Genomic DNA, 1,153,433 nt, shown 5'->3' with positions numbered 1-1,153,433 from the left:
ATAAACGAGGGCTAATAATCCATATTTAGGACACCGAGTGTAGGAGATCGAGGCTCCTAGATAAGAAACCAGAGCCAGTGGTTGGTGCTTCCTGTTGTGGGATACATTGGAGGGGAAAAGATAAGGCTCTCACTGGCAGAAGAGATTTATTGGGTGAGGGCATTCATGCCATGCCACATTCCCTTGTCCTCCCCCTTTTTTGTTTCTGAAGTACAGAAAGAAAACTATTCAGTATCTTTTCATCACGCTGGGTATAAAGCGTTGGCGGGGGCAGAGTTTTAGTCACCTGTGTACCGGCAGAGGCCAATGTGACTGGAACAGCGCGTACAGCGTGGAACAAAACAGAAGCAGTGCGCGTGAGAGAAAATGGCGCATTAGTTGTTGTAAGGCAGCGGTTGCTTCAGCTTTTGCTATCTGATCTTTTGATTAAAGCTTTCCAATCTGTGGCCCGCAAGCACAGTTTGAAATTCTGCTGTGTTTATTTGATTCCTTTGGGATTACCTGATGCTATTACTGTTCCTGAATATGTTGGATACAGTGGTGTGTAATATTCATTCAGGTTTAAAAGCCAGAATAAGGTCTTCTAGTGCAGGCAAATCTCTTTTCCAAGTGCTTTTTTTTTACCCAGCTCACGTTTTTAAAAGATGTGCCCTTATTCAGAGGTACAATTTGCTTTCATATATAACCATATTGTACCATCAGTCGCGGTCGGCATTACGGTGTGGGGGGGCTCATGAGTGGGGGAGGAGGCAGGAGGGGTTTAATTATAATAATATAAAATTCATCTTCCCCGGGGTCCCGCTTTTTCCTGCTGCCGCAGCTCTCCTCAAGGTGCAGCCACCCACAGGCAGCCTCCCTCCCTTCCCCTCGGCCAATCACAACGCTGCAATGGCAGCGTTGTGATTGGTGCGGACACCGCCCAGCCGGGCGCCTAATGGCAGGCAATTTTTTCTATGTAGGCTGCATGCAGCCTACATAGAGAAAAGGGAGAGTGTGTATGACTGCTTTGGTCGGCCTCAGAGAGCCGACCAAACAGTCAGGGCCCACAACAGTGGGCTAGCCATTCCTCCCCAACCCGCCCACTCACCCGCCCACAACCAGGCATACCCACCTGCCCACCCACAGCCAGGCACTTCTGCTTTCTCGCAATGCGAGAAGCAGAAATATAAAATTGTAGTTTTACCATTTTATGTTTCTGCTTCTCACACTGCGAGAAAGCAGTGGGGCAACGCCCTTCCGCCCTAATGGAGTAGCCGCCCCTGTGTGTCAATCTATGTATGACTGTGTCACTAAGTGTGTTAGTGTATGCGTAGGTGTGTACCTGCTTGTGTCAGTGTATGTGTACATTTATGTTTGAGGCTGTCACTACCTAATTGAGTGTATGCCTGGATGTGTCAGTGTATGTCTTAGTGTGTCTCTGAATGTCTGAGTGCATAATGTGTGTGACCATGGGTGTGGCAGTGTATGCCTGTGTCAGTTAGTGTATGCATCTGTGTGTCAGTATATGTATCAAAGTATCACAGGGTATTTCAGTTTATGCATGACTCTATCAATGCATGACTGTGTGTAGAGGTGTGTTGGATTATCTATTAGTGTGTGGGGGGGTGCCTCAGTCTATATATGAGTTAGTTACTACTAATTCAGTAAATGCATGACAGTGTGCATGAGTGTATTAGTCAGCCCTAGGGTGTGTTAGGATGTGTGTGAATGAATGTGTAAATGTATTACTGAATGGATTAGTGTGTTTATGGGTGTGCCAGTGTATGTATCAGTGAGTCCCAGAATGTTTCAGTGTGTGTATGAGTGAGTGGATGAATGCGTGAGTGAATACATTAGTGTATGCCTGGGTGTGTCAGTAGATGCTTCAATGAGTACTTGGGCTGTGTCAGTGTATACATCAGTGCGTGCCTGGAAAGGTGAAAGTGTTAAATGCTTTAAAAAATACAATCACAAAGTACTGTAAATACTACAAAACAATAAGGGAAAAGGAGTGAGAATCATGGAAAAGATAGAAAACAATGCACTAGATAGAGTTGAAAGATAGATCACAAAAGCGTGACAATGAGAGCAACATATAAATAACAATAATAAATGTATTTAACAAAACAATACAACGCCATTAATATTTTACTTATAACTGCTATAACTCAATTATATATATATATATGTATCCAATTCAGAAAATTGCTAGTCGTGCACTCTCAGTAAAGCGGATCACAGCACACTCCAAAGTTTCAAGGGTGTTTAATTACAACGCGTTTCAGCCTGCAAAGAAGCCTTGTTCACGTAATACAACAGTGCAACATAAACCATGACTGATAAAGCTACAAGTTGTAGACATAAACAAAGGACAGACATAGTCTACACTGTCGTCCTGTAGCTCTGGCGGTGGACATCTTAGAATGGTATATTACCACGGTGTAGTATCACTGGTGTGAAAAAACATTCAACTCATATACTGGTAATATCAATGTAGGAATTGTATAACATTTGTAAACACCTGCTCTGTATCTGCTCCCCAAACTCCACAAAGATCCCATAGATCCACCAGGACATCCCATAGTCTCCTCGAGAGGCAGTGTATCTGAGCATGTGTCCAAGTACGTGGATCACTTTCTCAGGGACAATGTCATTCGTCTTCCTAGCTACATCAGAGACACCAAAGACTTTCTTAACAAAATTGATGGTCTAGAACGGGATGATGATTTCCTTTTGATCACTTTAGATGTACAATCATTGTACACTATTATAGATCACCAACAAGGACTAGAAGCCTGTGAATATTTTCTCAAAACCAGACCTGCTCGGTTTAGAGAACACAACAAAATGATCTTGGAAATGATAAAGTTTTGTCTTTCCAACAATATCTTTCTTTTCAATGGTATCCTGTACAGACAGATTATTGGCACTGCGATGGGTTTGTGCTTCGCTCCCAGTTTTGCGAACCTCTTCATGGGGTACTGGGAGGAAGACATTTTCACCAACCCGGATTGGACAGCAGATCTTGAGCATGTCACTATCTGGATGCGTTACATCGATGACCTGTTCATTGTTTGGAAAGGCAGTGAACAGGAGGCGATTCATTTTATTGACAGACTCAACATCAACAACAAAAACATTGTCCTAACCAGCAATATCAGCAAAGTCCATGCCGAATATCTTGATGTCAATTTGGACATTAGGAATAAGAAAATACAAACCACTCTATTCAGGAAAAGTACAGCAGGGAACAGTATCCTCCATGCCCTCAGTAGCCACCCTGAGACACTCAAATGGAGCATACCCTATGGGGAGCTGCTAAGGGCAAGGAGGAACTGCAATACCAATGAGGCCTACCAACTTGAAAGCAATGAGATGTTAGCTCGTTTTAAAATCAGAGGTTATCCCAATTGGGTGTTACAGAAAGCTAAAAAGAGAGCAGATGCGGTGCCTAGATCACTCACCATAACCGACAAAATGATTGAACCGACAGATAACAACGACGACAACACCCCACTTATCTTGACTTACAATTCTGATTCTAACAAAATTCGTAAAATCTTTGCGAAAAATTGGGATATTCTCAAATGTGACAGTACGATTGGTGACAACATCTCGGATAGGCCCAGCATAACTTACAGAAAAGGCAAAAACATCAGGGACATGTTGGTTCACAGTGATGTTACCATCTATCCAAACAGATACGAACATGGCTTGAAGGGATTTTTACCCTGCGGGCATTGCAAGGCATGCAAAAACAGCATTTTTATCAAAAGTATCTTATACAATGGTGTCAACAAAGAAATAAGACCATTTCTTACCTGTAGTACCACCTTCGTCATTTACGTAATTGAGTGCCCATGTAAACTCTGGTACATAGGTAGTACCACACTGTTGGCTAAGAAACGTGTACAAGAACACTATCGGGCAATCACTCATAATGATGAAAAATATCCAGTGGCCCGCCACTTTAGGGACAAACACTTCTCTAACCCGGCTCTTATGAGATTCTTTATTCTTGAACAAATCACAATCAATCCCAGGGGCGGGAATAGAGAGCTCAAATTAAGACAAAGGGAGTCCAGGTACATCGTGGACTTCCAGACCAAGGTGCCGGGTGGGTTAAATCAGGATGAGGAATTGTCAATATATCTCAGAGATTGTTAGCTGACATATGACCTCTCCCCTGATGTGATGTCCTCTACAGTCTCCGCTTTGTAACATGTTTTGTAATATGTTTTTTAACATGTTTTTACCGTGTGATGTATGACTCTTCTTCTTCCCATTTGGTAGATCTGTGCACATGAGAAATTCTTTAACGATTGTAATTTGTATCGAGTTATATGTGCCTGATATCTCTTTTTCTATTTTATTTTTAGGAGGAAAGGAAGGTGCCCAGACACTGGCACGCACTTTTCACGGGCAACCTACCCTTTTCCCCTCATCATCACTAAGCACCATGACTGTCTGGCTACAGAAAGCACGTATGGCTTTAGATCTGTCGATCACTGATAATTTCATTATGGGCACTTGCCATTATTTATGACATTGGTTATCTGTTTTTCTCAATTGGCTAGCACACATTAGTCACATTTATCAGAGTTCCAGTACTCCAGACTATTCCACATGCTTGCATGTCCATCTCGGGTCATCCTATAGGACTCATCCAGGCAATAGTTCTGAATAGCGATATGTCGGAATTGTGTGCACATAGTTCAGGGGCACTTGCCCTCCACACGTTTTTCCAGCTATACGAGTGTTGACAATGTATCCTTTGTCTCATTTATAAGCTGAAGAAAGCACAATAGACCCATTGACAAGTGCGCTTTTCTTCGCTTATCTACGTGTGTTAATATACATCAATTATGCCTATCGCAACAATTTTACTGTTAACCACGCATCATTTAGTAGTCGGCACCACTCTAGTTCGATTATTTTTGACATATGCGGCTACATTTATTCCATGATATTAATGTATATTATTTACTGTGATTAACATTTCAAGTGTTTACAAATGTTATACAATTCATACATTGATATTACCAGTATATGAGTTGAATGTTTTTTCACACCAGTGATACTACACCGTGGTAATATACCATTCTAAGATGTCCGCCGCCAGAGCTACAGGACGACAGTGTAGACTATGTCTGTCCTTTGTTTATGTCTACAACTTGTAGCTTTATCAGTCATGGTTTATGTTGCACTGTTGTATTACGTGAACAAGGCTTCTTTGCAGGCTGAAACGCGTTGTAATTAAACACCCTCGAAACTTTGGAGTGTGCTGTGATCCGCTTTACTGAGAGCGCACGACTAGCAATCTTCTGAATTGGATCCTATTACCGGCGTGTTCCACCGGTGTGTGCGCCACCTTCCTCAGGTCCTCAGCTGTCGGAAGGAGCAACTTTGGAAACTTTATATATATATATATATATATATATATATATATATATATATATATATATATCCATATTTAAAAATATATATTTTTCAACTGTATGGAGTGATCTGCAGAAGTGTTTTGTTCCAACTTCTGCAGAGAAAAAGCCACTTCTAGATATGCAGAGTGTAAGCTGTGTAAGAAACAGGTTTTTAGAGGTGCTATAAAAAAGTACAGTGAGGCACATCGTCAACGTGGAAGCACATCAAAAGTAACCACGAACGTGAGTGAGTGAATGCATAAGTGTGTGCATGAGTGTATGTATCAGTCAGTCCTAGGATGTGTTAGGGTGTGTATGAATGAGTGTGTGAATGTGTTACTGAATGGATCGGTGTGTTTTGGGGTGTTCCAGTGTGTGTTTCAATGTGTGTATGAGTGAGTAGGTGAATATGTGAGTGAATGCATCAGTGTGTGCCTGGGTGTGTCAATGTATGCTTCAATGAGTACTTGGGTGTGTTAGTATATGCATCAGTGTTTAACTAGTTGTGTCTGTGAAGACATCAGTGTGTACCTAGAAAGGAGAAAGTGTTAAATGTTTGGAAAAAGACATTTCATAGAGCTGTAAATGCTACAAAAACAATACCTTCAAACTAGAAACAATTATGGAATGGCACGAAACAATGCAGTAGATAAAATTGAAAAATAGATGATAAATGAGTAAGAATCCTAACAAAATATAAACAACAATTATAAATGTATTTCAACCAAACATTTAAGCAACATTCAAAATAGATGATAAACGAGTAAGAATCATGACAAAATATAAACATCAATTATAAATGTATTTCAACCAAGCGATTAAACAGTATTCAAAATTTACATATAACTATTAAAACTCTAAATGCATATATATATACATATATTATAACTATTATAACTCTAACTATTATAACACATTGAAAACCTTTTAAATGTAACTCAATAATAAAATAAAACCTTCAGTTCTAGTGCTTCCTCTATAACCACACACAGTTTTGTGGAAACCACATCCAAAACAGTCCCTTTCATCCTCTGGAACTGTTTCGCTGTATCTTCAGGAGAGAAGAAACCCGCTGCCAGATATGTTGAATGTAATCTCTGTAGAAACAGATTTCCAGCGGTATCCTCAATGTGGAAGTACATAAAAGAGCAAACATGAATATTTAAGAATCCTGAAGCAGAATGTAAAATCTTCCACTGATGTGAGAGGATCATAATGTTTGGCCAACCAACCTTTTTTAAATATCTCCATTGCATCAACTTGTCTAGACTTTAAAGAAATCATTGCTCAGTGTTCTAAATGCGAAGAATTTGATCTGAAAGAGAACATTGACCGTATCACCATATTGGAGAAGGTAAAAGGACACCATGGTTAATTCATTGGAAAAGCAGAAGGACGTGCTAATCTTAAACTTGTTAAAAAAACTTTAAGTTCCTCAAGTGACAGAGAAGCAGGAAGGTGTGCCATCAGCCAACCAAGTCTGCAAATTACAACTTGATCAACCAGCATTGAAGTGTAAATAGTGCTTGTTGCAAGACGTCATTTGAAAATGTGAGGACATTATTTTCTTGTTGAAGAAACAGAAAAGTATCTTTTGTTAATTTTTCTTACTATAAAGGTTAACTCATAATTAGGGACCTACATTACTGCAGTGAATAATTTCTTGGATCTGTGATAAAAGAGAGAAAATATAAAGATAAGTTAATGTTATACATAGTAAAGTTTAAGTTTCTGCAATCTAAATAGTTTTGTTAATAAAGAATCATTACAGAGCTACAAATCTCTAAAGCAATTAAACATTTATCTAAAACATGTAATTTCTTTTTTTTGCTTTCGCAGGTTTCATACTGGTACACCTTAAACACAATGTACTGTATGAAGTTTCATCATTGAACAGAGGGGAAAAAACAATCATATGGATTGTAGACAAAAAAAAGGCTTGCACAGTATAACGCTGTAAATATATTATACTATGCATGCACCCATGACAAACAAGTTAAAAATTAATTTCACTTCTACCTACACGACTGCTATAAACATATCCAAAAAAAGTACTATCATATTCAAATAGTCCATTTATGAAAACAGATGTAACATATATCTATGTGTAAAAGCCCATTTTGAAGGTCTTACCCTTACTAAGCGAATTATGTCTTAAAGTCTTATAATCCATACAGTACAAACACAGTAAACCACTTCTCAAAGAAAAATCATTCTTAGAAATTTGGTTGCAAAACCAAAAGGTATGTATTTGGAACTTTGAAAGGCAGTTTATGTTTAAATATCAGGTTACTGCCATTACACTCCGTCCATCCACTTTTAGTGTCCTGAAATTATATGTACTCCTTCTTAAAAGTGAAGTGGTTCTTGCATGATGTATTTTCTTGTTGAAGAAACGGAAGAGTCTCTTTTGTTATTTTTCCCCTTTTTTCCTACTATAAAGGTAAACTTATAACTAGGTACCAACATTACTCTAATAAATCATTTATTTGATCTATGATAAAAAGAGAGAAAACAAATATAAATTCATGTTGTACAGTATATATTTAGATAGTAAAGTTTAACTCTCTGCAATATAAATAGTTTTGTTAATAAAGAAATATTACAGAGCTACAAATCTCTAAAGCAATTAAACATTTATCTAAAACATGTCATTTTTTGTTGCTGTTCTAAGGTTTCATACTGGTACACCTTAAACATTGTACTGTATGAAGTTGCAAAAACAGAAGGTATGAATTTGGAAGTTTGAAAGGCAGTTTATGTTTAAATGTCAGGTTACATTCTGTCCATCCACTTGTAGTGTGCTGAAGTTATATGTACTCCTTCAGAAAAATGATAGCTAGCGTTGTGTATGTTCTTCCAGAAATCGAAATTTGTCCAGCTTTAAAGTTTGACATTTCAGTTTCTATTTTTGATCCATTACGTCTACATTGATGAAGCATTAATATAAAGTATTTACCACTTCTGTATATCTGTAACATAAGCATACAATCAGATCTACAATTTGGGCAGGTCATGTTCTGGCTTGCATTTCTTATCAGGGTGTCAAATGGTAGAGTTTTTAAATTCGTTAATGTTAAATAGATGAACCAGAATTTATAATAGTAGCAGGTGTAAAAGAGCAATCCACACTACTATATTTCCATCTATAACTTAGACCAAATAACTCTTTAATATTCACTTCTTCCTCTTCCAATAATACAAGGGGAACCATAATAAACTCTTGTGCGTTTAATTGAGAGTCTGAGAAAATAGTACAGATCCACTGATTTTGTTCACTGTATGTCATATTTCTGAAGCAGAATGTAGTACAGTCCTATCACTACGTAAATGTTGCAGCAAACGATACAGTTCTGATCAGAACCTGCTGTCTCCTTAATGCTCAACTGTATTTGCAAGATGTGGCAAATGAAAGGCTACATTCAGAATTACATTGGCATAGCAGTTGATACCATTTGTATTTTCCAACTGAAAACCTTCGATTTCTCCTTCATTTTGCTGTTTTTCCTTCTTCTATCCTCATCTTTACCTTTCTTCTGCTTCCTTTGCAGAACTCAGTCAATTGCTTTGTAAGTTTCCATTTAGGACAGATTGTCTGTTTCTCATAAATGGGATACAGTCCTAAGTGAGGAGCATATTCACTTCTCAACCGATTATATTCTCTTATACAACCAGTATCAGCACAAACTGTGTTCTCATCGACATCAACTAAAAACAAACTGGCAATGTTCTAAACTCATGACAATGCAACATATGAAATCCCTTCTTTGAATAAACTAATACCAATGGTAATAAAAACTATCTACACTTGAGATTTGTGGATAGTTAAAGCATACGCTAGAGAGAATGGGACCTGGTGCTGTCTCACATATAAGTCTTTCACAAGCAAAAAACGCACAACCCACTAGACAATCTGTTTCACAACTTCATTTCTATTTAGAAAATTAATCAAATCAATTACTTTGACAACTGTTCCATTTACTAAGCCTTCCTGAACATTTAAATTCCGTCACAAAATTACTCTACAATTTCTACAACCAGAAACACTTTTCTACAGAATCAACCCCAAATCTGTTGGCCCATTGATCTGATCTTTTCCACGAACATCCTTCCTGTGGAACAAGGTGCACATTTATTGACCTCTCATGTACTATATATATATAACATGGTCCATGTCACCCTTATTAATTTTTCAACTCGTTTCACAGGGGGTGGCTCCCCCCCTGTCCTAATGAAGACCCTGGTCTAAGGATTAAATGCTCCTCTATATTTTGGGGTTGAAACGTTGACTGTTCCCTACTTACCTGTACTGGCTCTGTACCTACCGTTGGAAAACAGTGATTCATTGGCTGTATCTCAATATTACTGTGTATTTCGACCTTGATTATTGTGTTGACCAGACAGTTCTTTGTAAATAGATTGTATACATTGCACAATTCTCCTACCTTCACATGAGCACATCTCCCTGCACAATTCTGTAACTTTGTCTTGGAGAACCTTTCATGTAAATGTTTTTTATTATTCGTTTCATGCCAAATAAGGATACCATTTCCTTTTGAATTGGAAATGTGGAAAGGAATGTGGTTTATTTAGGGTGATGTGTTTTGATGAAATGTATGCTTTCACTGTGACCACTTTTTCTGTCCTCTGTAGGTAAGCAGTCAACACTTTCATTAAAAAGCTTTTCCCAGTGCCTGCTTGTCTACTAATGTATAACAGAATTGATTTAAAGGAAGAACAACTGCATTCTGTCTTGTCCTGGAGAAATCAGTGTTGTACTTTCTCTTTTACTACTACATAAATGTCTTTCTGTTCATTGTTGAGTTGTGCAACTGACTGTTCCAGATCTTCAGTGTCCTGTCTAGCTTGTTCCATTGCAGTTTCCACCTCATTCATTGCAGCATTATTTTGAAAAATATATACTCCAAGAGGATCTTGACTAAGAAGTGCAGAACTTTGACTGGTTTGTGAACTTTCCCTAGCTACCACTTGTTGAATCTAATCACTTAACATTTACAAATAATTTTGGAACACTGAACACTGTCTTTTGCAGCATTAAATGAATCTTTATAGCCTTCATGTAATTCAGATTCTGCACGCCAAGGTTTGGAAAATTAAAGAAGTACCAATTAGAAAAACTCTCTTTTCTCTTGAGTTTGGCAACCAAGTTTCCTGTGGTTAATTAGATTTCCTTTTGCAGGTTTCACTAAACAACCATCCCATCCGAGAAGAGCCAATGTGCCTTCTTCTATGTTTTCTTATACATTGCTTCTGTATCGGTAGTACTGAAGACGTTCATATAGGCACATGTTTTCCAAGTGTACACTTCTTGGGTAGTATGTTTCCAATATGTTTGTTTTTACTATGTCTGTACTTTTTTGGGAAAACTCTGCTAGGTACTGAATATCCCGAAAAAACTTTAACACTCTATTTTGTGTACTTGCAAGGCCTAAACTTTTCCAAACTATTCCCCTAGACTTAGAGTACAAACTTGCTGAGCTCAATCTGTCCGAGCATTCATAAAAACCAATCTCCGTATGTGGCAACATTTTTAAATTGAAACTGCATAATGTTTTTGTTAGACTCTTTGCTGCACAAATCTCTTGCCACATCCCTTTCATCTCAGTCTTTTCCAATTTTGTAAGTTATGAAGTCACATATCAAGCAACAGCAATAGAGTTGTCTGCAACATATTGTATGTCCATATTTGCATTCCACATTTTTAGAATGACTGCATTGTAATCATTAACATATTTGAATACCTCTGTTCTTCTGAGATTCTAAGGGGTCGATTACGATGTCGTTCGGAAAGCATTCCGACCAACTTAGGTTCTTCGAGTCAAACCGACTGATTACGATGCTTCCGAACATCGTTGGTCGAATTCCCATTGACTTCAATGGGAAATTGTGTTCCGACCGACTACACAGGCTCCCATTGAAGAAAGGGGTGGGTGTGGAATATCGTGCACCCTGTGGCAGGCACCCCATGGTGCCTGCCACACTGTGCATGGTTGGAAAGAGGGGTCCGATTGGTACCCCCAGAGGCCCCTTTTGGAGTACCCCGGGTGAAGGGGGGACTGCTATGGACCCCCAAAGTCAGATTCCAACAGCCGATCCGGGTCGGAACAAACGATTCGGAAAGGCTGTCCGACTCCTTCATCCTAATCGCTCGTTCGGAAACGTGGTCCATAGACCGCTTCGATTCGGCTCCAAATTACTCAGTTACTCTGAATGCCGTTCGGAACCGAGTGGGGCAGTCTGAACGGTTTCTGAACATCAAAATCGTCATTTGGAAATGTTTCAGAGTCAGTCGGAAACAGGGCTTCCGAATCGGATTCGAACAAATTGAATCCCGTTCAGAGCCTTTCCGCACAACATCGTAATCGACCTCTATGTGTTTTTTGGTCTTTCGAGTCACTGTGTGTCTCACTGCAGACAAAAAGCTGTTCTTTCTTGCGAAATAATAAGTAGTGGAAATCCAAAAGTGCATATTGTGTAAAATTCTCCTTTAGATCTGTATCTTCTACGGCAGTATTTCCCACATCTAGGTGTTTGAAAGTGCAGAACTTGTTGTGTCAGGCATTTGTCAGTAGTGTGTTTCGGGATGGCGCACGTCACAAACTGTTCTATGAAAGAGAGAATGCACTCATCACTCTCTGTTCCAAATTTTAAAGCATCTTTTATCCATAACAGCATGTGATTATGAGGAGCACTTCTTGCTTGGCAATCTTTGTGCCCCAAATAATCAGTTTGTTCACCAAATGGAGGATTACTTTTGTTATAGATGAAAGACAGCATGGCTTGGAATCTGTGATTAAAATATCTTCAAACATTAGCAGGATCCAAAGAGCAAAGTTATCCTCCTGCCTTTACATTTATGTCCTCAATATTTGAATTTGCCTCTCTCAAGCAGATCATCCCATGCGTATTCAGTACATCTAAGTGTAACAAACCAAGTAGGTGCTCCTAGGTTTCTCAACATGCATTCGAGGTCTCCATGACAAAGATACCAATACTCATTTAGTCTCCGTTGGCATGCCATTAAATTCATTATGTTATATTCTAAGTTCTCATCTTTTTGTTGAACTTTATCAACAAATTACCTTGCTGAGAAATTTTAAAGAGTTGCTCCTGTCTTCAATATATGATTCACAGCATAAGAAAGCCCAGACAAATCACTCTGAAACAGAAGATGAAATATATATGGAATGCACTGACAAAATCTTGAATCCTCTGGGTATAATCATGTTGAACGGTGTACAGCATCCACCCACTCCAGTGGGAAACTATTGCAGAAAACGAGCCGCTACATTTTTTCTCCAGACATTTAAGGGACTTCCTTTTGCTTGCTTCATTTGAAAGACTTCAATAGCATCACCAATTACTTCTTTAAAATGCAGCGGGTGGATGCTATAGTGTTCAGAAATTACTTCTGATCTAGATTGATCCACTTTTTTAATCTGTATGCATGATGGTAAGGTACCATCTTGTATACAAATGTCATTTTCAGCAACATCAACATTTCTATTATAAATATTATTTTCAACAAGGTATAATGTTTCTTTTTTAACTTTATTCACATCTGCTAACTCGTGCCTGATTTTTCTTGTTGGAATACCATTTACTAAAATGATAAGAGGTCCTTCTATCTCTCTATCTACTCCTGCATTTTCAATATTCTTCTTAAAATCAAAAGGTAAATACAGAACTCTTCCTTTTAGTCCTCTAGAGGTCAGTTGGAGGTAATGTCCCTTTAGTTGGCTCCATACAAACTATTGTTTGTAAAGGATGAATATGTTTCACAAGAATTGATTTGTAAACATTCAGTGCTTTAAGCTCTTGTGGAATGGATACCAGTTCTAATTTGTATGTATACCTCTAGCTTGCATTTTATTTTTCTCTAGGTTGTTAGAGCAGTACCTACATATAATCTGTTCTGTGGATAAATCAAATCTTTGCTCAACAAAAAATATACACCTAATTCTTGCCATTTACCATTGTTCTCTTTTTAAATTTAGGAGTACACAACTACAATTTCAAGTTTGCATTTTGTAGTGAGTTATTCGACTATAAATACAAACACAGTTTGTTTTTCAGAGGAAACTGTGTTAAACGTTGCAATGCCTTGAGCAAAGTTTTCAGTTCTAATTTCTATCTCTTCTTCGACACCTCCAGTAACCATCTCTACATTTTCCCTAGACTCCTCTTCTGGACTAAACAACTGAAACTGAATATCTTCACAAACGTTTTCTACCGCTGCTAGTGTACCATAAAGAAAAACTCTATTCATCTCTCCTAAACATAAAGCAAGAGTTTGTATTTTTTGAGTGGTGAACAGCTAGCATCCTGAAATGATGAAACGTGCTTCTGCAACCTTTCCTTGAAAGACATGCCAGTGAATGTCCCTGTATATTACTATATTTTCTCACTTTGCATGGATCTAATCCTTTCAAAATTGACATTTTTTTTCAGACTTTCGCATGGAAAGTCAAGTATAAATTGTTGCAATAAATCAATTGATTCCTGACGAATACTGAAAATGCTACTACAATTCCATTTGTATACTGTGGCCTGTCTATGCCTTCCTTGCACCTCGTCAGCTATCACTTCCACTGCATTCCTAGAAACCCTCTCCTCTTCTGCAACAGGAGTACCATCAATTACTTCATAACAACGACCACTTAAATCAAGAGTAGGCACTAGTGTATTCTCTTTGAAATAGCTTTCTTCATTGAAATAAGGTTCTGTGCTAGACAGATGATTCCATTCACCTTTAACATTTTAGCAAAAACTAGTTCTGATAATAAGCCTTTTTCTAGCCATGCTTTTCTTCATGCACAACACCGTTTTGCCTAGTGTCCTCATTCTCTTCAATATTAATATAAATACCTTTCTCTTCAAAGCAAATGCTTTCTCTACAACATTCTCAATATGTTGCTTTTGCTTAAATGCATCACTTCTCCTCTTATTTTTTCAATCTTTTCTGCAAATGGCAGAATATGTGAGAGTCTCGGTATGGCTATGTAAATGGTTGAGATATATATGGCTATGTGAGAGGGTGTGAAGTCTATGTATGAGTACGTGATAGGGTGTGTGAATCTCTGTATGGATATGTGAATGGGTATAAAAGTGTCTATATGGTTATATGAGAGGATGTAACAGTCTCTATATGGGTATGTGAGAGTGTGGCACACTCTGAATGGGTAGGTAAATGGGTATAAGGGTGCCTTTATGGGTATGTGAGAGGGTGTGACATTCTATGTATGGGTATGTGATAGGGTGTCAGAGTCTCTTATCAGTAGCTTTAAGGTTCCTTTATTTTTTTTTACTCGAAATAAGCTGAGAGGTGTGTGGGTTACTACTGACCCAATATCAATGCACCAATGCTTCAAGACGCTGACCTAATGCCTCGTATATTCTTTCAGATCTTTCGGAGCATGCGAAGCGTCAGAAGCAGATGTAGGTGGCTGTGTCGATCTGGTTATTGAGGTGGGATACATGAAGGGATGAACAAAGAATTGGTGAAGCTTAAGTTCTGTTTTATGTTCTATACTTTTATGCTGAAGAAATGGTTGATGGCATTCCAATTGTGGGGAGTGTGGGACTGGTGGGTCCAGGAGGGGGATAATGAAGTGCTTTTGCTGGATGCTTAATTGATGATGTTTGTACATTATTTTGCTTTGGTTGACATGATGTCTTGTGTGAGCATTAAGCATAAAGATTTTAGTACAAACAACAGGGGTTCTACTGTTCTTCCATTTACTTTTTAAATGTTTTCTAGATTATTCTAGAACCGCATAGTTCAGATTTTTAGACCCCCCAGAACCAAGGACTAAATCAGTGTGCCAACCCGACTGAGAATACCAGTTGGACTGCAATCATTTCACAACTCATTGATCACTATTTAAGTGGGATGTGTTTCAGGTAACAATCAACCCCATTAGACATTATAGGCATAGTTAGTGGAACTCCAGATCTCCTTTCATTAAGAAATGGCACGCTCAAGAACACTGGAAAATGAGGAATTCATTTTAAAGATGTATTTTAAAATCAAAAAACAAGTTTAGTGCACCCTATATGAAATGTAACCACAATGCAGACAAATAAAATGGCAGCAGCAACGTTTCCCAAAACTGTGAATGAGAGGAAATTCTCCAACAAGATTTGATTACACATTTATAGCAATTCTACCTCCATTCTTTTTCAAGGAGCTAAGTTAATTCTAGCACACCAGAAAATAAAACATATTTAGAGTTTTAGAGATAGTTCACACCTGCATACCCGTTTCAACAACAGGTCCTGTGTTTGATATATTAGCAAGGCCTGCTATTCTGGTCTCTCGAGGCTAGCTAGCTATACTGATAAGTTCAGCCAGTGGAGAGATGAAGGCTAAGTGTCTCCACAGTAGCCTTAGAATATCTCTGTCAGCAGCACAGCTAACCTAGGGGGCAGAGGTGGAGCCCTGTAACTCACTGCACCTGGTTCTTGGTGCTACATAGCGCATTCTGTTCACCTGTGGCGTGGGAATCTCTCTGGAGGCGGCACAAAGGGGACCACCTGTCCCCGCTAACCTTGAGGGCAGAAGAGACCCACAACTCACTGAACCTGTGCCTGGTTCCTGGCACTACATAGCACACTCTGTTCACCCGCAGCACAGGAATTTCTCATGAGGCGGCACGAACTGGACTACCTGTCACAGCTAACTCCGGGGGCAGAGGAGGAGCCCTGCAACTCACTGCACCTGCACCTGGTTCCTGGTGCTCCATAGTGTATTCTGTACACCCGCAGTGCAGGAATCTCTCTGGAGGCGGCGAAGGGGACTACCTTTCCCAGCTAACATCAGGGGCACAGGAGGAGCCCCACAACTCACCGCACCTGTGCCTGGTTCCTTGCACTACATATTGCATTCTGTTCACTTGTGGCGCTGGAAAAGCCCAGGCCAAGGTGGGTCTGTCCTGCGCCCATCAGCGCCAGTAAAAGCCAGGGCAGGGCCACCTCTCATGGCTCTTCCATCAGATATTGACTTATCCCTCTGGTAAAAACGTATAGTATTCTGCGGGACAAGCCTTATGTAAGTTCTCGACTCTACCACCTCTATTCACTGTGAAGAGAAGCCTTCCCGTCCTATGAATCGAGAGGTGGGATTGCAGGAAATTTGTGGGAGTGTGTGTGCCCAGCTGTCGCTGACGTGCGGCATTTCTAAATCTTGACCCTTCTACCTCACGGCTTCTAGTCAAGACTAAGTTTTGCTCCCCCACTGTCGCCCTGACCAAGACTGAGTGTAAGGCTCCTACGGTCTACTGGGCTCTATTAATATCATATCTTCGTACTGTACCAAACTGATCAAATCTAGGGCGCCACAACAGGTTGCGGAATTCGTTATTATTTTTCAACTTGTACCACCTGAAGCGTGACTTTAAGCTTCAGTGACCGGGAGGCGCCATTACTACCGGGAGGCACCATTACCGGGAGGCACCATTAGGTGGGGATGAAATTCTTTCTTTTTATTACTGTGTATACAGCTTTGTTAACCCGCGGTGCGGGTCTTTAGCACCACCTCTGGGGCACAGTAAGCCCTCCAAATGTGTGCTGGAGTGTTATCTTAGTAAGAACTTAGTAAGACCTCACATGTGAGCATTTGATATATGTATGCTGTTAGCCTGGACATTCCTAATTAGCTTTCCCTGAGCTCATGCCTCTTACTTAGCTTTTTTCTTTGCATTGTAATTAGTGTTATATTGTTATTATTCTCACAGGATATTTTAAGGAAATTAGGCTTCTGTTTGTGTATACCCTTCATTGGGGATAACTTATTCAAGGAAAAAGAGATGGGGGAAAAGAAAATGCATTAAAAACATACTAGCAAACCTATCAACAAGAAAGCCCCTGGCCCATCCCAAAACAAGTATACAGTACGAGATATTGATAATCTTATAGAAGAGTTTGAGCAAATAGTCTATCCAGAGGTTCCGAAACTAATAGACTCAACATTAAAAAAACCAAAGTAGCACCTTTATTTAACAAAATGGGTACTAAAAACAAGCAACTGACTTCCAGTGATCTCCCAGTCGCCACTAAACAAGTCCTGAAATCCCACTGATACCCACAATCCACTGCTCCAACAGATTTTTTCTGTTGGCTACAGTCGAAGAAACCAACATTGAGACCAGGCCAAGAACGTCTACCAATATTGAGATTGCAGTGGAAGATGTCGACAGAGAGCAAATAAAAGACCTTTGGAAAATGATCGCCCTCATGAGGGCAGAAATTATTGATTTACGAACAAATAACAGAGCTCCACCTTACAGGGCTAATTAAGGAAGGATACGAGACGGAACCCGGTCAGTTCTCCAATGGGCGGGTTACTTCACAATCCAGTACTTGATTAAACAAGTTACCTCCTCGCACTCTAGGAGAACCTTCTCCAAGGATGTTACGTCCCCCTAAGAGAAGCGCATGTAATTTTCCCTACCCTCCCCGTACTATCAACCGGCAGAATCCACCTTTTTTCACCGTTGGCCCTCAGAAACCCCAATCAGTAGCTACCCCGGGGAATAGATTAGGACCTACTAAACCATTTTATGGCATAGAGCATCTACATCCTCAACCAAGAACCTCCACAACTAGGAATTCCAATGCTGTTACCATCAATCCTCCTATATCTAGTTTGCACAATCACGCAGGGGCTGGCCCAAACCTAGCCACTCCTTGACACACTAGGACTATCTACATGATGGGCTTTACCGAGCTACAGACTCATAGCAGGGAAAACTAGGCTTATTTGATTGATAAAGGCATCCACTGCATCAGAGATGTTAGGAAGTGCCAAAGTGTAAAACATTTAGATATTTTTAAGGCCACCTGGCTACCATCATCAGACGACCACTCAGATCTCGTCAAATTGATATTTACACACTCTTCTATTGTGAGTGGCCTACTATCCCTAGAACTTCGATCTCTGCCACCAGCCAACTCTAGGATCCAGTTCAAAATGAAACCTCATACCTCACTGCCAGCCCTTCTCACTTTACTACAAACATTTGAGACAGCATCTGGCTTTAAAATCAACCACACCAAATCCTGGGCACTAAATTTTACAATCCCCACGGCGGATATCCAGATAATCCAATCCCTTGCCCCTTTCCAATGGGCTGAACACTCAATTAGATACCTTGGACTTAAATTAACCCCCAAAGTACATACATGGGCACATGCAAACTGGCAGGAATATAAAAAAGCAATCATGACGGACCTGAGAACGTGGAAGTCCTCACCGATATAGTGGCTGGGGTGACTTAATGCATTTAAGATGTCGGTGTTGCCGAAATATTATACCTATTCCAAACACTGCCCACGTCAATACCGCAAGCCCACATCTTACACCTACAACGTGAATTCTCCACTTTCATATGGGGGGTTGAAAGGCCATGCTTTTCAAACAAATTACTCGTGCTACCTCGGGACAGGGGAAGGTTAGCATGCCCCAACATACTACTGGGCGTCACACTTGCGTTATATCTCTGAGTGGGTGGTTCGTGAAAGTGAGAAAACTTGGCTCCACATGGATAGAGCAGTGCCATTCAGGCCCCTATGGGAACTTGCGTGGCTCCCGCGAGGGGCAAGGCCGCATAGTGCCTATATAGCTTCACCTACAAAAACAGTATTGGAAATCTGGGACATAATTGCAATACCCAGAGGCCTCACCTCCTTTCTGTCCCCTAATAATCCACTAGCGCGTAACCCGAACTTCCTGCCAGCGATGCAGCCCCACTCCTTTCAAGCATGGGTGGAAGGTGAATGCCGGACAATTCGAGATTTTTTTGAGGGAAACTCCTTCAAAATTTTCGAGCAGCGTAAATGGGAATTCCACCTTCTGAAGAAAGAGCGATCACAATATCTTCAACTTAGACACTGGTTGCAGACGCAATTCGACATGCAGGGGGCAAACTGGCCCTTTACCCCATTTAAGGCACAGGTCCGATCATATGATGGATCTCGAGGCCTTATCTCCCATACATATCAAATACTGCAACATTCAGCTCAGATTAAACCCCACACATACCAGTCACACTAGCAACCAATCAGTGCAGATGGGATTAACTTCAAGCAATGGGAACAACTTTGGCGGGACATACCGAGAATATTTAAAAGCATACCACAGCGAGAGATTGCATACAAACTTATGACACAGTTCTAGTACACCCCTCAAAGGCTCCATAAAATGTTCCCTAACACCCCACCCACATACTGGCGATGCAAGAGCGCGGTTGGGGATATCCTCGACGTCTAGTGGTAATGTCGTTTTATAGCCACCTATTGGAAGGAGATTCTCAGTCATATCAAAGGGGTAATTGGCTACCCTATACCTGAGACCCCAACAGTGATTATCCTGGGACTTAGACCTATGGCCCTCAAGCAGATTGGCGTATAATATCCCATATGCTTGGAGCAGCCAAACAGATAACGGTGTACTGGAAGAAGACAGACACACCGCCTGTTGCCTTGTGGTTCACTCATCTGTGGCATACCATGGTGATGGAACTTCTCACTACATAGATAACCTTTTGCAAGAACAAGTTCACAACAAGCCCTGCAAGATTCAATGTAACACATCATAGGGTTCCTTGTAGACTCTCCTCCATGGAAGCTTTGCCTAGACTATGGCATTAATGCTCTGAGCCAGCCTCTGGGTCCTTTTGATTTGGGCCAAAAAAATCGATTTGGCTATAGGAACAATACCTACTCAATCACTGCCATGTCTATTACATCAGGAGACTGCAACCCCACATCAATTACGCCAGACCAAGAGTAGAAGTCTATCTGTAGTCTCTTGGAATATAGCGGCCCTGAGGAGCAAAACAATACAAGCCGACCGGGGGGCCTTCATTGACAACAGTGACATCATCATGTTTCAAGAGAGCTGGGAAATAGTCCCAACCCACAGACAAGTTTTAAAACTTTTTTTTACCAGCCAAAAAGTTTCAAGCGGCAGACCATACGGGGATCTTGCAACATGGTTCAATATCTCTTTGGGAGGCCGTGTCAAGCAATTAAGTATTGATTCCCCTGGCGTTCTTGGGCTTGGGATCGCATTGTGGAATGGGAAAAACGTGTTTTTGAGCAATGTATACAATCAAAGTGTTTCAAAGTCCTTTTAATCCACAGTCTTAATTGTTTTGGCTGACCTTATCAAAAGGGTTCCTAAAGAGGCTTCTGTTATTGCTGGTGGGGTCTTTAATGTAGCTTTTGAGCCTTCTGCTCTCGTTAGAGACATTGTGGGTGAGGAAGACCATATATGGGGTATTCCGCAACCCCCAGGTCCATGATCATTGTCCTCAGATAAGGTAGCCTTTCAAATGGTAGATCTCTATTTAACTTTCCATTTGCGAGCGTGTAACAGTCAAACTGCCTCTAACCAAGCCAGGCAATCGACCTTTAGAAGGAATTCTTACCAGAGTAATATTGATGACATATTTCCGGATCTGTTCTCTTGACCTAACCTCATCGATACGGAAACACTAGTGGGTTACGAACATGGCCATTATCCTTTAGTTCTTTCTCTCCGGAGTAATTCTGTCTCTTCAGATAGGCAGCCACAATTGCCCAGCGGTGACTTATCTGTCACAAATAACTAGAGGGACGTAAGATGGGAGTGTATCGCCAAAACAATGGTCCTCATGCGCAAATATATTCCCATTTAGATCCTAACTTGTCTGCATAGGCTCATTCCGATCTTTTCCCTTATTTAGTCATGGTTTCTCATGCCAAGTGCTTTGAGAAACTGAAAAATGCAATCTTTACTATACCATAATTTAATAGGAATATGCCTCTATCTACTGAACACACCTGGTATAATAAGACCTGTAGGATAGCCAAAAGCGCTTTAATACAAGCTATCAAAAGCAGATCCAAACCCAACATCCAATCTGCTAAAGCTAATTACAAAGCAGTCCAAAAACAGGCTAAAGCATCTTGAGATACTTCTGTATGGGAGGACATTCTGGACACAGTTGGATTTGAAGATCCGGCAGCTTTTTGCCACAACATAACTAATGGTGCAAAAACAATCACAATGAGACCAGAGAACATCTTTTCTCAGGATTCAGTTAGCCACTTTCAAGTTCTCTATGGTGCTGATCCTGTTGACCCCATAACCTCTAGCAATGGGAATCCCGAAGCGTCAGATTGTGCTCCTCCAACACCAAGCATCACTAGTGAGCGGGAAATAGAATATGACACAGGCTTCTTTTCCCTGGCTGAAACAAACTGTACAATTTGCTCACAGAAAGCTGGTAAGGCACCAGGGCCGGACAAAATTCCTGTGGACCTTTTAAAGTCCAAGCTCACTGTTTGGGATCCTTACTTAAACCACACTGCCAGTGCCAGAATTGCCGGTGCTCAAATCCCTGCTACCTGGAAAGGAGCATAGATATTCCCCGTCTATAAGGCGGGTCTCAAATCCAACCCAGCAAACTATTGTAAAATAAGCCTTATTGATGGTGCACAGGAAACTTTCTGCAAACTAATTTTAGATCATCTCTGACCTTGATCGAAGATAATAAGACTCTATCCAGTTTCAGGCAGAGTTCCATGCTACGACGAGCCCTGTGGATCAAGGTTTTAGATTACAACTCCTAAGATTGAAGATTATGGATCTTAAAAGGGGCAGCCTTTATGTGGCATTTGATATGGTCCCCAGAGAAAGATTGTGGTGCATTTTGAGACACCTAGGGCTCCCAGCTCTCCTTCTAGATGTTATAGTGCGCATATACAGTGATAACTATGCATAAATCAGATGGGGAACACATGAGGAAATAATGGAGCAGATAAAAGTTGCTACGGGGGTCCGGCAAGGATGCGTCCTCACCCAAATATTATTTATTATTTCTATAAATGATTACATGATTTCTTATTGAACGGTAATAACGATTCTTCCATTTTAGGAGGTGTAAAAATCCCTGCCGTATTATTTGCAGATGATACCCTATTAGTGTCCAAAACACCAAAAAGGGATTGAGCCCTATTAACTAGGTTTAAATTGTTTTACACTAATCATAGTTTAGCCATAAACACAAACAAAACCAAATGTATGGCAATACATCCTCTAAGCCTAGAGGGTGTGGATCCTGAGAGAGGCTTAGATTTTGATTACCTGGGAATTTGTTTATCTAGTACCAACTCACTCCTCACTAGCAAGTACACGAAGAACACACTCCTGTTAAAACATAGAGACACAGTCACTCTGAGATTCGCAAAAAATACCTCTCTCCGTCCTGTATCTACCTTGTTAGAAATAGGGAGAGCTCAAGCAATGGTGTGAGAAAGTGCCATCTTTCTTGCATGGTATGCCCCCACTTTTTGCTAAATTGCTGAATGTACTTCGATTGAGTGTACCCTGGGTTCCTGCCAATCAGGTGCCCAGGGCCTATGTTCCTTCCTTAAACCACACAAACTCCAAATTGGCAAACCCTAGCCACATGTCAGCCCCTAGTAAATGGTACCCTAGGTACCCAGGGCCTTGTGGCCAGGGAAGGCCTCTAAGGGCTGCAGCACTCATTGTGCCACCCTCAGAGGCCCTGTACCCTTACACACACACTGCCCTTGCAGGCTGAGTGTCTGGGTGCAGGACAAAACAAAGAGTCGACATGGCACACATCACTGTGTACCATGCCCATCGCCTACACTGCCAAGGCATATGTCAGCCACCCCTCTAGCTGGGTGCATTACGCCTATGGTGTGGGCACAGGAGCAGGAGCCCTGTGCCCCTACAGTACCCGGGTCCATTCCTGGGCACTGTAAGTGCAGTGCTGTCATTTAAGAGTACATGGTGCTGAGAGCTTGTCAAACACGAGCTCCACAGCACCATATTGGCAACACTGAAGCCTGGGAAGTTTGGTATCAAACTTCTCAGCACATTGAACCCACACTGATGCCAGTGTAGGATTTAATGTACTAAGCACCCCAGAAGGCATCTTAGAGATGCCCCCTTACAGCTAACTTACAATCCACGTCTGCTCTGAGGCTGCCCAGGCTGCCACACAGCAGACACGTTGCTGGACCCCTGGGTGGGAGAGCCCCTGCTCTCCCGGGCCTGCAACAATGCACATCCTGGGTGAGGTGAGAAATCTCCTCCCCCAGGATGAGCAAAGGTAAGCTTCAAAGGCAGGCCGCCATTTGGAGTTTCCCCAGGCCACTGCAACCCCCCACTCTGGCGGGAAGCTTGGCCGGAAACCCCATACAAGGACAGGGGATGTGCCAGCCTGCCCACCCCACCCCTCAGGTGGGGGAGGCGAGGTGAAGCACATCTCCTGGCTCTCGCCATCTTGAAGATGGGAGGCCCTACCCTATCAGGATTAGGCTACTGCCCCCATCCCACAGGAGAGAGGCAGGATAGGGGGTGTACCCACCCCAGGACAAGGACCCATTGGTCCCTGGCCTTCACCTACCTGTAACGCCCCTAAATCTAGTATTTAGGGGCCCCCTGAACCTTCCTTCCTTAGATTCCAGATAGAAAATTACAAGAAGAGCAAGAAGAACAAAGACCTGCCCTGCAGCTGCTAAAAAGAGAAGAAGACACCAACTGCTTAGGCCCCAGCCCTACCGGCCTGTCGACTCTCGAACCTGCACCAGCGTGGCATCTCTCGTGGCCAGCAACCTCACCAACCCCGGAGGACCTGGCTACCTTTTGGCTCTAAGCCCCTGGGACTCCCATGAGTAGAGGCTCTACTCAAGAAACCCATTTTTAACCCCTGGCAGCAGCCCGGAAACGCGGACCCAACACACTCTGCACCAGCCAAGACTGGCCAGTGCCGGAGTGGACAAAGACCCTGAGGACGACCCCACGGCGACTGTGACCCCGAGTCCGGCACCCAAGGACCCCCCTCGACATCCCGGAGGAAGCCTGCAGCCTCAGAACCAAGTGCCACCCCAACCGCGATCAACCAGAGGGTAAGATTCCCGACGTCAAAAGGCACCCCTGCACCCGGCACCCTGCGGCCCCCTGTGCCCAATCCCGGGGTACCCACCTAACCTACAACTACCCAACTTACCTCTCGAAGTGGTGGTGGCCCCTGAAACATCCTCGTCCCCGAGCCTGCAGCCTTTTTCCAAACCGGAACATTCCCATTGATTTCCATTGAGCGCCCGAAGGCTCAAAAGCACCCTGCACCCAGCCGCCCGAGTGGCCCTGGCAGTGCCCTCTCTACACTAACCTACTTCCCCACTTGCCCTGAGTAAGTGACCAGGAGCCCAGCTCCCACAGCCGCGTGGCTTGCCAGACAGCAGCCACCAACCAAGGCCCCCCTATCCCTCATAGGATAACATTGGGCCTAACTCTCTCTGCACCCGGCCGTCCTGAAACCGCTGAGGGTGAACCAACTGTACCTACCTAACACTGGGGGACCCCTGAGTCCATGCCCGGAATTTCGAATTTCGAGTACTTACCCTTAAACCGCTAACTTCATTTTCCTCATAGGGTAACATTGACTGGCTTTTTCTTCAAAAATCTTCTAAGTGTGAACTTTTCAAAACTGCAAAAATTCACCAAAAATCAGCCAAGTGACAAAAACGAATTTACTCACCTGCTCCTAGGTGAGCTCCCAGTGCTGGATCTTGGTGCCCAGCCCTGACCCTGAAAAGTGTTCACAACTATACTTACCTCTAACTCATTTTTCTCCCATAGGAAACCATTGTCTGCTTTTCTGTGGAATTTCTTCTAAGTGTCTATTTTTGCAAATTTGAAATATTCTTTTAAAATCGTACCATTTCTGCAAACGAAATTACTTACCTGCTTTTGATAAGGACCCCAGTCCTGGCTCTAGGTACCCAGTCCTGGATTACTAAAGTAACGATAAAGTACTCTACCTGCAATTTGACTTTCTTGCCATAGATATCCATTGAATGTTTTCTTTGAAATATTTTCTAAGTGCTAACTTTTGAAATAGCTAAATATTATTTAAAAATCATTACAGTTATTAAGTCGACTTTCATCACTTGATTCTGAATACTGACCCCAGGCTGGTTCTAGGAGCCAGACCTGGAATTCCAAAAGTAATCTGAAAAGTAATTTATTACAAATAACCTGAATTTACCATTGAGCTCAATGCATTGTTATGTTTAGGAAATAGGATTGTTTATTGCAACCAACTGTGACTGTTTACACAAATTTATTGCTTAAGACAAAAGTATTTATATTCAACCTCTCATTCTGAGAAAGTATATTTTTACCCCCTTTGTGGTTCTAAAAATAAAACAAGCATATATTTTATATATATAAACCATTGGCCTAGAGTTCAGTTATTGAGTGTGTGAAACCATTTGCTGACTGAGTGTGTACAATAAATGCTTTACACTGTCCTCTGGTACTGCCTTACTGCTCGACCAAGCTACCACTTTTGAGAGTAAGGTCATACCTAACTTTGACCTCTATCAGCCTCTGGGGGACTGTGGACTCTGTACACCCTGTACCTATTAGGGAACAGTATATACAGAGCCACTTTCTCACAAATGGCGGCTGCGATCTATGGGGCAGTACTCTGGGGTGATTGTAACATTGATTCTCTAGGACCTGCTGAAAATAAATTTGTGAGGGTGGCACGTAAACTACTCATTAGTGTTCAAATCTGATCTGATGGATATGCAAGCTATTATTCCTAAAGCGAGAATCAAATCTATTTTATATTGGTTAAGAATCTGGTCTACCACCGAGCTGGAACCTATCAAGAAGATTTAAATTTTGCTGGGTTTGATCGACTTCTGTACTTATCCAGTTTCCATTACTTCCTCTTCCATTAAAACGGTGAAGACAGCTTTCTGGGCAAAAGAAGAGAGGATTATGACCCAATCGCAAAACACTGGCTCTTTAACAAATAGATTAATTGGGATAAAATCAATCCCCAAGTTTGAGCCTTATATGGATGAGATTGATCCACCATTCACCAAAGCTCTCTATATAAAAAATGTAGACTGGGCCCGTACCGCTAGCAACGATCAATTGCAAGTGGAAGGGACCCAGTGAGGCTGTCAAACTATGGCCAGTGTGCAACAAGCAGGAGGAAAATGAGGAACATTTTTGACCAAAGAAAAGTAGACAATGTAAACGTTGGATAGTACTTCTCTGTCACACCCTGGGAGCCTGTCAATCCTGGGTCACACTGATAATGTGCTGGTCAGACACAACACAATACATTGTGTTTTTCATTGCTAAATTCATATCTTGAATGTATGTGGCCCTTTCTGTCAAAGATGGTACTTCGCCTGTATGAACGCATTTTGTCGGGTAAGCAAGTGTTTTCCTGGTATGGTTCTGCTCAACTGTGTTTTAATTAAATATTTCAATAATGCACTTTACCATCTAACATCTGTGATATTGCATTTTGGAAGCTGGGTTTTGAAGTTAATTTATCTTTCTTTATAAAGGGAAAATTGTTTTTATTCTTACTTTTTACACTTGTGATGGCTATAACTTGTCAAAAAGGAGCACGTTAGAACTCACTAATAACTTGTAATCCTCTCTGTAATCTTTTGTTTATAAATAAATGTATTTTACGAAGCACTTCCTTATTTCTACCTTATGTGAGCTTTTATTCATTTTATCAAGGTGACTGATGTGAATTCTGATATTTGATGTGTTGTAATATGTCTAATTTTGAATTAATCAATCAGAATTTGTAGAGCGCAGCACTGTCACCCCTCGGGGGTACCAGGGCACGGAGGTGTGAGGTCTCCATCGAAAAGCAAGGTATTGAGGAAATAGCGGGAAGAAACAAGCAGAAAAAGGCAAAATAGAAGGCAGAAAAGGCAAAACAGAGGATGAAAAACAAGCAGAAAAAAGCAAAACAGAGCATAAGAGGGCAAAACAGAGGTCAGAAAATGAGCAGAAAAGGCAAAATGGAGGGCAGAAAACAAAACAGAGCAAGAATAGGAAAAACAGAGGGCAGAAAAACTAGCAAGAAAAGCAAAACAGAGGGCTGAAAAAAGGGCAGAAAAAGGCAAAACAGTAGGCAGAAGAATGAGAAGAAAAGGCAAAACAGAGCAAGAAACGAGCAGAGGAGACACAAACAGAGGGCAGCAGGGAGACAGACAACAGAGGGTAGCAGACTGTGGGCAAGCTGGACAGAATTATGGCAGGGGAGCTGGCAGAAGGGTTGACTCAATGGGGTCATACTGTGACCTCCATTAAGTAGGTCTCTGTTGGTAGGGAGGGGTGCTGGAAGTAGGGAAATGGCAGGAGTGGAGGGGTGGTAGGAAACCAGTAGAAAAAGGCAAAACGGAGGACTGAAAAACGAGCAGAAAAAGTCAAAACAGAGGGCAGAAAAGCTAGCAGAAAAGGCAAAACAGAGGGCAAAAACGGGCAGAAAAAGAAAAAACAGCAAGAAACGAGCAGAGGAGGCTCAAACAGAGGACAGTAGGCAGACAGGCAGCAGAGGGCAGCGGACTGCGGGCAAGCTAGGCAGGAGCACTGTCGCAGGTGAGGTGGCATGATGACTGTATTTTGATTATGTTGCTGTTAATGTCTCTGAATAAAATAAAGTGCTTGAAATTGAATTGGAATTGGTGATTTGATTCTGTACAGCTTGTCCCTGTGTGGTGTGATGGTCTCCTCTCTAACCTTTATCTTGTTCTGCTTGACTTTTGTAACATTATTTTACTGTTACGGAAGCTCTCAGAATAAACAATCAATGGGGTGATACTCTTTCACTTATTTTCCTTCTACGACACTATGTTATTTTGAGCAAAACAATAAACAAGACATGAAATTACCATTACAATTGCCATTACAATGCATGTCACTACAACGCATGCGATTACAACGCATTATAAGGTAAGTAATGGGGAATAGTAATTTTTACCCAAACACTATCCAACACTTACCCTACTGTTGCACTCACTGGAGTGGGAATAGTAATTTGTACCCCTACACTATCCAGCACTTACCCTACTGTTGCACTCCCAGAAGTGGGAATAGTAATTTTTACCCCTACACTATCCCACACTTACCCTACTGTTGCCCTAAAAGTATTATGCATTCTAATGGAATGCGTTGTAAATGCAGTTTCTAAAAATGTGATGGCATGCGTTGTAAAATCATGCGTTGTAATGGATGTTGCAATGTGAAAACTGCGTTGTAAAGGCATGCATTGTTAATGTTTGCTTTGCAACATGTCCTATTCATTTTTTTCACCATTTGCACTAGTAGGAGCACATAACAGACCCATTTATCTAAGGTTTTTGTTCTCCTCTCTTTGCACTTATAGTTCAATTAATGTGTCTGTCTACCTGTGTGGGAGGGCACTTTTGAACATTATCAAACTATTTTTAATTATTACAACTGCTGAAATCTGGAGCTGCGAAAGCATATGTCAGTATTAATTGCAATAGTTCTAACTAAATGCACTGGTTTAACAATTCTTAATATCATTGTATTTTTATGTATGATGATGTACTTTTATGGCTTAGTTTCAACTAGACCGAATTAGGGGGCTCATTACGATGGCGGAGTGACTGCTACCGCCGGGCCGGCGGTGGCGATCCCTCCGCCATCTGGCTCCCACATCCACTCACCATATTAGGATGGCGGGGGGAATCGCTAACTGACCGCAGTGGTCACAAAGACTGCCCTCCGCGCTTCCGCCATGGCAATTGTCACGATTGCCTGGTGGAGCGGTCAGCATGTGTGAAATGGCAACGGTGCCTAGCAGGCACCGCCCACATGAGTACAATGCTGGCGTCAGCCAGCCTTTCCATGGCGGTTCCACTGCCATGGAAAGGCTGGCAGAAGCTGTGTTCTGGGGCTCATTGCGCGCCCTCACTGTGTCGGAGCTTAATAATAGCATAATAGCATAATAGCTAGCCAACATTGAGAGCGCTAGAACGTTATTATTTGGGTTGCTGTGTCATCTGAAGTATGTTGCACATCAGGGAATTAAGGGGGCTCATTATGATGGCGGGCGGACATCAGTCGGCCCGCCATCATAACGGCGATGGGACCACCGGCGGTACCGCCAGCCCAATTGCCATACTGGCAGGCTGCAGCACCGTCCGCAATTGTAAAAGGGCATGCACGCATTTCCCGGCACCATATTGCAGGCACCACCTGGTGCCTGTCACTTGGTGCAGGGAACTACCCCCTCCAGTGCACTCCCCCATCCCCGATGTCAGCTAGAAGTAGGGATGCATAGAGTTTTACCTCAGGATCTTAAAGGTGCAGAGAATACTCCCTTCCAGGATGTTGGCAGCATTACTGAGAAATAGCAGGCATTGATTAAGGGACGTAACCCGGAAATCCAATATCTTTAACAGATTCAAATGAAGGAGAAAGTAGGCCATTTGGCCTTTGGGCACCATAGGACCATAGTTGTCTTTTTTTATTAGAAACTAATTCTACTGCACACCATTCTGTTGCTCCCTCGTTTTCTGCCAGGAGCTGGCTGGGCTTTGAAGAAGCTATCTTGCCTGTACCTGACTGAACCTGTTAGGAGGCCCCTCCAAAAACAAATGGAAAATTTCTTCAGGGTGATGAGCATGCGTTAGCGTTTCAAATTATAAAGAATAAATATGTAAATAATACACATGTAAACATATCTTAAGTTTGGGTAAGAGTATCATTTCTGTGGACGCTAGTATTTGTGCAACTGATGAGGTGCTTGACCAAAAACACAGTGGTAGCATCGTCAAATACTTTATTCGGCCCGTTATAGGCCATGAAAGTCACAGAAAATACAATAATGTATCATATTAAAAACACATGGTGATATTTGAATCAAGAGTCTTGAGAGCATCTGAAAAGAATTGTTCAGTAACTGATCAAGAGTTATTGCCATGTATGTGTGCAGCAGAACAATACTACGTGTTGTGTGGGGAACTAAATTCATCTCACGTACCAAACACAAACTCATTATCTCCTAGTAGAGATATATAGGCTGTTAACAGCAACATATGCAATGTTGGCAACATAACTTAAGCTTTCTGGATAGAAATTAATCTGCTTCGTAAGAGCAACTTGCAGGCTGCCTACATGTCTAGGCTGCCATTAACTGAAGAGGGTAACAATACTGAGAATGGGAGTGTGGTGTTGTTCTCCTATGTCAAGACTGGCTTTGTGGAGCTTACAAAGTACTGAAAGTGGAGTTTTAAGAAGACCAGTCAAAATTGGAAAAAAGATAAACGTTTAAATGGGGTTGCGAGCCCATTTTTCTGGAGAGGCTTAATCAACAATCAACAAATCTTTTTTATATATGACCCGCACCCATTCTAATAGTGGTATGCTTCATCATTGGGTCCACCTCAGCCCTTAAACACCGAAAGAGCACTTATAGGAACCTACAGGGGAGTCTTAAAATAAAAATACCTATCGGGGGTCAAAGGTGTCTCTTTATTAACAACCCTTTGTGGTATGATTAGAAATTCCAAATGGAGGGCTGTCTAGGTTAACTATGGTCATATGACCCTCACTTAGTAAGTCAACATGTTTCAGCCCTATCATTGGTCTAAACAAGGTTCAGGGCATTCATCAGGACTGTGGATTTTAATGTGCCTTGGATTATTTGCTGCAGATAGCTATTTTACATGAGAATTACATGCAATCTTTTTAAGATCATGCGTGGTTTCTGCAAACTTGCCTGACTATGCTTGTTTAAAACAGAGCACGGAGCGAAGGGCCCAAATAGGTGAGACTGCGGCATGATACCGTTAACGACTGTGTGACTACAGGGACATGCCACTCCTGCCCCTTTGAGGTGCTCTGATAGTGACCCAAAGTGGGCACGAACGAGTTTACCAAACAAGCAGGGTCAGGCAAGTTTATAGAATCCATGCATTTTTTTTCCCTATGAGCTAATCGACTGAAAGCCTTGAGAGACAGAGTTCCTCCATATCTATAGGCTAGGGATACTCATATTATGAGTATAGGGTCTGGTTTTCAATAAACATCTGTTATTCAGTGCCAAGATGCCCACGGGTGATCATGCGCTTTACAAATACACGCATTCTGTTATATTTTCTGAATCACATGAAAGCTATAAATTTGACAGAACCTGCAATCTGTATGGCTACTCTCTCAGATGTTATTTGTATTAATCGTGGGACAAGGTAAGGCTGTCCTTTGGCTCTTTGCTCCTTGCTCTTTATTTAGAACCTCATATTCAAGCCATTACATTTTTAGCAACATTCCGTTCACTTGCGTTATTCAAATTAGAGGCAAGGATTTTAGCATATGTGGATGATATACCAAATCTGTCTTCTAACCTGTTAAAAGCAATCAGTGCGTTTGAGCCAAATGCTTTGCAATGTGGCCGTGTTTTAAGCTATAAGCTAAATGCTGCTAGACCCTAATAGTCAACAACCTCTCTCTGGCAGCACATGAATCCCAGATTGTTAAATCAGACTCATTCTTGGGTGTTGAGGTTTCGACCAGCTGTCTGGATACAATTAACTCAAACTATGAAGCTATATATATAAATTGTATTGCAATTAGGAAACGAATTAATTGGAACATGCAATGTAATTAAAATGATCATTTTACCCCAATATTTGTATTTGTTCAGGTCAATTCCCTTGCATCTTTCCAGACAATTTTTTAAAGACAGTCGTGGCCACCTGGCAAAAATGTATCTGGCAGTATTAGATGCATCGATGTGCTAATCATTGTTTACAATTACCTCCTAGTATAGGCAGCATGTCTCTTCCAAAACTATGGTTATATTTTTAGTTCTCTTGTATTTTTTGTTTATCAGCAGTTATGGGTCACTTCGAACTGTCCTTTCCTGAGTCTGTTTCCCTGATTATAAAAGCTATGAACGCGGTACTCCACCGCTGAAAGGTTTGGTTGACACCGCCTATTTTAAACACAACAGGTTTAAGATGCTGGGGATATATCATAAGATATGGCAGGCGGTTACATGTATGTGCAATGCTTCTAGTTTTAACCAATTTACCTCTCAAGACTATATTTGAAATTTCTCCTCATTTGTACATAAGTTATTTCAGGAGTTGACAAGACCAGGGGCGGCTCCTCCGTTTGAGCACAGGAGCATCGCCCCACCAGCAAAAGCCCCAGGGCAGAGCTGAAAAATAAAATGGCAATAATGTCAGGACGGTGCGGCCATTGCTGCTGAGTGGCAGCAAGGAGCTTTGTGCTCTCGAGGTTAAAATGCGCATGTCTCTTTGGCCGGTTGTCTTGCGACGGCCAGTTAGGCATGCACATTTCGAACCTCTCTATTCCAGCTGTCTTGAGCAGCTGGATTAGAGAAAGCAAAGGCCTCCAGTGCTCTTGTGAGCGCTGATAGAGGACTCTCCCACCAATCCTAGCGCGGCTGTCATGCTGCGTGAGAACAGCGCCAGGACTGGTTTGGGAGTTGGGAACCTGTGCGGTGGGAAGGATCAAGGAGGCAGTCTCGCTGCTAGAAGAGGTAAGTGCCTTTTATTTTATTCATTCCCCCCACCTCACCACACTCAGGACATGCCAGCCGCTACTGGACAATACTTTAATCTAACAGTGCTAAGAGAGTCAGCCACAGATGCTACCTTATTATAATTTGTTGATCTGCAAAGTGCATATTAAATTAAATTAAGTCCTGTGACAACGTTTTTTTTGTTGCAGCTGCAGGATTTTTTACAATATCTTAGACAGAAAAAAATTAACTTGACACCCAATAAATGTTTGGATGATTTTACTAAGGTACCTCACCGGGGGACTATCGGCATGTACTAGCTTAGTAATAATTACAGATAGCATAACGTTGAAAATCTGGCTATTACGTGGACAAGGAATATGGGAGTAGATATCTCTCAGAACTAAATTAATCATAGCTTTCAGCTGACACAATTAAATCTGAACGGCGGCTCTCGGCTCATAGGTCATCATTTTAAACATTTGATGATCCTTATTGCACTCCTTGTGGCCCTTACGTGGCCCTTACGTGGGATCTCAAAGAGTCATCCAAGTAATTGCGTTGTAACATCGTTCGGGCAGACTTCACCCCTACCTTTGCTACATGTCCCTGCATTATATTGTATTGGTCTCAGGTATTCTATTATTTGAATCTGTTAATAGGCACTCAGATTTGTTGGGATAGTAAACTGATAATAATGGGCTGTTCAAATCAGGTTCCTCGTCCTTTCATAGGTGTTTCTTTCTTCGTTGTCACAGTTGCAAGGTTTGTAATCGCACACATTTGGCTTGTTATGCCTGGTGGAGGGAATTTGTGTTTGTTTTTATGTGGCTAGACATTTATCTTATTCAAAGCAGTCCCTGTAGGTCAAAGCTTAGGAAAATCTGGAACCCCACTGTTGATTGTGTGGTCCCCCTAAAACCTGGAATTACCACAGCAGCATTTTTTGAGGGAAAAAAGGAGTACTTTTTTTCATTGAGTCTTGATTACACTGGATATTGTATGAGGCAGATGCATATGAAAGGTATATGAAATTTACCTCATCCGTTTATGGTATATTTATGTAATTGTAATTTATTTGTCTGGCATTCTTATTAACTATCTTATTTGGTATTGTCCTAATAAAAAAATTAACAAAGTATTCTAGACTTAGTCAAGCTGATGTTACCTTTGCACAATCCAAGAGCTTTCACACGGTCAACCCATCATTTGACCCACAGTCACATCTGATAATATACACAGAAGATTAATTCTATTATGTGGAGAGATGGAAAAATGCTGGCACGCAGCTCCTCTTCATTCTAGATGATGGCGCCTGTGAGCTCACACAGATGGGTACGCTATCCAACACAGGAGGTAGACAATATTGAGGGTCACCTCATCTATTGAGCACCCAGTCCACTGGCTTCTTTCCCCTACATAACCTTCTCCAAGGTCAGAACACTGACCTAAGATGAAGGCTTTGTGTGAAGACCCTAGCCCATGTTACCATCCTCAGCGTTCCTTAATCGGTGTTGTGTGTGGCTTGCAGAGGTGACAGGGGTAGACCTCTGAGTGCCTGAGGAGGGAGGGAGGAAGAATATTATCATCCTCTACTGATGATGGGCATGTGGCAGTCGCAGCGCCTTTGTTAAGGATCAAAGAGCAGCAGCACAAAATCAACACCTTAAGAACACTAATGCATAGCAAGAAAGTATGACAAAGACAATAAGACAATCATTTTGGAAAGATGATTCTCGAAATAGAATAGTTAACGTTGTTTATTTCAGCAGTTCAGTTACAGCCATCCAAACCCTACATTAAGAAACAAGGGGTTCCCCGGTAACCCTGGGAACTGGGTATGATAGTGATAAATTAAGACAGTGGTACCTGCGGGGGAAGTAGAGGCCTTACCTTCCTTGTCAAATGTAGAAGACTATCATAAGATTGGTGTGGAAAAGATAAATCAAATGTATTTGATTTAAAAAAATCTATAAGAATACATTTTGTGTGTGTGTGTGTGTATATATATATATATATTTATATGAGGTGCTCGAGAGTAGGGTAACGGGCAGTGAGAGTGAATACGTGAGTTAAAGTGTGCAAGTGCTATATATAGAAATATATACAAAGAAGAATGGCTGACTGAGATGTAGCGTTCATAACACCACCTTATTACAGAATGTGGTATTTGGCGTCTTATTACTAAAACAAACAACAGACCGCTAGTAATTTATATCAATGTTTCGACTCTGTTAACAAATTCTCAAGAGGGTCATCATCAGGGCCAATAAATAGGTAGCACCATATTATAGAAATGATTTCCAAAACACTTGGACATTCCCTGCCACAGGATAAAGTGCTTTACCTAGTTCTAATTTAAGAATTTACTTCTTACATGCCAGACTGCTTTCAAAATGCTAGACATAGGGGGAATTACCATTGAGTTAGTGTCAGCTTTGCAAGCTCCCATAATTCTTACCGCATGTCAGCCATTGGCTCGACCACGCACCTTCAAAGGATCTCTCTTCAAGTCTATAGTAAACAGGAATTGGTATTAGTTGTCCAGCACCGTCCGAGAATCGACAAATAGCCGTATCTGAAGTATAAATCTCCGGCAGGAAAAAGGTGTTTGAGTGTTAATGTACTGGCACCGCCAGAAGGTCAGTTTCTGACCGAGTGTGGAGCTAGAGCTCAGAACGCCAACTAGGACAGTCTCGCACATAGTTGGCTCAACAGGAAAAGCCTAGACGGGCAAATGCTGGTTTCGGCCAGGCCTGTAAACACCGCTAACTCTGCGACTGCCAGAAAACTCTAGTATAGGAATTAAACTCACTTTAATTCACAGTAACGTTCAAGTCCTCACCTGCACAAAAAAAGCCCAAACAAACTCAGGTGCTTCCACAGTACCTGCCCGTCATAGAAGACACTTGTAGTCACGGCAGTTGTTACCCAGGCATACAGCTTTGTGTCCACAGGTAACTCAGAGGGGTTAGAACATCACACTGAGTCAGGAGACCTGGATTACATCCTTGTCGCCAAATTTGGAAAGAAAATCATCGAAACAGAGTAATTAGAGTTGTTTATGGCAGCAGTGTGGTATGTGTACGCTTTTTCAATAAAGCTTTGTTTCATGCAATGTTTACTCTTACAACTGCTTTGCTATGTCCATAGTTGCACTGATGTAATTTGGAATGTATTGATTGGTTGGAGTTGGTTGGGGCAGGACGTCATGTTTCTTGTGCACCAGTTGGTCTTTGTATGGCCCTGAAATAAATCTCTTTATCTTTACTATTACCGACTCCATCGCTTTATTACAATGGCGACGAGTTGTTTGTGCCAACCCACTGTGCTACTTTGATTTTTTTTCCCCATTTTCCTGTTTTGTTGTTTTCGGAAAGATTTCGACTGCCTGTCTTCAAAGGCAAAGATTACTCAAACGGCGATGATTAGTCATTACCTCCTCATCAGCCCTCCCCGTCCCAGTCCTAATCACATGAGCATAGCTCCTCCCACCAGAAACTCCCAAGCAACTAAAAACCCTTCCCTCCAGGCCACACCCACACCCTGAGGCATAAAGACATGTGACCCGCCTATCCCCATCCTGTTTGTTTTTTCTGCTTAGATTACTTCTGGAAGCAAGGTGAGTGTGGAACGGTCTGCCTGGCGATCGTTTGATTCCCCTACGTGCCTTAATATTCTGGTACATTTGAGTCCCTGCTTTAGCGGGATCATGGGGTTGGGGGGTCCAGACTGCCTGGTGTGGGGTGGTGGCTCCCTGCTGCGGCCTCTCCTCTTCCGGGTTCATTCCCTGCTCCAACGGGACCACCTGGGGAGGGAGGGGAGGTGTGTTAGGCGCGGCTGGCTTTTCTGTGCGCCGAGGGCGTGGCGGTTGGGCTCATCCTCCGAGATCTGTCCCGGGGGCTCGGTGCTCGTCTCGTTTCGAGCCCGTGTTCCCCTTTTTGTTGACTCTTGTCTGGACTTGCTTCTTTAGCATCTGAGGCAGGAGCGATGCTGGTGTGGTGAGGTGCGTCAGTTCCGGACATCCCGTGGTAATTGTGTTTGTAAGTTGACCTCTGTTAGCCTGACAAGACTGTAGTCACATTGTTAAATTACTTTGAAGTGGCGTGCGCCTCGTAGACACTCAAGGTTCTGGCGTAGGAGCCTGCTCACTGTGTTGCTGCCTGTTGTTGGTCCGCTGGGGGTTTCCGTTTCCCCGTATTCGGTTAGGCTCTGTCTCTCTGTATGTGTCACGGTTGCCTAGTTGATATGGTTGCAATCTCTTAACCCACAGTTCAGGTGTTCAGATACTGATGTTTTCACTTCTTTAGTGGGGGTTTTGGTGTTTAGATGGTCTCTGCGTTTGCATTCTGATTCCCTTGCCTGCTGCCTGACATGTACTCACAGCATATTGCAATGTTCAATATATCTACATGCGAATACATTGTTAACTGCTGTATGCTGGTTTGTGTCCTTTGGTCGCGCTTTCCCAGTGTAGTTGTGGATGGCGACTGGTGTTCCCTGGTTGGGGATCCCCTTTCATTTCTCAGTGGTGAGAGGTGGCGCTTGCCTGGGTGTGCACTGGTCCCTGTGGCAGTGGGTCCGGGTGGCGGTCCCGGGTTAGCCCTTACATCTTGCATTGCTTGGTCTTGGGTGTTTCTTGGGTGCTGGTTCTCTGTTCTCCTGTTCACGTCATGGGACGGGTTTGGATGTGTGTGGGTTCTGCTGGGTGATGGTCGCTGGGTCTTCCGCTGCTCCTTCCCTGGTGGATGTGCAGAATGCCTGTGCTGTCTCATATATCCGGACATGGTTTTGCACGAAGTGGGGAGGGTCGGTCTGGCCGGGTGGCTGTCCTTCCTATTTCCGGTTGATTGGGCCTGATAGCCTCCCTATTCATTGCTCTGTGGGACGTGTGCAAGTGGGGGTGGGGACAGTTGTTGTCAGACTTGCCTTTCCCCAGTTTCTGGCTGGGTGGCATTCTTAACAGGGGTTCGCTGGGGTGTTCCCGTCTATAGTAAAGGTGGTGCTCTTGTACCCCCTGGTGTATCATGCCCTGGGGCATTGAGTTCCGCCGTCTCAGTATTACGAGCTGTTGGTTCTGGGGGTGTATGGCCATTGGCCTGGAGTTGTCCTGGTGGCTGGAGGATCAGTGCATGACTCGCCCTTTGTGTCCCCGGTGTGGTTGGTCCTGACGACCGGTGCCTGCGAACTGGGTTGGGGCGTTGTTGACAGGTGTCTGCACTGGGGGCGTGATTATCTTCCTATTGGAGGGGTTGTAGGTGGTTCGGTGGGCCTTGACTTATTTCTGCCTTGGGTACTCCGGTGGGTCGTGATGTTGCGCTCCTTCAACACGGTGGTGGTGTGTTATGACATCTACAGTGGGAGTGCGATGGTGACTTCCCTCTACTTGTTGGCTCACCTGTTCTGACTGCGTCAACATTGTTGTCTCTGAGGGTTTTTCTTCTTCCAGGAGGGGTTTTGCCCTCGGAGGCGGATCGCCTGTGCGGGGTGTTTCCCCCCTGTCCAAGTGGTGCCTGATACTGGTGGTGTTGGGTTGCCAGATGGCCAGGTTCGGGTCCCAGAGGTGGACCTGTTTGCTGCTCCGGGGAACGCCTTGGGGTGAGGTTTGTTCTCTGGTTCGGACGTGCTTTGGAGGGGGGCTGCTCTGTCCTTCCGGTGGGAAGGGGGCCTGCTGTTTGCTTCTCCCCCCAATTGCTCTGATTCTACGGGTCCTGCTGGAGGTCAAATTAGTTCAGGCCTCGTTTGTCCTGGTGGCTCCAGATTGGTCCTGGTGGCCTTGGTTCCCTCTGTTGTTGTGGTTGGCGGTGGGGCCTTGGTGGAGGTTGCCGGTGGTCCCTTGTCCCCTGTCGTTTCCCCCTCTGTCTCGGGGGTGTATGGTCTGCCTGTGACTGGCAGGTTGTCTGTTGAGCGGCTGTCCCTAGTGGCTTTGGGGTGTTCTCCTTCTGTGGCTGAGTTTCTTCAGCGGTCCGGCACCCTTCCACTCGAGAGTCCTGTGCCAGACATTGGGTTTCATTCTGGATTGGTGTTCGACTCCGGGTTGGTCTGATGGATGGCTTCTGCTTGGGTCTGGCTGTGTCCTCCCTGTGAGCTCTGGGGGCGGCTGCACGGGCCTCTCGGGGTTCGGTCTGTTTGCCGGGGGTCCCTGTTGTGTCCCAGTTGTGGTGGAGTTGTTTTCTCCAGAAGCCTGTCTATAGGTCGTTTGCACCTAGTTGGGATCTGCCTCTGGTTTTGGGGGCCTTGCGGGGGTCTCCCTTACGGGCCTCTGCTGTAGGTTTCTTTGCGGTTTTGTCGATCAAGGTGCTTCCTTGTCGCTTTTTCCTGCTGCTCGGCGGCTTGGGGAGTTGGGCTTCTTGCTTGTTCGGTCCCCTTGTTTGCGTTCTGTCCTGCTCGGGTGGTTCTACGGCCTGATCCTTCCTTATTCCTGGAATATTTTGCTATCTTCTCCATCAGGGCCTCAATTGATGTCTTTGGTTGTTCATTTACTATTAGTATGTCATCCGCATAGGTGGCTAATTTTACTTCAATGCCATTGATTTTGATCCCTTTTATGTTCGCATTTAATTTGATATCTTGGATAAGGGGTTCCAGTGCAAGTAAGAATAATGAATGGGATAGTGGACATCTCTGTCTAGTTCCTTGTTGCAGTGTAAAAGGCCCAGAGAGTGACCCATTAACGACGATACGTGCTGAGGGCTCCCCGTACAGAGCCATAACCATCTGTATATATCCCGCCCCTAAGTTGAACGATTGCATGCAGCATTCCAGGAAAGCCCAGGAGACTCTATCAAAGGCCTTCTTGGCATCTAATGTGATAGCTACTGCCGGTTCAGATTTAGTGGCCGCATGTTCTAATATGTGGCAGAGGAGTCGGGTGTTGTCATTAGACATTCGAGTTCTTAGGAATCCAACCTGGGAGTTGCTTATTAGTTTGAGGAGAAAAGAGTTGAGTCTGACCGCCAGTATCGTAGCATATATTTTGCAGTCCACGTTGATAAGGGATATGGGTCTGTAGTTTTTGGGTGACAGCAAATAGATACCCCCATACCTCCAAATCCATCTTTAAAAAACACAAAAATTGTGCTGCTTGAGGTAGATAAGAAGCTGGAGAATAGCATCAAAGGTTCTAAAATGAAATTTCTCTGGGCCAATAGAAAGATTTTGTATAAAGGGAAAAGCCTAGCCTTTGATACAAGGATTGAGAAAGGTTTCCACTATCCTTAACAACTAGAAAACAAAACATACCCTATTACATTCACAGACCTCAAGTCAAGATATAATCTAGCTGACATTGAATTCTATAACTTTTTGAAAATCAGAACGGCCCTGTCAAAAGCCAAATTATCCGCCTCACAGCCATCAATCTCCCGATTTGTGTCGAACATTAATAAATTGGGGCACCAGGTCTCACAGCTCTACAAACTCCACCGCCCAAAATCCTCCAAACTTAATGATAAGACTGTTGTCTATTGGGATAAACAAACGAAAGCCACACATAACGAACAAGAATGGTCCACACTATGGAGCTCGGCCTCACGTAATAAGATCTACCTGGTGCTCTCACAAACAAAATTTTGGCTGCTACACAAGGCTTTTTGGACCCCGGCCCGCTTATTCTCATTAGGCCTCAGGGATGACACGTTATGTTGGAAATGTAACATGTAAATGGGAGATCTAGCACATCTTATCTTTCATTGCCCAATTCTCAATACATTCTGGGAGAAAATCTTTGTTTTTATAAATGGTTTGTTTGACTGTACACTAACAAAAGAATTTTCCACCCTGACCATGGCATTTATGTGCACAGACATGAGATCTGAAACCGATAAAGACCTACTAGACCTGCTACTGATTGCAGCAGTGAAAATGGTCCTCGCAAATTGGAAATACACAAGTAAGACTTCTTACAACGGCTGGATCACCCATCTCAGAGGTGCAGACAACATTGCACTACAGAACTCACCCTGGAAACCGGCATCCAGAACGATGTGGAAATCTCTTGACACCTACCTAGACTCTTATGAACCTCCATGTAAATAAGATATACCGGCGGTACACAACCTGGTACCCCTATGAACGCACCACCCAGACAAATGTACTTAACTGGTCGCAACCAATGTCGCCCTCTCGGGCCTGCCGCAAGGGGGAAACCATACCAACACCGGCCTACATGTGTGCTAACATCCCCACAGAATGTCAGATGTAATTGATAAAAAATGTAACTCTCCTTGCCTGTCTCCTACCTCTTCTTTCCCCCTTTGTTTTCTGCCTTTTTCTGCCTGCCGCTCTCTCTTTTTCTCTAAGCAGCGTCATGTGGGGTTAGCTAAACAAACATGACATAATGTCTCAATACACTGATGTACAAGCTGCGCTTGGTACAACCTATGCTAACCCTGTAACAGAATTGCTAATGTGTTCTTGTATAAAAAATAAATAAAATATGTTGAAATAAAAAATAAAATAAAAAAAAGTCTATCATATAGCATTAAAATGCCTTTGGCCCACTATGCACATTATAATGATTTATTTAAAAAATCTAAACATAGACTTTGTGCCAAGTATTAATAAAACACCCATGCAGTGCTTTTCAACTTGGTGGCACATCTTTTGGTCCGCCCTCTAGCTCCATCCTAATCTGGTCTATTATCCATTCTTTAGGAGCAGCAAAATCGTTAATAGCAAACAATTATTATATCCGGATGTGTTAGTAATTGTAAATATACATCTCTCAAATACAGATATAATAATGCAATATTATAGAACTTCATATAATTCTTGTCCTACATCACTGTCAAGTCCTTACGACCTCGCTCCCTTTTGTAAAATATTAATACCGATCCTATGACTCGCATTTAGATTCTAGGCGAGAGTTCACTCAAGTTGGCGGAATATTTTCATAACCCGTTTTCCACCTCTAATATCCATTGAGTTCATTCTTTATCCCGGTGACGTGATGACGCTAATCATGTGCACAAACGTAAACTCCAATCATCTGAGAAAGAGATTTAAAAAGTGGCACGAACATGTCAGGCAGATTCTTTGACCGGGTGCCGTGAGAGGCAGACATCCATTTAGTGTGGCGTAAGTAAGAATGCCTTCACCTTTTCACCCTACCCCTCACCCCTGTTAATCGTGTCCTGTAAGCCAGCGATCTTAGCCCCCCCCCATTTTATTTTGTTTAACCAGATAAGTAGGAGCCGACATTGAAGATCGAAGGAATTCTATCCTACGTAATTTGAGTACGCACTAAAGAACTCTATTAAACTGTAAGTATAACAGTAATGCCACCTTAGCTAACAGGTTTTAATTACTACCAATTCAGATGCAGGTGTAAAAATATATCTCTTTAATAAAACATCTCCCTATATGTTTTATATATACCCTGCAAGAATAAATAAATAATAAAAAAATAAAAACCACTAAGGATTTTGAACATTAGACACTTTACAGTGTCTTCAAAAAAGCATACAGAAGTAAAAAAATACCCTGCTTCATACAAGACTTGGATCTTTTATATGACACAGGTACTAAAGATTACTGATTGCTATACAAAAAGCTATATCCTAAATAGCTGAACAGCCATGCAGGTTCTATGCAGGAATAGTCATTTGTTTTCCTATCTTGTTTTAGGTTTAACCAAATCAGGTACATCTAACGATCCACTGAGACAAAAAACTTATGGCTATTTTCTTATTAGCTCCCTGCTGATATAGAAATAGGTGATCATATTTTTAAGAAACCTTTCTCACATGTGGGATACATGGGATAAGCATGGAGCATTATTCACTAGATGTCATCACGAATTATGCACGGCCAGTTCACTTATTTAGTTCACATATAATCTTTAATTCACGGCTCTTAGGCCAATTCTTGCAATGCACACTACACCTTTCTGGGCATAAACGGTATCTCTCTTAAAGCATGTTAATAAACTGTTTTTATCCTTCATATTCAATACGAGCTTCTATAGAATATGTTTTTCATTTTTAAATTCTCTAAATCTCTTCTTTCGATGTTTGCCCCACCAATTGATATGGAACAAAACTAACCAAAAGGATTTAAAATGTTAGTAAAACATTAAATATAATTTCAGGAAATTTCATGAACATATGTACATACATGTCCTTAGACTATGCCTATTATGTAGTCTATGCAGATAACGTTGAGACGTTCCCTGATGAAGGCACCTCAGCCGAAACGTGCGTATCTTCCATCTACTGCCATCCTTCCCATTGTTTATGGTTTATCTGGATCTACCTTCTTGTACATAAATGTGCAATGAAACAAATTATCTGATTACTTGTGTAAATCAATTGCACTGTTTTCTCATGAATACATGATTGTGTTGTACTGTTCTTTATGTACTGACAATTTTAATTATTTATCATAAATTGAAAATAATGTTCTGATATTTAGAAACAATAAATAAAACTAAAATAAAAAGCTTTTGGGATAATAAATAATTCACCTTATAATAATGCCCAATGTTTTCATACATGATTATTGTTATGTTGTCCTGAAATTTATCATGTTTGATTATTGTACACTTGCTTCTAGCTTCTTTTTCTCCCTTGGATGCATATGTTGAACAGTATGTGGATAATTGTAAAGTGTGTGTTAGTTCTGATAAACATCGGAACGTTTCTACGGAGTCTCTAGCTGTTCAAGAAGTACCCCTGGGACCTTGGGAGAAAACTTACATTGATTTTTCAGGACCTTATGATTGTTTGGGTAGGGAGAGTAGTTATTATTGATAATGTTTCCAAGTAGGTGTATTGTACTTTACATCCCAACACATATGACGTTATAAGTTTTTTAGAGAAGATTTTCCAAACTGAAGGAGCACCTAGTGTCCTTATGTCCGACAATGGGTGCAATTTGTTTCTTTCAAGATGTTACGTTTTCTCAAAAGATTTGGAGTTCGTTCTGAATAGGCGCCTTTATATTGTCCAAAAGCAAATGTTCAAGCGAAGAGGGCCAATAGATTCATAAAAGTAGGTATTCAATCAGCATTTGAGAGCAAATTGGATGTATTTGAATTTTTGAAAGAAAAGATTTGGAGTTATCATGTTACTCCACATACAAGTACTGGAGTGTCTCCATACTTTTTGATGATAGGTAGGCAAAGTAAGACGCTTGTGACACCTACCTTTTGAAAAAGTGTGAAAGTTGATACTTTGGAGTGTCGCATTGCTAAAGCTAGACATAACTTAGGTTGGCTTGTGTACCTGGTAAGTCTTACCATGATACCTGTCAGAGTCAAACGTAAGGTGGTTGAAATTGGTGATTGGGTGTGTGTTATCAAACCTACCTTACAGTGCAAAGGTTCTTATACATTTTCGGTGCCGTTCATGGTAGAAAGAGTTCAGTGGTGGCTGGTGACATCTGAAAGTGGTGGGTGTAAAATAATTGTCGTACTGCACTGCGGCGAGCAAGCAAGCGAGCAAGCCCGAACAACCTACGGGGGTTTGGAGATGTTCTCCCCTCGAGAACATTTTGAAAAAAGAGTGGACAAATGGTGCATTTTCAAGCACATTTGAGAAAGGTTAATAAAGCAATTGTGGGTCTGTTCTAACAAAGACAGTAACTGGCAAAACTGTCAGTCTAATCGGATGCATATCAGATGCCAGCCTACCACATGCTCTGTCCATCTGTGCTACTGTGTGCTATTCTTTCACAAGTGATGGTTTGTACTAAACTAAGTGGGTATTCCTTGAATTCCACAAATACCATTACTGCAGATAATGAAACACTCTTACCGTCTGCATGTGAATGGTACATCTTTGTGTATTTTATATGAGCAGGATGAACCTGCCTTATCATAGAAATGGTATGAAGAAGACCCATTTGCTGCCAAAGACCCCCTCAAACCTTCAAAAACGCAGACAGTATTCGACTACTAACTTGATCATTCACTTTGAAAGAGCAGGAGGCTTAAAGGCTACCTTTGGGGGGCAGATCTGAAGGAAAGCTTATTAAGAACCGCAAAACACATTGGTCATCTGCAGACAGAAAATAAATGCTCAGATTTTACCCTATTCACCTTAACAGAATGTGATGAAAATAAACATATGTGGCACAAAAGGGAAATGCTGGAGAAAAAAACACTTCAGTTGTGCTGCACGATTTCAATATTTGGAAGGACAAGTAATTTACAAGAAATAGCAGAATAGCGTCCTATTTCATTCCGCAGTCTGACTTTAAGGGGCTGGAAGAGGCGCCAAACTCCAGCACGAATCCCTTCCAAATATTTCACTATCGGAAACATTCATTCCCTGAATGTAAGCACAAGTGAGGTGCATTGCACGATTAATTCCTATCGGTAATAATAATGTGATCACGCATGACCTCTGTTTCTGTCTGTGAAGAAGTATGGGGCTGTACCGTCCTGTGTGCATGTGATAGAGCGCCACGTTATTCTGAAATTTGTAGGGGTGCATCATATTCACTGTTAGTCCGCACCCACATATTAATCGAAGTAGTTTAGGTGTGATATTACTAGAATTGTTTAACTTAGGTGTGATTAGAAATGTAACCATGCTTTTTATGAAGAGTGATGGCGTAGATCATGGCAAACGTATTTTAGTAAATACATAGGGCCATATGTAGGAACCCTAATACCGGTCGGTAACGGCCGATTTTCGGTAAATATCCCGTTACCGACCGGTATTTAGGCTTTTGGTATGTAGGGGGCACATTTCAGGAATCGGTAATTTTACCGATTCGGTAAATACCAAATCCTGAAATGAGATGTAGGTGACACTAAAATGATTGATGTGTAGGGAAAATAATTCGGTATTTAGCACCAAATATATGTTGGTGCTAAATACCGAATACATTGGAAAAAGCAATATTTTGCTGGACTAACTGTGCCATGTGGCAGACATACATGCCCTTAGGGCATGTATATGCGCCACATGTGCACACATGCAGGAATCAGGGGTGCAACAGGGTGTCACTGTGACACCCTGCCACCCTTGATTGTGCTCCCCCCATTACCGAATCGGTATTTACCGATTCGGTAATGGTAACTGGCTTCCCATTGATTCCTATGGGCCTCCTGGCCCATAGGAATCAATGGGAAGGTATGCATCATTACCGAATCGGTAAATACCGATTCTAAATTACCGACCCATTCCGAATCGGTAAATATTACCGATAGATTACCTACATATCATTTACCGCTTCATAAATACCGAATCGGTAAAATTCGGTATTTATGAAGTGGTAAATGTTAGGCTCCCTACATATGGCCCATAATGTTTGGTTTTAATGTAATGCAATGTATTAGTTTAAACGTGCGCCATATTAAAGTTACACGTATAGTCTGCTTAATTACGCATAAAGTAGTAATGGAACTAATGCTTAAAGTGTGATATAGGAGTGTGTTTAACAGTGTAAAGGCCTAATCGCATATACGTTTAAAGAGAAAGGCCTGTTCATTTCTTATGTTGGCTAAACGTTGTAGGCAGAAAAGGATTTCCCTTGGTAAAGGCTTTGGGTTTCAGGAGGATGGAAAATCTTAGAGAAGTGAAAAGTTTTTCATTCCCATGTTTCTGTTGCAGGTGCAAGGACATTTAGCTTGTTAGAGAGACTAGGGGCCATATGTAGGTAGGGACCCATTTACCACTTCATAAATACCGAATTTTACCGATTCGGTATTTATGAAGTGGTAAATGATATGTAGGTAATGAGTTGGTATTATATACCGATTCGGTAAAAGTCGGTAATTACCGAATCGGTATTTACCGATTCGGTAATGAGGCATACCTTCCCATTGATGGGAAGGTATGCCTCATTACCGAATCGGTAAATACCGATTCGGTAATTAGGGGAACACATGCAAGGGTGGCAGGGTGTCACATTGACACCCTGTTGCACCCCTGAGACGGCCATGTGTGCACATGTGGCACACATACATGCCCTAAGGGCATGTATGTCTGCCACATTGCACACGTCTAAGCGCTTTAAAAGGCTTAAACACATCCATTCATTATTTACCACCAACTAATAGTTGGTGGTAAATACCGACTCCAAAACACACACACACACTCCCCCTACATCTCATTTCTGTATTCGGAATTTACCGAATCGGTAAAATTACCGATTCGGTAATTTTACCGATTCGGTAAATTACCGAATGCAGAAATGAGCCCCCTACATCTCAAAAGCCAAAATACCGGTCGGTAACGGTATAATTACCGAAAATCGGCCGTTACCGACCGGTATTCGGCTACCTACATGAGGCCCTCGGTCTTTGTTTTAGGAGTTAGGATGGTAGGAGAAGCCAACAGGAGAGTACATTGGAATTTACGGATGATACTTTCAGCAGAGATGGTGCCTGGGACCCAAGGTCAAGCTAACCGTCGTTGGATGAAGTACAAGTTTCGCTGCAAAAGTACTGGAAGAAGACCTGGCTGAAGAGGTGTGCCCAAAGGCGTGTTCTATGTTTTTGGGATTTTGTGCCCCGAGGGTGGAGCAGTTGAGGTTTAGATGGGAAGCTAGAAGGAGCATCTTAGAACGAGCTCTGACTAAGTGAATGTACTTCTAAGGAAGTCTTCACTTCTGACACCTTTTTACTCTCTTGCCAGGGAGGGAAATGCTAAGTAGGGATGTCACCTTAGAAATAGAGTAGGGATAGACTTAACTTTTTCCCTTTTAGGCTAATGATTCCTAATGTAGAGATTGGACTAACTATTGCATTTCTGATGCTTTTAGAATTAATTCTTCTTCTTATTCTGAATCGAATGAGACTCTTGCGTAGACTTTCTCTTGTACTAGTGTCCATTTATTTTCTTCACCTTGTTTTGAGGTGCTTGTATGTGCAGTTATTCTTGGTTGTAATAAAATCTTAACATTTTAGATTCGGAGTCAGTTGTCCTTTGGAACTGAGATTTGATTCTGTTGATTATGTACTGAGAATTGAATTTTCTCCCCTCTACACTATTTAGCAGATAAAAAGATCCTGGCAACCTCAGAGGATTCTTGGAGATTATAAGGTAGGCAAGAATTCGGTCCTATCAGTTGGTAGCAGAGTAGGATGGTTATCTCTGATAGTGAGGGGAGATCTAGATCAAGATAAGATATTCTAGAGGCCCATAGAAGTCAAGTGATGGTGACCCATTGGATGGTGAGCAGCAGACAACGGCAGTTGATGGAGAGTAGCGGTGCGGCGGACAGCAGCCGTTCGTGGAGGAATGAGTATGAGTAGGGTGATATGTTTTGTAGATTGCGGTGTTGATTTGATTGTGTGATGTCTTGCGGAGTTGGGGTGAGTGTTGAGTGATTGTGAGATCAGGCTGTGACCGCGCGCAGCCCGGGAAAACTTAGGCTCAACGAGTAGTTTAAGTGATTGTGGTGTAGAAGACACCCAAGGTAGATTTTGTTGACCATTGAAAGGGGATCGTGAGACGTCATCAGTTACCCAGACTGAGATAGGGGGAGCGAATGTGCGAGTGCATGAGTAGCCAACACTGTCGTGGGTTGTTGTATGTGGAACATTGAGTGATTGAAACCTATCAGTTGAGGCGATTGTCCGGTCGTTCCGTGGGGACAGTTGCCAGTTGAGGTCAACAATTTCAAGAGACTGTTGGAGGCAGTCAGAGAAGTGAATATCCGCTCGTTTCGTGGACAGATAATTACTTCAGAGTGTGAATGGGACGAATGCAAGGGTGAGACGCGAATTGTGAAGGAGGGGAACTACTGCGAGCGGAGGAAAAGTGACGTCAGAATGTGTCGTGCTGCGATAGGTCGGTTGGTGTGAGTCGCGCTGCTATTGGTGGATTGACATCAGGAAGTGAACGAAAACATTGTGTGCGATCACAAATTTGTGTATCATGAAATGTTTTAAGATTTTCAGAGAATTATGTAGAGGTGACAAACATGTGGTTACTCGAGGGGGAGAAGAAGCCCCTCCTGAGGATACTCCGGCACATTATATGGCAAGAAATGTGGGTTTGCATACTATAATTTGCCTTGAAAATTGGCATAAAGTGACTCATGGCGAGGGAGAACTGGCTTTCCCACGATACAGTACTTTTAGGTTAGAGGTGTTGTATCAGTTGAAATCTGTAATGTCTTTGTTGCGACCTCTGCCGAGACCAACTCAGTTTGAGGCATTGCATGCATGGATCAGAGCAGCGCATGACAGGAAAAGAGATCGGAGTCAAGAAAGGGTGAAGAAGTCAATTAAGGCATTTCAGAATGCGAGGTGGGATGCACAAGAGAAGAGGTGTAGAGTAGAAACAATAGAGGGAGACAGGTTGTACCCGCTACTAGAGAACACAGACAGTGCTAAGGCAAAGAGTGCAGATGACGATGACAGTGATACAGATGACAGCCTAGTAGAGAGGTTACTGTCTGAGAGACCACCTCCATTCAATCCAGATTTCTATGAAGGGAAGTCCGCTCGAGCAGAAGGGACTAGTGCATTACAGACTCAGTCAGAGGTGAGAGTAGTAGGGAAAATCTCGACAGGAACTGAGGACATGAAAAATCAGTCTGTAGCAAGCACAGAGGTTGGGAGAGGTGTGAGGTTACCGGATGCTTTAAAGGTACCGGTTACCATTGGACCCATTGTTTCAGTTTATGACCCAGATCAAGAGAAAGTTGGTACTCTAGCACCGTCGACCGCAGGATCAAGGAGTGTGGTTGAGGGAAATGGATCAGTGAGTGGAATGGAGCAGACTCCAAAACCTATTGAATGGAGTACACCATTGCCAGCCACAGCAGACTCTTCTAGGGGACAGGTGGATGCGAGATCAGTAAGACCAAGGTCTTTGGCCGAGTCAAGGTCGGATCTGAGGATGTGGGTACATCCTGTAAGGAATCAGTGTGAAAGAACGGTAGAGAGTGAGGAGCAAGGAAATTAAGGGAACCGATCAGTCTCTAGGGATGTGACAGGAGAAAATAGACTTCGAGAACAGGACTGCGAGTATGATGAACGGAATGGGGCAGCTTGTTGAGAAATACTGAAGGGAGCCCTGAAAGGGAGGATGTTAGATGTAAGGTTGAAAGCAGAAGTAGATGAAATAATAAGTGGGAATTTGCCTCTGGAAAGGATATACATGTATGAACAAGATGAGTTACTTTTTGTAGCGAAGGATGTGACTTGCAAGGCATGAACTGCACATGAGAAATTGTCAGAATTGGCTAAAAGGTATGATCTGGATCTGTCTACAACGAAGTCATTACAGGGAAGCCATAGGTTGCAGTATAGCGACCAAGAACTGGGAGAGAAGAGGGTCATGGGGTTGAGAACCCACATCAAAGATTTGATTATGGCAATGCGTGCATGGATCATGCTTGATGAATGGGAAGAAAGGTGATTCAAGAAGAAGAGTTCTAAAAAGATGGTAGGAGAGACGCCACCTCCAGGTGGGGGGATGGTGGATGTAGGAAATTTCCCTTTACGAGAGGTACAGAATGGAGGATACGTGCATGTGTCTTGGAGTAGGGGTGATTTGGCTGCATTTACAAACAATTTCCCTCGCTTATGGGAGAAGCCCGTACAGTGGTACAAGCAGGTTGATCATTTTGTTAGGATCTCGAAGGTGTTATGGATTGATCTGAAAACGTTATTTGAAATTGTGGTTCCAGGCGATTTATGGTCTGCATGTAAAATTGCTGTTGAATGGCCGACTTCAGAGCCCGAAAGGGATCCTGTTTCGAATGGTCCGTCACCCATAGTCATGAAGAAGTTTGAGCAAGTGATCACGTGGCTAAAGTCGAAAATTTCACCTCAGGAGATTGATTGGGTTAAGATAGATCAGACAGCCCAACAGCCAAAAGAGACAGTGCATGAGTATTATGAAAGACTCTTGCAGGCCTTCAAGCAGTACAGTGGATTAGATGCCTTGGATACAAAAGATATGGGACAGTTTGTTTCGAAGTTTGTGTTGGGGTTGAGACCAGAGGTTAGTCTCATGATACAACAGCATCTGATTTGCTGTCAGAATAAGCCGGTGGATGAGATTTTGCGGTATGCCAGGTACTGCAGTGATGAGATAGAATCGAAGCACAGGAAGTTGAAGGACAAGTTGATGCTTGTTCAGATGCAAACGGCTCAAGCTCAGTCTAGTGGAGGGACGTTAGGGAGAAGGCAGGGAAATTACCAAGGAGGGAATCGGAATGTCCAAGGCCAGGGAAAACCTAAGTCAGTTGATCCCAAGACAGGAATTGATGTGACGACATTGAAGAAGACCACTGCGTGTCATCTTTGTCCCTGGGTTGGACATTGGAAACGCGAGTGTCCCTTGAACCCAATTAATCAGGTGCAGCAGGAAGTAGAGAGAGCTCAGGTACCTGTACCTGAAGTAGTTCCCACAGTGACTAGACCAAGGTTGGTGAAAGTGGGGACTATTAGTCCGCAGGTGCAAGTTCCCCAGCCACCTAGAATTCAATGTGTTCAACAGGGAGTTCGGACCTATCAACAGATGCCCTTGTTCGAAGGATATGAGGAGTTCAGTTCTGATCCGTTGGGATGACGGTGCCTGAGAGGGGAGGAAGACTGCACGCTTGGAGCAGTCTTGGAGGTAGACCAGAGGGGACCATTTGTAGAAGCAGATGTTGATGGTCACCCTACCACCTTTCTGGTTGACACTGGTGCTACCCGGTCTACTGTGAGATCAGCAGTAGTCCCTAACCTACCCCTCTCGGGACAATCAATCCAAGTTGTTGGCGTAGCAAATAAGAAATTGACCAGTCCATTGACAGAACTGATTCCTGTGAGAATAGGAACTTTCCGGGATCGACACCAGTTCGTGGTGTGTGACACAAGTCCAGTTTGCCTGTTAGGAAGAGATCTGTTGTGCAATTTATTGTACACCGAAGGGCGTTGAAGTGCAGACAAAGGATGATGATGCGACCTTCAAGGTTGCTAATCAGCACGTGTGTATAGAAATGTACCCAGCGCTGACAGTGGAGGAACTTCCACTTGACTTGCGGGATTCTGTGTCACTTGACATGTGGGACTTCACTGGAGAGGAGATTGGATTGATCAGAGGTGTAGAGCCAGTGAAAATTCAGGTCAAGCCGAACGCAAAAATCCCTAGGACACCCCAGTACAATTTGTCACCTGAGACTATTGCAGGGATCAAACCTGTAATAGAGTCTATGATCAAGCAGGGAATTTTGAAAGAGATCATGGGTAGCTCATGTAATTCACCTATTATGGGACTACAAAAACCGAGTGGGAAATTCAGGATCGTGCAGGACCTGCGAAAGGTCAACGCGATAGTTGTTCCATGTTGTCCGGTGGTACCAAATCCATCTGTGATCCTGTTTCAGATTCCATGTGAAGCTGAGTGGTTTACAGTGATTGATATGTGCCAAGCCTTCTTCTCTATCCCACTCCATGAGAAAAGCCAATTTATTTTTGCTTTCTGGCTGGAGAACCGTGTATTAACGTGGTGTCGTATCCCCCAGGGGTACACAGAGAGTCCATCAATCCTTAATCAAATTCTGAAGAAGAATCTTGAAAGTCTTGTGTTGCCGCAGAACTCTGTTCTGGTGCAATACATTGATGATTTGCTCATTGCTTCAGAAACCGAAGACGCTTGCAGAATTGATACCATTGCTTTATTGAATCATTTGGCAGAGAATGGACACAAGGTGTCCCCAAATAAATTGCAGTACTGCCTGAGTGAAGTGCAGTATTTGGGTCACAGAATTGAGAAGGGCAAGAGAAAGGTGTCACCAGATCGCATTGAGGCCATTATGAAAATGCCTGTGCCTACCACCCAGAGAGAAGTCAGGATGTTCTTGGGGATGGTTGGCTACTGCCGCCAATGGATTCCCAACTTCTCCTTTGAAGCAGAGCCTTTACAACGGCTGACGCACAAGGATGTGAGTGATCCGGTACCATGGGACAATGACTGATGTCATTCTTAAGGCTGAGAGAAGCCATGTGTTGCGCTCCAGCTTTGGGAATGCCTGATTACAACAAGGCTTTCACATTGTTCTGTTGCGAGAGAGAGGGTTGTGCATTGTCAGTTTTGACTCAGAATCATGGAGGTGTCCGTAGACCAGTTTCCAACTTTTCAGCTACTTTAGATCCAGTAGCTTCTGCGTTGCCTGGATGTCTTAAATAGGTTGCTGCAACAGGTGTCAGCATTGAAAGGTGTGAGAGTATTGTAATGGGACATCCACTTACAGTTTATGTGCCACACTCTGTTGAACTTTTGATGACAAGGACCAAAACACAGCACCACACGAACAACAGGTTAACACGTTATGAGCAAGTTATACTTGCTGCAGAAAATGTAATTTTGAAAAGGTGTTCGGTTTAGAATCCCGCAACATTGATGCCTATCTCAAATGCAGATGGTGAAGATTGTGAGGATCACGATTGTCTTTATGTGACTGAACTATGCACCAAACCGACACCAGACATTGTTGATGAACCGCTCCCTGACCCTGATGAAATTTTCTTTGTGAACGGTTCATGTTTAAGAGACGATGTTGGCCGATTAAGAGCAGCATTTGCTGTATGTACCATCACAGGGGTGGCTGAAGCTGCTTGTTTAGAGGGAGTACACTCCGCACAGGTAGCCGAAATCATTGCTTTGACTCGAGCCTGTTTGGCTGCTGATCAGATCCGGATAACGATTTACACTGACAGTGAGTACGGGTTTGGTGTGGTTCACGACTTCGGGCAGTTATGGTCACAGAGAGGGTTCATGACATCTTCAGGTTCGCCCATTAGAAATGGGGAATATGTGAGACAATTGTTGGAAGCATTGCAGTGTCCCAAAGAAATTGCGGTTGTTAAATGTTCTGCCCATTGTAAAGGAAATTACTTTGTTTCACTGGGAAATAATTACGCGGATGAGGTTGCCCGTTTTTGTGCAGAACAAGGATGCATATTTACTGGAGGGTACACTGGAGAAAGCCAAGAAAGAACCGAGCTCAGCATGATGTTAGCCATGGCCGATACATGGGAGGAACTAAAACGATTGCAGGATGAGGTTACTGATCAAGAACGAGATGGCTGGATAAGATCAGGATGTGAGAAGGGAGACGGGGATGTGTGGGTTTCGAGTGATGGACGAGTTGTGCTACTGGAAAGTCTGTTGAACCCAATGGCAAGATTGATACATGGTGCAGTACATCTTGGCAGAGATGCAATGGTGCGAGTGTTCAGACAGACATGGTACAATCCGAAGTTTCGTGCAGTTGATGAACCTGTATGTCAGAGGTGTGTTACATGTCAACAGATGAATGCGGGAAAGAAAACTGCTGTAACTTTGAGTCACATTGGGAGGTCAGGAGGGCCTTTCAATAGAATGCAGTTGGACTTCATTAAGATGCCAAAGTGTAATGGGTTGACGTACATCCTAGTTGTGGTGTGTTTGAGTTTGAGTTTGAGTTTGAGTTTAAAAGCACTTTTAAAGCGCACGTATACCGGCGGTTTCTTGGCGCTGTAGCTAGTGGGGACTGAGGTTTAAAAAACAGGGGGAAAGGACTGGGCATTCATTCGAAGGATTTTGTGAAAAGGTAGGTTTTAAGATTTTTACGGAATTGGGGATAGAGGGTGCTGGCACGAAGGTGAAGGGGGAGGGAGTTCCAAAGGGTTGGTGCTAGAAAGGCAAATTTGGAGCCGCCCCACTTTTTTCTCCGGAAGCGAGGGATGGTGAGGAGGGACTGAGAGGAAGAACGTAGGTCCCTGGAGGGGACATAGGGGACAATCTCAGAGGAGATGAAGGCAGGTGCCAGGTCCGATCGGGCCAGAAAAGTGATAGATGCGAGTTTAAATTGAATTCTGGCCCATACTGGGAGCCAGTGAAGAGATTTTAGAAGTGGGGTGGAGTGATGGAATTTGGGAAGGTTGAAGGCTAGGCGGGCCGCCTGGTTTTGAATCTGTTGTAGGCGGCGCAAACTGTATGCAGGGATGCCGGCATACAGGGCGTTCCCGTAGTCCAGGCGGGACACCACCATGGCCAGGATAATAAGTTTAAGAGCGGAAAAAGTAAAGAAACGGGACACCTTGCGGATAGTACGTAGTGAAAGAAAAGAGGAAGATACCACAGAGCTAACCTGGGAGTGAAGGGTAAGTTGAGAATTGAGCTTAATGCCTAGAGTTTTGACAGAGGAGGAGGGGACAGGAGGGGGACCAAGAGAGGGAGGCCAGCAAAGGGGGGACCAGGGGCTGGAAGAACCGCCCGTCAATACCAGCTCGGTTTTGTCCGGGTTAAGTTTGAGGTGATTATGGCTCATCCAGTCCCTGATGTGAAACATGACAGTGTGGAAGTTGAGGACAGAAGAAGGAGAGGAAAGATCAAAGACCAGCTGGAGGTCATCCGCGTAATTAAATACGGCGACCTCCATCTGTTGGAGAGAAAAAATAAGTGGGGCGATATATAGATTGAACAAAAGAGGGGAAAGAGAAGAGCCTTGAGGAACCCCGCACTGGACTTTCTGGAAGTCCGCTGTGAAGTCACCCAGGCGAACAGCCTGGGTGCGGTCGCTCAGGAAGGAGGACAACCAGACCAGGGCAGTCCCATCGATCCCCGCCGCCCTGATACGGGAGAGTAAGATGTTGTGGTCCACCGTGTCAAAGGCGGCTGAGAGGTCGAGGAGCACAAGGGCCTGGTGATGATTAGTGTCCATGCCCTCCCTGAGGGTGTCGAGGACCGACATGACCACAGACTCCGTGGAGTGTGCGGGGCGGAAACCAGCTTGGCGGGGGGCAAGGGCTCCATGTTTCTCCACAAAGGAGCTCAGAGCGCAGGTGACGTGGCGCTCGAGCACCTTAGCTAGAAATGGCAGAAGGGAGATGGGGCGGAAATTGGCAGGGACAGAGGGGTCTGCCCCAGGTTTTTTCAGGATGGGCACAATTACCGCAGACTTCATGGAACTAGGAACTATGCCTTGCGCGAGGGAGCTGTTGAGGAGGTGAATGGGGGGATCTGGACAGGAGACAAAGATGTGGCGGAGGATATGGGCAGGACAAGGATCTAGAGGGGAGCCAGATTTGATCAGAGGCACCAGTGAAGTCAAGTTTTCCCGAGTGATAGGGGGAAAGGTGGTTAGTTTGCCTTTGGGAGGGGGACATTGGGGATCAACAAAAGAGGGGGGGGGTGGGGGGATGTTGGCCTTGATGGTGATAATTTTCTGGGTGAAATAATTATTAAGAGAGAGACAGAGGTCATCTGACGGGGCAGGTTTAAGCGTAGTTCTGTCCGAGAATGCCAGATTGTGAACGATGGAAAAGATCTCCTTGGACTGGTTCTCCGCTGCTAAGATTTTGGAGGAAAAATAAGCTGTTTTGGCCTCCAGGATGTTTTGTTTGTACTGGTTAAGAATGTTGATATATTCCAGTTTCAAAGTGGGGCAGTAATTTCTTCTCCACGCCCGCTCTGCGCGGCGAACAATAAGTTTGGTGGCTTTAAGTTCTTGGGTAAACCACCGGTTGGCGTCTTTGTCGCGTTTAGAGGTAATGCGTTTGAGCGGGGCAACGGAGTCGCAGCTGCGGGAGAGCCACTGGTCTATAGCATCAGCCTGGGAGACGGTGGTGAGGCCCTGAAGAGGCGGGAGAGAGCCAGCAAGGAGAGAGGAGAGATTCTCAAGGTTGACTCGGCCCCATGATCGGACCCAGATGTTTTTGGGTCGGGGGGGCATAGCAGGGGGGAGGATAGGAAGGAGAAATGAAATCAAATGATGGTCGGACCAAGTGCAAGGGGAGATAGATAAGGATTCCACAGGACAGTTTAGGGACCAGATTTGGTCAAGCTGGTGACCCTTGATGTGAGTGGGGGTGTGAACGTGGGGAGTGAAATTGAGGGAGTGGAGGGTTGCAGAGAAATCCTTAGATGACAGACATTCGGCAGGATCGGAAGGCCAAAAATTAAAGTCGCCAAGGAGCAGGATGGAGGAGTTGTTGATTGCAATGGTAGTCAGGACCTCCAAAAAATCTGGGAGAAACTGCACGGGGGACTGGGGAGGACGATAGGTAAGGAAACAGGTAAGAGGAGGGGAGGTGGACACCGTGCGGATCACCAAGAAATCGGTGGTGGCAATGTTAGGTAGAGGGAGAATTTGGAAAGGGAAGTCGGTGCGTGCGATGACTGCCACGCCGCCCCCGGCTCTGCCCGAAGGGCGGTCAGCCCTGAGGGCGTAGTAGGAGGCAGGAAGAGTGGATAGGAGTGCGGGGAGGGAGTCATCGCAGAACCAGGTCTCAGTTAGGAAAAGGAGATCAGGGGCCTGTAAGTCCAATAGGACCGAGAGTTCGTGCGAGTGGGCAACAGCAGAACGGGTGTTGAGGTAGAGGGCTGTGATGGTTTTAGGGTTTGGCAAAGGAGCAGCCCTACAGGACGTAGGCGGGGTGTCCAGAATAGGAGGGGGGTGAGAGGAAGAGAGGGAGGCAATACCGAGAGCAGAAATGCGAGAGCTGGTACTGGTCGTGATGGGCCAGGGGCCCTGGTAGCTGCGAAGTAGGTCCGGGCTATAGGTGATGGGTGGGGCAGAGTGTAAGGCCCCTAGTCCCGGCCAGTCGCGGACGGGCGCAGACGGGCTTGCCTTAGGCGCGCCTTCGGCGCGCAATCGTCGCGCCCGCTGCGCTCGTCCGCTGCGCTTCCTACCAAGACACATATTTATGGTCGTGAGGCGGGGAGTAGAAAGGGGCGTGGCCAACAGAGTGGGCGTGTCTGTGGCGCGCCTCGCGCTCGAGAATGGCGTGGAGGCTTACCCAACACGTAGGTGTGACACACTTACTGTAGCTAAGCTGTTCTTGAGGGAACTTATCCCTAGGTTCGGTTTTCTGACCTCTTTGGAGTCGGACAGAGTGACACACTTCCACAGTGAGATCATGAAATTGCTCTACGCTGCTCTAAATGTGGATCAGAGGTAACATTGCAGTTATCGACCAGAGGCTTCTGGGATTGTGGAGCTAGTTAATGGGAATTTGAAAGCACGGATGGCAAAAGTGTGTTCATCGACATCCTTGAAATGGCCTGCTGCACTGCCCTTGGTCCTCATGAGCCTTCGTAGTGTTCCTGATAGGAGAACGGGGTTGTCACCTCACGAGATCCTGATGGGGAGGGCAATGTTGACTTAATTCTCGACTACTGTAAGGGACTGGCTGACGTAGTCCGTTCTGTGTCCCAGCAGGTACAAGCAGCAACTGTTCCAGCCGCAAGTGACCTGTGCCACTGCTGGAGCGGGTAGTACAACATTTTGTATACCCCCCCCCCCCATTCTGCATGTTTATATTAATCTGAATAATCAACTAATAGTAATCTTATTAATTTGTTTGAAGTGGAGACTTACCAATTATATTAACAAAAGAATTACACGTGGGAATTGCACTTTGCATGGTTAAACTAATTGTATACTAACATATGTACGCATGCTAATAGTAGAAAATTAGAATATTGCACGATATATGTTGCTTTTGTGATGTAATTGTAAGATGCGCATCATTGAGTGAGTATAAATGCTTTGAATGTTGCTATTCTGCTAGATAATTACTTACACATAAGGGAATTAGTGAGGGTTTAACATTTTATTAGCCATTTCCATGTTTTAATTACGTTTTTGTGTTTGTTTTGCTTAGGTTGACCATTTCTGCCTATTTCAAGATGGCTAAACGAGACGTATAACGTGACTGCTGCTGACACACAAGGTTCTTGGTGAAGTGCGCATGCGTCACTGCCAGCACCAATGGCCTACTCCTGACCCCAGGAGATAATGTTCTTACCAAGGACACTTTTAAAACCGGAACCAGCAAGTGCGATGACTTAATCCTGTGGACTATGTGAGAACTTTACCACTTGACCCCATATCCACCAATGAGGACAGTCTAAAACCCCAATCTTGATACATTTTGACATTAATTTCATTATAAAAGTAGGTAAGGAAGTGAACTAAAAAAACTCTCTCTTTGACGAACTCGATTTCCTGATGTTATGCTGATGGAGAGGACGGTGACACTGCTGGACAGCTGTTATCCTGAATCTTTGAGAGACTGAATTGCGGCCTGACTTTGATGAATTTAAAGGTTTTTCCACGATTTGACTGACTTATAGCCAGATTAGGTAAATATGATGTTCTGTGGTTTGGATGATGATTTCTAACAATTTGCAATTTTATTAGATAAACGATATTTGATTAATTGATAAATGTGTTGTGTCGATTCTTTGAAGAAGAAAACTTGGATAAGAAAAGAGGACAAAACAACTAAATTGATTCATCACCCAATGAGGGGAATATCACAAGGTCAGAGTTAATAAAGTATTCAATCTATTTAGGGTTAAGGTAAAGATATTCCTTTCATGTCAGCGTGTGGAAGCTTATTTCTCTAGGGAAACAGATCAATGAAGTATGAGTCTTGGTGTTATGGGCCCCACCAATGAATGTTTTGAGTGAATTTGGTATTACGGTATTTGGTCTGTGACAAAAAGGGGAATTAGATGTTCCACGCTGCAACAGTTTTTCTGGTAGCAGAGTTATGGTTTTTATTGTTTTGGTTTGGTGAATATAGCTTGTAAATTGCTTATTGATTATTGGTTATTGATATTGGTTTATGTACTAACACTCTATGTTGAGTCGCGTCGAGTTTTATGTTGTTTGCCCGGCTTCTGGGATGTAGGAAGTCAGAAGTTTGTATTGGTTCCGTAGCAGAGCAGAGGTAAACGCTGCTCTCGGGAAAGACAGAATTGTTGTTGCCCTGTAGGTACACAGGGAGAAACGTGTAAGGATTGAAGTTGCACAACGTATTGTCTGGGTTCGATTCGGTGACATCGCCGTGTGTTGCCATTAGAGACATTTTCTGTGTGAGAGAAGTGTGTATGATAGCGACGGTCACCTGTGAAATTTTGGTCTTCGGTACCAGGAGTCCCAATGGCATTCCGATAACGCTTATCACTGGAAAGGTAACAGGTGTTCTCTGAGCATGCTAGAAGGATAAAGTAGAGGGAAGCGCTACTTTGTTAACGTATGTCATAATTCTGTAGTAGGACAGACTGTTCGCTGTTCTCGGGAAAGACAGTATTCTGTGTGAATGTACTACATTTTCTCGTATGAAAGTGCGTGAATGTAAAGGCATTCGTGTTAATTGTGAAACTCTAGTTTTATTTCTCAGGAACATTGGGTCTCCAACTATGTGTCTTAATTCTGGAGAAACAGTTAGCTAATGCTTGTTCGAAGGGTAAGGTAGAGGGATGTGCTACTTTATCAACGGAAGTAATGATTCCGTAGTAGGGCAGAGGTAAGCGCTGCTCTCGGGAAAGACGGAATTCTCGCGCGAAAGGTCTAGTGCTATTCCTTGGTTAGCGAAGCGGATAATGGTGGTGTTTTTGTGTTGTTACTAACAGAATTGAAAATTTGAAACAAAAACTTACTGAGTGGATTTTGTGAAGGAGGGGTAGACAGGAGCAGGAGCTGCGGCAGCGGCTGCTGACATCAGAACGACCGCGCTGAGATTGGACAGTCGGTCAGAAACGTAGAACGCTCCGGATTGGTGCATTAGTGTGCGCTGCGCTAGGAGTGGAGAAGTACAGGGTGACGTAAACGATCCGTATTGGTGCGTTAGTGTGAGTCGCGCTACGATTGGACAGAATAACGATACAGTTGTAAGGAGAGACTAGTGATACGCGAAAGAAAGGAAAATGTATTACGATCCACCAGAAAAGGAGAAAAAGTCTTGGTTTGGTAGAATTAAAAAGTGGTTTAAAAAGGACAAACCGATTGTAACTAGGGAAGGACAGTTACTTCCTCCACCGAAAACCCCTGCATCCTTTATGGTTGCGAAATATGGATATCACACCTGTATTTGGTTAGATAATTGGGTCAAGTATACCGAAAAGGACGGAGTGTTGGCTTTTCCAGAACATGGTTCATTTAATTTGGCAGTCTTGAGAAATTTGAGAGTAAAAATTATGAATTTAGAATCAAGACCTAGACCGACACAATTCGAGGCATTGACGGAGTGGGAAGATGAGATGCATGACCGAGAAAGACAGAGAAATGGCAGAGGATATAGGTACATGTTTGGTAGATCATACGGACATGAGACGCATGATGATCGAATGAGAAGGTGGCGGAATGCGAGTATGACTGAGGGTTTGTTTCCCGTAAGAACTGCAGAAGAGAATGAAGGAAGAAAGTGTGTAGAAAAGAGACATAATGTGGAATCGAGAGGGTATGGAGTGAATGAGTCAGAGGATGATGTTCTTGATGACATGTTCTATAAAAATCCACCCCCATATCGACCAGAACCAGAAATATTAACCCCAAGTGCCCCAGTGAAAGAAACAGTACGAATCATAAAATCGGAACCAGAGTTCAAGATTTGGGAAGGAACAATTCCATTAGAGAGGTAGAGAAGAAGTCCGGAGGTAAAATAAACAATGAAAATTCAGCAGAACTAGCGAAAACGACCCTGGAATTACCAGAGAAAATAAGAGAATTGACTAAAAATCTGGAAGCGGTAACAGTTCCGGTAACGATAGGTCCAGTAATGCCTATTTTTGATAAACAGAAAGATAGCGAACACTTTTTGACGGTCCCCTATAAAAGTAATAAACCGGTTGAACAACCAAGAATGAGTCAAAATGATAATCCATGGAGACAGACTGTGAGTATGATTGAACCGAATTTTTCAAATAACCCGTTTGTAGGCCAAAACTGTGCAGAAAGGCGTATGACAATAGTGGAGTCAATATCAGAAACACAAAAGGATTTTGGACAAGGAAATGTAGAGAAGGCAGTAGGACCATCTACAGAGGAATTGAGTGAATGGTTGAGAAGCTTGCAGAAGAAAGACAAAGAATCGCAGTCAATAGATGTGGCCAAACTACAAATGGTACTGGAAGAATTAATAGTAGGAACTATCCCTACGGAAAAGTTAAAAACGTACCAAGATGAGGAGTTGTTATTTCTGTGTAAAAGCGTAACATGGAGAGCAAAAAGTCTCCATGAAAGATTAGAAGAAGTGGCAAATGAAATGGGTATCGTATTGAAAAAGTAAAAGCACTACAGAAACCATATCGGGTAGATTTCACTGAAAAAGACATTGAAAACATGAATACCACAAGACGAATAGGTAAGATTAAAGAAATAATTATTTTGTTGAGAAAATGGGAAGATGTGGACAAATGGAAAAGTAGATGGTATCGAAAACGAGACGAAGTTTCAGATAAGACTTTTTCAGCTTTCCCTGTCAGAGAAAAAGAGAAGGTTGTGACAGAATGCCCTATGAGAGAGATTCCAGGAGGAGGATATGTACATGTCCGATGGACTAGACAGGATATTTTGTCATTTACGAATGACTTCCCTCGACTACGTGAAAAACCCGTCGAGTGGTATAGACAGGTGGACAGATTTGTAAAATTGTCCAAAGTATTGTGGATTGATTTAAATAGCTTGTTTGACATAATAGTACCAGCAGATCTATGGACAGAGTGCAAAATCATGATAGATTGGCCGACACAGGAATACCCAAGGGATCCAAAAACAGGAGCTCCAGACCCCGAGGTAATGAAGAAATATGAACAGGTCATGGCATTTTTGAACAACAAAGTACCTCCTAAAGAAACAGACTGGGTAAAAATTGACCGAACACATCAGGAAAGCAAAGAGTCAGTACATGCTTATTATGAGAGGTTAATTTTGGCCTTTAAACAATTTAGTGGAGATGAAAATCTAAGTGAAAAGGATTTGAGTCATTTTGTAAATAGATTTGTATATGGTCTTCATCCAGAAATTAGTGAGATGATAAAGCAGCATACCGTAGATTGGCAAAATAAGAAAATAGACGAAGTACTGAGACATGCTAAATATTTCAGTGATGACATTGAAGCAAAACAGCGAAAATTGAAAGAAAAGGCTATGTGGGCACAAGTAAAGGTAGCAGAGAGACAGGAAGCTCAATTGGCAGAACAAGCAGGATCAAGACCAAAATTTAATCCTGGGAAAAGTATAAGAAATATCGAGGAAGCTAAAAAGAAATTTCCGTGTCATAATTGCGGTAGGATAGGGCATTGGAAATCTGAGTGTAAATTTCCTCCGAGTACTAACAATGAAAATGCATCATTAAATCCACATGTTCAGAATGAGGTGAGTGGTCAACAGCAGCGACATCAGCAGGTTGTAACACAACAGAATCAGGTGCCAAAACCACCTTTTCCATAGAACAAAAATTGCCAGAAGTATAGTAAGGAAAATGGATTCTACAACGAAGAACAGGTAAATAAGCCGCCACCCGCTAGCGCTGCTTTGCAGTATTGGCTGCAACGCGATGAAAGTGATTCAGAAGAGGGTTATTGACGGTGCCGAAGGGAGGAAGAAGAGTGTGTGCTTGGCGCAACTCTAGAAGTAGACCAGACAGGCCCATTTGTAGATGGAAAAGTTAATAATGAAAATATTACTTTCCTAGTTGATACTGGTGCTACTCGATCAACTGTTATATCAGCTGATGTCAAGAATCTTCCTCTCTCAGATGAAACGATCCAAGTAGTTGGTGTATCCAACAGACAGATTAACACATACCTTACAGATCCAGTGAAAGTTAGCATAGGGAAATTCTCTGAAAAGCACCGGTTTGTTGTGTGCGACACCAGTCCTGTGAACTTGTTAGGTAGAGATTTTTTGTGCAAGATGAACTGCACTATATTTTGTACTCCAGATGGAATAGCCTTTGAAACACCAGATGATGATGTGCTGTATAAAATGACAATGGCAAACAGGGAGAAGGAGGTTACTGGAACTTATGCTGTATTTACCCTGACGAATTACCCAAAGAATTAAAACAATCTGTTAAAGCAGAAGTTTGGGATTTCACAGGAGAAGATGTAGGATTGATGAGAAATGTAGACCCAGTAAAAATAACTGTAAAAGAAGGAGTAAGTTACCCAAATGTCCCGCAATATAAATTGACACTTGAAATAATCGAAGGAGTTACTCCTGGGATTGAGAAAATTATAAAACAAGGAATTTTGAGAGAAATAATGAGTAGCCCATGTAATTCACCAATAATGGGACTGAAAAAGCCTAGTGGAAAGTTCAGGATAGTACAAGATCTGAGAAAGATAAACAAAATTGTTGTACCATGTTGTCCCATTGTCCCGATTCCATCTGTGATTTTATATCAGATTCCCCATGACGCAGAATAGTATACAGTGATCGATCTATGCCATGCTTTCTTTTCCATCCCTTTGCATCATGACAGTCAGCAAATTTTCGCATTCCGTTTCGGTGAGCGTATTTTGGCATGGTGCCGAATTCCACAGGGGTATACAGAAAGCCCTTCAATATTTAATCAGCTATTAAAGAAGTCTTTGGAAAGTCTAGAAATGCCCGAAAACTCTGTACTAGTTCAATACATCGATGACCTGCTTGTGGCATCGAAAACCCGTGAAGCTTGTGAGGTAGACACGGTGGCCTTGCTGAATCATTTGGCAGATGGAGGACTAAAAGTGTCACCATCGAAATTACAATTTTGTAAGAAGGAAGTACAATATTTAGGACATAACATTGAAAAAGGACAGAGAAGAATAACCATAGACAGAATCAGGATCATAAAGAGAATGAGTCCACCAATGACCCAAAGAGAAGTGAGAATGTTTCTGGGAATGGTTGGATATTGTCGTCAGTGGATTCGCAATTTTTCATTGATCGCAAAACCATTGGTACGACTGACAAGAAGTGATGTGAGGGATCCAATTGATTTGAACAAAGAGGAATTGACAGCATTCAAAAGATTGAGAGAAGGATTGTGTGAAGCACCTGCATTAGGTATGCCTGATAATGAAAGGTGTTCGAGTTGTATTGTAGTGAGAGAAATGGATGTGCACTCTCTGTTCTAGTACAGAAGCATGGAAAACTGAGGAAACCAATTGCATATTTTTCATCCATGTTGGACCCAGTAGCTGTAGCCCTACCTGGGTGTTTGAAAGCAGTATCTGCTACATGTCGAAGTTTGGAACAGAGTGAGGGAATTGTGATGGGTTACCCTGTGAAAGTGTTTGTACCTTATGATGTGGCGATCCTTTTAACAAGGAGTCGTACTCAGTATATGACACACAGTCGTCTGACCACGTATGAAAAGGTCATATTGGGTGCAACAAATGTAAGTCTTGTGAGATGTGTGAATGTGAATCCTTCAACACTATTGCCAGATGCAGAGAATGTGGAAGTAAGAGAGGAAGCAGATCATGACTGTTTGGATGTACTTGATTTCTGTACAAAACCACGACCTGACATAAAAGATGGACCCTTACCAGAAAGTGATTATGTTATGTTTGTTGATGGATCTTGTTTGAGAACAGATGATGGAGTGTTGAGTGCAGCATATGCGGTATGTACAGTTGCAGCAGTAATGGAAGCATCCTATTTGAAAGGAGTAAAATCAGCCCAAGTAGCTGAACTCGTTGCCTTGACGAGAGCATGCAAGATTGGGAAAAGTGTGAGAGTGACTGTGATAACTGATAGCCAGTATGGCTATGGAGTCGTCCATGACTTCGGCCAGATATAGCTGCAGAGAGGTTTCCTAACCTCAAGTGGAACTCCCATTAAGAATGCTGAAGTGGTTGGAAAGTTGCTTGAGGCGATACAGCTGCCTAGGCAATTGGCTGTTGTAAAATGTGCTGCCCATAGTCGCAGTGGTGATTACATTGCCACTGGTAACAAATTCGCAAATGACCTGGCGCAATACTGTGCACGAAATCAGAATTCAATCAATCGGGCTAAGGAAAAGGAGGTGATTTCTTGTTTCCCAATGTTTACTAACACTGTGGGAACATGGGAAGAAGTAAGACAATTGCAGGAAGAAGCAGGAGAGGAATAAATAAAACAGTGGGTAAAAGCAGGATGTGCACCAAGAGAGAAAGATCATGCGTGGGTCTATCGAGATGGAAGACCAGTCATGCCTGATAGCATGATGTCTGCCATGGCACGGATGTATCATGGACAGGGACACATAGGGAGAGACGCTATGATTAGGTCCTTTAAGCAGACTTGGTATAATGCAAAATTCAGACTTGTAGCAGAAAGTCTTTGTCAGAGATGTCTAATTTGTCAGCAATACAATCCAGGAAGAAAGACAGTAGTGAGTCTAGGAACAATAGGTTGAGAAGGAGGGCCTTTTACCAGAATGCAAGTGGACTTCATTGAAATGCCTCCCTGTAACAGGTTGAGGTATGTTTTGGTTATGGTATGTCTATTTTCCAGGTGGGTAGAGGCATTCCCAACAAGAAGAAATGATGGAATGACAGTGGCAAAATTACTTTTGAGGGAATTTATCCCTAGATTTGGGTTCCCAGTGACAATTGAATCAGACCGAGGAGGGAATTTTCATAATGAGATCATAAAACTGATTTGTGAAGCATTGAATGTACGACAAAAACTACATTGTGCCTACCGACCAGAGGCTTCTGGTGTAGTAGAACAAATGAATGGTACTATCAACAAGCATTTGCAATGCAATAGGTCTCGCAATTGTGAGAGTTTGAGCTATTGGCATTGTAAATGACAATGCCTTTTATTTACGTGTTGGTTTTTAAAACATAAATAAAAGGCATTGTCATTTACAATGCCAATAGCTTAAACTCTCGCAAATGCGGAACTATTGCATTGCAAATGCTTGTTTTTTAAAAGGCACAGATGGGATGCACAGGAAGAGACAGGTTACTCAGAGACACAACAAGAGTCATCTGGGCACAGCAGTGATGTAACAAAAGCAGAGGTGGCCCCCCTGCAAGGTACACAGAGGGGCCCCGCTCTGGATTTAACCCGGAGCTCTAAGGCCTTAGTACTGTGCTGAGGGGGCCCCTTTCAGCTCAGGCCCCCCCCGCACCACGGGGGATGCGGGGGCCTGTGTTACACCCCTGGGGCACGGTGGTGCATGCCTGTATTTGCGGTAGCACATTAAATCCAGACCTATTGCCTTTGCCAAGCAGTGCTCCCTGGTGAAATGAGTGTCTCTTCCGAGAAATGAAGGCGTCCTCCCACCGAAAGCACCGAAGATCTGCTGAGAAGTGCTTTTGTGCTGGAAGCATTGCAGGTCTGCTGAGAAGTGCAGTTACACTCCAACAGAAAGCATGGTAGGGCTGCTGAGAAGTGCCAGTACCCTCCCACTGAAAACTTTGCAGGTCTGTTTATAAGTGCCGTTACCCACCCACTGAGAGAATTGCACGTTTGCTGTGAAGTGCAGGTACTCTCCCACTGAGCGTATTGTAGGTCTGCTGAGGGGTCCAGTTACTGTCCCACTGACAGTATTGCAGCTCTGCTCAGAAGTGCAGTTACTCTTTCAGTGAGTATTGCAGGTCTGCTCTACTCTCCGGCTGAAAGCATCCACTGTAGGTTTGCTGAGATGTACTATAACTTCCCTCCTACTGAAGGAGTTCTCTCCTTGCAGAAAAGAGTAGAGATGCTTCCCGTCTCATTGTTGCACCCTAATGGACGGCACAGGTATTGTCTCTTGCAACAAAAACACTAGCCGAGGACTGACTGTGCGACTCATCCACAGCACTCACTGAGTCTCCCGGGAGTTTCCAGCACCCCATATAACTCATAGGGTTGAAACCTGTGCAGCGCTTTCAAACATTTAAATGTAAACAATTCAAAAAGGACTATTTGCACCAGAAACACTGCGCAGCAAGAAGCCGGTGGTTAACATCACACGCTGCGTCCTGGTTACTAAGCCATTGGGTGGGAATGAATGGGACAGTGACGACTGACTTACATAATGTTATATAACACCATGACGTTGCGTTTTATATAGCGCTTACTACATCACCCTGGCCAATATAATGCGTCATCTCTTAAAAGCAGGCAAAACGCTGCGCAGCAAGAAGCCGGTGCTTAACATCACACGTGGAATGCAGCTATTAAGCCCCCTGTATGGAGAGAGTGGCGCGCTGCATAAATGCCCTATAGCATATCATACATATTAGCCATATTTTTTTATGTTTTAATATGTTTTGGTGCATACCGTGAAACACCGGGTGAAATTAAGCCCCTGTATGGAGAGCGCGGCGTATTGCACAACTGCCATATAGCATACCGCGAGTACCTTGTGTTGAAACAACTGCGAGAGGGAAGTTTCAGGCATTCTTCAAGTTGATTTTTGTGCTCAGGACAACATTTTCATTACTGCTGTTGTAAAACATGGCACACGGCTCTGCTGTGTATTATTATTTAATAAACTAGGACAAAAACAGTGACGAAAAAGGTTCTTTGGGCACTGCTTTCAATTACAACAAGCATTTCAAAGAAAATCCGGGCGGAAATCAATTAGTAACAGGATACTAGTTTAATCCAGGGCGGCAGCACCTGGAAAGGCCATAAATTCCATTAGCAGATAACCACAAGGCATTACAGATGAAAAACTGACCATTTAAAAAATAATGTAACAAATATAAATCTTATTACATAGTAGATGTACAATGATGATTTGCAAATGCAACTGCACTATACATTGCGTACTACAACCTGGAGAGCATGAGACGTAATGTTAATACTTCAAAGCTCGCGATATATATAAAAGAGAATCCATCTGGGGGCCTTTTTAGGATTACACGTTAGAATAATGTTCTTGAATCGAAGGACCCGATTGTGTTGCATCGGGGATTATTTTGTTATTGGTGGGTACTGGCTAGATCTGCAGACCTGGCTGTAAGGATACCATCCGTGCACTTTACAAATGGCATTTCCACTATAGTAGGGGCACTTCTGACTTGAAGTGCTGTTCATAAACAAGTTTGGAGTGTGGGGTATATTTCAGAAAGAGTTGCAGAAATTAGGATAAGAAAATGTGCAATTGTGTCATTGGGGCGTTTCACTTTATAGATGATTTATAACGATAGGCATTATTTACATTTTGAAACACAAGGATATAAAGTGATGTTTAAAGTCTGTCATTATCGTTGCCAAGTGCCTAACCTCGGGTTCAAACCCAGGTCTTTAAGGTCAGCAATTTAGTAGAGAGCGGAAATCCGATTCACACAGCGCTCTCTCGAAAACGCAGGATTAAATCCACACAAGTCGGCGCGAGACACAACTGAACGCGCACAATGCTTCTAAAAGGGCCCGGGGAGTCTTACCAGAATACATTACAAGTCAATGCTGGGCAGAGCGAGGCGGTCAGGAGGGCACGGCGATCGCTTGGCACAGCCCTGCGGGTCTGCAGAGAATGTAACCGGATCGCTGGGACGAGTTTCTAGAGCGATTTTCTTCCGACATGTTGGCACCTCTGCGCACATGAGCTTAAGTCTGGAATTCGGCAGTCCAAGTCCAAACAAGCATTGGCCGCGGGACGCAGGAAGCTTGTAGTAATGAAAAACAAGCGTTGGCCGTGATCGCGATCAAAGCGGCCGTGCGGTCACAAAAGTGAAAGTAAGCGCGGCGCGCGCGCCCGCGCACATGCACTGTACCTCTAGGCTGGCCTGGTAGCACTTTTTGGAGCCCACATACAAAATGTCTCTTCGAGCCAGCGCAAGCGCTGGGGCTCAGCGAGACCTAAAAACAGAATAGGGAAAATGTGTTTAGCCACAGGTATGAAATGGCCTGACTTCTTGCCTCTAGTACTCATGACTATTAGATCAATTCCAGAGAGAACTACAGGGTTGAGTCCACATGAAATCATCATGGGACGAGCCATGCGCCAGTCAACAAGCTGATGACTATAACTGATGACATGGTGTTGGAATACTGTAAAAGCCTGGCTGACGCAGTTCATTCTGTGTTTCATCAGGTTGAAGCGGATGCCACCACCCTTGAAAAGAAGCCAGCCCATGATCTAAGTCCAGGGGACTGGGTGAGGATAAACGTCCACAGAAGAAGAAACTGTCTGGTTCCCAGGTAGGGAAAACCAAGACAAGTCATCTTGACCATAACAACAGCTGTGAGGTGTGCTGGATTAAAGAACTGGATCCATGCAAGCCATACTTTGAAAATTCCAAATCCAGTCAACAGCAAAGAAAAGGAGTATTTTAATGAATCAGAATCTAGTACTGAGTCAGATGACGGAGAGCCAAAAGACACAGAAAACCCTGAAAGGGGGGAAACAGCAGAGTCTAACTTTTGTCCCCAGAAGAAATTCCCTGAGGAGGAGGTTACAGATTTCTGATACCAGTTCAGACTCACAGACAGAACAAAGAGCACAATCTTCCTGGAAAGAACAAGGGAAGAACAAAGAAAAAGACAGTGGGGAGACGATAAAAGAGATTCATGAGAAAGAAGTGCCAGATGAAAGATTGAGAGAAATTCCACCTGAAACAACACACTTAGATGAACAGGTGCCAGATACAGAGAGAGAGGGAAAGATTATTGCGGAAGACCCCCGAGGAGGTGTAGGGAACTCCAACATCCAGTTGGAAGCAGGGACAAGTAGTCAGCAGGAAGATTGCGTGACGGAGATTCGAGGAGGGACAGAAGTAGGGAAAACAAAAGAAGTGGTGGAAAAAGAAACGGTTGAGAGTAAAAAGCAAGTCGAAACAGAGTCAGAGGAAAGCGAAGATGAAGTACCAGAAGGCCGAGTTCTAAGAAAGAGAGCTTGGAGGACTGAAAAGAACGATAAAGGGAGTAAATTGAAAAGAGCTGCAAAAGACGACGTTTGGCCGAATAAAATAAAAAGATTGAGATATCGACTGACACGAGTAAATTCACGAAGGGCTGAACAGGTGAATGAAGTGACGAGTCAGGAGAAATCTAAAGAAGAAGAAACAATTGTGTTTAAAGAAAGCAAAAGAACAAGAAAGCCTAACCAGAAGTATAAATCACCAGAATCGACATATGTGGCCCTGCCTGAAGTAAAAGAAGAGGCGGATAGTCAAGGAAATCCAGAGGTGGTTGTACCGGAAGTGGTTGAGGAAGATGAAGAATCGGAAATCCTGAGAGTTATCTTGTCCGATATTGGAGAAGAAGCGGATGTTCAGGACATTCTGTATACCGAAAACGAAGGAAAAGTGAAAGATGATGAAATGCCAAACTGAATGAGACAAGAAAACTACTGATGGAAAGACAATAAATACTGAAAAAGACTAAAACTGGTAGAACCACGTAGGTGCTTAGAGCCTTGGGTTAGAAAACTAGTTGTGAAGTAGAAGAGGCTAAGTCAAAAGACACGGCAAAGGTAGATGTACAATCTTTAGGAGATGGTGTAAAATGTGTTGTTGTTGTACAGGATTACTAATGCTTCTTTGGAGTATACTTGCTCTACTAATCTCATTTAAAGTTACTACAGATACCTTAGAAGAACATCGTGATAACATAACTAATATTGGGAAGATTCAAAAGGTAGTTCCTACTAGAATAGATACAAATTATTTGCATAAAGACCGGTCTATAACAGATTTTTCTAATAATGTGTTTTCAAAATTGTTGTATGAATATGTAAAAACAATGGACGTAAGGGATTGCTACGTATGTATGCAGTTACCTGCATCTGTATCTGAAGGAGTGACTTATCATCACCCTCCAGTAACATATGGAATAACATGTAGTGTAATAGCTAGTTTATTTGATCAAACAGAGTTTGATCAAATTAGAGTATTATTTTTCAGATGTAGATACTATATTTTCACAAGTGCCGGCAATTAGCAAACTAAACAAGGTAAAACCTACAAAGGTATTAGGTGAATTTTTCTTAGAGACTAAAGAACTAACATTAGAATGCATATTTAGAAATAACTTGACTTGCAGTTTAAAGAAAGAGGAGAAGACATTTTTAGATATGGTTCAAGAAAGGAGATTGAAAATGCAAAGAAAGACTTCAGAAGGGAAAGTGGAGAAAACAGTTTGGGATGGAGAAACACTTGAAAGGGGAAACGAGTCCAACTATGGCTTTAGATTGGCCTCAGAAAGGGAAATTGTGTATTAGAAGGAATCAAACAGCGTATGATAATTATTTCGTAGGGAATAGTGAGTGCCATGATACATACCGAATCATGGGAGGATGGGGATTTAAAGGTGGAAAAGATCCAGTTTTTCCAGGGCTATATTTCATTTGTGGGAACAGGGCATATTATCGTTTGCCAGACCATTGGTATGGCACATGTTATGTTGGCCTGGTTTTTCCAAAGATTTTTCATATGGATAGAGGAGAAGATGGTGTACATAATCTAGGTAGTTATTTAGCACGTAGTAAGAGAGAATCTTGGACAGAAATTGTGGGTGACATTTTTGGAGCACTGATACCCGCAGTGGGAATATCTCTGAATGCAAACAAAATTAGAAGACTTTCAACAGTAGTGGATCGCTTGTCAACAAGCACCGCTGGAGGATTCTTATTGGTAAATACTGAAATGGTTGCTATGCGCGCTATGGTAATGCAAAATCGACTTGCCCTTGATATTTTATTGGCAAAAGAGGGTGGAGTCTGTGGAATGCTGAAAGTTCAACATTGTTGTACTTACATTCCTGACGAAAGTAGAGATTTGAAAATTTATATTAAGAATATTACAGAATTGCATGACATAATTGCACCACTGGAGGTTGAAGGTGTTTGGGAGAAGATTGGAAAGAAACTATCAGCTATTAAAGATTTTGTAGTTAAACTAGGTAGTACATTTTTAGGTAAGATATTATTTCCATTAACATGTGTAAATTTCTTAGTATTAATAATTAGACTATTTGTCGTAAATAGGATAAAAATCAGAAAAGATTAAAAAGAGAAAACTTAAGGAGAAGAGATAAGAAACAAGAAAGAGAATTTGAAGAAATAGAATTGGAAGAAATCAAGGAGAGTATGTATAAAACAGCATAAAGAGAAGAAACAAGGGAAACTGAAATATGAATAAGACAAGAAATCACTTTGAAATTCCGTAAAAGGGGATACAAACTTTTTGTTGGTGTGGTGATGTAATCAACAAAGGGGGGATTGCTGGAGTGGGTAGTACAAAGTGTTGTATACCCCCCTTCATTCTGCATGTTTATATTAATCTGAATAATCAACTAATAGTAATCTTATTAATTTGTTTGAAGTGGAGACTTACCAATTATATTAACAAAAGAATTACATGTGGGAATTGCACTTTGCATGGTTAAACTAATTGTATACTAACATATGTACGCATACTAATAGTAGAAAATTAGAATACTGCATGATATATGTTGCTTTTGTGATGTATTTGTAAGTTGCGCATCATTGAGTGAGTATAACTGCTTTGAATGTTGCTATTCTGCTAGATAATTACTTACACATAAGGGAATTAGTGAGGGTTTAACATTTTATTAGCCATTTCCATGTTTTAATTACGTTTTTGTGTTTGTTTTGCTTAAGTTGACCACTTCGGCCTATTTCAAGATGGCTGAACGAGACGTATAACATGACTGCTGCTGACACACGAGGTTCTTGGTGAAGTGCGCATGCGTCACTGCCAGCAACAATGGCCTAGTCCTGATCCCAGGAGATGATGTTCTTACCAAGGACACTCTGGGAGCTTCGCCAAGGTTAATACAATGGACTGTCTTTAACACCGGAACCAGCAAGTGCGATGACTTAATCCTGTGGACTATGTGAGAACTTTACCGCTTGACCCCATATCCACCAATGAGGACAGTCTAAAACCCCAATCTTGATACATTTTGACATTCATTTCATTATAAACGTAGGCAGGGAAGTGAACTAAAAAAACTCTCTCTTCTTTGACGAACTCGATTTCCTGACGTTATGCTGACGGAGAGGACGGTGACACTGCTGGACAGCTGTTATCCTGAATCTTTGAGAGACTGAATTGCGGCCTGACTTTGATGAATTTAAAGGTTTTTCCACGATTTGACTGACTTAGAGAACGACTATTAGCCAGATTAGGTAAATATGATGTTCTGTGGTTTGGATGATGATTTCTATTAATTTGCAATTTTATTAGATAAACGATATTTGATTAATTGATAAATGTGTTGTGTCGATTTTTTGAAAAAGAAAACTAGGATAAAAAAGAGTATAGATAAATGAATTGGATCACTAAACTACAAAACAACTAAATTGATTCATCATCCAATGAGGGGAATATCACAAGGTCAGAGTTAATAAAGTATTCAATGTATTTAGGGTTTAGGTAAAGATATTCCTTTCATGTCAGCGTTTGGAAACTTATTTCTCTAGGGAAACAGATCAATGAAGTACGAGTGTTGGTGTTATGGGCCCCACCAATGAATGTTTTGAGTGAATTTGCTATTGCGGTATTTGGTCTGTGACAAAAAGGGAAATTTGATGTTCCACGCTGCAACACCACGACCTGTGCACGGGAGATTGGGTGCTTGTCCGCAAACACGTGAGGAAGAGTTGCCTGGATGTTCGTTAGCGTGGCCCGTACCAGGTAATACTGGTCACGAACACAGCAGTGAAGTGTGGAGGATTGCCGAACTGGGTGCATGCCTCCCATACCAGCAGAGTTACAGCACCCTTAGAAGAAACAGCCCCTCTCGTGAATGAAAATCCAGCTGAGGTGGCAGGGCCATCTGAGAGGGCAAGTCAAGCTGTGAGGGTTGCTGACGCAGTTGGTTGTGCACTAGATCGAGGTGAAAGGGGTTGTGTCAATCAAAGCTCCGAATTTGACTCGGACGGAGAAAGTATTGCTGTGGGTGGAGTAGAGTCAAATCCTGCTAAAGAAGGAAGTAGTGCACAGGGTACCCAAAGGGAGATCAGAAGTGCCGCAGAAGCAGAAGAGGTTTGGCCTGTGAGTCAGAGACGGCTGAACCTGAGATTGGCACCTGAAAGAGATCTTGCCCCAGTTTCTGAAACTTCTGAATCTGAACAGAGTGACGAAGAGCAAGCTCGAGGTAGTTTGAGGAGGTCCAGGAGAACAAGAGTGCCGTGTCAAAGGTACGCCTCACCAGAGTGGACATACGCTGTGACTGATGCCAGGAGTGTTGAGCTCGGGGAGGCTGAAGTCTTTGACGCTGGTCAACGATTTCCTGAACCTGAAAGTGGATGTGCTGCTGTTGGTTCCAGGAGTGGAGATCAAAGGAATACTGACTCTCACTATTCCAAATCCACCACTTCTAAGCAAAATCTGTGAACTAATTCTGGAGACGCTGGTTTTTCCAACCTTTGGTTATGTGCCACCGTATCAGGAATTAGTGTTGCTTCGTCCTGAACTTCTGCAGCGTGTTTTAGAAATTTTGGGAGCTGATCATATTTTTGACTGAAGGTGAACTTTCTAGTACATAAAAGTCTATGAAGAAGATAACCTAGACCCGAGTAGAAGAAGAATAAATTTAGGGACTTTCCGTCAAGACGACGAAAGAGGGCTAGGGAAGTCTTTTTGTGGACTGTGTAAATAAGGAACAAGGGGATTTCCAGCTCTTGAAGTGTCGTTCGAACTGGTTAGCAAGTGACACCCAGAGGAGAAATAGACTCTTAATTGTTGCTGCTGAAACCAAGAACTTTGAGAACTTTGCAAAATCATGGATGCTGGAAATACTCACCGTAGGTCTAAATTAGTGATAGGTACAATTATAGGGTTGGTGTTAGTTTCTATAATCATAATAGTTGTAGTTTCATATATCGTTTCACATGAGCAGGAAGCGAAGGTACAGGGAACACCTACGCCTACCACTTCTAGCCAAAAGGAGGTCACTATAGGAGCTAAAAGAGCTTTAATAATCGAAGAGAGTCGTAGATTTCACATAGATATGTCTAGAAGTGATTTTGAGCTTAATGCATATGCGAAGCTGCTATATGAATATGTGGATGCGATGGATGCGAAAGATTGCTATGTGTGCATGCAGTTACCTTCCTCAGTGGATGAGGGTATAAGATACCATCATCTTCCACTGACGTATGGAATTTTTTGTAGTTTGTTACTTAGTATCTTCTACGAAAGAGGTCAGTTTGACTATTTCTTTTCCAATAACGATGCAGTACTTCCTGAAGTTCCAGCTTACAAGCATTTGAATAAGTACGATTATTACAAGTCAGAGGACAGACTTCGGAAGTATTTCATACCGTCTTTGGAACTGGATACGGCTTATGCTCATTGGCATTATTTAACTTGTTTATTGTCAGATACAGAGAAGAAGTTTATAGGTCAAGTAGAAGATAGATATAGAAAACTAACTGAGACACGAAATACAGGGCATAGTCCAATAGATTGTACTGATGAGGAAAGATTACATAGATCTAAGGGGAGTTATGGACCCATAGATTTGGACCAGGAGCAAAAGGGGAAGTTGTATGTGAGACGTTATCAGACTTATTATGAAAAGGGTTCGGTAGGACAAAGTATGTGTGACCATATTTTCACTATGGAAGATTCTGCTAAGAACTTTTTGTAAGGCTCGGTGCAAGTGATTCCAACTGTTTATTATGTGTGTGGAAGGAATGCTTATGTGAGGTTGCCTGCAAACTGGTATGGTACATGCTATTTGGGAATTATTTTTCCGAAAATCTATCATGCAGTAGATTTGGAGCTTTTGGAAACGGGACACCATTCTAGAGTGACGAGAGCTGCGAGTGCAGGGATGGTGATTGGAGATATCTTTGGAGCAATGATACCGAGTTTGGGTGTGGTCTTGAATGATGTGAAAATCAGAAGGCTGGCGACTGTGGTTGATGAGTTGTCAATGCATACAGCAAGGTCTTTGATACTGGTGGATGGAGAGATGTTGTCGATATGGACGATGGTTTTGCAGAATCGCCTTGCGTTAGACGTATTATTGGCAAAAGAGGGCGGAGTCTGTAAATTATTGAAAGTTCAGGATTGTTGTACGTATATTCCAGACAACAGCAAGGATCTGGAGAGATATATAGATAACATTACCACAATTCATCAATAGATTGAGGATTTGACTGAAGAAGGTGTGTGGGAAAAGATTGGTAAAGGATTTGGACGTGTGGGAAGTTGGTTTGTGAATTTGGGGAAGGGGTTCCTTGGGTTTGTTTTAAAACCCCTCATTATTGTTGTGGTTTGTGTGATCTGCTTGTGGGGATTCATCAGAGCTTATAAGTGGTACAGAGGAAATAGAGTTGAAAGAGCTCTCAGAGCGAGTGAAATGCGAATGGCCAGACTGCAGGACAGTCAATATCAGAACATTAAGAACATGGAGAGGTTCTGACGGGGAAGGATGGCGACAAGTACTGTTTAGGTCAATTCTTTCTCCAAGGGAATTGTGTGATGGTGTGATGACATTTGTCATCAAAGAGAGGAACTGATAGAGCGCCACGTTATTCTGAAATTTGTAGGGGTGCATCATATTCACTGTTAGTCCGCACCCACATATTAATCAAAGTAGTTTAGGTGTGACATAGAAATGCATAACTAGAATTGTTTAACATAGGTGTGATTAGAAATGTAACCATGCTTTTTATGAAGAGTGATGTCGTAGATCATGGCAAACGTATTTTAGTAAATACATAATGTTTGGTTTTCATGTAATGCAATGTATTAGTTTAAACGTGCGCCATATTAAAGATACACGTGTAGTCTGCTTAATTACGCATAAAGGAGTAATGGAACTAATGCTTAAAGTGTGATTTAGGAGTGTGTTTACCAGTGTAAAGGCCTGATCGCATATACGTTTAAAGAGAAAGGCCTGTTCATTTCTTATGTTAGCTAAACGTTGTAGGCCAAAAATTATTTCCCTTGGTAAAGGCTTTAGGTTTCAGGAGGATGGAAAATCCTAGAGAAGTGAAAAGTTTTTCGTTCCCATGTTTCTGTTGCAGGTGCAAGTACATTTAGCTTGTTAGAGAGACTAGGTCTTTGTTTTAGGAGTTAGGATGGTAGGAGAAGCCAACAGGGGAGTACATTGGAATTTACGGATGATACTTTCAGCAGAGATGGTGCCTGGGACCCAAGGTCAAGCTAACCGTCGTTGGATGAAGTACAAGTTTCGCTGCAAAAGTACTGGAAGAAGACCTGGCTGAAGAGGTGTGCCGAAGGGCGTGTTCTATGTTTTGGGGATTTTGTATTACGGACAGTGCCCCGAGGGTGGAGCAGTTGAGGTTTAGATGGGAAGCTAGAAGGAGTATCTTAGAACGAGCTCTGACTAAGTGAATGTACTTCTAAGGAAGTCTTCACTTCTGACACCTTTTTACTCTCTTGCCAGGGAGGGAAATGCTAAGTAGGGATGTCACCTTAGAAATCGAGTAGGGATAGACTAACTCTTTCCCTTTTAGGCGAATGATTCCTAATGTAGAGATTGGACTAACTATTGCATTTCTGATGCTTTTAGAATTAATTATTCTTCTTATTCTGAGTCGAATGAGATTCTTGCGTAGACTTCCTTTTGTACTAGTGCCCATTTATTTTCTTCACCTTGTATTGAGGTGCTTGTATGTGCAGTTATTCTTGGTTGTAATAAAATCTTAACATTTTAGATTCAGAGTCATTTGTCCTTTGGAACTGAGATTTGATTCTGTTGATCATGTACTGAGAATTGAATTTCCTCCCCTCTACACTATTTAGCAGATAAAAAGATCCTGGCGACCTGAGAGGATTCTTGGAGATTATAAGGTAGGCAAGAATCCGGTCCTATCCGTTGGTAGCAGAGTAGGATGGTTATCTCTGATAGTGAGGGGAGATCTAGATTAAGATAAGAGATTCTAGAGGCCCATAGAAGTCAAGTGATGGTGACCCATTGGATGGTGAGCAGCAGACAACAGCAGTTGATGGAGATTGATGGAGAGTAGCGGTGCGGCGGACAGCAGCAGGTTGTGGAGGAGTGAGTATGACTAGGGGGATATGTTTTGTAGATTGCGGTGTTGATTTGATTGTGTGATGTCTTGCGGAGTTGGGGTGAGTGTTGAGTGACTGTGAGATCAGGCTGTGAGCGCGCGCAGCCCGGGAAAACTTAGGCTCGACGAGTAGCTTAAGTGATTGTGGTGTGGAAGACACCCAAGGTAGATTTTGCTGACCATTGAAAGGGGATCGTGAGATGTCATCAATTACCCAGACCGAGATAGGGGGAGCGAATGTGCAAGTGCGTGAGTAGCCGACGCTGGTCGTGGGTTGTGATATGTGGAACATTGAGTGATTGAAACTTATCAGTTGAGGCGATTGTCCGGTCGTTTCGCGGACAGACAGTTGCCAGTTGAGGTCAACAATTTTGAGAGACTGTTGGAGGCAGTCAGAGAAGTGATTGTCCGGTCGTTTCGTGGACAGATAATTACTTCAGAGTGTGAATGGGACGAATGCAAGGGTGAGACGCGAATTGTGAAGGAGGGGAACTGCTGCAAGCGCAGGAAAAGTGACGTCACAATGTGTCATGCTGCGATAGATCGGTTGGTGTGAGTAGAGCTGCTATTGGTGGATTGACATCAGGAAGTGAACGAAAACATTGTGTGCGATCACAAATTTGTGTATCATGAAATGTTTTAAGATTTTCAGAGAATTATGTAGAGATGACAAACATGTGGTTACTCGAGGGGGAGAAGAATCCCCTCCTGAGGAAACTCCGGCACATTATATGGCAAGAAATGTGGGTTTGCATACTATAATTTGGCTTGAAAATTGGCATAAAGTGACTCATGGCGAGGGAGAACTGGCTTTCCCACGATACGGTACTTTCAGGTTAGAGGTGTTGTATCAGTTGAAATCTGTAATGTCTTTGTTGCGACCTCTGCCGAGACCAACTCAGTTTGAGGCATTGCATGCATGGATCAGAGCAGCGCATGACAGGAAAAGAGATTGGAGTCAAGAAAGGGTGAAGAAGTCAATTAAGGCATTTCAGAATGCGAGGTGGGATGCACAAGAGAAGAGGTGGAGAGTAGAAACAATAGAGGGAGAAAGGTTGTACCCGCTACTACAGAAGACAGACAGTGCTAAGGCAAAGAGTGCAGATGACGATGACAGTGATACAGATGACAGCCTAGTAGAGAGGTTACTGTCTGAGAGACCACCTCCATTCAATCCAGATTCCTATGAAGGGAAGTCCGCTCGAGCAGAAGGGACTAGTGCATTACAGACTCAGTCAGAGGTGAGAGTAGTAGGGAAAATCTCGACAGGAACTGAGGACATGAAAAATCAGTCTGTAGCAAGCACAGAGGTTGGGAGAGGTGTGAAGTTACCGGATGCTTTAAAAGTACCGTTTACCATTGGACACATTGTTTCAGTTTATGACCCAGATCAAGAGAAAGTTGGTAGTCTAGCACCGTCGACCGCAGGATCAAGGAGTGTGGTTGAGGGAAATGGATCAGTGAGTGGAATGGAGCAGACTCCAAAACCTATTGAGTGGAGTACGCCATTGCCAGCCACAGCAGACTCTTCTAGGGGACAGGTGGATGCGAGATCAGTAAGACCAAGGTCTTTGGCCGAGTCAAGGTCGGATCTGAGGATGTGGGTACCTCCTGTAAGGAATCAGTGTGAAAGAACAGTAGAGAGTGAGGAGCAAGGAAATTAAGGGAACCGATCAGTCTCTAGGGATGCGACAGGAGAAAATAGGCTTCGAGAACAGGACTGCGAGTATGATGAACGGAATGGGGCAGCTTGTCGAGAAATACTAAAGGGAGCCCTGAAAGGGAGGATGTTAGATGTAGCAAGGTTGAAAGCAGAAGTAGATGAAATAATAAGTGGAAATTTGCCTCTGGAAAGGATATACATGTATGAACAATATGAGTTACCTTTTGTAGCGAAGGATGTGACTCGCAAGGCATGAACTGCACATGAGAAATTGTCAGAATTGGCTAAAAGGTATGAGGTGGATCTGTCTAAAATGAAGTCATTACAGGGAAGCCATAGGTTGCAGTATAGCGACCAAGAACTGGGAGAGAAGAGGGTCATGGGGTTGAGAACCAAAATCAAAGATTTGATTATAGCAATGCGTGCATGGATCATGCTTGATGAATGGGAAGAAAGGTGGTCCAAGAAGAAGAGTTCTAAAAAGATGGTAGGAGAGACGCCACATCCAGGTGGGGGGATGGTGGATGTAGGAAATTTCCCTTTACGAGAGGTACAGAATGGAGGATACGTGCATGTGCCTTGGAGTAGGGGTGATTTGGCTGCATTTACGAACGATTTCCCTCGCTTGTGGGAGAAGCCCGTAGAGTGGTACAAGCAGGTTGATCGTTTTGTTAGGATCTCAAAGGTGTTATGGATTGATCTGAACACGTTGTTTGACATTGTGGTTCCAGGCGATTTATGGTCTGCATGTAAAATTGCTGTTGAATGGCCGACTTCAGAGCCCGAAAGGGATCCTGTTTCGAATGGTCCGTCACCCATAGTCATGAAGAAGTTTGAGCAAGTGATCACGTGGCTGAAGTCGAAAATTTCACCTCAGGAGATTGATTGGGTTAAGATAGATCGGACAGCCCAAGAGCCAAAAGAGACAGTGCATGAGTACTATGAAAGACTCTTGCAGGCCTTCAAGCAGTACAGTGGATTAGATGCCTTGGATACAAAAGATATGGGACAGTTTGTTTCGAAGTTTGTGTTGGGGTTGAGACCAGAGGTTAGTCTCATGATACAACAGCATCTGATTTGCTGGCAGAATAAGCCTGTGGACGAGATTTTGCGGTATGCCAGGAACTGTATTGATTAGATAGAATCGAAGCACAGGATGTTGAAGGACAAGTTGATGCTTGTTCAGATGCAAACGGCTCAAGCTCAGCCTAGTGGATGGACGTTAGGAAGGAGGCAGGGAAATAACCAAGGAGGGAATCAGAATTTCCAAGGCCAGGGAAAACCTAAGTCAGTTGATCCCAAGACAGGAATGGATGTGACAACATTGAAGAAGACCACTGCGTGTCATCTTTGTCACCAGGGTGGACATTGGAAACGCGAGTGTCCCTTGAACTCAATAAATCAGGTGCAGCAGGAAGTAGAGATAGCTCAGGTACCTGTACCTGAAGTAGTTCCCACAGTGACTAGACCAAGGTTGGTGAAAGGGGGGACTATTAGTCCGCAGGTGCAAGTTCCCCAGCCACCTAGAGTTCAATGTGTTCAACAGGGAGTTCGGACCAATCAACAGATGCCCTTGTTCGAAGGATATGAGGAGTCCAGTTCTGATCCGTTGGGATGACGGTGCCTAAGAGGGGAGGAAGACTGCACGCTTGGAGCAGTCTTGGAGGTAGACCAGAGGGGACCATTTGTAGAAGCAGATGTTGATGGTCACCCTACCACCTTTCTGGTTGTCACTGGTGCTACCCGGTCTACTGTGAGATCAGCAGTAGTCCCTAACCTACCCCTCTCGGGACAATCAATCCAAGTTGTTGGCGTAGCAAATAAGAAATTGACCAGTCCATTGACAGAACCGATTCCTGTGAGAATTGGAACTTTCCGGGATCGACACCAGTTCGTGGTGTGTGACTCAAGTCCAGTTTGCATGTTAGGAAGAGATCTGTTGTGCAATTTATTGTACACCGAAGGGAGTTGAAGTGCAGACAAAGGATGATGATGCGACCTTCAAGGTTGCTAATCAGCACGTGTGTATAGAAATGTACCCAGCGGTGACAGTGGAGGAACTTCCACTTGACTTGCGGGATTCTGTGTCACTTGACGTGTGGGACTTCACTGGAGAGGAGATTGGATTGATCAGAGGTGTAGAGCCAGTGAAAATTCAGGTCAAGCCGAACGCAGAATTTCCTAGGACACCCCAGTACAATTTGTCACCTGAGACTATTGCAGGAATCAAACCTGTAATAGAGTCTATGATCAAGCAGGGAATTTTGAAAGAGATCATGGGTAGCCCATGTAATTCACCTATCATGGAACTACAAAAACCGAGTGGGAAATTCAGGATCGTGCAGGACCTGCGAAAGGTCAACGCGATAGTTGTTCCATGTTGTCCGGTGGTACCAAATCCATCGGTGATCCTGTTTCAGATTCCATGTGAAGCTGAGTGGTTTACAGTGATTGATCTGTGCCAAGCCTTCTTCTCGATCCCACTCCATGAGGAAAGCCAATTTCTTTTTGCTTTCCAGCTGGAGAACCGTGTGTTAACGTGGTGTCGTATCCCCAAGGGGTACACAGAGAGTCCATCAATCTTTAATCAAATCCTGAAGAAGAATCTTGAAAGCCTTGTGTTGCCGCAGAACTCTGTTCTGGTGCAATACATTGATGATTTGTTCATTGGTTCAGAAACCGAAGACGCTTGCAGAATTGATACCATTGCTTTATTGAATCATTTGGCACAAGGTGTCCCCAAATAAATTGCAGTACTGTCTGAGTGAAGTGCAGTATTTGGGTCACAGAATTGAGAAGGGCAAGAGAAAGGTGTCACCAGATCGCATTGAGGCCATTATGAAAATGCCTGTCCCTACCACCCAGAAAGAAGTCAGGATGGTTGGCTACTGCCGCCAATGGATTACCAACTTCTCCTTTGAAGCAGAGCCTTTACAACGGCTGACGCACAAAGATGTGAGTGATCCGGTACCATGGGACAATGACTGTTTGATGTCATTCTTAAGGCTGAGAGAAGCCATGTGTTGCGCTCCAGCTTTGGGAATGCCTGATTACAACAAGGCTTTCACATTGTTCTGTTGCGAGAGAGAGGGTTGTGCTTTGTCAGTTTTGACTCAGAATCATGGAGTTGTCCGTAGACCAGTTGCCAACTTTTCAGCTACTTTAGATCCAGTAGCTTCTGCGTTGCCTGGATGTCTTAAATCCGTTGCTGCAACAGGTGTCAGCATTGAAAGGTGTGAGAGTATTGTCATGGGACATCCACTTACAGTTTATGTGCCACACTCTGTTGAACTGTTGATGACAAGGACCAAAACACAGCACCTCACGACCAACAGGTTAACACGTTATGAGCAAGTTATACTTGCTGCAGAAAATGTAACTTTGAAGAGGTGTTCTATTTTGAATCCCGCAACATTGATGCCTATGCCAAATGCAGATGGTGAAGATTGTGAGGATCACGATTGTCTTATGTGGCTGAACTATGCACCAAACCGAGACCAGACATTGTTGATGAACCGCTCCTTGACCCTGATGAAATTTTCTTTGTGGGCGGTTCATGTTTAAGAGACGATGTTGGTCGATTAAGAGCAGCATTTGCTGTATGTACCATCACAGGGGTGGTTGAAGCTGCTTGTTTAGAGGGAGTATACTCCACACAGGTAGCCAAAATCATTGCTTTGACTCGTGCCTGTTTGGCTGCTGATCAGATCCGGATAACGATTTACACTGACAATCAGTACGGGTTTGGTGTGGTTCACGACTTCGGGCAGTTATGGTCACAGAGAGGGTTCATGACATCTTCAGGTTCGCCCATTAGAAATGGGGAATATGTGAGACAATTGATGGAAGCATTACAGTGTCCCAAAGAAATTGTGGTTGTTAAATGTTCTGCCCATTGTAAAGGAAATGACTTTGTTTCGCTGGGAAATAATTACGCGGATGAGGTTGCCCGTTTTTGTGCAGAACAAGGATGCATATTTACTGGCGGGTACACTGGAGAAAGCCAAGAAAGAACCGAGCTCAGCATGATGTTAGCCATGGCCGATACATGGGAGGAACTAAAACGATTGCAGGATGAGGTTACTGATCAAGAACGAGATGGCTGGATAAGATCAGGATGTGAGAAGAGAGACGGAGATGTGTGTGTTTCGAGTGATGGACGAGCTGTGCTACTGGAAAGTCTGTTGAACCCAATGGCAAGATTGATACATGGTGCAGTACATCTTGGCAGAGATGCAATGGTGCGAGTGTTCAGACAGACATGGTACAATCCGAAGTTTCGTGCAGTTGCTGAAGCTGTATGTCAGAGGTGTGTTACATGTCAACAGATGAATGCGGGAAAGAAAACTGCTTTAACTTTGAGTCACATTGGGAGGTCAGGAGGGCCTTTCAATAGAATGCAGTTGGACTTCATTAAGATGCCAAAGTGTAATGGGTTGACGTACATCCTAGTTGTGGTGTGTGTCTTTTCAAGGTGGGTGGAGGCTTACCCAACACGTAGGTGTGACACACTTACTGTAGCTAAGCTGTTGTTGAGGGAACTTATCCCTAGGTTCGGTTTTCCGACCACTTTGGAGTCGGACAGAGGGACGCACTTCCACAGTGAGATCATGAAATTGCTCTGTGCTGCTCTATAAGTGGAGCTGAGGTTAAATTGCAGTTATCGACCAGAGGCTTCTGGGATTGTGGAGCAAGTTAATGGGACTTTGAAAGCACAGATGGCAAAAGTGTGTTCATCAACATCCTTGAAATGGCCTGCTGCACTGCCCTTGGTCCTCATGAGCCTTCGTAGAGTTCCTGATAGGAGAACGGGGTTGTCACCTCACGAGATCCTGATGGGGAGGGCAATGTGATTACCTGCGATACCTGCTACTGCTCTGATTAGCATCACTGATGACTTAATTCTCGACTACTGTAAGGGACTGGCTGACGTAGTCCGTTCTGTGTCCCAGCAGGTACAAGCAGCAACTGTTCCAGCCGCAAGTGACCTGTGCCACGACCTGTGCCCGGGAGATTGGGTGCTTGTCCGCAAACACGTGAGGAAGAGTTGCCTGGATGTTCGTTGGCGTGGCCAGTACCAGGTAATACTGGTCACGAACTGGGTGCATGCCTCCCATACCCGTAGAGTTCCAGCACCCTTAGAAGAAACAGCCCCTCTCATGAATGAAAATCCAGCTGAGGTGGGAGGGCCATCTGAGAGGGCAAGTCAAGCTGTGAGGGTTGCTGACGCAGTTGGTTGTGCACTAGATCGAGCTGAAAGGGGTTGTGTCAATCAAAGCCCCGAATTTGACTCGGACGGAGAAAGTATTGCTGTGGGTGGAGTAGAGTCAAATCCTGCTGAAGAAGGAAGTAGTGCACAGGGTACCCAAAGGGAGATCAGAAGTGCCACAGAAGCAGAAGAGGTTTGGCCTGTGAGTCAGAGATGGCTGAACCTGAGATTGGCACCTGAAAGAGATCTTGCCCCAGTTTCTGAAACTTCTGAATCTGAACAGAGTGACGAAGAGCAAGCTCGAGTTAGTTTGTGGAGGTCCAGGAGAACAAGAGTGCCGTGTCAAAGGTATGCCTCACCAGAGTGGACATACGCTGTGACTGATGCCAGGAGTGTTGAGCTCGGGGAGGCTGAAGTCTTTGACGCTGGTCAACGATTTCCAGAACCTGAAAGTGGATGTGCTGCTGTTGGTTCCAGGAGTGGAGATCAAAGGAATACTGACTCTCACTATTACAAATCCACCACTTCTAAGCAAAATCTGTGAACTATTTCTGGAGAAGCTAGTTTTTCCAACTTTTGGTTATGTGCCACCGCATCAGGAATTAGTGGTGTTGCTTCGTCTTGAACTTCTGCAGCGTGTTTTAGAAATTTTGGGAGCTGATCATATTTTGACTGAAGGTGAACTTTCTAGTATATAAAAGTCTATGAGGAAGATAACCTAGGCCCGAGTAGAAGAAGAATAAATTTAGGGACTTTCCGTCAAGACGACGAAAGAGGGCTTGGGAAGTCTTTTTATGGACTGTGTAAATGAGGAACAAGGGGATTTCCAGCTCTTGAAGTGTCGTTCGAACTGGTTAGCAAGTGACAACCAGAGGAGAAATAGACTCTTAATTGTTGCTGCTGAAACCAAGAACTTTGAGAACTTTGCAAAATCATGGATGCTGTAAATACTCACCTTAGGTCTAAATTAGTGATAGGTACAATTATAGGGTTGGTGTTAGTTTCTATAATCATAATAGTTGTAGTTTCATATATCGTTTCACATGAGCAGAAAGCGAAGGTACAGGGAACACCTACGCCTACCACTTCTAGCTAAAAGGAGGTCACTATAGGAGCTAAAAGAGCTTTACTAATCGAAGAGAGTCGTAGATTTCACATAGATATGTCTAGAAGTGATTTTAAGCTTAATGCATATGCGAAGCTGCTATATGAATATGTGGATGCGATGGATGCGAAAGATTGCTATGTGCGCATGCAGTTACCTTCCTCAGTGGATGAGGGTATCAGATACCATCATCTTCCACTGACGTATGGAATTTTTTGTAGCTTGTTACTTAGTATCTTCTACGAAAGAGGTCAGTTTGACTATTTCTTTTCCAATTACGATGCAGTTCTTCCTGAAGTTCCAGCTTACAAGCATTTGAATACGTACGATTATTACAAGTCAGAGGACAGACTTCGGAAGTATTTCATACCGTCTTTGGAACTGGATACCGCTTATGCTCATTGGCATAATTTAACTTGTTTATTGTCAGATACAGAGAAGAAGTTTATAGGTCAAGTAGAAGATAGATATAGAAAACTAACTGAGACACGAAATACAGGGGATAGTCCAGTAGATTGGACTGATGAGGAAAGATTACATAGATCTAAGGGGAGTTATGGACCCATAGATTTGGACCGGAGCAAAAGGGGAAGTTGTGTGTTATCAGACATATTATGAAAAGGTTTCGGTAGGACAAAGTACGTGTGACCATATTTTCACTATCGAAGATTCTGCTAAGAACTTTTTGCAAGGCTCGGTGCAAGTGATTCCAACTGTTTATTATGTGTGTGGAAGGAGTGCTTATGTGAGGTTGCCTGCAAATTGGTATGGTACATGCTATTTGGGAATTATTTTTCCGAAAATCTATCATGCAGAAGATTTGGAGCTTTTGGAAACGGGACACCATTCTAGAGTGAAGAGAGCTGCGAGTGCAGGGACGGTGATTAGAGATATCTTTGGAGCAATGATACCGAGTTTGGGTGTGGTCTTGAATGATGTGAATGATGTGAAAATCAGAAGGCTGGCGACTGTGGTTGATGAGTTGTCAATGCATACAGCAAGGTCTTTGATACTGGTGGATGGAGAGATGTTGTCGATAAGGACGATGGTTTTTCAGAATCGCCTTGCGTTAGACGTATTATTGGCAAAAGAGAGTGGAGTCTGTAAATTATTGAAAGTTCAGGAATGTTGTACGTATATTCCAGACAACAGCAAGGATCTGGAGAGATATATAGATAACATTACCACAATTCATCAAGAGATTGAGGATTTGACTGAAGAAGGTGTGTGGGAAAAGATTGGTAAAGGATTTGGTCGTGTGGGAAGTTGGTTTGTGAATTTGGGGTAGGGGTTCCTTGGTTTTGTTTTAATACCCCTCATCATTGTTGTGGTTTGTGTGATCTGCATGTGGGGATTCATCTGAGCTTATAAGTGGTACCGAGGAAACAGAGTTGAAAGAGCTCTCAGAGCAAGTGAAATGGGAATGGCCAGACTGCAGGACAGTCAATATCAGAACATTAAGAACATGGAGAGGTTCCGACGGGGAAGGATGGCGACAAGTACTGTTTAGGTCGGGCCTTTCTCCAAGGAAATTGTGTGATGGTGTGATGACATTTGTCATCAAAGGGGGTAACTGATAGAGCGCCACGTTATTCTGAAATTTGTAGGGGTGCATCATATTCACTGTTAGTCCACACCCACATATTAATCAAAGTAGCTTAGGTGTGACATAGAAATGTATAACTAGAATTGTTTAACCCCTTCCCCGCTCATGACGGAACCACTCCGTCATGAGCCACGGTTGCCGTGTGCTGATGATGGAGTGGTTCCGTCATGCCGCGACCGTTGGCGGCCGCTCCGCCCACGCGGCGCTGTTTCCCCGCCTGTGCGGGGGGACAATGCAACTGGGCGGAGTCATGACGGAACCACTCCGTCATGAGCACAGCTCAACCGTGGCTCATGACGGAGTGGCTCCGTCATGAGCACAGCGCCACCGCGCTGCCCCCCCACACCCCCCAGCGCTGCGGCGGAATTCCCGCCGCAGCGAAGGGGTTAACATAGGTGTGATTAGAAATGTAACCATGCTTTTTATGAAGAGTGATGTCGTAGATCATGGCAATCGTATTTTAGTAAATACATAATGTTTGGTTTTCATGTAATGCAATGTATTAGTTTAAACGTGCGTCATATTAAAGTTACACGTGTAGTCTGCTTAATTACGCATAAAGGAGTAATGGAACTCATGCTTAAAGTGTGATTTAGGAGTGTGTTTAACAGTGTAAAGGCCTGATCGCATATATGTTTAACGAGAAAGGCCTGTTCATTTCTTATGTTAGCTAAACGTTGTAGGCCGATAATGATTTCCCTTGGTAAAGGCTTTGGGTTTCAGGAGGATGGAAAACCTTAGAGAAGTGAAAGGTTTTTCGTTCCCATGTTTCTGTTGCAGGTGCAAGGACATTTAGCTCATTAGAGAGACTAGGGGCCATATGTAGGTAAATTATATTTACCAATGCTTAAATACCGAATTTTACCGATTCGGTATTTATGAATCGGTAAATGTAATGTAGGTAAATTATTACCGATTCGGTAAATGTCGGTATTTAAGAATCGGTATTTACCGAATCGGTAATGGCAACTGGCTTCCCATTCATTCCTATGGGCCTGGAGGCCCATAGGAATGAATGGGAAGCCAGTTGCCATTACCGATTCGGTAAATACCGAATCGGTAACAGGGGAGGCATCATCATGGGTGGCAGGGTGTCACATTGACACCCTGTTGCACCCCTGATTCGTGCATGTGTGCACATGTGGCGCACATACATGCCCTAAGGGCATGTATGTCTGCCACATTGCACATTTCAAATAGCACAATAATGCTTTTTTACAGGTATTCGTCATTTACCATCAACTTTTAGTTGGTGGTAAATAACGATTCCACACACCGACGAGACACTCCCCCTACATATCATTTCAGGATTCGTTATTTACCGAATCGGTAAAATTACCGATTTGGTAATTTTACCGATTCGGTAAATTACCGAATCCTGAAATATGCCCCCTACATAGCAAAAGCCTAAATACCGGTCGGTAACGGGAAATTTACCGAAAATCGGCCGTTACCGACCGGTATTTGGCTTCCTACATATGGCCCTAGGTCTTTGTTTAAGAAGTTAGGATGGTACGAGAAGCCAACAGGGGAGTACATTGGAATTTACGGATGATACTTTCAGCAGAGATGGTGCCTGGGACCCAAGGTCAAGCTAACCGTCGTTGGATGAAGTACAAGTTTCGCTGCAAAAGTACTGGAAGAAGACCTGGCTGAAGAGGTGTGCCGAAGGGCGTGTTCTATGTTTTTGGGATTTTCTATTAGGGACAGTGCCCCGTGGGTGGAGCAGTTGAGATTTAGATGGGAAGCTAGAAGGAGCATCTTAGAATGAGCTCTGTCTAAGTGAATGTACTTCTAAGGAAGTCTTCACTTCTGACACCTTTTTACTCTCTTGCCTGGGAGGGAAATGCTAAGTAGGGATGTCACCTTAGAAATAGAGTAGGGATAGACTAACTTTTTCCCTTTTAGGCTAATGATTCCTAATTTAGAGATTGGACTAACTGTTGCATTTCTGATGCTTTTAGAATTAATTCTTCTTCTTATTCTGAGTCGAATGAGACTCTTGCGTAGACTTTCTTTTGTACTAGTGCCCATTTATTTTCTTCACCTTGTATTGAGGTGCTTGTATGTGCAGTTATTCTTGGTTGTAATAAAATCTTAAAATTTTAGATTCGGAGTCAGTGGTCCTTTGGAACTGAGATTTGATTCTGTTGATTATGTACTGAGAATTGAATTTCCTCCCCTATACACTATTTAGCAGATAAAAAGATCCTGGCGACCTGAGAGGATTCTTGGAGATTATAAGGTAGGCAAGAATCCGGTCCTATCACATGGATGCGTGCAAAGACAAGTGTTCAGCATTTCAAAGCTGTCGTTAGTGTAGATGGGCCAATAGAGAAAGAACGCAGAACATTTGGAGACAGGTAAGCGTGGGAACAGAAAATGGGCTCGGAGTGACATTTGTGTGCAAGAGAGGGGCTAGCACAAATAAACTATGTTCTACTACGTCATACAGTAGCAGTGCTGTAATATTAATTTGGCTGAAATTGATAACCGCAAAGAAGGGCAACAAAACCTAAGTTTTGAACTCAATTCAAACTTTCAACTGTAAAAGTCTTTTTTCGCAAAGCTGACAGCACAAACTCTGGAGTACACATTTGACAAAGGTGTTTTGCTGTGAAGACATATGAAAAAGAACAATGGCTAAAAGGTGATGGGGAAAAAAATTGAAAATGAGTCAACGGAAAAGCAACAGTAAATGTACATTCATGAAGACTCAATAGGAAAGACAGTGCCGAAAGGAAAATGGTGACGGACAGGAAAGGCAATCCTTGAAGCGCCGACTAAAACATGAGGAAAAAAGCTTGCAGCAGTGAAAAGGCAAACAATAAAATATTGGTTTCTGTGTAAGGTGCATGTATGAGATTAGTAAATTAATGTATGGTGATTTGGTGTACTTCTGAAATGTACATTTCCCCCCCCCCCCCAATACACTGTGATACAGGCACGCAACAGGATGCCGAACGATACATCAAACAGTCAATCACTAAGCAAATTAAATGCGCTTAGCAAACGGAAGCTTACACATCGGAATATACTGCCCTTCAAAGCAGTACAATAATCGTCATTTTTGACTGAAGCGAAAGGCGTGACTAGAAGTAAATATCGAGTGGACTATACGCATGGCAGAAGCTACCCATGACTGAAATCACTGCATAATAAAAAATTTACAAATGTAAATCTTTGGTAAAAATGGAAGCACACTGAAACACTTGTAAATGGTGATGTATCCAATAGGGAACCATGTGGTCGAGTGGCTTAGTTTGGCCCGATAAGCGCTTGCATGCTAGTCCTTTCAAATTCATGAGGCGGTTCACATCTGGTGAAAAAGGATAGCTGTGAAACCGAACTGAGGCCATAACCAAGCATAGCCGCCATGATGTAATTGAGTTTTCGCAAATGCTACTGATAGGCAAAATATATTACTGTTCAAAACTGTCATTGATAAAGATAAGTGTAACTGCAGAGTTGGAGTCCACACGTAGTAGTAATTGAGGTGTTTTCTTCAAGATTGAAACACCAATTGTACAGAGCTGTGAAGGCTATGTCCTTGCGTCCGGCATGACTCGCGGGTGGAGGGAGGGGGAAACGCACGGGGGGCGATTAAAAAATAAAAACATACCTTACCGGGTCCCGCGCCGCCTCTGCTCCTGGCCAGGTCTCGCGCCCGTGTGTGCAGGAACAGGTAGCAGACATCCTCCCTCCCCTCCCCAAAGCTAATCACAACGCTGCATTGGCAGCGTTGTGATTGGTGCGGACGGCGCCCTGTAGGGAGGCCATTTTCTCTATGTAGGCTGCATGTAGCCTACGTAGAGAAAATGCAGAGCACACATGACTGGACAAACAGTCAGGGCCAACAGCATTGGGCACGTCACTCCTCCCCGAACCGCCCGCCCCCAACCAGGCATACCGTTCTGGTTTCTCGCAGCGTGTGAAGCAGAAACATGAAATTGTATTTAAAATACTATTTTATGTTACCTTCTGCTTCACGCACTGTGAGAAAGCAGTGAGGCAACACTCTTCCACCCTAATGGAGGAGCCACCACTGAAAGTGTTACTGATTCTGCTGTTCTGCTAAAAAATAAAGGATGGTGGAACAAAAGTGCTATAATAGTACTCAAGCCTGGGCAGGAGTGTTTGTTTGAGCAGGAAAGGTTGGAGAGTGTTGGAGTGTGTGAAAATTGGATTCTGAGGACGGGAGTCCCGTGCTCTCCATGCCACTGGAACCACGCTATCCTGGCTAAAGAGGGGTGAAACCCTGAAAACAGTCCTAGGATGCTTGGTTCCAGTTCAGGGAGGACCTGGCTTGGAAGTTCGGGCTGGACTGTTCCCATGAGGCTGGGTTCAAACTGGAATGGCATGGTGAGCAAAAAAACGATGGATTTAGGTCTAGATCTGTGTACTGGGTTGAATGTATGACATTGTTCTGCATTCTGTCCATCACCTGTTGTTTTTGCACACCTGCAGCGCCACATAGTGGTAGCTCATTGCTCTGCACCCGGTATCAACATTTAAATTACATATGAGTAACCCTGGGCGTGGTTTGCGTAGTAGCGCTACACTATGCTACGCGAAGTGCACTTCGCACTACGCGAGCTGCGTAGTGCAGTAGGGAAAATGCTGTTCGCACTGATTGCACAGTGCCAGATGCTTGTCCGTACTGTGCAATCATTGCAAACGCCATCTTGCACAGTGCAAGCGGTCGTTTTCTGCCGCTTGAGTAGATTTGTACTCGAGCGGCAGTTTTCTCAACGGGCACTGGTAGTTTCTCATAGCGAGCGGTCGCGAGCATACGCGACCACTCGCAATGAGAAACCTGACCTTCCTGCATTGAGAATCTCGCCGGGAGGTTTATTTTCCACGCTCGTGATTGGCAACTTGATGTTGCTGATCGCGAATGAGGAAAAAGTCTCACCGGGATGCCATTTTTCTCGCTCGCGGTCGCCAACTTCACGTTGTGGACCGCGAGCAAGCAAAAAATGACCGCTACGCTACGCGTTTTTGCACTGTGCTACGTGCAATTCTCGTAGTGCGTAGTTGCGCAAACTACGCGAGAGTAGCGTAGCCCTACGCCCAGGGTTACATATGAGGCCTAACGACTTTGTTACAATTTTAATATGACAAGCCATCCTGCAATATCAGCAAATTAAATAAGAGACTGCCTGTGAGTGTGCTACATACGCCCTTAGGAGTCACCTGAAACCACCACATGCCAGATGGCTGCTTCACATGGTAGACTCTGAAAAGAACACAAACTGCCTACCTGCGAGGGGAGAATCTAGCAGGCATCCCATCGACTGGAAACCCAGGACAAACCTGTTTTTTAAACACATGAGGGGTGAACAGCCCCACCATTGCATAAAGGGACAGTAGCGACCAACCACAGCACAAAGAACTGCAGGGCAGAAGGAGTGCCTAATGTATGTGAGACAAAGAAAATAAGACTATCCCAGAGAGAAGGATCTCCCCCACCGGACCCAAGTACCTGCTGCACTGAAAGCAGTTTGCACAGCAGCGTGAAGGAAGTCTAAAAAGGTGAGGAGGGTGTCATGCATGCCCCTTTGCCGCTGTCTGCCGTCTCCACAAGGAAAGCAGAGCAAGCATGTAGGCAGCCAGCCGAGGCCACCCTCTAAAAGACAATGATGCTCACAGTAAGTGCCTAGTTGCCATCCAGAGGCCCACAAAATAGACGCTGCTCATGCCCAGTGACACCAGCAAAAGGCTCAAAGCCAGCGTTTGCAGCATCAGAGAGACTGAAAGCTACTGTGGCCACCTGCAATCATTGCAGGGCACCTAGTTGCTGGTCACTACACAGCACCCCGGGTTTAGTGTGCCGAACGCAGTCTAAGTGGCCCAGACGGAGTGAGTGTGAGAAGATAAGCTGCACTACTCTGGAAAAAGGAAATTATGGCCTGCAGTGCCACCTAGTGGCCATTAGTGGTGACACTTGCCTTCCCACACCCTGCACCTGAATATCCAATGAAGGGATGGCCTGCGGAACCAGTGAGGCTGAACATCAGTGAAGCGTGTCTGCATTGTCACCTAGCAGCAGCCCAAATACTTGCATGAACATCTCCCTAGCTCCCCTGCACCAGCGGAGACTGCTTCTGCCAAGGAACACCAAGACCAGCAGAGTCAGAGCACTGCACGTCCCCCTTGTGACCATCTGAAGAGGCCGTGTTTTCCACAGCAGTCTTGAGAGACTTACATCGTACATTGATATACCAGCCTTAAGAAAAGCCAGAATGGCAGGTGGAGATCTCCCACAACATCATCACAGGACCACCAGAGCTCCCCCAGAGAAAGGAAGGGAGTAACGATCTAGCGTGGCCTGAAGGCAGGAAAGAGAGCATCTACATCTCAACTGCAACACCACCGCCACATAGTGGGCCAGAGACTATTCAGGGAGTGTTCCCAACAGTGCTTTAAGTCTGTGTAACACATCGGCCCATTACTGGCCAGAGGAGAGTTGCACGTCCCCTGGTGGCAAGCTGCAACCACCGCAAAAAGGAGACTCTTGTATACCACAGCGAACCTGAGTCACACACGGAATACCTTGTTGAGGAATAGAAAGGTATGGAAGAAGCTGCAGACCGGATCCATCAAAGCACATCTACCTCCACTGCAGTCCATGAAATGCTGCTGTCCACAAAATGGCTGATGCACCTGAGAACACACCCAGTCCTACAGACAGAACTGGACCTGCACGTGAAGGGATCAGATGCGCAGTCCAACGGACACGAGGGAGCTGCCAAGAGGTCCCAGTAAAAAGAGCTGATAACATGTGGCCTGTCACCACTTTCGTAGCATGTGCGGAGAAGATATGCCATACATGGTCTGTCGCCACTTCTCACAGCAAGTAAGAAGAGAAGAGTGTGGCATGTTGCCACATTGCGAAGAAGTGGAGTGAAAGGAGTGTGACAATCCTGTCACACTGAAGAACGGAAAATAACAAGGAGACAATAACAAGGATCTGAGTGCACCTACAAGCACAAGCCAGCCACTGGGGTGCTGTGACATCATGGGAGATAGCTCAGCGGGAGTACCGAACATAAGCCGCTTGCATGCGCAAACTGTGTATCTGCACGACGCTTCACAGTGTGACCGTCCAGCCACCTGTCACTGGCTGCTTGGAGCAAACAGGATTCCTGCTTGTAAGCGCACATGCCAAAGAAGAAGAGCTGCACCAAATGTACAAAAAGCTACATGATTGCAAAGTCCCTCCAGTCACCCTTCCCCCATATAAGTCATTGCCACTTTTGTCTAATGGCAACCACTTCATCAGTTGCCATGTGAATCACCTCCATCCCTGGAGCATCAAGTAACAAGACTGGAGTCCTGCACCATTGCCATACTACATTACAAGAAGCACCTGAGACGATCTGAAGAACTAGTGACCACATTCTCAACTGGCTTGTATCCGGATCCCGGTAGTGAGAGCATGTTCTGATCAGGACACATTTACCCCTGACATTGCACGAGTGACTAGGTAGTGGCTCCAAGGTGGTCTTGCGAGTGTCTAGATGAAGACACGTATGCAGCCCCAGTGCAGCCCACAGGCAGTCCTGTAACAACTCAACTAAGGGGCCTCCCCCAAGCGTGAGAGATTGACTTGACTAAGCCCCACCACTGGATTTCAGGAGGTAGCCAGACCGTGTAAAAGAGATTTCAATAGGTCACAGCACACCAAGACGGTCTTCAGTGGATCAAGCAACACTATTGTTAAGCATTCACAATAGACTCCACTGTTGCTCCTGATGCACCAAGTTTGAACTGTTAATTACCAACTGCATCACAGTGCGAGCATGCTAGACTGATCCACATCACATGGGTGAACAGTCACACAACTAGCGTGATGCCGAATGGTCTGCACTTCATTGGCACCATGTTCATGTACAAAGGTACCTGGTTAAATTACGGATGCGTGCAAAGATGCCCGGGTGCTCCCAGCTGCACCTGTCCACCGCTGTCCTGTGGACTGCCTCTTGAAGTCGTGAGACTTAATTTGTTTTAGTTGTTTTTCATTCATTCCCACAAGTTGGACTTTAGTATTTTGTTTTATTAAAATTTTGTGCGGATACTTGGGGGGCGTGGCTTGGCAAGCCAGCATGGCGGACGAGTGGTGAGCGAGATCCGTCCAGCCCGTAACTCATCCTTCAATTATCCTGATCCTCCGATGCCAATTTGATCTCCGCTGAGAACCTGCAGCCCCGCGACATTGGTGTCACCGTCCCGAGCAGTTTTACGGTATCCGCGGAAGCTCATGGCAGTGGAGTGGAGCCACGGCCGTGACGGGGTCCTCTGAGGGAGTGGCCTAGCGGTCCAACACGAGACTGGGATATCGCGCTGAAGGTTGCCCGGATCTGCAGGAGGGGAGAGTGCGGCCACCTGGGTGCGGCATTGCTGCTGAGAAGAGGTGCGCCCTGGGACTGGCCTGGCGGACAGGAGCAGCTGGAGGGGAGTCCGCCATCACTGCGTGGCGCAAATCGATGCGAAGGACGGCTGGGCGGCACGGCGGAGGTGAGGAGCGCCACCTGGGGGCGTCGGGCGGCAGGCCCTGGGCCGCACTCTGCATTGGGAGTGGGCCGACGGTCTCCTGGCCTCACGGGGCATATGCACCCTCTTTGCAACCGGAGGCCCCTTTAATCAGCGGTGGAGGCCTGGAGAGTGTGCGGCCCTCGGGCCTTGCGGAGTCCGGACTGGCATCCTTGATTTCTCCCCCCTGCTGCCCTCGGCCCGTGTAGCAGTGGGAGTTAGGCAGCGCCATCAAGCCGCGGGGGACATAAATGGGAAGGCGGTGGAGGGCCGACACGGCCGCCGCTGGGTCCCTGGGGCTCCTACAGGCGCAGACTCTCTTGTCCCCCCCCCCCCCCCCCCCAGCTGCAAGGGGCACCCACCTCGGCGGTAAGTCGGATCGCATGAGGGCCTTATGTGACTTTGTTGCTGGCGGTGATCTATGCACGCCAGTGGGGGTGAGGAGCCTGGAGGTGCATGGTCAGGGCCAGCTGCAGGGACACAGGAGGCCCGAGTAGAAGCCAACAATTGAGTGCCCTCCACATTAGTTTCGGGGCATCTTCGCATCGGCGGTCGATCGGGACACGCCAGCGCCGCTGGGGGCCCCGGGCCGGGTCAGACGCTGCGTGGGCCTCTGGTTCTGCTCGTTTGCCTTAGTTTTGGGGCAGCTCCACACACGCTCCTGTTCGGCAGCCATGTCGGGCCACGGGAGGCCGCTGTTGGGGGTTCCTTTTTCTTGCCCCATCCCCTGTTCTCTCTGGGCCTGCGTGGGGAGCCCTGAAGACGGTCATGACGAGGGACAAGGGTGGCAGTGGCCCGTCCAAGCAAGGCCCCATCGACAAGTTTACTGGTCCAGGGGCAGCAGCTGGGGCGTTCGGAGAACAGCAAGGGGCTATGCCGGATAACGTGGCGCTCAGGGCCACTATCACCCAATCCAGAGACATGTTAGAGGCTAAAATCGGGGCAGTTGGCTCCGATGTCATGCTCCTGCAGCAGGATTTGTGCAACGCGGTGTCACACACTACTGAGGCTGAGACCCGCATCTCCGGAGTGGAAGACGATGTTGCCACGCTGAAGAAAAGATGGCCGACATGGAGTCTGCCCAGAAGGGGCTTGCGCTGCGAGTGGAGGATGCCGAGGGACGGCCCCGGCGCCGTAATCTTCGCTTTGTTGGGTTTCCGGAGGGATGCGAGGGGGGCAACATGGAACGCTTCATCACGCAGTGGCTAAAGAGTTGGCTCCCTCTGGAGGCCTTGTCCCGTTGTTTTGTGGTGGAGCGGGCTCATAGGGCACTCATGCAGAAGCCCTTGCCTGGGGCTCGCCCCCGGCCAGTTATAGCAAAGCTATTGAACTACATTGATCGCGATGTGATATTGAAACAGGCCCGATCAAAGAGCCTCTGCTCTATGACAATGTACACATCCTCATTTTCCCTGATTACACACGGCTGGTGCAGCAACAGCGGCAATCGTTTATGGCAGCGAAGGCCCGTCTGAGAGACTTCAAGCTCCCATATGCTCTCCTGTTTCCTGCCCGATTACGAGTTGTATATCGCTCCCGCACTCACTTCTTTGGCTCGCCGGAGGAGGTTTTGAAATGGACTGATGAGACAGTACGAGTGCGAGCACACACTCTGCCTGGGGGGGAATCCGACTCCTCACCGGGCGTGGCGGCCAGGAAGGGACCCCGGTGGCAGAAGAAGGGCACCAGACGGTCGCGGTCCCGGCGCCGCTCTCAGTCATGTGGTGCTTCCTCCCGGAGGGGTTCAACCTCTGGACGGCAGACATTGGCAGACTGATTAATGGGCCCACGAGGGACTGCAGGGTCCTAGATTACTACATTCTGATTGGAGAGACTCTGACATGGGCCGAGACCTCTGCCAGGCTCTTGCTGGCGGGGGATGTGCCCAGGAGACATGGGCTGTGAGTTGGGGATCCATTGGTCGGGATAGCTTGCATCCCCCCGTTGGTGGTTGGGGGTCAGTCCCGCCGTGACAGATGTTTCAGTGTTTTTGAGGTATAGGGTGGGTAGGTTTGTTGGGTGGGGGTTGTTTAGGTTTACAGATCGCACTTTCACTTATTGTCCGTTGCTCGTCACACATGCACCGAAAAGTCCTCCTCCTTTTTATTGTTTCAGATATAGTCCCAGATGGCCAGCATACCCACTAGAGGGCAGATGACCCAGGTACTCGCCGCATCATTAGTTGGAATGTGCGTGGTGCCATGGACAAGATTAAATGTGGGGTTATTCTCCAGCAGGCTAAGCATATCCTTATGTTACAGGAAACACACCTCATGGGCACGAAGGCCCTCTGCTTTCAGCGCTATGGGTTTCAACAGGTATTCCACTCCGGCTTTACTAGGGGATCACGGTGGTGGCGATTTTGATTCACCGCAGGGTCTCCATACACATATCAAACAGTGGACGGACACACAGGGGCGCTATTTATTCCTCCGGGGTAAGATCAGGGAGGATCCTCTGGTGCTGGGTAGTGTCTATGCTTCCCCCCCCGTTACAATGGAATCTGGTGGAGCGGCTCAAGACTCTGGGGGGACATGCCAGATGCCCTATCCGTAGTTGGCGGCGACTGGAATGATGTCATGGACATGGCCCCGGGATCGATAGAGGGCTGTGGGCGGTCCAGAGGGTGGTCGCCCCACGAGATTGTACTCTTTAGTGACAGGGCTGGACTGGGTTAATGTATGGCGGTGCCTCCACAGAGATGATCGGGAATCCACCTACCTGTCGGCAGTCCACGATTCATACTCTAGAATTGATTATCTCTTTGTTCCCCGAGTAGCGGCTGGCAGGGTGGTGTCGGCGGAGATTCTTCCACGGGGCCTGTCAGATCACTTCCCAATAGCCCTCACGCTCCATATAGGGCGCATGAAACAACCATTCAGATGGCGCCTTTCAGTATGGCATCTGCAAAACTACTACAAGGAACATATGAGTGAGGCTATTGATCAATACCTGACGGCCAATGTGGCGTCAGTCCCTAGGGCCGAGGTATTATGGGAGGCACTGAAACCCACACTGAGGGGGGCAGACATTTCCTGGTGCACGGCGGCGCGTAGGGAGGAGCTGCTGCAGGTGGAGGCGGACATGGAGGCACTTGAACGCAGGAGTCGGGAGGCAGGAGGCGGCCAGATTAGGAGACAACTATTGATGGCACAACAGAACTATGCCACCCTCCTGATGGATGAGGCCCGCCAAGCCTGGCTGGCACCGCGTAGCAGGTTGTATCAGTGGGGGGACAAATCCAGCAAGAGGCTGCATCGATTATGTCAGGGGACAACCCTACCGGGCGTCTTGGGCCCGGCGGGTGACCCGCTTACAGATCTTCTGGCCTTTGCGGAAAGCTTCGCCACATCATATGCGGACCTGTATGCCCCAAGGAATGCTTACAGGCCGCCACCATAGATAAATTCATAACTGATCTTCCGCCCACAGCTCTCTCAGATGAGGTATGGGACCATTTGGACCTGCCCCTGACAGATGAAGAGTTAAGCACGGCCTTGGGGGAACTTAATCCCGGGAAGGCGCCAGGGCCCAATGGGTTCCCTAGTGAATTCATTTAGCATTATTTCTTGCAATTGGCCCCCCAATACCGATCTGTGGTGAAGGAGGCTAGAGAGCAGGGCTCACTCCCTCCGGACTGGAGACATGCGGAGGTGGTGGTGTTCCATAAGCCGGGCAGGCCCCCGGAGCAGCATGCTTCGTATCGTCCCATTTCCCTCTTGAATGTTGAGGCAAAAATTCTGGCCAAGGCTTTGGCTAATCGCCTTTTGCCCCACATAACCACCCTTGTCCATCCTGACCAGGCTGGGTTTATGCCCCAGTGGTGGCGACCAGGCACAATATTAGGCAGGCGCATGTGGCGGTGGCGGCTATCCGACAGTTGGGGGAACCGGCGGCGCTCTTATTGGCCGATATGGACAGGGCGTTTGACTCCCTGAGCTGGGTGTATTTATTCGCATTGCTGCGAAGACTCAACCGTGGACCGCGTGTCTTTTCCTATCCAACACTCCTATACACTGATCTGACAGCGTCGGTACAGGTGGCCGGTGCGACTTCATCCACTTTCTCTATCAGGCGGGGTACATGGCAGGGCTGTCCCCGTCCCCTTATTTATTTGCTCTGGCTATGGAGCCATTGGCTGCATGGGTGCGTATCGATGCACAGATAGGGGATTTGAATGGGCTACGGGACTGTCGGATAGGATCGCACTTTATGAGGACGACGTCCTTTTCTTTCTCACTGCCGTAGACAAGACGGGGCCGCGGCTACTGCGTATTAAGCAGATTTTTGGAGAGACATCTGGACTATATATGAATCCCCTTAAGTCCATGTTATGGATTCTGGGGGATCGAACAGGCGTTGGCGCGTGGATCTCTTCCATCCAGCTTGTGGTGGGGGGGCTGAAATACCTAGGCGTGCTCCTGTCAGACGTGCCCGCGGTCTCCTGGGGGCGGGACCTGGTTCCGGTGTGGGAACGAATACGCGAAGACCTCAAGGCAAGGTCTCGCATGCCACTGTCGATATATGGCAGATCAGCTATATTTAAGATGGTGGCACTACCCCGGCTCCTCTATCAACTACAAAAGCACCCTTATCAGATCCCGCCCCGATGGTTCCGATAGGTGAATTCAGCGCTTGGGCAGTTTTTATGGGAGGGGGAAGGGTGCAGGTGGCCCTAAGAACATGCTTCTTGTCCACTTATTGTGGGGGGCTAGCGTCCTCCTACATTCACTCGTACTATCAAGCCTCGCATTTGCTGGTCCTCAATGAGTGGTGGTACGGTAATAGGGAAGACCCAGCATACGCGGTTGAGCGGCAACTCATGGGACACCACTCGCTGCACACAATTCTCTATTCGGCACCTCTGCGGGGCTCACTGCCGTCGGCTACAAGGGTAGTATTCCAGATCTGGAGGCAGGCGCTGCGACGGATGGGGTGATGGAACACGCTGACTCGGGAGACCCCCTTTGGAATAATGGGCGCTTAACTCAGCTGGTGGCCCTACAGGGCTTCCAGGGGTGGGATAACATAGGCATCTCAGTCCTGGGTGACGTTATGAGGGGTTGACGCTCAAATCCTTTCAGGACATCCAGAAAGAATTTCTTATGCCACAGTCCCAGTTCTATCAATACCTTCAATTTAGGCACACTCTGTCCCCTAGCCTAGAGGGCCTGGAGTCACTGCGGGAATTTAGCCCGCTGGAGGCAAAAGATTTTATGGGGGACCTTAAAGACCGTAAAATTTCCCGGATCTATCAATCCCTGGTTACCCATTGCTACCCCACGCTACAGAAACTCCGGGGAGACTGTGAGGGCGATGTGGGTCCGCTAGAGGAGGAGGATTGGACCGAGGCCCTAGCTGCTTCGCGGCCATAGCAGTACACCTTTGCCTCGTCCAGTCCAAGAATCTACACAGGGTTTATTTTACACGAGTGCGCCTGTGGAAGGCGGAGCTGATAGCTTCTCCTATGTGTCTTTGATGCTGCCGGGAGGAGGGTACATTTATTCATACAGTATGGCATTGTCTTTCCCTAGACCGGTTCTGGAGGGGGGTAGTTACCTGTCTCTCGGAAGTCCTGGGGTAGGAGCTACCCCGCACACTGCGACTGGCTCTGCTCCATGTTATGGAGGTGATAGGAGGTACAAAAGGGGGTGGTGATGGACGGGGCATCAGAACCAATCAAACACTCACACCCAGTCAACAGATCCGGGTTTGATCCATCACCGTTCTTTAGCCCACTCTGCCACCCCAGTTCAGACATGGCCATATGCAAATCAGTCTGACCCTGTGCCTCATGGGAACAGTCCAGCCCGAACTGCCAAGCCATGCCTTCCCTGGACCAGAAACAAGCTTCCTAGGACCGGTTTCTGGCATTTCAGCCGTCTTCAGCCAGGCTTGCTTGAATCCAGTGGCAAAGTGAGCAAGGGACTCACGTCTGAGCATACCCTGCTAACTTATGGCGAACAAAGCGGTACAAAAGGGGGTGGTGATAGGAGGCAATATTTACAAGCGGCACATAATGCAATTGGGCTTTACACTATCAAAAAGGGACATAGCCAAGGTATGGAAGGTGCTGAGGGCCCCCTCGGTGGCTGCATGGTAAAATGGCCTGGACTTCTGCATGGGGCTGGAGCAACCTATCTTTGTTGCTAGGGGGTGCCTGCACAAACACTACAAGATTTGGAAACAATGGGCGGATTATCGGGTCCTGCTGTTGGAACCGGCATCAGCCATAGAGGCCCACCCTCTGGGATAATTCATACTTCCATATTCGGAGAGTGGAGGTGCTGTGTTGGGGGGTGCCCAGAGGGGTGGCTCCCCTGCTTTATTTACAAGCTTCGATCAAGACTATGAGGACTTAGTGCGATCGGGGGTGGGGGGTTGGGGTTGGGGTGGGAGGGAGTTGGCGCAATCTTTATATTGTTATTTATGTTTTTTTCATACCCATTGGAAAAAAATTCCAAGTCATTATTTTTGTATGGTTTGATTGTGCACTTGTCTCTGGAGTACAGAGCCCTGCAATATATGTGCAACTTGACAAATAAAATGTGTTTAAAAAAAAAATTGGGAGGAATTCAAAATTTGCGAACATACGTGACAAGAATTTTCAATTCTATTAAGGACACGGAGGCGAGGATTATGCTTCTCATTTTCTCTACTAAAAATTCTCAGCAGCCAATCAGATAAAGTAAACAAAATATACACTACAATACCCATAAACACTCCTGGGTATCACATGACAATCATAGAGTAGACCCCTATATAAGGAGCACAAGAGAATACCACATCCTCTTTTTTTGTGTGAAAAATAAACAGTTAAGTCCAAGAAACAAAGTTGTCATCTGTGAACCATCCTGAAAGAAGAACAAGGAATCCAGAATGAAATCCGCAGACTAACAGCAGCAAACAGTAGACTGGAAGCTAACTGCAACGGAACAGATCCATCCTGTAGAGACCATGAAGACTACTCCAAAAGTGAGAATCAGCAAACTTCATTTGATATCAGAACCTAAAATGTAAAGATAAAGCCGTAATACCACACTCACTGCAAGAGTGACTTATAGCAGAAAGCGAAGGGCAAAAAAACAGAAGATATATACAGTGCAATATATATACAATGCAAATCAGAAATCACAATACAGAATTATGGGTGGGATAATCCTCACCTCCGTGTCCTTAATAGAATTGAAAATTCTTGTCACGTATGTTTGCAAATTTTAAATTCTATGTCAGGACCGGAGGCTCCGATTATGCTTGTTCAAAGCTGTGCCGCCACCACAGATGCAACATTAACAATAGGTTTATAATAAAAAGAATTTAAACGTAGAGTTAGAGGACCAGTCAGCGGCATTCATGTTGTCCAACAAACTGACTCCTACAGAAAAGGCTTTAGATGCCATAGCTCCACAAGCAGAATGAGCACCAAATCTTGAAACATCAATTCCAGCTTTGCCCATGAGCCAGCGTATCCATCTTGCTAATGTAGCTGGGGTCACTGGTCGAAAAGGTTTCTGCAGAGCAATCAACAATTGACCTCCCATATCCTGTCGAAAGTCTGCAGTACTTACCTCATAATCTTGGATACATTGTACCACACATAGTTTAGGATTATCAGGAAACACAGGATAAGAGATAGAAGTGGTGTTACATTTAGTGCGTCTGGTGACCAGAAAGGTAACACCCTCTGGAGAAAATCTACGACCCGCTAGATCTAGCGTGCGTATATCCGAAACCCGCTTGCAAGACACTAAACAAAGAAACATAGCCAGCTTGGCAGAAAGTTGTTTACGGGACAGAAACTGATTAGCAGGCCAGGCCTCCAAGAAACGTAAGACAGTGGTAACATCCCATAGCTCAGAATACTTAGGACGAGGTGGTTTTAACAGCCGGAAACCCCTGAGTAATTTACATACCAAAGGATGTTCACCAATTGGTTTGCCTTCAATCGCCACGTGACCAGCCGAGATGGCTGACTGAGAATTATTGACAGTGCGATAGGCAAGACCTGAAGCAGCAATGGACGCAAGAAAGTTCACTACCAAGGAGACATCCGCTGTAGCGGGATCCACCTCATGTTGAGAGCACCAATCACACAATCGTTTCCAGGCTGCAGCATAACGCTTGCGTGTGTTGGGCGACCAAGCCGCACTAATAAATCTGGTAGCATCTCGCGAAAGGCCCGGGATTGTCCAGCGATCCCCGAAATTCGCCAAGCAACCAGCAGGAGTTGACCTGAGGCTATCAATGGATGCGGAGATTTGAGAGGATCTAGTAACAGATTCCACCGTTGGGGTAGAAGAATCGGTACTGCACACAACATTTTCAGAAGTACTGGGAACCCTCTTGAGCCCTCCAAAGAGGAGTGATCAGAATCAACTCCGATTGATAACACTTGGACTGGGCCAGGACCCTGGGGATCATTAAAAACGGAGGAAACGCATAACAAAGAGTAGGAGGCCATACCTGAAGAAAAGCATCCGTGGCCAGAGCCTCCGGACGCCAGCTGAAAAACACTGGAACCTGCTTGTTGAGCCGGGAGGCAAACAGATTCGTCTGACAAGGACCCCATGTCTGGTTCAACAACCGGAACACTCGAAGGTGAAGCCTCCAATCGCTGAAATCCCGGAGATGGCGGGAATGCCAATCGGCAATCTGGTTGTTGCACCCCGGAAGATATACCTCGACTACAAAGTTTGTTTTGGAGGCAAAAGTGCCAAAAATCCTTGGCAATCTCCGCTAGAAGTCGTGACCGCGTCCCGCCCAATTTGTTCACATAACGAACCGCTGACACGTTGTCCATGCGGAGAAGAATGCAACAATTTGTCTGACGGGGCGAGAGGCAGCGAATCGCAAAGGAACCCGCCAGAAGTTCCAGGCAACTGATATGGAGATTCAATTCCTCTGGAGACCAACAGCCGCCCGTGGACACTGGACCGCAACGGGCTCCCCAACCCCACCGACTGGCATCGGATTCGATCACCACCTCCGGAGTGGTGCCGAAGAGGGCTCAACCGTTCCACGACTCCATATGCTCTAGCCATTACAACATCTCCCACCTCTCCTCTTCCGTGAGAGGAATCTGATCTGAATACTTGAGGCCTTTCTGGAGATGATGTATTTTGAGTCGTTGAAGAGCCCGGTAATGAAGGGGACCCAGGAATATCGCCTTAATAGAGGAAGCTAACAAGCCGATGATCCGGGCTACAGACCTCAAGGACACAATCTGCTTGTGCAAAATCAATCTCAACTCTCTCTTGATAGATCTGATTTTCTGATTGGGCAAGAGGAGTTGACAAGTGAGGGAGTTGATCAAAAAACCCAGGAACTCGACAGACTGAGACAGAACCAACACAGACTTCTGTGGATTGACCAGGAAACCCAGAGTCTGCAAAAGATCTTTGGTCCAAGCAAGCTGTTGCATCACTAGACGAGGACATTGACCCATGATGAGAATGTCGTCCAGGTAAATTATGAGGCGAACGCCCCAGGCCCGAAGAAGTTCAACCACAGGCCTCAGAAGTTTCGTGAAGCACCAAGGTGCTGACGAGAGGCCGAAAGGAAGGACTCTGTACTCGTACCAAGTTCCCTGCCACTGGAACTGAAGAAAACGACGATGAGGTTTGAAAATGGGCACCGACAGATACGCATCCTTCAGATCTAGGCGGACCATCCAGTCGCCTTCCAGAAGAAGATGGATCTCCTCCATCTTGAAGTGTCGATATACAACCCATCCATTGATCTCCTTGAGATTTAAAACAAGCCTGGATCCACCCCCCTTCTTCTGTACCAGGAAGATGTTGCTGACGAAACCCTGGGGGTGACGAGACGTCCGCACTATGGCCCCTTTTTGAAGCAGAGACGCAATCATGGTGGAAATGAACACCTGATCCTGATGGGAAAAAAGCATCGGGCGAGGAGGGAGATTTTGAGAGGGGGAATGATAAAACTCTATTTTGTAACCCTGTACCGAGTCCAGGATCCACGCATCCTGCGAGATTTTTTGCCAATTGTGGAGAAAATACTAGATCCTGCCCCCCAACCGCACGTCCGAAAAAGAAATCAGGCTCACCTGCAGATGCAGCATCCTGTTGACCGCCTTGACTGCCTCCATAACGGCCTTTCCTGAATTTGTTGTGGGCGAGATAGAAGAAGACGGAGGATTTGGAATCCTGATATCTTCCACGTTGTGAGTTATATCCCTGCTGGGCGTTTTGCCTGAAGCCACGGCCGAACGATCGCCCACGATGTCATCCGGCCGGGCCAAAAACCGGACGAAAAGCCCGCTTGAGGGAACCCTGTGCCTTATCAAGTCCACTGAAAGTAGCGACAAACTTTGTCAGTTCCTTTAGAAAAGGCTGACCAAAAAGAAGACCCTGAGCCAAAGGGCCCGATTCAGGGGTAGAGAGCTCAGCTAACTTTGGGTCGAGTTTCAATAGAATAGAGAGGCGGCGTTCGCAGGACATGGCACAGTTAGCATTGCCCAATTGACAGATAGCTCGCTGAGCCCATCTGATCAGATCATCAGGATCTATTATGTGCCCTGAGGCTTTAGCCTTAAAACCAAAGTCCAAAATTTTTGTCAGGGGACCTGTCAAATCAAGCAATTTATCCTGACAGGACCTCCATGCTCGATCGATTCCTTTCTTAGGGTCTTTTGTGTATTTTTTGAGTTAAGTGAGCATGGAGGGGTCCACCTCTGGTGTGTCTGCCACCTTGTCAGCAAGATCCGGTCAAGGGCATTCTGAGCGGAGACGCGCTCTGATATCCTTATCAAAGGCCTGACGTATGTGGGACTGCACATAAGCAGCAACCTCAGTAGAGGGAAGCCAAGAGGAGGAGTTAGGGTGAACAATTGCCGTGGGATCAAAGGTAAGTAAAGTTGGATGGGACGGTGCATCAACAAAACGCTCATTGCGCTGTTTCTTAGTAGGAGGAGGAGAATCCTCCGGTTCGAAAGCCGTATCTGAGGAGGTAGCACCATCAACCCTTTGAGATGAACTAGATGAACTAGAATGAGCTGCTTGGGCAGAAGAACCATAAGTGTGATCAGAAGACAAAGATTTCGCAAATCTCGCAAAATCTGAAGAAAGCGGATTCTTGGAACCCTTCCTGCCAGAGGAAGAACGGGACGCAGAACCCGGAAGCCATCCCTGCTGCAGGACATAATTACACAAATGACGCTTCAAGGGTTCAATAGCCCAGAACATGGCCTTATTAACGGAGTGCTGAACTCCCACATCAAGAGCTTCGACCAGCTCATGCTCCAATGACCCAGAGGGGCCCTCATCAAAATATTCCTCATCATAATAGTAGTCTGACATGATGACACTAAAAAAGTGACAGGTATACCCACAAGAGGAAATTTGGAGCCAATATGCACTGTCTGCGCTGCAAAAGGCACGTTAAATATCTGAGAAATGACAAGTGATATAATAAGGGGAGTGGCGAACCCCAGGCAAGACAATGCCACACAAGGACACAAGACCCAATGTGTGCAACAATAATATTTGAATGTGGAGGGAGGGCTTGCCTAGAAACACCACTCTAGGCAATGCCTATGCGTCAGTTTACTGCCCAAATCACCCTTTGAAAGACTTGAGCGTCGCTGGGGACCTGGCACAGGCTGGTGGGTATTGAGCCAAGTTAAGCGCTGCTTCCGCGCTCACAACAACCCGATAGCGGTCAAAATCGGGAAACAACGGTTGCCGCGCATGCGCGGAACGACCTGCCTGTTGAGCCAGAAAGAGAGCTGCGCGTCGGAGCGACACGCGTTCTCACCCCGTCTCTCCCACTCCATACAAACAAACGCTGGCACATAGCGCCCAGTCCAGGAGACAATCAGCACTCCACAAACCCCCGAGCACACAGAAAAACGGCCGATGGAATGCCGTATAAGGAAAATGATCCGCGCGTTAAATACCGGGAATAAGAAAGAAACTAATGCGCTAGCAGCGTAACTCGCCAAGGAACGAAATCAGAAACACAACTGAAACTCGCACAGCCGCAGCGCGCACAGTCATCGGCAAATAACACAAGGCTGATCACAAGACAAATCAAGTAAGCGCACAAAGCGTATAACCATAAAGCACGATGCAAACATTAGTAGAATAGTAGACAATAAAGGTAATTAACTTAACTGGCTGCAGAGCAGCAAAGAAAGAGGATGTGGTATTCTCTTGTGCTCCTTATATAGGAGTCTACTCTATAGTTTGTCATGTGATACCCAGGAGTGTTTATGGGTATTGTAGTGTTTATTTTGTTTTACTTTATCTGATTGCCTGCTGAGAATTTTCAGTAAAGAAAATGAGAAACATAATCGGAGCCTCCAGTCCTGACATAGAATTTGGTGTCCTGCTGGACACAGTCTACTGTTTTACCAGCCTCTCCCACCAGGGCTAGTTCTTACACCCACCCCACACCCATCCAACACAGGTGTCACTAGTCAGGTGACCCTGCCAATAAAAGAGCCAGAGTGCACTGCTCGTGGCCAGTTCCAAGCACTATATCTAAGTTGCTCGGTCTCTTATTTACAAATTATGTGGGCCAAGCTCCAACGACTTTACACTATCTTTTTGATAACACTATGTTTCAATACCTGCCCCTAACACTGATTTAAGGCCGAACTACGTGGGCATCCTATTTTTTTTTTTTTTTGCATCCTTTATATAGCGCGAACTAGACCCGAAGGTATTGGGGCGCTGTACATGAGCACCGTATTTACATTACATATTCAGGCACTGGGTGATTAAGTGATTTGCCCAGAGTCACAGGATGTGGACGCGACCCCGGGAAACTGCTGATTTTAAATCTCCCAATACCCTGCTATAAATGTTGGTTTGTATGCACTTATTTCACCAGTTCTAGTATTACAAACGCCATGTGTCACCAAACTGAACACCTAAATGGTACACCGCGCAAGCCTCCCTGTTGAAAATCAGCCAACCGGAATGGAACGATAGTTGACTACAACATGGAAATCAGAAGAGCAAAGTGGGAGATTTAAAAAAAAGAAAAATCGGGAGAATGGGGCCTTGAATCGGGTTACTGTCATGTATGGGCTTTGGAAGTGTGCTGCTGCAAGATCGGACATTTGAAAGCGCAAATGAACTTTTTTTTTTTACCTTTCAGAAGAATGGAGCGCAATGGCAGGCAGAGAGAGGTGATGCAAGTGTTGTGCACTGGCCTGGCAATTTGCTGGCAGTACATATTACCCCTCCCCCCCCCAGTACTTCACAGGTCTTTAAAATACCATTTACTTGCTAACTAGGCTTTGTTGGTTTTTCACCCCTTCTAGAGCCCCAGCATCGCCACTCTGACTTTTGCTGGAAGAATTAGCACGTTACACAAGACCACGTTACAAAATCGGGTTTTTGCTTGCAGGAATCGGGAGGCGGGAGACTAGCCTTGAAATCGGTAGTCTCCCGCCTGAATCGGGAGGGTTGGCATGTCTGATAGAGCTGTCCGTAATACATTTGCCAACCTCGTGTAAAAACGTACGCCAGTCTGAAGTCTTCATTTTTGTGCGCAGTCTAGTGTTTGGAAAGAGTGCATCGTGTCGATATTCTCGGTATTATCTCGCGACACGTTAAAAGTGTTAGAGCCGCCATCTTTGAATATACGTCACCATGCCTACGCTACGGAGCGTAGGACTCGGGGGTCAATCCAATGAGAACGAAGCATTGTACAAAGCAGTGGCCAATGGCTGGAAGCGCCGCGCCATTTAAACACTCACCATCTAGATACCTTAGATCCATCAAGTTTTTGTTGTTTTAATATTTGTTTTCGGAAGAACCTTTTACCAAAATGATGCACGCAAGGCGTCCTATCGTAAGTACTGGAATGAGGGGATGGGCTCTTTACATTTTACCTGTGCCCGCTTTATCAGCTTTTGCAATCTGTCCATTTCCCAAGTCTAGTTTGTTTGTTTATCGATCTGTGTTTGAATCCCTTTCCTGTTATTTAGTACACTCTCTTACTTTGCCAATCGTTCCAGTCATTGGACGATTCTTACCCATTTGGATTCTATGTCCTCTCTTTGTTTGGGTGTTCCATCGTTGTGAGACCCCTTTTCTCAGCAGCAAATGTCCCTTCGTTACGCCTGCCTCATTACCTCTGCATTTGCAATCTCTAACCGCTTTGCACAATTTGGGCGCACATGACTGTTTTGTCGATAGACTCTGCTTGCTCTCTGTTGCAGCGTAATATACTAATTTGATGAAGCCTGCATATGTGAGTCGCCGTAGCTAAAGGAGAATCCAAAATAGCACGTTTGATTTTGGTCTTGGGTGTGATAGTAAGCGACAACGATTCGCGGATCCAATCTCTATCTAGTTCAAGCTTACCAACAAAAATCCAGTTTTAGTTTTTAACTATCTTGGTTTTATTCGCATCCTACTAGACAGGGGAACATATGGGTTGAATTGACTTGTTTAGCGTGCCTAAACGTTTGCTCATTATCACGCATAGTTATTCAATTATTCTCGCTAGCTCTTAAATATCGAACGAACTGGATATAATCATAACTAGCATTGGCATAGCCAATAGGTCTCTCTTTTGGGACCTTATAAGTATTTAGTTATGCAGCACAATATCCTTGGGGCAACAACATTAACTGTTGCATGGTTAAACTCTCATAAGGTGAGACCTATTGGCTATACCAATGCTGGTTATTAAAGTCGCCCACAATCATATAAAATAAAACTTATCTATGCAGCCAAGATCACAACCAGTAAGTGAATAGGCATTACAACAAGCTGCTTTTAAAAAAGTAATCAGTAGCCAGTGTAAAACTAAGGCGGCTGGACACAAGTTATTAAACAAACGAGCCTATATCTTAGTACAGTGATCCCATCAGATAATGTTTTATTCCCTAGAGCTGCAGTGCTACATCGCCATATATATATTTGATGCGGAGCCACTAACGTATGGACATTTTACAACTTGCATATGTCTCCTCTTTCCTCATGCCAATGCAAGCATGCGGAACTGTGAAATTCTAGCCTATGCACAATGTAATGTCCAGTAGGCCCTATGAAATATTAGGACGTAAGCTTGAGCAAACCTTGCAGCAAGATTTGCTTTCAATGTGGAAAGTCAACTTTTTAAACCTGTATTATAGAAGGGTGATGTGCACACCCTTTGATGGATTGCTGAAAACAGTAACTTTTATTCATAAGAATCATGTGGCTATTTGCTATGCTATATTAAATAAGTATTTATAAAATGTGAATACAATCATATTTTGGAGATACAAACGCGAGCCTCGAATACACCGTCCTGATTAGCCAGAGCAAAATAAATATGTATGCATGGTAGGAGGGATGGACAGGTGGATGAATCCATGGAAAGAGAGAAAGGCAGACGGGCAGATTGATGTACAAATGGATGGGTGGAGAGTTGCAGATGGATGGATGGACAGAAGAAGGTACAGATGAGAGAGGACGGGCAGGCAGATGGACGGAAGATGGATGGATAGTTGTATCCGTATGGTTGGTCGGATGGACAGACTGCAGCACAAAGGGCGAGATAAGTGAAAGTAAAGCGATGGGGAGCCAGCGATGTGGAGACTGTAACGGGGCAGTGACAGAAGGCAGGGAGGTACACGTGGGGGAGAGGGGGGGTCCTCGCCAGGGAGAAAGAGAATGACGTGAAGAAAGTGTGAGTGACCGGAGGGAGCGCACAGGAGAGGGCTTGTGTATGTGTAAGTGATGTAGATAAAAAGGGGGTACGGATGTGCACCGGGAGAGCTGTGCGGTTGGAGGGATGGAGTGTACAGGAGTAGAGGAGAGTGCCGGTTGGCGGGAACAGATGAATTAGGAGCAGAGGCAGAGTAGAGGCTAGGGCACAGGTTGAGGAGCGGGAAGGTATGGGTGGAGGGGTCAGGTGGAGCAGGAATACGGGTGTAGTAGATGAGATGTGCTGGTGAGGGGGCGTATGGCACAGGTGAGGGGACTCGGGTGGAGCGGGGGTGTGCGTGGAGTAGAGGGTACAGGGTGAGGAACATAGACGACCTATATAAGAAAGGAACCACAGGGAGACAGAGGGTTTGTTTGCAAGATCAGAATGTTCGTACATGGCCATTTAATATGAAAAGTTAAAATTACTTCGTCTACAAATCAAAGCTCGAACTCTATGAGATTCAAGCTGGGAGCAATGCAGAGAGGGACAAGGCAGAGGTTTTACAGATGCAACAAAGAGGACCGAGGGACTACAGGATGAGACAGAGGGTCAGCATTGCAAGGGCGATGGGAGACTAGAGCGAGGCAGAGGAGCTAGTAGAGAAAGACATGGGCCACACTTGGAGAGAAAAATGAAACGGCCTACAGATCCGTAGCTGGAGAGGTAGGGCGCGAGTTACTAAAAAGTGTTACTAAGTGCTGAGTGGCTTCTTGATTCTGCAGAAGTGTGAATTTCTCCTTAATAAAAAAAGTACCACTAAGTGCAGAGTAAGTTACTGGGCCTGCTGAAGCGTGAGTGAGCATACAGTGAGTTTCCTGTCCCGATGAAGCATGAATTAAAATAGAATTATTTCCTGGTTCGGCTGAAGCACGAGTAAAGGTAGAATGAGTTCCTGCTTCTGCTGAACTGTGAGTGAGCACAGAATGAGTCCTTGACTGTGCAGAAGTGTGGAAGAGCATGGAGTAAGGCCTGAGGGGCAGTCAGAGCTGCTCAGTATCCATCAAAAACAGGATTGCGTTCTCTTGAATATCGGATGCCTTCATGCGTAACACTGTGAGTCCCATGTGGGTCGAGGCGCTGACTGCGGTACACACAGTTCACCAGCGGTGCACTGTCGGTGGACACGTCCCTGGTGTGGTAGGTGGCCCTCAATCTTGAACCAACCTGGTGGAGGTGCCGATCGGTGCTGTTAGAGGCCGGCGTTGCATGTGTCACCATTTCTAGTCATTTCAATTCAAAATCCTTTATTCAATATTTAAAAAATATCATAAAATTACAATAAACAGTTAAAACATAATCTCAATACATTTCATTTTACATTGACCTTAGGGAGAACATTTAACATCCGTGCATTCAAGGTAACCCTTTATCTAGTGTCTCAATCTTATTACAACTCTAATAAAATTCATAATACAAGCCAGTGTCAGTGGATTCTCGGCCCTTTGTAGATATAAAAGAGCAACTTTGGCATGTCTAAACTTAATTTGTTTTAAGAACCTTACTAAAAAGCGGCGTCTGGGTACTGAGTAAAAAGGGCAAAAGAATACAAAATGAAGGGTATCCTGCGGAGACCTATTGTCGCAGCCGCAGGTACCCTTCTGCTCAACCGTAACAGTAAAACCAGGCGGATCAGCCAAAAGATGATGTGAAAGGTTGAGCCTAAAACGAGTGATTAAAAAATCTGTCTTGTGCTTTATATAATAAGGCGAGATATGGTTCCATGCCTTCTACTGACTTTAGTGTGCTATAGATAAAGACTGTGGGCTTACTTTCTTCTGAGGCCGCTCTACGCGTAATCTCTTTTGCCAGAAAAAGATTGATACTGGTTTTATCCTCAGGGGTAATTTTTGTAGGTTCAGTAAAGAGGTTCTTACGATCTAGCCTCATCAGGGCACTCTTTACATAAAACAACCATGGAATACACATCCCCTTGTCTCTGGCCATACAATCTCTAATTAAAATTCTTAACCAGGCCATAAGCGGTCTAACTTTAATCAGGTTCTCTCTTTCTCTCTTTCTCTCTTTCTCTCTTTCTCTCTTTCTCTCTTTCTCTCTTTCTCTCTTTCTCTCTTTCTCTCTTTCTCTCTTTCTCTCTTTCTCTCTTTCTCTCTTTCTCTCTTTCTCTCTTTCTCTCTTTCTCTCTTTCTCTCTTTCTCTCTTTCTCTCTTTCTCTCTTTCTCTCTTTCTCTCTTTCTCTCTTTCTCTCTTTCTCTCTTTCTCTCTTTCTCTCTTTCTCTCTTTCTCTCTTTCTCTCTTTCTCTCTTTCTCTCTTTCTCTCTTTCTCTTCACACCCTTCCCAGTTCAGCATGGGTAATATAAGCTGACGTGCTTTGTGGGATTTGTAAGACCTTCCTCAAATTTGTTTTCCTCAATTTGAATTTGTTGGGTGTTTACAAAGCCCCAAACTTCAGCCCCATACGTTACTTTGGGACAGCAAATTGAGCCATAAAGGTGCATGACCTGTTCGGGCAACCACCTACCCAACCTGCGCCCATAATTCATTATGGCCCCTGTTGCTGCCACTACTTTTACACTTCGCCCTTCAGTTTAAAATTTAAAAGCCCATCAAATAAAACACCCAGGTAGGAAAAGGTTTTAACCTGTTCCATTATGTGTGTACCTATTCTATAACAAAACTTTTTACATGGCTTATAACCTGCCAACAGTACGTATGACTTGGATAAGTTAGCCGATAGATCTAAATTGGCCATAAAACTGACAAACCCATCCAACAAAGTCTGGAGGCCTTTGGGCGTTCGAGCTAAGAGTACCGCATCATCGGCATATAGCAACACCGGTACCGATCGTGAACCTACTCTGGGGGTATCTGCATTCAATTTAAATAGTGCCTGTTCTAACCCATTTATGTATAGTGAGAACAGGAACGGGGCCAAGATACAGCCCTGGCGCACCCCGCTGGTGCAAGGGAAGGGAACTGTGGTATCACCCTCCAAATTGTAACGCACTTTAGCAGAGGTGTTCCAGTGGAGTGCTCTCAAGATAACTACTAGGCCCTCATCTACCCCTAGTTTAATCATCAGGTTCCAAAGCTTTTCTCTGTTGACATGGTCAAAAGCCGATGAGAGGTCCATAAACCCCATATATACCGACTGATTACTTGCAATAGTATATTTAGCTGTTAATAAATAAAGGTTCAGACACTGGTCTGTGGTTGACCTTCCTGTTCTGAATCCGTATTGCAAGTCTGTAATTATATGGTGTTCATCAGCCCAGTCTAATAGGCGGTTTAGGACAACTCTCCCCAAAACTTTCGCTGTTACATCAATTAGAGAAATCGGTCGGTAACACAGAGGGTCATCCTTTTTTCCCTTTTTAAAGATTGGAACTATTATGGCTTCAGACCAGGATCTTGGCATACCTGTGGTGACCGCCGTGTTTATTACTCTTGTGAGGATGGGTGCCCAAAGATCAACCTTACTTAAGTAGAGATCCGGAGGAATGCCGTCTGGGCCTGGGGCTTTGTTTTGCGTCAGCCCCTTGATCCCCCCCGCTACCAGTTCATCCACCGTAAATTCAACATTTGTCGTCCATGGGCAGATTGCCCCCTCGGTTGCTAATTTGCATGGTTATACAGTACTTTGAAATGATCAAACCATTGCTCCGGGAGAATGGTTGTACCAATTTCCGGGGCAACCGCATCCAGAAAACAAGGGTTATTTATTATTTTCCAGAATGCCCTAGGATCTCTTCTGTCTGCAGCCTCCCGTATATTTTCCCATGTCTGTGATTGAAGTGCCAGTTTCCTTAATTTAATTGCTTTTTTGTATGCTGACCTACATTGTGCAATGCGCACCTTATCTCTAGGTACTTTTTTAAAGCTTTCTTTCAGTTCATTATGAGCCGTAGAGCAGTCTCTATTGAACCATCTAGGAGAGCATTTCACTAACCCTTTCACCAGGGATTTTAGTAGACCATCTATGAGGTGTGCCATCGCCTCAAAGGCTTTGACCACCATAGGTCCCTCCAATAATGGATCTAAACACACCCCAATCATTTCTTTACCGTCCTCCATTAGGGATCTGTAGAAGGCATCCCCATCCACCTTGGCCCATCTGAGCCTTCTCCCTTGATCAATTGCCCTCAGTGTACTGTTTGCCTTAACACTTTTCTTATTGTTACAGGGGGCCCAGTTCTTAATCCTCAAGACTAACGGATTGTGGTCACTGAATAGGCTCCATTCGATGCCAGCCTTATTTATCCAGTCCCAAAAAGGGAGAGAAACTGCTATATAGTCTATAATGGAGCAATACCCTCTTCCCTTGAATATTGGGGTGACTTCATGACCGTCTTTGGGCCCCATCAGATCTAATGTGTGCCTAAGTGCATGATTGTTCGGAACCCTCTCTAGCTCCGACCCATCAGGGATATGTTCGAAGTGCGGGCCTTTTTTCACTGTGCAACCGGTCCAAGCACCCTCCGTCCATCTTAGATTGGAGCACAGATGACAGTTTAGGTCACCCGCTAGGATCACATACGGGGCCACTACTGTCTTCCTCTGCACTAGCTCTTTGATCAGTAAATTATCTAAATCTTGTATTATTAAGCTCTTCCCAGTCCCTACAATGGCATTGTATACATTAATCAAAACAATGTTCATCTTCCTCACTTCGAACCCAATGGCTTGTATATTAGCTGAGTTCCATTTCAGGTCAGTCCACACTCCTTCTAACTGTAGGTCCACGTATGTAATTAGCCCTCCCATTGGTCTTCCCAGAGCCATTTTCCGTGCGGGCACAAAAAAACACTTCTATCCAGCAAGATGAAAGGGATTATAGTCCACCACCCAGGTTTCCTGTAAACAAATTACACGGAATCTACTAACGTACTGTCTCCACTCCTGGTTATGGAATTTTGAAGCTAACCCCGCAATATTCCATGAAACCATTTCAATCCCCTCTTGCCATTCCATTCCTAGTGGGCCTGTATGGGTGTTGGGAGAGGGAGCCGTTACTTCGATATTAGCTTTATTTGATACAGACTCAATTTGGGCAACTTGGTACATGTTGTAATTGAGAGCACACCTGTGCTTCCAACTCGGTAACCTTTTTCTCCTGCGAGCCTACTTGGCTCCCCACTAAGTTATCCAATATACATTTAGTTGCAATGATATTGTCCGAAAACCTCTCCCCACCCAGATGACTAAAACCCGGTTTACTCTGTTTAGAATGGTCTTGGTCTTTGACTGTAGGGGGGATTGATCAAAGGTCAGCTCCTGGGCAGTTTGCTCAACTTGACCTTCCACCCCCTGCAGTCAATCCCACTCCTCCATAAACATGAGGGGTCAAACCTATTTGACAGGGCTAGTCCACCTTGATTCCTTGGTGGAGCATATGACTTTATGCCATAGATATCCTTGCTGTTCTGATAACACTCCTCTCTGCCTTGGATTGCCCAGTTCCTAGACAGGGGACTTTATTCATTGGCATAGAAAAACCATAGGGGTGAGGAACTAATACTGCTTCCAGCGACTACAGAGCCCCAACTTAATATGTACTCTACTGTTCTGCGGTCCCGAAAATTTATCACCACGCAATCGCCTGCTTTGTTTTTTGCCCTGTTCCCAATCCACCTAGCCCTTCTTACATGCAGAATTTCCCCCTGTTCATCCCTTGGCAATGGCCTATTTTTATTCAGCCAATGCGTGACTTTATTTTTAAGCTCGTCATGCAGCTCTATTTGGCCGAGTTTTAACTCTGGAACCCCTGTAAGGATGATAACATAGGGGGCTAGGGGTAAATTTAAGCATAACCCCTTGTTACCTGATTTAGTATGGGGTACTTCTCTGATGTTAGCAGATGTTTTGTTCTGAGGGGGGGGTCTGTATTTGTTCTACCAGTGGGTGGAGGATTAGGAATGGGCAATGATGGTCCTCTTATGTTACCACTAGAGGGCCCTGCTACAGGATTATCTAGTAAAGTGGAGGACTAGTTCTTTTTTCAATAACTCAACTTCACTAGATTTGTCCCTTTGTGCAGATGATAACTTTGTGCCCAATGTGTCACTGGCCGGAATGCTGGTCAGTGAAGATGAGAGCGTATTACTTTCCTCCCCCCCCTCCCCTCCCCCCTTAGCTTTACTAGCGAAACAACTTTATCCAGCCTACTCAAGATTTGTTTTGTCTGGGCATCAATCAATTGCTCAAAATGTAGCTTCAGGTCACTAATAATGTTTGACACCCAACCCGGGGGAACCTGTATATCCATTGCTTGGTCCCTTATTTCTTCAGCCACTGTAGATTCTATATTAGTGGCCAGGCAACCTCTGCCCTTTTTATGCCCAACTTTCCTTTTGCTATTCACCTTCTTCTTAACAGCTTGTATATTAACCCCTTTACCCCTTACATTTGAACCCCTATCAGGAGTTGTCTGTTATGGGGAACTAACAATCAATGGGGATTCCATGGCCGAGTCCTGAATTGTCAATGGCAGAATAGGAAGAGGCGAAATGTTGACTCAGTTGAGGTGTTAGTGAGAGCCGCTTCTCCGTGCGTGCAATTTCGCAGGAGACTTCACCAATGGCTTTGAGCAACATTCTGCCAATAGCCGTCTGCTGCGCTGGTACATGTGGGGGGGGGTGGTCTTTAATGATTTGCTCCCTTGTCTGGAGTTTAATTGGCCCTTAGTACTCGATTTTGCCGATCGTGTTTGGATTTTTGCGGCCATATCGGTGTTGCTGGTATCTATGTGGGTCCTTACAATAGGCTGTCCGTGTCCTAATAGTCCCAAATCAGTGATTACATGACATCCACCTGTGTGTGTGTGTGTATATATGTGTATATATATATATATATATATATGTATATATATGACTTGGAACAGTACCTTAGTGAGCCTTCTGCGGCCTCCTGTAGATGTTAGGGTGGCGGCCTCGAACGGCCACAAACGGCCCGCCCTTTGCCCGGGCTTAGCGCCGCCAGCGCCGCGGAGGGTGCTTGTCCGCTTTTAGCGCCTCCGGGCGCGAAAGTCTGGTCAATTGGGGGCGGGCTCCACAGCCAGGAATTCTGGGGATTGTAGTCCTCGAACTCCGCTCACCGCACGCTGCTAGCTGGAACCACAGCAGCGTCGGCGGGATCGAGCAGGAGAGACCCCGGACACCCAACAGCCCTGCACCTCTGCCCCAGGTTCACAGGTAAGCAACACGAGTGATTCAGTTTTACAATGAGGCTCTAGTCACTTCAGCTCTAAAAAGAAAGCAGACGCTCGTAGCAGCAGTGATAAAACGGAGTTACTGTCTCAGATCACATCACACGCATTCTTTCTCACCAAGGAGACGCCTAAAGGAGCAATCTGTGTTCCAATGTGAGAAACAGGCTCCAGCCATCACCTTTAACAGATCATTGATGAATGGAGAGAGACTGAGTGAGGAGATGAAGGCTGTGGGATGGTTTGAGCATTCGTTCCCGGAGCTGCTTTTGGTTCTAACCTGGCCCTGGGGATAGGGACAGTAGATACATTAAGGGAAAACAAAGCTTAAAAAAAATCAGTGCTATGGTTTTGTAACACTGCAGTGTACTGTACTACCCATGGACCCTCATGCTCAGTGCATAGAATAAACTAATTTATGAAAGCTCTTCCCCTCCCCCCCCCTCATTTCATCCTATGCACAGCTCAGGTTTCTTGTACTATTGAGGGTTGGTGGGAGGGGGGGCGGGGAGGGGGGTGGAGGGATGGTGTGTGGATGGCTCTGTCGAATCCACTTGTCCCTGGCAGCAACTGAAATCAATTACACGTGTTACAGCTCAACGTATGGCTCACGGAAAGCATTATATGGAAGTACCTAACAATTTCTCCAGAAATTATAGAGCATGCACTTTGACGTTCTCAATTGACTCCATTTAGAGCTATTTGTTTTTTTCCATTAGGATGACATTTTTGTACTAATGGAGAGCGGCTCAGAAAACGGCCTTTCTGTACACAATCGGCAGGCACAGTTGGCTGCCATTAGCGGGAGCCTGAGATTTATTTGCACACAGAAAACAATGCGCATGCAGGTCATTCACAGAGATGAGGTGATGTGCTCCTATGCGGTAGACAAATAAAATGGGGGGGGGGGGGGGGAGTACCTCACTTAGGGCGCCAAAATATTTTGTGATGTCTGGCCTAGAGCGCCAAAATATTTTGAGGCAGTCACCTGCAATTTTTAAAGCTCCTACAGAAGAGGGTTCCCTGAACTCAGGCTGTAGTCGAAACTAAGTAAGAACAAGCATAGGCCACGCGGCTGTGAAAGTGACACTGCCATGCGGCCCGCGAAAGTGATCGCGATTAAAGACAGATGGCGCTTGAACGCAAGCGCTAGTCCACCAAAAGCCTTTGGCAGCCCTTTGAAAATCCACACACTAAATTTCTCGCAGAACAGTGCATGCGGTGGCTCAGTGAGACCTAAAAAGGTAGAGTAGATGTCACTAAAAAATACCTGGTGACTTGTTCTAATGGCTGCTGCCGTAATCTAGTATTTGCTACACGCTGTTAATCGTTGACTGGTCTAAAGACCAAAACCTGATCTTTGGCACACCGATACTCTTTATTCTAGAGAACATTTAGGTCAAATGTGTTCAACATTGGTCTGGGCTAATGGCAACTTGATTGGGCACTCAGAATGGTTGTTTAAGTTCTAGCCATTCTGATTCCTTGCCTTCTGTCCCTCCAGAATGTTATATCGAATGAAACTTTAGTTTGACTTCAGAACCATGCTGAACATTAACACCATCTTACCCTTTAACAAGCGCAAGGGGGAAAAAGGATAATATTAAATAAAAGTAAACTAAACAAAGAATACACCATAAGGAACGTGTTTCATTGCAAGTAGCAAAACTACATCCTAATGGGAACAAAAACCGTTAGTTGATACATTCCAAATTATTAACACAGTTCCATATAAAGTTAGACTATAAGGACATCAAGCTTACAAAGGTGACACTGTAATCAATATGCAATCTCCCATCAATCTTAAACGCAGTCCATTAAATATCTGGGACGACTGATATTCCTTCAACCCCTCCCTGGGTGAATACCGAGGAATTGGTAGTGATTGCTCCTTAAACAAGCATTTGCAATGCAATTGGTCTTGCATTTATGCTAGTTTGAGCTATTGAAATTGTAAATGACTGCCTTTTTTTGGGGGGGGGGGTTGTTTTTTAAAACCTAAATAAAAGGCAGTCCTTTATAATGTCAATAGCTCAAACTTGCGGAAATGCGATACCTATTGCAAATGCTTGTTGATAGGCTGGCCGGGTCGTCAAATACTTCCAGTGCTGGCCACAGCCGGCACCTCTGCGTGATGAAAGGATACTGAAGCTTGGAAAGCTGCAGCTTGCACGTCCCTCCTCTTGCATCCACGCTCTATGCTCCTCCAGGCTGCAGAGCAAGGACCCCCACGATCCGCTCTCTGAATGAGGGGCAAGGAGGAAGTGATGGATGAAGGGCTCGGGAGCTCGTGACAGGGGGTATGAAAGGATGGGGACCAGCTGCCTGCTGGAACTTCCATCCTCCCATGCACTCTAAGGGTTCCTGCTTCACCTGTAGGCAATAATCGATGGCTTCTGCCGCCACACCCAGCCACTGCTGAGAGTTGCCGCTCCAGGCTTTTACAGTCTTGTTTAAGGCCAGGGACCCGAGCTCAGCCCGTCCCAGTTCTGAGTTTGGGAGACTGAAGAGAGAACTTATTAAACAGATAAAGAACAGGCCGCTGTGAGCGATGGGACATAGGGAGGAGGGCGATGGCCATAGGAGGGGCAGGCAGGTGATGACCTATAGGGCGAGCAATGGATGATGGGGCATCGGACAGAGTTTGGTGAGGGATTTGGAAAAAGTTTGGAGGTAAGATTTCAGGTGACAGGACGAAGCAGGGGTGTGTGGGTAATAGGCCATAGGAAGTTTTGGGGTGATGGAACCTAACCTGGATATGATGTGACTTTAGTGAGGTTTGCAACAATGGTGGACATTTTGGTTTGGAGCAATTTGCTGGGATATGTATCTTCTAGTACTGTGATCCTAGAGGGACAATAGGACACAAGAGACTTTGGGCGAAGAAACTTCTGAAGATGGAAGGTCATGCAGGGGTGTGTGAGGCGGTGAATATGGCTTTAGGGTGATTGGACATGTGAGTTGGCTTGAACATGATGGGATCTGTGTGAAAGTTTATGGGAACCCTAGTGAAAATTTGGGGTGATGGGACATACGATGGTTGTGGGAGTGGCTGTACCCAAGACTGACTTGGGTACGAGGGCATGTACATGGTGGTTAATGGGGCTATGCAAAACATCAGGAGCCTTGGGTCCCAGCACATGGAATTTGTTAGGGAGTTTTGCCCATGACCTAGTCTTCAAAAGACACAATTGATGGACGGAATGCAGAACAAATCAAAACACTCTCTCCCCCCCCCCCCCCCCCCCCCCCCCAGTCAAGAGATCTGGGTTAAATCCATCATTCTTTTGTTCACCATGCCACCCCAGTTTAGACCTGGCCATATGCAAATCAGTCTTGACCCTGTGCCTCATGGGAACAGTCCAGCCCGAACTGCCAAGCCAGGTCCTCCCTGGACCGGAAACCAGCATCATAGGACCAGTTTCAGGGTTTCACCCCTCTTCAGCCAGGATAGCTTAATTCCAGTGGCTTGGCAGTTCGGGCTGGACTGTTCCCATGAGGCACAGGGTCAAGACTGATTTGCATATGGCTGGGTTCAAACTGGAATGGCGTAGTGAGCAAAAAACGATGGATTTAAGGCCCAGATATCTGTACTGGGGTGAATGTATGACATTGTTCTGCATTCTGTCCATCGGCTGTTTTTGCGCATGTATCTTAAGCAGCTCCAGAGAATGCAAAGTTATAATCGGAACCATATTTGCAGGGGAGTTGCTACCACAGGTGCAGTGGCATGGGGACCCTGAGAGGCCTAATGAACCCTGATAATTCCTGTAGTTTATTGCCCCAATTGCAGTCAAAGGGGCCATTTTCCTTGCTTGCACCAGTGCCCATCATGGGACAATACTGCCTATTTGACTAGGGCAGACTCCAGTAAGCGTGCAGGGATGAGACGTGGGGATACAGGAGACCGGCCAAACAAAGCACCAAGGAAGGGAGCTTTGATGTACATATCCATGCATTTCACTGCAGACTAGGTTTTACCTTTCTGCAGTCTTCGGCAATGGTAACGTAACTCTGGAAATGTTTATGCTTTTCTTTTAACATAAATAAACATGTACTATAGCTGTGTAGAGGTGGGCGAGCTACTGAAAGCCCGAGCCTGAAGCCTAGCTCTGGCGCAGCGTGAGGTCTTGTTGGTACCTCGAGCCCATGCTGAGATTTCATGTGGGTTCGGCCTGCTTCCCTCCCTCTACTCACTATGTGGCGTGAGTCCCAGAGCTGTCCACTTTGTAATTGGGGAACCAGGTCTCGACATTGACTCAGCATTCTGTGACTCTGGGCAAATCACTTTATCTCCCTGCGCCAAGAAAAATGAACATGACCTTGTGTAATGTAACTGGTACTCTGGTATAGTAAACACTACTCCGTGCTATAAAGCTTCGACATGCTCAAGAAATGCACAACTTTGAAGACATGTATTTTACATGATGATTTTGTATGATTTTTAAATAGCAGGCATTTTGAGGGCTTGGCTGGTGCATGCCTGGACTCTAAAGCCGAGCTAGACCCTGGGCTCTGCTCTCCCTGTTAATTTGTTGACTCCCCACCTTCAAAGTTATAGAAAAGGCATGATTTTGAAAACCCTTTATAAAGTGCATCATAGCCTGTGCTATTCTGACTGCTGATGCCAATTGTTTTTACTTTATACTTTAATATTTGCTTTATATTGAGTTTATTTGTTTTCGAGTGCAAAGTTAGATAGTGATTTATTTTCTGTCTCCATTTTAAAGTTATAAAGTGCTTAAGTTACATGCACAGTAATATTTTAACTGTGACTGACTAGAGTGCTAGGTTAGGGGGCGAGTTATTTTTGCCTCCTTCATAGATAATAACAGAATGCGTGGCAAAACTGAGGCTGTGTTTTAGAAAACCATCACATGGAAAGCTGCCATATTCAGTGAATGGTTTTTAAATCTTGATTTGTTTGTGCCAGCAGATGTGAGCCGTGTGTGTGTGTGTCTATATATATATTCACTGAAAAAACCATAGGTTTCACACATGTTATAGTTAGCGGAAATTTTACTGATAAAAAACCAATGAAATTCCCCCGTTATAGTTAGTGCAGGCAACTATAACTCACGCGACCGCAATCTTCTGCTGATGACATATGTGTCTTTATGAAAAAAAAATATTTGTAATATATGTATAGCTAAAAATGTATGGAAGAAGACATGGGCAAATAAGTGTCTAAATACAGTATTAGCATCAGCAGAGGATTGCGGTCACGTGAGTTATAGTTGCCTGCACTAACTATAACGGGGGAATTTCATTGGTTTTTTATCAGTAAAATTTCCGGTAACTATAACATGTGTTTTGGTGGATGCTAAAAATGGCAATCTTACATAATCTGTTGCAAAATTCTACAAAATGCTATTCATGATTAAAATTCCTTATTGCACTATTTATTGTAGAATTTTGCAACAGATTATGTAAGATTGCCATTTTTAGCATCCACCAAAAAAAACAAGAAATGTACTTGCAACAAAGTGAAAATATAAGCCCACTTGGGCATAATTGTTTCAGCACTTTTTCGTAAAGCTCACATGAGCAGAATTGACACGCAAAAAAATGTTTGTTAAACATAATATAAGGTTAACCAATGCTCAGCGAGCAATTATATTGTGTAAAATAGCAGAAATGTTTGACATGGATTTAATTACGAAAAATACGCTGTACTGAGTGCGAAGGTTGCATTTTGAAACTATTTGGTGTGCAATACTTGAAAAAACTACGACTCTGTTTTCACGTTTGTCACGGTTGTAGTTTAACATGTGATTAATTTCAAGCACGTAAGCACTTTAAAATGGCCGCGCGTTTTGAATTTCGCTATCAGTGAACAAGGCTGCTTTGCAGTTGAAACGCGTTTGATAAACGGCAGTTTAAATAAATAATTTTGAACCGCACACGGCGTCTCTTTTGGATGGATGTTTTAGGACCTGCTCTCGAGAGGTCCCTTGTGACGACGCAGCTCTCGTTAAGGAGTGGCGAGGAAATGCTCGAGAGAAACCAGAGGATATATATATATATATATTCACAGAAAAAAACCATAGGTTTCAGGCACGTTATAGTTAGGAATTAGCATTTAAAAAACCTCAGAAATTCACTGGAAAAACCATTGATTTCAGGGGTTTTATAGTTAGCTGGACTTTTCACTTGTACAAAACCATTGAAATTCCCCCGTTATAGTTAGCTGAACTAACTATAACTCGCGCGCCCGCAATGCACTGCTGATGACGTCACATATTACATCACTCATGACATGGTCAGTGACATCACTCATGACATCACAAATGACATCACTGATGACATCACTGATGACATCATCCTTGTGATAGAGTGGCAGACCTCCTCTCACCCTAATATAACCTTTGATACGCACATTCAAAAATAGAGACTAAAATTTTCAAAACAATGGACATACCAATACCAGTTACAACAACCTCTTCAGTAATTCTAAGATCCACATACACATCCACTCATTCACCAACAGTCCTATACAGTCACTCATACATGTACTCACTCATCATATGTACTCATACACCTATACATCCTGTTACACAATGCCACTCATCCATAGAGTTACTCACACACATAGTCACTCATGCTAATAAAGAATCAAACATACATTTACTTGCATATACAGTTATACACACACCACCACACTTACTTCTACGGAAACTTACACATACTTAGTCTTTTAAACAATCACTTATAGAAACACATACTTATTCATACAGGAACTCTTTCAATCTCTCACTCTCACATATACTCACTTATATACACCAATAGTCACATATACTAGTTTAAAACATATGTAGTTACTCATAAAGACACTATTGAGACAGTCATTCACTCACTAAACCACCCATACACACACTCATCCACCCATACAGTCCTGCACACATGCTGTCTTCAACACATACAAACAGTGAGTCACTCATTCATGCACCTAGGCACTACGTAATACCCCCCTCCGAACCATGCAGACACTCAGACTGATACTCAAAAAACCAACTAATAACCTATATAGACACCCATGTAGCTACTCACCAACCCATGCAGCCACTTATACACAAAGTGAGAGACTGATACAGATATTTACATATTTAAACATTACTCACTAAGCCATGTATTCACTATGATACACTTAATCAGTCAGTTACACAATCAATTTTTCAAAAACAAATCATCCATTTAGACACTTATATACCCATTTATTCTTCCATCGACCTTGAGTTATACATATATAAAACATATTTAATTTTCAGAAACACACATTCACTGGTAAGCGTAATCGGCGATTTTTCGGAAAAAAAATAAAAAAAAATTTGGCCTTTGGGGTTGTTTGGGGACCCGTATATCACTGCTGGGTGGTTATGATCTCAATATACTGCCCCTTTACACATTTTTTGGCTTCATTTTTGCTGCCCCACTCAGAGTGCGAGAGAGAAAATGGCGGCCGCCGCTTCCTGGTTTCGGCCGATTCGAATGTTTACTAAGATCTAAGAGCCAATCAGAATCGCGCACGTCACCGTACGCGTACAGTAAGCGCACCGTAAGCGCACCGTAAGCTGGCTCAGATATATATATTGATTTAAAGGCTATTTTCTCAGAATCTACTGAACAGATTTACACCAAACCTACAAAAGGCACTTCCTTGACCTGAGGACTACCTCTCTGCCAAATTTCATTTAATTCTGTTCAGCCGTTCGGGCTGTAGCTCTGTCTAAAGGTCCTATGGAAAAATGCATGGGAAAAACGCGTTTTGGGACCCCCCCCTTTTATCTCAGCTCCCGCTTGACGAATCCCCCCGAGACTTTCAGGGTAGGAGCGGAGCTCAACGCCCCACCTATTTTGAAAATTTCGCGAGGATTCGTCGACCGGCGCCAAAGTTATTCAAAATAGAATGTTGCGGATTTCCTATGGAAACAGGGTCCTAACTATAACTATCTACTGGCGACCGCCAGTAGATTATATATATATATATATATATATATATATATATATATATATATATATAAAAAAAATTTTTTCTTCTGTACCAGTTTATCGAAGGCCTCGCTTATTGGCTTTGCCCCGTTTGTGTTTTTGTATCCTGAAGGTATTTGGAAACAAATCGTCCCAGGAATGTGTAAGTCAGTCAGAGGGCCTTGAACTACAATCCCCATACCTGCATGGGGAGTCAGAGAAGCCCCTTAGTTGGGCTGGCCTGGCCCAGTTTGTTGGGTTTGTTTATTTATTTATTTTTTTGCACCAAGATGGGATACAGACATATTTTGGGCATATCCTAGTCTCTTGATCTGCTATGCGTTAAGAACAGCATAGCAGGCCGTGCCTTGGTCGAGGCCGGAAGTGGGCAAACCATACATGCATGGTGCTCTGGAGTGACGTAGGGTAGGTCAACTTTTACCGCCACTCCTGTCCTAGAGATCCCAGCCCTTACAGCACCCGGTGTGGTCTGCCCCCGACAGGCCGCCGCACCTGCAGCCATCTGGCAGCACTAATGGACTTTTTACGAGAAGGGAAGTCAAACACGAGGACTAACAACCGGAAGCCCTTTTTGGTTGCAGAGGACGGCTCGACTATCTAGGTGTAGGACAGCGTGAGGACGAAACTTAACATTCATCGACTTGCCACATGAGTGATGACTGCTGTTTTGGGTATGCTGGCTTACTCTCTGGCAAGGCAGTCGCTGAAAGGGCATTAGGGCTTGAACAGAGCCAGTCGTGCCAGGCTGGTCTGATATAGGACACGCAGCCATTTTGAAGGCCGTACGACGCTCCACTGAGACAGACGTGACTGACACTGCCCCAGCCCTAACAGCTTCGCAGTAATTCTGGCCACTAAACAGCTTCTCACAAAAGGAAGTAACAGTGTTTAATGCATATATCCACCCAAAACGAACAGCAGTGGATTCAGCGAAGATAATAGGTCAAATAAATTCTCACTTAGGCATCGCTGAAACCCCAAATGTAATTTTATCAGGGGACATGAACTTGTACCTAATGGGCTCATCCGAAGCAAAGGAAGACTCCCTCCAATCGTTAAATTACAATTTACCAATGCAGGGTTCCTTTACGCATGGGAGGCCGAATAGGGTAAATAGACTTCTGCTGGAAGAACTAGAACACCTAAACCCCAGGGCCCTCAATATTAGAACTGACGGTGATTCCCCACCCCCCCCCCCCCCGTGGCAAGCTATTATACTGAAACAACAAGCTCACTCCTAGATTACACATTTGTCAGCCTCTCATTGTTTCAATACGTAACAGGCTTTAAAATGGGAGACCTAGGGGACAGTGGTCACCGTCAACAAGAGATCACTCTCGCAGTAACAGATGAGATTACTATTTACCCTGCCCCACAACTAGGCTCAAGCTACACAACGAACGAGGATCAAGTTTACAACAGAAAGCATAGAGTCCCTAACAGACATTGCAATCAAGCTTTTATTCGCTCAACCACTCGGAAAGAACCTGATACAAACCTGGGAACGCTCCACAACCAACCTCAGTAACTTGAAGGCAACAGCCACAAAAATAGAAAGCGATCCGGCGCAGACACAAGAGAAAAAGCTAACTAAGGACCAAAGAACACATAGCCAATTAAGAGACTGATAAACGGCTCCATACGTTCTCTACGCCATGAACCAGTCAACACGCTGCTCCTTTGCTCTCTGCGGCTACAAAGAACCCAACTAAAGAGTCTGAAATGGAACATTAACAACAACCACAATGAACAGGTTTTTTGGCAAAACTCCTCCATAATATAAAGCACAATGCTAGTAATCGTTTTTGGAAAAAAGTAAACACCATTATACACCCGCATCGGGAAGGTCTCACTTCCTATATACTTGAGGAGACTTGGGCAAGCCATCTTAACTCCCACTTTAATAGCCAAATCATCCATCAGCCGACACAGGAGCAGAGTAGAGCAGCTACGCTTGCACAAAATAACACAGGAAGAAGGGAAAGGGGTAACAACCACTTCCCTGTCAGCACCGCTGCCGATAGAAGCTCCAAGGCAAATGTCAATATGAATTCTCTTGATACAAGTCATGATAAGGAGGAAAGGCCAACAGCCACCGATCAACTAACAATTGGGAAACGGATCCGGAAGGGAAGGAGCACCAGGCCCTAATGGCATCCCACCAGCAGTGTTTAAAGAAAGGCCAGAAGATTGGGCAGACATACTACTTCCACTTTTCCTGGAAGTAAGACTGGGCATAATCCCAGACTCGTGGAAAGGGTCAACGATCATTCCAATTCATAAAAGCGGCAGTAAGCTCCTGCCAGCCAATTATCGGTTGGTTGCACTGATCGACAATGAGGCCAAATACTTTGCGGGAACATTGTTGGTAGAACCGACAATTTGGGCTGAAAAGAATGAAATAATTCCGCTGAACCAGACAGGTTTCCGAAAAATGCTGGTACAACATCCAACATTATGGCATTATCACTGATAATGGATGCAATAAAACTAAGGCAAACAAAGCTGCAGATCTGTTTCATCGATTTCAGCGCCGCATTTGACAACGTGGAGAGGTCCAAATTGTGGTTAAAGCTAGCCAGATGGGGGAATTCCAAACACCCTCTTATCAATGATAATGCTTTTACACACCGACACTTGGGTACAGGTTAAATTAGGCTCCCGTTCCCACCTGTCAAGACAATGAAAGGACAAACAGAGCTGCGTGCTGGCCCCCATCTTATTCAATTTATTTATGTCCGATTTAACACACACTCAACAATTGCAATTCTCATGCGCCTAGAATAGGGGGCTATGCTTTGTGCAATCTACTCTACGTGGATGATTTAGTCCTACTTAGCCATACGGCAGTTGGCTTGCAAAATCTTCTTAATGGTCTGCAGGTCTACGCAGAAGAGAACAGCCTCTCAAACCTAAACAAAACCATGACATTCAACAGTAAACGAAAAAAGAACCATCTGGTACCTGGGTGACAATCACATTGAATCAGCGGAGGTTTATAAGTACTTGGAAGTCTACTTTGACAAAGAAGGATCATTCAGGCGTCAACAGGAAGAGATTAAAAGGAAAGGGATAATTCTTGCTCTAACCATGAAAGGCCTATCAGTCAAACTCCTGGGCCCTACGCTGAGTCCTCTCTTGGTGGTAGCGCGGGCAAACATCCTTCCCACCATTACCTATGGTAGTGAAGCATTGCGCGGGAGAGTCACCAACCTTTTGGACAAAACGCTTGTAAAAGCCTATAGATCTATGTTCAGCCTCCCGACTTGTACCTCCCCGGCACAAATTCGATTGGAGTTCGGCCTTATAAAGCAAACTTGGGCCAGCTACGGAGTATATATTAACTGTTGGAACAAAATTAGAACATCTAACCCTAAAACCTTAAACCACCTGCTGTGGCAAGAATTACAACAGAGGGAGAACTTGCCAGCTAGACGTTACTTGCAGGAGGCTCTGGCCAACACTGGTTTACTGCCGCTATGGGACACACAGTCACCACTCAATTTTAAAAAAAATTGGTGTGGCAGGCATTGAAAATACAGTCATTGGTGGAGGACAAAGCTGCCTTTTCTGCCAGAGCGCCTGCATTGATGACTTCGAATTCGTACAGGACTTTAGCCCCGCAACAATATTTTAACTTGGGCTATTCAAAAGCACTGAAACTAAAAATGTTAATGCTATGACTTGGAGTGATGCCATGCACACAGCATCTCCCCCCCCCCCCCCCCCCCCCCTGGAAAAGGGACCCGACCGTCACAGTATGCAGTTTATGGAAAAAAGGACCGGGGGACATTACCCATACCATTTGTTCTTGCACGGAAACACTTCAAGAAAGGAGGCAACTGTTAAAAATTCCCTTTAATCAAAGGGGGATTCGGTCAAGGAGGCAGGCAGTATTTGCCTGATTTGACCCAGCATCCCCACAATTGAACATCAGACTAGTCCAATTTCTTGAAGCAGCCCGGGCAAAAATACCAAACTGACATCCTGATCTTCGGGCACCACAGCCTTAGGCCCATCAGCTTTTTGTTGGGGGTGATCCAATTGATGTAGGCATCTGGGACACTTGTAAAGGTGGCCACTGTACGTTTAAATTTGTATTTTAACTTGTAAAGTCAATAGAAACGCTTTTATTAACAGTGATATTTTTCAGTGGTTGTATATTATATTATACATATGGTTTTTAATTTTGTATGTATTGTTTTTAAGTAACTCTGCAAATAAAATACATTTCAAGCTTCTCACACGTGTCACTGACTATCTCAGCCGCTCTGATCTTGCTGCGATAGTGGCCTGAGAGGAGATGTGTTAATTTCACGACGGGGAGGACTTCTCTGTGCAAATAAGTTTGACGCGATTTGTAGGGTGCCTTTTCATTCCTATGCTCTGCCCTGCCTTAAACCATGGCCCCTACAATGTGACAGCTAGGGAGTGATGTGCTTAATTCACACAGCCAATTATAAGCAGGGCATCTATTAAAGGCAGAGCTCAGGGTGACCTCTGTCTTGCATCTCGCGCCAAGTGAGTTAAAAGTCGCGCCGCGAACCCATCAATCAGATCTTGTCATAGGGACAGTATTCACCCTATCTGAGGGTCAGAGCTCTGCTGTGGCCTGGCAGCTGCCTTTAGGGGCATGCTTCCTGCCTCAAGCTCTGTCGGCTCACACCCTCTTCTCCAGTCTTCTCGCTGCTAATTGCCATATTTACGTATATTACTTTTTACTGCACGTCAGCCTTGCCCAGAGGCACAGGAGCGGAAAATATATTGAGCCTCAGTGCTTGAAAGTTACTTTTTCAAGACCTAGCAAACTAGTTTACTTCCGTACTTCAATTGTTTTTTGTTTTTTTAAATTTTTTTTTTTTTCTTTTTTTTTTTTTTTCTGACTTTTAAATGTTTGGAAAAGTTAAACCAGCGAGGTCCCGAAAGTGAAGATCCCCATGCTGTGGCTGCACCGTGGTCCTCTTTATCTTTATGGGGCCATGTGAAACACATGGCCCCATAAAGAAACTGCTTTGTGACCTCAGCAAAGCAGGCCACCGAGACTGGATCGGAGGAGAAATGGTGTAAACCAAAAACCCTAATTTCCAATGGCAGGCCACCGTTTAGCATAAACGGTGACGCCAGCCAATGGAAATGAGGGATGGGTCTTCAAGCCCTTTACTGAAACTCCTCGTTAACAATAAATCTCGCTGAGGCAAGCAGCGCTTTGCACTGCCACGCCACGCTAGACCTATAAACATTGTAAGGCTACTGAGGATCCAACGCCCTACATTGTAATCCGTCACCCCACTGTGAATGACACGAGTCCCCGCCACCCTGGTCACTTAAACCTGAATTAACCTCTTGTCTCTGGTCCTTCTGTGCCCATTGCCCATGCTCCCTCACCGAAGATGCTTCTACCACACTCGCCTATCTTCTTAACCAAAACTGCATTCCTCTTGTTCCACCCCTTCACGTTCACCAATATAGAATGGCTAGAAACATTTACTACCTGCATGGCTAGGAAGAATTTGGAACCATTCTTTTCTCCCTATGTGGCCTCTTGATTTTCACCACACTTCAGAGGTTGCTTTTGATTTATGTGCAAGCTAGACTGGTTTTTCAGTGTAAAGAGCTTTGTGAATTAGGCAAGCAATTTTTGAGTATAGGTATTTCCTCGCTTTGAAGTCAGTTGAGCTGCTTCATGGTGGGAGTGATGTCATCAAAGCCACCAGCCGCTGTGGAGTGTGGCTTTCAAGGGGGGCTAGGTGCGTGTGTTTTTTTTTTTTTTTTTGTTTTTTTTTGTTAATCGAGCGCAGCTGGGAGGGGGTCGGAGATGTGCAATGTCTGCTTCCTGCTGATGAGTCATTTCAGGACTACTTCAGGGATATATTTGTTTTCAGTCCGGGTTGCATCATTTTTCAATTTCAAGGGGTTGAGTTTGGTGATCTGTTGCTAATGGGAGGAGACTACCATCATAGGAGGTAGGGCTTCGGGTGGACCTTTTGGCCAGGGGAATCCTTGTTGGTTCTTAGTGACCAATATTCCAATTTAAAGCAGCCTGCATGGGTTACACATTTTGATTAAGGTGTGTTTGGTAATAGATGCACAGGTATAGGATTGCTGGCATTTCGTTGACAGAACTCCTTTGAATTGGTTTATCCAACAAAGTTGGGAGATTGTTTAGTGAGCTGTTGAATCCCGACCGATCCTTACTTGTGAGAACTGAAGTTGTTTGGGTGGGGGGAAGGAGGAAGAAAAACAATTCTCTAACTGTTGCGGTTTTTTTTTTCTAGGCCTCATTGGAATCTGAAAATCCTTCAAAAGGTGGCATTGCCAGAACTAAAAAGCCCCCTGGCAAAAGAGCAGTGTTGGGAGAGCTTGTGAATAAAGCTACTGCTGGAGTGCAGCAAGCAAAGGTAAGAAAATAGGACTTGACTGCTAACTATTGTATGCATGCTGCAGTCTGTAGTGCCCCACCCCCCCCCCCCCCCCCTGCACTCAGTTCTTGTGGGGGTTGCCCAGTTTCATGTCTGTCCCATCTGAGTTTTGAAAGCGGTAGGGCTTGTTCCCTCTTTCCCCATAACGTGTTGTACACTAGACTGCTCAAAGGGATAGTGTATAATGACTGTTCACCCACTGACTACCTAGTCCTTAATGGTTGCCTTTTAGAGTCTTAACATATTCCTATAATGCTGTAATGACTGTCATTGTTAGAAAATGAATGGACTTGGTGATTGGGTTACTGGCAACCCAGCATTCTGGCACCATGATAAATGACCTACCTTGATCGCTGCTTTTTCCCCAAAGAACACATATTAACAGTTGAACCCTTCCTTGTAGATCAGTGCAGTTTATGAAATCTTCGCATTATCCTAGGTATAAAGAGTGAGGATGGTCCGGTTTCAACCAAAAAACTGTAAGCATTAGCCATAATGCAGACTGCATGTTATATTCTACACAAGGACAAGGGGATACTCTGTTGAACCAATATATTGAAAGATGGCTCTGTGGCACTCTACCTGCTGTTAGGTGTTTGAGGTCACTTTATGCTGGCACGTGTAACAAGCTGAATGCATGACCACAAGTCCATATGACCAGCTGACGGCTTGTTCTTTTTATTTGAACAAGTGAATTTGAACAGAAGCTGTTGCATGTAGGATTTATATGTACTTGGTGACTAGCTGCATAAACTTAATTGATGGCACTATTACTTTCCTAGCATGTCAAAGTACCGGTTAAGATGCATCCTGTTGCCAAACCTTCCAATGTTTCGGTGAGGCCAAAGCAGCATGTACCAGTGAAGTCTGTTGTACAGGAACCTCTCCCAGAGGTAAGTCTCTTGCACATACCACTCTTGTTGCACATCTGGGCATTAATTCTGTACCAGTTGAGAGCATGACTAGACCAAAGCCCACGTTAGGATTTGGATGATCCTGTAGCTCTCATGGACATCTTAATGATGGTGGGCCCAAACATGAAATGATCTGGCAGGTTCTCACTCAGGGCTGCCAAGTTAAAATCTAGCTTCTTGCTGAGTCCACCCTCTAAAGTGAGGACCCTCTCCCCTCATTTCTTAAATGTGAGCTAAAGGCCATCTTTTGAGTGTAGTGGTCACTGTTGGAAGGGCATGTGGGGAACTGGTGTTGAATTTTGCACGTAATGAACATTATAAAATGGTGCCCATGGGGGGGGGGGGGGGAGGTGTGTGTGTGTGTATAGATATATAGATCTAGATATCTCCCACCCACTGGGAGAGAACAAAGCGGAGTGCCCTCACAGATTTTCACAGCGTATTTAATCCTTTACAGGTAATATCACAGGTAATCTGCAGCGCAAAACCAGCGCGTTTCGGTCTCCATGAGACCTTGGTCACGTTGGATTCTCAGTTTTTCCCGTCATACTTATTTTGAAACTAAGTCTCATGTCTTCATGTCACAAAAAGGAACCATTTAAAAAAAAAATGCTCGGCATTCTGGTACTTGTAGTTAAAAGCACTACAACCGTCAATCTTACAATAAACATTGCGTAAACTATGTCTGAACTATACTTGTCTAGACACATGTATATCAGCCCTCTAGTGGGCGTTTATTCTCGTTTTTAACTCGTATGATTGTTATCGCAATCTTAACCTTTTCCCACTGGACGGAATTTGATAACTATGTCATTTTCTAGTTAAAAAAAATCCTATTTGCCGAATTGAAAATAATAAATACAAAACTATTTTGGTGGTGGTAAAACTTGGTCTTTGACCAAAATTGCAGTGTCTGCGAAACTCATGGATTCTTAATTTATAAATGTACATAAAGTTCTTCATCCTGGTTAAGACCTTGCGGCATGTATGTTCGTAGAGCAAGTATTTGTCAAGATTCCCACTGCCGCAATTTTCTTTCACGGTTTCCTCTTCTCACATGATCCACAGTTTCAATACCGTAGAATCGCAACTGTTTCCAGTCACAGTTATGAGCTTGCTCCATGTGTTTTGCCTCCGCGTTACTTCTGTCTTTGGCTATGGTGGCTCTTACATGTTCTAAATTTTATTTTTTTAAGCTCACAGATTGTGCTCCCAACGTACTTTAGGTGGCATGGGCATTCTATAAAATAAGCCACAAACTGTGTTTTGCAAGTTATTAGTTTCTGTATTTTCCATCTTCTTGTTTGCCCAAATTTCCTTGGTGTTGCGTGCAATTTAGCAAACCTTACAGTTGTGACATTTCATGAAGCCCGTAGTTTGTAGCCATTGGGAGGTTTTATTTTTCCCAATGAATGTCGCTACTGTTGGGTCCAGGTGTAGAATCTTCCAATTCTTCTTTAAGATCTTTTATTTGTTCAGATTCTTGAGATAATGTTGTGACCAGTCTAATTGTATTTGTTTCTGTCACTGGAAGTTTCCTTGATCTCATCTCTTGATTTTGCTTCTGCTCTGTTTTGACACTTCGTTATGGTTTCCTCTTTGTAACTCCTACTTCGGGATCTTTGTGTTTGGTCACTATGCTTATGCCTCTCCTTTTTCAGAGCATATCTGCTTGATCCGCAAAAATTCCCCATAGGGAATATTCTGTCTGGATTAATGAATTTTGATGGAAGCTTTGAGCGTGTAACACTGCATTGGTAGCTGTTTTTTGCGGTGGAGTGTTGTATGTATTTTTCCAGATTTTACATAATAGAATTTCAAAAGTATTTTGAGATACTTAACACGGAGGCAAATCTACGGTTTACCTATGAAATCAGCCAGGACAGGGTAATCCTTCGAGAAACAAATTTATGTAAAATCTGGAAAAATCCATACAACACAACTGCAAAAAAAGCTACCAATGCCGTGTTACACGCTCCAAGCTTCCATTAAAATTAATTAATCCAGACTATCCCCTATGGGGAATTTTTGCGGATATGCTCTGAACAAGAGTGGCATAAACCTCGTGACCAAACACAAAGATTCCGAAGTAGAGGTTTACAAAGAGGAAAAAATAACGAGTTGTCGCAACCGAGCAGAATCAAAATCAAGAGATGATCAAGGAAACTTCCAGTGACAGACAAATACAATTAGACTGATCACAACATTATCTCGAATCTAAACAAATAACAGCTCTTAAGGAAGAATTGGAAGATTCTACGCCTGGACCCTACAGTAGCGACATTCATTGGAGATCATCCGAACATTACATTTAGGAGGGCCAAAAATCTTAGACACCCTAGTACATAGCCATTTTTTGAAACAGAAATATAAAACCTCCCAATGGCTACAAACTACGGGCTTCATGCAATGTCACAACTGTAAGGTTTGCTAAATTGTACATAACACCAAGGAAATTATTTGGGCAAACAAGATATGGAAAATAAGAAACTAATAACTTGCAAAACAGTTTGGTTTAATTTATAGAATGCCCATGCCACCTAAAGTACGTTGGGAGCACAATTTGTGAGCTAAAAAAAAAGAATTTTAGAACATGTAAGAGCCACCATAGCCAAAGACCGAAGTAACGCTTTGGCAACACCTGGAGCAAGCTCATAACTGACTGGAAACAGTTACGATTCTACGGCATTGAAACTGTGGAATAAAATGTGAGGAGGAAACCATGAAAGAAAATTGCGGGAATCTCGACCAATACTTGCACTACGAACATGCATGCCGCACGGTCTTAACCAGGACGAAGAACTTTATGTACATTTATAAATTCAGAATCCATGAGTTTTGCAGACCCTGCAATTTTGGTCATAGACCAAATTTTAACGTCACCAAAATCTTGTTTTGTATTTGTCAATTCGGCAAATGGGATATTTTTACCAGAAAATGAGAAATGTAGTTAACCTTTTCCCACTGGACGTATTTTGATAGATTGCGATAACTTAATCATAAGAGTTAAACGGAGAATGAGTCCCACTAGAGGGCTGATATACATGTGCCTAGACAAATATAGTTCAGACCTAGTTTGCTTACACAATGTTTATTGTAAGAGATTGAAGGTTGTAGTGCTTTTAACTATAAACTACTAGTACCAGAATGCCGAGCATTTAAAAAAAAAATGGTTCCTTTTTGTGACTTAGTTTCAAAATAAGTATGCTGGATAAACTGAGAATCCAACCGTGACCAAGGTCTCATGGAGACCGAAACATGTTGGTTTTGTGCTGTGGATTACCTGTGATATTGCCTGTAAAGGATTAAATAAGCCATGAAAATCTCCCCGTGAGTGCGCTCCGCTTTGTTCTCTCCAAGTGGGAGGATTTCTGTGGGGTTTAATTAACGGCTTGGCTCAGCTGAGGAGTTCAGCACCACGCTAAAGAGGCGCTGCTACACGCAGCGAAAAGTGAGCCTTGCAATGGTTGGTGTGTGTGTGTATATATTATATATTGTGTATATACACACACAAAGAACTCCACTTTGCCGGGGGCCTCCGACTCTGCAGAGCGGGCTCCCAAGCAGGAATGGAGAATCCTGTTGGTTGCACTGACGAAAGAAAACTGAGCCCACAGCTACAGCATCCTTCCAAACTGACGCTTTATTGGTCTGTGGAGTGGCAGCGTGAAACCACCCTTTATCCTTGCGCGTTTCGGCGTGTAGCTCCTTGGTCACAGGTGAGTTGATTCTGTACATGATTCAAGTTAAAGTGGTCACATGGTCTTTATTCTAGACCACCATACCCAGAATGCATCAATATTCAAATCGCTTGGCTCAAGTTTCAATTTGTGCTAAAATAGCTTTGCATGACTGCCAGTCCATAAAGTGTTCACAATGCAAAAATGGAAAGTAAAAAGCACAGTGCACTTTGCTGCCACTCGAAAAAAATGTTTGCTTGAAAAGGAAGCACGGAGTCTGCCAGAAAGAGGGTAACCCCTCCTTCGTTTCCCTTTCTCACTACTACCACCACCAAATAATCCTGGAAGTCCAATGATTGGTGTGGTATAGAGCGTGTCATGACCCCTCCGTTAATACACACACAAAGAACTCCACTTTGCCGGCGGCCTCCAACTCTGTACACATTTCTACTTCTACCTTCTCCACCTGACCACATGTAGGCTTTATCCGAAATAGATTGTCTATTGAATTTCACTTACTTTGTCTTGTTTTCACCTTCAACTCGCTATCTTGTGGTTTTGCAGCATCATTATTTGAGAACTCTCACGATTAGTGGCTACCCTATCCAGTGATAAAGCTTGGTTTCAGTTCCCATTGTCTTCCATATTAAGATGTGAGGACTAGACAATAGTCCGATACAAGTTAAAACTGGTATTCTGTGTGAAGATTCACTGTCCTGTATTAAGCAAGTTGGCAGGCCATCATTAAGGCGGCTTGTGAAAAGGTGCACCCTGAATGCTTCTGTTTTCATTAAGAATGTACATTCCACCCAGTGGGTGTCCCAGCATATTCACCCCAACATTAGCCTACTCTTTCCTATCAAGAAGGACCAAAACACCAAAGCTATTCTCTTAATATGGTAAACTTTAGAGTTTATAAATGTATGCTTAGGAGGACGGAACCTCCTATCCACCCACTTCAACATCTACATGGGGGGCCCCCCCTCGCAACCATCGTTGGAAACCATTGGCTGTCCTACGCAGATGACACCCAGCTTATCCTCTACCTCCCAAATGAACCCAACCTCACCAGACCACTTCCAAGAAGGGATGATAGCCGATGCCACCTGAATGAAGAGCTGCCTGAAACTAGACTCTGAGAAAGAGAAGACCTCCTCCTTGACGCCACCCCCTACACACGGGTCCATTCCTGGTGGCCCCTGCATTCGGAACAGCCCCCAACAGACACACATGAAACATCCATCATACTAGACTCATCACTCGCAGTGAACCGCCAGATCAATGCCATATCCTCGGCCTGCTTTAACACCCTCAGTGTAATCTGAAAGACGCTCAGATTGATCCCAACTGAATCTAGAAACTGTAACGCACGCTGTCATCTCTCAGGCTGGACTATGGCAACACATTCTACGCCGAAATGAGAAACACTGCAGCCATACTGATCCTAGACATCCCCTATCGCAGTCACATCACCCAACACCTCTGCGATCTCCACTGGCTCCCTATTGAAAGAGACTAACCTTCAAACTCCTCACTTGTGCATACAAGCCACCAGACCAGCATGCCTGAACAGCCGCCTCTCCTTCCATGCACCCAAAAGACACTTCGATCAGCCGACCTCTGTGGCCACCGTTCTACGCATCCACAAGACCAAAACGGGAGTGAAGTCCCTCTACCTTGCAGCCAAGGCCTGGAACTAACCCCACTTCCGGCAAGCTGCCACGCTGCTCTAGTTCAGGAAGGACTTCAAGACCTGGCTTTTCGGATGATCCCAGCACTCAACGGAGCAGATTTCCTCACCTCCATTCCTGGAGACCCTCGAGTGAGTAGCTGCGTGTTACCAATCTCCTGATTGAATCGTGGTGATTTGGGCCTGCATTGTAGCTGCAGGACATAGATGCCTCTCCTCCACCATGAATTGTCTACACCAGTACATTCTCCAGGAGTGACCCAATCTATATAACAGGTGACAGTCTAGTGCATGACACAACAGGACAATTAATCTAGTCATCTTCAAATGACTTGCTGAAGAGTAAAATCAGGATTTTCTCATTGAGATGCTGTGGTGTGAGCATTGTATGAACCATTTACCCTACAACATCGCCAGTTTTGCAGGAGGGGTGGGGCCATAATTTCTCCCAAGCAGTGAGACCAATCCTTCGTGTCTGCTTGTTTATTGCTCCTAGATGGGATTTTACACATTACTGTCCCTTTTTAATGTGGCAGATTACGCAGCTAAAAGCATATATATATTTTTGTTGCAGATTCTACAGCTCAACAGTTATTATCCAACACCTTTTTTTTTAATTCACCAACTACAATTGCGTTTTAACCCTTAAATATTGATAATCATAATGCTGTGACACTTGGAACTTGCACATTTCCAAAACTGGTCCAGATTACATGCAGTTTGATTGGCAACAGTGATTGGATTTTAATTAAGGCTCTTTTCCGTTTTTGCAGATGAATACAGACCGAAAACGATGTGTTCTGTCTGCATTTATTTTTAAAAGTGGATAAATGCAGAACATTGTGCTGCTTTTAAGTGACTCCATGTTCTGTCTTATGATTTATAGCCCAACAGCTGCGCAGATGAACAGCATGGGAAATTTAAAAAAACAGGATAACATTTCTTTAAATAATAGCATCTGTCAATATACATTTGCGGTATAATGCTAGTATTTTACGTGTGTATTCTGTAATATTTGGCAGCTTAAATGGCTAAAACATGACAGACATCAAGGTATGAGTGCACATCTATCGGTTAAATATGGAAATGTACTGTTTTACTTCACTTGTATGCAAAACAATTATGGCTAAATAGACGGACATTTTAAAATTACCATAAAACCAGGGGGCCTAATTATTATATCTTCTGGTAGATGTCAAATTTTTCATGTGTTGCATAATTCCATACAAGGATTATTGAATAGCCCTAAATCTTTTGTGACACAAGGGTACCTTTTTTTGAATGACTGAATTTCATCTAGTATTCATAATCTGACCTATATAATTTACCTTGAGGTTTGCGTTGACAAGACTCCTGAAACTTTTCCACTAGTTCCTTCTGTGGAGACTTGGTACCACAGTGGCTAAATGTGACTTCGCTCTAGAATGATTGGCTACGTTCTTCCAAATAAACGCATTTTCTGTAAATGCCTTCAGTATTTAGCATGATCCTTGTGGTAAGGCGTTGCTTCAAAGTATGGGGATCATCTGGTAGACCATTGGGCTGGCCTAAAAACAACTATACAAAGTGATCTTTAATGGTCAATTTGGTGTTTTTACCAGATCAGTAGTTTTTCAGGAACGTTTGGTTTCTAGCCCTCCCTTTTTTGTTCACTGGGTTTGTTAATTTTTGGCTATGGCATAAAACTATATTGTGAGCAATGCGACTGCTGTTTTAGGTTTGTTACAGTGTGGAATCATTTTATGATACAATTTTCTGTAGGTCTCTTGCTCTGGTGTTGCAATGGAGTTTGGTCCATAAGTATTCCTGAAGCTCAGCACTCCGTTTTGAGCTTGAGGCAGTTTTCTTTCAGCCAACTGGTCATGCTTTGTTTGAGGTTTGTCTTGGAGGTCAATGTCAGAGAGGGTAAAATGGTCTGGGATCATCAGCGTAGGAATTGATGATCCCATGGGATCTTTTTTAGCCAGAGGAGTCGTGTATATTTCAAAGTGTGGGGCTGAGTGATGATCCCTGTTGGATTCAGTAGATGAGGTCATTGGGTTCTGATATAAATGGAATGAGCCTGTCCTCTTCAGGAGAAGTAAGCTATCCATTTGAGAACAAAAATCTTTGTATAAAGGCATTCTTGATTAGAAAGCTAAAACTGACATAGGCCAGGTAACAGTCTCCCAAATCTGCGTGCACCGATCCTCCAATCCTTTCACCAGATGTTTGGGTGAAGTCCTGAACTTTCTCCTGTATATGGTGAACTTGGATTCTTCCAACTACTGCTTCAGTGTGTACGCCCCCATAAGAGTACATACCTGCATTGCACGTAGATGGCAAACTGAAAATAACCTTACCTCTATATAAGGCTTGTTCATGTTTCAAAGGTATGCACAGTTTTGTTAAGAAAAATAAGTTTGCCATAGTGAAGCGAGGAAGGCTCCTGTTGAAAAAGGTTAAACTAATTACATTAAAGGGACACTAACTTATGTGCACAATGTAGATTAGAAAAGTTTGGGAATTTTAACTTCCTTGCCATCTAACTGGATCTGCTCAGGTCTATAGGTAGTTTTCTTACACTAGTATAGATCTTAAAGTGTCTGCCCTTATGATTTCCACAATTATGTTAACAGCATTTTTGAACAAGTGTGAATAAGTAATTCTTTATTGTATGATTACCTAAAATCGTTAAATACAATACATGTTACATCATAAATAAGTACATTTGGTTGGTCAAAAGGTCTACAAAAAAAAATTAGAACATCTAAAGGGGGGGGGGGGGGGGGGGAAACAGCCGGAAAATAGGAGCGCGACAAATATGGGAGCGCAAACATGCAATAAGATGTCATGCAGGCATAAGTGTGAATATTTTGTGCCCAGGCAGACGGATGGAATGGCGCACATGTGAGTCGTGAGAGCCCAGTGCAAGGACGTAAAAAGAAAACTGAGCGTCACCGAATAAGACTGAGGCATGACTGTGAGCATGCAGAAGAGTGTCATAGAAGCAAGCCCTTTCTTTTTTTTTTTTTTTCCTCATAGGGGTGTGGGATAAATTAAGAGACAGTGCACCTCCCAAGGCGATCTATAGTGTTTAATGATGAATAATAATCGGAATGGGCGCAGTATAAAGTCATGATGCCAAGGTTGCTGCCGCATTATTTTGCAGTCCTCGTCGGTTCTTGCGTTGATCAGAGTCCTTCCAGTTACCACATAGAACTTCCCAATTAGCGCGAGCTTCATCGGCACTGGTGTGGTGTAGATTAACATTAGAGCCTCCTTGCATGATCTTACACCATTTTGAATGAACATAGTTCTTAAGTATAGGCGCCTCGGGCTTAACAGAGCTGGACAGCAGCAGATAACGTTCTCAGCAGATTCTATAGAATATTGGCACAATTGACATCCACTACTTCTTGATGGTGTATTTTCCAGTGAGCCCTGTAATGATAATGTTAGGAGCCTAGTCCTCAGAACATTCAGTAGGGCTTGCTTTCCCAGTCCTGCTTTCAGGTATGGTTGACATGAGAGAGCTTCGTGTGAGAAGACTAGGACCCCTGCGCCACAAATGGATCTGATCCGTTTGAGGTCCTGTTGTCTTGAAGTGTTCTTTCCCTGCTTTTTTTTAGCTTAGGCCGCCCCTTGTTAATTGTGTCTGCTAGATCAGCTAGCAGACCCAATGTCTTGTTGGCCATCAAGAGGTACTTTGCCCAGTGATTAGTGTTATTGGTGAAGACTATTTGTAGTGCTTTCCCGATTGTACCAGGACCTCCCTTAATCGCATGATAAAATGTACTTTTTTTTTTTTTTTTTTTTTTTTTTTTTTTTACATTCTGTATCCATTGCTGAAATATTTAACTCTAGGTGAATCAGTGTGCACCTTGTTGATAATGGAAGCTTAAACCTTTCTGAAAGCCATGGCGTGCAGGCGCTTCAATTTGTCGGTCAACAAGCCAGGGAAAGCAAGATGGCTCGGTGTTGAAATTTGGCTTGGCTTGCATTACTCGTCGAGTGCCCTCCGTTGAGTGGCTTGGAAGCTTATGGTTAATTTAAATAAGACCTGTGTAACTGTAGCTGATTTTGCCTCAAGTGCTTTGGCCTGTATTGTTGGTCTGCCAGTGTCTGAGAATTGTACTCCCAAATAAGTGTACTTGTTGACAGTAGCAATTCTTAACGGGCCGAGATGCCAACTTATTATTTTTTTATTATTCTCCTTGTTTTTGGGTGGGGGGGGGGGGGGGGGGTTGTGGCCAAAGACGGCACCTTCGTTTTATTTGCATTGGCTTAGTTTGTTTTCCATATTGTAAAGATGTAATGTCTCCAATGCCCTTTTCATGCCTATTCTAGTTTGATCCAATAGGACAAGGTAATTCGCATACTGCATGATTGGAAGTCTAAGGTAGCTCAGTTTTCGGCAGAAAGATGTTGGTGTTTAGAAGTGCTTCTCCCACTTCTGCAGTATACAAGTTAAACAGTGTGTGGGTGCGATCACACAACCCTGGATCATGTCCCTGTTCCCCGTGGCACATTGCAGCACACCGCGTGAGTACGGAAGTCCAGTGCCTCCCGATGCAGGTAGGCAGACAGCAACCACAGCTCAACCGCCGTTGCGGGAGCTCCGCGGCCCCCACATGGTCGGCCGCATTGCCGGCGTTGGAGCTCACACATGGCTCTCAGCATCGGAGCCTCGTAGAGTCCCAGGAACCAGCCTCAAGTGGGACCCACACTTCCGATCTCCGGATCAGTCCTCAAAGCTGTTCTCGGCTCAGTCCAAGCATCCCAAAATGCTCATTAAGCTGGTTGCCACGGGAGGAGTGAAACGCTACGCCATTTCTCCCGGCGTCCAAACCCCCCCCCCCCCCCCCCCCCCCCAGATTACATCTTTCTGAGCAAGAACCTACTGAATAGGTGTGACGAATACAAGGTACCACACTACTGCAAGCGATCACCATCCAATATACATCCTCGTCAATGTAAGTACCATGATGCATGAGGAACACCTAACTGCTGGTAAGATGCTTAATGCAAATAATAAAACAGCACAGATAAAACGAATTAAATGGGGACCCATAAGCCAGGCCAGATACAAGTGGAAACAGGTTATATGCACAACTGGCCCTCTGAAAAGTTGGCCAGAAATCATATCTTCGCTATCTAATGCTCTGTTTGCAGGAAGGCAACCCACATATAAAGGAAAACGCACCAGAAATGGGCCAGTCAACCGCATCAACAAAGCCTTTAGAGAGCAAAATGCGGTGCCGTCTGGCAGAGTTACAGTATAGGAGAGAAGGGAAAAAAAAAACCACATGGACGGAAACACTTTTGAAAACATCTAGAAAACCGCATAAAAAAAATTAAAACAAAATAAAAAAAAAGTCTGGCAGTTGAAACACCACAACACAGAAGAAAAGTGGAAATACATCTATGCTCTGCTAGCACCCAATAAGAACAGGGAGTTTCGGAGTTATGTTAATGGTCTAAATGGAGGAAGCCACATCCATAATGCTGCACCTGCCAACAAATGGGCAGCCCACGCAACAAGGCTATATGTCGACCAAGATAAACCCATGGCAAAAACCATGGATGTAGAAGGCAATTACCCCGACGAGAATAAGGCAGAGGAATTTGCCCCAAAAGAAATACTAACCACCTGAAGGGACACATCGCTCGGCATAGCGAGGATGGACAACCTGAAAATACTTTCACTTAATGTTAAAGGTCTTAATCAACCTGTTAAACGTCAGAGTTCTAGATTACCGACGCAGACAAAAGGGGGATATTGTCCTTTTGCAGAATCTACAATTGATGCTAAACAATTTAATACACTTCGACAAATTTCTATGTCGAAGTGGCAGGTTCGGAGGCAATAGGCAAGAAAAATGGTGTTTTAACATTAATAGCGAAAAAATCCAATGTTGACTTGCTCTCCTCCATAGCTGACACTAAGGGGAGGTGGGGTCACAACCAAGTTGCTCAAAGATGATACTGAATTCTATGTTACTAATGTTTATTCTCCTAACACACGTGCTTTAAGCTTTTGGTCAGACCTCACTAAACAAATTGAGACCATCCCTGACTCGGCTATACACATTCTCGCAGGAGATTTCAATCTACCCTTCGACCCAACTCTTGATAGGGATTCCCGGTGCACCTTCTGTGGCAATAAGTCTCATAAGGCCTTCACTAACCTTTGTACCCGATTTAACTTAGTAGACTCATGGCGGTTGCAAAACCCTGATGGGAGGGACTACACTTTTTTTACTCATCTCCACATGATTCGTTCTCCCGTATCGACTACTTATCACGAAGAATGGCATCCCCAGGATAGAAGACGCAACAATAGAGCCAAGGGTTTTATCTGACACTTCATGTATATCCCTGTCCATTTCCAATGTGAAATCGTCTACTCGTCAATCAATTTGGCGGCTCAATGAGGAGGTACTCGAAAAGGAACATCTGTCTGCCATTGAATCTGCCATTAAAGATTACCTGGAACATAACATTAGGGGGGACACCACTGATCTGATCCGTTGGGAAGCGCTAAAAAGTACTGTTCGAGGGGTCATTATTAAAATTGGGTCAGCTATGAACAAGAATCATAAGGCCCTTGAAAATCTAGAAAGAGAAATATCTGCTCTGGAGAATAGACATCTGCTTTATAGGAAGGAAGATACACTGCATAAGCTGGCCAATAAGAAATATGAATACAACAAGATAAGTGAAAGAGCAGGGGTTTGGCCGAATAGGAGGAAACAATTTAAGCTATGTGAATCAAATAAGGCTGGGAAGAGTCTGGCTGCCTATCTCAAATTTAAGGTGCAGAAAAACAAGAAATTCCATTCAAGATCAATCGGGGGTGGCCCACTCAATCCTGTCAAGATCGCAGATGTATTTAAAGACTTTTATGAGCGTCTCTACGCAAAGAACAGAGGTAGAGGAAACCAAAATTCAGGGCTACTTAGGGGAATGTGAGCTGCCGTCCCTCTCCCTTGCCGCTCAAGCCGAGCTCAATAACCCAATCCTGATCCAGGAGATTGAAAAGGCTATCAAATCATTAAAAAGTGGTAAGGCGACCGGACGGGTTTACTGCTAGATTCTATAAGTGTTTCTCCTCTCTCCTATCACAGCCACTCCTACACCTGTTTCAGGAAATCAATAGTACAGGGGAGGTGAAAGGTACACTATCTGAAGCTATAATTGCCGTCCTTCCCAAAGGATCCAATACTCCCTAAGAACTATAGGCCTATCTCGCTTATTAACCTTGATTGTAAGCTCTTAGCCACGATCCTAGCCAATCGCCTCCAGAAAGTTCTGTCCCAACTTATGCATCCCTCCCAAGCAGGCTTCTTGAAGTATAGGCTATCCAGTGACTACACCAGAACATTGGCACATGTACTTTAAAAGGCGAAGCTTTTAAACACCCCCACTGTAGCAATTACGCTCGATGCCGAAAAGGCATTTGACCAAGTAGACTGGACTTACTTGGAGGCAGTACTAAATAAATTTAACCTAGGTCTGTCCTTCACAAAGATGATGTCCCTTTATTCCTGCCCCTCTGCCAGGGTTAGAGCTCGTGGCTCATTCTCATCATTCCGATTACAACAAGGAACCAGACAGGGCTGCTCCCTCTCCCCCTCATTATTTCTACTAGCGATCGAACCATTCCTCCACCACTTGCGGATTAGTAAAGGCATTTCGGGAATTCCATTTAAAGACTGTACAATAAAGCTAACCTCATATGCTGATGACGTCCTGGTTGTCTCGGAAAAGGCGGAGGAGGCTATACCAACCCTCATGTCCACTATTGACTAGTTCTACCAGGTACCGGGGTATACGTTAAATAAGGATAAAACTGAGGTTAAATTGTTAAATAATCAGGGTAATAAGGATGTACTGGGGGATTCTGGTCTAACTTGGCAAACGGACTGCTTCAAGTACCTGGGGTTGGACTTTGAGAAGGACCGAATTACAACACTACGCATTAACGAAAATCTGACCTTAAAGAAAATATCAAAATTATTAGATGGTTGGTCTCCTAAGTACCTCTCATGGTGGGGCAGGGCCGAAACCCTGAAAATGATGGTAACTCCATTGGTGAATTGCCTGGCGAGTATGTTGCCAATGACCTTTTCGGATGACTTTTTAGCCAAGGTGGACAGGCTCTTTGGTACATTCCTGTGGCAGGGGAAGAAACCCAGGATATCAATGAAGAAGCTACAGCGCTCTAAAGAAAAAGGCGGCCTGGGTCTCCCCAACTTCAGGAATTATCAGACTGTTTTCCTTTGTAAACAAGGCGCACAATGGTTGATTGAAGACTCGGCCTACACCCCGTTGTGGCTGGATGTTGAGAAATCCCTCTTTATAAGGTTCACCTTACTTACTATGGATCTCTCCCATCTTCCTCATTCAAAATACATCGTACTAAACACAAGACGTGCCCTCCTAAGACTCGCTCAAGCCCACAAAACAGGCTTAAAAATCAAACGCTACCATGGTAGCCTTGTGGCGTAACCCCTCACTTAAGATTGAAGGAAAACCCTTCCAATGGGAATATTGGTCAAAGAAGGGGTCAATTTGGTGAGCGACCTGTATGAAGGGATACACCCTTTGCCGTTCTCCTCGCTCCAGGCCATGCATAATCTGGCACCGATAGACTTTTATGACTTTTTGAAGCTAAAAGTCCTTTTATCCACACGTTTCTCTTAAACCCTGTGATCCATGGCTTAAGACCCATATAACGCGTATCATGGCGGCTGGTCATTTTGTCTCAACATACAAGCTTCTTCTCCCTCTACCTAGGAAAGCTCACAGGCTAAATTAAATTCGATGGGTGTCGGAACCCAACTCTACGGGCTTAATGTTTGATTGGGAGATGATTCACACCACTGCTTTATCGAACAAAGTCTCACCAATACTATCCCAAACCAAATACATGCTAATAAACAGAACGTACTGGACACCAGATAAGGCTATCTCTCAGTTGGAGTTTAAAAAGCTTAAGTGTTGGAACTGTGACTCAGCTGTAGGCGATTTGGCCCATATGCTTTTTAACTGTCCCTCTCTGGGATCATTCTGGGGAAATTTTTTGACTGCATAGAGCATATTTTCCGTATCGAACCTCCGAGGGAATTAGTTTATATCCTACTGGGTGTCCTGGATCAGAACCTAGTTAACGCACACTTCTGCCAATTGCAGGATATATTGCTTACCCTGGCCTGTAAAGTAGTGTTATGTAAATGGAAGAGCGCTTCTGAGGTGTCCTTTAGGATATGGCAAGAATGGTTATCCTTTCTAAGAGGAGCTGACAACCCTGCTCTACATTCCTCCCCATGGCGCTCTTCCCACAAGAAGCTTTGGAATCTCTTGATGCCTCATCATTTTCATTTGATCCTCCATGATGTGTTATAGTCATGTGTAAAATCAGTAACGAAGTGGAGTTTGTCGTATACTCGATAGTGTATGGTGAGGGGAAAAGGGAGGAACCATCATCCCTAAGGGGAATTATTTTCAATGGAATTTACGAAAACTTATACAAAATAGAGATTTCAATCTAGGGCTCTGAACAAGGCCTTGTATATGCAGCATTGTATAGGTAGTAATGGTTTTCAACTCGTATTTCAGTCGGATCTCATGGTATGTGTTTTATGTAACTCATGGAATAGTGTGTTACCCTGCATTTATTTGGTATGATTTATTTATTATGACAACGTATTTCATTCACTTGTATCTTTTTTTTTTTTTTTCTCCTTTTTCAATAAAAACGATTTGAATTTTTAAAAAATGTAATCTAGTGTGGATATTTTTAAATGTAGGTGGTTTCCTTTTGGGCTGCCCTACTTGGTTCACATACTCCAGGTTAAATTAGTTGATGCAGGCTTCCATGATGTTCCGTCCACTATCCCCTTGGCTGTGTTCCAGGTGGCACAGAATTCTCATGTTAAAGTCCCTGGTAATAATACAGTTGTGCCCTGGGTTCTCATGGAGGTATTCTCTAGTCAGTCTGGTGATCATCCTGGTACTTGCCTTTTTTTGGGGGGGGTGGGGGAGAATTAACATAGCGGTTAATTACTGCATTTGTGGTTGGGATACCCTCTAATCCAATTCCTTTTATAGTTGTGATCTGAATGTCCGGTGAATGTGTAGGCCATTCCGTGTTTTTATTTTTTATTTTTTTGTACATGCAGGTTTAGTTAATCAAAGATTGAGACCCCACCAATCGGTCTTCCAAAGATGTTTTTCTTGGCCAATTTGTGGATCACCTGGAAGCCTTGAATGGAATTTGGTGTTACCGTCCAGGTTTCCTGCAAGCATAAAAGATCTCCTGTTTTGAGAATCCATAGCTTCTACGTTGGCTAAGGTCAATTTGAGCTTTGCCACGTTCCAACTTATTAGTCTGATCTTGGTTCTTGTTATCGCCTCTTGTTTGCTTCTGAGACTGTTGGTTTGAGCATTCCCTATTATCCTGTGTTGGAGTCCAGGCAAGATTTCTTCTGCTAGGGATTTGCTCTCCTGTTGGTATGCAGTGCCATTGAGATCCAGGCCCAGTCCTCTGATGTGGCGCCCTGAAATGATCTTGCCTCCATGCAATGTCTGGTAGCATCTTCCTTCTAAAGCTTGATTTTAATATTCTTGTTGCAGATTTGACTCTGGATTTTTTTTTTTTTTTTTGTGCCCCATAGTATACTTTTCTATGGTGCTGGCACCCCTTGTTTGTACGGCCTCTGCAATAGTACGTGGGGATACTTTTCCATTGTACATTTAGCTACACGGATGCCCTAAACCTTGAGTAGATTTTTCTCGGCCATGTTTTGAGTGTCTAGCTTGTTGGTCCACTTTGTTAGGGTTGACTCCCTATGGCTTATCTGGGTGTAATTTTTAAAGTGCACCGATGCAAGATGAGCTGATGTTAAATAGGCCAATGAGGGTATACATAACAGGAGTTATAGAATATTTGAGTGTTTTTAAAATGTCACCAGGGCCTCTTGTCTCAAATTCAGGGGTGAGGATCTCTGTCCACTCCGAGTCTGCCAGATGTTTTTCCTAAATTATTTCCATCCAACTCGTCTCTGCCCAGCTTGCAAAGTTGAGTAATCTGGCATCCCTGTTTGGCCATTATTCCAGCAGGGCATAGCTTGTTTTCCCATCTGATTTACTGTTAAAAGGTTGCTCACAAGTCTGGACCCTTTGGTTGAACAGTGACTTCTTTCATGCTAATGTGAGTTGTGAAGTTGCTCTGTTTAGGCCTTAGCATTGCTTTATCATTACAGTTGGATGTACCTTCAACGAGCAAGGTTCCTGCTCTAGTGCTGGTGTCGACATCTCCAACTTCACAAGGTTGCATTTCCGTGGACCTGTGTCCTATTATTCAAAACAAGTTTTATTTTTGCTGGTCTCGGGCAGTGCCCTTGCATCCCAACTTTCTGTTCTTTTAGTGGCGTTTCTGTGATTGGTGTTTACCGCCTCGGCATAGGTTTGTACCTGAGGATTGATAACAGTGTGGGTGTTGGAGTGCATTGAATTCGCCTTGTGCGGATTTTTTTAAATGCTTCACGTTCGGATATTTTGGGATGGAAGTTTCCTGGCTGCTGTTAGCCGATGAAGCTTCGACTATAGTACAGTTTCTCATTTGGAAGATGGGATAGTTCAATGGGCCCTTGTCGGTGCTATCTGTGCAGGTGTCGGGCTGACTGCAGACTTTGTTTGAAAAAGGTGTGTGTATGTATATATATATATATATATATATATATATATATATATATATATATAAAATTTCATTCATGTTGTGTTTTTTTTGTTTTTTCTTGTCGCCTTGAGCTAACCTTCAATTGTTCTTTAGTCAGTTTTCCTGCATTGATGTCCATCTGTGCTGGGTGCGGGGCTTTCACTTTTTCCCGGGAGCATGTTGATTGTAACTGCAGTGCCAAGTATTGCTTATGGTTCCTTGGCTGTTATTACTGCTCCAGAGTATGGTTCCTCTTTCAGAGTTCTTTTTTTTTTGTAAACTTTATTGTGCAGATTAGAATCATTACAAATATGGGCCTACAACCACCAGGGCCGGCCACTAATATATGCATGCCAATCGCTTGAAGCCACAATGCAATGACTGATCCCCAGAGGCTCAGCAGGGTTACGGGATACATTCTCTGCAACTCAGAAGCTAGGCAGGATACAGTATTTTAAATTCTAAAAGAAAAACAAACCAGAAAACAAAACTCAAGGCGAGAAACAGTCTAAACTGTGTCTAGCGCCGATTGGGGGGGGGGGGCGGGGGGGGGGTCCCACCATAGCAGGTAAAGAATCAGGAGGACCACAGAGATAACCAGGGGGGGGGGGGGGCAGCGGGGAAGTCAGAACAATCAGACAAAAGGGTACAGTATTCCAGGAACCTCCGAATCAGGGGGACAGAGAAATGTCCGGAGTATCTAAAAAGGGGGGCGTACAGATGTTACCTCGATAGGTGTTCCACTGACCCCAAATTCTACCCCACGCCCCAGGCTTACCCCGAACCAGATACACCATCTTCTCTCTGAACATGCACCAGTCCATGTTCTCCTTCCACACTGTGGGAGGCCGTCTGGAACCCCAAAGCTGTGCAATATCCCTCTTTGCAATCATGTTCCCAAGTGCCGCCCACCGGGCCTGGGCGACGTTGTAATCATTCGGCTCCCATACATTCAACAAACATCGACGGGCCTCAGGCAAGAGCGACCCCAGTGACACACTCCATTACAGCATGCACACGGTGCCAATATGCCGCAACCTCGCGGCACTCCCAAAGTATATGAAGGAAGGTGGCACTCATTCCACAGCCACGCTTACACAACCCATCCGAAGAAAAACCCATCGCAACCAAACGAGGACCCGTCACATACACTGTAGAATTTTGAGCTGGACGAGACGGAGACGGGCAGGGATGGCCACCTCTTTCGGGGAGGACAGTGCGGTCTCTTTCAGAGTTTTTTATGTTTAGCTGTGCTTCACTTAAGGTGTTAGCAAGTCAGGCAGTGTAATTTTCCCCTTTTGCCTCGCTAAAGCTTTTTACTGGACTTGTGGTTCCCCCTTCGCCATTTTCTGATAGACCACTGATCAATTTTAGAATTAATCATGTCCACCTTTTTGTTAATTGTCAAGACACTTTGTGCAAGCATGTGTATGAAATCCACCCGATCTCTAATATGTGGGATTGCCAGGTGAGTGCCTTTACTGCTGCAAGCAATGATTAATTTATTGTGTTTAGAATATATTCCGGGCCATTGTTATGCATTGACTCTTGATCACACTGGATTGCGTGATGTTGGCCCATGACCACTCCTGTGGGTTCCTCTGCCATGGATTGTGGTGTACTGGCTGATGTTGCTTTTTTCTTTAATAGCTATGTAAATGAGTCTGGAATGCAAAGGTCACCAAATTGTTGTGGTGGTTGCGTCCTTCTAAGATTGTTAACTGGCATGAAGAAATTCTGATTAGTCCCCCGGCCAGAGGTTAATAGTCTTCCAGTCTTGCCCCCCCCCCCCCCCCCCCCCCTGCCAAACCCTCTTCCGCCAATCCTATTCCTACGTGCCACATCTTGTGTGAATATTTCCAATTGATATCGAATGCAGAAGCCTGCAGCCTTGCCCAACTTACCCAATCTCTGGCCTGGTCTCTTGACTGCTGCTGCCTCGTTTGACTATGTCGAATGGCTGTTTGGAATTGCATGGGCTGTCCTGCCTGGGGCGTTTATCTCATTGGTAAGCTTGAATTCCGTTTGGCTGAGTAGACCCTCCTAACCAGTTGTAAGAAAATATGAATGTTGGTAATATTGGTGGTGTTGGCTTAGATTGTGAAGGCTTGATGTTATAGGCTTTACCCAAGAGTCCTTAGCAGTTGCAATGTTCAAAATATAGTGTCTATGCCTGTGTGGCTTTAGGATCACAACTCGGGCTACAACTCCCTCTCACCTCCGGCATCTCCAGGTCTCTTGGGCACGGTGGTGAAACAGAGCAGGCAAGAAGGCAGAGTGGGCGGAGCAGACTGGAGGGCAAGCTATGGGGGCAGCGCAATGCAGCGCAGAGTGTGTCTCCCCAGGTCCTAATTTGCTCACAGCCTCTACCGCCTCTGTACCGGCAACCAGAGCTGCCTTGCCCACGAGCAGCACCCAGTGCAAGTTGCTGGCTTTGACTTGCCGGGCCGCTTCTGCGGAGGGAGGGGAGCGGCGATGCAGGGTGGGAGCAGGTTGCTGGCTCAAGCACAGGGCTGGCCGTAGCGCTAGTCTCAAACCCCCCCCCCATGCCTTTGGCCGCGAAGCTATGAGCAGCACTCGAAGTGCATCTATCCTCTTTCCTGGGTGTGTGTAATTTTTCTTTACAAAATGTCCGCATGTCTCCAAGGAGAGAAATTTGAGGTCGTGTAGACCTATTTAGAGTGTATTTTCAGAAAGGTCTACAGACCGGAGGCTTTATTTTACAGTGGTTATCTCCTTCCCGCTGGTCTAAACAGTAAAACTATTAAAATGTATCCCTAGCTAAGAACTTTCACAATGTGATCCGCTATCTTCCTCTTGAACATGGCACCTTTAACACAAAGCCACGTAGAAGAAAGACCTATGAATATACAAAGGTGACTTCTGTGCCTTTTCTGAAGAAGAAAACAAAAATAACCAATTTTCTTCCTTTTTAGAGTACTGACAAAGCTGTAGAAGGAGGAATTGGGACTTTTTTTGTCTATTTTTAATAGGAGATGCTAAGTGTGGTGGGGGAGAGGTGATCTGTTTACCCATCCCTTGGAAGGCAGGCTTGCCCTTGAATATTAATGGCCCATTATGCGCCTGAAGTGTAGATCATGTTTCCTATGGGAAAATCCACATATATGCGTATGACCACGGCGGCAGCATCTCAAAACGCCTGTGGCACTGGTCTTGATCTATTAATCATGTAACCTTAAATGGCTTTACTTCACATCACTGTATTGTCAATCTGGGGTTTGAGCTCTTTGTAATGTGATCATCCGTAAGCAAAATGAATTGTGCTTCCCAGTAGTTGACAGTCAATATTTGAACCTCTGCTTGATCTGTATCCTTTTGTGTAGGTTCTCTGCTCTTCCTCAAATGATGCTTCCATGGATGAGGACCAGTTGTGTCAAGCCTTCTCTGATGCTTTGATGAATGTGGTGAATATTGATGAGGATGATAATCCCCAACAGTGCTGCAGCTATGCCAAGGAAATATTTGTGTATCTCCGGCAGCTGGAGGTATGTAAATGCAACCCACTGAGCTATGACTGCAGTCCTCCGGGTTAGTAATGTAAACAGTTGGCCAACAGGCTATTGAGTCTGCAGAGGTCACTGCCTTTTGCCACTTCTGGATCTTTTATTTTTACCCCACCCACTCCTTGCCTTTTGAAAGTGGTGGTGAGGCAGATTGTCTGCTTGTACTTCTGGAGGTGGGATTGGTTTGCAAAGAACAGTTCAGCTTTCATAAACGAGGCCATATGACAGTAGGGGGCAGTTTGCCATGAACCTAATTCCAATTATGCCATAGTCTTAATCGTAGGGCAAGTTCCTATTGGTGTTTTTTTTTAAACTTTTTACATGCTTGCTTGATTAATCAAAATTGGTGCTGAACTCTCTGAAGACCATGGGTCCACGGGCTCAGTAGTTCTTCCATCTCCTTTGTTTCTTAGAAATTTAATCTCTGGCTGGTAGAACCTTCTATAATGTGATGGAAGCAATTCATGTTGTAATTGGCATGCTTTGAAGCAAAAGCCACCTTTCACACCATCAATACTTTGCTCAGACTGGAGAGGAGCACTATGTCAGTTTCCCACTGTACAGGAGACATGTGGGCCACTGCTACTATGCCCTAGTGGCAGAGAGGGAAGGTGAAAGTAAAGGATGTTTCTTCAATGTTTTTATACAAACTCATGAACTTGGCTTTTGTGAATGGCCTGTATCTCAAATGTTTTTGGAACTGGCATATGTCGCGCTAGTTAATAAGAATACTGCTTGATCAGTGCTGCTGTAATCATTTCTTGCACTTAAACTGGTAGTGTACCTGGATAGGGAGCTTTAACAGAAGAGGAAATCGTCCTGTACTTGCAGTGACCACAGAGATTACTTCAAACATGGCACACTGCACCATAAAACCCCTGGCTGAGCCATACCGCCTTCGTTCGAGGTGGTCAGTGCTTTTCTCCTTCCAGGGTTTCAAGTCTTGGCACCAGAGCTTACTGGCAGTGTCTGACCTTTTGAATCGTTGGACTTTTGTTCTGTATAATTCATCTTCTAATAGTCTGGGGCTTAATCTAGTGTATATTCGTCTTGGGACAATGTACCTTAAGGATTTGCAGTTGTAGCAAGGATAGCTTTCTTAACTGAATCGCAGCAACCATCCGCTGACCAGCTCACTAGGCTTTCTGCTCTATCGACATGATCACCCCTCTTGTACAAAGATTTCAGCGTGGGTCCAAACATTTCTATCGCAGCTGCAAATTCTACAGTGGCTAGAGACAACATGCCACACAGGCTTGGCACCAAGCTCACAAATCCATTATGAGACTACAGTTATATATATATTTTTTTTTGCAAAGTTTTATATAGCGCGAACTTGACCCGAATCCAATCGGGTATCAGAGCGCTTTACATACCACCAGTTACGTTACATTGGGATACACATTCATTCTTTGTTGGGTACGGGGAGATTAAGTGATTTGCCCAGAATCACAGGATGTTCAGTGTCATTACCGAGACTCGAACCCAGTTCCCCAGGTCCGAGGTCGAGCGCCCTAGCCGTTAGGCCATCTCCTCTGTGAAGTCTGTTGGGGTGTTAATTTTATTCTTGTACTTGAGGGGGTTTTGGTGCATTGTGGTGTCCCTGATGGAAAGCTATGTAGTACTACAGTCAACCTTTTTGATTTTTCAAAAATCCATCTTCCTTTTATAGGAAATTGATTGCTATTGTACTTCTATTCAAAATCACAAAACCAGTGGATAAGCCTTCTTTTTGGCTCCTGTTACACATTGCAACTGCAGTGGGAAAGAGTTCCAATCTTAATTAAGTGGTCTAAAATGTAAAAACCTGTCTTTAATTTTGTCGGACTTTGGCTTCCATGCATTAAAGTGTAGCTTCTAGTGCTAAGAACCTGTCTAGGTGTATGTTATCAGTAATTCTTTAAAATAAATTGTGTGAGATATAGGTGGACTTTGCCACTGGGTGCTCATGGCTGACCGTTGCAATGTTGTAGCCAGTTGGGTGGGTGGCCTTGTTTTTATTAACTCTGCGCATGTGGCACTTTAGTGCAGAATTTTACTGTTTTTAGACTTGCGCTTTCATGGAGGTGGAGTGGTAAACTTTTCTTTCACATCTGGAAAAGATGGAGTCTTTTTTTTATTTTTTTTGCTTATGCAGCCCATATGTACCTTGTGTTCTCATTCGGTGTAAACGTTTAAAACCTGCATTAAACCTCTTCCTTATGTAATGTTCCAGGTGCAACAGCCTGTTTTTCCAAGGTACCTTGATGGACGGGAAATTAATGGGCGCATGCGTGCTATCCTGATTGACTGGCTTGTTCAAGTTCATTCCAAGTTCCAGCTTCTTCAGGAAACATTATACATGTGTGTCGCATTAATTGATCGTTTTTTACAAGTAAGTATGAACTGGTGTGCCGTGGAACCTCCAGTCTGCACAGTTTGGAGAGACCGGATTTCTTTTTTTTTTTAAACAAACTTTATTGGGGCTTTTACATTGGTTCCATAAATCAGCAGCGTAGCGTAGTTATTAGCATTCAGGAACGTACGTAGCTGTCATAACATTCACATCGCAATTGCCTTACAATATAAGAGGGTAGCAACCCTCGTTGTCCACAGTAACCCTCCCTCTTCCTTCAGCATACCAGGGAACAGGAGTTATTATAACTCCTAGACTGCCACAACTACCTATGGCCTCAAGATCGAACTCTTCTCTCCCCCCCCCCCCCCCCCCCCCCCCCCCCTGCATGCCACTTCTGTACTATCCACTCTCAGGTGATCAACTTTACTTCAGGCTTTGTGTCTGGCTACTGGAGCCTTTTAGGAGTATTCAGTCAATGAGAAGGGCGGTGCGTTGGGGTTGCTGCAAGACTTTAAGATTATGACGGTAGGTGGGGTTACATAATACTTAACCAATCTCTGCCGGATGTTCCACCCCCATTTCCCCCATCCCCCCCCCCTCCCCCCCCCCCCTCTTCAAGATCATCCAGGGCTCGGAGCAGTACTACCAATGTTTCCCAAGCTCTTGCTGCTTTCAGTGACTTCTCACTTCCTGTTAGTTTAGCTAATTGTTCCATCACATTCTGCCCACTTAATGAACTCTCTTCCACCTGGCTATGCTCGGTCCCTGCATGGCTTTCCAGCGCATAGTTATTTCCCTCTTAGCTAGTACTAGGCCCATATCTATACATTTTACTCGTGATTTTATTTTTAGGTGTGTGTGGAAACCAATGCAATGGGCAGTACCCCTGGGACTCCTCTACTTCTGTCAGTGACCTCCACCAACAACGTTAACTCTTCCCAGTACCTACCCAGGTGTGGGCACGCCCAGAACATGTTTGAAATCCACTCCTTCCCTAATACATCGCGGACAGGCTGCTGTTTGGGTGTCGAAATATTTATTAATCTCTGGGGTAAGATTTCTATATCCTGCTCTCTGCAGGATATAGAAATGCACTAGTTTGAATCTGGCATTCCTGGTACTTTTCCAAGCCCTCAACTATTTCTCCCCTGGCTTTCTCTGGAATAGCTTTCAAGGTCCACCTCCCACTTAAACCTCAGTTCTGTTAAGGTCTACATTGTTTCTCGGGGTTTTCACCTGTATAAGCACATGAACGCCTTGATGGTACCAGCTGCCAGAACCATGTATTGGCATCCTAGTGAAGTCCGTGGCTCAGTGAGCCCTTCTCTCCAGTGCTTTCGTATAGCCGCAGTGAGGGTGGCATACAACGGGAAGTCTTCCCCCCCCCCCCCCCCCCCCCCTCCCACCGGGTTAATCGTATTGATCCTGCAGATCATTAAATGGGATCATAGCTCCTTCGTATAGATCTCCCATAGTACCCAGCCCTTGCTCAACCCAGAACGTTCATCTCTGCCAGTCCCTCCTCCCCCATGCAACAGGCCCTCGCACATGAGCAGCGGAGTCTCCAGAGCATAAGGGCATCTAATTTTAGCACGTCTCAGACATCTGTTCCAGCACAGCTGGGCTGTACGTAACTCCAAGGGAAGCGTTTTAAGACCCACGTAGTGATGGATTCCTTACCTTAGAATTACCCACAGGCGTCGGACTAGATCCAGGAAGTTTTCGTCCGCAGTACCCATGCGCGTCAGTAGGCGTCGTCGTGCAGCTCCGCGTATGTCATTGGCATCGTCGTAGGCGCTGAGATGACGTCGCTGGAGTTACTTGGACGCGCAGACGTCAGTTCTTTTCTTTTACACACCAGCAAGCGCAGATCCGGGAAGAGCAAGTACCCCCCCCCAGTCACTTTTTGACTGAGTTTTTTTTCGAGGCCTTTTGTCTCAATTTCTTTGCGTCTATCGACTCCTGGTGTCGCAGGGATGCCCGGCTTTAAGAACTGTGGGGACTGTCACCGCATAATGTCGGTGACTGACCCGCACTGTGTGTGTCTCTACTGCCTGGGTCGCGACCACTACTCCAAATCGTGCCCCGACTGTCGGGCCATGGCGCCGAAGACTTTGCGGGAGCGGTCCCGAAAGTTGCTGGAAGTCTGTCAGTCTGCTCCCCACCGCTCAAGGTCCTGGTCCTGTCTGAGGTCGAGGAGCGCCTGTGTTGGGCCTGGACCAAGTCTTGGTCCAGGCCCAACACAGGGGCTCCTGTGGACAGGAATGTGGCCTGCCTGGCTCTTGGTGACCCACCCCCCTCTTTCTCTCCCAACACCCCACTCCCAAGGGCTTGGTTGTCCAAGCCTCTGCTTACCAGAGCGAGTTCCCTTCTGCACCTCCGGACAGGGAATTCAAGCAGCTGAACAGCTTGGCAAGAAGCGGTTTTCATCTACCAGCTTAGGGCTGCGTTCGGTGAACACCACATGGGCCGTTATTTCCACTCTCTGTGGAATATGGTTGCGCAGATGCTGCCCAACTGTCCGGCGGAGGCACAGACAGTACTCTTCCCAAGCTATAGCAGCTGGTAGAGACGCAGCCAAGTTCACCATTCGTTGTGGGCTTGATACTGCCGACTCCCTGGGCAGGGCTATTTCCACGACTATGGCGCTTTGGCACCACGTCTGGCTGAGAACTGGCTTCTCGGGGGATGTCCAGAACACCTTGATGGACTTTCCCTTTGATGGCATTCGCCTTTTTTTGCAATAAGGCGGATAGTGCGTTGGCGCGGTTTAAGGACTCGCGGGCTACGGCCAAGTCCTTGGGCCGGTCTGCCACCCGCCCTCCTCTGCCTTCCGCTTTTCGCTCCTTTCGTGGCTACGGAATGGGTGCCCCAAAACGTTTGTTGCTGCGCAGGCCTGTGGCTCTGGAACATTCTCAGCACAGCTGCGGACGAGGGAACCGTCGGTGGTTCTGGGGGACAGTGGGCGGGTTAGTCCACCTCACCCCCACAGCATCCACTGCAAAGTCTTTCTAGTCCGACCTTTCAGGCCCATAATACACCAGTGGGCGGCAGAATTCGCCATAATCTCCCCCACTGGCACAACATCACATCGGACAAGTGGGTTCGGCAAATTGTCCGCAGGGGCTACTCCCTCCCCCTCCAGCCATGCCACCTCAAGACCACTGCATGTCGGGGGACCATCTTGCGCTTCCTCAGCAGGAAGTCACATCCCTCTTGGCCAAGGGGGCCATCGAGCGCGTTCCTGGGCCAGAAGTAGGTTGTGGTTGTTATTCCCACTACTTTCTGGTCCCTGTTTCTTTGACCTTCGGAACGTCAATCGCTTTCTCCAAAAGGAGAAGTTCAAGATGCTCACACTTGCTCAGGTCCGGTCTGCCCTATACCCGCAAGATTGGATAGTAGCGTTGGTCTTGCAGGGCGCTGACTTTCATATTCCCGTGCTGCCAGCCCACTGGCGTTACCTGCGGTTCACAGTAGGCCACAAGCACTTTCAGTTCACCGTGCTCTCTTTTGGCCTTACCAGTGCCCCGCTGGTGTTCACGAAAGTGATGGCAGTGGTAGCAGCTAATCTGCGCAGATCCGGGGTCCCAGTCTTCCACCCCCATCTCGACGACTGGTTGTTGAAGGCGGACTGGCCCCAGGCAGTCGTCTCCCGCCTCCAGACTACGGCAGACCTCTTGCATTTGCTGGGGTTCTCCATCAACGTGCCGCAGTCACACCTGATTCGCTCTCAGAAGCTTCTTCATCAGAGCAGTTCTGGATTCGGTGCAGTTGCTGGTTTATCCTCTCGAGCAGTGAGTCTGGGATATTCAGACTATGATTCTGATCTTACAGCCTTTATCCCGGGTTTTGGTCAGGATGGCTCTCCGGCTACTGGGCCTTATGGCCTCCTGTTGGTGGATCATGCCAGATGGCATATGCGGGCTCTGGAGTGGGACCTGAAGTTCCAGTGGGCACCGCATCAGGGCAACCTGTCCAGATCTCGGAGGGCACTGCACAACAATTGCAGTGGTGGCTCACGAATCACAATTGGAGTCAATGACAGATCCCTTCTACCTTCCCCAACCAGAACATACAGTGGTGGCGGACATGTCCCTTCCGGGATGGGGCGGCCACATGGGAGAGGCGGAGATCGGAGGACTCTGGTCTCTGGCGGAATCCCGTCTCCATCTCAACCTTCTGGAACTTCGGGCAATCTGACTTGCACTGAAAGCATTCCTTCCCTCTGTCAAGGGGAGAGTAGTTTATGTGTTCACGGAACACCACCGCCATGTGGTACTGCAACAAACCGGGTGGGGTGGGGTCGTGGACCCTATGTCAGGAGGCTCGGTGTCTCTGGACATGGTTGGAACATCAGGGTATTTTCCTGGTGGTTCAACACCTGGCAGGTTCTCTGAACACCAGGGCGGACGAACTCAGCCACTGGTGCATGATGGATCACAAATGGTGTCTGCACTCTGGCGTGGCGCAAGGTCTCTTTCAGCAGTGGGGAGAGCCTTGGTTAGATTCACCACCGAAGAGAACGTGCAATGTCAGTTCTGCGCGTTGGAATTTCCAAGGCGGCACTCGCTATTTTAGTCACGAGTGGAGTTGCGGTCTACTATACACCTTTCCACCAATACCCCTTCTACCCAGAGTGCTGAAGAAGGTAAAGCGCGACCAAGCCCAAGTCATTATTGTGGCTCTGGATTGGGCTCGAAGAGTATGGTATGCTGAGCTACTCAGCATGGCTTTTGATCCCTGATCCGACTGCCTCTTCAGGAGGGTCTTCTGTTGCAGCAACAGGGGACGATCTTCCACTGAACCTGTCCAGCCTCTACCTCCTTGCGTGGAGATTGAGCGGCGGCAGTTGATGTCTTTTGACCTGCCTCCCGAAGTGTGATGTAATCCTGGTAGCTAGGCGTCCCTCCACTAAGACTGTATACGCCTGCAGGTGGAATACGTTTGTGGGCTGGTGCACAGCAAAGGCTGTGGATCCTCTTTCATTGGCCAGCAGGGCTCTGTTCTAGGCACTATCCAGGGCTATCTCTTGCCCATTTCAGCCTTTTTACAGCTTCCAGATCAGCCTTCACTTTTCAAGTCCCCTGTTGTAAATAGATTCTTAAAAGGCATTACTCCTCTTTTTCCCTCCTGTTACTTTCATAATGCCTCAGTGGGACTTGAACCTGGTTCTGACATACCTGATGAGTGCTCTCTTTGAGCCACTTCACAACTGTCCTCTTCGTCTTCTCACTTTAAAGACAGCTTGTATGGTGGCCATCACCTCTGCCAGAATGAGTGAGCTCCAGGCTCTTTCTTCTAAATCTCCTTTTCTCGCTGTCAATCCGGACAAAGTGGTTTTAAGGACTCGTCCTTCTTTTCTGCCGAAGGTTGTCACTGCCTTTCACATCGGGCAGACCAACACTTTGTCCACCTTCTTTCCGCATCCCTCAAGACAGAGGCTCCACCGTCTGGACCCAAAACGTGTGCTCTCATTCTACCTAAACCGCACACAACAGTTCTGGGTAGATGACCTGTTCTTTGTTGGCTACGTGGGTGCCAAGAAAGGTCGGACTGTGCACAAGCGGACCATCTCTCTGTGGGTTGTTCTGTGCATAAAGGCTTATTCTTTGGCTAAAAAGAGCCTCTGGTGGGGCTGCGCGCCCATTCTACCAGGGTGACTGCAGCCACTACTGCTTTGGGACGGGGAGTTCCCTTGCATGACATCTGTCAGGTAGCTACATGGGCCTTGCTGCACACGTTTATCAAGCACTACTGCCTGGACAGCCAAATCCGGAGAGACTGCTTCTTTGGCAGTTCTGTTCTCCAGGACTTTCTGGTGTGATCTTGGTTCACAGACCCACCACCGGGGTTGGTTTTGCTGGGGTATCTATTCTAAGATAAGGAATCTATCACTACATGTTTCTTTCAGATGCACAAGTTACTTACCTTCGGTAACGCTAGAGCTGTAAAACATTAGTAGTGATATTCCTTATCACCCCACCCATCCTCTCCCTTCTGCGAACTGATTTCTAGGGTCAAGGTCCTCCCTTTCAGGGCCCTAGTTTCATGGCACCAGTGGTCAGTTTTGTGCATGGCTTTGCGTTCCTGGCGCGGAAAGTCGTGTACAGCGCATGTCTAAGTAGTGCCAGCGTCATCTTGGCGCCAACGACGCATGCAGAGCTGCACGACGCTGCCTACCGACGCGCAGGGGTACTGCTGACAAACTTTCCGGATCCAATATGACACTTGGGGTTAATTCGAAGGTAAGGAATCTATTACTACTGTTTCTTACAGGTATATCGTTACCGAAGGTAAGTAACTTGTGTGTTAACGATCTAACCGGAAGCATCAATACAATTTTGGGATAATACTTTTAGTGTCACTAGGTTCTCCCTCACCTCTTTCACCGCTCTGATGGGTGACGAGCCACACTTTGTGAGCCACCCATTCTCCCTCAAACCCAGACACTATCGATTTTAAGTTGGGTAAAGTATCTCGCTGGTATGTAGACCGGCAGGGTCCCAAGTAATGCAGTACTCTCGGTAGAGTCACCATCTTGAGCAAGGGTACTCTGTCGGGCAGTGGCAAAGAGGCCCAAAATTCAAGATTGCCTTCCATATTTCGAATCACCCTCCCTAGGTTGCCCTCTAGTATGCCCCCCCCCACCCCTGAGTGTGGTATATTTGGGTGCCTAGGTACGTCAAGCTCCCATCTTCCCATCTCACTCCCTCTGTCTCTTGCGGGCCTATCCTACCTTCTTTCACAGGAAATAAACCAGATTTAGCCCAGTTCACTTTTAACGCTGCTCCTAATGCTTGTAACAATTCTTTCGCGCCCTGCAGCACCTCCCCTGAGTTTGCCAAGAACATCGGCAGATCATCTGCGTAGAGTGCTATGTGATTTATTTACCCAGCAACATTGAGTCCTTGATAGTAGTGCCCCGTTCTGGCCTTGGTTGCAAACTGCTCCATCGGCAGGGCGAACAAATGTGGGGGGTGGAGCGGACAACCTTGGCCTACTCTGCAAGCATCCGATACGAGTCTGCCGGTTTTAACCCTGGCGGTGGAGTTGGAATACAGGAGGACCGTCCAACCCACAACAATCTCCCAACCCAGCTTTCCGCATCCCGTGGAATAAATAAGGCCACTCCGATATCAAAAGCTTTTTCCTCTATCCACTGAGCAGACAGTCAGTTTCCTTCCTATACATGTCTGCTTTTAATACCTGCAGGAGACTCCTGACATTGAGGGCTGTTTCTGGTGGGGATAAACACTGATTGGTCACTTTGTTAGGGTTGTCGTGTGAATGTAAGCAGACGAGCGGCCAGTACTCTACTCAGAATTTTGTAGTCTAGGTTAAGCATAGAGAGCGGGCAATATGCTGCCCTATCCCAGGGTAGCTTCCCTAGCTTAAGCAGCGGTATTATGATTGCCTCTCTGGTTGAGACAGAGGTGCCCCACCTGTTTCGCTTCATTGTACAGCGTTGCCAATCTGGGGGCTAATGTCAAAATTCAACTGGTAAGCCATCTATTTCCGGTGTGTTGTGCCTTGCTACATTTTTAATAGCTCCCCTGACTTCTCCAATTTTTCTCCCGCCACATGACCTTCCCCATGTCCTCGGCGAAGGCTCGCTGGTCCAGTGTCTATAAACTGGGCTAGGCTCTCCCCCGCCTGGGTAGACCTACTTTTGTACAGATCAGCATAATCTAGGAACAGGTCATTGATGCCATGCTGGTCAGATCTACCTTCTCCATTCGGCTCCCTAACCTCTAGTATGACCAAACATCTCCTGGCTGGGTTAGCTAACCAAGCCAGTAGCGCTCCCGACTTATCCCTCTCCATATGAGTTGTATATATTTTTTTTATAGTCTATAAACAGCCGAGGCATTCCACCTGTATCGCCACATTCTCTCTAGAGTCTAAAAGTGCCCCGTGCTTAGCAACGTTCTCCGGTCTTTCCTGCTAAAGTTCCCTGAGGCGCTGATCTGCTCTCTGAATGTCCTCCAGCAAGGTCTTCTGCGTTCCCACTATCCCTGATATACAAATCCCCCAGATGATCTTAAAGGCATTAGACTCTTTCAAAGAACTCGAAGCTGAGTTAGCATTGTCCTTAAAATGGTGTTCAATGGCTGTGCTCAGTTCTCCTTGGAACACCTGATCCTCTAAGGCCTCAGGTCGCAGTTGACATGTTGGTATTTTGGGTCTTGCTCTATACCACTGTAAGCTTATCCGCTCTGGGTTGTGGTATGCGATCGTTAGGGTTAGGTATTCGCTACAACGCACGCCTTCATATACTTCTGATGAGTACAATATGGCATGTAGTCGGCCATGGAGGTCGTGAATGCCGTGAAGGAGTAATCCAGGGTTGCTGGGTGTTGGGCTCTCCAGGAGTCCACCAGTCCCCATCCCCCTGCCAGTTTCGCCGTGTTTCTGCTTTTATATGTGGGGGGCATCCAGTAGTTGGGGGTGGGAACAATCCAGATTAACATCAGATATGCAATTAAAGTCTCCTCCCAATTGCACTCAGCCAGTGAGAATAGAGGCCAATTTCCCAGAGGTAAGAAAGTTGGTTGCTCCGAATTGGATGCGTATATGCTCCCCAAATTTATCTCTACCATCCAACTTCCCAGAGACCACCACATTTCTGCCCTCTGGATCTATAATTTGTTTAGCACATTGAAAGGGCACTCCCGCCCTCACCCAGATCCGTGCGAATGCTGAGTAATTGGTGTAAAAAAAAAAACCCTCGCCAGCGACGTGACAACGCTGCCTCTTCGTTTGCCATAAAGTGGGTTTCCTGGAGCAGAATAATCTGGGCCCCCCTCCGGATCAGATGGGCGTGACCTATGACGTCGTACCATTGAGTGCATCCCCATACATTCCATGTAATACATTTTTAAATCAACGGCTGGCCCCATGGAATGTGGGTAATCTCGCTCTTGCCCTCTTTCTTTGTGACACGCCCGTATCCCACTAACATTTCAAGAATCAAACAAAACTCCCAACTCTTCCCCCCAACCCCCCCCCCCCCCCCCCCCCCCCCGAGTCTGAGGAATTTGTGTCCATCCAGACATTACCTAAATATGCGGATTTCACCATTAGGTACAGGTGTTCTCAGCCAATGGCTCCAAGCCCAGATCTCTGCCCGCCGCCACCCTTCATACCTGCAAAAAGGTGCTTCACCCTGGTCCAGTAATCCAATCTTCTACCACTATTCTAATAGTAGTGGCCGGTACGCGCCCTCTTAGTGCATGATCATGGTCCCACTCCTCAGAAGTTTGGAGAGATCTGATGGTACGGGTACCTGAGGTTCTATGCCATTTAATCCATGTCTTTAGCTTTCCATCCACTGCTCACTCTTGAACCGTACCATGGTGTTGTGCATGGAACTAAAATCCATGTAGAATACCAGTGAGCAAATGAGTTGCATGCCGCCATCCTGTCTGGATTAGTCCTACTGCGATACCTTTTATTCAAAACTCCGAACAGCTATGGAAACGGTTTAAGGTTATAAGTTGCTGGTTAAGATGGTTGAATTGCAGCAGCGTTGAGGGTCTTCATAAAGTGGGAGCTAGGCGCTCAAACTAGAATAACTGGATTAGCTATATTTGCAGCACATGCTGTAAAGCCAGTTGCCTGCAGGTCTAGTCTTAAGTGTTCATGCTTGACCCTGCTTATTAAGTAAATGGCATGCCTTAGTTCCTGGCATGGAGCACAACATTCCTCCTAATGGGAGGATTTCACGTGCCATCTTTTAACATGAGGGCAGTTTTAAATCCCCCAAACCATACAGTATTGTATGGTCTTTTCCAGTGTAAGACAATTGCAACTATTGCCTAAGCTTTGTAAGTAGCCTTCAAATGATTTGCGCAGGGAGTGTGACAGCCGTAGCTGCATGATGGGTTATTGCCTCTGTACTTGCTGACACTAGGGTTTGTAGTTTAAATTTTTTTTTTTTTTTTTTTTATGGGAAGGCAGAATATAGTCGTAAAGGGAGTTTGTTCATTACTTCAGTAGAATGGTTCTATCATGGGAATAGTCTGTTTTTTAGATCTGTACTTGAGCATGTTATCTTTATTACTTTTCAGATTCAGCCAGTCTCCAGAAACAAGCTTCAGCTGGTGGGAGTGTCGTCCCTACTCTTGGCAGCAAAGTATGAAGAGATCTTTGTTCCAGAGGCTAGGGACTTCGTGTATATGACGGACAACGCATATTCCAATGCTCAGATCCTGGAAATGGAGATGTTAATACTACGCGGGCTGAACTTCAGTTTGGGACGACCACTGCCAATCCACTTCTTGCGGAGAGCATCCAGAGCTAGCAATGTAAAGTATAATATTGTTGCAGGTTTGCTGCTGCGATTGCAGGTCATTTCAACAGGGTGTAATGGTACCCCAATCTCCCATGCTGTTTGGTTCTTACCATGTTGAAGGAGGCATTCAGCTATCTTTTTAGTCTCCAGCTGTGTGTTGTGCACTTAATAAAATAAAAATGTGCATCGAGGTTCTTTGGATACGCCCCTTTTATCCTTTGGCCTTTTTTAGCGGTTATCGCTGTTTTGCTACTGGTCCTCGCAGCATACAGCACGGGGCAGTGCGTCCGGCAATGGCTCTTGTATTGAATGAATGCATGCACTTCAGTACTCGTGCTTGCATATATTTTAGGAATCCATGCGATTAAACTAACTCCCGAGTTTATACAAATTCAAAGCTTCTAGTAACTTTTTGTTCCAGTAAGAATCCCATTTTCTTGAATGTGCCTCATAGCTAAATAATTGCTACACCTGTTTAATCTTGCCTTCCAGCTAGGAAACTCTCTCATAGGGGAACTAGAATATCTGCAATGTATTTTTGTAAAGTTTTTGTTGCAAGCATATAGTAGCCAGATTTAGGCTACAGCCTAATTTTCCGTTTTATTCTAGTGATGCATGTTAAAAATGAGAAAACGAATTAACAATTCCCAGCTTTTCCAATACTGGTTTGCACTTGTCCTTCATTGCTCCCTAATGTGTGGCCCATATTGCAATTATTGCAACATTGGTTGTGACTTTCCTTGGTTTGCTGATTACTAGGTAGATTTACTTGGAAAAGCACAGATGTACACTTGCTAGATTTACTAAACCAGGCTTTTGCAAGTGTCCTGTATTTTGCTTGGCAACGCTGAGCTCTTGTGTATGCCTTTCACAGAATGGATTTTAGTGCTCCTAAAATCATTCGTTCTCTTGGAGGATTGAAGAACTAACCAACTTATGTCCTTCTAAGTAGGAAGTCTCCTTCTCTGATTGGTCGTTTACATATGATCATAGGTTAAATGTAGGACCAAACCATCCCCGACATGAGCGTGTGTTAAACTTCTGCACTGTGGTGGCCAGGAGCCTAGTTTCCTGACCAATGGCTTATAAAGTTCCAGGGCTTTGGTATAATGTCCTACAGCAGTGGTTGAAAGTAACTGAAATCCATTTTTGTGCGAGACTCTTGTAAATCTAGCCTTTTGCTCTAGTGTTCCAATGCCACAGCCTTGGTTTACCCTTCATGTGAGTAGACGCGCCTCTGCCATAAGGAGACCGCAAGAAATTAGAGAATTGGACTTGCTTGGGAGGTAAAACCGGCAAGTGCTTGATAGCTATAGTGGGTCACTGAGCTGGACACATTATTGCTATCTTGACCGAGGTCATTGCATCTGAGTAAGAGTATTCCAAGCTGTTTTTACTTTAATTCCCCCCCTCCCCCCCCCCCCCCCCCCCCATTTGGAAAAGTGTGACTTCTTCCTGAAGGGGTTTCATACACTGAATAGTATTAGAATGCAATTGGCATCTTGGCAATGGTAGTCACTTGCACAAGCATGCCATGACATTGGTATTGGGGAGGAGGTGGGGGGGGGGGGGTCTCTATTTGTCTTACTTTTTGTGTGTATATACTTTAAATTCTTGTACATTTAAAGAGACTTTGAATATTAAGTGGAGGCTAAAAAATTAAGTTACCCGTAGCTTGATTTGTGGGAATATTGCAAGTACTCCAAACCGAGGTTGGGGTGATTAGTGGCCCCAATTGAAGCGCTAGCTTCCTGTGACAAAGAGGATGCTTTAGGAGCAAAATTGTTCATGATAGGGTGGAACCTAGCATATTGCTTTGTCTTTTAGAAATCCACCCAAATTCTAAAGCTGCATGCCTCCCATTAAAATTTCATATTTTGGGGTTTTTTTTGTCGTGAATTATAGAGAAGGTTTCATAATTTGTGTACTAGGTTCTGTATTTGTTTTGAGATTCACATCGTAGAAATCGCTTGTACAGACTGTTTTGTAACCTGACCTACTTTGCCATTGCAGGCTGATGCTGCACAACACATGCTGGCAAAATACCTGATGGAGTTGGTGCTGGTAGACTATGATGTGGCTCATTTTCGCCCCTCAGAAGTTGCTGCAGCAGCTTTATGTCTGTCTCAGAAGATTTTGGGGCGTGGCAGCTGGGTGAGTTATGGAAATGTGTGTAGCTTGTGAAAGTGGCTGTGTGAATTGATGCACAAACTTTAAGTTTCTGGTGACCTTCACGGAATCTACAACGTTCTGGTGGCCATTTGAGTCAGTGTCTAACTTCTGAAGTATAATCTGACTCCAGTTTTGGCCTCTGCTAGTTTCCCCCATGGTGCAATCAAATGTGCTTGTACGGGACTGGGTTCCTGATCAAGCAAGATGCATAGAGTTCACTCTGAAAGTGCTTTTTAGGAGGGGGGTCTTCGCAGTCACCTGCTAATGTTGTCAATCTGGCTTTTACCAGTCTGGGGTCTTCTCCTGAAAATAGCAACGTTGGCCTGGTGTTGATTACAAAGGAGATTAGGCTATAAGAGGGGTGAAGTGGTCATTGCATATACTGTAAGCTTACTAAGGCTGAGCTGATCCAGTGTGCAGGCCCTTCTGGACCGGTGTTGGATACAGCCTTCATATGTCGGAATTAATCACTATTGAACACATTTGCAGGCCTCGAACCAGATATATATTTTTTTAACCTGATCTGTAGCTCTAGCGACTTGAGAAATCTCTTCTACTAAACAGTGATTAACTAGTCGCAAATTGTGTGATCCTAGACAAATATTTAGTTGAGTCACCTTTTTCATCACATGCAGGGGCGCCTTTAAAAATGTGACTAGCATGTCTGCTGTACAAAAGCTCTTAAATAGACTAAACATTTGCTCCATGTGTAGTAATGTAACCCACATACAGGGTACAGATAAACCCCTGACTTGCCTTACTTCACTAATGGCATTGTCATCCAGGTGGGTGCAGGTATATTTCTAATAACTTTGTGCTAGCACATCATGCTTTTAATATTCATAGTCATTTAAAGGCCGACCTTATCCATTAAAATGGCCACAAAGCTTCCCACTGACATGCAGTGTACAAACGATAATGGGAGTAAATCTTGTTTCACCAAACATTTAGCAGTTGCACATCACCAAGTAAAGTATTCTGGTTTGTTATGAGGCTGTGAAAATCTTTGTTTCCATTTCACTTCGAAATTACAAAAGTGCTTCCCATACTCTGCAAAGTTAGAGTATGTTGTAAACCCCAATCTCCGGGATAAAATATGCAGCAGCTGTAGGAAGACCTAAGCTCACATGTGACCTGTCTTTATACACTCAGCAAATTTTACAAGTAAAACAAGATTTAAATACATATTTTTAGGGCTCATTCACTTTCTGAATGAACAGAACTCCCATTCTTTGTTCTCTAGCTCTTGCCAGAGGAAGTCCTAAAAACAGCTTGCCCTGATCAAGTTTGACTCTCCATAGCGAGTAGATTTCTCAGTTAGATTTGGAAAAATGAGCTATGCCTTTATCTACAGTATTCCAGCTTCTACTTTTGCCACACCCTCCCCACTTAAACTTTTTATTTAGGGCCTTGCTGGCAGGGTTGGATTGGGAATAAGAATCTGCACGGAAAAAAGTGGCCCACATTTGCATATTGCCTACCGCAAAACAGTGCACGGATTAGTTCCCCCTGCCCCAGCTCAATATGCATACATTAATTGGCCGGCCCAGCTAGAGAGGGAGTAACACCTCTGCCCTTTGACCTCATTTGCCTCCATAAAGGCCACACTGGCACCCACTCTGCCGCTGGCTGCATCCGAACAGACCTTGCCTAAATCACCCCTGGGCTGCCCAAAAGATGCCCACAGGTGGACCTCAGATATCGGCCACTCTGCCATTGCCCGAGTGCCCGCCTTACCAATCCGACCCTGCTTGCTGGTCACATCTGAAGACGACCATAAAAATGCATTGCCGTACGCTGCTCAACGCATTACTCTATGGCATTTTGTGGATCTTTCCATTCGAGCAGTCTTCCTCTTCATACAGCAAAATGAGTCCACTGTGCAATTGCTACATTAAAACTTTATGTACAATGCAAAAGCACTTACCCTACCAATGCAGTATATACATTGTGCAGTTGAAGGCAACCCACACCATGGAGCCAAGTTTCTACCAGCCCCCATCAGAACTGTGTGTATTTTCCAGCTGCCACTGATTGATCCATCCAATAGCTTTTTAAATCCACACAACAGTGGGATCAGAGTACACATTCACACACTTACACCAATTACCTGCATGAATGTAAGCTCTGCCTTGTGGATACCGATGCCAGAAGCATCTACATGCAATTGCGTGGCGATCGTATTGCTTTGGTTGTGCTCCTCCAATCATGACATTTATATTACTTTGGCGCACAGATGGTATCCCTGGATTATGGTCAGTGGTCTTTAAGGGTGGGAGAGGGTTGGGTTATCCTGCAGCATTAGGCGGGACATCTGCTCCAGGGACAGGTTTTGGGGAGGTTACATAGATGCAAGCTTTGTGTGGGGTGTATGTTTGCGTGTTTTTTTTGTTGGTTTTTTTTTTTTGGTTTACTTTGCCTGGTGTTCTTTGGCTAAGATCTTGATCTCGTGCTCTTTCTTGAGCCTAAAATTCTAATTGAGGTTTTGACCAAGTTCTGAAATCTGTCTTCACACCCATCAATCGACTATCTAGGTTTTAATTGGACCATCTTCGCCACTCAGTATCTTGTAAAGCCGGTGCTTTGCAGAATTGCACTTGCTCTAGTTGTTACACTGCATACAGATTTAATGACCTCTAGTGCATTGAGGGCTAATCTCTCTGTTTCTTTAAGGATCCTACTACACAGCATTACACTGGGTATTCGGAGGACAGCTTGCTGCTGGTCATGAAACACATGGCAAAGAATGTAGTTCGAGTGAACAACAACCTGACAAAACACGTTGTAAGTATTTAGTCATAGCCCCCCTCCCCCCCCCCCCTCCCCCCCCCCCCCCCCCCCGATCGGTTGGTGCAGTGTTCTGGTTAATGCGAGTTTCACTACTGTAGGGGCAGTCTGCTTGATACATCATACCTGAAGTGAGAGCGGTTCAGGGTTTGCTGTAACTATTTTCAATGGGATCTGTATTCTCGCTGCCATTTTAACATCTATAGGGTCCCACTGGGTACTTTGCTACAGTGAGGGCAGTACACTTCTAAAATATGCTAGTCATAAGTGACTCCCTTTTTAAGCTATCCAGCAGTCCACAAAATCAATTGTATGCTGGTTCTAATCCTGATTTAAACGACTTCCTCCGCTGTTCCAATGGTTGGAATTTATTTAAGGACGTTATAGACCCTCAAGACTAAACTATTACATTTTTTCTTTTGATAAATAAAATCTTGCTTGCTGGCCTGAAGTATTGAGCACTCGACCCATGCCACCACATGACAGTCTGGGTATTGTTTCCGATTTCTCCATGGTAACCCAAATCACATGAGTAATGCAATTCTGGTACTTAAAGCTGAGCTCTCCTTACCCATTAACCCACCCCAAAAATATCCTACAGGATTACCGTGACTATATTAATTCAATCTAGGCTTGACTATTGGTATGCTGCCTATCAGTAAAGTAAATCATGCAGTTCTGAGTGTTTGGAATAGTGCACAAGATTGTCAGCAATTGCACTCTACTCGGTCCAAAGTTTATTCCCCTAGCCTAGAAATGCACTTAATCTTTAGGTTACACTCTTGTAACCTAGTGGGTCAAATTATTATAGAATATTTAACTCTAGCTCTTACCTTTATTTAAAAAGAACAAAAAACTGAACCCATGCCTTAATCATAACCCTAGCCAGAGTGATCGCAAAACGACTGGTATTTCGACAAACTGTGGAACAGGAACACTATTTTCCACTCAACTGTATTTTGATTTTGTATCCATAGGCAAATGTGTAAGGCATGTTGATCAGATGCAAAAACTGAGTTGAGTATCACAAAGATATATGGTTCATCCACACCTGCAGCGGTAACAGCTACCCAGATACTTCAAGTAGTACTGTATCAGCAGGCAGAGTACTGATTGGGCATGATCCTTCTGAGAGCAGCACCTGACTCTTTATTTAATGGACTAGTCAAAGCCTCCATAGCCACAAGGCTTTACGTTTGTGGAGAATTGCTGAAGCATTGGGATGGGGAAGAAAAGAGATTCCCTGCAGACCAGACTGTTTACCTTGATGTACATGTATTGCAGCAAAACGTCTTGTCCAGTCGTAGCAAGCTGCCTTTTGAATACATGGTGGCAACATTTTCCAGCAAGATCTGTCCCCATCGCAGAATACTAAAATTCTCAATTTTCCAAAACTAATTTCTACACTAGGGCCTTTTTGTGTTGTGAATGTTAATCTCTTATTTTGTACCTCCAGGCTACAAAGAACAAATATGCAGCATGTAAACTCTTGAAAATCAGCACAATCCCACAGCTGAGATCTGAACTGGTTGAGAACTTGTATACCTCCTTGAAGGAAGAAGGCTCCTAGGAGTAACTTTTCTGCCGCTTGCACTTTTTACATTGATGCTGCTTTGTACATAAATTGTAATTTTATCCTAATTGATTCTTAATGTATATTGTGTAAATTTAGAAATAAAGTATCATTTTTTTTTTAAAAAAACTTGCAATTTATTTTTCTCTAGCTGCTGTACCTGCTTATCTCTTGCTGTGTCTTTGACGTAATCAACGGTGTGAGTTAGTGTTTTGTGTTTCTACACAGTGCACACTTGAGCTCTGTAGTGTTCCTTACTTTCTTGATTTGCCTGTAGATCCTTGCTCTCTACAGCTCAGGCCCCAAAACCTGACCAATGTGCCTCCTTTCAGTCCCCTTTCTGACTCTAGATAACCATACCAGAGACCATGGATTTGGGGCGTCACTCTGGGGAATGTAAGATTTGTTTGTAGTCCTCAATCTGTCTTCCGCAGTATTCCTTAGGCTGTTGCCTCTGTTCTAATCTCTCCTGAAATGTCTAACTCCTTCACTACAGTCACATTTAAAACTGAATTGACTTTTCACTTAAAGATGGCCCTTCAACCCCCAAAAGACTGTTGCTTCAGAGATGTGTGAAATGTTGCACTGTCCGATTTTACCCCCCCCCCCCCCCCCCCCCCCTCGGTCGGTCACCCTCATGCATATGATTTAATTCCACATCGCTGTGAGCACCATCCCGAGCACTTTGTAGGTGGATGATACACGAGGAGTAGTTAACTTCTGCCTTTAAAACAAGCACAGGCAGTCTGCAAGCTGTTAACCACTTTTAACAAAGTGGTAGCTTTTAATACGCCAAGTTTAACATGGCCTGGGAGTGCCTAAAACAAAATAGTGATGCATTAACCTTGCATACTGCAGAACTGGTTTGTGGTGGTTCTCCTTTCAAATGCCCTTTCCAGACAGCCTTTGTTTAGTGAGATCCCTCGCAGTAGAGTAGCCTTAATCGCCCACAACAGGAACACAACGGTGTGAGGGTTTGCACTAATTTCCTCAGTTGAAAGTGTGATCAATGAATACCATTACATCGAAGGAGAGAGGGTACAGCACTCACCTACTCCGCACCCCCTGTCAAATACTTACAAACACCAAAAGGATTAGGGAGTAAATCGTGGTGTAGTGATTCAGTGGTGGCACGTGCTGTGTGTCCCAATAACGCCGGAAGTGAAAGCATGGTGTGGGTTTAAAACTAGTTCAGAGATAACTCTATACCTATATTTTATTCCTAGATTCTCCGGCCAGGATTAAAAACTTGAAGGATGGTGGTGCCAGTGAGATGTGCCCCTTACACCCCTCCTTACTGCCAGGAAGTCCCTTACACCCCTCCTTACTGCTAGGAAGTCAGTAAGTAGGGGTTATAAGGAGCACATCTCCCTAGCACCATCCCTTCCAGCGTTCCCAGTCACTACTGAGAGCATTGTTTTCTCTCTTGTTGTTTGTCTTCCCCCCACCCTATTGCTCCACCCCAGGCGTTGGCCGCACCGGGGTGTATTGTAAGCAGCCCTATGATGAAGCATCACACTAGAGTGAGTGCAGTATGGGGGACCCACAGCATGTGCCACCACTGAATCACTACACCATGATTTTCACTCCCTACTCCTTTTGGTGTGACTCAATGAATACCAGCCTGGGCCTCACCTAAGCGGCCCCTTTCATCTTGAACAACAGAATCTGCAGTTCCTGAATCACTGCCATTTCGTAATGGTGACGTCAGGCGGTGGATGTCTAGTCCGCTTGTTAACGAAAGTCTCCATTGAATTTCACTTTCTGAATTATTGTGGATGGATAGACTATACATCTCCACTGACTGAGGCAGTTGTACGGTCCCATCTTGTACCGTATCAAACCAGAGGCATTAAAGAGAGGCTCATGCAGTGGTTGAAGAAAACTGTGGACAAGCTGAAACACTGAGGAACTCTGCAGGTGCAAATGTTTGAAATCTGGTGTTGGTCTGAGAGTAAGAAAGAGAACCAGTGATTAATTCTTCCAGTGAATCCAATTTGAACCTTTAGGGTGTGTATGAGGTGGGATGGCTGACTGGGCTGAAGTCATCCAAGATCCAGTAATCTCAGGAGGCAAGAGTCTTTTTTAGGTCTCGCCTGAGACAGCACTTTAGCGCTGCTCTCGTGAGAGCTTTTGTAAATGGGGGATCTGGAAGTGCAAACGAGTGCTTTCAGGCCTCCAAATACAGTGCATGTGCGCCGGCCGGGCGCGCGCACCATTTGGAGGCCTGAAAGCACTCGTTTGCTTTCACTTTCGCGGGCCGCACGGCAGTAAAGATTGGCAGTAAAGATTGCAATCTCTTTGTTCCCAGCATCAGTGAGATGCAAATGAACAAACAGCGTGAGGCCAAAGGTCTTATTTATTTTTTTTTTTTAAACAAACCAGGTCACTGCTACAGTGAAAGGAACAACAAGCATTTACAATGCAATAGGTCTCGCATTAACGCGAGTTTGAGCTATTCATATTGCAAATAACAATGCCTTTTATTTGTGTTTTCGTTTTTCAAACCAAAATAAAAGACATCGTCATTTACAATGCCAATAGCTTAAACTCGCGTAAATGCGAGACCTATTGCATTGCAAATGCTTGTTATCTGTGGTCAAGGCTGTGTTGTCTAATTTCTAAAGTGGGTGATTCTCTCCTTCAGCATTATCTAAAGCCGAATTGGTAGGATGGCTCAGTGACTTCGGCATTTGCTCTAAAATTGCTACCTTGGGCCCCAATCTTGGCATGGCTAATTGAGCCCTCTGTTTATTTGCGGTTCAAAGACTTAATAAAACCATTGTGGGCTATGCAACATATGTATTCTACTTCACCTAGAAACTACATGGCAGCAGGTTTATAGCGCTTTAAATTGGTCTACCTATGAGTGAATGTTGCACTTTGTGATAGTTTTTTTTTTTTTTTTTAGCCATATTTGTCTGGAAGGGCTCCAAATGTCTTGCCTACTAGTCTCCTAGGCCAATGGAAGATGTATCATACATGCCATCACTTTGGACCTGTCTCATTTTGATTGTGCTCAAAGCCTGAAGCATACTTGTGCATAGTTCGACGTTTATGTTGGAATGGCGTTTCTAGCTCAGACACCAGAATAGAGTATTTTGTTTGCGTTCAATGATGGCAAGGTTTATGGCTGGTCTCCCAGTTCTCACATGTAGCACGTCTATTTGTGATCATCTAGTAGTGTGCTTCTTTCATCCATGGACTCCTGTACTCTATAGTTTCAAAATTCTGATTCCTTGTATTGGAGAGATGTGCTCTACAATGATTAACTCTGGACACCCTAGCAACAGGCATTTTGCTTTGTCCTGAAGAGGTCCTAATGACCAGACACCAGCAGAGGTTGAGGTGTAATAATAGGATCAATCTCTGCCCAGGGTTTATGGTCTCTTCCGAAAAAAATCATTGTAAACTGAAAGAAGCTTAGAGCAATTTGGAAAATTCTCAACCCACGCATTCAGGTGTTCATATTGTTTCCCTCTTCTCTCTCCCCTTCATCCACCCACCCACCCAATACAATTCAACAATGCAGGTCTATTTGAATTGGCAGTTTGGAGCAGTCTTTCATTTGATGTTACTGATTCGATCTCTGGGTAGAAACATCTCAAATCCATAAAGGCAGTGCACATCATAGCTATGTAAAGCCTAGAAGCAGATCCTCTGAGATGTAAAATTATTCCCCCATCCACCCCCTTCATCCAAATATTTTGCATTAGCAATTCCAGTATTCTGGGCACGGTCAGTTTGGCCTTACAGCAATAGATCAATTTGCTAGTCAACACTGCAATTGACTACCTCATGTTTAAATGTTTTTAAATACAGGGGCAGGAAGGGCTGCTGTTTGCCAACCACCTTGGAATCAGGAACTGGGCAAAGGGAAAGAGCGCAGGTGCTACCCAATCTTTCTCCTTGACAAAGAAGAACTTAGCTTGTCCTTCTCAGAGGTTCAGTGCAGAAATTGTTTGATCCCTGTGTCTCCTTACCCCTTACATCATGCTCCTTAAATGACTGATTCAGTCCTGCATTTGGGATTGTCAGCATGGAGGATGAGAGGAGATTGGGTTGGTCTATTATTTAGTATGTCCATTCAGTTTTTCAGGAAATAATCTTAAAGGTGGTTTTATGACAATCACTTGGATTATTTCTGTAAATGTTGTTCAAAGCTCCTCTCAAATTTATTGCGGACCAGATATATTTGTCAGTGTCCACAGTAAGAATTTAATGATGGTTTTCCTGGCTCTACCGTGAATTGGCAAAAGGGTCTGATGCCAGCATTTCAACCTCCATGGAAGGATCTTTTTAGGAGTCGTTTTAATGTTGGCCATAATAATGAGAACTTTAAGTCATTTCAGATTCCTTGTTTTGAACCACAGTAAGGGGGTAGTGTAACTTATTTTTTCTCAATTTGATTTTCTTGGTAGGTCGGACTCTGGTCTCGACTTTGTGTTTTTTATTTTGTTTTTTTTTGTAACCAGAGCTAATTATGTTCAATGAGAATTATTCTAAGCTACTAATATTAGTGTTGTAACTGTAATAATCCTGTCTGATGGTGGGCAGTTTCCACCCTCCGTGGTTGCCAGCAGTAAGGTCAAAAAGGCTCAGTTTAGAAGCCTTTGCATAGGTAGTACAAAAAAGCCATAGCTGCAAAGTTTGTGGCACAAAGGTAATATCAGCAATAAGTCTCCCCAAACAAAATGATTTAGTACTTAAAAATTGGCTTTAAAGGTATTTTGGAAAATAAACAATTTTTCCCTAAACTTCATTGTAGGAGTTCAGAAGCACACATTTTTGTCTGGAATATACAATTCTCAATTTTAGTATAAATATATTAATCCAGACAAGCAAGTTTCTACTTTAGTAGCTGAGCTGCACACAGGAGAGCTACTTAAAGGTAGCTGGAGAGTTACCAGTAGCTCACAAGCTACTCCTAGGAGAAGCCTGCTCGAACTACCAGCCATGAATAGTCCACTACCTTTTTTGAGACTAGGCCCAGGATGTATTCCAAAGGTTAATACTTCCTTGTGTGGTGATCAGGTGATAAGTATCCCTATGTTTTGTCCTATTATAATAACTGATCAAGAGATTCAATTGCAGTTTAGATGTGATAAGAGCAGTTTTAGATTACTTTTTGGATTACTTTTCTTACCACAGGACTGGATCCTAGATTCAGTCCTGGGACATCTCCTGTCAACAGTTGAAAGAATGCGTTTTTGTTACACAGGTGATTTATAGCAAATATTTGTAAGTTTCAAAAATCGACACTTTGCCTGCTTTTTGCCAGAAATTCTTCAATGTTATCCAATGGAGGAAAATCAAGTTATAGGTAAATACGGTTGTAATTACTTTTCAGGGTCAGTGCTGGGCACCAAGATCCAGCATTGAGATCTCTTCTGATAACAGGTGAGTAAATTTGTTTTCTTAATTCGGCTGATTTTGGGTGAATATTTGAAAGTTTCAAAACTCGACGCTTGGAAGAATTTCCAAGTGAAACCAGTCAATGTTACCCTATGGAAGAAAAGTGAATTATCGGCTTTTGGGTAAGTACTTGACTGGCAGAGTTAGGGTCCTGGGCATAGACTCAGGGGTCTCCCAGGGTCAGGTAGGTACAGTTGTTATACCCTCAGCGGCACAGGGGCAGCCAGGTGCAGAGTTGGGCCCAATGTTATCCTATGGCGGGCAGGGGGGCCTTTGGTTGGTGGCTGCTGGCAATCAGGCCACACGGCTGTGGGAGCTGGGCTCCTGGTTACTTGCTCAGGGCAAGTGGGGAAGTAGATTAGGATAGAGGTTGCACTCCCGGGGGCACTTGGGTGGCTGGCTGCAGGGTCCTTTTTGAGTCGTCGGGCGCTCAATGGAGAAGCAAGCACGAACAAAGGCTTCAAGCTCGGGGACAAAGATTCTTCAGGTGTGACCACCACTTCGAGAGGTAAGTTGGGTAGTTGGAGGATAGGTAGGCACCCAGGTGTTGGGCACAGGGGGCTGCAGGGCGCCAGGTGCAGTAGTGCCTTTTGGCGTTGGGAAATCTTACCCTCTGCTGGTCGCGGTTGGAGGGGTCCCTGGTTCTGAGGCTGCAGGCGTCCGGAGCGTCTAGGTGGGTCATTGGGTGCTGGACTCTGGGTCACAGTCACCGGGGGGATGTCCTTGTGGCCTTTGTCCACTCCGGCACAGGCCAGGCTTGGCGTGTGCAGGAGTCGCGGTTCCTGGCTTATGCCAGGGGTCAATTACTTGCTTTGAGCAGTACCACTGCTCGTGGGAGTCCCGGTTGGTTAGAGTCACAAGGCAGTCTGGTCCTCTGGGGTTTTTGAGGCTGCTGACCACTGGAGACGCCCCCCTCCCACTCTCCTGAGGGAGGGGGGCAGTAGCCTAATCCTGATTGGGCAGGGCTTCCCATCTTCAAGATGGCGAGAGCCCGGAGATGTGCTTCACCTCGCCTCCCCCACCTGAGGGGTGGGATTGGCAGAGGCTGGCACACCCCTCTCCTTCCTTGGGATTTCCCGCCAGTCTTCCTGCCAGAGTGGGGGTCAGAACCGGTGGGGGCCAGTTGCTGAGTACGGCAAGTAGCCTGGAGAAGCTCACAAAGGCGGCATGCCTTTGAAGCTTCCCCTGCCCATCCTGGAGGAGACCTAGCACCTCGCCCAGGATGTGCATTGTTGCAGGCTCAGGAGAGCGGATGGCTCTGTACTCAGGGGTCCAGCAACATGTCTGCTGTGTGGCAGCCTAGGCAGCCCCTCAGACAAGACATGGATTGTAGGTTAGGTTCAGGGGGCAACTCTAAGTTGCCCTCTGTCGTACATTGTGCAGTAAATCCCACACTGGCATCAGTGCGGGTTTAATGTGCTGAGAAGTTTGATACCAAACTTAGTCTTCAGTGTTGCCATCATGGTGCTGTGGAGTTCGTGTTGACGAACTCCCAGCACCATATACTCTTAATGACAGCACTGCACTTACAGTGCCCATGAATGGACCTGGGTACTGTAGGGGCACAGGGCTCATGCACCTGTACCCACACCACTGGCATAGGGCACCCAGCTAGAGGGGTGACTGAGGTATGCCAGGGCAATGTGTGTTGTGGGCATTGCACACAGGGATGTGTGCCATGTCGACTGTTTTGTTCTGCATTCAGACACTCAGTGTGCAAAGGGTGTGTGGGTGTGTGTGTGTGTGTGTCAGTCAGGGTACAGGGCCTCTAAGGGTGGCACAATAAGTGAAAGCAGCCCTTGAGGGCCTTTTCTGGTCACAAGACCCTGGGTACCATTTACCAGGGGCTGACATGTGGCCAGAGATGCCAATTGGGTTTAGGCTGTCATGCAGTTTTAGGGAAGGAGCACATGCCCTGGGTACCTGATTGGCAGGAACCCAAGGCACACTCAAAGTACATCCGCAATTCAGCAAAAAGTGGGGGCATACAATGCAAGAAAGATGGCGCTTTCTCACAACACCTCGTCCATGAACGACTAAAGGTAGCCTTTGGAACTTGGACCATCACCTTCTTTGACCGACTACGCCTGCAACTTAGGCATCAATCTTGACAGCACGCTCTCAATGAAAAAAGACCAATGCAGTCTCATCCACCTGCTTCCTCAACCTTTGCATACTCCGTAAGATCTTTAAATGACTGTTAAAACTAGAAAAGCGGTCACTTAAGCCCTAGTCACCAGTCAGCTAATCTATGACAAGACACTCTATGCAGGAATCAATTCACACATCCTGAAAAGACTGCAGACCATACTGAAATCAGCTGCCAGACTTCTCGACCTCCCCAGGCAAAGTCACCTTACCCCGCTTCAAGAAGCTTCACTGACTGCTCATTCAGAAGAGATGTCCATTCAAGAAGCTAATCCACACTTACTAAGACCTGCACAAACAAGAACCAGCTTACATCAGCCACCACTTGAACTTCCACCAACCAACCAGACGCAATGGGTGATTAGCCACGCTTTACAAATCCTGTTTGATAAGATTTGATGGCAACTTTGGTCTCTAAAGAATTGTAATTTACCACCCTCTTTAATAGTAAAATCGGATTTAAATCAAAATTCTGAAAATTCCACTATCTGAAAGAGACACGTTAGTGATAGATTCCTTACCTTAGAATATCCCCAGGTGTCAGACTGGATCCGGAAAGTTTTGCTAGCAGTACTCCTGTGCGTCAGTAGGTGGCGTTGTGCGGCTCCGCCTTGGTCGCTGGCGTCCTAAGTGCTGAGACGAAATCACGGAGACTACTTGGGCGCAACCAATGCGCGCTGACGTCAGTTTTCTTTTTCTGCACCAGAAAGCGCAGGTCTGGTTAGAGCACGTACCTTAGTCACTTTTTGACTACCCTTTTTGAGACTTTTGTCTCCTGTACAATTTTGGTCTCCAAGTCTTCATCCTCTGATTTGGGTAAGAGGTCGAAAAAGTGTGTTCGCTCTCCAAAGTCTCTCCCTCCACCACCCTCCCCTGTCGGTCCCCGGAGGTGGACAAGGGGGACAGGGGTTCTGCCCCTGCGGCTCTTTCGGAGGCCAGGAGTCCCGCAGCCTACCTACCTTACCTGGGTCTGTCAGCGACTCCCACACGGGTGCAAGAATTTCTTGCTACCATGGACTGCCTCTTTAGGCCTCTGGCTCTTGCCGGCGTGCCTTTGGGCCCCACGGTCCCGTGTTCGGATTCTGTTTGGCTGCTGCCGGCGGATCCAGCTTTGGTGCCACAGCATCCTGCGCTGTTGGCTCTGACCACCGCACCACAAGGTCCAGCGCTGCCGGCTCCGGCCCCAGCACCACCCTCGGCTCCGCCTCCGGCGCAGCAGTGGGTGCCATTTGTTCCGCCCTTGCCCGCCCTTGCCCAGGTTCCAGAACCATTTTGTTCCTACCTGGGATCCGCATTGCGTCGCGGCGCCGGCTCTGCCCCGGTCGGCACCGTTCCTGATGCTGTTTGTTCCTTATCCGGCTCCTGTTCTGCTGCCGCGGTCTGTGCCACCTTTGATGGAGGGGAGGATGACTGGGAGGGGTCGGAGGACCCTCTTGCCAATCAGTGTGACTCCAAGCAGGACTGGACAGATGACTTTGAGGATGCTGGTGACCTCGACATCTCCTCTGACCCGGGGTTTGCCTCTCCCCTGCCTACAATAGAGGGCGCCTCCTATACGATGGTGCTCCGACAGGCAGCTGAGGTCCTCTACCTTGATCTCCCTATGATCTGGCAATCAGCGTGGGAGTCAGTCCACCTCTGCCCCGCTGTTTCGACCTCCAAATCTTCCTAATCCGAGCTTTGTGGAGCACCCCACACCAGTGGGTGGCAGGATCCGCCATCACCTCCCCCACTGGCACGCTATTGCATCGTAAAAGTGGGTCTTGCAGATCCTCCGCAAGAGTTACTCCCTTCCCTTTCAGTCCACCCCTCCAGCCATGCCACCCCACTACCACTGCATGTCTGGGGAACCACTTGGCAAGTCTGTGATGTCATTCTGGCAGCCAGGCGTCCCTCCACTAAGATGGTATATGCCTATTCGTGGAACAAGTTTGTGGCATGGTGCGCAGCAAAGTCTGTGGATCTGCTTTCTGTCCCTCTTTCTGAGGTCCTTCTGTTTCTCCTGTCCTTGGCCCAGCAGGGCTCTGCTCTGGGCACTATCAAAGGTTATCTTTCAACCATCTCCGCCTTTCTGAGGCTTCCAGATCAGCCTTCTCTCTTTAAGTCCCCGGTTGTTAACCGTTTCCTAAAAGGCATTGCGCACACGTTTCCTCCCGTGCCGTTCATAATACCTCAATGGGACTTAAACCTTGTCTCGACATATCTGATGTGCGCTCCTTTCGATCCCCTTCATACCTGTTCTTTGCGTCTTCTCACTCAAGACGGCTTTCCTGGTAGCTATCACCTCTGAGTGAGTGAGCTCCAGGCTATTTCTTCCAAACCTCCTTTCTGTTCATCTGGAGAAGGTGGTTTTGAGGAATCGTCCCTCTTTCTTGCCAAAGGTTGTCACGCCCTTCCACATGGGGCAGACCATCACTTTGCCCACCTTTTTTCTGCCTCCGCATCCTTCAAAAGAGGAAGAGAGGCTCCACCGTCGGGACCCAAAACATGTGCTCTTGTTTTCCTGAAGCGCACACAACAGTTCCGGGTGGATGACAAGCTCTTTGTTGGCAACGTGGATGCCAAAAAAGGTCGGGCTGTGCACAAACGGAGCATCTCTCAGTGGGTCGTTCTCTGCATCAAGGCCTGTTACTCATTGGCTAAGAAGGAGCCTCCTGTGGGGCTGCGTGCCCATTCTACCAGGGCAACTGCAACCACTACTGCCTCGGGATGCGGCGTCCCCTGCAGGACATTTGTCAGGCAGCTATGTGGGCCTCGCTGCACATGTTTTCCAAGCATTACTGCCTTGACAGTCCGGTCAGGAAAGACGGCTTCTTTGACCATTCTGTTCTCTGTGACTTTCTGGTGTAATCTATTCGCAGACCGACCACCGGGGTTGGTATTGCTGGGGTATCTATTCTAAGGTAAGGAATCTATCACCAACGTGTCTTTCAGATGCACATGTTACTACTTGTGTAACGATATATCTGTAGGAGACATTAGTTAGTGATTCCTTACAGCCCCACCGATCCTCCCCGTTCTGCAAACTGATTTCTAGGGTTAAGGTCATCCCTTTCAGGGCCCTAGTTTCTTGGCATCAGTGGTAAGTTTCTTGCATGGCTCTGTGTTCCTGGCATGGAATGTCGTGTACAGAACTGACGTCAGCGCGCATGGGTGGCACCTAAGTAGTCTCTGTGATGTCATCTCGGCGCTTACGACACCAGCGACGGATGTGGAGCCGTACGATGCCACCTGACACGCAGAGGTACTACTAGCAAAACTTTCTGGATCCAGTCTGACGCCTGGGGATAATCTAAGGTAAGGAATCTATCACTAACTAATGTCTCTTACAGATCTATCGTTACACAAGTAGTAACTTGTGCTTTAGAAATGTTAGCCTTTCGTTGTGCTAACCGTTTGGTGCCTGCAACCTGTATTCTGGGTCACATGACTAGATGCAACTGGCAGTTGGTCTTTGAATATTACTCCCAGACAGTGAGACAAATGGGGAATTGGTGTTGGCAGGATGGGCCATCTGACTTGATATGCGGGGCAGAGCTGTAAGTTACCCCACTTGTACATCACAAATACCCTGCCTCAGCACACTCACATAGGGCTTCACATCAGTCTTTTGTACCCTCAGACAAACTGGAGCCAGAGCACACAGGCAGACCATTCCAGACACCTCTGTAGGGGTAGGACTCTAGAAGCTTCTTCTACTTCAAAGCTGGCACCAAGTATAAATATTGGACCTTCAGACCAAACTCTTCAGAACACATCTGGACCTATGGAAGACTCAGAAGATTGACTGCTGTGCTGCAAGAAGGCCTGGACCTACATCTTCAACAATGGACCACCAGTTACTCCAAGGGCTAGTTGGCCAGGGCACCTTCCTTTACAAAAACAATCCTGCCTATAACACAGGCTGCCTGCGTTGGCACTGGGCTGCCAAAACAGCATAAGGGGAAAGGACAGGAATGTGCTGTATTGCATGAATACAGCATATTTCTACCCTTTCCAGTGACCCAGGGCTGCGCCCTAAGGTGACTTGCTGTGCTGCCCTAGGCCACAAAGGTCATAAATATGGCCCATAGTGCGTTGTCTATGGACTGTGGGTATCTGAAGGTGAAGCTTGGGCATTTAGCAGTTTCGGTGGCGGCGAAGAGGTCTACTTTGGGGAACCCTCAATGACAGTAGTTCGAGAGTAGGACTTGTAGGTGGAGTTCCCACTAGTGGGCATATTGCTGCATCCTGCTGATCAGCTGGTCTACAAAGTCATTGTACACTCCTGCTAGTAAATTGACTCTGTGATGGAGTGCCCACTGCCAAAAACCTAGAGCTAGCTCAGACAAATGTGGAGAATGAGAGCTGCCCTGCTTTGGTAAGTAGTACATGGCAGTTATGATGTCTGTGTGAGGACCACCTTATGCTGAATGTTGCAGAGGAACACTGAGGGGGCATATTCACAAGGAGCTAATGCCGAATTAACGGCACTTCATCGCAGCTAAAGTCGTGATAAATTTCTCTCCCCATTCCATTTCAAACTTTATTTCGACAAATTAGTCATAAAAGTTCATACAGGTTAAAAACAAGAAAATACATAAAAATACAAATCCAACAACAGCCAATTCCTATCTTCAACCACAACCTAAAAACAGTATAAATACAAATTTGAGACGCACAACCGAAATTTTAGTGGGAAAGACCAAATACGTAAGGTTTCATGTTAAAGGCACATTTAATCTTCTTTTCCTCCACATCGATGCGAGAAATGAAGAAACTGCAAATACTATTTGCCTAGATAAATCTGTTTTGAAGACCCTGTAAGCTTCCCTACAATGTATAAACCCCAGGTTCCTGCAAATAGGGACAATCCAGTAATTCCTAGTCTTTTTGTAGGCTGGACAAAAGAATAATATATGTAAATCGGACTCCTGTTCTGCATCACAGCTAGGACAATTTTCCGGGGTGGGATGGGACCATTTACTGGTAAATGCTCTCATGGGAAGTGTGCCATATCTCCACTGTATAAACCATTTCCTATTGAAATGTGGTCTAATCTCACTTAAAACCTCTTCAAAATAATAATAGTCTTTGCCTATTAAAAAGGTTTGCGTTAAAATAGAAGATTGGGATTTGGAAATGGATTCTGCTGTTTTGGACTCATAGTAAATATAGGTGAGTTGTTTACGGGAAAGTGTAAAACAAGCTGTCACCGGGGCTGTCCAAAGGTCAGAAAGGCCCAATACGCCAAGTTGCCTCTTTACATACGAAAACCATGGAAATTTCCCTGCACTTGGTAAACTCAGTACTTCCATTAATTCTTTCCTATAAACCTCAAGCTCGGGTGTTGTCCATATCCTCCTCCAGAAGATTAAGGGTTTGAGACCAAGGACTTCGTCAATGGGTCGCAAACCCAAGTCAAGTCTCAGTGGGAGTAGGGGGGTACTCCGCGGGAGAGCTAACAAATGCCTTATAAACTTGGATTCTGCAGATGGAATCTCAGAACAGCATTTGGATCCCCAGAGTTCTGCACCATAAACTACACGCCCACGGGCCTGGCGTTTGTATCTTTCGATAGGCGGACCAATCGATTTTACACAAGATGAATTATAAAACTTCAGAATCCCTCCTGTCGATTGAACTAGTTTCAGCTGGGCCTTAGTTTGGTGTGTGACCCAGGTCATTCCTTCGTTTAAAGTGAGGCCCAAGTAGTCAAAGGTATGGACTCTCTCCAGAGTAATCCCGCCTATAGAGGGATTTGGTACAAAAGGGGGTGGTGATGGACGGAGCATCAGAACCAATCAAACACTCACACCCAGACAACAGATCTGGGTTTGATCCATCACCGTTCTTTAGCCCACTCTGCCACCCCAGTTCAGACATGGCCATATGCAAATCAGTCTGACCCTGTGCCTCATGGGAACAGTCCAGCCCGAACTGCCAAGCCATGCCTTTCCTGGACCGGAAACAAGCTTCCTAGGACCGGTTTCTGGCATTTCAGCCAGGCCGACCAGGTCGAGACGGCTGATGGTCTACCCCGCCACTGAGCTGGAATCGAAAAAGAAACAAAGCCACCACGATAGTGTGGAACCCTTGCCCAGGTTTCTTGGAAGAGGCAAATATCATTGCTGTCTATAAACTGACCCCAGTCGGAGCACCCCAGTTTATTACCAATGCCAGCTATATTCCAAGATATAATTTTCAGGTGTGCAAGGGAAAGTGGTGGTTCTGGTGTTTGATTAGCAGTGTCCGCAGTAGTTGTGTGGTTCACAGGACGTAAACCATTCGCATTGGTCACGGTATATTGGACTGGGGGAGAGTTCGCATATGGCGACCTAGGTGGTATATTTTTAAGTGCATCCGCCCCTAGTGGCTTATTAGTCACAATATGTAGAGCTAGAGGTGAATTCACACAAGGAGACCTGGGTGGTATACTTTTGGCTGAACCCGCCCCATATGTCCCTTCACTAGATGGCTCGGTATAGTTTGGTTTAGTGGAAGAAATTCCCATCCTATCTCTAGGCACATCAGTCTGGAGACCCACTAAAACAGAATTTGTGCTTAGTCAGTCTATCTCGCTTAGACACCTAAACTGATTATAATCCCTTAGATATAGAGAGGTACTTAAAGGGTGGTGAGTAATCATAGGCCTAGTGGTAAAACCTCTACGTCCCACCCGTGTCCACCCTAGTTCGTGGTCCTGTTCCTGGGTTCTAGTAAGTGGTGGATAGAAGAAAGCTAGTGACAGGGTCCGAATAGAAGATTCTTCACCTATGTGGGAACAATTTAAGATAAAAGAAACTGCACCCGCATCCCTCATATTTACGACCACACAGTCTCCATTAATACTCCTCTTAGATGGACCCACCCATTGTACCCTTCGGACCATAAGAATTTCACCTGAAAATTTTGGCGAGAGTGGTCTGTGTTTGGATAGCCAGCTTACTACTTTGTTCTTAAGTGATGCAAAGGTTTCCTTTATTCCCTCAGAGTTTAGGAACTCCCGCTAAAACAACCAATGATGCTGCTTCCAGGGGAAGATTTATAATTTGTTCTTCCCCCGAAATGGTGGTAGTGGTGGTAGTGGCCTGTTGAGTTTCTTGCTCTGCACCGGATGCGGGATTTCCACCAGCCCCGGGGAGGGAAGGGAGAATAGAACTGTTAGTCGGTGGAGCAGCAACCTGTCAGTACGACCGAGGAATTTCCGGAATTTGTGAAGCTGGTGGGAGGGTAGGAACAGTTAGTCTCTCAGTTGGAACAATGTTGTCCCGCCCCCTACCTGCAGATGGTAAAGTAGAGTAAAGATCAGACTGACTCAAGTACCCTTTCCAAATTTGCCAGCCTAGAATCAATTTGATCCAGTCTAGCACAAAGGGGATTAAGTAAAGATTTCAGGAGGTCCTCGAAGTCTTGCTTTTGAAAATCAGCCATTATGCAGGAATTACCACTATTGGCTAAAATAGTGGGCTGTTGTACCAAAGGTGCCTGCGTAGGATAAGAGACCGATGTAGGTAGAAGGTCATTTACTGCAGAAAGGCTCAGATTAGAATTTGCAATGCCCCCACAAGAGGAGTCTAGATGAAATAAGGTTTCGGATATCTTATGATTTTTACTTCCCTTGACTAGTGGACCCCTTTTCCTTTTTGGCACAGCCCCCTCCCTGACTGCTCTACGGCGCTTGCGACTAGGTTCCAGCCCGGCATCAGGAGTTTGATTGAGCACAGGGGGAAGATTTGAACCTTTAGAGAACACAGGGGAAACTATGTTATTGCCAAAGGGACGCTCAAGGGTTGAGGGGATATTAACCTCAAGACCGGCACTAGGGGAGACCAGTTTGGGAAGCATAGGTTCCCTTTTAGGTGTTCTTGCATTGGCGATATGGCCCAGTGAGGATCTTTTAGCATTTTCGATGCCTTGTGAGAGCCGTTTCTCAAGTATAGTTATCTCATTTGAGATTAGAGAATTCGCTCTAATCAGAAAACAATCTAAAGTACCTGAGATTGATGCACTAGAAGAGAGCTTTGATGCGGGTTTCCCTCACGGACATTCTGCCAATATACAGCGAGCCAGTAGGAAATTGAAGCACTTGAGAGGAAGACCAAGTCAAATACAAACAGCAAATGAAAGAGAGATGGCCCGGTCCGGTCTTAACCTGTCTGTAATGGGCTAGAACGGGCCCGGGCTTCGCCCGCGCTGAGTGAACACTCCCGTGAGGATAAGTCTCTGGGCGGGGGGGGGGGGGGGGGGGGGGGGCGGAGTCAGGAGGAAGAGGCAGCAGGTGAGTGGTACAGGGCTGCTGGGCCTCGCAGTCCTCGGGTCAGGGCTCCCTCTGTATCAACGGCAGGCTTCCGAACGGCTCCTGCGAAGCGGGGGCCGTGAGGCTTGATATGCGTCCAAAATCAGGAGGAAGAGGCAGCAGGTGAGTGGTACAGGGCTGCTGGGCCTCGCAGTCCTCGGGTCAGGGCTCCCTCTGTATCAACGGCAGGCTTCCGAACGGCTCCCGCGAAGCGGGGGCCGTGAGGCTTGATATGCGTCCAAAATCAGGAGGCGGAGTCAGGAGGAAGAGGCAGCAGGTGAGTGGTACAGGGCTGCTGGGCCTTGCAGTCCTCGGGTCAGGGCTCCCTCTGTATCAACGGCAGGCTTCCGAACGGCTCCCGTGAAGCGGGGGCCGTGAGGCTTTATATGCGTCCAAAATCAGGAGGCGGAGTCAGGAGGAAGAGGCAGCAGGTGAGTGGTACAGGGCTGCTGGGCCTCGCAGTCCTCGGGTCAGGGCTCCCTCTGTATCAACGGCAGGCTTCCGAACGGCTCCCGCGAAGCGGGGGCCGTGAGGCTTGATTTGCGTCCAAAATCAGGAGGCGGAGTCAGGAGGAAGAGGCAGCAGATGAGTGGTACAGGGCTGCTGGGCCTCGCAGTTCTCGGGTCAGGGCTCCCTCTGCATCAACGGCAGGCTTCCGAACGGCACCCCATTCACAAGCTGGTGCTAACCGTTCACAGCACCAGTTTACCCCCGATAGCAGCTGCAAAAAACATCACCACAGAGGCCCCCTGCAACTATTGCTAATGAGATGCAGAGTGGGCGTTCCCGTGCCAAAAGCCGCAACAACATAACATCTCAACATTCTCAATGACCAGGCAGATTTGCGATAAAAGCACAAAACCGGTGATAAGGCGCATTAGCACCAGGAAATCTACACCTGCTCTGACCTGGTGGAAAGTCGGATGGCAGCCTGGACCACAAAAGGGAGACGAGACCAGCCCAGGGCCACATCAGAAGGGCAACAGATGCCATGGAGCCACCCATCATGCGTCCCGGACACCCAAGAGGGCCAAAACACCCTGCAACCCCCCCTGGGACCTCCCCCAAACCCGTACTACAACTGCACACCAACAGCACAAATCCCAATACAAACATTTTGCCTGATGTTGCACAAGCAGGAAAATCGACAGACATGCGTGGCCAGGAAATGGAGACTCAGTCAAACAGCAATGCAATCACCAACACAAAACACCATACAAGCAAAAGCCTTAGGATGAGTCCTAGCGGCTTCTCACTCGACAATCTGTAGCACACAGCCTGGAAGACCAAATTCAAGAGAAGGTGTGCCATGCGCCCAACAAGAGAAAGACCAGGAGAGAGCGAGGGAGAGAGACTGAGTGAGAGTGCACAAGCAGGGCAAGGCCCCTCTGGCACCACATGCCAACGTGTGTATCGCCATCCGTACACCATGAGCCCAAGGCCGTGTCCCAATCTCAGCGCCAAAGCCACATCACATTCCGAAAACGCAAGTAGTAGTCAGACAAACATCAGGGATGAAAGCTCCATTGTTCCAATGCAGAAGGCGGGAGTACACCAGCACCTCTGACCTTGGTCCAGAACGCATCTGGAACACCGAGAGAGATGCCGTGGCAGACGGGGACGACTCCCACACCACGCATTCTGCAAATGAACTATCTGACTCATCCACACCCCACACACAAGCCCCTGCCTGTGGTACCCCTGCATGGGATGTCCTTGACACTCCTGGAACCAGCAACCCACTGTCCCCAAAGTTGCACACACATTCGAATCAGTGCTCAGAGCTGTGGCATATCCTCCACACAACTGCCGCAGTTCAGAAGAGTGCCGGTTCCACGAGACGCACCAATGCAATGGCAGGCCATGCCGGGCACATTCACAACCCCCGTCATGTGGAACAGTACCGTACACGTATGCTGCATTTACTGGGCGCAGTGCCACTGGCAGTGCTGCAGATCAGTTACAGTCTCAGCTTCCGCATTGCCTACGTCACATGCATCCAGCCCTGGTTCCACTACCGATCATTCACATTCGAGTGTCCCATGAATGTCTGCCTATCCAACACAACTGTTGATGAATTGGACTATGAGTTGTCTGTGCCCCCTGTTGGATCACGATCAGGAGTGTAACCGAGACAGACGTGCATGGAATGCCCTGACATACTGCGTATGTATTGGTAGTTGTGCATGGGAGATTGCACAATTCCTCATGTGCAGTGACCACATTGAGGCGCTCCCCTATTGGGCTGTGTTGCGGATTGGGGAAACGGCGTGGGCTGAGCATACCTGCCCAGACCACTTAATGGATTGGCTCACCCTGGGGTTCCTTGAACACGACAACGACGTACTATTGGAACACATTGCACATGAAGCTGCACGGGCATTCATGGATGAGTAACTACGTTCCTGCAGCCACATCCGATTGTCACCCACAGCACATGTCTCAACAACTTGTTGCATTGTGGGGATTGCTCACACATCCCACCACAACAGAGGATACATCTGCCTTCCTCCACACACCTGTGGAAGGTGATGCAGGTCCATGCCTGGTGCAACACAGTGTCGTTTGGCAATGTTGCTAAGTAGGACACTCTGCTGGGGGAGAGCACACACATGTTGCTTGACATGTGAACCTGTCGGATCCTCACACCTGATCACTGCCAGCAGAGCAGACAATCTGCACACTCCGGAGGCAGAGCACTATGCAGATCCCATGGGCAGTGAGTCATGCCCCCTCACATGGGGCAATGGGCAGATGCCAAACACATGACTCATCCAGCAAGGCAAGGTGAGCTGAGAGCATTGCATTCCGTGATGAATGTTGCCCATTTTAGCCCCAACATTTTCTGAACTTCGACATGTCCCCATGCTGTGTGTAAGTGTCTTAAGCATGTCCCTGCCTGTTGTCGCCGTTGCCTCGTCCGTACTGACATGCACATGCCAATAAAGTCTATGCAACTCCACTGGTGTCTAACTGTGAAGTATGTTTGGATTGTCCACTTGTACGCCACAATGGCCATCGTCCCTACACAGGGAGGAACTGACTGACAGGTGCAGTGGGGGGAGAGGGGGGAGGTGTTCCTTTGGCAAGCGCCACTTCTGTGAGCCCGATGTTGTTATTGGATAGGTGCTGGACGCCATCTGCACTCACGGGACTTCAGCAATGTGAGTATGGTTTCCAACCTCTGACCATGTGGAGCAATGTCATATATCACAATGGAATGTGTCCACACAGATGTGTGTGAGTAGGTATGCGACGTGAACTTCTGGTGTCACGTGCTGTAGGACACCACTCCTGGCCTACTTTCGTTTGGGTCAGTCCTACACATAGCCCTATTCAATACATGGACGTGTGCCTATGTTGGGGGTTGTGAGATTGTTGTTGATGTGCAATGGGGACACAGCTAGTACTCACCTTCACAGTCATCCAATTGGCCATGTGTCTCAGGGATACACATAATGTCAGTTACCAGGGTGTACCTTCATGTGCAATCATTGTACCTACATCCAGCCATACCGCCATATGTGAGTGAACATAGTGATGACACATCTGTGAGATTTAGAATGTTTTATTCACATTCAGGTGATTGCGGGAGCTGGGGCTGTACATGGTCATGCAAAACCACATCACATGGAAGCCCAGTGGTGTGCCAACCAGAGTCCTTTGGGGATTGCACAGTGATTGGGAAGAGGGAGAGTGCAGTGTGCAGCAGGATAGCTGTGTAATTGGCCAGCGGTGAAGAAATGGCAGTCTGTGTCTGGGTCCGGGTGAAAGTCGCAGAGTGTTCCGGGGGTCACTATGAGGTGTATCCCAGGCCATGATGCATAGGTCATAACCAGGCAGGGACAGGCCACATGGCGGTGATGGCTGCTACTGCCTCCTTCCTCACATAGTAGTTCAAATCCCCTTCTTACTCCCCTGATACAGGTTCTGTGACCGGTGTGTGTGGCGGGGTGATGGCTGCATCACTGTGTGCCACTGACACATCAGACTGCGAAGGTGATGAGGCAGCATCACTGTGTGCCACGGGCACATCAGGGGTCCGAGCTGTGTGTCGATATTCCCGCTGCAGTCATCTGGGAACGAGTCAGTGGCAGCAATGGCAAGATGAAGTACTGCAGGGCATTGAAGTCCCCAGCTACTACTCGCTGGTGTCCATCCGTTTCAGACATCCTTCCAGCCTGCATCTGCTCCAAGGTCTCCATTGACCTCCGCATCTGTCCCAACTCTGTGCAAACGCGCAGGGGGGTCCGTCCAAATCCGGAGTGCCTTTGGACGGACCCCCCTGCGCGTTTTCGATCTTTTCAAAAGACAATTGTGAAAACATACGAGGAAGGACCCCCTCGCGCTCTGATTATTTGGCTGTCAGAAATCTTTAAGACTACCCGCATCAACTAAAAACGCCTAGATCACCATTCAAAACAAGTATCGTGAAAACTCTGAGATTTAGAAAGAGTCTGTTATGCAATATTTGTCCTGAAGATGGTCTGACGGATTGACATCACCCAAGACCGAAACGTCGACTACCATCTATTTTCAGATTATTTGTTATGCACAGTTGATTATTTTCTCAATAATGAGATTGGTCTCTGCTCAAACAACAATGGAATAGATGTTTTTTGATGAAATGTGAATCTGATGTAATCCCCTTTTTTCACGAAATATTGCTCAAACCTATGGTTTACCTGTACTCCTTTTTATTTTTTGACATTTTGATTGATATATAAAAAGAATTGTGTTTAATTCACAAATAAGAATCCCCGTGTGTGTTTCCCATTTTTCTATATTCGATGATTAGATCAGTTGATTGATTTCTTTTTGGTGCTAATTCGTCTTAATACACCTACCAATCAAGTTTTTGAAATATACAAACAAATAGTTTGCTTTAAACAAAATCCCTTGTTGGCGTGTATTGTAAGGCATGGGTTGTGGGTGCACGTGGACATGTCAGGGTGTGACCTGCTCCTTTACGGATGTGATCCGCACAGGGCTGCCCCCATGTCACTTCGTGGGCCATGTCATTTTTTTGGGGCTGCTTCCATGCTATCGGACATGCAGTGTTACTTGCATAGTGTGGGTCACAGAGCCGCTGCTTTGCTGGATTCGGCACATGTGCATGGGTCGGTTGTGATATTGGTGATGGGGGGGGGGGCCCTCTGTGCACATTGTGGATGGGGGCCTACTTGGCGTTTGTGTGCTGCAGTGTGCCAAGGCAATCAGGGACATGTTCCAAGGTCATTGTGGGTGTGCAGTGTGCTACGCATACTTGTGCATGTGTGCCATTGTGCCCATCTCCCCCTCCCCCCGTCGCTGGTCGTTATTCACCCTGTTGCTCTTGGGTCAGGTCGTATCGTGCTGTCTAGGCCCCCCAATCCTACCACCGTCTCCTCACTGCTGACTGTGGCCACCATTTGCTCCAGCTCATCCAGCTCCTCCTATGTCGCAGGAGGCCCACCTCCAGTCACCGTTGCTGCCTCCCTGTTGGCGGCAAGCTTATGTTTGATCTGCCTTTTCAGATTATGCCAGCGCCTCTTGACCTCCTCCAGTGACCTCCTCGACACACTGACTGCATTGACGTTGGTAACGATGACCTGCCATATTTCAGTTTGGGTTGCCAGTGCTGCAGTGGAGGTGCCGAACAGTTGTTGTTGGGTCACCTCCGTGACGAGGATCCGGTCTTCCTGCGGACTGAACCCCGTCTTCCTTTTCCTCTTGTCCTTGCCCTTCCACGAACGCGGGGTTCCTGGCTGGTCCTCCATGGGGCTTGTGGTGTTTAGCTTGTCCTCTGCACTCGGTCCGGGTGCATCCATGTTGCTGATCAGTTCGAATAGTTTTTTGGCTTTTTCTGTTCTTGCTTTTATGTTGCTTTTTCCCGCCAGACGTGTGGGATTTGCAGGCCTGTGGCTGGTCTTCGCTGATTTGTTTACAGCGGTTGTCCTGATCACATGATTTTTCGCGTTTTGCATTTTTACGACGCGTTGATTTTTACGCTGACATTTGACACATTATCTAGTGTCTATCGCGTGCTACCTCCTTGTTGTGAATTCCACGTTGACACGGGGTTATTTTCCCGCGATGGGATGCGATATTGAAAGTTGCGTTACGATACTCTTGTGGTTGTTATCACACGTTCTTGTGAATATACCCCTTGAGTGCTATCTGGATAGCCAGAAGCTCCAGGTAATAGATGTGAATTCCGGGTTGATGGGGTGCTAACATACCATGAACGTTTAAATCCTATAAGACAGGTGTAGTGTGATTGAGGAGGTGGAAGAAAGTGTGGGTGGGTTGCTGCTTGGAGGGGGTAGTGCCCTTGGTGGCACTGCTTTTTCCTCTTACTTTGTTACCCCTCTAACCTTCTCTAGAATAGCCCTGTGAGGGGGTTTGCTGGCTCTGCTGCTTCTGAAAGGAGAGTCTTCTGGAGTGGTGGATTTGGCAGCTACATGGTCCTGGGACCTGCAAAAGAAAATACGGTTAGCAGGTTGTGAGGAAATGGGGTGTATTATTTATATGGTATCGTTGTGAAACCTCACCGTGTAAAACACTTACCAACCATTTTAGAATCCGTTTGTAAACCCTTCAGCTCAACCATGGGTAGCTGTGGCTCTGAGCAGCAAGACTTACACAAAAAACAAGTGTAAAGCATTTAAACAGTACCAAAACAATTGAAGAAGAATTTAACAAGACACCAATGAAACTGACTCCAATTTATAATAATACACTGTATTTTCCTGTATTCGTAGACACCACAACAAAAAACATCCAGTGGAGGGTTCCAGCGATATAGAGTTTACACAGGTATGGTAGAGCAAGATTTTTCAGTAAACCACAAACAAGCTTTGGCAAATTCACCAAATCTGACACGTAGAAACGTTTTCACTAGGTATGATGCAGTCATTTGGAGTCACTTTAGGTGACCAACTCCAATGAGGATCTACTCAGGGGGACAGAAAGTTTCTCAGAAACAGTTACCACAGCACGTGAAGTAGTCTCCAGTCAGTTCCAGGCACTTTTATCCTTTGCAGGGCTTCCTATGGAAGAGGTCCTGATGCAAGGTATGAAGGATGTCAAAGATGCTCAAAGGATGCTGTGGATGTGATGCGGGGTTGTATGACTTTACAACGCATTCTGTTGTAACGCATGCCTTTACCACGCATGTGTTACAATGCGAATGCCATCACCACGCATATCCTTTACCACGAAAATGCCTTTTCACGCATACTTTTACAATTAATTTTCGTTGTTAAAATATGCATGTTAATGGCATTTTCATGTTAAAGGATATCACCCTAAAATTGTACCCTTTAAATTTACCCCTGCGCAACACCACCCCTCATTCCCCCTTACCTCTCCTCGATCTTCCGAGGTGACGTACGTCGTTAAGCGGAAGTGTCCTTCCGTTTCCTCTAATGACGCCGATTGCCTCCACATCTTTTTCTTTAAACGACGGAAACAGGTGCATTTTATTATTATTTTATTTTGGAGGGTGCCCCCCCAAACCCTGTTTTTTAATCCCATGCTTTTTAGGGGGGGGGGGGAGGACCCACCTAAGCCCCTCTTTTTTCTTTTAACTTTAGCACACATGCCTTTACTACGTATCTCGTAGTAAAGGTATGCGTGGTAAAGGCTATTCGTTGTAACCACACGTGTTGTAATGCATGCGTGGTTATGCGTGGAAACGGCCGCGTTGTAGTGGCAGTTTCCCGTGATGCGGTTGATGGAGATCTTGCTACGAGTACTCCTTGGTCCACGAAGGGGGTGAGGCACTCCTGGCTACCGGGTTGCAGTCCCTCGAAGTCCTCTCATTGCTGGCAGAAATCCAGTCTTCAGTTTCCCGGTCATGGGTCAACTCTTCCCGGATCAATAAATCGTACTGTGGAGGTCCCAACTGCACTTCTACACTCTCAGGTACAGCAAAGGCAAGTGCAACTTTGTGGGTTTAGTCCTGGTCCCTGGTGCTGCACGGTGGTGGTTGGGGACGGGTTGAAGACTTTGGGCTACCAACTTGCCCCAGCAGGCTTCTCAGCTGCTGTGTCTGTGTACTGTGAATTAGGTGGACAGCTCACTGACTCATGCAGCCTCTTGGCTTTGGATGGGCTCTTGAGACAACTTCTCCTTGAGCAGGACACAGCAAGCACAATCCCTCTCCTTTGCTATCCAACAGGTGCATTCCACACCAATGCAGACGCGCTGACGGTTCTACGGAGCTGCAGGGCAGTCCTTCGTCCAGTCGAGATCTGAGTTTCGGGGTGCCAGGGGTGCCTTGCTTATGCTCAGAAAATGCTCTCAGAGCAGGGTGTAGTGGGTAGCCAATGGGCTACCAGGTTCCCTCCCATCTGATGACAACTTCCTTCAAAGTGTGACATCTGGGCATACCAGAATGCACCATTCTGCCCACTTCCAAATATCAGGACCCATAACCCGGTGTGTGGTGCTCACTAGCTGAACCCAGAGGTGTGGCTACCAAGGGTGATACACACCCCTGGAAGACCAGTTTGGCAGTTGGTTCCCCTCTCCTGTCCCAAGTGCCAGCCTGTCTGCCTGAACAATTGAGCAGCTCCTCTCGCAAGTGGTACCCATTTGCCCTTCAAAGACAGATTCTCCTTTGAAGCTCGCCTTTTAGTCCAATACTCGTGTGGATTCCTGCAGGAAGGGATGAAAAACCTACTTCCACAGCAGGCCCACATTGTATCCTTTCGTGGGAGTCAGCACCTCTCTCCAGGAGGGCAGAAATCTGTCTGTGTGACAGGAACCCTTGTGCAACTGGTTTGGGCACAGGGGAATAAAGGCACCAAAGTGGCAAGTTTGCTAAAGTTGCACACTGCAACTTGTTAGATAAATGTCGACCTGAGAATCAAGTTGGGCTTAATGTAACCAGTGGTTTGATACCTTGAATGAACCACTTTGGTCACATAGTTTCAGAGTTAGCACAGCTGAGGGGTTCAGCATGTAACTCCATACTTGCCAATGGCATGACCAAGCTTTTTCATAGTAAAATCGGAAACCTGTTGTTTTTACTATCAGAATATGTCAAATACATGTTCTGCCCATAAGATAGGTTGCACCCTGCCTTAGTTCTTGCTAGGCCTTCCATAAGGGTGACTTACATGTATATCAGGGGAAAGTTTGGCTTTACCATTACTTCAAATAGCAAAGTCAGCCCAGCAGTTTAAACTGTTGTTCCAATGGTGAGCTAGGGGTCTCATATTATTCATGTCACACCAGAGTGGCACAGCAAGTGCTGCAATTCCTGGGGGTGACCCTCAAACATACATTCTATGAGTACAATTGACTAGGAACTTACAGAAATGTTAGCTTAGCCAATTGGGTATGAGCTGATTCAGCATATATGTTTAAGGGCACAGGCACTGACGGCTGGTTAGCAGGCCTCCGTGCACTCACGGAGTAAAAAAAGAAACAGCAGCATAATTCCCAAAACTTTAGGGCGCCATACAAAAAGAGGCATTTCCTTACATGGCCCCTTTCGAGATGAAAGGTAATGAGCAACAAACCCTTGTCCTGGTGGTTTTTATTATCTGAGTGGGAGAACCTGGAAAGGCCATCTGCATTGGCATAGTCAGTCCCAGGTCTGTGTTTCACTGTGAAGTCCATACACTGAAGAGAAATGGACCACTTCAACAACTTGGGGTTCTTTCACTGCCATTAACCATCGAAGAGGCCTGTGGTCGGTTTAAAATCGGAAGTGAGTCCTACACAAGTGGGGACTCCGATTCTTCAGGGACCACACCACAGCAAAGGCTTCACTCTGAATTACACTCCAACGCTGCTGTCTGGGAAGCAGTCCCTCCTAATGAGGGAAACTGTCTGATCCTGGCCCACATCATTCACTTATAACACTGCCCCAAATTCATGTTCAGAGACAGCTGCCTGAACAAGGAATTCCTTACTGAAGTCATGTGCCTTCAGGACAGGTGTTGAGCATAGAGCTTCCTTCAGGTTGTCAAAAGCCTTCTGACACTGATCAGTCCAGATAACCTTTCTGAGCTGTTTCGTGGATAGTGGGGCCACAATGGTACCATAACCCTTCAGAAATCTCCTGTAGTATCCAGTCGGGCCAAGACAGGCTCTTTCTTGGGTCTGGGTCTTAGGAGCTTCCCAGGCCAGAATTGTCTGGATCTTGGGCTGGAGAGATTGCACACGGCATCGAAGAAACTGGTGGCCCAGTACACAAAGCTTTGCCCCATCTGTTACTTACTTGTCTTGAAAGTCAGCCCTGCCTGCTACAGGGCCTAAATCACTTCCTTAAGGTAGACAAGGTGATCATCCCAGATGGAGCCAAATATAGCTATATCATTAAGATAAACTATACTGAAACTCTCAAGGCCTGAGAGTACTCTGTTCGCCAACCTCTGGAAGGTCGCGGGTGTGTTTTTGAACCCAAAGGGCATCACTTTTAACTGAAAATAGCCTTCAGTTGTAGGAAAAGTAGATCTCTCCTTGACTTCAGGGGTGAGGGCTATCTGCCAATAACCTGATGTCAGGTTAAGAGTACTTATATTTTGGGCTGCCTCAACTTCTCAATGAGCTCCTCTGCTCTTTGTATGGGGTAGACATCAGTCTTAGCGACAGCATTGAGGCCTCTGAAGCCCACACAGAACCTCATCTCAGGCTTCCCACTTTTTGGGATTGGGTTTGGACGCCAGTATCCCTGGGCTGGCCTATGGACTACTAGGGGGCCTTGGGCACCCTCAACTCCAACATCTTAGCAACTTCAGCCTTGATGCTAGCTTTGACCTGGTAAGAAAACCTGTATAGTTTGCTTTTGATTGGTACACTGTTACTGGTGTCCACATCATGGGTTCACAATGTTGTCAGACCTGGAGTCAAAGAACAGTCTAGCAAACTGCCTCAGTAACGGAAGGCAATCCCTTTGTTGCTGTTCTGTTAAGGTGGAGGAGAGCACTACTCCTTCCATGCTTTCATCCTGGGCATTAGAGAATAAGAGGTTCACTGTCTTCTTCCTCCATCCGTCACCATTAGCATGGTGAGGTCTGCCATATCATGATGCAAATTAAGCCTATTCATATGGATGACCCTGTGAGTGCTCCTGCGGGTTGCCAAGTCTACCAAGTATACGACTTCCCCTTTTTTCTCTGTAATGGGGTATGGACCTGCTCACTGACCCTGATGTTTTCTGGGTGCCACTGGCTCCAAGACCCACAACAATTGTCCTGGCTGGTACTAGACTACAGAGGACATCTGGTTATAGTGGTGCTTCACAAGCTCCCGGCTGCCCACATATTCTTATTCACCTTCTTCATGTACTCAGCCATCCTAGAGTGAAGGCCAAGCATTTAGTCTACTATGTCCTGCTTGGGTTATTTGAGGGCGTCTCTCCCAACCCTCTATAACCAGGCTTAGCGGACCTCTTACACAGTGTCCAAAGTAGCTCAGATGAACTAAAGCCAACTCTTTTTTGGGCGACCCCCCCTGTAGACGAAGAGAAAGCATGGGAGAAGGACATTCCATCTCCTCCTGAGTTTCTCAGGGAAGCAGCAGACTCGGCTACTTTCTTTCGGCCAGTAACTTCTCCCCACTCCAAGTCAACCATAACTATAGGTTGTAACTTTGTGACATTGTCAGCATTGATAATCTTGTGCACCTCATCTGGCACATTCTGCTCTAGAAAAAAACTGTTTGGCGATAACCATGATCACACTGACACATGCATCTCTCAGAGCCTGCACCCCTTTGATTGTTGGCCACTGTTGGTACTGCTCCATGCTTGCAGGCCAAAGAGCCAAAGGTTCAATGTTCCCCCGCACATGGACACTAAGGTGGGGCAATCTCGCCAACCCATCCTTTCATTGGCCAAACCCATAGACACGTCACTGGTGGGTGCCTTTTTGGCGCATTCTGCATCTCCCCTCTTGTGTCCTGTCAAATTGCATTCAGAAACACCCCAGCCTTTGAGGGGTCAAACTTCTTATCCTGATACGCCATTCGCCTTGTGTGATTTGGCATGAGGCTCCCCCATTTGGCATCTTTTGGGGGATTTTTGTGTCTATCTTTCTTTTTATCCTTACCCTCCTCTTTCTCCTGAGGGAATGCCTGACCAGCTTTCTTCTGGTCACCCCCTAGGGTTTTTTTTTTTTTGGAAGATGCTCAAAGGATGCTGTGGAAGTAATGGGTTGATGGAGGGGTCTTGCTGCACTGTCCACGAACTGGGTGAGGTGGTCCTGGTCACAGGGTTGATGTCCCTTGCATTCCTCTCAGTTCTGGGAGAAGTCCATTGTCCACCGGACAACTAGTTGTCCAGTATACCGGGCACAGGCTAATTCTTCCTGGGTCATTAACTCATCCTCTTGAGGTCTCAGCTGCATTTTGATGACACTCCCAGGTCTAGAAAACTCAGGTGCAACTTTGTGCATCGGATCCTGGAACCTGGTGCTGCAGGTTGGCGGCGGGTTGAAGACTTGGAGCTACCAACTAGCTCCAGCATGCATCTCAGCTGTTGTGTCCTTGTGCTGTGGGCTGGAGGCCAGCTCACTAACCCTTGGAGTCTCTTGGCTTTGACTGGGCTCTGGAGACAACTTATCCGTGAACAGGAAACACCAGGCACAGTTCCTCTACTTTTCTAGCAACCAGGTTTGTTATATGGTTCCCACTAATAAATGTAGGATTGTGTATTAGGACAAAATGACTTCAGTATGCAGGGACTAAGTCCATCTACACCATTGGAGACTGTTGGTCCAATTCTTAGCTAGCTCACAGTGACCCACCCAAACCCCTAACGCTTCTGGGGTGGCAGGTGATTTTGACAACCTTGAACATCACAGTCTGATCCCCCCACGAGAATTGTGAAAACAAATTATACCCCTTTCGCTGCTTACTCATGAATGCCCTTGGTAAATCACAGGAAAGAAACAAAGAAAGTGTGCAATGAATGTATTCAAACAATCTTAGTCTTGCAGGGTAAGAATGTGCTGATAATATTAGGCAGATAAAACAAAGCAAAGTAACCAGCATTGTGAACGTGGTGAAAAGAATAAACAGTCCAACCATGGCAGAGATATGTTTTCCTACCAAATCCTACACCTAAATTGAGAGCATAGTGGGTGTACCCTCTGCCCGATCTTTAGCCCGGGACCCCATACCTGGATGACTTGGTCTGCAGTTGGGATGGCAATCCCTCTCTGCAGGATTAGCATGGAAGGTCAGTATTGGCTCTGCATGTCAAACACAACAGTTGTCCCAGGGCCATTGTGGCTGGAGAGCCACTGGCCCACAAAGGGACAGTGCACTGTTTATATACTAAAACCTCTGTGTTAGCTGTCACCGAGTAAACAACACAAGCGCTAGAATATCTCATTCCATGTTCCTGGTATTGAACGTAGAGTACAGATTATGTAGCAGGAAAGGCTTTCTAAAAACTAGGAGCATGTGTAGCGTTACTTGGAATCATAGCATGAATATAAAATATGTAAAAGGTTAACAGGGCTAAAAAGAAGTCTGCTAAAATGTGTGAAATGTAAAGCTAAAAGGAAAACTAAAGTGAGTCCACAAGGGCCTCACTACATCCTCCCCGTGGCCTTGAAAAGACTAATCTTCTACAAAAATCTAATCTAAAAAATTGAACTTAAGATGAAGAAAAAACACTTTCACAACCCAAAGAAACATAAATTATCTGAGAAATATGTCAATTGAAAAGATATATATAAAAAAAAGTTAAAATCCATTTATAAAAGCAATAGGCGAATTAAAAAATCTCAGGCGGCTCCTAAAATGTCATCCAGACTTCGAGTGTCAAGAGAATCCAAGAAGGATTCACCATCTACAGACGATATTCCCACACTGGCCGCATTAATTAGGTCCAAAGAACACACGTGGTCTGTACCCCAGTCGCCAATGAAGAAGTGTTATCCTGTTGTGCATCTGCATTAGAAGGGCCGGGATGAAAAGAAGATGGCTCTAAGAAAGCATCCTGAAGCAATGGAAAGTTCATGGGACAACTCCGAAAATGGGTTCTCATCGGACACTTTACCAGATCCATGCCCATAGAATCTACCAATTGCATTGCAAGGCCGATGTTGAGTGCACACTCTAAAGGGCACCACAGACAGTGGAACACAAGTTGCATACAGGTAATCCACATGGATCGAAATGTTAGGAACCAGTTACAGTTCAGTTCCTGAAGCGCAGACACTCCCAAAAACTATATAATGCTTCGGATGTGGGGTAGATTCATCCCCAATTGGAATTGAGGTGGAATATCAATTGCAGATCATCAAAAAAAGGAATCAAAATACCACATATCAGGAATATCACAAGTGGTAAGCCTCCCAAAAAATGAGAAAATATGGAATGAATGAATGAAGGACTGAATCACTTCAAAATGGTCTGAAACATGCTGACAAAGCCAGACCCAACCGCTTTAAAGAAACATAAAACACCAGCAGTGTTGGAAGCATCAAATATGCGCTGCACAAGTTCACCAAACTGACGAGGCAATGTTACGCACAATAGCGATTGTATTTCTGAGGATGATCTTGCTACTTGTAAGTCAAATGTTTCTCTGGCAGGTGTGAGAGCCACGTCCTTCTGAAACAATAATGCTTTTAGTCTGCTCAGTTTGTTAAAGTTAACCTTTAAGGTTGGAATGGAAGGCCATAAGCTTACTCTCAAAACCATGTGTGTTCGGGAGAACAGCGCAGAATTGCAACAAGTAACCATTTGAGAGACCAAAACTACATATGGTACACCTGCAACTTTGATCGTTCAACATTAAATAACTTCCATTCAAAAGTAACCTAATGACTGGACGAATCAAAGAAGCTGGTACTCCCTTTAAGTAACATGCCAGACTGGCCATCAAAACATTACATGCTCCGTGAAATGTCACCTCTTTACAAATCAGTGAGTGGCCGAGCAAAGATTCACATTCTTTTCCACTAACAAACACCTCTAACACATCTGTACTCAAAAGGCAATGACCACACTTCGTAAATAAAATTCTCTCTTAAAGACTCGTATCTACCTTTTGGAAAAGGTTTCATGAAAGATTTGAAGTAAAACGTAGCTACTGATAGGAGATCCCCCTATGTATTAACCATACAGCTGACCGTGTCTCGGCTACTCTGAAAGGCAACTGTTCTGATTACTTGATGTTTAACATTGTGTATGTAGCGTCCTTTTTTGCCATTAATTGTTGCTTAAGTTTCAAATTGAAAGGCAAAAATTGTTCTGTTAAGTTCAAATGTTTCCAGGGCATGTGGCAAGATTTTAAGATGTGGGGGGCAGATTTACTAAAATCTCACGTAGGGAAGCATGCAAAAAATCTGGGTTGCATTGTGCGAAAGAAGAGAGCGCTATATTTACAGAAATATGGCATTATCCTCTCTCTAGTGCCGGTGCTGAAATTAACGGCTGTGCTCCACTAACCCCTTTGCACCATAGTGCAAGGGTGTCTGTGTGAGTCTAGCATAGGTTTTGTACTGGAAGGTTAGCATTCCAGTACAAAATACTATGCTCAGACTAGCTTTAAACCGTTTCCCACTTTGTATGTGTGCTGTACAGTGCAGCACACAAACAAAGTCGGAAAAGGAAGGAGAAATTGTAGCATTTCTCCTTCATAGCGCCTACTTGAAATGGTGGCTATTATCTGAAGCTAAACTCTCTACTTTATTGAGTAAATAGGGCTTAGCGTCAGAAAGCATTAGTGGATGCATGGGAATGCCCATCCTCCACCAATGGTATGCACTGTTTTGCATTTCTTTCAAATGATTTTCAAGGACTAAATACATTTAACGCGGGAAAATAAATAGGTAAAATAGATTTTGCAGCGATTTGCATCACTTTTGTGATGCAAACACGGCGTAAAATCAGTAGTGTCCAGCTCAACTGCATAATTGACCTAGGCTGGCTCTGCCCATGCTATAAAGAAGACATGTCATTTTGCATAACGTCAATAGCAGGTGATACGTTATTTAAATTGTAAATATGAGTTGACAATGTATTCAGAGAATTTTTCTCAGACTTAGCGGCGCTGCCCGTATTTCGACGCGGATTCTATTTGAGGTGGAAATATTTGCATTATCCTGCTCTCTGCCCATAAAAAGTACCGCATTTTGACCGGCCATTGCTCCAGAGCCGTGAATTTTATCAGTACGATCCAAAGACTGATTTATAGATTAATTTAAGGTCTGGGGGCTATCATTAAATACATCCTCCTCTGTCTATTTAAACTACCATTATCGTATCTGGATACCTGATGCTACAGAATTTACCCACATATCGACTTATAAACAACTTTAAGGTGCGGGAACCATCATCTTAGGCACCCTTATATTTCTTCGCAAACCATCGCAACCATATCTGGTTACTTGACGCTACATAGTTTAAAGCGTATCAACACGTATCAAAAAAAATCTCTGCTCTTTCGTTTTTCCAATTACCAAAATTTATTCGCATTGATTTCCCATATCTGAGTACGTCTGGATATATTTTTACGTAATCTTGTATACATAAGATCACCGGCAGCAAAGAATACTCACCTACCACTTTAAGCAATAGACGGTTTCCTGACGAAGGCTGAAAGGCCGAAACGCGCGTAGTTCCATCGACCGCCTTGCTTGTTTAACATCTACTGTATTGTGTTGATTAACTCCATGTCCATACTGTTTGCATAATTGCCTAAAGAAAATATGTTGTATGTAAAATAGTAACAAAATGAATGATGGATAAAAATGTAATGATTAATATTAAATCTACTTTTTCATAACCAATATTTGTGTATGTTAGAAAATATTCTCTTTCTTTTTTTTTATATCACTTTTTGATATTCTATGGACTAGTTCTTTACTATACACCTAGTTATATATATTCACTTGCTATAGTCACTTATCTAAATTGACAATGTATTCATGCAGGTGTTTTTTTTCCTAAATTGTCTTGATCAATTTGCCTTAAATGCACAGGAGCTTTCATTTGTGACACTTTTCCATATTTCATTGTAGGTAGCATAAATAAATCTTTTAGAATGTGGAGACCTAGGACCCAACAAAAAATCTTGCAAGTCCATGTCTTCAGATAGGAGAGAAAGATGTTCTTTCACTGTAAACAAACTGGAATGTTGTAACCATTGCTGGTACAATTTTCCGACGGAATAGTTGGTACCGGCCCCTGAATTTTGGGACTGGATGTAAAGAGGGTCTGGTCTGCTAGCCTTAAAACTCTGTGTAGCGTTCAAACAACCATTTGTGTCCACTAGCCACAATAAACACCCATAAGGACCTGAAAGTGTTGAGTTCTATTTACCATTTTGCACCATACGATTGAGCTGTTCCTCAGAGTAATTTAAATAAACGTTACCAATTATCAAAGTGGGCAAAAAAAGGAATACAGGGAAGTTTATTTCTTTAATTTTGGCTAGGCCCAAGTGAGTGGTCTGCTGCACTATCCTATTTAAGAAAATCATTTGTTTTGGGATCAAGCAGGCTCTGAATAAGGTGTAGAATACCTGCACTTGCTAGTCTTAAGTTCCCCATATTTATTTTAAATCCATAGAGTCCTTCCAATAATCATAGCCTTTTAGGGCCAGATGAGAATTGAATAAATCAATTTAGTGTCAGTAACCATGTTCTTTTTTGCCTGTGAAGGGGTAAGTTTAAAATAAAAGTAAACTGGATCTAAAGTATTATGCCCAGAAAAAGATGTGAATTTATCCAGTACATTTTGGAGCTACCCACTGGGGGCGGAGGAGCGGGGGAGGTGGGGGGGGGCGGGGGTCAGGCAATGTTCCGATTGTGTAAAATTAAAAAATCTGCGTGGAACACAAGCTCTGTGTAACAAGTGATGATAATAATACTTTCTCCATAATTAGCAGAATTTGGATATAAATCCTCACTGTCAAATACAGTATAATATTCAAGCTCCGAGAGCAGTGGGTTAACTGTTCTTACAACACAACAATCAGAAACAAACCCAGCGGTGATCACATCACCCGTCACAACCGTAAACACGTAAGGTATCTGCAGTGTCTCATTAGGACCAAAAATATCATACTAGACCTTATCCCAAACAATTCCATCAATTACAGGAATGGCAGAAATGTTCACGCAGGAAAGGTCTCGGAGCACTTTGTGTGAAGATAAATAAGGTTTTAGTACCTCCACTACCAGTTCTGCAGCAGAGTATACTGGGAGATAATGTCCATTTATTAGCACAAAGAAAATCACAAATCCAACCCAAAGAAGCAGAAAAGATAGTGAGATGGCAATCCAAATGTAGCACCATGGAGGGATCAGATATGTGTGTTTTAACCAAAGATTAAGTCATGTACACTCTGTAGTGAGGTGTGGGAAAAGTCACATAAAGTGCCAAACTAGCCATTAGAAGTCTGTTGAAAAACAGGAGCTGTAGAAGGCAGAAGAGCACTAATAGACACCTCCAAAGGTGGTTCATCATTAATAAATTTGTTGTTAGAAGTAGCAGAAGCAAACTGTATACTCACATCCAATATGTGGCTTGTATTTGTAGAGGTAACTGGAATCAACAATAGTTCATTCTCCGTCCTCCCCAGCCTGGGGTGCGGGGGGGGGGGGGAATGGTGTTGCTTAAAACTTGTGGAGGAAGTTCTTATAGGGTAGTGAAAGGGGTAAGGGAACTACCCCAGAGACCTTGTGGCCAACTGTGTAGTACTGGCCACTTGATGCAATTTAACTTGATCAATGGACACAAGCTTTTTGTCTTTACAACTTGCTCAAGCGGAGGCAAAATCACAATTCGTGTACCTTGTATGCCAAGGTCTAGCACAGGTGTATGGTATGATGGGCTAAATTCCTTTTTTACTGCAATCTTCTCTCGAACCAGATCCCCAACTTTTGGAATCCAGCCAGAAGGTGCAGGTTGCTACTTTACTCCTTCATTGGCAGGATTTTTAGAAAGGTGCTTAGACTAATCGTACCGGAAGTCTTGTAAGACAGCGTTTCAAAAGGTGTATCTGCTACTGCTGCGCTAGGACAGTCAAGATATGGAACATACATCTGGATGCCAAAAAATGCCTTTTACGGGGTCTGGCCACCCAAAGATTATCTAAGCAGATTTGATGATCTCTGGACACCATACAAGTGATGGACCCAGCTACAACCTGAACCAAATACTCTGGCTGTTAAGGATTGTTGTAAGTCACATATTTGTCCTCTCAACTAATGAATGTCCCTCAGGATGACATGGCGAGTAATAATGCACAGTCACACCCAGTTTTCCTCTAGAATCCCTGTAAGCTTTAGAAGAAAAAGCAGGGCCCTAGTCCAAGTAGAATGCAGCTACTGCATAAGTGCTGATGAAGACTTGAAAATCTTTAATAACAATGCGAGTGTCAGCTGAACGTTGTGGCCACACCTATAGGAATTTGGAGCAAGAATCTATAGCAAGTAGAATAAATGAAAATGCACCATCCGAACGTAGAGGACACCAGTGGTCTAGATACCCACATTTGATAGGTATGCTGGAAACTAAGAGGGGGTCTGCAGTGGGCGTGCAATGGTAGAGCTCTTTATGTTGGCAGATGTCACAACTAAGGACATACTGTTATGTCTGCTTGTACAGACCATGCCACCAATAGCGTTTTTGCAAAAAAGATATTGTGGCCGCCTTACCAGCATGGCAGATGCTACACCTTCATGACCAGCTATGATTAATCCTAGCCTATGGTCTTGGTTGGGAATCACACAATCACCCACTCCAGAAACGGTAGCACTGACGGGATGCATTATATCTTTATCTGCCCTCAGGGGAGAACAAGTAATCACAGCCACAGTTGCAGTCTTAACAGCAGACTTGGCAGCCTCGTCTGCCAATGAATTCCCTACAACGTGTATTCCAAAACGTTTGTGACTCAAAGTGTGTATCACATGAGCCTATGGTAAACTGACTTTAAGTTGTGCCACCTCTCCCCAAATTAATTTGTGCTTTATAGTATTACCCTTTGAGTCTCTAAATGAATTCAGGCACCAGTAATGTATGTTTTCATTGAAAGACTGCACACAGTAATACAAATCACAAACTATGATCATGGGGAATTCAGGATCTGTATTCTCCATTGCCAGCATCAAGTGCAGCCAGTTGTGCAGTACAGTCCCCTACGGACTGCGTAAATGTTTTTGGAGGGTGGAACTTTCCATCCATCATAGCACTGTGTACTGTGGTATTTGTGTTTGGTGCATATAGCTAGCTGTGCTGAACCATCTGTGTATATGATGTGTTGTATTGATCTTGAGGCAAAAGTTGACTGTGCATGGGGTACTTATGTTCATATTAGAGAAATTAGTTTGCAAAGTAGGGTCAAAGACGTAGTCTACGTCAGTAGCCATAGGGTAAGTATCCCATTGTATCCATCTAGGATGTAAGGCTTTCATGTTAGGAATGCTGGCCTTTGTAGCACTCTCAAAGGCTGGGATGGGATTAAGAACAATTATTCATTTCCATATGAGCAATTGGTCTTTCCTTAATTACATCCATCTGAACAGCAGTCAGTATTTTTCAGTGGATGCAAAACGCATTTTAGCAATAGAAAATAAATGCGATTTATATGCAATCGGCACTGTCACCTTCATTGAATGCGACATATGTAAAGCCAGTGGTACCAGCAATTATACGGCTGACCAAATTTGTTTTATTTACAACTATGTATAAGTGTTGTGATGCAAGCATGTCTGTCTGTAGTGATCTGAGTATTTGTGTATGTTTTGATGTCCAATGTGTGTTGAAAAAATCAGGGCAAATTAAATCATACAAAGGTTTTATGAGTTATGCAGAATCCGGTATGTAAATTCTGCCAAAGCTAAAGAATCCCAACAAGGATTGGAATTTTTTAAGTGTGTTTGATGGTTGTAAGAGAGCACATTTCTCTAGGAAATATAGCGCCAGGCTCTTACCCTTCATTGATAACTCTTATCCCAAAAATAGGACACTGAGAAAAGCAATATTGGTTTTCTTAAAATTGAATTTCTAGCCTTGTTCAGCAAATCCTAATACAATGTTAAATATATGTCATCAACATAGGACAATGCTTCTGCATGAATATCATGTAGATCTGATGTTACTCTGGCAGCAAACAGTCTTGGACTATTCTTATATCCTTGAGGCAATCGACAATAGAAAAGTTGAGACCAGCGCTAAAAATGCTGTAAAATCTCTGCTTTCAGGAGCTTTGTTTTGGCAGAAAAAAAATTGGAAATGTCCAAGGTTGTTTTGTATTTTTTACAGACAAGGTTATTCATTAGAGCCGTACTGTGTGAGTTTTGTATTGCAAATGTCTGTATATGACTGTTTAAATGCCTGTACTCTATGACTATACCGTACGAATGATCTGGTTTTGCTACCAGAAATAAGAGATTATTCATATGAGATACTCATGGTTCAATAATTCCCTGATAATCAAGTTGGAGGGAATTTCTCTCACTGGAGCCTTTACTTCATGTTTAATGGGGTATTGGGTTGCACTTGCAGGCTGGACCTTATGGGTAGAACATGACAAGGGCAATCCTTATCCCAGCCAACATGATTGTGGTATAATGCTGGGAATTACACAAGAGCCCATTCTGCAGCATACACTTTATTTGTTCTCCTTGGGGGACAAGTACTGAAAATGATGAAAATTACTTTCTCTCCTTTTAGGGCTGTTTTACCAAACTCTGGGGGCCAATCGACCTCCAGTACGAGAATATCATAATTAAGTGTTACATTTTCCCAGAATATTACCTTAATGGTCTGGTGTATCTGACCCTCAATTTGTATATTTAATTTATAAAGTCTATCTGGAGGGCTGACTAGTCTATCAAGGGTTTTGACACCTATAAAGTTGTCAGTTACTTTTGCATCAAGAAACTCTTGAAGATTCTGGCAGACTATCGTGACCTCTGCCATGCTGTCTAGCAGAGTCACTGCCAACATCTTGTTCTGCACGAGTGTTCTCAATTTGTGTGGCATATTTAGCTGGAATTCCCATAACCACCATTTTCTTGAATTTGGGTTTTTGTTGGAGAAGTTACTTTTTCTTTTCAATGCTGACATCAGACAAGCATTGCGAGTCCTTTTGTTTCATATACTCTGTTTTTGTCTGCACTCTGACCGCTCCCTCTCTCTGATCGTCTGTCTGATAAATCCTGAAAAGAACGAGAAGGACGTGTATCAGCAAACTGATACCTATCAGGCTGTTTAATGTTCTCACGGCTACGTACATTTTAACATTTATCAGAGGACTCCGGTTGCCGAGATCCATCCTGTGATGTAATTTTTCCTAATCTTTTGGTTTGTCCTAGCGTTTTTTTAGAAGACTTTGGTGCTTTTTTGGTATTGTCTTTATCAGAATTACCTTTAAACTGTGGCTTATTTGGTCTGGCTTCTAAATTATCTTGACCTATAGATGCATAGGTGTTAGAAAAAATGTTCGGTAATTTGCACTCCTGGTCCGCTACTGCAACCTGCGAGAGACGCTGGTGTATCGCCAATGCTGCTACTTCCCGTTAATGTTACCTAATATAATTGAGGATATGGTAGCAAAAATGTGAATTAATTTCATCCCCAAATACAGAGCAATGAGCCGCCCAGTATTTATTTTCAATTTGCTTTAGCACTTCCAGGATAAACCGCAAGTGATGGTGTACCATGTGTTATGGCATATATTTCAGCAAAAACTGTACCCAAAGTAGCACAGTCATCAATTGTGGAAACCATCCCAAGTGACAAGCACATTGTGAGAATTCTATGTTTATCGTGGGGTCCTGTATGGGGAAACACTGCTTCAAGCTGATTTGCATTTGTGCAATCCAAAACGGAATTTCCTCCCGTCTGGAGGGAACCTTTCTCATAATAGCATTAATAGTTACAGGACTAATTGCAGGCACAGGTGTGTCTGGATAGCTTGAACAGCCCTTGCTGGGGTAGTTGTTATTGTACGCATAACAAACTGCGTTAGGCGTCTATGTAGTCTAACTAGACCAGTATAGAGAGCACCTGCATTTAGCAGCCCTAAATTTGGTTATGGTGTGTAGCCGGCTAGTGCTGGTCATGTAGGCCCGTTCTTGCTGAGGAAACCCAGTTGTAAATGTATCTGGTAGGGCACCTTGAAACCAATTTTGATGTTACCGATATGTTAAAAATATTTCCAAATCGTTATGAGGTCTGTATTGGCTTAGTAAGGGAGTTTAATCACTTTAGTGAAATGTTTCTGTATTAGAATTTCTGGATGGAAAAGTGACCCATGAGTAAAATACTTCAGTATTACAGGTGTTGTGGGCCTCAACCACAAAAGTAACATCTCCAACCCCATTTGAAGTCCATGTAATGTTAAATGTGCTGTAACAGCAGGACTGATATTAGAAGGAATTTTAAATACATTTGCCATTGTAATGAATGGAATTCAGAGAGGCAATAACTATAGCGGGGTATCTTTTTGAAGGTTTAAGCTTGAACAGCCTACAAACAAAAATATGCGCCTCCTATTATGCTGAGGAGGATTTTTACCTTACACCACAGATGTCTCCATTTAAGAAGTGACTAGGGGCACACACTAGAACTACCCAGGAGACCATTTAAATAAGTACCTGACCTAAGTACATTGGTGGCACCATGTTATATGGTTCCCACTAAAAAATGGAGGACTGCGTATTAGAACAACAGGACTTCAGAATACAGGGACTGAGTCCGTCTACATCATCAGAGACTGTTGGCCCAATTTCTAGCTATCTCACGGTGTCTCACCTGAACCCCTTACCATTCTGAGGTAGCAGGTGATTTTGGCAATGTCGAACATGCTACTCTGATCCCCAAGGGAATTGTGGAAATAGATTGTACCCCTTTCAGTGCTTACTCATGCATGTCCTTAGTAAAACACAGGAAAGAAACAAAGAAAGTTTACAATACATTTATTGAAAAAATTGTAGTATTGCATGGAAAGAATATGCTGCAAATATTAGGCAGATAAAACAAAGCACAGTAACCAACATTGAGAACATGGTGAAAAGAATAAACAGTCCAACCATGGCAGTCTGACCTTTATATATATCTATAGTCCTACCTAACGCTACCCCTATTCTGAGAGCATAGTGGGTATACCTTCTACCTGATGTCTCCGGATAGCCTGGGATGCCAGACCTGGATAACGTGGTCTGGAGTTGGGTTGGCTATCCCTCTCTGCAGGATCAGCATTGGCAGAGCTGTATGTCCAACATGACAGTCATCCCAAGATGTTGTGGATGTAGTGCCCCCTCTGACCGCTGTATTATAGAAACAGCTTTGATGAAATAATGTGTCTGGATGCTATAAGCCATCTCCGAGCGCACAACACAAGCACTTGGATATCATGTTCTATGTTCCTAGCCTTGAACGCAGACTACAGATTATGTAGCAGGAAAGGCTTTCTAAAAACAAGCATCATATCCAGATTTACTTGGAATCATATTGTGAAAATAAAATATGTAAAAGGTAACAGGACTAAAACAAAGTCTGCTATAATGTGTAAAATGTAAAACTAAAAGGAGAACCAATGTGGGTCCACAAGGGCCTCTCTACAGGTTCAGCAGGTGCAGTCCACGCTCGTGCAGCCTCTCTTTGCTGGTTCCATGGAGCAGTTCTCCTCCTGTCCTTCTTTCAGACCAGTCATGATTTGAGTTGGGGGTGCCCTACTTGTGCTCGGAAAATGCCCTTGGGGCAGGACGCGGTGTGTAGCCTGATGACCACGTCCTGTGAAGTGTGGCATCTGAACATCATAGGATGCACCATTCAGCTCACCTCCAACATGACAGGACTCCTCACCTGGATCTCTCTATCCCAACCCAAGGGTGTGGTTACCAAGGGAGCTTACACCCTCTGGAAAAACGGTTTGTTCCAAGAGTCGGCCTCCGTTGAGGTGAAATTCAGCGCAGAGTCTTGGAACTGAAGATGGCCTGGAGGGCTTTATCAAAGCTGAATCCCAAGGTGGTGTCGTTGCCGAGAGGCGGGGCTTCATGATATGCTTGGGCGACAGGAGCTGGCTGGGTTTCCGATCTGAGACATTAAGTGTATTTTCAGTGTCGCCCATGGCCTTCTTGCAGTGGCTGACCGCAAGCCTGATCTTGCGCTTCAGGGCTCAATGCCCGACCTCCTCGATGGCCCTGTTCCTCCACTGTTCAGTGCTGGGGGAGTAGAGGAGGGAGGGATGTTGTACTCACAGCAGATGTCTTCCTCATATGGATTTGCACCAACTGTTGGTCTTTGGTTTCGGATTACAAGCACAAACTTACCTCAGGAGAGAAAAACTGTAGCTCGGCGGCCGAAGTCTCCAACTTAGTTGGACTTTAGACATCCAGGTCACCAAAGAGAATGGGGTGTCACCCCCTTGCCACTGTGCCATGGATTGCGATGCGAGGCATTGGCCCAGTGGTTACACAGTGTCTTCTTTGCTCAGAAGGCAAGACAAATAAACAGAAAGGGGTTTTGGCTCTAATCAGCACGGCTGAGCCCTATTCAAACAAAAACAGCAAAATGCCAATACTGATACGCAATTCTCACATTTTAACCGGTGCATTGAAGTGAAACATGGTCACCATGAACCTCTTTTTCCGTATGAATTAATCAAAATCTATTCAAGAAATCACAAATATAAATCAAAAGAAGACAATTAAATCCATTTTAAAATGTTTTGAAAATCACCAAGCTCCCTTAACCCACAAATACCTTTTTTAGTACATCCTTCCAACCACAACTTTTCTTTCACACCCCTTCAATACAACCGTCTGTCAATCTTCTCAATCATCCACTCGTTCCACTCCCCACACATTCCAGCACACCCACACCCTGCCCACCTTTCAATATTTCATATTTAAACCACAGAAAATAAATACACACAAAAGCCAAACAAGAAACAATTCTCAAAATACAAGATTTTCAACAGTAATTTGTACATTTGATTGGCCACAAAAAAGGTTGACGCATTTCGAACCCCTCCACATACGGGGTTCTCCTCAGGACCAGAAAGCTTATTATATGCTGCGAGATCAGCCGATCTCTGCTTTGCTATCTTCACCCAGTCTACAGTGCCAACATTTGTAGCGGCAGTCGGTCAAAGACCGAGAGCCGTTGAGTCACGAGTACGTTGTAGATTCACAGGTGTGAGTCCTTTTTTAATTGTTTCAGCCTGCGGATGCCTGATTTTGTTTTAGTGAAGTTTGTGTAAGTCTCGCTTCACGTTTCCTTACTTTTTTACTTCTTTCTTTCGCGATACATGTCCTTACCGGCCGCCAGGAAGCTTAGCTAATGCGAACAGAATATCCTTAAATCTGAATAGATCCCTCAACTGATGGTGAACAATAGGTAGTATTCAATCCCACACCGGCTGCACTTTAAGACTGAAAAGCGCTAACCAACCAGACAAACCCCGACTCTGTAGTAGGTCACAACAACCATGTGCACTTGATGACTGAAAAGCGCTAACCAACCAGACATACCCCGACTCTGTAGTAAGTCACATTATCCATGCACACTCACTCAAGGTACTAACTCTTAACTCATCCTCTGCATAACTAGGGATCTACACGATACCAACACGTATAGCTGATATATCTCTATGCTTACATATGCATGCCACTATGCAGAGAACAATTAGCCCCCTTACACACGGAAAAATGTAGTATTAAGAAAATCATTAATCATGATTGAACAGCGCGAGTGTTTTCTGACTCTTCTCTTTTTTCAATTACCCCTGAAAACTTTACCAAAATCTATATAACTGGAACATACTCTCGCAATACGCATGCTCATAGTAGCCAGCGTTAGCACACACACGCGCTCACACGCATGTGCTTGTCCTTTCCGGGCCAGCGCTCTAGACGTTATTGGAAGCAACCTGCTTGATCACACGCATGTGACCATGCGAGCACTTCCTATTAGAGACAGCACAGTCAACCGCTCACGGCACTACAGCGAGAACCGATCGTCTGCGTAGGTCAAACCGCCTTTATTCCCCTGACAAACGTGAGTACCGGCACCCGATAGCGGAAGCCGCCCCACTGAGATCCTTTGAACTTTTAATCTTTTTGTTAATCGTAAACTGTGCCCATGACTGTCTCCACAACTTCGACAGGGTCAGCATGGGGTACAGCAGAGACCGATCGGCTCCATGAGGCATAACACACTCAGAGTTTAAGTAAGGCCGCCATTGTCAGTCTTTTATGTTGTTAGTCACAAGTTTGTGCTATTCTATGTTAAATGTGATTTCATCTAGCAAGAACCACGCGCTATCACTAGATACTTAATTTCAATTTTAACCATTCACGCAATGTGCCAATAAGCGATACTATCTAAGAGGATAACAAGCCCACTTGTTTTTGCGTTACAACCATTAGCATCCATTTACCCTTGGACTCTTTACAAACTTAGAACCACTGGGGCACGTTGTAGCCACGCATGGTTATTTTGTAGATAGCCATCATGCATGCCCCCACCCAGTCACATGCATGATGCCATCATCTGCAAATACAGGAGCGCGCATGAATTATAATGATGCATGTCAAACAACTGAACGCTGTGTACCTTCATTTACTCACCTTTTCATTTACAGGTACTCCGAACAGAGGATTTGCAAGTAACACTACAATCCACTACACTCACAGCACACTTTAGGGTGTGTGCTGATATCTACACCCACGTGGACACCTTTCTCCTTTTTGGTCACTCACTTTAATTTGGTCCTGACGAAAGCCTTATGATCTAACCCAAAGGCTGAAACTAGTAGACCTTATATCTTAAAGGGATACCGAGGTACATACAATATCTCTTACAGATCCAGATGATGTTTTTACATATGTCATAGGACCCTTTCATTAAAACTTTTATAAGGGTTATTCCTAGAGACATTTTTAACTCATAACTGCACTTCACATATCACTTCACTTTCCTACACAAACAACCTGCTCCGCTGTAACTCAGGCGTTGAAGCACAGCTGGATTGCATTAGGTGATCCAGCTGGGCCCCGATGATGAAGCATGCCACCTACCAGGTAGGTGAGTGAGGGGTTTCCTAAAAACTACCTACAGTTGTTTGCACTCCTTTCTTTTGAAGGTTGTGGCCAGGACCTTTTGACCACAGCTACCTCATAAAAGGACTTGTCCACTTTGTTTATTCATATGCTACGCAGGGAAAAGGACAAGTTAACTTTTTCCTTACTCTCTAGTTGTGTATATAGAGAAGGGGGAACAACCAACAGAGCCTTTTGCACCATTGCATCAAATTATAGACCGAGGGCCAGATGTACGACCGTTCCATTTTGTGAGTCGCAAATTGGAATGTACAACAGTGTCTCAGACACTGTTTGCAATTCCTAACGGGGTCGCTACAGAATTACCTCAATATTACTGAAGTAGGTTAGAATTTGCGACCCCTTAAGAATCTCACATGTCACAGAAATGGTGGCCTGCTGGGGACAGCGACAACCATGTCTATGTTTGCTTTTGAAATAAAGCAATGTTAGCTCTCAAATGCAGGTGTTTTCCTTAAAGGAAAAGGAGATGTGTTTAAAAGAAAAAAATGAAAAGTTTTCTTTTCATTTTTTAAGGGCAGGCAGTGGTCCGTGGGACTGCTGCCTGCACTTTAAAAATATTTTCGCATCCATTCACAAAGAGGAAGGGGACCTGGGGAGCCCTTACTGTTTGCGACTGGCTTTCCACCTACTTGAATTAGGTGGCAACTGCAATTGTTTTGCGACTGCATTTGCGGTCGCAAATCAATCGTACATACAAGTGCAACTCGCTATTAGGAAGGGACACGCCCCTTGCTAATATCGACTTTCAAACCCTATTTTGCGAGTCTGTAATCGGTTCCCGACTTGCAAAATAGGGTTTGTACATACCACAATCCTTTTTAGCAGTCGCAAACGGGCCAATTTCCCGTTTGCGACCGATAAAAATGGTCGTACATCTGGCCCATTTAGTATAAACCTATGAAGGTCACTGAAGGAGTCAGTTATAAAACATGGTGTATTCCATTTCCCAACTCATTCCTGTGATGCCCCTTTCGACCTTGTAATTAAGAGTATAACTCAGGTACACTTTGAGAAATATGGGTACATGATAATGCCATCACTGCATGTGCTATTTAGGAGGTGTTTTTTTGGCTTTGGGAATAACCAGTGAATTGAGGTTGCTGAAATTATGACTTTTTCCCATTCGGAAGTCACCGTGATGTACCAGAAAGATTTTGAGAATAAGCTTTAGTTAATTACATCTGGTAATAGGGAATTTATTGTTCAATACATTTGGTGTGCTCCTTGGAGCCATTAGCTATGGCGAAGCAAGGGGTATAATATGCTGGACAAATGCTTGGAACTTCTTTGGTCCACCAATTTGAACATTCAAAGCCGTCATTTGTCACAGATTACCTTTTTGTGCTAAAGTTTTACCTAAACTTTTGTCTTCCAATTTTCTTTCACGGATTGCATCAATTTGGTAAATTAAATAGTTGTTACACTTTTAAAATGCTGGTGATTTACTGTGTATGGGGAGTAATGTGCATCTGTAGTAATGATTCACATATAGCTGCCAAAAATGCTTAATTTTTCTGAACTGTGAATGTTTCTTTTCAAATTTTGTGCACATTTTTGGATGGAACTAATCATTTTGATTTGCCACTAGTTTTTAATGATGAAAACTACTGAGTCAGCATCACAGTCTTTTACCCTAAAATGTGTTAGAGATTGCAGGCAGCGGTGGCTGGCATCTACATTAAGAAGAAGGGGCAGGCGCGCACGCATAAAATAAAATAAATAAAAACGTACCTGAACGCAACGTGACGTCCTCTGCTCCAGTGCTCTATTCACCAGGAACTGGAAGCAGCAACTCCCTTGACTAATCAGGGTGCTGCTCTCATGCAGCATGACAGCAGCGCCCTGATTGGAGTGAGGGGGTCTCACTCGGCACTCCAAAGTGCTCTGGAGGATTTGGCTTGCTCTAACTCATCTGGATTAGAGGAGTTTAAAGTGCGCATGTGTGGCTGGCCATTTCAAGACGGCCTGCCAAAAATACATGCACACTTTACACAGTGCCACACCAGGCCACCCTCATTCCTGCTGAGTGACAAGCTGCTGTCACTCAGCAAAAGCCCGCTCCCGTCCTGATGCTCTGTCTGGGATGGGGAAAAAAATGAAATAGAAATAAATTACCATTTTATTTTTCACAGGTTTGGGGGGGATTTTAAGTGGGGCGACACACCACTGCTCCAACGGAGGAGCCACGCTTGATTGCCGGCCAGAGCGTGCAGTTGCATCCCAAAAGGTACCACCAAATTGCTGCAATTCTAATCATGCTTTGCTGCATTAAATGTAACTTACTGGTACAGCACTCCTGTGAAATGAGTTTGTCAATAGACCGATTACCGGATTCAAGGAGTAAACAGCATGGAGTTAAACCTTCAAAGAAATGTTCCTACTAGGCTGCAACTGATTTTATCTCCTCTTAAAACGCATATTTCTGCAGAGAAATTAAACTTACCCGTGCTGTGTTGACCTGAACATTGCAATGGATGGCGTTCAGACCTTGCAGAATTTTGGTTCCTAGTGATACGCTACTTTGAGAACAACCTTGATCGCGTGGTTGTTTTCACAGAGAGTGGATGAAGCCAATATTAAGTTTCCACAAACAAAATGTTTCAAATTAATTCATACACTTCTTTCTGTTGACCTTTCTTCAATACTTGTAGCAACTGCTTTCATCAGTGAACTTACTCTTGAGTGCAGACACCGCCATTTTGAGAAGTGCTTTTATCTCTGTAGGCCAAGTTTTGCCACATTAACTAAATTGACCCGATGTTCATCAAGTAGCAGGGACTTTGGTTGATATGACTTTGTTCTGCGTATAGACAATTCTGAATTTTGTTGAGGTGCATGTTCAGCTGATAAGCAGTAGATGAATCATACTGGTATCGTAAGCAACAGTATTTTATTGGTAGGGAATTGACAGGGGTCTAAAAGCAGGTAAACCATCTTTACAGTTACAATTAAGTGCATATTTGTCAGTACCTTTGCATAATACTCCTAAAAACTACCTAACCATACTGTGGGATATGACGTTACACATTCATACATGTTTCTAACATATTAAAATTTATATATGATCTGCATTTATAACTGTACAGCTCAAGACAAAGGGATGCTTTCCTCTCACGGGCACAGCAATATGCATAACATCAACATGGGCCAGCCACATTCTATTATGAATCGTGGAGAATAAAAACGTGAATCAGTTACAGTACTTTTTTTTTGCAGTTCCTCTCAGACACGTAGATCATTGCAAGGCATTATGCAAACTCCACTGACTCTATATGAAACAATTAAATACATACCGTACCATCGTGATGCACTTGGATGGTAGTTTGCCCAAAATAAAAAATAAAAATGTGCAACCCATAGCAGCATATATAGGAGGGTCACAACGAATGATAACCGTGAGAGGAATGTGCATTGAACTCTGTCGTCTTCATATAACTTAATGTCCTAAGTGATACTCAAAGAAAGGCACTTCTCAGAACAGCCCTCCAGAGGTTCCTGGTCCCATATTGCAAAGTGCTTTGCCGTTTCAGGAATGTCACGCAAACGGGATCAAACACACCTTCTCCATTCACTCTGCTGTGCAACGTGTTTAAATACAATAAATAAGTCTTGGTATCAGTGCTTTCATGTCCTTCTGTCTTTCTATGGCATAGAGATGCACGTCTGATTCTTGGACCGTGCATGGGGAACAAAAGTTTGGCTTCATACAGGCCCGCAGGTTGAGATGCTGTTAGCAATTCCAGGATCCTATGAGGAACTTAGACATGCTGAAGGTGATCTTTCCACTTGCACCACTGGATCATAGTTTTTGGGGAGAAAAATCCTTTCCTTTTTGGACCCTGCTTTATATTTTGGTCACGTAGTTGTTGGGGAACAGTCCTTGCTTTCCTCGCAATCTTCCAGTCCACCAGCCTGATTGATCTAGGCACAAAAAATTACAATCAAAGCACTGGAATAGTGACATTTGTCAATATTCAATTTGCCAATGTTGTGATCATTTTTGCTAATTTATACTTCTATATGCTTTATAAACTGATTAGTTTATTTTCATGTTTAGCCTCTTTTTTTTTTTTAACAAACTTTATTGATGACTTTAGCAAATTTGAAATGTATCAGTCATTCTACAGTGACAGTCTTTTACTTTTGTATGGAGAAAATTACACATATGGCTTATAGTGGCTATGTGCGGCATTTCGTAAACGATAAAATCGAAGACAATGATCCCCAATAGCGTAGTTAACATCAAAGTAAGTGATCTGGCAATATAAATCGACAATAGGAGATAATTACATTCCAAGCAACAAGCGAACTTCATTAAACCATCCCCTCCCTCACTAGCCCGCCCACTCCCCACTCCTGGTCAATCGAGTTTCGGTTTCACCAACTATCATTCTGTGGCGTTACGATAAAGGCCACAAAAATAGCATTATCCTCGGGTTTAGCAAAGCTGTGTGTCTGAGTCCCGAAGTCTATCACGAAGAGATCGTATAGGACTCCTGTGTGCTACGGGGTTGGGATATTCTTCGGGGGTAGTAGATCGAGCGACTCCAGCTTAAGCAGCAGAGCCTCCCAGGCCATCGAAATGGGTTGTTTCCTGAGCCCCCTATCCTCTTCTCTGCGAAGAGCTGCACCCTCCGCCTTCCCCCACTGCACCATGTCGCCCTGCCACGTGTACACCGCTGGGCTCCTAGGAGATTTCCATCGCATGGGAAGGGCTCTCACTGCCACGATAAGGGCTAGGTCTACGAACCGCAACTGTGCTTTCTGTACTTTAGTGCGTCTGCGGAGGCCTGCGAGGCAATACAATGCGTCTTCCGGGACAGGAAGTCCAGTGACTGCTCTCAAAGCATCCCGAACCCCCACCCAGTAATCCCCAAGACAGGGACAGGACCATAACATATGTAGGAAGTCTGCCTCTTCCCCTCTGCAGCGGGGGCAATGATGTGGGGATTCTGGAAATATACGATGAATCCTCTCAGGGGTAAGGTATGCTCTGTGGAGGATCATAGTCTGTATAAACTTGAGTCTTGCATTACGCGACACTTTTTTGGGGTGTTCGACCATACATTCCCATGCTTTATCCGTTAGTGCACTACCGGAGTCCTCGGACCAGCGTGCTCTAAGGGCCGTGAGTGGGATTGCTGCATGTGTTCGGATCCCAGTGTACAGCCATCTGACCAGGTGTCCCCCCTTCCCCATATAATACAGAAGATGTACCAAAGAGTGTTGTGGGGGTTCGTTCCTCTGTGGGGCCCAGGCGTGTTTAATATAGCGGGACACAGCAGCGTGCAGCAAATATAAACGTGGTGGTGCACCGGTATATTGTCGGAAGAGATCGTGGTCCAGCAAAGTACTATCTCCAAAGAAAGCCCCAACGTCGTCCACTCCTGCATCAGCCCAATCCCGCAATCTGGTTTTTGTAAGTCTGCCTTGTGTCGTGGGAATCCCTAAGAGGGGAATGTTCGGTGCATAAGGGGCGGTCGGTGAGGTGTACGACAGTGCCTTTCTCCAGCAGTGCAGAGCTGTCGTCAGTAGGGGGGGGCCATCTACAGGGATTTTTGCCCCAGGCAGCAGTAAGGAGTGCAGCTCCCCTCTGTCTAATCTATGGGGTGTAAATCCGATCTCATGTAGATTTTTCCCCGCAGTCCAGTACGATAAGCACTGAAGTTGACTGGCATAATAGTAGGCTCTGAAGTCAGGGACTCCTAGCCCACCACCGCGCGTACTTAGCTGTAGCCTCCGCAAGCTCATTCGCCTGCGGCCTGCGCCCCAAATGAGGTTAAGCAGCAGAGTATTAAGTGTGTTAAAAGTGGACAGTGGGAGGACGACAGGCAAATTTACAAAATAATATAGTATGCGGGGTAAGATAACCATCTTCGAGATGGCGACTCTTCCCATCACCGATAAAGGCAGCGAGGACCAGAAGTTCACACTGGCACGCAATGCCGTCACCGCTCGCCCAATGTTACCGTCGATTTGGTCCGCCGGTGTTCTATACACGTGTATGCCCAGATATTTAAAGGTGGTGGGGGCCACCGACAGCGTGTAATCGCCAAATTGCAGAGTACTGTGGTATGGTGTGTCCCGGAAGAAATATGCAGTAGATTTCTCCGGGTTTATGGCCAGACCCGAAAGGCGTTCAAAGGTGGCAAACATCGCGGGGAGGGGACTGTTGCTTGCCGTTAGGTCTCGTAAATACAATAATATGTCATCTGCGTAGATGGATAGCAAGTGGTCTGTACCGTGGACGGGAATACCGAGTTGGGCCGCTGAACCCCTGAGCGCTATAGCCAGGGGCTCGAGCGCGAGCACAAACAGCAGCGGAGATAGTGGACATCCCCGTCTGGTGCCCCTATGAATAGAATACTGCTCGGATATGTAACGGCCAGTGCGTGCTCTGGCTGTCGGGGAGGTATATAATAGGCGGACCCATCTAAGATATGTGTCAGGTATCCCGAATCGCTGCAGAGTCGCAAACATAAAGTCCCAGGAAAGGGAATCGAAGGCCTGTCGCAGGTCCAATGCTATGCAGCCTGCGAGCTGGTACGCAGGCGGGGTGGCCGTCATTACGTGGTCTAGTCGTCTATTATTGAGGGATGTGCTGCGGTTCTGTAGAAACCCGCATTGATCTTCATGTACTAGTTTGGGAAGGTGTGGTTGTATACGATTAGCGAGGGCTTTACTTAGAATTTTATATTCCGTAGATAATAAGGAGAGGGGTCTGTAATTCGACATTTCTAATCCGTCCCTACCTGGTTTGGGTATCGACGTGACCAGTGCCTGCATGGTAGAATGAGGGAGGTGACCAGTTTCGAAGGCAAGTTTGTATACTGATTCTAGTATGGGTACCAAGGTCTCTCGGAATGTATGATAAAATTCCACTGGTAGTCCATCCATCCCTGGCGCTTTATTGCGACGCAGGCCCTTAATCGCAGCTCGGATTTCTTGCTGGGTTATGGGACCATCTATGGCTTTTTGTACACTTTCAGGGAGTTTCGGGAAGGGGAGATCTTGTAGGAACTCCGTTATCGAGGAGTCCTCCACAGGAATGGGTGGTGCGTAGGGCGTGCTAAGATGTGTATAAAAGGCAGTGTTTATTCCTTTTTGTGTATTAACTATACGTCCTGTGGGTGTACGTATTCTGGTTACAATTGGTGTATCCGGACGATCCTGAACTATGCGGGCGAGCAGAGCACCCGACCTATCCGCCTCCGCGTGTTTCCTCTGTAGGAAGGCTTTGTGATCTATTGTCCGTAGTGTCTCCAGAACGTCCGCGTGGTCAATATGAGCAGATTGTAGCGCTACTTTTTTCCCAGGGTCTGTCACCGCCTCCTGTTCGAGTGTGTTCAATCGTCGTTCGGTGTTCAAGAGTCGTTGGTGTATCTCCTGCCTAGCACCGACTAACCTTCCTATCGACGACCCCCGCACCACCACCTTCAAGGCATCCCATTCTATCAGATTAGAGGAGGCTGTGTTCCAGCTTTCAGCTAGGTACGTCGTTATGACGTCAGAGAGAGATGAACGGAACGGGGCATCCTCCAATAGCTGTGGGTGTAATTTCTAGGTAGGAACCGGGGTAGGTACATTACCCCAGTTGAGGGTGAGCTCCAGTGGGTTATGGTCTGAGAAGGTTTTCGCTAGATATGTTGATTGACTGGCTTGTGTAAGAATGGATCTAGAGCAGAGAAACCTATCAATTCTGGTATGGAGGCTGTGTACTGGTGAATAAAAGGAGTATTCTTTGTGGGTGGGGTGGAGGCAGTGCCATGTGTCTAAGAGCGCCCACCCACTGACCCAAGTTGTGAACTGTTCAGTCAACTTACTGACTTTGGTACCGTGCAGGGGTGGGTGTGACCTATCTAAAGTAGTGTCCAGCACAGCATTCCAGTCTCCTCCCAACACCCAGGGTATACCCTCCCAGTCTACCAATGCCCGTCCCAGCCGATGTAGGAAACTGTCTTGGTCGAAATTAGGGGCATAAACGCTTCCCAGGACTACCGGGGCGCCATCTAGCGTGCCTCTCAGCAGGATAGATCTCCCTTGGTCATCCACCCTGCGTTCTATCACTAGAAAGAGGACCCCATGTCGTACCCATACGGTCGCACCTCTGGCAAAAGCCGAGTAGTTAGTAGAATAAATCTGACCTCTCCATTTTTTACGCATTTTTTGGGTTTCGGAGTCAGTGAGGTGGGATTCCTGGAGAAACGTCACATGAGCCTTACATCTAAGGAGGTAGGCGTGCACTCGGTGGCGTTTTTCAATCGCCCCCAGCCCGCGCACATTCCAGGTAATGAGGTTATAGGACCCTAAGGTGGGAACTGATCCGGGCATGTTATTCGAGACAACATAGAGCTCCCACACTCGTGAGCCTGTATTTCGAGCTTGACCAGGAGTCCCTTGTCCCAAAACAAAAACAAAACTTGGCTCAGCGTCAGAACTATGCTGGGCCCAACTATAAAACATAAACATTATATAACAAATAGCGGTGCATACGCTGGTAGGGAGGTGGCTATACCTAGTCATGGCCCTTGTCCTAATAGGGTCAGGAGCCTGGCGGCTCTACAAAACCCTGTCTTGGGGGGGGGGGGGGGGCGTCATAAGTAAATATGTCCATGACAACAACAAGAGACCCCACCCGGCCCATCAGCAAGAGGAGAGAGACCCGGGGCCCTCATAAGGTCGCAGTCCATTCCCCATGTACATAGTTCAAACCACATCGTTTTTGCCAACAATTCAGTCTCCACTATGGGGAAGGAAAAGATCGTCAGGAACAGCAGAGACAATACTCAAATATGCTTTCATGGAGACATTCTTAGAATTATAGGGTCTGGTTCAGCAAATAAGGAATATTGCAAAGGATACGTCTGACTTCGTAGAGCAATCAGTTGCAGTTAGTTATCAATTATGACATCCGCAGTCTGGGGTGTCATCGTGGGGAAAAGAGTTATGCTGTGTTCGGAGTCAGACTGCAGAGTGCTATCGTCCGAGTCCGTGGGGGTCCCGTGTGGGTCCGTGTGGAGTGCCCCTGAAGCAGCCAGAGCCCCCTCCTGTTCACGGCGCTGCTGATCACGTGATGGGCCAGTGCCACTCCCACCTGAGCCCCGAGGGCGACGGGAATCTCGCTTCGCAGGCGTGTCCGGGCTCCGAGAGGAGCGGGCAGAGTGACTAAGCTGGCTAGAGCCAATACCCACAACTTCCAGCCATTCCTCAGCATCCGTCGGGCTCTCGAAAAAATGAGTCTTTTTATCGTGGATAATTTTCAGCCGGGCAGGATACAGGAGTGCGTATTTGAGTTGTGTTTTCTGCAGTTTTTTCTTCACCAGTTGAAAGGACGATCTCTGCCTCTGTACTAAGATGGTGTAGTCCGGGTATAGGGATATACGGTGGTTCTCGAATCGAATTGGGGCCTTGTCTCTCGCCTTCTTTAATAGGACGTCGTGGTCTCTATAGTTTAGGATTTTAACTATCAGAGGGCGGGGTGGTGCGCCAGGTCTAGGCGGGCCAGTTGGGATTCTGTGGGCCCGTTCAACGCAGAAGTATGGAGAGAGTCCCTCGGGCGCCACGTGCTCCCTAAACCAGGTTTCCATAAATTCTGCCGCCTTGACCCCCTCGCTGCGTTCTGGCAGGTCAATAACGCGTATATTATTGCGCCTGTTCCTTCCCTGCGCGTCTTCCACCCGATCCAGAAGGCTTGTCACCTGCTTTTGCATTTGCTGCAAGGCGGACGTGTTTGCTGCCACTCGAGGATCTAGGTCCGAAAGGGATTGTCCATGTTCCTTTACCGTGTCTGCCAGTTTGCCATGGTCCGCCCTGAGCAACGTCAAGTTCGTGGCGAGTGTGCCCATCTGTAGCTCGAGTGCCGCCCTGGTATCTCGGATCTCCATGAGTATGAGGTCCAATTTGTCCGGGGGTCCAGCAGCAGGCCCAGGAAGCGCATCGTGGGGCAGGGAAGGACGGCTATCGCGCTCAGGCATAGCGGGAGGACGGCTTGGCCCCCGCTGGTCCCCCAGCGTCCTCCCCCGAACTCTGCCCATGTTATGGGACTTCCACCAATCCGGGCGTTGATATGGCGCCGTAGGCGAACCAGCGAGTGTGAAGTTCCAGTCCCCTCCACGCGCCAGGCGCGGCGTAGCTCCGGCGGGCGACGAAGGAGTATGCTCACTGCCCGGAGGGGGGCCCGGTGTCCGGGCGGGGGAAGGAGAGTCACCGCCCCAGGCGGTCGGGGCAGTAGGGAATCCCTGTGGCACCCAGCAGGGAAATCAGCCCCCCGATGCAGGCGTCCCAGTGTAACAGCAGGAAGGCCCCGCCGGTGCCGCGGCGATAGCTGCGGCAAATGGACTCCGTCGGCAGTCAGGCCCCCTCGGTCCTCTTCGCGCTACGTCGTACAGCAGGCCCCTCTTAGTGGTCTCTGTGTAGGGATCCTCGCACTGTAACCACGTCTATTAGTAGGCGACGCTCACCCCCATGCCATCACACAGCGGTCATCGCAGGAGGATCCACCAGGGGGGGAAGTCCGCCAGGCCCATCCACCCAGCACGAGCAAGTTGTTATCGGGGGGGGGGGGCCACCGCGTGCACCCCCGGTGTCCCCGCTCCAAGAATCCCGCAGTTCGAGGGGGGGGGACCCTCCGTCGGGCGCAGCCACCCTCCGTCACCCCCGGGGGGGGGGGGTACGCGGGTGTTCGTCCGCCGGCACTCACCGCACCAGTACACGATGGGCCCCTCCAGTCCTCCGCCGGCCTGCACTCTCAAGTGTCCATCTGCGGAAGTGCGCCTAGGCGGCCCGTCGGGATCACCTCTCCGCTCCACCGGCACTCCCGGACCGTCCGGAAGGGGCGTCTTCTATTGTGCGCGCTCCGTCGCCCCTGGGTCCGTAGCAGGTTTCACGCGCCGTCTGCTTTGAGCGCGTCCCGCGCCTCACCACAGGTCCCGGCTTCACAGGGGACGCTCCGGCAGTGGGCCTCAATCTGGGGCTCCGGCCCAGCATGACCCCCGGTGACTTCGATCGAGTCCAGCAGCGCCCGGGGTTCTCCTGTCTCAGTGGCTGTGCCGTGGGTCGGGTAGGGCCCGGTATCGCCGGGTCAGGGTGAGTTAATCCCCCCGAGGGTCCGGAGCTCTACCAGGACCTGACCGCCATTGCAGGCTGCTAGCCACGCCCCCCTCATGTTTAGCCTCATAGAAAGATTGCAGAGATCATAGGATGAGTGTAGGACTGGAATGAGGTTTTCATTCATGCTCGGCTCGTAAATGAAGTTTCTTCTGGTAAAACATATGACCAAACACATCACCCACATAGATTTCTATACTTCTACACCCTTTATTTGACTTTTTTCATGGTGCTTTTGAGAAGTTTTAAGACTTTATTTCTTCTTACAGTTTTTTCACACTCCTCATCCCATGCTGGCGGTGATCTATCTCGATGCCTAATATTGCTTTAATGTAGGGATGCTTCTGCATCTACTGGCTTTAGTGAAGCAAAGGCACTGATGCACAAGACACTGGCTTGAAATTTGCTTGGTCTAACAATTTGAACATTCAGAACTGCAATTTGTGATATATTACCTTCAAATTCACCCACCTCCACTCACTGTCAGCATATTGCTTCTTTCTTATTCACCCGCATTTATTATCTGCACAGTGCTTAACTCTTACAAAGCACATTCATTATCTGCACAGTGCCTAACTCTTACAAAGCACACTCATTATCTGCCAAATACTTATTTGCTCCATACAGCCCATACATTTTTACCCACTTATTGTCCTACAGTGTAGTGTTTCCCACCTATGGACCCCACTCACTTTCAGCACAGTATTTCTCTCGAAGTCAACACCCTCATCGCCTGCACTCACTCATTGCCTGCACTCACTCAGTAACTAAATGCCCAATGTCATCCCATGAATATTTTCAAAAATAGTCTCTGTGCACAGAAGCATTTTCAGAGAAATGGGTGTAAGAACCTGCGAGCAGTGGTCATTTAGGGGGAGTCTTGGGGACTCATTTAATGGGAGTTCTGCCTTAAACCTGTGGGAATCTCACCACATGAAACTCATTCAGAGGTAGGGAAACGCCCATGTTTCCAACAGCGAAGCCAGTCAAGACTACTGTCAGAAACCCTACATCCAGTGGACTGCCTGCTACAGGGATACCACATGCAGTTGTGGCTACTTGACCTTTTCTAGGGCGAATATTACTCCACTGAGGTTTCTTTTAGGGACCACCGAGCTGTATATGCTTACTTTGAACCTTAACATGCTAACTTCAGCGCTGTAGTTCCATAACTCCTAATTGAGAAAGATTTATCAATAATGAATCAGTGCTTACCTTCTTTTATGATATCGATGACATCATTGGCATTGAAGCTGAGTTCATCTGTGTCCTGTGCATCATATGCATATAGAGCCCGACACTGCGGCACCTGAGGCTTGGGTTTTGGCTGTGGTTTAGGTCGGCCTCCCGCAGGTGCTGGTCGGCTTGTCTGTCTGCGAACACTGCAATAACAACAATAAAACGCTGTTAACACACTAATGGCATGTCCTGTGCTGCTGTAAAAACACACCCCAGACACATGGTGAGTGCAAGGGTTAAGCATAGCAACTGCCATATATAGAAGCATTTTACAAATGTGCATTTTTCCTTCTTTTTTGAATAAGAACTGAGGTGAGTGACACACCCAGCCACCAAGATAAAGAATGCTTTTCACTGATGGCAACAGATAATGGTTGTGGAGGAAGTGATGTTCAGTTTGTCTATCAATAGAATGTATATTTCTCTGGCTGCTTGTCTGGACTCTGATTTCTCATGCACATCATTTTGAAAAGCACTCAGGCTACCACTTCTTACTGAGATAGGGTGAATGGTCTGGCATGTGGAAACATGTTGGGAGAAACTAGCTAGGTCTATACATCATATCTTCTCACCAAACATCAAGTATTAGATCTATAGCCTCAGAAAGAATGATTGATCTACCCTAAAGGAATCTGGTCTCTCTTACCCAGCCCTCATTGCAGAAATAATATTTAACCATTTCTACCTTGCCTTTAGCTCAGAAACTGCCTTCTCCCATAACAGAATCAATACCAGGTACTGGCAGCCCTCGCTTGTCACAAAAGCAATACCTGGTGACCCCAGCCAACCAATCACCCCGGAAACAACAGCAGGTCTCTCCTGCTCTCTTACCACCACCGTAAAAATAATTGTGCTTATTTGTCATCTCTATAAGCAAAACACTACCTGGCTGTAAGAAATGTAATTATTGTTTGGAGCAAGGAACTATCCACTGCAAAGAATAATCACAGCACTTGTCGGGGTGAACTCTCAAAGTCACTAAATTAACTTGAGCTCAACCCCCTTGTAGCTATGGCAGAGAGCAGGCAGGCTTAACATAGGGCAATGTGTATGTTGGTGGTTATGCAGGGGTTGACTTTATTTGTATTGCCTTTCATATTTTTTTGTTTATAAATGTGCAAAATTGTCAAGGTCAATGTTTGTATCTTATATGCGGCAGTTGTCTCTGGGACTCAGGGATCTGCATTGTCTGTGTTACTCTGACAAATAAAATCTGTTTTAAAAAAAAAGAAAATGCCATGTGTTAGGGTATTTGTAAAATGGCAAAAGTTTTCGGGCACATTAAATCTGGGATCTGAGGGCTGGGTGGGTGTTTAGGGCATTTGGAGCAGGTACTGTACAGGAAACAAACCCAGAAACAGTAGTTTGGTAGGACAAAAGCAGGGTCCTTCAGCAACCAGACAGAGGATCCACAAGAACTGTCTTGACATCCTGTTGTCTCCCTTCCTCGTATGATCCAAGTGTTATATGTAGCTCAACAGACTTGTCAAGCAGGATTTTACACTATGCTGCCAAATGGAGGCCACAGTCCCCACCCTCCATGAAAAAGATGTTATCTCCGCCCATTCAGGTCAGCCTATTGTTTGCTCCTGGGAAGCATTTCAGCACTTTTTGTTCCATGTTCAAGGATAATCACTGGCTGGGAGAAGCTGGATAGCCAATGAAAATTAACCTTGAGGAACTTCAGGCAGTGAATGGTAACTTTCTAAAGGTTACTCTAACTTAGTATTTTTTACAAATCTGAATTCCCTTTTGAAGTGGATCTTAAAAGTAGTCGTTATATTATTTTATAGCTAGTCCCAGTGGTGCTTGTCACCTGAACACCTAGCCTACAACTTGCCTGTCGCCTCCTGTTCCTTGTTCCAGCCTGATCCAGTGACACACCGCTACCTGGGGTTTACCGCCTGGGTTTTCCTGCTCGCCGTTCTTCCAGCCAACAGAAGCCCCGCCCACCCCAGGACCTACTAAATGTGGGCTGCAGCACTACCGCATTAGCAGGCACTTGGACAACTAGCCTGCCCTTGCCTGTGGCCTCCATTTGCTGCTTGTACCAGCCTAATTCTGTGAGAACGCCGCTGCCTGGATTTTCCCACTCACTGTTCTTCCCACCAACAGGAGCCCTGCCCATCCTTGGACCTACTTAATGCATGACGCAGAGTGACTGCATCAGCAGGCACCTGAACACCTAGCATGCCACTTGCCTGAGGCCTCCAGTTCCTGCTTGTTCGAGCCTGATCCAGTGACACCGCCACTGTCTGTGTTTTCCAGCTCACTGTTCTTCCCGTCAACAGAAGCCCTGCCCACCTAAGACCTACTCCAGCAGGCTCAGAGTGACTGCAAGTCCGTCTGCTCCCATCCATGCATGGATTGAGCCCAGCACCACAACTCCTGGCTCTCCCACCCCCGAAGATACACCATCGCCAAGATCTACACCCTTGACCCCGGCCGCTACAACAAACACTGCCACTGCGCAGACCTATGCTCCACAGTAGGACCTTTTACCGGCACCCACAGCCACTTCTCCTGCCACAGCACACACCCCAGCCCACCAACCAGCCCCACCCCGAACACACTACAGACACCGCCTGAAACAAAACACCAACTCGGATGTGCCCTTCTCAACAAACTCTTACTAGACAAACACACCGCCAAGATCTGGGACCTCATCTCCCTCCTCACACCCAATGTCCTCTTCTTCACTGAGACCTGCCTCAACCTCAATTCTGCACCCGACATCGCCAATGCAATACCTGAAGAATATATGATCACCCACCGTGACTGTATCAAGAAGTCTGGCGGAGGGATCGCTATCATACACAAGGAATCCATCCAATGCATCACCACAAATGATGACATCACTCAGCCATGGAATACCTTAACTTCCAACTGCAAGCAGACAGCCAAACCACCACCAGTGGCACCCTCGCCTACCATCCTCCAGGACCACATCAAGCCTTCAACAACTTCATTGCTGACTTCATCGCCACCCTCACCATAGACTCCAACAACTACATTTTCCTCTGTGACCTCAACTTTCATCTCTACAACCACAATAACATCAACACTACCAACCTCCTCAACAGCATGAACAACATTGGACTTACCTAACTTGTCCACGACCCCACAGGCCACATGTTGGACCCGATTTTCACCTACAGTGACCGCATCAGTTCAGCCACACCATGGAACTCACCTGGACCGACCATTCAACCACTCACTTCAACATAACCAGCTCATGGACCTCCACCCCCAGTCTGCCAGCGCCCTCCACCACAGCTAGAGCAAAGTCTCAAAGGACACATGGATCAACACCCTCAAAATCACTCACCCCATCTCCAACAACTTAGACCAGGATGTCAGAAAACAACAATTGGATCACCAACTGCGCCGACAGCGTTGCTCCCATTTGCTATAACAGCCACAGAAGGTTCACTAAGCAGGCTAGCTGGTACAGTGAAGACCTCGGAACCACTAAACGACACTGTAAACAACTGGAAATGAGATTGCGCACCAGCAAGGACACAACCGACAAGACCGCCTACAAGACAGCCCTAAACCTGTACCACAGGCTGTTGAGAGAATCAGAGATAAAGGCCTTAGCCTTACACATCGAATCAAGCATCAATAACAGCAAAGAGATTCTCAACATCATCAAAGAATTCTCCAACTCTTCACCTGCAGCAAATATACCCCCTCACCGGAACTCTGAGACAACCTTGCAATCTTCTTCGATGGCAAGATCGCTAACATCTACAGAAACCTCAAACCCCAGCCCATTGCCACTGACTTCTTCAAGCAATACAATGACCCCACTACCACCACAGGCATCTGACTAACTGAATGGAGCCAGCTTGCCCCAGAGGACACGCCTCCATCATAAACTCGGTCCACACAGGGGTCCCAACCAACCCATGCTCTCACCAAATCTCCAACCAGGGCGGAGCCAAAATCAGCCACAAACTCACCACCTTGTCAACACCTCAACTCCCATGGCCACCTTCCCTGAGGACTGGAAACACACAGAAGTCAACACCCTTCTAAAGAAACCATCGACAGACCCCAGCAACTCAACAAGTACCAACTGATCTCCATGCTCCCAGCCATAGTATTAGAAAAAGCCATCAACCAACAACTCTGCTCACATCTGGAACAGAACCTCCTACTAGACTCCTCCCAATCGGGATTCTGCAGCAACCACCACACCAAGACAGCTACCAATGACTTTCGAGTCCTACTCGACTGAGCAGAGACTGTGGCTCTGATCCTACTACACCTCTCAGCAACCTTCGATATGGTCTCCCGCCACACATTCATCACAAGGCTGAACAACAGAGGCATCCACGGAGCCACTCTCAGATAGATCATCTCTTTCCTCACTGGAAGAATGAAAAAAGTCCACCTTCACCTCCAAATCCAAAGAAATCATCTGTGGAGTACCTCAAGGATTCTCGCTCAGGCCCACCCTCTTCACACTATATGTCACCTCTGGTCAGCATTGTCAAAACCCATTTACTCAACATCATATCCTACGTCAACAAAATACAACTCATCCGCTCCCTCTCCGAAGACACCCCCACCAACAAGACCAAATTCCACAACTGCATGACAGATATCGCCAACGGGATGAAGGACAAATGCCTGAAGCTCAACATAGACAAGACCGAGGTGCTGACTTTCGGAAAGAAAAGCTCCCCTTGGGACTCATCGTGGTAGCCCTCAGAACTAAGACCTACTCCTACCCCCACTGACCACACTAGCTAACCATGATGACTTGGGTCAACTCCATCTCCTCCTCCTGCTTCTTCATCCTCCGCATGCCTTCAAAGACCTTCAAATAGCTACCCCAAAGCACAAGATGTACCTTCACCCAGGCCCTCATCTCAAGCCGACTGGATCTCCCTCACATCATCCTCTACCTCAGGGAACTCCACTGGTTCCGTGTACATAAAATATGCCAGTTCAAGCTCCTGACCCATGCATACAAGGACTTACACAACTGTGGATCCACCTACTTGAACCATCGCCTGATCTTCCATCAGCCCACCAGACACCTCTGCTCCGCATCCTTTTCTCCAACCCTTACTACAGCATCCAACGTAGCACATGCAGAATTCCCTGGAGACATGGCTATAAGCTAATCAACTGGACTCTGTCAGTGCCTGGATAGCCTCACAGATGAGAAGGATCGCTCTACAAATCTACTGATTGATTGGTCACTGTAAGCTAATGTTAACATTACATTTCTGCGTTCTGGGTACCATGCACTCTGCCTTGTGGGCTACCAGGCATACATTGGGGTGATTTATTAATAGTTATAAGGGAGGTTGTACAATTATAGGCCTGACGCCATGTTTGCACTGCTACCGTAGCAGTATGCCAATCTAATCATGTTTACAGGGGGAGCACAGGCACTTTACAGCAGGGGTAAAGTGCACAGAGTTCTAAAGCCAGAAAAATAGATAGGGCAAAAATCTGGGGTTACAGGGCGCCAAAGATAGTAATTTCATACACTAGCCTTTAAAGCCTTTGCCTTTGTATAGAAGTCTTACTTAGACTTCCCTGTTCTCACAGCCACACAATGAATTCCATGTCTTTCCTTTCCACAGAAACAACACTTGGTCACTTCAACCCTTTCTTAACCAAAGAACAAATATCTGCTCTTTTTGCCAGAAACACAACACCTGCACTCTGCTGTCATTTCCCTGCAAAAAAACAATAGCTACTTTCTCCCTTACTCACCTTACCAAACAACAACAACTGCTCTCTACTGAAATCTCCTCCACAAAGAAACAACAATTAGATTCTCCCATCCTCTTCTCTCCAAAAAGACACAGTACTTTCTCTCTTGTTCTCTTCCTTCCCAAAGAAACAGTACCTGGTCTTTTCCATCCTCTCCTTGCTTGTTCTTGCTCATCCTCTTCTTACTCAGAAAAATAGCTGGACTATGGTGTGCAGAAATAGAAACAAACACTACAGGGGAAATTCACAAAGATTCTTACACTTGTGAGTAATTTACATATGCAATTTACTCTTACTATTTTGGGTACCTCTACTACTTCTGGCTAGTCACAATATCCGAATGTAAAGTTACTAAAAAGTGTAAACTTAAGCACCTACACCCATTGAAAAAGGGAATGGAGCCAAATTCAGGAGTATAAATTATTACTGCTAAAAGGAAACAGTAAGACCAGCACCACACATGGCCAACCTCTAATACCGCAAACCCTCTCACAGAAAATAATGGAAATAGAAGTTTAATGTTAAAACAATCTAAAAATAGTTCATATTCATTATTTAATCATAATATATTTGAACATTCGTTTTACTTGAAACATGAATGTAACATTACATTTTAAGAACATAAAGTTAATTTACTTAAAATTAGTTATATACATCCATTTGAATAATTATTAATGCATATGTTTTATCTTAAGTGAGAATGATTTTTTAAATTTAAATTAAAGCAAAATAGGTTTAGTTTAATATACTTGAATTTGTTAACATTTAAATTAAATAATAAGTTATTAATGCTGTATCCTTTTTATGCATTTAAAATAAATAAAATTAATTTACAATAGAGTTTAACACTAAAATAGGTTTACTAACTTTTTCCAAGTCTAATAGACTTAGAACATTTTCCCTATACTTTACCATATGAAGACCTCTGCCTCGACTGCAGAGATCACCGTATTATAATGTATAGGGAAAAGTAAAAAATTTGATCAAACTTGGAAAAAGTTAGTAAAAATGTTAAGTTCATTATTATTCTACAATAATTTAATACATATGTTTTAAATGTAGAAAAAAAATGCTACAGCATTAGTTACTATTTTGAATTAGATATTACATTATTTTAAATATATTAAATTACAATTATATTGCTGAAGTTTAGATTAAATAAAGAAAATAACACTTTTAAAGCTAAAACATATTTTTTTAATATGCATGATTATATAAGAGTGATCTATGGAATTAAAAGTAATTTAAGAATATGTTAGTAAAATTTAAAGTTACATACATTTTTCAATTAGAAAAAGGTTATTAAAATATTTTTAAAATAAAATATTAAATATGTAGTCACTGTAGATATTTGTTCATGACATTCAAATATATTGATTTATATATTAGTTACTTTTTTAACATTATTCCCTACGGGGATTTATTTTATATCACTATCACTATTGTTTTCGATGGAAGAGTGTTGCATTACCAGTGATTTTCATGTGTGGTGCTGAACTTACTTCATCTCTGGGCTGGAGTAATATACTACTGCTCTGGGTCCCTTTTTCGGCTATAGTAATTTTATAACTGCAGTGTGTGAATTGGAATGGGCTTACTCTTTTGTAGGTGGGTGTATGTCCCTCCCTCAACACCTCTCTAATATTTGGTCAGCCCCTACTTTTTCCTCTCTAAACTCCTCATTTTTATTGTATGTCCCCTTTTTCAGCCAACCCCCCAGCCTCTCCCACATTGACTACTAAATAGGAAACTTACATGTGTGAGATGATGTTTAGGTGGAGATTTTATAGCATAGCTTTGTGAATTACATTTTGTAGAATCTAACCTCGAAACCTCTAATGCACACTATTTATAGCCTGACAGTTGAATGTGTTTAGCAATACCTGCTGTTTTTCAGAATGGTCCCAGCAATGTTTTCTCACTTAGCTATGTTTAGTTACATATTCCTTTATCGGCCAACCAAATAGTCACTTTTATGACCGTCTATTTAAAAAATAGAAACTTAGAGATATATGGGCTGATTCACAGAAGCATTAATGAGTACAGGCAACAATACTATGGGCGTACTCTTTTCTGAAGTCTTACATGCCTTTGTGAATCAGCCTGAAATGTTCAGACTCACTATCAGTAACAATGAAAGGGCACACTCCATTATATTTGTGCTAACTGTATATGATTATTCCCCAAATATTTCCATAGTTAGCTGTTTTGAGGGTAATGCACAAAGGCGTTTAAGAGTACATAAAAAAGTACAACAGAATTATTACTTTACATACTTAAAAATGCCTTAATGAATAGGTCCCGTAGTTGCTTCGGGACCTTTAGATCATCATTACCAAACCTCTGCTATAATGCACAAAAGGGTCATTACCAAACCTCTGCTATAATGCAGAAAATGGTAATTACCAAACCTCTGCTATAATGCACAAAATGGTCATTACCAAACCTCTGCTATAATGCACCAAAGAGTCTCAGGTAAATTACTCAATATATTGCCATGGATAGGCTATACACCTTGTGGTGATAAGCGTCCAACAAACTTGAATCCATGCAACTGGAATCCTTTTCAATCGTTTTTTTTTTTTGCAGTATTTATTATGTCCTTTTAGAACTTCTTTTCTTGTTTCCAATTTATGTTCTTATATTAATATGGTCAAATGTCACAATATTAAGGTAAAAATACTGACCTGCAGATGCAGCAACTTCACAATGTTGGCTACCAACAACTTTCAAGGTCATCCTTTATAGTGAGGGGAATTTACTATTCTTAACTCCACTTCTACTTACCTTGAAGATACATCCGTAGTCGATGTTGAGAAGTCGAACTAAGTGTAGGCCTTTATTTAAACTTCGATAATATGGTAGAATACCTTTAACATGCATGAGTTACAGTTCTCTTAGGGCACTTTTTTAAATTAATGTTTATCTTTTTCCATTTGTTACACCTTCAACCCATTGAATTTATCAGCCACCTCTGCAAGTTTGTCAATGTTTTCTGAACTCTGTTATACAAGAAAGAAAGTCAGATATGGAAGATAAAGTATCATTTAGTCCTATCAATGTACACCATGACATCTAAGTGTATGTACTTACCTGCCAGCAAACAGCTCTGAAGATGATACCAATTATAAGAGTGTGGCATGGAACCAGTGTCACATGAGAAATAAATGATAGTAGTAATTCGAATTAATGTCCATCTTTAATCAAAGTATTGCCACTGCTTTCACTGGGAAAATGAGGTAGTATGCTATTGGGCCTTCATCTTAAGAACATGTAGTTCCAGTAAGGAATCACCTGTTTCACCCTCAACACCTGCACTAAGATAAGGGATGCTTCACTTATAGAAACAAGTATTGGTAAAGCCAATAAGTCCAGCCCATGGGGCACCTATTGGTTTTGCCAATTGGGTTGGAGTGTCTAATGGGTAGCCTCATCTAGTAGTGTCACTGAGTAACAGCTAAAGGCCTGCAGAATTACCTTTCTTCTATGCTTGGGGAGCGCTTGAGTGGCGAACTAGCATGTGGCTTGCGGCACTCGGACACTGAAAATTCTGTGGCGTTCCTGAGTGAGTGTATAGTTGAGGGCTTTAAGTGGAGGAAAAAAACTGGGGGTGCAAATGGAGCCAAATTTCGAAGGGGGGGGCTAATTCTTCAAGTAATAGGCAGAGTGGAGCTGCAAGGCAATACAAAGGGGTGAAAAACAACAAAGCCTCATTAACAAGCAGAGGGTCTTTTAAAGACCTGTGAAGTACTCGGGTGCGGCTGTGTGTTTGGAGGCTGGTTGCAGGATCGCAATCTTACGCTTACCAAAACCAAGGCGCTAAATCTATGAAATTACAAGTTTTTTTATTATCCTTAGTTCTAGGTAACTTACCCAACAAACAAAGCTTTACTCAGAATTAACTCGGAGATAGGTGCCTAAAAAGTCATTAAAGAGAGGACTTTCTGTCCTAAACTGTGATACTTCCCTACAGTCCCACACCATATGATAAAAATCTGCATGAAAGGATCTACAGCTCAGGATCTAGCCTGACAATTCCAGCTAGAGCAAAATAAGTTGGTGCACGAAAAAAAAAAAAGAAGATGGACTACCTCTGCGAGGCCCAAAAATAGAGCCTGATAGAGACCTGTTTCGAGGCCCCCTGAAAATAACTGCGGTGCACAGACCACTTAAAGCCCTGGTATAGTTTATGATGTTTTTTATAAGTGGGTGGACAGATGGCAATTTAACACCTAGGTTGCATTATACAAGGCGTCCAGCCATCCAACATGCCACCATTAGAAGCTTTTTCATGGCAAAAGAAACAAGATCGCAATTCCTAAAATGTAAATACCCCCAGCAGCCGGGGAGATAGTTGATGTTCGCGCTATGAGGGTTGTTAATAGGTTGAGTTGTATCAGGTTTCATTCTCTAAACTGTTCCATTTACAGAACGTTACCTCCAGGTGATGCACAGATAAAAGCCTACAAAAGTTGAGCAATTAGCCTCCTGAACATTGACACTGTTTCGGAAACCCTTTTACTTATAATGACTCATCAACAAGTAAAGACCAGGAAGAATGGAATTTTCCCTGGAAAGTTTCTTTCATTTAGCGCATGTCATGTCAGTGAGAATTTATAAAGCGCACGTACACCGGGGAGGTTTCATGGCGCTGGGTAAGCCGAAGTCTGGTCAAGAAGAAGAGTTAGAAGGCTTGTTGGAAGAGCCAAGTCTTTAAAAGGTGTCTAAAGTTGAGCAGAGTTGAGGAGAGATGGATTTCAGAAGGGAGAGAATTCCAGAACGGGGGGGGGCCAGGGTAGAAAACCTGGCTCCACCGGTACGTTAAAGTCTGAAAATGGGAGTCAGAAGGAAATTTTTGCAAGAAGAACGAAGATGACGTGCAGGGACATATTTTGAGATCATATTATTAACGAATTTTGGGCTCGAACCGTTGAGTGATTTGAAAATGAGACAACCAATTTTGAAGGCACTCCGCTGAGTGACAGGCAACCAGTGAAGATGCTTCAAAATGGGAGTAATGTGGTGATGCCTGGGTTGGTGAGTTATAAGGTGAGCTGCCTGATTTTGTATGAGCTGAAGTCTTTTAGATAAATTGAGGGGGATGCCAAAGTACAGTGAGTTGGCGTAGTCGACGTGTAACATGACCATTGCAATGATTACTTGGATGCGGGCATCATAGGTAAGGTATTTACAGATTTTCTTGATTTTCCGAAGTTGGAAAAAACAGGTAGATACCACAGAACTAATTTGGGGCTTCAAAGTTAGATCTTGGCTTATAAGCACCCCCAGACTCTTAGCAGTGCTGGAGGGGACAGGAGGCTGACCCAGTTCTCCGGGCCAGAAATGGGGACCCCAGGGGTTTTTAGCAATACCACCAGTTAAAATGATTTCTGTTTTGTCCGGATTCAATTTCAAATGATTCTTGTTCATCCATGTACTGATAAACAACATAGTCGATTGGAATGCGTGGACCGATTCAGGGGTGTTACTAATGGGAAAGATAAGTTGAAAATCGTCGGCGTAATTAAAGGTGCAGACTTTCCGCTCCCGCAGAGAGCGAACGAGAGGATGGAGGTAAAGATTAAATAACAGAGGGGAGAGAGAGGAACCTTGGGGGACACCACAAGAAATTTGAACGCTGGGAGCGGTGAACTGAGCAGTTCGAACTGCCTGAGAACGATTATCCAAAAAGGATATGATCCAGCTTCAGGCAGGGCCAGAGATTCCGGCTTCACTGACACGGTCGACCAAAAGACGGTGGTCGACCGTGTCAAAAGCAGCCGATAGATCAAGTAAAACCAGAGCCTGTGGGGAGCCCTTGTCAACCTCGCCGCGGAGGGTATCCATAACAGTAAGGATAACTGCCTCGGTGGAGTGTGCCGGACGGAAACCTGCTTGGTGGGGGTCAAGAAAATCGGATTTCTCCAGGAAATCAGTAAGGCAGCTGGTGACATAGGCTTCCAATAGCTTGGCCAAAAAAGGAAGACGAGAGATAGGACAAAAATTGGTAGGGATTGCTGGGTCTGAGCCCATCTTTTTTAGGAGAGGTAAAACAATGGCCTCTTTAAAGGTGGCGGGAACGGTACCTTGAAGAAGGGATTTATTTAAAAGATTAAGAGCGGGATGTGGGAATAGAGTGAAAATTTCTTTCAAAATGCTGGGGGGCAACAATCAGTGGGCGAACCTGATTTGATTTTCGAGAGGAACTTAGCGAGAGTGTGGTCCGTTAATAAGGGAACGTGCGATAAGGAGCAGGAGTTAGTGCTGTGAGGAGGAGAAGGAGACAAGTTTTGGGTAGTTGGAATGCTGGACTTAATTTGTTTAATTTTGTCAATAAAAAAGGTGTTTAAAGAATTGCAAAAAGTTTGAGAGGGTGAGGGCCTACGTAGAGTTCTTTCAGGATTGGAGAGCTCATCAACAATGTGGAAGATCTCCTTAGAACGATTGGTAGCGGACAGGATTTTTGTAGAGAAAAAAGTAGATTTGGCCGCTGGGATGGTTTTTTTGTAGGAGCTCCGAAAGTTGAAATAAGACAGTTTGTCTTCAGGTTTATAGTTACTGAGCCATTTCCTTTCTAATTGCCTAAGAGTTAGTTTAAGGAGTTTAAGTTCGTTAGAGAACCATTTTTGGGCGTCGTGAGGACGAAGGGCGGGAGACTTCCTGAGGGGAGAAAATTTGTCAGTGGCAGTCAGAAGCCAGTTGTAGAGCTGATCGTTAGCTAAATCAAGAGTGGGACTGTCCGAAGGGACAGTATTAATGAGAAAGTGAAAAAAGGACGATTTGTCGAGTTTGTTCCAGTTTCTTCGAACGTGGGTAGCAGGGCCAACAGTTTTGATCATGGCCTCAATAGAAATAGAGAAATGAATAAAATGATAATCGGACCAGGGGCAATGTGCTACGGAAACAGTAGACAAAGGAATGTTCATGGTCCAAATCTGATCAAGAATGTGTCCTTTAATGTGAGTGGGCGTAGAAATTTGTTGGGTGAGGTTAAGTTCGGTGAGCAGTTCGGTTAGCTCGGCTGATTTTGGACCGCCGAGAATATCGTTGGCCCAGTAATTGAAGTCGCCAGTAAGTAAGACCCTCCCATGGTTAGTAGCCAAATGGGCAATTTGTTCGGCCAGGGAATAGGGAAAACGGGGCATGCCTTGAGGGGGCCTGTAAAGCAGGACACACACAAATGGTGGAGCCCCCGGTTCGAGCTCGAGTTTTATTACCAGGCTGTCTACCAGGGGCAGGTCAAGTGGAGAGAGAGTCTTGTATCTGAAATTGTGGCGAGAGATAATGGCTACTCCTCCCCCAACTTTCCCCTGGGGGCGGTTGGCCTGGGCAATACAGTAGTCCGAGGGCAGTGCAGCCAAAATATCAGGTTATGACTCTTGGGACAGCCAAGTTTCAGTGAGCAGAAGGAGGTCGGGCTGCTCACATTTGAGTAGAAGGAAGATATCAGACTGGTGTTTCACCATAGAGCGAGTATTGAGGTAAATGGCTGAGATTTTGCGTACGTTGTGATCATGGCTTAGTAGCATAGTGGGTGGATACTTAATTTGAGGCTTGTGTGTTTCAGGGAAGGAAGTCCTATGTACCAAAATTCCCTGCTCAGCGATGCTGGAGCATATAAGAGGACTGGGTGCCAGATTGGCAGAGGCAGTCTTGAGAGCCAGCAACTCATCATATGAGTAGATGAGACGGTGGACATGACGACAGGCCCAGAGGCCCGGAAGGGGGCGGACGGGCGCAGACAGGCTTGCCTTTGGCGCGCCTTTGGCGCACCGCCGGCGCGCCCGCTGCGCACGTCCGCTGCGCTTCCGTACTGCTACCGGCATGAAGTAGCTGGTGGAGTCCTTGGCTCCGCCCCCCTGCGCGCTGATAGAGTGAGCCAACCAACAGCAGCGGACCGGGAGAGAGCGGGCGGGTTCACTGAGCAGGCGAGTTTGACTTTCTTTTAAAAAAGACAGAAATATCACAAACACAATCTGTCCAATTTAAAACTTTTAAAGAAAGGCGCTCTGTCAGCTTCTAGCGGATCTAAATTTCGCAACGTTTCAGCAAGTAAAGTAAAGTTCCTACGCTACGTCCGGCTAAAAATAGCCGGTGGTAGCCTTGGCTCCGCCCCCTGCGCGCTGATAGGCTGAGTAAAGAGTGAGCCAGCCAACAGCAGCGGACCGGGAGAGAGCGGGCGGGTTCACTGAGCAGGCGAGTTTGACTTTCTTTTCTTTTAAAAACACAGAAATATCACAAACACAATCTGTCCAATTTAAAACTTTTAAAGAAAGGTGCTCTGTCAGCTTCTAGCGGATCTAAATTTCGCAGCGTTTCAGCAAGTAGAGTTCCCGCGCTACGTCGGGCTGAAAATAGCCGGTGGTAGCCTTGGCTCCACCCCCTGCGCGCTGATAGGCTGAGTAAAGAGTGAGCCAGCCAACAGCAGCGGACCGGGAGAGAGCGGGCGGGTTCACTGAGCAGGCGAGTTTGACTTTCTTTTCTTTTAATAACACAGAAATATCACAAACTCAATCTGTCCAATTTAAAACTTTTAAAGAAAGGCGCTCTGTCAGCTTCTAGCGGATCTAAATTTCGCAGCGTTTCAGCAAGTAAAGCGCATGATCATGAACTCCAAAACTCCACCCCATACTTTTCACGCAAACTCATGAAAGAGACACTATAGAGGCGATTTGTGTAAAAGACAACATAGAAGTGTGATGCAAGCCTTGTTTTGGATAATATTCTGGGCGAACATTTAGACATATACTACTAAAAACATCCAAACATTTTGAAAGAGTTAGCTCTGATTATAAAGAGTGCTAGAAAATGAGACCTGAAGCTGCTCTTTATTGTTATATTTTTAAAAATAATGTTTTAGCTGATGCCGTGACGTGACATGAATCCACAGTATAAGAGAGAGAAGACTAGGGATAGGTGGTTATTGCAGCTTTTTAGAATAACTTAATTGGGAAGCTTTATTTTGCATCCAATTGTCACTCCTATAGAGAAGATAAGCATTAAAGGCACGTGATGAGTAGTGAATATGCTACTTACCAGTATGCATCTGTTCTTGGCATGTAGGGCTGCTGATATTCATATCTGAGCATAGATCGCCGCCTAGTGTTGGGTCCGGATGTTTGCACGTTTTTATCCTGGAAGAGTCTTCGAAGTATCCTGAGATAGGTGACTCCTCCCCTGGACCACAGTGCACATGGGCATCCTCTCCATCCCCAGATTGTTTTTCGCCATTGTGGCAGTGATGGAGTAGATACAGGAAGTGATGACCATGCTATACAGTAATTCTGAGAGCTGCAGCTGCTACAGGCGCCGGGGAGGAGGGTGGGCGATATGAATGTCAGCAGCCCTACATGCCAAGAACAGATGCATACTGGTAAGTAGCATATTCAGTTCGAGGCATGTGGGCTGCTGAATTCATATCTGTGCATAGAATACATAGCAGTACCTCCTATTAGCGGCGGCTACCAGTGCCAGCTGCAGCAGTCTGAAAAAGAGTTTTGAGAACAGCCTGTCCTACAGCTGCCTGCTTTTTTGAGTGTACATCTACACAGTAGTGTTTGGTAAATGTATGTATAGTGGACCATGTGGCTGCTCTACATATGTCCTGTAAAGGAATGTTTCCCAGGAAAGCCATGGATGCCCCTAACTTACGTGTTGAGTGGGCACGTGGGGGAATCGTTAATGTGCGTTTAGCCTTTTGATAGCAAATTTGAATACATTTAACGATCCATCTGGCTATACCTGCTTTGGAAATGGCGTTGTCTTTGTGTTGTGGAGAAAAGGCAACGAAAAGTTGTTTTGTTTTCCTAAAGTCTTTAGTTCTGTCAATATAGTACATGTGGGCCCTCTTTACATCTAGTGTATGGAGCATTCGTTCAGCGACATTTTGTGGATTTTGAAAGAAAACAGGCAGTTCAATAGTTTGATTTATGTGGAACTGCGATATTACTTTAGGCATGAATTTGGGGTTGATACGCAGCACGACCCTGTTTGCGTGAACCTGTATGAATGGCTCTTGAATGGTTAGTGCCTGGAGTTCACTAACTCTTCTTAACGAAGTGATTGCGACTAGGAAAGCTACTTTCCAGGTGAGGAATTGAATCTCACATGAGTGGAGAGGTTCGAAGGGTGGACCCATTAGTCTGGTGAGGACCAAGTTGAGGTTCCACACTGGTGCTGGCGGGTGTCTTGGGGGAATTACTCGTTTGAGTCCCTCCAAGAAGGCTTTGATGGCAGGCACTCTGAATAAAGAGAGGTGCTGCCTGTTCTGGAGATAGGCTGCTATTGTGGTTAAATGGATGCGTATTGAGGTGTATGCCAGATTGCATCGGTATAGGTGTAAGATGTAACAGATAATGTTTTGAATGGATGCGTCTAGCGGGTTGATGTCATTGTGGGTGCAGTAAATGACAAACCTCTTCCATTTAGTTGCATAGCAAGCTCTGGTAGTGGGTCTCCTGGCCTCCTTGATGATCTCCATACAGTCAGGTGGCAGGTTTAGGTAGCCAAACTCTAAGACTTCAGGAGCCAGATTGCCAGGTTCAGCTGTTGCGGATCTGGGTGCTGAATTTCGCCATGGCTCTGCGTTAGGAGTGCAGGTTTTATCCGCAGCCGTTGATGCGGCACCACGGAAAGTTCCAGAAAGGTGGTGTACCATGGCTGACGCGCCCATGTTGGAGCAACTAGGATGAGCGTCAGTGAGTGCTGTCGCAATTTGCGTGCCACTAGCGGTATTAACGGCGCTGGGGGAAAAGCGTACGCAAATCTGCCGGACCAGTTCATCCATATCGCATTGCCCTGCGATTGTGGATGTGGGAACCTGGCGGCAAAGCTTTGGCATTTTGCGTTTTCGTTTGTGGCGAATAGGTCTATCTCTGGATGACCCCACTGTTGGAAGTACGGTTGGAGTACTGATGGGTGCAGCTCCCACTCGTGCATCTGGTGGCTGTGTCTGCTGAGCAGATCCGCCATCTGGTTGTCCTTGCCCGGGAGGTGTTCCGCCATGAGGAATATGTTCCTCTGAATTGCCCACTTCCACATGCTCTGAGCCAGATGAGACAACTGTGGAGAGTGTGTTCCTCCATGCTTTTGTATGTAGTACATGGCAGTCATGTTGTCCGTCCGGATCAACACGACTTTGTTGCACAAGTGTACTTTGAATGCCTTAATTGCCAGGAAGATTGCCATCAGTTCCAGAAGGTTGATGTGCATCTGCTTTTGCTGTGTTGTCCATAGTCCCTGCACTGTGTAATTGAGTACATGAGCTCCCCATCCCTGGAGAGACGCGTCCGCCGTCAGTATCATTTGTGGAACAGGCTCCTGGAACGGTCGGCCCTTGCAAAGGTTTTGTGGATTCCACCAATGCAGAGAGTTGTATGCCCGACCGCTCACCAACACTAGGTCTTTTAATTGCCCGTGAGCCTGAGTCCATTGACGTGCTAAGCACTCCTGAAGCGGGCGCATATGTAGTCTCGCGTGCGGGACTATGTAAATGCAGGAGGCCATCATGCCTATCAACTGCATGAACACTCTCGCAGGAAGGGAGTGTTGTGGTTTGAACTTTGAGATCAGCAGTTGCATGCTGTTGATCCTCACTAAATTTGGCTGAGCTGTGGCTGCCAGAGTGTCTATGGTCGCGCCCAGGTACTGTTGTACGTGTGCGGGTTGTAGATGTGAATTTGGGTAATTTAGTGAGAATCCCAGACTGTGAAGGAGGTGAATGTTGATGGACATGTGGCTGGCACATTGCTGGGCTGACTTTGCCTGAACAAGCCAGTCGTCCAGGTAAGGGTAGACGTGAATGTGTCGTCGCCGTAGATGTGTGGCCACTGTAGCTAGGCACTTGGTAAAAACCCTGGGTGCTGTTGTCACGCCGAAGGGGAGGACTTTGAATTGATAGTGCTGTCTCTGAATAGTGAACCTGAGATATTTCCTGTGTGATGGGTGGATGGGTATGTGGAAGTACGCATCTTTGAGGTCTAGTGTGGCGAGGAAGTCTCCCTGTCTGAGCAGCGGGAGAACCTGCTGTAGGGTGAGCATATGAAAATGCTCTGACAGAATGTAGTGGTTGAGGGGTCTGAGGTCTAGTATAGGTCTGAGCGACCCGTCCTTTTTTGGGATTAGGAAGTACAGGGAGTACACCCCTGTCCCCTGCTGGTTGACGGGCACGACCTCTATTGCACCTTTTTGCAGCATACTTAGCACTTCCTTTTGCAATAATGCTAAGTGCTCTGCAGACATAGGACGGTGCTTTGGCGGTATTGTGGGTGGAGTGGAGGTTAGTTCGAGACAGTAACCGTGCTGGATAATATCCCTGACCCACCTGTCCGTGGTGATGGCTTTCCACGTGGACAGGAACCGCTGGAGTCTCCCCCCGACAGGTGTTATGTGGTCGGGGGGAAGGGAGAGGGCGTCACTGTTTGTTCTTGGGTGAGGACCTGGTGTTGCCGTAACCGCGTCCTCTGCCCTTGGTGCTGGAGCCACGATATCCACCTCTGTTGTTTTTATCGTAGGTGCTCTGTGTGCCCCCTTTATTGTATGGCTGCTGTGACCCCTGTCCTCTGGCTGCTCCCCTATTCCCGGGGCGACGAAAGGAGCCACTACGAAATGTCTGCGTTTGCAGAGCCCCCATTGACTTTGCAGTGTCAGTGTCCTTTTTTATCTTTTCTAAGGTGGTGTCAACTTCTGGTCCGAATAAGTAGTCGGGGTTGACTGGCTGATTCAGGATGTTGTTTTGAATCTCTGGTTTGAATCCGGAGATTCGTAACCAAGCGTGTCGGCGTAACATGACGCTGGTGTTTATCGCCCTCGCGGCTGTGTCGGCAGCATCTAGTGCGCACTTAATGGATGCGTTTGTAAGAAGTTGTCCCTCTCTGATGAGGAGCTCCGCTGCCTCTTTGTATTCGTCTGGCAGATGTTGGAGTAGTGACTCTAGCGTGTCGTAGTGTGAACGATCGTAGCGAGCCAGGAGGGCCTGTGTATTGGCAATGCGCCAGATGTTTGCTGCTTGAGCTGCAATCCTCTTGCCCGAGGTCTCCAGCACTTTGGACTCCTTGTCTGGGGGAGGAGCATCACCTGTTGTTTGCGAGTGTGCTCGTTTGCGAGCGTTAGCAACCACCATGGAGTCCAGAGGTAACTGACCTCTAATGTACATAGGGTCCCCGGGCGCAGGCTTGTATTTTTTTTCAATCCTGGGGTTCAGCACCCGTGCCCTGGTTGTTTCCTTGAAAATGTCCTTCGCTGGCTTGAGGACACCTTTCAACATGGGCAAAGTCTTGACAGTCCTCTCAGAGGAGGCGAAAGTGTCCACCAGGAAGTCGTCCTCAACTGTGTCAGAGTGTTGCACTCCATGATTGGCTGCAGCACGTTCTATGAGGGCATTGAAGGCAGCAGTGTCTTCTGTGGGAGATGTTTTTGCGCCATAAAGCTGCGTGTCCTGGGTATCGGTCGCGGTACCCAGGTCTGCAGGGTCATCCCAAGCTTGATCTGGGTCCTGCTGCTCCTCAGGATCTATATCCCTAGGGTAGGTGGTATCACCACCTGTGTAATCCTCCATTGCGTCCGTGTCGGAGGGCGTCGGAGAAAAGGACTGGGGATCCGGATAGGAGGTATGCAGGCGTTCGTATAGAACCGGTTCCGACTCTGCTGGCAGTTTCTGCTTCAGAGGGATTCTGTAAGAGTCTAAGGCCCGCTCTGGCGTGGCCTTCCGTTTTCGAAGCATGAGTCTGCCGGTGTCGGCGTCGATGAATTGGGACGGTGAAGGCTCAGTAGGAGAGTGTCCAGTAGATGGGGACCTCGTCTGGCGGACACGTGTTCGGATCTCGAACATCCTCGGTGCCGTGGACAGCGGCAAACCAAAAGTGATGTTGGCTGGTGCCGGAGGTGCCTTCGGAGCCTTTTTCGGGTCGGGGCCCGACGTGGACTGGAGGGCTGCACGTTCTTTGATGCGTTGCAATGACGCTGCAACTTGTCGCACCGAGAACGCCGAAGGTTCTTTGGTGCCGAGTGGTTCCGTAGGGGTAGGCGTGGACTGCTTCAGAGCCACAGGCTCATCGAGTCGAGGAGAGGTAGTAGCGGTCGACGGAGTCGATGACCTGACCCATGTCGCTGCCTTCGAAGTGGACTCCGATGGAGCTGCCATTTTAACTTTGGTAGTCGGGGCCGACTGCTTCGGTGCCGGGGGCCGAGGCGCTTTGGTGGGACCGATGGCCCTCTTTTTCGGGTCGGTACCGACATCCGCTGCAGCGAGTTCGGCGCCGAAATCCTGTTTAGTGCGTTCGGAGCCGATGGACTGTGCTGGCGTTGAAGGAGTGGAGGTCTTCGAGCCGACCACTGCCAGTTTCACTTTCAGTTTCTGTGGAACTGGTGCGACGATTGGTTTCGGTTTCGTTGAAAGGAAACCAGTCTTCTTCGGTAATACTGGCTCTTGCTGGATGTTCGAGGCCGGGCCTGAAGGCGGGGCGAAGAACTTTTGGATTGATCTCGGGTAAGGCCCGGAGGCGATCCCTTGACCGGAGCCGTAGAATGACGCACTTTGATAGCCTCCGTTTCGACGGGTAGGCCCTGCTCTTCACCAGAGCTATCTTCTTCGGCCCCAAAGGCCTCATCGTAGTCTCCTACCTCGTCGTCGGCTTCTTCCCTGTGAAAAAGCGCTTCATCGGCGTCTTCCGATTGGGAATCGTGTTCGGAAGCGGGGCTGGAGTTTATTTCTTCAACGCTTTCAACATCTTCGTCCTCGGTGCTGAAGATGTTGCCGGGGCCGGTGCCGATTGCTGCGCTTCTAATCTCGCTGCCCGTCGATTCCGGAGAGTCTTCTTGGATCGGAATCGGGCACAGGCCATACATGTCGATTCGTCGTGATCCGGCGAGAGGCATTTGTTGCACACCGGGTGGACGTCGATGTGTGGATATTTGGCGTGGCATAAAGGACACCGCTTGAATGGGGTCCTCGATTCCATCGTCGATGTAATGTCGATGGTCGGATTAAACGGATCCGAAAGACTGGAAGAAGTTTCTAAACTAAGTAAGAAAGCTGTCGACACCGAGCGGGAACAGTACCGACGAAAACTAAAGGCCTTTTAGCCTTAAACGAAATTTTCCTAACTTGAGCTAAGATAAGCACATCCGAACCCAATGGCGGAAAAAAACAATCTGGGGATGGAGAGGATGCCCATGCGCACTGTGGTCCAGGGGAGGAGTCACCTATCTCAGAATACTTCGAAGACTCTTCCAGGACAACAACGTGCAAACATCCGGACCCAACACTAGGCGGCGATCTATGCACAGATATGAATTCAGCAGCCCACATGCCTCGAACCAGCGTGATCCTAGCATACCGTGCCCTAATGCCTGTTGCGTGTGGTATCATGCGGCTCTTGCAGCATGTCCACTGCCCCTGCCATTCTCAAATGCCTGAAGCTAAATAAACACACAAAAAAGGTTGATTATAAAAAAAAATGGGACCTCAAAAGAAAACAGGACTAATCATATCCATTTCTTTTCAACAAAAGAAGAGTTTGAAAAACACATGCTATAATCGTAAATAGCGGAGTGCGATAGTACTTGGTCCCCGCTCTCAGGGAGGGATAAACACTGCAAGAGGCATGACAAATGCATGCCATAAACAAATAAGAACAAAGAATATCAGAGTGACAATGCAACCAGCAAATAGCAAGTCTATGAGCTGATGTAGGTCCACAAACTGAATACACCATGTGTAGAAAAGACAGTGCATACTCTGCCTAGGCTTGACCTAAAAAGCCTGAAGAATCACCTTACCCCACACTCCAGTGAATGAGTACCCTGAGCTAGTGAAGCCGGGAGGCAGGTGATACCAACTCTAGCTCCCAATGAAAATAAAAAAATCTACATTTACTTTGATTTACATCCTGATTTATATTTTAAATCATTAAAAAGTTCCAGGAAGACCTCTGGTTAACTGCACGAGTCACAGCTTTCCATGTGTTTTAACAACTACCACCCCATCTCTCTGCTCCCTTTCCCTGTCAAAGTCCTCGAGAACGCCATCAACCACCAACTCACCAAACACCTGGAAATCAACAATCTGCTGGATTCCTCCCTACTCAGCTTCTACGCCAATCACAGCAACAAGCCCGCCCTGATCGCTGCCATCGACGGCATCCAGTCCCTTCTTGACCGCGGGGAGACAGTTGCACTGATCCTCCTGATCAGCAGCATTCAATACCATATCCCACCATACTCTCATCAAAAGACTCAGCCACATCAGGATACAGGGAGATGTCCTCCAATGGATCGCATCCTTCCTCACAGGATGAACCCAAAAGATCCGCCTACCACCCTTCACTTCGGAACCAAGAGCATCACCTGCAGCATCCCTCAAGCCTCATCCCTTAGCCCCACCCTGTTCAACACGTACATGACACCCCTGGCTGACATTGGCAGAACCCACGGCCTCAACATCATATCCTATGCAGACAACACCAAGCTTATCCTCTTGCTCTCAGAAGACCTCTCCACCACCAGGTCCAACTTTCACAACTGCATGATGAGAGTCACCAACTGAATGAAGACCAACTGCCTGAAGCTCAACATGGACAAGACGGAAGTGCTAGTTTTTGGGAACAAAACCTTCCTGTGGAAGGACACCTGGTGGCCCACCAAAGTCGGACCCACACCAACAGACCACACCCGCAACCTCAGCTTTATCCTGGACAGCAAACTCACCATGAAACGTCAGCTCAATGCGGTCTCCTCCGCCTGCTTTCACACCATCTGCATGCTCCGAAAGATCTTCAGATCGCTCCCCATCAACAACAGGAACGTCGTCACTTAAACCCTAGCCAACAGCCAGCAGGACTATGGCAACGCAATCTAAGCAGGACTCGCCTCCAAACTCCTGAAGAGACTCCAGATGATACAGAATTCAGCGTCCAGTCCCATCCTCGACCTACGCAAATGAACCATCATCAATCCCCACCTCAGGAACCTCCATTGGCTCCACATCCAGAAACAATGCTAATTAAAGATGTTGACACACATCTACAAGGCCCTCCATGATCAAGGACCAGCTTACATCAACCACTGAATGAACTTCCACCAAACCACCAGATACCAGTGCTTCACTTTCCTCACACACACTCCCCGCATCCGCCAAACCAAAAGTGGAGGATGTATCTTCCCCTACCTCGCCGCCAAGCCTTGGAATGACCTCCCCCTGCACCTATGAACAGCATCCTCTCTCCCTGAATGCAGAAAAGAGCTCAAGACCTGGCTCTTCGACTAATCCCAGCAAGAACTCAGCACCTGGATAGCCTCATGGGAGATTAGCCGTGCTCTACCAATCTGAGTTGATTGATTGACAATTGTACGCATTTACATGTGTCAATAGACATGGTGTACATTTACGCATTATTACTAACTTTATTTTCCTTTTCTCCACTAGGAAAATATTTTGTGCTGGATGAAACTCCTTCTCCGAAGCAGCCACCAATTTGGGTACTGCTCTCATCCATGCTCATCATAGAAATGGGTTTACTCCTGCCCTCTGAAAAGTTTGCAGGTGTTATAAATGTCATGTTTTGTCTTCCTCTTATAGAGTCTGAATTCTTCCCCTTTTGAGACTGACACGCCTTGCAAATTAATATATTTTTTTTTTTTTTTTTGGTCGTAAGACATTTATTATTAACAAATGAAGGAGATGTTGTACACTGTGTCACGCCAACAACCCGGAGGCAGGCCGCTATCTGGTATATTATACAAAGATTACATATAAATAACTTTAAGGCCGTCATCCGGGCGGTGGATCATTCAGAGGTAAACTTAAGGTACAATAAAATCTGCATTTTGTACTGTGCATCTCTAGCAAGTAAACGGTCTTACTTTTTCTCTTAGTGCTGCTGACAAGTGAAGGATAGCGTAAATCAATGAGGCCGCCTCCAGATAAGCAGCAGGCAACCACCCGCCACAGCAGCCTATAAAAAGGACGTGCCAGTCAGCACCTTGTTTCTCCCAACAAGACCCCCAAACAAGCCAAACCAAAAACGTCAAACATAGGTGCAAGTACTTGGAAACAGCGTTTGTACCACATTTCAGTGCTCCAAAGGGTCGAGTGGGTCCGCCAATGGTCTCCCCAGTAGAGGGCCAGCCCTGTCCAGGGCAGGCTCGGAAAGGTATCCTGGCTGGGTATGAGTTAGCGACAGGCGGGCGGGGTAGGGGCAATGAATTATCCACAGTCGGCCCAGTAGGGCGGGAGGGGGGGGGGGGGGGGCGGGGGACACTATCCGGGTCAGTGGAGGCAGTAAACGCAGAGCTTATGTCTGGGCAGTTCCTGTCAGTGTAAGCGCGGGGGCAGCGGGACCTCTGTCGTTAACCTACGCAGCGCGTACCTTCAGCCCATGTCGTCTGAAATACTAGTAGCCCGTGAAGTACCGGCTGAGTCAGGGGCCGTGCGTTCTGTGGTCCACTGTACAAACGGGCCCCATATATCAGTGGGCCTGGAAGCGGTGGGCATGGTCTCCCAATAGTGTGTCAGTTGAGTGTGGCCGTAAGTCACATCTCTGATCCAGCTCTCAAGCGTGGGGAGGGCAGGCCTGCCCCAGTGTATAGCGATCTGCCGCTTGGCGTACAAAAGGAGTAATGCATGTAGTTTCCTGTCGCAGGGCACAGTGTGCTTAACATACCCCAGTAATCCCAGCAGTGGAGACGGTGAGTCCCTCCTCCCCATGATTTGATTGATGGCATTGAAGATCCCTGTCCAGTATGCCCCCAGCTTGGGGCAGCTCCAAGCCACATGAAGAAAGATGGCATCGTCACCCCCACATTTCCAGCAAGAGGCGTCCTCACGTAGACCCATGCGGCGTAGTAGCGTCGGAGTGCGGTAGTATCTGTGTAGGAATTTGAAGTGGATAAGCCGCAGTCGGTAACACGGTGAAAGAGCCGTGAGTTGAGCGCAGCAATACTCCCATGCGTCTTCCGGCAGCTGGTCCCCCAGGTCCTCAGCCCAAGCGGCCACGGCCGCGGCTACTGTCACCGGTGCTTGTTCCTGCATGCAGTTATATAATCTGGACACCAGTTTTTTAGAGGAGGGCCGTGAGAGCAAGTTTTGCAGGGCCTCTAGTGCGCAAGGCTCTTCCGGGAAGCACGGTCCCATCTTCTTGCAAGATTCCCTAAGGGAATGATATAGTAATTTTTCAGCAAACGTACAAGGCTGGGCATCCCCATCCACCGGCATCTCGAAAAATGTGCCATCTGGATATGTCAGCGAAGGTGAGAAGTCGACTCCCACGGATAGTGAGGACGTCACCTCTCGCCGTCAAACAAGGTAGCAGCGGGTTGCCCCTCAGAGGAATTGCCGGCGCATAAAGCAGGGAGAGACCAGCTCGTTTCCGAAGTTCGCGCCAGGACCAGCGGACCATTTCCACTGTGTCCACATCACGCGACGGGCACGTAACCTCTCCATATAGTGCCACTCGTAATGGCGAGGGGGCGACTACTGCTAGTTCCACCGCCAAATGCGGCTGGTAGGGGGTTGGGTAGGCCCAGAAATGTAAGAACTGAGCTTGTGCACAGAGTGAATAGAGCTTCAAGTCCGGGGCCCCCAGGCCTCCCTGTCGGAGCGGAAGCGTGAGAAGGTCCCAAGAGACCCTGGCCTGGCCGCCGGCCCACACCAGCTTCAGCAGTAGTGATCGGACCCGGGTGTGGAAGTGCGTTGTCATAGGTAGTGGCACGTTGACGAACAGGTACAAAAATTTGGGAAGGACCACCATCTTGGCAAGAGCGATTCTAGCGACCAGGGACAGCGGTAGCTTATTCCAGACTTCGACCTTTCCTTCCAGCCAGTCCACCGCCCTTCCAAAATTCAGAGACCACAACTCCTGTACATCCCGGCTGATCCAGATGCCCAAATATTTGACAGCTTCCGTCTCCCACCTGAGGGGGTAGTCAGGGGCAGGCCGAACAGTGCTCTCCGTCAGGGGGAAGGCCACCGATTTCGACCAATTAATGGATATCCCTGCCAAGCCCTCGAACCTCACAAATTCACGAAGTATAGGGCTCAGGTTGTCTTTAGGGTTCAGGACGTACAAGGTGACATCGTCCGCGTACAGTGAGATCAGTAAGCTTCTAGCACTGAATCCGATGCCCCTGGCTGTATGGTGCTGCCGAACTCGAGCCGCTAACGGCTCCATCGCAATCGCAAAGAGGAGCGGGGATAGAGGGCAGCCTTGCCTAGTGCCCCTCGAGACATCAAACGGTTTGGAGACAAGGCCATTGACGCTCACTCGGGCTCTGGGTTTCGTGTAGAGGAGCTTAATAAGGGTCAGGAAGTTTTGGCTGAATCCCATCCGCCGCAGCACACAGAAGAGGTAGGGCCATTCTAAGGAGTCAAAGGCTTTGGTGGCGTCTAGAAACACCACCGCTGCCTGTACTGACGGGTGTAAGTAGTGAAGGACCGAAAAGATCGTTCTGAGATTATGAGATGTTGCTCGGCCAGGGATGAATCCCGATTGATCTGGGAGCGCTATCATCGGCAACATCGGTTGCAATCTATCGGCAATAACTTTTGCGTATATTTTGGCATCTACGTTGATGAGGGACAGGGGCCTGTAAGAGTCCAGCTGTTGGTCGTCCTTGTCTGGCTTGAGGAGCGTGACAATGAGAGCCTCACGCATGGAGTCTGGGAGGGAATGTGACTCGAGGGCCTCGACAAACACAGAGTGTAGTCTCGGCGCTAGTTCGGCCACGTAGGTTTTATAAAAGGAGGTGGTCAGGCCATCTGGGCCAGGAGCTTTATTGGCCGGCATGCTTTTAATCACCTGGGCGATGTCTTGCACTGTAACGGTGAGGTCCATGTATTGTCTGTGATTGTTATTGAACCACACAAGTGCTATGGAGTCAAGGAAGTCCCGTAGTGACGTCGGTGTCGTGGGCTGTCTCGAGGTGTACAGAGCAGCATAGAATTCTGCGAAGGCGCCTAACACCGCCTCTTGGCCTACTACCAGTCGTCCAGTGTTATCATAGATAGAGTGTATGTAGTTCGACTGTGTGCGAGGAGCAATCAGTCTGGCTAGAGTCCTGCTAGGCCTATCTCCCTCCCCATATCTGCGCGCCTCTGCCTGCCGCCCTAGAAACCGCACCTCTCGCTCCGCCTCCTCATTAAATGCCAACAGCTTAGTTTTCAGAGCGCCAGCAGTCGCCAACGTTGGGTCGGAGCTAAAAGCGACATCTAAGTCTTTAAGTTCCCCCTCAAGTTTAGCTAGTGCGTCTCTTATGGTGCGTAGGACCCCTGCTTTACGGGCAATACATTGACCCCTTATAACAGCTTTAAATGCATCCCACACTATGGCTTCAGAAGTGGCTGACCCAGCATTTTCAGTGAAGTAATTAGTGATATCCTCTCTTATCTCCTCTACAAACACAGGGTCTGTGAGTGCGTGTGGGGGAAGGCGCCATTGGAACGCCCTATGTACGGCGTCGGGGGGCTGCAACACCAACATACATGGAGCATGGTCTGATAATGATCTAGCCATAATATCAACATTTGACACCCATGTCGCAACTTCAGGAGACACCAACCAGAAATCTAGTCGCGACCACGCAGCCTTATGAGAGGTGTAGCAGGTCCCCACTTTTGCACCCGGGTTTCTAACTCGCCACACATCTGAGAGTAGACCCTCCCTCATGATATCCAAGATCGCTTGGCGCGCTCTAGTGTGCTGCGGTCTGCTCACACCTGTGCGATCCGCATCATCGTTTAACACAACATTGAAATCTCCTCCCAACACGACCGCCTGACAATCCAGCAAGACAATTTGCGCCCAAACATTTCTAAAAAAGTCAGGATCGTCCACATTCGGGCCATAGATTGCAGCTAGGACAATGGGTCGCCCCTGTAGAGCCCCATGGAGCAGGACATATCTACCCTCCGCATCCCTCACCTGAGAGTACTCCCGCCAATCCAACCCTCTGCGAATTAGTATGGCTACGCCCCTCGCATAATTGGAGTAAATGGAAGAGTAAACGTGCGCCCATCTGGAATTCTTCAATCTAGCTGAGGGGGTGACATTCAGATGTGTTTCTTGTAGGAAGCAAATATCAACATTGTGTCTTGACAACATGCCATGCAGCAATCGGGCCTTCTTAAAGTCCCCAAGGCCTCTAATGTTCCAAGTCCAGATTTTGATTCCTCCCATCAAAGCATTCGACAATCCCGGACTCCCAGCACCCAACCCCGCCCCCGGAAGCCATCCTGGCACCTGAACCCCACACCCATAGAGCTAGCACATTGAAATATAGGCATGCGTAGTAGTACAATGCACCCAATACGAACCAAAACTCGCAACAGAAGAAAACCCCCCCCCCACCCCCTACCCTCAGCAACCCCCCAATCAGGTCGTGGCATATCCCAGTAACATGTACTCATTGCAATGAAATACCCCAACATCAACAACAGAGGGAGGCACCCCATGAGGCGTGGTGCGCTCGGCTTACACCCCCGTATACTCGGGGTGGCTACCATCAAACTTTAGCGGTCCTGGGTTCTGGCAGTACCCCCACCCCGTAATCCTCAAGGTCCGCAGCCAGCCTGTGTCCCAGTGGGAGTGCGGAGACTACAGCACAAGCCAGCGTACAGTGATGCCGCAGCCCCCCGCCCCAAGGACGTCAGTTCGGGAGGAGCAAACCTGTGCGAGAGTTCAATCCAGCGTTCAACTGTGTCGCAAAAGAGTAAATTTGCAGCCTGGCTGGGTGATAATGGCAGAGACCTCAGTCGTTGTCACTCAGGTGTTCCGAAGCTTCCTCGAGCCTGGGCGATTTCCTCCTGACCCCAGCACAGACGTGTTTAGCAAATTTGAGGGCTGATTTGGCGTCCGTAAAGAAGTGCGAGGTGTTGTCGTGGAATACCTTCAGCTTTGCCGGGTATAAGAGAGAGTAAGGCACTCCGGCTTGTAATAGAACTTTCTTCGCTGGTAAAAATTCCTTCCGGGCTGCTTGCACCAGCGGGGTGAAATCTGGGTAAAAGGAGATGTGATTACCCTTATGTGTGATCTTGCCCTTCTCTCTCGCCAATTTGAGAATGATGTCCCTATCTTGGTAGTTAAGTAGTTTAGCCAGGATCGGACGCGGTGGGGCCCCCACCGGTGGCTTCTTCCCCAGTGATCTGTGTGCCCTTTCCACCGTGAACACCGGGGACAAGTCCGGGTCGAACAGTTCATGCAGGAGGTTCGACACAAACGATTCCATCTTCCCCGTGTTTGTAGTCTCTGGGACGCCCGTAATGCGGATGTTGGATCGTCTGGAGCGCGCTTCCAAATCGTCCGACTTGGCGCGCAGAGTGTCGAGTTCGCGCTCCAGCGTCGTGATGTGCCGCTTAGCCTGTTGCTGGAATTCGCAACACTCAGTTTGCCCATTTTCGAGGCAGTCCAGCCGCTTCTCATGGGCGTCCACCTTAGCCGTCACTGTTTCGAGTTGCGCCGTCATGGTGTCGAGTTTAGCATCTATGCTTTTAAGGCTGGTCCTCACCTCCATGATCAGGGCCCCAAAGTCTATGTCTGGGGCAGCACCCTGCGACGCCGACGTGCCAGCATCCGGCTCCATTATCGCGGTCTTCGGTGGCCTTTTACCATCAAACGTCAGCTTAGGTTGTTTGGCGTCGGTTTTCCCCATCTCAGCGGTCAGGAGCTATCCACCGGCCCAGCAATAGGGCAGCACCCCTCCGTGCCGCCTCTAGCTATTGCCCTGTATGTGCGCGACTGTTCAGACGGCGCCAGCCCGCACCGGGAGCGACCCCTAACACGTGGCAAGCAGGGCCAGCCGCTCTAGTGAACTTCGCAGGTGCCCAGTGAGCTCAGCAAGCAGCAGCGTACAACCAGGGCCTCCCCCGGCTCCAAAGCGGCGGGCGTCCGCAGCGCAACGATATGTCCGCTCACTCACCCAGGATAGCGCCGCGCCGGGGCTCAGGGGGTTCAGGGCTGCATGGGTCCTTCAGTTGTGTGACTCGCCGGGTTGCAGATCAGTGGGAGGTCCCTGCGCTACTACGAGGTGGCAGGATCAACTGTGCCCCTCATCCCTTCATGGCACCCTCTCACCTCCTCTGCGGCCGGCGCCTCGATTGTGCTGGCGCTGACCAACTTCCACAACCTCCGCCTGGCTCGACACCGGCCAGCGCCGTCCCCGGTCGCCGCAGGATCCACTCGCGCGGCAAGGCCGCTCCGCTAAGGCGCACCGGTCTTTGTTATCACCCCGTAGCCTTCCGACTGGGGAGCTCTCCGTCGGCAGCAATGTGGCTCTCGGTGCGGGGCGCCCGCAGCGACTGCCACTCGATCCGCTGGGGCCTCCGAAGCCGCGGCCCACCGTGATTCGCGGCTCCCGGCGAGGGGCACTTCCGGCGCGGGCCAGGACCAGCCCGCCAGCCGGCAGAAAAGGAGTCCGTCGCCGCTTCCAGGGGGAACCGCCCCCGCTCTCCCGGCTCGGATCGGAGGATCACCAGGGTGTAGGCTGCAGGACCCGGGAGGTGTGGGGTTCCGCAGTCTCCAGGTTCAGGATCATAAAAGGATTAATCGGAGTAGCCGGCGGAGCTCACTCAGAGAGCGGCCATCACGCTGCTCGGCTAGCCACGCCCCCTGCAAATTAATATATTAAAAGTAAATATGTATGATGAAATCAAATGCCCATTTTTTAAAATGATATTCTGTTCCTACGCATCTGATAATCAAGCTTATTATGAATATAATCATAGTATTTAATCACTGCTTCTCGATCATATATGTTTCATCATTATTGTGAAATGCGATAGAGTTTTCTGTATTCTAGTAATCCTTGAGTGTGTTGTTCACTTATGAAAGAGGATTTGGTGTTCCGTTAATTGCCCCTGTCTCATGGAACTGCATGTTGCCTGAAACACATCTTAGGAAAATAGTGCTCATTGTGTATAAGCTGCAATTCAGCTGGTTTTCTGATCTGGGTTGGTTCACTGAACCTTAGTGCCAAGGGGTCAGAAATCCAAACCTGTAGCTCTAGAGGGTGGGAATGGCCTCTGAAAAGGTTTGGACTTCCCTGCCCACCATGGCATGCCCTTGCCCAACTCATGGGAGCATATGTTCAGTAACATATCAGCTCGAAGATTAGACTTGTCTGCTTGCTGTTCAAGTTGCTTTCACCAAGCCCCCATGTCCTTTTGAGCTATGTGGTAGTTTCAACAACCTTCAAGTGGGTGTTCAAGGTACAGTTCGTCTAATCCAGTGAGGTCACTAGTGCTTAGAGGCCCCAAACATCATGTGAACTGCAAACATGAATTTAAGGTTGTAATGATATTTGCACAACTAAGCTGAACTTAGATAACCTAATAAAATCGTCAATCGAGGCCAGCTTGTTTTAGCTAATGCGGTGTGTGAAGTGACATTTGCTTTGACTTCTGCATTACGGAGGAGAGGCATGAGAAGTCGCTACTATCTTCTGAAGCCCTGTGGACCCCAATTAGGCCCCATACCTTCAAAGCTGAAGCTTAAAGCAAGAGGAAGGAAAACAATCGAGCACTGTCACAAAGTTTGTATGGGGTAATTTTGCCACTGATGCAGATAATTATTATGATATGGTTAGATGGGGCTACTTTGTTGGTTATTTTAGGTGAAATTTGGTGCTTATGGGAATTTTTTTTTAAAGTTTTACATAGGATGACAAATAAATTGTCTTTGTGGGTACAATATAGAGGCGGATTGTTTGGAGATAATTTCATGGTTCATAGGGAGTTTAGGATTCACATGGGACCATACTAATCTAAGTTCAAATCATGCTATTATCGGTTGTACTCTGAGCTTATCACAGCACTAAATTATGTTGTTCAGAAACTAATAATTTGGCAAATGCTGGTATAAGGACACTATGTAAACTTCCAAAAGAGGCACATTCACTTGCAAAGTATACAAGCTAATGCTAGCCTCAACGGCTACCCACATACCCTGCTTCCACTACCTGCCAGTGGCCCGATGAACGACCTGCTGCGGGCACTGATGTTGCAGTACTACTCCTGACTTCTATCTCGAGGTTGCAGGCTGCTGGATGCATCCAGTTTCCCAGCAAATTCGATTTCCTATTTGCCAAATTGTCTGTTGCTCTCTTCCTTTGTTATTGATATGGATGCCATGTAACATAGAGGTAGCATTTATTTTGCTAAGGTCCTGTTCCATTGCCTGTCCTCATGTGGCCCTCCCAACAAGTATTCTCTGCATAGGCTGTCCCTGTGCCTGATGAATAGTCCCTCCTTAAAGGAAAAAATGTGAAATAAATACGGAGGTAATACAGATCTGAGAGATTAGATTGCCTGCAGTGTCAAGAAGGCTGGTTCGAACTAGGTGATCAGATCCAGACACAGCATAACAGAGCAACTGTCTGTAGTTCCTATTGTTTTTTTAGCAACGTGTAGACAGGTACTAGATCATTATCTGTACTTGTTGAAAGGCTCTGGAACCTGCTCCAGCTCTAAAAAGTTTATGAAAGAAACATTTTTTTCTTACAGTAAGTTGGACATCTGTAGCGTCCTCCCCAGGTGTAAATGAATTATAATGTCCCTCATGTGCCACTTCAATGACTTGCTGTTGTAGACATTTAGAAATGACAATTCTCGACCCTCTCAAGATAATCCCATCTTGTGTAACTGACAGTTCATCTTGCACATTCTTGAATTTCCGATATTCACTGTTATCAAGGAAACAAGCTCTCCAGGATTGATGCATAAAAATTTCTTTGAGGATGAGCATAGTCCTATCTGCATTGGTAGCAGCACTTATTTACTCCATAGACACGGCTGCAGGAGTGATGGATCTCACAATGAAGTTAAAGTAGGCCTCGGCCAGTTTGTAAAAAGGAACCCTGACACTGTATGTGCACTCGAGAAAAATAGGCTGCAGGGTTTTGATTTTTTTCCAATTGGTGCACAATAGTGTAGTCATACTCTTGCAGTCGCAGTTCCTTCCTGGGCATCGTGGTCTGTGGATTGCCAAAAATTGTGACCAGTGCTTGGTGATCAGTAACAAGCATAAAATGTTTCCCCATACAGAAACACATGAAAGTGCTCACAAGCCCTCGCAACAGCTAGGCTTCCTTTCTCAGGTTCTGAGTAAGCTTGTTCAGTCAGCAACAAATTTCAGCTAGCACAATCTACAATACACCTTCGTGCATTTGCATGTCCACTATGTTGGTCAAGAATTTCACACAAACCCACTGGGCCGGTATCCACAACAATCTGTGTATGCAATATCTGATCAAAGTAAGCCATTTCAGTAGCATTTTCAATTTCATAGTTAATCGCCTTGAAACTTTGATCACACTTCTGTGACCACTAAAAGGAAGCATTGCATTTCGTTAACTCTCTCAATGAGGCACTCACAGTGGAAAAGTCACAGATGTACATGGAGCAGTAGCTGGCCGTACCAAGAAAAGAACACAGCATGGTTGCATCTTGTGGAGGGGAGGTAGATGACAAAGTCTGAGCATTTGGCTGGATCTGGAGTCATTGACCCTTCAGAGAAAATGTGCTCCAAAAATTTAGTTTTGTTTTGGGAAAATCCCACTATTCAGCATGAGACCTGCATCAGCAAGTAGACGGCGCACTTGTGTAATGGCTCTATAATGTTCCTTTTGTGTGGCCCCAAATACTAGCATATCATCACTGTAATTGAAAGCATGCGTGAGAGGCTGTATAATGTGATGAGTTACATCTTGGAAACGTTCAGCAAGTGCAGACACTCCGAAAGTCAATCTTTTTCATCTGAACAAACCAACATGAGTTGAAAAGGTAGTAATGTACCTGCAATTTTCTTCCAATTCAAGCTGATGATATCCTTTGTTCAGATCAATGCGTGAAAAGACTCTGGCATGATTCAACTGGGTAAGTATATCGGAAATGTGTGAACCTGGATGTCGTTCTTTTTTGATTGCCTTGTTTGCTTGACACATGTCAACACAAAATCACACAGACCCCCCACTGTCCTTTTTAAGTACCACCACTATCAGCACCGCCCATGGTGTTAGACAAGCACAACGCTCAATGATATCATGTTTTAGCAAAGTCTCAATATCTTTTTCCCAGTCTCTTGTAGATTTGATTTGAGTTTTTTAAAGTGCAAACGAATACCCTGGGGCATCTTGGTGCTAAGGAATAAGGAAACATGAAGACCACAATTAAGATTTTGTAAAAAGCCTGGTTTTTGAGAGCATCCTAAAACTCAAAAGGGAAGAGGCAGATTTTAATTACAGGGGAAGCAGATTCCAGTTCAGAGTGGTGCAAATTGTATATGAAATGCAATTTGACAATTGAGCACGAGGACGAATGTCCTCATTAATTTGGAGCTGGACTTTCATTGTCTTAAGTTTTCCTGATCCATGAAACAAGAGCGGAAACTGATTCACTATATTTTACTTTTCAGCTAGCATGACGTTTATCAATGCATCACTGCCTATAATGAATGGTATATAGCAACCATTGACCTTCAGTTTGATTTTGGAACTGTGTCCAAAGGAATTTTGTAATTTCCCTTGTCGATCCATTTTCGACTTGCATTCTTCCTAGCAGGAAGCCAAACAGACATGCACACGTCTTTCAGGAGTCAGCATTGACATCGCACACCCATCTTCTTCACTGTCACTCAACAGCGGTGACGTCGAAGAACCTCTCGACAAAGAATTAGATGTCAAACATCCTTTTCAGTTTTTGTTTGCCTCAACTAATGTTGCCATTTACTTCGGTGTGCGTGTCTGGAGCACTTCGGGAACAGTCTGGCAGCCATTTTGTCTTCACAACAGGACACACTCACTTTTTCACTCGCTTCCAAACTGTTACAAAATTGATCTCTTTCCCACAACCTTTACATATCTGTCCAATGGCATGATATTTATCTTCATGTGTCCAGGAAAATCCACAGCAAAGACACAGTTTCTTGTTCTTCGGAGACATCACTTTGCGGCCTTCTACCTTGTGTTTTTTCTTGGTTATCATACTTGATTCTCTGTGGGCACCTCCAACCTCCATGTCAGCGACTAGCTTTTTGGCACGTTCTTTAGCTCTACCCGCCATGAGCACACACTTCACACTTAGCGTTTCTCTCAGCATTCAACGCCTGAAGGAATCAGACAGGCAACCATCTAAGACTCTGAGATGAATGGCTTCTTTGTCATTAAATTAGTTGAACTTAGTGTTTGATGAGCATTTCAAATTCATCCATTGTTTCACCATTTCTCTGTCTCTCCTGCTTGAAGATGTACCTTTCATAGTCAACGTTCGGCATTGGATTGAACCTGATGTTCAATGCCATCTTGACATTGTGGTGAGATACTCTGCCCACCAGTGCTATCTTCTTTATTGTTTCTTTTACTCCTTCTCATGCCATGTTCTTAAGATATTTGATGATCTTTTTGTCGTCAGTTATTTCTAGCGCATCAATGAAATCATCAAAGGTTTCAATCCAAGCAGTCCTTTGGGCACCAAGACTCTGTTTTTTGGGTGGTATTGAATGACGACAGTGCTTTTAAGAAAACGGTGGCATCATACGTTGTGCTGTTTTCTGCAGCTGCTGCAAGGATTATATGCTGTTCATGCTATACTTGACCTTCAGCATCTTCTGGTCCGGTGTTACCGCTTCAAGCATCAGCCCGTAGGCAAGTGCTCGGACCGTCATGCCCAACTGGAGGTGGTGAGGTGCCATTTGATTCTTTGGCGGTGAGTAGCGGTGTTGTCTCTTGCTTTTCACCACTCTCAACCTTCTGCATTTTATCTGGTTTACACTGCCTTTAGCGTTTCTTTGTGTTGATCTGCTTCCCCTCCCAGTGTTCTCTTGCATCTGGCTGTTGCCACTTGTTGCACTTTCTGTACCTTGTTGATACTGCCTTTGACGTTTTTGCACTGTATGAATGAAGGCTCTGTGTTAAGTTGTGGCATTGCACTTCTAATCTTGGTCGTATTAGCAATTTTCTGACCGACAATAAATGAAACTTTCAATGGGGCCTTCACTTTCTTTGAAGGTCTCATTCTGGCTAGAGTTTTGCTTTGACACTACATAGCCAACTATCGATTCTTCACTTCAACCGAGGCGCACGTGGCACGCACAAGCAGTTTGCTGGACCACGGCAAACTCTCTGGGAGAGCACTCTCGACTCTTCGGGTTGCAGAGTTTACATATCCCCTATCTCATCGCTAATTGTAGCGTCCTCCCCAGCTCGGTAGAATGCAAATGAATTACTCCACAGATGGAGCTCGTTATTACCCGTCTTTAGTTCTCAGCATGTAACCGCTAACTGCAATGTACTTTGTCATGAATTTTTATTAACCACACCCAATCACTTACCTCACTAGAATACGGAGTCCGTTAGGGACAACAGGGGTTCAGCGCTCTATAATACACAAGACAGTACAGCCTCATGGCAGTCCTAAGCTTTGAATTGTTACCCCACTAAGAGGGCTTCCCAATGGCAGTCAAGTATGCAATAAAAGCTCATGTTTTGAATACTTCAGGACAATATAATAAAACCTTTCCTTTCACACATATGGTTACTCCAGTACTTCACTAATGTTACTGTGTATATTCCTAGGGTACATCACAATACCTGCATCTTTTTTTAACTTAGAAAGTCAGTTCTCATAATGTGGCTGTAAAGAGACATTATGCACAGTGCCTCCCACTTGCTCTCTCATAAAAGGGAAAGCGTCTACTTACCTCCCTTACATATTATTTATACTAAGGAAAATTACTATTTGAAGACTTCGGGACACCTGCATTCTTAGAGCAACACACCCATGCACAGAAGCACAGGTCAGTGTCTTGCATGTTGTATGGCTCAGAAACAACCCAGACTGGAGCTTTGCAATATACATTATAACCGCAGACTGTCTTTAATTCAGCCAGAAGCAATAGAGTAGCATTCATCAGGGGCCATAGCTGTGAATTTGAATGGACATGCACCAAAAAGCAGCCATGCGGGGACGATCCAATCTGTTTCCTTTTTCGCAAGCAACAGCTATTGTTGTTATTCAATACTGTACCCTGATAACCAAGCCCACATGTTGTCTGCAAACAACAGGAGCAAGACCAAAGCAGATGCATGCGGGCTCTTCGAGGGCATAAGGCAAATGCAGATCAGCGCATGCAGCGACTCCTCTTTAAGCAGGGTGAGGGAAGGATCAGGCTTGCTGCCTGATGCTTTCATGCTCTGGTGCACAGCCTCAGAAAAGCTCTGGGTGTTTTAATAGTCGAGTATCCAGGAGACCTTACCCGGCGGCACCTTGATCGGGCACTCTGAGGAAGTCCAGGCTTTGTGGTTTCTGTGTATTTTTATCTGAGCCACCTGAGACTTGCCTTGGCAGAGATGGCCGCTCCATCATGCTTGTGTACAGGTTTATAGAGCCCACGGCGTTCCCTGGTTTTGGATGCTGTCCATATGGTGAGGGTCTTATCACTCCATTCTGATGATGACCTGGGATGAGAGAAAATTTAATGAACAAAAGAGAAGAAAGCAAAGGATATACAGGTTCTAAGAAACCTGTGAAAGCCATTGAAGAAAATATGTACTAAAGAACCCTTGACTAACACCAGGTGGTACCTAGCCACAATGACACAGCAACCAAAAAGTTAGAATAATAGAACCTGCACTCTGCAGAAATGGTAGCTAGTAGTGTAATAGACCGGATTGCAAATCACCACAACAGAAGCACGTGTGCATCATATGCATATGACACTCTCTGACACTTAAACCTTCTGAACCAGGCAGTGTGTATGTGTTGGCATAGTTGGGTTAGATCTCTTGTCATCAAGCACAGAACAGAAAAATCTAGTCAGGTTTTAGACGAATATAGCATGTCAAAACGCATGCTATTACATCGCGTGCTTTTACAACGTGGTTGTTACAACGACCGCATTGTTAGTACGCGATACCTTTACATCGCAAGTCATTAGAATTACTTACTGTAGGGGGCGCGCTGGACTTAGGAATAGTATTATTTAGTATTCTTACTCCAGTTTGCTCAACAGTAGGGAAGGTGTTAGAATTAATTTCCAATACCTTAGTGCCCCCTTCAGTAAGTCGTTCTAATGACTTGCGATGTAAAGGTATTGCGTACTAATAACGCAGTCGTTGTAACAACCGTGTTGTAATAGCACTGCGATGTGATGACAGCATTGTAAACACTGTTTCCCATTTTAGACTATCCAGTGTATTTTAGTTTTATTGTAGAAGCATTTATATAGTGCTTCAGGCTTGCGATGACGCACCAAAGTGCATTGGTGAATGAGAACCATGCAACACCGTGGGGAAGGACCAGAGACTGATCTCAGCTAGTGATTCTACCAAGGCTCTCCAGGACAAATACGAGTTTACACCACAACTGTAACAGCATAAAGTAATGTCTAAACATTGTTGCAAACATCTTTTATCAAATGACCCAAAACTCAAGATGACAATGTAATACGTGGCTCAGAGTTGTATGAAAAACAAAAATACAAATTTAAAGAAAAATCTGCCAAATGGTGTTAAAGAAAAGCACATTACTTTACCTGGAGGAGGTGGAGCCACTCTGCTTGGTTGTGCTCTACTGGAACTCCCTCGACTCTGTCCCATGTTCCTCCTTGTAGGGCCTAGAAGAAACAAGCAGAATGTGAAAGGGCTTGTTTGCAGGGTTCATACAGTGATGCTAACCAGTGGTGCCATGCAGACATTGCACCAGATCACTTTAGAGATTATATACACTGGGCCAGACTTCTCCAACGAGCAGCTTGTGAGCTACTCGTAGCTCTCCTGTGTGCATTCCAGCCTACTAAATTAGAACCGTTGGCTTGGTTGAATTAATGTATGTACGCCTAAATTGTGTATTCATGACAAAATTGTGTGTATTTCCAGAACTCATATCTGATGTTTGGAGACAAAATGGGTGAATTTCCGAAATACATTTAAAGCACATTTGTGAGTGATAAATCATGTGGTGTGCCTTACTACTAATAGTTACTTTTGTGCCAATGGCATACTATCTGGGGCTGTTTTGCCACTTGGAGAGGCATCCCAAACTGACAAAGCCTTTTTACATTACTGTTGGCAACCCTGTCTGAGGCACTGAAGTGATCACTGGTAGTACGCTTCCCTACGGAGGCCCCTAATGTAATCTTGTCCGATGTGGTCACTATTACAACACTAGTAATATTAGTAACATGCAATGATTTCCATTGGACCTAAGCAGCTTTCATCACAGAAAAGGTTGGATACCCATGCACTGGTCTAATGGTTCTGAATTATTTCACTGGAAATCAAATACTCCTGGGTTATGTAAAAAGAATATAACATTAAGGGGCATCTCAAAAGTTTAGAATACAACTTTATAATTATATTTGTGCTCCAAACAGAAAGCTGTATTGACAAGATTTCATCTTAGGGCTTATTTCAGAGCTCTCGCGTATTGTCAATAGTCCAAAGTAGTATTCACTGTCCACACCTGGGCATTCTCAATTCAGTATGTTTATGAACTGTTCCTATGTTCAGGACCATACATAGGTAAATGCTATAAGCACAAACTCCAACAGCAGCTGCATGTTAATGCCAGCTCAGCCCTTCTAATACCAAACTTCCCCACTGACTCCACAAGAAATACTCACACTCAAGGACCACTGAAAAAAGCTCCTCCCCTTTCCGAGAGAGACTGCTCATACAGGCCCAATCACACAACACCTCCCCCAAATGACGCTGGCTTCTTGACCCAACCATTAATTGGTGTAAAAAGGCACAGCTTGTGAATCTAGACAAGCTTCAACATATGAAATAACCCCTTACAACATGGCCATTAAAGAAGAGACCTCCTGGACTGTCCTCCTTGTTAAGCTGCATCTGCCGCACCTGAAACCCCCCTCAGTGTCGATTGTGTAGGGTTGGATTTTCTGTTATAAAACTCGGGTCTAATTCTGTTTCTCCCACTTGACGAAGTTGTGTGAAATTGGAGGAAAATGCATTCCATGTGCCTCGGTTCTCTTGACTGCTAAAAAGTGAATGTTCAGAAAGGCGCTAAGCGCCGCTACCGAATGCTATGCAAGAATGCACTATTAACATTAAACAACTTTCAGCTTGTTTCACGTTAATGTTCGTTTTGTAATTAGATTAAATGATCTCAATGAAATCACGCGAGGACTTACGTGAATTCTTTGCAAGGCCTGGCCCGATGCTGACTTGCAGCATCTTGCTGCTCGGCTTCAGAATTGCCACATCGCCAAAACCTTGCGTAAACTGCACCTGGCGAGAACCGCTCCCTCCACTCCAAGGACCCCAGTTCTCCTTTTTCAACTTCACTTCAAGTCTGAGACAAAGGCATGCAAAGACATTTTAATAGAACGTTATATGTGTTTCCTAGCAAAGAAGTGTACTTAGAACAGCTATAAAAACCTTTTTTATTTTTAATGCACATCACAAGAAAATATGAATCTTATTGGTGGAAATAAAATGTACTGCTGGTTTTGTATCAAAGTAATATGAAGACATACTTTAAACACTCAACTGTGAGTAAAAACACAGAATGTCAATAACACAGCTTTGGCAAAGTAAGGAATTGGGCCACCAGCCTGACACTAAAGTGTAGTTCTTTTTAGGCAAATCTATGCGATTAGTCAAAATAACATCACTCGCTATGCAAGAGAGGCAATGGCTGAAGTGAACATATTATTTTAACCCGTGTTGTATGCAGGTTGCACCCCATCTCTAAGGCTAATATTACAAAGCAGTTAATGATGTCTATTCTTTATAACCAGTCCATATTGTACGAATATATTTTTCCAAAGGAATTCTAAAGATACATGTAAAAGTTATGTGTCCTATTGTTACATATATTGCCTTAAAATGTATTTCTTAAACAAACTTACACGTATAGATTTAAGATTTTACTGTGTGCCACATGTAATATGAACTTAATGTACTGACATTTTACATTTATTTGTGTTTAAATATGCACAGGTATATTAAGTGTGCACCATTGAGTTAATACTTTAATTTGTCTTAAGTAGGCTCGTTTTCCATGCTACATAAAATACTGTTTTTCATTGTGTGCTAACATGACTTTCTTGCAGGTATTCACACGCATTGTTAGTTCGAGAATAGATATATTACTGTACTAGTGATAGAAGAAGAGAGCCTGAGAAAAAGACCTTGACAAAAGAACAGTGAGAGCCAGAGCATTAAGTTAAGGCCTCTTCACCATCTTTTGTAATCTGGCCTGGTTTCACCATCTTTTGTAATCTGGCCTGGTTTCACAAGGACAATGTCGTTCCTATGTCTTGTGTGGGATCTTTTGCTAATGTTGCAGTCTACAACGTGAGAATGGAAATGTACAACAGTACCGCTGATGATGTGTACAGAGGTGTTTACTCTCAGGATCCTGGTGAAAATAACTGTTGTTCACACCGTCTAAGTTTACCGCACTTTCCTTTGGAGTTTGAGAGGTTCAGTCCTCTATGATTCCCTTTGATTCTTTCCTAAGTGTTTCTTAGGCTAACATTTACTTCCTCGACACAAGAAGACTCTTAACCGAGCTTCTGCAATGCTGACACCTTCCCTTACTTACTATAATTCATTTTTCTCACCTCCAGTACTTAGTCAGATTTTTACTATTTCCCTGCAGTTCCCTGATTTTTTAGACCCTTTTGGTTTCTAAACCATCCTATTAGCTTGGACTTGAAATACACCTATGCATAGATGAGAATCTGAGACTCTTCCCGGAGCATCCGAAACTATTGCTGATCTTTTGTATTGCTGTGACTGAACTTCTTGTTTGTTTAATAGTGGTACACCTAAACCTCTTTAGGAGGTTGGGTTTCCCAGCTGTTATTCTGTATCTTCATAGCATGGCGCTAAGAGTCGTGTACCTTTATCTGATTGCTAACTTGTAATAAACCTTCTTAACCTTAGTTAATGAATAATGGGCCTTTTTGTGTAGCTAAATGGTTTACACTGTTAGTTGAAACTCATTGATGTAATTTTAACACCCATCATCTCTCGGTCGGTTAATAAAAGGTCCAGTGGAGGACGAACTGTAAGAGGGTTGGCCCAAAACGCTGCATCAATAATGATACAATAATGATACAGAAGGTAGTGAGAATAAAAGAGGAGACATGAGGTGCAAATCTCACAGCTCTTGCTGGTCGCTTGGATACATACGTATCTCAAATACAGCTCAACAGGTTGCTGGGAGCTCTTTGTGCAAAAGCCTTTCACACTACAATTTTAATAAGTTGGGTAACACTCTCCTACTACACAGTGAGTGACCCGCTGCCTGGAGGTGAGGGACAGTGCATCACTGCCCTAAAGAGATAGAGGTGAGACAGACAGATGGAAAGATACTGTAATCAAATGGAACTCCGTGTACTACTCACGTGTTGCTGAACTTTAGAGGAAGTTTCCTTTGCATTTTTTCTTCATATCGCTTTGACAGAAGGCTCAGAAATTCCGTTTTGAAAATCGATTCCAGCAGGCTGTCGTATTCTTGTTCGTGCAGGATAAAGAAGTCATCTTGGAGCGTGCTGTAAGGAAATTCAAACCACTGAGAACTCAGTTGACATTTATCTAGATATGACTTGAGACTATTTATGCTTCCTAGCTCGGAAACCTTTGTGATTTATAAATGTAAACTGGAGCTGGAACAGCTTGTTTGTGCTCACAGAGGCTTGGGTATAATAAAGTTGTTAAGCTATGAAATGCAGGCTCAGTCACAGGGGTTGACTGTGTGAGTGGATGCCAGTAGCCTCGGTCGCTTACTGGCATTGGTTGGAGTTCAACATCCTGTAGCGGCTGGCGGCAGGGTAGAGTGGGGGAGGGGTAGGGATGATGGTAAAAATACAAACATGGCAGCATGGGAGCAGCATCAGGACTGGTCTGAGTGCCCTGGATTTGCGCTACCAGAGAGACCTGTGCCTGCTGTCTCCAACCCGGCAACGCAGCTCGGGTTGGAGACATCTCAGTGTACATGTCGAGTTGACCGCCCTAAGACGGATGGTCAAACCGACATGTGCACTTACAGCAGTGCGCACCACTACTCCTGCAGCCTGTCACCGATTAGGCCCCGCCCCTGGGAAAGAAAAATAAAACAATAATAAACCTTTTTTATTTTCAAAGTTTTGCTGGCACAGGAAGTGACACTCCTCAGTCGTAGCAGAGAAGCCACCGCTGTCAACAACCATCTATGGAACAAATAAAGAGCAAGTAGCTCGAATGACCCTGATGCTCTGGCTCGTGTGCAGTAAGATTTGGGGCAATGCTCCTTAATGAGAGGTAATTTGTTAACAGGGAAGAATGACATAAATGCAAATATATCCGCATGGCCTACAAGTACATGTGATATAAGTACTTGGTAAAGAGAGAGCTGGGTTCTATTTCTTTGCTGGGGATATTGACCCTAGTTCGGCTAAATTTCGCTGATTAGATCAATAACCCCTTGCCCCCATTTACCCTGTGCATGTAACGACTGACAGAGCAAACTTATGTGACTGAAAATGCCTAATCCTGTTGTCTGAATAGTGCTGAAATTAAAGGGGAACTTCCAGTTTAAATAACTACATATAATTAGATAATAACATTTGTAAATTTACGTTAATGCACATTAATTTAAAAAAAAATATTTACATGTAAGAATGTAATGAATAAAAATGTATATAAGAGACCGTTCAAATAAACTCTTCACACTAAAACAACATGCGTCGGTACATCAATTTAAACTAGTTGAATAACAAAAACCAATAACTAGATGACAGTCTCTTCTAAAAGTAATAATTTCCTCAATAATACACAGTCATTGAACATCAGGTAAGCGGATCGTATGATGCAGAAAATGACAGTGTAGTTCATCCTGGAACTACTTCTATCCCCACAGTCTAGCAGATTTGGTTTACAAGTGGCCCTGTAGGAAAGTGGCTAATTAGTTGTGAAGAATGTGGGTCATTGCCGAGTAATAAGCCCACACCCTTACGCCTCCTGGGAGTACCCCGCTGTAGCACTTGACTCTCTCAGGGTAACGAGGCAGAGCAGTCCAATGCTTACGCAGGGGAGAGGGTGTGGGCTAGTATCCCAGTCCACACGCACACAGCAAACAACACTCAATAAATCATTGTCCAGACCATTATTTTAATTATAAAAAGGAAAATGACTATTATTGACACACTATTCAATACTATGCATTAATTTACAACAATACATATGATGGCAAGTGGAAATACTCAACGGGATACCCTCCTAGCAGCTCACACCCCTTGCCAGACCTGGACCCTATCACCACAATACTCCCCTCATGATAGAGGCACTATAACGAGGAGTAAATATCATAAGCACCTGGGGCAGGGGAAGTCAGGGCCTCCTCTTTCTGTAGGTCAGCTCCTGCAGGACCAGTCCTCTGAAGATTTAGGACAGCTCTCCAGGGTCCAGCAGGCCTATACCTCTACTGTATTTCAGAGGTTGTAAAGGGGCCAACACCACTGGTCCTGGAGAAATAAATCCTAGTTCCTGGTGCCAACTGGTGTCAGAAGTCCTTGAAATCATCTTTGCAAGAGGGGTCATGTTTTTTCCTTTTACTTTTTGGGCATTCCTCTGGCGTTGCTTCCCTCATTGCCAGACTACTCTCAATAGTCTCTCCAGTGTGCAAGGAGTTGTCAGGGGGGGTGAAAAGTTTTTAGAAGCTCTGCCCAATCCTAGGGTGACACATCATTACTCCCCCCTTTGTCCAACTCTTCTGCACAGCATTTGGGACTTTCCAACTTGTGAATTGAAGCGGTCCGTTGAAAGACCTCTCAGAGAGCCTGATAGCATACTCCTGACTGCTACAGCTGCCTGGTCCCTAGCCTCCAAAACATCGAAGGGGAGACCCTCTTGTGATTGGCTCCAGAGCTCTGGATGTCTTCCTTTGTTTCTTTGTGAAAGGTAATTGGCACTGGTAGTTCAGATTTGTCCCCACTCTCTCTCCTGGGAGCAGGCCTAATTACTGCTCATGGCCCTACTGTGTGGGGAGGCCTTAGATCCTCCATCTGGCCAGCAGAGAAATTAACTTTGCACATCAAGGGGACCAAAGGTCTGTAATCTCATGTAAATGTAAATGTAAATGTATAGGTATTTATATAGCGCCGATCACCACTACGGGTATCTCAGCGCTGTACTCATACCGCTGAAGGAACCCTTCCTGGCTTTCCATGTGAGGTGTCCACTCCTGGGCACCCCCATGGTGAGGCCAGGCATCCCAGCGCTGTTGGGGCCGTTGTGGAGATTAAGCAAGCTATTGCCCAGAGTTGCAGCGTGGGGCCCATGATTAGAATAGGCACTGAGGCGAGAATATCCAGTCCGCGGAATTTATAGCCCGAGACCCTGCCGCGACGGGAATCGAACCCTGGTCCCGGACCAGTGCTCTGCATCGAGGTCTGCCGCTCTAACCATTGATACAAACCCTCAAGCATCAGAAAGAGTGCAGATATGGCAAAAGTGAGATTGGATATGCACTCTGGGTTAATTTTAACCATATCATCAGTGTGTCATGCTATTCTCTAGCCCTCCCGATGGTAACACTGTAATTTGGTGCAATACTGTGTAATGCAGTGAAGCACACACACTCTCCAGGTGTACCCACTCACAGAATTCAAGGCCCACTCACATTATAGGGATCACACCGGTTTAGCACCATTCCCTGAAGGGTCTCTTCTGCGAGAACACCTGTATGCAGATATTGGGCTGAGTTAGATGGTAGTCTGACACGCTCAACTCGAGCACATGTTCACAGGGATGCACCAACATAATCATGTGCAATCAGCATAGAGCCTCCTACCCTAGCGGTGAACCTTATCTTAAAAGGCAGACAGTGGTGTTTAGCACGCCTAATGTTAAAGTTTGTTTGTAGATCTATATAGCTTGGCTTACCACACGTGAGGGTATCCAGGCTCTGTCCATGGCACAGGGAGAACAAGTGATTTGCCCAGAATCACAGGATATTTCGTCGGCGCAGAGACTCGACCCCGAATTCCCAGCTCTCGAGTTGGCAGCTCTGGCCGCTGCCCCACAACCTCGCTAATCCATCATAAAGAACTTACAGTGAGTGAGACTCAGGTAGTGAGACTCACTCATGGCAGAATTTCATAAAGCAGGTAGTTTAAAAAGGGAAAATCCAGGGGGATTAAATGGGCGGGACCCATTTCTCATGGGTCCCTATTTAGTTTGAATAAAAAAAACCTTCACTACAACTTCCTCTACTACTAAAGGGAAAGGTGGAGATTAAAAAACTATACACTTGGCTAGCAATAATAATATTAGGGACCATATCTTCAAAGGCCTGGATAAAAAATACTCAGTCAATTATGTTTGTTCTTCTTTCAGTGTTTGCTATGCTTCAGTTACTCAATCAATCAAAACAAGCTTTATTCGGTCAGTATTACAATCATAAAAGCATTCTAAAAAACATCAAATATAAAAACATTAAAACATTTATCATAAATCATCACAATGAGATATAAATAATTTACCACGGTGAGAAATAATAAAAATTCATGTAAGGTTCAATTACAAGCTCGGCTATCGTTATACATAAAGTGCTCAGTGCATTTTGAGGAGAAGACCATATTTATCTTTGAAGCCTGGGAATTTACAACGCTAGTTATGCTAAGAACGTTATAATTTCCGTAGACTAAAAACATTTCATTTCCCTGCCCGATTCAATTACTACATGAATGAGTTGCAGCGTGGGGCCCATGATTAGAATAGGCACTGAGGCGAGAATATCCAGTCCGCGGAATTTATAGCCCGAGACCCTGCCGCGACGGGAATCGAACCCTGGTCCCGGACCAGTGCTCTGCATCGAGGTCTGCCGCTCTAACCATTGATACAAACCCTCAAGCATCAGAAAGAGTGCAGATATGGCAAAAGTGAGATTGGATATGCACTCTGGGTTAATTTTAACCATATCATCAGTGTGTCATGCTATTCTCTAGCCCTCCCGATGGTAACACTGTAATTTGGTGCAATACTGTGTAATGCAGTGAAGCACACACACTCTCCAGGTGTACCCACTCACAGAATTCAAGGCCCACTCACATTATAGGGATCACACCGGTTTAGCACCATTCCCTGAAGGGTCTCTTCTGCGAGAACACCTGTATGCAGATATTGGGCTGAGTTAGATGGTAGTCTGACACGCTCAACTCGAGCACATGTTCACAGGGATGCACCAACATAATCATGTGCAATCAGCATAGAGCCTCCTACCCTAGCGGTGAACCTTATCTTAAAAGGCAGACAGTGGTGTTTAGCACGCCTAATGTTAAAGTTTGTTTGTAGATCTATATAGCTTGGCTTACCACACGTGAGGGTATCCAGGCTCTGTCCATGGCACAGGGAGAACAAGTGATTTGCCCAGAATCACAGGATATTTCGTCGGCGCAGAGACTCGACCCCGAATTCCCAGCTCTCGAGTTGGCAGCTCTGGCCGCTGCCCCACAACCTCGCTAATCCATCATAAAGAACTTACAGTGAGTGAGACTCAGGTAGTGAGACTCACTCATGGCAGAATTTCATAAAGCAGGTAGTTTAAAAAGGGAAAATCCAGGGGGATTAAATGGGCGGGACCCATTTCTCATGGGTCCCTATTTAGTTTGAATAAAAAAAACCTTCACTACAACTTCCTCTACTACTAAAGGGAAAGGTGGAGATTAAAAAACTATACACTTGGCTAGCAATAATAATATTAGGGACCATATCTTCAAAGGCCTGGATAAAAAATACTCAGTCAATTATGTTTGTTCTTCTTTCAGTGTTTGCTATGCTTCAGTTACTCAATCAATCAAAACAAGCTTTATTCGGTCAGTATTACAATCATAAAAGCATTCTAAAAAACATCAAATATAAAAACATTAAAACATTTATCATAAATCATCACAATGAGATATAAATAATTTACCACGGTGAGAAATAATAAAAATTCATGTAAGGTTCAATTACAAGCTCGGCTATCGTTATACATAAAGTGCTCAGTGCATTTTGAGGAGAAGACCATATTTATCTTTGAAGCCTGGGAATTTACAACGCTAGTTATGCTAAGAACGTTATAATTTCCGTAGACTAAAAACATTTCATTTCCCTGCCCGATTCAATTACTACATGAATGAGTAAACAGTAGAGAATGCTCCTTGGCTTATAAGTTACTTTTAAAATCAACACTCTTATCCAGTCAAATATGGTGTTTATTTGTATTACTGCTACAAGAGGAAGTTCGGACGAGAGTTGCTTTCCGCATCCGTCCTCACGATTAGTTTGTCTTAAAAGCATAATGGGTTTTTGCTTCAAGACGCCTCTTGGGGATCAATTAGCGCCTCGATGGGCCTTTTGCCACTTGGCCTGAATATTTAGCGGCCCTCTAAACAGCCAAAGTCTAGGAGCTCTGTACAGGAGGGCACATCCTCTCCGAAGAAAGGCTACACTGCTTCTTCTAGCTTCTGTCTGGTCAAGACCACACACCAAAGATTTAAAAGTCTGATTGAATGTAATTAAATAATGTGAATCTCAGTGGCATGTAATTCTGGCCTAAAAATTAAGAATGAAGTCAACAATAGTAAATCCTGGGTTTCATAGCTTGTAGCGATAAAATGTCCGTAGCATAAAGCATATGTAATGACAACTCTAAACTACACATTCATGTGTGTATAATATTTTTAAACACTGAATAATAATTCAGAATTATAAGACTCAAAACTCCCAGAACAGCTGATGTTTTACAGAGAGTTTGAGATTACTAGATAGCCAGTCCCACACTACGTTCTGGCATGAGCATTACTCAGAAGCTAAAACAAACTAAGAGAGTGTAAGGACCACACATGGGATGAAACAAGCCAAGCGCATACAGCAAATGAAATGAACAAGCTCACAGACTGTAACACTCAAGAAGCATGCAAGTTATGAAACAAACGAGTACCACGGGACTATAAAACAAACATGAAATGAACAAGCTCACAGAGTGTAACACTCAAGAGGCATGCAAGTTATGAAACAAACAAGGACCGCAGGACTATAAAACAAACATAAAATGAACAAGCTCACAGAGTGTAATACTCAAGAAGCATGCAGGTTATGAAACAAACAAGGACCGCAGGACTATAAAACAAACATGAAATGAACAAGCTCACAGAGTGTAACACTCAAGAAGCATGCATGCTATGAAACAAACAAGGACCGCGGGACTATAAAACAAACATGAAATGAACAAGCTCACAGAGTGTAACACTCAAGAAGCATGCAGGTTATGAAACAAACAAGGACCGCGGGACTATAAAACAAACATGAAATGAACAAGCTCACAGAGTGTAACACTCAAGAAGCATGCAGGTTATGAAACAAACAAGGACCGCGGGACTATAAAACAAACATGAAATGAACAAGCTCACAGAGTGAAACACTCAAGAAGCATGCAAGTTATGAAACAAACGAGTACCACGGGACTATAAAACAAACATGAAATGAACAAGCTCACAGACTGTAACACTCAAGAAGCATGCAGGCTATGAAACAAACAAGGACCGCGGGACTATAAAACAAACATGAAATGAACAAGCTCACAGAGTGTAACACTCAAGAAGCATGCAGGTTATGAAACAAACAAGGACCGCGGGACTATAAAACAAACATGAAATGAACAAGCTCACAGAGTGTAATACTCAAGAAGCATGCAGGTTATGAAACAAACAAGGACTGCGGGACTATAAAACAAACATGAAATGAACAAGCTCACAGAGTGTAACACTCAAGAAGCATGCAGGTTATGAAACAAACAAGGACCGCGGGACTATAAAACAAACATGAAATGAACAAGCTCACAGAGTGTAACACTCAAGAAGCATGCAGGTTATGAAACAAACAAGGACCGCAGGACTATAAAACAAACATGTAATGAACAAGATCACAGAGTGTAACACTCAGGAAGCATGCAGGTTATGAAACAAACGAGGACCGTGCAGGCTATCATACAAACATGAAATGAACAAGCTCACAGAGTGTAACACTCAAGAAGCATGCAGGCTATGAAACAAACAAGGACCGCGGGACTATAAAACAAACATGAAATGAACAAGCTCACAGAGTGTAACACTCAAGAAGCATGCAGGTTATGAAACAAACGAGGACCGTGCAGGCTATCATACAAACATGAAATGAACAAGCTCACAGAGTGTAACACTCAAGAAGCATGCAGGTTATGAAACAAACAAGGACCGCGGGACTATAAAACAAACATGAAATGAACAAGCTCACAGAGTGTAACACTCAAGAAGCATGCAGGCTATGAAACAAACAAGGACCGCGGGACTATAAAACAAACATGAAATGAACAAGCTCACAGAGTGTAACACTCAAGAAGCATGCAGGTTATGAAACAAACAAGGACCGTGCAGGCTATCATACAAACATGAAATGAACAAGCTCACAGAGTGTAACACTCAAGAAGCATGCAGGTTATGAAACAAACAAGGACCGCGGGACTATAAAACAAACATGAAATGAACAAGCTCACAGAGTGTAACACTCAAGAAGCATGCAGGTTATGAAACAAACGAGGACCGTGCAGGCTATCATACAAACATGAAATGAACAAGCTCACAGAGTGTAACACTCAAGAAGCATGCAGGTTATGAAACAAACAAGGGCCAAGCAGGCTATAATACAAACATGAAATGCACAGGCATGGAAACAACTAGAGATCAATCTGGAAATGCAATAAAGAGCACACAGACAATAAAGCAATCAACAAGCATGGTACAAAACGATGAAGTTGTGTTCAGGCTCGAAACAAAAAGGTATCATGCAGCATGTGAAATAAACAAGGTGTAGACTGACTGGAAAACAAACAAGAAGCATGCAGGGCCTGAAGCAAGCGGTTATCAAGCTTGCATACCTCTTTTGCATGATCACTCCCATATGTTTTTTTGTTTGTTTTTTAGCAATTTTATTTTTCAGTTTCAAAGAAACAAATAAACATGACACATCGTACAATTTCACGATGAAGTTAAAGTTTTTAGTCGGAATGACACGATTGCCAATTACAAATACCCATATCTAATGGAAACATCAAGAACAACTTATCACCCTTCCCCAGCAATTACATGAAAATTACATGTCAACTGAGCCTTCCTCGGTAGCGGGTGAGGACATAATATGAATGTCAGAGGCGCTCAGTGTTTCAGACATCATCATATGCAGACCTCCTGCCCACTGTAGGCGCTTGATATGAGTAGTGAAAGGACGCCATGTTGCACAGAATTTGGCCAGCCTGTCTCGAAGAACACCGATCAGTTTCGTATCTGCATATATGGACCAAACCTTCCGCCACCACAGGTTTAACGAAGGAGGTAGTGGCTGCTTCCACATCTGCGCCACACACAGGCGTGCCGCGAGGAGCAGATGGCAAATGAGACGGCCCTGCAGGGTTGTCGTGGGAAAGATCCTATCAACCTTCGGGTTGCACATGAGAATTGTGAGTGGTGCCAATGGGACATGGATGTTGGTTAAGGTATGGATTGTACTCTGGATCTCAACCCAGAAAGTTTGAATTACTGGACAAGACCACCAGGTATGTAGAAAAGTGTCCCTTTCACTATACCCCTTCCAGCGCAGGTCTAAACCCTCTTGGCCAGTTGAACAGGTGTAAGATATCAGCGAGTTAATAATTTATATGCATTTTCTTTGTAGCGGATACAAAGAAGAAGACTTTTGCCACTGGTTGCCTGATAGCTCCCCAACTTCATCAGTGCATCGACATAGCTAGTTCCCTTTCCCATTGTGCTACATATGCATAATTTTTAGGAGGAGTCAGCTCTAGGTGGGATCGGTAAAGCCATGATATGCCTTTGCGGTGCACACTGTGAAGGTATAGTGACTCAAAGGGCTTCTTATCAGGGTTGTGGTTCCAATCTAGGGAAGGCGGAGGTGTGCCACCAACATAGGAGGAAATCTCAGGGAAGAACAAGCCGCCCTCTATAACTGGTTTGTTTAAGGTTGCTCTCGCCACTCGATATATACACACACACACAAATATATTTTCTCTTTTAAAGACTGCGGGTGCTAGTGTGTTTCCCAATCATCAGTGGTGTTCGCAAAAACAGCATGCCTGCTGTCGCGTTACGATATCATCAGATACATTCCGTCACGAAAACAGCACTCCAGGTACAGCTTCCAAAATGAATTATTCAGGCTGAAGCTTATCTACGATTTTCAGAAGCACACTGCGTATCAAGGTTGTGGTGCGCAATCAAAATGCGTAGCTAAGCGTCAGCCTGAATAAATTCTTTTTTTTTTTAAAGTACCCAGACTGCTGTTTTAGTTCCTGATGGTGGAATGTGTCTGATGATTGATATATATAATATATATATATATATATATATATATATATATATATATATATATATATATATATATATATATCAAGCACCATGTATGGAAATGCACAAGGACTAGGTAGGGTATGAAAATAAACAAGGACCATGCAGGGTATGGAACAAACGAGTGCAGAGGGTGTGGAACAAACTGCTGTGGTCTAATATTTGAACAGGGGATAAAATCCCACAACCATTCATGCTGCAAGGCTTGACATATAGAACAAAACATGGACCGCAGGACTATAAAACAAACATGAAATGAACAAGCTCACAGAGTGTAACACTCAAGAAGCATGCATGCTATGAAACAAACAAGGACCGCGGGACTATAAAACAAACATGAAATGAACAAGCTCACAGAGTTTAACACTCAAGAAGCATGCAGGTTATGAAACAAACAAGGACCGCGGGACTATAAAACAAACATGAAATGAACAAGCTCACAGAGTGTAACACTCAAGAAGCATGCAGGTTATGAAACAAACAAGGACCGCGGGACTATAAAACAAACATGAAATGAACAAGCTCACAGAGTGAAACACTCAAGAAGCATGCAAGTTATGAAACAAACAAGGACCGCGGTACTATAAAACAAACATGAAATGAACAAGCTCACAGAGTGTAACACTCAAGAAGCATGCTGGTTATGAAACAAACAAGGACCGCAGGACTATAAAACAAACATGTAATGAACAAGCTCACAGAGTGTAACACTCAGGAAGCATGCAGGTTATGAAACAAACGAGGACCGTGCAGGCTATCATACAAACATGAAATGAACAAGCTCACAGAGTGTAACACTCAAGAAGCATGCAGGCTATGAAACAAACAAGGACCGCGGGACTATAAAACAAACATGAAATGAACAAGCTCACAGAGTGTAACACTCAAGAAGCATGCAGGTTATGAAACAAACGAGGACCGTGCAGGCTATCATACAAACATGAAATGAACAAGCTCACAGAGTGTAACACTCAAGAAGCATGCAGGTTATGAAACAAACAAGGACCGCGGGACTATAAAACAAACATGAAATGAACAAGCTCACAGAGTGTAACACCCAAGAAGCATGCAGGTTATGAAACAAACAAGGACCGCGGGACTATAAAACAAACATGAAATGAACAAGCTCACAGAGTGAAACACTCAAGAAGCATGCAAGTTATGAAACAAACAAGGACCGCGGGACTATAAAACAAACATGAAATGAACAAGCTCACAGAGTGTAACACTCAAGAAGCATGCAGGTTATGAAACAAACAAGGACCGCGGGACTATAAAACAAACATGAAATGAACAAGCTCACAGAGTGTAACACTCAAGAAGCATGCAGGTTATGAAACAAACAAGGACCGCGGGACTATAAAACAAACATGAAATGAACAAGCTCACAGAGTGTAACACTCAAGAAGCATGCAGGTTATGAAACAAACAAGGACCGCGGGACTATAAAACAAACATGAAATGAACAAGCTCACAGAGTGTAACACTCAAGAAGCATGCAGGCTATAAAACAAACAAGGACCGCGGGACTATAAAACAAACATGAAATGAACAAGCTCACAGAGTGTAACACTCAAGAAGCATGCAGGTTATGAAACAAACGAGGACCGTGCAGGCTATCATACAAACATGAAATGAACAAGCTCACAGAGTGTAACACTCAAGAAGCATGCAGGTTATGAAACAAACGAGGACCGTGCAGGCTATCATACAAACATGAAATGAACAAGCTCACAGAGTGTAACACTCAAGAAGCATGCAGGTTATGAAACAAACAAGGACCGCGGGACTATAAAACAAACATGAAATGAACAAGCTCACAGAGTGTAACACTCAAGAAGCATGCAGGTTATGAAACAAACAAGGACCGCGGGACTATAAAACAAACATGAAATGAACAAGCTCACAGAGTGAAACACTCAAGAAGCATGCAAGTTATGAAACAAACAAGGACCGCAGGACTATAAAACAAACATGTAATGAACAAGCTCACAGAGTGTAACACTCAGGAAGCATGCAGGTTATGAAACAAACGAGGACCGTGCAGGCTATCATACAAACATGAAATGAACAAGCTCACAGAGTGTAACACTCAAGAAGCATGCAGGCTATGAAACAAACAAGGACAGCGGGACTATAAAACAAACATGAAATGAACAAGCTCACAGAGTGTAACACTCAAGAAGCATGCAGGTTATGAAACAAACGAGGACCGTGCAGGCTATCATACAAACATGAAATGAACAAGCTCACAGAGTGTAACACTCAAGAAGCATGCATGTTATGAAACAAACAAGGACCGCGGGACTATAAAACAAACATGAAATGAACAAGCTCACAGAGTGTAACACTCAAGAAGCATGCAGGCTATGAAACAAACAAGGACCGCGGGACTATAAAACAAACATGAAATGAACAAGCTCACAGAGTGTAACACTCAAGAAGCATGCAGGTTATGAAACAAACAAGGACCGCGGGACTATAAAACAAACATGAAATGAACAAGCTCACAGAGTGTAACACTCAAGAAGCATGCAGGTTATGAAACAAACGAGGACCGTGCAGGCTATCATACAAACATGAAATGAACAAGCTCACAGAGTGTAACACTCAAGAAGCATGCAGGTTATGAAACAAACGAGGACCGTGCAGGCTATCATACAAACATGAAATGAACAAGCTCACAGAGTGTAACACTCAAGAAGCATGCAGGTTATGAAACAAACAAGGGCCAAGCAGGCTATAATACAAACATGAAATGCACAGGCATGGGAACAACTAGAGATCAATCTGGAAATGCAATAAAGAGCACACAGACAATAAAGCAATCAACAAGCATGGTACAAAACGATGAAGTTGTGTTCAGGCTCGAAACAAAAAGGTATCATGCAGCATGTGAAATAAACAAGGTGTAGACTGACTGGAAAACAAACAAGAAACATGCAGGGCCTGAAGCAAGCGGTTATCAAGCTTGCATACCTCTACTGCATGATCACTCCCATATGTTTTTTTGTTTGTTTTTTAGCAATTTTATTTTTCAGTTTCAAAGAAACAAATAAACATGACACATCGTACAATTTCACGATGAAGTTAAAGTTTTTAGTCGGAATGACACGATTGCCAATTACAAATACCCATATCTAATGGAAACATCAAGAACAACTTATCACCCTTCCCCAGCAATTACATGAAAATTACATGTCAACTGAGCCTTCCTCGGTAGCGGGTGAGGACATAATATGAATGTCAGAGGCGCTCAGTGTTTCAGACATCATCATATGCAGACCTCCTGCCCACTGTAGGCGCTTGATATGAGTAGTGAAAGGACGCCATGTTGCACAGAATTTGGCCAGCCTGTCTCGAAGAACACCGATCAGTTTCGTATCTGCATATATGGACCAAACCTTCCGCCACCACAGGTTTAACGAAGGAGGTAGTGGCTGCTTCCACATCTGCGCCACACACAGGCGTGCCGCGAGGAGCAGATGGCAAATGAGACAGCCCTGCAGGGTTGTCGTGGGAAAGATCCTATCAACCTTCGGGTTGCACATGAGAATTGTGAGTGGTGCCAATGGGACATGGATGTTGGTTAAGGTATGGATTGTACTCTGGATCTCAACCCAGAAAGTTTGAATTACTGGACAAGACCACCAGGTATGTAGAAAAGTGTCCCTTTCACTATACCCCTTCCAGCGCAGGTCTAAACCCTCTTGGCCAGTTGAACAGGTGTAAGATATCAGCGAGTTAATAATTTATATGCATTTTCTTTGTAGCGGATACAAAGAAGAAGACTTTTGCCACTGGTTGCCTGATAGCTCCCCAACTTCATCAGTGCATCGACATAGCTAGTTCCCTTTCCCATTGTGCTACATATGCATAATTTTTAGGAGGAGTCAGCTCTAGGTGGGATCGGTAAAGTCATGATATGCCTTTGCGGTGCACACTGTGAAGGTATAGTGACTCAATGGGTGCATTTTTGTGCTGGAGAGCTTGGCGCGCAGGAGGTCTACCTGCCCAGTGGACAAACTGGCTCAGTCTAAAATGGTTGTGTCGGGCTAGGGCAAATTTGGTAATCAAATCATCTCAGGAACGCAGGTCGCCATCATCATCGATGTCACCCAGAATACGGCAGCGGTCCTGGCCCAACAAAAAGAGGCAGAGTGGGTCACGCCTAGGGGAAAATCTGAATTACATGCCAGGGGGTTCAGTCGGGGAAACCCCAAGCTGTCGTACATCCTTCCAGTATGTTAAGAGCAAGGCAACAGTGGGGGTGATTTTGCAGCGAAGGACGCTGGAAGCCAGGACATCCCCTGTAGAGGGGTGGGGGGAAAGGCCTGTTGCATTTGAACCCAGGGCTTCTTATCAGGGTTGTGGTTCCAATCTAGGGAAGGCGGAGGTGTGCCACCAACATAGGAGGAAATCTCAGGGAAGAACAAGTCGCCCTCTATAACTGGTTTGTTTAAGGTTGCTCTCGCCACTCGATATATACACACACACACAAATATATTTTCTCTTTTAAAGACTGCGGGTGCTGGTGTGTTTCCCAATCATCAGTGGTGTTCGCAAAAACAGCATGCCTGCTGTCGCGTTACGATATCATCAGATACATTCCGTCACGAAAACAGCACTCCAGGTACAGCTTCCAAAATGAATTATTCAGGCTGAAGCTTATCTACGATATTCAGAAGCACACTGCGTATCAAGGTTGTGGTGCGCAATCAAAATGCGTAGCTAAGCGTCAGCCTGAATAAATTCTTTTTTTTTTTTTAAAGTACCCAGACTGCTGTTTTAGTTCCTGATGGTGGAATGTGTCTGATGATTGAGATATATATATTATATATATATATATATATATATATATATATATATATATATATATATATATATATATATATATATATATATATATATATATATATATATATATATATATATATATGTATATATATATATATATATATATATATCAAGCACCATGTATGGAAATGCACAAGGACTAGGTAGGGTATGAAAATAAACAAGGACCATGCAGGGTATGGAACAAACGAGTGCAGAGGGTGTGGAACAAACTGCTGTGGTCTAATATTTGAACAGGGGATAAAATCCCACACCCATTCATGCTGCAAGGCTTGACATATAGAACAAAACATGACAGTAAGTAGGTCCCAGGTTACTCTAGGCGTCTAGTGGATATTTTTCTTGCTGAAAGAATAATTATACGGATCTTTAGTACAGGAAATAGTACCTTCTCTGGTCTGTGCAGGTTTCACCATTACCCCTTAGTGCAACGCGGAGTAGCAGACCACTCCTCCTCCATTTGCCGGGTTGTCAAAGAAGTGGATGTGCTGATTCAACCTTCCCCAAAACCCATGAGAATTCAGAGTTATCCTTGAGACCTGCAGGGTCTTGCTCATATTTGGGCATCAATTGCATGCAGATGTTTGAAAGTACAGCCCCAGCACATTTTGCAGGTCACTGCCTGTCCGGTCCCTTTCATCCTCTGCTATGACCAGGGCGGATATGGCCATATCGCTTTTCTATTTGTTAGTCTTGGGTGTGAGCACATGAGCCGCCATCGAACAACAACAGCAGTGTTTGTACATGAAGCCAATGCTCAGGAAGAAAGGACCCTGTCAGCACAGGTCTGGGGTTTAGAACTAGCAAGCACTGCATTCACAGGGGCTCCTTTTCAGAACACTCATCACAAGTGAGTCACTGTGGCTGAGAGGGTGTTTATAAAGTGGGGGAAGCAAAACATGACCCTGCAGAGTTCAAACAGGCCTGTTAGTAAAATGTGTCACAGCAGATCTGGAACCTCACCCAGATCTCACCTGGAAAATCAGCTCTCAGTGATTATCGCTGATACAGAAAGGGATAATGATAACTGGGTTCTTCTGTCACTGGGTGGCCAGCTTCAAAACTCAAACAAATGAACCTTTTCTCTATTAAATTGCAGAAAGGCGTGGCAATCTGTGGGAAGGTGCTGCTAGCAGCAGTCCATTCAGTGGGAAAGGTCGCTATGTCAGAGACATTGGTGAAGCGCACACTCTGTCGTTAGACTACCTTCATGGCACTATATGCTATCTGGGGTGCCATAGCATGTAATTCTTGGGTTTACACTGGGTCTGATTGGTCCTCTGCTGGTATTTTATGGGCTTTTAGTTCTTGTCTTTCTCTGTTTGGTAAGCAGTGTCTTGTTCAAAAAGCTGAGGGCGTGTGCTTTTGGTATCAAAGTCGTTCGCCTGTAGGCATTTACCAATTCCTTATGCATCTCTGTGGCCAGTAATATGTCCTTTGCCCATTGAGATGAGTCTCACACTGAGGGCCCATTGAGAACAGTTATCCAATTGTGTAAGGATAAACATGTTCTGATGTGCTCTGTTGCATGCCTGGTGCATCTTGGTGTGTAGCGCTGTTGAGTCCAACGTGATAACCGACTATATGGTATATCAGTGCTGTGCTGGTCAGGATACATGGTGCATACTGGTGTGTAGTTGGTTGTGAGAACTCTACAGTATTTTTAAGTTTGAACTTAGAACAATTTTTGAAGTAAGAGCCGTCCAGTGAGAACCACCTTGGATGGTGGATGCATGCAGGGCTCAAGGGCCAGCCACACACCTGATGTAGGAGCCCCGGAAGAACACTGCACATCGGCATCAGAGGTCAATGAGGAACAGTGGGAGTAAGAGTCCAATGGGCAACTGCAGCTCAATTCATGCAGCACTTGTGGCTGGTGAAGGTTTCTACATTGGGAAGCAGTCATGATTGTGGAGCGGGGGAGAGGAACAACCGGAGCAGGCGGAAATCCTCGCAGCAATGACATCAACGTGTATGGGAACATGGAGGGCCAGATGTGACAAAAAGTAAGGTGTGTGAGAATATGGTGCTATTGTTAAATAAGGGATTGGACAAGTACTGAAATGTGTAGGATTTTGCTTGCTGGGCAAGTAGGCTGTGATAAATTGTGTGGTCTGTGGTGAACTAATAAGCTATGATAGTGATGCTGTGAGGAGTGGTCTTGGGTGCTTCACAGTTGGACTGTGGTAAAGGTAACATGTACAGTTTCCCAGCCCTCAGAACTGGAACAGCACAGACTGAGAGTGCAAGGGCGCTCATCTACATCCATGGCAGGTGCAGCACATGCAGCAGTGTGCAAATCCTCCCAAAATCATACACACAAAGAATCTGCACAAAGCAGTGGAAGACCTCCTCGCAAGCAAGATACAGCTTAAGGCCTAGCAGTGCATGTGCCTCCTAAAGAGGACGTGGACATAAAGGCAGTAACAGTGTGGAAATCCATCTATCAACTCCCTCGCACAGTGAGGGAAGGAGGAGAGGCAGAGAAAAACTACCTGGGAATGTGTATACGGGCAACAGTGTTTGACGAGCAATGCCACGCGCCAATCATATGGGGACAGAAGGAAAGAGAGACCCCCTGCGATGATGGAATAAACCAGACACAAAAGCAAATGCCATCAGCTGCATCATGGGACTGAGGAGGTGCCTGTTATATCATGCTGATGGCATTAAACATCACATCCAATTACTCACTCAATACTCATTGACACAGAAGCTTTTCACATCTCATGTTTGGCAAGGAGTGGTTCCTGCACCTGAACAGCATAGCCTAGATATGCATGAAAAAGAATTGCTGCTGTATGTTTATACGGATTGGCGCCATAAGATCAGATACCGCATGGAAGAACTTCTTGGCCGGAGGAAGGAATCGAAGAGGCTTCCTCTAACCTCCGCTCCTTGGCACATTTTGTTGCAATACAAATGCAATAGTTTCCACCTGTCACTAGGCCAATATGTAAAAAACAAAAATAAACAAAGAAGCAGCGACTTCATAATGGTATTATATTCATCAATAGAACAATGATGCAATCATGTTATCCACCAATCAAATACCAGCATTGGGTGTTGCAAAGCTAACACATCACAACATGTCTTCTACAAAGATCACGGACAGGTACTGACCTGACAGAGACAGAAAGTATTTTCTCCAGCTCTATCCTTCGTTTCAGCACCTCCTTCACAATGCCTTTCTCAGGACCCTGCTTCACCTTCTCCCGGCCAATCAGGTACACTGCTCTCGGGGTGAGGACGAGGTCGCGCTTCACACCCTATATTGTGGAAGTGCACACAATGATCAGGTGTAATTGTCTGAAATATGTTATTTACACTAACAAAGATGTATGCAATTGTGTTTCCAAGCATAGCCCTGGAAATCAATTGTGAATTTGCACTTGTGACTACGCAAAAGTATTTAGCCCCTGTGCACTTGTGCATGTGGAAACGCCAATGCATTTTAGTATTTTTTTTTTCTCCTCCAAAGGAAGAATATTTTTCCAATGAAAGAAACCTCTGCATCTCCATTTCCTTCTAATTCCAATTCTCGAAAGGAATTTATGTGCATATGTACGAACAAATTCTCCTATAGACCCCCTAGAATGGGTAAAACTCTTTGATTCATCAGGCCCTCAATGTGGCCTTTGACAAGAATAAATCTCAAACAGTTTCTAGGGTGGAAATGGGTCACAAAAGAGTTTGTGAATACCAATCTTTCCTAAGCATACCGGCCCACAAATATCCACTCCCTGCCCACGGAGTAGGATTTACGTATGTGCTACACTACACTGTTGTGGGGTAATATTATACATAAAAGAATCATTGTATTAGTGCAAGTGCACCGTCTATAAATAACCTAAATTTCAAATCAAGCCATTTGCACATGCAAGTTGAACTCACATACACAAGTGGATATCTGAATAGGGTCTTGTCAGAACACCTTTCACAGGGCCACGGGGCAAGCAGGAGCTACTGGGTCCAACCATATGGTTGAGGCCTTTCATTCCTGGGGCTCGACCGACTATGGATCCTCAGCAACTGGGACAAGCACCCATTTAGCACTTGACTCTCAGTAGTAGCGACGGTCGAGCAGTCCAAGGCTTCTCGGGGGAGGTAGGAGGAGAACACAGGTTGGCAACTCAAAATATGTTCAATATTAGCAATAAATGATTGTCAAGTCAAATATTTGTTTTTATGAAAAAATGAGCATATAGATTCCACTACAAAGTAAAATAAAGTATAAACAAATAATACACACATAGTCCTCCTGCGTTCAGTATACTAGTTTTAGATAGGCAGGTCTCTGAAGCCCAATTCTCTCTCTCTCTATTGGTAGTGGTTATTCCTCATTCAGAAGAGGCGACATTTAGGTGAGGCTCCACTCGAAGTCTGAGTCTTAGCAGTCCCACTCTGACTCTTCTAAAGTCAAAAGTGTTTCAGCGCGGTAATGGACTTTTCGTGGCTGTCCCCTCTGGCATACAGAGTCACAACTTTACTCAGCACATGGGCTATCACCCCATCCGCACAGCAGTAATGCACTCTTCACGGTGGCATCCTCTGGCATACGGGGTCTCTGACTTTACTCCACACAGGGGCTACAGCCCAAACAGCCCAGCAGTAATGCTTCTTCAAGACAGACCCCTCTGGCATAGGGGGGTCGCCAACTTTACTCCACACATGAGCTGTGGCCCAATATGTGCAGCCATGGCTAACTTCTCAGCGACCCCACATTGGAATCCAGTGTAACTGACTTGAGTATGCACATGGGCGGTCAGTGCAGCAGCCGCTTCCTCACTCCTCGCTATGGGGATCCACTCGCCAGGATCTCCCACTGGACACTGCAAGCTCTCTCTTCTTTCTTGCACGGCACACTGGTCTTGGCAAAGCGGCTCCATGGCAGGTGCTTTTGGATGCATGTGATTAAGCGTCTGAGTCTCTGAAGGTTGTGCTGGGCTTCCTTTTGAAGTGCCTACTCATCTTTCATGCCCTGCCTCCAGAAAGTAGTCTGTCACAACAGGAACAACTCCATATCTGCCCCACAGCACAGGCCATGGGAGTGACTAGAGTTTCACACCTGGATGTCAGCTACAGTTAGATTTGTATCAAAGGGTTATCAAGGGAACCCAACCCTACTCGGTATAATTGTCATTTCAGCCCCATCTCCGTCCCAAAATGTACCCACTCTCTCTAAATCAAACATCACCCTTCTTCCCACCTCCTGTGTGCCCCCCCCCCAGCTCTCAGGAAGCAGCCATCCACAAATCTGTCTGGGGGAATCCTCTACCTCCTCATGCTCCTCTAGTCTGCCCTGGGTCTCCGAAAATGGAACCCACCATTTTCCATGTATTGTACCACTCACAAGTACACATACACTCAGCACACGTATGCAAGCACACATGCACTGCAAAGCGCTACATCAAAGCGCTACATACTAACTTGATGTGAGTTAAGCTCAAAGCAGCAACACTTTATTACATTGCTCTCCTATGACGGGGATCCAGCTAGCACCAAAGAAACTTTGCTCTTTGCTTAAAGGCACTACTTGATTGGCTCAGGAAGAACCCATTACAGTGTAATTCAGATAAGACCTAGATCCTGTTATTTGGGCAAAATCTCCTTCCAGGATTGACTAGAGCTTGGCTAAAGAATGTTTCACATCCGCCCCCCTGCAGAAGTGGCAAGAAACTTGGGGGTTCCGTTTGACTCGCACCTTCCCTTCAGCGCCCAGGTTTCTTTGGTGGAAAAATCTTGTCTTCTGGATTCTTAAGAGCTTTCTACACCTGATTCCTCAGTAAACTCAGATCACAGTGGTTAGGGCTTTGAAACTATCATGGCTGGACTATTTTAATGTGCTCTACCTGGGTATCCCAGAGTACTTGGTCCAGTATTTACAGGTGGTGCAAAACATGGCGGTTCGCCTATTGTACAAGCTATCGCAGAGATCATCTGTCTCGATCTTTTTTGAGCAGCTACACTGGCTCCCAATCTGTAAGCGGATAAAGTTTAAAGCTCTGACACTGACACATCACGCCCTTCATAATAAAGGGCCGCTATATCCGCATGAGAGGGTTAATGCTTACAGCCCAAGGAGTTTATCAAAATAATACAAACGGTTCTGTCGGGTAAACAATATTATTTCTAGAAAAAACTTTCATTTGTTTGTTTATATGAACACACATAGAGACCATAAATACTTTTCAAAACGGCTTTATGAATTGCATCATTCATAGATAACTAATTGCAATGGCTGTCAAAAAATCGAATGTGAAACATATTAGTGACAAAGTGACATAGTGCTCAGTGCTGTGGTGAAAAGTGCATAATATATACAGTGTGACTTATGGAGGTATTGATAATTTACAGAGGCCAGTTAAGCGAATATTTGAAACAATCTGCAGATGGATTGAATGAGTCTTTTATGCAGAGTATTTCCAACTGATCCTTGAACAAATGTCGACGTTTCAACCCAAGGTAGCGTTATTCGCTAGTCAATACGGGTCTTCATCAGGACAGGGAGTGACAGCCTATGAAATAGTAAGGAATATGGTCAGGTGCGTTCGAGAAACTGAATGCCGTGTAAATGGGTGCATGCAGGGTGATGACTCACCAGAAGTAGGCCCAATGTAACTTGTGGGGCAGTATATGAAGGTAGGCAAACAGGAGCAGTTGTATCCTGTACGACCTGGCTAGGAATCTATTCAAGAGAATGGGATTTTTTAAGACATGGCCCTGGAATGGCTGTCAAAATGATCGCATTAGTGAGGATAAACTGATAAACTCACTTGGTAGGTAAATTCGGTTCAAGTCAAATCCTTTGATAGATGAGTCGAACAGAACCGCATAAGTGATTAGTCCAAAGCGGCAGGTATGGGGGGATAGACAAAGTTCTAACCTCAGAAGGAACGAATCACTGTGGAAATAAATAAATAAAACTAAGTCTAGATTAAAGTTTAAAACGGGCGCGGTGTCTACATCAGGAGGGACGCGCATGAGGGTCTCAACTCACCATCAATATCAGCTCGGCCTTGAGTAATTACTTCATACTCGGTAGCGCGCAGGCAAGCGTCCTGTCTCTCGCGGAGTCTCTCGGCGAGTGTGTGACAGACGCTGTCAGTTAAGTAAAGGAAAGGTGCGCGTATGAGTGGCGCGTGCGGCCGCGTCATGCATCGGTTGCTAGGGGACGCTCGTGACGCCGGAAACTAACATCAGGTGCCTGATAACTGATTGGCTGATGTGAGCAATCCCGATTGGATTGAATGAACGTTGCTTGAGCAACAACGTCAAGCGTTCGTTGCTAAGGGCCCCGGTGCTAGCGATTGGCTAGGGCAAGGACGTCAGACTATTATTAATCGAAGATGTCAAACCAGCGCGGATCACCTAAATGGGCGGTTTGATTGATACGGACAGCTGAGTGTTGAGGGCGGTCTCGTGATGGCTCGGACAGTTTTAAATTAAAGGATTTTCTGATGTGATTGTCATGTTTGGCTTCACAGAATCGGGCAGTGTGTAATCACGCAATGTCAATTATTCATAGACGAATGCATTTGGTGTCGGTATAGAGTTCATCGAATGGTTTATAGTGGTTCCGTCGCATGTGTCCTGTGTCAACAAATGCCGCAGGAGAGGATTTCTCAGTAAACTGGAACATTGCTAAATAGGACAACAAGGACTTATCTATAAGCATTTAAATCATGCACATAAATCATGTATTTAGAAGCATTTGCAAAATAGATATAACAAAGAATTTGAAACCTTATCTATTAATATGCCAAAGACCTTTTAGTATCATGCATACAATTCATATATTAAAATGAGGTATTGTATTTATGTACATTGACTCAGAGGTGAAAGGTCAAAAAATTGCAGATGATTTCTAACACAGGAGTCTATTGCAACTTAGGCTGAGACATATCTAACTCAGTCTTTTGATGTTGCACAGCATAGTCTATGCCAAAAGGTGGCACAGCCTGGTCTGTGTCTAAATGGGCATACAAGGAAGAGGAAATCATGTAGCAGTTGATTAAGGTTCTCAATCTCTATATTACAGATCCTGTAGGGGAATAGCACTGGAGATATAAAGAGCTAGAGTTGCCCCATCTGTCTTGCAGTCTCCTCTATTTCGTTTAGCCCGGTCTGTACCGAGTTGAGCAAATGGATCCATCTACACTCTTTGTAGTTTAAGGTCCCAGAAATTGCACCTCCTCTAACATTAGGGCTAACCTTCTCTAGGATCCACCATTTGATGCTGTCTGGAGGGTGATTGTGTGTCACAAAATGCTCGACCATGGGTGCACCTTGCACTTTGCACCTTATCCTGCTTGTATGCTGGAGAATTCTGGCCTTTGCTTTTTGGATGGTTTGTCCTACATAGATAAGGCCACATGGACAAAGAATGGCATAGATAACCTGCGAGCTGTTGCAGTTAGTGAAGTGGGGCAATTTGTATGTTTTTTTTTCATATGTAAAGCTGTTCCCCTCATGGCAGAGGTCGCATGCCTTGCATTGTCCACATTTATGGTGTCCCGAAACAGGAGGTAGTCCAAAGTAGTTCCTCAGATCAGGTTGTTTAGGTGGTTCAAGAAACGCTCGTACTACCGAGTCTTTGATATTTTTGCCCCGCTTGAATGCAAAGATGGGGTCCTGCTGGATCATCAGTTCACTCGCTACCAGGTTCCAGTACTTCTTCACGATTTTTTTGATGTCATTGCTTTTTGTATTGAATGTTGTGACACAGACGATGTTGTTGTTTTTGGTGTCTTTAGTTTTGACCTCTAACAACTGTTCTCGTGCACAATACCAAGCACGTTTTTTTGCTCTTTTGAGCAGACCCATAGGGTAACCTCTTTCCCTCAGACGGTTCGTGAGGACATCAGATTCCTTAAAGTAATCCACTCTACGAGTACAGTTTCTTCTCAGTCTTAAGTATTGCCCATAGGGCAAGTTGTCTCTCAGATTACGGGGATGGTGTGAGTTGTATCTTAGTAGTGTATTTCTTTCCATGGGCTTACGATAAAGATCACAGTATAAGAGCCCTTCCTCCACTCGAAAAGTAAGATCAAGGAAATCTATTGACTCGTTGTTACTAGTCATGGTAAACTGAATGTCGTTGGACCTGGCATTGAGCCACTCGTGAAAGTTATTCAGCTCCATGCTGTCGCCGGACCATACCATGATGACATCGTCAATATAACGTTTCCATACTGCAATCTGGTTGAGAAATGGATTTTGGTGACTGTATAGATGTTCCTCTTCGTAGTTGTCCATAAAGATATTCGCCAAGCTCGGCGCATATGTGGCTCCCATCGCCACTCCTTTACACTGGTAGTAGAAATGTTTCTGAAAAATAAAATAATTCTTCTTCATCGCGATCTCTAAGAGTGTAATCAAGAAATCGGTTGGGATCCAGTGGGGTCTCTCTCGTTCATCCAAGGTGGTTCTAATAACTTCCAATGCTTTGTCTTGAGGGATTGAGGTATATAGTGAAGAGACATCCAATGTAACGAGCAGTTGTGTATGTGGATCGAATTCCTGCCCCTCCAAAAGTTGAATAATGTGCATAGTGTCTCTCACAAATGATTTTGTCTTGGGGACCCACGGTTGCAAGAAATGGTCAATAAATTTGTTCAATGGTTCCAAGATTGACCCGCAACCAGAGACAATTGGTCTGCCTGGTGGTTTCACTAGTCGCTTGTGCACTTTAGGTAGCGTGTAGATTGTAGGGATACGAGGCTCTCTGTTATTTAGGAAATCGTGTTCATGTTTGCTCAGGAAGCCACAGTCCAATCCGTGTTTAGTCATCTGTTGAATCAATGATTGTATTGTAGGTGTTGGATCTTTCCTGATCAGTTGGTAACTTTCTGAATCACCCAGTTGGAGTTCGATTTCATCCACATAATCCTTGGTGTTCTGTAATACCACAGCTCCACCCTTGTCTGCCGCTTTGATGACGATTGAATCGTTACAGCTCAGGGAGCGCAGTGCCTGCTTTTCTTCCTTGTCGATGTTATATTGTATGTATTTTCTCTCATCCAAAAGTTGCATGGTCTCATGAAGGACAATCTTTTCAAATGCTAGGATCTTCTCACTCATTTGGTAGGCATTAGGGGTAAAGGTGGAAGCAGGCCTAAAGTTCGTCGCCGATGGTACTGGGTTGAAAGTATTTTTGCTAAAATAGTATTTCAGCCTGATCTTGCGAAAGAATTGTTGGAGCTCCAGTTTTACTCGAAATGAGTCAGGTGTAACAGTAGGCACAAAGGACAATCCTTTAATGAGAACATTTCTCTCAGCATCGGTCAAGTTATGTGTTGACAAGTTAATTATTGGTTCTCTGTGGTCAGTTATAATGATCTTATTTATACCTTCAATCTGAACTATTGTGCCAGTAGTGTCAGATATAGCTCTCAGAAGTGCTGCGGTGTCTTCAGTATCCGTACTGCCAACTATAGCTGTCTGTGGTACTCCGATGTCAATGCTCTGTTCAGTGGCAGTACTCATCGTATTCTGATGTGTCCTTTCATTCTGTGTTCTCAGATTGACATTGTGAGAATTGGATAGCACAGCTTCGTTGTTCATATTGTCAGTGTTGGTCAAGACACTCAGTGTCTGAATGTTAGCACTGTTTCTCTGGTTTTCAATGTTGGTCAAAGTACTCTGTTTCTGGATGTTGGCACTGATTCTCCGGTTTCCTACCACCTGTAGGTTTGTCTCCGGGTAGAGATTTCTCCGTGTGTTTCCGGTTGGTAGAAGCGGACACGCGATGTTCCCTGTTGTGTATTCCTGCCTCTGTTCCAACTCCTTGGTCTTTCCCAGTTCTGTGCTCTGCCCCCACCCCTGTTGGTTTGGCGGTAGCCTTCCCCTAAAAAATTGGGGCCCTGATTAGCTTGGTTACCTTGATAACTAGTGGAGGGTCTGTCTAAGTCTGTGTCTGAGCCACTACCAAAAGAGAAATCTGAGAATGTTTTGAATCTCCTCGGGCCCTGTCTGCTTTTATTCGAGAAAAAAACTTGACTGTCTTGCTGGTAATAGTCGTCCAAAAAATAAGGATATGTGTTGTTCTTATCGTAACTCCTTATATCCTTAGCTAGTTTATCCAACTTCCTGTTCAGTGTAACTGTATTGAATTCTGCCAATGTTTTTTCTGCCCGCTCAAGAGCTTCTCTGGCGTTAGAAAGAGCTCTATCCTCAAGAATCTCCTTCTTTAAGTCAGAGATTTCTTGCGTGAGTTTTTTAACGTACTCAATCGCCGTCTCCACACCGAGAACCATCCAGTGTCTGGAGCAGTTATTGGCTACGTAGCTGAATCCTTCCCTGAACTTGGGGATATCTATGAAAATAGCTGGTTCATTGCGTACTTGCAATCCCTTGGGAATTATATTCGATGACAAGTACTTGGTTAGTACGTGCCCATGAAGGCGAGCTCTAATCAGTTTCTTTTCCAGTCTTTTAATTTTAGCTAATTTCTCGTTAAGACCTGAGTCAACTGATACTCTGTCTGAGCCTAGAAGAAAACTAGAAGCACCTTGATCTTGTATAAGCTTAGCTATATAGTCTTCCGTATATGACAGAGTTTCTTTTTCAGACATACTACAAACGTAAAAACACAGTACGACGAACAAATTATTACAAAACAATGAATGAGAGTTAGAAACCCTCGCAGGTGTGAACCTGCACTCAACTTAATAATATAAAAATGGGGTAACCCAGTATCCCTCAGAACCTGGGCAGTTTATCAAAATAATACAAACGGTTCTGTCGGGTAAACAATATTATTTCTAGAAAAAACTTTCATTTGTTTGTTTATATGAACACACATAGAGACCATAAATACTTTTCAAAACGGCTTTATGAATTGCATCATTCATAGATAACTAATTGCAATGGCTGTCAAAAAATCGAATGTGAAACATATTAGTGACAAAGTGACATAGTGCTCAGTGCTGTGGTGAAAAGTGCATAATATATACAGTGTGACTTATGGAGGTATTGATAATTTACAGAGGCCAGTTAAGCGAATATTTGAAACAATCTGCAGATGGATTGAATGAGTCTTTTATGCAGAGTATTTCCAACTGATCCTTGAACAAATGTCGACGTTTCAACCCAAGGTAGCGTTATTCGCTAGTCAATACGGGTCTTCATCAGGACAGGGAGTGACAGCCTATGAAATAGTAAGGAATATGGTCAGGTGCGTTCGAGAAACTGAATGCCGTGTAAATGGGTGCATGCAGGGTGATGACTCACCAGAAGTAGGCCCAATGTAACTTGTGGGGCAGTATATGAAGGTAGGCAAACAGGAGCAGTTGTATCCTGTACGACCTGGCTAGGAATCTATTCAAGAGAATGGGATTTTTTAAGACATGGCCCTGGAATGGCTGTCAAAATGATCGCATTAGTGAGGATAAACTGATAAACTCACTTGGTAGGTAAATTCGGTTCAAGTCAAATCCTTTGATAGATGAGTCGAACAGAACCGCATAAGTGATTAGTCCAAAGCGGCAGGTATGGGGGGATAGACAAAGTTCTAACCTCAGAAGGAACGAATCACTGTGGAAATAAATAAATAAAACTAAGTCTAGATTAAAGTTTAAAACGGGCGCGGTGTCTACATCAGGAGGGACGCGCATGAAGGTCTCAACTCACCATCAATATCAGCTCGGCCTTGAGTAATTACTTCATACTCGGTAGCGCGCAGGCAAGCGTCCTGTCTCTCGCGGAGTCTCTCGGCGAGTGTGTGACAGACGCTGTCAGTTAAGTAAAGGAAAGGTGCGCGTATGAGTGGCGCGTGCGGCCGCGTCATGCATCGGTTGCTAGGGGACGCTCGTGACGCCGGAAACTAACATCAGGTGCCTGATAACTGATTGGCTGATGTGAGCGATCCCGATTGGATTGAATGAACGTTGCTTGAGCAACAACGTCAAGCGTTCGTTGCTAAGGGCCCCGGTGCTAGCGATTGGCTAGGGCAAGGACGTCAGACTATTATTAATCGAAGATGTCAAACCAGCGCGGATCACCTAAATGGGCGGTTTGATTGATACGGACAGCTGAGTGTTGAGGGCGGTCTCGTGATGGCTCGGACAGTTTTAAATTAAAGGATTTTCTGATGTGATTGTCATGTTTGGCTTCACAGAATCGGGCAGTGTGTAATCACGCAATGTCAATTATTCATAGACGAATGCATTTGGTGTCGGTATAGAGTTCATCGAATGGTTTATAGTGGTTCCGTCGCATGTGTCCTGTGTCAACAAATGCCGCAGGAGAGGATTTCTCAGTAAACTGGAACATTGCTAAATAGGACAACAAGGACTTATCTATAAGCATTTAAATCATGCACATAAATCATGTATTTAGAAGCATTTGCAAAATAGATATAACAAAGAATTTGAAACCTTATCTATTAATATGCCAAAGACCTTTTAGTATCATGCATACAATTCATATATTAAAATGAGGTATTGTATTTATGTACATTGACTCAGAGGTGAAAGGTCAACAAATTGCAGATGATTTCTAACACAGGAGTCTATTGCAACTTAGGCTGAGACATATCTAACTCAGTCTTTTGATGTTGCACAGCATAGTCTATGCCAAAAGGTGGCACAGCCTGGTCTGTGTCTAAATGGGCATACAAGGAAGAGGAAATCATGTAGCAGTTGATTAAGGTTCTCAATCTCTATATTACAGATCCTGTAGGGGAATAGCACTGGAGATATAAAGAGCTAGAGTTGCCCCATCTGTCTTGCAGTCTCCTCTATTTCGTTTAACCCGGTCTGTACCGAGTTGAGCAAATGGATCCATCTACACTCTTTGTAGTTTAAGGTCCCAGAAATTGCACCTCCTCTAACATTAGGGCTAACCTTCTCTAGGATCCACCATTTGATGCTGTCTGGAGGGTGATTGTGTGTCACAAAATGCTCGACCATGGGTGCACCTTGCACTTTGCACCTTATCCTGCTTGTATGCTGGAGAATTCTGGCCTTTGCTTTTTGGATGGTTTGTCCTACATAGATAAGGCCACATGGACAAAGAATGGCATAGATAACCTGCGAGCTGTTGCAGTTAGTGAAGTGGGGCAATTTGTATGTTTTGTTTTCATATGTAAAGCTGTTCCCCTCATGGCAGAGGTCGCATGCCTTGCATTGTCCACATTTATGGTGTCCCGAAACAGGAGGTAGTCCAAAGTAGTTCCTCAGATCAGGTTGTTTAGGTGGTTCAAGAAACGCTCGTACTACCGAGTCTTTGATATTTTTGCCCCGCTTGAATGCAAAGATGGGGTCCTGCTGGATCATCAGTTCACTCGCTACCAGGTTCCAGTACTTCTTCACGATTTTTTTGATGTCATTGCTTTTTGTATTGAATGTTGTGACACAGACGATGTTGTTGTTTTTGGTGTCTTTAGTTTTGACCTCTAACAACTGTTCTCGTGGACAATACCAAGCACGTTTTATTTGCTCTTTTGAGCAGACCCATAGGGTAACCTCTTTCCCTCAGACGGTTCGTGAGGACATCAGATTCCTTAAAGTAATCCACTCTACGAGTACAGTTTCTTCTCAGTCTTAAGTATTGCCCATAGGGCAAGTTGTCTCTCAGATTACGGGGATGGTGTGAGTTGTATCTTAGTAGTGTATTTCTTTCCATGGGCTTACGATAAAGATCACAGTATAAGAGCCCTTCCTCCACTCGAAAAGTAAGATCAAGGAAATCTATTGACTCGTTGTTACTAGTCATGGTAAACTGAATGTCGTTGGACCTGGCATTGAGCCACTCGTGAAAGTTATTCAGCTCCATGCTGTCGCCGGACCATACCATGATGACATCGTCAATATAACGTTTCCATACTGCAATCTGGTTGAGAAATGGATTTTGGTGACTGTATAGATGTTCCTCTTCGTAGTTGTCCATAAAGATATTCGCCAAGCTCGGCGCATATGTGGCTCCCATCGCCACTCCTTTACACTGGTAGTAGAAATGTTTCTGAAAAATAAAATAATTCTTCTTCATCGCGATCTCTAAGAGTGTAATCAAGAAATCGGTTGGGATCCAGTGGGGTCTCTCTCGTTCATCCAAGGTGGTTCTAATAACTTCCAATGCTTTGTCTTGAGGGATTGAGGTATATAGTGAAGAGACATCCAATGTAACGAGCAGTTGTGTATGTGGATCGAATTCCTGCCCCTCCAAAAGTTGAATAATGTGCATAGTGTCTCTCACAAATGATTTTGTCTTGGGGACCCACGGTTGCAAGAAATGGTCAATAAATTTGTTCAATGGTTCCAAGATTGACCCGCAACCAGAGACAATTGGTCTGCCTGGTGGTTTCACTAGTCGCTTGTGCACTTTAGGTAGCGTGTAGATTGTAGGGATACGAGGCTCTCTGTTATTTAGGAAATCGTGTTCATGTTTGCTCAGGAAGCCACAGTCCAATCCGTGTTTAGTCATCTGTTGAATCAATGATTGTATTGTAGGTGTTGGATCTTTCCTGATCAGTTGGTAACTTTCTGAATCACCCAGTTGGAGTTCGATTTCATCCACATAATCCTTGGTGTTCTGTAATACCACAGCTCCACCCTTGTCTGCCGCTTTGATGACGATTGAATCGTTACAGCTCAGGGAGCGCAGTGCCTGCTTTTCTTCCTTGTCGATGTTATATTGTATGTATTTTCTCTCATCCAAAAGTTGCATGGTCTCATGAAGGACAATCTTTTCAAATGCTAGGATCTTCTCACTCATTTGGTAGGCATTAGGGGTAAAGGTGGAAGCAGGCCTAAAGTTCGTCGCCGATGGTACTGGGTTGAAAGTATTTTTGCTAAAATAGTATTTCAGCCTGATCTTGCGAAAGAATTGTTGGAGCTCCAGTTTTACTCGAAATGAGTCAGGTGTAACAGTAGGCACAAAGGACAATCCTTTAATGAGAACATTTCTCATTTCTTCTTCATCGCGATCTCTAAGAGTGTAATCAATAGTTCAGATTGAAGGTATAAATAAGATCATTATAACTGACCACAGAGAACCAATAATTAACTTGTCAACACATAACTTGACCGATGCTGAGAGAAATGTTCTCATTAAAGGATTGTCCTTTGTGCCTACTGTTACACCTGACTCATTTCGAGTAAAACTGGAGCTCCAACAATTCTTTCGCAAGATCAGGCTGAAATACTATTTTAGCAAAAATACTTTCAACCCAGTACCATCGGCGACGAACTTTAGGCCTGCTTCCACCTTTACCCCTAATGCCTACCAAATGAGTGAGAAGATCCTAGCATTTGAAAAGAGTGTCCTTCATGAGACCATGCAACATTTGGATGAGAGAAAATACATACAATATAACATCGACAAGGAAGAAAAGCAGGCACTGCGCTCCCTGAGCTGTAACGATTCAATCGTCATCAAAGCGGCAGACAAGGGTGGAGCTGTGGTATTACAGAACACCAAGGATTATGTGGATGAAATCGAACTCCAACTGGGTGATTCAGAAAGTTACCAACTGATCAGGAAAGATCCAACACCTACAATACAATCATTGATTCAACAGATGACTAAACACGGATTGGACTGTGGCTTCCTGAGCAAACATGAACACGATTTCCTAAATAACAGAGAGCCTCGTATCCCTACAATCTACACGCTACCTAAAGTGCACAAGCGAGTAGTGAAACCACCAGGCAGACCAATTGTCTCTGGTTGCGGGTCAATCTTGGAACCATTGAACAAATTTATTGACCATTTCTTGCAACCGTGGGTCCCCAAGACAAAATCATTTGTGAGAGACACTATGCACATTATTCAACTTTTGGAGGGGCAGGAATTCGATCCACATACACAACTGCTCGTTACATTGGATGTCTCTTCACTATATACCTCAATCCCTCAAGACAAAGCATTGGAAGTTATTAGAACCACCTTGGATGAACGAGAGAGACCCCACTGGATCCCAACCGATTTCTTGATTACACTCTTAGAGATCGCGATGAAGAAGAATTATTTTATTTTTCAGAAACATTTCTACTACCAGTGTAAAGGAGTGGCGATGGGAGCCACATATGCGCCGAGCTTGGCGAATATCTTTATGGACAACTACGAAGAGGAACATCTATACAGTCACCAAAATCCATTTCTCAACCAGATTGCAGTATGGAAACGTTATATTGACGATGTCATCATGGTATGGTCCGGCGACAGCATGGAGCTGAATAACTTTCACGAGTGGCTCAATGCCAGGTCCAACGACATTCAGTTTACCATGACTAGTAACAACGAGTCAATAGATTTCCTTGATCTTACTTTTCGAGTGGAGGAAGGGCTCTTATACTGTGATCTTTATCGTAAGCCCATGGAAAGAAATACACTACTAAGATACAACTCACACCATCCCCGTAATCTGAGAGACAACTTGCCCTATGGGCAATACTTAAGACTGAGAAGAAACTGTACTCGTAGAGTGGATTACTTTAAGGAATCTGATGTCCTCACGAACCGTCTGAGGGAAAGAGGTTACCCTATGGGTCTGCTCAAAAGAGCAAAAAAACGTGCTTGGTATTGTCCACGAGAACAGTTGTTAGAGGTCAAAACTAAAGACACCAAAAACAACAACATCGTCTGTGTCACAACATTCAATACAAAAAGCAATGACATCAAAAAAATCGTGAAGAAGTACTGGAACCTGGTAGCGAGTGAACTGATGATCCAGCAGGACCTCATCTTTGCATTCAAGCGGGGCAAAAATATCAAAGACTCGGTAGTACGAGCGTTTCTTGAACCACCTAAACAACCTGATCTGAGGAACTACTTTGGACTACCTCCTGTTTCGGGACACCATAAATGTGGACAATGCAAGGCATGCGACCTCTGCCATGAGGGGAACAGCTTTACATATGAAAACAAAACATACAAATTGCCCCACTTCACTAACTGCAACAGCTCGCAGGTTATCTATGCCATTCTTTGTCCATGTGGCCTTATCTATGTAGGACAAACCATCCAAAAAGCAAAGGCCAGAATTCTCCAGCATACAAGCAGGATAAGGTGCAAAGTGCAAGGTGCACCCATGGTCGAGCATTTTGTGACACACAATCACCCTCCAGACAGCATCAAATGGTGGATCCTAGAGAAGGTTAGCCCTAATGTTAGAGGAGGTGCAATTTCTGGGACCTTAAACTACAAAGAGTGTAGATGGATCCATTTGCTCAACTCGGTACAGACCGGGTTAAACGAAATAGAGGAGACTGCAAGACAGATGGGGCAACTCTAGCTCTTTATATCTCCAGTGCTATTCCCCTACAGGATCTGTAATATAGAGATTGAGAACCTTAATCAACTGCTACATGATTTCCTCTTCCTTGTATGCCCATTTAGACACAGACCAGGCTGTGCCACCTTTTGGCATAGACTATGCTGTGCAACATCAAAAGACTGAGTTAGATATGTCTCAGCCTAAGTTGCAATAGACTCCTGTGTTAGAAATCATCTGCAATTTGTTGACCTTTCACCTCTGAGTCAATGTACATAAATACAATACCTCATTTTAATATATGAATTGTATGCATGATACTAAAAGGTCTTTGGCATATTAATAGATAAGGTTTCAAATTCTTTGTTATATCTATTTTGCAAATGCTTCTAAATACATGATTTATGTGCATGATTTAAATGCTTATAGATAAGTCCTTGTTGTCCTATTTAGCAATGTTCCAGTTTACTGAGAAATCCTCTCCTGCGGCATTTGTTGACACAGGACACATGCGACGGAACCACTATAAACCATTCGATGAACTCTATACCGACACCAAATGCATTCGTCTATGAATAATTGACATTGCGTGATTACACACTGCCCGATTCTGTGAAGCCAAACATGACAATCACACCAGAAAATCCTTTAATTTAAAACTGTCCGAGCCATCACGAGACCGCCCTCAACACTCAGCTGTCCGTATCAATCAAACCGCCCATTTAGGTGATCCGCGCTGGTTTGACATCTTCGATTAATAATAGTCTGACGTCCTTGCCCTAGCCAATCGCTAGCACCGGGGCCCTTAGCAACGAACGCTTGACGTTGTTGCTCAAGCAACGTTCATTCAATCCAATCGGGATCGCTCACATCAGCCAATCAGTTATCAGGCACCTGATGTTAGTTTCCGGCGTCACGAGCGTCCCCTAGCAACCGATGCATGACGCGGCCGCACGCGCCACTCATACGCGCACCTTTCCTTTACTTAACTGACAGCGTCTGTCACACACTCGCCGAGAGACTCCGCGAGAGACAGGACGCTTGCCTGCGCGCTACCGAGTATGAAGTAATTACTCAAGGCCGAGCTGATATTGATGGTGAGTTGAGACCCTCATGCGCGTCCCTCCTGATGTAGACACCGCGCCCGTTTTAAACTTTAATCTAGACTTAGTTTTATTTATTTATTTCCACAGTGATTCGTTCCTTCTGAGGTTAGAACTTTGTCTATCCCCCCATACCTGCCGCTTTGGACTAATCACTTATGCGGTTCTGTTCGACTCATCTATCAAAGGATTTGACTTGAACCGAATTTACCTACCAAGTGAGTTTATCAGTTTATCCTCACTAATGCGATCATTTTGACAGCCATACCAGGGCCATGTCTTAAAAAATCCCATTCTCTTGAATAGATTCCTAGCCAGGTCGTACAGGATACAACTGCTCCTGTTTGCCTACCTTCATATACTGCCCCACAAGTTACATTGGGCCTACTTCTGGTGAGTCATCACCCTGCATGCACCCATTTACACGGCATTCAGTTTCTCGAACGCACCTGACCATATTCCTTACTATTTCATAGGCTGTCACTCCCTGTCCTGATGAAGACCCGTATTGACTAGCGAATAACGCTACCTTGGGTTGAAACGTCGACATTTGTTCAAGGATCAGTTGGAAATACTCTGCATAAAAGACTCATTCAATCCATCTGCAGATTGTTTCAAATATTCGCTTAACTGGCCTCTGTAAATTATCAATACCTCCATAAGTCACACTGTATATATTATGCACTTTTCACCACAGCACTGAGCACTATGTCACTTTGTCACTAATATGTTTCACATTCGATTTTTTGACAGCCATTGCAATTAGTTATCTATGAATGATGCAATTCATAAAGCCGTTTTGAAAAGTATTTATGGTCTCTATGTGTGTTCATATAAACAAACAAATGAAAGTTTTTTCTAGAAATAATATTGTTTACCCGACAGAACCGTTTGTATTATTTTGATAAACTGCCCAGGTTCTGAGGGATACTGGGTTACCCCATTTTTATATTATTATACAGCCCAAGGAGAGCATGGCGCTCTAGTCAGGCTGGGCTGCTAACAGTACCCTGCTTTAAAAAGAACCGGAGAGGAGGCTCTCTGCAGATTTATGGAACCAGTTGCCTAGTCAGCCGAGAATGATAAAAGAGGAGGTTAGTTTCAAAAAGCTCTAAAAGCATACCTCCTTACCTTTAGGGTAGGGGTTGACTGGCCGAGGCCTATTCTTCTGTTGTACCGTTGATGCTGAGTGCCGGGACACTCTTGGAGTAGCCAAGCGCTATATAAATGATTTTCATTCATTTATTCATTACATGAGTGGACCTGTAGACCTCACTCCAGTGACACAGGTGAAAAGAGCTGTACACTATACGGTATGCTGCCACCACTCTGCTAGTGCTAGTTAACTCTTGGTAAAGGCAGTAGCCTTCCACCAACATGAGGGTAGCACTTTGGTCACTCCTCGCGGTACAACAAGACCGCAACCTGTGAGACAGGTTGTGTCATGGCGCACATGCATGATCCATGTTTGTCCATGACATCAGCACCAAGGATCCACTCAGGGCAGGCGTGTCGTCCGTCACCATGCGAGGGACTTGTCTGTTCCAACAGGCCTCCAGAGAGGAATAAGTTGGAAATTATAACGCAAGCGTTAAAGATCATAGTGGCACTGAGGGAATGCAGGATCATTTTGAGATGTGTGTCCTTAGGCACTACATTCTGAGAAATGTATGAATAAGAAGTTCTACAAAGTTGGCAAGACATCTGCAAAATGATATACAAAATCTGAGCAAAGCACAATATAGGACTCGCGTACTAATTATTGGCATTTGGCTATTAAAGCAGAACTATTCATTGTGTGTTAGCATAAGATGAGTATTTTCTGTTTGATTTAGAATACCATACCTTAAACCTTCTGTCATACTTTGTGACCGTATCTGCAAACTCAATCTTCTCTCGCTTGCCCACAAACTGGCGCAGCTCGGGGTGCTCTTCCATGCCGATATAATCCCCAATGAAGTTCCTGTTGAGGCTGTTCCGCCTCCGCTCCTTCTTGTTAAGCAAGAGATCTGAAGCTAAACGGAAATTTGTGTTAGTGCAGATTTCAAGAATTTCTGATATGTATTTAGCTATATCAGCGCAGACCTGGCTCAGAAGCAACAAAGCAATATAGAAAACAAGAGGGAGGACATGTGTGGGGGAGGTTTGGGTCACCCATGGGCCATTTCTTTACAAAGTAACTTTCAAAGTAATACAACTGTAAATCAAACCCAAATATACAATTAAATACATTCTGTCAACATAAAATATTTCTAGAGAATTTTGCAGTGGAAACATTTTTACCTTGTGACTCAGGCACATAAAGCAATGGAAACACACCCATATTTACTCATCTTGTTTTAAATTTAACATATATAACCACATGTTTCCAACTCAAGTCAGATGTAGTGATAGGGTGTGGGCAAACATAGGCATTTATGGGTAGGTTACGGGTGGTGGCCAGTAACTAAAGCCCTGTTCAAATGAGTGACATTGCGCGAGGTTCAATCTTGAGGTGAGCATGTTGTCAGCGATGCAGAAAACTGAGGAAAACATTCGCCCTTCCTCTTCCAGGAAACTGCTGCCATCACCAGAAGACCATCGGCTACAGCTGCCCCTGGAGTAAAGTCTTTCTACTTGGTGGGCACACTGACAACAGCCCTACCTGTACCACCCTCCTCTCGGCTGGGAAGCCCCTCCCCATGTGCCTAGTTGTTTATATGCATCACGCAAAGCGATTCTTGATCACGTGACAGTTTCTCGTTGAGGAAGTCTGGTCTCTGTATTTAATCCCACTTCCGGAAATGAATCATCTCCTTGCCTTACAAACCCTCTGCTGTAAACTGTATTGTAAATGATCTATTTATGGAAGCTGCTGACCCACAGATGTCAAGAGTTGTGCATTATGGAGATTCGGATTTAAATGAGAAAACAGCTTTCACGCTGAAGTACAGACAGGGACACAGGATGGCACCTCTGCAGCCACAGGATGGACAGGAAGCAGAGAAGGTCAAAATGAATCCAAGAATTCTACAAGAGTTTAGAGAGGGGGCAGGTAGTGAGGTGAGACTCAGGGTCCCCTAGAAGCAGGACTGCAAGTGACAGAGCAGAGCTTGAATCAAGAATATTCTTTCAAAATCTATCCATATAAAACTCTGCTTCAACAGCAAGCCCACCCTGCTGGGGAGAAACTAAACTTTTGGTAATATTTCTTCAATCTGTCTAATCTCTTTCTGGCAATAAAGTAGAGGTGCTGTGATGTGTGGCAACAGGCGCACAGAGTGTATCCAGGGTTAACTGGCCTACAGAGCAATCGGGCAGTGCCCGAAGCTCTCACAGGTCAGTGCGTGGGACATTTTATTGGCTGTTAGTGGACAGGTTTTATGCTCTAATGGGGCAGTTTGAACTGTTGATTTCCCTGGTATTAAAACAAATATTGCCTAACGCAAGCTCAAATCCGTGCAGTCTTCCATACCTTGAAAAATACTTCTACAGCTTGTCTTTACTAGTTCAAAACTGCCCCAGTTTGCAAACATGAGACACTTTTTCAGCTTTCTGATTCACTAATAGGGATACTTTTATTTTGGTGCCTGGGCCTATTTTCTGTCCCAGTCTGACTCCTAGTGCACAGAACTTATCTTTAGAGGTGAAAAATATTGTGCCAATTCTTCTGCGCAGCACTACTCCTTAGGGTGAGTGAGATTATGGGTGCACCCCAATCACTGCAGGATCAACCCTCCATAAGATACATATCGCTTCAAAACCTGATCTCAATATGTACAGGTTGAGAAAATTCTGCACGCCTGCAACGTGCAAATGTATTTGTTGGGAGACTGGATCCTCCCTAAAGCATGGCTCTAGATGTGAAACCTGTGAGATGCAGACCCTGCAGGCACATGTATCCCACACCCCCAGCAGCCAGGGTAGAGATGCTGTAGGAAACCGCCTGAGGCAGTTACTGCACGCAGAAGCTAGATAGGTTTGCACTGTTCCTGTCTCAAGATGGCTGAGGCACCTTTTAGCTATCATGCAGCATTATACAGAAATATATTTACCTTGCTCTCTCATTTGCACGTATTTCTTTCTGGCCACATACTTCCGCCATGCCTTCTGGATTGCCCGTGCGTAGCCGTCGTACTTCCTCTCCCTCATCTCCTCCAGCAAGAACAGCTACATACGATGGATAGAAGACAGGCAAAGAATTAGACACATAGATATACGACAAGCAAAGTATTGAAGATAATGATAAAAGACAGGTCAAGCACCAGAGACAAAGGTATAAGAGAGGTAAAGCACCAGAGACAAAGGTATAAGACAGGTAAAGCATTACAGGCAACGGTAGAAGAAAGGCAAAGCATTAGAGACTAAGGTTTAAGACAGGCAAAGAATTAGAGACAGCGGGAGAAGACAGGAAAAGCATTAGAGGCGGGTAGAAGAAGGCAAAACATTAGAAACATAGGTAGAAGACAGACAAAGCATTATATTGGTAAGAGTATGTGCTGTCAGCTACCCTCAACCATACAAAGCTTTCTTCTTCCACTACCTCTGACCCATCAGGATACACTACAGGTATGGTATTAACCCTACTGCCACGGCACTAAGCTCTACCTAATACCAGGCAGTGGGGTCAGCAAGATCAGCCATGCATAGCAGGATCACCATACCATGGCTACAGTCCCCTCCAGGTCTCTGTCTATCAATTGCTCTTTTTGCATTTGTCACCCCGAGTGGGACGGGTATGCCCAGACGTGGGTCGCGTGCTCTCCATGCCACTGGAGTCAAGCTATCCTGGCTGATGAGGGGTGAAACCCCAAAACCGGTCACAGGATGTTTGTTTCCAGTCCAGGGCAGACCTGGTATGGCAGTTCGGGCTGGACTGCTCTCATGGGAGCGGGGTCAGACTGATTTGCATATGGCTGGGTTTAAACTGGAATGACATTGGGAGCAAAAGAATGATGGATTTAGGCCCAGATCTCTGTACTGGGGTGAATGTTTGACATTGATCAGCATCCTGTCCATCAATGTATACAAACCTCTCAAGCTGCCTTCGCTTGAGTGCCCAAATGTGGCGGATATGTGGAGGGAACACTTGAACAACCTCCATACTACTTTAAGACTGTTCTAATGTCTTATGAGTCCTGTATTTAACACCCAGGCATGGCCAGGGGCCGGTTCTAGGGGTGTAACACTTTGTAAGTGGTACCGTGAAAACTAAGGTGAGAAATCTAAAGTTTCCAGGAATGGAAGGCAGACTTACCTACATCATAAGTCAGCTTAGCAGGTCAATATGGCTTCTTCCATAACACTTTTGAATAAACTTGTGGTAAGAAAAGGTAGGAGGGCTGGAGTACAGTGAATTGCATGGCACGTGTCTGACTCTTCCGGGTGGTACTGTCTTATTACAAGCAGTGGCTTACTGGGTACACTAAGGCCCTCATTCCGAGGCCGGGATGAACACGAAGTCAGGCGCAATCGGGGGCCTTGCCTGGTTTCGGATTTTGAGCAGTGGAAAATTACCACATACACCAGGATTTTGGCTGTGAAAATTCCCTTCCAAAATATTACCAGGAGGAATGTGCGTGGGACAACGGGGAAACAATCTGCCTATTTCAGGTGTGGTAAATCCGCCTCTGCATGTCATTCTCCATTTTAGCCAGTCTAACTTGAAATAGGAGTGTACAATTCACCCCCGAGTAAAACTGCGAGGCGGGACGATAGCTGCCACGGGACCCTAGTTCATGTGACACTTCAGCCATTCCTTACTTTTTAGCCAAGACACTAAAACTTCTGACTGAAATTGGCACATATTACGCAAAGCTACTATGGCGCACTGTCATCTGCACCTCAAACCCCTCACACCAAGTTCTTCAATGGGTGATTTCACCTTAGAAGGAAGGTTAATGCTGTGAGTGCTCACTTCTAATGTGTCTCTGCCTCAAATGGCAACCCTATGGGGGAAGTGTAGCCTTAGACTTCCACTGCAATAGTATCACAAAGAAACAAAGGGGCAACCTAGTAAACCAGGGACCAGGGCGGGGCAATGATTATCAAAAAGGTGGTCCTTAGATTTCCACGACAATAGCATTGTAAAGAAACTTTCTTGAACGTTTTCTTAGTAATGCAGTTAATGCATTGCTTTTTGCCAATTACATTCATATAGTGCAGAGACAGTTCATGACAATATGACACATTATTTACATTAGTCGAAAAACAATGTGCACTGACAAGGGGACGGCGCAGTGAACAGTGAATAATGTGAGAAAAAAGTGCTGAACCGACAATCATTTTTGCTTGTTGCTCAGAGTTTGCTGAGGCTTTCCCATGCAACTAAGACTCATACATCTACGGTTGTGGGTCTTGGTACCCCAATCCTCTGGTGTCTCCTACTGTTATTTTGTCCCGATGATGACCCTGTTCTAAGTAATTGTGCTAAGGGGTCAAAATAGCAACAACAACAAATGAGGATTGATTTTAAATTCTGATTGAGGTTTATGTCACTCATGGAATGGGTGCCATGTACAACAACACATGTACATTTATGTTTAGCACAAGCGCACTTTTTTATCACATTATTCACTTTTCACTGAGTTGTCACCTTTGTAGGAGTATTTACTGCTTAACCAAGAAAACTTGCAGGAGAGTTTCTTTACAATACTATTGCCATGGAAGTCTAACGCTAGGCTTACCTCACACGGACCACCTTTATGATAATAATTGTCCATCCCTAGTCCAGGGCTTACTGGGTTGCTCCATTATTTAAATATCAAATGGCAACCCAACATGACATTTTTGTCACTTATGAACTAGATGTGCTGACGGCAGCCTGCACTGTAAAATAAAAAAAAACACACTGGCTCTGTTTTCGAGCTGTGTTATCATCCTAAAACATTTCAATTCTTTTTATGACTTATTTATATGTCACAATGGCAGGGAAAGGTTTATTTCTGATAACAGGGGTTATTAGGTTCGCGGTAACTCCCCAGATCTGGTGTCTTTCATCTGGAGACCCCACCTGATGACAGGTGCCCCTCAATCTTTTAAAATGCACGTTAAATTAAAAGCTTGGCGTCGACCTTGAGATTCCAGATGTAGTTTTAAAAGCACACGTTGAAAGTAAATGTTTCTTCCTCCCTAGTTTCGACGCTGGTCTCTACTCCTGCTTTACTCACTTGGTCTCTCTGTAAATGTATTGAAAGCAAAATGGAATTTCCTTGCGTCTTATTCACCTTATCGGGTAAAGCTAGGAGTATTTTCAAAAAAGGCAAACTCTGGTTCCTAGTGGTATACATACAATGCTACATGTACTATTAATATAATTGCATATTGTGATGCACCTATAAGTAAATGAACTTTAGAATTATTCCCACAACAGTTAAATCATTGTGCGCTTCTCCGAGAACCCTGTAGGTGGTGCTACAGGACAACGGGGAGTTCCTCATGATCTGCCGCGATTGTCCCTTCTTGCCTGATAGTGACTGTGCCCAATTACTTAAACTTCCTTTCTTCATTACTCTCCAGGTATGCCAACTGCGTCGCACTAATGAGTCTTAAAGATGATGAAAAACACAAGTTGGTGTTTGAGGGTCACGAGCGTGAGCTTCACCTACTACTGGCTTTTCAGCAGACAGCGCTTTGCATGAAACTTCTAGTTTTATTTTCTTATTTAGCGCCTTGAGACCCTCACGGGTGAGTAGCGCGCTTCACAAATCCCTGATTGAGTTTTTCGGTTTTCGTAATCCCATGCGTGATTTGCTCATCAACAACCCGTTTTCTTCACTTAGGGATTTTTTGTTTTAATACAGGTACTTGAAGTATTGAATTCATAACGGATTTAACAGCACGAGTATTACACCATAGAAAGGCGAAATCTGAACTGCATGAGTTCCTCACGCAGGAATTGGGAAAGGTGAGCTCTGTCCCCATTTTACGTTTGCATCGACACGTCTCAGCAGCCGGCTGCTGCTGGCTGAAAACCAGGACTGGGTGAACACCCACTCTTAAGGTGGGCACCGGGCAGCTGGTGACAGCTGTGCTGATGATTAGGAGTCTATTAGGAGATTTTGATTCAAATTACAGAAGCTAAAAAGCATTTGCAATGCAATACGTCTTGCATTTGCGAAAGTTTGAGCTACAGGCATTGTAAATGACAATGTATTTTATTGATATATTTTGAAAACTTGCAAGCGGTGCGTAAACACACACTTTGTACTCATAGTCCTAGTTAATAAGAAACAAGGCTGGCAGTAAAAAAGGCGCAGTTACTGCCAGCCTTGCTTCTCGTAAGCAACAACTATAAGTAAAAAGTGCGTGTTTACACACCGCTTGCAGGTTTTTAAAACACATAAATAAAAGGCGTTGCCATAGAAAGGCAGGGACCTAGACGTCAGGCCCTGTTTTTGGAAAGCAGGAGGGAGGAGGAGGCAGCTGCAGCCAAAACAGACCTCGGTCTTTAAATGCACAACAAATGTGGCAAGGTAAGAGCAAGATTTACAGCCCTGTTTACAGCACAGCTCTGTAAACCACGAGCACTGGTCTAGAGTGCTCCAGCTTAAAGAAAGAAATAGTGCTCACAAGCTCTGAGTAACAACACATGTAACAGGGGCAGTCCTTGAAAATGGGCAGAGCTTTTAAAGCCCATATACTGAATACAGCATGTCTCACAGAGACAGCCCAAGCGCTTCCTATGCGAGACCTAAAAAGTGGACAAGCTTGGTATCTCATAGTCTTGATTTTCAGATTGATAAGTATTGATTTTCATGTGGCATGTATTTAACTTCTGCACATTCTTTTGGACAATGCCATGTTTTTTAAGTCTGGTTACAGAAGGCTTTAGTCGTAACTCCACACAACATACAAAATCAATACAGGGGCTTTGAGCGACCCTCCTTCAGCCAATAGATTGATTGGGCGAGCTCCTTACATGCACTGACTAGATAAAGTGTCAGTCACATTTTGGCATCAGTCCACAGCATTTTGTGCATGTTTTGTGAAGTTAGAGAGCACACTGGGGACAGATACAAAGTAGTCAATCTCATTGCAGCTCAGCCGTACCTCGCGTGCGTGTAGACACACAAACACACACATTCTCTCACTCTCTCTCTCATATTAATTATGGCACTGCATCCACATTTTGGGGAACAGTGGCCTGGAGCTCTCGTGAAAAAATGTGCATGATGTGCTACATTGACCCACGAGGATTTGTGGTTGACAAGTGTTCTTCAATCCAGACAATTTTTCAAGCCTCCCATGGCTTTTATTCATGATAAACACAAAAGCGTATTGTGTACATATAACTACACGTAGCCAACAATACCTGTTGTTCTTGGCGTTTAGTGACACGTGGGAACAATTTGTTTATTTATTCACAGTACGCTCCCCGTGACGAAGAACCTGTGAGTCCTGAAATGCATTTGGGATTCCACTCGTACCTAAATCACCAGGTAATGAACGTGTAACGATCGGAATAGATTGTTTCAGAGAATTTGGACTTGTTTGATTGTTCTGCACGTTTTGAAGATTCTTTGTTTTTTTACGAATAATTAAACAAATACATTACAATCGATGAAATTTTGGTAACCGTATGATCAGAGTCTTTATTAGTGAATAATGGCCATGGAGGCTTGAAATATTGGTGGGCGCCCTGGGACTCTTTTAGAGAACAGAGAGACTCTACGTAGCTTTGTGTTCAGAGACAGAGACAGACAGGACAGCATGCCTAGGCCCTTGACTGGGATCACTCAGAAGATATGAAATACACTTAAATGTGCACAGGAACATATACTATTTAGTTATCTTTCTAGATTACACCAGGATTCTAGATCTTTCTAGTTCACACCACGATGTAGCCCCGCAATTCACCACGCAGCAGCCAGCATTCTGTGCCAGCTCTGTGTCTGCCACCATCAGCCCCAAATCCAGCCCTATTCCCTCCCCCTTGAGCCATTGGGGCAGAGCAGGCCCCTAGACCTGTTTAATACAGGGGTATGAGAGGCAACATTCCAAGTAAAAAAGAGAAAAGGGTTTTCTGGTATAAAGTAAATACAGCAATTCGGAAGAGACAAAGAGAAGCTTCACGTCGTTGACCTCTTCAGTTGAGCAGGTTAGCGGAGTGTGTCTCACTGGGCCCTTCCCCCTCCCCATGCTTTCTCCAGCACATTCCCTAAGCTGACAGACACATTGGGCTTGCCCAACCCAGCCAACTGCGGCTGGTGCTGCCTCGCAGCCCTGAAGCACAACTGGCTCCTGATTGGTTAAACCTGTACCTCTCATCAGCTGTGCAATATGGCCAGCCACTCATGGGATAAGCTGCTGCTCGCAGTGTTTTATCTGAGCAGGGTTCTCACAAGTTGGTCCTGGAGGGCCGGATCTATGCCCGATTTTTAAGATAACTACCTTTATCTAAATGAGAATATGCTAAAAATCTGTCCTGGATCCGACCGACTGTGGAAAACCCTGGTCTAGGGTGCCTGCGCAAGCTATGGATGATGGGAAAGGTCAGGACAGCAGGAAAGACCCTCTGCTGCAACTTGAATTACTGATGATAATGATAGTAAGCGAAGTCGCCCTTGCAACTTGGGCCGGTGTGTCCTTGTTACTCATCGGGTGATCCACAGCGCTGGGGACAGGCAGGAGGATGACCACGGCTAACGCATGAGTGTCATCAATGCTGTAGAACTACCGAGACTCAACTGCCCATCCAGTTTACACACTGCGCCTGCCTGGGTTGAGGCACTGCGAGGAGCAGCGACAGGCAGCAGAGGGGCAGGCCACTGCTGCCGCCTCCAGGTACTGTTGGCCTGTCATGCTTCACCACGGACCACTGTCTTGTACGGCTGCTCACTGGCAGCTTGAAGCACATGGAGAGCAACAACTCTAGGAGATGCTGAGCGGGCACTGCCTGCAGCTGTGTGTCTGGCCGTGTCCTGCATCCAACCACCGGCAGACCATGGTAAGCACTTGAGTCACTGCCTGCACCAGAGATGAGCTGACTCTCGCTTGGGGGACTGTCCGGCTGAGGGGACACTGCTCAGAGAGTTGTCTGTTGGCCAATGTGCACCAGTTACCATCTCTCTAAGTAATGCCACTTGCTTACGCCATCTTGTGATGACTGTTCTATGATGCCAGCCTGATGAGAGCGATATGGGGCACCGCAGTTTTGATAGAAATATTTCGCATCAGTGTATGATAATGCAGTGGGTACTTTGAGCCCTTGCTACAGATATATGCTGCAACCTGGAGCTCACAGGCTCGTGTCTCAGTAAGGGTCTACTTCACTGTTGGAGATACATATGAGAAATGAGAACGATATTAAGATGGCAGATGAAACCATGCCCCCGGGAAATGGATGACCCGTCTCAAGCATTCATAATTCAGTAATTAGTGTACAGACAGAGTTGTCGTCTTGGTTCACTTCATTTGGACGGAATGCTTTTGCTTCCAATACACACACAACTCAGCTGCCATGCTGCTCCGCATGTTGGAAATGTCAGAGACCTGGCTTCTTCTATCGTATGACATTGACATAACTAATGTGTTCTCCTCACAATAAAGTTTCATTAAAAGAGTTGCACATAAATCACTGACCCATCATACGCATGCATGCCAAAACAAGGAATGCCACGAGCAAGCCTAGCTGCTCCCCTGTACTTGTCGTCTTCTGTTTTTCCAGGGTATAATTACAGAACTTTTGGTTATGAGCCAAGTCAAGCTACTCGCTTTTATCATTTAAGTTCTTAACTTTGCTTCAACTATTAAGATTTGTATCCATTTACTGTTCCTCCTCCCCTCACATTGTCATCGCTGACCCTTTAAATGAAGTGTTTCAACTTCTTGTTTTGACTTTTTGATAAAATATGAAATGTACTACAGAAAACATTGACTCGTGAGTGACCTGTGGTCACACTGAGTCTCAGAGGTCCACTCCTGGCCTCAGGGCAGGCATGAGGCTCTAGCCACAGTCAGGGGGTCTCGAGACTCTAGCCACAGTCAGGGGGTCTCGAGACTCTAGCCACAGTCAGGGGGTCTCGAGACTCTAGCCACAGTCAGGGGGTCTCGAGACTCTAGCCACAGTCAGGGGGTCTCGAGACTCTAACCACAGTCAGGGGGGTCGCAGACGTTTTATAGCCGGGCTGTGGTTTCGGAGGTGTTTCCTGCACGGTTTATTCAACCCGCTCTAACTAGGACTATAAAAAGTTGTGCTGCTTTGGGTATTTCACACCACAGTGACTAACGATGAGTGTGAATGTGGGCTGTGATTGGTTCCTCAAATCACGGTGACGCACTTGAGTGAGAGAGGTCATGAGGGATTGGAGAGGTCTTGCCTCGCAGCTCCATACACTGGTTTAGGGTGGGAAACATCCATTACCACGCGGGCATTGCATCGCAATGCCTTTACATCGCGGGTAATATAACGCAAGTCGTTACAATGACTTGCGCTGGATGGCGCTCTAACCATAGGAATAGTATGATGTACTATTCCAACACCTTCCCTACTGTACGTAGACTGGTGTTGGAATAGTAAATCATACTATTTCTAAGTCCAGCGCCCTCCAGCGCAAGGCGTTGTAACGACTTGCATTGTAAAGACTGCGATGTAACGTTCCGCGATCATTTTGATCGCGTTGTAACGTCACATATTCGTTTAGGGTGCAGGTCCCGAAAGGAGTAAGGAGTCAGCATTGTGGGCCTTCTGAAGGAATCAGGCCCCAATGGAATCAAAGTGCAGCACTGTGGGCCCCCATTAAGAGTCTGAACACGAAGGAGTCCAATGGAAGAACTGTGGATCAGACTCAGGAAAGAGGTGCCTCGAAGCGGCGAAACCGCAACGCTGCGCATCTGCTTTGGAGATCGAGATCCCAAAGGGGTCAAATCGCAGCGCGGGGCATCATCGTCTCGAATAAGATCTCTAATTGAGGGAGATGCTCGTATTGCATCATTTTTGGTCAACTGCACAAACGAGACCCCAGAGGAACGAAACTGAATGTCTCTGGGCATATTTAGGAAATTAGCCTTCAATTTCAGCTGCAGCTGCCGTTTGACCCCCCCCCCCCCCCCCCCCCCACGCCAAAAGGGTAAAAAATAAATCACATTGTGGATCAACATCAGGATTCAGGTCCTCGAAGGATCACTATTTCCCTCATGAGCTTCAACTATACTTACATCTCAGCACTGCGCCCTGCAACAGCTTCGAGTACCAGCCCCAAAGGGATGAAACTACAGGACTGTGTTTAATCTCCTGAAGGCAGGCAGATATGAAACCCTGTAGGTGATATCCTTTTATATCTGTTTCCTCTTAGAAAAGAGCATTGATGCTTCACAAATGCATGCTCACTGAACATACTGCATTTCTAATATGAGGCTGTAAAGGGTTAACTGGCTGCCCTGAGCCCTGCACAGCTGATGTCAGGGAATTTGACCAACAGGGGTCACAATCCTGAAGCACTGAGCATCAGTTAAAAAATTGGCGCAAAAAAGAGTCAGACTGCGACACTGTGCAGCGGTATCAACAAATAACCACCCAAAAGCGTTGACCAATGAAACAATGTGTCAAACGCAAAGCTTTAGGCTTGAGTTTCCAAAGTTTCAGAGATGACGGACAGGAGTCACTGCATGAGAGAGGGAGAAGCAAAATGGCTCCTAGAAGATTCAGCTGCAACAACAAATTTAGCACCGTTCGATTGAAACCAAACGGTTCACAAATGGGGGGTAGCCATGCTCAATTAACGTGCATAAGACTGAGTCTACTACATCAGAGCCGTGACAGTATAATTCAATTCTGAAGAACAGACAAGGCTGCCACCCTGCAGGCCTAATGGTGTCTGAGGGACCCATAATGTAGTTGGGCTCTCCGATCACAAGCATGCTTGTTCACGAAGACTGGCATCATCCACGCTGCTGCTGCCGCCAGCGACAAGATGGCTCCCGAAGCTCACCATTGTCATCTAGAGACATCTGGTGAGGGTCACCTCCATCCTCCATCTTCCTGAGATAAGTGAGTTGAGTACATTCATTTGAGTAGTAGCAACGTGGGGGTCTCCTGGCCACCAACAGCCATTTCCCCTCTCAGCCGTGGTCTGTGCAGATCCATGGCGGAGAGTATTGTGGTCTAGGTGAGCAGGAGCTCTCTCACACCTGGTGTCATCCCAGCGCTGGTAGAGACTGCAGCTTCCGGAGCAGAGAAGGAGAAAGGGGACGAGGAAGGCGGGGGGGGGGGGGTGGGGGTGGCAGGGTCTCCAGTTACTGCATTTTTAAAGACTGGGACCTGGTGGCAGCGGTAGAATGATAGTTAGTGTTTTTTTTTAAGTATTGGGATGGGGTGCGGAAGGGTGTTATTGAGTTTGAGGGTGGAGGATGGCACGATGCATGGTATTTAGAGTAGGGGTAGGCACCATCAGGCAGTTGGCAGGATGCCAGGCTGTGGCAGAACCAAAGATATATTACTTTTAATGAAAAGCTGGTGGGAGAGAGGGTCTGAAGGGGGTGAGGTCATGTTGTGCTTGGCTCTACCATGACTGCTTTTTCCTTGTGCAGCTGATTCATGGGATTTGCTGAGCAGGGAACGAGGATTTGTAGCTGATAGGGGCCGACACAGCCTAAAATTGATTTGTCATATCCTTCGATAACATGGAGCTTTCAACCTCAGAGTTTCAAGTGACATTATAGACAGCTCAAGCATCATTTTACTTTCATATTTAATGTCACTTGAGTCCTCAGTACATGAAATAAATGTTATTGATGGTGTCCATTGGAAGCCCTTAGCAGTTAGACCAGATTTCATATTTAGTAAATCCCTTCTCCTATGCGAGAGCAGAGAAGGACCAGGACCCTCATTTAGGCGGATTTGGTGTAGGACAGCGCAGCACTGCCCTATGCCAAAGTAAAAGGGCAGGAATGCACCATATTTATGCAAAATGGTGCATTCCTGTAATTTCTCCCTGCACTGGCACTGTTTCGGCAGACCAGCTCTAACACAGGCACTCATCTAACACGGTGCAAGGGTGCCTGTGTTGTCATCTGGATTGTTTTTGTGCAGGAAGGGGGACCTTCCTGCACGGAACCAATCCTAAGATGCGTTTCCTCTTTTTATGTGTGCTTTAAAATGCAGCACACATAGACAGAGGAAAAAACGAGGAGAAATAAAGTTATTTCTCCCCATTATGCTTCACCTCGGGAGGCATAAGGTGTTGGTGCTTTCCTAGGTTTAAATGCTCTTGTAAATCTGGGGCAGTGTCAACGTCCATGGGTGTTGCGTGGGAAAACCAACTGCAACACCCATGGAATGTCTCCTGAGCGCAGTGTAAAGCAACGCAGCAATTTGCACTATCTTATCTTAATCCATATCTGTGAGTCCATTTAAAGTCACGCATAGTGGCTTTGCGTGGCCTCATAGATATGATTTTATGATTTGCGCCACCGGAGCGTCACAAAAAGTGACGCTCTGGCGGCACAGGGGCCATATGCCCCCCGTTTCTGTAGTCAGTGCTCTGCTGAATGCTGATTTCCCGTCTCACCTGGCATCGATCACTTCTCTTGGATCATAATGAGCAGGTATAATGAGGGCGGCCACGAATTGCCAACTCCGCTATCAGTCGTGTGCCTGTAGATCTGGACAGTAAAACTAATTGGAACTGGCTGATCAGAGTGAGCGTGCTATGCACGTTGTTGTGCATGGCTCCCCAATGACTCTACACTGCTGCACATCTGATCCACAGGATTGCATGAGCAGTAGAAAAATTATCTGGCCCTCTGCACATAAAATCATAATTTTAATATCATGTTGTTCCAAGTGATATCGACCTGGATTGCACTATTTTTCTGCTTTACGTCACTTGATGCCGCTGGTGAGAAAAAAACCTTGCTATTGACTTTTACCCATCCGCATGCGCTTGTAGTGGTTGAGATGTGTGACAATATAATGTAAGGACCAAGGGCATCATCTACTGTTCGGCCCCAGAGCCATGCTGTCCACGATGCCAGACAGCCTGCTGCACTTAATGGAGTCCACAAATGGGGCAGACCCCCCCAAAAGGCTCTCGTGTACATTGTGTGATCCTCTTCAAAGGCGGTTCGGGAAAGGAGGGAGTGAGCGGGAATGACACTGGAGGAGCTGCCTTCAATTGGCTCTTTGTTTTCTCACAATTCCATTTTAAGAAGTTTCGATGCATCGAACGTTTAAAATTTTGTGATACACACACAGATTCCAAAATCTATTGTGTCTGTCTATGTATGACTATGTTTGTGCGCAGGACGAGGTGGTGGGGTGGGCGTCACAGGACACAGATATATGGGTAGGCATCTTGCAGTGATGCACATATACACACTGAAAGGACAGTTGCAAGTTATAGGGTTAATATTAGGGTGTATTTATTCCTATTGCAGATTTAGTTAAAAGCATCATAACTTACATTTTTTCTGCCTACTATTAGAGAATCAGTTAACACCCTCTTCGGAGGGTGCTAATCAATCTCAATCCCACTCAAATATGGGTAATCGCCAAAGGCAAGAGCGCATAATGAGCAGAAAGGCAATGCACATGGGGACAATAGGGATGTTAGCAGGTGCTCCTAATCTCAACCAAAGCAGGCAGGCAGGCTGTAAGAGAGATGAGTGCGTCCTCCCCTTGCTTCTGCTATATGAGTGAATGTCGTCACTTTAAAGTATTGCACAAATCAACAAATCCAGACATAGCTCGTAGTATGTTTGTGTAGCTGTGAGCTTTATTCACAAAGAGCAGCGACACGTGTTTTGTTCCCTTGTGGCCCATTCACCTGGGGCTTTTTCAAGATTCGCAAGATACAATGGATTTGCGGTTTTTAAAGTTCCATACACAGAAATCCTTAATAGTCAATGATAGGCTTGATGAGTTCAATCTAGTACTGGGCTCAATCCCAAAATTGTCAATACTGGCTTTGGACATTGTACCAGGCAGACAGGCTGTCTCCGCCTGCTGTACGGCCCTGTCTGGCACTCCCACTGATCCTGGAGTACAAAGAACAGGAGTGATGTCTCATTGGAAGAGCCACTCTCGGCACTCACTTGAGAGTGGTTACTCTGCTGGAGTGGTTTACGATCACGGTCAGGATGCGACCTGTAGTACATTCAGACCCCGAGACATGGGTTTTACTATCCGTGAACACAAAGGACCTCAGATGAATGGAACAGTCCAAGGACAAGCAGTGGGAGTACAGATGTCACCCCAACTCCGGTCCATGCAGGTAACAGCGGTGGGGCAGTGTAAGGGGAGTTTTCGAGGGACGATGCAGAGGGAAAATTAATTATTTATTTAATTTTCCCTCTGCATCGTTCCTCGAAATCCCCCCTTTCATGGCCCCACAGCTGTTACCTGCACGGACCGCGGCTGGTCCAGTGCAGGCTGACAAGAGTAGTGAGGGATCCAACTGTTTTGATGATAACAATCTTAACAGAGCTTCAGATGCATGTTTGGGCTTCCGTTCCTTGAGAGTTCCTGTTTCAGGAGTCTATAGCTGAGGTGGCAGGTAGGGTACTAGCGTCAGAGACCAGAGGAAAACCAGAATATTCACGCAGAGCTGACTGAGCACCAATCCGGAAGCACGGAGTGCAGTAGGGGCGAATCGGGGAGAGGTTTAAAACCACCTACAAGCCAGGGCACGGATAAATCAGAGGCAATATAGCAGGAAGGGATGATTTGAGCACACCGCAATGGGTAGAAGTCATTGACTTCCTAATGCTTCTGTTTTTTGGCACTTCTGCCCACAACAGTGTAAATAAAGCACTGACCGTGGCAAACCGTAGCATGGTTGTGGACTTCTGCGAAATAAAAACAAGTCAGGAAGGGCCAATGAACACAACCTTTTCCTGTGATTTCAACACTGATATTTTTCCAACAGAACAAGCACATGTGTCATTGATGTGATGACCAATGCTCAGGCTTCAAAGGAATGGGGCTAGTGCACTTATAAAAGCTGGAAGTAACTCACCACTCCCGCTTGCTCACCTCTGGATTGAGAAATATCAGTGCTTTAATGACTGGCCTGCTCTCTTGACCACCATGAGTCCATCAGTTTATACATCCTGTTTGAAATCCTGCCATATGCTGAAACGCAGCCATGAATCTGCAGAGACCCCCTTGTCTTGCATCACTGAGAAGCGCCCCTGGATCCGGCTGGCACCGCCAGAACTCCTCCTACATCCGCGGCGCAGTGAGTTTGAAACAAGGCTTATGATGGGTTTGTTTCTTTCAGTTGAGTTCGACCCGCAGAGCTGTTCATTAGGAGTTCGCATCGTTACAGCTCGTATATTTTAGCGCAGCAGCATACACGTTTTTGGGTTATTTTAGAAATTCTTGTTTTATTTTGCATGTATTTCATAGTTCAACTGGGCACAGGGAGTGACCTTTATTGCACATTTCGGTAAAGACTGCATGTTTTGTAGGTTTGTTTTGGTTTCTGTCTTGTAAGATTTTTCACAATATTAATAGACTTTCCTTCAATTTCAGTTACCCCTGAAGAAGGGCTTAAAGCCCGAAATCCGTTGGGCCAATATCTTCGTGATTAACCAGGGTGCATTGTTAATTACTTTGAGCTCTAAGATAAAGCCCGGACCGTCCTGTCTGCAGCACTTGAAGCTTGGAATTAATTTGCCTCCGTTGTGAATTGAAAAATACTGAAGAACATGGAATAAACATGGTTTATAGGGAATGAAGTTGGAGTTTGATTTTTACCTGAGCAACTCGCTTCAGTATGGTTGTGCCGCTTGCGACTGGAGCCAAACACCGCCCCAGCTGGTTTTGGAACCGCCAATACTCCGCCATGCCGCGCCCTCTACTGAGTCAGGCACTCCTCATTTCCTATATACACAGGGTAATCTATCTGGCTGTAACTAGGGGCCCAATGTACAAAAGGACAGGCTGCAAATAATAGTCACAAAGGTCCGCTGAGTATTTGTGAACTGTCTCTACTTTTGCATTGTGTTTTAAGTACTAAATGTAAACGTGCATCTCAAAATCTTCAGTCGCAGAACTACCTCCCTAATTAATATTAATTAGGTACGTCACTATTTTCAAGCCCCAGTGATTGGCTACAATCAGAGATATAGTGACCTGCAAGTAGGGCCGGACTGGGAACCGAACGCAGCCCAGGCAATGTATTCGGACCGGCCCCTATCCCTTTGCGGAGGGGGGGTAAGCGTGAAACACTGCAGCCCTAACACAACCGCCCCCCAGCACTGCTGTATTTGTTATCAGGGGCCGATATTGCAGCAGAGCTGCACAACCGGCCCCCAGTAACGAAATCAGTCCCCACTGCTCCAAAACCGGCCCCCATCCCTCTAAAACCGGACCCCACCCTTCCAGCCTCCCGGGCAAACACCCGATGGCCGCTACGGCCAGTCCAGCCCTCCCGGCACAGAACAGAAAACCACAATCTCTACGCTTGCATTCCCAAACAGGAAAATGGTTTCTTTTTCTTTAACGTGACCAGTGTTTGTTAAAGGAATCAGTACAGCTAAAAAGTAGTTTCCTGTTTGGGAACACATTGGGAAAGATCAGGCAATGGACACTCGAAAATATTCCCGGAGCAGAAGTTGTCCAATGAAGACAGCTTCCCCTTTGCGAATGGGTTACCACCTCCTTTGAGGAGCCAGAAACCTTTTATTGGTTTGCGCTCATCACAATTGCGGTCACAATTGACTGATCGAGCTCACTGTGATTCGCAATTACGAGGGTAATTGCTGTTTATGCTCATTAATTGCAAATCAGAAGGAGTTTGTAAACCCAATTCGCAATTTGAAAAGGGTGTACCAAATCACAAAATGGGTTTAGTAGGTAACAAAAAACATTTTGCGGTCACAAACCATGTGATTTTGCCACCTGCACAATTCGCAAATGCAAAATGGCTTTGTACTTCACACCTACATATGAAGTGATGGAAGGAAAGGACCGCTGAGCCTCCTTCGTCTGTCCATGAATCTCCTCCTCTTGGTCTCTGGTATTATCCTGGTGTTCCTCTAATCCGTTCTCCACTTCATGAGCCAGAGCCCTCAGTTTATTTAACTCCAGCCACTCTTACACAATCTGCTGTCGTACAGTAACATTAAAGCATTACCTGAAGCCTCTCTGTGCCGAGGGACTGTCACCGTGCACTCGCTAGTGGTTCTAAAGCTGCGGACACTCATGTCCTGGTGAACCTTTGCTGAGTCCCAGCTATGTGCCCCATATGTAGGTGGTGCCTGAAACTGTGTCTCCTGACTGGTCTTGGAAGTCCTTCCCTGGAACTATGCAAGACCTGTGTTTTTACTGACTTACTCAAAGAAGGGGTGTTGAACTTAAACCTTTTACTCAGTTATCCTTCAAGGTCTCAAGATATCCAGGCTTCAACACACCGACCAAATCTATTAGAGTTACATTAGACATAATGCATCCAATCCTCGGGAGGATGTGCGATTTGCTAAAATTTCAGACGTGAGTCACAACTAAGTCGTGTGTAAGTCACATTCGGAGAAACAGCAGGCTCTAGTCAAAAATCATCTGTTTTATCCCTTTGGTTGTGAACCCAAAATTCAATTATTTCACCCACACAGTTATCAGTAGCATTAAAGTATGACCTTGGGTGAGTTGCAGCATTTTTTGTCCAGTACTGCCAAGTCTACCCCAGCAGGTGTCTGTTGCCATTAGTTACAGGACTAGATCCAAGAACGCCAAAGTCCCTCGCTCATACTCACCGACTCAGGGGCTTTGATGAAGAGCTTGGTCTTTCCCAGCTGGAACTGATCCTGGTCCATATTAACGGATCTCAGGAGGTGCAGGACGCCCTGCTTCTCATCCCCCCTCCACGAAGGCCACGTTTCAGGCGTCAGAATGGCGTACCTGTTTCAGAAAACAGCGAACAGTTAGACAACATCAACACTGCATATAGTACTAAAGTATGTCGTACAATTAATAAATATTGGGATTTTATCTCTTTGAAAAACGCTCTATGCCTCAACCATATGTGCAGATACATTTGGTGCTGTAAAACCCTAGTGTACCCTCTTCAAGTATGGTGCCCAGGATTACACACAATATGGACGACATGCGCGCTAGCCTACACAAGGATGGCTTCCATACATATCAAGCACGAGTTACACACAAACTGGATGACATGCGCGCTTGCCTACACAAGGATGGCTTCCATACATATCAAGCATGAGTTACACACAAACTGGATGACATGCGCGCTTGCCTACACAAGGATGGCTTCCATACTTATCAAGCACGAGTTACACACAAACTGGATGACATGCGTGCTTGCCTACAAACGGACGGCTTTCATGTCAATCAAGCATGTAGTACTGGCAGGGAAAGGGCTGCAGCTCTCATCTTAAGCATTGGCACACAAGCATGCATTGGCTTAAAAACAAGGATAAATATTATTATGTGAATAAACTCAGGGCAGACACATGGGAAGGCCTTCACCTCCAGCAATCGCTCCTTTATTGTGGTTTCATCATGCTGAAATCCAGGTCTCTAGGTATACTCCTTTCACTATCATAAGGTCACATCCCACAACGAGTAGTAGAAGCATTTAGGAGACAAAAAAACTCAGACAGACCATTGCTGATCCATTACATGAGGCCTTTTTTCCTCATGCCTGACTTACTAAAGATATTGCTGAGACTCTACTGCAGCATGATAGCAAGTGCAAGAATCTACCAGGCATGTCACTTACAAGGTGGTGCAATGTTTGGTTTTTATTGCAAGGATATGCCACAAAAATATAAAGAAGAACTAGAGGAAATATGCTGCAATCCAAACATTGCAGCCACATGCTAGCATTAATTAAAATAAATAACCAAGGCATATAAGAGAAGAATATGCAAGCTTCCCATGAGACAGGTGTACTTAGAACATGTGTTAATGCACATCACAGGATACTATGGCGCTTATTGCCATATAACAAAGGAACTGATAGCTTTGAATTATTGTAAGTTGGAGATATTGATTACACACATATAATGACTATGACAATCAACAAGATAAAGAATGTCAAAAAAAACGCCAAAGTAAAGTATTGGCTCATCTCCCCCGGTACAAACATGCACTTCTTTTTAGGTGGATGTGCACATGTGATTAGAAAGAAAGCCAGCTGCTGAAGAGGGCTGACCCCATAATCCCATGCTGTATGCTGTGGTGGGTGGAAGCACAATGTGGCAGCTACAGAGAATAATGGATGAAGAGGAACTTTGCAGGAAATGGGGAGCTTCTGGAAATGAGAGGGGCCTGAGGGGCCAATGTGAATAAAGCAGTGTTAGTTGGATAGTTGGGAGTAGAACCAGTTTTCACATTCCCAGTGAATCCTTTTTGAGTCTTCAGTGTGTGTGTGATGGTGGGATGGTTGACATTGCCATGATAGGTCCAGCACTATCACAAGGTCAAGGTCAATGTCTGTGTATGTATGTATACAGGTAAGCATTTATTCAAATTCATGAAATATTTTAATAACATGAGGATGCTAGCATCTAAAGCTGTCTTTGGGCCAGGTTTAAAAAGGTGCAAAAGAGTTAAGCTACAATAAAAGACAATACTTTGGTATCTAAAAATAAAACCTCAAATCTATAGTTTCATCCACACAACTGGAATACCAAGAGAGCAAAATGTGCAAAGCAAGTCTGAGCTAGACAGTCCTGTAAGACACACTACCAGCTTTACAGAAAAGAGATCCACTGGCTAAAAACCCTATAAAAATGAACAAATCACCCGGCAGAACAACACTCTACATAATTATTCACCATCTGCCAGGAGATTTCCCAGCTGGATAGCGAGCTCGTATCCTCGATTGTGTCGACACAAACCTCACGTGACTCAGTAATAACCTTTTTCCCTCCATGTAAATTCTGACTATTTTCACCAACATAATGGCAGACACTTATGTGTCCTCGGGGGCCTATGCCATTTCCTCCCATTCAGCTCGAGCTAAACGTTCCAAGTTTTCCATAGTCCAGGAAGGAACGTTGCAAAAACAGTCTCTAAAATGAGTTCATCAGGATGTAAGTGTGTAAGAGTCTGATGTTTATACTTATACAACCTAGTAAAAGGCAGCGATGCACTCTTTAGGGTTGAATACAGATCCAATCAGAGTTTGCGCTGAGTTTCGAGGGGGCGTACTATTCACTGAACTACAATACCACGGCATGGTGCTATTTAAAGAGGTGTGTCTTCAGCGCTTTCCTAGGTTGAGGAAGACGAGGGGGTGGTCCAGGTGGGTGTCAGGATGTTGTTTTTTCTATCTACTTCCGCATCAGTCTGATAGTTTGCTGGCTGCTGGTCCTGAGAGTCGATGGAGATGGCGAGCTTGTCAGCCTCATAGGCAGGGGTGTCAGTTGCAATGGCTTTGTAGATGATGCGGATAGGCTTGAAGGTGGTGTTGGTTGTCAGAGAGAACCAGTAAAGATCCATTACCCCATGGGCGATGTGCTCATATTACTTCAGGCTATTGACGAGGCGTGCTGTAGTGCACCGCCTACCTCTGGCGAAGGCCAGTGTGGAGTCTGGAAGGCTGTGCAGCAGGGCGTTGTCACCATACAGATGTGAGAGTAGGAGAGCGTGAACAGCTGCTTCATTTTCTTGGAAGCGAGTGCTGGTACCATATGGTCTTGGCCTACTTGGCAATATGATGTGTGAGTGGGATTGAGGTGTCAATGGAGAATCCATTTGACTCGGCACTGGCTGAAAGTTGGTCTATGAGTCTAATCTTCCTAGGTTCATGCAATCTGGCCAAGGTTGGACATGTTGTTGCTGTTGGATAATAAGATACCTTTGATTATGATGTGGGTAAGTTAGAGGTAGATGCTGTACATCCAGGCCTGGATGAGACAGTGTTAAGGGATTGAATGTCTAAAGTGGAGGAGATTTTCAAGTAGATATTTATGATAGTAGCAAATTGATGGATTTTCACACGTGTTGGTGAGCAGAGATCAAATGGGTTCCTTGCAGAGGTTGATCCTAGATCTTTGGGGGACTTCGCAGGAAATGGGGAGCTTCTGGAAATGAGAGGGGCCTGAGGGGCCAATGTGAATAAAGCAGTGTTAGTTGGATAGTTGGGAGAAGAACCAGTTTTCACATTCCCAGTGAATCCTTTTTGAGACTTCAGTGTGTGTGTGATGGTGGGATGGTTGACATTGCCATGATAGGTCCAGCACTATCACAAGGTAGGGGTCATCTTTATCTGTGATCAATGGCGTACCAACCACAATTTGTAAGACAGCTGTTTATGTGCTCTAGGGTCATATGAACTAGGCATGCTGTATGTCCAGCAAGCCTAGGAAAATGAAGATCAGTGCACTTTCTGCGGACATAGTATTTATTGCCAATGCCCCATGACAGAGAGGGCACACTTCACCAAACTTAAAAATGCAATTGTTCTCTCACTAGTAAACAAACCAATGCTCTAACCCACTCATCTGCTCTGCTTTGTCCAGATCTACATGACCCTTTCTGGCTGATAGAACGGACTGGACAGCTAGAGAAGTACATGGGTTGTAGAAAGTGCTCTGATGCCCAGTCACAATGTTGATTCCTCATACATACATACATACATACATAAAGGGAGAAGCCAACAAGAGGTTAATTTGGGCCACTACATTTAGAGGTCTATCCCTTGGCAATGTGTGTTTTTTTTTAAATCAGCTTTAACACTGATCCTTTTAAAATCTATATATGTACCCCCTTGCTCCCTGGGCCAACAATCATTGCCAATGATTTGAGATGTATGCGAATGACCCCCAGCCTCAGGTCACTCTGAATCGTGGCTTTGAGGAAGAAGTCACAGTGTCAGACTGTATCTATGGCAGATACGACCTGATGAAAATGAGTGGGCGGTTCCAGAGCAGTGAAAATACTGGGGTATGACTGCTGGAAGACAAGAATGGTACCTCATCATTAATAAGGCCTACAAAGCCTCAGCTCCCTAGAGCCCCAACAGCAAAAGGTCCACTTTGGGGGTAATATCCAAAAATGATTTCAACCACAAGTTTGGGCAGTGGTAAATAAAGGCCACTTGCATCTTTAGGCTTCATCTACAGTCAGCCCATTTCTCACCACAGGACACCAAAATCTGCTGATTCAGGCAGGGATCATGTCAAGACTACATTATTCCAGGCTATATATTTTTTTTGTAGTCTGAGAAAAACATGTCAATCCCCTTCATTCAAATATGACGTTTTAGTTAAACGTTCACAATTAACCTATTGTTTATGGGCCCCTGAGAATTTATGATGCCTACTCAGTAGGTCCTTGATTGCTAAGAATAGGGAATGATATTAACAAATTTACAAGGTACATGTAAAAATGGAAGCAAAATGTGAAACGTTATGTAAATGTGAAGGAATTTGAAATTGGAGGCTATAAATAGAGTTGGCATCTTCAGATTGATTTTCTGGAGTAGTGCAAGTAAAGCAAACAGAATATAGTATCAAAGATGAGTGGTCTTAAAAGAATTTACAAAAGCTCCACACTCCCCAATAAAATAAAAATGTCAATTTATGATATATTTGAGAATTAAATATAATATTATATAATTTGTATATTTGCTTGTTGAGTGCTTGTTTAATTTACACATCTTGATTTGAGGTTCAGATTCATTAAATTACTTAGGTGAGGATCCCCAGATTCCAGTAGTGGTTAAGTGGGGGTTCGCCGAAGTTATTAGGTTTAAAATGCAGTTTTATCGTACGACTGAAAGTATGAACTCATTTTAGGTGTTCAATTTCTTTTCCATATTATGTATACTTTATTAATCTTTTATTCTTCGTCCTTTTTTTCTAATTTTCGATTTTATAGTTTGTCTTAATCCATAGAATCAGTAAGTTCATTTTCACATAAGTGGGTTTGTTGATTTATCTCCGCAAACACTTATTTCTGAGGCGATAGGCAATGCGAGTCATAGTATAATACTCCACCTCTTGTCCACATCCTTGATATGAACCCAACACATAGATACCGCTTTGGGATGGAACTTCTCAAATGCAGCACAGGGGAAGGTCGGCTAGACCATAACTTCTGCAGTCCACTGTGACACCTTTGCAGCACCCTTCCACACCACACCCGTGCAACCCCTACAATGAACAATGCACTGATAAACCACACACACAAAGATCGTAAGAAAATGCAAAATGCAACTATATCGCTTAATCCTCTCAATTTACCAACGAGTCCACAGCAAAATGATCCGACCACCATAAGGACCTCACGCACAACATCAAAACTCTTCCCGCACGGGCCATCCACATGTTATCAACCACGTATAATGAACGGATTCACCTCCTTCCAGATGAGGGTTTGGGGTCTTATAAATTGTATTAAGCAAAATCCAATACTCTACTGTGAGTTGTGCACTGGTGAGGAGTTGTGCATTGGTGATGCTGCGACCTTTTATTTTCTACTACATAAAAGGACATACAATCCGAAAAGGGTATACTGTAGCTCAAAATGAAATGATATATATCACATCGTTTTTGACTCCTTGCCACTAAAGACTTGAATCTCTGTAAAAAATGGAAACCTGTAATCCTTGCTTAAAAGTCCATGTCTTATTTCCTTATTACAGTCAAGTTGTGACGTCTCTAGTCACCTGTATTAAGAAAATGATATAGCTGCTTAACTGTAGGAAGTTATTAAAGCTGAGCGGCTATGTCATAATGTGAGCTGTCAGAGCCAGCAGCTAAAATGAAAGACAGGTCACAGAGCATAATTACAGCTGCAGTTTTACAAATGAGAATTGGATTTTCAATCTCCTAATCTGTTTTTCTAAAATGAACCATGATCAGCAGGAAGAAGATATTTCTGGCAGCATGTTTATTTTTTGCACACTATGGACCTTTAAAGGGGGGGGTGGAGAGAATTTCTGTACACGTTTATACATATTCTGAGCTATACAACAGTTTTAATCTGACAAACTCATTCTTATAGTTTTTTGCAACCAATCACCTTTTGGTTTGTTTCATTTTGCATTTTGGATTCTGCTTTTACTCATCATGTCTTCAAACATACTGTGTTCCATGAAAGAGCAAGACACCAAGGATTTACTCAGTTTGTGGGAAGGGTGAAGGAGTGACCGTGCTTTATGAGGAATAAACACCCTTCACAGCACGCAGTGCCTAATTTGTGAAAGAAAGAGTGGTGGCGACCGGTGTATATGAATGTCAGCATGCTGAATAACAAGGTTGGCAGACTTTAATTCACTACCAAACACTCACTGCCCCTTTTTCTTGCAGGTTCCTGCTTTCTCCCTTTGTGGTGGTTTTGGCGTGTTTCTCTTCCTTTAGGTTTCTGATTTGGGTATTTTACCTCTTTTGCACTCGGTAAATATAAGGTACAGTAAGAATACCTAAGTACTGTGGCCCCCACCGGCTCAAATTAAGCACTAGCAGTACGTTAAAAGGATATTGAACATCCCCTCCAAGTTTCATGGGGCCTGTGGTCTTATTCCTCTGCATGATCAAGGAACCCCCTTCAGTGACCAGAAATATCCTTATAACGTAAGGAAGGAGGTACTTTATACCATTTCCTTAAAATGTAAGGCAGGGGGCATTTATCCCTATCATATGTATAATAAAGTTGGCGATATTAGCTTATCAGAGAACTCCTCTGCTTCTAGACATCCAGTTCTTTTATCGTACTGGCTGTAAGCGGAAGGGCAGGAAGTCCTCGCCGAGGCAATGGTAGCATGGCCGCCTTTCAAAAGCTTCCCTTTAGGTTCCTGGTTCAGGAAAGTGAACTCTCTGTGAGAGGGAGGAGAGGGCTCAGCCCACCGACTGCTTGACCTTCTCAACACACAGGCCCTTCACAGAGACCGGGGACTTGTTCATGGAAGTATACATGTAAGCATAAAAAGGCCCATTCAACGCACCATTCTGCAAAGTCACAGAGATGCCAGGAAGTTCCCAAGGAAAACAGCTCTGGGGGGCACGCCTTTCCTGCCCTGCCACCCCTCGGCCTGGAACAGCTTTACCTGCAAAGACTGGCGGTGTTAAACCCGAATCCGACCCCAGATTGGTATCTTGCGGGCGTATGACGGCGACACAGTGATCTTGGATGCAGACACCATCACTGTGTGTGTGTATGCGTCCCCTTGTTTTACATCCAATCCAAACCAGGAAACAGAAATGCATGACCTCGCGGCGTGTCCATGCCCAAAACTCAGCAGTTAAGGTTGCAAAAGAGGAATATACCTTCGAAGAGGCCAGAATGTACCTGCTTGCACCACGCAGTATTTAGACATCGAAAACAAACTCACAATGAACATATAATGGTGGCTTGCATGAGCAGCAACACCCTACAGTCACGTGTACAGTCGCCTGGAGTCGCTGCAGCGTCTCAACATGCGATAAGCAGTAGCTGCAGCGACACAACATGTGATAAGCAGCAGCTGCAGTGACAACACGCTTTATGGACCATTATTCATGACTTCAACACGTCTCTGACATAGGTCATATCCTGGGGCACACATTAAGAAACACATCGTAGGCCAGAAGATGCTGCTGAGTGGTCATTGCAAAGTAAAATCGAAGCAAAACTGAAATTAAATCTCTGCCGTGGGATAACATTTAACAGTACACGTGAGTGCAGGCATGTTACATTAGGCCGACCCACAACCTCTACTACTGACTTGGAACAAATCAATGCTCGTTAGGATTGTTTACTTGTCCTTGCATATGCGGCTAATGTGCTTTTCCAGTACACCCGAGGGCCATGATGCACAACATTAGTCACCATCCAACCTTTGTATCAAGCCGCCCGACCCCCTCAAACATGCATGACAGACAACATCGATCACCTATCAAACATATGTCTCAATTCTTTCGATCAGATGTCAACCATGTGTCACACAGAGAATGGACATCTCCCAGGATGTGTCTCAATCCACCCAACCCTGCTGCCAACCACGCACACAATGGACACTAGCCATCAGGTGCCTCTATCCACCCAGCCCTCTTATGACACTAGGCACAAACATATGCCTCGATCCACCGAACCCCATGCCATGCATGTTTCATGTAAAGCACTGGACACCATGCAACATGTGTCTCAATCGGGGCACGAGTCGGGGCACCACACGGGTGGACGGCGTCCCCCCACTTATTCTACCGGGAGCTGGATAACTGGAGCAAATGGAGTCACACATTCACTCTTTGGCCTCTCTGGGGCGAGATCGGAGCTCATTCAGAATGCTGCTCACGCACTGGCTTCTCTGATGCAATCGCATCTAAGTGGTGAGCGAGGGGAGGCAATGAGTCTGATGGTGCAAGCCACCTTTCGTGACGTCACTTCCTGTCGTGACGTCAGCGTCCCCCCACTTCTTTTTTTAGGACTTTTGCCCTGGTCTCAATCCATATAACCATTTCCAACTACACATCAAGGACAACACCAAACATCATCCAATGTATGCTTCAATCCATCCAACGTTGTGCCAATCATGCATCGCTTACAACCTTAGATATGAACAAACAGATGTCTTAATTCATCTAATCCCTCTGCCAAACACGCGTCACAAACAGCAGACACAATGCAGCATTTGTCTCTATCCACAGACCTCGCTGCCAACCATGCATTTCACACAACACTGAACACCATTCAAGCTGTGTCTCAATCCACCCAAACTGCTGTCAGCCATGCACCCCTCCACAACACTGGACACCATCCACCACTTGTTTCAATCACCCAACCTCCTTCCAACTAGGCATCACATACAATACCAGCCTTCTACCAATGTATGTTCAGGCCCCTGCTAACCATGCATCACACACAACACTGGCCATCATCCACCATATGCCCCAATCCACCAAACACCCTACCAATTATGCATCCGCTCCACTGATAATCAAAGCACATGACAGTAAAGAGGCACTACTTATGCACTATATGTTTGACAGTAACATGACATGCCGATCTACAAGTGGATCACACTGACGGGCCCCAAACACAGCAAACAGATTCCCAATCCCTAAAGCACCCAACCTCTCAATACACCACAAACAACAGATGGGGCTAATAAGGAAGTACCTGCTTTGCAGCATGTCACACATAAGACTACTTTGCATGTTTAAGACTCCGCTCTAAAGCAGCTGTGGACCACAATGTGTGGGACAGTAAGTAGTTCGCTTAGCATGCGTGGGTGAATGAGTGAATGAACAGATGAGGCGAGTAAACTGAAGATATAAATATATCAAGGGTGCCACAGCAGTAACCTAATAAAAGTGCAAGCTTTGCTGCACTAGCCGACTCAAAAACATTTAACATCAACTACAGTGGAGCTTCAATGATCCCCTCTAAGGACACATGAGGCCCCGGATTGACAAATGATGCTTCATTTTAGTAGATATATCCTGGGAGTACCCTTGACAAAATTGCAGCTGGATAAGAGTAACATTTGGGGGCTTCACATGGTAAGGCTCTGTTCTGACAATTATTGAGCTCCCCAGGAACTCTGTACTTAAAGAGCTATACAGTGCGCGGAGGGGACCTTGCCACTGGTTCGGCTCAGAAGAAGCTTTCAAAGATCACATCTGGAGACATATTTTTCCGATGTAAATTTAAGATGTTAATAGAGATTCTAAAGCCGCTAGATTTGCTTCCAGATCTCGCATTCACACTTACGGCTTGTAAGTATCCCGCAAGGACGAAAATGTGAGATCAGGAGAGATCAAGTGATTACGCAGGTACATAGTGCAATATTTACATTTCTTCCATCAACCCTTCAATGCGGATTAGCTGCATAAACTCAAGCATATGGATGATAGACACGGATTAGAGCCTGTCTGCTTCAACTCTTGTCACTGCAGGAAACCGTGTGAACGTGGTGAGGAATTAGACAAGAAAGTCATCTACGTGCAGCCACAGTACAACATTTATATTACTGTATGGATTACTGAAGAAAATTCTATACATACATAAGATGATGGGAAAACATCAGTGAGACTGATAGCTAAATGAGTTTGTGTTTTTGTATACAGGACAGCGGGATGGTTCAGTACTTTCTTTTGCTTCTGTTTTTCATTCTATTTACATAAATCTTTCTTTTGTCTTTTAAAAGACCTACTCAGTTATGCTGGTTTAAAGGAAATAAACATAAAACTGAACAACAGGAAGCGAGTGAGAAGGCAGGCGAGTGAGTGAAGAAGTGCCTGGGTAAATGAGTGAATGACCTTATTTAATATTACAAAGTAGAGGAGTCTGAGCCAAATCTCTTCGGCTCATACATTGGTCTGAAGTATAAAAAGGGACAAAGTGTGGAAAGGCCATGTTTAGGGAACAAAGAAAGAAAAGGCAGTCTGTAGTTCTCCCTGAGAAACTCGCTTCTTCCTCAATGGGTACTAATCCCCTGCCATGGATACGTTATGTTATGTTACCTGCATTACCTGCATTGACATAGCACACCTGCACCAAGTGCAGGGCACAGTAGAACCTTTGGAGCCTGGCACCCTTTCTGTAAAGCTTGGGATTTTATTGACCGCTGGTGTACGGTGCGGTTGGTTGGCAGGACTTGGATTGTTCAATAGTTAGTTTTTAAATGATTCTTATTGGTTAATGTAACTACAGAATGTGGCCATTCACTTTCAGGGACCTTTGTAGCCTACTATGTCAATGGATGTGTGTGCCGTAGGACTCTGAGGTGTGTTGCACTGACCAGCCTGTAGAGTCTGTTCTCTAGCCTGGCATGGATTGCTAATTATAAACGTTTGAAGAGGTTACTGCAGAAAAACCTTTCCCCTATTATTCATTAAGCACCTGTAAAAAGAAAAGTTTGCTAACGACAAAGTTTATCCTATGGGGGCCGTGGCCATGATGGTAGGACGCGTCTTGCTGTCTCTCCCACCCGCCGCCGCAATTTAGCACTGTCCCTGGGTGCACTGCGGCCCCGGCCCCGCCATAATTCTCAGCCTTCACCACCGCTCCGGCCCAGGTTCACGTAGAGACTGTCTCCAGTGGCCAGAGGGGCTGGGATCGTTAGTGGAGGGCGGAGGACCGCGGAGAAGCAAAGCGGATCCATCGGCAGCCGCCGAGACGTGGGGGAGGACGGCAGAGACCCCCTAGCTGCCGCGGTGGCGAAGCGGAGGGGCAGAGATCCCCGAGCTCATGTAGAGGCAGCGCGAAGGCACACAGAGATATCGGGCCCAGGAAATTTAGACGGTGAGGTAGGCCGCAGGGCACACTGCGGAGCAGAGATCGCGGATGGCCCCTGACGGAGCCCTGCGAGGAGAGCTGAGGCGCGCAGGAGGTCCCGCTCCGCAGCCGGCGATCTCGGGGCTCTGGTGAAGCAGAGGGGGCCCCCGAAAGGACAGCAGCCCCAGGAGGGATGATATACAGCAGGCATTTGCGGAGGGTCCTGAGCAGCAGGAGCGATAGGCACGGTCTGTCAGAGGGGAGGCCCACAAGGGAGCGCTCCAGCGCCAGAGGAGCAGTGAGTCTGGTGGTGGGCCCTGGGAGCGCGCAGGGCATCGCTCTGGAGCCGAGTATTGTACCACCAGAAACAGAGGCTTGACGGGACCCCAGTCAGTACGTGAGTACAGTACAAGACATCGTTAGGCCTGAATGGGGGCAGCTGGATGGGTCATGAAGCTCTAGGGTCATGCAACGTGAGGCGCTCTAGTAAGAGAGCGAAAGCGCCCTACCCCAGACCTGTTGAAGGGAAAGAGAGTCAGTAGCAGCCTTAGAGGCAGAAGACATTAGTCTGTGAGCTAACATTGGAAGTCGTAGAAGCCCCCGGGGTGGACACCTGAGTGGCAATAAGGAGGGCTGGCTAGGCCCCAAGCGGGAAGCAGTTACTGGAGGCTCGGACTCTGAGCACGTTCGCTGGCAGTAGCAGTGCACGGCGCACGGCCTGGAGAGAAGGGAGTTGGTGGACATTCGGCGGTGGAAGACATTAGAGCCCCGTGGCTCCTCTTAGTGCCTCAGGGAGAAGGTGTGAGGCAGTGACACCAGGGCACGTGGGACTGGACTGCCCTGGCTCTGCGCAACGCCACATTGACCGCGGAGTTAGCGGACTCCTGCCTTGATCAGAGAGGCATTAGCGCAGAGTAATGGCCGCCGGAAGAGGAAAGAAGGAAGGCTCCCTCAAAGACATGCTATTGAAGCCTGGTACGGGTCGGAGGACGGAGTAACCAGCCACAGATGAAGCGCGACAAGGCCCACTGGGCACAACAACGGAGGAGCCACTCACACGGGTGTTCATGGAATCACTCTTTTCGACGCTTAAGGAGGACCTCCAGACACTCAAGAGAGATCTCACCGGCAGGGATGTCCCCTATCGCCCCTGTTATTTGCACTATATAAGGAGCCGCTAGCACACAGGCTAAGAATGCACTCACAGATTATGGGAGTTCCCTTTGGGGGGTTGAACACATTATAAGCCTCTACGCGGACGATGTCTTAGTGACTCTCAAAGAACCTGACACGTCTCTGAGGGCTTTCCTGTCGGAACTAGACGAGTTTGGCAAAGCCTCTGGGTTCAAAGTCAATGTGGAAAAATCGGTTGCCCTTAATCTTTCGCTTCCTCCCGCAAACGGTGGGATGAATTAAAAGGCAGCACCCATTTCAATGGTCTCAGGACGCTATCTCCTATCCCAGAATTCAAATAGCCACCTCTACACACGCTACGGCCCTTGCTAACTACACCAAGCTTCTCCGGGAAGTACGTGCTGACATACTCCGGTGGAAACCCCATCCGATTTCGTGGTTGGGAAGAATACCTGCCATTAAAATGACAGTACTCCCCAAAATACTCTGTTTTGTGTTCAAGCACTCCCGATGCGCCAACCCCCGGGCATGATCCCCAAATTGCAATCAGAGATCATACAATATATTTGGCAGGGTCGTACTCCCTGGATGAAAAAGAGCCTTAGGGCGGACTGGGAGTGCCCGATAAACAGCTGTATTATCAAGTGGCTCAGCTGCGACATTTGGTGGAATGGAGCCGAACAGAATGAGGGAAACATTGGCTGTTTCAAGATAGACAAAGGAGGGGTACTCTCATACCCGCAGTTCAAGACAGACTTTGGCATCCCAGAAACAGAGCGCCTTCGGAACCTAAACTAAGGCACTGGGTACTACAACCACATAATAGAACCGTGGCATGCCGACACCTCACTGTCTATGAAAAATGGCTTCTGTCGAAGTCATCAGACAAAGGAATAGTCTCGGACTTATACAAAATGCTGATTAAGCGCAACGTACATACGCATAATGCGGGCAGGAACAGACGGGAGCGAGATCTAGGGAGACCCCTTGGCAACAAAGAGTGGGAAGGAGTGTGCTATAGAGCGCGCCATACAGCCAGTAACATAGCCCTGAAAGAAACCCTCACAAAGGTGATCACCTATTGATACTACACCCCGAAGAGAGTCCATAAGGTTAAACCATCCACTAGCTCGGACTGCTGGAAGAGGCTGCCGTAAGACAGGCCCGTTAGTACACCTGTTGTGGGACTGCCCCTTGATCAACGCCTACTGGGTCAAAGTGCTAGACGATATTGACAAACACCTAGAGACTCAACTACTCTGATTTCCAGCTGATATTCGTTTGGGGGTACAGACCCACTGACGTATCCACTAAAGTCCAGGAGGGGCCGACTGATAGGGCTAGCGCTAGGAACCGCAATACAGAACATCTTGGCATATTGGGGTTCCCAACAAACACCCACACACACAAGCTGGCTGTCCTGGTTATGGCACATTTTGGAGATGGAAAAAATAACCCTCACACTTGCCAGTAAAGGGGCTGATTTCAGGGAGGCCTGGCTCCCCTTTCTGTCCCTACTAGCGCAGGAGTTCCGTGAGCTTACATATCCTAGATTCTTACGCCTACGACGGTTTCCAGAGGATGCAGTACCCCCTGCCCCAGAACAACAAGGAGGTACGATGACTTAAGATGTTCAATGCTTAATGCAGGGTTGAATGGAGGGTGGGTGGGAGAAGGAGGGAGGGGTTTTGTTTCTTTGTTGTACATATATGGCTTGCTTAACTGTATATTCAGGCCTTGTGTAGCCTGCAACAGCTTCTTACTGCCTGCTGGCAGATGTCTGAGCATTGTATACTTTTGTTACCTTCCGTTTGTTGTGGAAAATAATAATAAAACAGATTCAAACCATAAAGTTTATGTTGTGACTTCTGCATGAGGCAGCTCTGTCTGACTCTGAAGTGTGCAACCTTCTCTTTCTGCTTCAGGAAACGACAAGGTAGCGAGAGTGTGGCGCTCTCAGAATGTTAGGACTTGTATTTAAATAATATCATTTTGAAAGCCTGTTCGCTCAACAGTAATAGCTGAAAAATTCACTTTTCTCCTAATTGTTGAACCTTCTCCGAACCACTGGCTCAAAGAAAAAAAATATTACATTGGTACTGCAGATAGAGTCCATTAATGACACCCAGCACCAGCCGTCCACTCCTCTCTGCACAGGTCCACCAAAGGCAGGAAGGTACGTGCACCAACGCCCTCTATCTGCCAACTGCCGTGTAGTGGAGTTTTTTCTCACACGCGGCTCGCCAGCGGTAAATTGGCGAGCAAGAAAATCAAACGCTAGACCGACTCCCAGCAAGATTTTTCGAGCTTTCAGCCGCAGCAGGTTGCTACCGCTCGCGTTGAGAAAGCTGCCACTGGCAGTGAGAAAGCCACTGCTCAAGTAGAAAATCTGCCAGGATGATGCACACATGTTCTGCCCATGCAAAGTCTTGTGCCAAAGCCAAGCACCAATACAAACTCTAGCTGTAGCCTGAACGAGCACACACATGCAGCATGCGCAACCCAAAGAACAAGAACACATTTGCATCCAGCAGAGGCGAGACCTCTGGCCGAACATGCCCCTTTTGGAGGAAGAGCTGTGGCAGTCGACAAAAGTCCAGTTGTGTCAGCTGGTGTCTCACCTCTCCAAGAACTTCCTGAACACCCGCCTGTAGGCGTAGCCTGCTCTCCTCACTCGAATGTTTTCCTTCAGCCCCAGGTATTCCACTTGATGCTTCACTCTGAAAAAAATATGCACATCACAGTATTTAGAATTGGCTTTTGTGTGTGTTGCACTTTTTACTCAGATTGTGCTAGGAAGTTTCTATCCATATCACCAGCAGGCAACACAAATCTTTTCGGTGGATATTGCCTTCTTAGTTGCATTGTATACAAAATTCCATTTGCAGATCAGACAAATATTGAGATAGGACTTGGTTAATAGTCTGTTATGTTAAATTTTCTATTAATCTAAAGCATTTTTTCTTTAAAATATATGGAAACACCACCACCTACTGGACAATCCTGGATGCATCAAAGCTAATTAGATGTGAGGCCAAAGGTGCATGCCTAAATCATCAATGCCAGGAATTCCCGAGTACCAGCTAGCGGGAGCACTGAGCCACAGATAAAGAGATCTGATTGGAGGAGAAAGAGAAGTAAGAGTGCAGATGGTACTATAACAGATAAGTCACATATCATGACTCTTTACTCCAGTTAACATCCTCCTCTCCAAGGCATGGTAAGATTACAATCCATAAAATCAGCAGGGCGCCGCTAGCAGTACCAGGCAGTGAATATGGCGTGCAGTGCCTCATTCAGAACTGATGCTTGACCTGCAACTGAAGCCACCGGTGCTTGCACAAAGCATGTGTGGTGGTCCAGGTGCTTGATGCACAGGTGTTAATGGACACACACAAGACATAAATCATGCAAATGTAACTACCTTGGCTGTAAACAGTATCTATGTCGTTGAGATGCCACACCACTCATGGCACAATGGAAGCTGCATGTAAGGGAGATGTCACACCTAGAAGTAGGCCCAGAGATCACACCAAGTCTCTGGCTTCAGCCTGACAGTCTCTCGAGAGCTTACGGCACTTTGTAAGTTCAGACCCTTTGAAAGGGTTTCTTCGCTTCCTACCATTTCCCAATATTCCTCAATTTCACATGTGATATTTGGATTTTTTTTTAAACTCTGAATGAGGAGGCCGAGCCAAGCACAGCTTATCGGCATGAGCTAGCATTTTGGGGGAGTGAAGTGGACTGTGGTGGCACACCAATATTTACAGTCGACCACTCCTCTTTAAGAGTCTCAGTGCCCCTCCGAGGAGGGGCTGTAAACCACATATTCAAGGTTGAGGCTAAGACTCGTGGCAAAATAATTTACACCAATGAAGAAACATTGTAAAAGTGAAATTATTTAAATAAAAACCGAAATAAACCCAGTCTATTGACTCACCACCATCTCAAACCTACTCACAATATTGCTGGCCCTGCAGACTCCCAAGTTACCCACCCTTACCTCGGGGAGCAGCCATGACTCTCTACCAGGCTCCTTGGCTCACACCCTGCTGCCCCTGACCGGTTTATAAAACAAACCCTCGAGCACCCCCTCCGCCTGCACTTCTGCAGTAACATTGTTTGATTATGATTCTGCTGGCAATCTGCACCAATGGAGAGCGCACATAAAAGAGAGGTAAAGTGAAAGACAAAGAATAAAGATATACACTGAGAGAATAAGAACAAAAGAGAAACCAAAAGCTAAAGAGCTGGAGAAACAGAGAAAAGAGGGTGAATGCTGCTGGCCGAGGCACCCACAGGGGGCCACTAGAGAGGTCAGCACTCTTGTGTCGCCTGGGCACCCCACACCCCCCCCCACCCCCTTCAGAGGCAGGGACTGTGTTTGGAGTCCCCCCTCTCCAGCCTGGTTGCGGCTCACAAAGGGCGTCACTTCCTGGGCGCCCAGGACTTGGGGGAGGGTATATATCCCTCTCCCACCATTTTGGCGACCTCATTTATCGCCACACACACCGTCTCCCTTCCTACCGCTTACCCGGCATGGTGGTGGCAGGAGGGAGGGCAGAGAATATTGTAATGTTTTCCTTTTTCGTTGCAGGCGGAGTTACAGGGCGATCTGGAAGCAGGCCGGTACCAAGGGTACCTCTGCGCGGCACCATAGGGGGTGCCAGAGCCTCATGGGAGGGTCCTTGAAACCGTGTCGGCGCCCCGCTAGTCCTTTCGGCGGTTGTGGGCCTGAACAACCGGGGGGTTTGCTATGCGATGCTCCGCCCTGAAAGGGGCGTGAGTAAGAAGGTACCAACGGTCACGTGATCCGGGAAGAGGATCACTAGTAAGGGCAACACAGGCGGGGTTCGCCCCAGTGCTGCCTGGCTCATCAGGTGGGCAGGCAGCCCAGTTGGTTGCCTGCCCTTGGATCGTCCGTAAGATATCCCACCTATTACTTAACGGTGTATGTAATAAACCTTCAGCAGCTTTACCCAAACAAAATATTGTGTTGTGTATTTATTCATGGGAAATGTATATTATGTTGGAGGGGTGGGAAAGGATGCCAATGGCGACACTATGAGGATAGAGCAGCCAGAGGGTGAGGGGAGGACAGAATGAGAGAGTGGGACAAAACAGGGGGTGCGGGGTGGCGGGCAGAAAGAGAGGGAGAGCGCGGGTGCATGAGGGATGGGGAGAGGGAGCGAGACTCCATGTTACATGAATGCCTCCTTTTCCTGTCAGTACTTCCGGTTTCAATGGTACAGTTTGTTCTGCTTGAATGAGAGCAGATCATAGCACCTACTTCCCCCCAACTGCTTTGCATTTCAGAGGAAGTTCTCCAAAGAAGGAAGCCGGCTTTGGACATTACAGCGCAGCACAAAGAACGCAATGTGCCTTGAAGCCACCCTGCAGGCCTGGCAATGCTGACATGGGAAGTAAGCCTGACACGCGCTGCGTCTATCTTCTACGCACCGATCAGCAGCAGGGCTGCACAATGTGAGCCCTGCCAACCTTACTGCCCAGCAGCATCACATCTGGCACACACTTTGTGTTTCCCACTCCTCTGGAGAGATGTGCGCTTGAAACACTTTCATTATTACCAGCAGGAGATATAGCCTGGGGTTAACCAGCTAAAACAGTGCGCGCGCACCAGGCACAAGGACGCCACTCGCAGAGCACGAACCCTAATAAAAGTTAAAGCAGGTAAAAAACATAAGCACTGAAAAGCCAATAAGGCTGCCCTTAGCAAGCTTGTGAGATGGTTCATTCTTTTGTTTATTGGAAACATATGCCACAAAAAAGCATGGTCCAGCCTGTATGTGGCTCCGTATGCTGTAAAAAGCTTAAATAAAAATAATTAACCATGTCATATAGTTTTAACAGAATAACATAGGTCCTTCATAGCAGACTGCTGTGGACAGAAGATGTATAGAAACCCTTTCTAGTTGTAATGCACATTAAAGGAAAATATGTTTTTATTGGTCCAAAGAAAGCTACTAGTGGCTGTTGATTACTGGACCCCGGAGACACGTTTAATGATGGTGGCATGTTTACAAATATATAAATAAATAAGGCAAAACGAATTGAAAGAAAAAAGCTGTGGAAAAGTAAAGTATTGCTCACCAGCCCTGGCAATGAAATGCATTTCTTTTTAGTTGGATGTGCATGATCATGTGAAATGCTGTCACTCTCAGTGAAAGTGAGTCAGTGCCTTACATATGCTGTACTGTGTGGACCAATGGGTGACCCAGAGCCGCTCTATCTATAGTATGTATTTTTCATTCATGTTTTATTGATTACATGAGGCTGGCGAAACAAATAAAGCTCTCTTGGCCGGACCTAAAAACGGAGGGACCCATCCCATCTTTAGTGTAGTGAACTAAATATAAAAAAAGCTTGGAAACCTTCAAACCAAGGCAACTACGGTCTGCAGTGAGTAAGCCGGGCCTTGCAGCAGTGTCCGTCCTGCCCAGGGGCACCACAGACTGTCTGGAAGTGTCTTACTATACTGAGCACACAGATTCCATATGTCACCTCAACTACACTTTATAGAGCTCATTAGACTCTGAAAGAACTTGGTAATTAGAAAATAAACCTATAACTAAAGCACTTATATCACTTGACCTATGGAGGTAAATACTTTTTTAAGGTATACACATATTGATTACAGTGCAAATTGCAAACTTTAAGATCTGAATACAATACATGACTCTTATATGATGTACCTGCATGTGGTTGCACCTAAACTATTGCCCATGGCTTACATAAGTTGTCTAGATATGGTTGCACCTTGTCGGGGCTCAGCGTAGTGGAAGAGGTCATGGTTCCTCTGCCTTTTATGACCATGTACGTCATGGCCTAGTTTCCTCCTCAATCCAGGCTCTGAGAGGACACACGAGTTACAACTGATGCCCTCTCTTGCAGCACACGGGCTCTTTCAGCGCTGGAGCCTGACAAGCTCATGAGCGCCACTAATACTTGGACATCCCTCGCTCACCTGTACATGAGCTCACCTTGATGCCCTGGGGTGGGAGCCTGGTGGTAGTTAATGAGGTCTGGCTTGTCAAGGGAGCTTCTCTGAGCCACCAAAGCAGATGCTGAACTCTAGTGCAGCAACAGCCCCCACGATTGGGAAGCTATGCTTTGGTTGGAGGGTTCAGGACTTGATGAGGGTCCGTCACAGAAGTAAAAACCTCTCACCAGATATTGGTTCACATCTCATAACCCCAAATGCTAGGATCGCAGGAACGGAAAAGGGCCGACAGTACTTGGATGGGCGCCTTTCAGATGCTAGACACAGGACAGGCAACCTTCACAGTCTGGGGATAGGAAACTAGAAAAAGCATATTTACATTTGAGCTTTCCCCCTTTTCTGATGCGAGATTACAGGCGATTCACTAGTTGTTTCACCATCTCAGAGGCAGGCCAACGAGAGGCTGTTACACTATCCTGCATCTCCTGATTTCAAAGCAGATCCTCGGGATGTTTCCTAGGATGGCCTGTGCCGAGAGGGCTCCTCACAGGGTAACCCCTCCTCGCACCCGGTCTGCTAAGAGGTTTATAGGATTCAGCGGCGACCAGTTACCTCTAGCCTGACCACTAGCATTATCTCGTAACCTCTGTCATCATAGTGCGCACATATTCTCCGAATCCATGCCAGATTTGTAAGATAACTATATTTATCTAAATGGGGATATGCTGAAAATCTGACATGGATCCGACCCTCCAGGACCGACTTTGGAGAACCCTGTCCCAAAGCGATGTGCCTCCCTGTATTCAGCATCCATCATTGTCCATCATGGCAACCAGAACCGCACCAATGCAAAAGGCCGTCCAGAAGTGCCAGACGGGTTCTACATCTGCCCTGGCTATTGAGGGGGAATCCTCGACTCAGAGATAGTACCCGGCCTTAATGGAAACTTCTGTCTGTGACTTACTGGACATCTTGTACAGCATGTAACCTCCCAGGAAAGTGTGATACTCACTGAAATGATTATTTTTACTTTGGGTGAAGTTGATAATTATGCTAGAAGCGTGGCCTTTCCTTGGGCTGTGACTACTATATTCCGGTAACTGTGGTACTTTCAAGGGAAACTCTCAGCCTATCCATCCACACACCCTGACAGTATTGTGGGGCAATCGTCCCCACAGCTTTTTCCCATCAGCAAGGTCCATTACATTGGGGTGTGCCCCAGGGAGGTGGCAACTTAAACCAGCAGTGAGATTGAGTGGGGAGGCACCCAGGGTAAGTCAACAAAACGTTTACATATTTTAACAAATGAGCATGGTGCTTTAGACCTAAACAGAATCAATATTTGAACATCTTTTAGTCTGTCAATGTTCTGGTTAATGACTTTGTGGTTTATCTAGAATTTATATCATCAGTCCATGTCACACTGGGTAATTTTTAAAGTCTTATATGACACATAAAGTAGTCCAGTCACTTCCAGTATTCCTAAAACAATTCTTCATTCGTCCTATCAATAGACATCCAAACTACAGCCGATGTGTTTCGTTCCAATAGCAGGAGCTTCCTCAGGGCTATCTGTTCTAATGTTTTCCAATTTATATTTCACTTTATCTGTTCTTGTATCTAAAATGTTGGCTGACCCTTGTTCTTTATCAAACTGTGCTTAGCAAATTCTATGCATTTCGTCATGTGTTTCACTTATTTTCTACCTGTAACCAGAGTATGGTCTGATACTCAATGCAAGTCCTACATTCCGCATACTATGTTCCAAGTATGCTGGCGTGCCTCATGGGCTCACCAAGAACAGCTGGAGCAAAAAATAACTTTCTTTTGCAGGTGGTGCAGTCTATTATGTACAGGAAGATTGAAATGATGCAGCCAGGGAGGACTAAACTTTGCGGCACTGTAGATTAAATTATGCAACAAAAAAAGGAAAATTAAGTAGCATAATACAGAATATTCTGTAGCAGTTTTCTTTTGCCATGTTGTCACTGTAATACACAATAAAGTCTCAATGGGAAGGGCAGAGCGCAGACTTCATAGAGTACACAGGGCTTCTAAGAAACTGTTTACTTCCTCTTATTGACACAGCCTTCACAACTCCTGAGGCAAGGAGTAGCCATGGCAATGTCAGGGATACCAAAGGGCAAGTCATGAGGGTCACTGGTACTAAGTGGCGCCCATGGCTAACCCCAACTACAAAGAATCTGAGAGGGAGACACCTTTCATCACCTCTGTTCTGCCAGAGTTTCACCTCCATAAATTATGCAGCAGATGATGGACTACATGGCAAATGTGGTAAATGTATAATTATGTACAAAATGCCACAGCAACACCACTGAGTAATTTCAGTGGCCTCACCATACATGATTGACTTGATATTCCGTTATGGGCTGATTAGGCCTACGTCAGATCCACCCCTAACCTCCTGGCCTTTAGGAAACCACTGAAGACCTGGTTGTTTTCCTCTCTTTAACGTCCATGTTGAATAATTTCCTTGACTTGTAGTTTCATCCAGCGCCAAGACGCCCTTCTTTGGTATACCAGCGCTCTATAAACATATCAACATAACATGGTGAATGTTCGTATGAGGTCTCCTTCCCCGTGAACATGACTTGCCGTAAAGTCACTTTTTGGCTCTTCATGTTCTATTTTGTGTTTTTGTACTTATACCCAGTGCATGTCAATGTCTGCGGCAGCCACACCGCCACCTGCGACCGCCGCCACTACTCCAGGCCGGATTCATACCTGCTTTCCTCCCAGTCTCGAGGCTTCTTGGTTTCATTGGGCTTGATGCAGCGGATATAGTGGGGAGTGCATTTCATCAGAGTGCTGACAAGGTCATTGGCTTGTTTCTGTAAGAAAAAGAAACAATATTTACTCATGAGTCACCCCACAGCTGCAGGGCTTCCAACGTGTCTGCAATGGGAACAGCATGGCTGAACTATTGTGTGGGATGAGGCGGAATGAGAGAGTTTAATTACAGCCCTGCACTGGAAGCAAGTTTCTCTTTTAAACCCTATAGCTTGGTTCTCCATAAGCAGTAGGACAGAGGGAAGAGAATACATTGATAAAAAGGCGCAGATCATGAATTGCACTACTAGTGTAAAGAATATTTTCAACCAAAAATGTTTTAGCTAATACAGTAGTTCGTAAATATTTGAGGGATAAAGTACCCCCTGCCGCACATATTAAGGATATTACTAGTCACTGAGAAGTACAGTGAGAGGAGCGAGGCTGAAGGCAGAGTTCTTTTAGAAGGTCACAGAACTACTAGGAGACTTGAAATATCCATATACGGTAGAGGGTGCTTTATTCCTTATAATACATGGTCACATCATCACTACCCACAAAGCACTTAGATCCATAGTGCAGTGTTTTATCATATGCATTTGATAGAATGTTTGTAAACAAGAAAATCAGAAGTAGAAACTCTAGTGTAAAATTAACCACACTAAAAAAACAGGGCCATATTTTGTGCAAAAAAATGTTGTTTGTTAAACTGCACCTTTAATGAAGATCGATGTCCTGCCTTTCCCCTTGGCTAGTGGCTCTGGCAGCAGGCACTGTCAAGTCAGAAGTCAAGTGTAATAAGTTATTAGTCTTCATTCCAACCAGTCTTTGGAAACCTCCAATGTATTCCGCCCACAAGGACTCTGTCAAGGCTATTCTTGCCAGTATTCATGTTGTTTCTAAGCCGAAAACAATTGTCATGGTCTACTGATTTTGAACGGCCAAAGTTAAAAAATGTATGTGGGGTGTGTAAACAGCATGTATGTACTGGCTGAAGTTTACTTCATTGCCATATTTCACCATACATTACTTTAACGCTTGCCTTTTGACCAATCGGCCCATCACAGCAATTTGGATGCAACTACATCCCTGGTGGGCAGTGCCCCTCCAGAGCTACCAGACTCTGCGGACACTGCTCATGTCTTCCTGTACTTGGCCGGTACAGATGTGCTATTTACACACCTGAGGTATATTTTTCTACCTTGACAAGGTCCTTGTGGATGACACGCATGCCTGCTGTTTCTACATCTCTACTGACGGTGCCTCTATATGCGCACTGTATAGTCCTGATTGAGGGCTGCACCGGGTCACTCATAGAACAACCGTAGGTAGCAGGTGCCATTGTGGCGAGCACCTTTAGAATACAATTTGTACTCATTTGGTCTAAGAAATGGACAATGCGATGTAGCCATGCTCGTTTTACCTGGGATGCGGTAGTGTGTCGTTTCCACTGTTGTCGTTTGTAATAGTTGCTTCATACAGGGATTCAGGCTCCCATGTATCATATTCTTCATGTCAGTGCTCACATCGGACTGAGTCCTGCTACATTTGGTAATTACAGTGTTTAGCAACACCAGATATGAGTGGTGTATAAAAAGACCAGACTTAATAATGACTGGTGCATTAACCGACAGAAAAGGATCCCGGCAACGACTTGTGTCTGAGTGCTTTAAATGCCCGGGTATTTTTAGCGCTAGGTAAGTATTGATGACTGTGGTGATGGACTGAGCGCTGACTCACTCAATACAGGCTCAGGTGTCAGACACTCGGAGCTAGGTTAGACAGGGAAGATGCAGTGGGGGCACTACTTGTACCCCCTCCCCCACACCCAACTGTTTCTGATGATAGAAAACTGCTGTGAACTCCCATTGGTGGATGTTCGCACTGATGTCATAGCTTATGTTAATACCCCTTCACATTAGGGCTGCCAGCTCAGTCCTAGAGTTCAGTTAGAAACTGAAAGCTTAGCTCTTCACATAGGAACGAGACATGGCGGCTAGCAACCCCCTTCTAATAATCGCAGACTATCCTCCTGGGAGAGTTGTATGTAACACAACAAGCAACAGTACCAAACGGTGTCACAAATGACCTCACGTCTGACGTCATTGCTAAAGGAAAAGGTGGACTGTCTGTAAAAAGAGCATCTCTGCTTCAAAATATCCTCTAAAGTAAGGTGCAGTAAAAGTCGGTGCAGCAGCCAAACTACGGCCCCTGAATCCAACCTGCTGCAGAGTGCTGTAGCGCAGAGAAGCCCTGGTGCAGTGGCCCTCGTCAAGCACTGCACACTGTATTGGTGAATCTACAAGATAAAGGAGAGTTGGTTCTCACCTAGAATGATGCACAACAGCTTCAGTAGCGATTGTCTTTACTTCTGAGTTTCTTGTACTAAAGCGGATAATGCGAAAAAGTTGGCTTGTCAGGTACAAAGAAGTCAACTAACACATGTGCATCTCGGCAGCTGTGATGTTCTCACGAACCACAGCTGGAAATATCCTGTGTATTCTAAGATGTGCTGAATGATCCACAAAAAAACCTGACCAGGGCAGAAATATGAAGACATGCGGCCTACATGCTGAGATAAAACTTATTCAAACATCTGAAAGCCACAGTTTGGCAAGCGTTGGCGCTGTTGGGTTTGTGGGAAACCTTGTAAGGGCGCCGAAGGGTACAATTCCTGACATAAATAACACCAACTGCAACAACAGCTGGTCTGCAATAAGAGATCCGTGCTGTTTGCAACAAGTCTTTAAAACACTGCCTTAGGCAAGCACATCCATTCATCAGAATACCGGAAGTGACATCACGCACCCTTTGACCCCAGATGACACAACAACGTTGCATACCTTATAACTTCATGTAGCAGTTGGGCACGAAGACACTCAATTTTAGCGGTAGACTCACGCTTTTAATTTTGTTCTACAATGTAAGGCATTATTTTAACTGATGGCCCTCTATTTTACTCAGTATATTTAGAAGGCATTAGATAAACAGATTAAATTACATGTCATATTTAAGAAAGTAGTATTTATTTTATTAATGGGCTCCTACCTGCTTCAGTACTCCCAGCTGTGAAATTATGAGTAACGAGCTGGAGGAATAGCTCAATGAGCGGAGCCTTCCCTCCTCACAGAAAGTGTTTATTAGAAGGCCAGGAGTTCCATTGTTGGCAAAGCCTACGCAGTCTTTCATCCTCCTATAGGTCGTAAATTGAGCACCATAAATTGGAAAATACCAATATCTGATATTTAGAGCATTTGGAAGCGCTATGTAAAAAGCAAGCTCCTGCAGCCAGCAGCTCCCAGCAGCAAGGCGAGGGAAGGCGGTGACCCAGGGCGGGGGATGGGAGCGGTATGGCGTTGACCTCTTTTACCGTCCTTCGTGCCTTAATGGTCTCCTATTCGTCATCGTCACCGAGAATCAATTGGAAGGGCAGAACGCAGGCTACGTAGAGTACACAGGGCTTCTAGAGAACTGTTTACTTCCTCTTATTGGCACAGCCGTCACAAATCCTGAGGCAAGGAGTAGCCATGGCAATGTCAGGGATACCAAAGGGCAAGTCAGGAGGGCCACTGGTACTAAGTGGCATCCATGACTAATGACGACTACAATGAATCTGAGATGGAGACACCTTTTGTCACGTCTCTTCACAACAGCGCTGGCACCAACTGCCATCACTCAAACGCTTTCGAGCCCAACTTCCTGCTTGGCAGTGCCAAGGCAGTCTAGGGAAGCTTAACATATCTAAGAGGAGAGATGAAGGGGAAAGTGGCAATGGTACCACCTCTCTCCCTCCCAGAGAACACCTGTTCCTTTACACAGCGCTAGAATCTTGATGGCAAGTTTACTGTCTTGGAACTCCTTTCTTCCAAGCTACCTCTGGAAGCTTCTATACATTTTCTCCATACTACTGATGTCTCTGTCATATTTCCGTCTTCTTTGTCAAGGGTCACCATGACTACACTCATCCACAACATAAACATGCTACACCATTTTCTCCATTCATTATTTCTTTATCCAGTTCACGCCTTAAGTCCTCCCAGCCTATGCTACTTCCTTCAACTTTCACCAACCATTTACTTTTCCGCCATTGCCCTATGTTCAGTGGCACCGCTGAACCAGTCACACTCAAAACCCTGTAAATGACAATTAACTTTAATTAACTCTGAAGTTGCCCATGCTCTACGTGCCTGAAGAGAGTCATAAGACCAGAATGAACCATCAAATAAGAAGCTGCCTTACGTTTGTCATAATATTTGTTCTTGGTTTCTTTGTTCTTCATCGACAAGCATTTCCTCAGTGTGCCTCAATTTTCACACTCCTCCCACAGACACACTCGCTGAGGACACAATTTAGACACAGAAAACCTTCTCAAACTATACTAATTATTTATACTTTCAATACTTGTACTATACTCAGATTCCAACTTAAATATAACATTTTCCTACAATGCTTTTGTAGCACAATTGCGTACAAACCATTTCTTGTGTGCATGGTAAGCGTTGACAATCCACCAAAAATATTACAGTTGTCTGGACATAGGCTTAAGTCCCCTCCTCTCTTACTGGCTATCACAACTGGAGATAACCGGAAGGGATGCAATGATGAGCTATGTGAATCTTCCTTTAAACTACCTGTCTGGCACTGCTTTCGTATTCCTTCTTGTTGATGTGAGTTTATTCCTGACCTTATGTAATAACCACAGCAAACAGTCATAGCAAACCGTGAGATATAACAACATGCTCACTTGTGATATACAACCAAAATAGTATAAACAGAAAGTCAAAACTGACACTGGTGTCAAAAGCTTAAGAGATTGTACGTAGAACAAGGAAACATTGAATAGTCAGTTAGGTTTCAGTACATTCTTCTGGTTCAAAAGGAATAACCTTTAATTTCTAACATTCTAGTGTATGGAACTGAGCTAAGGAGATTATATATAGTACAACCAACTGCAGGGGTATGTGAAAGGCAGAAGCACATTTCTGTAGCAGAAGCAAAACCAAAATGGCTGCAGCTGAAGAACCTTTATATAAATGACGATGGTGGTGCACATTCTGCAGATGCGTCTATGTGCCAACTTGGAGGATATGGCCTGAAAGGTGCATGCCCGGGGGCTGGAAAGAAGCACCCACACATATAATACAAAATAAAAACATCTGACAGTCAGAAGAATGTCCTTTTCTGAATGTGGCTTTGCACCAATAACAGGGAAAGCAGCAAAATGTGCTTTGCAGAATGTTTTATAACTGCACATTTGTTCTGGGTGCTGGGTATTGTGGTTGGGTTTGTAACAATAGAAACACCTATGATGTATGGCCCCAAGACATTTTCCTCAACCCCTTGGAGAACTAGGCGGCTCTTTAATATCAACCACTATAGTTTAGCAGAAGTGGATTAAAAATGCTGGAGCAATATTCACCAAAGGGGCTGAGCAGAAGATTCCAACATGAGGCCTGGAATGGACCCCCAGGTACAATGGGACATTCAGATGAATGTGTTGTTTTTCACAAAATATGTCAAGCTGTGGTAAATTCAACACTGGTATTTAAAAACATTTTGTGACATTTGCTAGAGTATAATGTGCCGCTGTAAGGCACCCGGTTATCTAAAATTAAGTCGCATTTATCACACTCAAGAAGCAATTAATGTGAATGAAAAATCACTTAACGTAAATTAAAAACACAAGTGCCAAAACAATCCCACTCTCAACTCACCGGGCAGAAGCCGGCAATGCCAAAACATTACCTATATGGTGAAGGCTTTCAACACATTTAAAAACACATTTTATGTACATTTTTCATTTTTTAGTTGTTGCCAGTGGCACCTATCACAGCTTTTTCTTGACAAAAACATATTTTGCAGAACATCTCAGCTCATATTATGGGTGCCACAAATGCTAGTTTACCCTCACAGAAATGGTGCTTGGATCAGGCCCAGAAAGGAAAATCTCATCTTTTACCGTCAGTGCTTAATTTTAGCCAGTGGTTTCCAGTGCTCAGTACCGGCCCGTAATTGTCAACACCGGCACTTATAATAGTTTGCCACAAGGCGGCGCTGTTTGTGTAATTTGAAGTTGGAACAGGAACAGTTGTTTATTAGTTCAATATACATTAAAATGGACTAATACCTGCTGATCAAACGGATCTCATAGCTTTGGGGGCTTGGAATAGTCACACCTGTAGGAGTATGAGGGTTAATAGTTGTGTCGCTACTGGCACTGGCTGCATTGGCAGGGGCAATGAGTGTTGCAAGCTGCAGTGACCTCCTGATGAGGGCCCTGGAACTTATTATTATTATTTTTTTTTTAAACAAATTAAGTACCGCCTACCATACACAATCTAGCAAGGAGGGCTTGTGTAAGGGTTTCGGATGCAGTCAACCATAATTGTGCGGGAAGGTTTGCTTAAGCCCGTAATGCTAATTATTATTATGTCAATAAGCTCCAGGACACTTCCACTTACATGTTCCCCAACACAGATCTCTAAGAGATATTCTGGCAATAGTCTGGAGAGACCATTATAAGTCACGATTCAGATCATGAATCCTTAATATCTGTATTAGTATGTGGGTCTTACTTTAATGAATGAAAGGTGGATACTGGTTTACCCAACCCTCTGCTAGCATGATTCAATCATAAAAAGCTACATTTAATACACAGAGTCATAGGGAAGCGGCTTAAGCGGGGGTTGCCATCGGGTGCCATGGATTGAGGAAGTGGGTCACAGTAAACATTTATTAGTTGTTTATGGGCCTCTTCTGTCTGCAGATCTGGTTATAAAGTGCTCATAATTAATACCATTAGGCAATAAATAGCAGAGTGTAGTGGGAGGTGGACAGCAAAGGAAAGCGAGAGAGAAAGAGGATGAAATCACGAAAATAGCAGAAAAGAAAGAGGGTCAAATAGAAAAAGTAAGCATGAAAAAGTAAGTAATAAGTAAAGACAAAAGATAGGTAAATAGAAGGAGGAAAGAACGGGAGGAGACAGGAAGGCTGAAAGGAAGGAAAGGTAAAAGGAAATAAGGAAGAAAAGGTGAATGGTAGGTTGGAATGGTAAAACGATTGACAGATTAAAATGTAAGAGGATGGTTGAAGGAGCAGACGCACAATAGGTTATATAGGGTGAATGAGTGGAAGGATGAGGAATGGAAAGATGGCGAAAAGTGAAAGGATGGATCGGTGAAATTATGGATGGACATATGTGGACATATTGATAGGTGGATCTGTGAAAGGATGTATGTATGTATGGAAGGATGAAGGTAACTCTCCTAAGGAGGGTAGGGTTTGCTTTCCTCGCGTGCTCGGTGAGAGTAGTAATACACACCTTGATTTTACTGCTGACAGTGGTTGGGCGACCCTTCTTCTCTGCCTGAAGATTTTCTGGAAAGAGGGCCTTTATGAATGGTCTGGAAAAATTAAACAGATGATACTGATATGTGCTTGTTTTAATAATTTTATGATTTTATTGAATACATTACAATTCTATCAGCTGTATGGAGGCATAACGTGTGTGCCATATATTTAAAACATAATTAAAGGTGTTTCAAAAACTGCCCAAATCACCAAGCCCAAACCACCTTACATAACAAAATTTGAACTTCAAAAAGACTGTCTTGCACACCTCCATTGACTGTCCTTCGATCTTGCACATGAGGTATTACGTAAATAGGTTGAAGTCAGCAGCATATGCGAATACCATGTGCGTGCTAGCATGCATCAAAAATGTGCAATACATGCATGAATGAATAGGAAGGATATAGAAGTAAATAAGCACAAATGTATAAGCAAAAATTCCTAACTAGCATTGAGCCACGTACAGCTGTCTCGAGAAACAAATAACTTTGACTGACGGACTCCATTTCATGAGCGCAATTGAGTTAAAACAAAACTCTGGATGTTGAACATTTAGTCAATTGATTTAGTTGCCTTTTCTGCTGGGAGAGTAGAATAGTGCCTACAACGGAACTGTGGCTGCAGGACTTGACATATTGCCGTGACCAGCTCACATGCTACGCAGAGGAGCTACCATCTGCATCCGAGCCACGTGACATTTGGGGACCACTCACATCCTACCTGCTGTCGCTTACAGATGTGTAATGACCGTATGGTACTTATACTGCTACCCTGTTCAACCTCGCCCTACAAGCTGAAGCCTGCTCTTACCATGTCTGTAAATCTCAATACGCGTGATGTTATGTTTTGCGGCAATGTGATTTATGTATTGTGATTATATATGATATGTACAATGTACCAATGCCATGAATTTGAAATTATGAAATGTTCTATACTGTTATTTGAAAAGCAAAAATCAAAAAAATGAAAAAATAAAAAAGTGATTTAGTTGCTTACTTAGCAAATTGGAGGCTTTAAATCATATCCCAAATTTGGCACTCAACCTATTCCACGTGATTCTGTACAAATCACTTCCTCCCTGTGTGCCTCAAGTTGTAAATATATGTAATGTTCAGTGCTTAATTTAAGCCGGCGTTTCCCTTGCTTGTCACTGGCCCTTATTTCTTAGCACCGGCACATATTTAACATCCACCATATGGTGGCGTTGTTGGTCTTTTTTAAAAAAATGCTCAGGAGCAGCGGTGTTTCACAATGCGAAATATCACAAAAAGTAATTATATCAGCGGGCCCAGCCCAATATTATACCTTGAGGTAATCTAGTATAGTCCCAACTGTCACATTTATAGAAGGGTGATGGTAGTAGCTGGCATTTATTCTGGTATTTGCCAGTTTAAGCAGGACCTGTAGGTGGTGCAAGCTGCGGTAGCCTCTTCGGGAATATCTTGGGTCCTGGCACCAATTATTATTACTTTTTTGACAAATTAAGCACTGCAAACAAACTTCATAAAGGGAGAAAGCAGGGACCTGTAGGAGTGACAAAGGGGCCGAGAGTGGATGGTAGTGGATTGAGGAGGCCTGAGATGGATTCACGACTACCAGCCTTGGTACCGATGCCAACATTTAATTGCACCGGCCACGGGCTTCTGAGCAGAGCTTTTGGGCACAGGAACTTATTCTTTTACAAATTAAACACTGCTCTGTATCCATCCATCTCTCCACATTCTGGATTATGCAATCTGGTTTCAACTGCATCTTACACATTCTATTCTACATACAGCACCTCATGTCTGAGGCGCTCCTGCTGAAAAAAAAGAATTCTGTGTAAACAGTAAATGAAAAATAATAATGAATACAATAAATATCTACCCAAACAAATGTAGGCAACATACATCAACATATATTTAGGGTTTAAGATTGTTGAACCTCTGATGGATGAGAACATGACTATGTAAAGATTACTGTTATTCCCGGGTGAGGAGGTAAAGGGAGACTGTTGGTAGTAAGAGGCCAGCAGTTGACTTCCCCCGATGAAACGAATCTCGTCAGTAGTATGCAGCTGGTGAACTCTTGTCTCCTAATTCTTCGCTCATGTACCTTACAGGCAGGGCCCAAATTCCCTCTGTGCTGTGAAGATTTATGATAATGGTAACAAAGGCTGTTGTTTTTGGGCAGTCTAGAGTTACTACGCCCTATTGCTGTTTGAAAAGTGTCCAAAGAGTTATACTGTGATTGACGGCAGTCAGCCAGATCAACACTTCCTGAAGGCATGTACCGAATGCTCCAGGGATGGAGATGTAATCCATATGCCACTGGGAGGAAGTCTACTATTTGGAACGTATTTTCAGTGTAGTTATCATCTTTGTAGTGTCTCTTATTTACTCAGTGGCGTTCGCCGCTAATAAAAACTGGTGGGCAGCAGAGAGGGAGGGTATGGGGGAGGAAAAATAAAATACAAAATCCCTTACCTGCCAGCTGGCCACCTCCCCCCTCTGTCATTTTCTGCTCCTGACTCCCGGCAGCTCACCGGCTCCCAGATTCCCCATAGCCAATCACAACAACGCTGTCATGCTGGTAATAGCATTACGAGCATGACAGCACCGCCGTGATTGGTCTGAGTAGCCTGGTTTACCGCTCAGACAGTACCTGGGAGCCTGGGACTGTTCTCCACCCAGCCGAAAGGAGAAATGCTAAGACGGACGGCTAATCCATGATGCTCACCTAGGGTGCCCACCACTCTTCCTCCCTGCTGACGACAGCCCAACCCCGTCCCGCCCTAAACTAGCTCAATACTGTAAAAATACAATTATAAAAACATTGTGTTATTATCATTTTATTTTTCCTTTTGGACTGCTGAGAGTACAGTGGGGTGACGCTCCTTCGCCTTAACGGAGGAGCCGCCACTGTATTTACTTGAACCATATCAGAATAATTCAAGAGGTAGACTTTATCAATTCACCAAGATGAGAAGCACTGATGAAAGGCTGCACCCCCAAACACCTCATCCGTCATTATAACAGAAATCATTAACAATTTGCACGATGCTCAAAACTCAGGTCATGGTCAGCGATGGATTAGAACAATTCACATTTTAGCAGACTGAAACAAAGGATGGTGGGTGCATGCTGAAGTATTTGGAATAAATAATTAGTGTTCATCACCGGATTATAATATTGTTTCTAGGGCCACTTACAGTTCACTGCTCTGCATCAGCTCAATCAAGTCCATGAAAAGAACATCTCGATTTCTCTCGCAGAATCCATCCATGTCGTAAGACACCTAATAAAATCAATAATGACAATGGAGCAAGCACTGGAGCGTTCAGCACATCAGTCACTCTACATTCTAGGAGGTTTAACTCACACACATTTGTTGTTAACCAATTACTCACAACTGAAATGAAAGCTCCAAAAGCTAAAAAGGTTTCCAGAAAATGGCAGTGTCTGTAGGCAAAGGCTGACAGGCGCACTATTCAATCTTTTCCTGAACACAGTAACTCTGGTACATTTCGCCCGGTCAAGGCTCTGGTGAGTGACCCTGAAAAGGATGGTTTGGTGGCTGTCATAATTTCAAGACATTTCAATGCATATATTAGGAGTAATTAGATATCTGACTATATGGGAGATCAGCACTAGCCGGTTGATCTTCGAAGATGCGCTTGCTGTTGTGTTAGTCGATGAGTGTGATGTCACAGTGTTAAATATGGCACCAAAGTGGCTCTTTACATAAAGTATTTGTGTTCCATGCCCCACATCTCGAAAGCTCATACTATAGATAGTAGGATTTTATTTATAATCATTGAGACAGTTTTGCAACTTCTAGCAAATCTGCAACCATAAGTAAATCCACACGTCTATGGAACTTAATACACCCAATTTTAAAATGAGAGACGGTGGATAAAACCAAACTACAAAACATCAAACCAACCACAAGCAACCTCACTGGGATCAAATGGGCTTAAATTGTCATATTTTGACATGATGTCCAGCAAAATGGTTCTTGAAAAATGGGTGTGCTCATTTAGTAGAACACTTTTGGCCGTAAACATTTTGACAGTGTTCAAGAATACACAACAAATGGGTCTACACCTTTTTAAAAATAGTACAATATCGTACAGAACCTCAACCATACAAGAACACAATGAACTAAATTCAATCTAAACCCAATGCAAAAGGACCATGCCACGACAACTCTGGTCAAGTTAAACTAAATTACTAACACAATACAACTCATTCCCTACCAAAGTGAAACTAACCAAACCTACCACTGTGCACACTAGCCAGTTATAACACAATCACAGCCTATTCCAAACTAAGTACCAGGATTTCTGTCCTACAGCGATAAGAGAAGGGCACACAGATCGAAACATTTGCTCAAACTGCGAACTGTGGGCACCTTCCATTAGAAGTCAAATTATCACTGTGTCAAGCGTCCATCAATGACAGAATCACTTGAATCAGGCTGGGACGGGTCTGGGTACTATGAAAGACTAGTATTTGGGAAAGATTTGACTAATGACTACTGTGTACAGGAACTTCAAGAATCCACTTCCAGGTCTATAGTGGTAGAGCAGAGACTTGATTGCGCTGCGCACATCTCTTTGCATGACAACAAATCATAGGTGCATTTTCTCTCATTAATGCCTTGATCCGTCCACTCTGCCTTGCCCCCCACCCCCCCTTTTTTGTTCTCTCCCTTCCCTTTCTGGGTTAGGTTCGTTCTCAGAGGACTTCTCTTCAGCTATCTGTCCTTGTGTTTGGATGCTGTTTGTTTTACCATCTGTTTGCTGCTGTTTGAAGAGTCTCCTGCCCTTCTGCATCCTATGAATCAATGCGGGTATCCTGTTTGACTCATCCTTTACCACTTCCTATGCCCTGAAATTGGGTAAGCACTTACCTCTTCAGGTGAACTCCGCACCTCCAGGATAGGCCACTCGGGTGTTCTTTCATCCCCTTCTCTGTTTCTACGTATTTCTCGTGTGGGTATTTAAATCCTTGACAACTTCAGAAACACTCAGGAATGACAAGGATTCGCAGTGGATCTACGTTTTTTGTCGAAGTCTGACACTAACCTTTTCAATAAAGAGGTTGATTAACTTAATCAAAAATATCAACCGGCTATTACTGGTCTCCCATAGAGACAAGATAGATAAAGGAAATAAATCTCAAATCAAACCCATATCAAGACAAACCAAACTCAAAGCCAAACCTAATCATCAGGTCAGTCTGCGCAAGAGGAAGGGACTTGTAAGATACCACCTCAATGAGTGACTAAACATTATTAAACAACTGAGGCAGGGCTTCTAGGCTAAGATCAACATTTGAATCCAATGCTGTGCAGAATGAATGCTTATCCAGGTCAACAAGTTGTTATCTCTGTCTCATATTGGATGGCACTGTATTAAATACAGAGATAACAGATATCCAATTATCACCTAACCACACACTAATGCCCTGCCTAGGGTACCTTTCCAGCATAATGGTGAACGATGAATCCTTGGTTCCAGCTGTTAAAGTGGTCGTGTGTTCCAATCGCCATTTGGAGCTTCTGAAGAAGGGTCTGATCAGCACCTTCGCCGACGGCGTGCATCGTGGCACAGACGTCATCCAGAATGCTCATAATGCCGGGGGGGTTCTGGAAAGAAGATGAAGTGGACAGTGAGCGCATTTTCTTTCGAAATGGACAGCTTCACTCAAATATTTTATTCTAAGTCAGTCAACACATTTCTGATGATTAGAATTGTTATGTGTACGTTCCTTGAAGTTAAACCCTAAGTTACTCACCACAAGCAGTACAACCAATGTTCATATCTTTATTGCGGTGCATTGTCATTGAAAAGAAACCCAGGGCATTTTTTAACACTTCTCCACCATAAAACAATTATTCTCAGCATCTGTTGTCCATTTGTTCACTTGTCACGTGCGAAAAGCCTGTACTGATACCTTTCACTTGAGGTTATGCATCTCGTAACTGATCTATGTCAATAAAATGCATAAGTACAGATCAGCCTAGGTAAACAGGAACTACAAATCCTCATGGCATCACCAGAAACTCGAAAGAACCAGTGGCTTAGCAGGGCACGCGTGCATGCATGAATATGGAGCCCGTGTCTGTGGCTTGGGCACTAAAAGGCAGATATAATTGGGCTGCAATGGGCATTACTGCAACTCTACCACGAAGACCAGCTAGGTAGCTATACACAAGCACAAAAAAAGTCACGTGCAAAATTTACAAACAGCACACAGGACGCCCATCTGGAGAAGTATACCCACAGGAGATGAATATGTTGATATGCATTTTTGCAAACAAGGATCCGCAGGTGAAGCGTCACACCTTTCCCTGTGATCAATGCCTCCCTGAGCCGACGGCCGGAGCATCGGATACAGCAGAACGTTATTCTGGCACATTGCCCGACAGGACAGAAGGTCACACCAGACTATAGACATTGTTTGGAATAAAAGACATTCAACTTAACCCTCAACATAAATAACTCTCACCCTCATTCTAAGCCTCATCCACGTTGCAAATCTAGCCTTCTCCCTCACACTAATCCGGACCCTCACCCTAACCCTAACTTTCCCCTAACCCTTCACCTAACCCTCACCTGAAACTCGCCCTAATTCTGTCCTTTTCGGTTTACCTTTTTCTGTGGCTAGGTTCCTTTTCACTGCTTGTTTTCACTGTAATTATTTTTCTGCTAATGTGACTGAAATCAATGGCTGGAAGATGTCTTTGATACAGGTAGGCAAGCCAGGAAAATTCATCAGAAGGGCCGAGCCAGAGCCAAGCCAGGGGGGCAGCTTGGCTCTAAGAGCCAGACCAAGAGCCACACCTACATAAAATCATCATGTGACTCATTTTTCTCTCCTTCTCCTTTAATTTCGCTATCTGTCTCGACTTTCTCTTTCTCACTGTTTCTGTCTCTCGCTCTGTTTGGCCTCTGTCTCTCTTTCTCTTACACTCTCCCCAAACTCCGTTTTCTACCTCTTTGCTCCTTCACTTTTTCCCCTTCTTCGTTCCCCCCTTTATCTCTGCCCTCTTTCACCTTCGTTTGTTCTTGCTCTCTTATGCTTCACTACTTCTCTGTTAACTTGTCTTTCTCCACCCTTTGTTTCTTCTTTTGTCTTTCCAGCTCTCACCTCCTCTCTCCTTCCTGCAAACTCGGTTGTAAACCCCATTGCTCCTAATGATCAGAGGCATTCGTTCACTGTGTTTAGCTAGTTTGTTGTCATTACTCCTGCTTTGCCATTCCCCCAGTTCCCTCCCTTCTATGTACCTGCTCACTGCGAGTTGCAATGAGTTGCAGCAGCCCACACCTACCTGCCACTTGCACTGCCTCTTCCAACCTGTGCAATGAACTTGCTGGGATTGGAGTCTACCACAGATGCAGTGATGTAACAAAATGATGGACCCACTCGTGCAAATTATAAAGAGGGACCCTGGGTCTCTCATACCTCACATATATTCAATGGTCTTGGGATTAATGGGGTCCCCCTGAAAGCTTGGGCCCCCTGCACCACAGGGGCTTCAGGGCCCAGTGTTACGTCCAAACACACACGTTGCTCGTCATCCCTGCTCTGTGCTCAGTGGTTCGGTGTGAATGTATCGAGCCATCGTACCCTGCTGGCAGAGGTGCTTCAGTCCTTCTTTCAGCTCTCTCATGCATCCTTCTCATGCACCATCGCATCATTCAGCAAGCCACTCTGGGTGCAGCAGAGGGGGGGGGGGGGGGGGGGGTTGGCCAATGCCTCTGGATTTTTGCATTGGGATCGTGGAAATGCAAAGCAGCTCTGAGGAACCCCAGGGTGGCTTTCAGAATGACGTGATTGTGCATGAGAGGGATACAGCGGAGATAGACCCTAGGACCTCTGGCAAAATCAGAGCTGGAAATGTGCCTCGAGCCTTCGGTAGGCTTGCCCATCTCTAGTCTCTTATAATATTTGCCAGCGAAGCAATGCCGACGGCTGAGGGACAGAGTCCAAAGAGAAAATTGACCATTAAAAAAATAAATAAATTTGAACATGTAAAATATGGCTCTTTTTATGTTCCAAGCACCTGGACTGGGGAACTGCTTTGCCTCTTTAAATCAGGTGAACCACATCCATCTTTACTTGTAAATTCTTTTTTGTGGATGGTTTACTCAACTCTTTCTTCCTTTATTTATATTGCCCGTGGTTGCCTTATTCGTTTGTTTGTTGACTTTGTGCGCTTGTCTTCTCACTGTGCCATGAAGACCTTATTGTCCGATGGCCAGGTGCTTTACAAGTGCTGGATCGGGAAACCCCTATGTTCTAACACCTCAAAAGACATATCAATAACATGTCCATTGGTGGATTGGTCCGGGAAGGTGTGAGGCATGTGGCAATGTATCCTAAGACAAGGCACCATGCAACCTACCAAAAATACAGTAAATTAAATAAGGACAGACTCAATAAGTGGGTTCTAGGGCAGAATTAGAACATTTTCAAAGATTTATTATAAAAATTCAGAAGTGTACAATTGTGTAGTGCAGATGCATAAATCATTGCCATATAGGCTCAGCCCCAAATGAGCAGCAAATCAGTAAGAAATCAGACAGCATCCCAAGCATCGTAGAGGTCTCAAAGTTCTTGTTCACCCCCAAAATCGAGGATTTATATAAGAAATCTTCTCATAGGCTAACATTGAAAGTGCAGAGATTTATAATTTCAGCAAATCAGAGCACGGTTTTATTAAACATTACATTGTCTTGCCATGTAAGCATTATCCCACTACATGAACATTGACCCAACCTTTCTATGCTAATGTCATCAGAAGATGGCAGGACAAATTAGTAACAAAGCAGCAGTCAACTATTGTGAATGAATACAGTGCAGGGAGCTAACATAAGAGACCTTGAGTGATTGCAACATTACTGAGCCCATGCTGTGAAGTTTTCCTCAAGAACAAAGTCAATAGGAGTTTAAAAAGAAATAAACAAGCATGACAATACTTGACTGTTTGTAGCAGAATTAATAAACAGTGACCGGCAGGGTGAGACATCCATTTTAAATAAGATGGCGTCAAGGCCTAACTGAGGCCTAGTAAGCATAAGCAAGTAAAAGGCCCCTTATCATGTCATTGCAAAATTGTTTAAAAAACAATAGCATCAGATAAGTGTGTACATGTAAATACGAGTGTAAGTCCATATTCTGCAAGTTGTTAATAATGCACAATTTTATGAATGCATAAAAACTCCCCACACAAGTAAAGCACAGAAATCGAACAGAGAAGGGGTTAATTTGCCCAGGTGGGACTAATGATAGGTTTCCTGGTGCGAGTATCGGCCTCGCGCAGGAGATTTGCACATTGTTTTCAGTTTCAAAGCTCTTGCAAACCGGGTCTGCTGGGTTCTGCTTACGGTGGTGTTACTAGGCAGTGGTACTATGCCATGGTTACAGGAGGTGGCGTAGCTGCCACTCTGAGGACCGTATGTGCCAGGCCCTGTGAGATTCCAGGGGAAGCAGCCTGTTAATGAATGGAGGACCGGCTCCAGGGGACATTTACTGCTTTCCTTTTAACATCGAACATTATTTGAGTTTGACACAATATACAGAAAACATAAAATAAAAGTGTTTCAGATGTAATGCAGTTGTAATATTAAAAACAAATACTTAATTTCACTCCAATAAGAAGTGAAAAATCTTTGTAACAAAAATCTATATTTTGTAATTAGAATTTTATTTCAACAACAATCAATCAATACGTAAACTAACACATACACCAAACCAGGACACTATACACCTTCCTCCTTGTACAACACAAAATAATATAACCTCTGTCATATCTTTGACACCTGCACCAAGGACACAACCACCCTAGGCAAATACCACAAGCCACACTGACACAGTACAGTTCCTGCTTGTGCAAACATATACACAAAAGAGGACCTCTCAAATAAAGGGTGTCATTCAACCAAGGTTCTAAGGATTTTGCAACCTCTACAGGTACACAGCTCATACACAACAGGACATTACACACCTTTGAACAGCACAAGGTACTGCCCAGCCCATACAAATACTCAGAGCATCTTACAACGCATTCAGAGTGGGGCATCACACAGCCTTGCACCATTGTCTGCCCCACACCACTGCTGATCTCCCAATCTGCAAACACAATCCCTTTGGAGCCGGTTTAGACAATCAAATTCAGTTTTCCCCTTATCCTTTGCCAAGAGCTGGTAGATTTCCAGCCGGCAGGAAGCCTGGCAGTTTAGGGCCTAGCACGTGGATGGGAACATGGGATGGTCCTAGGTTTTTGCTAAAAAGGGATTTTTGTGGATACTTAAACATGAGAACGTTATGAAACTTACTAACGCGAGCCCATGACTCTTGAGGTTACTCATTTTTACCGATCATCCCAGAGTGTGCACAAGAAGTGAAATACAGTAGTCACTTGTAAAGTGGCTGCTAAAACTGTCCACCCTCAGAGTTCGTTTGATGCTAAATCTAATGTTTCTAGGACTGTGTAAATGTGCTCCTTGGGGCTGTAGACTCGAGGCCCCGGGCTATTTTTAGAAAACTGACTCTAGGCCCTTCAACACTGTCCCCAATATCAACCGGTTTCACAGAAAACACACAGGATACTAGACGAGCCAAATGGGGGCCAAAGCGAACCCCGTTTTCATGGCTTTCCCGGCATGTGCATGGAAGGCACCCCTTCATGTACAGACTCCCCGACGCGCTCTCAGATGGATGAGCCCTGATTCTTGGGAGATAGAGGACAATGGAGGGTGGGTGGAGATCAGAAGACCAGAGAGGGGAGGCCACTGTTCGAATCGGCCGGTAAGTTTTCCTTAAAATATATATTTCCAAAAATTGACAATTGAGCATTTTAGTGCAACATAATTCCAAATGAATTGGCATTTCTTTTTCTAAAGGCTGAAGGCAATACAAGGGAACATGTGTGCAAAACCAATCAGATCGCTTTTGACTTTTCCAAAAAATGGCAATTGCAGAGCAGTGCTCCCCTTTTCCAGGCCCCAAACACAGTCGTCAGTATATCTGGAATATGTGTTTATTCCTAGCTTTGGTCCAATAAAATGTATACACCTCAACAGGACCCGTGTTCCTCAAAGAACAGAAGTGGATAGAATATAAACGCACAATAAGGGCATTAACTTTTGAGTAACGGTCACAATTAAAAATGAAATTCACATTTGGCCAACCCCATCAGTTCACCGCAGGTTTTGAACCACCGCCGCACTTAGCTCAATAGAAAAGCATTTTTGGTATATATCGGCTCACTTTAACATGACTTCTTTTACAATCACAAAAGCATATGTGCACGTTTAATACCATGACCATCCCGCCATTATTAGAGTCACAGGCTTTCAGTAGTTGCTAAGCAAGGAGAAACAGCACAGCAACATGGAAACAATGACCTTAAATTACTATAGAACCTATTTAGGCCTGAGCAAGCATCCCGCCGTCCCACAAGGGGGTGGGGGACAGGTAATCACCCCCCTCACTGCGGCTAAGAGATCCCTGCCTACCTGAACAGGATCTCTCTGCTCTGAAGGGAGCCAATGCCATGCCAGCTCTCTTCATAGAAGTAATGTTTGCTTAGCAGGAGCCATCTTTAAAGTGCCTGATTGGCAAAAAAAATGTGTTCAGCGAAGACAAACTTCCAAAGCACCTGGATACCCTATTGTTTGTTTAGCCGTGATTTATAAATCCTGATTGATCGATTGAATGAAAGCAGGCTTTTTTTCTGAGCAAAAAAGAAATGGCCCTGATGCAGTGCTTAATTTGAGCCGGTGGTTTCCGGTGCTCAGCACCAGCACCTAATTGTCAATACCAGCACTTATACAGCCTGCCACATGGTGGCGCTGTTTGTGTAGTTTGGACATAACAACAACAGTTGTACATTAAAAATGACTAATACATGCAGAGCGAGCACTTATTTTAGCCTTTGAGGTCTTAAATAGTCTGAATTGTCACACCTGTAGGAGTGTGATGGTTAATAGTTGTGTTGTTACTGTCACTGGCTGCACTGGGGGGGAATGTATGGTGTAAGCTGCAGTGGACTGCTGATGAGAGCCCTGGCACCACCGTTTTTTTGTCTTCCTAATTAAGCACTGCCCTGCTGCACAGGGAGATTTTTTCCTGCACATGGGGGCTATTTAATTCTTGCATGGCGGACAAGGCAGGGAAAATGAGTAACGATATTCCTGCCTCCAATATTGCGGGACTACTGTCGCTGTGATCCTGCTGTCCTGTGGTGGACGGACTGCTGGGTCAAGGGTTACCGCTAGCAGTCAGTGGGGTTCCACCAAGGGTAGCCCAGCGGTTTCTGTGGCTGAAAATAGAGCAGGGACGTTATGGGATTGATGAGGCGGGAGAAGTACTGGTTTACAGCAATCTCCCACTCTGTCAAACCTTAAATACGGCCCTATGTCTTAGTGCATGTGTAATGCAATCTTATACAGATCTGGCAGCACCGCCCCCCACACAGGGGAGGGTCACAGCATTCTCCTACGGAGTGACTTCAGAGCGATACTGAGGGAGAGATACAACCAGCAGGGAATGGGAAGTCAATCCCGCTATATTGCTTGAAGTCAGCATAATACGTTGATCCCTCACCCGTGGTGTGAACTCCAGTCCCCTACTCTTGAATACTGCCGTGTGTAGGTAATCTGAACTTGTGTTACCGCTGTGTAAATCACTGGTGGCACTCACCTAGTACATGTTAGTCCGTTCCAGAGTTTTCACAACCAGAAGTGTAAAGATGATTTAAAGCAATTTGATTAATCCTACCAAGATGGCATAACTAATGAGTGTCTTGAAGATACAACACCAGTGTCTTTGAGGAAGACGACTCTAGCCTGTTGGCTGGCGCCTGCGCTGCAGTAAAGCAACCATCTTTTGCTTAAATGTAGTAAATGTCAGTGCGAGGCATGAGAGAGGAGCAAGAGTCGAAAGGATGCGTGATCGCCTCCTGCATCCGACTTCTGGAATGCATCACTACTAGAAGTAAGGAAACTATCAACAATCATCATGTAGTGTGGAAATGTGCTAAAGGCCTCGATGCTCGCCCGACTGCTCTGTGCTTCCCTGTACATTACACTGCTTTTGTTGCTAGTTTTTTTGGCACAATGAAATAAAATAACAAAATAAATAATATAATCGCAGAGCTCCTTTTCATGAACTTGACTCTGTACAATATACTCTGTACATAATAGAGCTCAGTGTTAAGCTTCCAGAGGATTAGGTGAGCGTCTTCCAGTAGAGCTGTCTCGTGAACAAGGAGTGATGAAATATGACTCGTCAATGGGAGCTTAGGAGTAACACAAGGATACCCTTCATTGAGAGGGGATTCAATGAGGGAATACCGTTTGGAAAGTAAATTAATTATACAAAACGTATAGTTCCAATTTTTGTTTTAACATAATTATATTAACAAAGGAAGAAGCATAGATTTATACTTTACATGGGTTAAGCCATAGCATCAACCATGCTTTCTTAGTTGTGTACTAGGTACAAAGTGAACACATTGTGATCCTGAAAAGTATTTAGATTGCGCAAGTGAAACATGAAAAAATGTAAATCAGCTATTTTTTTTAGAAATGTTTGAAAAGAATATTATGCATGAACATTTACTCTTTGATACAAGTAGTGTAAAATCATGGCATATTTAGCATCCCCAATTAGGCCTATGCAAGTCGATGGCGTTTCGACCATGATTTGAGGTCATCATCAGGACAAGGGACCTTGCACCTAGTACACAACCAAAAATTCATGGTTGATGCTGCTTCTTGAACCGTGTAAAGTATAAATCTATGCTTCTTTCTTTCCAAATATTCCTCCCAAAAAAAGCTGATTTATATTTTTTCATGTGTTTTACTTGCGGCGTTAAACACCTTTTCAGGAGCACAATGTGTTCACCCTGCATAACTAAAAAAGCAAGGTTGATGCTGCTTCCTAACCCATGTAAAGTATAAATCTATGCTTCTTTCTTTGTTAATATAAATACGTTTGAAAAAAAATTGAACTATCTGCATTGTGTAATTAATTCACTTTCTAAATTGTATTCCCTCATGGACTCCATTGAGTCATTGTTGCATGATACTCTACCCAGCTAGGTCTCAACTGGGTTTACGGGTTTCTCCTGTGGTTTTTAATTCTTCCTTAAGCGGGGAGCAGATGCAAGAGATGCCCCTCAGCAGGATCCATGGGATCAACGCCGGTTCCAGTGCTCATTCGGTCACTGCACAGGCGCAGGCTCATGATCGCAGTGTAAGAGCAAACACAAGGAAGAAGAGGAACTAGAGATTTTGGGGCAATGTGGGACTGGTGATCCTTATCGATCGGTCGCAGCTTTGTGTCTAAACACGCGTGCCTACGGAGAACTGGCCTCACCTTTCATATTGTTTTGCTACTCTAGATGTTAGCATACTGTTTGTTTGCACATGAAATGAAATAAAACTTTATTTACTGACATTCACCAAAAAGAAATGAACACATCAGTCAGAAGAGCTACTTACAACTTTGTTCTCGATGAGGTCACACACGATTTTGTTATTGAAGTACTCAATTGGCGTCCACCTGATCCCTTCTTGCACGTACTCTTCCTGTTCAATGGAAACAGGGGTGTCATCATTACTCATACAGAAAACATGAATGATACAGCAGGTAAAAGGAAATCAAGGATAATCTACTAAATCCTGATTCAAGGTGCTAAGAAAGCGGATACATTGGGAGAGTCACACGGTTTCATGTAGTAATGAGAAAGAACCTTCTTGTATTTAAGGCTATCTTTATATAATTCGATGGCACACACATTTTTGACCTCAGAAGGATGAAAGGTTGTTTTTGGTCATGGACAAACCATTGCAATCCGTGGTTTTCCAGATTTAATCGAGGATATCTATCACTTTCGTTTTTTTTACCACTGATGTAAGGCTTTGGTCCTGCAGGGATCCCGAGTTGTGACTTGCAGATCACATGTATGTATACGCAGGGATCACTCCACTTCCTGATACTAGCTGGCTGTGGATACATGGACAGGATTACATTTTTTGCTCTCTGCATTGAGTTTTTGCATTGATGACTTTCCACAAAAGACAGAGGACCTTGAGTGTGTTTTGTGTTCAAAGGTTAGCTAACATTGGCATTGTTCGTCAGTCCAAAGTGGATTCTTTGGGCTCAGTTTTGAACATGTTGTACTTTTACAAATGTCTTTTTTTAGATTTAATGCGATGCGTTCTCTAAACTTAAACTTAGAGAACTTTTTTAGATTTAGGCATATTGGAAAGCGATGATATACTCTTGGTAAGTAGTTTTCTGTGTTGGATGGCAAGAGGGCTCATTTAAGATAAGGCATATAACAGATAGTGTGTTGATTTGAAGGTCACTTGAATTTGAGTGCAGAAGATAGTTGTACATGAAACAGGAGACCAAGGTTATGTATCATGTCTACTGGGTGGGACAGGATGGTCAAGTGAGGGACACCAGGAGATACTTGGAAGCGGTGCCTTCTCATTATTTAGTATTAAGATTTCTGTCTTACCATTGTTTAGAGTGAGTCCAGTGAGGTTCATCCTGGGGTTGACGGAGAGAAGGCAAAGGCCTTTGGTGAGCACTTCAATGTTATAGATGTTGCTTACTCTAAGTAGTGTATCATCAGCATGTACTTGTCATGTAAAGTATGTCAAATGGATCAGGTGGGCTAGAGGGCATATGTATTCATTGAAAAGGAGGGATGAGAGTGTTGATCCTTAGGCAGTTGACTCTGAGACGTATAGATTGAGATTGATTTTGTAAGAAAGATTAAACCCATTTCCTTGCTTTTCCAGTAAGGTTAAATCAGATTTTCAGGCAGTTTTGGACTATGTTGTAATCAACAGTGTCAACCACAGCTGAAAAGTCAAGTAGGTTGAAAGCCACAGGGTGATTTTGGTCTTTTAAGGTTAGTGGTTTTTTCTTAGTGTGGGGACTTTGCATTGTGTGTCGGAGAGCAGAATGTACGATTCTATGTGGTTCTGTAATTGGTTGGCCACCTTTACTTCAATGGTCTTTGCCAGGAAAGGGGGAGCCGAGATGGACAGGTAGTTATTTGGAGAGGAAGCATCTAGATTTTTTTTTTTTAAGCAGGGGTAAAACAATGGCGTGTTTTAAAGAGTCGAGGAACTGACCTCTTTGTAGGGATGCGTTGGTGATGCAGGCGATATCTAGCATCTTTTGTAGGCCATGCATCTAGCATTGAACCAGATGATTTCCTTTTTCAAACCCTCTTAATGATGTCTTTGGCTTAGATCTAAAGAACTGAGATTGTCGGTGAAATGGTTTGGATTTTCTGAGGAAAGTATGTGGTAAGTTTAATGCACATTGCTTGAGAGTTTAAGAGTTTGGGGTTGGTATTGAGAGATGATCGCTCTTAGTATATTTTAAAAAGCTGTGCATGGGATTATTTTGCTCAGGAAATGTGGTCACTGCAAAAAGATTTCTTGGCAGCACAGATTTCTCCATATTCGTTGTGATGTGATTTACAGGCTTCTTTGTCCGATTCCGTGCAGGTTTTTATCCAGAATCGTTTAAGATGTCTGCCGCGTTATTTTTTCATTTGAGAGAGCTGTTGAGTTAACCAGCCTCTGGATGTGTTGTTTTCATAGAGATTTTTTTTTAGATTTTATTGGTGCTCGGCTGTTTATTTAACCAGCCTCTGGATGTGTTGTTTTTCATAGAGATTATTTTTTAGATGTTATTGGTATTAAGTATTAGAATTTTGTTAGCAGTATCTTGTAGGGGTTCACACAAGCTGTGAATCTCTAACAGGAAGTTGGAACAGTGTTTTGGGGAATGATAGAGAACTGTTATGATAGCTAAGAAGTTAGATGTTGTGGTGTTTTTCGCTGACAGGTAGTCTGAGGATGAAAAAGGAGGGCCTGGAATTTCTGTGAATCTGAATTGGGAGTTGTAAAATGTAGCTAGGCATTTACCTTTACCCTGCTGAATGCAGCGTGTGATAGGTAAGTGCTAGAACTGTATTTCAAGTAAGTTTGGTGCTGATTCAAAATCATGTTTCTGTTATAGCTAGACTGTGTATATTATGCAGATCTATAAGGTCTATATAAGGCTATTTGAAGTGTGTGTTTTATTGCTGAACATGTAATTATGATTGTTTATTGCTCTGGTAGAAGACGGAAAGGAATGGTATATTTTGAGGAATGGGAACAGTGGTAAGTTTGTGTGAGGATGGATTGGAGAGAAGAGAAAGTGAGGGATGAAGATGAAAGGTGTATCGTAGAAGACAGAATGAGTTGAGAGGGAGTTTGAGTTGTAGAAATGAGATTGGTATTGATGGAGGGGTCATGTGGAAGAGCAAATGAGGAGAGAGAGGGAAGTATGTGGTTTAGAACAGGGGACGGATATCCAGTGCAGTGTACAAACTTAGGAAAAGGGAGGGATGAAAATGCAAATGGGAGGAGGAAGTGAAGAGGTAACTGGTTAGAAGGAGAACCATACATGAGGGTAACAGAAAGTTGGTCTTAGAAAAGAGGTGACCTGAAACTGTGTTTTTAATGGTATAATCGGTCGCCAGTGTTTTATTGTGGACTAGACTGGAAGGCTGGGAGCAAATCATGGATGGAGGCAAAGCACCGGGCAAAGCACCGGGTGGCCTCACTTACAGCACCATCTTCATCAGTCTTGAAGACTTGTCATGAGTCTTGAGGAGGTGAGGCCATGCACAGAATCAATGGAGAGGACCCACAGGCAGGATTCTGCTGGTGAGTTTAGCTTTGAACGAGAACCGGTTTCGGAGTCTCTCGGACGCTCAAAGTCCTACTTGTGTATTTAGATCGAGATGTGGACAGTACTCTGAGTTTCCACGGTGATGCAGGTCGAAGCTGCACAACTAAGACAGGAGGGCCTCCCCGTCTGGAAGAAGAAGACAGGCGGGCTTCGAGGTGAGAATCTAGAAAAAGTGAGCAATCAAGGATAAGAAATAACAGGTAGGGAACAGGATAAAGGGTGGATTCAGGACGCATTAAAGTGATGCAACTTTTTGGCCCCTTACCCATTAGTAGTGGGGTGGAGCTGTGAGCACAGCAGGCGTCCCTGAGGATAATACTGCTATCCCTGCGGACACCCATAGACTACCCTTGTAAGAATGATTCTCTGGTTCGCGTGCCAGATGTTGAGGTGACACAAAATCACTTTGTTGGCCTAGAGACAGGCAGCGTGATTGCATCCAAAACAAGTATTGGCATAGCCAATAGGTCTCGCCTTTGGGACCTTATAAGTATTTAGTTATGCAGCACAATATCCTTGGTGCAACAACATCAACTGTTGCATGGGTAAACACTTATATGGTTACTAAAGCGAGACCTATTGGCTATGCCAATGTTTGTTTAATGTGATATGGATTTATATAAATTAGTTAAATATTATTGAAACTATACCTCATTATGTTGTTTTACATATTTTGCAATGTCTTTCATTAGTTGAGCAAATTAAAATAAAGCAAACTAAAAATAGTTGAGCAAATTAACCCTGAATCAGTACCAGCCCATTTAAAACACTGGCTCTACCCATTTGTAATTGCTCCTTCTCACTACATTCTTACCGTTCACCCTACATTACTGTCTAATTGTATGTATTTTTTTAACCATTATTTCAGTGAGTGCAATGTAGCGATAGGCTAAAGATAATCTCTGCTTACCCACTTGTTAGGGGCTAGAGAGTGAATGAAGGAGTTAGAAAGAGAAAGAGAGAAATGGGTGAGAGAGAGAGAACGAAGGTTGGAAAAGAGAGTGAGAGGAGAGAGAATGAAGGAGAGAAAGAATTAGAGAGAGGAGAGAGAGAGTGAGAAGGAGAGAGACAAAAAGAGAGTGGGGGAGCAATAGAGTTAAGAAGTGACAATGAAAAAGTCACACCCAATTTTTCCTTGTCGTGTTTGAGAATGCATTTTAAAAATACATTTAAAAAAAAATAGTGCGGCCAAAATAGAATTAAGAATATGTATCATTGCTGCAGCGAGGCAGATGGGAAGCTTTTGGCTAAAGTTCATAAGGTACAGCAGCATTGCAACTGGAAATCACGGGTTACTAAAGTGAGAGAGAGAGAGAACGAAGGGGGGAAAAGAGAGTGAGAGGAGAGAGAGAATGAAGGAGAGAAAATTAGCGAGGGGAGAGCGAGAGAAGGAGCGAGTCAAAAATAGAGTGGGGGGGGCAATAGAGTTAAGAAGTAACGAGGAAAAATTCACACCCAATTTTGCCTTGTCCTGTTTGCGATTAAATTAAAATATTAAAAAAGAGAAAGAGAGAAATGGGTGAGAGAGAGAAAGAGAGAGAACGAAGGGGGGGGGAGAGAGTGGGAGGAGAGAGAACGAAGGAGAGAAAGAATTAGAGAGAGGAGAGAAGGAGAGAGACAACAAGAGATTGGGGGGCATTAGAGTTAAGAAGTGATGAGCAAAAATCCACACCCAATTTTGCCTTGTCCTGATTGATATTAAATTAAAAAAATTAATTAAAAAAAATAAAAACAGAGTGCGGCCAAAATAGAACTCAGAATATGTGCCAGTGCTGCAGCGAGGCAGATGGGAAGCTTCAGGCTAAAGTTCATAAGGTGCAGCAGCACTGCAACTGGAGCTCACGGGTTACTAAAGTGCAGCATTAAAGTAGTGCTCTGCAGTCAGACCTTATGACTCTGCAGCTTTGCATCTAGAGCTTGTAGGATTCTACATTGCTGCATGCAATTGGTGCACTACTTGCAGAGTCCGTAGGGTACTGCAGCGCTGAAGGTAGAGTTCATGGGATACTTCAGTGCTATATGTGGAGAGCATGGGCTACTGCAATACTGGTGGTGGGATGTGATGCAAGCGAGATAGAGCAAGAAGCCACAACTGGGACAATTAAATGTAAGGAGGAAACAATAGTAGATATGGCAATGAAAAAAGAGAGGGGCAGTGAAAGGAAAGGTGCTATAGAAGGTAAGTAGAGCTATCGGGGTGAAGAGAGGCAGTGCAATAAGACAGGAGGACAGTGATAGGAGAGAAAGTAATTGTGACCAGAGAGAAGCAACCACTGCAGTGAAGGGGCCCGCAGAGGGGTGGGGGGGACAAAGATCATAGAAAGATGGTAAATGACTGTAGAGAGAGTGGGCAGTGACGTGAGAGACAAAGCAAAAAAAATGATAACAGGAAAGATGTTCACAGACAGAAGAAAGCGGTAGAGTCAATAAAAAAAGGGGGGCCAGTGCTAGAAGAGGGAAGTGACAAAACAGAAAGAGAGGCAGTGACAAGAGAAGTAGGGGACAGAACAGGGGGTAGTAACAGGAAAAATAGGGTGTGCAGTAACTGTAGAGTAACTAGAAAATCGGGTCCAGTGATAGGAAAACGAGTGGGTGCAATGACCGAACAAAGAGTAGGCAGTAACATTAGAGAGAGTGAACAACAACAGGATGAGGTGCAAATATGAGGAGGAAACAATAGTAGAGATGGCAATGAAAAAAGAGAGGGGCAGTGAAAGGAAAGGTGCTATAAAAGGTAAGTAGAGCTATCAGGGTGAAGAGAGACAGTGCAATAAGACAGGAGAACAGTGATAAGAGAGAAAGTAATTGTGACCAGAGAGAAGCAACCACTGCAGCAAAGGGGCCCGCAGAGGGGTGGGGGGACAAAGATCAAAGAAAGATGGTAAATGACTGTAGAGAGAGTGGGCAGTGACGTGAGAGACAAAGAAACAAGCATTGGCCGCGCGGCAGTAAAAGTAACGCCGCGCGGCCGTAAAAGCGAAAGTCATCGCGATCGCTCTGAAAGCGAAAGTGATCGCGATGACGCGCTAAAGCACGAGTTTTCAAAGTGCTGCTGAAGGCTAGCGGGTCGCGCGTGAACGCAGGCGCTAGGCCAGCCTGCAGCACTTTGAAAACTCACCTCCAAAATGTCTCTCCGAGCCAGTGCATGCGCTGGGCTCAGCGAGACCTCAAAGGGCATGCTCGCTAGATGTCAGAAGGTTAAGTTGAGGTTAAGCTGAGGGACTTTGAAGGTGGGCCTCGGTGGTGAGTCTTAGAGTCTCCTGGATGACAACACCTTTTTGCTTGGAGTTTGGAATCTTTGTGGTCAGAATGAAGTTGCTTTTAAATGTGTCGTGGTTCTATAGGCTATAGAAAGAGATCTGGCTGAGAAGGTTTTTATTAGGAGAGGTTAATCAATGCCTCTTTGAACTATAGTTTTATTTCAAATGAGTATATGTTATTTCAAATTGGTGTGTCAAAGAATGAGAAGCTTCTCTGTGATAGTGTGTAGTTAGGATTTTACAGTGAGATTCATGCATGCCTGGATCTCACTGGCGGACAGTCCTCCTCCGGGGGAGCAGAGATGATTGCATCCGCTAACATGGCGGACTTCGGCCATACTCCAACTCAAGGCGCATGTGCTTTGTGTTCTTCCATGAAGCAATGAAGGGAGTGGGAGAGTCTGAAATACAGAGTCAGAGGACCATGCTTGTTTCTTGGCACTTTCTTTTTGTCCGCCAGGACTTCAAGCCCTACAAACTCCATATCGAGGAAATGCCCCTAAAGATTTTGTCTGTAAGGTATTTATTAGTGCATGTATCACACAGTAAGATTTGAATTTGGTGTAGGCCGAGAGCTGAAGCCAGTGCAGTGTGCTGTAATGTATTTCTTAAAGGACAGCTTGCACCTTAGCATGCTGGACGCTTTTGTGGAGCAAGAGACCAAATGTTTTTGTAGGCCCCTCTTTAGTTTCCAATCCAAGGAATATGACGCTGGGGAAAGAGAACCACAGTATCTGGCGCCACCTAGTGTTCATTGCTGCATTAGCTGCATCACAAAGGAACAGGTCAGGTCCGCTTTGTATTATGTAGATGTAACGTGATTGCGAGGCCTTAAAGATGCAGGGGCACACAGCCCCCGATGCGCTCGCTTTGTGTCCCACCTGTCTGTTTATCAGTTAATGGCAGATTGTTTTTACGGGGTCTACACAGGAGCTACAGGACACTGTAAGTGATGCAAACAACATGACAAATTATCAAGAGTGGGAGACACCAGGAGCTCATTACACAGTCCCTTTCAGTGTCTAGAAAAAACTTATGCTATGTTATGTTATATCCATTTAGTAAAGTGCAACGAATCACACCTGAATGTGTATCTCGGCGCCCGGCCTCCACATGAAACACATCTAGTAATTTAAAACAGCCAGGTTTTAAAAGTTTTTTGAAATTGAGGAAAATCTGAACAGCTGCGAAGCTAGCTTGGAAGCTGATTCCATGTCGTTGGAGAAGTGTAGGAACAGGCTCTGCCCCCATATCTTGAGGGTTGGACACGGGGAATAGACAGTAGCACCTTATACCTGGATCTTAATGTGTGAGAGGGACAGTATTAGCGTAGTTTGTCTTTACGATACAAAGGAGACCTGCCAAACAAGGCTTTATGGGCAAGACAACGGATCTTAAAGACAATGACTGGAAGCCAGTGAAGGGAAGGGGAGTTGGGGCAGAAGGAGAGCCTGTCGGGAGATTACAGACTATCCGGGCCATGCTAAACAATAATAAGAGATTGGCCACCTGCGGTGAAACGGGTGAGGATGCATGCTGTACCAACAGACACAGGGCCCAAATCCAGCATGGCATGAGAACAGAGGAGATATGGAATAGAGCAGACACACGAAAAGAGGAAACAGCAGGGAAGGTGGAAGGCCAGGAGTCAGACAGGAACAAGCGGAAGCAAGAAATATCCCTCGAGGGCGGTGAAAAACGAATACAAAACAATAATGTTAAACCTGCAACAAAACAACAGCATTGAAACGAAAATATGGGGGTGCATTATTCTGGGGAGCCTGCAGTGAGGCCAGGATTCATATTTGGGTACCTATCATTACAGTAGATTAAAGAGGATTGCATAAAGGATTGTAGAATGATCCTAGTGACACTTATGCAAGAAAACCTTTTTGCTTTAAATTTGATGAGCAACTGTCATTTTACACTCAAATGAACTCTGTGGTGGGCACGGGTTTTCCCTCCTTCGTGGACTTGGGAAATTATTGTATCTCCTCTCCTTTCAGGTGACGCCAGCACCTGACAGACATGCTGCAGTTAGTTCAGAATGCAGCAGCACGCACCATCTTTGGGCTCCCACGCCGCTCCCATGTCTCGGGCCTCCTTCACAGCCTACATTGACTTCCGGTCAGGAAGAGAATCATTTTTAAAATAATTACTCCTAACCAAAAAGCACTTTACAGTCCTGGCCCAGGGTACCTTCAAGACAAAATCAAGCTCTATACTCCCCAGAGAAACCTTCGCTCTGAAAACCTCTGTCCAGCCACAGTCCCTCGGATTAGAAAGATGAGGCGGGGGGGGGGGGGGGGGGGTTTGGGGCAGATCATTCTCCTTCCTTGGGCCCTCTCTTTGGAACACGCTGCCGCTGACTCTCAGGGCCATCAAGAAAACACCGGCATTCTGCAAAAAACTTAAGACCTGGCTCTTTCCCCCCACCTAGACTCTTTCTCTTCTCTTTGCCTGCTGACGGCTCCTATGCTGCAGCGCCAGGACACTCCTCGGAGTAACAGTTGCACTTTATAAATCACTTACATAGACCTATATTTATAGGAGACTTAAAGTGCTTCCTTACCTGCTCCGCCTTTAGCGTCAGCTCGATAAAAATCTGCTGTAATTTCTCATTCACAAAGTTGATGCAGAACTGTTCAAAGCCATTTTTCTGTAAGAAACAACGTAAAATAACGATACCTCTAAACAATATGATTATACATCTCACAAGAATATATTTAGCAATATCAAAATATCATTTCTATAAAAAATAATCTAATTGTCATGTCGTCATAATGCAGGAAGGCTAGTGATGAAGTCTGGGTGGTGGCTTGAAGTATGTATCTAGTAGCACATCAAGTCTTTAACCCCTCCCCTGCTCATGACGGAGCCATTCCGTCATGAGCCACGGTTGCCGTGTGCTCATGACGGAGTGGTTCCGTCATGCCGCGACCGTTGGCGGCCGCTCCGCCCACACGGCGCTGTTTCCCCGCCTGTGCGGGGGGACAATGCAACTGGGCGGAGTCATGACGGAACCACTCCGTCATGAGCACAGCTCAACCGTGGCTCATGACGGAGTGGCTCCGTCATGAGCACAGCGCCACCGCGCTGCCCCCCCACTCCCCCCAGCGCTGCGGCGGAATTCCCGCCGCAGCGAAGGGGTTAATGTGGTTGTCAATATTATATCTACAAAAATAATAACAGTTTACACTTTGTGGATTTTACCAATCGATGTTATCAATTCATTAGCTAAAATATATTTTTCTTTTCTCTTACAATACTTTATTTTAGCATGGCTACTTCTTCATTAGTGCATTATTGTTTTCTGTTTTAATGGCACTTACGTGCATGAACCTTAAAGACCGAAGCATAGTTCAAGCCTAAAGGGAGTCCTTTAACAGTATTTCACCTTCTGGTGCCTACTGTTAACACACAACACGTCTCCCTGGGCACCTTTGATCACTCAGTACTAGAGTTGCTTCTCTATACCTTTTTCTGGCCGCCTTAATTCGGCTTGCTGTTTTTGTCTCCACCACTTCTGTTGGATGTTGTTTAGCTGCTAGACATGAAAATATTGTCTCACAATACTTCTGAGTCAACCTGTCCTAGTATCATTTTGTGGCTTAATTATGTATTTCTGTTTTGAAAAAATGGCAGCATTTCATACAGGTCTACTCCATGTAGGAAACTGATTATCTCTCAAGTACACCGCAGCCCCAATTTCTCCTTTCAAGCTGTGAAGACTTATTTCAATTGAGTATCCCCTACAGGACTTGTGGTTAATGCATTCACCATTTTGCATTTGAGAATAGGGAAAATAATCTTTAAAGACCATTGCATGGTGTACGGCCTTACCTGGAATATTTCAAATCCATAAATATCCAAGACTCCAATGTTGTATTCCTGGTGATCCTTCTCCATGGCTTTATTGATCGACTAACAAAAACAGAAATTGTAAGCAAGAAATCAAGATCTTTTAACAACCATAAGCATATTTGCTCTTGTAAGCAGAAATATTATACTACTGATTTACAACCTGAAGTTCCCTTGTGTGCTTCTAGGCTGACAGGATGCTCCCATTATTTGTTCGAGCATTCCTGACAGTAAACTTTCAAACTATATGTTTGTTCTTGCTGCATGGTACAAGGCATTCACTTCCATAATTTAAAAGCTAGCAAAAAGTTTGCAATTAAAGTCTTGACTTACTGCAGATAAGAATTTACATGATGTGAAAGCACTTTTGAGTTAACTTGTCTGATCTGTTACTTTGTGGTATGCAATGCACCACATGCATTGGGGGCATGCTTCAACAATAACCAATCACATTAACCAGGAAGGGATCTGAGTTCTCCCAGAGGCAGTGGGATGCCCGCTTGCTCTTGCAGATACGGTAACAGCATGAGCCGCAGTATCTGATTTGCCCTTGGGAAGGGCCAGGGAAAATTAGTTCAAGAGCTGAAACGCCAACTAATATTTACCAAGATGGTATGGCATTTGTTCAATTTATTATCAATTGATACAAAATGTGATATAGATTGTTAAAAATTCGACCATTTCTCTTGTTTCTGTCACAAGAGTTGCGCCTATTACGCAGTGCATTATATATACCACCTCATGAGTCACTATAAAATACATGGATGTTTTTTATAAACATTCTTAAAGTCAAGCAAATTACATTTCATTATTGTGCCTACTTAAGATGTTCCGTACCACAATAACTAAATGGTTGACTTAATCAACGCTATCGCAATAAAGATAATGAAAACAATGACCACAATAATTTCTCATGTGAAATATCATGTCCTGGGCAGGTTCGTTCGCAGTAAAGTGTTCGCCAATTTAAAATGCATCGCGTAGTTTGACATCATATTATTTAATGGCTTAAGCTACTTCGACCTATGAAATGAAACTAAAACATGAGCCCTGCATATGTTTACATATGTGGTTTTATGTAGTAGAAACCTAGCAACAAAGTAATATAATGGAGCACCGTAGAGAAGGCGGGGGGAGTTCTGGGGGAATTGTATGTGTAGAGAGAAGTGTCTGATGGTCCTAAGTGAGGCAGCCACAGATGGTGGGAGGTTACTAGAGCGGGTGCAGGGGAGATTATGCAGTGAAGGGGTGCTCTGTGATGAGCAGAGCCTTGAGATTTTCATAGAGGGGAATGGTTCTTCAGACCAGTGTTCTCCAATGTCAGTCATGTCAGATTTTTAAGATAACTACATTTATCCAAATGGGAATATGGTAAAAATCTGGCCTGGATCCGTCCCTCCAGGTCCAACTTTAACGAACCCTGCTTTAGACTGAGATGGAGTTGCAGACCCTTGGAATCTGCTGTCCGTTTTTTCATTTCCTACAACTCCTATTCACTAATCCTGTGCTGCTGCTGCATGTTATTTAAACTCTTTTGGAATGTTTGATCTCGGATGCCTGGTAGTGCGGGGTTCCTCTGTGTACAGCTCTTAGGGTTATGCAATAGGTCCTGAAGATGATCTAGGAGGAAAGAGTGAGCCACTGACTCCCTCTAACACATGCAGAACACAACACACACACAGACACAGTGACACTCTTAACTACCACAAGAAGATTCTTAGCCAATATTTGCCATAAGTGGTTTGATTTTCTCTAATGTTTCCTCTTGCTCTGCCCAAGGCCATCACCCAAGAACCACTCACATACCTAGGAAATGGTAAAACCTTTACAACAACTCTAGAGTAAGAGCTGCTTTAAAAGCTCTAGCAACAGACTAAACTGTTACACACTAGCCTATGCATAATCAACATTTCAACTGTCATTTTACCCCATAATTATAATAGGAAATTAGGAAATTCCCATATATATAAGTAATGTATCAATCATACCTATAACTCCCAGTATCCTTCAAGAGAAAATAAATCATATAAAAAGTATATATAGAACTATGGCATAATATGGCTGTATATCTACCATATGTAAAATAAACTGTTTATTTTTGCTCTCTACTGTGTCAGGCAGGGTAGGAAACCCACACAGAATGTAGAAATCTATCACGTCTGAAGTTCATGTTTAGTGCTCTCTAAAACACCAATGTTAAAAAAAATCAAATATATTCTATGAACCCTATAGATACCTACTTTTGCACTGTTGTCCTTGGGGTGAGGGTCAATGCCATGTAAGTGCATCATACTGCATACCTTTCTCTTTAATGCCCCCAGAATAAGGACGGGGTTACTGTGGAAGATACTGTCACAGCATCCTTCCAAGTGCCTGAACCAGGAGTCATTGTGATTCTAAAGATACATCTTGGCTATAACTTCAATAATTTACCCTGTCTTTGGCTCTCTGTAGGAACTGAATCCCAGACTGCAGGGGGTGCAGACGTACCACTCTTTACCTCTCAGAAACCTGTATAAAAAGGGTGCCATAAGCAAGGAAATGGGGGCCACTGACTGGATGGTAAAAGACAGCCGTAAGTGTGGTGCTCTTGCACCGGTATTAACCATGACCCTAACAGAATGCATCTTTGTGCCTGGAATTAAGGATGATCTTGTCTTTGTTGATCGATGAGTCCAGTTTAAGAAGAGGTTCAATGGTTCATCTAGTGAGCTTAGATACAGAATTGCGTGATGCGACAATCAGCACCCTAGTCCCAACAAAGCTGCGGACTGGAGTTTCATGCATATTTGTTGGAGTTTATTGAATTTCCAGTCTTATTTACATGACACATGTTGTGCTGAGGTGCAGTCCATTCACCACTAGTAGTTAGAGATGAAGTCATCCTGAGTTATAAAGAGAAACGCGCGAACGTTGATGAACAGTAGCAACCGCAAAAGTGTAGATGGGTACGTTGTGCAACACTGATTCTATTTTGAATAAGGAAGAGTGAAAAAATTAGCTTCCGGCATGGATTTCGCTGTACTGAAATGCCAGGGGTAGCAGAAGTGACATCATGCATGGTTTCTTCCTCTCACTTCTTTAGAAGTTGGGCCTTATTCCAACCTTAGTCCCTCAACAGGCTCCTTTTAACTGCCAGGAATATTGGAGAAAGCAAACTGTACCCATGGCTCTTGGGCTCTGTTTACTTTCTGCTCTTGCTGTGGTCTTCATGACCATAAAGCCCAGAGCAAGGGCAGGCCAAGGGGTGCCAAAGGACAATCCGGGGAAGCAGCTCCTACCCCTGGCTTCCTCCTATTGACACTGACACGCCTGTTGGTCTGGAAGCATAGAGTGAAATATACTGTTGCAAACAAGAACTATTCAAGTGTGTTGCTATAGAAGGAGTGTAATTGTTAATATTTTTATCTGCATGCTTAATTGATTTGTGTCCTTTGCATTAACAAGATCTCTCCAGAATCATAAAAGCGACAGAAGAATAAAGTGCGCTATTACAAGTCCTATTAATAGAAAGTAAAATTTCAATCACACTGCACATACAGAAAAGCAAAACTATGTAACAATCGTAGGGTGTGCTTCGATGTGCTGTAGGGTCTCTTGAAAAAATTGTCCAATGTTAAATATTTCAAAGTGTATTACTGTCCGTTACAGATAAAGTAAAGGTGGCTACAATGCTAACACTTATAATCTGAAGTCCTACTACATCTTCTGGTACTTACATCCACCAAGAAGTCAAAGATTCGGGCATGCAGGGCCTTGGCCAGGGCGTCCCGCGTATAACACGCTTGCTCTACATTCAGCGTCACATTGATGGACTCGGACTTGCCTCCCCACTTACTGTCCATCTGGCGACTCGTCAGCTTGTCCTTTAGTCGCTGCTGGTTGATGCCCAGCAAGAAAGCAGGGAAAGCCAGAACTAGGGGAAAACAATATTTAGATTACATGTTTGAAGATGAGTAAAAATCAACGTATCGCGAGTTGAAAGCAGTGGTAATACATTGTAAGCTCCACCGTGTTTGTGGCATATCATCAAACCTCCCACACCTCAACAACCATCTACCACATAGGACATAACAAATCCAACACTCTTCCAACCGCTGACTTCAGAAAGGTGTCCCGGAACCGCTGAAAATTGGAGCAATTTGTAGCCTCATCAGAGGTGTTAAATACTATACAAACACAGCCATAGAATACATTATTGTTCTTCTAAGACCTAGTAGAACATCATGGTATCAACCAACATAAGCCAATCAAAACCAACAGAAAGGACAACACATCTCTCGATGTCTATTGGAGTTCTGTAGGGCGTGGAGCAGGCGTTCTATATCCATACTGTGCCACCAGAAGAGAAGAGTGCGCCCCCTTGTGTTCAATATTAGAAGACACGGCTTGAACCCTTCCCTCCTTTTCAAGTTCTCAATGTATTTTGAAAGAGGAGATAAGAAACATTTGAACGTTAAGGAGAGTAGCCCATAGACTATGGATTCCCCACAGAAACCAAAGCACAAACTAGGTTAACGTTATGCACATTTTCACTAAAAGTAACCTACAAAATACAATCAAAACCCAAGTGAGGAGCAAGCCTTTTTTTAATTTTAATTTTAATTTATTTTTATTAAAGGTTTTTTATATACATATATACAAACATTGTCTATCGGGTTCACCGCCTTTTGGGTTACACAAGCCTTAACAACTTTATTTATATAAATAAAAGCAATAATCCCAGTGCCTCTCACTTCAGCCTGCTTGCTAGAGCCCACTATAGTCAGCTTTTTGTTTTAACAAAGGCTTTGGATGACTGTGTTTGATTTTATTTTTGGTAAATGTGCTCCATTTTACTGCGACATGAGTCTTTTTAACACAGAAGGTCTACTTATTCCAATATTCAAACTGAATTTCAATAAGGTGATTTTTTACATCTAGTATATTATTATGGCTGAGATGGCTTTACTATCCCTGCATATATATATTCCACTGCACTCTGACAACACAATGAAAGTGATTTGAACATGAGAAGGCGCAGCCATTCTGAACGATGCAGGTTGGTCCCCGCCCATCTCATGAACCCTGCTGTGTACAATACCAATGGATGGCTCAGTACGGTCAGAGACATTTTACAGACATTTTTCCACATTTTCTGCAGGTCCTGTGCTACATTTAGGATATCAGCAGATACTTTATAGCACCACCCCAAATGGCCTCAATCGACAAAATACCCGCAAACAGACCTTGTTGCTAGGGAAAAATAAGCCCTGAATGAATTTCCCGGTGAATCCTTGCGCCGAGACAGATGTCACCTCATTAGATCTGACCGAGCACACAGCTTCTAGTTGCTTATAGTAAAAGTCTCTTGTAAAGCAAACCACAAACTTAGAGTTGGCTTGGAGACTGCTGACTGCTTAGTGTTGGCTGGCTTCACTGTAGCGCTCATTTGATTCCTTCTTATTCAATAACTTGTCTTCCTCCTGGGTTTGGTCCTTCCATGGTGCATAGCCTCTTTACCATACTATTGATTAGATACTTTTATTCTTCCACTGCTTATCTTCAGGAAACAACTTTTTTCTTGGTCTTTCAGCCCTTCGTGAGAGTGCACATTTTTTGTAGCTCTTTCCCTCATGCTTCTTCTCCTTAACACAGTGCGTGTTGCTCCCTCACCCCTTCCAGCTCGGACATCTTTCCCTCCTCCCCTCCAGATTTTCTTTTTTTATATTTTTTGTTCCACCCTGTAGGGCCAGCGTTAAGCACCCTCCAGTGCTCCCTTGCATACTCCCTGTTGCTTCCTCCGGTTCAACTCACCTCACACGTTCCTCTATTGCTCCACACCAATAGTCCTTTAATATTTTTTTTTCACTTTAATATTTTTGCAAGGCCAAAAAGTTGCCATGTGCTGCAGCGCCGCTTCACCATACAAAAAGTGCTTTCATTTTTTATTTTTTTATTTACAGAGACAAGTGGAGTCTGCGATATTGAATGAGTACATAAAAAATGTCGCCTGCATCATTGCATCAGCGCCAGGAGCAGCCATTCCCGTGTGTCTTTTTTCTTTTGGATAATGCTGCACAGCATCAGCAAAAATGTTTTTTGCTAATGCCCCAATGCATCCCCAAACAGGATTGGAATAGCCAATAGGTGCAAAAGATGCGACCTGCTGTCTTTGCCAATGCTTGTTTGTATTATGGCACTGGTAAAGAAGCTTTATCCTCGCCATCTCTCTTCAGCCTGAGCATCAGCGCAGCAGAACCTCTACTTTATTTGTCACAGCAGGCATGTCAGATGCCCCTTTGCCCCTCCTTCGGATTGCCCTCGGTCAGACCGCCCCTTTGACATGGAAGCAGACTTTGCTTGAAGGGTGTGCCAGCAGAGGATGCCCTGTGCAAACAATCCACTGAGAGGGAGCATCATCGCTCTGTGGGCTAGGGATGCCAACTTCTCCCCAGTCCCAATGGCACAGCAAAGTTGTTATGGGATGTAATGCATGCATGGAAAATGGCCCCATGCTAACCGGTTCAAGGGGGTCTCTCTGGTTCAAGGGGGTCTCTCTGCCATGTTCCCCAGCACCACTGCACCGGCTTCACTCTAGGTAACGACGCCACTGTAGGCTTCTATGCACGGACGCTTGGCACCCTAGCAGTAGAGGCGCATCAAAAAATACTGGGTCCGTGAAAATTAAAAACTACTCCGGATTTAGCATTAAAGCTTAGGGCATTAGTTATTCACCTGGGGTCCGCAGACCCTGGGGGTCCGCAAGCCTAGCCTGCAAAGGTTTAGAAAAATAAACATTTGTAGGCTAGGCTTGCAGGTATTTATATATTTCTAAATAAAGAAGCAAAATTACACATTTTAAAACGTTATGTAAATTGGAAGGGATTTGAAATTGGAGGCTACAAATGAAGTTTGTTTCCTTGTGTTGAATCGCTGGATTTGTGCAAAAAGAATACAGTAAAGAAGACAGCGCTGGAGGTTCCTGGTTTGCAATGAGTCAGAGGGGGTCCCCGGATTCTTATTCTTTCCAATTAGTTAGAGGGGTCCAGAGAAGTCAAAAGGTACAGAACCGCTGCTATAGGGGGCTCATCCATTATAAAACCCTCTGCAAATGATAAATGTTTTAATAGCGTAATGATGGTTTGTTTAAATTAGGTAGGGATTTCAAGGTAACTTCAGGGGGAGGTGCGGTGTTCCCCATCAAATCACTGCGCGCTTCCAAGCTATTGCTGTCGCACACCTCAATGTGTTTATTGTTTGCTGGCGGCAGGAAAACTCACTGTCCGACTGCAAGAGAACCACGTCAGGCACCCACACATTTAATATGCCTGCTCTGGTGCAAATTTGGAGTGTCTGAACTGACATCTGGGGGTTCTCTGATGGCTCTCGGGATCAGGCTGAAAACACTGTGGGGCACATTCATCAACGGTTTTGAGTTGCCGTTTCTAGGTGTTTTGCCGCCCTAGGTGAAAAATTGAAAAATGCTGCCCCCTCCCTTTTACTACCATCACTCTCTCCCCTTGTCATCCATTTCGCTATTTGGTTTCAAATGTTAAAAAAATCCCCTTTTTGCCGCCCTAGGCGGCTGCCTAGTCTTGCCTAATGGTAGAAACGGCCATGCAGTTACGCCCCTGTCAAAGATCATTCGGGGTCCAGCGTCTGAAACCGTGGGGCAGCCTCTCAGAGCGGTCCGGAACTGTGAAAACACAACTCTTCCAGCAGCTTTTAATTCAGCCTCAAATGGTCCAGGAGCGACCGAAGATCTTCGCATCTGCAGGACGCTTAACTCTCCTGTTTGTATAATGTTGTCTGTAGGTTTATCTTGCTGTTTCAGCGCCGTGACGTGGTTTGAGCGCCACGTAGCGCTTTAAAAACTCCCTAATCAATGAATGCAAACCAAGTGGCTTCGACAGTTTTCTAATACAAGCATTTACAATGCAATGGTCTCGGCAATATTATAGGTAGAGCTATTGGTATTGCTCATTATTTTTTTATCATTTTTGTATCCCTAAATAAATGGCATTGTCGTTTCTATTGACATTAGCTTTTTTGCATATGTGATACCTATTGCATTAGCAGAGAGAGAGTGAGGTAGTGAGATAGAGAGAGAGAGTGAGGTATTGAAATAGAGAGTGAGGTAGTGAGAGAGTGAGGTAGATAGAGAGTGAGGTAGTGAGATAGAGAGTGAGGTAGATAGAGAGTGAGGTAGTGAGATAGAGAGAGTGAGGTGGTGAAAGAGTGAGGTAGTGAGGGAGTGAGGGAGAGGGATGTGAGGTAGTGATATATAAGCATAGAGTGATGTTGTGATGTAGTGAGATAGAGAGAGAGGTAGTGAAAGAGAGAGTGAAAGTGAGTTAGTGAGATAGAAAGAGTGAGGTAGTGAGATAGAGAGTGATTGAGGTAGTGAGAGAGAGAGTGAAGTTGTGAGGTTGTGAGCTAGAGAGTGAGGTAGTGATGTTTTGAGAGAGAGAAGTTGTGAGATAGTGAGGTAGTGAGATAGAGTGGAGTAGTGAGGTAGAGAGAGTTATGTAGTGAGAGAGAGGGAGGTAGTGAAACAGTGATGTAGTGAGGGAGAGGGATGTTGTGAGGTAGTGAGATGTAAGCAGAGTGGTGTTGTGATGTAGTGAGATAGAGAGAGGTAGTTAAAGAGACAGTGAAAGTGAGTTAGTGAGATAGAAAGAGTGAGGTAGAGAGATAGAGAGTGAGTGATGTAGTGAGTTCCGGACACACTGCTTTCAATAACATTATACTTTGTCTATGCTTTTTAGTCAAGCCCGTATTTTTAGAGGACTTGACTCGCACAGCCCTAGAACCTACCACATCCTTCCTGAAATCTTTAGTAAAATGATGGGGCGGGGTAGCTGAGAAGCTTAGGTAACAACAAAGTTGAGGGAGAAACATGCTTAGTTACAGCGAGTCGAAACGCTGTCGTTAGGTATCAAGTACTGGGGGGAAAATACAAGTTATTTCCATCTCCCTTGCTGGCGCTGTCAAACATCTGTGCTGACCAGTTGCAACCCCCACTAAATGACACGTTACCGAGTATCTTCATACAGGCGGGTAGACAGAGCGGTAAACAGCTCACATGGCTTCCCAGTGATGTGGCAGCAGAGCTTCAACCCAAAGGGTGCCTGGAAGCCCCGAGGCCGGTTTCAAGGAACAGATAAGCAGTTAATGAGTGAAGAGAAAGTCCCTGCGGCGAGCAGAAAGAAAGCAAGAAAAGTCACTTCCATGCACTCAAAGTTAACTCAAACCTCGCAAACGAATAGCTCACACACGTTCAACAAGGATTGAAGCACAAAAACACGAGAGAAGTTGGGTCTGCCGCACAGCGCACGCCCCTCCTCCACGCAGCCCTTCTCGTTTGGGTACTAGAGAGGTTGTACGCCGTGTTCGTGGCCACGGGCAGCGAAGTGTTAGAGGAAGCGCCGTGACTAAATGCAGACCATGGCGGTGGGGGAAGGGAGCATCCGTGAGGAGATCCATGCTCCGTTGGTGGGTAGCTCTGTACGATACTACCTTCTTCTGCTTCTGTGCTGGGAATGGCGGATGGAAGCTTCAAAACTTTTTCGGATTCGAGGGCGTGTTCCTGCTGTTCGAAAAAGGGCGTGGCTAAAAAGTGGAAAGAACAGCACGGAACACGCCCCCGAATCTGAAAAAGACGGAGCTTATTTGGAGGGACGGCTCTCTCCTCCAATGGCTGGCCTCCGTTTAGGAAGCCAGCCAATGAAGGAGAGCCAAAAAGAGAGGCGGGATAAATAGCCACTATTAGAATCATCAGATCTCCGGACTTCCGGTTCTGCCTTCGGCAGACCGGATGGTCCCTCGAGCTAAAAAATAGTGTGATGTCTTCAGTGAGCATCGAGTGCCCAGTGTGATGTCTTCAGTGAGCAGCGTGTGCCCAGTGTGATGCCTTCAGTGAGCAGCGTGTGTACAGTGTGACGTCTTCAGTGAGCAGTGTGTGCACAGTGTGACGTCTTCAATGAGCAGTGTGTGCACAGCGTGATGTCTTCAGTGAGCAGTGTGTGCAGGGCCGGCTTCTAGCGGGCGGCGCCCCTAGGACTCCCTCACTACCACCCTTCAACAGGGCCCCCCTCTCTCCATAGCCCCCCTCTCACATACATTGTATCTGTTTAATAGCCCCTCTCACATCAGTGTAGGGTTTCGGAGCACTTTACATCTCATACACACTTTATATAGGGACAATGAATCAATTGTGTGTCAATCAGTCTATAGGAAACGCTACATAACACAATGCGGATTACAAGATGTAGGAATAACGTCATCCAAGCCAGTGGACAGTATGTTTTAGGATAGTGTTGTCTGGAGAACCACAAACTCGGGACTTAAAACATACCACAGTGGTTAGGGTTGGCTTTACTAACCAAAATACATTCCTACCTAAACTGACCCTTTTTAATCACTTTAGGATAAGGAAAGGGGGGGGGGGGTCAAAGCTCTAACCTATACCATGCAGCTCTTTGATGACACTTAATTGGTCGCTGTGCAATATTAGGATTTTAACTTATGAACGGCAAGTAACAGAAGCATCTCTGCGACAAAAGCAGTAACCCACTGAGCTATCCACCACAAATACAGTTCAGTAACCAGCCCTGTACAGTTCTTTGCAGCAGTCATGTTCTCCTGTCTTGGGGGTAGCAACAATACTTTTTAGCAAGCAAACATATTAGCGTTTGGGAGTCACTTTTATTGAAATGTTTATGAAAGTAAGAGAGACAAAACTGGATGCCGCTCTTAGCCGCCATTCTTCAAGACACAAAAGTTAAAGTTTTTTATTTAAATTATGCAACTTTCCTGTTCTATTTGGCTTATGTGCCAAACCTGAAACACTGAACCAAGAAAAAGGTTACTTTTAAACGCTGAACCAAGTAAAAGGTTCCCGTTGATATAGCGTTTTTAGAGCTGGTTTTTAAAACGTAAGGGTCGGATGTTGGTAACACCTCGAGGGGCCCCAACTGACCTTGATTCTCCCGGGCGGGCTCGGGTCATTGCTGCTCCACCGAGGGCCCCTCCCGGCGGCCCCCGGGTCTCCCAGAGGTCAGTGGGGCCCTCCTCCGCCATGGCCCGGACACAAGTGTCCTTCCTTCATTTCCACCAGGATCCACACCGTGGAAATGAAAGAGGGACAAGGGTGCCCACTGAAGGCTTCTGGGTAACGCAACGTCCGATTCATGGGCACAAATGGGCCCATGCAGCTGTGCACAGTGTAATGAATCCAGTTTGTCTGTACAGTGAGAGATGTCCCCGGAGTCCACTGTGTGTGATAACTGCGGTGTTTATCTGCGCAATGTAATGCATCTAGTGTGTCTGTAATGTGGTGTGATGTACCCAGTGTGCACTTTGTGCGATATCTGCAGTTTTACGCACACAATGTAATGTATGCAGTGTGTTTGTACCGTGTATGACGTCCCCGGCGTGCACTATGTGTTTGTGTGAGTGTGCACTGTGTGTGTCTGAAGCGTGGGTGTGCACTGTGTGTGTCGTGTACTGTCTGCAGCGTGTGTGCGCACTGTGTTTATTTGTAATGTCTGCAGTTTTCTGCAATGTGCATTAAGTGTGCACTGTGTACCGGGATGCAGATCTGTAGCCTATTGTTGCATTGTGTGTAATGTGTGTGCACAGTGGGCCGACATGCACGTGCTGTGGCCTGTGACTGCCAGTGGTCCCTTCCTGAATGCACACAGCTTAAGATACTGGGGGGGGGCTCTTTACCTGGGATGGAGAGTGTGTAAGAGTCAGACCCAGAGAAATCCGTGATTCACACCTTCGTTCACGAGTCCCAGCAGTGCGAGGGTACCTGGGGGGAGGGGGGCTCAGACTCAGGGATGCCCGTGATTCACACCTTGGTGCACGAGTCCCAGCATTGCGGGGGTACCTCTGTGTGTGGGGGGGGGGGGGGGTTCAGACCCAGAGAAGCCCGTGATATACACCTTGGTGCACGAGTCCCAGCAGTGCGGGAGCACCTCTGTGGGGTGGGAAGCCTGTGATTCGCACTTTGGTGCTTAAGTCCCAGCAGTGTGTGGGTAGGGGGGGGGGGCCTCAGACTCAGGGAAGCCCCGCGATTCACACCTTGGTGCACGAATGACTGTACTGCGGGGGTACCTCTGTGGCTGTGGGGGGCTCGGACTCAGGGAAGCCCGTTATTTACGCCTCAGTGCTCATGTGTCACAGGCTGTGGTCAAAGCTGGTATTTATTATTTTAATGGTACATATGTCCATTATATTTAAATTCTCGGGCGCAGGCCGGGGCTGGCGCGAGGCACCCACTTAGCAGGCCCGGAGGTGAGTGAGAGCACCTTCAAAGGAGACCCAGAGGAGCTCACGCGCACATGTGTATGAGGGGGGCAGTCCCGCCCCTGCTGTGAGCTTTGAAGGACACGAAAAGCATGCTTGGAGCGGATGCAGGGCCGACCCTGGCTGCATGAGAGAAGACGGCAAAGCTGCCCCATGTCTACTGAGATATTACAAGGTTTATCACCCCTCATGCGCTGGCACACGCGCGCACGCACACACACCATAGTGCAAGGATGCGCGTGTGGTGTCGAGCATGGGTTTTCACAAGGACACCCTTCCTGCACTGACTCCTCTGCTCAGACGCAGCTTCCTTCTCTCCCGGGCTCCCCTGGCGCTGCAGAGGCGTCGAGTGAGAAACCCCGGAGGGAGGACCCTTCGTACCCGATAGGAATTTACACTAAAACATTTGTCTGCGACCCCCATGAAATGCATAGTAATGTATAGCACCACTTTACGTTTCATGTGCGCTGAAAATGTAAATCCAAAATCAATACTTTGCCTGGTTTGCACAAAAACACGAGAGAAGTTGGGTCTGCCGCACAGCGCACGCCCCTCCTCCACGCAGCCCTTCTCGTTTGGGTACTAGAGAGGCTGTACACCGTGTTCGTGGCCACGGGCAGCGAAGTGTTAGAGGAAGCGCCGTGACTAAATGCAGACCATGGCGGTGGGGGAAGGGAGCATCCGTGAGGAGATCCATGCTCCGTTGGTGGGTAGCTCTGTACGATACTACCTTCTTCCGCTTCTGTGCTGGGAATGGCGGATGGAAGCTCCGAAACTTTTTCGGATTCGGGGGCGTGTTCCTGCTGTTCTAAAAGGGCGTGGCTAAAAAGTGGAAAGAACAGCAAAAACACGCCCCCGAATCTGAAAAAGACGGAGCCTATTTGGAGGGACGGCTCTCTCCTCCAACGGCGGGCCTCCGTTTAGGAAGCCAGCCAATGGAGGAGAAGCAAAAAGAGAGGCGGGCTAAGGAGCCACTCTAGGAAACATTAAATCTCGACTTCCGGTTCTGCCTTCGGCAGACCGGTAGTCCTCGACCTAAAAAAGGGCACAGTTAGGATTTCCGAGTGCGCCAGCGTCCTCGAGGGCAGGAATCACTCAGTTCCTCGTGCAGGCGAGTGACGCAGGTGCGCTGCGTGCTGCTGACAGTCGTGGACCAGCAGAGGATTTGTGACATATTATTGTTCATCCGTTATTGGGAAGTGGCCTTTATATATAGCTCAAATGTAGATATGTTGTGCAGCTAACAACAACAATCGAGCACGGAATGATTCGATTGTTTCCAAGTCTAAGCAGCTGCGCACTTAGTCATTGTGCATTGAATTATAACACAATGCCACATTGTTTGGTGCTGGCAAGGGCTTACACAAGGGTTCTGACACCGGAAGTGAAGTAATGTTGGTCCACGTTGTTCAGCGGAAGAGGTGGGGCGAGCACAGTGGGCCACAGGCAGAGGGGCTGCAGCAGAGGAACAGCACTGCAGGTGCAGCTTGAACGGCAGCACAGTGACTGCAAAGAAGACAGCAGCAGGTTGGAGGCCTGGAGGCTGCAGCGCAGACCACAGGGCCATGTTCTCTGCTAAGCCTCCCCTGCTCGAGTGTCTCGCCCATGAGCAGGTCAGGTGCTCCTAAAGTGAGTTAGGGGGCAGGCCCGGTGCTCCCAGAAGGGAGGAGGCAGCCGCCCGAGTTCACCGCTACTGTAGAGAGCAAGTTGCTGAGGAGGGTTGGAAATGGGCCTTTTTAGTGCACATCCTACAGCTGGCAAAATGCTATCTTGCCTGGAGTGATGAAAATCTTTGCACCATTTCCCTTTAAACTACCAGCAGCATGCCCCCTCAAATCAATGCAGTTGTTTAAAAAAAAAAAAGTGATTTTCAGAGCTCTTCTCTCCGGCCCATTATGACATTTTTTAACCCAAAAAATGTGTAGGGGTTGTTGATGGCGAAGACATTAATGACCACAATGGAGGCCGTCCCACAGGCTCTGCTATGCATAGAGTGAGCAGAATGCTGCTGTTTGCATAGCAGTAGCCCTAGGTAGGAGAGCCATCTCTACCTGCTACAGAAATGACCAGTGGCTTCCAGTTTCTGCCTGGATCTCCTTCAAGGAAGCCATTTATCCTTCCGACTCTCTGGTACGTAGAAGGCTTTGGAAAATGAGGTCTTTTTCAGCTTGTAACCCTTTGAGTTGGATAGAGTCTCTGAGTGGGATGGCTACCCTTCCATCTGTTCTTTCCCCTACGTCTAGTCTTTTGATCCTGGTGGAGAGGATTCTCTGAGCCGCAATTGGGGCAAAAGTAGTAAACGTACTCCTGAGAGACCCTGCACTTTCCTTTTAACTAATGCACGCTGAGTGACGTAGCAGAACAGCGTAATTTTGGCTCCACTATACATACGTCATGATATACATTTATATATGACCTTTGTATTGAAAGTATGGTTTAACTTCATTAACATGTGTGGCACATTTTAAGCAATACAACTACTAAGAGTTGACACACAAGTGTATTAGGTTGATCAGTCGACTGGTGTAACCATGTTCATTATGTATTCACGTTTCATAATGATTGTTTGCCTTCTACTGATTTATAATACTGTAACACATCCATATTCAATTGCAAGTTAACTTACCTTGACATCAGTCATGGCCGCCACAATAACAATAAAGAGATGGTGGGGCGAGTGAAGGGGGTGTGGGGAAGAGCGGGATGGGGAGCGCACGCGGGGGTTAGAACAAAAACAAATGTAAAAAGAAAAGCTTACCTGGAGCTGCCGTCTGCGTCGCACTCGGCATAGTCCTTCCTGTTCCCAGCGAGGACCGGGGCCACATCACAGACTCCCTGCCATCCCCGCGTTGCTCTCATGGGGATTGGTCTGAATGGGCAGGAAAGACGCCTTGCTCAGACCAGGGGGTCTGTGGGGTTTCTCCAGCCCGGCTGCTCAATGCAGCCGGGCTGGAGAAACCTAAGTGCACAAGTGTGTTTTGGACGGCCGGGGACGGCCGGCAAAACACATATGCGCACTTAAGGACTGCATATCGCACTCCTCCTCCCCATGTCCCGCCCCTTCCTTTGCAAGCTCGCTCAGAGCCGGAAAATGAAAAATTACATTTTTTATTTTTCATTTACTGGCTCTGAGCCAGGCAGTGGGCGATGCTCCGCCGCCATTGCTTGACATTAGGCCTTAGCTGAAAATGTTTGCTTTAACGCTGCCAGTAGGCTGTTTTCTCTGCAGGTGTGATATGCTTCTTGTGAACCAGAGAAAGGTTTTCTGTTATGTATTAGCCTGCTGATAGTGAGGCCTGAGAGAGAAAAGTTGGCAGCTAATGTGGAGCAATGATGGTGAGAGAAAGCCTCCTGTTCACGGTGCACCAGGAGGATGCAACACTGAAGGACCTCAAATGTGTGCCTCATTGTGTGAAGATGGGCTCTTAGGGGGTACGTCGACTCCCCTCAAATACTGTGACGAGACTGGCTGCCAGTGGTGGGAATGAGACTTGGATGTTCTGGCAATTGTTAGTGGTACTTTTTAATTGGTGTTTCATAGTTAGCTAGGCAGACTTCATCCTGACTTTGAGAGGGAGCAGATCTCTCCCTTTGCTGGGTTTCCAAGCGTGAAGCTTCATGCTGAACACTCTTTCATTTTCATTCGAACTTCTGCTGAAGATCGAACTTTGCTGACACCTACTGTGCATCCCCTTTAAAAAACCCCTTCGAATTTCTCCGCTCTAAACTCAGATTCCGATTTATAAGGGAAAAGGTTTCATATGAAACACCCGATTGCATCGACCTGTTACCTTTGTATTGCGGTTGTTATTATTTTGTTTCTCATTTTATTACAGATTAACTTACTAGAACCCTTTGGTCTCCAGACTGTATCGCTATGTCTTTTAAATCTGTTCTTCCTTTGCATATATGGTGGTTGGATAAAAGAATTAAAATAAACCTTCACGGTTGAAATAACTGATTCTTGGTTTTCATTGTGGAGCCGCATTGGTTTTACAGAGATAGAAATGTATTTCTGATGTTAGCTCCCTCACAATGTTTCACGTCGACTATCGAAGGTCCATGTGACAACTGGGGAAATTTGCTTGATGATCTAACTAAAAGATTGAGGTCCAAATATCCACGCGCCATCAGTAGCCAGCTTTAACCGTCTACGTATTGGGATGTATGCCTCATTCACTATACATTGCTGGGGTCAGCATGCCTAGCATTCATCCAAGCAGGTCTTATTTGAAGCTAGAACGTGGCTACAAAAACTGACGAGACGTATTACGCAAGCATTGGAATAGCTAATAGGGTTGGCTTGCATACGGAGTCCAGTGTGAGCGTCTGAGATCTTATACAGTGTTTTGCAGCAGATCTACCATTTTTCAGGAGGGAGGCATTTTGAGAAAGACTATTGTTTTTTGATATGGGTACATATGATAAAGAGCCCTTTAAGACTAAAGGTTTGGTCCTCGCTTAGGGAAATGTGCATATCACAGTTGCAAAGATCTTTGCGAGACTTTGGGGAAAGCTAGTTGTGTTTGCAGAGCTGCAATAAATGAATAGCTTCTCGGTGTTATCTTGCGGAAAGTGCTGCATGCCCTCTACAGGGTTCTTTGATGTTCTTGGGGAGTTGGAGAGAAGTAGGGAATAACCTGAAGGAATTAGAGAATATATCATATTTTCAGTTTTCAGTGTTTGTCTTGTGTTGCTGTTGAGAAGACATGGAAATAGTTTCTCTGACCATGTCATCAAGTTTCGCAAACATTTCATGAAGTGACACCTTCTCATGTATAGATTTGTGCATAGTTGAGCTTTGTGGCTCTTGGTGATATATTTGTGAGCAAGAGCGGCCGGTGCAGGTAAGTAAGCAAGATGGACGGCTGGGGCGGAGTCAACTGAAGACAAGGGAAAATAATATTAAAAAAAGAAAATCATTTAACTTGCGCTCACGCATCGCTGAGTTGGCGATGCGGCGAGCGCAAGGTAAGTGTTTTTCTTTTTAATATTATCTTCCTTTGTTGTCGTTAGTCGACTCCCCCAACCCCGCCTCCTCACGCTTACCTGCACCAGCCGCTCCCGATTGTGAGTCGTGTTGCTGTTTCCAGCAGTATCTCAGATGGTAAACAGGCAAGGTATCCCTTTTCTGGCACTTCTTGCAAACCCAGTTGTTTTGGCATCTAGCTTTGAAGGTATGGCCTGTAGTGCCCTTGTTCATCATTCCTACTATCCAGAAGAACTACAAGAGAAGGCTGATCAGGAGAGTTTGCGAAAACTCTCTGCCGAGGGAAGGACAGGCTGATGGGCCTTCATTCTCCTGTGGTGCGGACATTTGGTGGAGGAGACGGGTTCAGGGAGGAGAGGATCGAGTGAAAGGCAATGGCAAAATCCTTTACATGGATTTAACCAGCAAACATTCAATAAAGATGTATTTAGTAGAAATGCCCACATTCTTCTGATCTCTAAATAGTGTATAGTGTCATGCATGATCAGCAGTCGTTACTGGTTGTATGCTTTAATTAAGCACATACTGTAAATGGGTAATTACAGGACGCCACCCTTGTTTTGTACAGGAGCTAAAAGGAGTGGTGAGTTAGTCTGCCAAAGTCCAGAGCTTTAAAAACAGCAATCTAAGAAGTCCATTTTACTACCACTAGCAGTCTTCATTTCATACTCAAAATTAGGGGTTCCATATTATAAATATTCTTGTTTCAACCACTATTGTGATTCCCTCGTGCTTCCCCCGCACATGTTTTAAAACACGGATGACAGTACTGCAAACCTGGGCACCATTTTGTGCCCATTTCAAATCCCGCTCCTGGTATGAGGGGTTAATCCATCCACAGGTCCTTATACTTACGGCAAAAGAATAGTGTATGAGGTGGGTCTAGTTGTATGTTTAGACCACGGTCCCATCGCTCCATCTTATTATCCGCGGTCTGTCATGTACTAACCTGTAGACCTCACATAGCTCGCACCTTAGATCTATGTAGGTGTCACATTTAGAGCAGGGCAGAGTTGTAGCTCCACGTTGTCCACCAATGTGCTTTGAACTGACAGACGGCGTCATAGTTACCAAAATCTAAGACCTCTTTTATGTATATGCTCCTCATCTCACGCTTTTGCCTAATTTGCATCTCAGCCTCATAGAGAGTCATATTAAGCCATGGGACTGGATAATGGTTCATTAATTGGTGACGTCAGACTCGGACTTCAGAAACTGACGGACTGGCTGATTCGCTCCCACGCTTCAGCACTGGGTACAACATCTGGCTACTTTACCTGGCTGGGATCCCAATACTGACTTTACCAAGGTGCCCATATACTTGGTAAAGGTTTTTAGATCATTAATACTCGTAGGTTTTCTTGATTTAAGCAATATGTTAATTCCTCAACGTTTTGACCAAGAATGTCACTCCAATGTAATGAACTTCTAACGCCTGCTCTTGTTTAGTCGCACCCGCGATCCAAGTACAATCAGATTCTTTTGATCCGAAAGTAAGCACCTTAGTTTTAGAGCATTTATGGGCAGATTGTTTAGCTTGACATATTCACAAAAACATGACGTTGGTACGGGACACTAGAATTACAGCTCACTTTGCTATATCGGCGACAAAGAAATTTAAGTGAATTGAGGACAGTGGAAACCTTGCTTCTATCCTAAACAGGTTTTAACTTCTACTACTTCTGGGTAATCAAGGACGTCTTTTTAAACACCTGTCCTAAAGCAGAGGTTTCACCTAATCCAGTCAAGGCCACAAAGAGATCTTAGTCACAGTCCAAAACACAAGAGCATCTTAATGTCTCGGTCCAGGACACAAAGGAATCTTAAAGTGTTGGTCCAGCATACAAGAGAGTCTTGTAGTCCAGGTCTAGGACACAAGAACATCTTAACGTCTCAGTGCAGGTCATATGAGCATCTTAAATTCTCAGTACAGGTCACAGGAGCCTCTTAAAGTCTTGCTCCAGGGCACAAGAGCATCTTAATATCACGGTCCAGTTCACAAGAGCATCTTACAGTGTTGGCAAAGGACACAACAGCATCTTAATGTCATGATCCAGGACACAAATGCATCCTAAAGTCTTGATCTAGGGCACAAGATCACCTTAAAGTGTCAGCCCAGGATACAAGAGAATCTTAGCGTCTAGATCCAGGATACAAGAGCATCTTAGCGTCTCAGTCCAGGATACAAGAGCATCTTAACGTCTTGGTCCAGGACACAAAGGAATCTTAAAGTCTCAATCCAGGACCCAAGATCATCTTAAAGTGTCAGCCCAGGATACAAGAGCATCTTAGCGTCTCGATCCGGGATACAAGAGCATCTTTGCGTCTCGGTCCAGGATACAAGAGCATCTTAACGTCTTGGTCCAGGACACAAAGGAATCTTAAAGTCTCAATCCAGGACACAATAGCAGCTTAAAGTGTCAGCCCAGGATACAAGAGCATCTTAGCGTCTCGGTCCAGGATACAAGAGCATCTTAACGACTTGGTTAAGGATACAAGAGCATCTTAACATCTAGTAAAGGTCATAAGAGCGTCTTAAATACTCAGTCCAGGTCACAGGGTCATCTTAAAGTCTTGCTACAGAATATAAGAGCATCTTAACATCCTGGTCCAGGACATAGGAGCATCTGGCAGTGTAGGTCCACGACACAACAGCATCTTAATGTCACGATCCAGGACACAAATCCTTCTTAAAGTCTTGGTCCAGGGCCCAAGATCATCTTAAAGAGTCAGCCCAGACTACAAGAGCATCTGAACCTCTTGGTCCAAGACACAAAGGAATCTTAAAGTCTCAACCCAGTACACACGAGCATCGTAACATGTCAGTCCAGGATACAAGAGAATCTTACCATCTCGGTCCAGGATACAAGAGCATCTTAACGTCTCGGTCTAGGACACATCACCATCTTAAAGTCTGAGTTCGGGAAACAAGAAGGAATTACTCTCCTCTCTTCACGGTTACATCTCCTTGGGACAGACGCAGCCAGAAGGCTTTGGGGAAAGCTCCCTTTCAATGCCAGTGTGTCTCGGGATCTAAAACTCCCCACACCCTTGGACCAACATTTTAACAGCAGAACGAAGGAGACACTTTCATTGCACTGATGATGGCAGTCTTTGAAAGCAAGCAGACTGAAGTCATCTACGGGTAAACCGGTCCAATAACCTCTAAGGATCTCTGCTGAAGTGCGCCTCAATGGAGATGGGTAGATGAGCCAGGACAGGGTCTCTCGTTGTGGTAAGAAGTCTGCTGAATGTGTCTAGAGTTGCTGATATGTCTACGCGTTGGGGTCATTTCAGTTAGTAAGAACCTCCCAGCTATGACAGGATGCGCACCATTCATATAGGGTCACCACCAGGTGTAATTATTAGTATAAGGAAACCAGGCATTTTAAAGTGACTGGTAAACACAGGATAGTTGGGTTCACCTACGGCCTCCTTAAAAATGGCTGCCATGGTGGGACGCCATTCAGCGGGGGGACACACCCCTCTGTGGTCACATTGAGGATCCAGAGGTCTGGTATCCGCAGCCAAAGAACCAGAAATGGTGCATTAGATGCGAAGAGCGCTGGCTTCTTTACATAGCCTGCCTGGAAAACTTTGAGGGTGAGAAGAAGGACTGCCAAAATGTCCATCGGCCCTTACCTTCACTCTGAAGGGGTCTTACCTTCACTCTGAAGGGGTCCCTCAAATGAGAAAGAACATCATCCTGGACTGTATCTCACCAGGCGAGGGCCCGGATACCTACAAGCCAGTGTATCTCCTGGACTGTATCTCAACAGGAGAGGGGCCAGATACCTACAAGCCAGCGTATCTCCAGGACTGTATCTCAACAGGCGAGGGGCCAGATACCTACAAGCCAGTGCATCTCCTGGACTGCATCTCACCAGGCGAGGGCCCAGATACCTACAAGCCAGTGTATCTCCTGGACTGTATCTCAACAGGAGAGGGGCCAGATACCTACAAGCCAGTGTATCTCCTGCACTGTATCTCAACAGGCGAGGGCCCAGATACCTTCAAGCCAGTGTATCTCCTGAACTGTATCTCACCAGGCATGGGCACAGATACCTACAAGCCATTGTATCTCCTGGACTGTATCTATGTCACCAGGCGAGGGCCTGGATACCTTTAAGCCAGTGTATCTCCTGGACTGTATCTCAACAGGCGTGGGCCCGGATACCTACAAGCCAGCGTATCTCCTGGACTGTATCTCACCAGGCGTGGGCCCAGATACCTACAAGCCAGTGTATCCTCTGGACTGCATCTCACCAGGCGAGGGCCCAGATACCTACAAGCCAGTGTATCCTCTGGACTGCATCTCACCAGGCCAGGGCACAGATACCTACACAAGCCAGCGTATCTCTGTGGTATCAGGCCTCCTGCCTGAATGAATGTTTTATTTATCTTCAGAATGCATGCGACAGAAAGGCCTCTGGGTTCGGATAGACAGCACTGTATATGGCACATGGCAGCTTATTTATTTAGGAATGAGTCTCCAGTGCTCTCCAGAAGGGGTTTTGTCCTGGATGCTCCTAAAAGAAGGAGGCAACAGTGCTAGCCACCCTTACCCGCTGCACTAGGATGGGACCGCTAGAATCTGCCACCAGCAAACTGCAGAGATGAAGAGGACGCAGACAAGGGAAACACGAATAGGAAAGTTCCTCTCACCCCCGCAGCTGAAGAACCAATCTGGGAGCAGCTTTCTCGAAGTAAAAACTGCTTGTGGTTTTCATAACGCTAATTGCTGCGGATTTTGAGATTATACAACACTGCTTGTATTACCCGATTTATTAGTATTTATTTCATCGACTTGGAAGGATGAAATGCTGGGATGGTCCTAGCAGCCTTCTAACCTGTAGCTTTTAGGTTGCACTGATGTCTGCAGAGGGTGCAATGTCCACAGAACGATACTGGTTTATACGTATTTATCCACATCTGTGCTGTGGGAGCTAAGGTGCTCCGAAGGAGGTTTCAGAAACATGTGGCACTAAATAAAACGCATCATTCAAATCAGAGGTTTGAATAACGAAAGTGCCTTTAAGAAGAATTATTTCATGCAAGTTCATATATTTGAATCAGCCAAAAACAAGCCGACTTTACGAGATGAATACCAATATTCCCTGTTCGGGTGTTTGCACGACAGCGGGACAGAGCACACAGCTGTCAAGGTCTTTACCACAAGACCATCAAGTCGTTTTAACTTAAGTACAACTCTTTTGGGCAAAATCCCCTCAAAACAAGATTCTCCACTAAAGCATCCTCTTCTTCAGGACCGTCAGAAAAAGTGTTCTTCAGAAAAGGTGTTTTGAAGGGCCCGGTGGCCTATGCTGTAGAGCAGGTTCAAAACGGACAACAAGCCTCCGCCGGGCCTGGCGCGTTTACCATCAACAAAGCTGAGGTGCTTTCTTGCCGTCCCGCCACTAGATGACGCCCACACGCCGGACCTGTGCTGGCGGCACAGGACACTTGGACAGGCTTGTGCCTTTCAGCACGGGTCACTTACGTCCCTGCCCATCTGGGATGCTAGTTCTGCACATTGGAAGCTGCTCATCATGAACCCTTCAGGCATGAGGGGAACCTTTTAAAGCTGCTGTTGCGCTGCGCGTGCGCTGTGAGAGAGTGTGCAGATGCACGCCCTCTATCCTGCTCTAAGCAGGGGCGGCTCTAGGCTCATGGAGGCCCTGTGCAGGGAGCGCATGTAGGGGGCCCCGGAAGAGGGGGTCCGGGCAGGGCGGAGCCCAGGAAGGTGTTTTAATAAAACGTCCAGAAAGGGCGTTAGATGACCAGTAACATGGTAACAGAAAAACGACGTTTACTTTTTGAGTGCTCATCACTTGGATACTTTGTTTTAGAATCTGGGTCTCTGGAGGGACCCCTTTCAACAAGAAAAACACGTTGCGCGTCCGTAAGAGAGTTCGGCCACAAAGCAGAATCCCTCCAATCACATAAATCATATTCAGAACACGGGTCTGTAACATGGTCTTGCTCTTTGGCTTCCTTTTCAATACCAGCATCATCCGTCCGTAAAGTCTGAACCTCCTTCAGAATGCCAGATGTTGATGGACCGATGAATGATGTTTCAGTTTCTCTGTCTGAGGGTCTTTTGTAATAATCCTCATCCTGAGTTGGTAATTGCTGCATGTTTGTATCAATTTCAGAGTCACCTTGTTCATTTTCATTGGTCTGCTCATGAGTATCATTCTGCTCATGGATATCATCATTTTTTTGTTCTTCTTTATGGTCGTCAGCGCCTGTTTTACCTAGTGCATCAGCAGTACTCTGGTCAGAGGATTCTCCATCTTTAGGTTTCCCTTGGGTGATAAAGTTCAGGATTGCTCCTTCCTGTGACACTACGAAAGCCTGCTGAGCCACCTTTCCAGTCAGTCAGTCTTTATTTCGACTTGTTGTCATAAAAGACAAATTAAAAACACATTTCATCATCAAATACATAAAAAAAATTTAAAAAAAGGACAGTTCATCATCAGGTATATCCGTTAGAGCTACACATTTGAGTTATACACAGAAAGCATGACACCGAAACTAAAAACAGCAGGATTTAAGTTCACAACATAAATGGTATTCCTACTCGACCAAATAAGAAAATAAATAACTGTCTTCCATAAAAACACACTAAAACTATAAAAAAGTACCACAATTGTACTGGGTTTACTTTAGGGCGACTGGAGAGCTTTCAGTTTCCCAACTCTTATTGTCCACATCCATTTCAGAAATTTTGCTAAAGCTATCACTATTGTTTCAGAACAGTCGGTTTGAAATATTCTCAGTGCAGTAATCCCCGTCATAATACCCTTTTGAATACAAACTGCTCTTATCCATTTGTGACGGGGGGCCTTATATTCTGGGCAAATAAGCAAAACATGGGCTATGGTTTCCGGGTATGTTATGCAGAAAGGGCACATTTGGTCACTTTTACTAGATGCCCATTTACAGGTGACCATATTCAGTGGGAGAGTACCTACCCTAAACTGATGGAATAATTTCCTATCATGAGGCATTGTAATCAGATCCCAGTACATCTCATACCCAGGAGTATGTTTCAGCTCCAAAAAAGCCTTAGTATACGATGGAGCAGTGTGTGACTGAAACTCCTCCTGGGATATGAATGACCAGTAGGCCTCTTTTAACTGTTGTTTGGTAGGAAATAATGTCCCCTGAGGATTATCCCAAAGATCCCCCAAACCAAGAGACTTAAGGAGAGTTTTATCCTTTCTAAACCATATCACGCGTTTCCAGGAGTGCTAACGCATAGTGATTTAATTCTGGGGTTACCCACAGTCTTCTCCAGTAAGCAACTGGTCTAAATCTACAAATATTTTCTAGACTCTGACATCCCAAATCCATGCGCAGAGGTACGAGTGGTGTAGAATGTGGGAGCCCTGTTATACAGCGGAGAAATTTGTTGTGTGCTTTTTGTAGACCTGCTATATCAGACGACCCCCACAGTTCCGCTCCATATAACATGGAAGATCTTACACTTGAGTCATAAATTCTTAATACTGGGGCTCAGGTTTAGTGGCTGACAACTTAAATTCTCTTAGAAGGGCACCAGATAGTTGTGCGTGCTTAGAGATTAAATGGGCCACATGCGGCTTCCACTGTAACCTAGAGCCCAATGTGATACCCAGGTAACTGAAGCTATCAGTCTGCTCTAACGGTTCCCCATTCATAAAGACTCTGCCCCTAATGTTCCTATGCCTATGCATCGTCATAAATTTGGTTTTAGAGACATTAACAGAGAGGCCATAGTCATTGCAAAATTTTTCAAAGCAGTCTATTGCCTTCTGTAGCCCTTCCTGAGTCTTTGATAATAGGAGGGTGTCATCGGCAAACATTAGCAGGGGGACGGGGATGCCGTTCTGTTTGGGTGCATCAGTAGTAGAGTCCCTATAATAATCTATAACTCTATTTATATATAGTGTGAATAATGTGGGTGCCAGCACACACCCTTGCCGCACGCCCCTTTCCGTTGGAAATCTGACGGTCACCTGGCTCTGGTTACCCCATCTGACCTGCGTGTAGTTATTTTCATGTAGTTTTATCAAAACCGCAAGCAGTTCTGGTGGGATACCCTGCTCGTGGAGCGCTCTCCACAGCCTATCTCTTGGGACTAGGTCAAATGCAGCCTTTAAATCAACAAAGGCTGCATAAAGTGTGCCACCCCCCAGAACCACCCATTTCCAATATATTGTGGAAAATCTAAAAACTTGATCTACCGTGCTAGTCAGGGGTCGGAAGCCAGCCTGTAAAGTGGACATGACTCCCGAGTCCTCGATCCAATTCTGGACCCTAAGAAGTACCATTCTGGCCACAACCTTCTGAATACAGGCTATTAGGCTAATTGGCCTGTAGTTTCCCGGGTCAGCTCAGTCACCCTTCTTAAAAATTGGTATGATTTCTGCTCCCCGCCATATATCCGGCACCGTAGTGCCTTTGGCAATAGTGTTCACCAGTAATTCAATGTAAGGGACCCAGACTGATTTGCTATGCAGGAACAAATCTGCGGGAATTTTATCTAAGCCCGGGGCCCTGCCTTTGGGAATTAAATTAAGGGCATATTCAACATCTTTCTTGGTGAACACTAGCGTGTTTGCTGATAAAGGACGGCTGAGAGAGGCTAGGGCAGGTGGTGGGACATTATTTGTGTTAGCAAACTGGGACTTAAAGTGCTTAACCCAGTGTTCTGGCGGGACATGATTAACCGGGATTGGTTTTTGGTTCCCCGTGCCCCACCTCACAAGATGCCAGAAGTCCGTCGAGTCTCTGGACTTACTGGCTACCAATAACTCCTCCCAGTATTTAGTGTCCCACGCTTTTTTCGCGGCATTATGTGTCCATTTGTAATGATTCCTTGCCGCCCGTATAGCCTCCCTATCAGTGGATCGCACTGCATCAGCTAAAGATTTGTATGCAGTCCTGCAGTTTTTATCATACCATGACTCCTGTTTTCTTTTCCCCTTACCAGAGTTCCTCTTCCTCAGATAACTAAAATATTTACTTAGTTTAAAAAAAAGGGTCGAGTGAATATGGACTACCCTGCTGCAGTAATCCTCGTAATCCAGCTGCCCCTGCATTTCAATGATTGCTTCTTTTACCATGTCATTCATTTCGCTAATGGTTTCGGGTTTACCCAGACACTCGGCCCATCTAACCCGCCGAGTATCATTTGTCATGACGATATCATCTATTATATCATCTGGTATTAACCCCAACCCTTTGTGAAGCTGTAGCTCAAGACTGAGAGGGTTATGGTCACTTTCGATACGATGAATTACAGTCATATCACGTATTGATGTCCAGAATTCAAGATTGACCAGAATATAGTCAATTCTGCTGGTGCTCAGTCCGTTATTAAAAGTTGGATTACCCTGCTCATCCCCTCGTGTCCTACCGTTCACTGCTCTCAACCCGTGTTCTAAACTGAAGGTCTTAAGTTGTAGGGCTGCCTGGGTCCACCGTTTAATAGGGGGTATACTAAGGGGGGGGATTTGCCAACAGATATCCTCTGCCTCCGTGAGCTCTAGATCCATATGGTCCAGAGGCTCATAGGAGCAGTTGAAATCTCCACAAATTAATATGTTAGCACCTCCCCTCCAAATACTAACATAGTGTCCCAGTGCCACCACGACTTCTGATGATTTCCCTCCCGGCTTTCCCCTGGCATACACATTAAAAATGATGAGTTCACCAAATGAGGGAGATTTTAACTTGACCCCCAGAATATCCCTTGAATTAATTTCTAATTGTGTAGTTGTAAATCCATCATCCTGTTTTACCCAAGTGGTCAGTCCCCCTTAGGTCTCCCTTTATTTGTTTTGGTTGCAGCTATTGCAAAGTGAAGATACCCTGATCTATGTTGGGGTTCTAATGCCCATGTTTCTTGCATACTGACAATCATATAATTATCAATAAAGGTAGCCCAATCCCTGGAGGCCAACTTATTTTTGAGACCTGCCACATTCCACAAGACCAAAAACTGGCTCTCCACATTACTGCTTAAAGGATTGTGAACATTTGTAGTATCTCCTATGCTGCTATTAGCCAACACTCCCTCTGTCTCTGATCCACTGACCTCCACCAGACATCCAGTTTCATTGGCCTTCCCTGAACAGTTACTAGGTGTAAAATAACCTGTGACTCCGGGGACAGCTTCATAATTGGTTAGACCATGGATTGTTGTATCACTTACACGGCTACCTTGGTTGTCTGTTTGTGTACAGTGGTCAGAATTATTTGGCACATTTATAATGACTAGTCGGATCAGGAACTCCATCAGATATATTTGAAACAATGGGTACATTCCCTTCCAGAGCCTCAACCAAACCACCTGCATTTAAAAAATGTGCACCCACTATCTCCTCCCCTCGTGACTGTAGACTTCAATCACAGGCATCCAGACCACTAAAGATGTAAAACCTGTTGGACACCTCCAGTGGAGTGAATGGCACTGGATAGTCCGTGCTCCTATGTACAGTGATACTTGGCCTAGTAGGTACTATATTCCACCCAGATGTTTCTGCAATTGAAGCTGCATGATGCACATAGGCAGAATTCCTGTTGTTCATCATAATGGGGAAATTGGTAGTAGGAAAAGAGTAGCCATGGGCAGGTTGGGAAGGAAATACTACAGATCTTGGGTAGAAGTAGGTCAGAGGGCGTGGAATACTGCTACTGTCAAAATTTACCTGAGGCCAATTCAGGATGTAGCGTACTGCATTGTGATCTCTAAAATTGACCACAACCACGTCCCCCCCAATGTCTTTAGGTCTTCCACCCAACCACTGAAGACGGCGTACATGAATTATTTCGCCATCTATGTTACTGGCCAATTGGCCTGTGTAATGTCAGCCAGTGTGTTATTTTGTTCTTTAGTTGGGAAAAACCCTCTCTCTTGTTCACTGGGAGCTCTGGTACCCCTGTGAGAATCACAACATATGGTACGGCCTCTGGCGGAAGATCCAGTAGTGGTCTCCTGAACTGTTCCCCCCGGGTCTGCCTGAGGCCTCCCTCCTCATGTCTCGTTGATCCATTCGGACAATTACCCAGATCTCTGGTAGATTTATTATCAGAGATTATTGGATAACAGTTAGTTTTAACTGTTGCGATGCTTACAGGAGCATTTGTCTGATTAGTAGTGAAATTATTATGAGCGGGTTTAGGGGCAAGAACTGTCCCACTCGAAGGGTGACTGCTAGAGGACGGGGCGTCTAATATGGAGTTATTTGAAATTGTATTTAAAACTGCCCCAATTTCGGTAGATGATGGTCGAGAGTTATTAGCGGATTTAACCGCTGGGGAAGGAACTGAGACCTGTTTAATCTCTAAATTAGCTTTTTGTCGAGTAGGACTTCTCTTCCTACCAAGGTCTGCTTCTATTTTCCCTAATCGGTTCTCCATATTTTTCAATCTTTCCACTATTGCTAGAGTATAAGATCGCATAATCATCTCAATACTATCCAAAAGATTACTGGTATGTATTGTATTAGACCCATTATCCTCCAAGCTATGTTTAGTACTATGTTCCCCCTCTGTATATGCAGAAGTTAACACTGATATAGGAACATTATCCATTCCAGTCCCGTCCGTGAGAACTGCAGCAGTTATAACGTTAGTACTAGGGGGGATGGCCTTCTTCCCAAAGTCAGTAGAGCTCAACTTCTGCTTGGAAGGTTCCATCCTATTGCGTCTCTTCTTGGTAGGTGGTGGACCATACTTTGTAGTTTGTACAGGTTTCTTAAACCTTTGTCGTGCTGTCTTAGGAGGAGTGGGTGTCACAGCAATCAGAACTCCTGATGTACTGGGAGTGCAAAAAGGATCATGTGGTGAGTTTGAAATGTCTATTCCAGTAGAACAAGTGCTGGGCACTTCACAGTCTCTCAACAAAAGAGGTACACCATCTGTGAATAAAGTATCATTAGCAAGGTCTGGGACTAGCTCATTATTAGGAATGGCTGCGGGGTTAGGCTCAGACAGTGCCCTATTCTTAATATTTTCTATAGAGCGTTGACGCTCCGCTCGGCGCTCTGCGAGTGAAAGTTCTGTTAAGCCTCCGGATGATGTTCTAGTAAAATAATTATCCAGGGTGCCATTCAATAAAGTCCCCACTCTATCAGCCACCGTTATTGTCGGACTCAGCACAATCGTAGACATGTTATAAACTTGACAAGTAAATGTCGTAGCAATAGAGTGTGGTAGCAACTTACTATACGTTGGTTTCTTTTGAATCACAGTTTGCCCAGGGGGACGGGTCCAGTCCGGTCTTGTAGGTCCTCAGAGGGGCACAGAGGGCCCGCCCTTTGCCCGGGCTTAGCCTGGCGTGTCCCGCGTGCGTCCCGTGAAGCGGGCCTCTGGGAGCTTTGTATCCGCCTCCTGGCGCTTGCGCCCCGTCAGAGCCACGCGCCGCCGCTGGTGCTGCCGGGAGTTGTGGTCCCGGGGCGGCGACGCGGGAGATGGTGCTCACTGGTGCGGCGAGGGCTGCCCCGGACTCTTGGCGGTGGCGGCGGAAGAAATGGCGTGGCGTGGCGTGAGTCAGGTAAGTTTTAGCTGCTTGGCTGCTTCCCCCCCGCTCCGCCGGCCTCTGGGAGCTTTGTATCCGCCTCCTGGCGCTTGCGCCTGCGCCGCGTCAGAGCCACGCGCCGCCGCTGGTGCTGCCGGGAGTTGTGGTCCCGGGGCGGCGACGCGGGAGATGGTGCTCACTGGTGCGGCGAGGGCTGCCCCGGACTCTTGGCGGTGGCGGCGGAAGAAATGGCGTGGCGTGGCGTGAGTCAGGTAAGTTTTAGCTGCTTGGCTGCTTCCCTTTCTCCTTTCTCCTTTCTCTTTCGTTTCGAATAACCCGTTTTGTGTACTCGAATTCTCTTCATTTTGCTTGCAATGCAGCGGGCGAGGCTAGCAGTGTGTAGGGAAAAAAAGAAGACAATCAGCAGTGGCGGCTGCTGAAAGATTTTGATGTGTCATTTTTATTTTCTTGCAAAAACAACAGTTGATGGACAGAATGCAGAACAATGTCCTACATTCACCCCAGTACAGAGATCTGGGACTAAATCCATCGTTTTTTTGCTCACCACCCCAGTTCAGACATGGCCATATGCAAATCAGCCTTGACCCTGTGCCTCATGGGAACAGTCCAGCCCGAACTGCCAAGCCATGTCTTCCCTGGACTACACAATGAAGGACCAGCATACCTTAATGAACGAGTGAATTTCCACCAACCTACCAGGAAAATATGTTCCAGAACCATCTCCCTAGCAGCCACCCAATGCAGCCGCTGATAAAACAGTGGAGGCCGCTACTTCTCCCACCTGGCAGTGAAGACCTGAAAACCGTCCCCCTGCACCTCAGAGCCTCACCATCGCTCCAGCAGTTCAGGAAGGACAACAAGACCTCGCTGTTCAACCAACAAGCAGCATGATCCAGCAGCATGAATCCCACACCGCCTCGAGACCCTTAGGTGTGAAGCAGCTGAGCTTTACAAACCCTGACTGATTGATAGTAATTACCCTTCCCACTACATGTATGACACATTGTGAGGACTAGCCACATATGGAAGGTTTATTTGAAGAGTGTTATAAAACTATAGGGTAGATCATGTGACTTGGCATACAAGGTCTGTTTTCTCAGTCCACTGAGAACAGTAGAGCCTGGAGAATAGTTCATGATCTATTTGGGAAGTGACCTTAGCAGGAAGAGAGTAAGCTACCTTGAAATCATGGCACACAGAGACCTGTCTCAGTACGTCACTAACTGATCCTGAAGACAGCCTACAGGTAACCAAAGACTCGTCCACTTTACCACATTGTCAAAAGACAAAATACAATATATTTCATCAGGGTTTCTTGTATAGTGCCATATTCCAGCAACCAGTTCTGCTCGCTTTCAGAGCACCTATTAAACAAGGATTAATTACAGTGAGTCCTAAGGCTATGAAAAGGCACTAGAGGTTCGCTGAAGCAAAATTAATGTGCAAGGAACATCCAGTCAGGAGACAACTTTCAAGCAGACGTACGAATCACTAGCACAGCGTACCAACGACCCCATGGGCCGTGGCATAAGCAAGGAAAATGGCCCCTTTGGCTGCTGCTCAGGAAGTAAAATATAGCAATTATCAGGGTTCAATGGGCCCCTGAGGGTTTTGGGTCTCAGTACCACTGTACTTGCTGAACCAATGGTAACTATGCCCCTAGTATGGACAGAGAAGGTTGCTTCACCAATTGCAAACTGAGCACTAGTTAAACTAGTTTTCTCTGCTAGTCAGATGACAAGCACTGGAATGTAATTAAAGAAATGATCAAGAAGCCAGTCTCCTACCAAGGTCTCTGCAAAAGGGCATTAGATTGAGTTATCATGGGTAAGCACTGCCATCCGATTCCAGGCGTCCATCCATAGGTGCTTGCATTTCATGTCTGCCTCAACACCATACAAACAGACATAACCAAATGCCAAGTACATTCGAACACTCGATGTTTTAAAAGATTTGTGCAGGCAGATCCACTCATTAGATCACAACTATCAGCTTCATACTCTGTTTTCATGATTGTTGACAAGTAATTGTAATCATTTTAATGAATCCTTAACATTACGTCTAACACCTCGTACCCTGCTCTCCTCTTCCCCCCAATATGACCGTGCCTCCCAAGTTACACCTCCAAAAGTCACCATGCCTCCCCTCAGCCACAAGTAAACACCGCCCCTGCACTCCTGACTCACTCTTCCCTCAACATACAGCGCCGATCTGTACCACTCCCTACCCCTGGCGCACGGTGACCACCTCTCCGACCCGCGCCCTCTCAGAGATGAATCGTGAGAGAGAGACTCTCTCTCACGATTCATCATGCCCTCCCTTCCCATGACCACCAGAATACCTCCAGCTCGCCACCTCACATGGCTTACCTCCACCCAGACCCAAAGCACACACCATCTACAATAACATCCTCACCCAACCTTCCCCACGCCCCCGGCTCCTCACCCCCACGGGCTGGGATACATTCCTACGCCTGATCTGCCCTCCTCCCCAGGGCTCCCCACACCCTTGTCCAATGGCTCACCTTCCCTCGGGTTCACTCTGCAGTGGCACACGCTGACCTCCTCACTCCCCCTCCCCATGCCCTGACCCTCGGGCTGCTCACCTCGCAGCTGGCACCAAAGGTTGCACACTGGCATGCTATACTCTGCAAGGTGGCCTTTCTTGCCCAGGGTCTCTAGGCGCGCCGGTGTATGGCCTCGGCCGGTCTCGGTGCTGCTCGCTGCACGCCGGGCACGGGTGCTGCCACCCCTCCTGCCGCCAGTGATGCGTGATGCTTCTGTAACCCCTTCGCTGCAGGACTCGCGGGCACTGCGCATGCGAGCCTCCGGAGGTGCCAGATCTGGACTATTAAAACAAGCTCGATTCTCCTGAAAAAAAAGTTCTAAACAAGCACAAGACCTACAAGAAGAGCCCGAAACAAGGCCGACCCCACACGAAGACGAGACTGGGTTAGAAAGGAAAAGAGTATAAGAACAACCATTCAGCGTGCATCACATTGGATTTAGCACGCCTCATTCGTTCATGCGCCAAATCCCTGCCAGGGGCCGCCACGAATATGCATTGTATCCGATTCCTCGTGGTGGCCCCTGGGGTTTGGTGGCCCTGTGCAGGTGCACAGCTTGCACATGCCTAAGGCCGCCCCTGCTCTAAGGGTGTGAGGGAAGATGCTGCAGCTGTTCTGTACCTGCTGTGCGCATGTCTGTATGAGCGAGGTGCAATTTGATTGTTGTTTTCTGTTTTATGAACGAGGGAAGTTGACATTGCTGCCGTTCGTGTTGTACATTTTCTATGTGCAAACGGTGTGGATATTTTTGTGCTGTCCCTGCAAACCTGTGTAGCGTCTATTGTGTTGTATCTCTATGTTTGTGTTAGTGAACCTTGCACCGCTTCTGCCATGGTATACAGGATAGTTGTGTGAGGGAAGCTTGTAGTGCGTTTGCCCATGCTGTTCAGGTTGGTTGTCTGAGGGAAGCTTGCACTCACTGCTGATGCCCAGGTTGCCCAGGTTTGTTGTGTGATGAAAGCTTGCACCGCTAATGCCCATGCTGTACAGGTTTATGGTCTAGGGGAAGCTTATACCACTAATGCCCTTGCTGTACAGGTTTGTGGTCTTGGGGAAGCTTGCACCACTTCTGGCCATGCTGTACAGGTTTGTGGTCTGAGTGATGCTTGCACCACTTCTGCCCATGCTGTACACGTTCGTGGTCTGGGGGAAACTTGCACCACTTCTGCCCATGCTGTACTGGTTCACGGTCTGAGGGAAGCTTGCACCGCTGATGCCCATACTGTCCAGGTTCGTTGTGTGAGGAAAGCATGCACCACTGATGCCCATGCGGCCCAGGATCATTGTTTGAGGGAAGCTTGCATTGCTGAAGCCCATGCTGTACAGGTTGGTTGTGAAAGTGAAGTTTGCACTGCAGCTGCCCAGGCTGCCAAGGTTCGTTGTGTGAGAGAAGCATGCATTGCTGAGGCCCATGCTGCCCTGGTTCGTTGTGTGAGGGAAGTTTGTATTGCTGATACCCATGCTGTACAGGTTTGTGGTCTGAGGAAAGCTTGCAACACTTCTGCCCATGCTGTACAGGTTTGTGGTCTGAGGAAAGCTTGCACCACTTCTGCCCATGCTGTACAGGTTTGTGGTCTGAGGGAAGCTTGCACCACTTCCGCCCATGCTGTACAGGCTTGTAGTCTAAGGGAAGCTTGCACCACTTCTGCCGATGCTGTACAGGTTTGTGGTCTGAGGGACGCTTGCACCACTTCTGCCCATGCTGTACATGTTCGTAGTCTGAGAGAAGCTAGCACCACTTTTGCCGATGCTATACAGGTTCACGGTCTGAGGGAAGCTTGTACCACTTCTGTTCATGCTGGACAGGTTCGTAGTCTAAGGGAAACTTGCACAACTTCTGCCCATGCTGTACTGGTTCACGGTCTGAGGGAAGCTTGCACCGCTGATGCCCATACTGTCCAGGTTCGTTGTGTGAGGAAAGCATGCACCACTGATGCCCATACTGCTCAGGTTCGTTGTGTGAGGGAAGATTGCATTGCTGATGCCCATGGTGTACAGGTTCGTAGTCTGAGGAAAGCTTGCACCACGTCTGCCCATGATGTACATGTTCGTGGTCTGAGTGAAGCTTGCACCACTTCTGCCCATGCTGTACACAATCGGGGTCTGGGGGAAACTTGCACAACTTCTGCCCATGCTGTACTGGTTCACGGTCTGAGGGAAGCTTGCACCGCTAATGCCCATACTGTCCAGGTTTGTTGTGTGAGGAAAGCATGCACCACTGATGCCCATACTGCTCAAGTACGGTGTGTGAGGGAAGATTGCTTTGCTGATGCCCATGGTGTACAGGTTCGTAGTCTGAGGGAAGCTTGCACCACGTCTGCCCATGCTGTACATGTTCATGGTCTGAGTGAAGCTTGCACCACTTCTGCCCATGCTGTACACATTCGTGGTCTGGGGGAAACTTGCACAACTTCTGCCCATGCTGTACTGGTTCACGGTCTGAGGGAAGCTTGCACCGCTGATGCCCATACTGTCCAGGTTCGTTGTGTGAGGGAAGCTTGCATTGCTGATGCCCATGCTGTACAGGTTGCTTGTGTAAGGGAAGCTTGCACCACTGCTTCCCAGGCTGCCCAGGTTTATTGTGTAAGGGAAGCTTGCACTGCTTGGTCCCATGCGGTTATGAAGACTGCTGCTGCCTGCCGGTACATGAGTGTGTGAAGGAAGCTCGTTCTGCCTCTGCCCTGCTGCACCTCCTCTTTTTAGGCAGATGTTGTGCTATCCTAGTCACTGCCCACTGTGATGGAATCTCACTCCCTCAGCATCTCTCTGGAGCCCTTTGTTCACACAAGATACCAGAGATAGTTACCTTCGAGTCCCTTCATTTACTCTTTTCACCAGTCAGCCTCCTCCCCTCAGTTTCTCTGGCTGTATATTACTAAGTTATGTGTATTTGTAAAGCGCAGCCACCTGCGAGTGAGTAAGAGAGGTTCAGTGTGTCTGTCTGGGACTATGTGTATGTGTCACGTGCTTGTGTGGTAGGTTACACTAGGTCGTGTTATAGAACACATTGTTTACCAAATATGTGAAGTTTGACTCTAGGCAAACTGACAGAACAGGATTTGGGTGTATCTGTGTCTGTGTGCCTGCCTGTGAGTGGCTCTGTGTGTGCATGTGTTCGGGTACGTGCACACAATCAGGTAATGTGTTTTACTGAGACTGGAAAAGCTAGAAATGTCTGTTTACGGTGACGTTGTGAAAACTGCACGACTGGTGCTTTAAGCGGCATTGAGGAAATAGAGAGTGTGACTCACTGGTGTGTGTAGAGGACGGGCAATGTGTGCATGACGGATGCATTGTTACATCTTGCAGTGTATGCTTATGGTGGCTTTGCAGAAACACCGGAGCATTTGGGGCCAGATGAACAATGATTTTTTGCGTGCGCAAATGGGTTTTAGACCCGTTTGTGCACGCACAAAACCTGTGGCCCATGTACTAACCCTATTTTGCGAGTCGCTAATTAAATGGCCACTCGTAAAATAGGGTTAGCGACTCGCTATTAGGAAGGGGTGTTCCAAGGGTGTCCCTTTCTAATAGCGAGTCCAACACCTATATAAGAATGTTTTGCGACCGCAATTGCGGTTCCAAAACACTCGCAGTTTACCACTCTCTTTAAGAGGTTGGTAAATCATTCGCAAACGGGAAAGGGGTGTTCCCCTTTGTGAATGGGTGCGCAAACATTTTTTCAGAGCAGGCAGTGGTCTCAGGGACCACTACCTGCCGTTAAAAAATGAAACAAAAACTTTTCATTTTTGTTTTTTTAATGCATTCTATTTTCCTTTAAGGAAAACGGGCTGCATTTAACAAACAAAACCTGCTTTATTTAAAAGCAGTCCCAGACATGGAGGTCTGCTGACATATTCATTTTTTGTTTAGGCGCAGGGAGATTAAGTGATTTGCCCAGAATCACAGGATGTTCAGCGTCATTGCCGAGACTCGGACCCAGTACCCCAGATTGGAGGTCGACCGCCCTAGCCGTTCAGCCAACTCCTCTCCCCAACGGTATTGTGCTTATGTTAGGAGCAGCTGTGTGCAGACACTATCTAGTGACGAGGCCAACATGTAAAACTGGATCTTTTATCGGCTGTGAATGACCATGATGCTCCACTCTAGTAACGCTGTTCAGTGATGGGTAGCCCCACTGATGTACCTATAGGACAAGCCCCAGAGGGTTTGCCTGTAGTTCGGCTGGCGGTCTTGAGTGAGTAGTGGCATTGATCGTAGGCCCTGCTGTGGAGATCTCACACTCATGGTCACCAATCAGAGACGAGTTTTGACTCTCAAATTTAGCCTCCTTTAGATCCTATTTTTCATCAATGCTTTGGGCCAAATGTGTGCTTGAATTAACCATTTGATACACATGAGATGCTATGTTAGAAAATTCAGATGATATTCCCACCAATTGTCTCAAAACGTGTGACCGTGGGCACCCAGAAGTTTCTCACAAGCCCGAGCCAGCTGACAACATCCAAGTGTATGGCTTTACCATCCCCCAACAGAAAATAAACCCCTTTCGCAAGAGACCAGCACCCCCTCGATGACAGAATATCTTGCACAGCACTGTTCACTCACAGGCACGCTGCCCACACGGGGAGTTTAACATGGGGGCGGTAGGTATCCGTCCAGCTATGTTGCTTTAATGTTTGTGCAGTGGCCTGCTCCCTTCAGGGGCCTTTCTGCCTCGATGCAAGACCAGCAAAGGCACACGCTGCGGGTACACGGTGTCCCTTTCACTTTGCTGACGTTGAGCTGCGGTGACTCCGTCAGCCGGATGTAACTCAGCTCCCGAATGGCATCAGAGATCACCATTAACGAGTCAGGCAGAGACGGGAGATTTTAATCTTGAAGGACAGCAGCCACGGCGGAAAGAGGCTAGGCTTTCACAGAAACATGTTTTCCTTCTTTTCTTTCCTCGCCGTGTGCCTCACATCGTTTTTAGGTCGAGCATTCAAGACCTTTTGTATATACTTTAGTATATACTTATATGTGTATGTACTTTGTGGGCTCTGGAGATCAACCCTAGGACTTGTCTGCCTCCGCTTAGGGCAGAGTTCTTCAAACAAACTGTGAGGCGCGCCCCCCCCCCACCCCCCTGGGACGTGACCCCATCCGGGGGGTGGGGGGGGGGGTTTGAGGGTTGCGCACTCTACCCTTAAATCTCACTTTAGATTGTTTCTCACTGTACCAATGGATGGGGCAACAACATGCCCATACTTTTGTATTTTTGAAAGAAAATCCGGGAGCAATTTCCTTTCATTTCCTTTCGGTTTCACAGCACAGGAGGCTCCCAGCCTCCCACTGCAGCTGAAGCATTTCAGCTCTTGGAGTAAATCATCCTCGGAGGGTTCGTTTTTCAAAGAAAGGAGGCAAAGTTTCTCTTTAAATTGAGTAAGTATGAGCATGCCATACACTCACGGTTTTATTTCAAAATTACAAAAGTGCATATGTAATGTAGCCATTTTTCATGCTTGTTTAATACATTATGTACTCTGCAGGTGGGTTTCGCAACTTACTTCATAGTAATTTATATTTTGTAAAGTTAATAATAACTTTTTCCTCCGAGCAGTTTGCTCTAAGCCATGGGTAAACAGCATTCAGTGGGCAGATGCTCAAATGGCTCCGAAATTATAATGGGGTAGGGGTGCAAAACTTGTCACTTCCTCAAATTAACATGGGGGTTTCATAGGAAAGATTCTCCGTGCATAACTCCTAAACCACTAAATTAAAAGTCCATCAAATTTTAATGGCAAAGCAGCATTTCGACCATTCAGGGTTCATTCAGTTCTTGGTTTGGTGAATTTTCACTTAGCTCTTTTGGAGATGCAGGCAAAAATGTAATTCTCCACGGCATGTGCCCGAATTATGTTTAATATCTGATATGGTTCACAATGGATCTCTCCTCCGTGGTCTACAGCATATTGCGAGTGACGGGGAGCAGGCACCTCACTGTTTGCAATTTACACCTGGTTGCAGTGAAATCTGGTAGTTCCACCTTTCTTCGGTTTGTACAATCCTGTGGGCCCACTGGACCCGGGCACCTGGCAGCTCTCCAAGTGCCCTGTTTGTAATTGTGATCTGAGCACTGGGTCCACTCACCTCTCCACAGTTCACAGCTCATGGTGGAGAACAATTTTAAGACAGGTATTTCTGTATAGTAGGCTGAAAACAAATGACTTAGGGGACAAATGAAGGGCAGTTGGCTCAAGCTACTGTCCGGTTTCACAGCCGAGGTTTCCTCACATGACAGAGTGTAATCAATTAAGTGAATACCATTTTATTTTTACTAAGTGAATGGAATTCAAGTGAAAATGGTGCTGGGAGTCTCAGAAGGCAAATAAAAGAAAGCGAGAGCTATGAAGAAGGCCGTTCTCGTCGGGGACAAGGTTGACAGCCTTTGAGCATGCGGCCCTGAACCTAAATATTTGATACAATATTTTTTTTGCATTTACATGTACAGATTGTGCCATGCTCGTTTTGTGCCAGCATCAAATGGGCAGTTATGTGAATTACAAGTGTGGCAAGTTCGAAAAATGTGCTGCTCCCAAATTAACGCTTCATCGTGATCCCGCAACAAAGTGCTTGGAACGTTGGGTGTCTCTAGTCTTTGCGAAAAAGGCAGAAGAGAGCGTTTGATGATGGGAAATGTTGGCAGCCTTTCCATGCCCGTGTCGAACGGAAGTCTTACTAGCAATGTACGTAACTCACGCCTTATATTTATTTCTTACTTTAGGACCTCTGTGAAGCGCCACTTGTCGCCTGACTGAATAATGTCTGCACCTTATGTGGCATACAGTTATATAGTAACACAATCAGAAGTATAAAGACAATGGACACAAATGACAACATGATTAACATTGCAGCGCATAGGCTGTGGCGACTGGGCCAAGGGTGGATCTGGGGCAAAGGGCGATCTTACAAACAGTGCTTCCAATTAGTCCATTCCTGACCTGACTCCAATGTGGGCAGCACTTCCTTTATATCAGAGGTGGCAGGTGGTGGCCCACTGGTACTCATTTTTAGGGACCAAGAATTATTATTCAGCATCCAACTTTGGCCAAGAGCAAGAGAGAGCAAAGCAGAATAGGGAATACGAAAAAGGACAAGAAAGCTGTGAAAACAGAGACAAAGGGATAAAGCAGAGATGAAAAACAACCTGCAAGAATGAGACACAGGCAGGATAAACAGGGTGGAGGAAGAAGGAGGCGTGTGTTGGTTCATTCAAGACCCAGTAGTCCTTGTATACAGCTGCCCTGGAAAGAGCCAGCGCTGGCAGAAGTGACGTAATAAAAGCTTTGGCCCCTGAGCTTTCTTTTAAAAATAAATTAAGCCCTGCCTTTGGCATCTACCGTAAACCCTTTCAGCCTCACACAATCTTTTCTAGTCTCTTCCTAGACCCACTCCTTGGAGGCTCACATATCAGTTGCTGCTGGTGCATGTAAGCGCTGTGGGGCGGTGGAGCGGGGCATCAAAATAGGTTTAATGTATTTACTTAATTTGACCTATTCCGTCGTCTGTCGTCTTCCCTGCACAGCTGCCACCCCACTGCGCTTACCTGCGCCAGCCGCTGCTGCATTTACATGCACTGCAATGCTGCCAGTTCACTGTGCAGCTGGACCCAGATCCATTTGATCACCACAAAGTCTGTCAGATAACGTTGCTCTGTAGTAAAATAGGCAATATCATTCAGTTTTTATTATTTCAATGTTTTTAAACATAAGCCTGACATGTGTCCTAAACCCCCACTATGGGCACAAGTCCTAAAAAACACGAGTGGGGGGGTCTAATAAGAATAAGCAATGCGTATTGGTGTCACATGACATCACAGGAAGGGATGTCACCACCCTGTGAGCTCCTTCTTTATAAAGGGAATGTGCTAAGCTTTTCTTCCTTGCTTGCTATGGCCACCTCCTTTGATAGTTACCCATGTTTTATCAAGACAAAGCCTTCCCTTGCATTGGTAACGCCCAACAATTTGAGAAGGTGCAACAACAAGTCTGGGACTGGCTGGCTCACTTTCATTCAAAATGTTTATGAAGAGGTTGGTTGGTATTTGCCTGACTTGAGGGTAATTACTTAGGTGACTGGGCTGCTCCATTATGACTCAACTGCATAAGTAAAACCCTAGTAAATTCAATTTGCACACATTTTATCTTGGAATTGTTTGATTTGTACTGTGTAATAAGCCTCTGTCATTTAAACACACCCACTCACAAACCTGCAGTTTACTAAACACTCTTACTGTGTTTAACATTATTTGCCAGATATGGCTTGGGATATGTGAATGGCGGTCCATTATGTAGTGCACCAGTCAGGTAGTGGGGGGGAGGGGGGCCGACATCTAAAAAAATTCAGCAGGGGGAGGGGGGCTCAACCAAAAAAAGTTGGATGACCTCTGGCTTAGGGACTTTTTTTTCTGTTCAACTGCTTCTTTTTAACTGTCCCAATAGAAAACGACCAGTAGAGGTCAGTAAAATACCAGACGTTTGTTACAAGCCCGAGCCGGCTGACAACAGTATGGCTTTACCTCCACCCAACAGAAAATAAACCTCTTTCGCAAGAGACCAGCACCTTCTCGTTGACAGAATATCTTGCACAGCACTATTCTCTCAAAGGCATGCTGCCCGCACGGGGAGTTTAACATGGGGGCGGTAGGTATCCGTCCAGCTATGTTGCTTTAATGTTTGTGCAGTGGCCTGCTCCCTCCAGGGGCCTTTCTGCCTCGATCCAAGACTAGCAAAGGCACACGCTGCGGGTACACGGTGTCCCCCTCACTTTGCTGAAGTTCAGCTGCAGTGACTCCATCAACCAGATGTAACTCAGCTCCTGAATGGGATCAGAGATCACCATTACAGAGTCAGGCAGAGATGGGAGATTTTAATTTTGAACGACATCAGCCACGACAGAAAGAGGCTAGGCTTTCACAGAAACATGTTTTCCCTCTTTTCTTTCCTCACCGTGTGTTTCACATCATTTTTTTTAGAGCCTTCCTTCCCACCTTGGTGCTAGATTCCAGTGCATGTTTATTGTCATATTTTGTACACCTCATGCTACATTGATGATATGAAAATATACCATTCAATGGCAGCCGCGACTCACTGGCCTGTCCTATCCGGCCGCCTCTGCTACACTCCTGGTTCGCCTGTCTCAAATTTGGCCTGACTTTGGAAACGCCTAGGCAAGCAGCCCACCTGCTACATGGCCGCTGGCATTTCGGCGACGAAGGCCTGCCCCAGTTAGGTCGGGCTTACCGATGCTGGTTATTCCTTCCTGGAACCGAAATGTGGACACTGCAATTCCTAGTAAGAAATAATGTAAAATGACCATAGTTCACAGGCACCTTGATGCCCACTGGGCTGAGTTCTGCGCGATATAAATTTATTTTCATTCAGGATAGAAACTCCCTGCACATCAAGGACTTTTGTTTTTGATTTCCAGTAAGTGGACTGTTTCTGGAAAAAAAAACATGCAGAGCTGTATGGCAGCCACCTGGCATCTTTTTTGTTGTTATAAGTGCTCTTGTAGAGAACTTTATTTCATGGAAGTCGATTCACAAAAATGTTAGTGGTAGCATGAGTGACATCCCTTAGCTATTGACCCACCCACAAACATGACAGGAAATGACAACACACATCAGGCCAGGTGCATTAGAGGAAGTGATGTCATATAGCCTTTGACTCTGACATCCAGAAAGTAACAGCACTGAAGAAAATAGAGAACTAAAAGGAGTGCAAACTTAGACAATAAGTTCAAGGTTATTAGCAAAAAACTGCTAAACTAAGTATGCCTATTTCAATCACCAAGCATATACTAATTAGGCTGCTGTCAGATTATGTCATAACTACAATTGGGAGAGTCCCTCAGGCATGCATTAGTAATAAAGCAGGCAGAATCATTGTACATCTTTTCAGAGTCCCAAATAGAGCATAGCAACTGCAGCAGCAACGAAAGCTTCGCTCGTCACATACGTCTGGGACCTTACCGACACCTGGCCTGCTGAACAGGACTGTCTTGGCCCCCTTCTCTACATTACACGTGGTACCGCTACAACGGGTGCCGAGGGACCTCATATATGGAGACGGCGCCAGCCCGGCCATCTGAATAGGAGACGCAAACTTTGCGAGTGAACTTTTAATCACTGCTCATTGGTCCGTTTCTTTATCCTGGGGACAGCGTTTTCATTGCTCCACAGTGAATGACAGAACATTACTTACTGTCTAGCCTTAACATTGGGCAGTAGAACATTCGTCGATTTTCAGGGTACTATCTTGACCCACCGTGAGCCCAGGGTGTTAAAGTTTAAACAACTTTTGTTTGCAACATAGCAAGATCTTGACCGCAATTGAACACTAAAGGAATTTGAATGCGCCTGTGATGTTCAAGCAATTCCAACGATAACTTTAAGAAGTCTTCGGGGGCATATTCATGACCTGTATTAGAAGTATCTACATATCGCCCCAATAGATCTCCAGTGAAAGTATCTAAGTAGGCCCATATTCAATTGTACGGACACAAATGACTACAACTCTCAAGAAACTTTGCTTCTTTTTCTTCATATCGACATTTTATACAAGACTCATGGCTACCTGAAGAAGGCGTCCCGCCGAAACGCGCGTAGATTCTAATATTGTTAGCCATTATTGTTTCCTTTGGAAATCTGTTAAAAATTTGAAAGGGCTTATCTTATCTTGATTTCCAGCATTTCATTTACAATTACTTTGTTGGTATAAATTTTGTATCAATTTTTGTTATCTGTCACACAATTGTTACATTTCCAATGAAAGAATATTTTTGGGAAAAATAATAACTTTTCCGGTCACACATTGTCATTGAATAGTATAGGACCACCGTTTTATTCGTTTCCTGAATGTTTATTTACAAATACAGGACTATCTTGGCTTCATCCCACAAATTCCTGCTATCGACCCATAGGGCTAGAAATAATAGCAGCAAAGTGCTTCAAACTTTTATTTTCGGTAATTCTCGGATCACAGTAAAGCATGTAAACTTTTTTCTCAAGTTGCCATTGCGAATCTGCGTAGCTGGAAGGTGAAAGCTTTGTCTTGCTCACATAGTTGCATAATAAGCAACAAGCATTTGAAATGCAATAGGTCTTGCATTTGCGAGAGTTTAAGCTATTGGCATTGTAATGATAATGCCTTTTATTTATGTTTTGATAATTAACACATAAATAAAAGGCATTGTCATTTACAATGCCAATAGCACGAACTCTTGTAAATGCAAGACCTATTTTCTTTCAAAGCAGCAGCCGCCATTGTCCTGGGCTGCTTGGAAAGTAAAAGTGCGCATGGTGCTCTGAATGTTGCAGGAAAGCATGTCGTGCCTCGAGTAGGAGAAACTGATTAAAGAAAATAGTGTTTACAGACTAAATAAGACATACTATCTAAAAACTGAAGTAAAAGGACCAGTCCTCGTGGGAGGTTACAAATGAAGATAAGGCTGTACTAAGGAGGGGCTAACAAGTCTATTAACGAATTAGGAGCCAGCATTTACATAGGACAGTGACACAAGCCAATGAAAAATATGGGCGGAGAGCGGCGGGGGTCCAAGTCCATACTCTAATACAGCATGCCTCACAGAGCAGTGCTTGCACTGCCCAGGTTAGAACTAAAAATAAATTATTACTCTGCTTGCATGGTCTTTTAAAATGTACTTGGGAAGACTGAAAAAAAACATATCAATCCACCAGCATAATCAAAGTTGTTTGCAAAATTCCACAAAATAAAACTTGAGGCGAGCAACTTTAGACATAGAGTCCAACAGTATTAAGAATGTAAATCTGAGCAACCCATCTGCAAGGATAGCCGTTTTGAATGTCAGACTTAACACTTCTCAATTTATTCCTCGACTCTTTGCACATTAGACTATACTTTTCTAATAAGAATGTGAATTCTGGTACTACATGTAGCAAGGGCAGTTTGACATCTTCTGACAATGTCCAACTCCATTCTTGCAAAACAAATGATGTGGGATGGGGAAAATAAGTGAGGATTACAATCCATGTCTCTCTGCTTAAGCAGTACAGCTACTTTCACCACAATTGGAAATTTGTGGCGGGAACCAGCCAGTGTAGCAAAGAGATTTGAAGTCTTATGTTATATTGAACTATTTATATGGTGCTCATTGTGCCACTGATATGGCCTCAGAGCTCCAATCAGCTTTGGTTCCTACTCAGCATGGTTTCATTAAATATGGTGTCAAGGCTCTATTTGTGAGTTGTAATAAGTAGCAGGGAAGTTGTCTGATGTTTTGATGTACATAATTAGGTGTGCTATATGTTTTTAGGATATGGCTGGTGAACTAGTCAAAATACTTACAAAATAACTAGCTCATTTGACTTGCACATTGCCCGGAAGGTTTGTATGTGTGTGAATTAATTGGAAGCATTGAGTGGTGTTGCAGAATCCTGGCTCTCATCTGATAGCTTACCAGGACTTTGTTGGGTGACTGACGGGAGTTCTTTTTAGATGTGTACTGCTGTTTGATGGTGTCTGTTGTTGATATGGGAGAATGGTGTTTTGCGCACACTGATATGCATTAAGCGTTACATCTATGCAGTGTTGGATGATAACAAGTTGTTCTCTCAAATGTGCTGTGAGGATTGTTCTTCTGTATTGTTATTTAATGGACAGTGCTTTTGGGTCAGGTTACCACCCAGGTATGTGTTGCCTGCTTGTACAGAGTTCTGCCTAATGTTTTCCGTAGAAGGTTGTGTTACTGTTGAGTCCTCTAGAAGCCACGTAATAGCATGTCTGAGCTGTGTTGGGTGTATAAGCTATGTTCTATTCTTTGTTTTTAAAATATATGTTTTTTCAATTTTCGTAGAGAAAAACAAACAGTAGAACATAACTTCCTCAACTGTCCAGGACATATGAGCAAGCTATGTTCTATTCTTAGTGCATTGTTGGACTAGCCTGCCACCACAAGGAAAGATAATGACTTTCTCAGCAACCAAATGTAAAGTAAATTGCAGTAATTTAAATTAAGTGTTTATTTTAAATGGGAGAGAAAGGAAGCTCAACAATTCACACATCCAACAGCAGCCACCTGGCCAGGCTTAGAGCAATATAACTAAACATTGTACAAGCAAAGCTATCTCCAATGACCCCCTTCATCCCTCTTATGGCCATAGTTACTTGAAGTAAGAACACACAGGACAAGTGGGGCCAGATTGCCTGTGATGGGTGTTAAAGACACCTGTGGGAATGTAGCTGCTCCATCACTCCATGTGTCCCTCATTTCTGACTGGGTGTTGCTGAGCATCCAGGAAGGCTGGGTGTTGAAGAGCTGCTAAGAAGAGCCGTACACATGGAGTGTGGCATCAGGTCTTGTTCTTTCCAAGACCCACCAGGGCACGACAGGAGTTGAGAGAGGGTGGTGTATGAAAGCTGAACACGAAGCCCCATTCCCAGTACGTCTGTCCCACACAAAGCTCTGCATAGCACCTCAGTTTATCCACCTGATAATTCAAAAATGGGACCTGCTCAACGCAGTGCCACTCAATGCCAAACCTAACCCTCTTATGTTAGCACTTGGACTCACCTCTGTCTGTTCACTTCGGTCCTGTCCTACAACAACCCTGTTACACCCGGTTGATCCCCGCACTCTACAAGCAACACTAGCAGCAACACATACCAGGCACAGTAACTCCGTGAGTTATCCAATGAAATTAGAACCTGTGATGTTCAAGTGACCTCAGCGGCATTTGCATTCACCCACTGTGCAGCCTTACTAACGTCAGTCTGTAGCCCAGGTGCTCCACTGTGTGCTGTTCACACACTCTGGGGGCCAGATTTCTCAAGGGCTTGCGTCGCCCACGCGACACACAAGGTGACTCAAGGGCAATGCAAGCCCTTAAGTGAGATTTACTATACCACGCAGAGCCACCTTGCACAGCTCTAGATGGCATAGTGAGTCAGGAGTAATGAATACAGCTCAAGCCGCTGCCTTGTGTTACTCTGCCCTGGGAAGGCGTTGCATGGGTGGAGCGTGGGTGTTGACACACATCCACCAATGGTTTTTGGCGCCTTCCCAGATTGACTAACTCTAGTAAACCTGGGAATGCGTCAAAGTGGTATGCCTCCAATAATGATACTGCCACCTCCAGCTTCTCAAACTGGATTGATTTTGCACTCACCCAGCTAGCTAAAAAAAATAAGAAAAAGCTACAGGAAAAATCCATCCGCCCTATGGTATTATCCCGAACTAAGAAAAATTAAAATAAAATGTGGGGCGCAAGAATTGAGATGGAGGGAAAACTGGGCATTGTGTGCATCAGAGTGACACAGGATGGCACGGTGCGCGCCAGAGATGCACAGTATGTGCAAGACTGTTCGGGCAGCTATGGTGTGTGCCAGGCAGACGGTGTGTGCCAGGCAGACTGATAAGGCAGATATGGTGTGTGCCAGAATGACACCAGCAATCCCGATGTGTTCCCGGCTGGCAAAGGTAGGCACAAAGTTTAAAAAGGTCGACTAGTCACATAAAAATTGACGCCTTGAACAGGTGTTGGTCTGCCGTGAGAGCGTGGTGCTTTCTGGTAATTGCAGTCTGTCACATCATGGTCTTTCCTATTTTGCTCAGTTATAAAGAGAGTATTGCATTGCATTAACGCAATCTTCCTGGACCTATGTCAAGATTTTTACTGCTCTTCAGATGAGCTCAGCTTTCAGCTGTTGGTCTATCTTGAATGTTGATTCACTCAGTTACCCAACCACGCCTTCATGCAGAAGCAAGGTGCTACACTGATGTGAACTGCAAGTACCAGAATGCATTGGAGTGCTATACTGACATGTAGCCAGGCCCTGTGCTACACTAAACAGACAAGCACACTTTATGGGAAGACACAGAGTGCTATATTAACTGGGCCAGACTGGGACCAAAAATAGACCAGGACGCCAAAATAAAAGTGACCCCATTAGCGAAGCAGATAGCTAAAAATGTGTGAATATCAGGGAAATCAACAGTAAAACTTGCCTACCAAGCTATAAAATTCGCCCACAACTGCTAAAAACCAGCACACACACTGATCTGTCAAACCAGTCCATTGGGCACTGCCTGATTGCCCTATAATTCAGTCCAGCCTTGAATATTAACACAGGCTTGTGTGGTGTATGTCAGATGTAAACAAGCACAAATGGTCTCAAACTGAAATATCAACCCCCAAGTGCGTCACTTGTACAGGCATGGAGTAGGAAATGGGGGCAGGCAACGAAGATGCCAATTCAAGATGCCGACAGACGCCTACATGGTCCTCCATGACCAAGGACCAGTCTACATCATCCACCGCGTGAACTTTCACCAGCCCTCCAGACACCAGCGCCCCGCCTCCCACGCACACACCCACCGGATCTGCTGAAGCCAGAGTGGAGGACGAAGCGTCTCCTACCTCGCCGCCAAGTCCTGGAACGACCTTCCCCTTCACCGCCGAACATTATCCTGTCTTCTGGAATTCAGAAAGGACTCAAGAGATGGCTTTTCAACTGATCCCAGCAAGAACCTAGCACCTGGATACCCTTGCGGGTGATTAGACGCGCTTTACAAGTCCAAGCTGATTGCTTGATTGATTGAAACGTGAGCAAGACATGTAGACTGGTGCCAGCCTCACATATGCCATAATGATATTGGAAAGACTGATGGGCACACACAAATTGAGGCAGAGCGGCAAAAGCATGAACCCTGTGGTCCCATCTAACATTGGCGAGTGCAGGCAGGCACTCTGCCTGTGGAATATTCAGTTGTGGTGCACAGGCAATAACGAAAAACCCATCAGGATGCCCTTCCCCATGCAGAAAGTTGTAGGGAGCCTTTCAAGCAGTACTTACAGCAGCCAAATGTTTTATCACTCCAGAATGCACATATGATCCATGGTTTGCCATTCAGACTACCTTGTGGTGTGCTTTGCGAGCAAAATATCCATCTCTCGCATCCTTTGCTGTGCTGAAAATCCGAAGAATAACCCTCCTTGCCTTCTATACTACAGGTCCCAGCACAGGGTACCACAATTATGGTACAAATTCACAAGCCATGCGATGACTGACTAATCTATCTGGGAATGCCAGGCTTATGTTAAGCTCTCAGAAGGCTCCCTTTTTCATAGTTAGCATTTTAGTCCCAAAGCGCACTCCCCTACAGATGCATGCACTGTTCCAATGCAGACTTGCTGCACATCTGGTTCCCATTTAAAATTGCACACTTAGGGAGCTGTAGATGGGAAGCATGTGTCATTTGCATAATTTTCTTCGCTCTGCATCTGATGACGTACAAATGGAGCAAGCACAAACATTGTACCTGTCAATCCTCTAGACCTTCAGTAACTAACAGGAAGCTGCTGAAGGCCTGTGTGACAGGTAACAGAGTTGAAGATTCCACCCTCCTTACGGTTCTTATTCCTTTAAGAGCATCTCTAACTTGCTACTGAAGAGGGCAGGGAAGGCGTGTTAACCACAGAAATAAACACAGCTCTTGGAGAGCCCGTTTGTTTTTAGGTCTCGCCTGACCCAGCGCATGCGCTGGTCTGGCGAGACTTATTGAGAGGGCTCCAAAAAGTGCTACCAGGCCAGCCTAGAGCTACACTGCATGTGTGCGGGCGCGCGCGCCGCGCTTTACCGCGATTACTTTCAGTTTCGCGGCCGCACGGCCGCTTTGATGTTTGATCGTGATCGCCATTGCGATCACTTTCACTTTCGTGAATAGGTCTCGCTTTTGGGACCTTATGGGCCTTGTGGGCGGAAGCACACAGACAAAAGAAGGTGGACAGGAGGTCCTGGAGGAGGCACGTGGACAATGGAGGGTGGGAGGGGCTGAGAGGCACACAGACAATGAGGGTGGACAGGAGGGGCTGGCAAAAGCACACTGACCGTGATACGTTGGCGGGATGGGAATGAGGAGGAACATGTAGCAGGTAGAAGTACACAAATTTTCTCACAACAGCGGGAGAACTACAAATTAGTACTTCTGCTGCTGATTGTGTATGCAAATTCATCATCACATAAGCAATATATAATTATGGTTTATCTATGGGAGACACCTTTATGAGGACTGCCTTCATATGACTCAGTTCCATAGTATTCTTTCCAGTTTGCCCACACCTGGTCATGTTTCCTAGGACATCCCCAGTCTCTGTAAGTGTTTTCTTGTCTTCCACTTGTCCAAACTTGGTACACAATTGGCTCCCCACATTTGGTCTATGTCTCCCTTGACAAAACCAATGTCAGTCCAATAAATAATAAGATATAGCAATCTGCTTGAAATTCCTCAAACATTTTCAGGAGAGCCCAACATGCTGCGAGAACAATTCAAACATGTTTGATTTCAGTACGGGTGCTTGCGACCTCAAACCAGTATGTTAGCAATGGCCCACACTCCACAGTAAAAGCAAGAAATCTCCCTGTTCCACACTGCATTGTAGGTATGTTGAGGATATCTCCTACTTCATTTTCAGTAGGCGCTCTCTGATGTAATAAATGTGATGTAAAAATGTAAACTGTATTCGTCTGAATCTAGCTGTGCCGGCAATCTCCAGAGGAGCCATAAAGGCTTCTTGCCATTTACTGCAATCCAGGGTCCCCAGATCCTCTTCACAATATGCCTCAACAACAAGAATGTGTTAAATGTGTGCATTATGAATTTCGGAAATCTTGGCAAGTAGTGGGACCATGGTGATTTTAGATTCCAAAGACTAAATTCAGAAACATCATCTTAAGCACTCAAGCAACGATTAGCTGTATGACTAAGTTGTAGATAACGAAAGAATTGTGTTTTGCGCTAATCGAATTCCTCCTGTAACTGAACATACAAATTCACATTAAATCTCAAACTGAGATGCTTCGACGTCTAGTCACTTTGGGAATGTAATGTCAGAAATACTTTGACAACTTCCAATTACAATTCCTATATTTTCATTTTGTGCGTGCTTACAGATTTGTTTAGCTTTTTTAGCAGCAAGTGTGAAGTTTTAGGTATGTGAAAGAATGTTAGTACCAAACATGCCTCCTATCTAGTCTGACATATTTTAATGTTTTTATTGTGGATGCTGTCATAACATCATGGCTCCTTACAGTATAAACTGACATGTTTTTATTGTTTTTAATTATAGGAGCTTATAATCTACATGTGAATTGAGGTAACACATTTATCACTATATGTGTTTAGTCTTGTGGGTGTTAGTGTCTACAAATCTGTTTTACTTCAGAAATATAAGATCAAATTGGCCACCAAATACTATAAAAACCCAGGTACCTGACCATAAGCTGGAGGGGCTTTGTACTAGGACTATCACCTTAGAGGTCATACCAGTTTGTAGTGACAACCAGCCTTGATCGGAGGTATTTTATTTTTTCACATTGTGAAAAATTGGGTTGTCGATTGAGGGAGGTGTAAGCCCTTCGAAATGAACAGCCACAATCCTTGTGAGGGTTAATCAGAAAGGTCACTAAATTAAGCTGCGCTTAGCTCCTCTGGTAGCATGGCAAAAAAGCAGTCAGGCATAACTTAGAGGCAATTTATAAGACAGTAATTAAGACAAAACACAACACAAGAAAAATCCCACACCAATTAAAAAATAGAGTCAATTTTAATAAATTATTTGACACCAAAATGACAAATATTCAATAAATGGAACTGGATTATACATTTTTAACAATTAAAATGTACAGTAGCTCCTAAAAGATTAAAACGGTCAACCGTGGACATGTAGCTGCGCGAGTCTAGAGAAAAGTCCAAAGTTATGGACGTCCACGATGGAGAGCGGTTCGCATACACGAAGTGCATAGGGCCCAGTCTCCGCTCACCATCGGACTTAAAAGAAATTTAGAAAAAAAATTACTGCAATGGAAAAGTTCAGTGGGGCACGGAAGCCAGTGAAGTTAGAGGAGGAGGTCCTGTCGTCAGGGAGCCGTTGGACAAAGATGCGGTGACGATTTTTATATTCGGACATATTCGCTTTTTTTGGTATCAAAACTCTACAGTGGGGTGAAGCTGCAGGCTGGTGCCGATGAAGGCTTCACGAGGCTGTATACCCCTAGTACGATGAACCACTAGACAGGATGTTTGCTGCAAAGAACATTCTGGGAGCTCCTGCGAAGTCAGGCAGATTAACGATGCACCTTGAGCGTATCGGCGAGCATGCAGGTCCCGGTCTCCTCTCGGTTCTCAGCGCACTTTTTGGCTTTTCAGGGTCAGGACTTGAGGGACACTGCCTGAAGGGCCAGGTCTCACTCGGACTGGGTTCAGGTACAGGTTAAAGATGTTTGGAGCCTTTTCTGTCCCTGAGGCTCTGATAAGGAGGCCAGCCAATTGGCCCTTGGAGTCACTCTGTAAGTCCTAGGTTCAAACAGGAAAGTGGGTCTTAAGCAGCAGAGCAGTGCTGATGGCATAAGGCAGACTTGAGCTGCAGGGTAGTCTTCTTGGTGCAGCATGGAAGTCTTCTGAAGTACACAGGCAAGCCACAGGTAACAGGGCAGTCCGCTGCAGGTCCAGAAGTGAACTGAAGAGAGGGTCAGAGGGTTCTAATTGTATACCTGGTGCCAGCTTTGAAGTGCAAGAAACTTTTAGAGATTTCCCTCCACAGATGTGTTGGCATTTCCTTCCTTCCTGCCCTGGTCCCAGGATGTCTGGGGGCACAAAAAGCTAGTGTGAAGTGATGTCTGTGTAGGCTGAGGCAGCTGTTTGAAGTGCAAGTGGGGCTGTGCATAGCTCTGGCTCTTCATCCTGCCACAATAGCTCAGCCTGCCAATTGTGTGGCTGTCTGGGAGGAATAAACAAAGGCCGATTGCCAATTACACCTAGCCATGTGACCCAAGAACAGGCTCTAGGCACAAATGATTAGGATAAGAAAATTCCAACTGTCTAAAAGTGTCATTTTCATAATTGTGACTTAAAATCCGAATTTACCATTAAAGGGGATGTAGTCAGGGGAGAGGATGTAGCCTTACGGTTAGAGCAGTCGACCTCGAAGCTTGGGAACCGGATTCGAGTCTCAGCAGGGATACTCAACATCCTGTGATTCTGGGCAAATCACTTAATCTCCCCGTGCCCACAAAAAAATGAACGTGTCCATCTGTAACGAAACTACACCATCCCGGGAAGGGAATCGGCACCCACTTCCATACGTCGCCTTTTATCATTTTGTACATTGTAAAGCTCCTCCACCAACCTCCAGCTTGTTTAGGGGTTTCAAAAATCTCTACCTTGTTTTAGTAGAGGACCTTCTTCTTTGCAGGGTATAGAATGATATATTTTAACCACATGTTACAGAGTTCCTGGCCATCCACTGGCCATCAAAACAAACATTCCTTTCTCTCTTACTGTTTGTAGAATGAGATCCCAGTCCCTGTAGTTGAGAAGTCATGCATTCAGGGGGCAAGTGAGCGCTTCTGGTGGGGCTCTAACATTAAGAGAGCAGTGAGCCCTTTCAATTAAGAAGCATAGAGAAACTGAGTCTCAAAGCAGTACGTTTTGAGTCAAGTTTGAAGGAATATTTCTGGGCTGGGGCCCTAAAATCCTTCTGGAAAACCTACAAATCCTAAACTTTTGTAGCGAGATTAACATCTTCTGCCCACACTGCAAGTTCATCCTGATGTCACCTTGAGATGTTGCTGAGTCGACTGAAGTTCCTTGACACAAGTTCAGAGAGACAGCCCTCTGCTTCCGTTACTCTGCCTACCTCATTCCAGAAGTCTAGATGCTGGTGCGATATATCCAGTCCCACCTCCCAAATTTTTGATTCCTGAGACTGTTTAGATGACTGTTTGGCAAGGAGATTGACATTAGCTGAGAAAGAGGAATGCGCCAGAGACTTGTGCAGGTGCGTTCACTCTGGGAGCCAGTAGTTTGATCAACATATGCATTTTCCCTTGTTTAGGGGCTGGTCTTGCTGATGCGGATGTGTGGTTTGGTGAGAATGGGGGAAAGCGTATTCCTACTAAAGGTTCTACTGGGAGTCCTATGGTTGGTAAAAGCTCCCGTGGAGGCATCGGCATTTCTGATTTTCTTCCAGTTGAACGAGTTGAGGAAGGGAGCGTTTTATATGGATCTTCAAATGAGGATAATGTATTGTTACAGAAAAGGTCCACCACGGTACCAAACCAAAGGAGTCTGAAGATTACATTTTGGAGTAATCCTTTTTTTTTGGTTGAAAAAAGGATACATGAGAATATTTTTATTCTTTCTCTCTTTTTTATGTTAATTCATTTCATGTTTAACTTTAATACAGCTTTCTCCTGTGCGTTAGCGGTGAGGTAATGAGGAATTTTTCTCTGTCATTTAGAGTGCTGTTATGTCATTTGGAATTCACTGATGTAGGGGTTAATGTTTGAAGACCTGTCAGAAGCTGTTGGAGGTTGCTGGAGCTGGATGTCTTAAGCTCTTGCACTAGTGGGTCGTTTTATGGCACTTAAATAAATGATCTATTTTTATAAACTTATCGACTCCATCGCTTCCTTACACTTATCCCGAGCCATGGGATGTGATTGAATCGGTCTGTTTATAGTACAGTACAGCGCCACCGCTAGTATCCAATGAATTCTAGTCTGCAGCCATGGGTGTATGCCACAGATCTTGCGGAGATGATTGACTGGCAGTATTTCCTATCAGTGAGCACCCCACGACCAGGGAGTTCCCACCTATCCGCTTGCCTTGCTCCTGTGAGCGGCACATGCAATTGGGAACACCCGCTCTAGCAACGAAGGAAAAATGGGTCAGGCTGCTGCCGCGCCACAAGTTACCTATACCCCAGCTACGGCTCTCTGTTGCCCCAAGTGCAGCTCCATCAGACCACCATGAGTGCCGAAGGGAAACCAGGAGCCTAACCACTAAGCTTGCTGCTCTACCCATGCTGGCCACCAGCTGCCCTCACCTGGCTGCACAGGGTGTCCTTGGGGCACTGCGGTCCTCTACCAAAGGGTACTGCACCCTATTCCGATCGGGTCGATCTGCTTCCAGCTCAAAGGCTGAGACCTGGGCGCAGTCCCATGAGCCTATCTGCCATATGAGGAGATCTGGACCGGTGCAGACACCGCGGATAGACCTCACCGTTCCATCCTGTTTCTCAGGCCAAGGGCTCGCAGAGTCCTAGCCTGGCACCCACTTCCTGACATGCGCCAGCCTACACTGCACCACATCACTGTTCCGCTCCCAGCTGAGGCTTAGGTCCAGTTCAGGGTCATCGCTGCTCTTGCGACAGAATTCTCTCCAGCACGGCATAAGCTGGACTTCACCATGTCAGGCAGGCTCTCTAGGGCTTGGCTTTCTTGAAGAGCCCCACATAGGCGCACTGCGGGACAGGATGCTGGCAGATGGATGCTGTGCCTGTGACCGCATCAGAAGAAGGTGCCCGCCATCTTGTGCTGCTAACCACAACCCATGCTTCCCTGTGGGAGGACTTTTTGGAAAACATCTCCTTCGGAGAAGCAGACGCCTCTCAGTTTGGAAGGTGGTCACCACATGCTGAAAGGCCCACAACACTGAAAATTACCCCCACCGACTCTTTCACCCTTGCTACTCTGCATTATTGTTCTACTGGCTGTTGCTGTGACATTTATAAACAGAGACCACTTAAAATAAGCAAACCACGACAAAGTGCCCCATAACATCCTGGCAATCTAATTTAGCGTTATCACAAAAAAATCCCAGGCTTTTATGCTATTGCTGGTTAATTCATGATAATATTTCTAGATTACTTTTATCCAAAGTGCTTTCCACAGAACGTTTTATATACTACTACAATTGCCGGATCCAAACTGTCAATCGCTTGATCACCCCCAGAAGGATGGACGGCAGAACCATCCCCGTCAGATTTCGAACCTTCGCCTCGTGGGCGCTGAGCCGCCGAATCACTTGTTCTTTGTGACGTTGTAAGAAAAGTGATCCCTGCACGCGTCTTTGACGGCTACGTGGAGTTCCTGAAAGAGCTCGGATCTGCTTTTGATTTAACGCAGCCCCCTCATCCAGCGACCAAGATTTCCAGATGTTGAGGGCCGGGGTCGAGACAGGAATAGGAAGACTGCTGGGGGCAGTAAACCAGGCTGGAGGAAGTCTAGTAATTGGAGAAGCCAAAGGCTCCATCATCCATCCCGGCCGGAGCAGAGCGCAGCGTCGCCGCTCTCAGCCCTACGCAAAGCCGGAACAGAGAGGAATGCGCGCGAGCGCAGGAGGCAGACCGGAAGCAGCGTCCTCGTGAAGGCCTCAGATGAAACACCGTGACATTGATTTTACAGCTGGGGCCCCTCTGGGGGAGCGGCGGAAGGCGGGAGCAGAGAAGGTCACGGTGAACACGGCCTCAAGTGCCGGCTCTTTGTGGAGGCCCTGGGTGGACCACCTCTGCCTGGAGACAACACCGGAGTTCGAGTCGTCGCACCCTGTGTGCAAAGCAAGAGAGTGACTCACGGGGCCTCGTCATGCTTTCATTGTAGCCTATGAGCTGAGGAAGATTCTCGAAGAAACAGATGTGCTGTTCGGCGGCTAATACGTCCAAAAACAGAAGTAGCTGATGAAAAGGCTGTAATATAGCCAATGACTGTGTTGGGGTGGCCAACTTTCCATTATCACTTTGTATTACACTCTGTGCCTGCAGACACAACTCTGCTCGGGCCAAACACGGAAGGAGCCTTCAGAAGACATTCATTTGGGGTGGGGTGCAGTGTGAGTCACTGAGTGCAATTTGGAGGTTTCGTTTCCTAGTGCCCTCGTCTAATGTAGGCCTTTCTGCATTTTTAAAGGTACAGATGTGATGTTGAGTTTACAAAGTAACCGCCTACTGCTCCGAGACCCATAGAAAACAAGCATTGAAAATGCAATAGGTCTCGCCTTTGATTAAGTTAAAGCCATTTGCTCTACGAATGGTATCTAATAAAAGGCGAGACCTATTGCATTTTTAATGCTGGTTATACTTGTATTGCAGCCCTTCATGTGTTGTATAAATATACATTAGGTTATCTGCATTTTAGGAGGCATGCAAGTAGCACTTGGGCACGTCAGAAGGCTTATTAAAAGCTATACCAATTACTTTTGCAAACATTTACACATATCTTTCAGATTTGTTTAATTAGACATTAAACCAAACACGAACTGCTGAACCATAATTATCTCAATTTGCCTATCCCATCAATTATTATACAAAATAAGCAATTATTACAGGATTGCTTGAAGTTAGAAAAAACAAGAAGACTGTTTTTGTCAACTGCATTGCCCAGAGAGTGGCATTATAATCCTAGCTTTTCCACTATTAGATCAAAGCTAAGAAGAATGAGCAAACCACTTTCTCCCTGTGTTCCAGGTCTGTAAAATAATGTGTATAAAATCATGGATGCACTTGCTAAAGGCTAAGCAAACATCAGGAGTGTGCAAAGTTCTAATTAGGTTAGCATAGTGTGGTGTTTCACTTCACATAGTCTCACCCAGGTACGGGTTACCGGCCTAATTCGAGGAGTTGCCCTCTTTTCCTAATATTACGTACTTCCATGGTATTCTCTTGAGAGTTGGTGTCGATAACTCACACGTATGTTGTTCGAGAATGCTTACCTTGCTTAGCCGTTTCTCGTGAGTGACCACACAAATTACATGTGCCTACAAACAATAGTTGCGAAATCCCCACTTTGCAACCCCTGTGTAGTTTTTAAGAGTTTAAGGAAAATACAATCTTTGCGATAAAAAGAAAATACTAATTTGCATACCCTTACTAGGGGCCTTGGCTTTGGGAGTTAAGCACTCGTCGTTGATGGCTAAAGCTTCTTTGTCAAAGCTTATATGAAATGGGGTTGTTATTGTACTACACAGCCTCCAGGAGGTAAGGCAGGTGTAACTCCAGCAGATGATAGAAGCAAAACACACGTTTTCAGACTGTCCCGTGCACCCATTCCTTCCAAGAAGTGCGTTGAAGGAACTGTGTTCTCAGAGCTGCGCATCATGGATATACTTCTGAATTACACACCCTCCCTCTTTCAGGAAAGTCATTCCCACGGTCCAATAAAGAAATGATGTACCACCCTGGGCTGTTCCAGTGCCTACCTGAGGTCAGCGACAGCAGCCACTCTGCGCGACAGAGGCTTTCCTTACACATGTAAATCATTCATGGCTAATATCCGAGCCCCCCCAGGAGCAGGTGCCCGGGGCAGACAGCTGCTTGCAGCGGGAAAGGCTTCACAGGCGCAAGGGATGCCACCAGCCTTTTAAGTGAGATGAAAAAAGTGTGGGGGGAGGGGGTCTCTCAAAGGGGCGTGGTCAATGTAATTAAGGGCGTGGCTTAAAAACAGTACGTTAAAAATCTGTGTTTAGCATAGTGACTTGTATTTTGCTGTTTCTGTCATTGCATCCAGATATGATACAACAAGTAACATCATACCCACAAGTCAGGACTATTGGCTTTGTCAATGGTTGTTAGTTGCATAAGATAAATAAGCAGCAACTATGGCTTGTATAGAATATTGAAAAAGCTTACACTTAAAGCCCTGGTGACACCACGACAATGTTGCTGCTCTTGCGTTTCAAAAAGAGATGGGAAATCCAGAGAGAAAATGACTCTAAAGGATTTCTCTTCCCCAACAAAGCTCACCTGGCATGACATCATGCCGTAACTTCTCCACTTGTGAGCAGTGCACATCGATGTGCCTGCTGTCTCGAAACGGGTCTCTATCGTGCTCTGTTTTGTGCCCAGGCACTTTTTTCCGGACTGCTGTCACTGCAGTCTGGAAAAAACAGACCGCCCGTGCCAGGGCACAAAACAGAGCCCGATAGAGACCCGTTTCGAGGCCCCCTTAAAAAAACTGCCGGTGCTCAGACCCGGTGAGACCCGACCCACTTAAAGCCCTGTATGCCACTGATACATGAACAGATCTGTCAATAATACATGAGGGCGTGTATTTATCCAGGCAGGGAGGTCTCAGGAGGGGCAGGCCCAGCCATCCTCAGCGCCATGTTACACCCTGCTGGCGGGGCCAATATGAACATGCAGTTTCAGACCACTGCACTGAAAAACAGAAGGGGGTGGAATCAGTCATATGGCAGCTTCACCTGACATGAGACCGACTGCCACAGCCCACTACCCTGTCAGAACCCCACCCTCTGGTAAATCGCACAAGGTCTTTACAGTCCCCCACCCACCTTCCCGGGGGTGGGGGGGCTGAAACAGCCTTCCTGGCTCTGAAAGCATTAAAATACTCATTCACAGAAATAATCCATCTGAGGGAGCAGGGAATCCACAGACTCGTTCTCTGAGCAGTCTAGTGAGCTGTTGTGCTGAGTTCAGATGTCTGGCATGCCCAGGCAGCTCTCGGGGAGAGATTTCATTTGCGCAGGGACGACATCAGCCACAGCTGTAGTCACGAGACTAGACCGGCAGATTGCTGGTCACCGACTCCATGGCCGGCCAGTTTCCGGGAATGGTGGGGCACGCAAGGGGGGTGGGGGGTGTCAGGGAAAAAAAATCATTTCATTCTGGGGAACAAGGTCCACTCTTTCCCTCCGAGTACAGAACGGCTCCTTCCCACACAGCAGCCTATTTACATTAGGTGACTGCGGGACTGGGCAGAGACAGGCCCAGCACTGTTCGGCGTGAAACAAGATCTGCCGAAGTCACTGTGACAAAGCGCGGGATCGGCCTGGCACAGACAATTAAAGCTGCAGAGCCCCCGCTAACAGTGTGCTCAGCAAAAACACCCGCTGGGCCTTTTTAATAACATCTGAGGTGCACTACAAGAGAAAATCTCGGAGCTCACTTCTTAAAGCTGCATCTGTGATATGCATTTCCTTAAAGCTGCATCTGTGATATGCTTTACCTTCACATTATTCTATTTGCATTGATGCTGAAAGGATATGTGGGCAGGTTTAGTGGGAAAACCATGCGAAAAATCTAGGTTGAACTAGATACAGAAAAATGCATTCCTAATAGTGCCCCCGCCCTGCTCGTACCCCCAGCCTTCAGACATGGGATGGACAGAAGATGTGCAAGTGGGGACTGCCTCTACTGGCGGGGGAAAAAAAGTCCCCAGGGTATCACGCAGCCAGTAAAGCATCCAATTCCCGCGTGCACATCTTCTGTCTCGTTTGTCTCCCTTCGTGCACGCTGGAATTGTATCGATTCCAAAAGACCTCTGCATGGCAGAGCAGCGCATGCGCTGCTTTTCGCCAGGCCGAGACCTAAAAAGCCTAACAGTATACTTCTATCCAAGGGAGCAGCCGGGGAAAAAAGGACCCCCACCACCCCAACTCTGAATTGCATTCGGCATGGTCTTGAGTGAGTGAACATCCAAAATGCGCAAACATAAACCTAGAATTCAAGGGTGTGGGCTTTGTAAAGCACAATTATCTAAACAAAATGTCTAAAAAAATAACATTTTCCAGGCATTCCTGGAGGAGGAGTAAAAAATCCAAGCAAGGACATCATTAGGTCGAGGACTACCGGTCTGCCGAAGGCAGAACCGGAAGTCGGAGATTTAATGTTTCCTAGAGTGGCTATTTAGCCCGCCTCTCTTTTTGCTTCTCTTCCATTGGCTGGCTTCCCAAACGGAGGCCAGCCATTGGAGGAGAGAGCCGTCCCTCCAAATAGGCTCCGTCTTTTTCAGATTCGGGGGCGTGTTCCGTGCTGTTCTTTCCACTTTTTAGCCACGCCCCCGAATCTGAAACCGCCGCTGCGCTTCTCCGAGGCATTTCTGCTTCGCCTCGGAGAAAGGCAGTGGTGTGCTTGTTTATACACGCTCACGCTTCCAGTGCCTAGCCCACCTCCAAGAGCTGTTTGTTGTCAGGTGAAAGAGAAATCAGACGTCCTGACAATCCAATTAGTTATTCCCTTCTCTGCTTTGATTTCCAACAAGTAATTGTTTCCACTTTGTACCTACTCTTTAATAACTATAGACGCACAAGACAGCGCAATACTAACTCAATACGCAAACGTGTTTTTTTAACAAAATTAGAAAGAGAAATAAATTGCACTCCGTTATATTGCGCATGCGTAGAATTTAAAGCACTAGCAAGCGCATGCGTAACACGTAGAACGACAGTTGTACCGTAAAGATAAAACTACATTTCTCCGCTCATGCGCCGAACAGGCGTTCTGCAGGGGTGCGCACGCGCTTCGTGCCTTGACTTTTCTCCTGCATGCTTTAGAACTGCACTCTGATCTCTGCTCTGGCGGCAGGGTGAAATCTGCACGCTGCATAGAGGACATAAACAGGGTGTTGTGATGGCCGCACTGGTCTTTTGATTTCCAACAAGTAATTGTTTCCACTTTGAACCTACTCTTTAATAACTATAGACGCACAAGACAGCGCAATACTAACTCAATACGCAAACGTGTTTTTTTTTACAAAATTAGAAAGAGAAATAAATTGCACTCCGTTATATTGCGCATGCGTAGAATTTAAAGCACTAGCAAGCGCATGCGTAACACGTAGAACGACAGTTGTATCGTGAAGATAAAACTACATTTCTCCGCTCATGCGCCGAACAGACGTTCTGCAGGGGTGCGCACGCGCTTCGTGCCTTGACTTTTCTCCTGCATGCTTTAGAACTGCACTCAAATCTCTGCTCTGGCGGCGAAATCTGCACGCTGCATAGAGGACATAAACAGGGTGTTGTGATGGCCGCACTGCTCTCCGGCAGCATCGGGACTCTGTTGAGAGCCTTTGGGGGGCTAAGCTGCGGACAAGAAGCTCTAAGGTGAAAGCAGCGAGTGTGCCCTAGCTGGTGACGCGCGAGTCAGGGTTCAGAGCTGCAATTATATCACAAACTGTAAGAGCCACACACCTGTGCACTAGAGGGCTTGAGGTGCATGTGGTTGTCGAGGAGGACAGCTTTGCCAGAATGCACTTCTTTGGTCCCACTGTTTTGGTCTAATGAGAAATATAACCGCTTGTTTACCACAGTCCGACCTCTATACACCGGCCAGTGCACCTTTTATTTCAAAATTCCTTTTTTACAACTGTGCATCCCACGCGCCTTTGTACTGTGACCCTTCCCCACGCTTTTCATACTTCCCTTGCGGTCTCATGATTCCTTCGCTCACTCTTTGATTTTGTTCATTGCCTTTTTTTGGGTGCCCTTGCAGTACTGCGCCGCTCCCCCTGCCACATAAATAACTTTAAACTGAAGAGGTCTTGAACGAAGAAGCGCTGTTCTCTGCGAACACTTCAAGAATGTTCTTTGGCGCTATACATGCAGATACGTGAACTCAGATGACGTGCTCTACAATACTGATTAAGTCGTCAACAACTACGTTAAAAATCCTTATGGCCATCTAAGTCCACCCTGCAGGTCCCGTTTATATTTATCTTCACCTTAGATAATTTGTGTTTTCCATAACTCTCTCTACCTCACTACTCCACTCTATCTCACTACCTCATTATCTCACAACTTCTCTCTCTCAAAACATCACTACCTCACTCTCTAGTTCACAACCTCACAACTTCACTCTCTCTCACTCACTACCTCAGTCACTCTCTATCTCACTACCTCACTCTTTCTATCTCACTAACTCACTTTCACTCTCTCTTTCACTACCTCTCTCTCTATCTCACTACATCACAACATCACTCTTTGCTTATATATCACTACCTCACAACATCCCTCTCCCTCACTACCTCACTCTTTCACTACCTCACTCTCTCACTACCTCACTCTCTCTATCTCACTACCTCACCCTCTATCTACCTCACTCTCTATTTCAATACCTCACTCTCTCTCACTACCTCACTCTCTCTCTGCTAATGCAATAGGTATCACATATGCAAAAAAAAGCTAATGCCAATAGAAATGACAATGCCATTTATTTAGGGATACAAAAATGATAAAAAAATATTGAGCAATACCAATAGCTCTTCTTATAATATTGCCGAGACCATTGCATTGTAAATGCTTGTTTTTTGGTAGCCAGGGGTCGCAGCTGTGACCTCTAGCTTGTTCCCTGCTCCTTTGTGACCTCTGGCCTCAGAGGAGGCAAATATTTTGCTCCCTCTGAGGCCAGGGATCGCAAAGGAAGTGCCAGGAATAGCAGGGAACAAGCTAGAAGTCACAGCTGTAACCCCTGACTACCTCCACATGACGTCCATAAAACCAAGGTCTGCTGAGGCTGAGATTCCACAGGGGGCGGGGGGTTCTCCAAGAAAGTAATGGTACCTATAATAACACCCTAAACATCCAAATGGTGCTTCTTATTAACTTGTCTAGATCACACTGAGTATACATCTGGTTTTCCACCATCCTCTGTTTACCCTATTTCCAAATGCAGCAACCAAGGCGTATGAAATTACTACTCATTACCCTGTATGACATAGCTCTAAGAAGATGCACATCTCTTATTTGTTCATCGTTACAGGGGGTAAGATACACAAGATGAATTCTGGAACTGAAACATTATCTTGCTGTCAGATAACAGGCTTTTTGTTTCATGACGTTTTTAGTAGCATTTATAAAGGACACATAGTGCATTACATGGTACAACAGCCTGTATACAGCTCAAGGTAATACTGAATAAGGCAGCGTAAAAAAAAAATGAATTTCCAGAGCCATACCTTATCTCATGCCCAGCTAACCCTGCGGGCTTGAAATCACAGATGATACGCCATAACTCAGTCAAGGCAGCCTCGCTAGAAGTAAAGGGAAAAGGTGAACGCAAAGATGTCCAACACCGTCATCCCCGAGCGCCGACAGTCCAGAGGCCGGCGGGGCAAACGCCCTAGGGCCCCAGGCCGCATGCCGGCTCCCCAGGACCCCGGCGCCATGAACCACATCTGCGCTGCGTCGCTATGGCGTTGCTATATCTACTTGCTGTACATCATAACTTGAAGATTAACAAAGGGAAACCAATCAATGTGGAGGGGGAGAGGGCAAGAAGGGGGTAGTGGGGAAGGGTGAACGAAAGCGGCGGGGGGAAAGGTGGTAGCTCCCTACTACCGCTATCTAGAACCACTGCAATACCAGAGAGTGCCGCTGCGGCTAAACCAGACATCACTTCTGGCAGAATGTGTAGTAAGGCTAAGGGCGGCAACAATGATTTAAGCGTCGGAGGCAAGGGTGTCCAAGTCAGGAAGAGTGTCTGAGAGTGGTATATGGTGCAAACAGTCTGTAGGGTTCCAAAAGCCCCCTGGATCGGTGGGGCAAACTACATCGTCAAACAACTGTAGGGCTCGGAGTCTTGGTGGCTGCAGTCTAACGTTTTCCAGTCGCCCCAAGTGGTCAATCAAAGGCTTCCAAAGCTTCCGGAAATTTAGTATCCGGGAATTGAAGACGTGACGTGGGCAACTCCATTGCCACAACATGCCTTAAGCGGGTGAACCACACGTTTATGGAAGGTGTTTCTGCTTTCTTCCAATAGAGGGCAACAGTTTGTTTCGCAGCACCCAGCATAAGGAGGCTAAGATGTCGATCACGACATGTCATAGCTCTCAGATTCACCGGCCTAAGGCCCAGAATGATTGTTAGCGGGTCCTCAGGCAGCGGATATCCCAGTACCCGTTTAATATGGCTAAGGACCTCTTTCCAATAGGCAGTCAGGAGAGGGCACGCCCACCAAATGTGTATAAAATCCCCCAATGCTTGAGCACAGCGCCAATATATGGGGGACGCATTAGGGAACATTTTTTGGAGCCGAGCGGGGGTATAGTACCATTGAGTCATTACTTTGTAGGCAGATTCCTGTTGGGGGATGCTATGAAAGGTTTTGGGGATGTCTCTCCAGAGCCGCATCAACTGAGAAGTGGTAACGTCAGAACCTGATGGGGACTGCCACCGCTGCTGATAAGGATGAGCATCCAAACGCTGTGAGCGCTGGAGCACTTGGTATATGTGAGAAACTAGCCTCTTATAAGTGCCGAAGGTACGTGCCAACCGCTCGAACGGCGTGAAAGGCCGCGTAGCCGCTTGTGCTAAGGAGAAGCTCTGTATCCAGTGCCGGAGCTGGATATATTGAAATCTGTCCTTCTCTGTTAAGCAGAATTCTTGCTTGCATTGAGCAAAGGTTTTGAGATCGCCTCCCATAAATAAATCCCGTATCGTTCTACAACCGGTTTCTGTCCAGTTTGCAAAATAGGGCGGGCGACACGCAGGGGGGAACTGCGGGTTGCGAGTAATTGGAGTGTGCGGGGACGGAAAAGAAGTAAGGCCCCTGCGGACTGCCACTTTGTCCCAAATCCCGTGTACCGTTTAGTAGGGACTGCCATGTAGGCACTGCGATGACGCACCTCCCGAGGCAGCCAAGCATGATCCCAAAGCGGGCGACAAGTTACCGCCCTATCCATATGAAACCACACCTTCTCGCTCTCCCACGATCCCCACTCCAGAATAAAGCGGAGGTGAGACGCCCAAAAATATTCTATCAGATTGGGGCAAGCGAGTCCGCCCCTGTCCCGGGGGAGCATTAAAATTTTACTAGAGAATCGTGATTTCTTACCACCCCAGATGAATGCAGTCAGTTCGCGTTGCAACCCTTGGATTTGGTGCTCTGGGATGGGCGTCTGTAAAGTTTGAAAACGGTAAAGGAGCTTCGGTAGTATGGACATTTTAACTGTGTTGAGGCGGCCTAACCAAGAGAGCGGCACGGCTTTCCACGTGCGTGAATCGGCTATAACAGAGTTTTTATATTCCTGCCAGTTAGCTTGCGACCAGGTGGCTAAGTCCGGTGTTAAGTTGAGACCGAGATATCTTACGGACCTGGTCGCCCATTGATAAGGAACGAGAGTCTGCAGAGTTGTAATCTCCTCGTCCGGGACCGTTGCTATCGTTCTGTTTACAGAGCGCCGAGACACCCCCGGGTAGTTGTGCGCTATAAAAATTGCCAAAAACATAAACATAAACATAATCCATGATTTTGTGTGATTAATTTTAAGCCCGGAGGCCTGTTTGTAGGTTTGGAGCAGCGTATGCACCGCCGGAAGCGAGCGCAGTGGGTCAGATAAAGTAAGAAGCAAATCGTCTGCAAATAGGGCAATCTTATGTTTAACTCCCCCAAGAGAGATATCGCGAATATCTGGGGACCGGTGCACCATAGTGGCAAGAGGTTCCACCACAAAGGCAAACAATAGGGGCGACAGGGGGCAACCCTGCCGAGGGCCCCTGCAGATGGAGAAAGGCTGCGTAAGCTGACCATTGACTCATACTCTGGCTAGCGGTGAGATATAGGAAGCCATAATACGCGCTGCCATCATAGGACCTAGACCCACTCTCCGCAGCACTGCACGAAGAAATATCCAGTCCACCCGATCAAACGCTTTTTCAGCATCTAGCGAGAGCAGGCAGGCCGGAATCCTCCAGTGTTTAGCCTTCCCAACAAGATGGGCTACTCGGCGCACATTGTCGGCCCCCTGGCATTGGTGGATAAATCCCACCTGGTCCGGATCGATGAGATTGGGCAAGTGAGGGCTGAGCCGTTTGGCGAGGATTTTGGTGTAAAGCTTAAGATCCGTATTTAGCAGGGCAATAGGACGGTAAGAGGAGCAGAGTGTGTGGTCCTTCCCAGGTTTTGGGATGAGAGCAATTTATTACAGGCTTTTTAATTGTTCTCTGCTACGCTTATTGTCAACTGCACAATTGGGAAAGAAGAAAGCGGATATTGCAGCGTAATTCAGTCTTATATTTGAACGACTAGGTGTTTGCAGCAGTACCTCATCATGTCAATAATTAAGGTTTGATTTTAGTACAAACCAGACAGAAAACATTGGGAAAACGAGTAGCATTCAGCTAGAGTCTCAAGTGCTGGTAACATGTTAGTGAGAGCCCCTGCTGAACTCTCAAGTGCTGCACAAGAGTTCATCCTCTGTCATAATGCTCAGAGGGTACTTGTCATGCTCAGAAGGTACTTGTGATTTTAAACAGCGAAGTGCAGCCAGTGTCGCCCACCCATAAAAGTAGCCACAAAAGACCCCCGGGCAGGCTTCTAGCAAGAGCATTCTGTCTGTGGGTTACAACGTGCAAACCTAATTGGTGCAGCCGGTCACTAGTGCAGCGCTGCCTAGTTCACCGCCTGGCAATCTGTGCATGTCACCAGCTTAGAGGGCTCGGTAGGTGCCCCTTAGACCCGCTTAAGCTGGTGGAGCAGGGGCCGAACAACGCTACTGCTTCTTTTTTTATTTTCCGTATCTTCAACCACTATGAATGCTTAGACACAGGCTCAATTCAAGTACTGAGAGCAATAAAACAAGCACTCGCAAAACCAATAGGTCTGCTTTAGTGTGCTAAGACATGCTAACACAGGCATTCATATCACAAGTGCTGACCCTCAGGGAGACAGCACCCAGCCTGGCAGAATACTCATTAAAATGTGGGAAAGTTAAGGACCTTGAAACAATTAAGTCTTGGTTCTCCTACTTGACAATTTGTTTTATCTTGATGAATTTGTTCCCTCACGTAATCTGAGAATTTCATAATTGGTCATATAAAGAAAATACCCACAAAGAACATGTTTCCAGATTCCAGCACGGTCTTCTACTCATAAACATGATTTGACTTCATCATATGTTTGTGGAATTGTGGGGAATAATTGAACAGGTAATGTACAAGCTTTAGGGTGGAGACGTGTTAGTACTGGGCCACTTTACTACACTCACACCTCCTTTTAGGTTGAGCCTAGGGGCAGCGCGCATGTGCTGCTCGCTCTGCGAGGCATGCTGTATTGGAGTATGCTCTTGAACCCCCGCCCACTCTCCGCCCATATTTGTCATTGGCTTATGTCATTGCCCTCTGTAAATGCTGGCTTCTGATCCCTACATAGGCCTTTTAGTCCCTCCTTAGTACCGCCTTGTCTTACTTTGTAACCTCCCATGAGGACTGGCCCTTTTACTTCAGTTGTTACACGGTCTGTTTTATAAGTTGGTGAGCACTATTTTCTTTAATGCTCTTCCCCTATTCCACCCACGACATCGGAGCACCTGCCCGCTTTTTCTTTTAATAGTAATATATTATTATTATTTTTTTTGACAACAAACTTTATTGGCATTTGTAAGGACACCGGGGAATTTGTCCCCATACACGGTACCAAGATGAAGAAAAGAACAGTGAGAAGTGGCATCCTTGTTCAGCCCCCCCCTGGTCTGCAGAACATCAGACCCCCAAACCCTCCCCCCCACCCGCACATCACACCCGCCCACGGTCCAACACAGATATGCAATATGTCCTATCCGCATGAGCAATAGTAATATATTTTTATTCAAATTACAGCGCGGTCTGCTTTATAGCAGGCACACGTATTTAATTATTTAATATACAGCGCGGTCCGCATTCACTTTAGCGGCCGTGCCTATTTAAGTATTCACTTGCCAGCACGGGCCACTTTCACTTTAGCGGCCGTGCTAATTTTATTAATTCATTACCAGCACAGCCCGTTTTCATTTTAGCGGCCGTGTCACAGAGCATAAACACATAAATAAAAGGCATTGCCATTTTCAATGCCAACAGCTTAAACACTCGCAAATGCGAGACCTATTGCATTGAAAATGCTCATTTAGTAAGTCTTCAGGTAATCAAGTTGATGAAGTGGCTTTATGCAAAACACCTATGCAGCAACTCCTCTCCGCCAGTTGCCAAGTCAACAAATTCTGGCCTCTCACACCAACCTTGGAGGTCTTTGTCACAGTGTGAGAGGTTGGGATCACTAGAGGTTGCCTAGCCAGCCAGCCAGATTATCTCACATCCTAAACACCAAGTTAGGAATTGCTCTGGGCAGCATAATCTTTCTCTGGGTTACACAAGTCCCTCAGTCTGCATCATTTTCTGTGATGAGTGAGAAAATTGTGACATTTGATGTTTTGACTAGCTTGGTGCGCAACACAACACTTCAATTGCGGGACTATATTGCAGAAATCAGGATGGTTGGGAATCCTAATCTATGTCATTACATGCTGTGCATGAACTAGTTCAGTATATACCATACTTGGACACACAGTCCCTGTTTGTGCCTGGCACACCTAGTTAAAGGGGCGTTGCAGTACAAACATGGGCAGTGGGCTTGTTACATAATGCACCTCCTGTTATTCAGCACAAAGATGCCCTTTAGGGTGAAAATGCGCTTTACAAATACATGTTATGTTATATTACAAATTCCCTAAAGCAAAGGAGGTGGCCTCAGATGCCATATAATGTTGGGAAGGGATGGCGTCACATTAGTTAGACATTAGTTAGCATGTGAAAAGCTCTAACCCACGCTTGCAGCTCTGATAGCAACACCTCTCCCCACCGTGCCCCCTCTAAGGGAGGCTGCATTAAACCGTATAAATGATTCCAGCCTTCGCCGGTCTGTGATCAGAATCTAAGCATGTTTGCATTTTGGGTCATTTTTTCTTAGCAGTAAACAGGCTGCATTTTTGTGTGCTCAATTTATTGCTTTATTACGTTATTTTGACTATTCAATATATGGCTTTATCAGCAACTTCTTCTAGAGTAATTTTGCTTGTTTGTGAATGTAGTCGTTCGTATTGTACAGTATTTCAAAATGTACACAACTAAAAATGTGAGCTGGATCTGCATATAGATACTTGCCCAATGCTAAGGTCACCTTGCAAGTGCTATACTTCTGCCATAGAAAAACGGTTTTAAAAAACCATAAAGATAATAAAATAAATATGCATATAAAACATAAAAACCCATATATAGGTGCCTATATATACATATATGTATGTACATAACTAAATATTTGAGCTAGACCTACATATAGCTGCTTACCCAATACTAAGGTCACTTTGGTAGAGCTATATATATATATATATATATATATATTCACTGAAAAAACCATAGGTTTCACACATGTTATAGTTAGCTGGACATTTTACTGATAAAAAACCAATGAAATTCCCCCGTTATAGTTACTGTAGGCAACTATAACTCACGCGACCGCAATCCTCTGCTGATGCTAATACTGTATTTAGACACTTATTTGCCCATGTCTTCTTCCATTAAATTTTAGCTATACATATATTACAAATATTTTTTTTTCATAAAGACACATATGTCATCAGCAGAGGATTACGGTTGCGTGAGTTATAGTTGCCTACAGTAACTATAACGGGGGAATTTCATTGGTTTTTTATCAGTAAAATGTCCAGCTAACTATAACATGTGTGAAACCTATGGTTTTTTCAGTGAATTTGCAAGGTTTTTTAAATGCTAATTCCTAACTATAACGTGTGTGAAACCTATGGTTTTTTCACTGAATTTGTACGGTTTTTGAAATGCTAAGTTACTTTACGCCATTTGTGGCGTGCGCGCCCACTTAACGCAGTTCGTCCCGTGCGCGCACAGTGAGACTTTCAGGGTAGGAGCGGAGCGTAGCGCCCCACCTATTTTGAAAAATTCGCGAGGATTCGTCAACCGGCGCCAAAGTTATTCAAAATAGAATGTTGCGGATTTCCTATGGAAACGTGGTCCTAACTATAACTACCTACTGGCGACCGCCAGTAGGTAATATATATATATGTATATATATATATATATACATATATATATATATATATATTTCCTACTGGCGGTCGCCAGTAGGTAGTTATAGTTAGAACCTAGTTTCCATAGGAAAAGCATTTTTTGATTTGCTAATAACTTTAGCATCGTTTGACGAATCTTCGCGAAATTCTCCCCCCCCCCCCCAAAAAAAAAATATATATATTTATTAAGGAATGGCTCCCCACGAGGCCCCGGGAAGCTAAAGGCGGCACACTCCAACTGGGAACAATCATCTTTAATATGAAATGGCAACACAGACATATCTGCCTCCCCAACGCATTTCAGCGTATAGCTTCACCTGTGACTGTCCAAACAGATATGTTTGCCGCTGGAACCCGTGAACAAGGCAATACGCTGAAACGCGTTGGGGAGGCAGATATGTCCGTGTTGCCATTTCATATTAAAGATGATTGTTTCCAGTTGGGGTGTGCCGCCTTTTGCTTCCCGGGGCCACGTGGGGAGCCATTCCTTAATTTATTCACGGCACAGCCCAGTGCCGGCAGATTGGCGGCATCACCTCAAAAAACGACGTCAGATCGCCAGCAGAATTGGAACTGGCGGTTCGTGTCATCGCCGATTTCCACGTTCTGAGGGCCTGTCTGGACCATTGGATTGTAGGTCTGTGACGGGACCAATTGGACTTCATTCAAATTGGGCATGATTGTTTATACACGGACTTCCGATATTATGCCTATTTAGGCTTTGATTGATTTGGGGAACTACTTGGCCCAGGATGCATTGTGTTTCCATTGGGAACATCATTGGAGGACTATAAATCATACTCACCTGTGACTGTCCAAGTAGCCATGTTTGCTGCTGGAACCCGTGAACAAGGCAATACGCTGAAATGCGTTGGGGAGGCAGACATGTCCGTGTTGCCATTTCATATTAAAGATGATTGTTTCCAGTTGGAGTGTGCCACATTTTGCTTCCCGGGGCCACGTGGGGAGCCATTCCTTTATATATATATATATATATATGTTTGCAAAAAGGAGTTACCCAAGAGGCTGGCACACCCAAGGTAAGTTTGACGCTTCTGAAATCCAGCGGCAAAGTCAGGCAAAACCTCTCCGTTAATTTCGGTCCGACGCGTTTCTGGCTCATAGCCCTTAATCATGGACCAGAAGAAAGGTGACAGCAGGCAAGATTACTACTAGTGAAATCCCTCTTTTATTTCCAATTTCGGCAGTTGAAATTCAAACAAGTATGCATGCATCTTGGGATTAGTAGTTTTCTTCAATCAGACCCCAGTGGGTGAGCTTGCACGCTGTCACAGTCCTTTACATAATTATAAATCGGGAAACAATTGTCCTTCTTTCCGCGATGCAACAATCACCAGAGCACCCCTCGTTCCGCCCTCGTCAATTCACACGAAGGCAGACCCGCATCATAAAAGCAGTGGTGCCGAGCCGTGGCCTGGGTGGGCCACTAATGTGTTTGCAAAAAGGAGTTACCCAAGAGGCTGGCACACCCAAGGTAAGTTTGACGCTTCTGAAATCCAGCGGCAAAGTCAGGCAAAACCTCTCCGTTAATTTCGGTCCGACGCGTTTCTGGCTCATAGCCCTAAATCAATGCCGCTGGATTTCAGAAGCGTCAAACTTACCTTGGGTGTGCCAGCCTCTTGGGTAACTCCTTTTTGCAAACACATTAGTGGCCCACCCAGGCCACGGCTCGGCACCACTGCTTTTATGATGCGGGTCTGCCTTCGTGTGAATTGACGAGGGCGGAACGAGGGGTGCTCTGGTGATTGTTGCATCGCGGAAAGAAGGACAATTGTTTCCCGATTTATAACTATGTAAAGGACTGTGACAGCGTGCAAGCTCACCCACTGGGGTCTGATTGAAGAAAACTACTAATCCCAAGATGCATGCATACTTGTTTGAATTTCAACTGCCGAAATTGGAAATAAAAGAGGGATTTCACTAGTAGTAATCTTGCCTGCTGTCACCTTTCTTCTGGTCCATGATTGTTATGTTATGTTATGTTAAAACGAGTCTTTTATAGCGCACGGCTACTCCGAGGAGTGTCCCGGCGCTTTAGCAAAAAACCCGTGAGGTAAAACAGGGTAGATGGAACAGCCAAAGATTACTGAGAGAAAAGCCATGTTTTCAGCTCTTTTCTGAAAGTCAGCAAGTTATTGACTTTCCTCAAGGAGACGGGCAGAGCATTCCAACATTGGGGTGCCAGATGACGGAAAGAGCGACCTCCAATTCTAGCCCGTTTGATGGAAGGGACAATGGCCATGGACAAAGAAGTAGATCTCAGAGTTCTGCTAGGAACATAGAAGGCCAAACGCTTCCTGATGTATATAGGCCCTATCAGATGGAGTGCCTTATAGGCAAGGGTTAATGCCTTAAAGGTGATCCTTTTGGACATCGAGAGCCAATGCAGCTTTCTCAGCAGCTCAGATGCCCTCGCTCTCCGCTGCAGACCATAAATGGCTCTAGCAGCGGAATTCTGCACAATCTGCAGACGTGAAAGAAGAAATTTAGGCAGCCCCAGATAGAGCACATTCGCATAATCAAGGCGAGAGCCTATCAGGGCCTGTACAGTGATCTTTCTGTGGTGAAAAGACAACAGTGGAAGAAACTTGCGAAGCATCTTCAGGATACCAAAGCATTTACCCACAAGGCCAAGGATCTGAGGTCTAAAAGAGAGACCAAAATCAATCTGAAAGCCGAGATTTTTTGCAGTAGACGAAGCAGCTGCCGGAGGAAACATATCGGCAGGCCACCACGTCTTCCAACTGGGGTCAGGGGGGCACCCAAAAAAGAGCAATTCCAATTTGTCGGAATTACATTTCAGACTGTGCTGCTGAAACCAGTCGAAAACGGCCCCCAGACAGTCTCTGATCCGTAAGCCGTCAAAGTCAGAGCCCTTTGCACAGGTAAAGAGGAGCTGGGTGTCATCAGCATAAAATATAATCTGGGCACCGAACGATTCCGCCACTGCCGCCAGAGGAGCCATATAGATATTAAAAAGAGTGGGGCTTAAGATGGAACCCTGAGGCACTCCAACTTCCAGAGACGGCATCTCGGAGGAAAAGGGGGGTGCCCAGACTGTTTGCTGTCGGCCGGTCAAAAATGATCTAAACCAATTTAGCACCGTTCCCCAAAGTCCAATCTCCCAGAGTCTTGAAAGGAGACCGTCGTGGGGAACGGTGTCAAAGGCCGCCGACAGATCCAGCAATACCAGGATGGCCTTTCCTCCAGTGTCTAATACCTCCCTAATGGCATCGGTGATTTCAAGAAGAGCGGTCTCCGTGCTCATATTCGCACGAAAACCCGATTGGGTATCATGCAGAATATTATTGCTCCCGATGAAGGTAGAAAGAGAGACATGCACATGTTTCTCAACCACTTTTGCCAGAGCAGGGAGGAGGGAGATAGGCCTATAGTTGGAATGGATTAGAGGGTCCAGATTGGGCTTTTTGACTAGCGGCAGGATCAGGGCGTGCTTCCAAGCTTGGGGGACTACTCCAGTGCTCAGAGATCTATTTAGCACTGGATTAAGCAAGAAATTCAAGGCAGGCGCTACTCGCCCAAGACATTTAGCAGGGCAGGGATCCTGCGGGGAGCCGTATTTCAGCTGGGAGAGGAGATCTAGTGAGGCTGAGGGTAGTAAAGGCGGAAATTCGGATAAAAAAAGACCTTCCACCACCCCGGATGGAGACAAAGCCGATCTAATCTCGGGTGTGGATGCAAGGCTCACAGGGGGAAAAGTACCTTGAATGGATTTAATTTTAGTCGTGAAGAAGATTGCGAGTTGGGCAACCCAGGATTCAGTGTGAGAATGTGAGGGCAAGATAGAAGTAGGGGAGACAAACTCCTTAACGATGCGAAAGACTTCTTTACTTATGTTCTCAGCATCGTCAATCCTTTTTTCGAAAAAGGCTTTTTTTCCAGCCATAATATGGCTGTGATACAGCTTGATAGCTTCCCTATATTTCATTTTATCCCCGGGATCGTACAAGCGGCGCCATGCCCTTTCGGCTTTCTTACACTCACGTCGCATCTCACCAAGAGAGGGAGTGAACCATGGGGCAGAAACGCGTCGACAAGGTTTGCTAGACGTTTTATCGGGAGCTAGCTCCTCAAATCTGTCCACAAGCCACCTCTGGACCAAATCCAGATCCTCCTCTAAACTACCGGATGGCTGACAGGGGTGGAGAGATAGAGCGTGTGTCAGCATTTCAGAGGACACCTGATGAAAAGGCCGTGTCATCCCTCTGGAGCATTTCAGCGGTCTTATGGAAGACACGGTGGTAGAGGGGATATGAAAATGTATTAAATAGTGGTCAGACCACAGTACCGGGGCCAGGGGAAGCATATTAATCACACTGGTGGAAAAAACTTGGTCAAGGGTATGGCCTTTGTTATGAGTTGGAACAGAGATATACGGTAACAAACCCAGAGGGGCTGTGATATCCCACAATTTACCAACGTCTGCATTGCTGCTCGTATCCATATGAAGATTAAAGTCACCCAGCAGTATACAATGCTCAGATTTTACGCAAAGTACAGAGAGCGCAGCCTGCAATTCCTCAAAAAAAAGACCTAACGGACCCGGTGCTCTATATATTAAAAGCCCGACACAAGCTTGGTGAGGAGACAGGGAAAGGGTGAAACCAAGAGATTCACATCCCGCGATGTTATTAATCTGAAAAGTCACACAGGAAAAACGCTTGTCGACCACCATAGCCACCCCGCCACCTCTACCTGCGGCCCTGTCAGTCCTGATGATGATATATTCCGCAGGAATAGCATTGACTAGATCAGGGCCGGAGTACTCTCCCAGCCAGGTCTCTGTTAGAAAGAGGCAGAGCGGCTTAGATTCCGACAGCAGATTGAAAACATCCAGAGAATGTCTGCTAAGGGATCTAGTATTAAGGAGGAAGCAGGAGTGGTGAGTGGGCAGACTCGTGGGAGATACTGCTGTGGGTTTGACCAAACGACAGCCGCAACCGGGGCAGCTCTTCTTCAATGCCCGTCTAGCAGGGAAAATGCAGCGGCAATGAGCCGCCTTATTTTGTAAAGAGAGAAGCTCAGCAGAGGAGTAGAGGCGCATAGTGGCAGAACAATCTGAGAGCGCCGCAAGAGGGAAAGGGCTACGTCCGCCCCGTCTGCCGTCCGGGACGCTGACGGGCGCAGACGGGCTTTCCTTAGGCGCTCCTTTGGCGCGAGAGAGGCGCGTCCACCCCGCGCGTCCACTGCGTGGAGAGAGAAGCCTCTAAATTTATAGTCGTGCAGGGAAGGTGGAAGGAGAGCCGCACCGCTGGTCCGCCGACCGGCGTGCTAAGACTCCTCCCAAGATGGCCGCTGTTTTTGTCCCCGAGAGCCCACCAGCACCTCGTATACCGGACAAGTAAGGGAATGGGAGAGAAAGGCAGACCCCACCGTGGCGCTGTTGCCACCCAGCGACCACGGAGAAGAAACAAAAGAAAAAGAGCTGAGATAGCGAGGAGGATGCACCCGGCTTTCCGCCTCAGGTGTAGAAACAGAAAAGGGATCAGTCGGTAAGAAAACGCTGTAGAAGAGCACCAAACACAGCTAATAACAGTTGCGAGTGCACACAAAAGAGCGGTGACAGCGCTCGCAATCAGCGCGCTGGTTCACAGGCAGCGCCAGGAGAGAGGTGGTGCCGCGCGCTAAGAGTCAGTGCACAATAAATTTTTTACAAATAGATACAGTACTCAAACACACTGCGTGATATGCCAATGAATTAAAAATGCACAAAGTAATAGTTTTTAAAAAGTGCCAGAGCACATCTAACCCCAGAATCACCACCACAGTTTCTGCATGCAGATGCAAACTAAACAGGGCTGATTAAGGGCTATGAGCCAGAAACGCGTCGGACCGAAATTAACGGAGAGGTTTTGCCTGACTTTGCCGCTGGATTTCAGAAGCGTCAAACTTACCTTGGGTGTGCCAGCCTCTTGGGTAACTCCTTTTTGCAAACTTATATATATATGTATATATATATATATATATATATATATATATATATATATATATATATATATATATATATATACACACACACACACACACACACACACACACACACACACATTGTATTTATACTGCTGATTTAGTAACTCCCAATGTAGTGTGCACAATATACTGCCTCCTTATGTAACCTGTAACATACTGGCATACAGCCATCTACCGCAGTATTATTGGCACTTTGAACAAGACCAGTGCCACCTTTGATACTTCAGATGTGTGAACTGAGAAATATGATTTAATGAGCTAGAGGTGTAACAATGTACATACCAGTAGAGAATGGGCAAAGCGAGGCCGAAGAAAAGACCACTGAACCTGTCTTTGAGTTGTTCATCGATGATTTATGAAGATTGATGATCAATGAATGTGGTTTATGGATGCGTCTCATTTGGACATTTGTTTGTTAAAGGCACATCGCTACGTGTCACAAGATTGGAGACATATAATATGTGGTGTTTTCACAAAAATCAAAGCTTTATATTTATAGTTTATATCTCCTTAAGTATTCATATAGGTGCATTTTAATAAAGTTATGTTTAAGACAACCAAATAGATTTTGTTGCCAGGTGTAGAAGTTTCGATGTTAAAATGATCAGACCATGGTTTAAAAAGAGCTCTCCAGAGGTTTTGCGGTACATTGTGAACAAAGAATCATTTAGCAAAGTATTCTGGCCACCTGCCAAGCATCATCACACCCATTATAGCTGGAATCTGCAGGGACGCTACTGTCCGCGCATATCACCCCGACTGGAAACGCCCAATAAAGCGGCACCGGCCATCGTTTATTGTGATTGAATTGTGTCCAGTGCAAAATATATTCCAGATGTTCCCAGAGGTGTTTGGAAAATCTGAGCCATATATAAATAAACTTTGTTCTTCGGGTTGCAAAAGTCATCAGTGAAATATTCAAATAATATTGCTCTAGATACAGGGATGGCGGGAGTAGAAAGTTGAAGGTAGCATAATTTGGAAGTAGGGATGACATTTTAATATAATAAGGCCCTTGGGAGGGCTCAGTTTATGTCAAGCTAGCAAACATCATCGGGCATAATGGTAACTTATGCAAACATGGAATTCTTAACAGCTCTTACAGTAGAGTCTGTCTTGCAGAAGGCTGGGGAGCAGGCTGGGATAACCCCTCCGGAGGATGTTTCCTGCTTTGTGCTGGAGAGATTAGTAACTTTTCTGACAGTAGCCAGCCTTACGGGACCAACACTCCTTGGGTCAGTTTTGAACACCAAATATCAACGAGGATTAGTGTAATGGTAAAGAACTTGATTACATTTCTAAGCAAAGAACCTATGGGTCTATAGGCCTGTGGGTCGCACTTAAATACTATTAATGGTAGGTCTGTTGCTGCTGCATGCGGCTTACAATGGCTTTTTGCTTCTGGATTATCTGTAATTGCAAAGTAGGGGTGCCGAGACTCATTGAGGGATCTCTTCTCCCTTCTGAGGTTCGGAGAAGTCGCTCAGCAGAGGAGTTAATCTAAATTAAATTAGAACAGCATTTCATCCTATTGTCGAGCGCTGGTTCTTGTTCCGAAAGGTTTTCTTTCTCTCTCTGTGTAGGGTAAGACGTTAAGCCTCTGCCCATTTGTCCTACCCCTTTCCTCCACTGTTGCAGCAGGGGGGATTATGATCTTTTCCAAGCCATGGACAGAGCCCTTTTCGCCAGGATGAGTGCCATATCTAGAAATCACATTCCTGCTATCTTTGCCTATTGGCCGAGCAGACATAAATCTGGTGTGTGCAACCCTGATATACCCGGGGTCTCTGGCCGATTTGCAAAGTTCTCCTAACACTGTCCCAATTCCGGGCAACTTCAGACCATATGTTGAATCCTGCGTTTGGTTGCAAGCACCTAAGACTATGGTGTAGGGTTGTAAATTCAACAGAGTAATCTAGTTGTAAGGTATGTTCTGTGCAAGTAGTTAAATTGTGTGTTTTTGAGCGGGTATTTCTAGACGCCTTGTGGGTGCACCGTAGTATATGTCCCCCTTCTGTAGCCGTTAATTCTTGGCCTAAGCCGTCCTCTCATTTTACACCAGTCTCGTTCAGGTTGTATTTTGTCATGTGTACAAGGGCTTTGTAGGACAGGTCACCAGACTTCTCCCACAGACAATAGTGTAGGACAACTGTAGGACCTCATGGGTATGAGATTCCATGCCTGTATCTCCCCATCTCTCCCGGATTGTGATTTTGAGCTTGTTGTGTTGTAGTAATTGACCCCTTGGAAGGCCACTGTTTTTAATGAGGTCTTGCACGACCTAGGGCTGGTTGACTCATTGCAGCTGTCCGCTACCAGACGCCAGCCATGGCTTTCACTGTAATGCAATAAAATGATTGAATTCTCCTTTCAAGCCCATATGAAATGACCCCCTTGTGTTGCAAGAAAAACTGAATTGTAATCACAACCCGTTCTGATGCTAAATGAAGTGAAATATTAGTAACCTAAGAAACAGCCTATCAAAATAAAAATAAGAATCACAACTAACTTTAACTGCACTGCAATTAAGGGTTCTAACCGGAAATAATGTGTGTGTGTGTTTGTGCATGCCCAAGATTGTGTGTGTAGGGGGTGCAGGGTGTGCGAACTTATTTGTCTAAGAGTGTGAGTGCCGTGTGAGAGCGTGGACGTTTGTGGGTCTATGTGCATGCTGGGTGGGTCGAGTGAGTGAAGGCATTATGTGAGAGTGTGTGATAGTGTAAGTGGTAGGAATGCATATGTGCATTCTCTTGTGAGAGTGAGGCTATAGTTCAGGAGACGTGGAAGACGCGGTTTAGCCGTGCTCGCAACTGGATTACTATCTTCCAGCTTCTGGACCAAAAAGCTACGTGCAAAACAGATAATCACTGAGGATGGGATACACATAATGTTACAGGCTCCATCTCTGACACTGCATGGTTAAGTTTGAGTGCTCAGAACCTGAAGGACTTGCTAGCTGGACCGAGGGGCATTTAAACAGCTCTACCATCTCCGGCACTTGGTTTCCTTTTCCACCGAGGAACCAGGCGATTCATTTTCCAGATGCCCACTATTGGTGGGATCGTTTGTGTTTTAGGGGTGTATTAATCCCACATATGCACGCCACACTATCATGGAGTCAGTCACAGGCCCACAAACTGATCCCTCATGTTTACATGAAACAACCAGCAATCGAAGTTAGAAATCAAACTGTGCATTCAGTGGTAAAAGGCTTGGAACAAAAAGCCAACCCTTGTTGAGTCATTCTAGTGCCCACATACATTTATTTTTAACACTCAGGCTACCACCAACAGAGGACCAGAATATACACCCGCAAACCCGTGCTTGCAACTTAATCCAGCACAGGTTTCTGGACTTCAGAGTGAGTGTGTTAGGTAGCCACCAGCCTGTGGGACATACACAGCTGTTTCATTAAATTACCCACATGTCAAATAGGTAACTACAATGAAAGCTGTTTGATAGGAGGAGACCTATAAGGAATTCTCGTGAGTATGTTTGTGTGTGTCTCCTCTGTGTGTTTGTTTGTGTGTGTGTTTTTATACACACATATAAGACCATTAAATGTGCCAGGATGAACTGAATTAAGCAACAAAGATAGGACATTGCACGTTTATATGGCTAAGAATTACAAGCGACGCCGCATATTATGTGAGATATTTTGACACAGTGCATACATAAGATTTTTTTTTTAAAAGGAGGTTTCTGAAAGCATAGGGGTGTACTTTCATTTAATATTGTTCTTTTAACCTACCAGAGTAAAACAATTTGTGCAAATCAGGTACTACATTTCACTCACCAGGGAACACATGTAAATGCACAAACATCTTTGAAATAAATGCACCTCTTATTCTGCACATCTCACCTATGTTTAAAAATGTGTCTTCTGGAACTGTCATTTTTTGCAGCAACACAGCCCTCAGAACAGCATTGTACTTTGAATTTTAATAAGTATTACTGGAGGGCACTGAGAATCAAGACACCCAATCTTAAAAATGGATGCAAAATGCTTAGAACTCTTCTTCGGTCTGAGTGCCCACTTGGCACAGGGCATTCTCTGGGACCTGGACAGCCCATTCCATTCAAAAGCCTTCTTGTGCTTTACTGACTGGTTCACTGGTATGGATATCCCCTCGAAAAGAAAAGGACTATCGATTGATTAATGAATCTGTTGGGGGCGGCCGGATGGATGGATGGATGGGAGGGACATATAAAGGCCAATTGTAGCAGCTTATTTTGTCTGGGGTGTTTACATTCGGCCCATGATTGCCATATCCACTCCAGACCTTTAGGCTAGCCACATGGAATACATTGAGATATAATGAAAGAACATATGACAAACATGGGCGCCTGCAGACCCTGTATAAAAGCCCGCCTCCAGTTTTCTGATTACAGTTGATTTGTGACTTCTGTAATCACCTCTAATAATAAAACAATATAGCTGCTATGACCTGTCAGAACACTGGAATGTTAAGAGCACCATGAAATACAATGACAGTACAGTTGTGACATCTTAATACCGGCTGCCAGAGCCAGCTGCCAGGCTGAAAGGCAGGTCACAGAGCAATATTACAGCTGCAGCTTAAACAAACTAAAAAGAGAACTGGCTTTTCATTTTGCTTATGTAGATTTTTTAAAGGAATAGTGTTCAGCAGAAAGAAGAAAAGTATGGCGACATGTTTTTTTTGCGCACTATGGGTGATTATGGGTAGGCGATAGTCTGCCTGCGTGTTACTACACACTCTGAGCTACAAATGCTTTTTAATCTGACTTACATTAAACTGATTCTAATATTTTTTTTGCAACGTAATACTAGCTACTTGTTGGTGTGTTTAGTTTCACACAGTCACACAAAAAGTGATGGGAGGGGGCTGGCAGAAGTTTAACCATTGTCAATCATTAGGGGTAGGATTCCGCCCAACTGTTTTTCACCCACTGTACCACTCTAGACAAAGGCTTGCCTTATGCAATGCATATGGCTGGGTCCAAACATGAGATGGCATGTTTTTATTTCAGATTTTACTTTTATTCTTTATAACATACAACAATCCTATCTGTTTAATATGAAAGAGCAGGAGGCCAAGATGTAAGTAGTTTGTGAGAAGAGTAGCGGTGTGACTTCAGTCCCGTATATGGATCCTGAACTCCTGGGTGTCTTACAGTGTCGTTATAATGTACGGTGGGAGATACTTTATCTTATATATAGCAGGAATTCATCTTAAAAATTCAACACAAATCAGGCGTTCGTTGACCAATTAGTATTTAAACGAGCATTTACTCAAGGTCACCAAACAAGTTCTAACATGAAACAGACTTTTGCTGGATGTTACCCCTTTAGCAGGCAAATATTTTGGTAATACTTTGATCCAGATGTATTTTGGAGCAATGTGGAGTGACATGGCAGAGCTGGTAACGTTGGCGGTGTTAAGACAGTTTGACTTTTGGTTTCAAATGCATCCTCTTGGCCATCTCGCTTTCCCGGGTCTGAAGTTTATGCAGTGCCTATGCCACTTCAGGTCATGCACCTGACTGTGGCCGTCACTAAGAGGTGATCAGCTACATAAACCCCAGGTGATGTGTGTGTTTCTGTGTTGATCACTGAAGTAGTGTTCGTATTTGGTCGGTGCTTTATTCCCCGAATTGTTCTACTCATTGCTTGCAGTTTCCTGATTACAAGCAAAATCCGTGTTCCTTAAACTGGCCCTATCCTGCTGTGCATTGTTCTTTCCTTGCTGCATGAGGTAGCACTATTTCAATGCATACCTTGTTTCTTGAATGGCCCCTATTTTTCCTAGACCCTGCCTTTCTTTCCCCTTTACTTCCAGTTTCAGTGTGCCACCATCATACCTCATCCCCAAAGATGTCAGCGCCACCGACCCTTTGCATGTGTATCGTACATGTGGATATTTACAGTCCGCATCTTAACAGTAATTGTGGGTGAGGAACTTACTGAGCTGCGACTGCAGTCTTATAATGTGCCCCCCCCCCGAACGCTTTATCCCACATTCCCTTTAATAATACTGTTATAAGTATACCTCGCACATTCTGGTTGTTAGGTATTCTGAATGTTTTATTGTCTCAAGCGCATGTTCCTTCTGAGCTTTGACTCTGTTGCCTTGGTCAGAGCTTCCTTACTGGATCTCTCTTCTCCTTTAATGCCCTTTGTGATCTTGGGCAACTCTGTTACCAATATTCTCTTTCCGTTTCCAACCCCGCTACAAGTCACTTGTAAGATCCCCGACAGACAGACACCAAGAGGTGATCACTCTACCGTTTCTCTGAAGCGCTAGAGGATTAGTCAGTGAGTTAAATGCTCACTGCTGAGAATTATGTTGCGCTTTCAGGTTAACAATTTAAATTCTGACATGGATGACTCAGGCTTTTATTCTTCTGAGTTTGATAAATTGCGTCCCACCAAGAAGTATACCATGCTATCAACAGCAAATTTGTGAGAGCAAACACCAAGAAAAAACGAATTATGAGCGTATAGGTAAGAACCAGTTTCAGATGCTCAGTCCAACCACGGCATACATGTAACTTAAACAACTGCCTTGCCTGAAAGGGGAGCTGGCGGCTGGATGAAGAGCAAGGATAAAAAATTGTGGCTCAACCCATTTCACCCCTCCCTTGATCCAATTTGAGGTACAACGTTTATAAAATATAACTCTTTAGTTTTCGGTGCAGTGCCTTCGGAAGTTCTTCTTAGAAAAAAACATTTAATCTTGCCCAAATGAGCATTACCATATCAGTTAATACCAAAGTGCCAAGACACCCATAGAGGTTGTGGTGCGCTCTATAAGTAAAATATAATAGTAATAAGTAAATCCTGGACCGCAAGGTTAGTTAGGCCTTTGGGCTTAGGAGAGGAGAAAGAACCAGATGGTAACAGAATGTTTGGAATCTATGGTTTACCAGCCCTCAGCTGGTCCCAGAGCCCTTTCTACCTGGGCACGGATACAAGGAATGAACGGCTATTTCTATCACAGCGCTTCTACAACATGCTGACGTGTAAACATACACAGGCCTCTCCCTAAATGATCCAGACAGAAAATATCACAGTACACTACTTAAGAAAGGATTTTCTATGTTACTACTCACATTCTTCGCTCTCCACTGCGGCATAGTTTCCCTTCTCCTTGAAGCTGATGTTTCCCAAGTGCAGCACCCCAGCCACTATCTGCAGCACCATGGCCTGCTCCTCAGCAAAGATCCCGATCACATTCATGGCATGCTGCCAAGACAACACATGCACATTAGCATCCGGTACAAGATCACAGGTTTTATTGACATTCTCCTTTGTAAATGTGCGCGAGGCCAATTTTTTGCCCTTGTGGACTTGTGTTGCCTTTGCACCAGTAAAAGCGGTCCTGGAAATGGGTGGATCGTGGTTACTTTGGCCTGCTGCCCTACTTCTGATTAGATATGGACTAGTGCTAGCTGGATGAGGGTGGCTACCTGCTCCTTTCTCAGTTGATCCTCCCTGATACACCCCAGCAGGGACCCCTGCAATGCCGGTGCTCCTCCCGTGCTTCGTGGCTTACAGTGCTAGGCAGTGTTAAGTTTGCAGATGCAGATCACATCTGTCTCTCTGTGGTGTCCGCTGCCAGTTGAACATGTGTAGCAGATGGAGAGGGGGGTGAGATACTCCCAGGCTGCTCCCTGAGGCAAGCAAAGGGCTTTAAAGGTGACCCAGCTCCTGCAAGGGGACTGTTCAGATCTTTAAAGGTATTGAATGAATCTGCAGAGATGGGCCACAAGATCAGATCACACTTCCTCCTACACTAAGTGAGCATGCACGACTGCCCTGTTGTGAAAGCACGCACCATGGTCTCCTGAAAGTCGCGCTTGTCGTTGATGTCGTCCACCTTGTAGGATCCAGACTGGCTCAGGTAGTAGTAGTAGTCGATGGTCGTGATGCCCAGGCTGTTTCTCTGCTCGGTGGATGCCCCTTCGATGAGCTGTCGGGTTAAGGCAAGAAAGCACAGAGTTTAAACTTGAGGCAGGGGGCCCACTCAGGGAAAACAAACATATGGGTGGAGATTAAGAGGTGCAGCGTTCCAGGTGTGCTACAGGGAAGGTGGTGGCATTTCTTGCGGGCTCCTATGCCCTCTGTGAGGAATTCTACATAGCGTAAAACTCCACACAGGGGGAATTGAGACTCCTGTGCAAATGCACACTTTTTTGGTCACTGGGGATTTTTTCCCTCGGAGAAATCAGTGGTCTGTTTCAGCTAGAATCTAATTTCTTTCAATTAATTGTTACGGTTATTTCGCTGTGTGCCAGGCTCCAAAATGACATCCTAACATCTAGCAGAAAGAATGTCACAGTTCCCTTGGCACATCCATGTAAATAACACAACAGCAAAGGCGTGTGACTGGCAAGGCGTCGCCACACCATCCGCCCATCAATATCCTGACCAGTGACATACCAAATGCATTTGGAACAAGCAAGCTTAAAAATACCACACTCCCATTCCCAGCGCACTGCGCTGACGCCATGCAGCTGCATAAAGAGGTCATCTTATATCACAGTCTCCCCAGGGAAGACACCAGGCAAGGCAATGGGCATTAAGGCAATGACATAAATGGCAATTTCCTCCAGCACACACATCCGTGCACAGAATGCGCTACAAGGAACTACACCATGAGCAGGCACTTCGCCTTCCCATTGATCAGTGTGGCCATTACACTGTGCCTTGAAAAGACAGACTTTCACTCGCCAGTGACTCCTGGGCCACACTGACTCTGTTCAATGCGATCCCCAGAAGCACGAGGGGCGCGACGACACTAAGGCGGCCACCGCTCCAAGCTCACTCTTCCTTACACGTTACCCCGGCCACACCCGCCATCTTCCTTCTTTTATGTGGATGGAACAGGCTGTGAGTGACATTCCCTGTGCACTTTTATTATTGGCCATATGCTGCATTCAGAGGCCTCTATATGCTGTGCTTGAAACCAGTGGATGCCACGTGCTTAACTCTACAGGGAACCACGGCACCATCTCCAGTGACACGCACAAGCACAGTGAAGGCTGGAGGAGTGGAAGCAGCTAGTGTTTGGGGAAGGGAGCAGAGATGCGTCTGTCTGACCACAGTCAGGCCTTTGGTGCAGTCAACCAGAGCCAATTATTAATGAGGAAAAAGTGCCAGAATATTTCATCGATCGATGAGGATGCCAAGGTGCAAGGAAGCACTTTCAGCCTTCATTAGACCCGAGAAGAACCTCGCGGAATGGTACACTTTTTGTTTTCAACTTGCAGAATCCGCTCGGAGTGATATCTGACCTGGTAGAATATGTGGAAGCAGCGCTCGCCGGGGTTCCTCATCACCACGCGGGATTTTTCCAGGAGGAAGTTGGAGATCTTTCCACCATCTGGCTCGCCCCCTGGGCTGAACTGGATCTCAAAGTATTTCCCCTGCAATACACAATCATAGGATTTCCTCAAAGATGAATCCATGCATGAAACCCTGGGCAGCATCAGCTTTCAATGGGATGTGGTACAAAGACATTGTGTGGCTGTTCTCACAGGTGCCAGCTGACAAATGCTCGGATTGTTCTCTAACACATACAGACTTGTTCTTTCTTTACACTTGCTGGGAATAAAACCTCTCAAAGCAAAAGATTGTGCTTTACTTTCCTGTAACGAGCTTAATTTGTGCAGGTGGGTGCAAATGCTGGGCACTGATCTACTGTTTGCGAACAGGAACATATTTTTCATCATCAGACTTCGACCAAGGACAGAAGGCAGAAAAACTAGAAAGGAGGAAGCTGTAGCATGCAAAACCGATACAAAGGGAGAAATCTGCAAGAAAGAGAACCAGCAGGAGTGAAAGGGACAGGAGGTTTAGAGTGGTGAAAGAAATGTCATGAGATGGAATCAGAACTAGGCCTCATTGGTATTGGGCATTCGTAGAACTGGGCAGCAGGAGGCTACCAAAAGCACGCTGGACCCCTGCACCTTTGCCCTTGGGGGTCCACGGAAAAACATATGGTAATTGTGACTGCAGCTGTGTTCATACTGTGCAAGTGATTATTAGTTTACTGTGCCGATGATTATTAATGAAAAACATACTCTGCATGTGATTATTAGTGAACACATACTGTGCCCGTGATTATTAGTGAACATATACTGTTCCTGTGATTTTTAGTGAACATACAAAAAAAACATCCAGAGCACATGTAAGGTTATTACCATCTGGGACGACTCAAGTTACGAGGGAGTCTGACAATTTGACAAACTGAGGGTCATAGGACCATTGTATTCCTTGAGTGCCCCTCTTTATAATATAGCCTTATAGCCCGCCGTAGCGGGCTACACCGGCTATTAAAGGCCAGCTCCAGCGTTAAACACCCGAGCCGAAGGCGAGGGCCTTTAACAAGGAAGCGGGACTTTAATAGCCGGTATAGCCCAGCTACGAAGGGCTATAAGGCTATTAGAACATTCTGCCACTAGAGGGAAGAATGTTCTAACAAATAAAACAAAGCCTTCAGGGAGCGCGAGGGAATTGAAATACCCTCAGGCTCCCTGAAGCCTTTGTTCACAGCCAGAGCTGTGAACAAAGAAACATTGGAATGTTGGAGCTCCGGGCTTATACCAGCCATTATAAGCCCGGAGCACTCCATTGTTTTCAATGGCGCTCCAATGTTCCAATGTTCTAATAACTATTATTATTTTTATTGTATCCATCCACCCCGCTAATAAAGAGATACCTGAGAGTGGGTGAGCCATTTTTAGATTTACCCACCAGGTCACCAGAAAATAAATCCAAAGAGCTCCCTGGAGTACAGTCGGGCCCATCCTGGCTTATAGGAGCCAGGAGGAACCTGATGTTGACGCACGTGTCACTATTGGAGTGAGTGAGGGCTATGTATAAAAAAGAGAAAGACTCTCTAATAGTTTGAGCCATCCCAGACGGAGATTCTCTAACATCTGCACTGGATCTGTTCTCATCTCCACTGCTGGGCGTTTAGTCCCTCCTCTAGGGTGTAACTCCTGTTTGTTTAAATATATTAGTGAACATATACTGTGCCTATGATTATTGGTGAAAACATGCTGTGCCTGTGATTATCAGTTAACATATAATATGCCTCTGACTATTAGTGAACATACTATGCCAGTAATTATCAGTGAAAACATACTGTGCCTGTGATTATTAGTGAGCATATACTGTGCCTGTGATTATTGGTGAAAACATGCTGTGCCTGTGATTATCAGTTAACATTTAATATGCCTCTGACTATTAGTGAACATACTATGCCAGTAATTATCAGTGAAAACATACTGTGCCTGTGATTATCAGTGAACATGTACTGTGCCTGTGATTATCAGTGAACATGTACTGTGCCTGTGATTATCAGAGAACATGTACTGTGCCTGTGATTATCAGTGGGCATGTACAGTGCCTGTGATTATCAGTTCACATGTACTGTGCCTGTGATTATCAGTGAACATGTACTGTGCCTGTGATTATCAGTGAACATGTACTGTGCCTGTGATTATCAGTGAACATGTACAGTGCCTGTGATTATTAGTGAACACACTGTGCCCTTGACTACCTAGGAACTCATATTGTGTTTGCCAATACTGCTATCCTGATCGCGTTCCTTGGACTATGAGCCGGTCATGGACCTGTGATTATTCCTGAGTTGACTGCTTTCCAGTGATCCTGGTTTAACTCCGATAGCGCCTGTGGCTATCGAAGAATTAATGCAGTGGCCGTGAAACCAGGCTTTGCACGTTCCCACTGCTGATCCCTCTCTGTACTCGAGGTTGCTGCTGAATGGAATCCATGACTGCTGAGCCAGTCATGTGTCTGTGAGTACTGCTGCATCCATGCTGTGTTCCTGTGTCCATTGCTAACCCATACTGTGCTTGCTATCTTGGTAAAACCATGCAGCGCCTGTGGTCATTTTTCAACTCATGCTACAGCGGTGACTCTTACTGTGTGTTTTCTATACCTGTGGTTACTGCAGACCCCTGTCTGTGTTCCTTGGTTTGTCCTACAGAGCACCTTAGCTGACCAGACATGTGTTCCCAAATATACATAATGAAAATATACCTGTACTTCCATACAGGGGCTTTCGGTCAGCCCTCTTTGTCCATTGGTCTATTGATGCATCCTTCACATCATTCACATTTTTGTCACCCCCCACCCCCACAGCATGGACAGTAGTTCAGCCCACTTCATCCATTAGCTGTCTTGCAAAGGGAGTGGGAGCATTTTGCCTCAGCACATGAGCACTGTCACCCGAAAATGAGTGCTTTTCAGTGCCAAGGTTACTGTGCCTAGGCTGCTGGACCATTCATGTATTTTATATTTCTGCCATTTTCTTTGTATAATGCATATGTTTGCAAAAAAAATGGTAAGTTCGACCTATTGACTTTGCCAAATGCTTGTTGATTTTTGTTACACCCCAAGTTTAAAAGAAATTTGCCGAACTCGAACCTCACCTGTCTTTATCACAAAAACTACCCAGTTCCAGTGAATTTATACCACACTGAAAGGGTGAACGTTACAGACAGAAGGCAGAAGGGGACATTTTGGAGTAGATTTCATGAACAAAAAGCCTGCGGGTAAGCAGCAAGAGAAACTGGAAACTGTATTACCAATTCAAGATAATAAGTCAATTTAGAAAAAATCGTTCTATATCAATGTCATCCAGACCTTGGCTGTGTTTAATTGCTAAATGTTGATGCCATAAGAGAACACTATTCTAGGAGAGCCACGTCACCTAGGCACCGATTTGCATATCACCTAGGCACCGATTTGCATATCACCTAGGCACCGATTTGCATATCACCTAGGCACCGATTTGCATAGCTAGATCAATAGTCTGCTATCTAGATGGCTTCTTCATGCTTCAGATATGGACTATTCGGAACACATTGTTATACAGGGAGAAAGTCAAACAAGAAAATATTCACACCGGCCTATGACCAGCCCTCTTACCTTATGACTGTTAAATTGCATGAATAATTGTCAGGGTCACTGGAATTATGTGGCAAGGGAGAACCAAATTATGTAGCAAGTTTGACGACATTATGGGTCAAAAAATGCAATTTATGCTGCGCAATACTCCCCTTCTGCTGCAGTATTATTACACTATTAAGTCTATTTTACACGCATTAACAGCCTCTGAGCAAACGTTTCTCCTCCTTCGTACCAGTTCAACACCTGAACACATACAGTTATCAGCAACTGAAATATGCCCACTTAATTTTTGCAAAAGGGGTTGCCTCTGCACAGCACTATCTCTGGCACCTTTTTTGAAACATATGGTCTCTTTTACGTAGAAACACATTTATTGTTGATGACATCTGCAAATAAAGCCTCAGCAGATGGATTGAGTGAAAAGTGCTGTAAATCCATAAACAGGCGGAAAATGTTGTAGGTGCATAGCCGCATAACTGCATACTTCAAGTGGCCCTGCTAATATATGCATTTGAGTGTTCATATCTGACTAGAGTTCTGTACCTTTATCTAATCCAGTGGCGGCTGGTGTCAAGGCGGGGGGAGGAGCCTGACAGACGATGATGACAAAAAAAATACCCCTTTACCTGCTGCTCGCTGCATCGTCGACTCTGTGCTCCTTCTGCTGCACTGCACAGGCCCCAAACTCCCCTGTGGCCAATCCAGACGCTGCTCTCATGCATGATAGCAGAGTCAGGATTGATCTGAGCGCCCTGAATTTGCGCTCCCAGTGAGACTGGCAGCCTGTGCCTGCTGTCTCCAACCAGGCAACACAGCTCGGGTTGGAGACCGCTTCAGAGCGCATCGGTTTGGCCACCTTAAGACGGCATGCAAACCTACGCGCGCACTGACAGCAGTGCCCAACACTCCCCCTCCAGCCTGTCATCACCAGGCCCCACCCCCAAGACTCGTTCCTGTTAAAAATAAAACGATAATAAACCTGTTTTATTATCGTTTTATTTTTTTGAGTTTTGCCCAATATTCATAAAATACAGAATAATGAGTAGGATGCAAGCTGTTGAACTTTTAATGGAAATGAGGAATTTAGACATAGCTTGCGCCATGGGGAAATTTATGTGTAAGGTCAAAGCGATTCTTAAGGGCTTAGAGTAACCTTTGTATGGGTACGCAAACGTTGTTATGAGATGGCACAACGAAAAGACATCAGTCTTGCAATTGATCTATCGGAAATACTGGATGTAAAGGTACAAACGCAGGAATCACCTGGTTTTATTAATTTTAGAATATTTTATAGGATATGGATTATTTTAGCTATGATGAATATGTGATATATTTTATATATGTATTTTAATAGACGAAACAGATGTAATGTACACTTTTATGGTTGTAACAAACTAAATAAAGTTAAATTGACAAATTGAGTTTTGCGGCAGCTGGTGGGCGGGGGTGACGTTGCTCTGCCATAGCGGAGGAACCGCCGCTGAATTTGGATCTCCTCGCTTGCCCTGGTTTTATAAACATTTAAGTAAACTGGGTCTGCCGCAAACCCCAGCCAGCGAGAAGGGGGGCCACAAGCAGGTGCGATTTTGTTCTTGAGGGATTATAAGTGTGCTGAGATCTGTTTTCCATATCTTGTGATTTAGTAGGTGAGTAAGTTATTACTAGATCACCTGATGTGCCTCTACTTTTTTGTCCAGTGGAAATTATTGAGAACATGAACACCTTCTTTCAAGCCTATCAGAAGCCACGGGTCTGAGGCTCCGAGCCGCCTGGGATTAAGAAACAGTATTGTATGTGTGAAGGGTTTTACAGAATGAGGCCAGAGGTGGACTAATATAGGAGGATATTGAGATATTTCTCACACACTGTTACACCTGAAAGGCCAGCATGGCTGGAGGAGCGTCAGTCACCTCTCAGCCTTTTCTAGGGTGTGAGTGGCTATTCCCCATATATATCAGCCCAATAGAGACACTGACATATTTACTTCCATATGAATGACAGACGTGCCAGCCTATCAGAATGACAGACGTGCCAGCCTATCAGGAAAGCTCATGACTGTCAGGATTGTCCCATAGGGCTGCCTTCCTCCGGGTGAAGCACAGAGGTATGTCTGCCAACTCGCAGCCAGTATATGCCATTGCAGGGTCCATGCCAGTGAGTACCATTGTATTCCTGATATAAAGACAAAAGGAGATTCTGACCTTCAACTATGGCCTTCTCCCTCTGCCCGCATTAAATGGAGGCAGACTCAGCCCACTCATGCGAAGCAGGGCTGTTTTCAACCACTGGAACGTTTCACCGGATTCTCAGAACGTTCAGCGCTGCTGTGACCTCTCCCCTCTCTTCTGTCGGACGCTCAGACACCCCTGTATAGGTAATAGCAGCGCACGTGGGATATGCTCTGAAGCAGTAACACAAGGTGCAGCCGATGGGCTTTTCTAGCAGCACCGAAAGAGACACACCTCCTGGGTATTTGAATGTTATTTTTGAACTGGTCTCTCGGGGTAGGGACCATGTCTAAGAACAGCCCACTTTGCTGAGCCCTTCCTTCGGCTCCATAGGTCCATCTGGCAATCACAAAGGTGCAGATTGCAGACGGTAACTAGGTGCTGGTGCAAGCCCCCCCAGTCAATAAACCCAACAGTGCAGAGCAGAGCACATCTGCTCTACGGCCAGGGAGTGCACGAGGCCCCACTTATCACCTTTATGACTCCAGGGCAGGGTTTGAACAGCAGAGCACTGGAGTGACCACTCATCAGGCTTTCATCGAAAGCCAGAACCATGCACTCCATCTGCCGCATTACCTTGTTCCCGCCCTGGTTTTGCTCCCGAGGGGTTACTCTTGCTGGCAATGTCCAGCTAAGTGTTCTTTGAAATAAAAACTGCGGTTGTCTTAAACGTCCTGTAGATTAGCACAGTGCACAAAGTTCGATTACAGGCCCATCTTTCCTCAAGCAGGCCGCACGGCCTAATTTTTTTAATGATAACCGAGATAAATTATTTTGCAATAATTTTTTTAAAATGGCACAGATTTCAAATCTGAATCATATCTGTAATCCGATATGAGAAATCAAATTGCAGGATTAGATTTTGATTGGCTGTTCCCTTTCTCTTGGCTTTAAATTATTAAATAGAGCCTGACCTCAGCGCAGATGCAGTATGTAGCACAACTCCTTCATGCTTCGGGCTGGCTTCCTGATCTTCACAACCGATTGCGTCATTTCAAACCTGGCCGTCTGTGGAAATAAAGGTAGGACTGCAGACCTCTGCTTGCACATGTCTCAGGGTCTGGCATGATCATGATTGGGCGAGTCATGCTTATAATCTGTCATGACTCATGTACCAATGCTTATTTGTCGGATCAGGTCCTTAATTAACCATGCTAGCACAAAGAGAGGCGAGAAGACGACCTACGCCGTACGACCTCTAAACAAACACTGGCAAGCGCAAAGAGTACGGGGTAGAGAACATATATAGGAGGAAAGGACATATGTCCTGCCTTTTCCAACCCTAGGATCAACAACTGAATCCGGTATAAAGTAGGGACCATACAAACAACTAAACCGTTTAATAAAGATGAAAGTGAAACACCCAAATACAAAAATCCACCCACAGCTTATATAGTGGGAAAAAGCAAAAACTGCGAGTTGTCTCACTGGTAAACGTTTGGTTAGAAAATGAAAGTTCCGTCACTAACGCTCACAGAGGGGAGTGTGCTGAGTTCAGCCGTCGGTCTTTAGGGCTCTGCTTTCAAGGGAGGCACAGAGTATGACAGCCCGTAGGGAGGTGGCCAGACTGTAAGGTGTGGGGCACGCTGAGTGAGGCACTTGAAAGAGCATGTGACAGTGAAGTCATTCAGGGCGTGGCCTCAGTGACAGAAGGACAGGGGTGGGGCCCTCACCTGCAGATCACGACAGGCTGAGGCACACACATGGAGTGATTTTGAGTGAGGGCGTCTTACTGCAGGATGCCATTGGAAATATTATTTTTTTAATTTTCGCGGTTTTAGAGAGCACAGACCTTTTACACGTCCCCGTCAGTTATACGTAGAATGTGAACCTGTTCACTCGAATCTTGTCAGCCGAGCAGTGAGGGTGTGACGGCATGTATGCAAGGTCGCTTAGCCGGCTCTGTATTTGCATTGTGCCCAGAATGATATTTCAGCACAGACCTATAATTAGAGTCTCTTGCACGCACGGTTCAGTCTCACACGCTGCATTACGAAAGGACGCCTCCTGCTTTTTCTGGAGTCAAATCAGACATCTGACAGAACCCGTTTTAGCTAAAATGAAAGTGAAAATCCGATTTTTACTTTGCTCGTTTGTGTTATTGTTGCCTCCAGCTTCTGCTGGTTGGAAACCGATCCGTTTGATGGAAACGCGCTCTTGTGCAGCTCGTCAGATGATCTCGCGCAGTGAGTGCACCAGAAACCGAGCACCAGTCTTGTGAAATATTCAGACTGAATCCCGAGCCATGGCATAGAGTTACTTTCTTTAAAAACCCCAGTTAGCGGCTTCAGCGACGTTGGCACTGACAGTAGAGAATGCGTTCCTATTGAAAAAGTTGGGACAATTCCAACAGGTTACTATGCCTCATGAGCAAGTAGGGCTGGGTCAGAGTCGCTCGGATGCTGGTGATCCGGCTCGACCACCACTGAAATAAGTAATTTACAGGCTCCGGCCTGTACCAAACCTGGATTTGAACACAGGCCTGTTTGCCGTGCAACACCTTCCTGTAATATATGAGCAGGGTCAGTACTAGAGCGTTCTCACTTGTGACTGACCCTGCCCCAGTGCTACCTTTCAAGGCCACAGACCCTTTCGGAAATCTCTGGCTTTACCTATAGGCCAGTCTCTCTGCAGACACTAGCTGCCCCTGCCCCAGCCCGATTGAAACTTAAGAGACATCAGCGTGTAATCATGCCTTCTGATTTTACCTTTAAGATGCTCACCTTTTAACCCAAGTCCAGCGTTCAGTGTCAAAGCTTTCTCAAGTAAAACCAAAGAGGATGACGGACGGAGTGTTGAACTTTCTCAAGTGTCATGCAATGGACTCCGCCCCAGCCCTGCCTTTCCAGGAGAAACCTCCTTCCAAACCAGTAAGCCTCAGAGGAAAAACATTTCAGATCAAAACCTCCAGGTAACGTTAGGACGAACCAGCCCCGCACATCTAATTCAATAAACTGGCATTCGTTTTCCATATATACCCAAAATGTCGCTTCGCACTAATCACGAGGGGCCTGAGAGGAGAGTGCGGATGGGGGGTGGGGGGGGCGCCAGTCTTTAACCCCGCCCCCCCCCCCATGCTTTGAGGCTATTTCAGTCAATGGAGAAAGTGACCAGTGAGCATCAAGCTTTCCCCTGATTGGTCAGGGGAGGGGACCGTACATGTGAGGTGCAGCACTCTTTCTCTATCTGCCACAGCTGAAATGACATAAAAGCGGTATATTTACTTATTTTATTTATTTATTTAATGCAATTTTATATAGCACAAACTTTACCCAAATGTGTCAGAGCACTTTACAAAAGAACCAAGTAAGTTACACAAGGTACACGTGATGGAATTTACACACTAACAAGTTAAATATACAATCAGGATAATAAAAAATAAAAGGTAACAACATTAGTTTAATACAGCTATAGAATACATATTTACAAAGTTGAGCTCATGTGAATGCCAAGCGGCCATGGCGGTCATGAACTGGGTTGAATTATTCCTCAAAGTGCCTTTTAAGGAGAAGAGTTTTAAGATCTGTTTTGAAAGTACGGAAAGAGGCGGTGGTCCGGAGGATTGGGGGCAGCGAGTTCCAAATTCTAGCCGCATTGCCTGAGCAGGATTGAGCCTTTTGAAAGTAGGAGGTTCGAGCCGTACTTTTCCATCATTGCGTGAAGATCTAGAGCCGCCTTAGATTTTGAGTTTATTCGCCAGATAGCGAGGGGTGGAAGTCTTTGTGGGTGATACAGGCAGTCTTGTAAATGGACCTTGCTTCAATGGGAAGCCAGCGAAGAGAAAAAAGTATGGGTGTGATGTGATCACTTCTTGTGGCCCCATATATGAAATGTGCCACTGAATGGAGGATGGATTATAGAGGGGAAAGGGGGCTTTTGGGGAGACCAGCAGGGAGGGAGTTGCAGTAGTCCAATCTGGAGAGAACCAATGATTGGACCAAAGTTTTTAGGTCTTGCTCAGGTAAGAAAGGCTGAACCCCTCCAGCGAAGGAGCAGTTGGTAACGTGCATTCTTGGTGATGGTATTGATATGGGAATGTAGGTGGAGCCTTTTGTCTGGGATGACACCTATGGATTTGGCACTGTCAGGAATGATAGGCTTGTTGTTAAGTATGTTCAGATTGTCCATCCGTGATTGAAAAAGAGGAGGAGAGAGTGAGGTAGAGAGAAGAAGGAATTCCGTTTTGGAAGGATTCAGAATTAGATGATGAGTTGACATCAAATCTTGAACGGAGTTGAGAGTGGTGTTGAGGATTGAAATGTCATGTGCAGAAGACACCTTTAAGTAGATTTGGGTGTCATCAGCAAAGAGGTGATGATGGATCCCAGATTTTATTTAGGAGATTTTCCAGTGGTTCCATGTAAATATTGAACAGGCTAGGCGTGAGGATCGAGCCTTGAGGGATGCCTTGTCCTACAGCCATTGATGTAGAGAGACAGTGTGCTATTTGGATCATCTGAGATATGTCCGAGAGGAATGATTCAAACCATTTGAGCCCTGTGCCTTCAAAACCCGTTCTTTGATTTAATGTGTTCAGAAGAGTGTTGTGATTAACAGTGTCAAGGCTGCAGATAAGTCAAGAAGGATCAGGAGACAAGACTCACCAGAGTCAAGCCCTCGCAGGGCATCGTCGGATTAACAGTGTCAAAGGCTGCAGATAGGTCAAGAAGGATCAGGAGACAAGACTCACCAGAGTCAAGCCCTCACAGGGCATCGTCAGATTAACAGTGTCAAAAGCTGCAGATAGGTCAAGAAGGATCAGGAGACAAGACTCACCAGAGTCAAGCCCTCGCAGGGCATCGTCGATCACTTGTAGCAGGGCTGCTTCAGTGCTGCAGACTTGAGTGAAACTAGAATGGAATTCGTCAAGAAGGCTGTTGTCCTTGATATGTTAGGAAAGTTGCTTTGCTACACAACTTTTAGTGATTTTTGCAAGAAAAGGGAGGTTGGTGATAGTGCGGAAATTGTTGAGGACATTAACATCAGCAAAGGGTTTCTTAAGAAGTGGGGTAACCTGTACTGTCTTAAGGGCAACAGGAAGGGAGCCTTGGTTGAGGAAAAGGTTTACCAGAATGGTCCAGTAATAGAGCGTGTAGATGAAGAAGTCAACGACAATGTCCCTAGGGATGGAGTTGATAGAACGGTTAGAAGGATTTGTTTCTAGAATGCTTTTGAGGAGGGCATCTTCAGTGATGACGTCAAAGTTCTGCCACAAGACTATGGATTTGCGGTCCTCAAGGGGGTTTGGATGAGTGACCTGATCCACGAGCGATTTCACTTTTTCAAAGAATAGTGCAAATTCTGCTGTATTCTTGGGAGGGTCGTCAAATTTGATGGGTGGGGGAGAGTTGATGGTAATTTTGATAAGGTCTGTTCTTGGCGGAGTCGAGGAGGGTTCTGAAGTGCATCACTTTTCCACGGAAGATGATCTTGCATAACAGAGATTGGAGGGATTAACGGTGGAAGGAGATTGTCTCCATTGTTTCTCCAGGTACCTCAAGTTCTTTCTTCATAGAGGGATTTATTGAACCATGGTGCAGAAGGAGTGGGTCATTTCTTTTTACTTGAGAAACATTTACAATTACGACTGAAAGACTGATGAGACATTGGGTGGTAAGATCGTTGACGTCAGAGTTGGGGTCAAAGACTGGAAGTTATCTCATAGCTGTGTTGTTCAGAATGTCAAGGTCGATTTTTTTGGTATTACAGAACCAGATAGTAGTCCTTTTAGGTTAGCAAAGGGTTACAGAACGAGATAGGTGCAGAACGAGATAGGTGCAGAGAGAAGGGGATGAGGAAGTGGTCAGACTAGTCTATTGGTTTAGGATCAACAGGAGTTAGCATATCTACTTCGGAGAGAACAAGAATGGATCCCTTAGAGTGTGTCGGTTTTGTGCTATGATGAACAAGATCATTTCCTTTAAGAAATGTGCCAAGCCTGTTGGCAGCTGAATCTTCCAGAATTCCCCAGTGAAGATTAACGTCTCCAAGAAAGATCTGTTTGCTGCTTTGTGAGTATTAGTCACTAGCAAAATCAGTGAATTCCTCAGTGAAGGCGGAGCAGTCACCAGGCGGGTGATAAATGGCATGAAACCTGAAAGGGGATAAGTTCTAGAGAAAGGCATTCGAAGCTGCGTAAAGAGCTGCTGGGAAAAACTTTGAATTGAAGGGAGTTTCTGAAGACAACTGCCACGCCTCCCCCAACTTTATCCTCTCTATCATTTCTGATAATGGAATAGTCAGTGGGGAGCAGAAGATCAAAAGTAGTGTGAGAGGTGTCATTGAAACAGGTCTCAGTGAGGAAAAGTATGTCAAGATTGTATAGATTGATGATTATTGACATTTCCCGCTTGTGTTTATTTGCAGATCTACAGTTGTGAAGCAAACAGCACAACTCTGATATGACTGTTTTGGTGAAGGGGGTGTCAGGGCTTTTACGGGTGATAGGGATAATGTTCCTGAATGTTGGTGGCTGGGTTAAAAATGGCAGATGTTTGGTTCGGGCGAGGGAGAAGGTCAGTATAGTGCAATGACTAGTGTTAGCTGGAGAGGAGAAGGTGTCGGGGTTAGAGTTAGAAGTATTGTAGCTAGCCAATTAATTGAAAATGTCTGTTGGGGACAGATTGTGTGCGTCTTTTTGGGGTGTGGGAGCAGGGTACTCCTCGGGAGTTTGGGGAAGTGAGTGCTCGCCAGGGAGAGTAGGGTGTTGGCTAAAGTAGATATTTTAGCACTTATGTGGGAGATGGTAGCTTCAAGCTGGGAGATAGAGGAGATGAGAGTTCCTTGTTTATTTTCTAAGGAGAGCAGAGCTGGGCACGGAATGTTAAGTTGCTCGATAGGTTCAGTAGGGAGTTCAACTTGAGAGGGAGAGCAAGAAGGTGTGCTGGGGTGGAGGAATATAGAGTGGAGGGAGACTCGTCAAGTGATGTTGATTGGTAGTGATTGTCGCTGAAGCTGTGGTGCAGAGATAACTATCTGGGTATATATTGAAAAAAAGAAGTATTGAGTTCTGAGGAAGAGAAAGGTGAGGGTGCTGGTGGGAGGACAGAATGAGGGAAGGTGATAGAAGGGAGTCAAAAAAAGGCAGGAGAACGGTAGAGGAGAAAAAGGAAGTGGTGGAGAGGGCATGGGGTCTGGATAAAGTGAGTATAAGGGGGCTGGAAACAAACATGATGAGGAAGATTGATCTGGAAGGCAGTTGTGCTTCTAGGCTAGAGGAAGTGGGAGGGGAAAGGTAGAGGGTGCCATAAAGGGATAATGGGTTGAGCAGCAGACTTGGAGAGATGGGGGAGTGAAGAGAGATGTAAGGGGTTTGTGCAGGATTCACTTAAAGGGAGAGGAATTGCGAGAAGAAGGGTGAGGTGGATAAGAAGGGAGAGCATATGGTGGAAAAGTCGCTATGAGAGCTGGGAAGTCAGGCTGGTGGAGATTGGATAAGCGGGTGATTAAGCTGGCGAGGGGGAGATTTCTTCGGAATCCCAGGATGCTGAGGAGGGGTAAATGAGGGTTCTGGCCATTGGCTGGGCTGGTGTGTTGAGGAAAACGTCCCGGTTGGAGAGGGAGAGATTGGGAGGAGGAGAAGCCGGGGTGAAGGAGGAGAACGGGTCTCCCAGGGGGGAGGCCTGTGCCTCTTGGGAGAGCTGCCTTCTGGTGTCCTGGTGGGTAGGGGGAGGCGAGAGAGAATTGAGGAATGAGTCAGTTGAAGAGTCTGGATGGTTCGAAGTTCCAGAGATGGAGAGCAGGGCTAGAAATAGGTGGTTGAAAAGACAGAGCTAAGTGTCTTTAGCTTGAATCAAGACCTTGCCATTGTTATAGAGTTGGATAGTGAGTGAACCATTGAAACAACCTGAAGGGGAGATTTTTAGTTTGGGTCCATATGGGATTGAGGAGGAGGAAGTAACGTTTAAGGTGTTATTGAATATAGTGGTTCAGGATGAGATGTTATAGGTGAAGAAAATAAGGTCAGTTTTGAGCCTCACATAGTGACCGCTATAGTATTGGTCAACGAAAAGGGAATCAGCCAATTGTTCAAGAGTGTTATGATTGAACTTTTTTACTGATGCTTTGGGGGGGGGGGGGTAAATGATCTTGAACCAGTTGGCTCCAATCTTCACTCATTTGGTTGCTACAGTTATGAAATGGAGAGGATGAGGTGAGGATGGTGGAGGGGAAGAGGAGAGCGCCGTGAGTGTAGTGACGGCGTGTAGAAGCAGAAGGTGGAGAAGGCACATCATAACTCGGGGGAGCCTAAGGTAAGAAAGGTGAAGGAGAGGACAGGGTGAGGATTAGTAAACCAGTTGAAGGTAAAGGCACAATGATGCAGCTGAACCTCCGGGGCAAGATGTGTACCAGTTGCGGGTAGAGGCACGTTGACGCAGCTGACTCCAGCAGTGTAGGAAGTAGAGGCCACAGGGAGGGTCTTTGGGGAAAACCACTGACGCTTGAGGAGCCAAGAGAAGACGTTGCAACTCAGTTGCGCTGAAAGAGACGGCAACAGTCAGGGGTGGGGAGGGATGTTGGACCGCAGTGCTGAGCAATGATAAGATTCCCCGCACAAATGTATTCTCTTATTTAGGGGTTTTATTCAAAGATCAACTTAAATGGGCCCCCTTAGTTCAGAGGAAAAAAGGGGAGCTGGTTCGGGTCAATGCATCAATTTTTAATTTTGCCTCTAAAGTGGGTAAGAAACCGACAGGAGCTATGCTACAAGTGTATCAAGCAAAAAGCTGAGCCATAGCAACTTATGGTAGTGAGATCTGGGGATACGTGGTTATAGAACCCCTCCAGGTAGTGGAAAATGGGTTTCTAAAACGTCTTATGTGTACCGAGAGGAACCTTGAACTTAGAGGTACACGAGGAACTGGGGGTTTCCTACCTAAGTGATACTCTTGCTTTGCGTCCCCTGATCTTCAGGTTAAAGTGTTGGCTAAATGAAGATCTAATCCTCACCCATTTCATTTTAAGAGAATGCATGTCCCTAGGTAATGTGGCACGCATCCCCTGGTTTAATTATATAAAAAGAGGGTTTGAATGGATTGGGCGGGTTGTTTTATTCTCCAACCCACATGTTATTGTAAGAAAGGATGTGAAATTAACTAAGATAGCTTTTCTGAGCAGAAGGCGTGCAGACTGGGAAGCAGAAGAGATATGTAAACCCAGCGTCCGATCATATTTATTGCTTCAATCAACGCCACTGCCAGAACCATATCTAATGGGGTCCCTGACATCACATGAAAAGTTCCTTTTAACCAGGTTCCGGATGAACCTCTTCCATCTCCTGTTAGCAAGACCCAAGGGGTCTACCAGAGGCCAAGTGCTAGCTTCCTGTGGCTACGGCAGAAAGTCTTCTCATGATTTGCTGCACTTTGTGTTCTTTTGTAAACTGTATGCAGTCCCCAGGAGGCACTTTTTAGTTCCTATTTTTTTAAAAATGAATTTTAATCAAGTCAGACCAGCCCTTGTGTATCTTCAATTGTTGAAGGATAATTGCATTATTTTTATTGTAGGGCTTTTTAAAGCATCTATGAAATCTAGGCACTGTATGGACATGTAATGTCTGTTCATTTAGACATGTTTTAGAAGACATATTGTGTGGTAACGGAGTCTGTTTTTAAAAAAAAGTCCTGTCAATAACTTCTGTTTTTATGTATTGTATTTGTGTAACTTTTATGGTTTTGCAAACAAAACCCGAATAAAGTTTATTGACTGACTGAGTGAGCCATTGAAACAACCTGAAGGAGAGATTTTTAGTTGGGGAACACGTGGGATTGAGGAGGAGGAAGTAACGTTTAAGGTGTTATTGAATATAGTGGTTCAGGATGAGATGTTATAGGTGAAGAAAATAAGGTCAGTTTTGAGCCTCCCATAGTGACCGCTATAGTATTGGTCAACGAAAAGGGAATCAGCCAATTGTTCAAGAGTGTTATGATTGAACTTTTTTACTGATGCTTCTGGAGGGGTGGGGGGTAAATGATCTTGAAACAGTTGGTTCCAATCTTCAATCGTTTGGTTGCCACAGTTATGAAATGGAGAGGATGAGGTGAGGATGGTGGAGGGAAAGAGGAGAGCGCCGTGAGTGTAGGTACGGCGTGTAGAAGCAGAAGGTGGAGAAGGCACATCATAACTCGGGGGAGCCTAAGGTAAGAAAGGTGAAGGAGAGGACAGGGTGAGGATAAGTAAACCAGTTGAAGGTAAAAGGCACAATGATGCAGCTGAACCTCCGGGGCAAGATGTGTACCAGTTGAGGGTAGAGGCACGTTGACGCAGCTGACTCCGGCAGTGTAGGAAGTAGAGGCCGCAGGGAGAGTCTTTGGGGAAAACCACTGATGCTTGAGGACCCAAGAGAAGACGTTGCAACTTAGTTGCGCTGAAAGAGACGGCAACGCTCAGGGGTGGGGAGGGACGTTGGACCGCAGTGCTGAGCCAGCGATCCTCAGTGGGAAAAGGGGCCGTTCTGTTTCGTCCAGTGAACCCTGAGATCACGGCTCACCTTGTATAACCTTTTCACAGAACAGTGCTTGCTTCAGAGTTTTATATCCAGTCTATTCCAATTATCACATAGAGTTTGGCAGAGCAGGAGGACTCCGGTCAATCCGCACTGGAGGTCCCTTGCTGTGGGTTTTTACTGGCAGAGCCTTGGCTGGCTCTGTCAGTGTAATGCACTTCACCTGACAGCCCGCTCGCCACTGTGGCACCAGGTCACGGTGAGATTGGCCCCTGCCCTATTGAAGGTGGGACAATTAGCACTCGTTTTCCCAACCCAATATGTGGGAGTCCCAGGTAGTCAAAACAGACAAAGGCCTTTAGGAACAGGGAGAAAACTCCCTATGTGGCAGGTCGTTGCTGTGCTCTGAAATCAAACCCCCCGCTTTGGGAGTTTGATTTACAAATGAAAAACGTTGCCACATAAAACACAGTGTCCGTCACAAAGAATTTGTGCCTTCCATAATGTCACTGCAGATCCTTCCTGAGCGCCTGGCAGGGATATCTCAACATGGCAGCAGGTCCCCAGCAGGAGACCACTAGGTCATAGCTTCTGCTGACCTGGTGGGTTGCCGACCACATTAATAAACACGGCACTGATGTTGAAAAACAACAACTACATCTTTGATCTTATTTTAGGCTTTCCTTTACTCTTATTACTTTAAAATGCGAAGGTCATCACTGAAAATTGAGCTAGGACTCTAGACCCCTCCTTGTACATTTCTCCAGGGCTTGCATGATCATGAACGGACGAGTCATTCTTATCATCTATCATGTAGCGGCTATTGGTCGGATTAGGGTCTGGTGGCCACACACCACTCCCCAGGCCGGTGAATGCTTGCAGGCTTATAAAGATGCTGCGGATAGAGGAGGAAGGATCATGGCATATGCTGTATTGTGCTGTAGGCAAAGCAATGCAATCCTGGCAGGATCTTGGACATCTCTACACAAGCGGCTTATGTCAGCATAATACATTGTTTGTATATGTACTCCCCGTGCTCAAAGAAGCTTGTTCAGCAAATGCAGTGCCAACGAGAATGACACAGTAGATTCAGCTGCACCATGCCTCCCTCAAATTCAAATTAAAAACATCCTAAAAGCGATGAACATTAGTTCTTCTTTGTAGCAACCCAATCACATTCTGTTCATAGCGAGGAAGCTTGTAATCCCGCCCAAAATAGAACAGGACTTGCTCTGTCACCATCTTCCACAATTAACGAGCCAGGATTATGGTCATAGTGATGGGCTCTCGTTCAAGGAGTCGCACCTGAACGGGCATGTTCGTACATCAAAAGCGTAAGGGGCAGCGATACCTTGGAATAACGGGGCCCGTCAAACTGAAATAAACCATTCCAATTTATAATTCAGAAGTAAAGTAGGAATACACAAGCATTGATTTATATAAACAGACAAAGATTTCCTAAGGAAACAGAAGTCGGTCTGTCGCAACCAGCAAAGGCGTTGGATTACGAGGAGATCACTCAAAGAACTACTTACAAATCTGCTGGAGTTGTTGTTTCGTACAGTTTTTGCGTTCCCAAATGCTTCCAATAAGGGGTTGGACTGTAGAATGATGTCTTTCACATGCTAAAATGAAATGTAAACATAATATAACATGTCATCTTATTTATTTTGCGTACCCGTAACACAGCTTTGATAAAAGACTTTAAAGGTTTCATATTTCATAGAAAGTACATATGTGGCCAAGTCTAACTGGATTTAATATGGAAGAATGCCCTTTATCAAAGTGGCACATCTACTCGTCCCCAAGGAGTCGAAATAGACCCAAGCAAGGGTGTCTATTCAGTGGAACCATGTCCATGGGAAGTGCTGGAGGTTGTACATCTTGAGAACTTCCATGGCTGGCCCTGGAGTGTTTGCCACCCTGGGCGCAAATGCCAAAGCTCGCCAAATCCCACCTACCCGTTACCTAATATCCACAGACACACATGCACACACATCCCACATGAACAGATGAGATGCCAATATAACCTATTGTAAATCTATTTCTCTTTGACGCTTAAAGGGATATTGAACTTAGAAATAATTTAAAGCATACACAAGAAACAAGTTACTGCGATTAGAACATTTAAAACATGGAACCTTTCATTGTCATTGAGTAACTAAAATGCACAGCCAGCTAATGGTTTTATATTTTCAGGGAGAGGAATGGGACGCAAAACTATTTTCGTTTTCGTAAAAATAAATAGGAAGTAGTGTATTTTATTTACTCAGTAACAGAAGATGAAGGCTGCCCTGACCATGTCTTAAGAGCAACTTTCAGATTGCTGGCCCCTTTTACATATGTTCTTAGAGAAACAGACAACCTGGCAATAAACCAATTATGTTGAGATGAAATGGTTTTCTTGAAAATATTTCACAAAGCTGTCTTCATAAGCTACATATTTGGCAATCACTGGCCACGCCAATAGGTCTTGCAATTGTTTGAGTTTGCCATCATTTATGTCAACACCCATTAAGGTGGGCGCCCATGCGTGTGAATGGAGGCCATCTTTTGATGCCCAAGAAAAACCATTCCAAGATGGTCTTCATGTGTCTTGTGACCATCTTGGAATGAATTTCTTATGCTATCCACCACAAGGAGTTGCACCAACGGAAGGAGTTAGCCAACCTTCTGCTTTGCCAGTGCCAGTATTAGCAAAAATGAAGAAAAATAGTTGTTGCTGATGTTGAACAGCATGGGCAAAAACAAAAACTAGCTGCGGCATGATGATATATAAATGCGTGCTTCAGCAGGTATGCACACATATTTGCAGCCATTACACTGCAATAGGGATTTTTTTCTACTTTGAAATTACCTTACCAAGATGGTGGACGCCCATCTTGGGGAGTAAATTAAAAATATATTGTGTGAAAGCACAGTAAAAAGAAACAAGCATTGAAAATGCAATAGGCATCGCCTTTTATTAAGTTAAAGCCATTTGCTTTGCTAATGGTATTATATAGCAAAGCAAATGGCTTTAACTTAATAAAAGGCGAGGCCTATTGCATTTTCATTGCTTGTTAAGAATGTGACTGCCTTGATCAGTAACCCCCAGAAAGAGGAGCCGATGAATTTGGGGCGCCCGATCCACGCTGGCAACTTGAGTGGTTAGCTGCTTACTGACCTCGCCAACATTTTCCCAGAAGCTCAAAACCTGCTGGTGACTGCATGAGGGCTCTATGACTACGGAATTCCACTGATGTGAGCCTTTTTGGCACTCGAATCCGCTGGCCTCAGAACTCCACAAAATGGCGGCCGCCGGGACTACGAACCGTAACAGCTCCTAAACACAGGCTCTCCCTCACGGAAGAAGCAACCAAGTCACCGGCTCCTCGGCTCCCTCATCAACACCCTGAAGCGTATTGCTGGGACTGAGGCAAGCTGTGCCAGGCAGTACGAAACAATAGAGGGGCGCAGCAGGGGACGCGAACTCCACGGAAGAGGCACCCGTGCGGAGGACTCCCATGAGACCGGGAAGGCAGGAGCGGCAACGAGTCAACCTGGAGGGAATGGGCATCGGCAGGACCTCGGGGGATTTGACTAAGCGGTCGCACGGGCGAGAACGCACTGCCCATTAGCTCCACACCGAAGCTTGCCTGACCTTAACATGGCGGCTCGCATCTCGCCGAGCAAATGAATGGCGGCTGTACTGATTCCATGCATGTCGGCCGGGACTCTTATCCTCAGTTAGCACCCTCCAAATAAGGCCCTGCGTTCAACTGCTGCAGCGCCTGACCGGGAGGAGTGAGCCCGGGTCCCCGACACTACAGGCACGCGCTGCAACGCCAACAACATCTCTCTTTTAGAGCGTCCCAGTTGGACTGCCTCGCATGACTGGTTTCTTATCTTTATGGGGCCATGTGTTTGGCCCCATAAAGATAAAAAACCTTTTACGCCAGCAGTAAGTCGGGGCAGCCAGTCCACCTCTGACGGCTCTAAAAGAGAAAAAGTGTACGTCACGAGACGTCTTTTCCAATGGCTGGCCACCTTTTTAGCATAAACGGTGACGCCAGCCAATGGAAAGGAGGGGTGGGGCTTAAAGCCCACTAGATAAATCTAACCTAAAACGTTAAATCTCGCCAGCGAGACTGCGCATGTCTGTGCAGTCTTACGCCAGGCGAGACCTAAAAAGGGCAGTCCAAAAGCAAATTATAGCGGTTGTGCCCTAGAAAAGATGGAATAGAAAGGGTGAGGGAACAATGGCCTCAGATGAAGTAGGTCAACATCACAAAAAATTGGATAGTGAGCAGGGAAGGAAGGGTGGGTGAGAAACGGAGGAGCTGGATGGACAGAGGAGAATGAAAAAGCTATGTGAGACAAGGAGGGGACGGAGAATACAAATGATGAGCTAGGGGAAGAGAAGGACGGCAAGACAGGGATTGTAGGTGTGAGGGTATGTGTGGAGTGAAGCATCACAAAGGGGAAACATCAGGCCCTTTGATAGTGTTGAAAGCAAAAGTAAAATAAATGTTGCCTGAATGTAAGAAGTGGAAAGATACAAGTCATCAAAATTAAAGGGGTGGTAACAAAATCTGTGCTCTAGGGGAGTGATAAATATAAGGCAGTGGAGGAAAGCCATCCTTTGGTAAACAATAGGCTGATGAAAGCCCACTATATGTATTAATATTAACCATGCAAGGTCGTTCAACAGCTGAAAACTGTCTGTAGGCGAGACCTACAAACAAGTCCAAGGCGGCAGTCTTGGAATGATTTTGTCATGAAGTATAAGAAATAGAAACCCAAGAGGGTCGCCATGCATGAACAGATGCCCATACCTGTGCAAGCACTGGTGCCCATCTTGGAAAGGTCAAAACCCTTTAACCCTTTAAAAGATGGCTGGCCACCTCTGTATTAGAGGTAGCGAGCAACAGACGGAGCGCTGAAGTGGCAAGCAGGTGCTGTGAGGGAATTGGATTTAAAAATAAAATAAAATAAAAAGAACAGGGGTTGTAAGAGAGCTAGAGAGCAGAGAACACAAGTAGATAGATAGGCAGAGAAAACAGCCCCATGTGCACTGCAATGCAAGGTCATGTTGTGAGCAGAGGAAATATAAAAGTCATCCAATCTAAATAAAGCGAGAATTTAGGGTGGGAAAGCTACCAAATCAAGGGAGGGGAACTGAGACAAACAAGAAGGCCATCAACGCATGAGCAGGGGCTCGACCCCAAAGGTCATTCTAACAATGAAGAAGAAACAGTAGGTCTCTGAAAAACAGTCTGTAGTCAAGACTTAAAAATAAATCACATTTCTACATTGCTGGTTGTATCTACACTTAAAACATGCGTAATATTTAAATACCAAGTCTGAAACCCTCCTCTGGCCCCTGTATTATTGTAATAGTGTCAAACTTTCTATAGAGTTTTTACAGTATCACAATTATTGAATGGTCATCCTGGTTGCTATTCAAATGCAGATAAAATAGTAACGAACATTAAAAGTCTCCGGGCTTTGTCTGGAATTCTGATCAATTCTGATTGAGCGCGGTAGCTGGAGGTTCAAATCCCGAATGAAAGACAAGGCCATGAAAATCAAATAAGGTTGCTCGTCACAGGTACATCATATAAAGGGCTTGTGAAGGCACTCAGGGGATTCACTACCAGCCTGTTGACTTTGTCACCACCAGATGTGCCATAAAAAGTCTTTTGACTTCAGGAAAGAGAGTGCTTGAGAACATCAAGATCTGTTGACGTCAGCCCAGTGAAGAATAACAAAGGGATCTTTGTAACTGGGAACATTCTTCTAAGGGTTTATTACCCAACCCTTGGGAAGTGTTTCTCCATATGCGCATAATGTGGATAATAGATCAGAATATTCAGTTATTTCTTTTGGATAAATATTTAAGACTGGATCTGTGCATACGCATTCTAATTGTCACTTAATCTGGAGCAACACTGGTACAGTAGTCAGGATGATAACAATGATTTGACATCCATGAATGAAGAAATGGGTAATGACTCCAATTAAATCTGGTTGCACGACCAAGACAACAGCAATGCCAATAATTATACCCAAACTCTGAACTGTGGAGCGCACCTCACCCCCAAATGCTCACACGGGGGAATAACACATCTATTAATAAGAAGCTCTGATTGAATATATAGACGACAAGTAAACCTTAAAATAGTAAAACCATTTCCCACATAGCTCTATCTGCCAAGCAAGTTGCATTACTTTGACCTGCCATCCCTCATAACTTAATACGATTATAAATGTATCATCTTTTCCAATTAGCTCCTTTATATCTAATATATTGAACTCCACATTAGGTATTACTTTTTCTCATTGTTACTTGCAGTTTATACGTTAAAATCCTAATGTAGAGCAGTGAGCAATTAACTGTCATCAAAGAGCTGCATGAAAGCTGCAAGGTGTAGGTTGGAGTGTTATGATTTTTTCCCCAGTCTTTCATTATCCTAATGTTTCAAAATTGGTTAATGTGGGTAGAAATCAATTGTTATTATTAAAGAGAACCCCAACCATGGTGTTACGTTTTAAATTCTGAGTTTGTGCTTTTCCAGACCAAGCACTCTTAAACTATACTCCTACCAGTATGGATGACATGTGACTCCTACACCTTGTAGTCCTCTGTCTTATGCAACGTTTCCTATATGCTGATTTACACATGTATGATTGATTGTCTCTGTGTAATATGTGTGTCATGTAAAGTACTCTGACACCCTACACTGGTAAGAGTGGTGACATAAAACCAATTAAATTCATCTGAAATAGAGTGATCATGGAGACTTGTGGGTATCTGTTAAAGGGTAGTAGTGAGGGAATACGTGGCGAGGAGGGTTATCGGGAGGCACCAACAAACATTGCTGCACTGGACACCACCGGCGCTAAAGTTGGCCCTGTTTTTGTGTTCCCTGTTCCAGAAAATACACCTCTCTTTAGGCCCAGTGTAACATATCACCTTCAGTCATAACTGAAATATCTCCCTAACTTCGTCAGTGTTCGTTAGAAACTTGCACCACTCGTGTTATACCATATTGTGTACCTCCAATTCACATGCCGACTTACCCTAACTTGTGGTCTTTCCATTTAAAATGATGATCCAGCACTGCTAGAGCCCACTGAATATAGCGCTACTTCAATTCTATGTTTTATGAAGAGTCGATGCCAACCTCACTGTGATCTTGAGTAGATGGAGGACGCCCAGTCCTGATTTGCTTTGAAAAGGCCTCTTCCAGGGGTAGATCTTCAGTCAATCTCAAGTTCACATACTTTATCTGCACTGCTTCTACTGTTAACAGATCATTCACATCCCTTCCAATACAAGCCCCCCCCCCCACAATCCCCCCATCACACAGTACTCTCAACATTCTAAATATATGGACCAATCTAAACTCTCTGCTGTGTGATTGGCCAATTACTCTGTCTGCACATTCCTTTTTGCTTAATATGAATATTAGTGCACTAAGAACAACATTGTATGGTGCCATGCTAAGATGGTTAAAGGGTCACTATAAAACTTAATAGGGTGTATGAATACCATTTAATTCATTATTAGGCATGCATATCAAACAAAATGCCAAAGTTCAATGCCCGTGCTGCACTGTTACAAGTTGCAACACATGTCAATTAGAATAGCAAAGGGCAATTTGTACATTAGAAACAAGATTAGCCTGGAATATGCATATCTAGGAGTATGACTAAGAATATCAGCTAGAAAACCCCATTGTGTAGATACCCTTTTGTATCAGAGTTTAGCACTAGATTTTGGTGGTGTCCTGGGAATGGTATGATGCACATGTAACTGTTTTTTCAGTGCTGGTTATATTTCATTTACTTCTTTTATTTTGTTTGTTTTTCGTATTTTTACATAATTTTTACCATTTTTTTGCTAGTGTCACTCTCAAATTTGATATCTTCTACTCTTTTACTATAGGTCTGTCTCCCTGTATATGCCTGTTTCTAACACCCGTGTTCACGCTCTTTCTTTCATTTACTTTTTGACTATTTTTATTTTTTGTAATTGTTTCAGTCTTTTTTCCCCTATGTTTCAATTTTATTTTATGTGGTATTATCTGGTTTTATAGGTACGCCATGGAAATCAGCCCGTGAAGGATTGTGGGACTGAACTGTCAGGTGTATGTGGTTCACAAGGAGCATACTTTCAAAAAGGGATTAAAAACCTTATCAATATAAAGGGCAAGGCCAGTGCGGATTCCTGGTGTATGGCTGAAGTAGGATCTGTGAATCGTGGATTTTCTATTGAATTGCTGAGCGGAGAGAGATGTTTTGTCTTTGCAATGAAGATACCGATACTGGTCGCTACTACGGGGCAGGGAAATGTGGTTACAAAAAAAGAGAAAGAAAAGGTGACTTACCTGCTGGTCGCCGGTTGCCGCCTCATCTCGGTGCTCCCTCTGTTCCTGGCTGCCGGCAACACCCAGGCTCGCAGACTCCCTTAAGCCAATCATGATGCAGCTGTCGCCAGCATGAAAGGAACAACGTGATTGGTAGGCAGTGCCTGGGACAGTTCTCCACCCCACAGCCAGGTGGAGAAATGGTAAGTGCGCAAGACGGTTTGGCCTGCCCAAGACGGCCAGCGAAACTGTCATGTGCACTTATGGTGCACGAACCCCTCTTCCCTCTGATGAAAGCCCAGCAGCGCCCCGCCCTATCCTGGCTCGATACTAAAAATAAAATGATAACAACATTGTGTTATTATTATTTTATATTTCCCTTTGCTCTGCTCAGAGAGCAGTGGGGCGATGCTCCTCCGCCTTAGCGGAGGAGCCGCCGCTGTGAGACACTCCAGGAAAGGATAGCTTCTTGGAGAGATATTTTAGGGTTTGGGGGTTCTTGGCTTTGCATTCAAGGCAGGCAGTTCTGGTAGAGCAGTGCGCTTGACTGGAAGCCATTCAAGGTAGGCAAGTGCTGGGGTAAGGTTGTCCGTTTCTTTCTAAGTGTTTGTGAGATAAGTGCTCACTGCATGTTGTTTATAGAACTGCTTGAGTAGAGTCCATTCTATGTTTCGGTGAACTGGTGAGAAAGGGCACTGACTAATCAAGACGGGAGACTACTATAGCCTGAAATACTAACCTCAAACCCTAGAGGGAGTAAATTTGTTTTGAAGAAATAAAGAAGACTGGTTTGACTTGATTCTATCTGCCTAATTCGTAAATATTTACTAAGAATCAAAATACAGGCACGTATAAATGACTGGAAAATTATTTTGCTCATTCATAAGGCCCTATTTTATGTGTAAAATGTGTGATATCATATGTCTGATCAGTTTGTCTACTGCACTGGTTAAGCTTCTCCATTTTTGTACCCTTGCAATATGGCTGCTGCTGTATTGGGGTTGAAATCCTGCTCGGAGTGGTACTCCGGCACATGCAAGTTAGATAACAGACTCTCTCCTGGGCTGATTTTCCATAGGTCCCCCATGGGTGAATCTAGAAGCAGCTTTAAGGGATGTGTCTGGAAAGCTGTGCATTCTTTAACAGGGTTATCCTCTGAAGAGGAGAAATTTGATTGCCTCGGACCGCTGTGCCGTGACCACTACCCTTTACAGAAGACAGTCAGTTGTACCTGCGCAGATAGAGTAACCATGCTGGAAGCAGACCTGTAGTCCCACTTTTGTGCCCGACCTGCCCATGCGCCATGACTTGTCTTGTGTTGGTCAAGAGTGAGACCATGAGCCAAGGTTTCCATCATCCACCCCAGATGGCAGTCTGTTCAGCCTACTCTTTTTGTCCTTTTTAAAGAAAAAATACCAAACTGGAGGATTCTAAACTCATTTCGATGGGCCTTTCTGGCCCCTGGAGATAATATTCACATGAAAGCCTATTCTGACAACAAAAGGAGGAGGTCACAACCGATGTTGTGATCCTAATTGAGGGTGCCTTTAAAACGCGAAGCTTCAGCACACATCTGTCCTGGGAGGAAGGTGGTTTACTGGCACAAAAGTCCTGCTGGTTGCTAGGACTCCTGTTACCACTGTAAGTTCCTGAAGCCATAGAATACCATTGTGAGCAAGTGACAGGTTGAAGATATCCAGGTGAAGTTTGTACTAGAGGCCACAATGCCCACTAGGGTGGTCTAAAGTCCAGATCACATTTCTGAGACACAGAGTCAAGTAGAAACAGTGGCGACAAATGGTGTTAATTTATTGTCCGGACCCTGGAGTAGGGCAGATGTGCATCGTGTTTCAACTCCTCAAACACTTGCCTAAACATTCTAGACAGTGACACTACTAGAAGCATCATGATGTCATGATCCCAGTTAAAGGCGTAAAGATAGATCTTCTACGTTTTTAAACAATCTGAATAAAAAACACAAACTAGAATGAAACAAATGGAAAATATCCAAAGCAAAGGAGTAAACCAGATATGCACCTAACAGCGACACATAATTGTAACTACAGTAAGTCTATGTTCTTCTTGAGTTTTGCCAAAAACTAAGATGACATTGCCATAGTGCAAACTATGGCTCACTGGACTTATTAGGTTTATTTTTATGTCAGCTGCTGAAGATATTCCAAAGTTCATTCTATTACTGTGAAATGCTCCTAGACGGGCTGAGAAGACTATAATATACGGTGTTTGCTTCTCTAACTCAAGGGTATGCAATCCGTTAGTCATATCCAACTGTGAGAACAAATGTTCCACCTGAGCATCCGCTTGAGTCAGAAGGCATTGTGCCTTGTCTTCCAGCAGCAGCTCAAGGTGTTTCTCTCTTTCAAAGGCGGTGTTTGGTGCTCACAGATCCACAGATGCACAAATCTTGTCTTTAACCTATTGTGGAACTGCCGCAATTGGGGCTGGTGTTGGTCCAGCACTGGCTTGATTACGTCTTGTTCCAAAAGCCTCCGGGTTTCTTCTACTGTCTTTTCTAGGTGGATGGCCACCCATATGTGATTCTGCCCTATGGGTCATACTGGCTCATTCATTTGTAGAGCTAAGTGAGAAGTTTTTAATTTTCCAAGCTGTTGAAACAGTTGTGGAAAGTGCTCCATAATTTGATGTTCATCTGTAATCCATAAATCAGAGCCATGCCAGACCCATAATTTCCACAGTTGCATCAATCAATAGACAAGGAGCTGGATTATGCTTCTCAGTACTTGTATCTCTTCTTGAGATGTTGTATTTCCATATTATCGGTTCCTCAAATTTTCAGAGATTGCGAAATACCCCGCTAAAATATGTTGATAGAGGATGGCCTGGGTAGAGATTTTGGGAACATCTTCTTGAATTCTGCTGCATACAGCATGTTACAAATTGCTCCTCTCTCTAACACAAAAGTTATTTGATGCTGTACTACTTGCAATTGGACCAACGTTGTTTTCTTGATCTTACTTGGCTCCACAAAATGTATATTTGCCTTCCTTTCTGTCTTCAACAGTTTTATTTTTCAGCAGCAGTATCTCTTCGCCATCTTCCATTTCTTCATTCTCCATTTGCTTGACATATTGTCACTTTCTGGTGTCCTTACCAAGTGTCAAGTTTTCTCCAGGTTTGGTGACTCTTCTGCTCTTCCAGGAATGTTAGCCTGCATTTATAGCATGTCTCACTTTCTACTATGTTTTCTTGCCAACTTTCCTGTACCTTTTTACCTGCCATTTTTATTTTTTGCACTTTCTAAATAACTTTCTTGTTCCTTACCTCCATGCCTTGCTGCAGGAGTTTCATCTCTTGCTCCAGATTTTGACAGTTATAGAATTTTTTGTTAGATCAATAGTCTCTTTTAATACCTTGACGGCAGTTGAGTAGTATCCTATTGTTTGCAGCCCCATGGCTTCGTCATTGCTAAATGTGTGGAAATCACAGCAAGTCACCAATTTTCTTAGACGTGTGGCAAACTTGCCTATTGTTTTATCCTCCATCTGACATGCAGTAATGGAAATGTATCCCTCATAATCAATATTTCTCTGAGGGTAAAATCACTCTTTTACACATTTTATTCTTTTGAATATCTGATTTGTTTGTCTTGCTCTGCCATATGGATATTGACAAGAGTTTGATTTGACTCAGAAGAGGAGCACCGGGCGACCTTGTTGTGGCCTTGCTTCTCCATGCACCCTGTCTCTGATGTTCTTGTGTGTGCACCAGCTGATATTTTGACATTGCTTGCTCGTGCGTTCTTGTGCTCACGTTTTTGTTGCTTAGCAGTTGCTATGCCACAATTCTATATTTATATTTATTCTGTACTTACGTTTTCATCCTACAGCTCTGCGTCTCCCAATTTAGCCGAAGCATCTCCTGGAGGCCATCTTCCGATTACTTGTTGGTGCTTTTTGCTAGATTCATTTTCTTCAGGTGAGTTATTTCTCTTTTACAAAGCTCTAGACAGCCTCTCTTGCTTACCCTCCCTGCTTGTCGAATGTCTGCAAATATTACTTCCTGGTCAGCTCCTCCCAGTGCTGCATCACCACTTCCGGCTGCAAGCTCTACTCTGCCAAGGCCGGATGGCGGCGAGCATCACTCCTCTTGGCGATCGATCCTGATGAGGGACTGTTTCAAGATAATTAAACTAAAAGCATGCACTTTTATTGACCAGAGTTTTGAAACTTGAACTCCTTCCCATAATGAAGAATGATCAATCCATTAACTGCTGCGCTGAAGGGCTATAGGAACTCCATTAATATGGCAGGGTAGCAGGGTCTGCGGTCAGGGCACGAACTATGAAGAGAGGGCGACTCCGGTTAAACATATAAAGACATTACACACAGGAGGGGATTGTGCACTTCACTCCCCTGACTCTGAGCATTAGCTGGCCCATCGGTAGGCAGACGGCAAATGCAGAGGCGTCCAAGATGCCTGCCTTGCTATTGGTCCCTGGACTTAGAGAGGACATGACACATACTGTTCAGAGTGCAGGCCGGTCGTTTCACCCGCATTTCAGTATAAACACCTGCAAAAACGGGTTATTGCCCACATAAAGAGTTAGTTGCACTTGCAAGGCCCGGAATTACAAACTACGTGTAGAGTAAGTAAAGATTAAATGAGTGTATTTACTTGCAAGTAATAATGACTACCTGGCACGAGGTGGCACCAAAAACTGAGGTGAAACCGGTCCTGGGATGCTTGTGTTCCAGTTCAGGGAGGACCTGCCTTGGCAGTTTGGGATGGACTGTTCACATGAGAGGCAGGGTCAACCCTGATTTGCATATGGCTGGGTCCAAACTGAGGTGGCATGGTGGGCAAAAGAACAATGGGTTGGGTTGCTACCTCGAGCAATTGCCAGTGGTTAGACAAATGGCAAGCATTCCACCCATCACCTTTTGTGTGTTTGATGTACCGTCCTAAGTGGCATGGGTATGCCGGAGGAGGGTGTCATGCTCACTGTCACAGGAACCAAGCTGTACCCGTCTGATGAGCCCATAACTAGGGTGAAACAGGTCCTGGGTTGCTTGTGTACCGGTTCAGGGCGGACCTGGCATGGCAGTTCGGGCTGGACTGTTCTCATGAGAGGCAGGGTTAAGACTGATTTGCATATGGCTGAGTCCTAACTGAGGTGGCATGGTGAGCAAAGGAACGATGGGTTGCCAGAGCGATTGTCAGTGGTTAGACAAATTGCAAATATTCCTCCCATCACCTTTTGTGTGTTACAGGCACCAAAAACGGGCCTTGTTTGTGTAGAACTGCAGTTTCCTAACCTATGGCTCACAAAATGAAATAATATTAACAGATTGCTAAATTGTATGTAAAGAAGCAAACTTTAAAATATTTAAATGTTCCATCAATGTGAAAGAAGTTGAAATTCCTGGCTAAAAATTCAGTTCGTTTTCTCAGACTGATGTGTGAGAGCAGTGCAAATGCTTCATTCAACCAGAATATAGTAAGGAGCTGGGTGGCATCTGCTGAAATTAGAAAAGCCACAACTTTCTCATTAAAGTGAAAATGTAGATTTTATATTTGTTTGTGAATTGAATAAAATATGTCATCATTTGGGTATTTGTTTTCTGAATGCTTGTTTTTGTACTTGTGTGTATTGGTATGAAGTTCAAATCATCTAAATCGCTTAAGCTGGGGTCTCTGAAATTCAGTAATGACTCATTGGGGATCAGTGGATTCCAATAATGATTCAGTAGAGGTCCCCTGATTCCAGTAATGAGTAAGTGGGGGTCCAAGGAAGTCGATAGGTTAAGAAGCGCTGGTGTAGAGGATGTGTGGGATCTTTCCCATGTTTAGTCCATGCAGCAAGAGAGTAAACAACGAGGGAGCAGGGATCCAGGCCACATCTGCACTGCTGCTTGGCTCTTGCGTGATAGATTCTTGTCCTGCTACTGGCACCATGAAGGAGCCCTCTCTGTCTGTAAACTGCTCCCATGCCAATGACCCTCTTAAATGCCTGACTTCACCCGAATTTTTAAGTCTAGTGGTTGACAGTTATGAGAGTGCCTGTCCCTGCTAGAGGAGTGTCTGGAAAGGATACTCCCTGAATCGCTCCCAATGTTTCATAATCACTTCCGGTTGCAAGCTCTCCTCTTTCAAGAGCATCACTGATATGAATGATGACCAATCCAGATGAATGACTGTTTCAGAATAATTAAACTAAAAGCAAACATTTGGATTGATCAGAGTTCTGAAATACTAACTCCATCCTGTAAAGAAGAATGATGACTCCATTGACTGCTGTGGCGAAGGCCTACTCCATTAATAAGGCAGGGTCCTGGGGTCTGCGGTCAAGGCACAGGCTCTGATGAAAGATCTACTCTTCAGAGCACGCGATGCAATGTGAACAGGAGCCTTTCTATTTATTGCCAGCGCACACGTCTGAAGACCACCCAAGGCCATGAGATCACAAGCACACATAGCGGCTATTTACAATTCATGAAAAGCCTATTGTACTGGAAGAGAACTGAAGGCTTTGTAAATTCTGTTTGAGTGCTGTGAGAAGGTGTTGTTTGCTGCACAGCAGCTCAGAGGAGGGCATTTATTCACCAGAATGATCGGGTGTGACCAATGTCAGGGTGCTCTTTGGCTAGCTTCATTTAGGTTTAGTAATGATTTAGTAACATGGACATTTAAACGCTCTTGATATGAATTTATAAGCTTGGCTCTGTCTCACTCTGAACAACTCGCGTCTTTAAATACCTTTACCGGTTCCACGAGAAAGAAAGGACAACATTGAATTGATATGCAGCTAAGACCTGGTCTTCAGGGGGCAGGATCTCGCCTACTTCGAAAAAGAGGCACAGCAAAATGTACACAACAGGAATTTAAACTCCAGACAATCCACATCACTTCATCAGATGCACAGAAGCAACACAGATGAAGCACTACCAGGAAATTGACCCACATGCAGTGAAACCTAGCACTCTAGCCGGACCTGATTAAAGTCCCACTTCAAAGATAGATTCAAGACCAAACTCTGCACACATTTGGATAAATGCACCTAATGCCAAGTCACCAGTTAACCAAATTATGTTATGAATGGTATCATATTGCATCATTCAGGTAATAGTCCTTTTAGAATAAGAGAACTGAAAACAAAAAAAATAACGTTGTCGGAAAGAGGTGCCTGCACTTTTTACTAGGCCACTGCCGTAAACATCACTACGGGTTATTGAAACTCCTTACGAAGGATTGAAAAGTATGTGGACGAGAAGATTAAGACTACCATACCTGGATTAGCCATGAACCTCACTGAGCAAATCTGTAGTTGGTCAGAGGCACCAAAGCCTCAAATGATGCACGCCTACGGATGTAGGCTGTATCGATGCAGATGACCATTGCACAGCACGTTGTGCATGGCACATACTGGCACGTAGCATCGATCTAATAGTTATTCATGAAATAAGAGGACTTATTTTTCTGCTGAGTAGAGGGGAAGCTATGAGTTAACAACTGAGCTGCAGGAGCAGCCAGCTCAAGCTGCTGGTGTGTCCCAGTGCAACGCTCCAGCGACACTACACTCACCTCGAGGCCGCTGCATTGCTTCCCTTGAAGGCAATATACTCCAAGTCCCTTCTTCATAGTGAACTGCGCTTAGTACAGAAAGGGCTCCTGCTGCCCTTCACAGGAGGCTTGAACCAGTGCACTCTTCAAAAGACTTTTAGAGGATCAAATCGCCTTTGCGATACTTAAGTAGAGTGTGGCTGGTGGAAGAGCTTCACAAGTATTCCAATAATTATATTTAGTTATTGCATTTATATAGCGCTCATAATAACAAACCCTTGTCTGAAGGCACTAGATTGATTGGCTATCTCAATGAGCAGAGGACAAATTAGAACAGAATTTCTTTTTAAGGGACTAAAGCTTATTTTTTGTAGCTCTATTGGAAAAGTGGATGTAGCAACTATCTTTGGTCATCTTTCCCCAGTAAACAGAAGTTTACAGAATAGCTTGGTACCCCGATAGTAAGGCGTGACCATCTCCTGTAAATATCCGGATGACTTGCTCTGCATAACCATAGTTAGAACCTTAAAGCAATTATTTTTACTCACCAGCAATCATAGGACATGATCCAACATTTGTTTATGAAATATAAGATGAACACCCATATTTCGAATCTGCTATAATGTGGCATTATGTTTTTGGATAGTTCTATAAAGGTGTAGTAATGGTTCAGCCATACTTTCTATTGAAAGTTCATTTTTTGATCTGCTTATTACAATTGGTCCACGGATTTTCACAAGACTTGTCAGTCTCTAAGTTTTTGCATGCCAAGTTTCTTGAATATACGTCCATGGGAAAAAGTTAAGGACGGGTGAAAAGTGCATCATTTCTAGTTTTACCTCCCACTGGAAATGTTGACAAAGCACGGCAAAGTCACAGAATGATTTACACCACACTTTGAATAAAAGTATAAATGCTTTTTATATTTGGTATTAATCCGTTCAGTAGTTTTAGATATATTTGTGCTTTATAAAGCTGCCTGGTGAGAATTATGGGTTATTACTTTTGTACAATTTGTCAGTTGAAATTCCATTTCTTAATTTGCTTATAACTTTGGCACCGTCTGACGAATATGCCTGAAATATGGTAGGGCGGGGTGTGTGAGGGGGAGAAGTGTTAATTTTCTAATACGTTTGGCACAGTATGATAAAGGGGCTCAAAATTCAGCAGAGGCAAGGAAGGATTGTTTTCCTATTGGTAAGTCAAGTTTTCTGCAAACCCGTCATGAGGGAGGGGTGCAGATTTAAAAGTGGTGGGCATAACATTTTCTATTGCACCGTTGAATCCGCATCAAATGTGGCCGGTATTTAGCAAGTTTCATCCAGTGCAGGCATTTCAGGTTTTGTGCTGACCCAGGAGGGCGAGGGGAGATGGGGGACAAAACATTTTTTATTTGATTTCATTTGAAACCATCTTATGAATCTGAACAAAATTTGGCAGAGACTTAGCATGTTTAGACAACTCTTAGTTTCCTTATTTTCATGCAGGCCCATCAAGGGGGAAAGGTTCAGCCACAATCAAAATGAAGAAAATTATGAGGAAAAACAATGAAATTCACTGAAAAAATGCAGTTTATTTATTTATTGAGAAGTTTTATATAGCTCTGGCCAGACCCGAGGGTATCGGAGCGCTTTACAACAGTATTTGTTTTTTTTTTGCATGATAATACAATAGGTCATGGTAAATAATATAGTTTTGGAGGTCCCAGCATGCTGTGTAACATTGAGGTATGGAAGTCCTGAGAATCCTCGACGGGAACACAAAAGGTCATAGTATATAGTATTGTTTCTGACGTCCCAGCATCCTGTGCAACATTGAGGTATGGAAGTCCTAAGAATCCTCTCCTTGGTGAACACAATACGTCATGGTATATAGTATTGTTTCTGAGGTCCCGCATGCTGTGCAACATTGAGGTATGGAAGTCCTGAGAATCCTCTCCTTGGTGAACACAATACGTCATGGTATACAGTATTGTTTCTGAGGTCCCGCGTGCTGTGCAACATTGAGGTATGGAAGTCCTGAGAATCCTCGACGGGGACACAATAGGTCATGGTAAATAATATAGTTTTGGCGGTCCCAGCATGCTGTGGAACATTGAGGTATGGAAGTCCTGAGAATCCTCAACGGGAACACAATAGGTCATAGTATATAGTATTGTTTCTGAGGTCCCCGCATGGTGTGCAACATTGAGGTATGGAAGTCCTGAGAATCCTCGACGGGAACACAATACGTCATGGTATATAGTATTGTTTCTGACGTCCCAGCATCCTGTGGAACACTGAGGTATGGAAGTCCTGAGAATCCTCGACGGGAACACAATAGGTCATGGTATATAGTATTGTTTCTGAGGTCCCCGCGTGCTGTGCAACATTGAGGTATGGAAGACCTGAGAAACCTCGATGGGTGCACGAGGTCTTGGGTTGAACCTCTTTCAAGGAGGAGGGAATGAGGAGGAGGGGAGCGGGGAAGAGCTAGGTTTGAGTATCACGGTGTCAAGATGCTACAGAGTGCAGGCTTGTGCGCATCGGCGGCTGTTACCGGTTCGGGAAAGCACGATTGAGGAAGATCAATAGTGAGTTTTAGTTCTGGCTCAAAATCATGCAACTACTGAAATTCACCAGTTATGCTTAGCAATGCGCACACCAACGCCATAACTCGCACCACCCTCCATGCTCAAAACACCAATTTAGCAAAGATACAGAAACAAAAGTGTGATAAAAAAAACACATTGTGGTGTAATGGATGGTGGCAGGAGTTATAGTGGGTGTTGTGTGCTTTGCTCACCAATGCTGGTGAATTTCAGGGGTATTTTTATATCCATAATACAAATAGGCAACCACTAAGGCACCAACCAAGATTGCTCTCACTGGTGGATCAATAATCCAAAAACACTCAAGGTTTTACGATCATAATCCAGTTAAAAAAGGAGCCGACTGATCTCAACTGCTTAATTTCAGCTTTGATTCCATTCAGCGGTACCTCTGTTTACCTTTTAAGCTGTTGTCAACTATGATTCATCCAAAATCTTAATATCAAATAAGACGCTCAGCGGAGGTTCAAAATTTCAGGGTCTTTCTTCCTACCTCAGTTTGGTCTAAATCAAAAAGAACTTTCATCGTTTATATAGCGCAAACTTGGCCTGAAGGCATCAGAGCGCTTTACATAGAAGATAGTGGACACATAGGGTAAATCCCGTTACATGGGGTTATTGCAGTACATGTTGACTGTGTAGAAAAACAAGAGCCAGGCAATTACATGTGTTTCAAATAAAATACAAACAGGTGCAGGAAAGACAGACTTTAGTATCAAGAGATGTGCGTTGGCATAACGTGGGCATAGATAAAGGCTAACCGGGATACAGTGTAATATAATCTGCGGTGTTGAGGGGGAGCGCGCATAAAGCATATAAGCACAGCACAGAGTACTACATAATTGAGTGGCAAAAATGAAAATCGGGAATTCGAGCGGGCGTGACTTATCTATTAAAATAACGCAATAGATCATGTGGCAGATGATAATCCATAAGTGTAACATATTTGCCTGAAGCACTGTACGATCATTGCTGTCGTAAAATGATCAGAGCAAAATAAAGCATGCAGTCAGAGAAGGTACTATCTCAACAGTATTGTGGCTGGGTCCGATTCACAGAAGTAATCTGAGACAAAATCCTAAATGTACTACTTTTGGTATTCACAGAAGGCATTTAGTAGTAGTAAAGTTAGGATTTTGTCTTAAGTCTGTCTTAAGTCTGCGTAAAGTCTTTCTTAAGTCTGTCTTAAATCAAACTTAAGACAAAATCCTAACTTTACTACTACTAAATGCCTTCTGTGAATACCAAAAGTAGTAAATTTAGGATTTTGTCTCAGATTATTTCTGTGAATCGGCCCACTAAACTTTGATGCTAATTTTCACTCATCACCCCCTGAATTTCAGAAAGCACTTGAATACCTCCATGTTCTGTATAAAAACTAAGACATACAATATAAGCAGAACATAGAACATAACAAAAACAGAATACGGGGGGACTTCAAGTCCCCACTGAAACGCACTGAACAGAACGGGGTTTAACATGAAAAGAAAGAAAAAAAGACATTTAAATATGATCAATTCAAGGACCAATTTTTGTCACTGTCCCCATAAAAAGATGCCATTTGGGAAATGGAGTTTTAAACAAAGGGATTGACCAATTCCCACCCAGATGGTTTTGAAGTGATATCATCTCCCCCTCTTGCAAGCACGCCCCCCTTGAAAAACATCAACTCACCTGAACTTTGGGGCCACCGCCCGATATCTTTGAGATGTAACTCATGATATATTTAGCAGCCACAGTTTTCCCAGCACCACTTTCACCACTAGGAGACAAAGACATGAACAGAAACATACATGCATGAGGCGGGTCATGGGAATGACGAGTGGAATGACACAGAAATGACACAACATGAGATGCCATCATGACCGGTTCTTTTGAAAAGAACCACACCCATGCTCCCACAGTGTCCAGAGCAGGTAGCTCTGAAGTGCTTATCAGTAGTAAATGAACAGGTGCACACAAGAAATACATTACTTGGACAAATAAGGCACCACAGGAAACATTGATTAACATCAAGGAGTCAGGCAGGAAGAAGTGTTGCTTACCCGGAAACAGAGATCTTCTGGCAGATCAGTACTTTTGAAGGCCAGTAGACTAATAACATGTGACTGTCTATCCCAGTCCTACTGGCCTCTTAAAGTAACTGCGCAGTCTGCAAGATGACAACATTCCCACGTAGGCTGTTTTTTTTTATTATTAATTGACTTTTCAGATACAACAAATAGCAAATAGAAGGAACAATACTTGCACTTCGTACCAGAAGTTATGGGGTTAACAAATAACATCCCGTAAGAACAAACATTTGCAATGCAATAGGTTTCGAATTTTTTAGAGTTAGAGCTATTGGCATTGTAAATGACAATGTCTTTTACCTAAATGTTTTAGTTTGGAGTGTAGGGAATGTATGAACAGAGATGCAGCTGCAGCACTGCTACAGGACTAAGAATGAGACATTGCCACTGAGACCAGAGAAGCAGCTGCAGCACTGCCTAGAAGACTAAGAATGAGACATTGCCACTGGGACCAGATAAGCAGCTGCAGCACTGCCTAGAGGACTAAGAATGAGACATTGCCACTGGGACCAGAGAAGCAGCTGCAGCACTGACTAGAGGACTAAGAATGAGACATTGCCACTGGGACCAGATAAGCAGCTGCAGCACTGCCTAGAGGACTAAGAATGAGACATTGCCACTGGGACCAGAGAAGCAGCTGCAGCACTGACTAGAGGACTAAGAATGAGACATTGCCACTGGGACCAGATAAGCAGCTGCAGCACTGCCTAGAGGACTAAGAATGAGACATTGCCACTGGGACCAGAGAAGCAGCTGCAGCACTGACTAGAGGACTAAGAATGAGACATTACCACTGGGACCAGAGATGCAGCTGCAGGACTGCCTAGAGGGCTAAGAATGAGACATTGCCACTGGGACCAGAGAAGCAGCTGCAGCACTGCCTAGAGGACTAAGAATGAGACATTGCCACTGGGACCAGAGAAGCAGCTGCAGCACTGCCTAGAGTTCTAAGAATGAGACATTGCCACTGGGACAAGAGATGCAGCTGCAGCACTGCCTAGAGGACTAAGAATGAGACATTGCCACTGGGACCAGAGATGCAGCTGCAGCACTGCCTAGAGGTCTAAGAATGAGACATTGCCACTGGGACCAGAGAAGCAGCTGCAGCACTGACTAGAGGACTAAGAATGAGACATTACCTCTGGGACCAGAGATGCAGCTGCAGCACTGCCTAGAGGTCTAAGAATGAGACATTGCCACTGGGACCAGAGAAGCAGCTGCAGCACTGCCTATAGGACTAAGAATGATACATTGCCACTGGGACTAGAGATGCAGCTGCAGCACTGCCTAGAGGTCTAAGAATGAGACATTGCCACTGGGACCAGAGAAGCAGCTGCAGCACTGTCTAGAGGACTAAGAATGAGACACTACCACTGGGACCAGAGATGCAGCTGCAGCACTGCCTAGAGGACTAAGAATGAGACATTACCACTGGGAACAGAGACACAGCCGCAGCACTGACTAGAGGACTAAGAATGAGACATTACCACTGGGAACAGAGACACAGCCGCAGCACTGCCTAGAGGACTAAGAATGAGACATTACCACTGGGAACAGAGACACAGCCGCAGCACTGCCTAGAAGACTAGGAATGAGGAATTACCACTGTGACCAGAGACACAGCTGCAGCACTGCAGCACTCCCTTCCTGTTTTAAGCTGAAAGGGATGATAGACAGACATGTGCCAGCACACCAAAGAGCCTATTTGGACGGGTGTGTCAGCTCATCTTTATCAAATTTTGCACAGGTATATTTTGTGGTCATGCCTCAGTACCTTAGAATGGCATGCCTGAAATGTTTGTCTGCTCTGTCACTCTGCTTCCCCCGTCCCATCGCACTCTTTTTTTTTACACTCCGTGGGAGGACCTTAGCTTGTGTGAACTATGAGAGGGGATGCGCAGCGTGAGGGGGAAGAAGCGTGTGGGGGGTCTCAGTAGAGGCGGATAGACTGACCGCTATTAGTCCATCTAACAGCAGAGGAAGCAACACCTTGCAGGTGAAGGATAGATATTAGTATAAGGCCTTTATTTGCTCAGGGCAGGTGAGTGGTGCGTTAATGAGGCACCACCTTTAGCTTTCTGACAGATGACGGTCATTGTTCGGGTGCTGCCAGCAGATTGATCGATAGCTCGGTTGTCCTGCCCTGCAGTTACAGCAGGCTGTCAACATTCTTCCTCTAATCTGTCTAATTGGTTGTCCTGAGGATGGCCCGGCAGAAGTGGAGCTGAACGTGCGCATGCCTTTTCATGTAGTAAATAAAATCATAAGTGGTACTATATAATGGGAAGTATTGATGTCTTTTTAATTGAGAAGCAGACATAGTGTCTATAAAATACTTACAATATTGAGAAAAAAAAATAATATATATATATATATATATATATATTCACTGAAAAAACCATAGGTTTCACACATGTTATAGTTAGCTGTACATTTCACTCGTAAAAAACCAATGAAATTGCCCCGTTATAGTTAGTGCAGGCAACTATAACTCACGCGACCGCAATCCTCTGCTGATGCTAATACTGTATTTAGACACTTATTTGCCCATGTCTTCTTCCATTAAATTTTAGCTATACATATATGACAAATATATTTTTTTCATAAAGACACATATGTCATCAGCAGAAGATTGCGGTCGCGTGAGTTATAGTTGCCTGCACTAACTATAAAGGGGCAATTTCATTGGTTTTTTACGAGTGAAATGTACAGCTAACTATAACATGTGTGAAACCTATGGTTTTTTCAGTGAATTTGCAAGGTTTTTTAAATGCTAATTCCTAACTATAACGTGTGTGAAACCTTTGGTTTTTTCAGTGAATTTGTACGGTTTTTTAAATGCTAAGTTACTTTACGCCATTCGTGGCGTTGCGCGCCCAGTTAACGCAGTTCGTTCCGTGCGCGCACGGTGCTCTTCGCGCACCGTGCGCGCACAGTGAGCACGCGGTGCGCTTCGTGCACCGCGCGCCCACTTTACGCAGTTAGTGCCGTGCATGCACGGTGGTCACGCGGTGCGCTGTGCGCACCGCGTGCCCACATTATGCGGGATGGGCCATGTACGCACGATGCGCTTCGCGCACCGTGCGCACATGGGGGACATATTATGCGCATCTTTTTGAAATGTATTCTTTGTTAATTTTATATCTGTAATAAGCCATGCACAAATGGGGCCCTTCGGGCACCATTTGCACACGGGGTGGGGAAAATGTGGATTATTTTATTTTTTTTTAATTTTTATCGTACGCGTCCGGTAAGCGTAATTGGCGAATTACCAAAAAAAAAAATACTTTTTTTTTTTGGGCTTGTGGGTTGTTTGGGGACCCCTATATCAATGCTGGGTGGTTAGGATGTGACGAAACTGCCTCTTTAGCCATTTTTTGGCTTCGTTTTTGCTGCCCAACTCAGAGAGCGAGAGAAAAAATGGCGGCCGTCGCTTCCTGGTTTCGACCGATTCGAATGTTTACTAAGATCTAAGAGCCAATCAAAATCGCGCTCGCGCACGCCACCGTACGCGTACGGTAAGCGCACCGTAAGCTGGCTCAGATATATATATATTGATTTAAAGGCTATTTTCTCAGAATCTACTGAACAGATTTACACCAAACCTACAAAAGGCACTTCCTTGACCTGAGGACTACCTCTCTGCCAAATTTCAAGTAATTCTGTTCAGCCGTTCGGGCTGTAGCTGTGTCTAAAGGTCCTATGGAAAAATGCATGGGAAAAACGCGTTTTGGGACCCCCCTTTTATCTCAGCCCCCGCTTGACGAATCCCCCCGAGACTTTCAGGGTAGGAGCGGAGCGTAGCGCCCCACCTATTTTGAAAAATTTGCGAGGATTCGTCGACCGGCGCCAAAGTTATTCAAAATAGAATGTTGCGGATTTCCTATGGAAACGTGGTCCTAACTATAACTACCTACTGGCGACCGCCATTAGGTAATAGATATATTCACTTAAAAAACCATAGGTTTCACACATGTTATAGTTAGGTGGACATTTCACTCGTAAAAAACCAATGAAATTCCCCCGTTATATTTAGTTCAGATAACTATAACTCGCGCGCCCTCAATCGACTGCTCATGACGTCACATATTACATCACTCATGACATGGTCAGTGGCATCACTCATGACATCACTGATGACATCATCCTTGTGATAGAGTGGTGCGAGTTATAGTTATCTGAACTAACTATAACGGGGGAATTTCATTGGTTTTTTACGAGTGAAATGTCCACCTAACTATAACGTGTGAAACCTATGGTTTTTTAAGTGAATTTGCAAGGTTTTTTAAATGCTAATTCCTAACTATAACGTGTGTGAAACCTATGGTTTTTTAAGTGAATTTGTACGTTTTTTAAAATGCTAAGTTATGTATGTATTATTATATATTTTTTTTAAGGTTTTTCACCGTGCGCGCACCCCGCGATTTAAAAAAAAAAAAAAGAAAAATATGTTTTTTTCACCCTTCGGGGTCCTTCAGGGACCCCCTGACAAAGGCTAGGGGGTCGGGAACTCTCTACCCTGCCCCCTTTTCACGTTCGCCACCTCTCTTTTTCACTGTCGCACCCAAAACAAACAAAATGGCGGCCGACACTTCCTGATTTCGACTGATTCGAACGTTGACTGACATGTAACCACCAATCAGAATTACGCTCGCGCACGTTAGGGTGCGTGCACCGTGCGCGCGCGGTGCGCGCCTATAGATATTTATGTACTTTTAACTGCAATTTTCTCAGGAACTACTGAACAGATTGACTCCATATATGCAAAAGGCACATGCCTGACCTGAGGACTACCTCTCTGCCAAATTTCAAGTAATTCTGTTCAGCCGTTCGGGCTGTACCTTCGACTAAAGGTCCTATGGGAAAATGCATGGGGAAAACGCGTTTTGGGACCCCCCTTTTTTCTCGGCCCCCGCTTCACGAATCACCCCGAGACTTTCAGGGTAGGAGCTGATTCGTCAACCGGCGCCAAAGTTATTCAAAATAGAATTTTCAGATTTCCTATGGAAACACGGTCCTAACTATAACTATCTACTGGCGACCGCCAGTAGATTATATATATATATATATATATATATATATGAGGCTCCATGGGGATGTCATATACAAAAAACGCCGTTATCCTTCCGTACTTCGTACCTGGACAAACTCGGCAACCACGAACACTCTTCAGCTTCACCACAGTTCTTTTATTGGGAGCAATTTACCAAACGACCGACTCAACGCGTTTCGGGATGAAAATCCCTTGCTCACGAGTGAAGTGTCCTGAATACAGGCAGTATTTTAAACAACAAACATCACGTGGTTTACAGATTCATTGAAAGAGAGAAAATACTTGGTGGTGGTTTACGGTATAACTCTGTTTTTCAACAAAAACTTTAACTTTCCAAATAATATCAAAAATTGTGCTGCTTTGACATACACATAATTCATCGCGATTAACACATTTTAAATAAATGAATTAACGGTCTGCCTAGTGGCAAATTTGATTGACACATGCGCCTGAACTGCCTCGATGGGCGTGATACATTTTTACAGTTAGCTGTCACAAAACAGATCGAAAGTCACTAATGTGCCAATAAAACAAACAATACTGTTTATGTACTACTTCGCTTCATGCCCAAGTGGGCCAATACATGAAACAATTCAACCAATGGTCACATTAATAACAGATTTTCAATTCATTAAGAAGTACAATGGGCCAAATAGAATAAACATGATATCCAAAACCCTTTAGTTTAAAGCTACAATGGACATATAATAATACAACAAAATGCCATACCGGCAATTTAAGCTTAATGAAGGATATTCCTAGATTTTTGCGTTTCTTTCAAATTTTTAGCCATACTCCTTTTTATTCTGTAAACAGAAAAGAAAAAATAAAGATTTCAATTACAAACATTATATAACCACACCTAAAAATACCAAAAAATACTACCTGACTCAAACCACTAAAACCTGTCCATTGTAGCTTTAAACTAAAGGGTTTTGGATATCATGTTTATTCTATTTGGCCCATTGTACTTCTTAATGAATTGAAAATCTGTTATTAATGTGACCATTGGTTGAATTGTTTCATGTATTGGCCCACTTGGGCATGAAGCGAAGTAGTACATAAACAGTATTGTTTGTTTTATTGGCACATTAGTGACTTTCGATCTGTTTTGTGACAGCTAACTGTAAAAATGTATCACGCCCATCGAGGCAGTTCAGGCGCATGTGTCAATCAAATTTGCCACTAGGCAGACCGTTAATTCATTTATTTAAAATGTGTTAATCGCGATGAATTATGTGTATGTCAAAGCAGCACAATTTTTGATATTATTTGGAAAGTTAAAGTTTTTGTTGAAAAACAGAGTTATACCGTAAACCACCACCAAGTATTTTCTCTCTTTCAATGAATCTGTAAACCACGTGATGTTTGTTGTTTAAAATACTGCCTGTATTCAGGACACTTCACTCGTGAGCAAGGGATTTTCATCCCGAAACGCGTTGAGTCGGTCGTTTGGTAAATTGCTCCCAATAAAAGAACTGTGGTGAAGCTGAAGAGTGTTTGTGGTTGCCGAGTTTGTCCAGGTACGAAGTACGGAAGGATAACGGCGTTTTTTGTAATTTTAGAGGATTGCCACCTCGCCACGAGCCGCCATCGTAAGTGGTGAGGGGGGAGGCTAACAACAGCAGATGCTGTTCCTTGCGGTATAAATATATATATATATATATATATATATATATATATATATATATATATATATATATATATATATATATATATAGTTTTATTTTAGTTATAGCCCATCTGTTTTCAGTTACTTCAGGGCACAACGCAGACAAACAATGCACACATTTAGAACAGAGGACTGAATAAAGCAATAACACAGCAGATTCATGTTTAGATTCATGCACCTCACTGACACAGTTGTGAAGTGCAGATGGGCTCCAGGGACATGAATTCTACGCGTAGCACAGGTGACTAAACAATTTTGCACTGGTGAGAGGTCAATTTTGCACGAGCACTTGTACAGACCTTCTAGTTCAAAAAGTCATTTCTACTGAGCGAGCAATACAAGAACAACATTTTCACCAAATGAAATGACGCTTTGCCATGGTTGGTTACTGTAACTGGTGGTGCAAGATGAGTCAGTCTCAGGAGCAAGTTTTTGCAGTCACATGTCAAATCATTGCCATTTCAAAAGGCAGAAACCGAAGAGGATGAGGAGCCCTGTCACAATTACTTATAACTGGACCTAGGTTCCTGCTTGAGTGAATCTTACAGTGTAGTGATCATAAATTAAGCTGCGTCTACACACGTTGAGATTTTATGCGTGTCTTAAATAAGGATAGAGCTTGTATGCACCGCAGAACGCTTGTTCTACCTGAAGCCTACTACTGCAAAAACAAGCAGTGTTGTGAGGGTGCAGTACCACAGTTGGTCACTAAGTGTCCCTTGGGACGTCTTTTGTCCACATATTGTACTGAACGTGGCTAGGAAAAGGATATTGTGCAGCATAGATAGCTGCCGACTGGTGAGCTGGGGATCTGTGTTCAAGTCTGCTGTAAGCTCAACATCCTGTGATAATGGGCTGATTGTTTAATTTCCCCGTGCCCATGGCTAGGTGTGCTATATAAATAAAAGTGTATAATGTACAATAACATAAGAATTCAATGCAGCGATCTCGTGGGTAGGCAAGCAGTGTCGTGCAGGAGGGCGGGGGAAGACCGCAAAGGGATATTAAACTAGGGCATTGCAGTGCAAATTATGCATAACGTAACCAAAAAACGAAACAATGAGCAAAACAGCAGTGGACTCAGAGGGGTGATGGGGGCCTGCGAGCAGTGTTGTGGGAGGGGTGAGGGAGAGGCAAAGGGAGATTAAGGAAAATGAATCAACCGAAGTAGTGTTGTGGGAGGTGTAATGGGGAGGCACAGGGAAATAAAGCTATGGAAAGCAAATGATGCGACCGAAGTTTCTTTGCACAATAAAACAGTAGAGCAGTTAACGAGCAAAAAGAGAGCCAACTAAAGAAAAGATTTCTCTCTAAATATAAATGACCTGAACAGTAGGAACACATATAAGAGGGTCAGACCTCATTGGAGAATACACAATTCCAAACAAAGGGCCTACTGAGTGTATTCAGCAATGAAAAGCCAGCATTTCTAAAGGACAGCAACAAGAACCACTGCAAAAGATGGACGTTTTTTTCAAGTCATATCCAAGATACAGCATGTCTCGAAGATATAGCATGTCTCGAAGAGACAGCGCAAGCGCTGCCTAGGTGAGACTTAAAAAATTAGTCACATTCAGGCAATCTGCGAGATGTGTGCAGCATGTGTCCACCAATACTGTCAGTTTCAGGCAAAGTGTCTCGACAGCGGACTGCGGAGCTTAGTCTGAGTGGAGTAGAGTGCCAGGGAAGTCATGTCTATATCATGTGATAGCATTTGGTGCACCCACCCCTCCGCTGTCCTGATCTCCATGTACTGCACGAATGGAGCCTATATTTCCCTTGGTCTACTGGGTGCCGGCATAAGGGCCCAATAGTCCAGGAGCTACTCCCGTTAAAATTAAAAATCAGCCAACTAGGTTCTGACAGTGAGCCACACACAGGCTAGTTGCCCTCTGCAAGCCAGATGCCAAGCCAAGGCGTCAATTAATATACAATAAGAGCACACATGTTAAAGAGCGTTTACAGCAAACACAGCTTTGGGGAGTTAGTGTCTGGCTACAAAAAGGGTAAGTGTAAACAGGTGGGAGGGGAGTGAGGTACCAAGATGTGCACAACTGTAGATGACCAGACAACCCACTCCCATGATCATGGGTCTGCTTCTAGGGGAAGGAGGGAGAGATATCACGGCACAAAAAGTACGACAAGAGAGAAATCCCTTATATCTGTTTGTAGTACAAGATTGCCCCCACCCACTCACAAAAAGGAAGGCCTGCAAGGGCCCAGCCTGACAGGTAGCCCCCTATGGTGGGGGTGAGAAAATGACCAGCTTGCTCCCACCCAATTACATGAGGAGAGACTGCCAGGGCACCTGACCCCACAGCCACAGGCCCCATGTCGGTGAGGAAAAAAAGAAATTATGATTCATTAATGCAATTGCATGCAGGTGCTTTTCTTTACTACTACTATTATTACTATTACTACTACTACTACTATGAACAATAATAATACAACTAATAATAATAATAATCCTGCTACTACTAATACTCTTCATTAGCCAAGTCAATAGATCTTGCCATAGCAGACCTCCGATATTTGTATTTGTTTTTCTCAAAAATAAGCAATAGGTATTAAAAGAAACACAAAATAAAAATGTTGTAGTCCAAACGTAGCATCTATGTTTGAAAAATAAAATAAAAATAAACAAAATGATAAATTGCGAGAAAAAAATGCAAAAAATATTAAATGAAAGAAGAAATTGAAATAGGGATTGGCCTACCAACCTTGGCATAAGGGTGGGCTACATTTTAGGCAAATGTACACACGCATAATGCTGTCAATCATCGTAAAGAGATCCAATAGCAGAAGTGGGCTGACCCATTGCCCTGTGCTCTATGCTGTAGTGCGCAGAAGCAAAATATGAATGACACTTGAAACTGCCAGTTGACGAAAAGGGCTGATGAAGACACCCATATGTACACATGTGTGTCTTTTTATTATTATTATTTTTGGGGAGAAACATGCAGTTGCACAGACAGCTCTAGCCCAGACCTAAAAATGGCCCTTGTGCTGAAAAGTCTGTATACGCAGAGCTAAGATGTGCTCTCAAATATGACTGCTATGAAAACGAAAGTGACATGAGGTTTGCGTTGAAAGTGCTAAGCTTAAAGGCCATGCTTAACAAAATATTGCTTAGTAGATACTTTGGATAAACGGCCAATATTTTGTTGCAGGTTTAAGAAAGCACATTTTTAGTTTGTGAAGAAAAAAGCAGTAAATATAACAACATGCGATCATGACAGTGAAGCAAAACAACTGACTGCTGCTTTGCACTCTGCCTTTATTTTGTGACAGGCTTATGCATTCAAACAGCCAGCAGTAAAGCCAAAATAAGCACAATCAGCAATTAAAATGATATTGTGCCAACACATGCTTAGCTAGCACACACACACCCTGCCCCTCCAGAAAGCTACACTTCAGATTGAATGTGCAGTTTAACAAAAGGACTTCTTTATCTCATCACCAAAACCTAATGCGAACACAAATAGGACAATATACCCATCCTCAAAACACCATGCCATAGATGCAAACCATCCAAGCAATGCCAAACCATGAACAACACTTGAAGGACTATTGCTGATGAGAGCTGGACCTAAGCCCATGGCTCTCTTTAGTTCTGTAGACTTCTTTTTGATGTATATATGACAAGAGCTTTTGCAGTAGTCAGGTAATGTGGTCAGTAGCAAGAACTATAAAAAAGCACTCCATACACAGTTATAACAAAGAATCTATATTTATTGACCAATACAGTAAACAACTTCATTCTGTGTCTCTGTTGCAAACGAAAGGCAGACTCTATTGCCAAGAGCACCTTTTCACCCTAAATCACCACAGCCCTATAACCCTATTCAGCAAACCCCCAACATGTTCAGTAAATCGACATCTGGCATGTGCATGGCTCCTGAGGATGGTACCCCATTGGAAAAGCCATGCTCGGCAAAGCAAGAATGCATGAATTTCTCTGTATCCCCCAACACAGGCATCTTGCAGCGAATTATCCCACAGACCCACTCCAACAAGCCTGCATCAGTTCTTTCCCTAAAAGAGAAATCTTGATGGTTCCTAACACATTGATTCATGTCAGGCCTCCTAGTCCACCCTAACATGCATCTTCCACCCCAGCATGCATCCTCCATAACTAAGCACATACGGAGGCATGGACACGGAAAGCTCTGTGTATGTCTTTAATCCTTTACTACAGCCTCACAGGCAACCAACACACAATGGTAGAAGGTGCTATACAATTTCAAATACCATAAACTAACACATACTCTTTTTAGTTTTTTTTACTACAAAACAGTGTATAACGCTGCATGTTCTTTGCTTCCTAGACCCGAGAGCTTCCGGTAAAGTAGCGTGCATCGACAAAAACAACTGTTCTCCTTACATACTCAGGGGCCTATTTCGATGTCGGTCAAAAAGTCTCCGACCAGAGGACACATGCTTTCCGACCGCCATGACGGTTTAAATTCCGACCGCCTAATTTCAATGTAAGCAGTCGGAATTAAAACTGGCCAGTCATTCCGGCTATCTCTCGACGGGATCAAGGAGCCCGTGGCCAGTCGGAACCGGCACATAATCCCAATATGACAGCGTTTCTGTCGTCGGGATTACGATGCTCGGTTTCCGACAGACTTTCCATGCCGAGCTTTCCGACATGGAAAGTCTGTCAGAAAGTGAGTTTGAGGACTCTAGCAGGGCCCCCTTCTCCTTGCGGCCTCCGGTTGGAGGCTGAGGGGGCACCAGAGGTACCCCCCTGTTCAACCCTGCACAGTGTGGCAGGCACCTAGAGGTGCCTGCCACGTGCTGCGGGATGAACACAATCTCCCATTTCTATATGGGAGCTTGTGCTATGGCCGGTTTACAGCCATGTGAGGTTGCATCGTAAAGTATGCGGTCGGGACCGCCGACCAGGGGTCAGTCGGTCCCGATTCTGCGATGATGTCGGTTGGAGGCAACTCCGACCGACATCATAATCGGCCCCTCAGTCTGAATTTACAACCACAAGTCCCAGGCCATTGAGCTATTCCAAAGGGAGTGGGTGGGAAGCGATTGGGAATTGGTGGATGACAGGAAAAGCAGCACACAAGGCAGGGGGACAGGGAGAGAAGCAAACAGGCGAGCAACACAAAGCACAGTGGGAGGGGAAGAAGCACACGGATGAAAGAGAGCAACACGGAGAGTGGGGGATGGTGGTGGAAGTCCACGCATGAAAGACAACAACATGGTGTGAGGGGGTGGGAGAAGCACTAGAGGGAGACAGCTGGATAATATATGCACTCTCGTGGAGTGCTTAAGCAAAAAGTAGTTCCCTAAAAGTGGCAAGTGGAGTTACACAAGTAAATAGACTATGTTTCAGGAGAGGGCCAAATATATGATAGACAAGGAGACATGAAGGAGACAGAAGACAGGCACAAATTAAGCAAATAAGTGTGACAATAAAGCAACCATTAGTAAGGAATGGTCAAGGTGTATGCCCACCGTGAGTTCTTCGTTAGCTGATAATAAGTCTTTTTTTGAAGTAAGCAGCGGTGCCGTCTGCTAGGCTCACCTAACAAGACAAACACAGAACCCCAGAAAGCTGAAAAAGTGAGTGTGAATATTCGTTTATATGATTGTGATTTGCTTGAGTCCACCTAACAGGCTACCAGGTCAATAGCCAAACTATAAAATCGTGCAATACGTATGCATGTACTATGTCCAGTGTCATTAATTTTTGTGTAAATATGTATTTCTCTCTTGAATACGGTCCCAGAATAATCCATCCTACGTCTTGTACTGCCATGTGACATCCTACAAGGGTTGGATCACACTGTAGTGCGCCACATAAATAAAAAAAGAAATATATTTAAAAAAACAAAGACAGGATAGAAAGCACCAATGACGATTTTACGTGTGAATGGCAGTACTCACCTTGCAGGACCACACCATGGAACAGGCGCACATTTATTTCAAAGAAATTCAGGGCCTAAGGCCTGATTTTGAGTTTGGCGGATGGATTCGATTTGGGCCTATGTGGGCCACCTCCAAGAGATGTGTATGGGAGGGTCAATGATCGATTAGTGGTTGTTTCCCCACTCTACCCCCGTTAGCCTGTTCCTACCAGGATCTCCCACTCGTGGACCTATCATACACACAAAATGTATTCTGTGGGTGTGGTAGTGCTTTGCTGCACTATTTGTTGCGGTGTTATTTTTGAGAAACTGAATAAACAAATATAAAAAAAAGAGTTTGGCAGATGGATACTGGAATCTGTCCCATTTGTGTAACCGTCCGCAAAACTCTAAATCAGGCCTATGCCACAACCACGTCATGCTTAAGACACAATCACTCACTGAAAAAAGCTTCGTGAATTGGGTCAAATGACTTTGGTGTCTGCCTGGGCAACCCACAAACATTTCAACATATTTATTAACAGTCCTTTTCTTACATTATAACCGAGCGCCGTCTGTCTGGTACGTTGGTTCTAACCAGGCGCTGTGCTCTTTTAGCAGTGGTGCTTGGAGCTTCTGGTGATCCCCAGGGCTCTCCCATTCACTGGAGTCTCTTTCCTTCATAGGACACTCCATTTTGTTCTGCTCATCAGGGTGAGATACCACACGGCCTGCCCTTGCCATGCATACTCTACTGAGCCTTTAAGATCCTGACACTTTGTATCAGAGGACAGACTCCCTGAGTTAACTTGTAACATATTAAGAGCCAAGGTATTTCACAGGAAGCCACTGCTGTTTGCACCACCCACAGCGCTGCCAAATACAATGCTATTGATACCTACTAACCCACACAAGCCAATAAATGTGACTATTTCCAACGATTCCATTTCACCCAATAAAAATACCAGGTTGCCAAGCTGTGAGAATAGCCTAGAAACCCGGGTAATTTTAGGTCTCGTCTAGGCAGCGCATGCACGGTCTCTTAGAGACGTGCTGTTTCTAGGGTATGGGATTGAAAAAACGCCCATCTTTTTCAATGGTTCCTGTTGCTGTTTTGTATCCTCCCATGAGGACTGGCCCTCTTACATGTGTCCTTACCATTCAGGTTATTTATACACAGAGAGAACTCTTTTTTAAGTTGGCCTGTCTCTTTGCTTGTTAACTGTTCTGTTTACTTGTGCTGTGAAACTTCTGTCACATCATTTGCTTGTCCTTGCCATCGCTTTATCTCCCGTGCCTCCCCCCATCCCTCCCACAACACTGCTTCTTGCTTCATATCCCTTAATCTTTCTGTGCCGTCCCTCTCACTCCCCCCACAACACTCCTCACAGGCCCCCACCACCCCTCCAAGCTACTGCTCGTCTTTTTGTTTGTTTATTTATATAGCGCACTTGTCGTGGAAATTTAACCATCCCAGCTCATTATCACAGGATGTTGAGCCTGACAGCAGACTCAAACCAGGATCCCCAGCTCAGCAGCTCTCACCGCTATGCCAAATGGTTTGCCTAGTCATGTTGCAGGGTGCAGCACCCTATGTGACTAAAAGAGGCCCTGAGGGACACCCAGTGACAGCGTGAGATACTGCACCCTCACAACACTGCATAGGTAAAAAAACATTGGCACTTATAATGTCAATAGCTCCAACTCCAACAAATGCGAAACCTATTGCATTTCCAATGCTTGCTTATTTAATGTACATTGGTTTGTTACACACTGTTGCTGATGTGCTCTGTTAAATGAAAGACAGACAGAGCTGCCTTGTGATGGACGGTGAAAAAAATAAGTGTGGCTGCTAAGAAATAAGTGCCAGTCCAAGCACTAGCAAATACCGGCACAAATTAAGCACTTCTACTTGATCATTATGTGAACACTTTGAGAAGATTTGTATTTATTTATTTTTGGTTGTATTTAGTGATTTTTACAGTCTGTGCTGTACTGGCCGTATATATGTATGAATAGGTGAGTAAAGACTAGATACATGTGCGTGTATTAGGCTAACATCATAGCTCCCTCGATGTACCCAAGTCTCTGTGCACCACAGGGTCTGTCTACCTGTTCATATCTGTTTTACCCTACTGATCGGATCATGCAAGCAGGTGTCTGCGTGGCATGCAAATCTGAGGTTGTCTCTCATCTCATCTCATCTGTGTTTTTGGCAGTGGCTTCAAAGAGCAGCTGTTCTTCTTCTGAGTTTGAAACCTTGTCACCCTTGAGAGAGGTTGTATGGACACATGCGGAACAGACTTTGTACGTGTGCATATGCTCACATATGGGGGTTCGCGACTGCTCGTACCTCGGGGGAACAAATGATGCTGTAAGAGAAGCAACATTTCGAATCAGTTATTCTGTAAATAAAGCTCAATGCAAAGAAGCGAGCAGTCTCTTTGAGATAGAAAAGAAATAACCAAAGGGAAAGCGTTAAGGAGAACCCAGAGTACACTCTTTCTAGACCACAACTATATCACAAGAAGTACTCCAGGGGCCATATTACACACTATCGCTGTTTGCGCCCGGCGCACCTTTCAAAAGATGCGCCGGGCGCAAAGAGTGATAATGAGCCCCATTCTTGGTGCTAATATGGGGCGCATCCGTGTTTTTGCAGTGCAGGCAACACCCGCCGGCACTTTCAAAGGGGTTTAGAGATGGGGATGTATGGGGGTCCATGGGGCCCCCTTTAACCCCTGCAGAGGGCTGCTGTCAGGAGGCGCAGTGGCAGTGCGCCACCTTTTAAGTGGTGCACTGTCAGTGCCCCTCCTGAGGGCTTCTTTGACTCTGCACCCGCGCTTGAAATATGGCGCGGGGCAGAGTCAAAGTAATTCCCTCATTTGCATATGGCACGGCCCATGCAAATGAGGGAGCACCCTCTGTTGATAGCGCTGGCGCTTTAAGTGCGCCAGGGCTATCGGTATTATAGAAGGAGACGCACAAACATCTGCGTCCCCTTCTATAATACCAAAGTGCCCCGGGGGAGCGTAAATCAGGTGCAAACGCCCACTGCGCCCCCTGGGCACCATCTGTAATATGGCCCCAGGTGAGAAAGGAAAGGATAAAAGTTCCAATCTATTCAGGGGTGAAGGAAATGTTCCCTTCTTAGGACGTAAGCCCTCCCCGGCGATGGAGCCATCACAGCCGCCGTGCTGTTTACGGTCAGGGTGATAATAAAAAAGAAGTTACCATGTATCACCTTCATGTATTCGTTCTCCCCAGTGCTCAATTTGTAAAACAATAAGTGTCAGGGCATTTGCCAGGAGGCTTGCAACAAACATTGCCCTTCCCAGCGCTGCCAATGGGGGTACCGACACAATTACGAATCAGCACCCTCCTACAAGAGTGACAATTCAGCCTATTCCAGGCCCCCAAAGCTATAAGAATGACTGGGGCGGCAGTCAATAGGAATTTTTAATGTACATTGAATTAATGAACAACCGTTGTTGTGCTCATCTTTAAATTAGACAGACAGCGCCACCAAATGGCAGACTGTTACAAGCTCCGGCGCTGACAATTAAGTGCCAGTCCTGAGCACCAGAAACCATGGGCACAAATTAAGCATTGGTTCTCCCCCTACTACTTAATAATGGAAATACTCCCTCCCCACCATATTCAGTTTTGTCATATGTGCTCGCCAGATGTGCCGTGCATTGAGGGATCATACTTGTTGTTAGCTGCACTGCTTATATCCATCATATCTTCATGTCACAGCGGCGTCCCGCAAAATCCTCCGACTGGTCCCCACCCACCGTAGCAGTGATAAATCCACGTGTCACGGGGATCCGTCCTCTGTGGGGCGAGTTCCATACAATGGCCTGACAGGGGTTGATGAGCAGCTTGAGGCCAGAGTGATTCTCCTTCTATGAGGCGAAGAGGTTGCAATCCAGGGGCAATGTCATCGCCAACAAGCGTCTACGGTGATGTTAATGTGCCACCTACTGGAAAGAAACGTTCATACCAGGTAGCTACGGTGGCTGTGGAGGGATACAGATCCAGCTGGCTGTGGTTAATTGAAGAATTAAATATATCAGCAACAGAGCCATTGACAACAGGCGAAAAGCTGGAAGCGCAAATTAAGCTAACGTGCACCGAGGCACTGTGGTGGTGGAGGAGTGTAAAGGGTGGAGACAGTGCTTGGCTCTGCTTCAGATGCAGACACAGGTACTCCAGATTATAGAATGCAGATATAGGCACTGCTGGTCACTGGGCCACATTACAGGATGCAGATATAGTTACTGTAGATTACAGAAATTAGGTATAGGCGCTGCTGCTCCAGATTACAGGATGCAAACATAGGCACTGCTCCAGATTAAAGGATGCAGGCATAGGCACTGCAGGACACTGCTCCCGATTACAAGCTGCAGATACAGGCACTGTTGGTTTCAGTTCCAGATTACAAGAAGCAGACACAGCATTGCTGGTCACTACTCCAGATTACAGTATGGAGACATAGACACTGCTGGTCGCTGCTCCTGATTACAGGATGTAGAAGTAGGCACTGCTGGTCGCTGTGCCAGATTACAGGATGTAGACATAGGCACTGCTGATTTCTGTTCCAGATTACAGGATGTTGACACAGGTGCTGTTGTTCGCTGCTCCAGATTACAGGATGCAGATATGGGCACTGCTGGTCGCTGCTCCAGATTACAGGATGCAGACACAGGCACTGCTGGTCGCTGCTCCAGATTACAGAATGCAGACATGGGTACTGCTGGTCTCTGTTCCAGATTACAGGATGTAGACACGGGCACTGCTGGTCGCTGCTCCAGATTACAGGATGCAGACATGGGCACTGTTGGACTCTGGTCCAGATTACAGGATGTAGACAGGGGCACTGCGGGTCGCTGCTCAAGATGACAGGATGCAGACATGGGCATTGCTGGCCTCTGTTCCAGATTACAGGATGTAGACACGGGCACTGCTGGTCGCTGCTCCAGATTACAGGATGTAGACACAGGCACTGCTGGTCGTTGCTCCAAATTACTGGATGCAGACATAGGCACGGCTGGTCTCTGTTCCAGATTACAGGATGCAGACATGGGGACTGCTGGTTGCTGCTCCAGATTACAGGATGTAGACACAGGCACTGCTGGTTGCTGCTCCAGATTAGTGGATGCAGTCATAGGCACTGCTGGTCTCTGTTCCAGATTACAGGATGTAGACATAGGCACTGATGGTCTCTGTCCCAGATTACATGATGCAGACATAGGCACTGCTGGTCGCTGCTCCAGATTACAGGATGCAGACATGGGCACTGCTGGCCTCTGATCTAGATTACAGGATGTAGACACAGGCACTGATGGTCGCTGCTCCCGATTGCAGGATGCAGATATGGGCACTGTTGGCCTCTGTTCCAGATTACAGGATGCAGTCATGGGCAGTGCTGGCCGCTGTTCCAGATTACAGGATGCAGACATAGGCACTGCTGGTCTCTGTTCCAGATTACATGATGCAGACATGGGCACTGCTGGCTTCTGTTCCAGATTACATGATGCAGACATGGGCACTGCTGGCCTCTGTTCCGGATTACAGGATGCAGACATGGGCAGTGATGGCCTCTGTTCCAGATTACAGGATGCAGACATGGGCACTGCTGGCCTCTGTTCCAGATTACAGGATGCAGACATAGGCACTGCTGGTCTCTGTTCCAGATTACAGGATGCAGACATAGACACTGCTGGTCTCTGTTCCAGATTACATGATGCAGACATGGGCACTGCTGGCCTCTGTTCCAGATTACAGGATGCAGACATGGGCAGTGCTGGCCTCTGCTCCAGATTACAGGATGCAGACATAGGCAGTGCTGGCCTCTGTTCCAGATTACAGGATGCAGACATGGGTACTGCTGGCCTCTGTTCCAGATTACAGGATGCAGACATAGACACTGCTGGTCTCTGTTCCAGATTACATGATGCAGACATGGGCAGTGCTGGCCTCTGTTCCAGATTACAGGATGCAGACATAGGCACTGCTGGTATCTGTTCCAGATTGCAGGATGCAGACATGGGCAGTGCTGGCCTCTGTTCCAGATTACAGGATGCAGACATAGGCACTGCTGGTCTCTGTTCCAGATTACATGATGCAGACATGGGCAGTGCTGGCCTCTGGTCCAGATTACAGGATGCAGACATAGGCACTGCTGGTCTCTGTTCCAGATTACAGGATGCAGACATAGACACTGCTGGTCTCTGTTCCAGATTACATGATGCAGACATGGGCAGTTCTGGCCTCTGTTCCAGATTACAGGATGCAGACATAGGCACTGCTGGTCTCTGTTCCAGATTACAGGATGCAGACATGGGCAGTGCTGGCCTCTGTTCCAGATTACAGGATGCAGACATAGGCACTGCTGGTCTCTGTTCCAGATTACAGGATGCAGACATGGGCAGTGCTGGCCTCTGTTCCAGATTACAGGATGCAGACATGGGCAGTGCTGGCCTCTGTTCCAGATTACAGGATGCAGACATGGGCAGTGCTGGCCTCTGTTCCAGATTACAGGATGCAGACATAGGCACTGCTGGTCTCTGTTCCAGATTACAGGATGCAGACACAGACAGTGAGGATGGGCACTTGCGAGCAAAGGACCAACAAACCCTTCAGCAGCACTCAAACCCTTCAGCAGCACTCACTCACCCGTCCTATACACTAAAAGAACCCAACAACATGTTCTTCTTAATGTGATCGTTTTTTAGGTTTCGCCTGACCCAGCGCATGCGCTGGTCTGGCGAGACTTATTGAGAGGGCTCCAAAAAGTGCTACCAGGCCAGCCTAGAGCTACAGTGCATGTGCGCAGGCGCGCCGCGCTTTTATCGCGATTGCTTTCACTTTGGCGGCCGCTTTGATGTTTGATCGCGTTGATTTTCGCGGCCGCACGGCCGCAAGGCATAGCCAATAGGTCTCGCTTTTGGGACCATATAAGTATTTAGTTATGCAACTGTTGCACGGCTAAACACTTATAAGGTCCCAAAGGCGAGACCTATTGGCTATGCCAATGATTCTCTGCCTTTGGCTCTGAAGATGCACGCGGAGGAGGATGCTGATCCCTGCTCACGCTTTCCGAAAGATCCCAGCTTCCCTCTGCATAGCCTCATAGTGGGCGGTATTTACCGGTGGAGACACCTCTCCCTTTGCCGAGGCCCCATTAACCAGAGATGTAGAGGTGACCATTGTGCGGGGTGTTTGTGGGGCTCCTGTAGGGCTCGGCGCTGAGCGCACACTATGTTGGGGTGATTCAGCATGTGCTCCAATAGGCCGAGATATATTTCGAGTAATGTGTTCAACGGTTCGGAACAGGAAGATCTTTCTGACTCATTTTTAAACGTACAAAGCAAGAGCAGAACGAAAAAAAAAATGCAAGTCAACCCCAGCCCTTAAACTGTAGCTTTTCTGCCAGAAGATCAGAGCGGCACAGATCAGTTTCAGTGGAAAGCGTGTGGTCCTTTCACTGAACAACAGGCAACGACGCCGCGTACACCATAACAGATCCCTCCTCACTCGTAAACTGGCACCACAGCGCTGGGTTCACTGACTTGGCACTAAAGGTGTATGTATGAACCCACCACCTTCTGACCAGTGAGGGCGGGGCCGCCGGCTCACCCTCCTGCAAGCAACCACCAGCGTACAGTCACCCAAGGCATTCCATGGATTCCACTGAAACACTGCGCCCTGCTCGGTGACACTGCAGAGGCAGGTGGGGAGCTGGGATGGAGTTTAGCGCGGGGTGTGAACATAGCACAGGCGGAGCACATCTGATCACAGTGGCATCTCCACACCTGGCCCTGCTGCTGCCAGCATTGTACATCAGGCCGTGATCTGTTACACGCTACAGGCAAAAATAGAGCTGCCCACACCTAGCTTAGCCTGTACCTCAGTGCTTGGCGAGCAGACCTCACCCTCGGTACACCCGGCAGCAGGGAGGCCTTCTCGTGGCCCATCAAAGACCAGTCCACATGAGATCTCTTTTTGATCTTCTTCACCACTCTAGTGTCTGCTTTGCAAAGGACCGGCTGTAATGCGACTTCCTTAAAGGATGGTAATGGCTGTGATTTACCAGCCCTGCCAGAGGTATCCCCTCAGTTCTCTCCAGAAGAATCTCCCTTAACCAGCTTCCAGCTCAGCCACACAATGCCTACAATGTCTTCTAAACCAGCCCAGATAGGGTACTTCTGTGTCCTGCGGTGGTACCCGAGGGAGAGAAGCTACACTGAGGACGGTGGGCGTAACATGACTGAAGATTCTGGTCTTGGGAAGATGTGGCTGGAGAGGACGCCCATCCAGCCAGAGCGCGTAAGCAATCTACAGGAGGCTTCATGATCGCACTGCTGACCGGTCTAACCTGTCCATAACCAGCACTCCAGGGAGTCAGTGACGGACATGAGGGCTCTAGGAGTGGAAGAGAAGGATCCCCGCCTTCGGGCAGTGTTTGCCGTCCAGTACTTCTGGCCGAGCAAGACTCCTGAGCAGTCCCACCAGTCTGGTGAAGCTGCCTGCACCTGTCTGCTGGGACAGACAGAACCGGTCTCTGGACACTGTGGAGTGGAAGCCCGGAGATGAGAAGGGCCGGTCTGCTGGTGGCCACCAAGAGAAGGCAGCAGCAGGGACAAGGTAGGGGAAGAACCTCTGCCCTGGAGCCTGTCCTGCTGGATGGACAGACCAGCAGGATCTGACCAGGAGCCGGGCGGCGTGAACGGAAGCCGCAGATGGAGGCTTACAGTATTCGGACAGCTGGGCTGTGTGGACAGTGGCAATGGGGGATATGCCGGGGTAAATGGCTATAGGGCCAAGATGGAGAACTGGGCAATTTACAGAGGCTGGGCTGGGCTGGGTCCCTGGAAGGGAAGAGCGGAAGAGGTGTTCCAGACTGAACATCAATTTATTCATAAGTCTCATAGGATTAGCAATGCCAACACGTATAATCACCCACCACAACAATACAACGCCACAGTCCAAAAGACTTTAAAATGACCAATACCGTTGGTTCAGGTTCAGAGGCGGGAACAGTCTTCACTAAGTGACAAACCCTTATTCACAGACAGTCGGAGCTGAGGAAGGACCTCCTCTTCTGGTTCGAGGTTACCGTATAGTCGAAGGGTCTGCCCCACGTGATATGGTGCAGACCAGTGTGAGGCTCGTTTCTGACATACCCCCTGGCTGCCCCCATGCCACGTGCTGCCCACATGCACGTCCCTGGATGCCTACTAAAGGTCATCATGGCCGACAACAGAGGTGGTTCGCATGGCATCGCCATGGTCTGTGAGTGTGTGCATGGGGTGGGGTCAGTGCAGGTGACGTGTTTGCGCCAGGCACGCTTATGTGCAAGAAACTAATAATTACTTTCATGTGAGCATACAGGTGCACCTCCATTGCAAACATGTTTATGCCGTCTTAGAACGAAGATGTGCAGTTTTCTATGTCCATGTGCGTGAAAAGTCATACATTCGGGAGACATCCATTACAACACGGTCTTTACACCACGATACGTTTACAACGTGGCCATTACAACGCAAGCCGTTACAACAACTTGCGCTGGATGGCGCTATACACCAAGGAATAGTATGATTTACTATTCCAACACCTTCCCTACTGTTACGTAGACTGGAGTTGGAATAGTAAATCCTACTATTCCTAAGTCCAGCACCTCTACTGCAAGTAGTTGTAACGACTTGCGTTGTAATGACATCGTTGTAAACGTATCGCGGTGTAAAGACTGCGTTGTAACGTCATACATTCCATACATTCTGTTCACAGCGCACTGGGCCCTCGTGCAAGTCTACAGTGGGTCACAAGCCACGCCTACCGTAGGGAAGTCCCGTCTCGTGCCAGGGGGTGGATGGGCAGTGATTACGGTTCATGTCAACTGTTGTCTCAGAGGTATAAAGAGCTGCGTGAGCAGATCTCAGAGGCCTGCCTTGTGGTCATTTGGTTGTATTTGTCAGGACAGCGCTACTTTACCCCCGTACTGTAAATGTCATCATGCCGCCTCCAGCTGGGACGGGCATCTAGTCCACGCAGAGTCGGCCCTGCTTCATGTGCGAGCTGCCTCTCTGAATGTTACACACTGCCTTTCTCCTAACAGATGATGGGCTGTTCTGTTTACTTTCCCTTTCATTTCTTCGTCTACCGCAGGCAGCCAGGTTCTGAAGGGTGAAGACTTACCCATAATGCCTTTTTAATGAATGTAAAGTAAGCCTCAGTTTCCTCTGAAGGGAAAAGAACCTAAATATGGAAACACGACAACGCCAGAAAAAGAGAAGTGCCTATTTCCAGAGTTCCTGGATTTAATTACACAGCTGTGCTCATCACATCCTTGGCAGTGCGGGGCTGGCGTCCTCCCCACCAGTCTCATGACACTGGGTCACACTTGCGTCCTTTAAGTGGGGACCTCTTCAACACTTCCCCGCGCCTTCCTTCCTGGTGGATTTCTAAGTTGAATTTTCAAAGTCTAATTTAAAAAAAAAATAACATATGAAAGTAGCTTGGTGATACTTTGGTGAAATCAGGACAGTTTATAATGAAAAAAACCAGGTATCACCATATACCACTATCACCCTATCACAAGAAGACACTGACACGAGCCAGGACACGGGGAGGGCATGATGACTATATGATAATAATATAAGGGTTCATCACTGCGTGGTGTACAGAGCTCCGGGGCAGGTCCCTTCACTCTCCTTACCTGATCTACACCGGGATTTAGAGACTGCGTTTCTCTGTTGGTGCTTTGGCCTCACAAGGAGTGAGAAATCGCTATACAAATACCAAGGCGATATAATATCATGCAATACAATCTTAATCAGTTTTTTATGGGGAGATAGATGGAATCAATAAATGATTTATTGAGGGGCAAATTCTTAGCCCCTAAACCAATAATATCTGAACAGGGGTTTAAGCACTCCTAGCGTGGCATTAGTAAGGCTTTTGCTATTTTCCTGAGAGCCCGATGGCGGTTCAGGAAGGTAAAGGAAGGGTTGTCAACAAACTAGTATGATCTACTCCCAAATCCGATCTCACAGTAAGAGGGTACTGGGCTTAAAGTAGTGTCAACCAATCGGCGTGTCCCGGAAGGGATACCCGGGACGAACCTTGGGATCAGGTAATGACAGCCTCCTTGATTGGTAGCAAGTAACGTAAGGTCAGAAGCAATGAAATGACAACTTTGAAAAGACCCCTAAAATCCTTCTAATTGGCTGGTAGGAAAGGTCAATTATAGTCTATTTATATAATCTGCTCAAGATGAAAACTGAGTGGACTATGGTCACTTTGAGTTGGAGTAGAAAGAGTGGAGCAATCCTGGGCAGAATTTCAAGGTAATTTAAGTCTCTGTGCTGATCCAGGGATCATGGCTCACCAGAACTGCCTTATCGCAAAGATACCCAAAGTGTAATCCGTGTATATGCAATGTGCTATTATTTTAAGCCGATCACGACATGTACCCTGTGGGGCGGCTGTCAGCAGATCACTGGATGTAACTGGTACTAGGTGATGCATTACAAACAGACACACCATAAAATGAACAAGTTGAGGGAAGATGTATAAAGCCATCCACGGAAGGGAAACTCAATTCAGTTTTAATATGTTCATGCTCTCTCACAAAAGCTAGTGGTGTCCCTCAGTTAATCATTGGTCCTGCCGCAAAGTTCGGTGTGTAACCCAAGGTTCACAGGTTCAAATCCTGGTAAACCTGGCTCACCTTTCATCCTTCTGCGCTTCATAAAAGGAGTGCTATCCAGATTTGTGAAGCCAGTGACAATGTACATGTTGTACACCTCAAGCTAGAATGTTTCCTGGCGCTTAATGTGAAGTACTTTTACAGCCATATTCAATAGTTCGCATTTATTCAACCTCAGAGCAATAGATTTGTGAGTCCGTTGCACTGTTCATACTTGTGAAATGCAGATTCACACATTTGTTGCAAGGGGCTCAATGCACTAAGCTACTTCACTGGTATTAATATCTCTTGCTACTTACAATGCTGTAAGCGGCAAGACTCTGGCACCAAATGGAACACGCATAGCTGCCAAGGTTTCAGATTGCTATGTGTGACACTTTCAGAATTTCAGTCTAATTATGAGTGACATTTCAACATCTAGGAGTGACACTTTCTCACGGGCAAAATCACTCAATAAAGATGAAGGAAACATATAAATACCAGAAATTACACCCATTTGATTATGGGGAAACCCTAACATCTTGAAACAGGTGCAAAGCAACTGATCTTTGCGGCATGCTTTTTAACCCAATGCTCAATTTTATGGAGAGTCAAAACTGCTACTAGACAAGTTACTATCGAGCAGGGGCTTTAACACCCATGTCTAAGTCCATCATCCTGTCTTCCCGCTCAGCCACAGGTGCGGCTGAACCACAAGTAAGAAAATTATCTCTATCGCAAAAGCAATAGCCCACTGAGCGGCCTACATAAAATACAGTTCCTGATGTCAAGGTACACGAGTCTCCTGCAGGAACTTTTACACCCAAGCACACCACCCCGTCTCTCAGCTCAGCCGGAGGTGCGGCTGAATCAAAAGTAAGAAAAGAATTGCCGTGGCTCAAGCAAAAACCTTCTGAGCTGTCTACATAAAATACAGTTCGCCATGTTGTAATGTTAGGGTACACGCTCTTTGGTGTCTGCACTACTATACGGTGAGAGACAACTCATAACTGCCACTCACAGCCGGCATCAAGGGTGCTAAGTGTTTAGCAAACAAGCATTTGCAATGCAATAGGTCTCGCATTTGTTGGAGTTGGAGCTATTGAAACTTGTAAATGCCAATGTTTTTTAGTTATGTTTTTTAAGTGGAGTGATAATTTAAAGAAAAAAGTGCACACTATACCATACTACAAGCTTCTATAGCAACTGTACAGTAAAGCTAAGGGGTGTAAATGGATGAATAAAAATACGAAAAAAAGATTTCAAAATGCAAGATGGAATGTATAGATGGTGAGTATGCAGCACCCCCACCTCCAGCGCCTTGGGGGCCAGGGTAGGTGCAGCAACCCCCACCTGTAGCACCTTGGGTGCCAGGGTAGGTGCAGCACACCCGCCTCCAGCATCTTGGGTGCTAGGGGAGGCACTGCAGAACAGTGATGGACGTATTGAGGCGTGCTGGGGGAGGGCCGGTGGCCCTGGGGAGGGAGAGGCTGGGGTGGGGAGCAGTGACAAGGGAGGCTGGGTGAGGATGTGGGGTGGGCCAGGGGAGGGCCACTGTCCCTGGGGAGGGAGAGGCTGCAGGAGGAGGAAGTGGGAGGGAGTGACGGAGGAGGCTGGCTGAGGATGTGGGAGGAGAGCGCATGCCTTGCCTGGAATGGGGAACAACCGGGGTCTGCCGAGGCACAGAGACACACAACGCATCAGGCTGGCACACACACAACACACCTTGCACACACGTAGCCTCGGGCTTACACACACACCGGCACACACACAACTTGCACACACGCCGACACTCTCCCTCACACAACATGCTGACACACGCACACCATAACGTGCACACACACTGACACTCATGCACACACTCATACTTCCACACACACAACTTGCACACACGCTGACACACACACACCATAACTTTTGCAGACACTGATTCGTGCTGAAACCCGCACGAACATTACAATGACACAAACACACACACCTTTTGTGAGTGCACTGCTCCATGGATGGACAGACTCACAGACCCGTGTGTGTGACCCTAGCTTGAGCTCACCAGCGTGCGCCCCCACTGACTGCCCTCATGCACACACTAACGGGAGCACAGTGTCCTCATTGCACAGTTGCGCACATCAACGGGAGCACACTGTCCTCGTACACAGTTGCACACACTATGCTTGCAGTCCGTCTATCCCTGCCACCAGATGCAGGTGCAGTGGACAGCGCCTGGGGCCATCCCACCCTTGCCACGCCCCAGAAGCCCCCACTTACACTTTCGGCGCTGGGTCAGCCAGTTGCTGGTGTGTGGAATGCAGATCTTCTGCAGGGGGGTCTGAGTGAGCTCCCCAGCCCGGTGGAACATCCTCACAGCTGCCTGGTGCAGCTCCTCTCTCCTGCTAGCACCTGGGACTGCCTCTTGGCGCCTGTGCTAGTTGGCGCTAGAGAGTCTTTTGGCGCTTAGGCGGTGCGCAGTGGCCCTCGCTCGGGCTTCTCAGCTCCTGTCGCTGTCTCTCGGTGACACTCCCAAATAAGTGGAGAGGACCGGCCCTAGATGTTGGTTCTTCCTGCATTGGACATGGCTGCGGGCGCTGTTTGGAAGCCTTTGGCATCTGAGGGCACGCGGATGCTTGTTGGGACTTGCCACCACTCCCTGGATCATTGGGGGTGGGGGGTGGTTGTAGTTCATTGGGTCTGTTTGACCCCGAATGATGCCGATCCCCACTTAGTAGCGCTTCCTATCTCTTGTTAGTGCCTGTGGGGCTTTGTGGCGCGCTCCCCAGTGGTGGCTGCTGCTCTTTGGTGGCCACTGGTCCCTGTAAAAACATCTCTTATCTTTCGGTTACGTTTTTTTGTACTCCTTGTGGCGCGTGCCCGTTTACAGAATAGACATGTTATTGTTTTTATAAAACTGCCTTTCAAACTGCGATCATCGTCTGTGCATCTACATTTTTAGCTGGACGCTGACAACCATGTGGGCTGTCCTGTCCAAACTCACCCCAGACAGAAATTGAAGTGCACGGACAGGGTCTGACTGGGACAAGAAAAGGCACAACCGCCAAAATAAAAGTAGCAGCTATTAAAGAATCAGATACCTACAAAAAAAACATTTGCAATGTAATCAGTCCGATTGCATTGCAAATGCTTAAGTTTAAAACTGAGCGTGGCACCACTTCACGGACACCGCGCTCGGTTTGTTTATGTATTTCTTAACTTTAACACAGAGTGCGGTGCGCTTAAAGCGGTGCCGCGTTCAGTTTGAAGGGAGGCAGCGGACGAAGCAGGCCGCAGCTCACTTAGGGACTCAACGGGCGTGGTCGGTACATTGCGCTGCTGGCAGGGCAAGGGCCCCAGGGTAGGCACACGCGGCGCAACAGTAAACCAGTACCTGGCAGCATCGAAGAGGCCGTGCACCCTCCAGGTTCCACCAAGCGAAGGATAAAAAAGACGCCATGAGCGTGCACATTGGCTGACCAGGCGCAACCTACAAGAGACGCCATGAGCGTGCGAGCGCGCACATCGGCTGTCCGGGCGCAAGCTGAAAGACACGCCGTGCGCGCGCCCATGTGCTGTCCGGGAGCAAGCTGATAGACGCGCCGTGAGCGTGCACATCGGCTCTCTGGGAAAGTGCACATCTCCTGTCCCCCTTCCAAACTCAAGTCGACGACAATAGATCTTGCTAGCGAGCAGCTGCACTGCATCACTAGGCGAGACCTAAAAAGAGTCAACCCAAATTAAAAAATTAGCTATAAGCAGTCTGCCCAGGTCGGCCGCTGCTACCTACAGTCCAGTTATTTAGCCAGCGTCCCAGATGAGCTGCCTAAGTAATGAGTTAATTCACTAACTCATAATGACAGCCGCGGGCATCGATTGGGGAGGGTCGGTAATTGTTTGTCTGAAGACAAACACTCAGTTTAGTTTGTACACACTGGTCGGTGCCCAATGACCTCTGAAGGATTGACTCACACAGCAGCCCCGCCGCTCGGCCTACAGATAATTAAACTGATCAATAAATGCAAATTATATCATCTAGCAGATAACCTCACACTCTCTGACTCAGTCTCAGACAGGATGAAGAGTCAGAGCAGCCCTGCCTGCAGATTTTTTTGTCTGAAATTCAGATCAACATCATGATCTCATTAATTTTCAGCGTGCTTGCGGCTCGGTGCGAAGTACACACAGTGATTGTGATAGAGACTATTTAACTTATTTACCGCACAGTGTGGCAGCAGCGCCAGTCCAGACTGCCCAGTGGCGGAACTTAGTTGACGGGGACGGGTCACGGCGGGCGCACTGGCTGGCACATGACATGATGACCGGCTGCAGCACCACCAGTCACTCTGGCAGTCGAGTCAGACTCCCCTCCGCAGCGCCCACGATGCCAGTCATCATGCAGGGCCGGGGCCCGGCGGGCCGAGGTGATCATCATTATGATCTTCTGACACTAGTCATTGTCAGCCAGAGTAACTGTGACTCGCGCTGCCTGCCGTCGTCCAGTGGGGCGGGTCAGGGCTGCGCTGGCTGCCTGGTAGAACCCGGCTCAGGTAGCTCAGCTTGGTGGAACTGGCTGCGCAGAGACAGCCAGCAGCAGCTGCTGAGGCAGCACTCACTCAGTCAGTGCAGCTCAGCTGCATCCGAGCGCACCGCACGACTTCACTCCACGAGTGAGCGCGCCTTCTCTGCCGATGACCTCACTTCCTGCAGTGTGCAGGAGGACCGGGTGAGCTGAGGTCACATCCGAATAATCATGGGCAGGTCCCGGCGCCCTGGTGAGTGTGGGTTGTGTGTCAGTTTCACAGCCTGCCGCGCAGCACCGGGAATAATAAAGCCAGGCGGCGCGGCTCAGTGAGGCCGCAAATTGTAACATTTAACTGTTTATGATCCAGACAGAGCGCTCAGCGACCTACTGGCGGCAAGTCTGCTGAGAGCAGCAGAGCCGACGCTGTAGTAGTAGCACCCAAGACAGTGGCATTAAAAATGCGTGACAAAGCATTTCAGTGCGGTGATGCGGAACACCACACTGAAATGCGTTAGTGTCACACGTGATGCGTGATACTTGGCAGGACTGAGCACGAAAACTATGTTATTACGGAAAGGAAGTGTGATGCAGAGAGTGCCTCCAATTTACTGGATAAGGAACTTGCTGGGTTTGTAGGCTATGATGGGAACATACACTGACATTTTAGAATACTGTGGTTCTTGTATAAATAAGAAGAAAGCACAAATCTACCCACACCAGGTATGACATAAGCTATCATAACATCCTTCCACATAATCGCAAGCATGTGGAATTAAATCCCACAAGAAGATCTGCCTTGGTAGGCTCAGACCCAGCTGAGTGAAGTCCTTCTGAGACCCCTTTGTGCTGGCCATGTCTTTGGAGAGACAGCTGGCCAGCAGGAGCCTCTCCGCAAGGGTGCCAACGCCAAAGAAAATAATAAAGTGTGCTACGAAATAACCAAGTCTGCACAGTGGCAATATCAAATAAAAAGCAAGTCTGCTGATGGACACGTTCCAGGGAAAGCCATCTTGTTTCAACTTTCTGCACTGCACAATACGACTGTGCCTTTCTCAGAAGACCGGAAACGTACAAAGGACTCATGCGATAGATCTATTGCCCACTGGACATCTGGAAGGCTTTCAAAGGATTAAGTTATTTCTAAACCTGAATACAAAATCAACAAATCAGCAAAGTCAAAAGGAGAAGAACTTCAATCTGATTATTATAAGCGTTACATACAGTGATGTTATTGGAAGCCCATGTATAGAGAACTGGATTCAGTGAGACCACAGTGCACAAAAGTGACTTGCATAATATCCTCTTCCCAGAAAGTATTTTCAGACTTTAATAGCAATCTTAGAGAGACTTGGGCTCACTTTAGAGTAATTTTAGAAACAGGTACTTACGTCTACCATTTTAAAGCAGACTTAAGGGGGCCTATTACGATGACGGTCGGAAAGCCTCAGACTGCGACCGCCATCGTCTGTTTCAAATCCGACCGGCAGATAAAGATGCAGCTGGTTGGAATTGAAATGGGACGGTTATACCGGCTGGATTTCGAAGGCTCAAGGAGCCCATTGGCCAGTTGGAACAGGCTCGTAATGCCAAATACGCCCTTGGGATTACAATGCACGGTTTCCGGAATGGCTTCCATGCCAGCCTGTCCGACATGGAAACCATGTCAGAAAGTGTGTTTAGGGGCCCCCAGCAGGGTTCCCTTGGGTACGCGGCCTCTGATTGGGGGCCAAGGGGGCACCTAAGGTGCCCCCCTGATGATCCCTGCATCCCGTGGCAGGCACCTTGAGGTGCCAGCCACGAGGTGCAGGGATAATCCACACCTCCCATTTCCCTATGGGAACATGCATTACGGCCGGTTTACGGCCGTAATGCATGCTCCCATAGGGAAATGTAGGAATGCGACCGAACAGTGTTCGGTCGCATCCTAATTAGGCGGTCAGGTTCGCTGACCGGGGGTGTTTTGGTCCCAGGACCGAGTTGGTGTTGGGTGAAAGCAATTCCCCCCGACATCGATATTGGCCCCTTAATGTTAATTCAGAATCCAAGAGCGAGTTGGATAATCAGGAACACACTTATACACTGGGTAACTTGGAATTTCTGTAGTATTGAAACTGTAATCCATGGGCCCTGCATCTCTACAAGAGGTGGGAACAGAGGAGTCATCAGATCCTGGACCACACCATGTGATTAAACAGACAGATTCATGGAATTCTGTACAAAGGCAGGCGATTGGACAAGAGGATGCATTATATCCTGCACCACACGAGGGGACGGGACATGAGTATTCACAATGTCCTTTTTAAGGATCAACATTCGAGGTGGGACTTGAAGTTCTGCACAAGGAATTCTCATGGACTGTTGAGGTTTTTCCACCCATTTTTTACTTTCAAAATCAAGTAAAACATCATGGGACTATTTGGATATATATATCCCGATCTCATACCAAGAGCCATTTAACGTCAGACTTTTTCTTACCAAGAAATAAAACATTTCATGCCAATTCTGCTTAACACAGTTAGGATTGGTAGACGGTGTGCCCAGGAAATCCCACACAGACCATAAACAGTGCTTAACCTCTTTCTGGAGGGGTGAGGAGTATATCATTGCTTACTGGTCTGATACCAGGAGCCGTTTTCCACTGGCAGATCATGTGTGTATGGAATGGATCCGTGCACATGAATCTGTTCCTTTCCAAACCGGGCAATCATTTTTGTGTACTTGCAAATCTGAATGATCCCAATGGCCCCCCGGACTCGGCCCCCCCCCACCCCCTCCCCCAGGGTCTTCTACCAACTGTAGCATCCCTCATGGAGGACCTAAGGAAATACGGCTGCATCACCTCTACTCTGATAGGACTCCACTGGCTCCACTTATCAGCCAACACCATCTTCAAAACCAGCTGCATCGCCTACAATGGCGCCTCTGCCCATCTTGCTGACCAGCTAACCACCTGCGGTGGCAGCTAAGACATTTGCATCAGGACACGATCAGACCAGAGATGAAGATGTGCAAAACAAATGCAAAAGGTCTCTTCCACTCATGTACCCTGGGTCTCGAACGACATCAATGCAGCCATCAGGACCACCCAGCTGTGCTCGAGTTTAAGAATGAGTTGAAGACACGCCTTTTTAAAGAACGCTACACAACGACGAAGCAAAACCCCGCTCAACTCTCAGGATCCTCCTCACCTTGAATCACTCAAGCTACTCTATCTCTGGGCTAGGCTAACACTATAAAAATATCACAGACAGGCCCACATGAAAAGTGGAACTTGCAGGAAATGTGGTAGCTAATAGTGTAAGCTCAAGCCAGCAATAAACCATAGCCGATATCTAGCTCCTCCCTGAACGTTTAACACTTATTAATTGGTTTGATATCTATAACACTGCCCTGTTTCAATGTCTTTCTTAATTATTGTTGATATTTGTGTGTTGATCTAGACCTGCACCCTCCCTCGTTCCATGTGTTCAGTCCATGCGTCTGCCCGCCCTGTAGCAGGGTTTCCTCCAGTGGGCTCATAAGGAGTCAGACAGGAGTATAAAGCTATTTTTCTCTAAGATCATGTAGTTGTTTACAGATGTGGCAGCTCGTGTCCTTAGGTTGGTTATAAGCATTTTCTTTGAGAAACACCCTTGGGCACATCCAAAAAAAGATTTGAAAAGCTTAGTCTGCAAGACCAATAGCTGTCCTGCACTTTAAAAAAAGATGTTTGTGCAATTAACCCGCCAAGCCTGGACACGAAAAGATTCACTGAACAGTAATCATGGAAGGCTGAGAGGTCGCATCAGGTTTGGCAGAGCAGGAGAACCATCATACATCGTCAGGTTTCTCTGTCTAGCAAATCCAGGACTCCACCACGTCATTTAGAGATGGGGAACCCGCAGGTTTCCAGTGACGAAGCCTCAGCGGGTCTTTATCCGGCAGCCTACAAGCCGCAGCGCACCGGCTAGTGAAAGTAGGCTTCTCCAGGTTAGGGAGGGTCTTCATACATTCATTTTTCCTGACCAAGGACTACTACCAAGCAAGGCCATGTGGTCCCATGGAGGAAGCAGCACAAATATTCATGACCTGCAGGGAAATAAGTCCCTACACATTAGGACATGTCTTTCCTGCTCCTTAGAAAAAGAAAAACTTTGCCGAGTGAGCCACCATGCCAACAGGCAATGACTTTTGCAGAAAGTCCTCAGGCCATGTTGGTAGTTGCACTTTCAGCAAAAATTCCTCACCGACATGACTTGTTACTTTGCGTACAGGAGGCACGCTTCTACGGGATGGGGGTCTTCACAACCCAGTAGCTTGGCACGCACCCGCCCACATAAAGAAATCAACACTTTCGTTTTATCTGATACCAGGTTAACACCACTGGCCCAGAAGCCCTGGGTTCTTCTGACTCTTTCCAATTGTTTCAATGGAACTAAATGTAGCACATCCCAGAGTCTTCGGGGGGAACTTAACTATTAGCGTCTACCTGAGCTCCACCAGAATCCTATGAAAAAGTAACGCACTGTTACATTTCCGACGAAATATAAATCCCATAGGATATAATGGGATTTATATTTCAGCGCAAGAGATTTGTCACTGTTGTGACGGAGTTACCCATCCGCCACGATCTAAATCAGGTCCCAGGTCTGCAAAATCATCATAACGCATGTTTTATGTGTACAATTGCTACTATAATATTAAAAATGACCTACAATTGACTATAAAAAAGTGAGGCCTGTTTCCAAGTATATACTTCTCAATGCACAAAATCAGTTATTACTACTACTATTGCATTAGCTTGTAGATGATGGCACGGGCTTGTGTCTGCACTATGTTTCTTCTTTGCACTAGGGACATAGTATTCGATTTACTGAAAAACAATATCCTTGAGAAGTCGCGAGCTCCCGCCGGAACTGGATCCTGCACCGGTCCGGAGAGTGAAACAGCGCACGCGGCGCTGCCCTTACCTGATGATGACGCACTGGTTCTCCCTGTCGATGATCATGTTTCTGTACATGTTGTCTGCCAGAGCATAGATGTGCGGAGGGTTCTCGTATTGTGCCTGAAAGGGAGACAAGCACACATCAAAAGGAGGACCAGAGATCCGGGTCAGTTCTGGAGACAATGCTTGTTGCAATTAGTACCTGTAAATAAATTGTGCTTATGTCTCAATTCGTATTTTTGGAAATGACACAGAGTCGCAAATCGATTGCTCTTTGGTCTTAGGGCAGCAAATTGTAAAAGTGCACAGAATAAACACAATAAACAGTTCAGCAAAAAGTACCAAGGCCTGATTGGTCCACAAGGATAACTGCAGTGATAAACACGGGCCCGATCTATGGATTAGCAAAGTGGAGCATAATGCAGTATTATTGATGACAAGGGATGGCATAGCCCAGGAGGGAAAATACTGCATCTAGTCAGAGGTTTACGCATCCTGTTCACATCAAGGCAGCGTTTCATAAAGGCGTGGCATGGCGCTGAACAAGATGGCCGCTTAGTTGGTACACTCACGGCTTTCCCAAAACTAAAGTTTTAAAACGCATCTTAAAGTCAAAGAATGGTGCCGTTCATATCTGGCAAGACAAGAAAAGCAACATTGGCTTCACAAGGCAAATTCATATTTTATTATACGTTCATTTATTGATGTTAGGTTCTACAGGGCATACCAGATTTGATAAAATGCTTACAAAAGCGGATAACAACCATACATATGGAAAAAGAAAATGGCAAAAAGAAAATGTAAATAAGAATGTCAGTAAGGAATCGGCAAAAAACAAAATCTCTCTTGATAGAAATAGTAAAATAGTAATGAGCAGGTGGAGGAGAGATAAATATCTGGGGAGGACGGTGGCCTGTTGGATTAGTACCAGGAGAATACTGGCCCTACTATTAGATTACAGCTGTGGAGCTACTACCCCGTGATACAGCCAGCAGAGCAAGGGTGGCTGCCTCTGAAAGGGGTGGTGGTGCAGGATGATTTTTTTTAAAAATAAACCTGCTTTGCCGCCGCATCCGCTGCTCGTCTGCAGCCTGCACCGTAGGCACCCAGGCTTCCGAGACTGCCAGTCAATCACGATGCTGCAGGAGCAGCGTCGTGATTGGTCTGAGCGGCCTGTTTGGCCGCTCAGCCAGTGCCTGGGGAGGCTGGGCATGTTCTCCACGGGGCTGTGCAACACAGACCAAAGGAGAACATGCCAACTGCGCATGCCTGTTTGGCCGGCCCTAGAGGGACGGTCAAAGCATCATGTGCATGTAGGGAGGGAGTGTAAACCACTCTTGCTCCCTCTGCAGCGAGCCAGCCCCGCCCGAGTCGCAAAGGACAATAAAATGTTAATAACTTCTTGTTATTATCATTTTATTTTTATTTTCCACTGCTCAAGGAGCAGTGGGGCGACGCTCCTCCGCCTTAGCAGAGGAGCCGCCCATGCAGCAGAGGAGGCATAAACTGCAGTGTGAGCTATTGGGATGTCCCTAAATGAAAAAGACAATAGATGCCCACCAGAAACATGCTGCACCCACAAAGAGGCACAGTGGTCTGGATGTGGCCTAGCAGGAAGAGATTCCTCTGTTGTGGTTGCAGGGATCCACTATGTTCATCACTTAGTTAGAGATTTTTTAAAGGCAAGCATATAGTAACATTAATTGAACACTAGCAAACATATGAACACTAACTTATATAAGTACTATATTACAGCAAGCTGTTCTATGGGTTGACAGCTAATGCCACCAGATGGTGTCAGTTGCCCAATCCACTGTGCTTTGACTTGGGCTGCCGGACATCCTTGTAAAACTTTGAAACAGGTCCTCGTCCACTGAAGGGCTTCGCTTCATTTTGCGGATGAGGGCTCTGCAGAAACCTCCGACATGCCTGGCCTCAGACCACAATTTAGGGTCTTAAATGCACGCCCTGTGGAGCCCCTTCCCATCCCACAGACATGGCCTGAGCCTGTGGGGAGCAGCAGGGGGGTCCCAGGAGTGGAGAGACCAGCACGTCTGTAGTTCCATTACTTAAAGCACCAGTCCCAGGGGTGAATGCTAGTGCCCTGAGTCTGGTAGGACCTCACCTCAAAGATTAACCTGAAATATTAGTGTATAAACCTCACGAAAGGGCTGCCACGCGAATGCTGCGTTCAAGTTGTCTAATGCAACATATCCAAGCCGGTGATGTACACAGTCAGGCCATTGTTAGAGGTGCCTCTCATTAGCAATAGCATGGACAGGTGGGGGTGTAAGGAGAAAAGAACAGGTGTGGTGCTGTGTGACTGCTATGCACAGTGCTACGTTTGCCCTATACACAGTGGACGAAACAATATTACGTTTGCAATGTACATAGCACATACAACAGACAGTCGGTAAAATGAAACAATGTACTCACTGCGCCTTGGTACATTTCAATCTCCTTGTCTCCAAAGTATGGCATCTGCTTGAAGGGGTTGATGGAGATGAGCACAGGCCCGATGTATGTCTGCAGCGGGCAGTCAAGGTCATTGAACATGCACATGAGTGAAGGGTCTGTAAGTGCATAAGGGCCACCGCAAAGCAACATCACTAACCATTTCCTGTTAGAGCGATTAAAAGCAGAGATTGATTCCACCAGGAGAGGCGCATTCCATCAGCAATGAGGCTCATGGAAAAGGGAACGGGAGCCGCAGTAGTGAATAGCGGGGTCCACAATGTCCAAATACACCACATTCACCCCATGACACCCTCTACATGTTCATCTCGCTGAGCTTTCACTGACGTGCAAGTAGTACAGAGTAGCTCGCTACCGATCTATGGACAACGCTTTGGCGCCTAATCAAGGGAATGAATCACCACATAACTGCGATTTCAAAGGGATCAGCCCTCAACAACCAGAGACTGATCTTCATAGCGACTCACCCATTCCATAGACATGGGCGTCACCTCGTCCGCCATTATGTCTTGGCACTACCAACGCAGAAGCTTGAATAACGACTCTCTCAGGTTAAGGTAAGGAGAGGTAGTGGCGAGCTAGACGCTGATAGGCTAAAGTGGTGGTTAAATCCAAAGAACACCTTCTCTGGGTCAAAACTTTTGCTCAAGTAATAAAAAGATATCATAATTTCGAAAACGCATGGAACCTGAATTGAAATAAGTACCGCATAATTTCAATGTGACTTGTTGAGGGTGCTGTCGTTACAGCCGTTGCTGCTTAGCAATCCCAGTACGCATGCAGTGCGCCGTCCAGGAGTGTGGGAAGGTGCACCGAGTTTCTAAATCTGGCTGTGGTGGCAGCAGTCAATGGGGCGTCCCTTGGTTGTGTCTGCATCGTCTGGCTGGGCGAGACCACCAGCACTGTCTGCTAAGATTGCGCCACCTTCCGTCAGTCACTCAGGATGAAGTTTAGGACAGCTAGTCTTTTCTTGGTCAATTAAGCCTCCTTACTAACAAATCAGAGGGTTACAAAGCATGGGTCCCAACAACACACCTCACATATACATATTTTATGTAAGACAGTACATCCTTTTCAAATCTCAAAGTGCAGGTTTCATTACGTAAGGAGTGGTCCCTGTCGGGAATCGTGAGCTCCCTGGTGGTATTGTAACATGTCCTACCTTATCCCCGGTCAGATTCCTAAAGCCGTCATCGACTCCTTCATCCAGGCATTCATACCTCATGCCCTTCTCAACGCTTTACCCTCTAGGTGAGTCGTTCGATGGCAGGTATCTTCAGACCCGCTCCTTCTCTGTTGTATGATCATCTGGCTCCCCATCCCAAGTCCCTTGAAAACACATGGTACGGCAAACCTCCACGTCCATTTGGACAAGTATCCGAACACCTTCTGAGGGGACCTCAAGGACCTTACAAACCCACCAAAAATAAAAATATAAATATTCATAGGATCAGGCATTTAAAAGATATAAATTGATCCAGTTCTGCACTCATGCGGACCTGCTGTGTGGCCAGTACGTGTAAATTAGATTTGTGTTATCCTAATATTCTCTCCTGCCTCTGTTGTGATTGTCAAATCCATGTCAGATATCCAGGATATGAACAGAAAATAAATTTACATAAGATGAATTCGAAGGGAACAATTTACATAGTCAGTGGTTATGCTGAAACTGTGCCGCAGTTCTCGCCCTCGTGTACCAGAGCTTGACTATGACGTTTAGTGGATCTAAAGATAATTCGGGTCTGTAGACGTGTGCTTTTCATGGATGCCAAGCACACACCTAACTCAGCCAAACCATTTGGCAAACTAGAGAAAGGATCACTCTGCTATTTGGGCCAGATGGAAGTTGGCTCTGGAAATGAACACTGCATGGGTTCCAGTGAGAATAAAAGTTTTTAAAGAAAAGGGATTAGCTTGTAAAATCTGACAAATAGTAAGTAGGGAATACTTTTAACATCGTTGGTTTAAACCTTGCAAAGTTCTCAGTAAGAGTGTAGCTTACATAGGGAACAGTCACTGGCTATGCCAAAAGGCCTGGCTCGTATTTAGTCATTAAGAAAAAAGCCTGCTGCAGTGAAAATAAAATTACAAAATTACTTTTGGTGTACAAATGCATCCATGAGATAAATACTTTAATGTATCATATTTTTGAAATGTAAAAAGTCCCTTATGCACTGTAATGCGAGGCGGAGTTGTAAACCAAACAGTTAATAGCATAAGGTGAGAAAGATATACTCCTCTGGGTGCAGCCAACGCCCACTCTATGAATATTTTAAAGAATTGGCGACTCTAGATCAACTAGACAGATGCACTTTCAAGCCAGACCTAAAAGGTGGATCCGCGGGATGGCAGGATGCGATGACATTTAAAAGAATGAAGAGAAGTGATGCTTGCACAAGGTTGGGATTACCCAAGGCACGCAGGGTTTATGTGGTCTGCAGGCAGACTGCGCCCTGGAACAAGGCAAGGTTCCTACCGACTCCCATCCGAGAGCCTATGACAAAGCGCCCAGTGGCCAAGAAGCTCTGCCTGGGCGTTGTTGGCAGCAGAACAAGCTCATTTGTGACCTTTCCAGAGGACAGATGGACCACACCTTCCTGTCTGCAAAGGATTGTCCTTGCTGAGCTGAAAACACATAATTTAATGTGCAAACCTCACCTAATGCCTGTCACCGCTCAGCATCCTCCCCAAACATCACCTCTGTGTCAAGCGTTCTGGCATTCATTCACAGGACGAGGGCGAGGGGAGGAAGAGCGCACACTCGAACTCCTGAGATCTAAAGTATATATTGAACTGAACTGGTATTTCAAAGCCCCCATTCCAAAAAAGAGCAGATGCAGACCACTGGCATAGAAATAGAGAAAATACGTCAACCACTACTTTCAAACTATGGTCAATGACATTATGGACTTAAGGGAAACACTCCTGGTGCATCTGGTTTGGTTGCCTGGATATTTATGTTTCCTCAAGGTACAGCTGGGGCATCAGTAGACACCTAAGACAGGATTCCCCCAAAATGGTAAAATTCATATAATACTTTTCTGTCTATGTTTGGAATGAAATACATTTTTTTAGGAATTCCCAAAGGAGTCCGGAAGCGCAGCTAAGAAGCGATGACTGTTGCAGGTTACCAGAAATACTCCTGGTTTCTATTCTGAGTTCCATTTAGGACCATACGAAAGCATTTTTGCCCGTGAAACTATACAAGGCGCACATGTTTGCGTCCAGAAATGCAACGCTGCAGTGCAACTGCGTTTCTAATGTTTTTCTCTGTGGGTACATCAGGCCACCAACTTTGGAGGTGTACTGCCCCCATTCCTGGAAACATGCTTGGGCACAGGTACTCCTGCCTTTGATAGGAGTAAATATCTGGATACAAATACCAGGAAGGGAGGGGCCTGGAAACATTTGTGGGGAAACAAACATGTTAACATTAATTGTTGGACGCTCAAGGTATCCGGGGGGGCTGTGGGGGCATCATGGAAAATCACCTCCCTCCCCTTGTGTGGAGATTTAGTCAAATTAAAAAGTATGTACGAGCACATTTTTTTATAGGTGTAAATCAACATTTCTAGAATACCTAATGTGGACTGACGGTTGTATCTCAAGCTTTTTACACCCCCAGTAGTTGAACTCAGGAGCACTAACAGCTTATCTAATAGGGCTTTTGCTTCTAAAGCGAACACCGCCAACTCTCTTAGGTTTTGGTACCAGAGATCCTGGGTTCAAATCCCAGCATCCGCACCGGACTAAACGTTCTGTGATTCTTCACCTATCACTGAATCTCCCCATGCCCCATGGAACTCAATGTTAAATATGTATTGTCATCGTGTGATTGAAAGATGTAAATTGCCACATGACGGACGCCATCTTGTGTCATCTCCCAGCACACTCCACGCTATACAGTGCCCTGTCACTGCCCAGCTAGATTACTGCTACGTAAATGCCAACACTCACACACACACACACACACACACGTTCTGAACCTGGACTGTTATTGGCAGTCAAACACTACAGCTATGCATCCCATTGATAAACCAATGACTTCTTGGAATAATTAAGGCCACCTGGTCTATAATTACCCCATGGTCGGTGCACATGACAGAAAGAGCACACAGACAGAGAGAGCACACAGGCCCCAGCTGGATAGCCCAGAGCAGATAAGGACATCAGCTTAGTGTCTGTGACAGGTTCTCAGAAATCAAAACCACCTGCTGATGGAAAGGTCACACACCTTTGACCCCAGACAGCAAGACATGTGAAAGGCCCGAGGCCCACCTGCACACAAGGGAGAGGTATTCATAGCCCCAGAGAATCTGAATGCCAGTCCCTTAAGTAGCCAAAGAACAATGCTGCAGTCAGTCCCCTGGGACCAGAGGGCGGCGCGTTTCAAGCATGAGGCAAGAGAGAGAAATAAGCACCGGCAAAGCCAACGGGTCTGACTTTAATGCGCTTACAAAGCAAAGGTATGAATGCACAAATACTGTTTGCATGCATTGCATACACAAATGCTGTTTCACTGGCTTTGCCAGTACTGGCTCACAAAGTAGCAAAAAAGAACTGTGTTGTACAGAATGCATATATGAGATAAAGAGTGTGACAACCAGTGTGATGGTTGAGTATACTTTGAGTGCATTCTAATGGAAGCCCTTCCTAGAAGGCGGAGGGATACGGCAAAGAGCCAATAGTAGGAGGTGAGAGAAAACACTCCTCTAGGTTGGGCCAAAGTTCACTCGAGCTTCATTGTAAACAACTGGCAACAATACAGATTTAGATTTACTGATAAAAAGAGGAGCCAAGAATGCAAACACTCATGCCAACCTTCACCTTCGCCGAGCAGTATCTGAAGAGAAGCTCCAGGGAAGTTACAGAATCATTCTCAGCCAAAAAAAAGGGAAATCGCTCACCTGGGACACAGCACCAAAAAGCAAGAAGAAGTGAAACAAGAACTGGTGTAGATTACTAAATGTTTGACTAAACTTTGGTCGTACAAACCAATCAGTGTCAAGCAACAGGCTATCTCTCGGCTGAGCTGTTTAAAGGGAGTGCAGCACTAACCAAGCTGCTGATACCCAAGAACCCACCCAACCGGACTAGTCACTGCCGCTATCGAAGTTGTGAGTACCTCACGCCCCTAAAAGCCACTATCCCATAAACTACCCATATAACGACCAATCTGGTAATGTTGTAGAGTCTGCTGCTCCAACGTCAACAGGGAGGCAAAGTGGGGTGGAGCACCACTTAAGAGATACTTTGTATATGAGACCTGTCGCAATACATTTCATGATATGTATGCATACAAAAAGACTGGTTTGCTATGATCCTATTTTTAAATAATGCTCACCAGCAGATCAGGTATTCAAAAGGTACACCAGAGTGCTTTCTTGGATGTACCCAGAGCCGCGGGGCGATCCTATACCCCCAGGTCCCCGCACCACTGATTCCTCCTACACTGGCCTCAGGTCCACCCCCCAAGGGATGTCCCCGTCACCCTGTAGTGTCAGTGGAGTAGCATAGTTCAGCTTGAACAGCCCTCCTGGAGGTACCTGGCGCAGCTCCACTCTACAGATGCAACCCAAGGCCACAGATTGCCAATGGCCTACCCAAAGTACGTCCAGAATCAGGCCAGATACTCAGACACGCACCCAAGATATATTTATGTACAGTGAATCTCAGCGCAAATGACTTTCAAAGACTACGGATACCCTGAAAATCGGCTGGACCATTCTGAACCTATGATGGACACCGATGGATGACAAGAGTGAAATGTGACATGAGATGATGTATCCTACTTCAGGGAGGGAGATCCTGCGGCCTCTTGACTTGGAAGTGAGGTAAGGGTTCATGCTCATGGACCACAGAAAGTGACCCTGGTTAATGCAATGGGCAAATTGAAGGCATGACTGATGCCACAGTCCCAGATTGCCACAGCATTCAGTGGACAGCCCGCAAAAAGTGGGGGAAAAACATCACAGCACCATTGTAGCGCTTCACGATGAGCATTGAAAGTACTTCCCTACATGATGAAGCCACAAGCACTTTACATTATGACATTGCAGCCTCCCTCGTGCTTTTATTCTTTTTTTTTTTTAATATGCGTGACCTCAAGTACAAAAACAAATCCGAAAGCAAGCCGCAATTGTGTGGCTGGCAGCCTCTGAAGTGGTGAGCTCTGTTGGTAAACAATGGGCACATTTAGCAGCACAGGGTGGCACGGATTACACTAATTCTTTCCTGTCCCTTTAACAATTCATTGATTCAGAAGCCAGCCTGCATCCTGGCCACTAAGACTGCACGAGGCGTCAGAGGCGGGCTGAAGGGCCTGAAATGTCTTTTACAGAAGGATCACTGGGATATTTCTTTTCTTAATTCAGCCTCATACCAGCGGTATTATTTGCTGCCAGAGAAAGGTTGGCAACGTAAGACAGTACAAAGAGCAGACAGGAGGAGCACATGTCACTGTGGGAGGGGTGACTGGGTTCATGATGCAGAGGGGCAGTGACAAGTCCATCACACCACAGATGTCAGCCGCATGTCTTGAGGGGCCCGTCGGGGTCCATCGGATAGCAGTCCCAACACTTATGTTCACCTTATGTTCACCGTCATAGCTAGGACCGTAGCAATCCCAGCATGCTTAGTGCTGCTTGTCGAAAAACCAGGACTGGATGGAAGTCACAGTGTAGGACAGAGCTAGCCAACGCCAGTGTGACATGAAATACACAATGTGTCGTCAGCAATCAGAAGTGCAGCTTTGTATAACCACGATGACTGCGAGAATTAAAGATCCAATGGGCATGAAAGGGCGAAAAGTAATCCATTTCTTTAGAAATCGACAAATTGCTGCCTGCTACTCCTTACAACGTGATTTGTGCACCACAACAACCGACCATATCAAGAGGGGTCGAGAAAAGGACCACATCCCGCAGTACACAAAGCCAGGTGTTACGACCACTCCCTAAATTACATGAAACGGATCACCCGAGGTGAACTAACAACCGCGACACGGCGGCCTGCTCCGCTTCCACTGATGTCTTTGGTCTCGAGAAGACAAGTGATAAAGGAATCCGTTCCACTCTCCCACGGGGCGCCCTGTGGAGACTGGGAGATCGGTTCCCAGGGCGGCTTTACATTTCACAACACATAACCAGATATAGTGACTCATTCTTTCCTTTTTATTAATACTGTGATTTTACATGAAGACATTTGCAATGAAAAAGAGAACATCTAGAAAAGCAAAAGCATGGGTAGTGCGCCATGCCTCCTGGCTCACAGTCCTTGGACTGCCATTTGTTGTGGGAATGTTTTAAATGTTACTACCTAATGAATGCACCTTGGAGGTTGTCACTCGGAGCACAGTCATGGTCACTGGAATTATGCGGCAGGGGAGTGACAAATTATGCGGCAGGGATTCATAAATTATGCAGCAAGAAATTGCAAATGATGTGCTGTAATGCAGCTCATTTTGAGATAGTGTTGCTTCATTACTTTGCCAGTTTTAGGATCCCCCTGCACAGCGCTTGCACTGTGCTTGCGAAATCTATTGTTTTCAATATAAACTTAAAAGGGACCTCCTCTCTTTTCGAGGGTGCCACTTACCTTGCCTCCATTTCTATAGGCTGTAGCATATTTTCCTACATTTACCAATGCTTGTTCCTCGTCTGCTCCTCATCAGTTTTCCACCACCGAAATACTGTTAACATCCGCTTTGGTGGAACTATATTCCCATAAAATTTTGCCTTTTACTCTGCCAGCATATTTATATAACAATTTATCACCCAAGAGATTAGGTGATTTGCATAGAATCACACGCTCTTGTGCGTGGAATTACTGGTGCGTACGCCCTCAGACAGGGACTTCCCTGCACAAGAGAGGTTGGAGCTGCGTTTACACCTTAGGCAAATAGCCAAGGACTGATGGGTTACGATGCAGGCTATTGCAGGTCTTACCGGTGAATCCGCCTTCTTGATTTCCCAGGATCACTGGTTTTGTATCAAATACAACCGATGCATTATTTTGTTTCTCTTGTTTTCCCACACTTTTCACGGCAGTAGCTATTTAGAGATCCTGAAGAAAGCCACGACACTGTCCAGGTCATTGGCTGAAACATGTTGATCATTATCCAGTATGACTGAATCTAATAATTTCATGCGTACATCTTTGTTTTTAGTCCTAGCACAAGGTAGCCAGAATAAAGGTCAGAAGGTGAACCTTGTAGTTAGTTTTAACTCACTAACTCACTTGCACTGCACCCCTTACAACACCCTTTTAGCTCACGTTGGATTTTAGTAATAACCCCTCCCTTAAAACATCCCTGAGCTACTCCCTTGCAGCGAGGGGGTGGCAGCCCGCACCATGACTAGGCCTCATGGTGCGAGGAGGATTCCCAATGATGAAGCATGCCACCGTTGATGGGTGAGGGAAACCGTCCTTAAAGGGGACACACCCTGTAAGTTAGTCCCCATTTTAGCAGTTTTGCACGTCACTAGACCCGAGGGCACTGTGTGTATCGAGTTACTTGACTGGGGAGTTTGCCCTCGCTGGTCTTCCAAATCTCCTCAGGCCCCTTCTGTGTATAATTAGGCCCTTTCTTGTCCCAGAGAGCCCTGCAGCACCTACAGGTGAATCTATATGCAGCATGGCGCAAAAGGTTCAACCAATACCCAGGGAGGGCAACAGACAAACCAATCCTGCGAAGCATAGGTCATCTGTATTAAGACTATTAAGACTTGCACATTATATTTCTGAATGCATACATTGTTCAATGTTCTATGGTTTCTCTGGAAAGCGTGCGTGATTCAAGGTATGTATAAATATATATTTTGCAGCCATCTAAAACGTGAAACGTTAAAGTGAACAAACGCAGATTAGCAGTGCACCAGGCAGATCCTGCTCAAGGCAAGAAGGTGAAGGTGGCACACTTTGATGTTCCTTGTTACATGGATGGCAGAATCAATGTAAACGGACAAAGAAGCATTCAAAAGGTCATGTCCAAATCCATATGGGACCTGATGTAAAAAATAAGAGTCCGCTTCATTAAACTTAAAGAGAAAATTGACAAAAGCAGCAAATAAAATCTGCAATGAAATGTACTTAAAGCAAGAACTAGATTTGCTTTTAAGAACTGTACCTGGGTTTAAATGCAAGAACGTTTATGGTTAACAGAAGAGCTAGCATTATAGATGGAAACAGCAGAGAATGCACAGAAAGGACCCTTAAAGCAGAAACAGATACCAAATTCAGAGTACAATAGCGGCAGGAAAGCATAGCTCAATTCAATACGATGTTTCTCTATTAGGTCTTGCTAGAAGCAGCTTAAAAGCCTCTCCCATAGATATGTTTGTATCAGGGCTCGAGTCAGGGTAGACATTCCTGACCTTGAGAATTGGAAGGGGCAGAAAATAAACATACTTGGCACAGCAAAGGGTAGAGCAAAATGATGGGGCCCGCTGCGGAATGCGATAGGGAACCCTGCGGAATGTGATGAGGGAACCTTGACTCTTCCATATCTCACAGATATTCATTGCATTGGGCTGAATGGGCGCCCCATACCCCCATCGAGTGCTAGGGTCCTCTGGAGGGTTGCCCCCCACCTGTACTGCTGGGGCAGGAGGGTCCTGTGGTAGGCCCCGTGGCACAGATAAAACGTGTATAGACGTCTAGTGCTACTACAGAGCTGATTGCCAGTTTCACGGCGCAGGCAGCTGGAATTACTGACTCCGATCGATGATTTCTCCCCTACACCATGCTAAAGTCGCGGCAACGATACAGTACCACCGTGTCATCATTTACCGCATCTTAGTCCTGATTCCAAGACTGGAACAGGTGCTAAATAAAAGGAGGGGAGGGAGGGGGGCGATGCAGGTTATGGGCTGGGCTTTAAGTGGGTTGAAAAAACTGGGGGGTCTCTTAAACGGGCGTGGCCAATGTAATTAACTGTGTGGCTTAAAAACACATAAGCTACAAATCTTTGCTTAGCATAGTGTGCCGCCCGACTTGTATTTTGCTGTTTCTGTCATTGCATCCAGATATATGATATAACAAGTAACATCATACCTACAACAAGTCAAGACTATTAGCTTTGTCAATGGTTGTTAGTTGCATAAGATAAATAAGCAGCAACTATGGCTTGAATATAATATTGAAAAAGCTTCCACTTAAAGCCCTGGTGACACCACGACCATGTTGCTGCTCCTGAGTTTCAAAAAGAGAAGGGAAATCCAGAGAGAAAATAACTCTCTTTAAAGGATTTACCTTCCCCAACTACGCTCACCTGGCATGACATCATGCCGTAACTTCTCCACTAGTGAGAAGTGAGCAGTGAGAGCAGCGCACATCGATGTGCCTGCTGTCACTGCAGTCCGGAAAAAATGGACCGCCTGTTCCTGGGCTCAAAGCAGAGCCCGCTAGGGACCTGTTTAGAGGCCCCCTTTAAAAACTCCTTGTGCTCAGCACCGGTGAGACTCGACCCGCTTAATGCCCTGGTTATGGGGCAGGGGTGGGTGTCTGGTATCAGGGAAGGTTCTATCAAATCTTTCAACTCTCACGGTGCCACCTTCTGTCACATGTCTTCAGCTCCCATCACACGGTCACCTGGTGAGTAGCCGATATCACACGGTGAGCACACAATTAGCACGGTCACACGGTCACCTGGTGAGTAGCCGATATCACACGGTGGGCACACAATTAGCACGGTCACACAGTCACCTGGTGAGTAGCCGATATCACACGGTGGGCACACTATTAGCACGGTCACACGGTCACCTGGTGAGTAGCCGATATCACACGGTGGGCACACAATTAGCACGGTCACACGGTCACCTGGTGAGTAGCCGATATCACACGGTGGGCACACTATTAGCTGGCCACCACTGCAGAGAGCAGGCTTTCAGCTGATTACTTGGAGGTTCTGCTCAGCCGATGTCCATATCAGGTGTGAACCCTCGCCAGGACATCGGCAGCAGCTTCAAGAGCTTTTTTGGGGTTTTTGCGCAGGGCATGTGGGGGCTTCGGGGTGAGGGTGGTCCTTCAAGGCAGGGAATTTAAAAGTGCTTCAGGCTGTGCTCTGCGCCAATCTTCGCTCCCTTTGAGGCCCCGCCTCCTCCTCACACAGTGAAAAAGTTTCCCAGGTTGGCAGGTCTGGTTCTATTGTGGCTGAGGGAAGCGTGGTGAAGGCAAGGGTTGGTTGGTGCCAGGCTGTTCTTGTGTCTACAGCCCTTGTTCTGGAGTACAAGGTTGTCTTATAGGATGTGAAAAGCACCAGCTAAAATCGGGCAGGATTTTCCTGCGCTCTGGGCCACATGGAAACACCAACCCTGGCAGTGAGGTGTTCCACGTGGGAGCAGTCGAGAGAGCGCCAGATTACAGCACTTTTTAGCAAAATGTAATTTTCCCATGACACCAAAAATCTTGCACTTTACTGCTTTCATAAAATAACAATAAATAGAATATTTGATTTAATGTTACAAAAATGCATGTCCCTTTTAAGCTGCAGTAAATATAGTTTTCGTTTTTTGTCAAAGTGTGACTCTCTAACTCCAAGTCTGCAGCAATTGTGTCAAAGTGCTCAGGAGTTAACACCCTTCCTCTGTATTAAGTGTGGTGCGCTGCTGCAAGGGTGGGCCTGGTTCTAGGAGCGCAGGTCACACAATGAAGCACATGCAGTAATAATTTATGGGCCGAAGGCCCCAAGCGCTCACGCGCCCTTTTATTTCTATCCGCGGTCCCCTGTAATGTCGTGACACTGACGCGATACGCTGAGGCGTACGCATCAGGTCACGTGATGTACGTAAATAAAAACGGGTCGCGCACGCACGTACGCCAGAACCAGTCACCCCTGTGTCCCAGTGTCATTGTTTGACTGCAAGGCCCCCAGTTGTCGTGGTCACCGCAGTGAGCACGACATAACAAAAGTGGCGACGAGGGTGGGCGTGCCCTCACCTTTGTGCCTCGCGCGGGTGTGGCGGCTGCGTAGTGAGCACCGCTTGCGGTGCTCGTGCCCCCGCACGGAGTCGCGGGACTTTGTTGGTGCCGGCCGTTTACGCACCACGTGATTCCTGGCCCGGGGACAGATCGGAGCGCTGCAAGGAGCCTCCGTGCGGCGTCCGCATCGCGCTGCCTGCCACATGTATCGTGCTTCGTGAGGCCGGCCAGGAGCGCTGTCACGTGCAGGCAGGGGGCGGTGCACACCTCGAGTTGCCAACATCGTGAATAATGGGACTGGCTTCCCTGAAGCCCTGAGAGGGATTACCCAGTCTGGGAGCACAGAGGGATACTGTGGGACAGATAATTAAGGTCTCCCAGGTGACTGCACGGCCCAGGAAGCCCAGTAGAAGTCCCAATACTGCAAAGCCAAGGGGTGTCAGTCTGCCACGTGGGATAGGAACACTGCAAGGAGACACACCCATTTCAGTAACAGGTCTCGCCTAGCGCAGGCAGCACACGTGTAACATGACAAATATTCCCCCAATTGAGCCGTTCACAGTAGAGGGGTCCCCGTCAGCGGTGGCAGCCCGATGGAAGGATTGGGAAGACAGATTACGCATCTTCTTTGAAGCCACGAAGGTCCATAGGGACCAGAAACGATCGATGATCATTCATCTCGGGGGGAAGGATATTCACAATATAGTCAAGACGCTCGTTGAAAACACACCCAAAACTCACACAACACTGATAGCCGCGTTAAATGAACATTTCGAACCGATGGCGAACCGCGATAATGAGCGATTCATATTCCGCCAAGCGCGCCAGCTCCCCGAGGAGTCGCTAGACAAGTTCCACGCCCGCCTTAAGAACCTAGCAGCCACCTGTGGTTTCAGAGACGAGACGGAGGAAATAAGAGGACAGATAATCCAGGGATGCGCGTCAGTCAAACTGAGGGAGCGAATATTGGAGGAATCCGGTAAACCACTGGCGGAAATATTAACAATGGGTCGGACGAAGGAACTGTCGAAAGCGCGCGCCGCGCACATGGAAGCTGCTCTGCAGGTACCGGTGAAGGTGGAGCCAGTCAACGTGGTGTCAGTCAGGCCGAAACAGAGGTGGCCCAAAAAAGGGGCGGGAGCTACCGCTCCGGAACAACCGAAGTCATGCGGGTCCTGTGGGGGGGCTACCACATGTCGCGGCGGAATGTCCAGCACGAGGGAAGAAGTGTCTGGGGTGCGGTCGTTTTAACCATTTCGAGAAGGTGTGCCGGTCGAAAAGATTCCGCAAACCCCGCCAAACAGTGAACGCCGTTGATGAGGGAGAGCTGGTGGCCAGCGACATGGATGACGATGGCGAAGAAGAGAAAGTGGTGCACAGGATACACATGATAGGCACTGCAATGCGCAAGACACGACAACTCCTGCAGTGCAACGTCCGGGTAGGGTCGCAAGAGATTACCACAGTGGTGGATACTGGGGCCAGCATCAACATCATGGCTGCCACACTGTACAGCTCCATGCACCCGAAGCCCGTGTTACACTCGTCAACGATAACGGTATTCGCGTATGGGCAAGAGGAACCGCTGAAGGTGTGTGGGAAGTTCAAAACCACGATATCTCACAGAACACGGTCGGTCACGTCAAACATCTACGTCACGGAGGATGGGCAAGGCATGCTCCTGGGCTGCCGAGCCGCAGAAGACCTAGGAGTAGTGACTTTCGCATTTGGAGTGCACCAAGAGTCCATGCACAACATCCTGGAGGAATTTGAAGAGGTGTTCCAAGGAATAGGCAAATTCCGTGGCAAAGAGATCCACTTGCACATAGACCACACCGTTCAGCCAATAGCCCTGCGACACCGGCGGATAGCCTTCCATCTCAGACCATTGGTGGAGGCAAAACTGAAAAAGCTTGAGGCGGCCGGAATAATCGAAAAGGTATCAGGACCTACCCCGTGGGTGTCTCCCATAGTGGTGGCGAGGAAGCCCAAGCAGCCAGGCGCAGTCAGGATATGTGTTGACATGCGACTTCCCAGCGTCGCCATCAAGAGGGAGCGCCACATCACTCCCACCATCGACGACCTCAGCGGGGACATGACGGGTGCCAGGTGGTTCTCGAAGTTGGATCTCCGATCAGGGTACCACCAACTGGTACTGGATGAAGCGTCCCGAAACATTACCACGTTTTCGTCACACGTTGGGCTAAGGCGATACACCCGGTTGAGCTTCGGAGTGTCGAGCGCTGCCGAGGTGTTCCAAAACGTGATCCAGGAGCTCATCGTGGGGATCCCGGGGGCAATCAATGTCAGCGATGACATCATGGTGCACGCCACGACGGTCCCAGAACATAATGAACGACTGCTGCAAGTGCTACGTCGGATAAGAGAGGCAGGTCTCACGCTGCATCGAGAAAAGTGTGAGTTCCTGTGCAACAAACTACAGTTCTTTGGGTATACTTTCTCGGCGGAGGGAGTAAACCCCGATCCTGAGAAAGTGAAGGACATTAAGGAAGCAGCTGCCCCCACGAACATCACCGAAGTTCGAAGCTTCCTAGGAATGGTCAACTACTGCGGTAGATTAATCAAAGACTTGGCCAACCTAACAGCCCCTCTGAGAGAACTGACAAAAGAGTCCACCCCGTGGACGTGGAGCAGCGAGCAAGCTCGGGCATTCGAAGAAATCAAAGAGGCGCTCTCAGAAGCAACCACGCTCGCATTCTTTGACCCCGCCAAGCTCACGTTAATTGCCGTGGATGCTGGTCCAGTAGGGCTGGGCGCTGTCCTTCTGCAAAGGAAGACGACTCAGGATGAATGGGCTCCAGTGGCATTTGCCAGCAGGTCACTCACCGAGACGGAGCAAAGGTATTCCCAGATAGAGAAAGAGGCAATCGCAATTCACTGGGGCTGTCACCATTTCCATTTGTATGTGTATGGGAAGCCATTTGTAGTGACCACCGACCACAAGCCCCTGGTACCACTCTTCTCTGGCACATCCACAAAACCACCACGAGAATTGAGAAGTGGATGCTCCAGTTACAAAATTACAACTGCAAAATAGAATACCAGCCCGGGGCACGGAACCCAGCGGACTACCTCTCTCGTCACCCTCGGAAGGCCACCCCACAAGAAATGGAAGAAGCGGCGGAAACTGAGGAGTATGTACGATGTGTCACCGCTCGGTCGTGTCCCAAACCGGTGTCCATGGCTAGCCTGCTACGTGCCACCAGTCAGGATGAGTGTTTGCAGAGAGCCAAGCAAGCCGTCCAGAACAATAACTGGAACAGAGCAAGAGAAGAGTGGAAGAGTTTGACGCCTATGGCGCAACAGATAATAAACAGCCTCTACCATGTAAGGGAGGAATTGACCGAGGATGACACTGGTTGTCTGCTGAGGGGGCACAGACTGGTCATCCCGACGTCGCTAACTCAAAGGATGGTAGATCTAGCCCATGTAAGCCATCAAGGCATGGTGAAAACCAAGTCGAGACTGCGCAAAAAAGTCTGGTTCCCCCTCATGGATGACCTGGTAGAAGCCACGGTTCGGGCCTGTCACGCCTGCCAGGTCACCGGGGAAGCACCCAGGCCTGCCCCCATTGTCATGGAACCTCAGCCAAGAGTACCATGGTCCCAGATAAGCGTGGATTTTGGCAGCTTGCCGGACGGAAGGCACACTCTGGTCGCCATCGATGACCACTCAAAGTATCCCGAAGTAGAAATACTGGCGGCCCTAAGCCCCCGCGAGGTGATTCCAAAACTAGAGAAGATAATGGCTACCCATGGACTGGTAAAGGAAATCCGAACAGACAATGGGTACCCCTTCCAGAGCCAGGAATTCGCTGGGTATCTGCAGGCTTTGGGTATTCGTCATCGGCGAATCACGCCCCGATGGCCTCAAGCAAATGGGGAGACCGAACGTTTCATGAGAACTCTCAACAAGGTAATACGCATTGCTCATGACAAAAGCCAGTCTGTAGAACTCGCCATCTTTACCTTCCTCCGAAGCTATCGCCAGACGCCCCACTCTACCACGGGAACTGCTCCCGCTCACTTGCTGATGGGAAGGGTGGTCACGGACACTATACCACATCATCCGGAGTGGCGACCTGAAGCCCCCAATGACAGTGCCATTGACACCCGGCGCAGAGGAGCATATGCGCATGCCGATACCCGACGCAGAGCAGTGGTGCCGGACATGGCACCAGGTGACATGGTACCTATCAAAAACCGAACACCCGGAAGCAAGTTCAGATTGAGGTTCGAAACAGAACCATGGACTGTGGAAGAGGTCAAGGGTACCTGCGTTACCGTGAGGTGAAGAGGGGAAAAGGTAACTAGGAATGTTATGTATTTCAAAACAATTCAGCCCTCCACCGGGACTGGAAGCTCGCATCAGGGGGCGCACCATGGTCGCCCCGGGAGTGTGGAGAACTCGCCAGAGCAAGCTGAGTCTATGGACCATGCGGTAGGAGGAGCTGATTCCCAGTTTCGGGACACTGACTCACTGTGGCCCGTCCAAAAGCCAGAGGTGTCACCTCGAGAGGAACCGGATGCCCCGGCGATGGGAATGCCAACGGTGACCGTGTGAGTAGCGGCTCAGGTGCTTTGCCGAACAGTGGAGAGTCTCGATACAACTTGCGACAGCATCCCGAGCCCTCCCGTCGCCTTAAGGACTATGTCAAGTAAGACTGTTTTGATTTGGGTACAGTAAATTGGTATATGTTAACATTAGACCGATATCGGAGTGGAGAGTCATTCCAAGTCCAGAGTACCAGGATATGTTTTTGAATGTTTCGTTTTTTTTGTGAGTTGGGGAGGAATGTAATGTTGTGACACTGACGCGATACGCTGAGGCGTACGCATCAGGTCACGTGATGTACGTAAATAAAAACGGGTCACGCACGCACGTACGCCAGAACGGCTGCGGCGGCGGACCACACCAGTCACCCCTGTGTCCCAGTGTCATTGTTTGACTGCAAGGCCCCCAGTTGTCGTGGTCACCGCAGTGAGCACGACATAACAGTCCGCCGGCTCCGAGGGTTGCATGCCTCATCCGGGTCAGAGGTCTCCACGTGAGGGCCGGGTGGTTCACAACATCTAGCTCGAGTGTAAAATCGAGAATATGAACCTATTTCCTCTGTGCAAACAAGAGGACAGGTGTTTAATAAATGTATGCTGGAACAATGCTGACACTGGGAAGTACCAGGAACAGGGAAGTATCTATTATCATTAGATTAGAGATGTTGATTATTCGTGGAATGAATGCTAACAATGAATGAATGCTGGCGCAGTGTCAGAGGCTATTAGCAAACGTAACAACTATTGGTGAACTGCAAATCGATATACGCCGGGCCTTACCAAGAGAACATTACCAAAGAGGAAACAAATGTGCCAAATTTAGTCATTAAAAAGGAAATTGATTTGTGAACACTCACACATCTTCAAACCTTTTTACCTCAGCAGTATCTGTATTGGCCAGATAAACTCTTAGCGAATTTTACCAACCGGTCAACAAACGCAAAGTATTCCCGTTATATTCAAGGTGCACCTTCTCAGGTTTATAACTCTGGAATAATGCTAATGCTTTGCTTAAATTCTCTGGCGTGAAATGCTTGCATGCATATATAACGTAAAGCCGACTTTGTGGGAAGTCTTGCAAAGACTATCCTATGAAGTGTTAACTCCACCAGCCTGGGGCAGAACTGTTATTAGTGCAGCAGGTGCAGTGGTGTCGAAGCCCACTGCACCGCAATTATCGGCGGATAGAGAGATGCACCCTGGCTGTGGCAGCAGCTGCAAATAAACTTTTTCCCTCTAAGTGTTTCTTCCATTTTCATGGATAATTTTGCATTATCATGGCACAAACTACTAATTGATGTAAAGAAAATACTTATATATAAAAGAACAGGAGTCTGATAGTGCATCACCCTGGTCAAGCAGAACCACTTCTAAAAGGTGAGAACGCAGCTTTAACTGCTGTGATGAGAGGATGATGGGCATAAACTCCTGTTAAACTCCTGTTATATACTACATTGGCGACCCCAGCAGGAAAAGCTCCCTGTGCTGCCAATCAAGGATGTGACATTCTACCGCCCAACAGAGAAGGCACCTATATGAAGGAGAGAGAAAATAAGGCCATTAGGAATTACAAGTTTAACATTTTTAAGTTCATGTTTATTAATCCACTTTTATTTTTGGGAGGTATTGAGCCATGTGTATTTTTTAGCCTGTGGAAAAATGAAGTTGTAATTACTGTAATTCCACATTTATTTAACTGATAAGTGCACGCACACACCAATATGGTTTTAGTGTGCTAAGCACTGAGGTACAATAAAACAGTACACTTACCTGATAACATCGGCGTTACAGTACTATGTACACATGCCCATTTAAAGCCCTTTACTCCTCATTAGGAAGCCTCATCCCTTTTAACTCCCTCTGCTGTCAGTGTGTTTGGCTACTGATATGGTGATCATGAGTGACTGCATGGAGATACAATCAAAAGTATATCAAATGTCTGTATTCTTCCGTCAATAAAATTAAATGTAGACCTGGAAACAGACTCTTTTCTGAGTGTATAGGCAACAATCAGCACAAATGGAGAACTAGAGCCTTAATAGAAAGTATTCAGGGACAGCTGAAGGTGCTGCAAGAGAGTCCTTTGGCATCCCCTCTGCAAAGGTATCTTGGAACAGACCCACACTTGGCAGGGCGGCCCGAGAGCTGCGGCTCACACAACCCATCTTAGGCGGTTTTAAGCTGCATTAAGTGTCATGGGCTAGTTGCTATCTTGAGCCGATGGACACCATTAGGACTGATTTTCATATGCTTGGTCCCACTCTGTGATCACATAGATGAGCTACAATTGGTGGAATTGAATGTCACACAGACGAATTCTCTGTGATTAGGAAGTATTGGTTCACAGGTTTTAAGAAGTGACAAATCAACCTCTCACCACAAGAGAAGTGAAGTAGGGCTTTTGCAATAAAACCAGTTAAAGAAAACAAGTGCCTGCTAATCCATTTGTGATTCAATTGGAAGGCATTATTAATACGTGTACATTACCAGTCTTCACCATGCACGGACCAGCCAAGAAAGGATACAAAAATGTAGTCATCCATGTAGCGCTTCTTCAAGTTTTCCACGATGGCGTCCTCTGTGATTTTCGAAAGCAGGACCATGTCGTCCACGCCGCTGTGCTTGACATTGTGGCTCTGCCAGTGGTACCTGTAGTGCCCTTTGCTGCCCTGCAGGTTGAGGAAACACCACATCAATGCATGCTGCGGATGCTTAGCAAGTCCCATGACAGCACAGTGCTAGGTCTTGCCATAGAGAGCTCTACCTCTCTTGGGGTCACATACTACTCATTACATTTAATAGTCTAAGAAGTGGACTACCATGATGACAACTGCATGTTTCTGCCCATCATATGTGTCAATCCTTGATATGTGCTTGGGCTAGGTTTCCTTAAAGCAAAGAAGGCCACATGTATTTGGATTGTTTGTTTTTCAATTATAGTTTTGATGCTGTTCGGAGTGTCACATTTGCAAAAATGTTTGAGAAACGGGTACATTTATTGCAATAAACGGTTAGATGAATCTTGGCGACAGTTAAGCACATGAACTCGCACCTCACCCAGGCCCCTGCCTGGATCAACACCCTGGACTCTAAAGAATGATAAAAAAAATAGCTGTGGATTAAGTAAAGAACAAGGATATCAAAGTCAGTCATAATCACCTTTAGAACTGTAAAGTGACCTTGAGCAGGAATATGACAAGATGTGTGAGCAAATGACTTCTGAGCTACAGAACTTCTTTAACAATAATGTTCTTTGCTGCAACCATCCTTACATAATCCTGATCTCACACAAAGGTTGAAGAAAGCCAAGCCTACTGGCTGCAGCTCTGCTTGTTTGAGTAAGGCACGCACACCTTACACATCTCACCATAGAAACATCTCTTCGACACCGCTCTTCCTCATCCCAGTCCTCATGAGTGAGAGGATTCGCAAGCAACGAAGGTGAATCTAGTGCCTGTAAATTACTCTCTCGTCAGCAGCTCCTAACTCTGGTTACTTTTTTCTATGTCTGAAAACTTTATATTTGTACTTCTCAGGCGCTCCTTGCAGGGCGCCCACACCTATGTTGCCTTTCTAGTGCCTTCCCAAACAAACATAAGCTTATTGGTAACATTATTGCCTCTGGTATATGCCCTCCCCTACTCCCTCTCTCACTCTAATAGACTCAACATAGAAATTTATGTTTGTGCAGAAGGAAGATTTTCTCCACCATTACACTTTATTGATAACATATCTTGAAACTTCATTCTGCACCTCCACTCACTTCTTTTATAGATGTATTACTTCATGGATCAACTGACCAGGCATTTGTTAAATACATGATTGGAATTACAGAATGAAATAGTGGATTGTGGCTTGATGGTGTGAATTGATGGGCACAAAATGGATGGTGCAAGAGCTTTAATGTGAACGTTGTCTCAGTTTTGATATCATCGATGCTCATTTAAAAAAAAAATATTTTACAAAGTTTTATATAGCGCGAACTTGACCCAAATCCGCTATCAGAACGCTTTACATAGCACCAGTTGCATTACATGAGGACACACTCATTTTTGTTAGGCACGGGGAGATTAAGTGATTTGCCCAGAATCACGGGATGTTCAGCGTCATTGCCGAGACTCGAACCCAGTTCCCCAGATTCGAGGTCGACCGCCCTAGCCGTTAGGCCAACTCCTCTCCCAAATATATAACTGTTGGCGAAAGGGTTAATGAAGGCTATCGTAAGCATTCAGATATTCTTTAGTCCACAGCTCTTAGCCCAACTTGAGAAATGCGTCTCCTGCTGAACTCGCATTGCCGCTCAAGTCCAGTTGACTCCGACAGTGACTCCAGCACCATTGATTATAGCAGAAGATCCCTACAATGAGCACCTTTTTACTAGAGGCCGTGTGGCATATCTTATTCAAAAGGGTGCTTCATTTCAAGTTGTGGAGAAAGATATGTGTGTGCAAAGAAAATGCATCTGCCCACCCAGGCCTTTGAATTAGCGAGCAAACACATCTTCAGTGTAAATCTTCAATGGCTGCATCTAGAGCTTAGGAAGGAAGTACGTATACGCCGACCATGGCTTGAAATGGCTCTGGTGTGATTGTTTATCACTCTCCAAGTCCTTTAGACCCTAGGATGGATAGAGTATTGCACTGGACATGACCACCTTCTTTCTTACAAATACCATCAGGCCCCGGGAGGTGGACAGGCCAGCCCAAGTCTAACACCGCTCGCTGGCAGATATGTTCAAGTGGTATGTGGACACCAGAACATATAACTTGCCAGTAGATATAGAAACATGGAGATTTCCAGGCCAATTCCTGCTGCCCAGATCTTGACTGCTCTTTACGCTTAAGTCCTACATTGTTTTCATCGTTATACTTTCTTTCATTGCTCAAGCCTTACTCTTGTCCTAAGGGCGTGAATTAAAAAGCCACTCGCAGGGCCAAAAGTTAGATTTATATAAAACACACATTGTTTACAAACTCAAATATGTCTCAGATACAAGAGAGTAAAGTATGCTAAAGTATGTCACATGAATGTAATGTATGTATAAGTCATAGTCTTTATCAGTGACAAAGGTAAGTGTCTCCTGGAGTACAGAGGTAAAAAGGTGAATTTCAACTAAGTGATCAAGGACATGCAATGGAATATAGGGTCACACACTCAAAATAATGTCAAGGGAATTAAAATGCTTAAATTGCATTTGAGACATAGTTCAGAGTGACTAACTTGCACAAAAATACACCTAGTGTGAGTGGTACTCACGTGCACCAAACAAGTTAAGCACAACATGCACATAGGAAAGGCCAGCTTGTAAGTGACTTACTAACTTCTAAGTAAAGAAAAACAAAATATTGAAGTTTTTGGCATTTTCCAAACGTGCACAAATGTGAATTACATAGTGCATGCATTATGCATGTCTATGTTTATGGAAATTAGCCCATTTGCCAAATATTTATCTACACAAGCTTCCAAAGCAGAGCATATATTTATGAAGAGTTGAATAGGAATGTATGCTGATTAGTCTAACAGCGAAAATTATGTGCTTGCAAATGCGCAAATCTATGCATTATGCATGTTATACATTTTTTTCTACCATCTGTGAATCAGCCCAATTCTCTCTTTGAGAATACATTAGCTGTTTTTGACTCCAGGATTTCTGCTCTAAACATTCGCGACCTTTCCGCAGGAAAAAATGATTCCAACTGAAGCTCCTAGGCCGCCCTGCATCCTGTCTCACAGCAAGGTCTCGTCTCTTTCACTAGGAACGGCCTGCACAGCGACCCCTACAGGAGTGGGGGCACCTCTTGCAAGCCCCATCCCTCTATGTTACTTTAAGGTACACCGATGGTGACATTTGACCTTTGGTGCTTGATCTGTTATGGTCTGTAGGCTGTGGTGGGACAGAAACAGCTGCCAGCACTGCTAAGGGGGAGGGGTGGGGATGAGGGGCGGTTTGAGGGTTCAAAAAGTGGCTCTGCACCAGGAATGCTTTTCAAAAATAGAAGGCAGTGGAGTGCATTTGACAGCACATTTTCCAACGAAATTGCATTAAAAAATACCTATCATAAGCAATTCTGAAGGGCTACTTATTAAAGATTCCAATACTTCTGAGTTTACCCTTCAAGCTTTATGTATTGGCAATGGTGCAATGCATAATGACCGAAAATGCAAGATGGTAGCAGTAAAGTAAAAACACAGGTTCTTTACCATCATGAGACCAGGAATGCAGGATACTTTTGTATAGCACTTCATACCAGTTTCGCCATTTCTAAGTGCTATAAATTACAGATATTACTAATATTAAATTACATTAAAAAAAAAAAAAATTGCAGAGTTTTATATAGCGCGAACTTGACCCGAATCCAATCAGGTATCATTGCACCCAATGTCTGCTGAACTCAGGCAGTTAAAAGTTGATGTGTCCTCATAAGGGATTCATCTGATGACCAGCAGATTTCAGTATCTTCCTAGTCAATCAAAAGAGGTTTATTCGAGAAATGTGCTAAAAACAAGCAGCTTTTGAGATCCCCAAGCCCTACCGAGACTTTGGAAGCTTTACCTGTTACAGCGCTCCTATGTGTGTGGAGCCAGTCAATGGGGCTTTGCTGCTGCTGAGTAGGAATAATTACATAGGGAGTTGCACCCACGGGGGGAATTTATTTGCCCTGATAGTGCAGCTGATTTTGATGAAAAGCACTCCCAATCACCGATTGTTCGTAGGATGGCAAACGAAGGCACTATCTGGCATTCTGTTCTCTAGTAAACAAGTGAGGAGGCAAAGACGATGGGCAACACTCAAGAATTGAGGACTGACCCTTCCTTATTGCACTTCCTCATCGAGCTACATACTGACACGTGGCTGCAGGTGAGGTTATCCACGACAATGTTTTGTCGTCCAAAGTCCGCACTGAGAAGGGCCTCAAGGTTGCATTCTGGCACCCTCATTATTCTCTTTGTACATCCCCAATCTGACTGAGTCTTTTGAATCAGAGCTTGGTATTCCACCCAAGCCGGGAGGAATGGGAATGTCACATTTGGCCTATGCCGACGTAACTAGTGATATTGCCGCAAACCCTAAAAGGCCAACAATACTAAATTGTCTAAATAAATTTAATTCAAAGAATGGACTAATTGCCAACCTGTCACAACCAAAATGATGATCTCTGGGAAGAAAACTAAGTCCATATCATGGGTCTTAGGAGATGCCTCGATCGAACCAGTCAACCAATACAACAATCTTGGAGCTACAATCGACAGTAAGCCATCATGGACTAACCACCTATCCACAAGAAAGTTTTGGTCAGCTACGATAAAACCTATTAAAACAATTTCCAACCTGTGCTGTGGCAAAGCAACCAAACCATCATTGAAAGCACTAAACATGACACTTATTCCATACTCCCTTTATGCACCACCTGCATTAAATAACAAGGTTATAGCCCGGCTCAATAAAACGTATATGCAGTGTATCTTTTGCAACTAAGCACAGCCACTCCACACTGTGTCATCAGGCTCGAACTGAATTTAAAATCTTTAACGTCACTTCACTACAGAAGCAGTTTATATTATTCCTGAGATTGCGCAAGGGCAGATCCGTCCTTAATTCATCAGCAACTGAAGAAAACATTATATAAAGATACGGAACTCATCATAGCTTCAAAACGGCTCTAGAAACATATTTACCTGATCCAGAGTCGCTGGCAAAGTTGAACCGACTGACTTGAAAAATTCTATTCCAAGGGATTCTACCCAGCAGCAGAGGACTATGACTTGACCAAGTCACACCAATCACCAATATAAACACACTCCCGTAGTCTCTGAAACCCTCGCCTTACAGAGCCAAGAATGTCGAGGGTCAAATCTCCCTGGCTAAATTGCCATACAATTCCTATGACTTAGACTATTTTTATTCCCATTTATGAAATTGAAGGGGAATGGAATCCAGCGCGTGAAGGAAAAACTGCTTGTCGACTCTGCGGACTTACAACTGAAACCCTTTTGTAAAATTTATGTATTTGCCCCGAACTTTTGTATTTAAGAAAAATGTACTTACGCCCAAATTTTAACACAGCAAAAATAAGATTGACTGTTGAGGCTGTTAGATATTGTTTTAGTGCCAGCGATAATAGCACAATTGTAAATGTATGTGTCTTGTAAAGCACATTGCTACCCTGAGGCGTCCTGGCGCTGTAGACCGCTGGGGAACCCGTCCTGGCTATCCCTGTGAGATGGTCCCTCTTGGGTATCTCCAAGGTGAAACCAGGCATCCCCAGCGAATGTGGGGGGCCGTTGTGGAGATGAGGCAAGCTAATGCCCAGAGTTGCCAAGTGTGATCCCTGGTTAGAGTAGGCACCGAGGCGAGAATTATCAAGTCCGCTGGCCCTGGTCCACGACCCTGCCGCGTCGGGAATTGAACCCTGGTCCCAGGCCGTGTTCTGCTTCTGGGTCTGCTGCCTCTAACCAGTGAGCCACACCACTCCACACAATTATAAGGCTAATGGCATTTTTAGACGAAGTTTATAAAGTGTTACCCTACTGAGCTTAGCAACTCTTTATCATCGATCTTAACTTACACATGTCCAGTACTTTTTAACCGTTGCTTGATATTCGTGCCCAATTGCGATATTTAGTTTTTTATTGCAATCTATTGATTAATACAATACATTTCACTATTACCACCACCATCACTACTCTAGTAAACATTGAACACAGTGTGTGAAATAGAAGAGTCTAATCTACAGAAAGTGAAAAGGGCTGAGCACTAGTGACGTATCACGCAGAGCTTCACCAACCAGCACCCGGCTAGGCCTCATTACATTGGCACCATACTCCACTACAGCAAAACCTCTCTTTGTTGGAAATAAAGGGCTGTAGAAAAAATATGCGCGGCGAGATGGTGTCACTCCTCTGTATGTGCACGCATGCGCAGGATTGGCCAGTCCGTATGCGGCTGCTTGACCCTCCGTGAAACCTTAAAGCAGACAACCAGGCTCTGATACACTGCACTTTACAAAAAGTGTCAATGGGACTTGCAGTTCTGAAGGGCACAGCCCCAAAGCTTCAATACACCAGCCGCCACTGTAAGTGGAGCAAGAAGATAGCTTTTAACCTGACTTTCCCCACACCATGTCATCACAGCCTTATTACAGCTACTGTTGTGCTCAGAAATTTGTTTCAGAAATATGAATTTATATGTTATGATTTTGTACAAGTACTGAATCTTTAGGAACTAATTTCCTGCACCTGTACAAGGTCTGTTACTTACATCTTACATTGAAATTCCTTCTAGGAAATTATTAACCACATACCTGGCTAGCAAAAATAATTACATTTGTGGCTGATGATTGATATTAACAAGTATAACCATGAAAACACATTCTAAGATCACCTTACCTTATCAAGGTCTTAAAAAAGAATGAACTCTAGTTTTTGAGAACTCTGAAGTTCACTCACACCCCTTCTCCCTAGATAATACGTAGAGAGCAATTTAACAAACAACACAATTATAGAATTCCCTGTCACAGACCTTGTTAGAGGAGCTAATTCATTTACACCACTAATTGAAAAAGAGCAAAGTGAGCTAATTACTTACTAGAGCACTTTCAAAGCATAAAAAAACCCAATTAAAGACAATGATGCAGCATTAACTTGCTCCATAAAATTAATACATCCCTAAAACAAAGCAGTGTTTGTATGTTAGCAAAGCACTGATTGAAAGGCACAATAGTAAGAGTAACGAGAAAGAAATGAAATAGAGTTAAATAATGAGGCGTAATCAAACAGAATAATGAATTAAGCATGATTATAAATTAACGGCAATCGTACTACCCGAGAACACAAGCCTAGTGTATAAAGTACACAACACTACAAACCCAGAGCAGTTCTTCCCAACCTTCTTAGAACACAACCCAATTGCTAGAATGACAAACTTTCACAACCCACCCACCTCGAATAGACATAAGGTGGGTGATTTTTTAATGAAATAACAGCAATTTTTTGTAAACGTCACAATCTTGACCGCACCCTTTGATATCAGACTGTGGCCAAGATGTCAATCTGGCCATTAAAGAGGCAGATGGTGAACTGCACTGGGACCTAGAGCTGGAACCCTTTTCAGGGTGGGGGGCTGCTAGCGCCCTTTGGTATTCATTTACTAAAATCCCAAGGCTTCTGAAAAATCTTGGCATTGCTACACGTGATTTTATTAAATTGGAGAAACACGTTCTGCAGCAGAGTATGGGGTAAGGCCCCATCTACCCTGCAGTGGTAAAACAAGGCCCAGTGGTGCATTTTGCAAAAATAAAATATATTTATGTTTTATTTGAGCACCAGATTATATTGCACAAGGTCAGATTAATGTTATTATAAACACAGCAGATTAAGTGATTTACCCAGAATGAAAGGATGGCGCGTCAATGCCAGGACACAAACCTGGTACACCAGATACAAAGTCAGCAGCTCTTGCTGTTAGGCCACACTTACATTTCTCAATTTAAGTGTGAGAGTCATACACAAGTGGTGTGGTTGTGTATGCTCACAAAGTCAACCCATTCTCTGTTCCAATGCCTTTGTGAAGTAAGAAAACTGCGGCATAAAATACAGGAAGGTTTACTCAGAGTCTTGTTTGGGAAGACTTGCAAAGGTTGGTTTCAAAACTGGACTTAGTGGCATTGGGATATATGGATTTAGGAACATTTTCCAGCACCTTTGCACCGGTGCAAAAGCAGGGCTTATCATTTTAAATATTACTTGCATACAGACCAGCACTTTCAGTACCCACCAAAACTAAGATTGTGACACACTAGTTTGGGAAACACTAATCCAGACTAATATAGTAAGTTGCAACAGTGCGCCCTACTCCTAAAGCCGACCCTGTAGTCCTCTTTCCATGCCAGTCATCAAACATTACTAAAATACAAAGAATAGCGGGACATTGGAGGTGTCTGACTGATGGAAAAGAATAGCCCGACATTTTGGAGAGTTTAGTCCTCTCTCTATGCTTAATGAAAAACATAAATGACTGTTAAGCAGGCATTATAATTTTAGCAGATTTGCACTGAGTGACAAGACATTGGGTGTTGGTTAAGAGCAAGAACTATAAAAAGTATAAAGGAAAAATGCACAGCCCTCTGTCAAAACTATCAGTCTGTCTCTCTCCCCGTTAGAAGCAATAAACATTTCAGGTGCCTTCCAAAGCCATAAAATAAGGGATAATATATTTTTTTTTAAGTATATAAATGGTTTGAGCTGTGCCAAGGATCCTTGTCTCCAAGATGAAGTTAAAACTCAGTTAGTAAGGACTCTGACAAGATAGCATATAGCACAGAGGAATGAATATTATAGATAAGTAAATAGGCCAACAAAATGGAGGCCGCACAGAAGATTGCGGCAGGTAAGAACGCGCCGGTCAGAGCTGCACCCTTCACACTTGGAGAGAAAGACCTCAGAGAAGACCAACACTCACCAGAATCTGGTATATGCACGAGGGTGTAAAATACACGCAGTGCCAGCGTGTAACAAAGCAGTAACAGACCAGGGCATACGAAGCTGGAAGTCTCCCCCTTTGTGTTTACTTTTATGTTTGGACTTGCTGTGGATTCACAGAGAATTACGAGCGAACTCCTGGAAATGCAGGATAGTCAATGACTACTGGGAGTTCTACTCCCACTGAGCAAACATTATTTATTTGCAACACTGTGGAAAATCTGCATAGATAAACCAGGTGGACATTTGTATTTTCACGTGTCCTTTTTAATTTTTTTCCACCAATGGGAAAAATCCCTGTGAAGAAACCCCTTTCCTCAGCACCCCATCAAATGTGTGCACCTTCCCTGCCCCAAGGCATTTCATAACTTTGAGTGCATTTTCCAAGTGGTAAACTACCTGGAAATATTAGTTGTATATGCCCCTCTCACAGCCATAGGTCCACATTTACCTCATACCATGCTAGCACATATGTTACAAACACTAGTGCGGAACTGTCGTAAAGACTATTTTGACCATACAATTCTGCAAAATACTGACCCTGAGTTAAGTGAAGTAATTTACTATCATTATTGATGTTCTGTGCACATACGTTCCATTTAGGTGCACATAAAAGTTTGGAAATCACATCCACAAGGAACTAAGAAACACTTCACCTCACGTCAGACGACAAATGTAGGCATTTCACAACTGAAAAAATCCAAACCACAGACAAACATAGGACTTCTGCAGAGTGTATAAGAGCTCTCCGCCTAAAGCTTGTGAACCACCCAGGGTTCCCCATCTCCTTTTTTTGCATTATTGTATGTCAGTATAATTACCAAACAAAAAATAACAATGTACATAAACTTGTTCTTGTTGTGTTTTATTTCATTAATCTTAAAGGTTTTGAAAGAAAGCCCATTGAATACTAGGCCTTTGCCCCCTTCAGACACATCTCTCTCAGGCCTCTCATTGAATGTCTTTGAGCTCCTCGCGTACATATCGCGCCAGCCTGATTTCAGGTCCTATGCTCGCTCGCACAGCTCAGCACCCACTCTGCGAGGCTGCCCTAATGACTTTAGTCGTCATGTTGATAGAGAGCCTAGATTGGCTGCGTCAGGTTTGCGGCAGCTCATTTGCAGGGGCCATTGGTCAGGCCAGTGAGCTGAGCGGTCATTAACAATAGGTCAATACATCAGTCCATGCGGATAGTGTCATTAGCGTATGTTAAAAGCCGCTAGTTCGACCACTGTTCGCGCGCTCCAGTCTGCGTTCTTCACATGAATGCGTTGCCCCCAGGCCCTGGGGGCAGCGCATTCCATGCAATAGAGCGCACTTTCCCGGTTTGCTCCCGGTGCTCCTGTTTTAAGGTGCCCTGGGCACAAACAGGGAAAGTGCGCCCTTCACATAATAGGGCCCCAGGTGGCTGTACATGTAATCGCAGCCTTTTGGCTATCTGTGAGGACACCAGCGTTTATTTTAAATATGCTGCCATCTGGGAAAGATTTCACTAATGATGCTCTTTGTGATGTCACAAGTGACCTTACCAGTGATGTCAAAGGTGATGTCATTTGCGATATAATCTTCAATGTCATGTGATATGCATCGGAGAGTTTCAGCGGTTCTTAAGTTTTGGATCAGAACCATAAAACTCCTTTAAATGAAGTTATTTCAGGGAATTTTAAGGCTCCATAGAACGTTGGTTAGTATATAATGTTAGTAGAAAATCTTAAGGTCCCTAGATTTGCGAATGACAAGAAAGAAGGAAAGAGGTAACCTCAAGGAAAGAAAGCACGCAAAAGAAGAGTGCACGAGAGTGAGAAAGAGAAAAGGAAATGGAGAGAGAGAGAGAGTGAGGAAGGAAGAAACAGAGAAAAAAGAATGTAGGAGAGAATGGTAAAGGGGAGAGAAAGAGGTAAAAGCAAGGTAGGGAAAGCAACGGAGTGAGATGAGAGTAAGAAAGAGAAAGGACAGAGAGCGAGAGGGAAAGAGAGCATTAGAGATTCAAAACCGCATATGTAAATTTGTTTGACAGCCCTTCTAGATACAATGTATTTCAAAAACCACTACCGAGTCGAAAAACGAAAGAGGAGATTCAGAATAGTTACAATGCATTCTGGGAGACTCACAATAGTTACGGTGCATTATGGGGGACTCACAATAGTTACAGTGCATTATGGGAGACTCACAATAGTTCCAATGCGTTATGAGGTACTCACAATAGTTACAATGCGTTATGGGGGACTCACAATAGTTACGCTGTGCTATGGAAGACTCACAATAGTTACGATGCGTCATGGGAGACTCACAATAGTTACAGTGCGTTATGGGAGACTCACAATAGTTAGGGTGCGTTATGGGAGACTCACAATAGTTACGTGTGCTATGGAAGACTCACAATAGTTACAATGCGTTATGGGAGACTCACAATAGGTACAGTGCGTTATGGAAGACTCACAATAGTTACAATGCGTTATGGGAGACTCACAATAGTTGCGGTGCGTTATGGAAGACTCACAATAGTTACAATGCGTTATGGGGGACTCACAATAGTTACGCTGTGCTATGGAAGACTCACAATAGTTACGATGCGTCATGGGGGACTCACAATAGTTACAGTGTGTTATCTGGGACTCACAATAGTTACAATGCATTATGGGGGACTCACAATAGTTACTGTGTGCTATGGAAGACTCACAATAGTTACGATGCGTCATGGGGGACTCACAATAGTTACGGTGCGTTATGGGGGACTCACAATAGTTTCAATGCATTATGGGGGACTCACAATAGTTACGGTGTGCTATGGAAGACTCATAATAGTTACGATGCGTCATGGGGGACTCACAATAGTTACGGTGTGTTATGGGGGACACAAAATAGTTACGGTGCGTTATGGAAGACTCACAATAGTTACGGTGTGCTATGGAAGACTCACAATAGTTACTGTGCGTCATGGGGGACTCACAATAGTTACGGTGCGTTATGGGGGACTCAATAGTTACAGTGCATTATGGGAGACTCACAATAGTTACAAGGTTATGGGAGACTCACAATAGTACTTATGATGCGTTATGGGAGACTCACAATAGTTACGGTGCGTTATGGGAGACTCACAATAGTTACGATGCGTTATGGGAGACTCACAATAGTTACGGTGCGTTATGGGAGACTCACAATAGTTACGGTGCGTTATGGGGGACTCACAATAGTTACGGTGCGTTATGGGAGACTCACAATAGTTACAGTGCGTTATGGGGACTCACAATAGTTACGATGCGTTATGGGAGACTGATAATAGTTACGGTGCGTTATGGGGGACTCACAATAGTTACGGTGCGTTATGGGAGACTCACAATAGTTACGGTGCGTTATGGGGGACTCACAATAGTTACGGTGCGTTATGGGAGACTCACAATAGTTCCAATGCGTTATGAGGGACTCACAATAGTTCCAATGTGTTATGGGAGACTCACAATAGTTACGGTGCGTTATAGGGGACTCACAATAGTTACGGTGCGTTATGGGAGACTCACAATAGTTATGGTGCATTATGGGAGACTCACAATAGTTATGGTGCGTTATGGAGACTCACAATAGTTACAGTGCGTTATGGGAGACTCACAATAGTTCCACTGCGTTATGGGGGACTCACAATAGTTACGATGCGTTATGGGGGACTCGCAATAGATACGGTGCGTTATGGGAGACTCACAATAGTTACGGTGCGTTATGGGGGACTCACAATAGTTACAGTGCGTTATGGGAGACTCACAATAGTTCCAATGCGTTATGGGGGACTCACAATAGTTACAGTGCATGATGGGGGACTCACAATAGTTACGGTGCGTTATGGGAGACTCACAATAGTTCCAATGCGTTATGAGGGACTCACAATAGTTACGATGCGTTATGGGAGACTCACAATAGTTACGGTGCGTTATGGAGGACTCACAATAGTTACGATGCGTTATGGGAGACTCACAATAGCTACGATGCGTTATGGGGGACTCACAATAGTTACGGTGCATTATGGGAGACTCACAATAGTTATGGTGCGTTATGGGGGACTCACAATAGTTCCAATGCATTATGGGGGACTCACAATAGTTACGGTGCATTATGGGGGACTCACAATAGTTACGGTGCGTTATGGGAGACTCACAATAGTTCCAATGCGTTATGAGGGACTCACAATAGTTACGATGCGTTATGGGAGACTCACAATAGTTACGGTGCGTTATGGAGGACTCACAATAGTTACGATGCATTATGGGAGACTCACAATAGTTACGATGCGTTATGGGGGACTCACAATAGTTACGGTGCATTATGGGAGACTCACAATAGTTACGGTGCGTTATGGGGGACTCACAATAGTTACAGTGCATTATGGGAGACTCACAATAGTTACAATGCATTATGGGAGACTCACAATAGTTACAATGCATTATGGGAGACTCACAATAGTTACGGTGCGTTATGAGGGACTTACAATAGTTACGGTGCGTTATGGGGGACTCACAATAGTTACGGTGCATTATGGGAGACTCACAATAGTTACAATGCGTCATGGGGACTCACAATAGTTACAATGCGTCATGGGGGACTCACAATAGTTACAATGCGTTATGGGGGACTCACAATAGTTACAATGCGTTATGGGGGACTCACAATAGTTACAATGCGTTATGGGAGACACACAATAGTTCCAATGCATTATGGGGGACTCACAATAGTTACAATGCGTTATGGGGGACGGGGACTCACAATAGTTACAATGCATTATGGGAGACTCACAATAGTTACGGTGCGTTATGGGGGACTCACAATAGTTACGGTGTGCTATGGAAGACTCACAATAGTTACAATGCGTCATGGGGGACTCACAATAGTTACAATGCGTCATGGGGAAATCACAATAGTTCCAATGCATTATGGGAGACTCCCAATAGTTACAATGCATTATGGGAGACTCACAATAGTTACGGTGCGTTATGGGGGACTTACAATAGTTACGGTGCATTATGCGGGACTCACAATAGTTACAATGCTTTATGGTCCTACAGTGTCTTTGAGGGTTCTTGTGGCAAAATAATGAACCACAAGGACAAAGACCGATTGTTTCGGGAATGTCTGCAGCAGGCCAAGATGGCTCCAGGGACTCATAGTAAATATTAACTTCACAGCTGTGTATCTTTTATGTTGTGTGTAAACACGACCTTTAGGTTTACCACTACCTCAATTCCATAATTCATAAAAAACATTTCTTTTCGGTGTCGTATATGAAATAATTGACAGGTATGACATAATTCCTGCAATTAATGGGTCCTGTACTGAACGCTGTTTGTGGAACAGCAAAAGCCAGGCATGTCATTAACATGCTCATAATGCATAGGTGAAGGTTCTTGGAACTCCACCAGACACAAACAGATCACATCATCATATATCGTGGCTGAGTGGAGAAACATCCCTGTGTGATCACTTTGTCAGATGCCTTTTGACGTCGAGCTGCAGCAGGCATTTTCCTATTGCTAAATAACACAGGAGAGAACGCTCCAGTAGGTGGGCGCTGTTCAGGAATATCTCGCAGCGCATTGTTGGAGCACTGGACAATGCCCCAGTCCTGGGCATGTATTGTCGCTGAAGCCACAGCCACAAAGCAGAGAACACAATGGACACCAGTGCTAGTGAACCAACAAAACTGTGTACTGAAAGAATGCATCCCCCAGAGAGAAGTCTCCATTTATGGATCGCCCAGTAGATTCTCTAACATACATTACTTACCATCTCAGGTCTATATCTCTGGAGAGGGCCTTTAACAACTGTTATTGGCCTTGGCTACGGGCTATAATGCTATATTACGTACACACTGAGAAAAATGGAAGCGCTGATCGATAATGCTTTATAGTGACACCGATATATGAAAGCATTTATGTAATCTACATTCCCTAATAATGTTTGATTACTTATTTTGAGGGTGTAATACATTTGATTTTTATTCAGTAGAGGGACACCATATGCTTTAGTGGGGATTTTTGTATAATCATATTATGGACACATCAACCATTTACCCTGAAGGCAGACAACTTTACAGCCACAATAAGATAAAGCTTCATATAACCGACTGGTTCAATTATTGAATCTTAAAACCTATGGCATAAAAACGCAATAGATACACAGAAATCTATTATCTAAATAAAAACAGAAAAAATATAAAAAGTCATCGGAAATCGGAAAGTCATAAAGTATGCGAAAGTCATGCAAGAAAACCTCAGAACCACAGATCTACACAAATGTTCTCGGTACAGCAAGATACAGCGGGAAATGTCCACAGTCCAGTACATTGCTATGTTTCACTGGATTGACCTTTCATAATCCACTCCAAATTTTCTTAACACATCCAGGATAATTTACAATAGATTTAAGAACTTTGGAATCCGTGAAAAGAAAGTACAAAGCCGCCATTATGGATCTCATTTTGACTCCTCAGCTTAGTTAGTTCCGCCCGTTGTCTTCTTGCAGAGCGGGACATACGTTACTTCTCCGTCTCATGAAGACCCACTACTCCTTGGGAAGCTCTGCGCAAGCGGCATTTTTTCCACTTCTGAGACAGTTGCTCAAAGTTTGAGTGTCAAGAAAGCACTCTTTGCTTCGGGCTGAATCACAGACAATTAATTTAATTTAAGCACATATTTTAGTACAATGCTGCTGTAGGGACAGACATGATTCTTCAACACTCCTCAGTCAGAATAAAAATAATTTTCAAGGGTAAGGAAATACCCCACACCCATGCTGGTCCTGTTCGAATGTGAAAGATTAATCTATAAAGATACGAGTCAACCCAATGGGAACATATACACCTACAGCTCTTTGCCACCATAGAGCTAATTACTTTTCAATGTATCCACCGCAGACAGTGGGATTGTACTATTCACCACTGTTGCCAGACTTTTAATTGATGACCAGTTTTTATTAGTGTTTGCATCTACAGTTTAATATTGGTTGAAAAGTACATAATTATTTTATATTTAAAACAAAATATTTTCTTTTTTCAACAGAGCGTATTCTACAGGTCTTCAATCTAACATACAGAAAAGGTACCGTCAACCCCTCCCAATCAATACTAACACAGATTAAAGTATTTACAAAAAAACATTAGGCCATACAAAACACTGCAGCCTAACTCACTGCCATCTGCCTCATTGCTGTCACTCCAAGGTCCACCCATCACCCCTTATTGTCCCTCTATTCTTAGCAACCTGGTATAGGCCCTCCTATGCGGCCTTTGGTCGAACCAGTACGTTCACCCACATATTTCCAACCGAAGGCCATGCAGACCTATCGACAAAGTAAATAAATAATGGTATCAATGCCTTCCTTAAAAAAACTGTGTTACTAATTTGTAAGCCAATTAGTAAAGTTGTGATTTAATGATACCTGCAAGAAACTGATGCTATAATAAACTGCCATCAATAAATACCAATGACGTGTTGCTGCTCATTTAATCACCTCAGGATTGGCAGCATACTTACCACTGGAATTCTAACCAGTGGGTTTCACACATTATAGAACACACCGAACGGGAAGGACAGACAAGGGATAGATTCCCATTTACCCTCGTCGGAATCTAGGAATATGTGACATAAAGACAGTAAAGGAGGAAAGCCAACTGGAAAACCCGTGGGTTGTTTAAATTGTCCACACCCACGTAATAGCGACATGCTTCATGACAGGGCCGCTTCTACACCCTGGCGCAGACCAACGCTCATGGTGGAGCGCATTTATTGTTTTTTAAAGAACTTTTCATGACAGGGATCCCAATTGCAGAAAGAAAAGAGTATTAGAAGTGTCTAAGTGGGTGCCCCATCCTCATTTATTCTTGGCCCCCCTTGACAGGATTAAAAATGTATTGTGTGGGTATCTCCATTACACTGTCCACTAGAATCATTACTCAGATCCCTGCAGTATGCACATTAACCTTGTGAGATATTTTACTGGCTATATAAACAAGCATTGGCAAAGCCAATATGCCTGACTGTGATACCCGGCGCAATGGTCATTTATTTATTTATTTTGTTTGCAAGAGTATACCAGAAAAAAAACAATATGCCACAGCTTAAACGTGGTGGCCATATTATCACAATAAAAAATTTTAATTAAAAAATTAACCTGTGCATGAGTGCAAATGTACTTAGAAGAGGTATAGAAACCCTTTTTATTTTTCTTGTAGAGGAAAATATGATGCATACTGGTGTAAAGAAAGAACACTGCTGGTTTGGAATTACCATAAAGCATAATTTAAACGCACAAGGATGACTAAAGAAAATACATTTTGAAGAATGGCAAATAAAGCACTTGCAAAGTAAAGCAAGCCCGTGCGCTGAGGTGTGCCTCGTTTTAAGTGGGTGTGCAAATATGAGAAGGAATATGCATCGCTTACAGTCCCATGGCGGACCCGTGCTGTGGTGGGCAGAAGCAAACTGTGAATGACAGCTGAACAGACCAATGGATGAAGAGGGCTGGCCTAAAGTTCACCTTTGTATTTTCTTTTCATTATTTTGATGACAGCAAGCTAAAGCAGTCTCTAGGCCAGGTCTCAAACTAGAATTCAGTGTAAACATTAGATTAGCCCTCATGCTCTCTACATTTATCAACACGCAAACCACTGCTCCATGGGTCTAGTTGTATCAGAGAAAGAAAAACAGCGTCAGCTACAAGAACATGCAATGGTTGTGGTGTCCAGTGAAAGGAAAACACAGCCAGCCAACTGAAACTGCGTAACATTGTATTTCAACTGCCAGACTTTGTATCAAAATAATTATTATCCAATGGGGTTTTTGGATAGCGTCGTTCGCCTTTCCTTGCGTCAACTCTGGACATATGTGTTCAGCACAAGTAAGCACTGATTCAATATTTCGGTCTGTCTAACTCATATCATATTTCTGCTTAGTTCCTCTTTAACACAGCAGTATGTTTTTCCCAAAATTGACCATGTCGCTCTGTTATAACAGCTGTGAACACATTGATGTTCGGTGAAAAACAGATGTTTTTATTCCTGAAAAATATTCTCATTCTGTGGCCTCCCTCTATTTTAACAAAATCCACAGTATGACAATGCGTCTGTAATGGGGCAGACTGCACCCGCCGAGTCTGCTAACAACATTTTCTCTCACAATCTTCCCACAATGATCATGAATGTCCAGATGTGCAACAATTCACACCTGTTTTAAGCTCTGCAAAAAAATAAAATGATCATCAACCTCCATTCAGTTTCAAAGATGCAAGGAACAGGGTTATAAAGTTGGCCTTCGCGATAACAAATTTCCATTTTCAGTGCAGCCGCAAGGAAATATTGCTGTATATTTTAATATATAAGCAGATGATCAGAGTGTAATAAGCTATTTATAACCATTGTGGATTGTAAGTGGGCAGAGTCAGGCATCATGTCGTGAGTAGCATCTCGACGCGAGCTTCTCTCCTGCCCGGGTGCAATTGCCCCCTGGGAGTACAGAGGGTGCAGGATCTTGTGAGGGAGAGCAGCGCCCGCCCGTGATCGCCGAGGGGACCCCCTGTGTGGTCCTTAACCACCGCCACAGCAGCAGGGGAGTGAAAGATGGCGGCCATGCTGGAGTCAGGCCTCGCTGGCGGTCCCGGGGACTTCTGAGCGATTGATCGCAAAGCCCACCAGCCGTGGGGGCACCGCATGGATTGAATGGGCTTCCCTTCCTCTCAACCTTCGAATGCTTGCAGCCACAATGCACCACCTCTGGGTGCTGATGACCAGTGGAGGAGCATGGCGCAGCACTCCAGGGACATGGCGCAGAGACACTGCCCTACATATTGACCAACTCGACCCTCACCCCTTGCCTCCTATCACATTTCTTCAAATTGTGGCTCGGCGGCACACCAGGGAAGTCAGTTGAACCACCCCTGGATTGGAGAGTCCGCCGCATCACTGCTTGGGGGCACCTTTAGAAGAGCCCCTCTCAATCCCCCCAACAGGCCGTGGCTTTTGTGGATTGCTCAGCCCCAGACACCCGAGTTGCCCCGCTACCACATTCTGGGGATGGGGGAGCAGTAGTGAATGAGCCTTTTATAAGGGCGTGAAGGAGGCCACAACATGGAATTTGTCCCCATGTCTCCCTTGTTGAACTGGGCCTCACCCACCTCACCATTGGTGCACCTCAGAGGCATCACACCCTCCTTTTGCCACATCACGGACCCAGTGGCTTATGCATCTTGTGCCCCGCCTACCTATCCTGATAAGTACTGTGCAGTGATAACACGGAGGAACGGGACAGGACAGGAACCATGGGACTCTGAAGGGGTGATGCTCCTTCCTCTACCACGGCTCCTGGCTCCTACTGCGACACCTGAATGGTGGGACTAGGGACACCTGCCTCATCTTCTGGTGTCACACTAAGGTAAACCAAAAAAACAGTGATGGATGGAATGTTTGAATTAATCACACCACTAGTAATTACTTGGGCCGGATCCCTATCCATCGTTATTTTGCACACCATGTACCCTCAGTTTGGACCAGCTATATGCAAATCAGTCTTGACCCTGCTCTAATCGGAACAGCCCAGCCTGAACCGCCAAGCCAGGTCCTCCCGGAACCGGAACACAAGCAACCCAGGACCGGTTTTGCCCTAGTTATGGACTCATCAGTCAGGTACAGCATGGTTCTGGTGGCACCATGTCCACGGGACCCATGTCTGGGCAAACCCCGGTGTGTCGGATCTAAGGAACTTCGACCGCCCGCTCTTCTTGTGGAACCTTGGGAGTGCTGCCTTCCTCCTCCTATACCCTTCTTTTACTACATTTGTCTTCATTGCCTTCACGGAGGTGCCTGGGACAACCTGCTCTGGTGGGACCCCTCCTACAGAAATGCCTCCCCTCTGGTAGCTGGCACTCACACTTCCCATGAAACGCCATGGGGTGTACGCAACAGGCAAGAGAGGGCTCCCATCACCGGGTGTGTCCAGGGGATGCATCCCCCACCTGCATACCTCTAGCACCCCTGCTGAGATGAACCCTGATGCTAGACACAAGCTGGATGTCATCCCGGTGGCCACTGGCACCACAAGAGAAGCCTAGAGTCTAAAATAGACTCGCTGGTGGTGGACGTTGGCCTTCTGAGGGACGACCCTGGCTGACCGGGTCTACACTGTCGAAACCACAATGGCTGAACAAAAGCCTACCACGAATGATCACACATGTCAGCTAACAGCATGACGCAGCACGTAAAAACGCTGCAAGCCAGGATTGAGGATCAGGAGGCCCTGCTGTTCCCTGCCAGACTACGGATTCACTTGGATGGCCAAACTAAACTGTTCGATACCCTGAAGAGGCCTTGAACTGGATCGACGCCTATGGTGGGCACTCTCACCTACTACACTAAATGGCTCCCCAAAAGTGGCCAGGTGCAAATGACCATGGCCAAAAAGGCATGGACAGACATGCCCCATACCCCATAAAGCACAGACTAGGCTCTTTTCGCGGCAGCCTTAATCGGGCGCACCACCAGAGGTAGAAACGCTGGCGCCTCCACAGAGGAGGATTCCAGCACTGGCTCTCAGAATGGCCCCGGATACGATTCCAGTGTTGCTCTTCTTCCAGTCACTCCTGGCACTGCTAATGAATTTATGTGCAGTTAGCCAGCTATGTCTGGTGTCCCGATTGTGTACAATGGTGCTGTTGGTCTTGCTAAAGCTTACTTTACCAATGGAACCCCCCAGGGCTGTTGGTGTCTGTTGGGTGTTTTCTAATCTCCCCACTCACTGACCTGGTGTGGTTGGCCTAAGACGATTGCTCCAGTAGTGAGAAGTCCATTTAGTCGGGATGGAGGGTCAGGACCTGCCTGTCCATGGAGGGTTTTGTTGGGGAGATTTAATGTTGTTTTATCTTATATGTTGGTTGTTATGTCCCTCTATCTCTGGGGTACTTGCTGCTTTTCTGCCAAATACATGCAGATGGAGGGGTAGGCTGGGGCTAGCGTAGTTTGGGTGTCATTCTGGTTTATGGGTGAACTGGGACAAATCCAACGTCTTCCAGCGATATAATCCCATCATGCAGGCTCCCTCCCCCTCTTGAGGTGGGATCCACTCTCCTTTGGAAACCAAACAGGTTCCGGTACATCAGGGTACATTTTTATCACTCCGAAACGGAGCTGAATGACAGCAACATCAGGGCCTTCCCTCTGTTGCTCCACCAAATGGTAGCTCTACCTCACTCCTCCCTCCTCCCTCCTCCGTGATGGGAAGAGTCGCTTTAAGCAAAGATGATCGTTCTTCACAGGCTTCTCTACTATTTCGCTGCGCTGCCGGTTCGACTTTACAGGTCCCTCTTTAATGAAATGAACGGCCTGCTGACCAGGGGCGTAGCTTGGTCAGTAAGACGGGGGTGGGGTGTAAGCTTCAGAATTTTTTATTAAGGCACTTATTAATATAAAGGTACTTATAGTGTGCACAGCCCCTCCTAGGATTGCCATCCCAGTATCTGCAGTACGGGTAGGCAGGGAACATGCACAGTTTATTAAAGAACCACGTCTTCAGCTTCTTTTTAAATAAACCGGGATCGCTTACAAAGCGTAAAGCCAGCGGTAGCTGATTCCATGCTACCGCACCCAACAGGGCACGCGATCTGCCACCCGCTCTGTGTCTGTGAATCCTGGGCGTACAGCACAGGCGTAACACAGGCCCCCGCATTCCCTGCGGTGAGGGGGGCCTCCGAGCTGCAGGGGGCCCCCTCAGCACAGTACTCAGGCCTGTGCTCTCTAGATTAAATCCAGAGCGAGGGCCGCTCCGTGTACATTGTAGGGGGACCCCTTAAACTTTCGTAACACCACTGACGTCAATAACAGCAGCTTATTCGAGGATCGCAGTTGCCTCGATGGGTTGTAGAAGCTGATTCTAGGGCTCAAATAGATGCTTGGTCAGTAAAATGGGGGAGGGGAGCTTCAGATTTTCCGACAATCCCACTGGCATAGACATGCGACATAAATGGCAACCATCCTAAATTGATCTGTATAGAATTACGGTAGCCACCAGTGAGGACATATAGGCAGCACAAATAAAGTTTTCTTTTCTTTTGGTTTAAAAAAACCGAGGGGGGAAGAAAAACTAAGAAGCGAACAATCCCGATCACGTGACTTTGCCAACCAATTCGGTTGCGGATTACAGTGCAAAGACCGGTACACTCACCACGTGATTGGGGTTAAGCCAATAAGAAAGAGGGACACAATAGATAAATAGGAAGCTGGATAGGAAAAGATTGATTTAGCTCCGATCCGGATACTGACAGGACGGTCGTTACACAGCGAGAAATCAGGTGAGACATTAGAATCCAGAGAGATGACAGTTAGAAAAATTATTAGGTATTAGAAGTATGGACTAATTTAGACAACATCTCTTCTCCTATGTTCATTAGACTCGCCAATGTAAGAAGAGGCTTTCAAAATACTCGGCAGCGCAGGCATTCTGAAAACTATCATAGACCTGGCTCCGATCCGAAAACAAACAGGACGGTTATAAGACAGCGAGCAATCAGGTGAGACAATAAGGGCTTGTAAAGACGATAGTTAAAACAAACGATTAGGGGTTAGAAGTACGGACCAACTTAGACAAATATCCCTTCTCCCATGCTTTTTAGACTCGCTGATGCAGGAAGAAACATTTTAAAATACCGCGCAGTGCAGAAAGTCGGAAAACAGAACCACAGAAAGAGGCTCTTTGAAATCGGCAAGCCCGCATTTACCACGAGAAGGTAATTTTTGATAGTTAAACAGCAGGGAACGACTTATGACTGTAATTAAGCGAACAATCAGGAGGAAGATTGGGGCTTTACAAATAGTCTTATTTTTCCCCCCCCCCTTTTTTCTTTTTTGAACTTAGAAAAGATAAAATATGTCACTCTAAATCACGAAGAGGGTGAAAGAAGAGGAATGTGGGTTTTCTGAAACATAAAAAGAATAAGGAGCACAGAAAGATACCCCATCACAAAGGTGAGAAGAGGCCAGCAATTGAAACTCGCCGATAAACATATTAGTTGATGTTGTAGAAAACTCGATTGTACCAACACCAGGAATGACAATTTCAAAAAATAGGGAATCCGGTTGCCCATATTAATAACATGAAGGGATAGGCATCGGACACTCTAAACAAAATGTGGGGTAACAAAACAACATTTAGGAAATTTATGTACATACACCTAATATAGAGATAGAAAGAATAGTTTAATAAAAGAAGGAGGCAAATGCCGCTATACATAGAATGGAAATACAAGGTATGACAAGACAATGGTACTATGAATAAGACCCCAGATGTGAGGAGCAAAGCCCATTAAATTAAATTGGATTAACCCTATAACATAGGAGACAAAATGGGATAATGTTTATTTTCAGGCTATAAATATATCTAATGTACATAACAAATGAGAGAATCCATCAATCTAAGAGAATATGACCGTCAATGTATGAAAAATACAAATACAAGTGAGAGTAGTAACTGTATTTATCTGTTCTAGGAAAATTACTGAAGTGTGAGACAAAAGTATGTGGTCTTGATAAAGATGGCATTATCAGTCTGAAACCATCGAAACGCGTCGACGCTGTGGATAGCGCAATCAGAGAACAAATACAGATCACGTATATACAGATTTGTAAACGTATAATGTACTGTATTTCTAAAAATTGAATCTGATGTGCACTCGTAAAGAGGAGTTTCTGAATCTTACAATTTGTGTTTTGTCTCCACGTTATGCTGGTCATAATGGTGTTACAAAAATTTTTTTTTATGTGATTGTAATTAAACTGTATTGTATTTTAGGAGGTTTTTAATAATTTTGATGTTTATGAAATGTTTAACGAATTTGTATGATCTACAAGGATGAATATACTTTTAAAAAATAAAGAAAAAATTTAATTCCCAAAGAAAACTTTCTTTCTGACATAATACTTTATGCTCTGCTAATTGGTGGATCAAGGGAACATTTTCTTTTATCTGGGTTAAGTACCCTATCTCCCTTGGTTTTTAAGGGGTCCCTCTCAATCTTTCAAATAAAAATCATTGTATGGGCATCAGTGCATGAAGTGGGTTTAAGGGTCACTGGAAAGAAAAAGGAGTGTGGATTGTGAGGGGTACTTAAAACACAGTATTTTGTAAAATACCAATGTTTTAAGACCTTCACAACAGAGACGAGTGTATGTGCGTGTGTTTTTGTTTGAGTGAGTAATTACAAACCCGAGGTGAACCCAGACACGTTGCTTTCTTCCACCAACTCATGCTACTTTTTTATCCTTTTTGATTACAGATCCACATTGGATTATTAAACAAAAAGAAAAAAAATAGCTCCTGCGTCATTTTGTTTGTGCTTGCATGCTTGGTGCGTGTGCCTACAAAATGACATACCCTGCTTTGCCATAGGTTTTTTCCCCTCATTTTTTTAGCCATGCTGCAAACGACTAGAACAGCCAGGTAAGACCTACTGGCTTTGCCAATGCTTGTTTTTCATTGTGCAGAATAATGATGTGCTATGGATCGGGGCAGATGTTGTTTACTTCACTTCCTACAACATGCTACAACAAAAACGGTGCAAAGGGGAATTGATTCAGTGCAAACCTTACCTAATGACCACGCTCCCCGACCCGTGCCTACTGCCAACCTACGCCTCCATGAATGGCCATTGTGATCTCAACTGCACAGTGGCGGTGCGTCACCTCCGGATATACCAATCGATCTACAATGCAACAGGGCACACTCTCTGAGATCAGCCACTTTTTAATCCCGATGATGTAACCCACAGGGCCTTGCCAACTCTTCATTTTACCAAAAAAAGGCAGGCAGCGGCGCAATCACTACCACAGCGATTTCCCGCAGTAACAGTCATTTCCTGCCTTTGTAGATTCCGGACTCTCTGGAATGTGCAGCACCAGCCCCGTTTTCCAGCGCGTGTTGATACTTCCACATTCCTCGCAGCTCCCTGAAGAGCGGAGGCCCGGAGAGGCGCTGCTCGCTGTGTGCTGTTACTGACGGCCAGTGGTGCGCGTGGCGGGCATCCAACACAGATCAACGTGCAGACACGTCCGTTGACAGCTCTCACGTCAAGTGCACTGTCTGAGCTGCCGGGACAGACACGTGCTGCAATGAATGTGTCCCAAGGACCAGGGGCGTAATGCAGGCCCCTACAGTCTAGGGGGGATCCTGCAGTGCATGGGGCCTCTTGCAGCTGCTGAGGTTAGGCCAGGGGCCGCTTTAGGGCAGTGCGAACGGTGCGCCGCACTGGGCGCTGACCTATAAAGGGGGCGCTGACGGAGGGGGGCATGGGGGACTGTGTTAAGCAATAACTTGTGATTGGAGTGATGAGGGGTACTTTGCGAGGGAATCCGGGGAGGCTGTCATGTGGTGTGGGGGCGCCACCAATGATTGTTTCACCGGGTGCCACCAGCGCTAAACAAAATGATGCGAACTGTGTGGAGAGCAAGCACTTTTTTTTGGAAACACACAAATTCTGCTCAATCAAAACATGTACTTTTTGTAAATGAAGTAGGGTCCTTGTAGGTAATCAGTCCAGTAGTGTAGATCAATGGTTCCCAAACTGGGGTCCGTGGACCCCTAAGGGTCCGTGACACATTCCCAGGGGGTCCACAGGCTGCAGTTTTAAAAGCACTGCAAAGTTTCTTGTATAATCAGCAGTTTTCAAAGCAACAATAAAAGTGTCAATATAACTCCATAGATTAATGTACCTGCTGGAGAGAGATGGAAGTTTTGTCTAGTGTCAGCTTTGACTCCTCTAAGGTAGCCCAGAGGTTTAATATGCCTGCAGCAAAGAACGTGTACCATGCATTTAAAAAAAACAGTTTTTTATGTGCATAGCTCAGTGAGTTACTGCTTTTGTGACGGAGCTTCTGTTCATAAGTTACAACCGTAAACTAGCACAGTGAGCTATGAACTGCAATCAAAGAGCTGCATTCAAACTGCATGGTACAAGTTAGTAAGTTATGTTTTCTCTCAGTCAATGCTAACCACAATATTATGCTCTGAATCCTGAGTTTGTGCTTCTCCAGACCAAGCACTCTTAAAAAATGCCTACAAGTATAGATGACATGTGAATCCTACACCCTGAAGTCCCCTTTGCCTTATGTAACATTTTCTATACACTGATTTACAGATACACATGTGTGATTCATTGTATCTGCCCTATACTGGTATGAGAGATGCTATAAAACAAATGCAATGCATCTGACAGAGGGGCTATGGAGAGATAAGAGGCACTGTTGGAGGGTGATAGTGAGGGAATCATTGAAGAGCCACAACAAAGATCGTTGTATCCTGATACACAGTAAGGTCATCATTTACTATGTTTTAAAAGTTAATACAATTCAATATATAATGACAAATGTATGTGGAATGCACAATTTCCCCCTAATTTTCTTGGGGGGGAGGGAGCCCCCCAAAGCTTCCTTTGTAGTGGTCAGGCTCATTCGCTGCACTTGATGTGCTCCTTACAGGATCTGGTGTGACAACATTGGCTGCTTTGAGTTTCCAGTATGACCCTGGCAGGAGCAGGAGCCTCATACCGCAAAATAAAAGCAAATATTGAAAAGTTAGTCGCCAAGATGCAGCACCACCGTTCCTATTAAAATCTTTCGATTTTTGCTATTTTTTCAGTGTAAAATAACTAAATCTTTGGCTATTAGAGTATTTGTTGGGTGTGCACTTGTTTGTGTATTTTTCACAAATTACTGTTTTAATGTTTGAAATTTAAATAGTACAAATTGCTTGGGGGTCCCCGGCTTCCAGTAGTGACTTACTGTGGGTTCTCAGGAGTCAAAAGTTTGGGAACCACTGGTGTAGATTATGTAATTTATTCAGTTACAGGTAAGAAGGTACAGGCCCCACCGGGAGCAGCATCCTGCTGCTCAGCCCCACTCATTCCAACTGAGCACTCATCCAAACCATGCACTCATGAACATTCTATCGCATCACACTCACACAGGCTGAGCAGCAAGGAACCAAGAGACATAGGATATAACACAGCTCCTTCCTTTAGGAAACAATAAAAACGACAGGAAGCAAAGGGAAAGAAAATACATATTTCACACTCGCTGTAAACGTAAGCAACCAAACCTGGATCACAGAGAAAAGATCACATTACATCACATTAAAATTTCATCCCTTAGATATAAAAATAAAATCAGGTCAATAAGATCACATTTCATGAGCCATTGCTTTCCTAGAATTGTAAAGAATAAAACATAAGATTATGTCACAAGGCTTGAATCATTACATTCCTTGAATTGAAAAAGAAAAGGATGACATAAGATTACATTTAAATAAAAATCGCATACTATATATCTTCTGCTCCCGAAAGAGAAACGCAGATATATAAATATATATATAGCAATAAACACTAGTACATAGATCACATATACAAATTACATACTATATCTCGCTATGCAAAGGAACGCACATGTTCCATGCAGGATGCACCCTCCACACCCCACCACTGTACGCACTGCAGAACCACTACAGCACAACATCTCGCTATGCAAAGGAATGTAAATGTTCCAGGCATGATGCAACCTCCACACCCCACCACTGTACGCACTGCAGAACCACTACAGCACACCACATCTCGCTATGCAAAGGAACGTAAATGTTCCAGGCAGGATGCAACCTCCACACCCCACCACTGTACGCACTGCAGAACCACTACGGCACACCACATCTCGCTATGCAAAGGAACGTAAATGTTCCAGGCAGGATGCAACATCCACACCCCACCACTGTACGCACTGCAGAACCACTACAGCACACCACATCTCGCTATGCAAAGGAACGTAAATGTTCCAGACAGGATGCAACCTCCACACCACACCACTGTACGCACTGCAGAACCACTACAGCACACCACATGTCGCTATGCAAAGGAACTTAAATGTTCCAGGCAGGATACAACCTCCACACCACACCACTGTACGCACTGCAGAACCACTACAGCACACCACATCTCGCTATGCAAAGGAACGTAAATGTTCCAGGCAGGATGCAACCTCCACACCCCACCACTGTACGCACTGCAGAACCACTACAGCACAACACATCTCGTTACGCAAAGGAACGAACATGTTTCAGGCAGGATGCAACCTCCACACCCCACCACTGTACGCACTGCAGAACCACTACAGCAACCATCACACTGGACAAAGGAATGCAAATGTTCCCACTACAGCACTCATCATGCTGGACAAAGCACCTAACACAAAAAAATATCACTGTGCACCTAGAAATGTAATACGCATTCATCCTTAAAAAAAACATATGCACTTATCCAACAGTGCAACCACATCCACACTGCAGAATCACTAAGACAAACACAACACAACCACGTACAGGAAAATTCACTGAGCGACATAAAGCATAATACACATGCCAAAATAACACCCATTGAAATGACACTTAGAATAAGTATCATAACCAATGAATACATAACAACTTCAACCAAAATGCATCAGAATCAGTATGGAATTGTGAAGAAAGTAGTGAGACACAATAAAGAATTAATGTGTGAGAGTTCTACTGACTACTGTGTGACCAAACTAAAAACTTCACTATGGTTACTGAACAAGCACATGCACTAATACAAAGTCTAATAGTCACTCACATACCACTCACATGTATCACTCACTACCACAGACAATAGCCTCTATGAGTGGCAAACAAAAAAACCCAGGAAACTTTCATGACAGTATGCACCACAATTGCAAGGCATGTGACTTAAACAAGTTCGAATCAATCAAATATTAGGTGAACGAATAGCACCAGAATGAGTCCACCTCCAACCTGCGACGTGAAAGGGGAAACCCAGAAGGAAGGCCCGAGGGCAGCAACTCACCAGTTGAAAATATAAGTGGGTCCATAGGCCGACTAGCATGCTTGAGTCAGTATAGCACTGTACTCCTAGTGTTGGAAATGATCACTATGCAAGATAACTCAGTTCATTGCTCAAGCGCAATCCTCTTTAAACAGGAACAGTCACCCGCGTTGGGTCGGATTCTCCTTTCAACCAACTGTCTCCGGTATGCAGTAGTTAGTATAATGCAAACCACGCATGACCCAAAGACTTCGCTATTACAAAAAAAACAATTAAGGCTGTAACCGTTGTTCAATCTTCGGTGGCAGCTTCCTCCTCGCGTAGTTCCGGATTCGCTGTGCCGATACATTGCCACTGAACTACTTTGCCGAAGAACAGCTGTGTCCTCCCTTGCCGCACGCAGAACCGCCATCTTCAATAACGCGGCGCTGTGGGGTTGCCAAGGCGACGTCCGGCATCCTTGCACGTTGCATAACGTTAAGTTGCAGCGCTGCCCGATGACACCAGCGCTGTAGGGTTACCACGGCGACGTCCGGTGTTCATGCTCACTGCGTTATGATGTCAGTATGCATCTCTCACAATGACGCACATTGGACTGGAACCAGCAGGAGCGCCCAGCTCGTGGTACCACACGCCCTTAATAGAACGTTGCGCCCGCTAACAGAATACCGGTAGGTGTTTGAACCATAATACACGCTGAGGCTGGCACCCAGATACAAGTGCTCACCGCTGTCTCCACTGCTTTAGGTCACCACTGCACTCCAACCATCACCGCTCACCAATGTCTTGTGAAACAGGGTTCCCCTCCTCAGTTGCACTGCCGAATGGCCGAAATGCCATTGGTTGATCACATACATCGACCCAGGCAACTACATGGGTCCGATAACGGCACACTGCATACATGCCTTCAACGGACCGTCCAACAGAGTGCTCTGACTTCAAGTTTAGATTTTTAAATGCGCAATAGTCCAAATCTGTAGTTTGCAAGTTTCAAGGACCAGGTGAAACCACAAACCTTCGATCTTCAACCATGTAGGCTCACTGTAGTCTGGCAGATTTCAAGCTTCATAAAGTCCAACACGCAAAACATACTTCTGTAGGCTGTCTGTTGTAGAAGACACCGGTGGGGCTTCCAGGCGTTGCTCAGGCTTATTATCAGGCTTCTTTACAGACTCCGGCAATCTCCTTTTAGTTGCTCGTGTAATTTCTTGGCTCTTCATGCGTGGTTCTTTTCATAATCGTCGCCACTTTTGTAAATGAAGTAGGGTCCTTGTAGGTAATCAGTCCAGTAGCCAATAGTGTAGACTATGTAATTTATTCAGTTACAGTCAAGATGGTAAAGGACCCCACCAGGAACAGCATCCTGCTGCTCAGCCGCACTCATTCCAACTGAGCACTCATCCAAACCATGCACTCATGAACATTCTATGACATCACACAGGCTGAGCAGCAAGGAACTAGGAGACACAGGATATAACAGTACTCCTGACTCCCAACATGTGGGTGGAGCCAAAGCCCCTCTCCTGGGGATCTTCAAGTAATTGTTTGGCAACAGCTGCGCTGTCAAGACAGACCATAAAAACAAACCGCCTTACCTAGGCCATTAAAAACATCGACCAGCTCCCTGTTGAACAGAGACAGAATTAAATTCTATTGTCCATCTTTAGGACCTGTTGAGGCACAGTCTATGAACAAATGTAGAACATTGACCCACAACAGACTCCAAGATGAAAACTCAAGTCATGCTCATCACCCAACCAGAGTCAGACACATGAAGCAGAGAGGTAAAGCCATCAAGGTATTGGGGTCTCACCAAAGGACATCTATTCCCATCTGAAGGAACTGGTCTTATCCTCCAAGAAGTCGTCACCAGCATGATCATCACGGAGACACTTCTCGTCCCCGAGGAGGGTCCTGGCCTCAGCGCCCAACAGCAGCACTCTACCACACATTCCCCAATCAGGGATTAATCAGACACCCATCTGAGGGGTATTCTACACCCCATTATGGCAGCAGGCCTGTGCCCACCACTTCTATGCACTGTGCCTTGCAGCGCTGTGAAGTGATAATAAGGCAAAATATTGTGAAGTTGGAAAACAAAAAATTTGAAAAAGTCAAAAAGGGTCTCCTTTCAGAAACAATACCTGTGTTTAGCGAGGTTACTGTGGCTGTGTGTCGTGAACACCATTTTTTTTCTTGAGTTTTATATAGCGCAAACTAGACATTGGGTATCAGAGCGCTTTACACAAGCACCAGATTCGTTACAGACGGACACATTCATTTTTTGGTTAGGCACGGGGAGATTACGTGATTTGCCCAAAATCACAGGATGTTGAGCGTCCTTGCCGAGACTCTAACCCGGTTCTCCAGCTTCAAGGTCAACCGCTCTAGCTGTAAGGCTACATCCTCTCCCTGTATAAATGTGGTCTGTATAAACACATTTGAGAACTTTAAGGGAAAGAGCAGAGCCTTCGAAAAGACATTCAGTGAAACCGTCTATTCCTCATTGGGGCCAATTTTTTACAAACATTTAATCAGTTAACGAAAAGGGGAATTCAAATAGCTATAGATGTTTGTAGTGCTGTTATTGCCAAAGCGGATATGAAAGCGCCAATGAGAGAAACAGAGATGCTTAAACCTGGTTTGGCAAAAATATTGTGGTGGTGTGCGGTACTCACGGCCGAATGTGGACTGATGTCTGGAAACAATTAGAATAAATTCATACTGGTGTGTCTTGAACTTGTTTCCAACAACAATACCAGAAAGAATAGAGACTGAGTTGAAAACAAAACTTAAAAAATAAATATGAGACAACATACAGTAGGAAGCAAAAGGATTCATGGACAAGTGATTAATTTGCAGAGGCGAGACCCTGCCACGTGGATGTGCTTCTATTCTTGGTCACCCTTCTGTGCCAGGGAAGCTAGCCAGATAATCCTTGATCATCGAGGCCAAAAATACTCACTTCAATACCTCGCGGTGGAAACTGCATCTCCCCTGACTTCAGTTCCTGCAGAGATGAGGCACAGACACCAGTGGGGACAATCCCCCTAGGGAGGCTGAGGTAAGGCTGCTTCGCTCAGACACCCCTGCACATTGGTGAACGCACAAGGCTTCATCACTGAAAAAAATATATTTTAAAGGGGCAGGGGCAATAAAAACAAGATTTCTTGTCTGTATATTTAGCTCCTAATCCCTCACAAGAGTCAATCGTCTTTTGCATGGGTGGAAGCGATATCTTTAGATGTGTCTCCAGGTCAATGCCGTCAGGGTAAATTGAGGGAGGGTGAAGAGGGTTGTCTACAGCGTGCCGCATGCCTACTTCAAGCCTCAGGGGGCTTCCTTCACTTGACTACAGTGAGCAAGGGTCGAGAAATAGGGTGGAAGGCTGAATAAGGAAAGCAGCAAAGGTTTGGGATCTACTAGCCATCAAGCACATGCCCTATGAGCCGTGTGTTGGTTATCCTTCACCAGGTACCATGACCAGCTTGAGATACCAGGATGAACGGACCACCATTCCAGAGGCATGCATTGGGCACAAGGGAGACAAGCATCCCTGCATCACCCTGTAAAGGAGCGGTACTTCCACGCTCAGAGAAAGGGCAGATTTAAGCATTCCGCTTAGCAGTTTGGCGAAAGAAATGAGAACTCTTCTGAAATTTGCTTCACGATTTATAAATGTAATAAAATATTATGTTTCTAGCCCCTTGTGAAAAGAATGAATATAGGCAACATGAACACAATATTTAAGAGTTACTTCACTTGTTTTCCTGATGGTAATCTAGAGTGGGGACAGTCCCTTGTAGGTCTCACCTACAGGACAGCGCAAGCTGTGTTTCAGCAAAATGACCCACGGTCAGCTTTCAGTGGACTTAATGTACGCCCATTGCTTACCATTAGTTGGCTTTATGGTCACTCCCATGTGCTTGCTTTTCATTTGTTAGCTTGTGTGGGCTTTCATTCCTCTTGTGTTTGTCAATACCCTGGAACATGGATGCATTACCTGTGTACTTCCAAAGCTTAATTGCCAAGTCCTACTTTTTCTTAATGTTTAAGCACTCCTTGATTATGCATATTTTTTCCGAGGTCTCTTCCTCATGTACCTGTCTTGCTCCTCTGAGGCTCAGTGTTGCTCAATCTCACCTGTGTGCTTCTCTCCCACCCTCTCTGTGATGCGCTCGTCCAAGTGTTTCCCCCATGTCCCTACATTACTTTCTCATCGCTGTGCTTCTCGAAACGCCAGGTCCATGGTGCTCTCTCACTCACCCAGGTTCTTCTCAACTCCCTCATGCTTCACAGTGCTTTCTACCCACCAGCACCTTCCATGTTACTTCCACCCCTTGCCTCCGGTAATCTGTGTTGCTTAACCTCACACATCCCTTCTGTGTTGCTTCTTGCCCCTTACCCTCTATGTTCTCACCCCCACCCTCCATGTTACTTACCTCATCCCCTACCAGCCATTTAAAAATAATACTTTTGTGCTACTTGTTACATACTGATTCAACTTGGATTGGTTAAAAAAAAAAACCTGCATGATTTTGTTGGCACGTGCATGTGTGGTGCCTGCGCTTACACAATGCCGCAGTTGGCCCCCTCATAGGCTTTTTTTTTCTTCTTTAGCCATGCTGTTCAGCCTTGGAGATGCATAGGTTAAACCCTTGACAAAGACAAGAGGGAGACTCATTGGCTTTGCCAATACTTTTTGTATATTAGGAAAAGGTATGTTGTCCTGCAATCCGGCTTCTATATTGAAATATTGACTACATAATATTTTGGCCACGGTATTTTGATAGCACAATGTTTGAGGACCAAGATATTAAGAATGTAACTAAAGATTTACTATGGTTAATTCCATCTATTTACCTTGAAGATATATATTTATATATTATCATGGTTCATATATGTGGAATTAAGTAAAGTAAACCTACAATTGCCTATATGTACTGATTGTGTCAATATATGGGCCCTCTGTATTTTGTAAGCTGTTAGCATTATACTCTGGAGTCGATGGTAAGCTGGCATACCGCCATTCAAGTTGTGTATATTGGCTGGTTATGTGCATGAACCACCCTCACTCAGGGGTGGAGCAGGTGCTGGGCATTTGACTGGCTTATGAAGACTCACAATGTGGACAACAGGGTTTAAGCCCCGTCTACCACAGAGATGACCCACAAGAAAAGGGTTTTTAGTGCTTTATTATAAGGCAAGACGGCTTATTCAAACCATGCATGCTGTCGTAGAGCATATCAAATGGTGGAGCCTTGGGGAGACATTACAAAGAATATAGCCTTAGCATGGATTTAAAGGTGGTGGAGCCTGGAAAGACGTTCCAGAGAATGTGGCTTGAGGTGCATAAGAGGGTGGAGCACTGGCAGGTAATCCCTGGAGTGAGGCTTTTGAAAAACATCCGAAGAGTGCAACTGTAAGAGGGCATTCTAGGTGCACTCAAGAAAGGCTTATTCAAAGAGAGGAGTCTTAGAAGGGTGTGCCACAGTGTGGAGCCATTTGCAGACACTCCAGGCAGTCCACCCTTAGGAAGATTCTCCATAGGGTGGAGTACTTGGAAGATTATCCATAGTTTGGGCCCTTAGTACGACATTTCAAGGAGTACACCCTAAGGAGCGCATTCCAAGTGCTGGAGGGGGTTTCAGAGCATGGAGACTTCTGAAGGTGCTCCAAAGGGTGGAGGTTTGGGAAGATGTCCCAGAGACTGGAACACTGAGCAAACAATGCATAAAGTGGAGCCTTGGAGAGCACTCCAGATGGTGAGGCCCTGGGAGTGTGTCCCAGAGGAGAGAGCCATGTGAGGGCATTCAAGAGGTTCGACTCTTGGGTAATGTCTCATGGAATGGACAATTCATGGGTTTGGAGGCTTGAGAGGTGGTTCAAGAGGGTGGAACCTTGAAGAGCACTGTAGAGGTTGGGGCCTTGGGAAGATAATCTAGTAAGTGGAGCCTTGAGGGGGAATTTCAGAGGATCACCATCTTATCCAACAAACCAGTGCTAAACACATGGCCCATCATCACCCCAAAATAAACTGACGCCAACATGGAGTCCATACACTCAGGGGATCAGACCCCTGCTCCCACTACGCATACTCCAGAGGACTGCAACCCATATGCACCAGGCTTGCACCCATTCCAAATATGTTCATCTCTTCCGTAACCTCTCCAGGTGCTTGGAAACATGCAACTGACTCCCATTGCTGAAGGAATCCTCCATGGACTCTAAATCATTCACCAACTACAGAGCGATCTCCTTGTTACAATTCCTAGCCAAGGTCTTAGAATAAATTATAAACAGATGTCTCATCGAATATCTCAACGACCACCCACTCCTCAACAACACTCAGTCTGGTTTCAGACCCAACCACTGCACAGAAATTGCCCTCCTCACCGCCACAAATGATGTCTGCATGACTCTGGACAAAGGAGACAAATCTGCCCTCTTCCTCCTGGGCCTCACCCCAGAAAATGACATGGTCTCATCCTCATCCAATGTTTACATGACATCGGAATTCAAAGACACGCACTCGGACAGATCTGCTTCTTCCTGAATGGAATGACCCAGTCAGTCAGCCTGGCACTGTACACCTCGATTTCCCTCTACCTCATCTGCGGAGTTCCTGAATGATCCTCCATGAGCCTGACCCTCTTCAATGCATAAATGATCCCTCTAGTCAGCATCATATGCTCTCACAACAGCACCGTCCTCTCCAACGCTGATGACAAGCAACTCATTCTCTTCCTCAGGGACAAGATGCAAAGCACCCGGATAAAGATCAATACCTGCATGACTGAAGACCAACTTTCTAAAGCTAAACACAGATAAGACTAAAATTGTGATGGGGCGTGGCCAGGAGCTGATGTGAAAGGACGTGGGCTGCGGAGCTCGAGCTGACATCCCACCGGCAATCGGCTATCCTGAGCCCCGGCCATATATATTTTGGGCCATATGGTCGAGCAACTGACCTGAGAAGGTGCTGGTCTCCATTCCTTGGTTAGCGGGATGAGTTGAAAGTGGAATCGCCATAACTTGAGTTGACGGCGGCCTTTCTGGCGAGGAGCAAGATGGCGGCTGGGGAGGGGTGGAAAGTCTAGCCTGTGGCTGAGCGAGGACGACGAGAGCTGTGAGGGGGCTTCGAGAACCTCACAGCATTTGACCCTGAGGAGACTGCAGGAAAAGGCAGCGGAATAGGCAAGATATCGGTGGGAGAGCTGCAAACCCTGCTGATCGAGCCACATCGAGCCTGTGGTCCTGCCTCTCCCTGCTGCGGGCTGGTGAGCTGAGGTCTGCAAATTGAGGGGGCGGTGAACATGTCCAGTAACTCCGGACTGCCCTGAGAGGACCCCAGAGGGAGACAGTGGCATGATCGGGAGAAGGCGAGGGGGACACCTCCCCTCCCCCCGACATCGCCATCTCTGTGAGGCAACCGAGATCACTGTGTAGGCGATCGTCGCCACAAACAAGGAGTGTTCTGGGAGGGGGCCCCTGCTTGAGAGAGCTACACGTCCAGCCTGACCTGGAGATCTGTGCATAGAGGGCTTCGCAGGAGCGCGCTAGTGAAAGCATACAAGAAACAATGGGGAAGCCTTCAAAGAGAAGAGGGTATAGTGTCCTCAGCACCAGGGTCTCAGGTAGCCAAACAGATGACGAGGAGGAGTGTATAGAATCAGGAAAGAAAACAGTCGACCTGACCCCCACTCTGGCAGACATTATGCAAGCCATCACGGCCTCCAGGGAGGCCTTAGAGGTGAAAATCAACTCAATAGGGAAAGATGTGAGTTTGCTGAAAGACGACCACCGAAAACTCAAAGAACGAGTACTAGCCTCAGAAAAGGAATTCGCAGACGTGCCGGAGAAAGAAGAGATGCTCCAGAAGGCGCTCAGCGCAGTCAAGGGTCGAGTCAAAGTGCTAGAGGCGCGGTTAGAGGACAGTGAAGGAAGATTGTGCAGGAACAATATACGGATTATTGAAATGCCGGAAAAATCGGAGGGCACACATATGGTGGGCTTCCTTGAAGACTGGATCAAAACTGAAGTCGCTCCGGAGGGACTCTCCTCCTTCTATGCCCTGGAACGAGCCCAAAGGGTCCCAGCCCGACCAACCCTGTCCGGGGGCCCCTTGCCGACCCATGGTGGTGAGATTGCTTCATTTTCAAGATAGCGATCAGGTGCTCCTTAAGGCCCGTCAAAAACAGGAACTGCAGGTTGCCAACAGTAAAATAATGATCTTCCCAGATTTCACCAAAGAAGTACAGCGTCAAAGGGCCTCATTTTTAGCTGTTAAGAAAAAACTGCGACAACTTCAGATACCATATGCCATGTTAATTCTGGAGCGGCTGCGAGTAGCGGACCAGGCAAGGTGCGGTTTTTCACCACTCCGCAGGAAACGTGGGACTGGCTAGACAGTCGACGGAGCCAGAATGAAGGGACTGCGCCGCTGGAAAGATCGCAACAACATACAGGGAAGAACGCACTCGCAGGTCGTGCTCCATCATCCAGAGAAGCCAGGAACGAAAGGCGTAAGGCATTACAAGCGGTGGCGGAGCTCCCCAGACCGTACTCTAGCCCTGGCTCGAATAAGACAGGTCAAGATGCTGAGAAGTCAGATGGTTCGGTGGCTGCTAGCTCTAATGAAAACTCAGATGAAGAACTGCCGCAGTTCAAGCCTCAAACAGCGGACGACATTGTCTCATTTGAACAATCTGGGTCGCTGATGTGGCTATTTAATAGTACTACCGTTAGGCCTGCAATTACTTGGGAGGGGGGAATGGCGATGGCCTCCTAAATGCAAAGTTCTTGAAATCCTCCTGGATCCCGGGGAAGATAATGTTTTGGAATACTTCTGGGGGTGGATGTTGATGGAACTCTGCTTGTGCCTCACAGCCCTATTACTAGTCAGAACACTTTTTTGGAGACTACTCCGAGTATGGATGGGAAATCATTTGGTTGCACCTGTCCTGGGGAAGGGGAGTTGGGGTTTTGTTATTGTACTATTTAGGGGTTGGGGACCTGTTTGTGCCAGGCGTGTCAAAATCAGTGTAGTCGTGGAAAGGATGCCTCGCCTAACTCAATGGTCCCCCCATAGACCTTAAATGTATCTCTTGGAATGTGCGGGGGATGCACAGACTGTCACGACGTCATAGGATACATGCCTTTCTAATAAGGAGATAGTTTCAAATTGCGTTGCTCCAAGAAACTCATGTTATGGCCAAAGAGGGGACTGCACTCCAGCGTAGATGGATGGGTCAGGTGTTTTATACCAACTAGTCAGCTTTTGCTCGGGGGATCCTGATTTGGGTAAGAGCAGGAGTACCCTTCCAATGCACAAACTAAATGATTGATCCGGAGGGCAGATACATTATAGTCACGGGTAAACTAGATGGTAGAGATGTAGCCCTAGGAAGCTTCTATGGCCCAAATACAGAACAGCCGACGTTCTTGGCCCAGTTATCTGGGACACTGGCCTTTGTGCTGACGGGCCCAGTAATCCTAGGTGGGGACATTAATTGTGTTGCTGATGTTGGCTTAGACCGGTCACATCCGCCACTCCCGGATACACCTCCACATAGAATAGCAGCAGCATGCCTTACCTGGCAATTACAGTGGGGTTTGGTAGATTCCTGGAGGGCACAACATCCAGCAGACAGAGACTATTCCATTTTCTCCGCCCGCATGAACTCCATGTTAGACTGGACTCTCTATTATGCTCCTGAGACATTCATAAACATGTGCAGACTACCGAGTACCTCACTAGAACAATCTCAGATCATAACCCGCTATTACTAGGCTTAACATGGTCTCGTGAGCGTCCTAGAATTCCGTCCTGGCGCTTGAAACCAGAGGCATTGGAGGATCAGGTTTACAGAGTAGCGGTGGGTACTGCTATTGAACAGTCTTTTGAAGAGAATGCCAACACAGCAACCTCTAAATTAATAGAGTGGGATGCCTTTAAGTCGGGTATCAGGGGGCGGTGTATCTCTGAGTCTGTAGGAGTGCGTAAGAATTCATTACAGGACACGATATCAGCGGAAAACAGGCTCCGGGAATTTGAGAGGGAATGGCCAGAACAGAGGGCCAAGCAGGAGGAACTTCTAGCAGCTAGGGCGGAGGTCGATGCCCAGGTGGAGCGGCTTCGATGCTTTGACTATAAAAACTATATCACCAGAGCCCATGCTGAACCAGATAAGTCTGGAGCCCTGCTGGCCTGGCTAGCCAATCCGGCTCGAAGGGGTTCAGTGATACTAGAATTCAGAGGTCAAGGGGAGGAACCACTGTACCGTCAGCAGGGCATTAATAATAGATTTTTAAAAATGTTATGAGACGTTATATAAGAGAAAACAGTTGCCCACTCCTGATGAGTTGGCTACTTTTGTCAACGCAGTGGACTTACTGGTGGTGCCGGAAGACATAGCAGAAGATCTGGGAGCTGATATAGGGCTAAGTGAGGTGAAAGGGGCCATTAAAACCATGGCCAGAAATAAGAGACCAGGTACAGATGGTCTCCCAGTGGAGTTCTACTTGCCATATATCAATCTGCTTGCTCCTAAGCTATTGGAGCTCTATAACCAAGCACTGCGGGAGGGTCACCTTCCTGCCACCACGAGAGAGGCAATAATGATCCCATTATTAAAGCCGGGGAAACCAGTATGGGACACAGCAGCCTATCAGCCATTGTCTATGCTGAACCTGGACTATAAGGTCTTGAGCCAGATACTGGCGACTCGGCTTCTCCCACATATGTCCACTTTAATTCATCAAGATCAAGCGGGCTTTATTCCGACCAGAAACACCACATTAAACATTAGGCGTCTCCTTCTGATCCTAGAGGCGAGGTCGGACGGCGAGGGGGGTGGGACCATCTTTGCAGTGGATATTGAAAAGGCCTTTGATAGCCTTGAATGGGCTTACCTCTTCGAGGTTATGAGGAAGTTTGGATTAGGCCGAGCATTCATTAAGTGGACGGTCATGCTATATGCAGACTCTACTGCCCGAGTCAGGACTGGCAAATTGATTTCCGAAAGTTGTAGAGTGGAACGGGGCACACGGCAGAGGTGTCCTTTGCCGCCTCTAGTGTTTGTCTTGGCCATGGAGATTTTGGCAGCTAGAGCTCGCATGGGGCAATATTATCAGGGATTGATAGTAGCTGGCCAGATTCATCACATCGCGCTCTTTGCGGATGATCTGCTGATGTTTCTGGCAGAGGATAGTGACGCACTGAGAGGGGCGAAGGCCCTCCTCCATGGTTTTGTGTAAGTAGCAGGCCTAAAAGTAAACTGGGCAAAGTCAACTCTGTTGCCGGTCAGGGCGGATGTAGCTGTCCCCATAGAGACGGAGGGGGTGCAATGGCAGCCCCACTGCTTGGCCTACCTGGGCACCCAGATTTATCACTCTCCTCATGGCCTGTTAGAAGGAAATATAAGGCAGGCTTTACAGGGAGTTAAGAGCAGCTTTGATTTCTGGGGAACTCTGCCATTGTCGGTAGCAGGTACAGTAGCCCTCCTGAAAATGGTGACGCTCCCGCGGCTGCTCTATTATTATGGAGTACTGCTGGTTTGGATCCCAACCTGAATGTTCGCCCACCTGAAATCACTTGTAACGGCGTTCATATGGGGACCCGGCAGGTGGAGGGTAGCACTTACTACACTTATGAGGCCAAGAATAGAAGGAGGGATAGCAGTGCCCGACTTTGAACACTACTACATAGCTGCGCAATTACAATGGCTCACGAAATGGGTGGCGGATAAACTCAGGGGGCCTGTGGAAAAAAGGGGTGAGGCCCCAGACTTGCGGCTTCTGTCCCAAATAATTTTGAGACTTCCTTGCCGTGGGGAGGACCTCCTCATGGACCTCAGTGCAGCGCGTAAATGCTGGAATAGAAGCCTGAGAAGGGCCAAGGTCAAGAGTCCATATTCGCCGGAAATCCCCTTGCTTATGTGTGAGGCCCTCCCCCATGGTGGTGACTGGCGTGGGCTGGGTGCATGGGCAGATCTGAGAATTTCTACGATAGGAGACCTCTACGAGGAGGGCACGCTGATCCCATTCAACGATCTCAAGGAGCGGCACGATCTGCCAGGGGGAGACTTTCTTTTGCACACAGCCCTTACCGCAGCCATGAGGAAACACTGGAATGAGGGTCTATCTGAGCCGGGTATCTCGACGGCATGCCAATACTTAGTTACTGCTGCAGGCACCTTTAAAGCAGTTACATGTCTGTACAGGCGACTTACATACACAACACTCCCTCCCCTGACTAAAATCCATAGAGAATGGGAAGCAGACATGGGCAGGCCTATAGCAGATAAAGAATGGGGGATACTGGTGGAGAGGACCTGGAAAAGTACTAGAAACGCACGGTTTCAACTGATAAACAAACGTATGTGCTCCACAGAGCGTACCTTACTCCAGACAAGCTCAATCAATATTTTAATATGCAAACTGCAGCCTGCCCACAATGTCATAAAATAGGAGCTGAGTTTTTACATATGTTCTGGAGCTGCCCGAAAATAGGGGACTTCTGGGAGAAGGTAACCTCCATATTGGCGGAAGTGACTGAGAAGAAAATAGAGAATACCTCGGAATATTGTCTATTGCACTGGTTTCCCCATACTGCTAAAAACAAGGTAACAAGTAAGTTCCACGATCTTGGATTAGTTTTAGCTAAGAGAGACATTACTAGTCACTGGAAATCGAGTACTGGCCCTAGTTTCTCTAGATGGAAGAGGGAGTACATTAAGTGGGTTGAATGTGAAAACACTGTCAGATTGGGAATAGCTAACAGACGGGAAGCGAGAAATCAATGGCAGTAGCCAGAGCATGGACAGCATTGTTTGATATACTTAAAAATCCAGATGTTGTGGGCGGGAGCGACCAGGAAGAAGACGGCCAGGATGAGGCTGTCTGATTTCCCTGCGTTAGGCCTACTGAGCGAATGGACCCCGGGTTAGATAAAATCCCCTGAGCCGAGAGGGACTCCTCTGAGCGTATGTTAGCGACCCTCAAAGTTAAGGGTATATGGCCTGGCAAATGACTGGGCATTTACACGACTAAAGAGACACACCTGGGTGGGAGATTAGGCTGGGGGGTGTAGTTGGGGTAAGGTTTAGAAAATACGTCTGAGACATCTGAGTTATGGTTTGTAATTTCACATGTAATTTTGATATTATGTACGTAATAGCTGTACTGGGAATGGGGATACGACATTGGCCGGTAAGTACTTACTTCCGCCGAAACCACTAAGAGAAGAACATGTTTACACAATGCTTTGGAAATATCAAGATGGGAAAGATATTGTTTTATTATATACCTATATTACTTACTTGAAAAGTAATAAAAATCAGTATACAAAAAAAATAATAATAAGACCAAAATTGTGATCTTTCGGAACAGCACTTCACTGTGGTACTCCACATGGTGGCCAACAGAGCTAGGACCGACCGCTACCCCTAACACTCACGCCAAGAACATTGGGATCGTCATTGACAGCAAACTTGACATGACCACCCAAGTCAACACCGTCACATCCTCATGCATGCATACCCTGAGGATGCCAAGGAAGATTTTCCAATAGCTACCAATCAGCACCCAGAAAACCATCACACACGTCATGGTCGCAAGGAAGCTGGACTACGAAAACACACTCTATGCCAGGATCAACAAAAAACTCACCAGAAGGCTGAAGACCATTCAGAACACTGCACCCATCACCCTCCCACACCGCACTCACATAACAACACACCTGAAGGATCTCCACTGGACCCCCTCATACACAAACAAGCACAATTCACACTGATTGATTGATTGATTGACACTCCTCACCCACACTCAAGCACTACATAACACTGGCCCAGCATACCTCAACAATCGCATATGCTTTCACAAACCTTCCATACACCTCCGCTCATCTGAGCTCCTGCTTGCACACATCCCACATATACGGAAAACCAGATTTCAGGCCAAAGAGCTGATAATAACTACCGGCATCTTGAGTTCCACGAATTATTAAAAAACAAAGCAGTTGGTTTCAAACTACAGGAGTGGTTAAGGGTGGAGTTTTAATTTTATATACCCATGGCCCTTGTTATGTATCTTGAGGAAAAGGTGAAAATGCAGCTGATTTTAAAGTGAATACACAAATGATGGCTACTGCAGGAGTTTCGGGTTGAGGATAACATGTCATGCCATTTTGCGTTATCTTATGTTATCCATAAGGTGCATGTGGCCTAGATGCACCAATGGGGTTTTGTGCCTTGCTCTGGTTTTGAAGATACTATTGAAGACTGCAGCCTAATGTTTGAGAGTTGTAATTTGTAGTTGACAAAGTGAAAACAGCTGATGTTTGTTTTCGGTAATTGTTTTTTTGTAAGTTTGGTTTGATATCACTAGCTAAATCCTGCCGCCATCTGGCTGCTACATCCCCAGCCACGTGTAGCCTGTGCACAGTATTCTTATGTGTTTTGTTTTTCTCGAAACTTTTATTAAGTTGTGAACACAATTGTGATACATTTTAAGTACAACATCCGGCGGCCTTGTATTATCACCAAAGAGTCAAACACAGGAAAGTAAATTCTTAGGTAAATTTACTTAAGGTGACCTGTGATCATCTCTATAGGAGCTGATGTTTGCGGGAGAAAACCTGCTGTATGTTGGTAAAAGGATGGTAGCAACACATTTCTACAACACTATTGTCGTTGTCCACCCCGGATACACTGCTGCCATCGAGTATCTCAGGGCCTTATGTCCAAGAGCAAGTTACAGGGAAAGATCTTAAAGGTAGAGCAGCAATTTCAGCTTTGGGGTGCAGTCTGGAAAAGCTTTGTCACATCCCTGGGTGAATTTCCACTAGAAATACCTCAGGGTCATTTCCCAACCATCGTTCCTGTGGTCACTGTGTGTGTTACTGCATACATGTAATTCCTTAATGTCTCCTTCTGGAAAACGTCAGGACAGTGCTTAATTTGAGCCGGAGCTTTCCGGTGCTGAGCACCGGCACTTAACTGGTTTCTGGTGCTCGGCACCCGGACCTAATTGTCAACACTACACTTAGGGCAGTCTGCCACAAGGTGGCGCTGCTCATGGAATTTAGAGAGCAGCAGATTAACAGTTGTTTAGGGAAACAGTATACATAAACAAATTACTAATAACTGCCTCCCCAGCCATTCCTTTAGCTTTGGGGACCTAGAATAATCTGAACCGTCGCATTTACATGGGAGAGAGATGGTTAGTGGTTGTTTTGGCAGCGATGACAGGGATCATGGGTGGTGCAAGCTGCAGTGGCCTCCTGGTCAGAGCCCTGGCACTTAATATTTTACAAATTAAGCACTGCGTCAGGAACTCCAACACACACCCTTAATAGTATTCGGGAGAAGGCAGAATCCAGGGTGCCTTACACAGAAGCTCTTTTCTCTGGATGACAACTGAGTTCACTTCACCCGTTAACCTCTTTTCGCCCGCCACCTTGTCTCGAGCTCTCCCCACCTTCTCTGTAACGGGCGGCGGGTGCGAGAAGGTAAGCAGTGTGCAGCTTGAACAGACGCTCCTTCATCCAGCTGCTGACGTCACGTGAGTAAACAGGGGACGCCCTGCTCTGCTAGGACCCTGCACCAACACCCAACTGATGATGCATGTCGCCGACATGAACGTCCCGCGGTCACACAAGCGTCTGCTAGGGGGCTGGAAGAATGGGTTTTACTTTATTTTTCTTTTAAACTCACTGAATTCTGTTCCCATATTATTATTACTACTGCAGTTATTGTTTTTATTAATCATCATTATTATTATGTTATTATTATTATTAATAGTAGTATTAATACTAATAACAGTAATGATAATGGCAATAATAATAATAACAATATAAACAACAAGGGAAGGGAGAGTCTGCATTGCTCAGCCCCCATCACATAGGGTCCATATAGAATGAATTCTTAACAACGGATACATCTCTTGATGCTCTCACTTGTCCTTAAAACGACAAGGGTCTCGGGTCTACATAACCTACTATTTCGTCCTCTTACTGTTTTTTTATTATTTTATTTATTACCCAAAAAATACCCAGCCCAGAAACATGTTACGTGGAAACAATAGTGGTACAAGAAACAATATGGGCGACGTGGTTCAGAAAACATTGCAGGAACCTTCCCAGAGTCAGAAGTAGGTTGCAGGAGCCTGTAATTAGCAGGATACCTCATTCCTCACTCAGCTCTTCAATAATAGAAAAGGTGCCATCCGTCACTCTTGCAATTAAAAAGGGAAATAATATGTATGCACATTTGGCTATTATAGGCCCGAAAGGCAGGTTTAGCTATAACAAGACATTTGTAATTAAGAACTGACTTGTGGAAGAGTTCTAAAATGCTGTACAGTTCCTAAATGCTCCTATAAAATATAATATAAGGAGGTATGCTGTGTATTGTTATTGGGCTCTCCCACTCCACATCTCATCCCCTCCACAAACAAGCATTTACAATGCAATGGTCTCGGCATTGTTAAAGTTAAAGCTATTGGCATTGCTCATGACATTATTTTTGTTTATGTTTTTAAAACATTTAAAGAAACGGCATTGTTATTTACAATGTCAATAGCTTAATCACTCTCAAATGCAAGACCTATTGCCACACACCCATAGCCACCCACACACACAGAGCCACCCACACAGAGCCACTCACATAGAGCAACCCACACACAAATAGAGCCACCCACAGAGCCACCTACACACACACACACACAGAGTTACCCACACACACACAGACCCACCACGCATAGAGCCACCTACAAAAAAATCCACCCACACACAGATCCACACACACAGAGCCACCCACACAGAGCCACCCACACACACACAGACCCTCCCCCACACATACAGAGCCACCCACACACAGAGCCACCCCCACACACACACAGAGCCACCCCCACACACACACACAGCCACCCCCACACAGAGCCACCCCCACACAGACACAGAGCCACACACACAGAGCCACACAGTAACCTCAAAATTTGACCCAAATTTACTTTTTGCTGGATCAACTAACAAAACCCTCAACAGGCTCTATGAAGATTAAGAGAAACCGTCCACCATCAAGGAGCCATGTTTCCAGTGAGCAGCAGTCAGTTTTCAAAGAAATCCACTGACTGGACAATGATTTCATGAGTAATTATTTTTTTTTACAACAGGAAGTGAAGTATAATTTGAAGGGAGCCAGATCCTAAATCTGAGGGCAAAATATATCCTGCTTTTTATTAGAATAACTGGTCAGACGCTGCTCTTAACATGGTTTGGTAAATAGAGTTAACCATATTTGAATTTAAAATTAGAAATGCTAATTGTGGACTGCTCCGGTTTTATTACTGCAGTTGCAGAGTGAATTTTAAAGCACCAACGCAATATGTTTTCGTATTGCTACAGGAGCCCTGGTAGACATTGTGACACCAGCAATGCGGATAAATCGAAAAAGATTGCTTTACATAAAGAAACGACACCAACATAGCTTCCTATGAAGGACACGGGTATAGATAGATGTACCTGGCCTATGGCGATACAATACCATCTGCAGCCAAAAAAAGATCCTTGCAGAATTAAACCGTGCACGTGTTGTTCGGATGCTAGCTGCACGGCCGTATCTGCAGGCCGATGGATGGTGCTTTCGTAAAGAGAGAGGTTCCTGTCTGACTCCGGCACAGACGTGTTTTTCTCAGCTGCCGGGCTTGGCTGGTCCAATCTCTGCCCAGGCTGACGCTCCTCGCCCTCGGCCGGTATATCATAATATTTTCGGAGAGCCTGTGTTCCCTCGCAGCCCGCCGCGCGCTCCCACCCCACATGATGCGTGGCCAAAACATTTCCTTCCTGACTCACGGGTCACAGGCTGTCCCCGCTGGTTTGTTAACACGGCCTCACAAGCAATGGAAGCGGGCATTCTGAGCCCTCCTAAGTATGAGTAATCAACGAGAGGCTGGCTCCCAAACGACCCTTTCAATCTCAGAGTGTCCGGATGATTCGATGTTAGACGGAGAATGTTAACGGCTCGTCCCCAAGGCGCTTTTCGTTTTAGCCGCTCGTTTGTCGTTGACGCTGTTCTCGCACGCCTTCTTATCAGCGTCCAGACTCTCTTGAAGAGAATAAAACCAACCGATGCTGCCCAGGTGCACGAGTAAAGCACGTGAACATTGTCCCTGCCTGCGAGGGATGTGCCTGGAAGTGCCCAAGCAATCAGAGGCACTTGGGGCACGGTGCTGCTAGACCCAAAATACATTTTGTCCCATTGACTTTCATCGGCACATGTGACCTTTTAGGAACTATTATATAAAATGCTAGTTAACTTACTCGCGGATATAGCTGAAAAAAAGAGGTTGGGTTTAATCATAGTACCGAGACCGCCTTTATGAAAACTCTCCAATAGAGTTTCAGCGTCTTAAACAACAAAATAGACTTTGGGTTGTTGTTGTGTCACATCTGCTCGGAAAATATCATGATATGGGACACAGATAAACTGACGGCAAAGAAACACAGATAGATTTCTGTTTAACGTGTATTGTGCACAACAGCACGCTTGTTACATAGTAACACAGTAAGATGCGAAACGTGAACTCCTCTGCCGAAGGAGCGTGACGGCTTTGCTACTTTCCCTGTATTGAGCTCTTCAGACGCACTGTGGTGCCAGACTTATGCCTCCCAAGAGCTGAACTGGAAGAAGAAAACAAAAGAAAACTTGACGCTTTTGGACGATGATCCTGGAATCGCAATGGAAACATAGGAGCAGGCAGGATATTTCTGTCGGCCTTACCCTCCGCGGTCGCGCCCGCCTCTGTCTCGATCTGCGAAGCTTCCCCTCATCTTGTTGGTGCAGGAATACAGGAAGTGACGCAGAGATGTTATTTGTGCCACAAAGCGAATCTTCTCTACAGAGCCCTTTACACGAATCTTCCGGCGGTAAAAAAAAAAAAAAAAACACGCCCACCACGTGTAAAAGGGGCGGAAAGGGGCGTTTGCCTCACAGCAACAGACACAGAAAGAAACCTGAGAAAGTTGAATGAAAAAAAAAAACACCGCCCCCAAAGAATCGAAAAAACACGCCCACGAATCCAAAAAAGACGGGGCTTGTTTGGAGAGACAATGCTCTTCACCAACGGCTGACCAGTATTTCAGAGTCCAGCCAATGGAGAAGAGGTAAAAAAAAGGGGCGGGTTAAAGCCCCACTCCTAAAACATTAAATCTCGCGAGCGAGACTGCGCAAGCGCAGCCTCCGCTAGCCGAGACCTAAAAGCGGAACAGTCAATCAACAGAGACCCATTGGTATTTGGCCTACTTTTCTCATTACCGCCACAGCACAGATATCGCAGCTTTGTCTGATGACATAAACATGTTAAAAGCCCAATCTCCTTGTGCAGGCGGGATAAAAAGGCATCATTTGAACTGTAAAACAGTTCACTGCATTACATTGCATGCACAAATCATTCCCTCTGTTTACCCCTGCTGTGCCCTGTGGTGTGTGGAAGGGAGGAAGATGAGATAGTCACGTGCTCTCTACAGGTTCAGAGGAGCACGCGCCCCGAGACGTCAAACTAGGTGACCCCACTGCCCCCAGAAACAACTGTCAGTCAGGCAACACGTTTATTAGGAGGGAAACCACCTTGTTTGTGTTTCTTGCCTTTAGTAGCGCCTCGAAGGCAGCAGTGGGTATTGCAGTCAAATTTACTCTTCTAACTCCAGTCTCAGAATATTAGGAGCAAATGCTACCTTTCACAAAATACTCCAAGAGGCTTCTTTACAATTCCAAAGCCGTTCTTTGAATATTTGGATGAACTTTAAAAGTTTCTTAAGTATTTGGAAAAAGGGTTAGTTTTGCATTCGTCAAGCTAGTCCTGAGGGTGCGATTAAGGCAAAAATATAGGGATATCATAAACCCACCACCAAGACTGCATTTCAGTGAGTCCAATACAAGCCTGGGAATTTGGATTTTTAAACTTCACTAGCACGGATTCAACCCTTTCTTTCAATATATTGAAGGATACTGAATGTCACCAGAAAGGGTAACACCTTGGATAGCGTAACATTAAAAAGCCTTGCGCTCCCTGTCAAAAACACTGGTCCCCTGTACTAAATTGCAGCCCTCTTAACCCTACTGTGCTGCTGGGAAGCAACTTTAGCCTTTGAGGGCGTCTGAATAGTTGATTTTCCGTCTCTGTGCACATCCCTTCCTAGAAGCAAGCAGCAAACCCTCTTTCAGCTCAATAACCCAGAACTATTAATCAGGAAATTCGATGGGATTTGTAACAGATGCTGCTCTAGGGAAGCAACTGATGTTATGCACAAGCACTGAGCCTGCTTCAGTGTTCACAAGCCCCGGTGCACTTCCTCATATGATGCTGGTGAAAGGCGGTCCCTAGAACAGGACATATAGCGAGGAGAATGCACAGCATCAGGTGAACAAACCAAAATCAGAGATGATATGCAGCGGGTGCTAAAGACTATGTCCTGTAAAACTGCAATTTCACTTTAAGGCAGTAGGCACTCTCCGCAGAGGTCACAGGCAGATGGTTCCCAAGTACCTCCATAATCAACAGGGCCAACGCTTCCATAAGGCTGGGTTAGGCAGCGGCCTTAGGTGGCAACCCTAGTGGTGATGCCATATTATCATAATGGCCCAAAAATGCTTTTGTTCATGAGTAGGAGGAGCATTCCAATTGACAAAATGGCATTTTTACTGGATAGCTGAAAATCAGGTAATCGTTCTTGATAAACCAAGCACATGCTGGTGGCAAAACAGGGAATGTTGGATTTAGCCTAGGCGCCTGCCTGGACTACAATTCCCACGTAACAATGGGTTTTAACTACATTTCCCAGAAGCCCTTGCTACCGACCAGATATAGCGAGGCACGGCCGTTAGGGGAGTGTTCGTGATTTTGATGGACTCAGCGGGAGCGTCTGCTCTCGGTTCTGGAGTATCCTGAGGCAGCGTAACCAGAGGAGCGTTTGCAGGTTCCCGCGCCCGGCTCTGGTATCGTCTTTTGTTTTCGCTGACCTAGGGCTTTATGTTGGTTGACGAGTGGATCGCTCGTGCAGGTACCAGGGAGCCAGGCGGGTGTGCCGGGGAGTGGTGCGGCTGTCCTGGCCATTGCCTTTCCTGAGAAAAGGGGAACGGATTGTTTCCTTGTTTCCGGGATTCTAGTTGCTAGATGCGTGTGGCGGAATGCTGGGGGGACCCTCCGCATTACCGTCACGAAGGTCTGAGGTATTGAGGGTGGATTACAAATACAAAGCGGACGGCAGTAGTATAAGCACTACGCCCTACCGTGTTTGGTTGACATTTGAGCCTTGGAAGAGTGCTTGTTGATTCTATCGGTGGATATGGCGAAATATACACCGGTGGCCGTGTGACAATATTTGGAACTCTCACTACGTATCATTTATAGTATTGCTTTTGGAGGACTAATACCAGGAGAATAGTCAGAACTTTGACTCTGCGGAGGATTCTATATACTATGGTAGTTCCACGTTAGGGGGGGTACGTTACCGTCATTTGGTACACAGGCATTGAGTAGGAGTGCGATGAGTGCAGTGTCACCTAACTGGTTTTCTTGTGTTATGTAGGGAAAAGGAAGGCACAAGGAGAGAACCGCCGCTGTGAAGCCGTTAAGCAGAGTTAGCTCAGGTGACACTCCTTTCTTTAGCGAGACATTACTGAGAGTAGGACAATGACAATGTATTAACCTATGTGTTTTGTTTTGCAGCTTCCCTTCCCTGCCGTCCCTTCCTTTCCCTCCCTGAGGTTTTTCCCCTTTGGGGTTTTTTCCCTCGCCGTATCATTTGAATACCCTGTATATATATATACTTCAGGGTGTTTGGAAGGTCCGGAGGTGGAGCTTATCACTGCGAATGGATCCTGCGGAGTGACAACCTGACAGTTGGAGCACAGTTTGTAGTAGCCTCATAATATTTTTTACACCTGTGTTCAATTTGCTATGAAATGCTATTGAGTCCACACAAGAACAGTGCCTAATTTGAGTGGGTGGATTCCAGGGTTCGGCACCGGCACTTTACTGTCAACACCGGCGCTAATAACAGCCCATCACATGGTGGCACTGTGTCTAATTTTGAAATGCCCACAACACCAGTGGGTTAATGATTTAATATACATTAGAAATAACTACTACCTGCCACCCTGGCCATTCTTACAGCTTTCGGTGGCATGGAATAGCCTGAATTGTTACTTGTACGAGTGTGCGGTTAGTAGGTGTAGTGATAATGTCATTGGAAATGGATGGCGCAAGCTGCAGTAGCCTCCTGATAAGGGCCCGGGCACTTATTATCATTATTCTTATTTATTTTACAAATCAAGCACTACACAAGAGCATCCTACTTGTGGCACACGCGGTAGGCGCCTTCGATGCTGCCCGACAGAGAGCTTCTATAAACGTCAAGATGGTTTCCAGTACAGCATGCTGTGAACCATAGAGAAAAATCAACTTTACACAACATGCTTTAATGTCCTGTGCTACTATTCGTGTCATGTACTAGAACACATATGCCTGAGATACACGTGTATGGAGTCATGTGCAGTGGTGTATGTGGCCATTGTGTAATTGAAGCAATGTGCATCACAAATACATGGGGAAACTGTGGGATAGGAATAATGCAGTTAGAAAATCCACAATATTCCTGCCTGAATCTTGTATCTTAGGCAATGAGTCTTCCTCGCCAATGGCATTTGTTGTACAAAGGCCAAGGTGTCTTGGAATACGGATCGCCCCATGAACTGATCCAGTGAGTCCAATATATACCCCATTGCTCCGGTCCAAAATACTGTCTGATTTCTGATTGAATTATTATGCGCATGAAGGCTAGTATAATGATTGACAATGTGACTGCTGAACGGTTCCTGTGGGAACATTGTTTGCGTTGTTTATAACCCAGGGTCCCTTTTGGGATATATTGCAGCCCACGTGTATTTAGGCTTCTGATATCTGTAGTTCTGTTTTTATCGCTTCATAGGTTCAGGACTACAAGTCCCAAAATGCAGAGAAAAACCTGGACGGGATGAACTACTGGCGCATGCAAGAGGGAAACTTGAGAGCTGTGCACTTGCTCGTTATATCACACGTAATAAACACATGCGTCGCACCTTCAGCGATAAACCAAACCGGTTTAGCTACATTAAAAAACAGAACACGGAAGAAAATAGGGGCAGCCTGCCAACTACCGAACAAAGCCAAACCGACTGCCTCATTCTCATAACCGGTTGGATCGCAAATGTCATGCGCGTTGGCAACCTTGTGTTTGCAGTTGGCATTCACTGCACAACCTCCAGCCAGTAATATGCTTTGTTTTCATATTGGAATCCACGGGCTCTGTAACGAGTCCCCTACATTTGTGGGGAGTTCCACCCTATCACTGCACGTGGGCTATTGCCGGTGCTATGGGACTGTCGGAGGGATGTGAGAAGCAAGTTTGTTTTGGAGTCCACATGTAAATTATATTATAAGCTCCAAGTTGTTTAAAGGGGAAAGTCTGATTGCATATGTTGTTTGCAATTTTATTTTACCTTTTGTTGTTTACTTTTCTTTTTTTGCCCATTAAACTGTATTTTAATTGTTCTTACTCATTTGCTGTTGGGGTACTACTGTTCCATGACTCGGACACATGATGGGCCTCATTTACGCTACATAAAAAACAAAAATAAAATATATAGGATGTGATTTCCCACCACATCAGACCTGCCAACAACCATTCGTGTGGCCCTGGGCTTTCAAAATCGACCATCAAGGGCTCGAGCCCACCAGTGAAATGTCTGGTGCAGTAAAAAGTCTGCCTAGCTCTGCGTGTGGTCAGTAGCCACCAGCATGGCTTGCAGGTGGCGGGGCGGCGGCGCGGGGGTAGAAAGTTGTGTTTGTGCAGGGGGTGTTGCGCAGGGGGATCATAATAAAAAAAAAAAAGTAAAACCTACCTTTCCGCCAGGTCCAGCGTCTTCTCTGCTCCTGCTCTCCTGCCTCCGACAGGAACAGTAGGCAGGCAGCCAGGCTCCCCTCCCTAAGCCAATCACAACGCTGCATGCAGTGTTGTGATTGGTCTGGAGCACCGTGACACAGCGCTCAGCCAGGGACAAGAGGGGTGGGCATGTTCTCAATGATGCTTGCATGGAGAAGGGCAAAGTGCGCATGGCTGGTTTGGGCGGCCCGGGACAGCCGACCAAACAGTCTTTGCTCACTCAATAGTGGGCAAACCACTCCTTCCCTGCCCTGCTCGGAGAGCAGAGCAGCCCTGCCCTCCCTCCCGCCCGCCCGCCCGCCCGCAAAGCAAACATAAAATAGTAATAACTAAAAGTTATTACCACTTTATATTTTGGTTTCTCTCACAGCGAGAAAGCAGTGGGGCGACGCTCCTCCGCCATGGCGGAGGAGCTGCCCCTGCATGTAGTTGCGCTAGAACTGGTGCTGATTTGAACCCGGTTGCTGTGATCCGAACTAGACTTGCATCCCTTCCTTCTGTGGATGGTAGGAGGACCAAGCACGTGGTAACAACTGGTGACGCCCTGTCACTCTCTTTTGTTTTACTTAAAATATGTACTAATACATATTAAAAATAACCAACGGACGGCATAATGGGTGCTCTATATAATAAATCAAAACTAAGCAAACTTATTGGCCCTACGGGGCATACGATACACGTGTGGTTCAGGGCACAGCGGGCACTAGGGTGGGAGGGGGTGATAACCCAACAGACACCACTGTGGGATTCTCCCAGGCTTGGTAAGCTACGAATGAGTAAAGGTTTTAGACAGTGGGACCTTATAGGGATCTCCAGGGTGGGCGATCTGTGGAACAAGGGGAAGGTGGTCGCATTTGCGCAGCTCCAATCCACATACCAGATGGCAAAGACAGAGCATTATAGGTACCTACAAATTAAACATGCCCTTACAAAGGTAATACCCTCAGGAAGTGATTTACCCGCGGCCTCACCTCTAGAGGACCGTTTGCTAACTGATTATCTCACTAAAAAAGCGATCTCATGCACATATCGCAAGCTGATTAACCACTTGGCTGCGGCAGGAATTCCGCCGCAGCGCTGGGGGGGGTTTGGGGGCAGCGCGGTGGTGCTGTGCTCATGACGGAGCCACTCCGTCATGAGTCACGGTTGAGCTGTGCTCATGACGGAGTGGTTCCGTCATGGCTCCGCCCACGGCGCTAATCGCCCGCACAGGCAGGGAATTAGCGCCGCGTGGGAGGAGCGGCCGCCAACGGCCGCGGCATGACGGAACCACTCCGTCATGAGCACACGGCACCCGTGGCTCATGACGGAGCTGTTCCGTCATGAGCGGGGAAGGGGTTAATAACCAGAAAGACCCTACAACAACCCTTCGGGAACGATGGCAGGCGGAGGTGGGGGAGATGGATGAGCAAGAGTGGCAGGAGGCGCTCGCGTCCCCGAGAGAGGTTGCGACCCCCTCCAGATTAAAGCTTATACAGCTGAAAATACTACACAGAGTGTACTTCACCAGATCCACACTGCACAATATAGGAAGGACTGATACGCCACTTTGCCTGAGAGGCTGCGGATCCATAGGCACATTCTATCACACCATATGGGACTGCCCGAACATACAACATTATTGGGAGGAGGTAACGGCCACAGTGACTCAGGTCTGCGGAATAGATGTCCCTCCTGAACCGCGTAGATGCATACTGAATGTATGGGAGCCGACAGATTTAGGTCACGCGGCAAAAGAATGGGTGACGCTAACATTCGCGTTAGCCAAGCGAAACATCGCGCAGCGCTGGGGAGCGCGGGTGGCCCCCTCCCATCGGCAATGGTGCCGAGACCTTGACAGCACCATGGTGGCGGAAAAGACAGTTTACATCAACAGGGGATGCCCACGCAAATGGAAACGGGTATGGGGTAACTGGAATACCTTTCGGGGTAACATATGTGACCCACCACCGGAAGCTTCTGAAACTGATATTAGTGACTGAAGACTGTTCTGGTATCACTGGGGAGAGTCGAAGGGTGCTTGAGGGACAGTAAGGAAAACGGGGCAGATGAAAGATGGGAGAACTGGATTTATCTGTATCAGTATGTATAACTTAAAGGTGATGGAATAGCAGGCAATAGATGTTGTCAAGTAATATTTGCATTAATAATGATGATGTATGGCTCGTTTATGTTTGTTTTGATGTTTCGTTTGCTTTATGGAAATAAAGGAAAAATAAATTAAAAAAAAAAAAAATCACCCATAAAAAATTTAGTTTTATGTAAAATTTTAGCAAAGGTAGTGATTTTTATGTTAAAGTTAACCATAGTTAGAATATGTTCACGTTAAGTTGGCCATAATTAATGTCGGCGGCAATGACAACTTATGCTAACATTTAAATTGTGCTCCTTTGCTGCTGTGATTCTTTTACACTCTCTGAACTGCAGTAGTCTGAATAGTCTAATTGTTTTAGTTTCATGAAAATGTTATTGCTAGTTTCAAAGTAACCTAATAACTGTGCCCAGGACGGTCTGACCGAGGTGTTTCAGCCAGGAGGAGATGTCGCATCCTTTGTGTGATACCTGGGAAAGGGAGCAGAGACATCTCATCAGGAAATGCTAGATGTGGATTGGTCCTACCTTTGGTAACGATAGGGAGTGGTTCTACAGATGTAGCAGGTGTATGTTTAATTACGTATTGCAGAGCTAAATAAGTTCCGAAGCTCCTATCTACACTTTCGAGAGCAGATGCCCCTTTCCTCTCTCTTGAGACCTTAAACTCACTTTGTCCTGCTCATAGAGTTTAAATCTCACGCAAACCTATCTTTCCTTGCCCGACTGAACCTTCATTTGGTTCTGCCTTTGGAGGCTTTACTCGCCGACACCTGCTGCTTACATTTTTCCCACCTCATCTGAATCCTCAGCTTAGTGTTTGGGAATTTACCTTCAGGGAAACCAAATGTCATTCTATGTGCATATAACCATCTTTAAATCTCTGTATTTGTTATTTTTGACTTGCTTTGGATTACACTGAACCATGCAACAATGTGATTAATGATTTATGACTTATTCAAATGATTTGAGTTTGTAACTTTGCTAAATCTGCAGATAAACCTTTATGGTCTGCAAATGTACTGGTCTCGGTCATCCTTATGAGGCAAAATATATGTCGCTGTTACTGAAATGTTGTTGAACTGTTGATGTTGAGCTTCAATTTGAAGCAAAGGTCCATAAACTCAAATGCAGCGTGTACTTAAAATTGTACCAAAGGTTTGCATGACGCAAACCCTATCCCCCGCTGCTTCACGTTTGCCTTCTCCTGATACAACCTGATCCAGATTTCTCAGGATCATCTCTCTCCTGCTTCAGGAAAGTATTGAAGGTCCTTCTCGTCAAGGGATGGGGTATGGCAGGGTAAGCATCAACTGCTGGCTCTTTCCGAAGAGATCACAAGTACCATAAATTGCAGTTCCCTCATGGTGCTGGCCTCTCCACTTTTCCCTTGACACTGCCCTTGGTACCCTGCTCTAAAGAGTCATGAAGGCGTTGGAAAGCACAAAAGGTAAACTGAGTTTACAGAGAGGTGGAGACTTGGCCTCCACCTACCCAACACCTCATCAGCAAATAAGAGGCTGACTGTTGAAGGACTAACCTTGTAACGTCATCAGGGTTAAATGATGAGCAATGTCACATTAGCTATGCCCGGCATGCTGATGAATCACTGCCCATGAGCCATCTCGGTCTGCTGAATCTCTTCAGCGTGGTATGTCTGATCTTAGCTCCTGTCCATGAGCCATCACCGTCTGATGAAGCTCTTGAGGACAGTATATCTGTTCTTAGCACCTGTCCATGAGCCTTTGCCGTCTGCTGTACCTCTTCAGGATGGTATGCATCTTATTAGCCCCTGTCCATGAGCCATCTCTGTCTGCTGAATCTCTTCAGCGTGGTATGTCTGCTCTTAGCCCCTGTCCATGAGCCATCACCGTCTGATGAAGCTCTTGAGGACAGTATATCTGTTCTTAGCACCTGTCCATGAGCCATCACTGTATGCTGAACCTCTTCGCGACGGTATGTCTGTTCTTAACCCCTGTCCATGAGCCAGGCCGTCTGCCGAACCTCTTTGTGATGGTATGTCTGTTCTCAGCCCCTGTCCATGAGCCTTCGCCGTTTCCTTAACCTCTTCAGGATGGTATGCATCTTATTAGCCCCTGTCCATGAGCCATCTCTGTCTGCTGAATCTCTTCAGCGTGGTAAGTCTGCTCTTAGCCCCTGTCCATGAGCCATCACCGTCTGATGAAGCTCTTGAGGACAGTATATCTGTTCTTAGCACCTGTCCATGTGCCATCACTGTATGCTGAACCTCTTCGCGACGGTATGTCTGTTCTTAACCCCTGTCCATGAGCCAGGCCGTCTGCCGAACCTCTTTGTGATGGTATGTCTGTTCTCAGCCCCTGTCCATGAGCCTTCGCCGTTTCCTTAACCTCTTCAGGATGGTATGCATCTTATTAGCCCCTGTCCATGAGCCATCTCTGTCTGCTGAATCTCTTCAGCGTGGTAAGTCTGATCTTAGCCCCTGTCCATGAGCCATCACCGTCTGATGAAGCTCTTAAGGACAGTATATCTGTTCTTAGCCCTTGTCCATGAGCCTTCGTCGTCTGCTGTACCTCTTCAGGATGGTATGCATCTTATTAGCCCCTGTCTATGAGCCATCACCGTCTGATGAAGCTCTTCAGGACAGTATATCTGTTCTTAGCCCGTCAATGAGCCACCACCGTATGCTGAACCTCTTCGGAACGGTATGTCTGTTCTTAGCCCCTGTCCATGAGCGAGGCTGTCTGCCGAACCTCTTCGGGACGGTATGTCTGTACTTAGACCCTGTCCATGAGCCTTCGCCGTCTCCTGAACCTCTTTGGGACGGTATGTCAATTCTCAGCCCCTGTCCATGAGCCTTCACCGTCTGCTGTACCTCTGCAAGATGGTATGCATCTTATTAGCCCCTGTCTATGAGCCATCACCGTCTGATGAAGCTCTTCAGGACAGTATATCTGTTCTTAGCCCGTCAATGAGCCACCACCGTCTGCTGAACCTCTTCGGGACGGTATGTCTGTTCTTAGCCCCTGTCCATGAGCGAGGCTGTCTGCCGAACCTCTTCGGGACGGTATGTCTGTACTTAGACCCTGTCCATGAGCCTTCGCCGTCTCCTGAACCTCTTTGGGACGGTATGTCAATTCTCAGCCCCTGTCCATGAGCCTTCACCGTCTGCTGTACCTCTGCAAGATGGTATGCATCTTATTAGCCCCTGTCTATGAGCCATCACCGTCTGATGAAGCTCTTCAGGACAGTATATCTGTTCTTAGCCAGTCAATGAGCCATCACCGTCTGCTGAACCTCTTCAGGACGATATGTCTGTTCTTAGCCCCTGTCCATGAGCCAGGCCGTCTGCCGAACCGCTTTGTGACGGTATGTCTGTTCTTAGCCCCTGGCCATGAGCCATCACCCTCTGATGAAGCTCTTCAGGACAGTAAGTCTGTTCTTTACCCCTGTCCATGAGCCATCACCCTCTGATGAAGCTCTTCAGGACAGTAAGTCTGTTCTTTGTCCCTGTCCATGAGCCATCACCCTCTGATGAAGCTCTTCGTGACCTTATGTCTGTTCTTAGCCCCTGTCCGTGAACCTCTTCAAGGCGCTATATCTGTTTTTAGCCCCTAACCCCTCTTTCTTTATCTACGTCATGCCCCGACTCCTTCACAATGGTTTTCACCAGGTTCCTGCTCTATACATCTCATACATACAGACACGTCTAGGATCCGGGTCCAGTGTGCTCCTGCCTACAATGGAGCTTACAGCCACCAAACCCGAAATTAAGAGCCCCTGAGCCCACCCAGCCCCCACCCGACAAAGGGACAGAGGTGAGAGGTGAGATGCTTCTACCAAAGATCTGGTTCTAGGTCATTCAGGATTAACATAAGACAACTCTTCGTGGAAAGGGAGGCAAACCCATGTAGCCAATGAGGAAGAGAATGAACGAATTCAGGAACTGACAGAGGGGACCTGGAGAACTGAGCCTGAGCCCTACACAAAAGAGTCTGCACCAGCAAAGCACGCCTAGAAATGTGGTACCTATAGACTCAGTGGCCCGTATATCCTATACCATAAATATCTATGTATCTGTGCACTTGAAAGGGATGTCCTGGAGGGATGGGAAGCCGCAATCCCTATCCTCGTCCAGGACAATTGTTTTCTTAAGTGTGTTTTTGTGATTTCTATATACATATCGGCGGTATACATGGGAAACTGAGCCCCACCAGCACCTGTCATATGAAAGGAACACAAGCAGTTTTCGGTATCAGTGCGATGACGTCACTTGGTGCCAGACAATCGGCCTGAATGAAGCAGAGGCGACATTCCTGCTGCTTGGTTAGTTTTTGTTCATTGCGCAGTCTGCACTGGGCTAAAAATAATCTGTATTGTTTGCTGAACATGACACATTTGGCAGAAGATCTGGCGGAGCTTGCAAAGAAAAAAAAAAGACTAGACTGCTTTCAAACTGAAATCGTTACAGCCCCACCCTGAGCTCATTTACTTCAATCAAAATAGAGCCAAACAGGGAGATTTCTTCAGATCTGGGACTTCAATCAAAATAGACCCAAACAGGGAGATTTCTTCAGATCTGGGGCATTCTGTGATTTTTATTTATTATCACAAAATGTTGATTAAACGTGTTTTGGACAACTTCCTTTCTTCAGACTGTCTGTGCAGGATGTGATCATGATAACATAAGACAATAACCACCACTGAAAACACAAACTGAAGGGAGCACTCAAAGGAAATCTGCAATCAATACCTAACACACGGGAAATTCATGTTATCGTCCTCAGAAGGATGAAAGGATGGGTCGCAAATAATAGGTTTCGAAATTGACCGCTGCATATTCAACACAGCTCTCTGCAGCTGGAACATTAACCAACTGAGCTGATGAACCCACATGGCTCTCATAAATGCACAAGCGCATAAGAAGGATACCCGCGCACATGTAACATTATATTAAATATGTACTTTTTTAATGCAATGGAATTTAAATGCTGCAAATGCTGAACACGTGATTTGACAGGTGTATTCCAAGGGACTACGTCTGGTATAGCTTTGACAAGCACCAGCAATTGGAATCTTATGCTGTGACGTGATGGCTATGCGCAGTGCATGATGATTTTCACAGTTCATGCAAAAAGAGATCTGGCAGTCAAATCTATTTGAACTAATTTGCATTTATGCTTAGAGACCAAAGGGGAAAGCTGTTGCACAAGGCCTCTCACTTCTGACAGGGAGCACGCGCAAAGATCCTGGGTCACTATTAAAAAGTGCCCAAAGCTAGCCTCTGTGAATAGTGCCAGCGTCTTGGCACCCACTACCACATTCATCTGTGCTTTCTGAGACTACATGGCTCGACCATGACAACAATAAATATATATGTCCATGCACTGTTATAAAATGACGCAAGCAAGTCAGATGTGACCAAGGACAGTGAAATGACCTTGAGGTTTGGAGATCTTCAAAATATTCAGAGGGAGGAGACCACAAAGGTGGCTGGCCAGCATGGAATAACCTTGATATCATAGCTGGAATGATAAAGCCCCAAATTCAAACGATTAGCCCCATTGTCCTAATTGATGCTACAGGCAATACATGGGGCACTTATGCCAGGAGAGGGGGCAGCAAAGGGTCACTTTCCTTAGGGTTGCATTAAGGTTTGCACCGACCATGTCACTGGCAGGTAATGGGTGGGTTGGCACCAAGAGAGGCAGAGGGTGTGCAAGATGTGGTACCTTTCATCAGTTTGCTGGCCAGGGGGACACCAGCAACTTAAACACAGGCAAGGGGGTCCTGCCTTGGAGAGTCTGGCACTGGGTCTTGCCGCCACCTTGGGCGCACTTTCATCAGTGTCAATTAGAGATCGTCCTTTGGAACCTGTGACCTCTGCCCTTTCTGCAACAGAACAGACAGTGATGGACAGAATGCTGGAATGAATCTCATTCACTAGTAGTTACTCTGGGCCACATTCTAGGCCATCATTGCATGTACTTTCACAAACATAACAGAACATATATTTGTAAAGCACACATTCACCCGTAGGCCTCCTGACACTGAATAAGAGATGTTTATTGCTACCCAACTCAGTGGCACTCATTTTATCGAGGATGAAAGGCTGAGTGGACCTGCTGGGATTTATACCTGTGACCATGAGGCCGAACACAGGCCCCTAGAGTGGACAATATAGTCCACTAAACCACCAGACCCGACAGGGACCTAACGGATGGTCCAGACTGATTTACTAGGCCAGGTTCCCCCTGAAGGGTATGCCCAGACACTGTGCCAAAGGACTCCATCTTCATCTTACTGACGGGTTCCAACAAGGCTGAAACTGACTTAGGGTTCTTTTTGGCCAGGCTGTTCGGGCTGGCCACCTCCTGCTGTGGCAGGTCCAGCCGGCTCCTACTGTGGCAGGTCCAGTCGGCTCCTACTGTGGCAGGTGCAGCCGGCTCCTACTGTGGCAGGTCCAGCCAACTCCTGCTGTGGCAGGTCCAGCCGGCTCCTACTGTGGCAGGTCCAGTCGGCTCCTACTGTGGCAGGTGCAGCCATCTCCTACTGTGGCAGGTCAGGCCATCTCCTACTGTGGCAGGTCCAGCCATCTCCTACTGTGGCAGGTCCAGCAGGTCCAGCCAGCTCCTACTGTGGCAGGTCCAGCCATCTCCTACTGTGGCAGGTCCAGCCGGCTCCTACTGTGGCAGGTCCAGCCGGCTCCTACTGTGACAGGTCCAGCCGGCTCCTACTGTGACAAGTCCAGCCGGCTCCTACTGTGGCAGGTTCAGCCAACTCCTGCTGTTGCAGGTCCAGCCGGCTCCTACTGTGGCAGGTCCAGTCGGCTCCTACTGTGGCAGGTGCAGCCGGCTCCTACTGTGGCAGGTCCAGCCAACTCCTGCTGTGGCAGGTCCAGCCGGCTCCTACTGTGGCAGGTCCAGTCGGCTCCTACTGTGGCAGGTGCAGCCATCTCCTACTGTGGCAGGTCCGGCCATCTCCTACGGTGGCAGGTCCAGCCATCTCCTACTGTGGCAGGTCTAGCAGGTCCAGCCGGCTCCTACTGTGGCAGGTCCAGCGGACTCCTACTGTGCCAGGTCCAGCCGGCTCCTACTGTGGCAGGTCCAGCCGGCTCCTACTGTGGCAGGTCCAGCCGGCTCCTACTGTGACAGGTCCAGCCGGCTCCTACTGTGACAGGTCCAGCCGGCTCCGACTGTGGCAGGTCCAGCCGGCTCCTACTGTGGCAGGTCCAGCCGGCTCCTACTGTGGCAGGTCCAGCCGGCTCCTACTGTGCCAGGTCCAGCCGGCTCCTACTGTGGCAGGTCCAGCCGGCTCCTACTGTGGCAGGTCCAGCCGGCTCCTACTGTGACAGGTCCAGCCGGCTCCTACTGTGGCAGGTCCAGCCGGCTCCTACTGTGGCAGGTCCAGCCGCTCCTACTGTGGAGCAGGTTCAGAGCTGATTTACAGAGAGTTGGTCCCTGTCTACAGTGGCACAGTGAGCGAAAAAATGATGGAATGGTGTGTGGCCCGAGTACCTACCAGGAGCTGATGTTAACTGAAGAGTTCAGCCATTACTTTTTGTATTTTGCGCACCCTTACTAGCTCTGGTGTCATCGGTCTTAAAGTAGAGGGAAGACCCGGAAGCAAACAGGACCCCTTAAGTATTTTCACACTCTGTGGTTTGCTCTTCGCCAACCAAGCCGTCCTTCATCAGCACAGGCCGACCCTCGGATCTCACCAGGTTTCAAAGCGTGAATGATGTCACTTCCGCTCGCCCTGGGATTCAAATGAACCGACGTTCACGCGTGCTGTGTCGAAAAGAATTACCAAAAAGTAGTTCATGGCAAAAAAAACACACAGACAAGCAGCAAAACAACTCCCACATAGAGTGCTGCTATGACGCAATGAAAGTATTGTGAGCAGTTGGCCCAGAGAAGTCGGAAGTGGCGAGGATATTTCTGGGTCGGGGTTTTGGGCACCACAATAAATGACATGAGTGGCTTAATTGTTCGTGTGCATTAAAGGGCCGGACGCGGCCTAATGACGGGTTCCACCCAGGCGGTCGGGAGCTGTCGCACTTGTTTTGTCTCCGGTTGAGGAGATCACGGGGCTCCTGTCAGTAAACAGACAGCCTCAGAGGGGCCTCCACCCAGTTAGACCGCTGCGGTCCGACCCGTCCAGGGAGCACGTACGGCCTTCCTGAGGGTGTCAGCCCACACAGGCACTTCTCATTAGCGTGTCTGGCACTGGAACAGGCACTGGGGCGGGAGCTCGAGAAAAACATTTCCATAAGGACACTGCAGCAAACCATTAATTCAGGCAGACACAGAGGGGCAGGCAGCCACAAATGTACCGCATGCCATACTAAATATGTATTACTTTGCAATTTAGTAGCATTTCTCTAGTGTCTCTTACCACTGATGAATCCCTGAACCCCATTTTGGTGACACAGAGCAGGCTTCTCGGTTGACTGTGCTTGCATGGTAGGAGCGTTGGTTTGCAGGGTTGCTTTTGTGAGAAGTTGTTTGGGATGGCTGTCGAGGTGGTCTTATTGTGTGGTGTGTATGTGTGCGTGTGCGCTGAGCATCATGAACATGAGTGAGTGATTTTGCTTGTATCTGCCATCTTCACATTGGGTTTGTACAGTGTGTGTTAGTAGTGTGGCCTCTGTGAGACGGATTTTGGTGCTGTGTGTGATGACTAGCGTGGTGTCTTATTGTGTTGCGTGTAGCAGTGGTTGAGCATTGAGTACCAAGAACATGAGTGGGTGATAGAGCGGCTTATGCTTGTATCTGCCATCTTCACATTGGGTTTGTACAGTGTGTGTTAGTAGTGTGGCCTCTGTGAGACGGATTTTGGTGCTGTGTGTGATGACTAGCGTGGTGTCTTATTGTGTTGCGTGTAGCAGTGGTTGAACATTCAGTAGCAAGAACATGAGTGGGTGATAGAGCGGCTTATGCTTGTATGTGCCGTCTTCGCATTGGGTTTGTACGCATTGGGTTTGTAGTGTGGCCTCTGTGAGACGGGTTTTGGAGCTGTGCGTGATGGCTGTAGGGTTCTTATTGTATCATGTGTAGCTGTGCATAAGCATTGGGTGCTGGGATGCCTAAAGGTAGCTATGCGCTCTACAAGTGCTTCACAGAATAGAACAGAATAGAATTGAGCAGCAAGAACATGGACATGAGTGAGTGATAGAGCGGCTCATGCTTGTGTGTCAGTGATTAATTTGTAAAACATTAAGTGCCGGAGCTGTTCTCGGAAGGTCACTGCAGCCTGCGCCACGCACTGCCCTGCCAACACTGCCAATGGCAGCAACAACATCACACGTACCCATCGCACTCCTACAAGTCTTACAATTCAGACTATTTTAGGCCACACACGGCTATAATAATAGGGTGAGAGGCTGGTATTATTTATTTTCAATGTGATTTGATTTAATAAACACGATGTTGTGCTCATCCTTAAATTAAATAGACAGTGCCACCATGTGGTTGGCTGTCACTAGAGCTGGTGCTGACAATTAAGTGCCTGTGCTGAGCCCCAGAAACGACCAGCTCAAATTAAACACAGTTGTGTGTGCCATCTTTGTACTGGGTTTGTAAAGTGTGGGTTTGTAGTGTGGCCCCTTTGGGAGGGATTTTGGTGATATGCTTAAGGACTATGTTCTTATCGTTTCACAGACACATTTTCTTCCTGGGCCCATGAAGGAATGCCCCCCATCGTTGACCTGGCACGGACCCTCCCACCTATTCACATCCTCAATGTTTCAGCCAACGCAGGCAGCTTTCCCCCGCCATTTACTGGTCCTGCCCTTAAGTTGTGTCCACTGAGTTCCAACCCCCTCCAGAGTGACTAAGATTTCGAAGAATTTCTAATTTACTCAGGACATCCCCCACGTGCAGGCTCTTGTTTGCATCAGCCTCTTGGCTGGACCTCTGTGCTCCAGTTTGGCGAGTTCGGCTCTTAAAAAAATAGGAATAACATCTGCACCACATGCCTGGGTCCGAGCAGCTTGTGCAATCTCCTGGCATGACTATCTCATCCCAAAGCATGCAATGCCCTGTGGGGCGACATGTGCCTATGGTGCTACAATGCTTTAAAAGTCCCACATTGTGGGTAGTAAAAAGATGCCCAAACCTGGTTATTAATAACCTTGATGGCAAAACTGGAGGTAGCAGTGGGAATGAAGACCATGTGACTAGGCATGCAAGGTGCTAGTCCTGGTTTGTAACACAATATGTATGTGAGTGGTATTTATAGGGCGCAAACCCAGCTGAAAGGCAGCAGAGAGGGGTACGCGATCTAAAGCAAATCACAGCACACCTATGATTGGAGGAGTAAGAGCAAAAGTGAACTGTTCCTACGTCATGATGTGGTGTTCTTTTAAGCAGTGGGTATTTAGCTCTTTCTTAAATTGGAGCCGGGTTTGGGCAGTCCTGGTGGATACGGGAGATCTTGTTCTTGATCCGGAGTGCATAGATGGAGAAGTCCCGTTGCCTTGTTCTTTCTGATCGTGTCCTGGCTGCGGGTTTAACAAAAGCCACTGGTTTTGTGGGATCAAGCTTAAGGCACGTGCTAGACATGCAGGTCTGGATGAAATGCAAGTAGTGTTTGAGGCATTGGTTGTCTGAAGCAGAGTTGAGCTTCAAATACAGCTGTGTGTCATCTGTGCGATAGGGAATTTTGATACCGTAATCCCATAATCCGAAACTCTACTTCTCAACCCAGCTACTGCTAAGAGTGTTGACCTCTGGCGTTGGCATGGTAAATCTCAAAGATAAACTCTAGCAGCACACTCTTGGTACAGTTTACTATTACCGATTATCTGATGCACGTGGGTTAAGATGCAATCCAGGAAGGGTGGCCAGTCTTCGACTTTACTGTGACGTTTTAATGTATTCTGGGGTCTTAGTTTGTTTGCACAGAGATAATCAGACTGCAAACCTTATAGTAATAATTTGTATGTTAAAAGCCTAGAAATGCAGCAGGAGAGAGAGAATGGTTGTGTGTGTAGGTATTATGGAGGCACTCACTAGCCCTTGAGAGTAGCTGGCTTCTGCCACTGGCATCTGCTTCCTTCCCCTCAGTAATAGTGGAAGGACACCGACCGAGCTCTGTATTCTGTGCTTCATCAAGAACAGGCCTTCCGCACATTTACAGCCTTCACCCTGCCTAGAAAAGGAGATCCCGATGGAGTAGTGACAACAATGGTCCACAGTGAGACTTACAGTAGCGTAGCCATGCCATCCTGAAACTGGAGCGTCACAAGCTCTGTCCATTGACACCGTGAGTTGGGATCTCAGGTTTTCCACAAGACCAGGCTCTAAAAACAATATTTCTGGGATCTGCAAGTAAATATAAGTACAGGGAGCAGGAAGGGCACATACGTGTCTGTAAGGTTCTAGGTTCTGTCTCACCAATACTGAGACAGGGGTAGGCTGACTGAGGGAAACAGAACATATGCAATGATTCAAACACGTACTACGCAACGCCATTCCCACAGCACCAAAGAGAACGCATGGGAACCAGTATTCATGAAATGCACCCATAGTAGATACATCAACACATTTGCGTTATCCTCACAGCCCACCCGAACAAGGGTATCCCTTCATGCGTTTTGTGAGACCCGACAAGAGAGCAGCGGGGTTGGGTGGGTTTGTTGGGGATTTGTTAATCTGATAATATTGAGAATGACATTGCGATGCTGAATGGTATACCACTCGCCTACAATAGTTACACCTTGCATCCTATGAAGCCTCAATAGAGATCATTAAAAAACATATCTTGGTATGGTGTATGAGGCACTATATAAAGCATGTGCACCGTGACAGAAGTATCTAGAACTATGGGTGGGCACTGGCAATATACAGGGTCACCATGGCTGGTATTCTTCTGCTGGGAGAAGGGAGGATGCTCAAATGGCTGGCACGCACTCATGAGGTCTGTGACAGGCCCACTAGAGGGAAAAGATCACTGGGCCAGTCTTTCTATGTCAAATCTGAGAGCTTCCAATGACAGCCAATGAGGAAGGACCTTCACTCCCAAACACAACATCACGCATCAGCCAGGATACATTCAAAGATGTGAGCGCACAGAGACGTACACTTTATTAATGATGAAAAGACAAACATGTCAAAGTCTGTAAAAGTAATTCATCTTAAAGAGAGCTCAATGTGGGATCTACTAGTCTCAGCAGAGCTTTTCAGAACTGGCTGCAAGCAAATGCTAGAACTTCCAGTAAAAGACCACCTAGCATTGTATTGCACACATGTGGTTCTTCTCCTGCAGGTCACTCAGTAGATGTAATACAGCCAGGCAGCCCTGAGGTGGGTAGTGTGAGGAGTGAGTACAAACAGCTGGTACTGATAAGCACTGATAAACAGAGCCGATACCACTGTCAGGAGCTGCTATCAGTAAGCAGTGTGAAGACTGCACACCTGTATGGAGATTAAACAGCAAATTCACACTTCACATGCAGGCAAATGATGAATCACACAAGACTGGGTTAGATAACAGTGTATGAACTGGATCATGCAGGCATGCTAAATCAGCATTGGCAAAGCCAATAGGTCTGACGCTAACACTAGAGCACTGACAAAAGCAATAACAAATTTAACTACAGACGTGTAAAACAATTAAAAAGGATTGCTTTGTGTATACAATGCATGGATGAGAAAAATAATTAAATGTGTCCTGAAAGAGTATACTCTTCAGATGCAAATATTCCCTTGAGCACTCCAGAAGACGTAGGAAGATACACCCAAACAGCCAATAGAAGGAAGACGAGAGACCAAAATACTCTTGTGGCCCGACCCAACATGCAATTGACAATGTCACAAGCACGTAAATCCTAAAAATCAATAGCCGCGTCAAGTTTTTGTCCTGATTTTTGGACTCAATTGAAATTATGTCTGCGGTGTTTGGTGGTCTTTGACTTCGCACAATGGCACTAATAGACTCCACTCTTGGTCCAACTTTCCATTGTTTCTCTCGCCTCAGTAGCTGAACTGATAAGATGTAGGCAGTGTTGGTCTTGTGTATGTTTGTTAACAAACACAGGTCAGTTTGTTGCACATTTTTTATGTCAGGGGAGAATGATCAGCAGATTTAATTGAGACGGCCTCTTTCCCAAGTCAAGAGAGTCAACCTGTGGCCCCCTCCTCTGGATGCGCCTCTAGCTCCTCGTTAGAGGGTAGCATCAGGTAGAGGTCATAAGACCCCTGGAACAGCACACCTTCAGTGGTGCAGTCTTGTCCACACCAGTTTCTCCTGACTGGCTGCAAGGACTGCAAACTCAAGCAGTGGGACTATCCTCCAATCCGTGAAGATGCCTACAATGCAACCAGACCGGACGGTGCCGTACTGGCTACCAGCTGATCTAGTTCAAAGTCCTCCGTTCTGTCAATGAAACCTAAAGAGGAAAGAACCCAGATACACTGAAAAAACCTACCATCCCAACAGCAACAGACGTGCATCAGACCCAGAGATCTTTTAAACAGATGGACCACTGAGGGAGGTTGCTTCCGGTCTACAATACCTAGCCGTCCCACGACAACTTTATCTGCACTCGTCACAAGCAGAGGTAATAATTACAGTGTGTTCGACTGGGACTCTCAGGGCAACCAATAGATTCCAGCTTCTCATGCTCTTCTCATCATCTCAACCTCCAGGGGCATATTCTATTGCAGTGCTCTGTGGTACTTATAGATGTGAAGTGCTATAAGAAACTCCCAAAAAGGAAACATAAATAATTATGCAGTAAGTCCTTTAACTGGGTGACTATTAATGCTACAAGAAGGCCAGACCAAATCTGGCACACAACGGGATCTGGGTGCCATGTTGAACGAGGGCATTAGTCACAGCAGCGAAAGAGCGGGGTATGTGATGCGGTTTCTAACTTCCTGGCCTAGGTTCCAACCTCCTCCTAATAGCAATGTAATGACTTCTATTTAGTGGCCACTAAAGGGCAGCAAGGCAGCAATTACCCGGGGCAGATGGGTAAAACGGGCTTTGCAAAGGGAAGATTTCTGAAATTCTTCTGACACTCGAGCTAGCTCGAAGTAGCTGTGAAATGGAAGGTCTGAGCAGCTAATAACATGGTGCACAGGAAGATCCTTATTCGAGTAGATAAAACAAACTATTTGTGACTGAAATAGACCACCACCGTGACTTAAACCCACTCAAAGCCGCCTTACCACATGTTTGATTTCTAGCACTGCCATACACAATGACTTGATGGAGCTCAAGGGGGCATTTCAACGGGCTCAGAAAGGGGGGGCCCTTGTGGTTCGATGTGGTCCAGCCACATGCATGCAGGGCTAACCCTCCTAGAGCAAGGACCAGCGGCAGAACACACAGGACAAGAACTGTGGTTGGTGGCGGTCACATCTCATCAATGGGCAATCACGGTTCATCTAGTGTTTTAGTGGAGAGATAGTGGATGTGGTGAACTGTTAGTATTAGGAGTATAGAAATGATCTGCAAAAGTTGACTCAGGGCCTCATTACGAGTTGGTCGGAATTGGTTGCGGGACTATTGCCGGCATCGAATTCCAGTAATTCAAGTTTTCTACCCTGAACGGTGAATATCTACATGAATCATGAAAGACCCAGCGGTGTAGTTTCAGGAGGGAGTGTTTGGGGTGTTATATCGCCCTAATAAATATATTTTCTGATACATAGTTGGGTGCAGGTGCTTTCAGTCAGGTATAGTGAGATCTCGGTCAGATTTCACCAGGGATTTTTACATACACACAGACAAACACGCACACCCTCTCCCTCTCGGTTCTGAAAGTCTCCAGAATATTGGTTATTTCACTAACTATTGTGTTTTCTCTCTTGGTACTCCTACCGATCTGCATCCCTCTCCCTTTCCACTGCCCCTTCGGCCCTCTCATGCGCCCTGCTCGCCATATCATGTATTTAAACAATATTTGCCAGCAATATTGTTGAAAAATCTGAAGCTCACAACCACCCCCAATCCTACTGACCAAGCAATGGACCTGATAATACTGGGTAAATGTAAATGTCAAGGTACTTATAGAGCGCACTGTCACCAGACGGCCACCTTGCGGTGTCGCCTTTGCGGTTTCCTGGCACTGATACTCATACCGCTGTGGAACCCCTCCTGGCTTTCCCTGTGAAGTGTCCACTCCTGGGCACCCGCAGGGTGAAGCCAGGCATCCTTAGCGCTGTTGGGGCCGGTGTGGAGGCTAAGCAAGCTATTGCCCAGAGTTGCAGCGTGGGGCCCATGATTAGAATAGGCACCGAGGCGAGAATAGACAGGTCCGAGGAAATTGAGCCCGAGCCCCGCCGAGGCGGGAATCGAACCCTGGTCCCTGGCCAGAACTCTGCTTCAGGGTCTGCCGCTCTAACCATTGAGCCACACTCCTCCACATTTCCCCCATTCCAAGGAGAAAACCACAGACATTTAACACCTTCTCTGATCAGGCAGAAGGTTCCTGTGTGAGGAACGGTGGTGTAAGCGAGGAGGGTCTGTAGTGGTGTCGGGAGGGTCAGTTCTGGCTGCTGTCTGTCCAGGGGCCATGTCTGCTGCTCCCATGCTGCTGCAGGAGTCAGGCAGGGCCGAGGTGTGAAGATGCCCACAGCCCTGACAGCAATAAAGTAATCTACATGGTCCAGTAGTGATCGGTGCCCTGGCAAAGTGGCAGGGTAGGGGGAAGAGGGGACCGGGGAAGATGGACAAAAAAATAAAAAAGCCTACCTCCGCATAATCGGTCTTCTGCACCTCTCTGGCTCCAGTCTACTGCAGGCACAGGCTCCCAGACTTCCATGGGACCAATCCTGACACTACCCTCTTGGGGCAGGGAGCATCAGGATTGGCCCGAGTGCCCTCAATTTGCTCTCTCCCAGTGAGACTGGGAGCCTGTTCCTATGCCTGAGAAGGCCAGCCAAACTCACATGCGCACTAAACACAGTGTGTGCAACCACTCCCCTCAGTACCTGCCAACCCCCTGGACCAGGGCCAGTCTGGGACCCGAAACAGGCCTTGGCAAACTACTCAGCCGTCACGCCTGTGGGGCAGGGGGGGAGGGGGGTGCGGCCGAGCTATTTGCAAGGGCCGGTTTCAACCGCTTTTGTTTCAGGGGGCCGATATTGGCAGCCCCCGGTAACAAAAACAGCCACCAGGGGCCCAAAACCAGCCCCTGCCCTGGCGACTCACCGGGGAAACGCACGGTGCCCGCTACGGCCAGTCCGGACCTACCCTGGACCCACCTCCAAAGACTTGTCCAGGAAACAAAATAAAATAATAATAAACCCAAGTTTATAATTGTTTTTATTTTATTTATTTTTTCTAGGCTGCTGGCAAGGATGGGGGGGCGACGACGCTCCTCCGCCATTGCAGAGGAGCCACCACCGCCAGGGTCCCAGGTCTGGAATGATCAGGTCCAGAGATTGCGTAACCAAGTAATTCCAGGTATAGAGACACTTGTAGTTGCAGGAAGTTAATTCCACCTGGAGTCATTGTTCCGAGTGAAAATGCAACACTCGTAATGATGGCCATTCTGTGCTGTTAAATGGCTGATGGTGGGCAACCATCACATATACATTTATGCCATTTCAGTAAAAATAAATATGCCTAAATAATATATTATGTGGAACAATAGCACTATTAGGAACACGTTCACTCATTTATTACCGTAGTGCAAATGTTAAATTGCAGGTTATTACCACAGTACAGCTTAAGCGACTTGAGGAAACTGCTTAAGACCTCAAATATTCCAATTTAGGTTCAGCTGATAAAAGGAAGCGATAGGGGCTATGCATTCTGTACAGTAACTGTGATTCCACCTCACTGCACTGATTTAACCCCTTCTACTCTATTTATTTTAAATACTTTATGTAGGACACGGCATGGCATAAACCATAGAGGCAGATGTGCAAAGCACGATATGCTATTTATCATCATTGCTGAGTATGGGGAGAGGCGCCATGACCCATCCTGCCCTTCGCATCTTGTGAATTATGGCAATCACACTATGCGGATCTGCATAGACACAGTATTTGTGTATATCTTTATATTATCTTCATATTGTATTATTTATTTTATTACCAGTTTCAAACTGTTTTAGACATACCATATAAGTATATTACAATATCAAACATAAAACAATATAGTACCAGTATATCTATGTGCATATTACAATATAGTCAAAGTGGTTTCAAATATCACATACCAATTTGATCAATTTAACATTATCAGAATGCGGTGAAATTTGATTAACATGAGTTCATTACAGTGAACGATAAAGGGATTCAGAAAATTGAAGTTACAGTTATTTCTAAAATATATGTAATACGTATGTTTACATTGCCACACTCACATAGCTTCAAACTATGCATAGCAGATCCTTACACGCAACATTAGCCACGTTTCTGAGCTTTCACAGGTGCTGGTATCATATGACGAGTCTGGAGGTAGCGTAGACGCGTTTTGTGCTAATATAGAAATGATACAGAATGGCAAGCCACTGGAATCCATATGTGACATATAATGCATATAAGTGCCTTAGGGCTTTCATCTATTACCATTCTTACAACGCTGGTTCAGTGCATTGTGTTAACCTTATTCTTAAATTGCCTAAGGGATACAGTCACATTGTTAAAATCAACAAAAGAATCGGTGACCTTCAAACAGTCCATACAAAGTGACAAATCAATAGTAGGCTGGGTAAAATATTGTGCTAAAATGCCAGCAAAGATTAATCGAGGCGATGTAGTAACAGAGGACCTCTAAGCCTTACACATCAAAGTTAGCATTTGGACAAGACACCAATCTGAGCACCAGGGCAGGACTCGCCGTAGCGGGCACCGGGCATTTCCCCGGTGGATCGGATGGGTAGGGGCAGGCTTTTTGGCAACGGCGCCCGGTTTTGTGAAGGGGGACTGTTTTACAGCCATCACAGTTTGGTTGGATACAGTGAAGCGGAGCTGCGTCTGGGAAGATTGTAAACAAGACATACGGTGGCATTTTGGACAACCTGAAGATGGGAAAGAAGGCTGTCTGAAAGTCCATAGCTGAAGGAATTACCACAATCCGGGTGGGATAAAATGACAGCTAGTACTCCCTTTATCGGGATTCAGAAAGGAAGAAAATGGGTGATTTTCTTGAGAAATCAGATACAATAAGAAGAATTGATGCACATTTTAGTGAGACCCTGAGCTTTGCTCCTAAATTCTCCAACATGGTCTCAGTTATCTTCGAGTTCAGTTGGATTTTATCCAAGCAGGGTCACCAGAAGGGCATTAGCGAAAATGAGTTCAACAAAGGTAATGCTCATTGTCAAACCCCAGAAGGATCCGACGTTGTCAGCAGACAATACAAGTTCGAACCAGCAGGATTTAATGATAGCAAATCCAAAAGGATGCGGGTTGGCAGAACCACCTAGGTCTGCGATCATTTAAAACTCACTCAATATTGTGAGAAGAACAAATGCCCTACTGTGGAGGTGACAGAAACTGGATTGAGACGTTTAAGATTAAGAAGAGTGAGGGGATGAAGATGTAAAGAACTGAAGGAATTCAGGGCAATGTGGAAACTTCACAACATCTCGTGCAAATGCACTCACAGCTGTCAAGAATTGGTGATAGGGAAGACTCGGTGCTTGTAGAGGGACTACTAGAAGGAATATCCCTCGGCAATAAGTGAAACTCTGTCAAGGCACTGTGCAGATTCAGCCACACTTTCCTTGTGCGCATGCTCAATGCACATCTGTTAATGGCAAATATTAGTGGAGCTCGTGATTGTCCTAGAAGGAATCGCGGTGATAGTGGCCACCGTCTGCCACATCTTCACGTCAGTGACACTCTCCATCCCCTCCAAAGGCGATACCGCTGCCCAGGGCCGGCTTTAGGGCAGTGAAACTAGTGAGGCCGCACTGGGCACTGACCTGTGGAGGGGGGCGCTATCTTTAGCAATAAGTTATGATTGGAGAGATGAGGGCACTTTTGCCCGTTGGTAGTGAGAGAATCTGAGGAGGTGGTCATGGGGCGTGGGGGTGCCAAAAATGATTGTCGCACCGGCCGCCACCAGGGCTAATTCTGGCTCTGCTGCTGCCCTTCTAAAGAGGTGAGGCTGTGGAAGAGGCCACCTCTGCATCCCTGACTGTAGGGGTGATAAGTGATGGGAGTGCAAAAATAAAAACCCATCTGCCCCGTTGAGGTGTGGCCCCTGGGCAGATATATCGGATCGACCAGCAGGGATATTCAGCAGTCGGCAGCAGAGGGTTGGAGATCTTAGCATGTACTAAAGGGACTGGCAATCTGAAGGCAATGAATTATTCCCGACTAAAGTCATCACAGATCTTTCAGTGCAGGACTCTAGGAGCCACCGTCTATGGGGCTGAGGTTTGCCTTGGTTCCCACACCGAGGACATCTAGTCTAATAGCCTGTCACCTGTGGAACCAGGAGTTCTCCCTTAGACCACGCCACAGGACTCTTCCTGTGCCTCAGATCCATTTTTTCACAGAACTTGAGAATGCTTAGAAACCGGATAACGCTCGCAATGAGCAATGTACACATCAGAATATTTACACTTTGCATGTAATCCCTTCATAGGGCGCACTGGTCTCCATAGTCTGAGCAGAGTTATGTAAATTAATTCAGAGCGCTCTTCGCAGGCTGCAAGTTGAAGCAGAAACCGTATTTGTAAAATAGGTTTAACTCTATGTTAATTTAAATACATGACTTTCGTGTTAAGTATAAGTAGCTGTAATGCCAGACAAGGATAAAGTAGGAAAACGCCTGCCTGCTGGAGGTGGTCTGACAACTGTTCAGATTTACTGGATCCACTAGAATGGGAGCCCACAACACTGAGGCAAGCACAGCTGCCATTCTAAAAATAGTTGATCAAAGGAAACAAACATCCTGATAAATAAAGCATTAAAAAAGGAAGCAAACATCCTGATGAATAAAGCATTAAAAAAGGAAGCAAACATCCTGATAAATAAAGCATTTAAAAAAAAAAAGGAAACAAACATTCAAGTCACAATAAAGTGGACATATTTGAAATCGCTGACGTTGGTTATGTTTGACAAAATAGTCCTGTGTGCGGGTGGTCAAGTATGAAATTGGCACCCAGTCCTGGTTATTATTTATTTAATGTTTGTACATGGTGTGTACAAGGACGGGCGGGGAGCATCAGAGGGCTCCACAACGTTAAAGGAAATAACATGAAAACAAGTGTACAGGGGCAAATTGAAAATATACAACAGCAGCTACGCAACACAGGGTCAGGTCTACCACATCAAGTGCTGCAAAGGTCATAAAAGGTGAGTTCACACATATACGAAGCAAAATAGTAGGACTATCCACAAAAGACAAATCCGCTACAAAACTATATAAGACTTGATTTAATGAGACGGTCAGCCAAAATCAGTATCCTGAGAGATGAATTCTTGGTGAAACTAGGTCTTTCGTTGACTGCAATAAACATCTGGTCAAAAAATTACTGCTTCCATGGATCTCAAATGCCTGAAACAAATGTGTGCTCCACAAGTCTGGGGAACCACAGATTGCCTTCCTGAGGTGCCGGAAAATGCTGATCTGATGGGTCAATGATGAGGTTTGAAGGAAGGGAACTCGGCTTCAGAGGGATTCTTGGATATGTCTGAAGAGCCACTTCCCTTCCAGATTCTTAGACCAACATCAGAGCAGAAGGGCTACTCATAAAAGAGGGTTTTACTGATTGTGTCTGCAGTTGAGGACAGTAAAGACAAGTGGGTCACCATCACCAAGTCAATATGTGTCCACTCCGTGCCCACTGGTGGCCTGGGCTGCGCACGCTAATCTACAGGTGTTGCTGTGAGTGGGACAATCGCTTTTGTTCCATACCACCGAACAGGTTGTGCACCACAGAATATTGTCACTTTCCAGAATCTCCTACGAAGTTCACAGCAGTAAAAGTGCATATAAAATTAGAAGGGATCTCCCTAAGTTCAATCAGGATTCTAAACCCTCTACCCCCAGAGACACAGCGAGAAGCCACACATGACCTGTGCAGCTTTGACACTGGCAAAGAGTCCGTTCCTGTCTCTGCTGGGGACTCAGGGAGCGGATCGATAACAGCGCCTGGAGCCAGGCTCAGGAGGGACAGCATTACATAGCTTCCTTCTAGTATGTTCTTACTATAAATGGAAGCCTGCAAACCTTGTATAAAACCTGCTAGAATGTGCTTACAGTAACTCAATTACAGTTGTGACACCGGTGGGTGCATGTAAAAGGAAAATGACAGAGCTACTCTACTGTAAAAACGTGTTAAAGGAGAGTAGTGCCCTCACAATGGCTGCAATCAGAGCCAGCAGAAAGGGAGACAGGGACGTCACAGAGCAGACTTACAACTGCTATATAAACAATGAAAACGGGAACCAGCAATTAACTTCTTCTGATCTTTATCCCTAAAAAAACCAGCCACTAGCAGAAAGCAGACCTTAATGGCAGCATGTTTGCACATCTATAGTTCATTAGAGGAAGCAACGATCTCTATGCACGTTACCGCACGCCATGAGCTGCGAGCACATATCTGTACCGCAGGCCTGGTAACAGGGCTGACCGATATTAATTAATATTAAGGCTATTGGGAAAAGCATCTGAAATGAAACCACAAAGGATGCCAGACTGCAACTTAGGACCTCAGTTAAGGCTCTTTTACCAGGGAGCGGGAACAGAAATGATTCTTGGACTAGGACTCCAGGCACCTCTGCACAGGAGCCGCATGGCATTCCGATTCTGCCCTCTGTATACAACTGGATGCTAAAGAGTCACCTTCCCTCACAATCACATCACAAAGACAGCTACAAGCTGCAAAAACTGCTGACCGCAGGGCTCGGAGCACTGGGCGATGGCTTCAGTGAGGACGACAGACACCTAAACATAGTCGAAGAGACCAGGTGACACACCAAACAGCCGTACATGTGAGATTGTAGTGCTGTTATGAAGAAACATAGCACATCTGTGAATCTTCAGGATCTGGTAAATGGACATGTCCCCACCATGCAAACCCCGTCCCCATTCATATGGCCCCTGACCTAGAGGCCCCAAAGATCCGCACTCTTTCAGGCCTCCCCAACAGCTCCATTCCTTAAAATACAATCTACGTTTTGACAAATAGCCCTGTTTAAGTTATGACACATTCATTCTCCCGTTACGTCTGCTGTTTTAGGTAATGGAAAGGTAACTAGCGCCAGGACACCCCCGGGTAATCGCGCGCTATAGAAGCTACCATAACAAAACATACGTCAATCAACCCAACTTTACAAGGCCCAGCCACCAGGACCCCAAGGAGTCTTACACTACAATGAGCTTGTCTCTCCTGCTAAGAAGTAATGACCGTCTATCCATGTAGAATCCCACATTCCTCGTGTCTCTTGTGGTCTCAGGTTAGGATTACTCAGAATTCCACTAGGAGGGTAAATGTAACAAGGGCATCACCAAACGGCCTCTTTTAGAGACTCTGGCAGCGCACGTGCTTTATGGCTACACCCACGTAGCCCTTTACTGGCTTCTTGGTGCCGAAAGGGTGGAGTTCAAAATGCTCAAGCAAGCTGCTGAAATACTCTGGAATAAGGGATGAAGCTGCCTACCTCTCTTGTGATGGCAAATCCTTGTTGCAAGAACAGCTTCTTCTTTCAGTGTTCCTTGGGTTCAAGGGGAAAGGCTCAGAATTAGAACCTTTCAAGTCGAAGAATCTCATCTTGAGAATTCTGTACCATGTATCCTCACAGGTATGGAGCATGAAAATATATTAATAAAATTCGCTAGATGTATCCCTTCATCTAGGCGTTTCCAGATCCCTATGTATCGTCTGGTCTGTCGGTATTCTCTCGGAATCCCGAATCAACTGCACTTGGTCTCTAAATGCGACCTAAGAGTTAAATGGCGCAATACAACACGCTGTAGCATACCATGATCTAATACAATATGCAATAGCATATTGTAACACCAATATCTCATCATAGCATGAAAGATAATCCATGTGCCAATGACAGCAAACAGGCTAGCATGCCTATGACAAGTAATCTGTCCTCTGCCAAAATGTCATGAGCAGAAGAAATGACACCATCAGCCTTTTGACGCTGAGAAGGTCGCAGGCTTGACCCCTGGGTCCCACCAGAAGCTCGTCCGCAGCTCCCTATTTGCTGAAGGTAGAAAGGCGGGAAGCTAAAGTTGGCAAACATTAGCTCCAGGAGCCTTCTGTGCTTTCTGCTCATGCCGCTGCCTTCATGTCCCCTTAGATTAGGGGCTGAATAGGCACAGCTAGGGATTCACCCCCTGCACATTGATTCGGACTGTACCATCATTCCACTTTACCCTCTTTGTTAGTTTGACACAAACCAGTATTTTTTCTGGCAAACACGACCTCCCAGGGAAGCCAAAGCCTAGAGCCAGCTGCGTGGCATATGATCCTTTGAAGCGAGGTGCACAGCAATTGGCCTGTGAGGGAAACCTGCAATGTTTAAAATATGACTGCGAACAGCACAGCAGCATCTCAAACCAAACCACCGCTGTGGCGAACTTACATTCAGCCAGGGAACAGTCGTCCCTTATCAATCCCTACTATCCTCCCTCTCCAGCCCTCTACACCGGCCTTCTCCCCCCACCCCGTGTTGAAAATGGAATGTTCGACTGCGCAGTGCGCACGCGCTCGCCTTGTTCACATTAAAAGACATCTGTATAGGGTTTAGCTTGGCCGGTGCTCGAGGGACACGTGCCAGAACGGAGGGGGCCGCACCGTATCAGAAAAGTATCAATCTGGTGCGTTGTTCAGACTCTAGCAAGCTTTACAGGCTTATATTTAGCCACGCGGACGACAGGAGCCAGCAGTTTACAGATGTGGAGTCAGCTGACTGAGGTGAGTCAGCGCGTGACGCTGAGCTGGCCACAAAAGCCTTCCTCACGTTTCCTGTCTGCAGTGAGTGTAATCATCGCTATAAAGTGCTGTTGATCCAACCTTCTGGACGGCAAGCCGTCGTGTTTACACGCCATACTGCTGAGCTCAGCACGAGGAGCACTTACTAGTCCAGAAAACGTGCTAACCGCTGCATTTTGGGTGGACTTGGCGACCCCTAGAATGGAGACGCTGGACATTATTCAGGACTGGATATAGGACAAGGTACTACCAACTCGACCCGGGTAAGACCGAAGAGGTAATTTCCGGAAAGGCTACCTCATCACGGGACTCGCCCTGGTGGCCTACGGACCTAGGACACGTCCCCATCTCCAAGGAAGATACCGCGGGGTCATCATCGGCAGCAAGCTGTAGATGTCTGCCCGGGTCAACACCATCAGCTCGGCCTGCTTCCACACACTGAGGATGCTGAAAGACATTCAAGTGGCTACCTAACAAAACAAGGAAACCATCACACCGGCCCTCATCACCAGCAAACTGATCTACTGGAGCGCCTTCTACTCTGGAATCACCAACCAACTCACAAAGAGACTCCAGACCGTCCAAAACAAAGCACCCAGACTGATCCTTAACCTCCTGTGACAGATCACATCACACCTCACCTAAGGGAACCACACTGGCTCCCTATACATCAGTGTGAACAATCCGAGCTCCTCACCCACGCACACAAAGCATTACACAATAGAGGCCCAACCTACCTATACACCCACATGCAGTTCCACCAACGCTCCAGGCACCTGCACTCAGTCGGACTCTCACTGGTTCACATTCCATATATATGCAAAAGTAGGCCAGGAGGTCATGCTTTCTCACACATCACTTCCAAAAAATGAAACAACCTCCCACTCCACACGAGGGCCTCCTCTTCGCTTCCTGAATTCCGTCAGAAGCTGAAGACCTGGATCTTCAAGTATGCAACTCAAGGCAAGCCCCACAATCTGCAAAGCAATACCCTCACTGTGATATGGTGCGATAACCTATCGTATCACCACTGCCTCTACGAACTGTAAATTAGGTCGAATTACCAAAGGAGGCGTGGTGGCAAAATCTCACTTCAGCTAGGGTGATAAATATCCTTGTGCCTGCACTACATTTATGAAAAATAAGTTTCAAAGCTTTGTAATCACTGACAAACCCTCATGCACACAATCAGCGGTGTAGAGACGGTTACCAGTGCCCGGGGCAAGGCAAGTATCCTTCCACTTATAATTTGTTTTGCCTCCCTATTAAATTTTGCAACTCGGGCAACTGCCCCTGTGCCCCCACCATGCTACGCCACTGCACATACGCTCTCCCAGTGTATGTTTGAAAGTGTCTGTAGGAAGCTCGCTCAGTATATACTATACCAAAGTAAGGTATAGGGTGCACAGAGTGCAGTGGATGCCCAGAGGTATAGCAGAAGCTAAATAGAGACTACTTTACCATCTTTTGTGGTAGTGTGGTTGAGCAGTCAGGCTTATCAGAGGGTAGGGCTAAGCATTTGTTGTACACACTCAGGCAGGAAATGATGTCACACACTCAAAGACTGAATCCAGACCAATTGGTTATATTAAAAGTTGTTACTTTGTTATTTTTGTATTACTAGAACCAAGATTTACTCAGTAGCGGCTAAGTGATACTTTAAATACAAATGTTACATTTCAAGATACAGTGTGGACTGGTTTTGTAGGCGCATGCACATTAGTTTGCAGCTAAGAAAATTGGGTAGTAAGGTTTTCAGAATACTTGTAATTACGCATGATAACTTTTCAACTACTTTTCTACTTTTCCTCAAAACAAATGAATCACACAGTTTGGGCATTGTAGTACATTAGCAAGCAGGTTAACTCTTAGACACTAAGTTACTTTGTTGCACAACAAAACAGGTTCAACACAATATTGTTCAAAGAAAAACCCAACATACAAACCTATGGAGAAAAACTAAGTGCTGGGTTTGCAGGTAAGTAAACGGTTTTGGTAACTGAGTTTTAGGGGGGTAGAACCAAGGTTCCCCAAGGTCAGTTCAGCACTCGAGGTGCACCACCAGCGGCACTAGTGCGGCCGTGTGCCAAGAGCAAGGGTGCCAATGTTACCAATGGGGGTAAGGGGCACCTCGGTTGGTGGCTGCTCACGAGCAGGCCACACGGTTTTGGGAGGCAAGCTCCTGGGGTTAAGGTACGGGCAAAGGGAGACCCTGGTCAGCACCAAGTCCACAACACCAGTGGCGCTGGGGCGGCCTGGTGCAGGGTGCTTAGGCGGTATCGGGGGCCCAATGCATTCCTATGGAGTTTGTCGGTCAAGAAAAAAGACTGCAGGCTGGAGCAAGAAGATCGAAAGAAGGAAACCAACGACTGGAGGATGAAGTTAGAGGGATGTTGTACACCAGAACACCGTCGGATGGGCACCTCATGAGTCAGGGGCTGCGGAGGCAGGGGTGTCTTTTCATGTAGGGTTCTTCTCACATGTTCCGGCCGCAGTCGGGGGGACCCTTAAAGATGAGGAACCAGGCGTCGAGGAGAAGGTCAGAGGAGGTTGTCCAATGCTGGATTCCAGGTCAGGATCGCCTGGGGGACCTCGCTGGGAGGGGTTGGGCCACTCAGACTCACGGTTCCAGCTGGATCTGGAGTCCTGGCTTGGGTTGCTGTTGCACAAATATGGTGTCAACAGAAGATCAGAGTCTTTTTAGAAGGTAGGGCAGGTCCCCGGAATTCTTGGAGGCTGCTGGCTGGAGGACTTGTGGGTTTCAGCTTGTAGGGGTTCCGAAGCAGGAGACAGGCCGATAGGGCTGGGGCCAAAGCAGTTGTCATTGTCCTCTCCTCTGCAGCATGGCTCTTTGGGACTTCTTCCTTGTCGAGTTTGAATTCTTCCCCCTAAATACTGTACTTAGAGGGCGTTTTAGGGATCGCAAGGTAGTAGTTAATGTGCTACTGTCCTTAGGGTGACTACACTCTTAGAGTGCTCACTCCATGTCGGGAGTGGGGACCATTCCTAGCCCTGATTAGAGGGTGCTTGCCATCTACAAGATAGCATGCATTGAGGAGTGGGCTTCACATCACCTCCACTACCTAAGGGGTGGGGTTGACAGAGATGGGGACATCTTCTGGGCTGTTCTGATTTTACCTGCCTATCTTTCTGCCGAAAAGGGGGTGAGACCGTAAGGGGGGGGGCTGCTTCTGATAGCAGGAGAGGCTGGGGGTCACGTTGAATAGGCAGCAAGGCCTTTGGAGCTCCCATGCCACAGATGGCTCTTCCTGACCTGAGGGAGGTGTGAATACCTCCACCCAGGAAAGGCTTTGTTTCGGAGGCCAGGGAGCAAAGGCTCCCACCCCAGGGGTCCAGAAACGTGTCTCATGGTGGCAGGCTGGTGTTCACTAGTCAGAACCCCACCAGAGTTTGGTTTAGTTCAGGGGTCCCCTCTAGAAGGGAGCCCTGAGGGCAGGCAAAAATAAATCTAACACTGGAATCAGTGCAGGTTTATTATTCTGAGATGTTTGATACCAAACATCCCAAGATTCAGTAAAGCCATTCTGGTGCTGGGAAACTCTCAATGACCAATTTGCAGACCATTTACTCAGGAAGGCTTTACAGGGCACTTACAATATCTAAGAATGACCTTAGATGTTATAGGGACCTGTCTGCTCATGCAGATAGATCCTCACATGAGGTATAGGGCACACTGCCTTAGGGTGACTTACCTAGGCCTCATACAGTGGCGGGCAGGCACACACAGGTATGTGTGTCATGTCGACTCTTCACTTTTAGCTGCACCACAACATACAGGCTGCAATGGCACTGGTGCATGTTTGTGGTGAGAGGTCTCAGAGGGTGAGATTATACATGCGGCAGCCCCAAGAGGCCTTTTCCTTGCTACCGTGCCCTTGATAACATAGGAACCCTTTTCAAGGGACTTACAGGTAGGCCAGAGTTGTGCCAATTGTGGAAACAATGGTACAGGTTAGGGAAAGAACACAGGCCCTGGGAACGTGATTTGCAGGGACCCAGGCCACACTCATCCAAATTGCATCAGCTATCTTGCAAAGCGTTAGAAGGCAACCATGCAGCAAGGGCACTTTCCTACAGTGTCCAAACCTGTTAGCAATTTGTTTAACATTTTAAATTGGGAGTGGATTACTTTGTTAAATCAACTCTATAGTAGCTGAACTAATTTAGAATGAATGTGCGCATCAACTTAAATGAATTAAGATGTGACATTTTCTGCTCCACAATCAGAGCCAAAAACATTTCTAGGTCCATGGAAGACTGATCCAGAGAGTGAAACGCATGTCAGCTTTATTTAAAAGCACAAAGATGCCAGCATATGTACGCATACAGCAGATTACCCTCCAATAGTAGCTACAAATATTTTGGAAAAAACTAAAGCAGATCACTAAGGCTAAAATTGTCTCCATATGACACATTTTATATAAATCATCCAAAACCAGCAGGATTCTGATAAATTCAGTACCATGAATACTAAGTCAAAAGTCAATAAATAAATTCAAGATCTATAAACATTTGAGTGAGTATACCACCTTTTCTTTTTGTATATTAGTCTAATACCTAGGAGGGCATTCTCACTCATGGTCATTTTCAATGCCACTATTGACTTCAGATGAGTCTCATAACAGGGAATGGCAATGCTACAGTCAAAGGATTAATATGTAATCTAATACTTTAAAGTATCACTCTTGCATGATCTTGGACACTGAGCTTGAAGATAATGTGTGCAAGCAAAGGAGAATTTGCTGTTCGTGAGATGCACTGTATTGTTCACTAGATCATGACCTAAGTAAGGGAAGGCCAGAGCTGGAGAAGAGGGATTACAGGGAAAAGTTGGCAAGTATACTAGTATGACAGGGATCGAACATGGATCCTCTTTCAGAGTTTATCAAAAGATGTGATCTTTCATAACCAGGGTGTTCCACTCTGGGTCAGAGAGTACTAAGACACCAAACCACTGAGTGAGCACCTGCAGTCCATCAAATATTTTCAAAACAATACCCTAATTAATTCTTTCACCTCTCTTTAATCCTTACGATCCGCGTCCTACCATTAAGAATGTCACAGAAGACAAAACAAAAAGCCAAACTGCATTTATGGTATACCTGACACCACCAAAGTACCTCAATCTAAGTAATGTGGTCCATTATAATGCCATATCTTAGCCTTTTGAAGCACTCTGGGTTTAAAAGTTCTCCTAGTTCATGATTCATGTAAGCCTTTTCCAAGTCAAGCTTAAAACTCTTTATTATTTTGACAGTATTGTTCAGTTTTAATGATTGGATTATAATTCTGTTTTGTTTGTAGCCTAAAATGTTTATTGATTTTTTCACGTCAATATGAATTCCTCGAATATGACTCGTTACTACGCGAGTCATTACATCGCGTGGCATTACAACGCGGTCATTACAACGACCGCGCTGGTAGCACACAATGCCATTACTACGCAAGTCATTACATCGACTTGCAGTAGATGGCGCGCTGACATTAGAAATTTATAATTTACTATTCCAACTCCAGCCTACGCAACAGTAGGGAAGGTGTTGGAATAGTAAACTATACTATTCCTAATGTTAGCGCGCCATCTACTGCAAGTCGATGTAATGACTTGCGTAGCAATGGCAATGCATGGTAACAACGCGGTTGTTGTAACAACCGCGTTGTAATGGCATTGCGGTGTAATCACCGCGATGTAAAGGTCGTTTCCCTGTTGGTTATGTCCAAATAACAATTTTATAGTATTTAAATCCATTAATTATGGACTAAAATGATTTACCAAGCTCGCTTAGAAAGACTTATCAAGTGCTTAATTTGTGAAAAAATGAGTGCTGATGCCTAAACTTCATTCAGCTACAATGAGTGATGGTGAGCTCCGCCATAAACCACCGGCTCAAATTAAACATGCCTTATCGAGAAGGCATTACTAAACGATGCTGTGCAGTTCTTGGTATGTTATTTTACATACTCTGAAAACCGATGTTAGGCATGCAACACCACCTCTTTTCTTCCCTACAGTTCGTGGATGCCGGCCTCGATGCATGTCCCTGCCTTTTCTCAGCTGCCTGCATTCTCCATGCACTGCTGATTGCCAATGATGTACCTGCACCTTATGCTTGTGAATCTTTCTAAAAGGTCATTTAGAACTTTCTGTAATAGAGGTATAAGTGAAACAACGACATCTAAGAATCTAGTGACAGTAGAGAAACTACACGATTTCTCTCTTAAAATAAAATCTTTGGCTTTTCCCATGGGAATAAATGACAGACTCAAGACTTCACCATAAACAAGCATTTGTAAAGCCAATGGGCCTGGCGTTGTTGTCCAGCCTTTTGGCTTTGGGAATGCTTGTTTTGTTGTTTATATTCATGGAAGTTGGCTGGCACAGGTCAATATATATTGGCTAAAACCAAAAATATTTTTGATTTATAAAAAAAAAACACACATTGTCTAGCAGTCCCTGGCAAATAAGGGAACCACTTTGTGTGTGAATGTTCGCCGCGTGAAAGGGAAGAATGCTGTCCTCGCAGGCAAGATAGTTAATGGATTAAGTGGGCTGACCCTCTGTATGATATAGAGAAAAAATATGAATGTCACAATAATGGACCGATGGATGAAGAGGGCTGGCTAAAAGCCCTTGTATGTATGTGTATGATGTATATAATGTTAGTAAAAATGAAAAGGTCTTGACTATCACCAGACCTAAGAATTATTGTGTAAAACATTTACATTTATTTTTAGTGACCATATCTACATATGAAAAAAAAGTATTTCCCAAAAACGTATGTTAAAAAGGGACGACGTGATGCTTTATTTTTATGTTAATATCACTGACTTCCCTCGATTTAACAAACTCCCAGTGGCAGCTGGTAGGGAATGGTGTCAGGGGCAGGGGCAAGAGGGAGTTCGAAAAAAGAAAAAAAGACCTATCTGCAGGTTGATGGTCAGCAGCCGCCGCCTCTCCTCCATCCTCGCTGTTTTACTGGCTTACAGCAGTACCCAGGCTCCCAAACTCCCCTAGCTGATCACAACGCTGCTGTCACCAGCATGACAGCAGCGTCGTGATTGGTCTGAGGGGCCTGGTTCGTCGCTCAGAAAGGGAGTGGGAGCCTGTGCCTGTTCTCCACTCAGGCTGTGCGATACAGGTGGGTGGAGAAAATGCTAGGTGAGCATGTCGGTTTCCCCAGCTGAAGACAGCCGGCCAAACCGCCATGCGTACTTATGGTGCACCAACCACTCCTCCCTCTGACGTGAGCCCAGGCCCAACCCAACCTGGCTCCATTACACAAAAAATGAAATGATAATTACGTTCTGTTATCACCAATTTATTTTTCCTTCGCACTACTCATAGAGCAGTGGGGCGACGCACCTCCGCCTTAGTGTCGGAGCCGCCACTGCAGAAATGGACTGATTTTAGGTGGGGCTCAAAACCTTAATGATGAGATTGCAAGGATTAGCTATACAAAGCAGCTTTGAAGATCCAACTGAGAGTATTTTGTATTATGGGCCTTCATAAGAGGCATATTCAGTGCCTGAGACAGCGAAGGCACAGTCATTTATCTCGACTCAGGCTCGAGCCTTACCTTCTCACCTCTCAAGCTGATATGAGCTAATCAATGGCACAGTCTACTAAAGCCCTAATGACAAGTTCCTGCCCACTCCGCTCACGACTAGAAGAACATGGTTACAAACAGACACCACGCGCCATACTGCTCATATCTATGTGGAAGCTGTTCCTTCTGCACTCCTGTCTTCCTGGCCCTATATCTAATAGGTAACTATGAATTCAACTGACTAGAAATCTCCCTATCACTCATAGCCAATCACGCTGTGAGAGTTGCTAAAATTCTGTCATGTTAAACAAGTAGCTGTCACCATGGCCTTGTCTAATGCACTGCTACCGGCATGGCTCAATGCACTCAAAGCAGAAGGCAGCTCAGAGGGGGCAGCCATGTGTCTGTGTATGAATCTGATTTCTCTGTAGATCCTGCCCTCTGACTACATCACAAACACTGTCTTCACAAAGCAAGGTTTCCCTGCGGCGCCCCACATTTATGAGACCTCTTTGCTGCTTGTAAAAGTTAACAAACTGTTGCCTGATTCAATAAAACGTCTCAAAATAAGCACATCATTCATTTGGAAAAGAAGTGTTAACTTCTTACTCCAGAGAGCTACTATGACATTGTTGGACCTCCCCCAGTGTTTTACCTTCTGTTGTTGAACCGGTCTTTGTTGGCCTTAGGACTCGGTGCACTTTATCCCCTGCTAACCAGTGGTGAAGTGTTTGTGTTCTCTCCCTAAAATATGGCACCATTGGCATCTATAAGATTGGTATATTTATTACATCTAAGTCCCTAGTCAATGGTGCTACATGTACCCAGGACCTATAAATTAAATGCTACTAATGGGCAGCACTCATTGTGCCACCCACTAAAGTAGCCTTTTAAAACATGTCCTAGGCGTGCCATTGCAGCCCGCGGTGTGTTTTTAAACTGCCTTTTTGACCTGCCAAAAAAAGCCTTTTGCCAGGCCTAAATCGTCCTTTTCACTACATTTAAGTCACCCCTACAGTAGGCCCTAAAGGCTCTTAGGGAAGGGTGCATTGTTTTTCTAAATGTAGGACATGTTATATATGTTTTACATGTCCTGGGAGTGAAAACTCCTAAAGTCATTTTTCACTGTTGTAAGGTCTATCTCTCACATTGACTGACATTTAATAGGTGATCACTTTAAATTGGGAGCAGATAGAGATATTATGTGTACACTCAAATAAGCTGTAATTTAAAATCCTCTTTAATGCCAAAGTCAGAATTTAAATCACAATTCTGAAAATGCCAGTTTTAGAAAGATGGCATTTTCTTTTCCTAACCATTTGTGCCTTCTGCCAGTGGCAAGGGTCACTTTGAATGGCTTTGCTGTTGGGTTTTGTGTATTGCTTCCAGACAGTAACACAAAGCTGGCTTAGGTGTGGATAGGATGGGCCATCCTATCAGCATGACTGGAAGGGGCTGTACCCAGCCCTATTACCATTTCAAAGGGCCTTGTCTCCTGCACACAGAAAGGCTGCCCTGTTTTATGTTACTCTAGACAATTTAGAGTTTTGACAGGGGAAGAACTTTCCAGAACTAGCTTTGGAGGTAGGACAAGGACCCCGCCCCCTCCACCCCCTACAAAAGCTGGCACCAGGCATCAATCAATCAGGAGTTTGTATAGCACGGCTGCTCACCTGTTAAAGATGTATAATATTTTTTCATGTGTGGTAGTAACTCATATTTGCGAGATGGACCTATAATTGGCAGAAACTGAATTGTTACCATCCTTTAAAAAAAATAAAGAAGCCATATGGGAGGTCCTTATCTTGCAAGGATCAATAAGGGAAGCCGTGCATGTTTTCCACAGTCGCATGACAACTGGATAACCTGCGGGAGTTGTAATATATTCGTCCTTCCTCATGTGGGGCTAGAAGTCTCAAGGATAAACTGACCCCCCTTTTTGAGAATGGCTAGTACCTCCAGTAGACTCAATTTTATCATGAAAATAGTCAGATCGTTGGTCACATAAAGCTTGGGAAGGCAGGATAGCTTCACAGCATTGAGAAGCTGATTTGCATGCGATGAAAAAGATCTCATTGGAGGGCAGGAAGCATTTGTTATTCTATTAGCAAAATATGTCGCAGGCTCCTTTTTAATCTCAGCTTGATAAGCTTTCATGACCCATTTATAAACAAACCTTTTGGCATTAAAGTCCTTTCTCCATAATCTTCAGCGTATTTTCTCAGACTTTTCTTGAAATTTTTCAAGTTATTATTGTACTGGGGAGTATTGGGCCTTACCAGGACTTTTGATAATTGTTTCGGGGCCAATTAATTTAAGGCAGCCTAGATCCAATTATTAAAATTAGTTCCTGCAGAGACCACATTCCTCTCAAGATTGGGTTCATCTTTCCATAGCTTTTGCTGCAAGCATAGGTAGCACTTTTTACCCATGGTCTGTCTAAACAGGGTTTGTTTCTGGAGCTCTCCAAACTTTGAGCAATATATTGAATAAGTAAATAATACAACATTGATCAAAACAAGGGATGGGAAGTAGTTTGGCTACCACAATGTTATTAAAGGAGGCAAGGACAACAGTGAGTGTGCCCTGCTTTGTATTAAGCACACTCTATAAAATTGGTGCAAGCCAAACATACAACAGCCTTACGTAAAATCCTATGCCTCACCTAAAGTAATGTCTTCTATCCATAAATTGAGCAAAAAACAGGGCTATACCCAAATCACCCTCCTATACCTGGGCATCGGGCATCATACATAAACAAAGAAGATGAATACAGCGGAATTAATATCTGATTTATTTTCAATGTGGGGCACAGTTAATTATCCTTCATTGAAAATAAATCAGATATTAATTACTCCGTATTCATCTTTTTTGTTTATGTATTCTATCCATAAATTAACATCCCCCACTAGGAGAAAAATTGTAGTTTGGAGGACATAGGGAGATAAAGTTTTAATCAAAGAGGAAATAAATGAAGAATCATGATCCGAAGGCCGATATACGACTCCACAAGACAGTGAATAGGTGACAAGATATTGAGCAGCAAAAACGTGGTGTTATAGTGTTTGAGCAATTTCAACACTGAACCCCGCAAACAATGTCTGACGATAACAACAATCCCAATCTCAATGTTAATGCACTCTTTGTGCACTATTTTAAATCCCTTAGTAATTATCAGAGAAAGATCCAGGCCTGAGTCCTCTTGAAGCCAGGTTTCAGTCAAGAGAAATAAGTCTGGGTCTAATTCCAGAATAAAGTCTCTTAATGAAAGTTTGTTTTAATCATTAATCAAGAATTGAACATTCAAATGTAAGCTAATAAAACGATCATGAATGTGGGTGAAACCACAACATGCTGTTACTGTTAAGAACTGTCTGTGCCAAAGCTCCACCCATACTTCTTTGGAATAAAACCATTTCAGTCACTTGACACATCACCGTTTTCCAGACATAAAAAACTGCCATGAGACAAACAGACAAGCTTGGCTAGCATGGCTAAGAAGTCAGCATGGACAACGCTAAAAGATCGCATCTAAGACTTGCTTGTCACAGATGGATAAATAGACAGAGATGAGCGGTCTACACATGTGCCGGGAGCTGTAGAAGTGAAAATGCAGTAAGTTGCCAAAGGACGTAAAACACAGACGTGGCACTTTCGCGCTTCACCATTGCCATCACAGACTGTAATAATTAAGAACTCTGATGTCAAATCTAAGACTTTGTGAAGATGAAAGCCAAGACGGGGTGATTTATCAATGGTTGGATGCACTTAGACTGATGGTGCTCAGACGCTCATATTCATTCAGCTTTGAAGACTGCGGACGTTGACACATAAAGCATTAGACTTGAGTTCTTAGTGTACACATGCAATGCATATTCTGAGCAACCAGCGGGAATCTATGCAATCTAAATGGGTTAGGGTGTCTGCATAAACGTAAGTCCCTTTGACATTAGTTATTATGGAATGATATGTTAGATTAGTGGTATAAAAGTGGATTATCCCAATACTGGGAATCATCCAGGACAAATAAGTCAAACTGGACCTGCCCAATATTATGTACCATCTGGGACCAAGGCATCAGCAGAAACGGCCCAATCTTGGGTATGATCATGAATCAAGGTTTGCAAATGCAACTACCAATTCTTGACCATCATCCTATACAAAGGATTTCTAGTGGACCAACCCAATCTTGGGCATCTCCTGAACTAAGAAAGACCCAACATATTTGGATCTTTTGCCGGGCAAAGGTACTGAACTGCATCCACAAAAACTTGACTTTAATAATGGACAAAGATATCCAACAAGACCCAACCATCTTGGTTATCATCCTAGACAAAGACATGTGACTGGACCCATCAGCCTTGGGTATCCTCCCAGATGAAGGCTTTTAACAGGACCAAGCCGTATCATCCTGTATCATCCTGACCAATTCACCCAACCATCCAAACGGATGCACCCAATCTTGGGTTTCATCCCAAAGTTATCCAACTGGACCTATGTAAGCTTGGGTGTCTTCCCAAAGTAAGGAATTAAACTGAACAACGATACATCTTTTGGGTTATCCTGCACAAAGTGTCGACCGAAACCGGGCTCATCTCAGGTTTGTTTTCAGATGGGAGACGAAGGCTTTATTAAAGCTAACACGTCGTAATTATTGAGAACCTGCACTGCATGAGTAACAGGCCAGAAACTGCAGCCCATCTCAAGGTGCCTCGGCACTGCAGATTTACACTAACCGCCTTTGCTATATCCCTGAAGACTATCACTGCAACGAGCGTCAAGATACCAAGAGCACTTAGATTTAGGCTGTACGTCTTTTACTGAACTCACAGAGACTTGCACAGCAGAACACCTCCCAGTGCCTTGACCACCTCAGACTTAAAGCAGACATTTGTAACCTTTATCACAAGCAGAAACAATTACTATTTCAGATTTAAACGAGCAATCTTTCACCAAATGCCTTAAATCAAAATATTGATGTGCTGGTACTCCCTGTCCAGAATACCTGCTTGTCCCTATGAAATGCCAGTACTCTCCCATTGAATGTATTGCAGCAGTGATGAGTGGTGCAGGTTCTCAGTACCTGACAGTACCTGCCCATTTAAAGCAAAGCTGTACCATATTTACAAAGAGCGGAGCAAATCTCCAGAAGTCTAAGGTATCTCTGAAGCACCGATTTCTGGTCGTCCTCCGAGTTCCTAGCAGCTGTAAATGCAATGGTGAAAGAGCTGACCATGAGGGGAGGCAATGGAAATCTGCCCGCCTTGGCGGTAAAGCAGATTCTGGTGCAGGCAAGTCGATACCACCTTGAGGACCTTCAATGTTGTTATTCGTTTCAATCGGCAACGAAAGCGGTCTATCCTGAAATGAATGGTTGAATGAATTACATGTACAATGGCGCCAGCATCCAATCCACGTGGAGAAAGGTGGTTTGCAGCACAATCTAAGCTGCTATCAGGGTGTAATATTAGCCCCCGCAGCCACCCCCGGAGGTGGGAGTGCCCCGAGCTCCAGGGGGCTCCTCCGCCACTGTGCATGGGCGGCAGGCCCCTGGTCTGAGAGCTCCTGAGTAAATCGGATGTTGGAGGTGCTTCCATCTACTTTGCAGGGGAGCCCCATCAGTTTTGCTAGGCCACTCGCTTTGGTTAATTAACGGGTATTTTGCATTAAGATGAAATGCTCCGTAAAACTCCAGATCAAGTCATTTAATGACTGATTGAAAGAATCTGTCAATTGAAAGACCTGCACTGGCAGCCATTTTGAGAAATTGAGAAGTATACACTACGATTTAAGAGCTGACGGTCCACAAAAATAAACGCACGGGGCTTCACAGAATAATTGTGTGCACTTAATTGCCACTGAGTTATGCAAACCACTCACTTTGCACAAGGAAATTCCAGTCTAAATTCACAGAATCAGGAATGTTGATTTGTTTTCATACACAAAATACATCTGAGAATGTTGAGGTGCCACAAGAAAGTTTAAGGGCGCTCCTGGATGGGAACACTTGTGAAAATTGGTAACCTTCTAATTTGTGTAATTTGTAATAAGAAATTCTCCAAATTATGCCATGATGCCACTGCACGGAATTATGCACCACCTACTGTAAAAATGTACAATGAAATGCACTATTTTGCACAAGATAAGAACGCGGGTAGCTGTTGTTTGCAGAGCTTTTATTTGAATGTGAACCGTGGCAAACTGAACCAAAGATACATTTCATGCTAAAATATAGTGCAAAATGACAGATTTACATTCAGAATATTTAAACGTAATTTTGCACAATTTTGTAGAACTATACGAAAAGCAAACTTTGAGAATTTCGCACCCACCAAAACTCATGTGCTTTCGGGATTCACCAAAAACTTGCAGGTAGTTTCCCCTACTTGAAACACATGTGGATCCAATCCTATTTAGAGCAGAAGGCATCTTTCCAAAGTGACAACGGATGGGCAACACTCCCTACAGTAACTGCAGCTGTAGCTGAAGGGCCTCCTTCACTTCACCAGAAGTATTTATCCAATAGACACACTAAAAATGTAAGCAGTACGTGCAAATGCATTTTGGGTTACATTTCTCAATAGGACATTTCCCCATATGCACTCACACATATGTAAATGTTATTTATGTGTGTAAGTATGTGTCGAAATGTACAGGAATCCTAGTAACCCAGGATGACTCTTGGAATTCCATAAGCATTCCAAAAAGAGTAGAGACTTTTCCCAAACGTTGGAGTAATCCTACTGGAGTAAATTCAGAACTTTTTCACCTTAGATTTTGTTTATAGCGCGCACAGCAACATCTGCTAAATGTAATCTTGCAAAACACAGACGGGGGAGTAAATTTAAACATAGCAACCCAAATCTGCACCTTTTTCCACTTACTCGAGCGGGTGTCTTTTTTTATATAAGAACAAAAACGGACAATGCATATTGCAAAGTTATGAGAACAATTCTATGCAGTATAAATAAATGATCATTTAAACAAATATTGCTCCTACAGCACACTCATTTGCGCCTTGTACCCAGATGGGACCTATTAAAAGATATTGATAGGACCAAAGAAGGGAAAGAAGCCATTCAGGAGCCAAAAATCACAACGTCTGGGAACATTTGAGGGAATACATGTTTTTTTTTCTCCAAAAACTACATATTGAATTCTTGAGGCTTTTGCTAAATTGCTGCTTCAAGAACAAGTCCATGTGCTCCTCGCTGTCATTTGTCTTTCTTAAAAGAGCAGAAATATCAAAAGAAGTTAACCAAAAAAGAAAGACTTCTAAACAGTGAAACTAAACACTGCAAGGAGACAACGTCAAATACTGCACGAAAGGGACAGATCCAAAAATAAACATGCATCTAAAAGAAAGGACTCTCTGCCTCCGCGGTGCAGCGATGCTGCTTGGAATGGCTCACACAGCATCACAAGACCATGCAGCTAAAAGAATTTTCCATGCGTCTACCTCTGCGAAAAATACAAGAAAAAAAACCAAACTAATGCGAACCACATGCTTCCTCCTGTCAGCTATTCACATCTGGCGAAGGGCAAGGCCGGACCTGAAGCTACTGTTTGCTGCCCCAGAAAACGAGAGAGCAGACAAGGGTCTGACAGCCGCACTCTGAAGACAAATATGGGTGTGGCCGTGATTAGTGCAGCAGGAGCAGTGGCACCAGGGCCAAGAGATGTGAGAAGCTCACTGTGCACCAATTATGAAAGCAGGTGACAACCCAAATGTGTGCGATGCAACCGGGGGCCGTTTTCCTTGTCTGCATTAAGGGGCGTTGACAGTGGCTAGACCACTGGGCCTTCCTGGCAGCCCGATGGGCTCCAAAGTCAGAAAGCCATGAAGGGCCACCATTGTTCATCTCTGATAATGGTTTGGGTAGACTCTGGTGGGCATCGTTAGTTCATTTAAGTGGTCAGCACGCCCAGGATTGCCCAAAGCCGATAAGTGTTTAATAGGCAATATTTAGATGTGCATACTCAATCACAAGACATTATTGACATGCTCAGTGTGCCACTGGAACCCAGCTACACCCGAATGAAGAGGGCCAATCTGCACAAACCCCGTATTGGATTGCTTCTTTTCCAGTTCAGGGAGGACCTGGCCTGGCCTGCCAGTTAGGGCTTGTTGGAAACCCACTCCCACACTAGAAGGGGTGGTGGTGGTCTTCCGGACACACTGTGGTAGCTTGGCTCGAGTGGTCAGGAATCAGGCTCCGTGCTAAGCATACAACATACCCAAACAATAACCATGCGTGCATCCGTTCCAAAAACGACTCTACACCGTAAAAATTATGAAAATAACTTTCTTTATCTTCTTTTTCTCTTAGTTGCTGATTGGAGAAAATAAATAACAATCACAATATACAAACTTTTTTAGAAAGTGCAGGTCAAATAAATACTGGCTTAATGATTCAATAAATAGGGGTGATCATAAATACTGAAGGCATAAATAAAAGTGCAATACAGACAGGCAATTAAATATTCTGAGGCAATAAATACTGTAACCAATAAATATTGTGCATCAATAAATACTGTGGACCAATAAATACAGTGGAACAATAAATAGGTTAAATACAATAAATACAGTGCCCCTAATAAATACTTAAAAGCTGACAGTGACACTTTTAGAATCAGATCACTTTTGAATTCCTAAGGGCTGATTTGGCCCAGGCACAGCTTGTGGGGATGTGGAAGGCTTGAGGGTGACTACTCCCTGGCTTGGTCAAGGCTGAGGCCTAAACTGAGGTAGATAAAGGGGGGAAAATACCAGAGACCTGGCTCTCTCTCTCCACACAGACTCTCTAGATTAGTCCCAGTTCATCCCTGGCACAGTCAGGTTGGTTCCAACACCTCCCTAGCCCCTTAGAGCAGTCTCTCAGGTATCCACAGGGCCTTAGGCGCTCTCTACTCCACTTACTGCCCTTTTTCTGATGCTCCGACGCCGCTGGAGTCGTATCGATGCCGTGAGGCGGTTCCGGTTCGATGTCGGCGGCCTCGGCACAATGTCAGTTCTTTGACGACGCCGGCAGGCGGATCCGGTCTCGATGTCAGCGGCCTCGGTTCGATCTCGACCTCCGATTCGTTGGCGTCGGGCAGTCTTACTCGATGTCGACTTCGGGCGGCTCCGGTCCGATGGCGACCTCGTCTTCGATGACGTCGGCCGGCCTTGCCTCGATGTCGACTTCCGGCGGCTCCGGAGTGCGATCCTCGCTCCCGACCTCCGGTGCTCCTCACAGGTTTCCGGCGACTCCGGAGTGCGACCTCCACTCCCGACCTCCGGCACGATTCTCACAGGTTCCGGCGACTCCGGAGTGCGATCCTCACTCCCGACCTCCGTTACCCTTCACCTCGGTCTCCGACGACTCCGGAGGGCGGACTTCACTCCTCCGATGACGCCGCTCACTCGACCTCGGGTGACTTCCTCCTCGACCTCTGGTATTCCTCACGACCTCTGACGGCGCCCTCTCTCGACCTCTGGCGGCTCCGGGTACGACGTCTGCTTTTCCAGTCAGCGCCGCTTCTCCACCTCGGGCTCCAGGTCTTAGGCTACTCGACGTCGGACTTCAGGGAAACCAGCTTCCAGGTCAGGATCTTGCTGTTCTCTTGTTTCTAAGGCCTGTTCCTGCTGTCCAGGTCCTCAGGATGGTTTTTCTGACTTCTTCCCACACAGGGCTCTAGGCTGGGCTCCGTCAGTAGGGACTAGTATCAAGGGTGGGTTTATGGACCCCACTCCAGGCACAAGTTTCCACCCCTGCTGCTTCACTCCTTCCTCCTTCACGTTTTTGCTGCTCACTCCTCACCAGTCAGGTGCCAACTGCCAGCTCCAACTGCCAACTCTCTCTCTTAGCTTCCCAACATTCTAAACCGCCTCCAACTGTCACAGGGTTCTGGAATGTTCTGGAAGGTGCTGGTAGGTTCCAGTGGATGCTGGTGATGTCACAGGTGGCCACCATTTTGTGCTCCAGGCCCTCAGACAGAAGTTTCAGGGGTAGGTAAAATGGCTCCCTGAATCTGCAGCAACACTAAAAAGTCTGGTGGTTCCCAAAAAGGAAAAATTCAAACAGGGTTTGAGGCAAAAGTGGGACAAAATAAATAATGATGAGGAGGGACCATCCAAAGGGCTGACAGGTCTAACACGCGTCCCCCCCAGCTGAAAGTGGGGAGAGCTACCCAACCCCTTGGGAGTTCTCATCACTAAGGCGGAAATACCTTGAGAGACCGTCTGCATTGGCGTGGTCCACTCCAGGCCGATGTTCCACCTGAAAGTCCATCCCCTGTAGGGAAATAGACCACCTCAACAACTTGGGATTCTCCCCCTTCATTTGCATCAGCCAACGAAGGGGTCTGTGGTCGGTCTGAACTAGGAAGTGCGAGCCAAACAGGTATGGCCGCAACTTCTTCAGAGCCCATACCACTGCAAAGGCTTCACGCTCTATTGCACTCCACTTCTGTTCCCTGGGAAGTAGTCTCCGGGATAGGAAGACCACGGGTTGATCCAGACCCTCTTCGTTGAGTTGCGATAACACTGCCCCAATGCCATGTTCTGATGCATCTGTCTGGACAATGAACTCCTTGGAAAAGTCTGGGGCCCTTAAGACCGGGGCCTCGCACATGGCTTTCTCCAATCTCTCAAAGGCTTGCTGACAAGCCTCCGTCCAGACTACCCGTCGAGGTTGTTTCTTGGACGTGAGCTCCGTGAGGGGGGCTACGATGGTACCGTACCCCTTCACGAAGCGGCGGTAGTATCCCGTGAGGCCCAAAAATGCTCGGACCTCAGTCTGTGTCTTGGGGGGTTCCCAGGCCATGATGGCCTCGATCTTCGCCTGGAGGGGTTGCACCGCTCCCCTACCCACCAAGTGTCCAAGGTACACTACCGACCCCTGCCCGATCTGGCACTTGCTGGCCTTGATCGTCAATCCAGCTTGTCTCAGGGCCTGGAGAACAGCTTGCAGGTGACGCAAGTGATCCTCCCAGCTGTTACTGAAGACGGCTATGTCATCCAGATAAGCAGCAGAGAAACTCTCCATTCCGGTGAGGATCTGGTTTACCAGGCGCTGAAACGTGGCAGGTGCGTTCTTGAGCCCAAAGGGCATCACACAGAACTGGTAGTGGCCATTGGGCGTGGAGAAGGCTGACCTTTCCCTTGCTCCATCAGTCAAAGAGATCTGCCAGTACCCTGAAGTAAGGTCAAAGGTACTTAGATATTGGGCAGCTCCCAGCCGGTCAATCAATTCATCCGCCCTAGGGATCGGATGAGCATCAGTTTTGGTCACTGAATTCAGTCCTCGATAGTCCACACAGAACCTCAGTTCTGGTTGGGCACCCGGTGGTGCAGCTTTTGGTACTAACACCACCGGACTGGACCAGGGGCTGCTAGAAGGTTCGATCACTCCTAGCTCCAGCATCTTAGTGACTTCACTATGAATGCTGGCCTTCACCTTGTCTGACATCCGGTAGATCTTGGACTTCACAGGTGGGCTGTCTCCTGTGTCCACGTCATGGACGCACAGGTGAGTCCTACCCGGGACAAGGGAGAACAACGAGGAGTACTGCCCCAGGACCTGGCGACAGTCCTCCTGCTGTTCAGGAGTTAGAGATGGGGAGAGAATCACTCCCTCCACCGACCCATCCTTCTCTTGAGACGCACACAGATCGGGGAGAGGCTCGCTTTCCACGTCCTCTCCTCCGTCAGTCACCATCATCAAGATGACTTCGGGCCTCTCGTGGTGGGGTTTGAGGCGGTTGGCATGCAGCACCCGCAGGGGCTGACGAGGGGTCTTCAGGTCCACCAAGTAGGTAGCCTTACCCTTCTTCTCCAACACCTCAAAGGGTCCTGACCAGCGATCCTGGAGGGCACTAAGCTCTCCCGGTTCGATCACCCACACCTTCTGGCCAGGCTCCAACTCCACCGGGTGAGCATTGTGGTCATACCACGCCTTCATCACTGCTTGGCTGGCTTCCAAGTTGTCAGAAGCTTGCTTCCACAACTTAGCCATTTGGCTCCGGAAGGCCAGCATGTAGCTCACCACATCCTGGGGAAGCTTTCTGGGAGTTCTTTCCCATCCGTCTCTCACCAGGTTGAGAGGTCCACGTACAGGGTGCCCATACAGAAGCTCGAAGGGGCTGAAGCCCACTCCCTTCTGTGGCACTTCCCTGTAGGAAAAAAGTAAACAGGGTAGGAGGACGTCCCATTTCCTCCGCAGGCTTTCAGGCAGACTTCTGATCATGCCTTTCAAGGTTTTGTTAAACCTCTCCACCAGACCATTGGTCTGGGGGTGGTAAGGAGTGGTGAACCGGTATGTCACTCCACACTCCTTCCACATTGCCCGCATATACGCTGACATGAAGTTGGTCCCCCTGTCGGACACAACTTCCTTGGGAAAACCCACTCGGGTAAAGATTCCCATCAGGGCCCTTGCCACAACAGGTGCTGTTATGGTCCTCAGAGGTATTGCCTCTGGGTACCGTGTGGCATGATCCACCAGAACCAGGATAAACCTGTGACCAGCTGTAGTTGGTGGATCTAACGGACCCACAATGTCGATGCCCACCCTTTCAAAGGGGGTGCTAACGACAGGAAGTGGTTCCAGGGGAGCTTTTAGCTTCACCCCTGTTTTCCCACTGGCTTGGCAAGACACACATGTCCGGCAGTAGGTATCGGACGACACTTTCATCTGAGGCCAATAAAAGTGTGGGACAAGACGGGCGAAGGTCTTGTCTTGCCCCAAGTGTCCTGCCAATGGTATCTCGTGAGCCAACTCCAGAAGGAAGGCTCGATAACGTTGAGGAACTACCAAGGCTCGGGACGATCCGTGTAGGGGTGCCTTGGGTTCACTGTAGAGGAGGCCATCCTCCCAGTAAACACTGTAGTTCCCTTCAACGTTCCCTGCTGCCTGGGCTTCGGCCTGTCGCCTCAGCCCCTCAAGGGTAGGGCACTCCCTCTGGCCCTGGCAGAATTCCTCCCTGGACGGGCCTCCCTCTACGTGCCACTCGGCCGGGATGGGTAGGTCCTCCAGGTTGGTAACGTCCCCCACCGCAGACTCCTGGTCCACCTCCTCCGGTGGCCTATCCGTCCTACGGGGTGGGGACGCCGAGGCAGGCTCCTCCTGTCCTCGATTCTTCCCTTGACTGGCAGCTGGCTGGGCCTTTGTTCCAGGCTCCAGCCGAAATGAACTCCCTCTTCGGGTAGTCGTGGACCTTGTGCTAACACAGGCCCAGTCAGGTGTACCCAGCATCTCGGTGTGAGTCCGGTATTCCACCTCCTTCCAAGCGTTGTGCTCCATGTCATTCCCCAGCAGACAATCGACTGGCACGGCAGGGCTTACGGCAACTCAAAGTGAACCTGCAACCCCCCCCCATTCAAAGGGAACCTCGGCCACTGGATAGTGGCCTGTTCTGCCGTCAGCCATCGCGGCTGGGTGGAGTACATCGGGAATTACCTGCTCTGGAGACACCAGTTGGCTACGCACCATAGTCATACTGGCTCCTGTGTCTCTCAGAGCCTCCCCTCTTTGGCCGTTGATGGTGACCCATTGCCCATACTTTGCGGTATTTGCGGGCACCTGGATCTTAGGAACCATCTCCCGTTCTCCCAGGGACACTAAAGTGACACCCGCCCACTCCCTTCCCTTAGTTAAGGGCATCTCCTCCCCGAGCACTACACTAGCTACTCCGGGGGTCTTTCCTCCAGTGGGAGGGGGTGGTCGTTTCAAGCACTTCGGATCTCCTTTATAGTGTCCAACGCCACCGCACTCATAGCAATGGACAACCCTTGGCTGCTGACTCTGGCCAGGATTAGGGTTTCTGGGCGGGTTAGCCTTAGGGGTGAATCCTGTTCCCTTCCCTTGGAAGTTATTTTGGGGGCCTTTGGAGAACTCCTTTTTCTTTTCCCCTCCCTCTTTCTTCTGGGGGGCGCCCTGTCCGGCCTTTTGAGTATCCCCTCCAGTCCCCCTTGTGGACACCCGGGTACTAGCCCAAATGTCCGCCTCCTCAGCAAGCTTCCGGGGACTGGTCAGCTTGCTATCCACCAGGTGTTGCCGCAGTTCAGGGAAACATTTCTCGAGCAGGTGTTCCTTCAGTACCAGGTCAAACAACCCCTCGTAGTTCCTCACTTCACTGCCCTGAATCCAACCTTCCAGTGCCTTCTTTGCATAGTCCAGGAAGTCCACCCAATTCTGCGTGCCCAGTTTGTGACTACCCCTGAACTTCTGTCTGTACTTTTCAGGTGTTAGTCCAAACTTTCTGATGAGCGCCAGTTTCATGGTGGGGTAGTGGGTCTGTTCATCCTCCTCGAGGGCCAATAAAGCATCCCTACCAGCTGGAGGCATGTACTTGTACAATCCCCCTCCCCAGTACTTCTCTGGAACCCCATGGGCCCTCAACGAGACCTCATAGGCCGCTAGCCACTTGGCGATGTCGTCGCCCACTCCATAGCTAGCTACTATGTCCTTTGGCAGGTATGGTTTAGGTTCCCTGGTGATCCCTTGGGTTTGGCTGCCACCATTAGGAACAGGTTGTGCCCCGATTCTCAAGATCTGAAGATCTATTTCTTTCAGTCGTAATTCATGGGCCATCCTCTGCTCCTCTTTCTCTTTTTCCAGCCTTGCTAAGTCCCATGTGAGCTGTCTTTTCTCCCTCCGGTCTGTTAGCTCCACTTCAGACAAGCCACCGCTAGAGGCACTGCTGCCCTTCCTAGAAATGGTTCTGGGCCCTGCTGACAGGTTCCCCACCTCAGGTTGGTACATCTCAGCCCCCTCGGTGTCAGGCTCTCCATCCCTGTCTTCCTCCTCAGCCTTGCTTTCTCGGCGTGCCTCCCCCCAAGCCCTTAAGCTGGTTTGGAGTGCACCCTTCTTTGCTCCTGGGGGACAGTACACCCCCTCCCGCTGGCAAAACTCCCTGAGTTGGGCCACAGTGTACGTTTCTAGATTTTCTAGTACAAACTCCATCTTGCCCACTCAGGTTAGAGGACAGGTTTTTGTGCAGTAACTATGCAGGGGGGTACCTTTAATAATACCTCCTCCCACCACCAGAGTAAATTTGGAAAAAACAAAAACCCACAATTAGGAAGGCCGCTTTTGAGAAAACTCCCGGTGTAGGCCTATGGACTACCCACAGTTATTGTTGAGTATGCGTAGGCACAGCTCTATCCCACCACTGAACACCAATTTATGTTGGAAACCCACTCCCACACTAGAAGGGGTGGTGGTGGTCTTCCGGACACACTGTGGTAGCTTGGCTCGAGTGGTCAGGAATCAGGCTCCGTGCTAAGCATACAACATACCCAAACAATAACCATGCGTGCATCCGTTCCAAAAACGACTCTACACCGTAAAAATTATGAAAATAACTTTCTTTATCTTCTTTTTCTCTTAGTTGCTGATTGGAGAAAATAAATAACAATCACAATATACAAACTTTTTTAGAAAGTGCAGGTCAAATAAATACTGGCTTAATGATTCAATAAATAGGGGTGATCATAAATTCTGAAGGCATAAATAAAAGTGCAATACAGACAGGCAATTAAATATTCTGAGGCAATAAATACTGTAACCAATAAATATTGTGCATCAATAAATACTGTGGACCAATAAATACAGTGGAACAATAAATAGGTTAAATACAATAAATACAGTGCCCCTAATAAATACTTAAAAGCTGACAGTGACACTTTTAGAATCAGATCACTTTTGAATTCCTAAGGGCTGATTTGGCCCAGGCACAGCTTGTGGGGATGTGGAAGGCTTGAGGGTGACTACTCCCTGGCTTGGTCAAGGCTGAGGCCTAAACTGAGGTAGATAAAGGGGGGAAAATACCAGAGACCTGGCTCTCTCTCTCCACACAGACTCTCTAGATTAGTCCCAGTTCATCCCTGGCACAGTCAGGTTGGTTCCAACACCTCCCTAGCCCCTTAGAGCAGTCTCTCAGGTATCCACAGGGCCTTAGGCGCCCTCTACTCCACTTACTGCCCTTTTTCTGATGCTCCGACGCCGCTGGAGTCGTATCGATGCCGTGAGGCGGTTCCGGTTCGATGTCGGCGGCCTCGGCACAATGTCAGTTCTTTGACGACGCCGGCAGGCGGATCCGGTCTCGATGTCAGCGGCCTCGGTTCGATCTCGACCTCCGATTCGTTGGCGTCGGGCAGTCTTACTCGATGTCGACTTCGGGCGGCTCCGGTCCGATGGCGACCTCGTCTTCGATGACGTCGGCCGGCCTTGCCTCGATGTCGACTTCCGGCGGCTCCGGAGTGCGATCCTCGCTCCCGACCTCCGGTGCTCCTCACAGGTTTCCGGCGACTCCGGAGTGCGACCTCCACTCCCGACCTCCGGCACGATTCTCACAGGTTCCGGCGACTCCGGAGTGCGATCCTCACTCCCGACCTCCGTTACCCTTCACCTCGGTCTCCGACGACTCCGGAGGGCGGACTTCACTCCTCCGATGACGCCGCTCACTCGACCTCGGGTGACTTCCTCCTCGACCTCTGGTATTCCTCACGACCTCTGACGGCGCCCTCTCTCGACCTCTGGCGGCTCCGGGTACGACGTCTGCTTTTCCAGTCAGCGCCGCTTCTCCACCTCGGGCTCCAGGTCTTAGGCTACTCGACGTCGGACTTCAGGGAAACCAGCTTCCAGGTCAGGATCTTGCTGTTCTCTTGTTTCTAAGGCCTGTTCCTGCTGTCCAGGTCCTCAGGATGGTTTTTCTGACTTCTTCCCACACAGGGCTCTAGGCTGGGCTCCGTCAGTAGGGACTAGTATCAAGGGTGGGTTTATGGACCCCACTCCAGGCACAAGTTTCCACCCCTGCTGCTTCACTCCTTCCTCCTTCACGTTTTTGCTGCTCACTCCTCACCAGTCAGGTGCCAACTGCCAGCTCCAACTGCCAACTCTCTCTCTTAGCTTCCCAACATTCTAAACCGCCTCCAACTGTCACAGGGTTCTGGAATGTTCTGGAAGGTGCTGGTAGGTTCCAGTGGATGCTGGTGATGTCACAGGTGGCCACCATTTTGTGCTCCAGGCCCTCAGACAGAAGTTTCAGGGGTAGGTAAAATGGCTCCCTGAATCTGCAGCAACACTAAAAAGTCTGGTGGTTCCCAAAAAGGAAAAATTCAAACAGGGTTTGAGGCAAAAGTGGAACAAAATAAATAATGATGAGGAGGGACCACCCAAAGGGCTGACAGGTCTAACAGGGCTGGACTGCTCCTACTGAAGCAGGGTCAAGACTAGTTTGCATGTCTAGGTCCAAACTTTGGGGGTATGGTGTGCAAAATATCAATGGATGGGGATGCAACCTGAAAAATTACCTGTGGCTTAGATTAATTACATTCAGCACTTTTTTGTATACTTCACCATCTGTGAACCCATTCCCCTTTATTAACATCACTAAGATACACTTTCTGTGACTCCTCTGTGCAGAACCCATTCCTTGCTGCATCTCCTCTTACAGTCTCCCAGGTAAAAAACACACGCTGGCCACTAACAGACAGTAAATAACTCATCTGCGGATGGCCTCAAGGTTCATTGCTCAGGCCCACTCTCTTCAACACACACATGATCCCTCATGCCAACGGCATTCATGCACACGACATCAACATCCTCTCCTACGCCGAAAGCACGCAACTCCTACTCTTCTTCTAAGACATGACCCTCTTCGTTAGAAGCACGTTAATTGCCTACATGACCGAATTAGCTAACTGGATGAAAGCCAGGTGTCTCGAGCTCAACACAAACAAGACAGGAGTGGTGACCTTCAGCAAGAACACCTCACCAAGGGACTCCAACTTGTGGCAGGCTGAACTCGAACTCACACCCAGCTCCCACGCCAGGAACCTCAGAATAATCATCGAGAGCATACTGGACGTGACCGTACAAGTTGACGCTGCCACGGCATCCTGCTTCCGCACACTGAAGATGATGAGGAGGATCTTCAAATGTCTCCGAAGCGACAATAGAAAAACTGTCACTCACACCCTAGTTATACGCTAGTTGGACTACGCTGGGATCACCAAGCAACTCTCTAGAAGACTACAAACCATCCAAAACTCGGCAACCAGATTCACTCTCAACCTCCTGCACACAACCCGCATCACACCATACCTCAGGGAGCTGCACTGACACCCAATACACATATGCCTCATTTCAAACTCCTCACACACTTATTCAAGGCACTACACAACTTAGGGTCCACCAACCTGAAAAGTTGCATCTCCTTCTACCAACCATCCAGACACCTCTGCTCCGCTGGCCTCCTACTCATACACTTCCCATGCATACATCGGACCAGATCAAGAGGCCACGTTCACTTACATCGCTCCTAAAGTGTGGAACGCCCTCCCACTCCAAATCAGAGCCTCCTCCTCTCTTCTTGAATTCTGCAAGAAGCCGAAGACCTGACTTTTCAATAAACCAATCTACCATAGGCAGGATAGGCACAGGCACCTGCTCAGTGCCAGGATAACCTCACGGGTGGGAGTACGCTTTACAAATACACATAACATAACATATGAATGAGTGCAGGGTGCATGAGGGCATGCTGCCCAGGACGACCATGGCACCCCGTCGATTTTTGGAATGGCGGTCTAAAAAGAGCACTGAAAATGGTTTCAAATAGGTCATCATGCTTCATGTGAACCTCTGCTCCATCCAAGAGTGAAGCCAGAAAAAATAATACCAGCCCCCTTTTTTAAAACCTTTAATTTACCATTCTAAAATAGATGTCAGGCAATTTGAAACACTAAATTAAAAATGGCTGCTTATGTATCATGACGCATGTACACACATACACATCATGGCACATGTATGTGTTTTCATGGGTGGCCACCTTGAAATGGTTTCATACTCCCTCATTCATTATGATGGATGCACATGCATGAGTGATATCTTGGAGTAGCTTGTAGTTAATTGAAAACCTATACCGAAGATAGCCATTTATTCGATCAGTTGCTTAAAGCATGCATTGTGATACACATGTGTGCATTCATTGTGGCACACTGTTAATCGGCATTATTTCATGCCAATGCAAACAGGCACTGGCAAAGACATTAGCGCGGCTCTGATTCCACTGCTATGTGGCACACAGTTACTGTGCCTTCCAACAGATACTGTAATACAGCACAGGTACAGAAGCACAATGTTCCCTCATTTCAATGGGGACATGACTCCATGCACATTAGGGACCGCCCTTTGTGATCGCGTGGGGTAAAAATCTGCACATCAGGAGGTTAAAAAACACATTAGGCGTGTTTTAATGATGCCTTTTCATTATAGATACACAGAACGTCGTACAGTTCAGAACATAGCATATATCACAAAATATTACATTTAATTGATTCCTGGTTGATCTAAGAACAATATCTATGAACGTTAGCCACAATCCTATTTTTAAAAAAATTCACATGATATAGTCATTCGAAATGAGGCACAGCTTGTCATATGGTTAAAAATATGTCTCAAAACTTTCCTACAGGTTTCTTCTCTATTCCTGACAAATTCTAAGACTGCTTCAATTATTTCTTCAAAATTCAGCTCCTTGTTGCTCTTTGGATTTTGGAAATGCATGCTGTTAGAAACTGGGTTGTTGGTTGACTGGGGTGTAAGCCCTGGTCAATCAGCAACAACAATCCTAGTCCGGTTAAGGGCAGGTAAACCCTAAATTAATTTATGTTCACCCACTTGTACCTTGGTACAGAGCAGTCAGATTAACTTTAGAGGCTGTGTGGAAAGTATTTGTGCAACACTTCAAACAGTAAAACTGTGAAAACCCCACAAATTGATCCCACACCAGGTTAGGACAATAGCTCTGATTTTAATATATAAAACAAGACCAAAACAATAAAAATCCAAATTCGTAGAACTGGGGATTTTGAACTTCAAAGTTTAAGTAAAATAGCACCATGAGGCAAATATATCTATTGGGGAGATCTGGTCACGTCGATCCAGGACAAAGTCACAAGTTAAGGCCCACCGTGATGGAGTGCGGGCAAGCTACAGTGACCCAGTTAGGTACACTGTACAAGGTACTTTAAATCCGGGTTGCAGAGGGTTGCGTGAATCCGCGTCAAAGATACATTGCGCAGCAGAGGCAATGCGTCAGTTCCAAGATGCAACTAGGCTGCAGTGCAAGGTCCTGATGCATCGACATCGAGGATCTTGACGGCGGAGCTTGCGATGTGAAGTCTTGTGTCGAGAATGTGAGGCGCAGCAGAGGCGATGCGTCAATTCCGTTGAGGTGTGAAGCTGCCATTGCCGAGGGATTAAAGGAACTTGCGCTGGGTAAAGTGTCGTGCAGCGGTGGTTCCGAAGGCACAAGATGAGGGAAGCGACGGCGATGCGGGTGTTTTGTGAAGGGTCTAGTCCAAACCACACAGCAGCAGCAATGCATCGGTTCTGCTCGGGAATGTGCGGCTCAACCAAGGAGATGCATAAGTTCTACTTGGGTATGCGTCGCTCATTAAACATGTGTCATTTCTACTTGCAAGCACCTTAGGGACACTTTCAAGGGTCCAGTACTGGGGTGGCCCCACTTGGCAGGGTAGACTCACGGATGGCAGAGTCCAGGTGCAGGGTTAGAAGCCTGCTATGTCCCGGAGGCTTCAGATCAGGAGGCCAGCCAGCTGGTCCTTAAAGACACTCTGGGTTCTGGGGTCAAATGTTGCAGGTCCAGTCCTTCTCACCCAGACAAGAGTCCGGCAGGCAGCAGATCAGCAAAGCAGGAGCCCAGCAGAGTGCAATCCATCAGAGTGGCAGTCCTTTCAGCAGCACAGTAGTTCTTCTTCCTGGCTGAGTATCCACAGGTCTAGAAGTGTACTGAAGTGGTGGTGGCTGAGGTCCAGTACTTATATCCAGTCGGGCCTTTTAAGTGGGGGAGACTTCAAAGACATGCCTTTGAAGTGCACAAAGGTCCCTCCTTCCTGTCCCGGATCCTGACTCACTACTACTGCAGCCCTTTGTGTGTGGTCAGGACACAGCCTGATCGCTAGTCAGAGCCAGATTGTGGGTCGAGACTGGCAATCAAGTTAATTCTTATCAAAAGGTCAATCTCCCCTAATCTTGCATGTGTCACAGTCAGGGTTAGATAGGTAAAGCGGGCAGTCAGCCACCGGCTGATGGGCCAGTGCCTGAGTGCCAGCTGTGGGACAGTATTTTGGAGGGCCACTGTCAACTGCCCACAGTGTCCTACTGGCACCCACTGCCCCCGCCATGTCTTCATGCCTAGGTCATTGTTCATGCTGGGCCTAAAGGCACACATTAAAAGCAGGGGCGGAGACACGTGAGGTTTCAGCAGCATCCTTGGGAGGCAGGTTTTGTGGCTGTAGCTGGGCGATCTTCACCTTGGCACTCATGGGTCCAGCCCAGACCCTCGAAGTAGTGCCTTTTTCCCTCCTCCCCCGCCAGGCTATAACACTGAGGCTATGATGAAAGGGGGAAGCGAGGTGAGTGCCTCGAAGGGGCCAGATGTTGCTCTGGGAGTTGGGCCATTCAAGACTCCCCCCTGTGGAGGGATTAAGAGGGGGAGTGCTGCCAGACAAAGAAGCAGTGTCTTTGATGCACTCCACTGCCTGGCCGTCACACTAAGCTATGGTGGGCGGGGCAGATGGGAGCGTGAAGGCCAGGTCGGATGCTGCGGCCATCCCTGAGGCCTCCCTGGGCAAACAAAGAAGCTGTGTTTTTTCTGTGATGCTTCCCCTGCTGGGAATTGACAATGATCCCATGGGAGGTAGGGTAGGAGGTAGTATTCAGAGTCCTCACTGAGATGATAGATGTTGCTCTGACACTTGGGTGTTCTCACCTCAGTCCCCAAGGGGCCAGTCCAGTTCAGAAGCAATATTTTTTGCTTGACTTCTCTACCAGGTTGTCACATTCAGGCCATTGTCGGCAGTGGAGGGGGGTAGGGGCTGTGCAATGGCTGAGAGGCCTCACTGGGAGGCCAGGTTAGGTAGGTGTTGTCCCCATTGGGCCATTTTCACCTCCACTCAGTCGGCACAAATTTCAATAATTAACTTACCCACACATAGCCTGTTTTTCAGAGAATGACAAAAATACCTGCAGGAAAGATCTTTGCTTTGTCTAGGAACAGTTTTGACCCACACATTAGCATAGAGGGTTAATGTGCCTGCTGCACAGCACGCGTTACATGCAGAACCCAGATTTGAATTTTATGTAGATAGGTCAGTGGGTTGCTGCTTTTGTCACAGAGATTCTTTTGTTACTTGGAGTTCATAAGTCACAATCCTTCCACTTTGAGCACAGTGAGTTATGAATCAGCATCAAGGCGATGCACGCAAACGGCAAGGCACAGGAATGGAATGGTTTTATTTGCTTTCTCAATCATTCTTTATCCTAAGGTTGCTAAAAAAATCCTTTGGGTAAAAATTCTTATTAGAAGTGAATAATAGGTTATTAATCACTACTGGTAGCATTGAAAACAAGCATTGGCAAACCCAAAAAGTTCTAGCTACACAAACTATTGACTTTATCAATTCTTTAGTCATGTTGCACGGCAGCGTGGCTTCTGTCCTGCATGGCTGAAATTGGAAAGAAAAGCACTATGACGCTGCCAGGACTCAAAGTCGATCTGAGATAGTGTGCATGAACTGATAACTTGCGCACATAAAGGGGAAGTCATCACAGCTACCAGTACCTCCAATACAACCTCCGCGACCGCAATGCTATAACGACATATACCAAGGACAAACCAAGATTGACTTTTCCCACAGATGTCAATTACTTTAGCCACTCAGCAGCAAAGAGCAGACAGTTAAGGAGAGTAGGACACAGGTTCAACACTGTGGTGTAAGTGGGAATCAACGTGTGCATGAAGTCACTCTAACCGCCATGCATTTTGGTGGATTCAGCTTTTATGACATTGCCTCAGTCAGGAGTAGAATAAACGAACACAGCACCTACATATAGATGGCGACTGCATAGGATACAGGACACTCAGATAAAGAACAGATCTGTGGAGGTGCCTTGGCCTTCACTCTTGGAGTCTGTGCTAATGTGCACACATAGACAGGTCCTTGTGCCAGCTCCCCCTACAACAGTTCTCCTGTCCAGTTTGCCCGCAGTCTGCTACACTCTGCTGCATGTTTACCTGCTGCCCTCTGTTCGTGCCTACTCTGCTCGTTTCTTGCTCTATTTTACCCTTTCTGCTCTCTGTTTTGTCTTTGCTGCTTCTTTTTTTGCCCTCCATTTCTGCCTTTTCTGCCCTCTATTTTGCCCTCTACTGCTCTGTTTTGCCTTTTATTGCTCGTTTTTCTGCTACGTTTTCCCTTTTTCTTGTTTTTCTGCGCTCTGTTTTGCCTTTTTCTGCCCTCTGTTTTGCTGTCTCCGCTCGTTTTTCTGCCATTTGCTTGGTCTTTTTTGCTCGTTTTTCTGCCCTCTGTATTGCTCTCTTCTGCTCTGTTCTGCCTTTTCTGCTAGTTTGTCTGTCCTCTATTTTGCATTATCTTCTTGTTTTCCTGCCCTCTGTTTTGCCTTTTCTGCTCGTTTCTTCCTGCAATTTCCTCAAGACCTGGCTTTTTGACGAAGACCTTGAACCCCAGCACCCAGATACCCCCCAGAGGATATAGTGCGGTGCTCCACAAATGCGGCTTGATTGATAAGCCCTATTGCATATCAGCCACACTGTCCTCACTGTGTGTTTTTTGCACCAGGCTGAATCCTTAACTATGTGTGCCCGGTTCACCCGAGGCAGTGCACACCATTACATACAAACATTGTTGTCCTCAGTGCAGACACACATTATTACAGCTTGCACCGCCGTATGCCATTGAGGAGAGTGTATTAGTGTAAGACAGGGCCACAGTTTGAAACTGCGGCTCCGTATTTCACTGGCAGAAGGCCAGCCTCTGTTTGTACATGGTAAAAGATATTTCCCAGCAGGTGGGTGCAGACTGTTACTGCACCAGTCTGCCAGGGGATCTATGGGTGTTTAACATGACTTCCCTGCTCACCACCTGTGTGTGTGGGGTGGGGGGCAATGGAGGGCGTGGCGGGGAAAGGTGAATGACTGTGTGCCACCTTGATGTGCCATATAGGCCATAAGATGCCCAACACCTTCTTTGCATTGATGCCTAGGATTCTAATATGGAGTGGACACAGAGGGACAGGGTTTCCTCATTTGTACAGGCCATGCCCTCACACAAATGAAGGAATGCCCTATTGTGATCACATTATCTACAATATAGAAGGGGCTACATAAGCATCTACACCCCGAAGTAAGTACAAACCTGCCTTGCACCTCCAGGGTACTTCTGTAATACAGCCCCTCAATGCTGCTGATCCCCAGAATCTTAGTCTCTTTACTGTAATCAATGGCGCTGTCATCATTTGTTGTCTATTTGTACACTATGAGGGCATTACTTGTATGTACCGTACACCGAGTGCAGCAGTATTCTTTTCATTAGGAGTGGCAAGAAATGTTAGACCAGACAATGCCATACAGCTTGTTGGAAGGTTTCTGGCAAGCGATTATGTTGGGTAGGGCGTGCACGGCGCGTATTGCTTGATCCCCTAAGGTTAGGAGTGTTAATTGGACCCAGTGATTCCTGGACAGCTAGCCACCTTGATGGGGAGTTGGGTGGTGGTTGGGTTCTTCAAGAGATTGAGCAGGGATCGAGTAATGGAGATGCTAACATTATCCAGGGTGACAACATTATATTTGGGCCGTCCAACTAGGAGGCTGCTGCGGTACTCAACTCACGTCAGGGCAACGAACTGGAACTTTAGTTACATGTAAAGGAAGGAGGCGGGTTTTAAGAAGGTTCGGTTGAGTCTTGCACTGACAGCTGTGGTTGGCAGCAGACATGCGAGCAACATACCGGGGCTGAGAATTCCAACACAGCCTAGATATGGGATGTTGTAAAAGCACAATAAATATTTAATCTCCTGATTGTGACAGGTATTGCTTTGCCAGGGTGTCTAATAATAGCAGAGAGGCTGCTCTAGTATTCATCCTACTCTGGTCTCAATGTGACACACAGAACAGCCATGTGGAATGAGGGCGTGATGTGAGCGAAGGATAAAGAGCCCCGCATCAGCAGCAGTGATGCAGGCCTTGCCAGGAGTGGACACGGGTTGTGTATAGAAGTGAAGTCAATCATACTACCCGAGCACCCTGCTGGGAGAGGGGCTTCCCTGGCGGATCATTGACCAGGACCCCAATGACTCACCCTGACCCTACTCCCAGGGCCTAGTGAAAAACACAAGACTCGGAGCACCAAAGCGGGGACCAGACACCCTGCGCCCCATTACCCGGCCCTCACCTTCCACAGTGGAGTTACCATCGTAGTCATTCGCCATCTTCACAGGAACAGGGGACTCCTGGGTAATGGGTAGCGAGGAGTTGAACAGTAAAAGTCCCTCTGGCGGGTGGTCTCGGTTTGCTGACCCAGGCCAGAATGTAGAGGCTGGAGCCCCCTGCCACCGCATGTCTGCAGAGTGGTCTCCACAGAAAGAGACCCTGCTAGGCTCGGGCAGACGGGCCAGTGGCTAAGAACCTCTTTATTCATTTACTAAAACCAATAGAAAGCAGATATATTACTCGCTGTGCAGCTGTGTTATCTTGTGTGAACTGGGCTGCTCCTGTGTTTGGGGACTTTATCTCGATCACTATGTGTGTATTATTACGGTTTTTGATTGGACCAGAAGAAAGTGACATATCGCTAAGGTATCTTTTGGGTCACGTGGCATGCGCCGTGCCCGGCAGGTGGGAGTACGTGTAAGGCTACTGGGGTGTCACCTTATGGCTTACTGGAGGCGCGCTGGATTGGAGCAAGGCGTTCTCTATTAAGTAGTTGTTGGTGCGTGGCTGCTCAATTCGGAAGGTGCCTTGATGAACACTGTGATAACAAGCAAAAGTATGCGCAGCGAAATATGTACAGAAGAAAAGATCAAAACAAAATGTACCATTATTGCTGTTATAATCGAGAGACATGTAGCAGCCGAAAACAATGAACATCAAACCTGCAGTCAGACTTTAGTTATACGTAAAGCACTTTTTAGCATCTCCATTATGGGTAATGGCAATTCAACTGTAGGGATCGTCATAGTAAGTGTTGTTTCTAAATAATATCCTAATATAGAGAACAATTATTGGTGGCGCGCTCAAGAAATACCGGAAGTCTGACCGCGCCACTGAACATTCGTCCAAGAAGTGCTTGAGAAAGTGGTGTTGAGATTTCTTCCCCAGGGCCCTCCCTCTGGGTTCTGTTTGTTACAGGGGGGCTTTTACGTTTTGCTATATCGATGTTTGTCTGGATTTACACACATACAAAGATACACACATGCAAACACACACATTTCTTTCAAAAGTTTAAAAAGGTTATTTTCGGCGCATTCTTTGATGTGCCGATGCATGGGGTGAGATGTGTGGCCCAGATGTGTTCCTTCGCTGCACGCGCTTCTCTGCTGCTTTAGTTCTGCCTTCAATCACCACAGTCCAGAAGTGAAGTCGAGCACACTCATCTGTGCGCTGCCTATAGCCACAGACTAATGATGCTCTTAAATATCGAGTCAGCATCTCCTGGGAGCATCTAAATATATACTCGTCTCTGCCTCCTCCTGACCTCATTATCTCAACCACTCACGTTCCAATTGTAGCAACAAATTGACACGCCCAGTACAAGAAGCCATGGACAAAACACAACCGAGTATGAGAAGCCACTAATAAGACTCAACCGGTATGAGAAGTCACAGACAAGACACAACCGAGTATGAGAAGCCAAGGACAAGACACAACAGAGTATGTAAAGCCACAAACAAGACACAACCGAGTATGTGAAGCCGCAGACAAGACACAACAGAGTATGTGAAGCCACAGACAAGACACAGCTGAGTATGAGAAGCCAACGACAAGGCACAACAGAGCATGTGAAGCCACAAACAAGACACAACCGAGTATGTGAAGCCACAGACAAGACACAACAGAGTATGTGAAGCCACAGACAAGACACAGCTGAGTATGAGAAGCCAACGACAAGGCACAACTGAGTATGTAAAGCCACAGACAAGATACAACAGAGTATGTGAAGCCACAGACAAGACACAACCGAGTATGAGAAGCCAAGGACAAGACACAACAGAGTATGTAAAGCCACAAACAAGACACAACCGAGTATGTGAAGCCACAGACAAGACACAACAGAGTATGTGAAGCCACAGACAAGACACAGCTGAGTATGAGAAGCCAACGACAAGGCACAACTGAGTATGTAAAGCCACAGACAAGACACAACAGAGTATGTGAAGCCACAGACAAGACACAACCGAGTATGAGAAGCCAAGGACAAGACACAACAGAGTATGTAAAGCCACAAACAAGACACAACCGAGTATGTGAAGCCACAGACAAGACACAACAGAGTATGTGACGCCACAGACAAGACACAGCTGAGTATGTGAAGCCACAGACAAGACACAGCTGAGTATGTGAAGCCACAGACAAGACACAACAGAGTATGTGAAGCCACAGACAAGACACAACAGAGTATGTGAAGCCAAAGACAAGAAACGGCCGAGTATGTGAAGCCACAGACAAGAAACGGCCAAGTATGTGAAGCCACAGACAAGAAACGGCCAAGTATGTGAAGCTGCAGGCAAGACACAACCGCGTATGTGAAGCCACAGACAAGACACGACAAGTATGTGAAGCCACAGACAAGACACAACGAGTATGTGAAGCCACAGAAGACACAGCCGAGTATGTGAAGCCACAGACAAGACACAATTGAGTAAGAGAAGCCAAGGACAAGACACGACAGAGTATGAAAAGCCACAGACAAGACACGACCGAGTATGAGAAGCCACAGACAAGACACAACAGAGTATGAGAAGCCAAGGACAAGACACAACTGAGTATGTGAAGCCACAGACAAGACACAACAGACTATGAGAAGCCAAGGACAAGACACAACTGAGTATGAGAAGCCAAGGACAAGACACGACAGAGTATGAGAAGCCACAGACAAGATACAACAGAGTATGAGAAGCCAAGGACAAGACACAACTGAGTATGTAAAGCCACAGACAAGACACAACAGAGTATGTGAAGCCACAGACAAGACACAACTGAGTATGAGAAGCCAAGGACAAGACACGACAGAGTATGAGAAGCCACAGACAAGACACAACCGAGTAGGGGAAGCCACAGACAAGATACAACAGAGTATGAGAAGCCATAGACAAGACATAACAGAGTAGGAGAAGCCAAGGACAAGACACATCAGAGGAGAACCCCTACAGTGTAGATTCTGCTCAAATGAACACACAAGATCCAGGGACAGAAAAAACCCCGCATGTGTGGCATGGGATTCCGGAGAGGGGACAGCTCACAGAGATGTCACCACATGTGTAACCATACAGCCAGGCATCCTCTAATTATGGCAACAAAGACACAACTGCAGTTTGGGATCCCACAAAATATCCAGTTACCGCTCAACTGCAGTATTACTGTCTATTCTTCTGCGGGTGGTCTACTACCAAGAAACCTACACCTCTTTGCCACAGAACTCCTCCCAAAACTAGCAGTGCTATAAAATTGCATTGAAACCCAGAATTTCTAAAGTCACTCAAACAATTCTTGAAGTTGCATCACGAGGAGTTCGCATCCATTTGTCATGGAACTTGCTAGTCCACTCACATCTTGAATGAAGTCAACGGTCCACGTTGAAAAGCAAAAGGCAACATTTTCAGAGCGTGCTGCACAGATCTGGACAGAAGGGGTTTAAAAAGATGATACTTGCCCACCCTCAAGGTTCTCAGGGAATGTCCCACTATTGGGAATGTTGATCCCACATTTATAAGATGTTCCTGCTCATTTCAAATCTTTGTACCCAAACTAAAGGATTATCTACTAAACCTGGCCTAAAATTGCCACTCTGACATATCTGGCTCCTGGGATGGATATCCCCTTGCTGCCTTATTGAACTATTGCAGCCGACGACTGTAAATAAATTGAAGGAGACTGGTTGAGTAAGATGCTCTGCTTTAATTACAAACGTGCAAAGATACCCATTTGAGGAAGGTGTTATACTCAATTGTCAACATGAAAAACATCCAACTGAGAAAAATGCTAGACTTAATTACCAAACTGAGGAGCACCTACCTGAGGAAGATCTGATACTTAATTACTAAAGTAAAGACCAACCAGCTGAGGAAGATGTTCGCCTCAATAACCAAACTGAAAAACTATCCAGATGGATACCACGCATGTTGAGGGTGATCAGCGTGCTCAAAACCTCCAGAAAACCTAAACCAAGCAGATGTCTTGCTGCTCCACTTGGTCGACAATGCTGACGATATTTTGGACATGAATACGGTACTAAGAGACATTGGGGTAGATTTACTTTACAGGGCTGTATCTCCTTCACAGCCGGTGCCCGACAGAGGGGTTCGCTAACAGCCCGAAGAGTCTAATGTAGATTACCTGCCGGAGGATAGGCAGCAACAGGAACGCAACTGAATTCAAGAGTAGACCAAAATATGTCATAAGTCGGTTCATCTAGAACCATGTACAGAAAGAGACCTCACAGCCAGGCACATGTTGAAGCTGTAACGGTCCAACATGAAATGATACATTTAGGTAAAATATGAAGAGGCGGACCGCTGTAGTCAACAACACAAAGACACCCATACAAGCTGCCATCTCAGACATTAACCTACAGTTGAGAGACTACATGCAAACAAATAAATACAATGAAAACAGCTAATACCAACTTACATGCATATCTAGGAACCAACAAAAGTGTTTTTAAAAGCATGAACTGATGCAATGTTTGCAAAAAGAACAATTGATGGACGGAATGCTGAAACAATGTCAAACATTCACCCCCAGTACAGAGATCTGGGCCTAAGTAAATCCATCTTTTTTTTGCACACCATGGCATTCCAGTTCAGACATGGCCATATGCAAATCAGTCTTGACCCTGCTCCCTATGGGAACAGTCCAGCCCGAACTGCCAGGTCAGGTTTTCCTTGGACCAGAAAACTTTTTTGGGACACTATACAAACAAACGTTTAGATGCCGATGGGAATAAGGCTAATTTTTTGTACCGAATTCTGCTTTGCAATGGGTGGTGAGCTACAGAAGGTGGAACTACTGATCAAATATTCTAACATTACATGAACAAAAAGTAGTCTGGCTGTCCAACTGAAGTGAAAAGTAAAATATTTCACATATGATGCGATGCACGGAATGAACACCGGTTTGAAAATGTTACATTTTCTTGTTGTATGCTTGATAGCAGTAGTTAGAGATGGGCTCAATGTGTCACTTATTTTTTTCAGATACTATCTTCCTTTTCTATGTATGGGTTGTGCTTCTCTATAAAGAGTACACCATCTTTTCTATACATACAACACTTCCTGTTCACTGAAACTTGATAGACTCCTAAGAAGCAAGACAGACAGGCCTTTCTGAAGGTTTAGACCTGGCACCTCTGTGATGGAAACTCTTCCCATCCAACCTGCAGCCTGCTCCACTCTGAGACATACACATGTTCATTTCCTTTTCAATACACCCATGAGTATCGGGTTAGAAAGCATTGGAATAAATCACTTGGGAAGACAACTATGGACATTTTATCTTTTTTTATTGTAAATGGCATTTAATCTACTGCATTTCTATAGCGCTAGGGCAAACGAGAAGCAATCATATGGTCTTCTCAAAGTATTCTGAGATTGCCTTCCCTGGGACTCCAAACAGGGCAATCACTTCATAGAGGTTACCAACATGCAAGAGACCCAGTTCCCACTACATTCACATCTCTGCAATGCTGGAGTGATGACTGGCTCTGAAAGAGTTCTATAGCAGTCAATGCCAACTGGAGGGCTTCAGGGCACGGACATTGACTGGAACGCAAACAGTCAAACTTCCAAACAGGATTTAACAGGAAACTTAGCGCCAATCAATATCCTTGGTGCTGACATGTAGTGATTTCCACAAGGGGCATCAAGAACCTTAATGACCCAGCCTACCTACATTTGTTGTGCAAAGAGGCTTAATTATTGCCAAGCTCCAGTTTTAAGGTATGGATGTTTTTGGACCTTTCGGTGTGTATTTATTGATATTTATTATCACTAGCATACTAGTATTGAACAACATCAATTTAACAGATAAATTCACACTTGGACTTTGATGTCTATAGGATTTTTAATAGTCCTATGCAAAAACAATACACTCTCCTGAAAAAAATGATTTTAGCACAAGTGCATGTGCACATCTGCAGCTACTTAAATTCCATTATGAAATGATAACCACCAGTGTCTGGAATGGTTTTAACCTGAATGAATTAAAGGACCTACCAATAGGAGGCTCAGGGAAAGGTGCGTAGAGTCCTAAAACCAATCCTTTAAGCCCCATAAACAACAGAGATGTGCTTCTTAAGCCCATTCTTGTAAGAAGCAATGTTTTCAGTGTTCAAAATTAACTGCTACACTGGTATGCTGAGGATTATGATAAGGGGAGAACCTGGTAGACAGCGCACTCTCAGGACAGGCAGGAAAAGAGAACGCCTTGACCATGGCGGGTTGTTGCCCATTTACATGATTCTAAAGCCTGGTTTATAGAGGCTTGTGTGTGGGCAGAAAATACTTTTATTTTGCTCTATTTGTCTATCTTTTCACTGTTAGATTCTATTTATTGTTCATGGAATGGAATGCTGAGCTCCCCTAAGGCATCTCTAGCTCACAAAAGGTCTCTTCCCCTTAATCTGTTGATGATCAGTGCCAGACTGTTACCGCTGTCCCCCAGGTGTGAGACGTAATCTTGCTGCTTGGTAGGGGACACAGAATGGACAACAGGTAAATTGTGACATGTACTAAGGGCTTATTTTTCGACTCTTTCTTTCCTGTTTCTTCATCTAACCAGGATTCGCTTTATCCATTATTTATCTCCTACCTGCTGAGATAAAAACTTTTGTCTTACTCCTCCTTTCCTCTTTTTTCTTCCCTTTCGCTCATCAAGTCCATTGATTTTGGACTTCCCCATTAGACTTCTCTTTTATCATAAGAGAAAATGTAACAAGCCATGCAAACAGCGTAAAAAAGGCTATCTTTGTCTGAAATGAAAATAAAAGTCTGTGAATCTAAAAGTGACTGCAACAGCCTCGTCCAATGTTTACCCTATTTCTCTTCCCAGCGGATCACCCACGTGTTACTTTTCGTGTGTGGACCATCGTGGTACAGTCTAGGGACAACCTGTGTCCTCCTGATTCTTTAGTGGCCCAAAGAACTACTATGCACAGTCCATCCAATTGATATGCTGAGGAGTAAAAATGTTTTCACTGATAAATGAACTGCTACGGAAATCAGATTTACAAAAGTAACTTTTGCTCAAGGACAGGCTATAACAAGCATTTGCAATGCAATAGGTCTCGCATTTGCAAGAGGTTAAGCTATTGGCACTGTAAATGACAATGCATTTTACTTATCTGTTTTTATAATTAACACATAAATAAAAGGCATTGTCATTTACAATACCAATAGCTCAAACTGTCACAAATGCGAAACCTCGGCTGCCATTGTCCCGGGTTGCTTGTTAATTGAAAGCACGCATGGTGTGCTGAAAGTTGCAGGAAAGTGTGTCATGCCTGCAGTAGGAGAAACGCATTAAAGAAAATAGTGCTTACAGACTAAATAAGACATACTGTGTAACAACAGTAGTAAAAGGGCCAGTCCTCATGGGAGGTTACAAATGAAGACAAGGCAGTACTAAGGAGGGACTAACAAGCCTATTAACGAATCAGAAGCCAGCATTTTAAAGGACAATGACAAAAGCCAATTAAAAATATGGGCAGAGCTTCAAGTCCATATTCCAATACAGCACGCCTCGCAGAGCAGCTCTGCTCAGGCTCGACCAAAAAAAGCTTAATAAGACATATCAAGCCCACCCATTACTTACCATTCGCTGGATTTGTCATCACTCTCATTTGTTTTCTTTTCACTGGTCAGTGGCAGCTGGCTTCATTCTCGCTCCAGACTGCTTTGGAGGATTTGGGTTTCTCCTTCTTAGATTCCACACACCCAACAAAGCACTGCAGGGAATCAGCTGAATGTGTTTACAGCTCCCCAGCCCTCCCATGTTGTTGCTTGCAATCGCCTCCCCGCCACTGTGTGAGAAGTATATGTCAGTGTGGCAGGCTAAGCACTGACCGTCGCTATTAATAGTGTCCAAGCACTGCCTCCTCAAACACTCCTTCCGTTGCACCTCAAAACCTGGACGTTGCAAATTGAACAATCTGGGCTACCAAGATGGTTCCCTGTCACGAGCGCCCAGAAATCCCTGGCTGTAGGTGGTGGGAACTTTGGGCCTGCAACGTACTTCCTAGTGTAATATTAACAAGCATTGGAAAAACCATTATGTCTTGGCAATGGCCAAGCTCTTGGCATTGGCAATGTGAATGTTTTTTAGCCGTATGTTGGTGAGGTTGCGAATGTGTTTTGCGTGCCGGTGTTAAAATGTGTGTTATATTATTACATTTGAGGGGGTGTCTGCGTGTTATGTGTGCATGTTTGTGAGAACAATTTCCGTACTCAATACACTGACATACTGCATCTGCTAAGCAAGTAAAATACCACTGCACACCTAAAAACCCAGGGCCTTATGTAAATTCCACAGTCGGCCTATTAGCATAAACAAAAAACACAAATGTCTTAATTTTGATAAAGTGCACAAAATGGGGAAAACCTTGAAAACTGACAGTATATATCATTCATCCTGAATACCAATTAAGTGTATCTGTTTAAGTATCGCCCATTAAAAGCAGCCGGCTTAAGAGCAGACACAGTAATGCCTCTTAGTGCGGACAATGTAAGACAGAATTGAGAATAATGAGGTGCGACTGCCCTACACAACAATCTCAACATTTAGGGAATTCGCTAAACACAAGCGGTCGTTCACCATCACACAGGCTCACTCCATCAACACGAAGATCACAAACTAAACAAACTTGAGTGTTCTATAAACACGCCCCCAATGGCTGCTGGATAGTGCGAGCAGGGCACACTCAAAATTGAGCCTCGCCTTTCAAGGATGTCATTTTCTGCCACTCTCACGCACATGCCCGAGAATCAACAAGCTGATGATGGAACATACTTTCCTATAGCGCTCGCTACCTGGAATCACAAATGTAACATCCACAGCGCCCGAAAGTTTATGCTGCAAGCTGCTCTACTGTGCTCTGATGGGGTGAACAATTCCCTCAGCCATGCGTTCACCCGCAGTTTACCAACCAGAAGTGCCACGTCAGGCACAGCTTACACTGAGGCAATACTTTAGAAAGGGAAAACCAACCGCACAGGTTCACCTGACTGTTGCTACTGAACGGTGAGAGTCAAAACAGGAGCGCTGGTGAAAAGTGCTCTTAAAGAACATTGTGTAAATCTCGCAGTACACCCATGTCAACATTGTGTGAATCGGTCAGTCCACCCATGTCAACATTGTGTGAATCGGTCAGTCCACCCATGTCAACATTGTGTGAATCGGTCAGTCCACCCATGTCAACATTGTGTGAATCTATCAGTCCACCCATGTCAACACTGTGTGAATCCATCAGCCCACCCACTGAATAGAATTGTCACAATACCAGTATTGCTCGCCTTGGCATCTTTTCACATTTATTTTCTAAGTAGCTAGTACCTGTCAGTGGTAAAATGTATTATTGGTGGATGCGACACCGCGGGAAAACTTGTACGTTCCAATTACAGGTAGTGAAACCGTTTGTGGATGTTTATGTCAGACACAAAAGCTCCTGGAGGTGATGAATGATGCAGAGCAGCGCAGCAAATTTAGTGAGAGTCAGGCTAGTGAAAATGGTATATGGATCCCTGAAGACACTAGGCGAGCTTTGTTTACTGGTAAATAAAGGGTATTTCTGCAGGGGAGGAGCTAGGCCTGTTAACTGGTGTTGAATGTGTTTACACAGATCAGGTATTGGACGGTTGGAAATGATAATAAAGTCACAAGAGAATGTTTAGAGATTTTTTTAACTTAAAATCTGCCCATTGATACACCTCACCCGACCGTGCCATTAAAGCAGCTGCAAAAAAGGTCGCTCGCACTTGATGCTTTTGCATTGAGATGATTTGTTTTATCCTTGGTGTTAGCACTGGCGTTCTTTCACTTTTTAAGCATCCCCAGTGAAAGGACCCGAGCCGCAGTGATTTCCCCTAAATCGTCTTTTTCCCGCATGGTCCATGCACTATAAACCAAGTGCATGTTCCCCAAGTCTGAAATGTTTAAGAAAGACATGGACGACATAAATTTTGAGGCGAAAGCCAGTTGCTGAAGATCACACACGCGCCATCGATATGGGAGCCCTCGACAATTCCTTTCTTCCTCTGCCACCCTCCACCTTTGTCCATGTTGCTTCTTAGCCTCCCCCACCCCAACCTCTGTCCGTGTTGCTCGCTCCCCATCATAAAACAAGCTGTCGCTATTGTGAAAAAAATATAGTGCTTTCCGACTAATGAAGGAGACCGTGTAACGCCGCAAGTAAAAGATCCAGTCCTGATGGGCAGTCCCAAAAGGAGACAGGGCAGTAACAAGGCGGGACTAAGAAGCCTCATTATCAATCGGAAGCCAGCATTTACGATGGACGATGACGCCAGCCAATGAAAAATATGGGTGGAGCTTCCACGGCACTTCGACATCTGTCCCTACTACAATATGCTTCACAGAGCGAGCAGTGCATGCCCTGCAACGCTAGGCTCGACCTAAAAACGGGGGGACTTAATCCGGGTCTCTTATCAATTTTAATGAAATGTAGTGATTTATTTGCAATTTTGTTAAGCATGATTTTACACAGGGCAAAAGTGCATATTTTAATATGACGAAATGCACTTTAGGGTAAGAAATAACCAAATCATCTTTCGTATTTTTTTAAAGTGAGATTTTACAAAGTGAAAACCATACATTTTAATATTTATGAAATGCACTTCATGGTTAGGAATAACCAAAGCAAGTTTCTTTTTGACTTTGACATTATGCACACTCGGGACAATTCGGGGCCCTGCTGCCAGCTTCAGCACCTCCCATTTGCTCAACCTTCTGCCTAAGGTTCCTTCTCCAGGAACCTTTCCAGCATTGGACTCGCCTCTTCTTTGTTCACCCGCGACTTCTTTTCCTCTTTGCATCGATTTCCTCTTTCGCAGTCCCCCCGCTGCATTTCTCATGTCTGTTCTTCGCCTCTTCTTCCACGTCTCTCTCCTCTCCTTCTTGACCCTATCATTCTTCTCTTCCAGGATGGCTCTACCCACTCTTCCAGGTCCACGTTTATAGTTGGCCGTGAGGACAGCATCGCTCCATTAATGTAAGTGACCACCGCACAAGGCATGAACCATCCCTCTGATACAAACAAGACCATAAAAGAACAGCTTTTGGTCAGTACTTTGGGATTTTGGGTACGCGGTGATCGGTCACCCTTGCCTGTGCGGCTGCAGTGAGTTTTTAGTTAACAATAACAGCCTGACCATGGGTTCCATATCTTTGCTCCGGCTTAACCCGTGCAGGACATCTGATGTGGTCACAGCCACTCTGACTGCTTCAATCCAGTCATTTTCTGTAGTGTCGATTCCAGGCGCGTCCAAGGGTCCAGCCTCTGGTTCCAGGGCATGGCTTACACATGGGCTTGAGGAAGGCTTTGATAAGATGCAACTTTACAGCAGCGGAATGGTTAGCATCTAATGTATCACACAATGTAGAAGTGAGCTTTGAATTCATGCACCTTCGTCTCAAGGGGCCCTACAAAGGGTCAGCGACCAGCATTTAGTAACAAGTTTAAAGTTTACATAAATGCAAAGTGCCGAAGATTGCACAACGTTAATAAGAATGCAGTGAAATTGTCCAACTTCTGTCCCATGCTCTGTGGTAATGTCCAAGAGTGCGGCAGTTGGCACTTGCGCCACCATCAATATGCATTGGTATATACTTCCAGTTGCTTCTGTGCAAATTATACTGGCAAAATGTGTTTGATGCTATTGATGAAATCACTGGGCATACCCCTGAGCGATCACCAAGGGTTGCGCTTTTAGGATATGCGCAGGAGATCCCCCGGAGGTGCGCAGCATGACAGCAATCCTGCTTTTTCTACAACTATGGTCATGCAAATAAGGCATTTATGCACTGTCTGTGCGCTTGTAAAAAGAGGCAGCTCCAAAGGTAATCTGTGGAAGTCTTTAATGAGCATCAAAGAGCGGCCAGTAGCCCTGGCAGGGATCAGCAACTGGCACCGTTCCAAAGGAAACATTCGAATACCACTTTTCTAATTCATAAACGTTCTAACATTCTATTCCCCTGGCATTAAGAACCCAGCACCTTGGATGGGAGGGCACGAGAAGCGGCAGCCGGAAGGTGTTGGAGCAGCTGGCAGATCAGTGAATGGTCTGATCAGAGGAGTGGCTTCCCTCCCCTGCCCTGGACCCGGGCTGCCGATCCTTTCCTTGCCTCTCAGGAGCCAGGCAGGGTCAGATTGGGATCACAATTTGGCCCGGGCACTGTCAAAACAAGCACTTGCAATGCAACAGGTCTCACATTTACGCAGGTTTAAGCTATTGGCATTGTAAATGACAATGCCTTTTATTTATGTTTTGAAAACCAAAACATAAATAAAGGGCATTCTCATTTACAATGCCAATAGCTCAAACTGCATAAATGCGGGACCTATTGCATTGCAAATGCTTGTTCTAGCTAAGCGTCAGTGTGGGTGCCTCTGGGATGCTGTCTCTCGTCAGGAGCAACTGACTGCTTATTGGCAGATGATGCCCACTAGGTTCCGCCCAACGATATCTGATCCCTATTGGAGATGCTTCTGAGTGTCCAGAATGGGGAGGATGAGGCTGACGCCATCACGGACCTGGTGCAAACGATCGGGCAGCGGACCCTCCGGGTGCGGGTTGCTTTCTTTGGGCTGCCAAGCGGGGTGCGTCGAGTGGTAGGATTGTTTAGCCGTGTCTGGGGGTGCTGCGAGTGGATCTTTCCACGGTGGCTGGAATTTCCTACACCTTGCGCAGTGGCTTCCCCCCCTTTCCCCCCTGTTTCCTCCTCCAATTATGCGAGAGAACGATGTGCAGTTGACAGCTGTCATTTGTCTGAAACATCGCAATATGCATATTGACTCTGCATTAGATGTGCGTCGTTACTTTTGCTTGTAAACCTCAAGAAAAATAATTTTTTAAAACACAAATAAAAACTTCTGTATAAGTAATAAATGACTTAGAGTACCTCCCCATATGTCATTTGTGCGCTTGGAAGATCTGCACATATATCAACTAGGCTAACCTGGAATTGTCGCTACATGATGTAAGGATCACTTTCCAGGAAGAAATCACATTGGAGATCTCAAAGAGTGAATCTCGATTGCTATCCTATCTCCATTAACCTGCGGGGGGATCTCAAAGTTCAGCTTTGATTGGTTTTTGAAGTGTTGCAAACTTAGCTCTAAACTGGGGTGGCATGGTGAGCAAAAGAATGATGGATTTAACCCAGATCTCTTGACTGAGGGTGAATGTTTTGATTTGTTCAGCATTCTGTCCATCCATTGTGTGTCTTTTACTTTCTTGCCCTAAGTGCGCCAGGTATGCCCAGACGTGGGTCCTGGGCTCACTGTGCCACTGGAATCAAGCTATCCTGGCTGAAGAGGGGTGAAACCCCGCAACCGGTCCTAGGATGCTTGTTTCCAGTCCATGGAGGACCTGGCTTGGCAGTTCGGGCTGGACTGTTCCCATGAGGCACAGGGTCAAGACTGATTTGCATATGGCCAGGTCTAAACTGGGGTGGCATGGTGAGCAAAAGAATGATGGATTTAACCCAGATCTCTTGACTGGGGGTGAATGTTTTGATTTGTTCAGCATTCCGTCCATCAATTGTGTGTCTTTTGCTTTCTCGCCCCAAGTTCCAGCACAGCACGGCACTACACAGACAGTATTTATTATTTGCAAACTTTTGTTTGGGGTGGGAGAAAAAAAAGTAGCAAATCAGGTGAAATTGGACTTTTTAGATATGGTGTTAGCCAAGAGTTCAGATTTTACTAATAGTCGTTGTCAGTTGGCCCTCTTTGTCCATTGGGCTGTTATTGTGAAATTCACATTTTTCTTTTATCAACCATATACTATGCACTACTCTACTATATGCCACTGCACTCTACTCTACACCACTGCACTCTATGCTACTCTACTCTGCACCGCTCTACTTTATGCCACTGCACTCTACACCACTGCACTCTATTTTGCTTCACACTACGCCACTGCACTCTACTTTGCACCACTCTACTGTATGCCACTGCAAGGTTTGCCACTACACTTTACTCTGCACTCTACTCTATGCCACCGTACTCTATACAATTCTACTGCACTCTACGCGATTCCTCTTTTCTGCACGACTGCACTCTATGTCACTGCACTCTACTCTGCGCCACTGCACTCTACTTTGCACCACTCTACTGTATGCCACTGCAAAGATTGCCACTACACTTTACTCTGAACTCTACTTAATGCCACCATACTCTATACAATTCTACTGCACTCAAAGCGATTCCTCTTCTCTGCACGACTGCACTCTGCGTCTGCACTCTAATCTGAGCCACTGCACTCTACTCTGTACCACTCTACACCACTGCATTTTATGTTACTGCACTCTACTCTACACCACTCTACTCTACTGCACTTTGAGCCACTTTGCTCTACTCCACTGCACTCTATGCCACTCTACAGTACTGCACTCTATGCCACTCTATTCTATACCTCTGCACTCTATGCCACTGCACTGTACTTTGCACCACTCTGGTCTATGCCATTACACTCAACACTCTACTCTACATCATTGCAATGTACTTTCCCACCACTGGACTCTATGCCACTACACTCTATGCCTCTATGCTCCACACCACCGCACTCTATGCCACCGCACTCTATGCCACCACACTCTATGCCACCACACTCTATGCTATTGCATTCTATGCCATTGCACTCTATGCGACTGCATTCTTTGCCATTGCACTCTATGCCACTGCAATCTACCTAATAGTACTGTACACCACTACATTCTATGCCACTGAGCTGTATACCACTTTACTCTATGCCACTGCACTCTACTTGACACCACTGCACTCTTACCCAGTGCACCATACAGCACTCTACTTTACACTACTTCAGGTCACTGCACTCGACACAAATGCACTCTACTCTGCACCACTCTACACCACTGCAGTTACGCCAGTCCACTCTACTCTATGCCACCACACTCTACTCCATGCCACTCCGGATACTTGACTGCACTGTATGCCACTCTACTGTACGCCACTCTACACTATGCCACTTCTCTACTCCACACTGCGGCACAACATGGCTAAAAGACATTGGCAATGCCAATAGTTCTTGCGTAGGCAAAATCTATTGGCTTTGCCAATGCTTTTTTAGACTCTTGTAGGCATATGAGAACACATGAAAATGGGTAAAATGATTCACATTTTCTTTTTTAGAAAAACATACATGATCTGCCCATGAGCCGTACAAGGTGTGGTCATTTTGCAGCGGTTCGTGGATCGCTCGTCTTTGCCTCATGTTTTATTCGACCGTTTGTGCATCATGTCTAAATGCTGGATTCCTGCCCAGTTCACATTTGTTTTAAAAAAAAAAGACTTTTCCCTAGTTTTGGTTTTCCTTTGAAAAGGCTTCAAGCCGCTATCTTCTTGACCTGATGTTCTTTTCCTCTCGTCCAATGAAAATGTCTGATGGTCCCGATCCTTTCATACTGAACCTCTCTCCCGTGGTCCTGCATGCAGGGACATCAAGGAAGTTACGTCCATGATGCTAGACAACCTCTTAAAAAGGAATCACAGCCAAGTGACAGGACCGAAAAGGCCTGGCGAGGGTGGGCTGTGTGGAAGTTTTTTTGTTGTTTATAGAAGATCCCCTTTGTGTAGACTATACAGACTAGGGTGTGAAATATGTCAGTGTAGGTGGGAATTGGTCATAGTGTCCTAAAGCCTCAGACAACTATTATTGGTCATATGAGGTTTGGTAACATAGTGGCCAGGTGCCGTGAGGCCAGCTAATCGCTTTAGGTGGGCAAAGGAAGAGGCAGGAAGTGCTAAAATGGATAACCTAGGGGTATTGATTGAGGGAAGTTCCTTCCTGGCTTGCTTTTTAAAGTTCTTCAAAGACCTACTCTCTAGCCTGCCGTATTTTTCAGTGACGAAATGTCACGGGTATAAAGCACACCCCCTTAGCACCTCAGAACACACTGGATCACCCCATGTCTGCCTCCCACGTCGAACGTTGTTACAGGGATGTCCATCTGGACTGGAAGCATAAGAATGAGAAATAGACAAAGCAAGTTCAAATAAGGGATCTTCATGAAGAACGTTTAGCCAGATGCTTCCCGCATGCCCTCTTTTCATGCACATATTTTATGAGAGGCAGACTCCTCATTTAGTGAGGCACTGTCCTCATGAAGGAAGTAGGCTCCTCAATTGTTGAGGCAGGGTCCTTACTTGGAGATTTAGGTTCCTTATTAGTGGAGGCAGGCTTCTCATAGGGTGAAACAGTCTTCTCATTAGGCGAGGCAGGATCCTCGTTCAGTGAGGCAGGCTCCTCGTTCAGTGAGGCAGGATCCTCGTTCAGTGAGGCAGGTTTCTTGTTAAGTGAGGCAGGATCCTCGTTCAGTGATGCAGGATCCTCATTAAGTGAGGCAGGCTCCTCATTAAATGAGGCAGCCTCATCATTCAGAAGGCAGGTTCCTCATTCAGTGAGGCAGGCTCCTCGTTCAGTGAGGCAGGCTCCTCGTTCAGTGAGGCAGGCTCCACATTCAATGAGGCATGCTCCTCATTCAGTGAGGTATTCTCCTCATTCAGTGAGGCAGGCTCCACATTCAGTGAGGCAGGCTGCTCATTCAGTGAGGCAGGCTCCTCGTTCAGTGAGGCAGGCTCCACATTCAATGAGGCAGGCTGCTCATTCAGTGAGGCAGGTTCCTCGTTAAGTGAGGTAGGCTTCTCATTTAGTGAGGCAGGCTCCTCATTCAGTGAGGCACGCTGCTCATTCAGTGAGGCACGCTCCTCATTCAGTGAGGCATGCTCCTCATTCAGTGAGGCATGCTCCTCATTCAGTGAGGCAGGCTCCACATTCAGTGAGGCAGGCTGCTCATTCAGTGAGGCAGGCTCCACATTGAGGGCCATATGTAGGGAGCATCACATTTACCGATTCATAAATACCGAATTTTACCGATTCGGTATTTATGAATCGGTAAATGTGATGTAGGTAATCATTCGGTAAATTTTACAGAATCGGAAAAATTCGGTAATTATGAATCGGTATTTACCGATTCGGTAATGAGGCATACCTTCCCATTGATTCCCATAGGAATCAATGGGAAGGTATGCCTCATTACCGATTCGGTAAATACCGATTCGGTAATGGGTGGAGGGTGTCACATTGACACCCTGTTGCACCCCTGAATCTTGCATGTGTGCACATGTGGCGCACATACATGCCCTAAGGGCATGTATGTCTGCCACATGGCACTCTTAAATCTGCAAAATATTACTTTTTGCAAGGTATTCGTTATTTATCACCAACATGGATTTGGTGGTAAATAACGAATTTCTATTACTAATTGTCACTCTTTAAAGTGCTCCCTACATCTGATTTCAGGATTCGGTATTTACCGAATCGGTATTTTACCGATTTCTTAATTTACGATTCGGTAAATACCGAATCCAGAAATCAGCCCCCTACATCGCAAATGCCTAAATACCGGTCGGTAACGGGATATTTACCAAATTTCATCCGTTACCGACCGGTATTTGGCTTCCTACATGAGGCCCTTAGTGAGGCAGGCTGCTCATTCAGTGAGGCAGGCTCCACATTCAGTGAGGCAGGCTCCTCGTCAAGTGAGGCAGGACTGAAAATTGAAGAAGTTGTGTGTCCTGTCACAGAGGACGTCAGCCTTTCTTGCCTCGGTGGATCCTTCATTAACTGGGAATCTGTGAATAATAATACCGATACAGGCAGTGGATGGCAGACTCCCCAAGCTTTTGTCCTCGAGATTGCCCTCAGAGTGTGCCGAGGCTGCTGCACCCTCCCTTTGCGGAAGTCAGAAATAAGACACGATGCAGCGGTCAGGTGCAGGAATGTACACTCCTGGGCTCTCACATTCACAGACTTTTCAATTATTTATGTAACACTGAAGAAGTAGGAACCCGTCAAGAGGAAAAAGCAGTTTGAATGTAATGGACACTAAATATGAACCAATATAACAGAATGAGGAGCGCCCTCCACAAAAGTCCTAACATTTACCCAATTCATGCCCTACTGCACCAAACCAAGCACAGCCCTAACCCTACTGCACCAAACCAAGCACAGCCCTAACCCTACTGCACCAAACCAAGCACAGCCCTAACCCTACTGCACCAAACCAAGCACAGCCCTAACCCTACTGCACCAAACCAAGCACAGCCCTAACCCTACTGCACCAAACCAAGCACAGCCCTAATCCGAACAATAGCTGCTTTGCGGCCGTTTAAATAAATATAAAATAAAATGATAATAGCTCAACGTTAATATCATTGTATTTGTTCCTGCTGAGGCAGCTTTGCGGGTGGGGTAGGCAGGGGCTGCTCTGCGAGGTGGGTGGGTGGGGTGTCGGGGGCTGCTCTGCTCGCAGAGGTGGGTGGGTGGGGTGTCGGGGGCTGCTCTGCTCGCAGAGGTGGGTGGGTGGGGTGGCCGGGGCTGCTCTGCTCGCAGAGGTGGGTGGGTGGGGTGGCGGGGGCTGCTCTGCTCGCAGATGTGGGTGGGTGGGGTGGCGGGGGCTGCTCTGCTCGCAGAGGTGGGTGGGTGGGGTGTCGGAGGCTGCTCTGCTCGCAGAGGTGGGTGGGTGGGGTGTCGGGGGCTGCTCTGCTCGCAGAGGTGGGTGGGTGGGGTGGCCGGGGCTGCTCTGCTCGCAGATGTGGTCGGGGCTGCTCTGCTCACAGAGGTGGATGGGGTGGCACTCTGAAAGGGCGCATGAATGTTTGGCCGACCTTATTCTAACTCTAACCCTAAAATTTAATTTGAATTACCACTGATCTTAATCACTAAATAATCCCTATTGCCCAGGTACAGTCATTAGTTTAAACCATGACCACCCTTGCCCTCAACCACAAACCCGATCATCAACCTAACCCTAAAAACTCTACACTTTAAGCCCAACTACCACCCTTAGGGCCTCATGTAGGTAGCCAAATACCGGTCGGTAACGGCCGATTTTCGGTAAATATGCCGTTACCGACCGGTATTCAGACAAGTGAGATGTAGGAGTCCAAAAACCACTTTTCGGTAAATATGAGGCGGTAAATACCGATTCATAGTTACCGAATTCTAAAATACCGATTCATATTTACCGAATACATTATTAACGAATCGGTAAATATGAAGTGGTAAATATGAAGTGGTAAAAATTTAAAATGACATGTAGGAGCAGTCGGTAATTAAGAAATCCAGGAAAATCGGTAAATAAGAGTCGGTAATTAACACGGATGGAAAGCAGGTGGTAACCATCAACAATGCACATAAGCAATCCCAAAATGCAACTGCGTGGACAACATGGCCGCCATGTACGTCATTGCAAGGCGCCTACGTCTACAGGCAGCAGGACTGAGGGTGTGGCGACGGGAGGAACAAATCTACAGACAGCGCATCACACTATTCCAGCTGACTGATGCAGAGATACATGAGAGGTACAGGCTACACCCCGAAACCATCATGGACTTAATCAGGGACCTTCACCCACTCCTGGACCAGCCAATAAGAAGGGCGCACGCCATACCCCCACATGTGCAGGTGCTCTGCAGCCTACATCTGTTGGCATCCGGCAGTTATCAGGTGGTGATAGCTGCGGTGGGTGGGGTATCCCAGAGTTGCCTGTCACGTTTCTTCAGGAAGTTCCTGGATGCCATGATGCAGAGAATGCACCACTACATAAGCTTCCCAAACACACAGGCTGCACTGCAGAAAACAAAAACAGACTTTTATCACATGGCACAGTTCCCCCATGTCATCGGCTGTATTGATGGTACACACATCCCAATCTGTCCTCCAGCTGACACAGAGCACATCTACAGGAACAGGAAGTCCACCCACTCCATCAATGTGCAGGTGATCTGTGATGCAGGGAACATCATCACAGATATTGTTGCAAAGTTTCCTGGGAGCACCCACGACTCTTACATCTTCCAGAATAGTGGGATCTACACACGACTGAGAGCCGGAGAATTCGGAGAGGGATACCTGCTGGGTAAGTAACAGTGACGCCCCTTGAAACCTGCAAATCAGAGTGTATAGAGGCATGTAACTGATGGTTCCCTTTTACTCATCCAGGCGACAGTGCATATGCATGCCGTTCATTCATCCTCACTCCCTACCTACACCCAGCAACCCAGAGTGAGAGACGATACAACGTGGCCCACAAATCTACACGCAATGTGGTGGAGCGCACGTTTGGACTGCTGAAGAGCAGGTTCCGCTGCCTCCACAAGAGCGGAGGCGCACGCCAGTACAAACCCATCACCTGCTGCAAGATAATTGCCACTTGTGCAATGCTGCACAACCTTGCCACGAAAAAAGGTACAGATGTGGAACTAACATATTTTGAGGACAACGAGGATGAGTCAGGCCAGCCAGAGGGCAGCGCAGCTAGAGTGCCAACTGCAATCGATGGGAGAGAGAGACGGGCAGAGATCACATGCAACTATTTCTGAGTAAGTGAGGGGACACAGCGAGTCGTGAGAAGTCATGACGTAGTTTAATGTGGCACCACGCCATGAACACATGAACAGGCCAATCTGGCAATATGCCATCTATACAATGAGTATGTCCAGGGTTACGTCACCCAATGGCAAGTGGATAAGCAGGGCCACATCAATGTTTGCGCATACGCGCTGCAGTGGTGGATTGCACGGCCTGTGCATCCTCACTAGAGCCAACCCCAAGCCGCCTGCTGCTCCTGCGTGCTTCTGGGACGGGGGGTGTGATGCTGCTGCTGGTGTCGATGCTCTCCGCAGCATCCCCTGCAGCAGTTGTCGACGCTTGACTAGTCAATAGCACCCCTAGTGCACTTGTCACCTGCACCATCCCCCGTGACAGGTCGCTGCAGCACTGTGTTAGGCCCTCCTGCATCGTCACAGAGCGCCGGCAAAGTAGGGAAGTCGCAGTTGCCAGACGGTTGAGTGCCCTGCTGGTAGTGTCCCTTCTCTGGCGTTCCCGGCGCCGTGCTTCGATGTCAGCATCTAATTTGCTGCACAACTGCTGGATTGACTGGGACATGTCCCGAATGCCCGCAGCCATGCCGCCAATGTTTGTGTCCATGTTGACTAAGCTTGTCCTCATCACCCGCATGTGCCTCTGGACTGACATTACTGCCTTTGATTGCAGGTGCTGTTGCTTCAACATTTGGCCCTCGAGCCCCAAGAAGACACCATGGCCGTCAGTGGGTGCTGGTGGACTCTGGACACGCGACCTGCGGCGCCCTCTTGCTCCCGTCTGTGCTGCCTGTGAGGTGTGGGGCACAGTGGGATGGCTCCCTTCCTGGGGCCCGGTGCGGTCTTCTGGGCCCATGCTGTCGTCTGACGAGGTGTCTAAGGCTCGTAGCCTGGCTGCTGGACGCCTCCTCATTCTCACACCTGCAAGCGGAGATGTGGCCGGTGAATCGAACATGAGTGGCGATGCTGGCTCTGGTGGTGGTGATGCTGGCTCTCGGTGAGGTGATGGTGGCTCTGTGTGCGGCGCGGCTGGCTGCGTAGGTGGTGCAGCTGAAAGTGGGCCTGCTCCCTGGTCTGAACTCGTGCTGGCTAGAGGTGATTTTTGTGGCCGGTGTGCCGTCTCCCCTGCAGCATGCCCTGTACTGCATGATGTCACATCTGTGGACAGAAAAACAACATTGGCTCAGTGTCCCCGAAGGGCTGCATTGCAAGCGTCACAATAAATCATTTCACATTCCAATCTGTCCTCTGTCTCCTTGTGCCTCGAGTGCGTGACATGCCTTGTTGCCCTGTGACATTTACGTCATGGTTAGTGTGGCCCTGACTACATCTCCCGGAATGCATTGCCTGTCTGCACTGACACGTGTGGACTGCAGTGTGATTCTCGTTTCACAATGGGGGATGTGGGATAGGGGTAGGGGCGGCTACATTGCTGTGCTTTCGTCTTACCTTGGTGTGTTGCGGCTCTGGCAGAGCTGTCGGCGTCCCCAAGACCCACGACGCTCTCTTGCTCGAGTGTGGCCGCCACCAGCTCCTCCAGTTCGGTGAGGGCAGGTGCCCTGTTGGTTCCACCTCCGGTCTGGCTGGCCTCCTTCTGGATGTCGCCCATCTTCCTCTTGGTCACAATCCTCAGGTCATACTAGCGCTTTTTGAGGACCTCAATTTCCCTGTGGTGCACTCCCACAGCATTGACCTGCGCCTGGATGGCCAGCCATATGTTGCGCTTTTCGGCCTCAGGCACTTGCAGGGATTGCCTCCCAAACAGCTTCTGGTGCTGCTTCACCACCTCCTCCACCAGCACCTGGAGTTCCTTGGGGCTGAATTTGAGCTTCCTCCTCCTTTCCCCTCCGTCTTTCTGTGTGCTCTGGCTGGACATGCTGTTCGTTTCCCGCTCGCACATGCAACTGCTCCCTGCCTCTCCTCTGCACTCCGAGCCTCTCCAGGGTCGGCTAATTATGTACACCTGCCTGGGTGTGGCCACTTCGGCTAATTGTGTACACCTGCCTGGGTGTGGGCAGTTCCTGGTTGGGTGGGCTGTCGTTGCACAGGATTAGCTGTTTCGTCAAGTCATGTGATGTTATTTACCGAATCCGTACGTACCGATTCGGTATTTTCCGATTCGGTAGATACCACCTCGGTATTTTCCGATTCGGTAGATACCACCTCGGTATTTTCCGATTCGGTAATTATCACCTCGGTATTTACCGATTCGGTGAATTCCGATTCGTATTTACCGAATGTTACCGAATCGGTAACTGTTACCGAATTTTTACCTACATATAACTTACCGATTCTAATTTACCGATTCGGTACGGCTCGGTATTTAAGAACCGGTAAAATTTATTTACCTACATGAGGCCCTTATTCCCTTAATCCTCACTATGCCTAATCCTGGGCCTAAGGTTCATTTACAAGTTTGTTTGAAGAGTGGCAGGGAGTGGGCGCCTCAGCGCGCTTAGCACAGAGCAGAAGAGCACGTGCATTTACGGTACTTGCTATGGCGGCCAGACTGTGGCCCCACGCAGAGGGTACAGCTGGGTTTAAACTGGAATGGCATGTGGAGCACAAAAACGATGGATTTAGGCCCAGATCTCTGTAGTGGGGTAAATGTTTGACATTGTTCTGCATCCTGTCCATCAATTGTTCTTTTTACATTTGTCACCCAGAGTGGGACGGGTATGCCCAGACATGGGTCCCGTGCTCTCCATGCCAGAGGAATCAAGCTAACATGGCTGATGAGGGGTGATACCCCGAAACCGGTCCTAGGATGCTGGTTTCCAGTCCAGGGAGGACCTGTCCTGATAGTTCAGGCTGGACTGTTTCAACGAGGAGCAGAGCCAAGACTGATTTGCATATGGCGGGGTTAAAACTGGAATGGCATGAGGAGCAAAACAACCATGGATTTAGGCCCAGATCTCTGTACTGGGGTGAATGTATGACATTGTTTAGCATTCTGTCCATCAACTGTTCTATTTTCAGTTTTAACACGAGGGGATGTTGCAGTTGCCCGGGGGCCAAGCATATGGGCCCCATACAGACCAGAATTTAACTCTAATTGTCCGTTAAACTTTTTTATTCCTGTGAGTGACTCTGTAGGCAGGGCCCAGTGCACTGCTTTGCCCGGGGGCCTATAATGCTGTTAAGACGGCCCTGAGGACGGCCAGTCACGTGCTGGGAGGGAGATGGGATAGATTTATCAAGGAGCCAGCCAGAGCGTCAAGTACCATCAGCGAGTCTAATGGTCAGACTGTTCTTTGGCTTCTGACCGGTCTAGGGTGGATATAGGAAAGTAAACAAAAACCCTGGAAATGGCGTGAACATTGGCGGTTACACCAAGATTTCATGTGTTCATTCTTTCTATTTTTAACGACTGCTATGTTGCAACATAATGTTTATTTGTAAAGTGCACGCTCACCCAGAAGGGTATCTTGGCGCTGAATAACAAATGTTTTTTGCAACCCAACTGAATGGTGCTCATGTTATCGACCTCAGAAGGAGGAAAGGCTGAGTGGGCCCGCCAGGATTTGTACCTGTGGCCATGAGGCCAAACAAGTCCCCTATAGTGAACGCATCAGTCCACTAAGCCACCAGACCCTAATCGTAGCCCCCGTAACAACCAAAAACAAGGCTGCAAATGAAACCTTGTCCCAGATCACCTTTCTTCGTGAATTCTCGTGTTCTTCGTTGTATCTGTTTGTTTTTACAAACACTGCCCTTTGCAGCAAGCAGGCTGTGCACACTGCAGGGGATGCATGGTGGGAGACTGGTGACATTTCCATTTAACGCTGAACTAAGCAAATTGCCGACATGTTTCCTCTCAATGTAAATCTCTCTAGAGATTGTGTGTGCAGGAGTGCTACAAAGGGAGCACAACCCCGGGCAATGCCGCTGCCGCGGAGGGCAGGTCACTGGAGCAAAAGGAAGGCACAAAACAGCCACACAAAAGACTCATCAGACTCCAACCAACCCTGATTTACTGGCAGGACAGCAAACAATCGCCACCAGGCCCTTGGCAAGGAGGGCACACGGGGTGTTTCAGTTTTCATTGTTCAAACTGAAACCTCGGAATGCATTATACGTGACTCATTCTGTTGCAAGGCCCGCCATGTTGTTGAACTTAAAGAATATTGAGAAGTCCACTTTGCTTTACTTTCTAGTTCCACATAAAGAGAGATATTTAATATAAAATGCGCAGTTTTAAAAACGTCTCACGCTCAAAGATTTCCTGTGTTAATTTTTTTAAAGACTGGCATGTGTTGCAAATTTCCTACTCCCGCACAAACAATGCTGCTCAGAGATTTTTTTTTATTTTTAAACATAACTTTTCCAGTTTCACTGAGGCAGGTCAAATAATTTTGCGGGACCCGAGTCAAAAACTTTAGCTGGCCTCCCGTAAGATGAGCACCTGTTTAAAAAATAGCGTCTGCAGGGTCAGAGGCACATACATACGGCATTTGGTGTCATCAAGTGGTATTTGCTGCCTCCCAGTAATGCACGAGGCAGGCTTTCTTTAAAAATCGACCGATGCATGTTGCAGCACGAGTATGGTGCCCCGAAAAAGCGTGGGGTCAGGGGAATGATGCCTCCTCTGCCGAGGCGCAGCTTTATGTGTGGAGGCAAAGCATACAACGGCCCGGCTCTCAGACTGGACACCGTGTGAAAGAACACAGGCTCGAGGCTCAGACAGGGCACAGTGTAACTACATCTGTCAACTTCCCAGACTCGCCCCGTTCGCAGTCCTCTTCTGATGTGATACACTGTACATTCCAGATGTTGGCACTCAGTAACGATGGTGCCATGATAGCGGTCAGTGTGACTCCAGGGCAGCAGGTCCAGAGGGCACGTCCACAGCAAGCATCGATACACACAGTCCATTCCTGGCAAAGTGGGTATAGAAGGCTCAACAGTGGCAGACAGACAATAGGATGCAGTAGGATTTCCTTTTACAAATGATTGTTTTCAGGTCTGTTAATTCTATTGTTTTAGATTAACTGAACCAAAACTACAGATCCCGAATGCAATGATTTGTTCAATTAACACCAGGAGCGGTTCTTTCCTTACGGCGCTGGGTGTTGCACCCCTCATATTTGTGGCCCCCCTAATATTGTGATGTAAGTGTTTTTTTTTTATCTGCTTGCGGCAGTCAACTTTCAGCCGCAGACCGGTTGGTCTATCGTGAGCCCGAGGCGGCCTGGAAGCCAATGCGGGACTGCAGAGGTGAGGCTTACAAAATATTGAACGCAGCAGCACCTGGGCCCACAAAATGCGCATGTCGGGCTGGACAGGTGCCTTTCTCTGGCCAGCCCGACATGCGCACTAGAGGCCTCTCTCCAGGAGTCTCCACCTGCGCAATCAGTGAGCTGGGGTGGGGGAAAGCACCGCAGCAGCGGTGAGATTGCCTGTCCAAGTCAATCCTGGTGCTGCTTTCATGCCGTGTCAGTAACATGACAGCAAGGGAGCAGAGTCTGGATTGGCTTAAAAGACAGTTACTAGGCCTCTGGTGCAGTGGCAGATGAGGCAGCGTGGGGTGGTAGGCTCCTGTCCATGGAGAATGACCAATCCCTGTATGACTTGTTGTGAAGCTGTGCAGTGATTGGCCATCTCATCTCTACCCCTGCTGCTCAGCCTCTCTTTCTCTCCCCTCTTCGTGCGCGTTGTAACGTTGTGCGCGCTGTAACGGCACTGGACACAAGGCACAAGGGAGCGGTGGAGCCGAGCGAGGCCACACGTGACCTTGTGACCGTCAAGACTCGCACTTGAATTGTCACCCGAGTCGCCTTGGTGATCGCATCTCACTCTCAGTGCAGATCCCCTTTTGTCTGGAGTTTCTGGGCAAATCTTTATCCTGATCCTGAATGATCAGTACAATTTACAAACAATTTGCTAGGAGGTGTTCAGCCCCATCCCCGCTGTCGCTTTCGCTTGCAGACTTTTATTTATTTACGTATTACGGATTTATTTTTGTGTTCTCATGTGCAGCTGGGACCGACCCAGCCCACCCGAAAGAGAAACTACAGGAAGTCTGCGCTCTCTTCGAGCAGGAAAAGCGGCCACGCCGCAGAGTAAAACAAGCATTGAAAATGCAATAGGTCTCGCCTTTGATTAAGATAAAGCCATTTGCTTTGCTAATGGTATTGTATAGAAAAGCAAATGGCTTTCACTTAATGAAAGGCGAGACCTATTGCATTTTTTAATGCTTGTTTTCCCTTGGGGAGAACGTCCGGAAACCCCTTTATAGAGATATTCAAGTATCTGAAGAATATAAATAAAGATTTCAACACATGCATTGTTCAGATGAGTGATGTCAGCAGGAGGGATCATGGGAGCTTGCTGTGCACAACTTTCCGTTCTGCTGCGACCTGCATTTGTGTAGCAAAAGATTCACTAATCCTTCACATCGGAGTGGGGCTGTGAGCAGTGACGTACACCTCACCCCCATGCTATGAATGGGGCAGTAATGGCACACTAAAGTCAATGACGGGACAGTGACCTGCCTGCGACAGCAGACGTACCTCTCAGCATCTGAATTTGCAGTGTGTCGGCACCAAGATCCCTGTTCCTTAAAGAAACAGAGCAGATAATGCCCCTTATAGTAAGCAGCCACAACAAAGAATTACACATTATGAATGGGAGGTGGGAGGCAGCATAAATCAGTCAGTAGGACCGCTGTCAGCTCCTTCCAAGTTGGAACAGGCAGAGAGAGAGCGAGCTCTGCAGTTACCCCCTGCCTTTACAGTATGAATCCATGGCATGCTGTGTGGCAGTGGGTGTGGTTGCAAAACATTGTGCACAACCATATGCATTGCCACGAGTAAGCGCCCGCCACGTACCCGCCAGGACTAATTGCAGCATTTATTTTGTTTGCACTTTAATTTAATATGGCGCAAACTACATCCCGGAGGTATTGGAGTGCTTTAGATGAGCACCAGTTACGTTACACAAGGACACGTTCATTTTTGGTACGCACGCGGAGATTAAACAATTTGCCCAAAATCACAGCATGTTAAGAGCGATGCCGAGATTCGAACCTGGTTCCCCAACTGCAAGGACGGAGGCTCTGACCATTGCGCCACATGCTTGGCTTGTTTTTTTCTGTCCTTTACTATGTGCCACGAATGCTCGCAGGTTCTCTTACAAAATGGACTGCAGCTGTGCGTACTTTTTCATCTAGCTTAGACAGTAAAATCTGCGATGGATTGCTTTGTATAAACACCACGCATTGTGCCTTGAGATTTCTGCCATGCTGCATTCTGCGAAGAGAAGCTGCCCTTTTCGAGTAAAGTAAACAAGTCTGTAAGCGCTCGCCAGGCAGCCGCGGTTGACGTCAACTTTTCGCTTTTTCTGCCGTCTTACTTGGACGGCCTGCTTTCCTTCTGATCTTTATGGGGCCATGTGTTTGGCCCCATAAAGATAAGAAACCTTTTACTTCAGAAGGAAAGCAGGCAAAGCCGTCCAAGTGGGACGGCAGAAAAAGCCGAGCGAAATTGTCACCAACAGCTCTTTCCCAATGGCTGGCCGCCGTTTAGCATAAACGGTGACGCCGGCCAATGGGAAAGAGGGGCGGGGCTTAAAGACCTTTACTGAAAAATCTCCAAAACGTTAAATCTCGCCAGCGAGACTGCGCATGAGCGCAGCCTACGCTTGCGAGACCTAAAAAAGAATAATAAGGAGGTAAAAAAGGCTTGAGTGCTTATAATTGAATTTCTGTGGCTGATTGTGTTTAACTAGTATTCATATTAATGTATGTAGTGTGCACTGCCCGAGTTTTAAAAACTCAAAGAAAGTATAAGGTAAGTTAGGCGTGGGGCCTTTGTTACTTCCTCAGATGTATGAATTATTTCCATGTATATTTACTTGCTTTTGTTTTTTTGTTGTGATTATGCCTCCTTTTGGCTCTTGCATTTCTTCCCTCACCCTCGGCACTACTTCCCGTGTGCCCTTATGAGTAAAGGTCCCCGTTTAGGTGGTAGAGTGAGGACTCGGCGGGTGAGGCACAGGGAAGCACTGGAAAGGGAGCATTAGCGCTCTGACTCACAATGTGGTACATCTTGGTTCTTCTGAAATGAATCCAAATCAGATAATCTCTGCTGTCATATCTTCCTTTTCCTGGACACAGTGGGAAGGGAGGCTGCCAAAGCCGGGCCAGGATCTGCTGCCGCATCTCCTGGCTCCATGCCGCACCTGGCCATTTAATCAAACTGTGCCTGCTTGCTTTTCTGTGTGCTACGGTTTCCTGCACATTATGCTTAAATCTGACCTGTCTGCACAATCAATCGTGATTTTTAAAGCGCAGCTAATTACCTTCAAGGGTATCCAGGCGCTGAGAGCCGAGCTGCTCCGGAGGAATCAGTTGAACAACCAGGTCTTGAGTCCCTTTCTGAATTCCTGAAGGGAGGGTGAGATCCGGAGGGGGAGGCTGGTCCTGGACTTCGCTGCGAGTAGGAGAAGGAGCGTCCTCCACTGCTGCTTTGGGTTATGTGGGGGGTGTGAGCTAGGGACATGGAGACAGAGCGGTGGTTTCTTGAGGACAATGATGCCAGTGCCTGATCCGGCTTTTCAAAGAGGATTGGTATGAAAAAATGGGGAAAAAGCATGCAGGCTCGCATGGAAGTGGGAGCCAAGTCGGTGTCATTTTTGTTCAGCCTATTTCACCGATTTCTTTTTTGTTTATTATCATATACAGTCATCTTGGGGAAATTCTGAAAGCTTTCCTGGCAATGCATTCCACCCATTGCTTACCATTGGCTTTGTGGTTTGTAACTCGCATTTGCTTGCTTTCTATTTGCTGGCTTAGTTTGTTTTAGGCTGTCCAGTTTTAGTTAGTCCCTCGCTTTCTGTAAACAGGCCTTTACATTATGTTCTTATCTAGTAACAATTGCTGTGCATTCAAAGACAGAGGTCAAATCTCAGTGTCTGTCTCATAGAGCCCTAAGCATTTCCTTTTCTTACTCTGACTACAAAGTGAGAGGATTTATGTGACAATCCTACTGGCTGCCAATATGACAGGAAAGGCTGAAGGAAGCAATTTCTTCTAGCACACAACAACATTTAAGTGTTTGTAAATTAACTATGCAAATATTTGCAAATATGAAGCACATTTTTTATAATTCTGAATTGCGAGGAAACAAAGATTTTAAAATCGATCAAAAAAAATCAATACATTTGGCGATGCTATTTCCACATATCATTTGTAGGCTGTATAGTTTAATCAATAAAACTGTGTGAAAATACAATGGTCATTTGGATTGAAAATGTGTTATCTGTAAAGACAGTGCACTACCACACCAAGCATACTCCACTCTATGCAACTCTACTCTACTTCACTCTAAACCAGACCACTCTACAGCACTCTACTCCATGACACCCTACGACAATCTACTCACTATGCTATGCCACTAAACTCTTTGCCACATTACAACACTTCACTCTATTCCAATCTACTCCACAACATTCTGCGCCACTCTGACACTTCACTCTACAATACTCCACTCTATAACACTACACACTATTACATTGCACAACACTCTACACCACTCCCCGACAATCCAATCTACAACACTCCACTCTGCGCCTCTTTACTCCACTCTATGCCTCTTCACTCTATGGCACTTTAATCCAGTCTATGTGACCCCACTCCACTTTACGACACTCTACTCAATTCTATCCCACTCCACTCTACCCCACTCTATGACAGTCTACAACACTCATAAACACTTCACTCTACGGCACTCCACTCCACAATACTCGACTCTATGACCCTCTACGTCATTCCAATCTACTCCACTCTACTCCACGACAGTCTACGCTACTCCCCAACACTCAACTCTATGGCACTCCACTCTATGACATTACACAAAACTCTACACCACTCCACGACACTTTAATCTACGACACTCTATGCCACTTCACGTTACATCACTCCACTCTATGACACTTTAGACCACTCTATGTTACGCCATTCCTCTCTACGCCACTCGTCTCTAAGCCACTTTACTCGACTCCATGCCGTGGCATAACACTCTACGCCTCTCCACTCTGCATCTCTCCCCTCCCACTGAGTCATTATTGGAAGAAGTGTACACCCAGCCAAAGTAATTTCTATGAAATGAACCACAAAAAATACAAAAACAAGTGTATACCAAACAAATGCTCAAATATTGAATTGTTTTCTTTAATTCACAATCAAATATAGAAAAAGTTTTCAAATGTTTAATTGTGTTACTTTAATTGCAGATACTTTATTAATTTTAATAGTATTGGTTTTAATATTATTTACTTTTGTTAGACAGAAGCAGACCTCTTGAGTAGGCCTTGCGGACCCTAAGGGGTCCTCAGACCACATGTTAAGAACCACTGCTCTACAATACTCTACTCCACTCTATGCCACTCCATTCTATGATACTTCACTCTACGCCACTCTATGACAATCTACGCCACTCTATGCCACTCCATTCTATGATACTTCACTCTACGCCACTCTATGCCATGCTATGACAGTCTACGCCACTCTATGCCACTCCATTCTATGATACTTCACTCTACTTCACTCTACGCCACTCTATGCCACTTCAGTCTAGGCCACTCTACAACATTAGACTCCACGATACTCCACTCTATAACACTCTATGCCACTTAACTCTACGACCCTCTGATACTCTACTTCACTCTACGACAGTCTATTCTACGACATTCCACTCCACAATACTCCAATCAATGGCATGCTACGCTACTTTACTTTACTCTGCACCACCTCACACTACACCACTCTACTTTACTCCACTCTGCAGCATTCCACTCCACTCTATGATGTGCCACTTTCCGCCACTTCCACTCTACGTGACTCCACACCACTCTTCTCCACGCCACTCTACACCACTCCACCTCACTCTACAAGACTCTATGACGCTCCATTCCACTCTAACCTGCCCCATTATGTGCCCATCCACTCTATGCCCCTCCACTCTACTTTACTCTACACCACTCCAATTCACACCACTTAATGACCCTACACTCAACGCCGCACCAGCCCACACCACGCCTCTCTACTGCACTCCAGGCATAGCTTTTTTCTAAGCAGCCTGCATCAATTACCTATCTTTTTGGGAAGCACTCCATTCCCTGCCTCCCATTGCAGTGCATTAATGAACGTACCTGTCTTTATTTTAGATCATCTGTTTTTGCGGTGCTGCTCTATGAAAAGCATACACAGCCTGGGATCAATGGGGAGGTACACACTGAACATGCTGCAGTGTTTTTTTTTCATATTCTACCCATAAGCAGTATGCTCCTGGGATGGGTGGTTTGTCCAAAACCATGGAATGCTGTGGCAAGGCCTGAGGGAGCTGTAGGGTATACCGACATTGAAAATAATCTTACACGCTGTGCTTAGTTTGGAAAATTAAAAGTGCCAGGGCCCAAGGTATTAACACGTCACCTCATTCTGTAGAATTATCTTTTACCCTGTGGTTTTAGTCTTAAGTATATTGAACATCTTTCCTTATTTTTGAGCTCTGTTCCGAATTAGGCATCTCCACCATGGGGTGGACTGTCATAAGTAAGTGCCTGCCCGTGTTTAGAAACAAGTGCCAGTGCTAAGCACCTGCACAAATTAAGCACTGCTTACATGTCTCTCTGGTAACGTTTTGTGGCGCGAAATGTATAAACTACAAAACAGCCACTGTAATTCACAACAATGAACAGTCAAAATAGCAGCCCCTAAACGTGATAACTGCTTGTGATCAGCCACAGACCTGCAAATATGACCCTGGAGTGGGCCCCCAGGGAACAAAGAGGCCTTTAGGTGCCTTGCTCCGCCTCCCACACCCTCTGACTGTTTTATATTCAGGGCTGGACGTTAAACAAAGAAAATCAGCACAGGCAAGAATATATTTAATCTAGGCCCACACTGCAGAAGGCGGCAAACTGGACGGGGTCAGGGCGCTTTAATCATGGTTGAGTCATGGCAGGCAACCTGGCTCAGAAAGCAGCCCCAGCACTGGAGAAAATGTCAGAGAGGCAGTATGACCAGTCCAGCCCTGTTTAAAAGTACTGTGGGAAATAGGCTTGCAATCTTACAACTGTCACAAGGGCATTCAAACGCCACAAACAATTATAAACACCAGTAGTCTACAGCTAGCCAGGCACAAGCAAGAGAGTGAGTTTTTTCATGCACTAGGAGGACTCTCGCATTTCCAGAACTGACTGCGTGTTTTCCCCTACACCTGTTCTTAAGAGCTGTCTCGCCTCTGCAGCGCTCCCTTGCTTGACCGGGGTGACGGGGACAGGCTGAGGTGTCCGTAGCGCGTGGCAACAAAGAGACGCCCAATCACCAACAATGTACACAGCCTGCCTCGTTCCAGTGACCGGCGCAGTCAACAAGGGCACTGATTGGAGGCGATAACAGTGTTTTATTTAGTGACTGAAAGAGCTGAGTTAGCTCCACGAGACGCATAATCTGATTGGCTCTTACGGAGGCGGTTTTGCAATTGAGACGAGGTAGGATTCTCACAAATTGTAATGTAAATTCACAGGCTCTGTTTTAGCAGGAGTTAGGGGTGAGCGAGCCACTGGACTCTGTGAGACCGAAATGCTGCTGGTCGGGACAAATACAAGATAAAGGAGGAAAGCCACTGAATGAAGAGCAGACATATAAGATAGACAACAGAGCCATCCAATCATCAGCAAGTGGCTGACTCAGCCCGCTCCATGAGTTTCACATTTACTAGGAATAACAGGTCTGCCAACACAGCTGAAAATGTCTGTAGCTGAGACCCAAAATGTTCTGGTGTTCAGAGTTTGGTGCCATCTGCCTTTTAATACCCTACATCATTTCTAACAGCAACCTTTTCTAAACCCAGATGATGTGATAATGCATCCATATCAGATACCTTTTCAATGGAGCCTCATCTATTTTAAAGGAATTAATGACGTTATTTCATATTGAGTCTCAAAACCCTAACATCATCAAACAAAAGTACTTTCTAGAGTTTCCATCAATGCTTAATTTGAGCTGGTGGTTTCCGGTGCTCAGCACCTGCACTTATTCACCAACAGATGGTATGTTCGCAAATAATGATAAATTGAAATACTGTCCCTCTTTGGCTATCCCAATGATAACTCTGCTTTAGAATTATTGCTGGTACTGTAGGCAGATCCAGTAAGTAACACCTTTACATTTTTCCTGAATATTTCCTAACACTACAGTGATGAAACACACTTTGTGTATCAATTAGATACTTCCAATTTTTAGAGGGAACCCAGCTCTCCTGTGATGGAGTCCCAGACTGCACTACTAGAGGAGTATTTCCTCATCTTCTTGTAACCTTCTTGTTTGATGTGCATATTGGATTTGTTTGGGTTGTTATACTGCAACTTTTACCTTCCTCTCCCTCAAATTGTAAAGCGCTCTGATATCCTTCGGGATCATGTTCGTGCTACATAAAACTTTATAAATATAAATAAACACCGACGCTTTTCATGAGCTCCAGTTAAGGACACATTCATTTACAGGGAGATTAAGTAATTTGCCTAGAATCACAGGATGTTGAGCCAACGTCGAGACTCGAACCTGGTTCCGCAGCTCCGAAGTCAGCCCCTCTGGCCATTTCATCACATCCTCCTCCCACTTTCATGGTTATTATTATGAGATTCTAAAGTAGTTTATTCACTGTTATAACAGAGCAGGAGTGGGAAACAGAGCTTGTTTCCTACCGCTGTATGTCATAAAGGAAGTGCAGGCCACGCGGATAGGGCTCTCAGAGAGCCTATCAGTGCAGAAGGCGGACTTGATGGGCGGCAGAACACCAGGTGTAGTACAGGGGCTGAGGAGTTTTGGGAGATATTTGGTTTGAAAGCAGGCGCATATGATTTAGGGTACCATACATAACATAAAATTATAGATTAAGTGGTGAACAATCCAGATGTTTTTCACTTCAGGGTTCTGAGTGACATCACGGACAACTCGCGTGTCAGCTCTCATTGTCCACTTGATGTCACTCGAAACCAAAGTGGGAACCATTTTTGACTTTATCTCCTCACCAAGGAATAGAGCTTTGTTTTTTAAAATGAGGCTAGGTACTTTACCCCTAAACGCTTTCACAATAGGCTGGAAAAACTATAAACCCCACCACACAACCTGCCCGGGGTGCTCTAACCCCACTGAATCATTGGGTCACTTCCTGTTCGCCTGTAAAGCATATAGGATGCCCAGAAAACGTTGGTTGAGCCCAGTTTGTAGAGGTCTGGGAACTAGGCAGTCGTCAGTGGCCCTCCGTATCCTAACAACGGATACCACATCCTTATTGGTAATTTGTGGGGTGGCTAAATACCTTGGGAAAGCATGGCAAATACGAACTAAGCTTGTCGAACCAAGTAGCTTGGGTTGTAACTCTATGTAATTTTACCACTATACGAAATACCCTTCCTAGATTTGATGTGTTCCCCCCTGCTGTGCTTTAGGATATCTGTTTTTATCTGAGCCCTTTATGTTTTTCATTTATTGTCTATGTATTTTTAGCTTTTTAAAGAAAACTATGCATATTTGTATATGTCTTTTTACTAATTTTATGGTTCTATTTATGTTGTATTGTATTCACTTTTATGATACATTGCTATCGAATAAAGTATTCAATCAATCAAAGTCACTCGAAACCCCATTGTGATAACCAATCCGGTTACTCGATACCTATTTAAAATTACAGGATATTTTTATCATTGTACAGAAGGCCCCTTTAAAGGGGCAGCGCGAACAGGACTGCAAGGTTAACTCATGCAACTGGGTAGGTATGGCCACCAGTAATAGCTACAATCAGGAAAAATCAAGGTACAAGGGCTTAAAGCATTTCGGAGAAAAAGGGGTAAATTAAATAAAAAGTAAAAAAAATAAAAAATCAAGACACAAAATTGGAAAAAACAAGTTTGATAAAACTGGCCCTTAGCCAGGCACAATAATCTCTGCAGACTGTGTTTTATAAATATCAGGGTTCTGTCAGCGGCCCTAATAAAACAACTGAAATCACACTCCCAAAGCTCTGGCAGACAAAGGGGGCATTAATATCTGCTGCGCGCCATAATCGGCCATAAACGGAGCAGGGAGCCCCGAAACGTGCTCTCCACCAGGTGAAGCCAAGCTGACAGGGAGAAGCAAGGGCTCTCTGTTCAGGGGAGACTCAACGGAGTCATCCCAGAGCTTGAAGATTTACCTCTTGAATCCAAGTTAAGATGACGGCTTCAATAGTCCAAAGCTTGGATGAAAGAATCATAGGGTCAGGGAAGAGAAGAGACACAAGATGGGGTGCATGGGAAATGTGGGTGCATGGAAAGATGGTACTAGCAAGTCAGTTGGGGTGCCAGTGACTAGGCGAGAGGAGGAATGGGATAGCATGGCATGGATGTACGGAGAGAGAAATAAATGGATGCTGGATGATGATACAGTGGCGGCTGGTGACATTTGAAAATGGTGAGGCATAAAAGTTAGGGACGACCTATAAGTAGCGAGCAAGCACCACATTGACTTTTATTTTCGACGTGTCATCATTATTTTGAAAAAAGTGCGCCCCATCCAACCCATATGCACAGTATCACAATCTATAGAGAGGCCCAGGATTGGATGGCCATCAAGATTTCTGAACACCTTTTTCGCTCACTGACAGACACTGTGAGAAACTCGCAGTGCCCTCAGACTCAGCTCCAAAGCTCTCAAGTGGTGCGACTCAGTTCAAAGTATGCACGGCACAAGCATAATGTGATACACAAAAATAAAAATGCAGAAGCATCCTTAAAATAGCTAACACTTTTAAGGAATGCAACTATACAACAGAAAATTGAATGCACCAAAAGACAGAAGAGAACCTGGAACTGGAGTAAACCAGGTGCATAAAGAAACCTGGGACTGGAGTAAACCATGCACATAGAAAAGAAAGGTAATCATATAACAGGCACCAGCACTGAAAAGGATAGACAAGGAAGTGATGATGGCTGCTGTAACTAGGCCTGGGCGGTAGCAGAACTCCGTGAAGTGGCAAAAAAATTCACAGCAATACATGGAGTTCCGCAAGCGGCAGAGTGCACCGTTTGTGCTGATTTTTAGTGCCGGGTGTTTGTCCAGTGCTAATGGCACCACATGCAGCGCGAGAGGACGCTGCTGCTTTCTGCCGCTCGAGTAGATGTTCTACGAGCAGCAGCTTTCTCAAGGGGAATGGAAGGTTTCTCAACGCGAGCAGTTGCGACCATTCGCGACCGCCCACATTGAGAAATCTCGCTCTGAGGTGCCTGGAGTAAGATTCTCCACGAGCGAGGATCTGCGGAGTTTTTTGTAACTCAACGCACTACGCAGAGTGGGAAAAACTCTACAAACTTTGCAAGTAAAGTGGAATTTCACACCTAGGCCTAGCTGTAACAAGCCTGTTCTTTGACCTAACACAAGATGACATGCTGGAAAGACGAGGTCAAGGAAGTATGTAATCCGAACAATGTGAACATCTCCTTCTTATTGGTACTTATTAGAAATATCAATCCAAGGTTATTCAAGTGTAGACAATGCAGAACCATCGAGAAAGGTCCACTTCCAGAGCCTACCGCGGTTGAATGAATGCCATGGTATGCTTCTACTGAAAACCACTGAGTACCATAGTTCAGGGAGTTAAATGCTCACCGCTGACATCCCTTGTGGCCTACAAGACGCGAGTTTGAAAGTTGCCAAGACCAACCCTGTCTTTCATCCCAGTGAGGTTGGTAAACTGAGTAGCATTACTTTGGAAACTTAGATAACTTGCTCCTTAGAGCACTACAGGTCAGAATTGTATTATGAACTGAGTTACAAGGATATATATTTTAAAATGATGACCAAAAATGTGCGAACTACTAAACCCATAATGTAATTCATGAAATGAAACATGAAATTCACCTTTACATTATCTGCTGAAAACGAGCAATTAAACACGTATGAGGACATCACAGCGTGGCTCTGAGCATCCCAGAACAGAACCCCATTCCCAACCTAACCAATCCAGGAGCTTCTATCATGCTACTTAAAATAGTGATCAGCATGAGTGGAGCATCCGGATTGGCCGGAGCAGGCTGGCTCAGCGCTCTGATAGGCACTGGAGGCCTGTGTCTGCTCTCCAACCCAGTTGTCTGAGACAGCTGGGCTGGGAAGATTTGAATTGTGCATGTCGGGCAGGCCGTAGCAAGATAGCCAGCCAAACCGACAAGTGCACTTCAAACTGCAGTGGCCAATCCTCATTACTGCCCATCAGCAGCAATGACGCACTGGCCCTGCCTCGCCCTCACACTCAGTTCATTAGACAGTAAAAAATAAAATGGTGTGGAGATAGGTGAACGAAAGATCAGAGGAAGACCAGGAGGAGAACATGAGATATAAGGGCATGTGACGGGAGAAGCAGGTGGAAGAAACTATACAGAAAGAGAGAATGGATGGGAAGTTAATGGAGTCCCATGGCACGGGAAACAATGTGAGGCAGGCATACCCGTCAATTGGATGAAGGAACGGGTTTAAAAAGGGTACTGGACATATACAATAGGGAAAAGGTAACTGAATAATTACAGAAGAGAACTAAACTGGCAGAGATAGGAAGAAGAGACAGAGAACAAGTCTAAGGGTAGTTCCTATGTGCCAGGCGACAGTGGATGAACTGGCGACAACCTGAGACATTGAAAGAGATTCATCGATTTGGACAAATTGAAAGAGACCTAAAGCCTGAGAGAGCAGTCTTAAAGCATGTCCCACCCCAGAGAGAAATAGGTCAGTAAACATTCATTATTGTCTTGAACCACAATCAGGCTTCTGCTTAGAAGACTGCAGGACCTAATAATAAATAAATGCGCAGTCACACCACAGAGTTAAAAAAAAAAGGAAAAAAGAGAGCGAGAGGGGCCATGCCATGGCCTATAATTTTTTCTTATGAGGCCTCCACCCACTTTCACAAGTGGTGTCTCCCACTTCCTGATTAGACCCAGCCCTAAGTCTTAAATGTCATTACCTGTCTGGCAAGTTGTTCCGTAGGTGCGGGAGAGGGAGGGAGAGTGTGTTGTTTCATTTTGACTTTGCATCTTTAATGTTGTTCTTCTGGTTCACACGACAGAATAATCCTTGCCAAACCCTAACCAAGAGGGTGCACACTCTGCTCAGGTGAACTGCAGAATGTGGCTAGCATGCTAGATCAGTGACTTCTGGTGGCCCTTGGAAATGAGGGGTCATTCTGGCCTGAACTGCAGCAGGCAAAACCCCACTTTTCTCGACGTAGGTTCTGATGGGATTTGCTCACGAGAAAATGTTGAAAACATGGGTTCAAATAGTACTTTTCAGTAACTAATATGCCATAAGCTCTGAAAGGGGCCTCGTGAACTTTCTTGCACTTTCAAATGTTGACAGACCACCAGACTGCCCAATCCAGTCTATGACCCCCTATTAGCCTGATTTCAGCACTTAAAACCTAACACTCATGTCCCTGTGAAAGTCTCGATGACTCTTCTTCTCCGCACAAACTAGTCCGACATGGCCCAGGCCTTGCGAGTAAAGCTCAAGGTAAACACATACTCTTGTCCCTTCAGTGAGACCAGTTAATGAGAGTATTTTCTTAGGTGTATTATGAATCTGGCCTCACATGTGTATTGCACTGGAAACCTGTTGCCCATACAAAGAGTAACTTTGTTTCATGATGCTTAAGCTTGTCAAATGTATTTGGGGTCCTAGCTTTTGAACAATAAATACTAGACACGCTCCATAAAGTGTTCTTTAATTTGGCTGTTCTTTACTAGGGGTGGGCGGAATTTGCGGAAGCGACTTTCGCAAATTATCGCGAAAATGTTTAAAATCTCCGCAAACACGCAGAAATATCGCGAAGATGCGGAAGTTTTTTTCCCGCCCGTTCGCGGTATTTTCTGCGTGTTCGCGGCTCGCCAACTTACCCATGCGGTTGCTTGCGGGCGCGGCCATCTTGTTTTCACTCTTCTCGCGGTGCATGATCGCGAGAAGAAAGACGTGATCGCGCGACGCATGACGTCACTGCGGGCGCGAACTGTCGCGAGACAGCGCAAATGGCTAAAACAATACAACATCTCATGGAGAACGCGACCGGATCGGGAAAACTTTTCGGCGAACGCGGGGATTCAGGTAAGGCGATCGCGCGGGCGCGAGAATGTATTATTTTACAGCGCGAGCAAGAACCAAATTATCGCAAAGCTGCGGAATGCGGAATTTTTGACATTTCCGCGCTCTCCGCGGAACGCGGAAATGCCAAATTATCTCAAATTCCGCGAACGGAATGGAAATTTTGCCCAGGCCTATTCTTTATTTCTAACTTCATATTAAAGGAATATTTGTGTCAAAAATAATTCAACCGACTGGAATTTGCCCCCCCCTTTCCCCCTCCCCCAAGTGCGACAGCTTTATTAATACTGTATCTGAAACCCACCTCCACACCATTTGAGATTCAAGGAATGTAGGCGAGCCTTGGCTAACATCTGTACAGGCGGTCTTCATCTCCAAGCCTGGCCAGAGCTACAAGCACAATCCAGGAGGTGAAGCAATGTCAGTCCTCGTGGGAGTCTCCTGTTATACCCTAAGAGCTCCACACACTGCTCTGCAGCTTCTGCACCCTGACGGTCCCTGCCAGTCCCGACACCCTGAGGGTCCCTGCCAGTCCCGACACCCTGAGGGTCCCTGCCAGCCACGACACCGTGTGATGTCCCTGGAGCTGCATGGCACGCTGAGAAGTCCCAGCACTGTGGATACACCTGAAAGGTTCTTGGCACTGTGATATTAGCCTAGCAAAGCCATGACACCCTAAGAAGTCATGCGAGGCCTCGGCACCGACAGGACACCCTGCAAGGGCCCTGCAGAGACTCCACCCGCTCCCTTTGCCTCCCACCCCTATCATGGTGTCTCTGGGTCTGCGGTGACACTGTGAGGTCACTGGGCCCATCTAAGCGCTCCTAACACTCCCTTGCTTGGTTGTGACACACTGACAATTATTCAGTTATTGTGCAGCTTTATATAGCATGGACCACGCCCGAATAGGTGGCATAGCGCTTTACATAAATAGTGATGATACTTAAGCACTTTATATTTGTTACATTATACTTTGATGAGTACAGGTTGCAATTAAGATAGGTAAACTTTTATTCCAAATGATTCAACAAAAAGCAGGTGATAATATATGATGCTAGGTACCTGTAGCCATTCACTCCTAGGACTCAGCTCTCCTCGATTTTCGTATCGTGACAAGCAACTAGGTCCATGGCAGTGCTGAGGCATGTCATAAGGTCCCTGCCTACCTTTACACACATTGAGATACATGGGCAGACACAGGAGACGCCTTCATTGATCATAAACAAACTGCTTTATGCTTCAGCTACCTGACCAACCATAGCAGCGCCCAGAGGTCACCTGGAAGGAGCAATTGCTCCCTGTGCAGACGAGATGCCTAGAATCTACTTCCCTACTTGCAGATTCTGCACCCAACACTCAGATACTCGCCCCCCAGACCACGATTAGCAGATGCACCCACCAATTAGATACCCACCAGAAGCAGCAGAAGGGTTATGAGGAGGTCAAGCATGAAACTTCAAAGCAGAAGTACTTTCCTACGTGCTGGTAAAACTTGATCAAACAAGGGTAGTCTGGTACTGGCAGTGATCCAACCCCTGTCCCATCATGTGTCCCTGTCTGGGCCGGGGTCGACTGAGAAGCTGGTCACTGGTCCACTGGCCTCAGCTTCGGTATCCTTTACTCTACGGTGCAGCTCCAGCTTGGGTCAGGCAGACAGACAGGGGTGGCTCCTCCTAAATGGCGGAGGAGTGTCGCCCCACCAGCTGCGAGCACATCAGACAAACACTAATAAATAAAATGGCATAATAATGTCATTTTGTTTTGCCACCAGCTCGCGCTGTGTACAGCTCAAGCGTGAGGCAGGGAGATAGGGCTGAATCCTGCTATTGCAGAATTACTGCTGCCCCTTTCAGTGCTCATGTTAAGTTGGCCAGCTGGCTACCTACGACCGGCCTGACATGCGCACAGAAAGGGGACAGACACCGAGCAATCCCCAGGCTGCAAAACAGCAATGGTATTGCTGCCACAGGCCCCAGCCTCAAAATGAGTGCTGCATTAGCCTGCTCCCACCAATTCTAGACCTGCTCTCATGCTGAAATCAGCTCCAGGATTGGACAGGAGTCACGTTCCACTAGGCAGGAAGGGAAGTCCTTCCCTTTCCTGCTCGTGGACGTCACACCACCATCACCGGGAGAGCCGCACCGGGTAGGAGCATCATTGTGGTGAGCAGGGGCGGTGGGTGAGATTTGAAAGTGGTGGGGCGCAAACGAATGAGCATACAGCACCGTAGCGAGCGAGCGCAGCGAGCGAGCCCGAACCCCAAAAGGGGGGTTTGGGGGGGTTACCCCCCACAAGAAAATTTTGAAAAAAAGAAGAAAAATCGTGCATTTTCAAGCAAATTTGAGAAAGCCGGAAGGTTAATAAAGCAATTGTGAAAGTGCAGTTATTACATTAATAGATGGCATAACATAGGTAGCTGCTTATTCAGTATTACCACAGAGCTTCATACATTCTGTCCTATTATGCTCAGGTGCTGAATTCAGACTATAAGACTCATGGAAATCTCAGCTCTAAGAGTAGAAGAAGTTGCACAGCAGTGTAATGGTTGCCAGGTTCGTTCCGCAGGAGCGTCAGGAACTTGAAGAAAAGTCCACAGTCTTCCCCTACGGCCTTCCGACTCTATTAGACTCTAGAGTAACGAATGGCACGCAAGGGGAAAACTGGGAACAAAACAAGGAAAGGCGGGGGAAGAAAAACAGCCTTACAATATACTGAATATAAAAGAGGCAGCGCAATGCGCTGTTACCGTGATTCTGGTTGAGCTGAACTGAAAGTTGCTATGCAAACAATATCGAAAGAGAAAACCAAATACATGTGAAAGTGAACATGGATGAGGATCGGGACAGAAAAGAACTGGGCAGTGCCAAATAAACTACAACACAATAATGCTTAATTGGCATCACTAAACATACACTTCGGTTAATCAAGAGATGCTATGTACATTGCTGCATTGTACATCAAACAAGAAAAGATGCCTATAGGACAATATTCTCATCATATGAAGTCAAAGGATTTACTTGCAAGTATATACCAGGGAAACTAATATTTGAACACCCATAGAAGAGCAATCATTATATCCAATATGCTCACGGCAACACACCACTGCTATCACCAGTTACAAAGCAACACAGAAGCTACATTTGGCTTGTGTCAAACCATCTGGAAACAAGAGCTGCTGTGTGAAATCACTGCCACACCTGGCTCTAGTAGTACAAGTACAACATGCATTAAAAAAGAAATCAACATTCAATTATTGACCCAAAGCATCAGACGTAGAGTGTGCCAATTTCACATTTTACCTTTTATTAGGAGATTGCTCCCAAAATCCTATCTCCGACCTCTGAGTAGCTCCCAGGTGAACAAAGTCAAACACCAAAGTTTTGGCCCATAATGGCATGTGGCGTATACTACTGCCAATCATTCAATGACGTGATATTGTTATTCATTCATGCCTCAGGTTGCACTCAAACCTTGGGGCGATGCAGTTCCCCCTGAGCCACATTCAACTGCAAATAAACGAAGGAGGGCAAGTAATTATCTACCCAGAAAGACCGCCATTTTATTTAAGTGTTTCCCAAGGTGTGCATTTGAATCAACAAAAAAGGTGATTAAACCATTGACTGTGTGCTGCATGGGACTGGAGTGATGTTTTCCACGCCTTCGATTTATCAACTCTCAAATCTTTTGTAGCCACAGCAGGAAGCACTTTTACTTTCAACCAATATCATTACAGCATCTCCAAACTGCCCTCGGGTTCGCAAGGCTATCTAGCCTCGAAAAAATGGCACGAGACATCGCCGTCAAGTGGGTTCTCGTCACTTGTGACACACTAAAGCAATGTCGGCATTTTAGCCACGGACATTTCGCATTCTGAGATGAGGTTAATGTGAGCTTTATAAACATGGCCTTAGAAACCCATAATGCAACGTGCAAGAGGGACTGTATAAAATGTCATGTGAAAAAGTGAGCAGGCTACAGAATATTCCTTATGCAAACAAATTAAAAGTATCTTCAACATTGGACTCAGTGCCTCATTCTCTGTTTGTTCTACTGTGTGTTATATTGGAGAGCGCTGTGAATTGAATCATTCTGTGCCCCTCTGTCTATGCAAAGTGCAGTCCTACTTCTATATTAGTAGAATGTCCCGGTTTTTGATTTTCAACCTCTAGTCACCCTATGGTTGGGAGAATCCATTTAAATGTATAGGAGACCCCTTCATAAGCTGTTTAGCATTACTTCTGACACAAATACGTCAAGTTTCGTTTGTGGTTTAAATACCGTAATGCATCCCAGTTCATAAATAGCGCATAAACATCCTATTAAACTGTTTCCTTAAAAAAAGTTTTTAATGTTGCTCTAAAAAGAAAGGAGCAAAGTTACTCATCAAGAGCCATCTACCATGGGCACACAGTGGGGGAAAAAACAATAACGCGATGCATAGAAAAAACGAGATAATACTATATTTCCATTTCCTGTGAATTGTCGCTGGCAGTTACCACAAACAAAGCAAAAGGCATTCTCGAGATTAGGAACGATTAATTAGCGAATGGGCCTCGCAGGGCACCGTTTAAAAAAACTCGGCCTCTAAACCAGTTGAGTGCAATGGGGCAACATGCTGGATTTTCCGGCTCCGAGTAGGCCTGTCTTGTTTCTGTGGTAACCTATCTGTCGTCCGCCGTCAGATCTCAGGGTGGAAAGGTTTGACGGAAATTGAAAGTTAGTGCTGGCGAGGGACCAGTGGTCCCTGGCATTTGTGCCGTGATTTTGCGCCCCCGCGACAAGGGCCCGCACCAGCCATTTCCGAAAGGCCTCTGTTAATGAAAGAAGGGAAGAGCGGTGCTTTCCTACCTGTTATTGTTGGACGGGTTGGACCAACCCGTCCAACAATAACAGGTAGGATCACCCCAGCTGCCGCTGCTGCTTCCCTGTCACCCCTGCCGCTGACCCACCACTGCTTTGGCAGCAGCCATGACTGATGTATAGCTCCCCCATCCCTCCTCTGCCTGCATGTAGCAAGCAAAGGCAGATGATTTTGTGGGCCATACATAACATATAATTACAGCAGATAGATAACAGTAAATTCAAGGGACGTTTTTCACCTCCGGGCTCTGAGTGCAAACTGCTACCCATCTATAATTCGATAAATTCAATTCGCGATGAGGTATCACTCAAAGGCACTACGTGAATCACAAAAATAAGGTACACTGAAAACATTAATAAGAAGAGTGAAACTGTGGCAGCTGTCTTCGGAGCTCACGCACACTGAAAGCATGGAAATGTAGGCCAACTGAAACCTTGGAAGCAGAGTCTTCAATGTGCTCAAACTCAAACATTCGAAGCCACGCAAGCTTTGGTGTTGCCCCCTCCCCAAAGCCCCCGCCCCTTCTCCACTACTCAGTCTCTCACCGTATGACATCTCCCCACCACTCTTATCTATCTACGACACAAAAGACTTTAAGTTCACTCTCTGCCAACACCCGTTTCCGCATCCCTCCGCCCTCACTACCCCCTTCATGCCACCCCACCTCCTCTCTCTACCACATAATACCGCTCTTATTTATGCATTTTTTCTTCCCCGCACTCACGGGCCGGGGCTTTTTCTTGGTGCCCATGCTCTCGTAGAAGGCTTTCGCTGCCTGCCAGTCCATCTCTCCCTCGGAGGCGACATGCTTGAGGCCCGGTGCGCTGTCCTTCTGGCCCGGCACCTCCAGGAAGCCGGAGGAGCCGCCGCCTGGGACGGTTGGAGTATGAAATTAAGCGGCCCACAAACTCAAATGGCGGAGAGTCTACATCTTGGGGGTGGAGGTTGGGGGGGGTTGCGAGGGAGGGGGTTCGCGGGGGAGGGGGGTAAATAAAATAATCTTACCTGGTCCGCGCCACCTCGGGTCCGTTGGCGCCTTCAACAGTGCCGCTCGGTGTCTGAGACTGTCTCAGCCAATCCAGAGACGCTGCATTAGCAGCGCCTGCCCTGGATTGGCTAAAGAGCACAGATAGGGCTCGCCCATACCGAGAGACGGGGGCTGCTGCATGAGGCAACCCTCGACCTCTCGGGTCCCCTCCCTCTCAGTACAACTAGTGGCTGGCTGGCTGACAGAGAGTGCGGCGAATGCGCATGCTCGTGCTGGTCATGAAACAAACTCAAGCATGCGCAAATTGCGAGCCGCTGTCAGTCAGTGGGTGAGGTGAAACTGTCACTCAACCTTAGTGCTCGCCCCCCGGCCCCACCCCCTTCATGTCCCGACTCCCGGCCGGTATTGATTTCATTTGAAGCTACCAATTCAAATTCATTGCACACAGCAGCACGCACCGCGTGTGTAGTGGGGCAAGCAGGGCTGGTGGGGCTACGCCCCTACGCCCCAATGGACGCACCGCGGCTGGTGGTGAGTTGGGCGAAAGGTACCCCCCTTTATTTTTGTATTGCCAGCCGCCACTGCAGACAGATTAAGCCAAGGATGCAGAGTGGACAGGCCGAAGGCTAGTGGCCATCAGTGGGGCTTCAGAACAAAGCAATAGGACCACTGTCAAGATCATTGAAGCGGGCAGGGAAATGGTAACAGTGTCACATGTGCACTGTTGCCCACGTGATGCCACAATTAACCAATGAAAGTCGTCGGTAGCCTGAGGAGGCACAAAGTGGTGACAGCCGCCTGCACTGATCTGTTTTGATGGATCATGGGAATTACCTGGGGCTTTTTTTTGGGACAAGGCGTCATGTTTCTGGTTCTATGTGCACAATGTTACTGCATGGCTGGGACCGGACAGGAATTTTTTGGGAAATGACTGATATTATGAGCAACGCTGAATTCAGGGTTAATGGAAAAGTGTTTAGTGCCACCCACCAGCAAAAACAAATATTACCACCGCGTTTCCATGGCTTACCCTTGAGTCTCGAGGGCTTGGGTCAAATTCCTGGGTTTTACTGTGAAAAGCAATTCCTATGGGTCATCATCTTTACATCTGAATACATCTCAATTTTTCTAAACTGAAGGAATGGGGTTCATGTTAACTACATATTACACAATTTCCATATTATATCAATTAATGAAAAAAAAAACCTGGACAAAACAATTCTCTGTAAAGTGCAGCACAAAAGGCACCAGCTGCCTCTGTCGAAATACACAAAGAGGTGGTGACCTTGGCACTAAACTGCTAAGTATTCTATAAAAGCGCCTACCATTGGCTACTGATCCTGACAATCTTAACAGATAAGGGACCTGAGGCATAGAAAGATTAATTTTTTCAGATAGACCTTACAAAGTGGTCACATGAGGAAGTCAGGATTTATTCCAGGCTCCACTCTCAGCAGACACTTGACCACATCTCCTTCTTAAGTGGGCATTTGCATGTTAGGCAAGGGTGCAAGTTCTGGAAAAAACACTTTAGATAATGGGTTGAGCAGGGCAATTATCCAGTATTGGGGTATCTTTCATAGATTCACATGCCTAAATCATTCCCCGTCGCCGAGGCGGGAGTCTCGGTAGATAAAAAAGTAGTGCCAAAAATAATTAGTAGTAGTAGTAGTTGGCCCAAAGAAAAAAGGCCCTAAGGCCTATATCTTAGAAGCCTATCTACCTCGTTATGTAAAATAACCCAAGAATTGGTAACAACCAATCAGACATCAGCACCCTTCTAGAACCCTCTCAGCAGAGCCAGCTCTCCTCAGATTTTCACCGCACGTCGTGTGGAAGGGAGTCTCCCTGAGTGCCTACTCAGTTTCTTCTTTTCTTCAGTTATGTCTGACAAGAAAGCTTTGTTTAAACCCTGCAGGACCTGTGATAAGAAGAGGGTCCATGTAGACGACCAGCATGAGGAGTGTATTTACTGTCTGCATCCTAAGCATGTTGCTAAGGACTGTAGAATTTGCCGGACTTTCCCTCCCAAGACCTTAAGGGACAGAGAGGCAAGAGTATTATTATGGTTGAAATCTTCCTCGGCTGAGGAGGATGACAGGGCCTCGACATCTAGCAAAAGGGCTAGATCTATTGATAGTTCTTCCAGTGAAGGGAGAAAACATCATAAGGCCTCTCATGTAACTTCTGACCATTCACAGAAGTCACAAGACTCTGAGAGATCCAAGAAGTCTTCAGCTTCTAAAACCATGAGTAAATCTCAGGTTAAGACTTTGTCAGTGGGATCGTCATATACTATCTCTGTGACTTCTGCTGCTCCTCTGTCGACGGCTACAGTCTCCACTACTTCAATATCCTCACCTATCATGTCTCCTAAAACATCTAAGACTCCGTCGACAACTGCGTCGACGTCGAGCATGAAGGAAGTTCTGTCAATGACGACATCGTCGATGAGGACATCGTCGACGAAGACCCCGTCGACGATCCCGTCGACGACGAAGACCCCGTCGACGACGACGAAAACCCCGTCGACGACGACGAAGACCCCGTAGACGGCAAAGACCCCGTCGACGGCAAAGACCCCGTCGACGACGAAGACCCCGTCGACGACGAAGATCCCGTCAGCGGCGAAGACCCCGTCGACGGCGATCCCGTCGACGGCGATCCCGTCGACGACGATCCCGTCGACGGCGAAGACCTCGTCGACGACGATCCCGTCGACGATGACGATCCCGTCGACAGCGAAGACCTCGTCGACGATGACGATTCCGTCGACGATGCCGATCCCGTCGACGATGATGATGATCCCGTCGACGATGACGATCCCGTCGACGCCTCAGAAGGCAGCAATTCCGTCGACGAGGGGAAGCCCGTCGACGAGAGGTTTCCTTAAAGCGATTCCACCAACTACTCATGTTATGCCTATTGCGTACACGCATATTCAGTTAAAAACTTTTCACAAACAGAATTACAGTAATATTTCTCCTTTGCTGCCTTCGCATATCTTAGACTCTCATGCAGAAGGGGATGATTTTGAAGAGGAGGATGATGAGGGTCCTTTCGGAATAGCTCGGCACCCCTCGGATTTACATATAAAGTGTCAAGAGGTGGATGAGGAAGAAGACTATCATGAGCATGCTTACCAGGAAGGCCTGGCTACACCAGTTTACAGGCATCCCTCAAGGGATTGGGATCGTAGAGAAACGAGTCATCTCCCGCCTACACTGATTCAAGATCTTCAGGCCATGCTGGTGGATTACCGCCAACGCTTTCCTCCACAACAACCTCTTCCTAATTTACAACCGACTGAAGAGTCACATACGGACATTCCAAATTCGCCGCTTCACCCTGCTGGTTCGGGGACACAATCACACCATGATACCATTTCCTCTGATGAGGAAGATATCGAAGAAGGTGAGGTACCGGATAAAGACACCACTCTGGATCCTTGGGATGACTACATTATTCCCATGCCTTCTCCACCCATTCCTCAGCCATCGGATTCTCCTCCAGAGGATATAGGTGGCTTTCACAATTTAATGCAACGTGCCGCAGTCAGGTTTCAACTACCAGTCACTGTGGAGCATACGGATTGTTTCCTCCATGATTTTAAAGAGGAGCAAAGGAAAATTACCAGAGCAATTCCCATCATCGATTTTATATGGAATGAGGGGTTAAAAATTATGAAGACACCTGCTTCCGTGCCTGCGGTCCTCCCTCGTATTGACAAGAAATATCGTGCTCCTCCAGAAACGCCTTCTTGTCTAAATCGGTCATCCCCGACCAGATTCCGTTATATCACAGGCTGCTCAACAAAAGTCAAAAAATCCAGCTATGCCGATATCAACGCTGCCGGATAGGGAAGGACGAAGATTGGATCTTATCGGTAAGAAGTTCTCTGCTATGACGGCAACTTCTATCAAAGCTGCAAACTCCTTGGCCATACTTGGTCGCTATGACCGCCAGATGTGGTCAGAATTCTCGGAATTTATAGACCTCATTCCTGAAGATCGTCAACAAGAGGCAAGGAAGATACTTCTAGAGGGAGAACGAGCCGCATCAGAGATCATAGACTGTGCTCTGGATATTGCTAATACCAACTTTAGGCAACTTGCAGGGGCTGCAGTTCTTAGGCGTCAAGGATGGCTTAAGGCAACATCTTTTATACCTCTTTGTTCGCCATAAGTTGGCAGGGTATGCTCAGACGTGAGTCCCTTGCTCACTTTGCCACTGGATTCAAGCAAGCCTGGCTGAAGACGGCTGAAATGCCAGAAACCGGTCCTAGGAAGCTTGTTTCCGGTCCAGGGAAGGCATGGCTTGGCAGTTCGGGCTGGACTGTTCCCATGAGGCACAGGGTCAGACTGATTTGCATATGGCCATGTCTGAACTGGGATGGCAGAGTGGGCTAAAGAATGGTGATGGATCAAACCCAGATATGTTGACTGGGTGTGAGTGTTTGATTGGCTCTGATGCTCCGTCCATCACCACCCCCTTTTGTACCTCTTTGTACGCCATAAGTTGGCAGGGTATGCTCAGACGTGAGTCCCTTGCTCACTTTGCCACTGGATTCAAGCAAGCTTGGCTGAAGACGGCTGAAATGCCAGAAACCGGTCCTAGGCAGCTTGTTTCCGGTCCAGGGAAGGCATGGCTTGGCAGTTCGGGCTGGACTGTTCCCATGAGGCACAGGGTCAGACTGATTTGCATATGGCCATGTCTGAACTGGGATGGCAGAGTGGGCTAAAGAATGGTGATGGATCAAAACCAGATCTATTGACTGGGTGTGAGTGTTTGATTGGCTCTGATGCTCCGTCCATCACCACCCCCTTTTGTACCTCTTTGTTCGCCATAAGTTGGCAGGGTATGCTCAGACGTGAGTCCCTTGCTCACTTTGCCACTGGATTCAAGCAAGCCTGGCTGAAGACGGCTGAAATGCCAGAAACCGGTCCTAGGAAGCTTGTTTCCGGTCCAGGGAAGGCATGGCTTGGCAGTTCGGGCTGGACTGTTCCCATGAGGCACAGGGTCAGACTGATTTGCATATGGCCATGTCTGAACTGGGATGGCAGAGTGGGCTAAAGAATGGTGATGGATCAAACCCAGATCTGTTGACTGGGTGTGAGTGTTTGATTGGCTCTGATGCTCCGTCCATCACCACCCCCTTTTGTACCTCTATGTTCGCCATAAGTTGGCAGGGTATGCTCAGATGTGAGTCCCTTGCTCACTTTGCCACTGGATTCAAGCAAGCCTGGCTGAAGACGGCTGAGATGCCAGAAACCGGTCCTAGGAAGCTTGTTTCCGGTCCAGGGAAGGCATGGCTTGGCAGTTCAGGCTGGACTGTTCCCATGAGGCACAGGGTCAGACTGATTTGCATATGGCCATGTCTGAACTGGGATGGCAGAGTGGGCTAAAGAATGGTGAAGGATCAAACCCAGATCTGTTGACTGGGTGTGAGTGTTTGATTGGCTCTGATGCTCCGTCCATCACCACCCCCTTTTGGCAACATCTTTTAGGCCAGAGGTTCAAGCCAAAATCATCGATATGGCCTATGATGGAGAATCCTTATTTGGGAAACATATAGACGAGGCCCTCCTAGCGATCAAGACCGATACGGATACAGCTAAGTCACTAGCTGCTCTCCAATACAAACGGGGATCTTTCCGTGGTGCAAGAGGACGAGGTTTTGTATCAAGGGGAAATTATCAAAGTCAGCAAAATAGACAATATCAATCTCAATATAGACAGCCTTATGGACGATCATCATACAGGCAATCTTCCTCGAATAGTTTCTCTCGTCAGGGAGGAAGAAGGCGATCGAACAATCAAGGTCGCGACGCCAACATGAAGCAATGATTTACGCTGGACGCCAGTCATCCCTCCTTCCCTTCCAGTGGGAGTAAAGATAACAACTTTTGCACACAATTGGGAAGAGATCACCTCGGATCGTTGGGTCATCGACCTAGTCAGAAATGGTCACACCCTGGAGTTCTTAAAACAACCTCCTACTGCCCCGCCTAGGGGTCCCCCTCCCCCTCGTCTTCACTTATTGTTCAAAGAAGCTTTAATAATGCTCCGCAAGAACGCAATAGAGAAGGTTCCTTCGTCCCAGAAGGGAACCGGGTTCTATTCTCGATTTTTCCTCATAAAGAAAAAGTCAGGGGAGTGGCGCCCGATTCTGGATCTCCGCAAGCTCAACAAATTTCTAAAGAAGCAGAGTTTTCGGATGGTTACGCTGGCCGAAGTTTTGAGCTGCCTGAACAAAGGGGATTTTATGGCTTCTCTGGACCTGGAGGACGCGTACTTCCACATTCCTATCCTTCCCAAGCATCGCAAGTACCTGCGATTTGTAGTGGCTGGCGTCCACTATCAGTTCAAAGTCCTTCCGTTTGGGCTGAAATCTGCTCCAAGAATTTTTACAAAGTGTCTCGCACCAGTAGCAGCGACTCTAAGATCACAGGGAATACAAGTATTCCCGTACTTGGACGACTGGCTGCTCAAAGGCCCTTCGAAGCAGACTACCGTAGAGGCAGTTTCAGCATGCCTAAGTCTATTCTCAAACTTAGGCCTCAACAAAAGCAAATCTCAACTGCTTCCTCTTCAAAAGGATTCAGTTTCTGGGAGCAATGCTGGACACCAGAAAATGCAAGGCATTCTTGTCAGAGGAACGTCAGCTTCGTTTACAAAAGCTAGCACTATCAATCGCAAGAAGAAAGTCAGTTTCTGTCCGGATGTTTGCGTCTCTTCTGGGGATGTGTTCATCAACAATAAATCTTGTACCTTTAGCACGGCTCCGAATGAGACCTCTGCAGGAGCAGTTACATCTATAATGGAAACAGGCCGTAGGGTCGTTAAACGACTCCATCATGATAACACCTCACATGATGGTCTCTCTGCATTGGTGGTCTCAGATGAAAAACCTGGCTCCGGGCCTTTCTTTTCTAACATCTCCTCCAGAATTCGTGGTAACAACAGACGCCTCCATGGAGGGATGGGGAGGACATCTCCAAGATTTACAGATTCAGGGACGATGGTCCCAGGAATACCGCCAACAGCATATCAACAGATTGGAGCTTCGCGCCATTTTTCTCACTCTGCAAGCGTTCCTCCCAAGGATAGCAGGGGCCTCAGTGCTGGTCCGAACGGACAACACGACCAGCATGTATTACATCAACAAGCAGGGAGGAACGAGGTCACTGTCCCTTTCGCAGGAAGCTCAGGAACTATGGGAGTGGCTTACAACACACAAGATAACCTTAAGAGCGGAGCACGTCAAAGGCCTTCACAACACTTTGGCCGACAACCTAAGCAGATCTCTGGCAGGCTGTCACGAATGGGAGATACAGCAGAAGCAACTAGACAAAATTTTTCAATTATGGGGCAGGCCAGCCCTGGATTTGTTTGCTACAAAAGAAAACAAGAAATGCCGCTATTACGCAAGCAGATTCCCTCAACAGGGATCAAGAGGAAATGCCCTGTCCATGAGATGGTCAGGGCTTTGTGCTTACGCTTTTTCCCCGATACCACTAATTGCGAAAGTGATCCGCAAAGTGAAGATGGAAGGTTGCCATCTCATCCTGATTGCACCCTGTTGGCCAAGGCAATATTGGTTCCAGGAGCTGCTTCTTCTAGCTCACAGCTCCATCCGTCTAGTACCAACAATCACGATGTTGACAAGGGAAAGGGGTCAAATACTCCATCCAGATCCACAGTCGCTGCACTTGCACGCATGGCTCCTGATTTCTTAGAATACAAAGATCTAACCATTTCACGCGCGCAAAGTACATTAAAAACTTATCGTTTAAAGTGGAAACGATTTTGTCATTGGTGCGAGGGGAAGGATGTCCATCCTTTACAAGCTCCAGTAGAACAAATCCTTCCTTATTTGTTATCCCTGGCCAAATCTGGGCTTGCATTCTCATCAATTAAAGTTCATCTTGCGGCTCTATCAAGATTCAGGAAGAGTGCTTCTAAACCTTCGCTCTGTTCCTCTTCATTAATAAAACAATTTATGAAGGGGCTATTCCATGTTTATCCACCAATTCGTGCACCTCCTCCAGAGTGGGAGTTGAACACAGTACTAGCTCAATTAATGAAAAGACCGTTTGAACCTATCCACAAGGCTGAGCTAAAAATTTTAACATGGAAGGTCAGTGAGATTCAAGCGTTCACCATCTCAGAGCCCTTTTTGCAGTTCTCTAAAGATTATGTTACTCTCAGGACAAATCCACGATTCATCCCTAAAGTTCCGACTCAGTTCCACTTAAATGAGCCAGTGAAACTGAAAGTTTTCTTTCCAAATCCAGCCACTCCATCTGAGCGAGCGTTACATTCGCTGGATGTAAAACGTTGTCTGAAATTTTACTTGCAAAGGACTAAGGACATCAGGCGGTCCAATCAATTGCTCATAGCTTATGGTCAAGCTACACTTGGGTCTGCTGTGACTAAAGCGACTATAGCCAGATGGTTGGCTTCTACAATTCATTTTTGTCATGATAAAGCCAATAAACCTTTACAAAGGAAGGTCAGGGCGCATTCTACTAGAACTATGGCAGCATCTACTGCATTGTTCGCAGGAGTATCCTTGGAAAATATTTGTCGTGCTGCAACGTGGAGGAATGTTCACACATTCACGAAGCATTACTGTCTGCAATCTACTCTGCAGGAAGATACAACTGTAGGACAAGCCGTACTTCAACATCTTTTAAACTAAGGTCAGATATATGTTTTACTTATTATGAGCGATTTCTTGAGTTGTGTATATTTATGCATTTTCAATTTGCTGTTTATAATTGCTATTTCTTAAGCTACATTGTCATTTCTTTGTGTAAGATACATGTTTGGGTTTTAAGAGAGGACATCTTATACCTTCTAATTATCAAATTGCGGGCGTAATTGGGAGTGTATCAGCAATAGTCTCCCACCATCCGCAAACGACTGTATGCTTGGCATACTGCTTGCTACTCTGATTCAGGCATGTGAATCTATGAAAGATACCCCAATACTGGATAAGAAAACAAGTTACTTACCTGTAACTACAGCTATCCAGTATTGGTATCTTTCATAGATTCACATGCACCCACCCTCCTCCCCGCAGAGTCAGTTCTCTATGTTTGGGATATGTGCTTCCCACTCGTGCTAGGAAAATCTGAGGAGAGCTGGCTCTGCTGAGAGGGTTCTAGAAGGGTGCTGATGTCTGATTGGTTGTTACCAATTCTTGGGTTATTTTACATAACGAGGTAGATAGGCTTCTAAGATATAGGCCTTAGGGCCTTTTTTCTTTGGGCCTACTACTACTACAACTAATTATTTTTGGCACTACTTTTTTATCTACCGAGACTCCCGCCTCGGCGACGGGGAATGATTCAGGCATATGAATCTATGAAAGATACCAATACTGGATAACTGTAGTTACAGGTAAGTAACTTGTTTTCTTATTGTAAATTAAAACTGCCCACTCCAAGGACCCGCCAAAAGTGCATACCTAAACTACAAATATAAAATAAAGATCAGAGCAATAACTGGTGTCTAACTTTTGTTTAAACAGAATACATACAAAGATGCTCATAAAGTGGAACTTCAATTGTTGGAAATTGGTAGATACAATGTAAGAAAATTCCTTAAAGCACTTTCTTCTCGCTAAGGTAATTGTTCTCCTTGGTTCGCAACGTTGCAGTAAAGATGCTGTCACCCATGATATTCTTATAAGTGACATAATATATACATATGAATGTCATGTGTGGGAAGATACTGAACACTTAAATTGTAGGTCAGCATTTGAGGTGTGTCATGTATCAGACACCACTTAACGCACATAGGCCCATATTGCTTTCTATCATTTGTAATTAAGTGGTTAAAGAAACGCATAGACACACAAATACCTGCCCTTTAACAAGTTCGCCAAATCAAACATTTGTTTATGAGGAATTACCTGGGGCTTTTGTTTATAGGTTCATATAATCTATAAAACATACACAAATAAAAATATAACTCATATACATTGCAGGAAAACGAAAAGACAATGTTCACGAAATTTATGCAGATATGACGAAAAGGAAATTGACTGAGACAAAGGGGCAGATTCACAAAGGTAATCTGAGACAAAAGTCTAACTTTACGACTTTTGGTATTCACAGAGGTCATTTACGATTCGTATCTTTACGTTCGCAATCGGGCTGGAATCTCCACACCTGGGCCGCACCTATTTTCATGACCTCCTCTACTATTTATCACATGTTCCTAATGTTCCTTTGTGTAAAAATTGCATTCCAGCCCATTGATTACACTTCATCCGGCCCAAGCCATAGAGTACGGCTCGAGACGAAGAGTACAGCCTGGGTGCGTAGATTCCGCCCCGACTGCGGACGTAATGATACAACTCGTAAATGACATCTGTGAATACCAAGAGTCGTAAAGTTAGACTTTTGTCTCAGATTACCTTTGTGAATCAGCCTCAAAGCATTTTGCACCAGCATTAAAAAAGAAACAGGCTATACCAGTGGAGTCTACAATATTTAAAACATATAGAACTTGTTAAGGTCTGTGTTCCCGATTCGGAAGGGGTACATCCGAAGTTTGAATCAGACTCTCTGGCTTTTTATCCCCAACTAACTGCCCAGTTCCCGTCGCCCCACCTCTCTTTTAATCGGGTCCCATCATACAACAATGCATAATTCTTATCTGAACAAGTATTACAAATTTCAAATCACAGCCACTCTTAAAGAGTGAACCTCTGCAGCACACCAAAATTAGCAAACAACGCTTGAGAAGCATGCACAAAACTAGAAGGACTGTCAAACTCGGGAAGTCACGTGCCCCTTTAAAGACCCATGTACTTAAAGCGTTATGGATGGGGAGAAGATGGGAGATTTACCTATGGTGTTTGTGGGAGCACGTTCCAGAACATAGGTCTTTCAATGCACTTGTGCCGTTTAATGATGCACACTCTCACTGCTCCACCATCAGCAGCTTGGGATTGAATGATCATAGAGTCCGCTTTCAGCAGCATGGAGTGGGTTGACCATAGAGTCCACAGTCAGCAGCCTAGAGTGGGTGACCACTGAGTCCTAGACAGTCGTTCCAAGCCAGCTTCTCTTCAGGATCCTAAGCTCCTTTGCTGCAGAAGGCCTTTTCGGTGCAGCATCCACTCTGTGGTCTGACTGTGGGGTTTCTATGGTTGTAGGTAACTCCTTCGCAATAGCCTAGATCTTCTGATATTCCTTCCCACAGTGTGCTAGCTACTGCATTTTGCATGAATTACAGTAATGCACTGTAGCTGGCGGCAATAGTCATGTTACGGTACGGTGGCCGTACTTCAGTAACGAAGAGCTCATGTCCCTATACAATCACCGGTATATCTGACAGAAGATATAACAGCATTGGCTTGTAGTTCCAGTAGCTGTGAGGCATCCAAAACAACTCACAGACTCTTGCATGGCCCAGGATGCTCAACATGTCTAAGAATGGAAATTGAGTTATGTCGATAAACAGAAATAAGTATTTGGGACTATGAGCAATAACAATTTGACCCCATTTCGTCTTTTTTTGGCTGTCAGCACATTTGGTACCCATTTCATCTGCTCATTGTGTTTTCCCAAGATTGCCATACGTAGAATGGCATCAGTGGGATGTATGTGATTTCTGCAAATTTTTGCACTCTAGTCTTAGGGTTCTCAGGTTCGCCCCGGATTACTTCATTTGAGCTGAGGGAACCAGCAGAACACTTTCAGACTACTGTGACCGCTATTTAAAAGGGCGGTCGGCAGTCTAGTCTTTCTCACTCCGAGGGTCACATAAGAGGCTTCCTGTCGTGGATGCACCACTGGCGCTAAAGGCACGCCCATTTGTGCCTGTTCCCACCCGAACGCTGCCAGGAACTCTGCTCCTTTTTAAAAATAAAGGTATAATAAATGCCTTCTTTATGATACACCAGTGCCGATTTAACAGACATTAGGGATATGGCTACACTTTTTAGAACCCCTTGCCTGCTCTGTACCTTGCGACCTTGTGTGCTCTCTATTTATCCCTCAGGAGAACTGCAACATTCAGAGTGACGTTAATCCCAGCCAGCCAGAGCGCTTGGATGTCTCTCCTAGTGACGTTAATCCCAGCCAGCCAGAGCGCTTGGATGCCTCTCCTAGTGACGTTAATCCCAGCCAGCCAGAGCGCTTGGATGTCTCTACTAGTGACGTTAATCCCAGCCAGCCAGAGCGCTCGGATGCCTCTCCTAGTGACGTTAATCCCAGCCAGCCAGAGCGCTTGGATGCCTCTCCTAGTGACGTTAATCCCAGCCAGCCAGAGCGATGGATGTCTCTCCTAGTGACCTTAATCCCAGCCAGTCAGAGCGCTTGGATGTCTCTCCTAGTGACGTTAATCCCAGCCAACCAGAGCGCTTGGATGTCTCTCCTAGTGACGTTAATCCCAGCCAGCCAGAGCGCTTGGATGTCTCTCCTAGTGACGTTAATCCCAGCCAGCCAGAGCGCTTGGATGTCTCTACTAGTGACGTTAATCCCAGCCAGCCAGAGCGCTCGGATGCCTCTCCTAGTGACGTTAATCCTAGCCAGCCAGAGCGCCTGGATGCCTCTCCTCTTCATGGCTCTGCAAGAGCTGTCCATTGAACCGCGCCACAGACCAGCCTCTGCTTCGTGGCCTCCACTGTAATGCCAAATCTGTTCCCAAACATGCTGTTGAACCTTTGTTTTGTTTCCAAAACATGACTCCATTCCTCAGCAACTCCCAGTATCCCTACAGCACTGCCCCGGGGTGAAGGTTGATTCGATTAGATAGAGTCTAAAATTGGAGGCAGAACTTCTAATGCTTCCAGCAACCCTTCAAAAATCATTTTATTGGATTCACTCCTTACCAACTGGGTTGGGCTCTGTATTTTTAAACCGGATACACTTCGGGTGTTGTCTGGAAGTGCGCTTTATTTTACCGCCCTCCGGGACCTAAAAAATATTTCATTAAATAAACTGGTTGAATATCTAACACCGTACATTCTTGCTTCTGACTACTTTATGATGATAGGTGACTTCAACCATCATGCAGAGCTGGACTCCGACCCGGAAACAGTACTTCTGCTTTCAGATTTTGAGTTACTAAGATTGCATGAAAAAGTTTTTGGACCCACTCACAAAGCGGGTCATACTTCGGACCGTATTTTTACTACCTCACCCAATCTAAAGGTGGACTCCCCAATCCCACTGGTCTGGACGGATCACTTCTCCATAAACTTCCAGCTCCACATAGGGAATCCGATTGGCCACAAGATGGCAGGCCCCAGAAATCATTAGGCAGTGGTGGTAGGTTTTGCTTCCCTCTTTCATGCCTTACTTTTCCTCCCAACCCTCCACAAATGTTAATATTGCCCTGGAAGATTTCCAAAGATCCTTTTCCCAGGCATTGGATAGGAATGCTCCAGCTAAACTTAGCCATCCAAAGTCAATTAAAACCCTTCTCCCTGGTATTCGGAGGATCTTAAATTGGAAAAATCAGCATGTAGGAAACTTGAAAGGAAATGGCGAACTACAAAACCCCCCTCTGTTAAAATTGCCTATAAATCGGCATTGGGTACCTACAACAAAACCATCAGGGAAACCGGGAGGACCTTGTAGTGAAGAGGATCAATAATGCTGGAAACTCAACCAAAGACTATATAAGGTTCTAAAATAGTTTACAAAAAAAATTGCCTGCGTCCTAGTTTCTGTGCGATGCTCTCGCAGATCACTTTGAGGAAAAAAAAATTCAAAATCCATAGTAACTTTTCCAGCGGCTTTACACAGGCAGTATTTCCCTCCCACGCTTTCTCAGGCACTAACCACGTGGATCTTCTGGAGGATTTTGAACCCATTACTTCAGAACAAGTTCTAACCCAGATGAGCAAAATTAAATCCGGCTCACCATCTGACTCCTCACTGACACACATTATGGCGACCCTGGCTCTGGCACTTCTCATGGCTCTCACTGGTCTGTTTAACCACTCTCCTAGTACTGCAAGCTTTCCTTCGAGCTGGAAAGCAGCTCCGGTCTTGCCAATCTTAAAGAAACCTACTGCGGACCCCCTTGAACTATGCAACTACAGGCCGATAGTGCTGCTTCCATATCTCAGTAATATAATGGAAACTTTGGCAAAACAAATAACCCTTTCGGATTCTTCTCAGTCAGGTTTTCTTGCCTTCTACAGCACAGAAACTGCACTGGTGGCGGTATTAGAAACTTTCAGACTATCTCTTGAAGAAGGCTCCCAGCTACGCTGATATTACTCAACTTATCCACCACATTGAACACCGTCTCACTCTATCTTGATCCAGAGACTCCTCGAGATTGGCGTCAGCGGAAAAGCACTTAGATGTTACTTTATTAGTAACTGGACTCAAAGTGTGCATCTAAAGTCCCTCAACTCCCATACCATGGCATTAGACAAGGGGGCGCCGCAGGGCTCCTCCCTGAGCCCCACACTTTTTAATATCTACGTGGCCCCCTTGGCTCAAGTGGTAAGATCCTGCGGTTTTTAAATCATTTCTTACGCAGATGGCACTCAATTGATCGTCTTTATGGGACCCAATCCTGAATCTACAAAAATTAGATTTAGTGATTGTATGAGGAAGATAGCTTTCTGGATGATGTCGAACTGCTCATAACTAAACAGCGACAAGAAAGAGATTTTGTTTATCGGTAAGGCCCATGCTCACTGCTCAGATGACTGGCGGCCCCTGGAACTGGCCATGCACCCCCTCCCTTAAAACGTAGTGAAAAAAGTGGCCAGACTGATAGATGAGAGGTTAGCTCCGCTTATGGTGCCTGCTACGGAACAATGCGCTTGCTCAGGAAGACTTTCCAATGGTTGCCCCTCCAAACCAGGAAAACCCTCACTCAGCACGGATTGTAAGCTGCCTAGACTACGGCAACACTCTTATAGTTGCAGCAAATGATGCTCTTTTGTCTAAACTTCAGGTGGTTCAGAAACAGGCTGCCCACCTGGTCTGTAAACTCCCTCCTCGTACCCCTTCCATGTCCACTCTGAAATCCCTGCACTGGCTGGGGGTGAGAGAACACTCCCTGCTCAAACTTCTTTCCCTAGTCCACAAGTCTCTGTCTGGCAATGGGCCCCTCTATTTAGCCTCTTCGCTGCGGCGCAAATTCCGCCGCAGCGCTCCCGCAGTGCTGGCATTCCGATCGCAGGCGTGGTCATGACGTCTCCCGGCCGTCGTTCGCACACGCCCATCGTGACTCATGACGGCCGTGAGACGTCATGAGCACGGAAGAGGTTAAAAAAGAAATTGCAACTTTACCTGCCCACTCGTAACCTCAGGTCCAGTGGGCAATCTCAGTGACACCCACACCGTATATGTATGGCCAGATATGGTGGGAGATCTTTCTCTTCTCTTGCTCCCCACCACTCGAACAGACTGTCTTTACACATTAGCTCCTGCCCTGAAACTGCTCATAACGTGACTCTTTCTCTAATTCTATCTTTCCTATTTATATGCCACAGCGCTGAGAGACACTCCAGGGATGATTCGTCTTGCGCTTTATAAACCCATTAACATAACATAACATACCCCATGCTGATAAAGGTTGCAATTTCAAACTGACTAGATCTAAGAACTCAATCCTGTGGTTTCAATAGTTAATACTGATGTATGTGCTATCCACTCCAGTGTATGTGAATGCCCCCTCAAATGTATTTTACAAGCCCAGTCGAAAACATTTGATAGTCTACTGAAATGTATGTGATCGGTCATTCTGATAAATAGAATAGCCGACATCTTTCTTTACATTAGAGCGATTAAGTGTCACTGAAGCTCACTATCTCCAGGTATCAAGATACTGGCCTTGCTTTTATAGATCCCTGTGTCAGTTTAAACTAAAGCCCAGAGAACTAATAAAAAAAAATGATTCCAATGCTAGCTCTGGCCCACCGGAATCCTGCTGCGGCAAGATCTTGTATCAAGGACGTCAACCATTGCTGAAATGTCGAGGGATAGCAACAGCGCACAAGCTCCTTTATCAATTACATTGAGCCTGTATTTGGTAACACCTAAAGGGCTGCCCGCCTCCACCAAAGGTGAGAGCTAGATTGTAGTGGATCTTGGGTATTTTATTTAGATTGACTGGAGACTCCTGTTTTGATGTTAGGCATAAACTATACAGTAGGCTGGGTCAGAGGTTGAAAATTTGTTGATATTTTGGATTCTTAGTTACTGGTTTTACCACTGTATTTGTAAGTAGTGTGGCTGTGTCTCTCTTTAATGTTGCTGCTGCCCAGTGGAGATAGTGCCCGCAATATTTACCAGATCTCCCTCGAGAACGAAGCCGGGCAACAGTCCGGCAGTGTCGTACAATGGTCTGGCAGTGTCCTGCAGCTGTAGCCTTACTCGTAGCATTTCCTCCTGCTCTAGGCAAGGTTGGCTTTAATTCCAGCTTTCCCGACTGAGGCGAGGCTCTGCTCATTTACATTCGCCGCAACAAATCTATTGAATATCTTTATGGAAGCCATCTTACCAATAAAAGGAGAAACAACAAAGTTGGAGATACAAAGTCTGAGTCTGGCATTAATTGAACAATGACTTTGTTTTGGGAGTGTTTTTGTGATGTAAAGTACAATGGTTTGGCCATTTTGAGTGTCCTCCACCTCACCTCCGACAGGAAGTCTTTACAGTCATGCCAAGCAAAACATACGGTGACAAGATGTATGCAAACAACCCAGATGAGCAGATATTAAAAACACGCCAAACCTGATTTGCTGGGCCCTTGCCTTGAATAGCTGCAACAAGCTTTAGATTTTCTCCCTGGTACAGAGGTTCTACAGGTACTGGGGTCCATCCTACAGAAGGCCCACACAACTGTAAAGAGACACACACTCAAACACTGACTTCCAAATGTCTTCCAAACTGTACAAGAAGGACTATGGCTAGCTGTTCTCCCAACAAGGATGTAATATGTAGCTCTAATCCCAGATCACAAAAAGTTCAAGAGGCACTGAACAACTAACTCTTCAAGCAAGCTTTCTACAACCTCTGTGCTGGACAGCACCATGTTTCTCATCCCTTCCACCTTCCAGACTCTTCAATCTTACAGCCCTTCCTAACTCCTCTATGCTAAGCAAAGCAGTAAGAGATTGGAGGTGGTTCCTGGGATACAAACATGCTCTATAGATGACCATGATGTCTGGTATTAAATACATGTACTTTGACTTGTCTCTACCCACAATATTTTTATGTACCCTACACACTTAAGTTTGATTCACACACGCGCTTGCTATTGAAAGGTTTTTCCTCTTGTTGTCCACGTGTCTTTGTCTCTATGTTTTAGACACCATAGATCTTGAAGACGAGCCACACCACACAAATGGCGACCATGAATTATCCACTTTAAGAAAGTGACGAAGATTAAAACATAATATATACCCCGGATGAGGGAAATAGTTTATAAAACATGGAGATTTTTTGTTACTATTTCTAAAGAAATAAAAAATAGAAAGAAAACATTTGATCGAAACATATGAAATTCCAGTGCAGTATAACAATTCAACCTGCCTTGCCGAAGTCATGAATTTACAAAGCAGATTTCTTTACGTTATTGTAATGAAAAATGTGATATAGGGGGAGGGGGAGCCCTATCTTTGGGTCTGTCTGTTATTGGGAAGTCTAGATGCAGTACAAGATTTTCCAAATGCTGGCAGATGCAGATTTCATTCTCATTCTCTCTCCCTCTCCCGGTTTCTCTGTCTCTCTCTCTCCATTTCTCTCTCCCTCTCTCTCTCTCTCTTTCTCTCTCTCTCTGTCTGTCTCTCTCTCTCTATTTTAGTTCATCATGACAGCTTAGGGATCTGGGACCCCCATTGATACAGAAATACAGGAAGAGGAGATTCCAATGTTATGGTGAGAGTCTGCTGTGTGGCTGGAATGCGGCACAGCAATTTTAGCAATGATGGCGAGTCAAGATGATTGATCGGTCAAATATTGGAAATAAAATGCTTGACCAGTGAGTGCCTGAGCCATATTTTCAGAAAGTGTTCCTGATTTTCTTTCAGCCGTTTGAGTCTTTGGATAAATACAACAACACTTAAATAAGCCATAGAATATTTGAATTAATCTCAGTCACTGGTGATCACCCGGGCCACATCCCAGTTCCTTGTTCTTCACCCACCATGCCACTCTAGACAAAGAGCTGCCTTGTACCACAGATCAGTACCAATCCTGCTCACCGTCAGAGCGGTCCGTACGAACTGCCAGGGGAAGCCCCCCTCTGGAAGAGACCACTAGCACCCCACTGCCAGAGAAGCCCCCCTCTTGAAGAGACCACAAGCACCCCACTGCCAGGGGAAGCCCCCCTCTTGAAGAGACCACTAGCACCCCACTGCCAGGGGATGCCCACCTCTGGAAGAGACCACTAGCACCCCACTGCCATGTGAAACCCACCTCTGGAAAAGACCACAAGCACCACACTGCCAGGGGAAGCCCCCCCTCTGGAAGAGACCACTAGCACCCCACTGCCAGGGGAAGCCCACCTCTGGAAGAGACCACTAGCACCCCACTGCCAGCGGAAGCCTCCCTCTGGAAGAGACCACAAGCACCCCACTGCCAGGGGAAGCCCCCCCTCTGGAAGAGACCACTAGCCCCCCATTGCCAGGTGATGGCCCCCTCTTGAAGAGACCACAAGCACCCCACTGCCAGGGGAAGCCCCCCTCTGGAAAAGACCACAAGCACCCCACTGCCAGGGGAAGCCCCCCTCTGTAAGAGACCACAAGCACCCCACTGCCATGGGAAGCCACCTCTGTAAGAGACTACAAGCACCCACTGCCAGGGGAGGCCTCCCTCTGGAAGAGACCACAAGCACCCCACTGCCACGGGAAGCTCCCCTATGGAAGAGACCACAAGCACCCCACTGCCAGGGGAAGCCTCTCTCTGGAAGAAACCACAAGCACCCCACTGCCAGGGGAAGCCCCCCTCTGGAAGAGACCACAAGCACCCCACTGTCAGGGGAAGCCTCCCTCTGGAAGAGACCACAAGCACCCCACTGCCAGGGGAAGCCCCCCTCTGGAAGAGACCACAGCACCCCACTGCCAGGGGAAGCCCCCCTCTGGAAAAGACCACAAGCACCCCACTGCCAGGGGAAGCCCCCCTCTGTAAGAGACCACAAGCACCCCACTGCCAGGGGAAGCCACCTCTGTAAGAGACTACAAGCACCCACTGCCAGGGGAGGCCTCCCTCTGGAAGAGACCACAAGCACCCCACTGCCAGGGGAAACCTTCCTCTGGAAGAGACCACAAGCACCCCACTGCCACGGGAAGCTCCCCTATGAAAGAGACCACAAGCACCCCACTGCCAGGGGAAGCCTCTCTCTGGAAGAAACCACAAGCACCCCACTGCCAGGGGAAGCCCCCCTCTGGAAGAGACCACAAGCACCCCACTGTCAGGGGAAGCCTCCCTCTGGAAGAGACCACAAGCACCCCACTGCCAGGGGAAGCCCCCCTCTGGAAGAGACCACAGCACCCCACTGCCAGGGGAAGCCCCCCTCTGGAAAAGACCACAAGCACCCCACTGCCAGGGGAAGCCCCCCTCTGTAAGAGACCACAAGCACCCCACTGCCAGGGGAAGCCACCTCTGTAAGAGACTACAAGCACCCACTGCCAGGGGAGACCTCCCTCTGGAAGAGACCACAAGCACCCCACTGCCAGGGGAAACCTTCCTCTGGAAAAGACCCCAAGCACCCCACTGCCACGGGAAGCTCCCCTATGGAAGAGACCACAAGCACCCCACTGCCAGGGGAAGCCTCTCTCTGGAAGAAACCACAAGCACCCCACTGCCAGGGGAAGCCTCCCTCTGGAAGAGATCACAAGCACCCCACTGTCAGGGGAAGCCCCACTCTGGAGGAGACCACAAGCACCCCGCTGCCAGGGAAAGCTCACCTCTGGAGGAGACCACAAGCACCCCACTGCCAGGAGAAGCCCCACTCTGGAAGAGACCACAAGCACCCCACTGCCAGGGGAAGCTCCCCTCTGGAGGAGACCACAAGCACCCCACTGCCAGGGGAAGCCCCCCTGGAAGAGACCACAAGCACCCCACTGCCAGGGGAAGCTCCCCTCTGGAGGAGACCACAAGCACCCCACTCTGGAAGAGACCACAAGCACCCCACTGCCAGGGGAAGATCCCCTCTGGAGGAGACCACAAGCACCCCACTGCCAAGGGAAGCTCCCCTCTGGACGAGACCACAAGCGGCCACACACTGATTTCGCCTTAGTTGAGGCTTGTCAGTAGACTGTAGTTTTAGTCCTATGGCACAGTGAGTAGAGGACCCATGTTTTGAAATACAAGTACACGTTGCACTTCACTTTTTCATATTTTTCATTGTAACACCCTAAAAAAGATGGGTATCCCCATATGTGGGTCACATGCTCACTGAACCAGTGGCTGAGAATAATTCAAGCATTCCATCCATTCAGTGTGAACAAATAGAGGCACGGTAGTGGGGAATAAGCAAACAATAGCCAAAATGCACCACACATTCTGCAGAATTCACAGAATTTTCAGTTTTGGAAAAAAGAAAGAGAATAGCGTTGACCAGTTTCCCTAATAAACACCATCAGCTAAATTCATGCGTCATTCCAGTATGAGCATACCTCTAGATGATATGGCACTAACATCGTGCAAGGTGATTTAGAGAGATAGGTATTGAACATCTGAATTAGAATTGTGCAAAGGATTGCAACACTTAACGTGGTCATTCATTCAAATATATTATGCTTTTACTCAAAACTGTTCTTCTTGCAGCCAGTCTTGGCCACTTGAAAATACTGGTTCAACAGAGGTGCATTTGCAATATCAAAGCTGTAAATGTTTTGGCAAATTTTAAGATGTAGTGGACACCAAGTTACTACACGCCCCACTAGGCCCAAAAAGGCTTTAGAGTGATGCTGCGGGCCAGATTCTTCATGCCTCTGTGGCCCCAGTGTGATGAGCCGCCAGCTGCACCAAACATGTCCTTCGCTAGGTTATAGTTCCTTCTCCAAACATACGTAAGGAGTACACGTAAGTCAATGGAAAGTTAAGAGAGGCAGGGATAATGTCTAAAGAAACAGAAATGGTGTAGGATATGTATCTGCCTGCCAAGCATCATCATCAATTGAAATAACGCACTGTATAGCGCCTACATGCGAATTTATTAAGGCGCTGCATGTCTTTAGAAGGCTAGCTCAAATGAATCAACTGACAAAAGGTTTGTCTCAATTGTCCGAGAAAAGCCAAGGTTTTTCCCCTCAGCCATCATCAGCAGGGTTAGAAAAGGCTGATTTCAGATATTTGATGGGTGTGCAACAGCCAGTGGCAGAATCTAGTGGTTGCACACTTGCTCGTGTAAAAATGTATCAAAGTGTATTCCAGAAGCCAGAACAAAGAGCACAGAACTGATGAAATGTAACTACACCCATCACCACTGTTGCCGCATAAATTTGTACTTTTTGGCATATACTTAATCGGCTCATCTGGAAACCCAAGACAAATACTACAGCCGTAATGGACCAAAGAGCCAACACCATTGGCAAAGACAGTTTACAAAAAGCCCGCTACATGAAAATAAAAGGATTGCTTTGATTACACAATGCATTTTTAGACAAATAATTCTGTGTGCGATTAGTCAGTGTAATTTAGAGAAGTAAATTAGTTCCTCATGCACTGCAATGTAAGCACTCCAGAGAAGGCTGAATGATACACAAAACAGCCAACTGCATGAGGCGAAAGAGAAATAATCCACTGGGCGGAAACAAATCCCACTGTATGTGTATTAAAAACATTGGTAACAGTCGGTAATAAAGATAGTTGTGGGCGTGATCTCCTCAGCTTGGCAAAGCGCACGGTGGTCCTCCCTCATGATGAGGTGAAGCATCACAGATAGCTTCCGGCCAGGGCACTTCAGTTACAAGCCCGGAAGTGCCCAGGGTTGAGTGTCTAGCTGTAGTGCGCTCACAGAGTGGGGTGGGTTGGGTTAGCAGTCTCACTGACCCCTTCCCACTCTGTAACAAGTAGGGGAATGCTGCCTGATCTCACTGGCAGCCCCATAACAAGGTCAGCCAATGAGAGGCGGCGGCGGCAGTCAAAATCGTCAGGAACCACCAAGACTTCTCTTCCGCCACTCGAGATCCATGCTGTGCCCCAGTAAGTATTACTTTTATTTTTGTGTGTTTCTTGCACGTGTGTGATTGTGTATGAGTGATGTATGTGCATTTGTGAGTACGTGCGGTGAATGGGTGTCTGTGTGAGTCTGTGAATGTGTGGCCTGCCCCCGGCTCGAACGACCAGCTGCCACTGGTGGCACCTGATATGAGAAAACACACCTGGAAAGGTAGTAGAACCTACAGACTATGGCGTTGCTACAGGCGGGAAATGAGCAGGCAACATATGCTTTGCGATCCTGATTTGCTGTCAATATTTCTGTGTATATGTATATTAGTACTAAATAAATAAGTACATGTACTTTTGCATCAATGAATTTAAGTACCTGAGTATCTTAGTGTGCCTTATGTCTGCATATCTTTGAACCTATACATACTTAACTACATATTTGTGTACCCCAGTATCTATGTGCTTCTATGTATCTGAGAACCTATTAATACCCACGTATTTATACAACTGTTTACTTCTGTATCTACGCATCTCTGTATCTATGGACTTCAAGCATCCACATAATTGCAGTGGTGCTGGAAAATAATTCGGAGTGGGGTGCTGCCATAAATGATACATCTCTGAAGTCATAGGGATTATGAATAACCTGTGAGTCACACAGAGATGTGTAGCAAATGCCTTCAACAGCAGAGCTTTAAGGGTGTGTCATGTAACCAGTGATGCATTTTGAAGCACATTGGCACACATATTTTACCAAAGGATGGTGTGGTCACGCACTGTCGCTTGCAGGCAGCATGTTTTCTATTGAAGTGGCAACAAATTTAGCACTGACATGCGGTTTTACGGATAAAAGTATATACACACCAATGACAAAATATGAAAATCGCGTTTCAGAAAATATTTATAATTTGCACAATATCAAGTAAAACGTCTTGATTTGTTTTGATCCTATTAAAATCTTTATTTCATCAAACTTCAGAATTACAAATCTGCTCATATGTTTCGAAATATTTACAGTTCATTTACAGGTATTTAAATGCTTTTGTGTACTAGAAAAAATCCCACATCCTGCAGCCTTTTCTTTCCCACATCTGGTAACCCAGCAAGATTGCTAGATAGTGCACTTTACAAATTCCTCCATCTTTGTAATCAGAGAAAGAAAAGCAGACACCTATCTCCTCGTTAAAAGAGTAATCAGCAAATTGTCAGCAAACATACACTAAACAAACTTGACAGCTAAGGACCAGTGTACCGCACTACCAGTAAGTTGCCTTATGTATTTTAAATGGTTACCCTCCTCCATAGGTTGGCTGTCAAACAACCTAACATAAGAAATAATATATCAAAACAAAGAGGCCGGATATATTTGTTGCCTCTCCATTTTGTCGTATAATTGTCAGAAAACAAAGCCTGACATTTGGACCCTATCTTAGAATGCACAGCAAATGTGGCACTATAAAATCATTCATAGGCATCTGTAGGGCTCATTCACCTGCTGAACTCCAGCTTGTTAATTTTGGTGGTTCTGCAGCACTCCTGGATCCCAACTTCCAGCACTGATGCTTAATTAGGACTTCTCTATGTAGACCCCCAAGACTCTTGCGCCTCCTAGCGTTTCCCTGGTACAACTGATGTTTCTGACGTTTCCTGCTGAAATCACCCTGGTAGAGGTCAGGCCTCTAGTGCCTTCTAGTGTAGCCCCTCCTGTAGAGCCCAGGCCTCTGGCACACCCCTGGTATAACTTGGGTTTCTGGAGACTCCCGGAGTGAACCCTTCGGTGAAGCTCAGGCCTTTGGTGTCCGCAGGTCCTCTTGTAATGCTCAGGCCTCTAGTGCAGCTCTGTTCTCAGGTGCACCCTCTCCAGTGGATCTCAGGCCTCTGGCGCCTCCTGGCATAACCCCTTCCATCAAGCTCAGCTCTGCAGTCTCCTGGCACGTCCTCTCTGGTAGAGCTCAGGCCTTTGGTGCTTCTCGGTCATCCTCTAGTAGAGCTCAAATGACTGCTGCTAACTCCTGGCATTTGCTTCGTCTGATACATCTCAGATCTCTACTGTCTCCTGGTGCGCCACTCTGGCACCTCATGGCGTGCCCCCTGAGGAGAGCTCAGGCATCCGCCTCCTGCTGCGTACACACTAGCAGAGCTCTGACCTCCGGCAACTCTTACAAGTGCCTGTGTGGGCAGTGCCGACCTTTGCTAAAATAGCACCCTGGGCATGGGCGGACATGAATATGGCGTCCTTGCTGATGGCAGTGAAATAAATGATGCAGCAGGGGTCCCTTTTGTGTTCACTGGTCAATACCTGGATGAGCAGGGACTGGACCCTGAACACGGACACCCCCAGACCTCCTCCAGCTCACCTAAATCACCAATTACTTAGCTGCCTCACACAGATGCTTTTGTTGATGTGTGCAGCAGGGCTGAGAGGGTGAAGGGAGGGCAAGGAAGGAGACTACAGGGGTAAGGAAGGAGACTACAGGGGTTTCTGCCCAAAGTCAGGCTGGATAGGTGACAGCCGAGGGGAAGGTCAACAGCCCATCTCCTCTTTAGCTATTGGGTAGCTCCACCGGGCATCAGCCAAACAGCTAGGTCTCAATGGGAAAACATTTTAAAGAGCAAAGGGGAGGGATAAATGGAGCGTAAAGGAGAAAGGGGGTGGAGTAAAGGGGTAGGAGGGAGAATACAACAGAGAGACGAAGTACGTTTTGTCCAAAGACCGGCTGGGTAGGTGATGGCTGAAGGGGTAGTCCACAGCCCATCTCCTCTTTAGCTATCAAGTAGCTCCACCGGGCATCGCTCAAAAAGCTAGGTCTCCACGGTAAAAGGTAGGTTAACAGATTTCGTATCGTGATGGGATGGGATCAGGGGCAGCCATTTTGGGGTCAGGCGCAGAGTGATGTTCATGCCCCTTGTTGTTGGAGATAAGCCAGTTACCAGGATTGGGTTTATGAGCAATCATGAGCTTCCCGGGTGGTGAAGGGAGTGGAACATCAGTTGGAATGGGCCACCACTGTCCCTCCTGTAGCTGCAGCACATGGGCGCCATGTTGGAGTCAGGCACGTCCGGGGATCATTAAGTCACCACTGATACAGCAGAATGGGTCCCTATGCTCCTTAGGAGCTGTGCACTGCAAGGCGCTCCAGTGATGTGTGGAGCAGGAGATTCTCCTCCTCTAGTGCTGAACTGCTGACATGTAAGGGGACCCAGTGCTCCCACAAGGCCTGGCGTCCACTGCGGGCGCCATGTTAGAGTCAGGCACCGCCGAATTTAATTCCTCCCCAGGGTAAACAAAGTGGTGCTATCGGGGCCTCAAGGGGGTCTCAGCCAGCAAGGGAAGCCCGCTGCAGCGCCTCCCGCTGCCACCAGACGTCCGATTCCTCCCCGCCGAGCCTCCGCTCGCCTCACCAGTTTGCTCCACACTGCCAGGAAATGGCAGCCACCGCGTCCTCAGCCTCGCGCCACAGTCACTCCCGCGGTTTCCTCGCTCTGTGCGCCCATCAGAAAATTGGCGCCGTGGGCCCAGTTTGCCCATGCCAAAGGACGTCCCTGTGGGTGGGGTCGCTGGCTCACCCCCATAGTAGCGGTCGGGTTTCCGATGCCTCCTGACATACCCCCTCAGATAGTGCTCAGGCCCAGGGCTTTAAGTGGGCCGGGTCCTGCCAGTGCTCAGCATTGGCAGCTCTAAAATGCAGGGGCTGAGACGTGTCCCTATTGGGCTCTCCATTGCTGCCCTCACTCTCAGGGTGAAAAAAACCCCTTAACTCTGCAGCAGTGCCAACCTTCACTGCCTTGGATGTAACTTCAAAGACACTCGTTATAGTTCGTTCACATGCTTATCATTTCAGGACTTTTTTTTGCAGTTATATAGAGCAAAGTGGGCCCGTATTGGAGCACTTTACGTGAGCACCAGTGACATTACAGAAGGCATATTCCTTTTTTGAACCACAGGATGTTGAGCTGACTGCACAGGCTTTAACCTGCTTTTCGAACTCCAAAGTCAGCAGCTCTAACCGTTAGGCCACAATCTCTCCCACAAAAACTGAGGCATTTTCAATATTCTATACAACGTGGCCATAGTTGTTGCTCCTTTATCTTATGCAACTAACAACCACTGACAAAGTCAACACTCCTGGCTTGTTATAGGTGTAATGTTACTTGTATTATATATCCGGATGCAATAACAGAAACAGAAAAAAATACCAGTCCGGTGGCACACTATGCTAAGCACGAATCATTACCTCCTGGTCCAGTCTTCCTCGCCACAGTATTCACACATGAGCCTCCGGCTCCACACAGAACTCCAAGTAAAATTAAAAGAGCAGCGCTCTAGTCTCCCCTCCCTCCTCCAATATGGCCCCCAGTGGCTTCAGCCAATCCCATAAAAGGATACATACCAACCATCTCGACCTGTTCTTTTTTTCTGCACTTCTCCGAGTGCTGTGTTACCTGATGGTCAGGTGAGTGGGGCTGGGTTCATGCTTGAGCGGACCCGTTTTGCCCTAGGGTATCTAGTTTGGGGGAAGTTGTTGAATTTTATTGTGTTATTTTCCTTAGATTTTGTTTTTTTCCCCATTCTTCTGCCTTTAACGCCTCTGGTCCTGCTTTAGCGGACTTTAGTGGCGTTTGTTTCAGATCTGGACTCGTTCTTGGAGTCCTACTATGTTTGTTTTCATTCCCGACCGCGCGTCCTGCTAAGCGGACGTAGCGCGGCCGGGTGCGTTTGCTCTGGGGGCCGGAGGCTCCCGGTCACATTCCTACCTGCTGCCAAGGCCGAGTTGGTGCTTTGGGACCATCCTCCTTCCTTCCCCCGGTGTCTGGTCTGGACCGGTTGGGTTCTGCTTTAGCACGCCCTGGGTGTACAGGAGGCAGGGCAAGGGGGTCTGAATGTCCCCTCGTCCGTGTGGGCAGAGTATTTGTTTGTTCACTCTTGCCGGGTGCGGTTGATTTTGGGCCCCCCTCTTCCCCCCCGTGACATGTAATGCGTCACTCTGGCCTAATGGTGAAGGGTCTAAGACTCTTACTCTGGCGATTTGGTGTTCAATCCCTTGTCTTACAATCTCACTGTTTGCTATCTCTAAGGTACTGGCATTGTTATTTCCTTCGGTACGGTTGGGATATATTTTAATACGTGGTGGGGGCACCCGGTGGTCTGTTCTGCGGTCCCCGGGCGCCTCTCAGCTTTATTTTCGGGGGTCCCGTGGGGCCTCACTGTGGCCTAGTCTGTCCCTGAGAGGTTTATGGTGGCTCTGGCTTCTCTGTTGTTGTGCCTTGCTACACGCCCAAGACTGCACCGGCTTGCTACCGCTCTATCTTGTGTCCGGCGAGGCTTCTCCTTCCTGCCCCGGAAGCCGCGCTGCCTGTCTTGCAGGTTCCACGGCTGCTTACTGGCCTGCATTCACTGCTGGTTCTATGGGGCCGGCGCTGGCAGCTGCGGGGCTCCTAATATCCCTGGTGTGTATTGGTGCTATGTTTGCTTTGGCTTTTGTTGCCCTGCACCCAGACCCATCAGGCGCCGGGGGCTGGTTTTCCATGAGGCTCCCCCGGGCCGGGGTGGGCGCGCGCTCCCTCCCGGGTGACGCGCGCTGCTATGTTTACCTCTGGCGTTCCCGGTCCCAATGTTGCTGCCCGATCGCCCGTTCTTCGGTTCGGGGGCGCGCGCTTGGAGGACATGGTCCTGTACTGTATTTGTACCCATGGAGTGGCTCATGTCCTTGTGGGTTTCTTTCAGTATTACTTTCATTTCCCACATCGATGTCTGGCCGTGTTTTTCGTTTGTTGTGTCTTGCACGCACGCATGCGCGTTCCGTTCTCTCACGCTACGACACAGACTCGTGCTTTACGTCTGTGTGCGTGTGTTGTTTGGCTGGGCACTTCTGATGCCTGTCGTTTTTTTCAATCTGCCGTCTCGTTGTGCTGTGCCACGGGACCTGCGTCCTCTGGGTGAGTGTTCTTCTGTTGCTTTGCATATTTGCTTTCCTGGGGGGTTTTGGGCACCTGTTACTGTGGTATTTGCCTGGCACCTTTCATTGGTTGATTTCCCCCATTTTACCCTTTTGTAGTCGGTCCTGACAGTTTGCATTTTGTGCTTTCTGTTTGTTGGGCTTCTGTGTACTGCTTTTGTTACGGTTCTGCCCTGCTGCTTGTCTTTGTGCGCTACTGCTTCCGTTGTAGGACCCTGTGTTTGCACTCATGGTTACGGGTTGGACCTCCCAGCGGGTCTGATTTGGCCTTTCGTCCTCCTGGGGTCGATTTCGTGAGTGTCGCTGAGTTGGGTATCAATGGTCATCTGTGGTTCAGCGCCGAGTCTCCTACGGGCACTCACGGTTCCATTAGTCGCAGTGACCTAATGGTTCAAGTCTGAGGCTCTTAATCTCGCGGTTACAGGTTCAATTCTCATTGATTCTCTTCATTTCGATGTTTTTGTTGTTGTTGTCCGCCCTGGTGGGAGTGGATTTTTATTGTGTCTTTGGGTACCACGAGATATGGCTCTAGGGTTGGTCATGTGCCTGTGTGGGACATGTGTCTGGATGGGCAGGGGTTCGTCTCCTGCTGATGATGTCTCAGTGTCCTAGGATGGCGGATTTTCACAATCTGCTTTATTTGGTTTGCGGCTGCGTTTCTGTTGGGGGAGGGCTGCTGTTGGCACCTGTCTTTTCCCACGGCTGCTTCTGTGGGTGCCCAAACGGAATGGGATGTGGCCTTCTTTCCTTGTCGGTTTCTTTCCCATTTCCCGAGTCCCTACTGGGGCTTGGGATTCTGTGTTGGGCCGAGGCGCTGTGTTGTTTTTTTGTGTTTGTGTTAAAGCAGGAGTGTGGCTCTCCGCTGTGCGGTTGGTTTTTGGCCTCCTTGGCCCCATGGCACAGGATCCCCTTAATCCCGGGGGGTACTTCCGTCTCGCGGTATGGCCATGTGTGTTTTTTTGGCGTTTTGTGGGGCCCTGGTTGGGCCTTCCCTTGTGCGTGTTTCGCTGTGGCCTAGTGGTTGGTGCTTCTTGCTCCTCGAGGTTTTGTGTTGACCTCTTTTTCTAGTGTCACCTTCGCGAGGTTGTTGGGGATTCTGTTTGTGTGGGGAGTTCTTCGCCCGTTGTTGACTTGATTTCATTCGGTTGATCTGGTGAGGTGGTTGGGTGTTCCCTTCCTTCCTCTCTGTGGCACCGTCTCTGGTGTTTTGTTGCACGGAGGGGTGGCTTGCTGCCACGGTTTTGGGGCGCTGTGCCTTGGTATTTGGGTGTATTCTCCTACTACCCATGCTTGGCTTCCAGGGCCCTGTGGTAAACAGAGTCACTATGGCCTGTTGGTTAAGGTCTTAGACTCTTAATCTGAAGATTAGGTGTTCATTCCCTGGTCATTCTCTGTTTGCTCAGCCTACAGTTTAGGCAATGGTATTTCCTTCAGTAAGGTTGGGAAATATTTCCCGGTCTCAGATGGCTGCTCACTGGCAGACGCTTTAATTGTCACATAAACAATGTGATTTCGCAAATGGTAAAGTTCGTGTTACATGCACGGTTATGCCTTGCCGGGATGCCTGGAGAGTGGATGCCCTGTCGTTCCCTTGGCCAACGGGTCTCTTGTATGCCTTTCCCCCTTTTTCCCTGATTCCGGCGGTCTTGCAGAAGATCGAGTGGGAGGGGTCGTTTGTGCTGACACTTGCTCCGGGTTGGATGCGTCGACCTTGGTATCTCCTGCTATTGGAATTTGCTGTGTCTCCGGGGTGGGCCTTGCCGTTCATTCCTTATCCTCTGATGGGTCCTCTTCTTCCTCTGCCTGTGTTCCGTTCCTTGGGTCTGCGGGCCTGGCTCTTGAGAGGGATTTGTTGATCCGCACTGGCTGTTCATTGGCTGTGGCTGGGGTCATTCAGCATTCCAGGAGACCTTCTACTCTTAAATCCTATGCGAAGCAATGGGATAATTTTTGTTTCTTGGTGTCTGTGTCGCGATCTGTCGGTGGCTTCTTTGGACCCGGCTCGCATTTTGGATTTTTTGGATGATGGATTTGTGCTGGGCTTGGCCATTTCGACTCTTCGGGCTCAGTGGGCTGCGATTCAGGCGTTCCATGTCCTCCCTTTGATTTCTGTTTCGCCATTGGTTGCTAGGATTTTTCAGTCTCTCTCTTTCTGACGCCCCCGTCCTATCATGTGTCCTCCACCTTGGGACCTGCCTTTGGTTTTGCGCTCCTTGCAGTTGGCTCCCTTCGAGCCTTTGGAGTCGGTGGGGTTGAAGTTTTTAAACACTCAAGGTGGTGTTTCTTGTGGCGATTGCTTCTGCCAGACGTATGGGTGAGTTGGGTGCCTTCCTTCGTTCTGCTCCTTTTTTGTTGGTTTTGTCGGACCGTGTGGTGTTGCGCCCTCATCCTACGTTCATTCCGAAAGTGGATTCTTATTTTCACAGGTCTTCTGAGGTGGTGCTTCCATGTCTTTGTCCTGATCCTTCCTCGGATGAGGAATCCCTGTTGCACCTCTTGGATGTTCGTCGTGCTTTATTGATATATTTATCACGCACGTCTTCCTTTGGCAAAGTGGACAACTTGTTTGTTAATTATGGTTTGTCGCTTCAGGGACTGAAACCCTCCCTCTCGTCGATCAGTCGCTGGATTTAGGAGGCCATTTTGTTGGCGAATGCTTTGGTTTCTGAGGTTACCTCACTTCCTGTTCAGGGACGTTCCACCCGCCCTGTTGCTGTGTCTTGGGCCTCCTTCAATGGGGTGTCCATGGAGGATGTTTGCCGGGCTGCTACTGGGTCTTCACCTCATACATTCATGTCCCATTACCGCCTCCAGGTTGGGGGTGGGGGTTCTGTTTCATTTGCATCTTCTGTCCTGACTGCGGGGATGCCTTGAGCGGTTATCTTTGATAGCTGTACCTCTGTATATTAAATTTTGTTTTTCACTGCACTTTTGGTGTGATCTTTTCCTTGCATGAAGCTGATTGCTTTGGTATCGGCTCATGTGTGAATACTGTGGCGAGGAAGACTGGACGAGGAGGTAATGCCCCGATTACTTACCGGTAATCTTCATTACTCCGAGTCCTAGTCTTCCTCGCCACAGTATAGATTCCCTTCCCTCCCGGCCCTGGTGGTGGCTTCATGTCTGCGGCTTTGTTTCTCAGGTCGAGATGGTTGGTATGTATCCTTTTATGGGATTGGCTGAAGCCACTGGGGGCCATATTGGAGGAGGGAGGGGAGACTAGAGCGCCGCTCTTTTAATTTTACTTGGAGTTCTGTGTGGAGCCGGAGGCTCATGTGTGAATACTGTGGCGAGGAAGACTAGGACTCGGAGTAATGAAGATTACCGGTAAGTAATCGGGGCATTTACCTTAAGGGTTTAAGCCACGCCCTTAATTACATTGGCCACGCCCCTCTGCGAGACCCCACAGTTTTTTTCATCCCAAGTTTAACCCTGCTCAGGCCTGTAGAACCTTCTGGTGTCCCCTCCCTGGCAGAGGTCATAATCATATTCTTTCTGGTGCACCTTCTCAGTCCACATATCTCAGCCCTTTAGCACCTCACGGCAGGTGCCCTGTTGTACAGCTCAGGTCTTTTGTGCCTCCAGGCTCACAGCCTAGGAGCAGCGCAGACCTTCGCCTCCTGTCGTTTTATGCCCACGGAGGAGCGCAGGCATATGTTCCTGTTGTGCATCATCTCTGGTGCAGCTCAGGTCCCCAGGCAATCCTCGCCCTATCGCACATCCCCAACCTCCCCTCCACTTCCCCCCGACTCTGGAGAGTTCAGACCCCCTTCCCTTGTCGTTCCCTCTTTGGAACGCAGCTTTCTAGCGCCTCCTGGTGCGCCCCCTCTGGTACACGTCAGCTCCGGCACTTTCTAGCGCACCCCTCCTCACGCCATAAAATTAAGGCCTTTGGCGCCTCGTGGCACGTCTTAGAGGTCAGGTCTCTCTAGGCGTCAGTCTCGCGCCTCTGGCGCATGCGCCCTCTGGTAGGACGCGCGCCTCTGGTGCCTGTCACACTGTTTCCCATTAGGGCCTGGCGCAGCGCCAGTATTACACTGTATTTAGTAGATTCGCACACTTCAAGCGGATACCATGTGTGGGATCTGCCTACCAGTAAATGTCCGCACCTAGTGCGTCAGCCGAGCCGGAGAACAGGTTCTGCGCTCAGCAGCACCTACACTGGACCCGGAGACTTCCCCGACCCGTTCAACGAGTAAGACACGGGGCGAGGCCGTGCTTAATCCGCTCGCACTCCGCCTGTCAGTGGATACCGTCCATGCACGTGTACGCAAGGGCCGGGAGTAAACACGCTCTCGGGCCTCTCTCTCCATCCTATCGTCATACCCTCTCTACTCCTGCCCCTCTCATCCTCTTGCTCTTTACTCTCTTTATGTCTGTTTCTCCTTGGCCCTACTTTGTCTTCTCTGTCCCACTCCCCGTACCTGTCTCACTCCCTCTTCCGCGGTCTCCTTCTCACCCACTCACTCTCCAGCCACCAAACGTCTGTGCCACGGATTCGACCCCCTGCTATCCTGGTGGCATAGATTGCTTCCCCTGCAGCATTTACATTCCTACCCCCAGCCCCTGCAGTATTTACACTCCTACCCCACCCCACTCCAAAGAAGATGCTGAGTGCATGGCGGGAGTCGCTTTGGCGCAGGTCCAGCATCCAGGCCGGCATGGCAGACCTACCATCATGTGTGTCCTGGAAGGGGACCCCAATAATGAGGACAAAATCCAGGATCCACACCAGTGGCGTAGCAAGGTCAGGTGGTACCCGGTGCCGAAGATTTCTTGTCACCCCCGGCTTGACAAAATGGAAAACATTTGTGTTTAAAACACTTATTTTTGCCATTTTGCCACCCCCCTCAGTGATTTCTGGTCACCCCCGGCTTGACAAAATGGAAAACATTTGTGTTTAAAACACATATTTTTGCCATTTTGTTACCCCCCTCAGTGATGACACCCAGGGCGCCCGCACCCCCTTACTACGCCACTGATCCACACACAGAAATGTCGCTGATACGCAAGTAGGTGTCTGCCAGCCTCTAGGGGGCGTCTGAAAAGACCTCTGCTCTGGTCGCCGTGTTTCAGGGATGGTCTTTCACAGAAGGGATGCTGCAGAAATGGCGACCTGCGGGCCATGTCCATAGGCATCTGGTTTGTTATTAGGAACACTCTATTTCATCTCTCTTTAAAAGGGGTGGCAGGCGGGAAGACAGGATGTCTATCTAGCGTATTTGAGATAGGTCCCATTGTCTGTTGTGGTAACAGCACTCTACAAATAAATCAACAAATTACCACCCAAGGCACACAGATGAAATGATTTCATTTAAACTTATGGTGGTCTGGTCTGGCAGACAGTTCCCCAAAGTGTGAGGTTCCTTGGCCCTTGAAGCAAAGGGTTAGAGCCAATGTAAGCATTCTTGTACCTCGGGAAAAATGTCATTTCACTTAATACCTCTGGACATGAGCACCTGAGCAACATGGCGTCTAATGCTGCTGAATTTAAAATTCAACACAATAAACTCAATGGGCTAGGTGCGTAACTGGCCATGTGGACAAGGGTGCAAAGGGTTGTGATGGGCTAAGATGGTGTGCGCCCTGTTCAGGAATGGCAATGGATAGGTGGTGTTACTTTACTACTCTGTAGACACTTCTCCTGTGGGATCAGGTCACAGTAACTTTCTGTTCTTTGGTTGTAGCTTGCCCAGGCCAGGCCTACAGATTCATTGATAGTCGGCCTCACCCTTGACGTGCTGTACACCTTTTTCGGCCCACTGAGGGGGATTCGCCTTCTTCTTCTCCCTAGCCAGCCAATTTTGGATGCTGTCACCGGTTGATCAGAGCAGCATAGGCGGTGCCAATCACAGCAGCTAAGAGGTGGGCAAGCTCCTCATGGTCGAGCGAGGCCTGCTCTTCAGTTTTTCAGGCACACACAACAATGCTCGACCCAAATAAAGCTCGAAGCCAACGCTAGTTGATATAGTGAGACAGGTGACGTCTGATGTCCTTGTCTATAAATAGGGACCGCCCTTTGTCTTTGCCCACCGCTCAGTCTTTTGCACCCATCAACTGTGGATCGGGGTCATAAATGCCTCTGGTTTCTAGACGCTAACTTTTAGTACCCCACCATTATGTCATAAATGTTTAGGAAGGCCGCCAGATATCTGGCATTTTCACTCAATAACCCGTTTCAGGTGCACTCTGGTCACATGGACCTCACCCATCGTCTAACTTGTGCAAGCCTTTGCCAGGCTACCGTGGCCATCACAGTTCGCCACCTCCTCAGCTCCTTTGTTGTCCTCCCTTTCCTAGACCGCGTCCTCTTCATTTAAAGGCACCTTCCATGCCTCTGCTCAGCAGATGGTCAGTGACTTCCTTCAAAGCAGACTCCAAATTTGCCTAACAAAATTCCCAGGTTCTGGTTCTGAACCTGGCAAAGGGAGTTGATGGGCACTCTGGCAGAGATTTTCTCCCCAGTCTTTAGTACAAAAATCAGCCAATAGTTTTGTATTCCAATAGTTACCTCTGAGACTGATTCTGGGCAGTTATTCACTTGTGTTTATTCCACTCAGACTTATCCAGCCAAGGTCTTTGTTACAAGGTGCTAGCAGAAAAGTGGGGTGAAGTTGGGATTCTCCTGGCATGAGAAACTCCCCAACAAGTTATGAAAGAGAGGGAGGCTGTTCAACATAACTACCTGGTAGTATGTGAGGGTAGCCCTTCCACTAAATACTGGGTCAGGAAAGGACAGCGGAAACTCCTTGCGTTTCAACCCTACCTACTCGGTCTCCTTTCCTCCACACCCAAAATTCAGAACCATCACAAAGGACACCTGGAATGTCATGGAGAAGCCGTGCAATTCACATCTTCTGTCTAGGCTCTATATAACCCTCCAGGTGTAACAAATACAAAATGGATTCCAGTGTGGCTATGGCCACTTGTATCACAAATGCTCCACACACATCCTCTACACATGCAGATAAATATACACATTACACTAATCCCCTACATAAGTGGCAAAAGGACCTGTTTGCAGGGCACTGGCAAAGAAATGTGGGGGAGTCCGGTAAGCATCTCTCCCAGGCAGGGTCAGGTAGGGAGGTCTGCCTTGCTACTATAATTTGTTTGCTGCCCTCAACAGCAAGCAGATGGCAGTCACACTTGCAAAAGATTGTACACATGCCCGGACCCTCCCAGACCACAGAGCCTTGCACTGGAACACAATTTGTGTCACATATGCCTTCAACGCACACACATGACCATCCCAACAAATGCAAAGTGAAATGGATAATCTTGGACACATGGAGCTTGCGAAATGGATGATGTTGGTCGCATGAGGCTTGAGCTCTCGTAGCACTGCTGTAGGCTCGGTCTGTAACTTTAATTACCAAATTTGAAAACAGGAGACCTCCTTCTAATCCAATCATAACAGCTTCTCCAAAACTTTGTGCTCCTGGAACATCACCTCTTTACCTGAGTTAACTTATTTGCCCACATCAGAGATGTTTAAAAAAAAAGCTGGAAAAAGTATTAAACGAAAGAACAACTAAGCATGCTGTTTTGAGTATTAAACATCAAGACATTCACAGTTTGAAGTAATTTCAGATTGCAGTACTGTGATGATGTGATAATTAAAAGTTGTTATCTTCACTTTCCTTAACACATCTCATTTCCCGTACCTGGGAAGTAACTTAGGGCCATATGTAGGTAGAACGTGTTTTGCGATTCTTTAATTGCAATTTTTAGGGAATCGCAATTAGAGAATTGCAAAACAGAATGTAGGTAGGATTAGCAAATCATTTTGCGAATCCTACATATTCCTTAATTGCGAATTGCAAATTGCAATTCGCAATTAAGGAATACCTCCCCATTCATTCCTATGGGCCTAAAGGCCCATAGGAATGAATGGGAAGACATTCTCAATTTGCGATTCTCAATTAGAGAATCGCAAATAGAGAATGCAATTTCAAGTGGGCCAGGGTGTCAAAAGGACACCCTGTTGCACCCCTGAAATGAGCATGGGTGCACATGTGGCACACATACATGCCCTAAGGACATGTGTGTGCACCACATGCCACTTTGAAAAATGCAAAAATATGCATTTTTGAAAGAAATCGCAAATTACCACCAACCTGTAGTTGGTGGTAATTTGCGATTCCTTAAGGCCAAATTGCACTTTTTTGGTGCTTCTTACATTGCATTTAAGGAATCGCAAAATTTGCAATTCCTTAAATGCAATTGCAAAATAAGAAATCGCAAATTTAGAGATTCCTTATTTTGCACGCAGATTTGCCTTCCTACATACCACTTAGCAAAATTGCGATCGCAAACGCCGAAATTCGGCGAATTTCGGCGTTTGCGATCGCAATTTTGCTTTCTACATATGGCCCCTAGTATATAAAAAAAGTTAATTCACTGTGCTCTTATTAGAGCGTGTTGTTGTTTCTCCAATATATTCAAGAGTAAAGTTAGGGTTGAAAATAGCCTAGTAAGCATATTTTTGTTCATTATCACGCAGATATCATGTTGATGTGGCTGTGTATGTATGTGTTGGGCAATTGAACAGTGTAAGAAACTGGGTTCCTAGCTGAGCGGGATAAGTACCCACCGCTAGTAACAATCATAATCCTTGTCTGATTGAATCTCTAAAGTCACTAAATAAACCTGAGCTCATCCCCCTGGTAGCTACGCACAAAGCAGACAGGCTTCACTTACAGGCAATGTGTAAAGTATTTATGTAGTACCAAAACAGCAATTCAAATCCCCAAATTAATAAGAAATATAGAGTAAAATCTAATAATCAAAACAACATGAAAATAAAAATACAATAAGGGGAACCGGAGATGTGGATTTATAAAGTTTTCAATAGAAATAGCGCCATGAAACACAAAGTGCCAATGATAGTCAATTGTCGAGATAGAACAGGAAGCAGGCACAATTTGAGACAGAGCACAGGTCGGATACACTAACCCGGTTTGTCTTTGTCAAAGATTTTAGCTTCAAACTTTAGTCCTGTAAGTCCCAATCCACCACAGGAGTACACTTCTAAAGCCCCCCAGGGGCTTATGGGAGGCGCTGCAAGTCTCATAGAGTGGAGTGCACAGGCTAACAGGAGGGTCCAGTCCATATCCAATTGCCACTGGTTAGCTGGGCGGTTGCAGAAAAAGGACTCTAGTAGTTTCTTGTGTCCCAGTAGCAATAGCAGTGTGTCTGTGGAGGTGCATTATGGTAATCTTAGTGTTCTCAGATGTCTAACACCGAAATCCAGTTTGTGGCTGTCCCTCAATAACCTCAGAGGCAGAAGTCTAGTAGAACAAAGAAGATTTCAGCAACCAAACATGGGATACACAAGAATAGTTTTGGTCTCCTGAGCGGTGACATAAATACTTTTAAGATAGGTTTAGAGATATCTAAGGGGGTTATTATGATACATCGCAATTCCAATTAAAATCGGAGCAAACAGGATACTAGTGACAGACCCCCAGTCATGTTTACATAGTCACTGTAGTGGATGACTCAATGGGTGCTGCGCCCACTTGTGACATTTAACTTAGGGGCCCTGGGAATACATTGGTACCAAATACTAGGGACTTATAGGTCAGTTAAATTTGCTACTCAGGTGTATACCAATTTCATCATGTTGAAAGGAGGAGCACGGGCCGTTTATCCCTGTTTAGCAGGGATAAAGTGCACAGATTTCTATAGCCAGCAAAATTGTGTTCAGCAAAAGGCAAAAAATAATCAAGGCCTATACCCATATTGTGGCTAACACCCACAAATTCTATTTACACCTACAAATGAGTCGTATACCCTTAAATGGGGTGTACATCTACAAATGAGGTCTGTACCCACAAACGAAGGTAGTGCCTGCAAGTGAGAAATACACCCATACAGGAGGTTCACACCACTGAGGTGTGAATTCACATATGAGGTTTACAATCACAATCTGGGAACATAAAATGTTTTCATGAGTACCCTCTAAAAACAGGGTGGGCAATTTAATTTTAATGCGGTGTTAAAACAGCATTTAAAGAAATTGTAAGAAATTCTTATGGCCTACGCTTTTATTTCTTCTTATCAGTGCAAAAAACTACAAGTTCTGTGTGAATGAAGACTCAAACCAAAAGATATACTCTTGGCACTTGGTGGCCACGAGCAAGTTGCTTACTCGTTCTAGGGACCGTTCTAGTGAAAAAAATGTTAATATGTTTGTGTGATTTCCATACATTTGCATGGGGAGATGGAAATGATACGCATAATATTTCGTACAGATGCATTTTATATTGATGACATTTCCACCTTTGTAAATTGTGCTTATGGTGTCTGATAACTCAAAACCCACACATGCTAGCAGTAGATAGAAAAAAATTACATTTTAAATGGAAATAATGGACACCACCTAGAAGCCATCTACTGTTTGTTGGAGGAGAATGCTTGTGGTACGGACCACATTTTGAAAACAAAAAGTGGGACATTCCTCACACATAAAAGCAGGACTGCAAATTTACCTCATCTGAGAAGCACAGAATGGCTTAACTGGCTACCCTCACAAATATAAACACGCATTGGAAAAGCACATTTGTCTGGTGTTGGCATCCAACTGCTTAGCTTTGTCAATAATTGTTTTGTGATGGGTTTTGCAAACCTTTATTGTTCGGAAGCTGCTGGGCCCTCATCCATCTATGCAAAACAAATTGGCTTAAAGGATATATGAGTGTGCAGTTTTAAAACTCATTTCGACTTGGTAAAATAAACCTTTTGTCAGGCCCAAACGTTTCTTTTTATTAATACATACAAGTTGTATGACTTATATGTATTAAGAAGTCAGGCTAGACCCTGGGCAGCCTAGAGGGCAAGGTGCGATGTTCTTAAAAAGTCAGACTTGCACTTCTAGGTTTTACATGTCCTAGTGGTGAAAAACTCTCATTCGTTATTCACTAAAGCAAGGACTGCCTCTCGCATAGGATAGAATTGGAGGTGCCTTATTACATTTTATATGTGTAATATCCAAATGTGAAGATATGACCAGTTCATGTTTGGTGTCTCGGGAATTGGAATTTGGAATCCTATCTTATAGCGAAGTCGGATTTTAAATTACAGTTTTAGAAAGTTGCCATTTCCCTGCCCATTGCCCTTTTGTTCCTGTAGTCTGGCCTGGGACACATGACTGGGTGTAGCTGACATTTTGACTTTGTGCATTCCTCCTAGACAGCCACACACAACGGAAGCTTAGGTGTGACTGGGTGGGCCATCACTGCAGAAAGGGAGGGAGGAGCTGGGCACAGCTCCACTTACACTTGAATATGCTGTGTCCGGTCTTCATGCAAAGGGTCTAACAACCCTGCATTGTCACTTCAGCCAGCTTGGATACATGGCAGGAAAGGCAGCACATTCCCTACACTTCAAAGCCACTGTCTATAAACTTCTACCACCTTTCAGAACCAGGGCACCAGTGAATAAAAGAAGGACCTCAGACACCATCACTTAAGTACACTTCTGAACTTCTGGTTACTCTGGCAGAAGGAAGGACTGGTGTGCTGCTAGCAGGACTGCCACTCTGCTGGACTGCCAAACTGAAGGGGTTGTTGCCCTGTTGTGCTGGCCTGCTGCCCTCTTACCTGGGGAAGAAGAACTGGACCTGCAACCTCCATCTTGAACCCAGGACCCTAGAGTGACTCAAAGGGATAGTCTGCTAGCCTCTTAATCTGAGCCTATGAGGCATAAAAGTCTCCCCTACACCTCCTCTACCCATTTTCAGTGAGCTCCTGACCACCAAGTGGTGCTCCCCAAGTCGTGGTCCCGAGGTGTACCTTAGTGGGCTCCTAAAACAAGCTTTTGGGCTCTTCGTGACCAGGCCAGTTTGTACCGGAACCGCGCCGCTGGCACCCCGAAAATCAACACCAGCCGTCGCCACCCTGTCTCTTCCCACAGCAAGCAGCGGTCACTGCAGAGGACCTCCAAATCAAGGCTCCAGCCTGCCCACCCACGACGCCCACCCCGCTTCTTGCACCACGTTCACCAGCAATGCTCTTCTTGCTCCCTGCGGCCTTCCCCAACGTGAATGGGACTCTTATGAAGATAAACCTTAAGTGGGACGAAGCTAGGACTATATCCGCCCCATGGTCCATCGCGATCGACCTGAATTTTTTACTTTGACAAGGGTCCAGCACAAACAGATATCCCCGGTTGGCGCTTTATGCTTTTAGTCCCTATTTTATAGTTTATTTTTTAAAAACTCATAACTCTGGTTCTACGGACTGGATTTTTGTCATCTTTGTTTGGTTTTATTTACTAAATTAAACTTTTTTTCTAACCTAGTGGGGGAACTTTTTGTGTGGTTTTTTCACTGTTTCCTATTTGATGTGTTGCACAAATACTTTACACATTGCTTCTAAGTTAAGCCTGACTGTTCTGTGCCACGCTACTGGAGGATTGGCACAGGTTAATTTGGGGTTTTCTTTTGCCTTACCCTGACTAGGATTGTGGTTGCTGCCTACCAAGACTCACACCCCAGTCAACCAGTAACCCAAATACTAACAATGTGCATCTTGTAAAAGAGAAGACTGCCATCAGTCACCGTGAAGTTAGCCAATGCCACAGATGGGCTAACCAATTGCCCCCTGTTGTAGACTGCAATGGGTCGAAGAAAAATGTGAGTGACACAATAACAGACTAACGGAATAAAAGGGCTTGATGAAAGCCCCTAGAAGTATATTATACATGATATAAATTTCCTAAAATCAAAAGGTTTTAACTAACACCAGACTTACAACCACAAGCAATGGGGCACCAAGGGGAATTCAGTGCAAATTCTCACACACAGCATCATCTGTGTTAACTAGATTGCTTTCTGCTAGGGCCTGCTAACTAATCCTGCCTTGGAACACGGGAAGATTTGCCTCCATTTGTGTTCATTTGACAATCTGCAAAAAACAGGTATAAGATAGCTCTAGCAGCTTAGTGGACTAATGCGTCCACTGTAAGGGCCTGTGTTCGACTTCATGGTCATAGAGTCAAATCCCAACAGGCCCACTCAGCCTTTCATCCTTCTGAGGTCGATAAAATGAGTACCATTGAGTTGGGTAACAATAAACATCTGAAATTCAGTGCTAAGATGCCCACGGATGAGCGTGCACTTTAAAAATACACGTTATGTTTTGTTCTAAACTTACAGGAATTAGCCTGGGAAGCCTGTGAAAATACGAGGTGTTCTGGTAAATCTGGGGCACCTGGTAACCAGGGTCAGATTGGTAAGGTGGGCACTCGGGCAATGGCCGACGGGCCGGTATAAAAGTTCCAGCTGTGGGGTGCTTTTTGGCAGCCTCAGGGCCGAACGAATGATAGAATCATTTCCGGCACTGCCAATGGCTCGGGCCACATTCCAGTCCATCGTTTTTTGTATGCTATGGCCCAGGTGGGCAGCTTAAGCCTAACCTGTAAGGGCCAATCAGTCATGACAAGAAATAAGTTGCAGGCACTGCGAGCCCAGCTATGTCCCTACAACTGGACAGGGGATACACAGAGAAGTGTGGCTCAATGATTAGAGCGGCAGACCCTGATGCAGAGGTCTATCCCGGGACCAGGGTTCAATTCCCCGCCTCGGCGGGTCTTGGGCTCCAAATTCCACGGACCTGATAATTCTCGCCTCGGTGCCTATTCCAATCATGGAGTCCCACTCTGCAACTCTGGGCAATAGCTTGCTTAATCTCCACAATGGCCCCCACAACGCTAAGGATGCCTGGCCTCCACCCTGGGGTTGCCCAGGAGTGGACGCCTCACAGGGAAAGCCAGGATGGGTTCCACAGCGGTATTCGTACAAGCGCCTTGAGACCCTTGCGGGTGAGTAGTGCCCTATACAAGTATCAATTTACATTTACATTTACAGTCTATACTACGTGTCCAGCTTTGGCCCTACACCTGGACGGAGGCTAAGCGGCTTACGCTCGGGCCCAGCTTTGACCCTGCCACTAGACAGGGGGTGTGTGCCTACACTGTGGCCCAGCCATACACCAGGGAGTGTGTGGCCTATACTTCGGGTACAGCTCTGGGCCCGCCACTGGATGGGGGGGGAGGCCTACACCGCACACTACCACTGGACAGAGGGCATGTGGGCTACGCTGCGGGTCCAGCTTTGTCCCTGTCACTGGACAGGAGATGTGTGGCCTACGCGCAGCCCAGCTTTGACCCTGCCACTGAACAGGGAGCGTGTGGCCTGTGCTACAGTGCCAGCTGCGGTCCTGATTTTCGGACAGGGAACAGGCGGCCTACATGCCGGATAGGGTATAGAGCCCACTCCATGCGCGCAGCCACCCCTGCACACATGTGCCACCGTCACTGCCCCGCCCCCTCCCGGAGTCTGGCCTCACCACTGAGCAGGAGGCAGACAGGGAGGGGAGCCGGCCCGATGTTGATACTGAGCTCCTGGAATAACACTGACCCCTTTCAGCCGCTGTGAATTGGATATTCAGCCTCACCTTGCAGTGACACCCAGCGCGGGAATGAACACACGTTTACAGTGTGGCTGTGAAAGTGCAGGCGGCACCGCGCGGGTTTACCTTCAAACAGGGAGCCCTCTGTCACACGGCCGCCTCTACGCCATTAATGATGCGCACCAATAAACAGGCTGCCATGATGTCACGGCACGAGCCGCACCACCTCATTGGCTGCTTGATAACTTCCTCCACCACCTTGGTATCACGCCACAAGTCACAAAGCCTTATTGGTTACCCGATACCTTCCTCCACCCCATGATGTCACAACACAAGGTACATGGCTTTATCGGCTACCTGGTAACCTTCGGCAAGCTACAAACATAATCAACAGTGCATGTACAGTATGTGTGAGCAACCGGCTGGCCACAGGTTGAAATACTAGCCTGTCCAACTCAGGAATCCATTTTTTTTAGATTGATAAAAGGAGTACCATTAAGGTGGGTGAAACTAGTTCCATCATACAAAAAATCAAGTTCCTGATGAGGACTGACAGTGGAACCCTAAGGAAGACATACACTTCAAACAGTTGAGTTCATTACGAAGGGGGAAGTAGGGAGTTCTGGAAATAGTAGCCCCGGCAGAATGTGGGCCTACAACGTTTGCACTTTATCTGGAATGGGGTTACAGGGTTAGGGTGCTAACATTAGTGGGGGGAATTTGAGTAGTCTATGAAACGTGCATCCCTGATGAAGCCACAAACACTGCGAAACATGTAAACTACACTATTATACAGCACAAGTGAGAGCTGACTCAGGCTTCTAGGGCATCCCAAAAATGATTAAGGTCTCAAACATTTCTGCATGAAGGTCCCATTTTTCTCCAACATAAATGTGTATGGCCTGGTTGCTAGAATTCTTATTTAACACTATAGAACAATTACATTATATATATGCTTCATCAAAGTTGGCATTCAAGTATTGATCTTTTCAGAACGACGTACCACGTAATCAATTATTTCATGGCACTTAGACTAAAATTCACCATTGTTTGCATGTACCCACACACCTAGAGTCCTCGGCTTCAAGATCTGAATCTGCCTCCCTTCATAGTACACACATGTAATTATTTCAATCCCTGACATGGCTATTTTCTGGTTTGTTTTGCCTAAATATGACCAATAGTCTTGCCATACTACGTGGATCTGTTGTGCAGCACACCCAAACTTGAAGTGGCTGATTCACACTAAACAAAAACAAAAAAGTCACCAGATACAATCTATGAGTACCATTTGAGTGTGTTCGGCCTACCTGTTTGTACCTTAGCGTCTGCACTATATCAAAGAGCCCTGGAGCTGCAGCATGCCTTACTGCAAGAATGAATTCCAGAAATATATGCTCAGCACATCTCCACGGAGATCCCAGCGCACACTCTTACAAACCTTGTGACATGGTAATTAATAAGTGAAGCACTTCCGACATCCATATTTCTCCTAGATGAAAAATAAATGTTAAATAGACTTTGGTCGTCGCTGAAGAGATCCAGATGCAAGAAAGGGCAGCCTGACAAGGCAGCTCAGAAGGTTGACTGCCTGCTGCCTAGATCTGTGCGATTCCTGGGGGCAACCAATTCAGCGTTTGTTCCTTACAGTGCAGATAAAACAAGTGCCAATGCCATGCCTAACAGAAGCCCCTTCCCTAGAAGCACAAATTAATCATTCCCGTGTCATTCGCTGAATAGTGGGAAACATTTTCAATTCACTGGCGGCCAGAGGTGACCCGTCCCGTATGTTAATATGCATATAATGACAAGGCCGATGAACCTGAAAGGCCCACGGGCGTGGGGGCACAGCGTGCGGGTGACCGGTCAGTGGCGGAGGACTCCCTGCAAGGGATGGGGCTCCAGGCCCCTGGCAATTCCATCCATCCACTCGAGCTGACAAGCTGAGGAGACCCCCTTAGTGCATAGAAGTCCGCAACCGCCGCCTCGCGGGGGCTGCTGCGACGCGTCCGTTTGGCCCCTGCGACTAAATGTACCCCAGCCCACCCCTAACTATTGGCCTTATAAAAGCACCGTCCTATCACGATAAACGTTCACGGGAGAGCACTCTAGCATTCATCGTGACCATAGGCGAGCATTGTGGTTTCTTCCCCTCAGTAAAAACCCCCTCCTACAATGTGGGGTCCTAAATTCTCTGCCCGGGCAGCGGGCCGTGTTCACACCGCCCGGCTCCTCTCGGTGGACCGTTGTGGTCAGCAATGCCGACCCCGTGCCAGTCTCCCGCCTGAAGCGGGGAGCTCGAGGCAGCAAGAGAACGCACGGACAGGCTTGGCATCTCCTTCCGGCGCGGCGCTTCGAGGCTGGACACGCTCGCAATTAAGCGCCATGCCAGCAAACATACGCACTCAACCCTGTGGTAGCGGGGCCCCTTGAACTTGCGTTACGCCACTGTGTGGTAGTTAAGCTGGGCTGGCGGCAATGATATTATTACTCTATCATACGACTAATAGTTCTAAAACAAGCTAGTGATATTAATTATTAATAATAATGCCAACAATATTACTGATTAATGATGAAAATGATATCGAACTGCCCTATGTGGGGAGCTTTGAGGAAGTCGACTTGCGATTTGTGGAGAGCGTTTATTTTCCTCACGCACTTCACGCGCTGCTCTGTAGTAGTTTAATGGCTCTTACTGCACCCTGGAAAAGCTTCGAAGCACTGACGGCAACTTTTACATCGAGGCAGGGGAGGGGATGGGGCATATTTTTGGGAACATTATGCCATTCTGGAACCTGAGCATGTTATCAAGGCATCAAGGCGCCTTAACAGCTCAAGTAACGAACCAGTAACTGTGATTATAGGATCTAGCCAACAACTGTGATAACTAAATACATATATACAGACGCATGTAAAAGATGAATAGACAGACACCCAAGTACATGAATGAAAGAGTAGCTGCATACACGAAATAACTAATGTATAAATATGATCGACAGACACGATCCAACATTCGGTATAAATACACAAATAAGCCAATTAATGAATGAATGGATGGCTGAAAACACGAACGACATAAAAAGAGCCGCGCTAAGGTGACTGAATAGAGAGATGAACACATAATAAGTAGGTGAATGAGTGACCGGCTAGATGTGTAAATAAAGGAGCAGTCAGTCGTCCTTGGACTGCCAGTGGGAGACAGCAAGCCCGGCGAGGTACTCACCATCCTTCCACTCTCTCTGCTGCCTGTTTATCCGTCTTCTGCTGGTGCTCCCCTGGACGTAAACCACTTCGAGTTTCCTTGTATCTTATTTACCCAAAACGTTGCGTTTCCCAAAAAAATGGAGAAAAAAAAAATTAAAACCAGTGCGTGAAGTGCCCAAGGTGGCGCTCCATCCAGACGGGGACCCCGAGTCCTGCAGGGCCAGAGAGGGGGGCCGGTCGCTAGCAGAGGGTCTTCTCTAGGCGCTAGAAGTGTAGCGCTGCCTGCAGGCTCCGGTTGATGTAGCCGGGTGCAGCTCCTGGTTGTTGTGGCGGCGCTGTAGTGTTGCTCGACGCCGGTCTCTAGCGAAGAGCCAGGCGCTGCGTCTGCCCCTGGGAGGAGACTGTCAGGGCAGCCTTCCTGGAAGACTAGCGGCTCTGTGTGCCGCGGCCTCCCTCCTCCTCCAGCCCGCCGGCCCTCCTCTGCTGCACACATGCGGCGCCGTTTCCCTTTTCCCACTATTACCGTAGTGACTATAGTAGACAAGCTTTCAAAATGTTGTGTATTACCTAAATAACAGAAACTACCATATTCAGTACATTTTTTGCCTTCATATGACTGCAATTTTTTGTAAACGTCATGAGACGGATCACGACTTTTCGATTTATCTTTATTGGACTGTTAAGTTATCGACCTGCAAATAGAAGTGTCAGACGGTGCCCTGCACTAGAGTGTGGGGCTGTGACACTTTTCAGAGTTGGGGTGCTGCCCTGTGGCGTCTGTTCACAAAATCACAAGGCGTCTGAAAAATCTCAGTGTTGACACCAGTGTTGCTAGTAAACCCTTAGACAAATCCCGTCCATTGCCTCATATTTTTTTTTTTGTTTGTAAAAAATAGACCCAGAGGTGCATTTTGGAATCCACATTTCTCTATTTATGTGTGAAAGTCATGTACAAGTGGTATGGCTGTGCAGAGGCGTAGCTAGAGCTTGTGGCGCCGGGGCCTATCCCTCAGATTGCCGCCCCTGGGGAGGGGGGGGGGAGGTTGCTGGGGAAAAAGGACGGCGAGCACTTGAAAGAGGTCCGAGAGACACGTAGTATCGCCGCTAATAGTTACCTCGATCATGCAAGTTACATGCACATACATGACACAGTCCAAGGCTACACAGTTGAATACACCGGTGACTGGCAGTGGCTGGCAGTACTAAAGAGAACACACAGACTGCATGATCTATCTGGGGACTCAGAAAAACAGCATGTGACATCTATCAGAGAGCTGCGTGAATAATTACCTGGTAATCCCCTCAGTACAATGCAAACATGCACATACATGACACTGTTCAGGGATCCATCATCTACAGCTGACATTAAATGACCATTCATCATGGCCCCCCCATTAAAGCAGTGCACTTTGTGATCTGCATGGTATATGTTCTTTGCAGCAGGCACATTAACCCTCTGTGCTACCTTTCCAGGAGTCAACCCTTCCACTAGACAAAACTTTGATCTCTCTCTAGGAAGAACATTAATCACCGAAGTTATCATGACATTTTTATTGTTTCTGAAAATTGCTGGAGGCCAGGAAGGAGGCAGCAAGTTTTTTTTAAACCATAATATACTTGCAAACACTACGCACCCACCAGAAATAGGTACCCAGTGCGGTCACACCGTTCGCATCGCCCTAATCTGCTTAAGGTTCATGTGACCTCAGTGACAGAGTCACAGAGACTGGATCACTGTTGCTCTAGGATGTGCTGATTCGTAGGCCTGCCCGCAAGACTGGAGATGAACTTCAGTATGGATTGTGGTGGACAGGCCTTCAAGGTTAACCCACAATTGACACCACTAGGGTACACCTGCTTGTGCTAAGACATCAAGCCTTCTAAGGTCTAGTGGGGCCGTCTAAGATCTAGCATGGGAATGTGCTCCCTCAGTAGAGTGGTCTGGTGGACTGGTCATGAAGGCTGAACCCGGTTCCCCAGTTCCAAATTCGACACCTCTGGCCATAGTGCCACATCCTCTCCCCCACTGAACACCATACTTCCCCACTGAGAGAAACTCGCACAGCCTTCAGCTATAACCTAATTGTGACCGCTATAAACACTTGGATGAGGCTCAATTCAAATTATGCACTTGATAAGAGTAATATGCTGCCTAAAAAAAAAAGTAAAAGCAACCACTCATAGGGAATGCAAGATTAAGTAAAGCATGTGAAACGTAAGCAGAAACAACATGGTTACCTTAACGATCTCTCACTCACTATTCAGAAATCAGCGAGTGGTTTTACCTGAAAAGTTAAGGACATGACTAGAGGGCCCTGAAGTGAACCGTTTCAATGTCCATTGCTTATATCCTTACAAAACGTAAGCAGTATGGTTTAAAAAGACCACATCCATAAACACAGAGCCATGGTACACATTTTGTTTTCCAATCCACCCATCAACCAGGTATTGCAGTACCTCCAAGAATGGTACATTTTCCCACCTGGCAACCCCAATGCTGTTCAAAGAAAGACGAGAAAACAAAAGTAGCACTTCACTGGCAAACTCTGTAAAGTGATGCTGATGTATTTGGATGTAAATAAAACCAATCTGGCCACTTTGCAACCACTCTGTCTTGCTTTATTCAGTTATGTATTTATTTTTCATATTTAAAACCTATTTCTCTCCATCCCGCTGCACTTTGGAATAGAAAAATGTCAGAAAAAGAGCGTTTCTCGCAAGAGTGTTTTTCTTTTTTGGATCCATTTCACAGGGAAGCAACTAAATGAAAGAAGGAAAGAGGTTGTGAACCGTTTCTTCAAGGCACGGTTTTCAGTAAGTGAGGAGCAAGACAGAAAGAGAGGGAATAATAGGAAGAGAGGGGGGGAACGGTGCCAGCACAAAAAAGAAGAGGACATTGCCCGAGTCCTATTCCTTCTCTGCCCGTCCCGAACGTCCACGAAAGCAAGCCGAGCCTTATCAGAATGCCGTTGTCCTCCCCCAAAATAGTGCCGCTTGGGGCGTACCGTCTCCACCGCCCCACCCTAGTCACGCCACTGTGGCTGTGTGCAGAATAGGGTTAGCGATGCCCTTGCGCCAGCCCCATAACTGAGACCTGCAGGAAGAGAAGGCTCTGAGAGAGGCCAGGTATGTCTGCAGCAGTCGGAGGACACACCAGCCAGGAGTGTCAAGCAGTGCTTAATTTGAGCTGGTGGTTTCCGGTGCCAGCAGTCAATTGACAACATCAGCACTTATGACAGCAGCCACATGGTGGTGCTGTTTGAGCAATTAAAGGATAAGCAGAACAGTAGTTGTTTTATTAATTCAATGTAGTTATTCTTATAGCTTTGGGGTCCTTGAACAGTTGAAATGTCACACTTGTAGCAGAGTGATGGTTACTTGTTGCATAGGTACTGTCATTGGCAGCGCTGGCGGTGGCAAAGTATGGTGCAAGCTGTGGTGGTCTCCTGGCTAGGGCCCTGGTGCTTTCTATTTTACAAACTAAGCACTGGTGTCAATGCTTTCACAGGGCAGCTTCAGACAAACCCCAGTCATTAGCAACCCAAGACAGAGCTTGTGAGTCAAGTCATGGGGTTAATACTGCTCCCTAGACGACATGGAATTTGATGAGTGCAGATTGAAATCTCAGTTAAAGGTAGCTCAGTTAACTAATGAACTTGCTGAGGTCTGAACAAGCAGGATTGATTCACGGCTGGGCGACTTATTTACTTAAGGCCCTGCGAGGACTGCATTCCATCCCACAAATCCCCTCCCTTCCTATTCGATGTCCAACATTACAGCCCTTCCATTCCGTTACCTTCCAATAGATATCAGCCGCCAACATGACAGCGATGTCCGTTGCACCCAGTCCCCCCTCTTCGTGCCTTTTCATGGCTGGCACCAATGCTTTCAAGATCAAATACCCACCAAATCTTTCCAAATACGCAAATAAAACCCTTAAACAAAGGACCTTGAGACAATACCTGGACACCCTCTTCGCAGGCCAATACCATTGCCAACGCAAAGGCGCCCTCAAAACCGACCTTCTCCTCTTCACACACAACACTGACCTATGGATCAGGTTCCAACTCAATTTTCTGCCATTCTCCTGTCTCTCCAACATGCCCTTTGGATACAAACTCAAATGCTTTCCCCCCCTTTGGTCTCTTGGCAAACTTTTTATCTCTATCTACAACAACGGGAAAATCATGTTTTAAGCCAATGATACAATCCTGACCACAATCGGCTTTATTTACCTCACACTCAAGCCCTCCAACGATCCCCACGCTCCCCTTCTTCTCTCATCGCTAACACCCGTGCTTAATTTGAGCCGGTCATTTCCGGTGCTCAGCCCCAGCACTTATTTGTCAGCTCAAGCACTTATAGCTGCCACATGGTGGTGCTGTTTGTGTAATTTAGAAATGCACAAAACAACAGTTGTTTAATAATTCAATATGCATTAAAAATGACTAATACGTGTTGCCTAAGCCCTTCTTATAGCTTTGCGTGCCTCAAACAGACTGAGTTGTCACACTTGTAGCAGTGTGATGATTAGTAGTTGTGTAGGTACTGTCATTGGCAGCGCTGGCAATGGCAATAGGTGGTGCAAGTTGTGGTGACCTCCTGACAACCGTCCTGGTACTTTTTTTTTTACAAATTAAGCAATGCCTAACACCCCTCAATCATGCTCAACCCCTTAAGGTCCACCCAGACAAACTCTCTCTCCCCGAACTCTCCTGCAATCCGATATGCCCCCCTCAACCCATTGCGTACCACCAACACCAGACCATAAACACCCCCCCAGACCATCTCTGCACCATTCATCTCCATGTCCCACAAACCCTTCACTCCCTCTCCGGGCCCCTCCTCCACCCTCTTCTCGTGCTCATATTCAAACCAGAAGCCTCCACCTCCCTTATCCTCCACCGCCATAACTTCTCCCAAAACCAGATACCAACAACCTACATCTTCCCCAACTATAATTGATGAGCATAACTGGCCTCCACTTGACAAGCTCCTTTCCTCTTTCTCACACCTCTCTATAAGATTTTCTGCTAACTCGTCCTCCTCTCGTCTCGCAGTGGGCTGCCTGATTTCCACCATCATCTCAGACCACAGTCAAACTCACAGACACCATCCCGGTGCACGATCATCCCTTCTTAACTTGATACAAATCCCAACTTCCCTCCATGAACAGTAAAGTCAAAAAGACAACAGCATCTCCCTGAACTGCATGCTACACAATTGTTGGTCTGCAGTCAAAAAATTTCTAGAGATATCGGACTAGATTCTGGCCCATCTTGTTATCCTGATTCTCTCCAAAACATGACTCAAAGACTCATCTAACCAAGCGCCAGTCCTTCCAGCCCCTCCCAATTACTCCATTTTGCGTCAAGACCGGGAAGATCGACAAGCGTCTCGTACTCATTCAGAGAAACTCCCTGAGATGCAGGACCCTCCCAACGATTCAGTTTCAGTCTTTCGAGTGCATGTCGGTGGAAATGCCCTCATCCACTACCTCCCAACATCAGACTGAATATGATTTATCATCCACCAATTCTAAACAACTCCTTCATTGAGGAAGGCAGGAATCTCTTCACTTCTCAACTTATCAGCTGGGACAACACTGTTTTCCTTGGAGACTTCAACATCCACTCTGGAAATGACGGTAATAGCTATGTGGACACTTTTACACTTATACGACCCCATTCCAGTCGACTGGTCTGACCGCATGTAGATCCCATTCTCCCTATCCAACATTTGCATCAAAACATCTGGGCAACACAACAAAAAAATTTTGTTCAGGGACACATCCAACTTTGACACAGAAGCCAAGGCTATCATGACCCTTCCTACCCTAATTTCAGTTACTCATCACTTTGATATTTATTAGGCCACGACAAGTACAACTACTGTATGGAATCTCTTATCAACAAATGTGCACACCTGAAGTGCAAATTAGCCAGACCAAAACCCTCTAGTTCTTGGTTCTCAAAAGAACTTTATGAAGAAAGAAAGCTTATCAGAAAACGTGAGAACGAATGGAGACTAGCACCCTCTCACCTGAGTATGATGAAGCAGTGTCAAAGGTCCAAAGTAATTCAAAGACCGAATCCTCAGAGCCAAATCCGCCCATACCAAAGCACTTGTGAATTCTGCAGAGAACATACCAAAGCGCCTGTTCAAGGTGCTCACACAGGCTACAAACCCCTCCACCACTTCAGCTTCTGACTCATCAGTGGACCGCTGCAACAACTTTGCGGATTTCTTTGATTAGAAAGTTAGAGAGACATCTCACTACACACCAGCGACTCCCCAGAAACAGAGATTCTACCATGCAAGGTGCTGCATTCATGGTCATCTTTCTGCCCAGTTTCCGAACTGGACCTACAGCAAACAATATCCAGAGCCGTTCCAAGCTCTATTACAAATCTCTTGCAACACACCTACTCCCCATATGGACAAACTTGATCCAATCCTCCATCAACAGGTCCTATTTCCAGAATGACTAAAAGTGCGCAAAGTCTCATCTCTCTTGAAAAAACAATCTCTCGACCCAGAGAGCATGAACAACTACTGCCCAGTTTCCACACTCCCATTTGTAGGCAAAGTCATTAAAAGTTGCGTAGCGTCCCACCTGGTTTCAGACATTCCAACAAAGAACCTCCAAGACACTCTCCAATCAGATTTCTACCATGGCCACAGTACAGAAACTGCAATCCTCCAAAGAGTCGATGACTTCCTTAGAATCCTCGACTCCGGTAACTCCAGCCTCCTGAACTTGTCCACTGCATTTGACAATGTCAACCATCTGGATCTCCTTCGCACTCTTGAACAACGCATGGGATGTGGAGGCACAGCCCTCAGCTGGTTCTTCTCATACCTAACCAACCGTTCTCAAATTGTGAAAATGGGGAACTCGTTCATGAGACCAGTCAGTGTACATCAAATGGTCCCTCAAGGCTAGATCCTCATAGCAAACCCTCTTTAACCTCTACCTAGAATCACTGTGTGTGATTCCCAGGAACTCTGTCATTCTCTTCCACCTCCACGCCGAAGACACTCAAATAAATATACATGAAAATCTCATCTCCTGAAGACTTTGCCCTGCTTTCAATCACGCTCCTAAAGATTCAAAACTGGATGTCTAACCGCCATCTAAAACTCAACCCAATGAATTAATTTTGATTTCACATCTGTAAGCAAAACCTCCAGTACAAGAATGGATGGCTAACTTTCCCGCCCTGGATGGCTGTCCTGACATTGCTCAGGGTGCTAGATCACTTGGTGTCACCCTTGACAATCATGTCAATCTTCACAGCCACATTGCAGCCATGGCCAAAGCACACATACCAACTTAGGCAGCTTTGGGGTATCAGACAACTGATCCTGGAACAAGACCTCAAAACAGTGGTGCAGTCTCTCATTCTCTCCAGAATAGATTATGGAATTGCCCTTTTCTCAGGAATTCCTAAAGTTCACCTGGGCCCACTGAGAGAAACGCTACGTGCAGCAGCACACTTCATTTTAGATTTAAAGAAATTTGATCACATTTTACCTGCCATCCTAACCCTCCAATGGCTTCCCATTGAAGCATGAGGCTAATTCAGAACCGCCTGAGTTACCCACAGAGGGCTGCACTCCTCTTCACCCTCCTATCTAAACGAGAAACTGAAAGTCTCTGAAGTTTATAGAGGGTCCAGAAATGCCCAATCCCTGATCCTGGAACCTCCCACCTTATGTCGACAACGGTACCTGAGTCAGTCATTCTCTGGTAGTGCCACAAGTATCTGAAACTCCTAACAACCTGCGTAGCCACCTTCAAAAAGGACCTCAAGCTCCGCCTCTTTGACAGACACCTGGGTTAATCATCCTCAACCAAACTTAACTACTCTCTCTGCCAGGATACGAACTACCTTTGTTATGTGACCCCACCTACTTAATCGATGCCTGAACTTGGAACGATCTCTGACAATGCTAATGTATGAATTTGATTACTGTAGCTCGTTGTACCTTTATATTCTGCTACTGTTGTAAAGCGCTCTGATGCCCTCGGGCCATGTCTGTGCTATATAAAATTGCAAAAAAATAAAAATAAAATAATAATGACATTCTTCACTGAAATGCCTTTGTGAAGTAAAAAAAAAATAGCAACAACAAATACTGGAAGGTTCACCCCGGGTCTTGCTTGGAAATGCTTGCAGGGGTTTGTTTAAAAACACAGAAACGGGCTACAACAAACACAGGTGACACTACAAAAACAGTCTTTGCACTGAGGCAGAAACAGAGGAATTGCATGAGCATATGCTGCTATTCTGTTTCTTTCAGATCATATATGCACAATAGAGATTTTACCGAATACACATTAGGCCATGTGATGGCCTAGAAGCCATAGACCTCGTGGCTAGCGCGCTGCATCGCGCAGTAATTCACTCGGACACACGATGTGGTTTCCAGCGTGGTCCCGACTGCCGTTTGCGGGCCACGCCCCTTTATTTATATCCAGCGCATGACGTCATGCGTCAGCGCTCTTCCCTCACCTCCGACGCGGGTAGACTATACCGCTACCCCACGTCGGAGGACACTACATTCCTTCTAACCTTTATCAAAAACAAACAAATAAACATTTTGACCTAGTAGGTCTGTTACCAGTCACTGGAATTCCAGTCCCAGGTCCGTCACACCAGGAAGTCAGCCAGCTGGGAGGACGGCGCCGGATTTCTTCTCAGGCTGTATACGGACTGCTGTCCCCGCACTGATGGTGTTGTCGGGACCACTCCTTGCGAGGCTGCGCCCCCTGGGGACCGCTCCTGAGGGCTGGGCGACCTCCCGCCGGGTGTTCCTGGCGGCGACGTCGCACTCTGGTCTGGGTGATCCTCGTGATCGGAGTGGGTGGGCCCCTGACTCCCTTCTGAGCCTCCATCCGCTGGCGGCTGACTCGGCCAGTCGCCCTGGCGTTCCGACGGACGCTGGTCTGAGGTCCCGGGGTGCACTCTTTTGAAGAACGATATGTTCCTGGTGACCTCCTCGGTCCCTCGCCTCGCGGTGACCAGAGTTCCAGTTCGGCGGACTACTGTCCAAGGTTTGTGTTCAAAGGGGAGCCGGAATTTGCTCCCAGGATACCTGTCCTTGAGATAGACTCTGTCTCTAACTTGAATGGTTGACATCCGGGCTCCCCGGTCGGCACTGGCCTGTTCATTGGTGTGGGTCCTATTGGCTAGGACCTTTCCCGCGTCGATCTGAGGCGGAATCCAGCTTGGGTGATGCGGGATGGTGTCTCGCACTATTCTGCCCATGCTCGCCGGTCCCGGGGCTGTCTCTGTCATGAGATGAGGCGTCAGCCGATATTCTCTCAGGAAGCTGTAGATGGCCCTCTCGAGCGGCGACCCTTCGGCGTGCGCAATGCGTACCACTTTGTTGAGGGTCCGCATGAACCTTTCCGCTTCCCCATTGCCTTGAGGCCAGCGCGGGGTCACTTTCTGGTGGTGGATTCCCCACTCCTTTAGATAGTCCGCAAATTCTTGCCCTTGGAAGGGTGGGCCGTTGTCTGTCTTGACCACTTCAAATATTCCGTGCGTGGCGATGGTCTTCTCGAACTTTGTGATGACCTCCGCGGCGGTCTGGCTTCCCACCACCTCGACCTCCGGGTACTTTGTGTAGTCGTCGATGATCACCAGGGCATAGCGTCCATCTGGGAGGTGCCCAAAATCTGCGCTCACCTTCTCCCATGGTCGTTGCGGGTTTTCCTCGGTGATGACTGGGTGGGGATGCTCCGGCTGACCTGACGCCTGGCACCAGGAGCATGTTCGGACCGTTCGCTCCACCATAGGGTCCATCCCCGGGAACCATACCTTGGCTCTCAGCCGACTCTTTGTCTTCACCATGCCTTGATGGCCCCGGTGTGCCAGGTCTACTGCTTGCTGGGTCAGACTGGATGGGATCACCAGTCGCGGGCCCCGAAGAAGACACCCGCTGGTGTCAACCGAGAGTTCATCCTTGACCCGCGTGAGCGACTCCAGGATGGCCTTGGCTTGCAGCGTTCGTCTGGCCATGGAGGACTGGATGGGGCGCCAGTCATGTGACTGGACGGCCGTCAGGACTAGTTGCAGACATTCGTCCTCCTGGGTGGCTGCTACGATTGTGTCGAGGCTCATGGGCAATGGCCGGGACCTCTCTGATACCATCCGGACATATTCTTCCGTGTCTTCAGCATCCTCTTCTTCCGTTTTAGTGGCTACTCTGGGATGTCTTGAGAGATAGTCCGCGGGGTTCGAGGAGCCTGGCTTGTACTCTACTGTGTAGTCGTACTCCTGTAGCTGAAGGATCCACTTTTCGATCCGCGGCGGGGGTTTTGATGCCGATCCCTGAAACAGGGGGATGAGGGGTTTGTGGTCCGTGGACACGGTGAATGGATTGCCGTACACGTAGACGTGAAAATGTCGGCAGGCCCAATGGATGGCGATCGCTTCTCGCTCGATCTGCGAGTACCTCTGTTCTGTGTCCGTCAAAGAGCGGCTCGCATTGGCTATCGGGGCCCACTCACCATTCATCGGGGACACCCACGGGGTGGGTCCGCTGACCTTCTCAATAATCCCCTGTCTCTCCAGTCCCTCTAGCTCGTCCTCCACCTTCTTGCGCAAATGGAACGCAATGCGCCTGTGTCTCAGCGCCACCGGTTGGACCGACTGGTCGATGTGGAGGGATACTTCTTTACCTTTGAGGCATCTGATGCCCTTGAAGACGTCTTCGAACTCCTCTAGGATAGCCTCTAACTCTTCTTCCTGCACCGCCAGGGCGAACGATATCAGCCTCAGCTCTTCCGCTGACTGCCCACTGATCAGCATTCCATTCCCTTCAGGGGTCACGTATACTGTGGTGGGTATCTTGACGTCGTTGTGGCATATCTCCGTCTTGAAACACCCCAAGAGCGGGATTGGTGTCTTCTGCCCATACGCAAACACTCTGATTCTTGCTTTGCTCAGTGGGGGGCTGGGATTAAGTTGTTCATACACATTGGCCGCCATGAGCTCGATCGACGCCCCCGTGTCTATGGTGGCTCTCACGTCCTGGTTGTGGATCTTGACTTTGCACCTTGGGAGTCGTCGTCTCTTCCGTCGTGGTTGGTCTACCGCGGACACGTAGTGGACCGGGTAGTCCCCTGCGTCGTCATCCGTGTCCTCTCCGTCTTGCTCTTCCGCCACCGTCTGGGCTGCCTCCTTCCGTGACTTTGTGGACCGGCAGACTGCCGCAAAATGGTTCATCCACCCGCATGCACTGCATCTTTTCCCTCTTGCTGGGCAGTCTTGCAGGCGATGGGGCGCGCCTCCGCAGTATCCGCATCCCTTTTTCCTGTCTTGCGGCTTCCTCCCTGCGTTTTGGCGCGATTTGGGCCTTACCACGTTGGTCGTGTCCACCGCGTTGACTTGCTCCGTCTCGACAGGGCGGTGGAGCGCCGCCTCCATGTGCGACGCCCTGGCTTGCGACAGTTCTTTCGACCGGCCCAGAGTGAGGATGTCCGCCAGGGGCTTGCCGTCCTCCTGAAGAATGTTGACTCTGAGTTTGGACGAGAAGCATCCTTGAATAATCTGACCTCGGATCTCCTCCTGTTCGTCGCGAAAGCCACACGTGCTGGCCAGTTCCTTCAGGCGCCCATGGAATGCGTCCAGCGATTCTTCTGCTTCCTGCTTGGCCTGGCGAAATATGAACCGTTCGCAGTCCCTGTTCGCCATCGGCTCGAAGTGCGCATTCAGGGCATTGAGAAGCGTGTGGTAGGTCTTAGGTGTTGCCTCCACCAGTGTCTTGTAAATGCGATGGATGTCCTTGCCTCCCAGGTGAAGAAGTAGGGCCCTGCGCCGCTCTCGGGCTATGCCTGCCCCTTCGAAGTAGATCTGGAGACGATCGGTCCAGTCTCTCCATCGTGGGGCAAGAGAGGAGGAAGTGCCGTCGACCACAAACGGCTCAATGGCGGGAATCGACGCCATCTTGGCGCAGTCGCAGACACACTCCGCAGCACGTGCGCCGCCTACCTTCCTGGGACAGCGACAGCCGCCTGGCTGAGGTCAGGATGGACACCCTCAGGGCCTCTTCAGTGTCCCGGCCGCGTCAGGCCTCGCAGCGGGGTCCTTCGCTCACCAGGGCGCCGGGCGCGTATCTCCGTAGGCTCCACCGGCCACGTGCGAGGCACACACTCATCAGCAGGCACACCCCTGAGGAGATGGGCTCAGCGTGGGGTCTCCCAACCTGCCTAGGGCACATCGCAGGCGAGCTGCACCCAGGCGAGACAGCAAGGGGCCAGGGTCGAGGGCACAGCAGAGGTGCACGAGGAGATGGCTGTCAGCACCATCGCATGGGGTCGTTTCTGCCCCTCGTCGCCAGTGTGATGGCCTAGAAGCCATAGACCTCGTGGCTAGCACGCTGCATCGCGCAGTAATTCACTCGGACACACGATGTGGTTTCCAGCGTGGTCCCGACTGCCGTTTGCGGGCCACGCCCCTTTATTTATATCCAGCGCATGACGTCATGCGTCAGCGCTCTTCCCTCACCTCCGACGCGGGTAGACTATACCGCTACCCCACGTCGGAGGACACTACAGGCCAAAAGTTATCTTTCAAAAAAAATAAACAGTACAGCAAACATTAGCGACTTATAATAAATGGACCAAACTAAATTGCCTCAAACTTTGCGCAAAGAGAGGATATGCGAATACTTTAACATTTCCATTCTGCTAGTATATGTTGAAATATGTGTAAACTGTAGAAGTAAGATTGCAACTAGTTTTAGGTTTCATCTACAATAAGCCGTTGTCAATACTTGGGAAATATAATATGGAAACAGCCTTTACAATGATGCCTGTATCATGCAATGCCTTCAGAACGCAGCTTTCCTTTACAGCCCATGGTAAGTATATTTAAGGTGAGTATATGTATATGCCCCCTTCCCCGTACCTTACTAGGCCCCCCTTGCCCCATCCTCTGGGACCGACTTGCATAAAAACGGGGAGGGGGAAAGCAAGCCTCCCACTCCCCAAACATAAGTAGGCCCCAGGGACCCCACCCCCCATGGATGAACTCAACTTTATAGAGTTCTCCTCTGATAACCAGTAAAGGACCGGTGACCCCATCCCCCAGGGCCGGCTCAATAACGGTGTCCCGCGAGACCACCTCCCCTGGGATACAGTAGTTTCCCTGCCCACATCAGAGCATTTTTAAACCTCCTGACAGGTGGGGGCAGACATACTTTCCCTGCCTGCAGGACCGCAGGTGGGGAAGGCATATCTGCTCTCACTCGGTAGGGGCTTTAAAAATGCTCTTGCGGGGAGGGAGCAGACTTCTGGCTCTCTTCCTGCGCTCCTGTGGTAGGAAAAAACAGGTAGATAACACCCGGCGGGAGCATGCAGAAATAGCTGCTCCCACCAGGCGGGAGCAATGCTGGCTCCCACAGTATGAAGGGAAACCAGCTGGGGCCAGGGGACCATGGGGTTCTGCCCCTCAGGCACTAAGATGCTGCTTGATGGGTGCCTCGGTACCCATCCAATATTAATAAGACAGACCCCAAGGAAAAAGGGTCACAATAGGCTTGGGTAGAGGGGCCGTGCACCCCCTCCCTTTTCAGTTAAGTGCAGCCCCGGGGAATGGTGTTCCCAGAGCCTATCAAGGCTCAAGGAAGGGGGACACCCAGCCTCCACCCCATTTTATTGGAATTCAGACCAGGAGGATGGTGTCCCCAGGGCCACTATTGGCTTGGGAAGGGGAACTAACGCCCCCTTCCCTTAATGGCCCCAGGGGATTGGTTCCCGGGTCCCTTCTGTCTGTGCGAGGGGGGCCACATGCCCCCTTTTACAAATATAGTTGGCCCCAGGGGATGGGATCCCTGGAGTCCAAAGCGGTATTGGGAGTGGGATGTGTGCCTGTGGCTTGGGAAGGGGGGCCATACACCCCCTTCCCTAAAATGTTTCAGGGGATGGGATCCCCGGGGCCCTTTCTGGCTTGAGGAGGAGGTTATGTGCCCCCTTCCCTTTGCAAATATTGTTTGGCTACGGGGATAAGGTCCCCAGGGCCCGAAGTGGCTCAGGCAGGGGGGCGCTCGTCCCTTCCCCACAATATATATGTTTTTTCTTAGCAGGTTGGGGTCTCCAGGCCCCCTATTGACTTGGGGAGGTGGGCCGTGCACCCCCACCACTTAAAATATTTGGTTTGGCCCTGGGGCCACTATTTGCTAGGAGAGGGCGACCATGCATCCCCTCCCCTTAAAGGCTCCAGGTAATATGGTTCCAGAGGCCACTTCTGGCTCAAAGAAGTGGCACGTGCCCTCCTTCCCTTAAAAGAGATTGTTTGGCCTCGGGGGATGGGGTCACCCGAGGCGTGAAGTGGCGTGGGGATGGGTGCTGTACACCGCTTTAAAAAAAATACCCAGGGATGTGGTCCACGGGTACACCACGCATCGCACTATAGGACTGGTCCTCCAGGCAATCCTCCGCCACGCATGGCCTACGGCTGTGAGCAGCAGGGGGTTGACTTTTCGTATGATAAATAAAATATTATTGTACCTTAAAAAAAAAAAAAACTAGAAATTCACTGAAGAAACCAAAGGTTTAATTTACCTCATAGTTAGGAATTGTGATTATATCCTATTTTATCTTAAAAACACCTTAGCAATTCACTGAAAAAAATGTTAAGTGACAATATAGTTAGGTGAAAACGTCAGTTAAAACATAACATTTTAAACCAACAAAACCACTGACATTCACCAGTTCTACTTATCTCAAGAAACTATAACTCATGCCCTAAAGTAAGCACCCTAGCCATGCACTGCTAATGACCCCACCTATTACGACATTACTGATTACATTACTGCAATATCTGAAATTGTGCCTTACAGGGGCACGAGTTATAGCTACTTTAGGGCAAAAATGATAGTTTCTTAAAATAACTATAACTGGTGAAATCAGTGCTTAATTTGAGCCAGTGGTTTCCAGTGCTCGGCACCGGCACTTAATTGTCCACACTGGCACTTATGACAGGTGCCACATGGTGGCGCCGTTTGTATAATTTAGAGATGAGCAGAACAGGAATTATTAATTCAGTAAGCATTAAAATCAATACATGCCACCCAAGCAATTTTATAGCCTTGGGGGCCTGGAATAGGCTGTAATGTAGCAGTGTGCTGCATATAAGTTGTGTACATACTGTCATTGGCAACACTGGCAGTGGCAAAGGGTGGTGCAAGCCGCAGAAGCCTCCTGAATAGAGCACTGGCACTTTTATTTTATTTTTTTACAAATTAAGTTCTGTGTGAATTTCCATGGTTTGGTTTGTTTGGAAGCTTTTCAGATCGTTATACCAATATGTTCAATGCAACAGATCTAAGACTACAACTCCCAGAATGCACTGACTTGTTTATGAAAGCCCAGACCCGGTGATGTGGTGTCTCGGGCACACGGAGTTAGCAATAGTTACCTAGTAACGCGACTTGTAATGCGCCTGCTCTTTGTAGCGTGTATTTACTCAGTAAATATGGCACAAGATAGAACTGTCATGCCGGGTATTTGTTTTTTCCCACATCACTGGTTCAGAACCAGTGATGTGGAGAAAAACAAACTCGTGGTTCTAATCATTGTTGCCGCCTGTTCGAAAGGGCTTTACTTCAGCACCTGAGCTCTTTTATCTCTTCCTCGTCCCTCGGCTGAGAACACGATCTTCTGTTTTGTTTTCTCATTACCGTAATAACTGTAATAGACCGCCTAACACTTTGTCTTGAGCATCCGCTGACTGGCTGTAATAACAGATATATAACATTCTCACCCTTGAGGAAATTCGAATTCATGCTTCCAGTTCAATGATTTTGCCTTGCTCTGTTTCATGAAAATGATAAAAGTATAAACACTTTGCGCCAGGTTTGCATGAACCTGCGCAAAGTATTGTATTGGGACTTACATTACAACGCAAAACTCGTTTTGTGCAGTAAAGCAGCCCTAAAGAAACACACATTTGTGTCAAGAGGGTATACCATGGGTGGTACCTAGTCGCTGTCATTAAACTGCCCACGCATTTTGGCACAAATCTTTATCTACTAAAATGAGTAGACAGGGATTTGCCTACAAAGTACACGCCTCCTCGAGGCAGGGGTAACTTTAGAGAAATGTTTTCTCCAAACTTTTCCAAGTTTGCATGTGTGCTGTAAAGTACCGCACTCATAGGAACTTGGAAAAGTTTTAAACTGTGTCTAAGCATAGCATGCCCTTTCAGTACAAAACCTATGGTAGACATCATGCACAAAGCCTTGCACAATGGTGCAAGGGTGAGTGTGACTCTAGGCAGCCTAATGCGCACCGGGTTAGGGGGAGGGAGGTACAGCGCAGTATCTTAGCTGATTTGGCACTGTTCTGCTCTCTCCCTTTCACACAACGCAGAAACTTTGATGTATGAAGTGAAAGATCAGAGCATCTGACCAATAGTCTTCTGTTGTGCGTCGAGGCTTCAGGTGGTGACCGGAGACCATGGTGCTGGAGGTTCTGACAATGAAGGAGGCACGGGATTGGCTGTAGGCTCAGCGGCTCTGCAAGAGCGCCATTGTCCCTAATGCAATCAAATAAATTGGGTCCTTAATCCTCATGGGTTTGTAGTATTTGATTGGGGTGAAGTGGGCCCCTCTCCACACTCCTTGGCCCCAGTGCAGCTGCACCTCCTGCACTATTGATGGCTACGCCCCTGGGTAGGAGGCTGGTTTGTGACTGTCCAAAGGCTCTCATTTGCATTACTGTATTTTGTCCTGCCGGGCATGACTGCTCTTCACTGTCAGCGATGCTTACGCGTACTTTGGGCACATGGCCTGGCAGTGCGGGCTGGATTGTTCCTATTAGGTTTTGTATACGTCTATGTCTAGAATAGCACATGGGCAAAAAACAATGGTCTGGAATGCGGTCCGAGTGATTGCCAGTAGCTGAGGTTAATTCAAACATTCCTTCCATCACTTTGTTGTTTTTGCAGTTTACGCTTGGTGCAGACATTGTGTCCTCAGCTATGGGAGGCGCGGCTCGCGTGCTTGCAATATCCACAGTCCATTATCCGCGTTCCCCACCATGCAAATACCTCGAACCACTAGAGGCACAGAACATGGAATCACCACACCCTGGACTCTAGATTTGTTTTGTGCTCTGCCCTTAGCTGAGACCTGACTCACCCCGCCGTTCACTTGCCCTCTCCTTCCCTGTGCCTGGTTACTCCACCTTCAGGCAAGAGGCCTTTCTTAATTCCGCCTTTCTGTCACTCAACTGTTGCAGGAAGACCTTTCTGAACTAATGAATCCACGAGACACAGGGCAGCCATTAGATTCAGATGAGATATTTCAAATATCCCAGCATGTGGGGCAACTTTAGCTTTGGTTGTAGACTGTGAGGGGAGAGTCTGTTACAAACTGCCCTGTTAGCTTTTCAACTTCTCTCCCTCTTTTTCTCTCTCATCTCTCATTCTCTCTCACCAACTTCTCTCCTTCGTCCTTCTCTCCCTCTCTTCCTTCTCTCCCTTCCATCTCTCTTTTTGTGCTGGGAAGTAAATATCTTTGCAACAGTTTGCACTGCTTTGTAACAATGTGTGCAACTCTTTCCCGGTGCAAATCCTTACTATATCTGCCCCCCAGTTTCTGTTAAGCATACTCGGCTGTCAAAGAAGAGCAAGCATTTGCAATGCAATAGGTCTTGTATTCGCGAAAGTTTAAGCCAATGGCATTGTAAATGACAATGCCTTTTATTTTTGTGTTTTGAAAACCAACACATAAATAAAAGGTATTGTCTTTGATAATGGCAATAACATAAACTATAGTAAATGCAAGACCACTTTGATGGTGGCCACGCCCCTTTCTTTAGACGCTGCTTGCTGTTTTCAGCTTATAGTGAGCTCTGTGTAAGCTGAAGTGAAAGCACGGCCTGGGCGCTTTTACAAAAAAAAACATTTGTTGCTGTGATTTCACTTTAATGGCTTCCGCACTCCTTTCTTTAGACGCGTCTCGCTGTAAGCTGTATATGGCGAGCAGCGTCCAAAGAAAGGGGCGCAGGCACCATTAAAGTGAAAGCACGGTATAGGGCGTTTCGCAAAAAAAAAAAGATCTTGCAAGTGAATGCTTCCGGAGCGCAGTTTCTATATTTAAAGCGGACCGCGCTGGCAAATAAAATAAAGAAAGGAGCGTGGCTACTATAGTTAAAGCAGACTGCGCTGGCACAGAAAAAAAATTAATGTTGACAAAAGGTACAAGTTGAGTGAGCTGCGAATTTTGTAAATATGTAAATATGACGTGACTGCCATTACTAATATAAATATAAAAGCGAGCGGAATGCTGCGTGGTAGGAAAGTATGTCATGGGTTGAATAGGAGAAATCATTCAAGAAAATAGTGCTCACAGACTAAATAAAACATACAGAGTAACAACACAAGTAAAAAGGCCAGTCCTTATGGGAGGTCATGAATGTAGACAAGGCGGAACTAAGGAGGGACTACTAAGTCTATTCATGAATCATAAGCAACGGTTTAGAAAGGACAGTAACAGGAGCCAATTGAAAAGATAGGCAAAAAATGGGTAGAGCTTCAAGTTCATTCTTGAATACAGCATGCCTCGCAGAGCAGCACATGCGCCACCCATGCTCGACCTAAAAATAAACAGTTTTTTATGAGCAATATGATTATGGAATGTCAACTGTTCTACTCACTTTACCAGGCGGCCCTTTGGAAGGTGGGGGGTCCTGGGAAATTGCCCATTTTGCCCATGCCTTAAAACGTGTCTGGGCCGTGAGTGTTTCAGTTTTGTATTCTTGTGTTCCTAATTTTACTTACAATCCGGTTAACCTTAATTCCTCTTCTGGCAGCTGGTGCCCTCAATAGGGGAGCCACCTAGAACAATTTTGTTGGCCTTCACCTGTTCCTTTAGACCTGGTGGGTAGGGTGCAGGAAGGAAACGAGTGTGCAACAGTACTTGCCTCTAAGCATAGGTTAATCATTAAGAGCAATATCATGACTTAAAACTAGGAAGTCCTAAAGGAATCACAAACCCCACTGAGCTAGTTCTGCAGGGGTTTTGGTATCACTTCCTGAAACAGGACACCTGTACATCCAGACAGATCTGTGACACGTGTGTTAGGGGCATAGTCCATATGGATCCAGCAGCAGGTTATCTTCATCCGTAACACACATCACCTTGACTGTGGAAATCACCTTGATTCTGGTACATCCTCACCATGGGGTTTATAGTGGATTTCTCTGGGAATAGGATGTTTATCACTAGAATAGATAACATAGGTGCCAATATCAAAATTGGGCACACTTCAACATAGGGCACTGTAGAGTTAGTTCTACAACACTGGGGTTAACTCCCATTAGTAATCCGGGTTTCACCTGCATGCCAATGGGTAGATAGAGAGGGCCAACTGAGAACAAGAGAAATATCTCAGCGTGATCATCTGTCAAGCAAAATGACAATCTGTGATGGTGTAGAGTTTGGTTACAGCAGTACACCCACTGCCTCTGTTGAAGCCATGTCTGTTAAATGGCCACCACTCAAACCCAGTACTGGAACAAATGTGTTCATCCAATGTAATGCCCACTGCAGATTATGCACAACAAAGTGCATACATCGTATGCTAGGTGAGACAGAGCTACTAAAAGCTAACTCTTCCTACAAGCATTTTGGAGATAGAGACCCAGATCACCTCCAGTTAAGCCATAGCTTCAGGAATAAGAAGAAACACCGCGAGAAGACAAAGGGAGATGCAACAATTATGGACCAGTAACCTGCATTAAGACTCTCACATAAGACCAGTTGGCCGGCATGGAAATTATGGAATCTGGAAATATTGACTTTGGCTTAGTAAACATTGTGGTTTCACTTCAGTTTGAGGACGGTAGCAGTATGACACTCACAAGCATTCCTGGATCTTTTCGCCATTTTGGTTTCTATCCGTTTGCCACGTGGTTTGCATCCCTAAACTTTTTTTTAATTTTTCATGTCCCGCATTCCTTAATTCCAACCCCTCTTTTGATTCTTGTTCAACTCAATGTTCCAGCAAAGTCATGCTTAGCCAGACTTTCTCGCCCCCTGTATCCCCTGACCTATCCACTGTACCTTCAGCCACTACTTCTCCAAGGATGTACTGCCCTTTCTCCCTCTCCGCATCACTGCCCTCCCCTCCTGGGCTTCTCCGGCTCTAGGCCTGTTTCGTGGTAGGACTGTGGCTAGTTTCAGTCTTCCCTGGCAGATTGAGTGGGAAGCAGCTGACTTACTTGATGTATATATAAATGTGTTACATTTTAATTACTAAACAAGGAATTCTAATATTTGTTGTCTTGTATTGTTTTGGGGGCTGTGAGGGGGACTTGGGCTGTTGGTGAATCCTTTGGGGCTCTATTCCTTCCAACAAAGCCTGACACACAGAGGAGCGTGTTCATGTTCATGTTTCTTACCCTCAGAAGACCCCCCCCTTCACACACCCTCATGCACCATCCGGCAGTCCTGAAAAGATCTCCGACAAAGTGACCCTTCAGGGGACCCGTAGGGAATTGCAGCGCCGGCCCTACGAGGAGCAATTGCCCGATGATGAAGCATGACACCCCTTGGGGTGTGTGAGGGCACTAAAGGACAAAGAATGCTTTTTCTTTTCTCCTTTTCTATGGACTCTCCATCCCCAGGATTCTCTTTTCTCTTCCCTTTTTCTTCCCCTAATTTTATATGGGTGACTTTTGCACCCCGAAGCATGGGTGACTTTTTGCACCCTGTTATAGGAACAGTGTCCTCTTGTTGTTCATATAACTGCATGTTCTGGTACCAACACATTTCTACATCAATTTATCAGACCTTCCAAAAGGTGTCAGAATAGAAGACCCCATCCTAATCCTAATGAATAATCAGCTCTGGGTTGGAGAAAAGATATACTGCCGCTATATTGTGAATAAAACATCGCCCCACAAAATATTGTGGGAAAATATCACATAGTATAATGTTGTGAAGTACAATATGTGTAGGTTAGTAAAAGTTTACTATATTTAACTCAATTTATATATGTACCTTGACATCTTCAATGTGTGTAGATGTGGAGAAAAAGAAGTGTAAATCTCGAACTATGTATATTTTCCTTCCTGATATTTTGACCCTTGATATTAAGGCTAGGATATATTTGTAGGGCGGTATTTCTGCCCTCAGACATGCAACTGAAGAAACTCCCCTTATTACCCCAGGCAGTAGCAGTACCAATAGTAACATGGCAAATATTCAGGTCCTGGACCACAAGGCTCTGACCTTTGACAGGCAGGCAATGGAGACCGCTCGCTAGCCAACGGTTGGCTCCAATGGTGAACCACGACAAACATTGGCTAAAGCTTTCCAAGATAGTTGATGTTTATCCTGCAGAAGACAAATCTAAGAAAGAACCTAAGATTTGTGAATATCAATAATCATGTTACCTTATCATAAAGCTCAAACTAACAAGGCCCAGATGAACAAAGTTCTTCCAAACTGTTTGTCTCAAACACAAGTTGTCGGACATAGCAATGGCCGACTCCAACGAAACTAAGGACTACAATGTCCCCGCCAGGTCCACCCATATAGATTACGTAGCACAATTAAAACAATTAAGCTTCAAAGTATGCTGGAGGGTCTACCCACATATTAAAAGAATCTTTAAAAAACCTAGAGATTGCCTAATGTAAGAATACAAGAAAACAGATAACGCGGTCAAGGTATGCACACTACTGGGCTATGAGCATGACAATGTAATGAAAACCTGTACACTGTATGGGTTACCCCAAATTTGTTGGCCACACAGCAGGTTGGTGCAATGATGTTTTGTCCTCTCTCAGCAAAGCATTTTGATAAACAAAAAAGCAATGGCTCTGACATGCAGGGAGAGACATTCATAGAAAAGAACCCCCAACTTCTGGACAGAGCCTACTGGCTTCTTCAAGCCGACCTATTGGAACAGAGCTCAAGTGTCCACTATTTAGTTTATTTAACTGAACTTCAGCGTTTTATAACTTTTGTCAGAATGTCTGCTTGCCTATACTTAACCAGCAGAAGGGACAGACACCTTTGGGGTCATTTTTGCAATTCTAATGTAATGCAGATTTTATTTCCTCATTACTTATGGGGTCGGACTAGCTTAGAGGGCAATGTAGTAGCACTAGAAGTGCTGACTTGATAGGCCAGTGGGTGGGATGGTAGCTGTTTGTTGGCCTGTTTTATGCTCTGGTCTATACGATTTCCCTGATATTACTGCAAACACTGCCTGGAGCAAGTGCACATGCATGCAATCTCCCATACATCGTAAAACCCCTATACAACATGTCTTTGCAAGTTCAAGTTCAAGTTTTACCTTCTTGATTTGCAAATATGGGCCACTTTTTCATCCACCTAATTTGCTAAAGGGGCCACCTTCATGTTGGTGGTCTATTTACTGTCTGGGTCCAACCTTGCTTTCTTATAGTGGTTACAGTGGGTTGGGAAGGTTGCTTAAATCAAACATGACATCAAGGGATCTTGCGGCCAGGAGGGACGAGAGGCAAAGGATGTGGAATAGGTGAGTTGGAAATCGCAGCAGCTCAGATGAGACGTCACTAGCTGGTTCCTGTTGAATTCTGGAAATACAATAACAAGTCAAGAAACCAAAATGGCGAACCATGCACACATGAAGCACAGTTCAGAGTAGCAGTTCAGGCCTGATGGGCGGTCCACCCACACGATAAGGTGGCGGGTTCACCTTTGAGCCCTTCAAGACTCAGGGAAGGCTAAGAAATAGCCACAGTCCTAGAGGTATACTATCCAAGGCAGTAGTGGCATCGCCCTCCACCACTGCTCCTCACCAGCGATTAAACTGCCTCACACGCTTCAGACTCATGCTTTTGGTGGGATGCCCTAAGGGCGGCTCTAGAAAATCAAAGAATCAACTAGCCAACATTGCTTTTAGTTGGTACAGCTCCAGGTGCACTGAACATGCAGTCAATACCCCACTTCTTAGGAAACCAACAGCAAACCTGAGCATTCAATCATACTACCGACCGATTTCAACTCTACCTGTCCTAGGTGTCCACCACAGTGATACCAGAGCCTCGAAGTGCGCTTCAGGAAACAATGATTGCATATCATAAACGTCTTTAAATAAAGAAATAAATACTTTAAAGGAAAGTTCTTATGGTTTCTGTGAATAACAGTAGTCAGATGCAAATTGGAAATGCAGAGTAAATTGCTTGGATAGCATCAGCTGGGTGTGGAAGCAGGCAGGGGCCAGGGCTCCTGGCTCTGGGGCGGAAGGGGTTACATTTAAAGAGAAGGTTTTCACAGTCCCAGGCATCCTTCAGGTTTTCTATAGCAGCCTGGGGAAGACCGCAGGACAGTCCCTCCTCTAGAAGGTTCCCTTGAAGTGCCTCCCAGGCCTGGCCTATGGTTGCATGTAGCCTCCATTTCTCAGGATGACTGGCAGGCAATGAGAGCCGATAAAGGGGGACATGTGGCTGCTCAAGCCAGTGGGCTCTGGGCTCACATCAGGGAGCACTTGCTCCCTCATCCATAATCTGAAGCGATGGCAGGAGAATGGCCTGATGCTGGGAATCATTCAGGTCCAGCATCTTGTCCAGTGTCTCTGTCAGTGCCCCTGGAGATGAGGCATACCTTCAGCTGGACCTGATCTTATCAGGGCCTCGTACAGGAAGGGTACCTACCCAGAGATGCTCCGAGGACAGAACCATCACTCTTTCTCTGCGAAAGGCAACACAGCAAGGCGATGAAATACTGTAGTAAACAAGCATTGACAATGCATTAAATCTGGCCTGGTATCTATGCTTTATGTAGTTTTTGAAAGCAATATTTAAAGAGAACGATCTTTTGTAAAATGTTGTTTGAGTTGTGCACTATATTTTGATTGCGAGATATATATGTATATATATATATATATATATATATATAATCCACTCCGCAGTTTAGCTAGAGTCCAAGCCACTTCCGACGGCGGGCTCGTGGCGGGGTAGCAAACCCCAAATATTCCACACTCCTCCGGTGACCAAGTCGTTATCGTGAAACAACCAAAGAACCACCAGTACCACGGCCACTTTTCAATCAATGTGTTTAGCCCGCCGTCGGAAGTGGCTTGGATTCTAGCTAAACTGCGGAGTGGATTATATATATATATATATTAATTAAACTTACATGTGGGATGTGTTGTTTTAGTTTAACAGTGCAGTGCAAATATGGAAATATAGTAACCAGATATGCATTCTAGGCAGGTTAGGCATAGTATGTTAGGTTTGGTAAGTAGGTATGGTGGTTAGGTATGATAAGTAGGTAGGTAGATTCTGTTTCAATAATTGCAGCTTCCTTCTTCAGCCAAGACAAATATAGACTCGAATTGCATTCAGGAAAGCACTTTGCAGGTTAACTTTGGATATCCGACATCATTAGGAAACAAGAAAATGCAGAAAGGGGAAACACTTCTTAACACACAAAATTCAGAGGACCAGTCTACACGAATGCCACATGTGTAGATTATTGCCATCGCAAGCACCGGTGTCAGGGCCTCAGCATCAGAGGGAGAGATGAGGCTATAAAATGACAAGGCTGGGTAGAAAGTAATAAGGCGGATGTTTGAGAGTCAAGGCTGTCACCATAAACCACAGAGTGCGTGCAGCAGGTTTAATTGAACTGTGTCCTTTGCTAGAATCTGCTGATAGCTTATTTATTAACATGTATCACCCAACAACCAGTAGGACCACCCTTCCTCGCTCAAGAAGAGGCAGTGACCAATGAGCAGTCATCATTTGTCAACATGACAATTCTCGTCAAGCTCTTGACTAGACTTGCATGTATCCCTCGCCAGTGGAAGCCAAGCTCTGTATTCACACTACCATGCCCCTAAGTGCTGCCAAGTGACTTGATAGGGACATGGACGACTTTTACAACACATACATGCAGATATCGTTTGCTAAATTCTTGTCTCTGTCGTTGAATATGTTTTATTTTTCAGTATTGTTGGCAGTGGCTTGTTGCTCATCAATGTCCTTCGTAGGTGTGAAGCCAGACCTTTTCTGGTTTCGGGTGAGAAAATCAGAAAATAAGTATCAAAGTCTCCGTAAATTATATCCTTCTCAAAAGAGACAATGCAATAAAAATACTAGCAATCAAACTTATTATCTGGAGTGTGAGAAGATAGAAAAAATGGATAAAGTTCGGAAGGGATTGACCGTATGAAGAAAAACCAGGTTTTAAAAATCTTGCCGTAGATTGGGAAACATAAGGATTTTCTTCTTTAACACATTAATTTATAAAGCATTTCACTTTAGCTGACTATAGCGATAAGGAACAACGAAGAACGACTTATCAATGTGTCCCGGAATAGCGCAGGTGAAGAGCTGCGCTCTCTATATGGACTCCACCTAGTCTACTAATGCTGAGAGACACGAGAATGTCTGGAATTTGATATTTTCTGGCAGCAATTTAAATACTTCCCCTGATTTAAACCCACATAGATCCTGTAATAAGCCGGATGTAGTTGTTTATTCCTCATTTATATCTAATGTGACTCTACTTAACTAAGGCTCTGAAGCACTTCACAGCTGAAACAATGAATAAAGGTCAGAATCTCCAAGCATAAAGGTCAACAATGAACTGAGAACTCCACTAACCTCAGCATCTGACATGAGTGTGAAACACCAAATCAAAGATGGGTACTGAAGGAGAGAGAGCAAGAAGACAGAAGACAAATGATAAGAAAGGGTAACAAATAACTTTTCAGGATAGAGGGTTTTGGGATTAACAGGAGAGATCACGGATGATCAAGGAGAGGATCATATCAGGGGAGATGGCAGGAAACAGTGGGAAAGAGGTGAGTGGTGGAAAGACCGAAAAAGACAGGGGAGGTTAGGGATGGTGGGTGAGGACATGTTAGGAGGTGAAAATGGAGCAAGTGGCAAGATCAAGGAAGAGGGGAGGGCAAAGAATAGAGAGAAAGGAAAAAGGTGGGTGGGTTTGAAAGAATTTAGCAGAGGAAGAAGACAAAAGCCAGAATAGAAGTTATACTTCAAGATAGTCGCTAAACAAGTAGGGTTTAAACTTCTTGTCTTCGGAAGTAAAGTTACTAACAACTAAGAATGGGTGAGACGAGAAACAGAACAGTAAAAACCAACCAATGTTTATGGATATCCACAAGGAATATGCATGAGAAATATCACCGGCTTCTCAAATTGTTGGAGATTTGTGGTCAAATGGGGAGGTGAAGTCTATCGGCGACTTACAAAGGGAATACCAATTGACACCTTCAGAGACAAACCACTGTTTCCAGATTAGACATGCATTGTGGGGAGTGATACAGAGAGGCGAGGAGCTGCCTGAGTCCTCTCTGCTAGAAGATAGGCTGCTCAATGAATACATGAATCCTAACTGATTCCCCATACCTCCTGGTGCAGCTTGGTGAGAGATGGGTGGGAGATCTTGGAGAGATGGAAGACGATGAGTGTCAGGAAGCGATGGCATCCCCCAGGGAAGTAGCTATCTGCTCCAGTTTTAGATTAGTGCAACTCAAGATTCAACACCGGACCTACTGTTCCTGTAGCACTTTGGTCAAGATGGGCAGGGCAGAGTCACCATTGTGCCCCAAGGGGTATGGTCATGAGGGTAAGTGTTTCCACATGCTGTGGGACTGTCCGGTACTTCAGGCATACTGGGTTGCAGTGCCATCCTACATTATGGAGCTATGTGGAGGAGACATGGTGGTCTCGGGAAAGTGGTGCCTGTTGAATGTGTGGGAGACAACAAACCTAGCAGCTACAGATAGGCTCTGGGTTACTCTAGGCTTTGTCGTGGCCAATCGTAACATAGCTAAAATGTGGAGGTCGGTGTCCCCCTGACGTCGTGGGAATGCAAGGCATATATGGATTGGTGCATGCAGGCAGAAAGGGTGGTCTATCACGGCAGAGGATCTCCACACAAATGGACGAAGGTCTGCGGGAGGTGGAATGAAAGCAGGGGAATGTTGTGCATCCCTGTCACTAGAGTCGATTGGAGTGAACTGGCTTGAGGGCTGCTACACAGAGTGTCCTGCAAATGTGGTATTGGTGCAGAGGCCGGGCAAATGGAATTGTATGAGTAATGTATGGAACTCGTTACTGGTATAATGTATTTTAATATCGTGTATAATAAGAGATGCTGTCATTGCCGTTATAAGCTTAATCACTGCAATAAAAAGAGGTGTAGAAAAAAAAGAATCTCATCAGTTCTCAGACATAAGCAACTTGAACATTTCCCAAAAGTTGCAATATATGTCAGATATTGAAATTCTGGCCAGTAAGAATGCCATTTAGCTGATTCAGTAGGCCACACTTACAAGCCCAAAGATTTTATATTTTATATTAACGATCCTTCAGTGCCCACAATAAGTAAGCCACAAGTTGAATGCAAGCTGTCTGCCACAAAGTGGTGCTAGCCAAAAATGACAATTGAATGTCGGGGATGCTCGGTCACAGTTTCATGTATTGCCCAACATACACTAATCTGCACTATATATAGGCTTCAGCTCGAGTAACTCTTGTTAAGACATTATGTTCTCTTTGTGGTGTGTTTTTTTGCTTTCTCTAGTTTCAGGAACCAAGCCATTGTTGTTTATGTTACAAAATGTTTGGGTCTCTGCGAGAATTATGAGTTCCATGGAGAGGGAATAATGAATTTCCACACCTGTGCTGATACCACGCTGACCCCGATGTATCATCCTGCAACAAGATATTGAAGCTTGTGCAACAGGAAGCTTCCATTGGCTGGGAAAAGGGTGTTCACAGGACCGTGGGGAATGTTGCATCCTGTCGAGAACTGTGTGTTTTAATTGTACACTGCAGAGTTAGATTCAGATGCCCATTCCACTCACTAGAAATCTTTCAGCGACTGCTCAATTAGTGAGACTCCAGAGCAAATCCTTTCTCACTTCCCTGATAGAATCTTTATTTGATTCTGCCTATTAAAGGCTTTACTTGCTGAATCCGCTTCCTTGACTCCTCTCACACAATTCTCCTGATTTTCTTCAGTTTAGCATATTAGGGAATCTTCCCTTCAAGGGAAACTGAACCTGCTCGAGTTTGCTCTTTGATAACTCTTGACTTTTTATTTTGTATTTACCAATTTTGAATTGATTGGAATTATATAACGAAGACATTTATGTACTGACCATTTATCCTTGAGAACCTTTAATGATTTGAGTGATTGAGCTAATCTACTAATACTCTCTGTCATCCTTGTGGGAATTAATGTCTTTCACTGTCATTAACATATTGTTTGTTTGTTGATGGTGAAACTCAGTCCGGGACTAAAGGTCCATTCGCTCAAGTGCAGCTTGAACTTTTGAGTTTGCTCCAACAATCTGCACTGTGCAAATCACATCTCCTTCCAACAATGTCCACTCCACTAAATCTCAAAATAGGTTTGAATGTCTTTCTAAGGGGCGATGCCAACTTCAATATGCGAACAGTCCCAATTGTGGGTGGCATAGAGATTTAATTTTATTGGAGGAGAGTTACAATCCCAAACGCGTTGTTGGGTGTTGACTGGGTTAGATTTATCCAATCAATGTTGGCAGCAGTGCTCAATTTGAGACAGTGGTTGCTGGTGAGGGCCATGGGCACTCATTTTTAGAAACCAGCGCTTATTTTTCCTCATCAGACGTTTCCCGAGAGCAAAAGTGGAAAAAACATACAGAGTGGATAGGCAGAGGAAGAGAAAAACTGAAAAAATGTCCCAAAGGGAAACAAGCATTGGCATAGCCAATAGGTCTCACCTTTGGGACCATATAAGTTTTTAGTTATGCAGCACAATATCCTTGGTGCAACAACATCAACTGCTGCATGGCTAAACACGTATAAGGTCCCAAAGGCGAGACCTATTGGCTATGAACGGTAAGCAACGAGTGGGCTCTATGCTCTTTTTAGTAAACAAAATTTCTTTCAAGTGACAGCACATGCGGCTGTATTAGGAGGGACCTTAAAACGGTTGCCTTTCTAAAATATATTTGAGCTGGTATTTGAGTGATAAATCATGCAGCGCTGTGGAACCTTATTACAAACAAATGTACCTTGGTGCCAGAGGCATTGCAACTATGGTTTTTATGTATTACTCATGTAGAGGCATACTAAATTGAGAAAGCCTTGTTTACGATACTGCTGGTAACCATACCTGGTGCACTGAAGTAAGCATTGCTGGTATTTTTCCATATGGTAGCCATAATGCATTATTGTCTGACATGGTATCTATTGCAAATTAATAATATTAGTGGACCTCAATGATTTCTATTGGCCATTCGTATCTCACATTAAAGAAAAGGTTGGAAACTCCTGCTCCGAGTATTCAGCATCTACACCCAGGCATCCCTCAAAATGCAAAAGATTTAGAGGAGAGATTTTCCAAATGGACCTTTGTGACTCCCATGGATGTATAACTAAATCTTTGTATGTTTAGATGTCAAGCCCTAATACCTTAGCCTGACATATCGCAGCATATTTGTCCGCTCCATTAACCACAACTCAAAATACATTGTTCTGTATGGTATGCTCTGATTTCACTGGGGGTCATTGGCACACTTTCAGAGTGCATGGTTGAAACAGGGTGATGGTTCCAGAAAGTTAAAAAGGTGGCACTGTATTCTAGTGAGAACTGAAAAATAGCATTTAAACAAAATGTTTAGCCATGGAGCATTGGGAGCTGAAGGACTTACGCCCTGTCCTGGGTAACTGCATAAAAAGGATACAAACAGAGTGTTAGGGCGCGCTACAATATCAAGCTTCCATTCTGCGGATACTTAATCCATCAAGAAAATAGGTGATATTTCTTAATGTTACAAATGCAGAGTACACACTTCAGGCAGAATCCAAGGCTGCTTCCAAAGTATTTTAGGAAAGCTTACTTCAAAAGGCAAAGGTAAGCAACAGAAGAACCAGCGGCGAAACATTGTACTAACACCTGTAAAGTATTGCTGGAGTTTTGCAGGAAGAAGCGACAAGAAATGTGGGAAATACAAGTTATCTGAGAATCTCTGCAGTGGGGAGGCCAGCGACTAACATGACCAGCGCTGCTGCACTTGTTCCTTCATGAACACCTGCCTGTTTGGGGCCCTTCACAATGTAGGGGCCATGATCATCCGTGCACACTGAGCAGATCTGTGGAAGAGAATAAACTAAAGGGATTATGAGAAAATATACTAAAGGGATTATGTTTAAAGTGGAACACATACACCTTCACTCCCACTTTCAAAGATTTAGGGCCAATAAAAATAAAAGCCTTGGTCCACAACTCCCTCTTGGTTAGACTTGGATTCGATATCTTGGGAAAGAGAATCGTAGACTCAAAAGTGAAGGGGACAGTGTCACCTGGTGTCACGCTCGCCACCAAGCCTCTCTGTAATGATGTCACCACCCTCCCCCTCCAGAGCCGGCATCCACGCAAGAGCATCATAGCAGCTCGCCGTGCGTGCATGGACATACCGAGCAGAACAAGTGCCGCCACGCCCCCAGTCTACCCTGCCTTATCAGAACTGGCAGAAAGGAGCTACCCAGCGTGGGGGATGGGTCGCCATGTTTTATGAAGATGGCCGTTCACCACCATCCTCCATGACAGGCCTCTTCTTCTCGGTGGGCTGTGAACCGACATTAATCTGGTGAGGGCATGTACATGCAGGCTCGTGAAAAGATAACTATTCAGAAAGTTACACTTTGATATTTGAGTTACGTGACTTTTATATGTTTTGTTTCTAAAATCGATACTTTTTAAACAGTTTTGATTAAAAAAAAAATAATGTAGAAGCTGTGTGTTAGGCCTAGTTACTTGACACATTGCGTATATGAAATTGGAGAGAGTTCCGTTCATTTACGATTTCCAGTGGTATTAACTATGGAGGTAGCAATTTTACACTGGTAGCCCAGAGGAAGGCCAAGCACGCTGCAGCAGGGCTGGAATGTGCAGACCTCAAGCTCGGAGCAAATTTTCCAGGGTGGCTCGACAGAAAGCGGAGCTCGTGCTTGCCAGTTTTTATGACGGGGCCTGGGGTAAGGTGTAAGGTGTCACCAACTGGTGCCAGCTGCACCAAAGCACTGGCCTCCTGACTCGAGATCACACGAGCAGAACAGTCATGAGCTGAACACAAGACACAGTGAAACTGTGCAGACATGCGACCCGCAAAGAGTCAAACGGCAACAGTAAAAATAACAAGAAGCGCAAGCAAGACGGAGACGCGGAGCGAGGCGCGTGCACATAACGGAAGGCCGGGAGAGGAGGGGTAGCAGCTGCACGCATGGGGCAGACTATTCACCAATGAAAGAGATGAGAGTGAGTGTGTAATGTTCACCCCAACACTGCATGCATAAACAAGAAGCTCGAGCAAGACGGAGAGGCGGAGCGAGGCACACGCGCTTGGGAGAGCAGTCTGCTCTTTTTCGAAGCACACACTCGTGCTTGTGGCGCGCCCCTGCGCGCTCCCGCAAGGTGGATGCTGCCACAAGCACGAGTATGTGCTTCGAAAAAGAGCAGAACGACGGCTAAAGGTCCTCCTATGTAGCGCATGCACGCTGCGTAGGCGAGACCTAAAAAGCAGGAACCTGCAAGAGCGAGCTCAAAGGGGAGGGAGTGTCTGGTATAGGATTACAGTGGCTTGAGTTGGAATCAAGATTATCCACATTTTGCATGAGCCGCGGATTTCTGAGCAGAGCTTTGGGCACCGGTACTCATGTTTTTTTTAAATCATATTAAGCACTGACTGACAGTTCACCCAGTGCATCATCTGTGTGCTTACAGGGCTTTAAGCGCCAGCACATTCAACCATGTTTTGTCACTCTGTGGTCAGAGGACGTGTGCACCAGTTGTTTTTTATGGAACGTGGTATGGAATGCCACAGGTGACTCCAAGTAGACAAACACATTTCAGGAAAATATGTACTCGATGACTGTCTAAAAAAGTTTGCTTACACATATGACCTTTATTCATCAGAATCAGGTCACGGGCACACTTATGTCTCACACAAAGAGCATTTACTCTTTAGTCACTGTTTGAAGGTTGGCACAGCACGGCGAATATTTAATAATCACATTACCCATCATCTGCGGATCTGATCTGCCCAGGTGCGAGCGCCAGAAGTGTCAACAGCCCATGCCTTCCAACTATGGGAAGCCTGCACGTGCAAAGCAGGGATTATGAATCCCTGAAGACGCGATGACACATGACCTACTTTGTTCCCGGAAATATTTCACTGTCCATTATCAAGTGTCTGGGATGAAACTGTGGCCTGCCCATTCTTAATGCCAGGGTTTAAGAATAAGTGCTGTGGCCGGCACTATTGAATGTCGGCGCGCCGAATTCCAAAGCTGCGCACTCTTGATTTTGCCTCATGCCTCTTTAATCCAGCACCAGACACTTCCTTATCATCCATCTCACTCCTGCAGGTTCCTTCGTTCATCCTTTGTCACAGTTTTTCTTTCTCCTTCTTTCCACGTGTTTTTCATTACTTTCTTGCTCTGGGTCGAAGTCTAATGAGAAAAAGTGAGTGCCAGTCCCCAAAAATGAGTGACGGTGGCCCTGCCTGCAACCACTGACTCAAGCAGTGGTTATTGCCTGCAAACCACCACAGTCTTTCCAAAGTCCTCCAAAGTGTCGTGATAGGCCCTCATAACGAAGCTGCAGGACAACCAATGCAGCGCCTTGAAATCCTGATACCGCTAGATGGGATCTTGCTCTTTTCAAAGTTTAAACCTGAGAAATAGAATATTTCTCGGGATTCAGTGTTTTGTACCAATTGATGTATATTGTTTTCAATTTCGGAACATTTTAGCAGACTTCACCAAGTTTTTCTGGAGAAATATCCTTGAGGCAGACAAATCAATTGTGAACCAGAACCAGCTGGTTACTTCAATTACTGCCCAAATAGACATTTCTGCAGTTCCTGTAATGAGAGCTTTAGAGTGGCCATTGCCCAGGTCCCAGGACCTAAAACTGCAGGTACACACACTCTCAATTTCCATTTTCTATCTTTCCATCGAGAAATAAACTTCCTATAAAGGCACAACTTCCTGTCCAGGGCCCCTCTGCATTCCATTTCCTCAAACCATAAATGAGCAAGCTCCAGTCTTCATGCAGCATCTAAATACATAAGGCTGGAACTAGTACTGGGATTCCACAGTTTAAAGAGCAGGTGCTAAGGACGATCTTTAAACACAGGTTCTTAATATATGTTTTTAAATGTTTTTTTCTAGAACCCTCTGTATCAGTTCTGGGTAGCACCCACAATGTGCCAAGATGTCATATGTAGAGATGTCCTAATCTAGTGTGTGTACTGGATCATTGCATGTCTACTTATCTGTGTGTTCTGCAACTGCTCTCTTAAGGTTCCAGCCACCGTCCTACTGGAGCAGTTGGTGACTGCAATTGCTGGAGGACGAGGTGCAGGATATGCGCTCCTTACATCCATACAAAATAAAGCTCTACAACACTCATCTCGTGATCTCAAGCCAAATACCTGTGCTGCCTGGTATGGAGCTGAAGCTGGATCCTGGATTGCTACATTGGCCTTAATTTAAAAGGACATCTTCTACAACCCTCCAGTTGCACTCGGCTGCCAGTGAGATCGCTTTTGGAAGCCTCTTTGCATTTCTCTTTGCTGTTGACTAGTTGGGGTGCACGTGAGCGGCATGTGACAGGTCACAGCGGGAGAGCTCGTCAGGAGTAAACAGCGGCTCATGCATTATTACCGTTGTGGTTTGGATGCTGACAACAGCATGCAGCATGGCGGTCATCTTTGTTTTGGGAAACCTGGCACAGCAGGGCTTGCTCATGCTTCTAGCAAATTAGTATACAGGTTAAGAGCCTGATTCCGATGCTGTTAGGAAAGCCTCCTAATGGCATTTGCTCCGTCAAAATCAGACCGGGAACGTGTCTTTCCGACCAACTCGGAAAGGTCTCCGACCGATTGAGTACGATGCAAGTTAGGCATTAGGAATATCCCAATCCGAACCCGACGGAATTTGGAAGGACCGAGCCATATAGAGCAGCATCGTACGTCCCTACGGGCTGTGATTCAGAACAACCGAGTACAATGTTGGATTTGGAAAGCCTTTCCGAATCGTGCCACCAGACTCAAATTGGCAGTTGGAATCAGACTTAGGGGGGCTGTAGTGGGTCCCCTGCATCCAGAGCCTTCCCAATCGGGCCTGTGGGGGTAACCATGGATCCCCCCCTTATCAGCCATGCACAGTGTGGCAGGCACCAGGGAGTACCCACCACAGGGTGCCCGATTTTCCCCAGCAACCCCTTTCTTCAATGGGAGCCAATGCATTCAGTCGGAATAAAGGCTCCCTTTGAAGTCAATGGGAGTCCAACCAAATCGTATCTGGAAGGATCCAGATGCATCGTACTCGGTCGGTTGGACTCTCCTGATTTGATTCAGTCGGAAACCATTCCTAAACCCATTCAGTCGGGAAGCTTTCCTAACCGCATCAGAATCGGGCCCTAAGACGTGTTGCCGGCATCGCCCAGACTGGAAGCCATCTTTAATGGAGAAATTTGTATCAATAATGATCATCATGTCACATAGAATACTCTGGTGTTTTGTCGCATTATTCAGCCAGAATAGTTTTCCATTATTTTGGGAAAAGATTTGTATTTACTACGGCTACATCTCTTCGACTAGTAAGTATCTTGTCATTTCTATCACATCCTGGGAAACCAGAAGTCTCATGGTATGTTTGGGTTCTTACTTTTGAGCACTTTTTGGTGGCTTTTGATGGGGAGAAGTTTGAACCAAAAAGGAAGGCAGCTTTATTATTTAGTCACCTTGGCCAAGAAGGACAGCAGCCCTTTGATAATTTGCCAGAAGTAGATCCATCACATGGAGAATTCACAAACTGAAATGAATATAATGAAGCAGTGGGTTCACTGACAAAATATCGACACCAAAAACATCCCCATACCACAATATCGAGTCATAAATATATATGTCAAAAATATCGACATCCTATAGGATGATAGTCGATGACATATAGATATATAAAATAAACGAATAAATATATAAATAATCAAATTAATTACAAATAAATAGATTTAATATATATTTTAACAAAAATAACAAATGAAATTAACTTAAAAAAAGTTAAACAATCATATAGAATAATTATTATATATATTTACTGTAATTTAACAAACCATTAATTTAAATGCATTTTATAATTTTAAAAATATATAAAAAATGTAACAAATAAATATATATACATATACAGATACGTCCGACCCGTGAAGTACGATTCGTACGGGAAAAAGTACATACAGATCGTCCCGCTCCGTACGAATCGTAGCGGGAAAAGTTGTACGAGACGTACCCAGACACTTTTCCGTACGATTCATAAAAAGACAGTCCGAGCATACAAGTACGATCCGGACCGGCTATCCGATTTACGAATCGTACGGAAAACGGCCCGTACACGGGGAATGACTCTACCCACTACAAAGCGAAGTTTGTACGACTCGTAGCCCGGGAAAAGTTGTTCCCGGGGTACGAGTCGTACAGGCCCCCCCCGTATGTATGCACCGTACCCCCACCCCCGTATGTACGCACCGTACCCCCACCACCCCCCGTATGTACGCACCGTACCCCCACCCCCGTATGTACGCACCGTATCCCCACCACCTCCCGTATGTATGCACCGTACCCCCACACCTCCCGTATGTACGCACCGTACCCCCAGCGGTCCGTACATACGCGAGGATTGGGTACGCCTGGGGTACGGTGCGGACATACGCGGGTGGGGGTACGCTTGGGGTACGGTGCAGACATACGCGGGTGGGGGTACGCCTGGGGTACGGTGCGGACATACGCGGGTGGGGGGTACGGTCTGTACATACGGGGGTTGGGGGTACGGTCCATACATACGGGGGTACGGTCCGTACATATGCAATGTTGGGGTACGAACCGTACATAATGACACGTGCGATGTGGGTGATGGCGTATACGTCGCGTAGCAGGCCCACTCTTCCTCGTGCATCGCAGCGTACTTAGCTTTTCCAGCACTTTTTGGCTCCCGTAAAAATATAGCCGTGCGGAGTGCTGTAGGTACGAATCGTACTTGCTGGTCCGTAAAACGCTGCCTGACTCCGTGCGGACGTCGCGTACGCGCTGTCCAGGATCAGAATTGTATGTATTTTTTAGCCGTACGGTGTTTGTTACGATTCGTACGGAAATGGTATTTCTGTACGAATCATACTTGCTGGTTTGTACGGTGGAATTCCCGGGTACGAGTCTTACGGAGAATATGCTTCGTACGACCATTCGTACCCTGGTTTTACAGGATCGGAATCGGCACCTTAATTGGGGCTAAATGTGCAGCGGAGGCTCCCTGAATGTATAATGACCCCCAAAAGAAGAGCGGAAGCAGATCAAAAGCAGCGCTTGAGAAGTGAAACCGTGCTTGCTGCTGCCTGCGGAACTCGGCTATGAGAGTGCGGCCTGGCACCGCAGGATGGAGAGGACAACTGTGCAATCCTTGCACGAAGACCGCGGCAGGGGCGATGCTCTCTCCCCCCTGGAGCTGTCTGTGGCTACACCACAACTCTGGAGCCGGCTTGAAGCCTTGGAGGTGATGGCGGCGTGTGCCCAGATTCACGGTCAGTGAGATCCTTGCTGCTGGCACCCGATCCGGCACGCGAGTGTCTGGGCCCGGACCAAGACTGTGTTTCTGCTCTCTCCCCCTTCCCGCCTCCAAAGACACAGCGCCCGATGGCCCGGCGGGTACTGGCCGCATATTAAAGCCCACTCCCTTCCCCCCACCCCCACGGATGGGGATCTGAGGCCTGATCACAGCACCAGAGCAGCGCAGTGGGCGAGGTGCAGCCTACTGCATGCAAGGCACAACTCCGGTGCCTACAGAGGAGGGGCTGCATTGCCAGAGGGACCGACCGTAGTGGCAGGGTACTTTTCCTGACTGCGAGGCTGTGTGTCTCCCCCTAGCCCCATCCCAGTGTCAGGTGCATAATATGTAATTGGACCCAGTGACTTGTACTGCACCCGGTGGGTCAGGAGTTTTGCCTTTATTGCAGGACTTTTTTCGGCTGTGCAGGGCTGTATTGAGGGCTTAGAGCTGACGCTGTTTCTTGGCCACTTCGAGGACCGCCTTTGAGGAGCTCGCAAACGGTGGAAGGAGTGGCCTGGAGGGGGAGTAGTGAGTTTGGGGCCCACGATCCGTCGGGAATATCCCCTGATACACCAGTTGGCAGCCTAGCATACTCCCCCCCCCCACACGCTGAGAGTGCAGACACGACCAATGACACAGGGCAGCCCAGGGTTCGGGAAGCGGCCTGGGAGTGCCTCCAGTGCGCCCTGGGGCACGGCGTGTGTTCCCTCCTCCAACTCTCCTTGGGACATTAGATCACAAGAGCTACATTGCATGGCATACTACGGCCAATGGAGCGGGGACGACACAGCGTGACGTCCTGCAGGGTTTGGAGGGTCGAACACTCAACAATCCACGAAGATTTGCCGTCAGCGCCCGGCACCCCCCCACAACTCGAGGGCCTTACTTGCGCCCACATACACAATGGAGAAACCATGTACAGACAAGTTGCAACCTCATCAGACTGAGGCAATGTTGACGGCGGATAGAGCGAATGCTGCACAACACGGGGCGTCCAATGCCAGTGCCCCACCTGATCATTCACATCGATTCGATGAGCTGATGGCAGCAATACTGGACATTGAGACCATGTTAGGCGCCAAAATAGACACTCTGTGTATTGATATGGGCTTCCTGAGAGAGGATCATAAAAACTTTAAGGCCAGGGTAAGAATCTACACTGGTGGCCCTTCGGCCTACACTGTCTACAGCCACGGACCAGCTTAAAACACTCCAGCAAGATGTGGAATACTTGACAGGTCAACTGGAGGATCAGTAAGGTCGCTCCTGCAGAAACAACATTCGCATAGTGGGGCCGCCGGAACGAATAGAGGGACCAGCCATGGATCTGTACCTCGAGAATTGGATCTCCAAAGACATCCTGCAGGGTAAGGTCTCGAACTTCTTTTCAATTGAAAGGGTGCATAGAGACCCGGGTGGCCCTCCACGTCCAGGCGGCCTACTACGTCCAGGGGTGGCCCGATTGTTTCATTATCGAGATAGGGATCATATCCTCCAAGTGACTAGGTCCAGGGTTCACTGGCAAGTGGAGAACGCTGAGGTGCATATATATCCTGATTATACCCTGTCTGTCCAACGCTGCATATCCTCCTACACGGTGGTTAAGCGATGCCTGAAGGAACATCACCTGCAATTTGCTTGCAGTATCCAGCCAAGCTACGCATTCACCATAAAGACTCCAATGTCTATTACTCCACTCCAGAGGAGGCTTGGTCTTGGTTAGATCGAAACGGATTTGCACACCCTCCTTCCGCTGTCCCGGCAGATTCACGTCCACCCTGGACGCTGGTGGGGGGATGCAGGGGGCGTGGGAGGAACAAGATATAATGGCCCACCAAGAAACAAGTGGCAGTGGAAAGAGCACAAGCTATACGGTCGGTGGAACAATTAAGCATTGATACAGCTCCAACTAGATCTGACTTGGAGTCAGACGATGGACGTGACCGCCTGTTATCCTTAACAGACTCACAACGTGCAGAATTACAGGGCGACGGGCCGGAGATGACCCCAAAGATGGCAAACGACCTTGGGTGATGCCTCAACGTATGCATAGTTCTGGGGACAGGATTTTGAAATTAATAAACAGTTGTCCAGAGTCTTTGTGGGTCGCTCCACATATCCTTTTTCTGCATACCTGTAAACTGTTAAAAGTTTACATTTTCTCTCCTCCGGATTTTGGGGGTCTACATTATGAGGCCTCATAGTGTTGCTTATTGTATGATGGCCATGGGCAGGCTGGCACAGATCAGGTCATAGCTACGCCCCCACACAACGTTAAGTAGCTGTGATAGCAATTGTTTTATAATACGTTTGATGGCATTTCAGTCCATGTGGCCAATTGCCCGTTGGCAAGCTGGCCTTGGGTGGGGAGTTAGGGGATTGTTATTATTATTGTTTAAGGCGATTTCTGTTTCGTATTCCACAGGGCAGGCGCAACAACTGATGTATGTGGAACACAGCGGGCGGATATGGGGCGGGTGATTGAGGGGATGGGCTGGAGGACTGTCCAGGGGGGGCGGGAGAGGTGGGGCCCTCTCACTCTTGTGTTCTTGGGGAATGAATGGCTAACACCGAGTACACACTCATGACCTGGAATGTGAGCGGGCTGGCAGGATGTGCAAAACGGCATAAAATATACCAATACCTCCGCACTCACAAGGTCTCCATTGCATTGATACATGAGACCCATCTCAATAATCAAACATTAGCCTCATTGCGCAAGCGCTGGAGGGGGTCGGTCATAGGCACCACATATTCTGGATATGCTAGAGGCGCCCTTATCTGGGTGGCAGTTGGCACACCCTTGACGGTGGTGCACACTCAAATTGATCCTCAGGGCTTTACGTGACGTTGGAGGGCCTGCTGGACGGATCTCCGTTGGCGTTAATCTCCCTGTACGCACTGAACACTGGGCAGGCGTACTTCTTACATTCGCTTATGCTGACCCTGCTGTCTGACCCCACGGCACCAGCAAAATGGGGAGGGGACTATAACACTACGTACGATCTTGACCTGGACCGCTCGTGCCCGCAGCTCTCGGGAGCACAATATATTCAAGTCTCCAAGCATTTGAGAGACTGGTTGGGGCGCAGCCAGCACCCGGATACGCACACGTATTCCCACCATTCTTAGTTACATGACCTGCATACGTGGATTGACGCAATATATTGTTCCAGCCCTGGCTAGGGTCACACGGACGGAATACTCAGCACGCACCCTGTCGGATCATAACCCACTGCAGCTACAGCTGGCGTGGGGCACATGCAGAGCTAGGATCCCGACCTGGTACCTCCCTGTAGCTGCGCTGAGGGACATAACATTCCGCTGTACCATATCACAGACAATCACCATACATTTTCAGGAAAATGCAGGCACTGCCTCCAATAGAACCATAGAATGGGACGCTTTCAAAACGGTCACTCGGAGACATGCTATTAAAACGACATATGGCTTACGCTTGTCACTGACGGCAGAGCTGCAAAAACACAAGGCTGAAATCCAGAGATGTGAGGGTCTGGGGACCACGGACACCCAGGTGATCCCTCTCTTGGCCCAGGTGCGACTAGCATATAAGGAGACCTCAGACGGCCTGTGTTCACTAGTTTATAAGCACTACTTAGCCTGACAGCATACAGAGGGAGATAAGGCAGGCAAAATGTTCGCTTGGCTCTTGGACACAGACACCTCCCAACCCCCAATTACGGTAAAATACAATACCGATGGAGTCTTAGTAAATACACAGGCAGCAATTAACAAATCAATTCATAATTACTACACTACATTGTACAGGGCGCCTGCCACTGATAGCCTTCCCCACATACAAAGGTTCCTGGAACCAGTGCAACTTCCACAGGTCATGACACCCCAGCATGATTCGCTAGAGAACCGTATCACAGACGATTAAATATTGGACGCCATCAAGCAGCTAGCGTTTGGGAAGTCTCTGGGCGCCGATGGCTGGCCATCGGAGTTCTATTCCACTTATTCCGAACAAATTGAGCCCCAGTTATCGAGCATATATGAGGACGCTTATGACAGAGGAGAGCTCCCAGCATCCTTGTGGGAAGCACTGTTGGTGGTGCTGCCCAAACCAGGTAGGGACCCACTGCAGATGGCATCATATCGTCCCCTGTCGTTATTGAATGCCGATTATAAAATATTGGGGAAAGTGCTGGCTAATAGACTACTTGAAATGGCCCCTCTCTTGATACATGAGGATCAAAATGGGTTTATTCCAGGGAGGAGTACGGGGCTGAACTTGCGGCGTCTATTCCGGTTGTTGGAATGGGCCTGTGGGAGACTGACACCCACTGGTTGGCAGCTCTGGATATAGATATTGAGGAAAGGGCTGGACCTATTTGAACTTTCCATTGAAATTATTTGGGCTGAACAAATATTATTATGCTCATATTTTGGAAAGCCTACTGGATCTGGAAGTATGTAGGCATAATGGCCCATTGCTGATATTGGCCAAGATAAATCCGAAGGATTTTCTCCGTTATCTATTAAGAGAGAATCAGAACTGCTGGCAAACATGAAAATGTATCTTTATTTATGGAAAGTGTTAAGGTGCATTATGGTATGGAAGATCCAAAGGGCTAACATCGTTTGTAATCTGTGAATACTACTCAATACATGTTGGATTACATGTTCTTGGTAGGTAGAAGATTAGGATAGACTTACAAATTTACTAATCCCTGATGAAGTCCTCTTAAAGGGACGAAACACGTTGGCTGGGCTGGATGATGGGTGAGGAATAAAAAGATTATCTGGGTTTAAAAAAAAACATATATATTTGTGAGAAATTTGTTTATAGTTGTCACTCCCCAAAAAATTCAAGAACGTTTATTGAGTTGCAGAGACCAAGGTTTAGTCAGAAGTATGAGAGGGATGGAAAAGCATTCAATGTTCCATACTCTCTAGCAAGATGACAGAGCATGACAGTGTAATAGAGTCTAATATAGTACATTTGGTGAATAATTCAGATGATGTCAACGCTGTAACAGTAAAAAAGCCAGTTAAGAATTTTATTTTAAAAAATCACTGTATGTTTTAAATGTGGTTCAAAGATGCATTTAAGTAACAATCCTTCTTTTCCAGCAACTGGTAAACGATGTAGTAGGTGCAAAAAGATTGGGCACTTTCAGAGTATGCGTAACTCTAGTACTAGAAATTCAATTCAAGTCAGTTCATTTGATGTTGCAGCTGATGAATGCACACAAGATCTATCTAAAGTGGTACTTATGATTGACATGGAAAACAAGGTTTCAAACAAAATCATAGGTCCCTTATGTGATGTCACCATTAGTGGGGTAGAATTGATGATGATGGCAGACTCAGGTGCTCCTATCACAATAATTTTAGATACTCTTTTCAATGCGCATTGGGCTAGTGGCATGCCATTACCTGAAAAAGACATACATCTAAAAGTTTATGGTGACCAGTGCATATAAATGTTAGGATACTCCATTAGTACTTTGAAATGTCTTGGAAGGGACACATTAACAAAAATGTATGTGGCTATCTGAGGAAAGAATATCATGGGGTGGCAGTATTTAGGTAAACTCGGCTTAATGCTGGTGCTAGGATCTGAAAATCTTATAGTAATAATCCAGCAACAATCTCAATGGTGATGGGTGTCATGAATTCCACTGTAAACGATATAATTGAAAAGTTTAGAAAAGTTTTTGATTCCAAGATTCCCACTATAAAGAAATTTGAATATATAAAGTTGAAAAAAGATTTTAATCCAGTCAAGGGTAAAGTTTGACCAATACCACTTAGAATAAGTGATGATCTAAAAGCATTATTAGTTGAACTCACTAATGAAGACATTATTGAGAGCACAGAGTGAGTTAGTCCAATTGTCATTGTTCAGAAGAAAATGAGATATTCGCTTGTGTGCGGATCAGCACACATGAAACAAAAATATCATATTAAATTGTCATCCATTACTAAGAATTCAAGATTTTTTGGCAAACCTTGGGCATGCTAAGTATTATTTATTGTTGGAACTAAGGTCAGCATACCACCTGGTGCCACTTGCTGTGGAGTCACAAGGCTTGACAACATTTGTAACACCATTTAAGGCATACACATTTTTAAGATTTCCATTTGGATGTGCATCTTCAGTGAGTGCGTTCCAGAAATTGATGGATGCAATCTTAGTTTGTGTCCAAGGGGTATACAGGTCTATCAAGATTATGTCTTAATTTGTGCTGACACTGGGATGAAACATAACAACATTTTGCAAAAACTTGCTTGAAATTTTTAGAAAAGTTGGAATTACTTTAAGACGTGAGAAGTGTCAATTTTTAACAAGCAAATTAAATTACTTGCGTCATAGCATTGCTCCTTTAGGGATCAATGATTCAAGATATTCAAGAAACTCGTCCTCCTAAGACATGTTAAAATTGTTCTTGGGTCTCAGTAAGTCTTACTTTCGCTTTGCTCATGGTTATGCTTTAGTGGTCCGACCACTTCGTAATTTTTTTGAAAAAGGGTGTGAGATTTGTTTGGTGTGACTCACTTAATGAAGCTTTTGAAAAATGAATGATTGTTGAAGCACCTGCACTGTCACCATTTGTAGCAGGCGAAAAATGTTTGTTGGCTGGTTATGCCAGTATGGCAGGCCTAGGGGTAGTGTTATCACAATGGACTGACAAGGAGTACACCATAGCTTTTGCTTCTCACGCTCTAAGGGCATCAGAGAAAATTATAGTACAATTGCGCGTGAGGCATTGTCTTGCTGTTGGGTGGTGGAAAAATTTACAACATTTCTTTGGGGCTCTCAGTTTGATTTGATGACAGATCACACACCTTTGATCCACATGGTATCTGGAAATGGGTCTGGGAAAGCTAATGCAGGGTTGGTCAGATTGTTATCTCACTTGCACGAATTCAATTTTAACATCAAATACATTCCTGTCGGGAATAATGTCAGGACAGATTGTTTATCACGGATTACTTTAGAGGTGAATGATCAAAGTGACCATTTGGATGATGTGAAATGTGTGGTAGCCTTAGTGAAGGTCGTTTAGGAATCAAGAGAAAGAATTTCAACACAGGATTGGTTAAAATCAATGGAAGTTAATTCTTTATCACATACTGTTAAAAGGTTTGTCACAAACAGGTGGCCTAATAAAAGAGCTCTTGAGACCACATTAAAACCTTTTGCACAGGTTAGTGGTGAATTATCCATTCTTAAAGGACTTTGGATGTGCAATGAGGTATGTGTTTCACTGTTATCAATTCATGCAACCTTCATTGAAGCTGCTCATGAGGGACATCTTGGTGTTTGCGAAACGAGCAAGAATCTTAAGCAATACTTTTGGTGGCCGTGCATTGATTCACAAGTGAGCTGATGGATTTCTTCATGTCAGACGTGTTTACTGTCACACAAACATTGGAAAACTAAACAAATGCCAATACGTTTGGTACCTTTACCCAATGAAGTTTGGTTCAAACTACCTTTGGATTTGCAGGTCCCTTTGACATGCTTCCTGGTGATAACAGGTATATATTAATGATGGTCGATTACTTTTTTAAATGGGTAAACTTGAATTTTCATCTGCCATCAATACAGCAGCAGTGATAAAATGTTTGAGTAGCATATTTGACATTGAGGGACTCCCTAAGGAGTTGGTCTCAGATAATGGAACAAACACACTTTAACTCATCACAGATGCAAGATTTTATTGGGTCATTTCACACTAAACATTTAACGGAAGCCTTCTATTCACTGACTTTGAATTGATTGATTGAGCGCATGAACAGGTTCTTAAAGGAAGATTTTTAGACAGCTATAGCCATTGGTATACCTAAGGAAGAATTTTTGAGAAAAAAAGTGTGGTCCCATGTGGACACAACAAACACTCTCGTAGGGTAAATCACCATGCAAGCTTTTATGGAGGAGAGATACCAGGTGAAAAGTATGCCCAGACAGGATTGAATCTATAATGAAAAAAGAAGATAAATGGATGTGTGAGGTAAACAAAGAGGTGTTTAATAAAATTTCACATCAACAAATATTAAACAAAGCCAAATTTGATGAAAAATTCAATGTGAAGAATATGCGATTACAGGTTGAAGTTTGGGTTTTGATAAAACGAACAATAAAGTCAGAAATGGATTCAATTTATACATCTCCAGTACAGGTGGTCAAGGTTTCCAAAAGGTCGGTGGCGCTGAAAAGAAAGGCATGGTGGAGAAGAAGGTGTTTGGTCAAAGTTTCTCAACAACTAACCAATAGTATTCTAAAATAAAGCAAAGAACATCAATTTTAATGGTGAGGCAAGTGTTCAATAAGTGGCTTCCTGGTAGATTCGAGGAAATGCTGAAGCTGAAAATATCAGCATAAATGATTCAAATGTTCCAGCCACAGAGACTTTGCTGAGTGATTTGTCGGGGCCATGGCTTCAGGATGATTCCTCTTCATCATCAATTGACAGTCTGAAGGCTGTGGGTCAGTCTGCTTCTCATGGTTATGTTGTTCAAAATTTGCAGGATTCTGGTATCAGATCTTCTCCAAATGTCTCTATACCTGTTAGATTTAAGGATTATTATTTACAGTAATTTCATGCAAAAGTTTAAATTTGTTTAGTAAAGTACAGTTTTCAGCTCCTCTTTAAAGAGAGAAAGATAATGTAGTGTGTTTACTGGTTCATTGACTGCCTCCTCTCCTATGTGTGTTCTTTCATGTGGAGTTCCAAGTTCTGGACCTCCTCTCTTAAGGTTCCAAACAATGTCCGACTGGTGCAACTGGAGACTGGAATCGCAGGAGGTGCAGCATGTGAACTCCTGACATATATAGAAGATAAAACTCTACAAGATGTACCTTGTGATCTCAAGCAGTTCTTAACACATAGAAGGTGAGATCACAGCCCTGTAATTTCCTCGAATTTTATGGGAGTGGTTCCATGAATTGACATAGGATGTTTTCTGTTGAGTCATATCTCTGATTTGTTATACATTAGCATGAAATCATCTGTGCATGCTTTAACAGAGCTCTGTGGGTTATAGCACTCACACCTCAAGGTCATAGGTTCTGCTGCAGGTACTGACCACCCCTTCTGAGGTCCTTGAAATGAAAACCAGATTAGGTTGGTAATAATCATTTCATAAAAATTAGTTCTCAGAGAATGAGCGGAAGCAGGCAAAGGGAGCCTTTAGGGATAAATAAAAAAAAGCAACACGTGGGATCATGTTAATAGTGTACGTAAAAAGCATACAATGAAACTAAATGGTAGACCTAATACAGAGCACGAAACCAATGGATGGAACACAGCATGAACAACTGTAACTGAATATACCTGGCAAAGTCTCTAACACTGTAGGCATCCTGGGCATTAGTGTGCTACCCAGCCACTTCTTCAGCACCTCGTTAAGGGTAGAAAGCACTATATAAATGCCAATACCATGTAATACAATACAATTATGCATGACAGTCAAAGTGATGGAGAGCTAGTCTGACAGTAAAGAGTACACTAAACCCTCCTCCATCAAGTTAAAGGAATGGCATCTACTTGAAACAATAGAGGTACCTTTCACTCGTATGTTCCCTCCTTTTTTGCCCTGCTTCTTTTTTTAACTCAAAAGTCTTTGATACATTTTCATGACAGCGAAGGCAACATAGAAAGAATAATGACTTGCTCAAATAGTCCTATAAGGAGTAAAATAAAAACAAAATGAATATATACAATTACAAATACAGCACAAACCATGGAAGAATGGGAGGAGAATCCTGCCTTGGGATCCATTGAACTCTCAAGGGCCAGGTAAATGAGTGACAGTACTTATGGAATGAGATCATTCTTGACTAGCCAGTTGTTATATCCAACGCCATTTAACCGACTGCCCTGCCCAGGAAATCTTTGACAAGCTACCATGCCATGCAAGGCTTCCTCTCTGTCATGGTACAACCACAACGCCTCATGCACACATGCGTACACCTTTGCTAGTCAATTACGCAAATTAATTAATTACCTAAATCTATTTATGTATTTAGAAGTTGGATTATTATTTGGTTTGGGTGACTATTCACTTTAAAGAATAATCACATACCTTATCAGGGTGAACCCTCCAGGGCATTAAGATAATCTGAGCTCAACACCCTGGTAGCTACGGCTTTACTTAATTTAGGGCAATGTGAAAAGTATGTATGCAGTACCAAAACAGAAATAAAGTCAAAATGCCAAACAATAAAAATCTCAAACCGAATTACAAAAATAAGGTGAAATTTAGTAAACCAAATTAACAAAAACCGAATAAGCGGAACCAGCTATATGAATTCTTAGTTTTAAGTTAAAATAGCATCAACTAGCACAAATCGTCAATGACAATCCATGATCGTGGTAGACCGGGTGCAATTTTTGGGCGATCGCAATGGAGTGTGGGTAAGTTTCAACAACCATGTTCTTCCTGGTCAAAGATTTTACCTTCCTACTTAGAGCCAGATTACAATGTTGGCTGTCGGACTGCTGCCATCCCATTGGTGGTGGTCCAACCGCTGACAACCCTTCGGTCCGACCGCTGTATTACAATACTGGCAGTCGGCCCGACACCAGCTGGACGCAACTCCACCGACACCACCAGGATCCAGGATCCCGACGGAGCAGCGGTCGAAAGTGCGTCTCTGAATGGCAGCGATGCAGAGGAAGGGACTGCCATAGGGATTACGATAACTCTTTCCGACAACCTTTACACGGCAGGGATCCCGCCATGTAAAGGTTGTCGGTAAGGGATCGAGGGGGGTCTCAAATAGGGCCCCTGGGCATCAGAGCCCAGATTAAAATGTGCTAGCGGGCACATGTATTGTCCCCCTACATTCGCACTGTTGTGTGCGCACCGTGTGACATGCACAACATCACCACAACATACAGTCCTTCCTATTAAAATTCGGCAGTTGGATCGTACATGCTTGTCGGCGGTCGGGAACGGTCTGACCGCAAACATTGTAATTATGCCCTTAGGGGCAGATTATGAATTTGGTGGTCCATGGGACCGGCGACCCCGTGGTGGCGGTCTGTGGACCCCCAGACTGGCCGTATTACAAGTACGGTGGTTAGACCACCACTGGACCGTTGCTACCACAGGGATTCTTGATCCCGTGGCAGTGGCGCAGCATTCTGAGGCAGCAATATGCTGATGGTGCCACTGTGGCACTGCAGAGCATATTACGAGTTGCCTCACTGTAACCTTTTCCATGGCGGTGAGGCAACTCAGGGGGCAGGCGGTCAGACTACAGGTTTGGACGGTCTTGCAGGAGGGCGCTGGTGTGGCGGGCCGCTGCGAGACTGCTAAACTTGTAATCAGGCCCTAAGGGCCCGATTCACAGAACTAACTTAAGACAAAATCCTAAACTTACTACTTTTGGTATTCACAGAAGGCATTTAGTAGTAATAAAGTTAGGATTTTGTCTTAAGTCTGTTTTAAGTCTGTCCTGAGTTTGTCTTCAGTTTGTCTTAAGTCTGTCTTAAGTCTGTCTTAAGTTTGTCTTAAGTCTATCTTAAGTCTGTCCTAAGATTGTCTTAAGTCTGTCTTAAGTTTGTCTTAAGTCTGTCTTAAAACTGTCTTAAGTCTGCCCTACTACTTTTTGTATTCACAGAAAGCATTTAGTAGTAGTAAAGTTAGGATTTTGTCTTAAGTCTGTCCTAAGTTTGTCTTAAGTTTGTCTTAAGTCTGTCTTAAGTCTGTCTTAAGTTTGTCTTAAGTCTATCTTAAGTCTGTCTTAAGTCTGTCCTAAGTTTGTCTTAAGTCTGTCTTAAGTTTGTCTTAAGTCTGTCTTAAGTCTGTCTTAAGGCTGCCCTACTACTTTTGGTATTCACAGAAGACATTTAGTAGTAGTAAAGTTAGGATTTTGTCTTACCAAAAGTAGTAAGTTAGTTCTGTGAATCAGGCCGAAGGTCTTTAAAGTCCCATTCCACCACATGAGTACACTTCTAAGGCCCCAGGGCATTGGGGGGGGGGGGCATTTTGAGCCTCTTAGGTATCAGATAGAGGCTAAGAGCAAAGCCCAGTCCAGGTCCAGTTGTCATGAGTCAGCTGTGCACTTTAGGGAAAAGGCCTCTTTCAGCTTGTGCTGTCCCTGTAGCCACACTGTGCTTTGGAGTCAACCTCTTTGTCCAGCAGGTAGCAGGTAGCAGGTCCAGTTCTTCAAGGCTCCTTTCTGGACATAGACAGGTGTCTTTGGGTGTCATTTGACTGCACAGTTAGTGCGGAACTGCCTATCAGTTCCCTAAACACTAAAAGAAACTAGGGGGGCTTGCAATGAAGGAACGGGTGGGGGCAGAAAACAACAGGGTGCGGGAGTGCCCAGCCCACCGTGGAAGCGAAGCCTGAAGAGAGCAAAGAACCCAGGTTCAGGCTTGTGCTGCACGTTAAATATACTGCAGGATTAGAGACCTGACTGTGAGGCTCACTCCGGCAGCCGGCCCCCAGTCACTCCCAGTCAGCTGAGAGCCGAGTGCAGTGGCCCAGCCTGCCGTGGCTCCAGGGCGGCCTGAGGAGAGCAGTGAACCAAGGTTCAGGCGCACCAAGGAAAGTTAAATATATTCTCAATAAGCCACGCATGAAAGAGCTGAGAGTGACTAACTCGTCGTCCATGCAGCCTGAGGTTGTCACACGGCCTCATGAGAGAGGCAGAGGCGACGATGCGAGCAGCAGTGGGCTGAAAACAGAACCTTGAACACAACTGCCACCCGCTCGCGCATCAGTTACTGAAGTCCTATATCTGCAAATCAACAGACAATGTCAATAAATAGAAACAAGGGGGAGGCAGAGACAGCACGGACTGAGGGGTCGAAAGAATCTGGAAATGACAGGCCATAGAAGACAGGCAGGGAGAGGGACGCATACACAGAGAGCAAGAAATGCACGCAAATACAGCAGAAATGAGCACTACAGGATCAGAGGAGAAAGTGAAAGTCAGGAGTGTGGTGAGATGAACTAACAGATGGCCACAGCTCTTTTCAAGCACTCTTGCACTCGTGCTTGTGCTGGCATCCACCTTGCGGGAGCTAGCGGTGGTGCGTGGGCCATCAGTTTTCAATTAGCGCGCGCGCCGCTGCTTTTCCCGCACGGTGGATGCCAGCACAAGCACGAGTGCTTGAAAAGAGCTGACCAATTTCTAAAGGTCATCTCCTAGAGCAGCACATGCGCGCTGTAGAGGCAAGACCTAAAAAGTGGTGGTCTAACCACCGTACTTGTAAAAACGGGGGCTAGAAACTTGCTCCAGCCCTCTGGGTTGCTCTGGAGGACTTTCTCCGGAATTTTGTCTGGCCCCATAGCTGTTGAAGCTCTGGCCTTCATTATGTAATGAGCAATTTACTGCTCAGACAGAGCTGTTATCTGCTGGTCCATTTCTACCTGGTGCTTCTTGTTAAAAGATTCACTAAGGATATCATGGAAGGAGTTTACTTTATAAAGATCAAGGAGATATTTTTCCTATTCACTTTAAGATACAGGAGAGGCTTTTACGGATTTTTTACTGCCAGTTACTTTAGTGATTACGCCCCCAAATAACTTCTTGTTTTTTGTGTATCTATTACTTGTAGGTCTACCCAATTTCTATCTTTTATTCTGCAGTCCACATGTGCCAGTTAATGTTTTATACCATGGATGTATTTCTGCAGAATATTCTATGGCCTTATCGAAAAGTAAAACCGCCACACAGGGATTCACCAATTCATCCATGTTGTAGGAATCACAGCACATACACTGGGTGCTGGACAAGAGTGCCCGGTGTGTAGACTATAAAAACCAGCAGTAAAATAGGGTCCAGCAAAAAATGAATGCCACATCTTCTCCCTCACTTTATGATGACTTGAAATGGCAGGATTCAGCCTAGAACTGGGAGTCTGCACCATAGCGCAACAGATGAAGCTGGGGGAAGGTAGCAGCTGTTTTTCCAAGCAGTATAAATCATGGAAATGGGACCTATTCTTGAAATAAATATTCTGCCAAGTATTTGAAAAAAAACGCAGCTAAGTTATTGTATTTAACCAGCTTAGCATAAAAAAAGTACATATCACAAAAAATAAGAACTAGATCACCGGTTATCAAATAGTGGTATATATTTAGAAACTATTTTATTTCAACTCCAACTGATTTAGGGGACTCAGACGATATAAATATTTTAAGGTGTCTGTTTGAGAAATTTAGATGAACAATAACTTTTTCACATGTTTAAAAAGTTTCAGGTTGCCATTTTTAGGAAGCGGATATTAATAGACCTATTCCAGCCAATTACAGGTAGCTGAGTAAAACTATTAAGATCAATCAGTGCCAATGACATTCCACAACATGCTAATTAGGGCACACGGTCATTGGTATGTTGATATGAACTGGCAGCACACAGTGAGGTGTCACTCACATTCCATCGCCCTTATTCTCTTGATATTATTTTCTACCTTGTTGTATTGTTAAATGTATAATTAAAATAAAAAGTATAATATTTTAATCATGTTTTTAAAAAAAATTCACAATCCATTTCTCTAATCGGTAACTACTTCATATTCATCTGTGCAGTATTGCATTACATCTACATTAATTTATTCATTTTTAGGTCTGGCCTAAAGACCGCTTTAGCAGTTTCATCACCCTCATGTTTTCCAGAAGAAAATCATAATACATATAGGGTTGTAGTGTATTACGGCACAATAGTGCAATTTAGGGGTCCTGGTGACATCATAAACCATGGGGCTGAAGGCCGAGTGTTACGTACATGTCAACAGAACACCAAGATGGCAATATAGAACAATATTACACATTACCCATTATTTATTTTTTATATCGCATGTATATTGTGGAGTAGTCATCTTGAAACGGCTGTTTCCTTCAAAATGCACCTAACAATTAGCAGCATTTGTAGATTTCACAAAAACGTTGTTTCTAACTAAAAATGAATGAAAATAATACCTTCAGAAACTCTGCTGCAAAATGTGCATGTTTCCTCCATAATCAAGAAACAATTGCTGCATCATCTGATACACCCTACCACATAATCCGAACAGCCCAGACAATGTTAAAGATTTGAAGAGTGATTTAGAGGGTGTCAGAATGATGACTGTCGTGTCGTCCAAGTACTGCACGCTGAGACAGGTAAGTGATTACGTGATTCTTTATTTCCTTTGCTTTAGCTGCGCCCACGCACGTCCGTCTCCTGTGCCCTCATGTCCAGAATGCCCTCCCCACTCCCCTGACCGGAAGTGGTGTCCGGTTCCTGTCCCCTCCCCATCAGTTGGGTACATGGTCCTAGTGCCCCCTTTCTCCAGGTCACTACATCTCCCACTTTATTGCAAGAAAATGACAAGAGAAGATGGTGAGAGAGATAAAAGTAGATAGAGAGAGAGAGAGAAAGAGAGAGAGTCCGAGGGAGAGAGAGAGAGAGAAAGAGAGAGAGTGAGACGTTTTGTTATCCCCTCATTACATTTCTTCAATCAGTCTTTTTGGTCTTTTGCTCACTCTTCTTGTTGGACAAGGTCCTTCCTTGCCTTTATGCAATCCCTCTTCTTGTCCCTCACCGTGGTCTGATCTTCTTCCTTTGTTGTCCATAGCTTCATGTCTCTCATCTGTTTCTGTGTTCACTGCTGCTGTGTCCTCTCCGTCTTCATCCACGATCTTGAGTCCTTTGAAGGGAGAACTGTTCCTTGTTAATCGGTAGGGGCCTGCTGCTGCCGTTATCATAGGCTACTTGACATTTGTCACTGTTAACGGTTTCTTTGAGAACGGACTGTCTGATTTTCTCAGTTGCCTCTGACACACCAACACTGAGACCCCTTGCTTGAGGTGCGACGGAGTGGCATGTCGCCTGGCGTTGACATACGCTTTCATCTTCTCTTTGGCCTCCTGGACTCTGACAGCAATGTTGCTGTGCTCTGGTGGCGCCGTTGCTTCTAGTTGTGGGAGCCTCATCCTGCTTGTTCTTCCCAGCACTAGTTCAGCGGGGCATCGTCCCATGGAGCTGTGAAGGGTGTTTTGATAACCACGTAGTACTTGACAGAGTGCTTGTCCTATTGATATCTGCACCAACTTTGCTCTTTGGACAGCCTTCTTTATATTCCCCATGAACCTGTTCACCATGCCATTTGCTTGTGGCCACAGAGGTGTTATCTTCCTGTGATGAATGCCTAGGTAGTCCATGAACTTTCGAAACTCCTTCCCTGAGAATGGAGGACCATTGCCTGTTTTTAATGTTTGTGGGGAGCCCCAGGCTGCAAATATGTCGTCCAGTATTGGCAGTGTTGCGCTTGCGGATGTCGATGAGACTTGTCGCACTACGGGGAATCTTGAATATTCGTCAATGATCACGAGCAAGTAGTTGCCCGTGTCCAGAGGCCCATAGAAATCTGCTGCCAACGTTGTCCACACTGCTCCTGGAAGTTCCGACATTTGTAATGGTTCAGGCTTTGCTGGCTGCCCTGTTGTTTGGCAGATGTGGCAATTTATGATAGTGTCCTCCACCATTCTGTCTAGGCCAGGGAACCATACTTTCTCCCGTAGCAATTTCTTTGTTGCGATCATGCCTCTGTGTGATTTGTGTGCTAAATTTACATTTTGTCGACATAGTGCACCTGACATGACTATCCTTGTTCCTCTCATTATTATTCCGTTTACAGTCTTGTATTGTATTGTATTGTATATGCTCTTATATAGCGCACAATCACCCTACGGGTATCCCGGCGCTTGACAGAACAGTTGATGAAATTAAGCTGAGAGGAATAGGCAGCAACGTAGGCAATCAGGCTACTGGAAAGAGCCAGGTCTTAAGACTCTTTCTGAATTCCATTAAGGAGTCTAGCTGCCTGATCCTCGAAGGAAGCTCGTTCCATATCCGAGCACCAGCCACGCTAAATGCCCTCCCCCCCAGCCTGACACGTTTAAATCTGGGTTGTGACAGCAGGTTAGCGTTGGAGGAACGCAGCTGTCTCGGGGGGAGATAGCGTGAGAATCTCTCCTGCAGGGGAATTGGACCCATCCCATGTGCTGCTTTATAAATCAGACAGAGAGATTTAAAAAGGATCCTTTCTTTGACTGGCAGCCAGTGGAGCTCGCGCAGCGCCTGAGTGGAAGAGGCGTCGCGTCTACGATTTAGCGCCAACTTTGCTGCAGCCGACTGTACTCTCTGTAATCCCAGCAGAATATACTGGGGGGCGCCCAGATACAGAGAGTTACAGTAATCCATTCTGCTGAGTACTGTGCTCCTTACAATCAGTGCGCGCATATCCCCTGGCAAGAATGGAAGAATCCTACGAAGTACCCGTATTAGTCCGAAGCACACACTGGCAGTCTTGTTCGCCTGCGAGTTCAATTGCAGATCGTTATCGAACAAGACGCCTAGATTACGAATGGTATTTGATGGAACCAGTGGAGCCTCATCTGGAGCAAGCCTAAACTCCGACTGCAGATGATGGATCTGGTTTCGTGGTGAGTAGAACAACACCTCGGTCTTATCACCGTTAAACTGCAGGGAGTTACTTCGCAGCCAGTCTGTTGTCAGGCTCATGCAGTTTTGAAATTGCTCCAGAGATACCTCCTGTTTTCCCTCCATCGAAAATACCAATTGTGTGTCGTCTGCGTAGTTTACCAGCTCAACCCCAAACGCTTTGATAATTGCAAACAGTGGTTGCAGGTAAATATTAAAGAGAATGGGGCTGATGCTGGAACCCTGTGGTACTCCATAGGCCACGTGGGATTTTTCAGAGGTAAACGACCCCAGTGTCACCACCTGCTGCCTCCCTGTCAAATAAGAGCGGAGCCACTGCAGTGCTCGGCCCTTTACACCCAGATCCCTCAGTCTTGCCAGCAGGATAGTGTGACTCACTGTGTCGAATGCGGCTGACATATCCAGGAGCACTAAAACCGCAGTGCTCCCGGCGTCAGCCCGCATTCGTATGTTGTCCAGCATTGTGACCAGGGCCGACTCCGTCCCATGACCAGGGCGAAAGCCAAACTGGTCCCTATCCAGTAGCTGATACTCTTCCAGAAATTCCGAAAGAGATCTACTCACGACCCTTTCCAAGATCTTAATTGGGAAGGGAAGGAGGGAGATGGGCCGAAAGTTAGCCGGGTTAGTTGGGTCTAAAGAGGGCTTCTTAATAAGAGGGGCCACCACAGCCTGCTTCCAGCTTTCTGGAACCAATCCTGTTTCCAATGATTGGTTGCAGATCTGGCGCAACCAGGGAAATGTGAGATGACCATATGTTTTCCACACTTTCTGGGGAAGAGGGTCGAGGGGTGAACCGGAGGAGATGCCACTGACCAGGGAGTCGAAAATAGAGGCCGACATAGCAGGAAAGGAAGCCAAGGAGTGTTGGTGGTCCATGGTCCCCTTAGATGTCTTGTTACCCGGGTTCTGGGTTGTCGCCTCGTTGTCCTTAAAGCGGACGACAATCTTGGCCACTTTGTCTTTAAAATAAGTGGCAATCTCGTCGCACAGATTTTGTGAGGCTTCGACTCTATTCTCCAGACAGGATGGGGCAGAGATGGTTCTAGCAATTCTGAAGAGCTCCATAATTCTATTTGGGGCTTGCAGGATGGATTGAGCATAGAAATTGGCCTTGCTTTCCAAGATGCGCAACTTGTACCTCCTCAAGGTTAACTTAAAAGTTGCCCTATCCTTATCCAGATAGCTCTTTCTCCATGTTCTTTCTGCCTTCTTGCATTGAAGTCTGAGCTGCCTCAGATCTTCTGTGTACCAAGGCGCTGAAATTTTGTTTCTAATTTGGAGTCTTTTTATAGGGAGCACTTCGTCTAATGCAGCTGTAACGTACTGCCGGTAGATGTTGTAATTGTCCTCCACTGTACCTAAGCTCTGAAAAAGGCTCACCGAGGGCGTCGGCAGGAGAGCGCCTGTCCTTGTTAAATTGGACCATTTTCTCCCTTTCCGATACTGCACCACGGTGTTGGATTGAGCGGTGGGAATAGCTGACCGTACTGTGAAGAATATTAGATAGTGGTCCGTCCACATTTGGGGAGAAATATTTAGGAGTTCCACCCTTGAATCATTTGCGAATAAAAGGTCGAGGATATGTCCTCCCTGGTGAGTCGGGGAGGTAACTAGTTGTTGTAGACCGAGAGATTGGCAGGTGTCTGTCAAATCTCTGAGTTGATTTTTTGAGCTCGCATTCTCCCACCAATTAAAATCTCCCAAGATGACCATATTGGAGTGAGATAGGGATAGGTTAGTGATGGTATTTAAAAGGGGCTGTAGTGCAGTGTTACTCCCCGGAGGGCGATAACACAGCAAGCCTGAAAGGAGATGACCTCTAGCTTCCTGAAGCGCGAATCCCATCATTTCAATTCCCTCTATTTTGTCTACATGTAACTGAGTAAAGTGGAGGTTTTCCCTAAAAATCAACCCCACCCCACCCCCTATGCCCTCCTCCCTAGGTAAATGTATGATTTTAAAACCGTCTGGGCAGGCGAGACCTATCTCCACAACTGAATCTGCTCTGATCCAGGTCTCTGTGAGAAATAATGCATCCAGCTTCATATCTTCGATTAGGAGCGCTATTTCAAAGTGGTGTTTTACTAACGACCTACTATTTATTAACCCACAATTCAGGTATCCACACATATTAGGGCGCGGACTCGTTGCTTTACATCCCGGGGCAATAGCATAGTCCCGGGATGTAAAGTCTCTGATAGTTCTTTATGTATCTTTTTTTTTTGCTAACATATCCTCCTTGTTGATCCCTTCTTCCATGGTGCTGTTGTTGTTGACGTGTCTCCATCTTTGCTGTCTTGTCACCACTTTCACCGCTTGCATTATGGCATCCCTCCCTGTTTTTTGCTCTAGTTCCGCTATTGTTATTGATGCCGGAGTTTTCTGTTTTAGCACAAAATGTAGGTACTCTTCTGCTGTTGATGTGTTCTCAGGTGCCTGCGGTAAGGGGTGCAGTGACATGTAATCAGCCGGGTTGTGTTCTTTTCCCGGCTTGTGCACGATATTGAAATCATAGTCCATCAGTCTTCTACCCCATCGCTCAATGCGAGGCGGTATCTTTGCATTTGGATTGCCATATATTGTCACCAGGGCCTGATGGTTAGTTACAATGGCGAATGGTTTCCCCTAGATGAACATGTGGTAGTGTTCACATGCCCATACCACTGCTAGGCTTTCCATTTCTGGCTGCGCGTATGCCCTTTCAATATCAGACAGACTTTTGGTTGCATATGCGACAATCTTTCGTGGAGAGTTTCTACCCGGCAGATGTTGTGCTAAAATTGCTCCTAATCTGACTGAGCTGGCGTCCACCGTCAGCTCCTTGCATAGTAGTGGATCGAAATAGGTAAGATGATCCACAGATATTACAGCATGTCTGATGGCCTCAAATGCCCGATTGCATTCTTGTGTCCAGATGAATTTCTGACCCTGCTTCCTTAGTTCTTGAAGCGTGGTGCTCACCGTGGCGAAGTCTTTTATGTAGCGAGCACAGTAGCTGGCAAGCCCAAGAAATGACCTCACTTCTGTGACGTATGTTGGAGGACTCGCCTTTTCCAACGTCTCCACCTTGCTGGAGTCCGGTCTCATTCTTTTCTTGGAGCAGATATGTCCGAAGAATACCAGTTAATTTCTCCCCAGTTTGCACTTGTCTTCATTTAATGTTGGTCCTGCTTTTTCCAGATGCAGTCATACTTCACGCAAATCTCTGTCAGGCTCTTCATTTGGCTGACCAAACACCAAAATGTCGTCACTGTAGTTCAAACTGTTCTTTACTGGCCTTATTACCTGCCTTATGGTCTCCTTAAATATTTCTATTGCAGATGAGATGCCAAAACTCAACTGTTTGTAGTGAAACAGGCCCATATGCGTGGAGAAAGTGGTAATGTACCTTTATTGTGGGTTAAGCTCCAGTTGATGGTACCCTTTACACAGGTTCAGCTTTGAGAATCGGCATGCACCAGTGAGACAGCTGATCATGTCATTGAGGTGTGGCCCAGGGTGTCTTTCCCTTTCAATTGCTGTATTTGGTATTCTCATGTCCACACATATGCGTATCTTGGATGTGTTCTTTTTTGGAACCGCCACTATTGGAGACATCCATGGGGTCGGCCCATCTGCAGGCTCTATTATGTCCTGGCTCAGCAGGCTTTGTATTTCCTCTTCTACCTGTTGCTGCAGGTACATGGGCACTCGTCGGTGATGCTGAGCCACAGGTTTGATTGCCTCGTTGATGTGCAGTGTTATTTGTCTTCCTTTTAGTTTGCCTAGGTAGTATTGCCTGATAGTCTCGCAAAATGTTCAGTTCCTCTGACATGTGGTATGTCATTGCGAGGAGACCCATCACATGCGCCGTGACGTTGCATAGCAGACATGGTGCTGGAATGTCTCCCCGTAGCACATGTATTTCTTCTTTGCTTGATCTGTCTTTGTACGTCAATGTCTCTGTAAACTTCCCCATGTTGACCACTGGTTTCTTTGAGCCCCAGGTGAATACATCAACAGTGGACGGTGAGAATGGCGGTCTTACTTTCATCTTCTCATACTCTGACATGCACATTATGTTGCATGTGGCCCCACTATCTAGCACGAAATGTGTGCTGTGTCTTCCTACTTTGATGTCCACTGTTGTTGTTTCTTTATCAGATGTTTTTCTATAATATGAATGTGCTTTGTCCCTTGGTCTTCTGCAGGGGCATCGGACATCAGATATAGTCGTTCCACGGTCTTGGGAACTGCTGTTCCTTCTGATTCAGTTGAGAAGCTGCGATTTGCCATTTCCATGTGCCTGGCATACCTGCTCGTTACCGTCCTGGTCTTCCTCACTCACTTTTAAACTGTGCACCCATGCAGGCGCTTGCAAAATGATTGTCTCTGTTGCATTTCCTGCATTTCTGGCCCATCGCCGGGCACGCGCCGACATGTGGAAACTCGAGTTTGCATCGATAACATATTCTTTCTTGCGTTTTCCTTGGCAGTGGCGCGGTGTTTTCTTTCTTCCTGTTGTTTTCAGTCATGCAGTTCATTTGCTCCACTCTTCTTTCTTTTCCCAGTTCCATCTGTCTTGCATGTGTTGTTGCTCTGGCTTCTGCCCGTGCCATGGTCAGTATTTTTTCTAGCTAGGTCGGTTCTTTCAGAATTCGTGCTCGGAACTCCACAGACTGACAGCCTTCAATGATGCGCAGTTGAATCGCCTGTTCATTGTCAAACTTATCGAATTTGCAATATGTGACCAGTTTTTGCAGTCTTGTTGCGAAGTCGTCGAGGGACTCCTGTGCTCGTTGACACTCGGTGTTGAAGATGTACCTTTCAAAATCAATGTTTCTTTGCGGGTCAAACTTACCTGTGAGGCACGTTATCAGTCCCTTGTATGTTGCTGTTTGATCTTGGGGAAATGTTATTAGCAGGTCCTCCACTTCATCCCCAACGAAATTTAAAAATAGATCTATGTCTTTGGCGTCTACGATGTCTGTGGCGTGCATGTATCGTTTGAACTGTCGAATCCATCTTTCCCACCTGATACCTATCTGTGGCTCCGATAAGCTGAATGGTAGTGGCCTGAGAAAAATGGCCTGTGCACTATTCTTGTCTTTATGCGGTGCTTAATTCCCTTGTTATATTTTCTCCTGTTTATTTATTTATTTTCTTGATTTCTTTCTGTATTCCTTTTATTCTTTTCTTTTCAGTCTTTGTTGTTGTTGTTTCCTTTCAATTCCTACTTTTTCTTTCGTCTCGTGCTTTATTTTCTGTTTGCCTGACTCCAAAATGGCCTCTTCTTCTTTCCTGCCCCTTATTGGCTCTCTCGCCTGACCCTAAGATGGCCGCCGAGATTTCGGTGGGCGAGATTAGGTATTCTTTGTATCTTCTGACCTCAAAATGGCCGCCCGATCTTCCTTAGCTTCCCATTGGTTGTTCTGCCTGACTCCAAGATGGCCGCCGAGCTCTCGCGAGATTTCGGCTTGAAATCTCCATGCAGGAGGCTCAAAGCTGTCTTGGCAGTTGACAGTCAGCTTCTCTCGCGGTCAAGTGTTTTTTTGCCTCCCTTACTCCTCACCTCACTTGATGCGGCAGGGGTGGGCTCCCGATGTCGCTACAGGTGCCAGCACGTGGACCAGGGTAGGCTCTTGGCTCTGCTTTTCTTGCGATCGGGGTGGGCTCCCGATTTCGCGTCTTCTTCATTTGGTGGCGCACGGACCAAGGTAGGCTCCTGGTTTCGTCTTCTTGGAGTCAAATGAGCTCCCGACGGCGCAGTTTTCGTTCAAGTGGTGAACAGTCCAGGGTGGGCTCCTGGCTCCGTTTGGACTTCGTCGAGGAGCGCACGCCTCTGATGTCGATTCCTGATCCCACCGGATCGTCGCCAGTTGTCGTGTCATCCAAGTACTGAAAGCTGAGAAAGGTAAGTGATCACGTGATTCTTTATTTCCTTTGGTTGTAGCTGTGCCCACACACGTCCGGCTCTTGTGCCCTCGTGTACAGAATGCCCTCCCCACTCCCCTGACCGGAAGTGGTGTCCAGTTCCTGTCCCCTCCCCACCAGTCGGGTACAGGGTCCTAAGGCCCCCTTTCCCCAGGTCACTACAATGACGAAATCTGAATTTCACAGGAAACCATGAACCCTAAATTGTTTTGCAAATATATGCGTGTCACCTTTCAATGGCATAATTTTAACTTTTTATTACATTGCATATTTAGTGTTTAATACATATGTTTCTATGTTTGCAAAAAAACATTGAGGGCCTCATTTATGAGAAACTAACGCATCGGCATTGATGCGTCAGTTTATCTACGCCCTCCTTGCGACACGATGGATGCCCCGTATTCAATGTACAGCGCTCCATGTCGCAAGGAAAGACAGATGCATCAGAAATCCTGATGCATCTGTCGGCGCAAAACCCATGCATTGCTGCAGTGGCGTCGTAAGAATGACACAATTCTAGCAATGCATAGGTTAGGCCTGTGCCTATGGCACTGCGTCACCCTTACGCCTGACATGAGGCAGGTGTAAGGTTTTGACGCATTGGCGTCCTAGAAGTGGCGCAGTGAAATCACTTCTACGAGACTTTGATGCGGGGGTACGCCCACCCTGCATATATTATACTTGACGCAGGTATAATGTAGCACTGTGGTTTACAAAGTGACGCACCTGCCTACATGCGTCACTTGTAAATAGGGTGCAACGTGGCAAATTTTTTACACTGCCGGTGCATCACAAAAAGTGACGCAGCGGCAGCGCAAAAGTGTTGCAAGGGCTCATAAATAAGCCCCTGAATGCTTGCAAAGGCCACAGCTGATGGGTTTGCCAATGCATGTTTGCTTCCTGTAACCTGCTGGAAACATCAGTATTCAGCTAATTCAAGGTGTCTGACCGCATGCGTCCATTACATGCTGTGTCCGTTGTATTGTAATGGTAATTGTATTTATATAGCTCCTTATCCCCCTGACAAGATGCAGACCTTTATGGATTGAGGTTTTCAGGGCAGTTTTCTGGTTGTGCAACTGTTCATGTGATTTGTTGGGGTATAATTAGTGATGTATGCTGTCAAGCTGTGTCTAGTAGAGTTATACATCAGCTTGTGATAACAGAAGTGGTTCGAGGATTATCAGAGCTGCAGGCACAATGGATTTTCACTAGATGGAGCGCTCCCCATACACTAAAATAAGTAGGTGTCATTTTCAGAAAACAGAAGCCTTGTGTGGTAGTAGTGGACATGATACCCGAAGAAACCAGCTTTTATATCCATCTGTACTATAGCTTGCTCAGTGGGCCCATCACTTGGGAGTAGCAGGAAGGTGGACGTTTTAATCTGGAATTGCCAAGACACCGAGATAGCTCAGTGGGTTCAGAACTCTCATAGGGTGTTTCCAGGATGTTCCAGGGCTGTGCACCACAGATTTTCAATACATCTTTTTCTTTATAAATTTGTAAAGCAATTCATGCCGCATTTAGAGCCATTCTGAGCATTAGACAGTCTAGTCTGGCCGGACCATGGATAGCTAGAATCCAAACGTGGTCATGACCCCTGCTCAGACTTCACCAGACATGACCTATTTAGAGTAGTTTTCCAAGCGTAAGGGCTTTGGTTACACCCTCAAATCCAGAACCAGAGGGTTCTGCAATATCAGGGGCTGTACTGCTCAGGCTGGCCTCTTTGAAAAGAGGAAGAAAGCAGCGACAGAAAAAAGGAGGATTTGGTAGAAAAGGGAGACAAAGAGGGGAGAGGAGGGAGAGAAGAATCTCAGAGAGTGAAAAAAAGTCCCAGTCCTCCTCCATGGGTGGGAGAAGAGAAAGTACCAAGATGAGAGAAGAAAAGTTGGAAGAGGAAATGAAAAACTGGAAAAACAAGACTGCAGGAGGGTGGAAAGAGAAATACCCAGCAGAGCAGGAATGGCGTGGACAGCAAAAGTCTTTGAATAGAAAAACAAAAAGAAGCTTGAACAGCACAGCCTTATATTAATTTGTCAGTCCAACATTAGTATTTGTCGATTAATACATGCAAAAGCAAACATGTACTGATTGGTACATCTGAAAGCTACAGAGGTCAATTCAATCTTCATGTCCAACAGAAAATCCAAACCCAATCAATTTGGTAGATTCTCGTCTTTATTGTTTTTAAAAGAATTCCCAGCACACGATCTTGCCAACACGTGTTTAGTCTGTTCTCAGACTTTTTCAAGGTGATCAATAAGCGACCATCAAAAATTTGCTAGTCACAACAGCAATGGAAGAAACCTCCAGTCAAGCCTGACGTGGAATGACTGACAACACCTGCAAGCCTAAAAACTAAGTATCCACTGAGCAGGTGTCTTAATACTCTCATTGACGGACATGTGAAGTAACCCATACTGAGTCTCACCGGAGTGAATCTAAAAGTAACTTCTATCCCGAAAGCAGCACGCTGTCAACAGTTAAAGGTACAACTCCATGATACGAGTGTACTATACTCTTCTAAACAGTTCTCTAACACCTCCGGTGGCACTTATAACTTGCGGCAAAGTGGAACGCCCACTTTGCCGCAAGTTATCAGTGCCACTGTGCCAGCGTGCTGGAAGGCTGCCGTGCATCAATTGGACTGCTTTTGGGACAGAAGTTACAGTTTCATTATTTGATTTTGTCTTACTAATACAAGATCTCCAACCTGATAACGTCTCTCTTGATTTTGTTTTCTGTGATCTCTGTATTGTTTTATTTTTCCTTTCATCTTTTCATCCCTCGTTGCAATTTGATCATATTGTTTAGGGGATTTTAAACGACATCTGTTTCAAAACTGTTTGCCTAACTTGAACAAACAAATCCTGATGGACATTTTCCTGTTGATCCATGACGTGCATTTCTATCATCACATAAAAGTTGACAAACAGCTTGATTTATACAAATTTGTGATAACTTGGCTCTTTGAATACATTTTTTATAGTAGCTATCAATCAATGTGGGGTAATTTTTTTATGTGTTACTCCCATGTATTCAAGAAATTTTGAAAATGAATTTCCCTTAAAAGGTGGACCATTGTCTGTCTTCAAAATTTTGGGTATACCCCATTTAGAAAAAATATCATCCATGACAGGAAGTATCACAGACCCAGAAGTGGATGACACCATTTTCACAATTGGAAATCTGGTGTACTCATCAATTACAACAAACAGATACTGTCCAGAATCCAACGGCCCATAAAAATTACATGCTAGTTCAGACCATACAGCATCTGGGAGCTTAGAAATGTGTAGTTCCTCAATATTCCTATTCCTTTCTTTCATAGTGGATTGACAAAGATGACAGTCTTGTACAATTTCTTCAACTTGACTATCAAGTCTTCAGAACCACACTTTTTCAAGCAAAAAAGTGTTTGTCGCTGATAACCCTCTGTAACTTTCATGTGCCAGATTAATCACATGTTTTTGCAGAGTATGCGGAATTCTGTTTTCCCAAAGAATACCAGTAGGAGTTATTGTTAATTCCGCCTATATGTTCTTAAATGCAAGTATATCTAGTTGTTTTTATTTCTTTATTTCGGCCGATTTGTCCATAAAAGATGCAATGGTACAATATCAACATAAAACATCCACTACATGTAAAAATCATTACTAAAATCCATAAAATCAGTATACATAGCATTTCAGATCACAAGGGACAGTTGCAATTCATTACAGCAAAAATCAATCTTTAAGTGATTTGGACCTTATCCGCCACATAGCCGTTAAAGATTTGGCAATTGCAAAGACTATGTGGGGAGCGGTACTCGTTTTCAATATTCTATACGAGTGCAGGTGACTCCTTATACCCAAATTTCTGCAGAGTGGAGCTAACCAATATTTTCTTGGTCTATTATAGGCTGGGCAGAAAAACAAAAGATGAATTTCTTCCTCATCATGGGTACAGCATCCTGGACACATTTTATCATCCCTCTTTGTCCATTTGTAGGTAAAGGTTTTAATGGGCAGGGTCCCTAACCTCCATTGAATGAACAATTTTCTTGATATAATGGGGAAGATAATGTCCATAAACCCATCAAACTGATATGAGTCCTTGAAAACCAAAAATCGATCAGTCAGAATACCTTTATTGGATGCGGAAACCAGGGAAGCAAGACTTTTCTCCTTATGTATCCCCACAAGACATTTTCGTGAAACCGTATGGCAGCCTTGTTCAGGGAACTCCCATAGTTCAGTGAGTCCCAACCGATAAAGTTCTTTCTTTATAGAGGCCAACCACTGGATTTTATCACACTGGTTCAAATTCATTACATGAGTGAGCTCTTGCCTGTAATGTACAAGCTCAACAGTAGACCAAAGCCAGTGCCAAAATCTTAATGGCATTAATTCCAAATCATCTTTCATGGAGGGTAAACCCATATCTAATCTTAGGGGGAAAAGGGGTGTACCACGAGGAAGGGCAAGAAGACGCCTGAGAAAATTATTTTCTACATTAACAATTCCTACCCCCGCTTTGTACCCCCATAGTTCTCCACCATAAGATGCGGCCGCTTTAGCTTGGGTTTTATACATCTCCACTGCCGGACTAATGGGTTTGTAAGTGGAGGAGTTTACCACCTTCAGAGTTCCCCCAGACAATTGGGATAGCTTTAACCGACTTCTTGCAATTTGGGGTTCCCATGATAGATTCTCGTGGAGGGTTACCCCCAGATACTGGAAGGTTTTTACCCTCTCCAATCTTACGAAACTCAAAGATGGATTAGGTCTAGTTTTGGGTGATGGATTGAATATCATGAACTTGGTCTTCTCTGTGTTGATCTCTAGACCATATTGACTACAGAAAAGACCAAATCCATCTAAGATCCGTTGAATCCCCATCGGGGATTTTGAAAGCAGGAGGGTATCGTCCGCAAACATAATTGCTGGTACCCTCCTGCCTTCCAAGGATGGAGAATCGTTGTCCCCAATAGTGTCAAGATGTGATATGACATTATTGACATAGAGGCAAAACAGGGCTGGCGCCAAGACGCAGCCCTGTCTTACCCCTCTGAGGACTGGGAATTTTGATGACAATGCTCCCTCCCTCCCACACCTGACCTGTGCAAAGTTGTTCTCGTGGAGCCTGGTTATGGCATTTAGTAGATGGATCGGAACGCCCAGCTCCTTTAAAACCTCCCATAGTTTCTTCCGGGGAACCAGGTCGAAGGCTGACCTCAGGTCCACGAACACCATGTACAGCCTGCCCCTCTCGATACTCACGGTTTTCCAGTAAAGGAGAACGAGACGGAAGATCTGATCCATGGTGGACGTGTTTTTCCTGAAGCCAGCCTGAAGGGGGCTAAGGATTTTATTTTCCTCCATCCACTCTGAAAGGTGGTTCAGGAGGAGGCGAGAATAGATTTTTTGGGGAACATCTATGAGACTAATCGGCCTGTAGTTGGCCGGGAGAAGAGGAGAGCCCTTTTTAAAAATAGGTACTATCTCCGCCCCCAGCCAAGTACAGGGAATCTCCATTCCTCCCGCAATAGAATTAAAGAGGATGAGGAAATAAGGGCCCCATATCTCTGGATGGAGGCGAAAAAGATCACCAGGCAATCTATCAAGACCTGGGGCCTTCCCCCTCGCCAAGCCCTCTATTGCACTGACCACCTCACCAAGGGTAAATTCCAGTCCAGCTACAGGGATAGATAAAAGAGTGGAGGCTACAACATTGGCATATCCAAATGGTTCTTGATACAGTTGGCCAAAGTGGGCCTCCCAAACAGATGCTGCAATGTTTGGCTCCACCGCAGCTTTTGGTTCTCCTGCACCGTTATTTACCAAGGACCAGAATTTTCTCGGGTCCTTCGCTTCAAGTGCTAATGTGAGGTCCTGCCATCTATTCCAGTCCCATTCCGCTTGCGCTAGTGCCATAGCTTTCCTATAGTTCCGCCTGAGCTCAGTAACCTTACCCTTATCAGAACCTGTTTTTATTGTAATTATTAGTTCTGACTTGATCTTTTTGCAAGATGAATTGTACCAGGTTGGGGTTCGAGTCTTTTTTTTCCGCAGAGGTACCACTGGGTAGAAAACTTCACCTAAAGCTCCCACTAGGTCTTCATGAATTGAAGCTAACTTCTCATTGAATTCCAAGTGTCTTGGCTGAGTAATTAATATGTCCAGTTCTTTTAGCTTGGGGAGTGCTAGCTGATAAATTTTACTTATAGTCTCTTCTGAGCTTGCCAATTTCCCCCATTTGACCCTACGTCTATTGGAGCTGAGAACCAAGTTCCCAAGATCATCACTAGACTCAGCGGAGAGTGATCCAACAGCACATATGGGATGCACCATATCCAATAGAAGTGCATTGTGGTCACTGTCCGTTCTTACTATTACTCTGAAGTCCAGGATCTTAGACCAAAGGCCGGTATCTACAAAGATATAGTCCAACCTATATTCATGATTCTTCCTAATAAAGGTGCAAGATGAAGGGATATCAGAGGTGGTACGGCCGTTACAGGCCCTTAAAGAAAAGTTTAATGTTAGGGACATGATTTGTACAGCTAGAGGGGACCAAGATTTAACATGGGGAGATTGACATGGCGGAACACCCCAGAAGTCATCTTCAGCCATAAGGGCACCTTCCTTTAGACCTTCCAAGGGTTCAAAGTGGCAATTAAAATCACCACCCAGCACTATCTTGTAGTCATTAGGGAGATGACCCAAAAAACACGAAAGATCGTCTAGTGTGGAGGATTCCATAGCCACACTAACTGGGCGGGAATACACATTAATGATTGCTAAATTTAAAACATTAGGCCACTTGAGTAGAACACACTGTATGTCCTGCGAGAGCGTTGGTACACTCTCCGCGTTACACCCAATGTGACTGGCTATCCAAATCGCCAAACCACCAGATGGCCTCCCTCTGCCAGTCCAAATTGCATTAATTTCAAACACTGCGTATCCTACTCTGCACAGCGGTTCCCTGGCCCAGGTCTCTTGAAAAAGGCAGATATCACTATTGCCTATTAGGGAGTCCCAATCATTCGTGTCTAATTTATTAGCAATGCCTGCCACGTTCCAGGAAAGAACTTTTAGGATTTCAACTGGCGATTCTAATCCTAATCCCTCAGTTTTCTCCGGTGCAGTGTCCAATGTTAGAGCCATGGGCACATGCAATGGTATTTCCAAAATAGGTGGGACAATAGGGGCAACTTTGGAAACAAGCGGGACTATCAATGTTAAATTGTTATTATTATAACCCAGTAAACTCTGAGGTGAATTAGTTACTTGACCATGGGAGCTAATAGATGTTAAATTCTCCCGTCGGAGGGCACGAAATTCTCGGATGGTGATATCTGTCTCACCTCTCACGAACCCCTGTCCCTTATAAAGTCAATCTACCTGGTCAAGACAACTATATCTATTAGGGTGTGTATAGCTGCCATAGTTGGTAAAAACATTGCGAATGGGCCTAAATCTAGACCCATCGTCAACAAATCCCACCCGGGTCCAACCGTCATCCCTATTCATAATCGAATTACATGTGTTGGGGTAGAAATGTGACAGATGGACCACTTCAATAGATGTAACTCCTGTATTCCCAGACCAGTTGCAGATGTAAGACACAACATTCGGGTTCTTAAAACTTACAATTATGCAGTCACCCACGCTTTTCTTCTCGGTGTATCCAACCCATGGAACCCTTCTGACCATAAGGATTTCTCCTTAGAGATTAGGTGGTAAGGGCCTGTGAATGTTTAGCCAACTAATAACCTTATTATGTAGAGAGTCATGGGGTTCCACCACGTTACCGCGAAGCACAGGTACCCCCTTCAAGACCACAGTATAAACTGCCACCTCCGGGGGCAAATTTACTACTTTTCCCCAGTTGTGGGGGCTAGCTTGCCTGGTTGAGCAGTTTATTACATCATTTACTGGTTTCTCCTGACCGGATGTAGAGGCCAGGGCAAATGAATTCGACCTACTAGCGGTTACTATCGGAGGTTGTTGCCTACAAGGTATTACAGGGGCAGGTTTTGACAAGGGGACTGGAATAGTGTTTTCTAAGGGAATAGCTGTTGGGAGTGCAGGGGACAGAGTAACAGGATAAGTAAGCGTGTGGGAGGTCCCAGCAGTAGTCCCATGAGCTCCGTGTGTACTTGCTCTTTGGCCTGCTACTAAATCTAAAAGTCCCTTTCGCAAATCCAATAAACATATTTCCATGTTAGCCAGACGATCTTCCAGGGGAGTAAGCATTTCCCTCAATAGGGTACGAAGGCCTGGGAAAGTGGGATCCTCCACCCCTGCAGGGAAATGTTGGCTAGGAAGAATTTTTGCCGAAGTCTGATGGGACAAGGCTCTTTTTTTACGAGACAAATTTAGCCCTTTACTGACTGGATCCGATTGGTTTCCCTCACCCCTAGAGTTGGGTTTGGAAGCCTTAGGTTTTCTACCCCCTATCGTATAGGCCCTTTTTTGCCTTTTCAAAGTAGCTCCCTCCTTCTCTCCCTGTAGTAGCTGCGTGGGTTCCCTATTAATACTTCTATTCATGTTAGAGCCACCTCCTTCAGCATTAGTCTGAGGTAAGGAAACCTTACATGATGGAGGGGGTAATATGCTAAGCTCTACATTGCCAGAGTTATCACAATCAGTAGAGGGAGTAACAGAGCAGTTAGGGTCAGGTGAGGCTGATAGAAAAGACATGCCATTTACCCCCCCTGTGACTACTGATGTACAATTAGGCGACTTTACGGGAGTAATGGCATGAGCAAGGGGTCCCAGGGAAGATCTCCTAACCCAGTCAATTTCTTGCGAGATGCGCCTTTCAAGGATAGAGATCTCATCAATGAGAAGGGACCCAGCTTTGGCAAAGTACGTATCCAAAGTACCTGTTGTCCTCCCGGTCGCCAAAGCGCTCTTGCTCCTCATTTCTCTAGTTATCATGGTCACACACACGGCACCAGATAAGGTAAGGACTTCAGGCAAGTGATTGGGGCCCTGGCCCAAGCTCGCCCTTGCTCGAACGGCCTCAAACGGCCCACTCTTTGCCCAGTCTTCGCCCCTGGCTCCATCCCGCTCGCGTTCCGCTGGCGCGAGAGGAGCGTGCATCACTTAAGTACAGGGAGATGCTGGGAGTGATGGGAGGGAAGAGGCACCAGCTGCGCTCAGGATCGGCAATGCGCTAGGCAGGCTGGTCCTCGCAGTCCCGCCCGGCCGTATCACAGTCTGTAAGCTGTAGTCTCCCCCAGCAGGATTCCGGGAAGCAGTGGAAATGAAGCACCAGTGTTCCAGCCTTGATCAGGGTTTTTAAATTCGCGAGCGGCTCCCGCGAAGCGGGGGCAGCGAGTCGTTATCGCAGTGCTAGGAGTGGTGGGAGGGAAGAGGCACCAGCTGTGCTCAGGATCGGCAATGCGCTAGGCAGGCTGGTCCTCGCAGTCCGCCCGGCCGTATCACAGTCTGTAAGCTGTAGTCTCCCCCAGCAGGATTCCGGGAAGCAGTGGAAATGAAGCACCAGTGTTCCAGCCTTGATCAGGGTTTTTAAATTCGCGAGCGGCTCCCGCGAAGCGGGGGCCGCGAGTCGTTATCGCAGTGCTAGGAGTGGTGGGAGGGAAGAGGCACCAGCTGCGCTCAGGATCGGCAATGCGCTAGGCAGGCTGGTCCTCGCAGTCGCGCCCGGCCGTATCACAGTCTGTAAGCTGTAGTCTCCCCCAGCAGGATTCCGGGAAGCAGTGGAAATGAAGCACCCTAGTTACTAGTTGATCATAAACGTTTTCAATGTTGGTGTTGTGTAATAGATACTCCCGGCTCTTTAAGAACAACTTCCGGTCCCCCCCAAGTATATCTCTTCTGTGTATATAAGGTTTAAATTTTGTCACAGCATTTATGTGCCTCCTTTTGTTTAATGTCCTTATTCATCTCACTTCTGCAAGCGTGTTATCCTTGGTAGATTCATGAAACAGCTCTTTTTCTGAAATTCTGACTTGATTATGAAATTCACATATTCCTTGACCTCATTACTTTGTTTCTCATTCACGTTAATTGGACGTCTGGACAAATGATCTGATGGAATATATTCTTTTCCAGCCTTGTGAACAAATTTGAAATCATAATCCATCAACCTTTAAATACAAAGGGGTCTTTTAGCTTTCGGATTTCCAAAAATAGTTATCAGTGCCTGATGGTTTGAATGTATCACAATATGTTTACCAAATAAACAATCATGATAGTGCTCACACACCCATACTACAGCCACGCTTTCTTTTTCAGGCTGTCAATATTTATTTTCTATATCAGTTAGACCTTTGCTGGCATGTGATACTACAAGCCTAGGGGTCTCCTTGCCAGGTTTGTGATGCACCAAAATGGCACCTAGTCCCACAAAACTAGAACCCACTATTAGTTCAGTATTTATATATGAGTCGAAGTTTTAAAGTTTGCTGCTGAAGCTATATCCTTTTTTATTTTTTTGAATGCATATTCACATTGTTCATCCCAGTCAAACGCTCTTTCTTTCTTTGATAACTCTTGAAGAGGTGAGCTAATAGCAGCATAGTTCTATTCTAGTTATAACAAGAGCAATAACTAGCCATTCCCAAAAAAGTGCCTAACTCTATTACATTTTCTGGACTAGTTGTTGACTCTAGACATGACACTTTCATAGGGTATAGTCTCATCCCTTTACTTGAAAATATGTGACCATAGACGTTAATGCTGGCTTGCCAGTTTCACATTTATCTGGATTTAGTGTATGTCCAGCTTTCATAAGTTCTTGACATACTTCCCCCATGGCTTGATCTTGCTCACTTTCTATTTTTGCAAATAGTAGATGTCATCACTGTAACTCATTAGGTTTTCTACAGGTCTGATAATATTCTTTATAATTTCCTGAAAAATTTCTGCCACAGAAAAAATCCCCAAACTAAGCCTTTCATAACAGAACAGCCCTAAATGTGCAGAAAACAATTTGATAAATCTTGAGTGCTCATAGATCTAATTGATGATATCCTTTACAGAGCTCTAGTTTTGAAAAAAGATGTTGCTCCATTTAAAACGCTAATCATGTCATTCAAATGTGGCCCTTGGTGCCTTTCCATTACTATTGCTGTATTTGGCACTCTCATATCTACACAGATTCGAATTTGAGTTGTATTCTTTTTAGGTACCATTACTTTTGGGGACAACCACAGCGTTGGACCTGTTGCAGGCCAAAAATGTCTTGCTTAAGCAGTACATTTACCTCTGCTTCAACTTCGTCTTGCATGTTGTTAGAAATGGGATTCCTGGTTGGCTGAGGTATGCACCTAGGCCAGGCAGGAACAACCACTTTAGTTAGTGTAAGCTAGATACACAATGAAATACTCACCTTCTGGAAGCTTGGCACAGAACTGTCAAGCTTATCTACAAAGGCAATGTGTAAAGTATTTGTGCAACACACACACACACACACAGTAACACAATTTATACACCACAAAAAGACTCCAATATGTTTAGAAAATAGAGAATATTTATCTAAGCAAAAGAAGACAAAAATGACAAAATTCCAATCAGTAAAAGTCGAGATATAAATTTATAAATATTAAATGCAAAGACAGTGTTCAGAAGTCACTAGTGGTCAAAAGGTTACTAGAGGTCATGAGGGACCAGTTCAACTGCAAAGTTCAGGCCGACCGAGATGGAAGGCAGGCTGGTTACAGGGCCCGCTGAAAAATTACCTTGGCTGGAGCAAAGAGTCGATGCGTCGATCTTTTCCACGCAGCTCGGTCACTACGTAGTCATCGAACTTTGCTGAAATGAAGGCAATGCTTTGTTGTTGTCCAGCCGTGCAGGCTGTAGAAACGCTGGTGCCAAACAGATCTGTGTCGGTGTCGAAGGGCGAAGTGTCGGTTCCTATCAGCGAAGTGCTGACGATGCGTCAGTTTTGAAGAAAGCAGCTGCAAAACCCACTTCTGAGGCAAAGAACTTGGAAAGGGAACTTCATGAAAGGGCGGGACTCACAGACAGCAGAGTCCAGCAGCACCAGCAGAATTCCAGGAAGTCTTTTGTGTCCCTGAGAATTCAGAAAACAGGAGACAGGCCAGTGAACCCTTGTAGCAGAGTCAGGGAGCAGCAAGCAGTAGGGCAACAAGCACAAAAGCAGTCCATCCAAAAAAGCAGTGCAGATAAGTCCTTTAAGCAGTACAGCAGTTCTTCTGACTGAGGTTCAGTTTAAGATCCAGAAGTGTATGATTTGGTAGGGCCAGAGCCCTAGTACTTATACCAACAAGTGCCTTGATGTAGGGAGTGACTACAAAGAGACTCCCTGAAGTGCACATGGATCACTTTCAACCCAGTCCTGTCTGCCAGACTAACCCTGCAGGGTAAATCAGTGCTTAGTGTGAGGACAGGACACAGCCTATTCAGATGTAAGTGTGAGCCCCCTATCCCCCTTCCTGCCCAGGAAGGCTATTAGAATGTATATGAGTCCTCTGTCCCACCCAGCCCTTCCAGCATTTGTGGTTGTCTAGAGGGTATGCACAAAGTGTAGCTGTCACCCAGACGTGTATTGGAGATAGGCTGTCAGTCAAAAACAGCATTAAGTACAGAGAAATGTTCACTTACTAAAAGTGACATTTCTAAAACAGTAATGTTAAATCCATCTTCACCACTAAGGAGGATTTATCATTACCATTCCATACATATCAGACGTGAAAAAGCTGCTACTCTCTGATCAGGAATTACAGCTTAAAAGTAGGTTAAGGAATCCCAAATGCTGGCCTATGAGAGGGGTAGGCCTCACAGTAGTGAAAACCAAAATAGGCCGTTTTTCGCTACCAGGACATGCAAAACATAAAGGTACATGTCCTACCTCTTACTTACTTAGCACCCTACCCTTAGGGTTACGTAGGGCCTACTTTAGGGGAGATTTCTATATAATTAAATGGGACTATAAGGCTTGGTAAGTAGTTTTAAATGCCAATTCGAAGTGGCAGTAAACTGCACACATAGGCACTGCAGTAGCAGGCTTGGACAGGTTTGAAAGGCTTGTGTGGGTGGCACAATTAGTGCTGCAGGCCCACTAGCAGCATTTGAAGTACAGGCCCTGGGTATATGGTGTACCACTTTACATGGGTCTTACCAGTATAACAATATGCTACTCAGGTAAACACCAATGTCATCATGTTTAGGGGGGAAGCACATGCACTTTAGCATGAATCAACAGTGGTAAAGTGCTCAGAGACTGAAGGCCAACAAAAAGAATCAGCAAAAATGGGAGGCAAAAGGCAAAACATTGGGGGAAAGACCACCCTAAGGATGACAGGTCTAACACATGTAAAAGGGAAGCCTCCGCTGCATTTGTGCCACAGGTTTCACCATTTCATTTATCTGCAGAGTAATCGTTTTATCCTTTAATTTACCCAAACCTTCAATCAAAGCAGGAAATTCTCTTAGTATGGGGTGCACCATTGCTACATTAAGTGTCATGGCCAGTAGTCCCATCAATTGAGTGGTAACATTGCTTAGTAATTAAGGACCTGAAACTTTTCCTTTCAGATCATGTACTTCTTCTTTCATAGAAGTATTTCCATATGTCAAACTTTTTTCAAATTCTTCATACCTCTGAACAATAACCCTATCATATCTGACGCCGCCAGCCAGTCACAGCTGTTTTAGCCAACAACATGCTGCATTGTGGTCCATGCAGTTTTTTTTATATAGGCTGTTGATTAAAAAGCCAGAATGTGTCAAAGGTGTCATGTATGACAGGTTAGGCGATGTTTTTTAAATGCTCACGAACATTACTTTAAGGACATGCCCCAGTTGGTGGAGAGGCGCCTGTTGAAGCACACCATTTAATCAGTCGCGGCCGGTGCCGGTAAGAGTGGTGGGCGGGCGGGCCGGGGCAGGGGATAGGGGGGTGAAGTCAAAAGACGACGAAGGAAAATTAAAAATAATAGAAACCACTTAATTTGCGCTCGCTGCATTGCCGAGTCGGTGATGGTGCTTGCGCAAGGTAAGTGTTTTTTTTCCCTCGTCGTCATCTGTCGACTCCACCCGCATCCCCTGCCCCGCTCCACCCCACCGCTCTTACCTGCACTGGCCGCGACTGGTCACGTGGCTGGAAGAAAAGTTGGTCCCCAGCACTAGGTGGAGGGGGTTTTCGTTGGCTCGTAGATTGCCTCTATGAATACTTCTACACCTTCTGAAGTGCCCATCGCATCAGTGAGTCTCCTCCTTATGAGAGGCACCAAGTAAAAACAAGCATTTGCAATGCAATAGGTCTCGCATTTGCAAAAGTTTAAGCTATTGGCATTATTCATGACAATGTCTTTTTTAAGCTATTTTATAAAACAAACACATAATGGCATTTATTTATCATTTACAAAGCCAATAGCTAGTGTTGCATTATTATTCACAATGCCAGCTGCTCACACTTTTATAATGCGAGACCTATTGCATTGCAAATGCTTGTTTTGTTAATCGCTGGCTTAAGAAATGACAGTCCGCATAAGCATAATGTACATCCCACTTGCTCTATAACAGAATGTTAGTAAACATCGAACATCCCGTCTGGCTCTGTTCCTGGGACAGGAAACCAGAGTTCGAGCCTCGGGGTCGCGTCCACATCCTGTGATTGTGGGCAAATCACTTAATCTCCCCGTGCCTGAATATGTAATGTAAATACGGTGCTCATGTACAGCGCCCCAATACCTTCGGGTCGAGTTTGCGCTATATAAAAGATGCAAAAATTATTTTTTTTAAATGGTACGAGATGTGGAACGAAACGACACTGAACTGGCGACTTTACGGCAAGCTACAACAGGAAATGTCAGACAGAAAGCAAAGCGGTTGCAATATCCTTCCTCACTAACGGCTGGTAAAAATGAGCTGTTACTCGAACACAAATGATACGGCGAATTTTCAACAAAGCAGAACTTCTATTAGAGTTCCACATGTGCTGGCCAGTACCTGAATACTGCTCCTGCTCTTGGTCGCCATGCTGGAGTTGTTAGCTTGGGGTTGCCTCGGAAACCAAGAGGCGGGTGAGTGACAGCCGGCGAGCCTACCATTGGGCAATGGAAGTCACATGACGACAGACGAAGGCCAGTTATTTTTCGTTTTTTGCTTTTAATGGAAATGCGGCCTCTAGGTCTAGGAAAACACGGGAAGTTTCTGAAAGCTAAGGAGGAGCCCAGCAGCTGACAAAGGAAACTAACTTGAGGGCAGACTTTACAGCTGTTCCGTGGTGTGTGGGCGAACCGTTCTTTCTAAATAGAATACGTTTGTAATCGCTAGCTGTGAATAAATGGGCACAGAGTAGTGCACGCATCGCTGAATCTAAACATTCTTTTCCAGGACGCTTTAGTGTGAATGCTGTTATTCACCGCATGCTTCTCAGCAAACACAATATTTACCAGTTTAAAAGTAAACCACTTGTGCCTACATGATGATTGTGATAAAAGTATTTCGGTTTATTGGCGATGCAAACAATTGACGGAAGAGGGGATGTGGTGTATGTGTTATGGCCAGAGCTTGCGACTTTGGAACTGGAGAACCAGATTCGAGTGTCTGCGTCCATACTGTGAATCTAGACAAATCACCTTATCTCCTTCCTACCTAACAAATTTTAGGAAAAAAAGTGTCCTTGTGTAATACCTTCGGGTCGAGTTTGCGCTGTATAGTACTGGCCCCCAAAATAAACGTTATTATTGCCTTGCGTAGTAGTGCTCATTTTATTGAGCTTAAGAGGATGGCATGCATATGTGTGCGGTACATGAGCGGCTTAAACGGCCCTGAAAGCAAAGCAGAGTAACAGCCATGGGGAGTGAAAAGCATGTGGAAAAGTGGTAGGAGAGAGTGCAGGACACAGTGACAGGGGCGCTAACTGAAACACGTGGCCGTGCGTCCTCGAAAGTGATCGCGATCAAACTTCAAAGCGGCCGCCAAAGTGAAAGTAAACGCGTCAAGCGCGCGCGCGCCCTCTCACATGCACTGCATCGCTAGGCTGGCCTGGCAGCACTTTTTGGAGCCCACTCAATAACAATAAGTCTCGCAGAGCATCGCTTACGCGATAGCTCAGGCGAGACCTAAAAATAATTGGGCTGTGCTGTAATTAAACACCGGCCTGAATGGTCTGTCATCACACTTGCACATATTAGACACGAACCGTTGTTTGGTCTAATGAACCACACAATCCCCCTTGAATCTAATCTATTTCCGACAAGCCAGGCCTTGATCATTTTGCTTTTCTACACATCTGCCTGTGGCGTAGCTGCGTAGGATGCAGGCATTTACATTATACAATATTACGCTGTTTTTTGATGCTAAGAATGTTGAGACAGTGCGAACCTTTTTGGAAATTGCAGGGAACTTTGCAAAGCATATTTTTATTTCAGCAACACCATCTAAAACCCAGGATGTTGTACAGAGAGCAGAAATGTGTTTGTGGAGGGTCTGCTTGAAATCAGTTTACAGGCCCTACGGGGAGGGGGTAGGAACATATAGCTTTGTACAAGCCAGAGCCCAGAGTGCGCATTTGCATATGTTAATCTAGTGAGCACTGGTACCTCTGTTCTGTTGGCGGTCCTCGACAATCACCAGAGACTGGTGCTCTCACGCCTTCCAAATCCTTTTTCTGAACATTCACAAGCCCTCCTCCCATTGCTGCCCTCTGCTGCTGGCGGACTCTGACACTAATGTAGTGTCCTGCAGGACACATCATGCAGCAGCCCCTCCTTAGGGACTGTCTTACCACTCACCCCACATCCATCCAACACAGGGGTCACTGGTCAGGTGACCCTGTTAATAAAAGGGCCCGGGAGCTCGTGGCCAGTTATGCATCCACCACACCAGTGTCTGTTTTGTTAATTTACATAGCATGTGGGCATTGGGCCCACTATTCTAATTTGGCGATGAAGGCGGCTGAGCCCACCATGCCCAACACTCGGTTTCCAACCGACTGAAGCTCAACCTGCCTAGGATCACACTGAGAGCTCCGGAGAAGCCTGAGTGAACAGAGCCGTGAATGGGTGGTGAGCGCAAGATCGCACTCTCTGGTTTGGCCCTCAGACAGGATGGCAGGACTTGGAATTCAGCCAGTGGAGAATATGGGCACCGGTCCGCTGAGTAGAGGGACAAGCCCTGCTGTGCTGGTGTGCTGTGTCTCTGAGAACAGGTAAAAGGGGCAGGTGAGTTAAGGTTGGCCAAGAGGCTCGTACTCAAGCCCCATCGCAGAGCGGCTGATATCAGGAATCTTCAAGACCTCACGGGTGCGCACCCTCTGCCCCACTTACCAGGGTACATGTAGCAGCAGGAGCGTCCCACCTCTGTGGATGTGACATGCCGCTGGTCTGCAAAGTAAGGCTGGGATGGGCTCAGTATGATTGGATGATTGCTATGCTGAGAAGTATCCACAACAAACATCTATTTGAGCATTAGTATTGGAAGAGTTTGCCTTCTTGTCCATGTCTACTTTCAACCCACAGTTCTCTTTTCCTGAGGAAAATTGTTATTAAACTGAGTGCTTAATTTACAGCCCTACTGTGTCAATAATGATGTAATATATGGAACTCATTACCCCCAAACATAAGATCCACGTTTAACTATCTTATCTCCAGAAGACTACTCAAGAGTTGACTCTTCCCTATATAACCACCATACTCAAGTATAAATGTACAGCATATCACTGTGTCTATAAGCATTTAATGTGATTATATGTATATATGTAGATATGTGTATTCCTTTGTATACATGTGTGTAATAATTATGTTTATAAATATATATTCGTTAGATCTGCTTAACAAATGTACATATTACTTGTGGTTATATTATTCTATGCTCAATATGCATACAGGTCACTGCATAGATTTCATATAAGTTATTTAATTAGATGCTTATGGTTCCCCGTTTATTCATCTATCACAATATGTAAATAATACCTTAACTATTTATCTACAGTTGCTTCACTATTGAATTATTAAAAGAAAAAAATAAACACAAATAAATTACGTACAGCAACAGTTGAAAGTTAGAGTTTATTAAATACAACTTAAGGATAGGAGAAAATGTAGAGCGCACTAAAACCCAAAGGTGCCAAAGCGCTAGAGCAATAACATTAGTCACTCTCATTACTTTGGTAATTAAGGTGCTCTCAAGCAGTTCGTTTTTATAACACCTTTTAATAGTTTAACACAATATTATAGCAACTTTCTCAGTGTATCTCCAACTCACAACATATGAAATATGAAATGCATTGAATAATGCATTGAAAACAAACAGTATTGAAATAGAGTGAATGTGTTGCCACCCCCTTAAAATGTCCTCATGCGTTTGGGCAAACGCTAGCTTTGCAAACGGGAGGCACATCTTGCCCAGACCACCCAAGGCTTTCCAGCTTGAAAAGCTTCTTTCAGAAGATCAATCCGACCCCTCGCATCGTCCTCTGTGACCAACATAATGTGGGTCATTTGGTGTCCTGCAACAGCTGAATATGGGACAAAGGAAGAAAGGAAAGACACCTCAAATCAAGGACAACTGGTCACTCAAGCAGGATTGGATCCCTGAAGCTAAAACTGCTGGGAGTGCGTACATTGAAAGTGCCTTGATGGCTTCATCTTGGACACCTACATTGGTGAGGACTGTTCATGTGCCCTGATATCAGGATCCACAGGCAGTCATGACCTGGACACATCAGGATAGACCTAGGTTTAGGAATGGGTTCGGAAGCAGGAAGGAGGCTACACTGCCTGCCGTGCTGGCTTCCTCAGCTACTCCACAGTGCGCCGTTCCCTGGCACCGCGAAGCACCCTTTCCCTCTTGCCTTTTCTAAAGACTCCCATTGTTCGCAAACACTGAAAGATATTTACATAATCCAACTTGAAGAAGAAATCACTTTCTGAAAACATAATGGAAATCATCAGAGGGAGGTACTTCCGGTGCGGAGGACTGATGACCACAAAAGGATGTTTCCGTTTTCTGGCTTGAGTATCTGACCGGTTTGGACAGGTGTATCAGTCAATCAAGAGGTAAATTCACAATTTTTGGTGAATTTTGAGACCAGTTAGCACCTGCGAATATCTGCTTGTTGTGCCCATGGCTTGTGAATGGGATTGAAAATGCCCCAATATAAATGAGGCACGAAGGCATGTGTGACTGGCACCATTTGTTTGTTTTATGACCATAGCTGCAGTTTTCATTGAGGCCAATCTAGAACTTCATACCTGCCATCGCCGATGCACCAGCATACGGCAGCGCAGGAAAAATGACCGCAGAACTGTGGTCCTAAAAGGCTGAGTCAGAGTGGTAATAGATGGGTGGGGATATCATCACTGTCGTAGCTGCTGACCTGGGTTTTAGTCCCTGCTGCGGTTCTTGAATTAAAGATCTGTGACTCATGAGAAATGAGCCTATTACTCTGTTCCTAAGATTGTAAATATGTTATGTTAATGTCAACTGTACAGTGTACTGTCATAATTAGATCATCCTAGCCCTTCTCTCCTTCAACATCTTCCTAACCCCTCTCCCCATCTCATCCTACTTTGTATAATCCAGTAGGCAAGCACCCATTTCTGTACTATGTACAGAACCACGAGCTTCAGCTACTTGTGCTTTGAGAAAATGGTTCATTCCTCTTCAGCCTAGGTCTGCGCAATGGTAAATAACTAACAATAAAATAAACGAAGTCAAATTGAGTCAGGCTGTCATGACATGAAACTGATGAGTCAGACTGTCATGACATGTTACTGACGAGTCAGACTGCCATGAGATGAAACTGAAGAGTCACACTGTCACAAAATGTAACCTTATGTGGCCCAAATGAGCCTGCTGAATGTTGTTCCACTGCTGAGTATTTCCCAGAGAGAACATTTTAATGCCCTTTCAAATGCTTTTACTTGCACCGTGGTGGTTTGTCTCGACGGAGGGCGCTCTTCTGGATTGTCTACTATTCAAACCTTCTGTTAAAAGGAAGGAGGTTATGTAGTCTTGTCATGTAGATTACTGGTGTAGGTTTATGCTTTAAGTTATATCTTCAGTTACAAGTGATCAGGAAGATGGTAAGTTCCTATGTAATGCCCCACCAGGAGCAGCCGCCTTGCTTCTCAGTCCACGCACTCCAAATGACCACTCCTTCAAACACAATCACTCTCAACATTCTAATGACCTCACGCACTGAACATTCTAATGACCTCACGCACTGGCTGAGCAGCAAGGAAGAGAACATCCATGAACATCAATGGGGGGGATGCATTATACTAAACAGTAGATTACAACACCACCCTCTCTGCAAACTGATAACTGCGTGCCCTTCCCCAAAGTGCCTTGAGCCTTGTTGTTCTTTCTCGAGGTGCGTGATTCTTTCCGAGTGTTGCTGCTGACTACCTTTCAGATTTAGATTTTACGTAGGGTTTTGTGTTCTTGCTGTTGTGTCGATTATTCTCATTGCCCAGTTCCATTGTCCCCCATTTTCTGGGTTATCGTACTGGAGGTCTCGATAGTGGGAGAGGTGGCTGGGTTTGCTCAACTTTCATCAGCTCATGGTAATCCCAATACCATGTTTGTGGTTGGGGAAGGAGTGCGTAAAATGTGCGTTTTTCCCTGCGAAATACATGTACTTTTCAAGAAAATATGACTAAAAGGCAAGATAATTTTCACTTTTTCCTCAAGAATCTTTTCTCCACAAGAGAATTCTTCACACACAAAATCATGCGAGATACCAGAAGAACACAGTTTTGAGGGCAAAAAAAATCCTTTGAGGAGACAATATCTCTCGGCAAAACATTTTGTATTCCAACTACTCTTCAGCAGGCAAACATCATGCGAAATGTTATGGTTTGTGAAATGGAGAGACATTCTCACATTACGCGTAATGCGCAATTCAGGGAAGACATCATATTGGGATAATGTAAGGAAGAGTTCGCCGCCTAGTGGTGATGCAGGGGTTGGTGCGGGTCCCACAGAGAGAATGGTGCGCTGGTCGGTGTTTGCTGTTTCCACCACCAGTGTAGTGCACTCGCCTCTGCTCTCCTAGGGTGTTCCGAGCTCAGGGAGCACGAGTTTCAGCTGACCTGGCTAGGACCGGTTTACCTCGGCCTATCATTTTAAGACAAGCCCCGGTGACCCCTGATTACTACCTGCTTAGTGGAGACACCCGGCATGAAATAATTAAATGGCCTCGGTGGATTTTCCTCACGTTGCTCTGGGGTTCAAGTGATTGACGTGAATCTCCCTACGTGCACAAGAGCTGTGTTCTCAAGACCAGAGCAGACTGGTCACTGGTCGCTCTTTGTTTCCATGTGTGACCTTTGCAGGCGGCGACCTCTCTGTGAAAGGCCAGCCTCAATGGAGCGTCCATGGCCGTCGCTTAACATGACTTTTAAGCATTTTTAAGTCTTTTGGAACGCTACCCACCCTTTTAATATATTTGGTTGTAGTTGCTGCTTTTGTGTTTTTTTAGGGAGTCAGTTTTTGTCAAGAACACACTTAGATATGAAGGAGACATTTGCTAAATATGAGTGCTCCACCATTTCTTTTAGCCAAAAATACACTGCAGATCCAAGAGTCACATTCTTATGAAAAATCTGTAAAAGCGGACCAGCTTCTAAATTTATATCAAGTGGCCCAGCCCAGCCTCTGCATTTTAATTTCCTAAAGCTGGCAGACAGAGCACATTCCAAACGGTTCTTTTGGGACACAGTTGCCGAAAAAAGACCAAATCTGAACTTTGTAAAGACATTATTAGATTTAAATAAGTATGTCAGTTTCTTTTGGCCAAATCAGCATCCATTCAGGATATGCTTCGTCTTTTCAGCACAGCCCTTGCCTGGTTTGGTTCCTGGTTTGGGCCTTTTCCAGGAGTAGCCGAGAGCAGGCCTCACAGAAGCCTTTATGGGGCCAGGAGGGAAGTTTCACGAGGACCCCACGTGAATTCTCTTCTAAGGATTTTTTGGTCAAAATGTTTAGGAAGTGCGATTTTACTTCATCGGCAAATAATGTCTGTAATTAGTAGACACGGGTCCTATCTCACCATGTGACACAAGTAGCAGTATCAGCGAATGCCCCCATCTCTGATATAAAACCCCACTCTACCGAACCAGGGCCCCTCGTCCCCTGACCCCAAACATTACTGGCAACACTACCTGAACTCTGGAGGATGGAAGGGTGGGTCTACCATGCCGGATTTCAAACGTGTGATCTTGTGATCACCGCAGATGTCAGAGGTGGAGCTTAACCCCCTGAGCTGTCTTGCTGACTGTGCAACATTGCATCTATTGCCAACACATGCTGTTATTTTCATAAGCCATAAGTGCAGAAAAGTCCTAGTCAGCACAAAAATTGCATATACTCGACCCAATGACACAACAAAACAGAACATAACTCACCCATAGCAAAATATTCATTGCCCACTAAACACTTGTCATTTTTAGGGCAGGCATTATACAAAAGCATTTTTTAAAATACAAATATATACACTATGTGTGCTTCCCTACTGGGGCTTTAAGCCTGCCCTCTTCATCCAATTGTGTGCTATACTGTCATTTACATTTTGCTACCGCCCCCCACAACATAGACTGTGGGACAAATGGGTCAGCCCACTTCAGCTATTGGCTAACCTGACTGTGAGTGATGGCCTTCTGCTGTTGCACAATGTGCACCTCCCCAGTCAGTAGTCCTCTTCAGTGTCAGTGACTACTAGCTTTTACACATAAAAAATATATTTTGGCTTTTAGACAATACTTCTTGTACTTGGGTGAAAGTCAACAGCTACCCCAACACTGCTATCAGGCTGCTTGTATGCCACACGTTTTCATAGAAAGACCATTCACAAACAAAATAAGGAATGGCAAAGATAAAAGGTCAGCATCCAATGCCAGACCCATTGTTTTTGCCAATGCCTGTTAGGTCTGGTGTTATCCAAGCCCTTTTGATTTTGCTTGAATTATATGTACAATATACTTACTATAGGGGCTCTCAGCCAGCCCTCTTCATCTATTGTTCAGTTATTGAGTCAGTCACATTTTTCTTCCGCCCACTTTAGCATACAGTATTGGGTAATCGGTACGCCCAGTTGAGCCATTGGTTCACTTCTCTGTGACTGATAGCATTCTGCTCTTTCAAAAGAAGCACAACCACTCACAATGTGTTTCCCTTCAGTGCCAGGGACTACTTGAGCAATGTGGGGTTTTTGAGACCAAATAAACGGTTTTGCTTTCAGCAATTTCTTTTGAGGTATTTAGACGTGAGCCAAAGTATTTTGATTTTGCTTAAACTTTTTTGATATAATACACTTACTTTTAGGGGCTTTCAGTCATCCATTGGTCTGGTGTATAATTCACATTTTCATTCCACCCACTACAGCACACAGCATGGTCCTAAGAGTCAGTCCACATCAATCATTGGCTAACTTCACTGTGAGTGACAGCATTCTGCACACATCCTTACACATAGTATTAACTTTTTATGTTTCTTAAATTAATGCTTGGGGCACTGTCTTCAGTTTCAGTATTAGACTGTCTGGTTCAGGTAAAGAAACAAGTATTGGGAAAATCAATATGTCAGGCTTAATGTGCTAACACATGTCACAAGGGAACTGCAGCACTTCTTCTGTCACCACGGCTGTGACACAGTGAAAACAAAGCTCTGGGCCTGCCATTGCAGAATAGTTGAGAAGCTTTTAAACTATCAACTCAACATTGCAAAATAACCCTTTTGCCATATTCAAACCTTCCTTTTTAATATCTGTAAGTCACCCCGGCCCTAAGGCGGGCCTTTGTAGCCCATAATGCAGGATGGCAGATATAAAAAAAGACATGAAATGGTGACAGGCGTTTCTGCGAGTCAAAGAGTTGCACAGCTGCATTCACATTTGTGTTTTTAAATAATCCACATTTTCAGCTTGTAAATCAATATTCATCCATTTTATTTCAAAAGTAATCCAATCCTTATTCGCCACGTCAAAGATACATAGTTACACCGTTTTTTGCGTTTTAACTGCTCCAGAATTGCCCATCCAGGCCTATTCATAGGCATATACTGTAACTGAGTTCCTCGATCACATATATTCCACCCAATGCATTTCGGTCCGCCTGGACCTTCGTCAGGGGTATCTGTGATGTTTAAAAATGCGCGTCAATTACATACTCTGAGAATGTGTGGTTAATACATAATCAATAAATAAGTAACATGTCTTATCGAATTACAACTAAACATGCCCATTGAATCAGTGCCTTTATGTCTACCTTCTAAGCCCAACAGTCATAGCTCCCACCGATAACGTGCCTTTTGGTTTAAACAAATCCCTGCCCTCATTAAATAAGCCTAAGTCTTCCAACCTTCACTGACAAAAACTAGTAACACCCTTTGTTTAAAGTTCGCATGAGTGTTAATATTCTAACCCCTCTTTACTATCTTATTTTCCGATGGCGAAACCGCTCTCTTCATCGTACCTGTGTATGTAAAGGCAAGTCCTTAGCAGAAAAACACCTCACTCCTCCATCGAGGCCAGCTTTTTTTTGTCTTCCCGCGCTGCAACTTTAAACTGCGTATCTTTCCCATGCGCTTACGGGACGGAGCGCATTCAGAGTGTATGCACGCTAAAACTGTTAAATTTGGACAAATAATGACTGTATACAAAGGAAAGGTGTGCTTCAGGATTACAAACATTGCAGATATAAAAAAAGGACATGTTGAATTTAAACTTTATGTGTTCTGACAGTGAAAACTGTTTTTATTGTAGTAAGGCCGGTAGCCCCATTGGCTAACATGGAGTTTCAGTAGCCCTGCTCTAAGTGCGATCTTCCATTTGGGACCACCAATCCTAGTACACCAAGGTATAAACTTAATCGTTACATTAAACCTATCAATGCTGAAATCTGATTTATTGTACCGTTTATTATATTATGTTATGTGGATTTGTAGAAAGCTGTAAATCACCTGTGTGGGTCTCCAGGTGCTGCGTGGTGCAGGCCTGAGGGGGGGAGTAGATCATGCCTGTTTCGCCTAGAAGAGCCATGTCTTGTGGTTCCTTCAGAAGCCCATGAGGGAGGGGGTGGTTCTGAGGTATTTCTGGAGGCTGTTTCAGGTCTTGGCTGTGAGGTATGAGAAGGAGCGTATTCCACTTCTAATCTTCTTGATGCGAGGGAGGTGTTGCTCTTGCCTGGGGCATTGAACAAAGGTGTCTGGTGGGTGGGTAGAAGTTGAGGAGGTGGTTGAGGTAAGCTGGAAAGGTGTTGTGGAGAGCTTTGTAGGCATGGGTGAGTAGCTTGAACTTACATCTCTCTTGGACTGGGAGCCAGTGGACATTGTTAAGGTGTGGAGAGATATGGTTATTTCATAGAATGTTCAGGATGAGTCTGGCGGCAGCATGTCTGGCGGCGGCATTCTGGGTGGTTTAAGATCGGTGTAGGACATGGGTTGGGATTCCGATGTAGAGGGCGTTTCCATAATCAAGTCTACTTGTGCTAAGAGCCTGGGTGACCATTCGTCTGGTGTTCAGTGATATCCGCTTGAAAATCTTGCTTAGCATTCGCAGGATGTGTAAGTGTGATGAGAAGACGGCCTTCATCTGTCTGCGCATTGAAAGGTTAGTGTCCATTATGATCCAGGAGTTCTTTGCAAGGTCCACAGGGGTGGAAGGGGAGCCATGTTCGGTGGGCCACCAAGAGGCATTCCGGGGCTGTGGTTGTTGCGCAAGATTAGGACTTCGGTTTTGTCTGTGTTGAGCTGGAGGCAGTTGTTTTTCATCCAAGCAGCAACAATGCTTATGCAGTTGGCAGAGTTTGCTTTGGTGGTGCTGGTTGAGTTGGTAAGGGCTGTGTTTCATTGGCGTAGGATACTATGTTGATGCCATGGGCTTTGACGATGTCGGCGAGGGGCGTCATGTAGACGTTGAAGAGTGTTGGGTTGAGAGACAATCCTTGAGGGACTCCGCAGATGAGTTTCTTGGGTTCTGATGTGTAGAGGGAATGTCTAACTCATGAGTTCTGTCCGTGAGGAAAGAGGATATCCGCTTGTGGGCGAGTCCACAGATACTTAAGTGCTGAAACTTTCTGATGAGTGACTTGTGAGAGACCGTATCAAAAGCTACGGAGAGGTCGAGGAGGAGGAGTGCGGACATTTCTCCTCAGTCAACAATGCTTCTGATGTCATTGGTGGCTGCTAGGAGGGCTGTCTCTGTGCTGTGGTTAGTGCGAAAGCCTGATTGAAAGCTGCCAAGGAGTTGATGGAGTTCTAGGTGGTCTGTGAGTTGGGTATTGATGGCTTCTCCATGACTTTAGCTGGAAAAGGTAGTGGCAGGATGGGTCTGTGGCTGCTGAGGGTGTTGGGGCCCGCCGTTGTGTTTTTTCAATAGGACATTGACTTCTGCATTTTTCCATCAATTCAGGAAGGTGTTATGGTTATGGAAGTGTGATGATAGTGGTGAGCACGGTGGAGATGATGTTTCTTCCAAGGTTGTATATGAAGCAGAGGCATGGGTTCGAAGGGGCGCCTGAGTGGATGGTATTCATCAGGGTGTTGGTTTCTTCGTTTGAGAGGGGCTTACAGTTGCTTAGCTATTGTTTGGCGATACAGGAGGTGTCGGGCTGGTCGGAGAAGTTTATATCAGTATGCTGTGGGTCGAATATGTTGCAGATCTTGGCAATCGTCTGTGTGAAGAAGTTTGAGAGGTTTTTGCACAGTGCCTGGGATGGAATGATGTCATTGTTGGCAGCTGCAGGATCTTAACTCTTAGTGCAAAGGTGACTTTAGAAATCCATCACTTCCTTGATAGCTGTTTCTGATTAACTACAACAGTTGTCACCAGAGACAGGCTGCTGCCCTCCAGCCAAGAGGTGTGAAGCACTCTCAGGAAAAGGAAACAAAAGGACTATTGTTGGGAGAAGGTGTGACCTTTACCAGCAGGATAGCCAGTGGCCTGTGACCACATAAGGCCCATTTTCAAAGAGGCTGCCATCTGAGATAGAGAAATGAGAGTCACACTGCAGCTTGTCCTTCACTTTGTGCAGGTAGAGAGGTTGAAAAATCTTCCAAGTGGGGAAAAGCTGTTACAGAACTGATTTCTCAGGAGGGGAGGCTAATTTTAGTGGACACTCTTCAGGGGTATCCCCAATGGCTCTGTCCCATTGAAGAAGAGTCCTGATATCTTGGTTGGGGGCAGAGAGATCCACTGTGGGATTGTTTAGTGCCAATCCCACATGAAGTGATGTAAACGTTGGTAAGGTTGACAATTGGGAATAGTAGTGCATTGCATAGTGAGTCCCTCCCACCCACAAACTCGAAATTGGTATTAAAGTGTGATGGAGCAGGTAAATCAAAATTTTGTATACCTCCTCTAATTTGCATGAAATTTATTACGTAATCATTCTAATTTATATTCCAATAACCTGTTTGCAGTGAAAATGTACTAATCAACCTTTACACCTTGATAAACATGAGATACACGTGGGACTAAAATGCTAATTGCATGACAGAACAATTAATTAATGAATCATATTATGCAAACTAACCTTAGATTGTGGTGAAATAGTAAAATTGCATGATTTATGTTGCTTTGTGATTGAATCTTCATTTCTATATTTTAATTACTGTTATGTCTGCTTTTGCTTAAGTTGGCATTCGGGCCTACTAGGCCGCAGTACCCAAGATGGCGTTCTCTGAAGCAGATGCCACCATGCAAGCGCGATGATTTCTGCGCATGTCCGAATGGCTCTGGAGATCACCAAATGACCCGAGTTCATGACATTGCGTGCCAGGAAATTGGCATTGACCCCAAGCCAATAGGCTACTATGTGGGAACAGCGGAAAGACAATACAGAACCTGTGAAAAGATGACTTTTTACATTGAACTGTTACATTCACTGCTCTCGCCTGGGAACTATGTTGAAACCTCACAAATTGTGCCTTCCTATGCCAAGTCATCAGGAAGAACCAGTTATGCCCTGGGACAACTTTCAAGAACCTACAGATAACCCCAAACTGTCCAATCAGAACATTTTATCTGCCCTTAAATGTTGCATGTTCAAAATGAAGAAAGAGGGGAAATAGGGTATAAAATGCCCTCATCTGCCATTTGGGTGTCGTCAATAGATTTGATCTTTCATGGCGTTGGGTTGCATTGAGCTGTTGAAGATTTATTGGTTTGCCTTGGGTTTATTCGAGGTTCGGGACAAACGTTTGCAGTGCATCCTATATGTTTGTTTGACAGTTTGATCCTTTGCCGTGGGTCAGACAGTCTGTCCTGAGAGTTGTACCTGAGAATTCGGATAACTCTCTGATTGATCGGAAGCCATCGCTTTGCTAATTGGTAATTAATTAACTGCATTTTTCTAAATTCATGTCTATTTACTAAATGTTTGATTTCTCTCTAAATAAACTAAAATTTTACGTTATGAGCTGTAGTGAATAAATGCAAATGGAAAGAAATGTATTATTAGATAAACAAAATTGATATAATAAGAAAATGAGTTTGTGGTTCTTTAATTAATTAGAGAAATGTCAAAGGTTTCCTAGGCATTAATTGTGTTTTAGCTGGTTCTAATTCACCATCAACCAGTCCAACTAATTGGTCCGTCGACCAAGTGGTGAAGTGCCTTGATGATTAAGGTCAGGATTCTGGAGATGTATATGTATAATGTGTATATAATGTAAAGAAAATGAATCCTGATAAGTAATAAGGTACCCACATGTTCAGCGCTTTTCTCCTATGTGCAGATTCGAGAGAATTTGATTGAATGACGAGTGTGTTGGTGTTATGGGGCCCACCAATGAATGAGTGTATGAATGAGCGGTTGTGAATAAGAATCTGTGACATAAGGAGAATATGTCAATCTTGTCCTCGGCGCTGCATCAAGTGGCATCCCTGGGTTCCAGCCTCAGAATACCTCTGAACTCTGAAAGAACTGAAGATGGACTGCAGCTGCTGAACCTGTGAAACTCAGAAAGAAAGGCTGCACCAAGGAAGACATGTCTTCAGAAATAAAAGGGCAGATCCCGCTGTTGAACCCATGGAGAGATACTCCAAGGTCTGGACCTGCTCCCACTCATACCAAGGACAAGTGAGAGGACTCCAAGGTCTAGTTGGCTATCCTCCTGCTAAAGAAGTCCTGCACCTGCAAAGGGCCCAGCTGACCAACTCATCCTGGACTTGCACTAGACTCCACTTGCATAACCAAGAGATCGAGTTCTAACCCCGAAGAGGTCCCTTGCAGGTCCTGGGTCCTTCGTTAGTGCACTCTTTCTCAGCACAGAATTGCAACTTGCTGACTTAATGATAAAGATAATGCTTCCTGAGCCAAGAGTCCAAGGCTCATGGAATACTGCTAATTGCTGGTTTTTAGATAGCTTCAAACGCCATTTAGAGCCGAGGCTTTCACCTGACCCCTAGACTTCATCGATCCATTTAACCCAAGTCCGGACTCAAGCTACAGAGGATCCCGACGATCTCACTGTTGACGAGAAAAATAACTAGAAAAGTTTCTAAGAGCGAAGGTAAATTTTGACAGCGACCAACCCAGTGCACCTATCCGACGCCGAGTTCCATCGTGACTGGCCTGAAACTTGGACTTTGCCCCGGACCCTAGTATTCAAAGTTCGTAGACTACTGTGAGTGAAAAACAGTGATGTAGAAACTTTAAAAAAACTTTAAAAAACATTTTGGAATGAAAAGCAATGATTTATGAAAAACTTGCAAAAATCATAACTCTGGTTCCTTTCATCGAATTTGTGTAGTTTTGGTGTATATTAAAAGACAAAATATATTCTTCTTTTATAAATTGGAGTGCGGGGTTTATTGTGTCTTGTTTCTTCCTCATTGACAGTTTTGTTACTGATGAATGATTTACACTTGTATCTTTGAGTTAAGCCTGATTGCTCTGTGCCAAAGCTACCCAAGGCTGAGCTAAAGGTTTAATATATAGAAGCCTAACTGGACCTGGCACAGATTAGTGCCATTATTACTTGATGAGGTCTCACAACTAATAATCCCTTTTTCTCAAGCATGGGGATAAAGAATTACCAAAGAACTTTCAAGCCAAGAAGACCCCTCGTTCACCGATGCTTTCCTCTTTCTGCATTCATTGAGACGGCATTAATCTATTTCATTAAAAACTTTTTGATATGCGCCCTTTTACTGCCAAGAATTCCGAGGTATATGTTTGTATATATTGAATGGTTTTAATTAAATTTCATTAAAGATTGAATTTGATTTGACTTGAATGAACTACTACGTTTGGTATTGTCAATGTTAGTGAATCACACAAATTACATTTGATTTGCCGTTATGAAGAGTTAACACCAACTCATTGAATAGCTAAAGGGTATTTCCTAAATAGTCCAATTCCATTTTGCACAATCAATAATTGAAGACATTTAATGATTTTAAAGTGTAAAGACTCTAAGAACCAAGGGGTAGGTCACAGAGTCTTTAGTTACAGAAAAGGAACCAAACAAAACTACTATTGACAAAAAGATTGCCGTGGCTGGTAACATCTCTGGAGTTCCTAGAAGGTAACCCGTGTTGTACAAACATCACAACATGGAGTTATTCATGGTGATAAGTCTTTTCACGTGCACACCTTCCTCATGCATTTAATTGGTGTGAATAAATAGGGGCGAAAACGGGGTCCCACACACCATCATGGGTGGGCTTCTGGATTGGGTAGGTCATCCTCATAAACCTGATAGCATCACAAGGAACCCTATTTAGAGGAAGAGAAAATACAGATGAAGGGAATCGTGTGTGAAAAGGAAGCTCTTAGCCCTTAGCTCTTACTAGTAGATGGCGGTGGTGTCTCCTCCTCACTGTAGATACACCTGTCCATGCAGGTGGGCGGAGTACTATGTAGTGGCATGCACTCAGTATACAGCATTGTACACCACTGTGCAACACTGATTTTAGTTTTCCTACCGAGGGCAGTCTGAATGAGTTTGATTATTAAAAGATGAGAAATCACAAAATTCACATTCTTCTCAAACTTAGCATAGCGGAGCCTCTGAAGACATCTGCTGCGTCCATGAGCCGAGTACTTGCGTTAATGCCATGAGCGACCTTCTGCTGAAGGCTCCAGGTTAGAGATTCAGTTGGACTGAGCCCCAGGGACTTAATGTACTGGGACCACTCCAGGCTAGTGATGAACTGAGATCACCGGAGACCTCTGTTCCAAGCCTTCCAGCTCAAAACCAAGGCAATTTACCCATCCTTGAAATTCAGCACTTTGTGTCCACTACAGCAGTGGTTCCCAAACTTTTGACTTCTGGGGAACCCCACTCAATCATTACTGGAACTCGGGGACCCCAACTGAATCATTATTCGAATCCGGGGACTCCCCCCTAACGAGTCATTATTAGAAGCCGGAAACCCTGTCCTAAGAAATGATGATGATTTGAACCACAAAACAATACACAAAAATACTGAAAAAATTATTCATAATACTGAAAAAATTATTCATAAAAAAATACACAAATGACACATTTTATTTAATTAGAAAGCAAATATAAATACAAAAAGAAATCAAAATATAATTTTAATAGAATGGTTGGAGCTTTTCTAAATTCAATTGAGGCCACTCGTCGTCCATACTATATACAGTTTGATGCACCTGCACTGCTCCCACGAATCATTCTGAGTATACTAATTTAATTTTTAGCCTCCAGTTTCAAATTCCTTCACATTTACAGTATGTTTTTAAATGTCCAATTGTACATTTAGCATCTATATATATATATATATACACACACTTTATTAGTCTGTTAATATTATTTGATTTTCAAAGTAGTCGTGGACCCCCTGAGGAGGCTTTAGGGACCCCCAGGGGTCCCCGGACCCCAGTTTGGGAACTACTGCACTACGGCACACAGCCAAGGAAAGAGAAGTTTATTTTTGTTTAATGCAGTTTTACAACATACAGTAGTGAAGAAAAGTACAAAAGAACAGGAGGGAAGGTGGGGGAAAAAGAACATCCACATACCACATATATTAGTTCGGATAGTACAAAGCAAGTCAAGGAGTACAGAAGAGTCGCCACTCAACGCAAGGCTTGCTGACCCTCAATAAGCCCTTGGCAGTTTCCCATAGAACCAGGTCCCAGGGAGCTCTCTGAGCAGGAGAGGCCCATCTGCAGTTGTGTCTATCCAGGGGTGTTCAATGTGCGCGGGTGTGGATACTGACGAGTGGGTGGTCTTTGGGCATGAGTTCGCAGTAGGCCGCAAACTGCTCCTCGCAGTACGTCTCAGCCTGTAACCAGTTTTTTGATTTGGAGAGCAGGGCACCTGCCCCAATGTATAGCCACTCTTCACTTATCTAAGTAAGAGAAGCAGCATTGCGGTTAGTCGTCGGGTCTCAGACGAGATCTCCTTTACATAGCCCAGTAGAGCAACCAGGGGTGACTGTTGCGGGCAATGACCACCAATCAGATTGATAATTTCATAAACATCTGCCCAGAACGTTGATATTGCAGGGCACTGCCAAGCAAGGTGCAGAAACCTGGCTGAAGGTACTGCAAACTGTAGGCATCTTGCTTTCTCTACGAGTCCCAGGCTATGTAGTTGAGCAGGTGGGCGGTATGTCCGGTGGAGGAAATTGAAATGAATCAATCTAAGTGTGTAATTGGGGGAAAGTGCGCCTGGTTGGGGGCAACAATAGCGCCATTGTTCCTCCGAAATTGGGAGGCCATCAAATTAGAACAGAGCTACATGAGAAAGTGCGTTTTGAAGGGCTAGGAATATTTATGAACAAGTAGAGAAACTTAGGGAGGACAACTATTTTGGCAATGGCAATCCGGCCTACTACATATTGGGGAAGTGTAGACTAGACCGTATCCATTCCTCAATCCAGGCATGGCTCTACCATAGTTCGCCTTCCAGAGTTCATTCAGGTCTCTGCTGAGCCAAATACCCAGCTGCCATGCAGCTTGCCCTGTATTATTACAAATCTGCCCTCGGGCCACAAAGTGTCTAGTGGGTGTGCCATTGCAGTCTCTTGCAGAGAATGGCATTGCTTCGAGAGAAGTTGGAGTATAGGGAAACATAGGAGTCAGCAGTCCACTCTACCCAAAGGTGAGCGTGGGTTTCCTCAGTAAGGAGCAGCTCCTGAAGGAAGTAGATGACAAGCGAGGTAATCATGCATCAATTGTGCTTTGCATCGGTCATAAAGCCCGCAAACTTTCGAGGTGAGACATCTAATGACCATCATCAGGTGCAGAGGCGATTTGTGACTGGTGAAGCACGTTTCGATCAGTGTGGACCACATGCGCAGAATGACCAAAGTGAAAGTATACGGAGTATATAGTGCAGTTCACGTAAGGGTAAACAGGGAAAGAACAACACGTTACCCACCCACCTCCAACTACAACCCCTCCAACTGGTTGCAAAACCATAGCCCACCCACCACCCCAGATAATCTCCCAATAACCATTTGGCTTTCCGGCAAACAACCCTCAGGTCGCTAGAAGCCAGAAGGTGCGATGTTCTAACTGATTGATTTGGTCTTCATGCTTGTCTACTGGTTCCTTGATGTGATCGATCCTGTTATTGAGGAGGTCGATTTTTTAGTCAACAGTGTGGAGCCTGGAGGCTGTATTTCATCTTTTTTTTTTTCCCTTTTTATTTTAAAATAACTGGTAAATCCAATAATACAACCTTTTACCATAATGATACAAATAATCCAAAATACATAAATATCACAAAATACATTAAATATTTCATTATTACAGAGTAGACCTAAACATGTGACTCCCTACCCAAAAATCCACCCACATTCAGATGATGTCCCTAGGGTTGCATTACCAACGGGAATCCCTCCAATCCTTAATTGGAGCCCACATATTTAATCCTAATTCCCTCATTTTCCTACCCCGGTGCCTATATAAAGCGGATTCAATGTTATGTATTCCGAGAAGTCTAGCCAACCACATCTGAAAGGAGGGTACTACAGTATCCTTCCATCCTGCCGCTAATAATAGCCTGAGGACCGCCACAGATATAAATACAAAAGCTTCCACCTTATTATTAAGCCCCAGACTACTATCTATTCCTATTATCATTAAGGTAGAGGATAGGTTTATTTTAACACCTAGCAGCCCCTCCCAAAATTTCTCAATTTCTCCTCGAATTCCCCTTAGATTTTCACAGTGGTAGAACATATGCAATAAATCAGCGGGCCCAATCCTACACCGCGGGCATCTATCATCCTCCTTTTTGCCCCATAAAAATAGTTTAGCTGGTGTAAAATATAAATTAAAAAGAGTCTTATAATGTTGGGCTCTTAAATTTGTGGAGCGGAAGAGTTTCCCCGCTAGTTGCAATGCCTTATCTATATCCACATCAGGATCTCCAAGTTTCGCTGCCCATGAGGTTTCGCATTTTTCCAAATCATCCTGAATCCCTGATAACAGAGCCCCATATATCAATTTTATCTGTGTGCCACCACCTAATAAATAATCCACCATATTAATTCTGGCCCCAGGGGTGATCCGTGGTCTGATACCCATTAGGGTCTCACGAATCTGAAGAAACTTGAAACTTTGATTTTTCGGGATACTGAATTTCTGTTGAATACAATTGAAACTCATCAAGCTACCCTCCTCAAAAATATCACCTATTCTTTTAATTCCATGGTGCTCCCAAAGCCTCCACAATCTGTCATTACTAAATTGAGGGAACAAACTAGAATTCCATAAAGGTGTATAGTAATTAATTTTGGGAATTTTTAATGCTTTCTGCACAAATTTCCAAGTCTCCCAAACTCCCTCCAAAACTTTGTACCGCGATTTTTTATAATAGCGTCTATCGGTTTTCCGGAGAAGGAGCCCAGGAGCTTCTCGTCCCAGCAGTAATTCAAAGATGGAGGGTGGGTTATTATTTCCAAAAGGAGTATCCTCAAGATTTGTGGCCGGATCAAATAGAATCGCCATCTGATTTAACAAACAGGCCCAGTGATAAAATCTAATATTGGGGATTGCCAGCCCTCCTGTTTCTTGAGGAAGAGACAAATATCTCATCGAGCGCCTAATCTTGCCGTAATGCCAAATAAAATTCATAAAAACTGCCTCGATCGATTTAATTAAACCTTCACCAATTATAAACGGAATAGAGCGAAAGAGGTATAATACCTTGGGGTGCATAGTCATTTTAAGTACATTAGCTCTCCCTATTAAAGATAAATGTAAGGCATCCATTCTTCTAAGATCAGTTGTCATTGACTTAAGGAGCGGAGTAAAATTATCCTTTATAGTTGATTCTGTCCTAGAGCCTATCTTGACTCCCAAGTATATCGCTGAGTCAGAATACCTCGCATCTCTCCTTCTTATATTATTTGTACATATTATCTGGGATTTGCTTTCATTCAACAGATACCCCGTGCCCTGTCCAAATTCCTTAGTAATCCCTGTAATAGCTATCAGTGCCTTATCTGGTTCTGGCGTAATTATGGCCAAGTCGTCAGCATATGCCAACAGTTTGTTCTCAAGCCGATTAAATACTACCGGCTTAATATTTTTACATCCCAATAGTCTTCGAACCAGCGGATCTATATATAGGGCAAAAAGGATTGGTGAACAGGGGCAGCCCTGACGCGTCCCCCTGGAAATAGAAATCTTTTCCGAACTACCTCCTGTGGAAATATGGATTTTATGATCAGTTATGTCCCCTATCTTGGACCCCAACGGTTTCATGTATAAATCACAAGTACATGTATGTTCCCTCCAGTTCCAGTTATGAAGACGCAAACACATGTGCGTCCACCGTCAACATGTCCTCTTTCAGATCCGCCATGAATGGGCCGGATATTCTATTCCTAAGTATGAAAGGCCACCGGCTTTATATGGTTCATCTATCCCATTTTTACAGTCCAGGCGAGTAGGCCCTGATTCTGCCATTAAGCCTTTTCCTGCCTTCTGCCTCTGAAAGCTCCAGTCTGAGCTCGCATCTGTATCCATGAACTTTGTCCTACTCCCTGCGCGGCTAACGGTGCCTGACTCGGCCTGTCTGCCTGCCAAAAACTGTATTTCACCTTCAAGATTATCTGCTCTGCTCCGCTCCTCATCCAATGCATTCCTGTCTAGTAACTTAAGTAAACATTCTTCCAGCTACCGAGCAAAGGGCCCGGCTTCTCTGTCTTTATGCAAGTAATTCATAGCCCTGTTACTATGGAAGATTTCTGCCCTTGCATCTAGTGTAGACACTTAGACGCTTGTACACGCACTAACAGTCAGTATAGTCAGTATAGAATAAGATTCTATCCTAAGAGACCTCTCTTTTTGGATAACACAGTTCTTTAAACATAGGATATTAGATATGATTTGGGATTAGGTTGACTTGACCCCCCAGACTTTTGTCTCCACATGTAGAGCTAAATGTCAAGTCCCCTTCACCCCCTAGTTGCACGTCAATCACACGTCATGCTGCTGCGCGCGCATCTCTGCCAAGTATTTTTGCTGACATTGCGAAATTCTTTCATGGAACCACCCATTTGTGACATCATACCTAATGACGTTCTTTAGTTACGCCTAGTTACACCCATTTTAGTTACGCATGTATGTCTTTATCTCTGTTATCAACTGTTACGCCTCCTGCATCTGTTTCACTGTAATGCCTCTTCTATAAAAATGATTACCTGTCAATAAAGTATTGTCCTTCACTTCCTGAACCTCCGTAGTGATGGAATATGAAGCCCACAATTCGAATTGTGTTCCTTTGTTATTGGAATAAAGCCCGTTCCGAATCTCTAATACCACGGATTCTGCCTCTTATTTTACTGAGCTATTCTTATTAATTTTCCGCATCAAATTAAGTACCGGTAATTAAATTATTTACCACATATATGGCGCCCGAACAGGGACACTTTCTCATCTCACGCGCCGGAGGTGCGTTGCAGGCCCGGTCTCCTGCCACAGCTGGACGGACAACAACGCGTACCCACAGGATTTCCTGTATCTCCCTCCTGCCGAGCGGGGGTAACTGAGGCTGCGATCAACACCCAGACGAGGCGGTGAGAAGTGCGAAGTATCCCGACCAGAGCCTAGCTGTGAGAGCAAGATCCGAGGTATACAGAGGCCCACCAGGTTCCGAAGTTCCGAAGTTTCGAGTCGAGTCCAGTCCGGTCCAAGTCCAGTTCAGTTCAGTTCCGAGGCCTTCCGTTCCGAGCTACCCGGTGAGTACCATTGCCGGGGAGGCGTTCTGACGTGCACATAGGTTGTGCCGGTCAAGACGGGTTTGGGTACACAAATCCGGTCTGCACTGTTTCAGCAGTGTATCTGTACTGTTTAGCAGTATATCTAGTATGTATAGTATATAATTCAGAATTACCTAGTTAGTGCCGAGTATTATGCTTAGTGACTAGTTCCCTAAATGGCCATCATTGTTGTTCATTAAATGTTAAATGTTAAATGTTTTAAATACGTTCTGCATATTGTGGTGTGAATGACTGTTCATTATTGTGTTTTGTTGTATTAAACGTGTTCAAAATTAGGTATCAGATCAGTTCTCAATATGCCGCTCTTTTCGAAATTAAGACAGATCAAAACTAGAAAAGGGGTACTCGAAGAAGCTGTTCCCATTCCTCCTAGGGACACTCCAGGGTACTTCATGTATCATAAACATGGCCTAGACGCCATATTATTTCTTGATTTATGGGTAGACTACACCAAGGAATTACCAGAAAGTCAGAGGTGGCCCGCAGCTGGGACCTGGGATGCAGATTGCATCATGAAAGTAGAGGAAGAATTATGGAAAAAGAAAGCTAGACAATCACAGAAAGATGCCATTGAATTATGGCGTAAAGAATCATATAGACGTACAGAAAAAGCACTCAGACAGGAAGAGAAAAGTAAGGAGAATTCAAATAAAGTCCGAGAAAATCTATTAATTGAAGAAGGTACCCGAGTAAAATCAGAACAAGTAGACAGACAAAGAAATGCCCTTATGAATGGTATGTATCCTCTTCTGGCCGAAGGGTTACCTAAGGCTACTCCGGAGATACCAAAAGACTTGCCACCTCCATTGTTTCCGATAAAAGCACATCCCAAAGGGCATCCCAGAACCGCAGAAGATGTTTTCCTTTCCTCTTATTTAGACGACGCAGCTCCCGAGTATGTTAATACTGCACCACATAGACCGCCTGCCGAGGGGGTTCAACGCCAAGACCCTCCGTCTGTACCTCCGCAACAACAAACCCCGACACAAGTTCCGGCAAGCACATCTGTTTCTACAGCTGTACCCACACCTATGGTTGCTATATCACGTTCAACGAATCCTTTCACATCCAACACCCCAGGCGGTGCTACAGGAGGTACAACAAGCATTTTTTCCACGCCACCCAGAGTAAATAAACTTTCCTTTCAAGAATTAGCCCACCAACGTACGCCCAAACTAGTAACTCCCAACATGCTTAAGGAACTTCTAGTAGATTGTAGATATGACCCTGTGCCCGGCAAAGAGGACGAAATGCTGCTGGCATCATTACGTATCCGACGAGCTGCAATATATTTAGGGAGGCTACCAGGAATGATTACACATTTAGAAAATATATATCACTTTGTCCAGTCAGGGCAAGATTCTGAAAGTATTAATAGAGCCATGGAGTACCAGAAAGTGGAGATACAGGGGGAACTGTTACGTTTCCTCATAAATTGTGTGATCAGAAATCAAGACCGACCAGGGGTAAATCCGGAAGAAATGCGAATTCTTACCACATGGAGTCGGAATATATCAGAGGGGAGACATGATAAACTATTAAGTATAGTAGCTATGTGCCGAAAGATCCGCAAAGAAGTAGAACGAATACACGAAGAAAGATTAGCGGTAGACCAGCCTGAACAAAACGAGGAGGAGGAAGAATTAGAACTGCCCACAGGACAGTTAGAAACCATGGCCTATGTAGGTAGAGGAAGATCTTGTAATAATACTAGATGCTTTACTGATCCGATACGTCCGATACGTCCAGATAATAACAGAAATTTCCAAACCCCTATAATAAATATAAGGTCCCCCGAACATTCGTTCCAAGCCGCTGACAAATTACTCCGAGAACGAAGGGGTTATCATATACTCGATTCTATGGACGAACAAGAATTAGCCAGGTCAGCCGTTCACTGGGTTGACAGTCCCGGAAAATATAGTGATGATACACTAGCACACACGTTTTTGAACCTCACCCCAGATGAACAGCGTTTAGCTGGTATCTACATGATTCAACAACTCCTTATATTATATAAAAGCCAACACTCCGATCCTGGTCCCTTACCTGATATATTGACTGAATTACTCACGAATAAATGGAGAGGTTCAGGTACTGAGTTAATTAGAGAAATACTAGAATCCAGAAAGCAGTACATTCTTTTTGTATGCCCCGAACATGTCTCACTGCCCATCAAGGAAAGAACGACGTATTATATGGATAGACAGAATCCCTTACGCGAAGTGCACCCGATAAAAGGTGATGACAATCAGTTTAAACGTGTGTTTGTATACACACCCATATCTAAAATGGAACTATTAGAAATGAAGAAAGTGGTACCCAGTCATGACAAAGAAATTAAAGACATGTTGCTCATGGGAGAGTATACCTATCCCGACATTATGAAAATATTAAAGGTATTAATGCCTGCGGGCATTTACGAAAAACTCAAGGAAAAGGATTGGGAGGTGGGAGACCAAAAGATAGATTGGACAGCATTAGAAAACGAAGAAACAGCTCGAGGTCCAGGTTTAGGGCTTGGGGAAAAGACCAAAATACTACCAGGTTTACTAGTACAGGTACTGCCACGTTTATTAACTACGAAAAAGGAGGACTGGGGTGCAATCTCAGCCTGTAAACAAAAGCAAGATGAAGACACTAGTGATTTCTATGCCCGATTCGAAAAATGTTTTGGTATAAATAGTGGAATAAAAGCAAGTAGCGAATCGTATCCACATCTGTTTGTGACAAAATTAGTTGAAAATGCCTTGCCCCAAGTTAAGAATAGAGTATTGAAATTCGAGAGTACCTGGCAAGGTAACACTCCGTCACAAATGTTACAAATGCTACAGTACCATCACAATAGAATTAGAGAGGAACAAGAACATGAACAAAGACGCATGAAAGACACGAAAATGAAAATGCTAGTTTCCCAGACAGTTCCAGCTGACGGTCATAAAAAGGGTATGACACAGTCCAGTGTTTCAGCAGGTTCTGTAAAAGGGACATGCAACTATTGTAAACAGCCAGGTCATTATGTACACGATTGTCCAGTTTTAAAACATAATATCGCCATAGGTAATACAAAAGAAAGACCACGGCCACTTAGACAGGATCAGAACCAACAAGGAGCCCCGCAGCATGCACAGTCCATGCCAGCTCCGCAACAGTCTATGCCAGCTCCACCACCGCAGCCTATTGCTGCCACACAAACAACGACACGACAGATGTACCAGACCGCACAGTATGACTATCCTGATTATCAACGATACTCATGAAACAGCCTAGAGAGGGAAGTTGGCTTACCCCTTATCGAGGTCCCTGTAGATCAAGAAGGACCTTATGTACACAGTGAACTATTAGGCCAAGATAGAAAATTTTTACTTGATACAGGGGCAAGCCGAACAACCATAAAACGTAGTGAAGTTCCAGGGGCACCCCTTTCAGGCTCACAGAATATTTCCCTTGGTTTTTCAGGAAAACCTATCATTAACGAAGTATCACAGCCTCTTCCACTTACGATTGGTCCCTTGACACGAACTACAGATTTATTGCTTACTAAATCATGTCCAGAAAACCTGTTAGGTATAAAAACATTGAAAGCTCTAGGAGCTATAATATGTTGTTCTCCGGAAGGAGTAAGATTGTTTTTACGTGATTTCAAAGGGCACTATGTGTCCCGAGACATGGATCACCGACTGCAGACTTTACCCACACATTTATGGGCACAAGGCCCTACAGATGTTGGTTGCATGAACATTACACCATATCGAGTCACACTAAAGACAGGAGTGGTATTACCACGAATGCGACAATACAAGTTACCCCCAGATGCTGTAGTGGCTTTACTGCAAATCATTGACGAGCTTATTACCCAAGGAGTGGTTGTGGAAACCGACTCCAATGTATGTAATTCTCCGATAATTCCGATTCTTAAACGAACTGATCCAAAAGCCCCGCCGGTATATCGATTGGTTATTGATTTGCGCGAATTAAATAAATGTATTGTACCACAATACCCCGTAGTCCCAGACATTTCTTCATTACTGACAGCCATTGATTCCGAAGCAACATTCTTTACTGTAATTGATCTCAAGAATGCCTTTTTCAGCGTCCCAATAGATCCGGAAAGCCAATACTTGTTTGGATTTAGTTTAAATGGACGAAGCTTTAAATTCACACGCACACCTCAAGGATTCACAGAAAGCCCCAGCATCTATAGCCAAGCACTGAAACGAGAACTTGACAGTATCCACATGCCAGTCAACACTGCCCTGCTTCAATATGTCGATGATCTGCTGATCACCGCTAGAAGCGAACCTGAATGTGAAAAAGCCTCACTGACGGTTTTACAATTTTTGGCCGAAAAGGGGCACAAGGTGTCCCCTTCTAAGCTGCAATTCTGTGTCCAGCGAGTTGTTTACCTTGGGCACTCGCTGTCCAAGGAGGGAAGGCAGCTTACACCCGATCGCATCCAGTTAATTGCTAACATGCCACCACCCAAGACACAAAAGGAGGTGCGGGCTTTTATAGGCCTCACTTCATATTGTAGGCAGTGGATCCCTCAGTATGCATTTCTAGCAAAACCACTCATTCAGTTGACAACACAGGAGGCAGCCACATCGACTGTCCTCCCTTGGACTCAGGAACATACACAAGCTTTTGAAAGCCTAAAGAAAGCTTTATGTCAAGCACCTGTTTTTAGGCTATCAATGGAAATTTCACTGTGTCCGACACCCCGAGGCAGCAGGTCTCGTGGAACGACATAATCAAACTCTGAAAATTAGATTGTCCAAAATATGTAGGGAGAAAGGTGTCGATTGGGTAGTAGCCTTACCAGTTGCACTCTTTTACATGAGAATGGTAGCGCACTCTCGAACAGGGCTATCCCCGTATGAGGTGATCTTTGGCAGACCACCAAATATGTGGGGGACGCCTATACCACGCAAAATAACTGATGTTGACTGTAATATGCTGACAGATTACCTGGCTTCCTTGATGTCTGCACTACAATCTTGTCGTTCACAGGTAGCTGCAGCCTTTCCCGACAACACCGAGGTGAAACCCCATGACGTAGTTCCCGGGGACCTGGTGTTAGTGCGGAATTTTGACCGGAAGACTCAGCTGGATCCTAGGTGGAAATCGCCTCAACTTGTACTACTCACCACAAGGACAGCCGTGAAGATCGAAGGTCGCAAAGGATGGTTACATTCAAGTCATATCAAGAAATTTCATGGACTACCGTCTGATGTAAACGTTACACCTCGCGTGTCTTCACCGATTGACTCAAAGCTTCCTTTGGTTGAACAAAGCGATAAGGAACTATACAAACTAAAATTACGGTCTAATAAATCAGACAATTTGATTGTTTAAGTCCTCTCCAAGGTGAATCGGTCGAATTTGTCTCTGACATGTATCCCCTAGACCTGAATAGAGAAAGAAACCGAAAGATGCAGTTGAAAAGGCATGCGTACTGTAAATCACTGCGTAGTCATTGCACAGTGACGTTAATAATTTTGTTTTTCTTAAGTCTTTTAATAATCGCTGCAAGTATATTGTTGCACATATATTATCCTATTTCTAAACATGTTTACAATGTTACTACTGAACATTCTTTTAGTGAATTACCCCCGCATGAGTTGTCCTATAGATTTGCGCTGCGCAATAACACTTTTATTAGTATGTTACATCATTCCCATCAGACTAGCAATGCTACAAATTGTTGGATATGTGGCCGACTCCCTCCCTATCAGAACTATAAGGGAATTCTGCCTCTCTTTCCATATCCGTTCACACACAATGGCTCCTGTGGAGCCTGGTTTAGTTTAATTAATTCCCTAGATTCGAATTCCGCAGTTTATCAAGACAACTGGGTATGGGGAAACCTGAACTTAGTTTTGCTTAAAGTCTGCTACGCTAACAAGGAGGGACTTCCCAAAAGAACAGGAACTGATCTAGAAAATGAAGTATACGGATTAGGGAATTTCACGCTTAATCTCATGATCCTGAATGTTGAATCCGAAGCTGCACCAATTTTGCCCGCTATGTCAGTATTTCCAGTTAAAGGTGAATTGTGTGTAAGAAAGAATGGCTCCATACACATGGGCCATAGTAGATGCACCACTGTAATAAAATTCAGTGATCAAGGCAAGTCTACATTTAGAGCTTCTCGTCATTCCTACTTTATATGTGGCCAGACCGCATATATACGCCTACCTCTAGATTGGGATGGTACCTGTTACATAGCATTCCTCCTACCACCTGTTTTCCTAGCTCCTCCTGATTATCATAGAAATACTCATTTAGTACACAATAGACAGCAGAGAGATCTCCCAATCGTCGATTACACTGAAACAGCATGGGAAAAATACACAGATTTCAATAAAGGTTTCTTACCCTATATAGGTACAGTCACTAATAGTAAGTTGATACGTAGATTAACCAGAACCATTGAAGCAGTAGTGAACGAAACTATTTCCGCCTTAGGCAATTTAACAGAAGAGCAGTCTGCTATGCGGATTGTTGTGCTTCAAAATCGTCTTGTCCTTGACGTCATCTTGGCCGATAGGGGCGGAGCTTGTAGGGTCATCGGATCAAGTTGTTGCATTTTCATACCAGAAAATTCGCCATCTGTATATAAAGCCATAACTCGCCTTCATAAGATTGTAAGCCAGATACACCAGAATCCAGGCACCTGGACTTGGTCCGGTTGGTTTTGGAGCGTGTTGTCAGCCTGGGGATGGAGAATGCTCTCCTTTCTAGGTATTGGCCTTCTCATCCTATTCAGTTGCTGCTTATGCCTACAATGTGGACCAGCGATTTGTGGTCTGTGTGCCACATCGTGTATTCCACCACCAAGATTTCATTCATCCCGGAAGAAGAAAGAAGAACAAATGATGCTATATGAACAGATCGATGGATTGATGAAGATTGATATCTCCTAAGGGCCAGTAGGGGACAAGGAGGGAATGTGGAAATATGGATTTTATGATCAGTTATGTCCCCTATCTTGGACCCCAACGGTTTCATGTATAAATCACAAGTACATGTATGTTCCCTCCAGTTCCAGTTATGAAGACGCAAACACATGTGCGTCCACCGTCAACATGTCCTCTTTCAGATCCGCCATGAATGGGCCGGATATTCTATTCCTAAGTATGAAAGGCCACCGGCTTTATATGGTTCATCTATCCCATTTTTACAGTCCAGGCGAGTAGGCCCTGATTCTGCCATTAAGCCTTTTCCTGCCTTCTGCCTCTGAAAGCTCCAGTCTGAGCTCGCATCTGTATCCATGAACTTTGTCCTACTCCCTGCGCGGCTAACGGTGCCTGACTCGGCCTGTCTGCCTGCCAAAAACTGTATTTCACCTTCAAGATTATCTGCTCTGCTCCGCTCCTCATCCAATGCATTCCTGTCTAGTAACTTAAGTAAACATTCTTCCAGCTACCGAGCAAAGGGCCCGGCTTCTCTGTCTTTATGCAAGTAATTCATAGCCCTGTTACTATGGAAGATTTCTGCCCTTGCATCTAGTGTAGACACTTAGACGCTTGTACACGCACTAACAGTCAGTATAGTCAGTATAGAATAAGATTCTATCCTAAGAGACCTCTCTTTTTGGATAACACAGTTCTTTAAACATAGGATATTAGATATGATTTGGGATTAGGTTGACTTGACCCCCCAGACTTTTGTCTCCACATGTAGAGCTAAATGTCAAGTCCCCTTCACCCCCTAGTTGCACGTCAATCACACGTCATGCTGCTGCGCGCGCATCTCTGCCAAGTATTTTTGCTGACATTGCGAAATTCTTTCATGGAACCACCCATTTGTGACATCATACCTAATGACGTTCTTTAGTTACGCCTAGTTACACCCATTTTAGTTACGCATGTATGTCTTTATCTCTGTTATCAACTGTTACGCCTCCTGCATCTGTTTCACTGTAATGCCTCTTCTATAAAAATGATTACCTGTCAATAAAGTATTGTCCTTCACTTCCTGAACCTCCGTAGTGATGGAATATGAAGCCCACAATTCAAATTGTGTTCCTTTGTTATTGGAATAAAGCCCGTTCCGAATCTCTAATACCACGGATTCTGCCTCTTATTTTACTGAGCTATTCTTATTAATTTTCCGCATCAAATTAAGTACCGGTAATTAAATTATTTACCACATATATGGCGCCCGAACAGGGACACTTTCTCATCTCACGCGCCGGAGGTGCGTTGCAGGCCCGGTCTCCTGCCACAGCTGGACGGACAACAACGCGTACCCACAGGATTTCCTGTATCTCCCTCCTGCCGAGCGGGGGTAACTGAGGCTGCGATCAACACCCAGACGAGGCGGTGAGAAGTGCGAAGTATCCCGACCAGAGCCTAGCTGTGAGAGCAAGATCCGAGGTATACAGAGGCCCACCAGGTTCCGAAGTTCCGAAGTTTCGAGTCGAGTCCAGTCCGGTCCAAGTCCAGTTCAGTTCAGTTCCGAGGCCTTCCGTTCCGAGCTACCCGGTGAGTACCATTGCCGGGGAGGCGTTCTGACGTGCACATAGGTTGTGCCGGTCAAGACGGGTTTGGGTACACAAATCCGGTCTGCACTGTTTCAGCAGTGTATCTGTACTGTTTAGCAGTATATCTAGTATGTATAGTATATAATTCAGAATTACCTAGTTAGTGCCGAGTATTATGCTTAGTGACTAGTTCCCTAAATGGCCATCATTGTTGTTCATTAAATGTTAAATGTTAAATGTTTTAAATACGTTCTGCATATTGTGGTGTGAATGACTGTTCATTATTGTGTTTTGTTGTATTAAACGTGTTCAAAATTAGGTATCAGATCAGTTCTCAATATGCCGCTCTTTTCGAAATTAAGACAGATCAAAACTAGAAAAGGGGTACTCGAAGAAGCTGTTCCCATTCCTCCTAGGGACACTCCAGGGTACTTCATGTATCATAAACATGGCCTAGACGCCATATTATTTCTTGATTTATGGGTAGACTACACCAAGGAATTACCAGAAAGTCAGAGGTGGCCCGCAGCTGGGACCTGGGATGCAGATTGCATCATGAAAGTAGAGGAAGAATTATGGAAAAAGAAAGCTAGACAATCACAGAAAGATGCCATTGAATTATGGCGTAAAGAATCATATAGACGTACAGAAAAAGCACTCAGACAGGAAGAGAAAAGTAAGGAGAATTCAAATAAAGTCCGAGAAAATCTATTAATTGAAGAAGGTACCCGAGTAAAATCAGAACAAGTAGACAGACAAAGAAATGCCCTTATGAATGGTATGTATCCTCTTCTGGCCGAAGGGTTACCTAAGGCTACTCCGGAGATACCAAAAGACTTGCCACCTCCATTGTTTCCGATAAAAGCACATCCCAAAGGGCATCCCAGAACCGCAGAAGATGTTTTCCTTTCCTCTTATTTAGACGACGCAGCTCCCGAGTATGTTAATACTGCACCACATAGACCGCCTGCCGAGGGGGTTCAACGCCAAGACCCTCCGTCTGTACCTCCGCAACAACAAACCCCGACACAAGTTCCGGCAAGCACATCTGTTTCTACAGCTGTACCCACACCTATGGTTGCTATATCACGTTCAACGAATCCTTTCACATCCAACACCCCAGGCGGTGCTACAGGAGGTACAACAAGCATTTTTTCCACGCCACCCAGAGTAAATAAACTTTCCTTTCAAGAATTAGCCCACCAACGTACGCCCAAACTAGTAACTCCCAACATGCTTAAGGAACTTCTAGTAGATTGTAGATATGACCCTGTGCCCGGCAAAGAGGACGAAATGCTGCTGGCATCATTACGTATCCGACGAGCTGCAATATATTTAGGGAGGCTACCAGGAATGATTACACATTTAGAAAATATATATCACTTTGTCCAGTCAGGGCAAGATTCTGAAAGTATTAATAGAGCCATGGAGTACCAGAAAGTGGAGATACAGGGGGAACTGTTACGTTTCCTCATAAATTGTGTGATCAGAAATCAAGACCGACCAGGGGTAAATCCGGAAGAAATGCGAATTCTTACCACATGGAGTCGGAATATATCAGAGGGGAGACATGATAAACTATTAAGTATAGTAGCTATGTGCCGAAAGATCCGCAAAGAAGTAGAACGAATACACGAAGAAAGATTAGCGGTAGACCAGCCTGAACAAAACGAGGAGGAGGAAGAATTAGAACTGCCCACAGGACAGTTAGAAACCATGGCCTATGTAGGTAGAGGAAGATCTTGTAATAATACTAGATGCTTTACTGATCCGATACGTCCGATACGTCCAGATAATAACAGAAATTTCCAAACCCCTATAATAAATATAAGGTCCCCCGAACATTCGTTCCAAGCCGCTGACAAATTACTCCGAGAACGAAGGGGTTATCATATACTCGATTCTATGGACGAACAAGAATTAGCCAGGTCAGCCGTTCACTGGGTTGACAGTCCCGGAAAATATAGTGATGATACACTAGCACACACGTTTTTGAACCTCACCCCAGATGAACAGCGTTTAGCTGGTATCTACATGATTCAACAACTCCTTATATTATATAAAAGCCAACACTCCGATCCTGGTCCCTTACCTGATATATTGACTGAATTACTCACGAATAAATGGAGAGGTTCAGGTACTGAGTTAATTAGAGAAATACTAGAATCCAGAAAGCAGTACATTCTTTTTGTATGCCCCGAACATGTCTCACTGCCCATCAAGGAAAGAACGACGTATTATATGGATAGACAGAATCCCTTACGCGAAGTGCTCCCGATAAAAGGTGATGACAATCAGTTTAAACGTGTGTTTGTATACACACCCATATCTAAAATGGAACTATTAGAAATGAAGAAAGTGGTACCCAGTCATGACAAAGAAATTAAAGACATGTTGCTCATGGGAGAGTATACCTATCCCGACATTATGAAAATATTAAAGGTATTAATGCCTGCGGGCATTTACGAAAAACTCAAGGAAAAGGATTGGGAGGTGGGAGACCAAAAGATAGATTGGACAGCATTAGAAAACGAAGAAACAGCTCGAGGTCCAGGTTTAGGGCTTGGGGAAAAGACCAAAATACTACCAGGTTTACTAGTACAGGTACTGCCACGTTTATTAACTACGAAAAAGGAGGACTGGGGTGCAATCTCAGCCTGTAAACAAAAGCAAGATGAAGACACTAGTGATTTCTATGCCCGATTCGAAAAATGTTTTGGTATAAATAGTGGAATAAAAGCAAGTAGCGAATCGTATCCACATCTGTTTGTGACAAAATTAGTTGAAAATGCCTTGCCCCAAGTTAAGAATAGAGTATTGAAATTCGAGAGTACCTGGCAAGGTAACACTCCGTCACAAATGTTACAAATGCTACAGTACCATCACAATAGAATTAGAGAGGAACAAGAACATGAACAAAGACGCATGAAAGACACGAAAATGAAAATGCTAGTTTCCCAGACAGTTCCAGCTGACGGTCATAAAAAGGGTATGACACAGTCCAGTGTTTCAGCAGGTTCTGTAAAAGGGACATGCAACTATTGTAAACAGCCAGGTCATTATGTACACGATTGTCCAGTTTTAAAACATAATATCGCCATAGGTAATACAAAAGAAAGACCACGGCCACTTAGACAGGATCAGAACCAACAAGGAGCCCCGCAGCATGCACAGTCCATGCCAGCTCCGCAACAGTCTATGCCAGCTCCACCACCGCAGCCTATTGCTGCCACACAAACAACGACACGACAGATGTACCAGACCGCACAGTATGACTATCCTGATTATCAACGATACTCATGAAACAGCCTAGAGAGGGAAGTTGGCTTACCCCTTATCGAGGTCCCTGTAGATCAAGAAGGACCTTATGTACACAGTGAACTATTAGGCCAAGATAGAAAATTTTTACTTGATACAGGGGCAAGCCGAACAACCATAAAACGTAGTGAAGTTCCAGGGGCACCCCTTTCAGGCTCACAGAATATTTCCCTTGGTTTTTCAGGAAAACCTATCATTAACGAAGTATCACAGCCTCTTCCACTTACGATTGGTCCCTTGACACGAACTACAGATTTATTGCTTACTAAATCATGTCCAGAAAACCTGTTAGGTATAAAAACATTGAAAGCTCTAGGAGCTATAATATGTTGTTCTCCGGAAGGAGTAAGATTGTTTTTACGTGATTTCAAAGGGCACTATGTGTCCCGAGACATGGATCACCGACTGCAGACTTTACCCACACATTTATGGGCACAAGGCCCTACAGATGTTGGTTGCATGAACATTACACCATATCGAGTCACACTAAAGACAGGAGTGGTATTACCACGAATGCGACAATACAAGTTACCCCCAGATGCTGTAGTGGCTTTACTGCAAATCATTGACGAGCTTATTACCCAAGGAGTGGTTGTGGAAACCGACTCCAATGTATGTAATTCTCCGATAATTCCGATTCTTAAACGAACTGATCCAAAAGCCCCGCCGGTATATCGATTGGTTATTGATTTGCGCGAATTAAATAAATGTATTGTACCACAATACCCCGTAGTCCCAGACATTTCTTCATTACTGACAGCCATTGATTCCGAAGCAACATTCTTTACTGTAATTGATCTCAAGAATGCCTTTTTCAGCGTCCCAATAGATCCGGAAAGCCAATACTTGTTTGGATTTAGTTTAAATGGACGAAGCTTTAAATTCACACGCACACCTCAAGGATTCACAGAAAGCCCCAGCATCTATAGCCAAGCACTGAAACGAGAACTTGACAGTATCCACATGCCAGTCAACACTGCCCTGCTTCAATATGTCGATGATCTGCTGATCACCGCTAGAAGCGAACCTGAATGTGAAAAAGCCTCACTGACGGTTTTACAATTTTTGGCCGAAAAGGGGCACAAGGTGTCCCCTTCTAAGCTGCAATTCTGTGTCCAGCGAGTTGTTTACCTTGGGCACTCGCTGTCCAAGGAGGGAAGGCAGCTTACACCCGATCGCATCCAGTTAATTGCTAACATGCCACCACCCAAGACACAAAAGGAGGTGCGGGCTTTTATAGGCCTCACTTCATATTGTAGGCAGTGGATCCCTCAGTATGCATTTCTAGCAAAACCACTCATTCAGTTGACAACACAGGAGGCAGCCACATCGACTGTCCTCCCTTGGACTCAGGAACATACACAAGCTTTTGAAAGCCTAAAGAAAGCTTTATGTCAAGCACCTGTTTTTAGGCTATCAATGGAAATTTCACTGTGTCCGACACCCCGAGGCAGCAGGTCTCGTGGAACGACATAATCAAACTCTGAAAATTAGATTGTCCAAAATATGTAGGGAGAAAGGTGTCGATTGGGTAGTAGCCTTACCAGTTGCACTCTTTTACATGAGAATGGTAGCGCACTCTCGAACAGGGCTATCCCCGTATGAGGTGATCTTTGGCAGACCACCAAATATGTGGGGGACGCCTATACCACGCAAAATAACTGATGTTGACTGTAATATGCTGACAGATTACCTGGCTTCCTTGATGTCTGCACTACAATCTTGTCGTTCACAGGTAGCTGCAGCCTTTCCCGACAACACCGAGGTGAAACCCCATGACGTAGTTCCCGGGGACCTGGTGTTAGTGCGGAATTTTGACCGGAAGACTCAGCTGGATCCTAGGTGGAAATCGCCTCAACTTGTACTACTCACCACAAGGACAGCCGTGAAGATCGAAGGTCGCAAAGGATGGTTACATTCAAGTCATATCAAGAAATTTCATGGACTACCGTCTGATGTAAACGTTACACCTCGCGTGTCTTCACCGATTGACTCAAAGCTTCCTTTGGTTGAACAAAGCGATAAGGAACTATACAAACTAAAATTACGGTCTAATAAATCAGACAATTTGATTGTTTAAGTCCTCTCCAAGGTGAATCGGTCGAATTTGTCTCTGACATGTATCCCCTAGACCTGAATAGAGAAAGAAACCGAAAGATGCAGTTGAAAAGGCATGCGTACTGTAAATCACTGCGTAGTCATTGCACAGTGACGTTAATAATTTTGTTTTTCTTAAGTCTTTTAATAATCGCTGCAAGTATATTGTTGCACATATATTATCCTATTTCTAAACATGTTTACAATGTTACTACTGAACATTCTTTTAGTGAATTACCCCCGCATGAGTTGTCCTATAGATTTGCGCTGCGCAATAACACTTTTATTAGTATGTTACATCATTCCCATCAGACTAGCAATGCTACAAATTGTTGGATATGTGGCCGACTCCCTCCCTATCAGAACTATAAGGGAATTCTGCCTCTCTTTCCATATCCGTTCACACACAATGGCTCCTGTGGAGCCTGGTTTAGTTTAATTAATTCCCTAGATTCGAATTCCGCAGTTTATCAAGACAACTGGGTATGGGGAAACCTGAACTTAGTTTTGCTTAAAGTCTGCTACGCTAACAAGGAGGGACTTCCCAAAAGAACAGGAACTGATCTAGAAAATGAAGTATACGGATTAGGGAATTTCACGCTTAATCTCATGATCCTGAATGTTGAATCCGAAGCTGCACCAATTTTGCCCGCTATGTCAGTATTTCCAGTTAAAGGTGAATTGTGTGTAAGAAAGAATGGCTCCATACACATGGGCCATAGTAGATGCACCACTGTAATAAAATTCAGTGATCAAGGCAAGTCTACATTTAGAGCTTCTCGTCATTCCTACTTTATATGTGGCCAGACCGCATATATACGCCTACCTCTAGATTGGGATGGTACCTGTTACATAGCATTCCTCCTACCACCTGTTTTCCTAGCTCCTCCTGATTATCATAGAAATACTCATTTAGTACACAATAGACAGCAGAGAGATCTCCCAATCGTCGATTACACTGAAACAGCATGGGAAAAATACACAGATTTCAATAAAGGTTTCTTACCCTATATAGGTACAGTCACTAATAGTAAGTTGATACGTAGATTAACCAGAACCATTGAAGCAGTAGTGAACGAAACTATTTCCGCCTTAGGCAATTTAACAGAAGAGCAGTCTGCTATGCGGATTGTTGTGCTTCAAAATCGTCTTGTCCTTGACGTCATCTTGGCCGATAGGGGCGGAGCTTGTAGGGTCATCGGATCAAGTTGTTGCATTTTCATACCAGAAAATTCGCCATCTGTATATAAAGCCATAACTCGCCTTCATAAGATTGTAAGCCAGATACACCAGAATCCAGGCACCTGGACTTGGTCCGGTTGGTTTTGGAGCGTGTTGTCAGCCTGGGGATGGAGAATGCTCTCCTTTCTAGGTATTGGCCTTCTCATCCTATTCAGTTGCTGCTTATGCCTACAATGTGGACCAGCGATTTGTGGTCTGTGTGCCACATCGTGTATTCCACCACCAAGATTTCATTCATCCCGGAAGAAGAAAGAAGAACAAATGATGCTATATGAACAGATCGATGGATTGATGAAGATTGATATCTCCTAAGGGCCAGTAGGGGACAAGGAGGGAATGTGGAAATATGGATTTTATGATCAGTTATGTCCCCTATCTTGGACCCCAACGGTTTCATGTATAAATCACAAGTACATGTATGTTCCCTCCAGTTCCAGTTATGAAGACGCAAACACATGTGCGTTCACCGTCAACATGTCCTCTTTCAGATCCGCCATGAATGGGCCGGATATTCTATTCCTAAGTATGAAAGGCCACCGGCTTTATATGGTTCATCTATCCCATTTTTACAGTCCAGGCGAGTAGGCCCTGATTCTGCCATTAAGCCTTTTCCTGCCTTCTGCCTCTGAAAGCTCCAGTCTGAGCTCGCATCTGTATCCATGAACTTTGTCCTACTCCCTGCGCGGCTAACGGTGCCTGACTCGGCCTGTCTGCCTGCCAAAAACTGTATTTCACCTTCAAGATTATCTGCTCTGCTCCGCTCCTCATCCAATGCATTCCTGTCTAGTAACTTAAGTAAACATTCTTCCAGCTACCGAGCAAAGGGCCCGGCTTCTCTGTCTTTATGCAAGTAATTCATAGCCCTGTTACTATGGAAGATTTCTGCCCTTGCATCTAGTGTAGACACTTAGACGCTTGTACACGCACTAACAGTCAGTATAGTCAGTATAGAATAAGATTCTATCCTAAGAGACCTCTCTTTTTGGATAACACAGTTCTTTAAACATAGGATATTAGATATGATTTGGGATTAGGTTGACTTGACCCCCCAGACTTTTGTCTCCACATGTAGAGCTAAATGTCAAGTCCCCTTCACCCCCTAGTTGCACGTCAATCACACGTCATGCTGCTGCGCGCGCATATCTGCCAAGTATTTTTGCTGACATTGCGAAATTCTTTCATGGAACCACCCATTTGTGACATCATACCTAATGACGTTCTTTAGTTACGCCTAGTTACACCCATTTTAGTTACGCATGTATGTCTTTATCTCTGTTATCAACTGTTACGCCTCCTGCATCTGTTTCACTGTAATGCCTCTTCTATAAAAATGATTACCTGTCAATAAAGTATTGTCCTTCACTTCCTGAACCTCCGTGGTGATGGAATATGAAGCCCACAATTCGAATTGTGTTCCTTTGTTATTGGAATAAAGCCCGTTCCGAATCTCTAATACCACGGATTCTGCCTCTTATTTTACTGAGCTATTCTTATTAATCTTCCGCATCAAATTAAGTACCGGTAATTAAATTATTTACCACACTCCCATTATCTGAATTCTAGCCCAAGGATCCGAGTACATGGCTTTAATAGCCCCCATTTTTCTAGGTCCGAACTCCCTTCGGTCCAATATCCCCCACAAATACATCCAAGTCACACGATCAAAAGCCTTTTCCGCGTCTAGAAGGATCATGGCCATCTGCCCCCCCGTGGCAGCCTGAATATCAAACAATGTAATAGCCCGCGTTATGTGGTCTGTTGTTCCCCGACCTGGAATAAACCCATGCTGCCACGGAGAGACCAGACCGGCCACGACCCTTCCCAGCCGTCTAGATAGAATCTTGGCATAAATCTTAGTGTCTGCATTGATGAGGGATATTGGACGATGTGAGCCGGGATTTTCCTTTGGCTTTCCTTTCTTATGAAACACAATAATATTTGTTTCCTTCCAGGATTCTGGAATTAATCCAGAGCATATTATACCATTAAATAAATCCAATAGTATCGGGGCTATCTCATTCTGAATACTTTTATATACTTCCAGTAGGATGCCGTCCGGCCCTGCAGCCTTTCCTGCTGCTAGCTCCTCCAATGATTCCACCAGTTCCCCTATTTCCAAATGGTTCTCCAACAATTCTTTATCCAAATTACCCAGCTGAGGGCCTATATCTTCAAACCCAAAAATAACATCCTCCAGTCCATCTTGTGCTTTATACAGTATCTGATAAAAGTTTTTAAAAACTTTCAGTACATCAGATGGTTCCGTATACTCCCGACCTTCTTCTACTATTTTTGAAATTATATTTCTATTACTTTCTTGCCTAATCCGTAATGCTAACAGCTTACCCGCCTGTTCACCCGTCTCATTCATTTTACCTCTTTGTGTCTGATACTCATCAGCAGCTTTCTGGGCTAGCCACTTGTGCAGTTCTGCTTTAATAATAAATATCTTCTGCTGGCTCTCTGTGGAGTCACACCCATGCCCAATATCCTTTATATGTTGTTCTTCTGCTGCAACTAATTGACAAACTAGTCTCTCATTCTCTAGCCGAGCATCTTGTTTTAACTTGACCGAGAAGCTAATCGTCTCACCTCTCAAGGCTGCTTTAAACGCATCCCAAACATTATTTCTAGATGAGCTATAGCGATTCATGTCAAAATACTCCTGAGCCCATTTCCTCATATGCTCTACAAATCTGAGATCTGCTAATAGCTTTCTCTCGAAAGTCCACCTTGAATAACTTTTATTTAGAGTACCTAAATCATATTGCAAAATAAGCGGGTTATGATCAGATAAAACTTTAGGCAGTTTTTTAATACTAACTTTCTCTATTTCAGATAAAGAAATCAAACAATAATCCAACTTAGTATATTTCTTGGCAGGACATGAATAATATGTAAAGCCCGGATCAATAGGCTCCTTATATCCCCAAATATCCATCAGACCGTGTGTCCTTACTAATGCAGTCAATGCTCGAAATACCCTAGGCTTACGGCCTACATAGATAGAATTATGTGCAAAATTAGCGGAGATATTCAAGTCTCCACAAACTATAATAGGTTTGGTCCAGTTCAATAATTCCACTTCAAGATATTCAAATACCTTGGGATCATCTTGATTAGAACCATATATCGAACATATTGTAAAACCTAAATCATGTTCAGCCAGTGCCCATCTACTACGAGAATCTGCCAAATAACGCTTAGCCCCTCCCAGATTAGGTCTGGCCAATATTGCCACCCCTCTAACTGTGGATGTCTGTGAGGAGCAGGTCAATATCTCAAAAACCCTTGTTCTTAGCAGATGTTTTTTTACCCATGGTAGATGGGTCTCTTGTACACATACTACATCTATACGCAGTTCAAGGGGGCGCGAGCCTGACATTCCTCCCGACGCCGTGAGGGCAACGGCAGTTACCAGCTAGGGGAACTTACCTGCAATTAGACCTCCAGGTCCGCCGTGAGGGCAACGGCTTGGCTCAACACTTCATCTCCCAGGTCCCCCGGAGCGGCGCAGCAGGTGACGTCAGTGGCAGGCGTCACCTGCCTACATCTTCGCTGCACGCCTCCCGCTGCGCGGGACGCAGTTCAAGGGGGCGCGAGCCTGACATTCCTCCCGACGCCGTGAGGGCAACGGCAGTTACCAGCTAGGGGAACTTACCTGCAATTAGACCTCCAGGTCCGCCGTGAGGGCAACGGCTTGGCTCAACACTTCATCTCCCAGGTCCCCCGGAGCGGCGCAGCAGGTGACGTCAGTGGCACCCGTCATCGCCAGGAAGAGGCAGGGCTGGGCCGCCCCCCTAACATTGATCACGTGTTCGGGAAGATTAACAACCAAAGCCTGTTCATCGCACTGCGAGTAAGCTGTGAACTGTAAGTACTGTGGTGGCAGAACAGACTCAGTGTGATTACCCCTGATTGAAGACTCAATACGGCTTACCTTGAGTAACGTGGTTGCAGTGTGATCTAGTGGTAAAGTGGCTGGATTGATACCACGGACGCATTTAGCCTCGGAGGCCCTAACTGTTTTTTTTTTTCGAGCATTGGGGGACTGCTTTGAACGGGTTATAGATAGATATTAAGTAAAGGAGGTGACTTTTAGGGTGTAGAAGGCCTCCATGGTTGGTGCAGGCAAGTGGTAGGGCGGAGAAAGCGGTGGGTGTTTAAGTCGACTTGATTGTCTTGCGGTCTAAACATAAGATAGCGGAAGCATGGCAGGTACAGCCAGAACCCGCTCAACTAAATTAAAGTTGAGGCAACTTACTCAGCCAAAACCGTCCCCTATGGAAGAGGGTTTATTGCCAACACAGATCCACCCGACGGCAATTGACCGAATGTTGCAAAAAGCCATAGGGGCGGTTTCTAGCGAAATTGAACGCACGGAGAGACGTTTATCCCTCACACCACTAATAGATATATCAACTCCCACCCAAGTGATAGTTAGTGAAAACCTGGATTCTTCCCCTCTCCCAACCCCAGAGATGAGTGTTTTGGATCTCCCTTGCGCCCAGCAGAATTCGGATAGGGGGGCCCAAACCAGGGGTTTACCACCAGAGGCAAGCAGGAAACGTAAAGCCGGCCCAACGAAAGGCAGGCCGAAAAAATTAAAAAGCTGCAATGCCCCTCCCACAACGAAAACCAAAATAGGGACAGGGAGGGAAGATGAGCCCAAACAATACTCAATCCCACCATTTTGGCTGTCTCAAATAGTGGCAGATCTCCAATCTCAACTGGAAACCTTTATAGTTAACCAGATCAAACCACTTGCCAGCAGATTGGACAAGATAATTAATGAAATAAAAAGCAGGGAGAGGGTACGAAGGTCAGCTTCAGATACAGTCCCCACTCCTAGCGTAAGTGGCCTCAATTGTGCCTCTGTGAATGAGGGACAATTTAATAACCTAGAGGTGAACCAAGCACAAGTTACGCAGACTCTAGCACGTGAGACCCATATAATGCTGCAGACCAAGCTCACAAACTCAAAGGGGAAGGTTCAGCAAAAGGAAGTGCCAAGGCAAGCTTCAAATGTAACATCAAGGAACTATCCAAACCCCCTAAGTACAGCTCAAATGAATCATGTCACTCAACAACCAACGAGTGTATTCAGGCCAGCTGTTACAGTTTCCCTCCCAACGCTAAATTTACCGCCAGAGGCATGTCCACTAGTTGTCATCCTGGCTGGGGCTCCAGAACTTAAAGAAGATCAGAAGGAGTCCCATCAGGAATTAAAAAATAAGGTTATCCACTGGTTGGGCTGTCATAAACCCTTGCCTCATGGGAAAGACGGAGAGATTCTTCTAGTGAGAAGGGTGAATTGGCTCGGTAATAGGCATAAAGATATCCCAGGAAACTGCATAATTATTAATTTTAGGGACAGCAGTGTAGTTAAACATATTCTCAGAGAGGATACAGGGGTACACAGCAGTATTATAAAACCGTTACCCTTGGACTACTTCTATCCCCGCCAAAACGCCCCACATACAGGAAGACAACATGAGGGCGGTCAATGGGAGTTAACCCGTTTAAACCCTCACGAAATTCAGGGTTGTCAGGGAGAAAGGCTGAGGCTGCGGGAAGCCGACCAGGCTGGGTGGGAAAATAGGTTTGCCCCCCTCATGTCCCTGGAGGATAACGATTGACTAACCCATTCCGAGCTGACAATGTTACATCAATGCAAGGATGGGAAGGTCAATAAGATGGGAGATAAGGCAGACGAACTGACCATCGTACAGGTTGCCCCCTTAGTAGGTAAATGCCAAATGAACTACTTAGACCAGTTAGTACCGCTCCCAGAAACAAGAGAGGCTGACTCAGCCGATCAGTTAATTGCTCCTAGTGGCGATATGCCAGGCACTAATAGAGTGGAAAGGGAGTTAGTTGAAGGCGGGACACCCCAGGGTTTGGAGGGTATAAGAGAGGAGTTAATGGTGACAGGAGATTCAGATAGGACACAAGCCACTTTCCAAAAAATGGACCAGGCAAGGAAGCCAGAAGGTGGTTTAAATGTCATCTCCTGGAACACGGCTGGCCTGGCAAGCAAGTTCCACAACCAAGAGTGGAGAGAATACATCACCGAATTTGAGGTAATAGGCCTCCAGGAAACCTGGGTAACTGAAAATTGCCCTTTTCACATACAGGGCTACAAATGTTTCTTTACCCCAGCTTTAAAATCAAGCTCTGGTAGAGCCATGGGGGGGTTTATCCCTATATGTGGACTTAAGGGTAAAAGGCAAGTGGATAAACATACCAAGCCCATCTCGTAATGTACAGGCCGTAAGGTTCGAGGGGCAGGGACTTGGCCTGATACTACTCAATATATATAACCCGAGTGAAGTTAATGAGGAAGATGATATTGTGGGAACATTAGACACCTTATTGAGTAAGGACCACTCATATGTAAATGGAACATTGTATCCACATTATATAATTATGGGTGATCTAAATACCCACTTATGCTCCTTCTTGCTTCCTATAAACTCAGACTGGTCGCGCTGTCCTTCGGTTAAGGGGCCTCATTTTGCCCATACAACAGTAGGTAGAGAACTGAGTAAACTCCTGAGTAGTCATAACATGGAACATACCATGGACATGATGGCTATGGAAAGTGACGGCTCTCTTCCCCCGACCTTTAAAGGTAGAGGGTGCTCGTCAATCATCGACTATTTCTTGGTCTCTAGATCCCTTAAGCGCCTGATTATAGTGGTTGGAATAGAGTGGAATCCATTCAGCGATCACAACCCTTTAATAATGAAATTGCAGTATCAGGCAGTAGTCAGGATAGGCACAATGGACGGGATCTCTGAGAGGGCGTCAGACCAAGGAAGGCGGCTCAGGTGGGCCAAGATTGAGGGTGTAGCATTCTACAGAGACCTGATTGTGCAAGGGAAACAACCAATTGAAGATTTGCTTGATTTAGCAACTGAGGGACCTCAACTATTGAGCGCATTTGGGAAGATCACCGGCTTGGTTGATAAGCTTTTGACAACTCGATCTGTAAAAAGAACCTCAAATCAACCCAAATGGTTCGATAGTGATTGCTCTCGGGCCCTCAGAGAGCTAAAATGTTGTTTAAAACAAAAGCCCAGGAACAAAGATAGGGTCACACAGTGTAGAGCAAAATACAAGGCTGTAACCAAAAGAAGGAAATTAGTTCTACAGGGGGAAGTGTGGGCTGACCTAAGGGAAGCGGCTGAAAGTAGGGATCTCTCAAAATTTTGGAGTATTATTAACAAACCCTGCTTTCATGATAGCCATACACCAGAAATCAGTGTAAATATCCTCCCGGAGCAGTGGGTCGCACATTTTAAGAGTTTGTACAATCACGAGAAGACGGCCACTGTCATCGAGGAAGATGTTACATCACAGAATCAGATGGTCGAGTTTACTCTAGCTGAAATTACTACAGGAATCGAGGGCCTATCAAAAAATAAGGCTCCAGGCCCCGACGGGGTCCCCCCTGACCTGTTTCTTAGCAACGTGGAGTTGTGGGCCCCTTTAATGACCAGGGTAATAAATGTGGCAATCATGTTCGGCCTGCCGCGATCATGGTCAACTGCTACCATTGTCACCATCTTCAAGAAGGGTAATAGGGATAACCCCCAGTGCTACCGGCCCATTTCTCTGATCGACGTCTCTGCTAAGATCCTGGGAAGGGTAATCCTTAACAGATTAATTGAATGGACCGAGGACAATAATATCGTCTCGGACATCCAATATGGATTTAGATCTGGTAGATCAACTAGTGATCAATGTCTTAATTTATATATGCTAGTCGCCAAGTATACCATAACAAGTAACGAATCCATTTATTTAGGATTCATGGACTTGGCGGCTGTCTTTGATCATGTAAATAGGGAGAAATTGTGGCTAATGATGACCCAACTTGGTATTGATCAGGGTTTGATTACTATTCTTAGGGAGCTACACAGAAATACTACAGCCAGGGTACGCTATAATAATGAAGGGGGCCTCACTGAAGCTTTTGTGTGCTCAAGTGGGGTAAGACAAGGGTGCATTCTTGCGCCCTTTTTATTTTCCCTTTATATTAACAAGCTAGAGCAGACCCTGATTGCTTTAAACACTGATTGCCCGAGAATCGGTACGCGTCAAATTCCAGTTTTACTATATGCTGATGACGCCGTATTGTTAGCTCGCACCCCGAAAAGCTTACAAACTCTGATCGATGGTTTTGTGAAGTTCATGGGAACCCTAGATCTTTCTGTAAACTTGGGCAAATCATTTGTGATGATGGCAGGGAAAAAATCACGGCCCATGTTCACACATAGAATTGGGTCCCACACACTGGAAAGAGTGCAACTCTTCTCCTACCTAGGGATATTGTTTGATGAGAGATTAAAATTCACATCCCTGGTAGAAGAGAGATGCGGGAAATTAATATCCTCAAATGGTGCAGTGATTGGTTATGGGCGTAGACTAGGTAGATGGTCCCCAGAACAAGTATTGCATTTGTATAATTCTATCTGCTGTTCTAAAGTTCTGTATGGAGCTGAAGTCTGGGGTTTTGTAAATATAACACAACTACAGCAGGAGGAAAACAAAATATTCCGGTTCATACTCAAAATCCCGCAGAGTACCCCAGCCATCATTGCCCACAGAGAGCTAGGGAGGCCATACATTGAAGACATGGTTAAGCTCAGACCGATCCTGGCGTGGCTCAATATTTGGTTAAACACAGAAGCCAAGTTAAGTAGATTAATACTGAGCGATTGTCTAGGAAGAGAGAAATGTATGAAGATACCTTGGTTTAAATATGTTATGGCTACCTTAGAGAAGTTGGGTCACACAGAACTTTTTACCAACCCATCAGTGATCAGAGCCCAGGACAAACCAATGGTAAAAAGCTTGTTTGTGGCCCAAAGAAATACAACTAGAATGATTGAAGAAGGGTCTAAAAGGTCAGTGAATTTGCACAGTCACATCAAGACTACTGTGGGAATGGAACCCTATCTCTGTTTAATGTATAATGCACAGGATAGATTTTTAATATCCCGTTTTAGGCTCAATCTTTTACCCTATTTATTGGCGGACTCACAAGGTTACACTGTACCGATTGAGCAGAAGAGTGCCTGCGGCTGCGACAATCGGTCCCCGCAGGACACCCTTCATTTTGTATTTTTTTGTTCTTATTACTCTATGCCCAGGCGAAGTTTTTTAATTGATATCCTGAAAAGGGCTAATTTGTCTCAGGCAAACTCAGCATTATTGTTCTTACAAAGGGCAGCTGACCCACTGACTTTGTGCTGTATTCTGAATTTCATCAAAGTAGCACTGAGACTAAGATCAACCAAAGGTCAGGCTTAAACCGCGCCCGTTAAGAAGTTGTGTACCTGTCAGGTGATACGACGGTTTTTATTCTGTTTTATTCTCATCAAATGTTCTTACTTGATTGATTTAATCGCTTTTTTAAAAAAAAAATCTGTATTGTGTACATGTGCTTTTATGGTGTTTTTAACATCCGAATAAAGAACTATTGATTGATTGATTGATACTACATCTATATGATTTGACCTAAAAAAATACCCCATCATTTGCCTCTTCCTCCAGTTATTTAGGCCTCCTATATTAACCGTGCATATCTTAAGTTTCCCCATTTAACCTTTGTGAGATACCAAATTTTCTTTGTAACAACCCAAGTCTCTGAATAAGAACCACAGGTCCTAAACCGTAAAACAAAATAAAACCAGGTATTTTTCCTTTTCCCCATTTTCCCCATCTTCTTCTTCCCTCCCCTTCCAACCCCACCCGCCCTACCAACCCCCAACCTTCCCTCCCTGATCCCTCCACCCCTAGGAAGCGCTCAGACCTAGGTCTGTGCATGTGATGTCAGCAGCATTAGCGTCTGGGTCTTCCAAAACAGATTGTCCCTGCTACCCCAATAAAACTCTAAACACCCCCACCATCACCCAGCTTCTAGTTAAACCTTAAAGTCACCAAATCCAGGCATTCTTATTCACCTATTCATCTCCCTTTCTTCAACTCACAAACAAACTATCTATTTATCTAACGCGTCCAGATACTCTCTACCTTTTATCTCGGATGAGAAATAACATGTACGCCCTTCATGAATCACTTTAAGTTGCGCTGGGTTAATCAAATATATCTGGATATTCTTTTCCTGGAATGGTTTGATTAGCTGTCTCAGCCTCCAACGTCTCTCTACCGTTGAATGGCAGAAGTCGGGGCGAACAAAAAATGAAACCCCCCCGCTAGATCTTTTTGCTTCTGGTCTGGCCTTCTCTGAGATAGCTTGTCGCAGTGGGAAATTCCCTAAGAACACCAGAATAGCTCATGGCTTATCTCCCTCTTTCACCAGGGCTCGTAGTTTAAACGGGGTACGGTGTGCCCTCTAAATTTCAACAGACCAGTTCCAACCCGACAGTTCAGGAAAGGCGGCCTTAAATAGCTCAACTATATGTAGCCTAGCGTCGAAGCAAGATGGCGGCCGCTTGAGGGCCGAGTGCGGCACTAGCGAAGCTGTTCTGGGTCGGGTTTTGTGATGACCCCTATACGCTTTAGAATCGGCTGGCGCCTGTAGGCATATTGCTTTGAAAAACTAACACCCCCCTCCCGGTCCATCTATGGGGGCTCGGGATGTTGTTTAAAGGAATCTGGCTGCCCGTTATAAAATTTGGTTTACAGAGAGCCATTCGCTCTCTTTCTAAATTCCTGTTTCACCTGATTCAACTGCCGAGCCGGAGCGTCTGGAATAGCGGAGAGATGCCCCCGAAAGCCGCCGTGAATGCCGCGGGTTCCAAGGCAGCAGCGCGGAGGCAGCATGGAGAGCCGGCTGCGGGCTCTGCAGCGGTGGAGCAGGATGTTCTGGAGCAGGCACCGAGCGACTCGCAGCAAGTGCGGACTCCGGATCAGCTGAGGAAGGGGAAAGGTGGGGTCGGGAAATCCCGGCCAGCTGGCCCCTCGGTAGTCGATATGCTGATGCGGAGCAGGAAGCAACAGACGGAGGTGGAGAGAGCAGCGCTGGTCCAAAATACGGGGAAAAATACAAGGAGGAAACAAAATGAAGAGGTGAGCTTGTGTAGTCCGGTTGAAGCTCCACAAGGCACCCAAGGCGTGAAGTCAAACTTAACTAGTAGGGATCTCAGCGATCCACTCACTGTTGTGGCTACCCTCAGAGACATTGATATTGACTATGACAAGATGGATTCTCCAGAAGAGAATGTGCAGGGGGGTAACTTAGTCAAAATAGTGGATCCTTCGGTGGCATCTTCAGCAACTTTGGGGGCAATACAAGATACAGATATTAGTAACAAAATTGTTGTCCCGGCCCCCGTGTTTGAGGGAGTGATATCTCAGAAGGAGCTACCGCAAGCCGCTTCAATGCCGGAGGGTGATAATGCATTGTGGGGAGCGGATCTCCCAGGTGGGGGTAAGGACAGGCCGGATACCGATAAGGAGCACAGTGATTGTTTTTTCTCTGTCTCGGAAGGGGCAGAGTGGTCTGATGGTGATCAAAGCTCATCACTAGAAGAGAGTAATTTGGATTCAGACCATGATACGGACTTGGACCTCCCTACAGTAACCAAGAAGGTTAAGCCGCAGCCAGATATACAAGGAGGGAAAGATTTAAGATGGGATTATTCATCTGTCACTCCACTCTCTGATAAGCTCCCCCCAGCAACTGGTACCATCCCCCCTATGCTGGAGGTTATACATCAGGCCATCCTTTCCCACAGGGAAAAAACACGCCAGGATAACCGTAAGACGCAAGCTGCCATGAGAAAAATGCAGGGGGTTGTCACAAAGCTTTCCAAGGCATATTGTAATGTGGGGGAGACAGTGACGAACCTGGAGGAAAGAATAGTTGCCACGGAGGCGGAGGCAGCCTCCGCATCAACTCAGGTGGAGGCTTAGAACTCACAGATAAAAGACATTCAATGGAAGCTTGAAGAATTTGAGAACAGGCAGAGGAGAAATAACCTTAGGTTGTTGGGGGTGCCAGAGGAAGTGGAAGGACTGGAGGCTGTATTTCATCTCTGTCAGGATTTCTTTTATTTCCTGATCTGGTGCCACAGGCATCGCAGGGCATCTGGTCCTGATCAGGTACACGTGTGCCCTTCTTGTTGTCAAACGTCAGTTTAGGCTGCCTGTGTCCTGTTTGCCCACGGCAAGAAGCGTGTGATGCTACGGCCTGGATGTCATGCTCCGACGTGCACATGGTGCTTTTGATGTTTCCACCTCACGCTGCCCTTTTCGAATTTACACTGTGGGGCGTGAGCAGACCCAGTCATCAGCCAAGGGTGCATGTCCACCTGAATTGAGGTCACAGTGCCCCCAGATCGCGGCTCTCTTATGGAGGTCTCAGTTGAAAGGTACCCCAATGTGCAGAGATGATTAACCAGGTGTTGATCAGCTGGGAAAGGGGGATTGTCTGGGGCACCGCCACGCCTCAACTCCATTGAGGGCATGAGGATGTCCTAATTCTAGCAGGTGGGGCCCTCCCTGAATGGTGATACTCTCTGGGCCTAGGCCTTCCGGGTGGTCTCTGCGCAAGCAGTGCTGCTCTGTGGGCCAGACCAGGACTCCGTGCGGCGAGGCCACAGACAGGCACACCGCTGCATTTAGTGAAAGGGCCATATGCCACACAATTCCATAGCAGCCTCTGCCATGGGCTTTAGTGGCCACTTACCACTGCAATCATGGTTGGAATGTGCCAGTGTCCTTCATGCCAGGGCCGCAGCACTCTCCTTCTCTCCCCGTCTCCTCTTCGGTGTCTCGTTGACGCGGGAATCAATAGCTGCACCCGCTCAGTGAAGCAGGCATGGTACTGCCACGGACAAGCACCAGGCTAGAACTCCCCCACTTACCCGGATAGCCAGCAGCTGACCTCCAACGAGAGGACAGGCAGTCAGGCCAGCGCCCGGGCAGGCCGCACCGCGGCTCCCGCTCTGCTTCTCCGTCACCGCCCAGGTCGCAGCCCAGACCTGTTGGGCTCAGCGGAAGTCTTCGCTAACAACAGTCTCCGATCGGGGAGGCAGAATGCCCAGCAGCTTTTGGCACACGCAAGCAGCTGGAATAAGGTGAAGGAGGAGGAAATCACACTCTCATGACCGCGACAAATGAAGGATTAATTGTACGGTTGGCAGAGCCTTGCTAGGCGGCGGCCATCTTGCACCCAGGTTCTCTTGAGCCCCCAAGGAAAGAGCAGTTGAAAGGAAATTTGAATTTCTTACATTTTGCTGTATAATATTCAAGCATATGTAGTGAAAAAATGTAAAGGAAAAACCACAATATTTGTGTGCTTACTGATATAGCACACTTTTCACATTAGGCTCATCATTTACATGTCATAAAATGCCACAACTTGTCAGGAACAATGTTTTTTCAAGAATGCAATTTCTTAAATTTCACAATGGCGTCTTATGATTTATGTGCCCAATTCACAAGTGCTTACTCCCAGGGCGGCTGGTGATATTTCAAAGTGGTGAGGCTTAAAAGTTTGGTATGACTTTTATGTAGTGAACGACGCGGGCCAAGCTTAATGGACAATTGTGGCATCCTGGCTGGATCCTCCTCCGGAGAAAAAAACTGTAAAAAAGATTGGCAAATGGTGCGTTTTACAGCAAATTAATTTTGTGATAAAGCAAGGCTTATAAAGCAGTAAGAACGTATAGTTTTGAAATATTAAACACATTAAAAACTGCCCTATATCTTACTGCATTAATATGTTCAACAGTTAATGTAATGTGCAAATTGTACAACGCAACAACTTCAGCCTTTTAAAGTATGTGCTTGCCCAGTGTCTTGCACTGCATGTGGCATCAACTTTGGAAGCAAATGCTCTAACCAGGTTTCGGGAAGGACCCACAGCTTCTGATTGCAATCAGTCATATCGAAATATGTGAAGACAGGTCTTTAAGTGGGATGAAAAATGTGTTGACTCTCTAAAAGGGAACACATAAAATAAATTTCTGTGATTCCCATAGTGTGCTTCCCGACCAGTACTTTGGTTTCTCTCTGAGATGTAATTGCATGCAGATATTTAACACAGCAACTGACCAACACCTAAAACCTGCCAGTACGATTGGCTTTGTTAATGGTCGTTAGCTGTTTAACATAAATTAGTAACGGCAAGGATTTGTTATAAATAATTAACCTTACACCAGGCTGACCCCACCCATAGCCCCGACTGTTGGAGGGGCTGCGGACAGAAAGGCTCCTTGGTTCATTTCCTATGGGACTGCCCACACATTCAACCCTACTGGACACATGTACGGGACGAGATTGACAAACACTTGGACACGGAACTCCCCCGGTTGCCTGCATACGTCTTGCTGGGAATGCTCAACCCAATCACTTACCCCCTGAAATCCCGAAGGGGGAAACAAATTGCTATTGCTCTTGGTATGGCTACACAGAACATACTCATACACTGGAAAACTGCCCGGGTCCCCACACACACAGGGTGATATCAACGCCTCTGGCACGTGTTGGGCATGGAAAAGATCTCCCTCACCTTGGCTGGCAAGGGCTCTTCCTTTGGCGAGCTTTGACAACCATTTTTCGCTCTTTTAGCCTCAGAAGTTAGGAAACTGTACTGCCCCAAATATCTACGTTTATTGCACCTCACTACTCAAGACCCCCATGCATGACTCACTTCAGATCTACCTAGAACGCACCGACCCATGTTATGCTGGGTAGAAATAGAGAACTTCGAGAGGGTGAAGAGTGGCTCCATTCCCTTTTCTTTTTTTTCATCATTTTCCTTTTTTCTTTTTGTTTGGGTGGGTGAGGGGATAGTGTTTTTGCTATATTGGAAGTCACTTTTCTTCTCACATTTCAATCTGAATCTGTTGAGCCCTGCGTGGCTTGTTCATTATGCACCTTTTCCTTGTGTGACTCTATATCAATAAAAAGATTTAAACCTAAATAATTAACCTTCAAAATGCTTCAATTCTGAAATTTCAATAATATTGAGGCCTGAAGAAGGAGTTTTGGCTTTCAGTTATTTGTGCTTTATGTTAGATATATATGCCCTTTTTAGGTCTCGCGCCTAGCGTTGCAGTGCGTAGAACTGCTCGTGCAGCGAGAGACCTCTAGTACGGGGTTTAAAAATCGAGCTAGGAATCGCACACGCTCGTGCGTGTGCTTTTCCTTTTGGGCCACGCTATTGGCCTTTGCGTGCGTCTTTTTATTAAATACAGCACGCAATTGGCCAAGGGCGGGCGTATTGCTTCGCCCTTGGCCTATTGGTGTCTGTTACCCACACAGGGTAACATGTGGTTTGCATTATCGTGCACAGACGCGTGCACGATAATGCAAAACACATGGCTCACTGTGGCGCGCGCACCACTCGCATGCTTGCCGCCGTTGCCACTCCCAACCCCTTTGTTATTTTTGTTGAGGTTGGACCGAGTCATCTGTCTGGTAATGTATGTATTTTGCTAAACAGAACAAACAAACCTGTTTGGCTGTTTTCTGCCGTGTACAGACGCAGGGCCTGTTTGTGATTCTCATCTTTGATTTGTGTTTTTTCCTCTCGTCAAGCCTTATTTTGCAAGGAAGTGAGTTGGAACAGGACGTATTTTTTTTCTCTCATGCAGGGATCGCTCTGGTTTAGATAGGGCAGAATTTGAGGGGGTGGTTGCAAGTGGGGCCTGCTGCATAATTTGTGCTGATGGTTTTTGGTGGGTCTCCCGGCTCTCTATGTTGGAGACCGTCTCTCATTTTAACTCGACAGACTCTCCCGAGAGCGGGAGAGGTGGGAAAAGCAGAGCGGAGAGACGGAGTTAGAGAGACGAAACCCCGTTACAAAGGAGAAAGCAGGAATGTGTAAAGAGTCCAATAGAGAGGCAGAGGGGGCCTGGTAGGTAAAGAGGCCTGAGGTAGATTCAGGACTGCGTGGCCTTGGTATCTGACACACTGACATCTAGTAGCACCAGCACTTTCTTTTAGAAATTAAGCACTGGAAAGTGTATGTCTGTATCTACCCACTGGATGAAAGCCCTTGAAGTAAGTGTTTTTCATGGACGGTGGGGGATGAAATCTCTCGCTCTCAACCTCCCTTTTGAGGGTCGGGGAGGGTTTCTGTGGATAGATCCTCGGAAGCTTCATGGATTTAATCCTGTGTCTACGTCAGCGACTTTCTCTCTGCTCCCCTTGCCCCCCTCTCTGGGGCCACATTTCAGCTGCTCCGATAGCGCTGTAGATTTGGCGCTTGTTGCTGAGAAGTGTAACTTGTTTCTCCCAGGGTGCAATCCGCCTTGGCTTTCAGTCTGAGGTGTATGTACGACATTGTCGGAAATACTGCCGCTGGTGACAATTCACGTAGCTTCAAGCCTGGGGTATCCAAAGGCGGCATGTGTGCTCCACATGCCTCTCTACCTTGCATGATACCCGGAGTTACGAAAACGAAACTCTTAAAGTCCACATGATAAACTGATATCGATCTGTACATAACGGTGAATTACGATATATATTATGTAGACCAAGCTATGGTACCACGTGGTCTGAGGATTTTTACAATGCCGACATACGAGACACCTAATCCCCTCATGTTAGATGAATGGTCTGAAAATTCTGCGCACAGTTCTAAGAGAATGTTGGAAATCTTAATAAAATATACGTAGCTTGACCGGGAAGGTATCCTGGAATCCATTAAAAATCTGGTGGAGGATTTGAATAAAATAGCTGACAAGGAGACACTAAGTAATACTTTTGGAAATATGAAGGAACGTTTGAAAAAGTACGAGGAGGATATTAAGAACAGGAAACAAAGGAAGCTCAATCGTGACTACGGCGATTATGAAAGTGGTAGGATTCTGACTTTCAGCAGAAAATAGTATCACCTGTATAATCAACAAATGGCAGGTGAAGAGAGTACTACTACCAATATTGAGTCAACAACAGTAGCTGTGGTCACGACAAGTGAGAGTGAATCCGATGTATCAGTTAACAACACTTCCATAGAGGAAGGAAACACACGTAAGAAAACTTTTTTAGACGAATATCGGATCCTACGTCGGGGTCATCAGACTACACGAGACACCCCAATTCCAAAGACACGTGGACAGAGGGGCCGTGGACGGGGCAGGGGCCGCGGAGACGCAGGAACAGACGAGCAAGGATACGACAACGGTGGCAGAAGAGGCAGGGGACGCGGCGGCATGGGAACAAGACAGACGCACAGCAGAAAAGCTTTCTAATGTAACCTGATATGGTCAATAGAACTATCATTAATCTTTCTAAGAGATCTATGAGTTTTGTTGAGAAACAAGTGCTATGTTTGGGTCTTTCATTTTGTCCCTCTTACCCCTTTGATTATACCAATGCCAGAATTGATTTGTTTAGATTTGCACGCAAATTGAAACTTAAAACATTTCATATGCTTAAAAGTACCGAAAATAGAAAGTCAACTAACTCTAGTACTAATGTGGTCCAGACAGATCAAACAGAGTTACATATAGGTGATATTGACACTCTGATCACCATGATGGAACTAGATCAGGAGGGTGGAGGGTCGAGTACATCTGTGGGGACTACACAATGTCTAGCTGAACATGGGATCGCAACTGAGGCTCCCACTCTCTCTGGCTTCAAACCCAAATCGACCTTTGTACCTTGCCTTTCTCATGATAACATCGATACATTCCAGGATGTTGTGGGCAAGGAATTTAATAGCTACAGACATAGAAGCAAAAGAAGCAGCAGTGGCAGTGATGACAATCTTAGCTATGCTCAAAGACAAATTCTTATGTCTTTGGCAGAAGATGGTAGTGTTGTCATCCGCCCTGCTGATAAAGGCGGTAATATTGTTATTCTTGACAGGGAAACCTACTTAATTGAAGCACACAGGCAACTAGATGATACGAGGTATTACATCCCCATTAGTTTAGAGGAATACTCTACGAGCATCACCACCATATGGGACCTCCTGGGTAATTGGAGGGACATGGATATCCTCGAGTGGGAGGAATTTTGTTATCTCAAAAAGGATTATCCCATACTTCCTGTACTGTACCTCTTACCCAAGGTGCATAAGGATCCCCTTAATCCACCAGGGCGACCCATTGTTTCCTCCCGTGGCAGTGTGGCAGAACATATCTCCAAATATGTAGACCATTTTCTTAGGGAGTATGTCAGTGCACTACCCAGTTATATCAGGGACACTAAGGATTTCCTTAGAAAGATTAACAATATAGAATGGGGTGATGATCATTGGTTCATTACCCTTGATGTGCATAGTCTGTATACCATCATCGACCATAAACAGGGATTGGCAGCGTGCTCACATTATTTGGAGAGTAGACCTGTTAGATTCCGTGAGCACAGCAAGATGCTTACGCAGATGATGGAGTATTGCTTACATAACAACATCTTTATGTTTGATGGCACACTCTATCGTCAAACTACCGGGACGGCGATGGGATCTTTCTTCGCTCCCAGCTTTGCCAACTTGTTCATGGGAAGCTGGGAGGAGGGGATTTTTTCTGACCCAGAGTTTCAAGCTGATTTTACACATGTCTCGGTGTGGCTACGCTACATCGATGACCTCTTTAGCATCTGGGTAGGCAATCAACACGAGGACCAACAATTTATTGATAAGCTCAACATCAATGAGCAGAACATCAAATTGAGTGGCAATATCAGCAACTCAACTGCTGAGTATCTGGATGCCAAATTAGACATCAGGAACAATCAGATACATACATCCTTGTTTCGGAAGTCCACTGCAGGCAACAGTGTATTGTATGCCCTGAGCAGTCACCCAGAGGCATTAAAGTGGAGTATTCCGCATGGAGAGCTGCTCAGGGCTAAAAGAAATTGTAATTCTGAAGAAGGATATCAAAAGGAAAGGGATCTGATGTGTGCACGTTTCAGAGAAAGAGGTTACCCCAACTGGGTGCTCAAGAAAGCCAGGGATAGGGCTGAGAGTATTGAGAGAGCCATGACGATAGGAGAGACCATCGATAAGGTTAGCTGTGATGATTGTGATAACACGAGGATCATCATGACTTACAGTCAGGATTCCAATAATAAACGCATTTTGACCCGCAGTTGGAATATACTTAAATCAGACAGCATCATTGGCAATACTGTGACTGACAGACCCAATATAACGTACAGAAGGGGCAGGAATATTAGGGACCAGTTAGTTCATATTGATATTACCATCTATCCAGATAGGAATCTACATAGCCTACAGGGCTTCTTTCCCTGTGGGCATTGCAAAGCTTGTAGAAATAGCAAATTTTGTAATTTTGTAGAGCACAATGGTGTACGCAAAGAAATCATGCAATTTCTTACTTGCAGCTCCATTTTTGTCATTTATGCGATTGTCTGTGAATGCAATTTGTGGTATATAGGATCTACAACCTTGATGGCCAAGAAACGTATTTTAGAACACTATAGGGCCATTTTACACTGTGATCAGAAGTATCCTGTAGCCCGTCATCTTCAGGAAAAACATTTCTCCAATGCGATGGGCCTCAGTTTTTTGATTCTGGAACAGGTCAACAAAGGACCCCGAGGGGGAAATAGGGTTTTGACACTTAGGCAAAAGGAGTCAAGACACATTATTAATTTTCAAACAAGGGCCCCTGGTGGCCTGAACCAGGATGAAGAATTAGCGGTACATCTTAAAGAGTAGCATGTTGCTAGGCTCTTCTCTGATGTAATGGTTCATCCTGGTATTTTACCTGTTTACTACTACGATTTTATGCTAACGAGGCTGGGCAGTATAAGTATATGTATAGATTACTAGAGCCTCAATGTATGATCATGAATTCCATTTTGGGATCTTCTCCTTACACACAAGTGTTTTTTATCTCATACACCAATGTTCTTCCTTTATATGAGTCATCTATATTTTATTGATCATTGTTTGTTTGCTATTCATTGGATGGCAATATGAGTATATAATGTGACATGTGATATTCACACCGGTTTTTAACTGGCCTTTCTGTCTTTTCTGTTTCCTTTTTTATTATTTTGTGCACAGGAGGAAGGAAGGGGCCCACTCACGGGGTTCACATACACGGGCTGCCTACCCCCCATTTTTCTATTTTTTTCTTTGGCCTGTGCGGCACCTCAGAACCCACATGAGACTTCTCTCAAGAACTCACGAGTTGAGTTATCAGCATTTACTGTAATAGGACTGTGTTTTAGTTCCTAACACAAATATAGATGCATTGGTGTATAGAGGAGTGTGGGCATTTGCTCACATTTTTCTTGTCTGTTCTGCCTTTGATGTTTATGGTGCACATGTCACTTTGACTTAATACAACTGTTTAGGGTACATGGGGAGCATACGGACGACATGTTCCGCATCATGATAACAGGATCCACTTGGATCGTGATTTGACCTACGTACTCTTAGATGTTTTTTGGGAATGACCTATATCTGTCTAACAAGTTGTGTAATGATGATATGTATGTCGGATTTACATTGTTTAATCGAATCTGCAACATATGTCCATCAGGGTTTGATCGAGGTGTATTGAAAACCTTGCAAACTTTATTGACGACGATCTTTATTGAGATCATGAACACTATACAAGGCAGGTAATGTGATCATGCAATGGTTGGTCGAACATGATATTCATGCAAATATTGATGCTAATGTCAGTAATGTACAGAATAAGCAGTGGGTACATGCAACATTGCACATTTCATATGCTTAGTAGTTACGTTTACCATTCCAATATGTCTGACACTTGAACTTGGCCAGTCCTTTTTCTTTGTTTGCATTAGAGAATAAGTAATCTCATGATTGGGTTTACATTTCACGTGATCAAGGTTCTTTTCGAATCGAAACGCGTTGTGAAATAAACGGTGATTCAACCACTCTCCCGGAGTTTAGCGTCTTTCTGAGAGCGCGCTTATTTTGAAAGTGACGGTGTGGATATATATATATATATATATATATATATATATATATATATATATATATATATATATATATATATATATATATATATATATTCACTGAAAAAACCATAGGTTTCACACATGTTATAGTTAGCGGAAATTTTACTGGTAAAAAACCAATGAAATTCCCCCGTTATAGTTAGTGCAGGCAACTATAACTCACGCGACCGCAATCCTCTGCTGATGCTAATACTGTATTTAGACACTTATTTGCCCATGTCTTCTTCCATATATTTTTAGCTATACATATATTACAAATATTTTTTTTTCATAAAGACACATATGTCATCAGCAGAAGATTGCGGTCGCGTGAGTTATAGTTGCCTGCACTAACTATAACGGGGGAATTTCATTGGTTTTTTATCAGTAAAATTTCCGCTAACTATAACATGTGTGAAACCTATGGTTTTTTCAGTGAATTTGCAAGGTTTTTTAAATGCTAATTCCTAACTATAACGTGTGTGAAACCTATGGTTTTTTCAGTGAATTTGTACGTTTTTTTAAATGCTAAGTTACTTTACGCCATTCGTGGCGTGCGCGCCCACTTAACGCAGTTCGTTCCGTGCGCGCACGGTGCGCTTTGCGCACCGTGCGTGCACAGTGAGCACGCGGTGCGCTTCGCGCACCGCGCGCCCACTTTACGCAGTTAGTGCCGTGCACGCACGGTGGGCACGCGGTGCGATGACAAAGCAAGAAAGCACGTCAACAAATCTGTTTCTGCTTTCCTCCGTGACTATGGTATGGGTGCCATTTACCACAACAACTTGCGTTATGACATGCAAGACATTTATAGAGGAGATGGTGTGCACTTCAATGATGAAGGGAACAGAGTCTTCCTCTTGAACCTTAGACTCTGCATCGGTACTTACTTGTAGGTACCACTAAAAAATCATTTCATAAACACAACGGCTCTTTTTAGAGCCCCCTAATATCTAAACACTTAAATCTGATTTTCATTTTTTTTTTTTTCTACCATACGCTTACCGTAAGCTTACCGTACGCGTACCCCGTGATTTTTTTTAAAATCAATAAATGTTTTCTTTGTACTTTTCTGTCCTTCTTTGACCCCCTTACAAATGTTAGGGGGTCTGTAACTCTCCTCATTGCCCCCTTTCCTTGTTTTCACTCTTTTTTTTCAGAGTGAAATACACAAAATGGCGGCCGCCGCTTCCTGGTTTCGACCGATTCGAATGTTTACTAAGATCTAAGAGCCAATCAGAATCGTGCTCGCGCACGCCACCGTACGCTTACCGTAAGCGTACGGTAAGCGTACCGTAAGCGGGCTCAGATATATATATTGATTTAAAGGCTATTTTCTCAGAATCTACTGAACAGATTTACACCAAACCTACAAAAGGCACTTCCTTGACCTAGGGACTACCTCTCTGCCAAATTTTGAGTAATTCTGTTCAGCCGTTCGGGCTGTAGCTCGTTCTAAAGGTCCTATGGAAAAATGCATGGGAAAAACGCGTTTTGGGACCCCCCTTTTATCTCAGCCCCCGCTTGACGGATCCCCCCGAGACTTTCAGGGTAGGAGCGGAGCGTAGCGCCCCACCTATTTTGAGAAATTCGCGAGGATTCGTCGACCGGCGCCAAAGTTATTCAAAATAGAATGTTGAGGTTTTCCTATGGAAACGTGGTCCTAACTATAACTACCTACTGGCGACCGCCAGTAGGTAATATATATATATATATATATATATATATATATATATCCATATATACTCCTCGTATTTGAGGGCTGGTTTTGGCGGGGATGCCGTTGGATTTAAAAACCTGACGTCATTTCGTGTGTTTTGTGGGTCCTTGCTAACGCACCCCCTTCCCCCCATCTCCAGTAAGGAGTCTGCTGAGCCAGTTTGATCTTGGAATGTCCTAGCGATCAACCAACCCCCTCTCATGAGGAATACATGCAGGCGTGTTTTTATGCAACACAAAGCATTCTGGTACTTGTAGTGCTCTAATAATGAGACTGCTCCCAAGGTGCTTGATGCTAGAAACCCAGACAGCCTCAAACCATGGGAGATGTTCAACTTGACTTTGTGTGGTGTTTTTTTCTGATTAAATGTAATTGCCCACCTACTTGAGACTTCAACAAGCGCTTACCTGGCCGTGCTAACCTGTTAGTTGTACTGTATCTACTGTTGCAAATGTGCAGATTAAAAGTAGGGAAAAAGTTGTGTTAATATAGTAGCCCCGTTGCTCGGAAACAAAAGGTCTGAAAGCAGGAAATTAAGAATGCTCCCCCTCCCCTCCCCCCTTTCAAGTAGACGTGATCCGCACAATGCCAGGCCTGCAGCGCCAATGGTAACGCCCGCGATGTATGTTGTGAACAAAGGCACAATGTAATTGAGACGCTTACCGACTGTCAGGATAGACCCAAAAACGACAGAATCCATGGCCTGTGGCAGTGCCGCTCCCAGGGGGGTGGAAGGGTGCCTGAGCCCCTACAGTGGTGCACGGGTGGCCTTTGTAATGATGGAAGTGCCGGAGCTCAAACTCTTTCTTGGGTGCCCACCATCCGGTGCTGTCCAATGCCAGGGTTGACTGATACCAGGGCTGCCCAGTCTAGATTCCGCTCGCGCCTTTCTTCCACCCCACACACATCTCCTTATCTCACCCTCGCCATCCTGGCTTTTTTAATTACTGAGTTATTTATTTGTTTTTTACAAACCATTCCAGATTCTGGGGGAAGAGTACATCTGAAGGTATTTCAAAGCTGCGCCTCAAAATCCTTGTCCTTTTATACATGACATGGCTTATATTTCCAGATAGTTTCACTCTTCAAACTGACAAGATTTGAAGAGTTCGTGTCCCTTTCAAGGAAAATTTGCCAAGGCTCTGGTTCTCCGCAGTGGTTTAGAGCAGAGGTTCTTAACCTTTGAACCAGTGATTTAAATGGGCCGGCGCGGAGTACCAGCACTTTATTTTAAGTGGGCGAGTACCAGCACTTTATTTTAAGAGGGAGAGTACCAGCACTTTACTTTAAGAGGGAGAGTACCAGCACTTTATTTTAAGTGGGAGAGTACCAGCACCCAGAACTTTATTTTAAGTGGGAGAGTACCAGCACTTTATTTTAAGAGGGAGAGTACCGACACTTTATTTTAAAAGAGAGAGTACTAGCACTTTATTATAAAAGGGAGAGTACCGGCACTTCTATTCTATTTCAAGCCCTGCTTTTGACTTGCATGGAGCCCAGACTCCCGCCAGAGATCACCGATGTAACGCCTCCTTCAAGATGGGCCCAGAAACTCCTTCTCCCAACAAATACTTGACCACGCAGGATAACTGAACTGTTCCAAGCACTCTCCCTCTGACTCGACCCTTTGTGACAGGCGGTTGATTGTCTCGGCTGTCTAACGTCATTTACTCCTTTAACTCCTGCTGTTCTCATTGTCAGCATACTGTACCCTCACTAATTCCTTAACAATTCTTTGTCTCTATGCTTGTACTTGAACCTATGTAGCGTGCATTTTATATAAACCTACTTTATGTTTCATTTTATGTAAAGCGCTGTGAAGCTTTTGGGTCTAGCTTGAGCTATATACACCCTATAAATCATTAGTGGGGTCCAGGTGCCCCAGAGTCATTGTTGAAAGCCAGGGAACCCAGCGTAATCATTTTTGGTTTGAAACTCAAAGAATACAGACACCGGCATTCCTCAAACACTCAAATGATCGAATGTTGTTTACTTCACCAACATTAACACATTTTCATGGGAGGTTCTAGCTTTACTAAACTCAGTTGGACTCATGTTCCTAGTGTATTCTGTTTGCTGCACCTTCATTGCTCCCACTTGATTTGTAGCCTCTTACTCCAAATGAGTTCACATTTATGGTGTGTTTTACTACTTTGTATACAAGTGATCTGATAATTCCTCTAAGCAGTTGACGCCTGCGACATGGGTCCCCAGACCAGAGGCTAAGAACCACTGCACCAGAGAGCCTATGTATGGGTCTCCAGGAGAAGTCATTTTGTGTATCCCATCTGAGTGATGGCAGTAGCCAGCCTTGCCAACAATAAGCCTCTGCACATCTGTGCTTTCCTGCAACACTTGGAACACAGACAAAATATAAACCCTTTGTCGCCCCCCCCCCTTTACACATATCCCCATAGCAATTTCCCTATTGATGTTTTCTCCAACAACCTGGAATGGTGTGGAAACCAGTGAGTGCGGGGCAGAAACTGCACAAGGCCAGGAAAACAGCATTTCATGAGTGCATGCGAAGAAAAGGGGGGGGGCGGAACCACCTCTCTGAATCAGCAGTGGGACAAGACCAAGTCCGCCATCCTCTTCATTGGAGAGGCAATGCTCCATGGGAGGGACAAATGCAAGAGTGTGCAAGCCACCCAATAGGAAGCAGGCAAATGACTGACCAATTAACCATGGGAACCAATGGGAGGGTTGTAAACCCATAAATGTTTCTCTGCAACCACTCGGCTTGTGGTGGTTGACAGATGGTACCGAATGAGCCCTGATGCCCACCACCTCCACAAACCACTGAATAGATGTGACGTATGTGCTCTGCATTCGAGCCCCATGAACCAAGGTATGTTTTGTGGTGCCAGCCAAAGCTGGTAAAAAGAATGGAAACCAAAATCAATCTGGCAAAAATGTCCACAGCCGCCTCGCAATGCAGGAGGCATGATTAGAATTTTAATGAGGGCATGGACTGGTCAGGGCAATAAGTGTTCCCATCCACTAATGGCATTCAACTTTCAGGCCCTGGTCAGACTTTTATCCTATCCTGTTGGGACTTACAGGAAGGTTAAATATAACAATTGGGAGTATAGACCATTCCCCTGTGTTTAAAAATGGGAGCACAGGCACTTTACTGGCCAGCAGGGGGTAAAGTGCACAGTTCTAAAGATGGGTCATAGGCCCAGCAAGATCTTACTGAAGCCTGTTGCTCTTGAACGTGGTCATTGTCGTCAGGAATGGAATCCTCCCCTACCACAATCTGATGTGTATTCTTTGCCATTTATCTTATGGTGGGAGGATTGTGTGATTTTTTGTTTTTGAACTGTCTTGATGTCACGGATAGCCCAATATACTGAGCAAATGTTGCTTCATGTCTCCTTTTAATGTTTCAAAAGTCAATAAAATGTGTGCAAGCAGTTGAGGTTAACAGTTGGTTGACCATCATGCAAAACAATTGGTACTTTCCTGCACCCCTGTACTTTTGTTGAATCCCGGGAATGCGTTCATGCCAGCAAGGCTCGATGCTCTCTACTTTAACTTTTTATTGAGTTCAGCAGTTGAATCCATTTTAGGGACAACGGTGCACGTGTCCAATGGAGTGTAGCTTCAGTTGGGACGAAATGCAGGCGTCCAGGGCGATGCTGGCCAGACTTGAGCTTTGGTCAACCAGACTGATGGGAATTCTATGCTGCACCTGCCAACTAGCGTTTGGGGACCCAGCACTCGGACGGCTACAAGGATCCTGCCCAGCCTGATTATTGTGGCTGTCAATTTACCATTGATCTGGGGTATCTGACATCAGCTATGCAAGACTAGATCACTCAATCAAAATGGAGAGTTTGCGGACTTTGCTTGGCAATTTGTGATCCGCAGGAAGGACTGTGCAACACCTTGGACTCCAGTGGAGCCTTGCATAGGTGAGGAAAGGCCCTCCGTTATGCCCCCTTGGGCTCCGTTCTCTTCCATCAACCCCTGCTTATCTATCAACAACACCTTGCTCAATATTCTGCAACCCCCCACAGTTCTACGTGTATTGTCTGTACAATGGACTGCCGCCACGGTTTGCCTTTCTTTCTGACTCACTATTGTACATGTTGCATAATGTTTACTGGACATGTAAACAATGTGGTATACAATTTCAGTTGCCTTTGAATTGGTATGGAAGCTACTCAAACATTTACTAATCCTTGGGACTGGTTATATCCTCCTCTGGAAGGTGGTTATGCAACCTGGTGACTTTGTATAAATTGTGTGAAAATTACCAGACTAGTTAACGTAGCAGCCAATGTCATCACATGTAGACCTCATATGACATGCAGGTAGTTACATTAAAAATATCTACTGTAAAGCAATGAAAGTGCTTACTGAAGTTATGTGCTTCATGTGACTGCATCTTCATGGGAGGACTGAAGACGCAACTCTTGTGTGTGAATACAAGAACATGTAAGACAGCCCATTGCATTGCTGAGCATCCCAGGCACCACATTTCCCCCCCCCCCCGACAGTCTTGTTTTAATAGACCAAACCTAGTAGATGCTGGACAGCATTAGATAGGCAAAACTTAAAGGTGCTACTCTGGTGTGTCTGTATCAGAGCCTCAGGGGTCTCGCTGAAGACTGTTCTCTTTGGTTTGTTGTTCAATGTGATAGTCATTGAGGTTCTGCCCAGCTCCCTATTTGTGGATTGAGAAGTCCTGGGAGGGAGTTGCCATCACACGTCGCTTTACCTTAGAATCCCATAGATTGGGCATGCCAACCCTAGCAGCTGGAGCGGTGTAGTTCCAATATGGCCTTTGGTACTCCTCAACTGGAACAGACACTCTAAGTTCAGTCACAGCTGCTAAACATTCCAATAAGAATGTCAGTCAAGGTATGTAGGTTCAAAGTTTTATATAAAGTATTATAGGTAGTTTTAGAAATGGGATTTCTGGTTGGCTAAGGTTTGCACCCAAGCCAGGCAGAAACCACCACTCTAGTCAGGACAAGGGAGTTACACTCCTAAAATAACCCCTGCTCACCCCCTTGGTAGCTTGGCATGAGCAGTCAGGCTTATCTTAGAGGGAGTGTGTAAAACATTTGCACAAAACCAATAGTAATACAATGTAAGCACTACAAATGGACACCACACCAGTTTTAGAAAAATATCCAATATTTTTATATAAACAAGACCAAATACGATAAATATCCACAATACAGTACTTCAGAAATAGTTACTTCTCAAAATGTCTTTAAGTTGCAAAATACGTTGAAAAACACAGTTCGTACGAGTCGGTAGCTCGGTCCAAGCCTACCGCGATGCTGAAAACAACAGAGCCTCGCAGTTCCAGCTGACCGCGTCGGTACGGGCCAGCACCAGCGGGAAAGATTCGTTCACAGTACCTTTCTTAGTGTGACCCACACGGCGGTGCGAGTCGGTCTTGGCATCCGTTGTGGTTGCGATGCAAAGTGGAAGCTGTGCACGGTGCGGTGCCCCTCGATGCGGTGCAAGCAGCGGCTCGGTGACGATTGTCCAGACGGCGTCGGTGAGACCAAGGTGGGCGGTGCAGGGTGAGGCGGTGCTCGATGCGGTGCTGACAAGTTGCGATGCGAGCGACAGAGCCAGTTGGCGGGAAGTGACACTGGCCAAGTCGGACAGCTGTGCGTGACGAGTCGGTCATGGGTGTCGAGCCAGCAGCGATCGTGACGGTGAGCAAAGGCCAGCGAAGTGAAGCGAGGCGATGCAGGTTGCGGTGTCTCTCGATGCGGTGCAGGCAGCGGCTCGGTGACGGAGTTGGTGAGACCAAGGCTTATGGTGCAGGGCGAGTTGGTGCGGCTTGCGGTGCCTTCAGGACACAAGGCCAGCGGTGGAGTCGGTTGACAGAGTCGGTCGCGGTTCCCTCTTCTCTGTGGCAACTGAAACAGCAGTTCCAGGAGCGGTACCCAGAGGTTGGTGAAGTCTTTGCAGTCCCTGAGACTTCTTAACAGGAGTCCAGCTCGGTTCAGGCCCTTGGAGATACTCAGCACAAGTAGAGAAAGTTCAGTCCAGTCCTTTCACTGCCCAAGGCAGAAGCAGCAGCTGCAGGCCAACCCAACAAAGCAACAACACAGCAAAGGGGCAGTACTCCTCCTGGCAGCTCTTACAGCTCTTCGTCTTGGCTGGTTCCTTGATTCCAGCGAGATCTAAATTCTTGGGCTCAGGGTCCCACTACTTATACCCAAAAATCCTTTGTCCTCTGAGGGCAGAGGGGCCTTTGCCTAGTCCAAACCAGTTCTGGTCAGTCGTGGAACACTTTGTTTACATGACTCCTTCTTTCCTTTCAGAGTGCAGGGCAGAGACATCAGACACACCACAGGAGGTGGAGCCAGCATTGTCGAGGGAAAGCACAGCCCTATTCAGGTCCCAGGTGCAACTCCTCCCACCCATCTACATGGAGATCTCTCTATTCAGCCCTGTGCTGACTCACCCTGTCGCCGGGAATTTTGAAGCCCCCTGGAATTCCCCAGCCCCTGTCACTCAAACTCCAGACAAGGAATACACAGCCTAGCAGAGGCAGGTTTGGATGGTTAGACAAGAAAATACCTACTTTCTAAAAGTGGCATTTTCAAACACAGAATGTTAAAACCAACTTCACTATAAGATGTATTTTATCATTCTGAGTTCAGGCATACTAAACTCGAATTTCTACCATGTTCCCTGAGTCAGTTGGGATTATAAGATGTAATAATCAAACTGCCCATTCTGGCCTATGGGGAACAGGTAGCCTTGCAATAGTGAAAAACGAAAATGGCTGTAATTCACTATTAGGACATGCCACACACACCAGGGCATGTCCTACCTTTCACATACAATGCACCCTGCTCACAGGGGTACCTTGGGCCTACCTTAGGGGTGACTAACATGTAGGAAAGAGAAGGTTTAGGGACTTGCAAGTGTGTGCACTTGCCAAGTCGACATGGCAGACCCAGGCTGCGCACAGACTCTGCAATGGCAGGCCTTAGACACACTTTACAGGCTGTTTGCGTGGGTGGCACAATCCAGTGCTGCAGCCCACCAACAGCATTTGATATATAGGCCCTGGTACTCGCAGTGCACTTTACTAGGGACTGACACATAAATCAAATAGCCAATCATGGAAACACCAATCAAAACACAGTTTACACAGAGAGCATATGTACTTTAGCACTGATCAGCAGTGGTGAAGTGCCCAGAGTCCTAAAACCAACACACACAGGTCAGGAAAAAATAGGAGGAAAAAGCAAAACGTTTTGGGATAACCCTGCAAAAAGCGCCATTTCCAACAGGTAGATTACAACATATACCATCTAATTCGCTGCAAAGCATATAGGTCATACGTACAAAGATCTCCATTCAGTTCTAGGTGAAATCCGGCATAGCATATTGTTTGAAATGGCCCTTTTTGCAGGGTTATACACAAACATTTTGTTTCTTTATTTTTAGGTCGAAGCCTGTAACAGCGCGCATGCGCTGTTCTGGCGAAGACTTTATGTAAGGGCTTTCAAATACTGGCCTAACCATCGCTCACGCTCGTGCATGTCCTTTTTGTTTTGTCCCACGCTATTGGCCTTTGCGTGCGTCTTTTTAACAAAGACTGCACGTAATTGGCCAAAAAGAGTGCATTGCTCCGCCCATGGCCTATTGGTGTCGGTTACCCTCATGGCCGCCATGTGGTTTCAATTATCGTGCCCAGACACGGGCGCGATAATTGAAACCAGATGTCTTGCTGTCGCGCGCACCACTTGTTGGACCATGGAGCGGCGTGTACAGCTCCTAGTCTTTGTTGATATGAGTCGAGCTGTAGTGTGAAAGCTGCAGATAATGGTGTTGCCAAAATCTCATGAATAGCACACGAACAGCTTGGGTATCAGGAGATAATTATTTTTTTCTAAGATTATAGGACAAAGTTTGAGAACTGGACAAACTTATTTATGTGCACTGTTAGTGATAAATCATTGTCTATGCTAAACCCAAATATTTCACAGATGAAGAGGGAGATAGATGGAAAAGGGATATCATCGACATTTTCGAAGTTGCTATTCCATCCTTTAAATCATGAGAAAATTACTATGATTGTCTTTTAATACTGTCAAACCCGACTTTCCTGAAGCTTTAGTGGCGCCCAAGGGACTAGACCCTTCCTCTCGGTTGCATGAGCAAGTCGCCCAAACTCAAAAACAATCTTCTGGGACACATTTCGAAGACTGTCCAGTATGGGGCACCACCTAGTGGCGGCTGAGCTTACCGCCCTCATGATGAATCTAAATTACATACAGTCAGTCACATGCATTTCTATGGAGTTAAGGGACACTAGCCTGAAAACCTCACGTCTGTACATAAATGGTCCTTCACGTCAGTTTTGAAATTGGCAAGGTAACCCTTCCTCCTGAGGCCGCGTCAGCCATATATACCAAGGACAACAAAGGGCCTTGCGTGCGCATGCTGATAAATGTAATCATTGATTGAGTACACAGCATTAGTGCCGTTCTGACCTCCTTTCATGATTCTTTAACCCAGTGCTGACCTTTTAGGCCGCAACACTTTTCATTCTGGGAGTTGTATTTTTGCTTCGCCCGTTGCAGGCATGCTGTGTGTTAAACGCGGTCATCGTGTTTGCCAGCCAGGAGTCCTTGAGAACAGAAAAAGGCGACAGCAATGACACAGATGCCCATTTGCTACAAGTCTTTAATTTCCCACCAAAGTGCCGATGTTAATACCATGTTATTATTAAAATCTGCATTGCATGCTCTTGGTCTGGGTATTAAGCAGCATGGCCATGCACCTGTACTTGCAGTGAGGCATGCAGCTGATTTAAAAATACTCTGCCGACAGACCGCATTGGAATTGCAAAGCATTTATATCAAATAAGCCAACAAAGCTCAGCTGGACTGGAGAGACTTTAAGGCGCACAGCATGTACTTCTCTGCAGGACTCGGTACTCATGGCCAGTTTTAATGTCATGCAGCACATAACTGTCTACTGTAAGCACATTTCTCTCGCTTTGCGCTTGACTAGGATATTTGCATCAACTTCACAAGGGAACAAGAATCCTGGCCTGCTCATCTTTTGGTCCATTTCACGGGGGGAGACAAATGAAACAGCTCCACTTCTAACGGGGCAAGCGAAGTGCAGCCAGGGCCTGGGGTGTCACAGTGGGGTAGGTTAGTATGGCGAGCGGTCTCAGCACAAAATGTATAACAGAAGATTAGCATTCTAACACTTACTATTACCAAGAACAAGGCACCAGATCACACGTGCTTGCATCCAATCCCGTGCTTGAATCCAATCTCATGTGTAACGAATGGGAAAGGATAGGATTTATGCCTGTGAACGGCGGAGGCGCCTCTCACGCAGAGACGGAGACTTCAACGCCTGAAACTATGACGCTGAAAGCGTCACTGGCCTACAGTGGCTATTACCATAGAATACAATGGCAATGATTCATTACGAAGGCAATGATTCATTATGATGGCAATGATTCATTATGATGGCAATAATTCATTATGATGGCAATGATTCATTATGAAGGCAATGATTCATTATGATGGCAATGATTCATTATGAAGGCAATGATTCATTATGATGGCAATAATTCATTTTGATGGCAATGATTCATTTTGAAGGCAATGATTCATTATGATTCATTATGAAGACCACGATGTAGGGCTTAGAACAGTAAGTCCTACATCGTGCGTCACAGTTCAGAAAGTTGATTTACTGCCTGCCTTCCGTCTTCTGCTTTAAAGCGAGGTGTGGTAGGAAGCCTGGGACACACAGTCCAGACTTAAATACATTGATTTGTTTAAAGATACGATCTTATCTCTAAATAAATCGATCTCTTTAATATTTGTACAGGAATGTGAAGGAATATCGGGGGCGCAGCCCCAAAACCATAATGGAGAATCTGCCCCTGACTACTCCACCTATATGCAGCTTTTAAACCTTAATAACTTGATTGGCTGTAATTGGATAGGTCCAAGGGATCTGCTGTTGATTTTTTGAGGAGAGGAGTTTTTATGGTGTGTCCAAAAGATATGGCACCATGATTTGAAGGAGAAAAGAGTTCAGGACATTCACGGCCAGACTGTCTACAGGGCGTTTTGGCATGCTGCCGAGCTGGGGGCTGATTTCATTGATGGGGACCTGTGTGTGCTGAACGAAATTAGTTTTGCTTTGTTTATTTCGAAGCACACGCAGGTCTCCATCAACGAAATTAGCCCCCAACGCACTGACATCAGCCCCCAGCTCGGCAGCATGCCAAAACACCTGGCAGGCAGTCCGGCCCTGAGGACATTAGTTACACAAAGCAGAAGCATTTTTTTAGGAATGCTGTGATCCTTGCTTGTGCTAATTGTTCAACACTGTGATTCATTGTCTTGATTCTAGAATATGTCCACAGCATTTGGACTCAGTAATAGAAACGTTTAGAGGAGTGTGTACAGAAGGAGGCTCTGAGTGAGAACTGAGTGGTGGTTGTACAAGTTTGATGTGGCTGGTAGGGTCTCAGAAACATTTGGGAGTTTCTCAGAAGCTTCTCAGGACCTCAGAAAAATCTAGGAGGTTCTCCGATGGTCACACAAAGAAAGGATGGTATTCTTCAAGCTCTGCGGGTCCTCAATTGTGTAGTGAAATTCCAACACCTCCAACGTAGTCATGGGTGCTTCCGTGAACTAGCACATATAGCATTATTGCTATGTACGTGTGATGTATTTTTCCATGCTGCCTTGGGATAAAAAAAATCATGGGGCAATAAAAATGAGAGGCAAAAAAATATATATAAAGAAGGAATGTTATAAACAACTCTCAGGGCCTGATTTAGATCTTGAAGGACACGTTACTCAGTCACAACGGTGACAGATATCCTGTCTGCTGAAAAAGAAATCCCACTGAATATCTATATCTATCACCGCTTTGAAGGAGTGACTGGTTCATAGATATCTAAATCAGGAAATTGATGTTTACCAGAAAGGCTGTCTCTGAACTGGGGTCGGCGCCATGCCGCAGTGCCATGCAACATTACTGGGTGCCGCATGCTTCCGCTGTCAGACAGAGCAGCTCTTCCAGCCTGGGCTGGTAGAAGCAGAAATAATAGGGCATATCAACAAGCAGGCGACATAAAATTATCGCCACTTTTGCGGCCGTTTTCGGCCGAAAAGCGGCGATAATTTTATCGCCTAATCAGCAAGGTCACGCTAACGCGTGAAACCTTGCTTTAGCGTCAGGATTCCTAACGCCCAGCTTTGCATCTCTAATGAGATGCAAAGTGGGCGTTCCTGAACTGGCATGACAGGAGAAATGTGTTAAGCGACATTTCTCCTATCAGCAAGCCCCACGCTATGAAGCATAGCAGCAGGAAAAGTAGCGATAACCCCTGTTATCGCTACTTTCCTTACGCCTGCTTCAGGACTGACTTAGCCATGATATCCTATGGAAGGTGGATATCATGGCTAAGTTTGTGAGTCCATATCAACTAGCTAACGTGAGATTATCGCTGGGTTTCCAGCGATAATCTCACGTTAGCCAGTTAGCGCTAGGATTTTTATCGCTGATGAGATAAGCGTTGCTAATAGCACGCTATCTCAGCGATAAAAATCCACGTTACCCGGCGATAATTATCCTCACGCTAAGAGCGCTCAGCGATAATTATCGCCGGTTGTTGTTGATATGCCGCAATGTTCCTTCCCAACCGTCGAGATATATATATAGATATATATATATATATATATATATATATAGTTTTTTTTTAAAGAGCTGCTGTCTTTGACAAAACATTGTTTAACCAGTTATTGTATTAATGTGGTTGTCTTAAGGGCTTTTGGGGCTCCAGGCAAGACATTTGACGGGCCCCTGTTCATAATTTAACTGCCCATTTTCTGCTAATTGAAGCCAGCATAATACCAAACAAACTTTCAGAAACAGGGTTAACAAAAAAACTGTTGAAAAATGTGCTCCAAGGGTCCCCAAAATTCCTTCAGATGCCACTCTCCAATTCGAGAGACTCAGAGGTAGAGAGTCGGAGATAGAGAAAGAGGAGAGAAGCTGAGATATGGAAAAAGATGCAGGTGAGCTAGATAAAGAAAAGGTTGACATGCCTGGGGGCCTCTTGGAAGATGGGGGTTCGGGGACAATGTACACTTTGCCCATGCCCTAAAACTTCTCTGCATTGCGTCACCCTGAATGACAGGTCACAGCAGTCTGTCACCCCTCGCTTGTTGCCCTTGTCCAAGGTCACACCTGCAAATTAAAGTACAGAGCTCTGCTCTGCAATGTTACTGGCTCTGCCTGTGGGCATGCACACAGCATGAGCATCAGTTCAGGCAGCGGCTGTGCCCTGCATGGGGCGCCACAATATTTGCTGCCTACATCTACAGCCTGACCCTGAGTAGGTCAGTTAAAGTGGACATTCCGTGACTGGCGCTCATCCACATGTAAAGGGGTATTCTTTAGTGCAGAGGCAAGTAGTATGGTAATGTATGCTTTTTAAAAGCTGAGAAATATTTTAGCTGTTTTTTTAAATATTCGAGAGCGCCCATCAGCTCTCTCAACATAGGGGCACATGCATCAACAATGCCATTTGCGATTCCTTATTAGCGAAAAATAAGGAATCGCTAATAAGGAATAGCAAAAGGCTATGCATGTAGGAATCGCTATTCAAATAGCGATTCCTTAACTTTCCTTAATAGCGACTAGCAAATAGCGAGTAGCAATTAAGGAATGCCGTCCCAATCATTCCTATGGGCCTCCAGGCCCATAGGAATGAATTGGAGATTGCATGAGCAAATTGCGAGTACCAGTAGGTTCTCGCAAATTGCTCATGCAATTTCAAGGGTGCAAGGGTGTCAAAATGACACCCTATTGCACGCTTGAAATTGATATGTGCACATATGTTGCACACACACATGCTCTAAGGGCATGTGTGTGCGCAACATGAAACTTTGAAAAATACACAAAAGTGCATTTTTCACACTTTTAGCAAATTACCATGCAGTTCATCTTCATGGTAATTTGCTCCCCCTATTAGCGAATTCGCTAATTTTTTAACTTTCATGCATTGCATTTAAGGAATCTCAATTTGGGATTCCTTAAATGCTATCGCTATTTAAGGAATCACTATTTAAGGATTCCTTAAATAGCGATTTTTGCTTTTGGGTTGATGCATTGGGATTGGGTATTTTTAACTCGCTACCGGGAGCTATTAGCGAATCGGTATTTTACCGACTGGATTTTGGCTTGATGCATGAGGCTGATAAAGCTTTACCAAAAATCATGACAAAACAAAACAGGTATTGATCAAGCCAAACTTCTGACAGCCAGCACCAGATATATTGGCTTTGACAATGCTTGTTTGTATTTCTGCTTCCAGACAAATTAAATGCACCTTGCCCTTTCACAAGATGAAAAACAAGAGAAAATTTACTGTGAGTATTTGAGCCTTAGATTATTACTCGCCCAACCTAGTATCATAAGAGGTGGGGTGATTACCGCGCCCTAGTATCAGTAAGGGAAAGGTGGGGTGACTACCGCGTTAATCACAGACCGTATACAACGTAAGTTTTGAGCGGAAATGTAAACTCATTATAATACATAAATGATAAAATAACGAGGGAGTAAAAAAAAAAAAAAAAACATACAAATTCACCTCTTGGAGGCGGACGCCATCTACAGACGATTGCATGAATTACATTAGGATGTGCAGTAAGAAAGAAGCTATCAGCAAAAAGTGCAGCGTCACGCATTCAAGAACCTCTGCAAGTGACACAGCTGTTCACTGACAGAAATGAACAAGAGGAGACAGTGCAAAGTAAGGCAAGCCTAGGAACGTATGAGTCATAGTCTACCTAGGGAAAACGATACCTTTATTGTAAACCCCGTTTAATGTCGTGTCGTCTTTCTCTTCTCCCTCTCTTGCCATAGGCAAATATATAATGCAGAAAAATAAGTGCTAGTCCCACTGGCAACCACCGGCTCAAATTAGGCATTGTTAATACAACAACATTTGGTTTAGAAATCTGAACGAAGGTGGCATTTGGATTGCTTGAGTTCTTTTTATCCAGGCGAGAATTCTATCCAATCCTGATGATTAAAGTAAAGTTGCTGGGTGGCTTGTACGACTTTTTATACGTCCTTTCTTCGGTTTTGTTTGTTCAAAGGACCAGTGATCAATAAAATATGGTTCCAAGTAGACAGACGACAATGTGGCCCTCTCCAAAAATATCAGGATATGCTGGTCAGCCGACACCAACCTGTTGTATAACTGATACTTCATAACTACTCCAATCGTCCTGTTGGGACACACTGGCAATCATTTGGGCACAGACTCTAAGGAGATGATAAAAAAGAGTTTGTGGCCATAGGACTGCCCAAAGCCAGGCATTTTAATCGAATTGGAGATATCAATTGCACCGCCGAAGTCGAGGCATTAGGGGTCCATGAAAAAGAGCAGTGCTGCCTGCAGAGCCAATGAGGCCAGAGTTTATATTCTGGGATAAAAGTTAAAGAGGCCATCCGGTGAATGACGTCACAATACTGCTGCAAACCCAGGCAGACGTCATCAAACAAGGCTACATTATGGAACGCCTACTGTCGGCGATTATTAGCCATATCAGGCTGGGTGACGGAACAGTTTTTTTCCCTCTACATTGATGACCCCTTCAAAGATTTTGTCAATAACAAAGGAGGAGCAGAATGCAGGGCCTGTTAGAAGACTGCTCCAGCTATCTAGCTTGGAAGATTCTTTGGTTTAAATGATGACGGCATGATTAGTACATTTCATTATAGTGCTTTGAAATATTTCTAATCCTAAAACGTGCCACACACTCAAAATCTAACACAAAAGGTCATACATATTATGTTTTGTTGTAAACAATAAATATATTACAATAGTATTGAAGATTGTATAATAATAAAAAGGATACATCATAAATAGGGCTCCCGGTTTTATGGTATTTATTTTTTTGCCATTTCCGTCTGTATTTATCCATATTTGTGTTGTGCTAATTTTATCTGTATTTATCCATATTTATTTTTTGCTAATTTTTTCTGTATTTATCCATATTTATTTTGGGTTTTGTGGAAAAATTAAGCTGAAATTAGTATATTTCTAAATTTATTTAACCAAGAAATATGCGCTTATGCTTGAATGTCTGCCAGGTTTCAGTGTTGTGAACACCGACAGAAGATAAATCAGTACATTATATAAAAATATGTGAATTTCAGTATCAACCTTGTGCATATCTACTGCTGTTAAAGCCTCTATGCTAAAATTCCTTTCTTTTTTAACCCCTTTATCTATCAGTCCACACATCTATTGGCCTGGCAGTCATGGCAAACATTGTTTAGAATTACTCAAAAGGCACCCCAATTTCCGTTTTTATCTACATTTAAAAATAAATACAGGCAGAAAAATAAAAAAATTCTGTCTGTATCTGTAAAAATCAGTAAAAACAGAAAACAGGGGGCCTTAATCATAAATATAAAAATAAAGTAGAATATATCATTGATAGGTAATTTGTGGCTAGATTGTCGATACCTCTGGGCGGTAAGTTGTGTTCTATCAATTCAAACTGTATTTAATGGCATCACAGATATGAAAGAACACACACACCAGCATGAGAATTACCTGCATTGATTTGAATTGGTTCAAAAGTGTGAATTGGAAGGCGGGCAATTATTCCAATATAGACCTAGATTTACTACGGCTGTGTGTCGGCGTCAGCATGAGGCAAAGTGACTCAAGGCAGCAGAGGGATTTATTTTCAAGATCAAAAGGTGTTTTGCGCAGGTAAGATGGCCTTTTCATACTGCTAAACTCACTATGTGATCCTTTGTTTCAAGGGGACGTTAATGGGCGCGGATCATTCAGTGCTTAATTTGTAAATAAAAAAAAAAGTGCTTGGGCCCTTGTCAGGAGGCCACTGCAACTAGCACCACCCATTGCCCCTGCCAGTGCTGTCCATTACAGTAGCAACAGACCTACTAACCATCCCACTCCTACATGTGTGATAAATCAGAGTATTTCTAACCCTCAAAGCTATAAGAATGGCTTGGGCAGCAGGCATTACTCATTTTTATTATGTATTGAATTAATAGACAGCTATTGTTTTGCTAATCTCTAAATTGGAGAAACAGTGCCACTACGTGGCAGACCATCGTAGGTGCCAGAATTGACAATCAGGTGCCGGTGCTGAATACGTGAAACCACTGGCTCAAATTAAGTACTGGGATCATCACAAAAACCTGTAGATTTTGACACAAACCTGACCAACTAAGATAGCCTGACAGGACTTAGGACATGATTACAATGGCGGGTGGACTGCCACCGACAGCCCTTCAGTCAGACTGCCGGATTACAATTCAGGCGGTCGGACACCCAGTGGTCAGAGGAAAGACCCCCGCCTCCAGCAGGATCAGAGATCCCGATGGGGCGACGGACGGGGTCGTACGCTGATTGGCAGCGGTGCTGAGCCAGGCACCGCCAGCAGGATTATGATATCCCTTTTTGACAGCATTTTCATGGCGGGAAGACCGCTATCAAAAGGCTGTTGAAAAGAGATATTGGGCCCCCCCAAACAGGGCCCCCGTCCTGGGGGTACAAGTAGTGCCCCTATTCACCTCCAACCAACGTATGCCATGCTCAACATGGTGCACGGCACACGGTCCATGGACATGCAGGAGGTGCTCGGTACCACGGCGGATTGGGCTGTGGCCCTTTTACCAGGCCACACCACAAGCCGCCATGATACGGAGCAGTTTCTGACTGCCAGCATGGCGGTCATATCGAAATGCGGCACTCAGACCACCTCCTGCTTGTCTGGCGGGCTCCTGACCGTCGCAATAGCGGGTGACGGTCCAACCGTCGACCGCCATCATCAAATCAGCCCTTAAGTGTCAAAAACGAACACCGATTAAAGCAGGAAAAGTGTGGATTTTTCCAGATGCATTCCATGTGTCATCCTGCCAGTGCAGGGGATGACACCAGCAGCAGTCCACTTTTTGCAGATAAGCCCCCTTGCGCAATGCAGTGCAGAAAATTTGAAATCTACACCGTGTGTCTGGAGAAACCAACAGGTAGGACTGTGAGTGAGGAATGAGAGAATTACCACAAAACGCATAATAGAAGGTCAGCCGCAATCGTCTGAAATAGTATTTGAACCAAATACTTGTCTGTCACGATACTTTACGTATTTCTAATCCCATATTTAAATACCGTATGTTGTATGAGTAACCAAAGGGAGTTTGGCTAGTAGTACAAGGCACCCTTCCTATTTTGAATTTAACAGCAAAACACGTTATAAGTGTATGAACAAGAACCAGAGATGTAGGAGTACAAAAAAGAAACCAGGATGGATACTTGTATGCACCTTCTTTTAGAACTCACAATTGGGATACATTCTCTTACTAAACTGAACGACACAACTTTGATCCCAATAAATGAACTCAGAATTGTCTGTCTCTTTTGTGCTGTTATATCGTTATGGATCGTGTCAAACACAGGGTCACTGGGCTGACGGCAAGAAATGCTCTCTGCAGACACCAAATATATCCCCTGTCAACACTGAATAGGAAAACAAATAGGCAAGCTCATTAATTTAGCATTCAAAAAGGCATAGATTTTGTGGGTGTGGATTCTCTGAACTCCAAAAAGTGGGCTACTGCAGTGCTACCTGTTGACCATAGTGTAAACATCCTTCCAAATGGAGACACCAGTCATCATCAAAATATCTTTATTCGGATATTAAAACATCCAGAAAAGAACAATATATTTACATATTACATATACAATAATATGAACAGTTCATCATAAAACATTAAAATAAAACATATCTAATGGGCCATTCCAAGATCTCAATAGCAGAGTTGGGCCTAAGATTTGTGCTAAATTGCAAATTCATAGTTTTTATAAAGTGCAGTGTGCTAACAGCTATACAGATAGGGGATACCAACACATTAACATTGATTAAAATTCAAGATCGTAGTTTACATAAGATCAATCAATTTAAAATAAGCCGTAGCCTAAATAAAACAAACTTCTTTTAACATCCCAAGTACTCTAAACATTGCGAGACAGTAATTGCGAAAACTCCACGTATTATCTCCTGTTCTGTGTAAAGTGTAAAACTATCTTACGGGTGGACTTTAATCCGGGTGCCTCAACTACAGTAACCGGCAAACAGAGTAACTTACGCCTCCCTTCTCGAATTCCTCAATTTCACGGCTAATCTTAAAAAATTTACAGTACAGAACAAGGTAAAGGGTTCCGCGGAAAGTTTTAAGTATAGAAGAGCTACTCTAACTTGGGTGAATTTATTCACTCTTAGGATGGTTTTTAAAAAAAGAGCCCGCGGATATTCATATAGTGGACAAAAGAATACAAAATGTAGGGTGTCCTGTGGAGATCCCAGATCGCAGCCACAGGGACCCTTTGAACCAATATCTTTCGTGTACCCTGCGGGAACTGCTAAAATATGATGTAAGAGATCCAGTCTGAATCTGGTCATTAAAAACCTATCGTTTTTGTTGTAGATCAGTGCCGGGTAGGGTTCTAGTCCTACAACAGTTTTTGTTAATATATGAGATCTCACTGACCCTTTCAGAATTTCGCTATCTTCTCGGGCACAGGCTATCCGCCTCATATATTCTGCTTTTAACATGACCTTTAGCTGCGGGGTTAGGGACATTGGTTCCTTAAAGTATTTTGCGAAACCCAACCACTCCAGTTTATCCTGAACATATTTAAGCCATGGTATCTTATGACCTTTGTCCCTGTTAATACAGTCTATTAATATTTCTCTACTTAGACTTGCTTCAGGGTTGGTCCAGATTTTAATCCAACACTGTAATGGCTTGAAGCTTAATCTGTCGGAGATATAGGGAATCCCTAGCTCCTCATGAATAATATAGGCCGGTATGCTTTGAGGAACCTGCAAGATCCTCCTAAGAAACTTGTTTTCCTCTAATTGTACAGTGGACATGTTTCTGAATCCCCAAACCTGTGATAGGAATAGATCTGGAGGAATCCCATCTGGCCCCGGGGCCTTGTTTCTTGTCAGGGCACGTATTCCATTTTTAACCTCGTCCACTGTGAACTCCACCCATGAATTTGGAAGAGTCCCCACATCTGTGGCTAATTGGGCGGGTGCACTAACATGGTTATACAACTTGCTGAAGTGGGAGACCCATTCTTCTGGGAGGATGTTACAGGCCATCTTCTCGCTATTTAATGTCTGAAAAGTTGGGTCATTTATCACCTTCCAGAATTTAGACATGTCTCTCAACTCCGCTGCCTCCTTTAGATTCTCCCAAGCCTCAGATTGGATAGTTTGTTTCCTCCTTTTAATGGCCAACTTATATTTGGCCCTACATTCCATTATCCTACTCCTGTCTTTCGGTACCTTTTTAAGTGCCCGTTTTAATTCTTTTTGAGCACTGGAGCATACTTTGTCAAACCATTTTGGTTGACGATTGGACGTAGGTAATGATTTGGCCCTGAGTAACTTATCAATGTCCCTTGCCATGTTTACAAAGGCATTTATCAATTTTTTGCCTTTGACATCCTGGTCTAAACACATCCAGATCCCGCTATCAGGGGATGCAATTAGCTTTTGGTAAAATGCTTCCCCATCTATGTTAGACCAACGTATGCGCCTGCCTTGGTCGATAGCTTCCAGTTTGCCCCTCGTCATTTTGGCCCTTGCCTGAGTGGGAGAATCCTCAACCATCAATGACAGCACCAAAGGGTTGTGGTCACTAAAAATGCTAATCTGTATACTAAAATCTACAATCCTGTGTTTAAGACAATTTGAAACAAAAATGAAATCAATAATAGTATCCCTACCCCTGCCTTTGAACGTTGGGTTAATAATATTAGGGTTAATGGGCTTGATTAAGTCCATCGTAGGGATTAGATCATGTGTGCCCAGAATATTACCAAGTTTACTACCTTCCAAAGTATGTTCTAGGTGCCAATCCTTGGTAGAGGGGCAAAAATCCCATTTAGCCCCTTCCCATTTTAAGTGTGGGCATTGATGGCAATTAAAATCGCCCACCAAAATCAGGGTTGGGGGGTTATTTCCCCTGGAGTGTAGATCTGACAATCTATCCTCAAGCTCATTCAGCCTCTGCGTTGGCTGAGCTGCATTATAAAAATTTATTAAAACAAATCTTAAGCCCTTCCTGCAATAGCTGATACCCTGTAAATTATCCGAACTCCAGCCCAAGACCTCCCAGGTCCCAAGTAGTTTGAGAGACACATATGTTAATAGTCCTCCTTTCGCTCTTCCCATACTAGATTTCCGGGCAGGTACAAAAAACATTTTGTATCCCTCTAAGTGTGCAGCATTGCTATCCGTCTCCCACGTTTCTTGTAGACAAATAATATGGAATTTCTGACTGAAATCCAACCATTCCTTGTTTTTTAGCTTGGATGAGATTCCTGCAATATTCCATGAAACCACCCTCAGTTCCTCCGCCTCATAATTTATTAACCTCCTCGCTGGGGAGACACCAGTCACTAGTGTGGGATACTGTCAACGTAAGAGATTCACCACCAGAGGAGGTGCTCCCATAAACACCAGTGAGAGCAGAGGATGCTGATGAGAGCAGGTGACATGTGGCACACCCTGTTGGGGGTGGAGCTGAAACACACCCTGCTCTTATTGCTATCAACATTCTTTTTGTGTTGTGCACAGATGTTTGTCCTTGAGCATGGGTGCTAATTAGGGACCGCCAACGACAGCAGCTACTATCTGGCTTTTCCTTTACTGCTCCTAGCAGTACAGCTCTTGCCGCTGTTGGTCTCTTGTGTCAGAAAGACAGCAACAGGGACCGGGAATATGAGCCTGGAATACAATTTGGCGGTCTGGACACTCCATCACAAATGCAGCGATTCCAACCGCCTTATTACAAGCACATTATACCCTAGGGCTCTTTTAATGTATGTATCCATAGATGAATTGGGCCCGCTGTCTTGCTTTTTTTTTTGTTTACACTTCTTAGTCTGCATTCTGATGGGGTCCTGGCTGCAGCTGTGCTGATAACCACCAGAGATGGTGATCTTGTCTGGAGGATAAGCAGGGGGACGGGTCGTGATGGCTTTGTAAATGATGCAGCTGGTTTTGAACACGGTGCTGGCCGGCAAGGGGAGCCATTGGAGTTCCATCATAAGTGGGGGTGGGGGTGAAGTGATCATATTCCTTCAGGCCCTGTATGAGACGTGCTGAGGCATGTCGGATGCCCTTAAGGAGCGATAGTGTGGCGTTTTGGAGGCCATTGACTAGGGCATTACAACGAAATTTGCTGCAAAGGCGTGCGTGATAAAGACGCGGTCGTGGTAAAGACCATGTTGTGATGGCATGCAATATAATTTCATGCGTGGTACCGTTATATAACCGTAGTACGGAGAGAACACTCAATTAATTACCCCCCTGGTTGAAGCTGATGGGCTCACCAGATTTAATTTTAGACAGCGCCTGACGGCTGTTGCCTCCTGGAGGAAGCAAAACCATCTGAAGCTCAACTCTGGTACAACTGAGCTGCTTATTTGAGGTCCTAGCCCAAGACTTAGAATAGTGTGTGGTGGCCCTCGGAGCTTGGTCCTCTCCAACGCCAGTTCGGACTACCCGTCATTTAGGGATAAAGTTTGACTCTCGACTATCATTTGGTCCACAGTTCCCAAATGTGACGGCTATTTGTTTTGGAAGGCTGTATGTGTTATGTAAGATCCTTACTTACCTCTTACAGCCATAGAGACTGTTATACACGCGCTGATTACCTCCAGTCCAGAGTTGATTACTCCAACGCGCTGTATATGGGGGCTGCAAAATAATCTATTAGCAGACTGCAAACAATACAAAATGCTGACATCAGGATTGTACTGAATATTCCCAGAAATGTTTCTGTAGCTAAGAGGCGAAAAGGTTTACCCTGGCTGACTATAGAAAACAGGATTCAATTTAAAACGCTATCCCATAATCACAGAGCAGGTTTTAAGCATGGCCATATGAGTCTTCGGGGGATATTCACCTTCTATGCACCTAGGAGAAATCTGCCATCTGCTGCTTCTTTTTTCGTCCAAGCCCCTGGGTTTTGACGCAAGAGAGGGCCAAGTTGTGGAACAACTAACCTCTGTCCCTACGGGCTCCCTACAATCAAGCTCTGTTTTGGAAAAAGTTGAAAACTAGGCTCTTCACACATGATCTCAGTTTGTCTTCCTTTTAGTATCATATCTTTGATCTGTTGGAGGGCTGGTGTCTCAAGGTTAGGATTTCATAGCGCCTCGAATCTCTTTTCTGAGGAAGGACTGCCCTTTAAAAATGGATCTTTTAATTTAATTTTCATTTCAGTTCTCTCTTTCCCTCACTTCTTTGTCTCTTTCCATCCTTTCTCCGAGTATGCACTCACTGTGCCTGCTCTAATGGAGCCCAGGAATCTGGAGACAGTGTGACAGAGACACAAGTGTTGACTTTGGGCCTTCAAAACGCTGCCTCCAGCAGCTCCAGCTCACCGGGGAATGTCAGATGAGGTAAATGGCCAGTCCGGCCCTTTGCAGATGCGTCTAGTCTTCACTGGTCGCCAAGCCTGCTAGTTGTACAGTGGTCCAGGTTTTATTCATGTTAAGTGTGAGGCGCCTTCTGCTGTTTTGACATCTAGATTCCCAAGATATTGAGACTGTGATCCTGGTCACAGAGTTCATTCAGAGGGAGCTGAGGCCGCGGATGGCATCCCAGGATGGCATCTCGGGCCTCATGTAGGTAGCATACCAGTTACCACTTCTAAAATACCGAACATTACCGAATCGGTATTTTAGAAGTGGTAACTCGTATGTAGGTAATGAGTCGGTATTTTTTACCGATTCGTTACAATTCGGAAATTACCGAATCGGTATTTACCGATTCGGTAATGAGGCATACCTTCCCATTGAGGGGAAGGTATGCCTCATTACCGAATCGGTAAATACCGATTCGGTAATGGTGGAGAACATGCAAGGGTGGCAGGGTGTCACATTGACACCCTGTTGCACCCCTGATTCGGCCATGTGTGCACATGTGGCACACATACATGCCCTAAGGGCATGTATGTATGCCACATTGCACACTGCTACGCGCTTCAAAATGCATACACACATACATTAATTATTTACCACCAACTATAAGTTGGTGGTAAATACCGACTCCTAAACACACCCACACACTCCCCCTACATATCATTTCTGGAATCGGAATTTACCGATTCGGTAAAATTACTGAATCGGTAAAATTACCACATCGGTAATGTTACCGATTCGGTAATTTTACCGATTCGGTAGTTTTACCGAATCGGTAAATTCCGATTCCAGAAATTGACCCCCTACATACCAATAGCCAAAATACCGGTCGGTAACGGTATAATTACCGAAAATCGGCCGTTACCGACCGGTATTTGGCTACCTACATGAGGCCCCTAGTGTTTTACTCTGTTTCTACCGCTTCCCTTGGTTCCTACAGTGGGTAGAGCACAGGAGGTCTGTAGAGTGGAAGCCGCAGCCAGGGGTCCCTCTTGACTGCTTGGAGTTCTTTCACTTGAGCCAGAAATTGTGAGTTCTAGTCAGAACAGACAATGTGACAGCAAAGGCACACAACAAACACTCATTCCCAGTCCCAGTTACTTCTTCTGAGGTGTTTCTTCAGATGGAGGGAGCCTTATGACTATACGTGACCTCCCAGGAGGGTGTATATTGTGGCCAGGTTTCTAAGGTGACCTGGACTCAAGCGTGCAATGCTCTAAATGATATACATCAATTGTATCAAAATTATAACGTACTAGTAATAAACCATTTTTCTGTATTTATCTTCAAAACATTTTGTTCAGAAAAAACATCACATTTCGTATGGAAATAAATCATTACATTTCATATAGAAATAAATTCAGGAGTCAGTTATACAACATTCACTGTCTATATTAACAATCTCTTCATAGAAGTGGTCCTCGCCCAATGCATTTCGGGACGGGCAGTCACTTCCTCAGGGGCAAACCTGTTAATACAAACAAAATAGGCAATCCTGCGCGTCAATGGTTCAATAGACTGTTGAGAAGTGAAACCTTTTTATCAGGAGGTACAGACACACGTGTGGATGGGGGGTGGAAACACACTGACTGAACCCTCTCTACACACAAAATAAAATACAATCAGCTCCACTCAGCACAGAGTAGCCACACTGCTACCATGAAACTATCATTACCGTAGGCTCAAGTCAGGGGAATATATCACCCTACATCAATTCAGACCGGTCATCCTGGTTTGAAGACCTAGGAGCAGATTTACAAGCCCCTTGCGCCACTTTTGCGTCACTTTTCCCATGTTAAAAGTGACGCAAAAGTGGCACAAGGGGCTTGTAAATCTGCCCCCTAATGTCTGCAGTGGCCTGGTCAATGGGGGATGTGTGACAGCAGTTAGACGATCAAACAGAGAACCAGTTTGTCCTGGGAAAGGGCACATGGTGGGGGTTAGAACAAAGTTTCTACTATAGTTTTTTCAGGGTCTTGCTAAAATCTAACTCGTAGACATGGTGAGAGCGGATCAGCACAGCATGGTGCTCCACTTGTTACAGTGACATATAGGATGCCGTGTTAGAGGGTGTGTTATCCAGGTATGGACCACTCTGCAGATCATCACAGTGACATATAGGATGACGTGTTAGAGGGCGTGTTATCCAGGGATGGACCACTCTGCAGATCATCACAGTGACATATAGGATGACGCGTTAGAGGGCGTGTTATCCAGGGATGGACCACTCTGCAGATCATCACAGTGACATATAGGATGACGCGTTAGAGGGCGTGTTATCCAGGGATGGACCACTCTGCAGATCATCACAGTGACATATAGGATGACGCGTTAGAGGGCGTGTTATCCAGGGATGGACCACTCTGCAGATCAGGGGAATGGCCTATCGTCCCTCTGCTGCTCCAGGTCTCAAGCTCAGCCTTCATCCGCCTCAGACCCGCTGCATCCTTTCCTCCCTTGTGCTCTACCTCCAAAGGTATTGTCAAGGAGAAGGGAGCAGCTTCCTCTCTGGTTCACTCGGGGTAGTTTTCCCTTCTTCACATTAGGATGTGTTATCAGGAGCAGCATCTTCACGCGTCCCCTCTCCTCTCACCTCCCATGTTCTCGCTGTCTCAACGGTGTTATGTATGTTCATGGGTGTGAATGCACACAGGGTGCAACTTCTATGTACAGAAAATCCTAGGGAGTTGGCTAATGTTGTCACTTCCCATCAGGCATCAGGAAACTTGTATTTCTGTCACTGTGATTGGTTCCAGAGAGTTAAATAAGGAAACGGGATCCATTGTTGTAGCGGGATTTACAGTCTGCACCCCCTTCACGATGGCTGATTCTTGGCTCTGGTAGTCATCGTGGCCACACACAAAAGCTTTCGAGAATCTTTAGGGTGTGTCAGCTTTGAGCCTGATGCTTTATGCCTTTCATGTGGGATTTCTATTGGTCAATCTTCTCTCAGGCTACTAATTCCAAGCTGGCATTTGACTCTGGTGCTGTGTTAGTTACAAGTTGATTCCTTTAGGTTGATCCCAATATGCAGACGTCACAGGCTGTATTTATGCTGGTGGAGTACTCTGTCCTGTAAGGCTTCCAGTCTTCATGACAGATTGCAGAGTTGAGAATTGACCCATTGAGAATGGGCGTCTTTGTTTGGTCCCGCTCCACATTGAACTGGTGATTGCATCACCAGAATTCTCTTTTGATCTCTTTACTCCATGAGGCCTAGCGGCTTCACACCCAAGGCGTTTGCAGAATGATGTTGGTGTATTTTTCAAGGAAATCAGAGACCGGAGGTTCTGGAGGGGATTTATTTTGCTTTTCAACCGGGGTCCGGGTGAGGGTCATATTGGCTTTCTGAGTAGAAGCTCGTGAGCATCTCTCGTAGAAAAGTGTGGGGCTGTAACAGGTATAAGTGTGTGCAGCATTTCCAATAGCAGAGTGTAGCTGTCAAGAATTCCTGTCATACGAGGGGAGGAAAACGGTAACCAGCGAAAACGGACTACATCTCCCAGGATGCTTAGCGGTTGAGAGGTTATGTAAACAGGAGAGCTGTTACATAACTCAAGGGAAACACGCCCTTATGTAAACAGGAGAGCTGTTACATAACTCAAGGGAAACACGCCCTTATGTAAACAGGAGAGCTGTTACATAACTCAAGGGAAACACGCCCTTATGTAAACAGGAGAGCTGTTACATAACTCAAGGGAAACACGCCCTTATGTAAACAGGAGAGCTGTTACATAACTCAAGGAAAACACGCCCTATAAAGGGAGGAACCGGGAGGTACAAGGCTGTCGGATATTGTGTTTACACCGACGTACCTGCTTCGTGAAGAGCAGTGTTCCGGAGTGGTGCTCCAGTAAGGCAAGAATGGAGGTAGGTCGAGTCGTTACTCCCTGGGCCGTGTCTTGCCCCATCGTCACCTGTGAAGGACCCGGAAGCTCTACCGGACAACCATTGAGCTTCGCTTTTTGACTCGGCTGAGTCCAAGCGCAGTGGCGCTTTTGCTGGTTGGAGTCGTAACTCCCAGCCCGACCAGAGACACAGGGACTGCCAGCTGTAACGCACACCAGGAGGTGTTTGCCGCGTTACAGACTCGGAAGTCCACAGGATCGATCGAGCGGCTGCTCTCGGTTCAGTCTTCTTGCTTGTGATTGGGGTATCGGTGACACATCACCAGGAGGTGACTCCGCGTCCCGGTGCAGTCTGAGGAAGAGGTTGAGCGGCTGCTCCCTTCAGGTAGAGACCCCGGCTGGGTGTTTCCCTGACTCCTCGATTCTCCCCAACACTCTTCGTGCCCCTCACAGCCTACCGATTGGCATTGTCGGCCATTTCATTTCTGCCCTCTGTTGGCATACGCCGGGATCGGCGTATATGCAGAGGACGGTTAGGACCATCCGTGCTGTGGGCTGGTAACGTACTTAGCCTGGAGGATTCCAGTGACTATAACTTTTGTTTGTTCTTTGTATTTTATTTGCCTTCATTAAAAGAACTAACCCTTCACAAGTGGTTGCGTCCTCATTGTCGTGTCTGTTAAACGATCCTGAGACGTTCAGGGCGTTACAGTAGCACCAGAAGAAAGAGATTTCACGCCTATACGGACAAACACACTAACACACATATGATTGCTGGTTCGACGCCCCTCCCAAGCACGCTTATTTGTCTTGTATTGGGTCAAGAATTCCCAGTGAGGTCCTACAGTGATGTCCTGCAGCCCTACACACCGAACAGCAAAGTCCAAATGAGGTGGAAGTTACCAGAAGGGAAAGTTGTGGTCACATGGCATGGAATCATAGAACGTTTGCGGCCCCAGAATTATGCGGCCGATTGTTACCTCTTGAACCAGGGGCCAACTCTCTGCCACCACCCAGAGTCAAAGGAAGGCAGGAGACAGGTCTGTGCTCTTCCAGAGGGCAGATTGCAAGGCAGGGACAGGCAGGGAGACAATAGCTGAGCCCACTTATCACTGACCCTACCAAGTCCCTCCCTCCTCCTGTCCTAACACTAGAGACCTTATACTTGATGGCCAGACTTTATGCCTAGAAGAAACACTCTCTAGTGAGAGAGACTTTGACTGTTAGCTGGGGTTTCTTTTCAGTACATTAAGAGGAATTAATTTTGAGCCATAAATTATTAATGATATTAGACTTGCATATAACAGACCAGCTGCAAGGAGGAGGATATCTGATGGGGGGCGATGCAGAGAACTAGACAGGATGGTCCACTTTCCCCAATTATTAAGCCAATAGCAAGTGAGCTGGAATAGTTACAAAGCTGCTAGGTCACAACCTGATAATTTCAAGCAAGAGATGATGTGTGGTCTTAAAATATGCATCAATTTATTAATCCACAGGAGATACTCTGAGGGAACTGTAAAAGCGTATACCCTTAAGTCCAGGGCGAGCCCGTAACTATCATTATTGACTAACTTTTGGGTCAATAATGTACATTACCATAGCTATCTTACTGACAGAAACAAATGCCTTTCGAATGCCTTAGAATAAGCTGCAAACTCTTATTTTGAAATGTGTGCTTAGAGATCCTTGGTAATGATCATCTCTGGGCATGTGCACCTGCTTCCAAAAGAGATTACATCAAATGATGGTTATTGTTCTCTGTAATGTGATGCATGCAAATAGTGAATATGTTTGAGAATTGACCTAGCAGTTCAAGTCTCACTTGGCTGCTGAGTAGAGACAGTTCTGAGTGAAACCAATCTAATTCTGTTCTGGGGAGGGAAAGGGAGAGAGTGGGCTTCCTCTGTCATTGAACAGCATCATTGGTGTGCATTCCAGGTCAGTGGTGTCCAGCCTTGGTCAAGGAGGGTCGGACCCTTGTCACATTTTCAGATGGCCCGCCAGACGATGTAAATGCTTCCCATTTGGAATATTTAGTACAATATAGCACAGACTGAAATTCCAATATCAACATTACCATCAGCCAGTTCCAAAAAAGTTTACATAGGTCTGGGGAAAAACCGGCAGAAACATGTTCCACTTGTGGTTTCTGAATACAAAATGCTGTTGAGATATCAGATATATGTCGGGGAGGTATGTAGTAGTGCCCGCACGCCTCCGTTCAGTGGTGTAGCTAGCTATTTTTGTCCGCGCCCGTGGTGGTCCCTGTGTTTGCCGCCCCGAATGGCTGAAGAGTGGGGGGGGGGGGGGGGATGGGTGTTGCCAATTGCCACCCCGAGATGGCAGGTAAGAGCGGGGGTTGGCCGCCGCCCTCAAAACTCATGCTGTCTGGAGTGGAACGCCCTCCTACCCCTCTCCTTGCTATGCCACTGCCTCTGTTTAATTTTCAGAAATGGCTGTAATACTGCTGAGCTGTCAGGGTACTAGTGGACATTTTCTTTCTATGTCATAGCATAACCGGGATGTTCTGAGTTCAGTGACGTAGCTAAGGGCGGGTGGGGTGTGGGGGCGAGGGGTGGCTCAGCCCCGAAGCAGCACTCTTTTTGGGGGTGGTGGAAGTGAGCAAGTCATGTCTGTCAACTGCCACCATCCCCCTGCCCCCGAGAACAAGCCCTCCATCAGCCGCCACCCCCATGAACAAGTCATCCGTCAGCCACCACCCTCAACCCCCCACTCTTACCTGCACCGGGCAACAAAGTTAAGGACCACTCGGGTGGCAGTAGGACTAGTTACGCCACTGTCTGAGTGACCCACTTGATTCACTGTATCAAAGCTCACAGCCTGCAAATCTGGCATTAATCAAGCCTTCTAAGAGATGGCTGGCCTTCCCTGTGTCAGAACCTTTGTTTCAGTGCCTTTCCTACAATTCACTATGGGTCACGTACACGTGCATCCTTCTGTTAGAGACTTGGGCCCAGATTGTATTACAAGACTGGAGGCTCATATTATGCAGTCTCCTTTCTTACTATTCATGCACATAGCACATAAACACACTACAACACCCATAATCTGGCCGGCCGACCAGTAAGTGACAAAAAACACAATCAATTGAGCATTGTAAATAGCAGTGATCCCCACATGGCCTCCTCTTTTCTTGCTGCTGAGGTACGTTTTAGTGTGGTGCTGGGAGGTATTGTTTAGAAAGGAGCTAGTTGCCAACTTTAATTAGACTTGTTTATTGATGGGAGCTGCATTTCAGGGAGCACTGAGGAAAGGCCTCTTCTCGAGAGAGTATTGTGGTACATTGGGGAGCTTATGTACAACAGAATGACAAAGCGTGGCGTTAAGCAAAACTTGCTAACGCTACGCTTTGCCATTCTGAAAACGCAGGGATGCAGCGTATTTACAAAGATACGGTACACCCTGTGTTTCCCCCTGCGCTGGAGCTAAATTAAATTGCCTAGCGCCAACGCAGGCACCCTTGCACCATAGTGCAAGGGTGCTTGCGTTGGGGGGAATGATTGCTTATGTGCAGGAAGGTGTCCCTTCCTGCACATAAACAATCACAAATGGCAATTTGTAACTCTGATGTGTGCTGCATTGTGCAGTACACATTGAAGTTGCAGATCGTCATTTTTGTAATGATTGTTTATGTGCAGGAAGGTCCACCTTCCTGCACATAAACAATCATTCATGGTGTTTTGCTGTTTCTATGTGTAATGCAAAATGCAGCACCCATAGAAACTGCAAAAACGAAGAGAAATAAAGCATTTCTCCTCATTTCGCCATGTTAAGACCCGGTTTTCCCTGATCTAAATTTTGGCGCTGCCCCATATTTGTGCCACCCTTGTAAACATGGGACAGTGTAAAAATCAATGGGTGTTGCGGCAGTTCGCCCACTGCAACACCCATTGCCTACCCTTTTCATGCTAAGTATAGCGTGAAAGGGGGCCTTATTTACAAGGCAGTATTAAGCCATGTTAAGTGGCTTAACGGCACCTTGTAAATACGGCAAAGCCCCTATCACCACAGGAACGTCATAAAAAGTGACATCCCTGTGGCGATAGGGTTTTGTAAATATGCCCCTGGGTTGTTTGTTTGGGGGGGGGGGGTCCTTCTCAAGCAACAGCCACAATCCTTGCCAGGGGGAACCACAATAGTTACTAAATTAACCTGTGCATAGCCCTCTGGTAGCTTGGCACAAAAACAGGATTAACTTAGAGGTGGTGTGTAAAGTATTTATGCAACATTCAAACTGTAATAAAGTGAAAACACAACCCAAGAAATATCCCACACCAATTTAGAAATATTGGGGAAAATGTAATAAATTGACACAAAAATGACAAATATTCAATCAGTAGAACCGGAGATAAGCAATTGGGTAAGGTAAGAATAGCTTTTTATACATGGGTTATATCACTGGCCCTCTTCCAGCTACCTTAAAAGCTTCCCATCGATACAAAGTTTTGGAATAGTGGATGAAACATGCTGGACCACCAATTTATATTTGTTTTTATTATGACAACTGGTAGGTTGTCTGGCCAGATGCTCTTGTAAGCTTTAGCGACTCCATTTTCTTCTTCTGACTGACCATTTTCCCTCAGACCCTAATACAGTCGCTAGTTCAAATAAATGCACTTTAGCTTTGGATAGTCTGAAAGACAAACAAGGGGAGGGGGAGGGTAAGATAAGGGCCATTCTCTCCCTTTATGCAAAAGTTGAGATCAGGCTAGATCTCGTGTTTGCACGAATGTGAGAGTATTTCCGGTGGTCCATGGGTTCTTCAGATAGCAAAGGGCTTCCAGATAGACCATTATGCAACCCCCATTCAGGACAGATTAACACTTCTAATCTGATATCTGCAGAAGTCAAATAACTTCATTTGTAGGGAGCAATATAGCGCTGCTCCTGATATCCCACAGGGTTTGTTAGCATTATTTTTCTGTTCCAAAAGAAGAAAAAAAAAGTTCAGGCCAGTAATAAACCTACGGGAACTGAATAAGTTTGCGCTTTATCGCCATTTCAAAGTGGAAATGGTAATTTATTTAAGGGACATCTTGCTTGGTGGTGTGCTTAGATTTAAAAGACATATTTAACTGTGCCCGTTTTTCATAACAACAGGAACTAGCTTCAGTTATTTTCTCAAGAACAAATGTACAGATTCAAGTCACTTCTATTCGGCCTTCCTTCATCACCTTGGTGTTTCACTAAACTGTTAATCCCGGTTTCAGCACTTCTCAGGTCACAAGAGCTGAGAATGATTGTCTATTTGGACAATATGATTTTCATGAATCAGGGAAAAGGGCTTCTGCTACTTCAGGTTACGGAGGTGGTGGACCTCATTCAAGGACTGTATTTCATAATAAACATAGTGAAAACAGACTTGTTCCCATCAAAGAATGGAATTTGTGGGTTTTTCTGGTTGATTCAGAAAGAGACGTTTTGATGCTTCTCGAAACAGAGTTGAAAGTGAGCAGAAAGGAATTACGGGGAGTGCCAGCTCAATCTCAGATTTTCTTGAGACATTTGGCAAGGATGGTAAACCTATTGTCTTCATCCATCCAGGATATTTCCAGGACACCTTTGTTAAAGGTCACTCAAGAGACTAAAGGTAAAGCATCTCCAAAGAGGTATTTTTAATTCACAAATGGTCCCACTAGATGCAGAGGCAAGAGCAGAGTTGGCTTGGTGGATGGCATTCGTAGATGCATGTAAGAGGTGAGCAATTTTCCCAACATACATAGATCTTGTATTCGAATCAGATGCAAGTCTATGGGGCTTGGGTAAAAGGTGTGGCACCTTTTAGACTGGAGGAAGATGATGATGATGGTCACACCTTTATGGAAGAGCCTACCCTGGTATCCTACTCTGATGGACCTTAAGTTAGATTGTCCAATCCAGTTGCTGGTTTTTCACAGATGTTGCTGTTGACAGACTCGCTCTCTGGCTTTGCAGGAAAAATATAGTAGCACAGAACCTTTTAGGATGTTTACAAATGTGTGAGGGCTTTCAGGTGCGACATTAATGCCTCATGGGCCACAGGCACTGTCGAAGCTTACAGGGCAGTCTGGGAAGTTTATATGGTATATGGAAATGTATGGACCTCTTTTCATCAGATGTCAAGGGAGTGCTGGCTGAATTTTCTGGCATTCTTGGTGATGAGACAGAAGTCTAATAAAGCCATAATGGTTATAGGTCTGCAGTGTCAGCAGGACAACGGAAGACTGATGGTAGCCCGTCTGGGAACATCCATTGGTATGCAGATTTCTGAAATGGATAAGGTATATGAATCCTCCAAGTCAAAGTGTAATAGTATGTATGACGTAAACTTAGTTTTGTGTTTTTTTGCGGATCTTGGAAAGACAATGAACATCTGTCAGTGATTGCCATCTGCTCAGTTGGTAATTCTGCTCAGTTGGTAATTCGGTTGTGTTTAGTTTCTTTCAGAAAGATGTCAAATGTCATGGTAGTGGTTGTTACTGCTATGCAATTTACATCAGTGGGGGCTCATTTTCTTATTACTAGAAGGATTAAGAATACATCATCATATGTGGAGTTCCTTGGTTTCTCTGAGCACTCAAAGCTTTGTATAGTGAGATGCCTCGAGGAGTATCTCCACATAACAAAGCGGGTGAGGACATCAGGGCCTTCGTTACTGATAGCTTTGCGGAAAACTTTTGCCCCTGTCAACTCAACAACACTGAGTAGATGGGTAAAGGAAATAATGTCTATGGAAGCTGCCGATTCAGGGATATTTGGGGTTCATTAAGCTAGAGGGGCCATGGCTTCTAAGGAGTTCTGGGACAGGTAATGGCTCAAAGACATCTTAAAAGCTGCAGACTGGACTTTAGTATCAGCTTTTAAAACATTTCATTGCAAACATGTTGATCATGTTGATCATGCAGCAATTACAGTTGTAAACATGCTTTGAACATGCATAATATGAACCTCCAGTCTTGTAATAAAATTGCAGATTCTCTTAACCAGTTGTGACAGAGACCTCTTATTTGATTCAAGACAATGCTTATCTTTAGTTGCTTGGGCAACAAACCAGGCAGCAGTCAGAGCTTTGAGACACTGAGGGGACCAGAGGAGTAGGTCAATTGGATTTTCACTTTGTGTGGCGAGAGAAAATACGCAGAGGCAGGGGGATTTAATCTGGCTTCTGCTGGCATTTCTTTTTTTGTTTTTGTTTTTCTGTTTAAGACACTGACTCTAAACATTCCACGTTGGCATCATGAAATGAGGAAGCCCTGTGGGGTTTTGTGTAATTTACACTGGGTTTGATTCGTTGTGTTTTTTGTCGCTTCCTACTGGGTCTGCAGGATTGTGGGTATTGCGGCGCTTGTAAGTGCTCTGTGAGTAAACGGTAGAAAAGAGACTGCATAATACTCATCTATGTTGTCTTTAATAAAATCAGGACTCTCCTTCAGAACTAGCCAGGAGCATCTGCAATTTAAAAATGCCATATGTCAGGTTTGCATTATTTTTCTAATGAAAAACTGATGCAAAGTGTTCAGGTGAGATTTGCTATCCACCACAAATCATGGTTTGTGCTGGATAGTATCCCAAAGTAATGCAAAGTGCTGCATTGTGATACTGTGCCTCAAGGGGGCATTCCATGGGTGGCATTCCCATGCAACCACCCATGGATTGTAGATAGGGATTTGCACAAGCATCCTATGCCTCCATGAGGCAGGCGCAATGAGGAGAAAGGTTTTAATTTCTCCTAGTTTTTCCCACGTTGATCATGTGCAGCTCTGTACAGCACACATACAAAGTGGCAAATGCCTTAAAGCATAGGTTTTGTACTGGAGGGGACCCTTTTCAGTACAAGCCAGTGCTTCAGACAACGCAGACACCCTTACACTATGGCGCAAGGGTGTCTGCGTTGGCACATGGCTGCCTAAAGTGTGGCAGCACACGGAGAGTGCAGAACTGCACCACGTCTAAATAGATAGGGCGCTGTTCTGCTCTCTCCCTTTCATGCAGACTGGAACAGCAACTTTACAAGATATCCTGCGACCTGTGACCTCTTGATAAATATGTTACCAGATTTCTGTTGTGGCCAGCAAATAGATTCATAACCAGTAGTCATTAGTCCAGCACTCAGAAGCAGAGCCCACAGTTTCCCACTTTACTCTGTAGGTGTGGACCAGATCTCATGCAGGTCTAGCTGAGTCTACCTTCTCCACAAATGCTTTGAAAATGTGCACGTGCACCGGCACGCATCCCTGCAAATAAAACTAGTGCATTTGCAAATTCATACTTGTATTAATATTTCAGATGTTTGTGAAGGCCATCCTAAGCTAAACTTTAGTTTAAATGGACCTGCTTCTGCCTCGCCCCATAAGTGCTAGCATCAAATCCGACCTTGCGTTCCGGTGTCTAGATAAATTATGCCAAAAAGCACCATTCAGCTCAGCTTTGCTATGCTAGGGTATTTCTATCAGAACATTTTAACTATGCTCAAATTGTTTCCTATTCAAAACAAACAAAGATAAAGTGCAATTTTCTGCATTAGGTGCCCTCAACTACAACCATTAATTGGTGAGAGACAGAGGTCACGCATTAAAGACATGCTTTTAATCCATTAAGGAAAACCTATTCTGAAAAATTATACAAACTTGTTTATCGGAACAAATCAGCAGGAAGCATGTGATACATACAGAGAAACATCGAACAGTCTTCTCTCAAGTAAAGATGTTGTTTATCTGACCTATTTTTAGGTCTTGGCTCTAGACGGCGCGCATGCGCAGTCTCAAATCGAGACATGCTGTACCTCCATTGTGTGCTTACGGCCCGCCCATAGGCTTCCCATGAGCTGGCACCATCGTCACTCCATTTTTCATTCTCCTCATTTGTGAAGGGCACGCATACGTCATGCCTCTTCAGGTGTTTAGTCCTCCCTGAGCACACTGTCTAACTACTTTTAAACCTACCCTTGTATCCATTGTTTCGGGACTACTTTATTATTTTGTTAGATGGGTAACTTGTCTCGCCACACATTAGGAGTGCTGTTGTTTTAATTAGCGCTGAGTGACGATTTTATTGTTTTTAAAATTGTGTGCTGCTGGCTGTAACCAACACTTCCTCCTCCTGTGCCGATCACCACGGCCAACAGTGGCTAATAGAGCTCAGAACATACCCACACCACCGCAAGACTAATGACCTGTGCATTGCTGTGCCCGGCCCCTCCCCAGGGCTGAGGCTCATGGGCTCCCGCTGCACCACCCTCCGCTCCTCCACCTTCCACTGGACAGCTCCCCGCAGCTCAGTAGGTAACACCGGGGGACCAATGGGCTTTCCGCGCAACCCTTCTAATTTCCACTACAGCCCCTTCTACGATTCACCGCTGTTTCTATCTCCTGCCATCCCTTCATCCCACCCATCTGCTTCTCACCCACCACACCCTCCCCATCCACTGCTTCTTTCCTCCCCTGCTTGGCCTCTCTACTCCTGTTATACTGTCTCCCTTGTCATCCCGCCTCTGCACGGCCCCTGTATTTCTCGCTCACCTACCCACTCCCATCCTCTCCTCCTGTCCCTCAAGGCCCACTTGCCCCCACCTCCTGTTCTGTGTCACCCACTTCATGCTCCTCATTGCCCTGTATCCTGTTTAACCCCAACCCCTCTTGGATCTCCCCCAGGTCCGAACTGCTGGCGTTCCCACTGGTCTTTCTATGCTGTAAGTGTCCTCTCTTTGTTCACTTTATTTGCTGCACCTGGTTGGAGTGAGAGTGGGCTCTTGTGACCCCTCCCCTCCTCCCACGTTCACACACAACGGGTGAAATGTTTATACCTCCAGTCTTATTAAGCCTGCTCTGTTTATTCTTGCAGAAGGGGTGGGGAGGGAGAGCTCTTGGCTGGTGGTGAGTAGTATGCCTGTTTCCTTTTAGTGTCTGTGCTGGTGCTGCAAACTCTTTGGAGAGAGTCTATGGTGAATCATAATTGGCAATAAAGGGCTTTAAGCGGTTCCTTCCCCGTTGACGCATCCTGGCACCCAGTCTGTGTTTTGGGGTGTGGAGCGGGGTGAGAATGGTATTTTGACATTGCTCGAAGCTCCCTCACGTGTTCTGATACACACCGTCCTTTTAGTGGCAGCAGCTCATTTCTGAAGTAGGTTGGCTGCCCTAAGGACTGTAACACACATGTGTTTAAATACTGGATGTACAAAAGCTTGTAATTTGGGTGGGCGTGGTTTCATCTTAGAAATCGTCTTTATTTTGGTGGTTCCTGTTCTGCCGCCCCCCCCCCCCCACCTCCTCGCAGCTAGTAGATCAAGGCAAGCATGCTTCCCATGTTTCTCTCCGCATCAAGCAGCTCACCTGCACACCCAAAGAGTTTTTATTTTACGTTGTGGGGAGGGGAGATTCGAGGCAATTGTCCATGTTTTTGAACCCACATTTTCATAATGAGGAGGTTGTCCCCATCCTCTTGTGTATCATCAGTAACTATATACGTTATACAACAGTGCTCTCGAAAGAGGAACCTATTCGGGCCAGCTGTTCACCGACTCTGGAAACGCACACACTCGTCAGTGATGATGCCTGCGTCCCTTTAAACACAGCCCTGGATGCAATGCCTCTGAAAGCGTGTCCAGTCCAATCTATGTGTTTCCTATCACCGCCAGATGCTGCCTCTCACCGCCAGGTGCTGCCTCTCACCGCCAGGTGCTGCCTCTCACCACCAGATGCTGCCTCTCACCGCCAGATGCTGCCACTCACATCCAGATGCTGCCTCTCACTGCCAGATGCTGCCTCTCACCGCCAGGTGCTGCCTCTCACCGCCAGATGCTGCCACTCACATCCAGATGCTGCCTCTCACCTCCAGAAGCTGCCTCTCACCGCCAGGTGCTGCCTCTCACCGCCAGATGCTGCCTCTCACCGCCAGATGCTGCCACTCACATCCAGATGCTGCCTCTCACCGCCAGATGCTGCCTCTCACCGCCAGGTGCTGCCTCTCACCGCCAGATGCTGCCTCTCACCTCCAGATGCTGCCTCTCACCACCAGGTGCTGCCTCTCACCGCCAGGTGCTGCCTCTCACCGCCAGGTGCTGCCTCTCACCGCCAGATGCTGCCTCTCACCGCCAGATGCTGCCTCTCACCGCCAGGTGCTGCCTCTCACCGCCAGGTGCTGCCTCTCACCGCCAGATGCTGCCTCTCACTGCCAGGTGCTGCCTCTCACCGCCAGATGCTGCCTCTCACCTCCAGATGATGCCTCTCACCGCCAGGTTCTGCCTCTCACCGCCAGATGCTGCCTCTCACCTCCAGATGCTGCCTCTCACCGCCAGGTGCTGCCTCTCACCACCAGGTGCTGCCTCTCGCCGCCAGATGCTGCCTCTCACCGCCAGGTGCTGCCTCTCACCGCCAGATGCTGCCTCTCACCGCCAGATGCTGCCTCTCACCGCCAGGTGCTGCCTCTCACCGCCAGATGCTGCCTCTCACCACCAGATGCTGCCTCTCACCGCCAGATGCTGCCTCTCACCTCCAGATGCTGCACGGCTTTTCTGCAGACTCGCCTCTTCAAAGGTCCCCACCTCTCCTTCCTGTTATGGGGTCTGCACTTTCTAGCCTCTTTCTGCACAGCTTGTGCTGGCATCCCTCTCGCCCATTACCGTGTCCGGCCCTCAGCTTGCTGCTGGAGATTCTCTCATCTGTCGCATCCCGCTTGGACAATCTTAATTTAGCCACTCCCTGGACGCAGCCAGCTGTAGGAGGGTCTTTCCTCATTGCCGTGCCCCTGCCCACTTCTTTGCTATGCCTGTCCCTTCTATACACTGACTTGCTTGTTTGAGCATCTTTCACCCACCCATACCCCGACCCCAGCCTTCTAGTTCACCATCTTGCATCCAACCGTTCACTGGCCACAGTCTACTGTCTTGTTCCTACCACAGGCTGGCCTAAACACTGGCTTGTGGTGTCCCCAGAGCTACATATAAATGACAGATTTGTGGAACTTAGGGGCATATTTACAAGACCCCTGCACCACCAGAGCATCACTTTTTTTTGATGCTCCAGAGGCACACAATGCTGAGCCATATTTACAAGGACACACAAAGCCATCCTGCGTGGCTTTTCATGGCCTTCTAAATATGTCCACCTTTCATGCATTACTCTGTGTGAAAGGGGCTTTCCATGGGTGTTGCTGTGGGTGTTCCCATGCAACACCCAGATTTACAAGGTTTTTTGTAAACATGGGAATGTGTCAGATTTTAACGCCTCCCCAGGGGAGGCGTTAAAGTGGTGCAATAAGGAGAAATACCTTTATTTTGCTCTTTCTATGTGTTCTATGTGTACTGCGGAAATCACACATAGAAGGAGGAAAACACCATCAGTGATTGTTTTTGTGCAGGGAGGTTTCCCCTCCTGCACAAAAGCAGCCATCCCTGCAATGCAGGCATCCTTGCACCTTGGGGCAAGAGTACCTGTGTTGGCACTAGGCAGCCAAATGTGCCCCAGCGCAGAGGACAGCACATGGAAGCATTGCATTGCTGTAAATAAGACGCATCCCTGCACTTTCCTAATGACGCAGCTCGTGCAGTAAGATGGGTTGCAACGCTGCACTGTGTAATTTTCTAGTCTATATGCCCCTCAGTTTCACACCAGTTTCCATAACACCATGGGTGCCGGCGAAAAGGAAATGACAAGTCGCCTTATATTTTACACGTTCAAAAATTTCAGAGTAATGGAAAATATGTAGTATTGGAGCCCAACCCCCACTCTGTATTGATATTTCACAGCTAAAAATAAGATAAGGCCGAAGGTAGCCTCTGGAAGCATAGGGTGGGTTCTGCTTGGTAATTTTCGTTAACCAACCAGCCTTTTAACATCAAATTGCCATCACCAGGGCGCTTTTGTTCATTTTTCTACTTGGTCAATGCTTAATACTTTATAAATGTGGAAAAACTGTAGATTTTGTGTCTCATTCTCAGTAATTTATTACTTAAAAATAGAACATTGTTTACCTACTCTGGGTCCTCTTTGCTAAAAGTGACATTAGGGTGCCGATTCCGATCCGTTAAAAATAATCTGCGTACGACCCGTATCCGTATTTTTTTACGTACGAGTCGTACAAGTACCGTACAAACGGCCAAGTACGATTGCGAACGTGAAAAATAACTACGAATAGCGTCGGGAAAAGTGTACGAGAGTGCTTCGGAAAGTTTTTACATCCAAATATCGTCGGGAAATGTGTACAAGAGTGAGACGGACATTTTTACGTGCAAATCGTAAAACACAAGTCCGAGCGCGCAAGTACGATCCCGACCGTCCGTCCGAATACACAATCGCACGTAAAATGGCCCGTACGGAGCCAACGCAGTAGCACACATGTACACGGGTAAACTTATGCCCATGTACGAGCCGTACAGTCCCCCCTCCCCCAAATATGTCAGCACCGTACACCACCCTGTCCGCACTGTACCCCAGCCCCGCAACTGTACGCGCCGTACCCCCATGTATGCGCCGTACCCTCCCATGTACGTGCCGTACCTCCGCATGTACGCGCCGTACCTCCGCATGTACGCGCTGTACCCCCCATGTACGCGCCGTACCTCCACATGTACGCGCCATACCCCAGGCCCGCACCTGTACGCGCCGTACCCCCCTATGTACGCGCCTTACCCCCCCGCATGTACACACCGTACCTCCGCATGTACGCGCCGTACCTCCACCGCATGTACGCACCGCACTCCAACACCGTACTCTAGCACCCTCACCCACCATCGCATATGTACGGACCGTACCTACGTGAAAAAGACTCTTACAAAACCAGGACACTGTAAAACAGCACAAGGAGGGTCAATTCGACTCGCACAACACCACAAAACACGTCTACATGACAAAATACATCTCAATGACTGACCTGGCACATCCAAACAGGCAAACAGAGGACCAAATCACAACCACCTCTTATCACACACACACCAAAATTCAAACACAGCCACACCCAAAAATGGACCAATAAAAAGGGCCCACACACAACTCATGAGCCTTTGCAACAGACACACTGCTGCCAGACCCCACAAAGAAACAACTCTACATTACTGATACCATCACTACACCTTCACTCACACACCTTCACACAACCTCCTTCACAAACATCCCCCTCTTCACATTCACACACACACCGTCACAATCACACCCACACACCCAAATCCATCCACACCCACATCCACACCCCAGACCATGCCCACAGACAAGAATCTAAAGTTCACAACGGCGGAGCTGGACCTCCTTGTCAACGAAGTCATCAGAGTCGAGCCACAGCTGTTTGGAACATTGGTCAGACAGACCAGCATAGCTGAAAAATCTGCCATGTGGCAGAGGATTGTCGATAAGGTGAATGCTGTTGCGCCCATCCGAAGGACCAGGCATGAATGTCAAGCCAGGTGGTACGATCTGCACAGGGCGGTCAAGAGGAAAATGAACGAAGAATATGCCCAGAGTAACATCACTGGAGGTGGGCCGCCCTGCAGACCCGTACACTACCATTCCTGGGAGGAGAAGGTGATGGCCCTGCTACCGCCGGTGGGAGTACACGGAGTCGAAGGAGTCGCAGAGCCTGGTGAGTACACAAACAACTTACGTAACATGGGGGCAATGGGGTCCACACCACATATACACCAAATGCACGCAACTTCCCCCAAGCACTCACCGCAAACAACCACACTCAAAAACCATGCTCATGCCACTAAAGTCTCCATGCACCCTTCACAAATCAAGGCAAGGCCATGTCCAAGGCTACAACAACCACAAACACAAGACTGGATGTCCGGGAGGCGGGGAGGGTGGGCCCTCACCCTCCCAACACATTATGAAAATGAGACGCAGACACCAATGCCCTCAGCCCATATGGCATAGGTACATACCCATGCACAATGCACAGGGACTGGCAAAGTACTGACAAGGTAGCTGACACCTGGCCCTGCTGTATGCAGCACAAGGCCCTCCTGGGACCACTGTACACTCAAACACCAACTCCACAAGCACAGGTATCTAGCACAGGAACTCACACTCACTGTCATGCCAGCATGCACCATGAGGCGACAGACACATCACCTGGGAGACCCAATGACAACTCACACTACACACAACAGCACGCCCGTTTACACCCCCCCTAACACAAGCACACCCCCCCGGGGCAGGCAACGGATTTACACACTCCCACAATGGACATGTGACACAACAAGACCAATCCATAGCCAACTAAGCATCATAGCCAACAATCTACAGGTCAAACACTCAGGAGAACATCCCAATCTGTCCCCCTTAACATACCCATCCCCAAGTGGACATTGAAAGGAATGCTAGGCACATCCAACTACCTGGAGGAACTGTGTCAACTTGAATATGTATGAAACATAGATGTCGCATGAAACACCATTAACATTGTCTCTCTCTCACACACAGGGCAACGTCGTCGATCTCCCCCCAACACTGGGGGGGGGAAGAATCACAGTCCCAGGCTCCGCGTGAAGATGATCCCACCGGCAGCGACGACTCTCACCACTCCGTGGATGACCCCGACCAACCTGGACCCTCTGGTGCCCAAGCCCCTGCAGCACCTGCGTCAGGTACATCTGTGCCAACCACCACCCCCATTCCTGCCACATCCCAGGACACACCCAGTAGCCCTGCTCGCACTGAATAACAGAGCCAGTCTGACCAGGAGGGACAAGGTTCTCCGGGCACCCAGGAGGAGGCAGGCAACCCTGCAAATGCCATCCCTCAGGGGTCCCGTAGACCCGATGTGCCCACAAGGGCAGGCCAGGCTCAAGTAGGCAGGGGTGGTGGGAGTGGAGGCAGGCGGAGGCGAGAACCTGATCAGCCAGCTCAGGACACCGGTATGTCACACATACGCAACATCCTGGACACATACCGGCGTGACACCAGAGGCATCAACCAGGTCGTGTCGAGACTCTCAGAGATGCAGGGGACCCTCGATGAGATTAAGAACCTGCAGGTCGAGCATCATGCCAGTCATCAACAACACCAAGGACGGATGGAGGCAAGACTGGCTGAGCTTCTGGCGGTGCACAGGGACATGAGCCAATCACACCGTCAGATCGCCCAAATCATGGGCAACCCTCCCTGTGCCACCAGGCGTAGACCAGCACCAGACACAGGGAGGGAGGAGGGGGAGGAGGATTCGTCTGATAGAGCGTCCCAAACATCATCAAGGCCTGCATCTGAGGGTCTCAGGAGGAAGGTGGGTCGTCCACGGAAAAGACCGTGAGAGTCAGCGGACCATCCACATCTCCCAGGTCACCTGGCCTGGCACCTGGCCCTCTGGCGCAACAGCAGCACCTCATCCAATGACATTCTCTGCCACATGGACTTGCTGGTCACAGTCTGACCAATGATGACCAACACTGTGCCCTGGACTCTGATGACTTCCAATGCCAAGGATACCATCTCCCCCTGTGAACTTTGGATTCTATTCCCCCGGTAGAGCCCATAATTCCATCTACCAAAACACGTACCCCACCGCAAATAAATATATTACTTTGGTCATGAGACGTTCCTGTCATTTTGCATTATTCAACAACATATATGTGTGGAAATGTCAAACTATGCCTGAGTGTTGAACTAACTCCAGCCATCCATACCCTGGGATCAGAGTCTGGTACAGGACACACATGGGTCACAAGGTATCGTTCAATGTAGGCATGGAGCACAACACTCACCTGTGATGGCCTCTGGCTGCTGAGGGGGGGCTTGCTAAACTGTGCGGACAGACCTATTTGGGAGATTATCATCAAGGCGTAGAGGTCATGGCTCAAGTGGAGGTTCCCGGGGAGGGAGTCCCAGGTATGTGTGGCCAGGTGGGAGACCAATGTCCTGTATGCTGGAGTACGGTGGATGTGAAGAACGGTGGCCAGGGCAAGGTTGGATGCACGGAGATGGCCCAACGGGATCTAGGATGACAGACGTACAAGGTTGGTTTGGGGTCGGGTTGTGGACTGCCTCCTGAGTGTGGGTGGGGACTGTGGAGGTCATCCTGCAGCAGACAGTGATCCATTGCAGCTATCTATGGTGGACGGTGAGGTGGCTGGGGCGCAGGGTGTTGAAGCTGAGGTGTGCAGATGCACCCTGGATGTGGATAAGTTTCCTGGGAGTTTGGATGTACTTGCTCCGTAGAGGGCAGGGCAGTATTTGACACGGATGTTGTCATGGACCTGGGGGATGGTCTGTCTTTTCTTGGAGTGGATCTATCTGTGGATCATGTGCATAATGCAGAGGGCGTTGCAGCATGAGGTACAGATGCTGTGGACTAGCATGGCAAATGTGAGCGAGCCAAACATGAGGCACACCATCTTGTGTGTGTGGCCACTGGGTGCTTGTGCAGGGCTCTTGCGGGTGGGACACAAGCACTTGACCCAGATGGAAGGGGACAATCCTCAGATGATAACCTCAGTCCTGTACAAGTCCAGCCTCAGGTGGCTTGTGTTCAGCCATTCAACAATGGATCTCATGCATACTTGAATGATGGAACTGCCAATGTCTGTGTCTTTGTTGAGGGTGAGGAGCACCTGGCTGTCAATGGCATACCAGCTGATGATGAGGTGCTGTGCGCATGTGATGGTGGAGAGGGGGGTCCTGGACACTCTGTAGATTGACACGCTGAGAGATGATACCTGTGCCATGTCCCAGACGATTACACCATACTACATGCTGAAGCCTTGAGTCCCACTCCCATGCCCTTGCTGGGCTACAGAGCCGGTGGGGAGTATTATGGACGTGACCTGGTTGGTGTGACAGGGCCTGGAAGGCGGGGCAGTGCAGTGTAGGCAGTTGGAGTTGCACACTCAGCATGCAAAGGTGTCGTGTGTGTGCCCAGGGTATGTCTGACAGCAGGTGTTAGATGTGCGGATAGACATAGCTCGGAGTGTGGCTGCCACATCAGAATGTAGTGTGATGTGGGTTATGCAAGGACAGGATGGTGGTACAATGTGCACCTTGCATGTGCTGATGGTCCAGCCTTTGGCACCGCGTAGCGGCAACAGTGGCATAGACATGCTGAGGACAGCCAAATGAATGGGTGGAGGGAGGAAGTGAGGAGCATCTTGGAGGCGTGTGTGTTGCCAAATCTGGATACTCTGTGGGCCCTTGCTGCAGGGGCCGCAGCAGCAGGCGGCATCTCCTTGCCAAATGCCAGAATTTGCACACAAAGGCTAGGATGTCAGAAGGACAACTGCAACAGGCTCGTGTGTAAAGTAAGGAGTGTCCAGTGTCACATGGCACACCCAGAGACAATGCATGCACAATCACCAAAGAAGCATGACACCGGATCAGGAAACTGAAGGCCGACCTGCGCACAGGAGACACACCCTCAGCAGGTGTTGATGGCCCATTGTGTGGACCAACATGCCAAAAAAACATACACGACCATGTACTTCATGCCCAATAGGGAGCCTAATCCATGAGCAACTGCATGCATGTTGGTAAACTACACATGGACTCCTAGGCATAATCTTCCACAACTATGCCAGATATGCCGCATGCAAAGTGGCAAGAGACCTGCATTGACAGAGATGAGGCACATTGGAGTGTGACGGACACCATTATTACTCAGCCTCACTCTAAGGGAAATGCATCAATTGGAACAGACTCACAGGTCATTTGGCTGACCATGTGTGACCTACACTGGACACCCCCTTCAACACACAGATGTGGTAAATCCTACTGAGCTGGCACACAAGTGAAGGGGTTGAGCCTAACACCCCTTGCTGCACACGGAGAGTCTGCAATTCCCCATTGAGCCTCATATGGGGATGTCCCACACTATGTCCACCATTAGCATCCCGTATGTTCCTGAGGGACGTTATACACACATTGATGCCTTCATCAGAATCCACAAACCAAAACAGATGACTGTCAGGAAGGGTGACTATCAATTCATGGGAGCCATGCAACACGTCATGTGCCCCATGGTGAGTCGACATGTATGCATGATAACACAACATGCACAGGAGCAGTCCCCACATATCAGAAACACGTACCACCCACAAAATGCCTTTCTGCACTCCTTACCCAAAATGACTTTTCACCATGTCTGTGCATGTAACTCTGATCCAGCACACGTTGCAATACTCATGAGGAATAGCAGGAGGGCAATGATGACATGAGCAGACGACAGCCGCAAGAACCTGGGGAGGACAGACACACAACAAGTCAGCGAAGAGCTAGTAATCCGCAGACATGTACATGTACTCTACAGGAATGATGTTGTCACCATGCTCTTAAACAATTTAGGGTCCCAGCTAAAATGTGCGGAATGACATCATCACTTGAATGACACATCAGAACACACCTCCAAGTCACTTAGCACACAGTCAGCTGGACACACACATTGCAACACATGCCACACAAGGCTCAAAGCGTGCACACTCAGACACAGGGACTCACCATTATGAGAAGAAGTTGCGGATAAGCTGACTCCGGATGTCCTCATCCTCATCCTCATCCTCACTTGCCCCGTGCTCAAGCCCTTCATCCTCCACGGGTGGATGATCCTGCTCATCCGGATCAAGGATGAGTGGCACGGCCTTCTCCACTGCCATGTTGTGCAGCATGCAGCACACAATGAAGATTTTGTAGACCTTCACCGGGGCATATGGGAGGGGGCCGCCGGTCTTGTGGAGGCACCGGAATCTGCTCTTCAGGAGTCCAAACGTCCTCTCAATCACGCGCCTCGTCTGCCCATGGGTGTCGTTGTACCGGTGTTTTGCGGCTGTTCTGGGGTTGCGGAGAGGCGTCATCAGCCATGGCATGTTGGGATAGCCAGAGTACCCTACATGGAAATATCATGTGAAGAAGTGGGTCAGGAGATGGCGTAAGATACAAAGATAGCGCGAAACACAGGACTAACAGAGTATACCCACCAACAAGACATGCTCGTTCCGCGTGCAGCTGCAGCATCATTTCTGGCACCCTGCTACGCCTCATGATGTAGGCATCGTGTGCGGATCCTGGAAAACGGGCACAAACATGGGAAATCAGCATGTTAGCAAGACACACCACAAGGGCATTGATAGAGTGATAATGTTTGCGGTTCCAAAAGGCTTCCTCCTGTGCCTGTGGTGGTACCAAAGCCACATGTGTCCCATCAATGGCCCCAATTACGTGAGGCCTCCTTCCCAGGGCATATAACTCACCCTTGACACCTGTCAACTGCTCACGAGTGGGAAAATGGATGAATTCATCCAGGTGCACCAACATGGCTTCTAAAACATCATGCAGGACACGGCTGAACATTGTCTGAGACATGCCACCGACATCAGCTATGGTCAATTGAAACGTACCGGTGGCAAAAAAATTTAGGGCTGCCATCACCTTCATCTTGGGGGTCAGAGCTGTAGGATACCTGTGTTGTGGTTGGAGGTGTGGTTCAAGCCGGCGGGTCAAGTCCTCTATCAAATCTTGCGAGAAGCGGTATCTGCGTATGCAGTCATGTTCACGCATGGCATCCAGGTCTGGCATTCGTCTGGGGAGAGACGGTGCCCTGCAGAGATTTGGAAGGAATAACGAAGAGTGAGTACATTACCACACCAATGTCACTGAGGTAAGCACATGTTCAACAGCTAATACACATCTGCTTAATACAGAGTCTGGTCTGTGCAATACATCCAGGACACGTAGGCCAGCCAGGTGATACTCCTACGAAGAGCCAGCCACAATAGTTGCATGGCAATGTTGACGTGACATGTCATTAAAATAGCTGTGGGCCAGTGTAAGTGACCAGCCAGACACATTACATGAGTGACAGACATCCACATATCAGCATTTGAAGGATGTTATCTCATACAGACAGCTGGCGGGAGACTAGACGCACAGGTCACATGTCATCTGAAAAAGGACAGATAACACACATTTCCATGAAGGGGTACATGTCAAAAACGGATGACACAGACATTGAGACAACGCAGATATTGCCTCATGTCAGGAAGTCATCTTCGAACCATAATGACACATGTAACGTGTGAGTCCACATGTGGCATGGTGTGCGTATATGTGTGTCATGCACATATGCACACAGACACATGTTGGATGCTGCACCAGCAGATGGAGTTGACGGAACACCAACGGCAAGCTCATGGGAACACATGACACACACAAGACATAGTCACATCGTGGCACGCTGGTAGTCACATGTCAGGTGTAATTATCCGTGTACCTGGCATCAGGGGACAGTTGCGGGTGTTGGTGACTGTGCCATACCAGTGATGCAGTGCTTGACACGTGTGTCCTACATGCACACATGTGCAAAGTGTGAAGGGGAAGTGTGCCACGTAGTGCCCCATCACACATGACATGTGTAAACAGCTCATCACACATCTATTGTGCCACAACATGATGAGACATGTGCCACATCACTGCCTGACACACCTAGGCCCTGCACATGAAGGACTGCACTAACAATGACTTGATGTCCAGCCTTGTGCGAGTCTCACACCTCCATTCCTTTCGTGTGCGCCTCCTATCACCAGTGTAAGCTGTGAAACGCAGTACACACGCTCTGAGGGTGTGTGTACGGGCCGTACTCACGGGTGAGTACGTGCCGTACACGCGTGAGTACGTGCCTATCACTATAGTTGGGGGTACCGTAGGCCCTAGTGATAGGCACGTACTCACGCGTGTACGGGCCATACACGCGTGAGTACGTGCCGTATCACTAGGGCCTACGGTACCCCCAACTATAGTGATAGGCACGTACTCACGCGTGTACGGGCTGTACACGCGTGAGTACGTGCCGTATCACTAGGGCCTACGGTACCCCCAACTATAGTGATAGGCACGTACTCACTCGTGTACACGTGTACGTGTGTATGGGCCGTACACGCGTGAGTACGTGCCTATCACTATAGTTGGGGGTACCGTAGGCCCTAGTGATACGGTACGCACTCACGCGTGTACGGCCCGTACATGCGTGAGTACATGCCTATCACTATAGTTGGGGGTACCGTAGGCCCTAGTGATACTGCACGTGCTCACGCGTGTACGGCCCGTACACGCACGAGTACGTGCCTATCACTATAGTTGGGGGTACCGTAGGCCCTAGTGATACGGCACGTACTCACGCATGTACGGCCCATACACGCGTGAGTACGTGCCTATCACTATAGTTGGGGGTACCGTAGGCCCAAGTGATACGGTACGCACTCACGCGTGTACGGCCTGTACATGCATGAGTACGTGCCTATCACTATAGTTGGGGGTACCGTAGGCCCTAGTGATACAGCACGTACTCACGCGTGTACGGCCCGTACACGCGTGAGTACGTGCCTATCACTAGGGCCTACGGTACCCCCAACTATAGTGATAGGCACGTACTCATGCGTGTACGGGCCGTACACGCGTGAGTACGTGCCGTATCACTAGGGCCTACGGTACCCCCAACTATAGTGATAGGCACGTACTCACGCGTGTACACGTGTACGTGTGTATGGGCCGTACACGTGTGAGTTCGTGCCTATCACTATAGTTGGGGGTACCGTAGGCCCTAGTGATACGGTACGCACTCACGCGTGTACGGCCCGTACATGCGTGAGTACGTGCCTATCACTATAGTTGGGGGTACCGTAGGCCCTAGTGATACGGCACGTACTCACGCGTGTACGGCCCGTACACGCGTGAGTACGTGCCTATCACTATATTTGGGGGTACCGTAGGCCCTAGTAATAGGCATGTACTCACGCGTGTACGGGCCGTACATGCGTGAGTACGTGCCTATCACTATAGTTGGGGGTACCGTAGGCCCTAGTGATATGGCACTTACTCACGCGTGTACGGCCCGTACACGCGTGAGTACGTGCCTATCACTATAGTTGGGGATACCATAGGCCCTAGTGATACGGCACGTACTCACGCGTGTACGGCACGTACACGCGTGAGTACGTGCCTATCACTATAGTTGGGGGTACCGTAGGCCCTATTGATACGGCACGTACTCACGCATGTACGGCCCGTACACGCGTGAGTACGTGCCTATCACTATAGTTGGGGGTACCGTAGGCCCTAGTGATACGGCACGTACTCACACGTGTACGGCCCGTACACGCATGAGTACGGACCTAATCACTGTAGTGATGGTGCCCTAGGGGTATGTGGGAAACGCGCCATACCTGTGTGGGGATTTAAGAATTACAATAGGGACACATGAGGGACAAGTATTAGGGCCTAAATGCATGCTGGTTGTCATGGATACCGAGTTTCAAGTTCAAAATTTAATATCATGTGGTCTGGAAAAAGCAGTTGGCCACATTATACATTGTTGCAAAGTGGTTGTTGACTTGACATGATGCTGCAAATTCGAAAGACGCTAAGGCTGTCACTGGTGTATGTTTAAAGGGATTGGAGGAAACGTAGGATGCAAATGAGTCTGACCAATCACTCTGTACTCCTGTAAATGAAATAGGCCAGCAAGGTAGATATAAGGCAGGCAGAACCCATGGGAGGGCGCTTGCCTGCACAACATGTCAGTCGATACCACTGCTGCTGTATTGTCTCCCTCTGGCACCATGTCAAGGACTGTGGAGAGGGCCCAGCCTTTCACTCAGGAGGAGAACGAGGATGCTGCACCAGCAGATGGAGTTGACGGAACACCAACGGCAAGCTCATGGGAACACATGACACACACAAGACATAGTCACATCGTGGCACGCTGGTAGTCACATGTCAGGTGTAATTATCCGTGTACCTGGCATCAGGGGACAGTTGCGGGTGTTGGTGACTGTGCCATACCAGTGATGCAGTGCTTGACACGTGTGTCCTACATGCACACATGTGTAAAGTGTGAAGGGGAAGTGTGCCACGTAGTGCCCCATCACACATGACATGTGTAAACAGCTCATCACACATCTATTGTGCCACAACATGATGAGACATGTGCCACATCACTGCCTGACACACCTAGGCCCTGCACATGAAGGACTGCACTAACAATGACTTGATGTCCAGCCTTGTGCGAGTCTCACACCTCCATTCCTTTCGTGTGCGCCTCCTATCACCAGTGTAAGCTGTGAAACGCAGTACACACGCTCTGAGGGTGTGTGTACGGGCCGTACTCACGGGTGAGTACGTGCCGTACACGCGTGAGTACGTGCCTATCACTATAGTTGGGGGTACCGTAGGCCCTAGTGATAGGCACGTACTCACGCGTGTACGGGCCATACACGCGTGAGTACGTGCCGTATCACTAGGGCCTACGGTACCCCCAACTATAGTGATAGGCACGTACTCACGCGTGTACGGGCTGTACACGCGTGAGTACGTGCCGTATCACTAGGGCCTACGGTACCCCCAACTATAGTGATAGGCACGTACTCACTCGTGTACACGTGTACGTGTGTATGGGCCGTACACGCGTGAGTACGTGCCTATCACTATAGTTGGGGGTACCGTAGGCCCTAGTGATACGGTACGCACTCACGCGTGTACGGCCCGTACATGCGTGAGTACATGCCTATCACTATAGTTGGGGGTACCGTAGGCCCTAGTGATACTGCACGTACTCACGCGTGTACGGCCCGTACACGCACGAGTACGTGCCTATCACTATAGTTGGGGGTACCGTAGGCACTAGTGATACGGCACGTACTCACGCATGTACGGCCCATACACGCGTGAGTACGTGCCTATCACTATAGTTGGGGGTACCGTAGGCCCAAGTGATACGGTACGCACTCACGCGTGTACGGCCTGTACATGCATGAGTACGTGCCTATCACTATAGTTGGGGGTACCGTAGGCCCTAGTGATACAGCACGTACTCACGCGTGTACGGCCCGTACACGCGTGAGTACGTGCCTATCACTAGGGCCTACGGTACCCCCAACTATAGTGATAGGCACGTACTCATGCGTGTACGGGCCGTACACGCGTGAGTACGTGCCGTATCACTAGGGCCTACGGTACCCCCAACTATAGTGATAGGCACGTACTCACGCGTGTACACGTGTACGTGTGTATGGGCCGTACACGTGTGAGTTCGTGCCTATCTCTATAGTTGGGGGTACCGTAGGCCCTAGTGATACGGTACGCACTCACGCGTGTACGGCCCGTACATGCGTGAGTACGTGCCTATCACTATAGTTGGGGGTACCGTAGGCCCTAGTGATACGGCACGTACTCACGCGTGTACGGCCCGTACACGCGTGAGTACGTGCCTATCACTATATTTGGGGGTACCGTAGGCCCTAGTAATAGGCATGTACTCACGCGTGTACGGGCCGTACATGCGTGAGTACGTGCCTATCACTATAGTTGGGGGTACCGTAGGCCCTAGTGATATGGCACTTACTCACGCGTGTACGGCCCGTACACGCGTGAGTACGTGCCTATCACTATAGTTGGGGATACCGTAGGCCCTAGTGATACGGCACGTACTCACGCGTGTACGGCCCGTACACGCGTGAGTACGTGCCTATCACTATAGTTGGGGGTACCGTAGGCCCTATTGATACGGCACGTACTCACGCATGTACGGCCCGTACACGCGTGAGTACGTGCCTATCACTATAGTTGGGGGTACCGTAGGCCCTAGTGATACGGCACGTACTCACACGTGTACGGCCCGTACACGCATGAGTACGGACCTAATCACTGTAGTGATGGTGCCCTAGGGGTATGTGGGAAACGCGCCATACCTGTGTGGGGATTTAAGAATTACAATAGGGACACATGAGGGACAAGTATTAGGGCCTAAATGCATGCTGGTTGTCATGGATACCGAGTTTCAAGTTCAAAATTTAATATCATGTGGTCTGGAAAAAGCAGTTGGCCACATTATACATTGTTGCAAAGTGGTTGTTGACTTGACATGATGCTGCAAATTCGAAAGACGCTAAGGCTGTCACTGGTGTATGTTTAAAGGGATTGGAGGAAACATAGGATGCAAATGAGTCTGACCAATCACTCTGTACTCCTGTAAATGAAATAGGCCAGCAAGGTAGATATAAGGCAGGCAGAACCCATGGGAGGGCGCTTGCCTGCACAACATGTCAGTCGATACCACTGCTGCTGTATTGTCTCCCTCTGGCACATGTCAAGGACTGTGGAGAGGGCCCAGCCTTTCACTCAGGAGGAGAACGAGGCCCTGCCGGATGTGATCCTCCCACGGTACCCCATGCTGTTTGGTCGACCAGGGGAGCGGGTGAGTGCTGACTTCACTACCTTTGCCTGTGCACCTTTTTTGTGTCTGTCACTTCTGGCATTGTGTTCAGGTGTGACAGACATGCAATGTTGGTTGGAGTGGGTCCCAGGGGGGGTGGATGGCTTATGTCTCTCATGCAGGGCTTGATGTAGTTCATGTGTGCACTCCTCACTTGCATTGTGCTTACTGTGACATTCAGTGCATAGTGCATGGCACATTCAGCCAGCCTAATCCTCTTGGGCATTCTTGTTCTATTGTCCTGCGGTGATTCAGTGGTCACCCCGGTGTGACAGGTGACTGCACCCACAGATGTGTGTGAGAGTTGAGTGGAGCTGTGGTGAGAGTGGTGAGAGTGTCTAAATGATGTGTACGCCCCCTGGACATTGATGTGTGTGAATGTTTCTTGTCATGTTGGTGAGTGTCTATGTGGAGTGTTGCACCACAGCTGCATGGAGGAGGCAACTGCTCAATCCATCTGATGTGAGAAGCAAGCCGTGCTGTGTGTCTGACTTGCTGAGCTAGCCCCACACCTGTGACCCCTCCTGGCAAGTGGCACATGTGCAGAGTGAGGTTTGCATCCGCTGTTGCCAATGGCAGGTGATTGATGTGTGCCTGTGTGTGTCTGTGTAGTCTGCTGAGGTTTCGTCAGTGGCCTGGGGCATGTGACTGCTTTGCGGTGCTGTCCATCAGCCTTGTGTTGCTTGGGATGCACAGTGTGTGCCATGATCAGGGATTGTTTCGCACCCCTCATGCCACCTGTGTACTTACTATGCCATGTAGTGCATTGGTGCGTCCCCAGTGGAAAAAGTCCCTATGACTAAGGTGCTATTACTTGCCAGCATACTATGCCCTGTTCAACAAATCAAAGATGTTCAAATGTGTGTATCTGTGACATGGTGCAGGTGTAGTGATGTTGTCCCACTTTGTCATCCACACAGGTAACCGCCTACCACAAGGGGAAGATCTGGAAGGATGCCGTCAAGGCCGTGCAATCAGTGGAGGGTCGCAGTCGGCGCCTGCCACAAGTGAGGAAGAGATGGCAGGACATCCGGTGCTGGACCCGGAGGATCGCCCGGGTCATGCTGAAAGAGGAGGCTCCTCGCAAGCATGGCGGGCGCCGGCGCCTGACCCACCAGATAAAGCGTGTCCTGGCGGTGGTCTTCCCTGACCTAGATAGGCGGATACAGGAGTTACAGCAGCAGGAAGGGGGTAGGTACATGTGTGTTTGTTGTGTGTCGCCAGCTTTTGTAGCTGCTCAGTCGCCTGGATACACTGCCAGGCTATATATTTGCAGTGCATATCCTGTTCCCCCAAGTCAACCTGTGCTGTTCTTCCTCCCTTCCCCTCCTTGACATGTGTTACCTGGTCTGTGTGTTATCACTATTGTACATGGTCATCTAGGCTGCCAGTTTTTCAAGGTGCACACTGCTTTCAGCATCATGTGTGGGGGTGGTCTGCCTGTGCCCTGTCCTGTTCAGCCATTTAGGGGTGCATAATTGTTGGCACTGATGCTGAGTCTCAACATAGGAGTGTGAGGGTTCAAATGAACAGACTTGCAGCATGCATTACCAATGTTGTGGCCTCAGACATGATGTGCATGAGTGGGATATATGCATAGTGCCGGGACGGTTGCTCCTGTAACAGTCAGCTCATTCCAGGACCATGGAGCAGTGTGCCCACTACAGTCCCCTGACACAGCCTGCCCTCCTACTCATGTGTGTCATCCAACACTGTGCACATTCACTGTGGGTTCAGCATGGCTCTGCCTCTGTGGCATTGTTCCCTGGCCTAGGTAGTATTTTTCACATGTGTGATACATTTGTCCACTGGACAGGGATACACCAGTTTGCTTGTGCATACTCACACTGGGCAGTGCCTGTGTGGCTATTCACAACAATCTGTTGATGTTTGTTTGTGACCAATATGTTTTGGCAGCCCTACTAGGTGATGTTGTGTTAATGAAGCTAGTTTTCAAGCACAGTTATTGTAACCCTGAATAAGAGGTGTCACTTCTTGATCAGTATCAGTCACATTGACTCAGGTATGGGTGGGTGTGTGCGGGAGGGGCGTACATGTTCAACCCTGATGTTTCATTGCCAGTTCTGACTTGTGTGTGATGATTCGCAGTATAGAAAGTCATTGTGCAGTGCCCCCGTGATGTTGGCCAGTGCTTAATGTTCGTGCTTCATAGCCTGTGTCAGTTTTTGACAATCATGTATCCTGCTTGTACATTTTTGGCACCTGTGTGTGGTTCAGATGCTACACAGTTGTGACTTTGTGTGCTGACATCTGTGGGTACATTCTGGCTTGCCATGAGGGGGAACCCACAGTACAGCTAGGCTTTTTTGATAAACAATTGCAGGCCCATTAGCTTATGCATTGTCCTGGGTGTGGACATGTGTGCCACTCCATATGACAGTCAGTAGGTTATATGTGTAGCCAACTGTGTGATCAGGTGACGGATAGCCATGTGACAAATGACATTATTCAAGTTGTTACTCAGAGAAAATGTCCATTGGCACTCACTACACCTGTCAACATATCTCAATGTTTCATATGCTTGACATTGTTGTTTTGTTGTGAAGGACAATGATGTGCCTGCATGACAGATGTCTCCCAAGGAAGTGCACAAGACACCACCTTTACACTTTCCAGGGACACTCTGGCACATTTTAAAGTAAGTCACAGTTTGAACAAAACTTGTTTGGAGTTCATACATATACATGTTCCCACAGTGTGGTAGCATTTCGGTTAGTGCTTGGTTGTTGCTGATACCAACTTACGAGTGTCAAGTCATCCAGACCACCGTGGTGCCATGTATATGTACTTACTGATACTTCATTTCTGCCTAACAGTGGCTGATTTGAATGAGTCTGGCAGCTCAGACAATGACTGTGTACATGCAGTTTGGTGTGCACCTCCTTGTGTGACTTCTGCTATACAGACACATGTGTGTTGTGTTCACAGAGTGCCACATTCACACATTCTAGACATGTCTATTGTGTAAAGGGTTGGGATTCTCCAGGAGCCACAATGTATTTCTTTGGGGTTTCAAAAGTACTCACAGGTCTCTGAGTGTGGGGACACCTTCTGCATTGGCATGTGGTATTTGGCCTTGGGTGCGACAATACTGTTTGGTTCACAGTGAACAAGAGGTGGCATGCCTTCACAGTCTTGCTGTGCTCAACTGATCCCAGACACTAGCTTGTCATGATCTTGTGATTTCAAGTTATTTGCTGTTGTGTCCTAATTTTCATTGTTTCCAAGTGGCATGGTGGGTCAACCAACTGGGGAGTGCAGGGCTTACATATGTGGGGAGTATTCTAGATGTTACTCATGATGCCTTTCCTGATATGCACTGTTGCCTCTTTTGTTTGGACTCATGTGTCAGATGTATACAGGTGACTGATTTTTTCCTGTCTCTTCACCTTGCCCACAGCATCATTGGAGGACACCGAGGGAGACACCGGCACAGACGTGGAGGATGGATCGAGCAGTGGTGCCACCACTGCTGAGGAGTCGGTGGAATCTAGTGGCACGGAGGGCGAGGGGAGTGAGGCGGAGGACCTGCCCAGTACCAACACTGACTACGAGGAAGACGGGTCCGAGGCTGAGCTCCCAGAGGGGGCGGAGGCTGCTCCCACAGCTGAAAGCAGCAGTACATCTCTCGCCGCCCCTCCATTCCCATCACCGCCCTCCCACTTGCTCGGGTCACTTCTGTCCGTGCTAGGCCACACCGTGTCTCCTTCGTGCCAGGCACCGCACCCCCTGCCCCCCCTGCTGCCCTCACTGCCGAGTCTGTGGAGATTCAGCAGCAGTTGCAAGTTGGGCAGACATCGATCCTGACTGTCCTCCATGGCCACACCAGACTGCTGACCCAGATGGTGTCGTACATGGAGGGCATGTCATCAGCGATATCTGACCAATGGATGTTGCTGAGGTCCCTGGACTCGTCACTGACGGCAGTAGTGAGTCACCTGCAGCGCTGCCTCCCCCCCCTACTCCTGCCCCATCCACAAGTCCCACACACATGCCTGTCCCAAGCACACCAAGACATCCACACACACGCACCCCACCAGACACAAGCAGCACACCACCATGTAAGGGCAAGCGCACACCTCCTGACACGCACACTCAGGGGGAAGCAGGCACACCCACTGGGTCTGGGGCACACAGGCAGGCACGCAGCCACAGTCCTCGTCCACATGACTCATTCCCCAGTCCCTCCGAGGTCACTCCCCTTGGCTCCCCTGCCCTAGGTTCGGAGAAGGAGGCCTACTTTGCTGGGCCTCAGCCCCACTAGTTCACCTGGCCAGAAACGGTCAAGGCACTCCACGTGTAGGAGAGTTAAGTCCCCGAGCCTGTCCACCACCTCCCCCAGTAGCGCTGCAACCCATCCCTCTGACCCCCCCCCTCCTTGGGGTCTGTTGTTTCTCCAGGTGCAGGGGAGACGCTTGAAGAACTGGCAGAAGTGTGCAGCGCCGAGCTCACCTCCACCTTTGGCGCTGCCCCACCCCCTGTGGTGGAGTCGTCCGCCCCTGCACCCACCACACCTACCCTCCCCCCTCCTGTCCCTGCAGTGCCTGGTCCTTCCCCACATGATGCCCCCCCCAGTCGCTGAACCAGAGGTTTAGTATGTGCAGGCAAGCTGGGGGAGACGCATGGCCATGTGTCCCCCCCAAGCACTTCATCTCTGGACTGGCCATTGGACTTTGTACATAGTGTTCTTTACTACATCTTATTTTTTCATGCTGAATAAAGCATTTTGTTTTCCGTTTTGAAAAGTCTTGCATTTCATGTATTGATGTTGATGCTGAGGCTCCAAGAGTTGGGGTTGTGGGAATGTGTTATGTTTCATGGAAATGTTGTAGTCTGCATCTCATGGGGTGGAACCTGGTATTTGCGTGCCCTCACAAGGTCTCTGCAAAGAATCTTTGGTCGTGTCTGCTCTTTGTGTTTGGAGACATTGTCCCTAGGAGTGTTCCTTCCTCTGTGGCATCTGACATCTCCCCTGCAGAGGGTTGCACAATTGTTGTGTTGCCCTGTCATGCAGCAGCGTAGCGGTGGAGAGGCAGCTGACGGATTACACATGAGGGCGGGAGGGCTTATTCTCTCCTTTCTGCTTGGCGCCTGACCATGGGGGTGGAGAGTAGCCCGCGGCCGTTCCCACGGCTAGTCAAGAGACAGGCTTATCCCGGTACCTGCGAATATGGCACACTGACATGTGGGTGGGGGGAGGGAGTATTTGCATTGGGGGAGTGTTGGGGGGCAGTGCGTTGGTAGTTGGAAGTAGTTTGCATTGTACTATGTAATGGTGTTTATTATTAGGAGAAGGCCAATGATATGCTGGTCATTGCAGATGGCAATTGTAATTGAGTTATGCGATCAAAATTGTTTTTGCAAAAAAAATTGTTGTGTTGCCCTGTGTCTACATTTTCTTTGTTGGTGATGGATCCCTTCAACTCTGGCCATACCTGCTCAGCAATGTATCCGGCTGCATCGTCTGTGCCATCCTTGGTACTCACTGTACTTGTGTATAGAGTATTTTGCCATGCCTTCATGGAGAAATTGTCCCTTTTCCGCACAATGCATGTGTGTAATCCCAGCCTAGTACACATATGGTACTTGTTCTGCTGGGTATTTGAACACCTGACTCACAATTGTGGCCATTGTATCTGTGGGAACTCCACCCTATTCCTTCCATGACAGACAACATCTTGGTGGCTGGCCCAGCACCTGAACATTCCTATCAGTCCTGGGATGTGCGTGACAGTGTGTGTTCTCTTTGGCTGTCTTAGTTTATTAGGCAGTGACATGACTATACAGTCTTGTGGCATGATCTCAGTGTGTGTATTGTGCTGCATCTGCCAGGGGTGGGTATGCATGTGTTATTTGTCCTCACACCCACATGTGGTGTGTCATGCAGTGGGGGAAAGACATCCATCCTCCTGGGAGTGGGACACTGCTGTCAGTGATGTGTTGTTATGGCACTATCATCATTGTCCAAAGTTAGGGATGTGTACATACACCCATGGAGTTGTGGTCATCTGATAATGATGTACACCCCCCATGTCTCTGTCCACTGCTGGTATTCCTCTGCACCCACCTCCATGTCTGTGTCCACTGCTGGTATTCCTCTGCACCCACCCCCATGTCTGTGTCTACTGCTGGTATTCCTCTGCACCCACCCCCATGTCTGTGTCCACTGCTGGTATTCCTCTGCACCCACCCCCATGTCTGTGTCCACTGCTGGGAGTGATGGGCACCCACCCCTCACATGTCCCTGTCCACTGCTGGGATTCATCTGCACCCACCCCCATGTCTCTGTCCACTGCTGGGAGTCATCTGCACCCACCCCCATGTCTCTGTCCACTGCTGGGAGTGATGGGCACCCACCCCTCACATGTCCCTGTCCACTGCTGGTATTCCTCTGCACCCACCCCCATGTCTGTGTCCACTGCTGGTATTCCTCTGCACCCACCCCCATGTCTGTGTCCACTGCTGGTATTCCTCTGCACCCACCCCCATGTCTGTGTCCACTGCTGGTATTCCTCTGCACCCACCCCCATGTCTGTGTCCACTGCTGGGAGTGATGGGCACCCACCCCTCACATGTCCCTGTCCACTGCTGGGATTCCTCTGTACCCACCCCCATGTCTCTGTCCACTGCTGGGAGTCCTCTGCACCCACCTCCATGTCTCTGTCCACTGCTGGGAGTCCTCAGCACCCACCCCCATGTCTCTGTCCACTGCTGGTATTCCTCTGCACCCACCCCCATGTCTCTGTCCACTGCTGGGAGTCCTCTGCACCCACCCCCATGTCCCTGTCCACTGCTGGTATTCCTCTGAACCCACCCCCATGTCTCTGTCCACTGCTGGGAGTGATGGGCACCCACCCCTTACATGTCCCTGTCCACTGCTGGGATTCCTCTGCACCCACCCCCATGTCTCTGTCCACTGCTGGGAGTGATGGGCACCCACCCCTCACATGTCCCTGTCCACTGCTGGTATTCCTCTGCACCCACCCCCATGTCTGTGTCCACTGCTGGGAGTGATGGGCACCCACCCCTCACATGTCCCTGTCCACTGCTGGGATTCCTCTGCACCCACCCCCGTGACTCTGTCCACTGCTGGGATTCCTCTGCACCCACCCCCATGTCTCTGTCCACTGCTGGGAGTCCTCTGCACCCACCCCCATGTCTCTGTCCACTGCTGGGAGTCCTCTGCACCCACCCCCATGTCCCTGTCCACTGCTGGTATTCCTCTGCACCCACCCACCCACCTACTTGCGCCCTTGCTGTGGTACACTGCTGTCCTGGGCATACACCACCTCCAATTTACAGCTGATGTGCTGCCCAAGCCGTACACATACATCTGTGGCGTGTGTACGCTTTGTATCCATCATGTAATGGGGCTGTAGGGGTACGGGTGGTACAGCCCGTACCCACGCTCTGGGGGGCGTGGGTACGGGCCGTACCACCATTGTGGCGGTGACGTAGAGGTACGCGTGGTACGGCCCGTACCTACGCCCCCCAGAGCGTGGGTACGGGCTGTACCACCATTGTGGCGGTGACGTAGGTGTACGCGTGGTACGGCCCGTACCCACGCCCCCCAGAGCGTGGGTACGGGCCGTACCACCATTGTGGCGGTGACGTAGGGGTACGCGTGGTACGGCCCGTACCCACGCTCTGGGGGGCGTGGGTACGGTCTGTACCACCATTGTAGTGGTGATGTAGGGGTACGCGTGTACGGCCCGTACCCACGCTCTGGGGGGCGTGGGTACGGGCCGTACCACCATTGTGGCGGTGATGTAGGGGTATGCGTGGTACGGACCGTACCCACGCTCTGGGGGTGTGGGTACGGTCCGTACACGCGTACCCCTACATCACCACTGCAATGGTGGTACGGACCGTACCCACGCTCTGAGGGGCGTGGGTACGTCCTGTACCACCATTGTGGTGGTGACGGGTACACGTCCACGTCCACTTCCGTTGTGGCGGGACGTTGGATTGGTGGACACGCCCCCCGAAGTGACCAGACCATGGAGGTAATTAATGTGCAGGATATATTTGTTTTTGTGGAGTGTGGGTTATGTTTCCTGCCCCTTGCACCCCCCCCCTTTGCCCCTGGGGGTTGTTCTGACCTTCTGCGGCGTCTGCGTCGGTTTCTGAACACGAGGTCGTAGGCTATGAGGGCCGGGATGATGCGTAGGTTGGGGTTCATCGCTGTCCGTCGCGTACCGGTGCTCCTTCTTCGCGTCGTCCTCAATTTCCCGGCAGTTTTTGGCTCCCATAAAAAATGCTACGTGCGGAGTGACGTAGGCACGAATCGTACTTGCTGATCCGTAAAACGCTGCCTGACTCCGTCCGGACATCACGTATGAGCCGTCCAGATTCAGATTTGTATGTATTTTTTTGGCGGTCGGTCTTTTGTACGACTCGTACGGAAATGGTATTTCTGTGCGAATCGTACTTGCGAGTTTGTAAGGTGTTTTTCCCGGGTACGAGTCGAACGGAGAAAACGCTCCTTACGACCATTTATACCCGGGTTTTACAGGATCAGAATCGGCACCTAGGTGTTAGTTCTGCAATGCTTCTTAGGAGGAGCCAATGTGTATTGCGCGCTGCATCTCTGGATAAAACGCACAAGTCTAAAAGTACGGATTCACTAATATTATATGTGTGTTTTATAGTTCAGTCTAGTTCTTTATTATCACATTTGAAAGCACTTCCAGATATGTGAGATCATGCTACCAGTTATACAAACATAACACTTTAAATAAGTACTTCTCAATGAAGTGCTACAGTGTGCCTATTAGTGTCAAAGCTTACAAGTTAAAGAACCGTAGATGTTGTAGCACCCAGGATAATGTGCTGCATGGCTAAATACTTATATGGTTCCAAAGGCGAGACCTATTGGCCATGTCAATGCGAAGAGCGCCAGTGGTTTAAGTGGGCCCCTCATTTCCCCATGTTGTAAGTTGTTTCCATACGTGTTCTAACATCTAAGTACACCTACCTGGTCGGAAACCCCCTGCTGTTCTTTTAAAATGATATGCCTTTTTCTAATGTAACATTTGTACTGTAAGCCTTAGATTCTTGCGGTCAGACAGAAGCATTTTCTCTCTTTTTCTTTTGGTGAATGTGGGACTACACTGAAGGACTAAGGATGAAAGTTTAGGTTGTAGCGCTTTGAGAACAGCGTGGCCTAAAATGACACCAGACAGAGATGGCTATCGAGTTAAAAGGCCTTTAAGTGAAGAACCCTTAACTAACAGAATAATCCTACAGACTGTCTCAAACATACGGCTAAAAAACATTACGCCAAAAGCTCGGAGCTCGGCCATTGCTGGGACCTATTGGATTTGCCAATGCTTCTTTTATTATTCTATTAGTCTAAAACAAGTGTCCCACATTACGGAGTAGGAAGTCGATATTTACCCAGCCGCCTTCCAAATAGTACCTAATCTCTGCTATTTACCAGGTAGTCGGCAGTATAGTCCACAATCTATGCCATTTAGCCAGTGGCCTGCTACATATGTGTAACTTTCCTATTTATCTGGTTGCAGGCCAAATAGTAGAGCTCATGTGCTAATTTACCAGCGCCCTAATGGATAGTGTGGAGGTGGTCTTTATTTAGCAAGACATGAAGATAAAAGGTATTTGTGGCAATGGCAGTGTGGTGACCTTCTTATAAAGTGAGGCAGTAAAGCATTATGAAAATGCGAACTCAAATGAACAAAAGTATGTGCAATGGTAAATGCATGAGTTAAGCTAAGTTGTTTACAGATAAAAAGAACTGTAAAAACGATTTTCAATAAATGGGATTATGTTAATTTAATACTAATAAAATATTAAAACAAGAAATGTAGGAATCAAACTTATTTTTCAGGAGCTTCAGGGTACGGCAAATAGATATTGCATGCTGCTGTCTGGGATTATCTGGCTTTCTCAAAGAATAATGAGTATGTTTTTAATGCATATCACAAATATATTTTCTTCACTCATGAGAATACATTTTTTTTAATGTTTGTGATCCTCCTTTCGATGGTGTTTCAGGGCTGAGCTCATTTTTGTTGCTTATGGGAGGCCTTGTGCTAGTTTTGTGGTTTTGTTTAAGGGACATTGTACTACCTTAGTTTTTCAGACCTAGTAACACAGCATCAGCAAACAGGGAGTGCAGAGAGAGACAGGTGGCATCTGGGCCACAGAGGGAGGGATACATAATTAAGGCAATTTGTGCTATGGGACAGTGCTTAGTGGCACTTCCAAGAGGTAAATCGGGTGAGACACAGTAGTGGGGCAACTGGGAAACAGGGTAAGTAAAAGCAAGAGACAGGTAAGAAAAGCATTTTCGTAATTCATGAGTGAAATGTTTATTCCCTCAGCTGGCAGCTGAATAAACACACTTTTACACACTATTCATTCAGCAGAGTGGGTGTAAGACATAGATGTCATGAATTGTCCCTTAGTTCCACAGTAACAGTTCAGTTACCTGCCCAATGTTTAAGTGGCTTGGGCGAACCTCTATTGTGCCCCCATTCCTGTCCTTAACAGTGCTGTCTCAGCAAAAGAAATCTGGAAGCCAAACACTTTGGACACTCTGGTGCTGTCCCAGAGGTCCGCCTCCTTAGCAAGGTCCTTGTGGATCAGTGAGCTTACAAACAACTAGGTGTTGGTGCAGCTCTGTAAAACAGGTATTAAGCCTGTGCTCTCTCCGACTGTACAGCCCAATACAATCTTTTTTTTTTTTACAGAGTTTTATATAGCGCAAACTTGACCTGAATCGGGTATCAGAGCGCTTTACATAGCACCAGTTGCATTACATGAAAACACATTCATTTTTTTTGTTAGGCCCGGGGAGATTAGGGGGCATTTCAACAAGGGCTTTATCTCTGCTTTTTTGGCTTTAAAAGCCAAAAAAGGAGAGATAAAACTAGCGCCCTATCAACAACAGGGTGCTAACATGCAAATTTGCATGTTAGCACCCTTTTACTCTACGCTTCCCCTTGGGGGCGTTCCAGAGTAAAATAATAGGAGAAATGTCGCTAAGCGACATTTCTCCTATTATCAAGAATGTCGCTAACCCTGTTAGAGACAAAAAAAGCAGCGCTAACCGCGGTTAACGCTGCTTTTTTACGTCTGGTATTTTTCTGACTTAGCCATGATATCCTATGGAAGGAGAATATCAGCCATGAAATCCTATGGAAGGAGAATATCATGGCTAAGTTTGCCTGTCCCTATCAACAAGGTAACGTGAGATTATCGCTGGGTTATCGTGAGGATTTTTATCGCTATTGAGATGAGCGTTGCTAATAGCACGCTATCTCAGCGATAAAAATTCACGCTAGCCGGCGATAATTATCCTAGCGCTAAGTGCGCTTAGAGATAATTATCGCCGGTTGTTGTTGATATGCCCCTTAGTGATTTGCCCAGAATCACACGGTGTTCAACGTCATTGCCGAGACACGAAACCAGTTCCCCAGATTCGAGGCCAACTGCCCTAGCCGTTGGGCCAACTCTTTGCTGTTCTGCACCCAGCCACTCAGTGTCTTGCTGGTATAATCTAACAAGTCTACCCTAGACTGGTTTGGGAGTTGGTGGCTGTCCCTCAGTCTAAGGCCAAGGATCAGGGGTCCGTCCAAATTTAGCCAGTCAAATGGCCATATAGGGAGCATATTGCATCCGTTACCCCACCTCTAGTGTTAGAAGGGTGACCCTCCCTACCGTAAGCATGTTTCCACAAGCTTGCTCCCCAGTCCTCTTTTGGGACCCTGTGCAATCTGAGGGCTACCTCATATGCTGAAAACCATTTATTGATATCATGTTCACCACATAGCTGGGCAGCAGGTCTTGCGGTATGTGGACTCTCACCTCTCTAGTGGACACTGAGGATATGCACTGAGGATATGCGGCCACCTTTGTTGCTGGTCTGTGAGGCTCGTTTTGCTTTGATGTCCAGTTCCTTCATGCTCATTTCATGAGCCAGTAATAGTTTCTTTCCAGGCAAAGCTCTCAGCCTTCTCCTTTGCCAAGGCTCTCTCAGCATCAGTCTTCTACCTCACCAAGACTCTTTCTGCGTCAGCCTTCTCTTTTGCCAAGGCTCTCTCTGCCTCAGCCTTTCTCTCCTCTGCGTCCATTTTTAGCTTGGCCATCTGCAGCCTGAATTTTCTCTCAGGCCTCCTGTCCACCAGGTCAGGAACAGGTTGCAGGAAGACACACTGCTCACTGCCCTGCCAGGGAGCTCGTCTTCTATAGGCAAGTTGTTCTCCTCTGAGTGCTGCAGCTCAGGACCTGTGCCCAGTTCCTCCTCTCGCTCCTCCATATCTTCCTCTTCATCCTTGCCTCTGTTGTGGCTAGTCCCTGGTGGGCCTCTGCCCAGGCCCTAAGGGCCTTCGGAAGCTCCAGCTTCAGGGTGCTCCTCTTGGCTAACAGCCCCCTCTCCTTGCAGAATTCTCTGAGCTCAGCTGCAGTGTAGCTGTCCAACTGGCTAAGCTCAAACGTCCTCATTGCAGGTAGGGTCATAAGCACAGACAGTCGGGTAGAATGGGAGTGACTATGGAAATAGCAACTATTGCCAATTAAGGTGCATTTTAGAAAACTGATTTGGTATCAAATTATTCATACGGGATTTTAGTGTTATACATAATCACTGTATGGCACTTCACAAACACAAGTGCTGAATCCCACCACTGAACACTAATTTGAGAAATTGGATTGTTGGTTGTGGTGGGTGTGAGCGCTTCTCAATCAACAGCCACAACCCTTGTCAGGGTCAACCACAAAAGTCACTAAATTCATCTGTGCTCAACCCTATGGTAGCTTTTGCCCAAAAGAAGTCTGGCTTAATTTACAGGCAATGAGTAAAGTATTACAGAACACAAACAGTAATTAAGTGAAAACTCAACACAAGAAAAAATACCACACCAGTTTAGAAGAATCAGTAGAACCAGAGATATACAATTTCAAAGATTTAAGTAAGTATAGCGTCTTAAAGCACAAAGCACCACTTATCTGGTCATGTGAAACCAGGTGAAAATGACAAGTTCAGGCCATCCATGATGGAATGCAGGCCAGATACAGGGACCAGGGTAGTCCCACTGAAACGTTACCTTCTAAAGTCTAGTGCAAAAAGTCCAATTTGCATTAGAGGAGGCCGCAAGAAGCAGGGAGAGCATCACAGAAGGTTGTCGCTGTAGCAAAAAGAGCATGCCGGGAGTCGCGGATGGTTGTTCGTGTAGCACTAAGATCCTGTCCGGCATCGCAGACGGCCGTTGCCGGAGATTCACATTGGCAGTTACCTTAGGCTTTCGATGCAGTACCGCTAAGTGCATATCTTGCATTGCCAGTTGTTGCTGGTGGTAGCAGGAAGAGTCAGGTTGATTGGAGCTTTACGTTGGCACTCGGTATGGGCAACACAAATGAGTCCATTAGCAGTCGCGAAGAGACCGATAATTCAAGATTTTGCCTTTTCTTTCAGGAGGAGCTCAACTGATGCCACTCCAAGGGTCCAGGACTTGAAGGGCACCTCTTGAGATCAGGAACTCCCTCCAGCAGAGGCCACCAGGGCTCAAGAAGGTCCAGTTGCAGGTCCGGGCAGGTTCAGTGCAGCAGGTCAGCTGGGCAGTTGCAGGGAGACCTATGGATCATGTTGTGTCCCTCTAGCTCAGAACAGAAGGTCAGTCAGCTACCTTTGGAGTTACTTCAGCCTGGTATGAAGGGTGAAGGTCCAGTCTTCCTTCTCAGACAGCAGGGCAGGCCTCATGCAGCAGGGCAACAGGGCATGTATTTCGTAGTATCCAAAGCTCCGGATGTGTACTGAAGTGTGAGTCTGAGAGTCCTCTTTTTATATCAGGTGCCCACTTTGAAGTGGAAGAAACTTCGGAAATGTTCCACACAGAAGTGCCTGGAAATTCCTGTTTCTATGTCCTGGTCCCAGTTTGTTTGCAGGCAGAATAGGCTGGTGTGAAGTCCTTTGTTTGTGAGTTGAGACACACACATAACGGGTCCGTTATGTGGCTTAGCTCCCCTAATCGTGGCGATTAGGGGGAGCTAAGCCACATAACGGACCCGCGAGCAGCCTCACCCCTGTTGGCGCCAAAGATTTAGACCCAGGACCCCCCGAGGAATCACCCGAGGCGGCGACGGCCCGGGGAGCGGAGGCGGACGCAGGAGATGAGAGGGGCTCAAGGCGGCGCTGGTGGGGTCTCGAGGTAGTGGCGGGACTCAGCGGATGCCCAGAAGTGGTGGGGGAGACTCGATGGCGGAGTGCGCGACGGCCGCGCAGGTAGCATCGGCGGCTGTGGGGTGAACGCCGGGCGGCCTGTGTTCCTAATCGACGCCCCAGCTTTTGGGCCTACGCGGTGGGGCCTGTCCCCAGCCTATCTCCGATTGGCGCCCACAATACAAGGCACTACAGTACCCATCTGCCTCCTGGGGACTAGCTGCGAGAGGCGACAAGAATCGGGAGCCCCCACAGACGCAAAGACATTCAATGCGGGGAACAATGGACCTGAGTTGAAGGGGTGATCTGTGCTGCACCAACGGTCCTGGCCTGAGGCGTCTGCGGACGCCGAGAAGAGGAGGAATCAATAGAGCTGCCTCCTGCTGTGAGTGGAAGCTACGGTTGGACCTGAATCGCAGGACACACCACGTGCAGAGGGCAAAACGGCTGACCTACCATCCTAACGTGGAGCTCTACCAGAAGGGAGTTGGTATTAAGAGACTGGGCCACAGGGGCGGAGAGATCGACGCGAGCCCCGGAGGTTACGGGGCCACGAGAACAGGAAGGGGTGCACCGGGCGAAGCGGGCAGGCAAGAGCAGCCATCGCGGTTTGGGGGAGCCCCGCATCAATGGCAATGGGAGGCAGAGGGACCAAAGCTAACGCACAGAAACAACTGGCAAAGTTCACTTGGTCCAAAACAGGCGACATGACTGAACCACGGCCAACAGAGAAAGACCTGCCACAAACCACTCCCAAACAGGGGACAGAGCCGACACTGCATGATGTTATGGCGGCGATAAATGGAATACGTGCCTCATTGGACTCTGCAACAGTGGAGGTATCCCTGATAAGGGCGGATCTTCGGAAGATGGATGAGAAGGTCCAAGAACTCAAGATAGTGACTGGCGTTCTACAGACGGACACATCAGAGCTGCAAGCACAAATGGCCGACATGCAACAGAAACAGGACCGAATGGCACAGCAGCTTGATGACTATGAAGGTCGCGCGCGCCGCAACAATGTGCGAATTTTGGGAGTTCCGGAACGGGAAGAGGGGCCGTCGGCGGACCTCTATGTGGAGGAACTAATCACCCAGCAACTTAAACCTAACGCTTTGTCCAGTTACTTCTCAATTGAGAGAGCACACAGAGTACCCGGGCCGGCCTAAACCTGGGGCTCCTCCAAGACCGTTTATCGCCAGAGTATTCAACTATCGAGATAGAGACATCATCCTACAGGCGGCCAGGGCCGTTCCCCCACTTAAAGTAGGCAACAGTGAAGTGGCCTTTTTCCCGGATTTCACGGCTAAGGTACAGGCCCAACGACGCAGCTTTCAGGCAGTGAAACGGGAACTGTGGGACCGGGAAATCAAATATGCGATGGTGTTTCCGGCAAAACTGAGAGTGGAATCGGGCGGGAAAACTTGGTTCTTTGAGTCCCCGGAAGAGACATGGGACTGGATGGAGGGTAAGGCTAGAGCTGGAAACCAGAGACGGGATCGCAATGGTAAATCAAACCGACCAACTGGAGGCCGCCCGAAACCACCTGCAAACAACCCTCCGGAGGTGGAGAGCGAACCGACGGACCCGTAGCGACTAATCCAGGAGAGACATGAAAAGGAGGGCTCCCCGCCGACCCCGCAAGTGAGATGGGGGAAGGTAACTGGTAGAACATTACCCGCCACGAGACACTGTATGTAGACACAGGTACTGGGGGTTGAGTGCGGGGCCCTATGGAAGGGAACCAACTAGAGACTTGATAGTTATTATTAACGGATGGCAAAACATAACTATTGTGATATGACCATGCAGGGGTTGGAACTGCTAACCCCGCAAATTTTGCGCAACCTAGGGGGGGTGAGAGGCACTCTGCCATGTTGGGGAGTGGGTAGTTCCAAATCCACGGGCAGGGGGGCAGGGAGGGGTGAGGGCAGGGGAGGGAGGGAACAAGGAGGGAGTTTGCACGGTTTTGGTTTTATTGATTTGCATAGGAAAAAGTTCTTGAGCATAGGTAGTTCTGGACAGGAGAAATGGCCGTTATGCGGTACCTACCAGCTGAACCCCCTCAGCGGGGGGGGGGGGGGGTAACATACCTGCACATGGGCAGCCGCTGGGGTTGGGGGGCTGTTGCTGGATCGACCGAAGGGGGGTACATACTGACTTCCTTCCACCGCAAAGAGCTGAGAAAGAGCGCGGAAGTAGTGAAGTGTCAGGGCACCCGATGTCAATCATGTCACATACACTGCTGTTGATCCGCAATACATTGCTTTTCCACCTCTTCGACGATGGGGGGTGACAGGGACGTGTCGCTTTCCATCCTTACCTGGAATGTAAATGGGATGGGGGACAAAATAAAGCGAGGAATAGTACAGCAATACTTAAAACGCCAATCTCCAGACGTGGTGTTACTACAAGAGACGCACTTAGTGGGGAATAAAAGCAAAGCTCTCACACGATGGGGATATAAACTTTTAGTGCACGCAGACTACACCACAGGCTCCCGAGGAACGGGTATTCTAATCAAGAAAAACTTGGCCCTGATTGTACACCGGACATGGACTGACCCTCGGGGTAGATTTGCTGTTTTGGAGGCTCAATGGGAGGGGAGAGCGCTGAATATAATTTTGTTATACCTGCCACTGGCACTGGGTAAAGAAGCCCTAGCGGACTTGGGAAGGATACTGACCGACCTCCCTCCAGGCACCCTGATCCTAGGAGGGGACTATAACCTCACACTCGACGACACAATTGACAGACACCCACAGCGACCCGGGATTAAACCAAATGGGCTCATGACGGAATTTACGAAGGCTATGGGCCTCATAGATATTGGACGCGAAGCACACCTAGCCACACCGCAGTTTACCTACTACTCAAATGCGCATAAGAGTTCATCACGTATTGACTACTTCTTGACCTATGCGGCCACAATAGGGGGTTTCACACATCCTCGGGTTCTGCCGAGAGGGATCTCAGATTACTCCCCGGTATGTATCGAATACACACACTGGGAACGACAGCCTCGAACTACGATTGTAATAAATCCATGGTTGCTAAAAATACCTGATATTAAAGACGACCTGTGCACACACACCAAGAACTACTTCGACGACAACTTGGGGTCGGTGGACTCGGCCCTTACTATCTGGGAGGCATTTAAGGTGGCATTGAAGGGACGGGCCTTGGCACTAAAAACTGGCTATATACGTAACAAACGCAAAGTGCTACTCCAGTTGGAGGCTGAGCTTCAACACTGGGAAGCTGAATATGCCACCAGACCCACCGATGATACATTACATCGTCTCACACTCAAACAAGAGGAGTACAAACTAAAGGCGAGGGAGCATATGATGACTAAACACTTAAATATGCAGCATAGATTATATGAGTTGGGAGATAAGGCGGGAAAGACATTAGCGTGGCTAGAGAAAAGGGATCATGGGGATAGGTGGGTGCATAGACTAGTATTGCCTAGCGGCGAGATGGTTACGCACCCCAAAGACATAGCAGAAGCGTTCGTAACTTATTTCGAAAAAATCTATTCTCCATCTACCACTTACAATGCAGAGGACTCCCGCTAACTCCTCGCCGATAGCAACCTGCCCACCCTTTCTGAACAAGAGAGAGACACCCTCGATAGAGACCTCTTGTTGTAAATTAAGGCAGAATGTGATTAAGCATTTACTGAAAACATTAGTGTTTCCCTTTTATCGTGTTTTCCCCATTATGTTGGCCGAAGTCCGGACTCCATTTTGTATTGACATGCTGCCATGTGTTCACCACGAGGAGAGTCCGACTTCTGTGTTAGTTGCTCTTGTAATCTGCCTAGCAACAGTTATAAATAGCTCCTTCTTGTCCGTCTGGCGCATGCCCAGACTTGACCACATCTGTTATAATTAGCTTTGCTTGACCATGTGTTTTCGCGGGCCCAAGGAGTGTGTTAGCTCCGCCCATGTATTGATTTGGTATCGAGAATGACCCTAAATGGTAATGTTCTTCAACTTAGTGGTATCCACCCACTCATGAGCCCCTTCGCTGTGTATAAAAGGGGACTGTGTATGCAAGTTCTTTGTGCTACTCCTTGCAATACTGAAGAGTGTTGTGTGGATTGTAGGACCACCCTTAAGGGTTAATAAACGTTGTTTTTGTACTTTGCAGTTTCCGTGCCAACTTCCTTATAGATTTCGTTACAGAAGAGCGAACCCTTGTCTCTTGCGGGCCTAGCTGGGGCTTGTATTCATCAATTGGCGCCCGTCACGTGGGGCTCATCGGCGACTCGGATGCTCGAAGGACTGGTCGCGACGAAGGTGAGGAGTTTGGCCAGGGACGTGATCACTGCCAGCGGCGTCTTAGCCTTGGCATCCCGAGGTTTTTCTTCCTTCCCTTCCGAGCTGACCATCTGGGTGGCGCCGGTCATCGACTGAGACCTCTTCTGTCGGTCCTGCCGTGAGAGCCGTTTGGGCGATTGTGGAGCTTGGCAGTTGGAACCTGGACTCTTGATTGGTAAGAACCGTTGTACGGTACTTGCTCCGAGTTTTGAAGCCTGGTCTGGCTATTTGAGTTTGATTGATGGTGACTAGTCATATTTTGAATTTGTCTTTGTGAAAATATATGCGTTGCAACACATATAGGCAGGTAATGTGGAGAAATTTCTCCGGAGCTGTGTAAACTTTGAACGGCGCAACGATTAAGTGCCATTTTTCTTGATAATACTGCATATTTTGCATTATTCCTAGCATGCCTGCTTTTAGCGCACTTCGTAAGTGGTGCTGCTGTCTTAGGAACCGGTTGAACCTCGAGGAATCTGCTCCAGCTCCCCCAGAGGGGACTCCTAATAGGGATATGTATGTGAAGCATGGTCTTTCTTCCATAATGTACAGCACGTTATGGAGGAAATATACTAGGAAGGATCCTGAGTTGCGATGGCCTTTGTATGGATCGTTTGATATACGTAAGATTGAGTATGTGGAACAGTGTATGTGTAAGCGACGTGCTCGTCAGGATATGTTTGAGTGTGTGCGATTATGGGTGAAGGAAGTGCGTGAGCGAGAGAAACGTGAGAAAGCGCTGTTTGATAAGGAGCAGCGAAAGAATGATCATGTGCGAGCGCAGGAAGCGAAGCGTCGGGAGGATAAAGAGCAAACGGACAGACAAGAGAAAGAGCGTAGGCTACAAGTTTCGGGTCAATATGTTGTTCGTCAGCCGCTTTATCCTGTCCTTAATAATCCTGATGACGATTTTTATTTACTAGATCGCTCTCCGCCCCCTTATGTTGGCGCATCTGCTCCACGGCCGCAAGATTCTGGCCCGGCTCCGGGTAAGGTCGACACACGGTCCATGTTATCGGCCGAGCATATGGCTGAGCTCCGGAAACTTTCCCTTCGTGCACTTAAGGGCAAGATGTCTATGGATGAGTTGTTCCATGCTTGGGGGTCGTGGCAAGATAGAGAGAGGGTGTATTTTCTGTCTCATTTTTCAGAAGAAGTAATCGCAGCTTTCCGAAAATATTCTAGTGTCTTTGAGCCTGACGACGTGTCTTTGGATGCCGGAGCATTACGTAATGGTGTTTTTTCTCCCCCTAAGGCTTCTGAGGCGGCTCGGCGGCTGTTCGCTTTGCGGGACGAGGTACTGGCCCTTAGAGAGAAAGCACGTCAACAAACGGAGGAGGAGAAGCAGTCGGATTCGTCTGCAGCAGGGGGCCACCCATCCGCCTCCCAGTCAGATAAGGATGACATAGTGCATGCTAAACCAATGCGAGAGGCGGCGCCTTTGTATGTTCCTCCTAAAGGAGCGGGGACTAGCTCGGATGTTAACTCCGCCGATGCAAGGGGATATTTTGTATATAATTGGGTTTATACTCCATGGCATAGGGCCGATGTTATGGCATTAAAGAATGCGCTGCCTGACCCCCGCAAGAATCCAGCGGCCTTCTATGAAGAAGTCGAGGGGGCCTTGAATTCTTGCATTATGACCTTGGCGGATATAGACCTGTTCTTTGGCCTTATCCTACCGCCGGATACGTGGCGCTCTGTCCGGAAGGTAGATGATGCGGTTGCCTTCAAGGCCCGGTGGTCTGACCTTGAGGATGAGGATAGGGAACGGAAGCCCGCACAGAAACCACCCCAGAATATTTTAGATCTCCCTGCGGCTATTGTGGCTAAGTTGAAGACGATTATCCCCCCTAAAAAGATTGACTGGAATATGTTAGCAGCATGTAAACAGAAAGTTGACGAGTCAGTCGCGGACTTCTTTACGCGTTTTGAGGAAACGTTCCATGATTTTAGTGGCCAGTCGCTTACTGACGACACGGGCCGCCACCTTTTCGCGGACAAATATGTGGCTAATCTGCTGCCGGCACTTGCGGCCCGGTTAAAAGCGAGTGAGAGTTCTTGGTCCTCCGCGACACCGACGGCCCTTCTGACCATTGCCCAGTATTATGAGCGTCAGGAGCACGAGGCGAAGGGCCAGGAGGAGAAGAAATCGAAAGATCTTAAAACCAAAGTGATGTTAGCACAAGTATATGGCCCGCCCCGCCGGGGTAATAATAATAGAGGAAGGGGCGGATCTTATGGTCCCCCTTCGGGCCGATCTGATTTGAATAGGAACCAGTGTGCGTATTGCAAGCAGTTGGGCCATTGGGCCAGGGATTGCCCAGCGTTGCGTGCTTCGCGTCAGGGGCACACTCCGGGTGGGCCGAGAGGTAGAGGGGGCTTCTCGAACTTTAGAGGGAATTCCAACGATAATGTCCGTTTCGATACTGCCGGACAGCACCGAGATAGCTCAAATGTTTTCGATCGCCAGCACCAGTATCATGTATCGGACAGCGATCGATTGGGATATCACGATTCTCAGCATGCATAGGAATGCGTAGGATGGGGGTCCGAATCAGTTGAGGTGCCGGTCGATCAGACGGGTCCTTATGTATCGGCTGAGGTTTTAGGTTCTACTGATCAGTTCCTAGTGGATACAGGAGCGACACGTAGTGCATTGTCTAGGTACTTGGTTCCGGGGGCTCCCCCATCCGGCTCAATAGTTACATCGGTAGGGTTTGACGGTACACTTTCCCGAAGCCCTCTTTCACAGCCCCTTGCATTTAAAGTTGATTGTTTTTCTGCGCCTTGTCCGTTTCTGCTTGCTCCGTACACACCGGATAACATTATGGGCCTTGATATGTTAAAGCATTTTAGGGCTACAATTCGCTGTTCCCCTGAGGGTGTGAGGGTGATTTTAAATGACAACTACCCCCGATCTGGGCGGATGTGTACGATCTCAGAGGATGCGTTGTTGGCTACCCTCCCCCAAACTTTATGGGCAACATCGGACACAGATGTCGGACAAATGGTGATTCCTCCGGTCCACATTAGTGTCCAGGAGGGGGCGGTGCTACCGCGCCTCCCACAGTATCGTATTTCCCAGGAGGGCGAGGAGGCTCTCATACAGATTGTGCAAGACTTGATTGCAGTGGGGGTAGTGGAAGAAGTTCCCTATAATATCTGTAACAGTCCGATTCTCCCTATTCTGAAAAAGGACACGGATGCAAAGGTTTATCGGTTCATAATTGATTTGAGGGAGGTGAACAAGATCGTGATACCTCAGTACCCGGTGGTTTCCGATATCACGACGTTGCTTACCTTGGTCCCGCCTACGGCGACCATGTTCTCAGTGATTGATTTGAAAAATGCCTTCTTTTCTATTCCCATTCACCCTGATAGCCGATTTCTTTTTGGGTTCACATTAAACAATAGATCTTATCGTTTTTGTAGAATTCCCCAAGGCTATACAGAAAGCCCTAGTATTTACAGTCAGGCTTTGAAGCGGCAGTTGGATTCCTTTGCCTTACTCGAGGGGGTCGCCCTCATTCAATATGTTGATGACATCCTGTTGGCGGCTGACACCCTGGAGTTGTGTGAGAAAAGTACGATAGCCTTACTTTCTTTTTTAGCGTCCCACAATCATAAGGTCTCTAGGAAGAAATTGCAATTCTGTAGACCAAAGGTGACTTATTTGGGTCACCTTTTGTCTAAGGAGGGGCGTGCACTCACACCAGATCGTATCCAAGTAATTTTGGACACACCAAGGCCATCCACGCAGAAGGATGTGCGTGCATTTTTGGGTCTTGTTTCTTTTTGTAGACAGTGGATATTGGGGTTTTCACACATAGCTAAGCCATTACTAGCGCTCTTGACAAAAGACACGCCCATCCCGATCCCCTGGTCAGATGAATGTGACGCTGCTTTTCAGCAATTAAGACAGGCCCTTTGTTCAGCACCAGTGTTAGGGACCCCTGATTATGCAAAACCCTTTTCGTTGTATGTGCATGAGAAAGATGGATGTGCATTATCAGTCTTAGTGCAGATGCACGGCGATAAGCAGCGCCCTTGTGCATACTTTTCGGCTGTGCTTGATCCTGTCGCCCGAGCATTACCAGGGTGTTTTCGCTCGGTTGCGGCGACAGCTGTGTCAATACGCCAAAGTGAGGGAATTGTATTGTCCCATAAACTGTTGGTGTTAGTTCCCCACGCTGTTGATGCCCTGCTTAACCAAACAAAGACGCAGCATTTGACCAGTGCCCGTTTAACGGGATATGAGTTGACGCTTTTAGCTCCTCACATTACGTTAAAAAGGAGCGTGACATTAAACCCGGCCACATTGTTGCCATACCCCGAGACCCAGCCTGAGGCACAGAAAGCGCATGATTGTATTCTTGTGACTGAGGAACAAACAAAGGGTCGTATTGATCTCCAGGATACGCCCTTTTCAGATGTAGATGGAGAGTTGTGGGTGGATGGATCATGCCTGAAGCTACCAGATGGTACGACTTCAGCAGCGTATGCAATTACTACGTTACAGACGATAGTGGAGACAGCACGCATACCACAGAAATCAGCTCAAGCAGCGGAACTGATAGCGTTAACACGAGCGTGTGAGCTCAGTACAGGATTGTGTGTGAATGTTTACACAGACAGCCGCTATGCCTTCGGAGTAGCGCACGATTTCGGCCTACTCTGGAAGGAGAGAGGGTTTCTAACGTCACATGGGGTACAGATAATGCATGGGGAGTTAGTTCACAACCTTTTAACTGCATTGACATACCCAAAGAAAATCGCCATTGTTAAGTGTAGCGCCCATAGGAAAGTGGTTGATAAGGTTGGAGAAGGGAATGCGTTAGCGGATCGAGTAGCACGGGAGACTGCGATGCAGCCCGGCACTACTGCCATGTATGTAGTGAAGTCACAGGTGGAGAGATGGCATGATGCGAAGGAGCAAGTGCGAGAAATACAAAAGACCGCTTCTGACAAAGAGCGGGAACAATGGGTTAGCGAAGGAGAACTGGATGACGAGGGTTGCTGGAGAAATAAGCAGATGGATAGATGGAAGTTACCCACGGCTTTTGTACAACCTATGGTCCAGATGGCACATGGGCTAGCACATGTTGGAGCTTCCGCAATTGTGAAATTGCTTACCCAAGTCTGGGAGCATCCAGAGATTGCTAGCACAGCAAAGAGGGTGGTGCAGACCTGTATGATCTGTCTGAAGTATAACCCAGGGAAAGGTACGCGAACTCCAGCAGGAGGATTTGCGACACCCACTGCACCCTTTGAGGTTCTGCAGATGGATTACATCCAGCTTGAGCGCTGTAACAATTTGAAGTATGTTCTAGTAGTGGTTTGCGCCTTCAGCAAATGGGTTGAGGCGTACCCTGCGAAAGACAATACTGCAATGACTACAGCGAAGCTATTGCTGAAAGAGTTTTTCCCCCGATACGGCGTCTGTAGACTTCTGTGGAGTGATAATGGCCCTCACTTTGTAGCAGATGTTATAAAGTATGTCTTGAAGGGCCTAGGCATCACCCAGAAGTTCCACGCCGTGTTCCACCCTCAGTCTGCAGGACTAGTCGAGAAGTATAATGGTACACTGAAGCTTAAGATCGCCAAAATTCAAGCTTCAACATCTTTGACTTGGCCAGACGCCTTGCCACTGGCGTTATTGTCAATTAGGTCGGTGCCACACTCTCGAACCGGCCTTACACCCTATGAGATTGTATTTGGACGCCCAATGAATATTTGGGGTCCACCAAGGCCTAAGGCTATGTATGATGTACCTTGTGTGATGATGGGTGATTATCTGGCACAGTTAACGGATAACTTGGTTTCTATTCATCAACAGGTCCGAGAGGCGCTCCCTGATCGGTCTACCGGTGAAGGACATGGTCTCCGGCCTGGGGATCATGTCATGCTGAAGGTTTTCGACAGAACGAACAGCTTGGAGCCGAGATGGGTCGGACCTGAGCAAGTCCTTCTTGCAACGAGGACGGCAGTGCGAGTCTCGAACAGGAAGAATTGGATCCATTCCTTGCACTGTCGAAAGGTACCGCCCGGATTGGTGGAGTCTGCCGTGCTGACCGATCAACGAGACATCTTAGCAGCAGAGACAGGCCGTGCTGCAGAGCCAAACGACACTGAGGAGCTTTTTCCGGACCATACGACTTCTGGAGGAAGGCGATATCATCTGCGACCAAGGAAGTGAGGTTTCCAGTACCGGGACATACTGTCAGAACGGCCCTTGGGTTAGTGAAACGGAGAGCCGATGAGGCAAGGGGGGGGGATCAGCCCTGCATTAGTGTAGTGACACCCGTCTTGGCCCGCTGGTGAAGAAATCAACCGCTGCCCAAGGGGAAGAGTTCTGACAGACTTTTAGTTTCAGGAAGACATTAGGGTATTATTTCCTTTGACATGGAGAAGAAGAAAATTCTTTGTGCGTTGGGGTTCATGCTAACAGTAGCTATTGTTGGTATAACCACATGGTTTGTGGAGGAGGCAACTCCTGCTCGAAAGACGCTTGTGTTGACGACTCCAGTGCCTGCGGAGCACTATTTTTACACATTGCCATACCAAGAGTTGAAGCATCGGCAATCCTATTTGAATAACACTTTCATTCAGATGCTGCATCACACCCACGTTGCTACAAACGCTACGAACTGTTGGATATGTGGGATGATGCCAGCCCATCAGAAGAAAGGAGGTACGCCATTCATACCACTTCCTTTCTCTCACAATGGCTCCTGTAGAGCATGGTACACTCTGTTGTTTGCCACTCGAAAACCGACAGTGGGACGATTGCTTTTCAGACTTAATAAAGAATGCCATCAGGACAAGAATGGATATCCACAAGCGAATGGGACAATTTGGGAATGGGAAGAATACCGACCGGACAATGAATCCATTCCCTATATCTTCACGAACACCAGAGACACTATGGGAAGAGATAAATTTGTAATTCAAGTAGCACAAGCTCAAGCGGACTTGTGTGTCCAGAGTGTGGGTTTCATCCCTGTTGGTGTCAGTGATTGCCTTACTGTTCTAAACATTGATGGGTTGAACAACAGCACCTTCCTAGCGTCCCATAATACCTATTTTGTGTGCGGAAATAAAGGTTATTACCGTTTGCCGGCTGGGTGGTCTGGGGTATGCTATGTATCATTCCTATTACCTCCTGTATTCCTAGCACCTGCATCGTATCATAAAGACTTGAAATTGTTGAATAATGTGACTGTAAATAGGTATAAACGTACTTTATCGATCGATGATGTGGATCAAACTGATACCAGTTTGCAACAGTATATTGATTTTAATTTAGGACTGTTTTTCTTTGTCGGAGCCGCTTTGAATAGTAGGAAGATCCGAAGATTAACAAGAGTGGTAGAAGCTGTGACAAATCAGACTGCTGCTGCTCTTGGGAATCTTACGGAAGAGTTACAGATTACCAGAATTGTTGCATTGCAGAACCGTATGGTATTGGATGTAATGCTAGCTGATCGAGGAGGAGCCTGTAAAATTATTGGAAGTAGCTGTTGTGTGTTCATTCCTGATCATACGCCATCCGTTTATAACGCCATTAATAAGCTGCATAAAATAGCAGCTGAAATCCACACGGAAAACGGCACTTGGTCCTTTTCTGGATGGTTTTGGGCATTGGTTACTGCTTGGGGATGGAAGGTCTTAACTGGTCTCTGCATTATTATAGCAATTCTGTTCTTTCTCTGTATGTGTATTCAATGTGGACCATTGTGCTGTTCTGTATGCATTTCATTCTGCATTCCAGATAAGAAAGCTATTGCCGAAGTTGCCCGCCAGAAGGGTCTAGCTAAAGAGGTTAAAGGAATGATGATAATTGACATATACGATGATTATTCTTGGAAGCCAGATGTCTTCAGTAAATGCTGAAAGGGTCGTCTGTTGTAAATTAAGGCAGAATGTGATTAAGCATTTACTGAAAACATTAGTGTTTCCCTTTTATCGTGTTTTCCCCATTATGTTGGCCGAAGTCCGGACTCCATTTTGTATTGACATGCTGCCATGTGTTCACCACGAGGAGAGTCCGACTTCTGTGTTAGTTGCTCTTGTAATCTGCCTAGCAACAGTTATAAATAGCTCCTTCTTGTCCGTCTGGCGCATGCCCAGACTTGACCACATCTGTTATAATTAGCTTTGCTTGACCATGTGTTTTCGCGGGCCCAAGGAGTGTGTTAGCTCCGCCCATGTATTGATTTGGTATCGAGAATGACCCTAAATCGTAATGTTCTTCAACTTAGTGGTATCTACCCACTCATGAGCCCCTTCGCTGTGTATAAAAGGGGACTGTGTATGCAAGTTCTTTGTGCTACTCCTTGCAATACTGAAGAGTGTTGTGTGGATTGTAGGACCACCCTTAAGGGTTAATAAACGTTGTTTTTGTACTTTGCAGTTTCCGTGCCAACTTCCTTATAGATTTCGTTACAGAAGAGCGAACCCTTGTCTCTTGCGGGCCTAGCTGGGGCTTGTATTCATCACTCTCTGATGAGGAAATCCAGAAAGCCGTTGCCCAAATCCGCTCGGGCAAGGCGATTGGACCTAACGGCACCCCTATTGAGTTTCTAAAAGTGACGAGCTCTCAGATAACCCTACATCATCGGGCCATGTACAACGAGAGTTATGAAACCGGTCGACTCCCACCTGATCAACGTTTAGCTACCATAGTAGTAATCCGCAAACCTGGAAAGCCAGGGGACCAATGTGGATCATATAGACCAATCACCCTGATCAGTGTAGAACCTAAGACATTGGCGAAAGCACTGGCCACAAGGTTGGTTACGGTCATCTCTTCCCTGGTCCACCCAGACCAATCCGGCTTTATGCCAGGTAGGAACACGACACTAAATATTCGTCGTCTCCATAACGTACTGGCTCGAAGAAACTACTTAGAGGAAGACGCAGCGATCCTATCACTGGACGCCTCCATGGCTTTTGACTCTATAGAATGACATATCTATTTGAGGTACTAGCGTGATTCGGATTTGGTCCTAAGTTTCTGAAGTGGGTGCAGTTACTTTATAAGGATATACGGGGTCAAATACGGGTTAATAATCACACATCCCGGGTCTTCGGGTTACGAAGGGGTACCCGCCAGGGTTGCCCACTGTCGCCACTAATATTCTCCCTTATGCTTGAGCCACTGGCGGCATGGATACGGTGGGATGTAATGGTACTGGGGTTGAAATGGACACTGGACCAGGAGGATAAATATCCTACTCTATCTCGCCTCCCCCTATAGGTCCATCCGGGCTGTTTTGGATATCTTCACAAACTTTGGAAAATACTCCGGTTATGCCATTAACTGGAACAAGTCTATACTGTATATGCTCCGTGGGCAGGTCCCTCCCCTCCCGGCTGACTGCAAGCTGGAGGTGGCCGGGGATGGTTTTCGGTATCTGGGGGTGTACGTCACGGCGAATCCGGTCCTGTTCTACAGCCATAATCTGGCCCCCCCACTGACCCAACTGAGATCCGATGTTGATCACTGGAGGTCCCTGCCGCTCTCCCTGGTGGGCCGAGCTGCCCTCTTTAAGATGCTTGCTCTCCCGCAGTTTTTATACATACTCCAGAACTGCCCGAACCGAGTTCCTGATACCTATTTTGCAGCGGTGGAGGGTGAGGTTCGTTCGTTACTGTGGGATGGCGGGGCCCCTCGGGTATCGCTGAAAAAGCTTACCAAGGGATGGTATGATGGAGGCATAGCCTTGCCGGACCTGAAACTATATTACTCGGCCTCGCAGTTGGTGGTGGTAAATCACTGGGTGTATCGACCCCCTGCTGACCCAGCGTATGTGTTAGACAAATATCAAACAGGTCAAGCAGGGTACTTGGGTGCGCTTTACTCTAAAGTTAAAAAGCATAAATGTATTGGTCCCATGTCTCATACGATTGACATCTGGCGCCGAGCAAATTCCCAATTAGGGTGGGCAAACACCCTCTCAAAGGCGACACCACTATGGCAGACCCAGGGACTCGGTACCCTATGTTTTCAGCCGGGGTTTGACAAATGGGACCTGATTGGAATCTCAAAATTCGGAGAATTGATAAAAAAGGGTTCCATTCTTAGCTTTGAGGAACTGACAGGAACCTACCACATGGCGCAAGGAGAACTATTTCGCTACCTTCAGATTCGACACGCCCTTCTGAAGGCATTTACTAACTTGCAAGACATTCCGGATTCGTCACCTCTAGAGGACAGGCTATTAGATGGACCATTGCACTCGAAGGCCATCTCCCTGACGTATAAAAAGTTATGCAACAACCTCCCCGATACATTTGAGATGCTTCAAGAGAAGTGGCAACGAGACATAGGACCCATTGAGGAAGAGGACTGGAGGGAGGCACTAATGTCTCCTAGGAGGGCGGCGATCACCCTACGATACCGGCTGATCCAACTCAGGATCCTACATAGGTCCTATATGACGGGGGTCGTCCTTGCAAGGATAGGGGCTAGGGAAGATGCACTCTGTCTTAGGGGATGCCAACATGAGGCCACTTTCTATCATATGGTATGGGACTGCCCTGCGATCAAATCGATATGGGAGGGGGCCACGACCAAGCTTCAAACCGCGCTGGGGAAAACGCTGGCCCTCACGCCTCAGATGGGCCTACTTAACATATGGGAGGCTACGGACCTCACAGAGATTGAGCAGCAGATGACAACGCAGGGCTTCACCTTGGTCAAACGGGAAATAGCACGCCACTGGGGGACTGCAGATGCACCATCTATACGAGTATGGGTACAGGAGTTAGACAGATGCATGATAGCTGAAAAGGAAGTGTTTATAATTCGAGGATGCCCCAAGAAGTGGGATAAGAAGTGGAAAGCATGGAATGGGTACCGGGGGAACCTATGTACATCCCCAGTGGTGGACTTAACACTGAGGCAAAACGAACTCAGAGAAGTGTTAAAATTGTTAATGCAATTCATTATACTTTACCTATGGAAAAATTGTTATATGGTGCTGCTGGCACAAATGTTACTCTGTATGTGAATATGGCAAAATCAATAAAAATGTTATTTAATAAAAAATACACACACTGCACTGGTTAGCAGTCGTAGAGTTCGCAAAGTCCTAAGGCCAACTAAAACAAATTGAGCAAAACAGGAGAAATGAAGGCAAAATGTTTTGTGGGCAGACCACCCTAAGGCTGACAGGTCTAACAGGGGTCTAAAGGCAGATGGGTGAAAGGGATTATCGACTATGAAGGATGGCAGAAAGGTTTGAGAAACTCAGAGGAATGAAGACAGCAAAAACGGTTCATGGGTAACAAAAGGGGTCAAAGAGATATTGCAATCAGCAAAGGGGAGCTCAGGATCATAAAAAGACTCTGACGGCCTGAAGCGGTGGTCAAGGGGGCTACTAAGAACCAGATGAGTGGTCTGCAAATCTCTGAGGCAAGTTGAAGGGGGTAGAAGTGCATTAGCAGCTGAATGTTTTGTTGGATAGCAAAGAGGTTTAGAGTGTTAAGACAAGTAGAGTAGTCTTTGAAACTCTTGACCATCAAAGGAATTTGAAGATGAATGTAAGGCTGAAAAAAGGTTTGGAAGGGCTGTGAGACTAGCATAATTGGTCAGGGTGCTGACAAGTGGGTTCTTAGGGCCAACAGAAAAACCAAAAAGCCAAACAAGGTATTTTTAAAGACAATAGTGAGGTTGTGAGAGTCATAATAGGGGTGCTGTGATTATCGGTGGGCAAGAAATGGGTTTATTAGTCTGTGAGTGCTGTCAAAGGCTGGTGATTTTTCAGGGGCAAGACAATGGGGTCATGAGAGACAGTGAAAAGTGAAAACTGACAAAACTAGACCTGATTTAGTTTGTGGCGGGCGGCCCATTTCTCTTTCAGGGAGACATAGTAAATTACTCAGCTGGCCTGACGGAGGTGCTGCCCGCCAAATTTATAAATAACCGCCGAGCTGCTGGTCATTTCTTAAGCATTGGCAGGAACCAAGTCCTCCCTCATGGCGAGAGAAGCATTTAGCTGTTTTCACTTCCCCTTACTGCCAGGGATTTCCTTGCGGTGACAGGAAGTGAAAACTGACCTCTAATTCTGCTCAACTAATTTAGATGGGTGGATGTAGAGGTCTGCCTCTAACGGCCCTTACTCAGTAGGGTTGTTGGAGATATTCATTCATGGGGGAGACAGAGAAGTCTCTGTCATGATTAAAGCTAAGGTCCAACCACATTTAAATATGGAGGGCATACCAGCATGGTGGTATAGATACTCCATCGCTGTTACTGTTTTCTCAGAAATAGGATCAATGTATAATGTCTATCTGAAGCTTCTCTGTTTTATTACTACATTAAAGGAATCTGAGCTATTGTATGGTGTAATCCAGTTATTATTTACACGTTTATGCTACACACCATGCATAAGCACAACTTCAAGACTGTTGTCACATGATTGGGGCATTCTCCCATAATCTACCATGTTATATCTAATATTTTTCATATAGGCCAGATTGCAATCCCACAACCTATCAACCACGTATAACCACCAAGATGATGGTGCGCATCTGAAAATGCAACTCTATCTCTCTGTGCTTCACTTCACTTCATGCTTAAGCACAAGTAAAAGAACTATGAAATGATTAGAGCACATTACTGACCCTCTAACATGGCACTCAATGTTTCCCACATAGGCCACACAATATCAACCATGCAAAACATGCAGGGTTGCTTTTTAGCCAACTATTCAGAAGAGATTTAGGGCCTTATCAGTGGCAAGAAGTACTAACCTGATCTTGAAATAGACAGTAGTACAATCCTGAAGAAGTGATTCTTCCTTTAGTTGTCAAACTTGTCAATGTTGTATTGTTGATTCCAGGCCAGACAGCCCTCATGTGTGTTCTCCTTGCCTCAAAGACAAATGGCAACATAGGAAGTGAAGGATAAGTAGGTTTCATTATTAGGGGGCGCTAGAGGGCACACGGCAAGATGGCCACTCCCTAGTGAGGCTCTGCCCAGCTGAGCGACAATCCGACAATTATCTGCCTAATAACTGCTGCATCTAAGTCTCTAAAGCGTCTGCTCGGTGCTGTGAGCCCCGCCGACACGCTTTGAATGGAGCTTGGACATCTGAAACTCACCGCAAGAGTGCTTTTAATATCTGTTACACTCTGCCGGCGTCTTTGGAGAAAATGGCTGCCGCCACTGGACGCTGGCGGTGACCCTCGTACTCCACGACCGGACCTGTTGCGGCATGCTGTGAGCTCCCAGCGGTTGCTGCCCTGTGAACTCCGAGGCCCCGCATTGCTGAGTGACGGGCCGCGCCCCGGTGGATGGCTGCGGAGCACCTGCTGAGTATTGTGGAGGCCGCGCGCTAGTAGGTGCAGTTGGGCCTGGAGGGAGAACGGGCCTGCCGATTGCAAATTGTGGAACACCGGCTGACCCTGCTGCTATCGTGACTGCTGAGGAGACCGGCGCTTCCTGCAACTGCCAACGCTCGCCGGCTCCCGCTTCGGTGAGTGGGGTGCGTCTCGGCCCGGGCTGGTGGCTGCAGAGGCGGGCGCAGGCCTGAGGGTGGGCCGCGGCCTGCGAGCTGTGGCGGGTGGCTGGTTGGCGCTAGGTGCGAGGACCGGAGGCTCCCACCTCACCCTGGAGTGCGGTGCCGAGTGGGGCGCTCAATCTGTGAAGATGGGCCCGTTGACGATTGGCTTGATGGGATTAGATATGTTCTGGTGCCCTACAGAGTTATTTTCCGCTGCTGAGTGGCCCCCTCCTGTGACCTGCATTTGAGTGCTGCCCTTCTGCCTCTGCGGCTTCCTGGTGCTACTCTTGCTCTCCTTTGACTTGCTACCTGCCGCCTACGGAGGGGTACCTGCTGCCGGCCTTGGAGCTCCGAGATCTGCTCCCCCCCCCCACCCCCTGGGATGGACGTCTAAGGGGCCTAACCTGCTGATGGTGGGGCGAATTGTTTACGTGCATGACACTATTAGGAGGAACAGCATCGGTAGATTATTGCAGGCCCGGGATAGTCAGCGCATGCTGTGTCTGTGAAACTTGTGCTGTACATGAGTGACGAGATTGCATTGTGCTGCTACTGATTGCTATTGCCTGAAACCAACTGCACATGGGCCGACTTTAACTGCTGTTGATCCCTTGGAGGTTGTCGGCTGCTTGTCCCTGAAATGGCGGGCGATCCCAGGATTTGATCCCACTATGGGGGGGGGTCTTTGTCAATAGTCCCGCGACACATGCTGACTCCATGGGTGAAGTCTTGTCCTTCCTGAACGCCTCCCTGTGTTGGTGTGCACGGGCCAGGCGGTGTGGCTGTGTCTCCGTGGCTGGTGTTTTGACTGGCTTTGCGGCCCACTGCAGGCCCTTTGAGTCTACATACCCTCACATCTGACACCCAGTACTGTGCTTTCCCCGCTCATCATTTGGTTTAAGTGGCGCTTTCAGAGGTGGTGGAAATGGGGAGAACTGATAAATCACAGCCTCGCCTCACTTTTGAGGCGTGTAAATTGTCGAAAACTCTGCAGAAAGCAGCATCAGACTCAGAGGTGGCTAATCAGAACGACAATCCTCCTACTCTTGAATCCACGCTGCTGGCTATGCAACGCAATCTTCAAGCCATAGAAGGCCCAATGGCAGCGGTAAACCACCGGCTTGATCATATGTCGTCACAGCTAGAAAAACAAAATGCTCGTATAGGGGAGGTGGAGCAGCGAGTATCTACAGCGGAGGATGGCCTAAGTGACGTCACGGAAAAGGCGCTCAATATGGAGAAAGTCTGAGCCCTTATCCAGGCCAAGAATGAAGATTTAGAGGCACGGTCCCTGCGCAATAATATTAGACTTACTGGACTGCGGTAATCCACGAATATTGGGAAAATGGAGACCTTCATAGAAAACCTCATGAAAGAAATTGTTGGCACTGATCAGCTCTCTGAAATGTTCATTGTTGAACGTGCCCACAGCTCTCTCGTCGTTAAACCTGTCCCAGGGGCTTCTCCCTGCCCAATCATAGCCCGTCTTTTGAACTACAGGGACCGAGACACTATTTTAAGGATGGCGAGGGATAAGGACACTATAGTACACCAGGGCAACACACTGGCCTTTTTTCCGGACTTCACTGTGGCTGTACAGGCAGCCAGACATGAATTTGGTGGCGTTAAAACATTTCTAAAAACAGAAGGGGTCCCATATGCAATGCTCTACCCTTCCCGCCTAAGTGTGGGCCCGGACTTTTCAAATCTCAAAGCTGTTCTTGAGCAAGCTAAACAGTTTAAGCGCAGGAGACGGGAGGCAAACGCTCCGCCCGACGACGAGGAGCAGTAGAGAGATGTGTTACTTCGTTCAATAGTACGCCCTTAGGTACTTTCCATGTCCATTCCTGGTACTTCTTTTCTTCAGTGTTCTTGGGCCTGGGTGGTTCTCGGACACGCGGAGACTATGCAACACGGGAACCGCATGCTGGGCATGGCCTGAGCAGAAGTAGACTTCCTGGCCTATTGCTATTGCTGTTCTACGATTATTCATGACTAACTTCGTATTTCTTTTTTTGATCTTCCATTCCAATATGTATAGTTTCAATGTAATGACATGTCCTGTGAAGGAGTTCTTCAATCGAGGTGTCTCACAGCTCTTAGTGCATTGTGATCTGTTAAATTGCACGTTCAGCGACTGAAATGTATATATCCGGGCACTGTTTCTAGACCTGCTCGTCCACCACCCACTACGTGGGAGGCTAGTAGCACTCTGTGCCCCCGAATTGGGTGTACCCCAAATGCAATTTGCTTATCTACGGGTTTGTTGGGGGATCGGGGTTTTAAATTGGGATGGCTTTAGCGAGTTGGGGATGCTGAAGTGGGAGGGGGGTTTGGGGTTTGTTTTTTGGGAAGGCAGAATTACATTACAGCAGTGCTGTGTATCCTATGTTCAGGAATCTTATGGTACTTCAGACATGCATTGTATGCATTATTGTACATGGGTCCGATTGATGATGGCTTGACACTATGAGCGGTAAAGTTACGTTCCTCACCTGGAATGTGCGTGGGCTCAATACTCCTAAAATGATACGGTCAGTATTCGCATATTTGGATAGAATGGGGGTGCAGGTAGCCTTGCTGCAAGAGACTCACCTCACTAGAGACTTGGCACAAAAAGTGGGTGTGCACTGGGCAAGTGCGAGAGTCGCGTCCTCTTGCTCTACCTATTCTAGGGGTGTGTTAACTCTTGTGAAGAAAGGTGTTCCATTTGCTGTGATTTGATCTGACACGGATGAGTATGGACGAGTGGCACTAGTAAATGGGCAATTGGGTGGCATGAGTGTGCTGTTGGTGAATGTTTATGGCCCAAATACAGATGATCCCTACTTTTTTTCGGATGTGTGGCGCAGAATTTCTGCATTCCCACCAGCCGCAATTATCTGGGGAGGAGATTTCAATGTTTGTCTGGATGCTACCTTAGACAGAGTTGGGAGTGGCGAGGCGAGACCCACACAGGCTGCCGAAGTGCTATTAGGATTACTAGATGCAGGCCACTTACATGATATCTGGCGTCGACGGCATACCGCTGGTCGGGAGAGCACATTTGTATCCTCTGTCAATGGATCTTGGTCTTGCATAGATTTCTGGCTTGTTTCGGAAGAGGTTGGTACTTGGGTGGTGGAGGTGAATGATGGCGCTTGCACACTCTCGGACCACTCACCTGTGGTCTTTGAGTTACAAGTTCCCACTTGTGAGTGACCGCCCTTCACGTGGCGACTACAACCAATTGAGTTAACTGATTCAGTATTCAGACAGACCATTGCAGAGGCGATCAATAACTTTTAAAAATAGAATGAGGGGTCGGTGGATAGTGCAGAAATACTTTGGGAGGCGTTCAAATTGACCATCCGTGGGGCTTGCATAGGAGCACATTCGGGGGTGTTGCGGGATATCCGACGTAGGCTAGTATCGGATATCGCCATGCCGCCCCACTGCTCGATACTATGGGGAGGAAGGCCGTCCCGGTCGCTCTTTTGCGCAAAAACTGGCAGCGCCGCATAGTCAGGAGTGTACAACGGAACTATTGGATAAGAATGGGGTTGCCCACTACTCGACTCCAGAGATTTGCGATGCAGTTTTACAATTTTACACTCAGCTTTACGCCGCTAGGTACTCCCCGCCGCCTGAAGAGATTGACTCATATCTTAACGACATTGCACTAGGGTGTCTCTCTAATTCGCATTGTGAATACCTTATGCAGCTGTTTGATGTGGAGGATGTTAAACTGGCTATAATGTCCCTACCAACCTGTAAGGCCGCAGGGATGGATGGGCTGCCCAGCGAATTGTACAAGGCCTATGTGTCAGATCTTGCCCCCAGGCTTCTTGACGTCTATGCGGAGGCCTATGAGAAGGGTAGGCTACCGCCTTCTCTTAAGGAGGCTTTACTTGTGACACTATTGAAACCTGATGAACCTCCAAATATGTGCTAGTCTTATCGACCTCTCTCGATCATTAATACCGACGCGAAGATCCTGGCAAAAATGATCGCCACCAGATTGCAGCCGCTGGTCCCTCTTCTGGTCCTTCCTGACCAGTCTGGGTTTGTGACCGCTCCCTCTACGACTCACAACTCGCGTACTGTTTTCTCCACCTTACACTATTTTGACTCAGACTTCCAAGCAGTTGCAGTGCTGCTAGATGCAGCAAATGCTTTTGACTCTCTCCAATGGCCCTACATGTTCACGGTCTTGACTAGAATGGGCTTTCCCCCATTTTTTCTGCAATGGCTTAGAGTGCTCTATGATAACCCGGTTGCTCGGGTGTGTGTTAATGGCTGGGTGTCATCGGCGTTTCCTATTGAAAGAGGCACACGGCAGGGGTGCCCCCTGTCACCAATGCTCTTCTCGATCGCATTGGAGCCCCTGGCCTGCAAACTTCGTCAAAAGCATGAAGCAGCGTCCTTGCATTTTCGGAGAGACCGCTTGTGGTCTCTCTGTATGCGGATGATATGTTGCTCTATGTCCATGAGCCCGCCACATTTCTACCTGAATTGCTCCGGGAATATGTCAAATTCGAAAAGGTTTTCCGGTCTCGGGATCAACTGGGCAAAGTCGGTGGTGTTTCCACTGACAGCGCATACAAAGGAGTTGGAGCTGGATTTTCCACTAACTTGGACGTCGGATCCCGTTAAATATCTGGGGGTGTGGCTGCACAGGGACCCTGATAAGGTGATATCTGAGAACTATGGCCGTACTGTCACGCGTATCACTGACCTGGCTGGACGGTGGGCGCACCTGCCCCTCTCGCTTGCAGATAGGATAGCTGTTGTAAAAATGGCCTTCCTCCCCAAACTACTCTATTTATTTGTTAGCCCTTTGACCGGGGCTGGTTTGAGGCCCCCGACCTCAGACTGTATTATCTGTGCGCAGGCACGATTTGCGCATTATTGGCATTTCCCCCAGCGGTTTCAACCTCATGTAGCTATTGAAGCGGATGCCGTTCTTCCAATGCCACTGCAGGCGGCGACCCTGTCTGGCGGCTTAGGTGGCCCACGGATTGAAATAAACCCAGTACAATGCACTGCATGGGCTTGACGAATGCTTGCGAAAAGGGCTCAACTATCCTATCTATATGTTCCACTGTTACCTTTGGCCTCACACCCTGACATCTCTGCGGCACGGGAGAAGCCGGCCCTCCGTGAGTTGGCCAAAGTTGGTATCTCCCGGCTGGGGGATTTGTATACGCACAGTCAATTTTGGACTCTTTGGGAGATACAAAATGGGACGGATCGTGGTTTTATGTTTGGCTTTACTTATGTCCGAGTTCAGCAAGCTATCAGAACTGCTTATCCAGAGTTTCCGGTGGAACCCACTACTCTACGGGCATTGCAGGCGATGCTGGTGGGAGAGAGACGTAAGGGCTTAATTACTAAACTTTACAATGCTTCCTTGAGAGAGAGGGAACAGAGCGACCATCCCTCCTGTCTCAGATGGCAGGTAGCGTTGGGGATCACCCTCGCGCCGGTTGTTTGGGAGGCGTGCTGTGAACTTATTGGGCGTTTCACAGCAAACTGCAACCTCAGAATAATTCACTTCAAATTTTTACACCAATTATATTACATCCCCTTCCAACTCCATAGGTATGGTTTGCGCGAATCCGCTAACTGTGTGCGATGTGGGATGGCTGATGCAGACTTCCTGCATGTGGCATGGCTGTGTGCGGGTGTGTTTGCCTTCTGGACTGATGTGGTGAGGATGCTTACTGATATTGTACTAGATCCCGTGCATTTCACTCCCAAGATCTGCCTTCTTGGGCTTGTTAAACGCCTTAAGCCTTGCAACAGACGCATAGTTGCAGTTTCCACTTTGTTTGCAAAGAGGGCTGTCGCACAATGTTGTGGTGCTAAGACCACTCCAACGGTAAGGAAGTGGCTTCGGGACTTGCTTTACTGTAGGGATCAGTTGTTGATCTATGAAAAGGAGTTACCAGAGACTTCCCGCCCCAAGGATTTCTGGGCCACGATCACTGCATACCTGCTATCCCACCCCGATTTGGTGTAATCTATGAAAATGTATGTATTGTTCATATATTTGCAACAGCGGCTCTCTTCCATCATCACACCCACTGTCCTTTTCTTTGTTGCTTCATACATGTAGCCGGAGGTCCTGTATGTCTTAGTTATCTGAATGCACTAGAGGCTTTAACTGTAAGAGCTCCAATCTTGCCTTCGCTCTTTGTTGCTTTGTACATGCTTGTCTAATGCTGCACAGGTTTTTTCCCAATGTACCATAATGTGAATTTCGTTCTGCCTGGGGTGGGGGGGTATGGTTGGTTCCCTATTGGCACTCTGTATTAGACTTGCATTTATTGACTGTCATTATGTCTGTTGAAACCAATAAAGAAATTTAAAAAAAAGTAGGTTTCATTAGAGCAGGCGAAGGCCTCATTTGACAAATGGATTACATTGGCAGCTTTATCCTCATCTACCAGCTACAACTGGTTTCATGGAAGTGAGCTTAGGAAGCGTATGTGCAGGCTAGCATGCCCACTATGAACTAAGAACTAAGACATGGATGAGGGCTACCAACTTGTGCAGTATGCACCCAGGCTTAAATGTATCCCGCCATTCATCCTGTATCAGTAAACCAAACATACTGATCTTCCATACATGATTAAGGGCAGACACCATAGTTTGGGGGTATAGACAACAAATAGCCAATCCCTCCACAGCAACACAGATTAAACGTCTTGTGTTCATGCAGTATTAATCTGCTGTTACTAGCACCTGTCACTGTATAGCCTTTTTACATGGGCCTGTAGCCACTCTCACTCACAATGGGTACAAATTGGATGTCCCTACGTCATCAGAGCCCCACTCAAAATAAAAGCAAAAGTATGGAGCACTTGCACAGAAAACACATTACTGTTCAGTTTTCCCAGGGGGGGACACAGAGATAGCCACAATAACTTACCCTATCTAAGGAGTGTAAAGAAATAATCACACTCCTTAACTCGCTCAACCTCTCATAATGATTATTCTGCGAACATTTAAAATGTTTCTATAAGTTTCCCCAATACATTCTTTGTTAATACCACAACATTGGTGTAGAGATTAAAGTATCATTTCACTGTCAGTCTATAAGACACAGAAAGTGGCCTGTTGAAAGACTGCTTGCATCTTATTTACATGCACAAAATATAACAGGTGCTGAGACTCAACTTCAGCACACCTATGTGGCTATACTTGTTGGCTGTGATCTGAGTCATGTCTGTGTAAAATCAGTAATACCTATTATTTAAAAAACTGTAAAGTATTTAACCAGAGGATAATTAATGCCAACCACTTTGGAACAACAGCTGTCTTTACAGGTCTATAAAGGCAATGCATGGAGGCAGACCTTTTAAGAACCACATATCGAGACATTGGATTACACAGGATATATCCTTAATCCACTGTCTGTGATACTTCTTTTTAGAGGAATTTCAAATTATAGTGTTATTACCAACCACACAGTCATTTAGTAATACTTAATATTTACTTGTCAAATGTGGCTACGAAGGCATCTGACAAAACATGACTGACATTTGGCGAGGTACATACTTTTCCATTTTTGTTTAGATATATCCCCTTTCATCTTTCTTTTTTGAGATAGAAATGAAGCCTTTCAACCATACAGCATTTTTTACTTGTATATGTATGCAATTGTTTCTATTTTGAACATATCGCCACAATTATTAGATGGCCGCATGTGACAGGAATACAATGTTTCCAGTTCTGGCCTTTGCTTTATAAAACCTTGTTTTGAGTGGTTTAGTGTCATTTGTTGCATTGAACTGGAGCAGCGTTTCCAATTCTAGAATGTACTGATTTGTTGCATGAAAAGTGCAATGAAGTCAGTTTTAGCCCTAACATGTATAAATAGACAGGTGCCAATACTGCTCACCCCTTGAAATTCTACATGGTAGTAAGTGTCAGTTGAAAACTGGGCTAGACATCATAATACATAGTTTCAGCTGTTTAGATAGCAGCTGGGTAAATAGTGAAGTGGGTCTGCTACTTGTACAGCTACTGGCCAAATTGCTCATACGTTCTCTTATTAAGCCTCCTGCCATGTGTATAATTAGGAAAAATCGAATTTTAATAGCTTTTCCTTGTTCCTTTCAGGGATTTTTAAAGGGATCGATCTCAATGTTCAAATTATTATTTCAATGAACCAATTCAGCAGTTTTTTGTTTTTGACCACATCAATTTACACATATATACAACACTAATCATGAATCACACGGATGACAAAAGAATTGACAATACATTGACCAACAAACAACTTATTAGATAGACAAGCTCCAGTTCCAAACAATAACCATGTGCAATAGAAAAGATGAATGGACAGAAAAAGCTAAAGGAATTCGGGTTCGAAACGCGTCAACCTTTTTCTGTTTCGCCAAGCAAGTGTGTTTCACGTTTTAGTACCAGGCTAATATTGACTTCCATTGATGAATTGTTGAAAAATAAATGTTTAGTTCTCATGACCTGAGTACTTCGCTGTTTGGTAAAGTGCCCCAACTAGTGTAGTGTTGTTTTCAAATGAAGTGAAGATTGGCTTTTTTAAACAACCTTTCAACCTCCCCTTGGGGCTTCTACTCTATTCCTTTCGCTTTTTCTGTAATTACGTATCAGTATTGGCATTTGTTATGTTGTTACAGGTTAATATTGGCCTAGCCGTGCTGATTATGGGTCAGAACCCTCTATTGTTCTGAAATGTGTATAATTAGGAGCATAATTTCTGCTCTTTAGTCTGTGACCAGGAAAATAATGAAGATGGTTTTCAGATAGTCCATACTGTCAGCCTTTTAGTCAGCAGCTAGGACAATAGTAACATTTATTTGCTATTTGCAAGGCCACCAACAAAGAGTATCCAATTTCTGCTATTCAGCCAGAGGTCGGGTAGGCAATGAAGTTTATTTGCTATTTGCATGACTGTTGCCCATATTGTACATAATATCTGTAATTTGCCAAATAAAATGTAAAGTTTATTGGCAATTTCCAGAGCCGTTGAATAAATAATGCATTATATTTGCTATTTAGCCATTGGCTGAGTGAACAATGAAGTTTAATTTCTATTTGATCAACTTCCGGCCAAACAGTACATGGTGTCCGCGCTTTGCCATAGTGCAGGTAAATAGTACAGTTTGATATTTGCACAGCTGTTGGCCAAATAATGCAGAATCTCTACTATTTTGCTAGTGGACAGATAAATAGTGAAATATCTCCTATTTGCAATGCCACTGTCTAATTAGTAAATAATCTATACTATTTAGCCAGTGGCCAGGTGAATAGCCACCACCTTTTTGGTGCATTTTTCTCTTTTTAGTACCCACAACTCTAAATGCAGATGTTTTGCGCTGGTTAGTAGTGAGGGTGATGAGGCTTTAACCTCAAGTGGTTTTGCTCCTTATTTACCTCTGTATTTGACCTTCAGCATGGCAGCGTGACAATCATTATTCAGAATAACTGCAATTAAGAAAATGATTGGTCATTCATATGACTTTTCCAGGGCATTATGAGTACAACCTTACATCGGGAGTTATTACATCACGGTTATTACATCGAGAATCATTACATCAAATGGTAAGTTTTTTATGTAGCAGGTAAGTCAATACCTTCATGTTTAAATTAATGCATCTAAACACAGACACACACACACATGTAATTGATAGAAACAATTTAAATTGAACATACATTAATAATAAATAATTTAATAGAAAAAGTAATTAAAAGACTAATTATGAAGATAATTAGAAAATTAAGATGTTAGATAATTCAATTAAATTGGTAAAAATAATTGAAATTAAAGTGAAGTTAACATTAATTTAATACTAAAAGAACAAAAAGAACACAAATTCATTAATTTAGGTTACATTTTAAGGATAATTTGAAAATGTATATAATTTGAAAATGTAAATATTATCGCAAGGTGGTGGGGCACTTTAACTTGAGAAATGCAGGAGTCTGCTGAAACATGTCATCAGGATAAAAAGTGTGTGACACTCAGCTGGAGTGCCGGTGTTATCCTGTTCGTACAAAAGAAGTAGCGAAGGAGTGTAAGCATCAATATTTAGCGGGATTTAGCAGAAGCTGCTACCCACTACCAGATGTGCAGAGCAGACGGAGGTATTGGAACAGAATATATATATATATATATCTATATATATATATATATATATATATATATATATATATATATATATATATATATGTGGCAAACCGAACTCTCTGAAGCTCCACAGCAGCGCGACAGCAACAGAAGCGGCGAACAGAGGGAAGCAGACCCCGATATAAATGGCAGGTGCATTTTATTCTTTTACTCCGTGACGCGTTTCGAGCACAGCCATGTTCCCACACCGAGAGCCATTCCGCCAAAACATTTTTAAACATGCTGGTTGAATTACTTCCTGTGTTACATGATCATAGACATGGAAGAAACCTTCCATAATTTAGTACTGTTATGCTTAATGAAGGCAGTATTTCAAATAGTATGCAAGCAGGCAAATGCGCAAAATATTGCTGTATAAATACAAATCCATCGATTTGGGAAAAAGGGGGTGGTGATGGACAGAGTTTCTGAATGATGCAGAATACTCTTACCAAGTCAAGAGATCATGGTTTTAATCCATCACCGTTTTTTAGCTCACTGCACCATCCCAGCTCAGAACCTGGCTACATGCAATTTAGTCTGTACCTGTCCCAGTGCATGATGGGAACAGGGCAAACCAAACTACCAAGCCAATTCTTATACTGGGAAGGAAACAAGCTTCCGGGGACCGGTTTCTGGCATCACAGCCTTCGTCGGCCCGGCTTGCCTGAATCCTGATGGTGCAATGAGCAAGGGACTCACGTCTGAGCATACCCTCCCACACTGAGTGTGGATAAAATCGATTTGGGAAAAAGGGGGTGGTGATGGACAGAGTTTCTGAATGATGCAGAATACTCTTACCAAGTCAAGAGATCATGGTTTTAATCCATCACCGTTTTTTAGCTCACTGCACCATCCCAGCTCAGAACCTGGCTACATGCAATTTAGTCTGTACCTGTCCCAGTGCATGATGGGAACAGGGCAAACCAAACTACCAAGCCAATTCTTATACTGGGAAGGAAACAAGCTTCCGGGGACCGGTTTCTGGCATCACAGCCTTCGTCGGCCCGGCTTGCCTGAATCCTGATGGTGCAATGAGCAAGGGACTCACGTCTGAGCATACCCTCCCACACTGAGTGTGGATAAAATCGATTTGGGAAAAAGGGGGTGGTGATGGACAGAGTTTCTGAATGATGCAGAATACTCTTACCAAGTCAAGAGATCATGGTTTTAATCCATCACCGTTTTTTAGCTCACTGCACCATCCCAGCTCAGAACCTGGCTACATGCAATTTAGTCTGTACCTGTCCCAGTGCATGATGGGAACAGGGCAAACCAAACTACCAAGCCAATTCTTATACTGGGAAGGAAACAAGCTTCCGGGGACCGGTTTCTGGCATCACAGCCTTCGTCGGCCCGGCTTGCCTGAATCCTGATGGTGCAATGAGCAAGGGACTCACGTCTGAGCATACCCTCCCACACTGAGTGTGGATAAAATCGATTTGGGAAAAAGGGGGTGGTGATGGACAGAGTTTCTGAATGATGCAGAATACTCTTACCAAGTCAAGAGATCATGGTTTTAATCCATCACCGTTTTTTAGCTCACTGCACCATCCCAGCTCAGAACCTGGCTACATGCAATTTAGTCTGTACCTGTCCCAGTGCATGATGGGAACAGGGCAAACCAAACTACCAAGCCAATTCTTATACTGGGAAGGAAACAAGCTTCCGGGGACCGGTTTCTGGCATCACAGCCTTCGTCGGCCCGGCTTGCCTGAATCCTGATGGTGCAATGAGCAAGGGACTCACGTCTGAGCATACCCTCCCACACTGAGTGTGGATAAAATCGATTTGGGAAAAAGGGGGTGGTGATGGACAGAGTTTCTGAATGATGCAGAATACTCTTACCAAGTCAAGAGATCATGGTTTTAATCCATCACCGTTTTTTAGCTCACTGCACCATCCCAGCTCAGAACCTGGCTACATGCAATTTAGTCTGTACCTGTCCCAGTGCATGATGGGAACAGGGCAAACCAAACTACCAAGCCAATTCTTATACTGGGAAGGAAACAAGCTTCCGGGGACCGGTTTCTGGCATCACAGCCTTCGTCGGCCCGGCTTGCCTGAATCCTGATGGTGCAATGAGCAAGGGACTCACGTCTGAGCATACCCTCCCACACTGAGTGTGGATAAAATCGATTTGGGAAAAAGGGGGTGGTGATGGACAGAGTTTCTGAATGATGCAGAATACTCTTACCAAGTCAAGAGATCATGGTTTTAATCCATCACCGTTTTTTAGCTCACTGCACCATCCCAGCTCAGAACCTGGCTACATGCAATTTAGTCTGTACCTGTCCCAGTGCATGATGGGAACAGGGCAAACCAAACTACCAAGCCAATTCTTATACTGGGAAGGAAACAAGCTTCCGGGGACCGGTTTCTGGCATCACAGCCTTCGTCGGCCCGGCTTGCCTGAATCCTGATGGTGCAATGAGCAAGGGACTCACGTCTGAGCATACCCTCCCACACTGAGTGTGGATAAAATCGATTTGGGAAAAAGGGGGTGGTGATGGACAGAGTTTCTGAATGATGCAGAATACTCTTACCAAGTCAAGAGATCATGGTTTTAATCCATCACCGTTTTTTAGCTCACTGCACCATCCCAGCTCAGAACCTGGCTACATGCAATTTAGTCTGTACCTGTCCCAGTGCATGATGGGAACAGGGCAAACCAAACTACCAAGCCAATTCTTATACTGGGAAGGAAACAAGCTTCCGGGGACCGGTTTCTGGCATCACAGCCTTCGTCGGCCCGGCTTGCCTGAATCCTGATGGTGCAATGAGCAAGGGACTCACGTCTGAGCATACCCTCCCACACTGAGTGTGGATAAAATCGATTTGGGAAAAAGGGGGTGGTGATGGACAGAGTTTCTGAATGATGCAGAATACTCTTACCAAGTCAAGAGATCATGGTTTTAATCCATCACTGTTTTTTAGCTCACTGCACCATCCCAGCTCAGAACCTGGCTACATGCAATTTAGTCTGTACCTGTCCCAGTGCATGATGGGAACAGGGCAAACCAAACTACCAAGCCAATTCTTATACTGGGAAGGAAACAAGCTTCCGGGGACCGGTTTCTGGCATCACAGCCTTCGTCGGCCCGGCTTGCCTGAATCCTGATGGTGCAATGAGCAAGGGACTCACGTCTGAGCATACCCTCCCACACTGAGTGTGGATAAAATCGATTTGGGAAAAAGGGGGTGGTGATGGACAGAGTTTCTGAGCACTGGGACAGGTACAGACTAATTTGCATGTAGCCTGGTTCTGAGCTGGGATGGTGCAGTGAGCTAAAAAACGGTGATGGATTAAAACCATGATCTCTTGACTTGGTAAGAGTATTCTGCATCATTCAGAAACTCTGTCCATCACCACCCCCTTTTTCCCAAGTCGATTTTATCCACACTCAGTGTGGGAGGGTATGCTCAGACGTGAGTCCCTTGCTCATTGCACCATCAGGATTCAGGCAAGCCGGGCCGACAAAGGCTGTGATGCCAGAAACCGGTCCCCGGAAGCTTGTTTCCTTCCCAGTATAAGAATTGGCTTGGTAGTTTGGTTTGCCCTGTTCCCATCATGCACTGGGACAGGTACAGACTAATTTGCATGTAGCCTGGTTCTAAGCTGGGATGGTGCAGTGAGCTAAAAAACGGTGATGGATTAAAACCATGATCTCTTGACTTGGTAAGAGTATTCTGCATCATTCAGAAACTCTGTCCATCACCACCCCCTTTTTCCCAAGTCGATTTTATCCACACTCAGTGTGGGAGGGTATGCTCAGACGTGAGTCCCTTGCTCATTGCACCATCAGGATTCAGGCAAGCCGGGCCGACGAAGGCTGTGATGCCAGAAACCGGTCCCCGGAAGCTTGTTTCCTTCCCAGTATAAGAATTGGCTTGGTAGTTTGGTTTGCCCTGTTCCCATCATGCACTGGGACAGGTACAGACTAATTTGCATGTAGCCTGGTTCTGAGCTGGGATGGTGCAGTGAGCTAAAAAACGGTGATGGATTAAAACCATGATCTCTTGACTTGGTAAGAGTATTCTGCATCATTCAGAAACTCTGTCCATCACCACCCCCTTTTTCCCAAGTCGATTTTATCCACACTCAGTGTGGGAGGGTATGCTCAGACGTGAGTCCCTTGCTCATTGCACCATCAGGATTCAGGCAAGCCGGGCCGACGAAGGCTGTGATGCCAGAAACCGGTCCCCGGAAGCTTGTTTCCTTCCCAGTATAAGAATTGGCTTGGTAGTTTGGTTTGCCCTGTTCCCATCATGCACTGGGACAGGTACAGACTAATTTGCATGTAGCCTGGTTCTGAGCTGGGATGGTGCAGTGAGCTAAAAAACGGTGATGGATTAAAACCATGATCTCTTGACTTGGTAAGAGTATTCTGCATCATTCAGAAACTCTGTCCATCACCACCCCCTTTTTCCCAAGTCGATTTTATCCACACTCAGTGTGGGAGGGTATGCTCAGACGTGAGTCCCTTGCTCATTGCACCATCAGGATTCAGGCAAGCCGGGCCGACGAAGGCTGTGATGCCAGAAACCGGTCCCCGGAAGCTTGTTTCCTTCCCAGTATAAGAATTGGCTTGGTAGTTTGGTTTGCCCTGTTCCCATCATGCACTGGGACAGGTACAGACTAATTTGCATGTAGCCTGGTTCTGAGCTGGGATGGTGCAGTGAGCTAAAAAACGGTGATGGATTAAAACCATGATCTCTTGACTTGGTAAGAGTATTCTGCATCATTCAGAAACTCTGTCCATCACCACCCCCTTTTTCCCAAGTCGATTTTATCCACACTCAGTGTGGGAGGGTATGCTCAGACGTGAGTCCCTTGCTCATTGCACCATCAGGATTCAGGCAAGCCGGGCCGACGAAGGCTGTGATGCCAGAAACCGGTCCCCGGAAGCTTGTTTCCTTCCCAGTATAAGAATTGGCTTGGTAGTTTGGTTTGCCCTGTTCCCATCATGCACTGGGACAGGTACAGACTAATTTGCATGTAGCCTGGTTCTGAGCTGGGATGGTGCAGTGAGCTAAAAAACGGTGATGGATTAAAACCATGATCTCTTGACTTGGTAAGAGTATTCTGCATCATTCAGAAACTCTGTCCATCACCACCCCCTTTTTCCCAAGTCGATTTTATCCACACTCAGTGTGGGAGGGTATGCTCAGACGTGAGTCCCTTGCTCATTGCACCATCAGGATTCAGGCAAGCCGGGCCGACGAAGGCTGTGATGCCAGAAACCGGTCCCCGGAAGCTTGTTTCCTTCCCAGTATAAGAATTGGCTTGGTAGTTTGGTTTGCCCTGTTCCCATCATGCACTGGGACAGGTACAGACTAATTTGCATGTAGCCTGGTTCTGAGCTGGGATGGTGCAGTGAGCTAAAAAACGGTGATGGATTAAAACCATGATCTCTTGACTTGGTAAGAGTATTCTGCATCATTCAGAAACTCTGTCCATCACCACCCCCTTTTTCCCAAGTCGATTTTATCCACACTCAGTGTGGGAGGGTATGCTCAGACGTGAGTCCCTTGCTCATTGCACCATCAGGATTCAGGCAAGCCGGGCCGACGAAGGCTGTGATGCCAGAAACCGGTCCCCGGAAGCTTGTTTCCTTCCCAGTATAAGAATTGGCTTGGTAGTTTGGTTTGCCCTGTTCCCATCATGCACTGGGACAGGTACAGACTAATTTGCATGTAGCCTGGTTCTGAGCTGGGATGGTGCAGTGAGCTAAAAAACGGTGATGGATTAAAACCATGATCTCTTGACTTGGTAAGAGTATTCTGCATCATTCAGAAACTCTGTCCATCACCACCCCCTTTTTCCCAAGTAAATACAAATCCATCTCAAGTGTGAATGGAAAAATTTGATATATGCATAAATATAAATATAAATATAAATATTATTCAAGCCCTCTCACCTGGGAAAGGATTGAGTCGCACTCCTTGTGGTGACATATTTAATTTAAAACACTGGCAGTTCCTTATGCATTTCGGTCACGCAGTGACCTTCATCAGAGGATAACCACGGCATCAGCATACTTTTAATACACTAACAAACAGTTGCTTTTATTTCTGGTGTCTGCCCCCTGGTGGGCGCCTCGATAGGCTAACATCAAAGCATGTTGGTATTTGTAGTGCACAGGTTGTCCGTAATTATTTCCCTCCGGTGGGTGATGCCGTCCCTGTTGTTTGATTTTTCTTTGTCACCTTTGCTCCCTCGCACACCAATTCCGCGTACTGGAGTCCTTCCAAAGTTCAGTCTTTGGCGGCGCCCACTGACCCTAACTGCTTTCGCCAACTTTCACTGAGGTCCTACTTCGGGCAGTCATGGCGCTCCTTGTTCGGTGGTGCGTTCACTCGCAGCTGGACCAAGCCGAAAAATATTATTCAAGCCCTCTCACCTGGGAAAGGATTGAGTCGCACTCCTTGTGGTGACATATTTAATTTAAAACACTGGCAGTTCTTTATGCATTTCGGTCACGCAGTGACCTTCATCAGAGGGTAACCACGGCATCAGCAGACTTTCAATACACTAACAAACAGTTGCTTTTATTTCTGGTGTCTGCCCCCTGGTGGGCGCCTCGATAGGCTAACATTAAAGCATGTTGGTATTTGTAGTGCACAGATTGTCCGTAATTATTTCCCTCCGGTGGGTGATGCCGTCCCTGTTTTTTGATTTTTCTTTGTCACCTTTGCTCCCTCGCACACCAATTCCGCGTACTGGAGTCCTTCCAAAGTTCAGTCTTTGGCGGCGCCCACTGACCCTAACTGCTTTCGCCAACTTTCACTGAGGTCCTACTTCGGGCAGTCATGGCGCTCCTTGTTCGGTGGTGCGTTCACTCGCGGCTGGACCAAGCCGAAAAATATGTACACATTTTTTGGATTTAAAAAACAATATCAATGAATTGTCAATAAAAAAGGTACAAATATAAATAAATGTCTCTAATATAATACACAATATAGATATGTAAAAATCCATCAATATCCAACATATACATTTCAATTGTAAAACCGTATGTATATATATAATGTGCAAGATGCAGCGTGCATAGAATGATGTTATCTTTGCTTTTATTGATCATAAAGCATATTATTGTAGCGCTGCAAAAAACCTTTCATTTCCCTTCGAACTACACAATGTTTGTGATGTTTGCACCATCGTCAGAAAACATATAATGGGCGACAAAAATTATTTCAGCCTGAATGCTGTATATTTATAGTGTCTTTCCTCATAATCTCAAACAATGTTATTGAATGAGACAGTTGCCTAGCTCGTATGTAATTTTAACTCTGCCTTACCAAAATGCATAAAAAAATTATAATTTATTTTATGGTATAAAACACGTTGTCATCCATGTTTACTGTATCATGTGTTTTATGTTTCAGAAAGTGCCATAAAACCAGTGCAAGTGAAGCTCGTGATTTACGGTGCTAATACCCTAAAAAAATCTTTTTGATTACATTTTTTTTTTAATATAAATGACCCCCTAAAAAATGTGATAAAACTAATCATCTAAGTGTTTAAAGTGCAAAGCAGCTAAAAATCCACTATATAAACTTTTAAGAAAAAAGGTAAATGCACCGTATTTGACTACCTGCGAAGGTAGACAGATGTAAACAATATTTCAATGGCTAAAAATTCATGGAAAAGAAATATATAATGCAGAAGGGAATCTCTCCCTTCATTATTATAAAAAATTGTGCATATCTTCAGTTGTATTCAGTCCATGCGGAACTTTGCTGTCTAACTCCAAAATGGTTCTAGATTCAAGTTGTCTAAGCATCTTTTCTTTGTTGCCCCCTCTTCTAAGTGGTGAAATTGCATTAATCACAAAGTACGAAAGGCAACTCAAGTCATTATCATGTGCACTTTCAAATGTCTTGCTACAGGGTAGGATGTGTCATTATTGACTATGGCCCTTATATGCTGCAATATCCTGACGTGCACCTGCAGCTTGGAGCTTCCCACATATCACAAACCACAGGTGCACATCAGAACATACACAGCATACTCATTTCTGCAGTTGTAATTGCCCTGAATGTCATTGTCCTTATCGGAAAATGGGGTTGTGTATTTGGTGGTGTTGATACCAAACTTACACGCACGGCAGGAAAAACATTTTAAAAAAGCCTTGTCTTGGTTTGAGCCATGTACCCGTAATTCCTACCTCCGGACTATTCTTAACCAACTGGCTCCGCATGGACTTAGCCTTCCTGAAAGTAATGGTTGGAAAACTGGGAAGACGGGGTCCCAGCACCCCATCTGTTAATACAATAGGCCAATTTTTCTTATGATAGATTTGATTCTTCTCTCTTGGCTACTGTATGTTGTAATTAATCTGGGGCTAGTTTCAGTCTCTGTCCCCCCTTTCACTTTTTCATTACTTTGTAACAGTGTTTCTCTTGGTCTGCCCTGTGATTTAATGAAGGCCCGTGTCAAAATCTTATTACTGTAACCCCTTTTCCTCAGTCTCTGCATAGCATTTTGTGTGCAATTTTCAAATTCTTTAGTAGTACTGCAAATACGCTTAATCCTCATCTATATATATATATAGGAAGAAGGAGGTTGCCTGGGCTGATGAGAACAAGATCTTCATGGAACAGGTGGTCCTGTGGACCAGATTTATTGACGATCTATTTATCCTCTGGGAGGGCAGTGAGGAGGACTTTAAACTCTTCATGAACAAATTGAACATCAATCAGTGTCATTTTTAATTTACTTATACATGGAGTCAACAGCACTGTGTCTTCCTTGATCTACAATTGGAGGTCCAAGAGGAAGAATCAACCACCAGGATTCACAGGAAACCAACTGCAACTAACTCGATTTTGCACGCGAATAGCGGTCATCCATATGCATTGAAATGGAGCATCCCGTACAGCCAGATGTTAAGAGCTAGAAGGATCTGCTCGACTGAGGAACTGTACAATGATGAAGTGAATAGATTGTCTGGAATGTTTGAACAAAGAGGATATCCTAAAAACGTTCTTGATGATGCATAACGCAAAGTAAAGGAGAAATCAAGAAGGCAATCATTTTATCCCCAAAAGCCCCAGGACGAGAACAACAATGACACCAAGGGAATATTCTGGAATATAATTTGGTACAGTCGGCTGTGGCATCAATACTCAAAAAACATTGGTGTGTGTTGAAAAAATGATGAACATTTAATAAAAATCTTTGAAAAAGGCCCACAAATCACATCAAAGAAGGTTAGGTTATTGGGTGACATACTGACAACCAGTCACTTCACTCCAAGGAATGTTCGACCAGATATGGGCTCTTGGCTATCGAAAAATCAGGAGGGATTTGTGAAATGCACTTCTTGTAAAGCCTGTGAGCACGGAGTAAACAGCAAGAGCTTCCACACAATGGATGGTCGGATGGTACAATCAGAGTACGAATAACTTGTAATACAGAATTTGTTATTTATGCATTGAAATGTGGCTGCAACAAGCTGTACATAGGCAGCACTGAAAACAAGTTGAAACTAAGAATCTTACAGCACATGAGAGCCATTAGAAACGGGGATAAGTCCTACCCAATGGCTTGCCACTTTGATCAAATGCATAATCAATCATTGTCAGCTTTCTCATATTGGGGCATCAAACACATCAAATCCCCATCCAAGAGGTGGAAACCGAGAAAGTGAGCTGAGTAAACAAGAATCCCGATTGATTCTTATGATGGGAACGGAAACACCATGGGGCCATAAAAAGGATGCAGAATTTTTTGTACATTTATGAATATATGTAAATTTATGTTTGCATATTGGTGATGATAGCATCAGTGTCTCCAAGAAAAATTAAATGTGCAAATTTAGCCTTTGTGACAAGTGTGGATACCGAAATTATGAAATTTTGGATTGCTTTAAAGATATTTGTTTTTTTTGCAACTGAGTAGCATTTAAGAGAACACGTGTATATATTATAGATTTAGATTTGAAGACTTCAGCAAATATAGTACAATCACCTGGAAGGACTGTACAGATTTGTCAATGATGAGCACCTTGTTACGGTTGACCGTTTGACTAAGATGAAGGGAATAATTGGTTATAGCAGGTAGAACTTGGCACAAACACTTTAGTTGAATACTTTGCACTTTGTAATTAACAAGGGCAATAGGGCTCTAAGGAATATGTAAGGACAAAGAGTGGATCAGCAATATCATGATTGCCAATGGTGAAGTATTTCCCAACAGTCATTGACATTCTCTATCATCAGGAGTAGGAATTAGTCATTGCACATGTCACTTCAGATGACAGCACGTGACACTTTAATCATGAATTATCATTATTAGGTTTAGCACATGTCACTTTAGATACTAGCACGTAACACTTTAATTAAGAATGACCTTTAGGGAAGAAAAGATCTTTGGAGCACATGTCACTTTAAATAACTGCACGTGGCACTTTATTGAAAATTTACTATCAACAAAGAGGAGTAAAAAATTCCTTTTTTATTTGTGCTCTGGTCGTCTTTGGTAATATTGGGAATATTTTATACAAACAGCTCATTGGTGCTTTTCAGAATGAGAATTCTGGACTAGGGTAATATATTATTGTTGAGCTAGATAAAAAATAATGGGTGCTACGCACATTTGCACTTCAAGATGGATTGATGAAATATGACAACAACTAGGAAAGTATATATTTATATTTATCGTTACATATTTTTATCTATCACATCATACGTATTTATTATGAATTAACTTGAAGGTTCATTATACAGAAAGCATCTCTCTTTGTTGTGTGGCCCTAGCAGGAATATTCAGCTCCATTCGACATAAGTGCACTTGAGTACAAGAATTGCCTACCTGAGAAACAATGGATTTGTAACTTGATTTGTCCTTACTTTGGTTTCATGAGTATACAAAAACATATATGAGAATAGGTGCACACAATTGGAGTTAATGAGATAAGAATATGCGTTCTTTTAAAATTTGCATGTATAAAAATAGGAAAACTGAACAACAATGTGAAATGGAGTAAAGAAAAAGAGAAAAAGAAAAGAAAAATAATTGATAAAAATAAGAAATGAGAAATGAGTGAAGAGGAGGAAAAAAGAGAAAAGGGAAAATAAATATATTTCATTTGTGCTTAAATGTATTGGAATTTTTTGCACTTTGATGAAGTTCAATTTTAATGGCGGAAATAATGTGCCCGAAGTTGCCAGAATTAACAAGAAATATCACACTAGTGGTCACTTAGGGTCAAGTACACTGATTAAGGACATGTAACATCAGCAGCACAATGTCGAACCCACAGTGACCCAGTAGAAGGCAGAACGCCGAAAAGCGGAGGTCTTAATTGCGATTTAGATTTAGAAGGACTATCAAAGGATAAACTATCTATGCCAAAAAATAAAAAAGAGAAACTAGCCTGAAGAGTGGACCGGTTTCTGAGTACGTCGCCGGATTGGATGTAATTATATATATATATATATATATACATATATATATCCCAACATCACAAGTTGCCCTGCATAGAGACGTCAACACGAAAGTAAGTATCACCTTCTTTATTTGCAGGCAGTAGGCAAAATGCGAAGAAGCATTTCCAGCAAGACGCCAAACGTTTCGGGCTCCATGCCCTTGTTCACTGGCGTATGTTGAAAGTCCCGGCAGCTGTATGGACTTATTACCATATAACTCCGCCCATATTGGGACTTCGAATTGCAGAATTGCTTTTTGGAACAGGTAGTCCTACTTAACCCAAGGTGGGTGCTCCGGGAATTTTCAAACACTAAAAATGTCTTTCCCAAGTGGGTGCCAAAAAGAAAACACACACTGTGGCTGCCAATGTTTATTCCTGCAAAAATCGGCACTTACTTCCCCTCAAAGCGCCCGTGTTGTCAGGCGCTGTAGGCCCGCTGAATATGCGGGGGGCATCTCTATGGCGAGGCGCGCTGCTCTTTAAATCCAGACATCACAGTTGCCCTGCATAGAGACGCCAACACGAAAGTAAGTATCACCTTCTTTATTTGCAGGCAGTAGGCAAAATGCGAAGAAGCATTTCCAGCAAGATGCCAAACGTTTCGGGCTCCATGCCCTTGCTCACTGGCGTATGTTGAAAGTCCCGGCAGCTGTGTGGACTTATTACCCTATAACTCCGCCCATATTGGGACTTCGAATTGCAGAATTGCTTTGTGGGACAGGTAGTCCTACGTAACCCAAGGTGGGTGCTCCGGGAATTTTCAAACACTAAAAATGTCTTTCCCAAGTGGGTGCCAAAAAAGAAAAAACACACTGTGCATGCCAATGTTCATTCCTGCAAAAATCGGCACTTACTTCCCCTCAAAGCGACCGTGTTGTCAAGCGCTGATTCACTCCTCCAATTACCCAAGTAGTACCCATGCAGTACAGCAATCACACTGTAACTCTCCGTGCACTCCTCCAATCATCCAGTCAGTACCATGTCCTTATCTAATCACTGAGCCAAAATCAAAGCACTTATAAATTCACCATGCTGTCACCCTGCAGCACTCTAAATATCCAGTCACTATCCATGTACTTGTACAATGACTCAGGCATTAACACATGCAGTGCTACAATCAAATGTGTACTATCCATGCAGTCCTCTAACCATCTCCACACTACTGATTCACTCCTCCAATTACCCAGGTAGTACCCATGCAGTCCAGCATATCACACTATCACTCTCGGTGCACTCCTCCAATCATCCAGCCAGTACCATGTCCTTATCTAATTACTGCGCCAAATCCCAAGCACTTATAAATTCACCATGCTGTCATCTTACAGCACTCTAAGTATCCAGTCACTATCCATGTACTTGTACAATGACTCAGGTATTAACACATGCAGTGCTACAATAACATGTACACTATCCATGCAGTACCCTAACCACTTATACACTGCTTATTCACACCTTCATTTTCCCAGGTAGTACCCATGCAGTCCAGCAATCACACTGTCACTCCCCATGCATTTATCCAGTCACCCAGCTAGTAGCATGTACTAATACAATCACTCCGTTAATACCCAAGCACTTATAAATTCACCATACACTCTCCTTGCAGTACTCTAATCATCCAGTCAGTACCCATGTACTCATGCAATGAACTAGACACTAACACATGCAGTGCTACAATAACATGTGCACTATCCATGCAGTCCTCTAACCACTTATACACCGCTTATTGACACCTTCATATTCGCAGGTAGTACCCGTATAGTCCAGCAATAACACTGTCACTCCCCGTGCACTCCTCCAGTTACCCAGCCAGTACCATATACTAATCTAATCACTCCGCCAATACCCAAGCACTTGTAAATTCACCATACACTCTCCTTGCAGTACTCTAATCATCCAGTCACTACCCATGTACTCATGCAATGACCCAGACACTAACACATGCAGTGCTACAATAACATGTGCACTATCCATACAGTCCTCTAACCACTTATACAGTGCTTATTCACACCTTCATTTTCCCAGGTAGTACCCATGCAGTCCAGCAATTCCACTGTTACACTGTCACTCCCCATGCATTTCACCAGTCATCCAGTTAGTACCATGTACCAATCCAATAACTCTGCCAACACCCAAGGACTTATAAATTCACCATACACTCTCCTTGCAGTACTCTAATCATCAGTTTACTACCCATGTACTCATGCAATGACCCAGACACTAACACATGCAGTGCTACAACAACATGTTCACTATCCATGCAGTCCTCTAACCACATATACACTAGTTATCTACACCTTCATTTTCCCAGGTAGTACCCATACAGTCCAGCAATCACACTGTTACTCCCCATACACACCTCCAGTCACCTAGCCAATACCACATACTAATCCAATCACTCCATCAATGCCCAAGCACTTATAAATTCACCATACACTCTCCTTGCAGTACCCTAATCATCCAGTCACTACCCATGTTCTCATTCAATGATCCAGCCAGTAACTCAAGCACTGCTACAAAACTCCATGCACTTTCTATGCAGACCTCTAACCACCTACACACTACTCATTCACTCCTCCAATTACCCAGGTAGTACCCATGCACTCCAGCAATCCCCCTCTCACTTCCCATGCACTCCTTCAATCACCCATGCAGCACCATAGACTTATCCAAACACTCCACCAATACCCATGCACTCTCATTACAGTACTCTAATCATCCAGTCAGTAGCCATGTACTCATTTAATGACCCAGGCAGTAACCATCCACTACTACAATCACTTGTGCACTATACATGCACTCATCTAATCACTTACACACTACTTATGCACTCCTCCAATTACCCTGCTATTATCCATGAACTCATTCAATCACGTTGCCACTTCTCAATCATTCATAAAATAACCATGCACTATACTAGCATTTCTCCGATCACCCACATAGTGTCCATACTCTGATGCAATTACTCAGGTAATTTTTCTTTTTTTAACCAGTAGATGTGGTTCCGTAAGAACCGGTTTTATTTTTTTGGGAACAATTTATTTTTTTTATTTATTTTTTTAACCTTTTTTACTTTTTTTGTGTGTTTTTTATTTTAAAAACAACAGAGAAAAATGAAGATTAGGAAATGATGTCGTCAACAAAAACAAAAGCGCATTATAAAAAAAATTAACATTTGTGCACTTTAAGAGCAGCAGAGATGACATCAATGCACTGTTCGCCAAGACAGAGGTCGGTGGCACACTTAATGCAACTAACTACTGCATTTAAAAGTTCAAAAACAACAGTTGGGAGGCATGATGTGAGGCCTTGGTGCAGATGGAATCTGTGCAGAAGTTGATGGTGTACTGGGGTCTTCTTCAGCAGCAGCATTCAACTGTCTCTTTCATTCCTCTCTTGCAAGGTGTACAGGGTGGGTGGTCTCCATATGTTTTTTCATACTACTCGTACCGCAAGAGTACTTTTTATTGGAGCCTCTGGACACCACTCTCTCACAGATAATAATAACTGGTATTGATGTGTCCATTGTTTCAAGAATGGTAGTCTGTATTTTAGAGTGGGTGTAGCTAAGGTTATTTTCAGGTGTGAGGAGGTGCATCAGATTTTCACGTGGATGATGTCATCAGTGATGTCATCAGTGATGTCATTTGAGATGTCATCAGTGATGTCACTGACCATGTCATGAATGATGTGATATGTGACGTCATCAGCAGTGCATTGCGGGGGGCGCGAGTTATAGTTTGCTGAACTAACTAACGCCGAAATTTCAATGGTTTTGTACAAGTGTAATGTCCAACTAACTATAACGTTCCTGAAACCTATGTTTTTTTCAGTGTATATATATATATATATATATATATATATATAATTGATAGCAATAATAGCGCTGTCAAGTTAGACTTAAAAAGCAGTAGCTTGTTTGAAATAAGATGTATAGAGAGAGGACCGATGAAGTGTCTCACAAGGCTGTTTTTTGATGATCCCGAGCACTTTAAGTCGACTACCTGACTCTATATGTCCATTTTTTTAATAAACGATGACTTTCACCTTCTGTTTGTGAACCTGGTCTATTTTTATTCAGATTTTTAAACTGAATAGGCCCGTTTAGTGACTCACATTAATCAATAAAACAAGCCTTTCATCTGAACATTAGCTTTCATTCGGCAAATCACATTTCACTTAGTGCTGTGAACTTTTTCCATTAAAGTAAAATGGCTTGCTATAGGATTTTAGAGAGAGAAAAATGTCCCGATTATGTCTAGAGAACAACCACTTTATTTCCATTTCTTTGCAATTTTATAGCACACATGCGCTGCCAAACAGTGACCTCACCGCGCAAGAGTTCCATTCCAGGACAGGTCTTTTAAGGACACGGATACAAAAAAATCACTACTTGCCATAGGAATGTACCTGTAAACGCACGTGTGTGTCTATTTTTGGATGTGTGTATATATTGAAAAAGCACATGTATAGGAGAATGCATGCATGTTTATGCATTACATGAACCCACATGGAAAGCTTTGAGTAAATGGGGTTCATGAATAAAGGAAGCTGACTTCCATGACCTATCTTATACATTTCACCCTTCCAACCCCACTAAGTACTGCAGCTGTGCTCTCCAAAGTCGGGAATCCGTAATGGTTTCCAACATTTACTTGGGACACATCCCTCATCATGGACGGTGGAGGAAGAGACCTTAGGGCCCGAGCAGGTTTGATCCTAGAAATTTGGCTTAGAGGATGCACTTTCAAGGTGCTAGTGAGTTCCATTTGCACTGTCTCAGACCCCCTAAAACGTACTATCCTGAGAGCCCCACAACGCGGGGAGCAAACGTGGTGTGAGCCTGAAATAAATATATATCAGTGCATAACCAAACATGGTCACCCGCATGACCCTGAATGAATGAATGAAGGGTACTTGTAGAGCGCACTGTCGCTCAAAACAGAGCATCCTGGCGCTAACTCTAACACAAGTTCACTTACCATCAACAAGACGACAGGTAGGAAACCGGGAAAAAATAACTTAATAAGGAGCCATACACCTAAGACACAAGGGATCCAATCAGACGATTGCACCACTCATCCGAGGCCCAAAAAAGCCAGGTTACAGAATTATTCCAGAAGGCTGCTTCATGTTCCATAAACCTAAGAGAACAGCTGACTCCAGGCCGTAGATCCTAATGAGGCAAAGCCTTTACCGCCTCTGGTTAACCCTGCCGAGCCAACCTTCTAAGTCTGTCTATTTTTAAGAACCGCGCTTCCCTGCACTAAATGTCCGGCTGTGGCTTTATGAATGTGTCCAAGAAGTAACTGATGAGATGATTAACAGACGACACGGCAGCGACCTGAAATGAAGGGACCGCCACTCTAGGATGCCAACTTCATGGGCAGAAAAACAGGGACTGACCCACTGACCTGCACAAGGAACTGTAAGCAACCTTAGCTTTCGAAAGCCATTCAGCCCTTCCTTTTCTCGTCCCATGAGGAAACAGAGCAAGCATTGCCCGATGGCTTGGTTTATTCTTTGTGTCTGGCCATCAATTTCCAGGTGATGACTTATGGATTTAGAGTTCACTGTTCCCGACTGCTTCAGCAAGGTGTTCCCAAACGCGGATACAAATTGAGCCCTTCGGGGAGTTATTATAACTTCAAGTAGATCGCACTCTTCACAAACTCCTTCAGGAACATTTGAGCCAATAGGGGGCCCTTACCCACTTAAAGACACAAAATTGGCCAACTTACTAAACTTGGGAAATGAATCAACCACAACAAACACAACGAGCGTCCTTTTGATTGAGCTACACCAACGTTAAAGTAGATGGATGCATGAGAGCTGGGCTGGGAAGTGACAGGCAGGGGTTCCAATAGTATATCAATGATAAAGATACCTAGGCACAGGTATTGAGTGTATGGGTGGGATCGTATGTGCTTTAATGTGTTTGAATTGAGATTTGTGGACCACCTCCCCTACATATGGTGCTATTGGTCATTACTAATATTCCGCCTTTTGATCACGCCACCGATCTAATGAGACCAGAGGCTGCATTGTGAACATTCCAGGTTTGAAGGGCTTTCCTTTCCTCACCCCTTTTGCTGTACAAAGTGAGTCTTAGTAAAGGAACAATAGGGTAAGAAAGGGTAAGGACCTGTCCCTGCTGACAGCATCTGCCCTGTTGAGGGCTACCTTTGGGTTCAGAAACATGTAAACCAACACTGGGAGTTTGTATCACACAGACTTTCTACAATATATATTTTCAACTAAATAAACTAAGTGGCTAATAATAAAGTAAAGGACCACTGACCATACACCATGCAAACCTTTAGGTCACAATAAAATGATCCTTACCATCAGGGAGGTTAAAAATATAACCACAAATACAACACAGGACACTCATTCCTTTGGTAACTAATACAACCTCCAAGCTCGCTAAGACACCCAAGAGGAGCCCCCATTGTGAAAAAAGAAGTTGGTCGCAGCGAGGAAGGACCTGATGATGAGGCACGCTGCTAGTTGTTGGTGAGTGTCATTGTCCATCATAAGAAATACACTCTGATGATGAAAGTTGTCAGTTCAAATCAGCCTTTTTCACTCATCAATCTTAATATAAATGACTAATTATGGTTCCCATTTTCACCGATGCCCACGTATCTTTATTGATATAGGATTGGTTATCCCTAGTGGCAACAGCAAATGATGAAGAAGGCCTCTCTTTCCCCCTTACAGAAAAGAAGTGGCTGTGATAGCCCAGAAGGAGGTCGATAAATTGTGCACACATAATATAGCCTTAGAGCCCGCCGTAGCGGGCTATACCGGCTATTAAAGGCCTGCTGCAGCGTTAAAGGCCCGAGCCGAAGGCGAGGGACTTTAACAAAGCAGCGGGACTTTAATAGCCGGTATAGCCCTGCTACGAAGGGCTATAACGCTATTAGAACATTCTGCCACTAGAGGGCAGAATGTTCTAACAAATAAAACAAAGCCTTCAGGGAGCGCAAGGGGATTCAAATCACCTCAGGCTCCCTGAAGCCTTTGTTGGCAGCCACAGCTGTGAACAAAGACAATCATTGGAATGTTGGAGCTCCGGGCTTATACCAGCCATTATAAGCCCGGAGCACTCCATTGTTTTCAATGGAGCTCCCAACATTCCAATGTTCTAATAATAAAGTATTTTACATGAAGAATCATAGGTTGTGTCATTTTAAGTGACCAGAAGTGTCAAGAAAGTAGTCCCAGGTTTTTTTCAGATACTTGCATGACCAACCATTGAGGTGTGCCTTCGGCTCGGGCCTTTAACGATGCCGCGGGCCTTTAATAGCCGGGCGGGCTATAAGGCTATAAAATACAACACAAACTTGGTAACGTTCTACAGGAAATCCAACATAGACTTGCCTCGTAAGAAACAGAGAAGGTGAAGCCCCTAAAAAGTAGAAATCATGTCCTTTTATCAGACTTTAGACAAAGGATTTCATACATTTACTATATAATTATGTGGTTCACAGTGAATGCTCCAGTGGGGAACAAGCAAGAAGAAACAATTTACTACAGAATACAATTGAAGATTCTTTCATGATTGCATTACTTTCGACACATGCATTCCCAAAGTCTATTCAGATGACATGACTTGTTACATAGTGTGTGATTCATTCTAAGACAGTTAGGTTGTCCTTGAGTAGGTACATTGCATTCGGTGTGACTGGGAAAGTCTCAGTCCTTACAGTATAAACTTACAATTCTTTATTGCAGCGTGAAACAAACCATCAACAGTGATCACGTGATGGGTTGCAATGCTCTTATCCAAAATGGAAGAAAGCACAAAATGTACTTAAGTTAGAGTAAGCTTGATTTTGCGTGTGTTAAACACTACAATCAGGCTGTTAGACCTGTCAGCCCTTTGGGTGGTCCCTCCTCATCATTATTTATTTTGTCCCACTTTTGCCTCAAACCCTGTTAGTATTTTTCCTTTTTGGGAACCACCAGACTTTTTAGTATTGATGCAGATTCAGGGAGCCATTTTATCTACCCCTGGAACTTCTGTCTGAGGGCCTGGAGCACAAAATGGTGGCCACCCATTGTCACCTGTGACATCACTGGAACCTACTAGAACCTTCTGCAACATTCTGGAACCCTGTGACAGTTGGAGGCGGTTTGGAATGTTGGGAAGCTAAGCCAGAGTTGGCAGTTGGCACCTGACTGGTGAAGAGAGAGCAGCAGAAACCTGAAGGAGGAAGGAGTGAGGCAGCAGGGGTGGAAACTTGTGCCTGGAGTGGGGTCCATAAACCCACCCTTGATACTAGTCCCTACTGACTGAGCCCAGCCTGGAGCCCTGTGTGGGAGAACGCAAGAAAAACCATCTTAAGGACCTGGACAGCAGGAACAGGCCTTAAAAGTAAAGAACAGCAAGTACCTGACCTGGTTACTGGTTTCCCTGGAGTCCGGCGTCGAGAAGCCTGAGACCTGGAGCCCGAGGTGGAGAAGCGGCGCTGACTAGAAAGCAGACGTCGTACCCGGAGCCACCAGAGGTCGAGAGAGGGCGCCGACGGAGGTCGTGGAGAGTACCAGAGGTCGAGGAGGAAGACACCTGAGGTCAAGTGATCGGCGTCAACGGGGGAGTGAAGTCCGCCCTCCGGAGTCGCCGGAGACCGAGGTGAAGCGTGCCGGAGGTCGGGAGTGGAGATCGCACTCCGGAGTCGCCGGAACCTGAAGAGAATCGTGCCGGAGGTCGGGAGTGGAAGTCGCACTCCGGAGTCGCCGGAACCTGAGGAAAGGAGCACCGGAGGTCGGGAGTGGAGATCGCACTCCGGAGCCGTCGGAGGTCGACATCGAGCCGAGGCCGCCGACATCGAACCGGAGCCGTCGGAAGTCGACATCGAGCCAAGACTGCCCGACGTCATCGAACCGGAGGTCGACATCGAGCCGAGGCCGCCGACATCGAGCCGGAACCGCCTATCGACGTCGTCAAGAACTGACATTGCGCCGAGGCCGCCGACATCGAACCGGAACCGCCTCACGGCGTCGACACGACTCCAGCGGCGTCGGAGCTTCATAAAAAGGGCAGTAGGTGGAATAGAGGGCGCCTAAGGACCTGTGGAGCCCTAAGAGACTATCCTAGGGGCTAGAGAGGTGCTGGAACCAGCTTGATTGTGCCAGGGGTGAGCTGAGCCTAATACAGAGGGGTTGTGTAGTGTGGGAGAGCCAGATCTCTAGATTCCCCCTTGATCTACCTCAGTTTAGGCCTCAGCCTTGTCCAAGCCAGGGAGTATACCCCACAGGCCATCCAAATCTCTACAAGCTGGGATTGGGTCAAATCATCCCATAGTACCTCAGGAATGTGAACTGATTTTCAAGTGTCACTGTTGGCTTTTATTATTTATTGAGAGCACTGTATTTATTGTATTTATCCTATTTATTGCTTCACAGTATTTATTGTTCACAGTATTTATTGACGCACAATATTTATTGTCTCGCAGTAATTATTGCCTCATAATATTTAATTGCCTGTTATGTAATGCACTTATATTTATGCCTTGATTATTTATGATCTACCTTATTTATTGAATCGTTAAGACAGTATTTATTTGACATACCCTTCCACAGAAAAAGCCTTGTGTACTGTTATTGTATTATTATTTATTTAATCAGCAACTAAGAGAAAAGAAGATAAAGAGATATATTTTCAGTATAATTTTTACGGTGTAGTGTCGTTTTTGGAACGGATGCACGCATGGTTATTGTGTGGGTATAGAGTATGCTTAACACGGTGCCTTCCTTACCGCTCGTGCCAAGCTACCACAGCGTGTCTGGGAGAACACCACCACCACCCTTCCGGTGTGGGAGTGGGTTTTTCTAACATGATTGGTGTTCAGCGGCGGGATTGAGCTGTGCCTACGTATACTCGACAATAACTGTGGGTAGTCCATAGGCCTACACCGGGAGTTTTCTCAAAGCGGCCTTCCTAATTGTGAGTTTTTGTTTTTCCAAATTTACTCTGGTGGTGGGAGGAGGTATTATATAAGGTACCCCCTGCATAGCTTCTGTAAAAACCTGTCTTCTGTTCTGAGTGGGCAAGATGGAATTTGTCTTAGAAAATGTGGAAAGTTATACTGTGGCCCAACTCAGAGAGTTCTGTCAGAGAGAGGGGGTGTACTGTCCCCCAGGTGCCAAGAAGGCTGAACTCCAGACCAGCTTGAGGGCTTGGTGGGAGGCACGACGAGAGAGTAAGGCTGAGCAGGAGGACAGGGATGGAGAGCCTGACAGCGAGGGGGCAGGGATGTACCAACCTGAAGTGGGGAACCTAGTAGCGGGGCCCAGAACCATTTCCAGGAAGGGCAGCACTGTCTCTAGCGGTGGCTTATCTGAAGTAGAGTTAACTGACCGGAGGGAGAAAAGACAGCTCACATGGAAGTTAGCAGAGCTGGAGAAAGAGAAGGAGGGACAGAGGATGGCTCACGAGTTAAGGCTGAAAGAGATAGATCTTCAGATCCTAAGAGCTAGGGCACACCCTGTTCCTAATGGTGGCAGCAAAGACCAAGAAATCACCAGGGAACCCAAACCCTACCTGCCAAAGGACATAGTAGCTAGCTATGGGGCGGGTGACGATATCGCCAAGTGGCTAGCGGCCTATGAGGTCTCGTTAAGGGCCCATGGGGTTCCAGAGAAGTACTGGGGAGGGGGATTGTACAGGTACATGCCTCCAGCTGGTAGGGATGCATTATTGGCCCTAGAAGAGGATGAGCAGACCTACTACCCCACCATGAAAGTGGCGCTCATAAGAAAGTTTGGACTAACACCCGAAAAGTACAGACAGAAGTTCCGGGGTAGTCACAAACTGGGCACACAGAATTGGGTGGACTTCCTGGACTATGCAAAGAAGGCACTAGAGGGTTGGAGTCAGGGCAGTGAAGTGAGGAACTACGAGGGGTTGTTTGATTTAGTGCTGAAGGAACACCTGCTCGAAAAATGTTTCCCTGAACTGCGTCAACACCTGGTGGATAGCAAGCTGACCAATCCCCGGAAGCTTGCTGAGGAGGCGGACATTTGGGCTAGTACCCGGGTGTCCACAAGGGGGACTGGAGGGGATACTCAAAAGGCCGGACAGGGCGCCCCCCAGAAGAAAGAGGGAGGGGAAAAGAAAAAGGAGTTCTCCAAAGGCCCCCAAAATAATTTCCAAGGAAAGGGAACAGGATTCACCCCTAGGGCTAACCCACCCCGAAACCCTAATCCTGGCCAGAGTCAGCAGCCAAGGGTTGTCCATTGCTTCGAGTGCGGTGGCGTTGGACACTATAAGGGAGATGCGAAGTGCCCGAAACGACCACCCCCTCCCATTGGAGGAAAGGCCCCCGGAGTAGCTAGTGTAGTGCTCGGGGAGGAGATGCCCTTAACTAAGGGAAGGGAGTGGGCGGGTGTCACTTTAGTGTCCCTGGGAGAACGGGAGATGGTTCCTAAGATCCAGGTGCCCGCAAATACCGTAAAGTATGGGCAGTGGGTCACCATCAACGGCCAAAGAGGGGAGGCTCTGAGAGACACAGGAGCCAGTATGACTATGGTACGTAGCCAACTGGTGTCTCCAGAGCAGGTAATTCCCGATGTACTCCACCCAGCCGCGATGGCTGACGGCAGAACAGGCCACTATCCAGTGGCCGAGGTTCCCTTTGAATGGGAGGGGGTTGCAGGTTCACTTCGAGTTGCCGTAAGCCCTGCCGTGCCAGTCGATTGTCTGCTGGGGAATGACATGGAGCACAATGCTTGGAAGGAGGTGGAATACCGGACTCACGCTGAGATGCTGGGTACACCTGACTGGGCCTGTGTGAGCACAGGGTCCGCGACTACCCGGAGAGGGAGTTCGTTCAGGCTGGAGCCTGGAACAAAGGCCCAGCCAGCTGCCAGTCAAGGGAAGAACCGAGGACAGGAGGAGCCTGCCTCGGCGTCCACATCCCGTAGGACGGATAGGCCACCGGAGGTGGTGGACCAGGAGTCTGCGGTGGGGGATGTTACCAAACTGGAGGACCTAGCCATCCCGGCCGAGTGGCACGTGGAGGGAGGCCCGTCCAGGGAGGAATTCTGCCAGGGCCAGAGGGAGTGCCCTACCCTTGAGGGGCTGAGGCGTCAGGCCAAAGCCCAGGCAGCAGGGAACGTTGAAGGGAACTACAGTGTTTACTGGGAGGATGGCCTCCTCTACAGTGAACCCAAGGCACCCCTACATGGATCGTCACGAGCCTTGGTAGTCCCTCAACGTTATCGAGCCTTCCTTCTGGAGTTGGCTCACGAGATCCCATTGGCAGGACACCTGGGGCAAGACAAGACCTTCGCCCGTCTTGTCCCACACTTTGATTGGCCTCAAATGAAAGTGTCATCCGATACCTACTGCCGGACATGTGTGTCTTGCCAAGCCAGTGGGAAAACAGGGGTGAAGCTAAAAGCTCCCCTGGAACCACTTCCTGTCGTTAGCACCCCCTTTGAAAGGGTGGGCATCGACATTGTGGGTCCGTTAGATCCGCCAACGTCAGCTGGTCACAGGTTTATCCTGGTCCTGGTGGATCATGCCACACGGTACCCAGAGGCAATACCTCTGAGGACCATAACAGCACCTGTTGTGGCTAGGGCCCTGATGGGAATCTTTACCCGAGTGGGTTTTCCCAAGGAAGTTGTGTCCGACAGGGGGACCAACTTCATGTCAGCGTACATGCGGGCCATGTGGAAGGAGTGTGGAGTGACCTACCGGTTCACCACTCCTTACCACCCCCAGACCAATGGTCTGGTGGAGAGGTTTAACAAAACCTTGAAAGGCATGATCAGAAGTCTGCTTGAAAGCCTGCGGAGGAAATGGGACGTCCTCCTACCCTGTTTATTGTTTTCCTACAGGGAAGTGCCACAGAAGGGTGTGGGCTTCAGCCCCTTCGAGCTTTTGTACGGGCACCCTGTACGTGGACCTCTCAACCTGGTGAGAGACGGATGGGAAAGAACTCCCAGAAAGCTTCTCCAGGATGTGGTGAGCTACATGCTGGCCTTCCGGAGCCAAATGGCTAAGTTGTGGAAGCAAGCTTCTGACAACTTGGAAGCCAGCCAAGCAGTAATGAAGGCGTGGTATGACCACAACGCTCACCCGGTGGAGTTGGAGCCTGGCCAGAAGGTGTGGGTGATCGAACCAGGAGAGCTTAGCGCCCTCCAGGATCGCTGGTCAGGACCCTTTGAGGTGTTGGAGAAGAAGGGTAAGGCTACCTACTTGGTGGATCTTAAAACCCCTCGTCAGCCCCTACGGGTGCTGCACGCCAACCGCCTCAAACCCCACCACGAGAGGCCCGAAGTCATCTTGATGATGGTGACTGACGGAGCAGAGGACGTGGAAAGCGAGCCTCTCCCCGATTTGTTTGCGTCTCAAGAGAAGGATGGGTCGGTGGAGGGAGTGATTCTCTCCCCATCTCTAACTCCTGAACAGCAGGAGGACTGCCGCCAGGTCCTGGGGCAGTACTCTTCGTTGTTCTCCCTTGTCCCGGGTAGGACTCACCTGTGCGTCCATGACGTGGACACAGGAGACAGCCCACCTGTGAAGTCCAAGATCTACCGGATGTCAGACAAGGTGAAGGCCAGCATTCACAGTGAAGTCACTAAGATGCTGGAGCTAGGAGTGATCGAACCTTCTAGCAGCCCCTGGTCCAGTCCGGTGGTACTAGTACCAAAAGCTGCACCACCGGGTGCCCAACCGGAACTGAGGTTCTGTGTGGACTACCGGGGACTGAATTCAGTAACCAAAACTGATGCTCATCCGATCCCTAGGGCGGATGAATTGATTGACCGGCTGGGAGCTGCCCAATATCTAAGTACCTTTGACCTTACTTCTGGGTACTGGCAGATCTCTTTGACTGATGGAGCAAGGGAAAGGTCAGCCTTCTCCACGCCCAATGGCCACTACCAGTTCTGTGTGATGCCCTTTGGGCTCAAGAACGCACCTGCCACGTTTCAGCGCCTGGTAAACCAGATCCTCACCGGAATGGAGAGTTTCTCTGCTGCTTATCTGGATGACATAGCCGTCTTCAGTAACAGCTGGGAGGATCACTTGCGTCACCTGCAAGCTGTTCTCCAGGCCCTGAGACAAGCTGGATTGACGATCAAGGCCAGCAAGTGCCAGATCGGGCAGGGGTCGGTAGTGTACCTTGGACACTTGGTGGGTAGGGGAGCGGTGCACCCCTCCAGGCGAAGATCGAGGCTATCATGGCCTGGGAACCCCCCAAGACCCAGACTGAGGTCCGAGCTTTTCTGGGCCTCACGGGATATTACCGCCGCTTCGTGAAGGGGTACGGTACCATTGTAGCCCCTCTCACGGAGCTCACGTCCAAGAAACAACCTCGACGGGTAGTCTGGACGGAGGCTTGTCAGCAGACCTTTGTGAGACTGAAGAAATCCATGTGCGAGGCCCCGGTCTTAAGGGCCCCAGACTTTTCCAAGGAGTTCATTGTCCAGACGGATGCATCAGAACATGGCATTGGGGCAGTGTTATCGCAACTCAATGAAGAGGGTCTGGATCAACCCGTGGTCTTCCTATCCCGGAGACTACTTCCCAGGGAACAGAAGTGGAGTGCAATAGAGCGTGAAGCCTTTGCAGTGGTATGGGCTCTGAAGAAGTTGCGGCCATACCTGTTTGGCTCGCACTTCCTGGTTCAGACCGACCACAGACCCCTTCGTTGGCTGATGCAGATGAAGGGGGAGAATCCCAAGTTGTTGAGGTGGTCTATCTCCCTACAGGGAATGGACTTTCAGGTGGAACATCGGCCTGGAGTGGACCACGCCAATGCAGACGGTCTCTCAAGGTATTTCTGCCTTAGTGATGAGAACTCCCAAGGGGTTGGGTAGCTCTCCCCACTTTCAGCTGGGGGGGACGCGTGTTAGACCTGTCAGCCCTTTGGGTGGTCCCTCCTCATCATTATTTATTTTGTCCCACTTTTGTCTCAAACCCTGTTAGTATTTTTCCTTTTTGGGAACCACCAGACTTTTTAGTATTGATGCAGATTCAGGGAGCCATTTTATCTACCCCTGGAACTTCTGTCTGAGGGCCTGGAGCACAAAATGGTGGCCACCCATTGTCACCTGTGACATCACTGGAACCTACTAGAACCTTCTGCAACATTCTGGAACCCTGTGACAGTTGGAGGCGGTTTGGAATGTTGGGAAGCTAAGCCAGAGTTGGCAGTTGGCACCTGACTGGTGAAGAGAGAGCAGCAGAAACCTGAAGGAGGAAGGAGTGAGGCAGCAGGGGTGGAAACTTGTGCCTGGAGTGGAGTCCATAAACCCACCCTTGATACTAGTCCCTACTGACTGAGCCCAGCCTGGAGCCCTGTGTGGGAGAACGCAAGAAAAACCATCTTAAGGACCTGGACAGCAGGAACAGGCCTTAAAAGTAAAGAACAGCAAGTACCTGACCTGGTTACTGGTTTCCCTGGAGTCCGGCGTCGAGAAGCCTGAGACCTGGAGCCCGAGGTGGAGAAGCGGCGCTGACTGGAAAGCAGACGTCGTACCCGGAGCCACCAGAGGTCGAGAGAGGGCGCCGACGGAGGTCGTGGAGAGTACCAGAGGTCGAGGAGGAAGACACCTGAGGTCAAGTGATCGGCGTCGACGGGGGAGTGAAGTCCGCCCTCCGGAGTCACCGGAGACCGAGGTGAAGCGTGCCGGAGGTCGGGAGTGGAGATCGCACTCCGGAGTCGCCGGAACCTGAAGAGAATCGTGCCGGAGGTCGGGAGTGGAGGTCGCACTCCGGAGTCGCCGGAACCTGAGGAAAGGAGCACCGGAGGTCGGGAGTGGAGATCGCACTCCGGAGCCGTCGGAGGTCGACATCGAGCCGAGGCCGCCGACATCGAACCGGAGCCGTCGGAAGTCGACATCGAGCCAAGACTGCCCGACGTCATCGAACCGGAGGTTGACATCGAGCCGAGGCCGCCGACATCGAGCCGGAACCGCCTATCGACGTCGTCAAGAACTGACATTGCGCCGAGGCCGCCGACATCGAACCGGAACCGCCTCACGGCGTCGACACGACTCCAGCGGCGTCGGAGCTTCATAAAAAGGGCAGTAAGTGGAATAGAGGGCGCCTAAGGCCCTGTGGAGCCCTAAGAGACTATCCTAGGGGCTAGAGAGGTGCTGGAACCAGCTTGATTGTGCCAGGGGTGAGCTGAGCCTAATACAGAGGGGTTGTGTAGTGTGGGAGAGCCAGATCTCTAGATTCCCCCTTGATCTACCTCAGTTTAGGCCTCAGCCTTGTCCAAGCCAGGGAGTATACCCCACAGGCCATCCAAATCTCTACAAGCTGGGATTGGGTCAAATCATCCCATAGTACCTCAGGAATGTGAACTGATTTTCAAGTGTCACTGTTGGCTTTTATTATTTATTGAGAGCACTGTATTTATTGTATTTATCCTATTTATTGCTTCACAGTATTTATTGTTCACAGTATTTATTGACGCACAATATTTATTGTCTCGCAGTAATTATTGCCTCATAATATTTAATTGCCTGTTATGTAATGCACTTATATTTATGCCTTGATTATTTATGATCTACCTTATTTATTGAATCGTTAAGACAGTATTTATTTGACATACCCTTCCACAGAAAAAGCCTTGTGTACTGTTATTGTATTATTATTTATTTAATCAGCAACTAAGAGAAAAGAAGATAAAGAGATATATTTTCAGTATAATTTTTACGGTGTAGTGTCGTTTTTGGAACGGATGCACGCATGGTTATTGTGTGGGTATAGAGTATGCTTAACACGGTGCCTTCCTTACCGCTCGTGCCAAGCTACCACAGCGTGTCTGGGAGAACACCACCACCACCCTTCCGGTGTGGGAGTGGGTTTTTCTAACATGATTGGTGTTCAGCGGCGGGATTGAGCTGTGCCTACGTATACTCGACAATAACTGTGGGTAGTCCATAGGCCTACACCGGGAGTTTTCTCAAAGCGGCCTTCCTAATTGTGAGTTTTTGTTTTTCCAAATTTACTCTGGTGGTGGGAGGAGGTATTATATAAGGTACCCCCTGCATAGCTTCTGTAAAAACCTGTCTTCTGTTCTGAGTGGGCAAGATGGAATTTGTCTTAGAAAATGTGGAAAGTTATACTGTGGCCCAACTCAGAGAGTTCTGTCAGAGAGAGGGGGTGTACTGTCCCCCAGGTGCCAAGAAGGCTGAACTCCAGACCAGCTTGAGGGCTTGGTGGGAGGCACGACGAGAGAGTAAGGCTGAGCAGGAGGACAGGGATGGAGAGCCTGACAGCGAGGGGGCTGGGATGTACCAACCTGAAGTGGGGAACCTAGTAGCGGGGCCCAGAACCATTTCCAGGAAGGGCAGCACTGTCTCTAGCGGTGGCTTATCTGAAGTAGAGTTAACTGACCGGAGGGAGAAAAGACAGCTCACATGGAAGTTAGCAGAGCTGGAGAAAGAGAAGGAGGGACAGAGGATGGCTCACGAGTTAAGGCTGAAAGAGATAGATCTTCAGATCCTAAGAGCTAGGGCACACCCTGTTCCTAATGGTGGCAGCAAAGACCAAGAAATCACCAGGGAACCCAAACCCTACCTGCCAAAGGACATAGTAGCTAGCTATGGGGCGGGTGACGATATCGCCAAGTGGCTAGCGGCCTATGAGGTCTCGTTAAGGGCCCATGGGGTTCCAGAGAAGTACTGGGGAGGGGGATTGTACAGGTACATGCCTCCAGCTGGTAGGGATGCATTATTGGCCCTAGAAGAGGATGAGCAGACCTACTACCCCACCATGAAAGTGGCGCTCATAAGAAAGTTTGGACTAACACCCGAAAAGTACAGACAGAAGTTCCGGGGTAGTCACAAACTGGGCACACAGAATTGGGTGGACTTCCTGGACTATGCAAAGAAGGCACTAGAGGGTTGGATTCAGGGCAGTGAAGTGAGGAACTACGAGGGGTTGTTTGATTTAGTACTGAAGGAACACCTGCTCGAAAACTGTTTCCCTGAACTGCGTCAACACCTGGTGGATAGCAAGCTGACCAATCCCTGGAAGCTTGCTGAGGAGACGGAAATTTGGGCTAGTACCCGGGTGTCCACAAGGGGGACTGGAGGGAATACTCAAAAGGCCGGACAGGGCGCCCCCCAGAAGAAAGAGGGAGGGGAAAAGAAAAAGGAGTTCTCCAAAGGCCCCCAAAATAATTTCCAAGGAAAGGGAACAGGATTCACCCCTAGGGCTAACCCACCCCGAAACACTAATCCTGGCCAGAGTCAGCAGCCAAGGGTTGTCCATTGCTTCGAGTGCGGTGGCGTTGGACACTATAAGGGAGATGCGAAGTGCCCGAAACGACCACCCCCTTCCATTGGAGGAAAGGCCCCCGGAGTAGCTAGTGTAGTGCTCGGGGAGGAGATGCCCTTAACTAAGGGAAGGGAGTGGGCGGGTGTCACTTTAGTGTCCCTGGGAGAACGGGAGATGGTTCCTAAGATCCAGGTGCCCGCAAATACCGTAAAGTATGGGCAGTGGGTCACCATCAACGGCCAAAGAGGGGAGGCTCTGAGAGACACAGGAGCCAGTATGACTATGGTACGTAGCCAACTGGTGTCTCCAGAGCAGGTAATTCCCGATGTACTCCACCCAGCCGCGATGGCTGACGGCAGAACAGGCCACTATCCAGTGGCCGAGGTTCCCTTTGAATGGGAGGGGGTTGCAGGTTCACTTCGAGTTGCCGTAAGCCCTGCCGTGCCAGTCGATTGTCTGCTGGGGAATGACATGGAGCACAATGCTTGGAAGGAGGTGGAATACCGGACTCACGCTGAGATGCTGGGTACACCTGACTGGGCCTGTGTGAGCACAGGCTCCGCGACTACCCGGAGAGGGAGTTCGTTCAGGCTGGAGCCTGGAACAAAGGCCCAGCCAGCTGCCAGTCAAGGGAAGAACCGAGGACAGGAGGAGCCTGCCTCGGCGTCCACACCCCGTAGGACGGATAGGCCACCGGAGGTGGTGGACCAGGAGTCTGCGGTGGGGGATGTTACCAAACTGGAGGACCTAGCCATCCCGGCCGAGTGGCACGTGGAGGGAGGCCCGTCCAGGGAGGAATTCTGCCAGGGCCAGAGGGAGTGCCCTACCCTTGAGGGGCTGAGGCGTCAGGCCAAAGCCCAGGCAGCAGGGAACGTTGAAGGGAACTACAGTGTTTACTGGGAGGATGGCCTCCTCTACAGTGAACCCAAGGCACCCCTACATGGATCGTCACGAGCCTTGGTAGTCCCTCAACGTTATCGAGCCTTCCTTCTGGAGTTGGCTCACGAGATCCCATTGGCAGGACACCTGGGGCAAGACAAGACCTTCGCCCGTTTTGTCCCACACTTTGATTGGCCTCAAATGAAAGTGTCATCCGATACCTACTGCCGGACATGTGTGTCTTGCCAAGCCAGTGGGAAAACAGGGGTGAAGCTAAAAGCTCCCCTGGAACCACTTCCTGTCGTTAGCACCCCCTTTGAAAGGGTGGGCATCGACATTGTGGGTCCGTTAGATCCGCCAACGTCAGCTGGTCACAGGTTTATCCTGGTCCTGGTGGATCATGCCACACGGTACCCAGAGGCAATACCTCTGAGGACCATAACAGCACCTGTTGTGGCTAGGGCCCTGATGGGAATCTTTACCCGAGTGGGTTTTCCCAAGGAAGTTGTGTCCGACAGGGGGACCAACTTCATGTCAGCGTACATGCGGGCCATGTGGAAGGAGTGTGGAGTGACCTACTGGTTCACCACTCCTTACCACCCCCAGACCAATGGTCTGGTGGAGAGGTTTAACAAAACCTTGAAAGGCATGATCAGAAGTCTGCCTGAAAGCCTGCGGAGGAAATGGGATGTCCTCCTACCCTGTTTATTGTTTTCCTACAGGGAAGTGCCACAGAAGGGAGTGGGCTTCAGCCCCTTCGAGCTTTTGTACGGGCACCCTGTACGTGGACCTCTCAACCTGGTGAGAGACGGATGGGAAAGAACTCCCAGAAAGCTTCCCCAGGATGTGGTGAGCTACATGCTGGCCTTCCGGAGCCAAATGGCTAAGTTGTGGAAGCAAGCTTCTGACAACTTGGAAGCCAGCCAAGCAGTAATGAAGGCGTGGTATGACCACAACGCTCACCCGGTGGAGTTGGAGCCTGGCCAGAAGGTGTGGGTGATCGAACCAGGAGAGCTTAGCGCCCTCCAGGATCGCTGGTCAGGACCCTTTGAGGTGTTGGAGAAGAAGGGTAAGGCTACCTACTTGGTGGATCTTAAAACCCCTCGTCAGCCCCTACGGGTGCTGCACGCCAACCGCCTCAAACCCCACCACGAGAGGCCCGAAGTCATCTTGATGATGGTGACTGACGGAGCAGAGGACGTGGAAAGCGAGCCTCTCCCCGATTTGTTTGCGTCTCAAGAGAAGGATGGGTCGGTGGAGGGAGTGATTCTCTCCCCATCTCTAACTCCTGAACAGCAGGAGGACTGCCGCCAGGTCCTGGGGCAGTACTCTTCGTTGTTCTCCCTTGTCCCGGGTAGGACTCACCTGTGCGTCCATGACGTGGACACAGGAGACAGCCCACCTGTGAAGTCCAAGATCTACCGGATGTCAGACAAGGTGAAGGCCAGCATTCACAGTGAAGTCACTAAGATGCTGGAGCTAGGAGTGATCGAACCTTCTAGCAGCCCCTGGTCCAGTCCGGTGGTACTAGTACCAAAAGCTGCACCACCGGGTGCCCAACCGGAACTGAGGTTCTGTGTGGACTACCGGGGACTGAATTCAGTAACCAAAACTGATGCTCATCCGATCCCTAGGGCGGATGAATTGATTGACCGGCTGAGAGCTGCCCAATATCTAAGTACCTTTGACCTTACTTCTGGGTACTGGCAGATCTCTTTGACTGATGGAGCAAGGGAAAGGTCAGCCTTCTCCACGCCCAATGGCCACTACCAGTTCTGTGTGATGCCCTTTGGGCTCAAGAACGCACCTGCCACGTTTCAGAGCCTGGTAAACCAGATCCTCACCGGAATGGAGAGTTTCTCTGCTGCTTATCTGGATGACATAGCCGTCTTCAGTAACAGCTGGGAGGATCACTTGCGTCACCTGCAAGCTGTTCTCCAGGCCCTGAGACAAGCTGGATTGACGATCAAGGCCAGCAAGTGCCAGATCGGGCAGGGGTCGGTAGTGTACCTTGGACACTTGGTGGGTAGGGGAGCGGTGCAACCCCTCCAGGCGAAGATCGAGGCTATCATGGCCTGGGAACCCCCCAAGACCCAGACTGAGGTCCGAGCTTTTCTGGGCCTCACGGGATATTACCGCCGCTTCGTGAAGGGGTACGGTACCATTATAGCCCCTCTCACGGAGCTCACGTCCAAGAAACAACCTCGACGGGTAGTCTGGACGGAGGCTTGTCAGCAGACCTTTGTGAGACTGAAGAAATCCATGTGCGAGGCCCCGGTCTTAAGGGCCCCAGACTTTTCCAAGGAGTTCATTGTCCAGACGGATGCATCAGAACATGGCATTGGGGCAGTGTTATCGCAACTCAATGAAGAGGGTCTGGATCAACCCGTGGTCTTCCTATCCCGGAGACTACTTCCCAGGGAACAGAAGTGGAGTGCAATAGAGCGTGAAGCCTTTGCAGTGGTATGGGCTCTGAAGAAGTTGCGGCCATACCTGTTTGGCTCGCACTTCCTGGTTCAGACCGACCACAGACCCCTTCGTTGGCTGATGCAGATGAAGGGGGAGAATCCCAAGTTGTTGAGGTGGTCTATCTCCCTACAGGGAATGGACTTTCAGGTGGAACATCGGCCTGGAGTGGACCACGCCAATGCAGACGGTCTCTCAAGGTATTTCTGCCTTAGTGATGAGAACTCCCAAGGGGTTTGGGTAGCTCTCCCCACTTTCAGCTGGGGGGGACGCGTGTTAGACCTGTCAGCCCTTTGGGTGGTCCCTCCTCATCATTATTTATTTTGTCCCACTTTTGTCTCAAACCCTGTTAGTATTTTTCCTTTTTGGGAACCACCAGACTTTTTAGTATTGATGCAGATTCAGGGAGCCATTTTATCTACCCCTGGAACTTCTGTCTGAGGGCCTGGAGCACAAAATGGTGGCCACCCATTGTCACCTGTGACATCACTGGAACCTACTAGAACCTTCTGCAACATTCTGGAACCCTGTGACAGTTGGAGGCGGTTTGGAATGTTGGGAAGCTAAGCCAGAGTTGGCAGTTGGCACCTGACTGGTGAAGAGAGAGCAGCAGAAACCTGAAGGAGGAAGGAGTGAGGCAGCAGGGGTGGAAACTTGTGCCTGGAGTGGAGTCCATAAACCCACCCTTGATACTAGTCCCTACTGACTGAGCCCAGCCTGGAGCCCTGTGTGGGAGAACGCAAGAAAAACCATCTTAAGGACCTGGACAGCAGGAACAGGCCTTAAAAGTAAAGAACAGCAAGTACCTGACCTGGTTACTGGTTTCCCTGGAGTCCGGCGTCGAGAAGCCTGAGACCTGGAGCCCGAGGTGGAGAAGCGGCGCTGACTGGAAAGCAGACGTCGTACCCGGAGCCACCAGAGGTCGAGAGAGGGCGCCGATGGAGGTCGTGGAGAGTACCAGAGGTCGAGGAGGAAGACACCTGAGGTCAAGTGATCGGCGTTGACGGGGGAGTGAAGTCCGCCCTCCGGAGTCGCCGGAGACCGAGGTGAAGCGTGCCGGAGGTCGGGAGTGGAGATCGCACTCCGGAGTCGCCGGAACCTGAAGAGAATCGTGCCGGAGGTCGGGAGTGGAGGTCGCACTCCGGAGTCGCCGGAACCTGAGGAAAGGAGCACCGGAGGTCGGGAGTGGAGATCGCACTCCGGAGCCGTCGGAGGTCGACATCGAGCCGAGGCCGCCGACATCGAACCGGAGCCGTCGGAAGTCGACATCGAGCCAAGACTGCCCGACGTCATCGAACCGGAGGTCGACATCGAGCCGAGGCCGCCGACATCGAGCCGGAACCGCCTATCGACGTCGTCAAGAACTGACATTGCGCCGAGGCCGCCGACATCGAACCGGAACCGCCTCACGGCGTCGACACGACTCCAGCGGCGTCGGAGCTTCATAAAAAGGGCAGTAAGTGGAATAGAGGGCGCCTAAGGCCCTGTGGAGCCCTAAGAGACTATCCTAGGGGCTAGAGAGGTGCTGGAACCAGCTTGATTGTGCCAGGGGTGAGCTGAGCCTAATACAGAGGGGTTGTGTAGTGTGGGAGAGCCAGATCTCTAGATTCCCCCTTCATCTACCTCAGTTTAGGCCTCAGCCTTGTCCAAGCCAGGGAGTATACCCCACAGGCCATCCAAATCTCTACAAGCTGGGATTGGGTCAAATCATCCCATAGTACCTCAGGAATGTGAACTGATTTTCAAGTGTCACTGTTGGCTTTTATTATTTATTGAGAGCACTGTATTTATTGTATTTATCCTATTTATTGCTTCACAGTATTTATTGTTCACAGTATTTATTGACGCACAATATTTATTGTCTCGCAGTAATTATTGCCTCATAATATTTAATTGCCTGTTATGTAATGCACTTATATTTATGCCTTGATTATTTATGATCTACCTTATTTATTGAATCGTTAAGACAGTATTTATTTGACATACCCTTCCACAGAAAAAGCCTTGTGTACTGTTATTGTATTATTATTTATTTAATCAGCAACTAAGAGAAAAGAAGATAAAGAGATATATTTTCAGTATAATTTTTACGGTGTAGTGTCGTTTTTGGAACGGATGCACGCATGGTTATTGTGTGGGTATAGAGTATGCTTAACACGGTGCCTTCCTTACCGCTCGTGCCAAGCTACCACAGCGTGTCTGGGAGAACACCACCACCACCCTTCCGGTGTGGGAGTGGGTTTTTCTAACATGATTGGTGTTCAGCGGCGGGATTGAGCTGTGCCTACATATACTCGACAATAACTGTGGGTAGTCCATAGGCCTACACCGGGAGTTTTCTCAAAGCGGCCTTCCTAATTGTGAGTTTTTGTTTTTCCAAATTTACTCTGGTGGTGGGAGGAGGTATTATATAAGGTACCCCCTGCATAGCTTCTGTAAAAACCTGTCTTCTGTTCTGAGTGGGCAAGATGGAATTTGTCTTAGAAAATGTGGAAAGTTATACTGTGGCCCAACTCAGAGAGTTCTGTCAGAGAGAGGGGGTGTACTGTCCCCCAGGTGCCAAGAAGGCTGAACTCCAGACCAGCTTGAGGGCTTGGTGGGAGGCACGACGAGAGAGTAAGGCTGAGCAGGAGGACAGGGATGGAGAGCCTGACAGCGAGGGGGCTGGGATGTACCAACCTGAAGTGGGGAACCTAGTAGCGGGGCCCAGAACCATTTCCAGGAAGGGCAGCACTGTCTCTAGCGGTGGCTTATCTGAAGTAGAGTTAACTGACCGGAGGGAGAAAAGACAGCTCACATGGAAGTTAGCAGAGCTGGAGAAAGAGAAGGAGGGACAGAGGATGGCTCACGAGTTAAGGCTGAAAGAGATAGATCTTCAGATCCTAAGAGCTAGGGCACACCCTGTTCCTAATGGTGGCAGCAAAGACCAAGAAATCACCAGGGAACCCAAACCCTACCTGCCAAAGGACATAGTAGCTAGCTATGGGGCGGGTGACGATATCGCCAAGTGGCTAGCGGCCTATGAGGTCTCGTTAAGGGCCCATGGGGTTCCAGAGAAGTACTGGGGAGGGGGATTGTACAGGTACATGCCTCCAGCTGGTAGGGATGCATTATTGGCCCTAGAAGAGGATGAGCAGACCTACTACCCCACCATGAAAGTGGCGCTCATAAGAAAGTTTGGACTAACACCCGAAAAGTACAGACAGAAGTTCCGGGGTAGTCACAAACTGGGCACACAGAATTGGGTGGACTTCCTGGACTATGCAAAGAAGGCACTAGAGGGTTGGATTCAGGGCAGTGAAGTGAGGAACTACGAGGGGTTGTTTGATTTAGTACTGAAGGAACACCTGCTCGAAAAATGTTTCCCTGAACTGCGTCAACACCTGGTGGATAGCAAGCTGACCAATCCCTGGAAGCTTGCTGAGGAGGCGGAAATTTGGGCTAGTACCCGGGTGTCCACAAGGGGGACTGGAGGGAATACTCAAAAGGCCGGACAGGGCGCCCCCCAGAAGAAAGAGGGAGGGGAAAAGAAAAAGGAGTTCTCCAAAGGCCCCCAAAATAATTTCCAAGGAAAGGGAACAGGATTCACCCCTAGGGCTAACCCACCCCGAAACCCTAATCCTGGCCAGAGTCAGCAGCCAAGGGTTGTCCATTGCTTCGAGTGCGGTGGCGTTGGACACTATAAGGGAGATGCGAAGTGCCCGAAACGACCACCCCCTCCCATTGGAGGAAAGGCCCCCGGAGTAGCTAGTGTAGTGCTCGGGGAGGAGATGCCCTTAACTAAGGGAAGGGAGTGGGCGGGTGTCACTTTAGTGTCCCTGGGAGAACGGGAGATGGTTCCTAAGATCCAGGTGCCCGCAAATACCGTAAAGTATGGGCAGTGGGTCACCATCAACGGCCAAAGAGGGGAGGCTCTGAGAGACACAGGAGCCAGTATGACTATGGTACGTAGCCAACTGGTGTCTCCAGAGCAGGTAATTCCCGATGTACTCCACCCAGCCGCGATGGCTGACGGCAGAACAGGCCACTATCCAGTGGCCGAGGTTCCCTTTGAATGGGAGGGGGTTGCAGGTTCACATCGAGTTGCCGTAAGCCCTGCCGTGCCAGTCGATTGTCTGCTGGGGAATGACATGGAGCACAATGCTTGGAAGGAGGTGGAATACCGGACTCACGCTGAGATGCTGGGTACACCTGACTGGGCCTGTGTGAGCACAGGCTCCGCGACTACCCGGAGAGGGAGTTCGTTCAGGCTGGAGCCTGGAACAAAGGCCCAGCCAGCTGCCAGTCAAGGGAAGAACCGAGGACAGGAGGAGCCTGCCTCGGCGTCCACACCCCGTAGGACGGATAGGCCACCGGAGGTGGTGGACCAGGAGTCTGCGGTGGGGGATGTTACCAAACTGGAGGACCTATCCATCCCAGCCGAGTGGCACGTGGAGGGAGGCCCGTCCAGGGAGGAATTCTGCCAGGGCCAGAGGGAGTGCCCTACCCTTGAGGGGCTGAGGCGTCAAGCCAAAGCCCAGGCAGCAGGGAACGTTGAAGGGAACTACAGTGTTTACTGGGAGGATGGCCTCCTCTACAGTGAACCCAAGGCACCCCTACATGGATCGTCACGAGCCTTGGTAGTCCCTCAACGTTATCGAGCCTTCCTTCTGGAGTTGGCTCACGAGATCCCATTGGCAGGACACCTGGGGCAAGACAAGACCTTCGCCCGTCTTGTCCCACACTTTGATTGGCCTCAAATGAAAGTGTCATCCGATACCTACTGCCGGACATGTGTGTCTTGCCAAGCCAGTGGGAAAACAGGGGTGAAGCTAAAAGCTCCCCTGGAACCACTTCCTGTCGTTAGCACCCCCTTTGAAAGGGTGGGCATCGACATTGTGGGTCCGTTAGATCCGCCAACGTCAGCTGGTCACAGGTTTATCCTGGTCCTGGTGGATCATGCCACACGGTACCCAGAGGCAATACCTCTGAGGACCATAACAGCACCTGTTGTGGCTAGGGCCCTGATGGGAATCTTTACCCGAGTGGGTTTTCCCAAGGAAGTTGTGTCCGACAGGGGGACCAACTTCATGTCAGCGTACATGCGGGCCATGTGGAAGGAGTGTGGAGTGACCTACCGGTTCACCACTCCTTACCACCCCCAGACCAATGGTCTGGTGGAGAGGTTTAACAAAACCTTGAAAGGCATGATCAGAAGTCTGCCTGAAAGCCTGCGGAGGAAATGGGACGTCCTCCTACCCTGTTTATTGTTTTCCTACAGGGAAGTGCCACAGAAGGGAGTGGGCTTCAGCCCCTTCGAGCTTTTGTACGGGCACCCTGTACGTGGACCTCTCAACCTGGTGAGAGACGGATGGGAAAGAACTCCCAGAAAGCTTCCCCAGGATGTGGTGAGCTACATGCTGGCCTTCCGGAGCCAAATGGCTAAGTTGTGGAAGCAAGCTTCTGACAACTTGGAAGCCAGCCAAGCAGTAATGAAGGCGTGGTATGACCACAACGCTCACCCGGTGGAGTTGGAGCCTGGCCAGAAGGTGTGGGTGATCGAACCAGGAGAGCTTAGCGCCCTCCAGGATCGCTGGTCAGGACCCTTTGAGGTGTTGGAGAAGAAGGGTAAGGCTACCTACTTGGTGGATCTTAAAACCCCTCGTCAGCCCCTACGGGTGCTGCACGCCAACCGCCTCAAACCCCAGCACGAGAGGCCCGAAGTCATCTTGATGATGGTGACTGACGGAGCAGAGGACGTGGAAAGCGAGCCTCTCCCCGATTTGTTTGCGTCTCAAGAGAAGGATGGGTCGGTGGAGGGAGTGATTCTCTCCCCATCTCTAACTCCTGAACAGCAGGAGGACTGCCGCCAGGTCCTGGGGCAGTACTCTTCGTTGTTCTCCCTTGTCCCGGGTAGGACTCACCTGTGCGTCCATGACGTGGACACAGGAGACAGCCCACCTGTGAAGTCCAAGATCTACCGGATGTCAGACAAGGTGAAGGCCAGCATTCACAGTGAAGTCACTAAGATGCTGGAGCTAGGAGTGATCGAACCTTCTAGCAGCCCCTGTTCCGGTCCGGTGGTACTAGTACCAAAAGCTGCACCACCGGGTGCCCAACCGGAACTGAGGTTCTGTGTGGACTACCGGGGACTGAATTCAGTAACCAAAACTGATGCTCATCCGATCCCTAGGGCGGATGAATTGATTGACCGGCTGGGAGCTGCCCAATATCTAAGTACCTTTGACCTTACTTCTGGGTACTGGCAGATCTCTTTGACTGATGGAGCAAGGGAAAGGTCAGCCTTCTCCACGCCCAATGGCCACTACCAGTTCTGTGTGATGCCCTTTGGGCTCAAGAACGCACCTGCCACGTTTCAGCGCCTGGTAAACCAGATCCTCACCGGAATGGAGAGTTTCTCTGCTGCTTATCTGGATGACATAGCCGTCTTCAGTAACAGCTGGGAGGATCACTTGCGTCACCTGCAAGCTGTTCTCCAGGCCCTGAGACAAGCTGGATTGACGATCAAGGCCAGCAAGTGCCAGATCGGGCAGGGGTCGGTAGTGTACCTTGGACACTTGGTGGGTAGGGGAGCGGTGCAACCCCTCCAGGCGAAGATCGAGGCTATCATGGCCTGGGAACCCCCCAAGACCCAGACTGAGGTCCGAGCTTTTCTGGGCCTCACGGGATATTACCGCCGCTTCGTGAAGGGGTACGGTACCATTGTAGCCCCTCTCACGGAGCTCACGTCCAAGAAACAACCTCGACGGGTAGTCTGGACGGAGGCTTGTCAGCAGACCTTTGTGAGACTGAAGAAATCCATGTGCGAGGCCCCGGTCTTAAGGGCCCCAGACTTTTCCAAGGAGTTCATTGTCCAGACGGATGCATCAGAACATGGCATTGGGGCAGTGTTATCGCAACTCAATGAAGAGGGTCTGGATCAACCCGTGGTCTTCCTATCCCGGAGACTACTTCCCAGGGAACAGAAGTGGAGTGCAATAGAGCGTGAAGCCTTTGCAGTGGTATGGGCTCTGAAGAAGTTGCGGCCATACCTGTTTGGCTCGCACTTCCTGGTTCAGACCGACCACAGACCCCTTCGTTGGCTGATGCAGATGAAGGGGGAGAATCCCAAGTTGTTGAGGTGGTCTATCTCCCTACAGGGAATGGACTTTCAGGTGGAACATCGGCCTGGAGTGGACCATGCCAATGCAGACGGTCTCTCAAGGTATTTCTGCCTTAGTGATGAGAACTCCCAAGGGGTTGGGTAGCTCTCCCCACTTTCAGCTGGGGGGGACGCGTGTTAGACCTGTCAGCCCTTTGGGTGGTCCCTCCTCATCATTATTTATTTTGTCCCACTTTTGTCTCAAACCCTGTTAGTATTTTTCCTTTTTGGGAACCACCAGACTTTTTAGTATTGATGCAGATTCAAGGAGCCATTTTATCTACCCCTGGAACTTCTGTCTGAGGGCCTGGAGCACAAAATGGTGGCCACCCATTGTCACCTGTGACATCACTGGAACCTACTAGAACCTTCTGCAACATTCTGGAACCCTGTGACAGTTGGAGGCGGTTTGGAATGTTGGGAAGCTAAGCCAGAGTTGGCAGTTGGCACCTGACTGGTGAAGAGAGAGCAGCAGAAACCTGAAGGAGGAAGGAGTGAGGCAGCAGGGGTGGAAACTTGTGCCTGGAGTGGAGTCCATAAACCCACCCTTGATACTAGTCCCTACTGACTGAGCCCAGCCTGGAGCCCTGTGTGGGAGAACGCAAGAAAAACCATCTTAAGGACCTGGACAGCAGGAACAGGCCTTAAAAGTAAAGAACAGCAAGTACCTGACCTGGTTACTGGTTTCCCTGGAGTCCGGCGTCGAGAAGCCTGAGACCTGGAGCCCGAGGTGGAGAAGCGGCGCTGACTGGAAAGCAGACGTCGTACCCGGAGCCACCAGAGGTCGAGAGAGGGCGCCGACGGAGGTCGTGGAGAGTACCAGAGGTCGAGGAGGAAGACACCTGAGGTCAAGTGATCGGCGTCGACGGGGGAGTGAAGTCCGCCCTCCGGAGTCGCCGGAGACCGAGGTGAAGCGTGCCGGAGGTCGGGAGTGGAGATCGCACTCCGGAGTCGCCGGAACCTGAAGAGAATCGTGCCGGAGGTCGGGAGTGGAGGTCGCACTCCGGAGTCGCCGGAACCTGAGGAAAGGAGCACCGGAGGTCGGGAGTGGAGATCGCACTCCGGAGCCGTCGGAGGTCGACATCGAGCCGAGGCCGCCGACATCGAACCGGAGCCGTCGGAAGTCGACATCGAGCCAAGACTGCCCGACGTCATCGAACCGGAGGTTGACATCGAGCCGAGGCCGCCGACATCGAGCCGGAACCGCCTATCGACGTCGTCAAGAACTGACATTGCGCCGAGGCCGCCGGCATCGAACCGGAACCGCCTCACGGCGTCGACACGACTCCAGCGGCGTCGGAGCTTCATAAAAAGGGCAGTAAGTGGAATAGAGGGCGCCTAAGGCCCTGTGGAGCCCTAAGAGACTATCCTAGGGGCTAGAGAGGTGCTGGAACCAGCTTGATTGTGCCAGGGGTGAGCTGAGCCTAATACAGAGGGGTTGTGTAGTGTGGGAGAGCCAGATCTCTAGATTCCCCCTTGATCTACCTCAGTTTAGGCCTCAGCCTTGTCCAAGCCAGGGAGTATACCCCACAGGCCATCCAAATCTCTACAAGCTGGGATTGGGTCAAATCATCCCATAGTACCTCAGGAATGTGAACTGATTTTCAAGTGTCACTGTTGGCTTTTATTATTTATTGAGAGCACTGTATTTATTGTATTTATCCTATTTATTGCTTCACAGTATTTATTGTTCACAGTATTTATTGACGCACAATATTTATTGTCTCGCAGTAATTATTGCCTCATAATATTTAATTGCCTGTTATGTAATGCACTTATATTTATGCCTTGATTATTTATGATCTACCTTATTTATTGAATCGTTAAGACAGTATTTATTTGACATACCCTTCCACAGAAAAAGCCTTGTGTACTGTTATTGTATTATTATTTATTTAATCAGCAACTAAGAGAAAAGAAGATAAAGAGATATATTTTCAGTATAATTTTTACGGTGTAGTGTCGTTTTTGGAACGGATGCACGCATGGTTATTGTGTGGGTATAGAGTATGCTTAACACGGTGCCTTCCTTACCGCTCGTGCCAAGCTACCACAGCGTGTCTGGGAGAACACCACCACCACCCTTCCGGTGTGGGAGTGGGTTTTTCTAACATGATTGGTGTTCAGCGGCGGGATTGAGCTGTGCCTACGTATACTCGACAATAACTGTGGGTAGTCCATAGGCCTACACCGGGAGTTTTCTCAAAGCGGCCTTCCTAATTGTGAGTTTTTGTTTTTCCAAATTTACTCTGGTGGTGGGAGGAGGTATTATATAAGGTACCCCCTGCATAGCTTCTGTAAAAACCTGTCTTCTGTTCTGAGTGGGCAAGATGGAATTTGTCTTAGAAAATGTGGAAAGTTATACTGTGGCCCAACTCAGAGAGTTCTGTCAGAGAGAGGGGGTGTACTGTCCCCCAGGTGCCAAGAAGGCTGAACTCCAGACCAGTTTGAGGGCTTGGTGGGAGGCACGACGAGAGAGTAAGGCTGAGCAGGAGGACAGGGATGGAGAGCCTGACAGCGAGGGGGCTGGGATGTACCAACCTGAAGTGGGGAACCTAGTAGCGGGGCCCAGAACCATTTCCAGGAAGGGCAGCACTGTCTCTAGCGGTGGCTTATCTGAAGTAGAGTTAACTGACCGGAGGGAGAAAAGACAGCTCACATGGAAGTTAGCAGAGCTGGAGAAAGAGAAGGAGGGACAGAGGATGGCTCACGAGTTGAGGCTGAAAGAGATAGATCTTCAGATCCTAAGAGCTAGGGCACACCCTGTTCCTAATGGTGGCAGCAAAGACCAAGAAATCACCAGGGAACCCAAACCCTACCTGCCAAAGGACATAGTAGCTAGCTATGGGGCGGGTGACGATATCGCCAAGTGGCTAGCGGCCTATGAGGTCTCGTTAAGGGCCCATGGGGTTCCAGAGAAGTACTGGGGAGGGGGATTGTACAGGTACATGCCTCCAGCTGGTAGGGATGCATTATTGGCCCTAGAAGAGGATGAGCAGACCTACTACCCCACCATGAAATTGGCGCTCATAAGAAAGTTTGGACTAACACCCGAAAAGTACAGACAGAAGTTCCGGGGTAGTCACAAACTGGGCACACAGAATTGGGTGGACTTCCTGGACTATGCAAAGAAGGCACTAGAGGGTTGGATTCAGGCTAGTGAAGTGAGGAACTACGAGGGGTTGTTTGATTTAGTACTGAAGGAACACCTGCTCGAAAAATGTTTCCCTGAACTGCGTCAACACCTGGTGGATAGCAAGCTGACCAATCCCTGGAAGCTTGCTGAGGAGGCGGAAATTTGGGCTAGTACCCGGGTGTCCACAAGGGGGACTGGAGGGAATACTCAAAAGGCCGGACAGGGCGCCCCCCAGAAGAAAGAGGGAGGGGAAAAGAAAAAGGAGTTCTCCAAAGGCCCCCAAAATAATTTCCAAGGAAAGGGAACAGGATTCACCCCTAGGGCTAACCCACCCCGAAACCCTAATCCTGGCCAGAGTCAGCAGCCAAGGGTTGTCCATTGCTTCGAGTGCGGTGGCGTTGGACACTATAAGGGAGATGCGAAGTGCCCGAAACGACCACCCCCTCCCATTGGAGGAAAGGCCCCCGGAGTAGCTAGTGTAGTGCTCGGGGAGGAGATGCCCTTAACTAAGGGAAGGGAGTGGGCGGGTGTCACTTTAGTGTCCCTGGGAGAACGGGAGATGGTTCCTAAGATCCAGGTGCCTGCAAATACCGTAAAGTATGGGCAGTGGGTCACCATCAACGGCCAAAGAGGGGAGGCTCTGAGAGACACAGGAGCCAGTATGACTATGGTACGTAGCCAACTGGTGTCTCCAGAGCAGGTAATTCCCGATGTACTCCACCCAGCTGCGATGGCTGACGGCAGAACAGGCCACTATCCAGTGGCCGAGGTTCCCTTTGAATGGGAGGGGGTTGCAGGTTCACTTCGAGTTGCCGTAAGCCCTGCCGTGCCAGTCGATTGTCTGCTGGGGAATGACATGGAGCACAATGCTTGGAAGGAGGTGGAATACCGGACTCACGCTGAGATGCTGGGTACACCTGACTGGGCCTGTGTGAGCACAGGCTCCGCGACTACCCGGAGAGGGAGTTCGTTCAGGCTGGAGCCTGGAACAAAGGCCCAGCCAGCTGCCAGTCAAGGGAAGAACCGAGGACAGGAGGAGCCTGCCTCGGCGTCCACACCCCGTAGGACGGATAGGCCACCGGAGGTGGTGGACCAGGAGTCTGCGGTGGGGGATGTTACCAAACTGGAGGACCTAGCCATCCCGGCCGAGTGGCACGTGGAGGGAGGCCCGTCCAGGGAGGAATTCTGCCAGGGCCAGAGGGAGTGCCCTACCCTTGAGGGGCTGAGGCGTCAGGCCAAAGCCCAGGCAGCAGGGAACGTTGAAGGGAACTACAGTGTTTACTGGGAGGATGGCCTCCTTTACAGTGAACCCAAGGCACCCCTACATGGATCGTCACGAGCCTTGGTAGTCCCTCAACGTTATCGAGCCTTCCTTCTGGAGTTGGCTCACGAGATCCCATTGGCAGGACACCTGAGGCAAGACAAGACCTTCGCCCGTCTTGTCCCACACTTTTATTGGCCTCAAATGAAAGTGTCATCCGATACCTACTGCCGGACATGTGTGTCTTGCCAAGCCAGTGGGAAAACAGGGGTGAAGCTAAAAGCTCCCCTGGAACCACTTCCTGTCGTTAGCACCCCCTTTGAAAGGGTGGGCATCGACATTGTGGGTCCGTTAGATCCGCCAACGTCAGCTGGTCACAGGTTTATCCTGGTCCTGGTGGATCATGCCACACTGTACCCAGAGGCAATACCTCTGAGGACCATAACAGCACCTGTTGTGGCTAGGGCCCTGATGGGAATCTTTACCCGAGTGGGTTTTCCCAAGGAAGTTGTGTCCGACAGGGGGACCAACTTCATGTCAGCGTACATGCGGGCCATGTGGAAGGAGTGTGGAGTGACCTACCGGTTCACCACTCCTTACCACCCCCAGACCAATGGTCTGGTGGAGAGGTTTAACAAAACCTTGAAAGGCATGATCAGAAGTCTGCTTGAAAGCCTGCGGAGGAAATGGGACGTCCTCCTACCCTGTTTATTGTTTTCCTACAGGGAAGTGCCACAGAAGGGAGTGGGCTTCAGCCCCTTCGAGCTTTTGTACGGGCACCCTGTACGTGGACCTCTCAACCTGGTGAGAGACGGTTGGGAAAGAACTCCCAGAAAGCTTCCCCAGGATGTGGTGAGCTACATGCTGGCCTTCCGGAGCCAAATGGCTAAGTTGTGGAAGCAAGCTTCTGACAACTTGGAAGCCAGCCAAGCAGTATTGAAGGCGTGGTATGACCACAACGCTCACCCGGTTGAGTTGGAGCCTGGCCAGAAGGTGTGGGTGATCGAACCAGGAGAGCTTAGCGCCCTCCAGGATCGCTGGTCAGGACCCTTTGAGGTGTTGGAGAAGAAGGGTAAGGCTACCTACTTGGTGGATCTTAAAACCCCTCGTCAGCCCCTACGGGTGCTGCACGCCAACCGCCTCAAACCCCACCACGAGAGGCCCGAAGTCATCTTGATGATGGTGACTGACGGAGCAGAGGACGTGGAAAGCGAGCCTCTCCCCGATTTGTTTGCGTCTCAAGAGAAGGATGGGTCGGTGGAGGGAGTGATTCTCTCCCCATCTCTAACTCCTGAACAGCAGGAGGACTGCCGCCAGGTCCTGGGGCAGTACTCTTCGTTGTTCTCCCTTGTCCCGGGTAGGACTCACCTGTGCGTCCATGACGTGGACACAGGAGACAGCCCACCTGTGAAGTCCAAGATCTACCGGATGTCAGACAAGGTGAAGGCCAGCATTCACAGTGAAGTCACTAAGATGCTGGAGCTAGGAGTGATCGAACCTTCTAGCAGCCCCTGGTCCAGTCCGGTGGTACTAGTACCAAAAGCTGCACCACCGGGTGCCCAACCGGAACTGAGGTTCTGTGTGGACTACCGGGGACTGAATTCAGTAACCAAAACTGATGCTCATCCGATCCCTAGGGCGGATGAATTGATTGACCGGCTGGGAGCTGCCCAATATCTAAGTACCTTTGACCTTACTTCTGGGTACTGGCAGATCTCTTTGACTGATGGAGCAAGGGAAAGGTCAGCCTTCTCCACGCCCAATGGCCACTACCAGTTCTGTGTGATGCCCTTTGGGCTCAAGAACGCACCTGCCACGTTTCAGCGCCTGGTAAACCAGATCCTCACCGGAATGGAGAGTTTCTCTGCTGCTTATCTGGATGACATAGCCGTCTTCAGTAACAGCTGGGAGGATCACTTGCGTCACCTGCAAGCTGTTCTCCAGGCCCTGAGACAAGCTGGATTGACGATCAAGGCCAGCAAGTGCCAGATCGGGCAGGGGTCGGTAGTGTACCTTGGACACTTGGTGGGTAGGGGAGCGGTGCAACCCCTCCAGGCGAAGATCGAGGCTATCATGGCCTGGGAACCCCCCAAGACCCAGACTGAGGTCCGAGCTTTTCTGGGCCTCACGGGATATTACCGCCGCTTCGTGAAGGGGTACGGTACCATTGTAGCCCCTCTCACGGAGCTCACGTCCAAGAAACAACCTCGACGGGTAGTCTGGACGGAGGCTTGTCAGCAGGCCTTTGTGAGACTGAAGAAAGCCATGTGCGAGGCCCCGGTCTTAAGGGCCCCAGACTTTTCCAAGGAGTTCATTGTCCAGACGGATGCATCAGAACATGGCATTGGGGCAGTGTTATCGCAACTCAATGAAGAGGGTCTGGATCAACCCGTGGTCTTCCTATCCCGGAGACTACTTCCCAGGGAACAGAAGTGGAGTGCAATAGAGCGTGAAGCCTTTGCAGTGGTATGGGCTCTGAAGAAGTTGCGGCCATACCTGTTTGGCTCGCACTTCCTGGTTCAGACCGACCACAGACCCCTTCGTTGGCTGATGCAGATGAAGGGGGAGAATCCCAAGTTGTTGAGGTGGTCTATCTCCCTACAGGGAATGGACTTTCAGGTGGAACATCGGCCTGGAGTGGACCACGCCAATGCAGACGGTCTCTCAAGGTATTTCCGCCTTAGTGATGAGAACTCCCAAGGGGTTGGGTAGCTCTCCCCACTTTCAGCTGGGGGGGACGCGTGTTAGACCTGTCAGCCCTTTGGGTGGTCCCTCCTCATCATTATTTATTTTGTCCCACTTTTGCCTCAAACCCTGTTAGTATTTTTCCTTTTTGGGAACCACCAGACTTTTTAGTATTGATGCAGATTCAGGGAGCCATTTTATCTACCCCTGGAACTTCTGTCTGAGGGCCTGGAGCACAAAATGGTGGCCACCCATTGTCACCTGTGACATCACTGGAACCTACTAGAACCTTCTGCAACATTCTGGAACCCTGTGACAGTTGGAGGCGGTTTGGAATGTTGGGAAGCTAAGCCAGAGTTGGCAGTTGGCACCTGACTGGTGAAGAGAGAGCAGCAGAAACCTGAAGGAGGAAGGAGTGAGGCAGCAGGGGTGGAAACTTGTGCCTGGAGTGGGGTCCATAAACCCACCCTTGATACTAGTCCCTACTGACTGAGCCCAGCCTGGAGCCCTGTGTGGGAGAACGCAAGAAAAACCATCTTAAGGACCTGGACAGCAGGAACAGGCCTTAAAAGTAAAGAACAGCAAGTACCTGACCTGGTTACTGGTTTCCCTGGAGTCCGGCGTCGAGAAGCCTGAGACCTGGAGCCCGAGGTGGAGAAGCGGCGCTGACTGGAAAGCAGACGTCGTACCCGGAGCCACCAGAGGTCGAGAGAGGGCGCCGACGGAGGTCGTGGAGAGTACCAGAGGTCAAGGAGGAAGACACCTGAGGTCAAGTGATCGGCGTTGACGGGGGAGTGAAGGCCGCCGACATCGAACCGGAGCCGTCGGAAGTCGACATCGAGCCAAGACTGCCCGACGTCATCGAACCGGAGTCGCCGGAGACCGAGGTGAAGCGTGCCGGAGGTCGGGAGTGGAGATCGCACTCCGGAGTCGCCGGAACCTGAAGAGAATCGTGCCGGAGGTCGGGAGTGGAGGTCGCACTCCGGAGTCGCCGGAACCTGAGGAAAGGAGCACCGGAGGTCGGGAGTGGAGATCGCACTCCGGAGCCGTCGGAGGTCGACATTGAGCCGAGGCCGCCGACATCGAACCGGAGCCGTCGGAAGTCGACATTGAGCCAAGACTGCCCGACGTCATCGAACCGGAGGTCGACATCGAGCCGAGGCCGCCGACATCGAGCCGGAACCGCCTATCGACGTCGTCAAGAACTGACATTGCGCCGAGGCCGCCGACATCGAACCGGAACCGCCTCACGGCGTCGACACGACTCCAGCGGCGTCGGAGCTTCATAAAAAGGGCAGTAAGTGGAATAGAGGGCGCCTAAGGCCCTGTGGAGCCCTAAGAGACTATCCTAGGGGCTAGAGAGGTGCTGGAACCAGCTTGATTGTGCCAGGGGTGAGCTGAGCCTAATACAGAGGGGTTGTGTAGTGTGGGAGAGCCAGATCTCTAGATTCCCCCTTGATCTACCTCAGTTTAGGCCTCAGCCTTGTCCAAGCCAGGGAGTATACCCCACAGGCCATCCAAATCTCTACAAGCTGGGATTGGGTCAAATCATCCCATAGTACCTCAGGAATGTGAACTGATTTTCAAGTGTCACTGTTGGCTTTTATTATTTATTGAGAGCACTGTATTTATTGTATTTATCCTATTTATTGCTTCACAGTATTTATTGTTCACAGTATTTATTGACGCACAATATTTATTGTCTCGCAGTAATTATTGCCTCATAATATTTAATTGCCTGTTATGTAATGCACTTATATTTATGCCTTGATTATTTATGATCTACCTTATTTATTGAATCGTTAAGACAGTATTTATTTGACATACCCTTCCACAGAAAAAGCCTTGTGTACTGTTATTGTATTATTATTTATTTAATCAGCAACTAAGAGAAAAGAAGATAAAGAGATATATTTTCAGTATAATTTTTACGGTGTAGTGTCGTTTTTGGAACGGATGCACGCATGGTTATTGTGTGGGTATAGAGTATGCTTAACACGGTGCCTTCCTTACCGCTCGTGCCAAGCTACCACAGCGTGTCTGGGAGAACACCACCACCACCCTTCCGGTGTGGGAGTGGGTTTTTCTAACATGATTGGTGTTCAGCGGCGGGATTGAGCTGTGCCTACGTATACTCGACAATAACTGTGGGTAGTCCATAGGCCTACACCGGGAGTTTTCTCAAAGCGGCCTTCCTAATTGTGAGTTTTTGTTTTTCCAAATTTACTCTGGTGGTGGGAGGAGGTATTATATAAGGTACCCCCTGCATAGCTTCTGTAAAAACCTGTCTTCTGTTCTGAGTGGGCAAGATGGAATTTGTCTTAGAAAATGTGGAAAGTTATACTGTGGCCCAACTCAGAGAGTTCTGTCAGAGAGAGGGGGTGTACTGTCCCCCAGGTGCCAAGAAGGCTGAACTCCAGACCAGCTTGAGGGCTTGGTGGGAGGCACGACGAGAGAGTAAGGCTGAGCAGGAGGACAGGGATGGAGAGCCTGACAGCGAGGGGGCTGGGATGTACCAACCTGAAGTGGGGAACCTAGTAGCGGGGCCCAGAACCATTTCCAGGAAGGGCAGCACTGTCTCTAGCGGTGGCTTATCTGAAGTAGAGTTAACTGACCGGAGGGAGAAAAGACAGCTCACATGGAAGTTAGCAGAGCTGGAGAAAGAGAAGGAGGGACAGAGGATGGCTCACGAGTTAAGGCTGAAAGAGATAGATCTTCAGATCCTAAGAGCTAGGGCACACCCTGTTCCTAATGGTGGCAGCAAAGACCAAGAAATCACCAGGGAACCCAAACCCTACCTGCCAAAGGACATAGTAGCTAGCTATGGGGCGGGTGACGATATCGCCAAGTGGCTAGCGGCCTATGAGGTCTCGTTAAGGGCCCATGGGGTTCCAGAGAAGTACTGGGAGGGGGATTGTACAGGTACATGCCTCCAGCTGGTAGGGATGCATTATTGGCCCTAGAAGAGGATGAGCAGACCTACTACCCCACCATGAAAGTGGCGCTCATAAGAAAGTTTGGACTAACACCCGAAAAGTACAGACAGAAGTTCCGGGGTAGTCACAAACTGGGCACACAGAATTGGGTGGACTTCCTGGACTATGCAAAGAAGGCACTAGAGGGTTGGATTCAGGGCAGTGAAGTGAGGAACTACGAGGGGTTGTTTGATTTAGTACTGAAGGAACACCTGTGACATCACTGGAACCTACTAGAACCTTCTGCAACATTCTGGAACCCTGTGACAGTTGGAGGCGGTTTGGAATGTGTGGAAGCTAAGCCAGAGTTGGCAGTTGGCACCTGACTGGTGAAGAGAGAGCAGCAGAAACCTGAAGGAGTGAGGCAGCAGGGGTGGAAACTTGTGCCTGGAGTGGGGTCCATAAACCCACCCTTGATACTAGTCCCTACTGACTGAGCCCAGCCTGGAGCCCTGTGTGGGAGAACGCAAGAAAAACCATCTTAAGGACCTGGACAGCAGGAACAGGCCTTAAAAGTAAAGAACAGCAAGTACCTGACCTGGTTACTGGTTTCCCTGGAGTCCGGCGTCGAGAAGCCTGAGACCTGGAGCCCAAGGTGGAGAAGCGGCGCTGACTGGAAAGCAGACGTCATACCCGGAGCCACCAGAGGTCGAGAGAGGGCACCGACGGAGGTCGTGGAGAGTACCAGAGGTCGAGGAGGAAGACACCTGAGGTCAAGTGATCGGCGTCGACGGGGGAGTGAAGGCCGCCGACATCGAACCGGAGCCGTCGGAAGTCGACATCGAGCCAAGACTGCCCGACGTCATCGAACCAGAGGTCGACATCGAGCCGAGGCCGCCGACATCGAGCCGGAACCGCCTATCGACGTCGTCAAGAACTGACATTGCGCCGAGGCCGCCGACATCGAACCGGAACCGCCTCACGGCGTCGACACGACTCCAGCGGCGTCGGAGCTTCATAAAAAGGGCAGTAAGTGGAATAGAGGGCGCCTAAGGCCCTGTGGAGCCCTAAGAGACTATCCTAGGGGCTAGAGAGGTGCTGGAACCAGCTTGATTGTGCCAGGGGTGAGCTGAGCCTAATACAGAGGGGTTGTGTAGTGTGGGAGAGCCAGATCTCTAGATTCCCCCTTGATCTACCTCAGTTTAGGCCTCAGCCTTGTCCAAGCCAGGGAGTATACCCCACAGGCCATCCAAATCTCTACAAGCTGGGATTGGGTCAAATCATCCCATAGTACCTCAGGAATGTGAACTGATTTTCAAGTGTCACTGTTGGCTTTTATTATTTATTGAGAGCACTGTATTTATTGTATTTATCCTATTTATTGCTTCACAGTATTTATTGTTCACAGTATTTATTGACGCACAATATTTATTGTCTCGCAGTAATATTGCCTCATAATATTTAATTGCCTGTTATGTAATGCACTTATATTTATGCCTTGATTATTTATGATCTACCTTATTTATTGAATCGTTAAGACAGTATTTATTTGACATACCCTTCCACAGAAAAAGCCTTGTGTACTGTTATTGTATTATGATTTATTTAATCAGCAACTAAGAGAAAAGAAGATAAAGAGATATATTTTCAGTATAATTTTTACGGTGTAGTGTCGTTTTTGGAACGGATGCACGCATGGTTATTGTGTGGGTATAGAGTATGCTTAACACGGTGCCTTCCTTACCGCTCGTGCCAAGCTACCACAGCGTGTCTGGGAGAACACCACCACCACCCTTCCGGTGTGGGAGTGGGTTTTTCTAACATGATTGGTGTTCAGCGGCGGGATTGAGCTGTGCCTACGTATACTCGACAATAACTGTGGGTAGTCCATAGGCCTACACCGGGAGTTTTCTCAAAGCGGCCTTCCTAATTGTGAGTTTTTGTTTTTTTAAATTTACTCTGGTGGTGGGAGGAGGTATTATATAAGGTACCCCCTGCATAGCTTCTGTAAAAACCTGTCTTCTGTTCTGAGTGGGCAAGATGGAATTTGTCTTAGAAAATGTGGAAAGTTATACTGTGGCCCAACTCAGAGAGTTCTGTCAGAGAGAGGGGGTGTACTGTCCCCCAGGTGCCAAGAAGGCTGAACTCCAGACCAGCTTGAGGGCTTGGTGGGAGGCACGACGAGAGAGTAAGGCTGAGCAGGAGGACAGGGATGGAGAGCCTGACAGCGAGGGGGCTGGGATGTACCAACCTGAAGTGGGGAACCTAGTAGCGGGGCCCAGAACCATTTCCAGGAAGGGCAGCACTGTCTCTAGCGGTGGCTTATCTGAAGTAGAGTTAACTGACCGGAGGGAGAAAAGACAGCTCACATGGAAGTTAGCAGAGCTGGAGAAAGAGAAGGAGGGACAGAGGATGGCTCACGAGTTAAGGCTGAAAGAGATAGATCTTCAGATCCTAAGAGCTAGGGCACACCCTGTTCCTAATGGTGGCAGCAAAGACCAAGAAATCACCAGGGAACCCAAACCCTACCTGCCAAAGGACATAGTAGCTAGCTATGGGGCGGGTGACGATATCGCCAAGTGGCTAGCGGCCTATGAGGTCTCGTTAAGGGCCCATGGGGTTCCAGAGAAGTACTGGGGAGGGGGATTGTACAGGTACATGCCTCCAGCTGGTAGGGATGCATTATTGGCCCTAGAAGAGGATGAGCAGACCTACTACCCCACCGAAGTTCCGGGGTAGTCACAAACTGGGCACACAGAATTGGGTGGACTTCCTGGACTATGCAAAGAAGGCACTAGAGGGTTGGATTCAGGGCAGTGAAGTGAGGAACTACGAGGGGTTGTTTGATTTAGTACTGAAGGAACACCTGCTCGAAAAATGTTCCCTGAACTGCGTCAACACCTGGTGGATAGCAAGCTTACCAATCCCCGGAAGCTTGCTGAGGAGGCGGAAATTTGGGCTAGTACTCGGGTGTCCACAAGGGGGACTGGAGGGAATACTCAAAAGGCCGGACAGGGCGCCCCCCAGAAAAAAGAGGGAGGGGAAAAGAAAAAGGAGTTCTCCAAAGGCCCCCAAAATAATTTCCAAGGAAAGGGAACAGGATTCACCCCTAGGGCTAACCCACCCCGAAACCCTAATCCTGGCCAGAGTCAGCAGCCAAGGGTTGTCCATTGCTTCGAGTGCGGTGGCGTTGGACACTATAAGGGAGATGCGAAGTGCCCGAAACGACCACCCCCTCCCATTGGAGGAAAGGCCCCCGGAGTAGCTAGTGTAGTGCTCGGGGAGGAGATGCCCTTAACTAAGGGAAGGGAGTGGGCGGGTGTCACTTTAGTGTCCCTGGGAGAACGGGAGATGGTTCCTAAGATCCAGGTGCCCGCAAATACCGTAAAGTATGGGCAGTGGGTCAACGGCCAAAGAGGGGAGGCTCTGAGAGACACAGGAGCCAGTATGACTATGGTACGTAGCCAACTGGTGTCTCCAGAGCAGGTAATTCCCGATGTACTCCACCCAGCCGCGATGGCTGACGGCAGAACAGGCCACTATCCAGTGGCCGAGGTTCCCTTTGAATGGGAGGGGGTTGCAGGTTCACTTCGAGTTGCCGTAAGCCCTGCCGTGCCAGTCGATTGTCTGCTGGGGAATGACATGGAGCACAATGCTTGGAAGGAGGTGGAATACCGGACTCACGCTGAGATGCTGGGTACACCTGACTGGGCCTGTGTGAGCACAGGGTCCGCGACTACCCGGAGAGGGAGTTCGTTCAGGCTGGAGCCTGGAACAAAGGCCCAGCCAGCTGCCAGTCAAGGGAAGAACCGAGGACAGGAGGAGCCTGCCTCGGCGTCCACACCCCGTAGGATGGATAGGCCACCGGAGGTGGTGGACCAGGAGTCTGCGGTGGGGGATGTTACCAAACTGGAGGACCTAGCCATCCCGGCCGAGTGGCACGTGGAGGGAGGCCCGTCCAGGGAGGAATTCTGCCAGGGCCAGAGGGAGTGCCCTACCCTTGAGGGGCTGAGGCGTCAGGCCAAAGCCCAGTCAGCAGGGAACGTTGAAGGGAACTACAGTGTTTACTGGGAGGATGGCCTCCTCTACAGTGAACCCAAGGCACCCCTACATGGATCGTCACGAGCCTTGGTAGTCCCTCAATGTTATCGAGCCTTCCTTCTGGAGTTGGCTCACGAGATCCCATTGGCAGGACACCTGGGGCAAGACAAGACCTTCGCCCGTCTTGTCCCACACTTTTATTGGCCTCAAATGAAAGTGTCATCCGATACCTACTGCCGGACATGTGTGTCTTGCCAAGCCAGTGGGAAAACAGGGGTGAAGCTAAAAGCTCCCCTGGAACCACTTCCTGTCGTTAGCACCCCCTTTGAAAGGGTGGGCATCGACATTGTGGGTCCGTTAGATCCGCCAACGTCAGCTGGTCACAGGTTTATCCTGGTCCTGGTGGATCATTAACACAGAACGGTCCCTCCTCATCATTATTTTATTTTGTCCCACTTTTGCCTCAAACCCTGTTAGTATTTTTCCTTTTTGGGAACCACCAGACTTTTTAGTATTGATGCAGATTCAGGGAGCCATTTTATCTACCCCTGGAACTTCTGTCTGAGGGCCTGGAGCACAAAATGGTGGCCACCCATTGTCACCTGTGACATCACTGGAACCTACTAGAACCTTCTGCAACATTCTGGAACCCTGTGACAGTTGGAGGCGGTTTGGAATGTTGGGAAGCTAAGCCAGAGTTGGCAGTTGGCACCTGACTGGTGAAGAGAGAGCAGCAGAAACCTGAAGGAGAAAGTAGTGAGGCAGCAGGGGTGGAAACTTGTGCCTGGAGTGGGGTCCATAAACCCACCCTTGATACTAGTCCCTACTGACTGAGCCCAGCCTGGAGCCCTGTGTGGGAGAACGCAAGAAAAACCATCTTAAGGACCTGGACAGCAGGAACAGGCCTTAAAAGTAAAGAACAGCAAGTACCTGACCTGGTTACTGGTTTCCCTGGAGTCCGGCGTCGAGAAGCCTGAGACCTGGAGCCCGAGGTGGAGAAGCGGCGCTGACTGGAAAGCAGACGTCGTACCCGGAGCCACCAGAGGTCGAGAGAGGGCGCCGACGGAGGTCGTGGAGAGTACCAGAGGTCGAGGAGGAAGACACCTGAGGTCAAGTGATCGGCGTCGACGGGGGAGTGAAGTCCGCCCTCCGGAGTCGCCGGAGACCGAGGTGAAGCGTGCCGGAGGTCGGGAGTGGAGATCGCACTCCGGAGTCGCCGGAACCTGAAGAGAATCGTGCCGGAGGTCGGGAGTGGAGGTCGCACTCCGGAGTCGCCGGAACCTGAGGAAAGGAGCACCGGAGGTCGGGAGTGGAGATCGCACTCCGGAGCCGTCGGAGGTCGACATTGAGCCGAGGCCGCCGACATCGAACCGGAGCCGTCGGAAGTCGACATCGAGCCAAGACTGCCCGACGTCATCGAACCGGAGGTCGACATCGAGCCGAGGCCGCCGACATCGAGCCGGAACCGCCTATCGACGTCGTCAAGAACTGACATTGCGCCGAGGCCGCCGACATCGAACCGGAACCGCCTCACGGCGTCGACACGACTCCAGCGGCGTCGGAGCTTCATAAAAAGGGCAGTAAGTGGAATAGAGGGCGCCTAAGGCCCTGTGGAGCCCTAAGAGACTATCCTAGGGGCTAGAGAGGTGCTGGAACCAGCTTGATTGTGCCAGGGGTGAGCTGAGCCTAATACAGAGGGGTTGTGTAGTGTGGGAGAGCCAGATCTCTAGATTCCCCCTTGATCTACCTCAGTTTAGGCCTCAGCCTTGTCCAAGCCAGGGAGTATACCCCACAGGCCATCCAAATCTCTACAAGCTGGGATTGGGTCAAATCATCCCATAGTACCTCAGGAATGTGAACTGATTTTCAAGTGTCACTGTTGGCTTTTATCATTTATTGAGAGCACTGTATTTATTGTATTTATCCTATTTATTGCTTCACAGTATTTATTGTTCACAGTATTTATTGACGCACAATATTTATTGTCTCGCAGTAATTATTGCCTCATAATATTTAATTGCCTGTTATGTAATGCACTTATATTTATGCCTTGATTATTTATGATCTACCTTATTTATTGAATCGTTAAGACAGTATTTATTTGACATACCCTTCCACAGAAAAAGCCTTGTGTACTGTTATTGTATTATTATTTATTTAATCAGCAACTAAGAGAAAAGAAGATAAAGAGATATATTTTTAGTATAATTTTTACGGTGTAGTGTCGTTTTTGGAACGGATGCACGCATGGTTATTGTGTGGGTATAGAGTATGCTTAACACGGTGCCTTCCTTACCGCTCGTGCCAAGCTACCACAGCGTGTCTGGGAGAACACCACCACCACCCTTCCGGTGTGGGAGTGGGTTTTTCTAACATGATTGGTGTTCAGCGGCGGGATTGAGCTGTGCCTACGTATACTCGACAATAACTGTGGGTAGTCCATAGGCCTACACCGGGAGTTTTCTCAAAGCGGCCTTCCTAATTGTGAGTTTTTGTTTTTCCAAATTTACTCTGGTGGTGGGAGGAGGTATTATATAAGGTACCCCCTGCATAGCTTCTGTAAAAACCTGTCTTCTGTTCTGAGTGGGCAAGATGGAATTTGTCTTAGAAAATGTGGAAAGTTATACTGTGGCCCAACTCAGAGAGTTCTGTCAGAGAGAGGGGGTGTACTGTCCCCCAGGTGCCAAGAAGGCTGAACTCCAGACCAGCTTGAGGGCTTGGTGGGAGGCACGACGAGAGAGTAAGGCTGAGCAGGAGGACAGGGATGGAGAGCCTGACAGCGAGGGGGCTGGGATGTACCAACCTGAAGTGGGGAACCTAGTAGCGGGGCCCAGAACCATTTCCAGGAAGGGCAGCACTGTCTCTAGCGGTGGCTTATCTGAAGTAGAGTTAACTGACCGGAGGGAGAAAAGACAGCTCACATGGAAGTTAGCAGAGCTGGAGAAAGAGAAGGAGGGACAGAGGATGGCTCACGAGTTAAGGCTGAAAGAGATAGATCTTCAGATCCTAAGAGCTAGAGCACACCCTGTTCCTAATGGTGGCAGCAAAGACCAAGAAATCACCAGGGAACCCAAACCCTACCTGCCAAAGGACATAGTAGCTAGCTATGGGGCGGGTGACGATATCGCCAAGTGGCTAGCGGCCTATGAGGTCTCGTTAAGGGCCCATGGGGTTCCAGAGAAGTACTGGGGAGGGGGATTGTACAGGTACATGCCTCCAGCTGGTAGGGATGCATTATTGGCCCTAGAAGAGGATGAGCAGACCTACTACCCCACCATGAAAGTGGCGCTCATAAGAAAGTTTGGACTAACACCCGAAAAGTACAGACAGAAGTTCCGGGGTAGTCACAAACTGGGCACACAGAATTGGGTGGACTTCCTGGACTATGCAAAGAAGGCACTAGAGGGTTGGATTCAGGGCAGTGAAGTGAGGAACTACGAGGGGTTGTTTGATTTAGTACTGAAGGAACACCTGCTCGAAAAATTTTCCCTGAACTGCGTCAACACCTGGTGGATAGCAAGATGACCAATCCCCGGAAGCTTGCTGAGGAGGCGGAAATTTGGGCTAGTACGCGGGTGTCCACAAGGGGGACTGGAGGGAATCCTCAAAAGGCCGGACAGGGCGCCCCCCAGAAGAAAGAGGGAGGGGAAAAGAAAAAGGAGTTCTCCAAAGGCCCCCAAAATAATTTCCAAGGAAAGGGAACAGGATTCACCCCTAGGGCTAACCCACCCCGAAACCCTAATCCTGGCCAGAGTCAGCAGCCAAGGATTGTCCATTGCTTCGAGTGCGGTGGCGTTGGACACTATAAGGGAGATGCGAAGTGCCCGAAACGACCACCCCCTCCCATTGGAGGAAAGGCCCCCGGAGTAGCTAGTGTAGTGCTCGGGGAGGAGATGCCCTTAACTAAAGGAAGGGAGTGGGCGGGTGTCACTTTAGTGTCCCTGGGAGAACGGGAGATGGTTCCTAAGATCCAGGTGCCCGTAAATACCGTAAAGTATGGGCAGTGGGTCACCATCAACGGCCAAAGAGGGGAGGCTCTGAGAGACACAGGAGCCAGTATGACTATGGTACGTAGCCAACTGGTGTCTCCAGAGCAGGTAATTCCCGATGTACTCCACCCAGCCGCGATGGCTGACGGCAGAACAGGCCACTATCCAGTGGCCGAGGTTCCCTTTGAATGGGAGGGGGTTGCAGGTTCACTTCGAGTTGCCGTAAGCCCTGCCGTGCCAGTTGATTGTCTGCTGGGGAATGACATGGAGCACAATGCTTGGAAGGAGGTGGAATACCGGACTCACGCTGAGATGCTGGGTACACCTGACTGGGCCTGTGTGAGCACAGGCTCCGCGACTACCCGGAGAGGGAGTTCGTTCAGGCTGGAGCCTGGAACAAAGTGTGAGAAGTTGGCCTGATGTATGATGTCACTAATTATAGTGTACACCTTATATCAGTCCAAATACCCTTATGGTGATTGGTTGTAAAGTCAACCTTATAGACCAGCTATCCTAGTGGTAGCATGGACAAGAGCAGTCTTAGGCTAAACTCTGAATGGCATGTGAAGCCAGCTGTGATACCATATATAATCCCTTGAATACCAAATGAAAGGACACCACAACAGATATATATATATAAAATAAAGTGTATTTATTCTAAGCAAACCCTCAGCACTCTTTATGAGATTAGAGGTAAGTACAACACAGTCTTATTTAAGCATACATTAAGTCACACAGGTAAGTAATACAGTTAGGCCCTAGGGGCCACGCAAACCATATACTAAGTAAGTGGTATAAGGACCACTGTCACGGAAATAGAATAGGCCTAGGCCTAGGGAATCGCTGGGGCTACACTACACTAGCAACAGTTAGGAAGTGGGAGGCCCACGGGATTCGTATGCAGAGTGGAACACTCACGCGTAATGCGTAAAAGTCACTAGCAATAGTACAGTTTAGAAATAGATAGATTTAGGACACTTCCGGAGTAACTAGGAAGTTGAGACTTGAAACTTAGACACTAGGATAGTCACTATCCTGATGAGCACCGGAGTACCCAAGTTACCTAGCCCACAGGCTGCGGGTGCATAGGGTTGAAGTTGCGTCGGGTTTCGTCGTCGACTCCTATGGATGCCTGAAGAAAGATGCTGACAGGCAGTCAGTGAAGAGTGTCCGGTGGATCCCAAGGCTGGGATCAAGAAGAGAAGAGACCTGCAAGCAGAGGGGACAGAGTCAAGGTCACTAGCCAGTGACCACGTGGAACCAGGAAGGAACCAGACGATGTCGTGAAGAGTTGCAGGTGAAGGTGAAGCTTGTCGCTGCAGCCAGGAGGACCAGGATGCGTCGAGGACGACCAGGACCAGGAGGCGAGCTGTCCCACGAAGGCTCTTGCTGTCGGCGGCGTCGAAGCTGGGCTAGGACTCACCAGGCCTTGGCAAGCGGAACCCACGAAGAACGGAGGACTTGCTTCAGGATCAGACCAGGAAGGTCTGGGGTGCTTCTTCTTTGCAGAGAAGCGGGAGCTAGTCTGGAGGAGCCAAACCAGCGCAGAAGATTTCGGGATGCGTCGTCACAAAGGCCACTAGCCAGCGGGCAAGCAACCGGACAGACGCGGCAAGCGGGAAAATGCTGAAGGGCCCCACGCAGGACTCGTTGAGTGTGGGGGGCTGGTCTTCAGTGCAGATGGTGCTTGGGGGTGGGGCTTCTCAATCCCCGGTGCACAACTTCGAGGGTACCTCAGAAGCTGCGCTGTAAGTTACTAGCCACTTTTTCCAGGTAGCCGGTCCCACGTCGCTCGTCGCCTCCAAGGATCTCAGCTCTGCTGCAGATGTGGATGAGGGTCGGAGAAGTCTGAGAGTCAAGGCTCTGGTCGGGCTCTGCAGTCGGTTCCTCGTGGAACGTTCACAAAGCAAAGGGTAGTCTCTTGATGGTGCCTGTTTGCACAGGGTAGCCACTCCTTGGCCACAAGGGAGATTCTTCAGTCTTCTTCTTTCGTCGAATGTCGAAGGTCCAGAGTTTCTGTTCAAGTTTGCAGGTTCAGGATAATCTAATCTCTTGAGGCCCAACTCCCACTCTTATACTAATCTGGGGGGCTGGGATACCTGCTAGGTCACGCCTTATGGGTGGGACCTGGGAGGGGGTGGTTACACCCACTTCCCTTTGTCCAGTTTCGCGCCAGAGCTGGGGCTGGAGTGCCCCAGCACCGGTTTGAACTGGACTATGCAAGGAACACCTTGTGTGCCCCAGGCATGTCTCATTCCTTTCAGCCCACCCTGCCCCAATACACTAAAGGCTGTCTGGGGAGGTGCTAGCACCTCCCCAAGCAGGAAACCTATTGTCCAGGCCTCCCTGGCTGGGATCACTCCCAGCTGCAGGAGGTCAGACTTGTGTCGTGGCAGCAGCATCCATTTTGTGATGCTGAGGCTTTGGTCAGAGGTTAACAGTGAAGTATGATTTTAACATGTCTTTCCCTCTAGTAGGGGGGAATAATATCCTCATGTCCAGAAATGGTATGGGGGTATTATTCCACAGTGTTAGACACCTTACACGACATGTTTCGATAAAGCCAAACCATAGTTACCATAACCGTCTAAGATTATAAGGCACTTTAAGAGTATATGGTAGGCTATATCATAGAACAGCTATAAGGACATGGTTCCGAAAGCTGCAGACAGGCTCAGCTCATGCTAGAGCACCATCTCACATGTTACCAAGCACTCTGCCTCCAGGATTGTTAAGGCCTGCCATAGGAGTGACTGATAGGTACACATGTGTCTATATATAAGTTAGGTATAGGAATACTACACCTAAGCAAGGGGTGATTACACGACCTTGCCCCAGCTGAGTGATCAGCCAGTTGTGTCAAAATGGAAGGCCAGGCCAGGGGTGGCATAATACATGCTGCAGCCCCTGGTAGGCCTAGGGTACACCTATGCCCTGGGTACCTAGGGTACACTGTACAGGGGCCAATAAGGTGATCCTATCCAAATGGGTTATGCACCTAAAGTACATAGTATTAATTTAGAGAGAGAACAGCAGGGCTGTGGGTCTGATCAGCAGGCCCACAGCCACATCTAAGTCGAAAACCAGTAAAGCAAAAGCAAAACGTGGGGGTGAACATAGAAAGCAGACCCTACTCTCCTACACAACCCCCCTCCCCCCCCAAACTTAGGGACATTAAACTAACCTTGACCAGTTGAGTCTTCATGTTCTAAGTGGAAATATCTGGAGAGTCCATCTGCATTGGCATGGTCAGTCCCAGGTCTATGTTCCACTGTGAAGTCCATCCCCTGTAGGGAAATGGACCACCTAAGAAGTTTGGGATTTTCACCCTTCATCTGATTTAGCCACAAGAGGGGCTTATGGTCTGTCTGAATCTTGAAGTGAGTGCCAAACAAGTATGGCCTCAGCTTCTTCAGGGCCCAAACCACAGCAAAGGCCTCCCTCTCAATAGCTGACCAACGTTTCTCTCTAGGGGTCAGCCTTCTACTTATAAAAGCAATGGGCTGGTCTTGACCATCTACATTCAGTTGTGAAAGAACAGCTCCCACACCTAACTCAGAAGCATCTGTCTGGACAATGAACTCTTTGGAGTAGTCTGGACTTTTCTGAATAGGTGCACTGCACATGGCCTGTTTCAGGTCATCAAATGCTTTTTGACAGCCTACTGTCCACTGAACTTTCTTTGGCATCTTCTTGGAGGTCAAGTCATTAAGTGGTGTCACTATGGACCCATAGTTCTTAACAAACTTTCTGTAGTACCCAGTCAGGCCCAAGAAAGCTCTGACCTGAGTCTGGGTAGTTGGAGGAGCCCAGTCCTTTATGGTCTGGATCTTGCTCTCCAGTGGTTGAACCTGACCCCCACCAACTAGGTGGCCCAGGTATACAACCTTGCTCTGCCCTATCTGGCACTTAGTGGCCTTGATAGTGAGGCCTGCCTTGTGCAGGGCCTCTAAAACATTCCTCAGGTGGACCAGGTGATCCTCCCAGGTGGGGCTAAAGACAGCAATATCATCAAGATAAGCTGCACAATAGTCATCCAACCCAGTAAGGACTTGATTCACCAGCCTTTGGAAAGTGGCAGGTGCATTCTTCAAACCAAAGGGCATTACCACAAATTGATAATGTCCTCCTGGGGTCGAGAAAGCAGTTTTGGCCTTTGCACTCTCAGCTAGTCTGATTTGCCAGTAGCCTGCTGTTAGGTCAAATGTGCTCAAAAACTTAGCAGCTGCCAGTCTGTCAATGAGCTCATCTGCCCTAGGTATTGGGTGGGCATCTGTCCTAGTGACAGCATTGAGACCTCTGTAGTCTACGCAAAACCTCATCTCTCTCTTACCACCCTGGGTGTGAGGTTTCGGCACAAGAACTACAGGACTAGCCCAAGGGCTCTCTGAAGGTTCAATGACTCCCAGCTCCAACATCTTTTGTACCTCAACTTTTATGCAGTCCCTGACATGGTCAGGTTGCCTGTAGATTTTACTCTTCACAGGCAGACTGTCACCAGTGTCCACCTCATGGGTGCACCAGTTTGTCTGACTTGGGGTCAGAGAGAACATATGTCTGTAGGATTGCAGAACTTGTCTGCAGTCCTGTTGCTGATGGACAGTGAGGCTGTCAGAAAAGACCACACCATCAACTGAGCCATCATCAGGGTTCTGAGTCAACAGGTCTGGGAGAGGGTCACTCTCTTCCTCCTGCCCCTCATCTGTAGCCATGAGTAGCCCCATGTCTGCCCTGTCAACATATGCCTTCAATCTGTTGACATGAAGCACCCTGTGGGGGCTTCTGGGAGTCCCAAGGTCCACCAAGTAGGTGACTTCTCCCTTTTTCTCAACAATAGTGTGGGGTCCAGACCATTTGTCTTGGAGTGCTGCTGGGGCCACTGGCTCCAACACCCACACTTTCTGTCCTGGCTGGTAAACAGTCAGTACAGCCTTTTGGTCATGCCAAGCTTTTTGGAGTTCTTGGCTTGCCTCAAGGTTTTTAGAAGCCTTCTTCATATACTCTGCCATCCTGGAGCGGAGACCAAGTACATAATCCACTATGTCTAGTTTGGGTTGTCTGAGAGGTCTCTCCCATCCTTCCTTCACCAAACACAGGGGTCCTCTTACAGGATGCCCAAACAAAAGCTCAAAAGGGCTGTAGCCAACCCCCTTTTGTGGGACCTCTCTGTAAGCAAACAGAAGGCAGGGTAAAAGGATGTCCCATCTTCGCCTAAGCTTGTCTGGTAACCCTTTTATCATTCCCTTTAGGGTCTTGTTGAATCTCTCAACAAGCCCATTGCACTGTGGGTGATAGGGTGTGGTGAACTTATAGTTAACACCACACTCCTTCCACATTGCAGTTAAGTATCCTGACATGAAGTTGGCACCTCTGTCAGAAATGACCTCCTTTGGAAAGCCCACTCTGGAGAATACTCCAAGCAGGGCCCTTGCCACAACAGGAGCTGTTGTGGTCCTCAGGGGAATTGCTTCTGGGTACCTGGTGGCATGGTCCACTATCACCAGTATGAATCTGTGCCCAGATGCTGTTTGTGGGTCCATTGGTCCTACAATATCTATGCCCACTCTTTCAAAGGGAACCCCCACCACAGGTAGTGGTATGAGGGGGGCCTTTGTGGTGCCACCTGATTTGCCACTGGCTTGGCAGGTGACACAGGAGCGACAAAACTCCTTGGTATCTTCTGACATATGGGGCCAGTGAAAGTGAGGGACAAGCCTGTCCCAAGTCTTGTTCTGGCCTAAATGTCCTGCAAGGGGAATATCATGGGCCAAGGTGAGAAGGAAGCCTCTGAACTTCAGTGGTATGACCAACCTCCTGGATGCACCAGGCTTGGGGTCTCTAGCCTCTGAGTACAGTAGCCCTTCATCCCAATACACTCTATGGGTACCTTGAGCATTCCCTGCAGCCTCAGCAGCAGCCAGCTGTCTGAGGGGTTCAAGAGAGGGGCAGTCTAATTGAGCCTGCCTCAGATCTGCCCTTGAAGGTCCCCCTGTCCCAAGAAACTCAACCTGATCAGGTTCAAGTTCTTCTAGGACAGTTCCTTCAGGGCTCTCAGAATCATCCTCCTGGGAGGGCTGATCCACCACCTGAGGCAGGGGGGAAGGCACAGCCTTAACCCTACTGCTCTTTCTCTTGGGTTGTGACTGGTCCATAGTTTCAGGATCCAGCACTTGTTCAGTGTTGCACTTTTTGGCCTGTGACCTGGTCACAGCAAGGACATGTGCATCTATCCCCAGCATTTCTGCATGGGTCCTATACTCCACTTCAGACCAAACTGAAGTTTCAAGATCATTGCCCAGTAAACACTCTACAGGAAGGTCTGAACTAACAACAACTTTCTTGAGGCCAGTTACCCCTCCCCAGGAGAAGTTAACACTAGCCACACTATGGGAGGTAGTGGCATTGCTAGCGTTGGTCACTAGGTAATTCTCACCTAGTATGATCTGTCCAGGGTCCACAAAAGCAGGTGTCACCATTGTGACACTAGCCCCAGTGTCCCTGGAGGCCTGAGCCATTCTTTGGTTGATAAAAGGTGTCTGTCTGTACTTGCCCAGGTTACTGGGGCCTACAGTAGAGGACAAAGCTAAGTCCCCATCACAGATCAGGACAGCCTGAGTAGGTAAACTGACTAGGCCAGAATCCTCCTCAGTTCCCAGGGTTAACCCTACTACACCCTATTGCTGGGAACCACCTATTACAGCTGAACTAGGGGTTCAGTTGCCTTAGGGGCAATGGTGGCTGGGGGCTTATCCTTTTTGGTGCACTCACTAAACCAATGTGAGTTGGACTTACAATAGTTGCACCATGGTTTCTTTTGGCCATCTTTCTTTTTATCCTTTTTGGGACCACCCTCCCCCTGAGCCTTTTGGGGGCCTGGTGAAGACTTCTGGTATTTTTGTTTCTGATCATTACCCTTCTGGTCTGCCTTTTTCTGATCACCGCCCTGGTTCTGGTTTTTCTGCTTAACTCTAGTCCTGACCCATCTATCTGCCTTCTTTCCCAATTCTTGGGGAGAAGTCAGATCAGAATCAATCAGGTGTTGATGCAATAGCTGGTTTTGACAGTTGTTAAGTATTTGTTCTCTCATGATCAAATTATACAATCCTGTATAGTCCTTAACCTTACTTCCCATTAGCCAGCCTTCCAGAGCCTTAGTGGCACAATCTACAAAGTCAGTCCAGTCCTGAGTCTGTGTCTTCTGGGTATCCCTGAACAACAACCTGTATTGTTCAGTGGTTAGGCCAAACCCATCAATCAGAGCACTCTTCAGGACAGTGTAATTATCTGCTTCCTCATCACTAACTGTGAGGAGCTTGTCTCTTCCTTTCTCAGAGAAGGAGAGCCACAAGATAGCTGCCCACTGACTTTGGGGTACCTGCTGTACTTTGCAAGCCCTCTCCAAAGCACTTATCCATTTGTGGATGTCATCCCCACACTTGTAGGGAGGGACAATCTTGCTCAGGTTTCTATTATCATAGTGCCTGTCTCTATCTCTAGGAATGTTGCTGCCACCAGTGGGTTCTGACCCACTTAACTTTTGCTCTCTAGCCAGAGCAAGCTTCTCCTTGGCAAGGGCAAGTTCTTCCCTCTGAATCCTCAGATTAGCCTCCCTCATTCTGGCTTCATGCTCCTTTCTCTCAGGTGAAGTCATTCCCCTGTGAGAGGAAGCATTAGAGATGCTAGAGACATGGGAGTGGATGGATTCCCTTGAAGGGGATCTGTCCCTCCTGCATCTCTGTGAAAGCCTACTTGTGGGTCTGTATGGGGGGGCCCCATGCACACTCCCATGTAAGCTTAAGTTAGCCTGGCTAAGTCTTCCTACTTGGCCCTGGCTGCCTACCTCCCCATCTGAAGCCCCATCTGACTCCTCTGTGGTGGGTAGACCCTCCTCTGTACCTAGGGTATCTGCCTGAGAGGCCCTAAGAGTATCATACTCCTCTAGGAGCTGTCTTAACTGAAGGAGGGTAGGGTTTGCACCCTGTTTTATTCCTCTGGAGGTACACAAATGTCTCATCTCCTGGAATGTTAAGGTATCATACCTAGAGGGGGTCTTCTGCAGACCTGCCCCTCCTGAGAGAGCATCTACTTGATCTCCTCCCAGAGGCATGATCTAGTGAGGGTGTGGTGTGTGCACCTACCTACACTAGTTGTTTCTACTAAACCTCTCTAGTAGTTGTAGTCAGGGTGTGTTACTCCCTTCAACCTACCACTACTAAGTCCAGTAGGACTTAAGTATTATAAACTATGTTATATGTACCTAGACAATATCTGTGTGATCTTTCAATTTAGTATCTCAAGATTACAATGGTATTACAACAGCAAGCTCAGATCCCAACCGCTGCTCACCAATGTGAGAAGTTGGCCTGATGTATGATGTCACTAATTATAGTGTACACCTTATATCAGTCCAAATACCCTTATGGTGATTGGTTGTAAAGTCAACCTTATAGACCAGCTATCCTAGTGGTAGCATGGACAAGAGCAGTCTTAGGCTAAACTCTGAATGGCATGTGAAGCCAGCTGTGATACCATATATAATCCCTTGAATACCAAATGAAAGGACACCACAACAGATATATATATAAAATAAAGTGTATTTATTCTAAGCAAACCCTCAGCACTCTTTATGAGATTAGAGGTAAGTACAACACAGTCTTATTTAAGCATACATTAAGTCACACAGGTAAGTAATACAGTTAGGCCCTAGGGGCCACGCAAACCATATACTAAGTAAGTGGTATAAGGACCACTGTCACGGAAATAGAATAGGCCTAGGCCTAGGGAATCGCTGGGGCTACACTACACTAGCAACAGTTAGGAAGTGGGAGGCCCACGGGATTCGTATGCAGAGTGGAAACACTCACGCGTAATGCGTAAAAGTCACTAGCAATAGTACAGTTTAGAAATAGATAGATTTAGGACACTTCCGGAGTAACTAGGAAGTTGAGACTTGAAACTTAGACACTAGGATAGTCACTATCCTGATGAGCACTGGAGTACCCAAGTTACCTAGCCCACAGGCTGCGGGTGCATAGGGTTGAAGTTGCGTCGGGTTTCGTCGTCGACTCCTATGGATGCCTGACGAAAGATGCTGACAGGCAGTCAGTGAAGAGTGTCCGGTGGATCCCAAGGCTGGGATCAAGAAGAGAAGAGACCTGCAAGCAGAGGGGACAGAGTCAAGGTCACTAGCCAGTGACCACGTGGAACTAGGAAGGAACCAGACGATGTCGTGAAGAGTTGCAGGTGAAGGTGAAGCTTGTCGCTGCAACCAGGAGGACCAGGATGCGTCGAGGACGACCAGGACCAGGAGGCGAGCTGTCCCACGAAGGCTCTTGCTGTCGGCGGCGTCGAAGCTGGGCTAGAACTCACCAGGCCTTGGCAAGCGGAACCCACGAAGAATGGAGGACTTGCTTCAGGATCAGACCAGGAAGGTCTGGGGTGCTTCTTCTTTGCAGAGAAGCGGGAGCCAGTCTGGAGGAGCCAAACCAGCGCAGAAGATTTCGGGATGCGTCGTCACAAAGGCCACTAGCCAGCGGGCAAGCAACCAGACAGACGCGGCAAGCGGGAAAATGCTGAAGGGCCCCACGCAGGACTCGTTGAGTGTGGGGGGCTGGTCTTCGGTGCAGATGGTGCTTGGGGGTGGGGCTTCTCAATCCCCGGTGCACAACTTCGAGGGTACCTCAGAAGCTGCGCTGTAAGTTACTAGCCACTTTTTCCAGGTAGCCGTCCCACGTCGCTCGTCGCCTCCACGGATCTCAGCTCTGCTGCAGATGTGGATGAGGGTCGGAGAAGTCTGAGAGTCAAGGCTCTGGTCGGGCTCTGCAGTCGGTTCCTCGTGGAACGTTCACAAAGCAAAGGGTAGTCTCTTGATGGTGCCTGTTTGCACAGGGTAGCCACTCCTTGGCCACAAGGGAGATTCTTCAGTCTTCTTCTTTCGTCGAATGTCGAAGGTCCAGAGTTTCTGTTCAAGTTTGCAGGTTCAGGATAATCTAATCTCTTGACGCCCAACTCCCACTCTTATACTAATCTGGGGGGCTGGGATACCTGCTAGGTCACGCCTTATGGGTGGGACCTGGGAGGGGGTGGTTACACCCACTTCCCTTTGTCCAGTTTCGCGCCAGAGCTGGGGCTGGAGTGCCCCAGCACCGGTTTGAACTGGACTATGCAAGGAACACCTTGTGTGCCCCAGGCATGTCTCATTCCTTTCAGCCCACCCTGCCCCAATACACTAAAGGCTGTCTGGGGAGGTGCTAGCACCTCCCCAAGCAGGAAACCTATTGTCCAGGCCTCCCTGGCTGGGATCACTCCCAGCTGCAGGAGGTCAGACTTGTGTCGTGGCAGCAGCATCCATTTTGTGATGCTGAGGCTTTGGTCAGAGGTTAACAGTGAAGTATGATTTTAACATGTCTTTCCCTCTAGAAGGGGGGAATAATATCCTCATGTCCAGAAATGGTATGGGGGTATTATTCCACAGTGTTAGACACCTTACACGACATGTTTCGATAAAGCCAAACCATAGTTACCATAACCGTCTAAGATTATAAGGCACTTTAAGAGTATATGGTAGGCTATATCATAGAACAGCTATAAGGACATGGTTCCGAAAGCTGCAGACAGGCTCAGCACATGTTACCAAGCACTCTGCCTCCAGGATTGTTAAGGCCTGCCATAGGAGTGACTGATAGGAACACATGTGTCTATATATAAGTTAGGTATAGGAATACTACACCTAAGCAAGGGGTGATTACACGACCTTGCCCCAGCTGAGTGATCAGCCAGTTGTGTCAAAATGGAAGGCCAGGCCAGGGGTGGCATAATACATGCTGCAGCCCCTGGTAGGCCTAGGGTACACCTATGCCCTGGGTACCTAGTGTACACTGTACAGGGGCCAATAAGGTGATCCTATCCAAATGGGTTATGCACCTAAAGTACATAGTATTAATTTAGAGAGAGAACAGCAGGGCTGTGGGTCTGATCAGCAGGCCCACAGCCACATCTAAGTCGAAAACCAGTAAAGCAAAAGCAAAAAGTGGGGGTGAACATAGAAAGCAGACCCTACTCTCCTACACAAAGGCCCAGCCAGCTGCCAGTCAAGGGAAGAACCGAGGACAGGAGGAGCCTGCCTCGGCGTCCACACCCCGTAGGACGGATAGGCCACCGGAGGTGGTGGACCAGGAGTCTGCGGTGGGGGATGTTACCAAACTGGAGGACCTAGCCATCCCGGCCGAGTGGCACGTGGAGGGAGGCCCGTCCAGGGAGGAATTCTGCCAGGGCCAGAGGGAGTGCCCTACCCTTGAGGGGCTGAGGCGTCAGGCAGCAGGGAACGTTGAAGGGAACTACAGTGTTTACTGGGAGGATGGCCTCCTCTACAGTGAACCCAAGGCACCCCTACATGGATCGTCACGAGCCTTGGTAGTCCCCCAAGGTTATCGAGCCTTCCTTCTGGAGTTGGCTCACGAGATCCCATTGGCAGGACACCTGGGGCAAGACAAGACCTTCGCCCGTCTTGTCCCACACTTTTATTGGCCTCAAATGAAAGTGCCATCCGATACCTACTGCCGGACATGTGTGTCTTGCCAAGCCAGTGGGAAAACAGGGGTGAAGCTAAAAGCTCCCCTGGAACCACTTCCTGTCGTTAGCACCCCCTTTGAAAGGGTGGGCATCGACATTGTGGGTCCGTTAGATCCGCCAACGTCAGCTGGTCACAGGTTTATCCTGGTCCTGGTGGATCATGCCACACGGTACCCAGAGGCAATACCTCTGAGGACCATAACAGCACCTGTTGTGGCTAGGGCCCTGATGGGAATCTTTACCCGAGTGGGTTTTCCCAAGGAAGTTGTGTCCGACAGGGGGACCAACTTCATGTCAGCGTACATGCGGGCCATGTGGAAGGAGTGTGGAGTGACCTACCGGTTCACCACTCCTTACCACCCCCAGACCAATGGTCTGGTGGAGAGGTTTAACAAAACCTTGAAAGGCATGATCAGAAGTCTGCCTGAAAGCCTGCGGAGGAAATGGGACGTCCTCCTACCCTGTTTATTGTTTTCCTACAGGGAAGTGCCACAGAAGGGAGTGGGCTTCAGCCCCTTCGAGCTTTTGTACGGGCACCCTGTACGTGGACCTCTCAACCTGGTGAGAGACGGATGGGAAAGAACTCCCAGAAAGCTTCCCCAGGATGTGGTGAGCTACATGCTGGCCTTCCGGAGCCAAATGGCTAAGTTGTGGAAGCAAGCTTCTGACAACTTGGAAGCCAGCCAAGCAGTAATGAAGGCGTGGTATGACCACAACGCTCACCCGGTGGAGTTGGAGCCTGGCCAGAAGGTGTGGGTGATCGAACCAGGAGAGCTTAGCGCCCTCCAGGATCGCTGGTCAGGACCCTTTGAGGTGTTGGAGAAGAAGGGTAAGGCTACCTACTTGGTGGATCTTAAAACCCCTCGTCAGCCCCTACGGGTGCTGCACGCCAACCGCCTCAAACCCCACCACGAGAGGCCCGAAGTCATCTTGATGATGGTGACTGACGGAGCAGAGGACGTGGAAAGCGAGCCTCTCCCCGATTTGTTTGCGTCTCAAGAGAAGGATGGGTCGGTGGAGGGAGTGATTCTCTCCCCATCTCTAACTCCTGAACAGCAGGAGGACTGCCGCCAGGTCCTGGGGCAGTACTCTTCGTTGTTCTCCCTTGTCCCGGGTAGGACTCACCTGTGCGTCCATGACGTGGACACAGGAGACAGCCCACCTGTGAAGTCCAAGATCTACCGGATGTCAGACAAGTTGAAGGACAGCATTCACAGTGAAGTCACTAAGATGCTGGAGCTAGGAGTGATCGAACCTTCTAGCAGCCCCTGGTCCAGTCCGGTGGTACTAGTACCAAAAGCTGCACCACCGGGTGCCCAACCGGAACTGAGGTTCTGTGTGGACTACCGGGGACTGAATTCAGTAACCAAAACTGATGCTCATCCGATCCCTAGGGCGGATGAATTGATTGACCGGCTGGGAGCTGCCCAATATCTAAGTACCTTTGACCTTACTTCTGGGTACTGGCAGATCTCTTTGACTGATGGAGCAAGGGAAAGGTCAGCCTTCTCCACGCCCAATGGCCACTACCAGTTCTGTGTGATGCCCTTTGGGCTCAAGAACGCACCTGCCACGTTTCAGCGCCTGGTAAACCAGATCCTCACCGGAATGGAGAGTTTCTCTGCTGCTTATCTGGATGACATAGCCGTCTTCAGTAACAGCTGGGAGGATCACTTGCGTCACCTGCAAGCTGTTCTCCAGGCCCTGAGACAAGCTGGATTGACGATCAAGGCCAGCAAGTGCCAGATCGGGCAGGGGTCGGTAGTGTACCTTGGACACTTGGTGGGTAGGGGAGCGGTGCAACCCCTCCAGGCGAAGATCGAGGCTATCATGGCCTGGGAACCCCCCAAGACCCAGACTGAGGTCCGAGCTTTTCTGGGCCTCACGGGATATTACCGTCGCTTCGTGAAGGGGTACGGTACCATTGTAGCCCCTCTCACGGAGCTCACGTCCAAGAAACAACCTCGACGGGTAGTCTGGACGGAGGCTTGTCAGCAGGCCTTTGTGAGACTGAAGAAAGCCATGTGCGAGGCCCCGGTCTTAAGGGCCCCAGACTTTTTCCAAGGAGTTCATTGTCCAGACGGATGCATCAGAACATGGCATTGGGGCAGTGTTATCGCAACTCAATGAAGAGGGTCTGGATCAACCCGTGGTCTTCCTATCCCGGAGACTACTTCCCAGGGAACAGAAGTGGAGTGCAATAGAGCGTGAAGCCTTTGCAGTGGTATGGGCTCTGAAGAAGTTGCGGCCATACCTGTTTGGCTCGCACTTCCTGGTTCAGACCGACCACAGACCCCTTCGTTGGCTGATGCAGATGAAGGGGGAGAATCCCAAGTTGTTGAGGTGGTCTATCTCCCTACAGGGAATGGACTTTCAGGTGGAACATCGGCCTGGAGTGGACCACGCCAATGCAGACGGTCTCTCAAGGTATTTCCGCCTTAGTGATGAGAACTCCCAAGGGGTTGGGTAGCTCTCCCCACTTTCAGCTGGGGGGGGACGCGTGTTAGACCTGTCAGCCCTTTGGGTGGTCCCTCCTCATCATTATTTATTTTGTCCCACTTTTGCCTCAAACCCTGTTAGTAGTTTTCCTTTTTGGGAACCACCAGACTTTTTAGTATTGATGCAGATTCAGGGAGCCATTTTATCTACCCCTGTAACTTCTGTCTGAGGGCCTGGAGCACAAAATGGTGGCCACCCATTGTCACCTGTGACATCAATGGAACCTACTAGAACCATCTGCAACATTCTGGAACCCTGTGACAGTTGGAGGCGGTTTGGAATGTTGGGAAGCTAAGCCAGAGTTGGCAGTTGGCACCTGACTGGTGAAGAGAGAGCAGCAGAAACCTGAAGGAGGAAGGAGTGAGGCAGCAGGGGTGGAAACTTGTGCCTGGAGTGGGGTCCATAAACCCACCCTTGATACTAGTCCCTACTGACTGAGCCCAGCCTGGAGCCCTGTGTGGGAGAACGCAAGAAAAACCATCTTAAGGACCTGGACAGCAGGAACAGGCCTTAAAAGTAAAGAACAGCAAGTACCTGACCTGGTTACTGGTTTCCCTGGAGTCCGGCGTCGAGAAGCCTGAGACCTGGAGCCCGAGGTGGAGAAGCGGCGCTGACTGGAAAGCAGACGTCGTACCCGGAGCCACCAGAGGTCGAGAGAGGGCGCCGACGGAGGTCGTGGAGAGTACCAGAGGTCGAGGAGGAAGACACCTGAGGTCAAGTGATCGGCGTCGACGGGGGAGTGAAGTCCGCCCTCCGGAGTCGCCGGAGACCGAGGTGAAGCGTGCCGGAGGTCGGGAGTGGAGATCGCACTCTGGAGTCGCCGGAACCTGAAGAGAATCGTGCCGGAGGTCGGGAGTGGAGGTCGCACTCCGGAGTCGCCGGAACCTGAGGAAAGGAGCACCGGAGGTCGGGAGTGGAGATCGCACTCCGGAGCCGTCGGAGGTCGACATCGAGCCGAGGCCGCCGACATCGAACCGGAGCCGTCGGAAGTCGACATCGAGCCAAGACTGCCCGACGTCATCGAACCGGAGGTCGACATCGAGCCGAGGCCGCCGACATCGAGCCGGAACCGCCTATCGACGTCGTCAAGAACTGACATTGCGCCGAGGCCGCCGACATCGAACCGGAACCGCCTCACGGCGTCGACACGACTCCAGCGGCGTCGGAGCTTCATAAAAAGGGCAGTAAGTGGAATAGAGGGCGCTTAAGGCCCTGTGGAGCCCTAAGAGACTATCCTAGGGGCTAGAGAGGTGCTGGAACCAGCTTGATTGTGCCAGGGGTGAGCTGAGCCTAATACAGAGGGGTTGTGTAGTGTGGGAGAGCCATATCTCTAGATTCCCCCTTGATCTACCTCAGTTTAGGCCTCAGCCTTGTCCAAGCCAGGGAGTATACCCCACAGGCCATCCAAATCTCTACAAGCTGGGATTGGGTCAAATCATCCCATAGTACCTCAGGAATGTGAACTGATTTTCAAGTGTCACTGTTGGCTTTTATTATTTATTGAGAGCACTGTATTTATTGTATTTATCCTATTTATTGCTTCACAGTATTTATTGTTCACAGTATTTATTGACGCACAATATTTATTGTCTCGCAGTAATTATTGCCTCATAATATTTAATTGCCTGTTATGTAATGCACTTATATTTATGCCTTGATTATTTATGATCTACCTTATTTATTGAATCGTTAAGACAGTATTTATTTGACATACCCTTCCACAGAAAAAGCCTTGTGTACTGTTATTGTATTATTATTTATTTAATCAGCAACTAAGAGAAAAGAAGATAAAGAGATATATTTTCAGTATAATTTTTACGGTGTAGTGTCGTTTTTGGAACGGATGCACGCATGGTTATTGTGTGGGTATAGAGTATGCTTAACACGGTGCCTTCCTTACCGCTCGTGCCAAGCTACCACAGCGTGTCTGGGAGAACACCACCACCACCCTTCCGGTGTGGGAGTGGGTTTTTCTAACACAGGCCCACTGGAATTATGTGATTGTGCGGCCGCAGTGATTTTTGCATAGTTATAGATTTGCTGCATTTGCCACATAATACAACATCTGCTGCATAATCTGCGGATTTAAAGAAAAAAAATATTTGTTTCTAGCTCAGATGGTTCACAATTCACTACAAATACAGTGACAGGTGTTGCCACACAGTGGAAGGCCATTTAAAAAGGTTAACTAGTTACACTTCAGTTGCTTATTGGTATATTTGGGTGTTAAACTGGTACTAGTTTGAAAATGACAAAATAATGAAGTAACACTATCAGAAAATGTGGCACATTATGCTGCATAATTTGCCTTTTCTTGCGGCATAATTTACTCAACTCTACTGCATAATTTGGCCCTCCCCTGCTGCATAATTCCAGTGGGCCTGACTAAAATTCAAGAACAATAGATCCCACAACATCCATTCCTTAGCACTGAAGTGACCTTGCTCATTTTAAATCTCTTTCAAAGACAGGTATGCTTTTTCTGTCTTTATTTTTTGTACTGCCAGAATAGACAGCCTTGGTTAATTAGCGCCTTCTGGTTCTGTCTGGCGTGACAGTGCATCCACAGAGCCATGTCTCTTGCCAGGATGATAGATGATGTCATAAGAGATATTCATGGAATATGCTGTTCCTATCCACAACACAGGGGAACACTAGCAGTGCACCTGAGTTAACAAATGGTCGGTGAGAATGTTTATAAATCGGAGCAAAAGTCTTCACCCACCAGCAAGGGTGGCATACTTCATCATTGGGTAGCTCCTCATTGGGCCTGCGCTGCAACGCCCATGGGCCCCTGAAAAAGGGGCTCTTTGCAGGAGTTCTTTTAGTTATTTTGCTGTTGATGAAGTTCTGTATAGGTAAGAAGCTGATTTTAGAAGTGTAGATTAGTAAGGAAGTGAAATTAAAATTAATTTAGGAGCCCCACTGAAATTGCTGTTATTCTTGAGGAACTTGTTAATGGAAAAAAAAACAGAATGGAATAACCACAATAATTAGGTTGGTTGCTCTGTTGTGGATTATGTCTGTAAATATCAAGGGTAGAACAAATCTTGGAACACATCTGATGTATTTTATTACCGTGGGTACGCACCCCAAATTGAGTTATGGACACATTCTTTGTAAATCTCAAATACGGGTTAAGAGAGTTTATCCAAACTGTGAATTCTTCACAAGTTTTCTGTTTGCCTTTCCATACTATAAGGATGTTACCAATGTATTGCCGCCACAAATTAATGTTGTTTCTGTAAGGGTTGTCATCACACAAAATAATGTTTTTTTCAAAATTGGACGTATACAAACAGGCAAATGTGCTCCCCATCAAAGTCCATAGAATTTGCAAATTTAACTTTGCTTCAAATTGAAAGAAGTTCTATTTCAATGCTATTGAAGGACATTCAGTTATAAAGTCCATCAGCGTAAGGGAGGTCCAGTCAGTAGTTCTCATTATTTCCTCAACTACTTGAAGGGTGTCCTCTTGATTGATATTAGTACATAAAGCCTCCAGGTCCCGAGAAATAAGTAGATCAGTGGTTCCACTTTGATTGATCTTGCCGATAAGGTTGAGTACATCTTTTGTGTCTTTCAAAAATGAAGGCATTTTCTCTACCAGTGATCTTAAGAAATGGTCAAAAACAATATTTGGAAAGGGTTTCCAATAAGGAGTCAATACCTGAAACAATCGGGGGTGTCCTTGTGGAGGTCTTTATGTATTTTGAGTAAAATGTAAAAATTGGACTTTTGGATGTTCATTGATAAGGAAGTATGCGTCTCTCTTCGTAATGCACCCCATAACTTCAGCTTAATTCATTATAGTGCAAATTTAATGAGTCAGTTGTTTTGTGGGGTCTTCATTCTTGTGTCCGAAAGTTGTCTCAAACATTATTTTGTGTAATTGGTAGTAGTGAGAACCACTACCCCATTTGTACGCAGGTTTTATGATGATGGAACCATCATTAGAGTGAGAACTAATGGTGTTTCTTTCATCTCTTGATAGATTGAAAAATGGTCTTTTATCTCGCAAATGTTTTATGTCATTCAATACAGCCTGTTCAAAGGTGATTATCTCATGTGGTATTATGCTGGCACCTGGTGTGAAAGCAGAGGGGTTTCTCAGTCTTGATTTCCCTGTTGCCTCGGGTTCAGCCTTGTCTGAAAAAAAGACCTGATTTGGCAGTTAAGTCTGAACTTCTCTTCTTGAGCGGTCAGGATGAATCCCAGTCCCTTGAGGAGAACCTCGTTCTCAATCACTGTGAGTTCTCTGTGTGATAGGTTCACAATCAGGTTGTCTTCTGGCCCTGTGTCTTGATTCGTATCATAATTTGTGTGTCCCCTTCTTCCTATCGTACATTTTCCGCGTCCATTTGTTTTTCCTCTTCCTTTGCCAAAGCCTCTTCCTAAAAACGGCTTGGCAAATGGTAACTGTGGTCATCAGAATCTGTTGTGGCCATAGTGGCTGTGGATATTGTAATGGACCCATCTGTTGTTGGTGGGTGAGGGCTTTTGCTCTGAATTATAAAAATTCTCACCGACATTTGTTTGACTCAGGCGCTCTACTAGTGTTCCCCTGGTTTGTGTAGAGGTACAGCATACTCTATGATTATTGAGAGTTATACAATGGAATGGGTATGCCGGACCTTCATTACTCCGGGCCCTTCCAATTTCTATGATATCACAAAAGAGCCATGAAGCAGAACTTATCTAGCATTTTGTGAATCTGTGCATCTCATGGATTTGACATTACATTTTTATGGTGTAGCCACACCGTCGCGTGTACAGCTCCTTCCTAATAATAGCTCCAATACTTAAATGCTTTTTTAATAGCTCCCTCTCGTACATTGTGTAATTCATTTCTCAAGTTTAAAGCATCCTAGAAAAATAGGCTACTGAATGCAACTCAAACTTCCTTGGATCTCTCTAAGCTAGAATAGCTGCTTTGCTGTACCTGTTGTGTGTGATAGAAGCTAGGTTTGCACTTCCTACAGTTATTGTATCTGTTGTGTGTACATGTGGGAGCCTTGCACTGCTGTCGCCCATGATTTACCTTTTCTGCGTGAGAACCGTTTGTGCTACTGCGTGACAAAACCAACCCGTTTGTCTTTGTCAACACTTATTTTAAGAAATGTGTGTAATATTCATAATGAACTTTGCCTCTCTCTTGTACTAATTTTAGAACGGGTTTTTCCAGCTTGACAGTTTTGGTGTTAAACAAGAGGGTGTGGTATAGCAATGCCTTAAAAGGTGCCACAGACGACACATGAACCCAATTAAATATCCCAGAGGTAGCCACACCTTCCTGGAAGAGAAAGCGATGCAAATTACTTCCCATGTGGGTGTTCATACTTCCTTTACTTTACTTTCAATATAAATATGATGCCAGTACACTCTGTCATAGCCCATATATCCCATTACAGTGGGCAATACCGGTTACTAAAGGCTCTAAACATAGGTTATAGGCTCAAACTGCTGGCAAGGGCCTATAATGAGGGAAAGGGTCTTTCATAACAGTAAAGCCAGAGGCAAAAGGGCTATAAGGCTAATACAACATTTCACTCACTGAGGGGAGAACGTTCTAAAATAAACAGAGAGACCCAGAAAGACAGTCATTGGAATATCGGGGCAGAAGGCCTCTACTATGCCCTTATAGCCCGCTGCAGGGCTATACCGGTTGTGAAAGGCACTGAACCTGTAGCGAGGGCTTATAAGGAGGGTGAAGGCCTTTAACAACAGGTATAGCCTGAGGCAGAAGGCTACATGGCTATTAGAACATTCCACTCACTAAGGGTAGAATGTTCTAAATTAGAAAGGGAGAAATAGGAAGACAAATATTGGAATGTTAGGGCAGAAGGCTTATACCGGTCATTATTAGCCCAGAGCCACTTCATTGTTTTTAACAAGCGCCTACCATTCCAATGTTCTAATAGTCTTTATTGCCCTGAACCACTCCATTGTTTTCAGTGGCTCTCCCAACATTCCAATATTCTCATTGTTAATAAAGTGTTCTAGGCTAAGAATTTCAGTTCACAATCATATGCACTTAAGAACTTTCACAGTTTTAATCACTATCACAAACAAGAAAGATTTTAATAAATAAACATTTACACAACATTTTTTGGGGTAAAGCAAAATGCTTGAATATTTTTACATACATGTTGAAATATTCTATGTAAGTACTGTTGTGTATGCAATTATTCCTTTTCAAAAGAATTTGTAATGTGATATACTTGAAATTATAAATACATTATTGTATAAAATAAAAATTACAAATAATCAGGTTTAGTACAATTTTATTTCCCTTTTTGTGAGCACGCCCGGTCCCGCAGTGGGGAAGGAAGACCCTGATGATGAAGCATGCTACCAAGGGTCCTTTTGGTGGGTGAGGGGTATTTAAACAAAGCTGTGTGGTTTCCACCATTGTAGGAGACACACGTAGAAATATTTGTTGCACCTGATAAGATCCAAGACCACAGGGATAAGAATTCATTGGGTATGATAAATAGCACTTATCACGAGTTTTTGCCCGATAACGAAGAATAACATGCTGATTTTGGTGCATACAACACTAAAGAACATTCGACTCACTAAGGGTGGAATGTGCTAAATTAAAAAGGGAAGAACATAAAGGAAGGCAAACAATGGAATGTTGGAACAGAAGGCTTATACCGGCCATTATAAGCCTGGAGCTACTCCATTGTCTTCAATGGCGCGCTCTACATTCCAATGTTCTGATAGAGCTGCATGTCTCAGTGATTACTGCAAATATTCCATGAAAAATTCCAGCACATTTGACCGGCTGAAATTTCACAGAAGCTCCATACTTTTTCACACCCAGTTCTGCACCATTTGTCATTCCAATTCCTGTGTAAACAGGAGTTTGGGCCCGGATCATCATTATCTGGGTCACTCATAACGAAGGCATTAATAATGAAACACCGAAGCATCTAGTAGGTGAATACGGGGTCATGGGATTCTTTTCCTGAATGAAGAAATTGAAATGATCGGCCCAATTTGTGCATCAACCTAATACTTTTCAAATAATGTTACAGTTTTGAAAGGACGCTAATGAAATATTCCAGTATTTTAACAGCACGTCAATCAAAGTATGGTCCTTCCCAGAGACGGTTAACTTACTTAATTTATCTAAAATTTGATAAGAATCACAGGGCCTGATTCACAAACTATACTTTGTAGTACATTTTGTAGTACTACAAAACATACCACAAACATACTGCATAATGTAGGTTTTACTTATACTTATGTGTGTGGAGTTCTCCACCCTGAATGCCGGGTTTCTGCACACTCAAGTATAGGCGTTAGTACTAAATGTGGGTACACAAGGGAGTGGTGGGGAATGGGGCAGACTTACTCCTGAAGGGGATTGAATTAGGGAGGAATAAGAGGGGTTTAGGAAGGGTCAGGGAGGGGTTTAGAGGGTGGACGTCACCCATTAACATAGGAGTAAAGCAATTGCTTTTCTCTGCGGGTGAAGACATGTAACTTGCACTTCTGTAGTATGTTTACACTCTGGGTTTGTGAATAGATAAAGTAGTCAACTTACTCCAAAGGGTAAACTTACTCAAAAGTGTAAGCTTTGTTTGTGACTCAGGCCCATAGATTTTACACACAGTTTAAAATAATCTTATATCATCGCCACTGCTCGAGATGTAGATGACACATATAACATATTTCTGAACTTTACCTCCCTGTGCCTTACAAGTAGATTCTCAGTTACATGCTGGACCACTGGAATTATGTCGTCGCGGAGGACCGACTTATGCAGCAAGAGTGACAAAATGTGGAAGCAAGAAAAAGCACATTATGCATCATGATGCAACAAAATATGTAGCAGTATTGCTATGTTATTTTGCATTTTACCGACTATTAATACTGTCTGGGAAAGGTTAGACCACATTATTACCAGTTTAGTGATTCAATACATTAATCAGCAACTGACAGGTGACCATTTAAAACTTGCAAAGGGTGAGTCTCTCGGCACAACCATGTGTAATATTTTCGTGTTTAGTACATTTTAATCTGTTTAGATTAAAAAATAAAAAACAAATGAGGGAGATCTGCAAATAATGCAGAAGATGGTGGTTTATATGACAAATGTGGCAACTCCATGATTATGTGGAAAATGTTGCAGCTGCAGAATCTCATAGTTCTAGTGACCCAGGTTATATATGACAAATAATCTACTTAGCAAGGCCAGGGTGGTAAAATGAACATTTGCTCACGAGCACTATGTTAAGCAGCAGATAGTAGAAAGGTATTGAGGGTTAAACAGATCTCAGACACTCTGAGCTATCCTGCAGATTACAAAAACTTAATGGGTCCAAAATGCAGGCGTCTCCCTTTGGTTACCCCAAGCTCTGGCCTCAGTATGACAACTGGTGAAATTGTATTGAAAAGCTTTATCAGATGCCCAAATGCCTCTCTCGTGAGTCAATACAGCTGCCAAGGCGGCCAGTGCCCTCTGGCACCAAAAAAACCACCTCAGCAATAGGTTTCCACAACTTGGAATGGAATATTACTCGAATATGAGCTTTAAATATGTTATGATGAAAATACAATATTTTTGTCTCCAGACATAATCCAAATGCCTTTTATACAATTTCAGCAACACAGTCCATCAGCAAACGAGCACAGGCCCGGCCTCCCTGGGCATGGTGACGCATGTGGCTCTCAAAGAACTACCGTTCAAGAAACTGGGGTGTATGTGTGTGTGGGGGGGGGGAATGGGAGGAAGGAGGGAGTATGGGTGGAACTCTTGCACACATACAGTCCTTTACACTTGGAATGTGGAATACTACTGCCGGGAAAATGCCATTAAGTATTAATTGTACCTGATAGAACTTTCATTGTTGATACTGAATTTCCAGCATGGACTGATCATGTTTGAGACTGCAGAAATGACCACTAACAAGTCGAAGTGCACCAGTGGCGTGAAAGCCCCCCCACGCCTCACCGCCCAGTTTCCCTGAACAGTATTTTTCACTGACCACATTCAATGCCTCCGAAAGCTTGCAGAAATGTGTAAGAAAGGACAGGGGGTGGATGGGGTTCAGTGAAAGCATCAAAACCCTGGCAGCAGCAGAGCAGGCACTGAGGAAAGGCAAAAGACTGCTCAGGAAGAGACGAGACAGGCAGACACACAGCACTCACTCACTGACTCCCACAGTCCAGGATCATGTAGGCACAGAACATATAATGTGATGAGCCATACCCCCAGTTTGGAAATGAAAAAAAGACCCATGTGCCACTTCCTCTCCCCCATTTCACTCTTTTCTCCAAAGCCAACAACTGCAGCTTTTACAGTCACTGAGCTGCTGAATAGAGACTCCAGCAATGCTGTGCTCGAAGAAAATCGAGGATAGAATATTGAGGGACAAAATATCAAGAGACAATATATTGAGCAGTGAGTGCCTATAGGGGGGAACAGCCATTACAACGCGGTTTTTACCACGCAGTGCAGTTACATCGCATGCGTTACAACGCATGCGATGTTACAACGCATGCCATTACAACGCAAGTCTGTACATCGACTTGCGCTAGATGGTGTGCTAACATTACAAATAGTGTAGTTTACTATCCCAACACCTTCCCTACTGTTAAGTGGACTGGAGTTGGAATAGTAAATTACACTTTTTTAATGTTAGCACGCCATCTAGCCCAAGTCGATGTAAAGACTTGCGTTGGAATGGCATAGCGTTGTAACATCGCATGCGTTGTAACGCATGCGATGTAACTGCACACGTGGTAAAAACCCGCGTTGTAATGTCATACATCCGCATATAGGGAAGTATAGATTTACTATTCCTAACTCCACATCTATATACCTTGAGGTTATTTTTACCCCTTAGGTGCATACAGGCGTGCAACGCCCATAGGGCGAAAAGGGCTTTAGCCCCCCTCTCACCCCCACCCCCCTCCATCGTGCGTCTAAGCCCGGGCTGCTGCAGCTTGAGCTGCTGTGGGCTCGGTTGGGCAGTGTCTGGAATCTTACCTCCGCCACACCCATGTTTTTCACAGGTCTTTAAAAGACCATTTACATGCCATTGTGAACTGGTTAACGAGGCTTTGTGTTTTTTCACTGGTTCAAGTACCCCCTGGGTCTGCAGTCTGCCTATTCCTTACATTTGTAGTTTATTTTTACTGCCAGAGTGGGAGAATGCATTTTGTGAAAAGGCATCTCACCTTTTCTAGAGATAAATACCTGCCGTTTGTTGTTGTTTAAGGAGTCTGCAAAGGCCTCACCTTGACACGAAATACGGCTGTAAATAAAATGGTATGTATACATTTGTAAGATGAATTTTCTGTCTTTGTTTCCTTTCATTATTAGTCATGGGTCATTAATGCAGACCTAGAACACATTTAAAAGTGCTATTTATATTTACTGTTTAAAGTATGCACAAATAAGGGCTAAAACACTGGTTTAGTTCACTTTGCTTATTTTTATACTGGCTGGGATATCAAAATACTGGTGGTGCCGATATAAATCCAATCAACTGGCAACCCTAATCAGGAGACTGAAAGTTTGTTGCAGGATCAGCACATTATTTATATCCTCCACACTCCATCCCTGATTGATGCCATAATACAATAGTTTAACTTCTATCTGAAACCCTACACCAGCCGTCAATACAATGCTGAGTTACTGCAGGTGTCTGGAAATAACACATCCTGCATTCAGACAACTCTTTCCTCATTCTCACTGCTCACCCTTTACTTTCATGTTCACCCTGCACTCACAGCGATAACAATGCACTCACACTGCTTGCCATGCACTAAAGCCTTTCAACCTCCTCCTACCCTGCACTCACACAAGCACACTGCTCACCCTGCATGTACATGATATTCCACTCACTTTTCACTTTCGCCACTCACCCTACACTCACAGCGATCACACTGTACTCACACCGTTCATCCTCCTCTTACCCTGCCCTCACACAAGCACACCACTCACCCTGCACCCATAACAAACACACTTGCCCCTTGCCATGAAATCATGCCATTCTCCCTCAACTTACCCTGCGGTCACATAAGCACACCGCTCCACCCCCTGCTCTCACAGTGATCACTCTGCACTTACACCACTCACCATGCACTCATGCTTTTCACCACGCACTTACACAAGCACACTTCTCACCCTGCACTCATGTGACACTTCACTCACCTGTCACTCTCACTGCTCACTCTGCAATCTCATTCAAACAAGCAGATCACTCACCATGCATTCATTCCTCCCACTCTGCACTATCACCTGCACCCAAACTCATATGTCACATCACTCACCTGGCAGTCACTCCTATCACTCTACTATCACACTGTCACATTGCTCACTGTGCACTTACAAAGGCACACTTGTCACGCACACAGCTCACACTTCAGTCACATGGGCACAGCGCTCACTGTGCACTATTTTCACACAAACAAGCACAACACTCACCCTGGAGGCACTCCACTTACCCTGCACTTCCTCCTCTCACCCTGCACTCACACGAACAAACCTCTCAGCCTGCATACATACTGGCACTCTGTTCATCCTGCATGGACACAGGGACAATAGTCGGCCGGAACTCATAGGGGCACACCGCTCCCTCTGCACTTACTTCTCTCACCATGCACTCATCAGTCACTCTCACAGATCACCCTTCACTCTCATCACTCACCCTGCACCACACACAGGCACACCACTCACCCTGCATTTATACCGCTCACACCACCCTGCAATCACTCGTCTCACTCTGCATGCACTCCTCTCACCTGACATCCACATGAGCCCTCCTCTCACATTGCATTAATGCAGCTCACCTGACACTCCCCTTATCATATTTTTCACCCTACACTTGCACCACTCACGCTGCTCTTACTCACACTATTCACCAGCACTTTCATGAGCACGCCTCATACTCTGCAGCTATAAAAATTGCACAACTCTCATCAATATACACATATTTCCACAGAGGCACCCACAGAATACCTGCTCTTTCCGTAGTTCTGCATGCCTACTTAATTCCATCTGCAACAACAGGGCTGGTGCAAGAGAGGAGAGTGGACTGAGAATGTGGGCTGATGCGAGGAGGGAGAGTAAGCCTGAGACTTGGAGGTATGATGATGCATTGAGGATCGTGTGACACCTTCAGCCATACCTGGCTTTCAGTTCACCACAATGCTAAATTCCAGGACTAGTGGTTTTTATTTTTTACATTGTAAATTGGGTCTCAAAAACCCCAAAATGCAAAGAGTTCCTGGATAAAATCCATGGTTGCCAAAGAAGGCAAGCATTTCATAAGATCAGTTGGATGCTGTAATATTATATGTTAGAACATGGATTAGTTCATTTTCAATACTGTAACTGCTTCATCCACACATGAAACCAAATATGAGCCGCTACCGCTATTTTAAGGAAGTGTACTTTTCATTCACATCACACTTGTACCAAACATTGACAAGGCAATATATTATTATTATTTTTGAATAGAGAATATGTTTTTATTAAGCTTCACTAAAAGGCAAGGCAGGTATAGCAGAAACAGCAAGGCAAGCTTTTCTAACACAATTAGCAGATTTATTTAATGAGTTTTTTGACCCGAAGGTATCAGAGCGCTTCACAGAGTGAGCACAACCGCAGTAACACGAGGTACATAAAGAGTAAATAAAAATACATAGTAACGGTATAAAAATAATAAAACATATACAGTGGGATATCTTAACAAACTATACAGCAGGATATGTAAACAAAATAGTAGCAATTACCCTGGTTACATAAGCATACGCAAAAATACATGGTAACCATATATAAAGTGAACACCAAGGTTCTGAGGTAGTTGTGGTAGGGAGTTACGAGGGTTGGAGAGTAGAGGCACAGTTTTCCCCGAGGTAGAGATGCTTACATTTACGTGGGGTTGTGGGGAAGGAGCAAAAGGCAAAACAGAAGGTTTAGTCTGGCGGGGAGAGGCAGAAATTTAAGTTTCTTCCAGAATTGAGGGAAAATATAGTGCGTGTGAGGAGGGAAAGCAGGGGGCTAAGAGCACAAAATATTCAAACATAGTACATGTGAATGTGGTAAGCGTGGAGAAAGAGGCACCTAGTGTAGTATAGGTCCAAGACTAGGACATGTTTCGACGCAAGAGAGACTGCGGACAAATAGAGGGTGGGGCATCAACAGGGAGACGTTGGCTAGGCCAAGTCCTCAGTGAGAGAGGAATTTGTTGGATAGAAAGATATTGAATTATTTCTGGAAGAAGGATTGTAGGAAGGTGGATATCTGACTATGGTTACCCCCAACTTTTTGCCTAGTGTCTAGCTGGTTTTTCGACTTAGTTGGCCTGAGATCCTGCCATTCAGGGTCTCAGGCTGTCTGCTCTCCCTTTAAAATGGACTCCATGTACCCTAGGTACATAACCAATTGGTAAGGATCACCTTATTGGACCCTGTACAGTGTATCCTAGGTACCCAGGGCATAGGTGTACCCTAGGCCTCCCAGGGGCTGCAGCATGTATTATGCCACCCCTGGTCTGGCCTTCCAATCAGACACAACTGGCTGATCACTCAGCTGGGGCAAGGTCGTGTAATCACCCCTTGCTTAGATATAGTATGCCTATATCTACCCTTATATATAGACACATGTGTACCTATCAGTCACTCCTATGGCAGGCCTTAACCATCCTGGAGGCAGAGTGCTTGGTAACATGTGAGATGGTGCTCTAGCATGAGCTGAGCCTGTCTGCAGCTTTCGTAACCATGTCCTTATAGCTGTTCTATGATATAGCCTACCATATACTCTTAAAGTGCCTTATAATCTTAAACGGTTATGGTAACTATGGTTTGGCTTTATCAAAACATGTCATGTAAGGTGTCTAACACTGTGGAATAATACCCCCATACCATTTCTGGACATGAGGATATTATTCCCCCCTTCTAGAGGGAAAGACATGTTAAAATCATACTTCACTGTTAGCCTCTGACCAAAGCCTCAGCATCACAAAATGGATGCTGCTGCCACGACACAAGTCTGACCTCCTGCAGCTGGGAGTGATCCCAGCCAGGGAGGCCTGGACAATAGGTTTCCTGCTTGGGGAGGTGCTAGCACCTCCCCAGACAGCCTTTAGTGTATTGGGGCAGGGTGGGCTGAAAGGAATGAGACATGCCTGGGGCACACAAGGTGTTCCTTGCATAGTCCAGTTCAAACCGGCGCTGGGGCACTCCAGCCCCAGCTCTGGCGCGAAACTGGACAAAGGGAAGTGGGTGTAACCACCCCCTCCCAGGTCCCACCCATAAGGCGTGACCTAGCAGGTATCCCAGCCCCCCAGATTAGCATAAGAGTGGGAGTTGGGCCTCAAGACTTTAGATTATCCTGAACCTGCAAACTTGAACAGAAACTCTGGACCTTCGACATTCGACGAAAGAAGAAGACTGAAGAATCTCCCTTGTGGCCAAGGAGTGGCTACCCTGTGCAAACAGGCACCATCAAGAGACTACCCTTTGCTTTGCCCACGTTCTACGAGGAACCGACTGCAGAGCCCGACCAGAGCCTTGACTTCCAGACTTCTCCGACCCTGATCCACATCCACGGCAGAGCTGAGATCCGTGGAGGCGACGAGCGACCGGCTATCTGGGAATAGTGGCTAGTAACTTCAAGCGCAGCTTCTGAGGCACCCTCGAAGTTGTGCACCGGGGATTGAGAAGCCCCAACCCCAAGCATCATCTGCACCGAAGATCAGCCCCCCACACTCCACGAGTCCTGCGTGGGGCCCTTCTGCATTTTCCTGCTTGCCGCATCTGTCCGGTTGCTTGCCCGCTGGCTAGTGGCCTTTGTGACGACGCACCCTGAAATCTTCTGCGCTGGTTTGGCTCCTCCAGACTGGCTCCCGCTTCTCTGCAAAGAAGAAGCACCCCAGACCTTCCTGGTCTGCACCAGAAGCAAGTCCTCCGTTCTTCGTGGGTTCCGCTTGCCAAGGCTTGGTGAGTCCTAGTCCAACTTCGACGCCGCCGACAGCAAGAGCCTTCGTGGGACAGCTCGCCTCCTGGTCCTGGTTGTCCTCGACGCTTCCTGGTCCTCCTGGCTGCAGCGACAAGCTTCACCTTCACCTGCAATCTTCACGACATCGCCTGGTTCCTTCCTGGTTCCACGTGGTCACTGGCTAGTGACCTTGACTCTGTCCCTTCTGCTTGCAGGTCTCCTCTCTTCTTGATCCCAGCCTTGGGATCCACCGGACACTCTTCACTGACTGCCTGTCAGCATCTTTCTTCAGGCATCCATAGGAGTCGACGACGAAAACCGACGCAACTTCACCCCTATGCACCCGCAGCCTGTGGGCTAGGTAACTTGGGTACTCCGGTGCTCATCAGGATAGTGACTATCCTAGTGTCTAGTTTTCCAGTCTCGACTTCCTAGCTACTCCGGAAGTGTCCTAAATCTATCGTTTTCTAAACTGTACTATTGCTAGTGACTTTTACGCATTACTCGTGAGTGTTTCCACTCTGCACACGAATCCCGTGGGCCTCCCACTTCCTAACTAACGCTAGTGTAGTGTAGCCCCAGCGATTCCCTAGGCCTAGGCCTATTCTATTTCCGTGACAGTGGTCCTTATACCACTTACTTAGTATATGGTTTGCGTGGCCCCTAGGGCCTAACTGTATTACTTACCTGTGTGACTTAATGTATGCTTAAATAAGACTGTGTTGTACTTACCTCTAATCTCATAAAGAGTGCTGAGGGTTTGACTAGAATAAATACACTTTATTTTATATATATATCTGTTGTGGTGTCCTTTCATTTGGTATTCAAGGGATTATATATGGTATCACAGCTGGCTTCACATGCCATTCAGAGTTTAGCCTAAGACTGCTCTTGTCCATGCTACCACTAGGATAGCTGGTCTATAAGGTTGACTTTACAACCAATCACCATAAGGGTATTTGGACTGATATAAGGTGTACACTAGAACTAGTGACATCATACATCAGGCCAACTTCTCACATTGGTGAGCAGCGGTTGGGATCTTAGCTTGCTGTTGTAATACCATTGTAATCTTAAGATACTAAATTGAAAGATCACACAGATATTGTCTAGGTACATATAACATAGAGTATAATACTTAAGTCCTACTGGACTTAGTAGTTGTAGGTTGAAGGGAGTAACACACCCTGACTACAACTACTAGAGAGGTTTAGTAGAAACAACTAGTGTAGGTAGGTGCACACACCACACCCTCACTAGAATCATGTCCCTGAATGGAGATCACACTGATGCTCCCTCAGGAGAGGAGAATCCTAGACAGGTTCCCTCTAGATATGATGCATTCACTTTCCAGGAGATGAGACAACTGTGTACCTCCAGGAGATTAAAACAGGGTTCCAACCCTACCCTTAGACAGCTAGTGGAGCTTCTGGAGGCCTATGATGCTGAAAGAGCTGCCAAGTATGGTGCCATAGCTGTAGATAAGGGTCTACCCACCACAGAGGAGTCAGATGGGACTTCAGATGAAGAGGTAGACAGCCAGGGCCAAGTAGGAAGACTTAGCCAGGCTAACCTAAGCTTACATGGGAGTTTGCATGGGGTCCCCCCATACAGACCCCCAAGTGGGCTTAACCAGAGAAGCAGGAGGGACAGATCCCCTTCAAGGGAATCCATCCACTCCCATGTCTCTAGCATCTCTAGTGCTTCCTCTCACAGGGGATTGACTTCCCCTGAGAGAAAGGAGCATGAAGCCAGAATGAGGGAAGCTAATCTGAGGATTCTGAGGGAAGAACTTGCCCTTGCCAAGGAGAAGCTTGCTCTGGCTAGAGAGCAAAAATTGTGTGGGTCAGAACCCACTGGTGGCAGCAACATTCCTAGAGATAGGGATAGGTCTTATGACCATAGAAACCTAAGCAAGATAGTGCCCCCATATCAGAATGGGGATGACATCCACAAGTGGATGACTGCTTTGGAGAGGGCCTGCAAAGTACAGCAGGTACCCCAGAGTCAGTGGGCAGCTATCTTGTGGCTCTCCTTTTCTGACAAAGGTAGAGACAAGCTCCTCACAGTCAGTGATGAGGATGCTAACAATTACAAAGTCCTGAAGAGTGCTCTGATAGATGGGTTTGGCTTAACCACTGAGCAATATAGGTTGTTGTTCAGAGACACCCAGAAGAGACAGACACAGGACTGGTCTGATTTTGTGGATTGTGCCACTAAGGCTTTGGAAGGTTGGTTAACTGGCAGCAAGGTGCAGGACTATACAGGATTGTACAACTTGATTATGAGGGAGCAGATCCTTAGTAATTGTCAGAACCAGCTTCTCCATCAACACCTGGTAGACTCAGATTTGACCTCTCCCCAAGAATTGGGAAAGAGGGCAGATAAATGGGTCAGGACCAGGATTAGGCCTAAAAATCAGGGTGGTGACCAAAAGAAAGATACCACCAAGCCTCAAGAGAAGGGTGGGGATAAAGCAAAAGAGAAATCTTCCTCAGGGCCCCAAAACTCCACACAGGGTGGTGGGTCCCAAGCTCCCTCCTCTACCACAGTTAAAAAGCCTTACTGCCATGAGTGTAAAACTCCTGGGCATTGGAAAACTGACAGCAGTTGCCCAAGGGCTAAAAACAAAACTGTTCCTCCAACTACTCCTGTCACACCACCTATTACTGTCAGCAATAATCCCCCAGGTGGTGGGAGTGCCCCCCAAAATTTGGTTGGGTTTTCTTGGGGAACACAGGGGGACCCTGGCTTAGCCAATTCCCCTACAGCAGCTACTCTTGTCTGTGATGGTGGCATGGGGTTTGCCAACTTCCCTGCCTGTCCCAACACTTTGGGTAGGTACAGACAGGAGCCCTACATCAATGGTAGAAAAGCTGAGGCCTACAGAGACACTGGAGCTAGCATCACTATGGTGGCCCATAGGCTAGTTCCCTCTGAGCAGCTTTTGCCTGGTTTCTCATACCAGGTAACTAACATTGATGGCAAACAGAACAGTCATCCCATGGCAGAGGTATGTCTCAGCTGGGGAGGGGTCACTGGCCCTAAAAGGGTGGCAGTGTCTCCAACCTTGCCTGTGGACTGCTTACTGGGGAATGACTTAGAACTCTCAGCTTGGGCTGAAGTTGAACAAGACACCCATTCTAAAATGGTAGGCCTTTCACAAAAGGGTAGTGGTGTTGTGCCCGCCACAACCCCTATCCAAGTAGATTTCCTCCCTGAAAAGGTTGGAAGGGCAGTGGTAGCCACAGCCCAGGCAAAGACAGACTTCCCTGTAGAGACTGGCAGAGCTGTGACAGTCACAGCTCAAACCCAAACTGAGTGCCTCCCTGAAAAGGTTGGCAAGGCTGTAATGGTCTCAGCCCATACTCAGACTGACATAGGTGTAGTGAAGCCTGAAACTATGGATCACTCCACACAAACAGAGAGTAGTGGGGAGGAAGAAAAGTCTCCCTCTCCCCAGACATTAGGAAAAGGTCAGCCTCCTCAGGGATCTGGCCTCACCCCTTGTGAAGGAACTGCCCCAGAGGTAGCCAGGCCTGGCCTGGCAGAGCCTCTGATGTCAGTGGCCCCTTCCAAGGTGGGACCCAGTCTGGTGCAGGTAGCCTGCCTCTCTCTACCCTGCCTCAGTCAGCCCAGGGCTGCAGAGGTCAGGGAGGCCAGTGGACCCCAAGAGGGCCCCTGTCCACAAGAACCCCCCCATCAAAAGAATGAGGATTGCCTGGCTAGTAGCCCTAGCCAGGTGATGGGTAAAAACATTCCTGAGGGATCCCCTTTACAGGTAGTTAGGGACCTCCCCCAGAGGGATTCTGTTGGGCACAGGCAAACATGGGACCTTAGGGCCCCAAACCTGACCTGTCCCTCCAGTAAGCCCACAAAAGGGACCCAGCCTCCAGCTTTAGGTAGCCAGAGGCTGACCCTGAGAGCACAGTGCAACTCAGTGAAAGAAAGAAAGGCATGCATGGTGGAGGATGATTGGAGGAAGCTGAGGCCTCACTTTGAGGACACTCACTTCAGTACTCCATCTCAACACCAGCCTTTTACTTTGCAAAGACACACCAAAGGTAGAGATTCCCTATGGTGGAGACCCTATGATACCTTTAGGATGAGGGATTGCTTAGTGGACCATGAGACAGGGGGTAACCATGCCAGTGCTGGTTCTTCCTTATATGGCCACTTAGGCAATAGAGGCTTACCTTGTCAAGGCCAGCCTTATCTCCTTTCGTTTGGGGGGGGTTGTGTAGGAAGGTGGATATCTGACTATGGTTACCCCCAACTTTTTGCCTAGTGTCTAGCTGGTTTTTCGACTTAGTTGGCCTGAGATCCTGCCATTCAGGGTCTCAGGCTGTCTGCTCTCCCTTTAAAATGGACTCCATGTACCCTAGGTACATAACCAATTGGTTAGGATCACCTTATTGGACCCTGTACAGTGTACCCTAGGTACCCAGGGCATAGGTGTACCCTAGGCCTCCCAGGGGCTGCAGCATGTATTATGCCACCCCTGGTCTGGCCTTCCAATCAGACACAACTGGCTGATCACTCAGCTGGGGCAAGGTCGTGTAATCACCCCTTGCTTAGATATAGTATGCCTATATCTACCCTTCTATATAGACACATGTGTACCTATCAGTCACTCCTATGGCAGGCCTTAACCATCCTGGAGGCAGAGTGCTTGGTAACATGTGAGATGGTGCTCTAGCATGAGCTGAGCCTGTCTGCAGCTTTCGGAACCATGTCCTTATAGCTGTTCTATGATATAGCCTACCATATACTCTTAAAGTGCCTTATAATCTTAAACGGTTATGGTAACTATGGTTTGGCTTTATCAAAACATGTTGTGTAAGGTGTCTAACACTGTGGAATAATACCCCCATACCATTTCTGGACATGAGGATATTATTCCCCCTTCTAGAGGGAAAGACATGTTAAAATCATACTTCACTGTTAGCCTCTGACCAAAGCCTCAGCATCACAAAATGGATGCTGCTGCCACGACACAAGTCTGACCTCCTGCAGCTGGGAGTGATCCCAGCCAGGGAGGCCTGGACAATAGGTTTCCTGCTTGGGGAGGTGCTAGCACCTCCCCAGACAGCCTTTAGTGTATTGGGGCAGGGTGGGCTGAAAGGAATGAGACATGCCTGGGGCACACAAGGTGTTCCTTGCATAGTCCAGTTCAAACCGGCGCTGGGGCACTCCAGCCCCAGCTCTGGCGCGAAACTGGACAAAGGGAAGTGGGTGTAACCACCCCCTCCCAGGTCCCACCCATAAGGCGTGACCTAGCAGGTATCCCAGCCCCCCAGATTAGTATAAGAGTGGGAGTTGGGCCTCAAGACTTTAGATTATCCTGAACCTGCAAACTTGAACAGAAACTCTGGACCTTCGACATTCGACGAAAGAAGAAGACTGAAGAATCTCCCTTGTGGCCAAGGAGTGGCTACCCTGTGCAAACAGGCACCATCAAGAGACTACCCTTTGCTTTGCCCACGTTCTACGAGGAACCGACTGCAGAGCCTGACCAGAGCCTTGACTTCCGGACTTCTCCGACCCTGATCCACATCCACAGCAGAGCTGAGATCCGTGGAGGCGACGAGCGACGTGGGACCGGCTACCTGGGAAAAGTGGCTAGTAACTTCAAGCGCAGCTTCTGAGGCACCCTCGAAGTTGTGCACCGGGGATTGAGAAGCCCCAACCCCAAGCATCATCTGCACCGAAGATCAGCCCCCCACACTCCACGAGTCCTGCGTGGGGCCCTTCTGCATTTTCCTGCTTGCCGCGTCTGTCCGGTTGCTTGCCCGCTGGCTAGTGGCCTTTGTGACGACGCACCCTGAAATCTTCTGCGCTGGTTTGGCTCCTCCAGACTGGCTCCCACTTCTCTGCAAAGAAGAAGCACCCCAGACCTTCCTGGTCTGCACCAGAAGCAAGTCCTCCGTTCTTCGTGGGTTCCGCTTGCCAAGGCTTGGTGAGTCCTAGTCCAACTTCGACGCCGCCGACAGCAAGAGCCTTCGTGGGACAGCTCGCCTCCTGGTCCTGGTCGTCCTCGACGCTTCCTGGTCCTCCTGGCTGCAGCGACAAGCTTCACCTTCACCTGCAATCTTCACGACATCGCCTGGTTCCTTCCTGGTTCCACGTGGTCACTGGCTAGTGACCTTGACTCTGTCCCTTCTGCTTGCAGGTCTCCTCTCTTCTTGATCCCAGCCTTGGGATCCACCGGACACTCTTCACTGACTGCCTGTCAGCATCTTTCTTCAGGCATCCATAGGAGTCGACGACGAAAACCGACGCAACTTCACCCCTATGCACCCGCAGCCTGTGGGCTAGGTAACTTGGGTACTCCGGTGCTCATCAGGATAGTGACTATCCTAGTGTCTAGTTTTCCAGTCTCGACTTCCTAGCTACTCCGGAAGTGTCCTAAATCTATCGTTTTCTAAACTGTACTATTGCTAGTGACTTTTACGCATTACGCGTGAGTGTTTCCACTCTGCACACGAATCCCGTGGGCCTCCCACTTACTAACTAACGCTAGTGTAGTGTAGCCCCAGCGATTCCCTAGGCCTAGGCCTATTCTATTTCCGTGACAGAGGTCCTTATACCACTTACTTAGTATATGGTTTGCGTGGCCCCTAGGGCCTAACTGTATTACTTACCTGTGTGACTTAATGTATGCTTAAATAAGGCTGTGTTGTACTTACCTCTAATCTCATAAAGAGTGCTGAGGGTTTGACTAGAATAAATACACTTTATTTTATATATATATCTGTTGTGGTGTCCTTTCATTTGGTATTCAAGGGATTATATATGGTATCACAGATGGCTTCACATGCCATTCAGAGTTTAGCCTAAGACTGCTCTGGTCCATGCTACCACTAGGATAGCTGGTCTATAAGGTTGACTTTACAACCAATCACCATAAGGGTATTTGGACTGATATAAGGTGTACACTAGAACTAGTGACATCATACATCAGGCCAAATTCTCACAAGGATGTGGATGGCTTGCATCTCTAATCTCAGCAGTGAGAGAGGGCCAATTATTTGAGGTCATTCCAGAGAAGGATTGGTTAGAGGTTTTATTTTTCTCGTATTTATGTGTCTCAAAAAGTAAGGAGCTCGTGCTTCTGAAGGATCTGTTTCCACCCAATAGGGTCAGTTTTTGGGACAGGTAGGAGGGAGTCTTGTGGTGTAGCGCTTTGTGGGCCTTGCAAGCAGTTTTGAAATGCATCCTGGCATCGCAGGGTAACCTATTCAGTGCTAGAAATTCAGGGGTGAAGTGATCATTTTTTGTTGATCCAGTGATGTGCCTAGCTGCTGCATTAAGTGTAGCCTTCAAAGGTGCATGTGAAGTTTTCAGGAGACCTACAAGAGAGAGAAAGGCTACCGTAGTCTAGTTTCGAATGCACATGTGCATGATTTGCAGTTGTAAGATCAGCTGTGGGAAGAAAAGGTTTTTAGTTTCCTAAGAATATGCAACTGATGGACTAAATGAACTGTTAGTGCCAGTGTGTCTGTGTGTGAGTGTGGCAGAGTACAAACGTACTAAAGAGTGCAAGAGATATAGGGACCGATTTCGAGTTTCGGCAGTGCGGGTGCAGGTAGTAAGCCATCGCTCCGCACCCCCGAGTCTCCCCGAGACTCGTCACCGCTGCCCTCCAGATTATGACTTAAAAGTGGTCTGGTGAGCGGGCGTCATGACAGTCTCATGACGGTGCCTATTTCATATGCAGCGGTGCCTTTGAAAAAGGCACCGCAATGGAACCGCACAACAAGCTTCCTGCATGGCATGGACTCGAAAGTCCATGCAGGAACTGGTGTGAATGCACACAGAGGGGCACATGTTATGCTCCCCTGTGTGCATCCACATGTGGAGGAGACACAGGGGGTCCTGTAGGGCCTCCTTTGTTTCCTCCCCACCATGGTGTACATGGAGGAGGAACCTCAATGACACCACTGGCGTAGAGGAAACCTGTACTATGCTTGGTGAGACCGCGATGGTCGTGCCAAGCATACTGAAGCCTCTGACCTCCGTGCCACCTCCAGGGAATGGCAGTTACATGGAGGCGGTGGTGGTCCCAGGGCTGTCCAATCACCCAACTCGTAATGTGACGGCCAGACCGCCACACCGCCGAGCCACTGTGTGTCTTCGGACCGCCAGTCTCTTAATTGGGCCTGTAGAGAGAATGTTTGTGAGAGAGAATGTGTTTCTGTCAGTGTACGTGTGTTTTGCGTGCAAGTGTGCTGCTGGTCTGGCATACTAGAGGTTATTCTTGCCTTATGGACAAGGGCACTAATAGAATATGGATGGGAGGTGTTACCTATGGTAAACTGCAGGCCCTGACATGTTTCTATTAATACACCATTATTGACTGTGGGGACTTAAACTTTCTAACTAAAATATCCACTAGCCCACTTATACCCAGCGGCAGGAACACAGAACACGCGCCACCACACCTGGCCGAAGGCCCTGACATAATGCACATAATTCTTTGCATATGGGGTCGATCCATAGCAAAGTGTTAGAACGGATATTTGAGGTAACTCTTGTCATAAGATTTCCTGTACTCATTTTATAGGCGTGTCAATGGCAAAATACTGATCCTTGTGTACCAGATGGAATGTTATAGTTACCCATGGCTGTGGTTGAAGTATCCATAGTAAATGTCTGGCACTGTCATACTGCATGTACTCCTTGGCATAAGGGGCTCACCCGTGAAAAAATGATGAGCTTGGTATAGTGGAAGTACTTTCTGGCTTAAGACATTTATAAAAAATTAGATCTACTCCTATGAAAGGCCAGGCTTCCCAGGTGCACCAACAAAGTACTGGAATATATCCTGAGTGCCCATAAGGGTCTGCAGCGTTTTCGCAAATTTGATTCCAAAAGTTAAAAAAAATTCTCAGGGGAGAAATCTACTCTCCCTTCAATCATCTACAAGACATCTGTTAACTTGTTTTTTTGCGGGAACTTGGAGGAAGTATCACACCCCACCAATTACATAGATCTTTTTCCTCATATAATGGGTATGAGGTTAGTTCTCACCCCATTTCTGAAAATGCATGTCCTTACCAATTGCTAGGAGCAGGACTGGCTTTAGGGAGGTGCGACTGGTGCACCTGCACCTGATGTTGAATTTGGTGAGTGGCGCTGTGTTTAAAATTTTTATTTGGTTTAAAAGCACATGAACTTCCTTGTGCTTCAGGTAGTTTTCAGGCAACAATAAAACTATGAAGATAACTCTGGTGTTTAATGTTCCTGCTAGTGAGATTTGAGAATTTTGACCAGTTGCAGTTTTGGCTCATCGTAAAGTAGCGCGGAGGGCTAATGTGTCTGCTGCAAAGAACGTGTACTATGCCAATCTCAGAACTGAGTGTGAGTGAACCATGAGTAGCACTATAGAAAAATGACATGTACGTCAGAGAGCGGATATGGAGAGATGAGGTGCACAGTTGCAGAATGGTAATGAGGGAATTCATGGAGAAGGCGTATATGGGGGAGGCGATATCGGCCACCACCAACGCTGGAGCCGGCCCTGGCTTGGAGTTTTACCCCCCCCCTCCCCCCGAAGTTTGGGTATAGCTACATATATGTGTAGTTAGGTATAGACTACCTAAACTTACTTACGTGTCGATATTTTATTTCCGACATTCTGTCCTCGATATTGTCCTCCCTTGATAATTTGGTTTAGATATTCATGGACATTAATTTTAAGGTCACACTGTCCCTCGCCCCGGTGCCTCCACCGACGCATGATACCTCCCTCCCCCCTTCATTGAGCTCAAGAGGGCAGCTGCATGCTTTTCAAGAGAATCCAGAGGCACCGACACGACCCTCGGGTACCTCATGGTCAGACTAGGATTCCCCTGTGATCCTGCACGAAGGCGTGGGGTACACTCATGCGTTGTGAAGAAATCCCTGGGCTGGAAAAGGTCCATGAAGAAAACTCGTTCGTGGTGTTTTTTGTTTAAACTGTTAAAAGCTGTTAATGCGCTGGAGGGGCTTGCGTCACAATTTCTTAGAGACACATTCCTTTTTTCCCTCTTGTTCAATCTCGAGTTTTAAAGGTGACATAATTTTGCCTGATTCAGTACAATACTTTGGACACGACTGCCATCTAGTGCACACACCATGTAGTTACACATCTATCTAATTTAATTGAGAGTCTATTGTATGAATAAACTACAACTTCAAAACCAGTGTATACTTGGTCACTTTGACAATACTAGTTCTTGAGTAGCAAAAAGAGAGCAGTGACCGAAAGTTTTCTTAGGATCCGTATGCAGATTTCCCGAAAACAAACGCTGCCTAATCCTCATGCCACCCCGGGCACTTTCTTTCGTCACACTAGTGTCCACTCTTTCTATAACACCCCTACAGGTGTTCTGCTTTTATATAACTGCATTCCGCCTTTGTCTCTATGTTCCTCTATTTCTCTTAGTTCTCCTTTCTCTTTTATCTGCTTTTCTCTCTCTTGCTCTGGGTCAAAGCCTAGGATGAAAAATAAGTCCTGGTGTCCAAGAGTGATTGACAGAGCCCGCCACCTCTGAGCAGCATCAAAACTAAGCATTGGCAATAAATATTGAACTGTGGTCAATACTTACCGAGTCCAACCAGCTTTGTACCCAAGTTCCCTCTTGCCGCCTCTCAGGCTCTGCTCTCGGTATTGTTTTCCATCTACGGATGTCTTCGGGTGGGCGCAATGTCGGGCCAATGTTCGTTGATTTTGCAGTAGCCCACAGGCGCTAGATCTACATTCAGCTACCAACAGGCACCACAATGCATGCAATAAATTCTGCTTGCATACAAAGCACATAGAGAGCTATTCCCCGGGTAGGAGCTGATTGAAGTCTGCACTCACCAGCCCCAACCCTAGTAATTCCCGTCAGGCCGGACACCAACACAAGCGCCAGGGTAGCGAGCAGGTTGTTCATGACAGCACACAAGCTTTAAGGGGTGCCTAGCAGTGGCGGCTCCTCTGCAATGGCGGAGGAGCGCCGCCCCACTGGCTCAGAGCCAGCAGCTGAAAAATAAAACTATATTCTATTATCGTTTTATTTTTCAGGTGCTGGCTCAGCCAGCGTGGACAGGGAGGGGTGGCACCGGGCCTTGGGAGGGGGAGAAGGAGTGGTCGGAGCACTTTTAAGTGTGCATGTCAGTTTGGCTGGCTGTCTTAGGCCGGCCAAACAGACAAGCACACTTAGGTTTCTACTACCCAGATGGATTGCACAGTCAGGTTGGAGAAACAGCACAGACTCCCTGTACCTGAGAGAGCATTAATCCAGCCCGCTCAGGCCAATCCCCACGCGGCTCTCATGCTTGACAGCAGCAAGGGGATTGGATCGGTAGTCTGTGATGCTGTCCCAGAGGAGCGCAAGGGTGCTGGCAGCACCAGGTAAATCTTAATTTGCTTTATAATTGATAAACCCCTGCCACATATTCCCCCTCCCAAACCCCGTACCTCCTCCACCCACCCCACCACTCTTTATCTTTGTCAGCTACCACTGGTGCCTAGTACCACACCCATGCAATGACATCTATACACTAGGAAGACTGGCTGGTTCTTACAATAATCTGTCCAATGTTTCATGATTCATGACCAAAAAAGGCAGGAATTTCCAGGTGTTAAAATCACTAATTAGCCAAATGGTGACATCACCAGGTTTTACATCACATTAACGTTTGTCTATTTATGACACTGCTGGGAAATATATAGGTAGGAAAGTGTTGCAAAGGGATCACTTTTTCACATGGGACGGGCACAGAAAGAATATTAGTTGTTGTCATCTTAAAGCTTTGCACCAAACTAAAGCCAACATTGTTGGCTCTGCCAGGGCTTGTTAGGGTCTGGCACAAAAGCACAACACCTTCTGTGAACAATAGAGACAGTGCGTTAAGAAGCACCACTGAAAGTTGATTGGGAAAAAGTTATGTGCTTCCCCTGCACTGAAAAAGAGTGCTGTATGGTTCATCTTGTCTTGTGGGAAAGCTTATGCTCTGGATAGAAGGACTCGGCTGATTATTGTGACAAGGCAATGATCACTTTTCACGATAAACTGTTTCTCAACTGTTTATTGTGAAAAGTTAAGACAAAGATAGTCAGTCTGACTTCTTTATTGGGAAAAGCGTGTGTTAAAAGTAATGTAATAGGCCTTCATTATGCTGTACTACAGCTTGTAGACTGTTATTTTGCTGCATGGAATATCACAGATTCCCATAATAAGGGGTCTGCTTCTGGTTACCTCCTGTGACCAACCAGCAGGGTAGAATATTTGTTCTTGAGAATCTTTGTTATGCTATATTAGGGACAGTTGTATAGTGTTTTGTCAATGGTAATTTTGCACATATTTGTAATTGTATGACTGTAACCCTGATAGTTGAGAGTCTGTGTCTTATACAGGAGGCCTCCATCTGTTATGGTGATAAGTCAATGATGGAGGCTATAGGCCTGGTTGGTTCACTGGGAAAAGTGATTTCAGAGGCCATTTGTTGAGAAAAGCATATGGCAAAGCGTTTAAGGACAGATTACCATTGCAATGTGCCATAACCATAGTGGGCAGGGTTTTTGGTGTTGGGTGCCCACTCTGACAAACAGATGGAGTTGAAGATTTGCAAATAGATAATACTTGTTAGGCCTTTTTTCATAGGAGTTGTAGTTTCCTTTACTAACTGTAATTGTTTATGCATTTTTAATTTTAGGACTGTTTGCTAGATGGCTGACAGTTTATGCACCACACAGAAGGCCGTAGTTAGTTATGATGACAAGCTGATGATGAAGGCTACAGGCTTGATTGGTTCATTGGGATAGATGTCATAAATCCAATATTTTTTTTTTGAAAAGTTACAACAAAGGTAGTAGTAGTTCCTGACTTCTTGTGCATTACATCTATGGAAGCCAACAGGCCTTTAAAGTACTGTCTATGCCTATGCCACATCCTCCCACTACTTCCTCGGTCTGGAGGACGAGGATTTCTCATCCTCAGAGCTGGGAGAGAACATACTTCTGGTGTGGGAAGACCTCCCCTCCCAGCCTCAGATTTGTTTTGCTGTATTCATTGTGACAGGCATGACATCACAGCGATTGAAAGTGAAAGCAATGGCTACCTTAGGCCGAGATACACCCCTGGATCACCTATCAAGATGGGAAATGTACAGCTTGAAAGGGAACAATGCCCTCTTCCATCTGTAATAATACTATAAATGAGTCAGAAGCTATTAATAAAGGCAGACCCTCTGCCCCCCAAGCTTAACTAAAACAAAACTAAGGAGGGTCACCCTGTTTTCCTTAAATCCCAATGTTTTTGAGATGCTTGCATGGCCCACGGTATATCTCATGAGTATATGAGATCCACACCCTGCTGAAATGGTGTGATCAACACATCTCTAGGATATAAGTGTTGGGTCCCCACCACGGATCCCACCTGTAGCCTGCTTCCTCATTGGACCTACACCCTTACTCACTCTACGGCCTAGGGTTTTGAAAGTGAGTTAAAATTGTCTGCCGTATTCCAGTCACTATTTATTCCCTGTATCCTCAACCAAAGTTAAAAACAGTGGAATGTCCACAGGGTATCATGGCCATAGAGATCTGAGGTCCACATGTTTCAGCCGTTTTAAATGCCTAGTGGGTCAATTGGCTTTCTTCAAAAACAGAATATAGTTTTTTTTATAAATCCCTGCACGGTGTAGTTGCTAATCACAACCAATCATACATGCACTCATACACACTTTAATGGGGCATGGACGCAGCTCTACAGACCCTTAACAGGACTCCTTACTTGATATGGTCTGAGATGGGCTACAAATCAGTCAGGTACCATAAGACATGGGGGAGGAGACATTCCCTGTAGTCACACATTCGTCAGGGGACGGCGTCCGCCAGCATACCTACTGCTTTTCCCTCTGCCCTTAATGTTATATCCTAGAGATGTGTTGATAACTCCCCTTCCAACTGTACCTGTCCCGAGTGGATGGTTGCTAGTGATCACCACAGGTGGGCAATCCTCAAGCAGGGATTTGCCCACTAGACACCCGGGATTGGTTTCGGGGGTCCAGGTATTGCAAAATGTCTCCCAATACATTTACATACAGCCTCCCCCCCCCTCACTATCCCCGCCAGTGGGGCAGAAAGCCCACAAGTCAGGGATTACATTTAAAAAAAAAAATGGGATGGGGTAGTGTACCCTGGCATTCGCCGATACCTCCATCCCTAATGGTTCCAACAGTCTTTCTCCACCACAGTGATAAGGGACGGAGTGCAGAAGGCCCACTAGGCATAGGGAATTTCTTTTTCTGTTTTTTTGTTTACAAAAACAGGTCCTGCCTGCCACCTGGCCATAATCTCTCCCTTTAAAGGCCACAACATTCTTTCTGTCCTCCCCTCACAGGTAGATTGGGGGCTTAGACCCTATATGCCCTCTCCAGGGGGAGAGCTATGGCCAACTTAGTCCCAGGGAATTTCTTGTTTGAATAAAGGTGGGTGGAGTGGCCAGTCCTGACATCAAGCCATACCCCCAAAGACCCCAATAGTCTTACTGCCACTCCTTTTCTGGGGGACAATTGAGGGAACCTCCGTCTGCCCTTCCCTAGGTCGGGGGCATTGGGGTAGGGAGGTGTTTAAAGCCCACTAGGCATCAAGGAATTTTTTTGAAAAACAAAATTGAATAAGAGAATGGGGTCGGGTGGCCATACCTGGCATTGGGTTTTGTATTGCTTCAATTGTCTTACAGATCAGTATTCTGTTCTAGCACCTGCCAGATTGGTGACTTCTGATGGTCAGCTAATGCTAACTCCTCAGCCGGATGACTGTGCAGGCATTGTGCTGTTGTTCCAGTAAAGAACTATTTCTTTCATATTGGACCTCTGTTTTCCCACACTGGCAACAAGTGGTAGTGGAACCTTTTCAAGTGGGGTGCCACTTGCCAGAACCCATTTGCAATACTACAAACTTCAACTGAGAATACCACGGATATCTACCTGGCGTTGATATCTGCAGTTTCCTACAAGTAACCTACTGACACTTGAAGGAAGTATCTTCCAGCTGTGTGCTTGGCTATCTGTAGGTCCTGCAGTCAAGGATGGAGATCAGACTCTGGTTTTCTGCTGTGGCGGTTATAACACTCCAGTCCAAAATGTTGTTGCATTTTATTTCTCCTCTGGCTGACAGCTACCTAAGCAGTGACTGCCAACCAGCAATTGCTCACAAGTTAATTTAGCAGCCGAGTGGATCGAGTAAATATTTGATAATATGCAAATGTAAATGGAACCTATCAAAAACTGTGCATGCAAGCTAGAACATGAGTAAAATCTAAAGTTGATGGCATGTTGGATGATTCTATTTTTTATGCTCCAATCATCAACGCGTGCTAACTGGAGAAATTGGCCTTTGATAAAAAAAAATTTGACTTTATAATACTGTCTGTACACAATTTATACCTTGATAACATAGCAAGGTGATTTATACAGCAATTTGTATTGCTCCTGGATACTCAGGGCCATAAGGTAATTTGACCCTTCACCTATATTTCTCCCTATGAGATTCTCTCATTCTGTAGGGGAAATGGAAAGAGGAATTTATAACAAATATGAAAACAATAGAGGGTGACAAGATGCCAGTGGAGAGGTTGAAAAATAAATTGTTCCACTGTTTAGGTTCCGAAGGACAGATTACCTTTAGAACTTTACCTACTATGCTTGCTCAAGAAGGAAAACCTAATGAGTTTGACAAGGCACTCAGGTTAGAAATGAGATGTTAACCAACTTCTAGCTTGGCGTTGGACATATTCAAACTTTATACACATGCACGCAGGAGAGAGAAACCTACAATAAGATTCTCACTTCGCTCTTTAGGTACCATGGTAAGAGATAAGAGAACAAATAACTGTGCATGTCAGAAGCAAGAAGATTCAGGAACAGTTTTCGTTATTAGGTAATTCCAAACTACAGGATATAACCAATATGGCTAAGGAAATATAGCAGTCATAAACCTAGATGCTATATTTACAAAGTGACAGGAGAATTTGGATGTCAGGAGATTTGCAGTGTGATCAGTGACAACCACATAACCAGAGAAGAATGTAGAGACAACAAGAGGGACAAAAAAACTAATTGTTATAAATTTGCAAAATCTCACAAAACTACAGCATCTAAAGATATCACTAAGTTAAAAGGCCTTATAACTTTAAAAATACTTACCATACTTACCTACACTACCCAAAAGAAATCATTTACATACCATGGAGCACATGTACGACCGTTTTTAGCAGTTGCTAAAGGGGAATCAAGCTGTTAACTACCTCTAAAACACCGCTTGTCATGTACCAGCCCAATTTTGCGAGTCGGTAACCTGTTACCGACTCGCAAAATAGGGTTTGCGATTCACTATTAGGTAGGGGCGTTCCAAGGGCATCCCTCCCTAATAGCGAGTTGCAAGGGCATGTACAATTGTTTTGCGACCAGAATGCGGTCGCAAAACAATCAGTTAACCACCTACTTCAAGAAGGTTGTAAGCCAGTCGCAAACAAGAAGAGGTCCCCAAGTGACGCTTTCCCATTTGTGAATGGTAACGAAAACTTTTTTTAAGAACAGGCAGTAGTTCCAGGGACCTCTGCCTGCCCTTAAAAAATGAAACAGAAACGTTTCATTTTTCTTTTTGAAATGCATCCTGTTTTCAAGGAGCTGCGTTTAAAATAACAAAATGCTTTATTTCAAAGCAAATACAGACATGGTGGTCTGCTGTCCCCAGCTGGCCCTCATCCCTTATTATTGCCCATTCCCAAAGGGCATCTTGCGACCTGCCTCATGAGTATTAATGAGGTAGGTCTTTTGTGACCCCATGGGAATAGCTTAATGTGTCTGAGACACATTAGTACATTTAATTTTGCGGCTTGCAAATTGTGAGTCACTACAAATTGCAATTTGTAAGTCGCAAAATGAAATGGCCAAACATATGACCCCATAATCTATATTCCTGCCAAATTTCATTCAAATCCTTTCAGCCAATTTTAAGCTTCAAAAGTACTTGGGAAATGCATTGTTAAAAAAATCCATCTTGGGATCCCCTTTTTTCTTTGCACCCCCTTGTGTAAGCACCACAAACCTATGCATCATCCGTCAATGTAGAAAAAGCTATAGGTCTGCAAAGTTTCATGGAAATCTGTCAAACGGGCTCAAAGGTATCAAAAATCTGAGGAAAACAATATAAGTAACTGTTCAGTGTGAGGACCTTAATCCCAATGTCCCGTTTCCTATAGACTTCCATATGTATTATATTTTTATATATATATATATATATATATATCTATATATTACCTACTGGCGGTCGCCAGTAGGTAGTTATAGTTAGGACCACGTTTCCATAGGAAAACCTCAACATTCTATTTTGAATAACTTTGGCGCCGGTCGACGAATCCTCGCGAATTTCTCAAAATAGGTGGGGCGCTACGCTCCGCTCCTACCCTGAAAGTCTCGGGGGGATTCGTCAAGCGGGGGCTGAGATAAAAGGGGGGTCCCAAAACGCGTTTTTCCCATGCATTTTTCCATAGGACCTTTAGAACGAGCTACAGCCCGAACGGCTGAACAGAATTACTAGAAATTTGGCAGAGAGGTAGTCCCTAGGTCAAGGAAGTGCCTTTTGTAGGTTTGGTGTAAATCTGTTCAGTAGATTCTGAGAAAATAGCCTTTAAATCAATATATATATCTGAGCCCGCTTACTGTACGCTTACCGTACGCTTACCGTACGCTTACCGTAAGCTTACGGTGGCGTGCGCGAGCGCGATTCTGATTGGCTCTTAGATCTTAGTAAACATTCGAATCGGCCGAAACCAGGAAGCGGCGTCCGCCATTTTGTCTCTCGCACTGAGTGTTGTTTATCAAACATGATGGCCAAAAACATGTTACGGGGCTGTTTTGACAACTCCCTCCCACATAGTCATGTTGAGGGAGTCCCCAAACATCCCCCAAGAGCAAAAACGGTTTTATTTTTTTTTCGGCAATTTCGCGGGGTACGCTTACCGTACGCTTACCGTACGCTTACGGTAAAAAAATAAAAATAAAAAAAACACTATCCACACTTACCCCACCCCCTGTGCTTTTGGTGGCCGCAGGCCACCAAATGTGCAGGGCTTATTAATAGAGAAAAAAAACGTAATTTTGGCAACATGAAATTATAAAATCGAAATAAAAAAAACACTATCCACATTGACCTCACCCCCTGTGCTTTTGGTGGCCAAAGGCCACCAAATGTACAGGGCTTATTAAAGTTGATAAAAACCGTGCACGGAACGAACTGCGTTAAGTGGGCGCGCACGCCACAAATGGCGTAAAGTAACTTAGCATTTAAAAAACCGTACAAATTCACTGAAAAAACCATAGGTTTCACACACGTTATAGTTAGGAAATAGCATTTAAAAAACCTTGCTAATTCACTGAAAAAGCCATAGGTTTCACACATGTTATAGTTAGCTGGACATTTTACTGATAAAAAACCAATGAAATTCCCCCGTTATAGTTACTGTAGGCAACTATAACTCACGCGACCGTAATCCTCTGCTGATGACATATGTGTCTTTATGAAAAAAAAATATTTGTAATATATGTATAGCTAAAATTTAATGGAAGAAGATATGGGCAAATAAGTGTCTAAATACAGTATTAGCATCAGCAGAGGATTGCGGTCGCGTGAGTTATAGTTGCCTACAGTAACTATAACGGGGGAATTTCATTGGTTTTTTATCAGTAAAATGTCCAGCTAACTATAACATGTGTGAAACCTATGGTTTTATATATATAGATATATTATCTACTGGCGGTCGCCAGTAGATAGTTATAGTTAGGACCTATTTTCAATAGGAAATCCGCAACATTTTATTGGGAATATCTTTGGCGCCGGTTGAAGAATCCTCGCGAAATTCTCCAAACTTTTGGCCAGCTCCGCTCCGCTCCTACCCTGAAACTTTTGTGGTGATTCGTCAAGCGGGGGCCGAGAAAAAAGGGGGGTCCAAAAACACGTTTTCCCCATGCAATTTCCCATAGGATCTGTTGTCGCAGCTACAGCCCGAACCGTTGAACGGAATGACACCAAATTTGGCAAAGAGGTAGTCCTCAGTTCGGACTCGTGCCTTTTGCATATTTTGTGTGAATCTGTTCAGTAGTTCCTGAGAAAATTAGGGTAAAAAAGTTAGTGATATCTATGGCCGCGGAGGATCCGTGGACCATACCCGCACCGTACACGAACCCTCCCCGAACCGAGCGCGCACCCTCCCGATCGCGCGCTGAATGCTAATTGGCTGTCGAACGTCTCTCTACATTCGAAACCAGGAACTGTTGGCGGCCATTTTCTGCCTCGGTAGAAGCGAAGCTGAAGAAGCAAGGGGAATAAGTGCGTAAAACATATAAAGGGGGCAGAGTGGAAATACTCTGACCCTCTAGAGGTGCTTAGGGGGTCCCAGAAGGACCCACTGGGGCCCCCCTTTTTAAAAACAAAAAAAGCGTCGAAATGCACGCACAGTGCGCGCATCCTATCGCGTTGGATGCACGGATTCTCTCGCGGTGGGTGCGCGGATCCACGGCAACGTTTTTTGAAAAACGACAAGAAATCATTGGTTGTATTACAACTTTCTACACTGAAAGATAGGGTGTATATTTTGGTTTTTTGAAGGTATGATTGTTATTGGTTAACAAAAACAGATTGTAAGGAACATTATATATGATAAGCTGATATGTTGAAAAGTCAAGCACACTTCCTGTCTTGTGTAGGAACATTGTGTGCTGAACTTGTGACCTGTGAGCTCAGTGCAGTGTTCCATGACCTGTTTCTATGGTAACAGGCAGAAGGCAGATTGGGGGAAGGGTTGAAATGTATTTCAGTTGGAAAGGGTTTAAATGTTTAACCAATAGAAATGTGTGTTTGCTTTTGAGTTTATGTGCGAAGGATTGTGATTTGATGTTTACATGTATATGTGTGGAAAATGAAAGGGAAACTTTTCCATTCTTTGCTTTTGCTGAGAGGTGCACAGTGCAGAGATTCTGTAAAAGAAAATATGGTGAGTGATTGATATACTCCTTAATCTACAAAAGAACTTGAAAGATGAGTTATTTAATTGTGAGGTGATGTATGTGGACTATTTTGATGTTAATCAGACTAATGTATTTTTCCTGCTAAAGTGTAGGGAGTACTTTTTTCTCTACAATGTGTGTGCATGTAGAAACCATTCTGTGATTGGCATTTGTGTTTTTCATGTGTTTGTAGACAGATAACGGTGCAGTTTTTATATTTTGGTAGAATTAGAAACCAGTCATTGTTTATGAATTTGTGAAATTAGTTATCTTATGTTTCTATACTAAAATGTAGTACTACTTCTAGATGAAGAAATGTGTTTTGATATAGTGCAAGGGATAGTGTTGTTTGTCTAGAATCACACAGTGAGTCTGTGTGCATTTGGGAACCACTGTGAAAGAAGCATTTGGTAATATCGTGTATTTGCTGACAGATAAGTGTTTTAAAACCAGTCAGGTTGTCAAGTTTTAGTAGCATTAGAAGACAGTTATGGCTTATGCTTTCATTAAATGAGTGAGGCATTGATAGTAAATTGCAGTCGTGAAATATGTAGATTGTGTGCAGTTCCCTTACCACTTGCACTGTAGTGAATGAGTTTTGGTAAGCTCATAGGGATAGTGGTGCTTGTCTAGAATCACACTGTGAGTTAGTGTGTATTTGGGATCAGTGTGAGAGAATCATTTGGTAACATCATGTATTTGCTGACAGATAACTGTTTTAAAATCTGTCATGTTGTGAAGTTTTAGTAGCAGTAGAATCCAGTCTTTGCTTATATGTTGATTAAATGAGTCATGCTTTGACACTGATGTGCTGTACTTAAATATGTAGATTGTGTGCAGTACCATTAACTCTTCCAGACTAGTGAATGAGTTTTGGTAAACTCCTAGGATAGTGTTGCTTGTCTAAAATCACACTGTGAGTCTGTGTGCATTTGGGTAAGGATTGTGAGAGAATCATTTGGTAACATCGTGTATTTGCTGACAGATAACTGTTTTAAAACCTGTCATGTTGTCAAGTTTTAGTAGCATTAGAAGACAGTTATGGCTTATGCTTTCATTATATGAGTCAGGCATTGACACAAAAGTGCAGTCCTGAAATATGAAGATTGTGTGCAGTTCGCTTACCACTTCCACAGTAGTGAATGATTTTTGGTAAACTCCTAGGTATAGTGGTTGTTGTCTAGAATTACACTGTGAGTCTGTGTGCATTTGAGAACCACTGTGATAGAAGCATTTGGTAACATCGTGTATTTGCTGACAGATAACTAATTTAAAACCTCTCATGTTGTCAAGTTTTAGTAGCATTAGAAGCTAGTCTTTGCTTATGCATTGATAAAATGAGTCAGGGTTTGACACTAAGGTGCAGTACCCTGTACTATTCTGTTCACTGTGGCAGAACTGAAAATTTAAAAGTTTTACCTAAGCACTGTCCTAGAAGTAGTCTGATTATTTAGTCAGTTTCTAAGTACCAAATAGATTGCTTCAAATAAAAGTGTTCTGACATACTATACACTTGTCTTTTACACCTTCAATTCCCTAGTCAGTATCCATACACTTCCAGGAAACATCCTGTCACTTTCTTTGCAGTCCTCTAGAGACCTATTCAACAGCATGTACTAATCCATTCACTGTGCCAAAACTCAAACACTTATAAATTCACCTAGACACTCTCTTTCCAGTACTCTAATGATTCAGTCACTGCCTAAGTATTCATGCACTGAGCCAGTTCTTAGCACATGGACTACGTCAAACCCATATCCACTATGCATGCAGTCCTCTAACCACATACACACTTGTCTTTCACACCTTCAATTCCCCAGTCAGTATCCGTTCACTTCCAGCAAACACCCTGTCACTGCTGTTGCACTCCTCTAGTGACCCATTCAGCATCATGTACTAATCCATTCACAGCGCCAAACCCTAATAAATTCACCCAGGCACTCTCCTTGCAGTACTCTAATCATTCAGTCAGTACCCAAGTACTCATCCAGTGACCCAGGCCTTAGTATATGGACTGATTCAAACCCTTACCCTCTATGTATGCAGTCCTCTAACCACCTACACAATTGTCTTTCACACCTTCAATTCCCTAGTCAGTATCCATACACTTCCAGGAAATACCCTGTGACTCTCTTTGCAGTCCTCTAGTGACCCATTCAGCACCATGTACTAATCCATTCACTGTGCTAAAACCCAAACACTTATAAATTCACCAAGATACTATCTTTGCAGTACTCTAATCATTCAGTCAGTGCCTAAGTATTCATACACTGAGCCAGGCCTTAGCACATGGACTGCTTCAAACCCCTATGCACTATGCATGCAGTCTTCTAACCACCTAGACACTTGTCTTTCACACTTTCAATTTCCTAGTCAGTATCCATACAGTCCAGCACTTGTCACTGCCTTTGCACTCCTGTAGTGACCCATTCAGTACCAAGTACTAATCTATTCCCTGTGCGAAAAGCCTAGCACTTATAAATTCACCTAGGCACTCTCCTTGCTGTACAATAATCATTCAGTTAGTACCCAAGTAGTCATGCAGTGAGCCAGGCCTTAGCACATGGACTGCTTTAAATGCCTATGCAGTATGGATGCAGTCCTCTAATCACCTACACAGTTGTGTTTCACACCTTCTATTCCCTAGTTAGTATTCATACTCTTCTAGCAAACACCCTGTGAGTCACCAAGTGTGCCTCCTTATACTACTGTAATCATTTAGTCAGTTAGCATGTAGTCTTTTAGTGAGGTAGGCTTTAGGGCATGAACTTCTTCAAAGTAGTATGCACTATGCATGTAGTGTTTTAATGATCGTCACACTTGTGGTTCAGGGCTATAGTTTCATAGTCAGTTTTTATATAAAATGTGTTTGTACAGTAATGGAATAGTATAAATTTGAAAGTTATTAATATACATTTATTTCTGATTCTTTTTTACAGAGACAGAACAGGAGTGTTTCTCATCTGTATGCACTCTTCTCGTGCAAGATTGTTTGGATGAAGGGTCCTTAGGTGTTTCATCATACTTGCTGTGCCGCACGAGTATTTTTTGTTAGGATCTCCTCATAACAGAACTCTTTGGCAAATCTTGCGAGTGATGAAGGTGGCATTGGTCTTTGTTTGCTCCTTGGAAAAAGTAAAAAATGTCCTCACCACTGAAGAAAAACATTGTTTGTGTGGTGCCTTCTGCAAAACATTTTCTTCAGATTCGGTAAATATTTTAAAGCGGCAACATTTACAGTTTTTGTAAGTTAAACTTATAAAAAATTTTTTGCTGTATGCATTTTATATATCTGTGATTTGTTTCTTGTGGTATTTTGTTGAGAATACCATGTTGTTGTTTTTTTAACCCCTTCCATGCTGCGCAGATTCCGCCGCTGTGCTGACGGAATCTTGCGCGGGCGTGGTCATGACGGAACGGTTCCGTCATGAGCACAGCTCAACCGTGGCTCATGACGGAACCGTTCCGTCATGAGCACCGAAGGGGTTAACAATCTTTCTTATTTTCCAGGTCTGTCTTTGACATCCATTGTCCCCACAGTAGTGTTCCGCCTTGTTGTTTTTTATTATTGTTGTTACATTTTGTTTATTAGTTTATTGTTCATATATATGTTAATAAAAAAATAAAGTTTCAAAATAGTTTTTCGTTTATATATTTATTATTATAAAAAATAAAGTTTGAAAAAAATAATAATAACGTTTTTGGTTGTTCTCTTAACTGCTGTGTGACTCTTTCTTGTTCTTATTACTGTTATTTGATGGAGTCCACCATGGTGTTACATTTTGGGGGACTTATCGCTGGAATACTGGTGATATCTGCAGTTTGCACCAACTTCTGAATAGAGTGTTAGATTTATCTCAACTTTACTTCCGTTAAAGTGCTGATAATGAAATGGAGAGTAGCCGTTCCGGTGCAAAAAGACACGAGGTGCACCTTTCCGATTTATTCTAAATACTAAAATCCTGTATTGAATTGCACTGAGGTATTGGCTGCACTTACAATGTACACACAAAATCTATTAAGAAATCTTGTTGTATTTATATTGATTGGGAATAGTGCGTCAGGTGCTGGATCTTGATGAGATACACTGCTCAGTTCGTATATTGTTCTGCACACGAAAAAAATCACATCACAACTTTCACACCAATTGCAATGCGAAACAAATTCCGGCGATAAGACACGTTAGCACCAGGGATTTTACACCTGCTTTCTGCTGGTGTTAAGCAGGACAACTACCTGCAGCATGAAAGGGAACACAGCCAAGAGCCACACCAGAACACCCACAGGTACCATAGAGTCAATGAGCATGATACAGGGATACCCATGAGGGCCAGAAGACTCATCTCAACAACTCCAGGACCGCCAATGCCCCCCAAACCCACATCTTAGTAAGTGTGTCCCTGTGGTCATTGTCTTAGCATGATAGGCATGAGCCCTGCAACATCACAGTGTGCTGTCACCTCAGCGTTGGCAGTGAGCCTGGATGTGTAGCTATGCACGCATCCTCCTGCATGCACAACTGGCGTGTGCTGGTCTGGGGTTCACAGGTCAGTGCAGGGGTGTGCCTATCCGGCACGGGCAACGGGGTGTCTCAGACATGTCCGTGTACAGGAAGTGCGGTAAGTGTGTCTCTGTGTTCTGGTGTGGCCTGCTACAAGAGCCGCAGCAGTTGATGTTGTAAACTGGCATGCACCACCTCCAAACGGCACTGTGATGTTGTAGTTGGAATGTAGCAGGACATGCGCAAATAGGCATTACAATGGTGTGCTGTACGAGTGCACGAGATACAACAGCGCACGGTACAAAAGTGTGGGGGCTCGTGGGAGGGAGGTGCAGCCGTTTGGCAACATAACACACAGTGAACTCGACCATGTGCCACATGCTGGGCATCTCATCCATGATGACCACGGTCGCAGACATCCCACAACACCAACGACTGGCCTTTGTACACATCCTGTATGAATGCAGCGTGGTTTTCACTTCTATGCTCGTTCAGTGGTGTGATGTTGGCGGGTTGTGTGACTTGTGCTGCTTGTTGGTGTGTTTCATTTTGGCCATTGTTAGTCTATATGTGTGTTGTACTTAATTGTGCATGTGTGCCATTCTGCCCATCTCCCCCCCTCCCCACACTCCCTGCTTCTTCCTCTGCCTAGTGCTGTTGTGTCTATAATTTTGTTGCTACACACATAAATACATGTAAAGAATAAATTAGAATAGTTCCTTAATTCTTTTAGGTTTCAAAACTTCTCTATTGGTTTCTTTTTAATTTTCCATATGAACCGTTTTTTTAATATTTAACAACACATAGAAGTCAGAAATGCAACGTATTCTATCAACACACTTTCTAGAACATTCTACAACACATGCAGGTTAAAAGTTCATCAATTTTTTAAAACTTAACGATATTTTTTTGTAACATTTTCTTGAATATTTAACGACACGTGCAGGTTAAAAGTTGACGATTGTTTTAAGTTCGAAAAGTGCCTTTCAAATGCAAGTAGCAGGTGTGGTTGATCTGAGCAAATTTTATCCTTTGATATGTACTCCACGTTGAAACTGCTTTTTCTTAACCAATCACAAAGATGCTTTTCCACAAAACTAATGTGCACCCTATTTTAAAAAAAGAATGCTTTTCATGATATCTTCAGAGATAAGTTATAGATAGGAATTACCATTTAAAAAACCTTTGAAATTCACTGAAAAACCACAGGTTTCAGGGGCGTTATATTTAGGAATTGGCATTTAAAAAACCTTAGAAATTCACTGAAAAAACCAAAGGTTTCAGGGGCGTTATAGTTAGCTGGACATTTCCCTCGTACAAAACCCTAGAAATTCCCCTGTTATAGTTAGTTCAGCTAACTATAACTCGCGTCCCCGCAATGCACTGCTGATGACGTCACATATTACATCACTCATGACATGGTCAGTGACATCACTGATGACATCACTGATGACATCTCAAATGACATCACTGATGACATCACTGATGACATCATCCATTGAGTATGTGTTTCTGAACAGTTTTATTATGTTTAATATATATAGGGAAAGGCCTGTTGAAAAATAAGTGGGTGTACAAGTGTGTGAATAGATGATTTTCTAGGTGCATAACTGAGTCTATAAGTGAGTCATTAAATGTATCTTACTGCAGACTGGTGACTAAACTGTGTGAATGTCTGTATGTGTCTGTGTGTAGGTGTATAAGTGGCTGCATGGTTTTGTGAATAGCTATATGAGTGTCTATATGGGTTATTGATTGGTTGTCTGAGTATCTGTATGGGTGCCTGAGTGTTTGTGTGGGTAGGGTGTGTGTGACTCTATGCATAGATGTGTGAGTGGGTGATTCTATGGGTGGATGGTTTTAAGAGTGCATCTGTGATGGACTGTATGGTTGGGTGAGTGTATGTATCGGTGTGTTAGGGATTGAATGTATATCTCAGTGGTACATGTGTGACTAACTACATATGTGAAAGGCAGTATATATATATGTGTAAGAGTATATAAGTGGGTATATGTGAGAGTGTGTGATTGTGAGAGTGGCTGTATGGATGAGTGTGTGCTTGTATCAATGATTCTATTGGAGCGTAAGAATGTGGTACTATTTTTATGAGTAAGTGAACTTGAGTGTGTTTAACTTATAGGTGAGTAAATTGGACTGTGTTTAATTACTTGCACGACTGACTAGGTGTGTCAGTACCTCAATGGATGATAGGCGGTGTGTGAGTGTCTATATAGGTGTATAAATGCATATGATAGTCTTGTACGGAGTGAGTGTAAGTATGAGTGACTGTACAGGTGAGTGAGTGGAGGTGTATGTAGACCTAAGAGTTAATGAGTGGGTATGTAGTTATTGGTATTGGAGTATCTATGATTTTCAAAATGGCCGTCTGAAATTTTGAGTCGGTGTATCAAAGGTTAGGTTGTGGAGAAGTGTGGCTCAATGGTTAGAGTGGCAGACCTCGATGCAGAGCACTGGTCCGGGACCAGGGTTCGATTCCCGACGCGGCAGGGTCTCGGGCTATAAATTCCTCGGACCTGATATTCTCGCCTCAGTGCCTATTCTAATCATGGGTCCCATGCTGCAACTCTGGGCAATAGCTTGCTTAGTCTCCACAACGGCCCCAACAGCGCTGGGATGCCTGGCTTCACCATGGGGGTGCCCAGGAGTGGACACTTCACACGGATAGCCAGGAAGGGTTCCTACAGCGGTATGAGTACAGCGCTGAGATACCCCTAGGGGTGATTCGGCGCTATATAAGCACATACACATTTACACAAAGGTTATATTAGGGTGTGAGAAGATGCACTAATTTATCACATGGATGATGTCATCAGTGATGTCATGAGTGATGTCATTTGAGATGTCATCAGTGATGTCATGAGTGATGTCACTGACCATGTCATGAGTGATGTAATATGTGACCTCATCAGCAGTGCATTGCGGGGGCGACAGTTATAGTTAGCTAAACTAACTACTAACTATAACAGGGGAATTTCTAGGGTTTTGTATGAGGGAAATGTCCAGCTAACTATAACGCCCCTGAAACCTTTGGTTTTTTTAAGTGAATATATATATACCCTGTTTCTTATAGGCTATCATATATATATGTATGTATATATATATATATATATATATATATATATATATATATATATATATATATATATATATATATATATATATATATATATATATATATATATATATATATCCAACAACAAAGGTGCCTGCTATGGAAGAGCCCACAACCGGTGAGTATTAAGCTGTAAATTCTTTATTGAAGGCACTGCATACAGGGAAAAACTCGATGACATCAGGGAAATGAAGTCCTGCTTCCCGACGCGTTTCGTGCTCACCAGCACTTAGTCTTGGGCTGCAATGCTCGAAGTTCGGAAAGACAGCAACGCGCATTTTAAAGACATCAATGTTAACGAGGATCCCGCCTCAGTGGGCGTGGCCACAAAGACACCAGTGGCATCATGGATCATGTAGTCTTTGATATTACCCCAGTGGGCTTATATATATATATAGAACAAAACTTCCCAAACTTGGTAGTCAGAGAATTAGCACTCGAAGGCAGGAGAAAATTAACTGTTTTAATTAATCTGGTCTCGGACCCAGCAACAATAGAAAAGAGACGCGTTTCGGCAGTTCAACTTCCTTACTCAATCCACTTAGAGCCATATTGGTGATCTATTTAAACATTAGAACTATAGACATTGACAATACACTTCACTTTTGCGGCATCATTAAATAGTGGTGTTTGAAAGTAAAATCTTATTTAAACATTAATGTATCACATTTCAACAAACCTCTCAGTTTATGGTATGAACTGTAAAAAACCCTTAAATATGCAACTTTAGACTGATACCCAGCCAGTGCTACTGAGAAGTATACATATCAACGGTAAAGACTGCAGTCTTACACAGTAACCCATCACACACGAAAATAGTCTGTTTTGAAAACACAGACTGGAATTCAATTCAAGTCCTTAGCCACAACGGAAGAATCACTTGTAGTAAAAGTCTTTTGTCCAAAAATAAACACACTCAAAAGGGCTGCCTATAATCATTTCAACAACTGTGCCATCTTTCCATCATAGGTCTCATAACCTTAATTAAAGCAGAAGGAAACTCCAAAATTAAACGTGATGTTTCAGTCTCCATTTGCACTTCGAGATTTCACTTCAATGTGCTTTTGAAATATTTATTTATTTGTTATTTAATTTTTAAAGTTTTGTATAGTGCGAACATGACCCAAGCGGGTATCAGAGAGCTTTACATACGAGTGGTGGAAGACATAGTTAGGTAGCTGTGGGAGACAAAGTAGAAAAATATACATCAGGAACATACTGACATATTAGCGGGCGCCACTTGAGGCCGTAGCAAAAGCAAAGGTAGCAGGTTAATCGGCTAAAGAAGTAAGGAGACAAGAGGGGAGAAACTTCTAGTTCAGCGCAGTGTTCATCAGTAGGGCTTTCACTTCCCTTTTTAAGGCAAATGTTGAAGGAATCAGTCTTGTTTCCACAGGTAGGGAGTTCCATATTCTCGGGGCAATACCAGAGAATGTACGATTGTAGGTTTTCATTTTTAAAAATTTCTTCGGCTTGAGCAGCAGTGTTCTGGTGCTCCTAGAGGGTAGAGAGCCTCCCGATAGTTCGAGCTTGTTTGCCAGGTAAAGAGGAGTGTTGAAGTGTAGTGCTCTATGGGTCATACATGTAATTTTAAACTGGATCCTTGATTCAAACAGAAGCCAGTTGAGCGATTTCATGTCCAGAGAGGTGTGGTTGGTTTTCTTAGAGCCAGTGATGATTCTAGTCGCAGCATTCAGAGATGCTCTAAGTGGGGCTATACTGAGTTTCAGAAGACCGCATAGAGTAGCACTGCTGTATTCTAATCTTGAGATGACTAGTGCTTGCACAGCCGATTTGAAGTCATCATGGGGAATGTAGGGTTTGAGTTTTTTTAGGATGCTCAGTTGGTAGTTCGCTCCTTTGGTAGATGCTCTGATGTGATCCTGCATGTTTAGGTTCTTATCTAGCACAATTCCAAGTGATTTCATTGAGTCAACAATGTGTGGTGTGCAGTTGAGAGCTGAGAGGTTTGTTAGATATTTCTCAACAGTGGGGGTTTGTCCAGTGAGTGAAATGGGGAGGAATTCTGTTTTAAGGGCGCTTAGTTTGAGTTGGTTAGAGGTTAGCCAATTTAGTGTTTTGTGTAGGATTCCGTTGAGTGACTTAAGATCTTCAAGGGACGAGATTTTCATGTACAGTTGGGTGTCATCCGCATGCACGTGATATTAAATGTTTGAAGCTTTGAGGATTACAGTAAGTGGTTCAATGAAAAGGTTGAAGAGCGTGGGTCAGAGCGAGGACCCTTGGGGAACACCCAGTGTGCAGGGACTGGGGTTGGATAGAGTTTGATTGGATTTGACTCTCTGAGTTCTGTTGAAAAGAGGCACACCATTAGAGTACAGTGCCTGAGAGCCCCATCCTGCATTCCAAAAGGCTAAGTAGATTGTCATGTTTGACAATGTTAAATGCAGATGAGAGATCGAGTAGTATTAGTAGGCAAGATTCATTCTGGACAGCAAAGTGAGCGCGTCGTCCACTATATGAGTGATGGCCGTTTCAGTGCTGTGGCCGGGAAGGAAGCCCGATTGGAATTGGTCAAGGAGTTGGAATTGCTCAATGTGTTTGCGCAGTTGTTCATGTACACATTTCTTAAGGAGTTTTGCCAGGGTAGGGATGTTTGTGATTGGACGATAGTTATTCATGTCTTCAGGGTCTGCCGTGGGTTTTTTGAGAATGGGAAGAACTAGGCCTGCCTTCAGGCAATCAGGGATCTCACCTTGAAGAAGAGAAGCATTGATGATCTTGGACCATAGTGGAACTAATGATCCTATCATGTCTTTGATGATGTTAGAGGGGAGGGGGTCATTGAAGTGATTTGAAGGTTTCAGGGTTGAGAGAATGCTGAAGATGGCAGTGTCGTTGAGGGGTGTGAATTGACTCCAAGAGGCATTGTTTTTAGGGGAGGGACAGGGTGGTGTTGCAGCGGCCGACGGTAAGGAGGGCTCAGGAGAGGGTGAGAGATCAATCAGGGCAGATTTTAGATCTGATTCGATCTTACTTGATTTTTCAAGGACGAAGTCGGCAACGGCTATGCAGTTTGGCTGAGGGCAGGAGATGAGAGGAGATTGGATAAGAGTGTTATTGGATAGTAACTTAATCAACTAAAATAGCCTTTTCGGGCGATTTTTGGCTTTGTCAAGTTGGGATTTGAAGAAGGTTGCTTCCGCCGATCTGATGCGTTTGCTGTATCTACTCCTTTTTAGTCTTAGGACTTTTAGTAGACTAGTGGATGAAGCGGATCTCCAGGTGCGTTCTGCTAATCTCATGCTGCATCTGTCAGTGTTTAGGCTGTCGGTGAACTAAGGTTTGGAGTCTTTGATGAATATTCTTTTTAGTTGAAGGGTGGCCGTTGCATTCCGGGCAGACAACATGGAGTTGTTATAGTGCTCCGTGAGGGCGTGTACGTCAGCCATGTTTGCAGGGGGCGGTAGGGAGAGATTGCAGCGAGATATGAGCTCATTAATGTTTGTATTTTTGAGCGTTCTTTTCCATTGTTTTTGTTTTAAGGGTTGTGATCTTTTAGAGTTCCACCTTTCTAGGATACGGAAGGTGGTATAGTGATGATCCGACCAGTCACAGAGGAGAATCGATTCGAGCTGAATAGAGTTGGGATTGGAAATGATAAGATGATAAGTTGTGCGTAGGTCTGTCACAAAATTGAATCAGGCAGAGGTCAGTTAGGAAGTTTTTGAGACTGTTAACCGCCTGGTCCTGTGGATCATTCCAGTGGAGATTGAAGTCACCAAGGAAGACTTGGGGGCAGTGTCGCCCCAGGTTGGCGGAGATGGTTTCCATGGTTTGTTCAATTAGAGTGAGGTTGTCTCCTGGAGGGTGGTAGAAGACGTGCAGGCTACATAAGGGTCTATGTTTGCTAGTAATGTCTATGCATAAGTATTCACAGGATGAGAGATTTGCAGAAGTGGACTGTTTTGCTGAGAGAGAGTTGTGGTAGATACAGGCTATGCCACCACCCGTTCTCTTGAATCGATCGAGTCTGATACTGTTGTTGCTAGGAAGGATTAGAATGTCAAAGATGGGACCTGAGGAATCGGTTATTCAGGTTTCTGTGAGAATAAGGAGGTTTAGTTCCTGGGCAAGGATGAGGTCGGCAAGGTCCGTGGCATGTTTCACCGCTAATCTACAGTTGAGCAACATGCATTTCAGGTGTGATTTGTGGTCAGAGAGCGAGGACTGTGTAATGGGGATCTGCATGAGGTTATTAATGTTTAAGGCATTGGCGTTGCGACTGGGGGATCTATGCGGGTTAGATGTGATGCTTTGTATAGCCTCCATGTTGCCATGCATGGGATTAGTCGCTCCAGGCGCCATTAAAGGGGCGGTTTGTGATGTTCCAGACGGGACTGAGAAGTCTGTAAGAGAGGAGTTGTAAGCTCGGAGGATGGAGAGAATATCTGGTTCTGATAAATGATTTTTGGATCTGGCCGGTCTAGATTCAGTGTTGTGGTAGGGAATGGTAGTCCAGTCTTGGCCTGGGGGTTTCTGCCCAAGGTCATTTGGTACTATTGTGGAAGGAGATGGTAGATTAGAGTGAGATTGGATCATATGTCGGGTTCCCTGTTATGTCTTGTTGGAGGAGAGGTCAAGGGCCAGCTCTGAGGTGATGTTAATGAGATTTTGAATGTCAATTTTTAGTTTTAGAAGTTCTCTGTTAATTTCCTTGAGGTTAGATGTAGGATCAGACTGTGGTTCATAGCCGTTATGTAGGGGAGGAGATGGGTTGTGCGCAAGGGTGGAGGTAGGCGGGTCCGAGGAAACGGGACGATGTGTAGTGTAGTTCCTATTTCCCTTATAGGCTCTGCGCATTGGAATAATATACACTATAGTTGTGGCATGGGACTGAGGTCAGTATGCCTCTATCGAGTACATTAAACTTAATTACTTTGTGTGCCAGCTTACTCAGAGGCACTAGAAACTCCATGAATAAACAAGAAGGGAGTCGTTTCTTGCAACCGCATAAACATGACAACTTTGTTTCCCTTAGAATCAGAACATGTCTCAGAATCGTGGAAACAACAGATATCAGTTTCACTCAGTCAATCGTGCATGCTTAGTTTCTTCAGAGTTACACAGAAATAGATAGCCGGGCGTTTCAATAAAAGGATTTATTGAACAGTCTTGTTTCTCGTGTAAGAGAAATGAGCTGTTACAATCGCAAGACAGTATGCGAGATATAATACGTACAACGTAAGTAGTCAGAAGAAATAATACTGAAACAATATTGTCTTCTAGCTATGACATATATTCATACACACATACATAAATAACATAGGCTAAAAAGTGGATACTCGTTTGATGCTTCTAAATAGTTCTACCCCAGTGTAAGACGTCATGAATGAACCCCTAAGGAATAGTAGTTCATGCATAATAGATGAGTTCTTGGAGAAATCAATAATTCTAGCTAGGGAAAGTCCCAATGGCTTAAGGGTCTGGTTTCTAAGAACTCGTGACGTGGGGATGGACAGATGTAGGTGACCATGCCTGTATTTGCATAGCATGGCTAATGCCTAAATAAGGACTGGGATTCTATGCGTAAATAAGGGCAATGCGAATTGTGCCTATATAAGGACATGATTTAGTAAAACCTATGTATGGACATCTAAATCGAAACACAATAGATGAGGAGAGGGGGGCTTCCACAGAGGTGGGTGAGTCTGTGGCGCCCAGATTTGGAGGAACTAGGGCCCTATGTGTGTTGTTAAGTGTAGGCGGGACGATCAGCAGGTGGTTGTTGTGGCACATTAGAGAGTGATCATGACGGTCCTGTAGCAAAGTCAGGGAGGGACGTTCCTAGAGTGATTACAAGTGTCATTGCGGTCAAGCGATTTTTTAATGCGATATTTTAGAGAGAGATCATGATGGTCTTGAATTAGGATACCAAAACTAGGAGTCTCTCCAAATATTAAATAACAGCACAGTCAAATATTCTCTTGTCAATGTGTCCGATGACATCTGATCCCTCAATCTAGCACTCCTACCCCCACCACTCGACATGTGCCTTCGCAGTGCCCAACTCGAAGCACCCTGTTAATCCTTGATGAGGTGTAAGTGAGCTTATTGAAGTGGAACACGGCCCCCGCCAAGGGAGTACTTCAACTCCCAACGCCGAACCTGTGCCTCCTCAACTCCTGTCAGTCTTTGTGCTTGGGGGCTCGCCAGTCTCAATATTCCAAATCCTGGGTTGCGGTATTGCTGGCGTGCATCCAAATCGCTGGTGGTGCTACATAAGACCCCACCACTGGAGCCTCTTTACTATACAACAAAACTTCTCAAACTCGATATTCAGAGAATTAGCACTCGAAGGCAAGAGAAATAGAACTGTTTTACTTAATCTGGTCCTGGGAGCAATTTGAGGACTCAAGACTTAGTTCCCTGTTCTGAAGCGTTTAAAAAACAAAATAATATAAGGGGGCAGGGTGTGGATACCCGGCCTCCCTAGGCCCTGTGGCAAATATTGCTGCGATCCTTCTTGAGCCCAGGGCTAAAATGTGGTAAAATGGGGAGCGGGGCCGTGCAGCCCCTCCCCAGAGCCTTTTTACACACCGTGGACCAGATTCACCAGCCCTGATTTGTTTTTGTTTTTTTTAAAGAAAAGGGAGGGGGCCGCTAAGCCCCTCTCCTGAGCCTTTAACGGCCCTGGGGCACTATCCACCGGATACAATTGGCTAAAAAAATACAGCTGGGTCCATGCAGCCACCTGCCGAGCCATTGTAGATGCTTGGACCCCATCCCCCAGGACCGAAACTAAGTTTAAAGTGAAGTGGGGTATGTGGTTCCCCTTCCTGCACCTCTAAAGGCCCTGGAGGCCCCATCCCCAGGGGCCGGCTCAGATAATGGGCCCTGGGGAGACTACCCCCAGGGCAGAATGGTTTCCCTCCCCGCACTAGCATGTGCAGGGAAAACAATTGTCTGCTCCCACCTGGCAGGAGTGTTTTTAAATCTCCTACTAAACGGGAGCAAACACTCCTGCAGGCAGGAAAGCACAGAACATATTGCTCCCGTCTGGCGGGAGCAGACATTGATAGCTGCTCTTTTTGGGTGGGAGCAACACCGCTCTCGCACTATGCAGGAAGCCCAGCTGAGGCTGCAGGGGCCCCTGGGCTCCCACCACACCCCCGTACTTCAGCTTGTGGGTGCCCAAGTGGGCAACGTTGCACACACCTGTGGCCCAGGGAATAGGGTCCCTGGGGCCCAAGAAGGGAGGGAGCTGCACGCCCCCCTCCTCTTAATTATGTACTTTGCCCCAGTGGGATTGGGTCCCCAGGGTGTAATAAGGCTCAGGGAGGTGGGGCAGCATGGACCACTCCACTTTTTCATGGAATTTGGCCCATGGGGGTGGGGTCCCGGGGGCCTGCTAAGGCTGAGGGAGGGGGGGCTGCTAAACCCGCTACCCTTAGAATTTGGACGCATGGGATGGGGTCCCCAGAGACTAACCTAGCCACAGGTCATGTCTTGCGTCCAACCCCTCCACCTCGCACGACCAAAGGCCATGTGCTGCGGGAGATGACTTTACATATGGTAGCAAAATAGCCCATAATCACGTTGCCATGAGGAGAACGGCCATCAACACAGTGGACTCCAAGTCTCACCACCACCCACGCAGTCATCCCACGCTCGGAGGTGCATAAGTGCAGTGGTGAAGCCCCGGCCAAGGACGGGCCCATCTGCTCCCATCCGAGACCGGTTGAGGCTCGGCTGGGCCACCCCTCTTCGAAGCAGCATCCGGAATCAGTGTCAAGACGGGTGAGTGCCCCATTTTTTCAACAATAACCTCATTGGGTTTATCCTGTCTTGATATCTACGTAACCCCACCACGACCAGCAAGTATGGGAAAACGCACTACGCTACCATCAGCACACCCATTAACTGCTAGCATCGACAGCATGCTTGAGAGGGCGGTCAGTATTGTCTCAGGTGAAATAGAACTTACAGAGCGGCGCCTGTCTCTGGATATTGAGGGTCAGACGGCTATTTCAAAACTTAGAGGTGCTCCTGTAGACCGCACTCCAGAATTACCTTTGCCCAACTCCGCGGGCCTGAAATTGATAAATCCTCTACTGCAAGTGGGAGCATTGGCGGGCCAGACACAATTGAGTCAGCCGAGTTGCAACCGGTCATTAATAGTGCCACATCTTTAGGAATCCCTGCAGCTAAACGGAACAGAAATACTGCGAAACCCACTAGCACTAAACGGTAGCAGCCCACTCGCACGACCCCCGCGTGAACCTGTCTTTCTGCTTGGATACAACCATCTTTAATTAATGACAATGACAACCCAGAAGTTTTTGACTCTCCTGTGACATCACTAACAACAAAGCTGAGCTGTTCAATTAGCACTCAAACCGAGGCAACACCTTGTATTGAGAGCTCCGGGAACGCTGTTGTCGCACTAGTCTATAAACAAGTTAATGAACTCTTGGAGAAAAAACTTGCCCCACTTAAGGCTTGCATAGACAACTTGGCTTTAATCATAGGGGGGCGGGGTCGGTCATCCAGTAGGGAATGTACAAATGTCCACTACTGCCAAGGGGGGAGGTAGGGGCACTAAGGGTGTAACAACGAGCACACCGACTCACGTCCCACTTGGAATTCAACCCCCTATAGTTAGAGTTATCCCCCCTGCAAATAACCCACATGTGTCACCAGATCAAACTCTTCCCTGCCCCAATTTAAACCTAGGCAAGTATGGCAGTGTTCCTACTGGTATTCACTCCACCACCACACATACCCATCTTAGACAAGGGGATGCAAATGGCCCGAGTAGACCTAACAGAGCAGTTCAGAGCCAATTGATTGGCAGCTCTAGTAGTAACACTTTATCCATCACAAATAGTAATCCCCCAGTAGCAAACCAAGATGTCATGAGCCTGCCACCTGCTGCATGTCCCTATGTGCTGGTCTTGACATGGGTACCAACATTAAAAAAGGACCATCACGAGTCATGGGTTCAATTACGCAATAAATGCGCAGACTGGCTAATAGGAGTTTCGAGGTATCTGATATGAAGGATATTATCATGGTACGCAGAGTTGGGTGGGTTGGCTCATCTATGAAGAACATTGAAAGGGACTGCATTGTAATTAATTTCCGCACACCAGCTTTGGTGAGACACCTATTAAGGTCCTGTGAGTTTGAAACATTTAAGAGCTCCAACATATGCTCACTACCTCTTGGTTATTTTTATAAGCCAAACCACGGGCCATGTCCCAATGTGACACCTCCAACTCACACCTCTAATGGATTTCAAGCACTATCTGGTTTGGACACGCAAGATTGACTACCTTCTCTTGCGGTAGCATTGGTCCCTACAGACAGTTCTCTTCATACTACGGAGGCAGAAATGCCTGTCTCTGACGTTAGTCCCTCCGATACCACTGACGTTAGTGCCCCCAAACCCATTGCACCCTACCCTCAAACTCATTTAGCCCGGGCTAACTTAGTTAATTCCTGCTCCACTCTGACCATCGCTGACGATGCTATGACAAAGGTTCTTTCTTGGAATATAGCTGGCCTAAGGTAAAAAAAGCGTGACATTTCCGGGGAACATTTCCTTGCCACACACCACATTATTGCCCTACAAGAAACAATATGGGAGCCCACTGACCATTTCTATTTGGACAGATTTATATCATTCTGCAAACTTGCTACTTCATCAAACAAGGGTAGAGCCAGGGGTGGTCTTCTTTTAATGTTTAGTCTCAAACTTCCTTATAGTGCCAATTTGATTGACTCTTGTTCGCCCCATGTTCTAGCTGGTAGTAAATTTTTTATAATTCTTTCACTAGAACCCACGAGATTGAGCATCTAATGGCACTAGAGGGTTTCTTGGCAAGCTATGGTGAAGGAACAGAAGCTTACCATGATATACTAATTCTGGAAGATTTTAACACTTGTATCTGCCCCCTTAATTGTTTAGCAATGCTGAAGGAGGAAGACGGCTTGCAGGGGCATAATGACTTTGATCATACTCCGTCTGGTACCTTCCTGGAAGGCCTCCTATCAGCTTACAACCTGAATTGCCTACAACAATCAGAACCGGGAGGTAGAATTTTAACTGTTGTGCCTATTGTATGACTTTCGCTGTGTGTGCAATTGTCGCTGACTACAAACGCTTTGCATTACAACACGAGCTGCATATTTTAGACGCCGATATTTTTATAAAATCACAAATTGCGTAAATCACTTTGGAATTACTCTAGCACTTACCCCACCCCTGCTAATTACTCCACGCGCACTTGCCGCCAGTAATAGCCAATTTTAGGGCTGTTTTACCGAGCAGAAGGGCAGTAGCGCTCCCTCACGGCAGACATCTTTGTGGGAGGCGGAGCTGGTTGAGCGCTCTAGCCTTTACTACAAAAGGATACGGATATCCTCCGCGTTAGCGGACGCGTGTAGTGGACGCGCCTCGCCGGAGTCACGCCAGAGTCATCCCGTCCGCGCCTCGGACGCGCCACGCACCATGGCACCTCTCCATTCAGGTATCAAGGATTTAGTTACATGCCCCCCTATAACTGAGGCACAAAGTGACACGATCAGCCACTTACGCCTAAATTACTCTTCGGAATGTTTACTAGCCCTTCGACCCTCTCGACATCCTGCTTGCAGGACAATAGATCCTTATTTACAGAAAACTACATGCCAATGCTGTCATTTATTCACCAACCATGTACAAATTAAAGCCTTACAGGTTAGAAACCCTATAAACAATAACAAGATGCCTTCAGAACAGTTTCTATTTCTTAGCATTAACTGTCGCTCACTACCTAAGCATAGAACTGAAGTCTTCAATTTACTCTTGGACGAGGTTCCAGATGCTGTTTTTTTAACTGAAACATGGCTTCAAGACAGCTCTGGACCAGACTTAGCTATGGCACTCCCTGAAACGTATGCAATTGTTAGACTTGACCGAGAAAAACCACCAGGAGGAGGAATAGCAATCATTTTTAAAAAACGCTATAATTGCGAATTTACTAAACTCCCATGTGAGGGCTGTGAAGGCGCAATTTATAAACTTTCACTCACACCGAACTTTACTTTCTCGGGAGCACTCATTTATAGGCCACCGGGATCTGCCTCGAAATGGATATCTCATCTTGTAGAACTTCTTGGACCCCTAATTATGAAAATGGCTAACTTCACTATTCTAGGAGACATGAATTTACACTTGGAGAAAGATGATTGCCCAATAGTGAATGATTTCAAAACGGATCTTGCATCCCTCAACCTGACCTTAAAGAACTCTGGCCCTACACATAGAGCCGGTCATTTGTTGGATCCTATCCTCTCCAACCTAAACGACATATCGAAACCCACGGCCATTCCTGTGCCTTGGTCTGACCACTTCCTGATTAAATTTTCCCTTCTTGTAAAAAAACTATAATGGGATGAGAACACCAATTCCTATACAATTAATCAGGAAATGGAAAAAACTCGATCTAGAAAAACTTAACTTCTTTCTCGAGGGCCATCTCCCTTGTACAAAATCAACAGCACAAGAGTTTTCTACATCAGTCCAAACTTGGCTCCTAGAAGCCATCGACTCCACTTTGCCTAAAACTATATTAAAACAAAATTCCCACCGTCCCCCTGCTCCATGGTTCACTGAGACCTTGAAACAAGAAAAAAGTATATGCAAAACTGCAGAACGTCATTGGAGGAAATCCTATTGCCCTGAGTCCAAATTGGCCTATAAACATAAACTCTCAAATTATCAGAGGCTCTGTGCCAAAACCAAAGCTGAACATGCCTGCACGAAAATCACTGAAGCCCTATGTCAGTCCAAAACACTTTTTAAAACTGTAAGAGAACTAGCTGGTTCCCTTACATTACAATCTCCTCCAGATTTAAACAAATTACAATGTGATGCCCTTGCAACTTTTTTTGTAGAAAAAGTCGACAAAATATATCAGGGTATAGAACAAACTACAAAGGAAATTGCGGAGTCCAGAGCAACCCCTCCTTCTATTAATATTGGCCCTGAAATCAACATTTCAGTCCCCATCACTCCCATGAAAACAGAGATGTCCTCCTATATATCCCCACTTGATGTAACACCACCAGCCATTTTAGATAAATGGCCGTTGCTTGATTTAGACTTGGTTCGAAAACTTTTGAATTCCATCAAATCTGGCTCACCAAACGATCCATTACCGTGTTCTATCCTGAAAAAATTAAATGATAAAACCCTAGGGACTATTACCAACCTTCTTAATAAATCGCTACAGGAAGAAATCGTTCCAAAGGAATGGAAACATGCAATGATCCACCCTCTACTGAAAAAAGCTGGAACTGACCCCAACTTGCCATCCAACTTTAGGCCTATCTCTTTGCTACCTACCTTTGCAAAGATATTGGAAAACATGTTCACAGAGTCCTCACTGATTTCATTACCACCCATGATCTTCTACCTCTTCATCAGTCAGGATTCCGCACAGGATTCTCTACGGAAACGACTCTGTTGGGCGTAACTGAGAATATCCGTCTACTGTTGGACCGCGGAGAAACGGTTGCCTTGCTGTTACTGGATCTCAGTGCAGCATTTGATACTGTGTCACATGCTGTACTTGAGCAAACCCTCCACGCCACCGGTATCAGGGGCGCCGCCTGCAACTGGATTAAATCACTGCTAGAACAACGCACCTTCCAGGTTTTCTCCCAATCAGCATGCTCTGACACTATGACCCTTAAACATGGAGTGCCGCAGGGCTCTATATTGAGCCCACTGCTTTTCAATGTTTACATGAGTCCATTGGCCAAAATGATAGAAGAGTCTGGCCTACTCATGTTCTCGTATGCTGATGATTCCCAGCTTATTTTCTCTCTATCATCTTCGGATCCAAATAACATCTCGTCATTAAAAATCGGCCTCACTAACATCGCAGACTGGATGAGAAAAAATTTTCTCAAACTTAATGGCGAGAAAACAGAGTTACTTGTTTTGGGCAAAAACAAAGAACTCTGGGGACCCCAGCACTGGCCTGATGTGATGGGCACACCCCCGGTCCCAGTCAAATCAGCACGCAATCTCGGAGTCATCATTGATGAATCATTAAGTCTTAATCAGCAAGCTACTAAGACATCATCCACTTGCTTTGCGATTCTAAAGTGGCTGAAGAAAATCTGTTGGATGTTACCCAAAAACACCCAAAAATCGGTCATCAATGCTTTGATAACCTCCAGGCTCGATTACGCCAACGTGCTTTATCTAGGGGCCAACAAGGCCATAACCCGACGACTACAGACAGTGCAAAATGCCGCCGCAAGATTGCTGTGGAAAATTTCTATCTCCACACCTACCACCGAGTATATCCGCGAATTGCACTGGCTGAAAATCGAGAATCGGGTAAAATTTAAATCCTTATGTCTTATGCATAGGATTTCAATCAACAAGGCACCCAAATATCTTCAAAACCTTATTCAGCCCTACCGTCCATCCCGCACCCTTCGTTCAGCTACAGCCAACCAATTTGTGATCCCTAAAATCAGGCTGGTGAGAATGGGCGGCAAATCTTTTTCATACCTGGGACCCTCCCTCTGGAATACTCTTCCATTGATTCTTAGGCAGGAAACGAATCACCTGAAATTCAGGAAAGCCTTAAAAACCTGGCTGTTTAACATCTAAAAATCCTGATATTCTCAATGCACGGAATCATCAGCGCCGGGAAACCCTTTGTTGGGTAGCTGTAGCGCTTTAGAAATTTAATAAATAAATAAATAAATAAATAGGTCAGAATTGGTATCCACTTACGTGTGGCATGGCTGTCAAAGCATAATTGACCATATTCTGCTTTCCTCCCCGTTAACATTGGTGGTAAGGAGCCTAAGTGTCACCTGGAATTGCTTTAGCAACCACAATCCATTGATATTGGATCTTCACCTTCAAGATGCCCTCAAGGAAAGGGTCATGAGTCAAGCTACTAACAAAACCTTAGCCTTAAAGACCAAGCACGCAGAGTGAGGTGGGAAAGGATCACTCCCGAAAGCCTTATTGATAACCTGTACACTACCCGTGCCTCGAAGTTCGAAGTGTGTCTAGATCAGGAATCTCATGTCAGATCAATTTTAGATGCCTTTGAACTAATCGCTAAACAAGTTGCTTTTAATTTATCCACTACGACCAGAGCAAGGTCTCCAAAACTAAAAAGGTGGTTTGACGATACCTGCGTGGCTACCCATAAGGAGCTCATGCAGGCCCTTAAGCAAAAACCGAGGGAGGCAACTTTAATTAAGAATAGTAGGAAGGCCCTACAGACTTGCAGTCCAGTGTAGGAAAAAACACTTAAGGGAGATGGCCTGGGAGGAGCTTAGCCAAGCAAGTGTGCTGGCCAATAGCTCTAAATTCTGGTCTGTTGTTAACAGCTTTCTTTTTGTCGACACACCAAACTCCAGCAAAGATTGCTTAGTTCCCGCAGAGAAATGGGTTCAGCATTTTGGTAAAAGTTACAGTGATGCCAACTTAGGGGATTCCGTGGGGCAAACCGTTCCCAGATTAGTAGGTTCCCCCCTTATTTTTAACATGGTCGAAGTCTACGAAGCCATCATTTCAACCTCAGGTGAAAAGGCACCCGGCCCTGATGGAGTACCGGCTGACCTTTATAAGGCAGACCCAAAGGTTTGGGCTAAGATCTTAACACACGTCTTTAACGCAGCTTGTGTGTCCAGTTTTCCCTCATCATGGGCAAAGGCGGTAAACATCCCCATTTTGAAAAAAAAAAAAACAAGGGATGACCCGGCATGTTATAGACCCATTTCACTCCTTGATTCTGCGGCTAAAATTATGGGGAAAGTAGTTTTGGAGCGCTTAACAGCCTGGCTTGATCATGCTAACATCGACTCTGATCTCCAATATGGCTTCCGGCAGGGGAAAGGGACCTTGGATCAATGCCTCAACCTTCACTTGGTGATTGGGAAGTATAGTGTTGCCAAGGGAGGGGACTTACATCTGGCTTTTATGGACCTAACCTCAGCCTTCGACCTTGTCAATAGGTCTGAGCTGTGGTTGATCCTTCGCAACATGGGGCTCTATGCTGATCTGATCTTCTTCCTGGCTACCGCCCATGATAAGAAGATGGGAGCTTGAATGATTCGTGGGCAGTAAGAAGAGGGGTTCCAAAGGGATGCATATTGGCTCCTTTGCGGTTCACCCTCTACATTAATAAACTGGGGGACTCCTTAACATCTTGTTATAAAGATATACCAAGAGCTGGCACAAAAATGATTCCCGCACCTCTGTACGCTGATGATGCGGCTTTAGTGCCCAGAACAGCAAGGGTGCTGCAACTACTTTTTAACTGTTTTATAGATTTTATGGACTCTTTGGATTTAATTACCAATTTTAAAAAATCACATGCCATGACCATAGGCTCCCGGAAGGCAGCCAAGGCCAAATTCTACTGTAAGGAGGCCGAGTTAACAAGTGTCTGCATTCCCATACTTAGGGGTACTATTCAACGACTAATGCTCACGGTGCGTCCAACGCACACAAAAAAAAGAATGTTTTAGCCAGAGCAGTGGGGACTACATTAGATTTTGCGAAAAGAATAGGCTCGCATTTGAAGGTCTATAATGCAAAGTGTGTCCCCATGGCCACCTACGGCAGCGACATCTGGGGCTATAAGGATGTGAAAGAAATCCAAGGGGTCGAAAATAATTTTATGCACAAACTTCTCTCAGTCCCTGTAGTCACCCTAATTTTTTATTTACACGAGGAACTGGGGGTGGGTTATATCTCAGACCAGATTGCGATTGCGCCACTCTTACGCTGGTTGAGAATCTGGACTCAAACGACCCCAAATTTAAATCAACTGATCATCTTAGACTGTCTAACCCAAGAGAAGGCCTTACACATTTGCTGGCTGAAATATATTAAGGATCAGACCGAGGATCTTGGCTGCCCCGGTTTGTTTTTGACCCCCACTCCTCTGGGTAAGACTGCTTTTAGCGTTTTTAAACAGCAGTTTTTAGATAAATGCCAAGGTCTTAGGGAGATTACACAGAGCCTGGGCCAGCAGATGCAACCATGTTTATCTTATGTAAACAAAGCTTACCATCTCTTTGTACTGACGAGATTCCAATTGAATATGATTCCCTGGTTACTGGCTTCTCCCAGACCTGATTCATTAAAACCCTGTCCTTGCGACAATTTTTCTGAGCAAGACACTCTCCATCTAATGTTTTTCTGCACTCATTACGATTCCCTGCGCAGGACGTTTATCCTCCCCTTGCTCAGAGGCTGCAATTTTGTCCAAGTAAGGCCGGCTCTGATTTATTTACAAATCCTAGCCTCACCTATAGTCTGTGTCGGAGTGGAAAGTTCTTTAATTGTGGCTGTTAGACACAGGAATAGGCTGCTGTCGAGCTAGATTTTCTGGATATTGTGGCAGCGCAAATATGTATCTTTGTTAAATACTGTAATATAATTTTGATGAGACAAAATGTTTGCCTCCAAGATGCTGTCTTATTATTGTTACCATCTTATTAACTTACGGCCACCATGGAAGGTGAATGGAGGGCTACTTTACCATGCTATGTTGTAATCACGCACTCACACTACTAGGATGAATTGTGTTATAATGGGTTGTCCTTTTTTCACGAATGCTCCTCTCATGAATTTTATGATGATGTCTGTTTTAAACTGAATGTTTCCTCTTTTTTTTTGTTACGATGGTTTGTATTTTAACAGGTTGTCATTTTAAAGAGGCGTGTCGTTTATTAATTTTGTTAACTTGAGTTTTAGATCGATTGTCCCTCTGTGTTATGGAGAAACTGTTTATTTAACTCCTGCATATGCTTGCACATAACTGTCAAAAAGGCGGAAGACTGATCCTTCTTCTTACATTTTTTAAGGTTTTTAAGATTATTGGAATATGATCATTGTATAGGCTTTAATGCTGTCTTATAGAATGTTTTGCTGTGTACTTTTATGGCTGTAATCAGCCGAATAAAGTTGATTTTGACTTGACTTGACAGCAGAATATTGCTTTATATTTTTTTTTTAATTCACTGAAAAAAGCAACAAAGATTAAAGTGATGTTATAGTTAGGAAGTTTTACTTTACATTAAAAAAAACTCAGAAATCCACTGAAAAAAACAAAGGTTAATGTGACATTATAGTTAGGTGAATATGTCAGTGTCAACATAATGTTTTGAACTCAGAATCTTCAAAAATTCACCAGTTACAGTTGGCAGATCTAACTAGAACTTCCACCCCCCCATATAGTGCTTATGACCTCACATATTACATCACTCATGACATGTTCTATGACATCTTTTATGACATCACTGATAACATCTCAAATGTTTATTTTCCATCAACTTGTAACTTTCCCTAAAATGAATGACTGGTCTGCTACCTTGCTCACATACTTGTGTGACAGCTTATCTGATCAATGCACTTTGCACATAATGTTCTTTTGTACATTTTAGAAGACACCAAGGTAGCGTTTTATTTTGCCTATTTTTTAAGGCTATACATTTAAGCAATGACATAATGCTTTATTATTTTTACAACAACTGATATCTTTACCAATATGTTGTAATGTATCCAGTTATGTATGGTTTGTAATTTAATATTAAAAAAATGTGGGTTACGTGCATTAATCAGGCCAAGTTTGTGGCATAGTTTTTTAATCCATTTTGTGTAATGTTGTTATGTTCTATTTTTAACACACCATTATTTCATATTATTGTATGCTTTAATGATTTTAACCAAAAACGAATAAAGGTATAATGATAATGACCTATGAACTGCCATCAAAGTGCTGCACGCAAACTGCATGTTACAGGAAAGAAAATTGTTTTTTCCCCAGTCTTTCGTTATTCTAGTGCTGCCCAGAAGGGTGTGTTTGGGCATAAATGCATTCTTATTAGTAAAGCCAACCACAAACACCGTGGTACCTTTTAAATCCTGAGTTGGTGCTTCTCCAGAACAAATGCCCCTAAATGATTGCTACACCTTGTAATCCTCATTGTCTTATGTAATATTTCCTGTAGACTGATTTGCATACTTACAATTCATTGTCTCTGTATGTTGTGTGTGTGATGTAAAGTGCTCTGACTGGTATGAGTGGTTCTATAAAAAAAATGAAATGCATGTGAGAGAGGGGCTAGCGAGAGATAAGGGCTCTGTTAGAGGTAGTAGTGATGGAATCCACAGAGAAGTAGGTCCTTGTTGTAGCGGGCGCACCAGAGCTAAAGCCTGCCCTTCTGCGCTCTCACCAGGTAACAAATAAACATTTGATGGCAAGAGAAAATTTCAGTTAGGTGTGCAGGCCTTTTACATACATCCAAGCGAGAAGTGCCTGGAAGAAATCCACTTCCAGTTCCCTAAACTGAGCTCCTTCTCTTCTCCATAAGCATATGCTGTGCATTTAGGTTTATTCATGATGTGCATGGGTACCGAGATCATAATGAATTGTGTCCTCTATGATGGCATGTTGCGTGAAGGGCAAGAATGCGGTTTTCTTACTGGGCAATGCGATTCAGCTGCTCCTGTCCTTGGAGCAGCCACTGCAGCTGCACTTCAGAGACTCAACAGGAGTTTGACCCCTTTCTGCATTTCGGATGCAACATGCATTCCGCCTGAAGCCATGCCTCAACACCAAAGACTGATCAAAACTGGTTATGTGTTTTGGCTTCTCTGCCTGCAAATCTGCACATTTATAAGATGACATTCTATTTCAATCTCTGACCTCATACTGCTACGATTTGAAAGCATTATGTATCACAGCCTGCTGAATCCTTCTTGGTTTTTTGCCAAACACAGACTTGAACCAACTTTACAATTCTGGATGGAAGGAACAGGCAAATTATGACCCACGGTTCTTCCTCAACTCACCTAGAGATAATGTGTATTGGGCACATAACTGTGCCAGAGACTGTCAGTCATAATTATTTATCAATCAATCAATCAATCAAGAACTTTTAGAATGCGACAAATCAATTGTGAGGGTCTCAAGACGCTGGTGTAGTTGACTGCTTTGTGGTGATCTGTTCATTCGAACAGCCAGGGTTTGAGTCCTGTCCTTAATTCCTGGAGAGATGAGGTGGCCCTGAGGAGCAGTGGAAGGCTGCTCCAAGCTTTGTCCGCCATGTGTGTGAAGAAGCGTCCCCTGCTGTTGCTTCAGTGGATACGGGGGGAGTCTGCGAGGAAGAGGGAGGCGGATCACAGGTGTCTGGTTGGCTGGTAACTTAGGCCTGGGCAGAGTTCACGGAGTTATACTCCGCGGAATTCTACGGAGTTACTGTAAAACTCCATGTGATTCCACGGATTCCACTGAGTTTGGTGAGTGGGCAGAGTATCCTCAATCCCCCAGACAATCGCCATAAATGTGAAACACATGTCCGGCTCTAGTCTTTTATGGTCTGACTGTGCAGGACAGAACAGGCGCCGGCAGACAGAGTATCGCACACACACCATTCTTTCTCCTACCTTGGTAGTTGTTACAAAACACTGTGTGCACCTCTTTGGATGAAAACAAAACAGCTGCAACAAACGAGCATCGCAGTTCAGACCTGGCCTCTGTTCAAATCAGAATTACATCTACAGCTTCACTTGGTGGAGAATAAGCTTCCGTCGCAAAAGCCTGGGGGATGGATTTACAAGCCCCTTGTGACACTTTTGCGCCATTGCGTCACTTTTGTGACGCAGCGACGTCATAAAAAATGCAGCCAATTTACAACGTGACGCATCTAGGGATATGCGTCACGTTGTAAAGCCCTGCGTCCCATTATACCTGCATCAGGTATAATGTATGAAGGGTAGGCGTTCCCATGCAAAAAGCCATGTAGAACAGGCGCAGTGAAATTTTCAAGATTTCACTGCGCCATTCTACACCTTCATTGCGTCAAAATCCCTACTCCTGCCCAGACCAGGCATAGGGATTGACAGAGGGCTTTTTACATGGGACCTACGTATGTTTTCTGGCGGATTGCTGGAGTTGCGTCACTTTTGTGACCAACACCAACAATGCGTCACTTTTGCACCAACCGATGCGTCAGAATTTCTGACGCATCTGTAATTCCTTGCGCCATGCTGCACTGTATTGTAAATACAGGGGGCAGATTTACAATAACTGGCGCATCCACGCATATTAGCAGAGATGCACCAGTTATTGTGTGTGATGGAAAAATAGCCTTGCCCCACCATGGTTGCGCCACATTTACAATGCGGCACACCATGGCGCAAGTATAGACAGATGCGTGATGTATCTGTCAGCGTAATGGTGATGCAGTGCTGGAGTCGTGTCGCAAGCGCGACGCAACTCCAGCACTGCTCAGCATATTTGCTGTGCTGTGTCACTCCTTATGCCTGCTACAGGCAGGCGTAAGGTTTTGACACAGCAGGGTCGTAAAAGTGACTCAGTGCAACTTGTAGATTTCACTGCATCACTTTTACGAGGCTTCCTTGTGACAGAACGCCCCCCCTGCATACATTTTACCTGACGCAGGGCTTTAGAACGTGACGCATCTCCCTAGATGCGTCACATTGTAAATATGTCGCATAGTGGCGCATTATTTACGACGCTGCTGCGTCACAGAAGGGGCGCAACGATGTTGTAAAGATGTCGCAAGGAGCTTGTAAATCTGCCTCAGTGCATCCATGGTGGCGCAAGGACATTTGTAGCTGACGCAAGGAAACTGATGCATCCATGCAGATGCGTCAGTTCCTTGTAAATCTGCCTATTTGTTCCTTATTCCAGCCAGCAAAAAAAGCTGCGGTGCCAGTATATCAAAGAGCTCACATTTACTGGCCAAAACAGACACATAACAACTGTGTTGACACACCCCTTTTTCCCCAAGTCTCGACATCAGAAATTGGCTGACACCTAATGCTCCAACACCATAGGAGAGCGATGCAAGCAGGCATTTCTAAAGCCACCGCGCTCGTGTTTGTTTATCATCAATCAAACCAAAACTTGTTAGAGAGATGGGATGAATTAAGGGGCAGCCGAGTGCTTCATTTACTGGCTCGTGTGCACAAATTAAACCCCATAAATGTTAAGCACACCATCGCAGAATGTGACGTGGCTTGTAGAGAAAGTACCCACAACTGTGTGATCTTGGTCACTCCACTTAGCTCACTTTCCTTCATGTCAATAATTAACAAAAATACGAACGGTATTCACTTAGACTTTAGCCAGGCTGTTGAATTATCTTCTATGTGGGCTAGGAGACAGACAACCTTACACCTCTGATGCATGCCCACCCTGCCATCCTCCTGAGATGTTGTCTCCTTCTCCTGCTGCAGTCTCCAACCGATCTCACCCAAACAGAAGTATCTGTGTTCTGCCCCATGCAAGCTCGTGAAGGAACGTAATCATGCTGTCAGCACAGCCGTAGGACGAAGACACAGTGGCGGCTGGCGGATTCTGAAAGTGGTGAGGCAAAAAATGTTGTACCCTAATGTAATAAGCAAGCGATGGAAGCGAGCGAGGCCAAACTGCAAAAGCACTGTTTGGGTTGAAAGGCTTGACTTTGACTGTATACCTTCTGGATACTGTGGCGCACCTGAAACGCTTCTCTCATACCGCTCTAACACTCATCTGCTCTAACAGCACTATGGGGGTTGAAATGCTGCACTCGCATCTTATCTTCCACTCATTTGCCTTAACAAGACCATTGGAAAAATCATAGCTCTTGCAATCAGGAAGTACGAACATAAGGGTTGAAGCAACGAGTCATATCGTACATGTATTTAAAATGGTAAATTATTCCTGGTGAAATTAATTTCATATCTTTGCAAGAATTACATATTCAGTATCACACCAGTTTAGAGACATAAGAGTGGAAAGAGCGAGGCACAGTCTTTGAGTCTGTATGTCTATCATATACTGGCGACCACAGTAACACAGTAAATAGACAGGTCCATTCATGTTATTAAACTACAATTTGTCTGTTAGCATGTGAGCTCGAATAATTGATGTCCTCGTGCTGTTGCAGTAAAAGGGGATACAACTTCACATCCTCAATTGGCTGTAACATATTCACACGACAAGATCTGAGCTGTCTAAAAATATAATGCAGCTTTAGTGTTTTAAGGGCCTGGAAATTGTCAGAAATCTGTTGTGAAGAATAACCTGCTTTGTTTTGGATTTCCCATCGTTTTTAAAAGTGGATAGGAGGTTGCCCTTGGAGCCCAGGGATTTGAACTCATCAGCTTTGTCTTTTTACAAAAACAAATATATATATATATATATATATATGTGTTCTTCTAAAAAATCTAAGTATTTATATGCTTCGCTCTCCCTAACAACCTGTCACCTTGAGGTTTCAAACCTAACTTTGCCATTCTGTAAACATACCACAACTTCAGCAGGAGTAGCATTTCAAAGTACCAATAAATAAAAGCCAAGTCTAGATAAATGAACAATTATGTACACACTATCAACAAGGCCTCACACCCGTTTTTTTCATCACTATCTCGCCATAAACGTATAAATGCGGACTATACAGCCTCGGCCAGACCGATTAAACCCGCTGGACACAAATCATTTGCATTTCATCTCTTATTTGTAAAATAGGGAGATAAGTACGTCTTGGCTGAATGGGGCGATCTATTAAGAGCCCATGAAATTTCTAGTCTGGGCCGTTGCAGCAGCGCAGACAAAGAGCTGGCTAGGGGAGATGTATTTTTAAAAGGGTAGATTTGGAGATTTCTGCATTTTTTGTGCAGCTCGCCAAAACAAATATGAAAGCTTACAGAGTCCAGTAGCAGTCGCAGCTCGCAATACACGCGGGGGGTGGGCGGTGGTTTGGGATTGCGGGGTGTCGCGGGGGAGATTAAAATAAAATAAAAAATAAAGAAAACTAATTTACCTGTCCGCGCCGTGCCCGCTTCTGCTCCTGGGCCGGGGTCCCGCATTGGTGCTCGTCACCTTCTTGAACAGGAACAGCCACGTCACTGGCAACCCCTCTCAGCCAATCCTGACGCTGCTCCAGCAGCGCCAGGATTGGCTTAGCAGGGATACTCGCCGCCCTGCAGCCCTACCGCCCTGCCACCCTGCCGCCCATTAGGAGACTGAGGCTTGCGGCACAGCTGCCAGCCAGACTCAACACTAGTGCGCATGACTGGGCTGGTCCGCGCCACCCCCTGGCCTGACAATGCATGTCAGTCAGGTGAGTTAGCATGACGCCGGACCGCCCACCCCCTTCAGACTCTGAAGGAGGTGGGCGGTCCGGCGTCATGCTGACTGACATGCATTGTCAGTTTACTTGAATCACAGCCGCCGAGGGAGCTGTGGGCGTGGGCGGCTTGTGGGTCAACACCCCAGCGCCCTAATGGACGCACCGCCACTGCGAAGACAACCTATCTTGGCTGCACGTGCGCTGGTGCAGTAAGATCCGAACCGCAGGTCTCGGTTGGATTCGGCCTCTTCTAGCCCTCCCCCTCTCTCCTGGCACCCTCTATTTCCCGGAACACTATGTCATATAATAATGATAACTGAGTTTACAGTGTGCATTACGAACAAACTAAAATGTCTCATTGATATTGATTTTATCAGCGTGGGAAGGATGAAAGGCTGGCACTGCCCTGCTGAGATTTAAATCTGCTGCCTGCAGGTAACAGATTTCTACAGCTGGCATCCTCAGCCATCTGAAATAAGTCGAGTGTCAGTATCTTATCAGCCACGACCCCACGGGACTAAAAAATAAGAGTAGTATACAGGTCGTTTAAATGGTTCAATGGTATACAAGGTTTACATATTCCTACAACTACTAAACAACTGGGATTTTCCATCAACATTTGGATGCCTTTATCAAATAAAAAAGTTTCCACACACACAAAAGTTCACTGAAAGTTCACTGAAGTACCTCAGCAGAGATATTATGCCATTTAAAAAATGCAGAAGAGAAACTCGCAGCTCCTTCAACAGAATACGAGATCAGACACATGTGACCTAAGTAGCACGACTAGACGAGCAGTCGGAGGTGAAGGGCTGATAGCAGCTGTATTACCTGGTTGAGGTCCAAGTCCAAATTGTCCTGCTGTGCCGGCAGCTGTGGCAAGGCCACCAGGGCGAGACTGGCCGTTGCTGTCAGAGGGCGTTTCCCCGGTGGGCCGCCAGGGTGGGGGCTGGTTTTGGGCCCCAGGGGGCCGTTTTTGTTACAGGGATGTTTTTGCAGCATAGCTGCAATATCGGCCCTGTAAAAAAATCAGCCGCATCTGGCCCTGGCAAACAGCTCGGTCATCCACCCAACACCCTGGGGGGGGGCGGCCGATCACTTTGCCGGGGACGGTTTTGGTTCCCAGTCCGGCCCTGAAGGCCACCCTCTGCTGCATGTCCTCCAGGGCCACTTGTGCCCAAGAACCAGTAAATGCATGTGGCAGACATCGCTTCACCCCAACATGGAAGACAGACAGTCCAAGAGATGAAAATTAATCACAGACTGAATAACACTGCAACTGCGTGCTATTCAGTCAATCAAAGGTGCGACGGTTTTCTTGCCTTACTCTCATGACTCGGATTTGTGCTTCCTCAACTGACTGGGCCCGAACGAGGCCTATGATGTGTGCGTTCCACACACACGAGGCATCAAAACGCATAACATAAATTCGCCGCTCCAGAACTACTATAAGAATAAAAGTAGGAGTGGTGCCAGCAAACTCCACTATGTGGCAGAATGCAGAGTTTTTGCAGAACTCCGCTCTCCAAGCATAGCGCGATGTTGCAAAACTCCGCAAACTCCGACAGCTCTAAAGGTCATGCGTTTGTTAATGTATGATGGTCCTTCGTTGCGCAGTGCTTTGTATGCGTGGGTCAACATCTTGAACTGGCATCTCTTCTGGATCAGGAGCCAGTGTAGCTTCTTGAGGTGTGGTTTGATGTGGGTCCATTTTGGGCAGCTGAGGATGGGTCTTGCTGCTTAGTTTTGTGTTGTCTTTAATCTCTTCAGGAGGCGAGCCTAGAATCTTACGTAGAGTGTGTTCCTGTAGTCCAGCCTGCTGGTGATGAGGGCCTGCGTGTTTTGACTGGGACCACCTGAAGATCTTGCGTAGCATGCGTAGGATGTGGTAGCAGGTGGATGAGACTGCGTTTACCTGTTTCTTCATAGATAGCCTGCTGTCCAAGGAAATGCTTATGTGGCAGGAGTGGTCTGTTGGGGCAGAGGAAGGGCTGAGTTCAGCAGGCCACCATGCATCTTTCCATGGGAAGGTGTTGTTCCCCAAGATGAGGATTTCCATCTTGTCTCTGTTGAGTTTGAGACAGTTGTTCCTCATCCAGTCAGCGACGTTCATCATACGTCTGTGGAAGTTGGCTCTAGTGGTGGAGGGGTTTTCTGATAGCAAGAGGATGAGCTGGGTGTTGTTGGCATAGGAGATGATGTTGAGTTTGTGTGATCTGACGGTGTTGGCCAGGGAGGTCATGTATGTGATGAAGAGGGTGGTGTTGAGGGACAATCCTTGGGGGACGCCATAGATGATCTTCTTGGGTTCCAAGGTGAACAGTAGGAGACCGATTCTATGGGTTCTTTCAGTGAGGTATGAGGTGATCCATTTGATTGTGTCTCTCTGGATTCGGATGTGGTGAAGTCTGTTAAACAAGATGTGATGGGAGTCAGTGTCAAAGACTACTGAGAGCTGCAGAAGGATGAGGGCTGCCAATTTGCCATTGTTCAGGAGGACCCTGGTGTCATCGGTGACTGCGATCAAGACTGTCTCGGGAGATAGGCCATTAATACTTCAGTTCTGCAGGGTTCACAGACAGTTTCATCACGAGAGGCCTAACTTCAGCATGTTTCCAGTTCTCAGGGAAGGAGTCCGAGGTGATGGAGGTGTTCAGGACTTTCTTGACCTTGTCACCAATCATCTTGCTTCCAAGTTTGAAGACCTTATGGGTACAGGGGTCCATGGGCGCTCCCAAGTGCACAGACGCAAAAACAACAATTGATGGACAGAATGCCGAACAATGTCATACATTCACCCCAGTACAGAGATCTGGGCCTAAATCCATCGTTTTTTTGCTCACCATGCCATTTCAGTTTGAACCCAGCCATATGCAAATCAGTCTTGACCCCGTGCCTCATGGGAACAGTCCAGACCGAACTGCCAAGCCAGGTCCTCCCTGGACTGGAAACAAGCATCCTAGGACCGGTTTCGGGGCTTCACCCCTCTTCAGCCAGGATAGCTTGATTCCAGTGGCATGGAGAGCACGGGACTCACGTTTGAGCATACCCGTCCCACTTGGGGTGACAAATGCAAAAACAACAATTGATGGACAGAATGCAGAACAATGTCATACATTCACCCCAGTACAGAGATCTGGGCCTAAATCCATCGTTTTTTTGCTCACCATGCCATTCCAGTTTGAACCCAGCCATATGCAAATCAGTCTTGACCCTGCCTCATGGGAACAGTCCAGCCCGAACTGCCAAGCCAGGTCCTCCCTGGACTGGAAACAAGCATCCTAGGACCGGTTTCGGGGTTTCACCCCTCTTCAGCCAGGATAGCTTGATTCCAGTGGCATGGAGAGCACGGGACTCAAGTCTGAGCATACCCGTCCCACTTGGGGTGACAAATGCAAAAACAACAATTGATGGACAGAATGCAGAACAATGTCATACATTCACCCCAGTACAGAGATCTGCGCCTAAATCCATCGTTTTTTTGCTCACCATGCCATTCCAGTTGGAACCCAGCCATATGCAAATCAGTCTTGACGCTGTGCCTCATGGGAACAGTCCAGCCCGAACTGCCAAGCCAGGTCCTCCCTGGACTGGAAACAAGCATCCTAGGACCGGTTTCGGGGTTTCACCCCTCTTCAGCCAGGATAGCTTGATTCCAGTGGCATGGAGAGCACGGGACTCACGTCTGAGCATACCCGTCCCACTTGGGGTGACAAATGCAAAAACAACAATTGATGGACAGAATGCAGAACAATGTCATACATTCACCCCAATACAGAGATCTGGGACTAAATCCATTGTTTTTTTGCTCACCATGCCATTCCAGTTTGAACCCAGCCATATGCAAATCAGTCTTGACCCTGTGCCTCATGGAAACAGTCCAGCCCGAACTGCCAAGCCAGGTCCTCCCTGGACTGGAAACAAGCATTCTAGGACCGGTTTTGGGGTTTCACCCCTCTTCAGCCAGGATAGCTTGATTCCAGTGGCATGGAGAGCACGGAACTCAACTCTGAGCATACCCGTCCCACTTGGGGTGACAAATGCAAAAACAACAATTGATGGACAGAATGCAGAACAATGTCATACATTCACCCCAGTACAGAGATCTGGGCCTAAATCCATCGTTTTTTTGCTCACCATGCCATTCCAGTTGGAACCCAGCCATATGCAAATCAGTCTTGACCCTGTGCCTCATGGGAACAGTCCAGCCCGAACTGCCAAGCCAGGTCCTCCCTGGACTGGAAACAAGCATCCTAGGACCGGTTTCGGGGTTTCACCCCTCTTCAGCCAGGATAGCTTGATTCCAGTGGCATGGAGAGCACGGGACTCACGTCTGAGCATGCCCGTCCCACTTGGGGTGACAAATGCAAAAACAACAATTGATGGACAGAATGCAGAACAATGTCATACATTCACCCCAGTACAGAGATCTGGGCCTAAATCCATCGTTTTTTTGCTCACCATGCCATTCCAGTTGGAACCCAGCCATATGCAAATCAGTCTTGACCCTGTGCCTCATGGGAACAGTCCAGCCCGAACTGCCAAGCCAGGTCCTCCCTGGACTGGAAACAAGCATCCTAGGACCGGTTTCGGGGTTTCACCCCTCTTCAGCCAGGATAGCTTGATTCCAGTGGCATGGAGAGCACGGGACTCAAGTCTGAGCATACCCGTCCCACTTGGGGTGACAAATGCAAGGGCACAGACTTCATGATGGAAATTGTGGCTTGAGTTGTGAGAGGGACCCAATGGGGAGCAGGTGTTCGAGGTTTGGGTTTGTGGGGACAGTGTTAGCAGGTTGATGCTGTCAGCGGCGGGGGGTTAGTGTTTGAAGTTTTCGTAGTTGGCTGAGATCTTGTCGTTGAAGAAGTCCGCCAGGGGTGATATCATTGTCTGTGGCAGTAGGGCTGGAGAATTTCTTCACAATAGAGAAGAGCTCTTTGCTGCAGTTTGTGCTGACTTCTATGCAGTCTGCTAGGGTGTTCTTCTTTGTGTTTTTTCAGGCAGCAGTGGTACTGGTTGAGTGCGGTCTTGAAGGCAGTATGGTCTCCTGTCTCTTTGCTGGTGCACAACTTCCTTTCTACTTGCCGTCAGTTGCGTTTGGTGGATTTCAGCTCTGCGGTGAACCAGCTGGATCTTCTACCTGGTCCTTTGGATTCGGCTGGCTTGGCGGGGGAGTTGTGTCGGCGCATTCTGTGATCCACTGAGAGAAGTTCTTCGCAGCCTGTTCTGTGTTGGATGTTGTGTCTGGGAGGTGGGTATTTAGAATGTTGTTCCACTGGTCTTCTGATATCAGTTTCTGCGCATGGAGTGGGGGGGTGGCATGGTGTAAGTGTTGCTATGTCCAGGGATGGTGAAGGGGACACTGATGTGGTCAGTCCAGATGAGCTGTGAGACCTGGCTGTAATTGACTCTGTTCCTGGACATGAAGATGTGGACGAGCAGGTTTCCTGCGATGTGGGTAGTGCCAGTGACAAGTTTCAGGAGGGCGATGTTGCTCATGCTTTCCAAGAGGTCGGTTGTGCTGGTGTTACTGGGATCATTGAGGTGGAAGTTAAGATCCTATAGGAAGATGTAGTGCTGCTAGGCGTCAATGGCGATCGGGGTGATGAGGTCAGGGATGGCATTGCAGAAGCTGGGGCATGGGCCTCGTGGTCTGTAGGCGAGGGTTATTGTTTTGACCTATGGCAGCTTTTTTCCACAAGCAGGCACCCACAAAAATAAGCCTTATTATTTTTAAAAAGCTTTAGTTCAAGCCTAGCTTAGTGAGGAATGAATTAAATAAAATAATCGGAAAAATCAATAAAATCGTGGGCCACTGTAAGCAAAAAAATATAAATATTATAAACCAGGCAACATATTAAATACGGCGCATTTTTAAGAATACCTACATGCACAATGTTTAAGGGTTCAAATTATTGCCAATATGAAGATTAGTATTTCAATAGAGTCAAAACACGATGTCAGGATGAGCAAAACTATGGGCCAGATGTACGTAGCTTTTTTCAGGTTGCAAATGGCCCGATTTGCAGAATCAGGCCGTTTGTGACTGCAAAAAAACATGTACAGACCCCTATTTTGTGACTCATAATATATTACCGAACCACAAAAGAGATTTGCAATTCGGTATTAGGAAGGGGCGTGTTGTATGTGGGATATGTGTGTATGTTTTGCAACCAACATGCAGTCGCAATAGATTCGCATTTTACACCTATTTCAAGTAGGTGGTAACCCATTCTCAAATGGGAAGGGGTCCTCAAGTGACCCCTTCCCCTTTGTGAATGTTTGTAAAAACTTTTTTAAGAGCAGGTCGTGGTCCCCGGGACCACTGCCTGCTCTTAAAAAATGAAAAGAAAACTTTTCATTTTTCTTTTTCAAACGTATCCCGCTTTCATGTAAGAAAATCGGTCTGCACTAAAAAGATATATATATTGCTTTATTTAAAAGCAGTCACAGACATGGTGGTCTGCTGACCCCAGCACGCCACTATCCCTGTGAATTTAGCCATTCCTAATGGGTCGCCAATTGCAACCTACAGGATTAATATTAATGAGGTAAGTCTATTTGTGACCCATTGGGAATGGCTAAATGTATGAAACACACATTTGTACATCGATGTTTGCGATTACCAAATAGCAAATTACAAACATTTCTATTAGGTAATTGCAAAACCACATCTGGCCCTATGTGAAGCTTCATCCACTTCACAGGAAAATTGAGCCATTACAGGACCATCACTATAAGGGGTGTGAGTTCCAACCGCGCCTGTGGACCTGCAGAGAGAGTTTTCCTTTTTAGCATCAGGAGGTGAGTCATGACCCTGCCAGAGTTCTGGGGAACATGGATGGGATGAATTTTGCTTTGCAACGTCTGGTAAATGCACATATACACTATGAAAAGAAAACACTCCATGATTTACGTCCTTTTTTTTGGTCTGAAAAGAGATCTGTTCACAAGGAAGAACAGTAAATTAATCATTTGTAAAGCATTGGAGTGTGAGTCACTTAACAAGTGGAACTAAACTAAAAAGGTCATGAGGAAAGAAAGTGTAGAGTTCTTAGAACACAATGCTGAAAACCGCATCTAGGAGAAAGCAGAAGGAAGTTTAATTTGGCAACAATAAGAGAAGTCTTCTCTGCAAGAATCCCACGGCGCTCCCTGAAAACGTTTGGTGCTTACAGACTTTGGATCCCTAACACGCTCTAGGACCTACTAATGGTATGTGCATTTACAACGAGTGATGAGAGATTTAAATGGAATGTCTCCTTCCCTGCTATTCCCTACCCCAAAAGCCCCTCCCCTCATCTGTCCACATTGGGTTTCTGTGTGAATGTCAAACAGAGCCCTTGGTGTCCAGAGGTGGGTGATCCAGGGCATTGTGTCCCTCCAGAGGAACGCCCCTGACAGCGACACAGATTTGTGTGTGAACTTCATAAATCTTTCCAGTTTGTCAGCCTGTCTGCGAAAAAAGGCCATTTTAAGTCTGTATGGCCTACGGTCTTATGAGAGAAACAAAACTGGATGGTACCACTTGGCTGCTCTGCTGTTTAAATGTTGAATTCTTTATCTTTGTCTCATGAAGATGGTGGAGAAGAGCAACTATATATCATTCTGAGCTGTTGGACCTTGCCCTCTCTGCAGGGTCACTCCCAAACATTTTGCCTTTTTCCATTCACTTTTTGCTGAGTTCATTTTTGTTGGCCTTAGGACTCTGTGCACTTTACCATTGCTAACCAGTGCTAAACTGCTTGCTCTCACTCCCCTAAATATGGTTTGATCGGCATCTACCTAATTGGCATATTTCATTTACTTGTAAGCCCCTTATAGTGTGGTATACCATGTACTTAGGGCCTATAAATTAAATGATACCTGTGTGCCACCCACTTAAGTAGCACCTTAAAACATGTCCCAGGTCTGCCATTGCAGCCTATATGCAGTTTTAAACAACCATCTCGACTTGGCACTGAAACCCACTTGTGAAGCCCTAGGTAGCCCATAGGGTAGGGGGCTGTGTAATAAAAAGGTTGGGCATGTACATTTAGGTTTTACATGTCCTTGTTGTGAAAAACTCCTAAATTCGTTTTTCACTACTATGAGGCCTACCCCTTACATAGTATAACATTGGGGATTCCTTCTTACATATAATAAACTGCAAGTAAACCTAATTGGAAGCAGGAGCCATGTCATGTTTGGTACCTATGACATTTTAATGCTATACTCCCTTAAATGGTAAAGTCAGATTTTTCACTACAATTTTGAAAATGCCAACTTTTAGAAAGTTAAAGACACACACATGCTGAACGGAATGTGGAAAAAATCAAACATTCACCTCAGTCAAGAGATCTGGGTTAAATCCATTGTTCTTTTGCTCACCATGACACCCCAGTTTAGAGCCAACCATATGCAAATCAGTCTTGGCCCTGCACCTCATGGGAACAGTCCAGCCCGAACTACCAAGCCAGGTCCTGCCTGGACCAGAAACAGGTATCATGGGACGGATTGCTGAGTATCGCCCCTCATCAACCATTCTGGCTTGAATCCAGTGGCACAGTGAGCCCGGTACCCATGTCTAGCCATACCCAGCACACTTAGGGCGAGAAGGCAGAAGACACTCAAATGATGGCCTGAATGTGGAACAGTCAAGCATTCACCTCAGTCAAGAGATCTGGGTCAAATACATTGTTCATTTGCTCACGTGCCACCCAAGTATAGACCTAGCCATATGAAAATCAGTCTTCACCCTGCTCCTTATGGGAACAGTCCAGCCCGAACTATCTTCAGTTCACTACTGGACCTGCAGAAGGACTCTCAGGGGACTGCCTGATGCGGTGACCTGCTGTGCACTCTGCCAGTCTGCTGCTGTACCCAGAAGGACCGCTTTGCTGCATGGAGCCTACCTTGAACCCTCAGAGGCAATCACTGCTGTTGAGCCCCACATCTTCACCTGCACACAGGACTATCAAAGTAATGCCAAGGGCTAATTTGCTGTCCTGTTCAGAACCAAAGGGATATAAAAGGCTAATACCATCTTGAACCCTCACCTGGACCCAGCCTGAGTGAGTCCTGAACCCCCAAGAGATGTCCCACTAGTCCTGGACCCTTTATTGTGGCACAAAAGGCACCCAGGTGGCCAAATTCCAAAACGTGTGACTTAGAAAAATATTGGCAAGAACCTACTCTGAGAACCAGGAGGAGACCGGGACCAAGCTGATTTCCTAACATCCGAGATGCATCGCCGGTTATATTGACTTCGAGGCTTCTCCCGCTACATTCTTCTCAATTGCAGCAAATCCTTTTTAGCGGTCCTTCGCCAAAGGGGTATCCGACCTTGTGAAACTGTCTTGGGCTACAGCCCTCTGCCTGGTCCTGCTGGGGAATTTCAACTTCCATTTTGACTGCTAAGTCTGAAAGTAGAACTGTTCACTGCAGCTTCGACCCAATGCCATCCGACGATGACCCTTCTCGGACACCTCCTGCAGCCTTGCCCAGCTGAACTATACCTTCTCAGACACTTTCTCTCAGAATTTCTTCTCTGTCCGAAGGTAAGCGCTGGTCAAGTCCAATCCACTTCTTGTATCCGAACCGCACTCCATTGAGGTCGGGCATATTTTTTTACTTTGACCCATTCTCGTGCGACTAGATGTCTGCGGTTGACGCTTTGATCTTTTAAGTGCTAGTTTTTACCAAAAACCTTAACAATTCATAACTTGGGGTCTACTAATTGTTTTTTTGTCATTTTGGTATCAAATAATTTATTAAAATGTACCTTGTTTTTCTAAATTGAGTTGGGATTTTTCTTGTGTTGTGTTTCTACTTTATTTGTTACTGTTTATGTGCTGCATAAATACTTTACACAATTTAACATTGTATAATAGTAAGGAGAACTCTAATGTACATGAGTGAAAACAGTATAGCTAAAGATAGTTTCCATTTATAATAATGGTAACTGAAATGGGTGGAGAAATCTGAGCTTTTGTGCTACAGTTGTCAGGGCCCAATCTTAGTGGTGGCACATTCCTCACAAATGGCTACACCCAAGAGCCATTATGGGGTAAGTCTAGAAAGAAATGGAGGATAATGCCTTCTCGATTTATATGTATTTAGGCGCAATGAATTCCAATCTTTCTTTGTTGATTTTCAAATGCGTAGTATTTCTTTATCTTTCCATGCATGGAACAAGAACAAAGATAATAAAGAAACAGCTGACACGTGTTTCGCCCATGTGGCCCATCGGCCGAGGGCTTTTTCAAGGCTGAGAAGGTGTGGATATCAAAGAGAGGAAAAAGGGTTTGTTGAGGTTAAGGGGGCAGGGGCAATTAAAGGGTGAAAAGATAGTATGAATACGTGGAATAATGGTGAGAGGTGGAAACATTATTTAGAAGTTTGAGGGACAGAGAACCGTTAAAGGAGGAGAGGGTGAGATGTGGGTGGGGCACAGAGGGGGGAACGGAAATAAGAACACAAAGTAAATTATAGTACAGTATATCACATTTTGGCACGTATACACAAACTTAGTATTAAGACAAAGTCATCTATGAGCATCAGGTAATTGAACATGTGAAATCACATAGTCCTATATTTAATGCAAAAAGCTAGATTATATATGGTACATTGTTCCACAAATTGACACATAACTGCGAGTCTAGCATCAAGAGAGGGGCAGACATGGTCATTATGTACAGCCCTATAGTCAATGCAAAATTGTTTATACATGGTACATTGTTCCAATGGTCATTAAGGTGATTCATGTATACTCAGATGTAATCTGGATATTTTCGATGGTTTTGTGTGGGTGACAGCTGTCTGCCTGAAGTATTGAGTTTGCTGAGGTGGGTTTGCGGAATATCCTCGTTTGTAGTTTATTATCTTCCACATAAATGGTTATGTCTAGAAAGTCTATTTGACTTGATGAAATGTTGCTGGTTGTTTGAATATTTCATCTGTTTTTGTTGATGTTGTGTAAGAATACTTTGAGTATAGTTTCTGGTCCCTGCCAGATGCACAGGATATCGTCGATATACCGCCCTCAGTATGTTATGTGGGGAGTGTACTCAGCGAATTTGTTGTCCCACAGCCAGTACCTCTCAACAAGTCCTATGAGGATGCAGGCATATGGGGGCGCGAATTTGGCTCCCATTGCACTCCCATGGATTTGTAAAAAATATTTAGAATTGAATGTAAACACATTGTTCATGAGGCAAAATTTGAGCATCTCAAGGATCATCTCATTAGATTCTAGGAAGTGAACTGATTTAGTGGCCGGAGATTTATGCACTGCTTTAATTCCATCCTTATTGCGGATTGAGGTGTAGAGACTGACCACATCAATTGTGGCCAGTAGGCAATCGTCGTTCCACTGGATGTTGTTCAATTTAAAGAGGATGCTCTTTGTGTCCCGAATAAATGATGGTAGGTCCTTCATGAGTGGCTGTAATTGATAGTCAATATATTCTCCCAATTTAGAGCATACAGAGTTGATGCCTTCAATGATGGGTCTCCCTGGTGGGTTGGTTTTCCATTTATGTATTTTAGGCAGGAGGAATAATGTTGGCATGGTTGGATGTTCTATGTAAAGTTCATTACGTTCCTCCAGAGTTAGTAGATTTTTCATATACCATGTATCTAGTTTCTTTTTTAGTTCCTACTGTATTTTGATTGTGGGATTGGTGGCTAATTCTCTATAACAGGTAGTGTCTTTCAATTGTCTGTGGGCTTCCGCCACGTAGTCATCCGTGTGTAGTAGAACTACATTGCCCCCTTTATCTGCTTCTTTGATCACCACCTCTGGGAGGTTCCTCAATTCTTTGAGGGCCTTGATTTCGTCCTTCGGTAGATTATGTGGGAGATTTTTTTTTGTCTTTTTTGTTTTTTCAGATGTTCAGCAGTTAGGTCTTTGGAGACCGCTGTGTAAAATAGATCGATGGTATTGCCCGGTGGTAGTTGGGGACAGAAAATTGATTTGGGAGTCATCTTGCTGGTAATGGGGTAAGCTGTTTCTATACCCAATTCATGTGCTAGTGTCAGAGAGGTTGTTTGGTCTCCTGGATCATTGGTTAAGGTAGTCAGTAGGTGTATTTTCTCCAGATCTTGGGCTGACAGGGGACTTGTGATCGGTGTTCTGTTTTCCTTCTGGCTCGGTGATCTATTGTGAAAGAATGACATCAACTTAAGTTTTCATGTAAATTTGTACAGCTCTATCACAGTTTTGGTGAGATCCCAAAATGCTGTAGGGCAAAATGATAGGCCCCTGTTGAGGATTTCTGCCTGTGCGGTGGTTTTGCGATGGGCCGAGATGTTGACCATCAGGTTGATCGCTCCTTCCAGGGCCGGACTGGGAACCAAAACCGGCCCTGGCAAAGTGCTCGGCCGCACCCCCCCGCCGCCGAGCTCTTTGCCAGGGCTGGTTTTCGGTCGATTTTGTTACGGGGCCGATTTTGCAGCTATGCTGCAAAAACGGCCCTGTAACAAAAACGGCCCCCCTGGGGCCCAAAACCGGCCCTCACTCGTGCGGCGCACCGGGGGATTGCCCGGTGCCCGCTACGGCCAGTCCGCCCCTGGCTCCTTCAGTTCTATTTCCTGTTTCTTCCTCGCACTGGTTGTTACTCCTACTGTTGGTCTTGGCGTTGAAGTACTTTGGGTGTTTTCTGATGGAGTTATGGTATCCTGGTTGGGTTGATTTCGGAATCCTAATCGGTGCCGTCAGACTGCCTCTAAAAATTGGACTCCTACTTTGGCTGTGGTGGCTACGGTTTCAGCTCCTGGTGATTCTGCTTCAGAGCTCGTGATTGTATCATACTTCTGTCTAGTCAATGATGTTGATGTGCCTTTTGGGATATTGTCATAGCGTTTTGCAAAGGTGTACACTCGCTAGAGTTGGTAATCAATCTGATCCCTCCGAAATTTTCAGTTTTTTCTTTGGATCAGATCTTCTTCATATTCATCGAAACTCTTGTCTATTCTTCGGTTACGTTGTTTGCTTCAATCCCTACAAGTGGTCAATTTCACTGATTTGCTTTCGCTCAAAATATTCTTGAAATAGTGGGCAACGTAGCACATAGAGAACCAGATATTTTGTTGTAGGTAACTGAAATGGGTGGAGTAATCTGTGCTTTTGTGCTACAATTGTCAGGGCCTAATCTTAGTGGTGGCACATTCCTCACAAATGGCTACACCCAAGAGCCATCATGGGGTAAGTCTAGAAAGAAATGGAGAATAATGCCTTCTCGATTTCTATGTATTTCGGCGGAATTAATTCCAATCTTTCTTTGTTGATTTTCAAATGCGTACTATTTATTTAGCTTTCCATACATGGAACAAGAACAAAGATAATAAAGAAACAGCCGACACTTGTTTCGCCCATGTGGCCCATCGGCCCAGGGCTTTTTCAAGGCTGAGAAGGTGTGGATATCGAAGAGAGGAAAAAGGGTTTGTTGAGGTTAAGGGGGCACGGGCAATTAAAGGGTGAAAAGATAGTATGAATATGTGGAATAATGATGAGGGGTGGGAAAATTATTTAGAAGTTTGAGAAACAGAGAACAGTGGAGGGAGGAGGGGGGTGAGAAGTGGTTGGGGCAAAGTATGTGATACACAGAGAAGTACAATCTATGAATTCACATAACCCGTCCGTGTAAAAGGCACAGCCAACACGTGTTTCATCTTATTAGACTTCACAGGGCTTAGGAAAACTGAGTCTACTAATAGTAATAGTGATAGTAAAAGTGCCAAATCATATACATTTAGAAGGTTTACTCCAACTATATAAGTCTGCATGTGACAACTTATAAACACTGTGTATATATATCCTCAAACAATAAAAATGCCACCAGACAAGATTAAGATCATTGTCTATATAGAGTTCCATCAGAAAAGCCAGAAGGCCTTATATTGTAGCGTCACAAGGCTGTATAGTATGTCATAGCATCGCAGGTATCAGAATCCATACCCAGACGCCACCAATGCAGGAACACTGCTCCACAGGTTGGCGAGTTCTAATATGTGCCTAATTGAAGCGGATTTTCCCTGGCATTGTTAGATTTCTCAGTGGGGCTAACAATTAGGGTCTGCTAAGATAGGCAAAGTCTCCTAGAATATATAAAAATAAAAGTATATTTAATCTATTTAATAGAGATGCAGCACAGTGTAATGAACTTTCAAATGAGATTTACACATATGTTGTGACAACACAACACTTACCAACCAGCCAGGCCCTCGCATTTCCAGGTTATGCCATTTGCTACTGTATGCTGCTGTTGTGTAGTACAAAATAATCATGGGTGGATCCAGGGGATTATGCACAGAAACTAGACATGTACAAATCAGGTGGACATACTACGGGAACACTGTATGAAAGAAAGTGTTTACTGTTGCGGTACACCTGTTCTCTTTTGTGTGGTGACACCAGAGTAATATGGGTCCCATCAATATACCTATGATGAGGAATGCTACCCATAAAAATCTCCCTTCACATTGGTTAATTCTTCTCCAGTCCTTGGAAAGTGAATGATATTGTTACGGTATCTCAGCATCACTTCTATGACTTCACTAAGCACACCACTATCAGTAGCTTGGGACATCCCATTGCAATCACCTATGGTGTGCTTGAATGAGCCAGTAGTTGCAAAAATGGAAGACTGACGAGGTTTTCACAATTGGTGGTATGACAGTAGGATTTTGATTAAGTGGCTGAGGTTGTGGCTAACGCTGAAGGGTTAGATCCACTATTGTTTGTTTAGGCAGTTTTTAAAAAAAATATTTCTCTTTCTTGCATGGTGGCAAGGTCTGGGAAAGGACAGCATATCCTAGGTTTCCGTCTATGCACCCCTGCAGAGTTTTTGACTTGAAGTAGGAGGATGTCTATGAAAGAGAAAGTGCATAATTAGATTTATAAAGGGACCTTTCTTAAAAGTTCTAAAACAGTAGAAATCACACACATTATTTGTGCATTCAAAAACATTATGATAACCAATATGTTTCAACACAAGAACAAACATATATATTAACCAATTAGTCATCTACATGTGTGTTAAACTTACACTGAACAGTTCTGTCAGTGGGCAACTTACATACAGTCTGTGTTCCGTGAGTGTATCACCCAACACTCACTCGTGCATATTTACTTTGAAACAGAAAATGAACATATGACAAATGAGTTTGTGATATTTATATATATGTGTGTTTGATGTCATTTTATTTTTTCAATTTTGGCATTCGTCAACGGAGTTGTAATTGACCCCGTGCACAGTATATGTTTATAGTCTACTGCCGCCATTGCACATAAAACACTTAAAAAAAATCTTTTATATCACTTATGATTCCAGAGTGTTTTAAAAATAATTTAAGCATATTAGCTGTCGGTACATATTTCCTAATTATTTTCACACTATTATAAATTTAAAATTACAGTGCCTGACCTCTGCATCAGGACAAACGGATATAGTACATGTCATACATTTAACCTCTGGCAAAGTACCGCGTGCCTGTCCGTTAATGTGATGTGATTGATACTAAAATATCCAATTAATTTTTTAATATGCCCATTGATGCAGATACACATATCAATGACCTTCCTCTTTTCCAACCGATTCTCACTTGCCTCCTAGGTTTAGCACATGTCAGACCTCCTAATAGTTAGTGGCTCCACCTGAACTGTTGGCGACCATGGCGGAACGTACTGGTGACAGGACCCTAACCTGAACTCCCGATGAGTTGGATGTTCTGACGGATGAGGTCCTGTCCCATATACACATCTTTATGGTATGCCACAGGAACAGGTAAGCAAATTATAGCTCTAATGTTATGCGCAATCCAACTCCTTTCAAATTTCACAGATCTGTCTTTTTCAAAAATATATATAATGAAGATACGTGTGGCAGGCAAACGTATTTATGCTGGAAATAAGGTTGTTTGTGTGTTTTTCTTACTGCCTCTGTTGAGTGTGCTATTTACTTACATGCAGGGTTGGATTGCATTGGTGTAATAACAAGACATACATAATTCTGAAGGTTTTAATTGTTCACATGTTTACCTATATGGTAACATGGTATCATAGAGCATGTTGAAATGTATATAGGTCATTCAGATATGCAGGCACTTTCATGGTCAATTATGTCTCCTAACGCATTATTCCCTTCTTTAGAATGTCTGTATAGACATATATCATTTTATTTTGGGACTTGGAACATGAATTATGTCATTGGTGCAAAAATAATTTTGATCATGCTTTAAAAAATGTTTTATATATAGATATGTGTATATCACAACAAATGTGTTCTAAACATCATGTTGCACATTACGTGCAATGCATATATTTGGTTACAATTGAAAAATGACTGTCAGAAAAGTAAAGTATATGGTTTTGAAATTGTAACCATGTTTTCATTTATTTTATATGTTCCATTTTTTAGGTCAGCTAGTATATGAAGAATGAAATGTGGTGGTTCATTGATGCTAAATTGGGGACCTTGGGGGTCTGTAGGCATCATATCCTGCACTGCCCTAAGCGTTGGGAGGAACTTCGGCGCTGGACCAGGATTGTGGCAGGGGTCCAGCTGGGCAAGTCCTCCCAGCAGAGGAAGCAGGTGCCGCACACCCTGGTGGCCCACATACTACCAGTGGCCATATCCATTTCTTAATGGCGAGTTGAAGGCTAAAGAGAAGCAATACGGGGGTAAGTATGCTGTTAAGTGTATCGCCTGTTGTCTGACTTAACTTTTCCTCTAGTATGTGAAATACATACGTAGGTGCATATGTTGTGATAGTGCAACATAGCTGTAACAAATATTGATGCTGCAGGTAGTGTATCATGTGTGGATATGTTGAGTATAAGTAACTATTTTTCAGAATTCCCTCATTTGCAAATGATGAACCTCAGTCAGGGGATGTATGGTTACAGGGACCAAACATATATAAAATTGAGCATAGCAAAGTCTTGCCAGTCCAAGGTAAGCCCAAAATAGAACAAATCGGAAAATCACACCCCTATTTGTAGCACACAACTTGGACAGTGGAACAATAAAGAGCACTTATGGCACCAATCACAAACAGAGTTCTTGCCAATGAAATCAGAATCTCAAACTATCTTGTGTGCAAGCTTCTAAAAGTGCCCCCTGTCCAAAGGCACACCACTTTTTCCCCCCAGGAACAACTATACAAAATAACTAGATCAGAGCTGCACCACTTCAGAATGCACTAGTCCATGCAAATAGTTATAACTCAATCATGCGCGACTTGGAACTATTTCTTCTTTCTTATATTTTTCTTTATAGTGCAAAACAGCCAACAAATTTCGTCCTGTAGCGCAGGACTTCCTCAGGGCATTCCTCAATATAAATCAACCAGATGAACGATCCAAATGGTGTTAGGCTTATAAGCCGATCTCGTATCCAACAGAAACAGCAATCTCAATTTTCAATACAAGGAGTAAATCCGAATAAGGGGTCAAAGCGTATTTCAATAGATCTCCAAACACCGATGATCTTGACAGATTCAGTAGATTAACGTGATATGGTAACCACGGATGTGTAATGAAAATACTGGTGCATTAGAACCACCATATCTTTTCCCGGAGGGCTCCTAATATATGGAACTGAACTTGAATGCGGCGATTGAGTTATGACTATTTGCACGGACTCGTGCTTTCTGAAGTGGTGCAGCTCTGATCTAACACCCTTATTTGGATCAATTTCTTCCTTTCTGCACCAAGAAATGAAATGGGACCAACGTCCAGAATAAATAGATTTGGTGGATGGGCAACTAGTTGACAAGATGACAGTTATCACCTCTGCAGGCACATCAGTGGAGTTCAGATTGCCTCACTTAATCTCCAGGCATGAATGTGGGGGCTTGAAGGTCTGGATGCAGAGAGGAGGTTCGTCCTGAGTGGAAGAGGATGGCACAGTGAACAAAGGTGCAGATCACAGTACCACACCAACCTGGTACGATCAAGGTCATCTGTGCAGCTTCAGCATAACCTGAAGATTCAAAGGGATATGAGAAAACACATAGTGAACAGGGCCGGACTGGCAACCAAAACCGGCCCTGGCAAAGTGCTTGGCCAGCCCCCAGGGGGGTTGGGGTTAGGGGTGGGGCCGAGCTATTTGCCAGGGCTGGTTTCAGCCAATGTTGTTACAGGGGACGATATTGCAGCTATGCTGCATAAACGGCCCTGTAACAAAAATGGGCCCCCAGGGGCCCAAAACGACCCCTACCCTGTAGGTCCACCGAAATGCCCGCTGCCTGCTGCGGCAAGTCCGGCCCTGATAGTGAAGATGGAACTCCCAACTCAGGTGGAATGTTTCTCCTTGCAGCAGGAACTGTAGAGTTCAGAATTATACACAGTATAAGTTCTCAAGAGTGGTAAAGAGGTTCACGAGAGGGCTACTCACGAAGGAAAAGATGGTCTGAGCCAACACCACGTGAAGACTCCACACATGATTGGCAAGCTGAAGTGGATGAGATTGCCAACCTGCACTTTCAAGAAGCCTGGCAGATTGCACACCAACCAGGCATTGAGAACCTGAGCCCGATACCACTGTCTCAGTGCCTCCAAACAAGGGACACAAACCCTCACCATCTTGTATGTTCGTGTACCACATCACAGTTGTATTGTCTGTCAAAACATGAACTGACTGACCACTAAGGGACTGTAGGAGCACATGGGGGGGCAGGCAGATAGTCCAAAGCTTTAGCAGATTGATGTTTTATTTATACTCTGTTGGAGACATCAGTCTCTGATCTCAAATGAATCCAGATGACTGATCCAACTGAGGAATGAGGCATTAGTCATCAACACTGTGACCACTGTCGGTAAACAGCAGAAGGGTTTCTGCACATTAGGTGGTCCATCAGCAGCCACCACCCCAGGCCTTGGGCTGCTTAGGGAAATCTGAATGCTGTTTGTGAGAACTTCCCAGATGGCTCTACATAAAACACACGTACCACTGGAGGGTGTGCATGTGCCACAGAGTGTAGGCAACCAATAAGATGCATGAAGTGAGTAGGCCCTAAAGTTGTATGACTGGTAGGGCCAGGTAAAAAGTCCAGAATCATCAGGGGCATACCCTGAATTTTCCAAACTCATTGGGGAGGCAGGAAAGCATTGAGGGGGACATTGCCCTGTTTGAATGAATAGGAGATGCCTGGAGGGCCAGAGGTGTGACTGGATAGGTTGACTAAAAACCCCCAAGTGAAAGAGGAGGTCTACAGGTGGTCACACTCCAGCTGCAGCGAACCCACCTTCAGGAGCTAGCCACCTAGGTACCGGAATAGAGGGATAAGGAGAAACACACTCCCTGCTTTATCTCAAATCGCTACAACGGTTGTAAGACTACACAACCCTAGCACTTGTAAAGCCCATCAAGAAACATGGCACTTTTATCACCACATGGTCACTTAATCACATCACAAGGCCCATTGCACAAGCAAAAGCAGGTCTTTTGGTATAGTAGGCCCATATGTTTTATATGGTTAGTATGAAAGACTGCTTAAATAAAAGTAAATGGAAAGAAACAAGTGGTGGCTTTAGTATACATTTACATATACAATCAAACATTTGAAAGGTCCATCCCCCTTTTATTTTGTGTCAGTCTAATTTCTTCCTTGTAATGATTTTGAAAGATGTGTATGCCCGGGTAGAACCATTCTACGAAGATTGGAATTGTTGCAAAATATGCCTGGGGAGCTAAAAGGGATGAGGGAAAAAGTACAAAATCTTATGTGGACTAGTATTTTGACAATGTCAATTATTCTGATTGTTATTTAATGGATTGTATCCCATCTTGTGAGATTCTTTCTAAGTTCATATATAGTTTCTTGTAATTAAGGAGTTCTTTTCTGCAAACCACTATGCACCACACCCTTCTTTTTGACTCAGGTTGTACCATAGGCTATATACCGTTTCTAGACTTAAAAATACTCTAACTACTGAAATATTAACAATCACTTCTGAAATAAATGTGTGACCTTGCCATCTGCTTCGGCCTTCTCTCCTTTTTTGAGATTTGGTTAGCTTAGTACACTGTAGTAAACTATCACTGCAATCCAATATTTATAACTTTTCCCTAACATGTCAAAAAGTATTTTTCTGAAAGGGCTCTGATAGAACCATTGCTTTACTACTATAGGAAGGTTCAGGTTCTCTAGGAATACAGGGTTGCTCCATATTTCTTTAATATCCATCACTTCTGAACAATTGAAGAGACATCAAAAGGACTCTCATCAAATTAGCTTCTGAAATATAAACAACAGTAGCACTGAATCATCATAACAAATACATATCAGGGGCAAAAAAGTAGTTTATTTTAGATGTCAACCAATAAATCTAATTGAAAAAGTGTCGTCATATTGATATAAGATTTTACTTAAAAAGTTTATTAATAAACCACTTCAGACACAGATTTGAGTGAATAATTTAGAGTGTTCCTGGCTAACAGCAAAAAGTGAGATAAGCAAGGTAGGTTTTAGAAAGAAAGTTTGTCTCATTTTGGAATTCGATGATGGATATACGTCAGTAGACTAAACTGCACAGGCGCCCCAAAAATGTTTTAAAAGTGCAGTATATTACACTTCATGTATTGTGGGGTTTCGTTTGAAGTATGGGAAGGCACTAGGTGTAGTTTCGATGATACACCTTGGGTTTCGTTACTTGACATATTAGAATCAATGTTCTCATCCTCTGGCGATGCAGGTGTAAATAATTGATTGGAAGCATTCAATCAGATAGTATACCTTGACAACTATGTAAGTTGTTTTTGCTCCATCATTTTTATGTGAGCCTTATGTACCTAAGCGTCAGCGCCTACCAGTATCGTTGCCTAATATGGCGGCTCATCAATACATGGTTCAAGGATAGCGGCCATCACTGAAATTTCTCTACTGGCAGACTAATGCACAGGTAGAAATCAATTTAGGTCTTCCAATCCACTACTGTCAGCTGCTGTAATTTAATTCCTTCAAAGTCTCCAGCATCCTCCACACATTAATGATGCATACAAAATATGTCAAGAATGAATCCCACTTTAAAAAAGGAGTTGAGTCGATCCCTTTTGCAGCAGTACAGCTATTTATTGGCTGGTTAGCTGTGCTTCTCCAGTCATAGGAAAGGATCCTCAAAGGCCATCCGCATGCCATACCAGTAGCTTCCTTCTCCTAGCACAGTCAGCCATATGCCTCACTGACCTTCTGTTTCCGGCCCGCTTCACATCCGCTCCAGCTCTTACTCTGCTCTACTGTAGTCACCCTGCTCCAAATCTTTCATCTCCCGTTGGACGTCACAAGTTTAGGAGAGTAGGGTCTGCTTCCTATGGTCACCCCAACTTTTTCCTTTTGCTTCACTGGTTTTCGACTTAGATGTGGCTGTGGGCCTGCTAATCAGACCCACAGCCCAGCTGTTCTCTCTCTAAATTCATACTATGTACTTTAGGTACATAACCCAATTGGTAAGGATCACCTTATAGGGCCCTGTACAGTGTACCTTAGGTACCCAGGGCATGGGTGTACCCTAGGCCTACCAGGGGCTGCAGCATGCATTATGCCACCCCTGACTGGCCTCCCATCATGACACAACTGGCTGATCACTCAGCCGGGGCAAGGTCGTGTAATCACCCCTTGCTTAGGTATAGTATTCCTATACCTACCTTATATATAGACACATGGGTAAACTTTCAGTCACTCCTATGGCAGGCCTTAACAATCCTGAAGGCAGGGTGCTTGGTAACATGTGAGATGGTGCTCTAGCATGAGCTGAGCCTGTCTGCAGCTTTCGGAACCATGTCCTTATAGCTGTTCTATGATATCGCCTACCATATACTCTTAAAGTGCCTTATAATCCTCGCGGTTATGGTAACTATGGTTTGGCTTTATCAAAACATGTTGTGTAAGGTGTCTAACACTTTGGAATACTGCCCCCACCCCATTTCTGGTGATGAGGATAGTATTCCCCCCTTCTAGAGGGAGAAGACATGTTGAAGACCTACTACCCAGTTAAAGTTAACCAGAGCCCCAGCATCACAAAATGGATGCTGCTGCCACAGACACAAGTCTGACCTCCTGCTGCTGGGAGTCCTTCCAGCGAGGGAGGCTTGGACAATAGGTTTCCTGCCTTGGGAGGTGCTAGCACCACCCTAGACAGGGCTTAGTGTATTGGGGCAGGGAGGGATGAAAGAAATGAGACACTGCCTGGGGCACACAAGGTGTCCCATGCATAGTCCGGTTCAAACCGGTGCTGGGGCACTCCAGCCCCAGTCCTGGCGCGAAACTGGACAAAGGGAAGGGGGTGTAACCACCCCCCTTCCTGGTCCCACCCATAGGAGGGACCTAGCAGGTAACCCAGCCCCCCAGATTAGTATAAGAGTGGGAGCTGAGTCCCTAGGACTTTGGATTATCCTGAACTGAAATTAGACATGAAACTCTGGACCTTCGACATTCGACGACAAGAAGACTGAAGAATCTCCCTTGTGGCCAAGGAGTGGCCACCCTGTGCAAACAGGCACCAACAAGTGATCTGCCATTTGCTTTGCCCAAGTTCTATGAGGAAACAACTGCAGAGCCTGACCAGCGCCTTGACCTCCAGACTTCTCTGACCCTGATCCACATCCACAGCTAAGCTGAGATCCGTGGAGGCGACGAGAGACGTGGGACCGGCTACCTGGGAAAATTGGCGAGTAGCTTCCAGCGCAGCTTCTGAGGCATCCTCGAAGTTGTACTCTGGAGATTGAGAAGCCCCAACCTCGAGCACCATCTGCACCGAAGATCAGACCTCCACACTCCACGAGTTCTGCGTGGGGCCCTTCTGAATTCTCCTGCTTGACGCGTCTGTCCGGTTGCTTGCCCATTGGCTAGTAGCCTCAGTGATGACGAACCCTTGACTTTCCACCGCTGGTTTGGCTCCTCCAGACTGGCCCTTGCTTCCCTGTGAAAGAGAAGCACCTCAGACCTTACTGGTCTGCACCTGAAGCGAATTTCCATTTCCGCGTGGGTTGCCTTTGCCAAGGCCTGTTGACTCCAATCGGGACATCAACTCCGCCAGCAGCAAGATCCTTTGTGGGACAGCTCGTATCCTGGTTCTGGTCATCCTTGACACCTCCTGGCCCACGCAGCTGCAGAGACAAGCTTCAAGACATCACCTGTGTTCTGCACGACATCGCCTGGTTCCTTCCTGGTTCCACACGGTCACTGGCTAGTGACCCAGACTTTGTCCCCTCTGCTTGCAGGTGTTCTTCCTTCAAGATCCACCCTTGGGTCCACCGGACATCTTCCTCCTGGCCGCCTGCCAGCATCTGTTCTTCAGGCATCCATAGGATCCAGCAACGACACCCGACACATCTTCACACCTATGCACCCGTCTCCTGTGGGTGAGGTAACGCGAGTACTCCGGTACTCCAGTGGATATTGACTATCCAAGTGTCTAAGTCTTTAGTTGCTTCCTCCTAGTTACTTCGGAAGTGTCCTTATTCTTCCTATTTCTAATTGCTACATTCCCATTGACTTTAATGTAACCCGCGTGTGTGTTTCCACACTGCACACGCTTCCCGTGGGTCTCCCACTTCCTAACTATTGGTAGGGTAGTGTAGCCCCAGCGATTCCCTAGGCCCTAGGCCTACTCCCTGTTCGTGACCTGGTACTTATACCACTTTCTTAGTATATGGTTTGCGTGGCCCCTGGGCCTAACTGTATTTTTCCTGTGTAACTTAACG

The 1,153,433-nt window shown here is 46.0% G+C and overlaps 2 protein-coding genes across 3 annotated transcripts; one reads left to right on the top strand and one right to left on the bottom strand.

Moving 5' to 3' along the window:
- The first annotated feature begins 110,183 nt into the window (after positions 1 to 110,183).
- On the top strand, positions 110,184 to 174,570 carry CCNB2 (cyclin B2). The gene is made up of 9 exons (XM_085643739.1): positions 110,184 to 110,343; positions 133,622 to 133,744; positions 134,548 to 134,658; positions 155,098 to 155,259; positions 157,493 to 157,651; positions 167,686 to 167,922; positions 169,923 to 170,063; positions 172,755 to 172,865; positions 174,325 to 174,570. The coding sequence occupies exons 1-9, from the start codon at positions 110,320 to 110,322 to the stop codon at positions 174,436 to 174,438; spliced, it is 1,182 nt and encodes a 393-aa protein (XP_085499865.1). The 5' UTR covers positions 110,184 to 110,319; the 3' UTR covers positions 174,439 to 174,570.
- A 46,620-nt stretch (positions 174,571 to 221,190) lies between these two features.
- Positions 221,191 to 762,527, bottom strand: MYO1E (myosin IE). Of its 2 annotated transcripts, none has more exons than XM_085643738.1 (28): positions 762,062 to 762,527; positions 559,351 to 559,494; positions 540,294 to 540,383; positions 537,883 to 537,977; positions 503,736 to 503,823; positions 485,111 to 485,200; positions 467,255 to 467,386; positions 465,796 to 465,930; positions 465,071 to 465,203; positions 385,889 to 386,085; positions 382,152 to 382,232; positions 380,881 to 380,967; positions 371,781 to 371,867; positions 362,744 to 362,911; positions 360,471 to 360,556; positions 357,252 to 357,333; positions 349,886 to 349,992; positions 342,801 to 342,899; positions 327,630 to 327,774; positions 310,988 to 311,102; positions 308,799 to 308,968; positions 290,757 to 290,902; positions 272,766 to 272,912; positions 270,540 to 270,700; positions 268,920 to 269,000; positions 267,726 to 267,843; positions 230,644 to 230,810; positions 221,191 to 222,243 (listed from the first exon to the last, which is right to left on the bottom strand). In XM_085643738.1, the coding sequence occupies exons 1-28, from the start codon at positions 762,062 to 762,064 to the stop codon at positions 222,167 to 222,169; spliced, it is 3,231 nt and encodes a 1,076-aa protein (XP_085499864.1). In that variant the 5' UTR covers positions 762,065 to 762,527; the 3' UTR covers positions 221,191 to 222,166. The 2 variants fall into 2 exon arrangements, with proteins under 2 accessions (XP_085499864.1, XP_085499863.1); XM_085643737.1 differs by having other exon boundaries at positions 267,642 to 267,843; positions 762,062 to 762,486.
- Between the last annotated feature and the right edge of the window lie 390,906 nt (positions 762,528 to 1,153,433).

The sequence above is a fragment of the Triturus cristatus genome, chromosome 3_1, assembly GCF_964204655.1.
Source record: "Triturus cristatus chromosome 3_1, aTriCri1.1, whole genome shotgun sequence".
Classification (NCBI taxonomy): Eukaryota; Metazoa; Chordata; class Amphibia; order Caudata; family Salamandridae; genus Triturus; species Triturus cristatus.
The sequence above is the reverse complement of the archived record's forward strand: the minus strand, read 5'-3'. Positions and strand labels throughout refer to the sequence as shown.

Bases quoted from the DNA above. Each gene is read 5' to 3' on its own strand.
- CCNB2 (XM_085643739.1), top strand. From the start codon at position 110,320: ATGATGCACGCAAGGCGTCCTATC. The intron at 134,659-155,097 runs GTAAGTCTCTTG...CCTTTTGTGTAG, and splicing joins TACAGGAACCTCTCCCAGAG to GTTCTCTGCTCTTCCTCAAA. The intron at 170,064-172,754 runs GTGAGTTATGGA...TGTTTCTTTAAG, and splicing joins TTTTGGGGCGTGGCAGCTGG to GATCCTACTACACAGCATTA.
- MYO1E (XM_085643737.1), bottom strand. The intron at 308,969-310,987 runs GTAAATATATTT...ATTTCCGTTTAG, and splicing joins CGTGCAAATGAGAGAGCAAG to CTTCAGATCTCTTGCTTAAC. The intron at 290,903-308,798 runs GTATGGTATTCT...TCCACAATATAG, and splicing joins AGTATGACAGAAGGTTTAAG to GGTGTGAAGCGCGACCTCGT.